This window comes from Lepus europaeus, chromosome 10 (genome assembly GCF_033115175.1).
Source record: "Lepus europaeus isolate LE1 chromosome 10, mLepTim1.pri, whole genome shotgun sequence".
Classification (NCBI taxonomy): domain Eukaryota; kingdom Metazoa; phylum Chordata; class Mammalia; order Lagomorpha; family Leporidae; genus Lepus; species Lepus europaeus.
In genome coordinates this window covers 92,055,046-93,208,478 of record NC_084836.1, presented here as the reverse complement: position 1 = coordinate 93,208,478, position 1,153,433 = coordinate 92,055,046, and the positions used below count along the sequence as shown (strand labels likewise).

The 1,153,433-nt window shown below is 38.8% G+C and overlaps 4 protein-coding genes across 9 annotated transcripts; 2 read left to right on the top strand and 2 right to left on the bottom strand.

The window, feature by feature from the left end:
* Positions 1-23,380: 23,380 nt before the first annotated feature.
* HAO1 (hydroxyacid oxidase 1) lies at positions 23,381-91,319 on the bottom strand. 2 transcript variants are annotated; one of them, XM_062203880.1, is made up of 8 exons: positions 91,134-91,318; positions 80,786-80,937; positions 60,186-60,441; positions 50,118-50,293; positions 34,719-34,810; positions 26,113-26,271; positions 25,929-25,998; positions 23,381-24,042 (listed from the first exon to the last, which is right to left on the bottom strand). In XM_062203880.1, the coding sequence occupies exons 1-8, from the start codon at positions 91,268-91,270 to the stop codon at positions 23,972-23,974; spliced, it is 1,113 nt and encodes a 370-aa protein (XP_062059864.1). In that variant the 5' UTR covers positions 91,271-91,318; the 3' UTR covers positions 23,381-23,971. The 2 variants fall into 2 exon arrangements, with proteins under 2 accessions (XP_062059864.1, XP_062059865.1); XM_062203881.1 differs by lacking the exon at positions 25,929-25,998 and having other exon boundaries at positions 91,134-91,319.
* Positions 91,320-126,752: 35,433 nt separating this feature from the next.
* On the bottom strand, positions 126,753-185,229 carry TMX4 (thioredoxin related transmembrane protein 4). Its single transcript, XM_062203879.1, has 8 exons — positions 184,922-185,229; positions 167,478-167,593; positions 158,257-158,302; positions 156,031-156,159; positions 152,993-153,038; positions 143,954-144,055; positions 132,851-132,914; positions 126,753-131,575 (listed from the first exon to the last, which is right to left on the bottom strand). Exons 1-8 carry the CDS (start codon positions 185,101-185,103, stop codon positions 131,208-131,210), a joined length of 1,053 nt encoding a protein of 350 aa, XP_062059863.1. The 5' UTR covers positions 185,104-185,229; the 3' UTR covers positions 126,753-131,207.
* Positions 185,230-287,158: 101,929 nt separating this feature from the next.
* PLCB1 (phospholipase C beta 1) lies at positions 287,159-1,135,173 on the top strand. Of its 5 annotated transcripts, XM_062203875.1 has the most exons (33): positions 287,159-287,332; positions 307,128-307,205; positions 526,844-526,912; positions 796,116-796,253; positions 823,154-823,233; positions 825,165-825,218; positions 826,238-826,313; positions 833,862-833,962; positions 835,910-836,076; positions 868,805-868,951; positions 882,127-882,284; positions 896,832-896,914; positions 903,127-903,211; positions 904,516-904,693; positions 909,327-909,394; positions 911,576-911,672; positions 913,501-913,585; positions 916,262-916,386; positions 920,329-920,483; positions 922,857-923,021; positions 925,077-925,176; positions 926,321-926,425; positions 927,694-927,803; positions 947,879-948,011; positions 950,551-950,604; positions 960,763-960,982; positions 972,604-972,784; positions 990,643-990,719; positions 990,828-990,917; positions 991,390-991,447; positions 992,004-992,090; positions 1,004,225-1,004,342; positions 1,106,580-1,106,667. In XM_062203875.1, exons 1-32 carry the CDS (start codon positions 287,234-287,236, stop codon positions 1,004,321-1,004,323), a joined length of 3,522 nt encoding a protein of 1,173 aa, XP_062059859.1. In that variant the 5' UTR covers positions 287,159-287,233; the 3' UTR covers positions 1,004,324-1,004,342; positions 1,106,580-1,106,667. The 5 variants fall into 5 exon arrangements, with proteins under 5 accessions (XP_062059859.1, XP_062059860.1, XP_062059858.1 ...); XM_062203876.1 differs by lacking the exons at positions 1,004,225-1,004,342; positions 1,106,580-1,106,667 and adding an exon at positions 1,135,102-1,135,173; XM_062203874.1 differs by lacking the exon at positions 1,004,225-1,004,342 and having other exon boundaries at positions 1,106,580-1,109,773.
* LOC133767842 (SOSS complex subunit B2-like) lies at positions 970,397-971,355 on the top strand. The gene has a single exon (XM_062202284.1). The coding sequence runs from the start codon at positions 970,397-970,399 to the stop codon at positions 971,009-971,011; it is 615 nt and encodes a 204-aa protein (XP_062058268.1). The 3' UTR covers positions 971,012-971,355.
* Positions 1,135,174-1,153,433: the final 18,260 nt, after the last annotated feature.

Genomic DNA, 1,153,433 nt, shown 5'->3' with positions numbered 1-1,153,433 from the left:
AATTTATGGATGTATGGCTTCTTTCACACTGTAATTACATAATTGGGTACTTTTTTATTTATTTATTTATTTTTATTTTTGACAGGCAGAGTGGACAGTGAGAGAGAGAGAGAGAGAGAGAGAGAGAGAGAGAAAGGTCTTCCTTTGCCATTGATTCACCCTCCAATGGCCGCCGCGGCCGGCGCACCATGCTGATCCGAAGCCAGGAGCCAAGTGCTTCTCCTGGTCTCCCATGGGGTGCAGGGCCCAAGCACTTGGGCCATCCTCCACTGCACTCCCGGGCCATAGCAGAGAGCTGGCCTGGAAGAGGGGCAACCGGAACAGAATCCGGCGCCCCGACCAGGACTAGAACCTGGTGAGCCGACGTCGCAGGCTGAGGATTAGCCTAGTGAGCCACGGCGCCGGCCGGGTACTTTTAACTGAAACTAAGTGACCCACAGAACATAAAATGTGTATTACCTATTGCTTTACAGAAAAAGAAATGTGGACTATTGATTTGACACATACAGACTTACATCAAAGTTTGGAGGAAATGATGGCGGTTACCATTTCCCCCACTGTTAGGGTAAATTTGCATAGAATCACCAGAGATCAATTCTGCACCAACTTATGGTCTTCCTAATATTAGGTAACTTCAGAAAAATTGTAGATTCAAACCCAAAAGGATCTCTTCCTGTTGGCTGTCACTAATGCCTGCCTGATTTCATTTATTACCAAGGGCTGCCTTCTTTTTGTTGAAATGTGAACACTCCAGAAATCTATTAGTTACTTTAGATCAGGAGGGACTTCACCATACCATTTTAAAAGGAAAACTAAATAAAGAACCTTGAAACATGTTTTCTTATTTCAAGACAATTAGACTCCTGGACACCTGGAAGAGAATGCTTTGAAAAAGAGAGGTGAAGATGTTTTTGGAAAATGGAAGGCAGCCTCATTTCCCTGTTCCTTAGATTTAGAGCATGACTTGGAGATATTCTACACAGACATCAGGAATGTAGCAATTGCCCTGAATTCAGACACCAAAACATTTCCCTGTCTACAGTGTCCTCTAACCTTTGCCTGCCTTGTTATCTCCTCTTCATCTTGAATTTTCTTATGAAAATTCTTCAGATCCATTTCAGCTCCATCCTTCTTTTGTCTTATGCAACCCATGCAATTAATAAATGCCTCAAGAAAGCATGTATTATTCTGCATTGCAAATGTAATTTTACATCTCCAACTCTCCTACAAGACTTCAGGTCACAGCCATTCTGTGGCATAGTTTCTAAAACAAAGCATATATTCAATAAATAGTTTTTTAGTTAATGAGAAACTGTTCTCTAAGCCAGTGGGTCTTCAAATAAAGCTAAGATTCAAAATTGTTTGGGAACACATAAAAACATGGATTCTCAGACCTATTGAATCAGAATCTCCAGGAGTTACACCATGAAATTGTATTTTTCATGAAGTGACAGTGGAGTATTGAGTTCATTGGAAATGTTTAGTCCTTACATCAGAAAATGTTCTAATTCCAGGAATATAGTTGAGCATTAGCCTTTCTTCTTTTTTCCCCCAAAGATTTAATTATCTGAAAGCAGAGTTACAGAGAGAGAGAGAGAGAGAGAGGGAGGAGGAGGAGGAGGAGGAGGGGGAGGGGGAGGGGGAGGGGGAATGGGAGTGGGAGGAGAGAGAGAGAGAGGATCTTGGGGGGGGGGGGGATCTGAGAGGAGGGGGAGGATCTTCTATCTGCTGATTCACTCCCAAAATGGCCACAATGACTGGGGCTGGGCCAGGCCAAAGCCAGGAGGCAGGAGACAGGAGCTTCTTCCTTGTCTCCCAGGTGGGTGCAGGGGCCCAAGCAATTGAGCCATCCTCTGCTGCTTTCCCAGATGCATTAGCAGGGAGCTAGATCAGAAGTGGAACATCCTGGGCCGGTGCCGCGGCTCACTAGGCTAATCCTCAGCCTGCGACGCCGGCACACCGGGTTCTAGTCCCGGTCGGGGCGCTGGATTCTGTTCCGGTTGCCCCTCTTCCAGGCCAGCTCTCTGCTGTGGCCTGGGAGCGCAGTGGAGGATGGCCCAAGTCCTTGGGCCCTGCACCCGCATGGGAGACCAGGAGAAGCACCTGGCTCCTGGCTTCAGATTAGCACAATGCGCCAGCCACAGCGGCCATTGGAGGGTGAACCAATGGAAAAGGAAAACGTCTCTCTCTCTCTCTCTCTCTCTCTCTCTCTCTCACTGTCCACTCTGCCTGTCAAAGAAAAAAGTGGAACATCCTAGACTTGAATTGGTACCCATTTAGGATGCTAGCACTGTAGGCCACGGCTTAACCACAGTGCCAGCTCCAGTCTTTCTTCTTTGGTGGTTCTGCTAGAACCGCAGACTTGCCATGGGAGTGAGCTTGAGAACACTCATGCATTCATGAGTTATCAGTCAGTTATAGTCAGTTATCAGGTGCCTGCTATGTGTCAAGCTCTTTTAATGCCTCTGGGGATAGAATGACAAAATTATTGTGAAAGGGCAAGAATTCCTGTCCTGGTGGAGTTTGTATTCTAGGAACTTAAGCAACACAAATAAACACAAATTATAGCACATTTGTAATAAATGTTGAAGGGGAAAATTAAGCCAAGGAAAGGTTAGGCAGTGTTAGGGATTGGTCAAATTTTCAATTCAGTAACCAGGTTAGGCCAGAGTAAGAAGGGAGCAATGAATAAAGTGTGAAGGAAATGAGAGTGTAAATCATATCTGGATCTGGGAAAATCACTCAAGGAAAAGGACAAGTGAATAGATTCTAACACAGGGGCATACCTGGAGGGTACTTAGAACACTAAGGCTGCTGAAGTGATGTAAGTAAAGGGAGGATGGACATCAGTACAGAGCCCATAGGACAGTCAGGTGGGGCTTTGATGGCCATTGGGAGGCCATTGCTCTTCTTCAGTATGAAATAGAAAGCCTTTGGAAGACTCCTGGCAATGCGATGACAAAGTATAACTTGTTTCTGTTTTAAAATTTCATTTAGAAAGAGACAGCTCCTGGCCGGCACCGTGGCTCAACAGGCTAATCCTCCGCCTAGCGGCGCTGGCACACCGGGTTCTAGTCCCGGTTGGGGCGCCGGATTCTATCCCGGTTGCCCCTCTTCCAGGCCAGCTCTCTGCTATGGCCAGGAAGTGCAGTGGAGGATGGCCCAAGTGATTGGGTCCTGCACCCCATGGGAGACCAGGATAAGCAACTGGCTCCTGCCATCGGGGGTGCGCCGGCCGCGGCGGCCATTGGAGGGTGAACCAATGGCAAAAGGAAGACCTTTCTCTCTGTCTCTCTCTCACTGTCCACTCTGCCTGTCAAAAAAAAAAAAAAGAAAAGAAAGAAAGAAAGAGACAGCTCCCATCCATCTCCTGGTTCACCTCCCAAATGCCCAAAACAGGGCTGGGCATGAATCAGGATGAAGCTGGGAGCTGCAATGCAACGTAGGTCTCCTACAGGGATGGCAGGAACCCAGATTACTTGAATCATCATCACTGTCTCCTAGGGTCTGCATAGCAGGAAGCTAGAGTAGGGACTGAGTCAGGCATAGAATTTGACCCTCCATTGTAGGCTGTACCTTAACTGCTTGCTCAACACCTGTTCCCTCTATCATATATCTTAATAACATTGCTGTGGCTATTATGCTGAAATTAGATTAGGGAAATCTGTTAGAAAACTGCTGTTCTAATTCCTACAAGACTTAATGGTGGAATAGACTTAGATGTACCATGGAAGGCAGTAAGAAGCTTTTAAGATTTTGAGCATATATTAAAAGCAGAACCAATAGGTTTTGCTTGTATTTCAGGTGCATGGTAGGAGAAAGGGAGTCAAAGACAACTTCAAAGTTTGAGGGCCTAACTACTGAAAGGTTAGCATTGTAATTTATCTAGATGAAAAAGATAGGAAATCAAGTTAATTGAGGTTGCTTTTCAGAAGCTCAGGTTTGGATTTATTAGGTTGAAACACCCACATGCAGATCTACACAAGAATAGCAGTAAGCATTAGTGCATGTTTTATATTTGTATTTAATTTCATTTCATTTGAAAGGCAAAGAGAGAGAGAGAGACAGGCAGACAGATCCTGCATCCCTTGGTTCACTCCCCAAATGCCCACAACAGTCATGGGTGAGCCAAGCCAAAGCCAGGAGCCTGGAACTCAATCCAGGTCTCCTACCAGGGTCACAGAAACTCAAGTACCTGAGTCATCATCTGCTGCCTCCATGACGCACGCAACAAGAAGCTAAAGCCACAAGTGGAAGCAATACTCAAAGCAGGCACGCCAATATGGGATGCCAGTGTTCCAAGCAGGGTCAAACCACTGCACCAAATCCCAGCCTGAATAGCAACAGCATCAGCCTATGCGTTTCTTTCCCAATTACCTTCTCTGACTTTCACCTCCAATGTCCTCATTGGAATCTCTATTTTCTAAGGAAAGGGATAATTGTCTATATGTGTGAATTGCTTCTTGAAACCATAAAGCCCAATCAAGTGAATATCATTACTATTTTACATGGATATCCCAGGATGATGTCCAAGATGGGCATTTCATTTGGCCAGTGGAAAACTAAGTGAAAGGAAATGCGAATACCCAGTACCCTCAGGGTTCTTGGGCCAGAGGAAAATAAGAAATGATTGTTTTGCAAGTGAATATAGTGCCCTTTATGGAAAATGTAAGCTTGTTAAGCTTTTGGAAAATTAAGCACTCATTATTATTTTATGATTATTTATTTGAAAGTCATAGTTACAGAGAGAGAAAGAGATCTTCCATCAGGTGGTTCACTCCCCAGATGGCCACAACAGCCAGGGCTGGGCCAAGCCAAAACCAGGAGGCAGAAGCTTCCTTTAGGTTTCCCATGTAGTAGCAAGGACTGGGGCCATCCTCTGCTGCTTTTTCCCAGGCCATTAGCAGGGATCTAGATCAAAAGTGGAGCAACTGGAACATGAACCAGAACCCATATGGAATGCCAGCATAGCAGGCAACAGCTTTACCTCGTGCTACACCACAACACCAGCCCCAAGCCCTGACTTTTAATTCATCAACTGAGGATACGAAATAGCTAGTGGCCACATATACTCACCTCTTCTCGAGCATTATGTGCAAGTGAGATTATCTAAATCCCATGGGTTCCCTTTCTAAAGAAACCAGAGTTCATTCTTATGATCCATCTCCCACTTCCACAACCTCCTGTCCCACAACCTCCAGTTCTGTCCTCATCAAATCTCAGTAGAAACAGCTGCCACCACAAAAGTCATATTGGGCCAGGACAGGCAGCTGGCTCTGTGATTCACAAACACATTAATCTTGCAATTTTATTTTGGGCAAAGGGGCTTCCTAGCCCCTGTTCTTCGTGGCCATCCATATTTTTGCTCTCAGGTAAACAAACATCAACTCAAATGTCCTATTGAACCATAGTGTGGGCTTGCTGGGTCACCACCATCATTGCTTTTTTTTTTTTTTTAATTCCTTCTTAATTAAAAGCCTTTATCTCCTGACAAGTTTTGAAGTGAAGATATATAGAAGTTACAGTGACCTGACCCCTATCAGGGATTCTGCACCTCCAAGAGCAAGGGGTGTGAACAGCAACAATTTAATGATAGTTTCTCAAAGTGTAGGCATAAAGTGTGGAATTACAGGATGACATAGTCTATTTAAACATTTTGTGAAAGCACCAAATAGATGTATTGCAGCACAGCACCATCTACTGCCCAGATAGGGAAGTGGGAGAAGGGAAGGGAGAGAGGGTGAGAACCACAGAGAAATGTATGGGGAAGAATAGGAAAAGGAAGATAAAGGAAGGACACAGAAAGATTTTAAAATTCTGTTAGCATATTTCCACATTTTGAGATAAATTTAAAAGCTCAGGAAGTTTAATTGAATTCATCAAGCATTCAACAGATTCTCAGATCTCCCATTTATAAAGAAAATTGCATTCACATTTCTTCTTGTCTTAAGAAAATATTTATGTATTTGAAAAACAGAGAGAGAAACAGAGACCATCGAAATCACCAGTTCACTCCCCCAAAATGTCCACAACAGCTGGGGATGGACCAGACCTAAGCCATGAGCCAGGAATTCAATCCAGATCTTTCACGTGGCTCTCAAGGACTCAAGTACTTGAGCCATCATGTACTTCTTCCCAGGCGCACATCAGTAGGAAGCTGGATTTGAACCGGGAACTCTGATAAGGGTTACAGGCTTTCCAAGCAGCAACTTAACTTCTGCAACAAATGTATAACCCAACTTTCACATTTTCAAGATTTAAAAAGAAATTTGCCTGCTGTAGTATTCAAGAATGAATAGAAGATCTTTTCAACAGATTTTTTTGGAAAAATTATGTAAAATATATGTAACCTCAATCCATACCTTGTAAAAAATTAAACAAATATCACAAATCTAATTTAAAAACAATGAAAATATACAAGAGCCCAGAGGAGAAAATCTTTGCGGCCTGGAGTTAGGAAAAGAAATTTTGAATTTGACAACAAAAAGCACAATCATTACAGAAAAACATGATAGATACAATTAAAAAAAAAAAACTTGAGAATTATCTGCTCCTTTACAGACACTGTTAACAGAATGAAGACAAGCTACAACTGGAAGAAATATTTTCAACTCATATATATGAAAAATAATTTGTATCAATAATATATATTGAACTTGAGGCTGGTATTATGGCATAGTGAGTAAAGCTGCCTGTGATGCTGGCATCCCAAATAGGCACTAGTTCATGTTCTAGGTGCTCCATTTCTGATCCAGCTCCTTGCAAAAGGCCTGGGAAAAGCAGTGAAACAAAGCCCAAGTGTTTGGGCCCTTGCCACCCACGTGGGACACCCAGATGAAGCTCCTGGCTCCTGATTTCAGCCTGGCCCAACCCTGGCCTTTCAGGTATCTGGGGAGTGAACAAGTAGATGCAAGTTCTCTCTCTCTCCTTCCCTCTGTAACTGATTTTCAAATAAATATATGACATATTTATATACATATATATAACATAAAATATAGTAATATAAAGAAAATCAGAAAGTGATCAAAAGAATAGAATACTCAATATTAGCACTCAAAATGAAAATGGAAATTAAAACCACAGTGATGTAACACTGTAAATCTGTAAGAATATTTAATATTTTGCAATATGATACCAAAAGAAGCAAAGTAATTGACAATCTTTTATATTTCTAGTGGAAAGAAAGTGGCATAAGCACTTTGGAAGAGTTTGGCAATTTCTTTACACAGCAAAATACTTACTATATGATAAGCAATCCTATTTCTAGATATTTAACCAAATGAAAGGAAATTCTACTTTTTCAAAAAACAAACTAACTGAACATGACTATTTATAGCACCTTTATTTGTAATCACAAAAACCTTCCCCTCAGTAAGTAAATGGATAAACTATTGCATTTGGAATACTGCTGAATGGAAAAAAAATGAAGGAAGTGTGGCTTTACCTAACTACATAGACAAATCTCAAAGGCATTATGTTAAGTGAAAGAAATCAGTCTCAAAGAGCTACAAACTGTAGTATTCCGCTGAATGGCATTCTAGAAAAGTAAGAATTTATAGGAGCAGAAAATAGATCAGAAATTGCTTGGGAGGAAGGAAAACTTAACTACGAAGTTACAGGAGAATTTGGGGGAGTGAGGAAACTTTCATATCTTGACTGAGATGGTGATCACATGACTATGCATTTGTCAAAACTCCTAGAAGTATGCAATAAAAAGAGGGAATTTTACTGCATTAAAGTATAATAATAAAAGTTTATTTTAAGTTACAATATATGACATCTTTTTCAAAAAAAAAGTATAAAATATTCTCTACTCTCACACATTATGTGTTTATATCAATCTACTTATTTTGAAAATAAAGTGTTTGCTAACTAACATGAATGTTGGCTTCTGCTTCAAATATCCTGCACATAAAATAATAGATTCTTAATTGGCAAGTGTTGAGTACAAGGATAACAGTTACTTGATGCATATTTTAATGGCCACAATTGATTATGAAGGGTGGTTTGGGACTGCACTACAAGCAATCTTTGAGTACTCTTCTAACCTGAATTTTCATCCATGTCAAATGCTCTAGAAATCATTTTTGAGAGACTCCATGATGCCAGTAAATAAATGTGCAGTTCTGAATGCTGCGTCTTCTTTTCACACTCCAAATTAAATGCTTACCTGTCTTCAGAGTGCCATACATTTGTTCTTATGACATCCACCTCTGCCCCAAAAAGAGGAGTTCAAATATTGCCACCTACAGGAAGAATATTTATTGTATGTGATTTATGATGCCAGAAGCAAGGGCCAACCAAAGCAAAAGAAGGGAGAAGCTATAAAAACCTTCACAACATTGATGGCTGTCTTGCCACATTAATATTTACCACATCAGTAATTTTCTCAATGCCATTCTTAGATCATTCTCTAGCTAAGATTATTCTTGGATATTGAAGTTCATTTATTTAACAATTGTTTCTTGTATGTCTACCAGTTATGGCATTCTGTTTTAAAAAAAATCTCAGCCTATTGTGTTGATCTTAGAAAGACAAAGGATCTTTCCTCCAACAGCTCATCATGATAGGGAGATACACCTGTAAGAAATTATGGCACAACAGGAATACAGTTGTGATGGAAAACTTAAGGAGCACAAGATAGGAGACAGGATCATCTAAAAAAGACATGCATAGTTTGTAAGGAACCAAAAATGATGAAGCCCTAAGCGTTAACCTGTTTTATCCCTATTAACCAATCATTAGCCAAATCGATTAAGAAATATGTAAAGTAAGAGAAGCAAACATGAGCAAAGCTCCAAAGGCTTATGATTCTTTAGCTTTGTATAATCTTATAATTGAAACCACATATTGTCAGTTCAGTAAAAAGCAAAGTATTCTAGTCTCCATTACGCGGCCTAGTTCTGAATTTGGAGGTAAAATCTAACTGGACTGATTTCTGATTGAAGTCATTTTAGAAATAGATGGTGATTGCTTAATCTTTATGGATTTCATGTAACAAAAATAATTTTAGCATTTGGTCTTGTTATTCCCTTTCATGGAAGTTCATAATTTATAGAACATTCATTCATTCATTCACTCATTCAACAAATCTTTATCTAATGCCCACAATGTTCCAGGACTCAGAATCCTCATTAGTGTTATACACTTGAGTAATTGCTCTCATCAGTCATATAAAAGTCTAAAGATGTACATAAAATTACTTAACCAGTAGTTTAAATGCTTAGGTAAGCTCTCCCTCAAACCTCAAAACCTATAATAAAATGAGGGCTAAAATGTCACAAACCAAGCCATATTTTTGATCCATGCCACTTTTTAATATAGAGTTTGTATAAATATTATTCCTTTAGCATGCCATAAATCCACTTTTCTATAGCTTCAATGCTTCAGTCATAGTTTTACAGTGCTTAGCTTTAGTGAATTTGTCTATCTTCAACCATCAATCTTTGCTCACAGTAAATAATTCAGAAATAGCATTTCCTTATTTTTCCCTTGACATTATCCCTATTGTCATTATTTATCTATTTATTTTTAATTTTAGATGTCCCCTAATTATATCCAAAGATAACCATGATGTTTAATTGTGGCCCTGACTTGAGCAATTGGCCTGAATGCCATTTTAAAGGAGTTCCCCAGCACTTAAAGTCGTGACCAAATAGTAACCTGGATGACATTTAAAGAGTTTAAGAATTACCAAAAGGCCGGCATCTCTATTCTTTTCTAAAAGAGCAATCAATGGTATTAAGAAAATTTATGTTCTGTACATGTCCCTATAATATTCTGCCAGATCCTTTTATAGCTATCTGGCTAGAACTCTTTCCTTCAGGTCCTCATTTCCCCTGAGTAGAAATGCACAATGGGCCATGCAAGATATCCCTTCATATGAATAATGTATCATTTTAAACAGAACACACTCCTATAAAAGTCCTCTTATGTGAGCCTTCTCCATGAGGGTCTTGAAAAGCTGAGTAAAACAACCTAAGAATCAAAAATGAAAACAGAGTGTATGTCACTGCTGGCACTCCAAGTTAAATCTACTCACAACATTCACCAAGTAGACCTGCCCAATCTAGTCAATAGGCCAATTTCTCACTCACTCTTTTGCTTTTTTGAGAAACCTGAGAAAAAGCCCCCCTTTATGTTTATAAGCCAAGAAAGGACGATGAAAAAGGTGGGATTTTGCAGATTATTCACTGTTCACTTTGGGTAGTTATTATTTGGGTAGTTAACTCTTAAAAATTAAAGCAAAATAAATACAGGATTCTACAAATCTTGGGTGGTCTTAGGGAATGTTCACCCTCAGTCTTCATTATATTTGTGCAACATGCCTTCAGAATTAGACATTCCAGAATCATGGGAAGGAGCATGTTGAAAGAGATTCACTAACTACTTATGTGCAATCTACAGGTATTTTGTTCAAATCTACTTTACAAATTTCACACATCACTTAAGTGCTAATATCTCCCTCCCAATTTTTCTTTGAAATCTTAACTAGTTCTGGACCTACATATCACAGTCCTTAAGACCCCTATGACTAAGAATTTTATGTAGAGAATGAAATACATACCTCTTCTGTAATTTCTCTCCTCAGTTCCACAAATACGAACTTGTTTCCCAGTAGTGCTTATAGGATAATGCCTGCTGTAGGATACATGGCTGGGCTTCATTTAGAGGCTCTTGAATTCCCTATGTCATGGATGTATGTCATGATAGTCAGCCATTGCACCATCCAACACCAATCAATGGGTAACCCTTAGCCAATATCTTACCTTATAGAACTATAAAAGTATAACTTCCTTGCCTCAAGTGTGGACAAATTCTCACATACAACTATAATCCAGACCTCCTTGCAGAATTCTGTCAAAGTTGGAACTTCCCTTGGCTACCTCACCCATTCTGTATCCGGTTTTCTCACTGTACTTCCCAATCCTTTCGGTCAGTATTTCCTCCTTAATCCCAAGTACGCAATCCTCATCTCAAGGAAAATTTTCTGAGTATTCCCAGTGAGGACACCTGCTTCTCCATGAGTGCTAAGAAGTCAATTTGTTTACAGCACAGAAATCCACAAGACAGTCACAAATTTCATAATAGTCGAATTTTTGAACCTCTTTTCTCAAACCAAAACTGACAATAATAATATTTGGCTGATAGAAAAGTTCTCTAACCTTGATGAGTTTCCCTTTCTTGTTTCCATAACATCAGATCAATCTGAAGTTGGTAAAGATGGCAAACGTGGCAGCAGAGGACAATGGTGACATTTGTGGACTAGAACACATTGGGAGGTTGTATGTAAATCTCAAATGATCAATTCTTCTACAATGCAGCTCAAGAGGTATTTTTTTTTTCTGAAATAAGACTAAAAGCTCTAGAACATTTTAGAAAATAATTTTTTCTAAAATTTTTCTTTACTATGATATTCAGTAGAGTTATATATAATGACATTATTTGTATACATGGGATCTTCCATACATTCATGGAAAATGTGCTTTATCTTCCAATTCCATTTTTCCTCAAACATTTTGAAGTACTCTCATAAATTTCAAAATATTTTCTGAAACTGAACTCAACACAGTGTTAACCTGGACTGGAATTATCCTTTTAAAAAATGTATTAAGCTCCCCTTAACTGACTTGCTCTTTCTTTGAACCAAAGAAATTACTATAAAATGAGGAGCAATTTGCAATAATTTACCCCCCTCCCCCCCAAAAAAAAAGTAAGGTAGCGCTATATCCTGTATGTTTGATTTAAGGAAAGGGTTTCCTTTTCAGGACCCCATGAATGTACAAGGTTCAAACAAAGTGCGGGGCACTAATGAACAGACCCTGTCTTCCTGTGCTGGGCCCCTGCACAGAATGACTTCATTCAGGGCTACTGCTCGCGCATGGAAAGTGTTGGTAAAAAATCCCACAGAGTTCAGACGACCTTTTCCTAACTTTTGTTTTTTTTCCCCCTGTTTGTCTTTCGGGTCTAAGCCAGGGATAACATAAATATTCATCAGCTGATATTTGCAGTAGCTGTGAAGTTATGAATGAGGCCATGCGGCTTCCATCCTATCCCCTCTACGGAATGGCAGCTTCTCCACTCAGCTCCTAGCCAAATGACACTTTCCGAAATCCCCAAAGTGCACTAGTAGGCTTTTCAAATTCAGTCTTTTTTTCCCTCTAATGCTCAAAGCAGAAATGCTGTCTGCTTAATGTTTACCCTGGGATTCTAGAAGAAGAAAAAGAAAAACATTGCTTTGCCAAGCTTTAAACTTTCAGATGCCTTGACGTAACAGGCAAATGTGCTAGCAGCTCAAAATATTGGTGATATATATCAAGGAATATGACTGTTGTGGATTTCTTTTTTATATCAAACACCAGACAGGTACCTGAGGCATTTTTGTGTAAAGAATCAAGAAAATAACCATAACTTTGATCTCTTTCCACTGCTTTGTTAATTATCTAGACAGGTGTTAGAAAGAGATGTTGGAAAGCACTTTGAAATAAGACAACTTCAAATAGATTTTCAATGTTGAGATGTAAAATATGAAAATTATGCCTGTCTCAGGGCCTGGGATGAAGCTGGTCTTTCTGCAATCCAGACTTCCCTAAATCAGTGCTTTATAATACCTGGAATCTTTTCATCTTCCGAGGCATTACTCAAATAAAACTTTAGTAGAAGGTGAGTTGTGAATGGAAGTAAGAGAGGATATAGTAACAAACAATTATAGCCAATCAATTAATTAATCAACCCCATTGGTAATAAGCATCAATAGGCTGGCACCGAGGCTCAATAGGCTAATCCTCCGCCTGCGGCGCCGGCACACCAGGTTCTAGTCCCAGTCGGGGCGCCGGATTCTGTCCTGGTTGCTCCTCTTCCAGTCCAGCTCTCTGCTATGGCCCGGGAGTGTAGTGGAGGATGGCCCAAGTCCTTGGGCCCTGCACCCACATGGGAGACCAGGAGAAGCACCTGGCTTCTGGCTTCGGATCTGCGCGGTGTGCCGGCCATAACGGCCACTGAGGGGTGAACCAACGGAAAAGGAAGACCTTTCTCTCCATCTCTCTCTCTCACTGTCCACTCTGCTTGTCAAAATAAATAAATAAATAAATAGCATCAATAAAACATGTTTTTGTAGATACAGGAGCAAGTGTGTCAATGTTTAATATTATCCATTGTATCTTGCACATTAGTGTGTTTTACTCAAAACATTTCATCTTTCCCTTGTCTTGTGTTTACATTATGAGTTAATTGGGTAATTATAGAACATGAGGAACATTTACAAGGAGTGTTAGAATGAATGCCACACTTGGAAAAATCTTGATGTGAATATTGTGAATTTTGGATCACAATTGTAGATTGAGATGTCTTATATAATCACTACTCTGTATGTTTTCTACACTGAGCCAGCTAACCCATATCTGGCAGTGGAAATAAGTGTCTAAACCACCAAACTGTAGAGATGAAGAGCAGGATCTCAGGTGTTTACACAAGGAGCAGATTCCAGCCTGGCAAGGAACATAATTGGAAAAGATACTCATGGCTGAATTTCTGTCTCTCCCTCCTGGAGAACAGTCTTGCCAAGTCCAGAATGGGAGCCAAAGGCAAGTGCTCAACTGTATTCCCCCTGGCTCCAGGCTTCACCAGAACAAGACCTGATGGAGAGCTATTGGAGAGAGTCAAAGGTAATGACCTTCTGCAGGAAAACTAGACAGTAGACAGGAATGATGGATTGTCACACATGCCCAGAGACCTTTGAGAGGCCAGCTGGTGTTAGTGTAGGTAGGAAAACATTTCCTCTCTGTCTATTCTTTGCCCCATACTGAGCATTCTGACCTGGAAAGAGCAGACAGCAAAATTAGTTGCTGATCTTTCCCAGTGAAATTCACTTTTTTCCAAATCACATCAGATCACAATGTCAAAAAGTATTCCAATTAGAATTTGCTATTAAATATTGTGCTTTTACATTTTCTTACTAGCATACTTTACAGTATTTGCTATATTTTACTCTAAGAATAGAACGCCAAAGTTGGTCTTTAAAAGGACTCTGACAAGATTTCATCAATTCATTTAGGAAATATTTATTGAACAACTACATTGTTTTCATGCAAAGTTCTGGGAAAACAGCACTGAGAAGACAACCAGATTATCTCCCTTCACGGACATGATAAAACAACTTATGACACTATTTCCTCATAATTTTTTATTATTAGTGTACTGTTCTTAGGATAACGTTAAGTTTACCATATGTCTACTTTTCAGCATGTAAGAAAGTAAAGATCAATATGTGTTAACCACAAGACTATGCTACATTCTACACATATGACTTAAAGTCCAGGTATCTTAACCATATGCTTTCTTTCCCTGAATATATTCAGTGCGGTCAGAACTCAATCAATGCCTTATATATAGAACACAGTTGTGGGCCACTCTTTCTATCATTTTGGACACTGTGCTGTTAAGATAGTAAAGAATTAATAAGTACATTAGTGATCACTGAGTTCTGTCTTCCATAAAACCAATGTTGTAAGGTCCAAAGAGCAGTGCCAAAACCAATGTGTCCTAGCAGAAAAGGCTCTCTGTCAGGAGTCCAAAGGACTGAAGTTGAAATTCTAGTATTCATCACAGCATAACCTTGATGCTCAGAGTTCTCTGTTGACATCTAGGCAACCTACAGAAAATTACAGGTCATGTCCAAAATGTTACATCTCTTTTCCTTTCTTCTCACCCTCATATGAAACAAAAACAATTTTTTTAATGATATATTGTTTTTAATTGGTATATGGTTAAATAACAGCTGATGCTAAACATAATTATTCATTTTACTTAACTGTTTCAATAATGTAGACAGGACTCAAATATTAGCATTTTCTGATAGACACTGATATTTTTTAGTTTCCCAGTCTTTAGTTTGATGGAAGCTAAAATACAAATGAATCTAGACTGAGAAATTGTGTTTAATCATATTGGGTAGGGTAAACGATTGAGAATTGCAGATTTACACTTTATTCCTGAAAAAGAATCAAAAAGTCAGAAGGATCAGGATCGTGAGTATATAAAATACATTGAAATTGATATAAACAGCTAGATTCCTACACGATGTCATTGTCATTGCAATTGCATCATCTCGCACCATCTATTAGAGGACGATGTGAACCTTCAACATCAGGAGGAATGAATAAGCAATAGGAAATTGAATATTCACTAACAATATTAGAGACTAAATAATTACAATTAATTCATCACCACATGTCATTTTAAATTAATATGTTAAAGTACATGTTGTTATTTTACTCATCTGGAGCCTCAAAGAATGTAGGAAGTAGGAGAGATAACAGAGAGGATGTTTAAGGGCACAAGAGTCTCATTCTAATCCCCTGGGACAGGGACATTTCGAATGGGGAGATAGTTTGGATAATAACCTCCCTTGCCCTTTTGACCACTCTGTTCCTGAGAAAGCCCCAACAACTAACTGTACAGAGTGCCTGGCTTCCAAAGATCTTTCTTTCTATGTTTATTTGCTTGCACTTGCATCATTTTCTCCATCATTTGACTGCCCAATAAAGGATGGATAAGAGATGGCAAAAGACTTAAAGGCCAATCAAAGCATTCTGGATAAATTGTTAACAGACCCAAAATAAGATCAGCCAAGAAATATTTAGCTAAAATAAGGTTTTTGGGGAAATCTGTGGATTTCATTTAGATTGTGTTTACTTGACAACAAAGCATCTGGTCAATCTAGTGGAAAATAGGCAAACTGTTTATGCAGTTGCATAGACAAAACCTCCAGCTGATACAGTGATAGTCTTTTCAAAATTATGATTCTGGCTTTTGTGTACACTACCCTGTTCATAATCATGAATATTTAATAATTGTACAAATTAAAAATATATTTTATTTTGTGATAGACTAACAATTACCCAGTGCCTGAATTTTCAAGTGTTCCTTTGTTCAGCTGTTGTTTTTCATAGATATATATGTGGTTGGAAACAATGAATTTTAACTTTATTCACTCAAAGACTGAAAAATTTTCCAAAAGGTTTCTTCCTTACTACTGTTTTAGTGCATTAAGAAATACTATTTAGAACAAGAATACTCACAACAAGAAACATATTATTATAAAATGTAATGATTCAGAAATTCTCAAAAAAATTGATAGGTATTGCTCTTTAATATTTAAACCAGATAGCAGAGTGATAATGTTAACTAATATAGAAACCAAAATTTGAATCAGACTATGCTTTTCTTTAGTGGAAAGCTATTGTGTACTATTATTCAGAAATATTCAAAAAATTTGAGATGTTTACTCATTAATACTAAAATAAGATAACATCATATCAACAAATGAAGGAAAATTGTAACAAAATTTCCTTAGAGAAAACCCTTATTGGTGTCAGTTTGCTACCTGGCATATAGTTTTGTCCACTCTACTGGACATATTACACTATGTCTAACAAGCTCTGTTAATTACTTTCAGATTTCAAGACAGAAGTCATAACCCTGCACACCATATATTTTCATTATTATTATTTATACAATGGCTTAACATATATTATTCCTTGCAATTTGAAAAGGCATAATTTTTTATTATTATATCCTGTTCATTAGCAGTATCACTATCCAACCTTAAGATTAAATCTCACATTCAAGATTATTTTCTCAAAATGATGTGTTCACTCAATGCCTGGGATGGACCATAAACTCACACTTCACAGAAAAGTCTTCAGAGCTTCCCAACAAACTATCATTTTAAAAGATTAACAAGAAAAACCAAAAAAAAAAATCACAGTTTCTTTTTAACTAATTTAAGACATTATTACATCTACCACTGCAATTTATGTTCCTCTTATATAGCACAACTTATAAATTACATTATAATGATTAGTATAATGTATATGCTTACCATACAGATAAGAGTATGAGGGAATATCAAAAAGTTTGTGGAAAATAGAATTATTAGATAAACTTATTTTGGTACCAAACATTTTTAAAATCAATGTATACAAGCAATCTTCAAAAAGTTCATAAAATTCATATTATGAAAAAACTATGCATGAATTGAAAAAATGTTTGCACCAAAATGAACATTTTTTCCCATGAACTCTCTGAAGTATTCTCATACTACAACATTCTATTTTTTTACATCTGTTAGTTGCATCAAGTAGATTTTGTGATGCCCAGAGTAGCCACAGAGCAGGGTTGATCACTTTACACTAGTCTTTTGAGTCTGTTATATGAGATTTTTTTGGTGTCCAAGGTAGTTCTCAATATCTAGACCTATTCTATTCAATATGTACACATGAACTACATGTTTCTAAAATTTAAATTAATTAAAATTAAACAAAATGAAGCATGTCAAATGCCCAGTAAGCAACTAATGGCTGCTGCATTGCACAGCACAGATACACATTTTCATCATTAGCAAACATTCATGGGTAGCTCTGGTCTACATTAACAAAAGTCTCTAATTTGTTACTATAGGACAACTCCCCAACAGTTTATGTTAACCACTTAATTAATACTGGTGAAACACTATTGGTAAGGGTAACTTAGACACATGAAGTGCAGGGTGGGCATTTAGAGAAGAGGTTAAGAAACTACTTAGGGATGTTCATATCCCATATCAGAGTTCAAGTCCCAGCTCCACTCCCAGTTCTAGCTTCCTGCCAATGTATATCCAGGAAGGCAGCAGGTGATGACTTAAAAACTTGGGTACCTTCAACTCACATGGGTTGAGTTCCAGGATCCTAGTTTTAGCCTGGCCCGCTCCCAAATGTTCTGAGTGAACTAAGAGATGGGAAATTCTCTTTCTTTCTCTCTCCCTTCTTCCATCCTTCCTTCCCATTCTAATTAAATAAGAAAATATTGTATATTTAATTTTAAAATAAAATACAATAGGCTAGGCATGGTCATGTTTTAAAATTGTGAGTCATATGACATTTGGCATTATGTTAGATAAAGTTATTAAAATTTAGAGATAGGGAAATGCTATTTTAGACATCAGTTTTGTAGGGTAAAGAAAAGACTAAGCCAACATCAAGGGGGGAACTATAGGCTGGTCTTAATTTCTCACATCAAATTCAATGCCAGAAGGTAATCTAAAGGTCTCCAAAAAGAGTTACCCCCAAAATATTATACTTATCCATGGTGTTATTCAAATATAAGTGTCACTCAGTTTTTTAAACATGCAAAATGCAAAGAATAAGACTATTTTTGGTCCATGAAATTCAGAGAAGCACAAATTGAATCAAAGTTAAGAACTTGAGAATCAAGAAGCTATAATGATAACACAACACTATTTAAATGAAAACTAACACTATACCGTTTTGGAAATTATTGGTACTTTTTTTTACTTTGACTATAAAATAATAATATGTGAACAAAATGAGAAGAGATGGGGGAATGGAAAGTATAAGAGGTCAATTACTTCATATTTTATAGCAATGAGTCAAATTACACCATCTAAAATTTACATGTGGTAGGCCATAAGTCAAAAAGTGTCCCAAACTCTTAAGTTTTTATAAATTTCAAAATCCACTGAGCATAAACTTTTAAGTTGTAACTTCTCTTTTAGAAAAAACATAATCACTTTAATTTCATTTTTCCTATTATATTCATATAAAAATAACTCATTATTTTACTTAAATGCCACATTTATTATGCAGCATTATTTCAGTAAAGCCAATTCTGTTTACCCAGCCACTCTTTATTTTATGTATATGCAATGTCTAAGATAATATTCTCCTAAAATAAATAATAGTTGTTCCTGTGGGAATATCCATGCATTTTTATTTTTACTCTGTTGAATTGCTTGAAATCTTTAATTATTTTTACAAGAGTTAATTTTTTCTAGGTAAATACTATAAAATAAAATACATATTGGAACCAGTTAATGTCTCCTGATAGCAATCCTTGTTAATAAGATTTTCCGTGGAAGGTTGATTACACTCACGATGTAGTCTCACATATTTTACCACACAATGTTCATAATGACTCAGTGAGGTAGGTATATGCTACTGTCTTCATTCCATAGCCAAGAGTCTGAAGGTTCTAGGGTTTAAAAAATGATTCACAGGGCTAGTCACTCAGATCTTGAAGGTCTTAGCCCAGGGCTTTCAATCAGAATAACTTTGACCTTCACGTAGTGAGGTCTTTAAGGAAGCTCTGACTTGTATTGTAGAGCATTTTACCAGAAATGATTTTATCAGTAAGAAGATTCTACTGCTAAAAACAGACTTAGGAGTTTGACCATCATGGAACACAAATCAGCTTTAAAGATAAACGATCTAACCAGGAAAAACAGGTAGGAACCTAAGCCAGGCTCTTTTCCTCATGGAGGCTGAATCAAAGAAACAAAATCAAACATATTGCTCACTTGAATTCCAGCCCTTGTTTTGGCATGATTCAGGGTCACGTAACTCTTGGTTTTTAGAATACGCTGGAAAGTTTTCTGTTAAGGCTGTGCTTTTTATCCAAGTTCAGGAAAATATCTGTGGAGAAGCTCACAGGTAACTGGACTATTAAAAGTATCTTTTTTTATTGCCCCCAGTGAACTATGGACAACCATATTAGGGAGGAAAGTAGATACCTATTGCTCAAGTTAGATTTGGGTAAGGACAGGAAATTGCATCTTTTAAAATAGATAAGATTTCCCATCGCATAAACATATAATAACAGCCTCCTATCATTTGGGCTAACATTTATACTACCTAAAATAAACTTTCACCCTGATGCCGTTCTGTCATTGGCATATGACAGAGTGTACACTGAAGCAAATGTAAGCTCAGAAATCATCCTCTGCTTTTATGTTATAAGAAATCTTCAGACTTTCCTAAACAGACAAACTTTATTTTGTTGCTATGCAACGGACATGCAACACAATCCATCAGGCAGTAAATAAATTATGAATTTTACAATGAAGAAAAAAGGCTTTTCTCCCTGTTTGAGAACAAGCCACAACTTCCTTTCATGCTATCCTAATCCACCACAGCCCTCTAAAGCTGTTTCACAAACACCAATGTTTTGGCAAGATAAACAAGCAAATGAATAACACAGCAATGACACAGATGCAGTTTGCAAACTGCACGCTAAGAAGCATCAATACCATTTAATTTATTCCTACAGGCCTGGGAACCTGGGCTCTTCAAGCCTCATGGGGAGGAGGAAGTTTATTTCACACCCACATTCTTCTAGAATATAAGCAAGCTTAAACAAAGGAGATTCTAACAATGTTTGTGAAAGGCAACCATCACTGCCACAGGTCTACAGAGTGCTTCTACGTAAGGGCCTTGAGGAAAACATCTGCAAGGACAAGATGCTACAGGGGCTGAGAACTTGCGGCTCATGGGCCATATCCATGTTGAACATGACCACACTCAATGTTCAAAATGTCAAATATTTGCCAACATTGAAGATTTCTAATAAAAATCTAGATGTCTAGCTTTTCTTGAAAAATCATAAAGGAAGATGGAAATTATTTTTTCATAAAAACCGATTATTTTCTGCTTCCAGCAAAATAATTAGAAATAGCCCAAAAATGCAAGCAATAGCAGAAGGGATAGATAAACTATGATATATTCCTAAATTGGATCACTACAGAGCTACTGATATGCTCAATAACATGAGGGCTTTCACATATGTTGAATAAAAGAAACCAAACACTAAGGCATATACTATAAGGTTCCATCTATACAAAGTTCACAGCAGTCAAACCCAATTCCTGGCAACTTAAGTCAGCATAGGTTTACTTGTGGTGGAAAATGATGGAAATTTTCTGTATATTGATCTCAGTAGTAGTCACATAGTGTATATGTATAATTTATCCACACTTAGATTTGAGAGCTTTATACGCCCAAATTATGCAATTTGTATTATAGAAAGAAATAAAATTTGACAAACTGCATCAAATAGCTAAGGAGCAGCTAGCATTTTTAGGTGGAACATGGCCTCTACCTCTAACTTACACCCAGCACCTGGTTCCATCTGCTGGTTGAGTTAGAATCTGTAGGTGCATAACCCAACAGTCTGTTCTACCAAGCCTAACAGGTGATTCTGACACACACTAAAGCCTGACAAACTTTGTTGTTGTGTATACATTAAATAGCATGCTAGAAAAGCAGACAGCCTGTATTAAACCATCCATTTCCTAATATTCTCTTCTATAATATATTTTAAGAAACTCTGCAACAGAAAAGAATTTGGCTGCCACAATGAGTTTTTATAAAATATGAAATAACAAAACTCCATGAAAGGGATGTGCAACCAATACATCCTATTTTTGTTTCAACTATCAGATTCCTTTAGTTTTAATCTTGTTACAGCTAGATCCTAATCACTCTTACAAAAAGAAGAAGGAAGAGGAGGAGGAAGAGAAGGAGGAGGAAAAGGAGGAGAAAGGGGAGGGGGAGGAGAAGAGGAGGAAGGGGAAGGGGAGAGGGAGGGGAGGGGGGAGAGGAGGAGAAGGAGAAAAAGGAGGAGGAGAGGGAGAGGGAGGGGAGGGGGGTAGAGGAGGGGGAGAGGGAGGGGGAGGAAGAGGAAAAGGAGAAGAAGAAGAAATATTTACATTATTGATTATGGAAAATTATCAGATATAAAGCATTCAAATATATTCTAACTCTAAAGAAATAAGTGGAAATCTACATTCAGCAAGGTAGTATGGCTGTGGGATCATAAAAAAATAATGAGAAATCAACAAAGTGATTCCAGTAATTCACATTCTCACTATGACTGGCATAAAACATCATTTGCGAACTTCCATTTTCTAGGAGGTTATCACTATTTTAGCAAGCCAACAACCAAACACATACCATGCATTATTTAGCCAAAATAGACTTTTTTAAGTTCCCAGACCAAGTTGCTCAATTCAGGTCTCCCACATGGGTGACAGAGACCCAATTACTTGAGCACCCCTTGAGCCTCCCAGGGTGCATATTAGCAGGGAGCAGGAGTCAGAGGCAGAGCCTGGACTCAAACTCAGACATTTTAATATGGGATGCAAACATTCCAAGCAGTGTTTTACCTGCTGTGCAAAATGCCCACCCCCAAAACCCAAAATAGACATTCTGTGCCAGCAGCTAATGCATTTCTGAATCAGTTGAGAGAATCAAGGAGTAGTTTAATATATATATATATTCATTAATGTTCATTGAAAAAATATTTTATATGACAATAATATACCTTCTTTGCATTTGTATAAAAAGAGGTAACTATTTCTTTTCATCAGATTAGGTGTTCTTTTATTTATCATTCTTTTGTATAATTTCAGAAAGAAAATCTATGTTTATACTCATGTTAGTGTTTAGAAATGTCCTGGCATTGAGGGAGACAAAAAGCATAAAAATAATGAAACAAAACTAATAATAAAGATAATTAAAAATGAATCTTAATGAAGAATGGGGTGGGAGAGGGAGTAGGAGATGGGATGGTTTGCAGGTGGGAGGGTGGCTATAGGAATAAAACCGCTATAATCCAAAAGTTGTACTTTCAAAATTTATATTTATTAAATAAAAGTTTTTAAAAATAAAAAAATAAAAATCACGTTACAAAAGCAAAAGAAAGCACTTTATAATAACAATAGTTAAGGGAGTTATTACTTCAAATGTTTCATTTGATAACTCACCATGGTTGAGCAACCAGGGAGATGGTAAGAAATCAGCTACAAGAATCACTTTGGCTACAGTACACCTCTGATGTATCCAGTGCTTGGCTTTAGGAATAGATCTAGAAGCTGATGAACAGGGCTTCCTGGGCATGTCACAAGTGCAGGAGGCAGACGTCGATATTTAGATGGGGTTCCCATGCTTGAGGCTTGATGATCTGTGGTTGTGGACTTAAAATTCTTGATCTGTGAATTTGTATTTTAGAAATGTAGTTCCATGAGACAATGTAGTTCTGGGGGCTTGGAGCCTGCGTTACCCATTGTCCCTTCTCCTGTCACCTCGTGTCCCAGCATGGGGTCTTGTCTGCTGGCTCATAGGCTGCAGTGTTCATTACCTTCCATCCCATGCATGAGCACAGAAAGGATGAAGGAAAATTTCAAGGCAGGATCCCCAGCACCTGAAAGGGCAAACTCTAGGCCCATGGGTGTGTCCATGATACGGAAGAATTACATTAAATGGCAAACAAAACACACCATGACAGATTAAGAGAAAAGCTGTGGAAGAAAAGGAGAAAAGCTTTTTTTTTTTTTTTCTTGTTTTTTGAACAAGAGGCCCTTGTGGTCCTCACAAATAATTTATCTGGCTCTGTATGTGACTGTAAGTGGGAAAGAAGCACAAGAATAAAGAAGAAAGGCTACAAGGTATAGGAGAATTAAAAGGATATACTCAAGGGGAATAGGAGGCAATTCAGGTTTGGAAATTAAAATGGTAGAATCCATACTGCTACAAACAGGACAGATGTATTCTTTTTTAAAAATGCTTTATTTCTTTCAGACACTAAACATGTGATTGGAGTCTACATTGAAAGGAGTAGCATTGCTCAAGGTGTTAAAAAAGTATCTTAGAAAATCACAAATTACTACAACCCATGCCAATTCTATCCAAAATTCCTATATTTGTAGGCATTTCTAACATTTTGAGCCCAAGCTGCAATTAAAGAATCACTGTTTTAACACAATGCAGGTAACAAACAGTGAAATCATTATCTTTACCTAAGTGTTCACTACTTTTAATTTTACCAAAGAATATCTTTTGTTTTCCAGCACCTCAGCCTGCCAGAGGATGACGTTGTCTAAACACATTTCCAATGTTTTCTTTTTAACAGTTAATATATTTCCAGGATGCAAATCCATTTCTTTCTAAAAGGTTCCTAGGACACCCATTGAATAGTCAAAAGCAATGAACTAAAAGGGATTGCTATTTTGTTGGAGAAGAACGACACCCTTTGTATCGAAGAGGGGAATTATAGACTGTGGTCACCGTCTGCACAGTGTGTCTTTGTCAAGTAATACACGCTGAAAAAAAGAATACAGATGGGAAAATATTGTGCAGTGTCAGATCTTGGAAACAGCCAAAGGATTTTTCCTCACCAATGTCTTGTCAATGACTTGCACATTCTGGCACCCTGAAAAAATAATGCATACATTTAATATGAAATGAATGCAATAATAATCAGGCAGGTAATCGTTTTCCCAAGGAATGTAAAACTTGACAAATGTAAGGTTTATGATTCAAGGTAGGCTTGCCAAATCTTATGTGGCATGAGACCATTTTTATTACCTAAACAGTCCTTAACACAAAATGACTGGCACATATTTTTATTAACACAAAGAGTATATTCTTTCTGCCACATTTAATAGAGAGCCAGTGACTGAAAGCTCTCTTTTAGGATATGTCTGTAGCCAATTAAAATGCATTGGGAGGATTCACAGAATGGCATTCTTCTCAACGAAGCCCTGCCTGCACATGCTCTGCACAGTAAAGTAGACCATTTATCTCAGGAGTTCCATCGATGTGGATCATCTCCATCATGTAGACCTCAGAAAATCAACCCTCTCTACCTTCACAAATGGGGTGGTTGATAATTAACTCAAGGCCATTCTTTGCATCTAGAGGTTTATCCTGAGTCGCATTCAAAAATAGTCACTAGTAACTGTGACATTCATTCTTTCAACAAATATTTACTGTTTACATGCCAGATACTGCTCTAGACTCTGGAAATACTGCCATGAAGATAACAAAGATCCCTGCCATGTGTTTTTTTCCATTCTAGAGTGGAAGGTGAGATTATATAATGCTTACAATTTTAAAAATAAATTATATGACAGATGATATGTAAAGGATGACAGGTGCTATGGATAAACAATAACAAAAACATGGATGTAAAAAGCAGTTGAATGGATGAGTAGAGGATGGATTGCTATTCTAAACAGTGTAGTCATTATGAACCATTTTGAGAAAGTGCAATTTACATGAACTTTTGAAGGGCATGAAGAAGTTATTCATGCAGAAGTCTGGGGGGAAGAATATCCACACAGAGGGAACGGCCAATTCAAAAGCTTAAGGCTCAAACACAGCTGACAGTCAAGCAACATCAGAATGGAAAATGTGACCAGGTAGAATAAGAAAGGGTGACAGTAGTAGGAGTAGTGATTAGAAAGGTAACAGTGGTCAAACCACATAAGGCCTTGGGAACCATTTTAAGGGCTTTCTCATTTACTTGAGTAAACCAAGAGCCATTAGAAGGTTTAGATGGGAAGAGTAACAGAATCCAAATTAATATTTAAAAGGAGCATTCTGGCTGTCATTGTCAGAATAGAGAGAGGAAGTAAGCAAGGATGGGGAGGAAGATCCTTAGTATCCAATGGAAGGGAAATGATGATGGCAAGTGACTGCAGTTTCTGAGATAAGGGGAGATGAATACAGCCACTGTGGTGGGAGTGCAGGTAGTAAGTGGTGTCAGGTTCTGACTGTAAGTTTGAAGAAAGAATTCCTGTGAAAGTGAGGGTCTAAGAGGAAAAGGAGAGTCAAAAACAACTCAAGATTTTTGTCTGAGCAACTGAGACCAAAGTATTAACAAGAACTGAAATTGGAGAGCGTGCAGATGGAGCAGATTTAACAGAGAAAGTCAAGAGCTATGTTTTAGACAGGTATAGTTTCAGTTGTCACTTAGACATCCAAGTAGAGGTGTTGACTAGCCAGTTAGATTTATGTGCTTTAAGATGAGAAAGTAAACGATGTAGCATCCTCCATTAATGTACTTACAGTCACCAAAATATTCCTAATAAGGTGTCAAAGGTAGAAGCTAAATGACTTCTATAGACAATGCACACTATATAATGCCTCAGTTCAAAGAGTGCTCAGCACTGGAACTATAAATAAGAAGTCAACAGCAAATTTAGTATGCCCCGAATCAATCCATCTTCTTGTCCTCAGTGCTTTCTCTTCACCAAGCCTGGCTTTAAGACCACAGATGAAAAGAGCCTTCTATGTTAGAAGGATGAACCTTACCACTCAGAGCCATAGCCAACCGGAATTCTTCCCTTAGTATCTCAAGGACATCTTGGACACCTTTCTCCCCCTAGGCAAGTGAAAAGGGAAGAACTACTGGGTAAGCCAATATCACTAATTTCATGCATTTACTTCACTGCTGAATCATCCTGTATGTGTGTGTATCTATATATATTCCAATTACCTGGAAAGCCAATCCCCATATGATTGGTCTCCCCACAAACACAGCCTTGGCACCCAGGGCCAGAGCTTTCAGAACATCAGTGCCTTTTCTCACACCTCCATCCAGGAAGACTTCTACCTTCCCTTCCACGGCCTCCACAATTTCTGGCAAAACATCAATCTGTGGAGAGAAGAGGTCAGTGAGGTAACACTGGATTGTTGCTGGATTGTTACTCAGCTGCCTCCAAAGACCACTGATTCATTCAACCAGGGCTTATAGTAAAAGAAGATAAGTAGATTTGGGGTTTCAATAAAATCACTTCTTTGTGGAAGAATAAAGGAGCTAATTATTAAAAATGCAATAACTAAACTTGGAATCAAGTATTTTATTTTCTTTGAAAGCCAAATGTTGTATTTTTTTCTTATAGTCAAATGCAAAGGTCACAATCAAAAATATTATGAACATTATTTTGAAATACATGATTTTTTATAAAATCTTGTAAAATATGTGAAAGTAAATTAACTATCTTGGTATAAAATATTCTTAACATTATTTACTCATGTCAAACCAATTGTTGCAATTCATACTTAGTTGCTAATATAAACAATGGGGTATTAAAAATGTGAATACAGGGGCTGGCACTGTGGCACAGTGGGTTAAAGCCCTGGCCTAAGTGCCAGCATCCCACATGGGCACCAGTTCTAGTCCAGGCTGCTCCTCTTCCAATCCAGCTCTCTGCTATGGCCTGGGAAAACAGTAGATGACCCAAGTCCTTGGGCCCCTGCATCCAGGTGGGAGACCCAGAAGAAGCTCCTGGCTCCTGGCTTCAGATCTGCACAGCTCTGGCCATTGTGGCCATCTAGGGAGTGAACCAGCAGATGGAAGACCTCTCTCTTTGTCTCTACCTCTCTCTGTAACTCTCTTTCAAATAAATAATATAAATCTTTTTAAAAAATGTAAATATAGCTAATAATGAAATAACTGATTTCCTGATCCAATATATTTTGTATTCTATCATATGTTAGAGAACTCTGAGAAATACTTGTCTTGCTTTTGAAGGAATATGACTGCATGTATCTTTAAAGTCCTGTCAAAAAAAAAAAAGTCCTTGACAGGACTTTAAAGTGGTGGGCTTAGATGGGCACAAGAGAATCCAAGATCAAAATAGAGGTTGATTTTCACTATTCTTGATTCTTCACACCTCTTTGATTCTACTCCCTTTCCAAGGCAGCTTCACAGTTTTCCCATTAAAAGAACCAGAATGCATTTGCCTACTCCTTGACTTTGGCCTTAGATGTGCCAATAACATGTGAGCAGGGATTACAGAGGGCCATTTCTGGGCATAAGGCTTTAGAAACTTTATATATTTCTGCTTATCTTTGCTATCTTTGGCATTTCCCATGAGCAGAGCATCCCACAGATAAGGATTCCCCTCAGATTGTGCCATAGGATAAATATCCAGGAAGCAATGTCCAGCTAGATTTGCAACTTATAGCACAGTCACCTAACTAGTACCAACCCTTGACAAGTAGACTCCTGTTAACATAATGTGTGAAGGGAAAATAAGACAGTTGATTTTGATCACTGAGTTTGGGATTTTCGTTTTCTAGCATCATGTGGCAGTAGCTAATACAATTGGTTAACATTACACAAATCTTTGCATTTGAGAATAGAAATGATTGTTTTAGGCCAAAATCCATAGAAATTATCCAAAATCAGCCCTAAATGTTTAAATCTAAAATTAGGTCCATGCCTCATTAAAAATGCATTCTATAGAAGCTACCATATGGTCAAGTGCAGTTTTTCCAGGAATAATTGTACTAAAGTAACTCAAAAGCTTTCCCAATTCTCTAAAATTTTAGAGGTCAAACTTAAACAGAATTTTATGTAAAAAGCCTGAAAACCAAACACAGCCACAGATTTAGAGGAAGTGAAGGCAAGACTTGGCATGTGGCCCCTAAATGTTTGGCAGGTGATATGATTTTCCTCTTTTCCTTTTGGCTTTTCTGCCTTGCCAAACATGCTTTGGATCCATTTACATATGTCCCTTTACCTATACATAGTCCTCCTTTTACATTCAGGCAAGTTACATCAACATATAAATGCTACAATTTCTAAGCGATGAGGCAAACCATAATTAAGCATATTTCCCTATTTGAAACCAGAACCGAAGAAAAATATTAGCTAGCTTGGGTTCAATACAATTTTCAAAGTAAGAAATCAAGCAGGTTTAGGTTATTTCCAAAATCTAATCTGACCTAAAGGTAGACTAATAAGGATACTTAAAATGTGAATCTTGGATTTTAAACAGCCCAGATTGGCTTTTCATGGGTCTGTGAATGAGAATGTTCTATCCATTGAACACTCTAGCCGCCTCTATTCTTTCAGTAGTTGCAGTTTTATGAAATGTGCATTATAGAAAATAATACTGGACAAAACACACCAAAGAAACTCATGGTATGGATGCTACACATCTCTGAGAACATTCATTTTAGCTGTTCTTTCCTTACCACTTCTTTAGACAACTAAGTGTGGGATTAACTGCACTGGAGTTAATCTCCAGGAAAATAAGGTAGGATCCATATCTACTGTTGTTCACTCATCCTTCTCTTCACTAATTTACCAAGCACTTGGTTGAGAACTATGAAAGTATCTCATAGCACACAGGGATCTGACTCACAAAGACAATCTTCTTTCCTATTCCTGTTCAAGTCACATTCTTCACTGCTCATTGTTCCCCAAATCTTCTCATCTTTTCCCCTGTCTTTTGAGCCTACTGTTATTTCCTTGGTTTCTGACATTTCAGATATAAATCCCTTTGCTCAACCCAAAGCAACTGAACATAAAGAAATTCAGATAGAACCACAGCTGCTTTAATTAAAATTTGAAGGAATCAGAGCCAAGGCACTGACCGTAAATCCTCCCCTGATGTTCTTCCCCACCCCATCCATCACACTTCCCCAGACAGCCCCGGAAAGTTTCTATGAAACACACTTAGAAAATCATGGTTCCTAGACATTTAGGTGATTATTTGCAATTGCAAAAGTGGCTGCAATAATTTCCTCTCTACCTTCATTTCCTTGCAACATCTTGGGTGGCAAGAGTTCTGTTTCTGGATCTCTGGAAGCTGAGCTGGCCTCTAATTTGCTTTCACAATAGATTGTGTGAGAAGCCTAGAACTCAAGAGGCTTTGGATGCTTCCAGTTGCTCCTAAGGAGATCTGAGACCTCCTAAGGATAAACCTAACTTAAAATGCTGGATGATGTTAGATGACACAGGGCTGTCCCTGCTGAGACTTCCTGCCCCCGCCTATCCTTGAAGGCCCAAAGACTGACCCCACACAGATATGAGTGAGCCCACCCAAGGCCAGAATTCCCCTTTCCTCAGCAGATCTCCTCTACAAAACTGTGAAATCAGTAAATGGCTATCAATTTTTAGTCAGTAAGGTTCTGAGTGTTCTGCTGCACAGCAAAAGCCAATGATAATCAGCTGTTTCTCAAATATGGAATTGAACAGACCACTTTTTAAGAGAAAAAAATAAAATCCCTCAGATCTCACAAAACATGCTCAAGGACTCAAGTTGAGAAACACTGCCTTACCAACCCAAATACTTGTTCCAGTTTTGCAGTTGAGAATTTTCTGAAAGAGAAATATATTTTTAAGTATGAGGTAATTTGTGTTCAGTTAGCTTCAAAATAAAAATGCAAAATTGAACAACAAATGCTCTTAGGATTTGAATACTCCAGAAAGCCTGTCTTCAGATCCCAGTTTGAAAAACTGTAGTGCTATGGATTTTCAAAATCAATGTAATTCTATAAGGAGACATCAAAAAATTAATGGAAATGGAGTTCAAAGTAAGCTTATTTTGGTGCAAAAATTTTGAAATCCATGTATATGCGGGGTTTTCAAAAAGTTCATGGAATTGTGTATTATGAAAATATTACAACAGATTTCCAATTTTTGCACCAAAATAAACTGAGCTTTTAATTCCATTTCCACAAACCTTTATGAAGTATCTTCATGTTAATTTTTTAATTATTTCAAGACCAATCTGTGTCACATTAGTAACAGAGGATAAGAGCTTTGAGTTATATTTTTTGTTTAATTCCTCTGGATTATAGCAGGGGCCAGGCAGCCATTCTCATAAGCAATAGATAAAGAGGAACTGAACTTTTGTTTTTCTCTCAAAGGCATTTATGTATTTATTTTTATTTATTTGAAAGGCAGAGTGGCACAGAGACAGAGATGGAGACCTTCAATCTGCTGGTTCAATCCCCAAATGCTTGCAACAACCAAGGCTGGGACAGGCCAAAGCCGGAGCTCAGAACTCAACACAGGCCTCCCATGTGGCTGGTGGGGAACCAAGCACTTGTGCTGACTCCCAAGATGCTCATTAGCAGGAAGCTGGAATCAGAAGTAAAGCCAGAACTGAGACCCAGACACCCTGACATGGGATACAGGCTTAACCCCTGTACTGCAATGCTCACCCCAAGATGAACTGAAATTAAATCCCATTCTAGAATTCTTAGGGATAAATATATCTCCATGCAAGGGAAATCTGTGCTTTATGGAAATGCTGAAATTACATAATCCAAACCACAGGGGATGGTGGTGCTATGGTACAGTGGGTTAAAGCCCTGGCCTGCAGTGCCAAAATCCCATATGGGTGCCAGTTTAAGTCCGGCTAATCCACTTCTGATCCAGCTCCCTGCTAATGTGCCTGAGAAAGCAATGGAATATTGTTCAAGTGCTTGGACCCCTGTATCCACTTGGGAGACCTGGAAGAAGCTCCTAGGTCCTGGCTTCAGATGGGGCCAGCTTATGGCCATTTGGGGAGTGAACCAGCAAATGGAAGACTCTGTGTGTGTGTGTGTGTCTTTACCTCTCTCTGTAACTCTTTTTTTTTTTTTTTTGACAGGCAAAGTTAGTGAAAGAGAGAGAGAGAGAGACAGAGACAGAGACAGAGAGAAAGATTTTCCTTTTTCCATTAGTTTACCCCCCAAGTAGCCTCTATGGCCGGCACGTTGCGGCCAGCATGCTGCGCCGATCTGAAGCCAGGAGCTAGGTGCTTCCTCCTTGTCTCCCATGCGGGTGCAGGGCCCAAGCACTTGGGCCATCCTCCACTGCACTCCCTGGTCATAGCAGAGAGCTGGCCTGGAAGAGGGGCAACCGGGACAGAATCCAGCGCCCCAACTAGGACTAGAACCTGGTGTGCCGGTGCCGCAGGTGGAGGATTAGCCTACTGAGCCGCGGCGCCGGCCTCTCTCTATAACCCTTTCAAATAAATTAAATAAATTTTTAAAAAATAATAATCCAATCACACTAGTGTTGCAACCAACCCAATACTCTGAAGAGGCCCATGCTTAAAAGTCTCAGGGACCTGCTTTCCCTCTTCCCTCACTCCTTTAGAGAAGCAAAACAGTGAAGCCCAAGCACTCCCTTTTCAGAGCTCCCCCCATGACATCACACTACCTCTGTGTCTCTGACTCTTGACATAACTGAAAGTTCAGGACAATGAGTCTTCTTGTGCCTCTACCAACAAGGTTAACACCATAACCTATTTCAAGCCATTTGCTGCTCACCTCAAAACCCACACACTGAGGAAGACACCCTTCAACATAAACTGAACCCTTTCTCACATTTCTCTCATCATCATGTACCTTAAAGTTGCTGTATAGCATGAGGCAAAATTCAAGCAACATCTCCTCTAAGGCATACAACATACAAAGGGGAGTGTCATTGTTTGTTTGTTTGTTTTTTTCAAACAGTCAGAGACTACAACTCAAAAAGTCCTTTTAGATAAGTTTCCATATCCTCTCAGCCAGAGGGAAATAAACCATACCATTTAGAGATTTTCCCCTTAAAACCTAGTTAGATTTGATTTTGGTAGATTTATATTTTATTTTTAGAAATTTAATTTGGCCTGCACACCAAGTCTATGTCTTCATATACAAGTGAGACATAAATCTGGGAAAAAAAAAAAAGCCTTAATCTGTGACCAACTCTAAGTTTTATTAAGTTTTATTATTTGAAATCAGTACAATCCTACAACATACAAAAATGAGGTTATTCTTACCATTAGCACTTTAGGAAAAATTGAGTTAATAGCACATCCAATGTCCCCTACCATAATTTACTCCATCAGGAGCCCCACGCCACTGCTTTGTGGATTTAGCTAAATCAAGCTGCTGGTTCAATGAAACATAATATAATAGTACTAGGCTAAGTTAGTTGTTCAACTTGATTGCAGTTCACTGAATGAATTCAACTGGTCATCCCAATTACTGCATCTGTATAAAAATATGATTGAATGGTTCTGATAGAGGGACAATGTGAGTTGGGAGTTTCTCCTAGCAGTTGATGTCTGCATCCCATATCAGAGTACCTGCGTTCAATCTCCAACACCAGTTACAGACTGCAGTTTTCTGCTAATGTGCAATTTGGGAGGAAGTAGTGATGGTTAGGGACAGCTAGATTGGGTCTGTGCCTCTCAGCCCCCAGTTTTAGCCTGGGCCCAGCTCCAGCCATCTTAAGCATTAGAGCAATGAACCAACAGATAGGAGCAATCACTTGCTTTCTTCATCTCTGTCTCTCCCTCTCTATTTCTCTCAAATTGATGGCTAAAACATTTTTTAAAGATGAATAAAGAGGAATATGAATGAGTATATTATGGCCTAGTTCAGAGAAAGATGGTGGTCTTAAAGTCCATCCATATTGTTTAGTAAATAACATTTTCAGGGTTTTTTTTTATATGATACTAGTTTACTTAGCCTATAACAATCAAATTATAAAGCATTACAGTTTAAACAAAACATGGAAATTACCTAATTGATGATGAAACTAAGGTTTGGAGCAGAAATTAATTCCCTCGGACTCTCTGCAGATCAGTTTCTCCTGTTTCTTTCTGGGTTATAATTATCAAGGCCATTTAATTGGTCTTCCATCAAAATCCAATTTATAAGACTAATTGATGGAGACCAGCTTCGTGGCAGGGTGGGTTAAGCTGCCACTTGTGAACCCAACATCCTAAATTGGAGTGCTAGTTTGAGTCCAGAGTGCTCTGCTACAAATCCAGCTCCCTGCTTCTGCACCTGGGAAGGCAGTGGATGGTAGCCAAAGTACCTGGGCCCCTGCCACCAACATAGAAGACCTGTGTGGTATTCCTGGCTCCTGGCTTTGGCCTGACCCAGCCCCAACCATGGTGGCAGTTTGGGAAGTGAATCAGCACAAGGAAGATCTCTCTTTGTGTGTCTTTCCTTCCCATTGTCACTAAAAACAAACAAATAAACAAAAATTTACTGCTGCTAAAACAGTGCTTCAATGCCTTATTGAAGTTGCAAATCCTATCACTTATAATATTCAAGAACCTCCTTCCTCATCCATCCAAGCAAGTATATTTCCCAGAACTCCCACTCCTACCAGATATGTCAAGCAGAAGAGATTATTTGGTATTCCCCTCAATACATCTCACTCATTCCCATTCCACATTTAGTCTCACAACTGTAAGAGCAGGTTTCCACATGGGACAGAGCAGGAGTGGAAAGTAGCTGCAACCTCAATGTCTTGTCTGTAAGAATCTTGGCAAACTCCCTACATGTAAGGGAACCACTTTTTAATGCCTACTTTTAACTTTTGATAACCCTGCTGGATCATGGATTCATGAAGTCCATACAAGATTGTGTGTCTGTCTCCATGTCTTTTGATCCCTTTCTGGAACTCCAATCCTTGAACTTTCAATCCTCCCCAAAGCCTCTACTGATTTTCTTGTCTTTGGATCAACTTGAGCTAATTGCTCACTGCTGTAGTTATAACTCAGTCCTGTACCTTTCAGGCCAGTTCAGTTTACTTTTATATTTAGATTCTGGAGTCTTATTTGCCTAGAACACTATGCAATGCACAAAAACCACAGACACAAGTTGGAATCTCCTGGGTAGCTTTTAAAAATATTGGTTCTTATGCTCCCTTCTAGAGACTCTGATTAATTGATCTCAGGTACAGCCCTGGAATTGGGAGTCTTTAAATTTTCTCAGGTGATTCCAATGTGCAGCAAAGGTAGCTCAAACTCAACATGTCACCAGTTTACACCCAGCTTCACCTAATCTGGACCACAGAACTTCTGTCTTCTTTCCCAACCACCCCACTCTCTCTCTGCAGTCGTTCAACCACTATCACCTCAATAAATTCCAATCTGTCTCCCTTTCTGGCTTCTTGTCACAATTATATTTACTGCTGATCTCAAACTCTACCAAAGATTTTAATTCAATTTTCTGTCCATTGTTTCGCACTCTCATGGCATAATCTTTTGTAACTTCTATTTACATTTTACTTATTTATACGTCTATGATTACAAGAACAATCCCAATCCTCATAAGTCTTATTACTTAACAGGAACTCTTATAAGTTTCCAAACAAATATATCAGGCTAGTTAAAATTAAATGTTATTAGCAATTTATGTAGAAATGTGTCACTAAATTTAAGATCCTTGATTTCATACATTTACATGTATTTTCACCTTGAGTGATTAAATGCACAGAAACACACAGAGAGATGAGGCAGACAATAGATAGTCAACATTCTGATAGAAATGGTAGTTCTGAAGAGAAATTCCAGAATGTGTAGAACTTACAGTGGCAGGCACCCCATCTAGTTGTCGAGCTCCATGATTGGACACCAAGATCCCATTCAAACCATGTTTAACTGCCTCTTTGGCATCGTCACCTAGTAATAGCAAGACAACAAATCTTGTGAAAATTGTAACAACAAAGATTTGAGTTGAGAGATTGCCACATCCCAGGCCAAAGGAGGCAGACCCCCTACTGAGATAAATGTTGGGAGGTAGGAACTCAATTAAGTTCTCCCTCATGGGTGGCAGGGACCCAAGTACTTGAGCCATCACCTGCTTCCTCCCCAGGTACATTTTAGTAAGAAGCTGAAATCATAAGCACAGCTGGGACTTAAACCTAGTCACTCTGATATGGGATGCAAGATCCCAAGTGATATCTTCACCACTACATCAAATGCTTATTCCAATAATATTTTTCTTCTAAAATTATGGATTATACGAAAGAATGTTAAACCTGTATATTATGGACTGAATGTTTGTGTCCTGCCAAAATTCATACGTTAACACCATAAGACCCCAAATGATGAAATTTGGAAGTGATGTCTATGGAAGGTTATTAGCATTAGATAAGTTCATGAGGGTATAGCCCTGAAAATGGGACTCAAGCCCTCATAAAGAAGAGATACCACCACACAGCTTCCCTCTTTCTCCCTCTCTGTCTCTCATTAGATAAAGAAGAGACTATGCAAACATACAGAGAAAGCAAATATTTTAATAATGACTTAATAACTGAAAAAATTTGTTTCTTAAGCCACTCAGTATATGTGTGATATTTTATTATTACAACCAGAATTGACTAATAATATTGATATTAGTATTCAAGAATCCACCTGGATCAGAAGAGGAGCAGCTGAGACACTTATTTGGGCCAGACCAAAGCCAGGATTCAGGACCTTCTTCCAGGTCTCCTACATGGGTACCAGGGATCCAAGCACTAGGGCCATCTTCCACTGCTTTCCTAGACCATTAGCAGGGAGCTGGATCAGAAGTGGAGCAGACCAGATATGAACCAGTGCCCATATGGGATGCCAATATTGCAGGCGGCATCTTTACCTGTTATGCCACAATGTTAGTCCCTGTTTTCTTTCTTTATAATAGACAATTCTTCCAAAATTTCATAACAAATGTAATAAATTGTGATTTGTTTTCTCAGGTAAATGACTTATTTACCAGCATTCAAAAACATTCTGTCTTTAGTAACTTCTTCCCTGCATCTTTCTTAGAGTTTTCTATCTGAAATTCACTGACAGGTGAATATTGATATTTTAAAGTGGTCTTCATGTGTCTTACTCAATTAATTTTTTTTTTTTTTGCTTACCATTGTTGTTCTACATTTTAAGGAATGTAAACAATTAATGTTCAACCATTTCATTGAGAGCTTTTTTATACTCAATTTTACTTTAGAAAAGAAATTAGAGGCTGGCGCTGCAGCTCACTTGGCTAATCCTCCGCCTGCGGTGCCGGCACCCCGGGTTCTAGTTCTGGTCGGGGCGCCAGATTCTGTCCCAGCTGCTCCTCTTCCAGGCCAGCTCTCTGCTGCGGCCCAGGAGGGCAGTGGAGGATGGCCCAAGTGCTTGGGCCCTGCACCCACATGGGAGACCAGGAGGAAGCACCTGGCTCCTGGCTTTGGGTCCGCACAGCGCACCAGCTGTGGCAGCCATTTCGGGGGGGTGAACCAACGGAAGGAAGACCTTTCTCTCTGTCTCTCTCTCTCTCTCTCTCTCTCTCACTAACACTGCCTTTCAAAAAAAAAAAAGAAATTAGAAATCATATATTTAGTCATAGGGAGCTGTTTTTTGTATTAGGGTTTTGTTTTCAGGAGGGACTCTTCTTATATAGATATAATATATTTTCAACTTCTCTGTCTTGGGTTGTTTTAAGTTTTTCTTTTGCCCCTTTCCTCTGAGATTAGCTTTTCTACAGATTTATCTTGGTCTACATTTTGGTCTTTCTGATATGCCTTGTGATGCTACAACTTTCATTTACATTTTAAAAAAGAAAGATTGAGGAGCTGCTATGAGATTCCTCAATTGTTTTGTAAATCAATTTCATTCTTGCCAAATCTTTGCCTGGAGTGGAAATTTCTTTCTTGGATCTCCATGTGGGAAAAGGCAAAAAATATCAACTAAGAAGCTACTGTTCTATGAGCTCCTCATGTGTCAAAATGAGGTCAGCATCATGTCATATTATAAATGCTCCATCCACATGTTGTCTCAGTCATCCATGTGTTTCTTTAGAAAGGACCATGCTACTGTCCTATTGAGAGGTGATTTCCAAGCTGTCCAGTTGTCACCACAAGAGGTGAACAGTAGGCAATAGTGCTGGTTCGCACAATTGTTTCATAGAAAGATCTTTATTTAATCTCTTTATATTTAGTATCCACTCCCCAGCTCTAGAACTTCTCAGGAATTCTATCACATAATTCACCACTGCCCCCTCCAGAATCCCCAAAAGCCTATCTTTAGGTAGCTTTGTTTGCATTTTCCTCCTTATCATCTTGCTCCCTTGTATTTCGTTTTTTCATAAATTTCTTGAATTTTCTCTGTTGTTTGTGCCCCTCACTTCCTTTGCTTTGCTGCCATTCATTTATATATATTTGGATTTCTGTAGTTTAATGTCAGTAGGGTCTTGGATTTGATGAGGGTTCATATGTATTCAGTTTATCATTTAGAACCAGATGTTCAATCCATTATCACTTAAGACATACTTGGAAAATGGTTCTGTAAAGGCATGGCCATAATGTATTGCTATCCTACAGAAATTTCTTGATGACAGAAATGTCCTTGATATGTGAAATTCCATACAGTACCCAGTAGCTACATGTAGCCATTGTGTAATTTAATGTGGCAGTGTAATTCTAGAACTAGAATTTTACCTTTATTTAATTTTTTTAAAGATTTATTTAATTGAAAGTCAGACTTACACAGAGAGAGAAGGAGAGGCAGAGAGAGAGAAAGAAGTCTTCTTTTTTTTTTTTTTAGAAAAGTTTTATTTAATTAATATAAATTTTGAGAGTTCAACTTTTGGATTATAGGGATTTTCCCCCCATAACCACCCTCCCACAAACAACCATCCCATCTCCTACTCCTTCTACCATTCTATTCTTCATTAAGATTCATTCTTAATTATCTTTATATACAGAAAATCAACTTAGTATATACTAAGTAAAGATTTCAACAGTTTGCACCCACACAGACAAACAAAGTATAAAGTACTGTTTGAAGACTAGTTTTACTGCTAATTCTCATAGTACAACACATTAAGGACAGAGATCCTATATGAGGAGTAAGTACACAGTGACTCCTGTTGTTGACTTAACAATTTGACACTCTTGTTTATGACGTCAGTAATCACCCAAGGCTCTTGTGATGAGCTGCCAAAGCTATGGAAGCCTCTTGAGTTCACAAACTCCGACCTTATTTAGATGATGCCATAATCAAAGTGGAAGTTCTCTTATCCCTTCAGAGAAAGGTACCTCCTTCTTTGATGGCCCATTCTTTCCACTGAGATCTCACTCACAGAGATCTTTCATTTAGGTCATTTTTTTGCCACAGTGTCTTGGCTTTCCATGCCTGAGAAACTCTCATGGACTTTTTAGACAGATCTGAATGCCTTAAGGGCTCATTCTGAGGCCAGAATGCTATTTAGGGCATTTGCCATTCTATGAGTCTGCTGTGTATCCCACTTCCCATGTTGGCTCGTTCTCTCCTTTTTAATTCTATCAATTATTATTAGCAAACACTGGTCTTATTTATGTGATCTCTTTGACATTTAATCCTATCTTTATGATCAATTATGAACTTAAACTGATCACTTTAACTAGTAAGATGGCATTGGTACCTGCCAACTTAATGGGTTTGGAGTCCCATGGCATATCTCTAGCTTTACCCTTAGGGGTAAGTCCGAGTAAGTGTGTGCTGAACTGTACATCTCCTCCTTCTCTTATTCCCACTCTTATTTTTAACAGGGATCAATTTTCAGTTGGATTTAAACTCCTAAGAATTATTGTGTGTTAAAGAGTTCAACCAGTGTTATCAAGAAGAAAAAGAAAATACTAAAAAGAATAAAATAGTAAGCTGTTTCTTGACAGTCAGGACAAGGGCTGATCAAGTCATTGTTTCTCATAGTGTCAGTTCCACTTCTACAGGTTTTCTTTTAGGTGCTCAGTTAGTTGTCACAGATCAGGGAGAACATATGATATTAGTCCCTTTGGGACTAGCTTATTTCACTCAGCATGATGTTTTCCAGATTCCTCCATTTTGTTATGGGATATGTACTCTATAGAATACTACACAGTGAAAAATGAGATCTTTTTTCTTCTAGTTCACTCCCCAATTGGCCGCAACAGCCAGAGCTGTGCTGATCCAAAGCCAGGAGCCAGGAGCTTCTTCTGGGTTTCCCATGTGGATGCAGGGGCCCAAGTACTTGGGCCATCTTCTACTGCTTTCTCAGGCCATAGCAGAGAGCTGGATCGGAAGTGGAGCGCCTGGGACTTTAACCAGCACCCATATGGGATGCTGGCACTGCAGGCGGTGGCTTTACCCGCTATGCCACAGCTCCCAGCCCCTTTAATTTTAATTAACTTAAAATAGTCACATGTGGCTAGTGATGACCATATCAGCTCAACTTTAATGTTTACATGACTTTCTCTGTCCCAACAAAGAGATGCCATATGGTATTTTAAATCTAGATGCAGTATAAATAATCTTAAGAAGCAATGTAAGATTTTATTATGAAATGGTATGATCTCTTCTGGTTATCTAGTTATGTACATAATAGCAAATATCACATCAAAATAAAAACAAAATAAAAAAACATAAAATGATAGTCTATGAATGCCATCACTGAGCATGTATACAGTCTTCCAATTTACAGCCAGTTGTTGCCACCATGTAGCTACACTCTGTTTTTTTAAGAAATAAGTTGTCAGCCTTAAAGAAATCTCATACACTATGAAGAAGTGATTAACTGCTTAGGCTAAGTCATTGGACAAATTGAATTGAAATCTCACATGCACTACGCTCTTGCTTTGAAAATGGCAAGTTACTTAACTTCTCTATTCATCATTGTCCTAAGTCATCAAATGAGGATACCATGTAAGATTGGTTTGTGGACTGAATGAAGTGGATGAGTGTCTAGCAGGTGCCTGACACATGTTGGACACTTAGTTAAATATTAACTGTTATTGTTATTTTCATCTGGTGGATCAAGGAGTTTAAACTAAGAAAATGAGTAGGTGGATGAAGATGTGCTTGTTGGGTGCTTTTGGCAAGTCTCTTTGAGTTCTGTTTATAATAGCAAAGTTTTATCCTAGCCAGGATTACAACTATAAAGGGCAATCCATTAGAGGCACATATTATTTAAGCAACAATTTGTTATCTTCCTTCATTGCAAGTGATTTTTCCATTTCTCCAGGCATATTGTGAATATAGCTGGAGATGACAAAATGGTTTGCTCAAAAGATATGGTTATGAGTTTCTAGAGAAGAAAACACAATAAGAATAATTTATAGTCAGATGCAAGCCTCTCTCAAAAGCTGCTTGGGAAACCTGCTCACAGTCCTACATTTTCAAAGTTTTGCTATTAACTCAAAAGTTATTTTAATTTTTTAAAAATTTATTTATTTACTTATTTGTATAAAGAGGACAGATTTCATGTTTTTATATTCACAGCTTTAAGAATATAACAAGGGGCCGGCCCTGTGGCCTAGTAGGTAAAGCCGATACTTTCAGTGCCAGCATCCCACATGGGCGTCAGTTTGAGTCCCAGTTGCTATACTTCCGATTCAGCTCTCTGCTATGGCCTGGGAAAGCAGCAGAAGATGGTCCAAGTCCTTAGGCCCCTGCACCCGCATGGGAGGCCAGGAAGCAGCTTCTGGCTCCTGGCTTTGGATCGGCACAGCTCTTCTGGCATTGTGGCCAATTGGGGAGTGAACCAGTGAATGGAAGACCTCTCTCTCTCTCTCTCTCTCTCTGCCTCTCCTCTCTGTGTAACTCTGACTTTCAAATAAATAAGTAAATCTTTTTTTTTAATTAAACTTTTATTTAATGAATATAAATTTCCAAAGTACAGCTTATGGGTTACAATGGCTTCCCCCTCCCAAAACTTCCCTCCCACCCACAACCCTCCCCTTTCCCGCTCCCTCTCCCCTTCCAATCACATCATGATTCATTTCCAATTCTCTTTATATACAGAAGATCAGTTTAGTATATATTAGGTAACGATTTCAACAGTTTGCCCCCATATAGCAACACAAAGTGAAAAAAAAAAATACTGTTGGAGTACTAGTTATAGCATTAAATAAGAGTGTACAGCACATTAAAGACAGAGATCCTACATAATATTTTTTTAAAAAATTAATTAATTTTCTATGCCATTTCCAATTTAACACCAGGTTTTTTTTTTTCATTTCCAATTATCTTTATATACAGAAGATCGATTCAGTATATAATTAGTAAAAATCTCATCAGTTTGTAACCACGCAGAAACACAAAGTGTAAAAATACTATTTCAGTACTAGTTATAGCATCACTGCACATTAGACAACACATTAAGGACAGATCCCACATGGGATGTAAGTACACAGTGACTTCTGTTGCTGACTTAACAATTTGACACTCCTGTTCATGGCGTCAGTAATCTCCCTAGGCTCTAGTCATGAGTTGCCAGGGCTATGGAAGCCTTTAGAGTTTGCGGACTTTGATCTTATTCAGATAGGGTCATAGTCAAAGTGGAAGTTCTCTCCTCCCTTTAGAGAAAGGTACCTCCTTCTTTGATGGCCCTGTTCTTTCCACTGGGATCTCACTCACAGAGATCTTTCATTTAGGTCTTCTTCTTTTTTTTCTTTTCCATGGTATCTTGGCTTTCCATGCCTACAATACTCTCATGGGCTCTTCAGCCAGATCCGAATGCCTTAAGGGCTGATTCTGAGGCCAGAGTGTTGTTTAGGACGTCTGCCATTCTATGAGTCTGCTGTGTATCCGCTTCCCATGTTGGATCCTTCTCTCCCTTTTTGATTCTATCAGTTAGTATTAGCAGACACTAGTCTTGTTTGTGTGATCCCTTTGATTCTTAGACCTATCAGAGCCATCGAATGTGAACTGAAATTGATCACTTGGACTAGTGAGATGGCATTGGTACATGCCACCTTGATGGGATTGTATTGGAATCCCCTGGCAAATTTCTAACTCCATCAGAAATAAATAAGTAAATCTTAAAAAAAGAGAATATAACAGTACTTCCTTCCCTCCCTCATTCCTACATTCCCTCCTTCTTCCTTTAATATTCTTTTTATTTTTTGTGATAATATACTTTCAATTTACTTTATAGCCAGAAGCTTAACCTTTCACTAAATAAAGGATTCAACAAGTAGAAAGTGTAAAGACCACTGTTCCTCAGGAGTATAGATGGGGGCTATAAATAATAATCAAATCTGAAAATGTCAGTTTCACATCTATTGCTTTCTTTGTCTTAAGGAGAAAGTCAAAATGTTATGACTTGACAAAATATTCATGCACCTTTTCTTTTCAATAATCCTTAGAGTTTACTAGTTGACTTTCTATATTTGTTAATCCGAGAAGGCACTGATTGTTTGGGAAACACAATAGGCAATAACACTATTTGCTACTTTATTCATACATTACTCCCATAGTTGATCTAAAAATACCAAGGCCAAATGTAAGTATTCAGGATTTACCCTCATGCTCTGGGATCTTTCAACTCAGGGCTCTCTCAAAAGTACCGGCTTAGAGGTGTTTAGTAACTATACCCTAACTATGAGGGATTTTCAAAGAGTTTATGAGAACATATATTCTGAAATAGCTAGGCATGGATTTCGATATTTTACATCAAAATAAATCTATCTCTTAGATCCATTTTCCATGAGCTTTTTGAAGTCTTCTCCACATGGTAGCAATTTTGAACATAATTCACAAACTATGAGTAAATATTCTTTGAGAATATTTGAAGAAATGTGTATATGAAAAGAACTAATTAGAAAACAGTTTCTCTGAAACAAAAAAATCATAATGGATATAAGACAGCTTCAGCTGAAAGAAAGGAGAAAAAGGAAGGAGGAAGGGAGGGAGGGAGGGAGGGAGGGAGAAAAGGAGGAAGAGGGAGGGAGGGAAGAGGAGAAAGAGAGAAGAAAGGAAGGGGAGAAGGGAAGGGAAGGGAAAGGAAGGGGAGGGGAGGGGAGAGGATGGAAAGGAAAAAGGAAACACTACAAGTATTATTCTTTAACGCATGAAACTTATCTGTTCATTGGCATGAGTTATGACAAAGACCAAATTCTCTCTGAAGGACATGTTTGGAGCTTGTGTTGACATTCTCCTAGGGCAGAGCCTAATCACACCAAGAGATTACATATTGCATTCCAGTTTGCATTCATTAAAATGTAAGTCTTAAAATGGTTGTAAGGGTGAGATGTTTCATCTAGACCTTTCCAGTTGCTCACGATTTCATGGTCCTGCAAACATAATCTGCACTTTCTGGTAAAAGGAAAATGAAAGAGGATAGATGCCTTTCATTCAATCCATGTGACTTCTGAATGAAGACTTGTGAAATATTAAGAACTGAATTTCCCAGCACTGAATTTCCCACCACTTCCCCCCATCCAGACTGAGCATATGTGCTACTTGAGTGAGTTGTTGTCATAGAGATGATTCTTGTTTGTTAAATAAATAAAACAGATAGTTACAGAAATCTGGTCAATGTAAACTGCACATAAATAAATAAGTCAGTTTCTTTCAAATGTCAAACCCTCTTTTGCTTTTGGAGCTCTCTTTAATTATATAGACTCATATAATTTTCACTGAGGATTTTGCCCAGCAAACATTGGAGTTATTCTCTATGTGCTAAACTTTATGAAAACAAGTAGAAACAAGGCATAATATACATATGACTCAGAAATAAAGAGAAGCAGTGGTGATAGAGTACAAGGTCAAATTATTACAGATTGAAAATCTAGAAGCCATTGGATTTTTCAATGTCACATATGCTTATTTATACATTTTCACACATGATAACAAATCTAATTAAGTGGATTTGCATCATAACCTAGGTGATGAAATTGCAGAAAATGATATGAATTGGGAATCCTAAATCAAAAAGTTGGTTTAAAAATGATATAATCTCCAGATTCCTCCATCTTGTTGCAAATGACTGGGTTTCATTGTTCCTTACTGCTGTATAGTATTCTACGGAGTACATGTCCCATAATAAACATCATGCTGAGTGAATTAAGCCAGTCCCAAAGAGACAAATATCATTTGTTTTCCCTGATCGGCGACAACTGAGCACCAAAGGGGAAAACTGTTGAAGTGAAATGGACACTATAAGAAACAATAACCTGATCAGCTCTTGTCCTGACTCTAGATGTACAATGTAATACTTTATCCTTGTTAGTATTTGTTGTTGTTTTTGTTGTTGTTGTTCTAGTACTAGTGGTTGAACTCTGTAATTAACACACAATTATTCTTAGGTGTTTAAATTTTAACTGAAAGGTGATCCCTGTTAAATTTAAGAGTGGAAAAAGAGAGGGAGGAGATGTACAATTTGGGACATGCACAATCAGACTTGCCCCAAATGATGGAGTTAGAAATGTGCCAGGGGATTCCAATACAATCCCATCAAGGTGGCATGTACCAATGCCCTCTCACTAGTCCAAGTGATCAATTTCAGTTCACATTCAATGGCTCCGATAAGTCTAAGAATCAAAGGGATCACACAAACAAGACTAGTGTCTGCTAATACTAACTGATAGAATCAAAAAGGGAGAGAAAGATCCAACATGGGAAGTGGGATACACAGCAGACTCATAGAATGGCAGACGTCCTAAACAACACTCTGGCCTCAGAATCAGCCCTTAAGGCATTCGGATCTGGCTGAAGAGCCCATGAGAGTATTGTAGGCATGGAAAGCCAAGATAACATGGAAAAGAAAAAAAGAAGACCTAAATGAAAGATCTCTGTGAGTGAGATCCCAGTGGAAAGAACAGGGCCATCAAAGAAGGAGGTACCTTTCTCTGAAGAGAGGAGAGAACTTCCACTTTGACTATGACCCTATCGGAATAAGATCAAAGTCCGCAAACTCTAAAGGCTTCCATAGCCCTGGCAACTCATGACTAGAGCCTAGGGAGATTACTGACGCCATGAACAGGAGTGTCAAATTGTTAAGTCAGCAACAGAAGTCACTGTGTACTTACATCCCATGTGGGATCTGTCCTTAATGTGTTGTCTAATGTGCAGTGATGCTATAACTAGTACTGAAATAGTATTTTTACACTTTGTGTTTCTGCGTGGGTACAAACTGATGAGATCTTTACTAATTATATACTGAATCGATCTTCTGTATATAAAGATAATTGGAAATGAAAAAAAAAACCTGGTGTTAAATTGGAAATGGCATAGAAAATTAATTAATTTTTTAAAAAAATATTATGTAGGATCTCTGTCTTTAATGTGCTGTACACTCTTATTTAATGCTATAACTAGTACTCCAACAGTATTTTTTTTTCACTTTGTGTTGCTATATGGGGGCAAACTGTTGAAATCGTTACCTAATATATACTAAACTGATCTTCTGTATATAAAGAGAATTGGAAATGAATCATGATGTGATTGGAAGGGGAGAGGGAGCGGGAAAGGGGAGGGTTGTGGGTGGGAGGGAAGTTTTGGGAGGGGGAAGCCATTGTAACCCATAAGCTGTACTTTGGAAATTTATATTCATTAAATAAAAGTTTAATTAATTCTATCAGTTAGTATTAGCAGATACTTGTCTTGTTTGTGTGATCTCTTTGACTCTTAGACCTATCAGAGCTATCAATTGTGAGCTGAAATTGATCACTTGGACTAGTGCTATGGCATTGGTACATGCCATCTTGATGGAATTGTGTTGGAATCCCCTGGCACATTTCTAACTCCACCCTTTGCGGCCAGACCGATTGAGCATGTTCCAAATTGTTCATCTCCTCCCTCTCTTTTTCCACTCTTAGATTTAACAGGGATCACTTTTCAGTTAAAATTTAAACACCTAAGAATAATTGTGTGTTAATTGCTGAGTTCAACCAATAGTACTAGAACAACAACAACAACAACAAATACTAAAAAGGATAAAGTATTACATTGTACATCTAAAGTCAGGACAGGAGCTGATCAGTTCATTGTTACTTATAGTGTCCATTTCACTTAGCAGGTTTCCCCTTTGGCGCTCAGTTGTCACCGATCAGGGAAAACAAATGATATTTTTCTCTTTGGGACTGGCTTAATTCACTCAGCATGATGTTTTCCAGATTGCTCCATCTTGTTGCAAATGACTGGGTCAACATGGGAAGTGGGATACACAGCAGACTCATAGGATGGCAGATGCCCTAAACAACACTCTGGCCTCAGAATCAGCCCTCAAGGCATTCAGATCTGGCTGAAGAGCCCATGAGACTATAGCAGGCATGGAAAGCCAAGATATCATGGAAAAAAAAAAAAAAAAGACCTAAATGAATGATCTCTGTGAGTGAGATCCCAGTGGAAAGAACGGGGCCGTCAAAGAAGGAGGTACCCTTCTCCGAAGGGGGGAGAGAACCTCCACTTTGAGTATGACCCTATCGGAATAAGATCAAAGTCAGCGAACTCTAAAGGCTTCCATAGCCCTGGCAACTCATGACTAGAGTCTAGGGAGATTACTGACGCCATGAACAGGAGTGTCAAATTGTTAAGTCAGCAACAGGAGTCACTGTGTACTTACACCCCATGCGGGATCTGTCCCTAATGTGTCGTCTAAAGCCAAGTGATGCTATGACTGGTACTGAAACAGTATTTTTATACTTTGCGTTTCGGTGTGGGCGCAGACTGATGAGGTCTTTGCTAATTATATACTGAAGTGATCTTCTGTATATAAAGAGAATTGGAAATGAAAAAAAAAAACAACCTGGTGTTAAAATGGAAATGGCATAGAAAATTAATTATTTTGAAAAAAAAAATTATGTAGGATCTCTGTCTTTAATGTGCTGTACATTGCTATTTAATGCTATAATTAGTAATCCAATGGTAGTTTTTTCACTTGATGTTGCTATATGGGCAAAATGTTGAAATCTTTACCTAATATATACTAAACTGATCTTCTGTATACAAAGAGAATTGAAAATGAATCTTTACACGAATGGAAGGGGAAAGGGAGCGGGAGGGGGGAGGGTTGCGGGCGGGAGGGAAGTTATGGGAGGGGGGAAGCCATTGTAACCCATAAGCTATACTTTGGAAATTTATATTCATTAAATAAAAGTTTAAAAAAAAAGTTTAATTAAAAAAAAGATATAATCTCATTCTTCTATTAGTTCCCTATATAACTGAGAAAATTTGAGACTAGATTAGAATTTTATTTTTCCTTAGTGTTTTCAAGCTAGCTGCCCTGGGCCATGACTACGGTTAACTATACTTTAGTTGCATCTTCTCAGTCCCCTCTCTGTCCTCTGTCATTACTCTAGCAGGAGTATGGAATGTCTGGTCCACAAGCCATATGAGGCCCAGGAAATCATCTGGTCTGGCCCTCCCAAGGCAACTGCAGGTGAGACTCAAAATTCAATAACTCTATAGCAGGCTAATTTTTAAGTAGATAATTCAGTATGGCCTGTGAATTATTTTATAAATATCCAAATGGCCGTTGGTGGTAAAAAAAGTTTCCCAACACCTGTCACCTACACTCATCTCTTACCTAGGCAAACAGTTCCACAAGGTCCTCTCCAATAATACTTTTGCCACCACTATATATATTATGTCCATTGTATAAAATATGATTTTTTTATAAAATATGATTTTCTAAAATGCTAATGTGATGAGACTGCTGACATGATCAAGATACATCAACAGTTCTTTTATTTATTTATTTATTTGACAGGTAGAATTATAGATGACAGTGAGAGAGACAGGGAAAAAGGTCTTCCTTCCATTGGTTCACTCCCCAAATGGCCACTACGGCCAGTGCTGCGCCGATCCGAAGCCAGGAGCCAGGTGCTTCCTCTGGTCTCCCATGCGGGTGCAGGCACCCAAGCTTTGGGCTATCCTTCACTGCCCTCCCGGGCCACAGCAGAGAGCTAGACTGGAAGAGGAGCAACTGGGACTAGACTCCGGTGCCCATATGGGATACCAGTGCTGCAGGCGGAGGATTAACCAAGTGAGCCACGGCGCCAGCCCACATCAGCGGTTCTTAACCACCTTAACATCAACATTCTCTACCATAGTTAACATATTGTAGAAATCATTACCCATAGCTGGTTCATTCTATCAGGATTTCAGTTTGAAATGTAGTCTGTTAACTTGATATCATCATAAAACTCAAGCATCATATTTTATTCTGGAATGAAACCTTTTCTACCTTCTGTTTTTTGTCATTGTTAACCCATTTTCTAACCTACACTTTTATATGGTGTAGATTTCTATCTCAACATCATTGATATTTTATTGTACTGAAATTGCTTGTCTACATGTCTGTCTCCTATAGGAGCAGGCTCCTCTTTGGAAAGGACCTTAAGTTACTTTTTATAACGATTTCAGAACACAGTAAGCAGAATAAATGTCTTTGGAATGCAGGAGTGACTGAGTGAATAAGAGAATGGATGGATGAATGAATGAGTGAATGATGGCACAGAACCTTCAGGTTAATGATCTTTTGTAGAGACATTTGCATGTGGCCACAGGCAGCTGCATTGACAATCATGGCATAGGATGTGGATGCAAGTAAGGTGAGTGAAACGTGTTTAAAAGTATGTGTAAATCAGGCTATGTCCACTGAACTACAATTTTCAGTAGTTTTGCACTAGGATGATGGTTAACAGGAAATAGTATATAATATTTTTCAAGAGCACAGATTATGACTCATGTACATTCGACTAAAACCTGTAAAGAAGCCTTGATTCTAAGTCATTGTTGAACTTCAGATAAATTATAGATTCTCTCCTGCCAGAGAGAATTACTCAAACATTTCAGTTTAAAAAATGTTTTTGGCAGTTACTTATATAACCATACTTAAGAAAATATATTTTCAAAGGCAGGAAAACATTTTTGTGGGTGAACACATTTACACTCCAGAATTATTATAGTCATCGGTATCTCCCTGTGGGATTCGAGGACAGGCAGATGCCGAGGAAACAGTCAAGTTCTGTAATACTCACAGCTTGGTAATTGAGGATTTTACTGTCCTAGTCAACCATTCTCTACAGAGATACGATGTGGGTTTTACCAAACTAAAGATATTAGTCATAACAATTTGTACTTGGAAGGAATAACAGTAAAAGAGAAAATGCTCTAAAAACCAGTCTGACTCTCATATTACCATTCTTTGAGGTTTTCTTTGCACTGAGAGCAACTGTTTGTAGCTTTCCAGCAAAACAGTGAATTAATGATGTTCTACCAAGATTTTGCTAAGCTCCATGTGTTAGTAACAGCTCCAAAATAAGGCAATGACATCCCAGTACTTTGAAGAGGATTACCCTCTACTTATGAGAGCATGCTTCTACTTCAGTATATTACCTGAGAATGAGAAGAAAGTTACTCACTAACATCAAAAGAGAGAATTGAGGGTTAGGATGTCTTCTTTTGTTTCCATGTTAATTTTTCCTGATTTGCTAGCTGCTTTCCCTTAAGAATGTCATGACCAAGAGTGAGTAGTTGGTATGGTGGTTAAGATGCTTGCCTTCTATGTTGGAGAACTTGGGTTCACATCCTTGTTCTGCTGCTGATTGCAGTTTCAAGCTCATATGCATTCTGGAAGGTGTTAGACCATGGCTCCAGTAGTTGTGTCCCTGCCACCCACGTGAGATACCTGCATTGAGTTCCCAGGTCCCAGTTTTGGTCCCAGCCAGAGAACCATTGCAGACACCAGCAAATGGGAGCTCTTTGCCTGTCTCTGTGTATTTAGGTATATATGTATGTGTTTGTGTGTGTGTGTCTGTCTGTCTGTCCTCTTCCTCTTAAATAAATATGTTAAAATTATAATACGACGGGGGCTGGCATTGTGGTGGAGTAGGCTAAGCCTCAACTTGCAATGTGGGCATCCCATATGGGCACTGGTTCATACCCCAGCTGCTCCTCTTCTGATCCAGCTCTATGCTATGGCCTAAGATAGCAGTGGAAGATGGCCCAAGTGCTTGGGTTCCTGCACCTGTGTGGGAGAACTGGACAAAGTTCCTGGTTCCTGGCTTCAGATCAGCCCAGCTCTGGCCATTACGACCATTTCGGTTGTTAACATTTCGGTTGTTAACAAGCTGATGCAAAGATCTTTCTCTCTGTCTCTCCCTCTCTCTATCTGTAACTCTACCTCTCAAATAAATAAATAAAATTAAATAAGACTATATCATGACCCTATTTACAAATGATGATAAAATCAATATGGACACAAGTAAAGAAATGAACAAACCTCTCAAAATGCCCTTCGCAACAATTGGCAGCGATGTCAGTCCTCTCAGCCATTTGATATCTTCCCAGCTGATAGATGGATCTATTGCTTTAGCCACATATGCAGCAAGTCCATTGGTATCTCCAAAATTTTCCTTAGGAGAAAATGCTAAATCGTTGGTTTCAAAATTTTTCAGTCTGAAACAATAAGATACATAAAATGAGAAATTTCTCAAAGTTAGACATATCTTTACAATGATTCATTAGATGAGAAAAGTTACCCTTTTGATAATAATTGGCACTTCTCTCCTCAACCATCTATAGGTTGGTAACATGCACATATCCAATGTTTTAATGTAGGATTTCAGGCTAAATGTGACAGCCTTATGATTTTAATTGACCACTAATGTTTAGTTTACATCTTAGACTGTGTTTATAAAAAAACAAATGCATTTCAAGTAAAAATATGTGGCCATGTTAGAATATCTTCTTTTTAAGCTAGTTTTGGATTTGGACAATAGACTTGATGCTATTTTAGGCCATCAATGAGAATGAAATATAACAAAAAACATTTCCATGACACTTTATAATTTAAAAGGGGCTTTCCTATGCCAATATTATCATAGTTTTCCTTTAAATATTTTTTAGAAAGTAATTTTTTTTATTTAATTGAAAGAGTTTCAGAATGAGGTAGAGACAGAGAAGAGAGGTCTTCCATCTGCTAGTTCACTCCTCAATTGGCCACATGGCCAGAGCTGTGCCAATCCAAAGCCAGGAGCCAGGAGCTTCTTCCAAGTCTCCCACATGAATGCAGGGTCCCAAGGACTTGGGCCGTCTTCTACTGCTTTCCCAGGCCACTAGCAAAGAGCTGCATAGAAGAGGAGCAGCTGGGACTAGAACCAGCGCCAATATGGGACTCTGGCGCTTCAGGCCAGGGCTTTAACCTGCTGCACCACAGCGCCAGCCCCAAGAAAGTAAAATTAATATGCCATGATTCTCATTTTACTTAGAAATTTAAAACAGAAGTATAGAACAAGATGTCCCACCATGGGGAAAAAACTGGCTCATGGTAACATTTGGGCTCCAACCTGAGTCTCTTAACTTCTAATTATATTCTCATTATCCAGATATCATTTCCATTCAGACTATCCTAACTGACCTCAGGAAGCCTTCCAATGTTCTTGGATAAAATTCTAAAGCAGGTTGGAACTGCAATAACATGTGTTAACACCTTCTGTCTAATGTCACTATAGACTCTCTTTCCCGCCCTGTTATTATAGCAATGGTGTTAGCAAGCAAGGGAAAAAATGGGAAGTGTTCCCTAGCAGCTAAACCACCAGCTCCTGCCTTTACCTCCTCCATGGAGTTGTTCTGTCTGCTTTGTGTACTTACTCGAATTTCCCTAATCTTCCAGATGACTTTTACAAGGGTATGAGCTTTCCACTTATCAATCCTTCATCTCTTTGCCTGTTGGTCTTTCTTGATCTTGGGGTCTGTGTCACCACTCACATAAGCAGCACAGCAGACTTGGAAGTGTCAGGGATGTTGAAGTATAAATATCCCAGCACCCTCGCCTCTAGCTAAACTGTGAGATGAATTCAACCTAAGCTCTGAGATTTTCCAAGCAGCATTAAGTTTCATTTGCCTACAATTGTAGCTGTCTTAAAAAACATGCATTTTGTTTGCTGTATTTTCTGCCTTGCACCATGTCCCTACTTCTACCACCAATGCTTCCTTCACTTACCAAATGAACTTCTCACCCTTAAATAACTGGCTCGTGGTCTGATTCTAGATGAATCCAAACTGAAACAAAACACCACTAAGTTGCTGCCTTCTCCTGTGTCTAATTGTATTGTCCCCATTTAGACCAGTATTTCTCTAACTCACTGCTAAGATTTTGCTGCTGGCTCACCCTAGACCTGAAATCTTTTCTTTTGTACTAATTTCATAATATGCTTACTAGATTTTGGCAGTTTCCCCAAATAAAGGCAAAATCTTTTATGATTACACCTCTGACCACTAGCTACAAGGATGGCCATTTTGGTACACAATGGCACCATCCATGTGACTCTGTGGCCCACCTCTCAAAATCCAGCTGTGAATGCCATTTCCTAAAAGGCTGTTTTGGAATCATGACAGTGATCTAGATTCACCTTGCAATTCCACATATTATAAATGACCCTGCCTGCCAATCTTCCTTTGGGGCAAAAGTTCAGCTTTATATTGATCTCTCTGGCTTATTGCTAGCTCTTTCTTCCCTTCTACAAGCTCTGCGACTGAACGTAGAAGAGACCTTGGACCTATGACTATAAAAGACATTTATATAGGCCTAGAAGTCTCTTATCACACTATTTTTATTTTTAACAAAATTATACTTTCCCTTAATACAAAACTATGTTTAATGCTTTTTACATTTTAGTGTATTTCAGCTAAGATGATTGATTGTATAACTTAAGTGACAAACATTATCATAAGGCCATGAACATTCATATTCCATGTAACTTGATTCAATCCCTTGGCAAAGTTTTCTCAACAATGATTGGATAGTGAGTCCTACAGTCTCATGGACTCAGATGCCCATTAAAGATCATAGAAATTCCAACACCACAAAAGTTATATAGGTTCTTACATCATGGTTGGACTTAGAGATTTAAGCTGAAATGCTGGAGTATTTTGATTTTATCAAATCACTTATGGCTCTACATTTTATCATAGAATTTGTCTTTTCATGGTTACTCTAACTTGAATGAATGAAGCCAAACTTTTGTTAAATAAACATATCCTTATTATGGAGACCTACTCCATTTCTAATAAATGATATCAAATTCCAAACTTTTAAGTAACATTAATAATAAGAAAAAGTCTAGTCTTTCTATCCCTTGCAAAACCTGGGTGGAGTATGGATGGGTGGGTGGGGAAACAGGAAAAAGAAAAACATCTGTATGCATCTATACCCTACATGGCACCCACCCCCATCCCAAACAAGCCACAGTGTTTCAGCAGGGGTGAGGTGAAAGGGTGAAATGAATAGGAAAAAACAGAAACATGGATAAAATTATATAAATAACTGTTGTTATTCTTGGACGGTGAAATGCAGATCAACACTTGAATGAATGTTGCCTTACAGAAACTTCAGTGCACAATGAAGCCTTGTTGTTACTCTAAAACTTTGTTCACAACCAGAAGCCAAGAAAAAGTTTTCAGATATCTTGACAGAGACCCACGATGGAGTGTTTTACCAGTGGCTCCGAAAGAAACCTCCTTGAATGCTATTTTTATTCAGATTATGACATTTATACAAAAAACACTTAAAGAAACTTCTGATAGCCAAAGATTTCCATTTCGTAAGGAAGAAAAAAGGGGCAGCATCAAAATAATAACATTATTACTTAGGACTTAATTATTAGAATCTCAATCTGTTTAACGAATAAAAGGAAAGAGAACTTCTTTGTTATAAGGTACTCATTATGCCTAGAATGGTCCTTTATAATCTAATACAGAATTGATTTAGTTTTTAGGAAGTCAGCAACATAAAAATAGTAATAACTACTAAATAAAGCAAAACATTATTAAATAAAGAATAGTAACACTAAAAATGTTATTAATATTTGATATTATTTGTTATATTTATAATTTTATAATAAAGATAATCAGATACCTATACTGGGAAATAAAATAAAATAAAAACAACTAGTACAACATAATATGAAGAGAAAAAGATTGAGAGAGACGTTTAGAGTCTATATAGGGATTAGTATATGGATTACCAGCCTTCAATTCTTTGTTTAGGAAAACACTTAGGTTGAGATCAAACATGACAATTTCTTCATCAATGTGTCCAGTCAGTAAGAAGAAAGGTTCAGACAATGAATTTTAAGTTTCAGTTCAAATCCTGGTTCAACTTCTTACTAGTTACCTTACATTGAGAAGATCTCACATGTTGTGGTGAATTTTTATTGATTAATTCAACAATTACAGATTGAGCCAAGGTTTTAGATATTTAGGATATGCCAGAAAATAAAACAAAATATCTGCCCAGGATAATTATAATCAGTAAGAAAATTGGAGTTGTTAAAAATAAGAACTATACAAAATAAAGAAAACAGTGGAGCCGATCAGAGGGAAGTGAACTGGCAGAAGCTGAAACTGAAATTGTAAATATTGTAATCAGGGTTGGCCTCAATGACAAGCTATGTTAAGGAGGAATTAGTGGAGCAATGTTATTATCTCCGTTTCTTTTTTTGCTGTTATAACAAATAACCACAAATGTGGAGGTTTAAAATCAAAAATACATATATTATATCATAGTTCTGAAGGCCAGAAGCCCAACATGAGTCTTCCTGAACTAAACTCAAGGTGTCTACAAGGCTGAATTCCATTCGGAGTTGCTAAGGGAGGATCAATTTCTTTCCCTTTTCCAACCTCTGAAGATTGTCAATTTCTCAGGCTCCTGGCTATGTTTCTCCAACCTCTGTTTCTATCATCTGATCTGCCCTGATTCTGACACTCCTGCTTCTCTCTTTTAAAGGCATTTTTAATTGAATTAAACCTTGTGGAATAAAATAGGATAATTGCCCCTACCTCCGGATCATTAGTTAATCATATCTACAAAGCCTATTTTGCCAGGCAAAGTATCCAGACATTAGTACATGGACAATCTTGACCTACCACACTTCTCAATGTGAAACTTTACCTGACTAAAAAATTGAGATGCTACTGGATCATGTGCAAAGTCTTCCATCAATCTCTCTCTTCCCTGCCCCCGCTTTCCTCCCCCTTGATCAAAGGCATATTTATCCTATTCTCTACCATCAATTTTTATTATGCTTTCCCAATGTGGAGACATGTAGATTAATCCCTAATGAAAAGTAGTTAGTGGTGTACTGACTTGGGGAGGGAGGAGGAATATCATGGTTGGAGGAAACAACAGGTGTTAAGTCTCTGTGGTTTTACCATGCCCGGCAGGGAAGCAGAGTGACCAGGCAGAAGAGGGAGATTGTGAGTGCTTGGATGTAAGGCAGAGAAGTAGTGGAGCTCAGCTCACATGGAGTCCAATGGGCCACTTTCATCATGAGAGACTTAGGAAGATGGTGAAGGTCTACTCTGTCTTTGTATGACCTCTTCTGTATGCTGTGACTAATCACTTTGAGGTTCATGATAACATCACTGGGCAAATCACAGAAAGGCTAGATAACATGATATACTTTGATCTTAGTCTCTTTAAACTTCCCTGGCACTGCGCTAAAGATGCAAATCTGAACAGGGTATGTGAGCATCTCTATGCAGTTATAAAGAAAGCAAAAGTTCTCTGGAGCCAGTGTTATAGCCACTGCCTAAAACACCATCATCTTGTATCAAGCAGTGGTTCGAGTCCTGGCTATTCCATTTGCTATCCAGCTCCCTGCCGATGCACCTGGGAAGGCAGTGGACGATGGCCCAAGTATTTGAGCCCCTGCCATCCATATAAGGGACCCAGTAGGGGTTCTGGGCACCTCGTTTGGCCTGTCCCAACCCTGGTGGTTTGGGGAGTGAATCAATGGATGGAAGACCTCTCTCTCTCCCCTCTTCTCTCTCTGTCACTCCACCTTTAAAATCAATCAATAAATTTATCTTGGGAATAAAAGAAAAAAAGACCTGCCTAAAAGCCTTGGGAGTCAGTCTGATTAACTGTCTTCATTCCTTGCTTCTTTCTAGAGCAGATAAGAACTTGCCTTACTTCTCTCAGTTTCAGGAACTTCTATGCCATTTTTTATGCACAAACATACATGTGTTTTGCATATAGACCAAGCAGAGATTACCAAAGCCTTGAACTCTTGCTGCTCCCAGATGCCAAGAGTGGGACCCTCCCCCCAGTCAGGCAGAGGAAGTAGCAAGGGCTGGAAGGAGCCACTGCTTTACCGACTCATTCTCCTCTGGATTTCCTGCCTCCCCTGCCTGCCAAACCTCACTTTTGAAAAGCCAGGCTTCACCTTCCATGAGTCAGGTCAGTTGCGGAAAGAAAACGATTTCCTATCAGGCTTTAACAGATGAGCTTTTGGGGCACATGTGGCCTCCAGGGGAAGTCTGGACCTCCTATTTGAGTACTCTGCCTGCAAGAGCTGAATGTGGGCTGCAGAAGAGATGACCAGAAGGCACTGACTACCTTGACATTCTCTAGGACAAACAATGACGTTCCCTAGGACAAACAATGACAGTTTCTTGGCACCCAGCTGGGGATGTTACTAGGGTTCCCTCTAACCTGGTTATATTGCTCCTTATGTGATCATCTTCAGCCCAGAGATGTGACAAACTGGGGAACTGTGGCCACTCCTGTGTACAACAGCAGCTGAAAGGGGTCTTTGTTTCATGGTCGTTCACGTCATCTGGGCAGGAGCCCAGGAGCAAAGAAAGGAAAAAGGGGGAAAGCAAATCAACCTTCCAGCTCCTCCCTAAGTGGCCCCAGTGCTGGAGAAGCATAAGGTACCAGCCAGAATTAACAACAGTGCCATCTCCCCCATCTGTTTCCATGCCTATGTGAATGTATTTTGCTTTCCAGAGCAAGAAAATGTTTCTTAAAATGTGAAAAACAAAAACCCTTACTGTAATATTTATTATTATTATTATTTGTTATTAGTAGTAGAGGTAGAATTAAGATGTGAAGGAAAAGGAATAGAAAATTCCTTTTCAAATGGCCAAGGAGAAATAATGAAGAATGTTTCTTATAAGAAGTCTAGATGATGGGAAACTATTTCAGGAAGTCTACAAAAAAGGTGGGTATTTGGCACAGCAGTTAAAACTTAAGACGCTGCCTGGGATGTCTGTATCCCATATCAGAGTGCCTGGATTTGAGTCCTGGCTCCACTCCCAACTCCGGCTTCTTGTTAATGCACATTCTGGGAGGCAGTAGGTGATGGCTCAAGTAGCTTTATCCCTGCCACCCATGTAGGAAACCCAGATAGAGTTCTAGGTCCCTGGCTTCCTCCTGACCCAGCCCTGGCCATTGCAGACATTTGGAGAGTCAATCAGAGGATGGGAAAGCTCTCTAAATCTCTCTCTCTCTCTCTCTCTCTCTCTCTCTCTGCTTTTCAAATGAATAAAAATAATGATATAAAATTTTTCTAAATAAAAGGAGTCAAAGGAGAGAGATAAAGTAAACAATTGTACAAATTTCCTATTAGGGAAATTTAAAATCATCTGTTTTCTGATGCATTTGGCAAGGCATAAGACTATGTCAGGGACTTTTCCTTATTATTATTATTATTATTATTATTATTATTATTTCTTTTTAAAGACAGAGTGCTTGGTAACTCTGCATCTGGTATATGTGGGGTAATTTTATTGGCAGGCCGGGCCTGGAGAACACTTTCTCCTTCTGTAATTAATCTACTGCTGGTACATGGATAGTACAACATCCTCAGTTTGCCTGGCAGAATCAGGAGGTGACATCCCAGAGCTATCATACATATGGCTCAATAGCGATATTTCATGTGCAATAGTTTCTAATCACATTAGGCATATGCACAGCCAAGTCACATGATGATTATGTGACACTTATGCAAGATTGTATATGGACATATGCGGTGGTTGGGATACACTCCAGTGTGAATTATTATATATGAAACCTCTGGCTTCCAACAGTCTTTTTGTTCTACATGGAATGCTGGTTTGGTTCTGATTCTTTTACTTCTTTAATCTTTTAGAAGAGTAAGCAGAATGTGTTTACTTGTGGTTTCTTTCATCTCTACCCTTTTGTCTTTATTCAAATTTCTTAGCTCTAGTTGCTTCAAAACAATTAAAGGATAGGCAGAGGAAACAATGGCTCATGTGGAATGAGATCCAGGCTCCCGAAAAGGCATCCCTCATCATCTCACCTACTTTGGGATGCTTTAGAATTCTCTCATCAAAATGTCCTTTAAGATTTTTTTTTTAAAATGTTATTTATTTATTTGAAAGGCAGAGTTACAGAGAGGGAGAAGCAGAGAGAGAGAAAAAGAGAGAGAGAGAGAGAAAGTCTTCCATCCACTTGTTCATTCCCATGATGGTTGACAATGGCTGGAACGATCCGAAGCCAGGAACCAGGAGATTCTTCCAGATCTCACACGTGGGCGCGGGGGGCCCATGGACTTAGATCATCTTCCACTGCTTTCCCAGGCCATAGGAGAGAGTTGGATCAGAAGTGGAACAGCAGGGTCTCGAACCAGTGCCCATACAGGATGCCAGCACTACAAGCAGTGGCTTTAACCATTATGCCACAGTGCTGGCTCCTAAAGTTAACATTTTGATTCCTGTTCCAATCTTTTAGCCCTGAGGGTATTCCCACGTCTGTCATACATGGTGTAAAAAGCCCAAGAAAATATTGCAGTGGTAACTGGAAGAAGGAAAAACAATGGGAAAATAAGTCTATAGTATAGAGAGACTGGAGTTTCTCTCAGTAAACTCCACTGTGCTCCCAACTTTGCCTCAACAGGATCCAAAGGTAAGGGAAAACAATTCCCTTCTAAAGGACAAGCTGAGAGCTCTGATTGCTCTCATTGCTGTTGAATTTCAGAGTATTTGATATATTGCTTTTGCTAAGAAGGAGAGACTAAATGAATGAATCTTGATCACAGATGAATCTCAACAAATGAGGACTATTATGGAAAGAAGTAGAAGACAAGGGATCAAAGAGGTGTTTTTTTGTTTTGTTTTGTTTTTGGCCAGGCAGAGTTAGACAGAGAGAGTTATAGACAGTGAGAGAGACAGAGAGAAAGGTCTTCCTTTTTCCATTGGTTCACCCTCCAAATGGCCGCTATGGTCAGCGTGCTGAGCTGATCCAAAGCCAGGAGCCAGGTGCTTTCTCCTGGTCTCCCATGTGGGTGCAGGGCCCAAGCACTTGGGCCATCCTCCACTGCACTCCCGGGCCACAACAGAGAGCTGGACTGGAAGAGGAGCAACCAGGACAGAATCCAGTGCCCCGACCGGGACTAGAACCCAGGGTGCCGGCGCTGCAGGCGGAGGATTAGCCTAGTGAGCCGCGGCGCCGGCCAAAGCAGTGGTTTTTTTCATCTTTACTTTATTTTCTCTTTTTTCAACCTTCCCAGCCCTTCTTGTTCCAATACAATTAAAAGTAAAATTTATATGGGCATTAGTCCATGTCCTGGCTACTCCACATCCAAGCCAGCCCCCTGCTAATGCACCTGGGAAAGCAGCAGAAGATGGCCCAAGTTCTTGGGTCCCTACTTCCCAAATCCCTTAATACATTCTGGTACATAAATGTTCCTGACTTTAATAAGTATACAGGCAATTCCTATACCATTTTATAGTTCAATAAATGATGCTCACAAAAACGGTGCCCTTGCTAGAGATTATGTGGGTACTTAGCAATGACACTATCTCTAGAACCCTACCTAGAACTTCTAGGTTGAGCCTATCAAGATTCCTTTAAACTACACTTTGGGAGCAATGTTTTGGTATAGCTATAACTAACTACCCAGGGTACTCACTTGAAAATGAGAAAGTCTGCCGGCGCCACGGCTCACTAGGCTAATCCTCCGCCTACAGCGCTGGCACACCAGGTTCTAGTCCCGGTCAGGGCACCGGATTCTGTCCCGGTTGCTCCTCTTCCAGTCCAGCTCTCTGTTGTGGCCCGGGAGTGCAGTGGAGGATGGCCCAAGACCTTGGGCCCTGCACTCACATGGGAGACCAGGAGAAGTACCTGGCTCCTGGCTTCAGATCAGTGCAGTGCGCCAGCCGCAGCGGCCGTTGGGGGGTGAACCAATGGAAAAAGGAAGACCTTTCTCTCTGTCTCTCTCTCACTGTCCACTCTGCCTGTCAAAAAAGAAGAAGAAGAAGGAGGAGGAGGAGGAGGAGGAGGAGGAGGAGGAGGAGGAGGAGGAGGAGGAGGAGGAGGGAAGGGAAGGGAAGGGAAGGGAAGGGAAGGGAAGGGAAGGGAAGGGAAGGGAAGGGAAGGGAAGGGAAGGGAAGGGAAGGGAAGGGAAGGGAAGGGAAGGGAAGGGAAGGGAAGGGAAGGGAAGGGAAGGGAAGGGGAAAGTCTTTGGAACTGTTGGAACTGGCTCACAGAAAATCAGAGAGAATTAGCAAACCAGTATAGTGCCCCAGTGATCATTGTTACCTGAGTTGTGGTGGCAGCTTGAACCTGTTACGCACATCATCAAAGCGGTTGCCCAGGTAAGGGGTGTCCACTGTCACAAAGATGGCCTTATAGCCCATCCGCTCAGCCCGCCGCACTAGCTGCTTAGTGACTTCTCGGTCCTTGTAGATGTACAACTGCATCCAGCGAAGTGCATCAGGACCAGCTTCTGCCACTTCTTCAATTGAGGAGGTGGCCCAGGAACTCAGCATCATACCTGTCCCCAAGGACTGACAGGCTGAGAAAGAAACAAGATGATAAAGGCAGGCCTGACATTTCTGCCTCCCAAGCCTTCAGGTTGTATTTCAATGTGTAATGATGTCTACATGGGCAATTTGGCAATACGAATCTTTTAAAAGTTATAAATATGTGCTCTTTTCCCCTCTGAATATTGCTCTTAAAGAAAAAAAATGAGCCAGCACCACAGCTCAATAGGCTAATCCTCCGCCTGTGGTGCCAGCACCCCAGGTTCTAGTCCTGGTCGGGGCGTCAGATTCTGTCCCGGTTGCTCCTCTTCCTGTGGCCCAGGAGTGCAGTGGAGGATGGTCCAAGTGCTTGGGCCCTGCACCCACATGGGAGACCAGAAGAAGCATCTGGCTCCTGGCTTCGGATCAGGGCTCTGGGCGCAGCGGCCACGGGTGGGGGTGAACCAACGGCAAAAGGAAGACCTTTCTCTCTGTCTCTCTGTCTCTGTCTCTCTCTCTCTCTCTCTCTCTCACTATCCACTCTGCCTGTCAAAAAAAAATTTAAAAAAAAGAAAAAAATGACATCAAATAGCCAAAGATGTGTAGTATAACAGTGAAAGAATTGGGTACAGCTGGATGTCCATTCTTACAGGTTTAGTTAAACTATAGCTCATCTATGAAATGAAGTGTTGACCCTCATAATATTTTTGTGATGGCTAATTTTATGTGTTAACTCAGCTAAGACATGACATCCAAATATTTAGTCAAATACACCTAGTTACTGTTATGAATATATTTTTGGATGAGATTAATATTTGAATCAGGAGGTTTGAGTAAAGCAAATCACCTAGCAAAATATGAATGTGTCTTATCTGATCCATGAAAGGCCTTAAAAAAAAGACTTATCTTCCCCAAGCAAATGGAAGAATTTTGCCAGCAGACTAGCTTTAGACTTGAGCTGTGACTTCAACTTTTCCATGAGTCTCTAGCTGTTTGCCTTATGCAGGTTTAGAACATAGCAGTTTCTACAATTACATGAGGCAATTCCTTAAAATAAATCTGCATCTAGGGGTAGATGATATGGGTCTATCTGTATCTATTTCTAGATAGATAATACATAGATATACAGATCCTATAGGCCCTGTTCTCTGGAGAACCATGAAGATTGTAAGTATAAAAGAAAATTCACACACATAGAAAGATATCCAAAATATATAAATATATTAAGGAAAGAAAAATGTCTAGAAAACATTTTGCATGCATGATTCCACAATTGTACAAATGTTATTATTGGCATTTGAATCTAAACAAACTAAATGCTAAGCATGGGTGGGAAAATTATAGGTAAGTTTAATTTATTTTTCCTTTTAGTTTTAAAAATTTTATTTTAAAAATTTGATAATGACTTATTCCATCATTTGCATTATCTTTTAAATTTTTGATCAATATCTTATGTATGCTCCATCTTTTTTTAGCAAGCTGGCAATAAATAAAATAATGAGTGAAAAAATTAGATAGACTCATCAAAGAAATTTTCTTAGGGGATGGAAAAAGTATGATGATAGGTTTTCCTCCAAGAATAGATAGTAAATTGATACCATGCTTGTGTACCATATATAGAATCAAGAGTGAATTATAAATTATAAAACTGACAGTTTGACTAAAGGTCCTAGACTTCCGAGTATCTACCATGTATCAAATGGGAAGAAACATAGCTGTTTGAGGCACACTAATGGGATGATGATGAGAATCAAATCAGATGCTCTTTTTAAAGCTACCCAGTGAGGATAGAAAGTATCTGTGCTTCTCAAGCATTAGCAGATGGCCAAAATCACCTGGAGGCTTGTAAAAAACAGAGTTCTGGGTCCTACCCAGAGTTTCTGACTCAGCAGTTATCAGTAGGGGCCAAAGAATCTTCCTTTCCAACCAGTTCCCAGATGATGCTGCTATCAGTGTAGGATCATATTCTGACATGTAAATAATATCGAACACATTGGATAAAGTCTAATTCAAGTGGCAGAAGATGGGTTTTGTTTTTGAGAAATGCTACCTCACTGTGACTTTGACAGTATTTTTCATCCATGTTCTCCAGGTTGCTTTCCAAATACAGAAGACTTAGCTAGTAATCATGTCTATGGGTCACTGATTCATTCATTTGAGAATGTCTATCCTAAGTTCTCATGACTTGCAAAATAATATCCCAAATAGCCCCATATTTTTATAAGTAAGAACACATACCAACATCTGGACTTCTGTATGACTTACATCAAAATCTAAAATATGGAAAATAACCCCACATCACCCACTTCTATTTGGGAGAAAAACCAGGAGATATAGGCATTCTTTGCTTGCATCAAAATCCTTTAAACATCAAAATAGCAGAAAGGAATTATTTCCTCAAGAGGATGTGGTATAAATAAGATAACAAAGAGATGGGCCCTAAAGTAAGTGAAAACCCCACATGTCTGATCATTTTCCCAAGACAAGGATCTTCTAGAACTCACAGAAGCCATAAAGATTCTTGGACACCAAGCATAGATAAATGTACTCCCTTAAGATTTCAGGGCCATGACACCCAAGGGAGTAGGTTTTCCATGTGCCTGAGAGATGTCAGGCCAACAACTCTGGGAAGCCATGGAGATTTCAAATCTCACTGGAAGTTCTGCCACATAGCATTAATGCAGTGTGACTATAGAAAGGGGTCTAGCCAGGAGGATCCATCAGATTACAGAGCTCCTTTTTGTAATTTGCAGAAAGCCATCATGTAGACTTGGTTGCAGCTCTGCCTACAGGAACACCCAACTCCTTGATTCATAGTAAATATCTAGAGACATTCTTTTTTGTTTGTTTTTTGACAGGCAGAGTGGACAGTGAGAGAGAGAGACAGAGAGAGAGGTCTTCCTTTGCCGTTGGTTCACCCTCCAATGGCCGCTGTGGCCGGCGCATCGTGCTGATCTGAAGCCAGGAGCCAGGTGCTTCTCCTGGTCTCCCATGGGGTGCAGGGCCCAAGCACTTGGGCCATCCTCCACTGCACTCTCGGGCCACAGCAGAGAGCTGGCCTGGAAGAGGGGCAACCGGGAAAGAATCCGGTGCCCCGACTGGGACTAGAATCCGGTGTGCCGGCGCCGCAAGGCAGAGGATTAGCCTGTTGAGCCACGGCGCTGGCCTCTAGAGACATTCTACATTGAATGTCAAAACACTACAAGTAGGGCCGGCGCTGTGGCTGACTTGGTTAATCCTCCGCCTGTGGCCTGGCATCCAATATGGGCACTGGATTCTAGTCCCGGTTGCTCCTCTTCCAGTCCAGCTCTCTGTTTCCCAGGAGGGCAGTGGAGGATGGCCCAGGTGCTTGGGCCCCTGCACCTGCATGGGAGACCAGGAAGAAGCAACTGGCTCCTGTCCTCGGATCGGCCCAGCACCAGTTGTAGTGGCCATTTGGAGAGTGAACCGACAGAAGGAAGACCTTTCGCTCTGCCTCTCTCTCAAACTGTCTATAACTCAATCTGTCAAAAACAAAAACAAAAACAACACGATAAGTATTATCCACTTTACTCAAACCATTTAACTTGAAGATGGTGTCAGCACTTGTAAATATTTTACCCAAATCACTTGGGATTTATGTCTGGTAAGAAGCAAGACCAGTCCACAACATTTATTTCCTAAACCTGCCTGTTTTTATATGAACGTCTTCTGGAATTATTGTTGTTTGATGTTTATTTTCCAATGATTCAGTTATATGGGGCTGAAATTTAGTTGGAATGCCCAAAATTCTAAGTTGCCATTGTTTCCAATTATAATTATCCAATAAATACTTAGTGATTTAATAAACCACTTCAAGAGAATCTTCCGGATGTAGGATGGACTATTAGACTGTGTTAACCATCAGGTGAGGTTAAGAAATGACTTCTAGGAGGAAAGAGAGGAGCAAAATTTAGAAGGTTTCATGCTCATTGGGACAAACATTACTGATCATTATGATTCTGATTAAACTGTGGCTATTTTCTGTGTCAGTGGAAAATTATTAATGAATTATTACATCAATTATTTCCAACACAGTTTTTTGTGAGGATGAGTTAAGGGAGACAGGTATCTTACAACAACCATTTAGAGAGGCAATTAAATTTTTGCTTAGTCCAATAAGGACAAATTGGAGATTAAGTCCATTCACATCCAGATGACAATTATGTTTGTTAAATTATTGATATACTTCATGTTAGTGTGTAAAATGGCCATCACCCTGAAATAAATACCCCCTGCCTATAAGTCCCCTTGACGTGCAATGTGCTTCAATATATCATCACTTCATTCTCTCCCCGCAAGGAACTACTGGACCCCCCAAAATTTAGCAACTTAAATATTAATACCTAGTAGGGCTCAGGGTGCCCAACCCTGTTACAGGATTAAAGATCAGCATCTGAGCATCTCTTCTAATTAGCCAAATCCTTTGTAGTACTGGTTGCTAGATATTCCAAATATCAGTCTTGGCAGGGAGTTCAGGATAAACTCTTCTAGCTTACACCACTATTTTTTTTTAAAGAATTTATTTATTTACTTGGAAGGTAGAGTTAAAGAAAGGCAGAAGCAGAGAGAGAGGTCTTCCACTGGCTGGTTCGCTCGCCAAATAGCTGCACCAATCTGAAACCAGGAGCTTCTTCTGGGTCTCCCAAGCAGGTGCAGGGGCCAAGGACTTGGGCCATCTTCCACAGCTTTCCCAGGCCATAGTAGAGAGCTGGATTGGAAGTGAAGCAGCCAGGACTCGAACCAGTATCCATATGGGATGCCGCACTGCAGGTGGTGGCTTTACCCACTACACCAAAGCACTGGCCCCGCTCACGTTACTATTTGAGGGACAATAATTTTAAGTTTCAAGATTGTATAAATAATGCAGCATGATAAGATTTTGTTTAAAAATTCCAGTTAAAGTTATCTTAATTTACTGCTTGAAGATCTTTTACTCTCCCTATACATTTTCACAATGAAATTCTGACCTCCCATTCTCAAAAGCAAGAGATGTCAGATTTAATTTTACAAATGACAGGGGACAGCTTTCAGTATTCTTCCCAACTTGTGATTCCTTGCTCTATTGTAACTGAAGATTCCAATATGTGTTGCATTTTCACAACACCTGGGAAAATGGAGCTCACTGCTGAAACTGATATGATTATAAAGGCAAAGTTGGCCTCTCGTCAATGACAAAAGTTCCTAATGTTATTTTAAGTCATCACATCCTATAAGTAAAAATATTCAGGTGCCTACGTCACTGATCCCATGTGACATCCCAGGATTCTATTTCCTTACTTTCAATCATCACCTCCTTTGGCATCTGTACAGTAGATCTTAGAGGATCAACATCTAAACTTTTGATGACACACAAGAAGATATATTCAGAATTTGTTTATAAAAAAGGGGGCTCCAAAAAGTTCACAGGAAATGCATATGTGACAAAACTATGCATGGTTTCAAAATTTTTTCACCAAAATAATCTGATCTTATAACTCCATTTTTACCAGCTTTTTGAAGTACCTTATATATATTTTTATTATTTTTTTATTTTTGACAGGCAGAGTGGACAGTGAGAGAGAGAGAGACAGAGAGAAAGGTCTTCCTTCGCCGTTGGTTCACCCTCCAATGGCTGCCGCGGCCTGCGCGCTGCGGCCGGCATACCGTGCTGATCCGATGGCAAGAGCCAGGTGCTTCTCCTGGTCTCCCATGGGGTGCAGGGCCCAAGGACTTGGGCCATCCTCCACTGCACTCCTGGGCCACAGCAGAGAGCTGGCCTGGAAAAGGGGCAACCGGGACAGAATCTGGCGCCCTGACTGGGACTAGAACCTGGTGTGCCGGCGCCGCAAGACGGAGGATTATCCTGTTGAGCCACGGCGCCGGCCGAAGTACCTTATATTTTATATTTCTTTCTTTTCTTTATCTATAGTAATAATACATTATGTCATTGTTGTAAGGAAGATGAATAAGACACACACCCACATATACATATACACATACTATCATTATCACTAAAAGAGACACTGATCAGGAAATATCAAAGGTAAAGCCATAAGTATGGATTTACCATAATGGTAGATAAATACTGGTAGGTAACAGTGATATCTCAGAACAACAAGGCATAATAATTGAGGGTCAGGTAGCCTACACTACAACCCCAGCTTGCTATTCATGAGGCACATCCCACCCAAAAATGGTTATGACCACAGCTATCCAATGAACAGTTGGATAAGTCCACCAAGAATGTTTTTTGTATAGACTATGAAGATATGTAATCATAAAAGATTAGGGTAAGAGAATGCCCAACAGTATTAGAAAAAAGAAGTCCTTGGTAGCTTTATAAATTTTCATAATTTTGCCAAAGACTCGCATTTCTTAAGGTCATTATTCATTAATCTTCTACACTCAGCTCTCATTGCAAAGTTTTTGATGCTCAATAAACCCATTCCTCTTTCCTCTTCCAAGAACACAGTGAATCTTCAAAAAATTCATAGAAAAATGTGTATTATGAAAAAACAAGGCACAGATTTCAAAATTTGGGGCACCAAATAAACCTGTAGTCAGTTGTTACATCATGTCTGAACAGGATCTAGTCTGATACATCATGAATAGTAAGATATCAGTTTGAAAAACACCCCATCAGAGCAACATCAATTCCACTAAAATTAAAACAAGAACAAACAATAAATCATAGTAAAAGTTGAGGTGAAAGGATTGTAAAATCATTGATGCTTCATAGAAAGTTTAGGAAATTTTCCCAAAGAAATAAGACAATGTTTACAATAAAGCTGACAGTAGCAGACCATCTACATGAATTTGGAAGGAAAAACAATTTTTTGTCCCTGAATTGAAGAGGACCAACAATTAATAGCAGAAACAATAATGAATATGATAGACATCTCAATTGGTTCAACTTACATAATTTTGACTGAGAAATTTTTTTTTTTTCTATCAAACCTTACTGAAGGTAAGGTAATCTGTGTGTGAAGAAAAGAAAGGAAAACTATTGTGTCCTTAAATTTTAGGGGCCTGGCTAATAAGTCTGCCTGTTTCAGTTCTTTTATTAAGAACTCAAAAGGCTTCCATAGCCTTGGCAACTCGTGACAAGAGCCTAGGGTGATTACTGACACCATAAACAAGAGTGTCAATTGTTAAATCAACAACAGGAGTCACTGTGCACTTTCTCCCCATGCAGGATCTCTGTCCTTATTGTGTTGTACTATGTGAATCAATGGTATAACTAGTAATCAAACAGTACTTTACACTTTGTGTTTCTGTGTGAGTGCAAACTATTGAAATCTTTGCTTAATATATACTAAATTGATCTTCTGTATATAAAGATAATTGAAAATAAATCTTGATGTGAATGGGATGGAAGAGGGAGCAGGAGATGGGAGGGTTGTGGGTGGAAGGGAAGTTATGGGAGGGAAAAAGCCACTGTAATCCAAAAGCTATACTTTGGAAATTAATATTTATTAAATAAAAGTTAAAAAAATTAAAGAAAAAGAAAGGAAGGAGATGGGAAGGTTTGAGCGTGGGCAAGAGGGAGGGTAGGGTGGGAAGTATCACCATGCTCCTAAGTCTGTATATATGAAATACATGAAATTTGTTTACTTTATATAAATTAAAAAATTGAAAAAATAAAATCACAAATAAGAAAAAAAAAGAACTACTCTGAATACATTTCTCTCAATTATCTAATCTGTTTCATCTTTCCAATTCATTTCAGGACATCATCCTGAAATCTACAGGCAGTTAGAAGACTTTAAAGTGTTTTCTGAAGAAAATCATATTCTTACCACATCTAGTACCATTTTATGTCTGAGGATATAAACTATGCCTTTGGATAAGAATCATTGAGAACTTTCACATTAGTATCTGTCCAGTGTTTCGCAAGTTTTGGTATATATAGAAATCACATGGAATATTAGTAAAATTCATAATGTGACCTAGTAGGAATGCAGTGAGACCAGAGATCTGCATTTCTAATAAGCTTTCATATGATGTGGATGCTGATGCTGTTCAGAATAACAAGGTAAATTCTTTCACAGGTTCTCATCCAAGTCAGTGGGATGTGTGTCCTGGCCTTAGCAAAAAAGAAAGCCCCTGATAAAAAACAAGAGGGGGGAAACTGACCAGTGGTAGTAAAGTGGGTAGTGACTGTCAGTTCTGCTGATAAATCTTCCTTCTTTAGTGACACCTCCCTGGGGAAGCACACAGGTACCTTTGCCACATTTTCTTATATATTCATCTCTTACTAGTATTAAAATCAACAAATTAAATAGGAGTGGCAACATCTCGGCACACTTGATCATCATCAGATGCATTTTCTAACCTTCTTATCTAAGGTTCTCCCAGCATTCTAGATTTCTAAATAAAAAGAAATAAATTAAAAAAGCAAAATAAGCAGCAAAACAAAGTTAAAATGTCAAAATGTCAGGAAAAAGAGACAGAAGTTGTCCAAACCTAAGAAGGCACTTTTTTACAAAGTATAAAAGACCTTTCAAATGTTTACTGCCAGGTCCAACAATCTTAGACATACAAGTAAGATCCCAAATCATCAAATAAAACTAAAATCCATCATATTTAGCTTGACTTAGAGCTGAATTATAATATATTTCAGGATGATGTTCATCCATAACCACTACCATACAACAGAGGAAAATCTAAAATATTAGTTATCTATGGGAGGAAATGTCTGTTACTTGGAACATTAATTCATATAGGATAAATCATATAACTGGACTAGAACAGAACAATTCAGCAATTTGCTACTTTAGGTTCAAATGATTTCTATGAAAATAACTATTGTATATGGAAAAGGAGAGTTGAATGTCCAAAATTATAGCTTCAAAGAGTAGGGGGAAAGGAGAGAAGTAAAAAGAGTACTATGTGCAAAGGGTTTTGCTTTGGTTTGGTTTGGTTTGGTTTGTTTGTTAGGTGCCTTTGATTAAAAAGCTCCTGCAAAACTTAGTCATCAAAACAGCTGCTTGCACGGAAAATAATTTTGTTGAGAAAAACGAATTTTGTCATCTGCACAGGAAGTCATGTAATGGGAAAAATATGCAATGACAAAGTACCAAGTAGCTGTGTGGTTCTAAACCTGGGTCTGACATACTGAAGCGTTTGCATAAATGTGCACCATAACGTCCCATGAATGTGTCGGCCTTTCTTGACACAGGAACTCTCCTTACACAGATTTGCTAAAGATACAACAATCATCGTTATATGAATTTCTAAAATTATGATTGAGATTACCCAGAAAAATAAAGTTGTGAAGTCAGTGATCAATAGAGGAACAAAACCTGTTCTTCAGTTATGCTTGAAATACTTAGAAGTAGACACGAAAAGCTTAATTTATGATTTAGAGAACTTAAACAATTTAAGGTACTGCCAAGAAAAGCCAGGAAACCCAGTTTAATCTTTCGTGTGCTTTCATGATGGTCCATCGTCTGAAGCAATATGAGCCTGAGTAACCACATTGTCATTACACCTCTAGACTTCTTTTTTACCATCTGGGTATATTTGAAGGAACAATTAGTCCTGGTGACATCCTGGCCCTCCCTTCATTGACTCCACTTTGTCTCAGGAGCTGAACTTGGTCTCAGACTAAACATTAGCTCTATTGTAATGATTCTCAAGTTAATACTCTGTCCAGGCATTGAGTTGCTAGGTCCTGGTTTAACTAGCAAACGGCATGGAGACCACACCACAGTGAGATGCATTTCAAGGATGGCTTTGAGGAATATCAAGTTTGTACACCACAACTTCAATCAGCCACCCACAGTTCAACAACCTCAGCGTTGGGGTGCACATGTGAGTTTCAGGTTTCTCATAATGTGTCTTATTTTCTTAATTTTAATAGCATCAAGAATACTTATAATTCAGAAAAGAAGCAATTTCATCCTCTCAGAAAACCTACCCAATAGTTCAAATTTTCGTGCAAAATCCTAGAAATTGGGTCTTTAGCATGGATGTTTTTAATTTTTTTTCAAAGATTTATTTATTTTATTTGAAAGTCAGAGTTACATAGAAAGGAGAGGCAGAGAGAGAGAGAGAGAAAGGTCTTCCATCCGCTGGTTCACTCCTCAATTGGTCGCAATGGCCAGAGCTGTGCCGATCCGAAGCCAGGAACCAGGAGTTTCTTCCAGGTCTCCCATGCAGGTGCAGGGGCCCAAGGACTTGGGCCTTCTTCCACTGTTTTCCCAGGCCATAGCAGAGAGCTAGATTGGAAGTGGAGCAGCCAGGACTAGAACCAGCATCCATATGGGATGCCGGCACTTCAGGCCAGGGTGTTAACCCACTGTGCCACAGCACTGGCCCCAGATGGTTTTAATTTTATAATTGTGATTCATAAAATTTGTCTCCGTGGAGTTATTTTAACTAAGAATCCACCATTTTATGAAACTGAAAATTTCATGTTCATAAAAAATTTTATAAATAAGTTATACATTTTATGGATAGATAAAATATATGCATATGAGTATAAGTATATGCGTATGAGTGAGGCCTAAAATATTTTAATGTATGTATGTTATATGTACATGTAACATGTATAGAGTGTTGTGTATTTGTGTTTATTTGTGCACACACAAAAGACCATGTACACTAATTGCAATTTTTGGAAAACAAAGTACAAAACATAAAATTGGGCTGAAATTGGTAGAAATGAACATTAAAAAGGGTGCAAACTGATCTTTTTACTCAAATGACAGAGGTAAGGCATTCCTTTCCAAATGCTTAGCTAATGTAATCTGGATAAAGCTACAGTGAATCCTTTGTCCTTTATTCCCTTCTTTTGTTTATTCTTTTTAAAAAATTGATGAAGGGGCTGATGCTGTGGCATAGTAGGCTAAGCCTCGACCTGCAGCACTGGCATCCCATATGGGTGCAGGTTCGTATCCTGGCTATTACACTTCTGATCCAGCTCTCTGCTATGGCTTAGGAAAGCAGCAGAAGATGGCTCAAGTCGTTGGGCTCCTACACTCATGTGGGGAACCCAGAGGAAGCTCCTGGATCCTGGCTTCAGGTCAGACCAGGTCTGGCCGTTGCAGCCACTTGGTAAGTGAACCAGCAGATGGAAGAACTTCCTTTCTCTTTGTCCCTCTCTCTCTGTCCATAACTCTACCTCTCAAGTAAATATTTTAAAAAAAAAGATGAAATAATGGACAAATTAAGACAAAACTGATCAGATTTTAGAGTGAAATAGAATTAGGTTCAAAACACATCCCCAGTGTCCAGACCTTGGCCAAAGGCTTCCTAATCTTCCACTGCCCGAAGTGAGCTGTAATTACCCTAGCAGGTCCATTGTGAGGATTATTTACAGCAATGAAAAGTCCTAGCATTGTACTGAATGAATAAAAGGCATTTTGCTCCAGAAAGAGTAAAAGTTGCCTTTAAAGTAAAGCCAGTGCTTTGCCTGGATTAGGCCAAATTTAGAATAATGAGAATATTTTCCTACTAGGTATGCTGAAATGTATATCTACTTGGTCACCTAGTGCAACACATAAATATATAAATCAATAAAGCTTTCAAAACATATCATTTAGGTTTGGAGGAAAGGAAATGACAGTTTTTCCTGTTGAATGGTCTTTGACTTCAATGTTAAGGTTGATCACTTAATCTTGGAAAATCCAGAAAATTCGACAGCTAAAGCTCTCACCTACATCCTAATTCAGTTCTCTGGGGTCTGTATGGCTCTTTGTTACTCTGCAGTCTGTTCCACCTGCACCTTAATAGGTGGTCAAGTCATAGCTGAGTCCCAAAACTTCACTTTGGAATGTTCTGGCCTTTTAGTCTCAAAAAGAAAGTCTTTAGGTTTAATGGTTTTATGGTCCATCAAATCCTGTGTGGTAGCCTCTAATTGCATCCAGGGGCAGGAATTTGTTTTAAAACTTTTTTTTTTTTGACAGTTTAATAAGAATTTGCTAATATGCTGAGCATTCCTGGAACGCATTAAGTGAGTTTTTTATCCATATGAGGTCCCAGCACTCCCTCATGTGGCACTTATCCATATAACAGGTCAGAATCAAAAGGATAAATGTATTTATCTATCCTTCTTTTTTTTCTTGTTCATTTTGATTTTCCACAGTCAATAGAAAGAAAAAAGAGCTCATCTTTATGAAAGATGAAGTGAAATTTTATTATAGCCTCTATATGTAAAACAAGACAAATTTCCATGATAATGTTCCTAAAACATCAAGTGGCAGAGTCAGCATTGTATTGATTCTTTGAGAAGTCAGAGATGTTCAACTTGCCCTGCAAGATTATTATTGAACCCAATGATAACATCATATGCTGCCAGCATTTATGCTCAGTGCTATTTATTCAATGTTTTTTTCCTGATTAACAACAAAACTTTTAAAAAGAAAAAGAAAAACCTGCTAGAGTTTCACAATGGATGTACTATTATAAGTAGAGGCATTCGTAAGACTGCTCAAATATTCTAACAATTGCAGATTATTGAAAGATTGATGGGGCTGGTGCTGTGGCACAGCAGGTTAAAGCCCTGGCCTGAAGCGCCGGCATCCCATATGGGTGCCAGTTGTAGTCCCAGCTGCTCCTCTTCCAATCCAGCTCTCTGCTATGGCCTGGGAAAGCAGTAGAGGATGGCCCAAGTCCTTGGGCCCCTGCACCCACGTGGGAGACCTGGAGGAAGCTCCTGGCTCCTGGCACAGCTCCGGCCGTTGCAGCCATCTGGGGAGTGAACCAGCGGATGGAAGACCTCTCTCTCTGTCTCTACCTCTCTCTGTACCTCCGTCTTTCAAATAAATAAATTTAAAAAAAAAAAAGATTGATTAAATAATGTACTGCAAGCAGTACTCCCAGCCCGAAGTTTCTAGTTATTTTTTTTTAATTAAAAGAATTTCAGAAATTTTATTTTTGTTTGTAATTCTAGATTCTTTATATAAACTCCAAATTTTACATTAAGATTTCTATTTCCTGACAAGTTTTATATTCTATGGCTTATTCCACTTTCTGAAAGTTAAAAGGATAAAATTATAAAGCAGAATGTATTCAGTTGTTATCCCAAGACTATAAAGGAGGGTTTGGAGTTCTTGCTTCAGTGAATGTTGTTTGGAAATAGCGGCGACTGACTGAGACATAATGGATGGCAATGCCTAACTGCTCAGTAACGATGAGCAAGGTATTCAACCTCTCCAAGCCTCAGTTTTCATATCTACAGGAGTTAGAGGAGGATCTTTAGGACTTTGGGGTCACAGATTTTAAGATGCTGGTAGGCAGAAAAGATAAATTCAAATTACCTGGTACTCATTAATTACTCAAAAAATGTTAGGTATCATTTTTTTTCACTAGACTGTGAATTTTGTGTAATATTTATTAAATGGCTTCATGTAATATTTATTAAATGCCTACGTGTGTTTTCAGCAAGCTCCAAAGGTAAATACATACCTGCTTCCTCTCCTATGTCCCAATAACACATACAGTATGAGAAACAGAAATCAAATGTACGCAAATATGCATTCCCCCATCTAAGCTCTCAGGGATTAGCATAAAATGCAGTGGTAAGAGGTGAGATTTCAGGAAAATGAGGAGAGCAGCTCTATAGTTTGAATTTTCTCTCTTTTCATATTCAATGACTTTTTAAATGGAGAAAATATCATTTATTTATATACCAGAAAAAAGGTGTAAAGATCATCTATGTCTATTGGGAATTTTCTGGTTTTGTCTTTGGAGTTCCCTCATGGTGCTGTTTTGTTTTATTTCTTTGTAGCCTCAGCAGAGGAACTCTGTCTCTAAGAACACTTGTTGGAAATGCCAACATGCAGCACAAGTAGCTGCATGCCCAGAGACACAGTCAAGTTCCCTCAAATCCCTGTAGAGCAATCTCAGCCTCCTTGGGACTTGGTATGCAAACCAGCGGTCTTGTTTAAGCAGCTCACTTTATCAGTGAGGACATGTAATCCTAGAGAGTGAAAATGACCTGCCACAAGAAGTGAAACTAGTTAGTGGTGAATTTACACATAAATCAGATGTCCCAGTCCAACAGCCCAGGGGACAGTTGTAGCCCACAAACGTATTTGCTTTGGCCCACACATTGTTGCCCCAAACCGTGTTTTAGAGAATTTTGATTTATTTGCTAACATATAAAACCAGGAGATTGTACATAAAAATCGAGATTTCTGGCTTCTCTTAAAATATTTGAAGATTTGGCAACTCCACATCCTCACTCCCTTGGGAGAATGTGCAGCTACAGCTGAGACAGGGCTGCCCCCTTTGAGAGGCAGCTCGAAGCCTTGAGATGGGTGGGAAGGAATGAGCAATCTCAGGGCCTCACCACTGAGCTTGTACGCGTGTTTTCTTCTCTTTATCCTTCTTTGTACATTTATGTTGCAAGCATGGCCCCTAGAGCAGTATTTAAAGTCCCTACATAAAGCTTATGACTAAAGTATATTTTTAACTTTTATTTAATGAATATAAATTTCTAAAGAACAGCTTATGGATTACAATGGCTTTTCCCTCCCCCCATAACTTCCCTCCCACCCACAACCCTCCCCTTTTCCGCTCCCTCTCCCCTTCCATTCACATCAAGATTCATTTTCAATTCTCTTTATATACAGAAGATCAGTTTAGTATATATTAAGTAAAGATTTCAACAGTTTACACCCACATAGAAACACAAAGTGAAACATACTGTTTGAGTACTAGTTATAGCATTAAATCACAATGTACAGCACATTAAGGACAGAGATTCTACATGAGGAGTGAGTGCACAGCGACTCTTGTTGTTGACTTAACAAATTGACACTCTTGTTTATGGCATCAGTAATCACCCTAGGCTCTTGTCATGAGTTGTAATACTTTATCCATTTTAGTATTTTTTTTTTGTTCTAGTACTATTGGTTGAACTCTGTAATTAACACACAATTATTCTTAGGTGTTTAAATTTTAACTGAAAAGTGATCCCTATTAGGAATTTGGAAAACATTATGCTGGGTGAAATAAGCCAGTCCCAAAGGGACAAATATCATATGTTCTCCCTGATCGGTGACAACTAACCGAGCACCAAAAAGGAAACCTGTTAAAGTGAAATGAACACTATGGGAAACGGTGACCTGATCAGCCCTTGCCCTGACTGTTGACGAACAACTTAATACGTTATCCCTCTTAGTATTTTTGTTTGTTCTACTTAATACTTTTGGTTGAATACTAAATCAATACACAGTTATTCTTAAGTGTTGAAACTTAACTGAAAATTGATCGTTGTTAAATATAAGAGTGGGAATAAGAGAGGAAAAAGATGTGCAATTTGGGACATGCTCAAGCTGACTTGCCCCAAATGGTAGAGTTAGAAACATACCAGGGGATTCCAATTCAATCCCATCAAGGTGGCACGTACCAATGCCATCTCACTAGTCCAAGTGATCAATTTCTGTTCACAATTGATCATAATGACAGGACTAAGAGCCAAAGGGATCACATAAACAAGACTAGTGTCTGAAAATACTAACTGATAGAATAAAAAAGGGAGACAACAATCCAACATGGGAAGCAAGATACACAGCAGACTCATAGAATGGCAGATGTCCTAAACAGCACTCTGGCCTCAAAATCAGCCCTTAAGGCATGCGGATCTGGCTGAAAAGCCCATGAGAGTATTTTGGCATGGAAAGCCAAGACACTCTGGCAGGAAAAAAAAAAAAAAACCTAAATGAAAGATCTCCGCAAGTGAGATCCCAGTGGAAAGAACAGGTCATCAAAGAAGGAGGTACCTTTCTCTGAAGGGAGGAGAGAACTTCCACTTTGACTACGACCTTGTCTAAATGTGATCAGAGTCAGTGAACTCAAAAGGCTTCCATAGCCTTGGCAACTCATGACTAAAGTATTTTTAATGAAGAAAAACAGCAATTTTCATTCCCACGAAGAAGGAAATGGTGTGTACCTTTCTCAAAGTGAGGGTTTATGTATGAAATAAAGAGTTGGGGGACTTGGGACTCTGAGAGGATAAGAAGTGCTTCTGAAAGCTTTTCTAGAATTTATTTCACAAATCCTCCAAGAAACCCTGGAGATAAAAGCTCTTACCCATCCAGTGTTGCTAGATATATAGTCACACAGAGCACTAAGTTATAAGTAATTTATTTTTCTGAATCCTAAACAAAAATGCCGCTCTGTATTTATCTGGCAATCATCATCATTTTGAAATGAGCACCTAATTATAACTTTATCTGCTTTTTAATAATAAATTATAATGTCTATTTCATTATACTCTTTCTAAAATATTTTTAAAATTTGATCTCACATTTTAAGACATTGTATCTTTTGCAAACTCTCTCTAATAATGGGATTTTTTTCCAACTTTTCTCATTAAAAATACAGGGGCCAGCACCGTGGCATAGCAGGTAAAGCTGCCGGCTGCAGTGCTGGCATCCCATGTGGGCACATGTTGATGTCCCCACTGCTCCACTTCCAATCCAGCTCTCTGCTCTGGCCTGGGAAAGCAGTGGAAGATGGCCCAAGTTCTTGAGCCCCTGCACCCACGCAAGAGACCCGGAGGAAGCTCCAGGCTCCCGGCTATGGATTGGTCCAGCTCCAGCTGCTGGGGCTATTTGGGCAGTAAGCTAGCAGATGGAAGACTTCTCTCTCTCTCTCTCTCTCTCTCTCTCTCCCTCCCTCCCTCCATCCCTCCCTCCCTCTCTCTCTCTGCCTCTAACACTCTGTAACACTCTGATTTCAAATAAATAAATAAATCTTAAAAAAAAAAAACCCACACAGAAACACAAAGTGTAAAAAAATACTGTTTCAGTACTAGTTATAGCATCACTGCACATTAGACAACACATTAAGGACAGATCCCACATGGGATGTAAGTACACAGTGACTCCTGTTGCTGACTTAACAATTTGACACTCCTGTTCATGGCGTCAGTAATCTCCCTAGGCTCTAGTCATGAGTTGCCAGGGCTATGGAAGCCTTTAGAGTTTGCGGACTTTGATCTTATTCCGATAGGGTCATAGTCAAAGTGGAAGTTCTCTCCTCCCTTCAGAGAAAGGTACCTCCTTCTTTGATGGCCCCATTCTAGTATTTTTTACACTTTGTGTTTCTGTGTGGGTACAAACTGATGAGATCTTTACTAATTATATACTGAATCAATCTTCTGTATATAAAGAGAATTGGAAATGAAAAAAAACTGGTGTTAAATTGGAAATGGCATAGAAAATTAATTAATTTTTTAAAAAACATATTATGTAGGATCTCTGTCTTTAATGTGCTGTACACTGTTATTTAATGGTATAACTAGTACTCCAACAGTATTTTTTTCATTTTGTGTTGCTATATGGGGGCAAACTGTTGAAATCTTTACCTAATATATACTAAACTGATCTGTATATAAAGAGAATTGAAAATGAATCTTGATGTGAATGGAAGGGGATAGGGAGCGGGAAAGGTGAGGGTTGCGGGTGGGAGGGAAGTTATGGGAGGGGGGAAGCCATTGTATCCTATAAGCTGTACTTTGGAAATATGTACTCATTAAATAAAAGTTTAATAAATGAAAAAAAAAGATTTAAAAAAAAAGACCTACTTCAATAAAACTAAATAATCACAATAGAAGAAAAAAAAAAAAACAACCAAAGGCAGGAGAGGGCAATTAGCCTGATGGCTAAGATGTCTGCATCTCACATCAGGGTACTGGGATTCAGTTCCCAGCTCTAGGTTTTGAATCCAGCTTCCCACTGGTGCAAGCTATCGGAGGTAACAGGGATGGTTTAAAGTAGTTGGGATCCTGCCACTGACATGGGGGATTTGAACTCAGTCCCTGGCTCTAGCCCAGCTCAGCCATTGTGGACATTTGGGAAGTAAAACAATGAATAGGAGTTTTCACTTTCTGTCTCTCTGCTTCTCAAATGATATAAATAAATAAATAAACAATATTTTAAAAAGCAACAAAGGCAATAAAATCCTCACAGAAGTTTCTTTCTTCAAAATTACACACATTTCCCTGGAATTTACAGTATCACATTGAATTTACATTTTTAGAGAAGGGACGCACAGGGTCAAATTATTTCCTAGAAAGATTTCTCCACCTTCTACGCTCCCATCAATGTTAGGAAATGCAGTTTCCTACTAACCTCATCATACTATGTAATCTTAGAATAATGATTTGATATCCACAGAAGAAAATATCTGGTTATAATTTACATTTCTTTGCTTATTGGTGAAATTGAATATTTTACAGTTTATTGGCCATTTTTGTCAATTTGTAAATTTCCTATTTATATCTTCTTTCCATTTACATTTACATCTTTTTGTCCCTTTTTTTGTAGTGTGTTTTTTTTTTCTCAAATACAAGGGTTTTTCACATAGATGGGACATTATCACTTTGCACCCTTATTTTTTTTCCAGTTTGCCATGTGCTTTAAATATAGAAATGTGAAATCACAGGAGTTTAAGGTTTTCTTATTTGTTTATTTTTCTTTTAATAGTTGTTGCCTATGGCATCATGCTTGGAAAGGCCTTTCTATCCCAAGCTTTAAGAAACATATATGATTTAATAGTTCACCTCCAGCCTATGATCTATGTCTGTTCAGAAAAGCCTCATTGTGCCATTCTGATCTCCCTGGAAGAATTTTGTGGCAGGGATTACAAGGAGATACGAGAATTCACAAGATCCTAATTCCTAGAACTTAAGTACTTTAAAATGGTTTCAGTTCATGCTCTTTTGGCATGCATTTTCTGCCCTGCTTAGCAAAAAAAAAAAAAAAAAAGACTCCAAGTAGAATGCACCATCAACTTTGATATGAATTTCTGGAGCATATTTTGGGAGGATTTATCAGCATGCATAGCCTTTCAAATGTTCCCAGTCACTAGAGAAATGAGAGGTTAATAAGAAATTTCTTTGCATTGTATTTGATTTTCTTATCATTCCCACCTAAGGCAGTTGGAAATGCTCTTTTGGAAATACAACCCATCAATCAAAAAGATTCATGATCCAAATCATGTGAAAAAGACAAATAACCAGATTGCTGCATTATGATAATCATATTGGTCTAGGGGAAGCAGGAGGGCTTTGAAATAAGATGGAAACAAGGTTGAATCTGACCTCTGCCAATATCTAGCTGTCACTTTAAGCAAGTCATTCCCAGACCTCCTTATTCTAAGATGTCAATGTTAATGGTTATTGAGCTACTACACTGTGCCAGGCACTTCCTACATGTGAACCCATTCAGTCCCCCACAGAAACCCACTGAGGCAGATACTGTATTTATCCCCATTTTCCTATTGAGGAAACTGAGGCATAGACAGAGTATCTTGGTTAGTGTCACCCAGAAGAAGAGGATGTGCAAGACCAGGTGGATTGGAGGTAGAGCCAATGAGCTAATTTTTTTCTGAGCGTAAGATATCAAGTAAAATATAGAAAACCCAGACAGAAAAATATCAAAAGTTCTCTCTCATATGTGGGAGCAAATAAATAAATAAATGTCTTAAAAAAAAAAAACATGAGGTCTATCTGAATGCAAAACAGTGATTATTAGTGGTTGGGAAGTATGGCAGTGAGGAGAGGTTAGATGGCAGGTACCAAAATACAGTCAGATAAAAAGAATAAGTTTGAGTATTCCTTAGCATAGTGGGAAAACTAGTTCACAATAACCTATCATTTATTTTAGGAAAAAAAAATAACAGAGTAGCTCAAGGCTCAAAAAGAAAGTAATAGCAAGGAGAAGGAAATATTAATTATACTGATTTTATCACTACTCTTTGTACATTTATTGAAATATCACACTACCACATAGACACATATAATTTAATCCATTTTTAAAAATTTATTTATGTTACTTGAATGGTGAGGGACAGAGAGAGAGAGAGAGAGAGAGAGAGAGACAAAAGGATACCCCATTTGCTGGTTCACTCCCTAAAGGCCCCAATAGCTAGAGTTAGGTCCCCCAGCAAAAACCAAGAGCCAGAAATACCATCCTATCCCCCACGTAGTTGGTAGTGACCCCAGCACTTCAGCTGTCATCCACTGACACCCATGTGCATTAGCAGGAAGTTGGATTGAAAGCATACAGAACCCATGCTCTGATATGGGATATGGGCATACCAAGTAACAGCTTAACCCACTATGTACTACACCCACCCCAATCAAAAAATGTTTAAAGATTGAGGAGATGGAAATTCTAACTGATATGATTTGATTAACATCCAGTGAATATGTATATCAAATCATCACATAGTATACCATAAATTTGCGCAACTTTTAAAATAAGAAAAAGTATATCATTCAAATAATTAAAATTGTACATAAGAAAACTAAAGTTATAATAATAATAATAATACAAGTAAGCTTTGAGGGAAAAAAAAGAAACATTCAGCGAAGTGTTTGCTTGGGGCACTGGCTAAATGAGTCTCCTGTCCCCTTCCTAAGGACATTCTTCCTACCTCGCACGGTTGCAAGCTCCCCATCCTCATGTGCCATGCACTGCATGGCGGTCGCTCCAGCACATATCGGCATGCTGATCCTTTGTCCTAAAATGGAAGTCGACAGGTCTATTTCAGCAGTATTCCGGAGCATCCGTGGATAAAGTTTCCATCTAGAATTTAAAAAAATAATAAAACAGGCTTTAAAATTTCAAAAGCAGAACCGAACTTTGACATCATATTTTAGTTAAAAGAGAAATGTGATTGAATTTTCCCATCAAGAAAATTACTTCATAAAACTAAACAAAAAAACTTGTTTGGAAAATTAGCAACAGGAAAACAATGAATTTCCCAAGCAATTATTTTATCAAATTATACTTTACAAATGATAAAGTTCATCCATTTTAATGCACAGTTTGGTGAGCACTAACAAATAAATACAGTGGTTTAGCTGCCAAACTCGTCAAATTCTAGAATAGTTCAGTATTTCCCCAAATTTCCCCATTTTTTCTATAGTGAAAGTTTCTCCCTATATCAATTCCCTGACAGCCATAGATCTGTTTTGGTCTTCTTGATTTTACTTTGCATATTCATACGTTGCATGAGTTATAAGTATGAAGGCATAAAGCTTGTGGGAAAAGACAATAAAAGATAAGTTTACTCTCTTACCATTATAAAAATCAACTCAAAATGAATTAAAGACCTAAATAAAACACCTGAAGCTTTGAAGCTACCAGATAAAAATGCTTCAGGGCATTGGAATTGGCAAGGATTTTTTTTTTAATATTTATTTTATCTATTTGAAAGGCAGATTTATAGAGATGGGAAGAGTCAGCCAGAGAGAATCTTCCATTCATCAATTCATTCCTCAAATGGCCGCAACAAGCAGGGTTGGGTCCAGGCGAAGGCCGGGAGTCCAGAAATCCATGAGGATTGCCATATGGGTGGCAGGGGCCCAAGCACTTGGACCATCTCCCACTCAATTATATTAGCAGGATGCTGGATCAGAAGCAGAGCAGCCAAGACTCCAATAGGGGACACCAGCATTGTAGGCAGCTGCTTAACCTGCTGTGCCAAAATGCCAGTCCTGGCAAGGATTTATTCTTTTTTATCATAACCCAAAAGTAAAGGAAATGAAACAAAAATGGACAAATGGGATTTTGTCAAACTAAAGAGCTTATGCACAGCAAAAGACTGAATAGACAACTTACAAAGTTAGAGAAAATATTTGCAATTTATATATCTAATAAGGGGTTAATAATTAGAATATATAAAGAACTCAAACCACTCAATAGCAAAAATAAATAAATAGGTAGATAAATATAATTTAAAATGGGCAGTAGACCTAAACAGACATTTCTCAAAGGAAAGTATGCAAATGACCAACAGGTACAAGAAAAATGCACAACATCGCTAATTATCTGAAAATACAAATCAAAACCACAATGAGATATCATCTTGCTCCAGTTAGATAAGCTGTTATTAAAACAACAACAGATTAACAAGTGTTGGTGAGGATGTGGAAGAAAGAGAACCCTTGTGCACTGTTGGTGGGAATGCAAATTAATACAACATTTGTGGAAAACACACGAGAGATGAATCAATAACCAGAAACTAGAACTACCATATGATATAGCAATCTCACTCCTGGGAATATACCCAAGGGATTTGAAATCAATCTGTTGAAGAAAAATTTGCAGCTCCATGTTTATTGCAGTACTATTCACATTAGCCAAGAAATAGAAACAACCTGTGTTAATTCACTGATGAATGGATAAAGAAAAGGCAGCATATACACACAATAGAATACTATTTGGTCATAAAAAAAGGGTGAAATCTTTTCATTTGCAACAACATGGATAGAACAAGATCATTATGGTAAGTGAAGTAACTAGCAGTTTAACACTAAGGCCAACATTCACACTTCCACAAATTTTTTGAAACATAAATGTAGCTTTTTTGCACTTGGCTTCTTTCACTTAGCCTAATCTGTTTGAGGTTCTTGCATGTTATTGGATGTGTCAATAATTTATTCTCTTTGGTTGAAGAATAGACTTCCATTATACAGGGATAAAATGGTTTATCCATTCTCAAGCTGAGTGGTTGTTTCTAGTTGGGGCAATTATAAATAAAATCACTACATTCACTTACAAGTTGTTGTGTGCACATAGTTCTCATTTCAATTCCTCCAAGCTATTTTTGAAGATGATATACAAAGACATAGAGGTTTAAGAAGATGGTGATGTCTATCTTGTCTTCACTTCCTATGAAAGACATTAGCTTCATGCATACTTTTCAAATTATAATTTAGTTTCTTCAAAATCCTCATAGTTTCCACTGAAGTGTGATAAAGAGGGAAATTGTGTGTGTGTGTTTTACATTAGTTGTGTGTGTGTTTTACATTAGTTGTACATTTCCCTGAACAATGTTTTTGATAGAAACTAGAATTTTTAGCATAAAGAGGTTTTGACTCCTAAAAACTATTTTAAATGACTTTTACTATAATTCTGTTTAGCGATTAAAAATGCCCATAAAGCAACCACCAAAAGTTCCCAAGTAAAATTTATAAGAGAACTAGTTCTCTTTCCTCTCGCAAAATTTATTCCTCCTATTTGTTTGGGTTTATTATCCTTCTCATTAGTAACTGATTAGAACTGAAGAAAATGCAGCCCTATTGCTAATGAGCATTCATCTAACAAACATATTGTATAGACACGTATGCATACTTAGGCAGCATCAATTTTCACTGCCTAGATTCAACTCTGCTTCCTGAGAGCCAGATTTTTTAGTAAGTACAGTAAAGTGTGATTCTGTAATGGAGTAACCAAAATAAATAAATAAATAAATAAAAGTCCTTAATCGAAGCATACTTCTTGCAGTGGAGAAGAAATTTTGCCTTCATGTTGCTTTGTGGAAAAGCGAAGGGTCTGTAATCTAACCCTTCCTCACATAATAAAGTAGAAACATTCAGAGTCTGAAAAGAATCATAAAGAAGTTTTATTGTGTGATTTCTATGTTATTCCTTTGAACATCATAATTGTCATTATTTTATGTCACACCACATGCTTTGCTGCTGGAACTCTTTTCTTCTAGCCTGACCCTCACAGCATGATTCTTTGATCTCCGTTTGAAAGGAGGAGAGGCAGAATCCTTGAGGAGAGTTTTTATTACCAATCATCTCTAAGTGTGTTATTAGAATGAGAGAAAAAGTTTTTAATAGCAGCCATTGGCACGCCAGCCTTGCAAGACATAATACTTACTTAGAACTAGAGGAACAATGAAGGCTTTTATGATGAGAACACAGAAAACTACAGGGCATCAGCTGTGTGTGTGCATGCGTGTGTGTGGGTATGAGGCAAAAGGGACATTTCTAAATGTCAAATTCCCATTTCTAAAGCCAGGCTCTATCCTTCTGTCTTGAGAGTATCTCTATGAATGTCCACTTGGTGGCGCAGTCACCTTTATAACTGTGTGCTCCTGCTTCCTTAAGTACTATTTTCTGTTCTGGTCAATCAATGCACAAAACTTAGATTAAAAAATACATATCAATGGAATGATAAATGTAGTTCTTTGAAGAATCTTACACATTTTGACACTTTCCAAATAGCAATTACTACACAATAACTGTCAGTCCCAATAGTTGTCCAGGCCCCTCCCTATCCTGTCCTCAAGTTAAATGACTTTCCCACAATCATACATAAAATAATACCTTTCTGTAATCTTGGACTGTGTTCCAATGAGGCCTACATTTTGGAAAAAAAGATATGAAGATTGATGAAACAGTTGGCCCAATGGTATAGTAAATCTTTATCAAAAGATGGAAAATAAAGGAAGTAGATGAAGGTGAAATCCTTTAACAAGACTTTTGGTTCACACTCCACATCCAATGACAGATTCCATTTTAATTTATCAAAAATCAGGTAATTCACACCGTCCCTCAGAGTTGGCTACTATTTGACATTCAGGTATCACCCACTTTTACTGAATCACACCAACTGAGCACAGTGAATCAAGGCTTTGTCAGTCCGATAGCCTTCAAACTCATGCTATGAAAAATACAGGTTTCAAAAAATTTTTGCATCAAAATGTTCTTTCATTTTCCCCTAACTTTTTCAAATAACTTCACATCATATTGCATTCCCTTTTATCCACTCCTAATTTGGTGCTCTAAGTAGTTAAAACATAGAGTATGGAAAATACATTATTCAACTGTCATGGATATGGATTTTATGACATTTATGCTTAAGGGAAGAATACTGAAAATGCCACTAGCAAGGTTATCTTCCTTCTTTTTTTTTAAGATTCATTTTATTTATTTGAAAGACAGAGTTACAGAGAGAGGTAGAGAAAGAGAGAGAGGTCTTTCATCCACTGGTTTACACCCCAGATCGCCACAACAGCTGGAGCTGGGCCAATCCGAAGGCAGGAGCCAGGAGCTTCTTCCAGGTCTCCCATGCGGGTGCAGGGGCCCAAGGACTTGGGCCATCCTCTACTACTTTCCCAGGCCATAGCAGAGAGCTGGATTGGAAGAGGAGCAGCCAGGACCAGAACCGGCACTTCAGGCCAGGGCATTAACCTGCTATGCCACAGTGACCTCCCAGTTATCTTCCTTCTTAAAGTGAGAAAGTGATAACAGTTTTACCCATTTGTTAAAAAGAAAATCGAGAGCAGCAAGATGGCGGAATAGGAAGGGAGCACACTGATAGTCCAGGAAGACACAGTTGAATAAAAGTGGAGATACTGCAGGGTCAAGGAAGAGTAGCAGAAGAAACAGCAGAGGAAACTCTTCTGGAACTAGTGATTCACAGTGGACCTGCGTGGAGAGTGTGGGAGCCCAAGTTCGGGACATCAGCGGCAGAATCAACACACCAGCGCTGGAACACGAGGTGAGCCAAACCTCAATAGCCCAAGACACCAGCGGGAAAGCAGAAAGAGGAGACTAGAGGGAACGAGGCTTGAAACTCCGTGGGGAAAAATTCACCAGGCTAACTAGAAGAGAGAGAGCAAAAAAAAAAAAAAAGTAACCAATACGGACACGAGTTTCTCTCTCTCCTCTCACCCCTCAAAGGCTAGCAAGACAAAGAGCAGGCACCATTTTGGACATACATCATAAGCAGGGCGACCTCAGGTCTGCACTGGCCCTGAGCCTAGCAGAAAAACCTGACTCTTGGAGGGTGAAATAACAGGAGATTAGGATCTAACTTGGCAACCCACTGGGAGACTGCAGGAGAACTGGAGCCCACAGTGAGGGCAGCAGAGATTCCCTGTGTGGTCCTTGGGAAAGAGCTTCTGATCTCTGGCTCCTGTGGGTATATCATTCATCTGCTAACTACTTCCAATTACGTTCAGCTGTGCGGGAAGGAAGGGAGGAAGGAAGGAAGGAAGGAAGGAGGAAGGAAGGGAGGGAGGGAGGAAGGAAGGAAGGGAGAGATTTACCACGCCTAACCTGGGAGTGTCACCTTTGACACACGCTCAACCCTGAGGAACCAAACACAGCTCTCAGGCCACACTCATCTCAAGCCTCTAAGGCTCCACCGAAAGCAGACAGTGCACTTAATATAGAGCCATAGTGTAACAAGAAAAAACACCATGGTGAAGAAACCAAATATCTCCAACATGCCAAACAACAAACGCAAAAACCGAAGTAACAAGAACAAGGAAGACACTATGATGCCCCCAAATGAAAAAGACACCCCAATTCAAGATTATGAAGATGATGAGATAGAAGAAATGCAAGAAGTGGATCTCAAAAAATTGATAAGAACATTAAGAAGTTCTCAAAAACAAATTCTTGAACTACAGAAATCCTTAATGGACAAGATAGAAAATCTCTCTCATGAAAATGAAATATTAAGGAGGAATCAAAATGAAATAAAACAACTAGTAGAACAAGAAACTGTGATAGTGATGAGAAATCATAATGAAATGAAGAATTTAATAGATCAAATGACAAACACATTAGAGAGCCTTAAAAACAGAATGGGCGAAGCAGAAGAGAGAATATCAGACTTAGAAGACAGAGAACAGGAAAGGAAACAGGCAAACCAAAGAAAAGAAGAAGAAATCAGAAATCTAAAAAATATTGTCGGGAATCTACAGGATACTATTAAAAAAACCAACATTCGGGTTCTAGGAGTTCCTGAAGGCATGGAGAGGGAGAAAGGATTAGAAGACATTTTCAGTGAGATACTAGCAGAAAATTTCCCAGGTTTGGAGGACAGAGGCATCTTAGTACAGGAAGCTTATAGAACCCCTAATAAACATGACCAAAAGAGATCCTCACCACAACATGTTGTAATCAAACTCACCACAGTGAAACATAAAGAAAAGATCCTAAAATGTGCAAGAGAGAAACGTCAGATTACTCTCAGAGGATCTCCAATTAGACTCACAGCAGACTTCTCATCAGAAACCCTACAAGCTAGAAGGGAATGGCGAGACATAGCCCAGGTACTAAGAGAGAAAAACTGCCAGCCCAGAATATTATATCCTGCAAAGCTCTCATTTGTGAATGAAGGTGAAATTAAGACTTTTCATAGCAAACAGAAACTGAAAGAATTTGTTGCCACTCACCCTGCCCTGCAAAAGATGCTTAAAGATGTGTTACACACAGAAACATGGTCACCAATATGAAAGAAGGTAAAGGAAGGAAACCTCACAGCAAAAGATCACAGGAAGCTCAATTTCTCTTTGACATAGAATTAAACTCTGATGCTCTGTTAAAGCAATGTGTTAAAGTAATCTATTACGTTCTCTTGATGTCTGTTAAATTCTAATTGTTCAAAAACAGCTGAATTTTTATTAAGAGCTATGGGTTATTTAAATACGTGCTTATTTTCAAAGATTTGAATAATCACCTTGAAACAATGATCAAATTTGGTCTATGTTATGTCATGATTTTAAGGAATCTTATTTCAACCAGATATTTTGGATTTTGAGCCTTACTGGCATTCTTGACAAGCATTCAAAAAATCAAAGTTTCAAACAATCTGGACTCTAAAATTTCCAGTAAATCCTGGACTTTGGTTTTCCCAGTTTGGGCCCAACTGAAAAAATCGAAGGACCTATGTCTCTCATCTTATAGAGACACCAACTAATCAGGCTATTTGGATTATATTAGAAGTACTGTCAAGATGTGACGTGGTACCAAACTTTAAGTTTCTATAATGGAAAATGCTATTAATACAAATGTTTGAGAATTAAAAAGTCTAATGATCTTGTGTTACTAGACATGATAAATATCTTAATGAGAAAGCCCCAGAGGCCTAAAGGGTTAAATACTTGTAAAATCCTACAGGTGCTTTCAAAAATACTGTGAAGTAAGCAAGTGCCTCTTGTTGGTTGATGAGTTTATAATTTTAAACATGGCGACTTAAAGTCTTTTGTCATCCACAGTTATATATGATTTGCTGCTCCTAAAACTAAAGTGTTGTTGGTTCTGTGTTTAGCTGTCCTCCTATAGGTTCCTATGGACTTTTTCCAGCCACTTCTATTGTATTCAGTACTTTGGGATGGCTCTGTAAACAGATGAAGCCAATAATGTATTAACAATACCAACTGAGAGAAAGTATGGTTAACTGAGGTTACTAAAAACAAAAAGCAATTCAAATCAATTGGCAATCTACAAAAAGAGTTAAAGACTTTAAAAGATATTATTAGAATTGCTATATTGGTCTATTATGTTATGTTATATGTGTGTACATATTGTATGTCCACATGGGAAAATTTTATTAAGAGTTTTATTTTAATTGACTTATAGATAAGATTGTCCATATATTTAAGCTGCTAAAATTAATCAAAGATACATTTTAATTCATGTGACCTGAATCTCTGCATCATATGTTTTATACTTGTTGGTAGAAAGAAACTAAAAACATTTTATATGGTTGTGCTTAAGTTTACTGGTTAAACAAACTACACCATGTTAGATATTTAAGAAGTGTTTCCAAATACATGATTCTTAAAATTTATAGAAGGCATTGGACCTTCTGGTAAATGTTTTCTTAAGTTGTTATCCAATGGTTGAAACTATTTGCTAAGTATTCATATAATATTGCTATTGTCAGCAAGCGATCTAGGACTTGCTCCCTCATTTCTCTATTCTAAGCCCAACTTGTTCTTTCATTTCTCTATTCTCCTCAAGGTAGGAAACTAATTCTATTATAAAGGAATCGGTAGGATGCACAATTTAATCTTTAGACCTTATAAAAAGAGAAGGCAATATATCTATGTCCTGTTGCTAAATAACTGAGTACACACCTAGGATGGAAATACGCACTTGATAACCATGTAATTCACATTAGCCATGAGGTACTTTCCCAGTTCCCAACTGTCACACGATGGTAGTAGAATTTCTAGGGCTGTGGAGGTAGTCTATCCGCTTTGCTGCACCCTCTCTGTTCCTTCTCTGAAACTTCCTCTGGACCAATTTTTTGGGGGTACATTTGGCATAAATTCCCACCAGTTTTATGGAGGCCAAAAGTCAATGCATATGCATTGGAATGAAAGTTCCTGTGGACAAGAACTTTCTTGTCTGGCCCACTGCTCTGTCCCTAGCATGTTAGTGCAGAGTCAAGTCCATGAAGATCTCTATAAGCATTAGTTAGCCAGCGTGGGCAAAAGGAGTTAAAATGGTGAGGAAGGCTGAATAAAAATAGAATAGGAGTCCATAGAGCAATGCTGACACCCCAGCCACATACAACTGTCAAGGACCTGAAATGTTCTTGTTTATAATAATCTATGTTGATCGAGGTTTTTTTTTTTTGTTTTTGTTTTTTTTTCCAGAACACTCCCAAACTACATTAGCTGGTGAACATATTTTACATGTGTTCAACAGGAGACATCTTCTAGGAGCAGAAAATTTTAAAGAGGCCCAAAATTTGAAGTAATGATTGGGAAAGATCAGGCAGAATTTTAAGCCCCCCTACACTTTGCCAGCTTTCACTCCCATGACATCCCCAGCATTTGCTGAGTCTATTTGAGTTCCTAGGAAAACCTGAGACAAAGTAGAGGTGCTGAAGGGTAGCTCTGCCCTTCACCATCCTGAGTCACCTTCATGTACATGAGAGACAATCAGTGCTCCCTGCCAAGGATCACCTTTTTTGGAAAGATATCATTTCTCTGGAGCCAGCATTGTGGTGCCATGGGTTAAGCCAAGATGCCAGCATATGGGTACTGATCCATGTCCCAGCTGCTCCACTTCCAAAGCAGCTACTTGCTAATGGCCTGAGAAGGCAATGGAAGAATGCATGAATACTTGGGAACCCTGCTACTCATATGGAATAACCAAATGAAGTTCGTGACTCTTCAGCTTGGCCCAACCCTAGTCATTACAGCCATTTAGGGAGAGAACTAGGGGAAGAAAGATTCTCTCTCTCTCTCTCTCTGTAGGTGTGTGTGTGTATGTGTTTCTCCCTCTCTGTGTATCTCTTTCAACTAAATAAATAAATCTTGTTTTTAAAAAAGAAAGATTTCATTTCTCCTAATTTACATGAAGAAAAGTCATTTTGCTCTAAAGAAGAAATCAGGAAGCAAGATAGATTCTCCCTCACCGGACATTTTCAGTCTTTTATCACCTTTAGTTGATCACCTTTAAGTCCTAAAATATTTGTTGCTTCCCTAGGGGTCATATGTAAGAAAGATGAGCCTGAAAGAATACAGTGCATTGAAAGCCCTCCTCCCCTACTGCAGATAATAAACTGGTTTTGCAATGACTGGTGAAAAAATAACCATTTAAAGTTATTTTATTACAAATTGTAAACATAAAGTGTGACACCCACCATCTTGTGCTTTGAAATATGAAAAGCAAGTGAAAACTAGTTTAGGAAGAAAGATGAAACCCTTTGCAGGAGAGATGAAACAGCAGAGCTCAAAGACAAATGCCACTCAGACACAGTGAAACTAAAATGAAAGCCCAGACACCAGTAATCAAAATGAATGATAATGTAGAAAGCCATCAGGATGGCACATCTGAAGCAACAATCCAAAGTGATTCAAGCAGATAAAATGGCTACCTTGCATTTAGTGCTAACTCCTCACCACAGCAAAAAGATAAGCACTCACTGTCACAGAGAAAAAGAGAATGGCGCTGTCTGCAATTATCACTACTGTTATATGGAGCTAAATTGTCCTGAAAGAGGAAATGAAGAGTAGTCTTTTGCAGTCCATTGTTCAAGATTTCCAGGCTTGAAATATGCTTAAGTTATTAAGATCCCAATATTTCTCACAGCCTTATGAACTTTTCCATTTCTATAAAAAACACAAATCTAAGCAAAGAGTTCCATACTCTTAATCGAGAGTTAGATCTTACTTCGGTGCAATGTCAGTATTATGTACATATAAGACACATCTTGAAAAAAGAAATTCTTACCTAGAAAATGCTGCCACATTATCAGCCAAAGTTTCCTGGTCATTTGCCCCAGATCTATAATAGTCATAGACAGACTTTTGAAGTACCAGTTTAGCTTGTTGTTCATAGTCATTGATACAAACTAGTCGGGTGGACATTTTCACAGGTTACCACAACAGATACTAGGGTTTTTCCTGTGTATTGCCTCTACAGCCTGACTATTCCGTTACTTGTAAATTATTAATAGACTTTTGTCAAAGTTCAGATATGGTTCTCTGTTGTTTGCATCATGTGAGCTAACAATGCTGTAGACCTTGAAATTTCATCTAAGGTCATCTGCCAAAGGACATTTGAGCCATAAGAAGTTGGAGCTAGAGAGGCAGCAAGGGGTGATGATTGGTGTCATGTTAAAAAGGCAGAGTGATGAGTTCAAAATTAAGGACTTAGAGGGTGGGCATTTAGCCTACAAATTGGTATGTTCTTTTCCACATTAGAGTTCCTGGGTTTAAGTCCATGTACTGGCTCCTGAATCCAGCTTGCTGATAATGCAGACCCTGGGAGGCAGGGATGATGGCTCTAACAATTGTGTCCCTGCCACTCAAGCAGAAAACCTGGATTGAGTTCCCAGCTCCTGGCTTTAGCCTGGCCCAGCACCAATAATTGAAGCTTTGGGGGAGTGAAACAGCAAATATTAGTTCTCTCTCTCTCTCTTTTTCTCTCAGCCTCCCAAATAATTTTTTAAAGGAAAACATTTAGAACTTAGATGAGCACTTAGAAGAAACTACTTCTGGTTACCTTCCTGCTCATAGTTGTACCTTTGCTCTTTGCTTGATCCAGAATGGGCCCCCCTCACTCATTCCTCTTTGGGTCATGTACTTTTGACATGAAAAGTGCTTGTAAAGCAAATAAATTATCCAGTAAAGACAAGACTTCTATTGAACATGAAATTTAACTGATTATAAACATTTGTCGTTAAAATAAAGACCATGTTTAAAGCTAATTCTTTTAAAAAAAAAAACGATTTTTATTTATTTATTTGACAGGTAGAGTTACAGACAGTGAGAGAGACAGAGAGAAAGGTCTTCCTTCTGTTGGTTCACTCCCTAAGTGGCCGCAATGGCTGGAGCTATGCCTATCCAAAGCTAGGAACCAGGTGTTTCTTCCTGGTCTCCCATGTGGGTGCAGGGGCCTAAGGACTTGGGCCATCTTCTACTGCTATCCCAGGCCACAGCAGAGAGCAGGACTGGAAGAGGAGCAACTGGGACTAGAATCGGCACCCATATGGGATGCAGGCACCACAGGTGGAGGATTAACCTAGTGAGCCACAGTGCCAGCCCCAAAGTTAATTCTTAATCTTACTTTGCTCTGGAGCAGGTAGAGACCTTATGGTCTCAATGAAGAATTTCATTCAATCATGGAATATGATTCAGATTAGTAAACCATGACTGAGAGATCAGTGGCTTTCACATCAGCCAAACCTGAATTTCAGTCTAAGAACCTCTACTTAAAATTTCTTGCTAATTGCATCCCAGTACCAGAGCTTTCTCTTGAACTCGAGGTCTGCTTTTCCATCTACCCAGCATGCTAACAGGTATGGACTCAATGCCCTGTGTTGCAGCTCTCAATCAAGGATGCAAGAGAGATGGTGCATAATTATCAATCTCCTCTCTCCCCTGGCGGGATTACTGCTAGGATCATGTTCTATGTCTCAGGCTTCAGCTGCCCACAGTGAGAGCTGGTTGATAACCCACTGTGTGTTGGCTGTTTTCCCTTCCAGTCTGACTTCCCTACTCCTAATTTTTGCTCCCTTCATATTCCACATACACCCTCTGTATTTGAATGCTTGTTTCACAGTCTCCTTTGATACTCAAGCAATACCAGAAGAAAGATGTATACCTACCCTGAGGAGTGATTGGGAGAATTGAAGGACATGTCCACAAAGGAACATAAAGCACATAGTAGGTATTTAATAAACATTGCTCACTCTCATCTCTCAATGCACTCTGCCAGAAAAGTTTTCCAAAAAGACTTTTGCTTAATGCCAATTATATAAGTACAAACCCCCAACATGCCAGAAATTGCACCAAGAGATTCTTGGGCTTCCAGATGGCCATTGCTATTCTTTTCCAAATAAATTGATCCTTCTGAACAGCTATTTTCTAGATTTGAATTTAGTTCAATTTTTTCTCTACACACTTAAGAGAAGAGCCTTCCTACAATGATATATATTCACATATTCATATCTCTGACAACTGCTTTACAAAGCTCATGCTTTACACAGCACCACAGGGGAGAAAAAACCGGGTACAGAATCATAGTATTTTACAATGGGTAAGAGGCCTCTAAGGCTGTTTTGGAGAAAGAAAACAGCCTTAGGGAAAAAAGAAAACTAGTACGTTATATAGAAGCTGTGATTTAGTTTGACCTGTGGGCACAGAGCATACATAGGACTCAGCAAATACCATGCAAAATCCCCACACTGAGGTCACTCAAAGGAAGGAAACAGGTTGTGATACTAATCAAGACCAAATTAAGAAGCTTAGAAATGTATCCATGCCTCTCACATGGTAACAGAGGCACAATCATTTGAGCCATCATCTGCTGCCTCTAGGGCTGCATTAGCCAGAAGCTGGATCAGAAGCTGAGCAGCAGGGACTAAAATTGGCACTCTAATATGGGCATTGCAAGTGGCAGACACTATAAGTGGCAGCTTAATCTGTGATGCTACAATGCCCACTCCATTATGTTTAATTATTTAATTCATTGAGTTGATTTTTGTATATAGTTTGAGATTGGAAACTAAAAAACATCCATACAGCAAAAGAAACAATCAACAAAGCAAAGAGACAACAGAATTTGAGAAATAATTTGCAAACAAATGAACTGGGAAAGAGTTAATATCCAGAGTATATGAATAACTAAAACATTTTAATAGTTAAAAAATCCAACTTTAAAATGTAAAAATGAACCGAATAGACATTTCTCAAAATAAGATACAAAAGTGGCCAACATGTATATTAAAATGATCTTCTGTATATAAAGAGAATTGAAAATGAATCTTGATGTGAATGGAAGGGGAGAGGGGGCAGGAAAGGGGAGGGTTGCGGGTGGGAGGGAAGTTATGGGAGGGGGGAAGCCATTGTAATCCATAAGCTGTACTTTGGAAATTTATATTCATTAAATAAAAGTTTAATAAAAAAACTGGTGGACATTATTAATCATCAGTCAAATGTGAATCAAAATCACAATGATATCACCTTGCTCAAAATACAATGAATATTGTTCAAAAGAAAAAAAAATAACAAGTGTTGTCAAAGAGGTAGAGGAAATTCAACCCTTACAGATTATTGATAGAAAGGCAAATTAGCACAGGCATTATGGAAAATCAAATGGAGGGTCTTTTAAAAATTAAAAATCAAGGGGCCAGCGCCACAGTGCAGTAGGTTAATCCTCCACCTGCAATGTTGGCACCCTATATGGGCACCAGTTCTAGTCCCGGCTGCTCCTCTTCCAATCCAGCTCTCTGCTATGGCCTGGGAAATCAGTAGAGGATGGCCCAAGTCCTTGGGCCCCTGCACCCACATGGGAGACCAGGAAGAAGCACCTGGCTCCTGGCTCCAGGCCGGCGCAGTGCCAACCATTGCGACCATTTGGGGAGCAAACCAACGGAAGGAAGACCTTTCTCTCTCTATCTCTCTCTCTCTCTCACTGTCTATAACTCTACCTGTCAAAATTTTTTTTAAAAAAAGAAAGTTGGACTCAAATGTGGAGCTAGGATATTAACCCAGACATGCAATATGTGATGTAAGTGTCTTCACTACTTTGCCAAACCCCCACTGCTTGCCTTGTTTGTGTGTTTGTATGTTTGTTTTACTTTGTTTTTTGTTTAATTTGGGTTTTTAGATGGTTGGTTAGTTTTTGGTGTTTTTTTTAACACTGGACTTTATAAAATCTTAATTTGCCTCCAGTCCTCCCTCCCAACATATCCAATAAAATCCTCTGCAATATATATGACCCATGTCTCCACAACCATGTTTCCAAACCACATGGTCAATTTGAGGAAATCTCTTCTTTATCCCAAGAAAAACTCAAGTGTGACATAAAAAGAAGCAATGAGAACCCTGTATCCTCAGCTAGAGGTTCACTGTCATTTGCCTTAAGATGCAACTGAAACTATTGCATGGAAATGTCTTATTTCCTCTTTTTATGCTTTTAAGAAACTTTTGTTATTTTTAATGACTCACAGTGTTTGGTGGGATCTTGATTTTTTTTTCACCATCCTAGGCAGTAGAAAAAGCAAAGTTTTACAAATTCTGCAGAAGAGTGAGAAGCTAGAGTACAGTGGGCATTGGAGAGAGGGCCTCTCACAAGTTATAAAGACTATTTTATTGTGATTTTACATTATACTTCTCTGAGTATTCATTATTTTTGATCATCTTATATGTTTATTGGCCTTTTATTATTCCACTTTTGTGACATACTTGGATTTGGCCATCCATTATTTCTTCCAGAAGTTTTGTTGTAGATGGAACGCTTTTTTGTGTCTGTATGTGCTTTGGGTACAGACCCTTTGTGGTTCTACATGTATAAGGTACATTTATACTAAGCTTTTGACTTGCTTCCTCCTATTAATAATGTGAATGATAGTTTCAAACCTGCATGCTGGAGAACATGCAGTCATATGCTGTTTTATTTCTTTCCTCCCTCTCTCTCTTTTCCCTCATTTTCATCTTCACTTCATCTTCTTCCCTTCTGTCCTTCCTTTTTCCTCAAAGTCCTTAATTCTCTTATTATTCTTCCTTTTTTTATACTTTCTCTGTTTCCTTGTTGCAGTTAGAGCCCAGTCCTAGACAGCCAAGTTGCCTCTAGCTAGACGGGTTTCCTTTTTTGGTTTGCCCACTAACTGCGCTGTTCTTTGAGGTCCTGGCTTTGAGCTGGGATGAAAGGATATGCATGTGGTTACAAACATCTGGGAAAGGTTCCGTCTTTCATCCTCTAAAACAGCATAACTTGGCAAACAGTCACCTGTGGGTGGATTGAAGGTAGATATGAGGAGTATAGACAATTGACTTGTGCTTCCACTACTGTGAGTTAACAGTCTTTAAAGTATTCATATTAGAGTGATGATGTTTGCCTCCGGTTACCCCAAGGTCCATAAGCCAATTAAAACTACAGCTCCACAGACAAGCATTTGGCAAAGCAGTTAAGAAGCACCAGGTCCCATATTAGAATGCCTGAGTTTAAGCTCCTTCTGATTTTAACATCCTGCAAATCTTCATCCTGGGAGGCAGCTGGTGAGGGCTTAAGTAGTTGGATCCCTCCCATTCATATGGGAGATCTAGACTGAGTTCCATGCTCTTAACTTCAGCCTGGCCCAGGCCAGGCTCTCTGTCTTTCCGACTTTCAAGTAAAATAAATACTTTTTTAAAAATTTAACTCCAATATAGGTATTGGGTTCAACACATGCCCTTGGGAGGAATCCAGCTTTGGGATTCTGCTTGCTTCTCTTGCTTTCATAGGTTTTGGCTTGTGTATTTGTTATTATTTTATGAGTCCTTTGATTCATTTATAAATGTTTGCTACATTTAAAATAACAATTTTAGCAGGCCAGCTGAATTGGCATATTTCAGATTGCTCAGTATGTATATGGGCAAAAATCTTTTACTACTAACTACTGGTTGTGAATTATTAGTTTTGTCTAGGTTTTTTCCTACTAGCCCAGATCCATATATAGAGATGGGCAATTTTCTATTTATTTTTTGTTTTTTGACAGACAAAATGAATAGTGAGAGAGAGAGACAGAGAGGAAGGTCTTCCTTTTTGCCGTTGGTTCACCCTCCAATGGCCGCTGCGGCCGGCGCATTGTGCTGATCCGAAGCCAGGAGCAAGGTGCTTCTCCTGGTCTCCCATGGGGTGCAGAGCCCAAGCACTTGGGCCCTCCTCCACTGCCTTCCCGGGCCATAGCAGAGAGCTGGCCTGGAAGAGAGGCAACCGGGATAGAATCCGGCGCCCCAACCGGGACTAGAACCCCGTGTGCCGGTACCGCAAGGCGGAGGATTAGCCTGTTAAGCCACGGCGCCGGCCATGAGATGGGCAATTTTCTATTGGGTTGCTCTTCACAGGAAAAGGCCTTCCTCGCATGATCCTATAGCTGGAAGTGTGGTCCTGCAGATTTCATCTTTATGTGGGATTCGCCAAGGTGTAGTTTCACCACCCTTTACACTGTTACTCTTCATGGACAAGACTTAGTAGATACTTTCAGGAAACCTTCTGATCTAGTGCTGTTTACCTGCCTTTTGGGGTTTTACTGCTTTTCTGTGGATTTTTGTTTGCTTCTGGATTCTACTTTCTTGTCATTTCAGCAACACAACCTAAAACTGACTTATAATACTTGACTTCACATCTGTAGTTATATAATGAAAGACTTTTTAGTAAAACTAGATCATGTATTTCCAGAAACTAATTATGGATCTTTTAAGTGTGGGCCTTCTATTGTACATAAATCTAAATTGTTTAATATAATTCAATGTATCAACAGTATTGTTGATGGTTTGGTTTGTTAGTCTCATTTAGAAAATCTTCCTGAGATTTTAAAGGTGTTCTCCTATGTTGTCTTGCATCTGGAATCAATCTCTGTGCACTGTGGTAGTCACTATTTTGCTTCCAGATGCAAAGTGAGCAACATATTTGATTTAACAAGTTAATCCAGCTCTTCTTTCAAAGGCACATGGTGAGATTGTGTGTTGTGGTTCCTTCATGGATGGGGAAATGTGGAGTCTGAGCCATTTGACTAGCCCTCTTCAATGATTTGTTAGTGTCTGATGATTGTCAAATTAAGGTTAAAGCATTAATCACCAAAGCAATTGACAGAGCAACTGGTTCCATCCCAATAGTGACCACTTTGTCAGCATGGATGATGATGATAATGTCCCCAGGAAACACATGATTAGCAATAACATGATTATATTGATTATATTGTCATTCTAAGGTGCACAACATATACCAGTCTTAGTAAAGGTACTTCAAAATGGAAAAATTCTTTTTAAAAAAAACAGTTCATTTTGATGCATAGAGATGCTTTGTTCAAGAAGATAAATATAAAACAAAAAAATTCTGACTGTGAACCCCAGCCTCCCAAGTAGACGTTAACCATTATAGCTGTGGCAGGGTAGTGATAATGTGATTTTGGGCTTGAGAAATGGGCTTTTGATCTTAGTGAACCCACCCAGCACCTTTCAAGTTCAAAGATTCTTTCTTTGAAATGAGACCATCACTGTTCCAGCTCTCTCATTGATAAAAAACTTAAAAACAACATTATATTCTCAAGGTTATGCAGATTATTACAATTTTTTCCCCATGTCAATAACCACTTCACAATCAGGAAAACAAAGGTTACTTTTCCACTTCTGTGTAGCATCTAAGTAAAGTACACTTGTCAGCTCATCAGAGAATACAAGAGTAGATAGCATTTCAGGTGTTCAATCCTCGATGTCTCTATAAAGCCCCAGCAAAAGGCACTATCTTTAGTGAAAAACAAATCACGGATTTTTCATGGTTAGCTTTCTTTCCAAGCTACCATGAGACGACGCAATAATGAAACCTTATAGATTTATTACACTCTAAGCTATGCTTTATCTGCTGTAGAAGTATTCCTGAAAGTTAGGCGCACATATGCTTAAGAATTCTACTGTACTCCTTGTCTAAGAGAAAAATCACGTGCATGCACACACACACACACAAATAGATCTAAACACTAAATGCTGAATTTGCACCAGAAAGACAACTGGAAACAAAACCCTGCTTAACATTGTCTATATCTAGAGCAATTGTCTTTTCTGAGCTCCTTATGTCACTTCTGAAAATAATAACAATAAATAGCCAGTCCTCAGCACATATATATATCTCCGCAGTGAAACAAATCAGATAACATTGGAAAAAAGGCCAGCTCACTGATCTCAGCTCTTTTATCTCAATGGGATTTTCCAGAAATCATGTGGATAGAGATCATACAAATTAGTCTGCTCCTTCAGCTGTCAGTAACAGGAAAGTGTGTGTTAATGAAATTTCACTATTGATAGACATCAGCATTTTCCAGAAAGGAGATGGCATCATTTTCAATACAGGAAACAATTTCTCAATGTATAGTCAGGTTCAAAATACACAGGAAATATTGATGACAGACTTAAAACTTAAAACTCAGCTGTAAGGCAAGTTATTTATTAACTATTGTTTCTAAGAATAAATAAAATGTGTTTTTTGGGATTTTTCCACTCTAGAATCAGTACCAACTGCTGAAAAAAATCAATATAATGTTAAAAAATTCTTGCCCATAGAAGTTACCCTGGTTCTCAAAAACAAACATTACCTGGAATTCCGGTTCAGCTAGTGAGACACATGATCTTTTATCTGCCCTATTCCATTTTCCCTGATTGGCAAACACAAAAAGGCAGCAGCTTCTAAAGTAATTTCACAAATTGGATTCCATAAAGTATTAATAAACATTCCTTTAAAGAAAATATCTATAAAGTATATAGGGAAAATATATGCTTCAGTGGAAAACCATGATTGTTAGTATCACAACCTTCTGGGTTATCTGATCCTGCACTGCCATTGTCTTTGAGCTATTTTTACAGTTTTATAAATTATAGACATTTGTCAGAAATTATATATATATATATATATATATATATATATATATATATTCAGTCCATAGGTGTAGTCTGATCTAATGATTTCATGTTTTTTGTTCATTCACTCAGGTGCTTAGGTTAAAAACTAGAGAACATTACTAATTCTTTTTCTTTCCTGTCACTTGTCCACATTTAATCTTGTAGCAAGTCCTATCAGCTTTAATATTAAATTAGATCCCAATTCCCATCATTAAACAACACACATATTTCCACCACTGTGGTCCAATGTGGTCAGTTAATTGACAATCAAATGATGAGTTAAAGAGAAATAAAATAAAAAAAAACAAATGGAATAATAATTAAAAAAACTAAGAGAAGTGTTCCTCAACTGTCTATACAAGGGCTGCTATGTTATTGCTTCTCGAAGGTAATTTCATTTTTCCCCCCTTCCTCTTTTCCCTGCCTTCCTCCCCCTTTCCTTTTTGAAACTTAATTGCCTTTAAAGAAGAACCCAAGGATGTTACTTCTTTTGTGAGCTCTTGGACAGAACTATAACTTATGAGGCATAGTAATATCCTCCTTTTAATATACTAAAAGGAAGTAACTCTTGAGAACAAGTTTTACTATTAAGTCTCACGGTACAACTCTTTGGGGACATAGGTCCTGCATGGGAAGTTAGTACACAGTGACTCTTGTGGTTTATTTAACAAGTAACACTCTTATGTATGACATCAGTGATCGCACAAAACTCTTGACATGAGCTGTCTCAGCTATGGAAGCCTTTTGGATCCACTAGCTCAACAGAGCCATAAGCAAAGTGGAAGTACTCTCCTCTCTTCAGAGAAAAGTACATCCTTCTTTGGTGAACCATTCTTTCCTCTGGGGTCTTGTCCATGGGAGTCCTTTGTGCAGGACATCTTTTGCCAGAGTGTCTTGGCTTGTCATGCCTGATATACTTCTCCTGGGCTTTCCAGCCTGACCTGAGTGCCTTAAGGGCTGATTCAGAGGTTGGAGTGGTACCTAAAGCAACTGTCCTTCTAGGAGTCTGCTATATGGACTGCTTCCTTATTGGAGCCTTCTCTTTTTAAATTGTCTATTATTGTTTCCATATACTTATTCCTATTTATATGATCACTTGTTCACTTGATCCTATCTATATGATCGCTTTAGTACTTAATCCTATGTATTTGGTCTTTAGAACACATAAGCTGCTATTTTTAATCAGCCAGCTAAAGGAATTTTGGGGTTCTGTGGCATTTTGTTTACCTGTACCCTTAGGAGTGAGTCCTTAGAAGAGTATGTAGGACTATACTGCTTTGCAGTTATGCCCTTAATGCTTTTCAAAATTATAGCTTTAGGGTCTTGGCAATTCTTTCCACCATGCCCACCCTACCACCCACTCTCCCACCTCCCTTTCTCTTTCCTTTCCTACTCTCACTCTTATTCTTTATTAAGATCTATTTTCAATTAACTTTATAACATATATGATTAACTCTGTTAAGTAGATTGTTCAATGATTCATATGAAAGAGAAAAAGGTAAGGAAAATACCCCAGGGAAAAAGAAAGGAAAGTATAACAAGAAATGTAGAATAAAAGACTGTTCCTCAATAGTCAAGAGAAGGGCTATTCAGAAAATCATTGTTTCTCATAGTGTAACTTTCATTTCTACATGTTGCCTTTTAGGTGCTATATTAGTTATCAGATGTCAGGGGAACATACAGAATTTATCCCTTTGAGATTGGCTTATTTTGCTAAGCATGATGTTTTCCAGTTTTGTTCATGTTGTTGCAAATGCCCAGACATCATTTTTTCCTGCTGTGTAGTATTCCACGGTGTACATATCCCATAATTTTTTTATCTAGTCTTCAGTTGACAGGCATTTAGGTAGATTCCATGTCTCTGCAATTGTGAATTGAGCAGCAATAAACACGGAGGAATAGATATCTATTTCATATGCTGATTTCATTTCCCTTGGGTAGATTCCCAGGAGTGGGAAGGCTGGATCATATGGTAGGTCTATGTTCAGACCTCTGAGGTATCTCCACACTGTCTTCTGTAGTGGCTTTACCAGTTTTCTATCCCACCAACAGTGGTTGGGGTATCTTTTTCCCCACATGCTTGTCAGCATTTGTTGTTTATTGATTTCTGTATGAAAGCCATTCTAACTGGGGTAAAGTGATCTGCATTTCCCTGACAGCTAGCAATCCTGAGCATTTTTTCATGTGTCTGTTGGCCATATGGATTTCCTCTTTTGAAAAATATCTGTTTCAGTCCCTTGCACATTTTTTAATCAGACTGTTTGTTTGTTGTTGAGTTTCTTGATCTCTTTATATATTCTGGTTATTAATCCTTTATTAATTATATAGTTTAAAATTCTTTCTCCCATTCTGTTGGTTATCTCCTCACTTTCCTGAGTGTTTCTTTTGCAGTGCAGAAACTTCTCAATTTGATGTAATCCCATTGTCTATTTTGGCATTGATTTCCTGTGCCTCTGGGGTCTTTTCCAGGAACTTACTATCTATGCCAATGTCTTGTAGGGTTTCCCCAATGTTCTCTAATAATTTCATGGTGTCAGGTCGTAGACTTAGGTCTTTAGTCCATTTTGAGTGAGGTGTCAGGTAAAGGTATTGCTTCATGCTTCTGCATGTGGTGATCCAGTTTTCCCAATATCATTTGTTGAAGACTGTCCTTGCTCTAGGGGTTAGTTTTAGCTCCTTTGTCACAGATTAGTTGGTTGCAGATATTTGAATTGATTTCGGGTGTTTCTATTCTGTTCCATTGTTCTATTTATCCGTTTTTGTACCAGTAACAGGCTGTTTTGATTATAACTGCCCTGTAGTATGTCTTAAAATCTGGTATTGTGGTGTCTCTGGCTTTGTTTTTGTTGTATAAGATTGCTTTAGCTATTCGGAGTCTTCTGTGTTTCCATATGAATTTCAGCATCATTTTTTCCAGATCTGAGAAGAATATCTTTGGTAATTTGGTGGGTATCATATTGAATTTGCAAATTGCTTTCAGTAGTATAGACATTTTGATGATATAGATTCTTTCAATTCATGAACATAGACGAATTTTCCATTATTTTTGTGTCTTCTTCTATTTCTTTCTTTAATGTTTTGTAATTCTCATTGTAGGGAACTTTGCCATCTTTGGTTAGATTAATTCCAAAGTATTTTATTTTTTGGTGGCTATTGTGAATGGGATTGATCTTAGAAGCTCTTTCTCATCTGTGACATTGTCTGCATTTAAAAAGGCTGCTGAGGGTCAGCGCTGTGGTGCAGCAGGTTAAAGCCCTGGCCTTTAGAGCCAGTATCCTATGTGGTCACTGGTTCAAGTCTTGGCTGCTCCATTTTGGCCTGGGAAATTAGTGGAAGATGGCCAATTCCTTGGGTCCCAGCACCCATTTGGAGACCCAGAAGATACTCCCTGGCTCTTGGCTATACGGATCAGCTTAGCTCTGGCAATTGCAGTCATTTGGGGAATGAACCGGTGGATGGAGAACCTCTCTCTCTCTCTCTGGCTCTACCTCTCTCTGTAACTCTGCCTTTCAAATTAACAAAATAAATCTTTAAGAAAAAAAAAATGCTGTTAGGACTGGCATTGTGGCAAAGTGGGTTAATACCCTGGCCTGAAGCGCCGGAATCCCATATGGGCGTCAGTTCAAGACCCGGCTGCTCCTCTTCCAATCCAGCTCTCTGCTATGGCTTGGGAAAGCAGTAGAAGATGGCCCAAGTCTTTGGGACCCTGTACCTAAGTGAGAAACCTGAAAGAAGCTCCTGGCTCCTGGCTTCGGATTGGCACAGCTCGGACCGTTGTGGCCATCTGGAGAGTGAACCCACGGATGGAAGACCTCTCTTTATGTCTCTACCTCTCTCTGTAACTCTAGTTTTCAAATAAATAAAACAATTCTTTAAAAAAATGCTGTTGAATTTTGTGTGTTGACTTTATATCGTGCTACATTTCCAAGCTCTTCTATGAGTGCCAATAGTCTCTTAGTGGAGTCTTTTGGATCCCCTAAGTATAAGATCATGTCATCACCAAATAGGGATAGTTTGACTTCCTCCTTCCCAATTTGTATCCTTTTGATTTCTTTTTCTTGTCTAATGGCTCCGGCTAAAACGTCCAGGACTATATTGAAAAGCAGTGGTGAGAGTGGGCACCCACATCTGGTTCCAGATCTCAGTGAGATTGCTTCCAAATTTTCCCCATACAATAGAATACAGGCCATAGGTTTGTCATATATTGCATTCATTGTATTCAAAAATGTTCCTTCTATTCCCAATTTGCTTCAGGTTTTCACCACGAAGGGGTGTTGTATTTTGTCAAATGCTTTCTCTCTGTCTATTGAGATAATTATATGGTTTTTATTCTTCATTTTGCTAATGTGATGTATCACATTGACTAATTTGCAAATGTTGAACCATCTCTGCATACCAGGAATAAATCCTACTTGATCCAGATGAATGATCTTTCTGACATGTTGTTGGATTCAATTGGCTAGTTTTTTTGTGTCTATCTGTGTTCATCAGAAAGATCGATCTGTAGCTCTCTCTGTTGTATCTTTTTCAGTTTTAGGAATTAAAGTGATGCTGGCTTCTTAGAAAGAATTTGGGAGTATTCCCTTCTTTTCAATTGTTTTGAATAGGTTGAGAAGAACTGGAGCTGCTATTCATTAAATTTTTAATAGAATTCAGCAGTGAAGCCATCCAGTCCTGAGCTTTTCTTTGTTGGTAGGGTCTTTATACTACTGATTCAATTTCTGTCTTGGTTATTAGTCTGTTTAGGTTTACTTCCTGGTTCAATCTAGGTAGGTTGCATGGGTCAAGGAATCCATTAATTTCCTCTAGTTTTCCCATTTTGTTGGCATACAGCTCTTTGTAGTAATTTCTGAATCTTCATTTCTGTGGTGTCTGTTGCTACATTTCCTGTTTCATCTCTGATTTCATTAATTTGGGTCTTCTCCCTCCTTTTTTGGGTAGTTGGGCCAATGGTGTGTCAATTTTATTTATTTATTTTTTCATTTATTAAACTTTTATTTAATGAATATAAATTTCCAAAGTATAGCTTATGGGTTACAATGGCTTCCCCCCTCCCATAACTTCCCTCCCGCCCGCAACCCTCCCTCCCCTTTCCCACTCCCTTTCCCCTTCCATTCATGTAAAGATTCATTTTCAATTCTCTTTATATACAGAAGATCAGTTTAGTATATATTAGGTAAAGATTTCAACATTTTGCCCATATAGCAACATAAAGTGAAAAAACTACCATTGGATTACTAATTATAGCATTAAATAGCAATGTACAGCACAAAAAAAAACCTGGTAATTTTATTTATTTTTTAAAATAACCAGCTCTTTGTTTTGCTGATCTTTTGTGGGTTTTTTTGTTTTGATTTTGTAGATTTCTTCTCTAATTTTAATTATTTCTTTTCTCCTACTAGTTTTGGGTTTGTTTTGTTGTTTTTCTAGGTCCTTGAGTTGCATTGATGTCTCATTTATTTTGTGCCTTTCCAATTTCTTGATATAGTCTTCAATTGCTATAAACTTTCCTCTTAACATTACTTTTGCTGTATCCCATAAGTTTTGATATGTTGTATTGTCATCTCCATTTGTTTCCAGAAATTGTTTGATTTCTCTTTTGATTTCTTCATTGATCCATTTTTCATTCAGGAACATGTTGTTCACTCTCCAAGGGTTTTCAAATGTTCTGAGGATTCCTGAATTGTTGATTACTATCTTCACTCCATTGTGGTCAGAGAATATCCATGGTATGATTTTGATTTGTTTGAATTTGTCAAGGCATGCTTTATGGCTTAGCATATGCTCAATCCTAGAGAAAGTTCCACACACTGGTGAGAAAAATGTGCATTTTGTGGCTGTAGGGTGCAAGGCTCTATAGATATGTTAGGTCCATTTGATCCATAGAGTTGTTGAACTCCATTGTATCCTTGCTGATTTTCTGTCTGGTTGATCTGTTCATTGCTGAAAATGGGATAATGAAGTCCCCCATTACTATTGTATTTGAGTCTATATCTCCCTTTAAACCCATTAACATTTCTTTTAAAAAGCCAAGGGCCCTGTAATTAGGTACATATATGTTTAAAATAGACACATCTTCCTATTGAATCGATCCCTTAATCATTCTTTGTCTCTTTTAATGGTTTTTGTGTTAAAGTCCATCTTATCTAAAACTAAGATGGCTATTCCAGCTCTTTTTTTGGTTTCTGCTAGCATGGATTATTTTTTCTATCCTTTCACTTTCAGTTTGCATGCATTTTTGTTGGTGAATTGTGCTTATGGAAGGAAGCAAACGGGTTTTTTTAATCCATTCATCCAGTGTATCTTTTAACTGGAGAGTTGAGATCATTTACATTCAGGGTGACTATTGTTAAGTAATGACTTTGCTCTGCCATATTTCCATTAATAGTTCTAATTTTTTACTTCGGGTTTCATTTGTACTTTTACTGGACAATTTTCTGTCTTCACTTTCATAGTGATGTTCTTGTTTCTGTGTTTCTGTGTGTAGCACATTCTTGAGCATCTTTTGTAGGGCTGGGCAGGTAGTTACAAATTCTTTCAATTTTTTTGTTATGGATGATCTTTATTTCACCTTCATTCATAAATGAGAGCTCACAAAGTACAGTATTCTGGGCTGACAGTTTTTATCTCTTAGGACTTAAAATATATCTCACCATTCTCTCCTTGCCTGTAGGGTTTCTAATAAGAAGTCCACAGTGAGTCTAATTGGTGTTCCTGTGGATGTGATTTGGTGTTTCTCTCATGTAATTTTAGGATCTTTTCTTTGTTTTATTGTGGAGAGTTTTACTACAATGTGTCATGGTGAAGATCTTTTATGGCTGTGTTTATTGGGAGTTCTGCGTACTTCCTTTTCCTTTCTTTAGATTGGAGAAGTTTTCTGTTGTTATGTCATTAAGAAGGCCTTCTAATGCTTTCTCTCTTTCCATGGCTTCAGGAACTCCTAGGACCTACATGTTGGGCAGTTTGATAGTATTGTCTAGCTCTCCAACAGTGTTTTTTAATTTTCTAATTTCTTTTTTCTTTTCTTTGGTCTAACTCTAAAATTTCCAGAAGTTCATCTTCTAGCTCTGATATTCTTTCTTCTGTCTCACCTATTCTGTTGTTAAGGGTTTCCACTGCATTTTTTATTTGATCTATTGAATTCTTTATTTTTAGTATTTCATTCTGGCTTCTCTTTAATAACCGAATTCCATGGGAAACTTTTCATTTAGTTCATGAATTTGCTTCTGATTGCTTCTGAGTAGTCTGATAATTAATTTTCTGAATTGTTTCTGGCATATCCTTGATCTTTTTATCTTCCCCTTCTACTATTGAAATGTTGTAGTGTTCCTTCAGGGGACTCACCATGTCTTCCTTATTCTTATTTAGTGTTCATATTTAGTGTCTGGTTGCTTTTCTGTGGCAACTTTCCTGTGGGCACGGTTTCCTCTGTTCCTCTCTCTTTCTCTCTGCCTCTCCTCTCTCTGTGTAACTATGACTTTCAAATGAATAAATAAATCTTTCAAAAAATAAAGAAAGAAAGTCTCTGGAAAGGACATACTATAAGGTATCTATAGTTTTTATTTTCCTGGACAAGTATTTCCTAGAATAGTAGAGTTATGTTGATGAAGACAGTAAAAGAATAAATTCAGGTTAACACAGAAAGAATAGAGAGGCACCAAGATAATGGAATAAGGAGGGAACTTACTGCTTAAAAAAATGTGGAGCTGGCGCCGCGGCTCACTAGGCTAATCCTCCGCCTTGCGGCGCCGGCACACCGGGTTCTAGTCCCGGTCGGGGCACCAATCCTGTCCCGGTTGCCCCTCTTCCAGGCCAGCTCTCTGCTGTGGCCAGGGAGTGCAGTGGAGGATGGCCCAAGTGCTTGGGCCCTGCACCCCATGGGAGACCAGGAGAAGCACCTGGCTCCTGCCATCGGAACAGCGCGGTGCGCCGGCCGCAGCGCGCCTACCACGGCGGCCATTGAAGGGTGAACCAACGGCAAAAGGAAGACCTTTCTCTCTGTCTCTCTCTCACTGTCCACTCTGCCTGTCAAAAAATAAAATAAAATAAAATAAAATAAAATAAAATAAAATAAAATAAAAAAAATAGAAAAAAAAAAGTGGAGAGATTGCAATCTCAGGAGTTACGGAGAAACGATCAACCAGACAGAAAATCAGCAAGGAAACAACGGAGTTCATCGACTCTATGGATCAAATGAACCTAACATATCTATAGAGCCTTGCACCCTTCAGCCACAAAATAATCTGTTGAGATTATTGCTACAATGGGTCTGTGCACTGTGAGCAGGTGTGCAGAACCTCACCTGCTGGAGCCCAGCTCACTTCCTAGTGGTGGTGTGAGTATGAGCTCTGTTGCATGGAGCCCTGCCTACTGGAGCCTGGCTCACTTCTTGGTGAGGACAGGGGTGGGTACTAGCTCAGGTGCACAGAGCCCAACCTACTGGTGACTGGCTCACATTTCAATGGTGGTGTGAGTGGTTATGAGCTTCCAATAATAAGGGCTTCCCCTGGCTACACAGCCTGTGTAGTAGGGGAAGAAATTCTTCTGGATTGTTGTGGCCCTGATTCTTGGGTGGGGTGTGAGATGAGGTGACACCCATGATTGATGGGCATGCATATGGGAGGCAAGGGTGGCAAGGGTGGCAGGCCCTTAATTGTATCCAAGTGTATACACAAGCAACAGGGAAAGAAGGCTTCTCCCGTGGGCTGCAAGTCCAGGTTGGGGGAGGAGGTAGGGAGGTGGGCAAGGTGGTGCCCAACCTCTCCACCTGTTCCTCAATATTTATCCTCTCCTTCTTTTTCCCATGTGGAACTTCAAAAGCTCTTTGACAAGCTCTCCCTTCCAGTGCTATCCATACACCTGTAGACCTGCAAATTCCTATCTCACCTGGTCCACTGTAAGCTGGTGCCAAACTCCCCAGTCTAAGCCTCCACCATTTCCCCTTTATTCTCGCTCTCTTGGCGTGGACCTGGCCAGGTGGCCTCTGCTTTTCCCCTGGGTTTTCCATTACAAATTTCCCACAGCCCTATCTCAGGCATGTATCTTCTCTCCTACTTATTAATTTTGCCCAGCGTGATTCCAATTGCCACTATTCCACCATCTTGGTTCCTAAATCATGGAAAGTCTCAGGAACATGTCCCCTTTCATCAGGACACACAGAGAGCAAAGGAGAGTGTGTGGGGCAGAAAAAGTCCCCGGCATGTGGGACTTACAGATGGCAGATGCAGAGGCACAAAAGCAGGGCATGGCAGGGTGTGTGCTCACAAACTGTCTAGGATAGCACTGGCAGAGCAAGACACACAGTGAATGCTGGAGAAGGAACAGCAGGCCTTGCAGGGTTGACTCTGATCAGTGAAGGACTCCTTATTTTTAAAACTTGTTCAAATGATATCTTTTCAGAGAAGCCTTCTTTGACCATCCTTTTTGGAATTACTTCCTCCTTTCCTAACTCTGCACTGTTCTACTTTATTTTCTACATTGCATATAAGAGAATCTAATGGCATTATTTACTCTTTTACTTACCTATCGCCATCAGTGCCCCCTAACAGAATGTAGTCAAAGATCCACCTTTTTCAGTTGGATCCCCAGTGTCCAGAACTGATAGTGGCATAAGGCTACTAATGTCCCTCTGCCACCATGTATGTTCACATTCAAAACCCTAGAACCTTCAAATCTACTCTAGCACTTTGCAGATTTGATTAAATAAAGAGATTGCAATCGACATGTTATCCTGGATTATCTGGGTGGGGCCTAAATATTATGATGAGAGCATTTTTAAAAATTTTTATTAATTTACGAAAGGCAGAGTTATAGAGTGACAGAGGGAGAGAGAGCAATCTTCTATCCACTGGTTCACTCCCCAAATGGCCAGGGCTGGGCCAGGGCTAAGCCAGGAGCCTGGAACTATATCTTACATGTGAGTACAGAGACCCTAGCACTTGGGCTATCTTCTGCTGGTTTCCCAGGCACATTAGCAGGAAGCTGGATCAGAAGTGGAGCAGCCAGAACTCAAAAAGGCATCCATATGGGATGCATTGGTAGTACATTAATCTGGTCCTCCACAATGCCTGCCCCAAGTGGTGAGGGTTTTTATAATGGAGAGTAACAAGGTCAATGGGAGAGATAGTAGTGACATGATGAGCAAATTGGTGGAGCAATAAACAAGGAGCCAAAGAATAATAGCAGCTTCAAGAAGCTGAAAGAGTCAAGGAATTGATCTTTCTTTAAAACTCCTAAGGCATGCAATCTGCCAACACTTTGATTTTAGCTACTTGAGACTCATAACTTCTTTTTCTTTTTACTTTATTTGAAATGCAGATCAACAAAGAGAGAGAAGGACAGAAAAAAAGGTACCCCATCCACTAATTAACTCCACAAATACCCATAATAGCCAGAGCAAGGCCAGGCTGAAACTAGGATCCTTGAACTCTGTCCATGTCTCTCTCTTGGGTAGCTGAGAAGTAAGTACTTGGCCCATCACCTATTGTCCCCCCAGTCACATTAGCAGGAAGCTGGATGGGAAGTAGAATGGGGATTCACACTCAGGCACTCTGATATTGGATGTGGGCATACCAAGAGGCATATGAACCACTGCACCCCAACCTTGCCGCTTGAGACTCATAACTTATTACTTCCTGAACTATAAGATAATAAATTTGTGTGGTTTGAAGGCACTAAGTTTGTGATAATTTTTTAAACAACAATAGCAAATTAACACATATGCAATAGAGTAGTTACTCACTTACTGAATCAATTATTAACAGAAGAAACATAATAATAATTTGGAGCAAAGACTGTGAACTAGAACTTCTTGGGTTTAAATCTCATCTCACCTCCTAGATTAATGATAGTGCAAATAGAGCACTTTACGTAATCATTACTAAAATAAAGTCTGCTATCTTATTATTTGGTCTTATACTTCAGAAAGTAGTACCAACCCTATGTTCCCTTATCTTGGCTGCATATTAAAATCACTTGAAGGGATACAAATCGTTCATGCTTTACCTTTGAAAGGTATGGCCAACTACATAATTTTCAGGGCCTCATACAAAATGAAATTCATTAATTATTATAATTTCATAAAAGAAAACACAACAGCATAGCATTTAAAGTAAGCTTGAGTCCTTCTAGACATGGGGACCTCTGAGACTGCACAAGTCAGATTCCCCTGGAGCCCACCTCACCCAAAGGATTCTGAAATATACCTTATCTACAGCAGTGTTCATGTATTTTTAAAGTTTAAAAGCCAAGTTATTCTAGTGTAAAACCAGAGTTGACAACCTGTAATATCATCTAAAAAATTAAAAACACTAGATTAACATGTAATGCTGGCTCTCCAGAATATCCCTAAAATGACTTGTGGATAAAACAAAGTTGAGATTATTGCTTACTGTGGTAAGGTTGAGCACTACCTCAACTACTTTAGTGGTGTCTCAGAGAAAGGAAGGTAAAATTGGGATGTTTGCTGAAATTTGGAAGTCTCCTTTAAAACATTTCTCAGAGTAGTTCATACTTGGTTAGGACTAAGCAAGGATCAGGATACAACATTATATGTTCAGTGAATGTCGTAGTATAAGCTACCATTTGACACCTTCTATTGAAGTGTATGCTGGTCTTCAGAAAGTCTCTAGAGGGGCTGGTGCTGTGGCGCAGTGGGTTAACGCTCCAGCCTGAAGCATCAGCATCACATATGGGCGCCAGTTCTAGTCCCAGCTACTCCTCTTCTGATCCAGCTCTGGATGGCCTGGGAAAGCAGTAGAAGATGGACCAAGTCCTTGGGCCACTGAACCCACATGGGAGACCCAGAAGAAGCTCCTGGCTCCTGCTCCAGATTGGCACAGCTCCGGCCGTTGTGGCCAATTGGGGAGTGAACCATCAGATAGAAGACCTCTCTCTTTCTCTCTGCCTCTCCTCTCTCTGTGTAACTATGACTTTCAAATAAATAAATAAATCTTTCAAAAAATAAAGAAAGAAAGTCTCTGGAAAGGACATACTATAAGGTTATCTATAGTTTTTATTTTCCTGGACAAGTATTTCCTAGAATAGTAGAGTTATGTTGATGAAGACAGTAAAAGAATAAATTCAGGTTAACACAGAAAGAATAGAGAGGCACCAAGATAATGGAATAAGGAGGGAACTTACTGCTTAAAAAAATGTGGAGAGATTGCAATCTCAGGAGTTACGGAGAAAATGGCGGAGGAAACTCTCCATAAATTAGAGGCACACTGTGAATCAATGTGGAGGGTGTGGGCACACACAATTCAGGATCACAGCAGCCAAGAGCCTCAGTTCCAGCTTTGGGGAGAAAGGATAGGTCAGACTGCAGAAGCCCAAGTCATTGGCAATAAAGCTGTGGGAAGAGCCTGGCACAAGTCTAGCTTGGAGCACTGGGGGGGACATTATAACTGCCAACCTAGAGGGAAAAAAGGGGGTATGCTCCTCTCTCCCTAACCATCTGGGGCTGGTGTCCTGTAACTAGTTTAGAGCAGGTGGGCACCATTTTGGACTGATGTAACAGCTGTGCCAGCTCACGTCCACACCCTCAGCAACCAGCCAGGAAGAGTCAGTGGGAGAATTGACAGGGGGCTGGGTGCTTCTGACAGTGTGAGCTTTGTATGCTGGGACTGTGAAAACACTGTGGCTCTCTGGGAAAAAAAAAAAAAAAAGAAGACCTAAATGAAAGATCTCAGTGAGTGTGATCCCAGTGGAAAGAACAGGGCCATCAAAGTAGGAGGTACCTTTCTCTGAAGGGAGGAGAGAACTTCTACTTTGACTATGACCCTGTCAGAATAAGATCAAAGTGGGCGAACCCTAAAGGCTTCCATAGCCTCAGCAACTCATGACTAGAGCCTAGGGAGATTACTGACACCATAAACAAGAGTGTTAAATTGTTAAATCAACATCAAGAGTCACTGTGTACTTACGTCCCATGTGGGATCTGTCCTTAATGTGTTGTCCAATGTGAAGTAATGATATAGCTAGTACTGAAACAGTATTTTTTACAATTTGTGTTTCTGTGTGGGTGCAAACTGATGAAATTTTTACTTAGTATATACTGAATCGATCTCCTGTTTATAAAGATAATTGAAAATGGGAAAAAAAAACTTGGTGTTAAATTGGAAATTACATAGAAAATTAATCATTTAAAAAAAAATATCATGTAGGATCTCTGTCCTTAATGTGCTGTACACTGTGATTTAATGCTATAACTGGTACTCCAACAATATTTTTCACTTTGTGTTGTTATGTGAGGGCAAACTGTTGCAATCTTTACTTTATATATACTAAACTGATTTTCTGTATATAAAGAGAATTGAAAATGAATCTTGATGTGAATGGAAGGGGAGAGAGAACAGGAAAGGGGAGGGTTGCAGGTGGGAGGAAAGTTATGGGGTGGGGGGAAGACATTGTAATCTATAAGCTGTACTTTGGAAATTTATATTCATTAAATAAAAGATAAAACAAAACAAACAAACAAACAAAAACTGTGGCTGAGTGGGAGGGCACAGAGGGACAATTCTTTGGTGAGGGTCGTTGCTGCAGGATCTGTGCTCACACTGAGGACTGCATGGATCTTTTGTGTGATTCTCATGGAAGCACAGATGAATATTATATCCACTGGGGCTAAAGCAAAAAGCATTGGTCTCCTTGGAGGAGAGGAGGTGAGTGTGAGACTACGCCAACAGAATTGAACAAGCCTCTCCTCTGATAAAAAAAAAAAAAAAGAGGGGATTTATCACACCTAATTTGGGAGTCACCTTGGACACTCCCCTCACACTGTGACAATGAACAGCGTTCCATGGCCACTCCTACCACACGCCTCAGGTATTCACTGAAATAGCAGACACTCCACTAATCCACAGGGGCAAAATCCAAAGATAAAAGCCATCACAGGGAAAAATGTATATATATAAACTAACAAGTATCTCAAAAAATGCCTAAAAAATAAACACAGCAATTCAAGAAACAAGAATGAGGAAGACAACATGATCCCCCAAAGGAACACAACAACACATCAATACTAAAATGTGAAAATGAAGAGACTGAAGAAATGCCAGAAACAGAATTCAAAAAATTGATTGTAGGATTACTTAGAAGTAAGCAGAAGCAAATCTGCAAATTAAAGAAATCCATACATGACATTAAAGAAAATTTTTCTCATCAAGTAAGATTTTAAAGGGAAATCAAAATGAAATATTAGAAATGAAAAATTCAATAGAACAAATAAAAAATGTGGTGGAAAGCCTTAACAACAGAATTGGTGAGGCAGAAGAAAGAATATCCAAGTTAGAAGACAAATCTCTGGAAATTTTTCAGTGAAACCAAAAAAAGAAGAAATTATAAAACTAAAATACAGTGTTGGAGATATATGGGATACTATTAAATGACCCAACATAAAGGTCTTAGGAGTTTCTGAAGGTATGGAAAGAGAGAATGGATTAGAAGTCCTTTTTAGTGAAATAATTATAGAAAATTTCCCTAATTTGGAAAAAAAAAAAGGGACTTCCAAGTACAGGTAGCACATAGAACTCCTAATAGTCATGACCAGAAAATATCCACAGAACATTGTAGTAAAACTCTCCACAGTAAAACATAAAGAAGATTATAAAATCTGCACGAAAGAAATGCCAGATTACTTTCAGAAGATCTCCAATTAGACTCAGTGCGGCCATCTCATCAGAAACCCTACAGGCTAGGAGAGAATAGCAAGATATAGTCCGTCCAAGTCTTAATAGAAAAAAAAAACTGTCAACCCAAAATACTGTACCCTGCAAAGCTCTCATTTATGAATGAAGGTGAAATAAAAAGCTTACATAACAAACAGAAATTGGAAGAATTTGTCATCACCCATACAGCTTTACAAAAGATGCTTAAGGATGTGCTAAACACAGAAACACGGTCATCACTATGAAAGAAGGTGAAGGCAGAAAATCTCCCAGTAAAGGTACAAAGAAAATCCAAAGTAAAAAATAGGAATATTTATGGAAAAATGGAAGGGCCAAGTTGTTACTTATCAATAGTCACATTGAATATAAATGGCCTCAACTCTCCAGTTAAAAGATACAGAGTGGCTGAATGGAAAGAAAAAAAAAAGCAAACATCTCTTTGCTGCTTACAAGAAACACATCTCACTGACAAAGTTACATGCAGACTGAAAGTGAAAGGATGGAAAAAGATATTCCATGTTAACAGAAGCCAAAAAAGAGCTTATGTAGCCATCCTAGTATCAGACAAAATAAACTTTAACACAAAAACTGTTAAAATAGACAAAGAAGGGGACCATCACTATGGCGCAGAGGGGTTAAAGCCCCAGCCTGCAGCATCAGCATCCCATATGGGCACCAGTTCAAGTCCCAGCTGCTCCTCTTCCAATCCAGCTCTCTGCTATGCCCTGGGAAGGCAGTAGAAGATGGCCCAACTCCTTGGGCCCCTGCACCTGCATGGGAGACCTGGAAGAAGCTCTTGGCTTCTGGCTTCAGATCAGCTCAGCTCTGGCCATTGTGGTGATTTGGGGAGTGAACCAGTAGAATGGAACAAATCTCTCACTCTGACTCTACTCTACTTCTCTCTGTAACTCCTCTTTCAAAACAAATAAAATAGGGGCCAGTGCCGTGGCTCACTTGGTTAATCCTCCACCTGCGGCACCAGCATCCCATGTGGGCACCAGGTTCTAGTCCCAGTTGCTCCTCTTCCACTCCAGCTCTCTGCTGTGGCTTGGGAGGGCAGTGGAGGATGGCCCAAGTGCTTGGTCTTCTGCACCCACATGGGAGACCAGGAAGAAGCACCTGGCTCCTGGCTTCGGATTGGCACAGCGCCAGCTGTATTGGCCATTTGGGGAGGGAACCAATGGAAGGAAGATCTTTCTCTCTGTCTCTCTCTCACTATCTATAACTCTACCTGCCAAATAAATTTTTTTTTAAAAAGGCAAAATAAATAAAATAATAAACTGTTGAGGATCTTTTTTTCAAACACTGTTAAAATTTTTACTTATTATAGAGTTAATCTTCTATGTATAAAGTTACTTGAAAATAGATTTTTATAAAAAATAAGAATGGGAATAGGAAGAGGAGGAAGAAGGGAGGGAGTAGAGGTGGGAGGTTATGATGGGGAGAATCACTATCACTGTGTTCCTAAAGTTGTATTTATGAAATGCATGAAATTTGTATACTGAAAATAAAAGGTTTCTGGGGTAAAAAAAAAAGTATAAACTGTGTAGATAGTCTGTATTTTCACCAGAAGAATCAAACAATTTGCATGGTTCAATTTAAATAGTGGGTAAATTGATCTAGACTTTAAAGGATTCGATGTCAAAGATAAGGCTTGCATCACCTCAAAGCCTGTTACAGTAGAACACATGGATCTAAATAAACCCTCCGAGTTAATTCAGAGTTTTCATAAAACATATTTCTAAAAATAATATCCTCCAACAGGTATTATTCATCTAGGAAAACTGTAATATAACAACCTTCAACTGGGTTCTAACATAAGAACTGAAAGCATTCATTTTTCATCATTATGATAATCCTTCAAATATAAAGGTAAATTATGAGAAATATTAGAGCATTTTAAAATTTTTGGGCGATATAAGTAATAGCAAATTTGTAAAATTTATAATCAAGTCTATAACAGAGAACACTGGTACAAAAATCAGAATTGAGTAGACTTCTCTAATTATTATTTCATGGCATTTACCTTAAACTGAAACATTTCCTAGTCTTTACATCTGTTTTACATTTTTTTCAAACACAGCAACAATATATGATTTAGAAACTGTTAAGGGAAACCATTATCTTTCTCTGTAGCCAGGGTGACAATTTTTAGCAAATTTTCACAAAGAGAATCAGCTCTGATTTCCCATTAACTTGAGGTATTTCCAAAAGAAAACTAATTAATAATGCTTTATTTAAATGGGAAACTAGTTCCATGGGTTGATAAGGGTATAATGCTAAGAAAGCAGCCCCTGGAGATATCTTTACATGTAAAATTAAATTGCATATAAAAATACATTAATCATTACACACTGTTTATTGACAACTTATGATGATGACATAGAAGAAACAAACGAGGCAGAAGAAAAATTTTTTCCCTTGCTGGAGCAGCAAATGTGAAATTTTCTTTTTTACACACCCTCAAGGCTAACTTATTTCTCAGCAGACATGAAAAACGTAGCAGAATCAATATGACTAACTTCAGAACTCAAAGCTTGCTAAAAGGTGATGTTGGGGAAGGAAGTAAGAACAATTATTTTATTTCTGGTTTTAGATTGAAGACAAAAAGCATCCAACTTAAAGAATGAAAAACAGTTGGAAAAGAGGCAACAAACTATGTAATCTACAATGTATTACTTTCATTATAATGTAGGGACAATATATTATTTAATATTTGATGATTCCTTTTCAATCCCAGGAAGGAATAATATAATTTTGTCTAGTTTTTTTTTCCTTTGTTCTTTCCCATCCTCCTAGATCTTATTACAAATATTCAGATCAATAGGAAGGGCAGATCAAAATAAATGAAAGATAAAAGAAGAACTGAGTAGCAAAGATTGAGACTTGAGAAAAATTGAAACATGGAGGCAAAGGAGGAAAAGACAAGAGCATGTGCTAAAAGAATGCAGGAAAAAATAGTTTATGGGAGGAAAGAATGGAAACTGAGAAAGGGGATAGAACTTCAAGGGTAGCTCAATGTACCTGCGTATGAGAGAGCAGGAGAATAACAGAAATGAGTGGAATATAGATAATGAATTGTATCGTCTCTACTTGGTATTTTTCCAGAAATAAAATTAATTACTTATGTTGCTATATGTTGGGGTGAATCTTATTATCTGGAAGTACTGGGACACAGAGAGCCCCTGATTTAAGATGGGTTACATTCTGAGAGTGAATCTTCAAGTTTTCAGATTGTGATGTGATACCTAACTGTATCTTGGATTAAATCACTGCTTGAATCAATAGTGTAATTTTGGTATGAGGTCCAGACTCAAAGGGATAAAGATGTGAAATTAAGAGTTGGGTTCCTGAAATAACCCCAGAAAGCCAGAGATCCATGTGGCTATGAGTTTGATAAAAAGGACACTGAATATGGTGGTAGATGGGGTCAAGTACACAGCTCCAAGTTTAAAATCAGATGTAGGAAGCAGTATAATGCAGTACAATCGAGGTCACTGTCTATGCAAGAAAAACTTACCTTGTGAAATTGCAAATTGGATGTTAGTTTCAAGACAGTGTCAGTGGCCATCCAATTTCTTAAGAAATTATTTTTCATTCTTAACAGAGAAAGGCAGCCTATATCAATCCTGCTTAGAGTAGTCAAAAGCTGCTGCCTTGTTCCACTCACAGTGAAAAGATTAATTCCAGAGGAGTCTGGCAGCTACCATGGAAGCCAACTGCAAGACAATTTTGGAATAGTTGGAATAGGCTAACAGTTCTCAGGAGCTTGAGAAATTTCTGGGAAGTATCATGCCAAGGAATGGCCAAATGAAAAACTATTGAGTTGTGATTTGGGCATTCCACTAAAAGGAAGCAAAGATGCACAAAAATAAAGAAGTAGCACTGGTATCCTCCACCAGGGTGACCATGAATTCAAAGCTAGAAATATTGACATTAAAGTTATGAATGTTTTTGAGAGGATATGCCCATAAACAGTAGGTACCTGGAAGAATTCCAAAGGTGGAATGTCTGCCAGGAGTGATGGAATGAGTCCTGGCAAATCTCCTGATAGGTAAGATATGATTTATTGCATTTTAATTTTCAGAGCAAAAGTCACATGAATTTTCACTGCTGGTGAAGTTGACCTAATCTGAGGTAGAAAAAGAATGGGTTGTAATAGCCTTTAGGATCATCAAATGGGGCTCATTCCAGAGGCCTCATACAGTTTTAGGGAGCTTAAAGTGATAGCAAAAATATTCCATCTTACTGAAGCCTTCCTAGAAAAGCATAAACAGGATCCAAATTCCAATCAGAAACCTCCTCAGAGACAGCTCTTGTTGGAGACTGAGTATGACTTTGGCTCTTGTGATGAGAAATTTTGGAGAACCCAGCATGGGTGAGTCCATGTTTTGATCACCCCAGCTTGCCTAACTAACCCTGGAGGGACTTGAGAAAGCCAATATAGGCTTCTGTTGTACAGAAGGGAGCATCTGATGCTATCCTCCACAAGTATGGTCAACAGCTGAATCATCTTTTCCAATATGAGGAAACAGAGACTGGGGAAGGAAAATGAAGATTTTTTTCCAGGCAGTTTTCCCATTCTCTGCTTCCAAATTCTGTGCAGAGAACAATAAAGCATTTTGGCAGAACCCAGACAGTTCTTTCTGTGAGAAGCACCTGATGGAAATTCAGGTATGTGCAGCATAAGCTGGAGAAACTGGAAACTCAGGTATATCCAGCATAAACGAGAAGCTGGGTTGTGGGTAGCATCAGTTGGAAAGTGTAACTGGCACACAGGCACCATTCCTTTTGACTAATGTAAATTCATGGTCATCTGTCCAACTTCTCTTCCAATCAGGGAGTATTCTGGCAATGCCACTTGGTATTCACTACTTTCGTGGAGTAACTGAGCAGTAAGGAGAACCATACAAGCAGATAGGGTATCTATATGAGAAAAGATATTCAGAAAAAGGATCCTTCTCCTGAAAGAGTAAAGATGGAGAGGCTGTGTTTGCAAAGAGAGAGAACAATTAACGCTCAATCTTGGAAACACCATAGAGAATGTTCAGTGGTATAATAAATAAAAGAGGAGAAACACACTGTATTGGGATAAAGAATAGCTTTGGAGAACTGAAATCAATTTTTACTTTTTATTGCTACAATGTAGCTCTTTTTCAAAGTGTGGTCTCTTTTTCTCATAGGTGCTCTCACCAGTATGATCCCATCCACCCTGAGGTCCTCACCAGAACTCCTCTCATGCCAGCCTCAGGCCTTTCAATCCCCCAAATGGTAAGCTAAATAGAAACTTTTTTTTTAAAGTTACCCTACCTCAGATATGTCATTACAATACTACAAATGGGCTAATACAAGGGGGTTTGTTAAAATTACTTACTGCTTCATTGGTAGATATGGAAGTCTCCCATTATCCCCATTACAAAGATGAGGCTTAGGGAAGTTATGTAACTTGTTCAAGTTCATACCAATGGCAAGTGGCAGACTTGGGATTTAACTCCCCAGGAAGACTTGTTCTGGTACCTGTGCTCTTTAGCATTTGCTCCCCTGCTAAAGTTATCTAAGGATACTTCAAAAAGTCAAAAAGTTCATAGAAAAGGAAATTAAAAGATATCTATTTTGGTGGAAAATTTTGAAATACATGCATATTTTTTCGCATTGTCCATGAATTTTTTGAAGATTCCCTCATATGAATGTTCCATTCTGGTGATAGAAAAAGAAGACTGGGATACCCTGAGAAATATAATTCTGATATTCTTGCCAAATATTATCAATGAAATAGTCCACAGAACTCCTTACAATTCAAATATTCAACAGACCAGCTAAATAGAAACACTCTACATATGTGTCAGAATGGATAAGCAATATGTAGTCTGTTCATATAATGAAATATTACACGCCAATAAAAAGGAATGAACAACTGACACATGCAGGAGAGATGGACATCAAATATATTATTTTGAAAAAACACATTTTTGAGAAAAGGTTCCCTATTCTTTGGTGTTCTTATATTCCTTCTTTCATGTTTGTTTTATTTCAGTTTCCTACTAAATAATTTCATTATCTTACAGACTTGGACAATTTTAACCCTCTGTGTGATAATTTCCTTTTGTCCCCCATAATTTTGGATTGTGAGTTCATCTTTTTTTGAGGATAAGAAAGTTATTTATTTATAATTATAATATGCAGTATTGATTTGTTTAAAGATTCTTTAAATGAGATAAGAATACAGATTTTATAGGAGGTTTTAAATTTTCAGCTTTTAAAAATAAGTTTTCTTGTTCTTTCACTTTTTCCCTCTTCTATACCTTTTTACATTTCTTCCTGGAAGTGAATAACTACAACTCCTATTGTCACCCTTTGCTGCTTAGCCTTATTCTCCTCATCAATGGAAATGGAATTAAAAGATAAGTTTATTTTAGTGCAAAAAAAATTGAAATCTATGCATACAATGAATCTTTAAAAAGTTCAAAAGAGGTACAAATTATTGAAATCCTTACTTGGTATAAAGTTGATCTTCTGTATATAAAGATGACAGAATAGGGAGGGAGCTCACTGATAGTCCAGGAAATCACAGTTTAATAAAAGTGGAGATAGTGAAGTCTCAGGGAAGAGTTAGGGAAAAAACTGCAGAGGGAACTCTTCCGGAATTAGAGGGACACGGTGGATATACCTGGAGGACATGGGCACCCACAGCTCGGGAGCCCAGCTGCCGAGAGTCTTCGCCCCCAAACCAGCACTGGAAACAGAGGTGAGGCAAAACCACAGTAGCCCGAGACACTGGCAAAAAAGTGGTAGGAAGAGCCTAGAGGGAAGGAGGCTTGAAGCCCCGTGGGGGAAAGTACACCAGCCTAACTAGAGGAGAGAAAAAACAAAAGGGACAGTACGGACACCATTCTCTCTCTCCACTCACTTTACAAAGGCGAGTGAGACAATAGAGCAGGCACAATTTTGGACATACGTAACAGCTGCGCCAGCTCGGGGCTGTGCCCGCCCTCAACCAAACAGTAAAACTTGACTCTGGGTGGAAGTAATACAGGAGACTAAGACCTAGTGACTATGTGGAGCTTATGAACCGGGACTGTGAAGAAAAAAAAAATGAGGGTGTGTGGGAGAACTCACAGTGTGGCTGAAATGTAGTAGTCTTGGTGTGAGAAGCCACAAACTCGGTAGCCTTGGCTACCTGGTGAGAGACATTGCAGGGGAATCTGAGCTTACACTGAGGACTGCACAGATCCTTTGTATGGTCCTTGGGACAGAACAGATGAATACTATAGCCATTGGGGCTAGCGCTCAGGCACTGATTGCCATCAAGGAGAAGAGCTCAGCTGAGCAAAATTACTTCCCGTATGAATAAAAAAAGAAAAAAAGAGGAAGAGAAGATTTACCACGCCAAACCTGGGTGTGTCACCTTTGGCACACCCTTAACCCTGAAGAACTGAACAGAGCTCTCTGGCCACACCCACCACAAGCCTCTAGAGATTCACCAAAAGCAGACAGTCCACTTAATCCAGAGTCATAGTATAACGAGAAAAGCCACCACAATGAGGAAAAAAAAAAGAAGAAGAAACCAAAGAGTATCTCCACAATGCCAAAAAACAAACACAGAAACCAAGGAAACAAGAACAAGGAAGACATCATGATGCTCCCAAATGAACAAGACACTCCAATACAAGATTATGAAGATGATGAGATAGAAGAAATGCAAGATACGGATTTAAAAAAATTTATGATAAGAACATTTAGAAGTTACCAAAAACAAATTCTTGAACTTAAGAAATCCTTACTGGACAGGATAGAAAATCTCTTTCGTGAAAATGAAATCTTAAGGAGGAATCAAAATGAAACACAGAAACTAGTAGAACAGGAAAGTGTGATAGTGAAGAGAAATCAAAATGAAATGAAGAATTCAATAGAACAAATGAGAAACACATTAGAGAGCCTTAAAAACAAACTCAGTGAGGCAGAAGAGAGAATATCAGACTTAGAAGACAAAGCACAGGAAAGTATACAGTCAAACCAAAGAAAAGAAGAGGAAATTAGAAATCTAAAAAATATTGTTGGGAATCTACAGGATACTATTAAAAAACCCAACATTCGGGTTCTAGGAGTTCCTGAAGGCATGAAGTGAGAGAAAGGATTAGAAGGCCTTTTTAGTGAGATACTAGCAGAGAACTTTCCAGGTTTGGAGAAGAACAGAGACATCCAAGTACAGGAAGCACATAGAACCCCCAATAAACATGATCAAAAGAGATCCTCACCATGACATGTTGTAATCAAACTCACCACAGTGAAACATAAGGAAAAGATTCTAAAATGTGCAAGAGAGAAACGTCAGATTACTCTCAGAAGATCTCCAATTAGACTCACAGCAGACTTATCAGAAACCCTACAGGCTAGGTGGGAATGGAAAGATATAGCCCAAGTACTAAGAGAAAAAAACCTGCCAACCCAGAATATTATATTCTGCAAATCTCTCATTTGTGAATGAAGGTGAAATAAATACCTTTCATAGCAAACAGAAATTGAAAGAATTTGTCACCACTCATCCAGCCCTGCAAAAGATGCTTAAAGATGTGTTACACACAGAAACACGGTCATCAATACAAAAGAAGGTCAAGGAAGAAACTCTCCCAGTAAAAGATCACAGAGAGTTCATCTTAAATGGGCTTTAGCTATAGATCTTTTAACTTGATTGAGCATGTTTTCAAGAGTAGTTTTGTGCATATTTCTGCTAATACATCCCAACCTGCCACTCCACTAGCCTTCTTACAAAAATTGTTTTTGTTTAGTGCCTTGTAAGGTGAAGAATTAGTGCATATTCAAACCCCAAGTTCTATGAGGTCAGGCCCATGATTATGTTTCAGGGCAGTCTATTGTTTTAATACATAGACCAGTGGAGCATACTATACCTGCATGACCAATAAAACTTAAAATCTCTGGTTACCTAGGGCAGTAGCACCACTGGAATACCAGGTCATATTTATTTGCCTCATGATTTTGGGCCCCTGTAACTTTTTCCTACTTTCTTTTTAGTTCAGCTCTGTATTTTAAAAGATGGACTATATGTATGTTACTCAGAATTTTGAGTTTTTGTATTAGGTGGGTTTTCAAATTTTCTGTTCCACAATATTGTCAAATAAGTTTTGGAAATGCTAGATTAAACTCCTCCTTGGATATTCATATCATTAAAAAGCCTATAAAAACAAAACAAAAAAAAAAACTACTAAAAATCCTGTGTTGGCCCTACATCACCTTTTTGCATTTTATGAATGAGGAAATTCTCCTCACCCAGGGATAGCCATGGCCTACTTCTTGAGGTCATGACTTTATCTGTGACTATGACTGTGTTTGAATTGCAGTGCTTTATCTTTGTGCTACACTGTTAGATCAGATTGGCTGACTTAAAACAAATGCCAATACCACTCATACATGAGTTAAAAGCATAGAAGAAAAATAAATCAACCTATCTAATACCAGTTAAGAAGACAATTTTCTGAGAGGGTAATTTCTATTTCTCCAGGTTCAGTGGAACACTCTTAAGAAGGGCCAGATGACCTGATGTCTTATCAGTCATATGTCTTTGCCACAGCTGATTCTTTTATTGAATGATATGAAAACTATCAGAGAACTAAGTAACAATACTGTTATTAACCCAAAGAATAAAAAGTGAACAGCTAATCCTTAAACTCTTGCTTTTAATGTTAATTGTCATATGGAGACTCCTGCTTAAAATTTATTGCACAAAGAGTTAGAATATGAAGGGCTTCATTGTTTTGTGGACTTGGCAGTTCATCTCTGATGTACAAATATTCTCTGGGTCTACCCTATAGTTTCTACACAAAAAACTAATAATTTTGAAAAAGGGCTCCACCAGTGACAACACTAAACAAATAATTCTGATGGCATAAATATTTCCAAAGGATAATGCTTTAAGTTGACATGATTAATTACATGTCTACTAACCAGAATCCCATTTGGAATTTGGAAAGAATTTATACATTACTAATTGGATGTCAAAGTTACTGAAATAAGAGAGAACGCTCATGGAAAGAAATTACGTCCCATCACTTCCTAAGAAAAACTGAGGGCCAGAATCTATCCTGGTGGTTATCAAAGCACTTCCCTTTGAGGTTACTGCTATTCCTATTTTCTCACACACATTATCTGTGGGGTTGCTCTGGGTAGATCTGAGATCCCAACACTACCTCTTACTCTGCAACCTCTAATCTTACCCTCTTGTCACACTTGCCATCAAAATACCCAAAGTGGATCAGGATTTTTTTTTTTTAAATAAGATTTCATAGCAACTCAACTTCTCCATTTGTATTTTTTTTTTTTTTTTGCCAGGCAGAGTTAGACAATGAAAGAGAGAGACAGAGAGAGAGTTATAGACAGTGAGAGAGAGAAAGGTCTGCCTTCCCTTGGTTCACTCCCCTAATGGCCGCTACGGCCGGTGCTGCGCTGATCCGAAGCCAGGAGCCAGGTATTTTCTCCCAGTCTCCCATGTGGGTGCAGGGACCCAAGCACTTGGGCCATCCTTCGCTGCCCTCCAGGGCCACAGGAGAGATGGATTGGAAGAGGAGCAACCGGGACTAGTACCTGGCGCCCCAACCGGGACTAAAAACCAGGGTGCCGGCGCTGCAGGTGGAGGATTAGCCAAGTGAGCCACGGCGCAGGCCTTATCTCACTTTTTAAGAGAAACAAACTGATTTTCCAACTACTAGTTCACTCTCCAGATGGCCTCAGGGTTGGTGAGAACAAAGCCAGGAGCCAGGAACTTCTTCCAAGTCTCCCACACGGGTGGAGGGGCCTAAGTACTTTGGCCATCTTCCACTGCATCTCTCAGGCCATTACCAGGGTACTGAATCCAAAGTAGGGCAGCTAGGACATGAACTGGCACCTATATGGAATTACTGGCATTGCAGGTGGTGGCTTTATCCACTATGGCACAATGCTGTGTCCCTTATCTCACTTTTTAATGGCCATCTTCTCAAATAAAATATAAACTCCATGAAATCATAACACCATTGGAAAAATCTGATATTCTGAAGACTAGCAATGGTAAAGTCCAGGAAGAAAATTACCAGAATTGGAACCATATGTATTGTGTGCATTCAGATCATTTTTCCTCAGGAGCTTACTCAATGCCAACCACCAGACTTCCTAAGGCAAGTGAAAGTCATTATGGTAGTATTGTTAGTTCTCAAATTTCCCTTCATTCTTAAGTATGTGGCAATATTACACTTCCTAGTCCCTATTTCACTTAGGTGTGATTCTATGACAAAGTCCTTTCATAGGAAATGTGAACACAAATGATGCATATGTGTCTTTTAGCAGCCTAACTTTAAAATCTCTCAGGAACGTCACTCCATTTTCTCGTTCTGACTGGTTGAAATGGAAATGGCCATAGCCACATTGGAGGGCACATATTAGACAGCAAAGCCTCCCTTTAACCTGTATCCCAGAAGAGCCCACATGAAGCATAGACACTATTGCCTAGTTTGCCTGACTTGGACAAAGTAAACAGTAATAAAATTCTTGTTCTTAAAGTTTGAGATCTGGGAGTTTGATAGCATAGTATAGACCAGGCTAATGCAGTTAACCGATTTCAAGAAGTTCATGTTCTAACAAAGAATTCTTGTAATTGTGGAATATGTTCCATAGAACCTTCAAGGTTAGATCGAAGTAGGGGATTGCCTTTTGCAATACAGCATGGTTGGCTTCAAAAACTGCAGGTTTAGCCATCACCAAAGATGGATAGCAAGCTCAGCTAGGCTGAGACAGAGAGTGAGACATATTTCTTTTTATGGGAAAATAAACATCCTGAGCCATTCTTGCGGGGAACAAGTTGGTAGTACATAATTTTGACAATTTCTACCTCCTATTCATTCCCCTACTGTCTTCCAAAAGAAGTCTCTGAGGTAAAGGAATCATGTCACCTCCTTTGTGGTCTCTTACTGCTATAGTGGCAGGGACGTTTAGGTACGGAATATTCTTTTACATGCTTTCGGAGACTACGAGGTCAGTCCACAGTGTCTGAAGAGTAGCAGTACCACTTGCCATCTGCTCCAGTCCTAGCTAACCTGAGACCTCAGAATACAAACCTGAGATGTAAGTGCAGTGCATTTCTATGGGCAATACAATGGAAGAGCCTTTGGACTCTTCCATGAGCAGCTAAAAAGCACATGGTTTGAGTTTCACAAACTTGAGGACAGGGAAATGAACAAACAGATGAAGGTTAAACACAGAGGAAAATTATTTTTAAAAAATTAGTATTTTTTCACTGCCTATGCAAATAGCTTTTGTGAAAATATTTATATGAAAAGCAATACACCATTTTGTTTTTAGTCATCAGTATCATTAGGTTTGATGAAAACAAATTTATACTGAAATGAAAACATATAGGACCAAGGATTATGTACAATTTTGTGAACAAAAGAATTGTAACTCAGGCAATGTACTGCTTGAAACACAGATTTTGACTTCTCATTTTAGTTGTTGCAGATGCTGTTTGAGGAAGCAAATACATAAAAAGAAAACATGTATATACTGGGCTTTAACTCAGATACTACAAAAAATATAAACAATGTTTATGATACGTTGTTTTACAAATAAGCAGTGTTTTTCTGTATTAAAAATTGCATTTCCATGAAGAAGTCATCTATTAAATCTGATTAAACTACATTGGAAACAAGTCAACGCTGTATGAGTCACATATATACAGTATTATAGTCTACATAAAACTTTTCTGACAATAAGTCATCTCAAGGCCATGGCCTGGGCTACAGATATCGAAGGCCTTTCAACTGGACCTCTAGCTGTGAAAAAGCTTTTCACAAAGTTGCCCCATCAGGTTTTATCAGATGTGGTAACTCCACATCCGACCTTTTCAAGACAAGTTATCATCTTGCTCAGAAGATCAAACCGTAAGACTAAGGTAAAGAGATATAACATATAAAGGAGTCCTTCTATTGGCATAAAAGATTTACATGTATACTTTGAGATGTTGGTATATCTGACAGGATGCATCAACCACCACACATATAATACTGGCAGAAATAACACCGCAACACTGAGATAACATAGACAACCCACTGCAGCACACTAGCAAAAGTACCAGTCTCTGTCTCCTTTCTCTTAACTTCCCACCAAAAGCTTTATATTGAAATTTTAGGACTGCACTATCTTTTCTATGTTTTTAATTTTTCTTTGGGTTGTTTAATTCTTTCTGTCCTGTAAAGCAACATACCAGCTCCACTTCAAAGGACTTGGCTGTAAGTCACATGGCAAGCATTTGCTTTAAAAAGAATTTACATCATCTACCCCAAAGGTATTATGGGATACAGGTTTGGCACACTCACATATACCCAAATCATGTAGCAACAGCATAGATAACTAATAAGAGGTTTGGACCATAAACAGTCCAAATTTGGTTTTATCCACTGTCAAAGCCAACTTTTTGGAAATGTATCCACTTTTTCGTACAGTAGTTAATTTGAAATTCTTTGTGCAAAGAGGACTATAAGGTAACAGATAGGGGTCACATGCACAAGATGAGGTGGTAAATAAGTGTCCATGAAATACAAACTCCTGTTAACTGAACAGGCCCTATCCCTCATTCTGTTCAATGATTATATTTCAAAGAGAGAGTAAGAAGTGAAATTACCCATATGTTGCTTCAGTGTGGTATCTAAACAAAGTGGGCTGGTTTAGCAGGTCTAGCAAGAGATGAATATTGAAGACATCAATAAAAAAATAATTAGAAGTTTCAAATTTCCCTTCTAGTCAAAGACAAGTTACCCTATTCCAACTACCCACATATAATCACTACAAAACCCCATTTTGAAATCCAGTTTTATTTCATAGTCACTTTTACTTCACTCACCTAATATTAATTTACATAAAATACCATTGTGTAATTAAATTATTGATATTATAATGGAAGGAAGCATGATTGCTCTTTTACTTTTTTAAAAAAATTATGTTTCCATGCAATGGACTTTTCCATTAATTACATTATCTACAGGAAAAAAACCCACAAAGTCCTACTGAAATGTTGATCTAATTTTAAGTGTAAATATTTTATACTGACTTTTGATCTTTTAGCTTTATATTCAGTAAGTATTGAAGACAAACCCAAAGGCTTCCATTAGAAATAAATTAAATATGTAAATCAGGCCATTTTGTAAAAGAACTTTTAGTTAGAATGTTTAAAAAAGGGAAAATCAAGAAAAATTATTCTCAAGCAGATATTTAAACTTTAACAGTATCCCATTTCCCAAGATATTTTTCTCCCCCCTCCAGGTTTTTCTTAAGTATGGCTAAAAAAGAATTTTTTAAAAAATTCTAAAGTTAGGTACTATTTGGGATACAATCAGAACTTACATTTAGAAAAATGAAGGTGGGGCATACATGTGGCACAGTAGTTGAGCTGCCCCTTTTGGGACCCCTGTATCTCATATCTGAGTGCCTGGCTTGAGATCCAGTTACTCTGCTTCTGATTCAGCTTCCTACTTATGTATACCCTGTGCTCAAGTACTTCAGTTCTGTTGCCACTTCCATGAGAGACTGGGAATGAGTCTGGAGCTCCTGACTTCAGCTTTACATAACCCTGGACTTTGCAGGCATTCGCAGAGTGAACCTGCATATGGAAAATCTCTATCTCACTGACTTTCAAATAAAAAATGAAAATAAATATATATTTAAAATATTAAACAAAGCAAAGTTGGGGCACTCCAGGGCCTCAATTGTAAAATAACGTCAAATCAGGAGAAATGTGAATTTGATCAGCAAACATTGTAGACATGTGTTGGGAAATGTCACTTGGTGGCTCATAAATATGTGCAATCATTATTAATAAATTTTTTAAAAGCAAAGTTGCGTTATATTTCTTGATTGCTTCCTCTTTAGTGAAATACTTCTCTAGAAAATGAATATGTACACAAAGAGTCTGGGGAGAGATTATACAGAAAAGCCAACTCTGAACTTTCTTATTCCCACACCTCTGAATTTGAGCTTAGTTTTCTTTGAAAACCTTGCCTCTTGGATTGAAAGAGAAAGAAATTCAGTGACATGAGGACAGCACCACGTAAGCTATGATTCAGAAAAGAACCCTGACATCAGGGAGACAGAAGTTCCCCTTGAGAATAGTGGCATTCTGGGTGAGGATGTGTAGAGGAGCAGAAGAGGGGCCCACGTCAAAACTCTCCTAGGCCACAAATTCTGTGATGGCCTCAAACCTCAAGTCACATTCTAAAGATTGCAGTTACAACTGCTAAGTGAACCTCTTTGTACTGGGGCTAAAGACTGTTAACTAGAAAGACTGAAAAATAAACATCTCTAGAAACTTCCTTTGTGCAGTTTGTAACAACCTCATTTAACCACAAGAGGACAGAGTTTCAGAACCTCCCATGCATTAGTGAACGCCATGCTCACAGTTAATATACAAAGAAGGTGTTATCTAAACAGGCAAATAGGAATATGTTGCATATTGCTTTTTAAAGATGACAAACTTTTTTGATTTTCATAAACCTGTACTTGTTATTTTGTCTAAACTCAAGGGACATTAAGATTGACTTTAGTTTTTATATGCTGAGAATCTAATTTTATGAATTTATTCGAAGACATAAATCAAGGAAGAAGGAAGTGGACGGACAGACTTTTTAAAAGAAATTGGGATCCCTGGGATCTTACCATAGATTGAGTACTGAGAGATTTACAAAGAAACAATTCTCTAAAATATTAAGGGAGATGGAAACAAAATCAAATCTTTCACTTCCAGATATTGACTTCCATTAATATTTTCACCAAAAGCACAGCAGTGAAGGAAATAAGGAATGGGTTCTCAGTTAATATTAAAGTAATGCAAGAGCCAGGGAGCCCCTTGAAATGGAAACAACACAACACTATATCAAGTTTTCTTCACAAAAATACCTTGTCTTGGCAAAACTTAGAGGATTTTTTCCTTCAGAAGTATATTACTGAAGAAATTTTGGGGGAAATAATGACATTTTGGTCCCCCAAAATAAAGAGACTTCTATCCTGTAAAATCTCTACTTTCTTTTGAATCTTTGAAGAATACATCATTTCATCCTAGATGCCTGGTATTCATGGCTTCATGGGTTGTTGTCACTGATTATCTGCACACCCTTAAGTCAGAATAAATGTGGCTGATGCAAATCCAGCTGTTGTCTGAATCTTCTCTTAAGCGGTAATAACAGTGAAGAGAAGGGGAGCCTGCAGACTCAAGGTGAAAAAGCTGGAAACATAAAAGCTAACAAATAAAACATAACAAAGAAGACTGAAAGGGTTGGGATAACTTCCAAGCAGGCTCTCTCAATTTCTATCTCTAAAAAAGTGTGCACTGTGGTACCCAATGTTTCTTCCAATTTGACAAAAATAAATTTTAACAGAAGAAAAGGAAGCCAAACCTATGCTACACAATGAGGATGCTCAGCAGTAAAGGCTACTTTACCTTCTTTTGAATGGAGCCTGCTGCCTTATTTCTATGAGCATGGGGGTTGCCTCCTCTAGTCAACTCTCTTCCTATCCCAAGCTCTTAGACAGATCCTAATACTGTGTTGTCCTTTTGTTTACTGATGACATATCTGGAAGATTCCCTTAGGATATATGAAACCACCTTGAAACCATATGACTTAGAGATCATCTTTTAAGAGAAAAATTAAGAATTTGGTTTAAACTGCAGACCAGAGGGAAGCTGACATATTTTTTGGTCTGTATTCATGGGAAGAGCATCATTAATCCTACAGTCCCTTAGTAGCAGGCTGACTTTTGCGCTGCCTCAAGGAGTCTTCCAGACCCTCTGTGTCAGCCACACGGGGCTGCTCAGGGAGGTCGTCAGTATTATCAGGTTCGACTTCTGCCTGGGACACACTGCCTTGTCTCAGGAGCCCTTGGTCACTGGTGTCATTCTTCTCCTCATCCACATTGCCAGTTGGGTTGTCCTCTTCCTCTTCCTCCTCTGCTTCATCCTCATCAGCAAGGTCTTCTTTCTCTTCTTCATCATCTACAAGGCTGTCTTTGTTTTCTTCTTCATTCGAGTCATCCTTTTCCTCCTCTGCATCCTGTAATTGTTCAGCCCTATGAGCATCCTCTGACCTCTGATCTTGCTCTGTGGGAGACAGAGAATCATCTTCTGAATAAACAATGTTAACTTAGTAATATTTTGAGTGGGGGTATAGCTGCAAACTGAAATTTGCAGGAAGCAAGTTTTCTTTACACTGAAGCTATGGTATAACACAGGTCAGATTCTCTGGTCAGCTTCCCAGCCTCTTTCAGGGCTTCTCCATCCATCTCTCTCCGGAGATTCTCTCGACTATGCTGACTCTGGCAGAGCATGTGGACACAAAGAGCAAAGTTTCCCTCATATTTTGTACCTTGTGGAAGGCTCAATAACAAACTAGTCATGGCAACTGGTTCACAAATAAAACAAGCTGGGTCAAGCAGAGTGCTTCCCAGGAGTCTGTGGCAAGAGTCAGACTTCTGCAGGGAGTTGGGACAGCTGACAGCCACTGAATGAGTCCCATAGAAATCAAAACCTAACACAATCGGGGTATGCTTGAAGCCAGACCATCCTTGACTTCTCATCCTTGGACTCTCAGATGAGTGAACTAATAAATTTTCATTTTTTCCTCTAAGATGCTTTATATTGAGTTTTTGTCACTTTTAAGAACTCAAAGTATCATATGATATTTGTTTTTTGGGGACTATTTCACCAAGCATAATGGCCTCCAATTGCATCCATTTTGTTGTGAAAGACAGGATTTCATTCTCTTTTTTATGGGTGAGTAGTATTCCATCATGTATATATACCACAATTTCTTTATCCATCATAGATTATTTTTGTTTATCTATAAAAGTCTCAAAGCCTCAAAAAGTTTAAGAGCCCCAAAATTATTATTTTACTTAAATTCCCATATAAAATTCAACAGCAATTATGAAGTTTTATAAGTCTTTATTTAAAGTTCCCCAAATAGTTAGAAATAATGACGTGAATCTAGGACCATTTCATCCCAGAAGCAGTAAAGAGCAGGAAAAGGACTTGAGGGAGTAAGTATGCTACTGACACACAGACACTCAATAAATCTGAGTTCTCCTCCCTTCATTCTCATTTCAGTTCATATGAAAGAAAATATGTCCACTAATTAATACAGCACATAAAGGGGAAAAGCAAAAACCAAAATTAAATATTTCCTAATTTAAGAGAGAGATAAAAAAGAATTTTTGTTGAAATCTACCAAGTGAACCAATTTTAAGAAATTTGGCAGTGCCAATGATTTGGTCACCTAGCAAATCAAGGAAAACACACTATCTATATGAGCAAAAAATTAAATTACAAACTTCAAAATTAAAAAAGAACTGTATTGCATGAGTTCATCATACTTACCAGAACGTTCAGATAAATCCCTTGGAAGTGGCACACAGAAACATTCTGATATTACCACCAAGACCTATAGGGAAAAAGTAATTTTACAATGAGTAGTTAGGACATTTATTACCAAAGGACCACAAAATTAGGCCTTGCCTCTATAAATTAGGTATTCTTAGACAAATAATTAGCAGCTGGTCAAGAGTCTTCAAAAGGGACAAGGATATAATTAAGAATTTCCTACTTTTCAAATGTGACATAACACAGGAAAAGATTATTAATTTAGAACAAGGATCACAAAGTCAAAAGTCTATAGAGAGCCTGCTATAAGTGGATCAAGTATCTATAAAAATAACAAATCTTCAGCCAAATCTAAAACGTTTTTAAAAATACTGTTCTGAACAAACCAAAACACTACATGAGTGCAGCTACATGAGTGGCCCCCCATTAAGAGAAAACCCCCAATAGAGGGGAATTCTTAAGAGTACATTAGGAAATTGCCAGAGAGATGAATTGTGAGAAAACTAACTCAACAATGTGAACTAAATCCTGCTTTAAACAGTGAACAACTGGCTTTTCTGACCTTGACTGCAGCACCAGTCAATTTCTACTTCTAATAAACACTCCTGTGCCCACGACAAATTACAAGCTCCTTCAGGGTAGGATCACTGCAAGGTCGTGTTCCACACGGGCACTAACACAGGCCACAGTGATGAAGTTCATAGGTTATGTTCAACAAGGCAGAGTCACTGAAGCTAGAATAAGTCAGAGCCGCTCTACCTAACTGTGATTTTTCTTTCCCCTATAGTACCACACAATACAAAGAGATCCAGCACAGGAAGAGGCTGCCTGTTTAGGAAAGCTATACATTTATTCTTGTGCCTAACACTCAGAATATGACTTCTCTTTGAATAACACCCATGCCTTTAAAATAATAATACTAATATGTTTGTGTTTTACATGTATTCTGAAATTTATTTTAAAAAAGATTTTATTTATTTGAGAGTAGAGTTACAGACAGTGAAAGGGAGAGATGAAAGGTCTTCCTTCCATTGGTTCACTCCCCAAATGGCCACAACGGCCAGAGCTGTGCCAATCCAAAGCCAGGAACCAGGTGTTTCTTCCTGGTCTCCCATGCAGGTGTAGGGGCCCAAGCACTTAGGCCATCTTCTACTGCTTCCCCAGGCCACAGCAGAAAGCTGAATTGCAAGAGGAGCAGCCAGGACTAGAACCAGTGCCCATAAGGGATGCCGGCGCCAGAGGCAGAGGATTAACCTACTGTGCCATGGTGCCGGCCCTTGAAATCTTAAATAACCCAAAGTACTAACCTTTTTGATTCATTTTTATATCATCAAATGAGCACAATTTTTTAAGACTATTTACTGTTTGTATATTCATTTATTAGTTTGCTCAATATGTGGATCAGTAAGTTCAAGAGACCCTACTGACATCTGAGGGGAGGCCTTGCAAGAAGAAAAAAAATGGCAACCTAATTGTAAAGCAATATGGAACCTGAGTATCACAAGAAAAAAATGAATAAATGAATAAAGACTTTTAATACTTAAGATATAAACATAATACTTCCAGGGGCCGGCACTGTGGTACAGTGGGTTAAAGCCCTGGCCTGAATCACCGGCATCCCATATGGGCGCTGGTTCTAGTCCCGGCTGCTCCTCTTCTGATCCAGCGCTCTGCTATGGCCCAGGATAACAGCAGAAGATGGCCCAGGTCCTTGGGCCCCTGTGCCCACATGGGAGGCCCAGAGGAAGCTCCTAGCTCCTGGCTTTGGATCAGGGCAGCTTTGGCAGTTGCGGCAATGTAGGGAGTGAACCCAGCATATGGATGACCTCTCTCTCTGTCTCTACCTCTCTCTGTAACTCTGTCTTTCACATAAATAAAATAAATCTTTAAAAAATATATATAAAAAATATAATACTTCCAGTTATGGGATGCAGAAGGATCATGAATGAGCGCTTGAAGGAGGAGGCAATTAAGGCTCTGGGCATAGCAAGGAGAGAAAGGGTAGCAGAGCTGCCTAGGCACCCTAACCTATACCAAGGTAGATCCCAGGAGCTCTAGGATCCAGAGAAATCCCTGAATGCTAAATTTATGAGACCCAGGTGAAGTGGAGCAATGGGCTGCAGGAAGGCTCTGAGGGTGGGTTATGGAGCTGGAGCAGAACCATAAGCTGCAAGCTCTTAAGTGTATTTGAATAGTAAAGAGGGAAACATTTCCATATTGAAGGACTAGGGTTGAAAACCTTCCATCTGGGGCAAGAGCTGTGGCTCAATGGGTTAACACCCTGGCCTGAAGCGCTGGCATCCCACATGGACGCCTGTTTGAGACCCGGCTGCTCCACTTCCAATCCGGCTCGCTCCTATGGCCTGGAAAAGCAGTAGAAGATGGCCCAAGCCCTTGGACCCCTGCACCCACATGGGAGACCTAGAAGAAGCGCCTGGCTCCTGGCTTCGGATCAGCGCAGCTCCAACCGTTGCAGCCATCTAGGGAGTAAACCACTGGATGGAGGACATCTCTCTCTCTCTCTCTCTCTCTCTCTCTCTCTCTCTCTCTCTCTGCCTCTCCTCTCTCTGTGTAACTCTGACTTTCAAATAAATAAATAAATCTTAAAAAAAAAAAACCTTCCATATTTAATGTGACAGTCTTGTGTTAACTAGCCATTCATAGGATAGAATACTTTTAGAATCTTCTGAATTCCACCTGGATGGCAGAAAATTTGATCCTAATGAAGTTCAAGGCAAAAAGGAGACACCATACAGTGACAAGAAATATAGGCATTTCTTAGAAAGCCTGGGAGGGAATAAGTTGCACATATAATGGAACTGGGCCCTGGAGAGGGCTGGCTGGTTATAACGGCCTAGGAAAAGCTCACAGACATCAGCCTAACCTTTGCCTCTCATTAACTGTGTGACCTTGGACAAGTTATTTAACTGCTCTTTTACTTGAAGTGCATTTGGGCTAGACCATTGCCAAAGTTTGTTTTAACTCTAATGATCTAACGGTATACAATTCTATACATAAGTTGTCCTCTCAGAAACAGGGAGGAAAATACTCTCATATTTTCAAATTATCTCAGTTCAAGGTCTGTCTTGTGCTCTAAAGAACCATTCCCTTACAATGGGCTACCTTATAAGCCACTATGGAATGGCATGGTTTAGAAACGGTGTCTATGGGAAAATGATGCCTTCCTCTTCATTTTCTACAAGGACCTTACAGGTTTGAACTTCTACCAGGAAAGGTATAGACAGGTATGCACCTAAGTGAAGTGGACAGATCAATTTACATTCAGAGAGGGTGATAGTCATGCCTCCTTCTTATAGGAGACCTTGTGGTAGGCACTGGTCAGTTGTATCTAGAAAATTAATCTACTTAAGCACCAAAATTTGGACAATGTTTATAAATACCAACTGAAATAGAGACTACATAATAGAGGCAAAAGAAACTCAGGCCTTTTATTGTTTTGTGATGGAACTATTCGTGCTAAAAAGACTTTAGCCAGACCTCTGAATCACTATGTATGTTCTCCATGGCTCTCTCACTGTCTAGAGCCTTGTTATGTTCCAACCTTCAGTAGACATTCACTGATGACAGAAAGTGATGCTGCCGGCGCTGTGGCTTAACAGGCTAATCCTCCGCCTTGCGGCACCAGCACACTGGGTTCTAGTCCCGGTTGGGGCACCGGATTCTATCCCGGTTGCCCCTCTTCCAGGCCAGCTCTCTGCTATGGCCCGGGAAGGCAGTGGAGGATGGCCCAAGTCCTTGGGCCCTGCACCCGCTTGGGAGACCAGGAGAAGCACCTGGCTCCTAGCTTCGGATCTGCGAGATGCGCCGGCCACAGTGGCCATTGGAGGGTGAACCAATGCAAAAAGGAAGACCTTTCTGTCTCTCTCTCTCTCACTATACACTCTGCCTGTCAAAAAAAAGTGATGCTTACAGAATGCTCACATATATGGACTATGCACTTAAGAATCTCTCCTATAGTTGTTTAAAATACATTATTTCTAAGACCTGAGCCTCTTATTTGTATGTGAAAAATTTTAGCAAAATATCTCATCCATCACTAGACTCAATCAAGAAAGCTAACAAAAATAAAACTAGCAGCCTTATTTTGACTCCCTATCTTTTGAATTAGGAAACACATAAGAAACATAATAACTTAGCATATGAAAAGCAGTGAGTTGATAAACAAATCACTTCTCCACAGAACAAGTCCTGTCCCTCTAGGTCACTATGTAAGATGAACTCCATGAAGACTCAGAGGAAGACAATGAATCTGAAGAGTCATGAGAACCAAGCTTTGTGAAGCTGCATGCCTGGGCTCTGGTTTCTGTCCCCAGCTAATGGCAAAGGTATCACAGAGCAGTGGACCACCCACCTGAAGATCTCACCTTTACTACTGACTCTGTGAAGTAGAAATGCAGGTGAATCTCAAAACTGTTGGTTGCAGGTTCTCTATGAAATACAGCATCTCAAAGCCTCTTAGTATGGAGCTAATTGCTACTCTTCTATTCTGGGAAATTCTATGCTCAGCAATTTCATCCTGATTCATTCTATCTAGACTACTCATTTAATTTGACTCAGTTGGTAAGAATACTTTGCGGGGGAAAAAAAAAAAAAAAAAAAACTTTAGATCTGTGCTTCCCAACAGATGTGTCATCCCTCAGGGAGTCTGGGCAGGCCATAGGTAGCTGTTCTTCTAGGCCATTCAGAACCACACTCAAGCACCCTTGTCCAGCAGCAACAGCAAACCCAAGGATGCTACACAAATACCATTCTCTATATAACTAAGAGGCAAAAAACAATTGAGGAACACTTTTCTATAATCCTAGAACTTAAAGAAAATACTACTCTGGAACAGATGGTTTAAAATAGGATAATAATGCAGCTGTTTAAAATTGTATAACTGGAGCTGGTGCTGTGACATAGCGGGTAAAACTGCTACCTGCAGTGTCAGCATCCCTTATGGGCACTGGTTGGAGGCCTGGCTGCTCCACTTCCGATCCAGCTCTCTGCTATGGCCTAGCAAAGCGGTAGAAGATGGCCTAAGTGCTTGGGACCCTGCACCTGCAAGGAAGGCTTAAAGGAATCTCCTGGCTCCGGGCTTCAGATCAACCCAGGTCTGGCCGTTGTGGCCATTTGGGGAGTGAACGAGTGAGTGGAAGATCTCTCTCTCTCTCTCTCTCTCTCTCTGCCTATGACTCTGCCTCTCTATAACTCTGACTTTCAAATAAATAATCTTAAAAAAAAAAAAAAAAAAAAGGTGGGGGGAAAGGACGGCACTGTGGTGCAATAGGTTAATGCCCTGGCCTGAAATACCAGCATCCCATATGGGCGCTGAACCGAGATCAGGATTCTCCACTTCCAATCCAGCTCTCTGCTATGGCCTGAGAAAGCAGTAGAAGATGACCCAAGTGCTTGGCCCCTGCACCTGCATGGGAGACCTGAAGGAGGCTCCTGGCTTCGGATCGGCATAGCTCCAGCCACTGTGGCCAATTGGGGAGTGAACCAGCCGATGGAAGACTTCTTGGCCTCTCCTCTCTCTGTGTAACTCTGACTTTCAAATAAATACATCTTTAAAAAAGAAAGAAAAATATAAAAAAAGAAAGAAAAAGAAACAGTCCCAAGACAAAAGAAGTATTTTAAAATCAATAAATAAAATTGTATAACTTATTCAGAAAAGGTGAATTGAAAAGTACATATGAAATTAAAGATTACTGAAGGCAAAATTTCCAGTTGCTGAGTGTTTCACAAATTTCACAGTTATAAAAATAATACTTTGAGCACAGATATGTGTCTGCTATATTTCAGAAATGTATTAATACAAAATGTATGAGCCTACTGCTTTGAAATTATTTTTTTAAATAAAATGATCTTCTCAACTTCTTATAAATAAGCAATAGTCTGGTTCACATAATCACTTGAGCAGTCAGCATCAATTCTCTTTCTTCAAACCAAGTCTTCAATAACCTTCCTGCACTGATTATTTGAATCTAAGTTTCCATCTGAACTTAAATCATAGGCAGGCCTGATTCAATTTCTTGGAATTAAAGTCAAGCTCAAAGATAAAAGTCTAAAACTCCTTATGCTAAGAAGTTTTCACTCATCTTCTGTTAGGTTCACACTAAACCTAAAATGCCCACAGGTCATCCATCTCTGACCCACACACAGCCTCATAAAAATAAAAAAATTAAAAAATAAATCAAGCCTCCCTTGGCTTCTTAGAGTTGTGACACTGCTATACAAAGTTATTATTTACTATAATATCAACTGCTAAACTTTTCTTTTTTAATATTTAATTTTTTTATCTGAGTCTTTTCTTTTTTTAGTTAGTTGGGCCAATGGGGTGTCAATTTTGTTTATTTTTTCAAAAAACCAGCTCCTCATTTGGCTGATTTTTTGTAATGTTTTTTTAGATTCAATCCTATTGATTTCTTCTCTTATTTTAATTATTTCTCCTACTGGATATGGGTCTGGTTTGCTGCAGTTTTTCTAGATCCTTGAGATGCATTGAAAGCTCATTTATTTGGTGCCTTTCCAATTTCTCGATGTAGGCACCTACTGATATAAACTTTCCTCTTAACACTGCTTTTGCTGTATCCCATAAGTTTTGATATGTTGTGCTTTCATCCTCATTTACTTCCAGAAAGTCTTTGATTTCTCTTTTGATTTCTTCTATGACCCAGTGTTCATTCAGGAGCATGTTGTTCAATCTCCATGTGCTTACATATGTTCTAGGGATTCCTGAGTTGCTAATTTCCAACTTCATTCCACTATGGTCTGAGAATTAGAATCGTATGATTCTAATTCTTTTGAATTTGCTGAGACTTGCTTTATGGTCTAGTATGTGGTCAATCCTAGAGAAGGTTCCATGTACTGCTGAGAAGAATGTAAATACTTTATGTGTAGGATGAAAAGTTCTGTAGATATCTGTTAGATCCATTTGGGCAATAGTGTCATTTAAATCTACTGTTTCCTTGTTGATCTTCTGTCAGGTTGATCTATTTCTGAGAGTGGAGTATTGAAGTCCACCAGTACTACTGTATTGGAATCTAAGTCTCCCTTTAAGTCCCTTAAAATATCTTTTAAATAAACCGGTGCCCTGTAATTAGGTGCATATACATTGATAATCATTATATCTTCCTGTTGAATGGATCCCTTAATCATTATATAGTGCCCCTCTTTGTCTCTCTTAACAGTTTTTGTATTAAAATTTATTTTGTCTGATATTAAGATGGCTACACCCACTATTTTTTCATTTCTATTGGCATGGTATATATTTTTCCAGCCTCTCACTTTCAGTTTGCATGCATCTTTGTTGGAAAGATGTGTTTCTTGTAAGCAGCAAATAGATGGATTTTGTTCTTTAACCCATTCAGCCAATCTGTGCCTTTTAACTGGACAGTTCAGGCCATTAACATTCAATGTGACTATTGATAAATAGTAACTTTGCCCTGCCATTTTCCCAAAGATATTTTCTAATATATGCTTTGAACTTCCTGTGATCTTTTGCTGCGAGGTTTCCTTCCCTTACCTTCTTTCATATTGATGACCATGTTTCGGTGTTTCTGTGTGCAACACATCTTTAAGCATCTTTTGTAGGGCTGGACGAGTGGTGACAAATTCTTTCAATTTCTGTTTGCTGTGAAAGGTCTTTATTTCACCCTCATTCACAAATGAGAGCTTTGCAGGATATAATATTCTGGGCTGGCAGTTTTTCTCTTAGCACCTGGGCTATGTCTCGCCATTCCCACCTAGCCTGCAGGGTTTCTGATGAGAAGTCTGCTGTGAGTCTAATTGGAGATCCTCTGAGAGTAATCTGACGTTTCTCTCTTGCACATTTTAGAATCTTTTCTTTATGTTTCACTCTGGTGAGTTTGATTACAACATGTCGTGGTGAGGATCTCTTTTGGTCATGTTTATTAGGGGTTCTATGAGCTTCCTGTACTAGGATGTCTCTGTTCTTCTCCAAACCTGGAAAGTTCTCTGCTAGTATCTCACTAAAAAGGCCTTCTAATCCTTTCTCTCACTCCATGCCTTCAGGAACTCCTAGAACCCGAATGTTGGGTTTTTTAATGGTATCCTGTAGATTCCCAACAATATTTTTTAGATTTCTAATTTCTTCTTCTTTTCTTTGGTTTGACTGTATACTTTCCTGTACTCTGTCTTCCAAGTCCAATATTCTCTCTTCTGCCTCACTGAGTCTGTTTTTAAGGCTCTCTAATGTGTTTGTCATTTGATCTATTGAGTTCTTCATTTCATTTTGATTTCTCTTCACTATCACAGTTTCCTGTTCTACTAGTTGTTTCATTTCATTTTGATTCCTCCTTAAGATTTCATTTTCACGAAAGAGATTTTCTATCCTGTCCAGTAAGGATTTCTTAAGTTCAAGAATTTGTTTTTGGTAACTTCTAAATGTTCTTATCATAAATTTTTTTAAATCCGTATCTTGCATTTCTTCTATTTCATCATCTTCATAATCTTGGCTTGGGGTGTCTTGTTCATTTGGGGGAGTCATAATGTCTTCCTTGTTCTTGTTTCCTCGGTTTCTGCAACAGCTTGGCATTGTGGAGATATTCTTTGGATTCTTCTTCCCTCGCTGTGGTGTTTTTTTTCTTGTTATACTATAACTGTATTAAGTGGACTGTCTGCTTTTGGAGGAGCCTTAGAGGCTTAAGATGGGTGTGGCCAGAGAGCTCTGCTTGGTTCTTCAGGGTTAAGGGTGTGCCAAAGGTGACACACTCAGGTTAGGCGTGGTAAATCTCTCTCTCTCTCTTTTTTTGATTCAGAAGGGAAGTAATACCGCATAGCTGAGTGGAATTGAAGAAGGTAATCAGCTTCCGATCTCTGGCTCCTGTGGGTATATCATTCATCTGTTCTTTCCCAAGGACCACACAAAGAATCTGTGCTGCCTTCAATGTGGGCTTAAATTCTCCTGCAGTCTCCCACCGGGTTGCCAAGGTTACCGAATTGTAGCGTCTCTGGAGAGTACTCACGTGAACTCCATGAGTTCTCTCACCCACCGTCTCTTTTTTCACCGTCTCAGTTCATTAGCTCCACACATTCACTAGGTCCTAACCTCCTGTTATGTCAACCCCCCCGAGTCAGGTTTTTCTGTTTGACTGAGGGCGGGTGCAGCTCTGAGGTTGCGCCTTAATATTTATTTTAAAAGACTCCATTTTCCCCATTTCTTTCAGAGAATCTTGATATTTAAATTTAACTACTTGAGATACAAAGAGGGAGAGACAGAGAAAAGAAAAAAAAAAAAAAAACACAGAATTCCCATACTCTGGTATACTCCCCAGATACCTACAATACCAGAACCAGAGAAAGGAGCCAAGGTCTCCCACTCCAGTGGCAGGAACCCAATTATTTGAGCCATCATCCTGCCTCCCAGGCCTGTATTAGCAGGAAGCAAGAATCAGGAACCAGAGTTGGAAATCAAATCCAGGTACCCTGATATGAAAGACCGATGTCTTAAGCTAGGCTAAATGCCTGCTCCCTTCAGCTTATTTCTACCAAAACCTTGCTAGGGGCAGGCATTGAGCATGGTGGTTAAAATGCCAGTAAAAAAGCCCGCATTCCACATCTGAGTCCCTGGGTTAAATAATTGCTCTGGCTTGTAACTCAAGCTTCCTGCTAGTGCTGACCCGGAGAGATACAGGAATTGCTCAAATAATAGGTTCTTCTCACTACATGGGAGGCCTAGACTGAAGTCCCAGGTCCCTGTTTCAGTCTGGCCCAGCCCTGGATATTGCAAGGATTTTGGGGGTGGGAGTATTGGTGAACCAGCAGACAAAAGTTCTCTCTCTCTGCCTCTTGAGTAACTAAAAATAAATAATAAATTATATAAAAATACTTTAAACAGACATGAGGATAGACTTTAAGAAGTTTGTTCTTTTACACAAATTTTGGTAATCAATTCTTTCCATTTCAGAAAAGTTTAGAGGATATGTGATTAGTATATATTACAGACTTTCAAGAACTCATCTTAATTAGAATTTAAAATACAATCAAATTGATCAAGTATAGGTTAAGAGAAAAATAAATTATTTTTATCAAAGAATAAAACATGCTAAAATATTTATAGTGGCCTTTAACGTTATGTGAATACAGGGGCTGGTGCTGTGGCGTAGTGGGCTAAGCTTCTGCCAGCAGCACTGGAATCCCATCATGGGTGCCAGTTCAGGTCCTGACTGTTTCTCCTCTGATCCAACTCTCTGCTGTGGCCTGGGAAAGCACTGGAGGATGGACCAAGTGCTTGGGCCCCTGCACCTGTGTGGGACACCCAGAAGAAGCTGTTGGCTCCTGGCTTTGGATCAGCTCAGCTCCAGCCACTGCAGTCATCTGGGGAGTGAACCAGCAGATGGAAGACTTCTCTCTGTCCCTCCCTCTGTCTGTAACTCTGCCTCTCAAATAATCTTTAAAAAATCATACTATTAAAAAATAATAAAAAATAAAGTTATGTGAATATACTTATAATTCCAAAACTCACCAGAAAATATCTATGAAAAAATGTACACTCATACTAAAGAGTGATTTTCATTTCCATAGAAGACATGGAAATCACTCTGAATCTTAATTTTATCCACAGCAATGACTGTGTTGTTTTATTTATATTATCTTGCACCATCTACTCTGGGAAAACCACAACATGCTTAAAAGCAGTTGATCAGGATTGGAGGTTCAATTGGAGAACACAAGCAAGAAGAAAATCTTCCATCTACCCAAGAAACACATTTACCCCTTCAGCCTATCACCCTAGTGCTCTGGTCAAGTAGGCAAAGCTTGAAATCAAAGCTGACAAGGTTGTCTTCAAAACTGATGAACAATTCAAGCACAGTCTATATTTGCTCTTCCATCACTGTCTATATTCTGAGCAGCACATTTCCTCAGAATATTTATATGATAAAATTAGAGCATAATCAATGAATTTTCTGTTATATTTCATATTACCATTGTAAGTAGTATAAAACAAGGAAATACTATTTAAGTGCTTACATTACACATAGAAGAATGCTTATTAATTTTCTTTTTCTTTCTTGGCTTATAGTTTTGCAATGCTACAAAGACAGAAAAAAAAAAAAAAATGGCATCATCTCTTACCAGACCCATTAAAAGGCCGAAAACCAAGGTTGCTATGACGAAAAAGACATAAGAACACCAAGCAGGAATTCCAAGGGTCACTGTGAAATAATTGTGAAGATGCTGCAATCAGAAAAAAAATTTCTTTTTATAATGAGGACCAACAATATTTGATTCTCCTGCTTTCACTATAACTCAAGTCTGCAATTTATCTTTACATATATAAGTTCCCAGAAAGGTTTATGTATCCAAAATATTTTTAATGAACAAGTCAAATCTTATAACACTGGGACAATGAGAAAAACAATCACAGTCATACTTAGTAAGAGTTATACTTCTTTACAGTTCATGATCTGGAAAAAAAAAATATTAGTAGAGGGTTTTGCTAGTTCTTTTGCCCATAATAACAGATTTCTTTAGTCCCCCTCCCCTAATAATTAGATACACTTCAATGTTTACTCATAATATGGGAATCCATAAAAAATTACACTCCCTGTGCCTTTATCAAGTTTTTTTAAGTACAGGTAAATTACTACTTACAGAACCCCAGCTATTTAAAATATCTCCATACTTCCTTTTCCTAATCAGATTATCATTACTCTACTCCTAGCCATCCTTAATAATTTTACTAAACCATCATAAAACCTACAATGTAGTATTAGACAGAAGGGACAGTTTTCCTGATGAATTACTTATGAGCAAATGAAATTTCATCAGTGTTTGAGTAGAGTTTACATCCTCCTTTATTCTTACTGCCCCCTGGGACTCTATTTGATGACAAATCCTTTTCAAAGAGTGAGGAAACACATTCTCAGCTAAAACTTACTTACATTTCCAATAACATAGGAATTAAATCAGAATGATTCAGTCATCTGGTTTAGACCCTTGCAGCTATAAAAACAGCCATTAGCTTCAATCCAAGCAGCTACTGACATAATATAAAATGGTCCATATTAAATATCACTTACAAGTAGATATAATGGCTAAAAAAATTGCCTAGAACCAGAAAATCTGATTGAATCTAGTTTTATTTTTACAATTCTCAAAATCTAAATCACTCCCACTGGTTTCTTATTCTATGTTGATGGAATTAAATAAAAATATTTTATTCTGGCTTTATTATTAATGATACACACAGAAGTTTACTTATCTAGAATAATTTGAGATTTCTCTCTATAATTTTTCTTTTTTTTCTTTTCTCCTAAACCCAAGCCCCCTATCTCTATACAATTTTTCAGCACAATAGACATAGCCCTACAGACACAGCAATGATTTTAAACACCGACACATATAAAGTATTTTATCTATATTTGGTGAAAAAGGAAAGGATGCATCAAGTACTTAAGCTTCACAGAAAATGTAAAAAACTCTTGATATGTAAGATTGTTATCTTCCTTCTTTGATAGCCCTGGTCATCAAACCACATTCAATCAAAAACATTGCTTATGACAAGTAACTCAGCATTCTGAAAGCCAGCAGGCAAAAGAAGTATCTAACATATCAAAAGATATCTTCAATGGATATTCTGTCTTGTACAGTTCCCAACTTTTTAGAAAACACTGTGTTTGGGGCCTGCACTGTGATACAGTGAGTTAAGCCATTGCTTACAGTGCCAACATCCCATATTAGAGTGCTGGGTCAAATCCAGGATGCTCAGCTTCTAATTCAGCTCCTGCTAATGCTTCTGGGAAAGCAGTGGATTGATGGCCCAAGTGTTTGGGCCCCTGCCACCCACATGGCTTCAGCCGGGCTTAGCCCTGGCTGTTGTGGTTATTTGGGAAATGAACCAGCAGGTGGAACATCTCTCTCCTTGTCTTTCACTATCTCCTATGCCGTTCTGTCAGATAAAGATATATTTTGTAAGAGAAAATACTGTGTTTTAAATACAGTTTTTGCTTATTTTGATCATGCAGTGCCACTATCAGTATTAAGCTCTGAAATGTATCAAAGAAAACTATGTTAAAAGTCAATCAGCCTCCATTCTGACCCATGGATGTATTCTGGAATTTCCTTTAGGAATATCCACTGTCTGACTTTCCTTATATGCTTGGGATAAATCTTGTGCTATCTGAGTCCTTCTGGACATTGTCTTTTGCCCTTTCTACAAAATAAATGATTAAGGCAACCCCAAGGTGTTTTGCAGATTTCAGTAAATTATCTCCTTAAATAGACTGCTACCTAATTTCAACAATTCTTAGTACTTTCAAAACATCCTCTTATTGTCATAACCTCCATCTGAATTCTCTTGTTTTAAATTAAGGGATTTATTTCAACTTCTCAGAGAAACCCTGCCATCTTGTGGTCTGTTAGGTAATTATTGCTATATTCACGAATCAAGTTGTGTTTTTATAACTGCAGATATAAATTTTTATTCATTTACTTTCTCTGAATCCACAACAGCTTTAGAGTTTTATAAGAGTATAAATGTTAGGATTTGTGGTACTATATAATTAAAGATTTGTTATATGTTTCCAAAGTAATAACTGATGAAAACTAACCTGTTTTAGAATTTTTAAACATATTTTTATTTCTTTAATTGCAAGGTAAACTGACTGCTTTCACTGTTCCCTGAGGTTGGCATTGTGGAGTAGTGGGTAAAGCTGCCACCTGTGACAATGGCATCTGAATGGGGTACTTGTTCAAGTATCAGCTGTTCCACTTCTGAACCAGCTACTAATGTGCCTGGGAAAAGCAGCAGAAGATGACCCAAGTATACAGACCCTTGCCACCCACATGGGAGACCAGGAAGAGATTCCAGGCACCTAACTTCAGTCTAGCTCCCCCTCCCCCAGGTTGTTGCAATTATTTGGGGAGTGAAACAGCAGATGGAAAAGATCTCTGTCTCACCGTCTTTCTCTGTAACTCTGCCTTTCAAATCAATTAATCAATCCTTAAAAAGAAAAAAGAAAATACTGACCACTGATCAGTATTATATGTGCTCAGTACAAGGAAGAAGACTACTCTGTTTACTGAAAATGCACTAAAATATCATCTGATGGACATAGTTTCTTATTATACCAGATGACTTGTTTAAATCAACTTTTGGCTACAGATTCGAATGAAAACACTAACTGAAAACATCATTACAACAGAAATGAGAACATTCAAATCAGTCATCAGATGGATTTAAGGAATAAGGCCAAGCCAAGGCTTCCATGGATTGGAGCCTTCCCTACCAAGAAGCTACTACTCCTCTAGAAGTCCAGGTCAGACTACAGACAACCCAAGCACACCCACCTATACAGCACAGGGTTCTGAGTTTTTCAAAGTTGGGTTGGCTCTGAAACCCTGACAGCCTTTCAAATTAGAATATGCCTGAATCACAGGTTTACTCTGAAGAGCAGAGGGACAAGTGCTTTATCCCTTTCAGATACAACACAAGCCCTTTCATCCCTCTCAGACACAGATCAGAAGCTTCCCTTTATGGAAGCTGCCAAGCACTCCACAGGAGTGGCCAACAGTTCACTTGCCATTCCAAGTTGCACTTCTCAACTTTTGCAACAAGACACAACCTTGCAGCCTCTCAGAGGCTCCAGACATCATTTCACCATAACATTCTACCAAAATTTCCTTTCTTTTTTTTTACTTTATTTATTTTTTTATTTTTTGACAGGCAGAGTGGACAGTGGGAGAGAGAGACAGAGAGAAAGGTCTTCCTTTGCCATTGGTTCACCCTCCAATGGCTGCCACGGCCGGTGCACCGCACTGATCCGAAGCCAGGAGCCAGGTGCTTCTCCTGGTCTCCCAAGGGGTACAGGGCCCAAGCACTTGGGCCATCCTCCACTGCACTCCCAGGCCACAGCAGAGAGCTAGACTGGAAGAGGGGCAACCGGGACAGAATCCAGCGCCCTGACCAGGACTAGAACCCGGTGTGCCGGCGCTGCAAGGCGGAGGATTAGCCTATTGAGCCGCAGCGCCGGCCCAAAATTTCCTTTCTTTAAAAAAAAAAAAAAGATTTACTGGGGCCAGTGCGGTGGTGCACTAGGTTAATCCTCCACCTACGGCACCGGCATCCCATATGGGCTCCAGGTTCTAGTCCTGGTTGCTCCTCTTCCATTCCAACTCTCTGCTGTGGCCTGGAAGGCAGTGAAGGATGGCCCAAGTGTTTGGGCCCCTGCACCCACATGGGAGACCAGGAGGAAGCACCTGGCTCCTGGCTTTGGATCGGCATAGCTCCGGCCATGGCGGCCATTTGGGGGGTGAACCAACAGAAGGAAGACCTTTCTGTCTCTCTGTCTGTAACTCTACCTGTCAAATAAATAAATAAAAATAAAAGATTTACTATTATTTGTTTGAAAAGCAGAGTTACAGAGAGACAGAGTGAGAGATCTTCCATCCACTGATTAGCTCCAAAATGGCCTCAACAGCTGGAGTTGGGCTGATAAAAAGCCAGGAGCCAGGAGCTTCCTCCAGGTCTCCCACATGGGTATAGGGGTCCAAGTACTTGGGTTATCTTTCACTGCTTTTCCCAGGCACATTAGCGGGGAGCTGGACTGGAGGTAGAACAGCTGGGACTTAAGCCAGCATACATGTGGGATGCCAGTGCTACAGGCAGCAGTTTACCTGCTATGTCATAGCACCAGCACTCACTCTCCCCCTAAAAATATTTCTAAGAAAAATTACCAGGAGGAAATAGCTAAATCACAGGCAGACATTTTCAACGAATAAAATACACTTTGTTATTCTCCAGTCTTAACACTCATGGCTTTTAATTTTCATTATATTTATACAGCGGTAAATCTTCTGTCATGTCATTCCAATCAAAAAGAAAAGCAATATTCATCACAAATTGTCCTCCCAAAGATTTAGTGCATCTCATTTTTGCTGAAATTTGCCATATGCCTGCATCCTTTCAGAACAACATTTAGGAAAGATAAGTGGCACCTTATATAACCTCAGTGAGCAGCAGAGTTGCCAAATTCAATACAATGATGTTTTAAATATTTCAAATGGTAAATTTAGTTTGTAATTATACAAATGCCACAGAACTCTCTTTTAAGCCTGCAATCAGCCTTGGTTAAAAAATGTTTAAGTATTCTGTGTTGCCTATGACAAGAAGGGAAAAGTAAAATAATGAGGGCAACAATGATTAATGGATATAACTAACATAAAGCAGTTATCAAGCTGGCACCACAGCTCACTTGGCTAATCCTCGGCCTGCGGCGCCAGCACCCCGGGTTCAAGTCCCGGTTGGGGCTCCAGATTCTGTTCCGGTTGCTCCTCTTCCAGTCCAGTTCTCTGCTGTGGCCCGGGAAGACAGTGGAGGATGGCCCAAGTGCTTGGGCCCAGCACCCGCATGGGAGACCAGGAGGAAGCACCTGACTCCTGGCTTCAGATTGGCACAGCGTGCCGGCCGTAGCGGCCATTTGGGCGGTGAACCAACGAAAGGAAGACCTTTCTTTCTCTCTCTCTCTCTCTCTCTTTCTCTCTTTCTCTTTCTCTCTCTCTCTCTCACTGTCTAACTCTGCCTGTCAAAAAAAGAAAAAAAAAAAGCACTTATCAAGTACATGCTGGGTGCCAGGTTCTGTGCTGAGAATTCATAGTCTAATAAAAACAGAGCTCAGAAACATGCACATGAGGTGGGGAGGGACGACCTGTGCTCCTGCAAGAAAGGGCAGTGCCTCTCCACAGCCAGCTTCGGAAAGAGACAAGACAGAAGACTGGGTGCTGCCTCACTGGCATTAGCCGCTCCACATCTTTCCTTCTTCCATGTTGTTATCTTCTTTTTCTGATACTTTATACTTCTAAGGTTCTAGCTTGCTTCCCCTGTCACCCACTCCCACTCCCTCTCCCTCTCTCTTCACAAGCACTTTATCTTTTGTTCATTGCTATTGTGGTTGCACCACAGTTATAGATTATCTTGACATGAGTTAAAAACAGATTATGTTCCCTGCAACTACATATTTGACATTTTTGTGAGGATTCTGAGCAAAATAAATAAGCCAAGTGTACAGGCAGAATAGTCAGTTTAGGAAGACTAATCAATGACTCTCATTAAGGGCAACTGCACTAGAAAATGAAGTGGGAACCAAAGAAGTCTTACTGGGAAGTCAGGAATTGGGTCTCAACTGGCCATAGGTCATACACCTTGTAAATAAGAAGACAAGGGCCAGAAAAATAGGTGATAAGTGTCTTATCAAGTAATGAATGAATAGGGACTATTGCAAAGAACAAAAAAGTCACAAAAAGTAATTATGGGACTTGGGGAAGCTAGATGCTGATATGGGGGTAATACCAGATTTTTATTATCCATATTTTTAAAGATTTATTTGAAAGGCAGAATGACAGAGAAAGAGATAGAGAAAAAGAGATCTTCCAGCCACTGGTTCCTCTCCAAACAGCCACAACAGCCAGGGCTGGGCCAGGAGCCAGGAACTCCACCTAGGTCTCCTACATGGGTAGCAGTTTAATAAGTCCTTTGGCTACCATCTACTGCTTTCCCGGGTGGATCAGAAGGCAGTTGCATCAGAAGTATAACAGCCAAGACTCCAGTATGGGATTCTGGCATCGCAAGTAGAGCTTTAACCTGCTATGCTACAACATTGGACTCATTACAGTTTTTTAAGGTACTTTACGCATATGAGATCAAAATAATCAATAAGCCTACCATTTATGTTCTTCTATGTATACCTACTCTCTCCACACACAATCAACAATCAGAGCAAATATATTGGTGACACCTATAAATATAAATGGACTAAATTCGTCAGTAAAAATAAGTACTTCTTGCTATATGCTTTATATAACAAGAGGGTTGAAAATGAAAAAAAAAATAAAAACCAGGAAAATGCTAATCCTAAGGAAAAACACAGTATTGATATCAGACAAAACTGGCCTTACAAAATGCAAAATATAATTATGGGGCTGTTAAATTTTACAGCATATCTTATAAAACTGTGTTTTTGGGTCCCCTTTTGAAATATCTGGAATGAAATTTAAAATATACATATATATATATATTCATATCACATATACTCTTTCTATCATGAAGAATCATTTAGAATACTTAAGTATTCTGAAGCAGATCATATTTTATTCTCTAAATGGCTCTTTTCTGCAATTTAGTGCATCTACATAGAATCCATCTGTGTTGCCCACAACTAAGCACAGTACATACAAACATAAAATACATATTCTGGCCTTGAAGCACTTTAATTTCCAAACACTATAATCATTCACATGATACAATTAAAAAAAGTAATTCCTGAACTCTTTTAAACTAATCAATAAATGTCAAGCTATGAGGTCATATATATGTATGTATGTATGTTTGTATACTATCTTTGAAAGAAAACTTTCCCTTATCAATCTGTGAAGGCCATGATCAACTTCACCTAATCTCTTCTTAACCTACAGAACAAATTCATTTCCTGATATGCACTTATCAAAGGTTCCATGCTAAGAGCTTACTGTCAACACTGCCTGACATCTATCTATTACAATTATCTTATGAAACAAACATTACAATTTCAGAAGCCCAGACAGCTATCAGGCTATAAGTCTTTGTCAATTTTCTTTTATAAAGATTTATTTATTTATTTGAAAGGCAAGGATACGGAGAGAGAGGGAAGAAGAGGGAGAGAGATCTTCCACCCACTGGTTCACTCCCCAAATGGTTGCATTGGCCAGGGCTGGGCCTTGCCGAAGCCAAGAGCCAGGAGCTTCTTCCAGGTCTCCCACATGGGTGGCAGGGGCCCAAGGACTTGGCCATTTTCTGCTACCTTCCCAGGTACATTAGCAGGGAGCTGCTTTGGAAGTGGAGAAGCCCGAACAGGAACTGGTACCCATATTGGATGCCAGTACTGCAGGTGGTGGTTTAACCTTCTATGCCACAGCGCTGGCCCTGACTTTGTCAACTTTAATGTCAACACACTGTAAAATGCAAAACCCCTTACTCTCTATTCCAACTATGCAGTTCATAATGCTTAGCCCTTGGTTAAACATCTCACCAATGTCAAGGAAACAGCAAGAGGAAACCATGAAACAATCAAACTCTGGAGGGAAAAACACTGGTTTATGTTTAATGTGAGAAACAACTTCTCTCTCCATGAAACCCAGTGAAACCTGAATGAAAAAGACTGAATCTAAGTCTTTAAGAATTAAGTCTTAATTAAGAATTAAGTCTTAATTCAATCTTTATATACATATATTTTATATATATAAAAAATTGAGAAAAGCAGTTATAAGAGGTCATTCTTTAATTTCTCTCAATAACATTTTTATGTGTGACAAAGAGTCTGCATGAGTTCCTTGAATACTAAGTTCCAAAGCTGACAGCATGACCTATGATTATAGCTTAGAAGACTTACACTGGGACTCATATCTAAAGATTTTTTAAAAATATTTTGAGCTGTATTAAATTTCAAAGCAATTGTGTTAAATCTAGTTGTTGGACTTGGTTCCTCATATAGAGGAGAACAAAAGTTTGTGGGACATATTCAAGATTATGTAACAGTTCAACATTTTAACCTCAGTAATTATTGCAACTAACAGAAATGACTCAGTGAAATCATATAATCACACATAGAAAGGGTCTGAGTTTTTTTTAATAATGCTTTTTCTTAAAGACCAATTAGTAAGTATTTTAGCTTTATGGACCGCAACTCTCTGTGTCTTTGTCACAATTACTCAACACTACCTACTGTAGCACAAAAGCTACAGTACGTAATCATGAACATGACTGTGTTCTGAAACTTTATTTATAAAAATAGGTGGCTCAGACACTGGCAGCAGTTGGCTGACCCCTGATGTGAATTAATTCTAGGCTCAAACAACCCTGATCTGTAGGGAGATCTGTCAATGGGAAAATAAGGTGACATAAAGGACAAAAGCCCTTTTGCTTGGTTAAAGAATTTCATCGATGATCTAAGAAATTGTGATTTTGACACAGTAATTTCAGGACTTGTTCAGTTCATGCCCTTCGACACAAGACTTATTATCACTGGAATAGCCATATGAGAGCAGATGTGTGACTTAAGAGGAAAAGTGAAATTGTAAGTGTTTATTTTCCTATTCCTTAATATCTATATTTTATTCTGTAAAACTTCCAAGATTACTTACCCATATCTTGCCAGAGATGCTAAAAAGACCAGCCATTCCAGACATCCTAAAAAGAAATGAAGAAAAGAATCAGTGATCATGTATACTATGACAAACAAATTGTAACTCAGGTCAGGAGGACTCTCCCTCTACTTCTTGCCATAAATTGTTTCCTTTCTAAGATTCACTTCCATTCTACAGTTTCAATTCTATGGACAGTATTTGACTGACTCTGCTGCAAATAACATTCTAATTCCTTGGCCCTCTCTCCCTTCATGGTACATACCTGGTAAATATCCAGATGAGCAGTTGAATACCTTTGGGGAAACATCACAAAACCAGCTGACTGTTCTGGCTGCTTCACAATCCAACCCTAAGTGAACAATCAGTATTGCCCAGGCCTTATTGCAGGTTTTCTTTTTTAAGGCTTTGAGACAATAGCTGATTTCCTTTTCCCTCTTTTCAAACTTCACAGAACTATTTTACTTCCACCCCTACACTCTGTCAGTTAACAAGCACTACTCATATGTCACTGTGAAACCAGAGGTCAAATGTGATCTCTTTTATCTTCCCACCACCAAATCCGAGCCTGGTGTACAATGGCATCTGCCTTCTCTTACTACAATAAAGACTGTTGTACCTTACCACAGTCCAATTTCTCCACTTGTGCCTTGTCTCCTATCACTTTTGTTTTGCCAATGACTTGGTTCTGTCATTCCCTTTTATTACATTAGCAATTCTCCCTTCCACATTGATCACGTGGCTCTCCAGTTTCTCAAATTTCTTCAAAGAGTAGTCTACACTTGCTCTTTCTTCTTCCTCACCAGATCTTTAATCCATTTAAACCTGCCCTCCACCCCCACGGGGCTCTGACACTACTTAAGATGCTTCCTGGCTGGCGCCATGGCTCAATAGGCTAATCTGCTGCCTGCAGTGCCGGCACACCGGGTTCTAGTCCCAAATGCTGTTCCGGTTGCTCCTCTTCCTGTCCAGCTCTCTGCTGTGGCCCAGGAGTTCAATGGAGGATGGCCCAAGTGCTTGGGCCCTGCACCCACATGGGAGACCAGGGGAAGCACCTAGCTCCTGGCTTCGGATCAGCACGGTGCACTGGCCGCAGCGGCCATTGAGGGGTGAACCAACGGAAAAGGAAGACCTTTCTTCTGTCTACTCTGCCTGTAAAAAAAAAAAAAAGATGCTTCCTTTAATGTCTATGTCTTAGATCAGCTCTCCTTCACCTTTTAATAATACGGGGCACAAGAGGCTATTCCTTCCTTCTGGAGCATCTTTCACTTGGCTTCTGGAAAATGGAACAGCCTTGGTTTTCCTCCTGCCTCAAGTAGATATTCATGTTCCATTTTCTTTTGCTGATTCTTTCTCTACCCTCCTCTTAATTTGGAGATGGCTTGCGGTTCAATCCCAAGTACTTTTTTTTTCTTTCTAGGTGTTCCCTTCCCTCATGAGTCTTTAAACACCATGTATGTTTTAAATTTGTGTTCTTGAATTCTCCATGGAGATCCATATCATGTATCCAATCGACATGTGTATGATATCTGCATCTGTAGCTTAAAATGTCAAACACAGAATCCTTGATTTTCCTGCACCCAAATCAAATGATACAAGACCCACTGAGTACTCAAACCAGAAACTGAGAGATTCTCATTGGTGAATCCTTAATCTCTTTCACATTGGCATGTCCACCTTCAAAACTTATTTTAAATTCACATGTTTTCTCCATCCTCACTGCTGCCATCTGAAAACAAGCTACTATAATGAAGTTTGACAGCCTTCTAACCTCACCCATTCTTGCCCTCTCCAATCTCTTCTCCTGGGAATTAACTTCCCATCACATGTACTGATAACCTCCAAGATACTCACTGGGGCCACAGGCTCTGCATGCTCTGGCTTTGGTTGGTCCTCCCTACACAGCTTATACTACTCTGCCTCCTTGTTGCTCAGCCTTAGCTAGCACTTTGCTTCTCAAGCACACCAAGCTCTTTGCCAAACTGGGGCTTATGTGCTACACCCATTCCTAGGAACATTCTTCCCCTGCTCTTTACCTGGGCGAAGTCCTTCTATCCTTTAGTTCTACCTACCATTATAGTCCTTCCCTCAGAGTAACCTCTCTGAGCCCCTTATCTACAGCAAGCACATGACTCTACACTTTGTTCTCTGTACTAGTAAAGTACATTGTTATTTTAGCCACCCTACCAGACTATGATTCTTTGTATCTTTGGTTTTTGTATACTTTGTCTTTCTTCTTCACTTTAAGTTTTCTGAGGGGAAGACAGGACTCATTTCTATGTTGTTCACTATTAAATACCTAACATTTAAAATAATACCTGGCATAGAATCAGTGCTCAGGTAATTACAAAATGAAATGCTGGAGGTGAGCTGCTTTTACAGAAATTTGTTTCCTGAGTGTTAATGTAGATATTCATAGATTATTTATTACTGTAATATTGCACAATTTGTTCCTATTTCAATAGGGATATTTCTTATACTTATATATACTCATATAACACTACAAATGACAATTCATATAAAATTACAACCACTGTGACAATTACTAAGGTTTAGCCTTATTTACCTGAACAAATAAAGATACAGTTTTCCCCAGCAGTACTCTGCTAGGTACTGGCAAATAAACCGCAGACTTTATTTTTCACAGACCAAACAACAACTCTTTCAACAACTGTAACTCAAGAAAGAGATACCTCCCATCTTATTATTAAACTTAAAAGGAATGAAGATGGGCAAATGGTATTTTAGATCATAGTTTGTAAAGCGAAAACAATTGACATGACTTGGGGAAAAAGCTGGAGGAGAGGCTTTCTGTAACCCCTCCAAATCTAACTGCTTAATTCTCAGTATTCCAAAACTAGCTGAAACACATGTGGGTCACAATATCAGAAACACTGCAGGGGCCAAGTATGGGCATGTGTGGTCTGGGTAATCAAAAGTGAATATAAAGAAAAGCGTAGGGTTTCAAGGGCAACAGACTAACTTGGTACCTCTTGTTTTAATTATAACACCTTGTCATTAAAAAATTAGCAAGTTACGTCAGAGAAGCTGGAGATTTCCAGCCAGTCAGAGGCTCAACTGATTGCCATTTTTTCTCTAAGATGTAATTCTGCAGGTCTTCAAAGATTCCTGGGCCACGGTAACGGCGGAATATTCCATCCTTTGCACTATAAATTATAAAAACAAGTAGAAAATTAATCCATCAAAATAACAGGTGTTACAGCTAATAAAAATCAAAATAACTATCAAGCATCACATGAACTGTACTTGAATTTTAAACTGGCTCAAATGAAGAAAAAATATACTTAGCCTCAAATCAGAAGCAGGCATAAATTTTAAACTACTATAAATGAAAAATGCCATAACTGAAAGCATTAAACACTTAGCACAATTTTTTTTAGCAGTGTTTAAGATGCCAATTACATTTTATTATTTTTGCTACCAATTATTTTTTTCTCTCACAATAGCAAAGTAGCCATTGTTACCAAGTTAAAAATACTGTATCCACATTTCCAAATTCATGTCATTCAAGTCCTTCCTCCTCCAACAAAAAATTGTTGTTGTTTTTTTAAAGCTTTATTTAATGAATGTAAATTTTACAGGTACAACTTTAGGAATATAGTGGTACTTCCCCCTATACCCACCCTCCCACCCCACTCCCATCCCACCTCCTACTCCCTCTCCCATCTCATTCTTCATTAAGGTTCATTTTTAGTTTATATACAGAAAACCAACTCTATACTAAGTAAAGATTTCAACAGTTTGCACCTTCACACACACACACACACACACACACACACTGTATAAAGTACTGTTTGAGAACAAGTTTTGCAGTTAATTCTCATAATACAACTCATTAAGGACAGAGTTCCTACATGGGGAGTAAGTGCACAGTGACTTCTGTTGTTAATTCAACAATTAACACTCTTATTTATGATGTCAGAGGTACTAGTCATGAGATGCCAAGGTTATGGCAGCCTTTTGTGACCACAAACTCCGTCAGTATTTGGACAAGCCCATAAGCAAGGTGGATGTTCTCTCCTCCCTTCAGAGAAAAGTACATCCTTCTTTAATCAAATATCTGCCTTCAGTCTTCCCTCCCTCTCATCTTTTGCTCTTCTGCCAATCAAGCTTCCCAGGGTAGAATCTTCAGTTGCCATTTTCTCCTCTTTATCAGTCACTGACTACTCAATGAGAATGAGGATTCAGTTCCCACAACTCCACAGAACCTGATCCCCAGTGACTCCTAAATGCCATATCCATGGGCACTTTTCCTTCACTGTCACTGGCACTGTCCATTACTAAACACCTTTGCTTTCCTGTTTATACTTGGCCTTTAAGACATGAGCTCTCTGGGCTTCTTCTATGACCAAGCCTTCTCAGTCTCCTTCACACAATGTTTACCTTAAAGATGTCCTAATGCTGCTTAGCCTTGGGTCCTTCAGGTTCTATTCGTGGCCTTTGTATGTGTTCTCTTTAGATGTATTTCAATTGTTATCCACCTAAATGCCCAGGAAATCTCAACATGTATCTCCAGTCTAGATCTTTCTTCTGAGCTGTAGAGCTGACATCAAACTGTGACCTACACTTCTGTGGCATAAGTATTTTACACTGTTTTTGCCATTCTGGCATCTATTTCAATACCTCATCTTATTTGAATGTCTCCTTTTTTGAAGTCCTAGCAAGAGCATTTACTAATTACACATAGCCGATTGATAGTCACCAGAGACTCTTCCCTCCCATGACTAATCAGTCACAAAATCACAAACCTCCTAAGTAGCTATGGAATCAATATTTTCCTTTCTCTTTCCCTCCACTACTACCTAAACCTCCAAAGACTCATCACCCAGCATAAGTGAAACACACTTCATGGGCCAGCCAAGCAGAACTAGTTATTTAAAGTTCTCAGAAGGTACTTCATGTTTCCTGGACTTTTACATGCTATCTCCTTTAATTAGAAAGACCTTCTCCACCTTATCGGCTTAATCCATTCCACTATATATTAAGAATCATCCCACTTTTCATTTCATCAGAAAAATCTTGTTTGACTTCCTGCTCCCACCTAACCCTCCTTGAAATTAGTTCTTTCTCCACAGCACTCCAGGCATTTTCCCCCCCTAACAGTGATTAATCAGAGCAAATCAGTCTTCTTCCCTACAGACATTATGCTGAATGTATAGTGGTCAGGGAAGACAACTCAGAGTTCCTGCTATGCATCTACTGACTTCTAATCTTTACAAGGCCAGAAAATTATTCAAACTTACTGAAAAAATGCTGGGAGCGTGGTGACAAAGAAGCGGCCACTAAGACCTATATAAAACAAACATACACAAAAAGTTATGTCAAAATCAGAGTAACCCAAGTACCTAACTTAAATTCCAAGAACATATACCCTTGAGCTTTCTTTTCTAGTCAATAAATAAAACTGATGCAATTACTGAATCACATTTATTATTTAATTAAATAAATTGTATTTTTGCCCATCTTTATTTACCTAGCACTTTCCAGTCATTGACATACAACTTGCTTATCTTTAATGGGTTACCTTGGAATCTTCTGGCTTACTCCTCACTTGGAATTGATGGAGACTGAAAGGACAGATTACAGAGTATACATCCCAGGTAAAATACTAACTTCCCCATTTACTAGTTTTATAGCTTTGAATAAATTGCTCAACACTTCTAAGTGTCACTCACCTCATATGTAAAATAGGCATTTTAAAGCCTAAAAGAATTGTTCTGAAATTTAAACTAGATCAAAAATACTAACATCTTAAAAAGGTGCCTGGCATACAGTGAATAACTCAATAAAGTATAGGTATTTTTATAAAAGTTACCAATTTATGAGAATAATAAAAATATGTGAAATAATTAAAATTTTGTAGGAGGGTCTTCAAAATTCATGGGAAATGCAGATTATGAAAAACTATACATGGATTTCAAAACTTGAATGAAAATTAACTTGAATCCCATTTTCAACATACTGTTTTCAGTACCTTCAAAAAATCTTTGCACATTTATAAATCTAGCAATACTGTATACAGAATACATGTACATGAGCCATATTTTTTCCATCTGTCTTGTGTCTTACTGGATACAAAATGCATATACAAAGTACAAATGCTAAGCTACATAAAGGCAAATAAATCCCTTACTCACTCAGCAGGTAATTATGAAGAACCATTGTTCTAGGGACTATAACTCTTTAGTGTTCTCATAGACAGAGCTTACAGTCAAGAGACAGATGGAAATAATCAAGTAATCATAACTATGACTATAAACAGACTCAGATAATATGAAGAATTGGGGCATTTAACAAAAAGCCTAAATGAGACTAACATAGATCACAGACCCCTTGCCTTTTAAATGTTTGCAAATAGATGATATTTATGTGAGCATCATGAGTCAGTAAAAAGAAGGAAAGCTAAAAGATTCTCCTGGCCAGCAGGGAAAGATGACAGAGATATAATTTTACTACTTTTTATCACTTCTACTTTTCCCACTATAAAAACAATTGACAAAATCAAGCACCTATCCAAATCAAGTCACTCAAATTTTACATCTCGATGGTCACTTATAATTTGAAACAGTGGAAGCTTTACATTTAATAAAATAATAAATTTGTTTTTACCTATTTTATAAATTAAACCAATATTTAGTGTAATAATTGAGTCTTCCATAAGGATTCTTTTTTTTTCCTCATGTAAACCAAGAAGTCTCCAAAACATCCCATGGTACTTAAAATACAGTACCCTGGGTTGAGCAGTAAAAGTCAATGTCACAAGAGAAACATTTGCTATATAAATGGGTCATTGTATATTAAAAATAAAAAAGATCATATCCACAGTAACAAACACAAGTGAGGAACAATGTTTAGTCTAGCAGTTAACAATGCCCACATCCCACATCAGTGTTGCTGAGTTTGATTCTTCACTCTGGCTCCTGACTCCAGCTTCTACCAATGCAGACCCTAGAAGGCAACAGTAATGGCTCAAAAACAACTGGATTCCTGCCACCCACATGAGATATCTGGAATGAGTTCTCAGCTCCAAGCTCTAACCCCCAAACCCAATACCAGTTGTTGAGGAATTTGGGGAGAAAGCCAGGGATGGGAGTTTGCCCCTCCCCCCACCTTCTTCTCTGCTTCTCTCTGTCTCTTCCTCTCCATTATCCTCTCCTCTTGCTTTCAAATATTCTTTTATAAATTAAGAAAATGAAAAGTAAGATGATCTTAGGAAAGGTTAACTGAAGATTTTAACAAGCGTTATATTACTGTTTACCTCCAACATTGCTTAGATTTCAACTTAGTAGGGACAAGGGATCTTGTAACTTATTTCCTATTCTAAATTGCCAAGGAAGAACTATTGGTGTACCTATGGGTTTGAAGATTATTCTATGCTTTTTGTTTAAAACAATCAGTACAAATATTTTCTTAACTCATTTCTTTTCTAGCTGTAGATTCTTATGACTATTCAAAACTTCTATCTGCCAACAGTCGCGGTGTTAGGGAACTGTGTAAATGGAATGAACAAGATAATGGTTACTTACCATTTGTACTCAGATTTTTATTTGAATAAACACAGAGGATTTCTAACAATTCTTATGCATTATTCAAGTGATTTTTAAATTTTTAAGGTATTTATTTATTTAAAGGCAGAAAGACAAAGAAAGAGACCTCACATTCACAGGTTCACCCCCCAGATGCCCTCAATAGCTGGGGCTGAATCAGGCCAAAGCCAGAAGCCAAGAACAAATTCAATCTGCCTTTCCCATGTGGGTATCAGGAGCCAATCAGTTGTGTCACTACTTGCTGCTTCCCAGGGCACACATCAGCAGGAAGATGAAATTGGAAGCAGAGCCAGGACTCAAAAACAGATACTCCAACATAGAATTCTGGTGTCTTAACCATTATGCCAAACAGGTACCCATAAAGAAATATTTTATCTTGCTTTTTAAAATCTTTAATATGTTCTTAGACATTACTGACAGGCAATCATTTCAGAAGTAAGTAAGTACAAAAATATTTAATAAACATATTTAATTACAGAATACACAAAACAGTATTTCCAGATTCAGGACAACACATACATGGAATCAAATCCTACTTTGCCTCTTGTTAGTTTAGAATCTGGGCAGTTAATTTAAACCTGTTTGATCTTCCATGTTCTTATTATAAATGGGCACCACAATTTATACCTTATAATAATTTTAGTATTAAATGATTTTAAGATTTTAAGTTCATAAATCATATAAGATACAATACCTGACATTTAAGGACTAAATTAATGCTAGTTACGTTTTGTATTTAAATCACTGGCTAAGTGAAAAGATGTTAACAGATACAAATTAATTTAATCTCAACTTCTTTGGAAACTGTATATTATTTTAGAAAGCATAAATGATACTCTTGCTAATAAGTGATTTTCCATGAAAATGAATGAGTAATGGCCGGCGCCACAGCTCACTAGGCTAATCCTCCGCCTGCGGTACCGGCACACCAGGTTCTAGACCTGGTCAGGGCACCGGATTCTCTCCCGGTTGCCCCTCTTCCAGGCCAGCTCTCTGCTCTGGCCCGGGAGTGCAGTGGAGGATGGCCCAAGTCCTTGGGCCCTGCACCTGCATGGGAGACCAGGAGAAGCACCTGGCTCCTGGCTTCGGATCAGCACGGTGTGCCGGCCACAGCGCGCCAGCCACAGCGGCCATTGGGGGGTGAACCAACGGTAAAGGAAGACCTTTCTCTCTGTCTATCTCTCTCACTGTCCACTCTGCCTGTCAAAAATAAAAAAAAAAAAATAAAGAAAAAGAAAAAAATAAAAAGAAAATGAATGAGTAAAAACAAAATAAGAAACAAAGTAACACACCATCTCTGAGACTTTTCTGCATCTTTCCAGTTCAAGTTAGAGGATATAACAGGATATTTCTTCCAAAATTGTAGGTTATAGGTCACAAAAAAATGTATTAAATTTATAAAACGTTCATTAAAAATAAAGATCACACAAGTTGTAACACCTCATGATTGCTTTCAATTAGATTTCTTTGTCAATATTTCTTCAAATGACAGCCATGTGGAATATTAATAATAAGGCTCAGCATTTAACTCAGTATGAGTCTAGTTTGCCGTCTCGAATGACATCCTGTCATTGAGGATGTATTCAATAAAATATAAAACAAAACCAGTAAAAGCCAAAATAGTCCCTGGATTATGACACACTACTAAACCTTTGTATGGGAAGTTCATCTCAAATAACTGTCACTTCTGAGGAGCTGAAAGGCATCAGACAGCTCTGAGTCTCATCTCAGTTCTCCAGAAATGTATGCTAATCTTAAATGCTGATGCTATGAGGAGTGTGGAGGGAGAAACTACAGTATGAAAAGTTAACACAGGAGCATCTGAGAATGGAGAGGGACCAGCTGATATCATGGCTTTAGGGTTTCAAAAGCATAAATGTGGAACTTGACAAAGTGTTACAACAGTATCGCAACAGCTCATTTCACAGTTTACATAATTATCAATGCAACAGACTTCAGGAAGTTCACTGCATGCCTAAACAAGTACACTGCTCAACCTTTAACTAAGCAAGTGCACTTCCCAACCTTTAAATAAAAAGAGCAACAATGTTTGACCACAAAGTCTCCCAAAACTTCTGCATGCATTTTTTCCTTTAAGGGTAACTTCTACTTTAAAATGAAGACTGTGGTGCAACATGCAAGAAACATAAATCCAGAATGTAAAAACATTTTAAAATCTGTCAGAAAGCTGTAACACATAGAATAAAAGAAAAAGAAGTGTAAGTTAGAAAAAATAAAATATGGAAGTAAATTATATTTTGATATGTGAAAACAAAGCAGAAATTATTTAAGGTCAATATTAAGAAAACAGAGGTAACTAATAGCTTTTGTTTAATTTATTCCCTGTGTTCCCTTGGCCATGTTACTAAACCTCTTTGAACTTTATCTTTATGATTAAGATAAAAAGTCTGTTCTTCAAAGAGTTTTTTGAAGGTAAAACAACTAAACATGTGAAACACCATTACAGTTTGATATACTCACTAAACATTAGTTATTATCACACCAAAACAGAGCAGCAAAAGGAAAACAAAATGAAAGAACCTTACCTTCAAGACAGAAATAATGTTGTCAATATAGCAGAATATAAATACCAATTTTTATAATTACAATTTTTTTTAAAAAGTAACACTCTAAATCCAGTATGAGAGAGTGGCTTCTGTAGTAACTTGATGGTTTTAACACAAGGCTGATTCTGGGCAGTGGTAGGGGTCAGCCTTACCTCTAACCTAGTAGAACAGCCATCACCCATGTGCGATATATGAGAAACTGCTGTTTTTCTGTCCCTGACAAATAAGCTCATTTGCACAGAACAGAAGGTTCAAGTACATAACATTAAATTCAATTTTTCTCATTCAATTAAACATCACCTGATGTACAGGCAATGTAGTATAATCTAGTATAAGGCCAATTCTAGTCCTAACTTCACATCTCAGCTGTAAAAATCCAACATGCTTATAATTCCTAGCCTTGGTAATTCTGCAATTTTCTGTTTAAAATACCTAAAATTATAGAAGACTCACAGACATAACTAAAAAGTATGTGAGAACACTTCAAAAACCTTTGCTTTTTCCTCTTTTTAAATTTTACATACAAATTTTTTTTTTATTTTTTTATTTTTTTGACAGGCAGAGTTAGACAGTGAGAGAGAGAGAGAATGAGAGAAAGGTCTTCCTTTTTCCGTTGGTTCACCCCCTAAGTGGCCACTATGGCTGGCGCGCTGTGCCGATCCGAAGCCAGGAGCCAGGTGCTTCCTCCTGGTCTCCCATGCGGGTGCAGGGCCCAAGGACCTGGGCCATCCTCCACTGTACTCCCAGGCCACAGCAGAGAACTGGACTGGAAGAGGAGCAACCGGGACAGAATCCAGCGCCCCAACCAGGACTAGAACCCGGGGTGCCAGCGCCACAGGCGCCGGCCAATGCAAATTTAAATTTTACTTAGCAAAAATGTAAGCTTGAGGTAGGTATTGTGGGATAGCAGGTAAAGCTGCCACCTATGACACCAGCATGCCACGTGGGCACCAGTTCAAGTCCCAGCTGCTCCATTTCTGATCCAGCTCCCTGATAATGGCCTACAAAAGCAGCAGAAAATGGCCCAAGAACTTGGGCCCCTGTCATCCTTGTGGGAGACCCAAAAGAAGCTCCTGGCTTCCTAACCCTGGTTGTTGTGGCCATCTGGGGAGTGAACCAGCAGATGGAAGTGATCCCTCTCTCTCTAATGCTGATTTTCAAATAAATCAATCAATCTTAAAAAAAAAAAAAAAGAATGTAAGTTCTGCAAGAAGCTAGACCTATAACGTCACTCTTCACCTCTGTATTTCTGGTATCTCTGGCACAAGGTCTGGGCCATAGTGGGAAATAAAATATTTTTTGAATAAATACATTATTTCTAATCCTTATTAAAAGACTGACAGAATTAAGCTTGCAATTTAAAGTAAAATTATAAATTTAAAACAGTATAATTTGAATGAAATGTCTACATGAATGTGGAATTCTGTCTCCCAATTTTTAATTACAAGATGCAGCTTTTATGTTTTTAATCATTTAGGATTCTAGAGGTTTTGCTCTTTAAAAATTGTCCCAACAGACAAAACAAATAATTACCTCTCTTGCTGGACTATGTTTTTTTCACTATTGCTATAGAATACCAGACCGAAGAGTTTTGTTTATTTCTTGTTTGACAAATACTTCTAGGATATGTAGTTTATTTGTATATACAACTATGCATCAATGTCAAATGTTTTAAGACAATTTTCTCTTAATTCATTTAAGAACTTAATTCATTCACAATGGAAAAAAAATAGCTGTAAGTCCGTATTTTTAGATGGAAACACTATACTCAATTAAACATTAGATATGTGGATCTACCACAAATTAGCTGTTTGTTCTTTCAATTCAAATCAAGCTGTTAATTCACAGCAGCTATACCAAATGACTAAAATGTGAATTGGCCAGTTGCATTTTTAAGAAACTCATAATAAATGTAACTAGTGCCCAAATCTAACATCTCACAATTGATTTGATTGGACTCAATACACTAAAAAATAAAAACAAGGTTTCGGCAAAAAGGTAATAAGTACAATGATTTGATCTCCAAACAGAATAACTCACTATAAAACAGCCAATACCATAAACAAATAACTATAATTCTCCATTTCTAAACAGAGGATGGGCACAGGTGACTTTTTTTCAAATGCTTGCAAAGGTGGAGACTGGAGGACTGATGGCTTTCAGTAGAAATCTCATCTATGGGTTTGCCAATACATCCATCTTAACATACATCATACATTTTATTGTTCAAGTAATTATTACTTTATGCTTTGTACGTTTTGAACTCATAGTTATCACAGGAAGATGAACAGCTACTCTTTCAAGCCTACCTTCTTTTTTTCCCCCTTATAAAATGATTCAGAGGTGCCAGCACTGTGCATAGCAGGTAAAGCCTCCACCTATGGAGTTCAAGTCTCAGCTGTTCCACTTCCTATCCAGTTCTCTGCTACAGCCTGAGAAAGCACTAGAGAATGGCCCAAGTCCATGGGCCCTTGCACCCACGTAGGAGACCTGGAAGAAGCTCCTGGCTCCTGGCTTCGAATGGGCACATCTCCAGCCATTGCAGCCAATTGGGGAGTGAACCAGCAGATGGAAGACCTTCCTCTCTCTCTGCCTCTCCTCTCTGTGTGTAACTCTTTCAAATAAAATAAATAAATCTTTAAAAAATAGTAAAATATAAAAAAAGATTCAGAAAGTAGAAACTGAATGTTAATAAGAACATATGACTGATAAAATGGAAAATGGCCAAATTTTAAAGATTTTAGATCATAAGAGCCAGGCTTTTCTTCTCAATTTACATATAAATCCAGTTTTTTTAATTGCAAATACAATAAAATATGTGTTTCTTTTCAGAATTTAAAGTCTCCGTTTTCTCTTTTTACTCTTTGAAGTAAAAGCAGCTATCTCTTTAAAAATGTTATCAGAATTAACAAGTATAGATGGAATGCTAGAATTAGAAATTCTGAAATCCACTGTGGAATATCTGATTGAGGCAAGATCACTATGTATCTTAAACCCCAAAGTATCATCCCACAGATTATCTGCTTATCCCAAAGATGGGATGTTTCTTCCTAGTTGAAATAATTATAGTCACCACTTGAACCAAGTATTCAAATATATCATCACTAAAGGTGATAGTATAAGCCTCAGGATGAGACGCATATGAACTCCTGGTACCACCAGTGAAGTACTTTTACCATGTATGTCTAATCTCAGTCATACCTTGGTAGGGTTTGTTGCTGCCAAAATTGATGTTGAGGTTTAGCCTGTAATGTACTGATGTTGGGAGATGAGGCATTTAAAGAAAGATTAAAGCCTCTCTCTCAGGCGTGAATTCTTCCTCTCATGGGACTAGATTAGTTACCATGAGATCAGGATGGTATAAAATGAGTTTGGCTTCCTTGGCTTACTCTCTTGTTCCCACTCTCACACATGTGCTTTCTTCCATACACACCCATGTCCCCTTCCACTTTTCCTTCAAGTATAGCCCTCGTAAGAAGCCGGAGAGATGCCAGCACCTACCCAGCCTCCAGAACCATGAGTCAAAAGAAAACTTTCCCTTCATAAATTACCAAGCTACTATTTTTTAGAATTTTGTTAGAACAACAGTGAATGGACTAAGACATGTCTGTGGGCCAAACTTACAGTTACAGAAAATACAGTTAAATGTAACCATAGGCAGAAGTAGGGAACTTTCTTTTCCCCAAAGGGCCATTTGGATATTTATAACAGTATTCATGTGCCATACAAACTTATCAACTTAAAAACTAGCCTGCCGTAAACATTGAATTTCAAGTTCTGCCTGCAGTTGCCTTGGCAGGGCCAGACTAAATGATTTTACAGACTTACATGGCCCAAGGGCCACACATTCCCCACCTCTGCAGGAAGCACGTAGGAAAATACTGGCCTGGTGTCTCTAGAATCTATGTCTGAAAAAGTAGGGGAAGGGGAAAATTCCAAATTGAGAGAGACTAAAAAGACCTAACAACCAAATGAAATTTGTGAACCTTGAATAAATTCTAATTCAAAAAACTATAAAAAAAATCTGTGAGAAAAAAAATCATGAAGATTTTAGCATGCTAAAGAATTAAAGGATAAGGTATCATGATACCTGAAACTTACTTTCAATTGCTCAGCAAATAATATAAATATGAACATACACATATGTATAAACTCACAATAATATAAATAAATACACACATATATATGTATAAACACACAGGTACATAAACAGATTCTGATATGCCAAAATGTAACCTATTGATTCAAGGTGGCCACTTCACTGTGTAATCAACATCTTAGTCTTTTAATTTTTCCAGCGGCTTGCAAAAGTTAAATAACTTTTGTATTTATAGTGAATGTTTACAGTACCCGGCTCTTGAATGACATCCACTTTCCCCACGCTGATATGCAGGACTTCCCCATTCTTAGCAAATGTCTCCCACTCTGAATCAGTCTGCTGGCAGGATGGACACCATGGGGCGTAACTGTAAGAGAAGAAGAGCTTATCGATAAAATACATGGAAAATTTTATGAAATGAAGTTGGGAAGCAAGAGTATTTAAGTTAAAAAAAAAACTTCTTAATTAAAGGGAAATATAAAAGTAAGCTTTTCCAAAATCACTTGATACAGAAAAACAGAATATTTTTCCTCTAAGAATTAATGTATATGTATCAATTTTAGAGAAAAAAATTAGTCAAAGTTTGAGAATATTCTCAGGAATTATTGTAATGTATAATGATTTGGGGAGTAGGTATTTAACCTAGCAGAACAGACTCCTGCATTCCATATTGCAGTTCCCAGGTTCAGTCTCCAGATTAGGCTCCTAAATGTAGCATCCTGTTAATGCAGGTCATAGGAGGCTGCAATGATAGCTCAACTAGTTCAGTTCTGTCACTCACATGGAAGAACTGTACTGAGTTCCCAGCTTCTCGACTTCAGCCTTGACCCATGCCCAGACATTGTGGGCATTTGGGATGTGAATCAGTGGATGACTCTGAAGCATGTGCCTCTGTGTCTCTGCCTCTCAAGTAAATAAAAATATCACAATTCAGTGTTACTACTATAATAGATCCAAATTTTGTCACTTCTCAGGTAGATTTTGATAGTGAGCACTGTAAGCGCCCCATTAAAGGAGGACAATTTTTGCAAGGGTACCCCAGAATTAGCCAATTCAAGTTAGATCCATCAAAGTTACAAATCTGATGTGCAGAGACAGAAAGGCTTATCACTAGTGCATTCTCAGGAATGTTTTGAAATATCTGAATATGGGGTAGTTTGGACCATTCCAAGAAGGAAAGCAGAAGCTATAAGCTAAACCCCAGACAGTCAATACTTTCTTAAATAGGGGTTAAATATACTTGTACCTTCAAGTTACAATCTGTTTTTTACACTCATCTCTTATTCAAATACCAGTAAGCACCTTGTTACAAGTTAGGGTTACAATTGTGAAAAAGATATACTTGGTGCCTCCTTTCCTTATGGGCTGTACAATCCAGAGATAAACACAGAGAAAAATACAATCCAGATGGTATATCTGTGCTAAGATTAGCTAAAGGAGGAATGACAACCAGCCATGGGTCAAGGAAGGCCCTAATCTAGGTGGAAAGAATATGTGTGAAGACTCAGTGCACTATAAGAGAAGCATAAAAAATATTATCCACAGTCATTTTAAGTGATTTTTTAAGTGATCAGAGTGGTTTTTTTAAGATTTATTTATTTACTTGAAAGGCAGGGTTACACAGAGAAGAGAGGCAGAGAGAGAGAAGGTCTTCCATCCATTGGTTCACTCCCCAATTGGGCACAACGGTCAGAGCTGTGCTGATCAGAAGTCAGAAGCCAGAAGCTTCCTCTGGGTCTCCCACATGGGTGCAGGAGCCCAAGGACTTGGGCCATCTTCTACTGCTTTCCCAGGCCATAGCAGAGAGCCGGATCAGAAGTGGAGCAGCCAGGCCTCGAGCTGGAGCCATATGGGATGCTGGCACTGTAGGCAGTGGCTTTACCCACAGCACCAGCCCCTACCCACAGTCTTAAAAAAAAAAAAAAAGTTGCATTCAGAATCAGCGTTATTTGAAATTCTGTGGTAAGCACTAAACAGGAAAAGAGAATTATGATCAGATTTACATTTGGAAAAATCTTTCCAGTAATTATGTAGGTAAAGGATCAGAAAAGGTCAAGATTGAAGCAAAGAAAAATTGAAGTATGAACAACCATCCTGGCAATTTTAGTGGTTTCATTTGGTCTTCCCCATGTCCTGGAAAACATCACAAATATTCAGACCACAAAGCTCTGAAGTTCCCCAGGATTTAATCTGAAGATGTTAAAAATGCAAACCCAGAACTGCTTGGAAAGTGGTAGGTTGAACAGTATCCCCTTGAAAGATATGTCCAAGTCATAAACTCTGTTACCTGTGGATACGACCTCACTTAGGTTAAGGTGTTTTGAAAATATAATAAAATTAAGGACCTCTAATGAGATCCTCCTGGATTTAGGGTGGGCCCTAAAACCAGCAACAGGTGTACTTTTAAGACAAATAAGAGGAAACTGACAAAAAGCAACAGAGTGAAGAGCATATAGAGATAAAGGCAGAGATTGGAGTCATGCAGCTACAAGCCAAATCAGCAAGGTTTGTCCACAGTCACCAGAAGCTAGAAGAAAGGCATGGAACAGACCTTCCCATATGTAATAAGATGCCAGGCCTGGCAACACCTTGAGTTTGGACTCCTGACCTCTGGAACTGCAGAGAATAAATTTCTGTTGTTTTGAGCCATCAGGGTGGTTATAATTTGTTCTAGCAGCCCAAGGAAAATTATACAGAAACTAATTTTACTTTAAATTAAAATAAATTGAGATCAAATAAGCCTTCTAGAGACTGAAAGAGCTGGCAACACTGTGATTAATACAAAATATCACAAACAATAACATATGCTAGAAATTCACTTTACAATATAAACATGACACAACTAAAAGGAAAATTATCATTTACAGAATAATGTCACAAAAACACAATGACACAAGGGAAAAATATTTTGTTTTGCTTAATATTTCTCAGAGGATAAAAGTTGTAGTTAAAATATATCAATCAATGCTCACAAAACAGAACAAGATAGACCACAGGGGAAAAAATAAATTAGACATATTTTTAAAATCTACTTAAGCTTTTCAAAATAAGCCTTTCATCAAAATATTGAGGGAATAAAGGAAAAAGATAAAATATCATTAAAATGTTCATATACAATGGGTGCATGTTAGAGTAAATAAATTGCGCCACTAAAGGGTAAGAGAAAAGGAGAAATAGATGGAACAAATTTGCCAATTTATCAATGACTACTAAATTTAGATGACAGGTAAATAGGGGCTCACTTTACTACTTCTATTTCTGTGTCCATTTCAAATATTTCATAAATTTTTATAGATCAATATCAAGTTGTGAATTACCAAGCTGAAAATTGTAAAAATATCAACTGCCTTTCATCTTTCTTTTCTTTTCACAATTACGTTGTTTTCACAAAAAATGGCACCTACTATTTCTACATTATAAAAGGAAGGAGGCTTGGGAAGAGAGACAGTAAATGCCTGCTTGGGGTCAGTACTGTGGCATAGCAGGTTAAGCCTCCATCCATGGCACTGGCATCCCATATGGGTACCAGTTTGAGTTCTGGCTGTTCCACTCCCAATACAGCTCCCTGCTAATGCACCAGGGAAAGCAACAAAATATGGCACAAGTGCTTAGACCCTTGCCAACACAAGGGAGATCTGGATGAAGCTCCTGGCTCCTGGCTTTGACCTCATCCAACTCTGGTTGTTGCAGCCATTTGGGGAGTAAACCAGCAGATGGAAGCTCTCTCTCCTCTTTGTCTCTCCTCTCACTATAACATCATATCTCTACCTTTAAAATAAATAATAAATCTTAGGAAAGGAAAAAAAGAATGCCTATTTAAAAAATCAAAAGAGAACCCCTCCCAAACACACACACACACACACACACAATACTGCCTTAGGGAAGGAAACAAAGGGGGAAAGTGCTAGACAGGTCAGACTCCATAACAAGACTTAGGCTTAAAAGGGCTGTCAGATCATCATTTTCATATGGTTTTAAAATTCTGAAATACACACTAGTATGTTGATAATACAGTTTAAAAGTTAATGGGATTTTGGAAATCCAAGATGGCAGAATAGGAAGGGAGCACATTGATATTCTTCGGCAAGACACAGGTTAATAAAAGTGGAGATACTGCAGGGTCAAGGAAGAGTAGGAAAAGAAACAGCAGAGGAAAATCTTCCGGAACTAGTGATTCACAGTGGACCTGCGTGGAGAGCGTGGGAGCCCAAGTTCGGGACACCAGCAGCAGACTCAACGCACCAGCGCTGGAACGCGAGGTGAGACGAACCTCCATAGCCCGAGACACCAGCGGGCAAGCGGAAAGAGGAGGCTAGAGGGAACGAGGCTTGAAACTCCGTGGGGAAAAGTTCACCAGGCTAACTAGAAGAGATAGAGGGAAAAAAAAAAGTGACCGAAACGGACACGAGATTCTCTCTCTCCGCTCACCCCTCAAGGGCGAGCAAGACAAAGAGCAGGCGCCATTTTGGACATACCTCATAAGCAGGGCGACCTCAGGTCTGCACCGGCCCTGAGCCTAGCAGAAAAACCTGACTCTGGGAGGAGGGGTGAAATAACTGGAGATTAGCATCTAACTTGGCAACCCAGTGGGAGACTGCAGGAGAATTGGAGCCCACACCAAGGGCAGCAGAGATTCCCTGTGTGGTCCTTGGGAAAGAGCTTCCAATCTCTGGCTCCTGTGGGTATATCATTTGCCTGCTAACTACCTCCAATTACATTCAGCTGTGCGGAATTACTTCCCTTTTAAATCAACAAAAGAAAGAGACATTTACCACACCTAACCTGGGAGTGTCATCTTGACACACCCTCAACCCTGAGGAACCAAACACAGCTCTCAGTCCACACCCATCTCAAGCCTCTAAGGCTCCACCAAAAGCAGACAGTCCACTTAATATAGAGCCATAGTATAACAAGAAAAAAAAAAAACACCACAGTGAAGAAACCAAATATCTCCAACATGCCATACAACAAACGCAAAAACCGAGGTAACAAGAACAAGGAAGACACTATGACGCCCCCAAATGAAAAAAACACCCCAACTCAAGATTATGAAGATGATGAGATCGAAGAAATGCAAGAAGCAGATCTCAAAACATTGATAAGAACATTAAGAAGTTCCCAAAAACAAATTCTTGAACTACAGAAATCCTTAAAGGACAAGATAGAAAATCTCTCTCGTGAAAGTGAAATATTAAGGAGGAATCAAAATGAAATGAAACAACTAGTGGAACAAGAAATGGTGATTGTGACGAGAAATCATAATGAAATGAAGAATTCAATAGATCAAATGACAAACACATTAGAGAGCCTTAAAAACAGAATGGGCGAAGCAGAAGAGAGAATATCAGACTTAGAAGACAGAGAACAGGAAAGGAAACAGGCAAACCAAAGAAAAGAAGAAGAAATTAGAAATCTAAAAAATATTGTCGGGAATCTACAGGATACTATTAAAAAACCCAACATTCGGGTTCTAGGAGTTCCTGAAGGCATGGAGAGGGAGAAAGGATTAGAAGGTATTTTCAGTGAGATACTAGCAGAAAATTTCCCAGGTTTGGAGGACAGAGGCATCTTAGTACAGGAAGCTTATAGAACCCCTAATAAACATGACCAAAAGAGATCCTCACCATGACACGTCATAATCAAACTCACCACAGTGAAACATAAAGAAAAGATTCTAAAATGTGCAAGAGAGAATCGTCAGATTACTCTCAGAGGATCTCCAATTAGACTCACAGCAGACTTCTCATCAGAAACCCTACAAGCTAGAAGGGAATGGCGAGACATAGCCCAGGTACTAAGAGAGGAAAACTGCCAGCCCAGAATATTATATCCTGCAAAGCTCTCATTTGTGAATGAAGGTGAAATTAAGACTTTTCATAGCAAACAGAAACTGAAAGAATTTGTTGCCACTCATCCTGCCCTTCAAAAGATGCTTAAAGATGTGTTACACACAGAAACACAGAAACATGGTCACCAATATGAAAGAAGGTAAAGGAAGGAAACCTCACAGCAAAAGATCACAGGAAGCTCAATTTCTCTTTGACATAGAATTAAACTCTGATGCACTGTTAGAGCAATGTGTTAAAGTAATCTATTATGTTCTCTTGATGTCTGTTAAATTCTAATTGTTCAAAAACAGCTGAATTTTTATTAAGAGCTATGGGTTATTTAACTATGTGCTTATTTTCAAAGACTTGAATAATCACCTTGTAACAATGATCAAATTTGGTCTATGTTATGTCATGATTTTAAGGAATCTTAGTTCAACCAGATATTTTGGATTTTGATATTGGTCTATTATGCTATGTTATATGTGCGTACATATTGTATGTCCACATGGGGAAATTTTATTAAGAGTTTTATTTTAAATGGCTTTTAGATAAGATTGTCCATAAATTTAAGCTGCTAAAATCAATCAAAGATACATTTTAATTTGTGTGACCTGAATCTGTGTATCATATGTTTTAAACTTGTTGGTAGAAAGAAACTAAAAACATTTTATATGGTTGTGCTTAAGTTTACTGGTTAAACAAACTACACCATCTTAGATATTTAAGAGGTGTTTTCAAATACGTGATTCTTAAAATTTATAGAAGGCATTGGACCTTCTGGTAAATGTTTTATTAAGTTCTTATCTAAGGGTTGAAACGGTTTGCTAAGTATTCATGTAATATTGCTATTGTCAGCAAGCGATCTAGGACTTGCTCCCTCATTTCTCTATTCTAAGCCCAACTTGTTCTTTCATTTCTCTATTCTCTTCAAGGTAGGGAACTAATTCTATTATGAAGGAATCTGTAGGACGCACAATTTAATCTTTAGACCTTATAAGAGATGGCTAACATTTTTCTGTAATAGCATAGCCAAAATAAGAGCTTAAATAATAATCTCATAGCTAGATTCACATCGCCATCAGCGAAGTATACAGTAAGTAGAAAAAAAAAAAAACCTCCCTTTCAGACCAAAGGGAAAGAAAGTTTTAAAGTGAGAATATAATTTTCCTCATGGGCATTGTCTACCTTAGAAAAACTACTACAGAATATGCCTGTGACTATAGACTTGTAGTTCAGGCCACCGAAGATTAGAGATGGGACATGGGCACTCCCTTGACTTGCATCCTCTGGTCTGCTTTAACACAAACCAGGAGGAAAAGAAAGCTAGACATCAGAAGCAATGGGTGGCAGGCCTATTAATGGCTGATCTGTACGGTGATCTGCCCTCAAGGAGACCCAACAGGCCAGTCCACTGCAGTGGCTTTCAATGTGGTAAGTCTGGGCTTCAGCAGAAGTCAGCTTGTGAAGAGCCCTGGCAGCTCTGCCAAGAGTTGGGTCACTGGAAATGGACCTGCCCTGGAGTCGAAGGATGCCCAGGTCAGAGCCACAGATCTTATTGGCTCCAAGCTGAAAAGCCCTTCACTCAGCCCAACTTCCAAAGTGACCACTGCAGCTGAGGGTATGGTCAAGTACGGTCAGCAACATTGCAGGCAGAACTGTAAATTTCTTGTTAGAGATGCCACCTGACTTTACCTGGCCAGCTCTCCTCCCAGGCCAGCCAAGTAATGAAAGTCAACAGAGTGCCTTCCCCTAGGAGGTTCACACCTCCCTTAGGATATACCCCATGTGAAGAGATAGATAAGTCTGGGCCTCTTAACTTACAAGGCCTAAAGCCCACCAGGTTATTATCAAGCCCCTTCTATCAGGTTCTATTTGCCTCTCAATCAGAAAACTTAATTGTAGCTTAGACAGCACCTTTCTTAGCTCCTCTAATAATGACTCTGTCCTTTGTTCTAGACCCTGTCTAGTGCACTTGGGCCTCATTCCTTTGTAATCATAACCTCTACTCTACCACCAATGGCTCTACTCCCAACATGTGTGTACTGATGGTCCTCTTCCCCACTTAATGCTGTATAATTGTTCAGACCTGGTAAATGCCACTCTTAGGATCATTGGTTACTATCCTCACCCTGTCTTTTATGACCTTGTCTAAATATGATCAGAGTCGGGGAACTTGGAAGGCTTCCATAGCCTTGGCAACTCATGACGACAGCCTAGGGTGGTTACTGGTGCCATAAACTAGAGTGTCAATTTGTTGGGTCAACAACAGGAGCCACTGTGCGCTTGCTCCTGATGTGGGATCTCTGTCCTTAATGTACTGTACATTTTGATTTAATGCTATAACTAGTACTCAAACAGTATGTTTCACTTTGTGTTTCTATGTGGGTGCAAACTGTTGAAATCTTTACTTAATGTATACTAAATTGATCTTCTGTATATAAAGAGAATTGAAAATGAATCTTGATGTGAATGGAAGGGGAGAGGGAGCGGGAGAGGGGAGGGTTGCGGGTGGGAGGGAAATTATGGGAAGGGGAAGCCATTGTAATCCATAAGCTGTATACTGGAAATTTATATTCATTAAATAAAAGTTAAAAAAAAAAAGTTAATGGGATTTTGATGCTCATGAACTAGCATTAGCGAATAATAAAATACTGAAACTGGATAAGAGTTTGATCTTCCACATTATAAAAAGGTAAAGGGTGTTAAAAAAAAAAAAAAAACTAAGAGTAGGGGGAGAGATGCATTTATCTTAGGAAAATCACTGAAAATCATGCAGAGCAGAAACAAAGTATAGCCAAAAGCCTTGCTCTTCCCTCTCTAGAGCCAGGCCCCACAATCAGCAAGACTTCTAGCTCCTTAAATCTTTCCAGAAAAGACTATGACATCCAACTCCAAAGTCATTCTAAAAGTCATTAATCTTCTTATCATAGCTCACTGTCCAAGACTTGAGATCCAAGAAACAAGAACCAAACCTGCTGACATCTTGTAACATGTTTAAAAAAACAAAACTTGTACCTCTACAATTCCAGGGGAGTGTTTGCCAAATAAATAAGTATATTAACCTTAATAAAAATTATATTCTTCCTCTGAGAAAATGGTTTTTCTAATATTTTCTAAACACTAAAATGGCAGATGAGACTGGGTGAGGCAGATGGCCAACTTTAAGGGGAAAAAAAGGAACACTGAATTATTTAGTATACTTCAATATACATTTCAGAATACCAGACAAGAGTTCTGCTGGAGGAATCAGGAGCAACCATGAAATAACCATGTGATTCTGGGCAGGTAAATAATTTTTCCACATTTTAGCTTCCTCACCTATAAAACAGGAGAATAACTGTAGCTTTCTTACAAGTTTTTTTTTTTTTGAGATTACTAGCACATGTAAAGCAGGTACACATTAAAAACAATCACTAATACAAATTATATTTGCAATATTCCACTTGGTTTCCATGAAGCATTAGCTCATCTGAACTTTACAGACTCACTACCAAAAGACAAAATCGTTTTACAGACTGTGTAAGGTTACTTAAGACCACTCAGAGGTAGAAACCAGATAGAGGGATTTTTGTTGTGGTGTAGCAGGTAAAGCCAGCACCTGCAACACTGGCATCCCATATAGGCACACTGGTTCAAGTCCCAGCTGCTCCACTTCTGATTCAGCTCCATGGGAGCTGGGAAAAGCAGTGGAAAATGGCCCAAGTGTCTAGGCTGCTGCCACCCACACAGGAGATTTAGATGAAGCTCCTAGCTCCTGGCTTCAGCATGGGGCCCAGTTCTGGCTGTTGCATCCTTTTTTGGAGTGAACCAAAGGATGGACGATCTATCTATCTCTATGTCTGTCTCTCTGTCTCTCTCTCTCTCTCATCCTCTCTCTGTAACTCTGACCTTCAAATAAATAAAGCTTTGGAAAAAAAAAGATGGAGATTCGATGCAATAAAAATATTCAAGGTAATAAGATGCAACAGCAACAGGGAAAGATAGCACAAGAGAGGAGACATGACAAAATAAGTATCAAAAATAAGGGAAAAATTCAGCACAATTTAATAAACTTTATTTACCTAGGACTATATCTGCCTACAAGTCATGGGCACAGTTGTTACATCACAATAATTATTAAAATCCTACTAACTTCATAATTTCTAAAAATCTTAGTCTCTGGTTTATAGATAAACTATCATATATACTTAAGTTTTGGTGAAACTGGACTTTGGATATACAATTATGATATAGCCTCAGATATGCCATTGAGATAATTTTGTATGTAGCTGCTACCGTTTGTGGAACAGTTAATGGCATCATTTTTGAGATTTAATCAGCACTGAGTTGGAATTCACCAAACTGTTTGTCAGTAGTAGAGATATATTAGCTCTGATCTTAAGTGTGGGAACTGGTCTGTTGTTACCATGGCATTGTAAATTATTAGTACTCTTCTGTACCTAAAGGACAGGAATTTAGAATCTACTATTTGTAAAACATCTCCAGGGATAAAATGAATGTAAAGAGGGATAAACCATGTGACTTTGATGTTTCTCTGTATGTTTGTAAACATACACAATTTGTATATATAAATATAGCTTATTTATGTACATATGCATGTGTGCATAAAAATTCAGAAAGGAGTGAACATGATCATTTACATTCTTTACGACTAGTTCACAGCGGCAGTCTTCAAAAAACTATAAAGGACTTGGCCTGCAATAACTTTGTGCCTCACACAAAAAATATTTCTTTAAGAGCTCCCATGAGAAATTAGCACCCTTTTAGTAACAGAAACAGTAAACCAATAACATTGCAATTGTAAGTTTTTCGAGGTCACAATGATATGTAGAATCAGAAAGCTTCATAGAGACATTCAAAATATATTCCAGATAGCCAAAACATTCCATTCAATTACATCAGCTTAGATATGAGTCCAGTGATTAATCCTTTCTATAAAGCCACATTCAACAGCATGCTTTCTGTTATACATGTTAGTATTCATGTACAAAGTACACTGAGGTTTCGTGAGATGTGAGATAGTTAATGGGTCTTGATCCTTTCATCATGTGAACTCATTGCATTTAATGTGAGATTTCATAAAGCATTCTAAACCTCTCAGAGAAGGCCTTACTTAAGTATATTTCCGAGAAAGAAAAACTCACTAAAAATAAATTTTTATGCACCAATAATAGACAACTTTTCTTCTTCTGTTTTAGCTCTAATTCCATCAGTTTCTCAGTACTTTCACTTTTCTCCTGATTTTGTCTTATCCTTGCAGAAATGAGATGGAAACATCAGGTAGTGTCAACTTCCTTTTAGAATTTATTTTGACCAAAACATTCAGTAGAATCTGTGTTGAGGAGAAGAGATGAGTACATTCATCTTTCTACAACTTAGTAAATGAAATTAAATGTCAGCAAAATGATGTCTTAGCCACATCAGGTGTTACTCTACTTTTTGGCAAACATGGAAAAACTCTTAATATGATCCAGGAATTGAAATCCATATGCTCAACTCTATTATTTAGGAAGTCACTTCTGGAACATGTTAATGAAAAATAAAGAAAAAATAAATACTGGGACCAGCACTGTGGCCAAGTCCTTGGGCCTCTGCACCCACGTGGGAGACCTGGAGGAGGCTCCTGGCTCCTGTCTTTGGATTGGCACAGCTCCAGTTGTTGCAGCCACTGGGGGAGTAAACCAGCAGATAGAAGACACCTCTCTCTCTCTCTGCCTCTGCCTCTCTGTAGCTCTGCCTTTCAAATAAATAAAACAATCTTTAAAAAATAAATAATAAATACTGACAATTCCATAAGAATCACAACATCTGCTAAAGAAAATGGAATTCACTACTGCCACTAGAATTAACAGTTTACTAAGACAGTGACTGCTGCATCATTTGTACCCAGAACAGAATCTAGCAGGTCCTAGGCCACAACAAATATTTATTACATGAAAGAACAAATGGGATATGATAGTGATTATCTTTAATATTTAAGAAAATATGGAAAGATATTATTTTCAGTTATATGCTCAGAGGAGCTCTTGATCAAAGGAATAATTAAAACAATTATCCACTCATTCATTTAGTCAAAAAGTACTTATACCTACTACTTAACAGTTATTAAGGTTCTGGAGGCAAACTGGGAAGAAAAACTTTGCTTCTGTACTTAAAATCTTACAGTCAACCAGAAGAGTAAAAAATCTACTACAAAAGCATAAATAAAGGCATGCATTGTGGTGCAGCAGGTTAAGCCATTATTTGTAACGCCCGCATTCCAAATCAGAGTGCTGGTTTGAGTTATGGCATCTCCACTTCTGATCCGTAATCCAGCTTCCTGCTAATGCACCTAGGAAGACAGTGGATGATTGCCTAAATACTTGGGTCCCTGCTACCCTAATGGAGTTCCAGGCTCCTGGCTTTGGCCTGACTCAGCCCTGACTGTTACGGGCACTTGGGGAATAAACTAACGATGGAAGACATCTCTCTTTCTCTGTCTCTCTGTCTCTGTCTCTCTCTCTCACTGTCTTTTCCTTTGTCACTCTTTCAAATAAATAAATTTTAAAAAGCATAAATAATTTTTAAAAAGCATATACATAAATTCACAATGACTAAGGAGATAAGGATCATAGACATAAACAAGGCATGGTGAGAAAGATTATTCCTGGTGTGTTGGGATGTGGGGAAGGTAGGGCATCTATTTATATGGGGAGAAGCATCAGGAATGAACATACAGCAATGCTTTTCATTCACAGAACCTAAAGAAATGATTAGAAGCACAGATGGGACACAGAGTCCTGTAGAAACAAGGCCTCCCTTCCTGTATTGCTTGCAGCTGGCCAGCTTTCAACAACAGTCAGTCAGGCTCTGTGCTTTCCTCTAGACTACTCCAACTACTCCCCCATGCTTGTAACTGGATAGCAAGGTTCAGACTTCAACTCCAGTTCTGAGCTTGCCCTCTACTTACTAAGGATTTTGCTTTGGACAAAGATTTAACCTTTTCACTCTAGTCAGTGACAATGAGAATGACAGCATCTGGAACATGTGTTACAAGCAATGTAACTATTTACCATGATCATGATGATGATGATGAAGCTGTTGTAGATGACAAGTTCTAATGAAGCTTTTAAATTCTTTGCAGAAATAATCTGAAATTACAAACTGATTTAAAAATAAAAGATTCTGTTTATTTGAAAGGCACAATTACAGTGGGAGAGGGAAAGACAGAGAGATCGTCCATCTACTGGTTCACTCCCCAAATGGCCACAACAGCCAGGACTGGGCTAGACCAAAACCAGGAGCCAGGAGCTTCTTCCAGTTCTCCCACACAGGTGCAGGGGCCCAAGCACTTAGGCCATCTTCTGATGCTTTCCCAAGAGCATTAGCAAGGAGCTGGATTGGAAGTAGAGCAGCCAGGACTTGAACTGGCACATCCATATGAGATGTTGGTATCCCAGGCATTGGCTTTATCTGCTACACTACAACTCCAGGTCCCCAAATCACATACTTCTGTGTTAGCTTATGAGCTCCCCTTTTGCATTTATCTAGGGCAGTGGTCTCCATTTAGAGGCATCTAGAAGTGTGCAGGGAATGGGGGCTGTGATTCTTTTTATTTTATTTTTTTTAAGATTTATTTCTTTATTTTAAAGTCAGTTACACAGAGAGAGAAGGAGAAGCAGAGAGAGTGGTCTTCCATCTGCTGGTTCACTCCCCAATTGGCCACAATAGCCAGAGCTGCACCAATCTGAAGTCAGGAGTCAGGAGCCAGGAGCTTCTTCCAGGTCTCCCACACAGGTACAGGGGCCCAAGGCGTTGGGCCATCTTCCACTGATTTCCCATGCCATAGCAAAGAGCTGGGTCAGAAAAGGAGCAGCCAGGACTTGAACCAGCACCTATATGGGATGCCAGAACTGCAGGCAGCAGCTTTACCCATTACACCACAGCGCAGGCCCCTTGTGATTGTTTTGATGTCACTTGACTAAGGATACACTAGAATGAAATGGGCAGGGGCCAGGTATTCCAAAGGTGTCACACCATACATTAAAGTGCTATTCAATCCAAAATGCCTATAGTATTCTGTTGAAAAGCACTGATGAGTGCTTTTGACAAGTTTTAATGACAAGCATCCCATAAACATCTGTTAAATAACTGAACACTACTTAAAATTTGTTTCTCTCAGAACACAGCAAACTGCCAGTCCCTTGAAATCATGACTGCAGCTCATTAGTTCTTGCCTTCCCAGGTCCCCAAATCCAAACCTAATATTCAATCAACAATCAAGAAAATCTATTAACCTGTAAGATATTATCACTCTTTGAAACAGTAAAGTTAAGGCAGTGGCGCTCTACACATTCTCTCCAGAAGTAGGAAGGATACTGGAAAGACAATATTAAAATCTAGAGGTGCTAGGGAAATCAATAAAACTTTGCTCCATTCACTAGGTACCTAATTTCTATGTAGAAACACAAGCAAGAGCAATTTCAGAAAAAGTAGTGCTTTATAAAGAGCTTTACAGAGATAATTTTCAAAGAAATACTGTCCTCTGAACATTAGTTGAAAGGTAGCAGATCAAAATTAATCTAGTTGGACATATACTCATTTCTTTAGGCAGTAAAAAAGCCACTGGAACACTATATGAATGTATCATATTATGTACTTTTGTGCTTCAAAAAAGTGTGATATTCTCTAGGACTGATATAATGTCAGCCAAGCAACTATTTAAAAGAACAAAGCATTGCAAAGCAAATAAATGAAAAGTAGTATAAAACAATGGAAATAAAGCAAGCACAGAAGCTATTTCAAAGGTTAAATAATTTCTCCTAACTCAGAGAAAGGGCAAACTTTTCATTAGAAAAGTACAGCAAGGGGAAATAAAAATACAGCAAGCCAATTTGTAGTGACATAGCAGAAATAGGGGTAAACATTATAAAACAAAGTATGAAAGCTAACAAGAGAAAAATGAGTCTGCAATAAAACTGCGTAAGTCCAGAGCATTAAAGAAAATATAAGTAGTAATGGGAGAATTTTTCACATCTTTAAAAAGATTTCAGAGTAGAAATGCTGAATTACTATGAATATTTATTTTAAGTGATACCTCTCCTTAACAGTAAATTATAGTTCAAAGAATTGACAGTTTGAAAGACAAAGAAAATGTAGAAAATTAATTTTTGTAATAGAAGCTTTTCATGTCTCAGAGAAGACAAATACTGCTAGGTTCTTCAAAATAAATTAATTTTCAATACCCATATAACCAGGAATTGCATTCAGGGACTTTGTATGACTTGGAATATAAAAGAAAAAATTCTCAGAAGAAAGGTAATCTATAAGCCAATGAGCAGATACAGAACTGTCATTCACATTAATGTCAAGCTTTCAATACTATCACAAAACTTTCTAACTTGCTCTTTAGAGAAATTAAATGTCGTCTACGGCCTGCTAATAATCTCCATTTATTATAACTGGTTCTCCTGAACAAAGTGTTAACAGGAGGTAGTGTTAACACATTTTGTTTATCTCTATTGTATCAATTAGGAAAATAATCTGATAACTGAATACCTAGAAATTTATTTTGGGCATATATTGAGAATATAATGAATTGTGTATTTGTTAAAATTCTGGATTTTTTCAAAGGAAGGAGAGGTAGTATCATCCAAAGATACAGAGAAATAAATCCCAAATAGACAAGAGCCACACGTTTCCTCAGAAACAGCATTTAGCTTCCAGCATCTAGAAAGAAGGTAGAGGCAATGGCTTAAGTCCTCTCCTTGCCAGCCTCATATCCACCTGTACTTCTAGATTTCAAGATTCACCTTGCAGCACAACTCAAACATACTCCACTCAAGTGGCTACATGGCCAGCTTACAGCAATTGATCACTACATCTAGCTTTGCACTTTTATAAATCAAAATGTGAACCATCAACATAGGAGTTGTTGGCTGTCACTCATTGGGGCTTACACTCACCAAAGCTTTAATGTTCTTACTAAAAAAAAAAAAAAAAAAAAAAAAAAAAAGCAATCCCAAAAGGAACTGCAAAGTAGTTGACATCATTAAACACAGACAGGCCTTTCTGCTTTGATGGTAATTATGACTCCCACTAGTGTAAGTATACTGAAAAAAAGAAAAAGAGAACCCCATATCGTCTGAAAAAATGTATAGCTTCCCTACATCTGTTCTAATTTTTACAAACTGACAATCCTATCATAGGGTTCCTCCTACTTTGAAAGTTTCTTTCTAAAGTAGAATATGAGGGGCTGGTGTTGTGGTAAGGCAGGTAAAGCCATCACCTGCGACACTGGCATCCCATATGGGCACCGGTTGGTGTTCTGGCTTCTCCACTTCCATTCCAGTTCCATGCTACTGGCCTAGAAAAAAATAAAAGATGGCCCAAATGTTTTGGGCCCCTGCTACTCACATGGGAAACCCGGATGAAGCTCCTGGCTCTGGCTTCTTCCTGGCCCAGCCCTGGCCATTGAGGCCATCTGGGGAGTGAACCAGGAGATGGAAGATTCTCTCTCTTTCTCTCTGTAACTCTGAATTCTAAATAAATTAATTAACTTCTTAAAAAAGGAATATGACCTCCTCATTCTCTCCTAAAGTGTTTTACTTTAATAATTCTTTCATGTCTACAGAACTCTTTCATTTCATTGATTCATCACGATACTAATGGCATTTCATTTTGAGGTCTAAAATATCCTTCTTAGTGACCAAAAGGTGAATTCATATTTGAGGGATAATGGGCATTATATTTTTCAAGTAATATAATCCATTAAGTAACAGTGACATAACTCTGGACTCTGACCTCACCTTGAGGTTTTCACTCCGTATTCACCTGCTTGCAATCTAAAACTGAAAGAACCAAAACATTTGGTCTTAACCACGTGTCTGTACTCTCAACATAAACTTAATTATCAAATAGTAGTGACCAAAGATACGCATTGTTGAAACCACAAGCTAAAGAGATGTAGACTCAGCCATCTCCAGACATTATGCACTTTCCCTGCAAGCCCAACATCATGGTCCCTCAGGCCTACTCATCTGTCCAATGTCCACCTCAAGTCTTCCTCCAAATGATCATTTCCTTACTATTTTCCTAAACTAGAAGTCAAACTCCAATCAGCAAAGCCCTTGCCTTCACCTTACTCAAAACTAGTTTCCAATCTCCTTCGAGCAAAAGCACTTCTATTGCCACTTTTTATCGTCCAAGGGGCAATTTGTTAATGCCCTTTGCTTGACCACACTCGCACAATTATGACATCTACCCAAAAAGCCTACCTCTAAGAATTGTAACAAATATCAGCATTTATTTGTCATCTTGTTTTATAAATTGAGAAGGCAGCCATGCTTGTGGTCTGTTCACAATGGCATGTCGACGTCTTCCAAAGGAAAGTCAAGTTACGTTGCACAAAGTGGTCGGCCTCCGCGATCTGCAGCATCTATTAAACAAATAGCTGGCCCGTGCCCGCATTCATACAGCACACACATGTCACTGGATGTCCTTTCTCCTCCACACGCGCTCCTGTAGTTAAAAGCACAGCTTTCTGGCAGATTCTGGCCCCCTCCCCAGCCCACCTCCCCTGGAGAAGCTGCTCAGTGCCCCCCTAACTCCCCCCCCCCAAAAAAAAAAAAAAAAACTTTTCCCAAAATCAAGGAGCTGGCGAGCAGGGAAAGCCGCTGCACGCGCAGCTGTCACCACGGAGCGCCGGCGCGCATGCGCGGCGCGAGCAGCTCGGCGCCCCCCAGCGCCGCAGGTCGTCCGCAGGGCGGCTCCGGAGCCTGAGGTGGAGCGAGACAGGCGGTGCGGGAGCGCGAGCGGACCGCGCGGGGAGCGGAGGCTGACTGCCTCAGGACCAGGTGGCGAGCGGGACGGGCGGGCACACTCACAATTTCAGCATCCACTCGCCCTCCATCACCAGCGTCCAGTTGGAGGCGGTCATGGGCTGGACCCTGCTCTGCTCCGCCGGCAGCGAGGCCTGCTCAGAGCCGGCCGGAGCCTCCGCCGCCGCCGCCGCCAGCCAGGCGGCCAGGAGCGTAGTCAACAGCCGGCCGCAGCGCCCGCCCGCCATGTTGGGACACGAGACGGGCTCCTCGACAGGGTGTGTGACCGCGGCCTCACACGACCGCCCGCTCGAGGGAGCCTTTCGAGGCAGCCTGAGGAGATGCCGAGCCGCTGCGCCTCCGCCCCCGCTGTGCACACAAACCCCGCGCGCGACGCGAGCCGCTGACACCGCCCCTTATCAGGCGGGGCCTGCAGAGGCCGCGCCCCTTCCCGCCTAGGCCCGTGGTTGCCTGGGTTCCGGTTGCCTTGGCAACAGCCGTCCTTTCTTCCGGAGCGCCAAGCTGAAGAAAACCAGCGTGGTGGAAGTTAGAACCTAGCGCGGCGGGCAGGCGCAGGGTCCCGAGAGGGGTGGAGAGGTGAGGGGAGATGGGCTGGGCTTGTGGGATTTTTCTAAAGGAGAAACGTCGTTGGTCGTTACTAAACCCACCTGCTCCTCAGGGGTAGCTGTGGACTGCAAAGTCGACGTAATGTTGAATGACAAACGGAGGGACACGGTGCGCATCCCTGGCCGAGGGAAGTGTCCCGTGCCTGTGAGGTGGCCCGTCACTGCCTGGTTGCAGACAATAATTAAACCAAGCAATGTCACCGCGTTTTCTTTTTACAAAAATGATTTTAACAGAAGCTTTTTTAAAAAGGAGTATTACACATAAAAGGAGTCAGATAAGCCAGTTGTAATCCCATGGGACTCACCTTTCTCTCAGCCGCAGTTTTGTCAGATTTGAATTGAGAGAAAATGACTTTCAAATCTCTTTCCAGATGCACATTAAACGAATCTGTTCCTTGAGACCGCTGAGCCATTATTGTGTGAGACTGAATTGCAAATAGAAGGTGGGTGCCTGTCTTCAAAATGTGCTTCCCGTTCACCTACCGCTGTGCAAAGCGTGAAACTAAATGTGGTTTACAGGTTATGAAAAAGATGTGGTTTCTTTCCTAGGCTTAAAATAAAAAGCTACACAACGAAGAGAACTTTAGGACCCATAAATTCAATCTCCAATCAGTAATGTAGAAAGAAAGATTAATTTTGCCTGAATTGGGTATTGATTAGTAGTAGCTAAAAGCTATGTGTGAACCCAGATCTGTGTCATCAAAATATAATATTCAAAAGTTTGCAAACTGTTAAGAAAACGTTTTTGAAAATAATGTTACTAAGACTCACTGTTACTGTGAGCACTTCATCCCCACAGTCAATGGGAAACATTTTACTGTGCTTATAAAAAGAAATGCTTCAGAAACAAGAAATCTATCATTATTTTCTATCACTTTTTATATAGGATATGACTGGCTTAAAAAGAGTTCTTAATGTAACATCTGCTATTAAGGAATTATTGATTTTATTGAGTGTGATAAAGGCTTTATGACTATTATTTTACATCTTTATTGGTTATAGATAGTGAAATATTTGGGCGTGAATTAATATGATGCCTAGAATCTGCTTTAAAAGACCCCAGCAGTAAAATGTGGGTTGTGGAAGGAGGATGGATAGTATAGTGTTGGCACAGTGTCAGTCACGGTTGAAGCTAAGTTCCTTTTACTATTTTATCTATTGTGTATGAAAAGTCAAAAAGACAGAAAGCCTGAGGCTCACACATTCACACAAACTCATTGCTAAAGCACTTCCTGTTTCTAACAGAAATCGTGCACTCAAGGATTGCATTTTCTGGCCTTCAGAATGAGAAGGGTAGGGAGCAATATATCAAAAGAGTGTGGGAGGCAGTGAGGAGGCACAGAACAGGGTGACAATGCCATTATATTCAGACCACAACTGGCATCTCCATCTCAGCCCTGACACTTCGTAGTCATGTGATTTGTGGGCTAAAACTAGTAAATATCAAGGTTCTCTTTAATTGCAGATGATGGTACACTTTACTCCAAATGGTTGCTATGATGATTGTAAGAGTTAAGGATAATCCCTAAACTGTAGTGGTAGGTCTCAAAAAAATGTATGCATTATTATTATTTGCTTCTAAGGCTCTTTAATTTTTCTTACCTAAGTTAAATTTATTTAGTGTGGTTCACGAACTAGCTTCAGTTCTGCCCACCTTACATTCCACCATTCTTTGTGTTCCAGTAACACAAAGCTCCTCCCCACTCCCCAAGCACACTGTGTACTTTTATGCCTCCTTGCCTCTTCATTCCTGCTAAAACATTCTTCTTTAGTTACCCAATGAGTCATTATTCAGCCTCTATCCCATGCAGAATGTGCTGCTATCTCCTCTCAGATACAATAGTGCTCCTGTACAAACTCTACTACATTTTTTTTCCATATTGTAACACAATAACATGTAGTTGTCACCCTCTCCCCTCATCCTTCCAGCCTACAAGGAACTCTTCAAAGTTAAGGGCTTCACTTGATGTATCTTAGTGCTTAGCAGAACACTCATTACGTAACAATAGTAGGTGTAGGCAGCTTCAGACACAGTGCTCCGAGATCACACTCCCTAGTGTTCAGCCTGTGTGTGATCTCTTGAATGTGGCCTGGGTCTAGTAACTCACTCCCATATAAAATAATATGGGAATATCACTTCTGTAATAAGCTTATAAAAAAAGTAAATTACCTACAACTTCCTTCTGACTGGAACTCTTTTTTTCCCCTCTTGCTTGCTCAGTCTGAGATTCTGTGTGGAGAGCTCCATGTGACAAAGAACTGAAGGAGGCCAACCAACATCTCATGAAAAAACTGTGGCCTCAGTCCAACATCCCTGAAAGAACTGATCCTGCAAATAACCACATGAGTTACCTAGATAGCAGTGGATCCACCCCTAGTGCCATTGAGATGACTAAGCTTGTGAGTGACCCAGAGCCAGAGGGCACAGCTTAACAGGGTCCTCTACCCACAGAAACTGTGAGGTAATCAATGTTGATGGATTAAGCCACTAAGAGTTAAGTTGTTATGTAGCACTAGGTAATTCAGTGAGAGTACAATCATTTTTTTCATATTTAAAGTATGGATTTACAGTTTTTAAATAATTAGTATCTGGTACTAGGAAAAAAGCTTATATCCTCACAGTAGTGTCCAATGGTAGCCTCATGGTACAGCTATGGTTATACAAAAATACATGAGTCCTAGAATTCCCTGGACTCTAATGAGGTGACATTGTAGGAGAATAGAGAAGAATGTGGTGTATCCATGTCCAGTTCTCCTATCTTTCCACTCTGCAGTTAAGTGGGTTTCCATACTCCCCTTGAAGTTTGGCACACCAGTGTGAATATTCCATCAATAGACTGCAAATAGAAGCAGTGTGATGTAGCACTTCCAGATCTAAACAAATCATTGGTGCAAGGTGCTCCAGTGTTCCCCTGTCCTGCTATGGTTATTTTAGAGAAAAGATCATTATTAAGCAGTAGCATGAATTGCTAAACTGTCTCATGGAGGACAGATGACCTGAGTAGATTCCTAGATTCTCAGTGGACTTCACATAGACAAATTTTTGCTATGATAGCTTATTCATATTAGGTGTTGTTGCATAACCAACCATCCAAAAACTTTGGTCTCATGGTTCTTGGGTTGATGGGCTCAGCGAGACTGGTTTTGTTTGTGTTCCCCTATCTAGTGGCAGATACTTTGAGGCTAAGGCAAGAGCTAGCTGCAACCCTTTGCATTCATCATGCCTAGCACCCGATACAATATGGCCAAAGCAGCTGAGAACTGATCAGGAATATGTATTAGTTAAGCAGCCTCTCCATCTGGCTAGTGTGGGCTTCCTTATAGCAAGGCACTTTCAGTATTTTCATACCTTCTATCTTCAGAGCAAGAATTCCCAAAAGCCCAGCTAGAAACTGTATTTCTTTACAAGACTTTGATAACATAGGGTCTGAGAATGCTGTTTCTGCTATATTCTATTGGTTAAACAAGCCATTAACAGTCAGCCCAGACTAAAGAGGGGAGGAATTAGACTTTATCCTTAACAAAAGTCCTCAACATAAATCTGTCTTATTTATTTATTTGACTTATTCAAAATAGGAGTAGCCTGGTATTATTTGTTTGTTTTGAGGGGAAGATGTGGTATTCCACAGAGCAGTGTGGGAACAACAACTCCACTTTTGCCTTTTTGAATAGGTCCTGTGAGACATGTGTTTGGGCAAAAGGTATTGGAGGGAATGATTTTTAAGTTCTTGGGCAGCTAGATGGTTTGAAACTGTGGGATTTAAGTACCCATAAGACTACAAAATTTTTGTTAAACTTGTTTAAAGGAAAGATTAAAAAGAATATAGTGATTCTTATGTAAACAATCCTAAAAAAAAATAAAAATAAAAAAACCATCAGGCTGGCGCCGTGGCTTAACAGGCTAATCCTCCGCCTTGCGGCGCTGGCACACGGGGTTCTAGTCCTGGTTGGTGCGCCGGATTCTATCCCGGTTGCCCCTCTTCCAGGCCAGCTCTCTGCTATGGCCCCGGAAGGCAATGGAGGATGGCCCAAGTCCTTGGGCCCTGCACCCGCATGGGAGACCAGGAGAAGCACCTGGCTCCTGGCTTGGGATCATCGAGATGCGCCGGCTGCAGCAGCCATTGGAGGGTGAACCAACGGCATAAAGGAAGACCTTTCTCTCTGTCTCTCTCTCCCACTATCCACTCTGCCTCTCAAAAAAAAAAAAAAAATCCTATGAGGATAACTATCTTCTGTATTCTGAACCCTTCTTAGCTTTAATAATGGATGTAAAAATCCAATTCACCATGAGAAATAAAAACTTACATTCTAATGGTAGGAACTTTTAATGCATAGTTACAGGCAAAGATTTTTATATAATTGACAATTTGAGATTTCATATTAAGAGGATAATCTATGAAAGACAAGGAGATTGTTTTCACATTAGGAACTATACAATAAGGTATACAAACAAAATACAATAGTTTTCTTGTTAAGTGTGGTAAAACTGATATGGAAAAATTAAATAAGCTAAGCAATGTAGTAAAATTAGTTCATAAAGTAATAATAGTACAAGAATTTAATTACACAAACAGATTTGCTAAATGCCTTACAGGAACAAGAGGTGGAAGGGAGAATTTAAATAGGACACATTAAATGTCCTAGAACAGATGGTAGAAAATGCCATGAGGGAAAGAAATACATTGTACCCAGGCTAGTGACTAGGAAAAATTCCAGAAAGAGACATAGTAAGCCTCTAAGAAATAACCTCAGGACTATGTCTTGCTAAAAGAAAGTCAACTAATTTTTTCCAAAGTAGTAAGTGAGCTCAGGAAAAGAACAGCTGCATATAAGAGAAATACACACAACTGAATTCTATGTACAACTCAATTTTTTTCCCACTGATTAATGCAAATTAATTTTAAAATGTAATATAAATAAATATTCCATTCAGTAGCAACAAAAAACTTCTAAAATAGAAACATGCAAGACATAGGGGGAAAGCTAGAGGACTTTATATGTCATAGATGTCAGTTCTCCCAAATTAATATACAAATCTAAGGCAACATCATTCAAAAAACCAACCCAGACCTTCTGATAGAATTCTAAAAGTGTATGTTAAGCTAATGCAAAAAAAAAAACTCAGCAATTATAGAGGACTTGATCATAGGACTTCTTGGAAGGCAAAAAAGCACAGTCAATGAAAGCAAAACTAAACAAATGGGACTATATCAAAAGCAGAAGCTTTTGCACAGCAAAGGAAATGATCAATAGAGTGAAGAGACATCCAACAGAATAGGAAAAAAATGTTTGCAAGCCACATATCTGACAAAGGATTAATATTTCAAATATATCAGCTACTTAAAAAGCTCAACAACAACAACAAAAAATTCAGTTGAGGAATGGGCAAAGGTCTTCATTACACAGTTCCCAAAAGGAGAAATACAAATGACCAAAAAATATATGAAGAAATGCTCAACATCACTAGCCATCAGGGAAATTCAAATCAAAATCACGAGATATCACCTCACCCCTGTCAGAATGGCTGAAATCCAAATAAGAGAGAGTAACAAATGCTGGCAAAGATGTGGAGAAAGGGGAACACTTACACACTGTTGGTGGGAATGTAAATTAATACAGCCACTATGTAAAACAGTGCAGAGATTTCTTAAAGAACTAGAAATAAACTTGCCGTATGATCCAGCAATCCCACTACTTAGGTATATACCCAAGAGACTTGAATACAATGTAACAAAGAGATACCTGTGGGCCAGCACCGTGGCTCACTTGGCTAATCCTCCACCTGCGGCACCGGCACCCCAGGTTCTAGTCCTGGTTGGGGAACCAGGGACTAGTCCCGGTTGCTCCTCTCCCACTCCAGCTCTCTGCTGAGGCCCAGGAGGGCAGCGGAGGATGGCCCAAGTGCTTGGGTCCCTGCACCCACATGGGAGACGGAGAAAATACCTGGCTCCTGGCTTCAGATCGGCACAGCACTGGCTGTGGCAGCCATTAGGGGAGTGAACCAATGGAAAGAAGACCTTTCTCTCTGTGTCTCTCTCACTGTCTATAACTCTACCTGTCAAATAATTAAAAAAAAAAAAAAGATATCTGCACAGCAGCACTTTTTACAATAGCCAAAATTTGGAATCAACCAAGGTGTCCATCATCAGATGAATGAACAAAGAAAATTTGGTACATATGCACAATGGAAAAAATTCATCTGTAAAAAAGAAAGAAATTTTACCATTTGCAGCAAAATGGATATGACTGGAGGACATCATGTTGAATGAAATAAGCTAGACCCAGTGATGCGGGCCAGCCGCACCTGTCGAACGGAACCTGAAGGAGGGAGTGGGAATGAAAAGAGGGACAAGGGCGCAGAGAATGGAGCCAAGACAAAAGTCTGATCAAGGCTCGTTTATTCCAGCATCTCGGCGATATTTTATGCATAACCAGCTGCAGCTCAAGGCAACTCAGAAGTTAACAATATACACAAGCAACTTATCGGGCTTTCTACAACACAGTCACAACATAGTTAATTTTAGCAGAGTGTTCTTATTTGATCATTCTCCTAGAGCATGGGAATAGGTGACTTTTTTTTCATCCCAGGAATTCCACAAGCCAAGACTGACCTTGCCTTGTCTATGACTTGTTTATGGGCTGCCTACAACCCAGAAAGACAAATACCACATCTTCTCCTTATATGTGGGAGCCAAAATTTAGCAAGCAAGAAAGCAAAAAGGAAGAATAGAAGAAAAAACAAGAAAGAAATGTCTGTGGGTATGATTATTGCTGTAAACATAATTTTGTAAAGCTGTATTTTATACTTTTGTCAAACCAGTGGTTGAGAATGTTATACTACTATAGTTGTAATGATCTGTGATTACTTTAAAATATACTGTATATGGGTGACATGGTCATTTTTCCATTCAATTGTTTATAACTGCAGTCTATATTCCCACTAAACTAGGGCATTTTTGGTTTTTACTTTTAAACTTCTTATTTGGGGAAGTATTAAGCTTTTCAACTGTAATATAAATTTAAAATGTTATCTAACAAACTAAAAAAAAAGTGAGAAAGAAGGAGGCTAAGAAGGAGAGGGGGAGAGGGAGGGAGGGAGGAACAGAATATCATGTTCTTAGAATTGTGTCTACATAGCACATTGAATCTGTTAAAAACTAATTAAAAATTAAAATAAAAGATGTCCTGGAAAGTTCCAGTAAAATGGAGATGATGCCATAAGAATAAGCAAATTGATAAAAAGATAGAAAGCAAAACCTCAAGAAGTAAAACTATATATATATATATACACACATATACATATATAAGATATAAATACATAAACATATATAAGATACGTATACATATATATTAGTATTTATATATGTTAGAGGTAGTATATTAGTCAGTATGAGGTATATGTAGGCAGTAATAACAAACCCTAAAATCTCAGAGCCTGACTACTGAAATCCATTTCTCTATCAAGCAAAATATACCTAATATCCAGGAGACTCTCCAGGGAAACTGTGCACTGGGCAGGGTCTAAACAATACAGACTGCTTCAATCTTAGGGCTTTGCTATCTCAACATAAAGCATTTTCCATGGTCATAGCAGAAAATGAGGAATGTAAAAGGCTGCAACAAACTTTTAGTTTCCTCAGTCCAGAAGTTACACCCACCAGTTAAAGCCTGTCTAACCAAACGCATCATTGTTCTTCATGGAAACTAAAAGCTGATGAACGTAATAATGTCAAAAATGACATTTCAAATCAGTGGGAAATATTGCACTCATATACAGTCATTAGTAGGACAATTACTTCTTAATCAAAAAAGAAAAAATTATATATCTAAAGTAATCTATACTCCAACATAAGTTCCAGATCCACCAATGAAAAAAGTTTCTAGAAATTGTCCATTCATGACAAAATTTAAAGTGTTTTTTGAAAAGGTTTTGGGGAATAATTTTATGATGATTTGGTAGGCAAAGTCTTCCTAAGTAACTCTTGAAACACTGGAGCCAGAAAGAGACTTTGGGAAATCAGTTACACAATGAAAATAATTAAGCAAAGCTCACCTGGACAAAATGATCTTAAATATGGACAGCATATAAAGGTTTAATATATCTGAAATTCAAGAATTTCTATGAATAACTGAGAAAAACACATAAACCCCATAAGATAATAGAAAAGCATAAAAATACCTGCAGAAGAAGTAAGAACAAATGGCAGGTGAATAAAAAAGTTGCTCATGCAACCTGCTGATCAGGAAAATACATTTCATAATTCCTAATAGTTTATTTGTTGACTCCTAATTCCTCTTAGGATTCAACCAACTAGGACTAGATACTCCAGCACCGTAAAATGCTCAATGGACTCTAGTCACAACTTCCCTTTTGTAACTTCCTGCTTCCATTCACATTATGATTATGCTCAGTGATTACCTGATATTTTGGAATATGTTGTGTGTGTGCCTGTTTTCAAATAGTAGTAAATGGAAACTGGAAAGGAGACAGGTACAAAAGTTATTCTATTGCAACTTTGTGCCTCAGATATGGCAAATGCTACACAAATAAAGAAAAACAACTTCAATGAATAAAAGTTACCTATAGTGTTTGGAGTTCTTCAGTAATCACCAGGCTTTGCACATTGTAGCATAGGATCTGGTGTCTTCATTTAATTCAACAAATTCCAGTGAGCATATGTTGTACACAGATCTCATACTAGATTCCATGAGCAATCAAAGATTTGGATCTCTGTTCTTAATGAGACAAGGCTTTAACTGATAACATTCAATAATAAAAATCAAGTAATAGTTGGAAAACAGTAACACAGGAGATATGAGAAAGTGTTAAATGAACATGTTCACATATAAATGGTCAGTGATCTAGAGCATTTTGGAACAAGAAGACAAAGAATATACCAGTTAAGATTCCAAACTTTTGGATATATAGGATGACAACTTGAAGAAGTGGGGCAGAGAGAATTTCAGGTGGGGAAAATGGTATGAAAAAAAGAAAGTGTAAGCAAATTTAACTCTTAACCTAAAAAAAAAAAATCTAAAGCTTGATCAGCTCTTGTCCTGACTGTTGATGTACAATGTAATACTTTATCTATTATAGTATTTTTTTTGTTCTAGTAATATTGTTTGAACTCTGTAATTAACACACAATTATTCTTAGGTGTTTAAAGTTTAACCAAAAAGTGATCCCTGTTAAATATAAGAGTGGGAAAAAGAGAGGGAGGAGATGTACAATTTGGGACATGCTCAATCGGACTTGCCCCAAATGGTGGAGTTAGAAACGTGCCAGGGGATTCCAATACAATCCCATCAAGGTGGCATGTACCAATGCCATCTCACTGGCCCAAGTGATCAACTTCAGTTCACAATTGATCACACTGATAGGTCTAAGAGTGAAAGGGATCACACAAACAAGACTAGTGTCTGCAAATACTAACTGATAGAATAAAAAATGGAGAGAATGATCCAACATGGGAAGCGGGATACACAGCAGACTCATAGAATGGCAGATGTCCTAAATAGCACTCTGGCCTCAGAATCAGCCCTTAAGGCATTTGGATCTGGCTGAAGAGCCCATGAGAGTATTTTAGGCATGGAAAGCCAAGATACCATGGAAAAGAAAAAAAAAAGAAGACCTAAATGAAAGATCTCTGTGAGTGAGATCCCAGTGGAAAGAACAGGGCCATCAAAGAAGGAGGTACCTTTCTCTGAAGGGAGGAGAGAACTTCCACTTTGACTATGACCCTATCGGAATAAGATCAAAGTCAGCGAACTCTAAAGGCTTCCATAGCCCTGGCAACTCATGACTAGAGCCTAGGGAGATTACTGACGCCATAAACAAGAGTGTCAGATTGTTAAGTCAACAACAGGATTCACTGTGTACTTAACGTCTCATGTGGGATCTGCCCTTAATGTGTTGTCCAATGTGAAGTAATGCTATAATTAGTACGGAAACAGTATTTTTACTGTTTATTTGTGTTTCTATGTGGGTGCAAACTGATGAAATTTTTACTTAGTATATACTGAATCAATCTTCTGTATATAAAGATAATTGAAAATGAAAAAAAAAACTTGATTTTTTTAAATTGGAAATGTCATTGAAAATTAATCAATTTTTTAAAAATATCATGTAGGATCTCTGTCCTTAATGTGCTGTACATTGTAATTTAATGCTATAACTAGTACTCAAACAGTATTTTTTCACTTTGTGTTGCTATGTGGGTGCAAACTGTTGAAATCTTTACTTAATATATACTGAACTGATCTTCTGTATATAAAGAGAATTGAAAATGAATCTTGATGTGAATGGAAGGGGAGAGGGAGCGGGAAAGGGGAGGGTTGCGGATGGGAGGGAAGTTATGGGGGGAGGGAAAAGCCATTGTAATCCATAAGCTGTACTTTGAAAATTTATATTCATTAAATGAAAGTTTAAAAAAAAAAAAGCTTGCTTATTATGAAAACATATTTGTGCTTGTCTCTTGGCATTTGGCGATCTGGGATTCAAGAACTATATTTGTGGACTTAACACATTTATTTAAGATTTATATTTATTGAACAGAAGAAATTGGAAACAAAGATGTCCATTGAGTTTATTTCTCTGCTCCAAGGCAATAAAATTAACTAAACCACCAGCTCTTGTGTGTCTACCAAGAATTTACTTTTAAGATCTCATTTTAGGAAATGTTTCTTGATATTTGAGCCAAATATTTTTTAACACATGAGGGATCTTAAAAATTTCATGGAAATGTGTATAATAAAAAATGCAGGAATTTCATAATTTTTGCACCAAAATAAACTTATGGGGCTAACATCATGTTGCAATGAGTTAAACTGCTGCTTGCTCTGCTGCATTTGAGTACCAGTTCGAGTCCATGCTATTCCTCTTCAGATCCAGCTTCTTACATACTCATTTTGGGAGATGGCAGAAGATGGCCCAAGTACTTGGGCCCATACTACCCATATGGAACACAAGGATAGAGTTCCTGGATTCTGGCTTCAGTGAATAGAATTTGGCTGTTAATCTTTCAAAATAAGTAATTAAATACTTTTCTTTTTTAAAAAACTTACCTTTTAATTTCATTTATATGAACTTTTTGAAGTATTCTAGTACTTCATTTTTTTTTTTTTATTTTGTCTTTTCTACATTTCAGTGAAGGGGTAAACAGTTATTCATCATTCAATAAACTTTATAGCCGTAATTTACAATCTTTGCCTCCATTTCAACCTCTTATCCCTTTGTCTTCATATATAATTTTGAGTCAAAATTAGACACAGATAAGCATTCAAATATTAGCTAATGCAGGCCAGCAACCAACATCTTGTACTTTATCTAAAATAATTTGAGGAAATTGCTTGAGAGTAATTTCTACATTACTTATAGAAGATAAGAAAACTGTTAAGATATATTCTTGAAAGAGAAAACACAATTAAAATGTAAATAAAATAAAAATACATGTTTCACATAAATAATAGTGCCATTTACTATGGAACCATTTAAAATGCCTAGACTTTAAAATGGTCACTGTTGTAGGACAGAATTTATGCAATGCCATTTATCCTATGCACCTGTAGGATTTATGCTATGCTGGTAAAGGTTTGACAACCAACATCTGTCAGGTGGGGAGCTCTGATTAGATGGGTTTGCTGATTTCCATGGTCATAGTACTCTCATTGTGGCTAATTCCAAATTACCAATATTCTAAACCACCAACTTGACATTCATCAGCTTGTAAGATTTCTGAAATTTATCAATTTGTTTCTGCAAGCCAGGGAAAAGTGACTCAAGCACACTGCAAATACAATAGAATACCAAATTTTTTATCCTTTTCTCATTTTAAATAATAATGACATGGATAAGTGACTCTAAAATACATCTATATAATATATGAATATTGGGGTGTATATGTGTGTGTGTGTGTCGTATATTGGTGAACTGAAAATACTATGCTTAAGTCTTATCCTTTTAGACACTTAAAAATATAAATTTCTTTCCACTTATTTGTTAGCTAACCAAAAACATATGTTGTTGAGTGGATTCTTATAAATAAATGTAACTGGCATTAAATTACTGACTTGCATCTTCCTTATTTCATGTGTGTGTGCATGCACTCATACACACACACACAGACACACACACACTGCCCTTGAGTTTCTAAATGACTTGATTTAGCACAGGTGGTTGGGCTGAAGCAGTGATCCTCTTCCCAACATAATTAAATGACGCTTTTCCTCTGTTCCATAGCAGATTTATGGCACTGCCTAAATTCTAATGAATCACAACATTATTTTTCTTCATAAAATGCACTTATATAAAAGACAACATGTACTTTAAAACATACTTAATGTAAAAGAACACTGTGTTGTCAAGTTTTTAGCATCTACCTATTTTTTACTAACAAAAATGAAAATGAATTCCTCATACTAAAGGGCCAGAAATATGAGGCTAGTTTAAAGATGTTTATTTTGAAAATTGAAGCACTTTCTCCATTGCATTTATTTTATGCCATGTGAAAAAGAGAATTTTAGCTAATTATTAAAGATATAAAAATTCCTCTTCTATAAACTAGTAACCTATAAAATCTCTTGGATAAAGGAACTAGAAAATAGCAACAACCTCAAAGTAAAGATTTGGATGCGTAGCCAAAAACACTCCTGAGGGAAGGTTCACAGTTGCCCCCACACTTTTCTACTTTAAAAGGTAATAGTTCAAGTAAAAATCATGTGGGAGTTACAGGTGTTTAGCCTAGTGGTTAGAATGCCAGTTAAGATACCCATATCCCACATTGGAGTACCTGGATTGGGTACTTGGCTCCAGCTATTGACTCCAGCTTCCTGCTGCTGCAGATCTCAGGAGGCAGCAGTGATAGCTCATCATTGGTTCCCTGTCACACATGTACGAGATCCAGATTAAATTCCCAGCTCCCAACTTTCGCCTTGGCCAGGTCCTAAGTTGTTGCAGGAATTTAGGGATAGATCAGAGGATAGTGACTCCCTGGCTCTCCTCATCACTCAAGCTTATTTTAAAAATGTATTTATTATTGCATATGAGGGTTAGTGTATACTTTCATCAGAAAATTATACTAGTGGTTCTCAATAGAGGTGCAGCGGGGGTGACTCTACCTCCCTAACCTCTGTAGAGACTTTAGGTTATATCTGGAGATATTTTGGTTGTCAGAACCTGGGATGGATAAGGTATTACTGTCATCTAGAGGGTAGAGTTCAAGGATGCTGATAAATATATTGTAATGCACAGATCAGCATCCCATAATAAAAGGCCAAAATGCTGACAGAAATGTTTTATTATAGCCAAACATTTATATACATTCAAGTCACACAATCAAGTAAGTGGGACATCGTCAACATCCGTGACACCCCTCACCTGGTTCTCCCTCATCACACACCCTGCCCCTTCTGGATGTGATTTCAACTTCTACTCATGTGGCCTTGCCTACCTTTATAGTTTTGTATGTAGCCAGGTATCACTAAATGATAGGGAAGAGTATTGCCTGTCACATATTATGTGCACAGAAATTCTAGTTCAATGTTAAACTTTCACCAACTATTCTCAATATCTTAACTTCTCATATTCAACATTATATTGTGAGGCTTTTCCATTTTCTTGAATGTAACTGTGGTCTCTTTGATAAATTGCTACATACTATTGCACTGTGTGAACAAAACATGATTTATGCATCAAATTTAAGATAGATGAATGTCTAGACAACCACAGACAATACTGCCATGACAACTCATGTACATGGTCCTTGGAACTTATGTGTACCAGTTACTCTATCTTATACATATGTAAGAATGGAATGTTAAAGCACAGGATAGGTGTGTTTTCAGTTTCACCAGGTAGTACTAAATTCTTGCCCAAAATAGTTGTACCAACTTCATACTTCTACCAGTATATATGAGAATCCCTGTTGAATGACTTTTCTGATATTTGCTATTGTCAGACCTTTAAATCTACCCATGTGGTGAGTCTATAATGATGACTTGTAGAGATTTTAATTTCTATTTATCTGATCACTAACAAACATTGAGACTATTTATAAATGTTTATTAACCAGTCCACTTCTTTAATAAAAAATCAAATCAGGTCTTTGCCTCATGGTTTCCTGTTGAGTTGAGTTGGGGGGGGGGTTAATTGATATATAGATGTTCTTTATATATTCTGGAAATTAGTCTTGACTGAGGACTGATTTTTTTAAGATTTACTTATTTATGTGAAAGTTAGAATTAGAGAGAGGAGGAGAGACAGAGAGATCTTCCATCCACTGGTTCACTCCCCCAAATGGCTGCAACGGCCAGGGGTGGGCCATGTGGGAGCCAGGATCTACATCTGGGTCGCCCACATGGGTGACCTGAGTTCAAGCACTTGGACCATCTTCTGCTGCTTTGCTAGGCCATTATCAGGGAGCTGGACCAGAAATGGAGCAGCCAGGATGTGAACTTGCACCCATATGGAATACCAGCATTGCAAGTGGTAGCTTTAACCACTAAGACAAAACACTGACCCGATACTTTGTTTTTAACTAGTTTTCTATTTCAATTTTGATTAATAGAATTTCTTAAAGTTTTAAATGTACTTAACTGCATTTTTCCCTTTTGTTAGTACCTTTTGTGTCCTATTTAAGAGATTTTTTTTCTCTCAACGTTGTGGGGGTTGGGGATGGGACTGTTTTTCCAAAATAATCCTCTAAAATCTTTCAAATTATTTTTAAAAGTTTTTTTTTTTTACTTATTGCATGTATTTGAGAGGCAGAGAGACAGAGACAATGAGAGGGACGGACGGAGAGAGAGAGAGAGAGAGAGAGAGAGAGAGAGAGAGAGAGAAAGTTACACAGAGAGAGGAGAAGCAGAGATAGAGAAAGAGGTCTTCCATCCGATGATTCACTCCCCAATTGGCCACAAGGGCCAGAGCTGCGCCGATCCAAAGCCAGGAGCCAGGAGCTTCTTCCGGGTCTCCTATGCAGGTGCAGGGGCCCAAGGACTTGGGCCATCTTCTACTGCTTTCCCAGGCCATAGCAGAGAGCTGGATCAGAAGTGGAGCAGCCGGGTCTCAAACTGGTGCTTCTGGCCAGGGCGTTAACCCGCTGTGCCACAGCGCCAGCCCTGAAACACCTAAATATGTTGAGCTACACTTGCTTTCTTTCTTTAACTCTTCCTTTCAAATAAATAAAATAAATCTTTTCAAAAAGAGTGAAGAATAGGCCACTTTTCTTAAACTTATGCACTGTTTATATACAAGTTCTTTGTTTTAAGGTCAGGCTTACATAATTTTGGGAAATATCTGCTTTCAGGGAAACTGAAAGGCTAAGTTTAAACTTGAGTAAATCTAGCTAATTCAATACATGTTAGTTATCAGCTTAAAATCATGCACCTTTGTGCAGTAAATCATGTGAGACCATTTTTTTTTTCAAGCAAGTTTAAGCAGCTATTTGGAGTAGTGGTCAAGATGACATTTGGGATACCTGGATCCTACATCAGAGTGCCTGTTTTCAAATTCAATCTCCACCAGCCAACTTCCTGCTGATAGGCACCCTGGGGGACAGCAGATGATGGCTCAAGCTGTTCACAATGGAAGACACAGAATGCGTTCCCACCTCCCAGCTCTAGCCTGGCCCACTCTCCTAGCTGTTGCAGCACATTTGGGAAGAGAACTAGTGGACAGGAGTGTGCTCTCTTCTGTCTCTTTCCCTCTCAGATAAATAAATAATTTTTTTTAAATAATCAAGTCTCATGGATATTGTGAATGATCCTCAAGTCTGACATCCCATTTGTGAATGGCACCACCATCCGTGCATCTGAGGGTTTGGTTGGGGCGATCACCCAATACTTCAAGATACTTGGCAACAGTGCCTTTGTGTTTTCTCTGTCTCCCAGAACCCTGGCGTATGAATTCAAACAAGTATGGAATGAATTGGTAAGAATGTATAAAGATTGGCATAAAAACCAACTGTGGTATTGACAGTGAGAGTGAACTATTTACCATGTACTTGTCACTGTGCATGTCCTTCACACACACAGACTGACTCTTCACAACAATCTTATAAAGTAGAAACTATTGATATATTGTTCCATCAGGAGGTGTAAAAAGATTAATATAGATCACAAAACCACTTTTCTTAGTCCTTTGTTTCCTATTTCTCTGGTTCTACAATAAGTGCACTGAAAGTTACAAACTCACATAAGGATGGGAGAGGAGAAGAGACTGGAAGAGATTACACAGACTTCACTACATCAGGCAAGGAGAAATCCTGTTTCGCACAGATGAGCCATGAGCTTTATGAGCTTTCTGATATACATTAACTAACTCCCACCATTTATAAAAACAAATTATGACACATGAACGAGAACATTTATATCTGCATATGAATCTATTTTTAAAAAGAAAGAGAAATGCATTTATGAAAATACTATGCATGGATTTCAAAAAAATTATTGTACCAAAGTAAGCTTTATATTTTTATTCTGTTTTTCCATAAGCTTTTTGAGCTGCCCTCAGATTTGGTCATTTTTTAATTTGTGAGGGAGTTTTAAGAATTTTTTATATGATTGATTTTCTCTTCAGTTGTATACTTCTCAGTTTTGTATGCAATACTAGATTTCTAAGAAACAGAGTTTTCATAGGATTTACTGTTATATAAGTATCAGTATTTTACATCTTTCATAATCATTTTTTTTGACAGGCAGAATGGACAATGAGAGAGAGAGACAGAGAGAAAGGTCTTCCTTTACCGTTGTTTCACTCTCCAATGGCCGCTGCAGCCGGCACACCGCGCTGATCCGAAGCCAGGAGCCAGGTGCTTCTCCTGGTCTCCCATGCGGGTGCAGGGCCCAAGGACTTGGGCCATCCTCCACTGTACTCCCGGGCCACACAGCAGAGAGCTGGCCTGGAAGAGGGGCAACCGGGAAAGAATCCGGCGCCCCGACCGGGACTAGACCTGGTGTGCTAGCGCCACAGGCGGAGGATTAGCCTATTTGAGCCACGGCGCCAGCCATAATCATTTCTTTCAAATCACCTTTTTTCAGTTGACTTATAGATGTCCTTGTTGAAAACATAATGAATAATAAAGTGTGTAGTATGTAGCCCAGTATCTATCACATAAAAACTAACTCAGAATTGTAGTCTTAACTCATTAGCTGCCTTTATGAGCTGTAGTCATGTAAATTTATATGCATAGTTTCAACTTTGCATATGTCATCTTACAGACACCTCACACAGATTTGTAAATGTTTTGCTGAGGTCTTTCTAAAAAGAGCCCCATAAAATTAGTTGCAGTTGATTATCAGAAATAAAAGTCATATTTCACTCTACATTAGCAAGGGAAAATATTTTCCAGTCTCTAAGTATAAAATTAGAACTTATATTTATATAAGTTACATTTCTATAAATAGAACATTTTGTTAAAATGGTTGCTTTGGGTGTTGTTTGGGTGTTGTGTAGTGGGTATGTGCACTTTGTGATAACTAATTGAGCTGTAGATTATGGTTTGTACACTTTTCTATATGTGTATGTTACTTTAATTAAAGCCATTGAAAATGTCAAATTTTCAAAACTTATAGACATAAGATAATTTTGATCATATTGGAAAATAAACTAGTTTATAGAATAGTACTTTTAAATCATACTAGAAAAATACATAAGTGTGTTCAATCACAGAGAAAAAATACTTTTGGCTTTCTGGCACAGAGGGTTAAGCCACCACTTGGGATGCTTGTATCCCATATCAGAGTGCCAGTTCAAGTCTTGGCTACTCTGTTTTCAATCCAGCATCCTGGTAGGCAGCAGGTGATGGTTCAACTATACTTGAGCTCCTGCCATCTGTATTGGAGACCCAGATGGAGTTCTAGGCTCCCAGCTTCAGCCTGGCCCAGCTCTGGCTGTTGCAGGCAATAGGGGGATAAACCAGTGGATAGAAGATCTCTGTCTTGGGGCTGGCACTGTGGCACAGTGGGTTAAAGCCCTGGCCTGAAATGCTGACATCCCATGTGGATGCTGGTTCTAGTCCCAGCTGCTCCTCTTCTGATCCAGCTCTCTGCTGTGGCCTGGGACAGCAGTAGAAGATGACCCAAGTCCTGGGGCCCCTGCACCTGCATGGGAGACCTGGAAGAAGCTTCTGGCTTCGAATCGGCGCAGCTCTGCCCATGGTGGCCATCTGGGGAGTGAACCAGCAGATGGAATACCTCTGACTCTGTAACTCTTTCAAATAAATAAAAAAAAATCTTAAAAAAAAGGAAGATCTCTCTCTTTCAAATTAAAAAAAAATACTTGAAGGATATACATCACCAATTTCCTAGTGGTCAATAAAACATGATATCTTGTTTTGTTTTAGTTGTTAGACTTGTAGATAATGCTCCAACAGTCCATGGAGTTTTCTCATTTTACAGCAATTTTATTTATTTATGCATAATATTTATACATTATATGTTTATGCAGTTTTCCATTGATGTATTTTGTATTGTTTCTAATCTTTTACTTTTGTAAACAATGTCACAATGAATAATGTTACTCACATACTGTATTCTATGTATGCAAAAACATCTGTATAATAAGTTCTGAGAAGTTGAATTGCTGATTTAAAGAAAATATGCATTTGTACAGAGCCAGCACTGTGGCGCAGTGGGTTAAAGCCCTGGCCTGCAGCACTGGCATCCCATATGGGTGCCAGTTCAAGTCCCAGCTGCTCCACTTCTAATCCAGCTCTCTGCTATGTCCTGGGAAAAGAGTAGAAAATGGCCCAAGTCCTTGGGCCCCTGCACCTGTGTGGGAGACCTGGAGGAAGCTCCTGGCTCCTGGCTTTCGGGTCAGCTCAGCCCTGGTTGTTGTGGCCATTTGGGGAGTAAACCAGTGAATGGAAGACCTCTTTCACTCTTTCTGGCTCTATCTTTCTCTATAACTCTGTCTTTCAAATAAATAAAATAAATCTTTAAAAAAAAAGATAGAAGAAAAGAAAATATGCATTTGTAACTTTGACAGCTGTAGTCCTCCATGGCAATGATCTGCCATAGATACTGCCTTAGTGAGTGGCTCCACAGGTGCCGTCAGCTAGAGATCTTTCTGCAGGTGAGGTTCACAGGATTGTGAGGCTTATCCACTTAGTTCTCCAGGTATAATCTAACTGACATTTTCCAGGGAGCCCAATCTCGATGATTCTGGGTTCTAGGAGTATTTTCCATAGGCCATCCCTAGGTGGTGGCTGGCTTATAAGGGCTTTTCAGGGAATCATGTCTCTTCTCCTAAAACTAATCCATAAGTCTATTTGTCGGGATGTCTAATTGACTTTGAGGTTAGACCAGATCTCCTGTCCTTCCCATGGGGACATGTAAAGAACTGAGGGGGATCTCAGGCAACCTTATCCCCTTCCTCCCCTGAAGGATACACAACAGTTTCTTAGGGAGGCTTGATAGTTGGGGATAGGCTTCAAAGGAGATTTTAAACTAAAAGTCTTTGTGGTGTATGTGAGCATATTTCCTATTTTAAAAATGATTAAATACAGTTATTCAGAGTAAAGTAGAATCGTGCAAGAGATCATGATATTTCTGGATTTCTGTCCCTGTTCATGGAAAAATGCTTCTATGCTGTACTTCAAATCATTGCCAATTTCATTTTGGTAATGGGATATTTGGCCTGCAGAACATTGGGACTGAGAAGAAGCATGTCACAGGATTAAAATCCTTTGGCTAAGATCAGTACAGATCCTTGTGTTTGGTTTCAGGGGCTTGTCTAATAAAAGTCTTTCTTTTCTCCTGAAATATATCAGTGGATTTTATGTACTTTCCAAAGGTATTAGTCACATTGCCATTTTAAAATTTGACCATTATATTTTATTGTGCTTTAGGAAGTAGCAACCAGGCTTCAGGACATTTCCATATTAGTCCAGTCTTTGTCACTTAGTTGCCTTAAGTAAGATATAACTTTTTAAATTTTTAATCTCAGGTGCAGATATAGTATGATATGGTGAAGAAAACCAGACAGACATAGGATTCAGGCTGGAGCTGGCATGCCACTTACTATTTATGTGGCTTCAAAGTTGCTTAACTTCTCTGAGTTTGCTCAATTTATTAATTTTATAATTACTGTTTATAATTAAAATTTGAGATTATTTTAGGAACATTTATGCTCTTCTCCCAGTCCAGTAAATTTGGCTGCATAATACTAAAAATAAAAAAAGCTTCTTTCTTTACAGTAGCCACAAGTCTTTTCTTGACTTTCCTTAAAGTAGAAAAATCAGACTGCATGTTGTGACGCTTCACAGCAATGATCTAATTTGGTTTTCTTTTGTTTACTGCCAACAATTTAATTAGATACATAATCTAGAGTCAGTAATGGTTTGTCTGTTTACTTCAGGGGACAGTAGGCTTTTGAAGACTATTTCTGAGAATCAACTTATTTACAAGCCCTGTGTCCTCTGTGGGAGCATGAATCTTGCCAAGATCCCTGGACACATAAATTTGGATATTCCCAGAAAAGACTAATGGGCACTAACCTGGGATGCCTCACTGTGATAGGATCTTGAGTCAAGCATCTAACGAGGTGATGCAAGAGAAAATCTTGACACAGTTTTTATAACTTTTTAAATTATTTTATTTTATTTGAAAGGCAGAGTTACAAGGGTGGATGGCTACAAAGGCTGGGGCTGGGCCAAGCCAAAGTTGGGAATCTGGAACTCCATCCAGGTCTCCCATATGGATGACAGGAACTCAAGTACTTAGGTCGTCTTCTGTTGCTTTCCCAACTCTATTAGAACTGGAGTATCTGGGACCCGAACCAGCACTCACATGGAATGCTGGCACTGCAGATGGCATCTTAAACTACTGCTTCACAACACCAGCCCCTTGATATAGTTTAAAGTGCTGTATAGATTTTGTTTATTGTGATGATGATGATGATGATGATGATGATAAAAAAGGCTCAGTCAGTGGATCACCTTGTGCCATTAGCAGGAGCATACTAAGAGGAAGGTGTGACAACGTGTGTGTGTGTGTGTGTGTGTGAGAGAGAGAGAGAGAGAGAGAGAGGGAGAGGAGATGGGGCCGGCTCTGTGGCGCAGCGGATTTAACACCCTGTCCTGAAGCGCCGGCATCCCGTATGGGCACCAGTTCTAGTCCCAGCTGCTCCTCTTCCAATCCAGCTCTCTGCTGTGGCCTGGGAAAGCAGTAAAAGATGGTCCAAGTCCCTGGGCCCCTGCACCTGTGTGGGAGACCCAGAAGAAGCTCCTGGCTCCTGCTTCAGATCGGTGCAGCTCCGGCCATTGTGGCCAATTGGGGAGTGAACCATCTGATGAAAGACCTCTCTCCTCTCCCTCTGCCTCTCCTCTCTCTGTGTAACTCTGACTTTCAAATAAAAATAAATAAATCTTAAAAGAGAGAGAGAGAGAGAGAGAGAGAGAGAGAGAGAGAGAGAAATCAGCAGGTTTCCCTAGGAACTGGAGGACTGATATAGTCCCTTAACTAGAATTTTAAAAACAAAACAAAGCCACAACAACAAACTATGTCCTTCTTGTATTTGTGGATTCTCAACCTCAGCTGTATTAACATTTTGGACTTGATAATTCTTTTTGTGGAAGTTTTTCTTGTGCGTTTAGGATGCATATTGTCATCATTGACCCCTGTCCACTAGTGTAAGGTCCATCTCAATTGCCATCTCAATTGCCCTCGCAATCAAAAATATCTGCAAACATTGACCACTATTACCCTACTGACATACTTCTATAGGTATTGATATGCTGGCACACTTATAGCAGACACAAGTAGTATTCAAGAACAGGCTATCATTGACACAAAATTGGACTCTTACCTGCAGAGATGTTCAGTGAGAGGTGCTTAACTCTGGGAGAACAAGACAGTTTTTCCAAGTACAGTAGTTGGTACCAGCGTGCCTTCAGTGAAGGGGCAATTAGAACAACCAAGTGGAACAACTGAATAAGGTGATTTAGGTAGCCTTCCCTGTTCACTGGAAGCCCCTGACTTCTGTGCATCCATAGTTTTACTTTCTCAGCCCCATCCATTGATAAAACCACCATCATAGTAAGAGTCACTCCCTGGGAAAATGGTGGAAGTTATTCCACCTAGAGGGAAATGGGCAATATTTTTCATCATACATTTTAAATCATTTTCTGAAAAAAATAAAGTTCAGGCAAGAATTAAAAGTCTAAAATGCAAACTTCCTCTTCATTTTCTGGTGTGAGCCAGAAAACATGCTGTGCATTTTATATTTACAGATAATATAAAACATCGTAAGAAAAAGTGTCAGTGTTTTGTTGTTGCTGCTGCTGCTGTCACTGTTTTTTGTAAGTAAAACTATGGAGTTCAGCTTCAAGTACATGAAAACTGAGCATCCTTTGTTGGTAACTAAGAAAAATAAGAGCTGACACCAGCATAGATTGCATAGAACACCACAGAAATGATGTTGTGCTCTTCTCAGCACATCCCATCGAGGGATTTGCCGTGAACGTGTGTCTTGTTATCTGGGAATGTTATTTTTGTTCCTTAGTGACCTTGATGTCTGCCAAGTTTCAGCTCTGTAAAGTTACTGTTTTTCTTTTTGCATTAAATTTATATTTTGGGGCAGACTGGAAGATTATGCACTTACCCTACCTCTCAAAACTTGCCCACTAAGTCTAGCATTTATAATGGGATCTTACCTGCAACAATTAATCCTCAGGTACTTGCCTAGTGATGATTTTTTTATGTACTTCATTCCATCTACATATATTAATTACATTTTCCCATAAATTTAGGAGCTTTCCATTCTCCTCCTTTTATTTGTTCAACTATTTATTCTCAGTTACAGGAGTACATGGATGCTTCACTTATTCTTTAGGTTATAATCCAATTTTATCTTTTTTCTTATTTAGTTGCTCAAATTGCCCTACTTTTGATCATTGGGAGACTTTCTAACTTATTTCCTATGTCTTTCTGACATGCCAGCATCCTTTTTTGAACATTTCTTTACTTTCTGGCACTACAAAGGCTTCCAGGCTCATCTTGGTATTTTATTAAATGAAACTGTTTTCTTCTCATTTTAAAAATATAGACTAAAAGTACAGTTGATAACAAAAGGGAAGTAGGATATATACAAAAGCCAAGTAACTATCCTAAAAAAAATTTCACTCTCCAATGAAGATGTAGAATTGTTTAGGAAAATATGAAAACAACACAGTAAAAAGTAATAAAACTACACAAAAAAGAAGTGACTTTGAGAAAAGGAAAAACAAGAAAGAGCAGAAAAAAACTTTATTTTGATTTAAATGACACTAAAGCACAGCAGATGATAAAAAGAAAAGTAATGGAGCAAGAAGATGCAGTGATGATATAAATCAAGAAGTAATTTATATCTGAGTTCATATAATATTTAAATTAAATTTTAAGTTTATTATATTCATAAATTTATTATGAAAATATTAATTAAAATTATGAGATTTGAAATTTAGGGTATTTGAATTAAGTACCTTATTTGCACTGTGATAACATTTATGAGAATTTGGAAAAATATCAAAATTTCCTATCTTTTATAGTTCAAGGAGTTTTGGTTCTAGAATTTGCAAAATTTGTATATAAGTCTCCCTTCTTTGAGACTGAACATACAAAGGTATCTCAAAAATTCATGAAAATGTCATTAAAATACATTTATTCTGGTGCAAAAATTTAAAGTACGTGCATAATTTTTCATAGTATGCTTTTTCCATGAACTTTTTGAAGACTCCTCATACTTTGATTTTTGTTTTCTTTTTTCCTTTAAAAAAAATGAAATAGAAGAGATGAAATGATGACAGGATTTCCAAGTCTTTCTTCCTTATTGAACTCAATGTCAAGCTTTCGCTAGCCATCCTCACTTCTGATTCTGGTCCTCTCCCTGAAGGTAGCAGTTTTAAGTTCTGGTCCTGGACTGTTTACCTTGTGTCCCATCCCCAGTCATTGGAAAATGAAGACCCCTGAGGTGGCTCTGCTTTCCTAATCATGTCTCTACCTCATCTGTAGGAGCTCAGTTCTAGATTCGTGTTCCCTTAGGAAGGAACTCTGAACTCCAAGTATAATACAAGTTCATCAGAAATGAAGATGTGCTAAAGAGCCAATAGTTATCACAGCAAAGTACTGTAGCAGACTCATGTGCATATGGACTCTCCGTGTAGGAGAGAGGTAGCATCTCAAATCACTGGGTAAATGATGATTTGTTTACTCGAAAATGAGACAAACACTTAGAAATAAAGTCAGATTTCCTCCTCACACTATATGATCAACTGAGTTTGTGCTAGATAAAGGCTTCTTTAAAAATACTGAAAGAAGCACAAACCATAAGGTAAAAATGGATGCACCTGCACATAACCAAATTAAGAGTTCCTGTGTAGGATATCATAGACAAAGCCTGGAAGAAGTTAAAACACCTGTCAAAAATCCCTAGGATATTAATATCAGTAAATGCAAATGAATAAAGAAATGAGGAGGCATCCAGTAGAAAAATAGAAAAAAATACGAATAAATACATCACAGTATAAACAAAAATGACTGTCAAGCATGTGGAGAAATACTTTATCACACTGAAGATTAATGGAAGGCAACAATAACTACATATCTTTTTAGCAAAAGAAAATCCACACAATCATATAATGTAAAGTGTTAGCAAAGGTACAGGGAAATGGAATGCTCATAGCTTCCATGTAGAAATTTGAACAGTGCAGCATTCTGACAGAAATTATTCATTACTTTGTGAAATTATATATGTAAAATCCTAAAAAATATTCTTGAAAATATAAATTACAAAAATTCTTGCATAAGGCTCACATAAAGAATGCTTATCTAAGTTTTACTTGTCATTCCCAGAATAGGAGGCTATCTGCTTTTATATAACTGGAATGAATGGGAGCAAAAATGTAGTGAATAGTGCATAGTGCTAGGAGTTAGACATAGACAATAGAAACAGAAACAACTAAGGGAGGATTCTAAAAAGGATTCAGAGGAGAATAAATAAGAAACTGAATTAAATTTAGAGTGAAATGCTGCAGGTGAGTAGGTAACACAAGAATAATTTTGAACAAACTAATGATAATGTATGGTGATTTTAACTCAGCACCCAGATCAGCCAAATTACATGTTTTTGTATTTTTTCCAGTATTCTATTTGTATACAGTGCAATCTATTTTAAGCCTTCTATATGATGGATAAACATTAAAGCTACAGCAAAAACACATCCTGCTTTATACTCAGCACATTAAAAATATTATTTAGGGGTGAGTTTTGTTGCTCAGTGGGTTAAACCACCACTTGGAACCCTGAATCATAAATTGGGGTGTCTGGGATTGTGCCCCATCTCCATCCCTGCTTCCCTTCAAGCTTCCAGCTAATGTGTCAGAGAGGCTTCAGATGATAGTTCAAGTGCCACATCCATACCTCCCACATGGGAGACCCAGATAAGAGTTCCTGGCTTCAGTTTAGCCCAGCCTCTAATTTTGGAGTGAACCATTAGGTAAAAGATATAATCTCTCTCTCTCTCTCTCTCTCTCTCTCTCTCTCTCTCTCTCTCCCTCCCTCTCTCTCTCTCTCTGTGTGTGTGTGTGTGTATGCCTTTCAAATAAATAAAAATGAATAAATATTTTTACAATATTTTTTTATTGCAATGGTCAACACATATGCTTATAAATGTAGCCTAACTTAGGAAACACCACCATAGAAAAATATTTATTCACTCATGCACATGGCCTTTCCCACAAGGTCAAATTAAAGTTTCTGTGTCTTCCAAAGCTTAAATAGTGTCTTATCAGTGACATGCATAAATAACTGTAGAAGCAAGAGTCGACTTATATTTTATTTTTTAGTTGGATGGTTGTCACCGGAGCTTATTATTACTCTGCTGATTGCTACCGAAATCAGAAAAACAAAGATTAGAACAAAATATTCTGTAGCTTCAAATGGTTTCAATAAAAATCCTAGAGAATTTTCAGTTATTTATTTAAAATAAAATATTATAAACATTATTCCAGAAGCAGAAAATGAAACAGTGTATCAAGAGGAAAATGAACATTGCTTCCAAAGTGACAATAACTTCATTTTTATCAAGTTACATACGATCATGTTTTATACTCTATTGAAATGATTTCCTTCCATGCCCCAGATTCTAAATAAGGATGTCTATAAAATATATGTTAACTCCTCACAGCACTCACTCTACTGCATGCTAGCCAAGAATAAAGAACAAGAACGTACATTTCTTGGGAGTTCTTCCTGAAAGTGTGCATGCTGCTTGGTCCTAACCAAAATTTAAAATTTTGGACACTAGATGGTGATAGAGTTCATAACTACTCGGTCAATCCTCTTGGACTCTCTTGGCAATGCTCTATTATTCATGCATTTAGTTTATTTTAAACTGTTATTTATTATTCAAATATTAATATGACTCAGATAACTGTAGAGTACTATGAATTCATAGGGGCAAAGACTTTTCTCCTCTTTTTTTTTGTCTAATCTTTTATATTTCACCTAAGCATATTATACATTTAAAATACATATCATGTAAATACATTAAATACATAAATATCAAGTAACATTAACAGGGAAGTACTTAATAGTAACACATATACCTGTGTTAACTGTTTTATAAATAAGAAGTGATCCCAGAATTTGCCAAACAGCAGGAACTCATTGTAAAATGAAGGAGTCGGCTTTTGTTTTTCCTCCAATCTACTTAGGCTAATCATCATTTCAAAGATGTGCCATTTGGGGTCAGGCCTCTTGCCTATGTCCTATATCGAAGTACGTAGTGTAGTTTCAACCTCTGGCTCAAACTCTTGATTCCAGCCCCCTGCTAATGTAGACCCTGGGGAGCAGTGGTGATGGTGATCACCTACATGGGAGACCTGGTTTGAATTTCTGGCTCCTACCTTAAATCATTACAGGCACGACATTGGGGGAGTGAATCAGCAGATGGGAGCTCATTGTCTCTGTCTCTCTGCTCTCAGTTAAATTAAAAATAAATAAAAGGAAACATGTTATTTCTTTAAAATTACAACAAAGTGACCCTTGTAACAGGGTAAAGCATTCAATGATTTTGCAGAATTGAGTCCTTCTTGCATCTGAAAACAATCACATTTTACTTAAATCACAATTTAAAATCACAATTACTTAAAGTTCCCTGTCACAGTAAAAAAAAAAAAAAAAAAAAAAAGGGAAGAGAAAGAAAAAAAAAACTATAGTCTATGCATAAAGAATGAAATAAACTATGCATAAAAAATGAAACTTAAATGGTTTATGTGATTGCTAAAAAGACAGTAAATTCAACATCTTCATGCTTGCAACTTGCTGTCTTACTTGAAAAAAAGTCACTCAACATTACTCGATTGCTATGTAACAAGAAACCCACTGATATATGAGAAATGCACCGAATATTTCACATAGGTTATATATTTCCCACATCGCCCTCTTATCCTCAGTGAGCAGTCCACTTTTCATCCTGTCCTGAATTTTAGAAATAACTTTAATATGTGCCCAAGTTCTTCTCACCCTGGGGACTAGCCCTTGAGCTCAGAGAGACCAGCATCAGCTGCTAATGCCCCTCCTTGGTGATCTAGGTCCCAGAGCCTCTGGATCTTCCTAAGGGCCCAACTGGTCAGTGCACCCCCAGAAGGATCAGAGTTTCAGCTCGACACTCCAACACCTTGCCTTTGTTCCTCCAGCTCTTGGGGTGACAGTTGTTTCCTACAGGTCTGCACTCAGGGATGCAGTTTTGGTTGGCTCTTTATTTCTTCAGTGCTGGGTTAACACTTCTTTGCATTGAATTCACGCTGTCAACAGAGCAGGCATTGTTTGTCTCCTGAGGAACACTGACTGATCAATCACTCATTGGTCTGAAGTGTTCTTCAAGTCTTCACCATTGAAACTGATAAATTTCTCATCTAGCATGGTCTGATATTAATTCATTCATAGTAAACAATTCTGTTTATTCTGAATTGAAAATAAAAGAACCTCCTAATGACAGGATAGAAAAGTCACAAAAGAAATTTAACAAACATTCCAGCTATTTTTGTAAAGTATATATCTTTATTCTATAGCAAATATTTATTCTTACAACTATAGCTATTTAAATTGACTGGAAAAATACAATCTAAGGATTTCAAAAAGGGGAAGACATTTTTGGCTCTGAAACAGAAAACATCAATGTCCTATATAATAGTGAAAGAAAGTTGGATATGGTTAAAGAATTCTGACAATTATAATGTCCATAAGATTAGTAACAATGTAGCATGTTTTATGTAATTTCTTGCTTCTCAGAATGGAAGGAAACCATCTGGACATTTCTTTCTCTTTCAACAACATGACTTTTTCAAAGAGTAGCTGCAGTTTAATTGGAATGGAGTTCTGTCAGAGAGAAATCAAATTAGCTTGGATTAAAATTCAAGGATTATTATTTATGTGTTTTGGTAGTTTCTGTTTTTCTGTAACATTTCTCTACTAGAGTAGATAGATATTAGAATAGCTGGCTCAGTTTTATTTTGTTTTGTTTAATGAGATGTCCAAGCTTGCTTTTTTATTACTATATAAAAGTAACCATGGCTACTGTATTTTTGAAGATTGAAATTTTTTCTTATGATAAACATAACTTTATTGAGCTTTTTTAAAAATCAGATTTTATAAATAGTACTTTGTTTTGAAAAAAATCAGAAGAACACCATATTATATGGAAGAAAGTAAAAATTCCCTAAATTCTCATCATCCAATCTCACTATGCACTCATTAATTTTATGTAAAATTGGTGATAGGAATTTTTTTACCACTTTGTGAAACTGCTTAGTATTATGTTGTAAAGCTGACCTTGTGGGTACCTGGAAACCCATCAGTTCTATCCCTAGTTAAATATACTGAGGAACCTTGACCACATGCCCCAGGAAGTATACAAAGGAATGTTTCAAAGTTGGAACAGCATGGTTTTCCACCAACAGGAGTTGAGATAAATAATTTGTGGTATAGTGAATACTACACAATTATGCAGCTCTGAGAGTAAATAAACTATCTCTTTGAAACATAACTAACATTAGTTTTGAAAGAAACAAAGTGATTACAAAAATGACTATAATTCCATTTCAATAAAGATGATAAAGAAGAAAAATTAAATTTTGTTTAGGGATATGTGGTTAATCCTTAGATAAGAGAAGGGAATGACAAAGCACCATAATCATTTTTCTGTCTCCATTATCTTTTTCTTACCCCCTCCCTCCAATCTCACATCTTCATTCTTTGCTAAAATCCTCGTATATGTTCTTACACACTACAGAACCATGAAGATAGATAGCTTGGATCCGTCTTCAACAAAGAACGTGCCATACTGGTGTGAGAAATGCAGTCAGCTGACTGGCCCAGTGGCTGAGCCTACAGGGTCCATCTCATTCTGTCAGCTTTCCAGTTTTGTTACACTCTTCCTGGGGCCCACCCCAGCCACTGACTGGGCAGCATGGGGGTACTGGGTGGCCATTTTTCTGCACACTAGACTCTTTCCGTGTACAATCTTTACATTCCCCATTAGGTTGGTTAGGGCTCTCAGAGGTCCTATCATAATTTTAGCTGTCTCCATTCTAACCTACTCCCTCTCCTTTGTATCTTTCATAGGTGCAACTCCATTTCCCTAATCTCTTACATTCCTAAAGCTCATCTTAACATCTGCTTCCCAGAGAACATAATTGAGGCACTTACCTTTCTTCAATTCAATTAATTAAATACAAATTCACACATTAGAAAATTTAGCATTGTCTATTCATGTTGCTTTTCTCACTTTATGAGATAACATGGAGATGCCTCCAAGTCCACCATTAGAGGTCCACTTCATCATTTAATGGTCACTTAAGATTAGATGGCATTCATTACCTCAATTTGTCAGTTTCCCTCTGATGGGATGTTTTCCTTTTTTGCATTTCAAAACACACTGCTAGCAAAACCACTTGTATGTTCATTCTAAGGTACCAGTCTTCTCAGATTCTCAGAAGTAAGACTTCAAGGACAAGTGTGTATATTGAATTTTAATAAAAATATTGGCTGATTGCATTTCAGAAGTCCTGGAAAATGAATACTCACAACAGCCAAGTGAAAGGATACCCATTTTTTTCCCACATTCCTGTCAATAGAAGGTGATGCACACCCATGATTTTTTCCAGTCTGAGAATTATAAAGTGCTACAACTATTACATTTCAATTCTCTGACTGCTAGAAAAATTGAGCATTTTCCATATGTTTGTTGTTCATTTGCATTTTTATCTATAGATTGTCTTTTCATCTCAATAGTATTTTTCTATAATTTTTTAATAATTTTTAATATTTCTTTGAGTGTTATGTAGCATAACTACATACATTTTCAATTTGCATGTAGTCAAATATGTCTACCTTTTATAGCTTCTTGAGTTTTCCATCTAGGAGGCCCTCACCCCTCCTGCTTCCTGCCTGACAAATCTTCCACAATCTCCCAGGTGCAGCCTAGTATCTGCATCTCAAACACCCTGCTCCCTTCCTGGGTCTGATAACATTTGCATCCATAAAGTCCTTTGTTTCAGACCTTCAAGAGAAGTTTTTCTATTTACATCCAAAAAGCCCTTTGTTCCAAGAGGAGCAGAGGTGGGGAAGCAAGACCCATCTCCTTAAAAACCCCCAGCCTCAACTGGACTGGGCGCTCAGCTCTCTGCATCTTTGCTGAGTCGCCCGCCTGGCCTGGTCAGGTGTAACCTCTCCACTCAAACCTCCCTCCTTCCTCCCCCCCCCCCCGCCCCGAGTCTCTCAGGCTCTGTCTGGAGAGGTGCCCATCCATCCTTACAGATGTTCCTTCCTAATAAACCTTGCTGTTTTACCTCCCACTTAAAAAAAAAAAAAAGATTTCAATATAACCTCCTTCCTGCCCTTTTAAATTCAAATAGTTTTCTAAACTTTTTCCATTAAATTGATCTCTTTTTTGCTTTCTTTCTACATTTCTGTATGTAACCAACTGCAGTCTGTTTGGCTACATGTGAGGCCAGAGTCCAGTCTAATGTTTCAGAAGTACAACTCAATATTCCATGATCATTTTTAAAATATATCATGTTTCCCCCACTTATAATGTGATACATTCAGGTTTCTGGTATGTTACATATTACACCTTATTCTGTTGATGGTAGCTTTAGAGTAGGCTTCAGTATTTGAGAAATTACACATTTTCTTTTTCACAATTTCCTGCCTAATTTTAATATTTCTTGTATCAGATACATTTGATCCTAGAACTTTCAATGGGATTTTGTAATTTCTTCCCCTAAGTCCTTTATCTTCCTTATTCACAAGTACTTTATAGATTTAGTCTTATGCAAGGAGCAGTTTCCAATTTTCTATTTCTACCTGGCTATTTCTAGTGATTATTATATATTTATCTTTTAAGTAGATAATTTCCTGATTTTAAGCAAAAATTTGCTAGGATCTCTTTTTGCTTATAAGTATGAATAAATAATTGCACATATTTTAAAAGTTGTTTTATTTTCTTGCTTTAATTCACTAGAATTTCTAACAGTGAATAATAATGATGATAATAGGCCGGCACCGCAGCTCACTTGGCTAATCCTCCGCCTTCTGCGCCCTCACTCCGGGTTCTAGTCCTGGTTGGGGTGCCGGATTCTGTCCCGGTTGCTCCTCTTCCAGTCCAGCTCTCTGCTGTGTCCCAGGAGGGTAGTGGAGAATGGCCCAAGTGCTTGGGCTCTGCACCCGCATGGGAGACCAGGAGGAAGCACCTGGCTCCTGGTGTCGGATCGGCGCTGCGCTGGCCATAGCGGCCATTTGGGTGGTGAACCAACAGAAAAAAGGAAGACCTTTCTCTGTCTCTCTCTCTCTCACTGTCTAACTCTGCCTGTCCAAAAAAAAAAAATAATAATAATAATGATGATAATAGGCATCTATGTATATTTTCTTATTTTAATGGTGGTGGAGTTAGTGCTTCATTAATCCAAATGTAGGCCATTATTTCTTGAAGCTTTAGAATATTAAGTAGTTTATTTTTCTCCCTTTTTTATTTAGATTTTTATTGACACAATGGCTGCTGAATTTTCTAAAATCCTCTTTTTATATCTATGCATTTTTTGTTTTCTCTTAAATTTATGAATCAACAGATTTCATATATTCAGAGATTTTTCTAATATTGTGCTGTCTGAGCATTCCTGATACTTCTTTTTTCAGTAGATTATTATTTTTGGTATGCTGACTTCATGAAATGAAGGGGGGCTTTTCCAACGCATTTTCTCTACCATAGAGTTAATATTACTTTAATTTTATTTGAAAAACTGAGGTGGAGTGAGAGAGAGAGAGGGAGAATATACAATATATTAACATTATCTGTAGTCATGTTATTGTGTAAATCAAACCTAGAAATTCTTACTGTTATCTAGTCATAATTTAAGTTCTCCCTGCATTTCTAATTAGTCTTGTGTATTTAGCTACCATAGTCACTGGTTTGCCGTCCTGACATTTGATTCATTAATTGTATTTTCTACCTTATATAATATTCCATTATCCTATTAACATTTCCAATTTAGAATGCTGTCTTGTCTACTATGAATATTGTAAGACTTGTATTATTTTTACTTTTATTTGCCTTTAATCTACATTATCAGTATGGATGTTTCTATTTTCCTATGGAAATATCTTCTTTTTTCTTAAAATTTGTAGAAATTCATTCTTGAAATTCAGAATTTTAGCCAGAATATGCCAAACCTCAATTTAGCAGCCTGTCAGGAGTTCATTTTGTCCTTTAATTATGAAGATCTATCTTTCCTCCACTCAGAAAATTTCTCCTATTACTTAATTATCGTTTCTCCTCCATCTGTTCCTTTTTCTCTATTTGGAATTCTTATTAATTGCATTTTAGAGTTCCTGGAGTTGCACTCCAAATTGTGTTTGGTTCACCTCAGGATTTCCAAGTCTTTGTAATTTATTTTGCATTTGAGGATATTTATTAGACAGGATTTTCCTGTCTGATACAGTTGGTCTGCTACTGAAGTATGAAATTTTTAAAACATTTGTTTTTATTTCCAAAAGAACTCTATGTCTCATGATTGAGTACCCTTACATTTATTTATTTATTTATGCATTCCTTCATTGGCTTATTTTGTTAGTTAGTTGCCATCTGTTGTTTTTTGCTAGAAGCCACCTGTGCAGCGTGCTCAGACCTGTCACCCTCCCTTTGACTTCTGGTTCACCCCACTTTATTAATCTCTGCCCTACTTGTGGATGACTTGCACTTCAAAACAATTTTAACAGTAATCGTACATATTTATAGGCTACAATGTGATATTTCAATACACACATACACTGTGTATTATTAAAACAGGGTAATTAACATTTCTTCTTCTTTGACATTATTTTATGAATGGAGGTTTGGATCTTCATTCCTCTGTTCATGCAATATATACTAGAATTTTGTGAACTGTAGTCTCCTTCACTATGCTGCGTAACACAAGGAACTCATTCCTTCAATCAAATTCTGATTTGGTACCTAATATTCAAACTCTCAATTCTCCCCAACCTCCCCAGTGTTTAGTAATCCTCATTCTGTGTTCAAAATCAGTTATTTTTTCCCCACATATGAGAGAAGATGCAGTATTTGTCGTTTTGTGCTTGGCTTATTTCACTTAACATGATGTCCTCCAGTTCTGTTCATTCAACTCAAATGACAGGACTTCACTTTTTATCGCTGAATAGTATTACATTGTGTGTGTGTATGCATATATGTCTCACATTTTCTTTATTCATTCATTTGATGCAGGACACCTTAGTTAATTCCATAGTGTAACTGTTGTGAAGAGTGCTGTGATAAACATAGCAGAGAAGATATCTCTTTGACACAATAGCTCAAAATTAAATCTTAGCCATAAGTAGATATTTGATACCAGAAACATCCAAGAAGAAACCATAGTTACTGGTGAAATGTCACAGGAATTCTTAGTAGAGTCTTAAAGCAAGAATGGCTGCTGTCATGGTCACTGTGTTGGTGACCACAGTCAATCTAATAAAATAAGAAAGAAATTATATGCATTGATTATAAAGGAAATGATAAAAATTGACAGTTTGCAGATAATATCATGTATCCCCCCAAACTTAAGATTAAAAATCAAAATACTATTAGAAAAAGCATGAGAATTTCTCAAGGTTGTAGGATTAAGATTAAAGATCTCAGCATCTCAGAGCAGTAATAAAGATTCTATATATATGGCACTGTGGCAAAGTAGGCTAAGCCTCCACCTGCAGCACTGGCATTCCACTGGTTTGTGTCCCAGCTGTTCCTCTTCTGATCCAGCTCTCTGCTAATGGCCTGGGAAATCAGTTGAAAATGTTCCAAGTGCTTGGGCCCCTGCACCTGTGTGGGAAACCCCAAAGAAGCTTCTGACTCCTGGCTTCAGACCGGCCCAGATCCAGCCATTGCAGCCATTTGGGAAGTGAACCAGTGAATGGAAGACCTTTCTCTCTGTCTTTCCCTCTCTCTGTAACTCTATCTCTCAGATAAATAAATATTTTAAAAAGGTTCTAAAACATCTACAAGAGAATGGACTACGTATGAGAAGAAAAGGAGAAAAAGACAATGAGTGTATAAAAATACACAAAAATCTTAGATGAGAAAATATAACATTATAAGTATTTTATTCATCCATAGATTACACTACAAATTCAAGCAATAAAGAAATCCACATAGTTATTTTTATGTGAGCTTTAGAAACTATATTTAAATTCCATCTGGGAGAGGTAAAATAAACCTAATATAACTAATATACTTTTAATAGAAAGCAAAAATAATAAGGAGTAACTAGCCTGGCCTAAAATCTGAACTTGTTTGAAATCTGAAGTTATTAAAAATGTGGTAATAATTTTAGAAAAATAAAAATAAAGGAGTCAGATAAACTAATAGACCAAGATCATATTTTAAATAAGAAGGAAAAGAATGGATTGATCAGTAAAATCTGAGATTGCAAATTCTGAATTGAGAAAAAAAAATAAATTCAGTTAGCTACTTCAAATTTTTTGCAGATACAGTTCCACAAAATGCATTTTTTAAAAAGACAATTAATTAATTTGAGAAACAACAAGAGATAGAAGTAGACAAACAGAGCTCCTATCTGCATTTTCACTCCCCAATTGCCCACAACAGCTAGGGTTGAGTGTGACTAGGCCAAAGCCAGAAGCTGGGAACTCTGGAAGGAAAGAATACAGAAGGAAGAAGAGGTACAAAGATAGAGCTGGAGAGTCCCACTTACTTGGGGATGGATTCTCACAGCTGACTCATGTACGGGATATGGCCATTGTTGGAAGGAGACTTACACATGGGAAACTTGGGCTCCCTGGAGACCCCACTGGGCTTCCCAGCCCCACATGCAACCCAGTCATTCCTTTGTGGCTCAGGCTCTCAGTTCACTGGAGGATCACCCCTCAGACCCAGCTGGATTTAGGCCTAGTAGAAAAAGGCTCTGATATTCCTGGACCCACTGTGTATTTGAAAATAGTTCCTTCCCAAATGAAGATGAACCCCTTTCCACTCTCTCTCACTCCTCCATCTGCCACCTTCTGGACATCTTGAGCCAGAAGCAGACAGCAGTCCACTTTCCCCAGACTGCAACCCAAGGGAGAGCATTAGTCATTCATCGTGAGGGGAATGGAGAAGTTCTGGTTGCATGGGAAAAGTGCTGAAGGCAGGGATGCTATTCACCCTGGGCAGAGCCTCTCCTAAGAAATCCCTGGCAAACCCCCCTCCATCTTCCCAGCTTCTTGTGGAGAAGATTGCTCATTTGTTTGTTTTCAGTTAAAATGTGTTCCTTTTGAAAACATCCCATCATAACATATAACTGAAAATTGATTAATACCAAAAATATATGAAAAAAGAAACTTCTATAATTAACAAGAAAAAGAAAAATTGCACAATGGAGAAACATGTGGGTTGTATAAACAGTCAATTCAGAGACAAATACAAAGAAAAAACATTTTTTAAAGATTTATTTACTTATTTGAAAGAGTTACACTCAGAGAGAAGGAGAGACACAGAGAGAGGGAGAGAGAGAGAGAGAGAGAGAGAGAGACAGAGGTCTTCCATCTGATGGTTCACTCCTCAATTGGCCGCAATGGCCGGGGCTGTGCTGACCTGAAGCCAGGAGCCAGGAGGTTCTTCCAGGTCTCCTATGTGGGTGCAGGGGCCCAAGGACTTGGGCCATCTTCTACTGCTTTCCCAGGACATAGCAGAGAGCTGGATTGGAAGTGGAGCACCTGCGTCTCGAACTGGCACCCATATGGGATGCTGCCACTGCAGATGGCAGCTTTACCTGCTATGCCACAGCACTGGCCCTAAAGGAAAAATTAAACAAAAGAAAGATGCTCAAAGTCATTGATGATCACTAGAATAGAACTTAACTCACTGGGCACATGGACTGTCAAAATTAAAGAGATTGAAAGCATCAGTTTGCCAAACATATGGGGAAGTAGGCACTCTCAATTACTATTGTAGGATGGGAATTGGAAATTTTACAAGGACTGTTAAAAAGTTGGGGGGTTGTTTGCAATATAATTAAAATTTAAGTCCCCACACACTTCAGTCCAGTAGAAATAATTATATTAAGATTTCTAATGATAAATTAAAATGGATCATGAGAGATCAGGAAAATATGTACAGTTGTAAAATGGAGATTTATTTTTGTAATATTTTATTTGTGACTATCAAAGTTGTATCTCCAGCATTTGTCTTGTCTGAGCTTTTATGGGAATATATTCCTATAATACTTGTGCACTTAAAAAAATTTCAAGAGATGCTACCAGTTTACTACAGTTTGGCAATAACTTAGTTCCACAAATACATTTATTTCATAAGATATAAAATGATTTTACCACCATATTCTTTTACCCTCTCCCAGGCCACTAGCTTTAGGAAAGGTAAGCAATGTGTTATTTTTTATTAATTGCTTTATTATAGAGAAAGAATTACAATGGCAGAATAGGAAGAACAAGATATTATGGTAAGCCCTGGCTTCCCAGTCTCACTAGGCAATTTCCTATATTCTTTTAGGATTATAAGTATCAGATGAAACTCTAATTTTCACAAAATTGTTTCTATGCCCTAAAATGAAAATTGTTTTCTTTCCACAGCCAGCATGTTAGAATCATCTTTTTTAAAGATTTATTTATTTATTTTAAGATTTATCTTTAAGATTTATTTATTTATTTGAAGCTCAGAGAGAGAAAAAAACTTCCGTCTTCTGGTTCACTCCCCAAATGGCTGTAACAGCCAGGGCTGGGCCCGGCTAAAGCCAGGAGCCTGGAGCTTCATTTAGGATCTCTCATTGGCGTAGGGGGCCCAATCACTTGGGGCCATTTTCTGAAGTGGAGTAGCCGGGACAGGAACTGGTGCCCATATGGGGTGCTGGCTTTGCAGGCTGTGGCTTTACCTGCAACGTCACAACACCAGCCCCTAGAATCACATTCTAATTAAGAGGTCTGCTCAGTAAGCGATTTTCTTTCTCCCAGAGATGCCTAAGACAGTTTTGGCTTCAACAATGTTCATGAACATTAACCTTTACTGATCACTTACTGTATGTCAAGAACAATCATAACTGCTTTACAATCATACAGTCTATCTCAGTCCTGAAAACAGCCAGATGACTAAGGACTCTTCGCAGCCCTATATATGAAGGCAGAGTTTACCTACCTGTCATCTCAAAGCTGGTAATGAAGACAGCCAAAAATCTGAACCCATACTGAATGAGTGCAGAGGCTAAGTTTGCTATTTATTAACTTCTATTTTAATTTGGCTTTTTTTTTTCCAACAAATTTTTATTTTCAAAATCCTCTTTTTTCCCTAGTATCTATCTTTAGAGCCTCTCCACCAAAGGTGCAATAAATATTATGTATTTTGTTTTGTTGTCACTCTTTTAGTATCCTTTAATCTGAAATCGTCCCAGATTTTTTATTTTGTTTTAATTTTTGGCTTTTTATCCCATGCCTGTTCACAGTAATCTACTGCTTAATACCCCAAAATTTAGTGAGTTAATGACATTAACAATGAGAATTTTATTACAGTCATTAATATTATAGGTCAGAAAAAATAAGACACACTGGAGATGATTTGCATTTGCTCCATGCTTCCTATACCTCAGCGATGGAATGACTGGGGGAGATTTGAATGGCTGCAGGCTGGAATTATCTGGAGGCTGCTTTATTCACACATCTGAGGCCTAGAATGGGACAATTTTAGAACTGTGTTCGGCTGTGATTATCAGCCACACATGGCTGTTCGTTGTGGCTTAGGCTTCCTCACAACATAGAAGCCTCAGGATAAACTACTTACATGTGGTTCACAGCACACTATGATTTTGTAGTCATTTGCTTTCATCCACCTCCATTCTCTAGAGCTAGTGATGTCAATTTTTTTCTATCTGGAATTTTCCAGAAGGCCCCATCCATGGAATAAAACCATATACAACTTTTTATATTTGGTATTTTTCACTTATCACAATATATTTGGGATTCCTCTCTGTGGCATTTGTCAGTAACTCATTCCCTTTTATCTCTGAGTAGTCTTCCATCATATGAATGTACCATTGACTTATCATACAGTCGTTAATTTCTTAACTTCTTTCACATTCTTATTAGCAAAATAGAAATCATCAATCGAGATCACGCAAGTTTGGAGCAAGCAATTATCTTTCTAATAAATCATTTTCCCACTGAATTTTGGTTGAATGCAATTGTTTCCATTTCTCAGCCAGGATGTTTATGGCGAGTGTTGAAAGAAGATTAAGTTCCAGCTGGCCTCATAACAATTGGATAACCAAAGGATCATCCAAGTACAAAACTTTTTAAAACTGGCCCAGAGTCAGGTATGGAGGTGGAACACCCTCTTTGGCTGAGTTTGAAGCCTTAGGACCTCAAATGATGCTGTTAATTAGGCAATTGTGGACTTCCTGTAGGAGGGAGAATGAAAAGGCAAGGGCAGAGGGAGATACCATGGAGGAAAACATGGATATTTCTGCCTTTTCCATTATCTAGCTCCCTTTCTGCAATAATTCAGATTGAGTCATTTCACATTCTGTGCATGATTTCAATAGGTTAGAAACTAATTTTAAAGCCATTAAAAATGAGCGCATGTCAGCATTGTCTCCATGACCCCTTGCCTTTACAACAGCTGAGAACAATGTTGCCTCGCTTGTTTTTTTCATGCTATTGTGTCAATTGGCTTAAAACAGGTGTGCCTCAGACGTTTCAATGCCAACTCAACATAATGTGCCTGAACAATTCTCTAATTTCATTGTCAAGGTAGCAATCTTTTCTCCTTTGTTAAAAGGCTCTCAAAGTCACTGTAAGTAATGTCAATGCATGCTGAATTTAAGGCAAATAACACCTTTGCCTTTTCTGCTAACTTTGAATCTTTAAAAAGCAAGATCTGAAAAAATACAGATGAGCCCTGGAGTGAGTAAACTGATTCTAAATTTGTCTGGTTTTGTGACAGTAAATATTTCCAAGAAACAAGAAAAATATTAGAAATAAAAGTTTTCTATATATTTGAAGTGTTAAGTTATATGTTTTGTTATTTCTTAAAATTTCAGTCTTTTTAATTTGATAAGAGTCCTTTCCTTGAAAGATTTTTCCATTGAAAAGTGAAATGAGTATGAACTTGGGCTCATAGACTGGTTGTCTGTTTCCCCTTTTCTTCCTCCAGGTAGCTCCTCACTAATGTCGCTTTCTTAGGAACTCTCATTAGCAGTGTCCTGGCCAGCTGCACAATTGGACACAAACTTTCTCACAGTTCTCTCAAAGAGGATCATATAGATACACAATTATATGTCTATATTGCTCATTTTTGTGCAATGATTAAGAATAAAAACAAATTCCATTATTTTCCTAACATATTAAACTGGCATATATAAATAAATAAATGTATAAAAATAATTTAGTAAATATGAGGCTACCTCAAAAATTTCAAAGAAAATAGAATTAAAATTAATTTATTTTAGTACAATTTAAAAAATTATTTATTTTCGTTTATTTGGAAGACAAAGATCTTCTGTCAGCGCTAGTTCACTCCTCAAATGCTTGCAACAGGCAGGGCTGGATCAGGCCAAAATCTGGAGCTATAAATTCAATCTGAGTTTTCCACATGGGTGGCAGGGCCTCTAGTCCTTGAGCCATTGCTCATGACCTCCCAGGGCATGCATTATCAGGAAGTTGGAATTAGAAGACATGCTAGAACTCGAACCCAGGCACTTTGACATAGATGCAGATGCTCCAAACAGTGTCGTGGGACAGTAATTTTAGGAAGACTGCACATAATGCATAAAGTGGTTTTAGGGTTGAAAATAACAAAGCCCTAAAGATTTTTGCAAGAGAAAATTTGTTATATAATGAGAGCTTTACTTTAGTTGATAATAGAGAAAAGACAAATTAAATAATCGATTTTAAATGTATTTTTGTGAGATAACTTGATAAAACTTGATGACCTGTTGGATTTGGAGAATTCAAGATAGCACAAAAATGACATTGAGGGTTTTAGGCTAATGCTAGTAGTTTCCAATTCTAGAAAATATTAATAGTGCTAAATAGAAACCAAATTTAGGAAGATGATGATAAGTTATTTTGAGATTTTCAAATGTTGATAGTTTTATTCTTCTGCATTTGTTAATGGAGATAGTAATTAAAACCAATGGGAAATCAAAGGTGGAAGCAATTTGACTATACCCGAAGCATTTGTAGGAGAAAAGATAAATTAGAGCAAATAGTAGTAACTGTGGGATAAACTTATAACACGAACAAGTTTGGACAATGAAATAATAAATGAAGATTTCTTAAAGATCATCGGACTTATGATAGAAGACTAAAACATAGCTTAATACATACATCTTTCTCTATATACATAGTCTCCTTCTCGGCATCTTTATTACAACCTAATATAATTGAGAAACCATAAGCACTAATATGAGAATAATTAAGAGAAGTCACAATGATTAACCTACCATTCATATTTTTTGATGCTCAAAGTTGCAAAAGAGATCTATCAAATGGGTTGTCTTCCTAAGTTTTCCTTTTGTCAACTGTATCTTTTACTATAATTCATCCATACAAAGCACATTTTAAGTTTATATATTTATTTTTATTTGTTTGAAGGCAGAGCTACAGAAAGAGTGAGAGAGAGAGAGAGAGAAATAGAGAGAGAAAGAGAGAGAAATTTCCCATCTGCTGGTTTACTCTTCCAAAATGACCAATGGACCAAAGTCAAAGCTGGGACAAGGAACTAAATTCTGGTCTCCCACATGGGACCATCATCTACTTCCTCCCAACGTGTGCATAATCAGGACACTGGATGAAAAGCAGAGCCAGCATTTGAACCCAGACACTCCAATAAGTTTTGTAGGTGTCCCAAGCCAGCGTATAACCTGGTTACGGCAATGTCCCCCGCAAACATTTTTTTAAGTCCCTTACTATGCTTCAGGCATGATTCTAAGCCCTGCGATGTAGCAATGCATACCTAGCAGTCACCAAATGCCAGTCTCCCTCAATAACCACTTAAAGGTTATCCAGAAGTACTCCTCAAAATGCACACCAAGTTCTCTTATTATGTACTTTCCCATTCCCCTTATCAAAAGCAACTATAGCTAAATAAACCAAGGATTGTAAAAGGTAACCTATGTGAGGCTTGGTGATTGCAATGAGCCAAAAGTGACCTAATATAGAAAGCTAGATATTCTGATTTCAGCATAGCTCTGCTGACTGTAAAATGCTAAATAAACATTTAATTTGCCCCCTGTACTTTAGCAAGTGCAGCCTGTTTTATGAATAGATATCAAATTCACGTTTATAACTGTCCTAATTTTTTATATCACCAGAGCTTTTGACATTGCAGTTCATTTCCCCAGAAAGGACAGTGAGTCCTTAATATAATTATTTAGCTAACCTCTGAGTGAACTAGCTCTGCTGTCACTGCTAAAATTTGGATGTACTCATTGTATTAATAGGTTTTGGCTCATTTCTGCTTCTTCACTTCCATCTTTTAAGAATAGATCTTATTCTCAGTGGTCTACATTGTGAAGATACAAAAGGCACTTTGTGAATAAATCCTACTGTTGCCTTTAACTATTGTTTCCCCTTAGAATTTGGTTCTGGAATCCCACACAGTTAAATGATAAGATGGGAGGCACTGAGGATACTTCATCATTTAGGGAAACTCCCTAAATGTAATATTGGCTCACAATGTGAAAACTGGTTGATGTTTTATGTTAGTTGCAGAAAAATTCTCAAGATTCAAAGTAAATATATGCTTTCTCCAAACTGGTCATTAAAACCCCAAACATTCCCTACCAACATGTTAATAAATACTTAAAAACTGTCTTTGAACATGTTTTGATCTAGGCTCCATATATTATAAATAATGCTTTGAAAATTCATTGTTAATTCTACTTATATTTTGTGCTTTGATGGACATAATTTTTCACTTCAACGAGATAAATTCTTACCAGAACATCAAGTTTGAAATATACATTAAGGTACTTCAAAAGTTATTGAGGAAATGGAATTTAAAACTGAGTTTATTTTGGTGAAAAAATTGAAATTCATGTACAGTTGTTTCATAATACATACTTTTCATTTACTCTCTGGAGATCCCTCCCAAGTAACCTGCAATACTAAAATTTTAGTGAAATAAAGTATAATGTTTCAAGATAGCCATCTGGAAGGAACCCAGAAGTTAGAAAGTTATTCACACCTTAAATCCCATTGTTTCTCTGCAATAGGTTTCTGGCCCATTGTATTTATAGATGTTTTGAAATATGTGTTTTCACTCTGATAGAAAACAAGGAAAGCTAACTATCTATAAGAATTCTTGAGTAAATATGGCTTAAACAGAGGTACCTATGTGGAGGAGGGAAAAAGAAAAAAGAAGAAAAGGAATAAATAGATTTTAATTATTCTCAATGGTAAGTTGTCTTGAAAAGGTTCCAGTAAGGGAAATCATAAAAAAAAAACACAAATAATACAGCTTGCTAAAATTGTTACATATGAAAAACTTCCTCTACAATATGTTCCAAATGAAAGGAACTTAAATCTGTATTTCAATGTTAGTCATACATTCACATTATAATCTGTTCCAAAATCCTTCAGATCTTGAACCTTTTTATACACTATACATCCAAGATTGTACTTTTATTATTGGATTAATTTTTCAAAACATATGACTAAGATGGCTTCTAAGCACTTTTAATTTTTAATGTCACACTGGGTATGTTATAGGCACACCATGTCAATAATTGATAATTACATGGGAAACATTGTATGGTCCTGCTTAAAAGAATGGAAGTTTATTTCTCATTCTACTTAAGGTCAAAGTTTATTTCTCACTGTGCTGTAGTTCAAAGTTTATTTCTCACTTTGATGAAGTTCTAAATTTATTTCTCACTTTACTGAACACTGTGAGATATAAACAAATCTCTGAAAAAATAAACTGCCAGAGGGTAGTGGCGATGAGCACACTGTGGTATTTCTTCTAGTAAAAGCCGGTCATGTCACTAGAGTTTCCACAGGCTTTAAAAACAAGTAGCTGGCATGTGTTGTTTAAAATATCTGAACTATATTAAGGCTCTTGACCATGGCTTTGATTTTATGCATGGTGTAAACAATCATGCTGGTTGACTGAAGCTATTGGGAAGGTATTCAGCTATGACTACTGTGAGGCCACCATATTTCCAGGTTACAAGATCTAAGACAGCAACAATCCGATCCTTGCTTCCACAACACCTGTCAGTGGAGAAAGTGGTAAGCTTTCAGCTGGGGGCGGGAGGTGCAAGATCTTAGTGACTCTTCTCCTGAGAACTGTAGGGTCATATGTTCAACTACATCGTATTAGGCAGAGACCTTTAGACTGCTTGTTTGCCAGTGTGTAAACCAAAGCAAGAAAACCACAAAGTGATGCTATAACTCAACAGAACAACTTTGGGGTGAATGTCTTCCAATAGGACATAAAATTTTAGAAGAAACAATAAGATTTAAGTGTCATGTAATATTTTATATCTTCAGCTGGCTACATAGAAAATTTTGGTGAGTAGGTTGTGAATGCTTTATTTTAGAAAGCTTTAAATAGATAATGCATAACTCAAATATATATTTGTGAATTCTTAATTTTTGGACATTTTATTTATCTTAGAAAAGTTTATGATGTTTATGGGTGCTCATCTTGTTTTTATCTTAGAGAGACAGAGAAAGAGAGAGAGAGAGAGAGACAGAGAGCATGCCTACCCACTTGTTCACTCCTGACATGCCTGTAACATCTGCAGCTGGGCCAAGATTTAAACTAAAAACCAGGAACTCAATCCAGGTCTCTCATGGAGGGGTGCCCGGGGCCTAACTATTGAGCCATCACCTGCCATCTTCTCAGGTCTGAATTAGCAGGATATTAGAATCAGGAGCTGAGCTAGGACTTAAACCCAGATCTTGTATGCGGGAGTCCAAACCTGTGACTTAATCACTAGACCAAATGACTAACTTTGGAAGTTTCTTCTTTATTGGCTTCCTTCCTATTTTCTAATGACCTCAACTCTGTCATAAAAATTAAGGACTAATAAGTTTATAATTCTTACATGGTAAACCTTAGAAACCAATTATTTTCTTTATTTTTAAAATTGTATGCATATATTTATTTAGCAAGCAAAGATACAGAATGTGCCCGCATTCACTGGTTCACCCCCCCTAAATGTGTACAACAATCAGGCTGGGCCAGGCTGAAAACGTATGCTGGTAAATCACTACAGGTCTCCCATGTGGTTGGCATGAACCAAATTACTTGAGCCATTACCACTGCCTCTCAGGATCTGCATTGACAGGAGGCTGAAGTCAGCAGAAAGAATCAGGAATCAAAGTTAGGTGCTGCAATGTGAAATATCAACATTTTAACCTATGGACTAAATGCTTGCTCCCTATTTCTTTCATTTACAGTAAAGGAAGTAAAATGTTTTTGCATTTCTACTAAATGCTATATACAGGATGGTAGAAATCTGCATGAAAATTTCTCTTTTAGAAGGAAAAAATGGAAGCAAATTATAGTAACCATGCTTAGAGTAAGATACAGTTATTCAGAGAGCTGGTATAGATAGTAACTATAATGATGAGCTAAAGGAGATGTTTCATGAGGTCAGACAGTGTTTTTGTTGGAAATTAATATGGAAAAACTGTCATTCATTATCTCAACAAACTTTTAAAAAATCACCACATATGTGCAAGAAAATTCACAAAATAATGTAGGAACAGGTACAGCTGGAATATGAAGAGAGTTTGGTGGGCCCATCAGTTATCTATTGGCACAATACTGATGCATAATGATAATCTTAAACTGGTGGCATGCAGTGATAACCTTTTATTTAGTTCATGAGTCTGTGGCTGCAGGTGTTCTGGGCTGGTCTCAGTTGCTCTCACCTGGGATTGTTCATGTACCTGAGGTCAGCCATCTACATCTTTTTTTTTTAATTTAAAAATATTTAATTTATTTGAAAGACAGAAAAATAGATATCTCCCTTCTTTGTATTCAGATCCCAAATGCCTGCAACAGTGAGAACTGAGTCATACCAAAGCCAGAAGCCAGGGTCTCTCATAGAGGTGGTAGATACCCCAACTTCTTGAGCCATAACCTGCTGCTTCTCAAGTGCAAATTAACAGGAATCTAGAATCAGAAGCAGAGAGATTCTGAAGCAGAATCTGGAACTCCAATATGAGCTGCAGGTGTCCCAAGCAGTGGCTTAACCACTGCACAAAAGCCTGCCCAGCCATGGGTTATTAAGGATGCTCTGTTGATCTTGCTGAGGCTCACTCTTATGGGTGCAGGCTGGCTGACTGTTGGTTGATGACCTTGACATGAATGAGGCATGTTTCATTCCTCACTAGACTACCCCAGGAATGTTCTCATGGCCTAGGAAGGTGCAAGTCTGAGATCAAACCCAATTGCACAAGAGCTTAGAAAGTTTCAGCTTATTGTTTCTTGGAATAATACCCCTTTGTTAAAAACAAGTCTTATGGTTGACTATTGTGTCAGAATAGGTAAGTACAACAAAATTACAAGGCATAGGCCACGAATACGGAAAAGCGTAGAGAATTAGGGTGATTGATGCAATTGCTCTGCCAGAGTGAAATAACTATACTCTGAGCATTGAGGGAAACGGTATATTCCTTTGGGAATTAAGAGAAGACCACGGTAAACTGAAACTTTGGCGGGCTCATGAAAAATTTGAATATGACCTTGGATAAAAGGTTGCTTGTTAGAGAATTTCAGTAGCAGATGTAGTGGAGCAAAGACATGGTAGAAAAGCAATCAGCCTGGGGGGGGGGGGGGAATAACACTAATTTGACTATTTTACTTTAGCACTAATTTGTACTTGGAAAGTAGCAGGAAGCAAGGTTTAAGATGGGAGTGTGAATTGTCTGGAATCCTTAGCTAAAGAATCTGAATTTTATCTTATAGGCAACAAGAACCTCTAAGTTTGCAAGCAGAAGAATGCCTTTTCTCAGGATAGCTGACATCCAAAGTGGATCTTGTGTTCTCCTGTATAGATTTGCTAATTCTTATGCCTAAAGTATTGTTAGACCCAAACAAAACACCATCACTACATGGAATTTCTTTAATAATGATACAAATTGAATTAAAAAGTATTAAAGTGTTAATGGAAGCTAATGCTGGCAATTTTTTTTTTTTTTTTTTTGGACAGGCAGAGTGGACAGTGAGAGAGAGAGACAGAGAGAAAGGTCTTCCTTTGCCATTGGTTCACCCTCCAATGGATGCCGCGGCCAGCGCGCTGTGGCCAGCACACCGCGCTGATCCGAAGCCAGGAACCAGGTGCTTCTCCTGGTCTCCCATGCAGGTGCAGGGCCCAAGCACTTGGGCCATCCTCTACTGCACTCCCGGGCCACAGCAGAGAGCTGGCCTGGAAGAGGGGCAACCGGGACAGAATCCGGTGCCCTGACTGGGACTAGAACCCGGTGTGCCGGCGCCACAAGGCGGAGGATTAGCCTATTGAGCCGCAGCACCGGCCAATGCTGGCAATTTTGAAAATATCTTTCTGTAGTATGTTTTGGTTCATTCTCATTTCAGACACAAATTGTGCAGTCTAAAATTTTCTTGCAACTAAATGGAAAAATAAAGACTAATCCAGATAAACAGGAATTATGATTGCTGGTTAGAAAGCAGAAAAAATAATAAAATAAAAAAGAATTTTAGAACAAGATATACTTTCTTGTACAATTCAATCAGAGGAAACTAGAGAGAAAAATACTTTAAGTATATTGTGATAATTTTACATGAAGAGGTAGGTGTAGGAATTTTGGTCATTAATAAGAGAGGTCCTGTGGGATTATAATTTTAGTGAACTAAAATAATTGTATTTATTTTAGGATACCATAGAACAGAACTGCTAGGATTACAGAATAGCTATCATCAGGATCCTGTTTATATCCCTCAGGCCTGCCGCCTAATTTCCACGGCAAGTATCTGCATCAGTTTTCTTAAGAGCTTTCTTCAGTGTTCCTTCTGATTTTGATGTCCTTTCTGTTTCATTATCCCGTGCATATTGCAAACTAAAAATGACAAGGATTTAGCAATGTTTAGGAGCAGGTCTTAGTCAATGACTTAATAATTGATTATTCAGTTGGGTTAAATTTTTGGGTGTTCTATACTGTCTCTCAGAGTTCCCCAGCATTATTAAACATTGATAAACTCATGGTGGTGACTTCCTTGATAGCACACCATTTATTTGCTTTCTTTTCTTTCTTGCTTCATTTCCCCACTCCCATACTGATACCTTCTGGATTACCCCCAAAATAAACTTCAAACCCTCAAATACTTATCTCTGAGCATGCAAAGGCAGGGACCTGAATGAAGACAAAAAGGATGCCTGTAATTTATTTAGTGTTAGCCAATAGAGTTCTATTTGACTAGAGCTGCAGACTATACAAGTATGCATGTGTAAATGATAGGAATGACTGGAGAAGAGCCTACTGAAATGCTCTACTGCGTCATACTTTTGCTAGTTTCTTCTCAAAAGATGCTTATGGCTAAATTTATCATTACCAACAAATTTAGAATAATATTTATTTTATGGTCAATGATATTCTGTTCTAGCTCATTCTAGTAAAACAAATCTACTAAATGTGTTTTTAAATACAGAAAAACTTATTCTGGAAAAAAAAATCCGTATCACTTTGTAGTGCTTTTGTTGCTAAGACATTACCAAGCTTAAGGTGAGATATGGTTATGTTCTGCAATTGGTGATGAAAGAGCCATCAACATGAGTGACAGACCATGTTCCACGCATTGGGCCCACATGGTAATCTTTCTCTTGAAGCCCCTGTATATCCAGAGAAACTCAGATTTTACAATAATGATGATATTAGATTGCACTTTTAGTAACACAATTACATATAATTATATATGATATATATTACTATCCTTTACTATATATATATATATATATATATATATATATTAAAAGGATAATAGTTCCCTCATCTGATACTAAAATTAGGAGAAAGGAAATGGATATAAAGGCAGGAGGCATCATGGATATGGAAGCACATTCATTCACTAGCTATAATTAGTTATAACTCATGGATTACAGATTGACAGAAAATAGTCTTTTAGTTCAAGAATTACAACTTTGCTAATGGTATTCTCAAAATTAATGTTATTAATAATAAAAACAATGAATAAAAATTTTCCCATTTTAACCCCATAAATTGCATTCCAAAAGTAGAATATAGAATAAACCTCCCATCCCTTTCCAATCATTTTGCTATGGGCACCTTGTAGTTCTCTTTCCATGAGACTTACAAAATCCATTGAAGTGTCAAAGATATGGTGGGCATTTGACATCGTTTTTAAGATGCTGCTTAGGACACCCACATCCTGCATCACAAGGCCTGGATTTGAGTCCCAGCTTCATTTCCAATTCCAGCTTCCTGCTAATGGGCTCTGTTGGAGCCAGCAGTGATGGCTTAAGTACTTGGGTCCCTGCCACCCATCCTAGAGACCTAGGTTGAGTTCCTAGGCCCCAGCTTGGGCCTAGCTCAGCCTTAGCTATTATAGGCATTTGAAGTGTGCAACAGCAGATGGGAGATCTCAATATGTCTGCCTGTATTTTACTGCCTCTGCCTTTCAAATAAATAAAAAAACAACTATTTAATGAATTAAAAATAAAATGACTGAGATAAATAGAAAGTATGACCCTTTCTTCACAGGAAGGAATAGAGGGATGACCATTAAAAGGGGCAATGACTTCTTTCCTATCCCAGAACATTGAGAAAACACCTGTCAAAAATTCCCTAGCTGTAAAATATAATACATACTTTAAACTATATTGTAAAGAGACAGTGTACAATGTTATTCACTCTTATGTAATAGAATCTAATTAAACAAATTATTTTTAGGAGTGTGCAGCATCTGCCAGAAGCCTAATTTTTAAAGTTGCTATCACTAGTTCTATTTTATAGCTAATATAACTGAGAAGTTAGAAAACATCCAAAGCTCGTAAGTCACTGTTCAGCAATGATGCCTTTGATTGTTGTGTTACAACTAAGAAGAAACAGGACCCAGGAAGAATGCAGCACATGAGCTATTCATTTGAAAAGGAGATAAAGAGATTGGGAATATGAAGTACTGCTCTCCCGGGCTGTAGTAACTCCTTTTGAACAGAGAAGAAACCAGTAATAACTTCATTAGGTTAGTTTCAATTATTCATAATTGATGGTCTTTCTCAAATTTATGAGAAGAATAAAAATTCAAAATAGTCATTGCCTTTGAAAACATAAGTATTTTATGTCACTTGTGTCTTTGTTCTGTGGCCAGTTTTATATATTAAGGGGGAAACACAAACAAGTGAGGGAAATCTAATTCCAGAAACTCTCTACTCAATTACTTTCCGATTTTTCTTTACTTAAGGTCAATTCTGAAAGCAAAATATCATCTGACCATATGGGAGTTTTCATATTAATGAAATGGCTTTGATAACATCTTACTAACCATCAAACAGGACAGTAGCTCATGCTTTCATTTAGTTCCATTACTATTCTGTTTCTATTATTTATTTGGCTATATGTTTGAAAGATAAATAACTGGGGAAAAGTATAAACCATAAATACATTGAAATTATTTCAATGATATTATTAACTTTCTATAAAGAAAAATATACTGTAATGATGTTGTGTGAAGTCCATTAAAGGGGTGGGCATTTAGCCTAGAGGTTAAGATACTCACAACACCACAGTTTGACTCACAGCCCAAACTTTGACCCCAGCTTCCTGCTAATTCAGGCCTTGAAAGGCAGTGGTAACAGTTCAAGTAATTGAGTCTTATCACCACGTAGGACACCTGAATTACATTCCTAGGTCCTGGCTCAAGTCCCAAGAACCGGAAGAAACAGCCTTATGATGATCCTTTGGAGAAGGGTATTAGTGTGAGTTATTAGGAACAAAGCACCTGAAAGCAGAGGAATGAGAGCAAAGACCAGTCAAGGGGATCTGAGGGCTTCTGGGGAAAGAGCAAGGGAACTGCAACAGCACCTCTACCCATGCAAAGGCACTTGATAGTAAATGTCATTGTGTCAATTCATACGTGGGATTAAGCATGCCACATTATTGAACTGTTTTCGTTAAATGAAAACCCACTGTGCATGTGACTTAATCACATAGCATCATGATCTTCAATTACATCCATTTTGTTGCAGAATTAGGATTTCATCTTTTTATGACTGAGTAATAGCCCATTGTGTAGATATACCACAGTTTCTTTATTCATACACTTGTGGACATCTGGGATGATTTTGCATCTTTGCTATTGTGAAAAGAGCTGAATAAACATGAGAGTTCAAGTACTCTTTCATAGGCTGACTTCATTTCCTTTGGATGTATTCCAAATAAATAATATAAATAATAATGTCTATTTTATATGTATATCTATATATAGTAAAAGAAATTGAAAAAGATATACAAATAATGGCAACACCTCCATATTCATGGATTGGAATAATTAATATTATCAAAATATGTATACTAGCCAAAGGAATTTACAGATTCAATGTTATTTCAATCAAAATACCAAAGACATTTTTGAACAAATTAGAATAAAAAAGATGATTCATATGGAAACACAAAAGCCCTTTATAGCCAAACCAATCTTGAACAATAAAAGCAAAGATGAGGTATCATAACCCCAATTTCAAGACATACTATAGGGCTATTGTAACCAAAGTGAGATGGTACTAGTATAAAATTAGACACATAGACCAAATGAGCAGAATAGAAACACCAAAAATAAATCCATATATTTATACCAACTTATTGCTTTACAAAAGCAGAAAAAAAAAAAACTCCCTGGAAAAGGGCAGTCTCTTCAATAAACGTGCATGGAAAAAGGGGATTTTCACATGTAGAAATTTGAAACAATATCTCTTTTTAGACCCTAAACAGAAATAAACTCTAAATGGATAAAAAATTAAAATGTAAAACTCAAGCAATCTACTAGAGGAAAATATATGGGAAACAACCCAAGATATGGGCATTAGCAACAATATTTTGGATAAAACCCCATAAGCAGAGGCAATAATATATAAATAAAGTTACATCTATCTAAGAAATTTCCATGAAGTAAAGGATATGATCAATAGAGTGAAGAGGCAACAAAAAATATTTGAGAAAATATTTGCAAACTGTGCAGCTGATTGAAGGATTAATTTCCCTGTACTTTCTACAGGAAACTTCTCAGGAGAACCAACAATTTTGAAACCTAACTGGAAAGGGAAACAGAATTATATACACATTTCTACTCTAGGACTTTTCACTACTATTAATGTACATTATAAATCCCCAAGAATAGTGAAAATATTGCGTGGGGATTTTTTTTAATATTAATGCTCCATAGACTCATTTTAGTATATTCTGTTAAGAATAACTGATAGAGGGCCGGTGCCATGGCTCACTTGGTTAATCCTCCGCCTGTGGTGCCGGCATCCCATATGGGCGCAGGGTTCTAGTCCCGGCTGCTCCTCTTCCACTCCAGCTCTCTGCTGTGGCCCAGGAGGGCAGTAGAGGATGGCCCAAGTGCTTGGGCCCTGCACCTGCATGGGAGACCAGGAGGAAGCACCTGGCTCCTGGCTTCACATCAGCGTAGCGCTGGCCGTAGCAGCCATTTGGGGAGTGAACCAACAGAAGGAAGACCTTGCTCTCTGTCTCTCTCTCTCTCACTGTCTGTTACTCTATCTGTCAAAAAAAAAAAAAAAAAAAAAAGAAGAAGAAGAAGAAGAATTGATAGAGAAAAGATACAGATAACTCATTTTACAGACCTAAATGTATACTTTGAAATATATAAATTGAATCAATATATAAAAATGATAACATGCTATAACCAAGATGAGTTTAATTATAACAATAGATGTGTATGACTACTTCATCATATTGCATTAAAGTAGAGAAAACATATAATAGTTCTAGAATAAGCACTTGCCAAATCTATACCCATTCATGATTTAAAAAAAAACTCATTAAATAGAAGAATATCTTAAGTTCTGCCAACAAAGAACCTTGATCAAACATCAACCTAAATGGTGAAACATTTAAATATCCCTTTAAAACTTAGTTATAGGCCGGCGCCGTGGCTCAACAGGCTAATCCTCCGCCTTGCGGCGCCGGCACACCGGGTTCTAGTCCCGGTCGGGGCACCGATCCTGTCCCGGTTGCCCCTCTTCCAGGCCAGCTCTCTGCTGTGGCCAGGGAGTGCAGTGGAGGATGGCCCAAGTGTTTGGGCGCTGCACCCCATGGGAGACCAGGAGAAGCACCTGGCTCCTGCCATCGGAACAGTGCGGTGCGCCAGCCGCAGCGCGCTACCGCGGCGGCCATTGGAGGGTGAACCAACGGCAAAAGGAAGACCTTTCTCTCTGTCTCTCTCTCACTGTCCACTCTGCCTATCAAAAAAAAAAAAAAAAAAACTTAGTTATAAAGATCTCCATTTTTCATACCCTTTCATTAATTATGTTGGATATTTTGGCCAGTGCAAAAGAAGAAAAACAAAATAGACACATAATAATTTGCAAGTAAGAATTATATTTCTCATTATTTACAAGAGATATACACTAACATGGAAAACATGAAGAATTCACAGAAAATTTATTAGATTTAACAGAATTTACTAAGGTTGTTAGTCATAACTTTAAAGTCATTTGCTTATTTATATAACAATACTTAGAAGATGTAATTTACAAAAATATAATATACAATAAAATCAAAGAGTATCAAGTGTCTAGGAATAAATCTGTGTGTCTTCAAAAAGGAAAATTTTTAAATTTCATTAAAAGATATTCAAGAAGACATAGAGACTTTCATTACTAACAGCAGTCAGTATTATAAATATTCTGATTTTTTCCAATGATCCATAGATTCTGTGCAATTCCAATCAATATTCTAACAGAGCTTTACTTGAAAATTGAAAAGATGATGATAGAGTTTAAACGGAAATTTAATTAACCAAGAATAGCCAAGACGCTTATGAAGCAGTCAGTAGGGAGGGAATCCAGACATATTATGAAACTATGAAATTTAAGACAGGAAGGTAATGACATAGCAGAGAAATATTAAACAAAGGAATTTTACAGAAGCACAGAGAGAGAGACCTGAGTGAGTATTGAGCCTTGGTTTGTAACCAAATAAAGATGGATATGTTATTTGATAATAGAACTGGAAAAAGTAGTAAGCCATTTGGAAAATAATGAAGTTGGATTTCATATCCCACACCATATTAAAAAATAAACTGCCATATTAAAGTCTTAAAAGTTTAAAAGATGCAAATAAATGTCTTTTAGGTATTGAATCAGGAAAATACAACCAAGGGAAATTAGGAACATAGGATTTAGGATTACGGTTACTTAGAGGGATGACCAATAAGGAGGAAGTTAAAAGGGCCATACTCAGATCCTTTTCAGAAGTTTTGCCTTTATGTTGGATCATTGGCTGATGAATATGTAATATATTATTTAGAATAACAAATAAAACCAAAGTACACTACAGGATATTATCACAACCCAAGTGTTGTGATTACTCAAACTATGGTTCCAATACAAAAAGAGTACAATTGTTTTAATAATCACATATCAATGCTTTAAATTTCAGCATACATATGGATTTCAAAATTGACTGCAACAAAATAAACTATTTTAATTCTATGTTCCATGACTCTTTGAAGTGCCCTTGTATGAACAAGGGAAACAGCATATCATAATGGTATGGAGCATGAACTTCAGGGTCAGGAAGCTGTGGGTTTGCATCCTGAGTTTGCTCATTAAAACTAATGAGCTCTGTGCAGTTTTGAAAAGGGTTTTAAGACTTCAACTTCCTCATCCGTTGAAAGTAAAAATCTTAACCTTGGGTTGTCTTGAGGTTTTAAAACAAGAGCATGAAATTGCAGCTACGTAGAAGATGAGAGTGAACGGGTATTTCTGGGAAACAGTCTTCCAGAAACATAAGTTTTCTTTGGATTTTCATATAAATTTTGACTGTTTTTAGGTCCTCTTTCTAAAATGCTTTAAATCACTTATTGCCTATGGGAGCTGGGGGGAAAATGATGAGAAAACTCAGAATTCAATTTCTGAGGGTGTATGTGTATGTGGTGTGTGTGTGCGTGTGTATGAGTGTGAGTGAGTGTTTGTGCTCACATGAGCATGGTAGCAGAACACTTGGTTCTAGAGTTGAGGGACTGCAGTGAGGACTGTGGTAAGTAAGCAATGAGTCCACCTACTAGAAAGGTGGACCTATCTAGCATGTTTAAAGGGGCACTTGTCTGCTTATGCCCTGAAATCACACTCTGAAGTTTGATGGGATTCTCATTAACTCTCAGAGGACCCCCACCCCCGCGCCAAAAAAAAGGAAAGTAGTGCCAATTTTCCATGTCTCACTAGAACAGATAGGGAAGATGTTTTGAAATTTGTAAGAGGTGGCTGCACATCACCTATCACTTGTGACAGGACTTTGGCGAGAAGGGCTGGCTCCTATGGTTTGAACTCTTGGAGGACTACAATAAGAGGCCCTGTAATCATTATAAACACAGACAGAGTGTGGACCTTTTCAGATCCAATAGAATCTCAATCAAGTCAATAACAGCACAGTGAGGCAAATCAGCAAGACAATGGAGTTGGTCTCAAAAAAGTCACCCTTTGTATCCAGAAGAAACAGCACTGAGAGCAAAACGGGAATTTCAGATACTTCAATTCCTACCCACCCACGAATGGAAGTCTGAGATCCATTTTATGCATTACCAAAGTCCCCACAAACCCAGAATGCTCAAATGTGAGGGGCAATCATAGATGGTGAAGTGGCACCTTGTCTGGTGCTATGTTTTCCTCCAAATTAATCTGATCCCATAAGGTGAGGATTAGAATTCTTTTAGCTCCTTATTCAGACACTTTTCCAGATGCTATTAAGCCTTAGAAGGATGGAGGACGACGGTTTGATGTTGGTTGCCTTTTAATGGAGAGTAAGACAATAGTAGGAAAGAGCTTCAGAAGCTTCCACCATAGTGGAAGGACACTTCCACAGAAGGATGTTTGGCAAGGGCAAGCAGATGACGTGCTGTCCGCACTGCTGGTTGGGGAGATACCTGGTGAGAGACACCTGCTACAACCAAAGCCATGGCTGGAAACATTCTTGGATTGCTAGGATCAATGAAAAAGAGGCATAAACCCTGACTCAGGATTCTCAGTGGTCAGCCCCTTCACCTCATACACAACAATGTCTCTGGCTGAGGCAGACCTAGCTCTAATATTAAAGGAACTTTTAGTTCAGAAGCATTGTGGATACCCTGCTATACTGAAATTTTGAAGCTGAAAATTGACTCTATTTCTCTCTAGATTTGTAAATTTATTTCAACTTATCTGTAGCCCTTCCCAGCTACTGGGTCTTAGTGACTGTCACTACAGTCCAGCCTTCTGAATCTCTCTAATTTTGAAGTTCATTTCACACAAAGCATTTGGATTCTTTCCTCCCCAATGATCCAGGATTCCTTACACAAACTGACTTATCTCCTCCATCTGCAGTTAACTCTGACAACCAAGCAATTCCATTCTTAGAGCACCTTCCGTTGAGCACTACAAATCTACCCAAGTGGTAAATATTTACTTTTTATTTTTCCCTTAGACATGCTGCACTTTAAAACATCATTAATAATAATTATAGATAATTATGGGATACAGTGTGATGTTTCAATAAGTGTATACAATGTGTACTGTTCAAAACAGTATAATCAACATTTCCCCTTCTTTGACTTTACTTTATGGTTGCAGGCTTGAAGCTTCTCTCTCTAATTGCTCATAAAATATATGCTAGGCTATTATGAACTATAGTTTTCCTACTATGCTGTGTAACATAGGAACTAACTCTTATCTAGTAGCAAGAACCAAAACTCACTCTATGCTCCCTACACCCACCTATAGTAACCACAATTCTGTTATCAAATTGAATTTTACAAACTTTCTCCACATAAGAGAGACAACATGCAGTATTTGCTTCTATATGTTTTTCTTATTTCACTAATAAATATCTTCTAGTTGCATCCATTTTGCTGCAAACGATAGGATTTCATTCTTTTTTTATGGCTGAATAATATAATAATATTCCATTGTATATATATACCACATATTCTTTACTCATTCATCTCATGATGGACATGTTGGTTGATTCCATATCTTAACTATTATGAAAAGTGCTGCAATAAGCATGGTGGAGTAGGCATTTCTTGGTGCAAGATTTCCTGTCTTTTGGATATATACCCAGCTGTGAGATTTCTGGATCATATGGCAGTTCTCTTTCTAGTTTTTAAGAGATCTCTGTTTATTTTCCATAGTGGCTGTACTAATTTGCACTCCTACCAACAATGTATAGGAGTTCCCTTTTCTCCACATCCTCGCCAGCATTTGCTACTTTCCATCTTTTTGGTAATAGCCATTCTAATAGGAGTAAAGTGATATCTCTTTGTGGTTTTTATTGTATTTCCCTGATGGCTAGTGATATTGAGCAGCTTTTCATATATTTGTTGACCATTTGTATTTCTTCTTATAAAAACCGTCTGCAGGACATTGGTGACAGTTGGGTGCTGAAGTCACCTGCTATTACTGCATTGAAGTCTATCTCTTCCTATAGACCCACTAACATTTGCTTTATATATTTTGATGGTTTTGTGTTGGATGTGTGTATTCTTATGATTGTGATATCATCTTATAAATCAATCCTCTTACCAGTTTATAGTGTCTTTTTCCCTTTGTACAGGTTTTTTTTTTTTTTAGTTGAAAGTCTGGTTTATCTCTTCAGTCTAGCTAGGTCTGTTTATCTTTGTTTTGCTTTTGCATTATATATCTTTTCCCAGCCCTTCACTTTCAGTCTGTGTATCTTTACCTGTGAAGTGAATTTCTTATAGGAAGTCTATAGTAGGATGTTGCTTGTTGTTCTTTTTTTAAAAATCTATTCATCCAACTTATATACTTCAAAAATATTTTTTTTATTTGAGATACAACAGTCACAGAGAAAGAGGGAGCAATGGGGTTGGGAAGAGGGAGAGAAAGACACAGAAAGAGTTATCTTCCATCAGCTGGTTTTCTTCCAGGGGTCACAACAGCCAGATCTGGGCCAGGGGAAAGCCAGGAACCACAAATGTCATCTATTTTGCCAACTTGGGTATCAGGAACCCAACCACTTGGGTCATCTTCCACTGAGTTCACAGGTACATTTGCAGAAATTGGATTAGAAGTGGAATAGTCAGGACTCAAACTCACACTACAATATAGAATGCCAGTGTTGAAAGCTGCAATTTAACCCACTGTGCCACAACAGTAGCCCCTAACCTGTATCTTTTGACTGCAGAATTTAATCCATTTACATTCAAGGTTAATATTGACAGACAAGAGCTAACTCCTGTTATTTTATTGATTGCTTACTGATTATCTTATATAGCCTTTTTATTTATTTTTGTGTTTTGTGGCCATATTCTATCATAAGGTTTTTTCTCTTTCTCTTTTTTGTATTTGCTCTGTTAGTGAATTTTGTACTATTGTGTTTTCAACATGTGAGTTATGACCATTTTATTCTAGTGTAGGACTTCATTTAGGATTTCTTGTATGGCTTGTCTCTCATTTTTTGCTTTATTTCTCCTTCATTTCTAAAAGTCAGCTTCACTGGATATACTATTGTTGGTTGGAATTTTTTTCTTTCGAAAATCTCAACTATGTTATCTCTCTCTTCAAGTCTATAGGCTTTCTGCTGAGAAGTCTGCTGTTAGTTTATGGCAAATTCTTTGAGATTAAGTATGTAATCTTCAGAGTACTATAAGGGCTTGCTTCAGGATTTCAAGTCAGTCCCATTGTGGACATGGCTTTCATTTCCACATATAAAGCTCAATCCATACCATATACACTAAAAAACCCACACATAATAGATAATAATACATGTATATGAATACTTATGAATAATAAACATTCTGCACAAATCCATTCATGAGCCCACATCTGATACCTCTTGCCAAGGAAGACAAATGTGGCATGGTGATGGTTCTTGAGTTCTATGTAATTTTTGGGCAGAAATATCTGAAGAAGAAGAAAATGAGTATTTTGTTATCAGTATATTGTTTGTAATTTGGCAAAAATATAAGCACATATTGTTCATTATCAGAGCTCAAAGTGATAGCATTGATAATTTATATGAAATTCACAAAGCTGAAGTAGTTATTAGGCATTCCAAAATTCTTTAATAAAGATTTTCAGGACAGTTTACCAGATGCAACCCTAGTGTGTACTTGGAAGAGTTAGGTAAGGTTAAACAGTTCCTTGCTTTTCCTGTGACTTAACTCAGATGACTATGATTTTGCCAAAGATACAAATGAACAACAGGCCCTTCACTAAGACACATTTTCTTTGTCATGAAGAGCAAGTTTTATATTTAGCAGTAATGCTTGCTTTTTTGGGGGTGGTGGTGATGGTGATGGGATCCTCATTGTACCTTTTCAAAGTTATATTTTTGGAAGTTATCTATATGAATAATTGTTCACTGATGGACTATCCTCTCACCTCACATTTACACTCAGGACTAAATGGATTATTCAACCATTTCTTTCCCTTTTTTCCCACTAATGATTTCACATTGAGTCAGGCTCATCCACGAGTCAATTGAACAATTAACACATCATTGAACTTTCAAAATTTAAAACAGAGAATGAAACCAACTTCTGTGGTTTGTACACAGACCTAGAAAGAAGAGATCAGAGGCAAAAATAAGAGAGAAAAGGAGATGGGGGATAAATGAGTAGAGAGAGAGTGACAGAGTGAGAGAGAGAGAGAATATAAATTTCCTATCTAGATTTCAGAGGTGGAAGGGTGCTTAATTCTTGGATGATATTAGAAAGAAAATGAGTTTTCTTCCTACTCGCTACAGTGACCTTTACAGTATGGAAATAATCTGCTATCATTATTTTAAAGGCCTGCAGCACAACAGTGTATTCAAAAACATATGCCTAACACTTTGAGAAAGCCTGAGACATTTTTTAAAAATGCAAGTCATAAAGCAGAATAATTTTTCAGTATTTAAGGGATTGATTTCACACACTTGAGGAGTTAGGGCTAGTATAAATATGTCCCCAATAAATAATAATACACTTGGTAAAAGTGATAAAAAATTTTAAATGCCAGAACTCAGACAACCACGGCAATCTTGTATTGTCAGGATAAGCTGCTTTTAGGAGGGTTTGTACACATGGTTTAGTATTTATTACAAAACACTTTAAAAATGGAAATGGTCATTTTCCAGGATGAAGATAAAGCTAATCACTGATCTTTAACTACTTTTTATTTGTTTATTCTAGTGAACAACAGGAATATCAGAAATTGAGTGTTTACTCAGAATGAATTTTTGTCATTGTTTGAAAGATAATTTCTTAATTATACAAAGCTTTAAAAAATAGACTCTCAATTGAAAGAGCAGAATTCTCAGACTATTTCTATAAACAGTCAACTTCAGGAGCAGGTGTTCCGCTGCAGCTGATTAAGAAGCCTCTTGGGATGCCTGTATCCCATTGTTGGAATGGTGATTTTAGTCTTGGCCCCTCTGCTTAGGATCCAGCTTCCTGCTATTGCACTTAGGTAGGCATCAGATGATAACCCAAGTCCTTAGCTCCCTTCCACCTACATGAGAAACACAGATGAGGGTTCCTGACTCCTGGCTTCAGTCTGGTGTGGTTCCAATGGTTGTGGGGATTTGGAGCTTGAACTAGTGGATGGAAGATTCTCTCTCTGTCTCTCTCTCTCTCTTTCTCTCCTCTTTCCCATCCTCTCTTTGTGTCAATGGTCTTTGTCTCTGACTGTCACAAAAGCTCAGTGGCTGCATTCCTCTGACTGCCTCTCCTAGGAAATCACTGAGTAAAATCAGAATCATAAACAGTTATTAAGAACACTAAATGCTGGCAATCAAAAATCTGATATCGTGAGAATCCATATCTTCCTTGTTTTTTGGAAATGCCTCTGTGATAGTCATGCCTGGAATGAAAACAAACAATAGGGATTTTTAAGTTTGTTGGTAGGAGTAATGTCCTCTGATCTCAGTCCCTTCAGACTAAGTAAATGTCTTTATTCCCTTAGTGTGTATATGTGGGTGTGTAAGCGTGTGTGTGAATATGTGGTATGCATTCATAAAATATAGGAAATAAGTACACTTAAGTATAGTTTCCATATAAGTTGACCATGTATATCTTCTACCTATGAAATTCAAATGATTGACCTGTATAAATATGGATATATAAATATATAAGAATTTTTGACATATGAATGGTGCCATATAGTTGTATCACTGTATGGTTCACTTAGAAAAGCTTTAGAAACCTTTCCTTGTTGGAACATAGAGAAATAACAATTTCTTTTTAACTGCTAAAAAGGTATTCCATGGAAGATATTTAGCAGGTTTTATTCAACTGTTCCCTTTTAGGGTCTCTGCATTTGTGTCAAATTTTTCTACCATAACAAGAAGTAGATTTGTTCAGTTAAAGGGATACATATTTGAATTCCAATTATAAAAGAATCCTGCCAAATTCTCCATCAAAACAGTTGTGCCAAATTATTCCCATCAGTCATGCATGAAAGTTAATATATCTTCTACCATTGCCAACATTTGAGCTTAATTTTTTAAAACAATTTTTACCAAGCTGATGCAAATCATTGCATCAAATATGTTCAGATTTTTAGTTCCCTGGGAAACAAGTGCAGTTGCACATTTTCCATGTAGTTTTTGGCCAGCTGTATTTTCAACCTTGAATTTTCTAGTTACTAAATTCAAATAAAGATATGCAATGATTATATTTAGATATACCATGGTGATATTTTGATCTTTTAACTATATTTTTGAAATATTTGTGAAACATTCTTAGCAAATTGAGGAAGTTGTATATATAGCCTGGATGTTTATTTAAGCTGTATAATAATATTACCATGTCATAGTTTTAATAATGGTATATTTTGTGAAATCAAATTTTACAATTATAATATGATTTAAATGTATCAAATATTTTCTTTATAGTATCTTCAACACTTTTCCAAAATCAGAAACATAAGGTTTGTTTATATGTTTAGATTTTAATCTATCTGGAATTAACTTCTGTGAGTGGAAGATGGGAGACAGGGAGACAGGGTTTGAACTTTATTTTTTCCAGATGCAAAATCTGCTATCTCAACATCATTTAGTGAATATTTCATTCTCTCACTGATAGGAAATCTACCTATTTTATACCCAAAGTTTCATAGTACACATTTATTCACTACTCTCTACTTTGTCACAATTAATTTTAAAAATTATATTACTTATGAATATCAGAATTTAACTTACTGGCAAAAGTTAATTATGATCTTTTGCTCATTTAACAATAAACTTAATATTCATTGAGTATCTGCTATGGGCCAATCATACTATATAAAACTCTGGGAGAGAACAATGAACAAAATAGGTCAAGTCCCTGCATTCATGACTGATATGGTATGTGTAAGTTGCTGAGTCTAGAGAACATCACACAGCCAATGGGTATGGAGAGAGCTGATTGCACAATGTCCAACTTATAAGTTTTTTTATCTTCTCTTAGATGTTGTTAAAGAATATAAACCCATTTTAGCTATAAGTCTATGCAAGGCATTTTTGTTTGATTTGATTTATTTATTTCAACTAACACCCATTTCCAAATTTTATGTCAGAGAAAATTAATGTGCATGACTCTGAATTTACAGAAAAAAAGTATATAACAAATATCTTTTAGTCAAAATATTTAAAACCTGTCTTGGCACTCTGGCCTCAGAATCAGCCCTTAAGGCATTTGGATCTGGCTGAAGAGCCTCTGAGAGTATTTTAGGCATGGAAAGCCAAGACACTCTGGGGGAAAAAACAAAAAAAAGATGAAGAAGAAGAAGAAGACCTAAATGAAGGATCTCAGTGAATGTGATCCCAGTGGAAAGAACGGGGCCATCAAAGTAGGAGGTACCTTTCTCTGAAGGGAGGAGAGAACTTCCACTTTGACTATACCCCTGTCGGAATAGGATCGAAGTCAGCGAACCCTAAAGGCTTCCATAGCCTTGGCAACTCATGGCTAGAGCCTAGGGAGATTACTGACGCCATAAACAAGAGTGTTAAATTGTTAAATCAACATCAGGAGTCACTATGTACTTACGTCCCATGTGGGATCTGTCCTTAATAGGTTGTCCAAGGTGAAGTAATGATATAGCTAGTACTGAAACAGTATTTTTACACTTTGTGGTTATGTGTGGGTGCAAACTGATGAAATCTTTACTTAGTATATACTGAAGCGATCTTCTGTATATAAAGATAATTGAAAATGGAAAAAAAAAACTTGGTGTTAAATTGGAAATTACATAGAAAAGTAATCAATCTTTTTAAAAAAAATAGCATGCAGGATCTCTGTCATTAATGTGATGTACACTGTTATTTAATGCTATAACTAGTACTCCAACAGTATTTTTTCACTTTGTGTTGCTATGTGAGGGCAAACTGTTGAAATCTTTATATATACTAAACTGATTTTCTGTATATAAAGAGAATTGAAAATGAATCTTGATGGGAATGGAAGGGGAGAGCGAGTGGGAAAGGGTAGGGTTGCGGGTGGGGGGGAAGTTGTAGGGGGGAAGCCTTTGTAATCCATAAGCTGTACTTTGGAAATTTATATTCATTAAATAATAAATAAATAAATAAATAAAACCTGTCTTGGGAAATGAGACATAAACAATTAAAAAGGTATTGTATGAATGGACAAAAGAAATAATAAATGAGAGTCTTCGAGGTATTACAGCATTAATTTTCAAATGAATAAAATAAACTATAAAAAGATGCCAATTTGAAGGACAAAGACATTGTGCTATGCAAAGATTGAGCTAGGCTCTAAGTGTATCATGAAAATGCAAATAAGTGAACATGAAGGACATAGCATTCTTTATCAGGAATTTCTTAATTCTTGGATCAGTTTTACTGAAATAAGAAAAGGATTTATTTCTTTGGCATATTGGCTGCCTAGAAGGGGATTTGTATGGGCTTTAAATAACAGAGAAGTTTGATTGCATGTTATATACATCAAAAGATATCATAAGGAAACTGCTAAGCAGAAGAAGAACATACATGGTCAATCAATGGTTTCAATGAACCCGTGATCCTGGAAACCTTGAAGACTGCTCTAGACAAAAATCTGATTTTTTTCTGGGGCCGGTGCTGTGGCACAGCGGGTTAAACCTGGCCTGAAGCACCGGCATCCCATGTGGGTGCCAGTTCTAGTCTTGGCTGCTCTTCTTCTGATCCAGCTCTCTGCTGTGGCCTGGGAGGGCAGTAGAGGATGGTCCAAGTCCTTGGGCCCCTGTACCCACATGGGAGACCTGGAAGAAGCTCCTGGCTCCTGACTTCGGATCGGCTCAGCTCTGGCCATTGTGGCCATCTGGGGAGTGAACCAGCGAATAGAGGACCTCTCTCTCTGTCTCTGTAACTCTTTCTTTCAAATAAATAAAATAAATCTTTAAAAAAATCTGATTTTTCACCTCCTCAAGTTCTGTCTTTCCCACAGGTTGCTAGTGTACTTGGGTTGAGCTTTTCTATGTAGTAGTGCTTTTTGATATTTTGGGTATTCCAGAAATATCAAAATTTTTCCCTACATCTCAGCCCCCAAGGAAAAATGAGTAGCCTATGCCACATGTGTGATGAATCTAAAAATAACCCATATGCATGAATTATCATGGGTGATCCTAGACCTACCTTTCCTATGAAATACATTGGCATGTAGCATAATTTGCTAAGGGGCTCAGAAGACTGAAACCCCCTTTTTCAAAATATTTGAGGGGTTGATGTTTGAGGGGTCTCTATGTTGAAGAGCCCAGGGTTCAATTCCTGACTGTGCTCCCAATTCTAGCCTGTTAATACACAACCTGGGAATGATGGCTCAGGTACTTGGGTTCCTGCCACCCAAGTAGAAGACTGGGATTGAGTCCTTGGCTTTGGCCTGGCCCTGCCCCAGCTGTTACATGCATTTGAAAAGTGAGCCAGCAAATGGAATATTTCTCTCTCTCTCTCTCTCTCTCTCTCTCTCTCTCTCTCTCTCTCCCTCCCCCCCCCCTTATCTTTGCCTTGCAAATAAAATAAACATATTTTTTTAAAGTACATGAGATTTCAATTTCCGCGATAGCCTGGGAGTAGAGAGGCTTCTGTCTCTGGGGAACCTGTAAGATCTGTAGTAGCCTCTTCAAGTGACCTCTACCTCTGGATTTTCATTTATTTATCGCATCCCCTGTTCTTAACTGTGTGCTGGATGTAGTGTCTTGCTTTCAACAAACAGGATAGAACAAAGGTAATGGGAAGTCACTTCCAAGATTAGGTTTCAGAAGAGCAACTTTCATCTTGCTTGGTCTCCCTGTCTCACTAGCTTGTTCTCTTTTGCTCACAGCTAATGTGAGCCAACCACCAGCTGGAAAATGCACTATATAGAGAGGCCTATATAGAAAAGGAACTCAGGCCGGCGCCGCGGCTCAATAGGCTAATCCTCCACCTTCCAGCGCCGGCACACCGGGTTCTAGTCCCGGTCGGGGCACCGGATTCTGTCCCGGTTGCCCCTCTTCCAGGCCAGCTCTCTGCTGTGGCCAGGGAGTGCAGTGGAGGATGGCCCAAGTGCTTGGGGCCTGCACCCCATGGGAGACCAGGAGAAGCACCTGGCTCCTGCCATCGGATCAGCGCGGTGCGCTGGCCACAGCGCGCTACCGCGGCGGCCATTGGAGGGTGAACCAACAGCAAAGGAAGACCTTTCTCTCTGTCTCTCTCTCTCACTATCCACTCTGCCTGTCCAAAAAATAAAAATTAAAATAAAATTTAAAAAAAATAAATAAATAAAAAAGAAAAGGAACTCTAGCAGGACTCCTTCACTAGCCACTGAGGAAATGAATGCTGCCAACAACCAAGGGAATGAATTGTCCCCTACTGTTGCCTTGAGCTGACTACAGCATTAGCTTGATGTCACCCTTGTAAGATGTGTTGAGATAAACAACCCTGCCTAACCACACCCATCTTCCTGGCCCACAGAATGTGTGAGGTAAGTAGCTTGTTGGGGCCATTTAGTTTAGTGTAATTTGTTATCCATCACATATAACTAATTTAAGTCACCTCTCAGCAGAACATTCTGTATTATTGGAATCAGAATCTTGGAGTAGGAAAAGACTTTAAGGTTATCCAGATCCATCTCCAGTAGATGTTTGAGACACTCAATATTCCTGCTAATGATGGTCAACTGACACTTGATCTCTCATATTGTGAGCATGTTAGCATATTTTCAGTTGAGTTTGGAAATTTCTCCGTGGTACTCACCTGGTAATGATGGACTTTATTTCTCTGTAACTATCATTAATTTTGGCTTCTCATTTTGGATAAGGAAAATTGCATTATTGGTTAAAACCAATGGAAAAGAATAAGATGTTATCCAGGAGCCCATCATCAGGCTTGATCTTTAGTCAAGCTTCCTGTTTAAAATGTCACCTCAGAAAATTGAAATGGAAAATGTCTACATACTTGTGTTCTGGGATCTGATAAAGAGTGAAAAATGGGTTTTCACTGCAGTAGTAATAAATATTCACAAATATTTTGTTTTTAAAAAGGAATAGAACAAATCTTTCGAATTGCATGGACATGTTAGCGACTGGGATTCTTTAAGCGCAAACCTTCACACACAGTGACAATCCAGCTCATAAAGTTATTTATGAGCAGCTCTTCATTAATAACAAGCATGGGACAGCTGCAGAACATCTTGGAATCCCACAGCATTTCCCAACTACATTGTTAACAAATTGAAGTCATATCCCAAAAGTAGTGAAGCAATCCATTCAACAGCAGCTGTGAAAGACTGGTCAGCTTAAATAGACTCTAAAGATAATTTAACTGGAAAAGATAATTGAAAAAGCCCTGCATGCCACTATAATTTATGCAACTGAGGCTAGCGATAGCTTTCTCCTAACCCCTTGGAAATCATCCCTACAACATGAAAAGTGCTTATTGCAATCACCTGTTGCTCTCTGCCTATGAGTTTGTTTGTTTGTTTGTTTGTTTGTTTGTTTTGACAGGTAGAGTGGACAGTGAGAGAGAGAGACAGAGAGAAAGGTCTTCCTTTGCCCTTGGTTCACCCTCCAATGGCCGCCACAACCAGCACGCTGTGGCTGGCACACCACGCTGATCCGAAGGCAGGAGACAGGTGCTTCTCCTGGTCTCCCATGGGGTGCAGGGCCCAAGCACTTGGGCCATCCTCCACTGCACTCCCGGGCCACAGCAGAGAGCTGGCCTGGAAGAGGGGCAACTGGGACAGAATCTGGCGCCCCGACCGGGACTAGAACCCGGTGTGCCGGAGCCACAAGGTGGAGGATTAGCCTATTGAGCCATGGTGCCGGCCCTGCCTATGAGTTTTAATTCTGACCCATGCTCAGGGAAAACCAGAAATGCTGAAAGTAACAAGATGTTCTTGATTCAAGTTTCCATCAATGTAGGACCAGAAGCTGGAATATATTTCTATCTATCTATCTATCTATCTATCTATCTATCATCTATCTATACCATCACTCTTGCAGCTGTATTCGCATAATTCTAATGTATGTTCTATACTGTCTCCCAGAGTTACCCTGCCACATTTAAGCAGCTGTTGTCCACAACAGTAGCTGATTGGTGATATAACCTTACTGCTTAACTTCTCTTCCTTAACTTACTTCTCTACTCCATTAGCAATGTTTGTAATGACTATCAGTTGTCCCTAAGATCACCCAAATAAATGTATTTGAGCTAAATTCCATATCTCAAGTTCACTTGCTGGGGAAAATCAACTTAAGAAAACTTTATTGGCAGTTGTACACTTAAATGATATATTAACTCTGATCTGAAAGAACTTGCAAGGTTTTATACTCACTGAAATGCATAGTAACAATACACACAAAATGCAGCAAGTTTTCTTGACTTAGGGACCCAAACCATACTTGAGATGTAACTTTATTTTACGAATTATTGTTATATTTTTGTTTTTCCATCTTCAGTTTTAAGGTGGTGCTTGAAGTCTACCTACTTTCATTACAACACGGATTACCTAAATGGTTTTCTGGTTGTCATAAACTATGGTATTCTTCAGCCCAAGGAAGCTGAGGTTTCCAAAAGAAAGGTTCACAACCTTAACAGTAATCATAATTCCTGAATGCTTATTATGGGACAGGAAATAGGCTAGCACTCTATGTGTGTTTACTCATTCTATGTTAGAAATAACCTTAATCTTTAGGTACTGTTCTTACATTTTTTGTCTTTTTTGTGACACATTTATTGTTGACATAAAAGTTTCACAAATGTAAAGTGTATAGTTTAGTAAATCTAGATGTAAGAACATTTCTATGAAACTGTCACATCAGAATAGTAAATATAACTATAATCCCCAGAAATTTCCTCAAAATGTTTCACAATCCCCCTCCAGGCCTTACTTCTCCCTGCTTTCCTCAGGCCAATAGCCAGGCTAGGTTAGTTTACGTTTTCTAACATCCTACATAATTGTACTCTTTCAATGTCTGATTTCTTTCATTCACATTTATTTTGAGATGCATCAAATATCTATCTATCTATCTATCTATCTATCTATCTATCTATCTATATATCTAGAACTCATGATATTGTTTGTTACATTTATCCCATTGTATGGTTGCAGTACATTTTGATTATCCACTCACACTTTGAAATACTATAATTAGCTTATCTATTATCTGTTGACTTACTTTTTCTAATTTTCACTTTTGAGGGGATCCATACTCAGAAGTGGACTGATTGGATTGTCTGAAAAGTGTGTATGTAACATTTTAAGAATTTGTCATTGTACTGTTTTATATTCCCACCAGCAATTTATGATATCTCTGGTTTTCCCATTTTCCTACCAAGACCTGATATGGCTTGGCCTTTAATTTTTAGCACTCCTACAGGTTTGTAGTGATATTTCAAGATTTTAGTTTGTATTTCTGTAATGATTGATATTGTAATTTTTCATATGCTTATTTGCCCTCTGTACATCTTGGGTTAAATGCTTATTCAAATAATTTTCCCATTTTTATTTGGTAGGGTGTATTTACTATTTGGGTTTTAGAATGACTTACTAATTCTAGATGAAAATATTTTATCTGTTATGTAATCAAAAATATTTCTGACTTTAAGGCTCATTTTTTCAATTTGCTAACATTGTCTATTGAAGAGAATAATTTTTACTTTCAATAAAGTCCAATTTGTCAATGTTTTCTTTCATGGATTGTACTTTAGCCATCTTATCTAAGAAGTCCTCATCTAACTAAAGTTCTCAAAGATTTTCTCCTACATTTGTAGTCTATAATTCATTTTGAGTACTTTTTATAAATGAGAATTGAAATCAAAGCTTATATTTTGTTTAGACAACCAAACAATATTTGTTTTAAACAATTATACTTTTTGCACTTCTTTGTCTTTGTTGCCATTACTAAAACCAGTTATCGGTATGTGCGTGTGGGTCTATTTATGGAATTACTATCCTGACCCATAAACATATTTGTCTGTCTTAACACAAACATTACACTGACTTGATTATTTTAACCGTAATAAATATTAAAGTCTGGTAATGTTAGTCCTTCAATTTTGCTCTTCTTTTCCAAAGTTATTTTAGCTATTTCAAGTCCTTTGAATTTTCATGTGAATTTTAGGATAATCTCATACATTTCCACAAAAGAAGCCTGCTGAGATCTTGATGGATATTGCATCTTAACAATACTGAATCTTTGAATCCAGGCTGTTTAGATCTTTAATTTCTCATGGGATATATTGTAGTTAGAACTGTAGTTTTCAGTAATTATAACTTTCACATCTTCTTTCAGGCTTATTCTTAAATATTTAATATTTTGGATGCTATTGTTATTTTAATTTTAAAATATTCACTAATTGTCTGACACAAATTAATTTTTGTATATTGATCCTGTGTCCTGAAAATTTCATTAAAATCTTTTTTTAGTTCTAGAAGTTATTTTGTAGATTCCTTCAGATTTTCATTATAGATTATCCAGTTGTCTTTTATGAAGATAGTTTCCTTTCTTCTTCTACAATCTGGTGATTATAACTTTTTTTCTTATTTTATTCAGTGGGTGAAATCTCTGGTACAATGATGAATAGAATGGAGAAAATGGGCATCCGTGTATTGCTCTTAATCTTAAGGAGAAAACATTTAATCTTTCACCATTAACTGCATTTGATATATGTCTATTGTAGGTGTCCTTTGTCAGGTTAAGTAATATCCTTTATTTTCCTAGTTTTCTGAGAATCCATGTTGGGAATGGATGCTGGGTTTTGAAAAATGCTTTTTCTGCATCTATAGAGCTCTTGGGGTTCTTCTTTTTCAGTCTACTATCATGAGGAATTACATTGATTGTGAATCAGATGTGCATGATAACATTGGTGAAGGCGTTCTCCAATGAGGAATTACCTGACAGCTACCTGATGTGTACCTTATCAAGGCTGAGCCAGGGGAAATGTGAATTACTCATTTTCTGGAGATCAAGTGAATGTGGTCCCAGATGACTGTACAAAAACCACATCCAAGTCAAGGGGGAAAAGGAGGATAGATATTGCCAAAAGCCTATTGTTATTTGTTTTTAAATGGAGCACATTTACCATTTTGTTTCTGATGGATCTATAAAAATACATACTGGACTTATGTATACCACAACTATATCTAACTACAAAAACTGACAAACAGAGAAGTGATGTTTTGCAATCCCTCCCAGCCCTACAATTACATCTGATTAGTTTTAACCATTTCTCATGAACTGCAGTAGCTGGCAGGTAGTACTCCTCATTTGACAGGTGAGAAAATGATGTTTATTGCAAACCTTCAAGTGGGAAAAAATACTGAAATAGTTCCTCTTCTCCTTCCCAGTCTGCCTGCATATAGCCAGAGATTAGAATTAATTTGTGTAAAACATCTGGCAGACTGCCTGGACAGAGTCATTCCCTCTTAACTGGCACCTTGTATTTCTATGAGTGTAAACTTGTGGAGAATAAAAGTATTATTTAAGAAGAGAGTAAAGCTAAATTAGAAAAGAAAGACTGGCTGAAAGCAGTGTAGTGTGGCACTCAGAATAATTTTTGCATCCACTTAGAAATAGGAAAATGGCAGAAGATAACAAGGAGGAAGAACATGAAGGTAAGATAAATGGGGAGTCAGGTTTGGAGGATGTCTCTCCAATCATAATATTTCCCCATCTGTGATGATTCCAGCTGACTCCAGTAGCTTTATTTAATTTGTTTACTAATGCTTCAATTAAAAAAAATCTTGCCTATTTAATATAATTCAATCAGGAATTGCATCTATAAAATGCCACATCTATTTAACATAATATTCACATACTTCAACAGACAACTCTCTACAACAAATACAAACTTGCTGTCACTTTTCCCTCTAAAAAGTAAAGTCTTCTATGTAACTTTTCAACTGAGATTTGTTGTTTTCTTTTGCAAGTAATGATGAATTTTGTACTCAAGCCCTTTGCACTTACATCTATAGTCCCATTATGTTTTTTCCTCACCTTTTCACATAATAGAAATACTATCATTTCAGCAATGGGTGTTATCTGAAACTCCCAGGAGACACAGTTTCTTAGTATTCTAAATATTTCATCAAGGCCCCAGCAATGTACATTTAGCAAAGAATTGGAAATAATTGAGTGACCACTTGTGCAAGTTACTTCTGTAGTTGCAAAAAATTATTCTGGAGAAATTACATTTTCTTCTCCTTCTTATCATTTAATAGCATGCTTTGAAGTGTATCCATCCTCGGGGGAGATATGCTCTCAGTCCAATGGGGTTACTGCTAATAAAAGGCCCCCACTGACCCTTTTTCACTAAACTCACATCAACCCTTTTCCTAGACGCAATTTTGTTTTCTTATCATATATGTTTTCACCTCTGAATTAAAAAATTAATGGTATCCAGGGCTGAGTGACAGCAAACAAATGATGCATGGAAATTGCATAGCCATGTATTCTCTTGAATTGTCTCACAAAATTAGCTTAATGAGATGGAGATGACAATTAACTTTTCCCAATTACCATTTCTCTAATTCAACATTATGTTGCTGAGTGTCTAAAAGAGCTCCACAAAATCCTTCAGAGGTCAGCAATTCAACACTGTGACTAGAGTTTAAATGATCTCATTTTCTTTTTTTTTTTAATGAATTTCAATATTCCTTTAATGTACCTCTTTCCATGTCAAAATACTAGGTTAATGGGCATTATTGCCTCTTCTTTGCTCCGAAAATGCAAAAAAAAAAAAAAAAAAAAAAGAACAAAACAAAACCAATATGTTTTAGAAACCTGAAAACTTCAAAGGAATTATTTATCTTTTTCTGAATGAAAACCACAATACTCTAAGCCCTTGGGATTGGGGATCAGAGAACTGCCATCTAAATTTTTACTCTCCCCTCCCTAGCTGTGGGGCATTAGGCAACTTGCATAGTCTCTGGTTCATTTTCTGTAAAATGGGAGTAATATCAGTTATTTTTCACACAACTGCAATGAGGATCAAAGTATTAACATAATGTAAAATGCCTGATGATAAATCTCCATTCATTTTATTTCATGATAAACACAACTCTGTGAGTGAAAACCTCACTGATTGCCAAAGATAAAGGAATCAGGGTTGTATCAGTACTTACTATCACCATTTATAGGTTGCAATGACTTGTGAGCCAATTTACTTGTCCACTCTAAGCAGAGTTTCTCCAAGGAAATTTCATCATTCATTCTAGTATTTCTTAATCCATTGTAGCCCTGAAGACAACTGCTTTAGGACACAGAGAAAAATCAGAGGGAGGTTTGATGGTTTACCCAAAGCTTAGCTGGTTCTTTGATTCTGCCAGCCTATCCTAGGGCAATGCTCTGATTCAGCTCTACTTTTAATTGCTATATGCCCTAAAACAGTAGCTTAGTTTTTAAATCTATGATATCCAACATTTAAAACCCAATCAGAAAGAAATAATTTGTGCATAGCATCTTCAAAATCTCTTATAAATTACACATATGTACCTCTGTTCTAGGTAATTCATACCTATTAGAATATTGTTAAAATAAATGTAATAGAAGTTACATTATTTTCTTGACATGTTACAGTAGGTCTTCTTTATATCTTTCTTGGTGTGCATTCTATTTGAGATAGGATGTTCTTTTGAAACTTGTGTGATGATGGGGAATGAGTGAGAGAGAGCACTTGATGCTAGAGACTAGCAGTGCCTTGCTATCAGTTGTAATTTTGTTGTGAGGTTATAAATTGGCCATGTTTGGGATGGGGCAATTTCTTCCATTCTCATTTTACAAGCAGTCAAATCAATCTTTACTTGGGCTCTTGGCTGAGTGCTAGCCAACTCCTTCACTGGTTTCATGTTTTTGGAACCAAATATTACTTGTTGTCCTTTGAGATTTACAAAATTGGCTTGAATCCCCACATCGAATTTTGTGCAAATTTTCATGCCCTTTCTAAGATTTCCACAAGTTCCACAGAGAGTTTATGTCCCCTTGGCTACCTCTTCCTTCACTTTTTTATTCTTGTGAAACTCTATCTTGTTTACTTCTTGCTTACATGTAAGGACTCTCTCCTCTTTCCTTATGCTCACTCAGAGGAAGAATATGGGGCACCAATACAGGAGCTGATTATAACAGGTGAGGGAGGGGTATTACCTTGCAGTACAGTAGAGTACATATTTAAAAATAAATATAACTTTCCTGTGATCTTTATTCCTTTTTATGTTTGCTGATTTATTATAAAAGATTTTACAAGGTATGCACATAAAACAGCAGATGGAAGAGATGCAAAGAGCAAGGCTCATGTGAGTTGCAGAAAGCTTCCACACCTTCTCAGGGGCATCATCCCTCAAGAAGCCTCCAAGTGTTCAGCTACCTGTGCAGGAGCTTGAACCTTATCCATAAAGATCCACCCATGGTTTAGTATTCTCTGCATTGAACTGCCTTTTAGATATTCTTGGCCTTTGTGGTGATACATCTCTCTCTCTAGATCATTCATCCATCCAACCATTTCTGTCTTGGGTAAAGTTTCTCAAGAGGCTGAATTTCAGGGAAAGAGGTATGTGTTTGGTGGGGTGGGGGGATGGGGGCAAAGGGGCTGTCAAGATCAGAACAGCCTAACAGTACTTCACATACCATGATTGACTCTGGTGTCATTTCACTGATATGTCAGAATCAATCAGTTGTAAAGAGTGATGCATGTTGGATCATTCTCTCCTTTTTAATCCTATCAATTATTATTAGCAGACACTGGTCTTATTTATGTGATCCCTTTGACACTTAATCCTATCTTTATGATCAATTATGAACGTAAACTGATCACTTTAACTAGTAAGATGGCATTGGTACCTGCCACCTTAATGGGATTTGGAGTCCCTGGTACGTTTCTAGCTTTACCCTTAGGGGTACATCCGAGTGAGTGTGTGCCGAACCGTACATCTCCTCCCTCTCTTATTCCCACTCTTATTTTTAACAGGGATCCATTTTCAGTTGGATTTAAACTCCTAAGAATAATTCTGTGTTAATTAAATAGTTCAACCAGTGGTATTAAGTGAAAAAGAAAATACTAAAAAGAATAAAATAGTAAGCTGTTTCTTGACAGTCAGGACAAGGGCTGATCAAGTCATTGTTTCTCATAACATCAGTTTCACTTCTACAGGTTTCCTTTTAGGTGCTCAGTTAGTTGTCAGAGATCAAGGAGAACATATGATACTTGTCCCTTTGGGACTGGCTTATTTCACTCAGCATGATGTTTTCCAGATTCCTCCATTTTGTTGCAAATGACCAGATTTCATTTTTTTTAATGCTGTGTAGTATTCTATAGAGTACATATCCCATAATTTCTTTATCCAGTCTTCTGTTGATGGGCATTTAAATGGATTCCATGTTGTAGCTATTGTGAATTGAACTGCAATAAACATTGAGGTGCAGATAGCTCTTTTATTTGCCAATTTAATTTCCTTTGGGTAAATTCTGAGGAGTGAGAAGTGGGATACACAGCAGACTCATAGAATGGCAAATGCCCTAAACAGCACTCTGGCCTCAGAATGAGCCCTTAAGGCATTCGGATCTGGCTAAAAAGCCCATGATAGTTTCTCAGGCATGGAAAGCCAAGACACTGTGGCAAAAAATGACCTAAATGAAAGATCTCTGTGAGTGAGATCCCAGTGGAAAGAACGGGCCATCAAAGAAGGAGGTACTTTTCTCTGAAGGGAGAAGAGAACTTCCACTTTGATTATGGCCTTGTCTAAATAAGGTTGGAGTTTGTGAACTCCAGAGGCTTCCATAGCCTTGGGTGATTACTGACATCATAAATAAGAGTGTCAATTGTTAAATAACAAGAGTCATTGTGCACTTACTCCCCATGTAGGACCTCTGTCCTTAATGTGTTGTACTATGAGAATTAACAGTAAAACTAGTCTTCAAACAGTACTTTATACTTTGTGTGTTTGTGTGGGTGAAAACTGTTGAAATCTTTACTTAGTATATACTAAGTTGATCTTCTGTATATAAAGATAATTAAAAATGAATCTTAATGAAGAGTGGGATGGTAGAGGGAGTAGGAGATGGGATGGTTGTTTGTGGGAGGGTGGTTATGGGGGGAAAAACCACTATAATCCAGAAGTTGTACTTTTTAAATTTTTATTTATTAAATAAAATTTTTCTAAAAAAAAAGAGTAATGCAAGTCATTTATTTCCAACCGACATTGCATAATACTATCAGTAAGAGAAAATGGATTAATGGTCATACTAATAAAAAGATCAATTTTATTTCTTTGATTGTAGTATAAATTCTCAAGTAGGGGAGAAGCTGCAAGGCACAACAAGTGGGCTGGGAGTTGTGGATAAACATCAGTCACCATTACAACTTCAGCAGGGAAATGTTGAATCTCACTTTTTTTCAAGCAATGAATCTTCACTGTTGAATCCATAATCAAGGAACAAGTAAGATAATTTAGTGTAACAAAAATAAAATGTTACAACTTATAATGATAATTATTTTATTTTTATCTCACGCTAAAATTTGTCTTTTCTGTGTATGTAATATGCAAATACAATAGCTTTCAGACATAACCATAAGTTCTTTGACACTTATGTCATCAAGAATGAGTCTAAGCCACATTCCCTTGATTTTTTAAATTTACTTGCATCAGTAGGATAGGGCAGAAGAGAGGTTAGGTGGTTTCAAAGGCTAAGTCATAAAAAGCCATGCAGCCTTCTGTAGTTTGCTAAACCATTGTTCTTGCAACACAGAGTTGCCATATCAGACGTTCAAATACCCGAGACCACAGTGTTGTAAAAGAGCCCAATCTATAAGGAAAGATATCATAGACACTCAAAGTCCCAACTGAACCCAGCCTAGCACTAGATATTTGAGTAAAAAAGGCTTCAGATGATTCTATAGCTTGGTATTTTGAGTAACTCTCAGACATATTTTTCTTTCCAAACAGAATACATGGACATAAGGAAACGTCTATGTTTAATACTATTCAGTTTTGTTGTGAGTTTTAAAAGATAATATGAATTCTAAACAATATATTAACATATAATGAGAACATATAACTAATTTATAGGTGGATCTATGCTATGATGGCATATAAATGGAATTATTTTTCCTCATAGGGTGTAAGATCAAAAAATTTGGAGACCATTGAGCCTGAAAGTGGACAGTGATCAAGGGCATACAGAAACTACATGGAAAGCTGAACAACCAGATGGGCTAGCATGATCCAGTTATAGAGTTGTATAGTTGAGGTAAAAATACAGTGTATTGGCCAAGTCAGTGGTCAGACACCAAAGTTGGCAAATGCATGCCTCAAACACTTCATAGAGATCATGTAAAATAAATCCAATTGCATTAGTAGAGGATTATGAGAAAGATCTCAAAGAGTTTGAGGTAATCTCTTAAGAAAGAGGCAAATTTTCAATTTTGTCAAGAACTTTCATGTTAAAGATTTATTTGTTTATTTTGAAAGTGACAATTATGGAAAGAGAGAGAGAGAGAGAGATCTTCCATTCTCTGGTTCACTCTCCAGATGGTGGTCATGGACAGTTCTGGGCCAGGCTGAAGCCAGGAGCCAGGAGCTTCATCTAGGTCTCCCAGGTGGGTGGCAGGAGACCAAATACTTGTGTCATCTTCTGCTGTTTTTTCCAGGCCATCAGCAGGGAGCTGTATTGCAAATGGGGTAGCCAGGCCAAGAACTAGCACCCATATGGGATGCTGACTTTGTAGTTGGTAGCTTTACCAGCTCCATCATGATGTTGACCCTTTCATGTACTGAGTAGAAATAAACTTCAGGCTAGTAAAACAGGAGCAAGGCAAATAACTGCATCAAACTGGAAAGGAAGATTGAGGAGGCAGGCCTGAGGAGAATCCTGGCAAGTCAGGATTTCCTTGACCAGAGAAACCTGATGCTTTTAAAAATCCCAACATTTCCTTCAAAGTACTGAAATATAATTCACATATTTAATTTACTCACCATACATGTATAAGTCTGGAGTGGATGTTTGGTGTACTAGTTAAGACACCTTTTGAGGCATCACTGTAAAGATATTATACCCATTAGCAGTCATTCCTCATTCTTTCCTCCTCTGAGTTTATGACAACCACTCATCTACTTTCTTTCTATCTCCAAGGATTTGTCAATTTGCATTTCTTCATGACTCAGCATTCACTTGATTAATGCCTCATGTGACTTTGCAAATCTGAAGTCTCACTTTTTACAGACAATTATTGTTAATATTTTGATTGTATCCCATTCAATGCTTTTAATGATTTCATTTTTTATTTGAAAGGTAGAGTGGCAGAGAGAGGGAGAGACATAGAGAGACATCTTCCATTAACTGGTTCACTGCCCAGGTATAACTGGTTCACTGCCTTGGCTACAGCGGCCAGGTATAGGCCAGGCTGAAGTCAGGAACCAGAAGCTCTATCCTGATCTCCGACATGGGTGGCAGGGACCCAAAAACTGGGCCATCTTCTGCTGCCTTCCCAGGCACATTAGCAGGGAACTGAATCAGAAGTAGAGTAGTCAGGGCCGGCGCCGTGGCTCAATAGGCTAATCCTCCGCCTGCGGGTTCTAGTCCCGGTCGGGGCACCGATCCTGTCCCGGTTGCCCCTCTTCCAGGCCAGCTCTCTGCTGTGGCCCGGGAGTGCAGTGGAGGATGGCCCAAGTGCTTGGGGCCTGCACCCCACGGGAGACCAGGAGAAGCACCTGGCTCCTGCCTTTGGATCAGCGTGGTGTGCCAGCCGCAGCACGCTGGCCACAGCGGCCATTGGAGGGTGAACCAACGGCAAAGGAAGACCTTTCTCTCTGTCTCTCTCTCTCACTGTCCACTCTGCCTGTCAAAAAAAAAAAAAAAGAAAAGAAAAAGAAGAAGTAGAGTAGTCAGGACACAAACCAGTACCCAAATGAGTACCCATATGGATGCCAGTGTCACAGGCAGTAGATTTACCAGCTACTCTGTAATGCCAGCTGCTCAGTTATTCATTGAAGGCCTCATCCTGAGGTTGTCTCCTCAGCACTTCTTACCTGCCATGTTTGTATAGAAGGGCTTTACATATCTTTTTAGAAAGTTCATTAGCAAAGAGATGTAGATACTGATAGCCTGAATTGGGCTGCAGGCACTAAAATAATAAGGCCCAAGAAATATGCCACCTACAACATTTGTTGCACCTAGTCTTACCTTACTGTTTTAAGAAGCATATTAAGGAACCCAAGTAGCCTATGACTGTGTAATAGGAACAGCTCCGTTTGTTTATTATCCAATCCTCTGAAGTTTTCTCTCCTTGATGTTTGATGATGACATGTTCAAAGAGATTAAGCAGTTAGCCATGGAAATAAGTCTATACAGAAAAAGCAGACACAAAGAGAACATGAATAACAAAAAATGTACCCTATACTAGAGTTTTTGTTGGACTAGAAATGCAATGGTATCCTGGGTTCTCTATGACAGTGCAGGATTCCATTATGGTACTCAGAATAGCATGCAATTTAAAAGATGTGAGTTGTTTTTTTTTTTTTTTTCTGGTGTGTCCCTTTTAATATTTTAGGCCTTTTTGGGTCACAGGTAACTAAAACCCTGGAAAGCAAAACTGTAGGTAAGGAAAGATTTCTGTGTAAGAACTCAATAACGTTGTCAACCAACAGAATCTAATCAACATTTTATAGACCATTCAACTCAACAACAGAATAGGCATTCTTGTGCACCCATGAGACATATCCCAACAGACTATACCATCAGCCATAACACTAGACTCAAGAAATTCAAAGTAATTGAAAGCATAGAGTGTGTTCTCCAATCATATTAGCATCAAACTAAATATCATCAACTATATTAACAGTAGACAGTACAGTGCTGAGAAAAATTTATAGTATCATATGCAAACATTAAAACAAAGGAAAGTCTAGAATCAACAATATAAACTCCCATTTCAAGAACACAGATGATGAAGAATAAATTAAACTTAAAGGAAATCATAAATAATAAAGGTGTATGTTAGGCAAAAGGGAAGACCATGATGAGGTTTCTGACTCCTAGCTTCAGCCTCGCCCACATTTGACTGTTGGGGACTAAATGTGGCCATGTTGGGCAGTAAACCAATGGATAGATCATTTCTCTCTCTCACCCTTTCTTCCTCTCTCTGCCTTTCAAATAGATAAATAAAGCTAAAAAATTTTTTTGGAGATTTCTCAAAAAATGAAACTTGTAACCACCATACAACCCTGAAACCACATTTCTATTTATCCCAGGGAAATGAAGATTTTTTTCAAAAAGCCTGTATAAAAAAAAATCTGTACACAAATGTTCACAACAGCTTTGTTCATGACACCACAAAGCTGGAAACAAACAGGTGAACAGCTAAACACTGTGTTATATGTTCATATCATGTGAAAATACTCAGCAATACAAACTACTGATACAAGCCACAACCTGGACAGAACTCCTCAGTACTATGCTAAGTAAACAAAGCCAATCCCCAAAATTATATACTATGTGAATCCATGTATATAACATTTTGAAAGGAGAAACAGAAACAGAGAACAGCTTAGTGGTTACCAGCATTAAGGAGGGGATAGAGGCCAAGAGATAAGAGGGTGTGGCTACAAAACAATCACAGGAGGACCCTCACCATGATGAAATTCATCTCTACCTCCAACATTTCAGAGTGTTATTCTGGTTGTGATATCACAGTATTTTCCAAGATATTTGGGGTAAATTGGATAAAGAGTACTTAAGATCTCTATATTACTTCTTATAAACAGATGTAAATGTACAATCATATCAAATTAAAAGAAGTTAAAATAAAAAAATATATATGAATAGGTTGGTGCTGTGGTGTAGTAGGTTAAGCATCTGCTCTGGCTCCAGCATCCCATATGGATGCCAGTTTAAGACCTGGCTGTTCCACTTCCAATCCAGCTCCCTGCTAATGGCCTGGAAAAGCAGTGGAAGATGGGCCTTTGCATCCACATGGGAAACCCAGAAGAATCTCCTGGCTCCTGGCTTCAGATTGGCCCAGCTCTGGCCATTGCAGCCATTTGGGGAGTGAACCAGTGGATGGAAAATCTCTCTCTGTTGTTCCCTCTCTCTGTAATTCTGCCTCTCAAATAAATAAATCTTTAAATACATATATATGTATATGCATATGTGTGTGTGTGTGTGTATATATATATATATATATATATATAGTGTCTTAACTAAAAACTACAATTAAATGCTTCAACTTTTGTTGGTTTTAAGATTTACTTTTTGCTGGCGCCGTGGCTCACTAAGGTAATCCTCCGCCTGCGGCACCGGCACACCGGGTTCTAGTCCTGGTTGGGGTGCCGGTCCTGTCCCAGTTGCTCCTTTTCCAGTCCAGCTCTCTGCTGTGGCCCGGGAAGGCAGTGGAGGATGGCCCAAGTGCTTGGGCCCTGCACCTACATGGGCGACCAGGAAGAAGCACCTGGCTCCTGGCTTCGGATCGGCGCAGCGCGCTGGCCATAGTGGCCATTTGGGGAGTGAACCAAGGAAGGAAGACCTTTCTGTCTCTCTTTCTCACTGTCTAACTCTACATGTCAAAAATAAAAAATTTACTTTTTAATTAGTTATTATTTTCTTGCTTCTAATGTTGTCAATGTTCTTGAATATCCTCTGTATCCCACTAAAATACATTCTTAAGTAGAATTTTTTGAAAATCTAGTTGAATGTTTTGTGTGACAGAAAATATATTTTTCCTTTATATTTGACTGTTGGGCTATTGAAAATTTGGGATTAAATAATTCCCTCTCCAAATTTGGAAGGCATTTTTATATCACTAGCATACATTGTTACTGATGAGAAGTATGCTATGCTTTTTACCTGAGTTTCTTGGGTAGAAACATTGGTGCTTTTCTTTGAAAATATGTAAGCACTTAAAAAAAAAAAACTGGTTTCAGATATGGGTCACTTTCATTTATCCAGATCTCAGTGAGTATTTTGGGCACCAGATTTAATGTGTTAATTTGGAAATACATTTCTGTGATTTTTGTGGTTGTTTCTAGCAGTCCCCAACATACCACCCTCAATTTCTGCTTTCTTTTTCTGGAATTTCTTTTATGAGAATATTATATTTCCTCAACTGATTGTTCTAGATCTTAAATATTCATTAAAACAGTTTGCTTTTTTCTTTATCTTTGTGGTTTTTAGTCTTGGCATTTCATAATCTCTTCTCAACACAGTCAGTATTAGCAAGGTATGAGATATGTCAGATTATTTCATTCTTCACCCAAACCCTGAATATCTCCATTTCTCTGAGAATGAAACTATTGGGTTGCTATAAGAGAGTGCCTAAGACTGAGTGATTAATAATTTAAAAAAAGATATTTATTTCTTGTGGTTTTGAAGGCTGAAAGTTTGAAGTCAAGGGTCCCACATCTGAGGGAAGACTTTTGTGCTGCATTATCGAATGGTGGATAGAAGAAAGGCAGAGAGTGTATGACAGAACAAGACATTGAACTAGCTGTCTCAAGCCCTTTTATATTCAGCGTCAACCCATTCATTCATTAGTGTGGAACCAGGGGACTTAAATAACTCATCTATTAGGTAATCAGTATTAGGTCCAGTCTCCCAGAATTGTTTCATTAAGGATTGCTTTTTCGAAGACACATTCATACCGTAGCAAAACTCCAAAATCCCACATGATCTGCCTCTAATCCCGATCCCTGCTAATGTGTCTGGGAAAGTAGCGGAGGATGACCCAAGTCCCTGGACCCCTGCACCCACATGGGAGACCCGAAAGAAGCTCCTGACTTCTGGCTTTGGGCTGGCCTTGCCCTGACAATTGCAGCATTGCAGCCATTTGGGGAGTGAACTAGTGGATGAAAGATTTCTCTCTCTCTCTCCTCCTTCTCTTTCTTTTCCAACTCCTCTCTCTGTAATTCTGCAATTCAAATAAATAAATAAAATTTTAAAATAATGCCATGAAGGTTTAAACACTGTGGTTAATTCTCACTAAAAGCATAAGAAGTAAAAGAAGTAGCATAACAAGATAATAATAGCATGATACTAACACTAATAACAGCATGATACTATTAGTAACTTTGCTGTTGAATATTATTAAGTATCTCACTTATATTATCTGATCACTTGGTATCTCATCTCATAAAATCAGCAAGTGTAATATCATGACCATTTATAAACCAAGAAAAATGAATATGATTGTACAAAATTAAAATATTAATATACTAGCATATAGTTTCTGTCACAGTAAGTCGGATACCTTTGTTTCCCAGTTAAGATTATGAGCTACAGGAAGGTGAATACCTTGCATTATTTATTTTTATATTTCTAGTTCCTAGTCTGTACCTGGACCAGAAGAAATTGTTTTTCAAAGTATAATTTTTGTTGCCTGGTGTCACAAAGTTAGATAACACATGGCTGTAATAAAAATCAAATTCTTGTGCTTTTCAATATAACACATGCACTACTCATTAAAATGCAACACATCATGTGTGTTTTTTAATAAGTGAAAAAAAAATAAGTGAACACAATAACTTTGAGTGGGTCTAGTGATACATCATCCATCAAAGCATGAGTCAAAGAACCCAGCAGGAAGCAGATGACACATTCAAGCTGTGGAATCCAGGAGAGTTAATCAAGGAACCACATGGGTACTCCAGAAAGTTCATGAGAAATGTATATTATAATGTGCATAATATGTACAACATCTTTGTCTATACATCCCCAGAAATAGGTACTTACTTATTCTCAAGGTAACACACTCCATCCTTAACATCATATTAATAAACCTTTTCCTTTTGTGTGGAAATAAATTTATTTTAAATCTATTTTCCCATGAGCCTTTTGAAGTACCAGGATATTACAAAGGCCAGAAAGGAAAACAAGGAATAATGCAGGGCTCTGGGTCTAGAAATAATAGTAGGGAGCTATTACCCTCCAAGAGCTGAAGAGTTAAGGATATGTGCTTTCCAGAACTCCTGGAGAGAGCTGTATGGGCAGTTTGACAGCTGCTGGGCTCAGTAGATGCTAATAGTTAACTCACTGAGATTCAACAGACAGGGATCAAGGAGAATAAACACCTTTAGCTTCCCCCACCCCTTCTCCTACCCATCTCACCTTGAAGTACCCCATGACTGAAGTCAACCTTAAGACAAAGAACATCCAGTTTAGCATTGCAGAGACCAAGGAAAAGAGCAAGGAAAGAATTATGGGGAATGGGTGTGGAGGGGTCTACAGATAAGGAGCATTTTTAGCCTCAATCCTTAAGTGAGAAACATGGGATTCACTTGAATACTTAGCCCACGCTAGAGTGGAGACTGAGGAGGCTGATGTACTTGGAAGGACCTGCTGTGCTAAGAGGGCTGCTGCCAATCTTTGGAAGAGTAACTTGTTCTTGTCAAGAAGCATAAACAGATGGGATCTACGGTTTAACTCACTACTTCTGTGTGCAGCTGTCAGTTGCAGCTACAGTAGTGAGCTCCAGAGGGTTGCAGACTGCAGTTTGTATCCAAGATCTTCCATAGCACAACTGGCACACTCTTTGCACAGTAAGCACAGGCTCAGTCAATCCACACTGCTAGTATCAAAGCATATTCTTCATTAATTGAATGTGACAGTGCATTTACTACTCCTTTTTATAGAGAACAAAATACTGATTCAAAGATTGTTCTAACTATGAACTCCAAACAACACACACCAGAAGCCAATAAATCAGTTTGGTCTATTTCTTTATGAATAGATTCTTCTGTGTGGTGGGTCATATTTAGTCCTAACTTGCAAGATCTCAATACTGCTTGCCCTGGCTCAGCCAGCAGTAGTCTTTCCTTTAACTTATTTGGTATGGCTTTTCCTCTTAGGCCATCATGATCTCAGCTGTATTAGTGTGCAACTTGTACACAGAATATTAAGGAAATGACCTTATAAATCTCTTCTCAGTAAAGGTTAGGTTCAGACTTCTGGTGGCCAAAAACCGGGATGAATACATCTGGTTCCATCATGGTATGACCCTAACAACCTCATTAGCTCCTCCAGACTTTGGTATTTCCATCTATGGAAAAAAGACATTTAACTTCTCTTCTTATATCTTTGGGATATTGAAATCTCTGAAATGCTATCTAATTATAAGATATTATAACATGCCATATATAGCTACATAAATATGAGTATCAAACATCAGAAAGCATGTACATGTGGCTTTTGTTTTCTACAGAACAGCTCATGAAATGGCATGAATTAACTGTACTAGAGGAAGGCGTTTTATTTCACTCTGTAGTGAAACCTCATGAAAATGGAAAAGTCTCTCACTGGTTTTAAGGTTCAGATTTCCCATGTGAGATGGGAATGATAATATTTACCTCTAGAAGTAAAAGAAAAGAAAAAGCAGTTAAAAAATAAAGTTCCACATGAAGAAAAGTTACTGCTGACACCAGCGTTGATGATGAATCATAACATTCAAGACATCAATTTATTTTGATGTTACACAAATAATGTTTTGTTATTCTTGACTAGTATTAGAGTCAGAATTCTAAACTGTGAAAATGAGAATTTTCAGGATTTCTACAAAGAACATATGAAAGTCATAACCTAAATTATTTTGGCCAAGAGGAAGCAAACCTTGGATTGCAAAGAGAAAGAACACAAAAGAATTGATTAAAAGCAAACAAATGAAATATTTTATAAATTTAGTAGAATTTAAGTTTAACAGTGGGCATGTTAACACTCATATCATTTCTCTTCTGCCACAATAATGTGTTATAAATTGCCTCAGAGCACAGTAGTTTAAACAACAGACATTTATTCCTGCTGATAGGATGTTAATCAGGTGGACAGGTCTTTGGATAGTGACTGGACGAGTTCATATGCCTGCAATCAGCTGTGGATTGAGAGTCAACCTTGTAGACTTTGGCTGGAGGAATTTGTATGCTTGGGGTGAGCTGGCTCTAAGCTAGTCTAAGATGGTCTGACATGGATCGACTAAGCTTTCTTCCATTGCTTTCTTACATCCCTCCCGCAGAATAACCAAGGATTATCCTTAAGATGCCTGGGCATGGTTGAGGTATTGGGTCAGAACTGGCAAATTTTATTTCAGTACCATGCTTCTGGGTAAAGCAAATCACTAACACAGCTCGTATTTTGGGATTTGAGAAACAGACTCCATGATCAGACGGGAGGAAATGTGATTTCACATTGCAAATACTGGCTATGTGGAGAGTTAGAGAATTGGGGCCATTTGAGAACTGAGTCTGCCTCATCATTCCTGTTGAATTTCCTTATGAGCAGTAGTGAAAGGTTTATAAACATCTGGGAAGCTTCAGAAATTTGGACAATTCTACACCAGTATGACACTACAATAGGCAGACTGTGTAAAAGAAGCCAAATTTGTACTTAGAGGGGCCTATAAGACATGCCAACTATTTTTATGGATGTACAAGTTTGGCTGATATATTATTTTCTAATGTCAGAAAAACCCCATTTGTACAACTTGAGTAATCAAATCAGATGCAGTAACTGGTGTGGCAACCGACCACCTCTCAGCTTTCCTTTTATCAGGCTAATTCTTTAGTCACTATTTATTGGATTTAATTTACAGAATAAACATGTCATTTTCTGAAAGCTTCCATTTCACTTGCTTATATTTTTAGAAAGAAAGTTATCTTTCCTTCCTCACATTTGGAAATGTGGACTATAATACAAAGGGCAGTTCTATAGTTTAGCGGTACATATTTGGACTGAAAAGAATATGTGAGATGGAAAAAGAATTTATAATTCTTTGCTTCTATAGCTGTAGATGATTTTTTCATTTCAACATGATGCTCCAAAAAGGAATTTAAATTGACAATCGCATTTCTTGACTTGCCTTTCTTTTTTAAAGATTTATTTATTTATTTGAATGGCAAAGTGAGAGAGAGAGACACACACAGAGACAGAGAGAGAGAGATATCTTCCACCCACTGGTTCACTCCCCAAATGGCTGTAGTAGCTGGAGCTGGGCCGATTCGAAGCCAGGAAGCCAGGAGCTTCTTTCCATCTCCTGCATCAGTTCAGGTATCCAGGTACTTGGGCCATCTTCTACAGCTTTCCCAGACATATTAGCAGGGAACTGAGTCAGAAATGGAGCAGCCAGGATTCAAACCAGTGCCTATATGGGATGCCAGCCACTCAGGCAGCAACTTTACCCACTACGACACAGTACCAGCCCCTTGGCCTTTCTGAACGATACTTTTTTTGCTTATGTAAATATTGAATATGGAGAAAATAAAATAAAAGGATATTATTGGGAAAATAAAATGGCTAATGAAATCACCTAAATCATTAGAGAGAAAATGTAATTTATACTCATATAATTAAGAAAACAGCAATTATATGTTTTTAGATATTTCAAAATTCACCAAAGGCAACTTCTCAGCCACAGTCATTCCTGAGAGAGGGGGTCTGAATGGATAAAATATAGTAATAATTCATTTAGAGATGGCCACAGTTTTCTAGTCAACATGAAGTGGTAAAACAATATTAAATGTTATACTACAAAAACTATGCATGGGCTTCAAATATATTTTGCACCAAAATAAATCTAACTTTCAAAAAGAAATAAGTAAGTAAAAATTTTAAAAAAGAAAAAAATGTTATGCCACAGGGACAGCATTGTGGCACTGCAGGTTAAGCTGTTTCTTGCAACACTGGCATCCCATATCGGAGCATCAGTTTCAAGTCCTGGCTGCTCAGGTACTAATCCAGCTTCCTGCTAATGAGCCTAGGAAGGCAACAGAAGGTGGCCTAAGTACTCGAACCCCTGCCACCTACAAAGGAGACCAGGATGGAGTTCCTGGGTTTGGCTTCAGTCTGGTACAGACCTGGCTTGCTTTTGCAGCTATTTGGGGTGTGAACCAGCTGATAGAATCTCCTCTCTCTCCCTCTCTCTCTCTCTCACTCACTCACTCATTCTGACTCTGTCACTCTACCTTTTCAATGAGTAAATAATGAATAAATCTTTTAAAAATGTGTTGCTTTGATCTGTGATATTTTTACTGATTCTACTAAGGCTCTAACACAGAGAATTTAAAGTAATATGTATATAAGAGTTCTATGTCAAAACTGCTGTTATTCTGATACTTCATTAAATTTTAATTAGAACTCATGTTTCTTTTGAATTTTCTGTTCCTGCAGCCTGTTGAGTTGCTTTGGAACCTAAAGGCCTACATCAATCTAAATACTGTATATAAAGATGAAAATTTTGTTCAGGCTTTGGGCTTAAGAGTTGCGTTTTGTCTTTTATCTACCTAGCATTACTTAATGTCTAGCTTTACCTCTTGCCCACTGAATTCATGCATTTATTTATGTGGGATATTTATAAAATTTTAAAATAATAATTTTGAATCCTGTGTTGCAGAAAACTGAGTTTTGGATTCAAATTCTGCTCCTGCATTACTAATTATACATAACTGATAAGGATGTAGTTAGCATCACTAAGCCTCATTTTCCTCACCTTTAAATCAGTGATAATAATGTTTCTTATTTTGTCAGACTGTTGAATTGACACACTGAGTTAATCTGCATAAAGTAAACATGGAGTTAGCCTTCTATGAATAATAATGGGCAGAAGTCACACCTAATTTAAAATATATCAATATCAACTATTAGAATGATCTTTTCTGGGAAATATGATCAGTGTAAATTTTTTCTTACATTGGAAATTCCTCTTCAGAGGAAAAAATAGTGATAGTGAAGTTACTCATTGAATAACCCTGTCTGGCTATACTACAGAATGAAATGCACTTAATAAGCTCTGCCCATGACCTTATAGCTTTTATTCAAAATTTTTTCCTCAAATGTTTATAATCAACTGGAAGACAAAGATTATCAGATGTTTGTTGGAAGTATCTGGTATGGAAAAATGGAGACACAGCAAGCAGACACTAAAAGCAATCTAGTGGAACATAGACTAGCCATTAGAAGACTTTAAAAATAAACATAGTAGATTAACTTTATGGAGGGAACTGGAAACAAGATCTAGATGCTATGAAAATGATCATTCAGAGAAGAAAAATAACTATAAAATTAAAGACTTGGTAATGAAGAAGAGAAAAAATGAAATATAAGAATTAAAAGGTAAGAAATTGAAAAATAAGAAAAAATTGAAATATAAGAAAAGAAAGCAAAAGATAAAGTCCTAGAAGATAGTGTTGGTGACCCAATATCCAAAACAAAGGGTATTCCAGAAAGGAAGCAAATGAAGGACTGGAAGTAACCAGTGAAATAATTTATGAAAATTCCCTTGAACTATAAAACATCATTTTCTAAATTACAAGGGCCCAATAAGTGTCCAGAACAAAGAATGAGGATAAACCAAATCAATGTCCAGAATTCACATAAATTCAGAATACTGGTGACAAAATGGTAGCTCAATATGTTTCCAGAGGAAGAAATACTTCCCATGTGGAGGATCAAGAAACACAACCAAACTTCTCAAAAGTAATCCCTTCTAAAAGACATTGAGAGAAAGAAAGCTTTACAAATTCTGAGAAAATATGACTTCTAAGCTAGAATATTTCTGTTCGGCCAATTCATCAATTAATCATGAGGATCACATTAAAGGCATTTTCATACATATCAGCTCTTAAATTTAACCTTCTTTTCACACTTTCTCAGGAAGTCACAGAAGGGTCAACTCTTAGAAAAGCAGAAAATTAAGCACAAATGAAGAAGACCAGAACCAAAAGTTACAGTACGGGAAACACACAAGGAGAATTCTCAGCCGGACTGTGAAAGGAAGCTTCTAGACAACAGTGGTGCAGAGAATCCAGGGCAAAAAGAATCCAACTTAGAGCAGAGTATCCAGAAAAGACCTCTTCAAGAAAAAGAGATATAATACTCATTGTGTTTTAATATATTACAAGGTGCTTTCAACAATTGAGGCTATGTCTGTCTTGAATTATTGGTAAGCACAGAACAAACTGATTAAATGATAAAACAAGGCATACCGAACACAAATATTGAACGAGAAATGAAAAGTAATTATGGCAGTTGCATAACTCAGACTCAACTCTGAGTATGTATATATAATAAAGAAATATAAAGTATGAGAATTATGTATCACATAATATATATAACTACAATGTAAATGTGAACATTTAGAGCTAACCAAAATTAAGAAAAATCCACAACCCTGATGGGATAATGAGAGCAACCATAAAAGATGAGAAGAAGGGGGCTGGCTCTGTGGTGTGGCAGGTAAAGCCGCTGCCTGCAGTGCCAGCATCCCATATGGGTGCCGGTTCATGTCCTGGCTGCTTCACTTCCAATGCAGCTCTCGGCTATGGCCTGGGAAAGAAAATGACCCAAGTCCTTGGGCTCCTGCTCCCGCGTGGAAGACCTGGAAGAAGCTCCTGGCTCCTGGCTTCGAAATGCCACAGCTCTGGCCGTTGTGGCTATTTGGGGAGTGTGCCAGCAGATGGAAGACCTCTCTCTCTGCCTCTGCCTCTCTGTAACTCTGCCTTTCAAATAAATAAATAAATCTTAAAAAAAAAAAAAAAAAGATGAGAAGAGGATGGTGCAAAACAAAGCATTCTCTCTTCTGTTAAAGTCAACAGATAGTGAACAGAATGAATCATTAAAGTAGTAATATAAGTTTATTATTTAATAAGATGGGGCTAAATGTCGAAAGAATCAACTGGAACAATTGAAAGTACTTATATCTGCAGAGAGAGAACTTGTGTGTGGGTAGAACAGGTGGCTGCTTCTATTTATAAGAAGCTTTGTAGATTTACTTGATCCTTGAAAAGTAAGTGTATGAATGATGTGATGAAAATTAAATGTGAATATTAGAAACAATGTACTATGAAATTACTCTTAGTGGTTCAGTGTTTCGTGAGATAAAGACAAATATTTTCCAAAATAAACACATTTGCAGGAGCTCTTAAACATGCATGCATTCACAAACACACACATTGACATCACCACCAACAACTATTTTCTAGATGTGAAATGTATTTTTTCTGTGAGTACTGCAGTTCTTTGTCTAGCCTCTATCTATAGATTTTATCACACATTTTTGAGAAACCAAACCTGTTTAGCAACTTTACAGCTAAGGCTAGTCAGTCAACAGAAAGCAGTGAACAACCTTCTGCCTCCTTCCTCTCGAATAAAGCCCAAAACACAAATATAGGATACTTTATTACTAAAAAAATGTTTCCCAAAATACACCAAGATAATGATTGGTGTCATCAAATTTATAAAAGCCTTTAACTATATGTGAGATGAGAAATTAAATACGTTCAAAAGGAATAATAATTCTTTAATTAATCTTAATATTTAGCAACTTATAATCAGTAATGTCTTTTTTCTGAATATGACTGGATATTATTCTATGAAGATAAAAGTCAGTTCTCATAACACTCAAGCATCATAAAGAAAGGAGGTATTGTGACAAATTAGTCTCTGACTATGGAAATTAAACAGTGAGTTGGCCTTCTCATATGGCTTAATCTTGGTATTCCACCATAGTACTTGAAAATATGCTCACAAAAATAGTAGCGTGAATAACCAGATAATCAGTCCGTTACCTGTGTAACGAATCTGTGATAAAAACAAGGCAAATGGAATACAGTTCTGTGTTATCAGCATGGATTTTTTTGCCCAACTTCAGTAATCCATCAAAGCACAGCACGTTACTCCACAATAAGCAGTTGGCCATAGCTATTTTTTGAAGAATACACATCTCAGGAAATGAGGCTTAAGAGTCTCACCTGTGATTATTTTATGTAAAATAAAATAATTCGATTATTTTCAATATCAAGATATTCTTTGATAATTATTGGAACACTAGTGAATCACCTAATTGTGGCATTAACAGATTACACAGGTGGTTCCCAACTCAGCAGTAAATACCAATCCCCTGGGTTTCTGTCTGAAATGTACCCTCTATTAGAGTAATTTTGGGCCAGAGCCCAAGGTTTCTGAGAATCTCCCAAACAATACTGATACTATTGGTCCATGGATCACCAGTTGGATAACATGGTGCTATGAGTTCATTTGCTGGATTTCTAGGTTTCATATGTTCGCATGAAAAAGAAAACTTAATTATAGAGTCCAACAGATTGCCTATCACACAGTAGGAACTCAACATATTTTGGGTAACTATGCTATCCTTGGGAAAGTATAGAGTAGAAAGAAAGCCCCCAGAGAATGGGCTTAAGTCATATTAATGAAAGGGAGGCTATTAGCTATATATGCATGGTGCAGTTTTATACTTGATATTTTATACTTGAGTTATTTAAATAAAGCCAATGAAAAGTACAATTTTAATAACTGAATTTCTCAAGTATTTGCAGAGAAGATAAATTTGCACACTTATAAATTAGACACTTCAAACATTCTTTTATGAGGAACCTGTGTTTTGTGAGGTGATTTCCTTAGATGTTTCAGTATTATGGATTTTGCTGTTGCCAGCCTGTCTTTTTGTTATTACATGGTTGTTATGGGCTAAGAGCTTTTTCCAGGTCTTCCACGCTGGTGTAGGGGCCCAAGGACTTGGGCCATCTTGTACTGCTTTCCCAGGCCATAGCAGAGAGCTGGATTGGAAGTAGAGCAGCTGGGTCTCGAACAAGCATCCATATGGGATGCCGGCGCTTCAAGCCAGGGCATTAACCTGCTGCACCACAGTGCTAGCCCGTATAGAATAATTTTTAAAACTTTTTTTGAGCAAATGAGGGGGAGAGAGAGACAGAGAGAGAGTTGTTCCGTCTGTTGGTTTACTTCCCAAATATCTGCAGCAGTTGGGACTGGATCATGTCAAAGTGAGCCTGGAATTCAATGTGGTCCACCCAATGGGCCATCACCAACTGCCTTCCAGCCTGCACATTAGCAGGAAGTTGGCATTTGGAATGGAGTCACGATTCAAATCAGACAAGCTGATATGGCCTGTGGGCATCCCAAGTGGCATTTTAACTGCTGAGCCAAATGCCCACCCCTGGAGATAATGTTATAATGTTCCCTTCATAAGATTAGAAATAATCTGATGGTTGCAAATCTTACCTGTTTCACTCTTTAGAAGATGCAGTCGCAGCATAGCCCAAACAAGAACATATGACTTGTTAGGAAAGGGAGAGATTCCATTATCATTATTTATACTGAATTTCTGTTGTATTAACTGCCATTAACTGCCACCCCAAAAGAAAAGTGACTACTTGTTTTTTTTTTTTTTTTAAGATTTATTTATTTATTTGAAAGTCAGAATTACACAGAGAGGGAAGGAGATACAGAGAGAGAGACAGAGAGACACAGAGAGAGAGAATCTTCCATCCACTGTTTCACTCCCCAGATGGCTACAACTACTGGAGCTGCGTCAATCTGAAGCCAGGAACTAGGAGTTTCTTCTGGGTCTCCCATGCAGATATAGGGGCCCAAGGAGATCGGCCACCTTCTACTGCTTTTCCAGGCCATAGCAAAGAGCTGGATTGGAAGTGGAGCAGCTGGGACTTTAATTGGCCCCTAAATGGGCAGCTTTACTCACTATATCACAGCGACGGCCCCAACTACTTGTTTTTGATGTGTTTTCTTTGTAGTAAAAAAATGGAGTATTTTGTTCATCTTGATATCAATGATTTGAAATTTTTATTACAATTTTGAGTAAACCATTTCCAAGTTATTTTTCTTTTTATTTTTTACATCTGTATTTTCCTTTTCTATCTGTAACAGTATTACCATTATCGCTTGGTTTAGCTGTTCTTTCCTTCTCCTTCTATATGTTTCTTGTGTACATCTGACATTTAATATGCACCAGTAGGGGTAATATATTGTAGGGAAATGCATTTATGTTAAAAATACCTATAGTTATTCAACATACACATGTACTAATTCAATTCAGTTCAATCAATTCACTGCTTTCAACTGTTAACCAGGCACCTGATTTTGTGAATACAAAGTCCCAACTCATCATTATTATTTGTCTATGTGATTTGGTTTGACATTACAATAATGTTGTAGGATTGTTTATGTAAGTCTTCACAATTTGGGGGTAACTAGAATAAAATGTCCAAAGGCTTGTTCTGCCAATTCCCTAGAATATTGTAACGTTAAAGCCTTAATGCTTACTTGTATTCAAGTGAGTAAAAAATGAAAGTTCCTAGCATCTGTAAATTGCCCTAGATTGACATTAATCATGATATCTGCTTTAGTTATGTAACTATTACAGTAGCAAAAAACTAATTTTAATAAAATACATCACTGTGCAAGCTCCCTCCTTACTCACCCTGACAAATACTTTGAGTATAATTCTTCTTCATGAAAACCAGTGTTTCTGTAATGATCCTAGAGAGGTGTGGGCAAAATGATTTCAAATTCTGGTGGAATGAGTGAAAACCACCAATTACTTCAGAAACAGAACTCAAGATAAATACATGGATAAGAAAAAAAAAAGTCATTTTTCTTAATCTGACGACATGGAAGATTGAAAAGCAATTAGAAGACAGATTGGAATACAGCAATATGAAAGCTACCGGTGTTCAGTCAATTAGGGTTACTTGTGGTTGCATAAGATGGAAATCTCACAAATTACTAGGGTTTAAACAAGACAGATATTTATTTTTCCTTCATTTAAAATCTAGGTGATCCGGAGGAGGGTGGTGGCTGGAAGATCCAAATCCTTCTCTCTGCTCTTCAAGTCTGCTTCTGGGATCTCTTCTCAAGGCCCCCTGTGGCAGGAGCTTCAGTCTGCAAGGGGGCATTCCAGGCAACAGGAAGCAGGAAGCAGGGAAGGTGAACAAAATACATCGCAATTTCAATGTAAATTGAAGCCCTGCTATTCATGGGTAGTTGGAGATGGACACTGGAAGCCAGCTAGAAATCTCTAAGAGCCTCTTGGAAAAGTGAGTTTTCTCTTCTTCCTTCATGAGCTTTAAAATGTACTATGAACAGATACAACCATAAATGTAGTAAAAGCATTCACTGATAGTTCCTAGGGTGAGATGACTCTAGTCTTTACTAATTATATACTGAAGTGATCTTCTGTATATAAAGAGAATTGGAAATGAAAAAAAAAAAAAACAACATGGTGTTAAAATGGAAATGGCATAGAAAATTAATTAATTTGAAAAAAAATTATGTAGGATCTCTGTCTTTAATGTGCTGTACATTGCTATTTAATGCTATAATTAGTAATCCAATGGTAGTTTTTTCACTTTATGTTGCTATATGGGCAAAATGTTGAAATCTTTACCTAATATATACTAAACTGATCTTCTGTATACAAAGAGAATTGAAAATGAATCTTTACATGAATGGAAGGGGAAAGGGAGCGGGAAAGGGGAGGGTTGCGGGCGGGAGGGAAGTTATGGGAGGGGGGAAGCCATTGTAACCCATAAGCTTTACTTTGGAAATTTATATTCATTAAATAAAAGTTTAAAAAAAAATACAAAAAAAAATTTCCACTCTTACAAAGAGTGCAATAAGGAACATACGTACAGCTAAAAAAAAAAAAAAAAGAAAAGAAAAGAAAATAGACAGAGAAGTCCTGATCTGATAAAAGTCCTGTTATTGGTGGTAAAAATTCCTGGAAAAATTCCAAAGGATGGTAATCCATATTTTATAGCTGTTACTGTATCAGGAATGGTAATCAAAATCTTTGTGTAAGAAGGGGAATGGAGAAATATAGAATTAAACTTCGGCTCCAGTTGGAAGATGATTATTGCCCCCAAACCAACCCAAAGGCAAAAAGATTTTTAGAAAATGTGAATCCAGGGGCCAGCTCTATGACATAGCATGTAAGGCCTCCACCTGCAGTGCCAACAACCCATATGTGTGCCAGTTCAAGTCCCCGCTACTCCACTTCCAATCCAGCTCTCTGCTATGGCCTGGGAAAATAGTAGAAGATGGGCCAAGTCCTTGGGCACCTGCACCCACGTGGGAGACCCGGAATAAGCTCCTGGCTCCTGGCTTCAGATCAGCATAGCTTTGGCTGTTGTGGCCATCTGGGGAGTGAACCAGCAGATGGAAGACCTCTTTCTCTCTGTCTCTGCCTCTCTATAATTCTGCGTTTCAAATAAATAAACAAACAAACAAATAAAATCTTTTTTTACAAAAAAAGACTATAAGAAATGTTTAAAAAAAAAGAAAATGTGAATCCATTCATAGACAATACATCCAAAAACGTTAGAATAAAAAAGAATTTTCCTTTATATTCTGACACCTACGACTATAGCTATCACTAGAGACATAAAGCCTGGCAGTTTTATTTGAAGTGAGAGAGAATTAGGGATGTGCTGATGTTTATTTTTATAGAACAGGGAGTTAGAAATCTAGAAAATAAATCAACACCTATGTGTTCCTACCACTAGGTCTGTCTGAGGGATAAGAGATGGGAGGGAGGGAAATAGGGGAGGTCAATGATCCTTATCAATCTTGAGGCATCCTTTTATGATCCTGCATTTTCTGTGAAATCTGCATTTGTCTGAAAGTGTCTCTCCTTAAATATTTTTGGGTATGAACTTCCAGATTCCTTTCCAAATCATGTTTAAGGTGATCAGCCAGATTTCAATGAAGGCCTTTGCTTTATGTAAAGGGTAAAGTAGAGCTTAAATGAATATAAGGTAATTTTTTTCTTATTTTCCATGAAGAAAACAAAAGCCCCACCATTTTCGTAGCATAACTAAAGTAATGTGAAAGTTTTTTTATTTTTATTTTTTGTGTGACATAAATTAGGGAAATTCAATATGCTATTAAGAAGGGATTTACTAAATAAGAGCTTCCAGGAGGGAAAAGCGTGACTCTTTTCCATGTGCCACTGATAATTTTAAGACATTTTGTTTTGAATCTCTGCCTATCTCAGTGTTTTACTTGATAACAAACCTCACTGAGTCAGTTCTTAGCAATTTCATAACAATGCATTTTCATATTTACATCCAAGATCCATCAACCTAATTATCTCTTATGTTAATGTGAAAAGTAATGATAATAATGATGCCAATGACATTTAGTTCTTGGCTTAGATATCCTATACATATGTTTCTTATTTACCTAACAGTAATGGACAAGTGCACAAGTCATCAGAGTGACCTTCTTCCATAGAGCTATTCGGAGACTCAGAAGCTCTGCCATCTTCAACAAATGGCTCCCCAGGTCACTGTGGCGGTCATCTCTGTCCCAGTCAGGTAGGGGACGAGTATGGCGTAGCACACAGGGAAGGGTTTTCTATGTCAAATGCTATTTGCTGGAGTCTAGATGCGGCTAATATAAAGCTGATTCTGACTGTGTTTTCTTCATATCTTTCTATTATTCCCAAAAAGATGGAGTATCCCTGAAGTTAGATGCAATTATGGGTAATTTATTCATAATGGAAAAGAGCTTTTCAATTTTAGAAGGTTGGAGAGGAAAGTGGATATGATTTAAGTTTATAGATTTAATGCAAGCAAAAAGAAACTGACTAAATCACAGACCACAGATGAGGATGCTGTCTTTGAGGACTGAAAGTTATTTAGAGCATGTAAAAGCAATAGAGTACTATTTTGGAGTAAATATAAGTGTTTTAACTACTATTGATTAAAACTATGTAACAGGGACTTACATAGCTTGATTTTATTTGATCTTTACAATGACTGTTCAAGATGGCTTAGTGTGGTGGTTAAGTTCACAGGCTCTAGGGCCAAACTGCCTCGGCTTGAATTTCCACTTATTAGCTAGAAAATCTTGGTCAACCATTTAACCATTCTCCGATTCAGTTTCTTTAACTATAAAATGGAGACAGTAATAGCAACTGAATTCATAGAATTAATGTGAATATTAATGTATTAGTAGTATAAAACCCTTAGAGGCATGCATGTTGTATAATCAGTTTTCATTATTATTAGTTCCCCATTTACATATTAAGATATTGTATTTTAGAAAGGGTCAGACACATTGCCAATTCACACAGCTACTAATAGGTAAAACTGGCTGTTAAAAGGTATATCTATTCAAATTAGAATGCCTGTCCTTCATACTATAGCAGGTCTAAAGTAAGCTATGCACTTAAAAGGAACTGGACTACCTATTTACTAGCGGAATTTGAAACATGCATGTTTCATTGTGATTAAAAGTAGGGAGAAACTATATTGTGAGTTCTAGAAATGCCTTTTATGGTGGCTAAGAATCAAGATTCTGAATTCAATATTGTATGACCTCGAGAGGATAATTTTCCTTTCTATGCCTCAGTTTTGTAATAAGTAAACTCAGGGATAATAATAATACCCACCAGATCAACTGAGAGTTAACAATAAGGTGTAGGCACTAAAGACATTTATTACCTTACTTTATAGGATATCTAGTGATGGTTCAAAGGGTTAAGGACCTCAGGAAGGATCAAGGCTCTTTGCTTCTCTCTACGCTGTTGTCCCCTTATGTACATCCCACACCAGCACTAGACAAAGGACAATGGAATTAATATAATGGATTTAGACCAATCATATTTCACTCCCCGGAAAGAGGGAAAGCCACCTTCCCTTCAACATGGTTGCCACTGAACTGAATCAGGATTTGCCTATGGAAAAAGGATGGAGAGTGCAGTTGAACTATAAAGGTTCTGTCACTGAGTATCTGGGAAGTGCTTAGCTTACTGCTCTGGCCTACAGTGAGTTCTCAATAAAGCTTAGCTTTGCCAATTCTCAGAGGCCGACATTCCAAAGGGTAATTTTGTGTTCTCATGAAACACAGACCTGCCTATTGTCTCAAAAGCAGAACAGAGCACTGAATTTGATGGATCACAGGCCTTGTTCACACAAGTTTGGATGTTCTTACAGGCTCCTTTGAACGGTAAAAGTCTCCACAGTTTAAAAACATTTGTATCTCGTATTCTGGACCAAAGGTAGGGACAATGAGGGAGTTGAACCAAGCTGCTTCAAGCCTCATCCTATGTGTTGAAGGGATTCATCCTGCAGTTCTCTTGCATCAAGCTGTTTCACTTTGCTGGCAGAGAAAACTCCTTCAGCCCATGTTTGTTTTGAAGACAAGTGCTGTTCAGAATTCTACAGCTTTCCTTTCGTTTTTACATTCACACTCACTGCAACAGCTGGGAAGGATAAAGAATGCCTGCTGAAATATTCAACCATCCATGGCCAGGATGATGGTGTGTGACAAATGACCCCAACTCACTGACATTCAACAATGAACATTTATTGTCATGCTCGTGGTCTGCAGGTTTGGGTTCTGTTAGGTCTAGGATGATTTCCCTTGGACTTTCTTCCAAGCTTCAGATTGTTCCTTGATCTGCCCCATATGTCTCCTTGGATCACAGGTTTTCTGAAGCATATTTATTTTATGGCAATGATAAGAAACCCAAGAGGGCAAGCCCAACCTTGTGAGCATATCCCAAAGCTTTGCTCATACCACATCTTCAAACATCTCATTGGCCAAAGCAAGTAACATGTTAAACATCAATGGGTTGATCAATACACAGTGTATCTAGTTGAAAATTACATGGTCACAAGTGCTGGCGCTGTGTTGCAGCAGGTTAACGCACTGGTCTGAAGCACTAGCATCCCATATGGGCTGCTCCACTTCCGATCCAGCTTTCTGCTATGGCCTGGGAAGTCAGTAGAAGATGGCCCAAGTCCTTGAGCCCCTGCACCCATGTGGAGATCTGAAGGAAGCTCCTGGCTCCTGGCTTCAGATCGGCGCAGCTCCAGCTGTTGCGGCCAATTGGGGAGTGAACCAGCGGATGCAAGACCTCTCTCTCTCTCTCTGCCTCTCCTCTCTCTGTGTAACTCTTTCAAATAAATAAATAAATCTTTAAAAAAAAAAGAAAACTACATGATCACAAGGCAGAATATGCGGACACAGGATGGGGAAAGGCACAGAGGATAATGATGCAATAAGCCAATCTAACTTCTTGTGTTGCTTACAGCCTATTTCTACTCTCCCCTCCAAATTCCTTTTTTAGTAGGCACAGCCCTAGTGTATTTTGCCTTCCTAGCCACTGTCATAACTAAAAACTATATGCCCTATAATCATTCAAGTGTATAAGAAAGAGACTGAGGGAGAAAATGGTATGGGAAAAAGTGGGTAACCTGGTAGAATCATTTGTGAAGACAATAAGAACTGGAGTCCTGGAAGCATAGATTTGTTGCCATCTAAAGTGAAGAAACACAATGGGAGAATGAGAATGGTGCCTTCTGTGAGGTAACTAGCAAGCTACCGCCACTGGTGAGAGGGACAATGGATGATACAGTCAGGTTTTAGTTTAGGAATCAAAAAGAAATAAGCCAGTCTTTAATGAAGTTCTTGATAGGAAGTGGCTCCCAGAGATAGCAGGAGTCAGAGACCTTGCTCATCAGACTGTCCACGGTGATTATAATGGTGCCTGGTATATAGCTGTTGATCAATAAATACGTTGTGAATGTACTGAAATATTTAATAACAAAAGTCTCCATTGGATATTTGATAATCTTTTGACCAAATTTATACACATTCCCTTGGAAACTCTAGCGGCACAGGACCAGGAGCAGAAAAACTTAGGAAGTCATTTTTGCCGAAGTCCTTGGCACAGTAGGCTAAGCCTCTGCCTGGGGCACCAATTTGTGTCCCCTGCTCCTCTTCTGATCCAGCTCTCAGCTTGTGGCCTGCGAAAGCAGTGGAAGATAGCCCAACTGCCTAGGCCCCTGCATCCCACTCCCTCCCGCGGTAAACCCAGAAGAAGCTCCTGGCTCCTGGCTTCCGGTTGGCCCAGCTCCGGCTGTTGGCCATTTGGGGAGTGAACCAGTGGATGGAAGACCTCTCTCTCTCCCCCTCTCTATCTGTAACTGTACCTCTCAAATAAATAAATAAATCTTAAAAAAAAGAAATCATGTCTCTTTTTATCATTTTTCATAAGCTGTTTCTTATTTTTAAAGATAACACTTTTTTGAAATACGATTTACTTATAATGAAAGACACTCATTTTCGGCGTCCAGTTTTGAGTTTTGACAATGGGAGACACACACAATAAAGAACTTTTCCATCTTCTCAAAAAGTTCCGTGGTGCGCTCTTTCATGCCCACTTCCTGCCACGGGCAACTGCTGATCTGCCTTGTGTCTACACGGAATACCTTGCCTTTTCCAGAACTCCAACAAATGGAACCATGCAGCACGCAGTCTATTCTGTCTACTAACCCTAAAGCCCGTATGATCCATCTGTGTTCTTGCACGCCCAGCCCTTTTTTTGTTGCGGAATAATATTCCATTGTTCCGGGATCCCACAAGGTGTTTATCCATTGGACTGGAGGTTGACGTTTGCAGTTTCTAATTTGGGGCTATTATGAAGAACACCACGACCATTGTTGTACATGTCTCTGCGGACACAGGCTTTCATTTCTCTCGGGCAAACACCTAGGAGCGGCATTTCGGGGTTGCACGAGAAGTAAACGTTGAACTTCCGTAAAGAGACTGCTCTCCAAAGCGCCTTTCGCATTTTTATACTCCCCCTAGCAGCGGAGGAGAGTTCCAGTTGCTCCACATCCTCTCCATTGCATTATCCCTCTTTACAATTTTAATCTATTTTCCTTCCTTCTTCCCTGCCCCCTCCAGGAATGTTTGTTGACTGAGTAAAAAAAAAAAAATTCCATAGACCTGTTTCTAAATGAGCAAGTTTCCATGAAAATCTCTGTCTCACACACTCAGAGAAGGCGGGGGAGGGGAGTCCTCCTCTGCCCCTTGGGAAACAACCTTGGCTTCCCTGAGGCAGGGCTTTCTCTCTGCAGCACAATTGAACCTCACCGTTTGCCCCCGCTTCAGCACCGCGCGCTGCGAACTCTCAGGCGCGCCCAGGTTGCACCGACAGCTCTCACTCCAAGCCTCTCAGCTGCTCTCTTCTCTGCTGCTGAAGAACCATTCTCTTTCCGAAAAGCTGTTTTGTGGCTGGCGCTGGAGAGCTCCAGGAAGAGCGAGAAGCTGGGGGTGGGTTGTCTGTTCCCGCGCAACGGCCCCCTCCTCCCACCCGCTTAGGCTCCGCAGACGCTCCCGGGCTCACGCCAAGTTCCGTAGAAAACCCCCCCAGCACGGCGCGGCTCCCGGACATCCCCGGCGCCCCGGCGACCCGGGCACGGGGCATGCTCAGAGGGCGCGCCGAGGCGCAGGCGTTGGCTGCAGTGGGGCCCGGGAACCGAGAGGTGCCGCTGCGTCCCCGCTTCCCGGCGCCTGACCCAGCGCGCAAAGTTGGGCTGGGAGCCGCGGGGGGAAGGAAGGACCGAGCGAGCAAGGGTGGCGGGGAAGGGGGGGCGGGAGGCGGAGGGAGGAGGGGAAGGAACAGGGAGGGGGGGCGCCGAGCGTGTGTCACTCGCTCGCTCCCTCTGTGTACAGAGGATGTGCTGAATGGTGCGCTTTGAGGCGGCGGCGGCGGCGGAGGAGCAGGAACCAGCGGCGGCTGCCAACCTCGGCCGCCCAGCTCAGCTTCCTTGCTTCCGAGGCTCGGATCCACCCAGGGCTCCCGACCCCGTGTCCCGCCCGGGGCATGGCCCGGCGTTGCGCCCCCGCGCGCCCCGCCTGCTGAGCGGCGCCAGAGGGAGGTGCGGAGGCCAGGAGGCCGGGGGAGGCCGGCTGTGGAGCAGAGTCGAGCGGCTCCTGAGCAGAGAAAGGAACCCGCGCCCGGAGCCCCGCGCTCCGCGCCCCGTCCCTGCCGCGCTCGCCCGGGCCGCCCGGAGCCCCGATGAGCCCAGATGGCCGGGGCTCAACCCGGAGTGCACGCCTTGCAACTCAAGCCCGTGTGCGTGTCCGACAGCCTCAAGAAGGGCACCAAATTCGTCAAGTGGGATGATGTAAGTAGTGGGGCGGCCCGGCTCGGGGCGCGGGCCGGGGCACCGGGCAGGGCGGGTGGCGTGGGGGTGGGGCGAGGGGCGCGTTATGCAATGGGCGCGTGGACAGCGGGCAGGGGCGGCATCGGGGCGCACAGGTTGGCATCTGCTGAGGCGATGGCAAGGAGCAGGCGCTTTGCGCGCGCTTCTGTGTCCTCCGAATTTAGTAGTTGACATCCCTGCTGGGTCCAACGGGCACCCACTGAAGATCTCCAGTCTTTGGGACCAGCGGGGCGGCACGGGCTTCGCTTGCTGTGTGATGCTGAGAGTTTGGAAAGTGAGGAGTGTGAAGTTGGGTCCAGCTGGAAGGCACCGGGTGTGAACAAGACGCGCCCTCCCCTCCCTCGGACGCAGCCCTTGTTACCGCTGTTGCTGGATTTCAGGGAGGTTCGGTCCCGGAGTCCCAAAGTGTAGGTGTCTGCTGACCTTGCCCGCTCTTTGATGGGAACCCATGCGGCCAAGGGCGCAGCGGTCCAGCCGACAGGTGGTCGTTGATGCCAAACTTTAGCGCCTGGCTCCGGAGTGAGGGACCCGGAATGGCAGAGGAAAACACAGCTGGGGAGTCAGTGAGCAGAAGCAGGGGGCACTTGCGGAGTTCAGGATGGCTCCGGGGACCTAAGGAGAAGCAAGAGAGGGCGAGTTTTTTGAGAACTGAGCTGGCTAGAGACTTCACTTGCTAAAGACACGTCAAGATTTTACCACACGACTTACCTTCATCTTTTGTTAGGTAGGCTAGAGCCTACCTCTGTTCCCACCCCCCTGGGTGTCCAGGGTGTCCAAAGCTTCACAGGCAGTCCAGACCCCAAGACTTTCAATGACCTGCCCTTGCCGGCCACCCTAACTGCCTTCCAACATGTGCATTAGTAAATGGGCTGAAAACCTCCCAATCTTGGGATGGAGGTGTCATTCAAAAGACTTGGTAAGAACAACAGCTGGAGTAAGGCCGAGGTGCCAGGATCTAAAGAAATTTAGGTCCCAATGACTAATGTGTCTCTTAATCAGGAGGAATTATAGGAGAATGAGGTGTTCTTGCTGAAAAGGTTTTCCACCTGGTAAATTATAGCCTGTTATTCTCCAGGGTGTTTTTTTTTTTTAATCTTCCTAAGCCAATTTCCAGTGTCTGAAAACAATTTAAATATTCCAGGTAGCAAATCCAATTACTTTGCTGAGTGCATCTGAGTCTATATTTTGTCCACTTGGAAGCACGAACGGAACTTGGAGAATGAGCCACAGCTTCCTTGAAAGCTCATGCCAATTATTAAACGCTGCAGGCAAGGATGTAAACATGCATCTTTCCACTGGTGCTTCACACCTTTGTCCTTTCTGTCCCAGGCTCATTGGACTGGATGTTTTTGTAAATGCAATAAAAATCTAAAACGGAATAAATTCAGACACAGATTTAAATGCTCTGTTTGTGTCAAGGGAAAGATAGCAGGAAAATGCAATTTAACAGCTAATAAAACATCCTTGTCCATCTTGAAATCCTTGAGCAGAGACCTAATGTGATATGCACTTACCAAGAATGCGAGGGGAGAGTGGCGAGATCAGAAAGGGAGGTTGCAGAATAAAGAAGGTCGTTTCACTATATGCACACACTGGATATCTTTTATAGAAATGATTTTAATCCATCTTCTAAATAATTCTCCATAATTCCTATGTGGGAGAAATTGGCCAGTGCCACTTTGGGAATGCAGGTCTTTTATGAAAATGCATTTTTCTATATCCAGGTAGATGACTTTTATTTTGTGTATTTATGTAACATAATGCTTGCTCACCTATCAGTGCTAGCCCTAGGCTACATCCTGAAGTAATGAAGAAAGTAGACACAAACCCTGCTATTATGGACCTTACATGCTAGAAAGAGACAAAAACAATTAAGAACATCAAATGAGAGAGGGTATGAGTTGAATGATAACTGGTCAAATGCCTGGAGAAAGACGAGGGCAAAACAACTCCCTCTGAGCTTTGCAGCAGTGAATTTCTGGGGAAGCCCTCCAGGAAGGATGTAGGTGTTAAGGAGACAGCCAGTAAACTCTCAGGTCTTTTGTATTTCAATTTATGTTTTATTATTATTTTTTATTTTTATTTATTTGACAGGCAGAGATATAGATAGTGAGAGAGAGAGAGACTGAGAGAAAGGTCTTCCTTCTGTTGGTTCACTCCCCCCAAATGGCCGCTATGGCCAGTGCTGCGCCAATCTGAAGCCAGGAGCCAGGTGCTTCCTCCTGGTCTCCTATGTGGGTGCAGGAGCCCAAGCACCCGGGCCATCCTCCACTGCCCCCCCACCCCCCAGCCCGGCCACAGCAGAGAGCTGGACTGGAAGAGCAGCAACCAAGACTAGAACCCAGTGCCCTTATGGGATGCCAGCGCCACAGGCGGAAGATTAACCAAGTGAGCCATGGCGCCGGCCCTCAATTTATGTTTTAAAAATTATTTTATTTATTTGGGGAGGGAGAGAGAGAGAAAGAGAGAGAAAGAGACAGTGCAAGAGAGAGTATACACATGCCCTTATCTTCTGGTTCACTCCCCAATGTTTGCAGGTCTTTTTCAAGTGAAATCCTAGACTGCACCCAGAAGTCAAATAATCTGGAATGCGATGAACTGTCATACAAGTTATTTGGCTCTCAGTGTCTGTGTTCTGTGGAATAAGAGACCCAGCCCTTCTAAGGGTTGCCTATATCATCCCCAGATATCGCCTGCTGTACTCTCCGCAGTTTGGGTGTGCTCTTCTGGTATCAAACCAAGTCCAGGCTATCTAGCTATTTTTATTGTGCACTTAGTGAGAGTGTGTGTTGATGACAGAAGTTAACTATGTCTTGAGTCAAAGACCTGGCTTTAACTGCTGGATATCTCAAAAGTCAGCTGTGTAACTTCAGGTAAATTGTTTACTCTCTCTGAACCTTTGCTGCTGTTTGTGCAAAATGATAGTAATGCTATATTCTCTATACCTATTTCATGTAATAGCTGGGAAGAGCTAGAAGGAGAAGTGGTACTTCTTACCCATCAGAATCATATGGAGGACTTGCTAACAAATTGGTGGGTCCAACTCTCTGAAATATTTTATAAAATGTTCCTAATGCCCAGCCAGGCTGATTCAGATCCATACTTTTGTTTTGTTTTGTTTTGTTTAGATTTCAACTGCTTCTAGTGTAGTTGTTGAAAAGGGAAAGGAAAGAGAGAAGCTTTCTGAGAGGCCACCTGTTTCACTTTGTGGTTTTGTGCACTTATCACCTCTTTCATTCGATGTGCTTAGCCATGTTTGCATCCTCCTAGCATGTAAGTTCTGTAATAGCAGGGATTTTGTGTGTTTGTTTGGCACCTACTTTGAGAAATACCTGTGTCCTCCTACTCCACGGATGCATCCCCATCTGCTTGTGTAGAGGAAAAGTAAATGCTAGAGACAACTTAAAATCTCTCAAATAGCTGGTCTTACTTTAAGTCTATAGAACCCTGAAAACTCATAAACAGAGTCTCAGTGTCTCATTAGGAAGCAAAACATGCAGCAGGCCATTGAAAACTGGTGAGTGTGGGGCGATATAGGGTTATGAAGAGCTTATCTCCTGTTCCATATGAAGAGCTTATCTCCTGTTCCATAACCGATTGAAGTGCTACAGTCACCGGTCCTATTGTCCTGTTAACAATAGAAGTGCAAGGTGTCACCTGAAGGGTGCAGTGCTGTGCACTTTTGGCTACCTACAAAGTCTTGGTAAGGCTGTGGGTTCTCTACATGTGGTAGTTAGAACTCTGACCCAGGTACTTACAAACCACAGCTGACAGAGACCTGGAGACACCCTGTCGTACCAGGCCAGGCATTAACTTTTTTGCTACCTGATCCTGGGGAGGTCTGGGGGTCCCCTGGGCCTGTAGGCAGGTGTGTGAGGGTTTGGTATTTTTCATTGTTTTGAAACTAATAATGATATCTGTGATCTTCTCCTCCTGAACTCAGCAACCAGCTACAGGAATGACCTGCTGCACTAGTGATATTAAAGGAAACCACTTTCTATCCTTGCTCTCATTTTGCATTTTGCACGTTATCATGGTGTGGTGGTGGGAGATAGGTGTAAATGGCTATGGGCATTATAGGAGAATTTTGGCGCAATACACAGTGGAAGAGAGCTACTTTCTCTATATGGAGATGCAAAGATTGTGAGATTGGCCCCTCTCTGCTGGAACTTGGCTTTACTTTATATTGGACCTGACGTGGAAGGAAATAAGGACCAAAACCTGCCACACAACCCCTGATTTGCCCTTGTTTTCCATGCTGGGACCATGTCTTTGTCTTTGAGAGGTGGAAGGGCTTTTATTTGTTTGTTCTTTTTTTTCACTTTTACCTTTCAAATTCAAATGTTACTGTGGGCGAGTGGCTTAATATATTCCAAACTCAGTTTCCTCAACTGCTATATGTAAATTGTAATATTTCCTACCTTGCAGAACAGTTCTTCAGGTTAAATAGGCAAATGCATGAAGATTACTTTGTACAGTGCCTGACACATGAGAAATGCTCAATAAAATGTTCTAAAAAGTTGCCCCCCCATAGTAATAGGACCGCCTTTATCAAGGTGGTCAATATGCAAAAAAAAGGGTGTTTTATTCTATTTGTGTGAGAGATTCAGACCTTATTTCCATTCCCCTTGATGTGTTCTTGATTTTGTATTTTATGATTTAGAGAAAAGAATTAGGCTTTTACCTCCCTTTACAAATTTCAGCTATTTCAGAGAAAGTGAATTTAAATAATTCCAAGCAGTACTTACTCGACCTAAAGTAAGTCAATTTACTAAACATACAAAAGTTTCTTTCCGGCCGGCGCCGTGGTTTAACAGGCTAATCCTCCACCTTGCGGCGCCGGCACACCGGGTTCTAGTCCCGGTTGGGGTGCCGGATTCTATCCCGGTTGCCCCTCTTCCAGGCCAGTTCTCTACTATGGCCCGGGAAGGCAGTGAAGGATGGCCCAAGTCCTTGGGCCCTGCACCCGCATGGGACACCAGGAGAAGCACCTGGCTCCTGGCTTCGGATCAGCGAGATGCGCTGGCCGCAGCAGCCATTGGAGGGTGAACCAACGGCAAAAAGGAAGACCTTTCTCTCTGTCTCTCTCTCTCACTATCCACTCTGCCTGTCAAAAAAAAAAAAAAAAGTTTCTTTCCACTTAGAGTCTATATATGTAATCTCACACTGTACATCCTGTCTTATGTGCATAATCCAATGTTAAAAAGTCAGAGTTGTTAAAGTAAGTTTGAGAAGGAATCTGAAGAAGCTCAGAGGTTTGGATTTACATTAATGCTTCTATCCCAGAGAAACCGCACAGCTAAAACAGCATCCTACACACCCGCTTCGTTAGCACTTCTGCATAATGTGGAATCTGAAGTTCCAGTTTCCCAAATGGTGACAAGATGACACTGACAGGACTAAGAAGGGAGCAGAAGGGAAGGGCTTGTGAGATGGGGATTCAGCAGCATTCACTTTGTAAAAGTTCTGGGAAATAGGGAAGAAACAGCCTGAATCTGTAGCTGGTAGATTAGGATTGGGTTTCCTGCAGGGACAGATTGGAAGATTGGAAGAGTAGCAGGTGCCTTTTCCAGAGCCACTTAAATATGCCCAGATTTCCATTTTTAAAAGTACAATGAGCTTTGCGTTTCTCATTGACAGTCAGTAATTACTGTAAACTAAGTGTAAGAATATAACTTTTTCCAAGTGAGTTAATAAAGTATATTAAGCTTTTTTTTGTTGTTCCAATGTTATATACACACCCCAAAGACATAAATCATGGGTGCAGCTGGATCGATTTCATAAGTGAACCCTCCCATGTCACCTGCACAAGGTCAGGAAACAGCATCGGCAGCCCTAGACGTGCCTGATCATTCCTGCCCGACTCCCTACAGTCTCTACCTGGAGTAACTGTTATCCTAATTCCAGAGATTGGTTTTGCTTGTTTTTAATCTAATAAAGCTATTTTTATTTTTGAATGAAAACTTAGTAATACCTCTTCAGCCTGAAGCATTTTTATTATTGCCAAATTGACTCTCTTGAACAATATCAACTAAAGTAACTATCCTCAGTTGTGATGTCCCTTGATTAAGTCCTAAGTCCTTATCTGTCCCAAGGTAAAGTCTGGGAAGTGCAGCAGGTGTTGTAAATGCCCTGAAGGAAGAAACAGTTAAACTAGTAATTTAGCAAGGAAATTTAATGCCTTTAGGCTGTTATTGGCAAGGCAAAGAAGAGTCCTGCAGTGCTGTTGACAGAATATGTTTCTCTCATAGGCTTTTTCTGTGGATGTGTTTTGCTCTTGCTTTAAAACATTTTAAAATTTTTATTATTTCATTTTGTTTCTTAAAGTGTTTATTTGTGAGTGGGAGAGGAAGGGAGGGAGGGAGAGAGGAAGAGGGAGGGAGAGAGGTGGGGGGGGAGAGAATGGGGAGAGAAATAGAGAGAGAGAGTATGAGAATGCTCATCCTCAGATTCACGCCTCAAATGCTGGCAACAGCCAGGGCTGCATGAGGCTGAAGCTAGGAACCCAAAAAGCAGTCTAGATCTCCAAGGCAGAGGCCCAGTTACTTGAATCATCATCAGCTGTCTCCTAGAGTGTTTTGGCAGGTAGCTGGAGTAAGGAACCAGAGCTGGGAATTGAGCCCAGGTACTCTGATGTGGGATACAGGTATCTTAATCATTGGGCTAAATGACTGCTCTCTCTTATTTTATTTTTACATCTTAAAAATTGAGGTGAAATTTACATAAAACACAATGATTTTTAAAAAAGATTTAGTTTACCTATTTGAAAGAAGTTTTAGAGAGAGGAGGATAGACAGAGAGAGAAAGATCTTCCATCTTCTGCTTCACTCCCCAAATGGACTCCATGGTTGGGACTGAGCCAGTCCCATCTGGGTCTCCCCCAAGGATGCCAGGGGCTAAGCACTTGGACCATCTTCTGCTGCTTTCCCAGGTGTACTAGCAGGGAGCTGGATCTGAGACAGAGGATAGGGGACTTGAACCAGCACAGCGATGTGGGAAGGCCAGCTTATGCCTCTGTGCCACAATGCTGGCCCCAGAATTAATGATTTTAAAGTATACAATTCAGCAACACCTAATACAACATCCCCATCTGGCTCCGTAACACCTGAGGCTGACATTTCCTACCTATGGTGCATTAGGATACTTGGCTCTGTCTATTAGCATATCTTGAATACCTCCCTTGAATGGTTAGCCTATCAATAAATAGCTTCAAATTATATTTACCTGCAGTGATATTTAAATGGAACAGAACATTTTGCTTTTTTAAGTTGAACTTGGTAACCTGTAGTTAAATGTTTCCTTATCAGAATTGTTTCATGTTATCATGAACTAGAAGTGCCAGCAGAAAATGGAATGGGGTTGATTGTGGATTGTTGACTAATGCTATGGGTCTCCACTTAAATAACAAATCCTTAGTAACTGGACATGTTGGCTTTCCTGTTGCCTGAGCTAATATTAGGTTCATTTGGCCTTTCAGATCATATCATAAATTCCGTATGCTCAGACAAATTTCACAGTCTATTCCATTTAATCCTTTTCCTGTCTATTCCAGGTCTGATCCCCTAAAAAGAGCCATGTGCATATCAGTAGGTGAAGCAACTAGAAATATACCAGTGAGGTCATTTGCTCTGAAGGAGCCATCAGTTTTTTTTTATCAAAAAACTAAGTGAAATAGAACATAAGTGATGATCAAACTCTTTGAAGATTTTTTTGTTACACTCTTGTCTCATTAAAGTCTAATATTTCATTTTTAATTGCCATGTATTAATTTCAACTTCAGAAATTTTTGGTTTTCATTTGTATTATGAAAGTCTAAGTATATGTGGTAATCAATGGTAATTAATTCTATACATTTATCAAGGAACTGAATTACTTTTAATAATAATTTACAACTGAGAAACACTTTTATAAAATAAGGAAAGATGGACATTTTGTATTAAAACAGAATTAAAAGCATCCTACATCTTTTTTTTTTATTTCAAGAGCTTTTTTTAAAAAATTTATTTATTTATTTGAAAGGCAGAGTTAGAGAGGCACAGGCAGAGAGAGAGGTCTTCTATCCTCTGGCTCACTCCCCAGATGACCACAATGGCTGGAGCTGTGCCTAACCGAAGCTAGGAGCCAGGAGCTTATTCCAGGTGTCCCACATGGGTACAGGGGCCCAAGGACTTGGGCCATGTTCCACTGCTTTCCCAGGCCACAGCAGAGAGCTGGATTGGAAGTGGAGCAGCAGGGACTCGAACCGAAGCTCCTATGGGATGCTGGTACTGCAGGCGGTGGCTTCACCCGCTGAGCCACAGCGCCAGCCCCTCAAGAGCTTTTAAAATCATCTTTTCTTTTATTACCTTGAAGATTTATGAGCAAGGGACCAGTTAGCAAACAAACACTTTCATCTGAACTAGTCATGGTGGATGACAGCATTGATATCTAGAAGATTAAGAGATTATTTTACCATAAAAAGAAAACTTTGGAACTTTTCCGTTAAATACATGTTGGAAAGTTAGTTTTGCTCACAGAAAAATCTATATGGACTCAAGAATAGGAAGGCTACAGAGCAAGTATGCAGCTGGTCTAGTAGACTGAGGAAGAAAATGAAGGATGCTAACCATGATCTCCATCAGGTGGCTGTGTTGGAGATGGTTGAATCTCAACAACCCATTCTTGCATCGGTGAAGAAGGACTTCTGTAATTCAACATCTGGGGATCTAGAGCCATGGTTACTAGACTCCCTTGAGGCTAATATTCTGGCTGAAAATTAAGTTCCTCCAAATAGATGATGCCTGTATATGAGGTTTGAACGTTAGAAATGTGACTGAGGCTGCCTTCCTTCATTTTTTTCTTGGTTTGTTTCTACAGATGCATGGACTGTTGAAGTGGCATCTTCTGTAATGATTCCCCAATGTCTCTGAGAGGCATTGGTGACAATGGCCATTCCTTGTTTTCGGCTTACTCTTCCCTTGTCTCGAGCCATGCTGGCACATTTGGATTCCAGTAGTTCCGTTTTGATTTCTCATCTTTCTGAGTGTGGTAGTAACAATAGCTCTCCTCATAGTTCAGTACTACCATGCTCTGTGATCATTCAGGCAGACCGTACCTGCAGCCTGGTTCTCTAACCCTTCCAGTGATTCTATCAAGGGCTTAATTGTCTGGATTAAGTCCTTTAATGTTTGAAGTTCCAGAAAGGTTTCTATTTCCTGAAGTAAAGCCTGCCCTATATAGCCTATTATGGCTTCAGGATTTCATGACTTTTAGTCCTTATGGACAATAATCATCTAAATATCCTATATAATTTTCTCCTTCAATATTACATTTAAGTAAAAGGGAATTTTGCTTTGATATTGCCTCTGTAATTTAATATTGAGATTAATCCTTATAATGCACTATTATTTATATTCACCACCATCAAACAGATCTTGAATAGTAAGAAAAATGCATTCCTATTCACATAGAAGTAAATTGAGGCTAGGGAGTTAGTAATTCGCCCTAGGACTCACAACTCATTAGATCTAGAATCAGAGTTTAAAACTAGATCTTACAATTAAATTCATCCACCATGATGTCCCTACACAGGCTCCTTTTGGTAACAAAGAACTTTATTAACAGAGTTCCAATGAATGCAAATTGAGTCATTGACTTTTTCAAAGAACCTCCCTGATTCGGGGATTCATGAAAATGAAGCTAAGGTCTTTATTTGGCTAGTGTCTTTAAAATAGCTATTTTCATGGGATATATACCCAAAGTCCATTTTTGTCTACCCTATGCAGAATGTGGAAACATAGGAAAACTTCATTACTGCTTTGAGGTACAGAGGTCACTGCTTTAAAGTCTATAAATGTTCTACATCACTCATTGTAGAAACACGCATACATAAAGACAGGTATTTGTAATGGTGTTAAAACAAGGGTCATTTTCTTCATTGTATAATAAGTGACACTTTTGTATCTAGCAAATGCCATTACATGTACTACTGCATTTTTTTTCTTTTTCTAACATAATTGCAAATGTTGGCTTTTGCTTAATTGCTAGTAAGGTGAATCCTATGGTTTTTCCTGGTAATCATGGATTATGGAAAACTAAGGATATGGTAGGCATGATGCAGTATGGTGAGTCCGTTTGCTCCCAAACAAGAGTGGCTTGGACAGCAAAGTAATGTCAACCCAGAGGCCAGATTTAGATTACCAGTGCAGGTACATTGATATGCCTCATCTTTATTATAATTAGACTGGGCTCCTGGAGAGCTACAGCTTTGTGTTATTCATCTTTTTGCCTTACGTGAGATACCACACCTGACATTTGGTAGGTGCTGGTGCTCAGGGAAGATCTGTGAAATGAAGGGATGATCTGGTGTGTGTCTGGCCCACATGGGTTCACAAAGAGGAGTGCATATCCTTGAGGCAGACCTGGAGGGTGGTCTTGCTGTTGAGAGACCTTCCTTACCATCCTAGTGCTACTTGGCAGTGGTTGGAAAGCCATGTTCCATGGTCTCTTAATCATCTGAAATATCCCAGAGCTTTAAAGAATCCTGTGCCCTTCTTAAATGGGGTTTCTCTGTGTTGAGTTTGAGAGTTAAAATGCTTGTTGGTAATATAGAACTGACTTCTGTCTCAGCACTGATTTTCTTTAAGGTCTAAATAGTGCTTAACTTGAGCATATACTAATTTTCGAGTCAATATTGGTTAAAAATGGTGACCTTTCTCTCTGTCTTTCTCTCTCACTGTCTGGAACTCTACCTGTCTAATAAATAAAAATTGGCTCACATGGTTAATCCTCTACCTGGGGCACCGGCATCCCATATGGGCACCGGGTTCTAGTCCCAGTCACTCCTCTTCCAGTCCGGCTCTCTGCTGTGGCCTGGGAGGGCAGTGGAGGATGGGATGGCCCAAGTGCTTGGGCCCCTGCACCTGCATGGGAGACCAGGAAGAAGCACCTGGCTCTTGGCTTCGGATTGGCCCAGCTCTGGCCGTTGCAGCCATTTGGGGAGTGAACCAATGGAAGGAAGACCTTTCTGTCTCTCTCTCTCTCACTGTCTGTAATTCTACCTGTCTAATAAAAAAAAATGGTGATGCTTAATGTCTTACATCCTCTGATTCTGAATATTACCCATGGCTCCTGTTTTCTGAGGAAAGATGCTCAAATGTATCCAATGAAAATCACCCTTCAAAAATTCAGAAGTGTTGGGGGTGACAGAACAACATACAGATCATTATGAACTAATTTCCTCTATCTTGATAATGATTCACAAAGAGAAAAATGAATCTGAGAGCCTTATTGTTAAAATGATAATAGTAAATAAAAGACATTTAGTTCTAACATCTTATTTATTATAAATTTCTGGCTACATTATTCTCTTGGTACATTGGCAGTGGAAGCCACTGGGATGGTATGCTTCACTTGATTCTTCCCCTCTCCTTGTTTAATGTACTTGGGCCACTCCCATTCTTTCACCTGCTCTCCTGCTCCTGGAGAAACACCTCATCTTCCTTCTCCTTCTGAAGTTCAACCTTGCTGGCATCTTGAATCTTGGTTTCATTGTCATCCACCACCATCCTCTTCTGTTGTGACAATGTCTTGTAGCCTCCCTCTGTTTTAGCTCTTCTAAGAACATAATCAATATATTTTTCAAGTAATAAACATCCCAACATTAAGACTAGCATTATTCCTGGGGACTTGTGTCATCCTTCAGTTACTGCTCTCTCCTTTTTCTTCTTCCCTCAACAATGAAAGTGTAACTTACACTCACCTGCCACTCATCCTTCTCAACCCACAAAAGGCCCTTCAGTCCTCAAAAACATGTAAGCAGTCCACTTCCCACACACATACACACACTCAGTAAGCACATGAAAAAATGTTCAGCATCTCTCACTAGCAGATAAATGCAAATTAATACCACAATGCAAATTAAAAGCCACTTCACACCCAGCAGAGCTATATCTGAAATTACCAGTTTTCTCATCTCTGTGCCCCAACTAAGCAATGTGCAGCTTGGTTACTCAGAGATTTGGGCTTTTGTTTTGTATTGAAAGTACTTTGCATGGTGTTGTAAGAACTACTTCCAATTTTTCCCTAAATTGTTTTAAAAGTAATTTTCATGCTGGTTAATTCAATGTAAGCATCTTTTTTTTTTTTTTTAAAAAAAAAAAAGGTTTATTTATTTGAAAGGCAGAGTTACACAGAGAGAGAGGGTGAGACAAAGAGAGATCTTCTGTCCGCTGGTTCACCCCCCAAATGGCCACTGGGACTGGGCCGGGCAAAAGCCAGGAGCTTCTCTGGGTCTCTCGTGTGGGTGCAGGACCCAAGGCGGTCAAGGGCCATCCTCCATTGCTTTCTCATGTGCATTAGCAAGGAATCGGCACCGATAAATATAAGCATCTTAATGCTGCTTCTTTCCACTATTTCCAGTCCCCTATTCTGAAACTTATTTCCTCCTCTGCTCGCTTTTATTTTTGGAAATACACATTGGACACTTCCTTACAGGAATATTCTCATCAGTGTTGAGGTACTTTGAAGGTTTACTTCACTGATCCTGATTTAATATTCTAGCTTAACATCCAAGTCTATGATTATTATAGCTTTATTTTATAATCAGGGCTGCATTGCTCATGTTTGTTGGGCATCACTTCTGATTTTCTGTGACCCTCAGAATTCTTCTTCCTTTACATATCTGTTTTCTCCCCCATATTGGTCTCTACTGCTTCCTAATGCAAGTCTTGGGTAATCCCTGTGGCACATTGCTTGTTATTCTTCCTTGTTGACTCTGTAATATTGATTAGCTTAGAAGTTCACGGCACTATTCACGTGGGTACTTTTGCAAAGAGAACATTAGAATCATTGTGGAGGCAAAATTGTGGTTAACCTTGGCCACTAGTTCTTCTGACAGTGAAGCTAAAGTCTGTGGACTGGTCCTTGACCTGAGACTTGAGGTTTAGGGTTATATTTTGTACTGGTTTACTACAGCACCATGTAGTACTACAGACTGGATACCTTAACAGAAATGCATTTTCTCACAGTTCTGGAGGCTGGAAGTCTGAGATCAAGGTGTTAGCAAGACTGCTTTTTTGAGGGCTGTGAGGAAAAGATCCATTTCACCGTTTTCTTTTTGACTTGTAGATGGCTGGCTTTTCCCTTTGTCCTTGTCTCATCTTCTTTGTATATATGTCTATGTCCATGTTTCCTTTTCTTGTATAAGATGCCTGTCATGTTGGATGAGGGCCCACTTTTAAGACTTGCTTTTAACTTAACCACTTCTTTAAAGACCTTGTCTCCAAATAAGTCACATTTTGGGGTGCTGGGGAGCTAGATCTTCACCATATGAGTTATTGGGGAAGAAGATGCAATTCAGTCCACTTTATACTTCCACCTGGAAAAGCAGAGCTCAGAGGATGGCAACTTGATGTCTCTATTAAGATATTTGAAGAATTGACTTTCAGAGAAGCAACTAGATTTATTTTACATTTTTAGATGTCAAAACTTAGCTGGCAGCTGCATATATGAAAAACCTAAAAGTAACTGGGATTATCTGATGAGTCAATCAAGTTTGCTTTTTGAGAGTGATTTCCCTGATAATGTTAGTCTCCATAAATATTTAGTGCCGCACTGCCTGATAGAATATAAACCATACAGGACAGTTTTAAATTTTCTAGTAGCCAAAAATCACAAGAAGAAATAATAACCAGGTAGAATTAATTTTAATCCCATGTTATTTAGCTTAGTATATCCTTTTTGATATGTAATCAGTATCAAAAATTATGAATGAACTAGTTCCTGTGCTTGTTTCATTATTAGTCTTTAAAATCTTGCAGCTCATCTTGGTTGCAGAAACCACATTTCAAGTACTCAATAGACACAGGGGTGCCACTGTAGCTGCCTGATGCATCTGGGAGGGCAGCAGAAGTGTCCCTGCACTCATTTTCATTTCATCTCCAAGGAAATGGAAAATTATTCTTGGGGTAAGAGAAGATCTTACTGTATTCTGGGGCTGGCGCTGTGGCATAATAGGTTAAGCCTCTACCTGTGGCGCCAGCATCCCATATGGTGCCCTTCTGCTCCACTTCCAATCCAGGTCACTACTAATGGCCTAGGGAAGCAGTGGAAGTTAGCCCAAGTGCTTTGGCCCCTTGCACCCATGTGGGACACCTGGAAGAAGTTCCTGGCTCCTGGCTTCAGACTGGCCCAGCTATGGCCATTGTGGCTATTTGGGGAGTGAACCAGTGGGTGGAAGACCTCTCTCTGTCTCCCCATCTCTCTGTAACTCTGCCTCTCAAATAAATAAATCAATCTCTTTTTTTTACTATAGTTTTGTATGTGTATAAAGTACATATGTACAAGGGTCTTCAAAAATTTCATGGAAATATGTATTAGGAAAAAAATTGGGTATGAATTTAAGAGTTTGTTTTGCACCTACATAAGCTTATTTTTTAATTTCATTTTCCTATAAACTACTTTAAGTATCCTTGTACATATAGCAGATAAGAATATATTTAGGATATGTGCAGTATTAGCATTTCATGGGGGATGCCTAAGAGAATCACTATCTTGAAAGGCTCTTTAGCAGAGCAATAACCAAAAAATGTTGAGAAATTTTGGTATAGAATGTGTACTTGAAAATTTAATTTCCAATGTTTCCCTTTTCAGCTTAGATTTCCTTGTGCATGCTGTTTAGCCTAAGACTTAATCTATTTTTTTCTGTGAAATGCGGATAATAATCATGTCTACTTCTTAAGTTATTGCAATTATTAAAGGAGAAAATCCATGTGAGCTTCATTACTGGCTCAGAGCAAATGTTAAAAGTGTGTCAATTATTATTCTGTGAGGGGATTTTTGGAAAAATGTACTCTGGTATTAGAAGAGAGCTTGGACCCTGGTGGCTTTTTCATTTCCTCTCCATTTCTTTAGTATTTATTTACTTGTTATTCATGTGAAAGGCAGAGTGACAGGACAGAGAGAAAAGGGGTGGGGGTTGGGAGAGAGATAATCTGGCGCTGGGCCAGGCTGGAGCCAGGAGTCAGGAACTCCATCTGTGTATTCCTTGTGGGTGTCAGGAACCCAAATACTTTCACTGTCATCTACTGCTTCCTAGCCATGTTATCAGTAAGCTGGATGATAAGCAGAGGTGAGGCTCGATTTCAGGCTCTCTAATATGGGATGCAAGCCTCCCTAGTATTGGCTTAAACTTCTGTGCCGCAACGTCCATCCTTAGGATTTATTTTTTACTTATGTCAGTACACTGATGAGCAAATCATTATAATAAAGATGACAGAACTTGGTAATGTTAACGTTGATCCAGTGACTCTTTTTCTCTTTAAAGAGTTATTTATTGATTTGAAAGACAAGATGACAGAGAGAGAGGGCAAAAGAGGGAGTGATCTTCTGTCCATTGATTCACTCCCTCAGTGGTTACAACAGCCAAGGACAGGCCAAGCCAAAGCCAAGAAACTGGATCTCCATCTGGTCTCCCATGTGGGTGACAGGGACCCAAGTATTTGGGCCCTTAGCTGCTGCTCTCCCACTCATATTAGCAGGAGATGGATCAGAAGCAGAGCAGCTGGGACCCGAACCTGCACTCTAATATGAGATGCTGGCATTGGAAGCGAAGTTTTAACCTGCCCTGCCACAATGCTGGCCTCCAGTGACTCTTTTTCTTGCTGAAATGTTTCTCATTCTTTCCAATGTTGAGGGTTTGTGGAGGTCCTTAGGTGTGTTCCCTGACTATCCTTTACTTGCCATGAAGTCTCTCTGAGGTTTCATGTAAACTGCAAAACAGCAACTCCTTTATCTTATTAGTCTTCACTACTGATGAGGTTGGGATGGGAGTAAAATGGTTTCTATAAAATAAAAAGAAATAAATGGAAGTTTACATCATCCCCTATTACTAACTTGAGACAAGCATGCTTATTATGGTTTTCTTTTCTCAATAGATACCATTATAATGAGTGCCTTACAATTTAAGTAATTAAAGTTGAAGTCTTAGAGGATTTGGGTTTGGCTCCATTTTATGGTCAGCGGTGCTCCTTGGAGCTTTGTGTCATTGCATTCTTGACCCAAAGCCTTGGCCATGGCGGGCCTGCCTCAGTGGTTCTCAGGTGTGTTCCATAGGTCATCAGCACCTACATCACTGAAAGCACTGCACGTTCTAGACTCCATCCCCAGAGCAGTACATGAAAGACTTTGAGGAACGGGCCCTGCCATCTGTTTTGACAAGACTGCTCAGTGAGTCTGATGCACCCCAAACTTTCAGAACCACTATCTTATGGAATTTACATCTTACATTGACGTAAGGTATAGAAAACAGATTCACTGAGAAATGTCTTCATTATTCTGCAGTAAGATACTCCAAGAGTCACAGCCCATCTGCAATTCTGTTGGAAATGAAAGATGACCATGTGTTTCAAACTTCAAACCGGAACATGTATCCTAACAAGAATATTTGAGATCTAGGTTGAGTGACTACACTGGTTGTGGACAAGTGGGAGGTGGGAAAAATAGGGAATTAAAAATGAATACTCTTGTATTTCTGGGTCAAATCCTGCTTTGCGTGGCAACCGTGCCAGTGCCAGCTGATCTTGGCATGTTAGAGGTGATTACGGAGGAGGCAGGCGGGAGCTGAGGTAAATGATCATTTAACAGAGGAGCTGTGGTTGCAAGAGTGGGGTCAAGAAAATATTGAACAAAGGAGCTTTGAATTTGAAGGAGGTGAGGAAATAACCTAGAATAGAAGTTTCTGAAGCAAATGAGGCAGACTAGTGAAGTGTTCCAAAGTATAAATTTGGGCAGCTTCGCTCTAACTTAAATAGTTGGTTCTCAGAGATCCTTAGAGTGAATTGCCAATGAATAGTTTGGTTAGAATCTTGATGAATCTCCAATAAATAAAAGGAACTGACCTGAAAATTATGTTATACCTGCAGGTTAATTTCATTCATCTGGCAGTGGGGATGTGTGCTGTGTGCAGTCTCTCAGAAGCTTTTATTTTCTCACCCCTGGAAGAGTGAAACAGTACTGAAAATATTGATGTGACTTATTGGAAATATTTCTGTGAATTGTTACGCATGCAATATCATAGAAGAAGCCTAAAATAGTTTAAAAATTGTTTTTTTTCCAATAGAATATTACATTTGTTTCCAACTGCCTTTCCTTTGACATTTAAATTTAAAAGTAATGTTGAAATTTTAAAATTCTAGTTGAAGTTCCATGCAACAGCACAATCTTTATAAAAGATATTTCTCAAACTGCATGTTCAGAATATGTGTCAAGAATATTGGGCATTGCCTCTCAGCTAAAACTTCCAGTGGTGGTAAGGTGGGAAGTATCACTATGCTCCTAAATCTAAATATATGAAATACATGAAATTTGTTCACCATATATGAAGAAAAACATATTTTAAAAAGTTTAAAAAAAAGGATATCAGAACCAAACAGGATGGCAATTCCTCAGAAAATTAAACGCACAACTACTCTGTGATCTAGCAATCACACCTCTGGGTGTAGACTGAAATGAATTGAAAGCAGGGTCTCAAAGAGATCTTGGTCCACCTGTCTTCATAATGACATTATTCACAATTGACAAAAACAACCCAAATACCCGCTGACAGATGAATAGATAAATAAAACATGGTATATACATAAAGTGGGATATTATTCAGTCTTTAAAATGAAGGCAATTTGATAATGCTGTAATATGGATGAACTTGGAGAACATTATACTAAATGAAATAAGACAGACTTGAAGGAAGACACTGATATGATTCTACTTATATGAGTTAACTACAATGTCAAAGTTACAGACACAGAAAGTAAAATGATGTAGGGGCTGGCCTTGTGGGGCAACAGGTTAAGTTGCCATTTGTGACATAGGCATCCCATATCACAATGCTGATTTGAGTCCCAGCTGTTCCACTTCTTATCCAGATTCTGTCTGGTGCACCCAGGAAAATAGCTGATGATACCCCAAATACTCAGATCCTTGTCACCCAGGTGGGAGATGTAGTTGGTGTTCTTGGCTTTGGCCTGGTCCAGCCCTGGTTTGGTGGATTATTTGGAGAATAAACGTGTAGATGGACAATCTCTCTGTCTCTCCCTCTCTCTCCATTGCCTGTCTTTCAAATAAATAAATATATCTTAAACAATAAAATGGGCAGGGAGCTAAGATGTTGCACTACTCTACTACTGCTACTACTACTACTGCTACTACTACTACTACTACTACTGTTACTAAATGCCTGCCATAACTGGGGATGAGCCAGGCCAAACCAGGTCTCCCATGTGGATGATAGGGATGCATGGACCGGACCATCACCTGCTGCCTCCCAGGATTCACATTAGCAGGAAGCCGGAATTGGGAGTGGAGCTGAAACTTGAATCCAGGCACTCCAATAAGGCATGTGGGCATCCCAAGTGGCATCTCAACCACTATGCCAAATGCTCTGCCATAGATAATGTTTAAAGTCTGAAAAGTTTCAGTTTGAGAAGATGAAACATTTCTGGGGTGGGGTGGTGGTGAATGTACTTAACACCAATGAACTGTATACTTCAAATTGGTAAATTTTATATAATGTGTATTCTACCATAATAAAAAGGCATATCAAGATATATTTTCAATTATAATTTAATACATTTGATTTTAAATATAATCCATTATATAAACAGTTTATGTGGAAAACATTTGTCCAGGTCCTTCACCCACACTATTCTATTTAAGCCTTGTAATAAGTCTGCTAGGCAGGTTTTATTATTATCCCCTTTCCTTCACTTGTGTAAAATGAGGCATTAAAAGGCAACAGTTAGGAATTTGAATTCCAGAAGACAGCCTCTAGAGCCAGGCTCCTCTAATAACACTTAGCATGTAGATGAAATTAATTCTAATATACCCATCAGACAAAAAAGTCACCAAATTCCAAAATTATCTCTTCAGATTTTTCATTACAAGTTCTTTGATCACATAGAAGATATGATATATGATAATTAGAATATGTATGAAAACATTTAAAAGGACAGCCAATTTATGGCTCTTTGAAAAATACAATTCCTGCAGAGGCCCGAGTTTTTCTACATAAAGCTCTATATCTGGTGACACGTATTTTCTTGTGCAGATGGTATGTCTTTCTGAAAATTTCCAAAAGACATGACCAGATATTTTAGAAATGTTTAATGTTACTATTAAAATTACAGTTCATACAACATTTGCTTTATAACAGGCATACTTTAAATGCAGAAGACTGTCTGTGATGTTTTATTTTAGTATGTGAAATTTAAATTTGCAACAGTTTTGTGTATCTCTTTCCCAATATGGAGAAAATGGCCTTATTTACTGTTACCTTGGAAACAGCAATGCCCAAATGCTATGCTTATTCTCTTTAGTATAATTAAAAATCATTTTATGGAGAAAATGTAATTTAAAATATTATCCTTGAGCCTGGATTTTAATTAACTGTAGTCATATGGATTATGCAATGATAGTTAGTGTTAAAGTCACTTAAAAATTAAATATAGATTTTTAATAGAAAACATGTCAATGCCTTTCAAAACTTGTCTTCATCAATAAATGTATCACTGACCATTCCTTTAGAGTTATGTACAAATATTCTGATTACTGTTACTATTACATTCAATAATCCTTTGAAGTTAAAAATTCTGTAAAATATTTTATTTATAGTTGAAGTCTTCAGAGAAACTCTTAACAAATATTATTTCTCAAGAAACTCTTGTGGATATCTTTCTACAGTTGCACATGTTGATATACATGTTTTGTTTTCTTATATTTTTAGGACTCCACTATTGTTACTCCAATTATTTTGAGGACTGACCCTCAGGGATTTTTCTTTTACTGGACGGATCAAAATAAGGTAATAAATAAAATACATCTTTCTTACATTTTCCTGTTGGTTACTGATTTGCAAAGCAAGTATCTTATCTGAAAATATGTACCTTTTTCACAGATGAATTTTTGTAATTTATTTAATACTATACTTCCAAAGAACATCTAAGGCCAAATTTTATAGGACTTTATAAGGATTCCAGTTTAAAATACTAGATTTGCTAAATCATAGAGCAATTGATATTTTTCAGTTTGTTTATATTATTTGGTAGGACAAGAATATGGAAATATAAACCACATCTGATATGAACATACCTAGCCAATGATGCCAATTTAAGTCCCCATCCATAAAGAATGAAGGAAAAGGATGATAAAATGACCTTTGACCCTCATGAACATAGCTGTTGCTTTTTCTTTCTCTTTTTTCTTCCTTGTGCTCTTCAGTAAGTGGTCTGCTGGCATCAGCAAGAATTTGGTCTTCATAATTTGCTCATGTTAGAAAATTAAGAATAAGATTTCTTTAGCTTATTGCTGAAGTTTTCAGGAATCTCTTCCCAAATGATCTTTCTGCTCACAGTACCACAAATTTAGTATCGCATTATTATGAAACCAGTTGATATATTTATATTGAATTATTAAAAAGCAGAGCTTCTGCAGATTCTAAAATTTATTTGGATTTTTATGGGCAGGTAGAGAAGAATATTCATAGAAAGTGGTTATTATTTCAAGAGTCATTGCATAGTTTTACACTTGAACCTGAAAGTCCACAGAATACAGAATATTTTGGTTCTCTATGTTCTGATATTTGAAGATGTCAGAAAGGGTTTCTTGAGAGTGCTCTGTAGCTGTTGAAACCAATAGAGTAACAACATGTACAATTAAAAGTTACTGCTGGAGGGGTGCTAAATTGTCAACTCTTTTAAAATCCCACCTTAGATTATTACCATTTCCAAAGATTTTAGAGTCATCAGCTTTATCTTCTGCTTTTGAGGCCAACTCCATTATGCCTGTGAGCAGAGGTGTGGAATTGGCCCTGTGTGATAACATGGTGGAGTGTGCTGTGGATCCTGGGAAAAATTCTTAGCCTGCGGGAAAGTGGTGACTGGTCCCGGGGACAGTCCTGAAATGGACCCCCTTACATATCACCACAGAGACAGATTTCAGCCATGTGGTCTTGGTGTTATTTTCTGACTACTATGTGTGCTGTGAAGCCATCTGTGGCCACAGATGTGGGGGGAAACCAAAGACCCTATGCTAATGTCAAAATTGTAGTTGAGTAAGATTTCATGCTTAATGTTCATGTTTATTACTGGGTGTGCTAATCATTTTGGCTTAGACATTCTGTTTGGCTTCCTGCTGTTATGTATAAAACAATGGCTTGAAAGAGGTTTTGTTTTTTGTTTTTTTCTCCTCCTAAAGGCTATTTTTAGAACTGTTGAAGCTATATTCATGAAAGATGTATTTATAATGCCTAGAGCATTTATAAAGGTTGGGTATTTGTACAAGAGACTGAACTGTCAGTTCGATTTTTCAACTTGTAAATCAAACTTCTATAAAAGCAACAGAAGATATTTTAGGGGTTTTAAATAATTCATGGCAACTCAGTTAAGCTCCCCTCTAAGAGCAATCATAAATATTTCTTTGCTTAAGGAAGAGACAAGGTTTAGGACCTAAGGCTCTTTGAGGCATCTCTATTGTTCTGTGAACCTAATATTTTCATCCAGGCCTATTTTCAAATGTATGAATATTTCTTTTCATTTTTTACACCAGCCATTTTCTCTTGGTTGGTTATAATGCTGTTTATGGCAAATTGTAACAAAAATAGGGTAGCAGTACCTTTTTATCTCTTTATTACTTTTTCCTTAGATCTTAATCTTCTAGTTCTAGCTAAGATGTGGTATTTTTTTTCTTTTTAAATACCTGCATCATTCTTCTGTCATTTATCAGAGTTCAGAGACTTATATTTTAGTCAATGATCATATGTCTCAGTGTCCAAAAGATGAGAGAATTTAAGAAAAATAATTTAACTCACTGTGCTTTCAAGTTTGTCATTTTATTTCTGGCTTTAAGCCTGGTCCTGGAAACAGAACAAGTGATGCATCGACTTTTAAGAGATGGACTACTGTAAATGATGCATAGAGTAAATGTATGCTGGTAGAAGTGGTGGACACAAATGAAGGCTGGCATGCAATGATTTTAGATGAGGCTTTTGCATAAGATCGTTTGAGGCTACATGGCTAAATGTTGCAATCATTATACTACTTAGAGCACCTTTCTTTAAAATATTCTTTGGCCTGGTTGTTAGTCTAGAAGAATCTATTACTTGTACGAGAGGACTTCCAAAACTTCACGGAAAATTGAAATTAAATAGTAAGTTTAGGGGTGGGTGTTTGGCCTGATGGTCAAAATGCCCACATCCAATATCAGAGTATGTGGTTTCAATACTCAGCTCTGGTTCTTGACTTCAGCTTCCTGCTACCGCAGACCCGGGGAGTCAGTGATGATGGCTGAAGTAGTTAAATTCCCTCCACCACTATGGGAGACCTGGATTGAGTTCTCAGCTCCAAGGTTTGGTCTGGCTCATTCCTAGTGATTGAAGGCATTTGGGGGTGAACCAGAGAATGGAGCTCTCTCTTTCTTTCTCTAATAAACAGATTATAAATCAATCAACCAATAAATGAAAAGTTTACTTTGGTGCAAAATTTTTGAAACCCTATAGATTTTCCATAACCTTTTGAAGACCCTTGTATTATAGAGATCATCTCAGAGACGAACTATGATATTTTAGGTTACTCGTTGATTTCACACACTGTTTCCTGTTGGATGCAAAGATTGCTTTGGTATTTATTTTAATTTACCTCTTTTCTCCCTTTAGCCTTTTTCCCAATGTGTTTTCCTTTTGGCCCATGAAGCTCACAGGTGAACTGAAAGAAGCCCTTGGTAAAGAGCGTTATTACAAGGGTTTTCTTATTACAGCACTAGAGGAAAAATGTCATCTTTTACAGTATCTTATCCATGCCCTTCTTTGTCATGGCTACATCATACCTTGTCCAGGACCACTGATTTCAAGCCACTGGCTTTCCCCTCTATAAACAATGACATGTTGCATTTCCAAAGCCCTCCTTTAATTTGTCAACCATAGACATGATAGGTGACAAGATAGCATAGGTGAATTCAGAATCAAAAACCAGAGTTAGCAAGTAATTTTTAGGTAGCAAAAATATGCTTCAGTGAAATGTTGACAAAGTTTGAGGTTGATAAAGCAGATCATTACGAATATCATTTTTCAGGATAAATGTTCAGACTTCGTACCAGCTTTGGACTTATAAGAAATTTTTTCTGCTTTCCTGTGTGTTCTGTAAATCTTATTGGATATAATTAGCAAAAGCAAGTTTCTTCATGTGACTATTTTAAGTATGGTGATTTTTCTGGGGTGGTGTAGCCGACGTGAAGAGGATGAGATTATTTCTATGTCTGGGTGAGAAGGGACTCCCTGCACAGCCTGAATACTTAGGAGGCTGCCTGCACTAGGCTGTGACTTTTGTTTGGATCTATGCCACAGGGGCACCAGAAACCAAAACAGGAAGTATTAGCTGTGAACACCTTGTGAACTACAAGAATCCGCATTGTAATTCTGAAGGAAAGGCTAAAGAAGAAAAAAAGGTCGATAATAAATGAGTTAACAAAACCTATCCTGCTAGAATATGAAGCAAAGGAGACCTCTGCCATGCAACTCAATGCCCTGCTTCTGTTGCAAAGTTGGTGTAAAAATAAAACCACTCACTACCAGTTTAGATCCAAGAAGTTCAATATCGTTCAATTAACTCTTCCTTGTATCCCTTAAACAGGAGCTGTGGGAAAGGGAGAAGGGACACAGTAAATTTTAAAAGGATTGGGACAAAAAACACATTTTAAAAGAAGGACTGCTACTAACTTACTTTTTGTTACACATGTCATTTACTTTTTAACTTTGTAGATCATAAACAAATACATTCTTTTTGTAAGAGTAGAGCTGTGTGAATGTCCTCAAGCTATAACCCCCACCCCATGTACCCCAATATATGTCCTTTTTCCATAGTTAACTATTGGTAACAATTTTATAATTGCTTTCTAGATCTCTTGGTAATAAATGTGTGCATTGTAATAATGGAAATAATTTCTTTGGTAGTATCCATCTTTGTCCTAAATGGCATATTATTATTAATTTTTTACTATCTATGACTTCTTTTTACTTTACAGTATGTCTTAGAGAACTTTTCATGTAAGTACATGTGTATCTACCTCATTCTTTTAAATTGCTTTGACGTAATGCCAAAGAATGAATTACCAAATGTTATTTAATGAAAAAAAAAATCTCACAGATGGACTCTTGGAGTTTTTATTTATTAATTTGTTTTCCCATTTAGGGCTATAGCAAGCAGTCCCATAAAGCAGAGCACTAGTAAACTTGTGTATTTCTCTCTGGGTATATGGGTCAGGGACTCCCTAAGGGAAGTGCTCAGAAGTGCAGTTGTTGATTTGGAAACTATCCATATGCCAGATCTTAGTTAATGACTGTGTCATTTTACAAATCCACCAGTCTTAAGTTAGAGCTGTTTTCTCTATTAGGAAACATTGTAATTTTCGCCAGCCAATGTAGCCATCTTATCTCTTTGATTTAATTTGCCTTTTTTTGATTTGCTGATAAGCTGGGTGTGTCCTCATCCATTTTGTGGCCTTTTATTTTCTCTCTTACCTGGATTACCAGCCTCTGTCTCTTGTCCTTCTGTGTGTTATTCTCTAGGTGCAGAAGAAGTTAATCCTTTAGCTGTTGTAAGTGCTGCGAATGCTTTCTTCCTGTCTGTGGGTTATCTTTAAATTTCTTCATATATAATTTATGCATGAAAAAGATGACTTAAACCTTTAAACTTTATTGTAGTCACAGTTAACTTTTTTTCCTTTTGCTTTATTTTTAAGCCTTTATTATTCATCCTCCTTATCACCATTACTCTTATTAACCTAGAGTTTTAATCCATGTTCCAGTACACTGTATTTTGAGATCTGGCAGGAGGTGGAGCTCTAAATTTAATTTCTTCCATTGGGTGGTTGTGTGAATCAGTGGGTCCTTGTTCTTTCTGGTTGTGGCCAGCTATGAGGGTGCCCTCTCTCTGTGGCTTTCTTCTTGGCTTGGTGTATGAAAAATGTAGGAGATGGGAGCTGCAATGGCAGGTTGACTTAAGTGATGTTCCCTCATCACTCATAGTGTTGATACCTCCCTTACCTGGCTTGGATGGCCTGTCGATCCCTTTCTATGTCTTAACGCCTATGAACTTTTGGTTTGTTATTTCCCACTTCATTCTTATTCTATTTTTCTTCTGCTTTCATGCTTTCTGGCTCAGCAAACCCCCTTTTTGTTTACTAATGATCCTAGACACAAATTTATACTTGCATGTTTAGTTATTTCCAGGGACTTAGGACAGGTGGTTTTTGCTGTACCATATGCCATCTTGTTCTGGGCTCAGATTTTTCATGAGATATCATTTGGCATTCTTGTACAGAGTGATGGTTATGATTCTGTTAATGGCAACAATAGATAATGTTCTCTTATGATAAATTTTCTATATCAAACCCAGTAGCAAAGTTTAGAAGTTCAGAATTTACATAAGCCACGGTGATATTTTTCAACATGAGTCTAGAGTTCAAAAACGATTTGAACTATACATGATAAACCTCAACAAGAAAATTTAGTGATTTTTCATTAAAAAAACACTGATGTCCCTAAAGGACCTCTGGGCACAACAAATTTCATTAATAATCAGTTAGCCATGGAGATCCATCTTTCAGACACACTTTTTTAGTATATCTTAGAAACACTAATTTCAACTTTTCTTGTGGATGATAAATCGGATGAGGACACTCAAGAGTTGATCTACTGCTTGTATGTGATGAAATGGGTATAAATGAAGACTATGAACTCTGTTCATTTTTATTTGGTAGCATCCATCAAAGGCTGAAGCAATAATAGAAATTACCTCAGAAAGCAGTGAAATTCACCTGAGATTGCTATGGGGGCTGGCATTGTCCCTTGGCTTGGAGCAGTGTCCCAGCCATCACTGACTAGCCAGCAATGTCTATGAGCTCAGTCTCATTTTCCACCTTTGCAATATTTCCTTCACCACTGTTGTTGATAACAGTAGCTTGAGTATACACAGTGCCATCTCTGTACACTTGCCTTTGCCACTCTATGAATCACAAGTTAGACTTCTGGTGCCATCCACTACCATCATTCTTTTGCTTTTTCTGGCCATTTTGTCTTACTTTGTCATTCATGCACCTGCTAAGAACTTCCTAGTAGTTAAAGTCATTCTGACTAATAGAATTTGGTGGATAAATACCCCAGCTCTCTTACCTCTTGGATGGGATAACTCAAAGGTACAGGCTTTATATTATTCCCCAGAGCCCTCCAGTGGAATCAGTCCAGTTGTCCACAGGAAATTGACTTGAAAACAGACCTTTTTTGTGGACTTCCTTTCCTTTTCTCACTCCCCTACTCCTAATGTGTCCTAGAACCACCTGTAAAATACACAACTTTTATTAGAAGCCTTACCTAGGAAGTGCTTAACACAAATGCGTAATGCTTAACTAATTGGCATAGATACCTCCTAATTAAGGAGATTGAAAAGAGTCCAGGTTAAGAGGCACTATTAACCAAATAGTTTGTTTTAAACCAGGACTGGTTTTCTTAAAACATGGAGCACGGTTAAAAATTAAAAAAAACAAAACAAAAAACAAAAAACAGCAGCTTTGAAGTTATTGTGGCAGATGTAGTTTGATTTTGACTGCCATGTATGTAATGAGACACTTATGGGGAATCTGAGGCTCAGTTTAGTCAGCTGTAAGATGGGTAATACTTCCTTAGTGTTGTTGTGGAAGTTATACAGCAAAAATGAAGTGCCCCACATAATGTCTACTACAGTGTATACTATCAGGTGGTGATTTTTATTATTCTATACAGTTAATCTCTGACTAAGCACTTGTCCTTAACTAATGCTTAAGGACCATGAAGGTGTTGCTTTGAAAACCATCTGACCATTTACTTATGTATACATTTTTTATTCCTTTTTTTCCTCTTGAAGTTACCAGTGACTTGTTTTCTGTTTAGGCTCTGTTGCAGTCTTTTGATCTAAGGCACTGAAGCTTAGGTCTGTTTGGGCAAACAAGATGTTTATTTATGTATTTCATAATGTTTTGGGAACAGAGCCAGGGAAGGCAAAAGAAGGGATTTATTGTTCAAAAGATTTGTCCTCTGAGAATAATTCTCTGATAAATACTCAATCATAGGTGAAAGTTTCTTGGACCCCTGGGAATCTGAAGCATCTTGTGGAATAAGCTGTGAAGATGATTTAAAGACCTGGATATATGAGAAAATAATGTTATTCACAAGAAGAGTCTGATGCAACTCTGGTTGTCTTTTTTTTTTTTTTTTCTTTCCTAAAATCAGTTTAGGGTTATTATAGTCACATGGGTGTCAGGCAGCTCCTCCTCCATAGCAACAAGATTCTCAGAAATTAAACTTCTATTAGTTTTTAGCATAGCTTTGATAACCATGGGTCAGATTGCTAAGGAAAAAAAATCTCTGTTCGCCAAGTCAACTTCCAGATTAAGTTCCATTTTTCTCAACATTATATTCTTTTCCCTGCCACAACCCCTGAATATTTTACTCAGTGAACTCTGGCTAGTATAGGAAAATCACGTACAATGACTAAGCCTGTGTAGATGCAGCATAAGAATTGTGTGGTTTTTTTTTTTAAATAAAGATTTATTTATTTGAGAGGCAGAGTTACAGAGAGATAGAGATCTTCCATCCACTGGTTCATACCCTAAATGGACAAAATGGTTGGAGCAGAGCCGATCTGAAGCCAGAAGCCAGGAGTTTCTTCCGGATCTCTCATGTGGGTGCAGGGGCCCAAACACTTTGACCATCTTCCACTGCTTTCCCAGTCTGTAAGCAGAGAGGTGGATTGGAAGAGGATCAACCAGGACACAAACTGGCACCCATAGGGGATGCCAGTGCCACAGGCGGAGGCTTAACCTACTACACACAGTGCCAACTCAGAATTTGTGTTCTTGCAGTGGAATTGTTTATGAACTTTGGGAGGAGGCATTCATGGCTTTTTGGTAGAACTTCCAATCAAATATAGTCTCTTGACATATAATTTAAAATCAGGCTAGTTATTATGAAATGGCAATATTGCAGTTTTTCTGAAATCATTTCTAGGGGATTTAAACAATAATATTGTTTTTATGTGTTTGTCAATAGCATCATGTGGTTATCAATAGCATTCATGTGGTTATCAATAACATTGCTCACTTTTAAAAAGTTTTATTTATTTTGAAAGGCAAAGTTACAGAGAAAGAGGGAGAGAAAGAAACAGAGAGAGAGAGAGAGAGAGAGAGAGAGAGAACAAGCAAGTGAGTGAGTGAGCTTTCATTTGCTGGTTCACTCCCCAAATGACTGCAATGGGCTAGGCTAGGCCAAAGCTAGGAGCCTGGAACTCCATCCAGGTCTTCCACATGGGTTCAAAGGCTCAAGGACTTGGGCCATTTTCTGCTGCTTTTCCAGGTACATTAACAAGGAGCTGGATCAGAAGAGAAGCAGCTGGAACAAGAACTTGTGCCCATATGGAATGCTGGCATTGTAGGCTGCAGTTTAACCCACTAAGCCACAACGCTGGCCCCAGAAATGCCATTTTAATTCATTGTCATAGGAGTTGAGAAATGTATAATAGTTTCCTGGCTTTAATTCATAGTCCCATATTCCTAATATAATTTAATTACAAAATTAGACATCAGCTTTTTGGGTTGCTTCTACTTACGTCTTCCCAGTCTTATAGAAGCTAAATTGGATATTTCCATGCTATGGAGTGATACCAAAAGTGTTTTAAGATATGAATTTGAAGAAAACGTGGAGAAGCGCATTCTGTATATTGTCCAGGATTTTATTTCGTGTAATGGGGAAAATCCATTTGGCACTGTAGCTTCTTCTGGGTCTCCCACACCAGTGCAGGGGCCCAAGGACTTGGGCCATCTTCTACTGCTTTCTCAGGCCAAAGCAGAGAGCTGGATCAGATGTGGAGCAGCCTGGTCTCGAACTGGCGCCAATATGGGATGCTGGCCTTTCAGGCCAGGGCATTAACCTTCTGCACCACAGTGTTGGCTTCTATTGTAATATATATTATACACACACTCTGTGCTTGCTCTCTCTCTCTCTCTCTCTATATATATATATATATACATATACTATAATATATATAACTATTTTATAATATATACGAACAGTAATTCCGGAAGCTTACATTATAATAGCATAACATGCTATAGTCTATACTATTACTTATATATGTTTATACATATTTGCACAGTATTCAATCATATTTATAAGTCTATGAAGGACTGTGCTATTACTACTGTGATTTGTAAGTGAGTGGGTTGACATGCGCACAGAGGTTAGGAACTGACCATATCATACCAGTGGTTAGTGGCAGAGTCAAGGCTAGGACTGAGGAGGAGCACTCTGGTTCTATGTCCCGGCACTTAACGTTTTACTTTAAAAAGAAACTGTTTCATATCTAAAGTTAAGTTTAGCAATAGATGTTTTTTCTTGGATTTGTTTAAAAAGGAAACCCAAAGAGGCATAGTACATTTGCTAGTGAGAAGCAGTATGAAAAAGATATCTCAATTTGGACTGTCCATTAAAACCAGCTGGAGCACTCGAAAGGATTCTGTTACTTGGGGTCCACCTCTCAGAAGTCTGACTTAATTGGTCTTGGGTCTGGGCAATGGATTTTTTTTTTTTGAAACATCCTCATTGATTCTAATGTACAGGCATGGTGAACACTGCTGTAAGGTATAAAGCAAGGTAACATCACCAGGTGATTCGGTAAACTTCTGTGGAGAGGATGTACTCACTGTGTATTTCCTATCTGTGTTGTGGCTTTTTTTCTTTCAGAAGCAGTCCTTCAAGGGAGCACCCACAGGCCCTATATGATTTTGAATTATTTGACTATTATTGGGTAATATTCCCCATTCTGTATTTAGTAAGGCAGCAAATTACTGGCATTTTTTTTAGAATGAGTCTCAATATCCAAGATTGAATCAAAATGGATTTTGTTATTATGTTCAGCTGATTAAAATTCATTTAACTTTTCATTCCCTAAATGCTTCACATCATAGCAGTTTGTTTTTATTCTTACCAAACATGTCCTTAGCATTCAAGCCCTGTTTATTAACTGTTAGGTTTATGTTATTCTAGATCCTCAAGGTGCTGTTTAAATTTTACATTTGATGAATTTAGCTATAACCTGGACTGGAATACATGAATGTGGTTTTAAGAATGACTTTATATATTTATTTCATCATTCATTCATATATATATGTGTGTGTATATATATATATATATATATATAGAGAGAGAGAGAGAGAGAGAGAGAGAGAGATTTTGTTTACAGATGTAGAGGCAGATATTATCTTAAATTACAACACCATATCATCTCTTATTCATTTCTGTGACTCCTTCCTTTTTTGACACATAACACCCAATCAGGACAATTAGAGACTGACAGATAATTTTCCAGTGTGATAAGAAGCTTGGCATTTTGTTATCTCTACATAACACATTTGAGAATAGTAAAATTCATGTTTCTCCCTTTAGAATGTTTGGTTTTTCACTTTTTCTTATGTAGGGAGCATAGAGTATGATGAGAATGATTTTGCATGAGATTTTTTTTCTCCTGAATTGTGCACAACTCCCCTCTTACTTAGGGACTGTAGTCTGGAAACTATTGCACCATGTCCAACAATGCACCTATGTGAAACGAATACCTTAATGCAAAGTTTTATGAGGCAGAACTAGTTGCTATGCTAAGAAACTAATGACTGTGCTACTATACATAATTGATTCTATTTTTAGATGAACATTTGTTCCTATAGCATGGCTTCATTATGCAAGAGGACAGCAGTTTTAGCCCTGTGCTGTGAATGTTGACATATTAGAACACTAGAGTAGATGCAATCTTAGATATGTTGAGACTTTTTCTCCTACTCTAGCCCTGATATAGTTCATAACTGAAGGGAAAACAGTTGAAAACAAAAACAAAATGCCAAAACAGTTTCCAGTGTTTGTGGGTTGAGTTTCAGCAGCTAACCTCAAGACAAAAATTTAGACTTGAGTGGTTTCTTTGGGAGATCACTCTAGGAAACATGGGCAGAGTAGTGGGGAATGAGACCTACAAGGGAATAAATTACCTTGGTGGACAAGAGAAGCTCCAGTCTACTTGCAAACTCTGGGAGGTAGCACAGAGGGATAGTTGTGGTAGTTACCCACTAGTTCCCACCAGTCAGTGATAGAGGGCAGTTCTCCCCAGGGGTGTTATTTCCCGGTCTTTGTCAGTCTCTTTTGGTGGCCAAGGGGATTTCAGTTGAGCATGCCTCAGGCTTTGATAAAGCCCTCAAACATAATTGCAATTGGAGCTGTAAGATGGCATATAATGGTACACATGCTTACTACTAGCAGGGACTACCCTGGGCAAATTAATTTTCAAAAAATTCGATTTCATAAATCGATATCATAGGGACAGCATTGTGGCATAGTGAATAAACCTGCTGGTGTCCCCTATGGGCACCACTTCTGATCTAGCTCCCTGCTCATGGCCTGTGAAAAATGGTGAAAGATGGCCCAAGTGTTTGGGCCCCTGCCACCCCTGTAGGAGACCTAGATGAAACTCTTGGCTCTTGGCTTCAGCCTTGCCCAGTGCTGTCTGTTGTGGCCCTCTGGGGACTGAACCAGTGGATGGAAGGTCTCTCTTTGTCTTTCCTTTCTGTAACTCTTTCAAAATAAATAAATGAATAAAATTTATTAAAAATAAATCTATATCACAGAATGCAAACTGAAGGCTGAACTGATTCACAGACTTCTTGCTTAGCCTGCATAATGCCTTAAATGCATAAACATGAATTGCTAGTGTTTGAAAATCTGAGAAGTTCTGCACACATCTGGATTTCTCAGAAAAATCAGAAGGCATGGCCACAATAACCAGCTTAGCCCCAGGGCTGCATTTGATTGTAACACAGCAGCAGCTGCATGCTTCAGACAAGGCATGTAACATCCAGTCTGCCATAGTCTCTACCCAGCCAGCCTACTTAATTTACATGGCCGTGTAGGCTTCTGTAGACATTTGAGTCTCACTGTGAGGCCTCTTTGCTAACATCCTATACAAGAAGCTTCAGCGAGTTGATTCCAAAGGATCATGGGGAATGAAGTTAATTTGTCACAGTGGTCCCATTGGAATGTTGTGGCCTACAGACTGAATGTTACAGTGGAAAAATGGCTGAAGGTCAGTGTATCCCAGTCCTGCTCGTAAGTGCCACGGGCAAAGCAATTGATGCTCCACGTCTGCGTCTTCTCTGTGAAATATGAAGCTCAGCTGTACGAGCCCTGAGGTCCCTCACTGCTTTTAAAGGCTATTATTCCAAAGTGATTTTCACGTGGCATTGTGCTTGGTAAGATTTATAAATATGACTCCTTGGCAAAGGATTCCGAGTTGAATTGGACCATTAATCTAAAGGAAATGAGAAGGGTGGGCTTTAAGACATCAGACAGAATGACTTCCTTTTGTGAAATGAATGGGATTAACTTCACTCCTAGTTCCAGATACTGATCATTGATTGGTTTAGCCAGCAGTGGAGCCCACATTTCCCTCTCTATAGAGCTGTGCTGTCTGATACTGTAGTCCCTAAACCCATGCCATTAGCATATTTCAGTTTTAATTAAAATTTAATTTAATTAGCAATTCAGTTCCTTAGTCACACTAGCCACATATAGGGTGCTCCATAGCCACCTGTGGACAGGTGCAGTTTTAGAATATTTTCATCATTGCAGAAAATTCTATTGGGTTTTGATGCATAGAGGTTCTATCAGGAAGGGTTCTTCAGAGCCAAGGTGAAATTTCCTTGCAATAAGCAATTTTCCTTGAACTTACGGAGAAAGAACCTTTCATTCTTTGGCTGGATCTCATGTGTTACAAAGATGGAAGAACTGGACCAGCTTTTCTTACTTTGTTTCCAAGAAAGAAGATTTTGGGGGTAGTTCAGAGACCACTTTGGGATCTTACTAATTTACTAATTGGTTGCTGGGGAAACTGAGGCAATAGTTAGGGTGATTCTCTCCCTGGAAGGCATATCCAACCCAATGTGGCATGGAACTCCCTCTTTTGTGCTGCTAGAATACCTTACACTTTCATTCATTTTAGCATTTTTATGCTGTGTTAATGTTGTCTAACTACCTTTTCTTCCCAAATCAATGACAAAGTCCTTAAATTCAGAAACTTTGTCACATCTGCTTGGCATTTCTAATACATGCTAGTTTACAGTGATTGCTCGATCAGTGTTTGTCTGACGAAGGAGATCTAGAAAGGCTATGCAGCTTGTCTCAGGTTACAGGTTACTAAGTGAAAATCCAGGTCTGTTAGAGGTCAAAGCCAGTGCTCTTCCCTACTATTACTCATTCATTAAAACCTTCTACTCCTTGTTTAAATCTCCAGCTGCCCCATTCTCTGCAGTGTGTATGACTTCCTGCCTCCTGGAGAAGAGAGGACCTTTCCACTGCTTTGTGCCACCAGTCCCCGAATTCCACCCTCTCTGCTTTTACCTGCTCTTACCGCCTCTCTGTTTCCTCATATCCGAGACCACCCCGAACTCTGTGACCCGGCACCATGACTTTTCAATGATTTTTGACTCATATTTATGCCTTCTCTTTCTTGTGCTGTTAATACTTCCCCCATCACCAGATGTATTTCATGAACATTTCAACATGGTGTTCCTCTCCTCTGTTAAAAGAAAACCTTGCATCTTCTATTGACTTTCACTGGGCACATTCCTACGTTCTCCTTTTTGTGCACAGCAAGCTTCTTGAGAGACTTCTCTGCATTCTCTGCATTCTCTCTTTTCATCTATCCCTCGTGTCCACCTGGATTCTGTATGTACCACTCCTCGAAACTACTGTTTCTGAAGATACGAATGGCCTTTGCATTTCAAAACTGAGTTCTCTCCTGGTGTTTGATTGTTTATCAGAATTTTACATTCTTGAGTGTTCCATTTGCCTTGAAATATTTTTTCTTGACTTCCTTGCTCCCCTTTTCCCATTTCTCTAATTGCTCATGCTCAGCTTGCTTTGTGGGGTCTAATCAAAATTGCATTCCTCTCTCTTACTCTCCAGTGAATCTCACATGCACTTATAGCTTCATTTACCACCAGGAACCATAGCTACCAGTTTTATAGTCAATATCCTGTCCCTGAGATACATGAAATCCAGTATCTCCAGAATTGGTATCATGCTGTTGGCTCTTTTTTTTTTTTTTTTTTTTGGACAGGCAGAGTGGATAGTGAGAGAGAGAGAGACAGAGAGAAAGGTCTTCCTTTGCCGTTGGTTCACCCTCCAATGGCCGCTGCGGCCGGCGCATCTCGCTGATCTGAAGCCAGGAGCCAGGTGCTTCTCCTGGTCTCCCATGCAGGTGCAGGGCCCAAGGACTTGGGCCATCCTCCATTGCCTTCCCGGGCCATAGCAGAGAGCTGGCCTGGAAGAGGGGCAACCGGGACAGGATCGGTGCCCTGACCGGGACTAGAACCCGGTGTGCCGGCGCCGCAAGGCGGAGGATTAGTCTGTTAAGCCATGGCGCCGGCCTCCTGTTGGCTCTTTTCATCCCTGATCTTGTTCTACTACCTTAAAGGCGCTACTCCTGGCATGGGAGTTGACTCAATGGTTAAGATATCACTTGGGATGTTCACAGCTCATATTGGAATGCATCGTGGGAGATAGCAGGTTCTAATAGTTGGGTCCCTTCACTCATATGGGAGACTTTGATGGATTCCTGGCCCCAAGCTTTGTTCTGGTCCTGGCTCAAATTTTGCAGGCATTTGGGGAGTGAACCAGTGGAAGAGGGATCTTTCTCTGTGTCTATGTCTGCCTATCTTTCAACCCTATCCCTGCATCTTTCTTTTTGTCTCTGTCTCTCAAATAAACAAACTGAAACTTACAAAAATAAAGACACCACCTTTTATAGAGCTGCACAGTTCTGAATCCTAGAAATCTTCCTTAATACCTCTTCTTCACCTACCTTGCAAGTTCTTGGTCCCTTGGCTTTTGTGTTCCAGCCATACAGGATACACTAGCTTTCTTCCATTTCCCTAGACATAGCATATTCCTTCCTGCTTGAAGTCTTCACAAAACTTTCTTTCTTCTTGGAATGTATGTCATCTCCCTTTCATGGCCAGACTTCCATGGTTGAAAATACTTTTTACATAGTTCTGTAATTTCTAGCCCCTCTGGTAGAATGTTGACTCATGAAAGCAGAGGCCATTGTTGTCCTGGTTAATGATTAACAACTGGCTTTCCTTCTGGGATGAAAGATTTGTAGCACTTGCTGATCTCCAGAGTGTGAATACTCCCACTGTGTCTGCTTTCAAGCTACCAGCACATCATCACTGAGTGCAGATTTGGCAAGTGAAGGGCACAACTGGCTCCAGCATGTGTGCTGGGGTGGTGACATATCTGTCCTCTTTATTGCTGTGTCCTTAAGACTTGAGGCAGTGCTTGCCACATCACAGATCCTCAGTGACTGTTAATTGGAGGGAAAAATACAAATGTTTTTATTCCATCTAGAAATGTGGCCAAAAATGCTGTTATTTAAGGCAAAAGTGACATAAAATCCTTCATTTTGGAATTGGACAAAGCCTTGATGCTTATCACATCTAATCCCTTCATTTGTCTTTGTTAGAATTGACAGCCAGGGGAGTGAGATCTTCCATAGTCACAAGATAACTGGTAAAACAACTCAAGTTCACAGACACATCTCTTCATTACTAACCAACATTCCTTCCAGTATAACAGTCATTGCCAACAAAGTAATTTGTTTATATTAGTGATTTTTAAAAGATTTATTTATTTATTAGAAGGGCAGAATTACAGAGAGAGAGAGAGAGAGAGAGAGAGAGATCTCCATTGCTTATTCATTCCCCAAATGGCAGCAACAGACAGAGCTGGGCCTATCTGAAGCCAGGAGCCAGGATCTTCTTGGTCCTTGGGCCTACCCAAGCCAGTAATGTGATTGGCTTTTCCAGTCACATTAGCAAGGAGCTTGATCAGAAGTGGAGAGGCCAGGATTGGAACTAGTGCCCATGTGGGATGCTGGCACCACAGGCTGCAGTTTTACCCCACTAAGCCACAGCACCAGCCCCAGTATATTAGTGATTTAGTATAGGTTGTTGTTAGATAGGATGCAGCTGAATATATAAATATATCTGCTATTAAAAGGGAAAAGCAAGAGTGTTAGTTTGGGACATTGATAAAGATGTTGCTTGGGTTGCCAACAACTCATGTTAGAGTGTTTTGTTTTGAGTCCATCCTCTGTTTCTGATTATACCCTCTGTTAATGTGCATCTTGGGAAGTGGCAGTTGATGGCTAAAGCAATTGGGTTCATGTCACCCACGTGGGAGACCCAGAGTCCAAGTTCCTGGCTCCTAATTTCAAGGTGGAAAGGCAGGCATTTGGGGAGTTGATGAGCATGTGGGAGATCCTTGTCTGATTGTCTGACTCTGTCTTTCTGCCTGTCAAATAAAATGAAAAACAAAAAATGTATGAAACAGCACTAGCTATCAATTTCCTTTAACTATGAATTGTTTGTTAAGAGGGCTTTCTCCTTTACCTTTCTTCCTCGTAGTTATCTGAGGTGATTGTTTATAAAGCAGAGATATCATTCTGCTTTTTCTGTAGAGCAAACTACCCCAAAAGTTAGTCCCTTAAAACCGTGTCTATTTAGGTCACAGTTTTTTAAGTTGACAATCTGGCGTGGGCTCTGGTGAATCATCTTTCTGGTCCCAGCTGGGCTCCTTCTGGTTGATGCAGTGGCCGTGAGGTGGCCGTGTGGCTCTGCTGATAGCTCAGGCCCCTCATGTCTGAGGCTTCCTCTGGGATTGCTGGGCAGCCTTGTGTCTGGCCCATGTGGTCTCTCTTTTTCCAACAGACTACTCCAGCTTGTTCTTGTAATGCATTGGCAGAATTTTAAAAGAGAGGGAAGCTACACAGCCCAAGAAACAGAGGTGCCAAGCTGGCATCTCTGCCACATTTCACATGCCAAAGCAAATCATTCATAGGGTGGGGAAATAGATGCCACCTGTTGATGATCAAGTCTGCAAAGACACATGGCAAGGAGGTCTGTGTGCATGGGGGTGAGAACTTTGTGGCTGTTTCTTGCAATCAAATGCAGAAAATAAATATTTTCCTCAATTGGTAGAGGATTGTCTGTGTACTAGTGGAGTGGTTTATTAGGCAGCACTGACCAATGGCTTTCTTATGTTCCTGAAATATTGAAGCAATGGAAAATATGTCCCCCATATAATTGTGTTAACTGTATATAGCCAAAGTTGACCCTTCACATTGCTGTTTCATGCCCAAAATGATCACATCAGTTGGGGCTAGATCAGGCTGAAGTGAAGATCCCAGAACACAATCTGAATTTTTCACATGAGTGGCGGGAAAACATGTACTTGGCCTGACACCTGCTGCCTCCCAGGGACGCTGTAATCAGAAGTGGATTTGGGACTTGAATCTAGGTATCAAATGTGGGAAGTAGGCCTCTCAAGCAGTGTCCTCATCACTGTGGCAAACACATGCCCCATTTTTCATTGTATTTGAGGCTACCAGTTTACTATTATCAATCTCTCACTTTCTGTCTTGTTTTTCTCTTCCCTGTTCTTGGTTTTCTCTTTTCTGTGTCTGGTATAGGTTTTGGTTTGTTTGTTTGTTTGTTTATTTATTTTTTATTTTTTTTGTATCCTTTGTTGGGAACATGGAAATAACTCAAAATCTGTAAGGATACTGGGAAAGTGGAAATTAAACCTCGGGATTCTTTACTGATGGAAAATGATCATGGGGAATTTTCCATAGTAGAGAAGTGGAAATCGTTCCAGACCTCTTCCAGCCTGGGCCCACAACATGCATTTTTCTGGGATGAGAAACACATGAGTTTGACCGAGGCAGAGTTGGTTGGTTTTGTCAATGAAGCATGGGAAGGGATCAGTCCTTACTCTGAGCTCATCTTTTTTTAAGCTGAGTGTGCTCCTGGAAGATGCAGGCATCAGCGTATTCATATCTGACTGAGCCAACAGGGCATGCGGTGAAAGGGAAGGAAGGCCACTATCTAAACTGAATATTGGGTGGGGAGCCACTGAGGTCAAAGCAATCTGTTTATCACCATCTCTTCACTTTGTGCACTACAGAATTAGTTTATTATCTCCATAGTGGTTCTTCTGTAAGATCACAGTCTCTGAAACCCACTTCTTGGCTTCAAAGTATGATTCAAACACTGTATGTGTGTCTGAGGAAGATATTGGACCACCATTTCCTCTTCTGCAAAAATAGGAATAATAATAAATCCATTTCATAGAATATTTTGCTAAATGAGATAACGCATCAGAAACACTTGGTACAGCATACACTGTGGTAAGCATTCCACACTTGCTAGCAGTTTTTTAATAGATGTTTTAGTAAACTTGAATATGTCTTGTGTGAATTTGAACTGTAACAGATGCTCAAGTATTTCTGGTTTGTATTCTAAATGTTTTTTGCTCCCAGTTTGATTGGAAAATTGGGACTCCCCCAAGGAATGCCTGTATTTTGACGGCAGATATGTTCCTAAGTCCAGTATCTCCACGATGAGGTTTAGGGCATCCCCTCAGAGTCCACTGACTCTGGAGGAGGGATCTTGTTACCTGAACTCAGAGAGCACCTGGTGCACCTGGAGCACCTTAATCTCCAGTGGCTCCTTGACCCTTCAGTAATGGACAGTTGAGTGGGAAAAGATGGTTTGTCACCCAAACCAAAATTCTAGACAAGCCTAAGAGTTTTGCTTGCTTAGTTGTCTCTGGAGAATGAGAATGATTTTTCTACTTTTTGGAAAGCCAGTGCTGTATCAGATATTTTTGTGGCTCTGGCAGTATTTAGCAAGGCATCTGATATTGAACGAATGGCATTAAGGTCTCTATCAAGATGGCTTGAGGCAGTCGGTTAGAGTCCCTCTGATCCCTGTGCACTCATTTGTATATTAAAGTGTGTATGATGGGATTTTCACTGTTCTGAGAACTCTGGCTGGGGATGCCTGCTCAAATTAATAAATTATTCTATCTATTGTACAGACAAATAGAAAATCTTTCTGTCTCTAGGGGAAAAATGTGAACTATTTTTTTTTCCATAGAGGATTGCAAAGCCTAAAGTAGCTACACTTGGGTATTTGCAAAACAGATGCAGTAAACTGTGTAAAAACAGAAGTAAAATAGGGCAAGTACTTGAAAGTGTAACTTTGGAACAGATCAGTTTCATTCAAAATGTAAGCTGTAAAATTAAAATAGGAGATAATGTCATTCACAGATTTATTTTAAATCACTTCTAAATTTTCAGATTGGCAAAGTCTGGCAAGGTCTGGGTAGATAAAGAAAACATCATTGCTTGGAATTTCTTAGGAAAACAAATCAATAAATCTGTAGGAAATAGTCTGTGCAGTGGGCGTGATTTGGTTTCTGCTTTTTGACCTGGAAGAAACATTATATTAAAAGGGTATGCTTGATACATAGAATCAAGGTGACCTTTAATCTCTGGGTTTATATAAACATAATAACCACGAATGAAAAAGCTTGAGTCTAAGAAGAAAAATAAAAATAACCCTGAATCTGTTATGTTGAGCCCTATGAAAGTATCATAATTGTAGGTCAAAAATGGTCAAACACAGACAACAGTCTTGTGGTTGAATAATACAGTTATTCTGAAAGAGCAGCCGTGTTATGTTCACTCAACTGACACCGAAATGATGACAGTTTCGAACCTGACATTGATGTGACTAACATGAGTTAACTTCTTTGTTGCCAGTGGATATGATCTTACTCTAAACATTAGTATTTGTTGCCACATTTTATAAGTAACAGGAGAGAATGTCTTACTTACAAGAAATGTATTTGCCTCTCATGTTCAATGATATAAATTTAAGTTAGTGCAAATACAAGTTTTTCATTAAGATCAGCTGCAAATTGGCGTTAGAGGGAAATAAGCTTGAAATTAGTTGCTGGGGCCGGCGCTGTGGCGCAGTGGGTTAACGCCCTGGCCTGAAGTGCCAACATCCCATATGGGCACTGGTTCAAGACCTAGCTGCTCCACTTCCGATACAGCTCTCTGCAATGGCCTGGGAAAGCAGTAGAAGATGGCCCAAGTCCTTGGGCCCCTGCACCTGTGTGGGAGCTCCTGGCTCCTGGCTTTGGATCAGCGCAGCTCCAGCCGTTGTGGCCAGTTGGGGGTGAACCATAGGATGGAAGACCTCTCTCTCTCTCTCTCTCTCTCTCTCTCTCTCTCTGCCTCTCCTCTCTCTGTGTTACTCTTTCAAATAAGTACATAAATCTTTTAAAAAAAGAAATTAGTTGCTGATATAGTTGTTATTTTGTTTGCTATTCATTTTGTTTTTGATTATTTTTAATGGGGGGAGGGGGCTGATTCGGGTTGCTTCTTTTGCAATATGGAGTGGTAGATAAAAGCACAGACTCTGAAACTCATCTGCCTGGTTGGAGCCCTAGCTCTGTCTTGTGTAAGCTGTGTAATTTTAGGCAAGTGACTTAACTTCTTTGTGCCTCAATTTTCACTGGGAGAAAAGGGGACAACAATAGTGCTTCCTTGTAAGATTGTGGTAAGGGTTATGTGAAATAATGTATTGTGATTATGTCTCCTTTATTAAACTTGTGTACATGGGCTGTCTGGAGAATGACACCTTGTTTCTTAAAGTGAAAGGCTGTACTAATTCTCCTTACAGTACGAGAAATTCATGTCTGGGAAGGTCCCTTTGTCAGTACAGTATTCGCACCAGTCAGGTGAACCTACTTCCTTAATCAGTTTACATTTTGTGAGGATTGGCTGGTGGGGTAAATAGTCCCCAAGTGTTCACTTGGCTGGGAGTTATCCCACCTGTTCTTGTCTTTTTGTCTAGCACAGTTTCTTTTCAGAGGTGCTGTTTCCCACAGTTTGGCATCACCATTCTAGGCTACAATAAGAGTCGGTTCTACACATCTGCTGCTATGGGTCATTCATTTTTTAGCACGGTTTTATTGGACATCTACTAAGTGTCAGTCATCCTTCCATGTCAGATATGTTACAGATAGTGCATTGTAAGTCAGGCAGTATTGAGAGTGGTGCTCCTGCGAGTGATGATGAGAAGAGCCAAGGGAGGGAATGGTGTTCTTTTATGTAGGCAGTCGGGGAAGGCATCTCTGATAATCTGATTTTTAGGCAGACTAGAGGCTGAGCCATGTGGCCATTTGAAGGAGGAATATTCCAGGCAGAAGAACTGGTAAGGGTGAAGCTGCATGTCTTCAGGGATAGTGTGATGAGCAGCAAGGAGGCCAGCTGGCTGGAGAAAAGGAAGTGGAGTCTGGAGCAATCACAGGGGATGAAGTCACAGAGCTTACTGAAAGGCAAGGGCAGATCGTGTCAGTTTTTTTCCACTATCATAAGGACATTGGTTTTCCTCTGAATGAAATATAAAGCCATTATAAGGTTATGAATAAAGGTGTGGTGTGAGCAGCCTTGATTTTAAGACCAAAAAAAAGATCACTCAGACTTCTGATCCACATATGATGGCAGAAGTACCTTTTTTCTGTTCTTTTCTGCTAAGTACATCTATAAATCTTGGCAATAATGCAAGGGGCAACAAGTGGGGAACTCATGAAAGTGGTGTGAAGACTGTGGACTGCTCTTTGCCCTCAGGAGTGGAGGAACTGCACAGTGGCATGGATTTGTAGGTTTCCCCCAACCTACAGAAGAAGGACACCCAGGCCTAGCATTACACAACCCCTCGGGCACAAGGTGGCACTAGGAAGCTCCTTCCTTCTGTGTATCAAATGAGAGTTCATCCAGTGTCATCAGGGAGTCCAGTACCATGGGCCAGGGGATCCGTTGGCAGCTCTGTTAATGATAAGTGGCTAGGGTTCTCTGTTCCTAGCCAGGACTGACACTTCTCTCTGCACCAGGAGACATGACATGGGATTGGCTGAGTCACCCCCACAAACGGAGTCTGCCTAAATAAGCAGCCTGGCTTAGGATACATCTTGTTCCCAGAAGAGGCGTGTACTGCCTCTTCCCTGCTTACAGATACCAGCATGGGTGGGTGACACCAGTAAGAGGGCTTCCACTGCCACAGGCACTTGGCCCAGGAAGCCTGTTTCTTCCCACAGGCCTGAGACTCCACTTCTTCAGCAAGAGACACTGGAGGGATACACTGCAGAAGCCCCTCTGCCTTCTCAGGTATGGGGACCTGGAGGAGTCCTAGGAGCATCATGGAGATCAAATTGATGTAGCTGAGGTTCTGCATAGTAAACCATCACTGGAACAACAGCCCACAAAAGTAGACCAGGACTCATGTGATGAACATAAACCAGGATGACTGCCTGCTAAAATAAGATATTTAAATAGTTTTCAGCATCTTCTATAATAACAGATGAAATGTCCAGGATGCAACAGAAAATGGCCCACCCTACCTGAAACCAGGAGGACCACAGCATGGGTGAGAAATGGCAATCAATGTATACAACACCAACACAAAACAGACATTAGCGTGGTGGCACAAAGGTTTTAAAGGGGGCACCAGAAAATGCTTTAATAGGCAATTATAAGTTCTTTTGAAACAAAGGCAAAATGATAAAACCTCAGCAAAGAAATAAAAATTTTTAAGGAAGAAATAAATGGAAATGATAAAACCAAAAATAAAATGGCCACATAAAAGCTCTCATGGCATTTGGAACAAGAGTAGAGATGACAAAAGATAATACTACTCAATGGACAGATTAACAGAATTTGACCTGAACCACAGAAATAAAATAGATGAAAAACAATGAACAGAGACTCAGGAACCTATGGAACAATAGCAAAACATCTGACATTTATATTATTGGAGTCCCAAGAAAATTGGGCTAACAAGTACTCAATGAAATAATGACTGAATACACCCACAATTTGGTGAAAGACACAAACCTGCGGAGTCAACAATCTAAACAAACCTCATTCAAGATAGTTAAGTCGGTCTACCCACAAGTTTATCATGAAAGCTAAGTGCAAGAATGGATCTTGGAAACAGCCAAGGAGAAATGATGCATTAACAGTAGGAAAACATCAGTTCAAATGACAGCAGATGTCTTATCAGAAAAAGGAACTTCATGAAACAGAAAAGAAATGATAAAAGAAGGAAACTTGGAGATTCAGGGAAGAAAAAACAGATGGAAAGAGTGCAGAAATGCAACTATAAGTGCAGGCAGTAGATCATCCTTTCTTTGTCCTTTTTGTCAATCCTGTTTGATGATTAAAATGAAATTATATTACCATCTTATTTTCAAAACAATGCTGTTTCAACTTAGGAAATGGTAAATGGACCCAAACAGAAGTAAAATGATTTTCACACTTCAATAGAAGTAGTGAAATGTTGATACTAATAGATTGCAATAAATCACATATGTATATTATAATAGCTGGAACAACCACTATGAAAATTAAATAGACATACACTTAAAAGTTATAAAGAAATCAAGATTGAATCCTAAAGAATATTCAAGTAACCTCTAAAAACAACCTAATGAGAACCAAAATAAGCAAATAGAAAACAAATAATGAAAGGACACATTTAAATTCTCTACATATCACTAATTATGTAAAAGGCAACATCATAAAAAACCCAGAAATAGCTCCCTCTCCCCACAGTTGTGATTACTGAGTGTTAGGCACAGGCATAAGCAGGAAGAGAGGTTGATTGGTGATAACAGCCAGCATGAGAGGCTGGTGTTTGGCACAGTAGTTAAGATGCCTTGCATCCCATATTGAATTGCCTGAGTTTGAATCTCAGTTCTGCTTCTGATTCCAGCTTCCTGCTCATGCACATCCCTTGAGATGTTTATAGTGAATCTGAATTTAGCTAGAGAACATTTTTTTTAGTTTCTACACATTTTTTTTGAAGAAAGAATCTTCAATTGAAACAAGTTTGAATTTTTTTGAAGGAGTTTCTCTGTTCACAATGTTGTGTGAACATAATATACTAGGTACACCAGAGTGTTGACCAGATGCACCCTAGAAGTATAATCTTCTGTACTCAGGTAGTAGCCTGAGCAAATAGAGAAATATTTTTGAATTGCATCTATTTAAATGCTTTTTTTACCTTTATGTTTCACAATCCATGGGTTCCTGTGTGATTACAAAATACAGTAGAGGATTTAATTTTTCCTTTTTAGGAGATTTATGTGAAATGCAAGACAACAGAGAGAGGGAAGGAGAGACACACAGAGTTTTTCCATCTACTGCTTTATCTCCAAATGGTCGCAAAAGCCAAGAGCCAGGAACTCCATCTGGGTCTCTGACATGAGTGGCAGGGGTATAAATACTTGGGCTACCATCTACTGCCTTCCCAAGTGCTTTAGCAGGAAGCTGGATCAGAAATGGAACAGTCAGAACTTAAACCAGTGCTCTGACATGTGACACCAGTGTTGCAAGATGTGGTTTAACTCATCATGCCACAATGCTGGTCCCAGGAGAGAATCTCTTGATTAAGTCTTAACAACATTCTGAGCTGTCATCTTTGTAGTCACAGAGATAAAAAGTTGACTCTTGATGTCTATAAATACATTATCAGAATAAAAAAGATATAGCCATGGCCTGCAATACAGTCATCCCATCATCCCTTATCTGAGTGCCAATTCCAGTCCTAGATGTTTCACTTCTGATCCAGTTCCCTGCTGATGTGCTTGGGAAGGCAGGGGAAGATGACCCACATATCTGGGCCCCTGCCATTCACATGGGAGACCTAGATGGAGTTCTGGGCTCCTGGTTTCAGCCCGATCTGGAAATTGAAGCCATTTGAGGAGTGAATCAATAGAGGAAGCATCTCTCTCTCTCTGTCTTTCCTCCTGCCTTTCAAATAAATAAACATCTTTTTGCAAAGTTAAAAGTGAATAAACTAAAATATACTTTAGAAATATTCACCCAGAAATACATACTATTAATTTCAGAAACTCACAGCATTGACTACTAGAGAATATAATTTCAGTTTATGCATATGTATAGAAATATAATGTATAAATTAGAATGTGGCACTTTTAGAACTGCAACTTAGGATGCAAAAATATTTCAATTAAAATGTTAGATTTAACTTTCCTTGAAGTTAAACATAAGAAGCAAACTGAACTTAATGCAATTAATCTGAACTGCAGTTAACAATTTCATGGCAGGATAAGTCATTTCTAAAGAATCCTTCTAAAGTTAAGAAGAAATGGTTATGAAGATCTCAAAGCTTAATTCATTACTCTTGGAACTAAAATTTTGTCCTTTTACTTTATCTAACTCTTGCTACAGAAGATGAACATGTGAGATTATGTAGGCTTCTTTTTCACTTTACCCTCTTGGCAGCTATATTAATTAGTTATAAAATTATTTTTACTTTTTAAGGCTTCTACCATGTCATGATGCTCTGTGATAAAAATCCTTGGGATTCTGTCAGAAATTCAGCAGTCCAATTAAAATAGAAAATTCAAAACAGTCTTAGATACAAAAAAGAACTCTAAACCCACTCATAAATGTAGAAATTCAAATTATAACCATACCAAGTTTACATTTCTTACCTATCAATTGTCAAGGATCTAAAAGTTTGTCTACACTTTCCAATGATAAGGCTGTGGGGAAACAGTCCTTATCATGCATTGCTGGGAAAAGTGCAATTAACCCCACTCTTATTGAGGGTAATACAACAATATCTACCAGAACTAGAAATATATTTAGCTTTTCACCCAGTAATTTTCTTCTGTGTGTATAGATAATGAACTATACATATATATGTATATACACTCCACTAAAACACACAAATGCACTCCACTTATCCCAAATGGCATAGATACAAGGTGAGTCTTCTCAGAGTTCCTTAGAAAAGTCCTACATAGAAACAACCTAACTTTCCATCAGTAAGGGACTAGTTGAATAAATTATGAAGCATTCATGCACTGAAACCGTGGTTAAAGGTAGAAGGAGGAAAAGGCAGGGAAGGGAGAAAGGAGAACTCTGTGTATTGATGTACAAAGATCTCTAAGATACATTTGATAAATAAGATCCTCATGCCCAGAAGGCGTGTAATAAAGGGCCTTACTTAATAAGAATGAATTTGTTTGCACTTGCCTAAAGAAGGACACATACATTATTGTCAGCGAGTTCACCTGGCAAGAGAGAGAGCAGGATTGAAAGAAAGCTAGTAGACTGGTCAGTTTCTCTCTTTAAATTATTTTGATTTGTGAATCAGTGACCACTACTCATTACAAAACAAAAGTTGGGAGATTAACCAAATGGATTCAATATTCTGCAGCTGTCTAAGACTTTCCATTCATGAGTTTTTGGTTAGCTGGATTTTGTCATCTAGTTAATAATAGAGGAATCATTTTGTTCTATTTTCTAAATTGCCACATGAATGAAAACATTTTGTCTTTTCATGTGCAAACCTTTGAAGTTTTTTGGTGTCACTTGTTTCTACCTCAGAATTTTGTCTGCCTCCCTCCACTATCTTGTGGAATGGAACTGTGGAATTTTCACTAAGTGAGGTTTTTGTTTTTGTTTTGTTTTGTTTTTGTTTTCATTTTTACCCTCTACTTTGTTTTTATTGTTGTTTTGATTTTTTTTAATAAAGTAGAATAGTTAACTAAAAATGGCTGAAGTTTGGATTTCTTTTGAGATTATGTTTTAATGTTGTATTCTTTTTTTTTTTTTTTTTAATTTAACAGGGAGAGAGAGAGAGAGAGAGAGAGAGAGAGAGAGAGAAAGGTCTTCCTTCCATTGGTTCACTCCCCAAATAGCCGCTATGGCTGTGCCGATCCGAAACCAGGAGCCAGGTGCTTCTTCCTGGTCTCCCATGAGGGTGCAGGAGCCCAAGCAGTTGGGCCATCCTCCACTGCCCTCCCGGGCCACAGCTGGACTGGAAGAGGAGCAACTGGGACTAGAACTCGGCGCCCATATGGAATGCCGGCACTGCAGGCAGAGGATTAACCAAGTGAGCCACGGCGCCGGCCCTAATGTCGTATTCTTTTGTGGAGATTAACTTTACCTCTAACTCTCAGTTATGAAATAGATTCGGGGAGGTATTTTAGCTTTTGGGAGACTGAGTTCAAAATATCTTCAGGAAATTATATTTTTTTCTGAGTATGTGAATTAAATGTCAGAATAATCCCAAATTTTGTACTTGTTTTAATGACATGTGCTGTGAAATTGATGTTTAATGTCTAATTCTTGATATTGTTTATCTTTTGAATTGTATGAATTTATTTAATAGGGAGTCAGTCTATTTAGTAGCTTTAGTCTATACTGACTGTCTATCCTATCCCACCTGGTATGCCAAGCCTAGTTTCCAATTGTACTTCTACACCTCTACACTTTGTTACCCTGCAGACCATCCAAACTCAGTACTTCACAAAGAACTGAGGCTCCTTCACCCCCTCCAACCACATCTTTTATCCCTGTCTTAATTCACCCCAGCACCTTCCTTCACCTTCCCATTTAAAATCTTGGAATCATCTGTACCCCTTCCTCCCCTTTGCCATGTCCTGAAATTCTAGACTCGGATCTTTTCTGCTGTTTCTGCTGTGACGGTTCTTATTTGATTCACCTATTTCTCTTTGTTATGGTTTACTTTAAGATCTAGCCTGCCACTCTATGTCCATTCCCTATTTCCTAGTGATGGGCGGGCATCACTCCATTTCCTAGAGTTTCCATGTCTGGTCTCTTCTTTCTCCACAACTTTTTGGTACTTATACTTGTTGATAATGTCAAAATATGTAATGGTGGGTGCTGGCAGAGGACCTTTGCTAATCAAACACATAATATGAATTGTATCTATTTATGATGGCAAGCTTCAGATACCAGAGATTGCAATGCCTATCACCTGTAGTAATACAAATGTATAGGGCCACTATATATCTTAGAGAAGTAGTAGTGGTTTTGTGTGTATGTATATGACTATATACATACATACATATATATATATACACACGCATATGTTAAGACTATATGGGATAAAAGTTTACTTAGGTGATTACTGTACCTATCAATTATTTATGTAAACAACGGCTACAGATTTTTTGTAGCATCTGATAATTATCATTATTTCTGGCTCTTTGGCTGGGTTAGGAATTGATTGTTTCCAAGGTGGACTTTCATGGGCTTTACTTTAAACTGTATATTAGATCTGTTCTGTTTCAGTCCTGTGTGTGAATTGAGTTCTGGTTTTCCCAACATGTGTGAGGCTTAAGAGTGAACAACCACCTGGAGAAGACTCCTGTCATGGATGGCAGAACTGCAAAAAAGCAAGACCAGAAGACATCATCACTTACATCGTGTATGACATTCCTTTGGTCAAAGCAAGTGACATGGCCAAGCCCCATATCATAGAGTCTAGTGGGAAAATCCACAAAAGAAGTCAGCACAAGGAGAAGTGAAGTATGGAGAACAATAGTACAATCTAACACAAATACAATGGTTGTCTTCCATAAAAACAAAGTAACATATCAAAAAAACATGGGCAGTGTTGGGGGCTTATGTCTTATTGCTGCATATTTATTTCTAATTAGGAAACACAATGCATTTTCTTATTGAAATTAGATGCTAAAAAAAGGGTAATGTGGATTTTGATTTTTTCAGTTTTATTTATTAACTACTTATTTACTTTTTATTTATTTTCATCTATTTTAGGGGCAAGTGTTAACTCAATGGTTAAGTCGCCCTTGGGTTGTCCATAAGCTCTATCAGAGTTCCTTTTGGAAGTCCCAGCTATTCTATTTCCAATCCAGCTTCTTGCTAATGTGCATCCTGGGAGGCAGCACATAATGGCTCAGAAACTTAGTTCACCCTGCCACTTTACGTGGAGATCTGGATTTGTTTTGGGGCTCCTGGCTTCAGTGTAGCCCAGGCCTGGATGTTGTGGGCATTTGAGGAATGAACCAATGGATTGAATCTCTGTCATCATCTGTCTCTCTGTAGTTCACATAAAACATGGAAATAAAGAAATAATTTAAAAATTAAAAAATTATTGAGAGGGAGAGGAAGTATGAGAAAGAGACAGAGAGAGAGAGACAGAGAGAGAAACTGGGAGCTGGGACCTCAGTCCTGATCTCATGTGGGTGGCAAGGACTCATTTTTTTGTGCCATCACTACTGTCTCGTGGGGAGCGCATTAGCAGGAAGGTGGAGTCAGGAGCCATACATGAGTATCAAAGGAAGATTTAGAACTCTGGCACTCCAGCATGGGATGTGGACATTTTAATCCCTAGGTCAAATGTTTGTTTAGGATTTCTGGATTGAAGGAAATTTATGGCAATATTACATGGTAATACTCTGATAAGACAAGCCACCAACTGAGAAACAAGTTCCTTTTGTCCTTTTGCATTCACATTTATAATCCTGGACACATTTAAAGAGCAAAATATCTTAACCATCTATGTTAAGAGCTTTTAAAACCTGCTAAACAATCAAATGTTAGCACATAAGCATCAAATATATCAGGAAATAGAATCCCAGAAGTTAGACTTGTTTTTTTTAAAAAATATTTATTTACTTATTTGACAGTCAGAATTACAGAAAGGGTGCAATAGAGATATTCCAACCACTGGTTCACTCCCTAAGTGGCTGTAACAGCCAGGGCTGGGCCAGGCTGAACCCAGGAGCTAGGAGTTTCTTCCAGGTGTCCCGTGTGTGTAGGGGCCCAAGTACTTGGGCCATTTTCTGCTGCTTTCCAGGCATAGCAGGGAGCTGGACCAGAAGTGGAGTAGCTAGGACTTGACTTTACCAAGACAGAAAGAATGGGAAAGGAAGGGAGGGTAGTGTAGGGTAGGAGGAAGTGATTATCATTATTGTTTCTGAATTGTATTTATGAACTATATTGAATATATAAAAACTAAAAAATTTTTTTCTACAAAAAAGTAATAAATAAATAAGTTACTATTATCATTTGAGGCATTTGATGCACTGCTTTGGATACCTATGTCCTGTATAACAGTGCATGGTTTTGAGTCCTGTTTCTACACCTGATCTCAGCTTCCTACAAATCTGAGCTCTGGGAAATAGCAGGTAGTAGCTCAAGTATTTGGATCCTAGCCACCCATGTGATGGACTGGACTGAGTTCCTGGCTTCTGGCTTTGACCAAGTCCATTCCTGGCCTTTGTGGGCATTTGCCAGTGAAGCACTGGATGGGAGATCTTTCTATCTGTCTTGTATTCTGTGTTTCTGTGTCTCTGCCTTTCAGATAAATAAATAAATAAATAAAATTAGTAAAGGTAAACTTATTCTGCTGTAAAAATTATTTTGGATCCATGTATAGTTTTTTTTTTCATAATATGCATTTTTCTGTGAATTTTTTGAAAACTGCTTAGGAAGACTTTTAATCTTGTGTGTGGAAACATTTCCAAATGAATATTATGTAGAAAAAGAGTACTACCAGGAAAAGGAGTCTCTTTTACCTCTCTACCCAGGATGTTGGCAGACACACTTTCAGACAGTCATCAGAAACACAAAGAACTTATGGTTGATTGTACTAGAATTTTCTATCAAATTGTAAAATTTGTCAAAACTAGAACACATTTCTCATCCATATCATCTTAAGAAACATGGATATGACAATGCCTTTAATTTTCAGCCACCCAAATTTTCTACAGTTGTATGAATCATGCATGGTGAGAATCATTTAACAAATTCATCTATTTCAACTTAGAAGAATTTAGGAAATGACAACTTCCCACCTCTTTGATATTTGTCATCCTCAGAATCCCTTAGAAACCTCAACATTTCACCATTTACCATGTTTGTTTTGCTACCGGGAATGTTTTGCTAAGAAAAAAAAATGCAGGTGTGGAAGAGAAGGAAAAGGAGAAGTGCAGTTGTAACAGAATATTCAAGATTCAAGATCATGGGTTGGGCTTAGGGCCTAGTGCTTTAGATGCTGGTTAAGATGCCTGCATTCCAAATCAGAGTACATCTGCATTCCAGTCTGGGCTCCAGCTGTGGATTCCAGCTTCCTGCTAAAACATGGCGTGGGAGGGAGGAGGTGATGGCTCAAGTAATTGGGTCCCTGTCACTCACCTGAGACACCTGGATTGATTTTGCTCCTGGCTTCAGCCTTACCCATCCATGGCTATTGAAGGCAATTAGGGAGTGAACCAGCAGATGGAATCTGTCTGTGTGTCTCTGTGCCTCTCACATAGTAACAGAAAAAAAAAAAATCATGATATAAAAAAAAGATCATGTATAAAAACTAGGTAGCATGTTTCCTAGCATGTCCTGAATTAATACTGAACATGTAGCTTCACTGATATTCTTTTCCTTGTAAACTAATAGATTAAAATATAAGAAATGTAGATTCCATACTAACCACTAAGGCCATAATTCTTATGTAGGTTGCAGTCTTTGTTAAACTAAATTGAAATGGTTGTGACACTAACACCAGTGTTAGTGAAGTATGATCTGGGCTCCCCTGTTTTGTTCATAGTATACATTCCTAATGCCCTTTTTGTGAACCCTGGCTAATTATTAAGCAGGTCAGAGTGTATGAACCGCTTAAAAAGCTCTGAGAAGTAGTTTCTTGGTATCTTTTTCCCTTGCTGTTAAAAGTAGGTAGCATTGTTCTTATCTTTTTGTGTCATGTGAAACTATTCAGTTTTATGTTTGTTTTAAAGTAGTTGATCCTACATACCGTCACTGTGATTTTGAAGTTAGAAATAGCTTACTTAACTTTCTCCGTCAGGGACAAGTTATGTTTGTACTTAGTGAGCTTGATTCCCACATGTAACTTGCTGTTCATGATGGCAGAGCAAAGGGAAGATTTCAAACAGTCCTCCAGATCTGCAGGCTGCTGTGTTTACTGGCAAAGGAAGCCAGATGTGGGATGGCTGCAGACAGCTTGTTAAGTACACAGTGGTCCCAAGTACCTTCTACTCTCAGCACCCAAGTTGCTTGCTGCTCTAAGTTGGGCATTTTAAGGGCATTATCTCTCCTGGGACACCTGGGAACCATTTAATAAGTAACCAGAGACCTGGAGATGTTCATGTATTCCTCTGGATGCCCTTGTTTTGTTACTGGTGGAGTTCATTGATGGTCACTCCCTGGCTTCAAATGTTTACAAGTGTTTCCCCAAGTGAATGGCCTGCCTCTAGTGGAGAAGCAGGCTCACTTTTTATTTGCAATCAGCCAGTACATAGTAAGCAAATCAACTTCATAATAATTATGTCCTGGCCAAAAAAAAAAAAAAAAAAAAAGTAGAAAACAACAGATGTAATTTAAACTCAAAAGGCCAAAATAAAACTGAGTTATGATTAAAGAACTTCGTTAAATGAGTGTAAAGATTTTATATTGATATAATTTCCAATGAATAGAAAACTTAAAAGACCAAAACATGGAACAACTATACATTCTTCGTACAGATGCACTGATTGCTTCTGATTATTCTCATTTTGCTGCCTTGTTCTACCCACCACACCACCATTGTATCAAAATGTTTTTTCCTTTACCACTTGAGTGGAAGTTGTAGACATGGTACCTCTTGAACTCTAAGTAATTCAATGTATATATATTATAGGAACAAAGTCTTTTTTTTTTAACATAACCACAATGTTAAATTTAATTTAATGATACTTACTATTATGTAATTGTGGGTAAGTTTTTAATATTATATTTAGAGAAATAGGAAAATGAAAGTAAATGACTACAATTCGAAATTACCATAGCATTCATTTGCATTAGAGCAGGTTATTATGATATGTAATGTTAAAATAAAGCCAACTTAATTATTTAATGGTCATATATTAGGCTACATTTCAATGATAAAATTATCGGATTATTCAAAAGTAGATTTGATGAGGGGGTGAGGGTCACCTAATAACTCATTTGTATATTTTAGTCCCATCTCTGGTCCTCCCCACACTCCCTTGACTTACCAAGGAGACAGTTATTGGCGCTTAAGCTCAACCTTAACATTGCATTTGTAAAACAGGTTGAAATGAAAGATGCAAGGGAGATTTATTTCGGCCTCAGTATTGAGCCATAACTTGACATCTTGGTGCATTGGATATTTGGCTTTAAATGTATAATTTAGAATAACTATAATTAACATACAACAAAAGGCTGACAAAGTATGCCTAAAATAAGAGCTATTAACAGTACACTTTGCAAGAGTCAGTGCAATAATGTAAGTAGTTCAGACAAGATATACTGTAAGGATTGTGAGTTTTTAAAAATGCCATCAATTTTCTTAGCTCTTCTAATGATGTACTATTGTAGCAATAATTAAGAAAGTTAAATCCCTTTTCAGATCACATTAGTGAGACGCAGGCCTATTAGAATAGTCTGTTCCCACCTATCTCATGTTCATTGCAAGAGATAGTATTAAGTGGGATTTTGTTGACTAAGCTGCCAGTTTAAAAGAACCTATTAACTAGGTAAAGTATAGGCTGCTAAATGATCATACTAAGAAGAATCCTCCAAGCAACATAAAGGACAGATAAGCCCATATCATTCACTTGTGAGGATGAGTTGCAAATGTAGGAGAGCTTTCTCTAAGATATACTCCTAACTTTCTTCACATGACGGCCACACTGATGCCATTGAGAGTTTTTCCGTTTTTTTTTTTTTTTCCTTTAAAGAGACTGCAACATCATCTATATCTTTACATTAGTTGTGGAGATAGGATTGTACTCATATCATTTCAAGAATTACATGCAACTTAAGTAGCACAAGTGTATGTGCCTAAAGAGTCAGGATGAAGAGGATAATTTAGTAAGAAATAGAAATAATGAATATCCAATCTAGAAAGGAGGAAGAGAACATTCTAATAAATTATATAAATTAAATATATGACTGCGGAGAACCAAATAGCTGCTGAATGGTGGCTGACTATGAAGGAAGCAGGCAATGTGTGTATCAGTATCTTCATTTTGTTGTTAATTCTCAGGAAAATAGGGTTTGGCCCTTATGGCGTGATGCCTTTGAAATATCCAACAATTGCAAATACAGCTTTGCTAAGACATTTATTCATGGGCATCTTCCTGAAGTAAAGACTAACCCAGGAATATTAGCTTTGTGTATAGAATATTTGATGCTTGTAAGAGGGTCTAGTAAAAAAAATGAAAAAAGATTATCCAGAATAAAGAAGACTGTTGGCACATGATTTGTAGGAGTGGGCATGGGAAAAGAGGCATGTACACATGTTACAGCACGCTGGTGATATATGTCGGAATTAAGTATATGGCCCTTTCCCTGAAAGTGCAGCTTCTGTAACTTATTTACAGTCTTGATTATATACAGTACAAAGAAATGAAATCCAAACCACGTGTTTGAAAATGGGAGCTAGATATTTGACCATGGGTCAATTAAACCCTCAGAGATCCAGCCATGGAATACTATGCAGCTGCAGTAAAAATTAAAAAGAAAAAAAAAATTAAAAGAAAAAAAGAGAAGGAAGACAAGGAGGAAAAAAAGAATGTGCTACATGCAATGGTTTGGAAATATCTCTTAGTAGAAGGCCAAGAATAATCTCATTTGCATATACTTGCTTGAAGGAACTAGGAGATTTAAAAAAGCAATTGAAAGTGTTTTGTAGTGGGTGGAAACTGGCAGATGGAGACAGGGTGGGTGGGAATGTCTTCACTGTGTAAACTTTTTATATTTTAAATTTTTTGAGCTGTGTTCATGTACTATTTAATGAGAAAATTAAAAAGAGGACTACTGTGTTTTTAAAGAACTGACAGGAGCTTCTAATTTCCACTCCATGATCTGTTCTCCCAATTGTTTAGCTTTTAAACCGGAACATTGTCTTCTAAAATTAAAATAGTATTTTCCGAGACCAGGGAGATCTGATGAGAAGTTTTGTGTGGTGTATCTTGGTATCTCTTTCCCAGGCACATTAGCAGGGAGCTGGATCACAAGCGGGACATTTGGAAATCGAATCAGTACCCACACAGGATGCTGGTCCTACAGTCTGCAGCTGAACACGCTGTGCCACAGCACTGGTCCCAAACCAAGGCATTTTTATTTGGAATACACGCATCCCAACCAGCAGCTTAACTGCTGCACCAAATACACATCCTTTAGTTTTATTTTTTTCTAAGTATTTATTTATTATTGGACAGGGAAGTTATTGGAGAAGGAGGGAACAGGGAGGGAACAAATGAAGGATATGTTGGTACTTTTTATATGAATCTCTCCAGCCATAAGGGTCTTTCTTGCCTTGCTTTTTTCTTCCTGAATGTAGCTTTGATGTCTACAACCTATTGGACTGTGTGCAAAGAGGGCTGAGCAGAAAATAGAAACATGAGTCCTGATGACATTCTGGAGCCACCATACTGGTTGCTTCCTGGTCTCTTTTACATGAAAAAACAAAAACAAAAACAAAAACAAAAACAAAAAAACAACCAGCTGTCTCTGTGAAGCACTCTTATTTTGATCTTTGTGGTGCTGATTAGACAATGGATTCCAATTCATTATTTGCCCCCAATGTAGGAGAATCATGTTTTCATTTGAGATCTTTTCATTTGTCAACTTTGAAGGGACACTGTACACTTTCGTTCTTCCTTATTCATATTCAGGCCCTCTATCCTCTTTAGGTGGATGTAATTAGGTTTTATTGTGTTTCTGGAGAATAATGAGACATGACCACTATCTTCACTGTTTCTTGCAGTGCAAAGTGCTAATGTTGGAAAAATTCCCATAAGTAAAGTCATTTTTTTTTCTTTTTAATGCAGATGTGCAGACGAAATTTTAATATTTCATATCCAGTTAAAATCACCACACTTATGTCAAAACAAATGTTCATGTTCTCAATCATGGACTTAAAGAAGTGGAAATAAATTGATTTAGGAAGAGTACATGTCTGTTTTATTACCAGATCTATATTCCAGGGGGAAAAAAGAATAATAGGGAAACGATTTTAGATAAATGGGTGACATGTCTATTTTAGATTCATGGGCTATTTGCTGAGGTAGTTGTAGGGAGGACTAATGTATTTTTAGCCAAGACATCTATTAATGTGATACAATAAATAAACTCTATTTAGCAAGCATTAACTTTTTTACCTCAAAAGGATTTGATAGTAAAAAGATGTATCATCATCCTACTGCTGGAAGATTTGTACATTTTCTTTCCTTTTTTAAAAAAGATTTTATTTATTAATTTGTTTGAAAGTCAGTTACAAAGAGAGAAAGAGAGAGAAAAAGATTTTCCATCTGCTGTTTATTCCCCAAATGACTGCAATGGCTGGGGTTGGGCCAGGATAAACTCAGGAGCCAGGAGCTTCATCTGGGTCTCCCAGGTGTCTGGCAGGGGCCCAAGTATTTGGGCCATCTTCCACTGCTTTCCCAGGTGCATTAATAGGGAACTGGATCTGAAGTGGAGCGCTGGGACTCCAGCTGATGATCATATGGATGTGGGCATTGAGGCAGTGGTTTAACCCATTGCACCACAATGCTGGCTCCAAGACTTGCACATTTTCATATTAGAAGGATAAGAGAACTCTATTGGTAGTCATGTAGGTACATGTGTCTTATATTAGACATCTGGCTGTAACCATCCTTGCTTACTGAAAAGCAATATAATAACACCAGTGAGCAACCTTAATAGAATGGTGAAGCAAATGAATTTCACTGGTGTTTCATAATATCTGATTTATTTTAGACCTGGGATGACTTCTTTGGAGCCCCTTACACTGATTCTAATTTGCACTCCTAATGTAGATACCTCTTTGTCTGCTTTCAGTAGAAATAATATTCTGAAACAAATTTTTACATAATTTTTCTGCATTATGGAGGTGGGATTTCCCACATGCTATTATTAGTAGAAAATGTCTTAGAACAATACAGAAGAAACCATGCAAAAGGAAAATAATTTTTTGAAAGAGGCTTAGAAGATACAGCCATAATTTGTGTTATTCAAGATAAAGTTTTGCCATAGACTGAATGTTTGTGTCACCTCTAAAATCCATACATTGAAACCTCATCTCTAATGTAAGGGGTTTGGAGTTGGGGTTTTGTGAGGTGTTTGGGAGGGGGGTGCTTGGGAGGGCCCTGTCCTCATAACTGGGATCAGTGCCCTTTCAAAAGCGGCTGCAGATAACTGCCGTGTCCCTTCTGCCCTGTGAGGCCAGCAAACAAACAGGCTTCTAGGAATCAGAAAGCAGCCTTCACTGAATCCCCGGGGCATCTTGATTTCAGGCTTCCAGTTTCTGGAACCGTGAGACATAAACTTCTGTTGTTTATAAGTTGCTCAGTCTATGATATTTTTATAGCAGCAGCACAAACTGACTAAAACAGACTCCTGATTCTCATCATATATCTAACTATGATAGTTGACAGAGCTAGAGCTGATATGAGCTTTATACTAAATAAATTATTTTTAAAAGATTTATTGATTTCAGAGAGAGAGAGGCAGACAGACTGACATCTATCCCCTGGTTTGCTCCCCAAGTGACTGCAATGGCTGAGGCTGGGCCAGGTCAAAGCCAGAAGCCTAGAACTCCATTCAGGTCTCTCATGTGAGTGGCAGAGGTTCAAGCACTTGGGCCATTTCCCTCTGCTTTCCCAGGTACATCAGCAGAGAGTTGGACCAGAAATGGGGCAGCCAGGACCAGAACTGGTGCTCCGATATGGGCTGCCTGTGTTGCAGGAGGTGGCTTAACCCTGCATCACAATGCTAGCCCCTAAATGTATCCTTTTTGTTTTTATTAAATTTTTTAAAAAAGATTTATTTATTTTGTTTGAAAAGCAGAGTTAGAGAGAGAGAGAGAGAGAGAGAGAGAGAGAGAGAGAGAGAAATTGAGATCTTCCATCTGCTGGTTACTCTGAATGACTGTAATGGTCAGGGGTAACCAGGCCAAAGCCGGGAGCCATCTTCCACTGCTTTCCCAGGTGCTTAAGGAGGGAGCTGGATTGGAAGTGGGGCAGCTGGGACTTGAACAGGCACCCATATGGGATGTTGGTGTTGTAGGCTATGGCTTAACCCACTACACCACAACGCTGGTCCCCTAAATATATACTTTACCCATTCATACATGCATTCATCACTGAGAACACATTTATTGGTCATCTACTTTGTACTAAAACATTGGAGCGGGAGATAATATTGGACTCTGATGTCATAGAGCTCTGTAAGGCAGTCTTACGGTGAGTGAATTCCCAAATAAATACTGCCAGTTACACACGGAGATCCAGGCTGTGGAGGGACAGTAACCATTCTGGGAGAGTGCATTACCCAGGAATCTGGTTCAAGCTGGGGACTCAGAGAGCCCTATCTATCCCAAGTAGGAGCTGAGGTGTCTTAAAGTGGATATGAGTGAGGTGCACCTCATGTTCTAAGTATATGAGCTCTGAAGAGCATTGCATTGTGAGGGAGCTTTACCTGTCCCACCCATGGAGCTTTATGGTGTGAGGCCAATGAACGTGGAGCTGAGAGAGCAAGAGGTCAAGGTCAGGTGAGATGCAGGTGGAGCAAAATCCCTTAAGGACTTTCTTTACCCTCTAGTCAGTTGGAGGCCCCTGAGAGATTTTGGAGAGACTATGAGAGAAGAGTTACGGGAGACTGTGGCAGAAGAGTTACAGGAGCCAGCATGGATCCAGAGACTGATAGAAAAATCATGGGAGTTGAAGCAGACTGGTGGCAGGGAAGTGGCAAAAAAGAAATAAGAAAAAGTGGATGATGGGTTGGATAAATTTATTATTTCAGTCAATATTTTACCAGTGATCAGAAATAGTATTTCTTAATAATTTTATGTCAAAGTTGTAAAAAAATTAGTACACTGGGCTCCTGCACCCCCTTCATCCAATTTCTCCTAAGGTTAGCATATTAAAGGACCATAGTATAATCTGAAAAAAAAAAAAAAAAACCACCCAGGATATTAACAATGGTAGAATATTGTTAACTACAGACCTAGCTTAAGCATACTAGTTTTTCAACCGATGTCTTTTTCTTGTTCCCACAATGTATTTGGTTATCATGTTTCCTTAATCTCCTGAAATCTATGGTGATTCCTTAGTCTTTCCTCATCTTTCAAGTCTTTGACACTTTATAAATATTGGTGAGTTATTTTGAAGAATGCCTCTCCCGTTGGATCTGTCTCATAATTAGATTAAGGTTATGCATTTTGGCAAAGAACTTGAAGTGATGCTGTTCTGTTCTCGGTGTATTATGTCAGGATATTTTAAAGTACCATTTGGCAGTTGACTGATGAATTTGTTTCTAATTCAAGCTTTACATCGCTATTGAGCAAGCTTTTTGTGGTTTGGAATTTTAGACACTTATCCTGTTTTACACTAATAACTGCATAGAATAAGAAGGGGGAGAATGAGTTTAAAAATTCAGTCTGATATTTTTCCTGCATAGGTAGAAATGGGAAATCAAAGCTCCATGTCTGAATACTGTAGATGTTCCTATAAGTGGAGTTGGGAAGAGAGGTGGGTGAAGCATTGTATTGTGAAGAGGAGAGGGTGTGAGAGACCTCCTTTTAAACAGCTTAGAAGAAATTCCTTGCACATTTATGCTTGGAAAGAACCATCCATTCCAAGGTACAGAAGACTGTGATAAGCCAGGGGAAGCAATGGCAATGGGCCTCTACTTCCCTGAGCCTGGGAGGGGTCTTAGTGACATCTTCTGCTCCAAGAGAAAACAGGACGAACTCACTTTTCCCATAATCTCAGACCACGTGAACTCCGGCCATCAAGGGAAATGTTCTAATAACCACAGATTATATTTCTTTTCTCCTTGTCTCCCTCCTCCTCCCGGTGCCTGTCTTCTTGCCCTCTTTCTCCTCCTCTCCCCTTTGTCTCCTTTTGTTCTGGCATTTACTGCCTCAGAAGAAGGATTCGTGGAACTGTTGCTCTATCAGAAGAACCAAGGGGTTTGACAGGATCCTAGCAGCTAGTGCCTGATCTGATTTACCTAGTCTTCCCATCTGAGAACCCAATGGAAGTTGCTGATAACAAAACTGATTCCTTCCAAGTGATTTGGATTAAAAAAATGACTTGGAAGTCTCTAATTTTTATGCTTTCAATGTATAGAAGTATGTCATAATCATCATATGACCCTGATAACATGGTCAGTTTTATCAGTTGTTTCCATCCTGGGTTATGTTTATTTTTGGGGAGTGTAGCTTGACTAAAGAATATATTCTTGCTCTTATTGGATAAAAATAAGTCTACAATATTTGCTCCCCCCAAATCTTGAATTTCTGTTTTTAACATTCAGAGCTTTAATGTTCATGAAATTGATTTCTATGTTTGCTATAGGGTAGAAACTTTATTATAGGACTGTCAATTTTGTTATAGAAAGCTTATATATAGCCTCAAACATATTTATTAATATAACATTAAGGCTTTGAACCTCATATCTTATTTATTTCTAGATGCTTTTAAATTTTATTACAAAAAAATGAAGTCATTTTGTTTATTACCTTGCCAAACTGGTTATTGTAGTGTATAGGGATGCTGTAGAATTTTAGAGTATTGATCTGGGTAATAAGATATTTTCTAAAGGGCCAGTGCTATGGTGCAGTGGATAAAGCTGCCGCCTGCAGTGCTGACATCCCATTTGGGCACCGTTCAAGTCCTGAGTGCTCCACTTCTGATCCAGCTCCCTGCTATGGCCTGGGAAAACAGTGGAAAATGGCCCTAGTCCTTGGTCCCCTGCACTCCCAGGGGAGACCCAGAAGAAGCTCCTGGCTCCTGGCTTCAGATTGGCCTAGCTTTGGCCAGTGCAGTCATTTGGGGGAGTGAACCAGTGGATTGGAAGAACCCCCATTGTCTTTTGAATCTTAATCGTTTTTCTGAAGGTTCTCTTGGATTTTCTATGTTGACAAAGGTTTTATATATATATATAATCACATACTTTCTCAAACCTTTCTACCATTTAATTTTTTTCTTGTCTGCTGAGTCTTCTAGGGACTCCTGTAGTGAATGAAAAAGCACTCTGGGTCCCAGAGTTGTGGCATTGTGGGTTACGCTGCAGCTGGCAACACTAGCATCCTATATCAGAGCACCAGTTCCAATCCTAGTTGCTACACTTCTGATCTGAGAGGGCAGCAGATGATGGCCCAAGTGCTTGGGTCCCTGCCACCCTTGTCAGAGACCAGGATAGAGTTCCTGGCTTAAGCTTGGCCCAGTCCCAGTTGTTACATTTATTTGGGAAGGGAATCAATGGATGGAAGATCTCTCTCTCTTTCTTCCTCCCTGGCTCCCTCCACCCTCCTCTCTTCTCTGCCTCTCAAATAAACAAACAAAAACATAAATAAAGCTTTAAAAAGAAGAGCTTTAAGGACATGTCATTCTTTGATCTTAGAAGGAGAGCCTTTTGTTTCCATAGTGAGGATGATACTTCATTACCTTTTTACATGGCATTCCTCAGCAGGCCAAGACACTTCCTTTGGATACCTGATTTGCTAGGGGATTTAGAAAAATTATAGCTAAATGTTAAGTTTTATAAAATGACTTCTCTACATATATATATATATATATATATATATTTTATTTTTTTGACAGGCAGAGTGGATAGTGAGAGAGAAAGACAGAGAGAAAGGTCTTCCTTTTTGCCATTGGTTCACCCTCCAATGGCCGCTGCGGCCGGCGCATCTTGCTGATCCGAAGCCAGGAGTCAGGTGCTTCTCCTGGTCTCCCATGCAGGTGCAGGGCCCAAGGACTTGGGCCACCCTCCACTGCCTTCCCGGGCCATAGCAGAGAGCTGGCCTGGAAGAGGGGCAACTGGGATAGAATCCAGTGCCCCAACTGGGACTAGAACCTGGTGTGCTGGCGCCGCAAGGCAGAGGATTAGCCTGTTGAGCCAGGGCGCTGGCCATTCTCTACATATGTTAAAATGAGGTTTTCTTCTCTCATAGGTTAGTGTAGACCCAACTTATGTGCTGATGAAATCCATTTGCTTATTTTTTCGCTTCCATACTCACAATGCTAACCCTACGGTTATTCTTTCTTGCACTGTACTTCTTCAATACCAAGATAATAGAGCTTCATAAAATAATATAGAGAAACATTTGTATTTGTTTGTTTATTAGTTAATGTTCCTACGTTCCTACTTGTAGTGTGTCTGATTTATTCTACTTATCAAGGAAAGGTACCCTCCCACAATGTTATAAAAAATAACCAACTCTCTTTTTCTTATAGTATAGACATTTTTTATATTTGCATATCAAATACATAACTTAAAGTTGGCACTTCCATATGCATGATCAATTTAGGGTTATGAAATTCTAAGGCTATTTTTAACATCTCAAATATATTCTTTGTGGTACCAGCAGGGCTGCTCAAGAGAATTCTATAGGCTTCAGGCTTGATATAAACCCAAGTCTCTACCTAATTCAACAATATGATTCCATCTTTAATGCAGAAGTAAGCCTTCATGTCAAAATATAAATAGAGGAGAAAATTTAATTTGGGAATCTTTCCAACTCATAGAGCTATTACTCAGCTAGAGCTAAGGATTTGCTTTAGCAAGTAGTTGGATTTCCCAAGCATGCTGAAGCAAGGCATAGACAATCTGGAAAGAAATATATGAGATTTTGAAGCAAAGTCCCAATGCAAAATATCCTCTTTCATTTTTGCAATCAGTGATGCTATCAGTCTCATGATTTTTAAATAATTTTTGAGGAAGCCTAAAAGGAATTTGTTTTAAATGAGCAAAGATATGAAGAATACAGGTTATCTACAGCTTGAATGAAGAAGCAAAGACTTTTTCCCATGTTGTGTTTTGTAGGTCTTAGTTGATTCCTGCCTCTACCTAATAAATATGCTAGAATGAAAATTTGTAGCATGGTTAGGTGTTTTGTTTTTTTTTTTTTTTTTTTTTTTTTGATTTAACTTATTTGTTTGAAATGCAGAGTTATGGAGAAAGTGTGGGAGACACACACACACAAACACATACACACACAGCTTTTTTTTTCTTTTTTTTTTAACTTTTATTTAATGAATATAAATTTCCAGTGTACAGCTTATGGATTACAATGGCTTCCCCCTCCCATAACTTCCCTCCCACCCGCAACCCTCCCCTCTCCCGCTCCCTCTCCCCTTCCATTCACATCAAGATTCATTTTCAATTCTCTTTATATACAGAAGATCAATTTAGTATAAAGATTTCAACAGTTTGCACCCACATAGAAACACAAAGTGAAACATACTGTTTGAGTACTAGTTATAGCATTAAATCAAAATGTACAGCACATTAAGGACAGAGATCCCATATGAGGAGCAAGTGCACAGTGGCTCCTGTTGTTGACCCAACAAATTGACACTCTAGTTTATGGCGCCAGTAACCACCCTAGGCTGTCATCATGAGTTGCCAAGGCTGTGGAAGCCTTCCAAGTTTGCCGACTCTGATCATATTTAGACAAGGTCATAAAAGACAGAGTGAGGATAGTAACCAATGATCCTAAGAGTGGCATTTACCAGGTTTGAACAATTATACAGCATTAAGTGGGGAAGAGGACCATCAGTACACACAGGTTGGGAGTAGAGCCATTGGTGGTAGAGTAGAGGTTATGATTACAAAGGAATGAGGCCCAAGTACGCTAGACAGGGTCTAGAACAAAGGACAGAGTCATTATTAGAGGAGCTAAAAAAGGTGCTGTCTAAGCTACAATTAAGTTTTCTGATTGAGAGGCAAATAGAACCTGATAGAAGGGGCTTGATAATAATCTGTTGGGCTTTTGGCCTTGTAAGTTAAGAGGCCCAGACCTATCTATCTCTTCACATGGGGTATATCCTAAGGGAGGTGTGAACCTCCTAGGGGAAGGCACTCTGTTGACTTTCATTACTTGGCTGGCCTGGGAGGAGAGCTGGCCAGGTAAAGTCAGGTGGCATCTCTAACAAGAAATTTACAGTTCTGCCTGCAATGTTGCTGACCCTACTTGACCATCCCCTCAGCTGCAGTGTTCACTTTGGAAGTTGGGCTGAGTGAAGGGCTTTTCAGCTTAGAGCCAATAAGATCTGTGGCTCTGACCTGGGCATCCTTCGACTCCAGGGCAGGTCCATTTCCAGTGATCCAACTCTTGGCAGAGCTGCCAGGGCTCTTCACAAGCTGACTTCTGCTGAAGCCCAGGCTTACCACATTGAAAGCCACTGCAGTGGACTGGCCTGTTGGGTCTCCTTGAGGGCAGATCACTGTACAGATCAGCCATTAATAGGACTGGCCTGTTGGGTCTCCTTGAGGGCAGATCACTGTACAGATCAGCCATTAACACACACAGCTTTTTCATCCTCTGGTTCACTCCCCCAAACAGTTGCAAGCCAGGAGCTCAGAACTCCCATCTGGGTTTCCCATGTGACTATCAGGGGCCCAGATACTTGGGCCACCTTCCGCTTCCTTAGGTACATTAGCCGTGCTTAGGTACATTAGCACAGAGCTGAGTGTGAAGTAGAACATCAGGGACTAAAACCAGCACTCTTATTCGGGATGTTGGCATTGCAAGCTTAACCTGCTGCACTGCAATGCCCCTCCCCTCCAAGCATGGTTAGTTTTAGTGTTATTCTTCTTCACCAGCTAGTATATTTAGAAAGGTAATAAAATGGAATACATTTTTTCTCTCAGCATTTATATATTTTTATTCTTGTTAATGTCATTCTTATACCTTGGTAAGTTAAAGCATTGCATGGATTGTGTGTGTGCACAGGCATCTTTAGTCTGTTTCTGCAGTGATATCTGTGGATTCTTATGACAAACATGTAGACATGTAAATGCAGAAGACAGTCAGATACTTCTTGGATTAGATTATTCCAATATCACAACACAGGAGGTTGCTTGCTTGTCTATATAATTCAATAGCATGTATTGGGGGTAAGTACACTGTATGCCATGAATTACATTGTGTTCTGGGGTCTCCCAAAGGGCTGAAGATTCCATTACAGAGAGATGGAGATGGTTGGTCTACAACAATCGTATCAGATAACGTGATCACTGATATTCCAGTATTTTGAATAATGTGTTGAAGGAACACAAGATAAAAAACAATTTATTTTGAAGGGATTTGGAGGTGAATGTGGGTGTGGAAATAAGGAAGGAAGAACACACATAGAAAGTAGAATTTGGTCTAGGATGTAAATGAAGTGCATTTGAATAGAAAAGAACAAAGAGAGGCCAGAGCGGGTAAAGCTGCTGCCTGCAGTGCCAGTAGCCCATATGGGCGCCAGTTCAAGAACCATCTGCTCCACTTCTGATCCAGCTCTCTGCTATGGCCTGGGAAAGCAGTGGAAGATGGCCCAAGTTCTTGGGTCCCTGCACCCACGTGGGAGACCCAGAAGAAGCTCCTGGCTCCTGGCTTCGGATCTGCGCGGCTCTGGCCATTGCAGCCAATTGGGGAGTGAACCAGCAGATGGAAGATCTCTCTCTCTCTCTCTCTCTCTCTCTCTCTCTCTCTGCTTCTCCTTTTCTCTGTGTGTAACTCTGACTTCCAAGTAAATAAATAAATCTTTATAAAAAAAACAAAGAATCACGAGGGTACTTTGCTTCTTGTGGAAATGCCAAATAAAAAGTATAAGTGCCTGGCCTTCAGTGGTGATTATAGAGCAAGAAAGGTTAAACTAGAAGGGCTCATCCATTCTGTTTTTTTTTTTGACAGGCAGAGTGGACAGTGAGAGAGAGACAGAGAGAAAGGTCTCCCATTGCCGTTGGTTCACCCTCCAATGGCCGCCGCGGTAGGCGCGCTGCGGCCGGCGCACCGTGCTGTTCCGATGGCAGGAGCCAGGGGCTTCTCCTGGTCTCCCATGGGGTGCAGGGCCCAAGCACTTGGGCCATCCTCCACTGCACTCCCTGGCCACAGCAGAGAGCTGGCCTGGAAGAGGGGCAACCGGGACAGGATCGGTGCCCCGACTGGGACTAGAACCCGGTGTGCCGGCGCCGCAAGGCGGAGGGTTAGCCTAGTGAGCTGTGGTGCCGGCTTGTTTTTTTAAAATATATTGTGCTGCTTCTCTAATTTTATTTGATAGGGAGAGAGAAAGAAGAGAGAGATAAGGAGGAGAGAGCAGAGAGGGAAAGAGAGAAAAAGAGAGAGAGATGGAAGAGAGATTTCCTATCAGCAGGTTTACTCCCCCAATACTTGCAACAACCAAGGCTAGGCCAGGCTAAAACCAGGAGCACAGAAATCAGTCTCCCACATGGATGGCAGGGATCCAACCACTTGAGATGTTAACCACTGCCTCCCAAGCTGTGTATCAACAGGAAGGCAGAATCAGAGGCAGAGCCAGTACTCCAACCTAGGCACTCTCAAGTGGGATGTGGGCCTCCTAAGTTGTACCCAAGTACTGTGCCAAATATCCACCCCTATTCTGCTTTCTTTTCAAATATTAATTAGCATGGCAGTGGCATGGAAAATAGTTTGGAATCTGGAGAGAATAGAGATCATTTCTAAGTTGAGAATTCAGTTCAGAATTTGAACAATGGTAGCAGTATATAGGACCATGGAGAAATCACCAAAAGAGATGGGATTGGTGATAAATTTAATATGGGAAATAAGAAAGGGAAAAAAAAAAAAAGATAACATGGAAGGGACTGGTTTTCTACCCAGATGCAATTTGTTTCCCAAATAACCTAACTTCCTAGCCTTTCAACTTACACGGTCCTAGAGCAAGTTCACTTAGTCTTCCAGAAGGGGATTCAGTCCCAGTCGCTGAGTGTAACTTGTTCACTATAGCACTCTTCATTGCCTTCCTGCCCTCTCTGTCTTCCTTCTCAGCTCCTCTCTTGTTGTTGGCTCAGCTCACCTCTGGATAATCTATTTGCAATCAGATCCTTGCAGTGGGTGTCTACTTTTGGAAGGAGGAAGAATTAAGTAAAAGTTTGACTTTTCCATCTAAGAAAATAAGACTAGATGATTTGTGTAAAGAGAAAACTTTGAAGTCACGGGGAGGAGAAGTGATGTAAGGGGCTGGGAGTGGGGAACTAGGGTCTCTTCATCCTTTGAGCCACAAATGGAGGCATTGCAATGGATGTGTCTAACATTTGAGGTGTAATCCTTCCTGATCATTCATCCTGTCCTTTCTTATTGGAGGCAGAGTTGTTTTTAAGCTTCTTTTAAGCACACTGTGATAATCCATTCATCCTAAGTGTATTGCCATTATTCATTCAACAAATATTTTTAAAGCCCATACTATGTCATGCCTATTGTTTTCTGTCTTGATTGATACAATTTCCTTCCATTGTCTTTTTCCCCTTGCCTTTTATTTAACAACAAATTGGTTGCTCAATTTTTTAAAAAAGATTTATTTATTTATTTGAAAGTCAGAGTTACATAGAGAGAAAAGGAGAGGCAGAGAGAGTGAGAGAGTGAGCGAGCGAGAGCTCTTCCATCCACTGGTTTACTCCCCAGTTGGCTGCAGTGGCTGGAGCTGTGCCAATCTGAAGCTAGGGGCCAGGAGCCTCTCCAGATCTTCCACACGGATGCAGGGGCCCAAGGGCTTGGACCATCTTCCACTGCTTTCCCAGGCCATAGCAGAGAGCTGGATAGGAGCGGAGCAGCCAGGTCTCGAACTGGCGCCCATATAGGATGCTGGCATCCATGCTTAACCTGCTACGCCACAGCAACGGACCCTCAAATTTTCTGACGTTGAATGCACTTTATCTTACTCTGCTTTTACCATGTATGATAATAAAATATTGTCCTAGAAATGTGTTCTGAATTTAAACTGAATATCCGTCTTGAAGTTGCCTTTAATTTTTGTTGTAAAATCAATTGAGCATAATAATCAGGAAAGACAAAGTTAAAAAAAAAGCTGCTTAAATAGTCAATTTAATAATGTTTCTATGAAATATAGTAGGACTCTCTTGAGAAGGTAATTAATGGTCTAAAGCTTTCTGAAAAAGAGCAAAATGAATTTTTTTCTTGTCTGATTTTCCTATCTGGTTCTTCTTTGGCTCCTACCTTTATTGGAATGCATTATTGGAATCCATACATTGCAAATAATATAATTAAAAGTCTTTATGATATACAGACCATGAAGTAAACTTGCCAAAAATGAAATCAAGCATGAAATTTATCAAGCCCTAGATCCAACTAATGAATTATTGAAAATACTATATAGAGAAATAGTTCCTAAGTGATGGGGGTTGTATTGAGTCTGTGCTTTACAATAAAGGAAGCTTCATGACAGCCTAGTTTAGTTACCAGATAAATTGTTAAAAATAAATTAAGGCTGAAAGGGGAATTATAGGTTAGAATAGTTATAGGGCATTTAAATCAATCAGAATGTATAGGGTATATTTAGATTAGAATTTAAAAAAAACCTATGAAACCTATGAGACAACCTATGAGACAATGCTATTACATAGTTTGTCCATTAAAATCTTTTGTTATGTAATAGCATATGTTCTTAAATTCAACCAACTGATAGAAATAAGTTTAAACAAGTTCAAGGATCAAATAAAATCATCTGAGGATAAGCTTCACTGCAAATTCAGGTTGACCTTTGCTCAGAGAATGTGAAAAGAGCTTATTTTTGCATGTTCTTTTCTTTACCTGTGACTTCTATAGATGGTAGCACAGTGAATAATTTTTTTTTTTAGACGAAGATTCTTCCAGCTTTTGTCATCCTTCTTCCACTTCCTTATTGTCTATCTTTCTTTGTATTTTAATCATTAATGCATATTGTTAAGTTTTAATCAAAGTGTGTAAACCTTAAGTAGTGTCCCTAAGTTAAATTTGTTAAGTTTCAGAACTGAAAGATTTAATAAAATGAGGCGCAATGATGGGTAACTTGGTACTTGGATAGAAAGACATGGTCATCATTGTTACATTTTAAAGAAAATTGTTTTCTGTCTGTCTTGGAAATCATTATGATATTTCATATAATAATTTGGTAAAATAAATAAAATTTATTTTTGCAACTGTATCTATGTTTGCTTCTGTCAAGGCTGATATAAGTATAAAATAAGCAATTACTGTATCTTAGATAAAATTGAGTTTTTAATTATTTTATTACTAAAGATATTGAGAATTATCAGGATTGATATGCTGAATAATGTTAAGTGTATCCCAAGAAATTTCTCCAAAGAAGTAAAAAAGTAAATGTATGGAAATATAGTATAATATTTTCAGAACTAAGAAAATTAGACATGAATTGAATGACAAGAAATGATAAAAAGTCAGTAAATCATGGTATTTTAACAATATCACAAGAAATACATTAAAATGAAGCAATAGAGAAATATTTAGATGTAAATTTAAGGAAAAATACAAGCAGAGTAAAAGATATTGTCTTCACTCTGGGAATAAATATGTAAAATATATTAGTTTATATGTAGACCAGCAAAGGATATTCAAAAATGAAGCCAGCTGTTGCATTGTAGTGTTGATGTTAGGGTGATTTATATTTTCTTCAAAACTCCCTTCTGTTCTCATAATGATGTTTAAAGTGCAGAAAATAGCAACAAAGAAATACTGCTGCCATGAACTCTAATTATATAGAAAATACAGTTCCAAAGGGGAGCAAATAGAATATTAATTTAAAATTAATCCTGATAAACATGATGAGTGAGCTATCACATATTTTAAAGTCTGGTTACTGTTTTAAGAGGCAATACAATGCAGGGTATCTCATGGCTTTGTCCTCCTTAAACAGGAGAGGAAAGTGGTGCTATGAATCCCACACTCTTGATGAGTCATTACATCACTAAGAGATGGGCTTTACCCAGTGTCCAGTTCAGTGCTGGCTCTGGGTGGATACTTAGTAAAACAGTTATGCAAAGTCTGTAGGGATGGTGATGAGTCTTTTTATTGTGTATTGTGTGCTTTTTCCAAAAGTAGTATGTTCTTTTAGGATGTCACCTTTTATTTTTCTGCAATACTGAGTTATTTAAATAGCTGCTTCCTTCCTCTGCTTCTGTTCAACTTTTAAATTGTAGATAAATGTTTTCAAGTGCTAACATAGAGTCTTTCTTTTCTTATATTCTTGTGAGGGATTTCAATGCTGTTGGAAGGCAGAGGTGAGGTGGGGAATTGCTTTGTGTTAGGGGTTATTGCCCTGGAAGATAGTTCAGAATAACTGGGTATTTGCTTCCTCTTGTCAGGATCCTAGAGAGTAGAGAGATGCATGAACCACATCATTGATACCTTGCTTTTTTTTGTTTTGTTTCTCTCTTTCTCTCTCCTCTCTCTTTTTTTCCAGAGACATTCTAGGTTATGTTCTAGAGCCCCAGTGATTTGTTTCATAGACTTAGAGAAATTCCTGATGTTTGGTACCAGAAGGCAGACTGATGTGACAGGACACAGTGTTTCTTTGGCATACTCCTTTTCACTCTACAGTTAAGCTAAACTTAGAAACTCCGAAGGCTTGGCTGCTTTTTAAAATGCGATAATGGACACAACCTCTGACAGGGCTGACAATGGAAGGGAAGGGCGGAGGTGGTCATTTTTCTATATTATCAGTAAACCATAGACATGTTTGGTTCATTCCACCACCAAGAGATTGCTACTGGGAAGCAGATATTGCTACTGGGAAGCAAATATTGCCCTGTCTCTTGTTTATGTAGTGCATTTTTTTTCAAGTTAATTAAATGATTTAATAAGCATTATCTCACTAAACACACAAAAGTCTTAATAAAATGTAGAGCTATGTTTAGTGTCACATCTGTGTTGTAGATGTGACACGGAGTGCTCTTGGATTACAAAAATATGATTCTTGTCCCCAACATGTTTATATATATTCTTTTTGATGCAAAAGCATAAAAAGAAGGAAATGTGTGCATTAAATTATAGATGAAGAACTCAAGTAATGTTTTTCACTTACTTCATGAGATTATTGAAAATAATTTAATAAAAACTGAGAATACTCTTTTCAATAAGATAGTGTACAGCATAAGTATTTTACTGAAGAATTAAAATATTTTAACCCATGACACAGATCATCTTTGTAAGTCTAATAGGGAATGGAAGAACTTTTCATTCTGAATAATGGCCAATTTTGCTATTTTGTCTTGGTCCTTTGGGTGAAGATTCTGATGGTCATAGTATTAGTGCGTTTGCCTCTAAAAATGCTTTGCTGGCAGTTATCTTTGCAGGGGATGATTAATAGTGGCAGAGATAGCAGGAAAGGAAAACTGTGCTCTTCAAGGTTTGGCTGCCCTGACCATGGGACCTCTGGCTGCTCTTTTAATTAAACTTGAGCGTAGAAGAAAAGGGACTTAAAAAGCATCAAGTACTGAGTTACAGGATGTGTTTAACCTTAGAATTTGTCAAGAGTTGCAGAATAAAATGAATGGGTTACAGGAACAAACCAGTGCATGCTTTTTCAGTTCTTTAACCAAATTACTTTTCCATTCTAAGTGAAAGTGGGAAACAACTTTTCTTGGCAAATGTAAACATTTGTTCTCAGGGGAGTTGGCTTCAAACAATGAGTATATGTAAAATGTATTTAAAAAAAGAAAAGGAGTATGGAATCTTATGGTAATTTTACAGCAATGTATTTTATTGCTTTAAAAGTTATTTTATTTCCCTAAATGTATTTTTTCCTTTGCTTTTTAAATTACAAAAGTAATATGTACTTGTTGAAAGGTTTAAAGTCATAAGCTTTCTTGGAGTAGAGAAGTGAAGGAATTCAGAAATATGTTGCTATAAAGGGTAGTCTCTCTGTTCTTGACCCATCTGGAGGTCATGAATGTGGTCAGTTTGATGTGTTGCTCTACAGAACATTTTATTCTAAGTGGACACAAACATGTAGGCACAGATACTCATCGTGTCTACCATTTTTTTTTTTTTTTTTTTTTTTGACAGGCAGAGTGGACAGTGAGAGAGAGACAGAGAGAAAGGCCTTCCTTTTGCCATTGGTTCACCCTCCAATGGCTGCCGCGGTAGGCGCGCTGTGGCCAGCGCACCGTGCTGTTCCGATGGCAGGAGCCAGGGGCTTCTCCTGGTCTCCCATGGGGTGCAGGGCCCAAGCACTTGGGCCATCCTCCACTGCACTCTCTGGCCACAGCAGAGAGCTGGCCTGGAAGAGGGGCAACCGGGACAGGATCGGTGCCCTGACTGGGACTAGAACCTGGTGTGCCGGCGCCGCAAGGCGAAGGATTAGCCTAGTGAGCCACGGCGCCGGCTGTGTCTACCATTCTTGAGAGTGTATCCCAGCCCTCCCCTTATTTACAAGCTTTTACACATAGGAGCCACTTTGATTTTACAACCTTATAATACATATGCTATTACCAACAGCCAATTCATAGGTGGAAAAACAGGACTGGGGAAGAGTTACAAGTACATTTTTGCCAAGTTGCACAGTTAGAAAAGCCTGAGTTGGAATTTGATCCCAATAATCTAGGCTTTAAGTCAAAGCTCTCCATCACCACATATATCCCTAAATATGTAAACCATAATGTCTAAGTGTCTAGATGGATAATTATTTGCTTATATACAAAAAGATCACTCTCTATGTTTTCCTTTTTTAAAAAAATTAATAAATTGAGCACATTTTCCCATGCTTCTGTATATTGCTCTTATTATCTAAAGTTTTAACATGTTTAATGGTTCCATAGTTTATATCCGTCGTTCATTGTTTTAGAGATTTTTTTTTTGAAGGCATTTCCGTTGTTATTCTTTTATTCCTATGAAAACAGTGCTGTGATGGTCTTTATTTTGCACATTTCTGTGTGCTCCTGTTGAAATGTTGTTGTCATACATTCTTAGAAATAAAGTTGTTGGGTCAAAAACTGTTGATTTAAAGTTGAGGAAGATGCTACTAAATACCATATGAGTTTATACTGGTGCCCAAATGGCAGTTTATAATAAAACAGGAGGCTGACACTGTGGCATGGTAGGTTAAACCTCAGCACCAGAGAAATAAATCCATTTATTCAATAAAGCAATTGAGCTATATACTGTACATTCAGGAGTACTATCAAAGAAGCATCAGACAAGCCGGTGCCATGGCTCACTAGGCTAATCCTCCACCTGAGGCGCCAATACTCCAGGTTCTAGTCCTGGTCAGGGCGCTGGGTACTAGTCCCGGTTGCTCCTCTTCCAGTCCAGCTCTGTGCTGTGGCCCAGGAGGGCAGTGGAGGATGGCCCAAGTGTTTGGGCCCTGCACCTGCATGGGAGACCAGGAAGAAGCATTTGGCTCCTGGCTTTGGATCAGCACAGCTCTGGCCCTAGCGGCCATTTGGGGGGTGAACCAACGGAAGGAAGACCTCTCTCTCTCTCTCTCTCACTAACTCCGCCTGTCAAAAAAAAAAAAAAAAAAAAAGGCATCAAACAAATCTGGTATTTCCCTCGGTAAGCTTTTTTTTTCAGTTGTATAGCCCAGAACTTCATAGTCAGACTGACAAGAAGCAATTTCCTCAGGCCTGTTGTTAGACTGTTTCATGGTCTCATGACTTCATATATGTTATGGGGCATAGAGACTTGAATGCCACTTAGCCTGTTCTTTTAAGTCCAGTTAGTTCAAATGCTTTTTATTAATGTGACCCTCAAAGTGATTTTGGAAATCTGAGTATCCCTTCACAAGTCTTTATGTTAGCATATAAATTTCTTTTCATCCAAAATTTTGGTAGCCAACTAAGGTGTATTATAAATATGAACATTAAAAAAGGAACATGTAGATCATTTTTAATGTATCTGATGGAATGCACACAGCTGTTTTATGCTAACAGTGTCCAAATAGAAAACACATCAATAAATTTTCCTTTAACAAAACATTTTTTATTTATTTTGCTTTAAATTGAAATTTTCTGTTCTACAGCCATACAATTTTAATCTAATATACTACATTTTTTACTTGAAATTCTTGTTCTGGTCACTTATTATGTTTTTCTGCAAAAAAATTGTGTGTGTGTGTGTGCGTGTTTACATTTCAGTTAAAAACTCAGCATCTGATATCCTAAGGTTTAATTTTATCACATTATTGAGGATAAAGATTTCAGTTATTAACAATTTATCTTTGGCAAAATAGTTGTTTCTTAACAAGTAATTATTAAATATTATATTATTTATATTTTACAAATATGTAATTAAAATAAAAATAAAGAAGACTTTATTTGAAATAGAGCTCTTAATGAGATGAGGCTCTCTTTTAAAAATTAATTCATTCACCTGTTGTGAAGATTACTATGATTGAAGTAAAGTAAGCATCACCATTGTGCAATTTCTCTTTTGCTTTACTGTAAATATACATCTAGGAAGTATGCCAATATAAATAAATGAATGTTAATTAATGTTTTTTATAGCCATGCTCCTCAAGTCTTTGAACTCCTTTATACACCAAAAATATTAGTAATCTGTCACTTAAAGCTATTTTATTACTGTTCTGATAGATGACTTAATTAGGCTTTTCTTCTTTATTAAATCTAAAAAATTGGAAACAGCCTGACTTGTGAAAGGATTTGTTTACCAATATTAAAATCTTCTGCTTTCTCAATTTCTGAAAAAGTCTTCAAAGGAATACTGTATATACCATTTACTCTTTCATTTAGAGGCATCAAGTCTAACACTGAAGAGTTCAGAAAATAGAAAAATTGATAATTTCAGTACACTTTTGCCCATGCAATATTTTTTGGAGAAGAACTTTGATCATAAATTGGTGTTTATACAGACTTTGGAACATTAGTTTTAATTCATTCAATTTATGAAAGTGTTTGTCACATAATTTAATTGGAAAATCCAACCCTCATCATCATAAAAACCTGGTTTCATTTTTACATTTAAGTAAACCTGAGAATAGGCAACTCTAAGATCTCCAACTCATTTCTAAATTCTGTAAGTGAAACAAAAGAGAGCCAGGACTCTGCCACACACTTTGTTGGCTCTGCTGCAATTGAGATGCCTTCTGACTGATTAGTTCTCAGGGGATCTTAGGATGCATTCATATTCAGATACAGGGGTGGAAGAGACAACTTTGATAAACAACGTTAGCCCTCCTGCAGCCTCAGTACACAATATGTCTGAATTCTGAACACATGTGTGAAACATGGGACACCCAGAACACTATTGCAGATTTCTTGTGTGTTAGATGAAGGTGGCATTTTGTACTCCTTTGTTTGGTGCTCTGGAAGATTCTACTCCCATGGAAAATGCTCTTTATCAAGACTTTTGTTAGGATGAGAGATACGGCTTTCCCTCATAATATGTGTGAAGGATACCACTGCAAGAGAGAGTGAAGATGGAGAGGGAGCAGCAGTGTTGTGTAGTCTTCTTGAGCTCATCAAATGTAGGACTGCTTGAAAGCCCACAGCAATAAAAATTCTCCAGGCCCATGTTTCTCTTGGAAAGTCTTAACATTCACTTGACTCCTGTATCTCCTTGAATAACACCATTCTGTTTTACTTGTAAAATAAATCGTTTTTTTTTTTTTTAATTTATTTTCATCTTACTCAAAAATCAGAGAGGAAAGGAGAGAGAGACAGAAAGAGAGAGTAATAGATTGATCTTCTGTCCATTGGGTCATACCCAAATGCCCACAACAGCTGAGGCTGAACCAGGCTTAAGCCTAGAACCCAGAATTTAATCCAGCTCTCCAGTGTGTAAAGTGGGGACCTAAGTATGTTAAGCCATCATCTGCTGCCTTACAGGATTTGCATTAGTTGGAAGCTAGGACTGCAAGTGGAGCCAGATCTTGAACCCTGGCACTCTGATTTGGGATGTGGGCAACTCTAGTGGTGTCTTAACCACTGTACCAGATGCCCACTCCTATTCTAGCTGATTTAAGTGGGAGAGTTAGTTGATTACTAAGAAAAAATGCCAATGTTGAGCATTTGTAAATTTTACTGAATTTGAACTTTTAGGCTGTCTCCACATAATGATATAATAGTCAAGTGAAATTGGATTAAATGTGGATTGCTCTATAAAGGTTTCAAAAAATAAAAACAAAAAGGATGCAGAGCTACAGTATTAGTGATGAAGTAAAACAGGGGTAGACTTTGTGGCACAGTAGGTTAAGCTGTTACATGGGAAGCTTACATCCTATATCCATGTGCCTGGGATTGAGTTTTGCCCTTTTGCTTCTGATCCAGCTTCCTGCTAATGCATCTAAGGGACAGCAAATGGTAGCCCAGGGGCCAGCGCTGTGGTGCAGCGGGTTAAAGCCCTGGCCTGAAGCACCAGCATCCCATATGGGCGCCGGTTCTAGTCCTGGCTGCTCCTCTTCTGATCCAGCTTTCTGCTATGGCCTGGGAAGGCAGTAGAAGATGGCCCAAGTCCTTGGGCCCCTGCACCCTCGTGGAAGAGCCGGAAGAAGCTCCTGGCTCCTCGCTCCTGGCTTTGGATTGGTGCAGTTCTGGCCTTTGTGGCCATCTGAGGAATGAACCAGCAGATGGAAAACCTCTGTCTCTGTCTCTACCTCTCTTTGTAACCTGTCTTTCAAATAAATAAAATAAATCTTTTAAAAAAATGGTAGCCCAAGTACTTTCTTTCACCCATGTGGGAGACTTGGATTAATAAATTTCTGGCTCCTGGCTTTGACCTGGCCAAGCCCCAGCTGTTATAGGCATTTGGGAAATAAACCAAGGGATAAAAGATCTCTTTCTGTCTCTTGCTTTCTTTCTCTCTTGGCCTTCTGCCTCTCAAAGAAATAAATAATGAAGACTTTAAAAGTGATTTTTAATAAGAGAATAGCATAAATGTATTAAGTGCTTTTTTTGATTGTAGAGATTCTTTAAAGCTAAATTAGCTTTGTATTTTAGGGTGAAAGATGTGTTCATTCTAATTCCTGTGCAGTCTATTGCAGTTCTTCCATGAACTGTGATTGAAACAGATTGCAAAATATCTTGGTGTATCAGTTTCCTTAAAATAAATTAGAAGCACTTCATTATCTATAATTCTATACTGAGTTAAAATAAAAGTCTACTATGTAGGTCAACCTTCATTAGGCTATTAATAGAAGATTTTTAATTTCCTTTATTAGAATCTGCACGCAGCTAAAATATGAATGTCATTGTTTTGAGTGTTAATTGATAGTTGAGGGTTTTTTAAAAAGTGATTTTGCTCTGAAGTCAGCAACGTTCATCCTAGGACATGCAGGTACAACGAACTTCCCCAGCATATCCATACTTACTGAACCTTGTTTGTGATTTTAGTTCTGGTGGTGGATGCACCTCTTTGCTTTGATTTTCACTGCAACAAAATTCAAGAATTGTCATTTAGAAAAGACATTTAGAAAAGACTGAATTTTGTTCTGTTTTATATTCAGGAAAACAGACACTGAATCAGAAGAAATGAATGAGATCTCAATGTATTAAATTCAGTTCCACTTTTGTTTGGTTTCTTATATTAATTGATACATAGTTGCCTCAAAAATAATATCTAAACATTTAAAATATATTTTCCTTCTGAATAAAGTTCACATCTAGGGAATATGACCTGTAGTAAAAGCACTAGAGTGAGTCCTGCAACAGACTTTTTCTTTCTGTCCTGTGACCTTTGCCAAATAAACACATCTCTGAGTCATTTTGTTCTAATTTATCAAATGAAATGGTTGAGTCATGGTGGTGATTATTCTTGTTACTGTGTTTTAGGATTATAAAAGTAGTCCAGAATTTTGCAAAACACAAACCATATAGACATATATAACACAAAAGGCAAGACATCTCATCAGTTTAAAATGTTTGTCACATGCACTGTTCACTATTTGCTGATGACTGAATGATACACTCTTGTCTGAGTGTGCCATTATTTATTTACCAAATGAAGGACATGTGGAGCCCTTGAAGGTCTTGGTACACTCCACATTGTAGAGATACCCAAAGAACATTCTTTTACCTGTGTTAGAATTTGTATGTGAAAATGCACAACAAAGTATGTGATCAATTAAATTTCATTTTTGGGGAACATAAAAGCCATTTATAAATGGACAGTGTAGAATTTTTATTTCTTTGCAAATCGGAATATTGAAAACACCATTTCCCTTCTTGAGTTTCTTCCTCATCTCCAGGTACCTTTAAGTTGCATATTATATTTTCTGTTGGGACTCCACAGCTCTGTTGTCTCAAAGCTTGATGATGACAAAAATGCATATTGACTAATTCATCCAAGAATTTCTTGAGCCTGCTGTTCTATTGGAGGATGAGGCTAAAGTGATAAACAAAAGCATTGTCTTCCTTGGCTGCTTTTAGGGAGTAGTTGGTCAAGAACAAAACCGTGATTTAGATAATGGCAAGATTACACATGTATTTCCAAACTGAAGAGAGTCCTGTGAGGGACTTGACTTAGTGTGATGCTGGGGAGACAGGGGCTTCAGAGAACGACTTTTTGAGAAGCAGTATTATCTCTGAGTAACAGATAATTGCCCCAAGGTATAGGAGAAGCAAGTGAACTGGGAAGAAGAGCTTTGTAATCAAAGGAGACCAAATATGCAAAATAGCCGGCCAAGTTTGAGTTGGTGAATTGGCCAAGTGGCCCAGCCTAGAGCACCAGATGAAATTTGGTCAAAAGTAAGGGCAGGGGCTAGAAGAGTGCTTGTTCTGTTGGCCAGCTTTGATCATAACTAAAATGCAATCAGAATCAAGTAAAGGACTTAGGCATAGGTGGAAACAGGGGTGTTTTGATGGTGTGTGTACATGTTGGAGGAGACCGACATGAGTAGGTGTGTGTTAATACAACTTGTAGAAAGATGTAAAGAATGCATAGACTTTGCAAAGTTATGATCTTGCTTAAGTGGATAGCTTATAATTTTTTTGGAGGCAGTTCCTTCAATAATGCAGTTATTCTCCAGAACCCAAAAAAAGAGTGGCTAGTAGTCTTTTTTTTCCTGCAGGGCAGAGAGGTCATTCCAATTTAGCATCTAAACCTGCTTCCATACACTTTAGTCCTTAACTACTTGATCAAAGCAGGGACAATACTAAATGTGTTTTAAAATTGTTTCTAAATAAGGTAGCTTAAGAGTAGAAGTGAAATAAAGGAGACAGAAATAAGGAGCAAGCTCAAATGTAAGGTTTCAGCTGTAGGAAGGATTTACAAATCATAGCTTTGTAAAAATGAGTACAGTAGATGCTGATGAAAGTAGCTGTTTCTTTATTCATTAAAAAGCTACTGAAATGTGCCTACTGCTGTATTGTGCAGCTTTGCTTTCCCACCATTTGGGACTGATGTCTTTAATTGGGAGGATTAAGGTTACCTCACTGCTTTTTCATATGATAATATCCTCAGATGTGGTCTTTGAGTTGCCCATTAAGCAACCTTGGGGTTTGGGATAGTGGTTTTGGGGAGTTGTGCTTTTTATTTATTTATGTTTTGACTCTCAAATAAAAGAAGGACCCAGGCATTGTTCCTGAGATCTTTGGAAGGAATACTTGAGATTTCTTGCTTAAGGAATTGTGATTGTGGAGAGGTTGAGGCTATAAGAAAGGCTAAGCTATTTGAAAAGGGTGTGGTTAGTGGTTTTATTGCCGAAATTCAAGGGCACTTCAAAATTGCATGGACATGGAATTAAAATGATAGCTTATTTGGGGACAAAAAGAAACCCCACCAAAAAACCAGCAAAATTCATTCATACAAGGAGTCCTTCAAAAAGTTTATGAATAGAGGCCAGCATTGCTCCAGAACCGGCTCCCTGCTAATGCACCTGGGAAAACAGCAGATGATGACCTAAGTACTTGATTTTCTGCCACCCAAATGGAAAATGTGGATGGAGTTCCTGGCTCCTGGCTTTGGCCTGGCCCAGCCCAGGCTGAGGAGTGAACCAGCACTCTGTCTCTCTGTGTCTTCTTTTTCTTTCTCTCTGTGACTCTGCCTTTCAAAGAAATAAATAAATAAGACTTCAAAAGAATAAATAAATTATATACATGAAAAACAATAATAGATAGCAGGTACCAAATCAGAGTTAGATTAAAGGAATGAATTCCTACTTTCACATAGCGTAGTTGGGTGGCTGTAGTTCAAAGTCATCTGGTATACATTTTATGACTAAGTAGAAGAGGGCTCCAAGCCTCTTAGATAAGTAATATCCAAGAATGGGAAATGGTGGTTACCCTGATTTGAGTAGCACACATTGTATACCTGTATTGGACAGCTACACTGTAGTTCATAAATATGTGCAGGGTGTCCGGCTCCATTCCCGGAAGTATAGGCCTTCTCTCCTTGTGGATCCCAAAGCTACCAATATGTACAACCATTGTTAATTAAAAAATTAAAAATAAAAAGAGAGAAAAATAATCCTCCCAAAAAACTTTATGAAAAATCCGTGCAATGAAAAAATTCTGTGTGGAATTAAAAATTTTTGTACCAAAATAAACTTAATTTTTAATTCCAATTTTCCATAAACTTTGAGAAGTCTTATAGTTCTTTTTTGTTTAAGATTTTATTTATTTATTTGAGAGGTAGAGACAGGCAGAAAGACATCTTCCATATGCTGGTTCACTTCCCAAATGGCCTCAACAACTAGAGCTGAGCTGATCTGTAGCCAGGAGCCAGGAGCTTCTTCCTGGTCTCCCATATGGGTGCAGGGGCCCAAAGACCTGGGCCATCTTCTACTGCTTTCCTTCTACTGCAGGGAACTGGATCAGGAGAGGATAAGCCAGGACAAGAACTGGCACCCCTGTGGGATGCTGGTGCTGCACGCGGAGACTTAGCTTACTATGGCACAGCACCAGTCCCAGTCCTCTTGTATTTCTAACACTACCTGATTCTTTTCTTTACTATCTCCACACCAGCTTTTCTGGGACGGTCCTATTTACACAGCTAGACCAATAAAGAGGTCATGTGTTTACCATGTGAATTGGAGGCCACTTCGGAGATTATTTTGTTTTTCTGATCTCTTGACCTCCTGAAAGTTCCTTTCTCCTCCCACCTTCCACCACACTATAAATAAAAGCCAACCCACAGGCACCCACTTGCATGTGTCTGCTCTCAAATTACTAAATCAATTTGTTAATCTCAAAAGGCCATCAAAACCTGAAAACTTAAGCAGTTAACAGAAAAAAAGATGTTGAAACAATGATCAGATGGCTTTGAAGCTAGGATGACTGGGGAGCATCCTTGCTGTTTTCTTGAATGATTGGAGAAGGCAAGAAGGCAAGGTCATTCTGCATAGCATTTCAGGAGCAATAGTGTAATCGCTTCCCGGCCTTTTGGTTAAGATCAAGTGTAGGAGCAATAGTGTTTTTTTTAAAGGTGGTGACGTCATTCCCCCACCCATTTACATAGCTGACAGTTCACTGCCCCTGCCCCTCCTGGAAGTACTACAGCCAGATTGTGCAGTTTGTTCAGAATTCTCCTTTAACAGTACTAGTTTGAGGCTAAGGTTAGAATGAGAGCATTGAGTGTTTCTGCTCTGTCTCAATAAACTTGAATTTGTTGGGTGCTCTGTGGCCATCGGTACTACTTTGGTTATATAGACCAAGTGTTCTGGGCTTGGATCCCAAACTAGCCTCAGAAGACAGCCTGAAGATCTTTGAAATGTGCTTAGTAGGGCAAAATAATAGATAATCTGCCATATCTAAAATTTTATCTGTGTATAAATGGATTTACACATATATTTAATTCACAGAAGGAACAGTATGCATACCATGAATAAGAAATAAATCTATTTACATAGAGTTAATTTGGTGATATGCTATTTTTAAAATTTCTTTTCATTAAAAAAAGCTATTTATATAATTTTGAGGAGTTTGTTAAAGCTGATATTTTAAGATCCTTTTGACATTTTGCATGATTTTGGGACACAAGGACATAAGTTCAGAAAAGCTGGAAGGCTCTCACAGTTGGAGAATTGCCATATATGGGAGTCCTTGGCAAAGCTTCATGTAAACGTTATGGTTTTTACTTAGGGAATCTTTATAACAGAATTAAGACTGTCCACCATACTTTGTACATAAACTTCTATTTACAGAATAACGAAGCTGTTGAGCAATATGGAATTTTAGATTAGAGAAAAATATGCAGGACATTGTAGATGTCAGACTCTGCGCATGGCTTTATGATTCACTCCTGAAGTTAGAAACAAACCCAAATCTGGGACTAAGCTGGAATTCTGAAATTCTCTTCCAAGGAGCCATGACCAAAGTTCTTGTGCTCTGTTTCTGTGTCCACAGTCTGAGAGGTACTTCTAAGCCAGAGACAGAGTTCTGAGATAAATTTGAGCTTAAAAATATGATTCTAAGTAAACACAGGAAGTGGGTACATTTAAGTAGAAACAGAAATCTGATCATGATTCATGGTGTCCACAAAACTAAAGGTAGTTTCCTGGGATATAAAAGATCTATGCCCTTAAGAGGTCAGAGAAACTGCTCCTCAAATCCTCATATTTAAAGATGAATTACAGAGCCACACAAAAATATAGCATAAGGGGAGAAATTAAGAATATTCTGTTACTATGCAACAACACACACAAAAAAATATGTCCTATCTACAATGACTTTAAATCCAAATACTTGGAGCTCAAAGCCTACTACTTATTGAACATTCAGAATCCTGAACAAACCAAAATGATAACGTGAAGCCATTTCCCTAACTTTCAATGCCTAGTCCCCTGTTCTGCCTGCTCAGAGACATTCTTCTGAATGTGCCGAATCATAACTGAATGACTTGACTCATTCCTTTTCTCTTTAGGATTTCAGTATACCTGAGAGTGAGTGGCTATGTGAAGCCTTTGTCTATCTCCTCTAATCCTTGTTTTTTTTTTTTTTATTTCTTTTTTCTAAAAACTTTTATTTAGTAAATATAATTTTCCAAAGTACAGTTTATGGATTACAATGGCCTCCCCCCCCCCATAACTTCCCTCCCACCCGCACCCCTCCCATCTCCCACTCCCTCTCCCATTCCATTCACATCAAGATTCATTTTCAATGATCTTTATATACAGAAGATCGATTCAGTATATATTAAGTAAAGATTTCATCAGTTTGCACCCACACAGAACATAAAGTGTAAAATACTGTTTGAGTACCAGTTATAGCATTGATTCACATTGGACAACACATTAAGGACAGAGATCCCACATGAGAAGTAAGTACACAGTGACTCCTGTTGCTGACTTAACAATTTGACACTCTTGTTTATGGCGTCAGAAATCTCCCTAGTCTCTAGTCATGAGTTTCCAAGGCTATGGAAGTCTCTTGAGTTCGCTGACTTTGATCTCATTTAGACAAGGTCATAGTTAAATTGGAAGTTCTCTCCTCCCTTCAGAGAAAGGTACCTCCTTCTTTGATGGCCCATTCTTTCTGCTGCTGGGATCTCACTTGCGGAGACCTTTCATTTAGGGTGTTTTTTTTTTTTTTGTTGTTGTTGTTGTTGTTGTTGTTTTTTTTGCCAGAGTGTCTTGGCTTTCCATGCCTAAAATACTCTCATGGGCTCTTCAGCCAGCTCCGAGTGCCTTAACGGCTGATTCTGAGGCTAGAGTGCTGTTTAGGACATCTGCCATTCTATGAGTCTGCTGTGTATCCCACTTCCCATGTTGGATCGTTCTCTCTCTCTCTCTTTTTTTTCTATCAGTTAGTATTCGCAGACACTAGTCTTGTTATGTGTCTAATCCTTGTTTTAAACCCACTTTCCTTAAGGTGACATTATTCTCTATCATTTCCTGAACACTTCTGTTTCTCATGTCTTATTTCTTTTTTTTTTTTTTTTTAATTTTTTTTTTGACAGGCAGAGTTAGACAAAGAGAAAGGTCTTCCTTTTTTCCATTGGTTCACTCCCCAAATGGCTGCTACAGCGGGCGCGCTGTGCCGATCCGAAGCCAGGAGCCAGGTGCTTCCTTCTGGTCTCCCATGCGGGTTCAGGGCCCAAGCATTGGGCCATCGTCCACTGCCTTCCCCGGCCACAGCAGAGAGTTAGACTGGAAGAGGAGCAACTGGGACAGAATCCGGCTCCCCAACCGGGACTAGAACCCGGGGTGCTGGCGCCGCAGGCGGAGGATTAGCCAAGCGAGCTGCGGCGCTGGCCTCCCATGTCTTATTTCTAAAGTGTGTTCAAATCGCAAACAAAGGCTCCTTCAGATATGAGATATCTACAGTTAGGGTTAGGCTAAGATCTGCATAACAGTTGTGAAGAGGCAGGGCCAGAGTCTCGGGAGATTGCTGGATTGAAGGAAAGACCAACTGATTGATTAATTGATAGTGGAGAAAGCTCAAGTGGAAAGTAAAGGACTGAGTTAATTGGGAAAATAAGAACAAGATGGAACACCTACCTCTCCCTGGCGACAGAAGGAAGGAGGAGAGAGGGAGAACAGAGGGAGGAACTTGCAGGTGGAGAGAAGAGTGGAACTGTGTGGTAGTCTTATGGAAAAGTAGGAAGGAAATTTGCTATCAATGGCTTTAAACTTCCTCCTGAGTAGGAATGATTGTGCAGTAGCATGATGTATAGAACTGAGAGTCTTGGGAGAGCTGGAAAGGGATGGGCTAACTATTAAAATTCATTTTCAATTTACATTTATTCATCCATCTTGCCAACTAACCCAAAAGGTGTGTTAAGAGATACATGCAGTAAACAGGCAGAAGTAGTTTCTGTTCCCCATTCTCATCTGTCAGGAATGCAATGTGACATCTTCTGTTCCATGTCAGGTGCATGAATGAACAACATCTGCACCTGCACCCTCTGGGAAAGACAGTTAGAGGTGGAAACTTGTTTGTACATTAATAGTGAGAAGTATTAGTGCTTGATAGAATGTTGATTCTGTCACTACAATATGGGATGTGGGCATCTCAAATGGCAGCTTAACCCATTGTGCCACAATACCCTCCCCAAGGGATAGTTACTTAATCACTGTCTCTTCTTATGTGAACTGGGAATATTAACACCACCACCACCACCACCAACAACAACATCTTCTCCATAGAATTATTTTGAAGATTAAATAAGTGAATATTTTTTAAATGTCTTGGTGCAGAGTAAACACTCTAAATATTGATAAATAAAAATAGGCAGTTAGGTAGACAAACTCTAGAATATAGCAGGGTACAGAGAACATCAACTATGGCCTAAGGTATGAACTGGAATATACTCTAAAATTTTTTTTTGGCCAAGGGTTGTGGGTGGGCTTTTGATTGTTCCACTCATTGGGGAAATGTTGAGAAAGGGCCAGCATATTCCTACATGTATTTCATGTTTTCCAGCAGACATTAATTGCAAGGAGAACAGTTTAAAATGATCTGAAGATACACATAATTCATCTTATGTGTACTTAGGTATTTCTGAGTTTTATTGATGAATGTGTTAAGTGTTTCAGAGTTTTATTATGCATTGGAGTTCCAGGACTGCAACTATTACTTACAAAGAGTGATGATTGTGCTTTATTGAGTTCAGACATTACCAAAAGTTATTTGACATTTCAGGTACAACACCCATCCTAGCATTTGAATCCAGTGTAATTCACCTTCATCAGTGTGCATCACCCTTAATCCTTTTCCTCATTTGTATAAAAATCTAAGACTTCACTGCATCTTCTAGTAAAGCCATGGACAGTGATATATGACGATGCATATGCTTTTAGAATAACTTCCTTTCCTTTCATTTCTTTATGTTATGGTAAAAACATCATGCTGGCTTTTAAGAAATTATATTGCTGGTTAGATAGGTTAAAATGTCGATGAATTTTATTTAATTAAAGATATTTGTTAGGAGCAGACCTGGGGCTGATGTGGGTGGGAATCAGTAGTACAAACAAAGGTCCTTGTCAGAGGTGAGAAGCCTGGACAGTTTAGTTGGAGGTTGGCCACTGGCTGTTTTCTGTAAGGAAGCTAGTAGGTAAATGGGCACAGATTGCCATGAGGGATTTTGTGTAGTCTTAGCTTGCGATGCTCTGGTTTATTGATGTAAGATATTGGCAGTTCTCTTTGAAGTTAAGGTGATTCTGTTATAGAATAGTCACTATACTTGAACCAACAGCTCACATTTATGCCCAAAGCCATTTACATACTCATATACTTCTTGAGTTAAGCCCAGTTGCTAACACAAGAGTTTTTATTCCTTGACTTCTTCCTCTACAACAGGAGAACAACATTATTTCTGGGTTAGACAAGAATTTGAATTAAACTATATGTTAAAAACCTTTTCACAGGTTTGATACCTGGGTATTCACACTTAGTATAAATGGCCCAGTTAAACAAAATGAGGGTTTCATAATGATTTTGTTCCTTTAGATTGCAAAGTGTTTGTAGATAGGGAGTATCTTTGTGTCCTTGGCAGTTAATACAAGGCACGTCATAGAGTAAGAAAATAATCCATGCTTGATGATGAACGAGACCTATGTATGGGACTGACTGGTGGGAGTGGGAGAGAAAACTGGGTTAAAGTCGTGCATTCTAGATTCCTCTTCAAGATCTGTCTCTTAATTGAATTTTGAACTTGGATAAATGACTTGAAATACCTGTTTCATCATTCAAAAGCTGAGGTTAATAATATGTACCTAGATGATATATAACATTGTTCTTAAGATCAAGAGAGAAAAGACAGATAAAATCATTTGAGATCCACATAACACTACTAACCAAATATAAGATTTAAAAATTCCCTCAAAAATATAGAAGCATATTCAGGTTTATTTGAGAAGATTTGGTAGATTTGCCAAGGGTTTAGAGGTTTTAATATTACTCTCACACCAATTCACATCAGAATGTGCCTTTATCTAGAAATACGGCTTTTTCAGATTTAATTATTTAAGATAAAGTCATACTGAATTGAATTGGGACCTAAATCCAGTGACTAGTATCATTATAGAAAGAGAAAACACACAGGGAGACACAGAGAAGGCCAAGAGAAGATGAGTGAGGCAGAGAATGGTACACTACAGCCTAGGATTGGTGAATGCCTCCAGAAGTTAGGAAGAGACAAAGAAAGGTTCTTTCTTGGAGCCTCAACAGGGAACATGGTCCTGCCAGCCTTGATTTTGTACTTGTATCTTCCGGAACCATGTGACAATAAATTTATTTAAAGCTACTGCGGCTACAGTACATTGTTGTGAAAACTCTTGGGAACTAGAGCAAGGCATAATCATTTTTCTTTTCTCTTGTGAAGAAAGGGAAAGGATAAGAGGTGAAGTAATGCTTTGGGAAATCTGCCTGGTGTCATGACATTATTACCATTGGAACTTTTCTTTATGGAATCAGCTGCTAGCATAAGATTTAAAAGTGCTGGTTTTGAGGTGGAAATGGGGTTTGGTTGCACCTTTGGCTTCACTCTGGAATACTATTGGGCGTACTACAATTCCCACCTGTAGTCTCTTGTGATAATAGCTGCATCAAGCCCATGGGCTGATTTGAAAATTCAATGAGATAATATACATACCTTGAATAGATGTGCACATATATCTTAAAAAAAAAATTTATAAAGGTTACTGTTTATTGCTATATACTAAGTATCTTCGGGTAACTGTAGTCCAATTCCAGATAGCTATACTTTACAATAGCCCTTGAGTCAAGAACTTAAAAAAAACCCAAACAAACAAAAAAAAACTAAAATGACATTCTAAATTTTGATTCAGGACACTTAAATGCCCCTTAGTGAGAGTCTGAATTTGCTTTTGTCATGATGACGGTAACCAAAACTGGCCAATCAACCTCCCTTGGCCAACTTGTATCTAGCTGTAGATGTCCTATGTACTTTTTAAATGAATGAATGCAACTTTTGGCTACAATTTAATAAGAAGCCAGAAAGTTAGGGGTATCTTGGAAAAGTCCTTGAGACCCTTAATCGCTTTATAGATTCTATGTATGTTTCAAGCTAAAGGCAAAATTTTAAATTACTATGGAAAGTTCCAGATTGACTCTTTGCCAGTGTGTTTAATTGAACAAGTGAGGCTGTCCTCACACACTGTCACTTCCTTCAATGGACGCATGCTGGGCTCTTGTGTCCTCAGTCAATGAATGGTTTTCCAATGGTTTTAAAATCTCAAATAGCAATCTAAATCCATTTATGGAATAAGTTTCACAAGAAACTTTCAGAGATGTTCAAGGTCAAAAGCAGAATTCATACATTTTCAAATTTCAAGAGATGAAAACTGCACATTCTATATTCTTTTTACAAAGTTTCTTAGATCGAATTGAAGCAAAAAAATCAAAAGGTTTGGAAATTTGGATTTTACTTTCAGTTATTTTTCCAATGGTTTATTATGAATGTTCTCAAAACAACTTTAGTACTGCACCTCGTCATGGAGGAAGCATGCAACCATATAAGCCCATTTACCTGGTTCTTCATTTTATGGTAGTTGTATGTTAGTTATATCAGCATACATGCTGAACCCCACAAAACAGTGTTATGATTTTGCATTAAAGAGTAATGTACATTTCAAAGAAATTAAGAGGCAAATTATCTGTTAAAAATTTTTACCAACATGTCTGTCACTTCAAATGATTGCTATTCATTTTTGAAGATCCAATTTTCATTTTCTTCAACATGAATTCTGTTAGTACATGTCTGCTGGACAAGATTTTTCTTCATTTTATTCTGTTCGAAAATGTCTGTATTTTACTTTTAGTTCAGAGTGTATTTTTTTCTGAATATATAATTTTATTGTTACATTTATTTTCTTTCAACTTTCTTAAAGATATTGTCTACTTCTCTACAGTGTCAGTGGTCATTTAGATTCATTGTTTACCTGAAGGTAATATCTTGCTTTACTCTAATAGCTTTCAAGATTTTCTCTTTATCTTTGATTTTTTTCATCTATATTATGATGGGCCTAGTTATAATTTTCTTTGTATTTATTCTATGTGGGTTTTGCTGAGTCTCTTCAGTCTGATAATTCATATCTTTCATCAGATTTGACAAATTTTTGACCATTTCTTCAGATGTCTTCTGTCCCATTCTTTCTCTTCTCTTTTTGGGACTTCAATTACAGATTTTTTCCCATATTAATCTACATTATTAAATTACATTATTACATTATTAAATTATTTTTCAGCATGTATCTTTAAAGTTGAAATTAGTTGCAAATAAATTGGCTTCTTAAACCTTCTACAGTCTCTGTGAAATAAATCCAATAATTTTCATATAGGTTATTGTTTTTTTCTTTTTTGAAAGGATACTGTTCACCAATTCAACAAGTATTTGTTTCTGGCCTTCATGTAAATCTACCATAGCTATAGTATTTGATTATCTAACTTCTAATTTTCATTTGTAAATTATTTACATGAATATCTATATCTATTGATTATTCTACATCAAACTATTTTACCTGGTTCCAACAAGCTTCTACTGACAGGTAAATGTTCCAATCTTGCCCCTTTATATGGAATTATATTTCTCTTCCAGCCTCATTAAACTTTCCTGTTTAAGTCACATATAAGGATTTTGTTGCATATCTATTGTAGAACCCATAGTGTAGTGCTAAGAAGTCTTGCCCTTTTAGGGAATTTGTGGTTCAAGTAGATTGGCAAGAGCCAGTCCTTGTTCGAATATTTATATTGTCTCACAACTCTATTTAGAACAAGCTGTAAGACCTCTCTGTCCTGGGCAAGACTTAAAGACTAATTCTTACCAACACATTGGCAAATGCCCTGGAAGCCAGCCATTTGGAGGAACCTAAATTGAAACAAGCCGGAAGGCTTGGTAGAGTCCCAACATTGACCTTTTCATCTCTTTCTTTTTCTTTCTGCCCCTTTTCTATTTTTCTTTTTTTTTTCACAAAAAATACAAGAAAGACTATTTACTATTGATTGTAATGTGTATCAACTTATAAAATGCAGCAATTGAGCATTAAACTTGTTTTACTGTGAGCATTTGCTTTTGTTGAATTAAGTCCAGGTCTCTTCATTTCTCAGGGCATAAAATCTTGGTTAAATTCCATGGGAATGGATTGTGTTCTGGGTATATAAACATCCAGCCAAATACTTGCAGATTTCAGAAAGAGCATACATTCTTAACAGTGACTCAATTCAAACGCATGCATGTAGATTAAACCTCTTCTTCAAGGAGGCATAGTGTGTTAATAGTTTAAAAACTGAGCCTTCCCAACCTGATGAAAGAACTCCCACTCTTGCAGAATAGAATACATTATTTACTTTCAGTTTGGAGAATTTGTATCACCCTTAAAATTCTTGCTTTGCAATAGGTGATTATTCTCTAGAAAACACAACAGGGATAGAGTAGGTGAATTATAGTGAAATTTAGCATTTGTGGAGTTAGTGAAATTTTTCAAAGTAAAATATTGTTTACAGTTTTAGGTTGTTTTCATTTTTACTTATTTTGCTTAAAAACAGAACTAAAATTTAAACAAACAGCTTGCTTAATGTAAAATAAACATGTAACTTAATTTGCACATTTGTTGGATGCTTGTTTTGGAAATCATTGTAGTAAAATGGAAATAGTCACATAGGGTTCTGAGCCAAGTAGATGTGGGCTTGTGACCTGACTAACTAGCTCTATGGCTGTGGATAAGTTGCTTAACCCCTTTGCACCACAATTTCCTTTTCCATAAATTAGAAATTATAATGCTCATCTTTAAGGTGGTTTAGAGGGTTTGTGATTCAACTGGCATCCAGTGTATCTCAATAATACTTTGATTTCTGAGAATACAGAAGACAAAAAACTGAGGCATTTTGTTTATGACTAATGACTTCCACATTATGTTGTTTTCATAGTGGTGGTTCCGAGTTGAGACAATTGAGATTCTATTTTGAAATCTTTGTATTGTGAAATATGTACAATGGATGCAGTGCATCTGCCATAAACATATGAGTTAATGAGTTTAATAGTAGCAAAAACTTGTGTAACCATCACTCAATACATTAATTTTTTTTAAAAAAATAAACTTATGAAAACATTTTATGGTGTTATGAATAAATTCATGAGTATAAGTGTACAATTCAAAATAATCTTCACAAACTGAACAGACCCTTAGAATTGTTACCCAGGAAAGAAATAAGACATGTCCATCACTCTCCAGAATCCCCAAGTGCTTCCCCCACTCACTACCCATCCTCACAAAGGAGAACCATTAGCCTATTTCTATGTTCTGATTAGTTTCACCTGTTTTTTTTTAAAGATTTATTTATTTATTTGAAAGTCTGAGTTACACAGAGAGAGGAGAGGCAGAGAAAGAGAGAGAGAGAGAGAGAGAAAGTCTTCCATCCGATGGTTCACTCCCCAGCTGGCCGCAATGGCTGGAGCTGCGCCGAACCAAAGCCAGGAGCCATGAGCTTCTTCCAGGTCTCCCACATGGGTGTAGGGGTCCGAGAATTTGGGCCATATTCTACTGCTTTCCCAGGCCGTAGCAGAGAGCTGGATCAGAAGTGGAGCTGCCGGGTCTCAAACCGGCACCCATATGGGATGCTGGCGCTTCAGGCCAGGGCATTAACCCACTGTGCCACAGCGCCAGTCCCTGCCTGTTTTTTTTTTTTTTTTTTTTTAAACACAGTACGTACATCAAATTATATAATTTGACTTTTCCAGCTCAGAGTAAGGTTTGAGTTTATTTTAAAAAAAGTATCTGCAATGGAAAATAGCCAATGTCCACAACTGAAGAGAATATTCAGTGAACCTTGATGTGTCCATCACTCCTTTAAGTCTGTCTTAAACCCATAAGCATGTTGTTTGATCTAAACACCTGCCTACGCTATTTGATCCCCCAAACACTGGATGGTCTCCCCAAATATCCCATCATTTCATCCATAAACATTTCAGTTTGTATGTCAATAAAAATAGGATTTTTTTGTCATACCTAAAATCTTAACAGGAATTACATGATATCAGTATTCTGCTGGGGATCAGCATTGCCCATTGCATTGTAAGGGGGTGTTTCTGTGTTTGGGTTGTTCACCTAGTATGCTTGTTTGTAAAGTTGGGGGACTGTTTTCTATTTATATTAGTTGGATATTTGGGTGGCATTGCAGTTCTTTATGGCTTATATAAACAGAAAAAATAGCATATTTTCAAATTATATCTACTGTTTGGGTTTGCAATATCTTAGAATGTTAGAGATTGAGGATGTCTTTTAATTTCCTGATGTTTTCTGTCTTGGCATACTTCAAATGCCTTTTGGGTTTGGGAGATGAGCTTTTAGCTTGGTCTTTTGTTGTTGTTGTTGTTTTTGCATTTGGCATTATAAAGTCCAGTTTTTACTATTTTACCCCACTGATTTACTCGCATGGTGACAAGCACAGTCGGGGTATCCAAGTTCAGTTTGCCTGATGAAATTTATCACTAAGTCTTGAGACAATTCCTTGAAAGGAGCTATATAAAGAAAACCAAAGTGTTCTCATTCTCAGATTCTCACTTCTGCTATGGAGCTGGAGAGAATGACTTCAATCATATAACACTAAAGCTGACAAAGTGTGTGTTTAAACGATTTTTTCCTATATTACCTTAACTTCAAACCTGTTACATTCTTGACCATAGAGAACACTCAGTGCTTTCAGGTAAATATGTTTCAGTCTTTTTCAGTTTAAAACTTCTCCAGTCATAAGATTTGGTTGAGTAAGGGCTCTCACATTGTTTGAGGTCAAGCTATATATTCTGTGGTCATTGAGAATTACATGATTTTGGAAGGAATGACCTTCCTTGATCACCTTCACTAGGTTCTGTAGTCACAAACCCAGTTCTCGCTGTTGACTTCTGACCCAATTTCAGACCATCTGCTGCACACTAATCCTAGAGATTCCCTTGGCATTTGTGCATTCCTGGCTGCTTTTCTTTGTTCTCCATAGTGTACTTGACTCTGTGACCTTTGCCTGATCACCATCCTTACATTTGTAACTACTCTTGGGTCTTACAGTGCTGGGAATGGTTGAGTTTAGTTTACATACATGAAGAAACAGAGGGCCAATAGCAATGCTTTTGGAAACTTTGAGCCATAGTTGGGTACTTTTTCCATCTTCTATGTTTTTCCTGAAGGGATTACCAGGACCTTTTTGAGCTCTGACCTCTGTGTCTCCTTTATATCATAACCACTACTTCCTGCTTGATGGTTTTATTTTCAGTCTTCCTGGATTGATTCAGTGTTTCTCTTTGCATTACACAGGTAATGTCAAATATTCTAATGCTCAAATTAAAGAAAAAGAAAAGGAATTAAGGGAAATTAACCTGAAAAGCATTTCAATTTAACCCAGATATCTAAAATATTATATTTTAATGCAAAATCAACATAAAACTATCAAAATATTTTGCATTCTATTTTTTCTTCATTTTTTGGGAGGACTGCTAACAATGTTGTGAATTTCACGTATAAGTTACACTTACAACCTATTTCAACTTAGACTGACCACGTTTCAGAACTAATGACTGCTATATTGGCCAGCAAAGGTCTGTGCAATCCAAAAACATAAATGAAGAATCCTCTGGATAATTTAGAAAGTGAAGCAAAAACTATAAATAATTATGTTCTCATAACAGTGCAGTTTTGGCTGAAAACCTTACCTTTACATTAATCATAGGTTGCTGATTAACACAATTACCTGATGTATATACAGTGTGACTTCCACTGAAATAGCTTTTTGATTATTGGAATTGAATCCCTGGTTTCTTTTCAATATGACCAAGTGCCTGACAAAGTGCTGACCTCTTTGTAGACAGTCAATCAGTTCTTGATTTAAGAAGGCTAAGCTGATGTCTTTGCAACTTGCATTCAGGGATTCATTTATTTTTACTTTACTCATTAAAGAAAGAGAGAGAGAGAGAGAGACAGAGACAGAGACAGAAAAAGAGAAACATTTTCATTCTCTGCTTCTTTCCCCAAATGTCTGCACAAGCTGGGCTGACACCAGGAACCAGTCACTCTATGTGGGTCCTCTAGATATGTAGCAGGTACCCAACTGTTTGAATCATCAGTATAGCCTATCAGTGCTTATGTTAGCAGGAAGCTGGGATCAGGAGCTGGATATGGTCATGGAACCAGTACTGGGAGCTCTAATATGGGATGCAGGCATCCTAACCAGCAGATCATCAACAATGCTAAATGCCCAACCCTGTGGTTCTATTCTCATTGCCTAACAGCAATGCCTTGAATTTGTCTTCTTTGTCCCCAACCTATACATTCTCAAACTGTTCTTACAGTCAGTACAGCCATACTTTAAGAATGTTACTTTACTTCATTATGTAGGGGATGGCAATCAAAAGGAATAGATGGGAACTGTGTAGTAAAAGTGAGAACTACAGCACTCAAATGAAGCAAATCCCAAAAGTTCAGGAATGAGGGCCAGAATGATCAATATGATTTACTTTTTAAAACTTGTTTATTTATTTTTACTTAGAAACCTTTTATTTAAGGTATACAAATGTCATATATTTCAAATATGCAAATTTAGGAGCATAGTGATTCTTCCCACCCCGCCCTCCCTCCCACTCACACTCCCACCCTTCTTTCTCCTCCCTCTCCTATTCCCTTCCTTATTTATTATTTATTTTAATGACAGAGAGTCAAATAGATCTCCCGCCTGCTGGCTTACTCTACATCTACTTGAACCATCCTCATCTGATACCTCCCACGGTGTGCATTAAGAGGAAAATAGAATCAGCAGTGAAACTGGCATTGGAGGGGCCAGTGTTGTGGCATAGTGCCACTGCCTGCAATGCCAACATCTCACATGGGCCCTGATTCATGCCCCAGTTGCTCCACTTCCAATCCAGTTCCCTGCTAATGTCCTAGGAAAAGGAACAGAAGATGGTCCAAGTATTTGAGTCCCTGCCAGCCATGTGGGAGATCTGAATGCAGCTCTTGGCTACTGGCTTTGGTGTGGCCTATCCATGGCCATTGCTGCCATCTGGGTAGTGACCCAGCAGTTGGAAGAGTTCTCTCCCTGCCTCTCTCCTCTCTATATCAACTCTTTCAAATAAGTAAGTGAATAAATAAATCTTTAAAAAAAATAAATTGGGACTTAGGCACTGTGGTATGGGATGTGAGCATCCAAACAGAAATCTTAACCACTATGCCAAATGCCTGCTACTCAATATAATTTTAATGCTCTCAAGAATCAGTATATATTACGTTTGTAATTAACAAACTTCCTGAGCAAAACCTGTTCTAAAGGATGATGTATCGATAAATGTATGAGGTTAGAAAGACACCTAAAACTTCTCTAAAAAATATATCTTATGATATATGATGCAGACATATGAAAATGATAACATAGTTAAATGTATTCTAATGGGTTGATGAGGTTTGACTAAATATGCTATACCTCTCATGTGGCCTGATAACAAACTTTGGAGACCTAAAAACATGTCATGTAAGAGAACAGATGAAAAACAATTGGCCCATATTTCTGCCCCCAGCAAGAGGTTGTTCAGTTCAGTGACCAGCATCGGTTACTGATACAAGTACCTCCACATCCCCAGCCACACACAGCCACTCAGTCATCAAACATCAAAGGTAGTTTACCTGCCTTCAATTCCTCTCAAAGCTGTATTTTCCTCTACTTCCTTTCCCTACTACCCCGTCCTAACCTCTAAAGACCTTTATTCACCTCTTTCTATGTAATCAACTTCTCAAATTCTCACAAATGAGTGAGAACATGTGATTTTTGTCTTTCTGTGCCTGATTTATGTCACTTAACATAATGTCCCCTGTCCCCCTGGATTGTTGTAATGGACTCTTTGTGTTCCCACTCCCACATTTGTCCTTTAGGCCAATGCTTTCAACTCTCAGTGGACAAGAAAACTTTTTCTTTCAATACATTGTAGTCCAGTGTTATAAAACAATATAAGTGAATTACCAGAAAGATTAACTGAAAAAAACCCTGACATTGTGAAATATCTCCTTGAGAACAAAATCACCAATGGCTGAGAACTAAAGTTTGAACCTGTAAAACTCAGTAAGACTAGAATCTCTCGAGATCTATGGGACTCTTTTGAATTCAAAGCACTTTGCACAGCTACTGCACACAATGGACATTATCTTGGCATAATTGTTGAATGAATGATTGACTGTAAAATCCTGCATCAGAAAATGTTTTCTTTCCTCTTTTCCATTGTTGTTTTTTCTTCCTTCCTTCTTTCTTCAGTGTTACTTCTTTTCAGACTAATTGGCATAGTCTTATATCTAACTTAATTTCTTGAGTGAACCCACTGACCAGGAGAGACTGTCACACAGAAGGGACAGTCATTGGTCAGATTTCTCCCATGGCCAGTTGGTTTGGTCAGCTGATCCACAGTAAATGGGTGGACAAAATCATCAACAGTCCATCAAACTAGAGATGGACTGGGAGTAATTTGGTGGTGACAGCTTCCCTATGTTGCTCAGTTTTGTTATCTTAACTATGAGTCGGAATTGAGAAATCCATCAGCACAGGGTTTCAGAATTTTTAAGACAACTAAAAGATTATGCATTCTAGGCTCCTTATTTTATCTGCCATGGGAACTTTCATTAAGTCCTACTCCAGCCGTCTTAGAATCCTGGATGCTCATGAAAGTCTGAGGCTACCTCATTTGCAACCAGTCAAATCCGGAGCTGTAAGATGGCGATGCTCATTTGGAAAGTCCTGAGCTTTGCATTGTTTGCTTTCCTCCCACTAGTCAGTCCACTGGCGCTAGAGCGACGTTTGGAGATGGTGACACAACTTAGTTCTACGTAGTCCTCCAGCTAAATATAAAAGACCCAGAAGGTATCTGCCATCTAAGTTTGTGATAGCTTTATAATCTGGTTTTCTGCTCTTCTTGCCTTTTACCTAGATTCTTACCAGAAGACTCATCTCCCTCTTTCTATGTTATGAAATTCTACACTTTGAAATATTTGTTCTCCACGCTGGACATTATTTCAGCCCAGAGGTCCCTAACATGTTTTACTAGGCCTTGTTGTAATTGTCATGACATTGCCGTTCTCTTGTTTTGGACTGGAGGTCTCCTATCTTGGGTTAGTTTTTCCCCCAGTACCTTCCTGGAAGTTGACCCATGTTGATTCTAGTAGGTATGTTCTGATACCTTTTGGGCAGCTGATGCTCACTCTCAACATGATGCTGTCACTGTGCTAAAGAGGCTGGACTGCAAGTGAAAATGCATACCCATCTCAAAGGATCACTGGAAAATGCCAACTCCCTCTCCCACTTCATAGATGACAGCCGCAACCCTATCACACTTGCAGACATAGGAATCTTTTAGCTTCCTTTGTAACTGACCTGTGGTTAGTTAGATGGACTGGGAAAATGACCACCAAATCAGCTGGGATGCTACTAATTGCAAAATCATGAAGCTTTGTTACAGTCATTTATTCAGTCTCATAAAATATGTATCAGACACTCACTCTGGAATAGCCCAAGTAGATACAAATAAAATGCCATGTCTTTCAAGTTTCTGGTCAGCAAATGGGAATAGAAATGAAGCAGAAACATCTTTACCATGCAGTGGAGAAAAAAATATACAAAATGATATAGTAACAGATAAGGGGGGAGTCAGAAAATAATGGTAAAATAAATACTTTTTTGAAATGGTATTCTTTATACCAGGCAAATACTGGTGATTTTTTTTTAATAGTTCACACTTCTATTTGAAGTCCAACAGCCACATTAAATAATGAGGTAGACAAGTGTCCAAGATAGGGGGAATCACCTTTAGAAATTGGTCCTTGAGTAAAGTAATTATTTTTTTAAATTTTTAATTTTTATTGCAGTATGAAGTACAGTTAGTACAAAGTTCCAAAGAGTACAGTTCAGTGAAGTTTCACAACCTGAACTCATCTAGGCAATCAGCACACTGACACTCCGGTAAAGAAACAGGACATTTCAGGCATCCCTGTACTCACATCCCCTCCACTGTGCCCCATCTTTCCTTCCAGAGGCTGTAGCCCCTCCACCCAAAGGTACTCTCCTGACTTTAACAGCGTAGATTAGCTGTACCTGCTTTGTACTTTGTATCAAGTGAAATATAAAACCTCTGCTCATTTGCATGTTTATTCAGTTGTTTTAAGTCAACTTGATTTATTCACATTGTTGTCTGCAATTTAAATTGTCATTGCTATATAATATTCCATTGTGTGAATGTTCTAACATTCTACTATAATGGATACTTAGATAGTTCCCAGTCTTGGGGCATTATTAGTAGTGTGTATCCTAGTAGTGGGTACTCTAGTGCACATTTTTCTTGCACATGGCATGGATATGTAGCTCAGAGTAAAATTGCTGAGTTAAAGACAGTAATGTATTTGAATATGGGATCAGGAAATGATGTACATAATTGACACATGAGCCTATAGGAACCTGCGTGGCACACCACCACTTAAAGGGGGTACATGTGTCAAGCTTTAATAGATGCTCCCTGTTTCCCAAACTTGATTTTTATCCAGTGTTGAGTTTTGATGAATAGATAGGAGTTAGCCAAAGGGTTAACCAAAATAATAATTATAGTTTTTAAAAAGGAAGCTGGGAAAATGTTCCAGAAATATGTATTGTGTGATTGTTAAAATTGGTTGTTCTTGGTTTCACAATGTGCATGGATTCATCGGAATCCTGTCATAATTCGCCTTGCTTACTCTTGCCTGAAATTTCCAGTCACTAATGGAATGCAACACTTTACCCTTTTTGAACTTCTTCCTTCTCAATGCAGTACCACTTTAAAGGTCAACTGTAAAATTTCCGCATCTTATTAAATAATATTCCTAGAGCTGGATATAATATTTCAAAGTGCTACTCCTCTTCAGAGGTACACACACATAGTAGTTGTTGTGGAAGGATCTAGTGAACATGAATTTCTTTGTTTGAATATCCGGGGTTGTTTTTGCCTCCATTGTCTCTGTTTTGACTTTGTAGATCTGGCAGCCGTTGATAAATTGTTTTGGAGTATAGGATTACTAGATTGAAAACAGTATTTTACTAAAAATAGACCTCTTGGCTGATGACCCATGTCTCAAGAGACAATGTGAGTGAGTGTCTGTTTCTTTCTTTCTTCTTTTTTAACCATGATATTAAGTATAATCCAAAACATAATGCTGGTATTAGCTTAACCCTTTTCTTTGTTCTTGATAATAAGGCTGGAATTAATTTATCCTCTGTAGGCTTCTAGATAGGGGGTTTAGAATCACATAGCAATGTTGAGTAGTGATTTTGAGGCAGTCATTTTTAAAACATCATTTCTTTTAAAAGGTAAAAAGACAGTGCCATTTCACCTAGCAGATTTGTGTTTCTTGGACATCTCTGAATATATGCTATTATGTGATTTTCTTTGAAATAATGTGCCTGAGAGAATTCAGAAGCATATGTGGATCTTGGAGAATATAAAAATATGGTATGTGCTATTTAGTAGTAATTTCTATCATGTATTTCATTTCTCAATTGTGCTCCAGAATTATCCTACTGAATGAATAAGGTTGAAGGTATCTATAGATAAAATCTAACAGTATAATAAAAATAAAAGATATTTGAACTTGAAATATTATAATATTAGAAAACATGCCCATATAATCATTTCTTCAACAGATAAAAGGAAGAAAACCATGGAATCATACTGATAAAGTGACCAAAAGACAAGATGATAAGATTCTACTTGTAATGATTTTTAAAAATTTGACACACTAGGAATCATAGGCTTCTACTGTAAACTTACCATCAACATCACACATTAGAGGTAACATTTGAGGACATTTCACTTAAGTCAAGAAGAATCCATGGATATTCAGTGTTATACTGGTTTTTGAAAACTGTTCAATAACATGAAGTAAGCACAATAAAGATTGGAAAAAAACTCATTTTATATTTTGCTTATGATATGATTGCCCAACCTGAAAATACAAGATCCACTAAAATAATTAATCCTAATGAAGAATCAATAGGGACACCTTTTCAAAAATAAATTATGATAATGAGAATTCCCTTTTGTTTGGTAATTGATAGTAAAGCTGACATCAAAAATTCAACTCCAAACTTAAACTACCTACTTTTTTTTAAATGAAGGAATAACAGCATCCATAAATTTAAAATATACAGGACATTTTAAGACAATAAAACAGTTTAAAATACATAGATATTCCATATTTCTATATAAAATAAAAATTTTTAAAGATGTATCTTCTTTCTGAATTTAAATAATACAAATTCAGCTATAGTTAGAAATTGCTTTGCAACGTTGGAAAACAACTCAAATTAATTTGAAATTATTTGAAGAAACTTCTTGAAAACACTAACAGCGAATTAGATTGACCAAGGTTTCAAATGCAGCATCAGGCAATAGATAGAGCATTTTATTGCTGTGGAAACCAGTGCATCAGTAAAAGAGGATAGGAAATTCTTAAGTACACCTAACCAGTATTTTATAAAAATGAAAATTTAGTAAGTTGGGTATAACATAATATTTGGGTAAGATTAAATTATTATTAAGAGCTAGAATCTATTAGGGAAAAGATAAATTTGACAGCATTATTTTGAAATATTGCTATATGAAACTATTCACAAACTTAGACAAAATGCAAAGGCAAAACAAAATAGACTAGGAATAATTTTTTTAAAGTGATGGTGTCTAGAAGCTTTAAATCTTTATTTCTTAAATAATCTTTTTAAGTAAAATAGAAGAAAAAACAGAAAAATGGTAAAAATAAAAAGGGCAATCACTCAAAAACAAAAACAAAAAGGAAAGAAATGAAATGTAAAGAAAATTTTCATCTTCAACTTCACTATTAGTCAAAGGTATATAAATTAAAACGATAATTATTTTTTCCTTATAAAACTTTCTGTTTTCCCAAAACTAAGAGTTCCAGTCATTGGTGTCAGTGAGGGTAAATGCACCTCTAAGTTATTTAGTAAAGAATTTAAATCAGATTAGCTCTTTGGTAGCCTTTGGCGTATTCATCAAAGCATAAAAGTCCTCAAGCTTGTTAATTCTACAATTTTACTTTTTATGCCTTATTCTATGGAAGTTATCATGAAAGTGGTCAGACATTCCCAGAAAATTCACCATGGTACTGATCCATATTGTAACAAACAGGAAAATAAACTGCAAATATTCAACAATAGGAAATAAGTTAAATAATTATGATGTATGTCTTTAGTGGGATATTCTGCAAGTATTAAGGATGATACTGCCTAATTAAAAATACATTAAAATGTTCATGCATCAAAGGAAATACACAGACTACAAAGGAAAATGAATAGTACTGTCTTTTTTTTTAAGAGGGGAAAATGCCTAGACGGAATATGGATAAGCACCAAAATAGCAGTGATTTCCTTTGGCTGGTGGGATTATGATTGATGTTAGTACATTTGTTTGTATTTGTCTCACATTTGCAATTTTTGCCTACAGTCAGCATGCATTACTTTCATCATTTATCATGACAGAATCATATGCCATTTTATTTTAGAAGAGATGTATTTTGTTATCTAAAAACTAAAAATTGAATGATTAGAACTATTTGTTAATTCAAACTTGAAAGAGGAATTGTTATTCACTGGTTTCTCCATTGCTACTTAATTGGTTAATCTAGTTTTTCATTTATCCTAATGAAGACTCAGAATCTACAACATAATCAGGCACCAACCCTGGGATTAATTACCTACTAATTACATAAATTGGATCCCAGTTCCATCAACCCTTTCTCTATAAAGAATGTCTTTTGCTCTATAAAAACAATGAAGTACCAACTTTAAAGAATTAATTATGGAAACTTGTTGCAAAAAAAATGTGCAATATCCTGAGGAAAGCTCTAGAATACAAGAGTTAAAGATGTCCTGTGAAAAATATACAGATTTAGATTTAATATTTAACTCTAAAGATTTAAAATTATTCTCCAGAATGAAAATGAATGTTCTGAAGACTCAACAAAATATGGTGGTCTCCTAGGAGTTAGAGAGGTCAAGAAGACAATTAGATAATGATTTGTACTTTCAGGAAACTTATTGGAGCCAGAGGTGGCTTGAAGGGTATTGGAGGAATGGGCAAGGTCAAATAGTGACTAGAGATAAGATGATTTGAGGAGCTGATAGTTTACCCAGGTGAGAACATCCAGCAGGCAAATGCAAATATGGAATTGGCCCTCGAATTAGACTTATCAAGGGAGATGGCATTGATGTAGGAATCAATTACCTAAAAGTGACTTTTCAGGTGATTTCATTGCCCCTGGGTTGCTCAGCTCCAACTTCAAGAAAGGTCTTCTCATTCTGTTGTTTGTAATCATGCTTCACAGTAAATCACATAAATTCAATCATGAACAATTCTTCCATCCTTCCATCATGCAAGGTGACACATAGTAGATGAAGTCTCTCACAAAAGCTAGGCAGAAGGTGTAAAAATGTCTTTTTTGAATGTATGCAAGGTGCAAAAAGAAAATGAAGCTAACCAACTGATAAAAAAAAAAGTGGTTGAAAATAGGAAAGTCTCAAGAAAAATGATACGAGACAGATTTTCAGGAAGTTTTTGGCTCCTGGTGTCAAGTGGTATAGGCAAACATTCGGCAAGGAGAACTGAGAAAGACCACTGGGACTAAAAGTAGACATAAATGGATAGTCTCGAAAGCTGTGGAGTCTGCTACATAATTGGGGTGGAAGAAGACATCAGGGCACATCAAAGCAAAAGCCAGTGCCTGAGGAAGAATGAAGGATTGTGAGCTTAGAGGAAAGCAACATGGGCTGAAGGACCTTTACTTCTATCTAGGGGAGACCTAATCTTATTTTGATGCCACAGCTAGGCATTTTCATATGTTATCTAATATTTGCTTATAAGAAACCCAAGTGGTGAGTTTTATTTTACTTGACTTTCCTATCAGAAAATGAAGGCTGAGAAAGGGAAGCATAGACAATTGATAAATACAGTTTCTTCCACTTTCTCTACTTCTTTCCATTAATCTGCTCTCAGCTTGGCATAGATCAGTGAAGTAGACTTTAAGCTACATCTTTTTTTTTTTTTACTTTTTAAAATTTATTTATTTGAAAGGCAAAGTTAGAGAGGGTGAGGGAGAGGGAAAGAGAGAGAGAGAGACAGAGGTCTTCCATCTGCTAGTTCACTCCCCCAAATAATCTCAATGGCCGAAGCTGCACTCATCCGAAGCCAGGAGCCAGGAGCTTCTTCGTGGTCTCCTACGCGGGTGCAGGGGCCCAAGGACTTGAGTCATCTTCTACTGCTTTCCCAGGCCATAGCAGAAAGCCGGATGGGAAGTGGAGCAGCCGGGACTCGAACCAGCACCCATATAGGATGCCGACACTGCAGGCAGCGGCTTTTCCCTTAAGCTACATCTTAAAAGCCACCATGAATTAGATGAAAAGAGAGGGTAGTGTTTAAAGGGAGGAAGGAGCCTGTGGAAAAGGCACGGATGAAGACAAGCACAGTACTCAAATGTGTTGTTCAGATTTGCCTTTAGAGAACTGAACTATTTTGAGTTGGCTTTGCAATGTATGCTTTTGGAAAGGAAAGAACTTTGGCAAGAAACTCATTGGGACCTCTTAAAAAACAGTTAGACAGTTAGCCTCAATCAAGAGCTAGGATGACTTCTTGTGTTTCCCTGTAGGACTCAATATCTCTTCTCTCCTTCTCTTGACCTTCTTGCAACATTCTTTTTTTTTTTTTTTTTTTTGTCTCTCTGAAGAATGGATTTTTTTGCTCATCCAGTTGTGTGGTCACTCTGGCTGCAGCAGATATGCATCAACATCACTGAACTCAGTGTTGGATTCCATAGGCCAGATGCCCATCCCAGGGCCCATAAGCTATGATGAGGGGCATGGCTTTGCATGACCACTTACCCTGGCCTGAGAGCAAGTTCTTTGACAGCGTGGTACGGCCAGCTTCTCTCAGAAGACAATGATTGTTATTTGAGCCACAGGAAGCAAGGGAAGAAAGACATCAGTGTGTTCAAACTTATAAGGGAATAGCCTGGAAAAATATGGCAACACATGCAGTTGAGCCTCTACTTGGGAGGGGATAGAAGAGGCAAAGGTTTGGTGTAGGACAAGTTGAAAAGGTAGAGAGAAAGAGACCACAGGGAGGTTATCTAAGAGATCATGGCATTCCTATGGACATAAGGAATAATGACTAACTTTAGAGAGGTGAAAGAGGAATGGCAGTTGCTCCAAAGATCAGGGGTTACTTGGAAAGAAGGACAAACATAATTTACGAACAGGTTCTAAATGAAAGGCAGTTTAAACTTCAGGGATAGGGGCAAGTTTTCTGACTTTGGAAACAAGAAGAAGGAGGAGGAGTGCTAAGTTTTGTATATGGTTTGAGTTTGCCCCAAAGGTTCATATTTGAGGGCTTTGTCCTCAGTGTGGCTTTGATAAGAAGTGGATTAGTTGGAGGCCCTAAGGTAATCAGAGGCCAGCTCTGGTAATGGGATTAAGGTAATTCTCTTGGGACCCTGAATGACTTCTTGTGAGAGCCATTTATTAGAAAAGCGAGCCCATTCCTAATTCACTTTCTCTTACTTGCCACGTTTTTGTTTTTTAAAGATTTATTTTATTTATTTGAAAGACAGAGTTACAGAGAGAAGTAGAGACAGAGAGACAGGTCTTCCATTCGATGGTTCACTCCCCAGATGGCCACAATGGCAAGAGCTGTGCCGATCTGAAGCCGGGAGCCAGGAGCTTCTTCTGGGTCTTCCACATGGGTGCAGGGGCCCAAGGACTTGGGCCATCTTCTACTGCTTTCCCAGGCCATAGAAGAGAGAGCTGGATCAGAAGAGGAGCAGCCAGGACTAGAACTGGCGTCCATACGGGATGCCGGCACTTCAGGCCAGGGCTTTCACCCTATGCGCCACAGTGTCAGCCCCACTTGCAACATGTTGATGTGATCTCTTGTTGCCACATGTGCTCACAGTGTTGTGTTGCCATCCACTGTGAGGCTTCCAACAAATCTGAGCTGATACAACGAAGGGTCCCTTGCCAGAACCAGGCTATGCTGTTTGGATTTTCAGCCTCCCAAACTGATAGCTCAATAAGCCTCTTTTCAAATACTTAGCCTCTGATACTTTTTATTCTAAGGAAAAAAATGGATGAAGACAGGAAGAATTTGATCATCAGAGAAAGGTTGCAAGTAGTTTAGGAATGTGGTCTCAGGTTCAGTTGTAGTATTGAAATACTGTGCCTAGAAGGACAAGTGGATTGTGCAGGGTGAAGTAGGTAAGACGTGAAGCCGTGTTCATTGGAAGTTAATGAGGCAGAGGGGGCTTGGAGGAAAATGGGAATTTGGTGGCCAATAGTCTTGTATCCATCTTTGCTAAATGGCAGACTATGATACCTCTGTGTTTGTGGGAGGATTTGACAGGACCTCAAGGAGGCTAGGTCTGGTAATCGAAGGATGAAACACCTGAAAAGCATCAGAGTCTAAGATATTCTGGGGCTTGCTAAAGTGCAGTGATAACTGCTGATTTCCCTCCAGTGGGGAAAACTCTCACCATATTTAAGACTGACAGGGGAACCTCCTTTCAAGTCTGAGCTCAGCTATTAGCCAGTGATCCCCAAAGTGTGCCTTAGCCTACAGTACAAACAGGAAAAGGTTAAATTTTCAAACACGTCATTAAATACTTCTCCTTGTAATGAAAGGACCTTGCTATTTCCTAATGCAGACAACATTGGTCTGAAAGAATGGTTGTGTTTTGGCCAAACCATCATCTCCTTTCTGAAACTCTGCCAGTTCCTGGTGGAAGCCAGGAAATGTATTTTTAGGCCTTTATAACTCGGGCTAAGGGAACTGTATACCTCCTAATGGTTGTCATCCAATGGATATAAATAGAATCTTTAAAAAGACAAGCCATATGCTTTATAGTGGTTACTTTATTTAACTCCAGATCTGATTTACAAGCACTTTAATTCCTAAAAAACACTCCATTTAATTCATTAGGACTTCGTAATATGCACAGGAATGCTTTGTAACTTGGCTGTAGAATTATAAACCAGGAATACTTCCTCCCCAAAATTTGTGATAAGGTCAAATACTATGGCCTGCAGTGAGTTTTTTTTTTTTTTTTTAGCTTTTTTTAAGAATTGAAAACAAATGCTATCTAATACACAAAAGGTAGAGTACTGTTAGTAGTGTATTTATACAGTATAATTTACATTTCATTTTAATTTTATTTATTACCTAAATATTAAATGTGGTTTGCTAATTTTTGAAGAACTGTTAATAGTTTCTATTAAGATTAGATTTATATACTTTTGTATTAAAGAATTGTTATAATAAAAATTAACCTAACAATTTAACAGTGACATGTTTTACAATAATGTTTAAACCTGCTGCGTGTTCAACAGAATAGCAAAAACTGAAAATATTGACAATATCATTTTTTGGCAAAAATGTAGGTAAGCTAGAATTTTCATGCATTTTCAATGGGATTATAAATTGGTTACACTTTGCCAAAACTATTTAGTAGTATTTGTTAAGGTTCATATGTATGAACTGAAGAGATCTACACATATATGTCCAGGAGAAGATAGTTATAACAATGATCACGCAGTTTTCTTTATCATAGCCCCAAACTGTAAACAGCACTGTTATCTGTCAAGAGCATGGATAAACAAATTGACATATGAATGTATTCACAAAATAGGATATCATTGTGCAGTTAAAAACAATTAGTTGTTAACACATACTACAATATGGATGAAATCTCATAAATTCCATGTTGAAAAGAAGGCAGACACAAAAGATAAATATGATTCAACTTATATGAAGTTCAAGACTAGCACAATAGCACTCCACTATCCTCTGGGGGAAGCTAATGCCTGGGGAGGAGCACCTGATAATTTTGGGATGGGATGTCAGTGCTCCAAGCCTGGGGTTGGTGATTCCAGCCACATTTATCTAGTTGTACAGTTGAGGTCAGAGTACGTCAGCCTGTGTATGATAGACCTCAGTAAAAGTTTAAAAAATGTGTTATATGCCTCAAGAAAATCCAGAACAAATTGCTTATCCTTTTCCAATTCCACAGAGAAGAGAGGAGCTAAGTCTAATACAAAAGGTTGATTCTTGGCCAAACTAGGGAGGAGATAATGCAGTTTCAGTATCCATGCAAATATAAGGGACTTAAACATCCCTGTATTTATTACACAGAAGTAAATTTGTTCTACTTGTGAATGTAATAAAACAATCCTATTTGTGAGGGGATTTTATAACAAGTAATAGGGGCCGGTGCTGTAGCGTAGCAGCTAAAGCCTCCGCCTGCAGTGCTGACATCCCATTATGGGCACCAGTTTGAGTCCTGACTGCTCCACTTCTGTTCCAGATCTTTTCTATGGCCTGGGAAAGCAGTGGAAGTTGGCCCAAGTCCTTGGGGCCTTCTACTTATGTGGGAGACCCAGAAGAAGCTCCTAGCTCCTGGCTTCAAATCAGCCCAGCTCTGGCCATTGCGGCCATTTGGGTGAATGAACCAATGGATGGAAGACCTCTCTCTCTTCTCTGGCTCTGTCTCTCTGTAACTCTGCCTTTCAAATAAATAAAATAAATCTTAAAAAAACCGCAAGTAATACTATTTTTATATTTTATACCATAATATATCGTATACATTAAAAAAGAAAAATTTAATTTAGGGCATATTTCTTACCTTTTAGATGTAAATAGGATCATATGCATGCATATAGTTTTTTTAGTGCAGTCTTTTTTTTAAAGAGAGAGAGAGAGAGAAAAGAGGAAAAGGAGAGAGAGAGCATGCTTCACTTCCCAGATTGTAGTAACGGAAGCAGGAGCACAGAGCTCCATCTGGATCTCTCATGTGAGTACAAAGGCTCAAGAACTTGAGCTATTTTCTACTGTCTTTCCAGGCACATTAGCATTACATATATGTGTGTGTATGAGTACATATGTATATACCCATAGACACTGATATCCATATGTAAGTACAGATTTCTTTATATTAAAAAGTGGCATATTTTTTACAAACTTTGCTTCATCTTGCTTTTATTCATCTCATAAAACTCCATGAAAATCCCTGTAAGTCAACTAGTATGTTGTAGTGATAGTTCTGTGATTCATAGTATGGATATACCATAATTTATTCAACAAATCTTTGGTTTATTGGTTTTGATTGGACAGACTCTCCTGTGAGAGATGTTTGGACTCAAAAACACTGATCCAGCTACCTGTTAATGTGCCTGAGAAAGCATCAGATAATGACTTTTTTTGATTGGGCCCCTACCACCTCTGTGGGAGACACGGATGGCTTTACAGGCTCCTGGCTTCTGTCTGGTCCAGCCCTGGCCTTTGCAGCCATTTGGAAGTGAACCAGCAGATGGAAGATTGCTCTTTTTCTCTCTGTAACTCTGCCTTTCAAACAAATAAAATCAATCTTAAAAAAATATGGAAAAGTGAAAACAGTGATCAGATTTTGTCACTTAAATTGAGCCATGTCTCCTCAAACATCAAAGGGCAATAAGTTGTTATGTGTCCACTCACTTAGTTATAAGATTAAAAAATAGGATATAAAAGAGTATGAAGAAGCTATGTATGCATTTCTGAATTTTTTGCGATAAAGCAAACTTCTCTTTTAATTTTATTTTCCTGCTTTTAATTTTTTAAAAAAATTATATAAAGGGAACAGATTTCATGTTTTTCCTATATACAGTTTGAAGAGCATAATCGTACTTCCCACCCTCCTCATATGTATGTATGATGCGATGGGGAGAGCTTTGCTGTAATTAACCATAAAAGTGTCCTTGAGGGGACTGCATGTTGCACATCGAGTTAAACTACCACTGTGATAACACCGACATCCCATGTTAGAGTGCTGGTTATAGGCCCATCTGCTTCATTTCCAATCCAGCTCTCTGCTGATGTTCCTGGGATATCAGTCAAAGATGGCCTATGTGTTTGGACCCCTGCCACCTGCTTGGGAGACCTTGATGGAGTTCCTGACTCCTGGCATTGACTTGTCCCAGCCCAGACCACTGGCAACCATTTGGGGTTGCAACCATTTGGGATTCCAGCAGATGGAAGCTCTCTTTATTCTTCTGTCTCTCACTTTCTCAATTTGCCTTTCAAATAGGTAAAAATAGGTCTTTCTCTCTCTCACATACACACACATACACACACATACTTTTTAAGAGTATATTTGTGTAGTATTATCATGTGAAGCACTGTTTTAAGGGCTTTAAGTGTATTCAGTTAATCCTCAAAATAAGGAAATGAGATACCATGTATTATTATTTTTCCTTTTTCTTTTCTTTTTTTTTTTTTAAGATTTTATGTATTTATTTGAGTGGTAGAGTTACAGACAGTGAGAGGGAGAGACAGAGAGAAAGGTCTTCCTTCTGTTGGTTCACTCCCCAGATGACTGTAACAGCCGAAGCTGCACCGATCCCAAGCAAGGAGCCAAGGAGCTTCTTCTGCGTCTCCCACACGGGTACAGGGGCCCAAGGATTTGGGTCATCTTCTGCTTTCCCAGGCCATAGCAGAGAGCTGGATTGGAAGAGGAGCAGCTGGGACTAGAACCGGCGTCCATATGGGTTGCCAGTGCTACAGGCGGAGGATTAACCTACTGAGCCATGGCGCTGGCCCCTATTTTTCCCTTTTCTTAGATGAGAAAATTAACAATGAGGTAATTTGCACAAGGTCTGCTTTTTTCTGTTTTCTACTTCAGTCTGTGATTTTATCTACTATGCTGTATTACCTCTCACATCCTTTTGCTAACATAAAATAGGATGTTCCTCAGGAAAATTATGTAATTACATTGTCCATCATAAAAAATACTGAAACTTAAAATATGAGATGTGTATCAGGTGGATATTTATATATAAGAGGCCATTAACAAATGTAGTGACTCAATGACAACTATGTGTTTAGCCATGATTCTCCAAATTAACCGTCTGGTCTGGGCTCAGCTGACTGATTCTTCTGTTTTATCTGGGCTCTCACACATCTGTGATTAGCTGCTGAGTCAGCTCTGGAGACTGACTATCGTCCAGGATATTAGGAGTAATTCAGCTGTGAGGATCTCATTCTTTATTAGGTTTAATCAGGTTTATGCAAATGGTAATGAAATGGATTCAAGAGGAAGAATAAAAATATATAAGAACTTTTGAGGCCTATAGGTAGAGCTGGCTCAGTGTGGTATCTACCACATCCTCTATGTCAAAGCAAGTCACAAGGCTATCGCAGACAGACTACTTAAGGTGAATGACTGCTAATCACATGGGCAAAGATGGAGGGTGATGAATAATTGCAGCTATTTCATTCAGGGTGGAAAGCAAAGCAAACATATTTCAGACTTCTTCAATTACATTATTTAATTCATCCGATAAAGCTCTGGCAGTGATTTCTTACTAGTACTGTGTAGATATGTATGTGTGTGTGTGTATGCATATGTGGCATGTGTGTGTTCTGTGAATGCATTCTGTACATTTATCCTTTCATCTGCAAGCAGCTGGTTTTTCTTTAGAGGCTACATTTCTTTCTGAGCTAGTGTTTTGCTTGTTTTGAATTTCTAAAACATGTTTTAGAATTACCCTTATTCTCTTGAAGTCTTTCTGTTTCCACTGATTTTAATCTTGCTTCTCAGATAGCCAGAGGACATGACATTATATAGTGGCTTTTCAAAGCAATATGATTGATGCCTTTATAATTTAAGAATCAAAACCAAATTCCCTAACTCATATGGTTTATAATACATGTAAGTTGCACATTTTCCAAGGTGGTCAATCATGCTCTTATTCCAGTGTAAGGACTCTTCTCACACCTTTCTGATCCTCTCTAATCTTCCCTCTAGTCTTCTACTGAAGAAAGACACACATTTAGTAGACTGAGACAACAAAATATCTATCAGTTTTATTCTGGGTTCAACAACTGAGATTTATGAGTTTTTCAATTCTTGGCCCTAAGCCATGTAAATTGTCTTATTTGATTTTCAATGTTCCATTTTTGATTTCAAATGTTCCGTGTTTTTATAGGAACCATGTCTCTTTTTTCTTTTGAAGGCTTGAAATGCTACATTCTTTAACTCATCTATTCAACATGACAGCTCTTTGAGGAGGTCTGGTTGCATAGATACAATGGTGTCTTTATAGAAAACATTTTATAAAACCACATTATATTTGGGTCTTGGTGACTGTTCTTATTTTATTTTATTTTTTGCTTTCAGTTACATGGTATAGTAGATGAAAACATGAATTCAGGAAATGGCCAGACTTTCATTCAAATTTCAGTACATTTAGGCAGTTGAATGCAATACACACATCTGTGCCTGTGCACATGTAATACCTGGAACAGAGTTTTAAGTGCTGGATAAATCTTTATTGTTATTACTCTTGAAAACAGGGGGTAATGTAACAAATGATTTTGTTAAGTCAGATCAGGAGTAGTAGTTGCAACCACATGACAGGTGGATCACTTGTACTCATGTCCTTGTGTTTCTCTACCTTAGTGTTAGTTTCTCTTTCAAGTGTCCAGATGGCACATGCATTACCTTTGGATAAGAGCCAATGAAATAACCACATGCTGTGCCTTGTGCAGGGTCTGGAAAGAGTAAGTGCTCTGTAAATATTAGCTTTCTTCCTCTTATACTCCCTCTCCTCCTGGGTACAACTAGCTCTTAAACACACCTTTAACCTTAGGATGGGTTCCACAGAAGAAGACTCAGAGAAGGATTTGTACAGGTGATTTATTAGGGAAGGATCCCAGAAAAGAATGGCAAAGAAGTGGTAGAAACAGACCAAGGAAGGGGAAGAAGTTCTGGCCTTAGCATGACTCCATACAGTGTGCTGGAGTATAACTGCTGCCTCAGCATATGTCCTGCTTGAGGCAAGGCAGCTTGTGTTTCATACTCCTGCACCAGAAAATCACTGGCTGTGAACCATCATGAGTGGAATAGAACTTCTTATTTACTTCCAGCTCTGCATATTGTTTGAACAGTTATAGTAGCCTAAGAGAAAGCCCTGAAAGGGCTACAGGTGCAAGCAGTTGGAACCAAAGTAAAAGCAGGAGATGGATGAACAGAACCTGCAAAAGGGAGGGAGGTAGTAGGGTCTATGGTATCGTCTACTGAAGCCTATCAGAGTTTCCAGGGGTCAGATAAATAAATCTCTTATTGAAATGGTGGCCTTTTGATGGTGAAGGCAAAGCAACTGCTTAGGTCAAAGTCACACATTGTTTTTGGAAGCAGTTACTAAAGCAGTATCAATCAACACAAATGAAGTCCATCTCTGAAGACCAAATACCTAGAAAATCTGTCTCAAGCTTTAACCTCTACAGTTAATCTTCTGCCAGACATGATCTGAATGTGACTCTGAGTATTTCATTAGAGCCTTGTTTAGTGAAGGAAGACAGTATGGAAGAATAAGCCTTAATAGTATCCATAGCAGAACAAAAGAATTGGTGATTAATTTTCAAGCTCTATAGGATAACTCCTCTTTAAAAAATGGATAACGTAAGGGGTTTACTTCTGAAGAGGCACAGGCTTTTAATTTTCTAAGGCTTTTATGAAAGACCTGCTGAGAGAGAAAGCAGAGGCATGTAAGAAATTTTCAGAATTCAAAAAGAATTTTGGAATTATTTTTTGGGAAATGAAATACTAAGTATTTCATAATATTTGTTAAAATAAAAATGAAATATTTTGATTGCATAGACCCTCACTTGTAGTTTTTAATTATGGAAATGCAATAATGAAAAAAATCTGAGAATTCGGTTTAATTAAGAAATAGAGTTATTAGAAATAGCAATTCTTTGACATCCTAAAGAATGTATTTATATTTGGGAAGTGATCGTCTCCATTAAGGTATAATCATTTCTTTATTTTTCTTATGTTTCACATATGATATCACTGTGATTCTATGTTCATTATTTTTTAAAATATTTATTTATTTGAAAGGCAGAATTACAGAGAGGCAGAGAGAGACTCTTCCATCCACTGGTTCACTCCCCAAATGGCTGCAACTGCCAGAATGGGGCCGATCTGAAGCCAGGAGCCAGGAGATTCCTCTGGGTTCCCCACTCAAGTGCAGGGGCCCAACGACTTGGGCCATCTTCTACTGCTTTCCCAGGCCATAGCAGAGAGCTGTATGGGAAGTAGAGCAGCCAGATCTTGAACCAGGGCCCATATGGGATGCTGGCACTGCAGGCAGCAGCCTCACCTGGAATGCCATAGCACCTGCTCCAGGTGTAATCCTTTCTGATGTGCCTCATTTGGGGATCTAGTGAGAAATTAGAAATTTCTGATAAGCAATTTTGAATACTTTGGAGGTAGTTTAATGAAATAGTCTGTGACTCATGACTCATTATCAGTCTTACATTATTCTTGTCTTGCTTAAGGATGTGTCCGTGAATGGAGATAATCAGAAAGAAAACTTTGCCTTAAGCTACAGGAGAACTGGAACTAGAGTCTTAAATGTCGAATAGTGGAATGATTCCAACATTCATTATGAAAGCTATTGAAATGATATAGCATCGTTGAACCTATTTTGATGGACAGAAATTTTATCAACGGAGAACTCACTAGCCCTTTGCTCTGTGATTCCCTGTGATTTCAGGTCATGTCCACCCTGAAATCTGAGTCTCCATCAAAGCTGTGCCTTCATGTATCTCAGTCTGAAGCAGCCAAGATGAAATAGACTGTGTGTGTGACTCCAGGGAGTCCCCAGACCAGAACGCCTGAACCTCAATTTATTTCTTTTGATTCTTGGCAGGTTGCTGTCTGTGCCACTTCTCGGATGTGACTGTTTGAGCATATTAGCTGGGCCCCCCTCTAATTATCCATGCTTCCTGTGTTACCCGTTTGGAATTTGTGACCATAAGGACAGTGGATTAGAAGCCTAAGGGATTGAGGCTGAAGTCTGCTGCCAGAGATTTACTGTCATTGTTTTAGGTGCAAAGTATTAACAGGAAGGCCAAGTCACTTCAGTTCTGAGCTTAGTACATTTAGTGGAGAATTATCTGAGAATGAGTACATTTTCCCCGACACAGCTTGGAAATCAAACACACAGGGAATTGTTGAACACTGGGATTTAAGTTTAAGCCTGTCATTCCATATCTGATGGGTGTCATCCCATATCTGTGAAAATCTGACACTGAGGATGTAGAATGCAGGCTTAGAGGGACACTGTCAAGGTGGGTCACAAAGGTTTTCTTCCTTTAATGTTTCTCCTGTAATACTTTGTAATTTTTAGTCCTTTGATGAAAGAGTAAATAATGTAATCATCTTGTAGCATAGATGGCTGCTATAGAAACTTGTGTCTTTATTTGACAATATCTCTTTAATTTTACTTTATTATCTATTTGTTTTGGTGACTTTGTGCTTCAAATGATTTTGCACCAGTAAGATATTTTGTAGTTAGATACTCTGTATCATATCTTATGCCATCTTTGAGTGCATTTTTTAGTTTTATTTTTCATCTTCCTTAATCTACATCCTAAGTAGGGAAAACTACCAATAAAGTATACTGGCAGAAGTTCCATTTTCAACTTCTTAGTGGACTGATGCATTTAATCTTTCTTTCTGTCAGTCAACAAATATTTATTGAGCCCCAACAATATACCACAGACATTGCTGGCTGCTGGGTCAGGAGAGCAAGAGACATGATGTATTTCGTCTTTCGTTCAAGCTGTCAGTCCACAAGTATTTATTGAGCCCAGCGATATGCCTGGGAATTTGCTAGCTGCTGGGGATTCAGAGATGTAAAGACATACTTCCTTTGATTCCCAGAATTTGTAGGAGTGACACAAAAGCAATGTAGTAGATGTGAGATATGTACTCTGGTTGTGTTAGCCTTTTCTGGCTGCAATAACAAAAATACGTTAGACTGGGTGATTTATAAATGATTACTGCTCACAGTTATGGAGTCTGGGAAGCCCAGGCTCAACCTGCCAGCGAACTCAGTGTCTGTTAAGAGGCTGTTCTTCCTAGACAGCACCTTTCAACTGTATGCTCAGAACACAGAAGGACAAAGGGACAAATAGGTCCCCTCAAGTCTCTTTTATAAGGGGACACATCCCATTCCTGAAGATGGATCCCTCATGATTTTGTCACCTCTCCAATAGCTCACCTTCTAATAATGTTATACTGGGGGGCTAAGTTTCATTCTGTAAGTTTCAAGGACATAACATTCAGATCACAGCACTGATAGAGAGGCAGGCCAGGAGCAATGATATCCTCAAGGAGAACTATGTTGCTGCTTTTTTTTTTTTTTGAAAAAAAGGCAGAGTGGACAGTGAGAGAGAGAGACAGAAAGGTCTTCCTTTTTGCCGTTGGTTCACCCTCCAACGGCCGCCACGGCCAGCGCACTGTGGCCGGTGCACCACACTTATCTGAAGGCAGGAGCCAGGTGCTTCTCCTGTTCTCCCATGGGGTGCAGGGCCCAAGCACTTGGGCCATCCTCCACTGCACTCCCGGGCCACAGCAGAGAGCTGGCCTGGAAGACGCCAGGAGGATAGAGGGTTTTCTGTCATCTGAAGCAGGGGAAACAACATGACAAAAACACAAAGGCCTGCCAAAGCTTCAGAGTTATTAAAGAGTTAAGTAAAATTTGGGGAGTGGTTGCAGCCAAGAGTCATAGTTTGGTGGGAGTCAGGACAGAAAGAACCAGTGGATAGTATTCAAAGTGATACCTACATTTCCTGGCAGCCAGTTACTATGAAGACATGTGCCTTGCTAGGAGTCTTATATTATTGTCAAGAGAACCAGAAAGGGGCTCTTCCAACAACACAGCATGCATGTTTGCACATGGGACACAAACCCAAGTCTGTTTGCTCCCAAACTCTTGGATTTGGAGTAGATTTTTTTAATGATAAAAGTCATTGGTAACATCACTTGCTTGCTGCTTTAAGGACTACCAGAATTCAGAATGTCCATGGAAGAAAGATATTTATAGCAATGGACTTAGGAATCTAGGTCTATTTTTCTCCCTGGCAGATCAATACTGATAGCTGCCAAAGGTCTCCGGGTGATGTTTTACTTGGGAGTTCAAACAGATCTCCAGATACTCAAGACACATGAAAAAGAGATTGTAAGGAAATACAGGAGATGAAGGAGGGAGGATAAGGTGATATGTCCATCATCATAGACTAAACAAGAAAGGAAGACATTCTGGGGAGGAACTTTGGAGACTTCTGACCCTAAAAAGAGCCTCAAAAGAGGTCTTGGGCCTAGGTTGACTCACTAGGGGCATTGCTTGACATCAGGCTGCAGCTGGTCTCAGTATCCAATGAGAATGTCTGTCTTCCTGTCTGTCAACACTGCTGACCACATTTGAGACAACTATGTCTAAGGGTTGCTGAACCAGGCTTTGGAGTTGATCAGGTTTGCTAACACAAATAAAACTTACTATACCCCCTTATCTTATCCCTGTGGAATGTTTGGGGTGGAGGAAGAGAGGATGAAAAGCAGGAGATGTCACTTGATAATAATTCTAATCCAGTAATTTCATATAACTTTGGAGTAAATGTGCACTTCATTTTGATGAAAATTAGAATTTTATTAAATAGCTGTTCCATGCATAAGCAATGTTGCAGGACTCCACTATTTCTAAGGTTGCTTTTGATAATACCTCATTAGCGCACCAAGGCAAATTGAATTCTCACTTGATTAACCCTCCCACTATCCCTCATTCATCTTTGCTATATAGAGAGCACTGTGTGGAGAATTTCAATGGCCAATCCCTATTATTCCATAGAGAAGTTTGTGGAGAGAACTTTCTTTATCAACGCCATGTCTTCCTCTCATGGTTGTAATTACTATCAGTTTGATAGTGTTGAGACAAAAATTTCTACAGTGACATTAGAGTTTTGTTTTGCCTTGCTTATATTCAGTTGACCATATATCCAGCTTTATCTAGGACCGTCCCCTCTCATATCTGTAGACTCAATAAAGTTTTTAATAGTTCCCCACTTTGTTCTCAAAAGGCCTCCCTCTTGAACAAAAACTTAGGTGGCTGCTTATAGCACACGCTAAGAATGTTCTACTTAGATCCTTCAGAATTGACCATTCTGGAATATTCTTGTTGGCATTGTCCTGTTGACACTCTTCTGACACAAGAGCACTCTTCTGAAATCACAGAAACTTTTGGCTCACTCACCTGGTAGGCTGGAATTCTGGACTGCTAACTCTCCCAGAAACATTTCTTAAGCAATAACTGATCAGAATTTGTGGTCAAGTTTCATTTGCTTTTCTGTGTGGATGTTCAGTTGCTCCAGCACTTTTCATTTAGAAAATTTCTTCTTCCTATAACATTTCATTGACATCTTTGTTAAAAATTCATTGGATTTATATGTGTGGGTCTATTTTTGAACTCTCTTCTGTTCTGTTGATCTATCTTTATACCAATACTAGGTTGCTGTAATTATCCCTGAGTTATTTTATTTTGTCATCAGAGCTGAGAATCTCCAGATAAGACAAACCATGATCCATTGGCTCTGGATCAATGCATTGCTAGTCAATATGGGCTTCAGGTTGTATTCACAAGGATGAGGAACATCGAGTTGACAGCTAACAGTGTCTGCCACACATATACTTAAGTCATATATTAAGCAATATGTTTGTTAGGAATAGTGTTTTACTTTACTCATTTTATAGAACCACTTTTCCTTCCCCTCAACATAGTTTTTGTTACCAGTAGGGCATCCTTTGGAGTTATCTATCCAAATTTTCTACAACAAATATTTTCATACCTGTTAATATTATTTGAGAGTCTGTAATACAAGCATTCCTACATGATGCAAGAAAACTGGAAATTTTAACCTAAGCCACGACTGCTATTTGAATGGAATAGCATAGTTTCTGATTTGGGGTTTTTCAATAATCCTGCATATAGTAGGGGGGGATCTCTGTAACCACCACTTTATTGATTCCTAAAGTGACCCTTAAAAGGCCTCCTTAAATTATACACAGCTTTTACAAGTGGAAGCTTATGCCCACCTGGAATAATTACAAGATGTGTGTTAGCCTTTAAATTTTTTTTTAAAATTTCCTTTCTAATATGCTAGTGCTAGTTCTGCTTACAAGTAAACTTCTAAAAGTGTCCAAACTAGGAATAATTGAGGAGACTTCAGGATACTGTATCTCTACCTAATAAAGTAATTAAGAAAATAATGGTTACACAAGTGACTTTGTTAGGACTTGACTGTAAGGCAGACCCCTCTTTTCTGGGGTATGTTTATGAAGAAAAACTAGTCGCTATTAAAAAAAAGTTTGTAATTTTTTTAAAAGGCAGAGTAAGAGGGAGGGAGGGTTAGGAGGGAGAAATAGAGGGAGGGGAAGAGAGAGAGAGAGAGAGAGAGAGAGAGAGAGAGAGAGAGGGAGAGATACTCTTCTATCCACTAGTTTACTACCCAGATGCCTGCAACAGTCAGGGTTGTGCCAGGCTAAAGTTAGGTGCCTGGAATTCCATATGGGTCTCCCGTGTGGGTGACAGGGAACCCTGTACTTAAGACACCACCTGCCTCCCAGGATGTACATTAGAATGAAGTTGGATTGGAAGAAAAGCTAGGACTTTTGACGGGCGGCACTCCAGTATGGGCTGGGGGCATCCCAAGCAGTGGATTAACTGCTGAACCACTGTGCCAGCCCAACAAGTCTCTACTTGTGTACAGCCTTATCTAATTGTTTCCTGATCATGAATTCTTGACCATAGTTCAAGGTGGTAAGTTTTAAACCATTTAAAAACTTTAATCCAACGAGGTCCATTTATTTTATATGAGATGAGAAGCTTTTTAGTTCAAATAATGTATGCCTTCTCCAGAAGATCCCTACATATCATTCATCCAAAGCTAACTAAATTACCAGGACATGGGAAAATGGTGTGATGTGTCTTAGTTGCTGAAAGTTCACTTTATCTTGAATAATAAAATCACCAATCTACCTGGAATTGAACTTAGTTGCACAATATTGTATTTCCTTTGCCAATTAACCCAGTACAAGTTTGAGGTAATATATTTGAAAAATGCTTTGTAATCTGAAAAGCACTAGGCAGTTGTTAATCGTTGTCATGACTATATTGGAAAAACTACCTGTGGCTCCTCACAATGGAGAAAAAAATCTTAGCAGTGAGCAGAGAACAGCTCAGCCCTTAGGCAAGTGCTTTATCATCCAAACATTTTCCAATGACTGTGATTCATAGCAGATGAAAACGAAGTCCCGTGTATTTCAAGATAGAGAGCTTGACCCATGAATAGATTGTGAAATCAGTGAACTGACTGGAGACCAGCATTTAAAGAAAATGACCAGTAGGATAGAACAGAAAAGAACATAGTAAAAGATATCAGAGATAGGATGAATACTGTTTTGTGAAGATTTCTAGGTAGATATATATATATAAATAAACATAGACTTGTGCAAACACTGGATAAAAATACAAAATGTTCTACTTATGAATCACTGCCTAAAAATCAAACAAGTCCAATAACAATATTATTGCCCTAATCCCTGTTTAAAAAATTTTAAGATCATTATAGTTGTCCTTAAATTTAACAGTTATGTTTAATTTAAAATGTGACAAAATATTAAGATTTTTATACGATATAAACTCATTATTCCTGACTCCATATAGAGCATAAAGGTTTAACCACTAACATCCTTCTCATAAGCATTGAGTGATTAAAGGCAGCTAGATATCTAGTTCAGTTCAGCACACTGATTGAGAATTGAGAATATATAAAGAAAACAAAGAAAAGAAATTAAGCTATGTAATCATGCTTTATATTAAATAACAGTTTAATGTCTTTGTGGCATATAACCATTTCATAAAGAGTTGATTTTTAAAAGGCTGATACAAATTTTAAAATATTATTTGAGTGGTTTTTACATGAGTTTCTGTAGCAGAGATGCTATCAGTTAACTAATGATATATAAAAAAAGTCATCCCCAAACTGGTTGTTTAACAGCAGTCACTTATTTGTTTCCAGCTCTGTGGTTCAGCTGTGTAAGCTGGACTACCCTGGGTGGTTATTCTGTTCTGGGTTGATTCTTGTAGATTTTTTTTTAAAGGTTATTTATTTATTTGAAGGTCAGAGTTACACTTAGAGGCAAAGAGAGAGAGAGAGAGAGAGAGAGAGAGAGAGAGAGAGAGAGAAAGAGAGGTCTTCCATCTGCTGGTTCATACCCCAACTGGCCGCAATGGCCGGAGCTGTGCCGATCCAAAACCAGGAGCCAGGAGCTTCTTCCAGGTCTCCTACATGGGTGCAGGGGCCTAAGGACTTGGGCCATCTTCTACTGCTTTCCCAGGCCATAGCAGAGAGCTGCATAGGAAGTGGAGCAGCCAGCACATGAACCGCGCCCATATGGGATGCTGGCACTGCAGACGTTGGCTTTACCCGCTATGCCACAGCGCTGGTCCCTGACTCTTGTAGGTCTATGGTCAGCCATAGATCTCTGTTCTGAGAGTTGACTGGCCATTGGCTGGGGTATGTCAGTTCTTTTCTATTCTGATGGTCTCTCATCCTCAACAGATGCAGGACTGAACTACTTGAGCTCCTGCCTTTCCAGAGGACAGTAATAGGGCTCACAGAGTGAGAGAGAGAGAGAGAGAGAGAGAGAGAGAGAGAGAGAGAATGGCCATATGGAAAGCAAGTTGAGGCCTACTGTGGGACTGATTCAATATCATTTTGTCTGCATCCTGCTGGCCAATATAAGTCACAGCTGGCCCAGATTTAAGAATTGGAAAAAATAGACTCTACCCCTTGATGAAAGAAATGTCAAAGTCATGAGGCAGAGGATAGAGATATAAGGAAGCCATTAATTGGGGTAATCAATACAATCAACTTCCAGTTGTTCTTTTCTTTCCCCCTTTCCACTGGAACAATATAAAGGAATCCTTGAGATGAATCGTTATAAAGACGTTCTTTCCTGCTTGAGCTCAGAGTTAAAAGATTAATGTGGAAATTAGTCTAATCCATGCATTAATAAACAGAACATTTACTTAAATGGAGCAATATTCCTTCTCAATTCGATTATAATAAATATTATGTTTTTAAGAGGCTAATATTGCAAACAGAAGGATTATATTTTCTTTGGGAATATTCTGAAGCTTGTGTCTTGAACAAATGCTTTCCTAAAAGGGTGTGGGTAAATAGAATTGTAAATCAAGCCAAATTCTGTCTGTTGAGCTCACAATTTAAAGGGATTTTTTTTCTAGATCTCTCTAAAAGTCCTAGTTGATGGTGTGTTCTATGAAGCAACTATAGGATGTAATTGCTACATTTAGCTGAAAAGTTGGCCCAGAAATACTAACATGCCTTTTAAAGCTTTAAGATTAGATGAATATATTCTACTGAGTTTAGGTTCATCAACAAGGCTAGAAATAACTGGTTACTAGAGTGACTTTTGCACAATCATTAGTTTCTTATTGAACAATTTAGAAAAGAAATTACAAATGAAATTAGAATAACACTACGTATCTACTCAGGTGGTAACAGTTTTATAAGGAAAAATGCCAACCTAAATAAGACTTTTAAAAAAAAAAGATTTATTTATTTATTTGAAGAGCAGAATTACAGAGAGGCAGAGGCAGAGAGAGAGAGACAGAAGTCTTCCATCTGCTTGTTCACTCCTGAAATGGCCGCAATGACCAGAGCTGCGCTGATCCGAAGCCAGGAGCCAGGAGCTTCTTCTGGGTCTCCCTCATGGGTGCAGGGGCCCAAGGACTTGGGCCATCTTCCATTGCTTTCCCAGGCCATAGCAGATAGCTGGATCAGAAGAGGAGCAGCCCAGTCTCATACTGGCGCCCAAATAGGATGCCGGCACTGCAGGCGGTGGCTTCACCTGCTACACCACAGCACCGGCCCCCTAAATATGACATTTTTAAAAAAGATTTTTTTATTTACTTGAAAGGCATATTTACCTGGGGGGGGGGTGGGGAGAGAAAATGAGAGAATCTTTCATCTCCTGTTCACTCCCCAAATGGCCAAGCTGAAGTCAGGAGCCAGGACCTTCTTCTACGTCTCCCATGTGGGTAGCAGGGCCCAAGTACTTTGGCCATCCTCCTCTGCTTTTCCCAGGCCATTAGCAGGGAGCAGGATAGGAAGCAGAGCAGCTGAGACTAGAACCAGTGCCCGTACAGGAGGTGGTTGTTGCAGGTGGAGGCTTAATCTGCTGTGACACAACTCCAGACCCTAAATATGACTACCTTTCCTGTGAATTTTTAGTCTAATACAATTTGCAAGATAATATTACAAACTACTTACAGTGACTGACTCCATTGACAGGCTGCTTGGTTTTGAATTTAAACTCCATCAAGTGTTATCTGCATTCTCCTGTATGATCTATATTAATCTTTTTAGACCTTCTGGTGGAACAGGATATCAATAGTTTCTACTTTATAAGGTTATTGTGTGGATTCAACCAGTTTCTCTGTGTGAAGGACACACACAGTGACAAGTACATGGTAAATAGTAAGTTCACTCTCACTGTCAATACCACAGTTGGTTTTTATGCCAATCTTCATACATTCTTACCAATTCATCCCACACTTGTTTGAATTCATACGCCAGGGTTCTGGGAGACAGAGAAAACACAAAGGCACTGTTGCCAAGTATCTTGAAGTATTGGGTGATCGCCCCAACCAAACCCTCAGATGCATGGATGGTGGTGCCATTCACAAATGGGATGTCAGACTTGAGGATCATTCACAATATCCATGAGACTTGATTATTTAAAAAAATTATTTATTTATCAAGAGGGAAAGAGACAGAAGAGAGCACACTCCTGTCCACTGGTTCTCTTCCCAAATGTACTGCTACAGCTAGGAGAGTGGGCCAGGCTAGAGCTGGTAGGTGGGAACGCATTCTGTGTCTTCCATGTGTGAACAGCTTGAGCCATCATCTGCTGTCCCCCAGGGTGCCTATCAGCAGGAAGTTGGCTGGTGGAGATTGAATTTGAAAACAGGCACTCTGATGTAGGATCCAGGTATCCCAAATGTCATCTTGACCACTACTCCAAATAGCTGCTTAAACTTACTTTAAAAAAAAAAATTGGTCTCATGATTTACTGCACAAAGGTGCATGATTTTAAGCTGATAAATAACATGTATAGAATTAGCTAGATTTACTCAAGTTTAAACTTAGCCTTTCAGTTTCCCTGAAAGCAGATATTTCCCAAAATTATGTTAGCCAGACCTTTAAAAAAAAGAACTTATATATAAACAGCACATAAGTCTAAGAAAAGTGACTTATTCTTCACTCTTTTTGAAAAGATTTATTTTATTTATTTGAAAGGAAGAGTTAAGGAATGAGAAATGGGGTGGGGGAGAGAGAGAGAGAATCTTCCCTCCACTGGTTTACTTCCCAAGTGGTTGAAATGGCCAGATTGTCCAGACCAAAGTCAAGAGTCATGAGCCCAAGCACCTGGGTCATGCTCTGCTGATTTTCCCAGGTGCATTAGGAGGGAGCTTGATTGGAAGTGGAGTAGCCAGATCTGGAACTGGCACCCATATGGGATGTGGGTGTTGTAGGCCACAGCTGAACCTGCTACACCAAATGCTGACCTGCATAATTTTTTTTGAAGATTTACTTATTTATTTGAAAGTCAGAGTTAGAGAGAGAAAGAGAGAGAGAGAGAGAGAGAGAGAGAGAGAGAGAGATGTCTCTTACATCTGCTGGTTTATTCTCTAGATGACCACAAAGCAAGGGCTGGGCCTGACTGAAGCTAGGAGCCAGGAGTTTCATCTGGGTCTTCATTGTCGGTAGCAGAGGCCCAAAGTACTTGAGCTGTATTCTGCTGTTTTCTCTAGGGAGCTGGATCAGTGAAGCAGCTGGTATATGAACCAGTGCCCACATAGGATACTGGCATTGGAGGCAGACGCTTTACCCACTATACCACGATGCCAACTCCAAGATCAGGAATATTAAAAAATATGTATTTCATCTGTATTCAGCATGCAGTTTTTCCTATTATTGTTGCCAACCAATACAATGTAACACCTACTTTATAACATTTACATTGCATTAGGTTATGTCTTCTAAGTAATCTAGATATGTCTAAAGTATATAGGAAGCTGTTCATATGTTGTATACATGTACTTTGCTATTTTGTACTAAAAAGTGTTGAAAAGTTCATGAAAAATATCTAACTATGTGTAGATTTCAGACATTTTCTGCACCAAAACAAATGTATCTTTTTATTCCATTTTCCATGAACTTTTTGAGTTCCCTGCTATCAGGCCCTTAAGCATCTTTGGAGTTTGATAATTGCAGGAGTTCCTGGAACCCAGAGAAAAGAGCTATATATAGCTGCCTTCTCACTGTGTAATTTCATGACTTTCCATTTGTGGGAGGAGAGAGAGAAATCTCTGTCTTCCTCTTCATATAAGGGCCCTAATTCCATCATGAGGGCTCCATCCTCATGACCTAATCTAAGCCTAGTTACTTCCCAAAGGCCCACACATCCAAATACCATATTGGGTATATGAATTTTGGGAAATACAAACATTCATACCATACCATGCTCCTAGTGTAGTGCAAAAGTAGTGGAACCAGCATTGGAAGCTGAGTGCCTGCATGTCTGCTTCAGCTCTGTTGCTGAGAACCTTAGATAAGTTACTTAATCTCCTTAAGCCTGCATTCTCTCATCCATTCAATGGGAACGGCTTTGTTAATGTACACAGCACCAAAAGATGTTTCTAGAACAGAGTAAGTGTTCCATACATGTTAATCATTAGCCTGGACCAAACTCTGGAGTAATTAAGTAATTTTTCATTGCCAGATGAGAAACAAAAATTACTTTATTAATGAGGAGATACTGGGCATGACATTATCAACAACTTTGCAGTTTGTCTAATATTCTTTCATTTTTCATAGTATCTCAAATTGTAACATTAAACAATCATTAGTTTCAAGTTCTGAAGATATTTCCTTCTCACATATGACATCATCTATTGATTGAATTCAATTCAGTTAAAATTTGAGTGCCTACACTATGTAATATAAGAGTTGAGAATTCACTTCTCATTATAAAAGATGTGCATGTGTTGGCATGTGTATTTTTCTCTATCTTGTGTTTGATTAGGAGTCTTCATTAATATGGTACAGAAGGTCAATATCAGCATTAAAGATTATTTTCCTTTTAGCAAAGGACAAATGTGAAGTTCCATTCTAAAAACCTTTAGCACTTTCTTCCTGTTGCTCTGGAGGAAATGTAGCAATTCCATGTTATCTAATAACATGTATGAATGGGGATGCAATGTGTGAGGTGGGCGTATGAATAACAAGGAAGTCTTCATCCCAGAGAGGAAATTACTCATCAGTCCAGAATCTGGCTATGTCAAATAACTTATCATTTTCTCTCACAGTGTCCATAATTTTAATATTTGAGAGTATAGGTGTCAATGGAAGACATACTTGGTTCAACCCAGCTCCACCAGTTATATAATCATTATCTGTGTGATTATTGGGCAGTCTTATTTTTCTCACTCATAAAGTGGAAATAGCAGTAAGTGTCCCATAGAGTCATTGTGAGGATTAATAAAGTGAGTGAATGCATGTCACAACACTGGGTCCTGAATCTGGCATGTTTTAGTGCTAGAGTAGTTATTATTGTTGGAATTGTCTAACTCAAAGTCATTTCATTCCACAAGGGAATGACAAAGTAGCCTTTAAGACTTGCCAAAGGGTGGGGAAGATATTTAATGTCCAAATGATGATATCACTGATAATTTTTAACTAAGTTCAAGTTGTTACATATTTTTAGCTACAAGAGAACCTATAATGTAGAACCAGAACTTTCAGAGTCATTTTTATACTTTCCTTTATGCTTTGTAAAAAATGTTCGTGGAGGACCACTTTTATGGGTAGCTAGCTATACCCCAAGTTTATCTCTTAATGTTGTTTTGCATTTAACCTTACTTTTGATTCTGCACTGCATGAATTTCAGTAATTTGTAAAGTAGAGAATTGTGGAGCAAAGCACGTGTTTCCAATTCTAATCAAGGTTGCTAAGTCATATTATTATTATGTTATTATTAACAAAACCATAATCTTCTTACTGGAAACAGTTACTCAGCAATAAAAACATGTGCTGTGGGAGCAGGAACAGTATTCAGTGGTTTGTGAAGCATCATTTTATTGTTTTTTTTTCTAGTATCACTATTAGGAAATTAAACAAGCATTATTGTATAAATAAATCATTGGATTAAGGAAGAGAATTAATTTGTATTGCAAAAAACCAACATTGCTGACCTGTGTATTTATTCAGAGTCTACGTAAGATTTCCTGTCTTCTTAAATCCCTTATTTATTTTGTCAAATGCTTTATTAACTTGCTGTTGAGCCTCTGGCTTCTTCTGGGTTAGTCAATGTCGTTGCTGATGGCTTGTGTATTGGCTACTAAAAACTATTGCTATTATATTGCTGTGTAACAAGCCACCACAAAATATCAGTCTCAACACAATGGCTTTCTGTTTGTAGCAGTACAGTTGTATTGACTGCTCATGTCTCAGCAGGGCTCATTCACATACCTGTAGACAGTTGTGGGTTAACCTGCTGGTGTCATTGAACTTGCATGGGTCCTCACTTTGCTGGAGCCACTGCTGAGAACTGGGCTCTGCTCGATATGGTACTTCATCCTCCAGCCTGCTAGCAAGCTAGCTCTTGCTTTTCTCAGCTTAGCCCTGCATATTCTTGAGGCAATCACATGGCAACCAAAAGAACCCTCAAACCCAACCAACCAAGAAACAAAAAAAGAGAAGTACTCAGCCATGATTTCTTCTTGCATCAAATTAGCTACCATAATATTACTCAAAGTCAATCCACGGACAAACCAAGAGTCAGAGTACTAGGGGCCTGCAAAGTTAACAGGGAAAAGGTGTGGAAACCTGGAGGCTGTTAACTGGGCTATTAATAAAATCAATGCTCTATCGATAGAACGGATTCACTTCCTAAGGATGCTATCATGTTTCCAGGAAATTTTCCCAACTGGGCTTCTTAAATAGCTTTTCGATCCCGATGCGTTTTATCTCCTGGGCTTGGAATGTATTAGTAGGAATGGGGGCAGCTGAGGTGACCGGATAGATATCCTGCTACCGCTACTTTAAACAAAAAGAATGATCAGTTTACGTAGCCAGGAAGAATCTATTCACTGATGTTAAAACCATCTGCCTTCATGCAGAAATATGTCAGAGATACCGGCTAGTGATCAAGGAGAAATGACTAATCAATATACAGCAAGCAATAATCATGCCTTAGAGGGTGATGTTGGTGCTATGTCCAGACCCTCTTGACTCATAATTCCTCAGATGCTGCTGTTGTTGGCTTGTTTTGGCCCACAAATGACTCCAGGATAATTGCTCTTAGACCAAGATACTGAGGGACAGCCTATTGACCTAGTGTAAATATTCCAGCTATTTCTGCGTCACTCTCCATGCTCCTGAGATCCTTAGGGATCAGGCTCAGGGTGGACTTCAATTGTGACATCGCCTTTCTCTGCTCTGAATCCTTCCCTCTTCTGTTCCCCACCTCCCCCATTCCTGGTATCCCTCAGTCAGTCTATCACTTGAGTCCAAATCCCTATCTCAGGCTCTGGTTTTATAAAACCCAATCTAAGACACATGATATAAACTTATTTTCTGACATTTCTCATTGAATTGAAAAAAATGCAGAAGACCTCATAGATGCAAAATGGGACATTTTATTTCAGGCATTTATGAGATATATTTTTAAATACCTTTTTTGAAAATTCTGAATATGTATGAGAGGTCTTCAAAAAGCTCATGAAAATGCATTCTATGATGGAACTATGCATGGATTTTAAATATTTTGGACCAAAATAAACAATTTTTAGTTCTACAAACTTTTTGAAGTACCATCCTATGTTTTGAGGTGGTCTTGGAGGAAGGGAAGGGACATCAACATTGTTTCAGAGTGAGTAAATTTATGCCCTCACTGTTCCTGTTATGCCACTTACTGGTCCTGAGAATTTAGGAAGATCTTTAACTTGAGTCTCAATATGGGAAGAATGACTACAGTTGCAATGGATAATATTGAGAATTAAGTTAAATGAGCTAGAACATGCCAAAAGCCTTTTAATATTTATTTGTAATTCATTATAATTTATAGTTTTCAAAAATAAAATATAACCATCCAATTCCAGTAAAATAAAGTAGAGAAATAGTAAAGAAAATTGATTTTCTTACTACTTTTTCAAAAACCAAATTTTTTGCTATGTTTTCAAAAATGTGTTTTCGACCTTGCTGTTATTTTTTTATTTTTTATTTTTTTATTTTATTTTTTATTTTTTTTTTGACAGGCAGAGTGGACAGTGAGAGAGAGACAGAGAGAAAAGTCTTCCTTTTGCCGTTGGTTCACCCTCCAATGGCCGCCGCGGTAGGCACGCTGCGGCCGGCGCACCGCGCTGATCCGAAGCCAGGAGCCAGGTGCTTCTCCTGGTCTCCCATGGGGTGCAGGGCCCAAGGACTTGGGCCATCCTCCACTGCACTCCCTGGCCACAGCAGAGAGCTGGCCTGGAAGAGGGGCAGCCGGGACAGGATCGGTGCCCCGACCGGGACTAGAACCCTGTGTGCCGGCGCCGCAAGGCGGAGGATTAGCCTACTGAGCCGCGGCACCGGCCCCTTGCTGTTATTTTTAAAATGATTTTGTTGTTTACAGTTTTTCTCACTCAAAATTGAAACATAAGTTTTGTCTCTCAATCCAGGAGATGTGAAGACAGATATTTGGCTTTCATTGCATTAGCACAGTAAGATAAAGGAATGTTCACTTAATATTAACATTATATTGTGACTTCTTCTTTGGAATGCTACTTCAGACATATGGCAAATAATGTTCCAAAATTATTAAGCTTTGAGGAATAGTGATTTAAACATTATTTGTGAAATGTAGATAACTTTCTTTTTTTTTTCTTTTTATTTATTTTTTTTTCTTTTTTATTTATTTTTTATTTTTTTGACAGGCAGAGTGGACAGTGAGAGAGAGACAGAGAGAAAGGTCTTCCTTTTGCCGTTGGTTCACCCTCCAATGGCCGCCGCGGTAGGCACGCTGCGGCCGGCGCACCGCGCTGATCCGAAGCCAGGAGCCAGGTGCTTCTCCTGGTCTCCCATGGGGTGCAGGGCCCAAGCACTTGGGCCATCCTCCACTGCACTCCCTGGCCACAGCAGAGAGCTGGCCTGGAAGAGGGGCAACCGGGACAGGATCGGTGCCCCGACCGGGATTAGAACCCTGTGTGCCGGCGCCGCAAGGTGGAGGATTAGCCTAGTGAGCCGCGGCGCCGGCCTAGATAACTTTCTTTAAAAGACTTTATTTTATTGAATTCCAATGAGCTTGAACAATTTTTGGATATTATGATTGGCAGATTGTAGATTCAAGCTGACAGTGACACTTTTCTTGGTACCTTATAAGTGGTAAAATCACCTATAGTTTGGGTCACTCCAGTTTTAAATTGAAAATAATGTTCTTTACCATTGTGGATTTAATGATTACCAAGTAGTCTCTACAACAATAACCATCTGTTAATGAAGATCAAATGCTGAGGTTTTCACATAGCAATGTTATTCAGATTCAGACATCTGTGAAGGAATATCAGTTTGTGGAAAGACACCCTCTTGAAATCACTTTATTAATTACATTGCATTGATTTTCTTCATTTTTTTACCTTCAATTTGCTGAAATACACACTGTATTTCTTTCCTGAAAGAGTCTTTTTGGTTCAAAAATATTTTCTTTAGGAATTTGAAAAATGCAAGTGAAGAGAAAATAGTTCCCAGACTTAGATTCCAGTGAAGGTTGATGCTGATTATTATGTAATGTGGATATATCATATATGGTAATGAAAATCTCCAAGATCGTTAATATTTGCAAAGGTTTAGGGAATTCTGGATACAGACGTTTGTGTATGTTATGGCACCTTCCTTTAATGAGGAAAGCCATATGTGTTTATGTTGATAGGTAGATTGATTAAGCAACAGATTAATTAGTCCAGGGAAAACAAAAGAATTCTGCAACCAAAACTCAATGATGAAAATTATTAAGCTGAAGTTTCTGAAATTTTCATTCTTTAATATTTACCCACTACTATGTTTGGATCCTGAAATCTGTGATTAAAATTTAACTTTTGCTTTTCTATTTTTTGAAAGTGAAAACTGGCAGAAAATTCTTGTTTATTCCTATCAATAATGTTGTGAAATAATCGATCAGACTTTTTATTAAAGGTCTCAGCAGCATTTATAAATATAGAGCTGCTGTTATATAATTGGTCTCAATCCCATTTTGTGCCCCTTTTGCTGATATAGCAAAACAAACCTACGCAGATATAGAAGAAATTATCCACAGCTGCCACCAACCCCCATGCCACTCAGTAGACAGCTTTGTTGTGCATAAACTCAAGCTGAGAATTGTGAACATTCTTCAGCCAGGACTATGTGTTCAGGCATTGTATTTTGTTTGCTAGTTTACACAATTTCTTTACAATAAGTTTCAGTGACAATTGTAGACACCATTCCCTTAGACACTTTCGGTTTTCTTAGAAAAAATATGAGAATAAAAGAGTTGGGACAATTAAACTCTGGCTTTCTCTGTTTTTTCTGGCTGGGATTTAGTGTCATCTCATCCTGCTTTGGTGATTTTATAGAATTACCATATTGAGCATTCAACAGTAGATTATATGATTGTAATTGTTGGCCATCTCATGTGATTGAAACTATTGGCCATCTTTGCTTTCATGAAGTTTCTGTCCATATCTTTCCACTCTATAATCACGAAATCCTGTTGTTTCATTTTTATGTCCAAATCAGATTAAATTTATTAATGGAAAACAAGTCATGTACTTATATTAATAGTTATTCTTTGTTCCTTATACTGTTGCACTTTCTTACTTACTTTTGATCTCTAGGAGAGAAATTTCTGCAGGTGTTCATGCAAGAAGTACAGGCCTATGTACCTTAAGCGTAAGAAAGTTTGACTTATAAAATGGTTAATAAATAGCAAAAAGAACCAAGTCAGAATCTTGTCTTCAAAGATGAAGTCCTTAAAAGCATGTAAAATTAGTGTCTGAATATCTTAAAATCAAACAAGACTGAAATAAAATTAATATTTATGTAGGTGTATAGGCTTAAGTATCCTACAATCTGATTATATAACAAGGACAAAATAAGGTAACCCTGTGTAACGTCTTGTAAAAGAAGCAAGGTTATATAATTAGGCTGCATTTATCAAGTAGCACATTCCACCTACACAGGTTCTGAAGAAAGAAGGAAATGGGGAGGGAAGAATTTCGAAGGAATAATGTCTAAAAATGGTTTTAAACGTGCAGTGGTGTTATCCTTTCAAAGTATTTTTCTTGTCTTCCTTTTTTTCTTTTAGTGTCATGCATAACACCTATCAGTTGCCTAAAGACCTACAGTTTTATTCTTCAAAGACCTTGCTCAAGCTAGTTTTCCAGGCAAAAATAAGAACTCAGTGGGAAAGAATCAATGCTTTCTTTTAAGATTGAATTCTAATGAGAAAATACAAAAACAGCTAAGGAAGACTATGATTATCTGGAAAAATTTTCAGTTTTAGTGAATAAAGTTATTAGATGTAGAGAACATATCTTTTGTGACTTTGGAAGTGTCAGAGGGTTGGACTCAAGTGATGTTATCACTATTACAGATAATGGAGGTAATACAATATGTTCTGTTAGTCCAGCACATTATGGGAAGAAAGGTAAAAACCAAAGAAAAGGCTAAATGATAATGAAAATCTGTGTTAAGGTGATCATTGGTTTTGGGAGGGGCAATAAATGGAGCAGAATTGCTACAACCCCCACTGCCACTATTTTATTTCACTATTGTTCAACAGTGGTCTTGATAAGACATTCCTCAACCCTGTGCTGTTGAATATTAAAAAAATAGTAAATTTTTCTGAGGAAAGTATATTTTGCTAACTGTCCTGAGTACATCCAAATTTGAAAATTAAACTGCAAACCAATTTCTTGGGTTGTTTTCTACTATTTTCTCCAATGTTGGGGATTATTGAAAGTTAGGGAACTATTCTCTACACAGTTCTGCCATATGCCAGTAGTTTGATTGTATTTGTTTGTCTCAAATTTGGAGTGACAACTTTTGGTTAAATAAATAAAAAAAATTAAAGTTCTTGTTAAATGTAATTGCTGAAACTGCTTATGTTGCAGTTGATACATACTCGGCTTCCATTTGCATTTGTTCTCCCTTCAAGTGCCAGTCATCTGGTGGTGGGCATACAAGGCAAGTGTGACTTCTTTGTTTTCAATGGAAGAAGTCATTCATGAAAGAACCGTGAAACTCGAAGGAGACCAAGTACAAGTACAGGAGTGACCATACCCATGTAACACTAGTTCCCAAAACATGGGGCTGATCCTACCTGAAGAGGTTGCAATAAACAACAAAAATTGTCACAGAAATAAGAAATACAGCCTCAAACTCTACCTCTTGGAAATAACCATAATTAATGTTGGATGAACTAATTTTTAGCAGGAAAAGTTGGCAAACAATCATATCCACATACAAAGACATGTGTTGGATAATTTAATCATTTGTAATTATTTATTTCCTTATTAATGACTTTATTTATTTATTTATTTATTTATTTATTTTTGACAGGCAGAGTGGACAGTGAGAGAGAGAGAGACAGAGAGAAAGGTCTTCCTTTCTCCGTTGGTTCACCCCACAATGGCTGCTGCGGCCGGCGCACCGTGCTGATCCGAAGCCAGGATCCAGGTGCTTCTCCTGGTCTCCCATGTGGGTGCAGGGCCCGAGGATCTGGGCCATCCTCCACCGCACTCCTGGGTCACAGCAGAGAGCTGGCCTGGAAGAGGCACAACCGGGACAGAATCCGGCGCCCCGACCGGGACTAGAACCTGGGGTGCCGGTGCCGCAGGCAGAGGATTAGCCTATTGAGCCGCGGCGCAGGCCATATTAATGACTTTTTTAAAAAGGATGTATTTACTTATTTGAAAGGCAGAGTGATGGGGATGGAGTAATTGAGGGAGGGAAGAAGAAAGAGAGATGGAGGGAGATCTTCCATTTGCTGTTTTATTCCCCAGGTGGCTGCAAAACCCAGGGCTGGGCCAGGCCAAAGCCTAGAGCCTGGGACTCCATCCAGTCACTTGTGTGGGTGGCAGAGACCAAAGTACTTAGGTCATTTTTCTCTGCTTACCCAGGTGCATTGATTGGGATCTGGATCATAAGTGGAGCAGCTGGATCTGATCTTTCCGGTGGAATTTTAGTGCACTCTTCCACACTGCCAGCCTCCTATCACTTGATTTTTATTTCATTAATATGAATAAATAATGACTTACCTTTGGTTGTGATGGACTTAAAGCAAAGTTTCTGAAAATTTAAATTTGGAAAAATGAAGTGCCTTTTCAACTCGTTTCTGATGGTTAATTTACTTGTTTTAAGGCAAAGGCTGGATCTTTTTTTTTTCAGTTTTTTAAAAGATTTATTTATTTGAAAGGCAGAGGACAAAGTTAGAGAGAGAAGGAGAGAGAGAAAGAGAGAGAGAGAGAGAGAGATCTTACTTTGCTGGTTCACTCCACAAGTGACCGCAGCAGCTGGTATACTGGGCCAGGCTGAAGCCAGGAACCAAGAGCTTCATCCAGGAACCAGGAGCTTCATCCAGGTCTCCCACATAGGTGGCAGGGTCCCAGGGACTTGGGCCATCTTCTGCTGCTTTCCCAGTTGCATTAGCAGGGAGCTGGAACAGAAGTGGAGCAACCAGGACTTGAACCAGCACCCACATGAAATGCCAGTATTGCAGGTGGTGGCTTAACCTGTTGCTCCAAAACGTCAGCCCCAGATGTATTTTACCTGTATATCATTTGGCAACAGTAGTTCACTTCTAAATTTACAGTGCGAAATCAGTCACCAATTTGGTGGTTATCCAGGCTGTGAAATGGTGCTACTTTCCTGATTTAATCTATGCAGCCTGAGAACTTTTGAAAGCAGGAAACCCAACTACACTAGCTGGGCTGTTGTGAAGAGTTACCTCTCATTTGCTCCCTTTCAAAGCTCCTCTAAAACATTGGATTTCAGGGGAAGTAACAATTTCCATTTATTTTCAGAAGTTGATTCCCAGTATACATCAAAGGTATTACCCTTGTACATGGGTTAGTTAGAAAAGAAAAAAGCAGGGTAAGAAAATAAGTTGATCCTATAATGCTATGGTATAAATACCTTTGGGGCTGGCATAAGACGCAGCTGGGCTGTGACCTTACCTCTTCCACAGAAAGTATTCTTGGACAAAGCTCTTTTCTGATCCATAATATTCAGACAACAATAGTTTATAGAGGAGATGTCATGGAATATGTCTCCACAGATAAATGCTGCTAAATATAGTAGAAATAAGGATACAGGAGAAAAATCATCATATTCATATTAGTGGATGTGATGAATAGGGATTGGAGAACTAGTTTTCAATGTAAGAAGTTATTTTAAATGTTGAATAACCATGGTTAGCAACTTTCCATACTTGCTCTTAGTCTTTATATAAAGCATGGCATGGTTTTTGTAACACATGAATTTATACTTGTATGTATATGTGCCAAAAATTTTTTTAAAACACAACTTGCAGTATTTTTTTAAAAAAATCCTACTTTCTGAAGTAGCTATGATTAACATTGTTTAAATATCTTTCCAAATATATTTCTAGGCATATATGTATGTATATATAAATATGTATACACAGACAAGATTATATATACATATGTTATATACATGCATGTGTTTATATGTGTGTATATTCAATGGAAGCATAAAAAATAGTTTACCAAAAATAGGTTCTTTTTTTTTTGACAGGCAGAGTGGACAGTGAGAGAGAGAGACAGAGAGAAAGGTCTTCCTTCCGTTGGTTCACCCCCCAAATGGGCTGATCCGAAGCCAGGAGCCAGGTGCTTCCTCCTAGTCTCCCATGCGGGTGCAGGGCCCAAGCACTTGGGCCATCCTCCACTGCCTTCCCGGGGCCATGGCAGAGAACTGGACTGGAAGAGGAGCAACCGGGACAGAATCCGGTGCCCCGACTGGGACTAGAACCCAGGGTGCCGGCGTCGCAGGCGGAGAATTAGCCAAGTGAGCCGTGGCGCTGGCCAAAAATAGGTTCATTTTGTAGGCACTATTTTAACAGGAAGCCTTAAAATTTCAGTGCTAATACTGATTGCCTCCATGAAACATGAGGACATTCAACCCACTGCCTGTCCCCTACTTCGACACTGCCTGCTGCATGTCTCCATTTTATTATTTGGGTTATTATTTTTACATGTTGTGTGCTTAAAACATTCATGTTGTGGTAGAGCCATGATTTCTACATGTGGCTGGTTAGCACTGTATTCCAATGAATTCAGGGTTCTCCACCAATTATTTACAATGGCTTTTGCATTCCTAAATTGCTTATCTTACTTCTCCAGACTGGCTCTGTTTCATTGTCCAGGTCTATTTAAAGAATTATTGTAGAACCAATCGAAGGAAGACCTTTCTCTGTCTCTCTCTCACTACCTATAACTCTACCTGTCAAATAAAAAAATTATTTTAGGAAGGCCTCATAGATTTGTGTATTTTGTTAGGTCTCCCAGGTTTTCCAAGACATTTGCTTTAAACATGAATAATACCGTATCTTGATAGGGTTTTCTTGGGTCAGATTGTAGCCATTGCCCTAAGGTGTCCTAGTATAATTGTTGGTCTGCAGACTTCTAAGGAGAACCTGTTCCTTTCTGTCATGAGTTGTTTGCTTTTATGTCTGCATGCTTGAAAATTATTTTCTTCTGAAGGAAGATACTTTGCATAACTTTGTTGCCCTTTCTTTTTCATCTTGCTTTGGTAGCTTCTTTCCAATATTCTATGTTGTCTAATAAAACATTAGTGACTTCCTGACTTTCTTCCTTTTTCTGAGACTGGAGTGTTTTCTGCCTACAGACTCTGGTTTGAGAGATGGGTAGTTGGCGTTCTTTCCATTTCTCTAGAGAAAGGCAGCTGGAGGGAGTCCTGATGTCATCCACACACATTCTTTCTTAGCCTATCGGGTCTGTTTTCTCTTCTGAAATTTTGTTATATTGTATCACTATGTGCATGTGTCCTCTCAGGAAGAAAAGAGGTCATTCCCATTCCTGTAAGGGGCATCCTCAGACCTCAGTGAGCCTCCTCATTCATTCTGAAGCACTGGCTGGATTCGTCCTCGACTTCGACGACAGTCATCTCTCCCATCTTCCCCATGCAGAGGCATTTCTGCTGTTCTCAGACAAGAGGAACTACAAGGACATCTCTTCAACTATTTCACTTGTGTATCTCTCAGTCTGTGATTATGAACAAAAATTGTTAGTAACTTTGGCTTAGAGGAAGGATTAGTGTTTAGATTCAAACAGTGACTCTCAATTCTCTGCTCCCAGAAACTTGTTATTTTCATAGCTGTTAGAGTTATTGCAATAGGTCAAGCTTTGTTTCTTGTTTGGTTTTGTATTATTTTCTTTATAACTGGTTTGCATTTTTTTTTACAATGTTTTTTTGCAAGATAGTTTTCTTCCATCCTAAGCTGAAAATCAGTATAGTATTATTTTTCTTTTTTTAAAACAGAAAGTGTGTTATTCTTTTTTTTTTTGATATATTTTATTTTATTATTTTGAGAGAGAGAGAGAGAGAGAGAGAGAGAGAGAGAGAGAGAGAGAGAGAGAGAGAAAGAGAGGGAGAGAGAGAATCTTACCCATTGGTTTACTTCCCAAATACCTGCAACATTGGGGCTGGGCCAAGTTGAAGACTGGAGCTGGAAACTCAATCCACATTTCCCACGTGGGTGACAGAAACCTGGTTACTTGAAACATCACCACTATCCATAAGAGTGGTGGAAGAGCATAGGAAGCTGGAATTTGGAGTGGAGCCAGGATTTGAACCGAGGCACTCTGATACGGAATATGAATGCAAAACGCTTTCCCCTCAACTCCTCCCTCCACATCCTCTGCCAGAACAGGATTTCGACCTAATTCCAGAAAGTTGTTCCTATTGTCTCTGAAGATGGAATATCTTCCCTATCAGCAAACTATGTAATTGAACATCTGCTGGCTTTTATTTATTTTAGCCCTTTTCATTGTCAAGAGTACTGGTATTTTTTCCATTATTTTGGTCGCCAATTACAAGTTCAATTCGAAAGAACATTCACACCTCACTGACTTCCTGGATAATTCTTATTTTTTCTTGATCTGAGTATGTTTACAAAACTAAAGAGGAAGAACATTCAGATAAGATGCTCTATGAAGGTTGTTTTTAAAACCCAGCATTTTTAACGTTTTGAAAACACAACTAAAAATAAAACAAAAAAAGAAAGTAATTAAAATAAACTTCCCTAAAGGTGTGAAAATGCTTTCCTTTCCAAGATGTGTTTCTGCAGGCATTCCCACTAATTTGAAAGATAGAATTACATCAGATCAACATCTGCAGATAAAGACTTTGCTTTCTATGTTCTACTTCCAAGAACTATTAATTGAGTAAAGTTGAAATTCTTTTTCTGTGCATACATGATATAGACATGTGAGGAAAAAAAAGGATGACAATAGATTTTTCTATTATGTCTTCACTGCATGAAGGATGCTGTTTGGGAAAGCTGCTTCACACCATGATTGTGAGGATTAAATGAGCAAATATGTAGAAAGCAGATTGGTTTTCCTTTATTAAATGTTTCCTATGTCCACTAATCTTGTTGTGTCATACTATGTAGGTTTTCTTCTGTGGATTTGTCCTTATTGAATGACCACTTTGAAGTTATTAGTGCCTTAAATGAGAGTTTTACAAACTGTTGGTTTTATGTTGAACTTTCGTCTGGAATGTGTTATGTCATTAGTTAACACGTGATGTGGGTGTTGCTGGTGGACTGTGATGGGGGCAGGCCTCAACTGGAAAGGAACACAAAGATTAAAAGAGCAATCTAGGGGCCAGCGCTGTGGCGCAGCGGTTTAAAGCCTGAAGCGCCGGCATCCCATATGGGCACTGGTTCTAGTCCCGGCTGCTCCTCTCCCGATCCAGCTCTCTGCTATGGCCTGGAAAAGCAGCAGAAGATGGCCCAAGTCCTTGGGCCCCAGTACCCACACTGGAGACCTGGAAGAAGCTCCTGGCTCCTGGCTTCAGATCGGCACAGCTCTGGCCGTTGCAGCCATCTGGGGAGTGAATCAGCGGATGGAAGACCTCTCTCTTTGTCTCATCTTTCTCTGTAACTCTGACTTTTAAAAAAATGAAATAAATCTTAAAAAAAAAGAGCAATCTAAAGTGTATAAATCATGCTTTCTCCCCTTGTGATCCTAATTTGACTGTTATTGCCTGTCCCATTGTAGAAGAAGGCTGTGTAGCCACGCTATTAAACTTCGTTAGTCAGCTGGCCATGTTGAAGAAAAGAAAACCTTTTGGTTCTCAGATTTCAGGTTATCTGATGTTTCAAATTCACATTTGAAACAATGCAGGAATTTAGCTTAATATTTTCATCTGTCACTTTGGATTTTGAGAAGGAGAAAAGAGAGAAGATACTCTGAACATTTCTGGAAGTCACACATATCAGTTCTTCATAAACTTCAATAGTCTGAGCTCAAACTAAGGGAGACTCAGGAATTTCATATTCCTTCAAAGTTGGCATGTGCCTGGGTAAAATGAGTGCTTCTCTTATTACTGGAGGAGAGAGAATTTTGGAGTCAATGGACAATATTTACAATACAGAAAAAATTAAAGAAAGTAAGTTTCACCTGCAGTATTATCACCTAAAACAATGTCACCATTAGACTTTCATTACTTTAATACATTAAATATTTCTAAATAGAATTATACTACATATTCTGTAATATGCTATCTTTGTTTTATTATATACTCTGAGCAATTCCTGAAATGTTTAATATCCTTAAAAATATTGTTTTGATATTATTTATACTATGTAGGTATTGTAATGTATTTAACTGATTTCGTATTTTGAGTCCCTATATATTTTTCCAAATATGTTCTGAAGACATCAATGCATATAAAAATCTCTGTAGTTGGGGCCAGCACTGAGCATGACAGATAAAGCCAACACCTACAGTGCCAGCATCCCATATGGGCGCTGGTTCAATCCCAGCTACTCCACTTCCTGTCCAATTCTCTGCTATGGTCTGGGAGAGCAGTAGAGGATGGCCCAAGTGCTTGGGACCCTTAGCACACATAGGAAGACCTGGAGGAAGCTCCTGGCTCCTGGCTTTGAATCAGCACAGCTCTGGCCATTGTGGCCAATTAGGGAGTGAACCAGCAGATGGAAGACCTCTCTTTCTCTGCCTCTCCTTCTCTCTCTATGTAACTCTGACTTTCAAATAAATAACTAAATCTTTGAAAAAAAAAAAAAGATCTCTGTGGTTTCCTTTAAGGTACAATGGATATTTCAAGATTTTAAATATGTTTTTCAAAATTGCCTCTCAGAAAAGTGGTATAAAGTTATACCACACTTTGTACACATGCTTACTCCCACACTTTCTGTGAGTACTTATTGCATCAAACTTTCCTCCTTACTAAATAGTATGAATTTTAATATAATTGCCAGTTTGATGGTTAGCAAACTGTGCCTTAGTACTGTTTTAATTTCTATTTCTTTGTGAACATTGAAACTTAAAAAAAAAACTCTAGTAAGTTGTACATCTGGTTTAAATTTCTTCTATATGACATTTATCTGATTTTCGCCTTACAAATTTAAGAAAACTCTTTCTATGATAAGGATACAATTTGTCTTTAATTATATTTGAATATTTTCCCAGCTTGGAGTTAGCCTTCAGTTTTAGTAAATATTTATGAGTTGGGAAATTTGTTCTATTGCCATATTTAGAACAAATATTTATTTGTATCTAGTAATCAATCAATAAATGTTTATTTAATGAGAGATTGAAAGAGTGAACAGTTAGATTTATGACTACAATTTATTGTTCTTAGTGCATACTACTAGTTCCTTCTTTCTTTAACCAGGTTTCTCCCATTCTGAAACTTTCAATTTTGACTTGTTTCTTGGCTGACTGGAGCTGTACTTTAGTAATACGTTTGAGAAAGCATTCATGTATATTATGCTTCAAGTCTTCATTCATCTCCAAATGCATCCCATTGACTTGACCCTAGCATGTGTGTGACTGTATAGAATTCTTCATTACAGCTATTTCCTTTCAAGGCTCTGTAGACCTTCTTCCCCTGTCTTCTGGCATGTGATATGAGAGGAGCTTGGCTTTTTATTTCTTTCCAAGAAATTGTTGCTGATTTTTTTTAATCTTCCTGGGAGCTCTAAGGACTTTGTTCTCTCTTCTTGATCTTTGAAAGTAAAATCAACTCAATGTAATAGGAATGGCTGATAACTTTTCATAACTAGCTCCTGGAATCTCAGGGATTATTTAAATAAACAGATTTGGAAATGTTCCCTTCAGCGCTGCCCTTAATTCTTGTATCTCTTGGGTCTGTCTGGTTTCTTCCTTGGGAACATTCGTTTGACTATTTGGGTTTGCTTTTCGTATCTACTGTGTTCTTTCTCACTATTTTTATCTCTGTCTTTTTTGCCCTTTTCTAGGGGAGCATAAAAAAGTCTGCTCTTGCATCAGAGGTTTGATTTTTCTACTCTGACAAATATGTACCTGTTTTGTAATAAAGATTTAAATTTTGCTATGACTTTTTCTTTCTCAACATTATCTTTTTTGCCTATTCAGATCTTGCTTTGTTTTGAGTTGTAGTTTAGCTCTCGTTATATCATCTCATTTGCTGGCCATATCTTCTCATTGTTTAAGGAGTTCTTATTTCAGGGAATTTATTGATCCCATGGAACAGATGCTTCACTCTTGCTTGCTTTAGTAAATATGTTCCCAAATGTATACTCCTTCTCTTCATGTTGTCTTTCTCATTTAAAAATTATATAGTGCAATATCTTAAAGGCTTAAGCTTTTAAAACATTTTTGTTCTTGTTACTATTTATTCATCCTTGAACAAAGAAGTATCTGGGAGTTAGGCTTGCTATTTAACCATAACATGAAATAATGGAGGTTGGATTCTTGGATGTTTTCATATCTTAATATTTATTTATACTTTTATTTTCCCAGAACCCTCTGTCATGTCTTTACCTGGAAGACAGAATGTTATAGTCAATGTTTGTGTCACTACACCCAGATCCTTGAGACTTTTCTGTATTTAACTCTCCGTTTGACCTGGCCTCCAGTCAGGTGCCAGGTGTGGCCACGCACACATGTAGCTTCTGCATCATGGAGATGAGGGTCCAGGTCAGGAAGATAATCCACAGTTTGTTTGGGTAGGTGCTCCAGAAGATGGGGGCCTCTCTACAGGGGCTACTTGGTCCTGTAGCCGCCTCACCTACACCTACCATCTGGGGAGCTTTCTGGTATCCTGCAAGGGTCATTTCTGATTGTGATGTGTTTATTTTTCAAGAGGGAATCTTGCAAGATGGTACTTGGATTTCCCTTACAACAGTTTCTCACCAATCTTCAGTAAAAGACTGATGTTTCTGGAGTACTGTGGGTATTGTTTCAGGGCTGATACATTATTCCCTACCTGTTTTTTTTTTTTTTAATTAAAAGAGATTTTATTCAGGAGTTATTATAATAGCAGAAAAGAGACCTCAGTGTAGACTTGGTCTCAGTGTCTGTGCTGAAGACACATAGACAAATGAGATTTATAGCCAACAAGCTGAGTGGGGGGTCAGGAAATGGAAACTTACTAACAGGAAGCAGTAAGTAAAGCTGGGGTGGGGGTTAAGCAGACTTTCCAAGATTCTTGCTAAAAGCAAGCCAAGGCCATCAGATATCACCTGCTGTTGTCTATTGGTCATTTTAGACTGGATCAGAGAGACATAATATAAGAAGGGAAGATATGTTTTCTCAGATTTCTATCTTATGTAACAGTGCCAAGTTTGTATTAATCCCATTATTTCTCATATAATGATCATATTTCCATCGTATTTGATATTTTGGCAAAGTTGGTTTTAGTGATTTTTTTTTTTACTGGGAAAGAAATCCCCTGTCACACTCTTCACATCCCCTCACACCGCTGCTGAGGTTAGCCCTGGAGTAGAGGTGCAGGCTCCCTGTGGGTCCTCCTGAGCTGTCAGCAGTGTCCCTGCTAGGAGCTGGAGGCTGCTGCCCTGCTGGTCAGTTGTGAGGATCCAGACAGGGAACCCACAGCATCTACAGCACTGACCCTTAATGGTCCCTTCCATGTAAATCACATTTACGTGCTGTTTGTCCATTTCCCCTTTTGTCAATTATCGTTAATTAATTCAACACATAGTCACTGACAATTATATGTTAGTGGTCATGATTCTTTTTAGGAGATGTCCTTCAATGAAAGACAAGGATTCATTTGCCCTTTGCTCACATTAGGCAGAAGATTGTTTCTGAGTAATGCAAATATCCTTTTATCTACTACATTTATAATAAAATTGTTTCCTCCTTGAAAGGATCATGGTTTGGGGCCTAAAAGACTTGAAAAGTCTGAAGGCTGTTGAAATTTTCTGTGAACTTTTGTCTGCATGACTTCCATTTGCTTTGTATATAAAGAGACCACCCAAGTCATAAAGTCATAATACTCAGATCCATGTTTTTCATCTCTTAATTATTTTAACATTTAACTTTTAATCCAACAGGAATTTGTTTTGCATTTTTGTGATAGATGACTCAAATGAATGCAACTTTCTAAAAAAAAAATCCGATAGTGCTGTTTACTAAATATTTCTTACCTATCTATGTGTGGCTTTCTTTATTCTTTCTTTCTTTATTTCCCAAAGGATCTATCACCTCAAAATTCAACACATATGTAGTAGATATTTACATTTTATATAAACACATATTTGTATAATATATAATATTGTGCTATATATTATTTGAGGAAAATTCCAAAAAGATTATGGAAAAGATTATAAAAATTTGAATTTATATGAACTTTTTGTAGCCCCCTCATAGATTTACATAAATGTAAATTCATGTATTTGTATATAAATTTAGTACATTGTTTCAGGTGCCAGAGATATTTAATAATCCAAATTGTATAATTAGAATAAAGAAGGAGACAGCTTATTGATAATAACTGTCACCCCAGATACCTCATCTTTGTCCCCAGGAGACTTGCTCAGGCGTGCAAGGGAGGGACAGAGAGCCAGACGGTGCCTGTGGTTCGAAGTCAATGATTCCTACAGGGGTGGAAAGCAATTACTCAGTACCAGTCCCCTGGGAGGCTCCCGACAAGGCAAGCATGTTCCCTGCATTCATCTCTACAAGGTGTAATAATTAAGCCAGCAGAATCATAGCATCCGCCTGATGGTTTTACAAAGAATCAGCATGGACCCTCTTGGCTTGTTCATCACCTGCACATCACCTACACAGACTAGTAATTACTCAAGGAATTTATGGCATTTACACATGACAATGATTTGTGCTGCGTTACCACCCCAGAGTCCTAGAGTACAGTGGGCAGCTAAAAACCTGTTTGTAACCAGTGAATCTTAGACCTTGAGGTTTTAGGTAGTATTGGCTGACACTAGTCTTAAGATTGTAAATGGCTTCATTGAGAAGAGGATGAAGGAATGAGGATAATTCAATGTATTTGTGGAAATATTTGAAATTTATGTATGTGAAGAATTCTCATTAAGCAAATAGAAATATGTACCATGAAAAATCCATGTATAGGTTTTAAAATTTTTCCACAAAACATAAACTTATCTTTTTATTCCAGTTTTCCACATACTTTCTGAAGTACTATGGTCTGTGCTGGATTTGGCCGTCTTGATGCTTATAGTTAGCAGCAGCTTTATTCACTGCTCTGTAAATTAGATGACTTTTCTATTTGAGGTATAACTATCTATTGTCTGCCTCCCAGTGACTGGATAGAGACTGGATAGCAAAGAACCCTCCCCACCAGTACATTGGAAGTGTTTGGCAGATTTTGAAGTCTACATTTTAGGTCTTTCCTTCTCTGCCCTTGCATTCCCATCCAGAGACCTCTGCAAACTGACATGATGCTCCCTCTCCTTTTTGTGCTAGAAAGAAATGAAGAGTGTTCATCTCATGAGCTAGAACTCTTGACTTGGAATGCTGACAGAGAAAGAAAATTATGGAGAGGAGAAAGATTTACTATCTTAGGTTGAGTTACTAGAAGCAGAACTTGAATTGGGATTCTCTTGCAAATGATTTTTTGAAGGAGTGTCCTTAGGAAAAAGAGAGTGAACAAGGCAAAATAGGATAAGGCTGGAAGCTACATATAAATTGGGTGGGAGAGGAGTAGCTTCTTCCTGGCCCCACAGTGAATACAAATTGTACTACCCAGTTGATTTACAGATAGAACAGGGGATTGGGCTGTGATACCCCTGCCAGCTGATGGCCACCAACAGCTTCTCCGTCCTGGTGATGGGTACATAACCTTCCAGGCAACTCCAGCCTAAGGCAGTACTCCTCATCAGGTCTGAGCTGTTAGTACCCAACACTTGAAGCATCTTTGGGATGGATACACCAGCCTAGAGAAGGGGAACTGAGTGTGGCACTAGAGTATCAACCACAGTTCCTGATTTGGCTTTTCTTCCTCTTGCTCCCTGGTAGTCTCTCCCTCCATTACTCTCTTTTGTAGTCATAACACTTACTACTTTCTGTAAATAGCTGACATATGTTTACCATTTATTGTCTGACTCTTCTCCACTAGACCCCATATGTCCTGTATCACATCAGTATCATACCACTAGTTTCTAAAACAGTAAACAGTGCTTGACAAGTAGTAGTTTCCCACAACACTATCCACTGAAAGCAAGAGTGAATAAGTGGGGGATGGGATGACCTAGAACCTTTGGAAATCTGCATGAGGCCTAACTACACTGGATATTATCAGCGCTCCATGCAGATCACCTCAGATCCCCACTCCCCACTCCTGGGTTTCCATTCCTTAGCTTCTATGCCACTCCTCAGAAATACCCTCTGATCTTTTCTTCAAAAGACAGCACTTGGGCCACTCCTGCAGGTGTCAGGAGTGTGTGGGAGTTTCCTCTTGAACAAGTCTTGCCATTGATTGATGGGTTGTGGCTAGGAAGTCTGACTCCCTTGCCACAAGACTGAAAACACAAAGTCTAATTTATGCACCGAGTTTCCTACAGAATCAGGTTGAGTCTAAAGCACTTCCTGAAACTGTGATTTGCTTGAATTCTTTGTCCTTCCTATCCTGTTCCTCTCCTCTGTTTCTCATGTGAGCACTGTATTAATATATCAGATGCTCATGTACTTGTATCTCAATGTCTGCTTTTGGGAAATTATGTCTTCAACAACTTCTAATAAATCCATAAGAAAGATGTACATCAGGTAACTACAAAAGGAAGTGTGCAAGTATGACTGAGGCCTTTTCCATGAAAGAATGGTGCCATTTATTATCAAATATTTAGCTGATTCTTGGATACCCCTGAAGACTTTTCTAGAGAGTAATGTATGAGCTGGGATAATAGCTAAAATTGGTTGAGTACACTCAGCCTGCCAAGCTCTACTTTAAGCAATTGCCATGTGTTATGTCAGTGACTTCTCAGGCTTTACTGTGCATGAAAATCTCCTGGGGGTCTTGTTGAAATTCAGGCTTTATTTCAACGGTTCTGATAAAGGGATTTGCTACCCAAGCCTTCTGGAATGATGATGCTGATGCTGTTGTGTCTAGACCACATTGCAAATAGCTAAGAGTTCACTCATTCACTGAGGTACAGTCTAGTATTATTTCCTTTTTGCAAATGAGGAAAGTGAGAAGCATGGAGACATTAGACAATTTTCTCAAACTTGCACAGTTGGTAAAAAGTGGGGCCAGGATTTGAACCAGTCAGCCTTGCTCCCAAATGTGTCAGGTGCAATGCTCTAAAATCTCTACTGAAAAGTGAATTTATACATAAGGTCACCCAAGCTAACAAATGAAGACAGTGCATCCTGGTGGTGAATCTCCAGTGAATAAATGCTCAGCACTGCCCCAGGACACTCAGAGATTCTTTGGGTGAGTGTGATTCAAAGAAAGTCTGTTCCACTGTCAATTTCTCTTTCAGCCTCCCATGACTCCAAACTCCAAACCATTAGGCTGCACTTTGACAGTGTTTCCTGATGCCTTAAAAGTAGTGAATCAGTGCCAGTGCCTAATAGGGGTGAATGACGGCAGTCATAATTTCTCAAAGATTATTTGATTGGTCTTTTGTGATATTTCAACGTGTGATGTAAAACAGCAGGCAACTGGAGATTTATAACCTGACTTACTTTAATTGATTTTTTGGCTTCCTTGAGTCTAATTAATTTTTACTGTGTACCTTAAAATGGTGAAGTAGGCTTCCTAAAAGCTGTTGGAAGACAACTTTATCACAGTTTATGAAAAATTAAGACTTGGCTTTATTTGATAGATAAATAGAAATTGATTTTGCTGTCGAGGTGCAGACAGAAAGGAGGAAAATTGACTCTAGAACTCAACAGGGGACTTTAGATTACTCTACCTTGGTTTGAGTTCCCTCCAAGAGGAGACTCTGCAACCAGAATTTCAGTGGAGGAGTTTTCTGAAGGCAGTGCCAGGAAACTCTGGCAGGAATGGGTAAGTTAGAGAGGCAGGTTGAAGTCTCCAAGTGGTGCTTTATCAAATAAGTTACCACCCTGGGCAGCTGGGGCTCAATTCCTGCCATTCTCTGGGAGACAGTGCAGCCCTTAGAGTTGTCCCAACGAAGAACAAAACAACTATGTATTTTTTCACCAGGTCTCATCAGTAATAGTTTGAGGGCTGCTCCTGGACAGGTGTGCCATTAACCCTCAGCATTTCTGAGCATAAGCCTAGCAGTCTGTGATGGCCAAAGACAACTCTTAATGCAACAATGGAAGTGTTTGCACTTGGAGCTGTAGGGCTGGGACTACATGGTAATGGGTTATGGTAAATGCCAAGTGGATGTAGACAGAGCACCTACAGCATTGGTGGCAATGTCTAAATATAAATTTGTTTTCTTTCTTTTGTATATCATTGACTCCCTACCCCACCTCCTAGATCCCAGCCTCTTGTTCCTCATCTTTCATGGAGCTGTTACCTAGACTACCTGACTTATGCCCTGACTTGCAGATATTTTATGAAGGCAGTTGTCCATCTTCTATCCCAATTTAGAAGAATGTAAATTAAACTACATCTGTGAATTATATAAAGCTTATAGTTATTAAAGGGAATAGGCAAACTATAAGGTATTTTAGGATTTTTTGCATCAGTTTGTTCACAATGCACAATATGATGTCTTGGTTTCAAGTGGATCCTCAGTAACAGACTTTTTGGTAAGAAGAAGAATACTCAGCCAAACTGAAAATTTAATAGAAGCTTCTGTGTTGCGGTAATTTTTAATAGGCTTCAAATTTAATCTTGAAGATGCAGCATTCGTGTTTAGCATTGTCAGAGGCAAAGGAAGGATAAAAAATGCATTCCAGGCCAAAGATAAATAAATCCGGCTCCTTCCTAGAGTCTGCTGCCTTCAGGGAAGCATTACCTAGGTCTTCTGATTGGTGCCACTCCCATTGTCATGCCACCGACCAGACCCAGCTGCTCAGTGTGCACCTGGGTGTCTTATTTGTTCCTGAGACAAGGAAAACAAAACAAAGACAGGGTGGTCACTGATGCTGGGCTCAAGACTCAAGAAATTATTTTCACTCCAGTTCCGTTGTCCTATCAGGAAGCTACTTGGAAAGGCCCAGGAACAACTAGTTATTAACCTGTTGTCCTTACCCATTTCCTTAGAAATCACATGAATCTGTAAGCACTGCAGGCTAGGAGGACAATTTCAAGATACATCTCTGATTTAGATTTTGATATTTGGAAATTTATGTTTATCTTTGTGAGCTGTTATGTAACTCAACAACATATTTCCAGTTTAGTCTCATTATTTCCGTTCTTCTTTTTAAAGATGTAACTTGCATAATTTTACTACAGATTATTATTTGAAAAAAACACAGAATGCAATATCCTAAAAAAATCCATAATTTACTTTTGATACAAAGCCCTGCAAGTTTATTGTGCTATCATACACAAATCAAGAAATTAAGGAGACCATAAGAGTCAGAAAGATAGACAGACAGTTTCCATCCACTGGTTCACTTCCCCAAAATACCTGCAATAGGTAGACCTGGGCCAAGGACAAAGCTCTGAACTCAATCCAAGTCTTCCAGGTGGGTGGCAGGAACCAAACTACTTGTACCATAACCTGCTGCCTCCCATGGTCTGCATTAGCAAGAAGCAAGAATCAGGATCCAGAGGCAAGTACTGAATCCTCTGTTATGTGAGACAGATGTCTTAAACTCTATGCCAAACACTGGTTCCTTGGTTTTGTTTTAATTAACAAAGCATCGTGCTCGCTGACTGCCAGGCAGTATTCTTAACACTTGGCAAACAACTCATCTGGTCTGCAATGAAATGGGTGCTGTTTTTACCCCCATTTTTAAGATCTGGAAATGAAAGCATTGGGAAGTAATCATGGTCCTATTATTATGAAAATAACATTGAGACTGGTGAAATATATATGTATATATTTCAAAACATTTATTGCAAATAAAAAGATCAGCTTATTTTCGTGTGTTTTTGAAACCCATAAGTAATGTTTTCATAATACACCTTTTTCCATAAGCTCTTTTAAGAACCCTCCTATTCATTAATTTTGATTATTTAATCCTTAGATTAATCTTATGCCTCTGCCTCTATCCCAGGTGGCTTTGTGGATAATTTCCAATACCTCTTAAAGGGTCTCTCTGTTCTCTCTGAATTATTACACTGTTACCCTGGCTCTGTTACAGTGAGGGGAAGGTTGCAGCTTTCCCACAGAAGGTAGACAAGGCCAGAAAGTCAAACATACCATTGAAAACACTTTCAAACAGTTCCACAATGCTGCAGGCGTTTCAAGTGTAACCTTCTGTAGTAAATTCTAAAGATGCTGATGTTTTATAATTGCAAAGATTGACTGAAGAAAGAAAAATTTTTATATCAGGCATTTTTTCCTTTTATTTAATGAGTACAAATTTCATAAGTACAACTTTAGGAATATAGTTAATCTTCCCACCATAACCACCCTCCTGCCGCCACTCCCACCCCACCTCCTCCTCTCTATCCCATTCCCTGTAAATTCTCCCTTAAGTTTCATTTTCAATTAACTTCATACACAGAGGACCAACTCTATACTAAGTAAAGGTTTCAACAATTTGCACACAAACACACACAAGAAAAAACTTTTTGAGAACAAGTTTTACAGTTAATTCTCATAATACAACTTATTGAAGACAGAGGTCCTGCATGAGCTGCCATGGCTATGGAAGCCTTTTGAATCACAATCTTTGTCAGTATTTGGACAGGGCCATAAGCAAAGTGGAAGTTTTCTCCTCCCTTCAGAGAAAAGTACATCCTTCTTTGATGGCCACTTCTTTCCACTGAGGTCTGTGGCGTCTCCTGCAAAGTCACACCGTCTGGGAGATCAGGGCGACAGTGTCCTTCCTACAAGGAGCACCAGAGACAAGCTTTGGCCAACATGTCAGACTTTATTCACAGTCATGTATGCTTTTTTTTTTTTGACAGGCAGAGTGGACAGTGAGAGAGAGACAGAAAGAAAGGTCTTCCTTTTGCCGTTGGTTCACCCTCCAATGGCCGCCGCGGTAGGCATGCTGCGGCCGGCGCACCACGCTGATCCAATGGCAGGAGCCAGGTGCTTCTCCTGGTCTCCCATGGGGTGCAGGGCCCAAGCACTTGGGCCATCCTCCACTGCACTCCCTGGCCACAGCAGAGAGCTGGCCTGGAAGAGGGGCAACCGGGACAGAATCCGGGACCCCAACCCGGACTAGAACCCGGTGTGCCGGCGCCGCAAGGCGGAGGATTAGCCTAGTGAGCCGCGGCGCCAGCTCATGTATGCTTTTTAAAGGGCAGGTAGAAGGGGCATAACTAACTCAGGGGAACACTAACTATAGGACAGGATGGACATTGGCAACAATATGCCTCTCCAATCAGCTTGAAGGTAGCTTTCTAGGTGGGCCTGGGCCACACCCAGGAGCAGTTTACCTGATTGGCAGAAGGCGGAGGTGGGGAGAAATGTGCCTGGGCTCAGGCTAACTGCTAGGATTGCCCACAAGGGTCTCACTCACAGAGAGCTTTCATGTAGGATAATATTATTTTTGCTATAGTGTCTTGGCTTTCCATGCCTGTATCAGGCAACTTTTAAGAAAACCATCAAATCTCCAATGGAGAAATGGGTATGGGGTGAATGAATCAAAAGGTTTTTGCTTCCCTGCAAAATTGATGCCTTTCCATTTTCACATCAAGCTTCTTTAATTTTAAAGCCTGGTACTAGGTTTATATATTACCCTGGGAATGTTTGCCATAGCAGTTGTGCTTTTTGAGGAAATACAGACTAAGGGTTAAGAAAAGGGGCTCAAGAAACAGAAAACCTGATTTTGACTCTCAGCTTATTTTTGAATATTGTTTGAATTTCTTGAATTTTAGATAAATTCCTTTGAACCTCAGTTTTCTCATCTGTAGAATAGGCACACTAATCTATACCCATGTTATAGGATCAATGTGATGATTAATTCCTATGAAGGCCCTTGAAGGGTGCCTAACCCTTAGCAAGGATGCTCTGAATGTGACATATTCCTAAAGTCTAACACAGCATACAATACTGTCCCGAATAATACTGCCATTATCAATGGGCCTAAAAAGGTTCTGGTTCCATTACTTCCAGGTTTGTCACCTTAATTAAATTACTCGACCTCCTATAGCTCAATATTTTCAACTTCAAAATGAGGTCAATATTACTTTTCTCATAACATGACTATGGACTATGTGCAAAACTCCTAGAACAATGTGAGTGATTTTTGTCTTATCACTTCTCAATCTGAGAGCCACACACATGGCAGGTGCTTAAAAGTATTGAATACATGTGTGAATTGTCTATTCATAGCCACAGTATGGAAGGACTTTTTACATTAAAGTGCCATCTTTTGCTAATATTGTAGTTCCAAAGATATGTTATTTGTTCACAGTGTGAATCAGTGTTGTATGTGGTCACATTCATTAATGCCATGATTGATATAATCAGAAAAGTTTGTAAGTGTTGAGAAGATGTCAGGGTCATAGTGGTGGATGCAGGTTTTCTAAAATTCTAATTTTTTGGAAGTTTGTATTTTATCATTGGTGACAAATACTGTCATTCATTTACCTAGAAGTGACAGACTCACTTTATTTATTTTCAAGAGAATGACACATACCCAAGTCTGAATAACCCTAGTTTGCTTATCAGTTATTTCAAGCAAAAAATAGTGTTACATGGGGAGAATGACTAGCTCAATTTAAAACTAAATCCTATAAGTGCTCCAGTGTACAGCAGAAGTGTTTTGTGCACACCTCCCACTCTGCCACACAGAATATTAAAAAAGCAACTTTTTTAAGAGTCGAGATTTAATAAATCTGAGATTTTTACTGCTTTAAGAATGATGCTCTTAAGTGCATTCTTTAACAGCCAATGTCAGACAGTGAATAATGCAATGGCATGTAGTGCACCAGTGGTCTGCTGCTTTTGTCTAGATTTGTGTGAAGATACCAGCAGTTTTATCCAACACTGCTTTTGTACAAAGTGCAAATGTTATCACAGTGACAAAGGCAAGAAGGTCTTAGTATTACTATGACATCATTTTGATCTCTGGGCCATTTTGAAAATATCCTGGGGGAAACTCTGTGATCTACAGGCCGTGTTTTGAGAATGCATGACCCAAAGAAATACTCAGTAGCTAAGGCAGGACTCTTGTTAATGAATGAAGGTGGAAAGGGCGTCCAGACCCAGGAAGAAAAGGGATGAATGCCATTGCAGAAAAAGGTCTGACTAGAGGAGAGTAGGTTTGATCTAGAATAGAGTAGTTCCATGTGAGGGCATGAAGACACTAGTGGATATCCTAGTTGAGTCACTCAAATTTGGGTATCTTGAGCAAGAAAGGTTTTTCACTGCATCTCCCTTGTGCTGGGGACAGTAGAAGTGTTTTCTGATTCAAACGTTTTTTTTATTTTGAATTCATTTTCATAGTGAAATTGTAAGCTGCATTAGAGGGTGGCCTAAATTATAGATTCAGAAAAAAAATACTTTAGGAACTTCACACAGTGCAAGACATTGACAAAATAGCATAGTTTTTGAACAATGACAATCTCCTTCCTGTCTCTCTACAATGACATATTTTTCTTCCACCCTTTAACCCTGGCCAAACGACATAACACAGTCATTCTATCGTTCATCATCAATGCGGGAAATGTAAATTGACACCGCAGCAGGACGTTGTATACCCAATAGACTGCTAAAATTATAAAAGTCTGACAATACTAACAGATGAAAATGATGTGGGCTATCAAAAGCGCTGGACTCTGCCTGGTGGGAAATCAAGTCGACACCGCCATTTGGGCAACAGTTTCATCCTGTTCTGTAAAATTAAACATTATTATACTCCCTATAATCCAGAATGTCCAATTTTAGGGATACACCTGACCAAAAATCTATTACAGCTGCACCAAGAGAATTGCACAAGCAGGTCGATAGAATGTTTATAATGGTGAAAAAGATGAGTGGAAGGGATGCAAAAAACTAACAGTAGGAAAGTAAATAGTGATATAGTACAACACAGGAATCCTGTACTGCGTTGAAAATGAATGAATTGCTGTATGCAATAGCATCTTTTTTTAAAAAGATTTATTTATTTATTTGAAAGTCAGAGTTACGCAGAGAGAGGAGAGGCAGAGAGAGAGAGGTCTTCCATCCAATGGTTCACTCCCCAGATGGCTGCAATGGCTGGAGCTGTGCCAATCCAAAGCCAGGAGCCAGGCGCTTCTTCCAGGTCTCCCACACAGGTGCAGGGTCCCAAGGACTTGGGCCATCTTCTACTGCTTTCCCAGGCCATAGAAGAGAGAGCTGGATCAGAAGAGGAGCAGCCGGGACTAGAACCAGTGCCCATATGGGATGCCGGTGCTTCAGGGCTGCGCCACAGTGCTGGCCTTATAGCATCTTGAAATATTAGGAATTCAAGGTTAAAAGAAACAAGAAAACTTCAGAAATACAACATATAATTTGATATATTACTATAAAGGTTAAAGCAGATATGTTAAGGATACTATTGAAGATTTATTGGTTGTGACAAAGATACTAATATGAGGTGTTAATGGGAGTATTAGGGTAAGGGGTATATGGGAAATCTGTGTTACTACCTCACAATTTTTGTTTTATAAATTTAAAGCTATTCTGAAACAAAATGTTAAAAATAAAAAAATACTATTAATGGACATACACTATTTTATAAAACTACAAGAAATAAATGTACAGTCAACCCAGAATTTAAGACAATGTTTTCTCCTGGTAGGTATGTAGACAAAAAGATGTGTTAGGCCAACATAATGTGATCTTTTAAATTGTGGAGGAGTGGGTAAATAGATTTTCTAAACTATAATGATATACACAAATATATGATGTGCACATTTTATGCATTATTGCATTTATAACAAAAGCAATATTAAAATTTGATACATGTTTTCTTTTTAAATCTTTACCTCAAGACATAGTAACCTTTATTTTCTATATGTGTTGCAAGTAAGTGCTTATCTGCATGTCTTCTGACAAGTTATGAGAGCTTCAAGGGTTAAAATTTCTTTTTTTTTTTTTTTTTGACAGTCAGAGTGGACAGTGAGAGAGAGAGACAGAGAGAAAGGTCTTCCTTTGTCGTTGGTTCACCCTCCAATGGCCGCCGCGGCCGGCGCACCCCGCTGATCCCAAGGCAGGAGCCAGGTGCTTCTCCTGGTCTCCCATGCGGGTGCAGGGCCCAAGCACTTGGGCCATCCTCCACTGCACTCCCTGGCCACAGCAGAGAGCTGGCCTGGAAGAGGGGTAACCGGGACAGAATCTGGGGCCCAACCGGGACTAGAACCCGGTGTGCCGGCGCGGCAAGGTGGAGGATTATCCTATTGAGCTGCGGCGCCGAGGGTTAAAATTTCTATAGTCAAGTTTACATCTTACCTTAAAAATAAATTTCTAGGCCATCTTATGCAGCAAATAAATCTGTTTGCTAATCAAAATGAATTAATTAAAATGAAAGGATAGCGTCTGCTCTGCTGATTGATTTATAACCAAGATAATTCATTGATATTCATTTACATTTTTGACCTAAGGACATTACCATGTGTTGTTTGGTCAAGATACCTATTTCTTTATAAAATCTTCAAATGTTTTTTGTATATTTTGACGTAAGTATTGTGGTGATTTATTTTACACAAGTACACACACAGGGAGGAAATCTCTTAAAAATTGTTTATTTATTTGAGAGGCAGAGGGATACAGAGAGAGAGAGAACTCTCATCTGCTAGTTTACTTCCCATATGCATGCAACAGCAGAAGTTGGCTGGGGTCAAAGCCAAGATTCATGAACGCAATCCTGGTTTCCCACGTGGCTGACTGAGACCCAGTTAGTTGAGCCATCACTGCTGCCTTCTAGGGTCTGCATTAGCAGGAATCTGGAATCAAGAGTTTAGGCCAGTCATTGAACCCAGGCATTCTGATATGGGATGTGGCCTTCTTAATCAAGCACTAAGCTTAATACATGCTCCCTGTAATGCCATTTTGTATTTGGTGAAACATGTTGTTCAGCCTAATAGGGCAATGAATAAACCTCTCCCTCCCTGTCTCATTTTTCTATAAGATACTTACTGAACCAATTTTCATTAAGGGTGTTTGATAAGCTTGCCTAAACCAAATAATATAAGAGATTGACAACTATACTGAGTCCTAATAATTATTCTCATGTTGAGACCAGATGTCAGAACAATGCTAGTTTTAAGAACAAATATGTGGTATCCTGTCAGTAACTAGACATTGATGATGTCAACTGAATTATATCATGAAGCTTTGGTATAGGCTCATGTGAGAAACTTGAAAGTCTGTTTAGTACAATGTTATGTTTTAATAATGATAATGAGGATAATGGTGATGATAATGATTATGATGAAGAAGATGATGGTGAAGTGTATATGTAGCCATCTAACCTCCAAAATAATTTGGAGTCAGTTCTCATAGCCAAGACTGAGTGTGCTTTTTAGGATATCATACAGGTTATAAGAGTCTGCATTGCCAAGCTGTGTCCTGTGTCTCTTAAGCTTTTTTGTTTAAGATTTATTTATTTATTTGAAAGTCAAGTTAGAGAGAGGCAGAGACAGGGAAAGAGAGCGATCTTCCATCTCTCGGTTTACTCCTCAGATGGCTGCAATGAAAGGGGCTGGACCAGGGTAAAGCCAGGAGCCCAGGAGCTCCATCGGGGTCTCCCATGTGGGTAGCAGGGGCCTGAACATCTGGTCATGTTCCACTGCTTTTTTCGGGCCATTAGCAAGGAGATGGGTCAGAAGTAAAGCCACCAGGACATGAACTGGCACCCATAGGGGGTTCTGGCTTCACAGGCAGTAGCTTTACATGCCATGCCACAGTGGTGGCCCTCTTAAGCTTTAATAAAGGAAAGAATTGCAGGAGCAAGCATGTGCTCAACAAGAAGTGACAGCTCTCTATGCTTGTCTAGCTCAGGCTGCAGCACTGGGTTATAAGCCTAGAAAATATCTTTCAGGTCCCTTTCCCATTAACTTTGCAGTTGCGAACAGGCATCTTGAAGTTAGGAAGAAAGGTAATCTGAGAAGAGAGAAGGCACAGAGGAGGGAACATGTACACTGTCATTTCCTATTAAGTTAGGTCTCCTTTGTCTTGCATTTCATTCTCCAGGTGTTTTGTTAATTTGGTAATAGCTGTGCCTGGTTTTAATCAATCCACTTCCCTCTGGCATGATATGGTATAAATGTAAATCTCTGGAATCACCAGGGATACTTTATAAAGCGGAGTAGGTCTCAAGAAAACTTATGAACATGCATGATAGCCTTTCATATGCTCTTGTTTATTCAGCTATTACTTCCATATGATGAAATTATCATATTTTTGTGTAACCATTTATATGGAACGTGAGTGCTTAAAATTCACTTTTGATAGAATATAATTTCACTCAGATATAGCCTGAACTATATGATTGTATCTTCTTTTCCCTTGTTTTGAAAGAAATCGGATTATAATAGACATGCATATTTATGTATGAGTATATATACATATACTATACATACACCTGAAGGCATTTGAAAAATATTATGTGCAAATGGAAGTAAATGTCAACATATTTTGGTGCAAAAACATTGAAATCCATGCATTTGAGAATCTTCAAAAAATTCATATAAGTGTATATGATGAAAAAATAGACATGGACTTTTCACCAAAATAAATTTATATTTTAATTCCATTTTCCACACACTTTATGAAGTAAACTCCTAGGCACCAATATACATGTATACCTATATGTGTGCTGTATATATCTATACATCTGTACATACATATATGCATGTACCTATATGTGTGTGTATAAGTATAAAATCAGTGATGAGATGGCTCTGCTATGCAATGGTATCATTTGAGTTTGTTCTCTATATTGAAATCTGTCAACCTTTCCACCTTTATGAAGGAAAGATGAATTTACGGACTGAAACAGGGCATTTGCCATTTTGATAGTAATAATTTTCAGTAACCAGAGATTAGCTGAATACATTGGTGTCCAAAATATTCAGTAAAAAAGTAATATAGGAAAAGCCACTAAACAACATGGCCTCTTTAATTGTTTATTGATAAATTCTGAATGAGAACTGGAGAAAATGGGGAAAGGCAATTGAAAGCCATGTAATAATTATAACCACAGAAGGATAGCTGAGAGTGGATCCTATTGATTGGCAAAAGAAAGCTTTCTTGGGATTCTAAGGATGTTGGTATCATTAATGCACAACCACTGTGGAGGATTTTAAGAGGTGACGAATAGACACCAATGTTAGAAATAAAAGGGGAGGCGTTTCAGGAAGGTTTGTGGCAGTTTTATCAGGAAAAGAGCTATTGATTTCAATGAATTCTCCCTACATAATATGTGCAGCCCCTTTGAGGGGATACCTTCAATCCTACACTTGATCTTAGCCAAAAGGCCAAGAAGGGATGACACCTTCAATCCTAACCCTTAACATTCATTTGTTGTCTTACTAAGTTTGTTACCAAAAACTTCACTGGATCATTTGCTTCTTACTTGTCATTTAAATAACAGTCCTACCAAATGCTTGTGTTCCATAATGAGATGAAGCAAGAACTAGAATCAATCTTCTAAAATTCAAAACCCAGTATCATATATAGAGTTGACATTATCACTTTAAGAGTCTCTGTGACCATAGGTGCTGACAGAAACATATGCCTACACACACACTCACATACACACATTTTGTATTCTTGGTTCTTAAGCAGTACATTATTTTAAGAGACATAACCTGGATCATATTTTTAAAATACTTTAAGGGCAGCTTACTGAAAACATTGCTATTCACAGACTGAACAAAGTATTCCATTTATACATGGAATCTGGGTGTTTTCCCCATCAACACAGAGTGATCCATATTGGGATACTGGTACATTATTCATTTGATGATTTAAATATTGTTTCACTTTGGTTTTGATGGTTTGTATAGTTTTTATTTTTGCTCTGAAAAATAAGTAATAGCATGTAAAACTATCCCTTCTTTAAGTTTCAGAAGTATTTATCTGGTACTTCTTTTATTCAAAGTGCTGATGCATTCCAAACAAGAAGGGGATTTAAATGCAGTGGAGCTTCCAAAACATAGCCAAACAGGTGTGTGGGGCATGTGTTATGCCAATGGGAAAAGCTATCTAGGGTACCAACTTAACTATAAACATGTTCATTAAGATTACACAGTTGGATAGATGGACTGATGGATGGATAGATAGATAAGAAAGACAGACAGACTTGATCATTAGTCATTTATTTTTCACTGAAGAAGCAGAAAAATGGTGATTGCAAGGCTTTTTGAGATCCTCTTCAGGGAAAACCCCACTCATTATAGCAGCTTCCCTTCAGCTGCTGCATGTCTTTTCTGATGGAAATCAATTTTAAGGCTTAGACTTAATAATCTGACCAAGAAGTAAATGTCAATAGAAGCGAAGCTCCCTAATAACCTTACCTTCAAACAATGTTTTGGAATTTTTTGATTGTTTTTGCTTTTTATGAAGTTGCAATAAAACTTGCATTTCATTATGGGCCTCAGCACACAAATACAAACTCTCTGGCATACAGACATAGGATCTTTCAGACCCAGGTCCTCTCCCATTTACAATCAACATTCTTGCTCATGGTTATGTCATTCAATCTCACAGATGGAAATATATCTGCTCTCCTCTCCCAAACACACATCATATATTCTTTTTTTTTTTAAATTTTTGACAGGCAGAGTGGACAGTGAGAGAGAGACAGAGGGAAAGGTCTTCCTTTTGCCGTTGGTTCACCCTCCAATGGCCGCCGCAGTAGGCACGCTTTGGCCGGCACACCGCGCTGATCCGATGGCAAGAGCCAGGTTCTTCTCCTGGTCTCCCATGGGGTGCAGGGCCCAAGGACTTGGGCCATCCTCCACTGCACTCCCTGGCTACAGCAGAGAGCTGGCCTGGAAGAGGGGCAACTGGGACAGGATCGGTGCCCCGATCGGGACTAGAACCTGGTGTGCCGGCGCCGCAAGGCGGAGGATTAGCCTAGTGAGCCGCGGCGCTGGCCTCATCATATATTCTTCCACACGTTCCTTTCGAATCCAAGTCTGCTCTCTGATGCATTAGCATTTTAGTTTCCATAAAACCCCAGAATTGTTCCTCAACCTTCCTTCTTTTTAAATAAAATTCAGAACTATCTATGTAATTGCTCAAACGGAGTGCCTAAGAGTCCTCTTTGGGTATCTGTTATACTTTCATCTCCTATCTAATCTATCACCATGTTCTTTTGACTTTTTACCTGAGGTAAAATGCTGCCAGAATGTTTGTAAGAGAGCCCCTGTCCTTTGCTCTACAGATATCTGCCATTACACATCCCATCGTGTTTTCCACACCCTGGACAAATGCAGCTCCCTGCTGTTGCTGCTGGATCCAGATCCCCATCACTCTTCTGCTCATGCTGTTTTCACCATCTGGAATACCTTCCTCCACTTTGCCTTTCAGTCAAGGGTCTACCCAACATCTAGGCACTGAATCTTAAATTTTAAAAGTGCATGCTGTAGTAGATATTCTTTGAAGGATTTATTGTCAAAGAACTGGAGTAGTTCCTTGAGATTGCAGTCTTCCAGAACACAAGCAGTATTTACGTCATCTCCAAGAGCTGGAATTTGGTGCTCAGCAGTGTCACACTACCTGGATTCTAATCCTGGCCCCTCCATCTGCTGTCTAAACTTGAGCAAATCACTTAAGCTCTTTGTCTCAAGTGCTTCATAACTGTAATAGAATTCATATTAGCAACTATATTCTAGGGTTATTGGGAAGAGTAAAAGTGTAAGTAAATGTGATATACCTCGAATAATAGTGCTTGGTGTCCACAAGAACTCAGTTCATGTAATTTTCAAAAAGTGGTTTCATTATATGTGAATGTTTATTCTTTTTTTTTGCTGCAGTTGCTGAAAGTGGAAGGGTTAGATTCTTCTTTTTTTATTCTCTGCAACCTTTAACCTAGAACTTTGGCTTGGATTTAAACAATTGGTGACTTGTCAAGAAAACTAATGACAGTTCTTAAAGTAATTTCTTTTATAGTAGAACACATGCCAATTCTGTAATTTGGGGAACAACTCCAGTCTTATCAGAGCATCTGCAGATTTCATAACAGCTACTCAAGACCCTGGCAACTTGATATGGCCCAAATAGTGGCCAGTTAAAATCAGCTATGAGTCCAATTTAAACAGTCTCACTTGAGCCAAAATTAGCCTATTGATTATACTTTACCTAATGTCAGGAGTCAGTGTTGTGCTTTAGCTATTTAAAACTTTGGCTTTCAATTAGAAATTTAATAGCAAGGTATCAATGTCTTCTCATTGCATGCTCAGAATGTAAGTATCTAACATTCTCCTGCTTAGATTAAAATTTGAAGATGATGACAAATAATCTTGGTATAACTAGATTAAAGATGAAATAGATAAAGTTGTAACAGATTACATCAGCTGTACCCACTGCTAGGCCATGAGGTAGGGATCAGTTTTAAAGCTTAGTGAACTTGTAAAAAGTAGTAGTTTCTACCAGGCGGCTGAAGATCAGTGAGGAGTAGCGTTTCCTTGTAAAGGCAGATTGATTGCATGTGAGATATCCTGTGTGTGTCCGTGAAATAGATGGTCTGCACTCAGACACAGCTCTTGAAAACCTGAGAAGAGTGTCTGGGATGAATGAAGTTTTCCTTTGCCCTCTTTGTTATTTTACTCTGTGTATAGATCTGGGGTTTCAAAGTCAAGGTCATGATTTTATCTTCCTAGTTGTTTAGTCTCTGGGTCCCCTTTGCCTTTAGAGCAAGGGTTGCGGCTAGTTCTTAACACTTCCAGAAGAGCTATACTCACCCTCCTGTGTATATAGAACCTAGAAGAGTGCTACAAAGATAAATACAGACTTTTTATAAAGTGTTGTGAGTGAGAAACAAAAGAAATTCATGGGTAATAAATCATTAATTTCTGTTAAACAGAGAAGTCATTAACTGGAATAATGCATTCTAGTTAAGTGACTTCTTACTGCCTTTCTTATGCATTGCACATTGCTTCTTTCATAAAAGGCCTAGAGAATCATTACATAAAGAGAGTAATCTGAAAATCTCCAAACAGTGAAAATACTAGTTTTTCCCCTTCAAATTTATCTTTTATGTCCAGTCCCAGGTACACTTTCTTTCCTTGGTAGAATCAGCCAGAACTTCCAGGTAGCTGAAATCCACCCCGTGCATTGTTGCAGAGAGCATTTATAGCACATTGTTCAGGACAGAATAGCGGAGAACTACAGGGGGCTCTGCAAATGTGTCTCATCCAGTCCCAAATTGGAGACATGCTTTTGTCATTTCAAAGTTTCAGCAGTAGGGTCTGGGATTCAAAGCAAATACCACCTCCTACTGAACACAAGCCTTAATTAATTTCCAGCAGGAGATGAGCGGTTGCCAATAAGCCATGAATTAAAATGGAACAGTGCACCAAAAGCCAGGTTCTCATCTCAAATGAATAACATTTCTTGCTGTTTTCTTGAAAGATCATCTCAGAACAAAAGGTGAGCAGGCTCCCATGACAGCTCTCTGTAAGGGCGTGAACTGAACAAATAAGCACAAAGCAGTGAGTCCTGACCCAATGGGAAATGGAGATCAAATCTGTTAGACTCGAAAGCATTTTATCAGTGTCCCCATCACATAACATGCAATGTATATGGAGAATCTGTTCACTTACCTGCCCTTTTTTATTTCTCATGTTGTCATTAAATCCTGGTCTTGGGAGGGCACTTGAAAGTCTGCTGTTCCTGTTGTCCAGTCAATACTTGTGATGCGTGGGGGGCTACATCTGCCAGCAGTGTGTCCAGGTGCTGCTTGAACTCCTGTGGTGGCTGGAGACTCACTCCCTCCTGAAGCAATCTATTTCATCTCTTCACAGCTCAGTCAGTTTCCATTTCTTCTCAAAACTGAGCAAAAACAATATCCCGCTGCCTTGTTCCATTGAGGCCAGTTTATTCCTGAGGGCCAAACACAGTAATCAAAACTCTTGTGCTTGATAGCTTTTTGATAAAAGGGGAAGACAGGTCTCACTCTTCTGTGGTCAAAACATCTCTGAACCTTTCAAACATTCTTCAATGGGCATGATTTGTGTGCGTGCGCCCTTGCTGTTGTGTAAGTGATAGTTATTATTGAAACAACAAATGGCTAATACTTATGCCCTAGGGCATGCAATGCTCTAAGTGCTCACATAATACAACAGCTTGGGAACTTGTTATTAGGATTATCCCATTTTACAGGCAAATGATTCATAGAGAAGTTAAGTAACTTGCCCACCAGGATCTGAAGCCAAAGCTCACTTTGCAAATCACAATATTCTAGTGCTTCTCGTGTCTTTCTTTCTTTGTCTGTTTCAACCCTGCTCGCCCTGAAGAAAGCGCTGATCCTGATTTCTCATGGGCATCTGACATTCATGACATCTGTCCACTGACTATACATATGCTAGGAATTTCAAATATGTTGTCCTATCATCAGCCCTATTTTCTTTGTGAGGAATGGGCTCCAAGAGATTAATGATAATTGTAAGCAGTAGAATCAGTACTTGAACTCTGGTACTTCTGGGTCAAGTCTATGTCATATCCCTTCCAGCAACTCATCCACAAGTCTGTTATTAGATGAGGGTCTTGTAGTCCTCACCACCTGTGGTGAATGAATGAACTGATTTCCTGGGAAGCAGAACCTTGCTGGCTATTTCTAGTGCCCTCTAGTGGTGTGAGAGTGAGGATGAGGTGAGTTCTTTGTGGTTTGACTTCAGACATTCAGAGGCCAAATGCCCACATTTAGTTCCCTGAAACTCCAAAAGCCTTGCTATTTCCATCTCCACCTCATCCCTCATCACACATCAGTTGCAGGATATGAGAGTCAACCCTTAGCACATGTTAAAATTATATACTAGAATATTAATTTTTATGCCAGCGCAGCAATTTGCTTTAATTTTTCAGCGATGCTTGCAAAGAAGAGAGAGTCTGAGAGTAGAGCAATTGAGTTGTGGCTGGCTAACATAAACTGAGTCCATGCGTGTGTGGCACTGACATGATCGGGTGTGGCAGCAGCAAGGATGGGCTGGGGTGCCATGTGGAATGAGCTCCAGGAGCCTACATGAGGTGCTATTTATTTCTTGCCTTGTCTTCTGATGAGATTTTTTTAAGGATTTATTAGGATTAGCATGTTCTTCATTAAAGTTTAAAACACTCTCAGAGGATGGTAAGCTAGTGGACAATCTTCATTATAGAATGAATTGCTTCATTGAGTTGTCCTTTGCAGAGATTGACTTCAGAGAATGAGTGATTTGTTGGAAAATGAGAAGCAAAAAAAGACTGAATAATCAAAGGCTCAGCGTCTCCGACAAGTCTTCTCTTTACTCTTTGCTCTCCATCTAAGGTGGACTTATTATGACTGGGAGGCCCCAGTGAGACTCTTGGAGGAGACATTTAGAGGGAATACCCCCAGAAATACCATCTGTATTCACAATCATATCAAACCCTGGAATCTTAACTCAAGTAAAATATAAGAACTTGTTACTTTTTCATCAAATTTATTCAAGTTTAGGATTGACCCTAGCTCTGATTCTCACCTAGGATTTCTGTGTTGTCTTCACATCTATAAAGCAGGCTGATTGTACTTAGTCTGTCTTAAAATTTAAGTGAGATAATAATGCCTACAATATGAACAACCTAATACTGACACATGATAGGTGCTCAATAAAATGTGATTATAGGCTGGCGCCATGGCTCACTAGGCTAATCCTCCGCCTTGCGGCGCCAACACACCGGGTTCTAGTCCCGGTTGGGGCATCGATCCTGTCCCGGTTGCCCCTCTTCCAGGCCAGCTCTCTGCTGTAGCCAGGGAGTGCAGTGGAGGATGGCCCAAGTGCTTGGGCCCTGCACCCCATGGGAGACCAGGAGAAGCACCTGGCTCCTGCCATTGGATCAGCGCGGTGTGCCGGCCACAGCGTGCCTACTGCGGCGGCCATTGGAGGGTGAACCAACGGCAAAAGGAAGACCTTTCTCTCTGTCTCTCTCTCACTGTCCACTCTGCCTGTCAAAAAAAAAATGTGATTATAATTACTGTTATTTTAATATTAGGTTATGGATTTATTGAAGTCCTCTTTTTATTCCCACACCAATTTCATAGGTGAAAAGTTTAAGAAAGCATTGAATAAAATTTTTAAACAATACTGATTTTGGAACCCCTAAATCTTTAAAACTCAAACCATAAAATATTACCATCATTGAAGAAGTGCTGCTTCAACTTACCAAATTGCCAAATATTAAACTAGAACTGAGAACATTCTTAACTAGGCAGTTTGGAGTTTTGTGACACATCTTTATTTCTTCAACTCATTTGCAAATACTTATCTCTGATTTAAATCATTCAAATGACTTCAGAAACACAATGCAAGCAGAGCAGAACTAAGTGTTTCCAACTGTCAGGTCTGGTGAGAGATAATGTAAAATGGGACATTTAGCTGGCATCCTGCATGGTCTCTAAATAGAATTAGCAAAAGCATCCACATTTCAAGGGCTAAAAATAATGTTTCTTGTAGAAGCAGCTTGTCTAGAGACCTAAGGGTGGTGCTGGATGGGTGGGTATGGGTGCCCGTGGGTACATGCAGTATTTTGAGAGGGTCAGTTCAAGGGCTCTGGGTCTTTAGATTTAACTTTAATTGGTTCTATAAATGTAAAGCAGGAGTGACTTTCCTTTTGTCTCTGGTGTCAGATTCAAATGAATTATGAGCACTGAATCTGCAGAGGTGAAACAGTTTGGAGAATTAAATAATGCATTGGTTTACTATAGATTATCAGTTGGAATAGTTTGCAGAAGACCTGACTCCTATTGTTTAGTGTTTAGACTGTATTTCAATGTTATTGAGGTTTTGAATTTTGTTTTATGTGCCTCTTTTTTTGGAGGGCCTAGCGGTTCCTCCATGCAATCCCATTAATTGGCAATTATGTTGTTTGTTAAGAACACAAGTACTTCTCATGTTGGTTTACTTTTTTTCTAGAGCTACTTATTGTTGGTACTAGAAGAGGCTTTAAATATCAAGTCGATTAATCTAGAACTTTTTTACTTGACTTGTACAGCAAAATGTGTTGCGATTTTAAAATAAACCAAAAGATATTCGTTCAGTGATAGGACAGTTTTTCATGGCCAGAAATTTAAAGCACCCAGCCTGGGAAGAGCTTACTCAAATTCTTTCCGAGCAAAACACTAGCTATTAATTTATTGTTTAGTAAACACATGCAGCACTTACCATCTACCAGGTGATTTATATTCTTTGCAAATATTAATTTAATCCTCTTAATGACTTTATGATTAAAGTACTATAACTACCCCTTATTTTATAGATGAGAAAACTGAAATACAGAGAGGTTGTATAGCTTGCCTACAATCACATAGTAAGTGGAGAAGGTGGAATTTGAACCCAGATAGTGTCCAGGAGCCTAATATGTGCTCCATTGGTCCTTTTCAGTCATGCTTCCTAATTAAGTGTAATAATTGAAAAGAATGACAATAAAGTCTGCCAATATTAGCATTATACTTCTTTTACCTTTAATGTGTTATTCATTTTTAATACCAGAGAGTCATAGATTATTTTTTTCAATATTTAAAAAAAACTCAAAGTTAGTGATTTAAAGTTAAAGTCCAAATAGAACTTAAAAATTTCTGTGCCTCATAGTATTATTGGGAAAAATAATCATAATGTGGTCCATGGGATTGGCAATTGTTGTGGCTAGAAGCATAGTATTTTCTTAACACTTTGTGTTTGAAGATGCAGTATCTTGGTGGTGGGGGAAGGGTGACTGCACTGAGGTCACAGGTCCCCAGGTGGGCAAATGCATCACCTGGGTGGATGGCTCCCAGTTACAATTCCATTCTCTCTGCCAGGCACTTTTCCTAGAATGCCTTCAGAAGCTGTAGCCCAGAAGACAGCCCAAGGGCATGCTGAAATCTGAAGCCAACAGATGTCCTAGAACCTTTCTGTCTTAGTTTCTTCATCTATAAATAATGATGTTGGATAAAATTTTAGGGTGAGCCTGACATGTGCTTGTTCTTGAAAAACCAGGCTAAAGACACCGATTGAAGGAGCACAGTTAATGTATGCTCCTTGCAGTTTTTCAGAGATGGGTAGAAAGGTGAGAAAGGCCATTGAAGGTTGGGGACTGCATTACTATTATGGTTCAGGATGTGATGTCTCCTTCCTTGGACTAACAGAGGGCTTTTCTCATAAGCCACCATGGCCTTCCAAATCACACAAGTATTCCTCTCATCCATCTTGGACAGGAAAGTTGGTGATACTGCGAATCATAAGGGTATCTTGGGCTGTACTTTGGGATTGTCTACTTGGAATGAGTTAACTAGATGGGGGTGAGGGATGGCTCTGGGAACTTCTCAGAGCAGAGGTGTGGTCACAAATACTGCACATTCCTCGAGCACTGGGCCAACTATGGATGATAGGTGAGAGATCAGGATCAATTCTGTACTGGTCTGGGTTCCCTCAGCTGTGGGCTACTATTAGTAGACCAGGAATTCTTAACTTCTTTTGAACCACTGACCCCCTTATCTGATGAAGCCTGTGGATCCCTTAGCACAAAATTTACTTTGTTGAATTAAATTGACGTATAGTAAAGCGAACAAATGTTTTGTTCAATTGAATTGGGACAGATGTGTATTTCAATGTCACCATCATTCAGACCAATAGAAGAACATTGCTGTCACCCTCTGCAAGTTTCTTCATGCTTTTCCCTGTTGATTTTCTATGTGTTCTCTACTGTTTTTTATCACCATAGATAGTTTTGAATTTCATAGAATGGAATTACACTGTTGGTAAACTTTTGAGTGTTAACTTCTTTATCTTCTTGTATTTTTTTATTTTAATCATGTTGTTTTGTATGTCATTGCTCATTTTTATGACTATGTAGTTTCAAGAGGCTCTTAAATATAAAATTATATACACACAAACTATTTTATGATATTTTTAGAGAACACTTGTTATATAGTTTTATATAGTTTATTCTGTGTGCTTCTTTACTAATACATTAAAAGACAGACTATATATAGACATCCAACTACTGGAATTTCAAAATAACAATAAGGGCATGTGATATACAGCAACCACTTTTGTAATGCCATATGAAATCATCTATCAGTTTTTGCTTGGTGGCAAATCACAGATGGAACCAATATTAATGTGTTTTATCATCAACAGTGATAATGAAAGAAAATACTTAGTCAAGGGTGAGTGCAAAATGAAGCTATTGCTTCTATCCACAAACATAAGCCCCCTCAACTCTCTGGGTACCCTAAAATAATATACAGGTACATGAGCATCCTTGATTCTTTGACTTCTCCCACATAATTGAGACTTTTGAAATCTTTAGTTCATTCTTTAGGGTGGGGACAATTGGTTCTATCTATTTCCATCTTTCCTGCATGTATGATGGGAGTTTAAGGCAAAAGATCTTATTGAGTCTCTGATTTCATACAAGAGTGAAATGTTGCCCATGGCATACTTTCTGAGTAGCCTTGGAAAAACACTAGGGATGAGAAAGATGTCTTTAAACAAGAGAAAGGGGTATGGTTTTCTGTGAATGCTTTAATTCTAGGGGGTGGAATCCTCTCTGACCCCACAAGAATACTCAAGACCTTACAGGACCATGAGGATCATGCAGATAGAACTGTATCTGTATTCTAAATGGCTAACAGTTTGTCATTTGGGGTTACAAATGAAAAATACAAGTCCCATAATGATCTATTCCATTGAAGTGTCAAGTTGAAGTCTCCTAGTTCAGAATTAAAGGGAGCCACAGGGCAGGAAGCAATCTGTGTCCATAATCCTGTTGACAGCAGTTTTCTCCAGGCTTTGATTCATAGCTCATCTGCTCCTTGCAGATTGCCCTGAGCTCAGCAATGCCATGCTGGTTTCCATGGCACTGATTTGCATACCAAACCAGGACTTGTATTTTTGTGTTTGCCTCACACATTTCCAGCGCGCTAAGTGTTCTTCTAAGAAGGGGATTAGCATGCTAGCCAATTAAGGGAGTTTGCCAGAAATAAAGCACCCAGGGAATTATTCCTCAGGTTATGTGAGTGCTGCTTTGCCTGAGAACGGGCAACATGCTTGATTGGCTTTCCTGGGCCAGCAATGAGTCTTCAAGATAAAATATCTGCCATGAAATATGTAGGGTTTTTCTTCTTCTTTTCTTACTCTCTTTTAAGCAGTTCCCAATGATTATAGTACAAGTATTTTGTGTGTGTGTGTGTGTGTGTGTTTTGTGGAGCAGAAATTTAGAGTTTACCTTTGATGGTTTTGTTTTTGTTACTGTGGATTGCTCAAGTGGAAAAATTGTGTCTCACTTATTTAGGGTTACTTACTTTAAAATCATATTTATTTTTAAAGGACTTATTCAAATGATCTAGATCAGTATTCTAATGAACTTTAATCCTGGATCAAAAGCTGGAAAATGTTTGTATCTTCATTTCTCCATTGAATTCCACAAAGCAGCACAAGAGAATGAAGAACTGACATATCATTATGGATCCATCACAAAAACATGATAGTGAGTGAAAGAAACTTTTTTCAAAAGAGTATGCATTGTTTGATTCCACTAAGATGAGTTTCTAGAGGAAGCAAAATTAATTTATGATGAAAAAAAAAAACCAGTCATTTCTTCTGATTGTGTGGGCAGGTATTTAGTAGGAAGAGCATAAGGGGCTGTGTAAAGTGATAGGAACAGTTCCTATCTTCACAGGGGTTTGGGTTATGTGTGTGGGCGTTGGCCATAACTTGTGAATGGACAATTTAAGTATATTGCTTCCCTGGCTCCTGGCTTCAGATTGGTGCAGCACCAGCTGTGATGGCCATTTGGGAGGTTAACCAACGGAAGGAAGATGTTTCTCTCTGTCTCTATCTCTCTCACTGTCTAACTCTGTCAAATTTTAAAAAAAAAGAATATTGCTTCATCATAAATGCATTTTTACTAAAAAATAAACTACAAATTCATATTTTACCAAATCTTGGATGATTATTTTAGATATTTTGAGGAAGTAGAAACTGAGAAAAGGTGATAAGATTCATGGAAGTTCATGTAACATTATTTGAAAATTATGTGTGGTTATATCTATTCTGTCACTTTCCAATATTTAACTGAATCTCCAGATCTCTCTGTCTTTCCCTCTCTCTCTACTTCTTTCAAATAAATAAAATAAATCTTTAAAAAAGACCAAATCAGTGCTTTTAGAAAGCACTGCCTTCATTTTCAGTTTTAAATGATCAGCAAGGAAATGATTGTGTTGAAAAGTGGATCATTTGAGCTTCACTTTGATCCATATTCTTTTTTAAGAAATGAGAGGAAAGGCATCTTGGATTTTGCCTTTTATTGTATGGCATTTAATAATCCTGACTCTCAGGGCAACCTTAGGTTTTCTCTCTGCTAAATGCACTCTCAGACATTGGCATGTCTTATGATTCAGAAAGTCCTCAGGGTAGCAAATTAAAAAAAAAAATGCTATCATAACTCCCTTAACCAATGCTCTTTAAAATCGATACTTAAACTTGATTAGGAAGGTGAGGAGGTGGTGCTTAAGGCAGTTGCATCTTGTGGAAGGTTCCTCTCTATCCCATTATGGAATAGGGACCCAAATTACCTAATTGGCACACATATTCTGTTGTAGGCTTAGAGTTTGAACAATGGAAAAGACCTCAAGTAAACTCTACACAGGAGGAGGATGCATCATTTATCTCCACTTGTTTGAAGAATTTCCCTCTCTGTTGATGTCCCTTCCATTCTCTCACCACTCAAGGTCCAAGTTCATGTTGCTGCCATAAACAGACACAGTGAGTTGTAGGAGATAGTGTGGTTTTCCCAATTCTATTCCCTTTATTTGGCTAGTGGATATAGACTCCAACTGTTGTGAAGATTGGTTTCAAGGCTTACAGTTTGGTTTCAAGGCTGATGGAAACTATCTAGCAAAAAAAGGTTACAGTACATCCCACCTACATGCAAATGATTCTCCTCTTTTCCCTTGCCAAAAGAACTGTCTTGTCTCTGCAGGTAGGGAAAACTCAGTGGTGTATTTCATGCTCCAGAGCTCTCTGTGGGATCAGGTCATAGTCTGTACTCAAATACATGCCTTCATGTTTTCATAAAGACCCTCCAGAACTTCAGAAAGCCCAACTTGCCCACCTTAAGACCAAACCAGGGGCTGGCATCATGGCACAACAGGTTGAGCCACTGCCTGTGACACCATCCTATATGGGCATTAGTTCCAGACCTGGCTGCTCCACTTCCAATCAAGTTCCCTGCTAATGCATCTGGGGAAGCAGCAGAAGATGGCACAAGTGCTTTGGCTCCTGCCGCCCACAGGAGAGACCCAGATGGAATTCTACCTTTGGCCTGGTCCAGTCCTAGCCACTGCAGTCATTTGGGGAATGAACCAGAGGATGGAAAATCAATCTCTCTCTCTCTCTCTCTCTCTCTCTCTCTCTCTCTCTCTCTCTCTTGCTCCCTCCCTCCCTCCCTCCCTCCCTTCCTTCCTCTCCCTCTCCCTTCTCTCTCTCTCCCTCCCTCCCTCTCTTCCTCTCTGTAATTATTTCAGGAAAGTAAAATAAATCTTAATAAAAACCCTACCAGATCAGTGATTGCCTCTAAGAATTTTTTTTTTATTTTTTGACAGGCAGAGTGGACAGAGAGAAAGAGACAGAGAGAAAGGTCTTCCTTTTGCTGTTGGTTCACCCTCCAATGGCCGCTGCGGTTGGCACGCTGCAGCCAGCGCACCGCGCTGATCCGATGGCAGGAGCCAGGTGCTTCTCCTGGTCTCCCATGGGGTGCAGGGCCCAAGCACTTGGGCCATCCTCCACTGCACTCCCTGGCCACAGCAGAGAGCTGGCCTGGAAGAGGGGCAACCGGGACAGAATCCGGTGCCCCGACCGGGACTAGAACCCGGTGTGCCGGCGCCGCAAGCCTAGTGAGCCGCGGTGCCGGCTTTGCCTCTAAGAATTTATATGTGAGTATTTTTGCCTGTAATTAGGTAGTGGCTAGTTTAGTGTTTTGCTTCGATGGAGCTAGGTGCATGTTGTGCTTAAGTAGAGCAGCTCTTCTTGTATGAGAGAGAACCAAGAATTACTACCCTCTCACATATTAATGTGGGAGGGGGGAAACCAGGGGAAAGTATGTTGTGAAACATTTTACTTCTTTGTTGCCCTACCTGTTAGGGCATAGATTACACTCATTCTTGTAGAACTTTCAACAGAACGAACCCATTCAGAAGAAGTATAAGAAATGACCTTGGATCATTAGAATACACCAGAGAATGTGTAGCTCTTTAGAGCCAAGAATACCTATGTTTTTTCTCTGAGAGCAAAAATGTGGCTTCAATTATTGGTCAGCTGTCTTGTGTTTAAAGTGTCACCTATCATTCAAAGAATGGCTGTTCTCTTCAAAGTAGCTGGGATTATGGCATAACTCTTTACTCTGTGTATTTACTAGTATTGAAAAGAATGTTTAATTATATTTTTATTTCATGAAATGTGATAAGAAGAGAAAATGATTTCTTTCTCTTTAGAATAAAATTTTGGTGCCCTGAAGGGCTTTCTCAGCCTGACTACAGAATGAATTTTATTTAAGGCAGAAAGCACCAGCAATTTTTTCAATAAGGGGATGTGACAGAAGAGAACTGTATCAATTATGTTTCCAAAATAGCGCTGTGTAACAAGCCACCTCAAATTAAATTAATTAGCTCAGAAATCTATGGTTCAACAATAGAGACAGGACTCAACTGGCAGTTCTTCGGGTCCTGGCTTAGCTTACTCATATGCCTGGTGGCTAACTGGGACAATGGGAACGATTGTGCCACATGTCTCATTTTCTGGCAGACTAGCCTGAGACAGAAAAGCAAGGACAAGAGCACACAAGGTCATTTTTAAAAAAGATTTATTTATTTACTTGAGAGTCAGAGTTACAAGCATAGGGAAGGAGAGATAGATCTTCCATCCACTGGGCAATCTGAAGCTATGAGCCATGGCCGATCCAAAGTTAGGGGCCAGGAACTTCTTCCAGGTCTTCCACATGGATGCAGGTGTCCAAGCACTTGGGCCATCTTCTACCGCTTTCCCAGGCCATAGCAGAAAACTGTATTGGAAGTAGAGCAGCTAGGACTCAAACTGGTACCCATATGGGATGCTGGCACCATAGGCGAGTGCTTATCTAATCGCTACAGTGCCGGCCCAAACAAGGTCATTTATACAAAGCCTTTTCAGGCTTCCACTGGGCCACATTTGCTAGAATTTCACTGACTAGAGAATATCATATAGTGAAGCATGGGGGTCACTCTAGGAGGACCCCACCAAACTCGTGATCAAGTGTTTGAACGCTGAGAAGAGCAAAGAATTGGAGACATTGAGGTAATATACCCTATGCAAGAGTACACACACACACACACGCGCACACACCATGTTTCTATATGGAATTTCTTCGAGTAACATAAAACTTCCCAGCTGAACTATAGAACTCCAGTTATAATTTCATATTTTCCCTCTGTTTCTCCTTTTCAGACCCTTTGATCTTTCTCTTTTTTTGTCTCAAAGGTTTTGTACACATTATCTCCCTCTCTCTATTTTAATATCTTACTTTCTTTTCTATCTAAATCCTAAATATTTCTCAGAGCTCAACTCAATTTCTTACTTTCCTGGAATTATATGTCTGTGTCATTGTTCAACACATATATCTTATCTTAATGATTATTTTGATGTGTATAACCATGTATTGTTACTTCAATATATTAAGTCAAAGATCATGTCTGACACTTACTTGCATCACCACAAGTGTATTTTTTCATGTAGTAAGATTTTAATAATATGTTGACTGGCAACTAATTCTTTTCTTCATATTCCATGCTAATCTTCTCTCCTTGTTTCTACCAAGATTATCTTACTTCAAAATCTGAGATAGCATTTTTTTTTTATCTGACAGGTAGAGTTATAGGCAGTGAGAGAGAGAGAGACAGAGAGAAAGGTCTTCCTTCCATTGGTTCACTCCCCAAATGGCCGCTACGGCCGGTGCTGCACCAATCTGAAGCCAGGAGCCAGGTGCTTCTTCCTGGTGAGATAGCATTTTTAACATTATCTTCAGGCCTTTAGTAGCAGCTACCTTAAAGAACTATACTGAGAATGACTCCTTGGCCATAACTAGAAATAGTTGGAATGAGTGCCATCATACATTAGTAATGTCTGCCATGGATGCAGGCAGGGCTAAGGCTTTCATATTTAGTACCAAAATATAGTTCTTAACTCTTGAGTAGTGTTAAAGTTCTTAACTCTTGATATTTTAAAGCACTGGGGAGGAGCAGTAGTGATATTCATTGAAGATAAACAATGGTGATGACAAAGTATTATAAGTTTATGAGAAACCATGTATTTGAGCAGAATCTTTTAAGAAGAGGCAGTATAACACTAAGAATGAGGCCTTCGGCCAACCAATCTGACTTCAAATTCTGGTTCTCCTGGTTACTACCTCTGTGACTTTGGAAAGGCCACATAACCTGTTTATCTCATTTAATTATATCCTAAAAAGTAGAGTTGTTTTGAGTACTCAATTATTTAATGTACAAAAAATATTTAGCATCATTCTTGGCATATATTAACACTAATAAATGTTATCTATTGTTTTATTAAACTATGGTTAAAAGTACAAATAAGTTAAACATGACATTATCATTAGAACATAACTCTTATTTGGAAATTTCAGAGGTGGACAGTTGATGAGAAGAATGGGAATTTAGTGACCCTGGATTTAGTAGTGGATAATTCCTGAGATGCCTGATATGGCTTTCAGCAGTGACTTGACCAGCTACTGGTACCTGGGTTCAATCAGGTTTCATTAGAGATGCAGAAACACTAATAGGGATTTTTACAGCAATGAGACTCTAAGCAATGGTGGCAGCTATTAGAAAATAAGTCCACTGTCTTCACATTGGGTAATGGAGCTTAAAGTCCACAGAGAAGGGAGACAGATATAAGGAAGTAGAGAACAAGGACACTTGGAAATACATGAGCATAAGAGGGACCTCAGGAGAACAGACTGGTACTCATGTCCATCAACCATGGACTAGGCCTGTATCCTGCAGGATACGCTGCCACCTTTTTTTTTTTTTTTTTTTGACAGGCAGAGTGGACAGTGAGAGAGAGAGACAGAGAGAAAGGTCTTCCTTCTGTTGGTTCACCCCCCAAATGGCCACCACGCGCTGATCCGAAGCCAGGAGCCAGGTGCTTCTCCTGGTCTCCCATGTGGGTGCAGGGCCCAAGCACTTGGACCATCCTCCACTGCTTTCCCAGGCCACAGCAGAAAGCTGGACTGGAAGAGGAGCAACCAGGACAGAACCGGTGCCCGGACCGGGACTAGAACCTGGGGTGCCGGCGCCTCAGGCAGAGGATTAGCCTAGTGAGCCACAGCGCCGGCCGCTGCCACCTTTTGTCAGTGGAGTAGAACATGTGTCCAGCCTACAAGGTGAAGTCTATGAGGGGGCAGAAAATGGTGGAGCCATTGCATACCAAATAGTGAGTCATTAAATCACGGTAATGGGTATCTGCCTGGACCTTCTGAATGTGAAGAGTAATGTGACAGACTCTTCTTTTCCTCTCCCAACTCTACAGTCTCTCATTGCTGTCTTAATTGAAAATTTTGGGAAATCTTGTTCAGCCTAGTGATGCAGACATGACAAAGGATCACTACCCACTTTTAGTGACCAGGTGGCACTATAGAAAGAGAACTTGCCTTCAAATCAAGAGGTCTAGCTGTGTAATCTCTCCGGATTTCAGGTCTTAGTTTTCTCATGTATACAACAGAAAACAAGAGTAGCTCTTTTCACCCTAAAGGTCCCTTCCAATCCATTGTCTCTAATTTGGTCATCTTACGTCTAACTTCCATTCAATTTCTGTGTCTGCTAGTCTTGCTTATGTATTCCTAGGATTCTGTCCTTCAGCAGCCGCTAAGCCAGCATTATCACTAAGCAGGTGAAAGGAACCCCGAGTGTTTGCATAAGCTCTCAGAGCTGCCGAAGTCAAATGCTGGGGGCAAAGGGCAGCATAGGTGATGGAATTAAATATTTACAGTGTTAACCATGACCACTCCTGCATTTCAGGGAAAGCTGACCATATTGACTACAGCTTTCACTCCAGTTTTTCTAATGATATGCAATCTTGACTTAATTTGCCAGCTCTCAAGGGGTTGAACACTATTCAGCAACATTAATTTCTTTGCCTCTTTCCAGTTACAAGCAATTATAATCTTGGCAGTTTTATTTGCCTTGCATAAGCACTTGTACACTTTATTGATATCTGGCAGGGCTGACTCCCTCCATGCAAAAACTCACTTATGGTTTCGGCACTGCTAATTCTACAGAGTGCTCAAGCTGCAGATCAACATTGGGCAAGCATTCTGGGGAAAAGATGTTATTTCTGAATGCTCTGGAACAGAAAATCCCAAGAAAGCTCAAGGAAATTGGTTTTTGTGCTTTTTTTCTACATCTTTTTGCCTTCTTCTCCTAAACTTTGTGTCTCAACTAACTAGTACTAACAGATTCTAGTATGGGTTCAGAATCCCTTATCGAGCATTTCTTTTCTAGGAATTGACTTGACTGGAGAGAATTGTCTTGCTTATAGTCATGTCTCCTTCCTACATCACACATCCAATGAGTGTTGGTTCTAATATGCAAGACCCAACCCCTTCACTTCAATTCAGGAAAACTGTAGGACCGCTTCAACTCGGAGCTCCTATGAGGTTGGCTGAGACCGCTTCGCCACTTGTATCTCATCCTTTTTCTTTTGCCACAAACTGCTTGTTTCCTTTCTTCCCTGCCCTTCCCTTCCTTAGGTATTCATCTCAGAACTTCTCCCTAATAAATGCCTGTATACAAATATTTATATTGGAGTCTACTTTTCCAAGGAAGCAAAGCTGTAACTACAGTGACATCAAGAGAGATCAAAGTTCAGGAGGCAGACAGACCTGGGGTGGTAGTTACATAGTAGCTCTTAGATTTCGGAGAATTGAACTTCTTTCTTCATTCATAAAATGGTCTTGTTGAGAGGATTAAAGGCAACTCAGTACAGAACTCTGGGCCCTGTTGGAGATGTGAGCTTTCTCTTTTTATCCCATTGAAGCATTTATTGCTTTCTATGTTATATGATTTGATAATATATTATGTTTTATGTTTTGCTTACTTTCTGTCCACCTTTACCCCCTGCTCACAAACACACAAACAAAAATATAAGCACCACAAAGATAAAGATCTTTGTTGTATTCATTAGTGCATTTCAAACACACAGTAGATGTCAAACACATAGTAGATGTCAAATCAATGAGTTCATGAATGAAAGGGCAAATAGAGGCAAAGGCACTCATGGTGGGGGCTTTGACAATAATGTGAGTGAGCAGCCATCGAGGCTGAATGACATCAACGATTGGCAATGAGAAGTGGATAGCTGCTAAGAGTTTGGGAAATGCACTTCTCAAACTTGAAGGTGCAAGAGGCTCCCTTGGCCTGCATGTTAAAGTACATATTTCTGGGCCTCACTGCCAGAGTATCTGATTCTGGAGCCTATAATCAAAGTTTCATTTGGATAATTATTTCCTGAATCGAATGGTGAGCTCTGTGGCAGGACAGGCAGTATCAATCTCATCACTTGGGCTGTCTGCCATCACCCATTGGACTGCTTGGCACCAGCAGTATTTATTGAATGTTTTTATTCTTTCTACCCCCAAACTCCTTGAAAGACTGTGAAATTGGGGAACTTGCAGATCCCTGGCAATGTGAAAGGAAAATACAAATCTAAACTCATTCTATTACCCACTCGTGACTAGATTTGAAGTGTAAAGATGAACTCAACACTCAACTTAGATTATTGTTAATGCTGTTTGGAGTGAGATAATTTCAGCCTCTTTTTCCTTGTATTTTATTATGTATTTACTTTTTGATGTTATATTTTTTTGAATTCTATATATTTTCTGGATTAACTTGTAATACTTGTAATTACTATGGGATACAATGTAGTATTTGAACACTTGTTTGAGGGCCTTACATCTTTTCTTAGCTCTTCATAAAACATAGAATAGGTTGGTGTGAACTATAGTCACTCCACTGTGCTGTGGAACAGAACTTATTCCTTCTATCTATGCTTTAGCATCCATTACTGGTTGTCATTTATATTTCTGATTTCAGTTTAATAAAGGTTTTGGTTATTTTGTCCATTGTTGGAATAATGAATAAAATGTTGTTGTTCACTTTGTTACAAGAAAATTTGTTAATTTTAAGGCAAGTATTAAATATCTATTCATTTGTCTTCTTTTAGTGTGTTTGAAACACTTCTCATTATTTTTAATTATTTCCTTGGGCACTATTGGTAGTATTTTCTTTCTCTTCAGAGTCTATTAAGACTTGTTTGTTTTTTTCTTTAAGTTTATCTTGCATCCCACCTTCTACGCTGGAATGCAGAAGCAACATTAAGCTTAATAGTCATAAATAAAGTGGCAGTTACAAGCAGATATATTACTTCTCTAAACCCTTATCTCTGTGACATGTCCTATTACATGAAATCTTTAATAATTGAAAATTTGCATATAGTTTAGGATATTTTATGACCTCTGTGACTTTTTTAAATGTCTTAACCTTATCAGAGATTTGTGTTTTCTTTCTGACCTTACAATGTTCCAAATTCATTATTAACTATTAGCTTGATTTTCTGGTTGGGGGTAGGGAATAAAACTTTTAATTATTAGGATGTACCTGAATTAAGATAATTTTAAAAAAAAGTTTATTTCTTTTTTATCTTTGTGAAAAGCAGAGTGAGAGAGAAAGAGAGACAGATCATCCATATACCGGTGAACTCCCAAATAGCTGCAAAAGCATGGGCTGGGCCAGGTCAAAGCCAGGAGCCCAGAGCTCCAGATCCTCCATGTGAGTGCTAGGATTCCAAGCACTTGGATCATCATCTGCTGCCTCCCAGGATGTACCGACTTTGAGCTAGATCAGAAGCAGAATAGCCAGGAGTTTTGCAAAACAGCACTCTGATACAGAATTCAGGCATCCTAAAGGGTAGCTTAACCTGCTGTGCCACAGCACCTGTTCCATGAATTAAGACCATTTTGACAAGTCAAATGCAGACATGCTGATCTTTTGAGTCTTCGGAACCTTTCACTTCAGGCTATTCTGAATGCACTAAGATACGTGTTATTTTATGGAAAGTACACCTTTTTTGTAATCATATATGCTGTTTCTCAGTTACACAGATATCTAAGGGCTATTTTCTTCTGTATTTATTTTGTGGATTTGCATTGACACTTTTTCATTCCTTAAAAACCAGATGTCTTGGCCTGTTTCATGCTGCTATAAGAAAATAACAGACTATTAATAAAGGAAGGAGATTTCTTTGGCACATGATTCTAGAGGCTAGGAAGTCTAGGATGGAATGGTCACATCTGATTAGAGCCATCCTGCTGCATTACTCCATGGTGTAGGGAGGATAAGGGAGCACAGAAAAGGAGGGAGAGAAAGAGAGAGAGAGAGAGAGAGAGAGAGAGAGAGAGAGAGAGAGAGAGAGAGAGAGAAGGAGAGGGAAAAAGAGAGGGAGAGAAAGAACAAAAAAGCAAGAGACAGAACCCAAATTCATCCTTTTATAAAGGACATATTTCCAAGCCTGCTCCCTTGATAATCCACACTAGATCCATGCATTAAGGATTAAGTTTTTGGCACTGAACTTTTGGGGAGACAGTCTAACCATAGCACCAGGTAAGAAAAAATTGTAAAATAATGTTTTGAGTTGGCCAATAAAATGCTTGCCTTTGTGTATTCTTTTTATGATCTGATTTTCAAAGAATGAGAATCAGAGGGTATAGTCCTTAAAAAATAAAGATGTCTTATCTGTTAAAAAGCAAAGTAGTGCTTCCTGCTTTTTCCTCTAAACATAAAATCATGACTTTTTGTCATTTGGACAAAGTTTCATATTTTTACCACTCCTTGATGTAACTAATCCTTTCCAGTCAAAGTAGCCTATGCTTAGCCATATTATATGTATTCCTACTTAATATATCTTTTCATAATGTAAAGATGTATTATACAGGTGCACCTGCACATACATTTTAACTATGCAATGACTACTTTTGTTTTGTTTTGTTTTTTTGACAGGCAGAGTGGATAGTGAGAGAGAGAGAGACAGAGAGAAAGGTCTTCCTTTTGCCGTTGGTTCACCCTCCAATGGCCGCTGTGGCTGGCGCGCTGTGGCCGGCGCACTGCGCTGATCCGATGGCAGGAGCCAGGTGCTTCTCCTGGTCTCCCATGGGGTGCAGGGCCCAAGGACTTGGGCCATCCTCCACTGCACTCCCTGGCCACAGCAGAGAGCTGGCATGGAAGAGGGGCAACCGGGACAGAATCCGGTGCCCCGACTGGGACTAGAACCCGGGGTGCCGGTGCCGCTAGGCGGAGGATTAACCAAGTGAGCCACGGCGCCGGCCTGCAATGACTACTTTTTAAAAATTTATTTAATTTATACAAGTTTCATGCATTTCATATAAATTCTTTTAGGAACACAGTGATACTTCCCTCCCTCCCACCCATGGACCAACCCTTCTTCCTCCTCACTCTTCCCTTTCCACTCTGAATTTTCATAGAGATTTACTTTCAGTTTACTTAATGATTGTAAGGTTAATCATATGCAAAGTAAAAGACTTCAACAGATAGTATGAAAAAAAAAAAAAAACACCACACTGTTCCTCAATAGAAGAGACAAGGGTTGTAAACAATCATCAAATCTCAAAATGTCCATTTCATTCCATTACATTTTAGGTACTCTATTAGTTAACCCTAAGCAGGGAAAACATATGATATGTGTCTTTTTGAGACTGGCTTACTTCTCTAAGTGTGATGGTTTGCAGCTTCAAGAATGTGGCTCAACAGGCTAATCCTCCGCCTTGTGGCGCCGGCACACCAGGTTCTAGTCCCGGTTGGGGCGCCGGATTCTATCCCGGTTGCCCCTCTTCCAGGCCAGCTCTCTGCTATGGCCCGGGAAGGCAGTGGAGGATGGCCCAAATCCTTGGGCCCTGCACCCGCATGGGAGACCAGGAGAAACACCTGGCTCCTGGCTTCGGATCAGCGTGATGTGCCGGCTGCAGTGGCCATTGGAAGGTGAACCAATGGCAAAAAAAAAAAAAAAAAAAAAAGAATGTGGATCTTGTAGTCACCTAGTCACTGGTCATCCCTAGTGTTGATCACCTCCATCATTGCGTTAGTTATCTATTGTCAAATTAATATTTCATAAAAAATTATCCCCGCAACTTGGTGGCCTAAGACAATAAGCATTTCTTTAGTTTGTGTTTCTGCAGATTGGAGATACTGACAGGGATCAGCTGGGAAGTTATGGTCTTCTGATCTGACTCACTGGCATGTCTGGCATTCGGCTGACTGCAGTGACAGGGAGATTGAGTCATGTATCTGTCATCATCCGAGAGGCTAGACTTGGCTGTTTTACATGCCGGTGGGCATGGCTCCAAGACAGCAGGTAGGGGAGCATGAAGTCTTTGAGGTCTAGGCCCAACCTGACACACTGTTGTTTCTGGTACATTCTGCTGCTGGCCAAAGAACATCACAGAGCAAGTGCAGACTCCACTTTTTGCACTCGAAGGGTACAGGTAGAGGGAGGGAAGTGAATGGGGACCGCATGTGCAGCCCACCCCAGCTATTCACTCAGAAGACCACTGTGAGCAGTTACTCAAACCTCACCTAGAAAAAGAAGGAGTTTCATGTTTTCCTTCTTTAATGGTGTATTGCTCTGGTGCAATAGATTCTCTTCACCATCAAGGCCTGGGAGTGAAGCAGCAAACAGTGTCACAGTGCTATGCTATGACAAAAATAGCGACCTCCCTAAGTGTTGACACTAGGGTTTGCGTAAAGAAGATAGGTGAAATCATTGGGCATGGCAGTTTACCTGTGTCTCCAGGATTTAGCACAAACACCTAGAACTTTCTCAACATTCATATGATGAATGAAGAAACGTGCTTCTATAGAGGTTGTTATTAACAGAGTAGATATTTCGTGTTAGGATCTTTCAGAGCACTCTGCATACACACACTTATTAAATGAAGGACTATGGGCATCCCCTACAAAACATCTGAGAGTCCATGTTATAGCAGTTAAAACTTCCTGTTTGTTCCATGCCAGACTGTTTTATAGAACTCCCTTGTAGCAACATGTTTAATTTTTTAGAATAGTGTCAGGTATTACTAACTTCCCTGTTTTGCAGATGAGGAAATTATTTTATAGAATCATGCTTAAAAAATGCCCTAGGGGCTGGCGTTGTGGCATAATGGGTAAAGCCGCTGCCTGCAATGCTGGCATCCTATATAGGCACCAGTTCAAATCCCAGCTAATCTACTTTCTATCTAGCTGCCCATTTCCTATGCAGATCCCCACTAATGGCCTGGGAAAAGCAGTGGAGTATGGCCCAAGTCCTTTTATCCCTGCCATCCATGTGGGAGAGCTGGAAGAAGCTCCTGGCTCCTGGCTTCACCCTGGCCCAGCCCTGACCATTGCAGCCATCTGGGGAATGAGCCAGTGGATGGAAGATTCTCTCTCTCTCTCTCTCCCTCTCTCTCTCTCTCTCTCTGTCTCACCTTCTCTCTGTATTTCTCACTTTCAAATAAATAAGTAAATCTTTAAGAAAATATGTCCTGAGTGTCCTGCTTAGAGTCTCAGGGCTCATCCACGACAATGGCAGCGTTTGCCCTCAGGCAGGACAGCTCCAGGCCCAGAGCCCTAAACCACTGCTCTGCAATAGCTGCAGCTTCAGTTAGGGCTTCCATTTGTGGTCACCCTTGTCATTCTGGTTTCCTTCCAGTAGGCTGCTCCCAGGGAAACCCAACCGTGAGTTGTGTGTCAGTCCTTTGGTGAATTTTATCCAATCCTGGCTTGGTCCTGACATCCAGAACATATTCTCTTTTGCCATCCACTCATGTGTTGTCAAGGAATACAAAACAGTTGAATGAAAAATAGTTTTACTGTTAGCCAAAAATGAAAGAAATGAAACAAAGGAAAAAGGAAGGGTAAAAAGGAGAAAAAGAAATGAGAAAAAAATGAAGGAAGATTGGAAGGAAGAAAGAAGAGATAGAAAGGAAAAGAGAGAAAACCATAATGGATTTTCATAATGGATTGCAATATTTTTCTGTCATTCTCAATGTTTAGTTCATCCACACATCACTCTGCTCTCTCTTGGTAAACATCATTGAAGTAATTTTTTTAAGTAGTGAGTGAATTCTGCAGTGTTCAAAAATGCTAACAATGCTAATAAATCACAACTTATTCTCCTTGAAGCTTTTTCATTTATGCATATGCATATTATGGGTATATATTTATGTTCCCTTTTTATAGCAGAATGTAAACACATGTGAGAAAAATTCTGATTCAAAACAGATTTTAAAATAGGGGGCACTTTTGCCTGCATCTAATTGTTAATCATCAAATCCCTGTTGTGTTCCAAGTGCTTCATAAATTTATTTTTCAGTCCTTTTTCTCCTCATATAAACCTCCATATTCTGCTTTGTATTATTTGGTATATGTTAATGAAAACTGACTTATAAATGAGCATTTCTGTTGTCCTGGACATGAGGAGACTTTGAAGAAACTGGAGGAGCAAAAATACATCCTTGGCTGGCAAGAGTAGGCTTCTGATAACAAGCCAAAAAGGACAAAGATTCTGTAAATATTTTATAAGTACTCACATGTAAGAAACTTCATTAGTACAGGAACAACAAGAAAATTAGGCTGACTTTGATTATAGTACATGGTCTAAAACTGTGGTCAAGTCACCCGACTGTTTCCCAATAAGTAAAACATAGCAAATTAGAGGCCACTATTGTGCATCTGCTCTCCATTAAGCGTGTTGTGCAGGAGGACTTTGACCACCATGCAGACAAGCCATTGCCCCTTCCCTGCACCCTAAGTGTCCAGTCTATGCTGCTAGCTTCTTTTTTTCAAATACTTGTGACTTTCTGTCCAAGGTATTTCTCTGGCTTCTGGAATATTCTCAGCTATGTACTGGGCAGGCTGAAAGTGTCAGGGAATTAACATCTCTGTAACAGCAGCCTACCACAAATGGCAGAAGAGATTTAGGTAGAAAAATAACGCATGTCCTTCAGTTTTCAGTTGGGGTAGGTCTGGAGCTTGAGTTCCCCAGCAGCACGGAGTCCCCATGACCATTTGTTCACAGACTTCCTTCCCGTCCCTGCATTGCAGCCCCACTCACCTGTCATGGCTTCCTGGGATTACATTCCCCATACGAGCTTGTTATACTCCAGCCCTTATCTCGGGGTGTGTTTCGGGGGCACCTTATAGAATACAACTATCACAATATTTCAAAAAAATAGGTTGCTGAATCTGTTCTAACTATTTCACTTCCACCATGTGCTTTTTTTTTTTCCTTTTCCTTCAGTTCTTCTCCATTTCTCTTTTCCTCCCACATTACAAGGTCATAGAACCCCAACCTGTGAGGGAAAGCTCTTTGTCCACCGAATAAGGAGTAATGAATGTATAGAGTAAGAAAAGAAACCAAACCCCAGTAAGCACAACACAACACTAGAATCTTAATAATACTTGAGGGTGGTGCCCTTAAGAAAAAAAAAACTCATTAAATTCCAAGATAGGTGCTCGGCGCCGCTCTCGTCCAGCAAGAAACCGACACCGGGCGTCTCGTAGAAGAGCTCTTTATTACTCAGGGCGCGGGAGATCAGACCTCGATCTCTGGCGGGCAGGAACTACTCGCACATCCGGTGGTCGGGGCATATATACGCAGTACACGTCACGAATCATATGATTACAAGGCTGTGTCAGGATAGGACAGCTCAGGGGTAGCGCGGGAAACTTTGCCGGGGAAGAAGAACCCGGAAGCAGGAAATCAGCGCCATCTTAGCGCTGCGGTTCCTCGGGTTTGGTCCCCTACATCTCCCTCCTTTTTATTTTCCGCAAATCAGCCTCCGACGGCCGTGGCGGCCGGGATATCAGCGACCGGACAGAGAGCAGAGGTGCATGCCCAGTGTGCCGGTGGGCATATTGTGATACACCAAAGGTTCGGCCGCAACCCTTGGCCTCACTTTTGCCCTTAGTTTCCCTTTTTCTGGGACGGGTTGGGACCACCCCCGTATGCACATGCATATACTCTCCCGAGGCCCCCGGAACCTCCGGGTGAACGCTCGCTGCGGTATCCTTGATCTCGCATGCCTCGGTCTTTTACTCCCGGTCGGAGGACGGGGTTATGCCCAATTGGGGAGAAGACTAGGGACCAAACAATACGAGGAAGGCGGGAGTACAATGCGTCAGGAGGGGCGGGCTAGTCTTCGGTGGGGGCACGGTCATAGGTCATTCTGGCGAGCTTGGTCCTGAGGACCTCCACCATCAGAGACATATATGGGTGCCCCCACTCCCCAACAGACGACAGAAGGGCTGGAGTGGGCGGGGCAAGGGGCCTGAACAAAAGGTCCCGAATCGAGAAAGACAGGCCGCAATGCCGGTGAAGGCAACAGCGACGCAGTAAAATAAGTGCGGTTTTGATAGGTGCATGTAGAGAATGACTTGTAACAAGAACTACGTACGGACGCGAGAAAGGAGGAGGAGCATGGGCATGGCGGTGGGGGACCACTCGAGGGATGGGGGCGAGGCTTGGGAATGGCCACGCAACCCCAGGATACCTTATAAACGGTTTTGTCCCCACAGTCAGTCGAGCTCAAGGGGTGTATGCCTCGTAGGCTGTCTGCAGAGACTGGGCAGCTACAGGGATTATTGCGGTACTGCAAGTAGGCCTGTTGTCGGTGGGCAGGGGCATCTAAGCCTGCATGAGAGCTAGGGAGGAGGATAAGACCCAGAAAGAGAAGGGCGACGGCCGGTTTACGGCCCAACATCCTCAGGAGGTGGGTTGAGGTTTATTAGCCTCGGGGGAGGTATCACCCGTTGATGACGAGGGTGGCTCCTCCGGCGGTCGGTCTTGTGGCGAGGGTGTTGGTTCTTCTGTCGGTGGATCCGCTTTCCTCACCAATCGCTCCGGGACCCAAAGGGGTTCTCTTCCCGTCTCCTGTGGGAAAACACAAACTGCGCCTCGGTTCCAGCATAGTACTGGGTCCGGGCCGTGCCATAATCCCGTAAGGATATCTTTCCAGCGGACAAATCCTCGTGCAGGGGGTTCCTTTATCATGTGTCTTTCAGCGGGGGGCATAGACTGATCCGTCAAATTTAAAAAATTTAAGGTAAATAATGCGAGGGAGAGGCGCATGCGGGGTGTCTTGCCCGCTGCAATTCCCTCCTTCTGCTTAGAAAGGAAAGCCTTGAGCGTTCTGTGCGCTCTTTCGATAATACCCTGACCTTGGGGGTTGTAGGGGATTCCGGTCTTATGTTGGACTTGCATGCGTGAGCAAAATTGTTGGAATGAAGTGGAAGTATAGGCAGGTCCGTTGTCGGTCTTTATAATTTTGGGTTTGCCCCATGCCGCCCAAGCCGCAAGACAATGGCCGATGACATGGGAGACACGCTCGCCGGTCTCCAGAGAGGCATAAATAATTTGGGAGCACGTGTCGACAGACACGTGGACATATTTTATCTTTCCAAACTCTGGAATATGAGTGACGTCCATTTGCCACACATGTCCTGGCAGGAGTCCTCGGGGGTTAACTCCTAAAGATGGGACAGCGGTTAAGGTAGGACAAGCTGCGCAACGACGAACAATATCACGAGCGATTGCACGGGGGAGGTTAAATTTGGCGGCAAGTGTTTTGGCATTGACATGAAATTCCGAATGAAAGTAGGTGGCTTGTTGTTCAGGGGAGGCTAAGTGGAATATCCACACCGGGCGTGTGGCCAGATCTGCCATGGAATTGCCCAATGCCATAGGCCCCGGCAGGGAAGAATGGGCCCTTATGTGGGTAATGTGAAAGGCAGCGGGCCGATTCCAAATGGCTTGCTGGAGGGTGAGGAAAACATTACTCACAGGGGATGATGTACTAACACTGCCCACGGTTTCTAATATGGAAACCGCATTCACCACATAGTGGGAATCGGAAACAATGTTTACAGGCTCCGGGAAATCTAAAAGTACCTGATTAACTATGAGGAGCTCAGTTATTTGGGGAGAGTCAGTCGCAAACTGAAAGGCTTTCGGCTTGCTTCCGGTAGCAACATAAGCACCGACTCCGGTATTGGAACCGTCGGTGTACACCACTACGGCTTCGGGGAGCGGTTTGGAGGATGTAATTTTGGGGAAAATTACGGGGTGAGACTGTATGAAGGTTAACAGAGGGTCGCGAGGGGTTCTGTTGGTAATTGTAGCGGAAACTGAGCAGGCCAGGATTGACCAAGAATCAGTGCAAGCAGTGAGAACACGCACCTGCTCTGCAGAATATGGCACAACAATAGTAGATGGCTCGCGACCAAAATGCTGGATAGCCTTCTGGTTTGCCATAAGCGCAACGTCCGCCACCATGGAGGGATAATGGGCGAGGGATCTAGTGGGTGACACCGAGGGGTGGATCCAAAGAAGGGGGCCGTCTTGCCAGAGAACGCCCGTGGGCTGTTTGGGCGTGGAGAGGACCCACAGGGTGAGGTCTCCAGACGGGTCCCACCGCTTAAGTGCGGCCTCGCTGAGCGCTTCGTTAACGGCCAGCAATGCTTGTTTTGCTTCAGAAGTAAGTTCTCGTGGAGAAGTGAGACTAGGATCCCCCTTTAGGACGTCAAAAAGAGGCTGCAGGGTGGCGTTGGGGATGCGAAGGAAAGGCCTAATCCAATTGATATCCCCCAGAAGTTTTTGTAAATCGTTGAGCGTGGAAACATTCGGATATTTAATATGCAACTTTACAGGTTTGGTGTGGGTGGGTGTGACCGTGGTTCCAAGGTATGTGACCACGGAGGACACCTGCACCTTTTCAGGGGAGATAGACAATCCTGAGTCTTGCAGCGCTCGTTGCAACCCGCCGTACAGGGCCCGAAGCCTGTCCTTTGTAGGAGCAGCGCATAACAGGTCGTCCATGTAATGGAGACACTTGCAGTCAGGAAACAGGTCTCTAATTGGGTCAAGCACACGAGCAACATAGATTTGGCACATGGTAGGACTGTTTGTCATTCCTTGAGGTAGGACCACCCATTCCCAGCGTTTATCTGGTTCCTGTTGGTTAGTAGTAGGGACAGTAAAGGCAAAACGGGGAGTGTCCTCTTTACATAAAGGAATGGAAAAAAAGCAGTCCTTGAGGTCGATGACAATCACGGGCCAATTTTTTGGGAGTGCAGAAAGTAGCGGAAGGCCTCTCTGCACCGGGCCCATGGGCTGCATTTGCGCATTGACTGCTCTAAGATCGTGTAAAAGTCTCCATTTTCCTGTTCTTTTTCGAATTGCGAAAATAGGCGTGTTCCATGGGGAGGTAGATGGGATCAGATGTCCCGCCTGAGCCTGCTCGTGAACGAGCTTTTTGACTGCCTCCAATTTTTCCTGTGACAGGGGCCACTGCGGAATCCAAACTGGTGTGTCTACCAACCAGGATATTGATAGGGGCTTTATAGATGCAGGAGGCAGCGCAGTGGCCCCTAAGAAAAACCCAAACCATTTCTATTGTGTTTATGTTCGGGCTGGACAGGAGAGGGCGTGCCCTGTAACTGAATGCCGAGGCCTCTTCCCGGGACATACCCCATCTTTTGAAGCATGGAACGCACCGCGGGGGAAGTGGTGGTTAGGGCAACGTCCATTTCCGTTAACACGTCCCGTCCCCAAAGTGAAACCGGAAGGGGCAAAACGAAAGGGGCAAAATGTCCTGAGTGACCCTCGTCGTCCTGCCAGGGTAGAAGGGCCGCGCTTTTCTTTGGAAAGCTGGCGAAGCCAAGCCCCTGTAGGGTCTGTTCAGCGACGTCAGTGGGCCATGTTTTGGGCCAGTCCTTTTCAGCTATAATTGACTTATCGGCCCCCGTATCTAAGAGACCTTTAACACTTTTACCATTAATCCACAGGGTAAGCATGGGGCGTTCGTTCAAAAGCATGTGCAGGCCAGTGAAATTGGTTCCGGAGAACCCGAAACCACTCGTGCCGCGGGCGGGGCCTCTTGCAGGGAATAGGGAGTGAAGACTGGGTAACAACAAAAGTTGAGCTATGCAATCTCCAGTATTAATTAAAACGGTTCCTTGAAATGTTTGTACCATGATTTTTATCTTACCGGTAAAATCAGAGTCTATCACACCGGGAATTACCGTCAGGCCCCGAAGGGCAACAGAAGATCGGCCTAGCAAAAGCCCAACCGAATTCGGTGGCAAGGGGCCTGAGTAATCACTTTCTACCAGCTGAACTCCCATCTCCGGTGTTAGGAGGAGTGGGGAGGCGGCACAGAGGTCCAGGCCTGCGGAGCCACTGGTGGCGCGGCCTGAGGGGGTTGAGGGTATGGCAACAGCGGAGGGGGGGGCACTGAGGTGTAGGCGTTCACCTGGGGGCCCCTCGCCGGAGCGGGGAGCCCCCTCTGGCCGTTTTTTGTCCCCTGTCTGTTACCGGTGAGGGGATTGCCATCGGCATCAAAGGCGGAACGGCAGTCTTCCGCTTTGTGAGGGCCCTTGCGGCACCTGCGGCAGAGCTCTGCACTTGTGGAGTGCGCTGGGGAATGCCCAGATGCAAACGCAGGGCAGTCACGCTTTCTGTGACCAGGTTGGTGGCACTGGAAGCAAAGGCCAGAAGAGATCGTGGGCCGCGGGCGCCCCTGGCTCTGACCTCCTCCCTGTTTTTGTGTGGAGTTATAGGTGGCCAACATGGCGGCAAGGCCTGCGTTAGTAAGCGGGCCGCCGGCGTCCCTACAATACTTCAGCCAAGAATCCACAGATTTGTTTCTATGTTGCCGGAGGATGCCTTTACACTCACTATTAGCCTGCTCATATATGATTTGTTTGATCAATGGTTTTACGTCTGCGTCCGACGGAAATATCCGTGACGCGGCCTCGAGTATCCGAGCTACAAAGTCAGCAAACGGTTCGGTCAGGCCTTGGACAATCTTGGTAAGGTGGCTAGAGGATCCACCCGAAGTGGCCGCCTGTCTCCACGCCCGTCGGGCGCACTCGGAGATTTGTCTGTACACTTGTCTTGGGTATTGTGTTTGATCGGCCTGATGGGGTCCTCGCCCTAATAGCATGTCGGCGTTCCACGCGGGGTTGCCGTCCTCAGCGTTTTCGTCCGCCTGATCGTGGCAACACTCGGCATTCATAGACTGCCATAGAAGAAATGTGCCGGGACTTAAGCAGGCGCGAGCCAACTGAGTCCAGTCACTGGGTGTTAAGACCTCTTGACCGACTGACTCAAGCAGGGAGATAGTAAATGGGGCGGTGGCACCGTAGTCAGAAACTGCCTGCTTGAGGCTTTTTAGGACCGCCATGTCCAACGGTGCGTATCTGACCTCTCGGGTGCCCAGGCCCAAGACCGGGTAAGCATGGGCTGAGCCGGGGGCGTCAGCTTTTAGTTGTTTCCAGGCTTGCCGATGAAATTGCCTCCCTGTTACGGGTGGGGCAGTAGCGACAAGCGGGGCGGCAGGCGGCCACGGCGGTGCGGGTGGAGCTTGGGTTGGCTGCCTAACATCAAAAGTGCTGCCGCCTGGGGGCGCTATGATTTCAGACTGATAATCAAGTGGGTAGCCACCAGGGGGAGCCGCGGGGGCGGCATCAGCGGCTCTCAACCTTCGACGCAACCGCGAATATAAAGGGGGGGGTGATTTATGCGGGCTGTCGCCCTCCCCCTCCGCGTCAGAGGAGGAGGCGCCGGACTCAGAGTCCGGGGCCGCCAGGGAAGTCTGACACCCAATTTCCTTAAACTCTATCAGGTCCTGAGCGCTCTCGGACTTCTGAGAACGGACTTCCTCAAAGGTATCACGAGCGGCTGCGAGCGCCGGGTCGCTCGTCCGAGTCGACCCCTCCTCCCGAAGGCATGCTCGAACCAAGTCCCACAGGGGAATTACCATGGGATTGAGATCAGGTTCTTTAGGGTCCTCGGCCGTGCGCCGGAGGTCCTGTCCAAGTTTCTCCCAACAGCTAAGAGTGATCTGGCCTGTATGAGCGAACCACGGAGCAAAGAAGTCAATGCTCCCGAGGAATTCAGCAATCGTGGATCGAGAGACTTTAATTCCCTTGTTGCGCAGTAGCGCCTTTAACGGGGCAATCAAATTTGACTGGCTCGGGGCATTGCCCATCATGAATAAAAGAGGGAAAACACTTCCTCAACAAAGAGGGAAAACACTTCCTCGAAAATAGGGTGCGTCCACCCCTTACCCGTGAGACCTACCTCGCTCACGGGGCCACGCCGGTAAGACTTACCTCGCTTACCTTCCACGCCGAGAGTCAAGCTCTTTCGTTTCCCCGTACGGGCCACCAGCTGCTCGGCGCCGCTCTCGTCCAGCAAGAAACCGACACCGGGCGTCTCGTAGAAGAGCTCTTTATTACTCAGGGCGCGGGAGATCAGACCTCGATCTCTGGCGGGCAGGAACTACTCGCACATCCGGTGGTCGGGGCATATATACGCAGTACACGTCACGAATCATATGATTACAAGGCTGTGTCAGGATAGGACAGCTCAGGGGTAGCGCGGGAAACTTTGCCGGGGAAGAAGAACCCGGAAGCAGGAAATCAGCGCCATCTTAGCGCTGCGGTTCCTCGGGTTTGGTCCCCTACAGATAGGAGATGGGATAAAAATAGAATAAAAAGGTAGCCTGCGCAGTGGCTCAATAGGCTAATCCTCCGCCTTGTGGCGCCAGCACACCGGGTTCTAGTCCCAGTCGGGGTGCCGGATTCCGTCCCGGCTGCCCCTCTTCCAGGCCAGCTCTCTGCTGTGGCCCGGGAGTGCAGTGGAGGATGGCCCAAGTGCTTGGGCCCTGCACCTGCATGGGAGACCAGGAGAAGCACCTGGCTCCTGCCTTGGGGTCAGTGCGGCGGCCATTGGAGGGTGAACCAAGGGCAAAGGAAGACCTTTCTCTCTGTCTCTCTCTCTCACTGTCCACTCTGCATGTCAAAAATTAAAAAAAAAAAAGAAGAAAAAGGTAAGAGCTATTCTATAAGTATTTCTTAAATTAGCATTTTTAAGACCTTTAGAACATTAGACACTGAGTAGATAGCCAGTTATTCATAATTACAAGAAGATATTTCTCAGAAAGTAGGAGTGACCTAAAATTAAATTCCAAAGTTTTGAATTAAAAATGACAGGAGAAGGTATAAATCAGGACAGCCTCTTTAGAGCTCTCCTTCACAAGCAGGTAGACAGCCTGTTTGGTTTGTCAAAGGAAAGGAAGTAGCTGTTATTGACCAGACATGTTTTGAATTGTCAGAGGCTGTCCCACGTGTCAAAGTTTGACAGAACTGACATAAAAAATATACCTCACGTTGGGTTAGCCTTGAGAGGAAGAGCACCTGCTCATTAGAAGGGGGAGCTCTTCAGAGATGCTGCTTGCTGCTGTCCGATCTCGGTCTTCCTGAGTGGAGTTTCCAGCCAAACCTGGTTACCTGATTGCTTTGGAAACAATCACAGGAGAGATTGTATTTCCAAATCACAAGGGAGATTTGAAACCAGCATAAACTTTGTTACACAAATACTTGTAGAATGTGTCCATTTTTCTTCTTTCTGATATGTTTTATGTCCTTTCTAAAATATGAGAGTAATTTTAAAAAGTTTGTAGAAAATGGAATTAAAAGATTGGTTCATTTTTGAAATCCCTGATATGTATTTTCATGAACATTTTGATGACCCTTTATATGCATGGATTTCAAACTTTTGGGAGCACCAAGATAAACATCTTTTAATTCTGTCCTACTTGAAGTTTTTGAAGTACCCTTAGATAGCCACAAATTCTTTAAGTGACATATAAGGTGTTCCTAGAAATATTTATTTATAAAGAATACAATTTTTCAGTTATCAATTGTTGTACAACATGCCATCCCAAACTTAATGGTATAAAACAATAACACCGTGGATCATTATTGTCTATTATGGTTCCTACATTCAACTAAGCACAATTGGGTAGTTATTTCTCAGGGTCTTTCTGTAATCTGCACCTGAAAAGTGTATTGGCTAGTTTCATCTTGAAAACTTCCTTCTACACTCAGATATCTCTCATCTTGGCTGAGAAGATTACAAAACCGAGGTCTGAAACAGCTGGAACACCTGGCCCTCTGTCTCTAGCGCTATAAGCTTTCTCTTTGTAGTTTCACCAGTAGGATAGAGTCATAATAGTTGAGCTTTCTCATCTGATGGTTCAAGGCTCCAAGGATTCATATCCTCAAAAGAGAACCAGACAATGGCTGTGTTGCTGTTTATGATCCAAGCTTCAGAAAGTAGAAGCAATTCACCAACCAGCCCATATGCAAGGAAGGAACATCCACCCCACTTCTCGATGGAAGAATCGTCAAAGACTTTGTAGAGATCTATTTTAAACACTACGTTTAATAATGATTTCCTTTCATCATCACAGGGCCTTCTCAGTGGTTCAGATTATAATACAGGGGCTGGCGCAGTGGTGCACTTGGTTAATCCTCCACCTGTGGCGCTGGCATCCCATATGGGTGCCGGGTTCTAGTCCCGGTTGCTCCTCTTCCAGTCCAGCTCTCTGCTGTGGCCTGGGAGGGCTGTGGAGGATGGCCCAAATGCTGAGATCAGTAAAGAAGCTGCTGGCTCCTGGATTCGGATCAGCGTAGCTGCAGCCATGGTGGCCATTTGGGGGGTGAACCAACGGAAGGAAGACCTTTCTCTCTGTCTCTCTCTTTCACTGTCTGTAACTCTACCTGTCAAATAAACAAATACAAATCTTAAAAAAAGATTATAATACAGTGGGCAGGTGTTTGGCTCAGCAATGCAGTCAGTTCCTGGGATTCACATACCTTATTTTGGGTTGTGTGATTCGAGTCCCCACACCTCCACTTCCAGTTGAGATTCCTGGTAATGTGCATCCTGGGAGGCAGCAACTGAAGGCTCACGGACTGTGGGAGACCCAGATTGGGTTGCAAGTCCCTTGCTTTGGTCTATCGTAGCTCTGGCTTTTGTAGTTTCTGTCTTTTTTTTTATTTAAAGATTTACTTATTTATTTGAAAGGCAGAGTTAAAGAGAGAGACAGAGAGAGAGAGAGATAATCTTCCATCTGCTGGCTCACTCCCCAGATGGTGGCAATGCCCAGCTCTGGGTCAGGCCAAAGTCAGGAGCCAGGAGCTTCTTCTGACTCCCACAGGGTGCAGGGGCCCATGCACTTGGGCCATCTTCTGATACTTTTCCCAAGCCATTAGCAGGGAACTGGATCACCAGTAGAGCAGCCAGGACATGAACCAGTACCCATAGAGGATGCTGACATTGCAGGTGGTAGCTTTACCTGCTACACTAAAGTGCTTTCTCCTGTTGCAGTTATTTGATGAATGAAACAGTAGCTGATGTATCTCTCTTTCTATCTCTCTTTGCTTTTCAAATAAAATTACAATAAATAACATTTTTTCAAAAAGATTTATTTATTTGAAAGGCAGAGTTACAGAGAGGCAAAGGCAGAGAGAGAGAGGTCTTCCATCTGCTGGTTCACTCCCCAGATGGCTGCAATGGCTGGACCTGCACCAATCTGAAGGCAGGAACTAGGAGATTTATCTGGGTTTCCCACGTGGGTACAGGGGCCCAAGGACTTGGACAATCTTCCACTGCCTTCCCAGGCTATAGCAGAGAGCTGGATCAGAAGTGAAGCAGTCAGGACTCGAACTGGAGCTCGTATGGGATAATGGCACTGCAGGCGGCGGCTTTACCCACTATGCCACAGTGCTGGCCCCAGTAAATAACATTTTACAGATTAAATATAGCAATACTTTTACTAATTTTAATGCTCTGTCCAACTATCCTTTAATATATATTAATCTACAGGATGACTGTAGTGAAAGAACTGGAGATTCAGCACTAGCATGCTGACTTAAATCAAGGAAAAAACATGTATATTGCTTTCTCATTGAATAACCAACACCTACAGAGTGACTGCTATGAGCACAACACTTTTGTAGATTACTGTGTATACAGCTAAGTACTAGAGATTTTAAAGTTGTGAACAGGACTTACTCCTAGCTCACAATCTCTAAAAAAATGTGTGTGTGTGCGTGTGTGTATGTGTGTGTGTGAGAGAGAGAGAGAGAGAGAGAGAGAGAGAGAGAGAGAGAGAGAAAGAGAGAGAGAGGGAGGGAGAAATTCACTGACAAGGGCTATTTACACATTATTATTAGCAAAGTCACACAAATGGAAAATAACTGAAAGCCATGTGTTCAGTTTTAATATTCTGCAGAAAGGGTCAGGCAATAGTGCTCAACATTCTCCCAAATCCATAATCAATCCAAAGAATATTATAAACAACAATGCTTGTATATACAGCACTTTTATTTTATAAAAGTGTAAGCTTTTTCAAGAGGCATTTTCTGTTGGCCTGCAGTGTTAATTTGGCCTCATGAGTTCATAAACATCCATTCCCTAATCTATTTCCACAAAAAATTACTGCACTCTAACTCTTATCACAGCCACTACTTCTAGGGAAGCAAAAACAAAGACCCTGCAAATACAGTGCTGGTTACTAGACATGCATTAATATGGAAGAATTTATGAATAATTTTCATATTATGAAAATGTTAAAGTTTATAGTAGTGTTAGGTACTGATATTAAATATATCAAGAGGCTTTCAGATATTTTTCCTGTGAATCTTTGCATTTGGACTGAAATTGTCTTATAACAATCATGGTGCAAGCAGTTAGAAGTCACCAGTTATTTATAGGAGTGGGAATTATGGGGGTTAACAGATAAGAAAGAAAACCAGGGATAGTTGAGATATTCTCTATGCAACTAAATGACTTAAAAGTACAGAAACAATTTTCTTGGCTAGATAATTGAATACACATTCTGAAAAGCAGTGTTTTAGATTTCAAATTCCAGATCTTCAAAGAAGGGGCTTCCATTCTGAACTAAGAATGATACATTTTATTTTTTATTTTAAAATTTTTATTTATTTGAAAGGCAGAGAGACACATACACAGAGAAGGATAGTCAGAGGTCTTCCATCTGCTGGTTTACATCCCAAATACCTGCAACAACCAGAGCTGCGTCAAGCTGAAGCCAGGAGCTAAGTACACAATCCAGGTCTCCCATGTGTGTAATAGGGACTCAACTACTTGAACCATCACCTGCTGCCTACCAGGGAGTGCTTTAGCAGGAAACTGGAAACAGAAGTGGGGCAGGGACTCAAATCCAAGCACTGCATAATGGAATGCGGGTATCCCAAGTGATATCCTAAACATTGCACCAAGCACCCAGCCCAGATTGACGCATTTTAAACCATGATTGTGGAAACTTCTCTGGTAAACCCATGAGATAAATTTGTTAAAAAAAAAAAAATAAAATGGTTGTAACCATGCCGGTGTTAAGTAATGTTACATTTTCACTGGAATTTTTTAATTTTAATAATTAATTATTTATTTGTAACATGCAGAGACAGACAAAGTGAGAGTTCTTGTCCCCTGGATCATTCTTCAAATACCTGCCATGGCCAGGACTGGGTGAGCCAATCACTGGGTGATTGGTGAGACTCAATCCAAGTCTCCCAGATGTACAGCAGGAATCCAATTACTTGATCCATCTCCATTACTTCCCAATATGTGCGCTCACAGGAGGCTGAAATCAGAAGCTGGAGCTTCTGAAAGTTTCTGAAAGTTATACCATCCATGAAATTGTCTACTATGATACTACTTTTTCCATTCAAAAAAGGCTTTAACAGGCATCTATTAAGGCAGGAACAGACTAGGCACTCATTGGGCACTTACTATATCCCAGGTACTCATCTGCTGAATCTCTCATATGTTAACTCTGCAAACCTCACAGTCATGCATTTAATAATATTGTCTAGTTTAGACTTAAGACTCTGGGACGCATAACGATGCCTGTGATCACGTGCGTATGACTCAGTGAAACTTGCATTTGAACCTAGTCTGTCATTATACTCCATTATCTTAAACATATCTGAGGCTCTATCTCCACTGTTTTCAGCAAATTTCTTGTGGATCAGGAAAGAGGGGTCGGCAACCCAGTGATAATCTGGTAAGGTGGTATAGCAGGAAGTTCAGGAAGGGCTAGGAAACACAGAGGAAGAAAGACTTGACTTTGCCTGAAGGACCTGAAAGCTGTGCAGGGGACAGCAGCACCCTTGACCTGGATTTGAAAGGGCACAGTTCATTGGAAAAGTTGTTTCCAGGGAATAAAATATTTTTAGAAGATTTTGAAGATATGAGTGAAGCTACAAATACTTCTAGCTACTTTTAAAATGTAGGTTAGAGTAATTAAATGTTTATTCTTTAAAAATAGACGTTTTGGGATTGTCAAAGTAAATATTTTGCTCTCTGGTAAGTGTGCCTACTTGGAAGTGTAAATACCTACTAATGTGTTTACATGGATCTCTTAAACTTTAGAAAGATTCCAAATTTATTTTCTTCCAACTCATTGCACTAAATATTAATTCTCTAGGCAATTATGTAGTGATGTATTGACGTACAGAATAGACTTAATATAAACTAACTTATGTGGTTTTAATTTTGCATTGTTAGCCATTCGTCTAGCTTGCTTGTTCGCCCTTGTACAGAGTGTATTATTCTGGAATTGAAAGGTTTGTTGTCCAGCCCAGCTCCTACAGCACAGCAGAATGATGCTGCAAGGCAACGAGTAGGCAGTTTTCAATTATTTTTAAGCTTTCTAGGAATGATAGGTTATGACTTTTCTTGGCCTGTGATTTATTCAGTCTTTAAAAATACATTTTTAATCATGACTTACTGAGTTGTTTTGGTGTAAGTTATCTGCTTCTTCAGAAAGTTTTACTGGTGACTTAGTTCAGTTACTAATTCAGAAATATTTGAAGTGAAAAAATGCTTTCATTAATCATACCTTCTTTTTCTTTTAGGGCACTCCCGATTTTTTTTCTTTTTAAAAAAATCAGAGTTAGATTACGTTGCATCCACTCATCAGCTAAAATGGAATATTAGAAAAACCAGTGACCATCACGCATGCATTGTATTGAAAACAAGAGGCAAATGAGAAGTAAGGCAACGGGTCAGGACAGACACTCCTTACCAGAATGTGGCCCCTGACAGCGAGTTACACATCTTTTTTTTTTTTTTTTAAAGCTTTTATGTAGTAAATATAATTTTCCAAAGTATAGCTTATGGATTACAATGGTTCCCCCTCCCATAACTTCCCTCCCACCTGCACCCCTCCCATCTCCTGCTCCCTCTCCCATCCCACCCACATCAAGATTCATTCTCAATTATCTTTATATACAGAAGATCGATTTAGTATATATTAAGTAAAAATTTCATCAGTTTGCACCCGCACAGAACATGAAGTGTAAAATACTGTTTGAGTACTAGTTAAAGCATTAATTCACATTGGACAACACATTAAGGACAGAGATCCCACATGAGGAGTAAGTACACAGTGAATCCCGTTGTTGACCCAACAACCTGACACTCTTGTTTATGGTGTCAGAAATCTCCCTAGGCTCTAGTCATGAGTTTCCAAGGCTATGGAAGCCTCTTGAGTTCGCCGACTTTAGATCCTGTTTAGACAAGGTCATAGTCAAAGTGGAAGTTCTCTCCTCCCTTCAGAGAAAGGCATCTCCTTCCTTGATAGCCCGTTCCTTCCACACAATTTTGAACCAAACCCCTAGTTTGCAGGGGCAATAAAAACAAAAAAACAAAAAAACAAAAAAACAGAATATGGTTGTAAGATAACAGTTAACAATAACAAACCCAATAACACTGAAGGACGCATTTCTGTCAACCTAATTCTTGGGAATCTGGGCCCATGTAGTTTCACAAGATATACCCTTAGCGGTTAGCAAGCAAAGCTAATATGTACAGAAGCAAGAGATCGGCAATTAGCTTTTAGCCACACACACTCCATTTTGATTTTGACTCTACAATTATAGTTTTCCTTTACCTCTAAAACTGTTTAGAGGCTTCCTAAAAATACAGCTATTTACCAAGACTGAAACACTACACTGAAAAATAAATGCTGATATTTTCCAGAACAGTTAACATGGTTGCTTTCATAAGGCCCAGGTGCATATGACCATAGCAAGATGAAAGCTTTATTTATTTTCTTTTTCATGTTAGGATCTGAAATAGTGGGCAGTTTAACTTCCATGAAGTTGTCCAAGTCCAGGTTTCTGTTACGTGGTTTCACTGTGTGCTAGAGTATTCTTATGGGTGAATGTGGATCGTAGTACTATTTCCTCATTCCAGTTGTAGAGAGAAGAAAGTAGAAGCAAACAGTTTCCTCTAATGAGGTGATGCAAAACTTTATACATTTTTGATGCTTACAACTTGTCCAAAACTGAGTCAGTTGACCCTCCCTAGCTGCAAAGAAGATGGGAAGTTGAATTCAGTGGCCAGTAACACAACCGACACTCAGAAGTTGCTCTTAGCAAAAAGAAGAAAGGAAACACGGATACTGGAGAACAGTTAGCTTTCTCTGCCATAGAAGGTCTGTTCTTCATATTTCAGTTCAATAGATATCAGGGTCTTTCTAATGCTATTTCATGACATTTCTGTATTCCAATTTTTAATTAACTTGTGGTTCACTTAGGCCCCCAGGTATTTTTCGGAGGCAGTTTTGGCTGGTGATTTATTTCACATACTATTGAAAAATGATATTGTCCTTTTAATGTCACCATATATGAAACTATCTTTTAGTTTATTTCAGAAATTACAAGTATAATTATGTACAAATACATGTGTACAATTGTATATTCATATACATTTATATACAGATAACTATATATTATGTATATATAGATAGATAGATAGATAGATAGACACCTATCGCCTAATGCCTTTTACACCTGTCATAGAGTATCTTCAAGTTGTTCACGAAATGTATATTATGAAAAAAACTATGCTTACATTTCAAAAGTGTTTTGCACCAAAATCAACTTATCTTTCACTTCTATTTTTCCATATACTATTCAAAGTATCCTTGTACACACATACACACACACATACACACACACAAAAACATAACCAGGGTGAATTTTCTTATATCGTGTACCAAATATTTCTTAATCCCAGTTGTCTTGCTGAACTCCTTTATCATAGCTTCAATTTGAATTCTGTTGCTCTGCTGTGCTTAAAATGGAAACAGGAGACAGATGCAATTGTTGCTGGTGTCTGCAGCCAGCTTCTCTTGTCAGTGTGCTGGCTTTGCTTCTCTTACTTTTTAATATGACTAGATTATTTTATTTTGTTTTGGTGCCTTGCCTAATGGTGGCCCTAACCATTGCATTTTTATTTACTCTGAATCATTTCATCAGTTTGTTTTGTTTATTTCTTTGTCCCTGGATTATTAATAAATGTATTCATTACTTATAAATGAATTATTTACATTTATATATGTGTGCATATAAGAGAATATTTATGGTACTCTAATATGATACTTTGAAAATATCAAAGTTGATACTGTTTTGAATTTTCATAGGCTCTAAGATGCCTAAAGAAAATATAGACTATAAAAATAATCTGGCCAGCCAATCATGGACATCTAGTCAATTAACTGATATGTCTAAGACACTGTTCTGGGTATAGAATCAAGAAGCTAGCAATCTTGAATAGCTCCAGTATCTTCAAAATTAATATCTGTTCCTGAAACTATCTCTAGTGACCAATGAGAATACAAGATTGACATGATAATCCTAACGCATCACTATTATTCAAGTAGTTGGCTTTGGGAGGTCATAAGTGACAAAATCTAATTTGTATTGTTACTCTCATATTTCTATCTAGTATTCCGTAAATGAAGAAATCTCATAAATTAGTTTTAAATTTGTTCCTTTGAGTTAAAGCAGATCCCAGGCTATTTCAGAAGAGAATTCTAACCAGATGTACTTGGAAATGGAAGGCTCTGAATAAAAATTACCAGGTCTTTGAGTACAGGCAGAATTTTGTCCAAAAATAAAATGTGTTTGTATCCATTGCATTTGCAGCCATTGTTTCTTTCTCACCGGTTGATGCAGACAACTGAAATACTTCCTTTTTTCACCTGGCAAACAATCTAAATGACCCTGGTTCCTCTCTGAGGCCACCACACTTTGCCCCATGTGTAATAACACTTTCTTCTGCTAGTGGAGTTGAAAGCAAGGTTTATTAAGAGACTTTGCTGCATTGCTCTCTTATTATATTCATCATTGTATTTGAACCATGGTTTATTTGTAGAGCTTGCTTCAAAGTCCACGTGTGCAATACTCAGAGCTGTGCCCCCACATGTTCTGAAATTAGATTTGGGTCTCTTACTTTAGTCTAGCACTTTCATGAGGACTCTGTGTTATGAATTTTATGAAATCTCCTATGTAGCAGAAATTTGCATTACAATAATCACTACTTCAGTGTTTTTAAAGGAACTGTTTTTCAGATTTCCCTCTTGTAATTAAATGCTGACATATTTTGCAATTGAAAATAGGAAAATAGTAGGTGGCAAGCAGGTGTTCAAGAATAATTCTTTCCTGGGGCAAAAACTACTAAGGTCAAGATTCCTTCCCCCTGCTCTTGATAAAAAATATAGGATTAATCCATGGAGTCGTAAAATGAATGGGATCAGTGACATTTAATCAATAATAGCTATTATTTATTAGTTGTTTATAATGTGCTCACCTTGTTCTTAGCACTTTACACTGTGTTAACTCACTAAATCATTATAGAAAATTTAGGGAGAGATGTTACTCTTACTTCCTTTTCAGATGTGAAGCTAAAGCAGAGAAATGTTAAGAACTGACACCAAATCTCACAGCCAAAATTGATAGAGCTGAGATTGGAACCCAGGCAGTCTGATTCCAGGGCCTGTCTACTGAACCATTGTAACAACGACAAGGTTCTTCCAAATGTACTAAAATGCTCAATGAAATGCTCTTTATAGCCACAGAAGGGCCATGCTGCATTAATAATGAATGCTCCTTGGAAGGCTCTCAAATGCTACACCAGCTCACTGGTTTGGATTATCTGTCCTGCTTTCATTGGTTTAGTTGCCTAAGACCAGCTCTCCGGTCTGATCTCCAACAACCACTGTCACTTCTATGGGTCTCATGAATGCTCCAGAGCTTTCCTGTTTCTCCATAAGGTTCCTAGTTTCTCGATAGCATTCAAGGGATTATGCGAAGTCATGGGAGTGTCCTGCAAGTCAACTTTGAGAACAGCTTCACTGGCATGTAACAGATTCTGAAATGTTCGACGGCACTTGTTACTGGTTGAGATGCAGGAATATTATTGATACTTGTGGTAGCATCTAGATCTTTTGTTGTGTCATAAAAGATGAATGGAAAATAGTATGAATTTATGAAGGAGAGGAGCAGGCCTATGATATCATATTCTTTCAAGGCATAAACTAGCTTTTCACTGTACATTACAATATTTAATATACATAAAGCACTTCTGGAATGTATGAAGGTGAGTCACATGAAATATGATTTTTGTAGGTGAGAAATAGCCAGTTAGCAGAAATTTAATCCATATTCATGCACACATATGCGGACTCACATGTGTATGCATATGTGAAGATATATAATATGGCCACTTCAATCAATAAAATAAATAGGCAAAGCTCAAAATTACCGAGTAGAATTTTGAATAGCTGAAATTAGGAAATAGTTGTGAGGATCTGTTCTTGGAATTCTATCAGGGGCCAATATTGTGACACAATGGATTGGTCTGCTGTCTGCAATGCTGACATCCTATGATGGAGTTCAGTTCAAGTCTTGGCTGCTCAATTTCCAATACAGCTCCCTGCTAATGGGCCTGGGAAAAGCTTCAGAAAATGGCCCAAGTACTTGTGTCCCTGACATCCATGTGGGATACTTGGATGGAGCTTCTGGCTCCTGGCCCAGCCCCAATTGTTATAGCAGTTTGGGGAGTGACAGTGGATGGAGGATTTCTCTCTCTCTCTCTCTCTCTCTCTCTCCCTTTCTCTCTGTCACTCTGCCTTACAAATAAGTAAAATAAATCTTAAATAAAAAAATCTATCAGAAAAAAAGTATTTTCCAAAATAGAGGCTTACTTTAAGGCAAAACTGATACTTTGGATGAATGAGATTCTATATATGAAGTTTTTTTCTATATTAATATTGCAGGAAGGATATTACCTACACTTGATATTTTGAACTTTTTTATACCAGTCTGCTGGAATTGAGGCCTCTTCTCTTGGCAGGTTGATGACTTTTGCAAGGTTTTGTAGTTAGGCTCATGCTTTTGCTGCAGTGATGTGAGTTTTTCCCACACCATTTTTTTGACAGAAGTTACTGAAGCAGAGTGTTTGAGTCCATAACACCATTATATCTTTTAGTTATTAAGCACCTAGCTGAAAGAGGAGCTTTGGAATAGTGTTATCCTCAGCAAAAGTTTGTTGTAATAGAGAGGTGTTATTTTGTTTTATTAAAGAAATGAGGCCAAATATTCATGGATGAAAGAAATTGCCCCTTTGGTTAGGGGGAGACTTATCTTAAGGAGGTGTCCGTGTATGGGAACATTAACCACCTTTCTGAAAGACATTCAGCTGACTTTTTGTGTTTGCTTCCTGTGGCTTTAATATCACTTCATTCTGTTGAATTAAGGAATATTAAGTAATATATGCGTGAGCAGCCCAGGCAAGACAAAGAGCCCAAGAATGAGCAAATAGGGATTTTGGACTCATGCCTCCCATTTACCCACTGACCTTTCTGGATCTTTGTCTCCTTGTCTGTAAAACAAAATGATTCAAGACCAATGAACTCAAAGCAGAGATTGGGTGCTGGGATTGTGTTCTTGGCCCTCGCATTTCTGGCTGCTGAATTGGCAGAAGAACACACAATGCATTTGACCTTGCTTCCATCTTTCCTAATGCTCCATGCTGCCCTTGGTATTTAAATGAACATGATTCTACTGACTTGTTGTCAGTAGGACTTGCACTCTGGGCTGCTTTCCAGCCCCGGGGATGGATTTATGTTGATTCATCGACACTTGCTCTCCCAGATGCTACCTCTCTCTATTTCTACTGTAGAATGGAGCAAATCTGCCGAAGTCAGTGACTGAGTTTATTTGTTCTTTGTAAACAGACTAAGGTGGAAAACCTAATAGATCCCAAAATAGATAGAACTTGAGCATGATGTGTATTAGCCAGAAAATTCTGCACAAGTAGAAATTATGTGTTCGTTATCCCTTGCAGGGTAATATGAATAACTAAAATTTATTGGGCACTGTTTTAAGTGCTGTGCATGTATCATCTCATTTAAATTTTATGACCCTTACATTGTACTATAATAACTATAATTATCCCTAAATGGGAAAATGAAGGTGCTAAGAGGCTAAATCACTTTCGCCTGATTATGCACAAGTACTCACAGACAAAGGCAAGGTTTTAAACTCAATCAGGCCATGGTGACAGCACTTATAACTTTTATATTATTTCTACCTGTTCTGAGGATGCTTCCGCAGCATTCTGAGATAGTGACTCTCAACTCAGAATCAAAATCGGGGGATTTAGCCCTAGCATACCAATGCCTAGGTCAGAGGAACTACTTGTTTCCAAACTTTACCATGGATAAAAGGGGGAAGTAACACATACATAACTGGAATCATATCTTCCTAACTTATAGAGTTCCTAATAGAGTTGTCTGTTTATATAGCTGCTATGAAAGGTGCTGTGAGCCAGACGGTTAGAAGAACATTGAAATACATGTTGCCCTTCCATGGTCAGCCTGGTTCCTGGCCAGTGTCTTCCCAGTGAAGTACTACATGACCATCTCTCACCAGCAGAACATGAGAAGTGATGAGTGTTACTTCTAGGCCCTCCTCTCTGTATTAGATAGTTCTGTGCTACTGTATCTGAATACCTGAGACTGGGTGATTTGTAAAGACAAAATATTTATTCCTTACAGTTTTGGAAGCTGACAAAGTAAAGGTCAAGGGGCCTGTGTCTGGTAGGAATCTTCTTGCTGTGTCATCTCAGGGCAGAAATTGGAAGGTGAAGCAGGGGCAGGAGACAGTGAGAGGGGAAGAATGTATCTTGCTTTTGTAACTAAGCCACCCTCAGCAAATCGAATTAATCTAATCATGAAGGTGTTGCCTCGTGACCTAATCACCTCTTGTTTTTAAATTTTCTTTGTTCATTTGTTTGAAAAGGAAAATGACAGAGAGGGAGAGAGAGCTAGAGCAAGAGAGATAGAGAGAACTGTCATCTATTGGTTCAGTCCCCAAATGCCTACCTCAGCTGATCTGGCTGAAACCAGGAGCCAGGAATTCCACTGAGTCTCTCACATGGGTGGCAGGAACCCAAGTACTTGGGCTATCATCTGCTGTCTTCCAAGTATGTTAGCTGCCACCTGTTATGCAATATCCCACATGAGCGCAGGTTCTAGTTCCAACTGCTCCACTTCTGATCCAGTTTGCAGTTAATGCGCCTGGGAAAGCAGCAGAAGATGGCCCAAGTGCTTGGGATCCCACCACCCCTTTGGGAGATCCAGATGGAGTCTCAGGCTCCTGGATTCAGCATGGCCCAACCCTGACCATTGTGGGCATTTGGGGACTTAGCCAGCAGATAGAAGATCTACCCCCATTCCCTGGACTTCAACCCATAACTCTGCCTTTCAAATAAATAAAATGAATCTTTAAAAAACAATTGACATCATGGCAGAACATTTTTGGGTGTACTTGGCAATGCTTCTAAGTTAGGATGTTGAGTTTCAGAGTCTTCATAAGGTTTCCTATAACCATAGCTATTTAAAACCAAATAGCTCCCTGCAAAGTAGTGCCATGCTTAGTCTTTTTTTTTTTTTTTTGACAGGTAGCATTATAGACAGTGAGAGAAAGAGAGAGAAAGGTCTTCCTTCCATTGGTTCACCCCCCAAATGGCTGCCATGGCTGGCGCTGCACTGATCTAAAGCCAGGAGCCAGGCACTTCCTCCTGGTCTCCCAAGTGGGTGCAGGGGCCCAAGTACTTGGGCCATCCTCCACTGCCCTCTCAGACCACAGCAGAGAGCTGGACTGGAAGAGGAGCAACCGGGACTAGAACCTGGCACCCATATGGGATGCCGGCGCCACAGGCAGAGGATTAACCAAGTGAACCATGGCGCCAGCCGCATGCTTAGTCTCATTCAAAATGAATGAGAATTTACCCATCAGTGCTTACACTCTACTTTTTTTTTTTTCCTGTTGCCTGTGCAGTGCATCCTTTGTTCCGAAGTGGTGATTGATGGATGTTTTCAAAACTATCCTTGGAAGTTGACAACAGAGAGTATCTTCTATAGCAATTTTGTGTTTTTTGTGCTGTTGGCTTGACATACACAGGAAAAATGTAATGTGTGTGCAGATTGTTGGCACTGATGTTGTCCAACTGGCATTGTGTATTGCTCATACCTAACCCAATTATGCCAAGAGGTTGATGTCTAGGAATAACTTTTACAACCCATTCAAGACATACTAACTATTTGGGGGAGCTGTGTTCTGGGAAACCATGGAGTTGAGTCATAAAAAAAGACAATCTTAACACAATGTAATACACATGTCCCTCTAAGCTTCAAACTCCTAAAAAGCTCCCATTAATATATTATCCTTTATTTTTATTTTCTGTGTTGTATTGTTTGTTACCTTATCTCCTTATCTTTAAAAGTTGGATTCCTGTTTCATGATTGTCCATGTGGGCTACATTTGATTTTTCTGCATTTATATGAGCAAATAAGCAATGTCAAAGCTTGTTCCCTTGTCTCATGAATTGCTTAGTGCCCTGCATTGGCTCCCTCCATGAATGATGCACATTATAATTATTCTCTTCTGCTTCAGGAATAGATATTGAGTTCTGGGCAATTAATACCATTACACAGCTCTTCCTGGCATCTCCACTACATTTGGAACATTGCAGAAGAAAAGCATTACAGTAATTTAAGTGACTTAGGAAAAAAATTCTTCTATGACTTTTAAAATGACATTTCAAAATGAAGTAGTTAGTAGTCAAGAAAATAATGATGGGACACACAACTGATTGCTTATAATAGTGCTAGTCAGGGAGAACTGGATTCTGACACAGCTTCTCAGAGTCCTGTTGATAACATGAGCAATTCTGAAGAGTGAAGTAATGTTGGTGGAGCAGCAGGAGCCAGTGGGAACAGTTGGAGCCTTTGGCCTGGAGAAAAGAAGTCCAAGGGAGGCAGGAAACTATTTTCATCATTCTGAGAAAGAATTAATAAAGCTGATCTTGAATTCTGCAGTCAATAGAACTAAAAATAAAGGCTAAAAAAGGTAGTTGTAAAATGAAAGGCAGACAATGCATTTGAAAATGTTACTAATGTCAACAATTGAGTGTTATTTTTCCAGAAGTTTTCTTTGTATACCAAAACCTAAACCTGTAGAGAGACTTACATAATATATGTTTCATATCATTGTGTACACACACACACACACATATATATATATATATATTTAAGCATATAAGGATGCTTCAAAAAGTTCACAGAAAATGGAATTAAAATTGAGTTTACTTATGTGAGAGTGAGGAAAATGGGGCTCATTTGCTGGTTTATTGCCCAATGGCTTTCGATAGCTGGAACTAGAACCAGAAATCCCACAACCGAAGCCATCACTGATGCCTTTCAGGGTCTGCATTAGCAGGAAGCTGGAATCAAGAATTGGAGCTCAGTAACAAACCCAGGTATTTTGATATGGGAAGGAGACACCTTAACTGATATCTTAACCACTAAACTAAATGTCTTTGATGCAGTAAGTTTAATTAAGTGCAATTTTTGAAATCTATAGTTATTTCATTATATATATTTCCATGAGCCTTTTGTACATCCTTTATATTTTTTACAAAAATGGGATCATATTGTATATATTTTTCTTAAACTTGAATGCAAATTGGAGTTCCACATAATAAAGACATTCTAAGAATTGAGAATACCTAGTAGTGGAACTGACTGCTTCATGAGTAGTGAGTTTGCCTTGAGTTCAAGTAATTAGAATAGATAGGCCAACAGGTCTTCAAATTTAATATTCATGCACATCTCCTGAGGATCTTGTTAAAATGCAAGTTCTGAGTCAGCAAATCTAGGTGGTATGTGAGATAACAGGTGGTGGTAGTGCCAGGACCACACTTAGGGGAAAGGGGATCTGATGACACTTCTGACAGTGCTTAACATGGGAGTCTTTCTGGGGTTGGGATGAAATATCTTTAATTCCTCTTATAACTTGAATGTTTTACTTTATCTTATATATATATGTGTGTGTATATATATGTGTATATATATACATGTATATATGTGTATATATATGTGTGTATATATGTGTGTATATATACATGTATATATATGTATATGTGTGTATATATTTGTGTGTGTATATATATGTATATATATATATATATGCGGACAGCATGTTAATGATATACAGCCATTTGCATTTACTGTCTCGTCATTACTCATCAGTCTTTTTCCCCATTTCTCTTTTCTGTAGTACAGCCTGCAACCCTATGAAGATATCTGTGATTATGACTTTTCTGCTTTAACATTCAAAGCCAATATTATCCTAAACTTCCACTGGTTCTGTATGTCTGTATTTAGAGTTGTATGATGGGAATAGGGAGAAGGCTTCAAAAGGTTCAGGGAGATGTGCAGTATCTTTTACTTGCATTTTTCTCTGAACGTTTTACAGCCCCGTCTGATGTGTTTGTATATCTTAGGATCATTTGCATATGTCTAAAGTAGTTCCCATACTAATAGAATTATACATGCTTAAATGTTGTCCCTGGTAACTTAGAAGGAGGAAGCAGAACAATAACAATAATAATGACAACAACAATTTTACATGGCTTTCATGTTGGGCACTGGTTTCAGGATTTTATAGTCACTGAATTATTTAGTCTAAAATACAGACCTATGAAATAGTTCCTATTGTTATTCCAATTTATAGACAAAGCAAGTGAGGTATAGGGAAAGGAAGTAATTGGCCCCATGTTGCCTAGATTCTAAGTGGTAGCATTGAGATTTGAATCCAGGCAGTTTAACTTATGACTTGAGGGTCCTGGCTATTCTACTCACATGGGGACAGGTCATTGGTGTGATGTAATATGAGGTATTACCTTTAACTTACATCAAAATGTGGATATTTTTCATGATGGTACCATTTTTTGTTGGTAAATTAGGCTTTTAAATATGTAATCTTAGCCTTTGAGATAATCTTGCCATATCCATGCTGCATTTGGTAATTTATAATTTATTTGTTGAATTGCTCTAGACATATGAAATCCATTGGAATAATCAATGTGGGTTTCATGAAATAAAACTTAAAATGGTACTTGTAAGAGACATATGAAACTTTTAAATTCATAGTTATCACTTACTGATACTAAAACTAAAGGATGTCTGAGTTTTCTTATTGGTTTGCGTGGTTTAAAATCTTTACAAGATTATACCTTATGCCCTAAATATTCCATACCATCCCCAAAAGAGAAATTAATGGAGATAGGTGATTTCTTTAAAAAAATGCTTAGCATTCACTCTTTGATTACTTTTTTTTGTAAGAAAAAATCAAAAGGAGTAAATTAAGTGAATTAAAGTGAATGTCTGGCATGTCAAGACACAGGAATTGTCCATAGCCAGAACTGCCATCTCACAGTGTGGCCGTTGCTGGAAGTTGGAGAGAGGATGGGCAGTGAAGGGTGGATGGGGCTCAGCAAGGGGACCGAGGCCAAAATTATGGTTCTCAAGAAGCTGGGTACACCTTAGAGTCAGAAATGGGGAACAGTTGTTCTGGAGTGAATTACGGTTCTAAGAATTAGGGCTATTTGCTCCAAATATTTAAATTTGTTGCATTTTAATAATAGATAATATTTTCACATGGGTCACAAAATATAAAAGGTGGGATTTTACCAATGAAAGGTGTGTTCACTGTTCATGGAGGAAAGCTCAGATGCTGTTTTACTTCCTGTAGGTGTCTATTCTGCCACGGGAGCTCAAACCTCTTAATTATTTTGTTAATGTTAATGACATGTGCATCTTTTTATCAAGTGAGGTATAGGGAATAAAGCATTAAAGTGGGCTAGTACTAAGGTAATTGTTGAGTAGAAAATGCAGCCTTGGTGCAGGTTCTCTGTTTCTTTGATTCTCTTGATGTATGGTAATGATCCCAGCAGAGTTGGGATGAGGATGATGAACTTAAAAGTCATCAGTTTACAAATTTTCTTGAACCAGTTATCACAAGAATATTTTTCAAAAATTGTATCTTGTATACTGATGGATCTGGGAGCTGAGAACCCAGTCCAAGTCTCCTACCTGGGTGTTAGGGACTCAAGTATTTGAACTTGTGCCTCTCATAATGCACATGAGCAAGAAGGAAGAATGAGAAGGAGAACCAGGACTTGAACTGAGGCACCCTGATATGGGATGCGAGTGTCCTTGTGGCATCTCAACTGCTGTACCAACTGCCTGCCCCTTGGACAGATGGATCTTTTTGTGGATGTGCTTTTTTTTTTTTTTTTTTTTTTTTTTTTTGGTTTCACTTGGGCAATTACTTAGGAGTGGCCTTGGTGCCATGGGGTATGTATCTGTTTAAGTTAACTAGAAACTCCCAGTGTTCTTTATAGTCTCACCCAGCATATGCAAGAACAAGGATGGTCGTGATCACAGTAGTATGCAGACACTGGCTCATCGTGGGGCAGCTCCACCAGCTCATACATCACTAAACAGGAAAGAGTGGGAGACAGTAATAGGCAAGGGAAGGTGGGCAATGGAATGATAGAGCGAGTGCTTGGAGAAGTAATGGATCCTTCTCTTGCCAACAGGGCAAGCTCATTTACTCCCAGAACCACTTAGGAGCACAGTGAAGCCTGCCAAACTTCCATTAAGAGTTACACCATGGGCAGACTGGCTGTGTGACAAGACTAATTCTGGGACTGGCTTTCAGCCCACCTGCACCTTCACCTCATCTCTGCTTGTCCCCTCTCCACACTCATACTCTGTTCACCCAGCTTTATAAAAACTGTTTTTCTGTTTTTGGTAATTTGCTTCGTTGATCTTCTCATCGCTGAAGCTCTGCGGTCTTGAGTTCTGTCCCTTAATAGATGTATAATGTCGGGCTGCTTTTCTCCAGGCTTCATTTTCCTTGTCTGTAGGGATAAGAATGCTGTGAGTATTAAAAAGTTAATGCAACTTTTAATGCCTACAAAGGACTCAGCCCTGGGCTGGCACATAGCATATGCTCAGGAAATGCTAATTATTCTTATTCCCAGCATAGTCTCTCCTGCTGTGCTTCTTACCTGTGATTGGTTCTCTATTCTCTTAGGACCTCTTAATGGATAATTCTAGTAAAAGACCCTTCTGAGAATAGTCCTAGGAATTCCTGCCCAGGTCTTTCCCTTTCTGAGGCTCAGCCACAGTTACTCAAAGACATAGTTAAGATAAGCCAGGCACCATTTCTATTGCAGACTATAAAGTTCCTGCCAGCTTGATGTGGGGCTCTTTGGAGCTCCTGTTCTATATTTCCCTGGATGAGGATTAAATTTAAGGGCTCTGTGATAAAAATAGATCTCTATAATGCATTTTCAAGGATTGTAGTATATGGTCAAACTCTAATTTTAACATAGCAGCAGCAGCTCTTCTTTAAAACCTCACATGCCAAGTTCTTGACTACTGTTAGTCCATGCTCCCGATGTTTTTGTGATCCCTTGGATGTCTAGGATGCCTTTCCCTCTCCCGACAGACAGGATGCTGTGAGCTCTGGGAACAGAAAGGCCACTGGTTTTTGTCTTAGCCTCTGCCATCTAACAGCTGCTCACTTTCTTTTAAGCTCTTCCTCTTGCAGTTCTCAGGCCTGATGCCCATGAACCAGTCTAGCTCTTGGCTGTCAGACTCAGCTGCCTCTTATCACAGCATCAGGCTTGGGCCACATATGCCTACACGTGGGCTTCCCTCCTTTCTTCAGCCCCACCATGTACTCCGCAGGACACACGCCCCCATGTTTCTCTTCTTCATGACTTTACTCAGTTCTCTCTCTGGTTAGTACTTTCTCATCACAAACCTGAAATCACTATCTACTACTCCCTCCCTAACTCTGATGCTTCCCATCCCAGCCAGACTCCTTGGAGAGTGGTCTTCAGACAGATTCCTGTCTTTTCCTCCCCTTTTCTTCACTCCAACACACTCCATTAAGACTCCTCTTCCCACCAGTCTGCTGAAAAAAATGGCCAGTGCCGCACATCTGGCCATTTGTTTTCCTCTCCCCTCACCCCTTAGCACCACTTGACATGACTTCCCTCTTGCTTGAATTGTGCTCTTCAGTTTCTTGGCACTGCACATTGTGCTTTTTCTGCTTGAACGTTCTTCTCCCAAGCTGTCATGGAGTGTCTCTTCTCATTGTGAGTTTAGTCTCCTTGCAGAGAGGCCTTCTCAGTCACAGACCATCCTAACCAAAGCAGTTTCCATTGACTCTTCACTACACTTCCCACGCACTTCATATTGTTAACAGCACTGTTCATAGCTGGCATTCTCATTAATTTATGTCAGCATTTTATGGGGCAGTTTGTAAAAATCAAATTGCACTGTGGCAATAATGATGTCTGGCATTATTCATGACCTGCTATGTGCTAGTTATTGCCCTAAGTACTCTGCTTGTATTAGCTTATTTAATACGCGTGTTCATTTTACCTGTGTGCAAACTAGGTACAAAGATACTAGGTAACTTGCCCTTGATTCCAAAGTTGTAAGTAGCATAACAAGGATTCAGAACTATCCATTCTGATGCCTGGACCTGTGATAAAAATCACTGAGACAAAAATCACTGAATTCAGTGAATTGCCCAGAGTTCCCAAGAGCACAATGAGAGACTTTGTGTGGCAGAACATCTTCACTGATACCAACTGGAGAGAACTAAGATTTTGCTTCCCTTGGAGCATTGAGAATATAGAGGTTTGCCTTTGTGACAGGCAACAATAGATCATTCACGGTGATGTATTTGTCTCATTTTGCATTGAGTGGGGCAAGTAGTCAAACTTTGTTTTAAATCTTCGTTGAACAAGTTGGTAGGATTTATATGCTATTGTAGTTTTATTGATTTGGGGGCTACTTTAAGATTTATATGGATGAGGTTGCACATGTTTCCATTTGATTATTGTTCATAACTCTTGCCTATTTTCCTACTGGCCTATAGTTTCGTTTTATTTTTTATTTGTTGAACTCTCTATTTAGTGGAGTCATTAAGCCTTTGGCTATAATGTAATGTGTTATCCCAAAAAATAAAATATTAAGTTAAAAAAGAAATGTACACAGGCGTGTATACCACTTGGAATAAGAATGTATATTTCTGTTACAGTTTATAAAGAACAAGATACAGGTTAGCTTCCTCATTAGTGAATCAGTAATCTGGGATGAATGGGAACTACTTCCTAATTAAAAACATGGATGATAAGCTGGTCTGTAGTATCTTTCTTTTGACTGCTTTATCATTAAAGCCATGGCCTTACAGATTATTGGCATGGGAAAGCAAGTTGTCATGCATTTTGCAACTAGAGAAAGCAGGTGTTTGCCGCCTGCTTGGTTCTGTCTCCTGGGCTGAACGTTGCCTTCTTGACATGAATCCACAGCACACTCTCCTGGCTTGTTAGCACTCCTGTCCATTGTTGATCTGTTGCTGGCAAGCCCGAGTTGCCCTGAATGAAAGTCATCCTACTCTGAAACCCCAGACAGGGTCTAACACGTTCTCAGCAAATCACAGCTCTGCATCTCTATGAATCCTCATACCACACTCATTTCCTGCCTGCTACTTCCATAGTAAGATACCCAGACCTCAGTGGCAGTGTTGCACTAGTGAATCGAGACATAGCTGTCACAGAAATGTTAGCATTGTGTGGGAAGAGAAAAACTAGAGAGGCTAATGTATAATTCCACAGGAGAAGAGCTTTATTATTCAGCTACAGTAGAGTCTAGAGCCCTCAAACTCCAATAGGCCTGTAAATGGAGTCCACATGTGTATTCAAGGTATAGTTTTATACAACTGGATTATAAATCAGGTGTTGAGGGGAGGAGCTGTTCACTGATCAGGCACAGGATTCTTCCTGTCGGCACCTCCTCCCACACCTTCACAGCTGTTCCCTGTTTAGGATCTTATTATCATCTCGGTTATCTTTTCAAACTTCATGGACCTACTACGCACAGGGGCTCTGGATCCCGCATGGATTCTAACTCAACAGGCTTTGGTGCCTGAGGTTCTGCATTTCTAAACAGCTCCCAGGAGTTTACCCAACCACATGTTGCACAGACACAGCTTGGGTCACCAGGTTCTAAGCCTGTGGCAAGAGATTATGGTTCTGTGGGTCTCAGATGAGGCAAAGGAATACACAATTTTAACAAGGTCTCAGGTGATGCCAGTGCTGCCAGTAGGAAGCCCACTCTTTGAGAACTGCCAACCCAGGTTACTATGGTAGCCTCTGATTTGTCTCTCTGCCACCTCTTTATTTTTCCACTATCACCAGAATTATCCTTTGAAGTTCCAAAAAGGATTGTTTCACAAACTTTCCTACCTTATTTATAAAACTGGCAATGGTTCTCACTGGATCATTTAATACACATCCGGGCTTTTTGGCATGTTGAAACACAGTTAGAAATAAACATTCTTAAGATAGAATTTTGTCAGAGGCCTGCCTCTCTAGTTACTTTAATGGCAACTATGAGTTATAGTACACCTCGTTCTCCTATCTGTATTTATCCATGATTTAAATGATTCTTATTTCAAGGAATTACACAGATTATAAAAGCACTCATTGAGAATAAACACATACTATACAATATTGCTTGCAAATATTTTAGTAATCCATAAGTAAGATGCTAGCCATGATGTCATCAAACTATATATCGAGGAGCCAGTGCTGTGGCATAGCCTCCTGCAGCATCAACATCCCATGTGAGCACCAGTTCAAGTCCCGCCTGCTCCATTTTTGATCCAACTTCCTGCCAATGTGCCTGGGAAAGCAGCAGAGGATTCCCCAAGTGCTGAGACCCAGAAGAAGCTCCTGGCTCCTGGCTTTGGATAGGCTTAACTCCTGCCCTTGAGGCCATTTGGGGAATGAAACGGCAGATGGAAGATCTCTCTCCTCCTCTCCCCTCTCTTCCCTCTCCTTTTTTTCCCCTTCTTTCCTTCTCAACCCCTTCCCTTCCCCTAACACCCCTTTCCCCCTCTATTCTTCCCTCCCTCTCTACCCCTCTCTCTCCATAACTCTGCCTTTCAACAATCTAAGTAAAGCTTATAAGAAAGTTGTATATCGAGATTCTGCTCTCAGCTCCCACATCCAGTGTCTTGAAACACTGGCTAGTGTTATGCAGAAGAAGCTGCTCAGTCTGCCTAGACCTGACATTCACTTTGTTCTGCCCTGGTTTTGTATGTTCTCCTCTGTGAGACCCCACAACACCTCTTTTCCAGGCCGTTAGCTGCAAGGGCTATTTGTTGCTGCTGATGTTTGTTTTGTTGTGGGGAGCTTGGTCCTAATTCTTTTTCTTTGAATCTGTAAATACTCCAAGTGCAGTCCATAAAGAGGCTTGACTTGCTTCCAGGACACACTGCCAGATGCTAGCTTCCAGCTTTACTAACCCAGCTCGGGGATGGACTTTGTGGGTTTGTTTGGTCCTGTGGTTTCTGCCAACTGGGCACCATGTCCTTAGTCCACCTTCTTCTTTGCACATAAATACAAAAGGGAACATTTTATTTTGCTCCTTTGGGTAGGAACAGTCACTGTATTTATGGGGACTGAGCTAACATTTGATTTCTCCATGGCATCATGCTCTGCTTTAACTGTGGACATTCACATACTTTATTGTTTTGCCATTTCAGACCCAAGTTCTTCTGAGCTCCTGTGGTGTTTAGCCCTTTGTGGCCTTTGTCTTCCAGCTGCCCCTCTCTGCATTGGGGCACATCTCCTCCTGTCATTCACCCAAAAAGCCAAAAGCCATGACACCTCCTTACCTTTTCTTGATTAATTCCCTCTTTCCAAACTGCTTTCTGCTGTGTCTCCTTTACTGGTACTACCCCAGCTGGGTTAAGCCCACACATGCTAGCCTACCTAGATCTTAAACTCAATCTTGTTAAGCCCAATGAAAATCAGATGGTGTTCCCCCAAAGGCAAAGAACTCTGATTCCTCTCAGTTTCCCTTTTGTCTGCTTTCCAAAGGAATGTTTGTGTGAGGGACAGGGGAGGTATTTGCTGCAAGCAAATGTTTGAGCATTTGGGACAGAGTCAGGGGAACACGGGATGTAGGGTTGGTAATAGTGGGCACCATGGATGCACATGTGGCCTGCTGAAAGGAATGTTTACTCCTGAATAATTTTGCTATCTTTTTGCAAGCATGGCCTGTGGCATTTAAAATCACAGTGTTTCTCTAACCAAACTATTTAATTTTTTTAGTATTCTTGGTACACTGTGTATTCACCATATATTTAGAATTTTTGAAAAGAAGCTTCAAAACTTTCAAATTCTATTCTTTTTCACTGTTCAGGATTTCTTAGTAGGAAAAGGAAAGAGCTGGATTGGTTGTACTAGGTCTTCTTATCCACTGACACCTATTCATTTTAAGGATTCCAATGGAGTTTCAGTTTAAAACTTGAGTTTCTTTTAGTCTTTATTTCCCTTTGTGTTTTTACCCATGGTTGATACTTATATTTTCATGTCAAGGGACAGGCACAGGTAGAATATTGATGTTCTCAGTGAATACTACTGAATTAGCCAACAGTCATTAGACCTGATGTTTAAAAACTGTTTATTATTCAAAAACAAAAAACAATTTCTTTTTAATTTATTTATTTGACAGGTAGAGTTACAGACAGTGAAAGAGAGAGACAGAGAGAAAGGTCTTCCTTCCATTGGTTCACTCCCCAAATGGCTGCAATGGCCGGAACTATGCCAATCCGAAGCCAGGAGCCAAGTGTTTCTTCCTGGTCTCCTGTGCAGGTACAGGGGCCCAAGGACTTGGGCCATCCTCCACTGCCTTCCCAGGCCACAGCAGAGAACTGGACTGGAAGAAGAGCAGCTGGGACTAGAACCGGTGCCCGTATGGGATGCCTGCGCCGCAGGCAGAGGATTAACCTAGTATGCCCTGGCGCTGGCCCCACAATTTCTTTTTTTTAAAACAGAGAGATGACCCATCTGCTGGTTCATGCTCCAAGTGCCTGCTGTGGCTGGGACTATGAGGGAAACAAAGGCAGGAGCTGGGAATTTCATGCAGATGCGAGGAATTCAACCACTTGAGACATCACATGCTGCCTCTCAGGATCTACGTTGGCAGAAAGCTAGAATTAGCAGAAAGAGGACTCATACTCGGGCACTCAAGTACAGGACAAGTTTGTCTCAACTAGTTTCTTAACAACTAGACCAAATCGCTGTACCCTAAAGCAGTTATTTTTAGTTATATACATGTTAGTGCACTGTAATGGGAACCTATGAATAGGAGATGGTGGTAGTCACATGGCCAGACACTTTTGGGTTAGTGCATGGACCTCAGCTCTTACAGGTGTTGTTTGCCTTCTGCCCAGTAGATGCCTGTATCTCCTCCCATGCTCTCCAGAGTGAAAACCAAAATGTCTCCGCACTTTACCAAATGTCTGGGGCTGCAGAATGGAATGGTAAGGGTAGTAGACAGCATATTTGCTCCCTATTAAGAACCACTGATGTATAGCTCCGGAAAGTGCTGAACAGTAGCTTATTCTCTCCCGTAAGCTTACTCAAGCACAGAGGATTAGAGGTAATCTGCAAAATAAAGTCTGGAGGCTAGCACTGTGGCCTTGTGGGAAAAGATACTGCATGTAGTGCCGGCATCCCATATGGGCACCAGTTTGAGTCCTGGCTGCTCCACTTCTGATCCAGCTCTCCCTATGACCTGGGAAAGCAGTGAAGGGTGAACCCCTGAACCCATGGGAAAGGCCTGGAAGAAGCTTCTGGCTCCTGGCTTTGGATTGGCGCAGCTCCAGCCATTGCAGCCATCTGGGGAGTGAACCAGCAGATGGAAGACCTCTCTCTCTCTCTCTCTCTCTCTCTCTCTCTCTCTCTCTCTTTCTCTGCCTCTGCCTCACTGTAGCTCTGCCTTTCAAATTCATAAATCTTTACAAAGAATAAATTCTGTGTTCTTTTTGTGATATTGCCATTTTCTGCCTGTGCAATTTAAGTCAATTTTTTTCATGCTATCTTCTGAAGCATCTAAAATGGCAGAGAAATAAGGTGTTGTACAGCAGGTTAAGCTGCTGCTCCGAACACCTGGATTCCATGTTTCAATGTGATTTCAAGTTCGGGCTGTTGTGCTTTCATGGCAGCTTCCTCTAATGCATTCCCGAGGGCAGCATCAGGTGATATAACTAATTGGGTCCCTGCCACCCATGTTGGAGACCAAGACAGATTTCCTAGTTCCTGGCTTTGACCTGGCCCAACCCTGACTGTTGCAGGAATTGGGGGAATGAACCAGCAGATGGGAGCTCTCTCTCTGTCTTTCAAATAGATGAAAATAAACATTTATAAAAATAAAAACAATGGTAGGGGAGAAAAGATGCCCTAGTTTCTACGTGGAAGAATTCAGTGATGTTAGTCATGCCCTAGCATCAGCTGGGGAGCCCAAGTATATTCATGTTTTGCATTAGATTGTGGCAAACCATAAAATAATAATTGGTTTAATAGTGTCTCAGAGACTATTGTATTTTTGAATGCAAGAACTTATTGAATATAACTGCCTGACATTAGGAAACTAGAGCTAGTTGAACTATTCAAAACTTCACCTGCAAACCATAGGCCTGACTAAACTAATTCCAAAAAACTGCTAACAAACTTCACCCTGCTTCATTCTCCTTCCCTCAGGTTTTGCCTGTCTAGGCAACTCAGCCCTTCATAGTTACCCATGATGGAAGGCCTACAAGGATAAAGATAATTAAGCAAACCTGATTTTCAAGGCTTGAAAAATTAATGACTGTGATTTTGACATTTTAAGAATGTTAGGTTGACCTTGTTCTTGATCAGTCATGAGAATTAGCTGCAGATGTGCCGAGGAGCAAAGCCCTTAGCTTTATAAGGATTGGAGTCATGCAGTTCTCTAACATTCTCTACTTGACACAGCCCATATTGTACCTTTTTCCCTCAAAGCAAGCATTAATTATAATTTTAATTTTTAAACACACACCTCCTTAATCTTGTATTTTGTTGTTACATTAATCAAGGAAATGACAAGCAACATTTCTGTCCCAGAATTCTTAAGCTACTTTAAAATAAAATTAATGTTCACTTTTCAATGAGCTCTTAAAATAATCCATTGGGTGAAATGTCTTCATCTGTCCCAGGAGCTCAAGTTGCATTCAGCAGTTGTCTTTGGAATCCCAAAGAGAGCAACAACAGTAGCAGTTATCCCTAGACACTTCTTCACTCCCAAAAGACAATTTCCTTCCTCCCTGCAGAGAAACCAAAGAGCAAAGACAAAAATCATCTGAAAGAGAGCTCAAGAAGTGAATGTACAGCTCAGTGTAAAGCTAGCTAACTAGAGAGGGAGAAAGAGGATACAGAATTTACAGAGAAATGGGAATTTTAAAGTATTTGTGTGATGGAGATATCTGTAAACAAAGCCAAGTGCTAAATATAGAAGCTATGGAAATAAATAGCCCAGCTTCCAGGATAGCCTTAGCTTTGATGTTAAACAGCAAAGCAGCTCCTAAAGGGTTCCTGTGCTATAAACAGGAAAGGATTAAGAATATGCTGATTAAGAGAAACAAACGTGTGTTACCTCTGGATTTTGCTATTTATGGAATAAAAGACAGGAGTGTCAGAGCAAGCACTTTGTATAATTAAAATCTAGAGATTATGAGAGGAAGGATAAGGCATTCAGTCCATTGTCTTGAACTGCCTATTTCATAATTTATTTCAAGGGAGCTTTAAAAAACAAAGGTGTCTTATTACAATAAAGCTACCTGACAAGTAAAAAAAAAAAAAAAAAAAAAAAAAAACACCATGGACATGAACTCTGATGAGCTTGACTGAAACCAGATCAGAAGACAAAAAAGGGAGTCTAATTGGAGCTAGTTGATGTCTCTAAAATGAACTTCATGTGTGCCTTTTACATTTCCTTGTATTAGGTCTCATGGAAATTTCCATTAGTTGTGTGACATCTAGTAAGTAATGGATAGAGGTTCTTAGTTCAATTGCTGGTAAGTTGAGAAGGTGACCATCTTAGGGGCACTGCAATCATCAATGTAGGTGGAGTTGTCTAACAGCACTGTTATAGCTACTGTTTGTTTCAGGGCTACTTACAATGTTGCTATTTACAATGGATGGACTTAGGCCTTAAAAATAAGATGAAGTATAAGGACGATGATTTTAAAAATTTTGTTTTTATTTTATTTGGAAGTATATGAGCCATATTCTGCTGCCTCCCCAGGGTGCACATTAGCAGAAGCTGGGTAAAAAACAGAATAGCCAGGACTTTGTCCGGACATTCCAGCATGGATGTGGGTATCCCAAGCAGTCACATAACTGCTGTCCCACATACAATTCTAAATTTAAATGGCGCTTTACTGGACCAGTGTTTGTGGTGTAGCAGGTTGAGCCACTGCCTGTTACACTGGCATCCCATATGACTGCTGGTACAAGTCCTTGCTGCTCCACTTGCAATCTACTCCTAATGCACCTGGAAAAGCAGCAGAAGATGGATGCTTGTGCCCCAGCCATCCACATGGGAGTCCCAGGTGGAGTTCTTGGCTCCTGGCTTCAGCCTGGCCCAACCCCGGCTGTTGCAGTCAATTGGAGGATGAACCAGCACATGGAAGGTCTCTCCCTCGGTCTCTGTAACTCTACCTTTCAAATAAATAAATAAACCCTAGAAAAAAATTTAAAGGAGTACCTAGTCTACCCTTATATTTCCCAGCATATCTTGTTCTTCCTCTCTCTTATACTGCAAGCAGAAATGTCTCTAACATGAGTTGTGTCTGAGTCACCATCTCTACCACAAGGTAGGTGCTGTCTATTCCTAGAATTGGGCAACCTTCAGATAGATAAAAAAGCTTATTCCGCTAACAGGCATGGGCATATGTGAGAGAGAAATGCAAAGGTACTTCAAAAAGAGCATAGGAAAATAGAGTTAAAGACATGTAAATTGGCTCAAAACAACTTTAAAATCCATGATTCATGGCTTTTTTTCATAGCACCTATTTCCATGAACTTCTTGGAACTTCTCATGCATGAATTTACAAAAAATGCCAAAATAAGCTTATTGTTTTATTACATTTCTCATAGATGTTTTGAAGTATGCTTGTAAGTCTTTGTTAGCCTTTCTCTTACTTATAACTGAATTTAACTGATAAGCATTCAGTATGATTGAAAGTGGAAATAATGGAACCAAAACTCATATTTAGCAGTTTGCTTTATTTCTCCAGTTCATGCTAAAACTAGGATGGAATACTTACTTAAAACCAGAAGTCAATCAAATGGAATTGATTTTGTATGGATTGTAAATAAGTGTGAAATAGAATTTGGGTCCTCAAACCACTTTTTTCAAAGTGAAGAAACAAAGCATTAAGAAACTACACCTGCACAGAGTATAGACACAGAAACGTAGACTGCTACAAAATCGCTGAACAGTATAGTCTTATGAGACACCATTGCATAATGCAGTCCAACATTGACTAAAATGTCACTAAGTACTACTTGACTGTATATACTCACACACACACATGTCTATACATGTGCAAAATACATAACAGTAGAAGCACCTAGACATGCAACTATTACATAATTGAATCAAATAAAATCTCAGTGGTGCTGGGAGCAAATGGTTAATGGAAAATCAAATCCTCAGGAGTTCAAGGAAACAGCTGAAAGAGGTGGGCGTTTTAGCACGGAACCTGCTTGTGAAGACTAGAAGGAAAGACTAGACAAGTGACAAGAAGTGGAAATGGAATGCAGCAAACATGTTGTCAACAAAAGTTTTAGTTTGTATCTTTCTATGACTTATTTGCAGTCAAAATTGTGGCTAAAGGTTCTCTTGCTTGTGCTCATTTCTTTCATCTGGTCTCGATGGACTGCATAAATTACCAAAAGAGACCACATGACAGCATTTTCAGGAAAACTGCAATTTGTGCAATTAGCATTGAATTTTCAATGTGCGAGTCCTTATTGTTTGTGTTTCACTGTGGTCAAAGGGGATGAGTGAATGATTACAGTATAGTGATTGTGTCTGGTAAGGAGAAAGGCGATCATAACACCTGGTTGTTTGCTAGTGGAGACAGGAAAATTGGGGCATTTAAAATGGGGGAGTGAGAATGGCAGTTGTTAGAGGCGCTGAGATGGAGAAATGTGGCAGGCAGGTTTTGTGGGAGTAGGTGGAAGACGTAAAATTCTAAGAAAAATATATGGGGGTAAAAAATCTTGTGGAAAAGATTTTTCCACAATGGCTGGATATGGTCTGATTGAGGATAAAGACAATCAGAGTGTGAAAAAGAAATAAAAGGAAAGAATAAAACTTCTTTGCAGACATGATTTTCTATGTAGGAAACTCCAAAAACACATACCAAAAAAACTCCTGGAAAAAAATCGTAGCCACAGAACTCGCACCTTACAGAAAAATGGACTGAAAATAGTCAGTAGACCTAAATGCAAACGACGGGGAAGGGAGAAATTTGAGGTCCTGGATTTGTGGATGAGTGTTTAGATACAATCAAAAGCATGACTTTGGTTAAATTGACCTTCACAGCCCAGCACTGGGGCACACTAGGTTGATCCTCTGCCTGCGGCTCCAGGTTCTAGTCCCGGTTATTCCTCTTCCAGTCCAGCTCTCTGCTGTGGCCTGGGAAAGCAATGGAGGATGGCCTGGTGCTTGGGCCTCTCCATCTGCGTGGGAGACCAGAAGAGTCACCTGGCTCCTGGCTTCTGATCCGCATATCTCCAGCCGTGGGGGTGAACCATCAGATGGAAGACCTTTCTGTCTCTCTCTTACTGTCTGTAACTTTACCTGTCAAATAAAAAAATTGACCTTCACTTATTTTGATGTATGAGACATTATAGGAATGAAAAGACGAAGGAATGACTAGGTGTGGCCTAGTAGGCTAAGCCTCCTTTGTGGCATCAACATTCCACCTGGCTGCCTCTCTTCTGATTCGGCTCTCTTCCTGTTGCTTGGGAAGGCAGTGGAAGATGGCCCAAGGGCTAGGGCCTCTGCACCTGTGTGGAAAACCTGGGAGAAGCTCCTGGCTTTGTATCTGCCCAGCTCTAACTATTGCAGCCATTTGGGGAATGAACCAGTGGGTGGAAGACCTTTCTCTGTCTTTTCTTTCTCTCTTTAGCTCTACCTCTCAAAAAACTAAAAGGAAGAAAATATTTGAAATAACTGTATAAAAAGATTTACTTATTTGAAAAGCAGAGTTGGTAGAGTGAGACAGATCTTCCATCAGCTGTTTCACTCCCTGAATAGCTGCAAGAGCCAGACTGGGCAGAATGAATCCAGGAGCTATGAGCTTTATCCAGGTCTCTCACATAATTGACAGAGCCCCAATCTGCTGGCCATCACCTGCTGCCTTCTGGGCATATTAGCAGAAAGCTGTATCGGAAGCAGAGTAGCTGGGGCTCAAACTAGCACTCACATATAGGATATGGTACAGGGAATCCCAGAATGAAATGCAGATTATAGCAAAAGGGTGGAACCAACAACCTCACTATTAGAGTTTAGGGTGGAGAAGAGAGGAGAGTTACTGACTTTTTTTTTTTTGACAGGCAGAGTTAGAAAGGTCTTCCTTCCATTGGTTTACCCGCCAAATAGCCGCTATGGCTGGCATGCTGCGGCCGGCCGGCGCACGGCACTGATCCGAAGCCAGGATCCAGGTGCTTCCTCATGGTCTCCCATGAGGGTGCAGGGCCCAAGCACTTGAGCCATCCTCCACTGCCCTCCTGGGCCACAGCAGAGAGCTGGACTGAAAGGGGAGCAACCGGGACTAGAACCCGGTGTGCCGGTGCCGCAGGCAGAGGATTAGCCTAGTGAGCCACGGCACCAACTAACTAGACTTCTTAAATGGGTGGAATTTGTGAAACTATAAGCAAAAAGAGCTGTACGAAAGCACCGTGCTAGAGTTGATAAACTTTACCTTCTTGGGAAGCAATTCTAACAACCCTGAGATCATTACTCCTACTCTTACGCTGGAACTGAATACTTGTATGGCAGATGGTGAGAGCAATGTTTCTAAGTGCTGGAGTGAAGGGTACTAGAATGATAATCTGGTCGTAAACTACAGCTGGAGACGTCAGTGTAAATTTGTTTGAATAATATTGGTACAAATGGATAACTACAGAAAGAGTGGCAGGTGTTTATATAAGGGTTAGTATATCCACATGAGATTTCCAAACCCTATTCCCTGTAGGGGACCTAGAAGCATAACAACATAGTGTCAAGGAGAATATCCTGAACCCTGATCTTGGCTTCTAAAAAAATTCTTCAGTGAAAAAAGAAATTGAGGGACTATGTTGAATATTAGAGTCCATAGTCATAAAATGGAACCCTAGCTGCACATCTCCCTGTTGGTCGTTACTCAAAGTACTTTACATACTGGAGTTCTAGTTTCAGCATCTATAAAATGGGCATAAAATGGTTCTTGGCTTCTAACATGTTTTCATTTTCTAACATTCTATCTTCATATGCTTTCTTTTATGATCAGAGACAGTGGTATTTATCCCTTAAAATAGCATGACTCCTAATTAAAGTACCCTCACTGCCATTTAAAAAAAAAAAAAAAAACAACTCCAGATATTTCAAGAACTAACTCAATCCTGTATTACTTATTACTGAGTCCAGTGTGGGTGTTTTTGATGTCAAGGTAGCTTACTTCTACCTGCTCATTCAGGAACTTAGGATCCATTTAATCTAGTAACCCCAATAACAACTCTGCTCCCCAAGTTGTCTTGTTCTCTGTATAAATGGAGAAAGACCCCTCATGTCTTTGGCCCTCATTCCTTTCCCACAAAGGAACTGGGAATGAATTAGTCATGTGACCCTCCTTCACTGCCAGGGGTGCTATGAAATGTGGTTCATAATTGGGCAGCAATTTCCTTACAATTCTGTTTGAGACAAAATACAAATGTTGGTATAGAGTGAACCACTTCTGCCTTGCTCGATGCATGGGTCTATGAATGATGAGCTCTGCAGCCAACTCGCTTGCATAGACGGAGGTGCCACTGTAAGAAAGCTTCCTTCAGTAATCGTGAGGAGTGCTGGTGAGAGTTAACCTGCAGTTCTCTATGCTCTCTAAATTGTTCGATAATTCCATCTGAAAATGTTTTCCATGCACTTGGGTATGCTTGCATATGATCAAGTGATTTCTTTAATATAACATTTAGAGTTCAAGCATTAAATGGATGCAACAGAAACTCTTCATGCTGTATTTAAAAATAGTCTTGCAGAATGGGTATGGTATAAAGTGAGAGGTCATAATGTCTGGAATGTATTTTTCTTTGTATTTGCACTGATGTCTCTTAGCTTGTATGTTTCTGTAACATCAGTTTACGGTAGCATTTTTTTTTTTATTAAACATAGCACCAGATCATCAGACATAGTATTTAGGTAAGATAATAGGCTTTTTTCTGAATGCCTTAAGATATAATCATAAGTAAGGTGATCATTGAACAAGAAAACCTGATATATCGATATGATATTTATTACTAATTGCTGGTTTACACCCATCTAGTGTCCAATTCAGAAGGAATAGGGTTTGTCCCAGTAACTGGTATTTCTAACAAGTTCCTGGACAAGTGCTGGTCTAGGGACCATATTTTGAGAACCACTGATCTATCAAATTGTACTAAAGGAAGTAAATGGAAAGGTTTACTCAACTTCCATGAGGGGAATTGGCTTTGCCATTAAAATGCCCACCTATCCAAGTACCTGAGTTTTGATTTTTCAGCTCGGGCTCCTGATCCTACCTTCCTGCTGATGTAGGAGGGAGTAGATGATGGTAAAAGTAATTGGTTGGAAGACCTGGAATGAGTTCCTAGCTCCTAGTTTTGTCCTGGTCTAGCCCAAGCCATTGCAGACATTTGTGGAATGAACCAGCAGATGGGAGCTCTCTTGCTCTTTGTATTTCAGATAAATATTTTTAAAAATAATTTGGAAGAAACAACCTTAAATTCATGCAATGTCACTGAGATTGGACTATTTGTGTCTCAGCTTTTGTATTAAAAAATAATGCAGGTCATACAGTGCTTAAGACTCAGGTTATTTTAGTTCTATGATCATAAGGCAGAATAGCTCCAGTTTGGATGTGTGGAGACTTTACTTAATTTTGACTGACCCACATACAGCAAATGTGATTCATCTGACTTGAAATTGAAAACCCAAATACTCTAGGTTGTGAAACACAATGGATTGTTACAGTGGGGGCTTAAATAGAAAAAGATGGATTATTAGGGTGAGGGGAGTAATCAGTCCAAAGGTATATCTGAAATAAATTGCCCAGATACTAAGGAAAATACCAAAAAAACATAGAAACTTTAAGGAAAAGCAAGGCAGAGCACTTTCACTAAATTGAGCCCAGAGTCTGAGCTAAGTAGATTTAAAATTTTTTTTCTTTGCTGAGTATTTACTTTCTTAATACAGGAGAAGGAATTCAGAGGAAGATTTATTTTTAGGCTTTACTTTCATCTGAGCAAGAAGAAATATACTGTGCAATAATGAAAAAGTGACCTGTGCTCAAAGCCTGTGTTAAGGATTCATGAGTTATTTATTAAGAAAAATTATATACCCAGGGACCATGACCCTGGTCAATACTAGGCTTCACATTTGGTGGTTATAGACTCTAGGGGATGAAGTAATTTATCATAACATTATTATTTATGGAATGAATGAATAAACATCACAGTTGGCTTTTTTTTTTTTTTTTTTTTTAGTCAAGGCCTGCCTGGAATAGGCCTAAAATATTCACTTCAAAAGGTGAACAATGATATTAATCAGTAATATATTTATTTATTTGAAGAGATGATCTGGAGCAAAAAGATATCTCCCAGACCAGGAAGGTAATATTCAAGAAGATAAAGAAGCTAATGACTGTCTCTTATAAGCTTGCTTTTGGTGAAATACAATTTTTTTCTCAACTGCATTTACAAAGGAGGTATTAAAAATGTGCATGTCTTGATTTGAAGGAGGAGAGTGTACAAACAAAATGTGTCCTGCATTCTGCCAACGGCAGTTTTATTTGGGAGCTGTTCTGCTCTAAACTGTCATCACTCAATGCAATGTTTCAGAAGGGCCATCCAAATGCTGCTGCTTCCCCCTCCCTCCGTGGCTGTTTCTCTGGCACCATTCTGTGGCTTCACTGATCTCAAAGGACTCTTCTGCCTTGAAGGTGAAGTTCATGCCTAAATGTTGCAGAAACCCCAAGACAAGCACACTTCTCCGCACCCTCGCGGCGTGTTTCCAGGGAACCGTGTTGCCCCGTTGCCATCCATCACACAGCAAGCCTCCTGCAGAGACACGGGAGGAAAGTCTCCCTGCAGTCTGGCTGCCTTTCTCCTTTCCCAGTTGATACTGCCTTGACTCTGTCCAGGAAGGGCTAGCCTGTCGGTTGACCGCAGCATTTCTGCTTTCGTGGTACCGTGGTGCCATAAGTTTGCAGAGTTGCCAACAGTGGTAGGACTCAAGCTTCTTCCCTACTCTGCTTCCTCCTCCATTCCTTTCTTTCCAGCATTTGCATCAGATATACTTTAAATATGTAAGAGAAAAATACAGAACAGAAAACAGTAAAACAGAAAAAAGGCCTTAAATGATTTTATTTAATATTTTATATTAAATAGATTGTATAATATTCTATTGCCCCAAGAACCTGTGTCATGTGTATATTGAGGGTATTTCAAAAATAAACTGGAGTTGAAAGATAAGTTTTTATTGCAAAAACAAAACTGATAAAGGGTCTTCCCAAAAGTGGTGTATAATATGTGTTATGAAAAATTTCACAACTTTTTCCACCAAATTAACTTTTTAGATTTATTTACTCAAAAGTCAGAGTTACACAGAGAAGAGAGGCAGAGAGAGAGGTCTTCTATCCAATGGTTCACTCCCCAGTTGTCTGCAATGGCCGGAGCTGCGCAGATCTGAAGCCAGGAGCCAAGAGTTTCTTCTGGGACTCCCACGCGGGTGCAGGGGCCCAAGGACTTGGGCCATCTTCTACTGCTTTCCCAGGCCATAGCAGAGAGCTAGATAAGCACAGGAGCATCCAGGGCTAGAACCGGTGCCCATATGGGATGCTGGCATTTCATGCCAAGGCGTTAACCTGCTGCGCCACAGCACTGGCCCCTAAATTAACTTTTTTAATTCCATTTTCCACAAATTGCCTGGGGTACTCTTGTACTTAGTCTTCAGGGCACAATTTTATTCAGTGTCTTTCTCAGATCTGTCACTTGGACTAACATTCTGTTTTTCAAAGTCTGTCTCCTCTTGTTTTTCCAGTTTCTTCTTTAACTGTTCTGAAGGTTCTGTGCTTCTTACCAATTTTGTAAACTGTTGCTGCTTTTCAACTTTTTAAATGAAGGGAATAAATGTAAGAATTCCTTAGGGAATTTCTCATGAAGGTCGAGTCAAGGAAGTGCTGGAGAAAGGCAAATGTTTTGTATTGCTTGCCTGTGTTTGCTTTGTTCTACCTATGTCCAGAAGCAGAAACTGGAGTGAACTTTAGGCTCTGTCAAAGTACCCTAACACACACTACCTCCTTTCTCATTGCCATTGAGTGCAAATGTGAAACCTATAAGTGTTTCCCTCTGTGTTTCTGTAGGCAAAAAATCCCAGGGAGTTTATTTACTTAAACATCTTCTTTTTTCATTTTTTTATTTAGTAAATATAAATTTCCGAAGTACAGTTTATGGATTACAATGGCTTCCCTCCCACTCGCACCCCCCCATCTCCCGCTCCCTCTCCCATTCCATTCACATCAAGATTCATTTTCAATTATCTTTATATACAGAAGATCGATTTAGTATATATTAAGTAAAGATTGCATCAGTTTGCGCCCACACAGAAACACAAAGTGTAAAATACTGTTTCAGTACTAGTTATAGCATTACTTCACATTAGACAACACATTAAGGACAGATCCGCATGAGAAGTAAGTACACAGTGACTCCTGTTGTTGACTTAACAATTTGACACTCTTGTTTATGGTGTCAGTAATCTCCCTAGGCTCTAGTCATGAGTTGCCAAGGCTATGGAAGCCTTTTGAGTTCGCTGACTTCGATCTTATTCCGACAGGGTCATAGTCAAAGTGGAAGTTCTCTCCTCCCTTCAGAGAAAGGTACCTCCTTCTTTGATGGCCCTGTTTTTTCCACTGGGATCTCACTCAAAGAGATCTTTCATTTAGGTCTTTTTTTTTTTTTTTTGCCAGAGTGTCTTGGCTTTCCATGCCTACAATACTCTCATGGCCTCTTCAGCCAGATCTGAATACCTTAAGGGCTGATTCTGAGGCCAGAGTGCTATTTAGGACATCTGCCATTCTATGAGTCTGCTGTGTATCCCGTTTCCCATTTCCCATGTTGGATCGTTCTCTCCATTTTTGATTCTATCAGTTAGTATTAGCAGACACTAGTCTTGTTTGTGTGATCCCTTTGACTCTTAGACCTATTAGTGTGATCAATTGTGAACTGAAACTGATCACTTGGACTAGTGAGATGGCATTGGTACGTGCCACCTTGATGGGATTGTATTAGAATCCCCTGGCACGTTTCTAACTCCACCATTTGGGGCAAGTCCGATTGAGCATGTCCCAAATTGTACATCTCCTCCCTCTCTTATTCCCACTCTTATATTTAACAGGGGTCACTTTTCGGCTAAAATTTAAACACCTAAGAATAATTGTGTGTTAATTACAGAGTTCAACCAATAGTACTAGAACAAAACAAAACAAAACAATACTAAAATGGATAAAGTATTGCATTGTACATCAACAGTCAGGACAAGGGCTGATCAAGTCTCTGTTTCTCATAGTGTCCATTTCACTTCAACAGGTTTCCCCTTTGGTGCTCAGTTAGTTGTCGCCAATCAGGGAGAACATATGATATTTGTCCCTTTTGGGACTGGCTTAATTCACTGAGCATAATGTTTTCCAGATTCCTCCATTTTATTGCAAATGACCGGATTTCTTTGTTTTTGACTGCTGTATATTATTCTATAGAGTACATGTCCCATAATTTCTTTATCCAGTCTACTGTTGATGGGCATTTGGGTTGGTTCCAGGTCTTTGCTATTGTGAATTGAGCTGCAATAAACATTAGTGTGCAGACAGCTTTTTCGTTTGCCAATTTAATTTCCTTTGGGTAAATTCCAAGGAGTGGTATGGCTGGTAAACATCTTCTTGCGGCTCCCCCCTGCCAAAAAAAAGGGCTGTGTCTTCCTCTGATAACTTAAATCTCTACGCTTTCTATTTAAAACATCCATTTTTAAATAAATTGCAGGTAAGTCAAAGTGTGTCCTTTCCACAATAGCCTCACAAATCTTATTCCTTATAGAATGATTAAGTCCTGATTTCCTCTCTTCTAAATGTGTGCCATGTCTGATTACCTCGATTCCTGGTGGGGCCTCAAAATTTACCAGTAATGTAAGTATTTTGATTTCAGTGAACTTTTTTTCTCTTAACAGGGTTCTTCTCATAAAAATATAACTATTAGGTATTGTGATGTTATGTGTCTATTTTGGGTGATTAAGTTAAGCTAATGAGCATGTTGTTTGTATTGAGAGCAAACTCTTTTAGCCATTTTGAAATATTTAGTAACTCTTTAATTTCTCAGTTTCTGTGCATTGCATTTCAGATCTGACATCTTACTCTCTTCTGACTGGGGTTGCTTTTCCCTCATGCCCTCTCCACTTGCAAAGACATAGTGATAAGGAATCGAATGTGTGTGTGTGTGTGTGTGTTAATATATCTCTGGAAGTATAGTGTTGTTAGCATAGAGACATTTTAATATGTTTAAGGTTCGATCAAATGAATAATTTTTTGTTTTGAAGTATCATTTTCTTCAGTTCCATTGTGGATGGATTTCATTTTCTTCAAGGAAGGGAAGTGTGTAGATGCTGGAAAAATGGAATAAGTCTTTAACGGGGAGAAAGTAAAATATGGTGGATATAAACATTTATTTTTAGCTCTGAATATGACAAAAAATGAAGTCTGATTTGTGAATTAGGTAAACTGGTGCTTTTAGTAGTTCTCACTTTTTTCCAAAAAGAAATATATTTTTTTAAAAGATTTATTTATTTACTCAAAAGTCAGAGTTACACAGAGAAGGAGAGGCAGAGAGAGAGGTCTTCCATCCACTGGTCCAACCCCCAGTTGACCATAATGGCCAGAGCTGTGCTGATTGGAAGCCAGGAGCTTCTTCTGGGTCTCTGATGTGGGTGCAGGGGCCCAAGGACTTGGGCCATCTTGTACTGCTTTCCCAGGCCATAGCAGAGAGCTGGATTGGAAGTGGAGTAGCCGGGATATGAACCGGCACCACAGGCGGTGGCTTTACCTGCAGCACCGGCCCCAAAATATTCCTCCTTGAAATCATGCACTGTCTCTTAGATTATAAAATGACAAATCTTTTTCTTAATAAAGATTTTACTTATTTGAGAGGCAGAGTTACAGACAGAGGGAGAGACAGAAGAGAAAGATCTTCCATCTGCTGGTTCAATTCTCCAAATGGCCACAGTGGCCAGAGGTGAGCCGATCTGGAGCCAGAAGCCAGGAGCTTCTTCTGGGTCTCCCATGGGGGTTCAGGGCCCAGCCACTTGGCATTTTCCACTACTTTCCCAGGCAATAGGCAGAGTGGGATTGGAAGAAAAGCATAGAGGACATAAATTGGTGCCCATGTGGGTTGTTGGTGCCACAGGTGAAGGCTTAGCCTACTATACCACAGTGCTGGCTCCTAAAATGACAAATCTTTTGAGAACTATTTGTACACTACATTAGATAGTATAAACTCATGTCTATGGCCCACAAAATGTCAGGCTATTTAACATCATGGTTAAGTATGATACAAGACAAAATGTATGACTGGGAAGTGATTTAAAGTCTCAATGCTCATATTTGGCATCATGTTTAAAGCTAAGTTCAAGAAAATTTTCCAAAAACAGAAATATATCAAAAGTCACAAAGTTATATACTTTTGTTACCGGAGAATGGCAGGGTTCTTGTCTTTTCACAAGAAAGAATTCAAGCGTGAGACAGAGTAGTGGAAAAGTGAAATAGTAAGGTTTATTAGGGAAGGGACATCTGTAAGGACAGATGGACACCTCTCCAGACAGGACCTGAGTGCCCAGTTGCTTGGACTGGGGGTGGGGGGTGGGGAGTGAGGTTACATGGTTGAGTAGAGAGATTACACCTGACCAAGTCAGGCGGGCGGCTCAGCAGAGAGGCAGAGGGCTGAGTGCTTAGTCCAGTTGAGGCCGGGGGTTTTTAAGGAGATGGATATTGTCTTCACACATCTCCTCCTGAAACAAAGGATTTTATGGATGTAAATATTAAGAAGCTCCTATCTGAGTTTTCCCTTGAAAGTATCAGACAGGAAGGCTAGCTGGCTCCATCCTGGGTTCAGAGGAAGGGTGAGCAGGACCCTCTGGAGAATGGGGATCCAGAGCAGGGTGTTTGAAATGCATATACTGGGCTGCATCTGGGAGATTGTGGAGGATTTGTCAGGCAGAAGGGGTGGGGACCCCCACCTGGCAGGTTATCGGGTGGGGGGGCAGGGCAGGACACGAATACTGGGCTGCCCCTGAAACATTATCGGGATGACTTTGAGATGCAGATGCAGATGCTGGACATAGATGTCTTCTCTTTAGGCCTTTATGTCACACACACACAAGCTCATATCTAACTTCCTACCTAACACTTTTAAACGTTACTTTTAAAAATTGTGATTAATTTCTATTTTAATTTATAAATTGATTAATTACAAATGATCACCATCTTGGACGGCCTTCTCTGAGCAGCCCCAGGTGCAAGAGGTAGTATGCCAGTGAGTTTTTGAGGAAGAGCTCTCAGGAAACAAAGTGGGGGAAGCAGAACAAGGAACGATAAGAACCAGCCAAGAGTGAGCTTTCAGGTGAAATACCAGCCTCAGCCTAACCTGCTGAGAGCTCCTGAGTATCAATTACACATCATAGTTTATTCTGCCCCAAAGCAAGATTACTGGCCTTTCATAGTCCTGCACCTGTCAGTCATGAGCTGCAAGCTCTCTGAGGGAATAAAGCCTTCCAGGCCTTTTCTGCCCTCTGCTTATCTGGGTGAAGCAACTGCAGGAGGTCAAGTGTAATCAAAAACTACCAATGCCAGTTGTTGGGACGATAGCCTACAGACACTGGGGAATGTGTCTAGCACAGGGATCCAAGGAAGCATCAATAGGGTTTCCTACAGGAGCTTTATACAGATTTCCAGAGTAACTGGAAAATGGTCCTGGGTTTAGTTTTCCAATCATTTCTAGTTCTTGATAAGAACGCTAGCCTCATTTTGTATACTTGCATTAGTGTTGCAACTGTTCAGCAGTTGAGTAAAAAGTTTACTTCCGGTGAGTTACAGCACTTAGAACCTTAGGGCTTGTTTATTGATTCAGTGAGTGTGCTTCTCAGGGAAAATTGATCAACCATACTTCTCATTAGACATATCCATCCTGACTCCATGTATTAGCATTGGAAAACACTCCATTGAATTCCTCTGTCTTGCCTGAAAACAAAAAGTCGATCTCTAGAACCAAGTTCTCTTTGAAAAGAGAAAAAAGTTATATTGTTAAAAACTTGTCACATTAAAAGATCTCAGTTTGGAAAATAGCTTAACTCCCTGCATATTATGGATGTCAAATGAAATTAAAATGCTGTGGTTGCTGGAATACAGGGAGGAGCATGGTAGGATAAAATGCAAAATTCAAGCAGTATAATTTGGAACAAATAACTGAAGGAGAATAAGGCTATTGGTAGATTTTAAAAGTGGCTACTAAGAGAAGGCTAAAATGAATGTGGGGACTTTATCATAGCCACTCTGATGCTGGATGCAGGCAAACCAAGTGATGGCTTCACTGCTGAACCAAATGCCTGTGCACCTACCAGATCTTGAACTCTCACGCTTGCAAACTGTAAGCTGAAGTGTACCTTTCCTTGTGAGTGGCTCCTCTCAGGTGTAATTAAAGTAACAAAGAGCTGACTAATCCACCTGCATGTTTGACTTAAATTGCTCCCTGTTTCCAGACCAGTGGTTCTCAAAGTGTAGTTCTTTGACTAAAAGCATCAACATCACTAGGGAATATGTGAAAAATGTGAATTCTGTGGTCCTACCCTAGACCTTCTACATCAGAACCTTTGCAGTGGGGCTCAGCAGCTGTTTATTAAGCCAAAGGGTGATTCAGAAGCAATCTAAAGTTCAAGAACCTTTGCACAATGGTGACAGATAATGGCTGCCCACCAAAAAGACCCATTAACCAGGACTATACCTTGTTGTAGGATATTCTGATAGTTCGACAGACTACTTAGATCCATTTATAAAATACCTGTATCAGTATCTTAACAGCAATCAGAACTGCTAATAAACTTAAATCTTCAGACTACCAAGTCTATCAGTAGCACCAACATTACTGTAGACTGAAGCAGCAATTTACTCGATGGGCCCTAGAGGCCAGAGACTAGGAGAAGTCCTAAAGATGTCTGGCCTAATTTTAGGTGTTCTGCTTTAACCCTTTGCATGGTACATCTGGGCTGGCAACCAAGATAAAGTGTTTATTTCTCATTCTAATTTGAGTGACAAATACAACAAACTGGAAGGTGCATTAGTCTGGCATCTGATAGAGGCTAGTAGGTGTAGGGAGGACCACATGGTGAGCTGGGAAGCAGAGAGAAGCCAGGGAGACCTGTGCTCTTATGGCCAACCCTCTCTGGAGAATGAGCTTCCAAGGGCAAGACCTCAATGACAAAAGACCACTGTCTAGACCCACCTCTTAGATGCCATATTTAGATCAATTTTCCACCTTTAATCAGCTTTTGAGCTTAATCTGTTAACCGTTAACCAAAGGCTTTGGGGTTTAAAAGGCTGTATTTGCTTGAAGAGCCAAATCTATCCTATGGTTCAAACAATAACACTAAGAAAGTGGTGTATTCAAATATTAAAGTAAGGTCAAGAGAATGCGAATAACTGGCGCTGTCAAATAAAGCTTGGTTTGTGGTGCAGCCGTAGTGAAATAGTTGTAAGCAGGAGATAACATTTTAGATGATTCAAAGAGAAAATCTGGCTACATTTAAGTCATCTGGACTTTTTGAGTGGAAACAGCTTGTTTGCCTGATGAATCTATCATTTCCATTTCCAAGGACCTTTTATGGAAATTGGATTCTATGTTCATCCAAAATATAAAAATGATTTTCAGCACTTATGAAACTGTTTACAAAATGGTGGATGCTATTTCTGGTTAATTTAGTTAACCTACAATGAGGATTTTTGTTTTTGGCTTATCACATGAGATAATAGAGGAGGATTGTTTGAAACAATTAGGTATCTTAGTGCCTTTCTGGGTAAAGTAGAGACTGTTTGGCCCTAATAGGAACACAATATATCAAAGTCAGACAGTATCTCGTATCTTCAGAATATCATTCATTCCATAAACCAAGATGGAATACAGCTTCTATTCTGGACTCTTTTTTTAAGCATACAGCTTAGATCTGTACAAATGGAAAGACCAAGTCATCTTGTCAAGGGACTCATAACCAAGAAACCTCACACTAATAGACAGTTAACAACACAAATATCTCCTTGGTGGTTCTTTTCAAATGTTAATCTAATCTTTCAGTTAATTATGACACATAAAAATCAGTGTTCACTAGAGCTTTTAGGTTTCAAAGATTTATGAAATATCTATACAGTACTAGATTTGTCAGATCTTTTTCTCCTTCTTGCTGTGTTTTTCTTCTAGTTGCTATACTGTCTACTTTCAATATTTCTACAAGAATCTTTTCACTTGGCATAAGAAATGTGGCCACCATAGTAAGTTATATCTATGCATTCCTTCTTGCTTGCTAATTGGAGATCTTGATCTAATGTCTCCATTGATTTAGTAGCAGTCCATTGAGGAAGATGTTGCTGGCATCTGCATTTGGGAGTATACAAGGTATAGACAAACATCTGCAGTAGCTTGCTTTATATTCCATTGATAACAAGTAATCATTTCAAAAGGGAACTCACACTTTCTGCTTCCTGGTTCTGAAATTTATCCTTTTAAAAAACTGAGTGTTTAAAGTAAGCAGTCCAGATGTGTTGCCTTTCTGTATTCTCTGCAGTAGTTGAGAATGCCTCTCATTGCATTTGGTGTTTCCTACACTGAATCTCCATTGTAGACTGTGGACAGAAAGACAAAAATCATTCTTGGGGGAACAAACGGGACAAGAGACCAGGTAGAAGACAGTACAGGAATTTTGGGGGGAGCTACACTGTATAGACTTTTCACTCTCAGAAATGGAATAAAAATTTGGAACAGAGTTGAATCTAAATCTATTTGCTCCTCTTTAGACTAAATCCTTCATAAAAGCACTCTTTAATTGTGCATTTGAATTATGTTTGACAGTCAAATTAATGTGTTCTACTTTGTGTAGCTGCAGGTTGAACAACCTAATGAATATACCATGTGTGAAGGGATACACAATTGCCATATGCAGCCATCAATATCATGTGAGATGTTTATGACTGGAATGAATGCTCTGTGATAATATTTTATATTTATATAAGAGTTCAAGCATGTTACTATATTGGATGACTAGTGGAATTTGGTAGCAATGCACAGAAATTGGTATTCTGGCAAGAGTTGATTTTAAGTTGTAATCTTTCCTGAGATTTCATGGCTCATATACCTCACAGTAGGTTTGTGGCTGATGGATTGAAATCTTTCTGCTGAATAGTAAACATCAGACACAATTCAGTCTTCCTTTGGCCTGCTTGTCTCAAGTTTTTTTTTAATCGTTGAAGAATTTAAAAAAAAAAACACCTTGGTTTCTGTTAATTCACTTTATCTGTACTGACAAAGGAAGAAGGCATTTTAGTGGATGTACTGATATACCCAGGTTTGTGGTTTGTAAGCTTTACATGGTGTCAGTGAGAGCCTTGGAAACAAAAGGGTCTGTTAGCCTATCTGGGTCTGTGAAGGAAGAATATGCTATGTTCCTTTGGCATCCCAAACCTCTTTCCATTGTTGAATTGGCTTAGTGGTTAGAGAGAACTTCCTTTTCTACTTTTCTAAAGATGGTTCTAATAGCATGCAGTATATAATGCAAAGATCGTAGCAAACACAATGATTTCAGTGATCGCTTGAATTTCTGAATGCTTAGTATTAAATTTTGCCCTGTGTAAGTGAGTCAACTCTTTACAAAATAGGAATGGATGGCCTTTTTTCTCAAATCGGATTTAAGCTCAGATTCACCATTATGCATACTTTTACATCAATAGGTATAATATTTTTATAGTTCCATATAGAAAGAAATAAGTTGTATAATCCTCGTAAGTTATATAGTTGTATAATCCTCATGTAAGTTATAGTTTTCAGTCATTCACATAAAAAGCCTTGTAACAACTGTGTGAGTGTGTATATATTAGTACTGCTCAAAGAGTGGTCCTTAGAGCAGCACCAGCATCACCTGCAAGTTTACTAGAGGTGCGGATTCTCAGGCCTTCACCAGACCCTGAGTCAATAACTGTAATGGGAGGTGCCCAGCTTATCTGGGGTTTAAGAAGCCTCCCAGGTGATTCTGATATAAGCTATGGTTTGAGAGCCACTAGCCTAGAAGTTATCATTTAACAGATAAGTTGATGCTTATATTGGTAAAATAGCCAAATACATGTTCAGTTACATTTTGGGCCCTTTCTCGGAGACTTTCTGCTTATATATCATGTGATTTCCTTTTTGGAGAAAGGAGTAAAGAAATACTGAACTTTGCAAAGTTGGAAAACAGTAACTCTCAAATGAACCAAGAAAGGGACCATTGCGCTGCTTTGTAATAATGAGTGTGAGTTGTTAGAACTATTAACACAAGAAAATTAGCCGAGAAAAAGTTTTAATGACACCAGTAACATTTTAGTGGTCCTGTGCATTGGGTTCCTCATTTTCCTCTTAGTGGAGGAAAGAAAATGATGTTAAATCCCAGAGCAGTAGCTGTTGCATGTTAGTGGAAATGGGAGACACTATTTTAATCACTGCTTTCTCACAGAATGAGTTCATGATGGCTTTTCCACCTGGGTCTTTGCCATGCCACATTACCCACACTGATAGTGCCCTGCGGTGGTTTTCCTGCACACATGGTTTTACATGCAAGTGAGAAGTTCTTGGTGTCTAGCAGAATGAATCCCCAGGATAGTTGGCGTTAACTACCCCCTCCATAGCTTGGGGAATGAACTTTTCCTTTTGAGATGAAAGTAGAAGGCAGTGATCATTATCTGTAATATACAAGTCTACATAATGATGCCTGCTATGATCTTGTTCTCAATTCGAGCTTTGTGTATGTAATCAAACAAGTAAACCTTCAGCCTATTGTTTGTTTCAGTGGAAAGAATTTCTTTGAAAACATTGCAATCAAATTAGGTAAATGAAGTGTGTATGAGATGTTTGTACTACATAAATATAAAATATCGTAACATGTGCCAAATAGAAGTTTTTAAATAATTATAAAGACACCCATGTAATGATCACTACATTCTAAAGTGACGGTTACTGCCTTCCTATCCATCCTTGCTGCATATTCCAAATGATGTGTGGTTTCCTACACACAATTCCAGTCCCTATACATCTGCACCTGTTTCTTTTTACCCCTTCGTCCCCCTCCATGCACACAGATTATAAGGCTGACAGCCTCTGTTTTATCTTTGCTGCATTTTGGCTGAGAAGTTGCCATAGCCCTCTGAAGCCCACGTTTGCAGAGCACTCTGAAATGTTAGAGTATAATTTGTTGGTGAGCTCCTCAATATAGGAACTTAGCTTTGCAGTTTTTGGTTTAATCCCTGGAACCAGCCTATTCCTGATTCGTTGCAGAAATTCAGTAAATAAAGTTCATGTGAATTAATGACTGGCATTTCCACTTGGATAAATCTCTCCAATATCTCCAAAGTGCACTATAATTTTGCCCAAACTTCTGAGTCCAAGTGACAATACTGGAATACCCAGTGCTGTGTTTGTCCCCTTTGTTTGCTTTAGTCAATCCTGCCTGTATCTTTTTACCTCTGAAGTCGTCTTGTTCCCTACTTGATTTTTGTCTTCCATTTCTCATGTCTCCCCTCAGCTCCCATATTCTGGGGGGAAAAAAAACTTAGTTTGATTCCCTCCCTGTTTTCCCTCTTAGAGAAAAGATCTCAGTGGTCAATGCTATGAGAAGAAGCTTGGACCAGATGCTCACCTTCCTCACTTCTGATTTCCACCCCCACCATTTCTCTGTTAAAGAAGCCATAATGCATTTGCCTACATGAAGCACTGAGTCCTGATGTTGATACCATTGTCCTGACACTCTTAAGGTTACCTTCAGTATTGTGACTATCATGGCCTTAGAGGAACCATGACACGCAGCAGTGACTTGTCCTGAAAAGTTCTTGGTGGGTTGCTTGCTATCTGTCACACCCGATGGTTTGTGAGGATTTCCATGGGGCTATACAGTGGAACTGGCTAAAGAATCCTCTAAAATGGGGAAAGGGAATTTTCAAGATCAGGGTGAGCAAGGGAAGGGGCCCACTGTTTCCTGTCCCTCTTTCATCCCTCAGAGCTGTGCTGGCCCCTGTTGCTCTGTTGGACCTGCCATATAGATTGACATTCTAGTGGAAGGATTCTCCCTCCAATTTGACCACTATCATACCACAACTTAGATGAAAGAAAATAATTGGACCCTTTTGCACCAGACATTTGGAACTGGTGACAGGTGTTTGAAGAAGTTGCCTGAGAACACCAGATGCTGGTGCTGGGGGACTTGGGGCCTATGAGGGGCGATACCCACTCATGTCCAGATGGCTTAGTGGTGGGAATTGCAATGTACTCCCTCCTGTTGGGAGAAATTGCCTACCACTCATCTGGCTCATTGTCACAGAAGCACAGGTTGGACATCTGCAGTCACTTTAAGACAACCCTACACACTGTACCACAGTCCTTTCTGGCTGGTGGCAGAGCCCACTGTGTAGATCAGTAGTATGTTTGGCCCAAACCTCATGGCACCATTTCTTTATACCTTCAGGGTTTCTGAACTTTGTCCCTATCCCTGTTTGATATCCTTTTCTGGCATCTCCTGTGACTTCCCTTCACATGGTCTGTGCTCCAGTCAATTGGAGTAATGAGTGGCTCTCATGTGACTTCTCCCAACACTGCTGGTGAAAGTGCACTTACACTGATCTTCACTCCTGGTTGGCGCTCTATCCTTTTCCCCATCATCCCCTGCAATTGCTGTATCTCTAGGAACATGAGTACCTCAAGGCTGAGCCCAAATCTCATGCACTCTTGTCTGGGCATTTGTTCTTGTTGTATCTTCCACCTGGGATGAGCTTTCTCCCTCTTTATGTCTCTTCGCTGTGTTTAATGACTCCTCCACAGACATTTTCTCTGAGCTCCTAGGGGGAAATCTCTTTTCTGATCCCCCATTGCCTTAGCATTTAACTTTGAACTTGGCATTAACAGTCTCCCTTGTCTTTCACACACACACATTTCTTTATTCTCCTAATTGATGGTAAGTCCATCCAAAAAAGCAATCATAGCTTGTGTGTCCTGTACCTGAGGGTCATTTGCACACTGTTGGTGTCCACTAAGGGATAATGAAAACATGACAGGGTCAGGGCATGAGGAAAGTATGCAGAAAGCTGGGGAGTGAGGGAGACAGATAATTTTTACCTTGGCCAAATGAACTGGATGTGGCTGTGAGCTAGAGGGAGAATCTCCACTTTTTTCCCCCTCCACAGCCCTTCTCTGTTCTCCATCCCCCTGACATCCCCTCATACCCTCCTTTACACTCAGCCACTCCTGGGATGATTTTTTGACAGAATGGGAAGACCTGATTCGTCATGACTTGGGAATGGCTTATAGTACAGGCTAGGGACCCAAACCATACATTTTCTTCTTCCAGAATGTGTTAGAATCTATATTAAATTGAGCAATTAGCAGTTAGCAATCTTCTTGTTTTCATTCCAATGCTACTGAGATGTGATATAAGGGGCTGGGGTAAACACCCCAAGTGCAGAGAAATTTTCAGGCAAGTCTCACGACAATATCTTTTGAAAGTGATGTCAGTGACACAAAACTAAAGTTCTTTGTGGTTAACAGTTTCACATTTTTGCCTTCCAGGAGACGGAGCTGTTAGATCTCAGCCTTGTCAAGGACGCCAGGTGTGGGAAACATGCCAAAGCTCCCAAGGTAGGAGGCACAGTGCTGTGCACATACTGGATACTGCTATGATTTAGTTCTGTTGTGATAGCAATTAATTGTGCCAATTAAAATTTTCTGTTTTAAGATAATACAGGCAGGTATGCCTTAAACACTGCATTTTTATTGAAAGATGAAAGCAGTGAGTGTGGAGGAATTTGGACAACAAACATAAGGGCCTCTTTAAAAATGACAGTTACTAGGTAATTATGAATTTTTAAAATGTGATTGAAGCTGTTTGAAAAAATTCCTGACATCCCCCAAGACAAGTAAACTAACCTTTAGACATGATGCATGAAGACCCTATATAACTCAAATGTACTGCAATTGAAGTAATTCCATCCATGAAACCAAAAACTGTAAAGTACCAATTCTGCAAACCTTACTGGTTAAGATCAGTTACTTTGGGATTAGTTGTGTGGAATGCCATTTGTTTTGGTTTGAAACTTGTTAAGGAAATGTTGAAAGAAATATTTGCATTTTATTTGTTTTGGGGAGACTTTAAAAAAATGTTGGATAAAAACAGGCATAATTCTGCTTAGCTTATATTATCTGGTAGGATATAGCAGGAAGAATGTTGAATTAGCATCAAAGTTAAACTATTCTTTGTTGTATTTAAAATTCTGTACTTCAAATATTTCATTTCCCAGCAGAGAGGGTATTAACAAATGGAGAAGTATACTTGCTGTTTGGTTGCCCAATGCCTCTTTTCATCGGTGATACAAAACTAGCGATTTTCTATTTTGTCTTCCTAAAACTTTTTTTTATCCTTTTAAAAGCCAAAATACTTTCCTTGACATGTGAAATGATCTGTTGCTTTGAAGATGCAGGGGGAAAAATTCACCTGCAACGATGATCCTTCTGAGACATCACAAGGCTGTAGGTGCTGGCAAATTCTACCTTTTGCCAAAAGGATTAAGATGGGAAATAAAATATTAAAGTGAGAAAGAATAAAAAATAACTTTTCAAAAAGGCTTTTAAGCTTTTCCTATGAAACTAGTCGATTGTTTATATTAGTCTCCTGGTAATTTCACTAGCTTGGTGTTTCAGTTTCATATTGGGCTTATCATAATTAATGCTTTGCAGATGATTAAAATTGTTCAGAGTTTTTAATGGAGAAAATAATTTTTCTCCTCTCAATAGCATTTCAGCCAAGTTTCATGTAAGCCTCTTAGTTCCAATAACTATATCAATATCAGTTATAAAATTTGTTTTTTAATGCAAGTTTATTGGCTAAACTCAGAATTTCAGGATCGCCAGACTCTCCTCTCATTGGGTGTCAAAGTGAATTCTTCAGCCGCTTGGAGCATTTCTTCCAGGCTTGAATCCGTTTTTTATTGCAATACATGGCTTGCTTATCAGTTAAGTGCTTCATTTATGGATGCAGTTTGATAAATGCCTATTGAGTGTTGATAAAGGAATAGAAGTAAAGTCTGTACTGTGTGCAGCTGATAAACCATGATTAGATCCTGAAGTGTTCTCTCGAGGATGGACTTTCAACACTTAGAGTACTCTGGCTTTGACTGCTGTTTCTGTCAACACTTCCTTTTGAGGGAGCATTGCTTTCTCCATGATCCTAGGCTTTTTTTCTTCTGACATTCAAGAGCCTCACTCTTCAATATTTTCAAAGCCTCGCTCTGTTGAATATCACCTGTGTGGTCTTCCAGAGGCTCTGACCTCTTCTTAGCTCAGTGGTGATAATGAGCAGTACTTCATGAGATTGCTGTAAGGATTAAATGAAATAATTCATTAGGAAACCTTTGGCAAAGGAGATCTAAAACTTCACTTTGCATAGAATCACATGGGAAGCTTTCCGTAATGCTGATCCCTTTCCCCACTCCCAGAGATACTGGTGCTACAACCATCTGATCCAGGTCTGATGAGGCTTCAAAGGTTTTGAAAACAAACTAGCAGCAAAATTGGAGCACCAGTATCTTCATTTACTTCTCATGTGTAACAAGCACTAAATAGTTGCCATGTTCATATTAAAAATGCCCAGTCAGGTTTGCAGGAATTTTTCTTTCATTGCACTCACTGAATATGATTTCTCATTAAGTTAAGAGGCATTGGAGAATGGCCTTGATCTGAAAGGGCCTTGTTCGTGGGCAGGCAAGAAACTTGATATAAGTTTTAAAATCTTTTAGTTGCCAAAATTCCTCAGCTCAAATTGAATAAATAAAACCTTTATTTAAAGCAGTTGGGATATTTTGAAAACTTCTCTGGAAATACTAGATTGAGGTGAAGTCTCAGTTGCTTAATTAATGTTGCCAAGATCTAGACACCTGTCTTTCTCACCAATCTGGCTTCCAATGAGCTGGATGGAGTGCCTTTTCCATCTTCAGGTTCCCTATGGTGGCAGCCCTGTGCATTTTACCCTTGGAAGTTCCTGGACTTCCTAATATGACAGCAGTTCCACATGGCGTGAGTTGAGGGGGACAAGCTGTCCACGCAAGTATTCCGGAATGATTGCAGGAGGATACCTTGTTGAAGAACGTGTTTGGCCTGGAGGAAAGCAACTTGAATAGGAGACCATTGAGCCGACTAGAATGAGAACAGCAGGACGTAGTGTAGAAAATTAAACTGTAATGATATTTGAATGGAATGAGAAAAACATGAAACTTAGGACAAAAAGGCAATGTATTGTAAGAACAGATTGAGTGCACAACTTTCCGTGGGGGCTTATAGACAATAAAGGGAGAAAGAACATTTGTGGTGCAGATATTTATCAAAACATCCAGGCATACTGCAAATATTTATCTGTGTATTCCCATTATTTTTGTTTTTCTACAGCATCTCATTAGATCAAAATTCAAGATCTTAGTTGAAAATGAACTGTTTTCTAGGCCTGCTGTGATTTGAAATAACATTTATAGGAAATGAAGGAAGCTTCCATGTGTGGCCCTGTTAATGAATGTAAATGTCTTCTCCCATCACAATGCATACAACTCTAGAGCTGCTTTTCAACGTATAGCCTTAATTCAAGTTAGCAGGTTTAAAATTTCTTACTAGAAACTGGGATGCTTTTGGTTTTTGAACTTGGATTTAAAAAGATGATAAGGGTTTATCTTCTGAAACCTAAAATTTACTGGTTTGTCCTTTCTCTTCTCCTCCCTCCCTCCATATTTCCCTCCCAGGTTTATGAAGCACATGTTTAGTGCAAGGTACTGTGGTATATACACCTTGTCTGCTATCTACATGTCATACTTTCTGGATTATGATTTCCAAAAGAACTTTGCTTTTAAAGAGTGCTCATCCCTGTGTTGTCTGATCTGTTAGTGGTTCCTGACCCAGCAGATCATTTAATGGCTTGTGTACAGCATAATTGAAATGCAATAGATTTTACTAGAAGTTTTACTAAAACATCTTACCTTGGTCATAGCAAATCAAGTGAACTTAAAAATGAAGTTAGACTCTACACTAAGGTGCTGTGCAATGAGAAGAAAAACGTATGTGAGCCTTCTCCCATGTCATCTCAAAACCAACTCTCAGATTGCTTTTGGACTCCACACAAGCAAACTCATGTTACAGATGTGTTCCCAACTTTAGCGCCCGAAAAGTGGGTGCTGTCAACATTGAGCTCTGAGTGATACATGCAGAAATATCCATGAAAAATACTTCTGCAGTTTTGCCTCCAAAAATTTGGTTTGGAAGAAACTGCTTCATGTATTTAGTTACAACCAGATCATTCTTTTGGTAAAGGGAGGTTAATTTCAGATATATAATATTAATTTTAATATGGATTTTCATAGAGCATAATTAAAGATGGTATATAATAGCTAAATTGCATGAGGTAAAATAGAATAAAATTAAATTTTGAAAATCGACTAGAGTTTGTCTTGCTACTGTATCTTTAAAAATGATGACATTTATGCTGGTTCAAGTCCCAGGTGTTCCACCTCCAATACGTCCCTACTAATGTGCCTGGGAAGGCAATGGAAGATGGCCCAAGTACTTGTGCCCTGCCACCCATGTGAGAGACCCAGTTGAAGTTTTGGGCTCCTTGCTTTTGCATGGTCCAGCCCCAGCTGTTATGGACTTTTGAAAGTGAACCAGCAGATGAAAGATTTTCTCTCTCTGTCTTCTATAACTTTGCCTTTTAAATCTTAAAAATGCCTTTTAAACTTTATTGACTTGACAGCTAGTCATGGAATGAAAATCTCTGCCAGGCACTGTTCTAGGTGGTGGGAAAAATAGCAATTAACAAAAGACAAACAACTCTGCTCTTACATAATGTTCTGCTTAGGAGTGAAGAAATGGTGCTATTGTAAATTGGGTCTTCATCTAAAAAAACCTGATTTGTTGCAATTACTATTTCCTTTGTGGAACTGTTTCCACCCTGGCAGTCTTTTTTTTTTTTTTTTCTTTTTTTTTTAACATTTATTTGAAAGTCAAAATTAGATCTCGCCCTCGGTCTCTCCTTCCCATCCACTGGTTCATTCCCCAGATGGCCACAGTAGCCAAGGCTGAGCCAGGCTGAAACTAGGAGCCAGAAGCTTCATCTGGGTCTGGCACGTGGGATTCAGAGGCCCAAGTACCTGGACCATCTTCCGCTGCTTTCCCAGGCCATTAGCAGGGAGCTGGATCAAAAGTGAAGCAGCTGGGACAAGAACTGGCCCCCATATGGGATGATGGCTTCGTAGGTGGCAGCCGTACCTGATATACCATGCTGGCAGATTTCAAGCCAGCAATCTAACATCACTAAGTGAAAACTTAAAGATTGCAGGAAACAGATAAAAGATAATGTCCCATGGATAAGAATAAAGCAAAGTGGGAAACTAAAGACCGTGGGTGATGCTGAACCTTGCTGTTCTATAGATTCCTAGTGTAGTAAGGGATCTTGGTGAGATGTGGCCATTTGAGTAGAAATATGAATTTAGTGAGGCAGAGTACCATGTTAAATGTACTAGAGGAGCATATTTAGCAGGAGACACAGCAAGAGCAAAGTCTGAGATGGGAACCTGCAATGCATGTTTGAGGAATAGCAAAGACACCAGTGTAGCCGCGATGAGGTACAGGCGTCAAAGGCTGTGCTAATGGCCTTGTGCTTTAGCTCTGATGGAAGTGTGAAGGGTTCTGAAAGACCTGAGCAGAGGAGTGATGACCTGAGCTTTTATAAGCATCACTGCTGGCTATATTGAGCATAGATTGAGGATAAAGAAAGACACAGAAACACTAATTAAACAGATTATTGCAAACATCCCGGGCAGTAATCCTGGTAATTCTTGGTGGAGGTGGTAGATGTAAAAGTGGTAAAGCAAAATGGCAGAATCTAAGTATGTTTTGAAGGTGGAAACAGCTTATAATGTATTAGTTGTGAAATAAGAGACCAGACTCAAGAACACCTGTTAGTAACTTGACTGGGGAAACTGGCAGAATTGGATCACCATGTTCTGAGATGGGAAAGAATAAAGGAGCATGTCTAAACATGTTTAGTTTGGTTATGATTCTTTAAATTGAAGTGCCTGTTAGGGTCTACCAAATGATGTCAAGATCACAGCTAAACACAAATTTGAAGCTTAGATAAATTATTTTTCCCTGAGATGTAACTTAGGGTATTTAAAGTTCAAAGTTTAGTGAGGTTTTTTTAAGGAATGTTGGTATAAAAAAAGGGCTAAGCAATAATCAAATGCCAAAATGTCAGTTTCACTCATATATATTACATTGTTTTGGCAATCTGTGTATTGGTTACTCCAGGTCAGGGGAAACAGGTTATTTGTCTTCTTGGGGCTGGCTTATTTCACTAAGCTTGATGGTCTCCAACTGCATGCATTTTGTTGCAAAAAATAAACAAGATTTCATTCTTTATGGGTGAGTGGTATTCCATTGTGAGATTTGATTGTTTATAGCCCATGTCTATACTCTCTCGAAGAACAGTGTTTTTTGTACTTGATGACCTCTTAAGAGGATTAAGCTTATTATAAAGTAAATTGAAAATGTCATTGTAAAAAAAGAGGGAGCAGCATTGAGGGTGGGCAGAGTGAGAAGTATCATTATGCTCTTAAAGCTGTATATAAATTACATGAAATTTGTTCCCTTTGTAAACTTTTTTAAATGGCATCAACATCTTAAATAATTACTCCATTTAAAAAATGAAAACTACATATACGCAAAACAAAGAACTGAGGTTTGAGACCTGAGGCCTCCAACTCTTTGGTTTTGAGGAGACTAGGAAGAGCCAGAGAAAGATTCTGAATGGCACATACCCCAGTGAATTGAAAGCAAGAACTGGAGCAGATACTTGTATACCAATGTTCATCATTGGAGGAAGGAATGATTCAAATGTAGCCAATACTTATAATGAATAGTATTCAGCTTTAAAATTTTATTGATGTGTGCTAAAACATAAATCTTGATACCATTATGCTAAGTGAAATAAACCAGAACACAGAAGGACAAATAATGGTGGTATTGCATTCATAGAGAAAGTAGAATCGTGGTTGCCAGGACCATTGGAGGGGAGATTACATGGGTACAGAGTTTTAGTTTAAAAGATGAACTAGTTCTACAGATGGATTTGGTGACAGTTGTATAACCATTGAACTGTGTGTTTTAAAACGGTAAGTCTTGTATTATATTTATTTTACTACAACAAAAAAGCAGTCCAAGTAGGAATAGCCAGGGAGGTGGAAGAAAAAAGACATATTCTGGGTGCCTAAAAATTTTAAGAATAAGAAAGTGAGATGGTGAATTTGGGTCAAATGGCAAGTTTCTTTTTAGACTTCTTTCTACTGAGTCTTTACTTTTCCACACTTGCAATTTCACTGAAAATATTATTTCTACATGCATTAAAATTCTTATATCATGAGATTTTCATTTTAATATTCAAAATAAGCTATTTATTTAAGGATTGTCAAATCTCTAATAGCTCATCATAGAGTCTGGATGCCAACGTACAAATCTCGTAATGAGCTGTTATTTGGATGTTATACAACAGTGGTTTCAATGAATCATCCTTGAAGCTTGAAGTTGAAATGAGGGTTTTATTTATTGGCCCTCTTTGCTGACTATGAGTTATTTTCTCTGACTTTGTAGCGATTTCACCATTGTGTGAAGCTGTAGACATAAAATTTGTAGGTTTATGAGGATTGGAAAAGAAAACGCATACCACAAAACAAAGCCTTCTCCATTTTTCACTTGATGGCTAATGAGATCAACCTTTAGCCCTTATTCTTGGTTCCAACTATTTCCTAATTTACCTAACATCTTGCAATAATCTTGTTTGGTTTGTTCTGTCATTCTGTTTCCATAAATGTGTGCTATTTACATCTCTATTAAATGGAGCAAACTGTGGCTAAAATTCATAAAATTGTGTGCATGTGCATGTGTGATTTGACAGCTATTCACATTTATCTCCAGATGTAAATTATATGGCATAGTTCCTTTTTTATGTTCATTAAATTCCATAGATGTCAGTGGTTTCCTTGGAAACAAAACCTTTATATAACTAGTCAGATTTGGTTGTGGAAATATCAGGATGTTTGAGGGGGAGGCCTGTTAAAAGATTTTCTTGGTAGATATTTACATTTAGCAGTTTTATACTCATATGGATTTTCTACCTGCCCCATATCTTCATGGACATTGAATAGTGAAGAAAAATATTTTCAAAGTTGCCATTAAAGTATAGACTATCTTCTGCAATGGTAAAAAAAAGAAGAAAAAAACTTTACACTTAAAACTCAGGCTTTTCTGGCATGTTACAATTTCTTAAATATGAGAAGAGGTTGATAGGTCTGTCATCCAGAAATTTGAGGATTTGAGCAATACTTAGATTAATCCATACATTCAATATACATGTATATTCCAGCATACATGTTCACCTATAAAACATTGGGATATGTGAAGATATGTGTGGTTGAATCAAAATTGCATTTTTTTAAATAAGCCCAAGTGTCTTAGTATTTGAGTGCCAAAGAGCTTAGAAGGCTTCTAAATGGTTGGAGAGAAGAGAAGAGGGAGGCCATGGTTCTGCCCAGGTATAATAGCAGGTAAAAGACATGGCAGCTGAGTGCTTTCAACATGGCTCAGAATGGACTCCTTCCTGAGGACAGGATTAGTAATATGAGCTAACTCCAGGGGTTTTCAGAAGATTATGATATCTTACTGCTTCTAACTAGTGTAACTTCAATATAAATCCAATGTTTTTCTACATGGAAGAGTACAGAGTTGGGTTTTCAAAACACTTCTCCAATTTTAATTCAAATGAAAAAAATATGCCATCTTGTGGACGTATCTGATATTGGTATAATTCTACATAGTAAATCTAAGCTGGCATTTTCACCCTTGAGGTGTGTTTATTTATTTATTTATTTTTTTGAGAAGCTTTGTGTACACAGTGTGTGTGTGTGAGTGAGTGTGTGTGTGTGTGTGTTTGTGTGTGTGGATAAAGATTCATTACATTTGAAAGGCAGAGTTGGGGATAAAGAGGGTGGGCTTCCACTATGGCTGGGCCAGGCAGAAGCCAGGAGCTTTTGCTGGGGCTCCCTTGTGAGTACAGGGGCCCAAGGATGTAGTTCATCTTCCACTGCTTTCTCAGGTGCATTAGTAGGGAGCTAGATCGAAAGTGGAGCAGCTAGGGCTCGAACCGGTGCCAATATGTGATGCCAGCACTGCAAACATCAGCTTAACCTGCTATACCACAGCCCTGGCCCCAATATATTCTTTTTTTTTTTTTTTTGACAAGCAGAGTGGATAGTGAGAGAGAGAGACAGAGAGAAAGGTCTTCCTTTGCCATTGGTTCACCCTCCAATGGCCGCTGCGGCCGGCGCATTGCGCTGATCCGAAGCCAGGAGCCAGGTGCTTCTCCTGCTCTCCCATATGGGTGCAGGGCCCAAGGACTTGGGCCATCCTCCACTGCCTTCCCGGGCCATAGCAGAGAGCTGGCCTGGAAGAGGGGCAACCGGGATAGAATCCGGCGCCCCAACCTGGACTAGAACCTGGTGTGCCGGCGCCGCAAGGCAGAGGATTAGCCTGTTAAGCCACGGCGCCGGCCCCCCAATATATTCTTTAAAAGGAGTCACAAGCACTCTCAAGATTATCTCATTGTTGATCTAATGAGGGTGTTCAAAAAGCTCATGAAAAATATACACTGAACTTTTTCAATACTTACTAAAGAAAATTCATGTAGATATGCCCATTATTTTCCTTTGTAACCAATGATTGTCAAAATCCAAAGAATTTCATAATGAGAATCAGCTAGAAAAAGGTGTTAACGCTTTTGTGGAGTGGGCTTTTTGCAGAAGATGGTATTTTCCTATTAGCACTTAATTCTGTAAGCCCCTAAGCACCCAACATGTATATCTTTATGCATTGTAAATGCCTAAAGCAGTGTGACCATTAGTTGTACAAGCTCAAAAAGGTCAGAGAACCAACTGCAAGATGTGTAAATTAGCAAGTTATTTCAAATCTTGAGGCTTAGTTTCCCCATCTGAAGTACAGGAATAATCTGCATGTGTATCTGACTTGGTTACTTAATGACTCAATGATAAAATGTATGTAAAACAATTAACCAACTATCATGAGCATCATACATGCTAAACACATTTTAGCTGACATCTGAGTTTTATTCAGAAAACATAACTGTTGCTCATGTAATGGGTGAAAGTTGAAGTTGCATGATTTACCTGTTTACAGTGAATTCCATATACTACTATGGATCGCTTTGGAATAGATTTAGACTTCTGTTGCTGTGATATTTTTTTGACAGGCAGAGTTAGACAGTGAGAGAGAGAAACAGAGGTCTTCCTTCCATTGATTCAGCACCCAAATGGCCGCTATGGCCGGCGGGCTACGCTGATCCGAAGCCAGGAGCCAGGTGCTTCCTCCTGGTCTCCCATTCGGGTGCAGGGCCCAAGCACTTGGGCCATCCTCCACTGCCTTCCTGGGCCACTGTTGCTGTGATAATTAAACTTACCTTTGAAAACCTATTCTTCATATAAAATCCACAGAAAAATGAAATTCAAGCATATTTATTTTTGCAGCCAAAAATATCCCAAGAGAACCATCAAGCCATCTTGTTGTAAGAAGATGTACAGTCCTTATTTAGAAAACTGTCTAGATGTTCTAACCATTAAATAGATTTTCCCAGCAATCTAAACAGTTTTAAAGCAATTTACTTTCAGTTAAGAACATGTTGGTATCTTTTTCTGTGCTATGGAGCCATTGAAGCAAAATCCAAAGTACTGTTTTGAAATGAAATAAAAAGGTTTGGGGTCAAAGAACTAGGTTCAGATTCCAGGGCATAAAATAGAAGGGGGATTCTGAGAAGATTTGCAGTTTCTCTGTGTGTAATGACACCTTCTTGATAGAGCTGCCTGATGGGTAGGAGCATGCTGGTAATGAGACCCAAATCATATTGGACATAGCCCAAGAGCTCACGCATTGCTTCTTGCCTACCCTCTATCCTACTTGCCTACCCCACCTTAAGATCCCTCTCCAGCCAGTCTTTTCAGTACTCTGAGACGAATGAATAATTATGCTTATGTATTACTTGAACTGCCTCCATTGGAAGTTTAGGTTTTAGATTAAGTTGGCATGAAATTTGACACTTGGTCTACCAGGGGAAAATACTGGGGTGCAATTAGACAAGATTTAGCACAGGAAAAATTTAAAAACTGGAAATACTTCCTAAAAATGGGCATGTCATTGCACTCTTCAGCTTTAGGACTGTGCTGGTTTTCAGGTAATCTGGGTGACATGATTTGGATGTTTGTGACTCTTCCAAAATTCCTGTAGAAATGTGATGTCCAATGCAATAGCATCAAGATGCCAGATATTCAATAGGTGATTAGGTCACAGGGTTCCTCTCTTGTAACTGGGATTACGACTCTTATGAAAGAGGCTTAGATGGTGCTTTACCTCTTTTTGCCCTCTGTCTTTTCTGTTAAGTGAGGACAGTGTTCAAAGCACCATCTTGAAGCAAAGAGCAGCCTTCTCCAGACTCTGTACCTGCTTCCACCTTCATCTTGAATTTCTCAGCTTCCAGAGCTATGAGAAATCTGATTTATAAGTTTCTATTAGTATTACTCAGTCTCAAATATGTTATAGCAGCACAATTGGACTAAGATAGTAAGTTTTCATTTGGGGTCTGCATCTGATGGAAAGGCCTTAGAAGTATTAGCTTCCAGGAACCTCACTTTCCACCATACTCACTGTGAGAAGTCATGTACTTGGACATATTTCAGATTGATTTGCTAGGCTTAATAGGTAATATAGTAATGTGGAAGGCAGCTGGGAAGAATAAAGTACTTAGTAGTTATGTGCCACTGTATTCTGAGAATAAGTAGGAAGTGGCTGAAAATTCTGAAATTCCTTCCACTTGCCATCAAAACATAAAATCCATCAAAACATAAAAGCCTCTGGGTGTGATACCTGACACACAGTAGGTATCTTCGTGGGTGAAATAATTCTTTCTACACAGTTTTTCTCTTTCCTGAATGTGAACTCATTAAAAATTCTTAGATGTCTGCACTGAAATTTTCAGGAACCTGAAGAGATAGCATTGATTTTATGTAGAAAGTGTCAGTTAAAAGTCAAAATAAAGTAGTGAAATACTAGCTACTTGACAGATCTGTTAATGGCAGAAATAGTTTTCTAAGACTAATGAAATTGGTGTCCATAGATTTCTGTGAAGATGGAAATAACTAAGTGGTGTATTTGTTACTGTTTAACTCTGGGACGATTGTTGAGACTAACAGATTAGAACATTCTACTCATTCAACTAACACATTTTCTCTGCCTTTTGGAGTTTCCACACCCACGTTTTGCTTTTTTTAATTTGTAGCCAGAAATTACCTGTTTCAGGTGGAACTGGGAGAGGAATTTGCTTATCTCCATAGCCACGAAGGGGCATAACTCTAAGTGGTCACTGCATTTTTCCCCTCCCAGGGATGCAGTACACGTTATAAAAATCATTTCAGTATTTCCCCGGATCATCTTGGCATAGTGTTAGGTGTTATAAAAGTGTTGCCTGGTCAAATAAATTTGTAAAATATTGAGTTTCTTTATTGTATGACCTTTCTTAGCCTTTCATGAGTTGGACACAATTGTGGTCATCCCCCCCTTCCTTTTTTTTCCTTAAACTGTGAGCTCCTTTGTCACAAGCATGTCGCAGGATTAATGCTCTGCTGAATTCACAGTAGTAAATATGATAACTGGTTTATTATGAAGTTAATCACTATCTGCTTTGGTACTGGAAAACCAGTTTAAGATTGACATTTGTTCTTAAGATGTTGTCCGCAGATAAGTAATGAAAGTGCTTTGAGTTCTTGGGTGATCTAATCCAGAACAGTCTTTTTCATGTCTCTTCATAATAGTTCAATTTTGTCTTGTTTTATATTTTTATATATTATTTGAAATAGAACATTTCCAAGTAACTGCGACAGCCAGGGCTGGACTCTGGCAGAGTCAATAACTCCATCTGGGTCTCTCCCATGTGGTTAGGAAGTGCCCACGTGCTTGGTGCATCATCAGCTGCCTCCCAGGCATATTAGCAGAAAACAGGTTTGAAAGTGGAGGCAGGATTCCATCCCCAGCACTCTGATACAAGATGTGGGCATCCCCAGCATGCAGCTGAACTTGCCTTCCTCCTTAAACTTTAAATGTATTATCATCAGTCCCTTCTATTTTTCTTCTAAATTGACACAGCCATAGCATTGCCCATGTATTGTTCAAAACACAAGATTCCACTTATTTCCACAGTACCTGCAATCAAGTTTGGCACTAAACATGAGCCTAGTGCCAGTTACCCCACTAAGTGTGGGATTTAACATCTCCCAACTGTGGGAAGCATGTGTCTGATGTCACATCTTCTCACACAGATGAAATCGATTGCACTTAGCTTTTTCTGAAAGATCTTAGGTAAACTTTGATAGAAGTTAGATTAAAAGTGGGTAGAGTTACTTGAGCATTAACTTTCAAAAGTCTTAGCTTCTTCCTGGTCTGTGAGCATGTGTATACAAAGAGAAATTAGATGGTGGTTCTGATTCCTCACGCTGTGGTGGACGGGGTGCTTTGAGGGCTTCCATAACATCACTCATGTGGCCATGTTCAAGTCACTTTACTTCTGTCTTGATTTTTATCTTCTGTAAAATGAAGCTAATACCGTTTTCAGGGTTGCTGTGAGGATTCCATGCCACTATATGATTTTCATAGGAGGGGCTTCATAAGTGGTTACTATTGTAATCCATGGGACCAAAACATTACTGAATGTGTCTAAGTTAGTGTCATTATTTGACAAATTAGACTTTTGCTGCATAAGCCTTATTGTTTCTTTAGATACTTGCATTTTCCCTCTATCATGTAGGATTCTCTGTATCTGGCATAATTTTCACTTTTAGTGTCATCTTTAACAATATTTTCCAAGCATTGCTCATTACTCATATTTCAAAAATACTTAATACTTACACACTAACTTAATGTTTAAACTTTAACATTAAACGTTTTCTTACCAGGATAGTTCAGGATTTGTAATATTTGGTTTAAAAATTATTTGCCAAGCATAATTCTTTCCTATAAATGTTATTTAAAAATTAAAGTTTACTGTGTCTAGTTAAAATAAGTCATTTGTATTTGTATATGAATTGAATCAACATTCATCCTTACAGTAACTTAGTGTGAATTTAATGAGTTAAAAAGTTTCATACAAATGATCAAGCAAATTAAACAATTATAGACTTGATTACTTTGTTGTATCTTCTAAAATAAAAGTTAATGAGATTTCATTTTATGAGATTCTGAAAAATAGTTCTGTATTCTTTCCTTGTACTATTATTTGAAGATTAAGGGTTGTTTAGGAGGCATCACCTACCAGGAGAAAAACTCAATAAAATTAATGTTAAGATACCTGATGTTAGTTCTGTCCGACACATGTTGAAGATTGTGAAATTGCTTAATGAAGAAAATTAAATGTGACGTGTAAACATTTAAAGTCAACAGGATTTTAAATAAACTATCTGAATATAGTATGTAGAGGGAATAGGTCTTAGAATTTCAAATAGATGATTAAGTGGAATATTTCTTATGAGTTAGTGGTTGATAGAACTTTTAGAAAGTATGTTCAAGAAGAAACTGAATAAGTAACAATAAACTAGACTTGATATTTAACTTTCTGGTTTGCTGCTCATATTTCATGGTTTGGTTGATAGTTCTTAAGTCAAATAATTTATCTGAAGGATATGGCAAAGCATTTGAAAAGCTGTGAAAGTGTGAAAAGAGCCCTAATTTTTTTTGCATGTTTTAAAGAAAAGCAAAGTAAATTGTTATTGTAGTATATAAAATGTAGAAAGTCATAGATCTCCTCTGTAAATATTTTTCCCCCTGATCTTTAACTGTGCCATCTTATTCTAAATTCTTTCAGGTAATTCATAGAAATGTTCTATATATCTAGAAACTCATCAATCTTTTCATCATTTCACTTAAACATTTGGTTTTTAATTTGGCAATATTCCTGTGTAAATATATTGAAATGAATCATATCTTTCTTCTCTGAGTTGAGCTTGTTTCTCTAGCAACAAGGTTTTGAACAATAAATTATGTATCTCCAGGCATATAGCTCCAGAGGAAACAGTGAACTGTAGAGTCTCACCTGATTATGTTTGTGGCATCTTTGCTACAGTTACTGCGTTGTGGTGATGTTGACTCAATGGCAGAAATTCAAGCTGTGGTGATCCCATGTCATTTCAAAATATTTCTTTTAATCCTAACAAAACATTCTTTTGGTAGCATTAATTGATGTTAGTTGCATGTGGCAAAAATTTCATGCACTATTAATTCTAGCACTACATTTGAATGCTGGATTTATGCATCCTTGGCACTAACTAAATCCTTTTGGCTGTATGACTGAGAATAGAAAAACTAATTATATTAGGGTCCAGTCCTGAATTATTGCCTTAATAAAGTCTCCAACAATGAGAACTTATATAAAGGACAACTTAAGAACAAGGTTGGTAGAGTGATATAACAGATTGTCTTTAATTTGATCAACACCTGAAGCTTTTACAAAAAAAATTCTTTGAAAAATTAATGTTACCTAATTAAATTGCCTTATGGATTGAATTATTCCAGATATATGCAGTCACAGGTTTACATCCCCAAATATAAAACTGTTCATGAGATTATTAAATTTCTTTCATTTAACATATCATAAGCATAGTCAGCCATTATTTTAAATATTTTTGTATTAGTTTTGTGGATGAATAATCTGATTTGAAATTTTATTAACTATTTACCATCCATTTACTACTGAATAATTGGATAATTTTTATTTTTGCCATTACAAGTTAATCTGATGCAACTATCTATCTTCAATTTAGCATTTTTATTCTTTGGTGTTCTTTCCTTAAACTGTAATCCTAACAGTGGTATTCCAGGCCTAAATGGACCTAATTTAATCCATTGTCCTGGAGTTTTTCCTCCTTTTCTTTTTCCATGTATTTCTCTTTTCTCAGTTACAATTTTGATTCTATACAGCATGAATATGCTTACTTGTTTGTTAGAGCCTATACAAAAATCATTCTAGAAAAGGAATACTGTGACACTAATAAAAAATATCTACTAGAGAAAATTTTAACTCTTTGTAGTTCTTGTTATTAGAACATTTTGAGTATATGTTCCAAGAGTATAAAAGAAGGTTTTCATAGTTTTATATTGATTTGCTCTTAAATCAGTTATTTATACACAGCCATATTCAACTTTAATGATTATAATTCTAAATTTATATAAGGTGAACAAATTTCATGTGTTTCAAATCTACAGATTTAGAAACATAGTGATATTTCCCACCCTACCCTTCCTCCTGCCTAAACTCCCCTTCCCTGCCTGCTCCTTTCTTTGTTTTAACTTTTACAAATACATGCTTTTGGTTTATTTTATAATCATAATTCTTTATTTTTTGGAAATGTAAAATATCTGTGATTCAAATTTCAAAATTATGTAGATGAGAGGGACTGGTGCTGTGGCTAACGGAGTAAAGCTGCTGCCTGCAGTGCCTGCATGCCATATAGGCACCAGTTCAAGTCCTGGCTGCTCCACTTCTGATCAGCTCTCTGCTATGGCCTGTGAAAGCAGTAGGAAATGACACCTATGTGAGAGACCCAGAGGATGCTCCAGGCTTCTGACTTTGGATTGGCGCAACTCTGGTCATTGTGGTCATCTGGGGAGTGAACCAGCAAATGGAAAGACCCCTCTCTCTGCCTCATCCTCTCAAATCAATTGAAAATAAGAATACTTGGAGAAGTGTCACTCCTGACCCTTTTACCACATTCTTACCCACTTCTGGTTATCATGTTTCTGTTTGCAAAGTGACATACACACAAACACACTCACCTACTTAAATTCTTTCCATGGTTAGTAAAAACCCGTCTTGTCCCAATAACGATGCCAGTTTTTTATTTAAAACTGTATAAAATATACCTGTATTTATTACACAAAGGTAGCATACATCCATATGATTTTTTTTATTTGACAGGTAGAGTTATAGACAGTGAGAGAGAGAGACAAGTCTTCCTTCTGTTGGTTCACTCCCCAAATGGCCGCCACGGCTGACGCTGCGCTGACCCGAAGCCAGGAGCCAGGTGCTTCCTCCTGATCTCCCATGCGGGTGCAGGACCCAAGCACTTGGGCCATCCTCCACTGCCTTCCCGGGCCACAGCAGAGAGCTGGACTGGAAGAGGGGCAACTAGGACAGAATCCGGCGCCCATATGATGCCGGCGCTGCAGGCAGAGGATTAATCAAGTGAGCCACGGCGCTGGCCCAGTCCATACATTTTTACAGTTTACCGGCTTTGCTTAATTATCACCTCAATGTTATTCCTTGTAGGTCATGGGAATCTCTTGAATTCTTTAACTCAGCTGCTTATTACTCCACTGCACAGTACTCTAATTTTTCTTTTCTTTTTTTAAAGATTTATTTATTTGAAAGGTAGAATTACAGGCAGTGAGAAGGAGACACAAAGAGAAAGGTCTTCCATCCAGTGGTTTACTCCCCAAATAGCTGCAACGGTTGGAGCTGGGCTGATTTGGAGCTAGAAGGGCCCAACTATTTGGGCCATATTCTAGTGCTTTCCCAGGCCATAGCAGAGAGCTGGATCAGAAGAGGAGCAGCAGGGACTAGAACTGGAATCCATATGGGATGCCAGTACTGCGTGCAGAGGATTAACTCACTGTGCCACAGGGCTGGCCCCTCTAGTTTTTCTTATCAGTCTTATTAGTCTTCTGGGGATGAGCATTTGGGCTGTTTCCACTATTTTATTGTGATGTGCAAGGCTGTCATTTAAAAAATTGGGCCTTACATATGCAGGGGCCCTGTTTTGCATATTTCCTTCCTATATTGTTTTGTTTTTGTTTTTTGCCCTTTTCCACTGCTCAATGTGAGAGGATCTTTATGCTCTCCCCCTGACGTCACCAGAAAACGTGTAGGCCAAGTTTCTTATTTTGAGGATTTGGTAAGAAACTCTATTGATACAGTTTTCAGTTGCATTTCTATTAAGTAGAAAGTGAGCATCTTTTCATGTTTAAAAACTGTATTCCTTGCCCTTGAATCTCAATTGGGTCTCATACCCTATTGACTTCATACCCCACCCACCATGGCCACCTGAAAGACCAGTTGCAAGAGTTCCATGAATTCCCCTCACTCCTGCTGCCTCCTACCCCACCCCAATCCATAGCCCTCCTCAAATATAAAAGGCCCAGCCCCTGGTGGTCAGGGCCTTCTGCCACATGTTCCATCCTGTGCATGTGGGCAGTTGGTCACCTACCTCTAAGAATTTATTTTCTCCAAATAAACTTGGTCTGGCTGTAAATTCATACACTGCCTCCTCTCTATTCTGCACCTCTTTTCCTAACAAGAACCATATATGTATAGGTTTTATGAGTATGTCTTAGTTCGGCGTGCTATCACACATTGCCATGGACGCAGGCTTCCAACTCTGAGGGCTGTGAAGGTCAGTTATCTATGTGGTGGTCAATCTGGTGTCTGGTGGGGACCAATTTCTGAGTTTTCAGGTAGCTGCCTTGTCCTTGATTCCTCATGCGATGGACGGCAGAGTGGGAGAGCCAGCTCCCTGGTCTTCTCTTCGCTGGGCACCCAGTATGTGAGCTGTATACCCTCATGAACTAATTACCACCAAAGGCCCCACTTCCTAATATTACCATAACAATGAGGGTTAGACTTCAACATATAAACTTTGGAATCAAATCTGTTACAGGATATTCTGTACAGTTTTCTGTCTGCTGCTTTGTCTTTTTTCTCCCTGATTTTTCCAAACTCTTCATATATTTGGACTACTTGCTTTTTAACAATCATAAGAGTGCAAAAACTCATCACTGTCTCTTGTATTTTGAGTCATGGTTTAGAAAAGTCTTTTCCTATAGCTAGTTTATTTATAAACTCATGCATAGATTTTTTTTTTCTAGTATAGATTTGTGGTTTTGCATATATAGATTTCTTGGATTAACTCGGAATTTTTTTTGTTAGGGAGTATGAATTCGATTTATTTTTCAAGTTTCTTATTCTTTGTCACAACACTGTTTTAAAGTTAATCTTTTAAAACCTAATTGTGTCTTTTATTTGCTACCAAGTATGCCAAAGCCATTTACTAAGAAGTCTGTCTTTTGCGTATTTAAAAGTCCAAGTTTTGTTCTGGTGAATTGAGGTGGAACCTTTTTTTTGCATACTCACGCTGACATGTATATAAGTGTATTTGAGCTTTTATTCTATTTCGCTGTTCAGTCCATTATTGGTTACTGGAATACTTCAGGTTCTACAAGGAAAAAGTGGATTCTTAGTCTAAAACAAGATAATCTGAAGTTATCTTCTATCAACTCTTTATAATGGTACTACAAAAACTTTTTGCATAAATGGAATTAAGTCTTTGTGCCAAACATCTGCCCCTAAACTTGCCTCTTGGGGTACCTGCATCCCACATCAGAGTACCTGGATATGAGTTTCAGCTACTCTGCTTCTGATCGAGCTTCATGCTAACACACATCCTAGGAAGCAGCAAGTGATGGCTCAAGTACTTGTCTCTGCCACTCGTGTGGGAGACCCAAGTGGCGTTGTAGGCTCCTGATTTTAGTCTGGCCCAGGTTTTGCTCTTGTAAGCTCTTTGTAAGCATCTGGGAAGTGAACCAGCAGATGGAGATCTGTTTTCATTCGCTCTCTCATTTCAAATGAATTTTTAAAAAAAATTTAAAATTTATATAGAGAATAAATTTCTTTTTTTTCATTTATTATACTTTTATTTAATGAATATAAATTTCCAAAGTACAGCTTATGGATTACAATGGCTTCCCCCCTCCCATAAATTCCCTCCGACCCGCAACCCTCCCCTTTCCTGCTCCCTCTCCCCTTCCATTCACTTCAAGATTCATTTTCAATTCTCTTTATATACAGAAGATCAGTTTAGTATATATTAGGTAACGATTTCAACAGTTTGCCCCCATATAGCAACACAAAGTGAAAAAAATACTGTTGGTGTACTAGTTATAGCATTAAATAACAGTGTACAGCACATTAAAGACAGAGATCCTACATAATATTTTTTAAAATTAATTAATTTTCTATGCCATTTCCAATTTAACACCAGGGTTTTTTTTTTTTTTTCATTTCCAATTCTCTTTATATACAGAAGATCGATTCAGTATATAATTAGTAAAGATCTCATCAGTTTGTACCCACGCAGAAACACAAAGTGCAAAAATACTGTTTCAGTACTAGTTATAGCATCACTGCATATTAGACAACACATTAAGGACAGATCCCACATGGGATGTAAGTACACAGTGACTCCTGTTGCTGACTTAACAATTTGACACTCCTGTTCATGGCGTCAGTAATCTCCCTAGGCTCCAGTCATGAGTTGCCAGGGCTATGGAAGCCTTTAGAGTTCGCTGACTTTGATCTTATTCCGATAGGGTCATAGTCAAAGTGGAAGTTCTCTCCTCCCTTCTGAGAAGGGTACCTCCTTCTTTGATGGCCCCGTTCATTCCACTGGGATCTCACTCACAGAGATCGTTCATTTAGGTCTTCTTCTTTTTTTCTTTTCCATGGTATCTTGGCTTTCCATGCCTACAATACTCTCATGGGCTCTTCAGCCAGATCTGAATGCCTTAAGGGCTGATTCTGAGGCCAGAGTGATGTTTAGGACATCTGCCATTCTTTCATGTATTTTATATACAGTTTTAAAAGTATACTTCCTATCCTATTCTCTCTGCCACCTTTTTTACCCCCTCCCTTATTTTTAATTTTTACAATGACATACTTTAATGACAAGCTTAACCTTCCACTAAATAAAGCATTCAACTAAAACAAAGTTTATTTGGGTGCAAAAAATATTCAAAATCCATTCATAGTTTTCATAGTTTGCATTTTCCATGAACTTTATGAAGATCCCTCATGTCTACTGAAGTTTATTGTCAATACTATTCTCACCTTTCCTTTTAATGACTTTCCCCCATGGAAAAAGATTTTTCCTAAGGCAGTTGTTTATTTGTCTTTTTATGTAGCTACAGAATCCCATTTTCTAGTTTAAAAAATTTAATTATTTTAATTTCATTTCTTCAAATCCCTAGGAAATGAAAACCAAAATCATTACTAATTAAGCAATTGATGTTATCCTGTAAAATTAACCACAAAGTCTAGGAAATAAAAATAAAGAACACTTGTGGTTACTGTCTTATAAATTGGACTACTAGAAAGCTATGCCATCATGGGCTTGTTCATTCTATAATTTCTGAGTGTTTTATGTAAAAATAACTCCTGTACATTATTCATGTTGACAGGCCCTTTAAATAGCTGAAAAGCATGTGGGAGCAGATTAATGCTGCATCTGCCCCATGCTTTTTAAGTCTATCAACTTTATGGGATGGAAACCTTGCATACTGCCAGAAGCTTTCTTACACTGCCAGTGAGAGCATAGGGAAGTTAGTACCTTAGCTGCATTATTTGGTAAAAGTGTCACATTTTCTGATTGGATTTTTACCCGATGAGGGTGAGACCTGTCAGTTTCATTCCAAACTCTTACAAAGATGCTCCAAGTTGAGTACATTTTCCTTTAAATGACTGTCAAGACTAGCAACTGTCTGCAGCCTGCCTATAGGGCTCTTTGTGTCAGAACTGTTCTCAATAGTGAATGCCAGGCACATCCATTCTCGCCATTCGTGACCTTTGAGACATGGAAATTAAAGCATCAGGCTCCTTTGATAGAGGTGAATATTGGTCTGGGTTCAAGTTCTTAAAGTTTTATTTTTGAAATTAGTCTGTATATCTACTAAAAAAAATCTACTCCCAGTTATCATTAAAAATGTTCCTCTCCACCACCATTTCATTTTGCTTCCCCAGAGACAACAGTTCAGTTTCTTGTTTTATTTTCCTAGAAAATCTATTATTAATGGCAGACAGTCAAAGGCTATTTAAACTCAGGGCCTAATTTCTGAGACATTGCCATCAATGGACTCACACACTCATATATACTTAATTCTGTTCTGAGAAATTATAGAACATTATTTTGTAGATGTACCATATTGTATGCATTGAGTCACTTTTTGTAGGCATTTTTGTAATTTCCAGGTTTTTGTTTCTCTTCCAACCAATGTTTCAGTGTATTTCTTAATAAATATATCCTTGGGCTTAATATAGATACATTTGGTTTTCCTGGGTGTGAAATTGCTGTGTCTAAAGGGATGTGCATTTTAAAATATGAAATGTGTTGGCAAACTGTCTAACAAAAAGGTTGTATCAATTACATTTCCACCTACAACATTCAGAATAATCTATTTCTTCACACTCTTACCAAAGCATGTTTCTTGAATGTTTGTTTTAAAATTTACTTATTTAGAAAATCAGTGAGAAAGGAAGATCTTCCATCCATTTGCTTACTCCCTGGAGGGATGGGCCAGGCCAGTGCCAGGAGCTTCATCTGAGACTCCCAAGTAGGTTGCAGAGGCAAAAGCCCTGGAACCATCTTCCACTGCTTTTCCCAGGCCATTAGTAGGGAACTGAATCTCAAGAGGGATAGCCATGTGGGATGCCAGAGTTGCAAACGATGGCTTTATCCTCTACTCTATAATGTTGGACCCTGAATTTTTTATTTTACTAAATTTGATAGATGAACAATTGGTGACTTTTAAATTTGCACAAGAGGAAACTCTTCTTGTGTTCTATTTGTATTTTGAACCATATCCTTTGGCCCATTTTCTAATTTGTTGATATTTTGATATATTTTTAAAAATTGTCTATCATGTATTAACTCCAGCTTTCAGTTTTAATTTGACCTGGTAAGATTTATTTTTAAAATTGTTTTTAAGTCGAACTTACTTACCTTCTCTCTGTATGTTTTTTTATTTCAGAACAATTTGAACCCTACTTGTTCTAAAATAATAAAGACCATTTTTTGATTTCTCCCAGGGCCATGGTTTTAACTTATATCTTTACATCTTTGAGCCATCTGGACCTTATTTTATGGTGTTGATAAATGACTCTTTAGGATAGGCTAAAGTGATAACAGTCTCATAGAATAACATCACAAAAATATGTCCCTTACCCAGTTTGCTGAAGATGTGTAAAAATGTTCTATGGTGGCTGCCTTAAGCATTCCTAACTGTTTCTGTCTTGGCCTTTAGCTGAGATGGCAGAATCCTTTGCATTTATTGCGACAGGACATGAGAAGCAGCAAGGAAATCCAAAGTCTAACAAACACCCCAGAACTCAGGCATAAACATGTGTAACTGATTGCTGAGTCTGTACTCAGCTGGGTTTTCAGTGGTCTCAGTCTGGAAGGGCTACATGAAGCAGGTCATCTTTCATTGGCTGTTTAAAGTCTCATGGCTGAGCTTGGTTGCAAGAGATCTGAGACATAAGACTGATTTTCCAGAGCCTTCAGAGGAGAGCCAATGATTTGTGATCTAGTAATTTTCCCTGCAACATAAATTTTATTTTAGCCTAGATGGTTTCCTAATTGTCAACATTAATTATTGCAAAATCCATTTTTTCCTACCTGATGTGGCGTTGTCTTGTATTAAAACCCTCTGAGTATTCCCATTTTGATACTATTAATCTTAATTTATATTTTGAGGCTAAGCTGCATATTTTTTTAAAAAATTATTTATTTGAAATAGTTACACAGAGAAGGAGAAAGAAAGAAGGGTTCCATCCACTGGTTCACTTCCCAACTGGCTGCAACAGCCGGAGCTGCGCTGATCCAAAGCCAGGAGCCAGGAGCTTCTTCCAGGTCTCCCATGCAGGTGCAGGGGCCCAAGGACTTCTATTTCCCCAGGCCATAGCAGAGAGCTGGATTGGAAAGTGGAACAGCTGGGATTTGAATGGCTCCCATATGGGATGCCCGCACTGCAGGTGGTGGCTTTACCTGCTACACCACAGTGCCGGCCCCTGTATATTAATTATTGAGGCTGTATAATATATCATTATTGGATAGGGTTGGTGCTACTACACAAATCTTTATATCTCAATTTTAACATGGTTTTCAGAAATAATTTTTCTCAAAACTGTAAAGTGTTCTTTGGTGGTATTTTAGATATTTAGATTAAAGTAGCAACAGTTTTTTAGCATACTGAGTAATTCTACCCAAATACTCTTGGAAAATATGCATTTATTTCTGTACAAGTTTGTTTTTTTGTTTTTGTTTTTTTTTTTTTGCCAGAATGTCTTGGCTTTCCATGCCTAAAATACTCTCATGGGCTCTTCAGCCAGATCTGAATGCCTTAAGGGCTGATTCTGAGGCCAGAGTGCTGTTTAGGACATCCGCCATTCTATGAGTCTGCTGTGTATCCCGCTTCCCATGTTGGATTGTTCTCTCCCTTTTTTATTCTATCAGTATTAGCAGACACTAGTCTTGTTTATGTGATCCCTTTGACTCTTAGACCTATCATTATGATCAACTGTGAACTGAAATTTATCACTTGGACTAGTGAGATGGCATTGGTACCTGCCATCTCGATGGGATTGAATTGGAATCCCCTGACACGTTTCTAACTCTACCATTTGGGGCGAGTCCTATTGAGCATGTCCCAAATTGTACATCTCCTCCCTCTTATTCCCACTTATATTTAACAGATCACTACAACTGTTTTTTTTTTAATATAACTTGTGAATGTCTTAATGTCTTCATCATAGATATTACACATTTAAAGTTATAATTTTCTTGAATATTTCATTACTTTATTCTAAATAGAGCTGTTATCTAGGTTTATGATAACCTTAAGTAATTTTTGGCATATATTTATCTGACTAGGCACTGATCTCTTTGTAATATTTTTCAAGGTTTTTTTTTATACTAGTAGAGATAGCCCCCCATGAGTATAACCTCCCCAATGAGTATCAGACTATATTGTGTCTCTTTGTATTGAAATTTTATAACTTTTATTTATCCTTGAACTTGTTTACTTTGACAATTCTCAACCTTCTGAGTTATGGCAAAATTTAATCAATTGTGATTTTAAGTCAGCTCTTTGATTACAACTACATAATTCAATAAAAATATTGAACATATCTCACAGGAAAATCCCTGTGTTAGGTTTAAAATGGCATGAAAAGAGACTAAGACAAAAATCTTTTTCTTGTGGTTCTGATATTTGAAACTGGAAAGCACCAGGAAATATACAGTCTTCTATAATATGAAGTCAGTTGAAGTCAAAGGTGTAACTGGGATACAAAAGAAGTGCTTTGGGACAACAAGATGTTAGTTTTGTACAGTGGACTGTGCATTATGTTGACAGGAATGGCAGAACATGGGCAAGTATTCACAGATGAGGTAGCATTTGAATGACATCCTGTTAGTTTTTCAGAAAATTGACAGGATGTGGATTGCAGAAGTGGCCATTGCAGACCTCAGGGAACAATCTAGACTTGATTTTGAAGCCTAATTTTATTCTACACCTAAAACAGGTCTGCCCAGGGATATGCAGTATCTTTTGGAGGGTACTTATATGTCAGAATGGTTCACAAGTAATGTATTGGTACATGTTACAACTTGAAATGTTAGTGCCCATTTTATTGGAATCCTTGATTATTTCTCTCATTCATGAAAAAGTATGGATTCTCTCTGATTTCTGTTCCTCAGAATTTGTCATATATTTGGAGGTGTCAAATATGTGGGATCATAAAAACTTCATGTGGACAGAAATAGCCTAATTTTTAGCTATTAAGTTAAAAATGTGACATTAATTTTGTAGCAATAAAAAGATTTTTTTTTTATTTTTGCAGAATAGTATTAATTTAAGGAGTGCTGACAATCAGCTTTTGTTAAAAACTGTTTTGTGATTTCATGGAATCAGCACTTTGTGCTAAGAATTAACTGACTTAAGTTTTTACTTCAGGGTTTTTGGCAAATACCTAATATTGCTACAAAATTAGTTTCCTGTTGTGTAAAGTCAACATGTAGTATCAAAAATTCCTAGGTTTCTTCCATTCTGAAATCTTTAAATTCAATCTCAATATTGCCTTGCATATCAAATGATTTATCTTTTTCTGTGTAAAACACGTTTGGTTCTGGTCTGAAAATAAGATTAAAAAGCACCTCGCACAGAGGATGAAATTGACAGTCCTTAAGCTGATTTTGCTTTCTCTTCCATCTCCTTTTACTCCCTTAAGAAGCAAAAGAGCAAGCTCCTAGGGAAAACAGTATTTCAGGGGAAATAACAGTTTACTATTGATTTATGGAATTGAATGACTTCATAATCTGAAAAGGATATGGTAGCTAAAATAGCATTCTGTGATTTGAAGATTCTAAGTTTTTAAATATGTAGATCCTTTTAATAATTCTTTAGTTCTTACTAGTATGTTTAAAAACAAGTCAATTTTTTTTTACAAAATACATTCAGTATTGAATTGATAAGTGTACTAAGGGTATCTTTGAAATATATCTAATATTTTAAAATGGCATAATTATTGCTGATTATGACTACAGTTTTGGTTCCATATATATTAGTGTTATTCTTAAAGTCACATGAGTCTAAATTAGTAAAAATAGCTATCACATTCTCAATCCCTAACCCCTACTTTTAAGACTAATTTCCTCTGATATTAAAGGAGTATTCACATATAGCAAATGTTCAAATGCTGATTTTTTTGAATGCTTAGTTCTCAATACAGGAGGCAGACATTGATGTACTGTCAAGTTCTAGCAAACCTCTCCAAAACCCAGAGGTTGTGCATTTGTTACTGGTTGTGAGTCTGTGATCATGGGTGGTTCTGGCTTAGGCTGGGTTCATTCATTTACTTGTTGAGTGGCTCTGCTGATTTTGACTGGACTCACTCATGTGTTTTGGCATCTCCTGGCTCCAGGCTGGTTTGCAAAGCTTAGTACTCCTCTATATGTCTCACGTACCACAATGCAGGATCAGTACTGCTCTGGACATGTAATGGAAAGGCAAACAGAAGAGTAAGGGTGTATAATAAATGAAGGGCAGCTTGAGGTTCAGACCCTCAGTTGGTATCCTATCTAATATGCCACCTTTGGATGAAATCAAGTCAACCTTAGATTATATATAAGATCAACCTTAGATTATAGATACAAGGATGGGGAAAATAGACTACTACTTAATAGAGGGAATTGCAAAATCATGTTGCAAATGTGTGAGGAGACAGGGAGGGTGTAGAACTGTGACTAACTTTTCCATCAACTTAAACTCATTTTCCTTGGCAAAAACTGGTTGCTTCCACCAAAGTTAAAGCCAGCTGAGGGGCCGGCACCGTGGCTCACTTGCTTGATCCTTCGTCTGTGGTGCCAGCACCCCATAGGGGCACTGGTTCTAGTCCCGGCTGCTCCTCTTCTAGTCCAGATTTCTGCTGTGACCCGGGAAGGCAGTGGAGGATGGCCCAAGTGCTTGGGCCGCTGCACCCACATGGGAGACCAGGAGGAAGCACCTGGCTCCTGGCTTTGGATCGGTGCAGCACACCGGCTATGGTGGCCATTTTGGGGGTTGAACCAACGGAAGGAAGACCTTTCTGTATCTTTCTCTCTCACTGTCTAACTCTGCCTGTCTAATTAAAAAAAAAAAAAAAAACAAAACAAAACAAAACAAAAAAAACAGCTGAAACTTTCACTGGAGGCCTCATTGCAGTTGGCTTATACCATTCTACAAAGTCAGTTGTTCATCATAGCTATTAAGTTATATGAACTTAAAATGAAATGTTATATGGAAAAAGTGACTAGTAAACCTATAGCTTCCTAGCTATAGTTTATTATCTGTGCTCTCAAGGTTGTTTGCAGCTATTATATTTGAATGGCAGAAATGCTGTATAATGATGTGCTACTTAATATCACTTCCAAAATATGAGCTCGGTGTTGCTGGAACTCAGAAAATGATACCCCAAAATATGGCGCTTCGGCATGCTGAGTACTGGGGACTGAAGAGCCTTCATTGGGAGAGTCTCAGAAGCAAATTCTCCTTCACTATCTTCTATGTTCTTTTCTTTCCCCAAGGAAGACCATAAGAAAATTAAGAATTCTCTTCCCCAAGGTGAATCGTCAAAACCAGAAAGCCAACCATTAAATCTAACCACCATCTTTCCCTGTAAGAGCTGGCCATAAAGAAAATCTGACATTCATTTTGTGCTCATAGGTCATATGATCCTATTTCAAGAAGGACTTCTGCCATGTACCCTGGAGGAAGGAACAGCATCCAGAAAAGTCAAAGAATCTAACAGATAGGACTTCCTGGGATTTACCTCAAGTCTATTACAATAGGTCATGTCATTTGTGTCTAATCATATATCTATATAGAATAAAAGCATTAGAAATGTACACTTTCCCTTGGGATTTTTGGTTCTTTAATCTAAACATTCCTGTGTCTTGTAAAACCTTTTATTATATTTGGTAGGCTTTTCTTATTAACCAGTTTTTTGTTGTAGCTATGACCATTATTATTTTTTTTTGAGGGGAGTATTTACACCACCCAAAGGCAAATGAGGGGCACTATGTTTTGTCTCCTTGTTAATGGAGACCAGAGATATTTATTTTCCGGAGTCAAATGGGTTGATATGATATCTGCCTTTCATTATTCCAAAGTAGCAAACGTCATTCCATTCACATGAGAACCTGTAATACAAACAAAACTCAATGAGGGGCCGGCACCATGGCTCTATAGGCTAATCCTCCACCTTGCAGTGCCAGCACACAGGGTTCTAGTCCCGGTCGGGGCGCTGGATTCTGTCCCAGTTGCCTCTCTTCCAGGGCAGCTCTCTGCTATGGCCCGGGAAGGCAGTGGAGGATGGCCCAAGTCTTTGGGCCCTGCACCCGCATGGGAGACCAGGAGAAGCACCTGGCTCCTGGTTTCGGATCAGCAAGATGCGCCGGCCGCAGCGGCCGTTGGAGGGTGAACCAATGGCAAAAAGGAAGACCTTTCTCTCTGTCTCTCTCTCTCACTGTCCACTCTGCCTGTCAAAAACAAACAAGCAAACAAACAAACAAACATACAAAAAACTCAATGAGGAGCACGAGGGGAAAATAAAGAGGTAGCAAGTTCACAGTTTGTGATTATACTGACTTAATAAATTTCTAGAAAAAGCAAGAACCATATATGTTCTGTGTAGAGTATCAACATGGGTAGGCTACTCTTTAAATCCCTTTGCTTGGGATGTTTTGTAGAGTTGTTTGAATGTGGTACTGTATGGTAGAACTTAGGATAAATGTTTAGGATGTGATGTTTCTGAGTGGGAACAATTATATTGGTAACTAATCAAGAACTAAGCCTTTGACAGCTCTAAAAGTGTTTCTTCACTTTCTGCATAATTTCGGTGTCTGTGGAGCTCATAGCCTCCTGATGTCTCAATTGTTACAACCAAGGAGAGAAGGCCAGAATGAATCACCTGACACTAGAATGAGAGCAAAGCCTGTATTTAGCTTAATATAGATGCAGATATACAGAGAAATAGTTACTTCTATACTTATCCATCTAAGGTTAGTGTATAGATAGATTCACAAGTGTTGTCTACCACCAGGACCAATGACACCCCAGGTGCAATGAGCTCAGTCAGAGCCTAAATCTTGGTTTTTATACCATTATCTCATAAAAGGAATTGGAGAATTGACTAATTGTAGAGCTGTGAAATAGAATTTATAAGTCAGTGCCATATTGTAGCCTCAGAAAAAAGGATGACCTCTAAAACGCAATAATGGAAGTGTGGCAAAGGAATACGGGAGTCAACTTAAAGAGCTCCCAGTCTCTAGTGCTAGAATCACTTACACAATAAAGTATATAATATTAAATTTAAATCAAAATATAAGCTAAATATTCATGGAATCAATACTGATATAATTAAATGAGCAAATTTTTTAAATGAGAGAGAATGAAACCTCTACCATGTAGAGAAATACCAAATAATTTTTTCTGGATAATGCCACCTCAGTAGGGTTGTAACAAAACTTTCTGATCTGATAAGAGTGGATCTGCATAGTGACTAACTTCCAAGGGGTATATAATGTAGTAAGGTAGAAAGAGTAATAGTAGAGAAATTGATGTACACTCAGTCAAGTGATAAAAGGTATGTTGTCAGTGATAATCCTATCATTAATATGATTTGATAGTATGTTACTTGATAAAATGTGGTGAAGATGACCCTCGACCTTGTGATCTCCCTCCCCCAAGTGAGTAATTCCAGTCTTACAATTTGAGTTCATTTTTTTAAAATGATTTTACAAAATACATGAACAACACTCTCAAAACTGTTACCGTTTTTAAAAATAGGGAATGCCTGAAAAACAAAGTATAAAGCACTTTGAGGCACATAGGTAAATATAATGTGGTTGGCATGGAGGAAAAGAAAAATGATCATGGCCCAAAGGTAAAGAATATAGGAGTATATTTTTGTTGAAAGTAAGTTATCAGTATCTGTTCATTGGTTGTCAAAATGAACAACTTACAGTATTAAAATTGAAGTTATTTATAACAGGAAAGTACGTGTATTGTGTGAGTGTTGTCCATGAACTGCACTTGTTTATATATGTTTACAGAAATCTAAAATGTTGCTGTTAAGCTATTCTAAGTTAGAAGTTTATTTAGGAAAATATTACAATTATGTAAACATTGGACATCTCAGCAAATTCTTAAACCTTTTAAATTAGATATTTAGCTATATTGTGGTCTTTTATTTTAAAGTCAAATGTCTGTCATGGAAATCTGTAGGAATTGGGGCCTGTGTTGTGGCATAGTAGATTAAGCCATCACATGCAATGCTGACATCCCACGTGGGCACTAGTTTAAGTCCTGGCACTGCAGGCAGAGGCTTAACACCTACTAAGCCACAATACCATCCCCATAATCCTCCATTTTCTATTTGAATAATGAGAGCATAATCTAAAGCATCATTGATTTTATATAAAAACAATTTTTCAGTATTGTTCTGAGCATTGAAATTTAAATATTTTAGAAACAAGTCATAGTGTATACTAAGTTGATCATCTGTATATAAAGATAATTAAAAATGAATCTTAAGAATGGGATGGGAGAGGGAATAGGAGGTGTGATGGTTTGCGGGTGGGAGGGTCGTTATGGGGGAAAAACAGCTGTAATCCAAAAGTTGTATTTTCAAAATTTATATTTATTAAATAAAAGTTTAAAAAAACAAGTCAGTGTATTGGGTTATTGATTGATAGGGAGTGATCACATCTATATGTACTTACTGTGTAACTTAAACTAAATTAGTTGAGGATACAAGAATCTAGTGGACATTGAGTTGCAACTGGAAGAAAGACAATAGTACATAATGGTGGGGCTCTTCTCTGGTAGGCAAGGGACTTTTCTACAGTAATGCCTAACTGCTCAGGACACTGTTTCCACAGGTATATTCGCCAAGGTATTAAAGAGCATATCTAGAACATTTTATTCTATAAGCCTCTTTGTGTGTGGGAGGGAGGGGAGAGGGTTACTTATACTCATTCCAGATAAACTTACCTTAGGAATCAGGTCTACAAAAGATAAACTTACCTTAGGAATCAGGTCTACAAATGTTATACTCTTAAACAAAATTTGATGAGTTTAAGATTATACAAGGGCACTTCTCACCTAGAATTTATGCTCTGTTAAGAGTAGGAGTTGACGCTAGGAGACAAAGAAGTGAACAAATGAATGTGATTATTTAAAAGGATGATAAGAACTATGAAAGAAAACAGTAATGGGGTTCACCCATTACTGGTGGTACAGATTATGAATTTGCTATGAGGAAAAAATAAGTCCATTCAAGTCCATTCCCCGATAGCTAAAATAGCATTAATAAAAACTAATTTTAAATAAGTACATTCATATTCCGTGCTTTTGGTATGTTTCTGTTCACTTAACATATTTATGAGATTCATCCATATTGCTGGGTGTAATTGTTAGACTGCTCAATCTCTTTGCTATGTATGGTGAATACTTCAACATACAAATAGACTACAACTTATTTATACATGATCGAGTTACGGTCACTTGTGTAGTTTCCAGTTTGATGTTATGACAAATGGTGTTGCCTTCAAACTCTTTTGAAACTTTTCATTCCTCTTGGTGAACACAAAAATGCAGAGGTGGAATTCTTGAATCGGGGTATGGACATATTCATTAGTGCTAAATATTTTTCCAGTAGTTGTCCTAATCTATGCTTCTATTAAAAGCATAAGAGAAATCTTGTTCTTCATATCTTTGCTAAAATTTGATAGCATTCCTCTTATTTACAGATTTCTGGTTATTTGTGACAATACAATTAAATTAAATAATTTAACTGCTCACAATATGCAGTTATAAGTAATAATTCTTGACTCACAATCCCCATTGCTCCATTAAGTCTGCCTGTATTTTCTTAGCTAAGTTGATATTTTAAAAATCAAATTTAAAATCAAATTTGATATCTTTAAAATCATTTTAAAATCGAAAGAGAATTAGCAAGAGCAAATACTTCCCCCACTCTTTGGTTCACTCCCCAAGAGTATCCATAGCTGAGTCTAGGCTGGGCCAGTCTAGAATCTACCATGTTAGAAGCTGGGGTCCAATTACTTGAGCCATCACCACTGCCTCCCAGGATCTGCCTTGATAGGAAGCTGGAGTCAGCAGTTGGAGCCAGGAATGGAGCCGAAATACTCCGATGTATGACACATATGTCTTAACCTCTAGGATCAATGCCACTCCCTAATTTGTTATTTAAAAGAAAAAAATTGAGAGAGGCAAAGAGTTCCCATCTACTGATTCACTCCCCAAATGCTTGCAGTGGCTTGGACTGGGTCAGGCCATAGCTGTAAACTGGGAACTTAATGCAGGCCTCCCACATGAGTGGGAAGGACTCAACTACCTGAACCATCACCCGCTGCCTCTCAGGGTGAATGTTAGCAGATAGATGGAACTTGGAACTGAACCTAGGCACTCTAATATGAAATGTGGGTGTCGGGGCTGGCGCTGTGGTGTAGCAGGTAAAGCCGCCACCTGCAGTGCCAGCATCCCCTGGGGGTACCGGTTCAAGTCCCAGCTGCTCCACTTCCGATCCAGCTCTCTACTGTGGCCTGGAAAAGCAGTAGAAGGTGGCCCAAGTTCTTGGGCCCCTGAACTCACGTGGGAGTCCTGGAAAAAGCTCCTGGCTTCGGATGGGTGTGGCTCCAGCCATTGTGGCCATCTGAGGAGTGAATCAGAGGATTGAGATCTTTTTCTCTGCCTTTTACCTTTCTAACTCTGGCTTTCAAATAAATACATCTTTTAAAAAATGTGGGTGTTACAACTAGGGTGTTAGCACTGGGCCACACCCCCATTCTTTAATTTTAGTTTTAGTCAGTTCAGTGGAGTCCTCCAAAAAGATACATGCCTAGATTCAGATTCCCAGCACCCTAGAATGTTATCTTGCTTAGAAAAAGATTTGCGGGTGCAATTTATTATCTTGAAGATCATATTGTGTTCCCCAGGCAGGCCTTAAGTCTAATGACATGTCCTTGTGTAAGAGATCACAAATGAGATTCAACAGAGGCAGAGGTGGAGGAGGCAATGTGAAGATGGAGGCAGAGATGAGAGCAACTTAGCCACAAACCAATGAAGGTCTGAAACCTCCAGAATCTAGGAAAAGCACACAATGGACTCTCCTACAATCAGCATGAGCTGAGCAGCCTCCTATAGCTTGGAGTCCTGGCCTCCGGAATGTAAGAGTACATTTCTGCTGAGTATGTGGCAGTTTGTTCAGTACCTACAATACACTAATGCATTGGAAACAATTGTTACATAACCTAAAACTACGCCACCCAATATGGTCACCACTAGCTAACTGGAAACATGACTTATCCAAGTTATATGTACTCTAAGTATAATATATGAAATTTTGAAGTTTTGTTATGCCTGCCTCTGCATTCCTTTTTCATATGTGTCCAGCAGCTAGGACACAAGTTAAGATGCCCATATCCCATGCTGGAGTGCCTGGGTTTGATACCTGGCTCCAGTTTCTCCCTCCAGCTTCTTGCTGATGCATATCCTGGGAGACAGTGGTGGTAGCTCGAGTAATTGGGTTTCTGCCACCCACTTGGGAGCCCTGGATTGAGTTCCTGACTCTGTTTTATCCTAATTCAGCCCTGGCCGTTGTGGGCATTTGGGTACTAAGTCAGAGAATGGAAGTTCTTTGTTTCTATCTGTTTCTCTGTCTCTTAAATAATCTTTTGAAAAGGGGAATGTGCAATATATCATTGCTTCATATATTAATCAAGCAAAAATGATTTTGGAAATACTGGACTTAATATACCAACTTCTCTTGTGTCTTCATACTTTTTTTTTTTAAAAAGATTATGGCTACTGGAAGATTTTAAAATATGTATGGCTTACATTATGGTTCTCCTAGATAATACTTCTCTAAACGGAAAGACATTCAGAGATCTGTGTGTAAGACTGCCTTTTTTACAGCTCGTCATTAATTCTTTCTAGTCTATTCACCCAGTGAAAGAATAATAAAATCTGTTATGCTGCTGTTTTCAACTCCTGTTAGAGACTGTTCAGTGAAAATTCAGGGAAACTGTCTTCCATTTCTATAAGCTCTCTGGGTCTGTACAGAAGATCCTTTTAACAAAAGAAAGTGGATTTCTCACCTGACAAACTGGAGGGATTTTTTTCTTCCTGACCTTGTCAAATAATAACTCATTTTCCTCATTAAAGAAATTGACAAATTTAAATAAGAAAACTAAGACTCTGTTTATGCTAGTTATTGCATACTAATGAACACATTATAAGACTTATTATTTAGCTATTGCTGTAATAAAGCTGCATGACAAAATCTTTCAAATTTAATGGTTCACAATAACTTTTGTTTATATTCCTTCTCAGGCATATGTGTGATGTGAGCTACAATATATATGCTGAGTTATTCTGTTTGCTGGCTAAGGCTGACTTGCAAATTCAAATTGGGTTTAGATTTTCAATTACGTTTTCCATAATCTCCTGAAAGCTTCACCTACCTGAGATTGTTCTTCCCCGGCCAATGCCAGGAAGTTAAAAAGATGCATAAAAATAAGCAAAACTCTCCTTGCTTCTTAAGGTTCTGGGTCAGATCTGGTATTCTACTTCTAAAACGTCCTGTTAGCCAAAACCAGTGGCATAGCAACCCCAAATCAGAGAGGCAGGGATGAACTTAATAGCTATTCAACCTCACTGTGGGGTTCCAGAGTGAGGGAATAAAAAACTGAGAAAAATGATCCCATCTGTCACACAAAACATTGTTCTCTTCTACCTTTCATTCCAAGATCAAGTCTATATTCATTGACCAACTAATGTGTGATCCAGTTCTGCCACAGAAGTGGGAGTCAAAGAAGAAGAAATAGCCAGATCCTGCCCCATAGGATTTTATAGTCTGAAAGAGAACATAAACCAGTTATTTAACCTTGTGCCACCATGTGTGAAACAGAGGAAATAATACTTTTGGTTTTATAGTTATGAAGATTCACAAGTTAATGTTATAGATAACCAAGATGGTAGCCATTGTCTCTATTTAATTGTCTATCTAGCCATTCAATTTGACCCTGACTTTCTAAAAGAATACATACACACACACACTTCACACAGAAAAACGCCATTAAGGACACAAATGAGAATGTTAACGGTGCCTATATTTGGGCTTTGGAATAATGAAGTTTTTTTCTTTGGATGAATTTCAGTGTTTTCTAAAATGTCTATAGTGATCATCTTTGTCAAAAGAAAAAAATTCAACATGTTTTAGAAATCAGTTTACACAGTGAATTGTAACAAGTTAGGGAATTCCAGATCCGATATATGTTTTGTTTGATTAAAAACTTTGACTAGATTCTAGGATTGCATGTTTTTGACTTTTTTTCAGATACCACTTTAGAGTTTTCCAGGAGATAAATTAATATATTTATAAATTTGACTTCTAGTAATTTGCATTGTTTTGTTTCATATTACATACATGTAAATTTTGTAACAATAGTCACCCACTTTTTTTTGCCTTACCCTGTTATTTAAAACTGTCAAGTATTAGCTCATTTCCTCTCATTAACAAAGATAAGGTATACTTCCACTACAAAGCAAAAAAAAAAAAAAACTCATTATTTATATATATATATATATATATATATATATATATACACATACACACTATGTATGTATATATATGGTCTTCATGGTTTAATTTTAAAAATGATAGGAACATAAAACGGTGATAAGTCTGTATTTTGCCTTTTCAGCTTATTAGATAAATAAGTAAAGGCCTTCTTAAAATTTGAGAATCTTCTCCCTCAAGCTATTTTGATAGCTAATGTGAACAAGGTTTGGAAGTAGGATGAGTATTCTTCTGAAGTTGTTACAAATCTTGGAGTTAACTCTATCAGTTATTTGCTATTTTTTCAAAGACCTTTTCAATGTACTTGATCTAAATACAAAAGATCTAACCTCAAAAAGGCTGTCATCACTTCCCTTAAACCACAAAAATAATGAACACCCAATAAAGCTCAATTCTAGATCCTTCTCTGTTTATAGTAACATAATCATTTGAACATTTTCTGAATCTCTTTTTAAAAAATTTACCTGTCTCAAATTAGATGTGGAAACTGAAAAGCTAGAAGGATTGAACTGATGTAATCCCCAATGCCTTCCACAGAAATGTTGCCTGCAGTGTATTCTGTCAGCAGCTGTAGTTTTCCAAACAATTATATTTAATCATCAACTAATTCATGCAGTATTTGAACTTTGGACTTTTTTTTTTTTTGAAGAAATTTATCATAAAACCAGGGCTGACTTTTCTGGAACTATAAAAAATTAAGAAGAAAACAGGATTATCTTTCTGAGACATTTTCAGCTATTGAAAAGATAAATGAGTCAACACAAGGTATCATTTTCATGAAAATATAGATTGGCCAGTGCCTCGGCTCACTTGGCTAATCCTCCACCTGAGGCGCCAGCACCCCGGGGTTCTAGTCCCAGTTGGAGTGCCGGATTCTGTCCCGGTTGTTCCTCTTCCAGTCCAGCTCTCTGCTGTGGCCCCGGGAAAGCAGTGGAGGATGGCCCAAGTGCTTGGGCCCTGCATCCACATGGGAGACCAGCAAGAAGCACCTGGCTTTTGGCTTCTGATCGGCGCAGTGTGCCGACCACAGCGTGCCGGCCTTAGCGGTCATTTGGGGGGTGAACCAACGGAAAAAGGAAGACCTTTCCGTCTCTCTCTCTCTCTCATTGTCTGTCAAAAAAAAATATATATATATAGCCGGCGCCGTGGCTCAACAGGCTAATCCTCCGCCTTGCGGCGCCGGCACTCCGGGTTCTAGTCCCGGTCGGGGCACCGATCCTGTCCTGGTTGCCCCTCTTCCAGGCCAGCCCTCTGCTGTGGCCAGGGAGTGCAGTGGAGGATGGCCCAAGTGCTTGGGCCCTGCACCCCATGGGAGACCAGGAGAAGCACCTGGCTCCTGCCACCGGAACAGTGCGGCGGCCATTGGAGGGTGAACCAACGGCAAAAGGAAGACCTTTCTCTCTGTCTCTCTCACTGTCCACTCTGCCTGTCAAAAATAAAAAAAAAATTAAAAAAATATATATATAGGTTGAATGAGCATTATCAGGACAAAAATAATAATCCCAAACCCGTTTATTAGAAGTGGGCAGTGTTTTCTTAATCTTGATACTACTAAGGGATGAATGAAACTTGCATATTTTTGTTTTGGTTAATAGAGAAATATTATTGCTATATTTGTATAAGAAAAGACACTTAAGCTATAACAAATTTAATGCATTTCTACAAAAACATCTGACTAAATCTTCTCACCAAATCTATAAAAACAGACTATAAATAAGGGTAGTTACAACATGTTGTCTTGATGACCCATGGACTTCAAATCAACTGTTTTGGAAGAATTTTATCCAGATATGTTAGAGAACTACAACCCCTACTAGTGGCAGCCACTTGAAACATGACTGGTGTGACTGAGGAAGTAAATTCCTCATTTTATATAATTTTAAATTTAAAACTACTCGTTCAGTTTTACCTCAAAATATGATCTTGCTACGGTAGCCTTAGCATCCTCTAGAAATTTATTAGAAATGTAGAATTTTGGCTCTTAGCCAGAACCACTTAGTATATGCATTTTAGCAAGCTTTCTGGGCAAGTGGTTATGCTCCTGAATGTAGGAGAGGTACTGCCCTAGAGCAGTTCTCACTTGCTAATTACCTATTCAGAAACACTGGGAATTGTGTATTTTTATAATGGGCTACTGAACATCAGCAATGTGTTCATTAATCGACAGAAGAGGATTTGATACAATAGGAATAAGTGGTAATAATTCTTTTTTTTTTAAGATTTATTTTATTTGAAAGAGTTACAGAGAGAGGTAGTGACAAAGAGAGGTCTTCCATCCACTGGTTCACTTCCCCAGATGACTGCAATGGCTGGAGCTGCACCGATCCAAAGCCAGGAGCCAGGAGCTTCTTCTGCGTCTCCCACATGGGTGCAGGGGCCCAAGGACTTGTGCCATCTTCTGCTGCTTTCCCAGGCCATAGCAGAGAGCTGGATCGGAAGAGGAGCAGCCAGGACTAGAACAGGCGCCCATATGGGATGCCAGAGCTTCAGGCCAGGGCTTTAACCTACTGCACCACAGCGCCAGCCCCAGTGGTAATAATTTTTAAACTGGTTTCCAAGTATGGACAAAATATACTCTATTGATTGATCTGTTTATTCCTCCACTCATAAATCAAGCACAATGTCCATACATGGCAGGTGCTCTGTGAGGTTAATGGAGAGACTCTGTAGTAGTAGAAAGAGAAGGGTAAAGAGAAGAATTGAATTAATATATTATGGAGTTCAGTCTTGAGACTGGGATATAAAACTTATCACATGTCCTTGCTTGCCATTTTTAATAAAAGCTAGAACTAGAGAAATATGTGGCTAGAAGAGTTTATTGTAGTTGACGCAATACCATTTGTCTTAAGTTGGAATTCCCTAGAATTTGACTCAGACAAGGACCTGTATACCGGAGTTTCCCTGAAAGTGATCCTACGAACTTGAGTGAGTGGAGTGGTTAGTATGAAGCAGAAGAGTAAAGTGAGTGAAAGTTCCTTGATGAGTGGACCACTGAGATGGGCACCTAAGACTGGATCATTTTTGGGGTCATCTGAGAGTTGGTGGTATTTGAGGGAGAAAGACATCAGCATGCACGGGAACTGACACTTGAGCTACATGTATCTTCCAGGGTGCTAGAAATGAGATGGGGAACCAGCAGAGTCTTCTGCACTGGAATAGAAATTGCTTGTGTAATGAGCTATACTCTTAATGTGAAACAGATCTCAATTCAGGGGTGAAGAACTTGAATGTGCTCAATCTTCCTATTGGCTATCTATTTGGCTTAGGGTAGATTGCTGTGTTCACAGTACAATAGAGGCACTGGGGTTTGTAACCAGAGAGGCTATTTCATGTTCTGTATCCAGGATTCTTCTGCACTCTTCACTGCTACTTTTTTTCTTTTAATGAAACTTGTTCTATCTCCATTTCCTCAAGAGAATACTAAAAATAACTTATAGGGTAAGAAACCTGAAAAACAGGTGTAAAATTTTATTTGACCCATCTGTGTATACTTTTAAATTTTGTTTTTCTAAATTTTATTTAAGGTATACAAGTTTCATATATTTCATATATACAGATTTAGGTGCATAGTGATACTTCTCATCCTACCCTCCCTCCTGCCCATGCTCCCACACTTCTTATTCCCCTTCTCCTATTCCCACTCTAAATTTTTACTAAGATCTAGTTTCAGTTTACTTTATTCTCATAAGGTTAAGCCTACACTAAGTAAAGAGTTCAACAAGTAATAATAATATAATAATAATAATAATAATAATAATAATAAAAACCGCTGTTCCTCAACAGTTAAGGGCTGTTGAAAATCATCACATCTCAGTGTCAACATCACTTCTAGAGATTCTTTTAGGTACTCTATTAGTTACCACAGATCAGGGAGAACATATCGTATTTGTATTTTGGGGACTGGCTTATTATAGTAAGTATAATGGTTCCCAGTTGCATCCATTTTGTTGCAAAAGACAGGATTCTTTTTTTTTTTTTTTTTTTACAACCAAGTAATACTCTGTAGGGTGTGTGTGTATGTGTGTATAAATTTCTTTAGTCATCAGCTGATGGACATCTAGGTTGATTCCATATCTTAGCTATTGTGAATTGAGCTGCTATAAACATGGGATTACAGATAACTCTTTTCATATGCTGATTTCTTTTGGTTTGGATAAATTCCCAGGAGTTTGATGACTGGTTCATATGGTAGGTCTCTATTCAGATTTCTGAGGTATCTCCATACTGTTTTTCCCAGTGGCTGCACCAGGTTACATCCCCACCAATAGTGGATTAGGATACCTTTTCCCCCACATCTTTGCCAGCATTTGTTCTGTGTTCATTTCTATATGAGAGCCATCCTAACTGGGATGAGGTGAAACCTCATAGTTCATTTTTTTCATGTGTCTTTTGGCCATTTGAATTTCTTTCTTGAAAAGTGCATGTTCAAATCCTTTGTTTCTTAAATGGAGTGTTTGTTTTTGTTGAATTTCTTGAGTTTTTTATAGATTCTGGATATTAACCCTTTAACAGTTACATAGTTTGTAAATATTTTCTCCCATTCTGTTAGTTGCCCCTTCATTTTGCTGAGTATTTCTTTTGTAGTGTAGAAGCTTCTCAGCTTGTAATCCCACTTGTCAATTTTGGCTTTGATTTCCTGTGCTTCTAGGGTCTTTCCCAAGAAGTCTTTGCCAGTGTCTTGCAGGGTTCTTTCATTTTATTCTCTAGTAATTTGATACTATTGAGCTGTAGATTTCCATCTTAGATCCATTTTGAGTGGATTTTTGTGTAAAATGTGAAGTAGGGATCTAGTTTCATACTTCTGCATGTAGAAATCCAGTTTTCGTAGCACCATTTGTTGAAGAGACCATCCTTGGTCCAGGGATTTATCTTTAGCTACTTTGTCAAAGATAAGTTGATTGAAGAGGCATGGACTGATATCTAGAGTTTCTATTTTATTCTATTGGTCTATATGTCTGTTTGCACGCCAGCCTCAGCAGGCACTTGGGAAGTGAATCAGTGGATGGAAGCACTTCCACCTGTGTGTGCATACACTTGTGCTTATTCTCCTTCTCTCTCTCTCCCTCACCCTCCTTCTGCCTCTCAAAGCTTCATTCAAGGTATTGTTGAGTACTTGAATGTTATTTTTAGAAGCAAAATAATGACAGCACATAGTCTGACCTGGGAAATTTTCTGTCTTACATATCTTTATATTTAGGACATTTAAAATCATCTATATACATAGTATAGCAAGTTCTATACAGTGACAAAATAAGGATACAAATTCATTTGTACAGGAACATGTTTGGTATAGTGTCTAAGATGCCACTTGGGATGCCCACATCCCATATATGAGTGCTTGGGTTTGAGTCCTAGGCTGTACTTATTCCAGCTTCATGCTTATGTGCACACTGAGAGTCGGGAAATGATGGCTTACATACTTGGATCCCTGCCACCCATGTAGGAGACCTAGGAATGAATTCTGGGCTCCTGGCTTCCACCTAGACTGGCTCTCAATGTTGTAGGCATCTAGGAAATAAAGTAGCAGATAAAAGATCTCTTTCAAATAAATAAAAAGAATTAAAATTTATTTTAGAGGAAGTTTTTTAGATGTCAAATATTACATTAAATTAGATTTAGTTTTATACGATCATGTTGTGTCTCCTAAACAAAACAAAACTCTAAAGGTTCTAATAGAAAACAGAAAAAAAAATGATCACACAACTATGGAAGGCATAAAGTTATGCCAGTTACCTTAAGAAGTGTACTGTCCATTTGAGAGGCAAGCTGTATTTCTAAAACCGGGTAAAATATTTTAAAAAACTTCTACAAATAACTTTACATATAGCCACATAAATAGGAATTGGAGGAAATTCTGTGGGTATTCAGGAGGATATATATATCATACACACACACACACACACATATATATATCATATATGTATATGAGATAAGGCACAAAATTGAATGTGGTTAATAATGACTTGCTAAAAGATGCAAGTTTTTTGAGCCAGGTTTTTTCTTTTTGACAGGCAGAGTGGACAGTGAGAGAGAGAGATAGAGAGAAAGGTCTTCCTTTTTGCCGTTAGTTCACCCTCCAATGGCCGCTGCAGCCGGCGCATCTCGCTGATCTGAAGCCAGGAGCCAGGTGCTTCTCCTGGTCTCCCATGCGGGTGCAGGGCCCAAGGACTTGGACCATCCTCCACTGCCTTCCCGAGCCATAGCAGAGAGCTGGCTTGGAAGAGGGGCAACCGGGATAGAATTCGGCACCCCAACCGGGACTAGAACCCGGTGTGCTGGCGCCGCAAGGCGGAGGATTAGCCTGTTAAGCCACGGTGCCAGCCTTGAGCCAGGTTTTGAAATATGAGGGCTATGTGCATAGACTTTTCCAGAGGAATTATGCAACTAGAACTGGCATAATAGGAGACCAGCATAGATACGTTTGGTTAAAGATTTATCAAATGAGAGAAGATAGAATTACAAATTCTAAGGAATAACATGAATGTTAGGCAAAGGACTTTAGGGAAATGCCGTCCCCATTAGTGCTTCTTTTTGTCTTATACAACTGAACAGATGATGTATATCAAAGCAGAGTTCATTTTAACACTTGGGATCCATTGTCCCAAAGCAGTTTCTCTTCAGTTCTGTATTAAAAAGTGTCATTAATGTCTTATGAATGCTTTCATTCATTTGCATTTTTTGAATGTCTTCTACTGAAACTACAACATTGAACAAAACATGCTCTCTATTTGAGAGGACCTCACCAGACAGGTAAATGCATGATTGTACTTTAATGCAATGAATCATAATAAAAGTGCCCATGAAATTATATGTAGTCTAATTCTAATTAGATAATTTCCATCTTATGTGGAGATGTGCTAACTTCATTAGAGTCTGGCAGTGTGCTGAATGCAGGCCACCTGCAAGTACTAATCCTTAGATGATATCTTTGTCTTTAGTATGTGTATATCTGCTCTAAATAGACATTGGGAACAAATGCAGAATTGCCTTAGTCTGTTTCCTGTTATAACAAAATATCTGAGACTAGATGATTTAAAAAGAATAACACTTTATATGGCTTATAGATCTAAAGTGTGAGAAATCCAAGAAAATGGTGCTGACGTTGCTCTGCACCTAGTGAGGGCCTTCTTGCTGCATCACCTGGTGAGATAGAGCAAATGTGCTAGCTTAGGTATTTTTCTTATAAAGTCATTAATATTATCCTAGGAATCCCATCTCCATATCCTCATCTAACCCTAATTACCTTCCAAAGGGTACTACCTCATAAATTGTTCATTTATGACTTGGATTACGTTTTCAACACATGAACGCAAAGGGGATAGATTCAAACCAGAGCAGCAATTATATGTAAATTCTTATTTTATTGAAATTTGCTAGGAGTTAATGGCAGTCCTTTATCTACTAATGAAGTACCTTCTAAAAACTTTTTCTTAATTATTTATGTAACGAATTATTTTTCAAAGATAATTTGAGTTTTCAAAAAGCATGCTATAATGAAAAAAGTCTTTATTTTTTTATAAGAAGACAATAACTTCGATGAATTCCTTAACTAATTATAGTGTAAATTTTGTACAGTTACTAAGTACTCTAGAGACAGATTTGGCAGGAACACACTAATGACTGTTTATTCCCACCCAACTATCCTGGAGAGAGACAGGTCCTTCTGGATACAATGATACTCATTTTCTCCTTCCTCTGGTGCCCCATTTCATTATCTGCCTACACAGAAACTGAGGTTTCTTGGTGTTCCAAAAGAACCATTTCTCAAACTCAGTCTATGTAAAGTATTCCTTATATACTTCCACCAAAGTTCATTAGTGCAGTTTTCACATGATTAGTGCAGCTAATGAAATGTAAGCATCCTTGATCATGTGGAAAATTAAAGTTGTTAAATTAAAACATTGACACTGATTGAGTAATAATTGCTTTAAAAATGCCTGTGTTTCAGAAGCTTTGTTTGCTAAATCTCTTTTAAAAATCAAAGTTAATATGCTTTTGGTATATAAACATGGACCAACTTAAATTTCATACAGTACTTAACTGCTCTTGTGATATGTTATGTGGTATCTTCATTTGTCATGGGGACAGTATTTTAATTGTTTGCCTATATTTTCAGAATTGTGTCTTTAGTTACAGGCTTAGAACAGTGTTTGACCAATAAAAAGCATCCAAAATTATTAGCAATTATTATGGTGATTTTACATGGAAAAATACCAAGGAACAGAACCAGCTACTCAAAAGTGTAGTTTACTTCTAACATAACTATATATCACATCTGCTTTTGAAATTGGAAAATTTAAGTTAACTATCTTAGTTGGCTCAATGTTGTGGTATGCTTTGTATTGCCCTTGATTTGTACGCCTCAACTATCCATAGGAGCAGCAGTTTGTATCTTAGATTATTGCAAAGGAGTTTGTATATTAGAAATCTGTCTGCCGAAGTTCCATTATTAAGTCACAACAGCAATTCTGATTAATGGAAATGATTCTTGACAATCTAAGGACGCCTTCAAGACTTATCTGTTACATGCTTTCATAATATGGAAAGAAATTTCCTTTACCTGTAAGATATGAGTAGTAATCTCTGCCTTAGAATCTATGGGTTGTAATGAAGATGAGAGACCTCCTGAATTAGTGAAATGAGAACAAGGAAGCAGACAAAAGATAGAGATGCTGGGAGGTTAGCCAACCACTGTCATTTGTCTATCAATCAACTTCTGCCTATAATCCAAGGGAAGGTCTCAAGTTTATGATTTTAAAATATCCTGTGAAATACCAAGCTTATTTTGGATCATTTGAAACCCCTGCATATGAAGTCTTCAAAGTATTCATGGAATGTGCATATTAGGGAAAAAAATACATGGACTTCAATTTTGCACAACATTAAATCTTTTAATTCCATAAACTTTTTGAAGCACCCTCATATTGAATCTGTAAAAAGAGGCTACTGAGTAGCTATAGAACACAATTTTGATATTGTCAGCTCTGTGCATGAGACCAAGTATACTTATAACTAAGAACATCATAAAATGATGCAAAGTTGCACTTCAAAAATTTAAGTGTATCTGTGAAACTCACAGGAAGCTACAAATCAGAATGAAAAATTTGCCACTGCCATTCAGAATTTCCTAAGCTTAAGTACCTACTTTTAAAATCTAACTTTTGTTTTTAAATACTCTGATGGAGTAGATCAGTTTGACAGTCTGAAAAAGGAAGTCAAAACTCAACTGTCAGACAAATAATGTGTCTGTGCCAAGAGACACGCTGAGGGAAAGATATAATGACGAACAATAAGACAGAGTTCAGCTCTCCCATTTAGGCTAGTGAGAGGAATGAACAACCATGCTCTTACACAGATATTATAAATCCCATAATCTAATGACTGTGAGGTTCATTGATGCAATGAACTTAATGACTTCATTTATATGTTATAAGGTTTGTATGCATCCCACTTCTACTCATCTTTAGGCAACAAATTTCAAGAGTATATACAAAATTGGCCTTCTTGCTCTGAAAATTTGTAGACCCCATCATTTTAGAAAGAAGCAAAGTAAGGAGCAGAAAACATTGAAGGTCTTAAATTTTATTTTGATTTTAAAATAGCATTTTGTTTTTTAATTATCAGAGGGAGAGAGCTCCCATCTAATAGTTCTGTCTCCAGGTTCACTTTCCAGGTCCACAAGTTCACTCTCTAAGTCCACAATGATGAAGGGACCAGAGTTTGGAGCCAGAACCTCAATCCAGGTTTCCTAAATGTATGGTAGGAAACTGGAGCACTTAGCATTACCCACCAATGTCTGTAACAACAGATGCTAGAGTCAGAAACAGGAGCCAAGAACTAAACCTAAGCACTCTAATATGGGTCTTGCACATCATAACTGGATCGTAACCAGTAGACTAAACCACTGCCCCTTGTTTTTTTTTTTTTTTTTTTCCCTCAAAGATACTAAACTCTTGGGAGAGCTCCTTTGGAAATGACAGAAGTTTAGGTTGAAAAAAACCCTCAAAGATCCTCCTTCCCTATTGGAGGGTCATTGAACCTGTCACATGTTCTGCAGAGGAAGATTCCATGATCTATAGATTTGAGAAACTTCATATACTGTAATGCTCTCTTGGAGAGTGTAACAATTTATGTTAGCATGTTAAAACAATTCCTCTGTTTAAAAAGCTAATTTTGCATTTAACCCAGTGACTCCCAATTTTTATTAAAGTAAAGCAAAATCTTTATCAATTCTTAACTTTTTTGAAGAATGGGACAAAAAAAAAAACACTTTTCATCTGCTCATTGATTCTCCAAATGCCTGCAATAACCAGGACTCGGCAGAAGTCCAGAACTCAGTTCAGATCTTCCCGTTGAGCTATTACTTGCTGCCTTCCAGGGTGTGCATTGGCCAGAAGCTGGAATTGGAAGTGAACTGAGATTCAAACCTAGGCACCCCCAATATGGGATGCAAGCATCCCAAGCAGCATCCTACCCACTATGCCATACACACAGCCTTGTGCATTAACTTTACAAGCTTATGTTTATTTAATCCCTTTGGTAAATTCCAAGGAGTGGGATGGCTGAGTCATGTGGTATTCAGATTTCTGAGGTATCTCCAAACTGTCTTCCATAGTGGCTTTACCAGTTTGCATTCTCACCAACAGTGGATTAGTGTGTCTTTTCCCCCACATCCCCCCAGCACGTTGTTAGTTGATTTCTCTATATAAGCCATTCTAACTGGGGTGAGGTGAAACCTCCTTGTGGTTTTGATTTGCATTTCCCTGATGGCTAGTGATCCTGAGCATTTTTTCATGTGTCTGTTGGCCATTTGGATTTCCTCTTTTGAAAAATATCAAATATGCATGGGTCTTTAGTACCTTCCTACTTGGCTTGTGATCTTTAGACAAACAGCATCAGCATCACCCAGGACTTATAAGAAATGTAATCCCAGTCCCAGCTCCAGATCTCTCAAGTAAAAGAATCTACATTCTCAGGTGATATATATGCTGAACTTTGTGATGCCTAGGTCCAGTATTTTGGTTTACCACCCTCCCTTCTATAGCATTAGGAGTCTGCTGAGGAAATAGCACATGTACAACAGCTAAGGAATATGGGAAATGCAGATAAGTTGTACCTGCAAATAGTTTCTGCGTGTACTGCCTCTCTGGTTTCCTGTGATTGAGAAGTCTTTGAGGGACCTTCACAAACTTGCCCATTTGTTTAATGAGTTATGAGTGATGAAACTGTAGACAAAGGAGCACTGTGTCATCTGGTGGAGTTAATGGAACCGATGTATTTAGCAGAAAGCAGATCACCACTAACACATTAAGATTTGTTTGTACATAAAAAGGGAAGAGAAGTCTAGATTGTAGTTTGCATTGGAAATAATTTTTGTTGTCCTCTGACAGGTGAAACATTTAAGAGGAACCAAAACACTACCCATAGAAATCTATCAGAAGCTATGATAATGTCTACAGTTGACTTAATAGGTACCAGGTACCTTTCTGGTATTGGAAATTGTCTATATCTTGAAAGGGTTTACATAGGTATAGTCATTTATCAAACTCAGTGAATCATTCCCTTAGGATCTATATATTTCACTGTGTATTAATCATACTTCAATACAATGTAAAACATTTGTCTTGTGAAATTTGAGTACAGCTGGTGTTAGATGCAGCATTATAGGCCATCAGGAACACTTTGGAAGCATGCATTTGAAGATGCCCTTCACTTACTAGATGGATAGTTTTAATTGGAAGAGGTGAGCACTGTGTGGGCTGCTTTATGATGATCTCATCAGCAACCCAAGCAGTGATTGATGTCAACTCTGCAGGGAAGCTGTGCTCAGAGAAAGGAGGTGGTAGCATGAGCTCTGACACAGCATTCGACTTCACTCTCCTGTTCCTTAGTTTCCTCATCTGTGAACTAGCAATGATAAAAACATTTACTTCACCTGATGTTTTGAAGACTGGCTTGAGATTTGTATAGATTTTGGCATAATCCTGGCACCGAGAAAACACTATACATAAAAGTATTCTGAAAAGTTCATGGAAAATAAAGTAAGTTTTAGTGCAAAATTTTTGAAATTCAGAGTCTTAAAGTTCATAGAAAATGCATATAAGAACTATTCTTAGGTTTCAGGATGTTTTCAAACACTTTATGGAAAATCAATTTCCAGAATTAAACTTTTTGAAGTACCCTCATACATGGTTTTTGGATTAAAATAAAAAGTGATTCTAATAAACTAGCTGCACCTGCCACCATCAGCTTGTCAACTTTAGTTCCTTAACAACAATTATTCCTGTTTAAGATGATCCTGTTTTGAATCACTTCTCTGCATATACATTGTCCATTACCTATGTGTCTACTTCACAAGTCCGAAGCCACAAAAGACTGATTTGCTTTGTTTCTCCCTGGATTCCCAAGCAACTGGAGCACTGCCTGACACACAATAGGTGAACAATAGTACCCGGAATGAATGAATAAATGAACCGTATTTTAAGAAATATGACTTAAGTTCCACAAAGAAGTCTTATTAAATATTATTTCTTATTTCTATAAATACTGATTAAATTATTGCATGCCTGGCATGCAGGATGATAGGTAAACAGCTTACTGGTTCTGAAGTATCTGGTTTGATAAGATCAAACAAGTGTGTGAGGAAAAATGAGGAGCCAATAACTGGAAAATCTAAGATGTGGGCCTTCCAGGTAGATAGAACTATGCAAAGCCCAGAGAACCAAAGGGGAGTAGCATATCCCAACACTTGAAGGTGGCTCATAGATAAATCTCTACACTACAGAAACATCTGCTTTAAAGTATACTTAAAAACCTTAGCCAAGACCTTTTACTATAGTATTTAATTATGCTTGATATACCTTTGTTCCCTTTAGAATAGTAGATCTCCTAAGATTAAGCAATTTATACTGTGATTGGGAGGAAAGCCAAATTAACCACAGGCAAATTCTGACCTTCATATTTGATAAAGGCAGTATTTCCATTAACCCCTGCACCTGTCTTCCAAATCCATGAGGCAGGGCCATAATCATATTCATCTGTGCATCTCCCAGACCTTCCCAGGTTACCTTGTACTTAATCAGCACAATAAATATATAATTAAGCTGAATAAATTGAATTTGAATATGTAGAACACTTACACAAGGGCTTGAGGTCTAGCATTTAAAATAAGGCCCCAATGCTGTCTACAGGAAGGATGTAGAGGTCACCCTCCCAATCTGGAAGTTGAGCTTACTTTTTATATCGCAATTTTTTTTAAAGATTTATTTATTTGAAAGTCAGAATTACACAGAAGGAGAGGCAGAGAGAGAGAGGTCTTGTATCTGCTGGTTCACTCCCCAATTGGCTGCAACGGTCAGAGCTGTGCCGATCCGAAGCCAGGAGCTTCCTCTGGGTCTCCCACGCGGGTTCAGGGGCCCAAGGACTTGGGCCATCCTCCACTGCCTTCCCAGGCCATAGCAGAGAGCTTGATCAGAAATAGAGCAGCCAGGACTGGAACCAGCACCCATATGGGATGCCAGCACCGCAGGCGGCGACTTTACTCACTACGCCACAGCACTAGCCCCTCATTTTTTTAAAGATTTGTTTGAAAGGCACAGTTACAGAGGCAGAGAGAGAAGTCTTCCATTTGCTGGTTTGCTCCCCAAATGGCCACAGCACCAGCCCCTACAAGTCATTACTGACAACATGACACCTGCAGTTTACACTTTCAAAACAAACATACAGGTACATGCACAGGAATGATGAACAATGGATGCTTCCAGTAATATTTGCTTTAGGATAAGCCATTCAGGGCAAGAATGTACAACACTGCAAATGATATTGTGAAGATTCATATTTAAGCCATAGGACAGTAATTTAAATGCTTATTTCTAAGGGGCTCATATAACATTTACATTTGAAATATAACAGATTTCTTGTTCAGGTACACATAAGTGTTTATTACTTTGTTGAGACTAACATACTTTGATTTCTATCCTGTAACACTTTTAGTTTGGAGATACTAAGCATTTCCATGGCAAAATCCTTGGTACAAGACCAAATGAGTATCAATTTCTGTTAGCTATCTCCTATCTCCTACGTTTTTGACTTTTTTCCAGCTTAATTTGTATTAGCCCTGTTGGCTCCCTTCAGCCTTCCACGGTATCATTTCCATAAACTAAATTGAGCAAAGAAGGTCTTGTATTGGTATTTAGGAAACAGAATGCTAAGTATTTGGCTAGTGCTCCACTTCACTTGTCTTTGGGGAGAGAGGTGCTTCAAGACGGCCAGTGGATGTAGTATCAAACCCTATATATTCTTATCCAGAACTTAAATCTTTTCACTTAAAGGAAGCACTTTGTGACTTGTCTTTGGCATGTCCAGTTCACGAGCATCATGTTGCTGAATGATTATCAAATAAAGTGAGTCATTAATTAACATCAGGGTTACTTGAACTTGATCATCTGAAAAGGCCACTTAAGATGAATATATGGGTAAGGGATACAGGGTGGATCTGCCGGACAAAGAGATGATTCATGTCCCTGGTAGGACAGAGTGGGATGGCATAAAATTTCATCATGCTACTCAGAATGGTACGCAATTAAACTTATGAATTGTTGTTCTGGAATTTTCCATGGAACATTTCCAGACTTAGGTTTGACCACAGGTAGCAGAAATCTCAAAGTAAAACTGAGGATAAAGGGAGCTTCTGTACTCACCTGTGCTCAGATAAACCTAATAAAGTCATCTATGCCAGTGATTCTCAGATTGTAATGTACATCCAGATTCCCTGTGAAAAATTCTCAACAGCCCATCTAGATTGGGGCTGAGGTTCAGCATCTCTGAAGAGGCTCCAGGACCACACTCTGAGTAGCAGACATTTAAAGGGAAGTGTATTTATCACTCTCCAGCAAAATCATCCCACTTTTTTTTTCTTCTCTTTAAGAAATCTTGTTCTCATCCTTTAAACATATGTTAGCACCCTACACAGGAAGTCCTCAGCTATCCTGAATAGATTAGCAAAGAAATGTTTATCACACACCATCAGCAATGCCCAGAATTGCTAAGACCTTAACTTCTGGATTTTTCTTTGCAGTGGACTTGGGAGTTTGTCTACCCTATATTCAGTTTAGAAAGAAGGAACGTTTTGAGAAAGTTTCTCCATGAGAGAACAGTTCTGTATTTTTAAAACTTCTCTTTCTTTTTCTGTTATCTTCAGGCAGTAGGTTAAGCGTACCCCTCCCTCACTCCAAGCTTTTGGTGGGGACTCTTCTGGCACCAACGTCAGCAGATCCAGCTTTCATGCTGAGCTGAAAGTAGCATGGAAGCTCTGCTTGCAAGAGCCAGGAACGCAATGAAATGTGATTTCTTTTCCTGAAACATGGAAAGATGATTGGTGAAAATGCAACAGCACAGTGATCATTCTTCACTGAGGGCCAGCTCCATGAGCAACATGCTACTTTAACTCTCAGTAGTTTCCACACAAGGCCTAAAATAAATCATAGTCTGAAAGCAAGAAAAGTTCTGTTTCTTTTCAGCAGTACTTAAGAAAATAAGAACTCTATTACACTTTGATTTTTATTTCTCTATTCATGGAAACCAAGCAGTAAGTTTTGTTTTTCTTACATGCATGCATATGCACAGACTTGAGGCACAGAAAATTAATGAGCAAAATTAAGCACTTCACAGTTTGAGCTCCAAGCTTCAGAAAATGGAGAGATTCAGTTCAACAGATATAGGGTAGCAGATATATAATGATCTGTTTGACATGATTTGACTTCCAAACTCATGTCAGACTTTTTATTTACATCAACATCATAAGTTAATGATAGTAAGAGGATGGTAACAATCCTATGATGTTTAAGAGGTGGACCTAGTGGGAGATCCTTTGGTCACTGGGGGCAGTCATTCTCATGAGCAGTTGGTTATAAAAGCTTGAGTTCGTCCCAACCCATTTCTCTGCTTTCTTGCTTACCATGTGAACATTGTTCTGCACACACTCAGCATTGTCATCTACTGTTACCATCAGAGGATGATCCAATGGAGGCACCCCATCTTGGACTATAAGCCAAAATATACCTCTTCCCTTCATATGTAACTTATCCCTGGTATTTAATTGCAATAACATAAAGCTGAGTAATATGTTTAGGATGAACAAGTTTAAAGATCTGTTAGACAACATGAAGACTACATATAACAAAACAATATGGCATTGGCTTGTTGATAAATAGATCTTAACTGTTCTTGTTATACACAAAAAATACATGAGATAAAAGATTTGTTGATTTGTTTGCCTCTAGTAACTATTCTACTACCTTTCTATGCATATATACATATATAAATTAAAAAATTTTTGTACAACAATAAACTTATCTGTGAATTCCATCTTTTATGAGCTTTTTGAAGTACCCTAATATATACCATAATAACATTGTAAACCTCGAGTGTAAATGAACTTAAAAATTCACAAGCTGAAATCTTCAGAACACAGAAAGAAATAAACTGGTTAAGGATGGGAAAGTACCAAAAGGTGGGAGGAGGAGCATTTGATGTACCAGTTAAGATACTGGTTGGAGTGCCCATATCCCATATTGGAGTTCCTGGGTTTCAGTCTTAGCTCTGCTGTGGAGTCTAGCTTCTTGCTACGATTCACTCTGGGAAGCAGCAGATTATGGCTCAAGCAGTTGGAACCCTGCAACCTAGACTGAAGACCCAGATTGAGTTTCCAGCTCCTGGCATTGACATGGCCTAGCCTTGACTGTTATAGGAATTTGGGAAGTGAGCTTGTTAATAGGAAATTTCTTTCTCTTCCTGTCTTCTGCCCTCCTCTTCTTGTCATTCTTTTCTCTCTCTTCTCCATCTCTTCCAAATAAAATAAACAATGACTTTTAAGTGAAAGAAGATTATTATGAGATGATTTTATAATAATGAACAAGAATCTGAGCATCCCAAATTTGTAGCTTAAACTCATGTGAGATAAAAGTCCAGTTGGCCTTCCCAACTGCAAAGTCTAAAAGGAAATCTGGCCTTCAAGGACTTGAAGACTTAAACCTTGAGTTCTGATTTAGGTGAGTTAATAAAGGCTTTAAAAAGGAAAGGGCCTTGAGTGACCTTAAGTGGGCAGCAGGACCACTTACTAGTTGTGAGAGAGACAGTTCTTGTTTATTTATTTATTTATTTTGACAGGCAGAGTGGATAGTGAGAGAGAGACAGAGAGAAAGGTCTTCCTTTTTGCCGTTGGTTCACCCTCCAATGGCCGCTGCGGCCGGCGCATCGTGCTGATCCAAAGCCAGGAGCCAGGCACTTCTCCCGGTCTCCCATGCGTGTGCAGGGCCCAAGCACTTGGGCCATTCTCCACTGCCTTCCCGAGCCACAGCAGAGATCCGGCCTGGAAGAAGGGCAACCGGGACAGAATCCTGTGCCCCGACTGGGACTAGAACCCGGTGTGCCGGCGCCGCAAGGCGGAGGATTAGCCTGTTAAGCCACAGCGCCGGCCAAGAGAGACAGTTCTAAAAAGATGGCATCTGAATAAAACTAAGGAAAGAGTAAAACCAGCATTGGGTTCAAATGATTCAGGATCTCGAAAGTATTTATGACTTGAGTCTCTAAGGAAAGAAAAATTGGAGGACAGCTAATTTTTTTTAAACTTCGTTCAGATAAAATTTCACAGAAAGAAAAAATACAACATCAATAGACAGAAAGGATTAGTCTCTCCTGGTCTGTATTCTCCATGCCAGTAGAAACATAACAAATAAAATTGCACTGCCATCTCAAGTGCTGCAAAGAAGGAATTTTGACAGATTTAAGAAGAAAGCGCTCACTGAAAATGAGTTCAGCTGGCACAGGGAAGCAGGCAACTGTGCACTCAGGTAGTCCAGATTGTCTGTGACAAAGGATGGAGAACAAACATGGTGTTAGAAGGTAGCAGCTTCTGTGGCTTCCTTGTAGAGTGGTGCTTGGCCCTGCTGATGACTGTTTATCAGAAACAGGAGTGTTAAGGAGTGGGGGTGAATTCGGTCCCTTGGCAATTCATATGGCACTTCTCCCGGTTGTGGATTAGTTATATGATTCTATCCTATTAGTGGTTCCTGAAGGAAGGGTTTCTCAGAGGCCACTGGGTAACCTGTATTACCTTTAGCAAGAGGGGGATGTTTCCTATTCTTCCCAAGCCTTATCTGTGGATCTCTTCTTCATTATCTTATCCTTTTCTGCCCTAGGAACATGCTCCAGGTAGGAGCCACCTCGTCATACCTTCCTGCCTGTCTTAAGAACATTAGGAGTAGGTCTGTACCATTAAACTTGTTGCCACAAGTACTGTAATGCCCTATTATCTGCAGTTTCCTCTTGTACAGTTTCAGTTACCGACATGTTCAATAGTGGTCAAAAGCCATTAAATGGAAAAACCCTAGACACAAACCATATGTTCTAAATTGTACACCTTTGTGAGTAGCATAATGCAATGTCACCTGTCTTGCTCCATCCTTCCTTAACTGTGAGTTATCCCTTTGTCCAGCATACATGCCACTGTAAACACTGTTTGATTACCATAGCCATGTCAATTACCAGATTTATTGTTGTAGTATTACAGTACTTGTGTTCAAGTAATCCCAAGCACAAGAGTGGTAATGCCAACAATTTAGATATGCCAAAGAGAAGCCGTAATGTTCTTTGTTTAAATGAAAATGTAATAATTTACTCAAGGAAAGAAGAAGGAAACATATGCTGAGGTGGTTAATATCTATGATAAGAACCAAACTTCTGGGGTGGTGCTGTGGTGCAGCTAGTAAAGCTGCCACCTGTAGCGCCAGCATCCCATTTGGGCACCAGTTCAAGTCCTGGCTGCTTCAATTCTGATCCAGCTCCCTGCTAATGTGCCTGGGAAAGCAGCAAAGGATGGTCCAAGTCCTTGGGCCTCTGCACCCACATGGAAGACCTGGAAGAAGCTCCTGGCTTCAGATCGGCCCAGCTATAGCTGTTGTGGCCATTTGGGGAGTGAACCAGTGGATGGAAAACCTCTCCCCCGTCTCCGCTCAAGTTCCAAGTGAAGTGGAAATAATTACTCTGTTTCAGGCAGTATTGCAAATATTGAAGTCCTTATGTGAATTAATAAAATCTCTAAAATTAACACCAACAGGCTGTTTTTGCTGTCGCCTGCTGGACACAAGCTTTAATTGTCAGTGTCCTGTTATATGTAAAGATAGTTCTCTGGAAATATAACCACTTTTGCTTTGTTTTGAAAAACAAGCAGAAACAGACAGACGAAGATGGAAAAGGAGAATATCGGGGTGTGCTCAAAGACCAAGAGAACAAGAACAAGGCTCTCTCCCAGTCACTTTTAAAAAATTTCCTGGTAGACCTTTTTGATCCAGAACTCTTAGATTTTAGTGCCATTGGTGGTCAAGGTGACACAACAAAATTGTTTACCCACAAACAGGTGACAATCTGAGATATGAATTCATTTTTATGGATTGCACTCTACATTTTTTTAATAAAAGTAATAGAATGTAATAGTCAAGTGCATTGCAATGGAAAATATGTGTTTGTGTTTGTAACTGAGGGAATTAACACTGTTCAACATCAATGGATTTGTTAGGAAGATTTAAATGAAGCTATCTGTAAAAGGATGATGACTAGAAAAGTTGAAGGTTTGCTCTGTATAGGCATTTTCAGCCTTTAAATGAAGGGGTCTTATGTCTTACTGTGTTTATGGTTGGACCATCAATACTTTAAAAAGGTGAGTTATCTCGATGGCTTTAAAAGATACATTAACTTGAGCCCATCCAGTTATTTTGTACATGTCAGAGCCTGAATTTGAATGTAGATCAGTATTAGCTATAGTAAGTACATGTGACTGTTTGAATTCAAGGGCAAGTCAGATTGGAGCAAGCTGGAAGCACATTCCAGGACAGTGTGTGTTGCACAATAATGACTAAAGTTCTGAGCACCATAGTAAAGCCAGGAGTTGTTTGTGTTGAGGAAATCTGAAGAGAAGTCTGAAACAAGAAAATAAGTCCAGGGGATAAATGGGAAAATATACTACAAGTTTGTTACATTTACAAAAGATCAAAGTTGAGTCCTGATGCAAGAGCATCAGAGGTGATCATCAAAGATCTGGGAGACTAGGAAGAGGCCATGGGCGCTGAGGAATCAGAATGTGTTCAAAGACCAAGAGAGCAGGAACAAGGCTGTCTCCGGTCAGTTTTAAAACCAAGACATTTTAAGGGAACTGGGTGTGAAGCACAGTTGGAAATAGCAGGCTGAGTGGTTGCATCGGTAGATTACTGATCTCAGCATCAGCCTGCCTGGGAACAGAATGGACCCAGAGGCTGGCTGAGAATGCAAGTCTCACAGGTGCTTGTTTAATGGATCTAGCTGAGAAGATGTTAGAACTCAGACTGGTTCTGATATGAGAGAGTTTCCTTTCAAAGAGTAGCATGGAATTACAGCAGTGAAGATTTTGATGGAAATTTCCTATTTATTTTAGTTTTCATCAAGAAGAAGGAAGTGCAAAAGAAGATTTTAAAGAAAACTTTCTCCACTGTTTTAGCCTTACTGATTTGACATATACAGTTGGTGTTATATTATTGACTACTATATGAGGGGCCCAAAAGTTCATGGATAAATGTTATTGAAAGAGAATACAAATTTCCATGAACATTTTGAAGCCTCTTTCACCAAATAAAATATAATTGTACATTAATTAAAAACATCTTAATATCATACATCAGTTAACTCTTATTGCCATCTTTTTCATTATTTTCAAGTTCCAAGTGAAGTGGAAAATAATGGAAATAATTACAGGTAGTATTGCAAATATTGAAATCCTTATGTGAATTAAGAAAATCTCTAAAATTAACACCAACAGGCTGTTTTTGCTGTCGCCTGCTGGACACAAGCTTTAATTGTCAGTATCCTGACAGTCCTGTTGTGTGTAAAGATAGTTCTCTGAATGGAAATATAACCACTTTTGCTTTGTTTTGAAAAACAAGCAGAAACAGACAGAGGAAGGTGGAAAAGAAGAATATTTTTCTTTTTCTTTTTGAAAGATTTATTTATTTGAAAAGCAGTTACAGATAGAAGAAGGAAGATATTTTCGATCTGCTAGTTTGCTCCCCAACAACAGCCAGGCCAAAGCCAGGAGTTTCTTTCAGGTGTCACACGTGGGTGCAGAGGCTCAAACACTTGAGCCATCCTTCGTTGCTTTCCCAGGGGCATTAGCCGGGAGCTGGATCAAAAGTGGAGCAGCTGGGACTCAAACCGATACCTATATGGGATGCTGGTGCTACAGGCAGCAGCTTAACCAGCTATACCACAGTGCCAGCCCTGAGAATTCTTGTCAACAAATATGACAAGTGTATGACTCTTTCTCCCAAATGTGACTTTTCATTATCCATAAATTTTTGTGTATCCATCCCCAATCTGTTTTACCACCAAATGAGTTTCCTAAAAACTCAGGGCCAGTGTTTTTACTTCCAGAGATTCAGGATTTTATAATTGTGAGCAAGTGATTGTAGACCTGAGTTTGCTATGTTTTTGGTATTGGGATACTTGAATATTCAGCCTGATGATCCACATCTCTAGGTTTCTTTATGTGTAGGTACATTCTACACAGTGGTATAAAGTTTTTCAGATTTATAGTATCAACAGAATTTAAAGTCTAGATTTTCACATGAAGATCATAGAACAAAATACTAGCTGAATTTCACTTAAAAAGTCATGTTGAAAGGATTTATTTGCTGTGTGAGTTTGCTTAGACTGAGTAGCTTAAACAGGAAAGATTCATTTCTCAGTTCTAGATCCTGGAAAGACAAGGATGTAGGCAATGTGGATTTTCATTCTGAGGCCTCACCTCTTGGCTTGTAGAGTAATGACCATCTCAGTGTGTTCCCTTTACCTCTTCCTTTTTGTTGCATTTGAAGATAGAAGTATGAGGCAGGGAATACTTGAGTTCTTGTGAGTAGCTTGAATACCTCTGAAAGACCCTGTGTCTAAGGACAGTCCCCCTGGAAGTTAGGCTTTCAGCATATGGATTTTGGCAGAGAAAGATTCATCCCAAAGCATATCCCAAAACTCAGTATTTCAACTGCTGTGGTTTGTAGCCATTGTTTAAAAAGCACTTTCTTAATTTCATGTTTCTTTTTTAAGAAATTTTCTTCATGATCAAAGTGACTGGCACTTAGAAATAGCATTTGAAGTTGCTAACATCAAGCCTTTTGTTGATCCAGTCTAGTTGATAGATAAAGCAGGAGGAAACATACTGCTCATCCATCTACATTCACAACTAGGAGGCAGAAACCCACTGCCTATTTTGAATTAAGTCTAACACTAAATCCACAACTACAGGATGGATTTGCCCAGTGGTATCCATGGGAGCAGGGCAGTGTGACCCCTCTGGCATTGCTGTCTATAGGTTTCTCTGTCACATGTTGGATGCATTCATCAGTCTTGGCTCAAACATGTTTTCCAGAGCAAGTGGGCCCAATTAGTTGAGGTTATTCAAAGTCCTAATTAGGCCCAGGAATGTAACACTTTGGGGAGGACAGTTACAACAGGAAACAAATTCTGGCAACACCCAGTTGTTTCCTAGCCTCAGACCTCAGAATCAGGGACTTGACTGTAAACTCCTGGGAACTTAACTTCCTAATAACTGTGAAACTCTAATAGTAAGCTGTCTAACTATAAAGTAAAATTTGACCTTTTGATAATGAAGAGAAAGAATGGTTTCTAGAAAAATATTGTGGCAAGTTGTTAGTGGAATGATGAAAATTCTTGGGAGAGCATGATTATTTTGATTTGCAATGTGGTTATGCTGCTTTTGCCTAGGCTTTCTGGAGGTCTTCTTTAAAGAGGGAAACCATTGCAAAATAAAGTTTAGGCTGTGGACTGAAATTGCTGGGGTCATAATCTCCATGTGACCTGTAGCAAATCATCTGTGCCTCAGTTTACTCAGGTACAAATGAACAAAAATATGATAACTTAGTGATGCTGAGATTCATTGAGAAAATATCCGTATAAAAAGGGAAGTTGGCACAGAACAACTGTTCAGTGAATGAGGGAAATGTCATGGTCATTGTCGTCGTCCTCATTGCTGCCATCAATTTGTTTTAGCCATTTGATAATGAACCACTGTGAGTTGCCCCCTGGAAGTGGTGTAAATGAAGTCTGTGTGCAAGCAGATGCCCAAAAGTGTTTAATTCTCTCAGTATGATATCAGGAATCGTCATGGATGGCATCAGGGAATAAGCTCTTTTCTCTGGAAGAATAATACACTTCTTTCTATTAAAAAAAAGTCAATGCATTTTTTGTTTTATCCCTTATTACTAGAAAATTACAAGAGAATTTTCAATAACAATGACTATTAGTACCCGTGACTAACATTTATTTCTTTTCCATTCTTAATAACTTGACCTTTTTTCATTTTTTAAATTGATAGAAGGTGAACAAATTTCATATATGCAAATTTAGCATAGTGATACTTCCTATCCTACCCTCCCTCCTGCCCGTGCTCCCACCCTCCCTTCTCCTTCATTTTTCATTTTCTTTTTACAGTGACATACTTCCAGTTTATTTTACAATCATAAGCTTAACCTTCTACTAAGAATTCAACAAGTAGCAAGAAGAAAAAAAAAAAAACGCTGTTCCTCCACAATAGAGACAAGGGCTGTAAACAATAATCAAATCTCAAAATGTGATTTTCTGTTCAGCTAAAAAGGACAATACATGTGACTAAAAGAAAATTGTTCAATACATGTATTGATTCTTAGTTTTGTATCTGTATTTCCTGATGCCATTTAGATATTTCTGAAATATGGTGCCCATCTTGTTGTTTTCACTTATTTCATTCATATAAAACTACTAAATGCCTACCTGTTGTTGCACGCACTAGATACTAAGTTTCCACAGATAAAAAGACCTGGTCTGTCATTAATGATAGCGCACTTAAAATATTAAACATAGTATCTGTTATATGTAGTCATAATATCAGAAATGTGGACCTTTTCATTGTTATTCGTTGTTTAAGAATTATTTATTTTATTTGAAAGTCAGAATTACAGAGAAGGAGAGGCAGAGAGAGAGAGAGAGAGAGAGATATCTTTCATCTGCTGGTTCACTCCCCAATTGACCACAACAGCCAGAGCTGTGCTGATCCAAAGCCAGAAGCTTCTTCCGGGTCTCTCATGCCCGTACAGGGCCCAAGGATTTGGACCATCTTCTACTGTTTTCTCAGGCCATAGCAGAGAGTTGGATTGTAAGAGGAGCAGCTGGGACTAGAACCGGTGCCCACATGGGATGCTGGCGCTTCAGGCCAGGGTGTTAACCCGCTGTGCCACAGTGCTGGCCCCTGTTATTCACTGTTTTATGCCTATTCCTAAGATAATGTCTAGAATATTTATCTGCTCATGTAGTATTTGCCCAGTGAATTGTGCCCGGCACCTTAAATATACTAAAAGTATTAGAAGTAACGCTTACTAAGTAACTTCTATCTGTATTCCAGCACTGTACTGAGCATTGCCACACCATGAACCAAAAACAGTTGTTACTGTTATGTGAAAGCAAACATTGAGTTCTAATGAGGTTATGTAATCTATAGTTACAGTAAGAACCAAACAGAGGTCTGCCTAGCTCCAGGGCCCATGACCCTAAGCAGCACTCCCATCTATTACATTATAATACTTCAGTAGTCAATAATAGTTTCCCCACTTTATGGATAATGAAACTGAAATTTCCTAAGGCAAGGCCTGGTTAGTGGAATACCTTGCACATGCCAACTCTCATGACTCCCAACTATGCATACTTTCTGATTTAGCATATAGCCTTTCAGGCACATGGACAATTATTATGTCATGCATACAATAATGTTCTCACAAATGTTTATAAAAATTATACTGGGACCCATGTCATATGGCTGTAGTCTGTGGGTCCATGGCATACAGCATGCCTGCAGTTGAATATCTGTTGAAATGAACTGATCCATAAAAATCATGCACTATGAGTAGAATTTGAGGTTACTTAGAACCTAATAAGTGGCTTGACTTTGTCTTACTCCACTACATGACATAGTTCTTACATTAATATCCAATAAGAACTCAGGCAGTGTTGATACTCACTGTATGCCATTATGAAGCATAGTTCTGGTACCCCAAATTCAGACATGTTCCTATGATCTCCACATGCTGATGCTCATGCCTTCTAGAATCTGCCCTCAGTTGTGGGCAGACTCTAGAATTTGCTTCTAGCCAACAGAATATGACAAAGTAGGTGGGATTTTTAGGTATAATTAAACTCCCAGGTCAGTTGATTTCAAGTTAACACAAATAACCTCATTGTCTGGAGTAGGCCTGGCTTTGTTAGGTGAAGGAATAGAGAATGGACCCTTCAGGAGATGGCAGATATCCTGGCAGAATTGGTGAAGTTAGTTTGCCCTTGCACAGAAGCCCACATGGCAGGGAAATCTGGCAGCCTCCAGGAAGTTCAGGGAGTCTCTAGTATCTAGGACTACCAGGAAAAAAAAAAAACAGGGCTCTCAGTCACATAGCTTATTAAATAGAATTCTTCCTACCACCTGAACATTTGGAAGCAGATTGTTCCCCTAGTCAAGCGTGTAGATGTTAAAGTCTGGCTAGCACCTTAATCTTACCCTGCCTAAGAGCCTGACAGAAGAGTCAGTCAGGCTATACCCACACATCTAGCTCAGGGAAACAGACATCGAGTATGGTTTTAAACTGTGAAGGTGATGTTGATTTATGATACAACAATGGAAGTCTCATACCTGTATCTGGGTGACACCAGTTGTGAACCCCCCAATTTAATCGGTCTCACCATTTCATTAATGTTTTTGTTCTCTTTGCTCTATTTCTCACATGGAGGCTTTGGATTCTTTTCTAAAAGCTCATGCCCCTCTTTTCCACGGTCAGACATACTGAAAGCTCATGGCTTTTTCAAGGAAGTTATGAATAGTTGAAGCACATTTTGAAATAGATTGTGGTTGACAAACTGCAGATGGGAAGGTGGACTCTACTGAGCTTTCGGGCATCTCTGAGGATAGATTGCAGGGATGCTTAGGTGATCCCTACACAAGAAACACTAAAACTCCTCTCCACATGAGAGGATAATATGTGTTCCTTACTTTTCGAAGTTCTTTCATTTCAAATATTGAATACAATATGTGTGCATTTACGAATTTCTTGAACAGTTGTTATTTCTGTGTCACTAAGCCTAGAATTCTCAATTTGTGTTCAGAGAAACAAACATTGAAGTTAATATTCTTATGCTGGGACTAAGTAGGAAGAGTTTTGTTAAAGATTTATTTATTTGAAAGGCAGAGTTAGAGAAGGGGACAGGAGGAGGAAAAGAGATCTTCCATCTCCTGGTTCATTCCCCCAAATGGCCCCAATGGCCAGGCTTGGGCCAGCACAAAGCCAAGAGCTTCACCTGGGTCTCCCACATGGGTGCAGGGACCCAAGTCCTTGACCATCTTCTGCTTTCCCAGGAACATTAACAAGCAGCTGTATTGAGGTGGAGCAGGTGGAACTCAAACTGGTACCCATATGGGATGCCATTGTTGCTGGTTGCAGCTTAACCCACTATAGCAAAATACTAGCTATAGAAAGAGATTTTTAATTTAAAAAATGTTCTATCAGGGCTGGTGCTGTGACATAGCAGGTAAAGCTGCTACCTGCAGTGCTGGCATCCCATATGGTAACCAATTTAAATCCTGGCTGCTCCACTTCCAATCCAGCTCTCTGCTATGGCCTGGGAAAACAGTGAGATGGCCCAAGTCCTTGGGCCCCTGTACCCACTTGGGAGACCCGGAAGAAGCTCCTGGCTTCGGATCGGCCCATTCTGGCCATTGCAGCCATTTGGAGAGTGAACAGCAGATGGCAAGACCTCTCATTCTCTCGACCTCTACTTCTCTGTAACTCTGCCTTTCAAATAAAATCCTTTTTTTTTTTTTTAAAGTTCTATCACCTAACAACTCTCTTAACTCTCATTATCATCCTCCCCCAACTTGTTCCATCATTTTCTGGGTTTTGGTATCATTCTGAAACATCTTCCTTTGCTCTAGGATTTTATCCTTCTAGCTCCAATGCAAGAAAGATCCCTGGGTCCACTTGCATCAGTGAAAACCCTGGTGTACCTTTCACTAGACCAGCTCAGGTCCTCTGGCAGCACTTGATCTACCCACTGTAGCCAAGGACTGTGATGCTCTGTCAAGCCAGTCCTGGGATAAAGGCTCATCCTGTAGCCAGGAGCAAAGTCAGCCTCTCAAAATATGTGGGTAGTTCAGTTTTCAAACAAGTCGAAATCGATTAAATTTTCCTTTACTGGGAAGACCTCCAAAAAGGAGTTTTCCTTAGAGTAGAAGTTGGCAAACCAGCAAAATTATGCTAGTAGTGGAGGCAGTTTGAGCTAAAAGTGACTGTTTTAAAGCTTCTGTTTACTGAAATACACTTGCAAGTACAGGAATAGACAATACATTCATAAAATAGCAGTGATTAGAAACTGTTCAAACAAGTAAAACTCATTATGAATGGCAACATGAAATGCTATTTCATTATAGTATAATTTTTAGGAATGTTTTATTAAAATATGCATAAACACATGAACTCAAATCCTTTATAGTAGTGAATAGTGCAGTCAATATGTGGTTCTCAAGAAACCAACCATCCAGTAGTATTGGCATCTCATCTGTTCTTTGTTCTGTGGTTTGTTTCTACCAATATTTTGTATTTTATGAACATTCTTAAGATACATATTTAAATGTGCTATTAACTCTAATAGTACTCACAATAATAGCAAAAAAAAATTGTATTAGGTGTTAACATGATGCTTTAACTGAAGCTCTGGGAACATTTTAGACAGTGATCAAGGAAATGTCAAAATGACCAATTATGCAACTTATTGAGTAGGAATATGCGGGAATTTCTTTTGTAACTGTGGAGTGAAAGAAGATATTTTGAGGCATGACACAATACCCAGAAACCATAAAGGAATTCATTGGCAGATTGTGTACCTAACACTGCTAACATTCTGATTGTCAAAAGATGCAACAGACAAAGGTAAAAGACAAATCAGGTTGCAATAAAGTAGTTACAAGATATATCAGAAAGAAAGGAAATATGTCATGCCTAACATATAAATGGCTCATATAATTCAATAGAAAAATAGGGATCTCAGACATCTCCAGACACATACCACAGTAGTCTCTTAAACACAAGATCTGGGGCAGCACTTTAGGAATCAAATGAATGTGTTCCTTCCCTGGCTAAGCCTTCTGGGCTCTGCAGAATGAGATGCCTCTCTGTGGGGTGCAGCTCCTGATCCAGGAGACATGGAAATCACAGTCTTAACCCTCTGCTGCAGAAAGAGCATCTCCTTAGCAACTGGGCCTTAATTCTCTCTCCTGGCCCTGGGGTGAAGGAAGCCATCCACTCTGCCCTTCAATAGAGATTGGGAGCATACCTGGTCTTACCTATTCGCTCCAGGCCTTGCCTCTTGGCTCTTTGGTTGTCATCCTTACTCCACAAAGGGAATTGGTGGTAGGGAGGAAGACTGGGGGCCTGTCCTCTTGAGGCCATCTTCTCAGACTACCCTGCTCTCCAAGTATTTTAAACAGCTCTACAGCTGTAAATGTAACCTACTTTTGTATCTCCAGTATGTTATCCAAAGTGGGCATTCAATACGTATTTTGGCAGAGTGAGCAGTGGGCAGAGTGCTAATGGCTGTATCGCTGTATCTTTTCCATGCATGGAGTTTAAGGTCAGTGGCAAAAGTTGCTGTGGTAAAGATACCAAGATTCCAGACAGCTGGGAGGCATTTTCCCACACTCAGTAAGACTTAGGAATATGTTATTGGTCCATTTCAAACAATATGTAGAAAAAGAACCTTTTGTTTCAGAGGCTCCAAAAGATGACAGGATATGTTTTTTTTTTTTTGTAAGACCCATAAAAATAAGTATCACATTTCATAAAAACTGAGGTACAGAAATACTCACCTAACCAAGGAAGCTAGGATTTGTCAGATTTTTTTTTTGAAAGATTGTATGACGCATATTATTCAGACCACAGCCTAATCAGGCATTCATCACCCTTAAAGTTGTGTGATATTTAGATTTATGATATTTGGATATTTGGCCAGATGATATTTGGATGATACATAGACAGCAGGTCTGTAAATAAAACTTGGGTTATTTCTAATATTCTGCTTCTCCTAACACATTTTCTGAAGTTTGATTTGTATTTAACATGTTTTACCTTCTTTTTTCTGGTTAGATTTCTTTTTTCCCCTAGATCATTGACCTTTATACAGATATAGAAAATGCCTCTTACCATGCATCAAAGTTCTTAAATTTTTAAAAGCTCCCTTTAACCTTATGACTCTCATTTTTTATATTTCAATTAGCACTATTTTAAATTGTTCAGGCTTATTTGTGAATGCATATATATCATGTTAAATATACACAAATGAATCAGACACAGCTTGTTTTAAAGAATGTTGTACTAAGATGATAAGATTGCTTAAAAAGAGAATTTCATATGTTCAGAGCTTCTTTCGTTTTTATTTATTTATTTATTGACAGGCAGAGTGGACAGTGAGAGAGAGAGAGACAGAGAAAGGTCTTCCTCTTCCATTGGTTCACCCTCCAATGGCTGCCACAGCCAGCACATCTCACTGATCCGAAGCCAAGAGCCAGGTGCTTCTCCTGGTCTCCCATGCAGGTGCAGGGCCCAAGCACTTGGGCCATCCTCCACTGCACTCCCGGGCCATAGCAGAGAGCTGGCCTGGAAGAGGGGCAACTGGGACAGAATCTGGCGCCCCAACCGGGACTAGAACCCGGGGTGCCAGCACCACAGGCAGAGGATTAGCCTATTGAGCCGCGGCGCCAGCCAGAGCTTCTTTCAATGGGCAGTTAAAATACAAGCTGATCACATTAATATATAATATATAAGCTGATCAACATTAAATGGGTTGATTTAAACTGGTTGGCTTGAAAGCCAACAATCAGTAACTGGAAAACATCTCAAAGACTGGGAATCATTCTATTGATAACCAGTGTTTTAATAACAAAGAAATCTTTAAATATTTGTGAATCTTATAAGTAATATTGAAATGAATGAGGGAAAGGAAATATTTTTAATTTTGTCTTCATTGTCTAAAAAGTTTTGGATTCGTGCTTTTATTGTCCAAGAAAACTGTTTAATTCTTTTAGTGGGGTCATTGAAGAGAGACAAGACACTCAACTCAAATGCATCCCCAGTGATTCAATATGGTGCTTAGAGTTTCTGCAGTACAGTAATTGATTGCTATGTCTTCTTCCATCGCACACCTATGAACCAGCAAAATACTTGTGTATGTTTCCTACAGTTCAGTCTTTTCAGGGCTTACTCCTGTTCCTATGTATCTGCAAAGTGTGTGTATCATATGGCTAGATAGCATTTAAGTAATCCAGCGTCACCATTTTGCAGTAGAAGGACTTGAAGAACTAATTCAACAGTTTTACTGCTGTCATTCAGTGAAATATTTTCAAAAACAAAACATCACAGGAAATATGCTATATACCTGCAGGTAGGTAGCCACATTCATTCCAATTATTGCTATAGACAGTTGAAGTTGTCATTGTTTCTAACTGGTAGCATTCCTGTGAATGTAGCATCCTCATTTGTTCATTGATATCAAGAATTTATGGATAACTCTATAAAATTTTAGGATTTTACTCATGTAATTCTTTTTTAATAGAAAGTAAATCAGGAATTAGATGGCTATAGTTTAAATCTATGTGAAACTATCCGTTTTCAAACATACAGTTCATAATAGGGTATTTATAAAAGAGCCTGATAGCGAAGACATTCAGCCAGTCTTCCTGAATTTGATATTAATTTCTGAGTGATTTGTCACATTAGAGAATTGCTTTGAATCCATTTCCAGCCAAAACATTTGACATGTTGTAATGTACTAGTTGCAAGAGAATGATCAGAAAATAAATTTTATTGTTGTAATTCCAAGTTATGTCAATGGAAAATAATAAATACTACTTATTCGAGAGTTGGCTTAGTATTTATCTAAATACAGATGATTTTCATGAGCCCTAGGACTGATTGAAAAAACTTTGCTAACTAAGAGCATGAGCATTAACACAGAGAAATCTCTGGCATTAGGTTTTCCAAAAGAATTCCTATGAGGAGATAGAGGATGACTAGTGGCAGATGATCTTGAGGTTGCCACAGGGAAGTATGACTATTCCTCCTGGCTTGCCCAACTCTGTAGCTCTGTATCTGAAAATTTCCTTGAATCATTATGAACATCAATCCAAGGCGATTAACTAAGAGGCAACAACAAAGGATATTACCACAGAACTGTTATACAATTCATATAAATAAGACTTCTATTATGATACATGAATACAGGTTCAAAGACTGTTTTCAAGAAATATACTTTTAGTTCTGATTTTAAATAAAACAGAAGGCATGCTGAATGTGATTGAAACTAAAATATTTGCAGGAATAAAATAATTGAATACATTCACTTTATGTGTGTATGTGTGTGTTAGATATGGTGTAGTAATCCTATCATTTTTCTGTTTACTTTTGTTTATTTTTTAACTTTTATTTAATGTAAATTTCCAAAGTACAGCTTTTAGATTACAATGGCTTTTTCCCTCCCATAACTTCCCTCCCACCCACAACCCTCCCATCTCCTGCTCCCTCTCCCATTCCATTCACATCAAGATTAATTTAAATTATCTTTATATACAGAAGATAAATTTAGTACATTAAGTAAAGATTTCAAGAGTTTGCACCCACACAGAAACACAAAGTGAAAAATACTGTTTGAGTACTAGTTATAGCATTAAATCACAATGTACAGCACATTAAGGACAGAGATCCTACATGAGGAGTAAGTGCACAATGACTCCTGTTGTTGACTTAACAAATTGACACTCTTGTTTATGGCATCAGTACTCACCCTAGGCTCTTGCCATGAGTTGCCAAGGCTATGGAAGCCTTTTGAATTTGCCGACTCTGATCTTATTTAGACAAGGTCATAGTCAAAGTGGATGTTCACTCCTCCCTTCAGAGAAAGGTACCTCCTTCTTTGATGGCCTGTTCTTTCCACTGGGATTTCACTCCCAGAGATCTTTCATTTAGGTTTGGTTTCTTTGTTTGTTTGTTTGTTTGTTTCTTTGTTTTTTGCCAGAGTGTCTTGGCTTTCCATGCCTAAAATACTCTCATGGGCTCTTCAGCCATATCCAAATGCCTTAAGGGCTGATTCTGAGGCCAGAGTGCTATTTAGGACATCTGCCATTCTATGAGTCTGCTGTGTATCCCGCTTCCCATGTTGGATCGTTCTCTCCTTCTTAATTCTATCAGTTAGTATTTTCAGACACTAGTCTTGTTTATGTGATCCCTTTCACTCATAGACCTATCATTATGGTCAATTGTGAACTGAAATTTATCACTTGGACTAGTGAGAGGGCATTGGTACATGCCACCTTGATGGGATTGAATTGGAATCCCCTGACACGTTTCTAACTCCACCATTTGGGGCAAGTCCGATTGAGCATGTCCCAAATTGTATATCTCCTGCTTCTCTTATTCCCACTCTAATATTTAACAGGGATCACTTTTCAGTTAAATTTAAACACCTAAGAATAATTGTGTGTTAATTACAGAGTTCAACCAATAGTATTAAGTAGGACAAAAAAAATACTAAAAGGGATAAAGTATTAAGTTGTTCATCAACAGTCAGGACCAGGGCTGTTCAAGTCACTGTTTCTCATAGTGTCCATTTCACTTCAACAGGCTTCCTTTTTGGTGCTCGGTTAGTTGTCACCAATAAGGGAGAACATATGATATTTGTCCCTTTGGGACTGGCTTATTTCACTCAGCATGATGTTTTCCAGATTCCTCCATTTTGTTGCAAATGACTGAATTTCATTGTTTTTGACTGCTCTATAGTATTCTATAGAGTACATGTCCCATAATTTCTTTATCCAGTCTACTGTTGATGGGCATTTAGGTTGATTCCAGGTCTTAGCTATTGTGAATTGAGCTGCAATAAACATTAAGGTGCAGACAGCTTTTTTATTTGCTAATTTAATTTCCTTTGGGTAAATTCCAAGGAGTGGGATGGCTGGGTTGTATGGTAAAGTTATATTCAGGTTTCTGAGGAATATCCAGACTGACTTCCATAGTTGTTTTACCAGTTTGCATTCCCACCAACAGTGGGTTAGTGTCCCTTTTTTCCCCACATCCTCTCCAGCATCTGTTGTTGGTAGATTTCTGTATGTGAGCCATTCTCACTGGGGTGAGGTGAAACCTCACTGTGGTTTTGATTTGCATTTCCCTGATGGCTAGTGATCCTGAACATTTCTTCATGTGTTTGTTGGCCATTTGGATTTCCTCTTTTGAAAAATGTCTATTGAGGTCCTTAGCCCATCTCTTAAGGGGTTGTTTGTTTTGTTATTGTGGAATTTCTTGATCTCTTTGTAGATTCTGGTTATTAATCCTTTATCTGTTGCATAATTTGCAAATATTTTTCCCTCTTCACTTTCCTGACTGTTCTTTTTCAGTACAGAAACTTCTCAATTTGATGCAATCACAGTTGTTTATTTTGGCTTTGACTGCCTGTGCCTCCGGGTTCTTTTCCAAGATGTCTTTGCCTGTGCCTATATCTTGCAGGATTTCTCCAGTGTTCTCTAATAATTTGATGGTGTTGGGTTGTAGATTTAGATCTTTAATCCATGTTGAGTGGGTTTTTGTGTAAGGTGTAAGGTAGGGGTCTTGCTTCATGCTTCTGCATGTAGAAATCCAGTTTTCCCAGCACCATTTATTGAATAGACTGTCCTTACTCCAAGAATTGTTTTTACATTTGTTTAGGAAAAATAATATATATATTTAAAATATTTAATTTCTATAACTTTTATCATTTGAAGTTTCTCCTGATTTCTTAAAATTTAAAGCTCACTTCAATGAATATCTCCACTAAATTTATTGAAATCTTCAGAACAAAATTATCTTCTCTTGAAAGTAATTCAGATGCATGTGGATTCTTAAAATAGATTATCAAAAATTACTGTTAGCAAATATTTTTGTTCATTGATAAATCCCAGAACATTAAAGTAACTTTGTCATGCCATAAGATACATTAACAGCTAGACAGGAAAACCAAGCTTGCTGGGAAATTACCATTAAATTTTGAATTAGCCATATATTCATCTTTATTCTCTTGTACCCAAGTACAACTCAGAAAGCCTTAGCAAACCTCAATTTTCTGGATCAGAGAAATATTTCATTTAACAATTTCATGATAAAAGCATCTTTAGTACTTTAAATGCAAATGGAACTGGACTATAGGTCCTGACTTTAGACTTCTTTTTTAATATAAAATTACTGTCTGGTATGCAAGATGGCAGTTCCTCCATCTTAAATGATAATGCTTCTGATTTTATATGCTAAAGGAACAGTGTGTAGTTCAATAACAATTTTAAAAGAACTTTTTACCAGTGTACCAAAGAAATTGACAAGGAAGCCTGTTGAACACTAGCCAAAACGAAAAAGGTATATGTGCATATTCTATTCTGCCTTACCCCAATCCTTCCCCCACCCCTCTCTCTTCCTCCCCTCTTCCCCTCTCTCTACCCCCTCCCCACCTCTTTCCCCTACCCCCCTCTCTTTACCCTCTTCCCCTCCCCCCCTTCTCTTTCCCCCCTCTCCCTATCCTCTCTCTCTTTCCCCCTTCTCCCTACCCTTTCTCCTCCCTCCTTCCCCTCCCCTCCCCTTTAATGGGAGCAGAGCCGGAACACGGCAAAGTGGCTGATAGGCTTTTAACTAAATCTGTACATATGTTATGTTTAGAAGGCAATGGAAGAAGTTCGACCTGGCAGAATAATTGCTGTGTGAAGGCACCACTGAAGATGAATTGTGCGTCTGAGACTGTGAAAATCCTGTCTTACAAAAAAAAGTTGTTTCAACATCAAGGCTCCTACTGGGAAAGAGATAACAATGTCTACCATTTCTGAACAATTTAGAGAAAATGTCAATGTACCATCCCAGGGATAATTCATTTTTTGAAAAATGAGAGTCCTTTCTTCTGAATACATCATTTTGAAGGGACACTTTTAGCTTCTAAGATTGTTTTCCTCTGCTGTCTGGATTTTGGCTGTTTGTGTTGTTGATCAAAAGTAAAGAAATATTTCCCACACGAATCAGTCTCAATTGTCTAAGGTCACCCAAAGGCTTCTAGGTGAGAAAGGAAATTACATCTTCTGAAAGGCACCACATAGGCTGTTGTCTGTGATGAACTTGGAGGTCCATTCCAGTTCTGGGGTTCTATGACTTCATGATCACAGAAACTGCTAGTGAATGGGGTACTCTGTAACTCACCCTTGGGCTGTTTCTCATGTCAGTTTAAGTGAAAAGGAAATAGAATACCCCTAAAATAAATCCTTAAAGCAAATTCATACTATTAGAAACTTGATAAATTTTAGTTTGAGTGTTGCTGGTGGTATAAGGGCTGATTAGAAAAAGAAATAGAGGGCTAAACATTGTAGCACAGTGTTTAAAATGATGCTTGGGATGCCTACATCCCATTTTGGAGTGCCTGGGATTGAGTCCTCTTCCACTTCCAGTGTAGCTTCCTGCTAATGTACCCCGAAGAGGCTGCAGGTGGTGATTCAAGAATTTGCATCCCTGCCATTCACATGGCAGATCTGGATGGAGTTCCTGGTTTTGACCTGGTCCAGCCTCAGCTGTTGCAAGCATTTGGAGAATAAAGAAGTAGATTGAAGATAGCCCTCCTAAACCTCTTTATCTTTCTCTCCCTCCCTCCCTCTTCCATGTCTGTCTGTCTGTCTGTGTTTTCAAATATGTAAACATTAATGAGTAAGCTTAAATAGGAAAATGAAGCCAAGTCATGCTTGTGGAATACTTATTACATACCAGGTGGAATGTGAGGTATTCTGTATAAAGTATGGATTCTTTTGTGACCATTTTGTAAATGAGGAAACAGGATTGTAGATATTCAGAAGTTGTGAAACTAAACAAGCCCTCTCAGTGCCAGCATCCCACCTCTCTTAGCAGACACTAGTGATCCATTACACAATATTCTTCCAGATCTTGGATTTCAGTGTGGCTGTCAGAGATGTTTCTTTGCAATAGCTATTGCTGCACTTCCTTTGAGTGCATGTGAGAAGGGGGAGGTCTACTCAGTAGGCAGGTAACAACTTAGAATGAAGGGCTCTTATCCTACTCTAGGAATAGTCCTCAGTCAATGGAATGGTAGGGGGTAGTTTCTGTGTGAACTTTCTGTCCCTTTGTCTCCTAGAATAGTCTCAAGACACAAGGTTCCTCTGATTACCCCAGCAAGACCATCACCCCACTCAATACAAAAGTGGTAAGGAATTAGTTCCTGTATCGTGTATTGATATCTCTTCCTTCCCTGTCTCATTGTCTCAAATATTCATTTCTGCTTCCTAGAACTATTCCCAAATAAACTTCCTGAAAGCAAGTCTTATCTGAAGTGCTCGCTTTTGAGGGCATGGGTGTGGGGACTGAAACAAAGATGCTGTCCAACCATATGTAATTGTTGTACTTGTTAGCACTATCCTGCTAATGGATTACAATGCCCATCATATCATGGGACTAACTACCATAAAACCCAAGTTTAGAGATTTGATGTTGCCTAAGTATTCCCGATAAACACATGATGGAAATTAATGGTAATATGTTGAAATTTCCTCTTTGGAATTCAATTTAGTTAAATTGGAATTCAATTTAGTTAAATTGAAAATCTCTACCACAGATTGGCATGACTCCTTTGAAGTCTTCAGAAAGCCTAATGATTTAGTATGACTATATCAGCACAACTTTTCCTATCCTGTTCCCAGACATGCTGTGCTATTAATTTTCTTTGTAGTCTTAAATGAGTCCACGATTATAGATGAAATAGTTTATCTTTTCATTCCCTTGGAAAACTTTCACACCAAATCTGCCTTTTTTTTTAAGTGGAAAAGCCACTGTTCCTCAAGAATATAGAAAAGGACTATAAACAATAATTAAATGTCAAAATGTCAATTTCACTTTTTTTGTACTCTGTATTTTGGTTACCACGTATCAGGGAATACATGATATTTGTCATTATTTTTGAAACTGGCTTATTTCACCAAGAATGATCTCCAGTTGCATCTATTTTGTTAAAGACAAAATTTCATTTTTTTTATGGCTGAGTAGTATTCCATCACACACACACACACACAAACACCACAATTTGTTTATCAAATCATTGGTTGATATACATCTGGGTTGATTCCATATTTTGACTATTATGAGTTACTGTAATCATAGGTAAAATAACTCTTTGAAATGTTGACTTCATTTCCTTTGGGTAAATTCCCTGGAGTACAGTGTCTGGGACATGTGTTAGATTTATTTTCAGATGTCTGAAGAATCATCATACTGTCTTCCATAATAGCTGTACTAGTTTACATTCCTACCAACAGTGATTAGAGTATCTTTTTTCCCCACATCTTTGCCACCTTTGCTATTTTTGATTTGGATTCTGATGCTTAATATATAACTGATTGTAATGCCTGCATTGATGTGGGAAGGAGTGTTACTGAATGCAAGAAAGAAGGCCATAATAAGTTTTTTCCCCTCAACTTATTGTCATTCTGAAACTAATGGACAGCTTGAGGCATCCATTAATTTGAGGCAGTAGAGAATGGACTCTCCCACAGTTCTGACATGAGACTTCTATCAGTAACTGCATTTTTCTTCCTGTTACTAATTTCTTCAGTTTTGTTCTTTCAATATGTAAGAATCTTTGTTCAATGCCTTGAGTAGAGTACTAGAGGTAGTTCACCACTTTTTGGTTAGCTTTGTTATAAAAATAGGATCCTTTCTTATGGATGCTATATTTAGAGTATCATTCATGCGATCCCATAGTTAGTGGTTTCATTTGAGGAATTTTGCCATCAACTATCCATGACATATGATCAACTTCATCAGACTGAAAATGTGAACTGGTTCCTAGAAACTAGTGCTGCTCCGGATTGTTACCAGAAATTTTGTGAAAGGACTGTGGAGTTAGAACACACACCAAATAGTATGAGATACAGCATTGAAAAATTATCACTATTACTGAATTTTAAATAGTTTTGTACCTAATGTAAACATTTGGTAAATTTGTATGTGGATGAGGCAATATTTTAACCACTGCCATTTTCAAGAATCGTAAGAGCAGTGGGATGAATGCTCAATTTTTGCAATAATATGGAAGCTGTGTGCTTATTTTCCATCTATTTTTGTTTTTGAACCACATGGTATTCATCAGTTCCACATTCAGCTACGAATATATATGCCTATGTCAAGTTATTTTCCTGTTAAAAATTTCCTTCCCCTTTTCCTTCCCTCCTCTTCTCTTTACTTCTTTGCCCTCCTGCTTCCATTTGTTTGTTCCTTCTTTCCTTTCTCCCTCCTCCCCTCCCCTCCTCTATTTCACTAATCCAAAAAGCCTTTATAATTCAAGTATCTGAAATAATCATCTTAGTTCTTCTAGTTACTGAAAAGTTCCTGAAACCCAGTCCTACAAGTCTGTCCTATTTTTAAAATTGAAACCACTATAAGAAATATACTAGGAAAACTTGAAACCATTCTGATTGTGATTATTGTGTTAAATTGCCAGTATTCATGAATTATACTTAGGATCATTCTCAATTTGCAAAGTATTGTCTATTTTCATTTTTAAGTATTCTAAGGCATCTTCTAGAAATATTTTCTTGTATGAAGAGATTATCCCCTCTTTCCTCTTCTATTTTAATTCTTAATTCATCTGTTAACGTTTTTGCTAGAACTGAAATCATAAGAAAAAAGTAATCAAAACACCCTGAGAGTTTGTTAGCCATGTAAGCATATATGGTAAAATGATCTTAAAAAATGCAGCATTGTCTACTGGAAAAGATTTTGGAAATAAGGCTTTGGTTCATATCTCAGCTCTGCCATTAATTAATTGCCTTAAAGTATCAAGGTCTCCTTTGAAAACTGAAGTTAAATTTCTTAACATATATTGTGTTCCTTCAAAGTGCAAACGTGAGCTGGCGCAGTATTAACATATAGGTGATATCTTTGAAGAACATCAGAAGAGGTGAGCTACAATGAGTGAGAACGCATGTGCTAGAAAATAGCCAGGTTTCCTTGTGGTGTAGCTGGTAAAGCTGCTACCTGTGATGCTAGCAACCCATATGGGTTGATGGTTCATGTCCCGGTCACTCCGCTTCCAATTCAGCTCCCTGCTAATGCCTGGGGAAAAGAATAGAAGATTTGGGCCCTTGTCACCAATGTGGGAGACCCAGATGAAGCTCCTGGCTTCAGGCTGGCCCAACCCTGGCCATTGCAACCATCTGGGGGTATGAACCAGCAGATGGAGGATCTTTAACTCTGATTTTGAAATAAAGTAAATAAAATCTTTAAAATATCCAAATTCTATAGGGGGAGGTTCTTTTAACAGAACTGGATGAGTCTTTGAAAAAGAAACATTTGTTCTCTCTGAAGAAACAGGAACAGAAGAAGCCAAAGAGAAGAAATGATACTTGGTTTGGATTTTGAAGAGTGAATAGGGTTTTATCAGGTGAATACTAGAGGAATATCTGGAGGAAAGATATATGGTAGGAATACCATATGTCAAATAACTGTAGGACATAGGTAAGCCTTGTGAGTAGAATGTACAAAATGGAAAATATATTGGCAAAATGATGATCTACAATGCCATAGTTTTTTGTTTGTTTGTTTGTTTGTTTGTTTTTTAAGATTTATGTATTTGAAAGAGTTGCACAGAGAGAGAGAGAGAGAGTCTTCCATCCTCTGGTTCACTCCCCAATGGGCTGCAACAGCAGAGCTGCGCTGATCCAAAGCCAGGAGCTTATTTCCGGTCTCCTACGTGGGTATAGGGGCCCAAGGACTTGGGCTATCTTATTCTGCTTTCTCAGGCCATAGCGAGACCTGGATTGGAAGTGGAGCAGCTGGGACTCAAACCGATGCCCACATGGGATGCCAGTGCTTCAGGCCAGGGTGTTAACCACAGCACCGGCCCCACCAGCTGTATTGGACACCAGAAATCCAGTGGAGAGAATTTCTCCTCCATTCATTTCAATCTTAGGTACAACTTGGCTCTCCTTGAACCCTGCATTGTTTTGCATCATGTTTTCTTTTTTTCTACTTGTCTACTCATTTGTGAGCAGGATAACTCAGTGGCAACCCTGTTTCTGCTCTAGCACCCTTCCCAGTGTACTCTCCTGACCTACCTTTCAGCTCCATTCTTAGGCAGGAAGCCCCCTGGCTTTCAGTCCCAGTGTTCCCTTTATGAAGCCAATGGTGTCCACTGGGTTCTGAAAGAAGCTTAACAGCAGCTTCTGTAGCCACCCCAGTGAGTTCTTGTGAAGCATCCAAGTAACAAATGGAACATACATTCACTTTGTAGGACCAAAGATTTAAGTTTAAATCCTGGTTCTCACTGAATGAGCCACATCAATTTATTTAACTTCTCTGGGCCTCAATTTCATCATCTGTCTGATGGGATTAATAGTACCTACTTGGTAGGACTGCTGTGAGAATTCTCATTCAACAAATGTAGGTTGGACACTTGCTGTATTCACATTACTGCAGGACCAAGGTGTATAACAGGGAACAAAGTTGCCAGCTCCTGGAGTTCAGACAGGTAACAAGAAGTACTTAGTATATCAGATAGGGCTTAGGGGTGGAAGAATGACAAAAAAGGTAAAGGGCAAGAGGGGAGGGTAGGAGAGAATCAGTAGCAATCTTGCAGATGGTACTCAAGGCAGGCATCATACTCACATGAAATACAGGAAGAAATCTGGAAAGAGCATTTCAGACACAGGGAATAGCACAGTCAAGGGCTCTGTTAGGGGCAGAATTTTGTCTCCTGAGTTCATACGTTGAAGCCCTTAATATGACTGTATTTGGAAACAGGACCTTGAAGGAATCCTTTTGTTTATTTATTTGAAAGAGTTACAGAAGGTAAGATGGATAGAAGGAGATCTTCCATCCACTGGTTCACTCTCCAAATGGCTACAGTGGCCGGAGCTGGGCCAATCTGAAGCCAGGAGCCAGGAGCTGCTTCTGGGTTTCCCACGTGGATACAGGGACCCAAGCAATTAAGCTACCCTCTGTTCCTTTCCCAGGTGCATTAGGAGGGAGCTAGATCAGAAGTGGGGTGGCCAGGACTTGAACCAGCACCCATATGTGATGCCGGCATGCAGGCAGTGGCTTAACCTGTTGTGCCAAGATGGCAGCCCCTAAGGTGTTAACTAATGTTGAAATGAGATCCCAAGGGTAGGCCCTAATCTAAGGTATTGGTGTCCTTATAAGAAAAAAAAAGTGGCAGAATTTACTCTATGTTCACACCAGGGTAAGGTCAACCATCTGTCAGTCAAGAAGAGAAATCTCACCAGGAACCAACCCAGAACACACGTTGATCTTGACTTTCAGCCTTTGGAACTGTGAGAACATAAAGAAAACTTCTGTTGTAGAAGCCACCCAGTTGCGAGTATTCACTAATACAGAATCTGAGACTGCAGCAACCGTGGCATGTGTCTGTTGCTAAGTAAGTGATGAGAGAGGATGCCAGGAAACGAAGTGGAGAAGTAGCCAGCACACCATTGCCATGATGTGGAGTCGAGGTTTTATGCCATAGGAAATGGGTGTCATTGGAGGATGTGCTTTATAGGAAAATGATGTAATGTATGCCATTATGAGATCCTTCTTGCCCACACTAAATTCTCCATGCAGCAGCCAGAACTCATGGCCCTAAGTGTGGTTAGGGAGATGAAGGCATGGGCCTAGAGTAGGGTAGGGGAAAGGTGGGTGGTATGAATTTGGGAGCTGTAGCCAACAGAATTTGATGGATGGGATGAAGAATGGGAAGAAGCAACTCAGGATGACTCACAGGTTGTTTGAGTATCTGAATGAATGATGGTGCTTTTGTGGAGATGGCTGTTCTTATGTCTGGAATGCTGTCTACAGACACCAGTCTGGCTGCCTCTGTCCTCTCCTGCGTATCTTTACTCTGATGTCACCTTTGTATCCAGGCCTTCTCTCACCTAAAACCCCACCATTCTATCATTCACCTTTTTGCTTTACATTTCTCTGTAGCACTCCTATCCATCTACACACTGTATTTCTTACAAGTTCTTTGCATTGTCTTGTAGAAGGCAGACTTCATGAAAGCATGCATTTCTGTCTGCTTGGTCACTTACCCACTGACTTGGTAAGCATGCTTAAAACCCTCTCCAGCATATAACAGGTGATCAATAAATGTTGATTGACTATAGGAGTGACTGAATGGCTAAAACTTGGGGAAGGGGTATCAACCACTCTGTCATGAGGCCTACTAGCTAGTCAAATGGAAATATCTGGCAGGTCACCATTGTATGATTAAATAAGATAAGGCAGACTTAATCACTAGCATCTTGCCTACTACTTAACAGCCATTATTATTCCAAGCATTGTTATGTTTCTAAGCCTGCTACACCCACCTCTTAATTCACTTTGACCAAAATTGCCTGATACCTGTAATTCTAAGTTCTAAGGTTGTACTGGGGGAGAATATGGGGGAAAGAAGTTGCTGAAACTCAAAGCTGTCCTTTCATTGCAATTTCACCATTGTCATGTGGACAGTTTTCAGACTTTCTCTTTCCTTTATGGTACCCAAATATGTATACTGAGTATTAATTCCCTTGAAGGAGCACAATCAGAGGCAATAATCAAAACAATGTGTACTGCAAAGTCAAAACTTTATACATCATAATCAAAACCATGAGCTAAATTATCAGAATACACGTTATGGTTTAATCAATGACTCTGACCTTGCTTAGGTGCCTCATGCAAAGAGAATCAAAGATTTTTTGAAAAGCTCCCAAAAGGAGCACATGAATTTATCTCAAGTAAATTAGTATGCTGTTCCTTTTTTAAAGATTTGCTATATGTCTCACTATACCACTCTTTTAGCACATGAGGACCCCAAAGAGAATCTCTTTAAGCATTTGCATTCATCTAGTGCCTCCAAGAATGATCTGTACTCTAAAAAGTTCTTTACAAATCAGATAATGCTGGTCTGAGCAAAAATGGAATGTGACTAAGGTGCTTGTACCTGATAGTTTTCAGTAGATTCCTGCCTTTACTGTGAGTTGTAAATTTAATGTTTGGGGTAATTGTTTTATTATTCACTGGAAAGTAAAATAATTGTTATTTTTATTAGTGGCATTTTTTTTTGTTTTGGTTTTCACAGAGTAGAGTGGTGGTAAAGGAGGAGGTTAGTCTTTTATGTTGTTAATTATTTGAGAGAGAAAGAGGGGGCAGAGGCACAGAGAAACAGATAAAGAGCGAGAGCTCCTATCCACTGGTTCTCTCCCCAAATGCCCACAATAGCCAGGGCTGGGCCAGGTGAAACCTGTTAGCTGGGAACTTGATCCAGTTTCTGATGTGGGTGGTAGGGACCCCAAACACTTGAGCCATCAACTGATGCCTCCAAGTGTCTGCATTAGGAAAATACTAACATCAGGACCGGGAACTTGAACCCAGGCATGTTACAAGATGAGAGCAACCAATCACTGCCATTTCCCCAGCCATAGCAAGCACCCACCTCGGGTTTTTCTTTTAAAGTATGTATTTTCTGAATTTAATAAGCACATGTTTTATAAGGAAAAGTAAAAAAAAATAATATGCATTGAATAAAGACTTAACACGTATAGAAGAGAAAAAGAATCCCTTTACCTTTGTCTTAGTCCATTTGGCTGCCATAACAAAAGTACCATGAACTCAGTAGTTCATAGACAGATTTATGTCTCACAATTCCAAAGACTGAGAAAGGAAGACCCAGGTGTCAGTGCCTGATGAGGGCTTGCTTCTTCACTGACAGCTAACTTCTCACTATAGTTTCATGTGGATTAGGGGACAAGAGATCTCTCTGGGGCCTCTTTTGTAGGTACCAATTCCATCCAAATTCCTTGACCTAATCATCTCAGAGGGTCCCACCTCCCTTCACTATTATATAGAGGGTTAGGATTTCAAAGTATAGCTTTTTGGGAGGACACATATGCAACCCATTGCAGTTTGTTTAAGGCACATTTTATCCAGCATTATTCTCCCAGGACTTCTATGGAAATAGTAATCTTGCTTTACCTACCACTTTTATAATATACATTTTTGTTATACATAATCTTTACCTGCAAAAAAGTCCTCCTAATGATGTCACTTTTCTTCACAAGTATAGGAGGATCAGCCTCCTATCTACTGCCATGAAATTTCTATGTCTGCCTGGCAGCAGGAGTAACATGAGCTTTGCAGGCATTGTGTTGATCTCCTGTTCCACCTTTGCCACTTACTTATTGTGAATAGCCATTGCTTACTTTCTAACCTGTTCTTCTCCATGAACAATGCCACCCCAAAACATGGAGTGATTCTCTGTTCTCTGGTCATCTCTTCACATTATGCCAGATGTATGCCTTTAGCACCTTTCCCATCTCACTTATTCTGTCTGCATTTCTTTGCACCATTACCAAAGTCTGCATCTTCATCTTTCATCTGACCTTCAGCGATGATCCTACGTAGACTCAACCTTCTGATTTTCCCACCTTCCTTCCATCTCCAGCATTCTGCTAGGGATGCATTTCAGAAATCCAAGTTCAATCCTATTAGTCTCCTTGTTAATTTTTTTCCACAATTGCCCATTAGTAAAGTGTGGACTTACAGACCGGCAAATTTTTCAGCTTGTGATACTCTAGATTTGCTCTGTCCTGCATAATTTTCAGTATCTTTGCTCTAAGTTTTCCTTCTCTTTCTTACTGGCTAACTTTATAATTTGTGGGGTTTTTTTAAGGTTTATTTTTATTTATTTGAAAGAGTTGCAAAGAGAGGTAGAGACAGAGAGAGAGGTCTTCCATCCACTGTTTCACTCACCAAATGGCTGCAATGGCCGGAGCTGCGCCAATCCGAAGGCAGGAGCCGGGAGCTTCTTGCGGGTCTCCCACGTGGGTGCAGGGGCCCAAGGACTTGGACCATCTTCTACTGCTTTCCCAGGCCATAGCAGAGAGCTGGATTGGAAGAGGAGCAGCCAGGACTAGAACCGGTGCCCATATGGGATGCCGGTGCTTCAGGCCAAGGCTTTAACCCACTGTGCCACAGTGCTGGCCCCTATAATTAGTGTTTAATATGTGCATGTAGAAATAAGCAAAGCCCACATTATCAGCAATAAGAGAGGCTCTTCATTTAAAGTTTGCAAGGGAAATTGGGCACGAACTCTTGGATTTGGCAGAGACTCAAATATGGAAAGAGAAGCAAGCAACTTTAGAGGGAAACCAAGTTTGGCTTCAGGTGTTCTCTGATGGAGGTTGCTGGCCTGGGGACGCTGGGCTTGAGTTTAACTAGAGATTGGCATCTGATGTGGCTGGTTTAAAAAGCAGAATTAGCTTTTTCTGGTTTTTACTGAATTGGGAAAAGGGAGGCACTTATAGGGAAGCTGGCTGTCTTTGTCCAAGTCATGATTGCTAGATTGGTTGGGGTTTGGCTTCCAGCTAGTTCTTGAAGAAGTTGTGGTCAGAGTTCTAGTGTCATATACTGTCTGGCCTATGCCCATGTATATATGCTCAATGTGTGCTGAGTTGGGAAAGGTAAATTCCATCTTAGTAATTCCCTCCTTTCCAACTTAGTGGTAGAATCTTAATGCCCCAATTTCTTTATCCCTCAACATATTATGCTTTTCTTTCCTAATGTGTAGAAGAGAGCTTCCATGTTCACCTATAAATTTCTAGAAAAGAAAGAAGAACGTCCCTAGGCCTTATCCACTATGACAAGCCGCCATTAGATGAAACAAAACTTGGAGGCACAGTTTCTCTCCTCATTCAGTCTGTTCCTGTTGCATATCCAACTTTGACTGCTTTCCTTATTCACTGCACCTCCCTGGGATGAAAGGCACTTGAGGTTGTCATTCCAGACTTTTATGTAAGTTCTTCTTTTACAGATAAAAAAGCTGACCTTCACAATGAACTTCTCCCACAGAACAGTAATAATAACACGCCACCCACTCCAGAAAGGAAACACGCAGATGAATGAAATAATGTTTGTATAGACGTTGACACTCTGCAAAATATTCTAATAACATGGTTCCTGCTCTTTGAAATGCTCAGATCCCATTTCAATAGAATTAAAAGTCAATGCAGAACAGAATGTGAATTGCTTGTCACACTTTTACATGGGGGCACATGGCTATATTGATGCCATTAGACAAGTTAAAAGCTAGGTTCTAGCAAAGTTTCTGACAAACTGGATTGATTTGGAGGTGGGATGGGGTAATGGTGGTATTTATTCTTATCCATCTTTGTGGAAAGGCAATGGGCTACAACGTGAACCAAAACCACTTATGTAGCTAAATTCACAGAAATCTCTCCATCTGCAAGGAGAAGTTTTGGCTAAGCAAGTTAATTTTTGTCTTTAAGTATTTGCATGGTAATTGTATTTAGTCTGAATATGTATCTACATTGACATCATTCTTTTTCTCATTCATATTCTTTGAACAAGGATTAATATAATTCTTGGTGAATCATTTAATAATAGAGTATTGATGCTGAATTCTTACTTTTTTATGTTTGGGTGTTTATAAGTTGGTGCTTGAACCCCTAGTATGCAGTACATTGATACTGTCTTTATTTTTGTTATCAGATAAAAATCCTTTGAGTTTTATATATGGACTTTGTTTAGGGGCACTAAAGTATGCTCTCATATAATGTAGCATTTTAAATATTATTAAAAACTATAACTACATGTACTCGATCTGTAAAGGGGATGTGATGGTTAATGCTTTTAGCGTGGCTGTTGTGATGCTCATGAAAAATATGCTTATGTTAGTTCTCTACTGGGGTTGTTCCAGGAAACCTCAAATGACCTCAGGTATTGAACCACTATAGGCGATGATCAGCTATGGAGGCCCCAACATTCTTCACTTACCCAGTGTACCTAAGGCCATTTCACATTTCACATACTTTGCATGGAACAACCATCAAGGCTTCTTGAAATTGCCAGGGGTTGACGAGTGAAACCATTCACCAATACAATTTTACAGAATTAGTGGGTGAAATAATCAGATTACTATAATAGTCAAATTCTGGATGTATGTGCTTCTGTTATGTCAATTTAAGAGGCATTTCTGGCTCATAAATTATAAACAATATTTTGTCTTCCTAAATGTGACTGGTCTCTGTGGATAGAAGAGACTTATTTGTGTAGATTTCAGGATTTGTTCTTTTTTTTATAAATAGAAAAATGGTAGAAATGATTCTACTAATCTCTAGATTGGAATGAGGTATAGATATATTAGCACGGTGAAGTTTGTTTTCAGGTACTTTTTTGAAGCCTTTTTTTTCCCCTAGACTTCTGGTCTACATTGACATCATCTGGTGTCATTTAAAGGAATTGTATCAGTACTTTCCTGGCACTCACCTAAAATCTGGGAAGCCATTGTCTTACTCATGGCCTAGAATACCATTTTTAGATGCATGACCATACATCTGCTGACACTCAAGAACACTGTCTTAAGTGCATCCTCATCAGAGCTTTGTGAACTCTTCTTGTGATTCTTCTGCCCACTCAAGGCTCACAGGAAACACTCTCTCTTCCCAGACACTTATCAACATTAATCATTGTTCACAAAATCCTGTCCAAAATAAGTTTTAACATATGTGGTCTGTGTGAGAACTGACATATGGCCATCCAAATGTGATGATCATTATCTCTTCTGAGTATTTATTTTGAATATAAAGTTCTCTATTTTTCTAAATGTTCCTTACTATTTCCTTCACCCACCACCAGCCCACACATTTTACTTGGTTGCAAGTGTTTTGGGAAAGCTCTTGAAGCTTTTCTCTAAAGCACCCCATTTGACATTTTAAAGAACATACACGTATGAATTACTGCTATTATTCTGTCTAGCTCCCAGCTGATAGGGATGTTGTGGAAAGTTCACTTTGAGTAGTGAGGCTCTAGAACAGTGCTTTATTTTTTTAAGTTTTATTTATTTAGTTAGAAGCAGAGATAAACAATTTGCAGAGACAAAAAGAATTTTCACTCCTCAAATGCTGCAACATCTGGAAAAAGCCCAGAGCCAGGAACAAAATCCAGATCCCCCAGGTGAGTGGCAGGAACTCAATTACTTGAGCCATCGCCACCATCTCCCAGGGTCTGCAAAAGCAGAAAGCTGGAATTTGGAGCCAGAGCCAGATATCAAACCCAGATTCTCTGTTAGAGGATGCAAGGCATCCCAGTTGTGTTGTAAATGTTAAGCTATATGCCTGCCCTAGAATAATGAAGAAATTATTTCATATCCATACTGTCTTAACCAGTGGCCATTTGCTACTATGGTCAATGAGCACTTGAAATCTGGCCAGTATGGCTGAAGGACTTATTCATACCATTTATTTTAACTAATTTAAATGTAAATAGCTACCTACCACATTTGGTTATTCTCCAGGACCTGATTAAGGTTTTTCTTGTCATTGGCTTTCCTTGGTGTTGAGAATGGTAATCTTTAGGTAGAAGACCTCTCTGATCTACTAGAATCTTGATGTGGCTAAGAACTTTATTGCAGAAAAGGAACAACATTTCTGATAAATCTATTCTTCATTTGTGGGGGCAGACTCATAGAACTGCCAAATAATGTAGGTTCTTTCAAATCTTTATCAGACATGGCAGGTAGGTAGTTCTGCCTCTACCAATTACAGGATAATTTCTGACAAGTCACATAATTTCTTTAGCTACCAGCTTCCTCATCTCAAAATAGCAATCATGATTATAGCAATGTAATACCTATTTTACAGGGTTGCTCTGTTTTTGACATGAAATTTGTGGCAATTCATTTTTTCAAATGGAATTTGTGCTGCAGTCCTACATTTTGTGATGATATAGGCATGTGTTCTTTCCTTCCTCTAATTACTTACATTTTTAGTGAACGAATAAAGAAAAATGCCTTCTATAGACACAAAATGTGGTTGAATTGAGAGGTTAAATAAGTAACGCAAGGCTACATCTTTGAATCTTTCCTCATGAAGAATAAGGAAGTGGGCTTTCACAGGTTTAGTTCATTGCATCTTTATTTTATGTGGAAATAAACATAATATTTTTGGTCTGGAATTTTGTGTTCCTCAAGCTGTGTCATAAATGCTTTGCTAAATGTGATTGTAATTTCATAAATCCATCTCATCTTTAGTATACCCCATTCGTGCCTAAAACATAATTTTCCCATTTTCTGATAAAACAAATGTTTTCTCTCTGATTTATCAAATAGATTTGCTTTGGGACAGCTTCTCTTGTTTTTCTTACTCTTTATTTACACACACACACACACACACATCCATTTGCATACTGCATGGAAATGAGGAAAATCATAAGTGAACATTTAGTAAGTGTGCAAAATACTATTAAAAACACTTTATGTGAATAAATTCACTGAATTTTCATTGAGGCCGAATAAACCTTGAAGCTGTTTTATTGTCTGCTATTGCACTTAGTTTTGAAAATATTGATAGTCCTCTAATTACCAGTAATGGCATGGAATAGCTATCCAGTGACCTTTGTACAATCATGATTTATGTATGTGCTGAACTGGGCATTTCACTATTTAAGAATGATTGAGACAAATCAAGACATTTAAGGAAAATAGTCTGATTTTGTGTTTCTTCAAGTGTTTATAGCTTGTAAACCTGTCTGTATTTATATATTCTTAAGCTCTGTAGACCTTACAAAATAATTTAAATATTTTGTTTAAAATTTTATACTATAGTGAACACAACTTTGTATTTCTGTTTATCAGTTCTTTATATACATTTTACCTGCATTTCTTAATTAAAGTAAATCAATCCGGATAAAGGTAAGAGTTAACACGTTAACCATCTCTGGAAACCCCATCAGTGTTGTGATAGTTTTGAGTTTCTATGGCAAGGAATAATTCAGAGTTCACCATCCTTAGCCCTTGTTTTCTCTCTTGCCTTTGTCCACATAGTAAGACTTGAATGCAAGACAGTCACATCTCAGGCTGAAGGGATCAGGTAGCCTACTGCTAAATAACAGGCAGAAGACAACTAGGAGAAGCTTTTCGTGAATAAAAAGGCAAACGATTATATAGTGAACACTTTTCTATGCTATTTCAAATTTGAATAAATTAGAATGTTTTACTTCAATTTATTCAACTATACACTTTGATTTTTTTTCAGATCATACTTGTCTTTTTTTCCCATTTAAAAAAAATATTAGAAAAGCAGAGTTGCAGAGAAGGAAAGAAAGAGGGAGAGAGAGAGAGAGGTGTCAGTCAATCTTCTACCTGCCAGTTCACTCTTAAAATGGCCACAACAATTAGGGCTGGACCATATCCAAATCAGGAGCCAGGAACTCCATCCTGGTCTCACACATGGGTGGCAGGGGCCCAAGTACTTGGGCCATCTTCTACTGTCTTCCCAGGAACATTAGCAGGGAGCTGGATCGGGGTGGTATAGCCAGGACTTTGAACTGGCATTGTAAGTGGCAGCTTTACCCAAGCTCCTTTTCCCCCATTTTTATTTTTAATTTTGAGATAAAAAGAATATAAACTTACCTTATAGTCAAAGGTTCAATGCTCCGCTAAATAAGAGCTCAAAAATAAAAATAAAAAAGGAATATAGGCAATGGCTATAAACAATAATCAAATCCAAAGATATCAATTTGACTCATACACAGTAAATTTTAAAATAGTCAGGTCATTAAAACTATGGTAGTGTATCATTCTTGTTTTTGTGAAGTGTATTTTCTACAAATGAATGAATTTCTTCAGAAGCAATCTAAGCAGTTGCAGAGCAGTCAGTGTCGCTAGTGAGAGTATGTGATACGTTTGTGTTTGTGGGTAGCAATACATGCTGTTAGAAGTGTGTTGAAATTATAATGAAATATTTGCAGTGCTCACAAGAGACACAAAGAATAATTATGCTTTGTATGCTACTATACCAGTTCCCTCTACCTTTGAAACCCTCCTGCATCTATGTTTTTCTTCCCCCACAAAGTAATCCACTGTTTTGAATTTAATATTTACTTTTCCTGTCCTTTTTATAATCATACTATATACCAAATAGATCCAAAAGTATATTTTTGGGGACATATGTTTGTCCTAGGTGTTGAGAAGCCTGCCTCCTACAACACAGTGCCTGGATCTGATTTTTGGTTCAGGCTCCTGATTCCAGCTTTCTAGCAATGCAGACCCAGGGAGGCAATTGGTGATGGCTCAAGTGTTTTTTTTATTTTTTTTTCATTTTTATTTAATGAATGCATTTTTACATAGGTGCAACTTTAGGAATATAGTGGTTCTTCCCCCCATATCCACCCCACATACACTCCCATCCCACCTCCCATTCTCTATCCCATCTCCTTCATTATGGATCATTTTTAGTATGACTTTATATATAGAGGAGCAACTCTATGCTAATCATAGACTTCAACAATTTGCCCACAAACATATAGAGTACAGTTTGGGGAGAGAATTTGCATTCAATTCTCATTACAATTCAATAGGGACAGAGGTCCTACCTGGGGAGCAAGTGCACAGTGACTACTGTTGCTCCTTTAACAATTAACACTCCTCTTTTATGATGTCAGTGATCATCTGAGGCTCTTGCCTTGGGCTGCCAAGGCTATGGAAGCCTTTTGTGACCATAGACTCCATCAGTATTTGCACATGGCCATAAGCAAAGAGGATGTTCTCTTCTCCCTTCAGAGAAGAGTGTCTCCTTCTTTGATGACCCTTTCTTTCCTCTGAAGTCTCACAGAGAACCTCCTTATAAGGTGTTTTTTTTTTTTTTTTTGAGAGAGTCTTGTCTTTCCATGCCTGAAATGCTCTCGCAGGCCTCTCAACCCGACCAGAAAGCCTAATGGGTTGATTCTGAGGTCAGAGTATTATTTACTGCGAGAGTCATTCTAGGAGTCTGCTGTGTGGACTGCTTCTCATGTTGGCCCTTCCTTCCTTTTGAATTCTTTTATTTTTACCAGATAGGCTCAAGTGTTTTGAATACCTGCCACTTCTAAGGGAGACCTGGATTTAGTCCCAGCTCCCAACCTCCTTCTTCTGTCCTGGCTGTTATGGGCATCCGGGGAGTGAACCAGTTGCTGAGAACTCTCCCAGTCTGTCTCTGTGTGTCTGCTTCTTAAATAAATTTTTTTTAAAGAAAGTTAACTTTATATATTTTCTTTTCTTTTTTTTCATTTTCAATTCTTTTATATACAGAAGATCAATTTAGTATATATTAAGTAAAGATTTCAACAGTTTGCACCCACACAGAAACACAAAGTGAAAAATACTGTTTGAGTACTAGTTATAGCATTAAATCACAATGTACAGCACATTAAGGACAGAGATCCTACATGAGGAGTAAGTGCACAGTGACTCCTGTTGTTGACTTAACAAATTGACACTCTTGTTTATGGCGTCAGTACTCACCCTAGGCTCTTGTCATGAGTTGCCAAGGCTATGGAAGCCTTTTGAATTTGCCGACTCTGATCATATGTAGACAAGGTCATAGTCAAAGTGGAGGTTCACTCCTCCCTTCAGAGAAAGGTACCTCCTTCTTTGATGACCTGTTCTTCCCACTGGGATCTCACTCACAGAGATCTTTCATTTAGGTCTTTTTTTTTTTTTTTTTTTTCCCCCCAGAGTGTCTTGGCTTTTCATGCCTGAAATACTCTCATGGGCTTTTCAGCTGGATCCGCATGCCTTAAGGGCTGATTGTGAGGCCAGAGTGCTGTTTAGGACATCTGCCATTCTATGAGTCTGCTGTGTATCTTGCTTCCCATGTTGGATCGTTCTCTCCCTTTTTTATTCTATCGGTTAGTATTTGCAGACACTAGTCTTGTTTATGTGATCCTTTTGACTCTTAGTCCTGTCATTATGATCAATTGTGAACAGAAACTGATCACTTGGACTAGTGAGATGGCATTGATACAAGTTGTACCAATGTACCAACTTTATATATTTTCAATGTCCTCAACAGACTTATACTGAATATAATTGGAATCATAATGTATGTATTCTTATGATACCTGAGTCTTCATTCAATAATGCTACCTGACAATTATGTTGATGCAATTTGTGACATTCATTTTCCTTGCTCTATATCTGTTTTGTTTTTACAAGATTTAATTCTGTGGCCCCTGTTTAGTTTGAAATTATATACTGTACAGGCACTCTGAAATGGGATGCAGGCATCGTAAGCAGAGTTTTAACTGCTATGCCCAATGCCTACCCCAATGTTATTTTTTTTTCTTATTTGTAAATTTGACTTACCTCAGTAAAATATTTCAGGTCTTATTTCAATCACTTAACAGTCCCAGTTTCCTCCAGTGCATGTCATAGGTGCACTTAATCATTAGAACTTGATTTTTTAAATATTTTTGTAAAATATTGAGGAGGATCAATTTAGAGCCTCATTGTGTGCCCCTAAGCCCAAGTAGAGATTATGTATAATTTGGTGTCAATTAGGTCTGGATGTTGTTATTCCAGATGTTATTAATACATTGAGGCACTATCATCTAACTCATGTTTCTTTATTAATCTTCAATATATCCTGCCAAATGCCTTCCTAGAGTCAGCACACATTGTATTCATGATCCTTCTAGCCACAAATGAGCTAAATGAGTGAACATTACTTTGACTAATAAATCCAATTCTGAGGAAGTCAGAAAGTTCCACCATGTATACTCATAACAGATCATTATTTGCATTCTCCTTTAGTTCTGTGTTGGAGTCCATTGAATATTCTGACACCTTCGTAACAATCAAGCCATGATGTTATGCAATCATGCCTATTTTAACTAAAATTATATAGCTGCTTTTCCCAAGACCTATAATAAAGACCTCTATGGACTTTCATTAGCTCTAAGGACAGCAGATGTAGAGTTAAGGTTGCCTTCCTTCCCTTTTCTCCACGTTTCATTCCAAAATTTCATGACATCAGTCATTTTGATTCCATTTTTTAAGCATTTGTATGGTACTTTTCCCATCCTGGCTTGGATTTTCATCGGAACATATGTCCTTGAATTTGCACACAAGAAAGACTGTCAGTGATTGACATATCCAAAGCTTTTTGTTTAGCTTTTTTCAATTCCTAATTTTATCATTTCCTAGTGAGAACCATCCAGGCTCTGTTGTCTGCATCATTAGGAGAATTATCAAAAATGAATCTGACCAGAGTTTTACTATTGATCTTTTATCCCCTTTTCCCCTTTTTCTTATTTCCCTACCTATCTTTCAAATATATGGATTTCTATTTAGCAATGTGAAATAGTAAACTACTGGCACATGCAAAAGTTGGACTCATTTCACAGAGATCATGTGAGGCAAATGAAGTCAGACAAAGAATTACCAACTTTGTGGTCTGACTTCCAGGAAGTTTAAAGATGGGTACAACTAATAAATGATTCTGGAAGTCAGAATAGAGGTTGGGGGATATTAACCAGGAAGAGGCATGGGAAAGTTTCATGAGGTAATGTTCAATGCCTTGATTCAAGCAGTAGAAACATGGCTATGAAAATTCATTAACTTTGTGCATTTTACATGTTAATAAAGCAGAAAAACTCATTTGGGTTACAAGTGGGAACCAGTTTTAGTGCAGTGCTCTTGAGTATGGGCTGTGAAGTATTAGACATATAATCAGTGATATCACTAAACAACCAGGTGATGCTGTAAACAGTTTTGTCCTTGGAACAATGAGAACAATAATTTAGTTTTTACTTTCAGGTATGAGGTATAAAGGAATAACATGCATAAATCGTTAAGCAACATGCCTTCTACAACATATGCCACAAATATATTTTAGTATAATTTCTTCCCCATTCAAAACATTACCTTGTATTTGAAACCTCCTGTTATTTAGACAAATGACTAAAATCACTCATTCATACAATGATATTTCTTATTTGGTAACCTATTTGTGGATTGATTGGTAATTAGAATGGCAACTGGCATCTATGCAACTATTTAAAATCTCGTTTCCTATGCATTATCTAATTTACTTACCCACAACGAAGCTGGGAAAGTGTATGTATTTTATTCTCATTTTCCCAGGACAGAACTTGAGATGCAGACACTGGAAGCAAATTGCTTCATGAAAAGGAAGTATTAGAGTGAGTCACGTCTCAGAGCCATCGAACATCCTCTTCTCAAAGTTAGGGTATATGAGGGTTACTTGGAGAGCCAGTTAAACTTCCTGTCACCCCAGAGTAAGGATTCAGCACATTTAGGGCTGGACGTGAGATGGCTGCTTCAGTTCTGATCCAGCTCCCTGCTATTGTGCCTGCGAAAGCATCAGAAGATGGCTGAAGTGCTTTGGGCCCTGCACCCACATGGGAGACCCAAATGAAGCACCTGGCCAGCCATGGCCTTAACCAGAGGATGGCTCACTCCCCTCCCCCTTCCCTCTCCTTCTCCCCTTCCCCTCTCCCCTCTCCCCTCCCCTTCCCTCTCCTTCTCCCCTTCCCCTCTCCCCTCCCCTCCTCCCTCTCCCCTCTCTCCTCTCATTTTCAAATAAATCTAACAAAAATGGGGAAATCATTCAAATAAAATACAAGAGAAAACTACATTTAGCTAGGCTCATTTGCTGGTGCTCGGTGACTTCTTACATGCCTGGTAGGTGTGAGGACTGTAAAACATACTCATGAATGTTGGTCTTGTGATTTTCATTTCAATACATCAGGCAATATTTTTAATGTTTTAACCATTTTTTATAGGTCTTTGATTGATAGGAAAGTTAGTCTCAATGCTGTAACACTAGTTTTTGTCAGAACTCTTAATTTCAGCTTTTTTTTAGTACAAGTGTGTTCCCTGAACACATTAAACACATTTCATTTCATGAAAGTACATGAAAAAAATTAAAGGAGCATCGTGATTAAAATAAAAATTGAACAACTTTCAGTTTTTCTCCAGCTTTGTTTTGTCTCAGAGCAGCTCTTAAAAGAGTCCTTAATCAGAGCTTCAACAAGGAGCAAATAAATTTTTAAAAGCATTTGTTATTTATTTTAAAGATTTATTTGACAGCTAGAGTTACTGACAGTGAGAGGGAGAGACAGAGAGAAAGGTCTTTCACCCGTTGGTTCACTCTCTAAATGGCCGCAACGGCAGGAGCTGCGCTGATCAGAAGCCAAGAGCCAGGTGCTTCTTCCAGGTCTCCCATGTGGGTGCAGGGGCCCAAGGACTTGGGGCCATCTTCTGCTTTCCCAGGCCATAGCAGAGAGCTGGATCAGAAGAGGAGCAGCTGGGACTAGAACCGGCGCCCATATGGGATGCCAGCACTGCAGGCTAGAGGATTAACCTACTGTGCCATAGCACCAGCCCCATATTTGTTATTTTAATATGTAATTTGTAATCCACACAATTCATTCAAATAAAGTACATAATTCAGTGATTGGAATAGCGCAATTACTAAGTATCATGTGGGTTTTTAAAAGAATTATTTACATATTTCAAAGGCAGAGGAACAGAGGGGTGTGTGTGAGAGAGAGAGAGAGCGAGCTAGATCTTCCATCTATTGAGTCACTCCTCAACTGCACACAGTAACTGAGACTTAGCCAAGCCAAAGCCAGAAACCAGGAGCTCCAACTGGATCTCCTGTATGTGTGGGAGGAGCCCAAGTGCTTGGGCCCATCATAGCCTACCTCCCAGGCTCACCAGCAGGAAGCTGGATTAGAAGTGCAGAATAGTGAGGACTTGATTCAGGTACACTGATATGGGATGCTGGCATCCCAAGCAGCAGTTTAAAGCATTATCTCCCACTATCCTAAATATATAGGACATGTATGAAGACATAATTTGAGCAATAAATATACTACTTTTGCTAAATTTCAAGTAAGCATTCTGTCAGTGAAATATTTGCCACATTGAAAACTTGGCACTTAATAGGTTAACTGGCTTTGTCACAACATCCGCCTCTACCATGTATACAATTTTAGACAGTTTGCACCCAGAAGAAATCCTATACCCATTAACAGTCACTCTTCATTTTTCCCAACTTCCTCAGCCCTAAGCAAACACTAATCCATTTTTATCTCTATGAATTTGTCTATTCTAGACATTTTATATAAATGCAATCATACAGCCTATGATTGCTGGTTATTGGCTTATTTTACTTTACTTTTTTGAAGTTTCTTTACATTCTAGCATATATCAGTATTTCATTTAACTAAACACTATCTCACTGTACAGATATGCCACCTTTAATTTCCCATTCATCAACTCATAGACATTCGCCTGCTTCCTACTTTTAAGCTAATATAAAAAAAACCTTCATATGTAAGTGTTTGTGTGGACATATTTGGATATTTTTGTCTTTAGTATGTGCTCATGTAATGCCTGAATTATATGGGAACTCTGTGTTTATACCTTAAGGAACTGACAGTGTGCGTGTAAGGCCTGTCCTTTTTCATTCCAGCCAGCAGTGTATGACGGTTCCAGTTTGTTCACACAGACTCGGTTTGTTCACTCTCCAGACTTATTTGCTTTTTGTTTAAAGCCATTCTCAAGGTTGTAAACTGCTATCTGCTTGTGGTGTTGATTGTATTTACAGATTCCTAGTGACGTTGAGCATTTTTATATGTGCTTTATTGACACTTGCTTACCTCTTTTGCAGAAAGTTCTTCTGATCCTTTGGTCACTTTTAATTCTGTTTCAGCCTTTTCTAAAATTGAGTCCTAAAATTAGTCACATTTTTTAAAGTTTGCTCATCTTTGTCACTCTTTTTTTTTAAATCTGTTAAAAAAATCTGGGTGTGTATTGGTTGAAAACATGTACTTACTTACATGACTCAGTGAAAACAGTAGAAGACAGGGTTAAAATGGGAGGAAGGAGAGAAAACAGCATCAAATAATGTGGAACAATGGCAAAGCAGGATAACGAAGTTTTGCCAACAATGAATAGGCTGATATTTGGTTTAATAATTAGAAAGTTATATGCAACTTAAAATTGATTATAATGCATATTTAATGTCACCGTTTCCCAAATTATTCCATAGGATGTTAAAATGTTTATATTGAAAGGAAATCTCAGCCTTAAAAAGTCCAAGAAATCTTAGGCTTAATAAATGAAATGCAGTGTTTAACTAAGGGGCTTCTTTGAGGCTTTTATATGGGAGTAAAGATCGTTTCAGTTTTCTGGAGGAGTAGCTGGTGGGAGCATAGATCCTTTTTCTTTCTCCAGTAATCTTCATTTGGATCTTTTGTTCTGTAGAACACAGGGCTTAATTACTTTCTAGATGTTAATTTATCAAAAAGAAAAATGTACTGCCCTAAAGAGCTCTGATTATGACAACAGGACAGGGATGAGGGCGACCGAAAGACTCAATACATCTCCTTTACAAAGTCACAGTGAATATGGAAAGGACCGAATGAAAATTAATATTAATTAAAGAGAAAGAAGGAAAGGCCTGGGAAGATTTGAGGCAGTTTGTGATTTCCCTCAGCCAGCTTGCATGTTTATTTTTCATTAGAGTTCATAATTGACCTCCTGCTAGGTGAATTGGATTTTTCAGGCTTGCTTTGTTATATATTTCAAAGAGCTCTAAATTTAACACATGCTGCTCCTAAAGATGCAGCCTTTGAATAGCCTTCTTTCTATGAGTTGTGTTTTAGTTGGCTGGTTTTTTTCTACTAGAGAATAGTTACCTCTTTAAAAGAGCCAGTTGAGTTCTGGGGACTCTTCCCATTTATGTAATATTTTGGTGAACCTACAATTTTATCATAAATTTAGGAAGAATAGAACTATTTCTGGAAATAGGAATTAAGAGTTCAGTTGTTACTGGCTGTCTTATCGCATTCTCCAGAACCATAAAAAGTAGCCTGTGCCAGGTCATATTGCTTTGGGTTGAATATGTAATGGATTTTTAAACTATTCCATGTTCATAATATTTTCTTTTACTTTTCCCCTAAGGGTGCTAGCAATGTGTTCATTAAGAAATTTAGGTGTTTTTATTTTTCTTTTCCATTTTTGGCCAAGTAGAACTTTCTTTTTTCTAGGCAAATTAAGCATAAATGTCTTTATTGTAAGGATACTATTGTTTGCAGAACTTTGTATAATCTATTTTTGGGCCAGATGAAATCATTAACTCAAAAGAATGGTGACTTTTATTATTTTGTTTACAGTACTCAAATTTACTTTATTACATATATATCTTATGACTCATTTTATAAATGACTTTTTTTTTATTTGACAAATAGAGTTAGACAGAGAGACAGAGAAAAGTCTTCCTTCAGTTGGTTCACCCCCCAAATGGCCACTACAGCCGGAACTAGGCTGATCCGAAGCCAGGAGTCAGGTTCTTCCTCCTGGTCTCCCATGCAGGTGCAGGGGCCCAAGCACTTGGGCCATTCTCCACTGCCTTCCTGGGCCACAACAGAGAGCTGGACAGGAAGAGGAGCAACCGGGACTAGAACCCGGCGCCCATATGGGATGCCAGCACCACAGGCATAGGATTAACCAAGTAAGCAATGGCGCCAGCCTCTTTTTTTGCCCTTTGTATCAGAAATGGAATTCTGATGGTCACTTAGTTTTCTGTCAGGTAGGAGCCAGAGGATTTATTAGCAATTCTCAACATAAGAATTAAAACCATCTCAAAGATGAAGTAGGTTAAGCTGATACCTATGATGCTGGCATCTCATGTGGGTACCGATTTGTGTCTCAGCTGCTCCACTTCTGGTTTTGCTCCGTGTTAATGGCCTGAGAAAGCAGTAAAAGATGGCCCAGGTGCTTAGGCCCCTGCCATCCACATAGGAGACCTGAAAAAAACTCTTGTCTCATGGCTTCAGCCTGAACTTCCCCAACCATCGCAGCTATTTGGGGAGTGAAACCAACAACTGGAAGATTCTCTCTGTCTCTGTCTGCCTTTCAAATAAGTGTTTTAAGAAATAGTAAAAACAAGGGCTGGTGCTGCGGCGTACTAGGTTAAGCCACCACCTGCAGTGCTGGCATCCCATATGGGCACCAGTTCGAGACCCAGCTGCTCCACTTCCCATCCAGCTCTCTGCTATGGCCTGGGAAAGCAGTGGAAGATGGCCCAAATCCTTGGGCCCCTACACCTGCATGGGAGACCCAAAAGAAGCTCCTGGCTTCGGTGCAGCACAGCTCTGGCTGTTGAAGCCAATTGGAGAGTGAGCCAGTGGATGGAGGATCTCCCTCTCTCCCCTTTTCTCCCCTCTCTCCCCTTCTCTCCCCTTCTCTCCCCTTCTTTCCCCTTCGTGTAACTCTGACTTTCAAACAAATTTTAAAAAACAAAATAAATAGTAAAAACAAAACCGTGTCAGCCAGCTCAGCTGATATGATAAAACAATCTGACTCCATATGTTCCATCACTTTAAAAAGTGATTTTCTCTGGTATAGAAGTTCCTTTCATCATTGAGATCTTGTTCTGATCACTCAAGTATTTTGGAGAATTAAGTAATCAGATTGAAGTGCTAGATTATAAAGACATACTATAGGAGAGGGTCTCTGAGCAGAGCCATAGTCCTTCCATTTTGTGGGTTCTTCATCTGCAAATATATACTCCAATTTCTCCTACTAGATTGCATCAAGCCAGAAAGAAGAGAGCAGGGAGGATTGTCACTGGAAGGTTCTGTGGACACATGCTGAAGCTCTCACTTCATTTCCTAAAAGTCACATGGCCACTTTTTACTGCAAGGGATACTGGGACATGTAGTCCAAACATATGCTCAAGAAATGAATTTTTGAACATGCAAATGAGTTTTTGAACATGATCTCTGACACATGCAGCTGGATATTTGCATTTTTATATTTGTGATGAAATTAATCTGAGTAATGAAATGGAGTTATCTCCAAAGAGGGGGAACTAGGCATAAACCTGTTAATTATACATTTGAATACCAGCTTAATAATTAATGTATCAACATGTTAAGTGATTTTATTAATAAATTCTACTCAAATTAGTTCAAGGATATGTTTGGCATTCCTGGAAGGCAAATTTATTGAGCAAAGGATCAGTTCTTAATTTATAAAACAAATAATCCATTCCTATATATATATATCTGAAATCCCTTTTGAATATCAGACTGAGTAACTAAACATCACACAAACTAGAAAATGGATTTTGACAACCTAGCCTTGTTAGTCATCATTTCAACAGGTACCATTAGCATGAAGCTCTAGCTGCCTGCCTTCGCCCTAGTACTCTAATGGGAAGAAAATACCCGTCCAAACAGCTGGCCTCCTTTCTAAAATAGAAAATGACATCACATAATTGGTTTTGTCTGAACAGCTCAATGGGTGAAAATGTGATTCAGATGAGGTAAGGCATGACGTCATTATTCCCAGAGCAGATAGCTGATGGCGCCTTGCCAAGGCTGGACACTAAGCAGCCTTATTCTTAGAGCCGGCAGCAGTACACAAACCTGGTGCAGAACTTGACTCTCATTTGTGCTGTCTAGTGACTTTCTTAAAACATGGTGGGATGGTGGTCGGGGTGCTGTTTTTAAAACAATAAATCAAGTGCTCCAGAGCATCACTGGTGTGCTCAAATAAGATAACTTGTTAGATTAAGACAATTAATCACCTGCAATGGTCTTGACTCCTATCAGTCCCTCACCTGGGCAGGAATATCATTATGACATTTATCTCATTCCCAAGTCACCTTGGCAGAGAAGTGAGACTTGGAGGTTATATTCATTTATTTATTTAACAAATGCTGGCAACCTGCTATGTGCCTGGTAAGGATTTAGGTGCTAGAGGCACACCCATAGGTAAAATAAGTCATCTTCTGGTAGGTAATAAGCAAATAAAATAGAATGTAATGCCAGGTAGAGCTAAGCATGGGTAAAAGCGAGGATAGAGTGAGAAACATCATTATACACTTAAATCTGTATATGTGAAATATGTGGGATTTTTTCACCTTCTATAAATATGAAAAATAAATTAATAAAGCCATCTGGTGTTCCAGAGAGGGATGGGGTAGTGACAGGTCATGGAAAAGATGGTGTGAGAATACGTCATTTGAGCAGAAACCTGAATGAACTGAGGGAGAAAATCATGTAGGTACTTGGGGGAAAAGGAGTATTATCGTAGAGACAGCTGAGTGCTTGGCAAGTTCAAAGACAAGCAAATGTGAATAAGAGAGAACAGAAGTGGGGAATGCAATGAAGGAGTGGCTATGGTGGGAGCAAAGCCTACTGGCTGCTGCTGCTGACCATCATAAGAGACTGCCTGTCTGCAATACCATTTGGATTAGAGAACTGGCGTGGATCATATATGCACTGAGATTTACCCTCTCTGGTACTTGAGTGACTTGCCAAGTTTCGGAGGTTCCAGACCTGGGCAATGAGGAGACCAATCATCCATGACGAATCTTGAAACAGTTGTTAAGAATGCCGAAAATTGGTCTGCTTTTTGTCATCACCATACATGAACAGTTCCAGACATTTCTTAGAGTCAAACCACCTTCATCCCCCTCTTTCCTTGATGCACCCTTACTTTTGCCTGCAGTTTGACAGGCACTACTAAATACTGACCACATCAAACAAAAGCTCCCACCTATCTGGTTAGCCATACACATTTGTCAAAAAGATCATAAATACACATATACATATTCCTTGTTTAGCAAGGAGAAATCATGGAGTATATGAATTTGAAGGGGATCAAGTTTGTAATCAAAGATCGTGCATGGAAAATGTTAAATTATCAAGATACAACCAGGCTGAGAACTCAATCCAGGTTGCCAACATGAATGGCAGAGACCCAACCATTCAAGCCATAACCTGCTGCCTCTCAGGGTCACACCAGCAGGAAGCTGGAATCAGAAGTAGAACCAGGATGGGAAACTAGGCACTCATATGGGACGCAGACATCCCAAGCAGCATTTTATCTGTTACACCAAATGCCTGGCCTAGGAGAAACTGATATGACTGAGTATCCCTGGTGTGTCAGGAAGGTTTTATTCATTTTTTTTTTCTAAAACCATTTTGTGAGACTTACTCTGTGCTATTGAAGATAAAAGTCAAGAGATTTCCTGGCAACAAACCAAAAAGACAAGACCATTCCAATTTTACAGATAAGAAGACAGAAGAAAGCACAAGTTTATTCTCAGTAACACACCATGTAACATAGAACTGGAAATCGGATGCAAGTTTTTCTATACCTTGTCTCTTTTTTGTAAATGCAAAATTCAGACTCCTGCACATTACTGCAGATAACGGGCATATGTAAAATTTTCCAATCTACATGGGCTATCTGAATGGAACTATAACATGTAGCATATCATAAGCATCTTGTGTAGGAGCAAGGATTGCTCCCAGTATAGAAAAACAGGATAATCCAGTGCAAGATAGAAAGTGGTAACTCAAGGGCAACTAGTAATGGGATAACTGGTAGAGAATATATGCTAGGTCTTCAAAAAGTTCATGAAAAATGTGTACTATAAAGAAGGCATAGATTTCAAGATTTTTAGTATCCAATGTAAACATATCTTTATTTTCTGTCAACCTTTTGAAGGATGCTTCCTTGATCTTTAAGAAAAAGTTTTAATCCCACACATAGCCCCTGTGTTAATAATGCTGTGATTTACAGTCATTTACATGGCTGCTTCTTGCTACCTCTGTAAGAATGATATCTAACCCAAGGGCATATGCTACTGCTTCTTGTGAAGATGTGGATTGCAATTCACAGATCTGGGGTGGGATATGACCTTCTGCCTTTCCAACCAGCTCCCAGGGAATGCAGATGCTGCTGGTGGGAGATACACTTTGAGTTTAAGGCTGTTACAGTCATTTCTGACATGAACCAAGAAGCTGTACTTTGGGTCTCAACCCTACTATTAGCTACTTTTGCAAGAGGTTTCCCATCCAGATCTTCCAGTGGAGCCATTTTTACAGGACTTGAAGGAGGTATGGAATGATTGTAGGGGGATCAAAGGAAAGAACTAAAATCATGAAAATGGATTCTTTACCTCACTCCAGAAGAATTCATGGAAGAGATGTTTACTCCTCATTCAGATGTGTCTACATAAGTCTGCATGATTGATTTGATGAAGCATGATGTCATGCAACAAAGCTGTTGATCACCTTGAAGAGTAAGTATTTGTCTTTCTTGATGTAACATCAGTTTTGCCATGGTCAAACACACAAAAAGAATCCAATATTCTCCTATATTATTTATTCTGGTCAAATGCTAACATTAATTTTCTTAAGTGCTTTGGACACTGTGCTAACACTATCAAATACTTTAAGGTGAAACTTTTTAAAACATGCAAGAGAATTTCTTCATTAACCTAGTGCTTCTCAAATTTTAGTGAGCCAACAAACAGTGTTTTACTGGAAATGTGAATTTTAACTCAGTGAAGTTAAGGACTGAAATTATGCATTCCTTTTTTGTTTTTGTTTTTGTTTTTGTTTTTTTTTTTTGGACAGGCAGAGTAGATAGTGAGAGAGAGAGAGAGAGAGAGAGAGAGAGAGAGAGAGAAACAGAGAGAAAGGTCTTCCTTTTTGCTGTTGGTTCACCCTCCATTGGCCGCTGCGGCCAGCGCATCATGCTGATCCGAAGCCAGGAGCCAGGTGCTTCTCCTTGTCTCCCATGCGGGTGCAGGGCCCAAGGACTTGGGCCATCCTCCACTGCCTTCCCGGGCCATAGCAGAGAGCTGGCCTGGAAGAGGGGCAACCGGGATAGAATCCAGCGCCTGACCGGGACTAGAACCCGGTGTGCGGCGCCACAAGGTGGAGGATTAGCCTGTTAAGCCACGGCGCTGGCCGTGAAATTATGCATTTCTAAAAGTTCCTAGGTGATAGCAAATCTTTGGATCACTCTGAAATAGAGAAGCCACAGAATATTTGATCTTGCCTTGAATGAAGATGGCTTATTGTATGTGTATCTGATGTTCAAAGTGATAGTTATATATTTACATACCACAAAAGGCTTTAAATAATGGGAATTCAGCCTCCACCCCATCATATAGGCCAGTGATCAGATTCTAAAATCACATTATTTCCTTATCATAAAGGGCATTTCAAACACCAGCTGTGCAATAAAGGAATTTTGTCAGAAAGATGATGGCCCATTCCAGTTCCTCTGAAATATAAGGCTCTGCTTTACTTGGCAGGTTCTAAAGTGTACAACTATTCAAGATTCCCCCCAGACTAACTAAACCAGCCAACTCTGGGCATGGATCTAATGAGTAGTCTCTGGAGCAGCACCATCAACAGCACCTGGAACCTTTTTGCAGCTTATAGAATCGTGGGCCCATTCAGATCTACTGAATCTGGATCTACAGTTTAAGAAGATCTTGGGGAGTGAATGGTTAGCATAGCAGTTAGGATATCCATATCCCACATCAGAATATCCGGGTTTGATTGACAGCTCATTGACTTCATTTCCCTGCTAATACAGATTCTGAGAGGTAGCAGGTAATGGCTAAAATGATTGGATTTCCCTCCTGCCATCAACATGGGTAAGCTGGGTAGTATTCTTGGCTGCTGGTTTCAGCCCAAGCCCATTTCCAGCTCCTGTGTTCATTTGAGAAGTGAATCTGAAAATGAGAGCTCTCCCCCTCTGTTTCTTTCTCCTTCCTCTCCCCAAGCAAATAAACATTTTAAAATAAAAAGATCTCTCAAGGAATCCCTTTACATGTTGAATTCTAAAAGACACTGCTAGATCTATCACAAACCTGGATAGATCCCATGGCAACCGAATTGTAAGGCATTTAAAGTCTCATTTCAAGTCCAGTATTTTGGATTTTTGCTTGATATTAAAACTGTCCAACAGCTGCAGAATACACATTCTTCCCTACAGCACATTGACTTTGAATCTGAGGCATCTGGCATGGCATAAAACAAGGGGAAAAAAACAATATGTGTCCAATTCCATGTGACTAAATGCTTTACATCAGCTACTCCATGCATGAAAGCACTTCCTAAACTTGAGAAAATGTAATTAAGACATAAGTTTGCAAAAAAAAAAAATTGAAATTCATGCCTAGTTTTTTCATGATAGTCACTTCCACAAAGTTTTAGAAGACCCATTGTATGTTTAGTTCCTCTTTGTTATGATTTTCCTCAGCTTTCTCTCAGGAAATATCATCACTTGCTTTTGATGTTAAATCTATTGAGTAAAAAACATTATCTGAAATAAATTGAGTCAAAACTTCAAGTTGACAATAAAGACAGCTGGGCTCATATTGTTTTCATTGTCATCATTCCTTATCAGTGGGCTAAAACTCAAGGAATGAATGAACAAGAATTTGTTGAGGAACTACTTCGTGTCTGGAATTATACTAAGGATTATAATGTCAAACGAAAGGTTCTTTGCAGGTATTTGGTTACTGACATGCATTTAACATACAAATAACATAGAGAGATAGTGTGTTTTTAAGTTCTTGAACTAGTGAAAAAATAATAGCATGAATGAATAAACAAACTGAAAACAGTGAAGAATGGTGTCAGTTTGATTTGAGGCTTAACAGACCTGGTGGAACTTAAATAGATTTAAGATGTAGGACGTTCCATTTAGAGAAAACTTGAACAAAAGGAAATAAATGCACAGAGGTAATGGGAATATTAGTATATTAGTAATATTAGAATTTAGTCTTAAATATGCAGTGCTATTTTATAGTTTCCATTTTGGGCACAGCACTTTCCATATTTTTGGGAAATTGTTGATTACCTTCTAGTTCTTATTAAGGTAGATATTACATCTTAAAAAATGTATTTTAGTAATTATAATTTATACTTCAAGTGTATGGAGTATGGTATTGTAATTTTTGCTAGCTTCAAAATGTAAAGTGTAAAGGTTTGAAGATGCAATAATTCTGAAGAAACAAAAAGCCCTGCTACTCATATTCTAGACCCAATTTGAGCAGATTTTTCCATAATTTAAAAATGTTCAAAATTTCTTGGATATAATGTACTGGTGTTTTATAAATTTCATTCTATTCTTACAGAAAACTTTACTAACTTACAGAGCCAATCTTATATTCTAGCATTATGCCCTAATTCTTTAGATGATTATCATTTGGATTTTCTATTAATTATTCAATGTGGAAAATTATAGCTCCAAACAAAATAAATATTGTCTATTTGGGGTAATATATTAATAAGAAATGCATATATTCAAAATACTTTAGAATGTTGTGCTTGATTAATTTATATGGATTTTTTGAGGAGGAATAAATTAGCATTTAATTATGAGCACTATAAATATTTACATATCTGCATAAATATTACATATATAGTACATTTAAGATGGATTAACATTAATATGAGTCACATGGCATTGAAATGGTAGCAAAACATGTTCTTGACCATTGAATCTCTTGCTAAAAATATTCATCCTTCACCTGTGAAACTCCTAAACTCACAACAGTTTAGATTTTGGCTCAGAAAACTCAAAAGATTTGTATGTTAGTATGGTGAAGTATTTTTTTGACTTTTACACTTACCAGGCATATAAAATTGTGCATATGTATGAGGTACTGTTTGCTGTTTCAGTACATGTATGCGTTGTTTCATATGTACTCAGAGTAAATCTATTTATCCTTTCAATAATTTAACATTCTTTTATAGTGAGAGCATCCCCAATACTAGACTCTGGATTTTTTAGTATTCAGTACATTGAAATTATCTATAATCACCCTACTATGTGACAGAACTCAGAATATCTGTTCCTATCTAGCTATAACTGAGCACTTACAAATCAACCTTTTAACATTCCTCCCTTCCTACATCCCTCCCCAACCTCTGCTAGCCACCATTGTATTTTTAACTTCTAAAAGATCACCTGTTTTTTAGATTACAAATGAGTGAGATCATGTGATATTTGTCTTGCTGTGCATGACTTATTTCATTTGACATAATGACCTCTGGTTCCATCCGTATTGTTGCAAATAACGAGTCTATCCTTTTCTATGACCTAGTAGTAGTCAACTGTATATATGCACCACATTTTCTCTATCCATTCATCAGAGGATGGGGACTTCAGTTGTTTCCATTGATTAGCTATGTTGAATATTGCTGTAATAAACATAGGAATGCAAATATTTCTTTGACACATTTCATTTCACTTGGATGTATACCCACTAGTGGGATTTCTGGATCATATGGTGGATATATTCTTAGTTTTATGAATAACCTTCATACTGATTCCATAAGGGCTTTATTAATCTACAGTCCCACAGAACAATATTCATGTGTTCACATTTCTCCACATCCTGTCCAACGAGTGTTATTTTTATCTTTTTTATAATAGCCAATCCTACTTAAATGATATCTTGTGATTTTGATTTGCATTTTCCTCATGATTAGTGATGTTGAGAATTTTTTTCACGTTCCTGTTTTGCCCATTTGTATTTCTTCCTTTCAGAAATGTCTGTTTAGATCTATAGCCATTTTAAAAATTGAATTTGCTATGTTATTTAGTTGACTTCTTTATCTGTTCTATATATTAACCCATTGCAGACCTATAGCTTATGGATATTTTATCCCTTTCAATATGTTGTCGCTTCATTCTTTTAACTGTTTTCTCTGTTGTACAAAAGCTTTTTCATCTTATGAAACCCCATTTGTCTAAGTTTGCTCTTACTATCTTTACTGACGGCATCTGATCTACACAATCCTTGCCCATTCTAATGTCCTGAAGTGTTTTCCCTATGTTTCTCTCTAATAGTTTCAAAATTTCAGATCTCACATTTAGATCTTTCATCCATTTGTTAATTTTGTATGTGGTTAGAGACAGGGGTCTAGTTTCATTCTTCTGCTTCTGGATATCCAGTTAACCTACCACCATTTATCTTAAATTATCCTTTTTCCAATGTATATTCTTAAAACATTTGTCAAAGATCACTTGCCTCTATATTTATGGGTTTAATTCTAAGATATCTATTGTGTTGCATTTTTGTAAGGCCATCACAAAACACACCAAACACTGGAGTTAGAGGAAAGGTTTATTGTCAGATGGGGGGAGCCCAATGGGCAGGGGTGGGGGGGGCAAGAGAGTAAGAGATCAGCAGAGAGGGCATGTGTGCAAGAAACAGTTCCTGTTATACCTCTGCAGGATAAAGGGAAATAGGAGCAACAGATCCCATTAGGGTTGGGGTGGAGCCGATACCTGTGGTTGGGCCATCTAGTCACCAGGCTCCTAGAATGGCAATGGGGCTAGAGCCTAGAATGGTGTCTGGGACATAGATCATGCCACAGATAAGACTTGTGCCATTTTACTAACATTCCCCCCCCTTTTTTTTTATAAATCAGATGTTTTATGGGATTACATCAGCCCCAAAAGTCCAAGAGGGGTAGAGGGATGATGATCTGTCTTTTAGCGCTACTTCCTGCTGACACAAGGTGGTGAATTACTCTCCAATAGCGGGATATGATGTCCCAAGCCTGATTTCCTGGCTGGGGAGCCAAGTATATCCCTGTAGTGACATTTGGTTGACCGCCTGGTTGGTGAAGTCTTTGGTTCATTCCATTATAACCTCCTATAAACACTTAAACAGACATGGTAATATAAAAGACAAGGTGCAAATAGCAGCCAATGATCCTAAGAGTGGCATTAACCAAGTAATGAGAGGATTTCATAGAGGAGAGGAAATGAGAGGGGGGTCTCTGGACCCTAGTGAAAACTGTTTGATGGATGTGGTTTTTGCCTGGCCTGATTGGTTAGCATAATGACAACATGATTAAGGCCAGTCTGTCCCATAGTACCATGCCTGTTAGTGAGGTGATATGGCTTTGGAGATCTCAGATGGCATCAGCTGAGGTCTCGATGGACCTAGTGACCTCCTCTTGAAATTGTTGGAGTTATTTTGGAGTCAGTTGAGATAACGCTGTGGCCCCAAGTTGTTTCTAAGATCACTACTGAGGAGAGGGAGGCTGCAAATTTGATTCCAACCAAGGCTCAGAGAAAGGGTAATTCTCTTACAGGTAGAGGGGTTTGTCTGTATAGAAAATTCTGAACAATAGTACAATAATAAGTGGGGGAGAGGACCATCAATATACACAGGTTGGGAGTAGAGCCATTGGTGGTAGAGTAGAGGCTATGATCACATAGGAATGAGGCCCCAAGTGGGCTAGACAGGATCTAGAACAAAGGACAGAGTCGTCATTGGAGGGCCTAGGAAAGGTGCTGTAAAAGCCACAACTAGAAACTGACAGAAGGGGCCTGATAATAATCAGGTGAGCTTTGAGGTCTTGTCATTTATGAGGCCCAGACCTATCTATCTGTTCACATGGGGTACATCCTAAGGGAGGTGTGAACCTCCTTGGGGAAGGCACCTTGTTGACTTCCATTACCTAACTGGCCTGGGAGGAGAGTTGGCCAGGTAAAGGCAGGTGGCATCTCTAACAGGAAATTTACAGTTCTGTCTGCAATGTTACTGAGCCTACTTAGCTGTCCCCTCAGCAGTGGTGGTTACTTTGGAAGTTGGGCCGAGTTGAAGAGCTTTTCAGCTTAGAGCCAACAAGATCTGTGGCTCTGACCTGAAGTCTTTCAACTCCAGGGTAGTTCCATTTCCAATGACCTAACTCTTGGCTGACAGAGCTCTTCATAAGCTGACTTCTGCTGAAGCTTTGGCTTTTCACCTTGAAAGCCACTGCAGTGGACTGCCCTGTTGGGTCTCCTTGACAGCAGTTCACTGTATAGAGCAGCCTTAATTGGACTACCACCTATCTTTACATGGATTCTGATGCCTAGCTTTCTCTTCCTCCTAGTTTTTGTTAAAACAGACCATGGGAAACCTTTAAGAGGATTCAAGTCAAGTGGGTGCCCACATCCCACCTCTAATCTTTGGTGGCCTAATCTAGAAGTCTATCGTCACCGGCGTGTTCTGATAGTGGCTTTTCTGTGAGGTAGGCAATGCCCATGTGGAAAGCTATGTCCTTACTTTAAAACTTTCTCCCTTTATTTTGTCTGAAAAGGAGGTTTTGCCTGTTTACTGTTCCCATGGTGTAGTAAATCTAGGCTTGAAATCATAATTTAAGCTTTCATTTTGGCTATACTATTACTTCAGAAAAATGTTAGCCATCCCTTTTATAATATTTAAAAATCAAACTGTACATCCTGGAGAGTTCTTCAGTATAGAGTCAGTTTCCCATCTTGAAGAGAATAGAGAAATGAGGGAGCAAGTCAGACTTGCCAGATTTCTTACTGACAATAACAACATCAAATGGGAACATAGCAACCAATTTTAACTGTCAAATAACGACTTATTAAAACATTTACCAGAAAGTCCAATGCCTTCTATAAATTTTAAGATAAGAATACACGTATTGAAAACATCTCTTAAATATCTGACACAATGTAACTTGTTTGACTAGAAAATTCAAACATAAGCATGTAAATGACTTAAACATTTAAATTTTTTGGTAGAAATTAAAAAACATGTGATACAGAGATTCAGGTCAAGTGGACCAAAATGTATCTCCGATTAATTTTAGCATTTTAAATTTATGAGCAATCTTTTATCTTTAAGCCAATTAAAACAGAGTTCTTAATAAATTTTCCCATGTAGATATACAATATGTATACATGTATATCATAACATACAAGATAGAGCAATAAAGCAGTTTCAGTAATAACATCTTAAAATCTTTAACTGTTTTAAGTTACCAATTGATTTGAATTGTTTTCTGCTCTTAGTAACCTCAATTAACCATACTTTCTCTCAGTTGGAACCTATAGTGCATTATTGGCTTCTTCCGTTCACATCCAAAAGTACTGAACATGACAGAATCCACTGGAAAAAATCCTTCAGAATCTAGAGGAAGACACAGTTAAACACAGAACCAACAATGATTTAGGTTTTTTTTTTTTTTTTTTTTTTTTTTTTTTTTTTTTTTTGGACAGGCAGAGTTAGACAGAGAAAGGTCTTCCTTTTTCCATTGGTTCACCCCCCAAGTGGCCGCTACAGCTGGTGTGTTGTGGCCGGTGCGCTGCACCGATATGAAACCAGGAGCCAGGTGCTTCCTCCTGGTCTCCCATGCAGGTGGAGGGCCCAAGGACCTGAGCCATCCTCCACTGCACTCTCAGGCCACAGCAGAGAGCTGGACTGGAAGAGGAGCAACTGGGACAGAATCTGGCGCCCCAACTGGGACTAGAACCCGGGATGCCGGCGCCGCAGGCGGAGGATTAGCCTAGTGAGCCACAGCGCCAGCCCAATGTTTTAGTTTTATGAGTAGCAAACTGATACATAAAACTTTGGATGATGAAAGACTTTAAATAGCCATGTTTAAAATTATAAACTCACTAACCAACAGGAGGCACTTGCTTACCCCACACAGTATTTTTGAAAACACCTATAGGATTTTACAAAACATTTAACCCTTTTTAGGCTTCTAGGCCTTTCTCATTGAGGTAATCATCATGTCTGATAACAACACAAGATCTTTTAAAACTTTGTATCATTTGTTATCAGTAGCATTTTACATTGTCATAACTTAAAACTTAGCACCACTTCACATCTTGACAGTACCTCTAATATAATCCAAGTAGCCTGCTTAGTTGGTGTCTCTACAAGATAAGAGACATCCTTTGACATTTCCAGGGGCCCAACTGGAAATATCAAAGTCCAAATTCTTTGGGACTTTAATTTTCTGAATGTCTATCAAGGATGCCAAGAAGGCTTAAAATATCTGGTAAAAATAGGATCCCTTAACATCATGACATTATAGAGACCAGATTTGATCATTGTGACAAGGTGATCACTCAGGTGGTTTAGAATGAGTGTATATTCATATCAACCATAACTCTAAAATACACTTGTTCCTAAACAGAGCTCAATGGGACAGTGGAGAACACAAAAGATTACCTTAACAATAGTCTCTTTGGCCATTCCAAAAATTTGAAATAAAAACTTAAATTTCAGAGTTAGTGCATGGAATCATACCCTGTGACTTTAACAAAGTCAGAACTAGGGAAGAGAAGATAGCTTACTGGAGCTGGCTAGAAAGCTGACAGAGTCACCAATTATTAAAATATTGAGTAACATATATGCATTGCAAAAACCTCATTGATTTAACAGAAGATCATATTCTAGTTCTATATCCAGTAGACTAATAGCTTTTGCTTTCCATCTGATTTCCTTGATTTACATTTTGAAATAACCATTTAGAAATCACCAAATGAAGACAACATTTTTTTAAATAAGATAACACTCAGATTTCAACCTTAGTTATTTCAAGCAGTGTTGAACTATTTTCATATGGACAATTTATGAAAACATGTTAGTAAGTGCAAGTACTTTTTCCATAGAGTATAAGGTGCTAAGAGTATAAAAGTTTACATTTAGATACATTTATCTCATTTGCTTTTACCCAATTTACATTTAGCAATAACACCTCAATGACTGAAGATCCTGTTATAGTACCATACATCAATCTGAATTACAGTCAAAATTACATTCACATGGAATTCTCCATTTATAAAACTGTAGCTATAAATGAGTGACATTAAATCAGAGACTGAAAAATCCACCTTAGAGGCTATAACTAGTACTGATTACCCATTGCTATATCATTGGAAACCTACTGAAAGACATTGCAAAACATTGAAACCTACTGAAAGACATTGTTTGGTAAGTTAGAAAGCAATATTTTTAAAGGTAGTGATCTTCCTATACCCAAAAGAGAAATTTCTTCAAACCCGAAATCTAGTTACAGTTGAACCAAAATCTCATGCATGAGATTGTTATTTACCAGACACCTTTTTAGATTTTAATTGAATTTGAGTCTATTCTTTTTTACCCAGAGAACACCTTAGGCCAATGATGCCCTAGTCAACAGTCAGCAACTTGGGACTGCCTCTGAAACAAAATGCTCAGGCAGCTGCTAGATAGATCCCAAAATTGGCTATGGGCTAGGAGCTGATGTGCCAGGGACAAGAAGTCCACTGGAGATTATTCACCATTATGCTAGGTTTAGTGGGGGAAAGCATCCTTCAAAGTAGATGGACATCCCTTTGGTTGGAGAGAGATTTTGAGGAGAATCTGATAGGTGACAGAGTAAGGGGCAATTAGGGAATAGGAGGTATGTCTAAAAATAGTAATTAACCAGGGAGCCAGCTGGTTTGAAGCACCAGTCTAGGAAATGCTTGCTAATGGGACCAGGAAATCGAGTTCGTAGGCATTGAGGAGACCTGGCAAGGTCAGCTTGACATTCTGTTACAAAGTGGGGACCAGACCAAACCCAGGTGCCAGGAACTCCCTCTGGACCTCCCACATAGGTTACCAGAGCACTAGCTCTTGAGACATTGTTTTCTGCTTCCCAGGACGCATCAGCAAGAAGCTCGATCAGAAGCAGAGTAGCCAGGACTTGGACTTGTATGCGATGCCAATTGTCCCAAGTGGGAGTTAAACCTGTTCTGCCATGATGCCTACCTCTGTGAATGATCTTTTAAATGTGCTGTTGGATTTGATATGCTAGTATTTTGTTACGGATTCTTTTCATCTAGGCTTATCAAGTATATTTTAATACTTAATGTAATTAAGGGATTATCAATTTAGCTTATTTTTTCAAAGAAGCAACCCTTTGTTTATTCTTTGTATTTTTTAAGTCTTCATATTTGTGTTTTAGTTTCTTCTAAAAAGTTGAGTGTTTTTCCATCTTCACTTCAGAAATTTTTTTAAGATTTATTTATTTGAAAGTCAGAGTTACACAGAGAAGGAGAGAGAGAGAGAGAAATATATATAAAAAGAGATATAATGTTCCTAAAATTCATAAGAGCTTGTAAAATATCGGCTTACATGAAGTAGTTTCCATGGTACAGAAACTTTAATATTACAAACTCTGTGGGTCTTAAAAATTGTAGGAGGAAAATGGCTGTGTGCTATATCTTTGCTTCCATTAACAGGAAACATTGTGGAATATAAAAATCTCAATAGATTGGAGGCTCCTTCACAATATAGCCATACATTATTTACTTTTATATCCCTAGCACCTGTGATACTTTGTGCTCTTGATTCACAATTCTTCTATGCTATGGTGATTTTGGCAATCTACTCCGTGGACTTGACTGTAGGACATGCTTGGCAATCTGATGTTAGGGGATTTAATGCCACAGATACTTGACATGTGCTAATGTGTATGCCTTGTTATCTTGCGTTCTTGCCATGCACTATGAGAAAAATATGCTCCTGGGAGTGGCTGATTCCAAAATGGATCCATATGGAGATGGCGAGAATCCAACCTGTAGCATGACACTAGACTATATGCACAAAACACTTTCTGTTCTGCCATGTTTGATTTCTGAAATGTCCATGTACAGGCATCTCCTGAGCTGAACTCCAGCATGCGATGGTGGTAGTAAAATACCTAGACACTGGTTTCTAAGTAGATGGGACAGTGTATGAGAAATAAGGGGAAATTTCGTTAGACCTGAAGCTTTCCTCATCTCTGGAGTCTCAAGATAATAGCTCAAAGCCATTCAGAGGTGAAGCATTAGGACAGGGCTTCCCAGCCCACAAGGATCAAGCAGTTAAAAAAAGATTGCTTGAGCATTCTTTGAGCTTCCTGAGTGTGTGGCAAGCCTGGAGTCCCTTTCTGATTTCCAAGCTGGGAAAAGGTATGATTATGCTCATATCCACCACTGCAAATGATTCAGAAAACACTAGCCCAAGTTTGAGTTCAAGGAATGAAAAATGGAATAGGAAACAAACTTGAAGCGTTGGAAAAGCACATCAGGTTCTGAAACTGGGGTTGGGGAGAGTAGAAAAGAATCATGCTGAAGATCATGTTGACATATTTATCCTTGATTAAAAACTGTCCAGTCTTCAATTTTTAGTTTTCCTAATATAGACTGCATATTACCTTAAGGTGTAGCCTGTATTCCACACAGGGGATGGTTCCATCACTATGGATAGCTGTTATAGGAGTTATTTTACTGTAATGCACTCCAGGGTCTAGTCAGATAATCCCAGGGAAGCTGACAGAGGCTAAAGACAAGCAGAATAGAGCATTGTGCAGTTTGAGAATCACATACAGACTGAGCTTGAATTTGGCCTTAACAGAAGTAAAATAGGAAACAATAAACCACCTCTCATTTCAGGGAACTTAAACTGAAAATTTGCTATAATATAGGGTTTTTGAAATTTTTTATTTGAAAGAGGGAGTGAGGGAGAGGGAGGAGAGAGGGAAAGATATCTCCCATTTACTGCTTCACACTTCAGATGTCCATAACAGTGGAGTCTTGGCCAGGCCAAAGCCAGGGGCTTGGACCTCAATCTGGATCTCCCAAGTAGGTGGCACAGATCCTGCTACTTTGAGCCATCGCCTGCTGTCTCGTGCACATTAGCAGGAAGTTGGAATAGGGAATGGAGTCTGGACTTGAGCCCAGGCACTCTAATATGGCATGTGAGCATCCCAAGTGATATCTTAACTGCTACACCTAAGGCCCACCCAATATAGATTAAATTTAGGTGCATTTTTTTAGTTAAACAATTAAACTATATTGAGCTTTAGCAACAAGATTATAACATATTAAAGACAGGCAACAAAATCTTTAAATATTTACTTTCAAAGTGTCTTAAGTTGTCTTGTGATATAATTGCTAATCAAGATTAGTGATAACACTAATTTGATAATACAAATTTTTTGGATAGCTTATTGTACATATTCTATTTTTCAAATGTTTTGCTAGGATTACTAATACTTAACATCCACTATAATTTTTGTTTTGTCATTATTTGCTATTTGTCCTGCACTTATAAGCTAGGGCATTAGGAATTGGTCAGTGATTGCATTTAATTTTTAAAATCTGTTTTTATTTTATTTGAAAGGCAGAGAGACAAAGACAGGGAGAGATCTTGCATCCACTGGTTCACTCCCCAGATCCTCACAACATCCAGGGCCAGGTCAGGGAGGCAGTAGTTTGGATCTCAGGCTAGGTCTCCCATGTGGTGGAAGGGAAATAAGTACCTGAACCATTATCTGCTGCCTCCCAGGGTGCACATGTACAGGAAGCAGAATAGCCAGGTTTCAAATGAGGTACTCTGATATGGGATGTGGGCATCACAAGCAGTGTCTGAATTGTGCAATATGCCCACCCCTACATTTAATTTTAAATGAATGTATGATAATAAACTGAATGCATAATAAACACTTCATGTCTGTCCTTGGCTATATATTTAATTTAGTTCATTTTAGATAATTTTATCACAACTAATTATAGGCTAGCATGTGTGTGTGTGTGTATGTATAATACTATTTCTATTTTAGGAGGGAGATTGCTTTGTATACCAGTTATTTTTCCTCAACTAGATTGTGTGTGCTTTCTCTATCCTTCCCCATTCCTCACCTGAATACTATAACTCTGAACATTGTGCAGTAAATACTGCCCAAATAATTTTAATTTTTAACTCTGACATTCACAGATAACTAAAGCAACTATAAGTGAATGGTTTCTGTGAATAAGCATTTCTTTAGCATTTTATCAAGTTGGAGTTTGAATCTACTTGAATATCTCCTCCTGGAAAAGAGCAAAAATTAAACATCAGGATAACTCTCAGCCTTAGAATATAAAATATTTAATACTAATGTGAATCTTCATGGACATCTACAGCTTAAAGAATTATTTTAATGTCAAATTTATTAATAGTTTAATGAAACCTGTGTTTCTCTATAGCTCAATTTATTTTGTGCCTGCAAGATATGATATTAACACTGTGATACTATAATCCCAGGATAAAATCTGTATATTTGATCTAACTTCACAAATTGACATATCCATTAACCCAAAGCAATGGATGAAAAGGATATTTCTCAGGAAACAAATTTGTGTAGCATCTTCCAATATGCTCCTTAAGTAGAGTGACATTAGCAATATTTTCATGATTATTTAACTGTCCAGTCAATGCCATCCAGTCCCAATTATAGCAGAATGTGTCCTACTTTTAAAGTGCTGTCATTCTTTTTCACTCAAAAAATAAAAGTCAATTTAATTACAAAGGACACACTTTTTTATATTGAAACAATATATAAATTCTGACTGCTTGCCAAGTGGGAGTGTGTGTGACAAAGTGGGCTTTGAAAGCTTATGCTCCAAGCATAATCTGAAAGTCACAGGCTGTAAGGCAATTATTGATGGCAAATAGATGTTTGGCAGGCAGTCCTGGGTGGTTTTCTTTAACCTCTTTTTCTAAATGTCCTCTACTGAATTGAAGGAAGTTACATAGGGGTGAGAAAGTGGTGGTGGGAAAAGTGTGGGAGAGATTTCCTCTCCACTTACTTGGACGCCTTACTATCACTCTTTATTTACAGAAACAATAAGAAACGAGATAAGACAAAGTCTTATTTGATTAACCAAACTGGTATAACTTGAGAATATAAAATCGTCTACAGCAGTCTTATTTTTCTGTTGAATAAAATAAATATATTACATAAAAATGTATTCACTTTCTCCCAAATTCTGCCTTTTGACAATCCTGAGTCTTCTGTACTCCTAGCTGACGCTATATATTATTCATACCAGACTTCCATAAACATTTCCCTCAAGTTTGCTGATCTTGTCCTAAATGTGGTACTCACATGTACATACATTTTAAATGCACATATACTTTCATAGTTCCCTTAACCACATGCTGATTTACCAGCTTCAAATTGTTCCATCAATTAACACTACAATTAGTGTTACTAATTAACTAATTAGTAACTAATTACTAATTAGTGTTACAATTAACACTAATGAAAAGAAGTTGGTCCTGAAAGGTCAATGTTTGAGATGTACTTTTACACTGGTTTACTGTTCAATATGTCAATCACATAGAGAAGGTGTTGAAAAGGTAGATAGGCCAACTATCCGTCTCCAAACAGTTCAGACACTCTTATCCCATATCAGACTGCCTGGTTTGAGTCCCAGCTCTCTCCAGATTCCAGCTTCTTGCTAATGCATTGTCTGGGAGCCAGCAGATGGTAACTCAGATAGCCAAGTCCCTGTCATTCAAAATGGGAGATGTAGATTGAGTTCTGACTCTAATTTTGACATGGCCCAACCCCAGCCATTCTAGACATTTAGGGGAGTGAACCAGTGAATGGGAGATGCCCTCCACCCCTTTTCTCTCCCTATCTTTCCCTATCTCCCTCTCTCCCAAATCTGAAAAATAAATGTAACTGCCTGGACTATACACCAAACTTACAAATACTTTGTGTACATAGGTGTTATTGAAATTCCTCCTAGGTCTTAGAGATACACACAAATGCAAGGAGTGTACAAAGATGTCTGAGAAGCAGAGAAACCACATTAGGTGGATTCATTTATCTAATGTACAAAATAAACTACCTTAAAACGTAACGCAGCCACTGGGTTGTTATCACTATAGTCATGGCCAAACCTAGCAGGAAAAACTAGTCTTGGCTCTACGGTGTCTGTGCTAAATGGAGCTGGAAACAGGAAGAAGTAGAAGTGAGCAAGCATCTTCCTTTTCTCAGAGGATGTTTCCAGAATGGTGACCTCAAGGTTGTTGAACCAGTGGTGGTTTGCAGTGTTCTGGGATCTTAGAAGCAGAAGCTGCCAATCTCATAGGGTCTGGGCCCACAATCCAGCACAACAGAAGGGCTGCTGTGTTTTCTTGGTCAAGTACTCACAGAGCCCACCCAGAGCTGAGAGGAGACATAAGCCCTTCCTCTCTCAGGAGATATATTAAAAATATTTGTGACCCTTTTTAGTTTACTGCAGCCATAGTAATCCAAAGAAGCTTGAGGAATGATTGACTTTCTGAATTCAGTAGTATTTTATTTCCAAATCTGATAAAATCGGAAGCAAGAGTGGAAAAGTTTTCTAACAATACAAAAGATTGACTCTATGGCATCAGCTCTGAAGTGTTTCTAAAATTACTTTTCTTAGGAGAGTTTTCAATACACTTTTTAGAAATCTGTATGAAGTGGGATTGATAGGATTATTAGTCCTGTGTTAATTTATTAGAATATTATTGATTTATTAATTTATAGGATTTGTAACAGAAATCAATTCTAATGTCAAAACAATTTTTCAATATTAAATTTAGATATGAGAATTTTCTTAAAACAGCTACTTTAGGAAATTATTTTTGTTTTTAAAATTTGAGAGGCAGGGACCATCACTGTGGTACAGTGGGTTAAAGCCCTGGCCTGCAGCACCTACATCCCATATGGGTGCTGGTTCGAGTTCTGGCTGCTCTGCTTTCAATCCAACTCTGCTAATGTGCCTGGGAAAGCAGCAGAGGAGGCCCCAGTCCTTGGGCTCCTACACCCATGTGGGAGACCCGGAAGAAGCTTTTGGCATCGGATGGGTTTGGCTCTGACTGTTGCAGCCATTTGGGGAGTAAACCAGCAGATGGAAGACCCCTCTCTCTCTGTCTCTGTCTCTGTCTCTACCTCTCTCTCTCTTTTGAATAAATAAAATCTTTAAAATTTGAGAGGCGGAAAGAGACAGACACAGAACTTTCAACTGATTTACAGCCAAATGCCCACAATGGACAAAGCTTGTTCAAGAAGAGCCAGAAGCAGGAAATTCAATTCAGGTCTCCCCTGTTGGTGGCAGGGAATCAACCACTTAAACCCTTACCTGCTGCCTCCCAGGGTGCACATTAGCAGGAAGCTCAATCTGGAGCTGAGCAGAGAATCAAATGGGCTGGGAGGGGTGGATTTTGGATAGGGAATGTGGATGTTCCAACTGGCATCTTAATTACCAGGCAAAATGCCTACCCTAAGAGGTTTCTGTTGTTGTCTAAGCCCAAAATTTATGCTTTATTGGTATGATGGGAGAAAATGCAGAAACTAATCATTAATGCATTGACTGCAAATGTCAGCATGCTCAATGTTTGTATTGTGTCAAGCAAAATTATAAATTGGGTGGTTTTAGAAAAACTAATTTGAGCGCGGACATAAAAATCTCTGGAGCATACTAAAAATAAAAACCAAAACCATTTCCAGGTCAAAACAAATGCCGTTGTTGCTGGCATTTGTTTTCTATTCTATCCAGTTCTGTAACTGCACCTTAAAACTACACTGAGTTTTAACAGGCTTGAATAGTGAACACCTGTTGAAATGTGTAGTATACATTTTTTTAAAAAATTTTTGTTTAATGAATATAAATTTACAATGTACAGCTTATGGATTACAATGGCTTCCCCCTCCCAAAACTTCCCTCCCACCCACAACCCTCCCCTCTCCCGCTCCCTCTCCCCTTCCATTTGCATCAAGATTCATTTTCAATTCTCTTTATATACAGAAGATCTATCTAGTATACATTAAGTAAAGATTTCTACAGTTTGCACCCACATAGAAACACAAAGTGAAACATACTATTTGAGTACTAGTTATAGCATTAAATCAAAATGTACAGCACATTAAGGACAGAGATCCCACATGAGGAGCAAGTGCACAGTGGCTCCTGTTGTTGACCCAACAAATTGACACTCTAGTTTATGGCGCCAGTAACCACCCTAGGCTGTCGTCATGAGTTGCCAAGGCTATGGCAGCCTTCCAAGTTTACCGACTCTAATCATATTTAGACAAGGTCATAAAAGACAGAGTGAGGATAGTAACCAATGATCCTAAGAGTGGCATTAACCAGGTCTGAACAATTATACAGCATTAAGTGGGGAAGAGGACCATCAGTACACACAGGTTGGGAGTAGAGCCATTGGTGGTAGAGTAGAGGTTATGATTACGAAGGAATGAGGCCCAAGTGCGCTAGACAGGGTCTAGAACAAAGGACAGAGTCTTTATTAGAGGAGCTAAGAAAGGTGCTATCTAAGCTACAATTAAGTTTTCTGATTGAGATGGAAATAGAACCTGACAGAAGGGGCTTGATAATAATCTGTTGGGCTTTAGGCCTTGTAAGCTAAGAGGCCCAGACCTATCTATCTCTTCACATGGGGTACATCCTAAGGGAGGTGTGAACCTCCTAGGGGAAGGCACTCTGTTGACTTTCATTACTTGGCTGGCCTGGGAGGAGAGCTGGCCAGGTAAAGGCAGGGGGCATCCCTAACAAGAAATTTACAGTTCTGCCTGCAATGTTGCTGACCCTACTTGACCATCCCCTCAGCTGCAGTGGTCACTTTGGAAGTTGGGCTGAGTGAAGGGCTTTTCAGCTTGGAGCCAATAAGATCTGTGGCTCTGACCTGGGCATCCTTCGACTCCAGGGCAGGTCCATTTCCAGTGATCCAACTCTTGGCAGAGCTGCCAGGGCTCTTCACAAGCTGACTTCTGCTGAAGCTCAGGCTTACCACATTGAAAACCACTGCAGTGGACTGGCCTGTTGGGTCTCCTTGAGGGCAGATCACTGTACAGATCAGCCATTAATAGGCCTGCCACCCATTGCTTCTGATGCCGAGCTTTCTTTTCCTCCTGGTTTGTGTTAAAGCAGACCAGAGGATGCAAGTCAAGGGAGTGCCCAAGTCCCATCTCTAATCTTCGGTGGCCTGAACTACAAGTCCAAAATGGTGATTGCCTTTGTCTTGCTCGCCTTTGAGTGGTGAGTGGAGAGAGAGAAATTCGTGTCTGTATTGGTCACTTTTTTATTTTTTTCCTCTCTCTCTTCTAGTTAGCCTGGTGAACTTTTCCCCACAGAGTTTCAAGCCTCATTCCCTCTAGTCTCTTTCTGCTTTCCCGCTGGTGTCTCGGGCTATTGAGGTTCGGCTCACCTCGCGTTCCAGTGCTGGTGTGTTGAGTCTGCCGCTGGTGTCCCCAACTTGGGCTCCCACGCTCTCCACGCAGGTCCACTGTGAATCACTAGTTCCAGAAGAGTTTCCTCTGCTGTTTTTCCCCTACTCTCCCCTGAACCTGCAGTATCTCCACTTTTATTAAACTGTCTCTTCCCGGATTATCAGTGTGCTCCCTTCCTATTCCGCCATCTTGCCGCTCTCTGAAATGTGTAATATACGTTTAACTCAACAAACAATCTATAGGATGACTTTCTCCATGCCAATGTGTTTTCGTGCTTTAAAAAAAGTATTTGAAAGTCAGAGAAAGACAGAGATAGATCTTCATCCACCAGTTCACTCACCAAATGCCCACCAGTCATATTGAGTGGATCAGGCTGAACCTAAAAGCTAGGAACTCCATCCACGTCTTCCACATGGGTGGCACAGATCCATGTACTTGAACCATCATCTGCTGCACCCTAGAGTACACATCAGCAGGAAGCTGCATTGAAAGGACTGGTGTAACTTGAACTGGAACCCTAATATAGGATCTGGGTGTCCCAATTGGTGGCTTTACCACCGCAGCACAATGACCACCCCTCCTCCTAGGTCAATGCACTGTAACTAATTTGAAATTAGTTCACTTTTCTCAGACTTTAACCTCTGGTTATCAATAATGGTTGCTTGGTTTTTTCTTGTTGGTACTGCAAGTCTTGATTAAGGACATATTCAGAGTACTCTTGAATTCCCAATTAACTGGCTGACTTATCACTTATACCTATCCAGTCTTTAACTTTAGGTTGCTTGTGTGGAGTATTGTTTTTGCTTTATATTGAATAATAATAGATTTGTAATTGGCCACAGCTTATGATGTGTCTTGGAGATTAAAAACTAGATAGCAAACACTTAAAGTAGCTGAGACCAAAACAGTCATTGTTTCTCTAGAAATTCAATTTTTAATTTTTTAAAAAAATCCATATGTTTTTATTTATTAGGAGTGGCTATTATAAGTATAAATTCCAAATACCCTCAAGTCGGGTTAAAATGACATTGTGCCATTCTATAATGTGTATACCTTTTTAAATGAGGACATAGGACTTAAGCATCAATGTGAACCAAGAAATAGATGCCAAATGCAGAAAGATCTTGGTTGCTGACATTCAAATTATTATCTAAAACAAGTCCGTGTTCTCTGTCATTTTACCATATTATTCAAAACCTCCTATCATACCATTTACCCATGAGCTACTGTATCATCAAGAAAACTAATTCGTTATTCACTTTCACAAGATACACTCAAGTGTTCTTCCCAGATATACCTTTCTGTCAAGCAAATAGTAACAGGTTGGGATCACACAATTGGCTGATCAAATCCAATGCCATGAGCACTTTAAAGGCAATCAGCTGATGCTTATTATAGTCCTATCCAAGCCCTTGAATATGAAATAATACAGCAACTACAGGCTTTTAGTCCTGAAGTGTATAAGTAGTGGCTATTTAGAAGGACCCTTATTTTGAAGAATAAAAGTGAAACTTCTGTTCTCCATGAGAATGAATAAAAGGGAGGTCATCCCTTGATGTCCATATATGCATAATTTTGAAGTTCTAAATGATTTTCTAGGAACATTGGACATTTATTATGAAATTAAGCAATATATCATCTTCTGGTTTGAACAAATCACTATAATGCACACTCCATAAAAGCAGATTTTTCCTCACTGTGGTATTTCCAGAACTTACTCAATGCCTGGCATTCAATATCTTTTGGATAATAGTGGCAAAATTTGGGAATTAATATTCAAACTACGTATATAACCAACATATAATGAGGCTAAATAAGCTGATCAAGCTGTCTTGATTCACCAAGTGAAAAGAACCTCTGTCTATTCAAAATAGATTCAGCAGATAACAAGACAAATTCTTATCAACTGAATTTCTCACTTATCTGTGATTCTGACCTTTAATATATATGTGTGAATTTATCAAATGTCACACTTTTCCCAGTTAGACTTTAAAGTTGCAAACTATTTAGAGATTCACATTATAAAATTTCAGCCATGTGTTAAATTAATTTTTCACTTTTATTTAAAAATTGATTCCAAAATCTTTTTGGAGAGTTGCTGACACTCCTGCAGCAATGTTTAAATAAACTGAATTTGTTTATTGACATTCTCTATCAAAGTGCTCTCTGAAACCTTTTGTATTTCTGATGTGAATAATAGAAATATATCACTGAATCCTAAATAAGACTAGATGCAGGGACATAGCCTTGCTCTTTTGTGAAGGTTTACCTCTTTGAAACTCTACTATGGAAGAGAAGATTATTGGATAAGCTATGATCATTACCTTGACACCAATGTGAACATTTCTTTGGCTTTATGTTCACAAATTATTCCTAATATTTTCTTTTTCATATCACATGTGTGTGTCTCCATATGTAAATTCACACCAGAAGATGGTGTTCTTGCTGTTTCTGGGTGATTTTTTATTTGTTGATTTTTTTTTATACTTGAATAAAATACTTTCTTGTGGGAGTTTTGTGAATATATTCTAGAATTTCAAAAACAGGTAACACACAATATTTTGTTCTTTTGAATGCTGGTTTGGTCATACATGGTTAACTTTTTGGAAGTGGAGAATGAGTGTTTCCTGGCAATTTCTGTATCCATGCTTCTGGGAGGTATAGAAATTCCTCCCAATTCTCTTACAATGGACTCCTAGAATGCCAGCATTTGCCTAGCAGTTGTCATTTGTGCTGACCTGAGTTCAGATGGGTTTTCAGGGAGTGTCTTATCACACAGAATTCACAGTCCTCTACTTCCCCTGGAATGGCTGAGGTTCTTCAACAGCAGGAACGACACCAGGTCTTTCTCAATCGTCTTGAGTCACACAAGGAAGAGATGTGTCAAGCTGCTAGGTCCCATCTGTTCTTAAGCTCCCTAGAGAATGTCTACAGATATCCTAGATCTGCTTAGATAAAAGAATTGCTTTGATGAAATTATCTATAACATAGCCCGCTCTTAGCCCACTTTGATCTGCTGAAGAATATACAGTGTTTTTGGTAGCAGCAGTTTAGATGTCCACCCATTTCACTTTTACTAGGCTGGTACCTGGCACTCTGCGCTACTGTGTGTATTGGATGCTAATGATTTTCCTTCAAGAAGTCTGATGGATTCTGTTACATCCCTTTTAAGGTGGCACATGGACAGTGACTGACTTACATGAAGATGTAAACATATAGCTTCTTGCCTGTAGGTGGGACTTTAGCTACAATGCCCCTCAGGGAGCAAGCTAATCTAGACTCTAAATCTTTGCCTGGCTATAATGTTCCTCAGCCTTATCCTGTTTCTCTCATGGCCTTATAGATTTCTCCTGAGGGTCTACACTCTATAAATCACATCATAAGAATCTTCACCTCAGCCGCTGATTTTAGAAAACCCAACTGAGATAAAATAACTAATATAGCAGATTGAAATCCCTGCATATAATCAGGATGGCCTCTTACCTCAAAGGCTCATGTTGGAAATGACCTGAAGGACTTAAAATAACATACCTTATGGTTCTGGCTAGTGACCAATGGTTGGGGTTTACATCTCTACACCCACTAAAATCATTTAAAACTTAACTGTTCTAAAAGTGACAAGCTGGTAGTCAGAATTTTTCTGTTTCCTCATCATAACGTTATACAAAAATGATTTTAGGTAATTAAATATAGTTTATTTGAACTGCATTTGGTAGCTGTATTTTTCTATTTAACATAATAAAACTCCAAACAGAGGAATTCAGTGAATCTATGTAAATTTTCTAAATATAATGACTTTGTCCTGGGCTGTGCTAGCCTAAAGAGCAGCTAAATTTAATTGATAGTTTATATTATGAAAAATGTGGCATGGCAAAGGTTCATAGTCCTGTTTAATCTCAGCAGTGGCATATTAAGAAGAGAAATGGAGATTAGCAAACATTTTCCTAAATAAAATACCTCATTTTATGTGACACGGATAAGGAGTGTTTATAACATTAAATAATTTATTCCCCATACATTTATTGACTACCTTAAAAATATGCACAACTCTGCTTGGAAATGGGCACCCGACATGAGAGGATGCAAAAGCACTTCATATAGTTTGTTGAAAAATGAAATTAAAAGACAGTTTTGTTTTTGTTCCAAAAATATTTTGAAATACCTGAATAATTTTTAATAGATATCTTTCATGAATTTTTTGAAGACTTCATATGCATGGACTTGAAAAAATAGTTGTTTCAAAATAAACTTATCTTGTAATTCCATTATCTATAAACCTATTGCAGTACTGTTGTAGCATCCTACTCCCAAAAGGATACCATGGTCAATCATAGGGAGATGAGAAGAGGTGGAGGCAAAGCTTCGACCTATACATAATATGTGCAAACATCTGTCTACCAGACTTGTGTGTAACATAGCAGAGAATATTAGATATTACTTTAGTAGTGGAATGAAGAGAATACTAAGAGAACCCAGAAGAAAGCTCTACGCGGAGACCAATATTATTTTTCTCCTTAAAGGTGTATATTACATAACTAAAATATTTCAGCTGAATGACCTAGGGAGATAAGCAGGCATAATAAATGAAAATGTCTTCATGGATTTATATAACCATTCATTTTGTAAAAATGCATAACTTGCCTTCCCTTCTGTCCCCCACTGAATTCTCGGAGCCCAAAAGGTATCTTTGATTTAAGAGATTTTTCAAAATGTTTATGTTGTAGCAAGTTCTGGTTTGGGTCAAGCAGGTGATGAAAATCATAACTGCCTCCAAAAATTTAGGTGGACCAAAACCAAAGAAGCTGCACAAACTTGGCATCGTTTTGGTGGCTTAAGGTCAGCCAGAGTACACGTGCAATGCAGTCAACCATTGTGCCAGTCACAGCTCTTAAAAAGTTTTTACTTTGGGGAAGTATTGTTTTAAGAGAAGTGTTTTCAATCATGTTCATCCTCAGCTTTCTATACCTGATTCTAAAGGGGAGCTATATACTTCTCCAAATTTAGGGTTCTCCAGGAGGACTCACGACTCTGCTAGCTTCACTGAGTTAAATCTTCGTCTTAATTAACAAAGAGTCCTTCCTCTTTATTGGAGTATAGATGCATCTTTGCAGTGATTCATCATTTCTGAGGGCAAGACAGAAGGAATCTAGTAATATATAATATAAAACTGTCTTGAACCTGGCAACAGTAGATGCTAGTTCTGTGGTAGCTTGTATTGTTGTCAAAATATGTTGCCCTTCACTACCTGTTCTTCCTTATTCAACCCTCAACCTCTCCTTTCAAAGAGATGATCCTTCCTAGTCCATTGCTGAAAGGCTTGAATACACATATTACTTTGATCAATAAAAAGTGAAGGAAGCAGTGTAATCCATTTCTGAGTAAAAATATTTGTAAGCCACAGGGTGATACTGCCAGGCAATCTCCTCGGTAATCCAGCTAGAGTCTGGAGTAACAAGCCAAACTACTCATGGTGGATGTTGTGTAAGCAAAACACATGCACTTCTTCATAAGCTACTGGTATTTTGGAGTTGTCACTGCAGCATTGACCTTTTGATGGAAACAGACCAGTTTCCAGTTTATGGGTTATTGTCTTTTTTTAAAAGATTTATTTATTTATTTGAAAGTCAGTTACAGAAAGACACAGACAGAGGAGAGAGAGGAGAGATCTTCCATTTGCTGGTTCACTCCTCAACTGGTTACAATGGCCAGAGCTGTGCCAGTTTGAAGCCAGGAGCTTCTTCCAGATCTTCCACGTGGATGCAGGGGCCCAAGGACTTGGGCCATCCTCTACTGCTTTCCCAGGCCATAGCAGAGAGCTGGATTGGAAATGAAGCAGCCGGGTCTCAAACCGGCGCCCATGGGATGCTGGCACTGCAAGCGGTGGAGTTACCCGCTATGCCATAGTGCCAGCCCCGGGTTATTGTTTTAAAAGCTGTGAATATGTGTGTATATTGCTTTGGGTATAGAAATATGATTAAGTAATTATCAAGCAGTCATATAGCTGGAGTAAATGGCAGGGGTGTGTTTAACTTTTAAGAGATGGACAAAGGGCCAGTGCTGTGGCTTAGTAAGTAAAGCCGCCACCTGCATGGCTGGCATCCCATATGGGTGGTGGTTCAAGTCCTGCCTGCTCCACTTCTAATCCAGCTCTCTCCAATGGCCTGGGAAAGCAGAAGAAGATGGCACAGGTCTTTGGGCCCCTGTACCTGCATGGGAGACCAGGAAGAAGCTCCTGGCTTTGGATTGACTTATTTCCGGCCGTTGTGGCCATCTGGGGAGTGAACCAGTGGGTGAAAGACTTTCTCTTTCTCTGCCTCTTCTTCTCTGTAGCTCTGCCTTTTAAATAAATACATTTTAAAAAAAAGAAAGGGAGATGGATTGGAAGTGGAGCAGCTGGTACTCAAACCAGTGCCTATATGAGATACAGGCACTGCAGGCAGTGACTTAATCCACTATGCCACAGCTCCAGCCCTTTGTCACTGGTTTTGAGCAACTTCATTATGAAGTGGCTTGGTAGAATTTTCTTCATGTTTCCTGTACTTGGAATTCATTGAGTTCCTCTGGAATATGGGTTTATGTTTCTTGTCAAGTTTGAAAATCTTGGGGCTGGCTTTGTGGTGGAGCAGATTAAGCTGCTGGCATCCCATATTGGTGTGCTAGTTCAAGTCCAGATGGCTCTGCCTCTGATCCTGTTTCCTGCTGATGCACCTAGGAAGTCAGCAGAGGATGACTCAAATACTGGGCCCTCTGATACCTATGTGGATACCAAGAGTGGATTTCCTGGCTCCTGACTTCTGCCTGGCCTAGCCCCAAACATCACTGCTATTTGGAAGTGAATCAATGAATGGAAGACATTCATTCATATTCATTCTATCTCTCTTCCTCGCCCCCCTCTCCACCTCCCAACACTCTCCCTCCCCCTTTCAAACGCATAAAATCTTTTTAAAAATTTGAAATTCTTTCCAGAATTACTTTCTCAAATATTTTTCTGGTCCTGAACCTCTTTCAGAGACTCCAGTTACTTTTCTATTAGACCATGTTCTCAGTATGTCTAGTGGGAACTATCCCAGTCCTGTGGGAGTGCTATTGTTTCTGCCAAGTCTTATGAATTATTTTTTCCTTGGCCTTGAGTGATTTCCTGTCATACATAATTTGATCAGCACTCAAATGAATACTCAGTTTGCCCTATCTGGATCTCCAGACTTCTTTCTGAAGTGCTCACTTCTCCAGTACTCTTTCCTCTGAATCCCAACGCCTTAATCTTCCTGGATTCTCAGCTCTATCCCATCAACTCAGGGACTCTCTGAGATCTGGGACCTGCCCAGATTCTTCCTCTCTAGACCACAGATTGCCAGCTCTCAATTTGACTGTGCACAGGACTCGCCTCACTACCTTTGCTTGAGGATCACTGTTCTTTCTTATCTGATGCTCTGTGTCTTAGAAAGTTTTTCCATAGATTTTACCCACTTTGTTGTTTGGGGTGTTACTCTATTTTGACTGGAAGTGGAGATTTATAAATTAGTTCATATACTTAGTTCATCGTGTCATGGGCTGAAGCTTCTTCAGTTGTGTCACTTATCTTGGCCATGTCATTTACTAGGAAACCTTATTTTAGTAAATGTTTGCCTTGCCATCCATTTTTTTAAGACCAGCCTCTCTGGGTTGAGAAAATAAATTACTTCCTGTTGACTTACATAGAGTTCACTGTTGGCTTCTGAGGATAGTCTTCTGACTTACAATGAACTTACTTGACTGTATGTGTGAGTCATTCCCTTTTATGTAGTTTGCATTGCTAACTACATCTTCCAAATGGAATTCTGGTGATAAGTTGTTCAAATAGGTTTTTATAAGTTTACATCAAAGAAAGTTTTATGGATATGTTTGGCATAATCATCTTTATGTGTGTTTGTTTTTAAATAACATGGCATGGTGCTAAATAACTTAAGCTAGGAATATATATATATTTTTGAGCCAGATTTCCTCCAGTACCTGTGACAAAGTGTAATTTAGTAGGTTATGGTTTCAGTGTGATGAAGTGGGGAAAAATCATACATTTCCTTTATGTGCAAATTATAATTTAAACGTAAGAAAGAATCTCAGAATATCTGTCTTTGAATACATAATACTCACAAAACTAAGCCTAAGCACAAATATTTCCAGAGGTAGATTTGTCTTATACTGTCTTAGATTTACATTTGGAAACTATTTATTTGAAGGTCAGAGTTACACAGAGAGAGGAGAGGCATAGAGAGAGAGGTTTTCCATATGCTGGTTCACTCCCCAGTTGGCCACAACAGCCGGAGCTGCATGGATCCAAAGCCAGGAGCTTCTTCTGGGTCTCCCATGCGGGTGCAGGAACCCAAGGACTTGGGCCATCTTTCACTGCTTTCCCAGGCCATAGCAGAGATCTGGATAGGAAGTGGAGCAGCAGGACTCAAACTGGCACCCATATGGGATGCTGGCACTACAAGCAGCGGCTTAACCCACTATGCCATAGCACCAGCCCCTGCATTTGGAAATTTTATTCCTCAGTTTCTACAAAGCAAAAGTTATTTTTATATAATGTATTACAATATTGTATTGTGCTATATTTTATTTATATGTTAACAGTGTATATGTATTTTCCTATTTCATAAATTATTTTTAGTTATATTAGGGCAGAATGATAGCATTTTCATTGTAAATTCACCAAATAAGATAAAATAGAATTCCCCTAATGTAACCTTCTAATGTCTAATCTCTTTGTCTCTCAGGAGGTAATCACTGAAATGAATTTATAATGAATCCTTCCCAGTGATGGCCCCAGGATCCCATTCTTGCCCCATCCCTGCCTCTATCACCTTGGTGGTTTGAATACTCATGGACAACTTCCTCTTATTTCAATCTTATATGTCACTCATATTTCATTGACTCCTCAAACTTGTAGTCACCAAAGGAACTCCTTCTTGTTTTATCATTTGGATGAGAAAGTAGCAAAAATGAGCATTGTCTTATTTTTAAAACCTTATTCCAAAGCCAATTTAAGTTTAGAACAAAAGCAAATACATCATTTGTTAAATTTTCCTTTCTAGCTTGTACCAGTAAGTTTTCATCTAGTTGTAAGATGATTATACATCATTAGATTTTATCTAGTGATTTGATTTTATGACAGGTTCTAAAAGTGGTACTACTTAGGGTAGATGAAAAGGTCTGGCTTACTTCCTGTCTCTGGAAAGTTTACTCAATCTCTGTAGTTTATGAATCTGGTAAATGGGAAGATAGTGAAGCTCAGTTCTTTTAAAATTTTCATAACCCCTTGTGCTTTCACAGCAGAACCTTTGATAATAGCCCTTTCCTTGTCATTCTAGGAGTCTGTGTTCACCTTAGAAGATTCTAAAAAGGAATTGAAAAGTAGTAGCTTGAGTATTCAATTAATTGGAGATTATATGAAAGAATTCTGGAACATTATTTTCCTTCTGCCTTTTTGAAAGTTTTCCATTTCTTTTTCTCTCAATTTATCTGAAGATGTCCAGAGGTATTTTGGGTTGAGTTATTACGTGTTTAAGAAATGCTAAGACACAGTTCCCAGAAAATTAACTCACATTACACAAGAATGTGTGCTAGACAAGATATGTCTTGTATTGTTGTAGTGGAGAAAATGCCATGATCCATCACAATATTTTAAAATTAGTAAGATATGTAAAACACTTGAACATCCGCTTTCATTTCAGATGCTAGCTTGTTCTTAAGTCAGAAAATAAAAACCAGCTGCCAGAGTGAATGAAATTCTTTAAGAGAATAGAAAATGGGCTTTTCTCAAGCTATAATTCTGGGTGTTCTTTTTGAATGTGTCAGAATGTTCTTTTTGTGAGTTTTTTTGTGTAAGTTGCTACTTCTCTCCTTATTTCGCAAAAGAACCATATTTCTCTTTGCTCCAACACAGTTATTTATTCCTCCCCATGTTTCTTGTTTCCTTGCTTCATTCTGTCTGCTTCCCTTTCACTCCCCCTCCCTTCCACTCTCCCTCTTTTACACCTTTTCTTCCTCCCTCCCTCCCTCCCTCCCTTCCTTTCCCCAATCCCTCTAGTTGATCACTAGCTCCATCACTGGATTCTTCTGGACTTGGAGTGGTAACCTAATCTTTGGCTTTCAGGTTTATGTTCTGTAGGATGCAGATGCTGCCTACTTATTTCACATGGTGGTTATCATTTTGACTGAACCACAGCCAAACATATGCCCTTAATATTCCATTCATGGTGTGTCCTCTTTTTCTCTCCTCTCTTTTTGTCCTACTGTGACATTTCTATCTTCATTTGAGATTCAGTTCAAAAATGTTTCTAATCTTATGGACAAGAGGAAGAGTGGTAAATCTGTAAGAAGGCTAATAACAATGAACTAATAGTATCAATATTTATTGCTTATTTTGCGTAGTCACATTTAAAGCCTTTGCGTACATAAATTCATGCAATCTTATTGAAATTTTACAAATTAAGCACTATCATTATGTATATTTTATACCAGTAAAATAAATACTTAGATTAAGACAGATTATACAGCCAGTAAATGATGGGGTCAAAAATGGGAATATTGGTATTTGTCTTCAAACTCTGTTCTCTAGTCTCCACTGGGGTATGGAACAAGACTAATAATGATAAAATGTCTTACTCAACTTAATTTGGCCTCACCAGCCTTTACTAACCAATCATGACACTGACCTGCATTGGCCATGGATGCCCAAATTTCTTCCTACCTGAGGACCTTTGTCATTGCTATCCCATCTTTTCCACAATTTGTCCAGGTTTTCCCAGCTCAGCAAAATTGTTACCTTTCCACTATTCCTACTATGATGCCCTACTCAAAGCAATGTGGGCCCCTTCCCCTAAAACTAGTTCTTTGTTTGCATGTTTTGCTTTATCCTAATTATTTAGCACATTGAGACATTATCTTCTATATTTGCTAGATTTTCTTCCATATTTTCTGGCTATAAACTGTAACACAATATGGGCACTGTCTTTTTATTTGGGACTTTGTCCTCAGTGTCTTGATTTGTTTGTTCCTAACATATAGTAAATATTCAGTGTGAACTGAATGGGAAGACTAAATGGAAAGCTTATTTTTTATGTTGCAGTATTCCCAGACTTAGAGCATCAAAAGACAATTTACTCTCTAAGTATTCATTTGTATCCCAACTTTGAAGTGATTAATAATTAGAGAAATTTTCTTTTCCTTTCTTGCAGTCCTCTTCAGGACATATTTATCAATAGACAAGATCAACAAGCCATACTATAAAGCCACTTGTGGAGGTAGATTTTGATATGGGGTACTTTTTGGTATGAGGTTGTCTTAAATGCTAACTTCCTTAGAACTAAAAATCAGATCAGAGAAAGACGATAGCTGAACAGACCTTAAGTCAACACATGAGTTCTGTATCCAACAAGATGCATTTTTTTTGTTTAGTGACATAGTTAAAACTAAACCTTCATACTTCCAATTAGACTTTAAATTGAGTCTTCATGTGCATTTTTATAATCTAAAGTTTAGATAAGGGGCTGGCGCCATGGCTCACTTGGTTAATCCTCTGCCTGCGATGCCAGCATCCCATATGGGCACCGGGTTCTAGTCCTGGTTGCTCCTCTTCCAGTCCAGCTCTCTGCTGTAGCCCGGGAAGGCAGTGGAGGATGGCCCAAGTGTTTCAGTCTCTGCACCTGCATGGGAGACCAGGAGGAAGAACCTGACTCCTGGCTTCGGATCGTCATAGCACCGGCTGTAGCGGCCATTTGTGGGGTGAACCAACAGAATGAAGACCTTTCTCTCTCTCTCACTGTTTAACTCTGTCAAATAAATAATAATAATAAAATTTAGATAAGAGATAATATCCTCATTTTGCGGGTTGAATAATTGGGTCAAAAAGCTTAAACAGCTTACATAAATAAGAGCTAGCTTCTATTGAGTCTATTGGCTGCAATTAAATTATTTTGATCATACTAAAAGTCAGCTTGACATAAAATTTTATGAACTCTTGTGATTACATGAATATCCTATATAAGACATATTGTATAATGTATATGTATCTGAGGAATCTGATGAATAATTATACATTAAATGTGCTACTTCAATTGCCTGGAAATGAAGGTGGAAAGCTGCAAAATTTTATTTAAGCTCAGGCATTTTGTGTAGAAAAAAATCATTGAGGAGCCACTGCTGTGGCACAGTAGGTTAAGCCACTGTCTGCAGTGCCAGCACCCATTATGGGCTCTGAATCAAGTTTCAGCTGTTCCACTTCTGATCTAGCCTCCATGCTAATGCACCTGGGAAAGCAGTAGGAGATGGCCCAAGTCTTTGGGTCCCTGCACCCATGTGGGAAACTTGAATGAGATTCCTGCCTTTGGCCTGGCCATTGTGGCCATTTGGAAAGTAAACTAGTGGATGGAAGATCTTTCTGTCTGCTTCTCTCTGTAATTCTAACTTTCCAATAAATAAATCTTTTTAAAGAATCACTGAAACTTGGAAGTAGAAAGCAAATCTACATCTCACTTTGGCTGTAATTGTGGCCCCTATGTATTAATAGCAAAATATTTAAATTTTTTAATTCATTAAATGCATTGTTAGTGTTTCAAAATACACAGCCGATATTTGTTATTGAACTTTAAAATAATATATGAGAATTTAAGTAAATACCGTCTGTTGAAGATTAATTTTGGAAAGTAATTCAGAAGATAATATTTTGGATTGAATTCTGCCAGCAATTATTAAATGTATTTTGAGAAGAAAATTGCTATCCAAATTACCCTTCTCATCTCTGGCATTTTCTGAAAAACAAGACAAATGTTTTTTGGTTTGAGAAGGCTGTTCACAACAGTTACAAGCCAATTAATTACGAAAGATTTAAACATGCATTTGACCATGAAATCATTTTCTTGTGGCTATGGGTTATAGTTTTAGATAATTTTATCTAGACCCAAAAGTTGCATTGACCCCTGATGATTACAATTATGATCTGTGTGAATGATTTTTTTAAAAAAATAAGATTAATAAAATATTTTTCTTGGTAAAGGTACAGAATGAGTTTTGAATAAATAACCAAAGTATAGCAAAGTATTTAATTCTTCATAGATTTGTGAAATCGGTTAATAGTGAGCATGCAAGAAGCTCATTAGCTGCAGACATGTAGCTTTATTTACTAGGGAGTATTTATTTTTAGTCACTGTATTTGTTTCCTAGAGTAGGGCATGATGTTTTTTTCCAAGATGTTTTTAGGACCCTTACTTCTCTTTTTATGTGATAATGACTTTCTGAATATCATTTTATTTCTTTGTTATCATTTGGCTTTCTGAAAGATAATAAAACCAAAAACAATCTATTTCTACCACCAACTAACTAGCCAAGAAGTGAAATATGCATTTTATTTAAACTCAAAATATTTCCATGAAATGGATGGATTTATTTACTCCCTAAATATTTATTGGGTACCTAGTAACTTTAAACTCTCCTTAGAGCTTGGGGTTCATTGGTAAAATAAAGTTGTCAAAGATCTCTGTCATCATAGAGGTTACATTTTCCATGGGATGAACTGCAACAAAGAAGACAGTTATACTTTGTGGAGTTTTATTAGGGATATGTGATGCTATAACAGTCACTAGCCCATGTAGAGTGAGTCAGCTTTAGCTGCACAGCAAACTTCCCCCAAACTTAGTGACTTAACCCTTTTTTGGGCTTATGTTTCAGCTGGCTCCTGTTTGGGATGGGTAGATCTGATGTAGGTCAGGCCAAGTTGAACTCTGGGAGCAACTTATGTGATGGTTGTCAGCTTCCAGATTGGTTGGAGACTGGCAGAAAATGACCTTAACTAAGATGGCTTATTTCTGCTTCACAGAATCTCTCACATTCTAGCAGTTGAATCCACATTTTTGACGTGGTGGTGGTGGTGGCAGGGATCCCAAGTACAACAGGGGTCATTGGGAAAGCAGACCTTCTAGCATTCATTTTGTTCTTTTGATTGTATGCCATGTAAAAATTGACTGAATTACTCACAAATCTCCCTGTGAAACTTGTCATGGTGGAAAACCCATGGGAAAAATAAAACCCATTCTGTTGCTAGAGTGATATTGCTGAGCTTTTCACAGTCAATTGTCATGCCAAAATGTGTGTATGTGATTTTGAAATCTGTATGTGGTTTTCATTCAGAAAAAAAAAACATTTATATGATCTCCCTGTAGAGAAAAATCTACAATAGGTTATATATTTGTATAGCATTATGAGTAAGGAAAGAAAAAAATTCTGAGAAAAATACAAATACTTCATCTTTCATAGTATTGTTTCTTTTGTACATTTCATGGAGAGATTACTTCTCATAGAAATATTTACCTGGACTGTTGAATAGTGATAAAATATCAAGTAAAGCAAAATAATGTGCATGCATTACATTGAGGGAAACCAAACAACTATATAACTTCTGTTGTCATTAGGAAGCCTGAAAAGATACATTGGCTCAATGCCAAATACTTTGTACCAGGTGTTCAGTGAAGAAAAGATAAAGATCAAATAGAAACAACTTCATTTCTATGGCTCATGAAATTTGGGGTATTTTGGTTGTTATTAAATTCACATAATCTTGTCATGTTTTTGGTTTGAGTGCCAATATCTTTCCTTTAAGAGTAATTGCATTAAGGGAGACCAGGAGAAGCACCTGGCTCCTGGCTTTGGATCAGCGAGATGAGCCATCCGCAGCGGCCACTGGAAGGTGAACCAACGGCAAAAAGAAAGACCTATCCACTCTGCCTGTCAAAAAAAAAAAAAAAAGACTACATGATAGCTCTTTAAAAAAAAAAAAAGAGTAATTGCATTGAGGTATTTCAATTATATGCCCATCTTATATTTGTAAAAAATGGAATAAGTATCTTAATTACTGAATTTTGATAAAAACACACAGATACATATTAGTGAAGATTTTTGTGATTTGCAAAACTTTTCTCTTTAGTATTTTATTCCCTCAGCAAATATATATTACAGTGTTTATTATGAGCTAGGCAATGTTTCAAGTTCTGGGGACACTTCAATACAAAAAGTACTGTTCCTGGTTCTCTAGAGCTTCTAGTTCATTAAGTGTTATAAACAAATTCTCAACTATTAGATGTTATAAACAAATCAAGCTTTTTACTTTATAAAAACAGCCTGTTTATATTTTTTTTAAAAAATAAGACATTTGAGAAGGGATTTCAGAAAAGGTGTCATGACACAAATTTAGCTGGAGCCAATATTTGTATTGTAGTATTCCAATGTTTTTATTTTTTTCTTCAGTGGTTTATTAATCTAGGAAAAGATAATTCTTGTTGGAAATAGCTATAAAATTAGTCCACATAGTAAAACAAAACTGAAAGAAGCAATGTCTGTCAAAGGAGTTGGAACATTTTAGATATTTTTAAATTTTCCTTTGTACCATACAAATTGGTCTCTTAGAGAATTCAATTAACTTATAACCAATACAACTACTTTGCTTCTGGTTTGTAGGGATATGCTTTTAGTCTCTACAGGTATAAAGATATTTAAGATACCCTAGACCACTTCAAGTTCTGAGAGGGCCCAGTATTGTGGTGTAGTGTGCAAGGCTGCTGCCTGCACACACAGGCATCCCAGATAGGTGCCAGATTGTTCATGTTGCAGCTGATCCAGCTCTACTGCTAATGGAAAAGCAGTGGAGGAAGGCCCAACATTTGGGCCCCTGCTACCTATGTGGGAAGCCCGGATGGAGCCTCTGGCTCCTGGCTTTGGCCATCCAGGGAGCGAACCAGTGGATGGAAGATCTTTTTCTCCTTCTCTCTGCAAATATGACTTTCAAGTAAATAATCTAAAAAAACAAAACAAAACAAAAAAACACAAGTTCATAGAAAACTAGAATTAAGCTAATTTTTTAACCCATGCATAGCTTTTTCTTTTTAAAAACATTTTATTGAAACACAGTATACATATGAAGAAATGCACATAAGTTTACAAATAAATTTTGGATTCTCTGATCATTCATAATAACCAACACTCAAATTAAGAACAGAACATTACTAGTACCCCAAGAGTCCTCAACTATTCCCCTTATTTCTTTTTTTTTTAACATGGGAAAGAATATATTGTCATTTACATGGTATGATTCACTGAAACAATATTTATAACTATATACCAAATGATATGACAGCCACACAGTTTTTACACACACTCTATTAACTAATATTTGGGAGGAGCAGTTCTGGCTTATTTTACTTACCATAATGATTTCCAGTTGCATCTATTTTGTTGCAGATGTCAGGATTTCATTATTTTTATGACCAAATAAATAGTACATCATGTACATATGCCACATTTTATTTTTCTGATCAATAGTTGATCATAACACATGTTTTACATGAATTTTTGAAGGCCCTTGTATAACAAACCAGATTTACTACAAATGTCAAAGGGATTACATAAATAAGACCAGTGTCTGCAAATAATGGTAGACTTAAAAAGGAGAGAATGATCCTACATGGGAAGCGGGATACACAGCAGACTCACAGAATGGCAAAAGCCCTGAACAGCACTCTGGCCTCAGAGTCAACCCTTAAGGCATTCGGATCTGGCTAAAAAGCCCATGAGAGTTTCGCAGGCATGGAAAGCCAAGACATTGTGGCAAAAAAATGACCTAAATGAAAGATCTCTGTGAGAGAGATCCCACTGGAAAAACAGGCCATCAAAGAAGGAGGTACCCTTCTCTGAAGGGAGGAGAGAACTTCCACTTTGAATATGGCCTTGTCTAAATAAGATCGCAGTTGGTAAACTCAGGAGGCTTCCATGGCCTTGGCAGCTCATGACAAGAGCCTTGGGTGATTACTGATGTCATAAATAAAAGTGTCAATTGTTAAATCAACAGCGGGAGTCACTGTGCACCTGCCCCCCATGTAGAACTTCTGCCCTCAGTATGTTGTACTATGAGAATTAATGGTGAAACTACTACTCAAACAGTGCTTTATACTTGGTGTGTCTTTGTGGGTGCAGTCTGTTGAAATCTTTACTTAGTATATCCTAAGTTGATCTTCTATATATAAAGATAACTGAAAATGAATCATGATGAAGAATGGGATGGGAGAGGGAGTGGAAGATGGGATGGTTGCGGGTGGGAGGGAGGTTATGGGAGGAAAAGCTGCTATTATTCAAAAGTTGTACTTTGGAAATTTATTAAATAAAAATTGAAAAGAAAAAATATAAAAATATATATACAAAAATCTTAGTTGTAGTGTTCTCATATCTTGTTTTATTTTTTTCAAAATTGATATTCTCCTAAAGAATGCAATTCCAAAATATAAATAATCAAAAAAAGAGACTAGAATTTTTGGTTAACAGCTTTCATTTCTTTGTTAAATGCATTTAACTTATCTCTTTATTACCAAAATTATTATTTCTATTAATATGTAATCAATTCTGCATCACAATTTATTTTAAAAATGAACTAAAACTAAAAACAGTGTTACGTGGTTGACTCTGAAGATAGCATAACTATGAAATATATATATTTATACATATATATAATCTTAAAGCATTTTAGGAAGGAAAATACTTGATGTGAACTATTATGACATTTAAATCTTCTCTCATTCTTGTCAGCACTGTCACAGTAAATGATAAAGGTGGTATTAATAGCCATGCAGTTTTCTGAAAATTAATTTTTATATTTTTTCAGTTGAAGGCAGATGGGCATTTTTATAGCCTGAAATCTTACACTCTATTATTCGGTTAATACATACCTACACTTTTAGGAAATTAGATGTTTATTTATTTTCTGGCACATTAGCTTACCTTTAATCAAGTACAGATTTTTTCCTACCTAAGTGCGTTTATCCATTGAGCATTTTCATAGTCCAGTTATTATTTGAACAACTGCATTTTCATAGTTGAGAATTGTTTAAAGTTTTACTATTTCCTAGTTGGTAATTACTACTTCATTTTTGGCTCTCAGTTTTCTGAAAGTCTCCAAACCTTAGAGAATATATATATATATATATATATATATATATATATATTTTTTTTTTACACATCTTTGCAGAGTTGTTAGACAATTTGCTGGTGTAGTAGTTGTACGAAACACCAATTCCAGATAATATTTTTGCCATTGTACTGATAATCTCCAGAAGCACATACATTTGCAAATTTAATTTTGTTTATTCATATGTGTCATGGTTTTTCATTTCCTCACCTCAAATTCTAGAAAATTCAATAAGCCTGGATGAGTTTAATTCTCTCTAATAATCCAGTGTTACTAATCTCCTATAATCATCAATCCTGGGCAAAACTGAGGGATAGTTTGGAATATGTGGTGCTTCCATTTACCAAGTACTACATGTTGTGATATTTGTACACCTGTATTGGTCATTGTCTGGGTAATAACAGAATGATACCAACCTTAGAGTTTAATACTAAGATGCTTTGGTCAGTACTGGGAAAGTTATTTGGAAACCATACCAAAAGGGCCACCACCAGTAGCAGATCGCTGCCAGTGGTATTTCTAAACACCAATCCAATCCAGAGTTTCTCCAACACACTTTCACTAATACAAAGTATCTGGACTCATTAAAATCTCACAAAGTGGCTGATGGCTGCTTGAGCCTACCATTGCTTTTGTTCCTTAGAGACATTGCAAATGGTTTTTTCTTTCCTAGATTTCCTGGCAAGACATATACTCTTCTCCTTGACACTGCCTGCTCCCTCCGAATCTTTCCAATTCTTTTTCCTCAAGAGTTGGGTGATACTCTCCTATCTGCTAAGTGAATGCACAGGAACTGCACTTCACAAAATGAGTCTCCAAAAAATACCAGCTTTCAGAAAGGCCACTGTGGCATAGCAAGTTAAGTCATTTCTTAAGACTCTTGTATCCCATAAAAGAGTGCCTCTGATAATGTCCGCCTCCACTTCCATTCCAGCTTCTTGCTGATTCACCTTGGAGGTAGCAGAATCTGCCCACATGGGAGACCTAGATGGAGCTCTTGGCTTTGGCTTCTCCTATCTAGCCCTAATAGTTGCAGTAATCTGGGGAGTGAAGCAGTAGATGGAAGTGTGTGTTCATTTTTCTCTCCCTCTTTCCCTCTTTATCTCTCCCTCCATCAGTCCCTCCCCTCTTCCTTCCCTCTCTTCTTCCTCCTTTCCCTATCTCCCTGTGTTATTCTGTTCCCTTTCAAATCCTATTTCTTTCCCATTGAATCCTATACAGTCATATGTACCATTTGTTGAATGAGTATGAGTAATCACTGTATTTCATATCCTATAGACTTTAATCATGTTATACTTACTTAATTTCCCTCTTCCTTAGTAAATTGCAATGAGTAAATTATCACTTATTCACAAATAGTCTCATTTTTTTAAAAAAATATAAATTTATTTTGAAAACCATGTTGTATTTCTAATTTTATTTAAGCTATCCAAGTTTCACATATTTTATATATACAGATTTAGGAACATAGTGGCACTTCTCCCTGACTTTACATTCTGCCCACACTCTAATACTTCCTACCCTTCCCTCTCAACATTCCCACTTTTAATTTGTACATAGATCTATTGTCCGTATACTTAATGATCATATAGTTAACCCTATTCTAAGTAAAAGAGTTCAACAAATAGTATGAAGAGGAAGAAACAATTTTCCTCAATAGAAGAGACAAGGGCTATAAATAATCATCGAATCTCAGAATGTCTATTTCACTCCAATACATTACATTGCAAACTCTTAGTTACCTTGCATCAGAAAAAGCATATCTGTTTTTGAGAGTGTCTTATTTCACTAAGTATAGTGGTTTCTAGTTGTGTCCATCTTATTGCAAAAGACAGGATTTCATTTTTTTATAGCTGAGTAATACTCCATAGTGTATATATACCATAATTTCTTTATCCAGGCAACAGTTGATGGACATCTGGGCTGACTCCATAACTTTGCTATTGTGAATTGTTCTGCAGTGAACATAGGGGTACAGATAACTCTTTTATATACTGATTTCTTTTGGTATGAGTAAGTTCTGAGGAGTGGGATGGATGGATCATATGGTAGGTCTGTATTCAATTTCTGGGGTATCTCCATACTGTCTTCCACAGCAGCTGGACCAGTTTATATTCCCACCAACAGTAGAACAGGGTACCTTTTTCCTCACACCCTTGCCAGCATTTTGTCATTTGTTAATTTCTGTATAGAATCATTCTGAATGAGGTAAGGTGAAACCTCATGGTGGTTTTGATTTATGTTTCCCTGATGGATAGTGATCCTGAACACTTATTCAAGTGTCTGTTGGCAATTTGAATTTCCTCTCTCGAAAAATGTCTGTTTAAGTCTTTTTGTCTACTTCTTAACTGGATTGTTTTGTTGCTGTTGAGTTTCTTGAGCTCTCTATACATTTTGGATGTTAATGTTTTATCAGTTGCATAGTTTGCAAATATTTTCTCCCATTCTTTCAATTGCCTCTTCACCTCATTGAGTGTTTCTTTTGCAGTACAGAAGCTTCTTGGTTTGATGTAATCCCATTTATCAATTTTGGTTTTGATTGTGCTTCTGGGGTTTTTTCCAAGAAGTCTTTCCCTATGCCAATGTCTTATATAGTTTCCTCAATGTTCTTTAGAAATGTTATGGTCTTTGATCCACTTTGAATCATTTTTTTGTGATTCTTGAAATGTAGGAGTCTAATTTCCCCAGCACCATTTGTTAGCAAGCCTGTCCTTATTCCATGGGTTGATTTTAGCTCCTTTGTCAAAGATAAGTTGGTTGTAGTTGCATGGATTGATTTCTGGAGTTTCTATTCTGTTCCATTGGTCTCTGTCTGTTTTTGTGCCACTACCAGGCTGTTTTGGTTGTACCTGCCCTGTAGTATGTCTTGATATCAGACATTGTGATGCCTTTGGATTTGTTTTTGTTGTATAGAATTGCTTTAACTATTCGGAGTCTCTTGTGTTTCCATGTGAATTATAAAATCATTTTTTCTGTATCCACAAAGAATATCATTGCTATTTTAATTGGGATCACATTGAATCTGTAAATTGCTTTTGGTAGTATGGACATTTTGATGATGCTGATTCTTCCAATCCATGAACATGGGAGATTTGTCCATTATTTAGTGTAGTCTTATTTCTTTCTTTAGTGTTTTACAATTTTCATTGTAGAGATCTTTGACATCCTTGGTTAAATTTATATCAATATATTATTTTTGGAGCCATTGTGCATGGTACTGATTGTAAAAATTCTTTCTCACCCATGGCATTGTCATGGTATTAAAGGCTATTGACTTCTATGTGTTAATTTTATATCTTGTTGATTTACCAAACTCTTTTATGAATTCCAGTAGTCTCTCAGTGAGTCTTTTGGATCTCCTATTTATAGAATCATGTCATATGCAAATAGGGATAGTTTGATATCCTCCTTTCCAATTTTTATCCCCTTGATTTCTTTTTCTTACCTAATGGCTCTGGCTAAAATTTCCAGGATTATATTAAATCGTAATGGTGAGAGTAGACATCTTTGGTTCTGGATTTTAGAGGGAATGCTTCTAGCTTATCCCCATTCATTAGAATTCTGGCCATGATTTTCTCATAAATTATCTTGATAGTGTTGAGAAATGTTACTTCTATACCCAATTTTTTAAAGGCTTTCATCATGAATGGATGTTGTATTTTATCAAAGATTTTCCTGGCATCTATTGAAATAACCATATTGTTTTTGTTCTTCAATTTGTACATGTGATGTATCACATTGATTTTGTGAATATTGAACCATCCCTGCATACCAGAAATAAATCCCACTTCGTCCAGGTGAATAATCTTTCTGATGTGTTGGATTTGATTGGCTAATATTTTATTGAGGATGTTTGCGTCTGTTCATCAGGAATATTGGTCTATAGTTCTCTTTCTCTATTGCATCTTTTTCTGGCTTAGGAATTAAAGTGATGCAGGCTTCATAGATGGAGTTTGGGAGGATTTCCTCCCTTTCAGTTATTTTGAATAGCTTGAGAAGAATTGGAATCAGTTCTTCTTTAAATGTCTTGTGGAATTCAGCAGTGAAGCTGTCCAGTCCTGGGCTTTGGTCTATTTTCTTCTATGTCTTCATGACTCAATTTTGGTAGATTGTATATATATATAGGAATCTATCCATTTCTTCTAGGTTTCCCAATTTGTGGCTTACAGCTTTTTGTAGTAATTCCTCATGATTCTTTTTAGTTCCTTGGTACCTTTTGTTAAATTTGCTTTTTCCTATCTGATTTCATTGATTTGGATCTTCTCCCTCTTTTTTCATGTTGTGCCAATGGTATATCAATCTTGTTTATTTCTTCAAAAAAGCAAGTCTTCATTTCACTGATTTTTTTGTTTCAATTTTGTTTATTATCCAGTTTTAATTATTTCTTTCCTCCAACTAATTTTTGATTTGCTTTGTTGTTGTTTTTCTAGGTCTTCGAGATGCATTGGTAGCTCATTTATTTGTTACCTTTCCAATTTCTTCATGTAAGTGCCGATTGCTATAAACTTCCCTCCTAACACTGCTTTTGCTATATTTCATAAGCTTTGATATAATGTATTGATTTGTTTCCAGGAATTTTTTGATTTGTCTTTTGCTTTTTTCTGTAACTCACTCTTCATTCAGGAGCAAGTTTTTCAGCCTGCATGTGTTTTCATATGATCCAGAGATTCTTGACTTGTTGATTTCCAGCTTCATTCCATTGTGGTCAAAGAAGATGCATGGTATGATTTAGATTTTTTGTTTGTTTGTTTTGTTGAGACTTACTTTTTGGCCTAGCTGATGGTCTATTCTAGAGAATGTTCCATGCATTGATGAGAAGAATGTGATTAGAAGAAGTGCCACGAAGGGGTGAGAATTCTGTAGATATCTGTTAGGTCCGTTTTGTCTGTAGTGTTGATGAACTGTTTCCTTGCTGGTTTTCTGTCTGGTTGATCTATCCATTGCTGAAAGTAGAGTACTGAATTCCCCATTACTATTATATTGGATCCCTTTAGATATGTCTCCCTTTAGATCAATTAACATTTCTTTCAAATAGCTAGGCATCCTGGAACTAGGTGCATATACATTTATTATAGTCAGATCTTCATTGCATAATGCCCTTCTTCATCTCTTTTAACTGTTTTTATATTAAAGTCTATTTTGTCTGATACTGGGATCACAACGTCAGCTCTTTTTTGTTTTCTGTTAGCATGGGATAACTTTTTCCATGCTTTCACTTTCAGTCTGTATGTATCCTTATTGGTGAGATGTGTTTCTTGTAGGAAGCAAATAGATGGGTCTTGTTTTTAATCCACTCAGCCAGTCTGTGTGTTCTAACTGGAGAGTTGAAGCCATTTACATTCTAGGTGACTATTGATAACAACTTGGCCCTGCCATTTTTCCATAAATATTTCTATGGCTTACTTTGGATTTCTTTTGTACTTCTACTGGGGAATTTTCTGTCTTTTCTCATAATGATGTCCATATTTCTGTGTGTAGCACATCCTTAAGCATCTTTTGTAAGGCTGAATGAGTGGTGACAAATTCTTTCAATTTTCTTTAAAATTATTTATTTCACCTTCATTCATAAATAAGAGCTTTGCAGGATACAGTATTCTGAGTTGACAATTTTTTTTCTCTCAAGACTTGTACTATATCTTGCCATTCCTTTCTAGCCTGTATTGTTTCTGATGAGAAGTCAGATGTGAGTCTAATTGGAGATCCTCTGAAAGTAAGCTGGTATTTTCTCAAGCACATTTTAGAATCTTCTCTTTATGCGTTACTGTGGAATGTTTCACAAAACATAGTGAAGATCTTCTATGGTCATGTCTATTAGGAGTTCTATGTGCTTCCTGTACTTTCATGCCCCTTTCTCCAAATTTATAAAGTTTTCTGTAATCATTTCACTAAATAAGCCTTCTAATACATTCTCTCTTTCCATACCCTCAGGAACTACTAAAACATATGTTGAGTCTTTTGATACTGCCCCATAAATCTCCAACACTGTTTTTAAGTTTTCTATTTTCTTTTTATTTTTTGCCTGACAAAAATTCCTAAAGGTTTGTCTTTTTGTTCAGATAATCTTTCTTCTGCCTCACCAATTCTGTTATTAAGGCTTTCCACCACATTTTTCATTTGATCTATTGAATTCTTCATTTCTAATATTTATTTTGATCTCTCATTAAAATTTCAATTTCATGGGAATAATTTTCATTCATGTTATGTACGGTTTTGTTTGTGGAGTTGCTTCTGATTGCTTTTAAGCAATCCTATGATTTAATGTTTTGAATTCTGTTTCTGGCATTTTCTCAATCTCTTCATCTTCACATTCTAATATTGAAATAACGTTGTGTTCCTTTTGAGGGGGTCATGGTGTCTCATTTTTGTTTCTTTAATTTTTGCAAATTATTTTAGGCATTTGTAGAGCTGATTTTTTTTTTTTTATCTGATGGCTTTTATCTTTGAGCTATGCCTCTGTGGCTTAGTGGAATGTCTGTATCTTCACTGACTACCAAGAGGTGTGTTGTGGGTGTGGCCAGGGAGCTCTAGTCAATGCTCCAGGGAGGGCCAAGTACCCATGGTAACACGCAAGTTGGGTGTGGTAGATCTCAATACCCAGCTACACCTTGCACCTTCTCATATAACCTCTGAGTCCCCGTGGTCTCAGCACACAAGGCTCCAATAGTCATTGGGTTCAGAGATTTCTCTCTGCTTTGCCAACCAAAGAGGCAGATGTTCCCCGAGACGGCTCTGCCTAGGTGTCTTGATCCTGTGAGTCTGTGGGCACCTCATCTTCCTATGTGATTACCCAGCCAGCTTTCAGCCAAGCTCAAAGTCAGTGGGGACTATGGATTGTTCCCTCTGCTAGAATCTCTGGATCACATGTGTACATAAGAGCCACAGGCCGAATGTTGCTCCCTGCCTGCCGCTGCAACCAGTACTGCCAAGAAGGCATTCTGTCATAGCCAGTTGCTGTGCGCATTCAAAGGCTTCTGCAACTGCCACACAAACCCAAAATGGCACCCACCCTTTTTCAGCCAGGCAGCAGGTGCTATTGTGGGGAAGTTGTGGCAAGATAAATATACCCCCTCTACTTTCACTGGGCCTGTGGACAACTGCTAACCCCCAGGTCTCCAGTCTTGAGTCACACCAGGCTCTCCCTCTGGCTGTCTCATCCCAGGTTGCTGCAGTCCAGTCTTATACCATCTCCAAACTGCTGCCTGCTCTGTCTCTTAGCTGCTGCGTTTGTGTTTGTGTTTGTGATGTGAGTCAGCACCCTCCACACAGGTCCACAGCATTCCTCTTCCTCTTGTAGGATTTCCAGTGCAGTTTTCTCTCCAATTCTCCCCTGGGAATGCACTTCCTACACTTTTTTTCACTGTTTACCCTTAGCCTTGTGCAGTATGTCATTCCCTAATCCACCATCTTGGACTCCCCCCAAATAGTCTCATTGTAAAGAGATGTTTTAAAATATGACAATATAAATGGCATGCTACTAATTTTTTAAGTCATGTGTTTGTATTTTTTATACATTCATCTAAAAAGAAGCCTTAGAAATAAGAGCAGGCATTAAGCTGCCACTCAGGATGTCCACATCCCATATGGTAGTGCCTGAATTTGAGTTAGCTTTGTTGTCCTTTCCATCTGTAGGTTAATGAGCACCCTGGAAGACTGCAGGTTACAGCTCAAGTACTGGAGTCCCTGCCACCCATGTGGGAGACCTGGATTGAGTTCTAGGCTCCTGCCTTCAGTTTGGCCCAGCCCTGGCTGTTGCAGGCATTTGGGGAATGAGTCAGAGAATGGGATTTCTGTCTCTCTCTCTCTCTCTCTCTCTCTCTCCTTTGCCTTTCAAATAAATAATATTTTTTAAATGTTTGCAATTCTCTGAAAGAATAGATGACCTTGATTTAAAAAGAAGTATATGAGCTTGTGCTTAGGACCTGGATTTAGAGCTAGAAAAAAAGGGTTTTTCATTGTATACATTGTTTTCCCTTTTGATTTTTGCTTCATGGAAGCATAATTCTCATCTAGATATTAAATAATTCAAATAAGCATTTAATATGAAATCTTAAAAGCCTAAGGAAGTTGAATAAAATTTTCATCCACTCCACTAATATCTAAGTTCTCTGATTCATAAGCTCGCCATGGGGAAAATAATGTGGCTGGTATTATCACTACTTCCAGCCTGTTATTGTCTGCTTCCACCTCCTTTACTCAGGGTGATGCTTCTGATGTTTCTAGGTTGGAGCAGAGATAAAGTGACGAGTCAAGGGCCATAAAGAATTTACTTGAAAAGCATTACTTTAATTGGGTTTTGGCAGATGAGTTTGACAGAAAAAAAAAGTGTATTCCTCTGTCTGGTTGCAGTGCCTTTGTGGGTTGGCAGGGTGTTGTGCCCTGTGTCACCACTATTCTGAGGGCCAGTGATGCAGCTGCCACCATTTGTTACATTTCTAGTCTGTGTGGCAGAAGGGGAGAGCAAGTGACAAATCATGCACTGGCCCTTAAAATGTCACTAGGAGTGACCCATGCCCCTTCACCTGACAAGTCCTTGGCCAATACAAACCACATGACCGCACCTAACTCCAAAGTGTGCAGAGCTATACAATACTCGTGTGTGTTCAGAAATGCTAAAAATGATAAATTGCACTGTGAAATATGTCAAGAGGAATTCCTTTTACTTTTCCAGCTAGTTCACAGCCACAAGATGTTTTAGTTGCATGTGTCATTCACACAGTTAAAACATAACAGGGTTTGTGGTCCAGCTCCTCCAATTTCCCCCTTTCTGTGTTCTTGTTTTCTTCTCTTTCTCCTCCTCTTTTCTCTTACTCCACTCTGAAAAACATACAAGTCATTAGAAAACCAAATTCAAACAAATAAAAGCACCCCTCTGAAATATTTTGTTCTTAAAAATATTGGAATACAGGGAAGTGCTGAATTGTCTAATATTGCCAGTATGGTGTTGAAAAATAGGTAGTGCTTTTTATCTTAATTACTTGAAAGGCCAATCAACTGACAGCATGTTCCTCTCTAATTCCGTCCCCCAAATGCCTACAACAAAGCTGTGGCTTTATCCAGGTGCCCCATGTGGGTGGCAGGAACCCAATCATTACTGTTGCCTCCTGGAGTGTTTGCAGTAGCAGGAACCTGGAGTCAGGAGCCAGGACTGGAAATTAATTAGACACTCAAAAATAATATGCAGGCAGCATATCCTTCTCAAGGTTTTCTCTTGAGAAGGAAGATATTGGATGGTTCTTACTGTGACAAAGAAGCAATAAGCCTTTCTGAAGTAGGACCAATGGCAATACTTTTTGCCCTACTCTACCAACAATATTTACCAGGGCCATTTCTGTTTCTTCAATCTGTTGCCTCCTTTTTGAACAAGCAGCTCTCTCAAGATGCAGCAGCTTGCCCCCATTCAAGCTGCTGTGACTAATGAGGAAACATAGGCTAGGATGTAGGGAATAGATAATGGATATTGGTTTTAGTTACCCCACCAGAAGCATTTTGAGTTCGTGCCATTGATGAAGAGCAGCGATCCAATGTTTATACCCTCATTCCATTATGGAAAGGAAAGGAGTAGAAAAAAAAAATGGAGAAACAACATCCTAGTTGAGTGTGGTGTTTTTTTTAAAAAAAATAATCCTTGCAATGATAAATGCCTTGTTACCATGCTATCCAGAGAAATGCTCCATAAAATATATCCTCTTTTGCTAGATATGTTTTAATTGCCTGATGATATGAAGTCTTCTCCAACAGACCACAGGAAATTTTGTCATTTAGAAGAGAGTAGGGAAAATACAGTTGGCTCACTTGGGAAGAAATCTCTTGGAGCTGGTAATTATGTCACATCTGCTTGGAGAAACAAGTTGGCCTTTAAGAGAGTGAATGGGGTAACAATTTAATTAAAGGCGGGTTAGATTACATGCAAATTGCTTGCTATTATTATTGGAGGGAATCTGTCAAAATGGACAACTGGGAGAGCTTGTATTTTCATGTTTCTTGAGGGAATAGCTCTTGGCATAGCTGGAGCATTTCATGTGCTTTTTTGGACATAAGTTTTAGCACTGGTGTGTGGAAATCATTGCATAGGGTTTGTGTATTCCCCAGCTTCTCATTTCTTCTTGCTTTTTTACTCTGATACTGTTCATCTAGAACTTGGTTTCAGTGCTGCACTTGCCACCAACACAGTATTATCTGGTTCACGGTCATTTCCTTTTGTTTTCATGAATTTTAGAAACTAGCACTTACCCTTAAAAATTGATTTTTTAAAAAATATTGATCAGTATCAGGTCAATAATTCTAACATAGTGTCTTTAACTCCATGAACTTGAACCCAAACCTACTCAACTGCCTGTTCTAATAATCCCTGTTCCATATTGTCTGTGATAGTAGATGGTTTTATAAGCAATTCCTTCTTGCCCAATGTAAAATGATTTATAGCAATCCTTTTAATTGAACATGGAAATTCAGCATTTTAACATGCCAAAGAAGTAGCAAAGAATGTTCTATACTGAAGTTATAAAAATTTTCATAAGCTAAAGCATGTCTCAGATAAAATCAGAGCTTTCATTAAGCTAAAATTAGAGATGTGGTTTAAAGGACATGGGGTCTTTTATAAATGAGCTCTCATGTGTTGGCTGGTCATTGTCAGAAATGTTTCAAAGAAAGAGAATGCAATCCATCTAACTGACCGCGCCTAATCTAAAAATACCTTCTGTAAGCCCATGTTAGTTATGAAAGAATGACCTGGTGACAGGTGTGGTGGCATAGTGGATTAAACCACGGCTCGTCATGCCAACATCTATATCAAGAATGCCTGCTTGAGTTTTAGCTATACTGCTTCTGATCCAATTTCTCTACCAATGCACCTGGGAAAGCAGTGAATAATGATCCAAGTACTTGAGTCCTCACCATTCATGTGGGACATCCAGATGGGAGTTCCTGGATTTTGGCTTTGGCCTGGCCCATCCCTGGCTGTTGCAGTCATTTGTGGAGTAGACCAGTGAATGACAGATTGATCTTCTCTTTCTGTCTCTCATCTCCCTTCTCTCATCCTCTAGCCTCTCTCCTGTGTGTGTGTGTGTGACTCTACCTTTTGTATAAATTTTTAAAAAAGAATGACGTGTTTAACTCAGATGTTTCATTTTTTATAGGATGTAATTGAAATTTTATTTTTAATAATATTTTAATATAACTATTATATATCTTTTAATATTTTCCTAGTAAAATACCTCTTAGTATCATAGGTGGCATGATTTGGATAATAAATTGCAAGGTCAGGTTTGTCATACACAGTAGAATTTTGTGAATTTCAATAGATTGGGAGCTACTGCATGGCTATCAAGATGTGAGGAAGTAACTGAGAGGCAACAATTTATGAAGATCACAGTAATTAATAAGTTACCAAACTTTTGGGACAGTGTAAGTTTTAGGTGATATGTTTTCCCATGTGCCAGAGCCAACAAAAAACAGATCAAAATCCAGGTGGAATGGACATAATAGAAGTCAGGATCCATCAGCAGAAACAATACTGACCAACTTCAGGTGCAAGCCAAGGGGCCAGACTTAATGGGTATCAGAAAAATAGCAGATTTTAGAATGCAAGGCAACAAAAACTTGCTACAAAGTTGTAACCAGAACTGCTTGGGTATTAGGCATTTATTTCTTAGGGTTGGAGAGATTTATGCCAGAAAGTGGAATTAAAAAGTTAATGCAGAAAAAGGGAATAAGAAAGTAGTATTTAAAAATAAATGTATTCATACAATCTGCTAATAAATACAAAAGGAATGGAATAAGAAAAAGACATTATCAAATATTTTTATTGAGTATTGGAAGTATATATTTCTTCTTTTCTATTCCCAGACTTTAAGTTCATTTATTTGTAATTTTGAAGTCTGCTTACTCCAATTACACTTTTGAAATATCTAACACTTTCACTCCAGCTACCACTGTACTCTCTATATCATTTGACCAATAGTTAATTTCAGAAAGAAAGGATTGTAATAATAATATCTTTTGATAGCTGTTTACTGTGGTGTCCAGGATAATTAAGACTTTTTAAATTATTTAATTTAAAAATATCAAAGAAAATTTTAAAAATCATAGAATTAACCCTTCCCCAAAAAATCTCTGTACAGAATTTGGAGATATGACAGAATGACTAGAATATTTGCATCCCAATTCCATTTTATAACTATCCTACCCATCAGTGGGGTAGAATAAATTTATGGAGACTACATTACAAATACAAGGATAATTTTGAGAGTGTTACAATAAAGCAACATGTGGATCTGAGTTCTAACAGCAGTCTGAAAAGGAATAAATATATATATATATATTTTTTTAAAGGAAATACTCCTGCCAGAGCCCGCACGGCGGCCAGGGGCAGCCACCACTCACTGCACGCACACATGCGTGAGCAGCTGGAAGCTCCGGCGCCCTCAGGCCCAACACGGGTTCCGGGTCTTTTTTTTTTTTTTTAATTAATTAATTTATTTTTTGACAGGCAGAGTGGATAGTGAGAGAGAGAGACAGAGAGAAAGGTCTTGCTTTGCCATTGGTTCACCCTCCAATGGCCGCTGCGGCCGGCGCATCATGCTGATCCGAAGCCAGGAGCCAGGTGCTTCTCCTGGTCTCCCATGCGGGTGCAGGGCCCAAGGACTTGGGCCATCCTCCACTGCCTTCCCGGGCCATAGCAGAGAGCTGGCCTGGAAGAGGGGCAACCGGGTGAGAATCCGGCGCCCCAACCGGGACTAGAACCCGGTGTGCTGGCGCCGCAAGGTGGACGATTAGCCTGTTAAGCCACGGCGCCGGCCGGAATAAATATATTTCTAAACAGTGTTTGACTTCTCAAATTTTAAAGAAGTTCATAATTTCTGTATTTCAAATCTTAAGCACAGATAAAATACCAAGTAGTCACACTGAATGTTAGATTTAAAGTGACTCAAGGTCTGGTCCTTCCTCTTTCCTATCACACTACTATCCTTGCTTATTTCCAATCTGCTGTTTAAACTCTGGTATATGTATACTACAGAGGTGTGAGATATGATCTTTGACCAAACATTTTCTTACTTGCTCTTTGAACAAATGTAGGATTGAGTCTATATGTTTCAGCTCTGTGCTAGGGGTCAGCTCAGTCCAAGTTCTGTGAAAGAACTTGTATGTGCAATGCAATGGTTATTTATAAATGAGTAATTACTATGTGCTAATTTGAAACATATAAAATGCTTTATATTGTATAGAGGAAAACTCAAGCAGTAACTCCAGCAATTGTTTAATAGTGTAACTAGGAAAACAGTTTTTTTTGTGAGGAGTATTTTATTGGTGACAATGTTAAGAATCACCAGGAAAGGATGATAATATAAAGAGAACCAACTTTCAGTTATAATCTTAAAAAAAATTTCTTCAGTTAATGACTTCCTTTATTACCTGCAGCCAGGTCAAACCCTTCCCTTCACCCCATACTTGGTATACATTGCTGCCAAAATGGTTTTATTTTTCAATTGTATTTTTTCTTCTAATGTCAGTGTGAACCTGTAGTCCATTGACAATCAAAAGCTACCCCTTTTAAATCAGTAGCAATTCAACATTCAAACCTTACTGGCCTGGGGAGCAAATGTTTATCTTAGCAGTTAAGACAATCGGGTCCCATATTGGAGTGCCTGCGTTTCAGTCCCTGGCTCTTGACTCCCACTTCCCACTAATGCAGAAGCTGAGAGGCAGCAGTGATGGGTGATGGCTGAAGTTGTGGGATTTCTGCCAATCATGTAGGAGACTTGGATTGCCCTCCAAGTTTCTAACTCCACCCAGACTCAGTGCCAGCCATTATGGAATGGATAAGATTCCCTCTCTCCCCTCTCCACCCTTTCTCTCAAGTAAGAAAAAAAGAAAATTCATGGAAAAATAAAGCAAAAGATAATCCGTATTTAAGAACAAATAAAAACCTTGACTGATATCCAATAATTTGGGTCTCTGTGCTGTATGCTTGAGAGATCACCAAAGCTGCCTGCCAGTCTCTGTCCAGACAATAGAAGTGGTATCTAAACACATTCCGCATGAGAGCACTGGAGCATCACTTCTCGTAAGACAACTGGGAAATGAAGTCATAATTTTGAGCTGAAGCAGGGAAGGTTATTGACTATATTTTCCAGGTGCTTTGAAAATATATGCAAATTCACATGAGAAATCTCTACTGAGACCCAATCAATCTAAGCCAAAGGCAGCCAATGCTTCCATTTTGCTTTTAAAAGAAACCTAGCTAGGGGTGTTCATCAAACTATATTCTTCATTAGTCTTAAATACAGTGAAGAGAAAGTAAAGAGAGGGTGAATAGATCAGTGAATGAACCAAAAGCTACTTTAGGTTTAGAATATGACACTCTCTAGTAGAGACATTGGCATAGTAAAGTCATTAAAAATGAGAAGTCAGGGGCTTCGTGGGCACTTGGTGCAGTAATTAATATTCTGCTTGGATGTCCACATCCCAGATCACTGTGCATGGATTTGAGCCCACCCAGATTCCATTTTTCTGTCACTGGAGACCTTGGGAGGCAATAGGTGATGGCTCAAGTATTTGGGACCCTACCCCTTACCTGGGAAACTTGGATGAAATTTAGGATTCCATACTTCAACCTGGCCAGCCTTAGCTGTAGTGAGCATTTGATAAATGATCTGGTGAATGAATCTCTGTCTCTCTCTTCCTCTATCATATCTTTTAAATAAATTTTAAAGGTAAATAAGCTTTAAAAATAAAAAGTCAGTAAAAGAAAAAATTATTTTGGCAGTATTATTGTTGAGGTGATTAAAACCCAGGTTTCCTTCTGAAGACTCAGAAAGCATTGTTTTTCAAGTGTCAATTTAAACAATTTAAAACGATAAAACTAATTTATATTTCAATTGTTAAAATAGTAATCATCTATATTTATGGGTTACAATAGGATGTTTCAATGTATGTATACTCTGGAATGATATTTTAAGGCTATTCAAAGACCTGTGGGGGTGCAAAGAAACATTGCCATCAGCTTTGTTTATTGTAGCTTTGCTTACTTTAGCTTTCTTTTCAGGGGCTATCTTAGGGAACCCTTATCCACCACAGTTCTAGCAATGATGATAATTGAAGATGTACAGCCAGGGGTAGGGCAGTATAATGTGTCGACTTATCAGCTTATTATTATATATTTTGTAGAGCAAAGTGGGCAAGGAATCTGAGAATTCATTCTGGGAATGTAAAAGTAATCCTCTGTCTATAAAATATGGCACCTAAAGACTTCTGCAGTGAAAACTTTGAAGTGAATTAAATACCAAGTATAATGATAGCTTATTTATTCCATCAATCAAATGATTTCAGAACAGGGGACAGGTTGTTTTCACTTTAGAAATTTTCCACTAGCCAAATTTAATGCTCTATATTCATAATGAAAATAATTGCCTATGTTATTCGTTTAGGTTAATTCTACATTTAAATGGAAATTTAAAATGAATGAATTGTTTAATTATTTCTCTGAAGAAGTAATTAAGCTTCAACTGGGCTATTTGTTAAGGAGAAGATTTTTACAATGAACTTTGCTATCTTTTTCCAGATAGTATCTCCACTAATTTTTAATTTGATAATTACATATGGAATATAATCATGTATTTTGATATGTACACATTGTCAGATGCTTGTATCAAAGTAATTAACATCAATCAACTCACATACTGATCATTTTTTGTAGTGAAAACACTTAAATCTACATTTAGACTTTTTTTTTAAATGTTACATTATTAGTAACTCTGGTCACTGTGCTGTGCAATAGGTCTTAGCTACTCATTCCTTTTGTTTAACTGAAACTTATCAAAATCCCCACCCCAGCCTCTGATAAAAACCTTTTAGCCTCTACTTCAATAAGTTTGACTTTTCTGGATTCCACATAAAAGTAAGGTCATGTGGTGTTTGTTTTTCTACACCTGACTTGTTTCATTTAACATAATGTCATTCAAGTTCATCCATGTTGTCACAAGTGACAAAATTTATTTTGTTTTAAAAGAGGAACAGTAATTCATTGTGTGTATGAGGAGTCTTTAAAAAGTCCTTGAGAAATTAGTATTATGAAATGACAATGCTTGAATTTCAATATTTTTTTTACCACAATAAACTATTAATTTCATTTTCCACAAAATTTGTGAGGTTCCCTTGTGTAGACCATATTTTTTTATCTATTCATCCATCAACTTAAGTTGGTACCTTATCTTCTCTATCATAAATAATACTGAAATGAAAATGGAAGCACAGATATCTATACAATATACTGATTTTCATTGCTTTGACTATATACCCAGAAGTGGGGTTGGTGGATCATGTGGTAGTTCTACTTTTTTTTTATCTTGAATTTATTATTTATTTTGTATTTATTATATAATCATTTTCTCTAGTATTACTTTTGTAAACATGTTTCTTTTTTTTGTAGATTTTTTTAACTTTTATTTAATGAATATAAATTTCCAGTGTACAGCTTATGGATTACAATGGCTTCCCCCTCCCATAACTTCCCACCCACCCACAACCCTCCCCTCTCCCGCTCCCTCTCCCCTTCCATTTGCATCAAGATTCATTTTCAATTCTCTTTATATACAGAAGATCTATTTAGTATAAAGATTTCAACAGTTTGCACCCACATAGAAACACAAAGTGAAACATACTGTTTGAGTACTAGTTATAGCATTAAATCAAAATGTACAGCACATTAAGGACAGAGATCCCACATGAGGAGCAAGTGCACAGTGGCTCCTATTGTTGACCCAACAAATTGACACTCCAGTTTATGGCGCCAGTAACCACCCTAGGCTGTCGTCATGAGTTGCCAAGGCTATGGAAGCCTTCCAAGTTTACCGACTCTGATCATATTTAGACAAGGTCATAAAAGACAGAGTGAGGATAGTAACCAATGATCCTAAGAGTGGCATTTACCAGGTTTGAACAATTATACAGCATTAAGTGGGGAAGAGGATAATCAGTACACACAGGTTGGGAGTAGAGCCATTGGTGGTAGAGTAGAGGTTATGATTACAAAGGAATGAAGCCCAAGTATGCTAGACAGGGTCTAGAACAAAGGACAGAGTCTTTATTAGAGGAGCTAAGAAAGGTGCTATCTAAGCTACAATTAAGTTTTCTGATTTAGAGGCAAACAGAACCTGATAGAAGGGGCTTGATAATAATCTGGTGGGCTTTAGGCCTTGTAAGTTAAGAGGCCCAGACCTATCTATCTCTTCACATGGGGTACATCCTAAGGGAGGTGTGAACCTCCTAGGGGAAGGCACTCTGTTGACTTTCATTACTTGGCTGGCCTGGGAGGAGAGCTGGCCAGGTAAAGGCAGGGGGCATCTCTAACAAGAAATTTACAGTTCTGCCTGCAATGTTGCTGACCCTACTTGACCATCCCCTCAGCTGCAGTGGTCACTTTGGAAGTTGGGCTGAGTGAAGGGCTTTTCAGCTTAGAACCAATAAGATCTGTGGCTCTGACCTGGGCATCCTTCGACTCCAGGACAGGTCCATTTCCAGTGATCCAACTCTTGGCAGAGCTGCCAGGCTCTTCACAAGCTGACTTCTGCTGAAGCCCAGGCTTACCGCATTGAAAGCCACTGCAGTGGACTGGCCTGTTGGGTCTCCTTGAGGGCAGATCACTGTACAGATCAGCCATCAATAGGCCTGCCACCCATTGCTTCTGATGCCTAGCTTTCTTTTCCTCCTGGTTTGTGTTAAAGCAGACCAGAGAATGCAAGTCAAGGGAGTGCCCAAGTCCCATCTCTAATCTTCGGTGGCCTGAACTCCAAGTCTATAGTCACAGGCATGTTCTGTAGTAGTTTTTCTAAGGTAGACAATGCCCATGAGGAAAATTATATTCTCACTTTGAAACTTTCTTTCCCTTTGGTCTGAAAGGGAGGTTTTTTCTACTTACTGTATACTTCGCTGATGGCGAAGTGAATCTAGCTATGAGATTATTAGTTAAGTTCTTATTTTGGCTATGCTATTACAGAAAAATGTTAGCCAATGCTTTTATAAGGTCTAAAGATTAAATTGTGCGTCCTACAGATTCCTTCATAATAGAATTAGTTTCCTACCTTGAAGAGAATAGAGAAATGAAAGAACAAGTTGGGCTTAGAATAGAGAAATGAGGGAGCAAGTCCTAGATCGCTTGCTGACAATAGCAATATTACATGAATACTTAGCAAACCGTTTCAACCATTAGATAACAACTTAAGAAAACATTTACCAGAAGGTCCAATGCCTTCTATAAATTTTAAGAATCATGTATTTGAAAACATTTCTGAAATATCTAACATGGTGTAGTTTGTTTAACCAGTAAACTTAAGCACAACCATATAAAATGTTTTTAGTTTCTTTCTACCAACAAGTTTAAAACATATGATACACAGATTCAGGTCCCACAAATTAAAATGTATCTTTGATTGATTTTAGCAGCTTAAATTTATGGACAATCTTATCTATAAGCCATTTAAAATAAAACTCTTAATAAAATTTCCCCATGTAGACATACAATATGTACACACATATAACATAGCATAATAGACCAATATAGCAATTTTAATAATAGCTTTTAAAATCTTTAACTCTTTTTGTAGATTGCCAATTGATTTGAATTGCTTTTTCTTTTTAGTAACCTCAGTTAACCATACTTTCTCTCAGTTGGTACTGTTAATACATTATTGGCTTCATCTGTTTACAGAGCCATCTCAAATTACTGAATACAATAGAAGTGGCTGGAAAAAGTCCATAGGAACCTATAGGAGGACAGCTAAACACAGAACCAACAACGCTTTAGTTTTATGAGCAGCAAATCATATATAACTGTGGATGACAAAAGACTTTAAGTCGCCATGTTTAAAATTATAAACTCATCAACCAACAAGAGGCACTTGCTTACTTCACAGTATTTTTGAAAGCACCTGTAGGATTTTACAAGTATTTAACCCTTTAGGCCTCTGGGGCTTTCTCATTAAGATAACTATCATGTCTAGTAACACAAAATCATTAGACTATTTAATTCTCAAACATTTGTATTAATAGCATTTTCCATTATAGAAACTTAAAGTTTGGTACCACATCACATCTTGACAGTCCTTCTAATATAATCCAAATAGCCTGATTAGTTGGTGTCTCTATAAGATGAGAGACATAGGTCCTTCGATTTTTTTCAGTTGGGCCCAAACTGGAAAAACCAAAGTCCAGGATTTACTGGTAATTTCAGAGTCCAGATTGTTTGAAACTTTGATTTTTTGAATGCCTGTCAAGAAAGCAAAGCCAAGAAGGCTCAAAATCCAAAATATCTGGTTGAAATAAGATTCCTTAAAATCATGACATAACATAGACAAAATTTGATCATTGTTTCAAGGTGATTATTCAAATCTTTGAAAATAAGCATATTTAAATAACCCATAGCTCTTAATAAAAATTCAGCTGTTTTTGAACTATTAGAATTTAACAGACATCAAGAGAACATAATAGATTACTTTAACACATTGCTTTAACAGAGCATGAGAGTTTAATTCTATGTCAAAGAGAAATTGAGCTTCCTGTGATCTTTTGCTGTGAGGTTTCCTTCCTTTACCTTCTTTCATATTGGTGACCATGTTTCTGTGTTTCTGTGTGTAACACATCTTTAAGCATCTTTTGCAGGGCTGGACGAGTGGCAACATATTCTTTCAGTTTCTGTTTGCTATGAAAAGTCTTAGTTTCACCTTCATTCACAAATGAGAGCTTTGCAGGATATAATATTCTGGGCTGGCAGTTTTTCTCTCTTAGTACCTGGGCTATGTCTCGCCATTCCCTTCTAGCTTGTAGGGTTTCTGATGAGAAGTCTGCTGTGAGTCTAATTGGAGATCCTCTAAGAGTAATCTGACGTTTCTCTCTGCACCTTTTAGAATCTTTTCTTTATGTTTCACTGTGGTGAGTTTGATTACAACATGTCGTGGTGAGGATCTCTTTTGGTCATGTTTATTAGGTGTTCTATAAGCTTCCTGTACTAAGATGCCTCTGTCCTTCTCCAAACCTGGGAAATTTTCTGCTAGTATCTCACTGAAAATGCCTTCTAATCCTTTCTCCCTCTCCATGCCTTCAGGAACTCCTAGAACCCGAATGTTAGGTTTTTAAATAGTATCCTGTAGATTCCCGACAATATTTTTTAGATTTCTAATTTCTTCTTCTTTTCTTTGGTTTGCCTGTTTCCTTTCCTGTTCTCTGTCTTCTAAGTCTGATATTCTCTCTTCTGCTTCGCCCATTCTGTTTTTAAGGCTCTCTAATGTGTTTGTCATTTGATCTATTGAATTCTTCATTTCATTATGATTTCTCATCACTATCACAGTTTCTTGTTCTACTAGTTGTTTCATTTCATTTTGATTCCTCCTTAATATTTCATTTTTGCGCGAGAGATTTTCTATCTTTTCCATTAAGGATTTCTGTAGTTCAAGAATTTGTTTTTGAGAACTTCTTAATGTTCTTATCAATTTTTTGAGATCTGCTTCTTGCATTTCTTCTATGTCATCATCTTCATAATCTTGAATTGGGGTGTCTTTTTCATTTGGGGGCATCATAGTCTCTTCCTTTTTCTTGTTACCTTGGTTTTTGCATTTGTTGTATGGCATGTTGGAGATATTTGGTTTCTTCACTGTGGTGTTTTTTCTTGTTATAATATGGCTCTATATTAAGTGTACTGTCTGCTTTCGGTGGAGCCTTAGAGGCTTGAGATGAGTGTGGCCTGAGAGCTCTGTTTGGTTCCTCAGGGTTGGGGGTGTGTCAAAGATGACACTCCCAGGTTAGGCGTGGTAAATCTCTCTTTCTTTCTTTCTTTTTTTGATTCAAAAGGGAAGTAATTCTGCACAGCTGAAAGTAATTGGAGGTAGTTAGCAGGCGAATGATATGCCCACAGGAGCCAGAGATTGGAAGCTCTTTCCCAAGGACCACACAGGGAATCTGTGCTGCCCTCAGTGTGGGCTCCAATTCTCCTGCAGTCTCCCACTGGGTTGCCAAGTTAGATCCTAATCTCCTGTTATTTCACCCCTCCCCCCAGAGTCAGGTTTTTCTGCTAGGCTCAGGGCCGGTGCAGTCCTGAAGTTGCCCTGCTTATGACATATGTCCAAAATGATGACTGCTCTTTGTCTTGCTAGCCTTTGAGGGGTGAGCGGAGAGAGAGAAACTCGTGTCCGTATCGGTCACTTTTTTTTTTTCCTCTCTCTCTTCTAGTTAGCCTGGTGAACTTTTCCCCATGGAGTTTCAAGCCTCGTTCCCTCTAGTCTCCTCTTTCTGCTTTCCTGCTGGTGTCTTGGGCTATTGAGGTTTGGCTCACCTTGCATTCCAGCGCTGGTGTGTTGAGTCTGCCGCTGGTGTCCCGAACTTGGGCTCCCACGCTCTCCACGCAGGTCCACTGTGAATCACTAGTTCCAGAAGAGTTTCCTCTGCTGCTTCTTCCCCTACTCTTCCTTGACCCTGCAGTATCTCCACTTTTATTAACCTGTCTCTCCCCCCGACTAATAGTGTGCTCCCTTCCTATTCCGCCATCTTGCTGCTCTACCGGTAGTTCTACTTTTAATTTTGGAAGCATCTCCATGTTGTTTTCAATAATGACTGTACTAACCTACATTTCTACCAACCATATACAATGGATCCCTTTTCTTTGAATCTTGGCCAATGCTTGTTTTTTTTGTTGTTGTTGTTTTTGTTTGTTTTTTGTTTGTTTGTTTGATAGTATTGATTCTAACAAGTAAGAGATAAACTTTATTGTTTTAATTTGCATTTCCCTGATGACTGGTGATATTGAACATTTTTTTCATAAACCTGGTGGGTCATTTGTATATCTTCTTTTGAGAAATGTCTATTTAGATTCTTTGCCTCTTTAGATTATTTGTTTTTGTTGTTGATCTGTTTGAGTTCTTTATATTTTGTGGATATTAATCCCTTATCTGATTGTAATTTGAAAATATTTACTCTGTGTTGTCTTTTGGCGCAGAATGTACATTTCCAGACTGTCTCCTAGACAGCCATTATTATAAATAGAAACAGGAAGGGATTTGTGTTCCAAAACTTCAGTCTATATCATTGAAAATTTGCCAAACTGGAAATGAAACATTTACAGCATTGGATTGGGATTTAGTGATCCATTTATTTTTGGCTTTAAAACAATGATGTACTTTTAATCAGAAGCATGTAAAATGAACTGCACAATCATCACTATTAGTACATTTCTGATTTACTCAATTAGTATGAGAATCTATGGGCAAAATCTATGGCAATAAGCTACAGTATCCCAAATAGGGCCATGATTTAAGCATATATACTATGTTTATAATTTTTAAATTTTTACTATATTTCATATTTTTGAAACTAGGGTTATAAAATGGGTTTTTTTCCTGTATGTGTGAAAAAGCATATATAAACGTCTCAAGTATTTTTAAGATTAACTTATTTGAAAGGTGGGCGGACAGAGAAAGAAGGAAAGACACAGGGAGACAAATCTTCCATCCACTGTTTACTCCTCAAATGGCCACAATAACCATGTCTGTGCCACGCTGAAGACAGGAGCCTGGAACTCCATCTGGGTCTTCCACATGGGTATCAACCCAGGTGCATTAGCAGAGAGCTGGATCAAAAATGGAGTAGCTGGAAGAACTTGAACCAGCACTCTGATATGGGGTGCCAGGATCACAAGTAGCAAGCAGCTTAACTTGCTGAGTCACAAAGCTACCCCTCCAAAATATTTTTTAAATAAATAATCTTAGTTTCTTGGATAATGGCTGAAGTACTTGAGCTCCTTCCATCCAGATGAGAGAATTGCACGGAGTCCCTGGTTCTTGGCTTTGGCCTACCCTAGCCTGTCTCTTATGGGCTATACTTGAGTGAACCAGTAGATAAAATAGCTCCTTTTCTACTTTATTGGTAAGTAAATGAATATCTTATTAAAAATATATATAAAACCATGTTATCTAATTTCATCATATATCCCTTATATTATGTAATGAGTGAATATTACTACATTGTTTTGTCTTCACATGTAAAGTAGTTCCTTAATATGAATATCTAAGGCCAGTGTACCTCAAACTTTAGTATTCATACAAATCATCCAAGTGATTACTAAAGTTAATATTCTACAGCAGTACAGGGGTTGAGTTAAGATTCTGGGTTTCTAGCAAGTGCCCAGGTGATGCTGATAGTTCTGGCCTGGTACAGACCATATTTTGAATGACAAGATCTGGATAAAAGATATACTCATTGACATTGATCAGCTTATGAAAGTCACAAAAAAATATGGAGGATAATATTAGAGACAAGGGACAGAGTGCTGCCATATATAAAGTGGTAGAACCTTTGACTTAGCCCTAGAGGGACAGCTCCATACTTTCAGCAGTCCTGCCCCTTGTTTACAGTTTCTGTTAGAAAGAAACTATAATAATAGACCCTCAATTAGAGAGCTGTTTTAGTAATAGCATCTGCTTTATTATAGCAGCAGTTTTATTAAACTAATAATTGTTAGTGTGAAGACACCATTATAGTAAATTACATTTATAATTATGGCACTAAATATACTCAGGTTGCATACAATTATTAGAAATTTCTACCCCTATCATTTACCTCTCCCACAGCTTTCCTCCTGTCACAGAGACTCTGAATTTGTGTAAATGTATTCAAGCTTCTATATGTAGCTGTTTTCCTCTGTCCCATACAGTTACTCAAACTGATGTGTGGTCTATCCAGAAACTTGTGTTGCTAGCTCCGAGAGTAGTTAATTAGAACTTCTGTTCCAATCTCTGCCTCATAGAGTGTGTGGGTTCAATGTTTAGTGCTTCAATCAAAGCTAATTTGATGTGTAGTTGTGTATGGCTTTGAGGGAAGCACAATGTAAAAGAAAGTTCATACAAATATGTACACATTAAACAATGATACATAACAAACACCCTAAAGCATGGTGGCTTGAACGAAGAAAGAGTTTATCATCAGTCCAGTTGGGTCAGCTAGAGGGCAGGTAAGCAGTGGGAAGGATGCCTATCTAGGTCTGGCCCTGCCGAGCAGATTAGCAGAGGTTGTTCTGATCCACATGTATTTCATGTGCCTTCCCTGAGCCTATGCTGTTTGTCTGGCAATAGTCCAAGCACAAGAGATCTGTGAATGATGGCAGTGCTTTTCTAGCCACTACTTTAGCAGCTCTGCTAATATTACATTGGGCAAAGCCAGTCACTTAGTTAAGCCCAAACTTTACTTATGATATGGCCAAATCAAGTCCAATATAAAAAGAGCAGAATGGGAGCACCTCCCACAGAAATCAAAAGAAAGAATGATTGTTTCAGACGGATGATCTGATCTATCAGAAGCAGTTTCCCTTTTATAAGTGTAAGCGCAAGTACTGCAAGACATTTCAGTTGGGCCATAGCTATATTGAGACAAATTAGAAACATGACAATTGCTTGCTGTCTTTTAGACTCTATTGATTTTTTTTGTAGAAAGAAATTATGATCTTAATATCCACTTATATATTTTTTCATATGCATGCTGCATACTACTAATCACATGCATAGGTTTCAAATTCCCAAAAGTCTAGTGAATAAAGCCATTGGTAAGATAAACATAGTCAATCCATAGTCAAGGTGATAAAGCTACTCACTCAACAAGAAAACCATTCATCAGAGATTTTCTATTTTCCCTTTTTTATGGCTGTACAGATAAAAGACAACACTGCACCGGGCTTGGCAATTCTTACAATGTTTTCAGACAAATGAACAAGGCCTCCAGTAGTAGGTAATAGGTCCTCTATACCAATTGTATGCCAAAGATAGAAGAGAGGGTGCTAGAGCTGGATTCTGGAAGGATGAGAAGAAAGCCATCAGGATCAAGAAGTTAGATATTCTGAATAGAGATGTTGTCATGCTGCATTCAGAAAGCCAGAAGCAATGGTGTAAAAGTGAAGTTTGTGTCTGCTGCCTTCTGCCTGACCTCCCACATCCTACACCCTGAGAAAGACTGTGTGGTAAGCATAGAGCCTAATCAAGATGCAAGCAAAAGAATTTACTAGGATGATGAAAGATATAAAGCAAAAGTAGTTGATAAGAGATATATTGTCTACATTTGAAGTTGGAACTAGTGACAAGTCAATGATACATCAGTATCATCAGTCAGAGCCAGTGACTCCTGACAGCCATTACATGTTTTCCTCCTATGTGTGATATTGGCCTGATTTGGGACAGAGTGAAATGGAGAAAGAGAATCTAATAATCTCTGTGCTTCAGACACATCAGATCTAGGGTGATGTATGAGGAAGCTTTGGTCAATGGAATATGATGGAAGTGGTGTACCCAATCTCTACCTCAAGTTCAACTGCTGCTGATCAAATGCAGAGAATTCCAAGATGGACAGGAAAGCAGAAGGGAATGATGAAAGAATACAGGTTCATAGGACAGATAACAAGAAAAAACACCCATATCCACCTCTACACCTATTTGTCAGCTTCCAAAGTAGCTCTAGAAAACAGACCTTCTGCCATTTATCACCATAAGATTATGGGTATTTCTCGGGGCGGGGGGGTGGGGAGAGCTGTTAGGTAGGAAGTTAGAAATTAGCCTGTGTGTGTTAGAAGGGCCTAAGGACACACATGTTATAGCAGTCCAGCATCTGCATTTTCAAAGTCCTGCCCAGACCCTGATAACCTTTAACCTTCCAGGTGGTCCCAGCCCTTCACCCAAGGAAAGCTCCTAGCTCCCAGGAGAATTCTCTCTTCCAGACCAAATGGGTTACCTAGCCTGATAACATGAGGCAATAAAACCTTCACAGGTGCCCCCTCTGCTCTGCCCAGTGCCAGCAAATCTGGGGTGGAATTTGCTAATTTTCACCCAACAAACCCTTCTGCTAGGACTCCCCATCCTTTGTCCTGGAGGAGAGAGGGAGGTGGGTAAACAGACTCCCTTAAAAACTGGGAATCTAAAACGAAGACTGCTTTCTCAACCCTCTGCTCTCTGCTGGGCTGCCTGCCTGGCCTGCCCAGGTGAATTCTCTCCATTCAAACCATGTAACCTCACTCTCCCCCAGTCTGAGAAACTGGACACTCTCTCCTTATCCCTTCCATTCTGATGGATGCCCTATCCCAAATAAAACCGTATTACTTCACTGAAAAAAAAAAAAAAAAGAGTCCACGTTCTTGAATGTGTGGGAAAAAGAATGTCCTGGCTGAACACACTTGAATTATTATGTAATCTTAGAACTTAGCTTTTATTGGACCATTAAGTTTAGGGGCTGTTTCTAAGCGTTGTAAACCTACATTGACTGACAAAACTGAAAATGTTGTGTTTAACTGACATCTTCACTCTCAGTCTCAGGAATACTATATGTTTATGGGTGAAGAATTTTTTCATAGCTTGTGAAGTAGATGGGATGTATGATACAATTGGAAAAAGAAAACCCAACTGTTGAGAAAATGACAAATGGAGAATGAGAATCATGAGGTGGTATCTCCACTCTTTGCTAAAAAGGAAGTTGATGTTTTCTTCATAGTTTTTATTTATATGTCATCAATTTCAGAGGAAGCTTTCATTAATTCATTCATTTTTTCATAACACTTATTTAGCTAGTACTTCCTGGCCATCTACAATGACATACCAGGTAATATACCTGGGAAGGTTGCAGGGTGAGCAAAGATATACACAGTCCTTGCCTGCTTGATACTTTTTAGTTTGGAGAGTAACAATTACAATTGTGGTAGATATTACAAGGGAGAAATATTATGTTAGTTTGTCTTATATGGAGAAGATAAAATCCTATGGAAGGAAAAGATCAAGAGACCGAGTTTATATTTAAAGAAAGAGTAGGGGCTGCCGCCTGTGATGCTGGGATCCCATATGGGCAATGGTTCATGTCCCAACTGCTCCACTCGCCATCCAGCTCCCTGCCAATGGCTTGGGAAAAGCAGCAGAGGATGGTTCAAGTGCTTGTTTGGGCCCCTGCAACCACATGGCAGTCCTGGAAAAGTCTCCTGGCTTCAGCCTAGCCGAGCCACAGCTGTTGAGGCCATCTGGGGAGTGAACCAGCAGATGGAAGATCTCTCTCTCTTTCTCTCTTTTGCTCTTTCAAACAAATAAAATAAAAAAGAGCAAACAAGACTTAGGATATGGATGAGGGAGTAGAAGGGACAAAATATGAAACAAAACAGAAAATATTATCAACAATAAAGATCTCTTCAGCCTTTTCTCCAGTCCCTGTCCCCCAGTGGTGATTGAGGGTTAAGGAAGATGTTCTTAGGAATCTCAGTATTTGTTTTGTCAAAGATTAATTTATTTGAAATGTGAAGTGAGTGACTGGGAGGGAGACACAGAGAAAGTGAGATCTTCCATCTACTTGTTTATTCCACAAATGGCTCCAGGTGGGTCCCCACATCAGTGGTAATCCACATACTTAAGCAATCATCTGCAGCCTTCCCAGGTGTAGTAGCAGGAAGCTAGATTGGAAGCAGAGCAGCAAGGACTTGAACCAACACTCTGATATGGGATACCTACGTTACATACAGTGGCTTAAATTAATGCATCATGATGGCAGCCCTGGCACCTGAGTGTTTCTTTAGACTTGCTTCCAATTTGTATAATTGCCTGGTAATTTATTTAGTAGGTTATACAAAGGCAACAATAGACTTTCTAGGAGCCAATATATAGTTCTATAACCAACAAAATGATATGCAAATGTTTTGTTTTGATTTTTCCCAAAAAATCCATATAAAAATACTCTATGTATACTCATTGAGCATACTAATTTTATGCAATCTTTGGATAACATTTATTGAATTACAAGTAGCACTTAGCTTTCAAATCTTTTTTTTTCTTTGCTACTTCTTGATCCACTTTGTCCAACAGGATGTGATATTTGGCCAGAACTATTATTTTATGAATCTCTGTATTGTGAGACAGCCAGATTCCAACTATTTAATATAGTTTCCATTTTAAAGCATGAATGCTTTGGGGGTCCATGTTACAGTCCAAAAACTAATGCATTTTCTTGGCAGACATAGAGAAAAGCTACTTAGAAATTACACTTAAGTGACAGAGTGATATGAAAATTTCCTTTATGGGTCATTACCACTTTGCATGTAGAAAGAACTGATAGTGGTTCTTAACTTTCTAACTTAAAGAGGCAATACTGTCAAAATTCTTTGTGAGATCAGTAATGGGTGACAGTTTATTTTAGAGTCTCATTTAAGGAATATCAGGATATCCTATTGGTTAAATTTAAAGTTAGCATATTAATTGCAGTTTTTCATGATCCAAGTTAGTATTAAGTGGTGGGACAAAGACTAGAATTTGAATAAATCATATATACTAAACTTCTATCTAACTCTTCTGCCAGTCACCCATACCCAGCTGATTTCTTCTGTGATAACTTCTCTGTGATAACTTCTAAGATCCAAGTAACAATATGTGCACCTTTTCCTAATAGTATTTTATGAAGACACAATTTACTTTCAGTAAAATGCAAAGATGTTAAATGTGCCCTACAAAACATGTTGATAAATGCATGAATTCATTTAACAATCCTCCAGATCAGGATGAGGAACATCAAACCAAGAAGTCCTATGGTACCCTATGCCAACTGACCAACTTGTCACCAAAGGAACCCACCATCTGAGTCTCATGACCACAAATAACTTCTATCATTGCCTGAATCTCAGTGAAATCATACCATCTTTGGAGTCTGGCTTCTTTTACCTAGAATCTTCATTTTGAGGATTTCTGAAGTGTTAGGGATAACCTAGTGTCTCTGTAAATATGGGATTATATACAACCTCATCTATTTAAAAAGCGTCAGAATTAAAGTTATGATAAAGTGTTACCCTAGAAAGAGACTGTTAAGTTAGCTACACAATTAAGAGAACTTTATTGATGCAAGTTAAAAATAGAAATAAAGGCAGGCGTTTCACCGAGAAGTTAAGACTCAGGTTAAGCTGCCTATGTTCCACATCAGAGTACCTGGGTTCACTCCTGGCTCTGCTCCAGATTCCAGTTTCCTGCTAACGTTCATCTGTGGAGACAGCAGTGATGGCTGACGTAGTCGAGTCACTATCACCCATGTGGGAAACCCGAATTGAATTCTTGACTCCCAACTTTGGGCCAGCCAGAACCAGGAGATAGAATCACTCACTCACTCACTCAACATCTCTCTGTCTCTACCCCTCTCTCTCTCTTCTAAAAAGAAAAAAAGGAAAAAAAGTAGATATCCCTAACTTTCTTATAGATAGATAAGCTCTTCTTAAGTAATTTTCAAGTGCAAAAAGAAGACCCTAATTATAAATTATTCTTATTCATTTATTAAGGTTGATCCTGTAAGGGCCATTGCTAAGTAATTCTTCATTAACCTTGTCTCAATTACTTGTTCTTGAATTTCAAAAATTCATTTTCCCATAATTTTGTTTATTAATCCTGGTATTTTCATTTGTACAGATTGGTAAAGTATCAATCTATATGTATAATTCCAGAGATTCACCTTACAACTTAGGGAAAAGAAAAAGAAAGATTTCAAGGGCCTATTATGAGCTAATTATCCAAGGTACTTTCTGCTACAGTAACACATTAAATTCTTCCAATAAATTCTGATACAGAATCCAATACATCAAGTGGAGAATTAGTTCAAATACATTGGTGGTCAAACATGAACTGCATTCTAAAAGTTCACCCCTAATTCTCTTGTTTTACCCTTAAAACACATATAGGTAGATTATTTTTAGACAGTATTCCACATTTGTATACTATATTCCTGTTACATGTATAATAAGCTATGTCCATCATGTATACTTTTCCATATCAATTATGGTTATATACCTCAATTTATGTAATAATACTAAAGGGAAAATACCACTATTGTGGCACATGACATTTGTTTTTGAGATGTTAAATATTCAAAGATCATAGCATTAATGAAACACAATAGTTTAGTACTAGAAACTGACTATCAAGAATATAGCCAAGGCCGGCATCACAGCTCAATAGGCTAATCCTCCACCTGCGGCACCGGCACCCCAGGTTCTAGTCCCAGTCGGGGCACTAGATTCTGTCCTGGTTGCTCCTCTTCCAGTCCAGCTGTCTGCTCTGGCCCAGGAGTGAGTGGAGGATGGCCCAAGTCTTTGGGCCCTTAACCCGCATGGAGACCAGGAGAAGCACCTGGCTCCTGGCTTCAGATCAGCGTGGTGTGTAGGCCACAGCGGCCATTGGAGGGTGAACCAACGGAAAAGGAAGACCTTTCTCTCTGTCTCTCTCTCTCTCTCTCTAACTGTCCACTCTGCCTGTCAAAAAAATAAAAAAACAACGAAACAAGCAAAAAGAATATAGCCAAATATCAATAATTGGAGAAAGGAAGGAGCTGATGTTGCAGCACAGCAGGTTAAAGTGTGACCTGCAATGCTAGCATCCCATATTGGTGCACTGGTTCAACTCCTGGCTACTCCACCTCTGATCCATAAGTCTACTAATGCACCTGAAAAAGCAGCTGAAGATAGCACAGGTGTTTGGGCATCTGCTACCCATATGGGAGAACAGGATGGAGTTCCTGGCTCCTGACTTCTGCCTGTCCCAGACCTGGTTGTTAAAGCCATTTGGGGAGTAAAACAGTAGATGGAAGACATCTCTGTCTCCCCTTTCTCTATCCCTCTGTCTTGCAAATAAATATTTTAAAAATAATTGGGGAAAGGAGAAGCCAGAGGCTTAAGATGTTAAAATATTCATTTGACACTATATATAGTAATGGGTTTGGGGAAAATTAAAAGATTCTCCAAGACCCAGCCACTAACAGCCAGTATGAAAACATCAAGGAAAGGAAATTGTGTTTCAACCAAACTAAAGTTCAAAAGTGCAAAATACCTACTTTTTCTTTAACACTAGATTTCTCCATTGTAGCCAATGTTGTTGGCACCCTGTCTAAATCTCTCAGCTGCTGTGGGCACTGGTACTGTAGCTTGCATCCAAGATATCTCTTGAAGATTGTCCTTGAGTGTTGGAAGTCACCTTCTCCAGAGATGGTAGAGAGCTCCCTACTACCTGCGTGTGTCCTAAAACTCATGAGCATAGACTTTATGATCTCATGGTACTAACCTAACCTGCTTGCACTAAGACTGTACTGATTCTGAGATGCAGCTTATGTTCCAGATCTTTGCTTGGGGTCAAGTTGAGACTACTGGCCATAAGAATCTATATCTTGGCCGGTGCTGCGGCTCACTAGGCTAATCCTCCACCTGCGGTGCTGGCACCACGGGTTCTATTCCCGGTCGGGGCGCCGGATTCTGTCCCAGTTGCTTCTCTTCCAGTCCAGCTCTCTGCTGTGGCCCGGGAGTGCAGTGGAGGATGGCCCAGGTTCTTGGGCCCTGCACCCGCATGGGAGACCGGGAGGAAGCACCTGGCTCCTGGCTTCAGATTGGTGCAGGGCGCTGGCCACAACAAGCCAGCCGTAGCAGCCACTTCGGGGGTTAACCAATGGAAAAAGGAAGACCTTTCTCTTTGTCTCTCTCTCTCTCACTAACTCTGCCTGTCAAAAAAAAGAAATTATATCTTTCCTCCCATATGGGCTTCTCCTGAGAGCCTTTCCTTGCTAAATCACTTTATAAAGATCCACATCTCAGATTCTGCTTCTAAGGAACACAATCTAAGACACCCATTTCATTAATGCTACCATCCTCATCCTGGACTCTGGCTAGACTAACATTGTCTTCTTGATCCTCACCCAGAAAGACAAAAGCCATTCATGGGCCAATGGAATCCAAAGCCCATACTTGTTCGAACATCACATGCTCCATACTACTTCCTCCACTGAACACACATGTTCAAAGCAGAATGCAGTGTCCTTTGGGGACTAGAAAGGTTAAAGACAATGATTTTTGCAATGCTGAAACAGCTAGTATGCTGTACACAGAAAGCAGACACTGCCATTGTAAATCTAAATAAGTTTTAAACAGTGTTAAATATTCTTAACTCCATGAAGTATAATAAGTTTTAAAAATAAGTGCTCTAAGACACACAAGAAAGCCCTTGGCTGTACAGTATTCCAAACATAGCAAGATAATTAAGAATATGAAATAAGGGCTTATTTTCATATGAGATTAATTTAGTAAGGCAAGAAAGTTAGCAGAGTGTCTCTACTTCTCCAGTGAGGAAATCTCAATTTCAATCAAGATCAGTCATGCAAGCACTTTACTGGAATTGTCTGAAATGTGCTGCCCAACTGTCAATCAGAACGTTGACCATATTGTGTGGTTCCTGGTACTCAGTGCAACAGATCATTGAGGATGGGATCACTGTTGATTCTTACCCTCCTCTATCAAAAGAGAGTGACCCAGTGTGATGTACTGATCACTCATGATCTTTGAAAGTGCCGTATTATCTATGAGCAAACAGGTTAGGCTTAGTATCCCTCTCACTTTCCATTTTCGTCACCTGTTAAACCAGCACTCCAAAGTTTACTGAGTACCTATTTTGTGCCAGTCAATGGAGATATTGTGGGGAAGAGCATGGATGAAACCTAGGAAGATTGGTCTTAGTGAGAATACAAAAGAAAGATAATCACCTCCAGAGAAACAAAAATTAGATCAAGAAGAAATTTTGTGGGGTAGGCATTGTGGTACAATGAATTAAGATACTGCTTAGGATGCCCACATTCCCAGTCGGAATCCTAGCTCCAGCTCTGGCTTCTTTGCATCTAATCAAGGTCTCTGAAAATTCACCTGAGAAGCAGAGTTTGATGACTCAAGTGCTTAGATTCCTGCCATCCACTTAAGGTACTAGGATACAATGGGGTACCAGGCTCTTATCTACAGCCTGGCCCAGCCTGGGGTTTTTGCAGCAATAAAAACAATACACAGGTGTCCATTTCTTTGGGTTTCACTCTTAAGATTTGCCATCTTCAGATCAAAATATTTTTGGAAAATAATGTATCTATCTTGAACATGTAGAAATTTTTCCCTTTATTATTGTTTAAACAAGTACAACATAGTAATGATTTCTAGAGTATTTACATTGTTTTAGACATTATAAGAAATTTAAATATTTATACAAGATGATATGCTTAGATTATATGCAAACTTAATGCCATTTTGTATAAGGGACTTAAGCATCCTCAGAGTTATTTCTGTGAGGTTCCTGGAACCAGTCTCCATGGATATCGTTTATACAATGATATGATCTGCAAATCGGGTGCCATTAGACAATATTGCTACTGTGCAAACACCACAGAGCACACTTACACAGACTACAAGGCTTATGATGTCATGACCACCATCATACATGGTGTATAACAATCATGAACAGACAGAATGGCATATGCAGATTTGATTGAAAGTGTCAGGGAAGTGTTGGGACACAGTAAATGGTTAGCCACAAAGATGTAATCAATGGAACATGATTTGGGTTATTAAAACTATGAGTTTAAATCTACAGAAGAGGGACAAATGGAAGCTACTCAGGACCTCAAGTTGGATTTCAGATCCACATGCAGTGGGAGGAAAAGAGACACCTGTGTACCTGTGTAGTTCCATAAGAGTACATGGAACATGGAAACTTTGAACACCTGGGATGCTCAGTGACACACAGAAGAAACCACTGAAAAATTTGCTGTCCAGAGGCCTCATGCAGAGCATAAAATATATGAAAATCAATAGAGTAGCATTAGTACTCAAGATTTCAGAATAGCTAATTAGCTAATTAGCTGGTTACTTGATTAATTGATTATAAATATCAGAAAAGTTCCAATATACATATCATTGTTTGATATAAAGGATGAAAACGGAAAATAACAGCAATAAAGCAAAAATACACTTAAAATGAGAATTCCATTCATTTCAATGCCAATTCCATTCATTTCAATCTCATCCCAATGGAATATTGTTATAGTCATCTACTCTAATCACAATTATAATATTGTATAAATTGTATAACTTAGTATTAGAGAAGATACTTGATCAGTAACTACTTAAATGTTACTATATGGCTTTAGCAACTCAGAGAATTTAATATATCATGAGAAAAATGAGCCTCTCTGGAATTTTTGGAGGGCACGGAGGAGAATTGTGGTTGTTTTTTGTTTCCTTCTGCTGGCTAATAAGCCTGGGCCCCATTTTTTTTCAATAACATTGTCTTGTTCACTAATTATGACACTTGTTTCCCTCTTTAAATATCAGTAGGGACAAGAGTGATATCATAAATGAGTCTTTGTGTTTTCAAGGTCATGTTTAGCCAAATATCAGTCAGGGTTTCCTTTTCCATCTTTAAGCAGGCAGCAATGACCCAATTAAATATTTATAAGTCCAATTGGGTACATTAATGAAGTAGAAGATGCAATTAAGAAGTAAAATCAAGTGTCATACTGCAGGATGTACTTAAATAATACAAGACATTGGAATCTTTGATAGAAGAATGGTTGGAGGTGTGTGAATGACAGTTGAGTGTCCCATCATTTGTTTTCAGCAAGAAAAAAATATTAAAATTGAAATTACAACTAGCAATATAACATTCCTTCAGTTGTATTTCCAAAACTTTCCAATATCCAGAAGGAGGTTGACAATGACATTTACATAAAGGAAAAAAAAGTCATGTTTATACCCCAGATTGAAAGGTGATAGGGAAATTTAAATTCACTCTAAAATAATCTTATTCCATATGTAGATAGAACACCTAAAGTCAATTGCAGACTAATGATGGAAGAAGCTAGACCTTGGCAGAGAGTTATGGTATTCAGTAATAATTTTAAGTATTCATTAACATTTTTGAGTTTTGCATTCATTTGGGTTTGAAATGTCCTAAATATTTGTCTATATGGAAATACTGTAGTTAATTTGATTTTGGTGTTGATAAGGCCAAGATTTCTTGCCACAATGTCTTGGCTTTCATACCTGAAATGATCACGGGCTTTTTAGCCAGACAAAGAAGGCTTAAAGGCTGATTCTGAGGTCAGAATGTTACTTAAAGAGAATGTCATTCTATGAATCTGCTCTGTGGACTGCTTCTCATTTTGGAACACTCTCTCTTTTTTAATTCTATCTATTATTATCAGGCACTTGATCCTATTTATATGATCATTTTAACACTGAAGATGATCACTTTAACACTTAAGATGTCATTTTTACCACCAAGCCTAATGGGATTGGGAGTCCCATGACAAGTTTTTTAAATGTACCCTGAGAAGTAAGTCCATAGGAATATATGCAGAACTATACAGCTTTACAGTTGCAAATTTCCTCCTTCCTCTCTTATTCTATTCTTTTTCAGAGATCTATTTTCAATTGACTTTATATACATATGATTAACTCTATGCTAAGAGTTCAACAAATAGTATGAAGAAAAAAAAAAACAAAACTGTTCCTCTACAGTCAAGACAAGGGAAGCTCAAGTCATCCCTTCTCAAATTGTCAATTTTAATTCTACAGATTTCTTTTTAGGTGTTCTGCTAGTTCTCACAGATCAGGGAGAACATGTGACTGGCTTATTTCACTAAGTATGATGTAGATTCATCCATTTTGTTGCAAATGACTGGATTTCATTTTTTACTGCTGTATAGTATTCCATGGTGTACATATCCCATAATTTGTTTATACAGTCTTTGGCTGTTGGGCATTTAGTTTGATTCCATGTGAATTAAGCTGAAATAAACATGGAGGTGCAGATAGCTCTTTTGTTTACTGATTTCATTTCCCTTGGGTAAATTCCCAGCAGTGGGAGTCTATATTCAGATTGTTATATCTCCAAATTGTCTTCCATAGTGGCTTTACCAGTTTACATTCCCACAAACAGTGGATTAGGGTAGATTTTCCCCCACATCCTTGCAAACCTTTGTCATTTGTTGATTTCTGTATGAAACCTGTTCTAACTGGGGTGAGGGGAAGACTCATTGTGCTTTTTGACTTGGAATTCCCTGTCAGCTACTGATCCTGAATATTTTTTCATGTGTCTGTTGGCCATTTGGATTTCCACTTTTGAAAATTGTCTAAATCCTTTGCCCATCTCTTAACTGGGTTGTTTGATTTGTTGTTGTAGAATTTCTTGATCTCTTTGTAGAATCTGGATATTAATCCTTTATCCATTGCATAATTTGCAAAATTTTCTCCCATTCTGTCGGTTGCCTCTTCATTTTTCTGACTGTTTCTTCTTTAGTACTGAAGCTTTTCAATTTAATGTAATCCCATTTGTTAATTTTGGCTTTGGCTGCCTGTGGCTCTGGGGTCTTTTCCAAGGACTCTTTGCCTGGGCCAATGTCTAGCAGAGTTTCCCCAGTGTTCTCTAATAATTTTATAGTATCAGGTCATAGGTTTAGGTCTTTAATCCATTTTGAATGGATTTTTGTGTGAGTTGTAAGGTAAGGGTCCTGCTTCATACTTCTGCATGTGGAAATCCAGTTTTCCCAGCACCATTTGTTGAGACTGTCCTTGTTCTAAGGATTGGTTTTTGCTCTTTTGTCAAAGATAAGTTGGTTGTAGACGTTTGGATTGATTTCTGGTGTTTCTATTTTGTTCCATTGGTCTATCCATCTGTTTTTGTACCAGTACCAGGCTTTTTTGATTATAACTGCCTTGTAGTATGTCTTGAAATCTGGTATTGTGATATCTCCGGCTTTGTTTTGTTGTGTAAGATTGCTTTAGCTATTTGAGGTCTCCTGTGCCTCCATCTGAATTTCAGCATCATTTTTTCTAGAGCTGAGAAGAATGTCTTTTTATTTTAATTGATATTGCATTGAATCTATAAATTGCTTTCAGAAGAATGGACGTTTTTATGATACTGATTCTACCAATACATGAACATGGAATATTTTTCTATTTTTTTGCATCTTCTTATTTCTTTAATGTTTTTGTAATTCTCATTGTAGAGATCTTTGACATCTTTGGTTAAATTTATTCCAAGGCATTTGATTTTTTTGTAGCTATTATGAATGGGATTGATTTTAGAAGCTCAGCCTTGGGAGTGTCTGCATACACAAAGGCTGTTGTTTTTTTAGTACTGACTTTATATACTGCTACTTTACCAAACTCTTCTATGAGTTCCAATAGTCTTAGTGGAAACCTATGGATCCTTTCTATACAGAATCATGTCATCTGCAAAAATGGGATAGTTTGACTTCCTCCTTTCCAAATTGTATCCCTTTGATTTCTTTTTCTTGCCTAATGGCTCTGGATAAAACTTCCAGGACTATATTGAATAGCGATGGTGAGAGTAGGCATCCTTGTATGGTACCAGATTTCAGTGGGAATGCTTCCAACTTTTCCCCCTTTAATATGATGCTGGCCATGAGTTTGTCATAAATTGCCTTGATTATATTAAGGAAGTTCCTTTTATACCCAATTTGCTTAGAGTTTTCATCATGAATGGGTATTGTATTTTATCAAATGCTTTCTCTGCATCTATTCAGAATATCAAATGGTTTTTGTTCTGCAGTTAATGTGATGTATCACATTTTATCACATATTATGGCGAATGTTGCTCTATCCCTGCATACAAAGGATAAATCCCACTTGTCTGGATGGATGATATTTCTGATGTGTTGTTGGATTTGATTGGCTACAAATTTGTCGAGGATTTTTGTTTCTTTGTTCATCAGGGAAACTGGTCTATAATTCTTTCTCTGTTGCATCTTTTCCTGGTTTGGAAATTAAGATGATGCTATCTTCATAGAATTTGGGAGGATTCCCTCCCTTTCAATTATTTTGAATAACTTGAGAAGTGGAGTCAGGTCGTCTTTAAATGTCTGGTACAATCCAGCAGTGAACCCATCTGGTCCTGAACTTTTCTTTTAGGGGAGGGCTTTTATTTACTGATTCAATTTCCAGCTTAGTTATTGGTCTGTTAGGTTTTATATGTCTTCATGTCTCAGGTAGGTAGGTGATATGTGTCCAGGAATCTATACATTTCTTCTAGGTTTCCCAGTTTGTTGGCATACAGTTCTTTGTAATAATTTCTGATGACTCTCTATTTCTGTGGTGTCTGTTGTTACATTTCCTTTTTCATCTGTAATTTTACCAATTTGTGTATTCTCTCCTCTTTTTGGTTAATTGGGCCAATGGTGTATCAATTTTGTTTCTTTTTTCAAAAATCAAGCTCTTCATTTGGCTAATCTCTTGTATTTTTTAATTCAATTTTGGTGGTTTGTTTAATTTTAATTATTTCTTTTCTCCTACTAATTTTGGGTTTAGTTTGCTGCTGTTTTTCTAGGTCCTTGAGATGCATTGATAGCTCATTTATTTGGTGCCTTTCTAATTTCTTGATGTAGGCACCAATTGCTATAGACTTTCCTCTTAACACTGCTTTTGCTGTATCCCATAAGTTTTGATATGTTATATTATTTTCATTTGCTTCCAGAAATTTTTTGATTGCTTTATTTCTTCCATGACCAACTGTTAATTCCAAAGCATGTTTTTCAGTCTCCATGTGTTTGCATATATTCTAGAGATTCTTGAGTTATTGAATTCTAGCTTCACTCCACTGTGGTCTGAGAAGATGCATGGCATGATTTTGATTTTTTTTTAATTTGCTGGGACTTGCTTTATGGCCTAGTGTGTGGTCAATCCTAGAAAAATTCCCATGTACTGGTGAGAAGAATGTGTATTCTTTAACTGTAGGATGAAAAGTTCTGTAGATATTTGTTAGGTCCATTTGGTCTATAGTGTCAATTAAAGCTACTATTTTCTTGCTGATTTTCTGTCTGGGTGATCTGAAAGTGGGGTATTGAAGTCTTCCATTACTATTATTTTGGAGTCTGTCTCCCTTTACATCCCTTAATATTTGTTTTTTAAAAAAATAGGTGCCCTGTAATTAGGTGAATATATGTTTATAATAGTTTCATCTTCCTGTTGAATTGATCACTTAATCATTACCTAGTGCCCTTCTTTATCTCTTTTTACAAATTTTGTGATAAAGTCTATTTTATCTTATATTAGGATGGGTACACTAGCTCTTTTGGTTTCTGTCAGGATGGAGGATCTTGCCATGTTTTAACTTTCAGTCTGCATGCATCTTTGTTGGTGGGATGTCTTTCTTGTAGGCAGCAAATAGATGAGTTTTGTTTTTTAATCCATTCAGCCAGTCTGTGTCTTTTAACTGGAGAGGTAATGTCATTTACATTCAAGGTGACCATTGATAAGTAATGACTTTGCCCCACCATTTTTCAAAATATATTCCTATTTTTTACTTTGAATTTACTTTGAACTTTTACTGGGAGTGTTCCTTCCTTTAGCTTCTTTCATAGTGATGACCATGTTTCTGTGTTTCAGTGTGCAGTACATCTTGTAGTATCTTTTGTAGGGCTGGACGTGTGGTGACAATTTCTTTCAATTTCTGTTTGTTATGAAAGGTCATTATTTTCACCTTCATTCATAAATGAGAGCTTTGCAGGGTATAGTATTCTGGACTAACATTTTTTTTTTCTCTTAAGACTTGGAATGTATCTCACCATTGTCTCCTAGCCTGTAGGGTTTGTGATGAGAAGTCCACTTTGAGTCTAATTGGTGATCCTCTGAAAGTAATCTGGTGTTTCTCTCATGCACATTTTAGAATCTTTTCTTTATGTTTTACTGTGGAGAATTTGAATACAATGTGTTGTGGTGAAGATCTTTTCTGATCATGTCTATTAGGAGTTCTATGTGCTTCCTGTACTTGGATGCCCCTTTGTTTCTCCAAATTAGGGATGTTTTCTGTTATTTCACAAAAAAAGGCCTTCTAATCCTTTCTGTCTTTCCATGCCTTCAGGAAATCTTAGAACCCGCATGTTGGGTCATTTGATAGTATCCTGTAGATTCCCAATGGTGTTTTTTTTTAGTTTCCTGATTTCCTCTTCCTGTTTTTGGTTTGACCTTATATTTTCCTGTGCTTTGTCTTCTAAGTCTGATATTCTTTTTCTGCTTCAATGATTCTGTCACCAAAACTTTCCAATGCATTTTTTATTCTATTGAATTTTTATTTCATTTTGATTTCTCTTTAAGATCTCCATTTCATGGGAGAAATATTCTTTCATGTCCTGTACCAATTTCAGTAGTTTGTGCATTCCCTTTTGATTAGTTCTATGTAATCTTATGGTCAATTTTTTGAGTTGTATTTCTTGCATTTCTTCCATCTCTTCACCTTCACAATCTAGTTTTGAAGTGCTGTATTCTTTTTGGGGCATCATGTTGTCTTCTTTATTTCTTGAATTGGTGCATTTGTTTTTCAGCATTTGTGGAGATACTCATTGGTTTCTTCATTTTTTGTGGTGTGGCAGCTTTTATCTTTGTACTGTGACTCTAGATATGTGGAGTGTCTGCTTTCAGTGAATATCTAAAGGCAAATAGTGTGTGTTCCAGGGAGTTCTATTCAGTTCTCCAGGGTGAAGAGTGTGTCTAAAGTGACACACCCCGGTTTAGTGAGGTAAATATCTTTTTTTTTTTTTTGTAAGTCAGGAGATTTATTCCGCTCAGCTGAGCTCCTCTCATCAAAGGAGACAGTGCCTGAGTGCTAGCCCAGGTGGGTATAATATTGGGTGTATAATATTCATCTGTTCTGCCCCCAAGGACCACACAAAGGATCTGTGCAGTCCTCAGTGTAAGTTCAGGTTCCCCAGCAATGTCACTCACCAGGTAACTAGGAAGCTCTGAACATGTGGTGTCTCCCATTGTGACTTCCCAACATCCCAGCCATGTATGAGTTCTCCCTCATAGCCTCAGTTGTTTTCATAGTCCGGGCACAGAACCCTCCCACAGTCAGGAGCTCCCAGCCCTGATAGTTCTCCCCACCAGAGTCAGGAGCCTTCACTCAGCTGGTTGCTGGGCATGGACATGAGCTGGTACAGCTGTTACATAAGGTCCGCTGTGTCCCTCTAATTTGCATATTTTCCTCTGCCATTTTTTCCTTAACTCTTCCCTGAGACTGCATTATCTCCTCTTTTATTTAAACTGTCTTCTCCTGGGCTACAGCAGTAAGCTCCCTCCCTACTCTGTCATCTTGGAACTCCTCTGGGTACAAATCTTTAGTTAGCAAGCATGTGCATTCCTGAGCTCAACAAATGGTGGCTATTGTTTTTATTAGACATGCCACTGTGTGTTCTTATCAATATTGGAAATTCAGATTGGGCTTGGTATAGAAGTAATATTTTGTCTCCAAAACCATGTGTAACTAAATAAATAAGTATAAAATGTGATTTTACTTGTATAAAGTTTAAGAGCAAGTATGATTATTTTACAGGACCTGTGTCAAAACAGTGGTTCCCTCTAGAAGCATGGTATTGACAGAATAGGCAGAAGGACTTCTAAGGTGTTAGAAAAATTCTATTTATTGATGTGGCCCATAGCAATTGAATTTTATGTAAATGAAAATTCATTGAACAGTACAATTAATATCTAGGTATGTATTATAATGTTATAACTCAATAAAAAAGGAGAGCCATATAAACAATATTTCTCAAATTTATTTAAAAACATAAATAGTGCACACCTTTAGGAAATTAAGAACTCATAAGAATATTCAGTATCCTGTCCCTATTTAATTATTTTGACACATAAATTATTCCAATCACAGATAAAAAATTTTGTGAAGGTGTTCATTGTTTTCTATAAATTGTATTGAGAACAATATAAAGTAAATATCCAACAGCCTGAAAACAGTAACATAATTAATGATGCATCAACTCCAGAATTATGTCATCATGTGGACATCAAAAATAATTGTTAAATGGGGCCATTTTAGAGAATTCCAGATAGTGTTTTATAAACTAACTGCACCTTGCCCTGTGATTAGCAATTCCACTTCCAGCTTTCTCTAAATACAAATGAAGACATATGAGTCTACACAAAGATTCATACAATTGTGATCATTGTTCATAATAGCTGAAAACTGGAAGTAATCCAAATGTCCATCAGTAGAAGAATAAAGAAATACGTGTATTCATATAATGCAATACTATCTCAGCTATTACCACAATGTGAATAAATCTAAAAAGGAATATGTTGAATGAAAGTAGGCAATAACAAAAGTTTGTATACTATGTGATTCCATTTATATGAGTTTTCAGAAGAGGCAGAATTAGTCTATGGTGATAGAGGAGTGCTTACCACTAATGGGAATGTAGCAAATGGATTGATGATGGAAATAGTCTGTATGTTACTTGCAGATTCTACAATAGCCATCTTGTGACCTTAGGGAGGTATTCAATAGAAAGTTAAAATTTTTTCAACTGATGAGCTGGGGAACCAATGCCAGTACCCATCAACTTCCATTCTTATGCAAAAGAGAGTAAATGCCTATTTTTTCAACCTACTAAAGCTAAAAACATCTTATAAAGGGAAGATTCAAAGAAGGGCTGCTGTAATATTTATTAGTGAGGAGAGGAGTTATTAAGGAGAGCTGCTAGAATTCCAGAAACGTTTTGACATTCAGCCTGGTGTTATAGAATTATAGGCCTGGAAGAGATATTAGCATTTATAGAGAATAACCCTAAGCCCAGAGAGATTCTGTGTCTAACCCTAGGACACACATGACTAAGGTTATATCATAAACATCTGATTGTTAGCTTCTTTAATGACAATGAGACAGTTCCCACAGAAATTGAAAGGGATATTGATATTCCCCATATAAAGCTTAAATAGCATAAAATATTAGATAGTAAAGATTGAGGAGAAGCTGCTAATGATACTTCAACAATTCCAAAACAGCGAGAAGGATTTGGCACAGCAGTTAAGACACTGCTTGGGACATCCACATCCCTCGCCCCCTCGCCCCCTCGCCCCCTCACCCCCTCACCCCCTCGCCCCCTCTCCCTCTCCCTCTCTGTCTTCCTTTTCCCTCCCCTCTTCTATGCCTCCCAACCTTTTGAATAAATAAGCAAGCAAGCAATGCCAGAACTGTTCTGTATAATATGATTTCACATTGTGGATGGCTAGATGGTTTATGCTTCCAGTTCCTTCAATATCAGATATGTTTACCAAATCTCAAAATCATATTCTTCATGATTTCATTTTCACTGATTTTTAACTTGTGCTTGTTGTGTAGCAACACAGTCAATGATGCATTTTGATTTGTTTCTCATTAAAGGAGTAAGGTAACTCTATAGTAATTCTTGAATTTATTTAATTATGTATCAGGTTATCATTTTCCAAAAGATTAGAAGATGCATTCAAATGTCCCCCTGTGTTCTTGGTGGCATTATCAACAGTTTTATATTTGTATGAGAAGAAGATAATGATACCTTTTCCCCATATTATTTTAGATATACTTTAATATTTCTCCTCAAAAAAAGGTATGAACAGCAACACTCCACTCCCTGCCCCCAACTTCCAGTGTATTTCCGGGGAACATTAAGTATTTTAAATAGCTCTGTTTCCTCTTTGAATATGTTCTCATAAGTTAGGAAGAATTCCATCTTTTCAGGGATTTCTACTTCTGTGGCATGGCACAAGAGTTAGTTATGGGTGGATTTTTTTGGTTAGTCTCTTAATTGGTTCCAAATGAGTGAGAACTGGATGGTGGTGGTGGTTGTTTTAATTAGTTTTATCAAGAGTTGGTATAGAAGCATTATATTAATGTTATTCCAAATGAGCAAATAGAACAGTCTCTCTCATATCATTCTTCTCCAGTTATTCTATTTCCTTTTCCAGAAGTAATGTTTTTACACAATTCAACCTAAAAAAGTATATGAAATGGTAGATGGTCAAAAGCCCCTTTTAGCCATGTTTCCCTTCTCCTTGTTTTCTTCCACTTAGACAATACCCTTCATGTTGCATATATTCACACATTAAAATTCATTACTTTGAACTTATTAGATATTTTAGTATATATTCTTCACCCTATTTTAATAATTGTTGGCATACAATAGAGTATTCTAAACTCCTATTTTCACTTAATGATATCTTTCAGGTATTCTTGTTTCCATTTATAAAGACCCACAGCAAGACTTTCCTGGTGTGCCGTTGCATAGGTGAATCATAATTTATTCAACCAGTCTTTCAGTAATAGAATTAAGAGTGATATCCAGTGTTTTACTATTACAAATAGGGCTATAGGGGAAAGTGGTTAGTTTATTGGCTAAAAATCCCATTAAGATGGCTCTGTTCTACAATGGATTGCTTGGCTTTGATGCCCAACTCCTCCTCTGACTCCAGCTTTCTGCTTATGCAGATCCTGAAAGGAAGTGATGATGGCTCAATTAATTGTATTCCTTCCTCTGCCCCACTTCTCCATTTCCCTCTAAAAATAGTGCTGCAATGATTAGCCTTATATACATAACTATATTTATATAATTATTATATATAATTATGCATCTGTGGGGCTGTTTGGCCTTCATTCTCATAAAAAATAGAATGTTACATGTTTTTGCAGTTTAGTAGATATGGTCTACTTGCTTTCCTTAGAGTGATTCTAGGGTAACAAAAGATGTTTCCAGAAACAGATGCCCCCTGCGTACCCCTCAAAAACTCATCCCCATCAGGCTTGTACAGTTCCAATAGAGATAAGCACTATACTGAATTTTTTTATTTATGAATCTGTTATTTTAGCAACTCTAAATTGTGTATATTCCTAAATAGCATATTTTAAACATATGTCAGTAGAACCACACATATAAATTCTTCTGTAATACATCCTAGAACAATAGGGTTTGTTTTTTTTTTTCATTTTCATTTATGTAGTGAGCATTACAAGAATACTCTGCAGTTCACTTACCTATTCTAGCAATAGAAGTGTTCATGCTACATGTTTGGTATTTCAAACAATGTCACTGTGAATATTTTGGTCAATGTTCTCCAATACACATGATTTCAAGAGGTCTGTAACTCTTGGAATATAACTAGCAGTGGAATTTCTGCATTGATTGCTTTGGATATTTTCAATATTTTATCAACTTTTCCAAACAACTAAATACTAATATGTCTTCCCTCAGGAATGCATAAGAGTTTTGTTACTCTACATATTTTCTAATACCTAGTAGTATCAAGTTTTTTAATACACCAAGAATGAAGTCATATTTCATGATGACTAAATGGTATATGTTCTGGGTTACTAAGACGGGTGAGCATTGTTTCATATATTTATTCAGGTTTTCACTTTAATGAAATATCTACTCAAGTGTTCTGCCCTTGTTTTCCTTCATTGAGTTCTTTGTATTTTTTCTTAGTGACTCATAAAATGCCCCTTATAGCATGGTTTTGATGTATATATTTGTCAGTTATATTTTTAAACCTCTAAATTAGATGTATGCTCCCTAATTTGAAAGTTATCTTACTCTCTAAACATTTCTGACCATTTCTTCTTAAGGCTTATTTTAACTTTCTTGTAAAATCTTTATTTTATTTATTTATTTTTTTTGACAGAGTTAGAGAGAGAGAGAGCGAGAGAGAGAGAAAGGTCTTTCTTCTGTTGGTTCACCCACCCCTCAAATGACCACTACGGCTGGTGCGCTGCGCTGATCCGAAGCCAGGAACTAGGTCCATCCTCCTGGTCTCCCATGTGGGTGCAAGCACCCAAGCACTTGCGCCATCCTCCTCTCCCCTCCCGGGCCATAGCAGAGAGCTGGACTGGAAGAGGATCCACCGGGACTAGAACCCGGTGCCCATGTGGGATGCCAGCACCACAGGCAGAGAATTAGCCTAGTGAGCTGCGGTGCTGGCTGAAGCTTTAGTACATGTGTGCTATATTTCATTTTAATACAGTATTATTTCCATAATTTCTCCTTTGATCCATGAATTATTTTTAAGTATGTTTTTGTATTTACATATGTATGAAGATTTTCCTATAATTATCATCTGTTTTTAAACACTTTTATTTATTTTAAAGAGCTTGAGAGAGAGAAATCTTGTGTCTGCTAGTTCACTCCCCAAATGTATGTAACATCTGGGGGAGGAGGAATCCAGGAAGCAAAAACTAAATTGGCATTTCTCAAATGGGAATCAAGGACCTAAGTACTTGGGCATCACCTGCTGCCTCCCATGGTATGCATTAACTGAAAGCTGGAAAAGCAAAGCTTGCACTTGAAGCCAAGCGCTTTAGGTAGGATGTAGGTGTCCTATGTAGCATATTAATCAGTATGCCACACACTCAACTATTCTTGTACTTTTTTGATTATTTAAATTAAATTGAATAGTCATCAGAAAATGAGTGTGTTTGGTATGATAGCAGTATTTGGAATTTGATAGCATTAGCTTTATTGCTAAAATGTTGTTAGAATTTACACATGTCCAAGTGTACTTGAAGATAATATAAATTCTCTGCTAAATTAAAATTTTAAATTATACTTTTCAAATTTTCAAGGTGTTTACTGTTTTACCCACAAATTATAAGAATCCAATTTATCTGTTTTATCATGAACATTTATAGGTTTTATATTTAATTTTTTTCTGAATTTGTAGTGTAAAGTATAAGGTTCTGATTCAATTTTTACCTCAGTGGACATGAGAGAGAGAGATAGAGAGAAAGGTCTTCCTTTGCCGTTGGTTCACCCTCCAATGGGCACCACGGTAGGCGCGCTGCGGCCGGCGCACTGCACTGATCCGATGGCAGGAGCCAGGTGCTTCTCCTGGTCTCCCATGGGGTGCAGGGCCCAAGCACTTGGGCCATCCTCCACTGCACTCCCTGGCCACAGCAGAGAGCTGGCCTGGAAGAGGGGCAACCGGGACAGGATCGGTGCCCCGACCGGGACTAGAACCTGGTATGCCGGTGCCTCAAGGCAGAGGATTAGCCTGTTGAGCCGTGGCGCCAGCCTCAATTTTTACCTCAGTTTTAACTACCATTTTTAATAAGACTTACTTATTTTTTACTTAAACAAGTTTCATGTATTTCATACACACAGGTTTAGGAACATAGTGATATTTCCCACCTATCCTCCCTCCCGTGCATACTCCAACCCTTCTTCCTCTTCCCTCTCCCATTTCCACTCTTAATTTTTACTAAGATCTGTTTTCAGTTTACCTAATGAGTAAGGTTATGGATGGCGCTGTGGCGTAGCGGTTTAAAGACCTAGCCTGAAGCGTCAGCATCCCATATGGGCGTCAGTTCTAGTCTTGGCTACTCCTCTTCTGATCCAGCTCTCTGCTATGGCCTGGGATAGCAGTAGAAGATGGCCCAAGTCCTTGGGCCCCTGCACCCACGTGTGAGACCCAGAAGAAGCTCCTGGATTCCAGTCGGCACAGCTCTGGCCATTGTGGTCATCTGGGGAGTGAACCAGTGGATGGAAGACCTCTCTGTCTCTCCCTCTCTCTGTAACTTTGTCTTTCAAATAATTTTTTTTTTTGACATGCAGAGTTAGAGAGTGAGAGACAGAGAGAAAGGTCTTCCTTCCATTGGTTCACCCCCCAAATGGCCGCTATGGCCAGCACACTGTGCTGATCCGAAGCCAGGAGCCAGGTGCTTCCTCCTGGTCTCCCATGTGGGTGCAGGGCCCAAGCACTTGGGCCATCCTCCATTGCCTTCCTGGGCCACATCAGAGAGCTGGACTGGAAGAGGGGCAACCGGGACAGAATCCGGTGCCCCAACCAGGACTAGAACCCAGGGTGCCAGCACCGCAGACAGAGGATTAGCCTAGTGAGCCACGGTGCCAGCCTAAAATAAATCTTAAAAAAAAAAATGATTGCAAGGTTAACCCTACACTTACGTAGAAGAGTTCAACAAATTGTATAAGGAAAAACAAAACAAAAACCACTGTTACTCAACAGAAGAGACAAGGGCTGTAAACAATCATTGAATCTCAATATAGCCATTTCACTACAATGCATTATGTTTTATGTAGTCTGTCAGTTACTCCAGACCAGGGAAAACATATGATATCAGTCTTTTTTGGGACTGGCTTATTTTACTAAGTATAATGGTTTCCTGCTTCATCCATTTTGTTACAAAAGAAGGGATTTCATTTTTGCAGCTGAGTATACTCCACAGTGTATATATACCATAATTTCTTTATCCATTCAATAGCTGATGGACATCTGGGTTGATTCCATATCTTAGCTATTGTGAATTATACTGCAATGAACATGGAAATACCTATACCTCTTTCATATGCTGATTTTTGGGGGGTTTGGGTATGTTCCCAGGAGTGGAATGGCAGGGTCATATTCAGATATCTATATTCAGATTTCTGAGGTATCTCCATACTGTCTTCTGCAGTGGCTGACCATTTACATTCCCAACAACAATGGATTAGGGTATTTTTCCCCAAATCCGCACCAGCATTTGTTGTTGATTTCTGTATGAGAGCCATTCCAACTGGAGTGAGGTGAAACTTCACTGTGGTTTGGAATTGTGTTTTCCTGGTAGCTAGTGGTTGTGAGCATTTTTTCATGTGTCTGTTGGACATATGAATTTAGTGTTTGGTAATAACAATAGATAGAAGTAAAAAGGAAAGAATGTTCCAACATGGGAAGCAGTCCACACCGCAGACTCAAATGCCCTAAACATCACTCTGACCTCAGAATCAGCCCTTAAGGCATTTGGATCTGGTTGAAAAGCCCATGAGAGCATATCAAGTGTGGAAAGCCAAAACACTGTGGCAAAAAATGTTCTACACGAGGGATCTCTGTGAGTGAAATCCCAGTGGAAAGAAGGGGCGATCAAAGAAGGATATACTTTTCTCTGAAGGGAGGAGAGAACTTCCGCTTTGCTTATGGCCCTGTCTAAATACTGACTGAATCTGTGGACTCAAAGTCTTCCATAGCCTAGGCAGCTTGTGTCAAGAGCCTCGGGCGATCACTAACATCATAAATAAGCTTTAATTGTTAAATCAACAACAGTAGTCACTGTTCACTTACTCCCCATGTAGGACCTCTGACCTTAATGAATTGTACTATGAGAATTAACTGTATAACTTGTTTTCATACAGTACTTTATAAATCTTTACTTAGTATAGAGTTGGTATTTTGTGTATAAAGTTAATTTAAAACAACTCTTAATGAAGAATGGGATGGAAGAAGAGGTAGGGGGTGAGATGGGAGTTGGGGTGGAAGGGCAGCTATGGGGGGGAAGAATAACTATATTCCTAAAGCTGTGCCTATGAAAATTGTATTCATTAAATAAAAGCTTTCTTTAAAAAAAAAGAAGAAAAATACCCATTCAAGTCCTTTGTCTATTTCTTAACTGGATTGTTTGTTTTGTTGTTGAATTTCTTGAGCTCTTTATAGATTCTGGAAATTAACCATTATCAGGTATATAGTTCTTATACATATTCCTATTAGTTACCTCTTCACTTTGCTGTTTCCTTTGCAGTGTAGAATCTGCTCAAATTGATGCAATCCCATTTGTCAATTTTGGTTCCGATTGCCAGTGTTTCTGGGGTCTTTTCCAAGAAGTCTTTGCCCATGCCAATGTCTTGTAGAGTTTCCCCAATGTTTGCTAATGATTTGATGGTATCAGGCTGTAGATTTGGGTCTTTGAGCCATATGGAGTGGATTTTTATGTAAGATGTAAGGTAGGGGTATAGTTTCATACTTTGGCATTTAGAGATCCAGATTTTCCAGTACCACTTGATAAAGAGACTGTATTTGCTTCAGTGATTAATTTTAGTCCCTTTGTCAAAAAGAAATTGGTTGTAGATGTGTGGATTGATTTCTGGAGTTTCTATTCTGTTCCATTGGTCTACATGTCTTTTTTGTGCCACTACCAGGCCTTTTTGATTATAACTGCCTTGTAGTATGTCTTGGACTCTGGTATTTTAATGCCTCCAGCTTTGTTTTTGTTGTATAAGATTGCTTTGGTTACTTGGGGTTCTTATGTTTCCATATGAATTTTAGCATCATTTTTTATACATCTGACAAGAATGTGATTGGTATTTTGATTGGTATGGTATTGAATCTGTAAATTGTTTTCAGAAGAATGGACATTTTGGTGTCCATCCTTTTAATCTATGAACATGAAAGATTTTTCCATTTCTTTATGTCTATTACTTTCTTTAATGTTTTATAATTTTCATTATAGAGATCTTTGGGATCTTTGATTAAACTTATCCCAAGGTATTTTTTGTAGCTTTTGTGAATGGTATTGATCTTAGAAGTTCTTTCTCAGCCATGGCATTTTCCATGTATACAAAGCCTATTGACTTTTATGTGTTAATTTTATGACTTGTTACATTGACAAGCTCTTATGAGCTCCAATATTCTACCAGACGTTTCAAGAACAACTAATTCTATGTCTTAGCTATTGTGAATTGAGCTACAATAAACATGGGGGTGTAGATAGCTCTTTTGTATGCTGATGTCATTCCCCTTGAGTAAATTCCCAGGAGTGCATTGGCTGGGTCATGTGGTAGGAATATATTCAGAATTCGGAGGTATCTCCAAATTATTCCATAGTGATTTTGCCAGTATACCTTCCCAAAAGCAGTGGATTAGGATAACTTTTTCCCCACATCCTCACCAGCATTTGTTGTTTGTTGATTCCTGTATGAAACATTCTAACTGAGGTGGGGAGAAGCCTCACTGTTTTGATTTGCATTTTTCCCCTGATGGCTAGTGATTCTGAGCATCTTTTCATGTGTCTATTGGTGGATTTCCTGTTTTGAAAAATGCCTGTTTAATTCCTTTGCCAATCTCTTAACTCGGTTGTCTGTTTTGTTGTTGTACAGATTCTTGATATCTTTGTAGATTCTGGTTATTAATCCTTTATCTGTTGCATAGTTTGCAATTTATGTCTCCTATTCTGTCAGTTGCCTCTTCATTTTTCTGACTGTTTCTTCTTTAGTACTGAAGCTTTTCAATTTGATGTAATCCCATTTGTTAATTTTGGCTTTGGCTGCCTGTGGCTCTGGGGTCTTTTCCAAGGACTCTTTGCCTGGGCCAATGTCTAGCAGGGTTTTCCCAATGCTCTCTAGTAATTTGATGGTATCAGGTCATAGGTTTAGGTCTTTAATCAATTTTGAATGGATTTTTGTGTGAGTTGTAAGGTAAGGGTCCTGCTTCATACTTCTGCATGTGGAAATCCAGTTTTCCCAGCACCATTTGTTGAGACTGTCCTTGTTCTAGGGATTGGTTTTATCTCGTTGGTCAAAATAATTGATTATGATGCTTGGATTGATTTTTGGTGTTTCTATTTTGTTCCATTGGTCTATCCATCTGTTTTTGTACCAGTACCAGGCTTTTTTGATTATAACTGCCTTGTAGTATGTCTTGAAATCTGGTATTGATGCCTCTGGCTTTGTTTTTGTTGCATAAGATTATTTTAGCTGGTTGAGGTCTCCTGTATCTCCATATGAATTTTAGCATCATTTTTTCTAGATCTGAGGATAATCTCTTCAGTATTTTGATTGGTATTGTGTTGTATCTGTAAATTGCTCTCAGAAGAATGTACTCTATGGAATACTACACATGGATAAAAATGAAATCCAGTCATTTGAAAAAAAATGGATGAATTCGGAAAACATCCTAGTTAGTGAAATAAGACAGTCCCAAAGGGACAAATATCATATGTTCTCCCTGATTTGTGATAACTAACAGAATAACTAAAAGGAAACATGTAGAAGTGAAATTGACACATTGAGAAGCAATGACTTTAAGAGCACTTGTCTTGACTGTTGAGGAATAGTGTTTTTTGTTTGTTATTCCTTAATACCATTTTTTGAACTCTTTACCTAACATAGAATTAATTGTGTGTATAAAGTCGGTTGAAAATAGATCCTAGTAAAAATAATAGTGAGAATAAGAGAGCAAAAAGGAAGTTTATAACTGTACAGCTGTATAGTTCTGCATATATTCCTAGGGACTTACTTCTAAGGGTACAGCTAAAAGCCTGCATGGGACTCCAAATCCTCTTAAGCTGGATGGTAATAATGCCATCTTAAGTGTTAAAGTTATCATATTAAGTGTTAAATTGATCATATTGATGGGATTGTTAAAAGGATCATATAAGATGATAGATCAAGTGTCTAGTAATAACACTAGATATAATTTAAAAGGAGGGAATGTTCCAACATGGGAAGCAGTTCACACTGCAGACTCATAGAATGACAATCACTCTAAATAGCACTCTGACCACAGAATCGACCCTTAAAGCATTCTGGTCTGGCTGAAGAGTCCATGAGAGCATTTCAGGCATGGAAAGCCAATACACTATGGCAAAAACTGTTCTACATGAAGGATCTCTGTGAGTGAGGTCCCAGTGGAAAGAAGGGGCCATAGAAGAAGGATGTGTTTTCTTCTGAAAGTAGGCGAGAACTTCTACTTTGCCTACGGCCTTGCCTGAATACTAACAGAGACTGTGAACTCAAAAGGCTTCCATAGGTCAAGAGCCTCAGTTGATCACTGACATCATACATAAGAGTGTTAATTGTTAAATTAACAACAAGAGTCACTGTGCTCTTTCTTCCCATGTAGGACTTCTGTCCTCAATGAGGTATACTATGAGAATTAACTGCGAAATTTTTTCTCAAACAGTTTTTTATATTGTGTGTGTGTGTGCAAAGTCTTTACTTAGTATAGAGTTGGTCTTCAGTATATAACATTAATTGAAAACGAATCTTAATGGAGAATGGGACTGTGAATGGGAGAGGGAGGAGAAAGTGGAGTGAGAGTGGGGTTGGCAGGGAAGGTATTTGGTAAGAATCACTGTAATCCTAAAGTGTACTTATGAAATTTCTACTCATTAAATAAAATGTTTATAAAAGAAACTAATTCTAATTACTCTCAAGCTATTCAAAACAATTGAAAAAGAGGGAATCCTCCCAAATTCCATTTAGGAAGTTGCATCACCTTAATTCCTAAACCAGAAAAAGCTGCAACAGTGAAAGAAAACTATCCACCAATATCCCAGATGAATATAGATGTAAAAATCCTCAACAAAATATTAGCTAATTGAATCAACAACACATCAGAAAGATCATCCACTTGGACCAAGTGGAATTTATCCCTGGTATACAGGGATGGTTTAACATTTGCAAACCAATAAAGGTGTTACATCACATTAACAAACTGAAGAACACAAACCACATAGTTATCTCAATAGATGCAGAGAAGGCATTTGATAAAATACAACATGCATATTCATGATGAAAATCTGAAGCTAATTGGGTATAGAAGGAATATTCCTCAATACAACCAAGGCAGTTTATGACAAACCCATCCTACTGAATGGGGAAAAGCTGGAAGCATTCTCCCTAAGATCCAGAAACAGACATCGATACCCACTCTCATCATTGCTATTCAATCCAGTCCTGGAAGTTTTAGCCAGTCCCATTAGTCAAGGGAAAAAAATCATCTGGATATATATTGCAAATGAATAAGTCAAAGTATCTTTTTGCAGATGACATAATTTTATATATAAGGGATCCAAAAGACTCCACTGAGAGCATATTTATTTGAAAGTCAGTTATAGAGAGAGGGAGATGAAGATGCAGATAGAGATCTTCCATCACTCCCCAGATGGCTGCAACAGTCGGGCTGAGCAGAGCCAAAGCAAGGAACCAGGGGCTTCTTCTATGTCTCCCACATGGATTGTAGGGTCCCAAACACTTGAGCTATCTTCTGCTTTCCCAGGCTGTTAGCATGGAGCTAAATCAGAAGAGGAGCAGCTGGGACATGAACTTGCACCCATGTGAGATGCCAGCATTGCAGGTGGCAGCTTTACCCACTGTGCCACAATGCTGGCCCTGTAATAGCTTTTACTGAATTATCTTTATCACAACCAACTTATTATGGCAACTTTGCTACATACAAAATTATTATATTTTTGGTGTACTTCCAGATTTCTCTCCTATTCTGTTGATCTGTCTACTCATGCAAATAGGAAACATTTTAATTAGGAGACAATCAGTAATCAAAACTATAACTAAGCCCTTATATAATGATACACAATTGGGTCCTAGTCAGAAAATTTGTTTATGGGAAGAGTTTAGAAAAGTGGATAGGCTCATGATCTTTTTACCTAAACGAGAATGTGTGAATAATTAATGAAAATGTGGATCTCTTCAGAAGAAAGTTCATGTCGTTACCAATTATTTAAACTGATCTGAGAAAAAATAATTTTTGTGCTATAGAAAACATTATTTTAAGATTTTACACTAAATTTTCTTGTGATACCCATGTTTACAAAGAGTGAACATATGTGATACATGTGTCATGTTTTGACTAATCTATACCAGCTATGTTTTTACAAATTACTTTCTGAAGAAAAATGTCAAGACAAAATGATTGCAATTGAAATGTGATAGTAATGTATGTGTGTATACATATATATTTATATATATATATGTGTGTATATAAATCTTGTACCTAAAATATTCAGTGCTTGTAAATTAACCCAACGTTATATCTTCTGTGTTCTTTATAATATATTTATAATATGGAATTCTACAAATTCTTATTTATGAAACTCCAACAATGTTTCTTCCATCTTAAATCCTCCCTTCCTTAGATGTTTGAATGTTAGCTCTGACCCCTTCAGAAAGTAAGAGTGTCAAAACAAGTATCTCATTGAGATTTTGTAAATCCTTCTGGATAGTGTGGTGTTACATCATCAAAAACTGGTTTCCATTCATCCAAGATTTCAGAATTCTTATTTCTAAAGCATAAATCATTTTAGTTCTGTTTTGATTTCCCTTGATTACATTTTAAAAACTAGAAATTGGGAATAATAAATAAAGCAGTATAAAAATAGTATTGAGCTTAATGCTGGAATCTAATCTGTTGAACTTTGATTATCCTAATACCCAAAATTCAAGTAATACATATGTTCGGATACAAAGAGGCCAGATATTTTATTCAGAACATTATTTGCTGATCTATTATGTATCATAAATCAATTTTATGTTGCCTATATTTTGAGAATATTTCAATTTAAATAAAACCAAATGAGCATTTAAATTTGAAATCTATTGAATTTTTCTGAGCAATTGGAACCACCAGATCCTTCATCAAGAAAGCTATTTTCAGTTACAAAGTACACAGGCACTGCATACGTAATCCTGCCCATTAAAAGCCAGGTCAGGTGCACATTTTCGTTGCTAGGCAGCTGTTCTTTCTAGACCTGTGGCTTATGCCACCTGCTTTTCATACGCTTTCCCAAACTTCCCAGGGAGTTGCTACAGAGACTCTCATATTCCTTTCTTTGTTTTTCATTTCCCCATCATATGCACGACAGTTTTCAGCTTTTATCAATAATGCTGGAAACTAAATATAGTAGATTTGCATTAACTGATACTGAGGATTCACATTAAACAGACATAAGTAAAACTTAAATCACTTGTGGAATTTGGGAGAGTAGATGAGAGTGTGTTAAGATTAAAGGACAATCTGTGTTAACACTTCTATATTCATGAAATCTGTTAAATGCACTTTGGAGAAAAGAAAAGAAATGGGCCAGTGAGAGGAAGGAAATAAAGGAAGAAGAGAGATATCTGAGAAGAAAGACGGGAGGAAGGGAGGCAGGAAGGAAGGAAATGAAATGAATTCTCTTTATCATCTATGAGAAATTTTGTATGTGTATGTGAACTGTCATGAAATATTCGTGTGTGACTTTTATGATGCCATGATATTTACCTCTTCAGCTACCTGCCCTCTGTCAATTCCTCTAGCAGCTACAAATGCTGCCCTTGAAGGAGGCAGTCCTGTAGATCCTCCTGGTGGTGTTTTTTTTACTGTGTTGTGATTTAACTGTGGTTAATGTGACTATTCTTTGACATCACTAATCCCCATTTTGAGCTTTTTCTTATAACACTAGCTGTAACCAGGCCCAGTGGATGGCCAATACCAAGGATGGCCACTACTTCACTTTGACTGACAGATAGCCACATTGACAACTTTGTGCTCATATGCAAATGAGATCGTTTGGATCTGGGACTATTCCCTACCATGCTGACATCTGCAAGTTAAGAAAACACACCTTCTGGGGCAATCAATTCTACTGCCTTCAAACTGCTAATCAAGGCACATCTTGCTGTGACTCCCTCTCCTCTGAGAGAATTCACTGAGAAGGCATCAGCTGCCAAGGCTCTGCTGAAGAGAAAAAAACAATAAACTCTTATTTCATTGTTGAAGTGTAGACAACACTTAGAATCTTCTAGTGTCATCTTCACAGAGCCCATTTACCCAGAACATTTAGAAAATTTCCTCCATGATTGTATGGTATTTGGTTTGCTACTAATACTCTGTGCTCAACTAGTTTTCTTTCACTAATTTTTCCTATTTTTTCATATTACTCTTGTTTATTCTGTTTTTGTATACCTTAGAAATTTGTGTACCTCAGTTAATTCAGGAACTATATTTGCTTGAGTTATCATTTGATGAAAGGATAAAAGAACCTAACCCTTTAGAACAATGATAATTCTTTTTTTGTTCATGTTGAGAAATTTTATCCTAGAGCATTCAAATTCTTTTTTTCTTTAATATTATTCAAGTTATACAAATTTCATGCATTTCATATATACATATTTAGGAACATAGTGCTACTTCCCACTCTACCCTCCCTAATGCTCATGCTCGAACCCTTCTTCCTCCTCACTCCTTTCCAATCTGATTTTTTACAAACATCAATTTTCATTTTACTTAATGATCTTAAGGTTAACCCTACACTAAGTAAAGAGTTCAAGAAATAGTATGAAGAAAAAAAAACTATTCCTCAAGAAAAGATAAGGACTATAAACATTCATCAATTCTCAAAATATACATTATACCCCGATATATTACATTTTAGGTTCTCTTTTAGTAACCTCAGATCAGGGAAAACATATGATATCTGTCTTTTTTGGGACTGGCTTACACACTAAGTATAATGGGTTACAGGTGCATCCATTTTTGTTTCAAAAGATGGTATTTCATTTTTTTCACAGTTGAGTAGTACTCCATAGTGTATGCATAACATAATTTCTTTATGCAGTCAACAGTTGATGGACATCTGGGTTGATTCCATACCTTAGCTATTGTGAATTGAACTGCAGTGAACATGGGGGTACACATAAATATTTCATGTGCTGATTTCTTTTGGTTTGGGTACATTCCCAGGTGTGGAAAGGCTGGATCATACACTAGGTCTATATTCATATTTTTAAAATTTATTCATTTACCTGGCAGGCAGAGATACAGACAGAGTGAGAAAGACAGAAAGAAATATCTTCCATCTACTGTTTCACTCCCCAGATGGCCCCCATGGCCAGAGCTGGGCTGATCTGAGGCCAGGAGCTTCCTCCAGGTTTCCCATGTGGGTGCAGGGGTCCAAGCACTTGGACCACCTTCTTCTGCTTTCCTGAGCCAAAGCAGAGAGCTGGCTTGGAAGAAGAGCATCTGTGACTTGAACGAGTGACTATATGGGATGTCAGTACTGTAAGCAGAGGCTCAGCCCACTGTGCCTATATTCAAATTTCTGAGATATTGTCATACTGTCTTCCACAGTGGCTGGACTAGTTTATAATCTGACCAACAGTGGATTAGGGTATCTTTTTCCCACATCCTTGATAGCATTTGTTGTTTGTTGACTTCTGTATGAGAGCCATTCTAATGGGTGAGGTGAAACCTCATGTGATTTTGATTTGCATTTCCCCAACTGACTGGAGATCCTGAGCATTTTTTTCATGTTTCTGTTGGCCATTTGAATTTCCTCTCATGAAAAAAAAAAACCTATTCAAGTCCTTTGCCCATTTCTTAATTGGATTACTTGTTTGGTTGTTGTTTCTTTTGTTGTTGAATTTCTTTATAAATTTCTGGATATTAACCCTTCATCAGTTGCATAGTTTACAAATATTTACTACCATTCTGTCAGTTGCCTGTTCACTTCGCTGAGTGTTTCTTTTGCAGTGCAGGAGCATCTAAATTTGAGGTTATCTCATTTGTCAATTTTGACTTTGATTTCCAGTGCTTCTGGGATCTTTTCCAAGAAGTTATTGCCTATGCCAATGTCTTGCAGAATTTCCCCAATGTTCTCTAATGATTTGATGCTATTGGGTTGTAGATTCAGGTCTTTGATCTATTTTGAGTGGGTTTTGTGTAAGATGTAAGGTAGGATTCTACTTTCAAACATCTGCATGCAGAGATACAGTTTTTACAGCACTATTTGTTAGAGATGGACCTTGCTCCAGAGATTGATTTTGTAGCTCCTTTGTCAAAATTAAGTTGGTTGTTGAAGCATGGATTAATCTCTGGAGTTTCTATTCTGTTCCGTTGGTCTATGTGTCTGTTTTTTGTTTGTTTGTTTTTATTTTTTGACAGGCAGAGTGGACAGTGAGAGAGAGAAAGGTGTTCCTTTTTTAGTTGCTTCACTCCCCAGTGGCCGCTGCAGCCGGCACACTGCGCTGATCTATAGCCAGGAGCCAGGTGTTTCTCCCGGTCTCCATTGCTGGTGCAGGGCCCAAGCACTTGGGCCATCCTCCACTGCACTCCCGGGCCATAGCAGAGAGCTGGAATGGAAGAGGGGCAACTGGGACAGAATCCGGTGCCCTGACCGGGACTAGAACCCGGTGTGCCGGCGCTGCAGGTGGAGGATTAGCCTATTGAGCCATGGCGCCAGCCTACATGTCTATTTTTGTGTCAGTACCAGGTTGCTTTAATTGTAACTTCCCTGCAGTATATCTTGAATTCTGGTATTGTGCTGCCTCCAGCTTTGATTTTGTTCGTTGGATTGCTTTTGCTATTTGGGGTCTCTTGTGTTTCCATATGAATTTTAGCATCATTTTTTCTAGCTCTGCAAAGAATGTCATTGTATTTTGATTGAGAACATGTTGAATCTGTAAATTGCTTTCAGTGGTATGCACATTTTGATGATGGTAATTCTTCCAATCCTTAATAGTGGAAGATTTACCCACTTTTTATGTCTCCTTATATCTCTTTAATGTTTTATAATTTTCACTGATATCCTCAGTTAAATTTACTCTGATATTTAATTATTTTTGTAGCTGTTTTCAATGGGATTGATCTTAAATGTTCCTCTTCAGCCATGGCATTTTCTGTGTATACAGAGGCTATTGATTTTTATGCTAATTTTATACCCTGCCACTTTACCAAACTCTTTTATGAGTTTCAGTATTCTCTAAGTGGAGACTTTTGGATCTCCTATGTATAGAATCATGTCCTCTGCAAATAGTGATACTTTTACTTACTCCTTTCCAATTTGTATCTCTTTGATTTCTTTTTTTCTTGAAGACTTATTTATTTGAAAGGCAGAGTTATATAGAGACAGAGGCAGAGAGAGAGAGAGAGGACTTCCATCACTAGTTGACTCCCCAGATAGCCACAATGGCTGGAGATGCACTGATCCAAAGCCAGGAGCCAGGAGCTTTTTCCAGGTCTCCCACATGGGTATAGGGACCCAAGGACTTAGACCATCTTCTACTGCTTTTCCAAGCCATAGCAGAGAGCTGATTCAGAAATGGAGCAACTGGACTAGAACTGGTGCCCATATGGAATGCTGGCACTGCAGGTGGTGGCTTTACCCAATATATCACAGTGCCATTCCCACTTTGATTTATTTTACTTGCCTAATGGCTCTGGCTAAAACATCCGGGACTGTATTGAATAGCAATGATGAGAGTGGGCATCCTTGTCTGGTTCCAGATATCAGGGGGCTTCCCAGCTTGTCCCCATTCAATAGGATCTGGCCATAAGTTTGATTGTGTTTAGGAATGTTCCTTCTATACTCAATTTGCTTCAGATTTTCATCATGAATATGCATGTTGTATTTTATCAAATGCCTTCTCTGCATCTATTGAGATAACTATGTGGTTTGTGTTCTTCAGTTTGTTAATGTGATGTAACACCTTTATTGGTTTGCAAATGTTGAACCATCCCTGCATAGTAGGAATAAATTCCACTTGGTCCAGGTGAATGATCTTTCTGATGTGTTGTTGGATTCAATTAGCTAGTAATTTGTTGAGGATTTTTAATCTATGTTCATCTGGGATATTGGTGGATAGTTTTTTTTTGTTTTGTTTTGTTTTGTTTGTTTTTTTTTTTTTTTCACTGTTGCAGCTTTTTCTGGTTTAGGAATTAAGGTGATGCAACTTCCTAAATGGAATTTGGGAGGATTCCCTCCCTTTCAATTTTTTTGAATAGTTTGAGAATTATTAGAACTAGTTCTTCCTTAAATGTCCAGTAGAATTCAGCAGTGAAACAATCATGTCCTGGGCTTCTCTTTGTGAGAGGGTCTTTATTACCGGTTCAGTCTCTGTCTTGGTTATTATTCTCTTTAGGTGTTCTATATCTTCATGACTCAATTTTGGTAGATTGTATGTGTCTAGGAATCCATTTTCTGCATTTTCCAATATTTTGGCATATAGCTTTTTGTAGTAATTCCTGTGTTATTTGTTAAGTTTCCTTTATCATCCCAGATTTTATTGATTTGGGTCTTCTCCCTCTTTTTTTTTTTTTTTTTTTTTGGTTGTTGGGCCATTGTATCTATTTTGTGTATTGTTTCAGAAAAGCAGCTGTGCATTTCATTGATTTTTTAAAATATTTTTATTTCAATTTTGTTTTTTCTCTTCCCTAATTGCCTTGTTTTTCTAGGTCCTTGAGATGCATTGATAGTCATTTATTTGCTACCTTCACAATTTCTTGATGTAGGTTCTAGTTGCTATAATCTTCCTTCTTAACACTGCCTTTTTTTGCTTTCTGTTTGTATGGAATATCTTTTTCCATCCTTTCAGTTTTAGTCAACATGTATCTTAGTTGATGACAAGTCTTTATTGTTGGCAGCAAATAGATGGGTTTTATTTTTTAATCTATTCATCCATTCTGTATCTTTTATTTATTTATTATTTTGACTTGCAGAGTTAGAGAGAGAGACAGAGAGAAAGGTCCTCCCTCCATTGGTTCACCCCCCAAACAGCTGCCACAGCTGGCGTGCTGCACTGACCCAAAGCCAAGAGCCAGGTGCCTCTTCCCAGTCCCCCATGTGGGCACAGGGCCCAAGCACCTGGGCCATCCTCCACTGCCCTCCCAGCACAGCAGAGAGCTGGACTGGAAGAGGAGCAACCGGGACAGAACCAGTACCCCAACCAGGACCAGAACCTGGGGTGCCAGTGCCACAGGTGGAGGACTAGCCCAGTGAGCCGTGGTGCCGGCCCATTCTGTATCTTTTAACTGGAGAGTTGAGGCCATTTACATTTAGGGTGACTATTGATCAGTAATGACTTGGCCTTGACATTTTTCCATACATATTTCTATTGTTTACTTTGGGTTTCCTTTGCACTTCTGCTGGTAGATTTTCTGCCTTCACATTCTTTCATTATCATGGCTATCTTTCTATGTTTCTATGTGTAGCACATCCTTAAGCATCTTTTGTAAGGCTGTATGAGTGGTGACAAAATCCTTCAATTTCTGTTGTCATTGAAGGTCTTTATTTCACCTTCATTCGTAAATGAGAGCTTTGCAGGGTACAGTATTCTGGCTTGAAAGGTTTTTTTCTCTTAAGATTTGGACTATGTCAAATCTGTCCTATCCTATAGAGTTTCTGATGAGAAATCAGCTGTGAGTCTAATTGTAGAGCCTCTGAAAGTAACCTGGCATTTTTCTTGTGCACATTTTAGAATCTTTTCTTTGTTTTACTATCAAAAGTTTGACTACAGTATGTCATAGTGAAGGTGTTTTCTGGTCATATCTATTAGGAGTTCTGTGTGCTTCTTGTACTTGGACATCTTTTTCTCCAAATTGGGGAAATTTTCTGTAATTATTTCACTAAATATGCCTTCTAATCCATTCTCTTTCTATACATTCAGGAACTCCTAAGAACTGTATGTTAGGGCATTTGATAATATCCTATAAATCTCCAACACCTTTTTTTAAGTTTCTATTTTCTTTTCTCTTTTTTCTTTTTTTGTCCTACTGAAAGATTTCCAGAGATTTGTCTTCTAGCTCAGATATTCTTTCTTCTACAAATGATAACTGTTGAGGTTCAAATGTCACCAGGTTTTAGGGAAACTGTCACTCTGGCTGAAGGACAAAGCCTTTGAGAATTACCCTTGAAAGAGTCCCATATCTTAAACACTGTGCACTAGAGTCAAAAGGCATCAGTGCTTTTTACCATCTGTCAGAAAAGGCGTGAGCCTTCTCTGCAAGAGATTGCTGACAGCTGGCTATGGCGAAAGGCCATTTTCTTTGATTCTACTCCTGATACAGAAGACCTGAGATCTTTGGTTCTCTTGGGAAGACTGGAGAGGAGGATATGACAAGTAGGTTTTTGTGGTGAAGGCAAGGGGAAAGGGGGTAAAGTTAATCATCTTTCCTGACAGATGTATACACAGGCTGGGAGAAGTAATGCACCTTTCTCCCTGCTCATTAGCTACCATCAGGAACAGAATTCCTCCAGTTTTCTTTTTTTACTTTTTTTTTTTTGACAGGCAGAGTGGACAGTGAGAGAGAGAGACAGAGAGAAAGGTCTTCCTTTAGCATTGGTTCTCCCTCCAATGGCCGCTGAGGCCAGCGCATCATGCTGATCCAAAGCCAGGAGCTTCTCCTGGTCTCCCATGTGGGTGCAGGGCCCAAGGACTTGGGCCATCCTCCACTGCCTTCCCCAGGCCACAGCAGAGAGCTGTCCTGGAAGAGGGGCAACCGGGACAGAATCCAGCGCCTCAACCAGGACTAGAAACCGGTGTGCCAGTGCTGCAGGTGGAGGATTAGCCTATTGAGCCGCGGCACCAGCCCCTCCAGTACTCTAAGACCTGAAACTGAATTGTGTTGAAACAGTTTACCATGGTTGTCTCAATTCAAACATAACTTCTCCCTGTGATGGGCTGAGCCATGGTTGGTGGAAATACAGCAGTCTTTTTCCAAAATAAAATGGTTAGAATTTTTAAATAAAAGTTTTAAAAGGACAGAGTCAATCCAGAATTTCTACCCTAGGCGAGAGTAGAATCCACCTGTTGGAGCAGATTCTCAGACTATAGAGTTCATTAACAAAATAAATTGCTTTCATTACAATAACTGAGGATATTATATAAATATACTATTTTGTTATAATTGATATATAATATTACAATTAAACAGATGTACATCTATAGTCAATGTGTTACCCTATATTTCAGAATACTATAAGACTTATGGGGAAGGAAATCTAATAATATATGTCAAAAGCCATGCCTGTGCCATTTCTTTTAACATGGCAATTCCGTTTCTAGAGGAAAATAGTTAAAATGAGTAAAATAATATATGTGGGGATATGTTTCAGTTATAATGATGGAAAAGGCAATAATACAAGTAACTATGGTAAGGGATTGATTACAGCAGTTGCCCTTAGGAGAAGTGGAAATTTTGTCCCCTATGGGACATTTGACCAAGGACAGTGAATGCCTCACAACCAAGAATTATCCACCCCCAAATGTCAGTAGTTCTAAGGCTTGAAAACTTTGATAATGGTGATTAGATATTCTGACTCAGCAGAAAAATGTACAATCTTTAAATCTTATATTTTATAAGCTAAGCTTGTAACATGGAGTATTTTGATATAATAAGAGAAAATAGCAGGATACAAATTTATATATACATTATGGTCAATGGTAGATTTACTATGAAACTGATGAAACTTAAGGTTCAGGCAAATAAATCACTTCAGAGTCCATTAGAGAAATTGTAGTCATGTATTTCCTGTGGTTCTAAATGTTTATAAGAATTTTTAAATGATTATTTTAATTTTTAATATAAGATTTTCTTTTTCTCCTCTAATAATATACAAGCTTCAGGCAGCACTAAACTCAATCCACCTTTGACTATAATTTTAATGAGCTGAAACATAGTGCCTATCGCCAAGGTTGGGAAGAGGGAATGTGATAGGAAATTATCAAGTGGTTAATTACAAAGTGACTAATTGAAGATTATGCTTTTGCAAAATTGTGATATTAGTTCATGATGAAAGAAATTATTTTTAAGAAAGTTCATGGACTTGTAAGAATTAATGTATAGAAAAAACAACATTTTAGGAATCATGAGTTCCTTTTAAGTTAGATTTTAATCTCATTCTGGTCTTGGTAACTTTATGTTTCAGGCTCCTCTCACAGCTTGTTGTCACTTGCACTTTTGTTCAGCTCTTTGGCTAAAAAAAAAAAAAAGAATGTGTTCTGGTGCCCTCTTACTGTATAGCAGAGCAACCCAAAACTAGTGGTGGGTTGACTGGACTGCTGTGTGGCTCTCATTTGCGCTTCTCACATGTTTGCAGTAAGATGGTGATTGAACTGAAGTCATCTAAGGTTCAACTGGGCTAGACATCCCAGTTGGTAGTCACTCACATGTCTGGTGTCCCAGTGCCCTCAACTGTGACCTCTCTGTACAGTAGAGTAGGCTAGACTCTGCACTCGTCAGCTCAGTACCCTAAGAGGCAAGAGTAAAAAAGTGTCCTGAAATCTGGCATTGTGATGCCTCTAGCTTTGTTTTTGTTGTACAGATGGCTTTAGCTATTCGAGGTCTCCTGTGCCTCCATATGAATTTCAGCATCATTTTTTCCAGGTCTGAGAAGAATGTCTTTGGTATTTTGATTGGTATTGCATTGAATCTATAAATTGCTTTTGGGAGAATGGACATTTTGATGATATTGATTCTTCCAATCCATGAGCAAGGAACAAGCAAAGATTACCTTTTCATGATCATGAGTGTTTGAAACAACTAAGAAGTAAACAAAGCAGTATTCACTAGAAGTCACCTGACTCATCATTAGATTAATCAGAATTGTTGAATGCTGTTTCATTCTCTAGTAACAAATATTATCCTGATAGTAAGTGTGAAAAATAATGACCATCCCTGTTGTTTGCATTGGAGGATTAGTATTCAGTGGACTCAAATTTAATTGTGATAATGAGAAAATAGTCAAGACAGTTAAAATATGCACATATGTTATAAAATCAGGAGATATTTGTAAAAATCATCACAAAATACATTCTCAAAATTAACTTACTAGAAGCATGCAAGTATCTCACAAATTAACCAATACTTAGCAATGTTTTACTTTGTATCATATTTCTCTGATATGTTACTTTTTATGACAAATATTTCTTAAAAATCTTCATCCTTGATCTGAAAGTACAATGTTCCAATTCTGTAACTGGAAAATGAGACCATAAATCAAGACTATGTTAACCTTCCCATTACCTGTTTCATTTTTATAACTGAGTTAACCACTGCCCCTGAGAAAAGTCATCAAATATTTTCATAACACCTTTAATGTTTATTTTTAGTTCATCATAGCTAAGCAGAAATGAAATTTAGGATTAATAAATGACAATTTATTCAGTTACCTACATGGCAAAGGGAACTTTCTAAGAGTTCTAGAACATGATGTCATGAAGACTCTGGAGCAAATGCTCTGGGAAAAAATTCAAAACATTTGTCTCTAATTTTGGAGACAGCTTAAAGAAAGATGTATAATATATTTTGCAGTCCATACATATTCATCCATATCATTTATTCAAGGCCTGAATCAGTTAACCCAATGATCACATATTTGGTGACTATTATATATGTGTCACTGCTACTGGGATCATATAATTCAATATATTTAATTAAACTATCTCCTTAAGAGGACACGAAAGAAATCACCTGAAATTATTTGCTGATGTGCTGATGTCCGGCAGTGCCCAAGACCATGCTTGACACAGAGAAGACTGTAAATCCCCATACCCTTCTTACCTCCTTCCCTCTTTCCCTCTTTTGTCCTATCTTCCTTCCATCCATTCTTCACTCCACCTATCCACCTATACATTATTTTTTGTACTTTATGTGAGTGTCATTAATAAAACATGAAGACTGATGGAAATAAACAGAAAATTAGATCACTAAAGTTTAGCTGACGAGAGTTTCAGCTAATGCCCTTCCATATCTTGGCAATCCTCATGAGGGTGGAGGGTATGTCAGCCTTACTCTCCATTGACCTCCCAGCATTAGCTCTGCGGCTTGACAAAAGATGTAATCAATTAATAACTGATATCAAATAAATGCTTTAGTATCCCTTCTACATAAGACTATAGAGTCATTGAAACTTATAGGAATATTATCAACTTTTCAAGAAAATATTAACTGATGTACATTAATACTCAAGAAAACAAAAAGATGCACAACTCTTTTCATTTATCTGAAAAATTCTTTATAAAGAAGTCCTTGGCCAGCGCCATTGCTTAACAGGCTAATCCTCTGCCTTGCGGCGCCGGCACACCGGGTTCTAGTCCCGGTTGGGGCGCTGGATTCTATCCCGGTTGCCCCTCTTCCAGGCCAGCTCTCTGCTATGGCCTGGGAAGGCAGTGGAGGATGGCCCAAGTGCTTGGGCCTTGCACCCGCATGGGAGACCAGGAGAAGCACCTGGCTCCTGGCTTCGGTTCAGCAAGATGCGCCGTCCGCAGCGGCCATTGGAGGGTGAACCAATGCCAAAAAGGAAGACCTTTCTCTCTGTCTCTCTCTCTCTCTCTCTCACTATCCACTCTGCCTGTCAAAAAAAAAAAAAAAAAAAAAAGTTCTCCTTTTCCTTTGGTGGCTAATGAATGAGCCATTACTTGATATTCCATTGCTTTCTTAATAGCCATCTCATCTAGCAAGCAGGGTGGAATGTCCCCTTTCTATAGCTTTTTTTGCTGTGTGAAGTCTCTGGGAAACATCTTTCATTGATAATTCACTGTGCAGTCCACAGAGGCTCACAGGTGGAGGAAACCTAACCCAGTTGTAAATCACAACATGGAACACTTCCTGCTTATTTGAGGAGACAGGAAAGAAAATACCTTGTCAGCCAGCAATCAGAAGCCCATTATCTGTCAGAAAGCCTGCCCTTAGTACCTGTCATCCTGAATGGGTCTTTTCATACAGATCTTCCTGTGAATTCATTCAGAGCAGCCAAACGACTCCTTCCCTCCTGTCTTTCATATTGCCACACATGTCTTAGTCTTCCTTTGAATTATTTCCAAACCACTGGAGCATACTCATCATAGACCCCTATTGATGAAATGCAGGATTGAGGTTGTGTCAGATATAACTAATGATTAGAATTATCCCTACTTTCTCCACATTGTTGACAGACAGCGAATAAAGGCAATGTTGTTACACATACAATTGATCTATTGAGTTACAACTTGGTTTTGACTCATGAAAATATAACCTTTTCCAGGGATCTTCTAAGCCAATGATTTAGAGCCCTTATGCTCTCTATTTATTTATTTTACCATTTCTTCCACTGCACATGCAGTGAGGCATATTATTATCATTATTGCAATGTCTTGCTCTGCAAAGTGCATGTGTGGCATTCACACAAACACATACAGAACGCATACAGAATTCTCCATTGCATTTGAGAAAGAAAGATACCCAAACTGTTTTATACATTCTCTTCGTTATCTTCTAATAGTGAGGATTAAGTCTTAACAAGCAAGTCTTTGGTGACTATGATGAAAAATTGGTTTAAAAATCATTGAAGAAAAATAAAATGGGGACATGTTGTCTGACAGTTCATTAGGGTATTTTTTTACTTTTATTTTGAATAATTAATATTCACATTTGGTTACTAGTTGTCTAACATACATAATTTGCTCCATGTCTCACTTAATAATCAAAAAGTATAAATCAACATTGACCTTCAAGCAATGTTTCAAATCTAGATGCTACAAAGAGTTCTGAGATGTGACTTTGCTTTCATCTTTCCCTCCTTTTTGTATTTACATACAATTTTGAAACAGCAGGACAATTTGGATGAGATAAAGAGAAATGAGGTAGCTTCAACTAGCTGTGAAACACACAGGCGACTTCATTACCCAGCTGTGAGAAATTTTCCTCCCAATTGGAGGTAGACTTTTTAATAGACTTAGACCATGTTCCGTGTAGGAGCCTAGGATGCTCCATCAATTCAGGTGCTCATTGATGTAACTCTTATAATGGCCTCAGAGGAATATCCTTTCTCCTCAGCATGCTGACTTCTCTCTGATAACCAGGTAAGCAGTTCAGAAGTGAATAGTCCCCAGCACTTAGGTTTTCATGACCTGTTTTTTCATACATATGAAACTGACCATGTGACAGTCTCCTAGTGATTCAGGTACTCGTGTAGAAAGGGGGTTAAGCAGAAAGGGCAAAACTTCTTGAAACCCAGCAAATGAAATGCCAAAGCAGAGGCCAGTGGGAAGATAGACAATAGGCTGGTGGAACTGACAGCCACTTTTGACCTTTTCAATCAACAAGTGTGTTACCTCCACAATCTCCACATCAACTGCAGAGCTCCCGTCAGAAATCTCACGGGTATTGTGTTGATTCACTTAAGATTCCTCATGCCTAAGAATATAGTCTGGGAGCCTCTTTTCCTTTATTTAATCCTCAGCACAGAACTATCTGAAATCACATGCTAGAAGCTCTTTACTAGACATTGTTTAGAACAAAGCGAGAGAAAAATACTACCCAGGAACGAATAGAAGGGCTTCAGTGATGTCTGTAAGATTATCTTTCCTTCAGGCTTCATTGGGAAAATTTAATTTTCAGATTCTAGGGAATTTTGTTTCCCATATGCTTCATAGACTATCATCGTTTGAGTCAGAGAAGACCTTTTGTGCAGAGAAAGAAACTAAGGCCTTGAAAAGTAAATTGATGTATGGCCGGCATCACGGCTCACTAGGCTAATCCTCCGCCTGCGGCACTGGCACCCCGGGTTCTATTCCCGGTTGGGGTACCGGATTCTGTCCCAGCTGCTCCTCTTTCAGGCCAGCTCTCTGCTGTGGCCCGGGAGTGCAGTGGAGGATGGCCCAAGTGCTTGGGCCCTGCACCCGCATGGCAGATCAGGAGGAAGCACCTGGCTCCTGACTTCAGATTGGTGCAGTGCACCAGCCGCAATGCGCCAGCCGTAGCGGCCAATTTGGCGGTGAACTAACGGAAAAAGGAAGACCTTTCTCTCTGTCTCTCTCTCACTGTCTAACTCTGCCTGTCAAAAAAAAATACAAAAACAAAAAAAAAGAAAAAAGTTAATTGATGTGCATAGGTTGTGGCAGATGCACTGATTCATGTGGCATCAACTCTCAATTGATCAATTACTCTGTGGCAGACACCTTATAGACACTGTGAATGCACAGGTAAGCAGAGCTATTTGAGCTCTGCCCTTACTGGTAGCAAGACCTCTTGCCCTTTGCTAGCCAAGATACCTCTGTATCGTCTAGCAGTTTGTTAGAAATGCAGAATCTCCGACCTCAGCCCAGACCCACCAAATCAAAATATCCTTGTAAATGATGTACTCTCTGGTTCCATAAGCATATTCAAGTTGAAAAGACATAGCAAAATTATAATAAAGGACATAGGAAGTATTGGGGGAGTTTAGTGAAGGATAACATAAGACACCCCATGGAGGCAGAGTGTCCAGGGCTCTCAGGGCCATTTAGGGACATGGGATTTTTCTTTAAGTGGGAAGAGAGTTCTGGAAAATACCCAAGGTACAATCTGCCTCAAATGTAAAATATAAGTAGCACATCTTTAATTTAGGAAGACAGAAAGCAGATCAGTGGTGGACTGGCAATAGAGCATAGGCTACAAAGGGACACAAGGAATTTCTGGAGGTGATAAAAATATTCTCTATCTTGACTGTGGTGGGATAATTCCAGTGTGTGCTTTTGTCCAAACTCATCTATTTTTGCACTTAGAATGAATGCTTTCTATCATATGCAAATTACTCCACAAAAAGTTAAAAGGAAAAAAGCATTAGGCGTGTCATATCTAGGATTTAAATCAAATTGTATAATAAAAAAAAGCAGGTGAGAGTACAGCTATTGCAATGTATAGCCATTAAAATCAAACTTTTCTCCATAATAGGGGACAAGTAAAGATGTGTATGATTGCATGCTCTGAAAGACCATTCCAGAACCCCCCAAAGCATGAGAATGTTCATAATAAGAGTGAAGAATTCACAGTAATACTTAAACAACAACAACAACAACAAAACACAAAAGCAGGCTCCAGAAGATAGACTAAATGTCTTCATCCACTTCTACGACTACCTATGTTTGTAGCCTTGGATAAGCCCTAACCTTCTTGAGAATGCAAGTTTCTTCTCGTTCTAGTAGCAATCAGAGCACCTGTTCCTATATTGCGATATAAGAGATGGGAAAATGCTTTGGAAATTGAGACATTATGTACATGTAAGAGCTGCTAAAGTTTCCTTCTCCAAGTCACTTTCATAACAGTGATGTCAAGAGACTAGAAGGAGCTCTCTTTTATGATGTATGTGATGCCACCATAGCTCTCTGGCATGTGAAGCTTTCCTGATGCTCATGCAAAATTGTGTTTATTACAGGATTTCATGTGTCCCTCAAACAGAGTCAGAATCTGCATGTGTGACATATCCTGAGGAAGAGCCATTCTTAATAAACAAAATGTCTGGAGTATATATAACAAATTAAAAGTCACAAAATCGATTTGTTATATAATCACATTTATGCAGTCAATAAGGCAGAGCCTTTCTTAATAAGTGACACAAAAGTGAAAGATGAAAATGTCTGTTTTATGAAGATTGTATATGTAACAAATTGAAAGTTACATGTTATATGTTTTTATTTCATTTTTTAATTTTAATCAGTTTTAACAGATTCAATATGATTTGTAGATACAAGTCTAAGAACATAATGATATTCCCTTCCTCCCTCCCTCTCATCCTCTTTCCTTCTCTATATTTTTGTTAGTTGTTGAGATAACATATTTTAAGTTTACATTGCAGTAAAAAGGCTTGGTACTTTACTGAATAAGAAATTTAACAAGTAAAAAGCAAAAATACCCTAGTTTAGTGGGATATAAATGATGATTGAATGGAAAAATGATAATTTCACCCATACAGAGTTTTTTGTCAATTAGTCATTCATAATTTCTTTCAATGAAATAGAACCAATGAAAATGTAACATCTAAACAATTACTGTGTAGTTACAATATAATACTTAAGTTCATTTAGACTTTAAGCCAATCCCTCTCAACAGTTTATACACAGGAATAATTTTATGCAGATTGCAATGCAAATAATTATGTATTATATTTTTGTACTCTATTAGTTACCACAGATCAGAGAAAACATATGGAATTTTTCTTTTGGATACTGGATTATTTCACTAAGTATAATGGCTTCCAGTTCTATCCATTTTGTTATGAAAGACAGTTTCATTCTTTTTTACGGCTGAGTAATGTTCCATAGTGTATACTTAACACATTTTCTTCATCCAATCATCATTTGATGGATATATAGGTTGATTGCATGTTTTAGTTATTATGAATTGAGCTGCAATAAACATGGGGGTACAGATAATTCTTTTATATATTGATTTTATTTCATTTGGGTAAATTCCCAGGAATGGGATGGCTGGGTCAGATGGTATATCTATTTTCAGCTTTCTGAGGTAATTCCATACTGTCTTCCACAATGGTTGTACTAACTTGCATTCCCACCAACAGTGGATTAGAGAACACTTTCCCCTACATCCTCATCAGCATGTATTGTTTTATGATTTCTGTATGATATCCATCTAACTGGGATGACCTGAAACATCATTGTGGTTTTCTGTGCATTTCCCTGATGGAAAGTGATCCTGAGCATTTTTTTCATATGTCTGTTGGCCATTTGAGTTTCATCTTTTGCAAAATGCTTGTTCAAGTCCTTTGGCTATTTCTTAAGAGGGTTGCTTATTGCTGAATTTGAGTTCTTTATTGATTCTGGATATTAATTCATTATCAGTTGCATAGTTTGCAAATATTTTCTTTCATCCTCTTGGTTACCTCTTCACTTTTTTCTTTTGCATTGTAGAAGCTTCTTAGGTTGACGCTTCTACATTTATATATTCAGTAACTTTTTCTTGAGCTATGAGAAAGGCACAGACAGATATAAAAAGAATAAGACACACTCATTAATACCAAGGAGATGACAATCTAGAAGAATGGATAAGATGTCTAAAAATAACTTGAATTCAAAGCCATATGTGGAAAATAATATAGGGAAAAGTTTAGTGCAATGGAATTGGAAAAGGCGGCACATACTTTGTCTTGGAACTCTCCCCAAGAGAGGGTGCTATAAGTGAGTATTAAGGAATGAGTAGAAATCTTCTGAGAACAAGAAGAGAGTGTCAGGTGGAAGACTACTTTGAACTATATCATATAATCAGAAAATTTCTTAAAGGACGTACTGAGCAGTTTTGGGGAGAGCTGGTGTTTGAGGCATGAGAGTGAGGTGGGAGACCAGCATGAGGAAGGTGAATTGAGGTCAGGACTATGGAAAGTTTTTCATGCCAGGCTTTCTTGGCTGGAAATGGAAAACCAGTGAAAGTTTCTGAGCAGGAATGTGGTGAGATGCAAACTTTGTCAATGAAACATGATTTGGCAGCTCTGTTGAGTATGCATTCATGTTGGGAGAAACCAGTGCTATGGAGGTAAAAAAAAAAATGCTTACTAATGGGAGAGAGAAATCAGATTTCAGCTGGTGTTACTGTATAGCAGTTGGCAGGTTATGTATAGATATAACACTGGTGTTGAAAACTGGCTGGACTTTAAAAGCAGTTGGATATGGGAGTTGAGAGAGAAGAAATTATCAAAGATGATTTTCAGATTTCCAGCCAGTATGAAAAGCCTTGGAAAAATGTATTATGTGAAAGGTGGTAGATTTACTTTCAAAAGATGTTAGATTCATAGTGCTAGTGGGACAGTTAATATTATTTGGGTAGTTCTTCTATACTATAAACATTACATATATTATCCTATTTAATTTAGATCATTTTTATAAGAAGAATTATATCATTCCAAATTTAAGAGAGATATTGAGGGCTGAGATATAAGCTAATTTACCTAAGGTAGCAGATTACCATTCAAGAAAATATCTTAATAGGATATTGTGTTCTCTGTCACCATTGCAAGAAATCTAGCAGAGAGTGGGCATGGGAAACTGAAATCAGAGAGTGAGGAATAATTAACAAAGTTGCTTTACCTGAAGTTACCAAGAAAATGAATTTGTTTCTTACATTGACATATTGCTATGCACTATAAAATCTGTTCAGTGCGTCTGCATAATCTTTCTGTTAAAAAATAGTAATGATTTCCTGGTCCAGTGATCATTTCTAACTGATAACAAATCTCTGCCACGATTTTTCAGCAGTATGTTGATAATGTATGATATATTCACAAGTTAGTTTCTAAGCCCTATTTTAGGGATAGATCATGATTCAGAATGTGCTTGTGATACCAAGTATACCACTCTGATTCTACATGGAAACTCAGCTCAAGATCTCACTTAAGATCTGAGGGAGAGTTAAGGTAATACAAGCTGTTTCAAAGCACAGTCAACCCCTAAATAGACCGTGCTACAAAAATAAATATATTCAATGCATATCTGAGAAACTTCAGATCTGTGGCTGAAATTATCGGTAGATGATATTACAATAAACACCATCACCAGTGTTTTCTTCTGGCTGTTTTCTTTTTTCTTTCTTTATTTTGACAGGCAGAGTTAGACAGTAAGAGAGAGAGAGAGAGAGAGAGAGAGAGAGAGAGGAGAAAGGTCTTCTTTCCATTGGTTCACCCCCCCCCCCCAAATGGTCGCTATGGCTATGGCCTGCGTGCTGCCCTGATCCGAAGCCAGGAGCCAGATGCTTCCTCCTGGTCTCCCATGCGGGTGCAGGGCCCAAGCACTTGGGCATCCTCCACTGCACTCCCGGGCCATAGAGAGCTGGACTGGAAGAGGAGCAACCAGGACAGAACCGGCGTCCCAACCGGGAATAGAACCCGGGGTGTGGGCGCTGCAGGCAGAGGATTAGCTTAGTGAGCCGCAGTGCCGTCCTGTTCTGGCTGTTTTCTTATTCAAGTTGTATGTTTGTAGGAAATGACTAGCATTATAAACTGTGTTGACAAAATCACATTTCTATTTTCCAAATAAGAGTATTTCTATGGCATAGAAATGAATTCTTTTTTAAATCCAGCTGTGCTTTTCTGCTTCTGCCCATGGCTTTTCTTTATCTCTCCTAGTCTGTCTCCAGATAACGTATTTTGCTGTATGCATCTAAAGAGTTATAATTGCACTTCCTCCTTGGGAATCACAGCTTCACATTAATTAACAGTTACTAGTGAAATGGTCCACTGACAACACAAGTGCATACATTTCCTGAATAATAACATGAATTCTTCTCTGAAGAATCTAAAGCAGCAGGTTGTCACTTCACATAACTTTGTATTTCTCCAAACTTGTAATAAAACCAGCTCACTGTTTTCTTCAGACTAAAGCAGGAAACAATTTTTCTCTGTTCCTTTTGTCTGCTTGTGGCTCACTCTTGTGATTTTAGAATCACTTGTTTTTAGATGAACAATTATGGTATCTTCAACCATGGACATGAACACAGAAATGACCTAATTATTCAACACAGATTTGGACCAGGCAACTGTTCCTCCTAATAACTCAGGGTTAGACTCAGTAAATTAGCCCTGCATGGGGACAAACTTCAAATGCATTTGAAAACCATGCACTTCTTGGTTTAAATGGTGTCACCTCCACTCATCTAGTACTCCAAGCTGGGAACTTAAGTCACCCATTCCACCTCCCTCTTCCTCACTGGCCACATCCAACCCAGTCTATGTTCTGAAATAGTACCACTGGATCCATTCTGTTCTATTGTGTTCTTGAACTCGTTCACTTTTTTTTTTCAACTGTTCTCTCTTCGTGTGCCTTGGTATTTTTGCAGTAGCTTCCTAACAGTTCCTCACCATTCCCTGCCACTCCACGCTCCACCTGATAGTTGAGGGCAATATTTTTAGATTAACTGGTAAATCAAGCAAGCTCCAAATTTAAAACCTTATAGTGGCTTTCATTGCTTGCAGTATAAGACCAAAATCCTCACCATGACCTTCAAGACTGGGCATGTTCTAGTCCCATTGGCTCTCCAGAGCATTTACTGCCATTCTCTTCTCCTCTGGGAGGAAGAGATTCCCCTGTGTTGAGACTGCTTTTTTCCACTCATGTTCCTTCTCCTATTTATTTTATCCCTCTTTATCTCTAATCAAGTGTCAGTCCTTCAGAGAAACCTTCCTGACAACTCCATACTCCTGTCCCTGGAATCTGTCTACCTTCCTTCTTTCCTTTCTTTCTCCTTTCTGTTGTCTGTCTACCTACCTGCGTTTGTTTCTACTATTTCTCATTTTATTTTTATCTGTATGTCTTACTATTACCCCTCATTTAATAAATATACATGTAGCTGTAAATATATATGTTTCTGTGGGGATGTTCAATGAGACTGAACATCCGAACCTCAGAGCTGTTGTTTCCACTTGTATTCTTTTATTGTGTTCACAGTCTTCACCCCTAGGCTATAAAATCCATGAGAACAGTGGTTGTATCTGACATTACTTAATTTTCTATGCTCAGCACCTAACTTATTGTCTGGCACAGATGAGCTTTTCAATAAGTATTACTAGAGTAAGTTAAAATGTTTTGTCAATATCTATGGCTCAAAAGAAGTAACCTCTGGCAAAATATTAAGTGCTAAGAAAATCAGATATATTAACATTTTTAGCAAGTGTTTTTCAGTGAAGCAAGGCAAAAGGGAAGACATACTTTGTGAATACTAAAAGAAACCAAAAAGAGGAATGGGAGGCAAATGAAAAGCACATTAAAAAAAAATGCTCCTTGAGCCACTGTTATAGTTGAAACAGGTAAATTTGAATCCAAGGAAAATGTCTAGACCCAAGTCCTAGGGTTTGCTTTTGATTGTTCTCGTTATTAATGAAGTAGTAGAAGACCAGTTCAGGACCCACTGGAATGTCCAGATGGTTAAGTGATTGTACAAGGTTTGATTCTGATTACTTAACAAGTCCTAATGCAGGCATTTCCCCCAACCCTACTGTTCATTGCCTGTGCCATTACAGGGCCTTGAGCCTATTTTTAGAATCCAAATTTAAGTAACTGCTGTGCTATTTAATTTTTTTTCCTATGGTTTCTTGTGCACTTTACATCAAGTTCACCTTGTATAATGAATTAAAAGAACAACTCCTAAGAGATAAGAGGTTGGCAAATTCTAGCTGATCAATCTCAATCTCAATCTCCCTCCCCCTTTTCTCAAGAATGAAATTTCTATCAGGAGAAGATTAAAAGATTATCCATCAGTTTGGCAAGTCAGACTGTGTAACAGGAAATGACAAGTTGAGCGGATAAAGAAGGAATTAAGACATTGCATCTACTGAAGCCTAAAGCTAATTCTCTTTTGTTCCCATAACCTTTTCCACTGACTAACAGGAATAATTGAATTAGGTATAATTTCCTAAGATATTAGTGCATTTCACTACAAGCATTAATAAATTTTTCTTTTGCAGAATTGTGGGTTTTCAATTTAGTATAGCTAATTGGTTGGAATTTTACCATCAAGTTGTCTGCAATATATATGCATATATATTATATATACATATATACATGTATACATATTATATATACACATAAATACATGCATATCTTCCTCCTGGAAGACAGCTACTGTAAGATCTTTGCACAGGGTGATAAGAGCCATACAGGTTGGTTTTATGATAGCATATACTGTCAGACTCGTTCTAATTTATAAGAAATGATAATAAATAAATCTTTTTAAAAATTGGGGTTGCATGGTGCTGTGGCATAGCTGGTAAAGCCTCCACCTACAATGCCAGAATCCCATGTGAGCGCTCGTTCGAGTCCCGGCTGTTCCACTTCTGATCCAGCTCTCTGCTATGATGTGGGAAAGCAGTAGAAGATGGCCTAAGTCCTTGGGCCCCTGCACCCACATGGGAGACTTGGAAGAAGCTGTTGGCTCCTGGCTTTGGATCAGCTCAGCTCTGGCTGTTGTATCCATTTAGGAAATGATCCAGCAGATGGAAGATGTCTCTCTGTCTTTGTCTTTGCCTCTGCCTCTGTAACTCTGCCTTTCAAATAAATATTTTTGAAAAATGGTGACTGTTGGGCCAGCGCCGTGGCTCAACAGGCTAATCCTCCACCTTGCGGCACCGGCACACCAGGTTCTAGTCCTGGTCGGGGCACCGGATTCTGTCCCGGTTGCCCCTCTTCCAGGCCAGCTCTCTGTTGTGGCCCGGGAGTGCAGTGGAGGATGGCCCAAGTGCTTGGGCCCTGCACCCCATGGGAGACCAGAAGAAGCACCTGGCTCCTGTCTTCGGATCAGTGTGGTGCACCGGCCGCAGCACGCTGGCCGTGGCGGCCATTGGAGGGTGAACCAATGCCAAAAAGGAAGACCTTTCTCTCTGTCTCTCTCTCTCACTGTCCACTCTGCCTGTCAAAAAAAAAAAAAAAAAATGGTGACTGTGAACTTTGTGCACGTTAATACTTATTCTCCTCCACTTCAGCCAAACTGTATGTAGATTTCTTTTCTCTTGGCCATCTTTTCTTCTAAAGACATCAAAAGTAGTTTGCTTGGAGGGTGTGACCTCCCCCATCTTGTGCACCAGCTTATGCCAGAACCTAAACCTGTGTCTGAAGGATTTCCTACTGGCTTATTCTTTGGAGTGGTGGAGCGTGAGCACTCCCAGAACAGTCATCAAGCAGTGTTGTCTGCTTTTTCACTGGATACATACTCAGCTCTGTCATCCTCTAGGTTGGTACCGACAGCATCCTTGGAGCAGCCCCAGTGATGAGGCCCCAGGTGCCTGCAATGATGGCTTGCTTGATAACATGCTTTCTGTCATTCTCTTCCTTTCACTTTCCCACTCTCCCAAAACAGGCTTGTCAGACTGCACTGTCTTACCAGTTACTAAAACAGCGCATGCTTTCATGCCAATTGGTATACAGCTACATCCCCAAATTCCCAGAGACCACTGGACTGGCCAGCAGTTTCTTCCCATGAATCAACAGCTAAAAGCTAAATCTTACCACAACAGGGGACTTCCAAGACGTTCATCCAATGCTGTGGGCATCAGTTCTCCAGAATACTTTGAGAAAGTGGTCTCTACATTATTAAATATTTTTAATATTCATGTTTAACTTGTACCACAAGGCCCAGATGTAGAGTAGGACTCCTGCTTCAGTTATTGAGTAGCGATGAACTTAGCGGTTACCTTATTCTACCTCAGTAATTGTTACTTCTCTACATCAGCAACCTTTAGTTGCTGCATGGCAGACCTTTCAGGATAAAGAGATAGGAAAAGAAAGAGTGGGAGAAAACGTTTGTTACTTAATGATGACTTCTGGGAAATTGTGTGAGCATTTCAATTTGAGCTGGCCCCAGACTGTTTCCTACGTAGTAGTCCTACCGCACTTATGAACTGTGGAATGCTTTCTAGTGTACAATGGATTGGACACTGATTCTGTGCTTATGTTCTTGCCTCTGCTGCTTTTCATAGATTCAAACAGTTCATGAGGAAAGAAATGTAAGATCAAAGGCCACTCACACAGTCCAATTTACCTCCATAATTTCATTGTGAAGAGGAGGACTGAAACATCGTAAGCTGAGATTTCTTGGAATTTCTATAGCCACAGAAAAAAATTAGTTGTCACATTCTGCGTGATTTTATAACCCACATGCATTTGATAGTTACTTGTGACACAATGATTACAAAATTCAAAGGGCACTCTTATATGTGTGAAAAAGAAAATTTCAGAGTTTCTTTTGGTTTCTGCTATTGTGAGGTAGTATTTAGATACAGCTTCTCACTGTTTAGATTTGCTATTGAATTTTTAGTGGAATGTCAAAGATTTCAGTTAGCATGTGAAAATAAATGATGTCAACACAGCTCCAAGTTCAAGGTGGAAGAGTTTCTTGAAATAAATCAAGCATTTGGTGCCCAGAGATCTGTTGTAAGATCCACCAATTTCTCAACTCTTGAAATTGCTTTATTTTTTTAAGAAACAGATTCTTCTTATATAAGTATATGATTTTTATGCTATGTTCTTCTTTCTGACACTTGTGTGTGTCTGTATATATATATAGATATATGTGTATATATATAGATATAGTGCAAGGGTTTTTAATATTTTCTTTCCTGTAATTGCTGACAGCATTTTGGGAGTGGAAATTTTTAGAGCACTAAAAGAATCAAGTAAAGAAAACTTCAAATAAACTCAGAAAATTATTTTAATAGTTATTTTAACCCTCCAAAAGCTATTGCACACTGTATACTCACTAAAATCGTTAAAATTACAAGACTAAATGTTAACAAGATTGTAGAGTAGCTAGCTAAAATACTCACCCAGTAGTAGTAAAAAATAGCACATCTATTTTGGAAAACTCTTTGGAAGTTTCTAATGAAGACATACACATCTCTTCTATGAACCAACAATTCAACTCCTAGCTATTTACCCAGAAGAAATGAAACACATATACACATAATGATTTGTGAAAGAATATTTACAGCCCTTTTTTAAAAGGTGTATTTACCTGAGTGGCAAAGAGAAAGAACAAGCGAGATAGAGACAGGGTGACAGATGGGGCTGCTGGCCTCTGGTTCACTTCTCAAATGCCCACAGAGGCCAGGGTAAAGTCCAGAACTGGGAACTCATTAAAGAAATCCCATCACTGGATCCATCACTATTGACTCCCAGGATCCTCGGTAGCAGGAAGCTGGAATTGGAAGCCAGTGCTATGAATCAAACTTTGGCATTCCAATGTGGGATCTTAACTGACAGGATAACCACCCACAACTTCACAGTGTCTTTATTCACAGTAGCCCCAAACTGTAGAAAACTAAAATATCAATCAACTAGGGAATGAATAAACAAATTGTTTTATGTTCATATAATGGAATACTGCACAGCTATAAATAGTAATGAATTGCTGATATGTTCAATGAAATGCTTGCATCTCAAAATCATAAGGCTAATAAAGAGAATTGAAGAGAGACAAAAGACACCATACTGTGCAATTCAATTTATACTAAGTTTAAGGACACGCAAAATAGTCCTTCAGTGATTAAAAACTAGAATAGTAGTTGACTCTGGAGTACAAGAGGACTGATTGGAAAGTAACACAGGGAAACTATTCTGGAGAGGAAATTTTTCTATTTTAGTCTTGGCATTGATTACATGGTCTTATGCAATTGCTAAATCAAACTAATCTGTATGTTTAAGATGCATGTTGTCTGTAACTAAAGTATACCTGAATTAAGTGCTGTTAACATAGGCAGAAGCTGTTTCCCAGCTTCTGAGTTCCCACTTGACAATATTACCTGTCATTTTTCTTTATTAGCTCAGAAGCTATGTTCAAATTCAGAATATAACAGAATCTTAATTATTGAAATTTATGAGACATGTGCTTCCCCTTTAATATACCAAACCATAAAAAAATTGGTTTATTAGGGAATACTTTTATTTTGGTAAAGTATCAAATCAGTGGTCTTTTTGTGTGGCATTGACAAAATTTCTTCCCATAAAATAATAATTTCTTCCCACATACTTAATATCTTTTCATGGTAGCTATACAAATATTTTTTTAAATTATCTTTCATTCTTTAGAAAGATTGTTACATATACAATGTCCCAAAATCCCTTTCTGTTATAAAATCTATTACAATCAAACATTTTTTTCAACTACTCTATGGCCATTTGTATGGATTTTAACCAGATCATATATGTGCAATTTGAGATGCTACTCAAAAATTTCCTTAAGCCACAGAATAATCTTATCATGGTAACTATAATACGGATGATACGGACATCTTCTCCATGTTTACTAAGTAAAGGAAACAAGATCAACTTGCCTCTCAGCTGGATTCAGGTTTGTCACTGGAAAGAAATTCATGCTTGGTAGAGTGGAACAGCTCAAGGGGAGAATATGGTAACACATATGAGTATGGAAGAAGTAAGCAGAGGTCTAGAGACCAGGTAATGAGATAATGGCTAGGCTAGGAAGAGGTGACCTGGCACTGAGCAACTTTCCAGATAGAACGATGAAGACTGTTAGTGGCCAGGGATTTGCCTACTCATACATCTTTGATAGTCAGCCTCCAGTGCATGCTTCATCATTTTGTTGTGGTTGGTGGTCATGTCTTCTAGTCTAAAGGAATAAAACTAGCTATATATTTCCTATTGCAAAGTTTGGTATTTTTAACATAGGAAATAATATAATTATGAACTGTGTGAATGGGATTTTCAAATTGAGCAGGACCCTAATGTGTAATGGAAGGGTGCTGATTTTTAGTCTGCTGTAAGACAGATGGGGCATAGCAGCTTGAACATACTTCTATTAGTTAAGTGCCTGCCAAGTCCCAAGCATTGGAGACTTTAAATACAATGGGACTGACATCTCAAACAGAAGTCTAAGGCCCTGTTCTATTCTGTCTTGATATGTCACATGGAAAGGACTGCTATGTTTTAATTCTAAATAAAGATATTTTTCCCTATTTTCTCCTCCTCATTCCCTTTCCTCACTTAGATTCTGTAAATTTCTTCAGGTCTTTCATTTGCATGAAGATTGAATTTTATTAACAGATGCAATTAGTTTATAAATCTGCTTTATACCCTAACCTGATCAGCAATATAATTACCTAGAAATCTCTTTTAAAAAATCAAGTATACCTTTCTCTCTGTCTCTCTCTCTCTCACTGTCTAACTCTGCCTGTCAAAAAAAAAAAAAAAAAAAAGCCGGCGCCACGGCTCACTTGGCTAATCCTCCACCTGCGGCACCGACACCACGGGTTCTAGTCCCAGTTGGAACGCCAGTTCTGTCCTAGTTGCTCCTCTTCCAGTCCAGCTCTCTGCTGTGGCCTGGGAGTGCACTGGAGAATGCCCAAGTGCTTGGGCCCTGCACCTGCACAGGAGACCAGGAGGAAGCTCCTGGCTTCGAATCAGTGCAGCACGCCAGCCGTAGCGGCCAATTGAGGTGTGAACCAACGGAAAGGAAGACCTTTCTCCCTGTCTCTCTCTCTCTCACTGTCTAACTCTGCCTGTAAAAAAAAAAGTATACAGTTAATAGTAGCTTTTTCTATAAAATTAATAGCTTTTGCTACAGTTAATATATACATGAAGTTTAAATTCTAGTCCATGTGTATGCCATCGCCTGAACTTTTAGAGCTAGGTCAATTTTTCAAGATACATTTGTTTGAGAAGTAGAGTTACAGACAGGGAGACAAACTTTCATCCACTGGTTCACTCCCCACATGCCTCAGTGGCCGGAGCAGTGCTGATGCAAAGCCAGGAGCTTCTTACAGGTCTCTTATGTGGGTACGGGGGCCCAAGGACTTGGGCCATCTTCCTCTGCTTTCTCAGGCCATAAGCAGGGAGCTGAATGGGTAGTGCAGCAGTCAGGACAAGAACCTGCACCCATATGGGATGCCACAACTGCAGGCAGAGGCTTAACCTACTATACCAGAGTGCCAGCCTCAATTTAATATTCTTGCAGCAAAAAATTCTCTCCAGCATGAGATGGAACCAAGTCTGGTGAAGCCTGATTACCTTTTTCTTTTTAGCAGATTTTCACTTAGTTGAAGAAAGATAGTAGAGAATTAAGGATCTTCTTTATGTTCCCTCTTAGCCTTTTTAACCACACTTCTTCAGAACTAGGTACACATGGGTTACCTGTGTGGGAGCCAGAAATTAAAACCTGCTCCTAAGACATCTGACCCACATCATGAGCCTTTTTGAGTGGTGGTTTTCAACCTCAGCATATGGAATCACCTGGGGGTGTGGCTTAAAAATTCTAATGGCCAGGCCTCACTCTAAAATTCTGCTGTACCTGGACTGGATGCAGCCCAGGTCCTGACACTTTGAAAAACTGTCCTGTGATCCTACTGTGACACTCAGTAGAGATTTGCTGTTGTACTATAAGCAGTGCAATGCTTTACCTGGCCATAGGTGAGGATGTGCTTGGAGACTTTGGGAAGGGGGAGAAGGTTCCCCCAATAAGAGATATGCTTTGGCAAAAAGCAGATTAAATGCCCCTTGCTGGCTATATAACTAATAGATATACCAAGGCAATCCTGCTTTCCCTGGCTGCAGGTTAATAACTAATATTTATATGAAGCCAGCTGCATACCCTAATGGTGTGCAGTCTTTTTGCCAAACATATATTGATTCATCTATGGACCCAAAATTGCTCCATTAAAAAGTGAATAGTGTTTGTAATAAGCATAATCCCAATTTAAATATAACCAACTGAAATTCTAAATGATTTCTCAATGTGACTTTACGTGGGGGTATTCTTAACACTAGTAATACCTGAGTGAAGTAATTTCTAAAATATTCTAATCTCAAATTACTACCATTGGTAACATTTGAGGTGTTATACTCTTTTGCGAGCTAGACTAAATTCTAAACTGGAAGAAGTACAGAGTTGAGGTATGACTTTTTGACTTGGAAATACATGTTGCTGACTGATCTGTAGCCAGTAAATTCATTATCTCTGTCACTCGCATGAAAGTGCACCTGCTTGATGGATGGCTAATACTGTATAAATTTACGATACTTCCAATGTATAGACCCATGATACTGATGCCCTATGTGTATTTATTAATTTATACTAATATGTATAAATATTATGTGAAATCACATGGTTAGGAAGGTAGCCAATTTGTAAATAATTTTCAGTTGAAACAGTTCTTATGTAAGCTGGTAAGACTTACATTCATGCAATAAACTAAAATGTTTGGTTTAGAATTAGAGGCAAGTAACTGATGTCTTCATAATTGGTGCATGTTGAGGTGGGGACTAATATATTATTACCAAGTGGGAAAAACAAATCAATTATATGAAAAGGTATCATTTGAAATATAATGTAGTTCCCTAGAACAAGTGGAATATGGGTTCTTTATCTCTCTCCTCCCACCTCTCCATCTCCTGTTGATGTATTTCATTGTCCAAGCTAAACAGGGAGTCAGATGGTGATGGCTGGCTGATGCAGTTCACAGAGATTTGTCTCCTGGGTGCAGAGTAAGGACGAGATGTACAGTATGTCTGAATGGCAAAAAGAAAGTACATAGCATCTTTGCTCCACTGATAGCTTCTCTCTCCATTTTTTCACACTGTAACTGCAAAAAGAATGAGTGTAGCCATGGGACTCATTTCTGACCAATGTGATGTCATTGAAAGTGGTGAGGTGTAACTTAAAGTAAGATTTTTTTCAGTAGCTGGGACTTGTGTATATTTTCCCTTCTTCTCTCCACTTTCCTAATGCCTGTAATGCAAAGGAGAATAAGAATCACCAACTACCGTTTTGGACCATGAAGCAATCTTGGGGTGAGAAGTCATTGCTAAGGATGGTAGATCATACATTTACAAAGTTCTGGATCCCTAGTGACTGAAACCACCACACCAGCCCAAGATTTCTACTCCAGGCTTGCTCCTTAAAGAAAAATTAACCAATCTATATAACAGAAAACCAAGAATTCTAAATTTTCATCTCATTACTTATTTGCATTTGCATAATTATAGTAGGATATCAGTATTTTTACACCACTTTTCATTTTTAAAAAATGAGTTCTGACTAGTGAGATGGCATTGGTACATGCAACCTTGATGGGATTGTATTGGAATCCTCTGGCACATTTCTAATTCCACCATTTGGGGCAAGTCAGCTTGAGCATGTCCCAAATTGTACATCTCCTCCCATCTCACTAGTGCATCTCACTAGTCCAAGTGATCATTTTCAGTTCACAATTGATCATACTAATAGGTCTAAATATCAAAGGGATCACATAAATAAGACTAGTGTCTGCTAATACTAACTGATAGAATAAAAAAGGGAGAGAACAATCCAACATGGGAAGTGGGATACACAGCAGACTCATAGAATGGCAGATGTCCTAAACAGCACTCTGGCCTCAGAATCAGCCCTTAAGGCATTCAGATCTGGCTGAAGAGCCCATGAGAGTATTTTAGGTATGGAAAGCCAAGACACTCTGGAAAAAAAAAAAAACACCAGACAAACACCTAAATGAAAGATCTCTTCGAGTGAGATCCCAGTAGAAAGAATGGGCCATCAAAGAAGGAGGTACCTTTCTCTGAAGGGAGGAGTGAACCTCTACTTTGACTATGACCTTGTCTAAATAAGATGGAAGTCAGCGAACTCAAAAGGCTTCCATAGCCTTGGCAACTCATGACTAGAGCCTAGGGAGATTGCTGACGCCATAAACAAGAGTGTCAAATTGTTAACAACAGGAGTCACTGTGCACTTACTCCTCATGTAGGATCTCTGTCCTTAATGTGTTGTCCAATGTGAATTAATGCTATAACTAGTACTCAAACAGTATTTTACACGTTACGTTCTGTGTGGGTGCAAACTGATGAAATCTTTACTTAATATATACTAAATTGATCTTCTGTATATAAAGAGAATTGAAAATGAATCTTGATGTGAATGGAATGGGAGAGGGAGCGGGAGATGGGAAGGTTGCGGGTGGGAAGGAAGTTATGGGGGGGGGGAGCCACTGTAATCCAAAAACTGTACTTTGGAAATTTATATTTACTAAATAAAAGTTTAAAAAATGAGTTCTGAGTTTCCAACCTATTTGTAATTTCAGAATGTTATCTGACTGCTTCACAATAGGCTACTATCTGCTTATAAACTGTACTTGTTTGAGATAAAGTTTGCATCTCATAGTAGATTGAGACAATGTTAAATATAAAATGTCAGCTTAGCATATCAAGTGAATGGACAGAGAAAGCATCTCAATTTGTACTTGTTCTTCAGTGTGTGGACCAAGCGCACACCTTAGGTAATAAACAGGAGAAATCGTTACTTTAATAACCTTAAAGCCACACAGATCTGGGAAATGATGCCTGACTTATCATGGGTAAAGTGGCAGATATTTCCTAGGAAGCACATGAATATAAATGAGGTGATGAACATTGTTTAAATATCACCAAATAAATAAAACGTCCTCTTGGGTACATTTTAAGGAGATAGATTTTCCACGGAACATATTTCAGCTGTGTTTTTGTTTGGATGATAATCATAGCACTGAATTTAAATAATAGACATTATTGAATTTCCATTGGAATATTTCTGGTGATAAAAAATTAATGCACAATGGCTTTGAAGCATGGTTGCTTACCTATAGTACCTACATGTGAGAAAATGCTTTAGATGCTCTTGATCATTTTCTAGCTTTAGCTGACTTGAGAGTATAAATTGTTTTTTTTTTAAAAAACTGCACACACACCTATGAAATGCAGCGTGAATATAAGAGCATTCTTTCTGTGATCCCAGCAGCATGAGAATGTACTAATACTATAATATCATTACTACCATTCGTGATTCTTTGTCCTACTATTCTTGTGCACTAGACACTTAATTCAGAATCACAGGATGGAGAGGAAAATTCACAGAATTTATAATTCTGGCCCTGAGTCAATTAGCTAGATAACCGGATCAGACCACATCTAGATTTTCTTAAAGAAGGCACTATTAGCTTTTGGGACAGATGTCTGTATTGACCTGGGTATCAGCCTCATGAACACGAGAAAGGAGTAGCACTTTTAGTTAGCTGCAGTGTTAGGGATTTCCATGGCAGCATCTTGAGTGAGTGTTCCCAACCTTGAGCTCCAGGGAAGATGGGACAAGTATAGAAGCAAGTACTACAGCTTGGGGAAAGTATTATATTAAAGTAAGCAGGGAACTTTACTAACATTGTGACTCTGATATTGGATGGTAGTGATATAATTCCATTTCCTCCTGTTTTGAACTCTTTTTACTCAATTACATTAACAGTTTTTTTTTATTTTTTTTTTAATTTTATTTATTTATTTATTTATTTTGACAGGCAGAGTGGATAGTGAGAGAGAGAGACAGAGAGAAAGGTCTTCCTTTTTGCCGTTGGTTCACCCTCCAATGGCCGCCGCGGTAGGCGCGCTGTGGCCGGCGCATCACGCTATTCCGATGGCAGGAGCCAGGTGCTTCTCCTGGTCTCCCATGCAGGTGCAGGGCCCAAGCACTTGGGCCATCCTCCACTGCACTCCCTGGCCACAGCAGAGAGCTGGCCTGGAAGAGGGGCAACCGGGACAGGATCAGTGCCCCGACCGGGACTAGAACCCGGTGTGCCGGCGCCGCAAGGCAGAGGATGAGCCTGTTAAGCCACGGCGCCGGCCTACATTAACAGTTTTGAACTTGAATTATACAGACACCCAAAGTCTCCACTTCATTTTTCCTTGTAGACAGCCTGATGCCAAAAAATGTAATGTTCATAAATTCAATATTCTACAATAATAGCAAGATTGTGATGGAAGATCCCTCTAAATTATGGGAATATCATCCTTCCAAATTCCAAATATTTTGAATGAATAGCATGATGTCCATAAAATTAACTTCACTGGTATACATCAGAAGCTACTTTATGGAACTTTAACTTAGAATGGGTTAGCAATAATCATTATTAGTATATGATATGTCCCTATACTTCGTAAAAGCAACTAGTGGTGAAATGTCCATTTGAAGTTGTTGAAAATTTTAAAAGAGATTATTTGGAAGTTGTGATAAATTTAAAGCTATGGCTTTGAAGTAAATTTATACAATAAAGGGAATTTATGATCAGTTAAGTTTTCAGATTTTATACCGAAATTGGAAATCTGATGAGCTCAGAAATTCTGAAATGTAGTATTTTGAAAGAACATTCATGTACAACTGGAATATTATCTTAAAAACTAATTTTCTTTTAAAAGAGGAATGTCTTAAATTGTCAACTTTAAAACAGGAGGTTCTTGAGGGTACTTCAAAAAGTTTGTGGGAATTCAAATTTAAAAAGGTTATTTTTTTTGCAAAAAAAATAAACTTTTGAAATCTATGCATAATTTTTTCATAATATACATTTTTCATGAATTTTTGGAAGATCCCTCAAATTCATGGATATAAAAAATTTACACCAAAATAAACTTATCTTTTTATTCTATTTTCCCACAAATTTTTGCAGTACTTTCATATACTTGGAAAATACTGTGTCAATGCATCTATAAAACACCATCTAAACTCCTATTGAACTTCAAACAGCCCAAACCAAATATATGCTGGATAAAGTATAATGTAGTTGTTGGATGACTTTAAAATATGAAAAGTTCCCTTTATTCTTTGTATTTTACCTCTGAGAATTTTCTGGCCAAGGTTCTATTTGAACTGAGGTTAAAAAAAAAAAAAAGGTTACTGTGTAGGCTTTTCTTAATAGATGAATTTAATGAAAGGGCCTAGTTATTGCAACATATGCTGCCTTCATTTCAAATGATTTCCTTACAGCATGATGATTAAAGCCTAGAGAGAAAGAAATTTGTTCTCTAAAGTGCTCAGAAGCACCCCACAGAATAAAACAAAGTTCTGAAGCCACATGTATAAACAAATAATTACCCCTTTTCACTTAAAAAATATTACAAATCCATTATTTTTTCTCCTTTACTTGAAAATATTTTAACAATTTGGAATGCCAGTATATATCATACAAAATGTTCTTGATTATTTCCTTCCAGAAAGTGAACTGCATTATTCTGACTTTTTATTGAAGAGACTAGGTTAGATTTCAAGGGTTCAATGAGTAGTATCTTAATTTGGATTAGGTAGAGGCACAACCTGAAAGAGGGTTTTGGCTACAAAGTATTTATCTGGAAGATGATCCCAATAAACAACACTAGAGAAGAAACAGAGGAAGAAAAGGCAGCCCAGTAACAAGCAAGTGACCACCACAGACAGCTGGAACCAACTCCCATTGGGCTATCCTGGACAAAAATATAAAACACAGACCTTAATCCCTGTTAACATCCTAATAACCTCAAACACTAACACAGTGGCAGTCAAATTTCAACATGTTTCCGAAGGCTCAAACCATATTAAAATCATAGCAGAAAGGAAACGATTTACAATGGTTTATGAACATTTGACGTTTGAGATGCTCATTAGTCATGTGTACAGGCACAGTTATATACCTGCTGGTCCAGTTCAAAATTAAAAATGAAGGGCTCCGTAGCCAAGAGGGAGAAAGTGCTACTAAAGATAGTAAAATATAATTTTTTCTTTGTTCTATGATCTCTTTTGACATTTTACAGGTTTTCTATTTGCTACTAAATGTCAAATTAAGTCTAGAAAAATTAAAATCTTGAATTAGCATGAGTTTTACAACTCATCTTTATGTCGTGCAATGCCATTTTTAAAATATAAAACATTTAACTTGTATAAAACATCACCAAAGTTATACAGTGTGTATTTTATAGTTGTTCATGCCTAGGTATTTTGCTCTCACTGGCAGAGTGAACATGCTATGCAAAACTGACTCAGTTGTTTCTACTTTACTTCTTAAATACATATTCTTCCAGCATTTTCTACTTTCTGCTTAATGATAAATAGAGAAGAACTGGAAGGAAGGAGAACTATGGGTTGCCCTTTGTTCCTCATTTTTCCTATGTCATCATTTTTAATGTCATGGCTAACCAATATAATTAAAAAGATTAGCTTATTGATCATTTACATTTCTTAGAATGCCAGTGCCTTCTTTTGTCCTTTGAAATAAGTTTTGTTTATAATGGAAACTAGCATGGCTTCTCAAAGCTGTCAGCACCTCTAATTGTACCACTCACCTTATACATTATTTGCATCTAATTGAACCCTCAAGCATTGTAAATGCTATATGTGAATGAGGCAGCAAGGGACAATGAATGTGCATATTGCATCTATCTTCCTTGTCCTGGTGTGCATTCCCCATTGTCCCATCAGACTTCATTGACAAAACACAAGCTTAAAGATAAAGTGATTAAGAATTTCAGGACAGTGACTGCAGAACACAAGCCACACCTGGTCCCTTCAGAGAGCTGGCCCCTGTGTGACTGCATAGGTCCTGCACTCAAAGCCAACCCAACATTCATATGGAAATATGTAGGAAGCAGATGTTGGATTCTGGAGTTCTGGCAAAAAGTCATTGTTGGAAATGTAGACTTGGGAATTATTAGTACTTATGTATTAAGTGTTTTGGGTCAAAGACACGATGAGTCCACCTGTGGGAAGTGTGCAGATGGATAAAATGACTCAGAAAAGAATCTGAGACACTGTGATCACATAAAAGGGGATGAACAAGCAGAGTCTACTAGGAAGCAATGGCCAGTTAATCAAAAACAGAATACAAATCCCAAAAACAACCCAAAGACATTAATTAGTGCAGAGGGGCACTGTTGCCTACATTGAAGCCACTAAGCAGTCGAGCAAGGTGATAACAGATGTGTCATCACTGGATTTAGCAATATGGGGGTTACTGGTGACCATGATGAAAAGTCTTTCTACGGCAGTGGAGACAAAGACTCATTGGGAACATTCAGGGAACAATGTATAGCAAGAAGAGAGACAGCAGAGTTGATGGTTCTAAAAGAAATTTTTCTAGGAAAAGAAACATAGAAATTGGACTGTTTGCTAAAGGCTGTGGTACTAAGGGTGTGATATGGGTGTCTACACCAGAAATACATTTTTAAAAAATATTTATTTATTTGAAAGTCAGAGTTACAGAGAGAGAGAGAGAGAGAGAGAGAGAGAGGACTTCCATCCACTGGTTCACTCCCTAGTTGGCTGCAACTGCCAGAGCTGCGCCAATCCAAGGCCAGGAGCTTCCTCCAGGTCTTCCCACAAGGGCACAGGGGCCCAAGGACTTGTGCCATCTTATACTGCTTTCCCAGGCCATGGCAGAGAGCTGGGTCAGAAGTGGAGCAGTCAGAACTCGAACAGGCGCCCATATGGGATGCCGGCACTGTAGGTGGTGGCTTTACCAGCTATACATTTTAATTCTTGTATTCATTCTCTGAACTTGCTGTAAGTTTTATATAATCTTTCAAAATATTCAGACATTTGGACTATCTCTAAACATTTTTTTTGTATTTTAAAACAAATTCCATGAATGTTTAGATGTACATATATTTCTATTTTCCAAAGCAGTTTGCTAACTTACACTCCCATAGACAGATACAAGAATCCATAATTATTCACATTCTATTCATGAATGTGAGACCATGGCCAAATGATCCTCCTGACCAATCTGTAAAAAGCCCTTAATTCTAAATGGCCTCGGTTTGGATTTCACTTTGATCTCTACTCGTCAAAATTTATTCTGAGTCCTCAAAGGCATGAAGAGCATATTTTCTCCCTTTTTGTTGTTTCTCTGAGCAGGACTCTGGAGTGTCAATGCTTGATTATAGTGAGTTTCCTTCATAGCTTTCAGGCCATGATCAAATGAAAACAAAACAAAAAGACAAGAATCCCATGCCTCTTTAAGCCTGTTATTTCACAATTTCCATTTCTGTAGTTAGTGGCTAATGGACATCATTTCATAGGCAAAGGGGAATAAGATAAATGTAGATCTTTTTAGAGTTTCCTCTAAGACTTTGTTTTTAAAGTCTGATTCATGTTTGAAGCATAAATTAGATCTGAGAAGATGCCAGCAATCACTTTACACAGCAAAAGAAAAGGAATCAAGACCAAAGAACAATCTTATTTAAAATGGTAAGGTTAAGAATTAGGTATCTTACAATCATGGACTTTTTAGAATCATTACTAAAATAACAATATGTATTGTGATTCTTAATTTTTTTCCCACAAAGCACTTGCTAATGGGAGATATCTAAATTTGAATTTTCCAGAGCAGGGCCATTTTGAAGGCATTCTAGGGAATAGCATCAAGGAATGTGGGGAAGTGAGGTGGGGAGGGGGAAATAGTCAAGAATTTGTTACCCTAGGTTACAACTGTGAGCCAACTGAATCACTCCCACTGGACACGAAAGGCAGAGTCAAAACAAGCCTCAGAATTTCCCCAGCTGAGCTTCAGGGAGCTGGCATATGTATCCATCAACTTCCTTCAGTCATCATCTGAGAGCTATTTCAGGGGACTATCAAATCTGAGACACTTCTAGCCCACTAAGTACTCAGCAAACTCCAGCCAACAAAAAAATCACTCCAACCAAAAGGTACTGCGCTGAGAGTAAGTCAGGTTTAACAGATAAAATAGCAAAAGGTGACATGACTTGGGAAACCATCAGAGGCTAGGAATAAGAATAGCAGGAGATATAATAATACTTAAGATGATGCTTCTTTTGTATTTGTTTCTGATACTCTTCCTGATGGGGACGTTGGGGAATCATGGATTTGATCCAACCCATTGACCAGTTTATGAAGACATGTAGGCACAGTGATACTTAATGATTTGCTCAAAGATGCTCAGACGTAATAGAAAAATCAGGCATCTTGTATTAATATGTGAGTTTGATGAACATTAGTGTCTTCAAATATTAAGAGAAGAAGAAATATCTGTCAAGTATTCAAGTGGAGTATTTCGTAATGGAAACTTCTTAGGTGATAGTTAGCTCCAGCTACACTTGGAAATCTTAGATGAAATAGCATCAAAATTCTAACCATTTTCCTTTTGCCATGAGGGACTGTTATTTGCCCACAGAATATGTCTGTGGACATATAGATTCCATTTGACTCACATAAACTTGTCAAAGGGGAATCGATGAAAATGATGGGAACTAGACAATAATCAAGCAGTGACACCATCTTATCAGTTGATGGAGGGGTGAATTCTCCTGCCCTAGGTTCTGAATAGGTTTGGTTCCCCCTAAGATGGAAAACTGCTGGCTAGTTTTCAATTCACACGCAAGTGCTAACATAGTAATTCCATTGATCTGACTTGTTGACCTGGTGTAATGCTGTGTTCGATTTCAAAGTAGAATTCCAACCTGAAATCGGCATGATTTGGTTACCCTTTGCCCCAAAATCAAGTAGAGTTGGTATCTATGCCACCTTCAGAGATTGTGGTCTATGCTACTCATTTGTTCCTTAAATTTATTTACTTATTTAAAAAATTATTGGAGAGGAAGAGAGAGAATTTTCATCTAGTTGTTCACTCCACAAAGTGTCCCTGGCTGAGCCCAGGACCAGACCTGGATCCAGAAACTTGGTTGCAGGGACCCAATTCCTTGAACCCACACCTACTACTTCCTAGCAGGAATGTAAAATCAGGAGCCAGAGCCAGGAATCAAACCCAGGTACTTTCTCATGGGATGAGGGCATCCTAACCACTAGGACAAATGCCCACTGCATCCCTTTATTTTATATCCAGCAATAAGCTTACAGTTGTATATCAATCACCACTTGAAACTGGTTGACCAAATTGCATAAGAAATAAAGCTCCTGGGGCTAGGACTGTGGCCGGCAGGTTAAGCTACACCTGCAATGCCAGCATCCTATAGCAACCCTTGTTTACATCCTGGCTACTCCACTTCAGAGTCAAAGCAGTAGGAAGGTAGCCCAAGTGCTTAGGCCTCTGCTACCCAGAAATCTGGGGGGAGTACCAGGCTCCTGGCTTCAGCCTGGCTCAGCCCCACAGCTGTTGTGGCCATTTGGGGAGTGAACCAGAGGATCTCTCTGTCTCTCCCTCTCTTTTTAACTGCCTTTCAAATGAAAAGAAGTCTTTCACTGGCTGTCCACATGGGACAACAGCTTAATCTGCTACCCCATAACGTTGGCCCCCATAAAAAGAAATCTTTAAAAATAAAAAAGGAGTGAAGGTTTCTGCTTCATGAATGACACCAAACCTTTTTGAAGTCATAATAAGTACAAACTAATTTATAAAATGCAGCAAAAGTACTAACCTGTTTAAAAATCACATATATATTAAAATAAAGTACAATAAGGACTTTTTGAAATTGCTTAGATGTATAATTTCTTTAATTTTGTAAATTGCTTCCCATTTGATCAAGTTAATAATGGAAAACAATCTTCTGCTACTTTTTATTAAAGGTAATAGTTTATCCTGTCCTCCTGAAGCACTTAACCTGATTTCATGTCTTATTAAAGGGATGCTATTTAGGAGTGCAGGGACTGCGCTGTGCCATTAAAGGCATTCCTGAGAACCCATCTTTGTTATTGATGAAATTCCTCCACTCTGAGATGAACAAACTGTAAAGTAATAAATAAGAGATCAAGGAGAAGAAAGAAACTCTCTCTGACCAGACATTCCTAAATCTAAATATAGTTTAAGAATCTCTTATTTTTTGCAGAAGGTTTGGAAATGACATTTCATAGTGACATACTTCCAGACAGTATTTTCAGACAATAATTTAAATATATAATCTCCAGTTCTCCATGTTATTATACATATGTGCATAAAATGTGTATAGTTATGTGATATATTTATAATCACTAAAAGTGCAAGCTCATTATAAAAATATTTGGGAAATATATGTCTTATGAGGAAGCAGAATATAATTCATTACTCATTTCTGACTTTTCACTAAAGAGTATATATTTTTTGAAAACCTAGGTGAATTTAAGTTTTGTGTAAGACTGTTTCCTAATAGTCTTTGTTTTAATATTTTTAAAATTGTAGCTCTTGATTTAACAATCAGCCTTACGATTATGTGTACAGTACAAAACTCTTTCTAATGGGTTTTTCGAGGCTGTGGAATGGTGACTGAGACCTGAAGTTGAGATGTGGGGCAAACTCAGGGCACTATAGGAAATAAAGGAGTAATATTGGAGAGTTGGCCTTAACTCTTCAGAGCTAGGGGAGTAGAAAAGTCCAACAAAGGAGCTGGGATGAAAGTAGGAGACATGGATGATAAATACTATTAAAAAATACCAACCATCAATTCATGTATAAGGATTACGTGAGGGTGCTTCAAAAAGTTCATCAAAAGTGGAAGTAAAGGATGTTTGTTTTGAGGCAAAAAAGAAAATTTGAAATCCCTGCTTGTGAGGGATCTTGATATTATGAAAAAATTACACATGAGTTTCAAAATTTTTCAACAAAATAAACAATTTTTAATTCCATTTTATACAAACTTTTTGAACTATACTTGTGTTATTTGTGGCCATATAAGAGATACTTTTCATAAGACCATTTCACATGTTCTTTGACCTTCTAACAAGAAATACTACATGACAAAAGAAAATGAAATAAAAAACATAAAACATTCCCCCATGACACGTGTCCTAGTTTCATATATAAACTTTAGTACCTTAGGGGTCTTAGGAGAACTGACATTTAAAACAGTTTTAAAAATTTAAAAGGTTAATGCAAGACTAATGAACCATGAGAATCTCTCCTCTTAGCTAATTGTTAGAATATCAATTACTTTGAGTTTTTCCTTCCTGTCTTCCTGTTTTTGGTTTTCAGTGTTAAAAATGTGAAGGAGCCCATTACTGCTTCCTGCATTTCATTGTCTTGTAAAAATAAAAAATTGTGTTTTTATATATACCAGATTTTCATTAAAACTGGATCTGTGCATGTGGGTTGTAGAGCCTCTATTTTGTGAACATGTCTTTAAACTATTTGCTCCAGTAACTAATAAACCTGACCCCTCTAGCCCACAGGGATCTCTCCCATCCCTGTCCTAATAAAACTTACTAACAATTAACTCATAATTCTGACCTTTGCAAACCTTTGTAGTTTATTTTTGGTGTACTCATTTCTTTTTCTTCACTGATTAATAGCTTAGTAAGGGCAAGGATCTTGCAAACTTACGTGTGTGTGTGTGTGTGTGTTCAAATACCTACCCAGCTTGGCACATATTAGATCTGCCATTAATATTTTTGTTGAACAAACCAACTTCCTTTGGATGAGCATGAGTTAGCCACTTCTGAATAATAAATTCTTCATCCCAGGGGACTTAAAGAGAGATTTCAGTGTGTGAAGGTTATAAATAATCAGATCTGAATAGCCCTTGTTCAGTAGAAGTGCAGTGAGTGAAGGGGACAAAGCTGTTTACCCATAAAAATGAGTTAATAAAAAATAAGCTCCCTTAAATGAGAAATGCAATGCAAGGGATAAGTGTTAATTGGCTGCAAGTACCATAACTAGAATTATGATGGAGAGCACGTGTTAAGTTACCTATAAGTAAAATAAACAGACTGCAGATAGAAAGTGCTATTCAAAGAGTAGTTCCAACCAATATTGTTTAAAGGACTACCTAGAGTACAAAAACTTAATTAAATTCTTGAAAGAACAGTACTTGCTTGTTTCCCCGATTATTTCTCCAAGTTTTTTAAACATGGCATATTTCCTCTTTGTACATTGCCTCTAAGGGTCATTAAAAAAGAAATCAACCGGCCGGCGCCGCAGCTCACTAAGCTAATCCTCCACCTTGCGGTGCCGGCACACCGGGTTCTAGTCCCGGTCGGGGCGCCGGTTCTGTCCCGGCTGCCCCTCTTCCAGGCCAGCTCTCTGTTGTGGCCAGGGAGTGCAGTGGAGGATGGCCCAAGTGCTTGGGCCCTGCACCCCATGGGAGACCAGGATAGGCACCTGGCTCTTGCCATCGGATCAGCGCGGTGCGCCGGCCGTAGTGCGCCAGCCGCGGCGGCCATTGGAGGGTGAACCAACGGCAAAGGAAGACCTTTCTCTCTGTCTCTCTCTCTCACTGTCCACTCTGCCTGTCAAAAAAAAAAAAAAAGAAATCAACCGTGACTTGGATTCTTGCTAAGGCTAAATAAATCACAGTGTTTCTTAGCTCTTTCTGATATAACTTGAAGCAATAATACAGACTCTTCTTAAAGCCTGTCATATGTGATCAGAAGTGAGTAGATCAACAGTAATACTCATCTTACACAGACCTGCAGATGTATAGCAATCAAATCTTGACAGGCTAAATATTGGCTGGATGGAAATTATTTAATAAATCTAAGTCTGAAATCCCAAGTATTATGGCAGATGGTAGAAAATTACTTATTTGTTTTCAGAGCACCTGTTTTTTATGCATACTTGCTGGAATTTAGTTTGTTGGAAGATCAATTGCATTATTGGGCCCAATTCTTTACCACCACCACCTGCCTGTATCCATGCCCTTAGAGAAGTAATTTTGTAATTGCCTTCTACTCTGGTTCAGCAATATGAATCACATCCCAAATGAGATGTTGGCAGATGGTAACATACACAAAGAAATGAAAAGCACGTGTGCTTTTTCTCACAGTAGTCCTCTAAGGCTGCTGTAAAAAGAAAGTACCCAGGCTAGCCAGGGGAGATATACCTGGTACAAAGCTGAGTACCCATAGTAGTCTTGGGCAAAGCCACCCTCTGTGACCCAACAGCAAGTCCACACAGATTCAGTCAAGACCAACAGAACCCTGCAGCGATGTGCAAGCCAAACAACTGTGGGCAGTTTGTTGAATAGCATTAATATGACAATTCCTTATTTATATACTAAGATTCCTCAATATACAAATGTAACTTCTTCTTGTTAATGGTTAGTGTAGTGGCATACAGACAATAAATGATAAATTCTTGAATATGGCCATAAACCTAGTCCGAGGATGTAGTATCAACTTAAATTAAAAATGCAGCGATTCCCACCTCTAGCTCCTGATTCTGGCTTCTTGACAGTGCAGACCCTGGGAGGCAGCAGGTAATAGCTTAAGTAGTTGAGTTGCTGCAACCACATGAGATACCGCCTACTGTAGTCCTGGCCATTGGAAACATCTGGGCAATAAACCAGCAGATAGAAGATACGTAACTCTCTTTCCCCCCTCCTCCCACCCTTTCTGTCCATCTCACTTTTCCCCTATCAAGTTAATTTTTAAAACATACAGTGGATTTTTTTTTTTTGCAAAATGCTCAGAAGGTTTGAAGCATTACTCTCTCATCCCCCCCACCCCCCACACCAAAGATCCAGCAACTACACAAAAGTTCAGCTGACCCTTAAAAGCCCCATTTCTCCAAGTTGTTCAATAAGCCTCCCATCTTGAGCCATGGAAGACAATTCCACTCCTTTATTATTATTCAGGTATGTGGAAACCAACAAGTCAAGAGATGACTACCATTGAAAAGATAGTTGTTACTCACAGTTCCCAGGAAGAGAGAGCATAAGACACCAGGCCACATGAGAAACACCAGGGTCATTCAGGAGGCAGAGAGCCAGGGCAGCATGCGGACAAGATCCTTTATTATGGTTTCTGCAGGAAGGAGTGGCAGGATCAGGACTGTATTTGTCTGAATGACTTCAACAATGTGAGTGCTCTCTCTAGTTGGGTGCTGCACTACTGTGTATGATTAGGACAAAGGAGTGCTGGCCCTGAGTATGATAGCCTGGTAGAGGAGGTAGGCAGGCATGTGGACTGTGGATTGGTTAGTTTGCATATGGAAGATAAAACTGAAGTTGTTTACTATCTCTAGGAATTAGCTGGCCTATGGAGAGGTGATTCATCCAGTGTCAGCAAGATCTGGTCTGGGGCAACAGAAATACAGAAAATAAAAATAAAATTAAAGATATGATTAATATTATTAACCCCCTCTCAATAATATAACCTAAGGAAATAATGCATTAGTGTTCTGAGAAGTTCAGGGTGTCTGAACTTTATAAAAATTATGTAAATTGGATGTAAATTAGCTCTGATAATGTTACAATAACCACAATATTCTCAAATATTTTTTAGAGTTTTTCAGTCTCATATGAGGTTTAAAGCATTAACTTTTCTAGAATTTTCTTTCCAATGATCAACAGTAATGTAGAATTTTCTTAGCCTAATGCTAAATATCCACTTTAAATATCTGAAAAATGCATGGCATGTTTTCTTAATTTGTGGATTTTTTTCAGGGGAAATAATCATAGAAAAATAGAAGAGAGTGTGAACTTCAGGTGCTTTAATAATTTATTGGGTATCTACTGTGTGTTAGGCACTAGCATAAGTATTAGGAGATTTTAGTCAAATATCATGCTCTCAAGGGGCTCATAGTTAAATGAGCACAAGTTATAGGAAAACACATGATTGAAATTAGTCACAGCTGCAGAGCGATCATTGTGGCAGATAGCACTTTAAGAAAGAAGGGTGACACATGGCTCTTGGTAAGGTTTTAGACAGAGGGAACTGTATGTGCAAAGGCACAGGGGTAGGAATTAAAGTATCATAAAGAACTACTAACACTTCCCATATAACCAGGACATGGGGTGTTTGGGGAAAATTGGTGAGAAATTAGAAAAGCAGGAAGGAGGTTATAATCAAGGAAAATATTAAATGCTATGCTAAGGAGTTGGGGAATTACCCTACTGGCATTAAGGAATAATTTATGAGATTAAAGCAAGGAAATAACATGAATAATCTATTTTCAAGCTTTTTCTGGGTATACTGCAGAGAACAGTGTATATTCTCCAAGGGTTGGGGTCCTATTTCTTTTTCCAGTCTGTACTCCAATACCTGTTAAATGGCCTGGCACATAGGGTGTGTCTGTGTAGCTGAGACTGTCGTGCTAATTCACTGTTTCATGTGCTCCACATATACAGTGAGCAACCGGGAAGGAAAAGTATGAATGTATGCAGACAGCACTTTATGGGGTCTTCTAGAGTGACCGTCATCCAAGTTTGCTCAGGACTGAAGCATTTCCCTCAGGATGCAGGAGAGTCTGTTAGTCTGTTAGTGCCAATACTGGGTGAGTTGTCCCAGGAAAACCAGGATGGTTGGTCACCCTAGGTCTGCTATACCATAACACTTGCAAAGAACAGATCAGATACTGAGCGTTTCTCTGACTTCACAAACTTGGATTAGAGAGACATGAAATCCAAACATGCGGCCTGAACTCTCATTCAGCTATACTGACAATGAATCCTCACTCACCATGTAGGTGCAAAAGCATGTGTGCTGCAGTCCGATGTTGTGCCAGAATTGGCTCACACCAGCTCTCAAGAGCTGATTTTTCTTGTTTCCTCCCAACTCTGCGTTTATTGAGTCATGACAATAGGTTGAAATCAAACATTTTGGGATGGTTTATAGAATAAAAATTGGCAAATGCTATAAATCAGGGCTTCTCTGCTCACCATTTACCAGCACATCACTGTTTTAAACTGATGTGAAATGGGTTAGAAGACATCGTATTGCAGGGAAAGCCCAGTGTAGATGCTCTTTGTGCCCCCACTGAATCCCTTCACCTGGACAGTATACCTGTCCCCAGATTCTGTGAATATTGGCTGCTAGTAAGTCATAGCCACCCCCTTCCTCTAAGAGTTGTTCTTATCCGATGAGATTTTCTTTGGCTGGAAATACCCGGGAGGAATGCCTGACCTCCAGGAGTGGATTGTGGCCAATGACTGGCTCAAAGAGAGGAGTTGAAGGTCGTCCTTTTGCTCCTAAGTGGGACAGCACAGTGGTGCCTTCCTCACTTCAGAACTCTTCTTGGAATCAGACTGGAACTTGTCTCCAATGGAAACTGCACCCTTGCCTAGGTGCATCCCCTTCCATATCATTCTTCCATTGTTCCTTTACATGTTTCTCCTAAGAGCTGCCCCTCAATAAATCATTGGCTGCAGAAGGAGGTACCTTTCTCTGAAGGAAGGAGAGAACTTCCACTTTGATTATGGCTTTGTCTAAATAAGGTCAGAGTTTGTGAACTCAAGAGGCTTCCATAGCCTTGGCAGCTCATGACAAGAGCCTCAGGTGATTACTGACATCATAAATAAGAGTGTCAATTGTTAAATCAACAACAGGAGTCACTGTGCACTTGTTCCCCATGTAAGACCTCTGTCCTTAATGTGTTGTACTATAAGAATTAACAGTAAAACTATGACTCGAGCAGTACTTTATACTTTCTGTATCTGTGTGGGTGAAAACTGTTGAAATCTTCGTATATACCAAGTTGATCTCCTGTATATAAAGATAACTGAAAATGAATTGATGAAGAATGGGATGGAAGAGGGAGTGGGAGATAGGATGGTTGCAGGTGGGAGGGAGGTTATGGGGGGAAAAGCCGCTATAATCCAAAAGTTGTACTTTCGAAATTCATATTTATTAACTAAAAATTTAAAAAAAAAATCATTGGCTGAAGAATCCTCATCTTGGGCTCTGGCTCCAGGGAATCTGACCTAGTATACCCTGCCTGGGGGAATTTCTATGGAAATGAATATAAAATCTCTAGTATATATCTTATGTACTAACCAACAAACTATTGAGAGAACTTTATGATCTACATGCTTACTTTGAGCAAAGCACATCTGTTGGATTTTTGAGCTTTCTAGAATATCATTATGCAATGCTCCCCCATTCCCTTCTGCAAATCTAGCAGTTGTAACCTTGAAAGCACTTTCAAGGGGAGCTGTCAGTTTTGCACTTTGAACTTTGGATATGCCTTTCTTACTAAGAGGAGGAGAAATGAACTTCCAGTATATTAGCATGACATTTAAGGTAGAGAAATTTAGGAGCAGTAGGCAATCATGTGGAACAGCCGTTTATGGCTGAATTATACTATTTGCAGCTACTTAACATGCTGAACCATTCCTCTGTGTCTGGAAAAATCATAAAAAGCGGCCCGTCAGCACTCTGAGTCACTGCTAAGAAGCTTCTGCATCCTCACACCTGCATCTAAATGAATGTTTCCGGGGCAAAAACTAAGGACCTCAGAGAAATGAAATGAAGCACTCTAGCAGAGAAAAACAATATTGGTTTCCTTCTGCATTTGTAAATTAACTGCAGGAAGAACACTTAGAGAAGAAGTTTAATTATTAATAGTAATCATTGTGACCAATTGTTTGACCTTATGTGTTTTCATGAAAATAAGAAGAGATTATATAAGAAAGATGGTGATCAAGTGGTAAAATGTGATATCCAAAGGGTAAAGGCACAACTGATAACAGGTTAAATGATAACAGGGCATTACACTGAGTAAGAATCCTGCAAATATGTGGTGAATATATAAATCATAAAAATCATATACAACATGAAATTTTGAGTCAGGACTAATGAATATCGTATCGTAGTTTCTTCTTTCTCTCATTTTACTTAAGGCATAACTTACATAGAATATAGTGAATCAATCTGAAGTATATGTATAGATGAATTTCTATACCCATATTGAAATACAGCATTTGTAGTATCCCCATAAGACCCCTCATGACTTCTCCAACAAAATGTACCCACCCTCCTGGTCTTCCCTCACCCAGGTTTTCAGGTTTCTGTAAAAAATTGTTTCCCTGCACAGCAACAGGAGACCCTTTCAGGTTTTAAGAATCCATGGTGCACTAGGTTAATCCTCCGCCTGTGGCACCAGCATCCCATCTGGGCACCAGTTCTAGTCCTGGCTGCTCCTCTTCCGGTCCAGCTCTCAGCTGTGGCCTAGGATAGCACTGGAGGATGGTCCAAGTGCTTGGGACCCTGCACCCGCATAGGAGACCAGGAAGAAACTCCTGGCTGCTGGCTTCGGATCGGCACAGCTCTGGCCATTGCGGCCATTTGGAGAGTGAACCAACGGAAGGAAGACCTTGCTCTCTGTCTCTCTCTCTCACTGTCTGTAACTCTACCTGTCAAACAAAAATCAAAAATAAAAAAGAATATTGTTTAGCTCACCAAGATCACAAGAAACAATTAGCCTTTTGCTACTTTAATGCAGAAGGGTTCACCCCAACTTTCCCCCCTTGGTACTGACCCTGTCTTCTTGTTCTCTCCCCAGATGCTTGTAAGTGCTGGGGCTGGGCTGGACTGGGGCTAAATTAGGAGCTGAGAGCTTAACCTGGGTCTCCTACATGGTAGCAGGAATCCAACTGCTTGAACAGTCACTGCTACCTCCCAGGGTTTTCCCAGGAGGCAGCTGAAGTGAGGAACTAGAGCTGGGGAATCAAACCTGGGAACTCCAATGTAGGGTAGGTGCATCTTAATTAACCACTAGGCCAAATAACCCCACCACCACCACCACCACCAAAACTCCTTTTGACAAAGAGTCTCTTTCATAATTTCTTCAAAATTCATTTTGATGTTAGAGAATTTAAGAGCCCCATAAATGTACCCCATAATCTGTAAGTGTGGTACTATCCTCTCTCCCTCCACACCTTTGTGTGTGTGCTCACAAACTTCTATTCCAAAATTCAGAAATTCAATAAAAACACAAAAGCCTGAGTTTTGAAGCTGGGCCCCTCCTATAAATACACTGTGAAATCTTTGAGGTGTATCTTAATGTGTGGAGGATAAACCTTCAGTGCAAGTTATATAACCATAATACTTTTATTAAATTTGCAGACCTAAAAATATCCTTCAGTAAATACAAGTATTTGTACATAGCAGATTTTATCAGAGGTGTTATTAAGTTTAGAAAATTGTGCCAAAATTTTAAGAACAAAAAATTATCTGTTCTCTTTGCTACTGTATAGGACTAATGCCAGAGCTGGCAAATATAAAAGCCATAGGAACTCAAAAGAGGGGATGTTGTAGAATCTACTCAGCTTTGAGCAGTACCCACAGAGAATTCACTCAGGAATTCTACTAATGAGTTGGGTTATTATTAATTAGTGGGAATTAAAACAATTATCAGATCATGCACTGTGCCGTTCCTAATGTATCCTGCCTAGGGATCCTTCTAAGAAGATGTGTGGCAGTTTGACTCTTTGCTTTCTTATGTAATAATACTATAATGGCCCAAGTGAGGAGAGTGTGACAAAACTATATACCAAATGTATCCAAAAGAACCCTTCATGGCATTCTAAAACAGGAGTGCAAATGTTAGACCAGAACTATTCCTTCTAAAAGATTTCATGAGTCTTTCATTTTTCTTATCCTGTTTTTCTGTTTGTTTTAAAGTGATTATATTCATTCCTGCAAGGTTGCATGGGAAAGAAAAACCACAGTTGCAGTTTTCATCATTGAGCTCCAGCCTACAACTATCTTGCTTAAGATTAACAATTTTTCAGATGAGTAGACTACTAACGCAGAATTGCTTACACTGAGATGTGTGTGTATTTTGTGCATGGAATAATAAATAAGCCCCAAAAGACAAGTAGCATATGAAGCCGAGATTCCTAGTTTCCAGGTTTTTCTGGCTGGGTGGCCATAGTAAGGTCATTAAATATTTCTGGATGTTTCCAGTCCTGCACTGTAAAATAGAATGATAAATACTTTGAAATGAGATATTTTACTTCTGCAGCCCCCACCAAAATAAGAAATTTCTGAAGCCCAGTCTTTAACAGTTGAGTATGTGTTGGAAATGCTCCTCATTTGGGGGTAAAGAGCCATGACTCAGTTATTGTAAAAACTAATGGATGGATGTGTAAGATATGATTAATACATGCTTGCTAGGTATGGATTTTGTGTAAGGATCTGCATGGAGAATTACAGAAAAGTTCAAGTACATAATTTTCAAGGAAAATGTAGCTTCTAGCACAACAAGGAAGAGTGGGGAAGGTGGGGAAACAAAGAGTTACTAAAATTTGGGGAATAGTGGAATAAGCTGCCATAGATATCTGCCACTATAACATGTGACACTTATAAATTGCCTTAGTTTTTGTTTCTAAAATAATTCTTTTTAAATTGTGTGTGGAACTCATCCTTGTTTTAGTACTTACGTCAATGTTATAGACTAAATTGTGCCCTTTTCCAAATTAACATGTTGAAGCCCTCATGCCCAGTGTAACTATATTTGGTTCTAGGAGCTTTACGGAGGAAATTAATGTTGAATGGGGTCATGAGAGCAGGGTGCTAATCCAGTAGAACTTATAGGAAGAGCAAGAGACACCAGGAAGGAATGGGTGCAGAGAAAAGGCCATGTGAGTTCACAGCAAGAGGGTGGCCATCTGCCATGCAAGAGAGAGGCCCAGGGGAATCCAATCCTGCCACCATCTTGATTGTGGACTTCTAGCCACCACAACTGTGAGAAAATAAATTTCTCTGGTTAAGCGGCCAAGTGTGGTATTTTATTATAGCAGCTCAAGTAAAGGAGCACAGCTGGACTCATGTTTTCTGCACAGTTGCCTTCCTGATATTTATAATCATGCCCACACCCTCTCAAATCAAGAAACAAGACCAGGATCTAGAAAGAGAGCACTTGTAACTGCCTTTCGTCTCCTAGCATAAAAGCCCCAACCCAGGTAACTGCCATAGCAACCCACAACCAGCCAGTGTCTTGTGAATGATACCAGGCTTCGTGAGAGGTCTTTAAAGGAGACCCCAGCATTTCTAGGGCACACGGGGCAGGTTGCAGGGAGGATGTGGCACTGGAGCTTGTTCAGGTTCACTTCCATTACTACTCTTGCCCTCAGGATGACTTGTGTTCTCCTGTCATCTTGTCGGGGCTAAGAGAATGAGTGAATGTGTGAACACATTTTGAAAATCATTCCTTCCTTTTCTCTACAAGCACTAGGCTCTGTTTCAGATGCTTGAGTTCTATCAGTGACCAAAGCTAAGCCCAAATCCTCTCTTTGTGGAATGCATCATCTTGGAAGGTGAGGAGGTAAAGAGAGCTTTTGGCTTTGAGGAGTTCAGAGTGTTATGGAAAATTGTCTCTGGCTTTGTCCATTTGGACCGCTGGAACGAAATACCACAGTCTGGGGAGCTTATATACCACACAAGTCTGTACCTCAGTTTTGGGGGGCTTGGAAGTGCAAGCTCCAGGCAGATCCTTCCTGCTTCATTGAAGCACAACCATCTTCCTTTATTGTGTCTTCCCCTGATGGGATCCTGTTGGGGTCTGTTTTATAAGGGCACTGATCCCATACATGAACACTCTGCCCTGATCACCTCACAAAGGCCCTCTGCCCTAAGACCAATCATCTTGGAGGGTTAAGAAATCAACATACAGACTTTGAGGAGACACATTCTGTCCTTCACAGTCCCACTAAAATTGATGATTTCAACAAAATAACAAAAATGGAGAAGATGAAGCCTGACAAGAAACTTCAGAAGAGGGGGCCAGTGTTGTGGTGCAGTGGGTTAAGCTGCTGCTTGTGCTTCCTTCATCAGACATCAGAATGCCAGTTTCAGTCCCAGCTGCTCTGCCTCTGACCAGCTTCCTACTAATGCACCTGGGAAGGCAGCAGAAAATGGCCCAAGTACTTAGGGCCTTCCTACCCAGGTGAGAGACGAAGATGGAGTTCCTGATTTTAGCCTGGGCCTGCCCTGGCCACTGTGACCATTTGAGGACTGAGGTGAGAGGTGAATAGAATCTCTCCCTCTCTCTCTTTTGCTTCCCTCCCTCTCTCCTCTCTCCCCAGTCTCCCTTCCTCCCTCCTTCTCTCACCCCCTCTTTCCCATCTCCCCCTCCCCCTCTCACTCTCCCTCTGCTATTCTTTCAAATAAAGATCTTTAGGAAGAACCTGGATATGACAGAACTGAGGTATCCTTGAAGAATTTTTTTCTTCTGTCCAAGAGTACCAAGTAAAACCCCAGGCCATTGTTCTTATTAGAGATTAATTCTACTTTATGTACTACACACTATCAAAATGTGAAATATACAAGGAACATCAACTGTGTTATTTTTGGCTCCTTTTTGGGAATTATTTATATAATAATTCAATCCAGTAGAAAATAAAATTGATAGTCTTTTTCTTTGCTCTCTGGACTTTTTCTTGTTACTATTTCTGTTGCAGATGTGATGAATTACCACAAAATTGGTGGCTTAAAACAACATGAATTTATTATTTTATAGTTTTATTGGTCAGAGGTCTGGCATGGATATTTCTGGGCAGAGTTCAAAGTGCCAGCAGGATGAATTCCCTGCTGGATTCCCTGGGGAAAATTTGTTTCTTTGCCTTTTCCAGAATCTAAGACTCCCTGCATTCCTTGGATCATGCCCTCCTGCCCACCCCATCTTCACACCTTTCCAGTGTGACTTCTCTCTGGTCTCTCTTCTGATTCCTTCTTATACTGTTAAAGACCCTTGTGAATACTTTGGGCTCACCAGAACAATCCAACATGATCATCTTATTTTAAGGTCTAGTGAGTAGCATCTTTAACTCAACTGCAGCCTTCATACACCTATGCCTGGTAACCCAACATATCCACAGGTTGCAATTATTAAGATATAAACACAATTGGGAGTCATTACCCTTCCTGCTACACTGATTTATTTAGTGTATTCTAAGCACCAGGGGAAAAGATAAATAATAAACATAGGGATAGGCATCTGGTACAGTGGTTAAGATGCCACTTGGGACATCCATATTTCATTTTGAGTGCCTGAGTTTGAATCCTGTCTCTGCTTCCAACTCTAGCTTCCTGAATGTGCACTTTTGGAGGCTGCAAGTTATGGCTCAAGTACTTGGGGTAACTGCCCCTGATGTGGGAGAGCCCTGGGTTGAGTTCTGGGCTCCTAACTTGATGCTGGCCTAGCCCAGGTACTGCAGGCACTTGGGGAGTGAACCAACAGAGAGGAGATATCTCTTTCTCTCTCTCCACTCTCCAATGAAATAATCATTTAAATATTTTTATAAAAAATAAATATAATGAAACACTAAAAATTTTTGTCTATCCTGTAATACTAGAGAACATACAGAATCAAATAACTTTAGTGGGGTCTTTTTTCATCTTAATCATTTTGACAAAATATCAATTTTGAAGGCAAAGTAAGGGAAAACAGACTTTCAGGGATCAAAGCCAACTTCATTGCCACTCTGGTGTCCAGCTGTGGGTATGGGAGAAAGATGTGGATGGCTTGTAATCACATCACAGGAGTACCCAGCAAGAGGTTATCTTCTGACATTCACAGTAGTATGCACCATACACGCCATGTGGGCATTCCCTCTTCTGAAGGAGTTGTTCAGAAGCACTTCTCTTGGCTGTATTCTCTTAGACTGTGCAACCTTCAGGGACAGATATCAATATTATACACAGCTCTTTATACAAAGAGGAATGTCAGAGTTTCATGATGGCCGATGCCACAGCTCACTAGGCTAATCCTCCGCCTGCGGCTCTGGTACCCCGGGTTCTAGTCCCAGTTGGGGCACTGGTTTCTGTCCTGGTTGCTCCTCTTCCAGTCCAGCTCTCTGCTGTGGCCCGGGAAGGCAGTGGAGGTTGGCCCAAGTGCTTGGGCCCTGCACCCGCATGGGAGACCAGGAGGAAGCACCTGGCTACTGGTTTCAGATCGGTGCAGCGCGCTGGCTGTGGCGGCCATTAGGAGGGTGAACCAACGGAAGGAAGACCTTTCTCTCTGTCTCTCTCTCTCACTGCCTTACTCTGCCTGTCAAAAAAAAAGTTCATGAAATTGGAATTAATAAATTTATTTTGGAGAAATTTCTTTGTTAAACATTCTTAAAACTCATTTACGTGGATGTCAATATTTTTTGTACAGAAATGTATCATTTTCTGTTTTTTGAAAAACTTTTTAAAGTAGTCTATTTTGAGGGGATGGTTGAGAAGCATGTTTCATTATATGTGATTTGCCAATCACCCCAGATATTACAGTGATAGAAATTTCACTCTTTCTTGAGTGCCTACCAGGGGCCAGGACTCTAAACTAAGTACTCATCAAATATCATCCCATTTAAGCATCACAGCAAGGTTGCAGTGAAGGCACAGTAGCAGCCATTTTCAACCTTGCCTGCAGCTACCTTAACCCTTGAAAAAATCTCAAAGCCCAGGCTGTGCTGAGGCCAATTAATGAGAACCTCTGGGGGTGGGATCCATGCAGCTTATTTTCTTTTTTTTTAATATAAAGCTTTTATTTAATAAATATAAATTTAATTAAGTACAACTTTTGGATTATTGTGGTTCTTCCCCCTATACCTGCCCTCCCACCCCCAAACCATCCCACCTCCTACTCCCTCTCCCATCCCATTCTTCATTAAGATTCATTTTTAATTATCTTTATATACAGAAGATCAACTCAATACTGAGTAAAGATTTCAACAGCTTGCACCCACACTGACACACAAAGTATAAAGTACTGTTTGAGTCATAGTTTTACTGTTAATTCTTATAGTATAACACATTAAGGTCAGAGGTCCTACATGGGGAGCAAGTGCACAGTGACTCCTGTTGTTGATTTAACAATTGACGCTCTTATTTATGATGTCAGTGATCACCCGAGGCTCTTGTCATGTGCTGCCAAGGCTATGGAAGCCTCTTGAGTTCGCAAACTCTGACCTTATTTAGACAAAGCCATAATCAAAGTGGAAGTTCTCTCCTTTCTTCAGAGAAAGGTACCTCCTCCTTTGATGGCCCGTTCTTTCCACTGGGATCTCACTCACAGAGATTTTTCATGTAGGTCATGTTTTGTCACAGAGTCTTGGCTTCCCATACCTGAAATGCTTTCATGGCTTTTTAGCCAGATCCGAATGCCTTAAGGGCTGATTCTGAGGCCAGAGTGCTGTTTAGGGCATTTGTCATAATGAGTCCAGCTTATTTTCTGAAGCCAACATGCAGTCAAGTTTCACTTCCATCTATCTGATTCCAGCCCCAGTTATTGTCTGCCAAGTAAGCAATACTACTCTGGCCTTTCCCTACCTTCCCATCCCAAGTTCTCCAGCATCACCCTCCCTGGTCTTGCCCGTGTGTCCTTTTATTCCTAGTTAGATTTTCACTTATTAAATGAAAAGGCTGATAAATATTTTAATCCTTATTATGACTTCAATGAGAACCTGACATTGTTTTTACTTAAAATAAACTTTTTGGGGCCAGTGCTGTGGTATATCAGGTGAAGTTGCTACCTGCAAAACCATCATCCCATATGGGCGCTGATTGGAGTCCTGGCTGCTCCACTTCTGGTCCAGTTTCATGCTAACATGCCTGGGAAAGCAGTGGAGGATGGCCCTCATGCTTGGACCCCTGTACCCTTGGGGGAGACCCAGAAGAAGCTCCTGGCTTCAGCCTGGCCCAATTCTGGCCATTGCAGCCATTTGGGGCATGACCCAGTGAATATGCTGGATCTCCTCTCTCTCTCTCTCTATCTCTGTAACTTGGCCTTTAAATAAATAAAATAAATCTTAAGAAAAAAAACAAGCTTCTTTGCTTTTAGTGTTTTAGCAGAGGGAGAATAGTAGTATCTTTATAAAAAAGAAACAGTGGTATAATTTTGCAAAACTGTAATAGCTAAGAGTGTATCAAGTTATTTTATATATAAATTTTGATGAACTTCTCATAGATTTTGTAAAGGTTCTATTGTGATGAGGAAACCAAGGCCTCTAAAGAGGCAGCCCAGAGATTCAAGCCCAGATCCTTGTTATTTCAGAATTTTAGCTTATTTATATCCTCCATTTGACATTTCCCAGACTTAACTGAAAATAAAACTGTTAGCAATGTGTTGGCTTCCTGAAAATCCTGAAATTGTTTCTGCAAAGAAGCCTGAAATGGGACTCAGAAATCTATATTTTTCACACTGGTCTCTGGTGTTTCTGAGCTTCTTTACCAGGGAGTACAAAGGGATTTCAAAAAGTTTATGGAAAATGGAATTTAAAAATAAGGTTATTATGATGCAAATATGTTTTGAAATCTATGCATAAAAGGAGATTTCAAGAAGTCCACAGGAAAAAAATACATTTGATGAAAAGATTAGGCATGGAATTCAAAATTGTTTGGCACCAAAAATAAACATCTTTCAATTCATTTTTCTAGGAACATTTTGAAGTAACCCTGTACATTGTCTTAGAGAAGACATTCTCAGATGCTCATGTGCATGCAAGTCACCTGTGATCTTAAGATGCAAAACCTGATTGGGTAGATGAGAAGTGGGCTGGGATTTTGCCTCCTTACTTCCTTCCCAGGTGGTGTGGCACTGCTGTCCTAACCACTGCATTTTGAGAAGCAACCTGGTGCTACTAACTCACTTAAGTCTTACAGGTAGCAAAGTTCTGAGAACGTTGTTGACTTTCCATTCATCGATGACGTGTCCTTATATATCTATTTGCAAGAAACCCTTAGTATGTCTTTGAGGAAACCAAAACAATAGCACTTTTTAGACAACAATATCAGTCTGAGCTTAGTGCTTTAAATGCATTTTATAAATAGTGCAGCAGATAAATGACCTCTCTGGGGAAGTCAAGCATTTGCCCAAGTATATTCTAGTCTCAAGCAGATACTAAGCACGTGTCTGATTCATTCTTGATAACAGTGCCTCACTAAAATAGGTGCTCAAAAAGTCATCTCTTAAAGGAATAAATTGTTAACCTTTGCGTTGTTTTAAAAGTACATCTTAAATTTTATAACCCTATGCTAGCACCTCATACTTTTATAAAAAGAAGTGTCTGAATTTTCATTCTAAATTATCTACCAACTATGTAATACCTCTTAGGTGCAAAATAAAGACACAGTTTTTATTAAAAAATATAATTTGCCTTCACAAAACAGAGGAAAAAGAAGACTTTTATGGAGGCTAAAGCTAACCTAAATATACTAAACAAGAAAAACAAGAGAGGGACTGGTGCTGTGGCTTAGTGGTTTAAGCTATGCCTGCAACACCAGCATTTTGTATGAACAAGCCTTCAGTTCTCAGCTGCTCCAATAAAGATGACCCAAGTGTTTGGGTCCCTGCACCCCTGTGGGAGACCTGGAAGAAGCTCCTGGCCCAGCCCCAGCCATTGTGGCCATTTGGGGAGTGAACATTCTCTTTATCTGCCTTTCAAATAAAATAAATCTTAAAAGCCATATCATCTTTCTTTTTTTAAAATTCCTTTTCCGGAATTGTGATTCCCAGTGTGAAAAACATACACCACCGATTCTAAAACAATAATTATAATAACGGCCATCTTTAAAGCTAACACTTATTGAGTGCTTCCTCTGAGCTAATATAGACCCATCACTGTGCTAAGCAATAAGTCTCAGAGGTGGTGTTGTCTGACTCCTGGGAGGATGAGGAAATGGAAACACTGATTAGTTGCCCACACTTATATGGCTGGTGCATGGCAAAGCCAGGACTCAGTGGGGTGGTTCATCCCTACCTAGAATGCCTCTGAGCAAATGTTCTGTGTGCCCAAGTAAAACGGAGAGATTGATATTTGTTGGAAAGATTTTAGACATTCACATTCACAGAGGGCCTACTTATAAATGCAAAATTCACCTAAACTGCTGAAGTTCACTATAATCTCCCTTTGCTTTGAAAGAATATCTGCTTCCATTGTTCTGTCAATCGATTCCCTCCTTCTGTAACTACCCACTTCTACCAGAACCATTTCTTCCACTAGAGCTGTATGACTTCCAGGTTTTAGGATACCTGATGTTCATCTAATGTCTCCACACATGTTTTGCTTGGGGCACCATTTTTTCTAGCCACAGAAAAGAAGGAAAGTTCTCTGATGAGGCCAGTTTCTCATATGAGACAAAGTGCAATTTCCCAATACCCATAAGAATATTCTAAATAAAGAAGAAAGTTTTATGTCGTTATTTTTTTAAATTAAAGGCAAGGTTGACTCTTGATATTCCCAGAATAGAGGCTTTTATAACAGACCTTCAATTGCCTTGATTTAAAGCAGGTATATAAGATACAAAGTGGTATTTAAAGAGGTGTAGAGATATTAATTAAAATGGGCTTACTGAAATGCCAGGGATATCATCACTTCTGAAAATTGAATTAAACCCTGAATGTCAATGCTGAATTAACATGAATAGACTTATCTACCCCTGTCCAAAATGTATTTTATCCACAAACTGTATAATACATGATGATTAACCAGAGGCCATAGATTCTAGCTGAAATCAAATCACATTCTTCAGAATTCTAGGAAAGGAATGCATGTAGGTCAAAGAACTTAATAGAAACATTCCCATCACTTAAAGGGCAAACAGTGAGTGTTTAAACTACAGAAAATGTAAGATCCTTTGTGAAAAACAGGACACATGCTCTAGAAAAAAATTTATTTTCTCAAAATACAGTCTATTAATGCACTTATTATTTAAATGTTTCAGAATGTTTTATCCTTTTTACTCTTGACTTTAACTCACAAAGAATGGAACCTATCACCAAAAATATATTTCTTCTACATAGATCCTCTAAATCTATGGCTAAGACCAATGTTTAAAGTCATCAAAGTGGCTGTAGTCCAAAATCAGATTAACATTTGCGGTTTCCCTGAAGTGCAACTTTGAGAGGCAATTCAAATAACCTTTTGGGTAATCCCAGCTGGTAGGTTTTAGCATTTCCAGCTGGTTCTTGTGGGCCTCTGCTCTGCTATAAAGAGGGGGGGATCCTTAAACATAGTGCTTTTCAGTTCATCTATGTCTAAATTCACAGACCAGTGGTTCTCAAAGTAGTCTTTAGACCCATAATTTCAGCATCTTCTGAGAACCTGTTAGAAATACACATTCTCGGGCCCTATTATACTGAACCAGCTTACCTTGGGTGGTGCCCTCTCTCCCCCTTCCTTCCTTCCCCCCTCCCCCTCCCTTCCCTCTCCCCTCCTTCTCTCTTCCTTCTCCCCTCCCCCTCTCCTTATCCTTATCCCTCTCCCTCCCTATCACTCCAAAATTCAAATAAACAAATCTTTAACAAAAAGAACCACTTTTGCTAAATCTTATATAAACTTGATATTAATCTGATGCTAATCGGTAATCTCATCTCACCATTTAAAGACTGCAGCTTTCATTTTTATGATCATTTTTGTTGGATAGGAATAGCAGATGGATTTAACTGCTTAAAAGGTACAGATATTGGGGGCCTGCGCCATGGCTCAGTCTGCCTGCGGTATCAGCATCCCATATGGGCACCAGGTTCTAGTCCTGCTTGCTCCTCTTCCAGTCCAGCTCTCTGCTGTGGCCCGGGAAGGCAGTGGAGGATGGCCCAAGTGCTTGGGCCCCTGCACCCACGTGGGAGACCAGGAAGAAGTGCCTGGCTCCTAGCTCCAGCCCTAGGGGCCATTAGGGGTGTGGACCAACGGAAGGAAGACCTTTCTCACTGTCTAACTCTATCTGTAAAAAAAAAAAAAGGTACAGGTATTGATTGGGAGATGTGTAAAATATTTTGGAAATAGGTAGAGGTGTTGGCTATACAACATTGTTAGTGTACGTCATGTCACTGGATATTTCACTTTGAAGATGGTTAGTTTTGTGGCATGTGAGTTTTGTCTTAAGTTTTAAAAAAAAGTATCATCTAAGTAATAATTTGAAACTCAACTGCTTTGGGATATACCAGTCTAAACACTAAGCCTGTATTTCCAGTCCTTAATCATTCTAGGTTGAGTATATCCTGGTTTTTGGACACAAAGGACCAGATGATGGATTTTAATTACACAATTACTAAAGGTTCCAAGTAGACATAGAAAAGACTACCATAAGCTGTGATTTGAGTGTTATTTTATGAGTATGGTTTACATAGCTAGAAAGGGAAAATGCCACTTGGGATGCCTGCATCCCCCATTTGAGAGTCTGAATCCTGGCTCCTCTGCTTCTGATCTAGCTTCCTGTTGATATGCTCCCTGAGAAGCAGCAGATGATGGCTCCAAATCTTGAATCCCTGCCAGTCATATGGGAGACTCGAACTCAGTTTGAGCTCCTGTCTTTGGTCTGACTCAGCCCCAGGTTTTACAGACATCTGGGGAGTAAACAAGTAGATGGCAGATCTGTGTGTGTGTATGTGTGTATGTGCCTTTCAAATAAAATAAAAATAATTTTTAAAAATAGAGCTCAAAATTTTAATCATATGCATAACTCAAGCATGTTAATTTTCACATAGTCTAAGACCAAATATCACATGCAAATTTAAAGTTTCTTTGAGAATGAGCTTTGGGATTCTCTAAGGATTTTGAGCTCTATCACGTGGTTGATAAACAAAATTGCTCTCTTTACTCAAGGTCGTAAATAGACTTTAAAGTGAGCTTGTAATCAACTCTGGCTTAAAGCAAAAGGGTATGCCCACAGGGCTGACTTGTTTTGGCTCAAAAACCACTTTATCATGTGATGTTCCATTGCTTACCTAAATTAGGTAGCCTTACATCACCATGTGACATTTGATAAATATCCAAATAAGAAAATATTTCCTGATGTTTAAATAATGATACTTAGATTTATAGAGTTTTTTTTGCCTAAGACACTAATGCCTTTTATAAAATGTTTCATAAATGCATTTTATAAAAACACAAATCTGAGTCAGTTGGCACAGTGACATGCACAGTGTCACAGCTCAAATATTTTCTGAATAAATAAATGGATGAGTGAGGATAGAAATAAAATTATTAAAGATAATTATTTGGGTTCTAAATAAAGGTTTATTTTAATAAGAGTTTCTAATATTTAAATGAATTCAGTATATTGCCATAATCAGAAGATGGCAATAATTATCAGTTGTCCAACAGTGATTTTTAGAGTAATTTAATGCTATTAACTCCTAAAATGTTAGAGGATGAATATATATAAATAAAATATTTTTTAAGTATATAGTAAACTATTGACCTTCACATTCCTTGGGCTTTTTTTAGCTAAAAGGAAGTCAAATATCCCTCTGTTTTCCCCTGCAAACATAAAAAAAAAAGTTATTCATTTGAAAATGTTATTTCCTTCCACATATTCCCCGGCCCCACTTTCATTCATTTGCACAGCAGAAAGTGAGTAGACCAAAAGCAGTGGAGGCAACTTTTTTTTTTATGCAAGCATGGATATCAAAGAGTACACAGATATCTTTAGATGAACATGTGTGTTTACACAACATATGATATCCCTTGTAACATATACAATTCAGTGTGTGTTCGTATATTTTGTATAATATCCAAAATTGTACGGTAGTCACCATTATATGATTTTAGAATAATTTCGTCACTCCAGAAATAGCTAACTCCATATTCACTAATAATCACTCTCTTTCTCCCTTCCATACCCAAATAACATTAATAATGTTGTATGCATACATTTGAATATTCTAGAAATTTCATAGAAATACAATTATACATTGTGGTCTTTTGACTAATTTTCACTGAACATAATATTTTCATGTTTCATCCATGTTGTAGCATGTAACAGTGCTTCTTGCTTTTAATTGTCAATATTCTATTGCGTGGATATACCACATGCTGTATATCCATCCATCATTGTTGATATTTGGGTTATTTATTATTTTACTTTTTGACTATTATGAAAAATGCTCTTGTGAATTGTCTTTACAAGTTTTTGTGTAGACGTGCTCTTATTTCTTTTTGGGTGTATACCTCAGAAGTGTAATTGCTGGATCATAGGTGTAGGACACATATCTGTGCTTAACATCTTAAAGAACTGCAAACTGTTTTCCAAAGTGGTGTGCACCATTTTATATATCCATCAGCAGCGTACACGCACACTTCCAAAAATTCATGGCACGTGGAATTAAACGATGTTTATTTCAGTGTAAATTTTTTTAAAAAACCATGTATATGAGGGCTTCTTAAAAAGCTCATTGAAAATTCATATTAAGAAAACTTCATGGATTTCAATTTTTTGCACCAAAATAAATTCATTTTTAAATTATCTACATATTTATGAAAGAGAATCTTTCATCTACTGGTTCACTTCCCAAATGCCTACAATAGCAGGAGCAAGTGTTGAGGAGAGGAAACCAGGAGTCCAGAACTCAATCCAGGACTTCCACATGGCTGAGAGGAGCTCAGTCACTTGAGGCTTTAGTGATGCACCTCAGGGCTCCTGCTACCCAGAAGCTGGAGTTAGGAGTTGAATATGGGGAATTGAAGCCAGACACTTCGATGTGGGATGCAGTTGCCTTAACCACTGGGTAAACTTCTCACCTCAGATGTAATCCCTCATTTCATCCTCCATTACCTTTTTGAAATACCCTTCTATTAGATAAATGTCTCATATATAATTTTCAAATATTTCTTCCAATTTTTTTTTATTTTTATCTTCATAATAATGTCCCTGGTGGCTTAAAGTTTTTAATTTTTATGAAATCTATTTTTTTTCCTTTGTCACTCTTGCTCTAGGCATGTAAATAAAGCCATTGCCTAACCCAAGGTATCAAATATTTCCATCTGTTTTCTTCTAAGATCTTTATAATATAGCTCTTAAACTTATGCGTTATTAATTTTGAGTTGATTTCTGTATATGATATAAGGTAGAGGTCCAATGTCAGAATAATAATGTTTTATTTTAAATAATCATATATAAAAAAAATTGCCAGCTTAAACAATAATTCTAAATGGTAAATCAAACATCAAAGAAATGCACCATATTTTAATTCAGACTTTCTGGAAAACTCAATCTAGTTCCATATTACTGAGGAAATTTGTTCTTAAATTTTCACTTTCATTTATTTGTATTCATAAAAGATAAAATTGGAATAGAAGAGTAGGGTAGAAGTTAGTACAGATGTATACGTATGTGCCAGGCTCTATTTGAATGTAAAATTTTATTTTAAAGTAAAAGCCTTTTGCTATTGGGTTCCATTTTCTTGAATTCTGACTTACCAAATACAGGAAAAGCAATATAATTCTGATAAAATTATGTCTAAGTGTTAAAAATACTTGTTTAATGTTGAAATAAAGACAACATCAGTATCTTTCACCAAGGTATCACCAATAAGGGTTCCTACTACTTTAATTCACATCAAGTTATCTAATCAGCCAAAGTCAGTTGTCATAAAATACAATAAGCTTCTCTTTTATTTTAACATAAAATTCCTAACTTCCACCTGTTTTTTTCTTCTTGAACCATTAAAAACAACTTTTCAGGAGGGCTAAATTTAACCAGAGAGCTAGTACTGTTGACTAAAGAGTATTTTTTTTTTAACCAAATCCGGTTTACTTGGTTTTATTGGCTGAGTGTGGAGGAAATATTCAATGACTCTTTGATCCACTCTCCTTAGTGTTTCCAGTGGTAGCTTAACAAAATTCCCTTAGCACCACTTATGAATCTGCAAACTCTTAACAGATGTATTCATATCAGGTTTTCTTTTTTGGAACAACAAACTGCTTTATATCTCACCCTATTTAACTTCCTTAAAGGCAGTAGTGTCGCCTGCCTCTGTGCTCCAAAAGCTTGTAACCCCAGATACTCAAAGGGTCTGTGTTTTCCACCATCATATCATTACAACCTTGAAGGCAAATACTATGCCGCATTCATGAATACAACTTTGGTATGGAGAATAGCAATAGAGGCGTAAGATCTATTGAATGAATGTGTGTATATCGCGGGGAGAATGTGGAAATCAAAGAACAGATGAAAGTGATGTATATGTAGGATTCCTGGAACATTTATTTAATTATAGGTGAAAATCAGCTCTATTGTAAAAATCACTCAAATAAATGTTCAGTTTTCTAGGATCCTGTTATATAAATATCCCAAAGGTACAAATGCCCAAGCCCTCATCTTTGCCATTCATCGGTTGAGCCTTGTCAAGGGAAGAAGGTTAAATCAACGACAGCTCCCTAACACTCAGCTCAGCCTCCTGTAGAATGTCAGGTCCCATTTTCTCATGGCCTTACTTGCCTATGCCCTAAAATCTTCTCTACCGTGAACCAATAGAATCGCAGAGGTTTCACCTGGAGGCCCAGTTATCATCTGGTTTGCATATCCATATGCATTAAATGTTGTTATTCTTGATTATCATGGATCTACTAAAACTCATAAATCTGTAGGTTACGTAGGCCCTTTTACCCCAATTACTTGCCACACTAGGTCAAGTAGTTTCTTGTATCCTCCCCTCTGCCCTAACAGGCTTTAAAGACCCCCCAACAGAGCTTCATCACACAAAAAAATTACCAACCTAATTCAAGGAATCATAACTTTATTCTGTGAAGAGGTGGTTTTCCAAGGCAAACTGGAGAACGTCACTATCTGTTGATGACATTTTAGGAAAAATTTGGGGCTGTAACTGGAAAACTACATCTAAGTCTTTATCCCAGACATCATCTAGATTAGCAAGCAATTGAAACAGAGGCAAATCTGGATGTGAGATATATGAATGCAAAGCCATTCTGTTTGTTTTTTAACTATAGAGCAATAAAGCTTAGGATTGTGCCTGTTTGCTCTCCTGGATACTTCAAAGCTCTTCAACAAGTGTCCAGCACTTCCCAAAACTCTGCTGAGGTTATAATTTCCTCTATGCATTAAGAAGTTCTGTGCCACAAAACTACCCAAAACACAATCAGCAACAACATCAGCAATCACCATCAACTATAAAATTTTATGCAATGCTCAAGTATTAGAGCCTGATAGATGCAGAGCCATTTCAAGATCTTCTGAAAGTGATGAGTCTGACAATGGACAACATTTGGGTTCTGATTGCCAAAGACATTGACTGTACCTATTAAACATACCTGTGAGTAATGTAATAACCTCAAATGGAAAAATTCAGAATATGGACTAATAGCTGGCAACCTTCTGCTGACATATGGTTTTCAGTCAGTAACATAAGATTCGTTTAAAGGGTCTAGCACTGGTAAGTCTTCATTTTTAGACTGAAAAAAAAGTATTAGCACACATTTCCATTATAAAGAAAACTTAATTCTAATTTGTTTTTAAAAATGATTTTGGTTTTTGTGGGTTTTTTTGATATTACAATAATGCATTGAGTGCATAGTCTTTGTAAACATTTGCAAAATAAAAACTGAAGAGAAAATTTCTATAAATTGAATTTTTATAATGTTGATATTATAAGAAAAGCTTCTCCACACGAGAGTAAATCAGCAAATTATAATAGGTTTTATATATTTGAATATGAAAAAAATGCAAGTGTCTATGAGAGAAAAATGCACCATGGCAAGCATTAAGTCAAATGATACATTTGGAAAAAAAATTACAACATATATTCCAGTTAAAGTGTCAATAAAAATTAAGGCCACTATTAATAAGAAATATAGGAATGCCCTATTAAAATAGGGAGATGACATCCTGAATAAATGCATCCTACTATAAAAGATATGTGACTAACCAAGGCATAGGGGTGTTTATCATCACTAGCACATTTTTAAAACAAAAATAAAAACAGTAATGAGATAGTTTTCTTTCAGTAGACCATCAAAGATGGAAAAAAATGTCAATAACACATGTTTGTGACATCAAATGTTATTTGTGGGGCTATAAACTATTAAAGAATATCAGCTAATGTGTACCATAAGTAGAGATATTGATTATTTTACTCTAAATTCTACACTGGGAATTTATTGCCTTTATTTGAGTTAAATTTAAATTAGTTTCTTGTTTGCACTAGCCATATTTCAAGTATTCAGTAGCCACCTGTTGGTATTGGCTACCATACTGGACAGTACATATAGGGGTCACTCCATCATCACCAAAAGTTCTTTTATATAACACTGGTCTAGAAATATGTTCTCCATCATGTTTTCAGTGGTTGTTTCTTGCTGGTAGAATTTGGGGATTCCATATCATTATACTTTTCTGTATTGCTTGAATTTGATATGAGTATGCTATATATTCACATTCAGAAGCTTCCATCTGAAAAAAAAATCTAATCCCATCACATAAAAAAGCACTGCTAATATTATTTATAAAGTTCATGGTCTTTGCTTTACATTTTCATGGTTGCAAAGAGTTAACATCATATGTACAAGTTATAACTGTTGCTTTTACCATATACATTGTCATTTTTTCTTAAAATTCTTCACAAACATAACTTTGAAAAGCTATATACCATTCTATCATATATTCTTAATGGTTTTCAATATACATGTTTCCTTGAATATACTACTGAAGTATTTGAGAATTTTGAATCTCACTTGGATTTTGAAAAATCAAATTCATATGGAAGATGATTTATAGTTATTCTGCTATATGTTGAGAACCATCTAATACACTTAGAAGATCCTTTTTTTGTTTTAAATAAGTATCCCAACCCATCCTGATAAGAAATAATATTTTTAGAAATCAATGTTTTGATAAAGGCCCTTTATTTTTCAAATATCATTTTCACTGCAGAATGTAACAATGAACAGAAATCTTTTTTAACATCTGCTTTCTATAAAGACTTATCTAAAATGTGTCACCTCCCTTCAAGTCCCTTTAGAAGTGGATCTTTAGGTGGGATATACTTCATTTGACTTTCCTGCACTACATTTTGATAAATATAAAATGACTTCAGCATAAGACTCAAGGAAAATATATGGAAGCAGGATGATTTGAAATCCACTGAAGAAAAAAAATAGGTAACAAATTTGACATCCTAGTCTATAGGTTGCCTTTGCTGAATTTAGAATCTTATTCAGAATAAAACTGGCATCAAGTGCTTCATTTTTTGTAGCTATTCTTTAGTAGGTAAGATGTTTCCAATCAGATTTATGTTAAACAAATGGGAATGGTTTCAAAGGCACCTCAGACTTATCATGTCCAAAACCAAAGTCATAATCATATCTTCCCTTTCTCCAGCTATCCCTATCTCTCAACTAGATCATTTTTTCACTTGTGTGGTTCAGAAACTAGGAGTTATTGCTGATACCTCTAACTCTTCTATCCCACTTAACTAATGTCAAGTTGTGCAAAATTTGCCCTTATATATTTCTCAAAGTTATCCAACTATACTATTTCTCTGGCCCAGGCTACTAGCTTGAAATGCTGTAAGTATTTAAGAGAAGACATGGGCCGGCGCCGTGGCTCAACAGGCTAATCTTCCGCCTTGCGGCGCCGGCACACCAGGTTCTAGTCCCGGTTGGGGTGCCGGATTCTATCCCGGTTGCCCCTCTTCCAGGCCAGCTCTCTGCTATGGCCCGGGAAGGCAGTGGAGGATGGCCCAAGTCCTTGGGCCCTGCACTCGCATGGGAGACCAGGATAAGCACCTGGTTCCTGGCTTCGGATCAGTGCGATGCGCCGGCCTCAGCAGCCATTGGAAGGTGAACCAATGGCAAAAAGGAAGACCTTTCTCTCTGTCTCTCTCTCTCATTATCCACTCTGCCTGTCAAAAAAAAAAAAAAAAAGAGAGAAGACATGAAGAATGAAGTGAGAGCGATATGTGACAAGACAACAATCATGAAACAATCTCAAGCCAGAAAGAAGATAGCAAGAGAGGACCTAAATTTGAAAATGTGATGCCTACAAGAGTTTGGGAGCAATGGTGTTCAATCAAGGTCTTTATCTGTTGTCCAATACAAAAGTCTCCCTTCTAAGTTTTCACTTTTAGAAGGTATCACCATTATTACAAATTAAATAAAATACACCTACAACTAAATAATTGTATTAAAAATAAATACTCAAAGCTCATCATTTTCTAATAATTTTATTATTAAATGTTATCATTATCTAGCTTTTGTAGCAGTGTGGTGAAATATCATATAATAGTGTGCTACTGTTAATCAATTTCCAACTCTGAACTCAGTGATGTCATTTTAATAGTTTGAAATTTGCTTGTAGGAGTATCTGCACCATGGACAATCAGTACATGCTAGAATTCATGGCTATAGGGACTTTTCGCTTGGAGTTTGATATTTGGTAGTTTCGTTGAAACTATTAAAACTCATAAAGCAGTTTGGCAAAATGGCAGGATATAAAGTTAATACACAGAGATCTATAGCCTTTGTATACACAGATAATACCATGAGTGAGAAAGAACTTCTAAAATCAATCCCATTAACAATAGCTGCAGAAAAAATACCTTGGAATACATTTAACCAAGAAGGTGAAAAAATCTACTATCAAAATTCCAAAACATTAAAGAAATAAGATACAGAAAACGGAAGCATCTTCCACGTTCATGTATTGAAAGAATTAATATCAAAATATTCATACTACCAAAAGCAATTTATAGATTCACTGTGATCCCAACCAAAATACCAATGATATTATTCTTAGATCTAGTAAAAAATGATGCTAAAATTCATATACAGAAATTCAAAAGACCCTGAAAAGCTAAAACAATCCTATGCACCAAAAACAAAACCAGAGGCATCACAATACCAGATTTCAAGACATATTACAGGACAATTATAATCAAAAGAGCCTGGGATTGGCACAAAAAATAGACATGTAGACCAATGGAGCAGAATAGAAACTCCAGATAGCAGTCTATGCATCTGCAACCAACTTATTTTGGACAAATGAGCTAAAAATCAATCCCTGGATCAAGGACAGTCTCTTCAACAAATGGTGCTGGCAAAACTGGATCTCCATATGCAGAAATATGAATCAAGAAACCTATTGCACACCTCACATGAAAATATACTCAAAATGGGTCAAAGACCTAAATTTATAACCTGATAACATCAAATTACTAGAGAACATTGTAGAAACTCTGCAAACATTGGCATAGGTAAAGACTACTTGGAAAAGACAAGAAACAGAAGCAATTAAAGGCAAAATTGGCAAATGGGATTACATCAACCTGAGAAACTTCTGCACTGTAAAGGAAACACTCAGCAAAGTGAAGATGAAACTGACAGAATAGGAGAAAATATTTGGAAACTATGAAACTGATAAAGGATTAATATGTAAAATCTATAAAGAGCTCAAGAAACTCAACAACAACAAAACAAACAATCCATTATGGAAGTTTTAGCCAGAGCCATTAGGCAAGGAAAAGAAATCAAAGGGATACAAATTGGGAAGCAGGAAGTCTAGGTATCCCTATTTGCTGATGACATGATTCTATGTATAGAGGATCCAAAAGATGCCACTAAGAGTCTATGGAAATTAATATAAGAGTTTGGTTAAGTGGCAGGATAAACAACACACAAAAATCAAAAGCCTTTGTATACATAGACAATGCCATGGCTGAGAACGAACTTCGATGTTCAATCCCATTCACAATAGCTACAAAAAATAGCTTGGAATAAATTTAACCAAGAAAATCAAAGATATCTACAAGGAGAATTACAGAACATTAAAGAAAGAAATAGAAGATATTAAAAAATGGGAAAATCTTCCAGGTTCATGGATTGGAAGTATCAATATCCTCAATATGTCCATACTACCTAAAGCAATTTATAGATTCAATGTGATAAAACACAATACTAAGGAAATTCTTAAATTTGAAGAAATATGCTAAAATTCATATGGAAACACAGGAGACCCCAAATAGCTAAAGTAATCTTATACAACAAAAACAAAGCCAGAGATATCACAATACCAGATTTCAAGACATACTACAGGGCAGTTGTAACCAAAACAGCTTGGTACTAGTAAAAAACCAGACTTGTAGACCAATGAAACAGAATAGAAACTCCAGAAATCAATCCATGCATCTACAGCCAACTTATATTTGACAAAGGAACTAAAATCAATCCCTGGAGCAAGGACAATCTCTTCAACAAATGGTACTAGGAAAACTGGATCTCGACATGCAGTATATGGCTTGACATAGCAGTTTCTCAAAGTATGAAGCAAGACCCCTACCTCACACCTTACAAAAAAATCCACTCAAAATGGATTAAAAATCTAAATCTATGACCTGACACCATCATTTTAATAGAGACCATGGGGGAAAACCTGCAAGACACTGGCATAGGTAGAGAGTTCCTGGAAAAGACCCTAGAGGTACAGGCAATCAAAACCAAAATTAACAAATGGAATAGAAACCCTTATAAAAGTGAATAGGTAACTGACAGAATGGGAGAAATTATTTGCAAACCATGCAACTGATAAAGGATTAATTACCAGAATTTTTAAAGATATCGAGAAACTCCATAACAAAGTAAATAACCCAGTGAAGCAATGGGCAAAGGACTTAAACAGACATTTTTCAAAAGAGGAAATCCAAATGGACACCAGACACATGAAAAAATGCTCAGAATCAATAGCCATCAGGAAACTGCAAATCAAAACTGCAACAAGGTTTCACCTCACCCTGGTTACAATGACTTTCATAGGAAAATCAACAAATAACAAATGCTGTCGAGGGTGTGGGGGAAAAAATTACCTTAATCTACTCTTGGTGGAAATGTAAACTGGTACAGCCACTGTGCAAGAGAGTATGGAGATACATTAGAAATCTGAATATAGACCTACCATATAACCCAGCCATCCCACTTCTGGGAATTTACCCAAGGAAATGAAATCAGCATATGAAAGAGTTATCTGTACCCCCATGTTTATTGAAGCACAATTCATAACAGCTAAGATATGGAATCATCCCAAATGCTCATCTACTGAAGACTGGATATAGAAATTATGGAATATATACACCATGGAATACTGCAATGCAGTTTAAAAAAAGGAAATCCAGCCATTTGCAATAAAATGGATGAAACTGGAAAACATCATACATAAGCCATTCCCAAAGGGACAAATACAATAATTCTCTCTGACCTGTGATAACTACTAGAACATTTAAAAGGCAATCTGTTGAAGTGAAATGGACACTTTGAGAAGCAGTCACTTTGAATAGCCCTTGTCTCAACAGTTGAAGAACATTTTTTAATATACTATTTGTTGAACTCTTTACTTAACATAGAGTTAATCATACGTGCATAAAGTTAATTGAAAATAGATATTAGTAAAAAATAAGAATGGAAATAGAGAGCGAAAAGGAAGACAAGTGGGAGAGTGAGTGGGAGGGCAGGTATGGTGGGAAGAATCACCATGTTCCTAGTTTTAAATATGAAATATATGAAGTTTGTAGTCCTTAAAAGATTTCTGGGGAAAAAAAAGAAATGGGCAAAGGACATTCAAATGTCCAACAAACACATGAAAAAATGTTGAGAATAACTAGCCATCAGGGTAATGAAGATCAAAACCACAATGAGGTTTCCCAACGCCCAGTTAGAATGGCTCTCATATAGAAATCCAATAAATGATAATGATGATATGGTTAAAAAAAAACACCCTGGGGCCGGCACTGTGGCACAGCGGGTTAAAGCCCTGATCTGAAGTGCTGGCATCCCACATGGGCACTGGTTCTAGTCCTGGCTGCTCTTCTTCTGATCCAGCTATCTGCTATTGCCTGGGAAAGCAGTAGAGGATGGCCCAAGTCTGTGGGCCCCTACACCCGCGTGGGAGACCTGGAAGAAGCTCCTGGCTCCTGCTTCGGATCGGCACAGACCCAGTCGTTGTGGCCATCTGGGGAGTGAACCAGCAGATGGAAGACCTCTCTCTGTCTCTACCTCTCTCTATAACTCTGACTTTCAAATAAATAAAATAATTTTTTTAAAAGTACCCTAATCCACTTTTGGTGGGAATATACATTTGTTCAGCCACTGTGAAAGACAGTATGGAGTTACCTCAGAAATCTGAATACAGCTCTACCATATGACCCAGCCATCCTACTGCTGGGAATTTACTCAAATGGAATTAAATCAGTATATGAAAGAGTAATCTTTTATGTTTATTGCAGCTCAATTAACAATAGCTAATATATGGAATCAACACAAATATCCATCAACTGATGACTGGATAAAGAAATTATGGTATATATACACTATGGAATACTATGCATCCATGAAAATAACGAAGACCTGTATTTGGCAACAAAATTGATGCAACTGGAAATCATTATACTTAGTGAAATAAGCCAGTCCCAAAAAGACAAATGCTGTTGTTCTCCCTGATCTGTGGAAACTAATGAAGTACCAAAAATGTAATGTATAGGAGTGTAATTGACATATTGAGCTTCAATTTTTATTCATAGCCCTTGTCTCTACTGTTGAAGAACAGTGTTAGTTGTTTTTTTTTTCCTTCTATTTGTTGAGCTCTTAGTGTGAGGTTAATCTTATGAGCAGAAAGTAAACTGAAAGATCATTATAAAAATTACCATAAGGAATATGAGAGGAAGGAGGAGGAAAGAGCATGTTCAGAAAGAAGGGTATGGTGAGAAATATCACTGTGTTCCTAAATCTGTATACATGAAATACATGAAATTTTCATACCTGAAATAAAATTTTTTTAAAAGTAACTAAAAAGTTCTAGAAATGACTTGTCCTTTAGACTTGGTTAAATTATATTTCCCATTGAGTAGTAAATTGAGAGGAAAATAAGATTGAAATGTTTCAAGTTTAGTCAAGTATTCAGAAATCATATAGGCATAAACGAAAACACAAATGTATGTTCTAGTTTATAAATGTTATAGTAATTAACAATATGAGGATATGTTAAAAAGTTCACAGAAATGGAATTTAAAAATTTTTGTTGGCATAAAAATTTTTGAAATCCATGCATAATGTTTTTTATAATATGCCTGATCCATGAACTTTTTGCAGACTCATTGTATGTGTAAAATGTGTTCCTTCCTATAAGATTAATTATTCAATAATGTCCCCATATTCTTCCATTTTTAAGCTGCTGATCTATTTTGTAAGTATTTACAGTTTGTTATGTGCTACCTGATAAGTTAACATAATGAATGATTCACTTATTCCCATTTTTAAGGGGACACTACCCTTATCCTCATCCCATAAAAGAGAAAAGCAAGGCACAGACTGGGTAATAAAACTTTTCAACATCACTTTGCTTTAATGGTACCATCAAAACTCAAAACCAGAACAACAAATGCAGAATTTCTGTTGACTCCTTCCATGTGTCAAAAGGCCATAATACAAACACATGGATTTTCCAAACAAATGGAGTGTTGTCTGTGTTTGTGATTAAGGAATTGTTAAGTGTCCTTTTTAATATGATTCTTTCAAGAAATTATGTTCAAATGTTCTAGAACTCCCACTGATATCATCTAACTGTGGCAAAGTATTATGTAGGGAAGTGGGCGCCATTAAGAAATAAGTAAAATAAATCTCACCAACATACAACTCACCAATAAGGGAGATGAGGCAAACTCACCAAAAAGTATCTCTGCGGTTCCTTTAACAAACAGGCCTCATTACTCTAAAACTTGAACACATGGATATTGAAAATATCTGGAAGTATTGACCTTCCCTGAAAGTTGAAGGAGAGTGGAATGCATTTCATAGGAAATGGGAGAGATAGACAGGAAGAACATATGATGCTTAATTGTTTGCTTTGCACACACTGTGACCCCTGGAGGCATATGGATTTTTATGCACTGCATTGGTAATGGCTGTGCATGTGAATTTCCTTGGCAGTTAGGTGGTTGCATATGTCAAAGAAGGCTGAGGGAACTGTTAAAAATATAACTGATGAGCTATCCATATTTTACAATGTTTAATGTTGACAAATACTGACCAGAGAAGGGAAAAGCTAATTACTTTTTCTATTGAATTTTTGAAAAAATTGCCCTATATTTCATGGACTTTTATTTTCAGTAAGTGATGATACAAATGATGAGTAAACTTGATCATTTAGATTCCACCCATTCTTGGGAAAGCAACTGGTGACATGAGACAATTTTTTTTTTGTATTTTAATTTGCATATGAATTATTTTATATTTTAATGAACTGCCTAAAATATGACAGGCAATTACTTGAATGAGTACTGATTTACTTAGGTTTATTTGGTCAATTGAATTCTTTGTACAATTTTTATATAAATTCATTCAAGTTGGATATGCTTAGTAACACAAAGTGATACAGGCAGGCCTTAGAATTTACAATTAGATCTGCTTGGATTTGGATCTTGCTGTGCCTCATTTTATAAAAATAAAGAACTTACTGCACCTATCTGCATCTCATAGGAAGTACAGAGTAGCAAGAGCTGTCTCTCTGTGTTGATTTGCAAATTAGATGAAAGGAGAAGATCGAGAGCAAGTGTGGATCTTGACACATAGTTTTTTATCTTTATAGAGATGGGATTATTTAGGAATCTAGTAATCTACCTGAGAAAATTCCATCAATTGTGGATCCCAGAGAACAGATAAAAAGTAATAACACTAGACAACATTTTTTCTTCTTTGCTGTGGACACACCTTTAGCAATGTTAACAGTTTCATTCCTAGAAATACTGGAGTGCTGTGTAGGGAGATTTTCCTTTATTTGTCTCTTCTCTGCATCTACCTCCAAGGAAAACCAACATTTTAGCTATTTGGATATGTCTGTGACCAAAGGGAGTATCTTTCTTTTGGATTTTTTTCTTTTTTTCTTAATGATTTGTTTACGTTAACTCAATCAACTTATACCCAACATCCTCAAACCACCTTTTTTGTTTGGGGGGCGGGGTGGGTGGAGCTGTATGGCCAAGCTAATGAAATTTTCCCTTATCTACCAAAAGATTTCTATATTTGCGTCCTGAGGCTCCCAATGGGTGGAGTAGAGATTGGTTATGCAAATTCATCCCTAGTGTATCAAAGCAAATATGAATAGTCTTGTTTTGATAAACCACTGTGAGATATGAAGGGCAATATACTATCCTGGTGAGCAAAATGACTTATCATGTCCATATAAAGGAGAGAGAAATATTTGAAATGAGGGTTCTGAGGATAAACATACCAATGCCAATGAACCATCAAAGGAAATTTGTTAGTCTGTGTTTATTTTTCGAGATGCAAATATTGAATTGAAGATATTAATGGAAAACTAGCCTGGACATATAGCTTCCCTTTACAATGAGATCTGAGCATAGTAGGAGTCTGCTTTGCCTTCAAAGAAAAGACTACTTCATTACTGTGAAACTCGCCCATATAAATCTAACTTAAGTATAAGGAACCCATCTCTTTCATGTCCAACTCTTGTACAGGGTGTTAGTAAATACTTTCATATACCCGATTGTTCATGTAAATGATGGATTAAAGTCAAATTCAAGTAACTGTAATTCAGATTGAGAATATTATTTTAAGTGCTGGTAATAAAGTTAATCTAATATACAAATTGCTGAGCAAGCCTAAAATCCAATAAAGATACATTTCATGGAGATTAAAAAATGAGTAAAGCACATTTCCTATACCAAAAATACTAGTATAAAAAAGAATTCTTGAAAGATATCTCATTTTATAGATATCTGATACAAATAAAATAGTTTCTACTTAGAAGTCATATTAAGAAATGAGGGTTCAAACTGACTCTTAGTTCTTTTTAAAAAGTACTTTAGCTGATGTTTATTTCTTCCATGATCTATTTTGTGTGTGTGAGCTAATATTTAATATGCTTCCTTGAAATGTCATATTATAAAAATTACCCTAACACATGCCATATTTGAGTCCCAATTTCTTAGATTTAGTACAATCTTTACTTTTCTCAATGGCCAATCACTTAGAAATGAAAATCACTTTGAGCTCTAACAAGTGTAAAACTCAACTTTGTTTGCAAAGGGCATGAATAATTGAATCAAGAAAACTGATGATTAAGAGAAAATGAATTTGGGTATATGTCTCTACTTTATAACTGTTAGGGAATAGTGATGATCCAGAACTTATGATTCAAAAATGGAGTTAAATTACAACCATCAGGATTTTCAGTTGATCTGGTTAATTCTGGCAGTGGAGACATATCTAGGATATTCTCTGCTGAAAGTAGCCTTTGAGTGACAGTTCAGTGAAAGTATGAAATTCCAAGTTCACCTCATTTTTTACTTTCTTCTTAGTTATGTTCTTCAGTGTTCTGCAACAGAGAAATTGCTTGCTTTTACAGAGATGTGGAGATCCCTTGTTTGCTTTTAAGAAGTTGAAGCAGTTTGTATTGATCGCAGGACAGAGAAATGTATTTGTGACTGATAGTAACCATAGTAGATAAATCCTTCTCTGGGAACTTCTCAAGAGGTTCAAGCAATAAGAAATATTCACACATAAAATTCCTTGGTAGAATACATTTAGGAAGGGAAGTACTTTGCATGCAAATTGTCTGTAGATTTTGTTTTTGTTATTTTGATATTTATTTTTGAAATAGACATTCATTTTCCCTGAACTGAGAGTGCTATATCTAGAAATATTATCTGTATTCATTAATTCCTTTTACCAACAAGCTCCTCCAAAAATATGGTGGCTTTGCGTTTCCATCTAGATAATTAACCCTTTGCCTATTCTCTGATGGTCTGGAAAAACAACAGAGGGCTATGTTTAGTATCTGAACAGAGGGCTGTGTTTAGTATCTGAACATTTTCAGTATACCCTAAATTTTTCAGTATGCTCAATAATGAATTATGTTCAAAATTCTAGTATGTTCAAAATTCTTTAATAATTCTAATTAAAAGAAAAATCATTTCTCAAGAGAGAATTCTAACCTCATGAAGTTTGTTACTGATAAAGAAAGAAAAAATGTCATATTAAAGACAAATAATAGTGGAAAACAAAGTGAAATATAGTTTAGTGTGGACCTTCATGAAAAATACATGTTAGTAAGGAATTTGATTGATAAACTTGTACATATTAATTCTTTATTTACATCCAGAACTATATAACTTTAAAATACTGTGGTTTCTCCAGAGGAAATATGTCCCAGATATAATTGCCCTTTTAGTTTGGGTTCCATCATGCTTTAGACATCTTTTGCCCAAATGTTAACCATTCTAGATATAGATATTTACATAATGAATCCTTAAACAGTCCTCAGATTTGATCATCATCAATATAATCAACATCATCATTCAGCCAGATGCTTTATCTACCCACTCCCAGGCATCATTTCTAAATATTTTATTACAGATTTGTAATTACACTGGGACCAATATTTTAAACTATGTATATAAACAACAATTCATAGAAAAATTTTATAAACAAGAATGCTGCAAAGATTTGGTCTTCTTTCTTATAAATTCTTGTAGTTGACACCTAAGCATTGATAGGAAAGTGGGAATCCCAGAGCACCATTTCCAGAATTATTTTCTGTTCTGGGCATCTACTCTGGATGGCCTCTAATTTCCTGGAGTTCCTTCATGTCAAAGATCATTCAAGTGAACCCTTGACTCCCACACTTAGTCCTTGCAATTGTGAAAGGTGTCTTTCATTCACCAGTCAACTGTGTAATAACTGAGCAAAAGTGTTTTTGAACAGTCATGAGAATAAGGCAGTAAAGTAGTGCAGACTGAGCAGAAAATGCCTGGAAGAGAAAGAAAAAGCCAGGAGGTAAATCATATAACTATGACTGGGGGAAAAAAGGGAAAAAAGGATCCAAAGAATACAGACAACGAATTTTCCAGTATTTTCCCATTAAAACATTGTGAAAGTAAAGATTCATAGACTCTGTATTCGCTAATTTAAAGTTTTTGATTTATAATTACATGTTTCAGGCCATTTTTGAGAATCATTTGTCTTCTAAGTACATGCCAAACAAAATTAGGAGTACTAATCAAGTATCTTCTAACCGTTCCTCAATGGTGTCCAAAAACTATGGCGCAATTAATTAATTCACAGAACAGCTAGTATCATTGTTTAATTACCCTTCACACAACGCCCATTCTCCCTGAACATTTCCTTTTTGTCATTCATGCATGCTAGAGTGCTAAAAGTTTCCCCCTTTTTCCTGTTACTGTTTATTGGATAAAATTTATACTGTATACTTTTATGGGTCATGCAAATTGATGCTTTTTTGGTAGCATTTGATCTTTCCAAGAGGCATAACAGATTTGATAAGTTTTCAACTCATTTGTTGACTTGAGGTTGCAGTTACCTTAGGCAAAGCTTTGAAATGGAGTTTCCTGTCTTCATTACTTACCTGAAAATGTTCCTCTTCATCCTGCCAAACAGAGAAAGTTTTACTCACTAAAGTAATTAATGATACCAAATAAACTAACTCAGCTGCAAAAGTTTTGTTTATTTTCTTTCTTGGCTTTCTTTGAAAGGATAGTGCACATGGAAACCTCAGAAGGGAGGTAAGAATAACCAGCTCAGTAACCAGAGCCCGTTGGCCTAGAAGTTAGCTAAATAAATAAGGATGCAAGTGTAGTCCTTGTTCCGAAGCTGGCTGCAAATTTGCTAAGTGATTGATTTGATGCTAATTTTCTGCATGGACTAAGAAGTCCTTCAGGGCCTGTCCTTTGGGAAGAAAATAAATTTAGCCCAATTCAGGCCTATTTTAGGTTTTACTTTGAGTTCTGAGAGTTTGGAAACCTCCTTTTCCCAGAAAGACTGTGTCCAAGGGATTCTCACTTATGATGTTCCAAACAATGCAGCTTGTTCTGAAAAGATTGCGAAAGTCCCCAGTGTCTAACCCCCAGGACAGTCTGAGGAAAGAATTTGAATTAGCGTATTCATACAGATACTGCCATTTTACTCACTCTTTCACCCTGGCTCTTCATGTGGATACACTTTGCTAGAGAAGGTCCATGCTGAGAGACTTGGCTGCTTCTGCCCCAACCCTGGATGGCAGTGTTGCATTTTGATTCCACAAGCACCACCCGATTTGTCTTAATGTATCCATGAATTGAAGGGGGAGGATGGGGAATTGTCATTTCAATATGCAATTCATGAGACTGGAGGGACTGAAGGGAGAACTATGGCACATAAACATAATGTTACCAAATGACTGTGTGACAGAACAGGCCATAGTCTTGAGCCAGCACATCCCTCTCCATGTCCTTGGGCAATTCGCTTCACCTCTCTAGGCCACCGTGAGGTGGGGAACATCAACTCATACCAGTTTCTAGTAGGAATAGAAGGCATTTTTTTATAGGATTTTTAAGGCTCATTTATTTAATTTACTTGAAAGAGTGATAGAGGGAGAGAGATCTTCTGTGCTCTGGTTCACTCCCACAGCAGCCAGATCTGGACCACAGCAGCCAGATCTGGACCAGGCTGAAGCTAGAACTGTATCCTGGGGCCCTAGTTCTTGGGCCATCTTCTGCTACTTTTCCAGATACTTTAGCAGGGAGATGGTGTGGAAGCAGAGCAACAGGGACTCAAATTGACACTGCGATATGGGATGCCAGCTTCACAAACATCCATTTAACCTGCTGCACCACAGTGCTCACCCCCAGAAGGCAAATGTGCTTGGAGTCATTCTAGATCAAATCCTGTTGTAGTTAAGATGCCTTGTTGGAATCTGCAGTTCTAGACTAATGTTTCCCAACATTTATTTTGCAGGACCCCAAATTACGTGAACTTTTGGATATGGGCAACATTGGGCGCCTGGAGCATCGCATGATAACAGTGGTCTATGGGCCTGACCTAGTTAACATCTCCCATTTGAATCTTGTGGCTTTCCAAGAAGAAGTGGCCAAGGTATGGTGCATTGAAACTTGTCATCATGATCTGAATACGTGTGATTCAGTGTTGACAATAGGGAAAGACTGATTTTTTATCATATTTAGCATGGTGAAATTCCATCTAAAAATAATTCAGCTGCCAAGTACAGATGTAGTTTAAATACTTCCAAACAATGGCATCTACTTAGAATTGTGGAGACTTTTCATTAGGAATTAAGTTGTTGGATACAATTCCTTTGCAAAACAGAATACAGATAGAAACCACATTTCTACTTCACCTAAATAGCTCATCTCAAATCATTTTTTTTCTTGGCCTCATCTCTATGTCACTTACAACCCCATGTCTTTTCTAACTCTGTTCTAGAGTGAGACATGCTCAGAACCTTTTAAACTCCCTTTTCACTATGCAGCACTAGTTCACCACCATTCATGCAGGAGTCATTTAATTCATATGCAAAAGAATTTTAAACATCTGTAATAAGAATAAGTAAATAGTATTTGTTTAGCTATGGACTAGGAAGATGAATTAGATCTAGCCCTTCCATTAAGGAGTTGCTAATCTTCTAAGACAGTAGTCTTTCAAATACATACAGAAATAGCTAGAATATAAGTACAATATAGTAAGCAATAAGCTGTGAACATCTGAGGCTTCTAGACTCAATGGGTCTTTCTCTGGAAACATCCAACTGCCACTAAAAGATTACTGAAATGTCTATATTTAAAGAGGAATTTTCTTTCTCCATGTTTATAGTTTTTATGATACTGGTGATGATCCTCATGCTTCATGTAATTTCCACTGAGAGTTCACAATACTGGGTTGGGTGTTCGGCCTAATGGTTAAGATGCTGCTTAGGATGCTCATGTCTCATATTAGAGTCCCTGGGTTCAGTTCCCATCTCCTGTCTCCAGCTTTGTGATAATGCACACTCTTGAAGGCTGCAATGATAGCTCCAATGGTTGGGTTACTGTCACTCAAATGAGAGACCTACATTAGGTTCCCCCTCCCATCCAAAGACCAGCCTGATCTCAGCTGTTATCAGCCTTTGAGGAGTGAAACAGCAGATGGGAGAGCCTCCCTCTCTTTCTCCCTCCCTCTCTTTCTCTCTCCTCTCTCTTTCCATTTCTCCCTGTGAAATTAGTCAATTTAAAAATTAGAAATTTGAGTCACTGAAAACTTGAAGTGTGTATATCATAATGTGTGTCCGCTTAAGGTCACCATGCTTGTCTGGGCATGGTCACTATAGATCTTTGAAACTCAGTGCTCTAACAGTACTCTGAGTTACACCTGATGGACTAGCCAGTTCTCTAATTTATTAGTGACGACTAGCAGGGGTAAATGTGAATTATGCAACTTTACCTGCAGTTGTTTCAATGGAATAAGTAAAATGCCATACAATTTTAGTACTCTAAAGTCTTTTTTTTATTTTTAATTTTTTTTATTTTTGACAGGCAGAGTGGACAGTGAGAGAGAGAGACAGAGAGAAAGGTCTTCCTTTACCATTGGTTCACCCTCCAATGGCCACTGTGGCCGGTGCACCATGCTGATCCGAAGGCAGGAGCCAGGTGCTTCTCCTGGTCTCCCATGGGGTGCAGAACCCAATCACTTGGACCATCCTCCACTGCACTCCTGGGCCACAGCAGAGAGCTGGCCTGGAAGAGGGGCAACCGGGACAGAATCCAGCACCCCGACCGGGACTAGAACCCGGTGTGCTGGCGCCGCAAGGCAGAGGATTAGCCTATTGAGCTGCAGCGCTGGCCAGTACTCTAAAGTCTTTAAAAACTACTCTCCACCAGTGTGTTATAAATCTAATCACTTCTGATTTAGAACCCATGTTGCCCATTTGCTTCTACAGTGTAACTTGCACTGAGAAGATTTCATTCAGTGAGACATTTTCTTTGAAAGCATTAGATTACTCTGCACTAGCTCATATTCCGGTGCCTTGTTGCTAATCTGTGGGTTACATGTATTTCTCTGTATATAAGTGGGAGTTTGAGTTGATGGATGAACACAAATATGAAATATTTGCAAAATAGGTTGTAAAATCTTTCCCTAAATAGTTATTTCATTTTTTAAAAAAATAGCCAATTTATGAGGTTTACTTAATCTCAATAGACTGTCAGTAAGTGACAGTGACTTTCAGGGAGCTTTTTAATGAAAGGGAATAGAGCTTTTACATATCTTAAACTGCTTTATACCTTTGTGCAGCTAATTTTAAAATAAATCCAATGCTCTCCTGTCTTGGGATTCCTACCCACCAGTTTTTCTCAGGACTTTTATTTCTGAGCCCTAAAATAGTCCCCTTCAAGACTGAATCTGTGGAGATTTTTCAGCACTACTTGTAATCTATGCTGTAATTAATGATGCTGGTGGAGTATATTTTGCCATTCCTGGCTGTGATATCCTGTAAAGTATCTTCCCCCTACTGAAATTGCTCAACCAGAAAATTAAGATTCCAAACACCATTTTACTCTGGAAACTCACTTACTTTACCTGTAATTGTCAGTGTTGTCTCGTAACATCACATCTTCTATTTAATCTCGGAGGCTGACATACATGATGTATTGTTGGAACCAAAGGGGACAGCTTCTCTCACTATGCAGAAATCCCAGCTTGCACCTGAGCTGGCCAGATGTCTCCAGAATACATTGTTTATAGATGGATTCTAGCTCATTCATTCATTCAGCACTCCCTTGTTGGGCAGGTGCCTTCTCTGTGTCAGCCACACTTCCAGTGTTGGGGATACAATGATGAAGAAAGTCCTTCCCTCTGAGAGCCAGCATAGTAGAGAAACAAACCGATCCATCATGATTAAGCCATGGAGGTACCACGTCAGAGGGAGCTTCATGTGGAAGAATAAAGCAGGAAGAGAAAGAATGGGAGGAACAGAAATGGGAATTACCTCTTTGTGGCCTAGTCAGAGAAAGCAAGCATCCAAAGGAACTTGCTCAATTGCAGCTATAACAGATTTCCAAGAAATCTCTTAGATTGATTAAAGATTTAATATCAGACCTAGCACTTAACCTTTCCTAAAGATGTTATTCCAGATTTGCATGTTCTTTATTCTTGCCTAAATCTCTTAAAACTGAATTTTTAATTTATTCCATTAGACAGGAGAATCTTTTAAGTGGTAGACATTAGGAGAAAACTGTGTCTTTCATCTTCTCCATCTGCAGTTGGACTAAAATGTTGTATTTCTTGGGATGGGACAGCAATCATACTTTTGTTGCACAGTGTGATTTCCCAATGCTTTCATCCCTTAAGGATCAGACTCCTCTGCTCCCTCAAGCAAGGAGTGTTTCCTTTGAAAGTATTTGAGAAACATATGGTTTGTTTCACATTTACTCTCTGAGATATGAGATTCTCCTTGCACCGCCTGCTTCCCTGAGGACGGTTGGACACATTGCATTTGCTACCAATAAGGGAAAGGAAGACATAGTAATATAAGTAAAAATCATTTGGATGCTTCTAGTCTCCATTTTCAAACATGTAACTTGAAAATTAAAGGGTAATGTAACAAGCCACTACTTCAGTAAGCCAAAGTTAAGTCAAGAAGAGCACAGACATTACATAGTGTTCTGCAAGCTCACCTTACAACAGTCAACCCATTAATTAAACAAATGAAAGCCAACCAGTTGAGAAATTGCCACTGAGGGAGACAAATGTAAGCCATGTTCTTGATGCAGAAAGGGAGACTCTCTAGCAAATGAAATGTTTCCTTCTGCAAAGCCACGATTTTGAATTTTTGAGGGAAGGAACTAAATAGAAGAAGGAGCACATGCAGATAATATGGAGTCCTGAGAATGGTGTTTTGAGAAGGAGCACAGCAAAGGGAGAGACCACCAGAGAAGTGGTCTGTAAAGCCGAAATCTCAGTTAGACTCTCCTTCCACATGTGTGTGAGCCTTCAGGTGCCTCAGCAGTGTAGATGCATTCATTGTCCACAGAGATCTTGGAGACATTCACTCTCTTATTCAGCCAAATTGTATTAAGTGTGCTGAGTTCTGTTACAGATGAGGGAGATAAAACAGATACAGACCCTTGCCTGCATGCAGTGTATGGTCTCGTGAGGGAGGGTTATAAAGAAAATAAACACATAAACCAAGTTGACTTGAGAGATAAGTGATATCAACAAAAATGCAGTAGAAATGGGAAGTGCTGGGGAAGAGGACCTTAAGTCGGGTGGTCAATCCAATCACCTATGAGAATGTGACAATTGAGCAAAGATTTGAAGAAGGTGAGAGAGCAAGCCACGAGACTTTCTGGAGAAACTTCAACGTAGTGGGAACAGCAAGTGCTAGACAGTGTCTGGTGTAGTTTAGCAATATCAGTGGTCAAGTGTGGCAGGAGCAGAGTGAGAAGATTGAAAGGAAGATAGTAGCAGGGGGGATTAAAGACACAACAGAAGTTGATTTCTAGTGGAGTGCTGTAGACTTATGAAGGATTCTGTCTTTCACTGTTGAATGAGATGGAAGCCATTGGAAAGATTTGATCTGAGGGCAGATATGTTCTGACTTAACCTTTAGTCAATAACAGGCTGCCAGGGGAAGATCAATAATGAAAGGAAACTAGTAAAATATTGTAGGTGAGCCGGCACAATGGCTCAACAGGCTAATCCTCTGCCTGCGGCGCCAGCACCCCGGGTTCTAGTCCCGGTTAGGGCACCAGATTCTGTCCCGGTTGCCCCTCTTCCAGGCCAGCTCTCTGCTGTGGCCCGGTAGTGCAGTGGAGGATGGCCCAAGTGCTTGGGCCCTGCACCCCATGGGAGACCAGGAGAAGCACCTGGCTCCTGGCTTCGGATCAGCGCAGTGTGCCGGCCGCAGTGCGACGGCCGTGGCGGCCATTGGAGGGTGAACCAACGGCAAAGGAAGACCTTTCTCTCTGTCTCTCTCTCTCTCACTGTCCACTCTGCCTGTCAAAAATAAAAAAATAATAATAATAATAATAAATATTGTAGGTGAAGTTGCTGGTGTCTTGGACAAAAGGAGACATGGGAGCAGATGAATAAAGATCCAAATCTATATATATTTTAAAGGAAGAATCAGGATGTTTATAGGAATAGCATGTTGCATGTGACAGAAATGTGATTCAATAATGATGTTAGAATTTTGGCCCTTGGAGCCGGTGCCATGGTGCATTAGGTAACTCCTCCACCTGTGGCACCGGCATCCCATATGGACACTGGTTCTAGTACTGGCTGCTCCTCTTCCAATCCAGCTCTCTGCTGTGGCCTACGAAAGCAGTAGAAGATGACCCAAGTATTTGGGCCCCTGCACACACATGGGAGACCAGGGAGAAGCACCTGGCTCCTGGCTTCAGATCAGCGTAGCTCCCACCGTTGCAGTCATTTGGGGAGTGAACCAATGAAAGGAAGACCTTTCTCTTTCTGTCTCCTTCTCACTGTCTATAACTCTACCTCTCAAATAAATAAATAAAATCTTTTTTAAAAAAAAGAATTTTGGCCCAAGATACAGGAAAGATGGAAATATCACCTACTAAAATAGGGGAGATCTAAGCTAGAATGTAAGTCTTTGTTTGGTTATATGTAGCCAAGGTTCAGATTTGGTCCTGTTCTGTTTAAGATTATTTATATTCCCATATGGAGAGGATGATTATGCAGTTGGATATGAGGACCTAGAGATGGGTGCCAAATATGTCATATAAATTTGGGAGTTGTCAGGTGTTTAATAGTATTAAAAATAATCATAGTATTTAATGAAGCTGTATGAGGTCACCAGGAAGTGACTGTAGGTAGGGACGATGTCCAAAGCCTGAGTCATTGACACTCCACCATGGGGAGATAAGAAATCATCAGGGAAAGGAGACTGAGAAGGAGTAGTCAGTGAAGCAACAGCATGGCAACTGTGAATCATTGGAAGTCAGATGAAGAAAGTGTTTCCAGGAGATGAGAGTGGCCAGCTGGGTCAAATGCTGCTCCTATTCAAGAAAGGGAAGGTGAAAAATTGACAACTGGATTTAATAACACAGAGGCCATTGGTAGCCTTTATCAGAACAACTTAAGTAGAGTGATGGGATAAAAGCCCTGTTTGGAATGAGTTCAAGGGAATATCAGAGGAGACAGATTAAAAGTCAACATGGATTGCTCTTTTGAGAAGTTTTGGTATAAAGGGAAATAGGAAAGCAGGACAGGCAAGCAGGGCCCTCAAATGGTTTTTAAGATGGAAGATATAACAGCATGTTTGTGTACTGGTGGGAATGATTCTATAGAGGGAAACCAAGTACTGAATGTAATAGAGTTGAATGGTTGGAACACTCATTAGGTAGGAAAGAACAGTAGGGCTTACTGCAGGGATTGGTGAACCCTTTGGCCCTTCACTTGTTTTTATACAGAGAATTTTGTTGGGATACAGCAACATCCATTTCTTTGTTCACATAATTTCTATGGTGGTTTTACGTGACAAGAGTTGACTAGTTGTGTTAGACTAAGTAATCAATAAAGTGTATTTACTATCTGATTCTTAATAATAACAAGTGTTTTCTGACCCTGCACCACTATATAAGTGCAAGGGCTTGGCTCAGCACGTTTCAAGCAGCAGAAGAGGAAAAGTGGGATATATTAATTGATGAAGATTTTTATAAAGGTCCAAGGAGTAGAGGAATTGTAGACATCTACTTCTGATTATCTCTGTTTTCTTAGTGATGAAGGAAATACATGTCATTCTCTGTGAGTAAGAATTATTTGATTTCTCAAGTTCTTTTCAGCATCACTTGGTAAGTTTCTTGAAATATCTGATGGTCAAGTTGACATGGAATGTAAAAGATCACAAAGCTAAAAATTCCTTTTACATGGAATGTAAAAGGTCACAAACCTAAAGTTATTTTGTGCAAGTTAGCCAATCACTATCAAATTTTCAGCTGGTCAATGAGTCTGCCCAATTCAAGTTTCTACCTCAATATTGTTTTTCTTAGGGGACACTGAATAGAAATAAACATTTAGGCGTGTCCACTATTCCCTGAAGTCATGCAGTCTATAAACAGCATTGTATAGTTTGCAAAGGGCAGACTTCTCTGAGTCAGAGGCAAGGATTCACAGGATTGCCATATGCTGGCATTTACCTACAGGTCTCATGGATCCAGTATGCAAATGTTGGGAGATAATGGATCATCTGGAAAATCTGAGCAAGTAATGAAACTTTCCATGACTTAGCACAGAGAAATCTCAGTATGCAAAGTAACTACAGGTGAAGCCGTCCCTGTTTTGCATTTAGAAAACCAAGCTTATTTTCAGCATGTCTTCCTCTGGGTTCTAGTTCCTTTTCTAATATGATAAAACGGTTGAGTTGTGTGTTCTTTTTAGAAAGGCTAGAGCCAGTGATATAGGAAAGAATTGGTCCTGTGTGTGATGCCAATAAAAGCACAGAGTCCCCTGTGGCTGGCTCCTTGGAAGCTCATCTTTTTACCCCACCCCTGTTTCTGCTGCTTTATGGTACAGTATATTAATGAAATGGCTTATGGGGTCAGTATTGTGGAAGAGCAGGTTAAGCCATGCCTGCAAAATCAGTTCCCCATAGGAGCTCTGGTTCATGTCCTGGCTGCTCTACCTCAGATCCAGCTTCCTGCCCATTGCACCTTGGAGAGCAGCAGTAGATGGCCCGAGTACTTGGACCTCTCCACCCATGTGGGAGACCCAGATGGAGTTCCAGATTCCTGGCTTCAGCCTGGCCCCACCCCAGCTGTTGCAGCCATTTGGAGAGTGAACCAACAGATAGAAAAATCTCTCTCTTTCCTTCCCTCTCCCTCTCTTCTTCTCAGTATATTTCCTACTATATCTATAACTATGCTTTTCAAATAAATAAATCTAAGCCAAAAATGAAATGCCATATCACCCCGAGAGACAGGATTTGTGATTCAGATTCTAACATTAACTCCTAAATACTTTGATACTCTGATAGGATTCCTGGGTGGGTACTTTGTTGAGCCACCAACCAGTTTGGCAAATTTCCATCAGAGTGGTTTCTAGTCTGTTGGGAAACAATGGACTGAACCAGGATCCAATGGAATGAGATAGAGATACCCAAGAGCAGAGTCATACAGTTGAGAATCTGGGGTTTGCTCATCTACAGAAGCATTTGTAGATACCATTGCTTCCAATTCTAACTTGTTTTACACTAAATTCTCTTAAATATTCAGAAATAGAAAAAATGGAACAAATTCATTTTTCTTGTTTAGCCATGTCAATGGGAATTGAGACATATTTTAAAATTTTAATGAAATATAACATGCACAGAAAATTGAACAGAGCCTACCCGTGGACATTGGTGGATATTTTCAAAGGGAACATGCACATATAACCAGCACCCTGGTCATGAATGAGAGCATCACCAGCATCCCAGGTGTCTACGCCATAGCCATACCTCTAGTTTGGCTTCTAACATGATAGATTCATTTTATCTGTTTTTAAACTATCTGAAAATGGAATCTTACAATGTAGTCCTTTTGATCTGTCTTCTATTATTCAACATTATACTTAGGAGATTTTTGAGGCTCTTCTATATTTTATGTGTGGTTTTAGCTCACTCAGTGTATTTGCTACATAGTATTCTGTAATTTATGTAGTTGATGGTGATGACCTTCAGGCAGTTTCCAGTTTAAGGATATTGCAAATAGTGACGCTGCAAACATACCTTTTGACAGAGTATGCACCTGGGAGTTTAACTGCTGGTAATAGATCTTCATATGTTCAACTTTGATTGTTGTGGCCAATTTCTAAAACTGACAGAACCAGTTGAATTTTTTCAGATTATTTCACACATGCCAAAAAAAATTTTAAGAGACTATCATTGTGTTAAATTATTGGATTTTGAAGTAGGCATCACAGAACAAGCTCTCCAGAAATGCACTCTATAAACTGAAAATCAGTCTTGAGTAGCTGTAATTTTAGATATTTTAGGGGACCTCTGCCACCTCTTTAGCTGTCAGTGTCTTAAAGAACCTAATTCACTTCTGTGAAGGGCATGCCTGTGGGATTTCCTGGATTTCTTAATGTCATGTGCTTGCACACTATGCAGATATGCATATGATTTTCTTCACCAGCTCTCATTTCTGCCCTCATCCTCTTAGTCCTCACTGTTTTGGTAAGGCCATTGACAGGGCTCATTTATAGTCATCTCCCACCTACTTTCCTAGGCGTCTCCTAAATCTCCATCTGCACATCTGCATAAAAAGTCTTAAAAAAAAAACTTAAACCTGATTATGCTTAAAATTATTTTCATGCTCTGTTACCTACACAATGAAGTCTATTTCATTCTTTCTTTGAGTGAATGAATATTTATTAAAGGGTCTAATAAATGCCATGCACCTCTCTGCAACTGGGAATTCATCGATGACCAAAACAAACAAACACTCTACCTTCAGGGCTGAGATTTCACCACTTTGACCCTTGACAATTTCTGCCACTGCAGCTCTAACTACCTGGAGTTTTTCTGCCTTTATAATGTAGTACTTTCCAAGACTGCCCTTCTTCATTTTGTCCACCAGAAGAAATTTGTTTCCTTAGGGATTTGGCATCAATACAGCCTCATCCTTTTTTTTTTTTTTTTTTTTTTTTTTTTTTTTTTTTTTTTTTTTTTTTGACAGGCAGAGTGGACAGTGAGAGAGAGAGAGAAAGAAAGGTCTTCCTTTGCCATTGGTTCACCCTCCAATGGCCGCTGCGGCCGATGCACTGCGCTGATCCGAAGCCAGGAGCCAGGTGCTTCTCCTGGTCTCCCATGGGGTGTAGGGCCCAAGCACTTGGGCCATCGTCCACTGCACTCTCAGGCCACAGCAGAGAGCTGGCCTGGAAGAGGAGCGACCGGGACAGAATCCAGTGCCCCGACCAGGACTAGAACCTGGTGTGCCGGTGCCACAGGCAGAGGATTAGCCTATTGAGCTGCGGAGCCATCCCAGCCTCATCCTTCTTCCCATCCATCCCAGGATTTCTGGGAGTAGCATCATTGTTTTTTTCTATGTTCTTCAGTGAACCGCATGAGTATTTTCTCTGGTACTTATCATGCTATGGTTATCTATCAGTGTGTCTGGAAGTCTGCCCTGGATTTGTGAACTGTTGAAAGTTTAAGAAAAATAGTTTAGTCACTTTTATGGACCTATCTGAGTGCCTGGCATTCAGTAGGTGCTCAATAAATGTTGGGGGGGGGGGCTTCCAGGTCACATAAAATTTTATACTCAAAAGGACTTTGAATATCACATACCCTAATCATTTCATTTTATAGAGTTGAAGAAGTTGAGGCCCCTTGGCTGGATGCTTGCTTGCATGAGACTTTTTCCAGTCTAATTTTCCCTCCACAGTTAGCCAACATTCTCAGCAGGAGAGAATGCAGCACTGATCATCGTGGCTTCCATCCTCTACTCTTCTTTCCCAAACCCAAACTTGTCCTCACTCAGAGTTCCTGCTATTGTCACCCTCCCTATCCACTCATCACCACATGCTTTCTCAAACAGATGAAAAATAGCCTTTTTTACCAACTCATCACTGCCTTTTATCTGAAAGCAATACTATGATGTATATAATATAATATAAACAGGAGACTTTTTAAAAAAGGGAATGGAAAACATATAATCTATTAAATGAAATTAGAAAATAAAAAGGGAAGAGACAAATGACAAATGAAGGAGTCAACCAAGGCTACCCCTGAGCCATTCCTGTTATAGGACTTGATTCACCAAGAATTTTGGAAATTTTCTTAGATACTCTTCAGGTTAATAGTGTTAGATATTTAAATATGACCTCAAGAAACATAATGTTCTTTTATTTATTTTTATTCTGATAACATATACATTAAGGTAATAATTTTGAAACATCTGAATGTACAAAACATGGAGTTTATCTCATTTGCTTTTTGAATTTAGTGATAATGTATAGTAATTAAGCCATGGCTATAAGGTTGACTTTCCTTTAAATAAGAAAAATGATTAAGAAGACAGAGAAAAGGACATCATATATTATATTCAGTGATGTATTTTGACACATAATGGAAAAATTGCATGACTAAGATAGAATTTAAATGCCAAAAAGGTTGCTTTTTAGAACATGAAAAGTTAGACCTCTTATTTGTTACATTTTGTGATATCTGCAATCCGTGGTGTTCCTGATCACCTCATATTAACAAAACATGTATATGTCATCTACAGCTGTTACACCACCCAATAATAGACAAGGACCAAGTTCTTACTACCAGTGCACTGCACCCTTAGTCTTAGAATGTTATACTTGTGGTGTCCTTTGTTGGAAAATATGACCCACCCCGTGTCCTGCACTTGTATAGTAGATGACTGCCAGACAGATAAAGTACACACATTTGAATGTCTATATTATGAAATACCACCCATCCAGAATATCCATATAAAAGTTTAAAAATTAAGAAGTCAAAAAGAGATATTTGTAATAGAAAGAAGGAAGAAAAGAGCAACTTGGAATTCAATCTCTTCCTGACACACAGATTAGCGGCAGCAGCTGCTATACTGATAATTTTGGACAAAAATGGTCCCTGCCTTCTGTCTCTTGGGGGTCTTTTCTGTATTTTTTAAATAAGAGATTCTTTGAAGTCAGGCAGTTTTCAAGAGTGCCTCTTAAATGAATTAGCATCAAACTGAAGGGAAAATATAAACCTTGAGTCACAGAAATGATCATGATTTCAGACTCTAGGCTCCTGTTAGTACAAGCCCAGATCTCTCTAAAGGGAAGCAAGAAATTGCTCCAACAGTAGCATCTCCCATCCCTCCCATCCATCCAGGAATAAGCAGCTTTCCCCTTGTTGTTCTGCCTCCTGGCTTTTGATGCCTCGCAGCTGGCTTAGCATTGATTGTATCAGCTGTGAACCTAGCCTTAAAGTGAAAGCACAGATACTAAAATAAAAACAAAACAAAAACGGTGTTTTTGGTAAAAATGAAGAGCTCTATGAAAATCTGACCTTATCCTTTAATTTTTCCTTTCAGATGTAAAATATTAAGGAAAAATATACCAAACATCCTGTGAGAGAAGCAGGTTGGCATTTTGCCTTCCACCTCGATAATCAGTTGCCAGCTTTAGTCGTTGAGCCAAATGCTTCCAGTGCATAATCTGCCACTAAGGATAAAAACTCTTTTGGAAATTACCTTGCTAGTAATTTTCCTAATAGTGATATTATAATATTCATTTTTTCTCAATAAGTGTTTAATTGCCTACTGTGTACTAGCCATTGTTTTGAGTGCTGGGGGAACAGAAATAACTAGATAGATAAAAATTCATGTCCTCATATTGGTAGGGGTGGATAGTCAATAAACTCAATGAGATATTGTTAGATGTTCAAGAGAAATGGAGCAGAGAAGGTAAGAGGAAATGCAATTCATCTTGAATGTGTTACTAAGACAAGTCCAAATGAGATAATGAAATTTGAGGAGAACCTTGTGGAAGATGGTATTGTGAGCCAAGATGGTGTCTGGGGACAGAGCAGCCTCTGAAGCAGGTGTGTGCCCAGCATGTTGGCCAAACTGCAAGGATACCAATCGGCTAAAATGGAGCCTGTGCAAGAGAGAGAACAGTGAGAGATGAGTTAGGAAAAGGTGTGATGAGTGACTCAAAAAGGGGTGCATGGCCACCACAAAAATGTGCTGCACTCAATGACATGTGAAACTATTACAGCATTTTTAGCAAAGGATTGATTCAGTGTGGTATTTTTTAACATTACCATGGCTACTCTGATGAAAAGCCATTGAAGGGATACAGAAGCAGGGAGACCAGAGCACTTGAGTCAAAGTGGTGAAATGTAGTTGGATTCTGAATCTATCCATGTACTTTAGAAGTTCAAAGAAAATGGATTTAAAAGATAAAATTGTTTTTGGTGAAAATATTCTATGTATATATATGTATATGTATATATACATATACCCATGTATATGATAGATTCTTTAAAGCATTTATCAAAAAAGCATATTTTGAAAAATGCTGTGCATAGATTTCAGTTTTTTACACCAAAGTAAACTTAGCTTTTAGTTCCATTTTGAATGAATGTTCTGAAGTATGATCATAATTTGAATGTAAAGCCAAAGGATTTGTTGATGGATTGGATATGTGACATGAAAGAGAGCAGCTAGAGATGATCTCAGGATTTTTTAGAGTTGCATTGATTTAGATGGAGAGCCAGTTGAGGATAGAAAAATCAGAAATTTTAAATTTTTAACCTATAATTAGTAGTAGTCCAAATCAGCAGAATGAATACTGATGTGACCGCTCATCTCTAAGATGCTATGAAAATGATGGTAACGGATCATAAACATTCAGTGATGAAGAGAATTTGGTGGACCTGTAGATGTTGTAGATTAATAAACTGACAGTAGAAAAATATGGAGAGAGAAGAATATCTGATGAAACATTGCAGAAAAAAACACAGAGTAAATTGCATGGAGAGCTGCATTATGGGAAGTCACTACATGCTCAGAAGCAATTCAGATACCCGCAGCCCTGAGGACTGCTGACACAGCAGAACATGGAGAATTGGGGGTGAAATTAAGGGCACAGAATTAAAGGAACATGAATCAAACTTTTTTTTTTTGGACAGGCAGAGTGGACAGTGAGAAAGAGAGACAGAGAGAAAGGTCTTCCTTTGCCGTTGGTTCACCCTCCAATGGCCGCCGCGGCTGGCGCGCTGCAGCCAGCGCACCGCGCTGATCCAATGGCAGGAGCCAGGTGCTTCTCCTGGTCTCCCATGGGGTGCAGGGCCCAAGCACTTGGGCCATCCTCCACTGCACTCCCTGGCCACAGCAGAGAGCTGGCCTGGAAGAGGGGCAACCGGGACAGAATCCGGTGCCCTGACCGGGACTAGAACCCGATGTGCCGGTGCCGCAAGGCAGAGGATTAGCCTGTTGTTCCGCAGCACCGGCAAATCAAACTTTCAATGCCTCCCCCCACCTGTTGCTTCTCATGCAAAATAATTTATAATCAGTGACTTCCCATGATAAAGTGTTGAGGTTTGCGTTTTATGGAATCAATCTATTTGAGAGAGTTATGGTGCTGGAATTGTAGCTAGGAACACAGAGTAAAGCTCTTCTAGTTCTAGCATTTGCCATTTCACACCATAGTGGCTTCACTATGTCTACCCTAAAGAGAAATGTGCAGTCACATGAATCTCACATACTAGAGCTCACAGTCAGCCACAGTCAGTATTTTAGATGTAGTCTAAAATGTGAACCAACAACAAAGCATATGCAAGCTTTTGAAAAAAGCTACCATGGGCTGGTGCCATGGCTCACTAGGCTGATCCTCCACCTGCGGCGCAGGCACCCGGGGTTCTAGTCCCGGTTGGGGCGCTGGATTCTGTCCAGGTTGCTCCTCTTCCAGGCCAGCTCTCTGCTGTGGCCTGGGAGTGCAGTGGAGGATGGTCCAAGTGCTTGGGCCCTGCACCCGCATGGGAGACCAGGAGGAAGCACCTGGCACCTGGCACCTGGCACCTGGCTTCAGATCAGCGCGGTGTGCCGGCCGCAACGCGCCAGCCATGGCGGCCACTTTGGGGGTGAACCAACAGAAAAGGAATACCTTTCTCTCCGTCTCTCTCTCTCTCACTGTCTAACTCTGCCTGTCAATAAATAAATAAATAAATAAAAGGAAAATCTACCATGTTGAATGAGGAAGGAAGTAGCACTGAACAAAAAGAATTATGGAATTATGGAAGATACAGGGAATTTTGAGAAACGAATGTCTTTAAAAACAAGCATACAAAATATTTTCAAGAGATGGCAACATATTTGTATTAGCTTTTGGTTACTTTAAAATATGTAAGAAGAATCACTTAGGGAGAAAGAAGGTTTATCTTGGTTTATAGTTTTGGAGGTTGAAAGTCCAATATTGGGCAGTCCTTATTGGTCAAGTAAATGTCCTCATCTCATAAACAAAAGAGCAAAGTGAAACTGTCTCTAATTGGTAGATCAGGAAAGTAAGTGCATCGTTTGAAAATGTAGAGGTGACAAAGGGTAGAAAGAATACTGGTAATTGAACTCGATCAGGAGGAAGGAGAGAGCACGGGTAGGAAATGAAGTCAGATTAAAGCCTTTCCTATTTTTATTTATTTATTTATATTTTTTTTGACAGGCAGAGTGGACAGTGTGAGAGAGAGAGAGAGAAAGGTCTTCCTTTTTGCTGTTGGTTCACTCTCCAATGGCCGCCACGGCTGTCGCACTGCACTGATCCAAAGTGCTTCTCCTGGTCTCCCATGGGGTGCAGGGCCCAAACACTTGGGCCATCCTCCACTGCCTTCCTGGGCCACAGCAGAGAGCTGGACTGGAAGAGGGGCAACCAGGACAGAATCCTGCGGCCCGACCGGGACTAGAACCCAGTGTGCTGGCGCCGCAGGCGGAGGATTAGCCTATTGAGCCGCGGCACCGGCTAAAGCCTTTTCAATCAGAGCTAGATACCCATAGTCAAATTCTGATCAATGAAGGAGCAACATTACACAGGTTTATAGGAATACTAAGGTAATCTCCAGAAATTTAAGAGCAGAAATGCTGAATGTAGTTGTCAAGAAGCAAAGCCAGGATACAGAAGCAATCATTGCCTTACATTATAACCACTCTGCACAATTTTTAAACTATGTTTCTATTGCTTTGACAGATAATAATCCCTTAGATTACTACCTTTTAGTGAATACTTATGTCTGTTACTAAACTAAACATGTAGCATGAATTATATCAATTCTCCCTACAGTCCTATGAAGTCTCATTATTACTTAACTTTATAAGATGAATGAATATCAGTTTAGAAACATTTTCCAGGATTATTCTATCGATGGGGGTTGGTTTACATTTGATTTTCAGTAACATGAAACCAAATGAAGCTAGCTAAGAAAAATTAGGGAGTTTTTCTTTGGATTTTGTTCCATTTTTGCTGTTATGATTTTTGTTATGTAGCTAGGAAGCTGAAGGTAGGTAGTTTCTAACATTGATTTAGTAGCTCAGAAGTAACAAGGCACAGGCCCTAGGATTCTCATGGCTGCTTTCCCTTGGCTCAAGATACCTCTGAAGCTCCAGCAATTCCATTTGTGTACCCAACAGCAAAGAGAAAGGGATACCTTTGTCAGGAAACCACATTTTCCCAGAAGCTCACAACAGACTTCTACTTACATGTGGTTGGCCATGTGCCATATGGCCACCCTGGCTGCTGAGGAAGTGGGAAGATGTGAATTTTCAGTGAACATGTTGTTGGCTTGGAAAATGTTGGGGTTTTTAGGCAAGAAATACCTCTTAGCAGCAGGAAGCATGGCTAGAGACAGGTTAGGGTTTTGAAATCTAATGGAGTGTATTTTTAAATAAGCTACAAAAAGTATCAACAGGACAGGAATTATATTCTTATTTTTGATTAATTAGTTAATTAAGTTGAAAGGCAGGGAGAGAAAGAGAAACCCCCATCCTTTGGTTTACTCCTCAAATGGCCAAACAGCTAGGGCTGGGCTAAGCCAAAGCCAGGAGCCAGGAACTCAATCCAGTTCTCCCACATGGATAGCTGGGGCCCAAGTACATGAGCCAAACCTGCTGCCTCCCCTGGTATGCAATAGCAGTAACCTGGATTGGAGAGGTAGCTGGGACTTGAACTCAGTCACTCTGATATGGGATGCCAGCAGCTTACCTACTGTGCCCACCCTCCATACTCATATTTTAATTCTGAATTAGAAGACAAAATTTTTTTTTAAGATTCTTCCACGGCCCCTAAGCTAAAATGTCAAGTTCAAAAGCAAAGAATATCTCTCATCTATAGGACCAAGAGTTACTTACAAAGGGCCTAACACTCCTTCATTTGAAGGTGAAGAATGTAGCTTGCCATAAGACTTAAAGTTGGGAGATATAATCAAGGTTATTTAAACCAAATTAATTTCCAAATGAGAAAATTATATTTTAGTAGATTTCTGTCATTAAGTTATAAGGTACTAAGGATCTACCTGCATGCAGTTTGCTAATCGGTTTTCAGGAAATGTTTTTTTTAGTTTAGCCAAACAGATTTCAGTTGGCAGATAAACAGTGCCACTTAACTCACAAGAAACTGTGCTCCTTTTCTTCTGCTTCACATCTTATGAGGGAAACTGGCTGTGTTTTTATCTCTTTTAAAATCATTTTCTCTATTTCATCTCCTCAAACAGAATTACTGCTAGAAAAGTAAACAATAATATCAATTCTAATTATAGATCCTGCTTGCATATATTTATTTCCTCAAATACACAGCTCTCAGGCAGATACAACCAAAGTAATAATTAATACTGAGATGCAGGGTTTAGAGGATGTAGTGACAAGTGCCTTCATAGAAGTGACACAGACTGTTGGAAGCACCGTTCCAAGACTGTGATGGACTGACATAAAAGCCTAGGAAAGGAAGCTTCAAGGGGTTCCATATATAAGCACTGAATTAATATTTTTTCTTAGTTGTACAAATGAGCAATGACTCAGGAAATTAGTGGGAGGGCAAGGAAGTGTAAAAATACACTTGAGACTCACAATGATATAGTTGCAAACCTCTCATCACAACAACTTCAGCTGGAGCAAACGTCTTTCTCCTTTCTTCTATGGTTTGCATGGAAGTTGCTTTATTTTTCCTTCTTTGAATAAAAATTTTGATCGGATTTCACCACGTTAAGCTTTTCTTAATTGACAGAGGAACATCAGAAGGACTAGGGATATAGTAGTCCTGGATCCTCTCAAAAGTAGCCCAGAATGTGGGTCTTTACACATCAGGTGTAGGGATACTTCCTTAGACCATCACGGTACCGATTAGTGCATTGCTTCTGCACTTGTATGGGGAAATCCAGTTGAGCAGCAATATTTCAGAATGCAGCATTTACGTGTAGCCAACAAAGATGTCCTAAGTTTTGACCCTAAAGCTTCTGGACTTTATAGATTAGAACACTCCTTCAACCCTGTATTTCACTCAGTACTCCGTGTTGGTATAACCCATTCCTTCCACATGTGCACATTACTATAGGAAATTTATAAAGCCAGCATCAGAAACTCAATAACCCAGAATAGTGATTGTAACCCATAAAAATGGAGGAGACAAATTTCAAAAGGCACAATTTATAAAATGTGGAAGTAAGTCTTTCATTACACACTCATTCATGCACTCAGTGAGTATGAAATTACTGCCTATTTTATAAAAAAAAATACTAAAGAGGTCCCATACAAGCTGTAGAATGCACACATCTTTTTCTTCTGTATGCTTCACAGTATTCCTGAGTAGTAGGCCTATATGATATTTCCTATATTCTTCCATCTTTCTACTTCTCGCTCCTACCCCAATTCCAACTATTTGGTTCTCATGGACAGTGTTAAGTTCTTTCCTGAATTGATTGATCTATAGGTAGATCAGACCTTTCCCAGTATTCTTGCTGGTAGTGAGGAAATCAATCAGACTTTGAAGGTGGGAGGCACCATATATGACAGTTCTTGATGCAGTTGTCGGCCATGGGGAAGAATTATTGATAAGAGAAATGAATAGTGGCATCAGGCTCTCTAGAGCCATGCTAACATGGTGAAGAAAGTCATCCTTGCATTCAGGCTTCTGATCCTTGATGATCTTACATTAAACATACATTCTTTTGCTGTATTTTGACCAATTTTTCCTTAAATTACAGGAAATTACCCAGCATCCTTGATATATTCTGTTTAAGTTAGTTTGAACTGTGCTTGTGTCAGCTGTAGATATTTGAATCACATGGGCTGAAAATAATCATTTATTTACATCATTTGGGTAATATGATGTTACTTTACCAATAGTGATGATTTGGTCCCAAGATGCCTCCTGTTTTGGGTGTTATTGTTCTCTTGGCAATTATGTATGGTTGATGGCAACTTTTCCTTGAGCATTAAATAAAAATAAGAGCATTTTGACTATTAAATACAAGATCTTCATTGCTACCTAATACGGAGAAAATGTACCAGAAAAAAATTCCAATTTTCTAAATGTTCTCTATAGTATCATAAATGCAGTGACTACTCAGAGAATCCTTTCTGATTTTAACAAAAGTTTTTAACAGCTCATCTACCATCTTTCACCATGAAAAGATTCTTTGCTAGTCATTAAGAAAAATTCTCAGCAGCATGAATTCTGATGCATGCCAGTAGGTGAAAGAAACATGTTCAAGCCAATTGAGGCAACTCTGAATGAACCACCCAGTGTTCCTCTTTACTCATATCCGAACCCACTACACACTGAGGAGTGGAGGAAATCAGAAAGTCATCATCATCAACATTAATAGGTGTTTGTTAATAAATTTGAGAAGTAAATATAAAGCATCAAATATATCTCATAGGGTGACTATAATATTAAATGAATTAATTATTTGCAAAAATGCTTACCACAGTATCTGGACCAGAGTAAGTACTACATCAGTGTTAGATACATAATGCAGTTAAGTGGATTTAGATATCTGTGTATCTTGATTAGCCAACCCCAAATTCTCTAGAACGAGATGACAAAGAGCACAGTATCTAAAAATACAGAGTTGGGAGCCCAAGAAACCAGTCATATCATCTCAAGCTGACTTTCATTACTTCTGAGGACTTAGGCTTTATTGAGTGCTTTGAAACTTTGAATCTTCTATAAAATGAAGATGATGATGACTACCTCCTAGATAAGTGTTGTGAGACTTAGTTATTGGTTGCAGAAACCCCTGCTCAGAATGTAGTAAACAATCAAACAATAGCTATGCAGTAACTGGTAACTGTGAAACAATTGTTAGGAATATTAAACAAAAATATCAAACCTGTGCCAAGAACAGAACTTACATAATTAATAATAAAATAAACTAACTTTGTGACACCAAAGAAAACTTGGTATCTCTGAGTGTCAACACTGCCTCCCAGTAACTGTACCAGAACCTGGTGAGTTATAGAATGAATCTCACAGATGTGACAGATCCATGCACACCTGCACATTTAACTCCAGCTGAAACTCAAGGAGGCTGAGTTTTAAAACCATTTTATTTAGTTAGGGTCATATGAAGAGATTAATCATAAGGCCAGAAATCTTCATGAAAAAGCTTCAGGGACTGAACAAAATCTAGTGGCAATCATTGAAACTTCGTCTCTAAAAGTAGAAAAGCAAATCCTCCAGATTGCCTAAGAAGCTGTCATATTAACCAAAGTCTAATGCTGGGTTTAGGAAAATGCTGCTAGGATGGGATCTAGTACCCTGCCACAAAGCGTGTTTCATAATCCCATGATGAGTTGCAGCTGCTTTAAGCTACTTTAAGCCATATCTCTAGGCTTGTTTATCTTAATACAACTGTAAGGTCTTTGTGATTATGCAAAAAGTAATAATCAAATTCATTTCTTTGCTTGGGAAGGGGTTAAACAGACTGGAATAATGCTTCCTGAGCTCAGTTCTAGAATACTTTTCTACGCAGAATGATATCTCTGGCCTCACAGTATATTCAGATATTAATATGCATAAACTATATAGGGGTTTTTGAAAGAATGCAAATTTTGAGTCAAAAGATTTTGTGTGGAGCCTGAAATCCTCCATTTATAATAAGCTTTCAATCAGTTCCATAAGGCATTCTAGAATGTTGCTGTTCATGAGATGGTCCACCACAGACCTCACCTGGGAGCTCCGAAGTATAGAGTCTGTGTCCCCTCCCCAGACATAATGAATCAGCATCTGCTTTTCAACAAGACCCCTGGTGATTCAAATGCACATGAAAATTTTGAGAAGAGCTACTTTACAATGAATGTGAATAAGTTTTCCCAAGATTTGATTACATATGCCTATTGGATTTTTTTTTGACAGTGAGAGAGGGAGAGACAGAGAAAGGTCTTCCTTTGCTGTTGGTTCACCCTCCAGCGGCTGGCGCACTGTGGCCCGCGCGCCGCACTGATCCGAAGGCAGGAGCCAGGTGCTTCTCCTGGTCTCCCATGCAGGTGCAGGGCCCAAGCACCTGGGCCATCCTCCACTGCACTTCCTGGCCACAGCAGAGAGCTGGCCTGAAAGAGGGGCAACCAGGACAGAATCCGGCGCACCGACCGGGACTAGAACCCAGTGTGCCAGCGCCACAAGGCAGAGGATTAGCCTATTGAGCCACGGCGCCGGCCACATATGCCTATTTGTATCAGCTAGATACTTCCAGTACCCAGAAATTCTGAAATCTTTGCTATAGCACAATCTTGCTATAGCAAACATTCACAATACTCTGTTCTTATCCCCTCTCATCCCTTGCCATTTTTTTAAAAACTTTTATTTAGTAAATATAATTTTCCAAAGTACAGTTTTTGGATTACAATGGATTTTTCCCCCCATAATTTCCCTCCCACCCGCAACCCTCCCATCTCCCACTCCCTCTCCCATTCCATTCACATCAAGATTCATTTTCGATTATCTTTTTATACAGAAGATTGATTTAGTATATATTAAGTAAAGATTTCTTCAGTTTGCACCCACACAGAACATAACGTGTAAAATATTGTTTGAGTACTAGTTATAGCATTAATTCACATTGGACAACACATTAAGGACAGAGATTCCACATAAGGAGTAAGTACACAGTGACTCCTGTTGTTGACTTAACAATTTGACACTCTTGTTTATGGTGTCAGAAATCTCCCTAGGCTCTAGTCATGAGTTGCCAAGGCTATGGAAGCCTCTTGAGTTCGCTGACTTCGATCTTATTTAGACAAGGTCATAGTCAAAGTGGAAGTTCTCTCCTCCCTTCAGAGAAAGGTACCTCCTTCTTTGATGGCCTGTTCTTTCTACTGGGATCTCACTGGCAGAGATCTTTCATTTAGGTCTTCTTTTTTCTTTTTTTTTTTTTTTCTTTCCAGAGTGTCTTGGCTTTCCATGCCTAAAATACTCTCATGGGCTGTTCAGCCAGATCTGAGTGATTCAGAGGGCAGAGTGCTGTTTAGGACATCTGCCATTCTATGAGTCTGCTGTGTATCCCACTTCCCATGTTGGATTGTTCTCTCCCTTTTTTATTCTATCAGTTAGTATTAGCAGACGCTAGTCTTGTTTGTGTGATCTCTTTGACTCTTAGACCTATCAATGTAATCAATTGTGAATTGGAATTGATCACTTGGACTAGTGAGATGGCATTGGTACATGCCACCTTGATGGGATTGTGTTGAAATCCCCTGGCACATTTCTAACTCCACTATTTGGGGCAAGTCCGATTGAGCATGTCCCAAATTGTACATCCCCTCCCTCTCTTATTCTCACTCTTATATGTGTAAGTCAGAGTTACAGAGAGGGAAAGACAAAGAGACCTTTCATCTGCTGTTTCACTCCCCAAATTGCCCCAACAGCTGCACAAGGCCAATGCCAAGAGCTTCCTCCAGGTCTCCCACGTGGGTTCAGGGCCCCAACCACTTGGGCCATCCTCAGCTGCTTTCCCAGGCCATCAGCAGGGAGCTGGATTGTAAGTGGAGCAGCTAGCACTCACACCAACACACATGTGGGATGCAGGTACTGCAGGAGGAAACTTAACCTTCTATGCCACGACACCAGCCCCATCCCTTTGACATTTACATGCACAATCCATTCATGGGCCAACATACATGTCTCTTTGTTGGCTTGTCTTTCTGGATACTGGATCCCATTTTGCTGTCCACAGGGCAAGCAGGAAGTACCGAGGTAATTCCATACCCTCCAGCAGCCCTTAGCTAAGCCAAACAAGTATATTGGTGATTTCCTTATTCCATTTTCTATATCCTTGGTCCAAAAAACCCAACTTTGAGGCATGGCTACCCAGAAAGGATTAAGGCACAGTTATTCATGAAACTGTTCTTGCCATATCTCACTCCTTTTCCTACCTGCTTTCATCCTTGTTCACTACTTTTTAATGTCATCAGGGAGCATTTTATAATAAACCAATTCCTCATAAATCCTTGTCTCAGGCTCTATTTCTAGGGAACTCAAGTAAGACTTATGGTGTTTTAGCTCCATGTGATGTTTGAGGGTACTTTTAAACGTTTGTAGGAAAATTAAAACAGAAGTTTATTTAAGTACAAAATATTTTGAAAGCCATGCATATGAGGTGTCTTCAAAATGTTCACGGCAAATGAAAAAATATTCAGAATTTCACAATGTTTTTCCTACCAAAAAAAAAAGGTTATCTTCTAATTTCATTTTCTCACTGGTTTTTTGAATTGCTGTGGTATATAACCTGAGACCAGCATGAGTTTGGGTTGTTCTAAAATTCCTTTGGTCACTATCACAATCCTTGAATCTGTGAATCAACCTGGATCAGATCTTAGGAGTATCACAAAAGGCTACAAGAAGCCATTGGGGAGTAGATATTCTATATTTGGGAATTCAGATGCTCACATTCTGAGAATGTGATGAAAATTAATTATGCTTTACTTTTTAAAATTTAGTTGTTATGTGTTTTAAAGGGAGAGAAACACAGAGCAGAGAGACAGATAGGCTGACAGAGATACTCCATCCACTGGTTCACTCCTAAAATATTTACAACAATGATGGCTGTACCAGGCTGAAGCCAGGATCCTAGAACTCATCCAGGTTTCTCATGTAAGTGGCAGAGACTCAACAATTTGAACCATCACCTGTTGCCTCCTAGAGTGCTTCTAAGCAGGAATCTGGAATCAGAAACAGAGATGGAACTGAATCCAGGCACTCTAATGTAGGATGTGGGGTGTCTGAAGCAGCAGTCTAACTGCTGTAACACGTGCTCACCCCTATGCTTTCCATTCTGGCTGAGCTAACAGTGGCTATGCAGTGAAGGTGGTGGTGATGCTATCCTTTGCTGGTTTTAACAAGGACCTGTGGAAATAGCTAAGTTTCTAGAATACCTGCACTGACTAATGTAGCAGCCACAGCCACAGCCACATGTGGCAGTTAAGCACTTGTAATGTTGCTAGTGCAAATTGAGGCAGTCTATACAGTCTAAAATCCACACATCATTTCAGAGAGTTGGCGTGTTAAAACAATGTGAAATATCTCATAATACCTTTGTATTATGTGATTAATATTTTTTGAAATATCGGGTTAAATAAAATGTTTAAAATTAATTTCATCTATGTCATACCATTTTAATGTGGCTACTAGAAAATTTAAGTTAGATATGTAACCCATATTATGTTTCTATTAAACTGGATATAATTCAGGCCTTAATTGTCAACCTAAAAGATTAGACCAAGTTGAATCACCAGAGATTAACATCAAAGAGCTGGTACTCAGTAAACACACAGACTGCTTATTGCCTTCAATTATAAATACTTTAACCAATACACAAAATTGCCATCAATATGGAAATGCATTACATTTGACTTTTATATTGCGCCAGAAACATATTTCCAAAACTAGTTTCAGTAGTTACTATTGATATTTTACTGTTATCTAATTTGAGAAAAACTTTTTTAGGCTGTTAAAATGTGGTCCTGATGCATTTCCATGTGTACCTCAAGTTTGCTGACCACTAATGTTGCTTCCTTCTTGCTTGCTATGCTGTGCTGTATTTTCTGAGTTGAACACGTCTGTGTCTCTCACCTGAACTATTACAGCTTCCTAATTGAATTGGCATTCTCAAGCTCACATTCATCTTCGATATGGTTGCTAAATAATCTCGCTCTGCCTCCCAGCCCAGGCTCTCCTCACCTGCCATCCTAAGAAAAGTCCTTCAACATTGTGTTTTTTTGTTGTTGTTTTTTTTTTTTTTTTTTTGCTAACTTATCTGAGACTTCTGGATAAGCATTAAATGCTCTCTATACCTTGACCTCTGCTGTATTTTTTGTTGCAACTCTGTCCTCTCTATCCTTTTTTTCAGTTCCTATTAGACTATTTCCTGTTCCTTCTCACTCCTGCCCCGTTTACTCACTGTTCATTCTTATCCCAGATCTTTTTATTTTTCTTTTCTGCTTAGAAAGCCTTCTTCCTTTTCTTATCACTCTATGCCTCCTGCGTATTTCATGATGGTTTATGGTCAATGCCTTAATTCCTGGGGGGGGGGGGGGGGGGACACAGAAAAGACCAACAAACCAACAGTAGAAATGACAAAACTAGGTGACAAAGTATTTAACTAAAGACATTATTTCATGATGAATCACAAAGACAGCAAGATTGAAAGAGAGAACAAAAGAATTAACAAACTGGCCATTAAAAAAGCTAACAAAAATGCCAGCAGTAAATTCTTACCTATCAATAATTAGTTTAAATATAAATGGATTTGATTTTTCTAGTCATTCAAAAGAGTGACAAAATGGATAAAAAAAATGAAAAACAAGATCCAACACTTTAGTCTGAAGGACAGACATAGACTGAGAGTAAAGGGATGAAAAAAAAAAAAAGGTATTCTAATCAAATGGAAACCAAAAGAGCAGGAAAAGCTATACTTATGTCATACAAAACAGACTTAATCAGAAACTGTTAAAAGGGACAAGATCATTATATTTACATTTATTCAGGTCCAATTCATTGAAGATATTACAATTTTGCATACATATGTACCCAATATTGGAGAATCCAAGTATATAAAGCAACTATAAATAGATCAGAAAAGTGAGATAACACAATACAATAGTAGGAGACTTTACACATTATTTCATTGAGGAGAGCTTCAAGTCCATTACAACAACAGGTGATTACTTAGTTTCATATAATCTTCTTTTGGAGAAAGAACAATTGGTTCAGTATGTTTATGCATTCAAAAATCATCACCTGGAACAAAATTCCAACACTTTTTCAATAGACTTGCTCATTTTCATTTTCAATGCTGGGTGGTGTGGGGTAGTGATGAAAATGAAGTAGTGAGGGATCGATAGCATTGGGGGAAGAAGGGTATGGTATACTGCATGACGTTGTGACTGCAGCTGATCTAGAGCACTTCTAAAACTATAGCTAACTTTTCAAAATCCCTTGCCTACTTGCTTCAGCATGAGTAGGAAAGTAGGAATATTGTATTTGCAGTTTTTGGTTTTTGGGTTTTTTAAAATATTTTACTTATTTGAGAGAGAGAGTTACAGATGGAGGGAAAGACAGAAAGGTCTTCTAACCACTGGTTCATTCTCATTCCCAAATGGTCTCAATGGCTGGAGCTGAACCAATCCAAAGCCAGGAGTCAGGAGCTTCTTCTTGGTCTCCCATGCTGGTCCAGGGACCCAAACACTTGTTCCATCTTCTACTACTTTCCCAGGCCATAGCAGAGAGCTGGATCAGAAGAGGAGCAGCTGGGACACGCACCAGCACCCATATGGGATATGGATGCTGCAGGAAGAGGCTTAGCCTACTATGCCATAGCACCGACCCCTGTATTTATAGTTCTGTTCAAAATATCTCTGGGGGCTGTGCTTGGCATAGCGGGTAAAGCCACCACCTACAGTGCCAGCATCCCATATGGGTGCCTGTTCAAATCCTGGCTACTCCACTCCCGATCCAGCTCTCTGCTATGGCCTGGGGAAGCAGAAGATGGCTCAAGTCCTTGGACCCTCACCCACGTGGGAGACCCAGAAGAAGCTCCTGGCTTTGGATCGGCGCAGCTCCGGCTGTTACAGCCATCTGGGGAATGGAAGACCTCTCTCTCTCTCTCATTCTCTCTGCCTCTCCTCGCTCTGTGTAACTCTGACTTTCAAGTAAATAAACAAATCTTTAAAAAAAAATCTCTGATAACATTTTGAACTTTCCCATTACTCTTTGTTTATAATTCAAGAAGAATGATAAAAAGTGCTCAGTTATTGAAAGGCAGTATAACTGTTTTCTATCTGTAGGGATTTTAAAAAGCAGAAAAACTGTGTAGAGAACATTTCCTTAGGAAAAAAGTAGTCACTCAGGAATTTGAATTTAATTATGTCATTTTTACTTTAAAAAAAAAAAGGCAGGGGGTGATGGGGAACACTTCAGCATCCAAATGGAACTAATTGGTCTTACTAGAAGCTGGACTAAAAGCATGTGTCTAATGACTATGCAGTGTTTAAGCTAATACAAGTGTAATTTACATTTTTCAGGAGTGGACAAATGAGGTTTTCAGTTTGGCAACAAACTTGCTGGCCCAGAACATGTCCAGGGACGCATTTCTGGAAAAAGCGTAAGTCACTCTAATTTTATTGCTAAGGGTGTTACTTCTGAGTCAGTTTCCTTTCTTTTCGGTTTGTCTTTTGTTTATGCTACACTGGCTTCTCACATTGACAAACATAAATTTCCCTTTGGGATTTGTTAGAGAGCTGATACCTCCACTGTTCAGAGCTGGAAGACATCCAAGAAAGATCATTCTTTCCTCTTCCTGCACATCGTATTATGCCTGGGCTGAGCTTGCCTGAATGTCAGTGTTTTTGACTCAGAATAAGGAGACACTTCCAAATCCTGGCAGCTGCACCCAGAACTAGAAATTATTAATTTCCGAGCGTCCTCTGCCTCTACACCTGCCTCTGTCCTATCAATTATTAATCTGAGGAAGAGAATGAACAGCATATGTTATTCATTTCTCTAGAGTCATGGGCCATTGATAGATACTATAATAACTCCCCTGCCTACTTAAATCAATAGACTAGTGTCCTGCCTCCAGCCCTTGTAGACAATCATTGCAAAAATCAGTAGGAAAAGAAGAAACAGAAAGGATGTAGAGGAAAGAGCAAAAGGAAAAGCAGGAAAAGCATAACAATTTAGCAAATCACTCCAGAATTTCAACAGCCTTTCTAAAAATCATTTGACCAAAGAAAATAATGAGTTAGACCAGACCATTAGCAGGGAAAGCTGGTTATGTTCATTCCGGAAGCTGTGGCAGTTCAGGCATGTGGGAAACCTTAATCCAAAGCATAAGGAGAAACATTTGGTCTTCGTATTTTATTTAATAGTTTCTCTCCTCGCTCCTTATGCAAGACATACCCATCATTCTAGATCTCAACCTTCAACCGCATTTCCTCTCGCTTTTGTTTGAATTCCTTTGACTTTGAGTCAGTAGCTCACAGCTACTTATTTAACTGCTTTTTCATAAAATCATCTCCTCTGGTTCACCATGAGAGAAGCCTTCCTGCACGCCTCCACCTCCTCCCTGCTTTCCTTTCTTTCCTTTTTTTCACTCTCTCTTTGCTCTTATTTCTCTTCATCTAGCAAACATCTCTAGGACTTGTGTCTTTCCAGACAATATTAGTGGAAGAGGACAGACAGATAACTAATATCTTTACCTAAAACATAGTATGCTATACTTAGTTGACCAATTTTGAATCTGTTAACAAATATCTATTCCATATAGGTGCCTCCCTGAGAATAGCTTCTACAGATATACTAGGACATTTTTTGGGGTAACACATATTATAAACATTTTTATTGCATAAACACCTATGTATGGGATTGCTGGGTCACAGTGTGTACAGTTCCCTAAAGTAGTATGAGGGTACTTCAAAAAGTTCACCAAAAAAGTAGAATTAAAAGATAACCTTATTGTGGTACAAAAATTTTGAAACACGTACCAATTTTTCTTATAATATTCAATTTCCAAGAAATCTCTGAAGACTTTTTTATTCCCAGTACAAATTCCCATCAGGAGTGTTTGAGAATTCTGTTGCTTGATTTCTCTCCCTGTGTGTCCATCAACAGTTGAAGAGCTAGTAGTAGAGTTTCTATATTCATAATGGAATAACATACAATAATGAGAGTAAACAATGTGTAGCGATAAATAAAACAGATGGATCTCAAAAACATAATATTGAAAGAATCCAGACACAAAAATCACATTTCATTTATACCAGTGCAAAAATGGGCAAAAATAGCCTATGTTTAAATTAAAGTTAGCAGTTCTCTTTGTGGGATAGATCCTGGAAGGGGATATGAGGGGGGCTCTGGGATATGACTAAAGTGACAATATTCTGTTTCTCCTTCCAAGTGCTGATTCTGGACACTTGAGCAGTTTGTGAAAATGCAACACACTGCAAATAGACCCAAACCCTTTTCTATGTATTTCACTTGTGAATAAAAATTCTTAAAATAAATTCAATCCCTATTGTTCTGCTTCTCCAACAGCTATACTAAACTGAAGTTGCAAGTCACTCCAGAAGGGCGTATACCTCTTAAAAAGTAAGCTTTGTGAACATTTCCCATTATTAATTTTCTTTTTCTCAAAGAGTTGAATCCGTGCCATAGCTCTGTTTTGTTTCTGCAGTGGCCTAAGTGGGAGCATGGAAATGCGTTGTAACTGTGTCCTTTCTCAGTGCATGTCTCACATCAGCACAGCTGGTTTCCTCATCCACATTTCCCCAGGGCACCCTTTCCTGTGGCATCATTTTCAAGAAATACTGAAGCAGTAAGGGGGTGGAGGGAGTGGAGGGAACCTTGTGGCTAAACCCAGAAAACAATCTGAGGTTCAGATCTACTCTAGCGTAAATCAGTTGCCCTTGGTGCTTCTTTCCACCAAGATTGTCACAGTGTTAAGAATCTGCACATTCAGATGCCAGCAGGAGACATGCAGGGAGCTTCAATGACAGAGCAAGTCAGGAATAGGAAGAAAAATTCAGCAGGGAAACTTGACCAAAGGAGACAGCGGCAACTCACCTTTGTGATTGGTGAGCTCCAGAAACTAGATTTTCTAATGTTTCGATAGAACCTAAATCCAAATTCATGTATTAAATAGTCTAGTACTTAAGTTCTGTTTTTTGAAATAAGTGACCAAAGAAAGTACACTCCTAGACCACATTCAACCAAATGTCTTTGACTTATGAACTACCTGTGAACTTTTGTTAATAAAATAGTTGAAGTATTAATAATGCAATGTACATCTTTAGAGCAATGGGTAGCAACAAATTGACAGAGTTAGTGATGGCTAGTACAGGTTGTTCAATGCAGTACTTTTAATTGGTTTTTCATCAAAATATTTTGGTCTTCTCTTAGACACTACAATTTAAAAACCAAACGTATAGATTTTTCAGAACCCAATATAGACGCTTGGAGAAATGAGCATCTTCTTGTTTAAATAGTAATAATCAATAATAATAAATGGATTTGATTCAATAGAAAACATTGAGTTGGTATCATCTTGTAAGTGTTGTGAGCCATATGCGTTTAAGCATCCCTCAATTGCTGTATTTTCATTTTTGCAGCATTTATCGCTTGTTTTCAGCAGACCGAAAGCGAGTTGAAACTGCTTTGGAGGCTTGTAGTCTTCCATCTTCAAGGGTGAGCATGTTGCCTTACAATAATAGCACAGTAAAATAGCCTTTACCAATTCACACTAAGTATAGAATGCCCCACGGTTACCTAAGCATCGTCACCTAAACCCGTAACTTCATTGTTAGTATTTGTAATGTCTGAGAGTATTGCTGTTCTGTTCTTTCACTCCCAAAACCTCAATGTTTCTGTCTAGAATGACACATTTGCAGATTAAAAACCGATCATCTAGTCAGGTAATATAAAAAAGTAGCCAAGAAAAATCAAGAAGATAATTTGAAATGTGCACTCAAACCTATCTCTAATAATAAATCCTTTTTTGAAGTCTCTTGAGGTATTAGCTAATGATAGCATGAAGTTATCATGTTTAAATATATATATTAAATATTAATTTCATCTCATCCTATAAATTTCTAGTTCCACAATTTATGAATTACATAGAAATTAGTATGATAATATTTATTTATAAAAGATTATACTATATTTGCATACTCTACAGGACTGTGCTCAAAAGGTTTTCACTGAGAGGGGTATAGTGTTAAAAAGGTTTGGAGACCATCTATTTTGCTCACATGGTGATAAAGAAGAACAGAACAGACTTTTGTAACGTGCCTGACCTAGAATAAAGTAATTTGCATTAATTTCAATTCATTTCTACATAACTGGCTCTAAAATGATTTGTTCCTATTGTTTGTGAGAGAACAGTCTACTGCAGGAAACCTTTTCTGAAGCTATATGTAGAACTCTCCTTTCTATTACAAATCATTTTGTCCTAGTATCTAAGCAACAAGTAAGCACTTACCTACAGAAATCACTGACTTGATAAGAAGAATCTTTAGCTCTTTAAACATGCTAGCAATCTTCAAATTACACTGAAAAAAGTTGTAAAGCCACTCATGAACTTACAACTTGAATTATGGAAAAGTGTATGTGTGATTAAATTCATCAGTCAATTCTTGTTGTGACTACTTTTCAGAAAACTGAAGTTTGTTGACAACTTTGGAAAGTCACAAGGCAAAAAGCATGTCTTCCCACTACCACTTTCTCCTTAGGGAAAGTAGGCAAATGATGCTGCCAAAGCTATGCAGAGCTATGGAATGGCCCCCTGAAACAATTTACCTTCACTTTATCAGCAAAATAAAATGCTTGAACTTGCTCACTGTTACTCTTTTCTTAATCCTTTGGCGTACAAAGGATAGAATAATTAAGATCATGCTATGGATTCAACAAATATTTCTTTTTATAAATCTTTTTATTTTTATTTTTATTTTTATTTTTGACAGGCAGAGTGGACAGTGAGAGATAGAGAGAAAGGTCTTCCTTTTTGGCGTTGGTTCACCCTCCAATGGCCGCCGCGGTAGCGCGCTGCGGCCAGTGCATCGCGCTGTTCCGATGGCAGGAGCCAGGTGCTTCTCCTGGTCTCCCATGGGGTGCAGAGCCCAAACACTTGGGCCATCCTCCACTGCACTCCCTGGCCACAGCAGAGAGCTGGCCTGGAAGAGGGGCAACCGGGACAGAATCCAGTGCCCCGACCGGGACTAGAACCCGGTGTGCCGGCGCCGCAAGGCGGAGGATTAGCCTGTTGAGCCACGGCGCCGACCCAACAAATATTTCTTGATCTCTTACCATGTATCTACAGGCATTCAGAATATGGTGGTGAACAAATTGAAGTCCAAGTTTCAAGGACCATAAGTTCTCCTTCTAGGAGAACAAGTCTATAAATAATCAACAAATGCATTTCTAAATTGGAGGGGAGTGGTATATTTATTTTAAAAATAAGGATGGAATACAGCCATGGAGAATTAGGGAAGCTTTTTCCTAGAAAAAGAAAGCCGTGTGTGTGTGTGTATGTGTGTGTGTGTAGTCCTGAGGCTGGGAAGAAATAACTGCTTATAAGTAAATAAGAAAGGATCCCTGCATTCAAGTATAAAGAGCAAGCATGAGAAATGGGTTTGCAAAGACATGCAAAGAATTCTATTCCTTTGCAATCACTTCTGATTTTAACTTTTTTGGGTAACATATTAGGGAATATAATGACTAAAAAATTTAACTTAGTATTATAGATTTAGCTAAGGAGAAAAAAAGAAAAGATAAATAGAAAAACAAATTCATCAACCAATTCTCTGTAAATTGCAATTTTCTGAACAATTGAATCCTGAAAATTCAGTCAATAAACATAAATTGAGTCTTAAAAATCCACTATGCCTATTATAGGTTCAAACTTTCAAAATGTCAGCTTTAGACATTTTGAAAGTAAAATGAGATTCAAATAGCATGAGTTATGTTTAAATTGGGAAAAATGTATGTATCCTTAGCAAATTGAATGTAATGACAGTTTTCTGGAAACAAACGAGATATTTTAAAAATATAATCAACTACGATCAGAGTTTTGAAAGATCATTATTCACTTTAAAGTGTGATTTACTCTGAGGTCTTATAGAATTATAATGCTTAAAAAAAAATCTAAAAACCAAAGACAGTTTCAGAGGCAGGAAATAAATGTTTCTGTGAACTGACTATGGTACATCAAAAATATATTTTAAATCTTTTAGGTAACTTCATATCTCTAGAACAGTAATTCTAGAAAATTTGTACTAATTAGTAAAAAGATTTTGGATATATTAACAAGAGGTATATTAAACATTTCACAGAAGAAGAGTTACATAAATGGTAGGTTTTTCTGCATAACTCAGAGCCGACTTCATAGCCAACAGTCATTCAAACTAGATTTAATTGTGTTCTGTAAATAGATACGTTACCAGAAACACTGGATATCCTGTTGAGATTTTTTTAAAACATTATCTATGTGCACATTGTTAGGGATAATTAATGCATCTGAACTTGTATCCTGGCTGACATGATCCACTGCAATAACAAATTCCTTTAAAGGGTACTCCTTTAGAGATTACAGTTAGGCTAAAAGTTACCTTAATTGTTAAAAAAAAAACAGTGCTATATCTGAAAAGAGAGACAAAGCAATTAATGTCCATCATTAATAATCCAAACGTATTTTCCTGTGAGAACCCTGAAAACTTTTGCATATTCAGAAAATTATCACTTTGCCCACAAACTTTCTGAGAACTGTGAATAGTTTATTTGTATCAAATCCCCTTGATTCAAGCCTTATTAACTTGAACAGAGTTCAGAGACATTTGGAATGTATTGTAGTCTTGCTATAGCTTTCTCATATGGAGTTATATTTTAATCTAGAGAATAAACACATGTATTTGCTTTGAATAATTACTGTAATTGATGGGCATTTGTATAATACAAAGATGAACTAATTCTTTTAGATTGAAAAAAGATATAAATGGGGCCGGCGCCGTGGCTTAACAGGCTAATCCTCCGCCTTGCGGCGCCGGCACACCAGGTTCTAGTCCCGGTCGGGGTGCCGGATTCTATCCCAGTTGCCCCTCTTCCAGGCCAGCTCTCTGCTATGGCCCAGGAAGGCAGTGGAGGATGGCCTAAGTCCTTGGGCCCTGCACCCGTATGGGAGACCAGGAGAAGCACCTGGCTCCTGGCTTCTGATCAGCGAGATGCTCTGGCCGCAGCGGCCATTGGAGGGTGAACCAATGGCAAAAAGGAAGACCTTTCTCTCTGTCTCTCTCTCTCTCTCACTATCCACTCTGTCAAAAAAAAAAAAAAAAAGAAAAAGAAAAAAGAAAAAACATATAAATTTAACTACAGAGTAATACAAATAAAATTTATAAATCTATGTGTAACTTGTGTAACTGTGGTGTGTTGCCTTTCTTCTATGACTTATATTCCAAATATAAACAAGAACCATAATTAAGTTTACAATTATGATTTTTAAAAATCACTTATATCAACTTTCTGTGTCAAAACCATATAAGTATTCATTTAAGTATTCAATTATTATGAATGATGTCTGGCTAATTCAACTCTTTAGGTATAGTTTTAATAAAAATAAAGAAGAAAGGTTGAATTTCTGAATTTACTGGAAATAGTTCATTAACTTGTCAAGAAAAATATCTGTATGTCAACTCTGTTCCTTAGAGTCTACATCAATAAACTAATATATTTTAAATGATATTTTTCTGGATGTTAAACTAACCATCATAGAATTAGTTTTTAATTCTAGAAATATATAAAGAAAATACAAACCACCATTCCAAAGCTAATATGAACAATCAGTTCACTGCTTCACAATGTGAGCTAATCAAGTCCTTCAGATCCAAAATGTAACACTCTACCGTCATGAACTTGCTCATCAAGATTTAAGAAACCTGTATAATCTCTTAGTGTTTCTGTCTGTAGAAGTGGGACCCTAAGGGTGCCTGCCGACTTGATAGAGCTGACGTGAGGATTAAATAAAAACATTCCAGTAAGGCTATTAGAACTATATGCTGGGCATACAATAAGTGCTCAATAAATACTTCTTATTATCCTGAGTATTTCTCATGTGTGGGTGTCTGGGGGTGTTTTTTTCTTTCATTATTAATTTGGCTTGTGTATGACACTCAGCAGATCTATAAAATCTAGAAACACCAATGTCACCAGTACATCCAGCAAGGTTTTTACAAATCTCTCTATTGAGATCCTTTGTATACAAGCATGAAATTGAAACTATAACACATGTTCAAATTGGCTAGTGATTTGCAGTTGCTGGAATAAATGGGCCTGATTTAGATATTGATTCAAAGTCATACTCACCTTTTTAATTTTTACTCAAAAAGTTTAAATAGCAGTAGCAGCAAGTGATCACTAATAATCTGTTTTCTATTGGTTGTCCTACATGATGGATGAAGCCCTAGATTACAAAACTGAAGATTTCAGGCCTGGTCATATCTTATGGATTCATTCAACAAACACTGATTAGATGCCTTATGTATGCCAGGCACCCTACTGAGAACATATAAATAAAGGTGGTCACTTCACTCAAAACCTCTTTTACAAAATCAGTTATATATTCATAAAAAGGAAGAACTGTGATGGAAGTAATACTGCAAATAAATAAAGGTAGATTGGAACACAAAGAAAAAAATGTCCTCACCAGTTGGTATGGTCAGGAGAGATTCAGAGAAGAATACTGGAATACTGGGCATAATATTTAGTGTATTAGATCTTGGCATTCCTCCAAATCAAGCAAGAAAAATGGATCAGTGTCAACCATTTCACCAAGTCATGAGATCTGGGAAAAGAAAGCTTGTGAATCAACTTTGTGTCTTTTAGCTTTGTTTAAAATGTGAGGAATTGGGAACTTTCCATAGCTTTTCCCTAGATATCTACCTTAAATCATTTCACTTTAGCTTTCAGTTATTTTCATTTATTTTAACTCTGTGCTATATAATAATTTTGTCTTCAATTTTCACACCCACTGACTCCAAAGACTTCTGTATATCCTCATCAGTCAAACTGGGCAAGAAGAAAATGAGCCAAAAAAAAAATAATAATCTAAATAAAAATTATCTATTTTTCTATGTGCTAACATCTAATTGGCAATGAAAATAATGTTGCATTTATTCAGATTATATCATCAATGTGCCCTCTCTAGTAGAAAGTATAATACACAGTTGATAAATAATCAGTGGTTAGATTTTAGTAAAATATGTTAAATTATGTGTCTGGACTCTTACCTATATAACTTTAGTTACATCTGCTATTCCATGGGAAATGCAAAATGAAAGTCCTAGCTATGAACTTCCACCATTCTCATGAATTACATTCATTTATTCATTGAATATTTATTGCGCATCTACTATATATTTTACACTGAAAATAGAGCATGTAACGAGCAACACACATGCCCTAGCTTGTGTATATCTGTAGGTTAGCAAAGATTAGAGAGGATTGTACAGCTGGGAGCACAGTTCAGTTGAGAGAATGCAGAAATATGAGATAAGCAATGTGATAGCACAAATGTAAGACAAAACCCAGCCCAAGAGGAAGGCAAGGCTTTTCAGAGAAAGAGACTTCAAGGCAAGAAGGAAGGAAAAAAAGAGACCAATAAGAGAAGGAAAGCAACTGTTGATATCTTTACATAAAATCAATGTATGTGTATGCTAACTGAGGTTGGAGAGAGCCAAGCTGAGATCTGTTTATCAGGGAGAAAGGGTCAACACTCTTGGGGTTCAAAAAATCTAATATCTTATGAAGTTATATGTACTTGATGGTCGGCAACATCACTAAGTATTTCTAGCAATTCATTTTAAAATTTTCTCTCCCTGTCTTTCAACCAAAGAATGGGCAAGACAAGGTCATTTTTGGCCATCAGACAAAACTACTTGAAGAGATTTGGGTATCTAATTCAGAGACAAGGTCACACTAAACAGTGTTGCACCCTCTATTCAAAGGGATTTCTTTCTGTAATTCAAATGGAATTTTGAAACTTGTTTACAGGTTGTACTTACCCCATTTTATGAAGCAATAAAACAATCATTGAGAATTGCCCAATGTTCCCAGATTTGACCCCTTATAAGCAGGATCTCAGTTCTCATCCAAGCAGCCAAAGTGTAATGGTATAATGCATCTATGTATGTATAATAATTCATGTGTTTGTTTGACTCAAAATTCAATTCTGCAGAATAGACTTTCATTCTTAATAAATGGATTTAGTTTTTTTAAAAAATGACTTTGTTCCTCTTGTATGGGGACTCCTTCTTACCTACCAAGTGGTGGGCTAAATTATCTTATCTGTTAGCAAGCTGTGTACAATTTCAGAAAATAATTCAAACAACTTTTAGAAATTTCTACAAAAATTCATTTTACAATAGGAATATGGCAAAAAGAAGTGTATCTTCTTTTGTTTAAGGGTGTGAAAATTAAAATAATCACATAAATATGTAACCACATCCATAAGAAAACTGCAGCAATGTTCTTCCTGTAACCAGGGTTTGAATACATGCTTCTGGTTTCCATGGCAACCCAGCCAAACAGAAAAATAAGCTATAGAAGTAGATTTTATATCAATGACTTGCTTCCTAAACAATAGAACCAGGGAAAAAAAATCAGTGAAAAATAGTGACTGTTGCTGTCCTACTGACAAAAACTATTACAACATACCAGTTCATTTAAACTGGAAGAAACATAATTTTAAAAAATACGACACAAGATTGGGATTTATGTTTTCATTATTATCTCTAGGGTCATTGCTTTCTTTAAAAATATTTATTCAAAACCTGGTGAACATCAAGTGCATAAACCTCAAACTACTGATCTGTGTACTTAAAAAAATAGTTAAAATGCTACATTTCAAGTATATTCTACCACAATAAACTCAAGATTCAAGCCAGAAAAAAAAATCTGCTAAAAAGATCCTATCTTTCCTAAGTCTACTTTACGTTGGTAAATACACTTAGGAAATTGTCTTCAGATTTCTTCAGAAGGAAAAAAAAATCTTAAATTTAAATTAAAAAGCAAAAGAAAATAAGGGTTTGACAACCCAAAACCAGTATCCAAATGACCTGGCCTCACAGATGTATTTTGAATGGTTACTTTGACCTCCTAGAAGGGAGGAAAGTAATGAAAGAAAACCGAGAGGGAGGGAGCTTGAGAAAGAGAATAGCCATTTGCTGACTTTGTTGTTTTATTTTCTAGAATGATTCAATACCTCAAGAGGATTTCACTCCAGAAGTGTACAGAGTTTTCCTGAACAACCTTTGCCCTCGACCCGAAATCGATAACATCTTTTCTGAATTGTAAGGGAACACATTTTAACCCTCTTTCTTAAAATATGCATATATTTGATATATGTGTGTATATATTATATAATATATAACTGAAAAGCAAAAGCAAAAAGAATCAGATATAGAGAGCTGTCTCCCATGCACTGGTTTACTCCCCAAATGCCCACAACAGTCATGGCCAGGTCAGGGCAAAGATGGGAGCCAGGAACTTAGTTCAGGTCTCCCATATGGGGGATAGTATTCCAAGCACTTGCGCCATCACTTACTGCTTCCCAAGGTCTCCATTAGCTGAAAGTTATATTGGAAGCAGAGGCAGGAAGCAAATCCAGGTACTGCACCAGGGTATGCGGGCATCCAAAGCAGCATATTGATTGCTGCACCAAATGCCCACACTCTTGATGCACTGTTTCTCAGCTTGCACTGTTGCTGAAGGGGCTGGGACAGGCTTTTGAGCTGTATTAGAGAAAAGAATGTTGTTCACCAAAGCTGCTCTCCTGTGTGATCTGATGAACAGTGTCACCCATGCTGGCCCTTGGAGTGAAACCACTGCTTGCTTGCTTTTAATGAGCAGAAGTTTTCTGGGATTTACTTGCTGGTGTAATTGTTTCCGTGTGCTCAGGTGACTGACTGACTCTATGTGGTGGGAAGGTAATGGAGAGAACAAGAGAGCATCTTGGCTTAGTGGAGATATTCACGTAGCACAAAGAACTCCAGACTGGGAACTTATCATTTCATCTCTACTTCATGAGCTGAAACTAATTGCTTTAATGTTAGACATTATAAACTTATGTAGGCATTATATATTATTTTTTAAAGGCTGCAAAAAATGAAAACAAACAAAGAAGCAAACCAAAACAACAAGACAAATCTGGAGAAAGAGCAATTTAATTGGAAGGGATGATTAAATTTGGATTTAACTGTGAAAGAAAAGGGGAAAAAAGCAATTTGCCTTTCTTCATGTACTGAACCTACCTAAGGACAGAAAATCAGCCCAAAAATAGTATACAAGATACGAGTTGGCCGGCTCTGCGGCTCACTTGGCTAATCCTTCGCCTGCGGCGCCGGCACACCAGGTTCTAGTCCCGGTTGGGGCACCGGATTCTGTTCCGGTTGCTCCTCTTCCAGTCCAGCTCTCTGCTGTGGCCCGGGAAGGCAGTGGAGGATGGCCCAAGTGCTTGGGCTCTGCATCCGCATGGGAGACCAGGAGGAAGCACCTGGCTCCCAGCTTCAGATCAGCGCAGCACGCTGGCCATAACAGCCATTTTGGGGGTGAACCAACGGCAAAGGAAGACCTTTCTCTCTCTCTCTCTCTCTTCTCTCTCTCGCTAACTCTGTCCAAAAAAAAAAAAAAAAAAGATAGGAGTAGACATAGACTAACAATGTAGCAATGTTTTGAAGAATGCCATTGTGCACTTTATATTCCTGCTTTGTTCTGCTAATTGAAATGATTATCGAACAAATGAGGAGTTTGGATCATACTATGTTGCAGAGTTAGAGATACTTATTAAACTTCAAGGAAATTAAAAATATGCTCAAGTAGATATTTTTTAAGTAATGAATAATATGCATTCAAAATGATTAAATGGAATAAGTAAGGGAGTTTGATGACTAAATCATAAATTTAGTTTCATAATCTAAAAACAATCTAGAATTCTGTGTTCAATTAATAGCACTTCCATCCACTCTTAAGGCAGTGTTTCCCTAGTGTGAATTTTCTTTTACATTTGGTATTTTTCAGGAGCATTGAGATTTGGTGGTGGCAACTGCAAAATATATTTTGTAGTTCATAGAGATATAGAAATTTTGCAGAGCAGCACAGTGTTTCTAGAGCAAGTTCAGAATTTGATTATAGTATACTTTCATCAGATATGGCACAGTTTTGTTATCTAGTAGTTCAAAAGTGTATGAATGAGTCTTAATGGGAAAAATTCTAATTTGTTGATTTTAAATTATTTTTAGTGGTGCCAAAAGCAAACCATACCTTACTGTTGATCAGATGATGGATTTTATCAACCTCAAGCAAAGAGATCCCCGGTTAAATGAGATACTTTACCCACCTCTAAAACAAGAACAAGTCCAAGTGTTGATTGAGAAGTATGAACCCAACAATAGCCTCGCCAAAAAAGGTAAGTCAACTCTGTTCCACACCATTGGAAACCTCTTGTTTCCACTTTATAATGGATCACCCATTGGTACTGATAGACATCTGGGAATATTTAGTTCAGTTTCCCCAATTTGTATACTTGTTTTCTTTTATGTATAAAATCACTGGTGGATCAGCTGGAAGTAGATTTTTTTAAACTTGGATGTGTGATTTATTTTTATTGCCATATCTATGTCTGCATATAACATATTTTCAAATATTGAAACATTTGTTTTCTTCATATTTTCCCTGAAATTTTTCTGGTCATGTCTGTTAGGAGTTCTATGTGCTTCCTCTAATTGAATGTCCCTTTCTTTCTACACAATGGGGATGTTTCTGTATTTATTTCTCTAAATAGGCCTTCTAGTCCATTGTCTTTTTACACCTTCAGGAACTCTGAAGACCCATATGTTGGGTTATCTGATAGTATACCATTACCATATATCTCTAACATTGTTTTTAAAATTTCTATTTTCTTCTTCTGTGCATTTTTTGTTTGTTTTTTTGGTTTATTGGTTTGTTGGTTTGCTTGTTTGACTGTATAATTTCAAAAGATTTGCTTCCAGTTTGTGTATTCTTTCTTCTGCCTCATCAAGTCTGCTGTTAAGGCTTTCTACCACATATTTTTGTCTATTGAATTCTTCATTTCTAATATTTCATTTTGATTTCTCTTTAAAATCTCAGTTTCTTGGGAAAAAAATTTCATTCATATCATGTATGGTTTTCTTCAGTTCATGGATTTGCTTCTGGTCATTTGTTTTTAGGCATTTGTGGGACTGATTTTTGTCTTTGTTTTTTTCCTCTGCTGGCTGTTTTCTTTGAGCTATACCACTGTGGCTTAGTGGGATGTCTACACTTTCAGTGAAGATCTATAGGTGTTTGGTGGGTGTGGCCAGTGAGCTCTGGTCAGTGCTCCAGGGTAGGGCAAGTATCCAGGGTGACACCCAAGTTGGGTATGGTAGATCTCAATGCCTGGGTGTTATCCCCAGTGTGTTCCAGGCCACCAAATGAATCACACACATGATCTGCATAGTCCTCACGGTGAGCACAGTGGGCATGTGGAGCTGCTCCCAGTGATTGCCCAGAGACCCAGCAAATCCCTGCACCTTCTCATGTAACCACTGAGTCCCCCACAGTCTCAACCCACAAGACTCCCACAGCTGCTGGGTTCAGAGGTTTTTGTTTGCCTTGCCAGCCTGCCCAGTCAACAGAGAGGCAGATGTTCCTTGAGACAGCTCTGCCTAAGCTTTCTGACCCTGGGAGGCTGTGAGCACCTCACCATTTGCATAATTGTCCAGCCACCTATCAGCTAGGCTTAACGTCAGTGGGGACTGCAGATTTTTCCTTCAACTAGAATCACCAGATCACACGGGTACACTGGCCAAATGTTGCTCCACTATCGCCACCAGTACTGCTGTGAAGGTGGCATCCTGTCTCGGCCAGTTGCTATGCGAACCACGTGAAGGCTTCTGCAGCTGCCGCCCAGACCCAAAATGGCACCCACTGTTTCTCAGCCAGAAAGCAGGTTCTGTTGTCGAGAAGTCGTGGGGTGGACAAACGTGCAGCTTCTACTTCCACTAGGTCCATGGGAAACTGCCAGCCCCCAGTGCTCCAGTTCAAATGCAAACCACACTCTCCCTCCGGTTATATTGCCACGTGCTGCTGCAGTCCGGTCTCACCTCCATCTCCACAGCTGCTCTCTGCCCTGACTCAGCCCCTGCATTCATGCAACGTGCCTGCGTTCATGCTGCGCATCTGCACCCTCCATACAGGTCCATGGGGTTCCTTCTCTTCTTGTAGGATTTCCAGTTTGGTTTTCTTCTCAGTTATCCCCTGAAAGTACACCTCCTACAGCATTCTCTTTCACTGTTCATCACATCACTCTTTAATCCACCATCTTAGGATCTCCTCAGATCATAAAGATTTAAGTGCTGCAAGTTTTCAATTTGATGTGGCAGCATTGTTCCCCAATAAGCTCTTCAAAGTTTTCTCTCTGGATAAGCTGAAGTCTCATCAAGGTTGAAATGTCTTCGCTGTGATGAAATGGTGATGTTGGAAATTGCCTAGCTATCCCATAGTGAGGAAAATAAAGAAAGAAGTTAACCAATTACTGAGGACAAATAAATTGCCTATTAATATGCAGGCAATTTACAAAGCAACAGAAATGACTCTAGCAGGCTGATTGCCATGAATGAGAATATTTATCATAAAGGTAGATGAAAGTCTTTTAAGCCGTTGTATTTATTTTAGAATCAGTCTTGTAACTAGAAAGCAAAAGTATTTATTATGATGAGAAGTAAAATCTCATTGGTTCTGTTCTACGTTGTTGTTGGTTGGGAATTTATAGATGACTTTTTTAGTTTGCGTTTGTTTTCTTGTCCTAGCACTTTGCCCTTGTCATTATCGTCATTCTTATTGTTGCTGTGGAGGTGAAGAAACAACACAACAGTGTGTGTTGGTATTGCCAGGCAGGCCTCCAAGACTACTTAAATACTAGGCTCTTTCTTCCCCACTGCCACAATCCCTGGGATTTCCTTTTTCTCATTAAGCAAGGAGAAACTTCTTGGAAGTTTTGTCTACCTCACTTAGCAATTTCCTTATTAAATTCAAGCTTCTCCAAAAATAACTTACACGGTGCTGTCACAAATCCAACGTGACCTCAAAAACAATTAATCTATGACACTAGGCAAACAAAGATCATTGATGAAAGCAAAGTGGCAACTCACAAACATCAGATGTGCCCTTTTCTCCTCCTTCATGCCACACTGCTGATAGTGCATGCTTCAGTGGTCTGTGATGCCCCATTCATCATCCTTTGATGACATGGAGAAGAAAGAGAACACAATGGGGTAAATTGTGCTGCGCTATTGTGAAACACCATAATCATAAAAGAACCAATTTTGACTCTGATGGAAACGCTGATGATGTCTCCTAACATTTGGCAAGATTATTTAGTGCCATTTTGTAAATGTACTATGTATGAATTCCGCAAGTACAACAATCCCACAAAACTCAAATGTTTTTTAAAAGCAACTTTACTTTTCTGTAACTTAAAAAAATGTTTAATTTACTTGAGAGGCTAAGAGACATGGAAAGATGGAGAGAGCGAGGGAGGAGAGATGAAGGGAGAAAGGGAGAGAGCCCATCTGCTGGTTCACTACACAAATGCCCTCAGTGTCCAGGGTTGGATCAGGCCAGACTTGGGAGCTGGGAACTCAATCTAGGCCTCCCATGTGAGTGCAGGAATCCAGTGACTTGAGCCGTCACCTGCTACTTCCCAGGATGCACATTAGCAAGAAACTGGAGTCAGGAGCTGGAAAAGGAAATCAAACCTAGGTATGCTGATTTGAGTCATGGACACATTAGCTGCTAGACTGAACACACATACTAGACTGAACATACACATAGCTTTTCTGTGACTTAATATGATCTTGGTCATGAAGTGCCTTAATATCAGTGTAGAGAAGCAATTTATAATAGTGATTCCACTCAGATTTTTCAAAGTGGAATCCACTTCATTGGTTATGTTGTTTTGATACCTAACCTCATTGTGCCCTAATTACTTCCTCTTCAGAACTGAAGGGAGAAGTTTTCTTGATTGACTTGTGAATTTGAATTAAATAATACCTTCAACCCACTTAGAAGAATGTGTGCCCCTTTTGATATGAGGAGTAAGTATTAACCTGCAGTGTATTGAAGTGCAGTGTGTAACTTTTGATTCCTTGGGTGTTTTCATCTATTTTGTCTGGGAGATCACATGATTTCTGGGGATTAGACTTTCTTTAACGTCCCCTACCACCTAAAAGATAGACCTGTTTGGCCGGCGCCGTGGCTTAACAGGCTAATCCTCCACCTTGCGGCGCCAGCACACCGGGTTCTAGTCCCGGTCGGGGTGCTGGATTCTATCCCGGTTGCCCCTCTTCCAGGCTAGCTCTCTGCTATGGCCCAGGAAGGCAGTGGAGGATGGCCCAAGTGCTTGGGCCCTGCACCCGCATGGGAGACCAGGAGAAGCACCTGGTTCCTGCCTTCGGATCAGCGAGATGCGCCGGCCGCAGCAGCCATTGGAGGGTGAACCAATGGCAAAAAGGAAGACCTTTCTCTCTGTCTCTCTCTCACTATCCACTCTGCCTGTTTAAAAAAAAAAAAAAAAAAGATAGACTTGCTCATGATGAAATATTTCATGGAGACTTATAGGTGTGATTTAATCATTGACATGCATCTGTGCCCCAATTTATCATTTGAGAATGTTCTCTGTCCTGCAAAGAGGAATGTAGGCTAGCTGCCATTTCCTCCGATAGCCTCATCTAGTCCATGTGAAAGTCAGGAGCATTGGAATCCAACATCTGGACTGCTACCATATCATATAAGAAGTACCCTCTGTCACCCAGGGAGTGCCAAACAGATCTGGCTGGCTACAATGTAGCCCTTTCCTCTCCATAATTCCTATGTACAAACTTAACTCTTCATGAGTCAACTAGTCAAATTATAAAAGTCCTTAGTAAAATCAGTGTAACTCCAAGGCATGTACACAGAAAGGAACTTAGGACTACTGCCTTGTTTTAAGGACAAACAGAGGCTGTATATACTAATTACTAATGTTTCATTCACCAACAGTACTCATTCAATAATGGTATAAATTTCCATTCTCTTTATATAAAGCAGGCCAAATACCACTGGAGGAAGCAGTCACTCTCTTATGTTCTAATCTTGCAAACTCAAAATTATAATCAAACCTGAGTGTATTCATTCATTACTTTGGCATTCAATAAATTATTAGTGAAATGTAGAAGGCTATGGGCTGTGACAAATCCAGAGATATGCCTCTACAGCCTTGTGCTCTCTTGAGAGGGAGAGAGAGGGAGAGGGAGAGGGAGAGGGAGAGAGAGAGAGAGAGAGAGAGAGAGAGAGAGAGAGATGAATATAAATAACTATCACTTCTCAAATTCCAATGTGCCCATGAATCACCTACAGCCTTGTTAAAATGCAGATTCTAGATTCTGTATTTCTAACCAGTCACTGATTGATGCTGATGTTGCTAGACAAAGCAGCCAGGCTCTAAGAGGTTCAGAAGAAGAACAGTAGGCAAGACAATGGAGAGATATTATCCTGTAAGGAGGATTCATGGAAGAGGTAACATCTGAGTTGAAATGATTTCAACAGAAATGAACCAGATACTTTATAGGGATAGAACATACCATTATTGTATTCACTTACTCTTTCAGCAAACATTTCCTGAGCACTCATATATTAAGCACCAAGAAAAGTTAAGATGAAATTTTTAAAATAATTTATTTTTTATTTATTTGAAAGAGAGAGAGAGAGAGGTAAAGAGAAAATGAGAGATCTTCCATTCTCTGGCTCACTCCCCAGATGGCTGCAACAGCCAGGGCTAGACTAAGCCAAAACTAGAAGTCCAAAACTACATCTGGGTTTCCCACGTGGGTGACAGGGACCCAAGTATTGAGTCATCATTCTGAGCCTTCCCAGGCACTTTAGCAGGGAGCTGGACCAGAAATGGAGCTGGACCAGAATTAGCAGGGAGCTGGACCAAACTGGTGCTCCAATATAAGATGCTAGTATTATAAGCAGTGGCTTAAACTGCTGTGCCTCAATGCTGGCCCCTAAGGTTAAACTTTGATGATCTCATAAGTCTGAAGAAGTCTGGATGCAGGGTCTGAAATAATTTTTTTCTCCCTTCCTCATTAAAATACTCAGAGCAAATCTTATTTTTGGTCAGAGTATACACTTATTAAACCAAAAAACTCAAGTAAGGACATAGTGTGGAACATAAGTTATTTCATAGCAAGACATTTCATTTGCTACTTTTGCTGTCTATATGAACAAAGGAGGTCGTTTTACTGTGTTAACTCTTATTTTAAGGTCAAAAGGATAACAATTTTGAAATATCTATTTGTAGGACCAAAAAATTATTGAGTTAATTCTCTAATAACTTATTTGTTAATAACCAAGGGTTTGAAATATCTTGTTCTGAAAGTGAAAATACATTTCTTAATTTCACTTCTCAGCTTATAACAATTGATTTTTGATAACAGGATATTTTCAGGAACTTTTTTTTATATCTTCCTTATGTTAATCAATTAGCTACAAGAGAAATTCAACAAAGCAGTTTAAGAAAGTATTTGGGCCGGCGCCGCGGCTCACTAGGCTAATCCTCCACCTTGCGGCACCGGCACACCAGGTTCTAGTCCCGGTCGGGGCACCAATCCTGTCCCGGTTGCCCCTCTTCCAGGCCAGCTCTCCGCTGTGGCCAGGGAGTGCAGTGGAGGATGGCCCAAGTGCTTGGGCCCTGCACCCCATGGGAGACCAGGAGAAGCACCTGGCTCCTGCCATCGGAACAGCGCAGTGCGCCGGCCGCAGCGCACCTACCGCGGCGGCCATTGGAGGGTGAACCAACGGCAAAAAGGAAGACCTTTCTCTCTGTCTCTCTCTCACTGTCCACTCTGCCTGTCAAAAATAAAAAGAAATAAAATAAATAAAAAATAAAAAATAAAGTATTATTTGACTTCACTATGATGATTTGTATGGATCTGGAAGAAAATCAGCATTAATTTATTATGTGACTCTCAAAAAGCACATTATGATTTTGTAAAGAAGTAATCCTATACTGAAACCCAGTGACTTACTTGAAATTTCACACCAATGTGATCTTGAAAAAGCAGAGTTTTTAACTTTCAGTCAAGTAGTTAATACATTTTGATCAATAAACATATGTAAAATTAAGGAGGGACGTTTAATACTATAACATAATGTTTTATTTTGCTACTTTAATTTTGACTCATTCCTCAACTGTGCTGAAGACTTTGTTATAATTGGTGTGGGTCTCAGTACTGACACACACAGTCTACAGATCTATTTGATCATACCTTTATTCTGTGAGGAGCAGGTGTTCATGAGGTTTTGTAAAATCATTGCATTAGAATAGCGGGTTAAAATATTAGCAGACGTTTCAAGCTACATTCTATTTTTTCATCATTTCTTCCTCTTAAACTTTTACATGGGTGTTCTCTACAAAAGTTGCTCCACTTTATTGCCATTAAAGCATAATAATTAGGCTGTGTAATCCCTGTTAGTATGTGATCAGTGCTTATTAAGTTGATGATTTAATAGTTGAAATGAATTCAAAATTATTGTGGCAAAATAATATCATTTTAAGCAAAACAATAGAAGCTCAGGTTAGCAAGCTTTTTGCCCCTAACAGATCTAAACTAATAATAATTGTATCAATAGATAAAACCCTATTTTATTTTCAATATTTTTAATTTAAAATGCTGACATAATTAAATTATTGTGTAGTTATTGCCAACACCAAAAAACACCTGGAGTGTGGTAGAACACTGAGCTTAGTAATCTTGCAGTCTGTAATATTAGGTAGGACTCTCACTTGAGCAATGGTGGAAAAATGAACTGAAGCACAGAAGGAAGTTTGTTGGTACAAATAAGCACATTGCAAGGTATTAATGATTTCAGACTGTATCCAGGAGCTCAAGCAACAGCATCAAGAATTGCCTTTTGGGGCTGGCACTGTGGCACATCAGGTTAAGCCACCACCTGCAGCGCCAGCATCCCATGTGGGTGCCAGTTCAAATCCAGGACACTTCACTTCCAATCCAGCTCCTTGCTAATACACCTGGTAAAGCAATGGAAAATGGCCCAAGTCTTTGGGCCCCTGCCACCCATGTAGGAGACCCAGATGAAGCTTGTGGCTCCTGGATGAGAGATGTCTCTCCCTGTCTCTGTTTTTCTCTCTCTGTAGCTCTACCTTTCAAATCAATCAATAAATCTTTAAAATTGTCTTTCTTCATCTCTCATCTCTCTGTTCTGGCTATGGTTCTTGGTCAGATTCTCCTGAAATAAGAAGTGTGCACTAGCAGCTTTTTCCAGCCTCCAACTCACCAATATCTCAGTATGTAGAAATTCTTTATACTCACAATTCTATCAAAAGTCCCAGAATCCAGAGCCTTGCTTAGGCAACCAGAGGCCACTCTTTTTTAAAGATTTATTTGTTTATTTATTATTTGAAAGGCAGAGCAATAGAGAGGAAGGGAGCAACAGAGAGCACTCTTGCACCTATTGGTTCACTCCCCAAATGGCTACAACATCTAAGTCTAGGCCAGGGCAAAGCTAGGAGGCAGGAACTCCAGGTCTCCCACTTGGATGGGAAGGTCTGGGTGACCTATGGCTGCCTTCCCAGGCACATTAGCAGGAAACTAGATTGAAAGGAGTTATGAGATGCTACTGTAGCAGATATCAGCTTAACCCACTGTGCCACAATGTGAGCCCCACAAGCAACTCTTAAACCAGAACCACTGTGGCCTGGAGAATGGGATAAAATGATTTTACCAGACTGCATCACATGAATCTCCCTGGAGCCAATGAGCAGTCAAGTACAAAAACTGCAAACTGTGTGGACTGACAGTAAAAGGAAGCTTCCCAAAATTTGAATGCTTCCTAGAATAAAGAACAAGGACTGGTTGGTTGCTGAGCAAACAATAACAGGTCCTACAAAAGTTATGTCTATAAATGAACAATTCATCATGTTCATCGCCTTACCTGAGGAAGCCATTTACCTGTTTGACTAGCCCAGCTCCCTAGTTTTCTCATCTTTGAAATGATTCCCTGAGAGAATTGCTGGGAGAATTAAATAAAATGCATATGTTATTATTGCCCACTAAGTGGTTACTGACCACTTACAAAAGAAAAGTGATAATTGGCTTTTACACTAAATTATTTGGAAGCATTTATGGGTCTGGAGGTGACATTCATTTCTTGGGGCAGAGGCCTTCCCAAACATTTCCATCTCTTGGCTTACAGTCTTACTTGGCATAAGTTAGTTAGAATCATTTAACAATAAAACCTGAAAAATATGGCATGTCATATTTATGCACAAATATTCCTTTCTTACTCATAACCCTTTTATATATATTGTACTAAAATGGATTTAGAAAGGTTTTTTTTAGTTGATTCTTATGTTTACTTTATTGTCACTTAATTTTTTTAGGAGATTTTTAAAAATCCTTTTCTGAGAGGGTGTTGTGTGAAGCAGATTAAGTCACCACTTGGGATGCTACCTCTCGTTATCAGAGCACCAGGGATTGAGTCCTGCCCTTTCCTCTGCTTCTAATCAAAGTTCATGCTAATACACCTGGGAAACAGCAGATGATGATTTAAATGATTAGTCTCTGCCCCCCACGTTTGAGACATATATCGAGTTCCAGATTCCTGGCCATCCTACTGCCATGGTTAAATTTGTAAATACCAGGCCGGCGCCGCTGCTCACTAGGCTAATCCTCCGCCATGCGGCGCCGGCACACTGGGTTCTAGTCCCGGTCGGGGCACCGATCCTGTCCCGGTTGCCCCTCTTCCAGGCCAGCTCTCTGCTGTGGCCAGGGAGTGCAGTGGAGGATGGCCCAAGTGCTTGGGCCCTGCACCCCATGGGAGACCAGGAGAAGCACCTGGCTCCTGCCATCGGAACAGCGCGGTGCGCCGGCCGCAGCGCGCCAACTGCAGCGGCCATTGGAGGGTGAACCAACGGCAAAAGGAAGACCTTTCTCTTTGTCTCTCTCTCTCTCACTATCCACTCTGCCTGTCAAAAAAATAAAAAAAAAAAAATTGTAAATACCAGGCAAATGAGCTTGCTTGATGTGTGTATACAATCAGATGACAATTGCACTGCAGCTGACATTGAAGTTGGTTCCATGTCCCTTGATATTCACTCTTCTAAGACAGCCAGCAGCTTTCTCTGCAGTTCTCCAGGACTGTCAGTCCAGGGACAGCCAGCATCCAACGCCTGGGACCACACGGCCCCCGCAGTTGCTGGAGGCTGAGTACTTCCTCTTCCTTGCCCCTCGAGTGAGACAGTTCTCTCAGAGTCTCTCAAGGAGACTGAGCTACAATTTCCCACAGCGCTAACCCTCTTATTAAACATCCCTGTATTAGTTGCCTTTCCTCCCCTTGTCATTTCTCTTCAGCTGTTTCCAGTCACCTTCCAGATAAGTTGTAATCAAATCCTTGTCTCTGAGTTGGCTTTCGGAAGACCCTAAACTAAAATGTGCACTTTTCTATCACTGACTCTCGCAGAATCAAATGTGGAAGATGAGTGCAGTGAGAATAGCTGAGAATTGAGAGAAAAAAATGGAAAGGGGCTCTGCCTGTGGCTCATTCCTTCCAACCTATCAATGATAATAGTTGTTATCATTGGTGAAGCCCTAGCCAGGGGCTGCAAATCATGGCATTTTCCTAGAAGAGGCAGAAGATCCCAGAAGAGGCAGCTAAGTGAGCAGCAATGTCGTGATCAGGACATTGATCATGATCTTTGTCCCATTGCAGAGTCCTTCCAGCTACTCTAGACTTCCTCTAGCAGACATCCGTGAGGGTTTGTTGAAAAGAGAAATGTCACCTGTTTAGATGTTATTATGCAATTGGCCTCTATAGCAATGGTTTCCAAACTTGTCCTTTTTTTTTCTTTTTTTTCATTTATTAAACTTTTATTTAATGAATATAAATTTCCAAAGTACAGCTTATGGATTACAATGGCTTCCCCCCTCCCATAACTTCCCTCCCACCCGCAACCCTCCCCTTTCCCGCTCCCTCTCCCTTTCCATTCACATCAAGATTCATTTTCAATTTTCTTTATATACAGAAGATCAGTTTAGTATATATTAAGTAAAGATTTCAACAGTCCAAACTTGTCCTTTAATTTTTGTTTTTCTTTTATCAAAGTTTTACAAAAACGACTGATATGTAGGGAAAACCTTTAGAAACGGCGTTTCAGTTTAATAGAGAAGAGCCTAAAATCTAAGTAGTGGTGGCTACCCTACCCTTGTAGTCCATCTTGCCCCATCCCATTCTCCGCAGGCACTTTTGCCAATACCTCAGGAGATTCGGGATGTTCAGTTTAAAAACCACTCACCTGAGGGACATATTGACTGGTGTAAAGATCTGTCTCACAATTAAATATTTTTATATAGATTACCTGCATAGAAATAGAGGAAATAAAAGAACTGAAATGAATAAACAAAATAAACTCAAATGAGACAGACTTATTTCCCAGAAGACAAAGATGCATGAAAACTAAATGATGTTGCTTATTCTTTTCATGCTTAATTAAGTTACAACGTAGAGAAAGCCGTTGAAAGCCACTCTAGTGTTTTATTGATCAAGATTCTATTTAAATTCCACCTATTGACTTTCTAGCCTCAATGGAAGGTCACTGAAGAATGAGTATATCTCCTCTTAACTCTGTGTTTCTTAGGTTCACACACTTCTCTGAAGTATTTGCGATGGGCTAAGTATGAAAAATAAAATGTTTTTCAAGGTAGCTGTTATGCATCCGTTGTTTATTGGTTGACTTGGCAACCTCCCTCACTTTTCTTTCCCTTGTTGCATTTCCTCCATTCCCTGGAGACAGGATCTGGGCCTGAGAGGCAAACACCCACCCCAAGAATCCTGGCTTTTTCTTGCTGCAGCCTTTCTGTCAGTGACCTCAGCGTCTGCTCAGCAGCACAACACTAGCCAAAACGTCACAGCCACATCTAGTCACGGCTGAAGTGTCCTTTGTTCAGAAAATAACCAGACAGGAAAAATATAAATAGTAAGAGGCAAAGTCAAATGCTAGTCACAGGGGCTAGGGAAGTGAGCTTGGTCCATAAATCCATGCCACAGTCTGTTGCATTTTGAGAAAACCTGGTTACTTCATCAACAACACCTTCCCAAGATGTCTTGCCATTTTGTGTTGAGCATTTAGGAAAAAACAAAAACAAAAACATGAAACTGTCTGTTTTCTTTTTCTTCCCCTGCATGTAACCTCCCAGCAGAACATGGTAGTAACAACTGGGACTACCACATCTTTCCCCTATCAACAGGGGTCAGGGGAGACTTTAGCTCATTCAAGAGGAACAGCATGGCAGGTTGCACTGTGCTGAGAGAGAGAAAGGCCATGGAGCCATAGGCATTTGACCACCAACATCTGCAATACTCAGAGTCTAGATGTGTTAATATTCAACCCACACCAACTTGGAGGAAAAGAGGTCAAATGCAAAGGGAAAACAAATGATCACCAGGAAGCCAGATTAAGTGAGGTGTGGGCTCTTTGCCCTAATATTTAAAAGCTGGAAAATGTGTCATGGCAGAGAGCGCTGTCAGGAAGCTGAGGATGTCCTATTATTTTGTTATTGTATTATGGAGATTCTGGGGGCACTATCTTAATTCTGAATCCCTGCAATCTCCAGGACTCCAGTTACGAGAGCTTAATTATACCCAGCTGAGGATAGCATTACTTAAGTGGAGCCTTAATTGACAATGGCAGACAAAAGTCAACCTTTTCACCCAAACCTTTGCCTTACTTGCAAAAAGTGAGCCAAAATGCTTTGGGCAATGTTGCTCTAAGTCTTTGTCAGGTCTTCCCCAGAATCTGACTCTGAGAGAAGATTTCAAGTACAAAGAATTTACATGAGAAGAGGTACCAGGAAGCACCTAAAAGGCAGTAGGTGGGAATGAGGAAGGGAAAGCAGCCAGTAGAAGTGGTGTCATTCACCAGTTATCCCTGTGAGGACCTGCAGATTGGTCCTGAGGCAAACACTGCATTTGTACATAGAACACCCCCACATTTCCCAACCACAGTTATTATTAAAGATGCTCCCAGGAGGTATTTATTTTTAGCACTTCCAGCCCTTTGGACATAACGTAAGCCATCAGGCAAAGACATGCAGGTGGAAGACCTGCTGATCTCCTAGGATATCAGTATCTCCGTTGTCTGCTACAACATCATAACCAGCAAAACAATACAAACCTCAACCAGTAGTATAAAAGCAATTTTTCTCTCCAGTTACATGGCTTGAGCCAGAATATTCAGCATGTCAAAGGAAAAATTCTCCATTGAATTTTTTTAAATTCAAACACACACCTGATGCAAGTGCAAGTACATTTTATTTCAACCTGTAGTATACAACTAACTTAAGAACCACTAGGAAGCGGAACAAAATCAAAATGAAATTTTCACTCTCAAGAAGTCTATAATTCTAAAAGGAGATATTAAAATAATTGGAATACAATATAGAATTGATATGCCTCTAATTCATTCATCAAGCAGATAGCTTTGGGTATCTTTTCATGTGCTAGTGAGGCTTGGAAGAAAAAGTTTTGTTTACTGAGATTCCAAGTAGTTTCAGTAATTGCTCCAAGCTCTTTGCCTACTAATTATCTTATACTAACTTCAGTACAAATCTGTAGGTGCATATTATTGTCCTCATTTTACAGTCAGTCTTTGGATGGTCAAGTAACTGAAATTTGTTCAGCAGGAGCATTATGCTTTTTGAAAAGGAGTTAGTGAGAGGTGAATCTAAAAGAGTAGCATTTGTGACCTGAATGGAAGCCTTGTTGCTACCCTGGCTCTTTAATCCATTTATTTACTCAACATAATGTTTTTCTGAGTCTCATTGCCAATGCCAACCCTTGAGATGGACAATGAAATCGTGCCATTCTTCTCCTCTCAAGGCTTTCCATGTGGTAGAACCTTCTCTGTAGTCCATAAAATGAGGAAGGATGTATTGAATTTCTGAAATGAAAAGTATGGGACTGACGAGAGTCAGGTGCTGTTTAAGGTGCTAAGAGATAACATGTTCTAAATAGTTCATCAGAAAACATCAATGAGCGCCTATTCTAGATCTGCCTTTATAATAAACACTTGAGGAGATATAAACAAAGTGAAGGTCATGGCGCTGGCCTTTAGAAAACCAATGTCCATTTTGAACAAGGGATATGACTTTCCTGTTAATGATCTAGGACATTTTTTCCTCTTCTACATTATGGTCAGGAAACATTGTGGCAAGTCTCCTCTCTTAGAGCATTGTGAAAGTGCACTAACTAAGAAAATAAAATGGGACTTGTTTTTTGTCTAATAACAACTTCTAATTCTAAATGGTAAATAGGGCTAGGAATTGGTGTAACAAAGATGCCAACTGAAATGCCCACACCCCATATCGAATGCTCTACTTTCAATTCCAGCTTCCTATGAACATCTTGAGAGTCAGCAGGCAATTGCCCACATACTTGGGTTCCTGCTACCCTTTGGAGAGAACTTGAGTTCTAGGCTCCTGGCTTCAGCCTGCTTAGCTTGAGCTGTTCTAAGCTTTTAGAGAGTTAATTGGCAGGTAGAAAAATCTCTTTCTCATGAACATTTGAAATAAGTAAATGTTAAGCTAATACATAATCTAGGCTCCAAATACAGCTCTAAAGTAGTCTTTAAGAAAGAAAGGTTCTAATCTGGATTCTGCCTTTACTCTGTAACAGTTGAAAGGGACTGTTTAATTTCTCCTGGATCAAAGTTTATCTGTCATGTTAAAAAATCAAACTTTTTTTAAAAAAAGATTTAGTTATTTATTTGAAAAGCAGAGTTACAGAGAGCCAGAGGCAGAGAGAGAGAGAGAAATTTTCCATCCGCTGGTTAACTCCCCAGATGGCCGCAATGGCCCGAGCTGGGGAGCCGGAACTTCTTCCAGGTCTCCCACATGTGTACAGGGGTCCAAGGATCTGGACCATCTTCTGTTGCTTTCCCAGGCACAGTAGCAGGGAGCTGAACCAGAATTGGAGCAGCCAGGTCTAGAACCAGTGCCCATATGGGATGCCAGCACTGCAAGTGGCTGCTTTAGCTGCTATGCTAAGCAGTGGCCCCAATAAAACTTTGTTATACTTACTAAAGAGAAGCGTGAGGATAAAGTAAACTCACAAATGTGAGACTATTTTGAAAAAGGGAAAGTGCTAAACCAAAGTAGGTGTTATTAAGAACTTTCACACAAAACCACATCAACAAGTACAACTTAATACCATACAGGGAAAGCTGCAGGAACAGAGAAAACCGTGACAGCTGGGTGAGGGGGTGATCTGAGAAGGCTTCTAAACAGCTGCTAGAGGTTCAGTGGACGTTATCACACCATAACTTGGACTTGTATTTGCACATAGTTATGGGAATAGAACAGCTTTTGCAATCAAAATGTAATAAGACTGTGTGACACTTTTCAACCTGAGATAAAATAATAATGCGCAACAACATGCTCTGCTAGTCCCCTTTTCATTTCTATAACAAAATACCCGATGCTTGGTAACTTTATAAAGAAAAGGAGTTTCTTTCAACTCACAGTTCTGGATGCCCAAGGTCAATGGGCTGCACCTGGTGATGTCACTCTTGTCATGGAGGCATCTCACGGAAAGAGGGAGCACACCTATGTGTGTCTCATCTGGTCTCTCTTTTACTTCTTACAAATCAATGATGAGGTCTCTATCCTGATGACCCTTCCTAATGAGGATCACCTCTCAAAGCCTCACCTCCAAATACTTTAGTCAGATAAGTCTCTACTCTGTTTATACCACACACTGGTGATTAAATGTCAACACATGAAAATATGGAAAGACACTCAAATTATTTCCAAACCATCACACATGTATAAAACATAGTGCAGTGACTCCAGGGTTGGAAACCAAATGATAAACCAACAAAGTCCACTGACTATACAAAAACACAGTGCTTGTTGCCGTAGATGATAGGAAAGTTTAAGCCCAAGCAGAGATACTTGAAAAAGGGAACATTTAATAGATAGTTTCTGAAAGCAGGCAAATAGATTGGTGAGCCATGAGATATTAATGCTATCTGCACTTACCCTCTTCGAGCTGGTCTAACAGAATTCACAAGAGTCACAGCACCAAGAATAAATATGAGCCAAGAAATAGCTTCTCAGGGTTGTGCTTAGAAGTGATTTAAGGAGGTGGTAAGCCATTGATCTGGTAGTGTTTCTCCATGGTGCTCTGATCTCATTAAAGAGTGAGGACTGAAAGATGATGAATGAATTCTCAACCATGGAGTCCCAGTGACATCTAAACATATGAGTGCCAGATACACATAATTGGCATTTGGCTCAATAGAATGTGGTTGGTGCCCGTGCTAGCTGGCAAGCCTGGCAAGCACACTGTCCAGTTTTCCCATCTTGACTGTGTGGTGATTCTATGTGGATTTTTGGGCCATCTGTATTCCAAGGCAAAATTTCACTGTGTGACAGGGCTTTGAAAATGTTATTTGCATGTGTTGGGCTGTCTTTATTTCTTAAGATAACCTGCATGTTTGTTTTTTTTTTTTTTAGCAAAACCCACAAAACAAGATCACATCTTCTGTTGGCATTTCTCTTGTCTTCTCATTGGCATAATGAGTCTCCTATTGTATTTTGTTTTTCTTCCTAAAAGCTTGATTCACAGTTAGAGAAGAAAAATGCTAGAGGATATCTTTAAATGACTTGCAGAGATTAGAATGTAAATTAAGTCTGGAAAAGAATTTTGGAACTTAATAGACAAATTCAAATCAAACAGCTAATCCTCACGTTTCTGCCAGATGGGTCATTTGTCCGCCAGAGCCCAGCTTCTTTTTAACAGAAAGATTAAAGTCGCTCGTTTTAGAGAGATAAGTAAGTCACCGGATAAACTCTTCCTTGGTCACATGCAGGGCTATTTTTAGGACTAATGGAGAATGGCGAGATTGAAGCCAGCTGCCAAGGAGGCAAGACACACCCCTTTTCATTATCTCTGCCCCCCATCCAGGCTAGAACTGGAAGAATTATATGAGTAAACATCATCTGTGGCACCCACCACCGTCTGTCTTCATTACTCCTGATGTAGTCTTCAGGTCCACTTTTCACACCAAATACCTCTATGCTCCCAGACAAGTTGCTTCCCTAAGCCTCAGCTGCCTCAATTAAAAATGAGAATTTAAAAGTACCTCTCTCATAGTATTTCTATGCCCGGCATGTGGCCAGTACTCGGTAATGGTAACTCCTATTATTATCATTATCATCATTATGTAGCTTCTATTGTTAGACAATGCAGGAAATCTTCTATAGCAGCGTGGCTTGGTGGTAAATTGCATGCAGCACACTCCCTGATTGCCAGAGCTTCAGTCACAATGAATTCACTTATGAGTTGTATGACTTTGAGCAAGCTGTTTGACTCAGGTTTCCCTTCTATAAAATAGGCACAGGGGCTGGTGTTGAGCTGCAGCAGATTAAGCCACCACTGACATCCCATAGCTGTATGCTGATTTGAGTCCCAGCTGCTCTGCTTCTGATTTACAGCCTGATAATGCACCTGAGAAAGCAGTAGATGGCCCAAGTACTTGGGTCCATGCCACCCATGTGGGAGACAAGGATATAATTACTGGTTCCTGGCTCTGACCTGGTCCAGACTTCACTGTTGTGTCCATTTGGAAAGTGAACCAATTGATGGAAGATCTCTTTTTCTACCCCTCTTCCTCGCTTTATTAAATGAACAAATGAATGAATGAATAGCTTTTTAAAAAAAAACAGACATAAAAGTAGTACCTGGTATCAAGAGGATGAAATGGAATAATATGGGGTGGGTGCTGTGGCACAGTGGGTTAAACCACTGCCTGCATGACCAGCATCCCATATGGCACCAGTTTAAGCACCAGCTGCTCCACTTTTGATCTAGCTCCCTGCTAATGCACCTGGGAAAGCAACGGAAGATGGCTCAAATCTTTGGGCCCCACCACCCATTTGGGAGACCCAGAAGAACTTATGGCTCCTTACTTTAGCCTGTCCCAGCCCTAGTTGACGTGGCCATTTGGGGGAGTGAACCAATAGATGGAAGATATCAGTTTCTCTCTCTCTCCCTCCCTCCTTCTTCCTCTCTTCATCTTGAACCAGAACCCAAATGGGATGCCAGCACTGTCGGACAGGGCTTTAACTCACTATGCCACAGCGCCCACCCCAACCCTCTCTTCCTCTCTTCCTCTCTCTCTAACCCTGCCTTTCAAATGAAATAAATCTTTATAAATGGGTTAATATTTACATATGCAAAGCAGCATGTAAAGGTTTGTTGAACAATACACTGGAAATAGATTCAATTCATGAAACTGTTGTAAAAGGATTTTTCTCTTTTCCTTCTCTTCCTATTCTGCATGCACTTGTGCAATAGTATTTCCTTTTAAGTCAGATCCATTATTTTTTAAAAAGGAATACCACATGTATCAACATGGCCAGCCACATTTCCTTCTGTTAAACCTCTACAGCACTTTTTCTTCTGCAGTTCACTGCTGCTGCCTCACATCTACTTTTAGGAGGAGCCCAGGAGCAATTCCATGTTATTTCTTTGATGCCATGATGGGGTCATTTCCTAGGTAATCACTACTGGTAAGAAGTGCATACCAAGCAGGAAAGAACCTGACTGGGGAACTTTCCAGGCACCTTAGTAATGTGATGCAAAACTTATTTAGAGACCATCTTTCAGTGGTGCCCTGTTGTGTACTTTTTCCCTCCCCTGGGTCAAGGAGTACATGGAAAGTATAATCAGAGAGGATAGTGCTAAGGACTTAACCACTGACTCAGAAGTTGCATTTAAAGGTGTTATTGAAAGTCATGTTCATAAGCTCTGTGTAGAAGGTGAGGACCTATGGATTTATTTTCAATAAAGCATTTATTGTTAGTTTATAGGGCACTGGACCAGAGCTGAGCGAAGGAAGTTAAGAGGAATAGGGCATTGATAGAGCAGTAGCTTGCCATGTGCAATGTAATGAAGCATAGACAACTCATACCATTTAAGGATTGATTAGCTCTCTGCTGAATTATTCCAGTCCCCTTCTCTGGTCTGGCTTTGGTCATCAAATTTTTCCAGAGCTTCTCCTAGATGTGAGGACAAAGAAGCCTTAGTTTAGGAATGCCCTCGGATCCAAGCAGGAAAGTATCCTTTACTTCTTCCTCCTCTAGGAAAAGGTGGAGTGCTCTATTACTGCCTGATTTAGAGAGGAGTAAGAAGGACTTTGGAAGGACAAGGAAGAAAGTATCCAATTGAACACACAATTTATTACAAGGACAGATTTTAGTTAGAAAAGCCTCCTTAATTTTTTTAGATATAGTGGGATGATTTCTGCAGCAGTGGTTTGCAACAAATTGCAACTTCACATGAGAAGCATAGGAAACAGAATCACAAACCTGGACAAAGTTTTCTACTGACTGAATTCACAGGACACATCCCAAAACTGCCACGAGGGGAGCCGTACAAGTCACCAGCACTCAGCACATCTGAAGTCTGTTTGACTTAGCATCACTCATGTAGAAACATGGGGAACTGGCAGCACATTCCTTACACAGTCATCTGTACTTGTTCCTTACAAGCAGCCTCAGTGAAGTTGGCAAGAGAAGCCAACTGGCCCAACCAGTGTCCTGCCTGATAAGCACCTGAGAGCTCAGTTTGTCCTGTGAATCTGATTAGACTCCACCTAGGATACAGCAAGGGAAACCTGGCTGTCACAGTATCCATTCAGTGTCATCTACAGTGAGATATTAGTCACCACATCTTTCCGGTCAAGAGATAACAAGTAGAAGAGAGGCCATTCTACAGTAAACTAATGAGCTGAAGCAGTTTCCCCATTTGATTCAATTGTACCTGAAAAAGTCTAGCATCAAAGTTAAAGTACATCTAACAATTTATGCTTAACAAAAATATCTTCTTTATAGTATAGTAGAAAAATCATTGAACTCTATGATAAACATGGTGGACTGAGCAAAGCTAACTGAACTCCCTAGGAACCACACTAAAACTACATTTAAAGAAATATTTTGAAATCATAATCTACAAGGTTGAGGATAATAAGATAAGAGGTAGCAATCATATAATTTAAGCAGTTGGCTGTGTATTTACAGCTGTAAAAAAAATGAGAAACTGATCAAAGACAAGCCATGTAAAAAGCTTGGAACCAACCTAAGTTATCACATAAAAACCTTAAAATTTTCAGGCATTGATGAAGTCACATTCTAGTTGTTCGAGGACAACTAACCACCGTCTAAGAAATAGCCACCAGCTCGACCTGAGAGAGATGAGGGGTTTGTTCTCTGGAGACGGAATAATAGAGGGACTAAGGATGATACAAGACACAGGTGAAGGCAGGGCTACCATTTTGATATCAAGGAGATAAAGTGGTCACAAGCTTGCCACATACTCAGACTCCAGCCATCTACCACAATTTGTCCCCAGAAAGCTGACATCCAGGAGACCTTTCTTTTCTCTCCTGGAAGAGATTAAAATGTCTCTTGGGTCTCTGATCAGTTCAAGCAGGAAGACATAAAGATATCAACACTAAAGTTTATTCCAAAAGACAGAGAAATCCCTCTACAGTGATATCAATCCTCATATCTTTCATAGCCACCAATGCATGCAAAATTCAATCACCTTTCAGTCTGCCAATTTGAAAAAGGAACAGAGAGTTAAAGGTTAATAAACATGAGGAAAATTCCTTCTAAAAAAGAAGATATAGGAAAAGGGTAACTTTGTAAAAAACATAAACTAGATATTGAGAATTCTTTAAAGATATATTATTACTGTCTTCAAAAAACAAATAACCATATTGCATCCATGAAAACAGAATGCAATTTTTAAGGAAGTGAGAATGTAAACTAGCTCTCAGATTTTACAAAGGGTACCAAACACCAAAAGAAGACCTAGAAATGAAACTTAGGAAATCTCTCAGAAAACAGAGCAAAGAAATGAAGTGAAAAATTTGGAGAGAAAAAGCACAAAATATTTAAATCTAGCTAAATAATATTCCAAAAAGAGAGAAGAGAGAAAACTATACTGGAATTAATTCATAAACATTTTTCCAAACTAACGGACAAAAGCTTTCAAACCAAAAGATTCCAACATATGCCCAACACAGAGGATAAAGATAAACCCACACCAAAGAACACTGTTGTGAAATTTCCAGGAACTAGAATCAAAGATGCTAGAAACTTACAGAGAGATAAAACATAAAAGATTAAAAGAGACCACATACCTGTTTTTAGGGTGGTAAATTTTCAAATTTTCAAACCTCTCAAAAGGCACACTAGTAATAGAGACTGAAGCAAATTATCCCACAAAAACATAAAAGAACAAAGGTTTCCTATCTAGAATTATACCTAGCACAATTAGCAATGAAGTGCACAAGTATAAGCCTTTTTTTCAACAAGCAGCGCTCAAGAAATTTCACATGTATGAACCATTTCTCCAGAAATTACTGACAAATATGTGAAAAGATAGCCATGAAAGAGCAAGGCACAAAATAAAAGAAATATAGCATAGAATAGAAGTGAATGAAATGGAAATTGCTCAACCTAGATTGGAGCAAGTCAGAAGTCTTCAGGTGGCCGGCGCCACGGCTCAATAGGCTAATCCACCACCTTGCGGCGCCGGCACACCGGGTTCTAGTCCCAGTCGGGGCGCCAGATTCTGTCCCGGTTGCTCCTCTTCCAGGCCAGCTCTCTGCTGTGGCCAGGGAGTGCAGTGGAGGATGGCCCAAGTGCTTGGGCCCTACACCCCATGGGAGACCAGGAGAAGCACCTGGTTCCTGCCTTCGGATCAGCGCGGTGCGCCGGCCGTTGGAGGGTAAACCAACGGCAAAGGAAGACCTTTCTCTCTGTCTCTCTCTCTCTCACTGTCCACTCTGCCTGTCAAAAATAAAAAATAAAAATAAAAAATAATTTTAAAAAAAGTCTTCAGGAAGATCTTCAAGAGAATGTCACAGGGAAAAAAAAAGTCTCAACATATTACAAAGAGATTTAGCTTATTAGTAGACAATTTGGAGTTGGAGATATGTACAAAGAAATTAATGAGATGGCAAAACAAGATAATTATTAGCTACAGATAAAACAAAAAGTTGTGCACAAAAAAGTATTTATTAGGTTAACATATGACTCAACTCTAAGTAGAATACGTAGTCTTGATAATTTAAAGACTGAATGCAAATCTAACCAAATTATAATTATCTCAGAAAGATGGGAATGTGTGTGTGTGAGCTATGGAGACAGAGACAAGAAAGAGCAATATCCTCATCTTCCATGATGGAAAGTCAAAAAGTACCAATGCAAATCTAACACTTTGAGATATAGAAGTAGATACCAAACGCATAGGCTAAAAGATTCTAAAGTGTTTCTAATCAGGGCAAAATGAGGAAACTTTTTCTACCAATTCTCTTTGTGAAAGTAGTTCTAGGGAGCAGATGTAGAAATAGTTCTAAATTTTTTTTTAACTTTTATTTAATGAATATAAATTTCCAGTGTACAGCTTATGGATTACAATGGCTTCCCCCCCCCATAACTTCCCTCCCACCCACAACCCTCCCCTCTCCCGCTCCCTCTCCCCTTCCATTTGCATCAAGATTCATTTTCAATTCTTTTTATATACAGAAGATCAATTTAGTATAAAGATTTCAACAGTTTGCACCCACATAGAAACACAAAGTGAAACATACTGTTTGAGTACTAGCTATAGCATTAAATCACAATGTACAGCACATTAAGGACAGAGATCCCACATGAGGAGCAAGTGCACAGTGGCTCCTGTTGTTGACCCAACAAATTGACACTCTAGTTTATGGCGCCAGTAACCATCCTAGGCTGTCGTCATGAGTTGCCAAGGCTATGGAAGCCTTCCAAGTTTGCCGACTCTGATCATATTTAGACAAGGTCATAAAAGACAGAGTGAGGATAGTAACCAATGATCCTAAGAGTGGCATTTACCAGGTTTGAACAATTATACAGCATTAAGTGGGGAAGAGGACCATCAGTACCATCTCAGTACCAACTGAGAGAAAGTATGGTTAACTGAGGTTACTAAAAAGAAAAAGCAATTCAAATCAATTGGCAATCTACAAAAAGAGTTAAAGATTTTAAAAGCTATTATTAAAATTGCTATATTGGTCTATTATGCTATATTATATGTGTGTACATATTGTATGTCCACATGGGGAAATTTTATTAAGAGTTTTATTTTAAATGGCTTATAGATAAGATTGTCCATAAATTTAAGCTGCTAAAATCAATCAAAGATACATTTTAATTTGTGGGACCTGAATCTGTGTATCATATGTTTTAGACTTGTTGATAGAAAGAAACTAAAAACATTTTAGATGGTTGTGCTTAAGTTTACTGGCTAAACAAACTACACCATGTTAGATATTGAAGAGGTGTTTTCAAATACATGATTCTTTTTTTTTTTTTTTAAAGAGTTTTTTTTTTTTAATTTTTTTTTTTTTTTATTTTTGACAGGCAGAGTGGATAGTGAGAGAGAGACAGAGAGAAAGGTCTTCCTTTTGCCGTTGGTTCACCCTCCAATGGCCGCCGCGGTAGCGCGCTGCGGCCGGCGCACTGCGCTGATCCGATGGCAGGAGCCAGGTGCTTCTCCTGGTCTCCCATGGGGTGCAGGGCCCAAGCACTTGGGCCATCCTCCACTGCACTCCCTGGCCACAGCAGAGAGCTGGCCTGGAAGAGGGGCAACCGGGACAGGATCGGTGCCCCGACCGGGACTAGAACCCGGTGTGCCGGCGCCGCAAGGCAGAGGATTAGCCTAGTGAGCCGTGGTGCCGGCCTCAAATACATGATTCTTAAAATTTATAGAAGGCATTGGACCTTCTGGTAAATGTTTTCTTAAGTTGTTATCTAATGGTTGAAACGGTTTGCTAAGTATTCATGTGATATTGCTATTGTCAGCAAGCGATCTAGGACTTGCTCCCTCATTTCTCTATTCTAAGCCCAACTTGTTCTTTCATTTCTCTATTCTCTTCAAGGTAGGAAACTAATTCTATTATGAAGGAATCTGTAGGATGCACAATTTAATCTTTAGACCTTATAAAAGAGATGGCTAACATTTTTCTGCAATAGCATAGCCAAAATAAGAACTCAAATAATAATCTCATAGCTAGATTCACTTCGCCATCAGCGAAGTACACAGTAAGTAGAAAAAACCTCCCTTTCAGACCAAAGGGAAAGAAAGTTTTAAAGTGAGAATATAATTTTCCTCATGGGCATTGTCTACCTTAGAAAAACTACTACAGAACATGCCTGTGACTATAGACTTGTAGTTCAGGCCACCGAAGATTAGAGATGGGAAACGGGCACTCCCTTGACTTGCATCCTCTGGTCTGCTTTAACACAAACCAGGAGGAAAAGAAAGCTCGGCATCAAAAGCAATGGGTGGCAGGCCTATTAATGGCTGATCTGTACAGTGATCTGCCCTCAAGGAGACCCAACAGGCCAGTCCACTGCAGTGGCTTTCAATGTGGTAAGCCTGGGCTTCAGCAGAAGTCAGCTTGTGAAGAGCCCTGGCAGCTCTGCCAAGAGTTGGATCACTGGAAATGGACCTGCCCTGGAGTCGAAGGATGCCCAGGTCAGAGCCACAGATCTTATTGGCTCTAAGCTGAAAAGCCCTTCACTCAGCCCAACTTCCAAAGTGACCACTGCAGCTGAGGGGATGGTCAAGTAGGGTCAGCAACATTGCAGGCAGAACTGTAAATTTCTTGTTAGAGATGCCACCTGCCTTTACCTGGCCAGCTCTCCTCCCAGGCCAGCCAAGTAATGAAAGTCAACAGAAATAGTTCTAAATTTAGGCAACAACCCTTAGCCTCTGAACTGTGCTTCTTGACCCACAATCATCCCCTACAGTGACATCAGTGCATCAAGTGCACACAAGTGACTTCTTAGCTCTAATTTGTTGACTCCATTTGGTGACGACAATCAGCCCCTCCCTATTCTTCCAAATTCAGTGCATCAGGAATCAAATTTAGCTGATTTTACTCCATCTCTTGTCAGACCTGGGCAACAGAATACTGAAAGAGAGACAAGCAGAACTAGACCAAAATGAATTGGTCCTCTCAGAAGATTCTTGAAATTTAGATCCCCAAGAAGCCAGAAGGTTCCGAAGTAGCCAACATGAGTTGTATTTTTCCTCTAACTAGGGCTGATTTCCAACTCCAACTTTTTAGCCTTAGGATAGTGAATGAATAGAAGTCAGAACCAATCATAAAAAGAAATCAAGTAGGAATTTTGCATACTGTGTTCTTAAGTTCTTGAAGGACAAGACTGATGGATACATTGGTGGTTGCTGTCAAGACCCTTGCCAGATAAAGGTAGACCCTCCATAATGTTTGTTCATCAATAATGACTTGCAAGGAATTCCCAAGCTCCAGGGTGAATTCAAGACATCTTGCTCTTCCTGAAAAGACTTGAACTGAAGACATTTTTCCCACGTGCCTGGAACAGGAAGGTCAGCCCAGGAAGTTCTGTTGGAAATGATTTCCTAGAAGCCAATAGATAAAGTTATCAGAACACATGAAGCTGGAACAACCATTTCATAAAACTCTTCTAGAAAATTCATCAGGTCGGCTGGCGCCATGGCTCACTTGCCCCTTCTACCTGCCCTTTAAAAAGCATACATGAGCCGGCGCTGCGGCTCACTAGGCTAATCCTCCACCTGCGGCGCTGGCACCCCGGGTTCTAGTCCTGGTCGGGGTGCCAAATTCTGTCCCGGTTGCTCCTCTTCCAGTCCAGCTCTCTGCTGTGGCCCAGGAAGGCAGTGGAGGAAGGCCCAAATGCTTGGGCCCTCCACCCGCGTGGGAGACCAGGAGGAAGCACCTGGCTCCTGGCTTCGGATCGGCGCAGCACCGGCCGTAGAAGCCATTTGAGGGGTGAACCAACAGAAGGAAGACCTTTCTCTCTGTCTCTCTCTCACTGTCTCTAACTCTCTCTCTCTGTCTCTCTCTCTCACTGTCTAACTCTGCCTGACAAAAAGAAAGAAAGAAAGAAAGAAAGAAAGAAAGAAAGAAAGAAAGAAAGAAAGAAAGAAAGAAAGAAAGAAAGAAAATTCATCAGGTCTGTTCTCCCAAACTCTTTCTGGACAAAAATTTCTCTTGTTTCCTGGTTGTCCTCAAGGTCAGTGGGATGGCCCCAGGTGTACAGATGGCATCAGAGTAGTCCATTCCCTAGTAAATACTCAAGGACGTTTTGCATGCGCTTGTATGCATGTGTGATACCCAGCAAAGTATCACTGCATACACTGTAAGGTCTTGAAGGATAATTTCAATGATCTCTGGAAGGCATAATTTGGAATTTATGTCTTCCTGACATCTTCAGGAGCCCATCTCAGAGCCTCAGCCATCATCTGCCCCAGGGAAAGGAGAGAGAGCCAGAACAACCAAGCAATACAGTGAATGGATATGGCATTTGTGCAAAGCCGCATGGCATTTGAGAGTTTCTTTCCAGCAAAGATAGTGCTGAAGAATGACGAAACATAGAAGTAGCCACTGGGGACCATCAGGTTGTCAGGAAAGTTTTCTCTCGTGTCTCTTTGAAGATGATTCCTTCCCACTAAGGTCAGATCTTTTCCTCTTCTGCAACACAGTTTCCTTTTCCGTTGACTATCAGAACTTCTTTAGAATGGCATCTAAGAACAATGCTTTTCCCATTTCGTGAAGGGTTTACATTTTTCCTACTTTGGATCTAAATACTTCAGACTGTATGTATACTAAAGATGATTTGTAGGTGATAGTCTATGATTGACATGTCCAATAAGAAGCTTATCTATCTTTTTTTTTTTTTTGACAGGCAGAGTGGACAGTGAGAGAGAGACAGAGAGAAAGGTCTCCCTTTGCCGTCGGTTCACCCTCCAATGGCCGCCGCGGTAGGCGCACTGCGGCCGGCGCACTGCGCTGTTCCGAAGGCAGGAACCAGGTGCTTCTCCTGGTCTCCCATGGGGTGCAGGGCCCAAGCACTTGGGCCATCCTCCACTGCACTCCCTGGCCACAGCAGAGAGCTGGCCTGGAAGAGGGGCAACCGGGACAGGATCGGTGCCCTGACCGGGACTAGAACCCGGTGTGCCGGCACCGCAAGGCGGAGGATTAGCCTGTTAAGCCACGGCACTGGCTTATCTATCTTTTTTTTTTTTTAACTTTTATTTAATGAATATAAATTTCCAAAGTACAGCTTATGGATTACAATGGCTTTTTCCCCCCCATGACTTCCCTCCCACCTGCAACCCTCCCCTCTCCCGCTTCCTCTACCCTTCCATTCACATCAAGATTCTTTTTTTTTTTTTTTTTAATTTTTGACAGGCAGAGTGGACAGTGAGAGAGAGAGAGAGAGACAGAGAGAAAGGTCTTCCTTTGCCGTTGGTTCACCCTCCAATGCCCGCCACGGCCGGCGCACTGCGGCCAGCGCACCATGCTGATCCAAAGGCAGGAGCCAGGTGCTTCTGGTCTCCCATGTGGGTGCAGGGCCCAAACACTTGGGCCATCCTCCTCTGCACTCCCTGGCCACAGCAGAGAGCTGACCTGGAAGAGGGGCAACCGGGACAGAATCCGGCGCCCCGACCAGGACTAGAACCCGGTGTGCCGGCACCGCAGGGTGAAGGATTAGCCTGTTGAGCCATGGCGCAGGCCAAGATTCATTTTCAATTATCTTTATATACAGAAGATCAATTTAGCATATATTAAGTAAAGATTTTAACGGTTTGCACCCACACAGAAACACAAAGTGTAAAATACTGTTTGAGTACTAGCTGTAGCATTAAATCACAATGTACAGCACATTAAGGACAGAGATCCTACGTGAGGAGTAAGTGCACAGTGACTCCTGTTGTTGACTTAACAAATTGACACTCTTGTTTATGGCGTCAGTAATCACCCTAGGTTCTTGTCATGAGTTGCCAAGGCTTATCTATCTTTTATTAAGAAAACAGGTAGGCCGGTGCCACAGCTCACTAGGCTAATCCTCTACCTGCGGCGCCGGTACTCTGGGTTCTAGTCCCGGTTGGGGCGCCGGTTCTGTCTTGGTTGCTCCTCTTCCAGTCTAGCTCTCTGCTGTGGCCCGAGAAGGCAGTGGAGGATGTCCTAAGTGCTTGGGCCCTGCACCCGCATGGGAGACCAGGAGGAAGCACCTGGACTTGAATTTTATCCTTGTGGACTGACCTTACACTTCTGAAGTTAATTTCTCCTCCTGTTGGTTTTACTCCAGAAAATGGTAGCATTGCTTCTCATTATGCTTTGATGCTTCATAATCTCATTCTAATATGAAATGATTGTGTTTTAGTTAAGCTTATAATTATCTCTAACATATTAGCTCGCCTGAATTCATAGATTTTTAGAACTAGAGAAGAATTAAGTGTCCATGTAGTTTACTCGTCTTGTGGCTAAAGAATTTGTCCTTAACCAATCGTTGCTGGCAAGAGTAGAAGTTGAATTTCTTGTGCTGTTACTAATTTTTTTAAGAAAAGCAGTGTGTTTTTCCTACCTCAGTTTTCTATCCTTCTGTGTCCTTCAGTTTTCCATCCTGTGTTTCTCAGTGGTTCAAAATGTATATATTATAAACAATTTTATGAACAGTGCAAGGTTAATTTAAAAAACTGGAATATTCAAGTTGACAGCAAGAGCAGTATTCCAGATGTAAGATACATGGAAGGGAGAAAAATCCTCTGAAAATCTGTTCTCTATCTCTAAGAATTTACTAGTCAAAACTGGTTTTTGAGGGTAATTCATTATGTCAAAACATCTGCATTTTTGAAAATGAACTCCTGACCCCTTAGCTTATGCCTAGATTGCAAACTAGGCTCTAAAAATTCCTTCATGGAGGATTCCTTAATCATTTCATACAATTATAAATAATCCTCACACTGATGAACCTAACTCTTGTTTTTCCGATTATTTTAATCTGTGCTAAAATTAATGTTAGAATTTTTAATTTCTATGAAATACCAAAGGTAGAGAAGATAACTCAAAATATTATGGTTTAATTGATGTGTAGAATATTAACTAGCTTTGTATTTAATCTGGAAATATTTATCAAAAAGAATATATATATATGCATATTATATCAATGTCTTATAGCCTCTAAATGGCTTTATCATCTTCCTGGTTTCATAATTAGTGAAATAAACTTTGACACAGTCTTTGGCATGTCGCAAATCATGTCTTGGTCTGAATTATAACATTTTCACTGGAGGGTGACGAGTATGTGGCTTGTATGCATTCACATTTCTGATCTGCACCATAAAAATTAATCACAAACATGTTTGGATCTCTCTCTACTCAAGTGCCCAAAAGTCACTAACAATAAATTGGAATTTGTTTCAAAGTTAAAATTCATTTGTCCTCTTTGACCTATTAACATGTTTTACCTTAACTGCTATTCAGACTTATCAGACAAAAGTATATTTATTCCTGCAAGGTAACAGTTATAAACAGCCTTAGGATCAAGTCCAGCATCATAAAGATGCATGTTAAGTCACAAAACATTTTATTGTTGTACTGTGATTTACATGCCTTCAGAAGAAACTTACACTTGTCCAACTTACCAGTAAACTGACAACTAAAACTGTTAACTCCCCTGCCCCCCTCCCTGATATGCACATTCATCTAGCTGTTATATTACTGCTTTTTTTATGGCCTCTGAAGATACATGCATTTATTTCTTGTCTCCTGAGGAAGCTGTATTAGACATTGAGTTGTATGAAATTGCCATTTCATAAGTTGAAATGCCCAACATTAACAATCTCATATGATTTAATATAATCAAAAAGCAGGAATCAAACAAAATTGTGCTCCTGTTGGTGATCTCCCAGTTTCCACCTATCTATTCTCTATTTTAAATCACTATAATCATCCAAAAGAATTGGTGATCTAACACTTCCTTGACACAAAGCATCATGGTAAACTCCAAGGGTGACAAAAGATGCAAGAGCACACCTTATTTTGAAGGTGCTCATGCCTGGTGTTCAAGGTGAGTGATGTGCTATAAGATTATGAGCCATTTGCAGATAGAGACTGTGTTTCACTATGCTTTATTTTTCTGTGTATTTCGCATGTGGCAGGTAGTCAATAAATCTTTGCTAAAAGAGTGAAAGGTGGGGAGAGAGACAAAAAGAAGGAAAACAGGAAAGGTGAAAGGAAAACAGAACTTAGTTTAAGAAGTACCTGAAAAGTGGATTTGTCAAAGAAAAAAGGAGAGCTACAAAGAAATTCAATTTTTTAAAACATTTGCTTCTAAATGAGTTTTATACTCCAAAATATTTTAAGCCATTTATTGAAATTGCTTTGACCCTAAGTTGACTTTGGTTCAAATATTGAAGTGAGTGCAAAGAGGTATGTGCATTCTACCATCAGTGCATTTCCAGGATTTATTTGTTTGAGAGGCAGAGAGAGAGAGAGATAGGTCTTCCATCCATTAGTTCTCTTCCCCAGATGGCTGCAACAGCTGGAACTAGGCCAAAGCCAGAACCAGGAGCTGCTTATGGGTCTCCCACATGGGTGCAGGGGCCAAGGATTTGGGCCAACTGCTGCTTTTCCCAGAACATAGCAGAGAGCTGGATTAGAAGTGGAGCAGTGGGGACTCAAACCAGTGCCCATATGGGATGCTGGCATTGCATACTCACTACAGCAGGGTGCCAGCCCTGATCAATACATTTTAAACAGGAGGCTTCAAGAGCAGTAACTAGTAATCTCATCAATAGCAACATGATCAGGAAGGTTTCTCTGAGATGTGTTACTTGAAGCCATGAATAATGGTATCTATTAAAAATTGTCCACCACAAATATGAAAATATAAGGAGCTTTGTACTTCTCCCTTATTTAAAAAAAAAAAAATCTATTTCAAAGGCAGAGTTACAGAGAGGCAGAGAGAATCTTCGATCTGCTGGTTCACTCCCCAAATGTCTATAATAGCCAGAGCTGGGGCTGTTCAAAGCCAGGAGCCAAGAGCTTCTTCTAGATTTCCACCTAGTTCCATGGGTCCAAGCACTTGGACTATCCTCAACTGTGTTCCCAGGCACACTATCAGGGAGCTAGATTGGAAATGGAGTAGCCAGGACTCAAACCAGTGTCCATATGGAATGCTGGCGTCAGAGACGGAAGTTCTACCTACTGCTATGCCCCAATGCCAGCCCCTATATTTCTCATTTCTATTACAAGACACCTTCTTAGCTCTTTCTTTTCCTTTTATCATTATTGAAATTATAAAGGTGTATGGTAGGAGTAATTTTTAAGTAGTTTTTGGGGCAAATAATTATTTTTATTTAAAACTTTATTTAGGAAGATTTTTTTCTTTATAAAAGAGCCACTATCAAACTAACCAAAAACTAATTTTACTTATGTCTTTATTCATTCCTAGACAATATTAAAATAGATTTCACTTTAGGGTTCCCAGAATTTGGGAAAAGTATTAATTAGTCACCTTGAGAAATTTGTTGGTTGTGTAAAACTTTTTGCTGTGGCAAAGAGTCAGGCCTAGCTTTTCCATTTGCATATGTTACATCCTTTCCTTATCATTCAGGGGAAAAAAATGGTGCTCCAATCAATCAAAATGAATAGTTGTTTTTAGCTATAAATTTGATAGTAGGGATGCTGAGTAGGAAAATACAAACTTTTACATATTATTTGTGAGCCAATTGCTAGAACTTTAACAGAAAGGGAATTGGTTATGCATATTAAAAACCTTAAAAATACAAATACTTTTTGAATCAGCAATTCCAATTCATGAATTTATCCTAAAATAATTAAGGACATGTACACAAATTTAACTATGAGAGCATTTAATGCAATGTTAGACACACTACTGAAAAAAATAGAAACAATTTTAATAAGTAACAATAGTAGCGTATTACTTAGTCATGTTATACTTTTATATCCTATACTATATAAAATATAAAAGTCTTTGTTAGAGTTAGTATCTTTATGGAATTTTCATATTAAAATGGTCATAACAGATTGTTCAATTAAAATGAGCAAAGATTACTCAAATATATGTACGTGTGATTGAATTTTCATAGTAGAATCATACAACCACATTTTTTTCTCTGGAAGAATGCTAAGATTTTGACAGTATTACCTCTGAAGGAAGAGCAAGTACATTTAGGGAAAAAAGGTTTCTAATTCTTTTCAGTTTTTTTTTTATTTTTAAATAAACATATACTAGTTTATATTAAAACAAACTGAAGAAGAAAAATAACAAGTGCTACCCTCCAACATTTACTGGCAATGCTTTCACTATCCACAGACATGCTGTTGATTTGAGACTTTGATTGCTAGAGTTAAAGAAACAAACTGTGGGTTGGACCAAAAGACTTAAACACAACTCTATATCTGTAGCAATTACTATAATAAAGACAAAGAATTATCTCAACACATGTGGCAAAATATCAAATTGTACATCATAACTATAATTTTTGACAGCTACACCTCAAAAATAAAGCAAGATTTATCTCAACATATAGCATTAATCACCTCAGAAAGGTTGTAACAATAGAAAAATTTCTAAATAGAATCTAAAAGTCAAAGTGGTAGTCAGAGTTTTTCCATTTGAAGTAAAATCATTCTAAATATGAAGTCCAAAGAACTTTTTTAGGAACATTCAATTTTTTATTCCAAGAAGTCTCATATTTGGACATCTGTATTTTCTGTATCAGGAAAAAAGATAATTACTTGAAAACACTTTACACTACTTTAAATTGTAAAACTACTTAGACATAACTGGTTTGATTATAAAACTAAGATATTCATAATAAGAAATTGTCCCAAATTCTATCACCCAGTGACTAACAATGATATTTTGGTGCCTGTCTGCAAATGTTGATCTGATTTTTAAATTTAAAACTAAAGATGGGTGTTTAGCTATTTCAGTCCTGTGAAAAGTCAGTGGAGATCAGATAGCTACATTTTTTTTCTGTTATTTGTGGCACTGCCTACATTAAGATGCAATTGTTTCTACCTTCTACTTTGGACTTAAAAGAGTTTTCTGGCAAAAATAAATAATAAATAAGTAAGTAAGTAAATATATACAATGAACCGGGTACCAGCAGCCCAGTAAATGAATGCATTCACATCTCCTCAACTCTGTTTCCTCCAGGGCAGATATCAGTGGACGGATTTATGCGCTACCTGAGTGGAGAAGAAAATGGAGTTGTTTCACCTGAGAAACTGGATTTGAATGAAGACATGTCTCAACCCCTTTCTCACTATTTCATTAATTCCTCGCACAACACCTACCTCACAGGTATGAATTTCTAGTTCTTTGAGAGTTTCCTTATCTGATCTTACCAAATGTCACCCTTGTTGACAAGTAAAGGTTTGTTTTTTCTGAGAACTCTGGGATCCCACCAACCACCACCAGTCTCCACTCATAAACAGACCAACCACATGTGTGTGAAGCAGTATCATCATTTTCCCATGAACAACTTTTCTAAAGTGTGCCTATAGCTGATGTCTTCAAACTGATGGAATTTTTGTGAAGCTAAACTGATTGTTCAGTGAACTTCAAGCCTTTTATAGCCTACCTGATCCCCTGGGCTGTGTTCTAAAGGAGGGCTCCATGGCCCTTAATAACTTCTGTGAAAAGTGAATTCCTTTTTGCTCAAAGTGGAACAGCCCTTTAGACAAAAACAAATTGACCTGTGAATGACAACTTACATTTCTGAATAAATACGATAAGTAGAAAAAAAGCAATGAATTTCCTAACTAGATCCTAAATTGAACATTTCCATGATTTTTAATATATCATTACGTATAAAACTATTGAAATATATAAATGTATATATTACCTCACCATAGTCATAGTTGAGAATTAAACTTATAATAAATACATATTTTAATTATCAAAATATATATCATTCAGAATATTTTCTGTATGGCAGATCTTTTTTTTTAAGAATAATTTTATTTATTTGAAAGTCAGAGTTACACAGAGAGAGAAGGAGAAGCAGAGAGAGAGAGAGAGAGAGAGAGAGAGAGAGAGGTCTTCCATTCCACTGATTCACTCCCCAAATGACCGCAACGGCCAGAGCTGAGCTGATCTGAAGCCAGGAGCCAGAAGCTCCTCCAGGTCTCCCATGTGGGTGCAGGGGTCCAAGGAGTTGGGTCATCTTCTACTGCTTTCCCAGCCATAGCAGAGAGCTGGATTGGAAGAGGAGCAGCCAGGACTAGAACCAGCACCCATGTGGGATGCCAGCGCTGCAGGCTGTGGCTTTAACCCACTGTGCCACAGCACCGGCCCCAGATCTTTATTTTTTTAAGATGTACTTATTTATTTAAAAGAGTGACAAAGAAAGAGATGTTCCATCTTCGATGCTCACACATCCTGGGCTAGGCCAGGCCTAAGCCAGGAGGCAGGAACTCCATCCAGGTCTCCCACATGGGTGGCAGGAACCCACATACATGGCCATCACTCATTGCCTTCTCAGACACATTAAGATGAAATTGAATCAGAAACAGTTTTGGACAAGAATCCAGGACTCCAAAATGGAATGCAGACATCCCAAACAACAGCTTCACTCACCGAGCCATAACATCTATGCCTATATGGCAGATTTTTATCACAGGTATCAAAAAGTCTTTGTAGGAATGCTGCTGCTGTATATCACTCTCCTGTTTTGCACAGTCTATCATACAAACATCTAAGGCCGCCAGACCTAATACATCAAAAGTCTGGGATCCTATGTGGTATCTCTGTGTTGAAGATGTTCTCCGTGCCTTGAGGGTAGTTTTGATGAACTTGAAGCTCATTATCCAAGGATGTGTGTCACGTTACCAACAGTGGGATGCACATAAAGACAAGGGAGATACAGGCCATTGATAGCCAGGGAGGTATCTAAGAATATTTCACAAGGTCCAACCACATGACAAAAAAGAATTTCTTCCTCTAGAATTCCTTAAAGAGATCAATTCTCTCCAAATTCAAATGTGCAATGAGACAAATCTTCCATATACAACCCAAATGCCTGCCCACCCAGGGCTAGGCAAAGAGGAAACTAGGACCCAGGAATTCAATCTGGGTCTCCCATGTGGGTGGCAAGGACCCAAGTATTTGAGCCATCACCTGTCACTTCCCAAGTGTGTGCTAGCAGGAATCTGGAATCGGAGCAGAGCCAGGTCTTGAAACAAGGTACTCCAATATGAGATGCAGCATCGTAACTGCTGCACTGGGTGCCTGCCCCACAATTTTATCTTGTCACATTATGTAGATAAACATTTCAGACCACAAATTGGGGGTATTACTTGCCTCTGTTCCTTGGTGTCTTAGGCTTTAGTTAGGAATAGAATGGGGGAACAGGGTGTGACTCAGAGTTTGGATACTGGGAGTCATCTGGAGGATTCAACAGTAAGTCTGGCACCTAGGCTGAATGACCCAACAGCTGGATTCAGGTTGAAGGATGGGCCTGATTGCCTACAAGTGGGCTTACCATGTAACAAAGGCTTCTTTACAGCAAGGCAATCCAAGGATAGATGGATTTCATTTTAAGCGATAACTCAGGGCTAGCTATAAGAGTAAGTGCCCCAGAGAACAAAGAGGAAGGTTAATTGCCTCTTGGCAATTAACTTACAAAGCTCTATAGTGTCACTTCTTGCTTTGTAGAAGGGTCACAAGTCTATTTCAGAGTCAGAAGGGATGTAAGACCACAACTTTCTATGGGGGAGTGTCAAGGAATTTTCATTCCTGTTTTAAAACCAATGCAGGTTCTATAAGTTTAAGACAAGATTATCAATTTAGGCCACTTGGATTCTATTCTTCAGGATGCCTGTGGAAATTTTTCAGCTCCCCATCAAGTTCATAAGCCTTTGTATAGGAACTTTTTTTCCTTCTTAGGGGTTTTTAATTTTATTTAATACCATTGACCTATTTAGCAGTCTACAAAAGCCTGTGGACTCATCTCAAAATGTTAAATGTATAAAATAAAGTATCTAGGATTAAAGAGGAAACAGATTCCACAGAGTATTTTTAACAAATGTAAAACACAAAATAATATTTATCTTTTTATTAACATAATTTAAATGAGTCAAAGCAGTATGTTGTGATATTTGCAACAAATGGAATGTGATATGAAAATATTTGTGATTTCTACAGGATAAAAAAATCATGGATCATGCTAATATTACTGTGGCTTGTGACCTATATTCATAACTGTAGAGAATGTTAAAATTGAAGATGTAAACCTTTTTCTCATCTAAATTTAAGGAGTCTCTGGAAAGTCAAGCTGAGTCAAGACCTTTAACTTAAAGGATCCAAAGTATAACTTTAAAAACCTGGGGTCGTGTTTGTCACAGTGGTTAAGCCACCACTTGGGACACCCACATCCCATATGAGAGTGTCTCAGTTTATGTCCTGGCTCTGTTTTGGATATCAGCTTCCTGATAATGGGCACGCTGGGGTGCAGCAAGTGATGGCTCAAAATTTTGCATCCCTGCCACTTACACAAAGACTGAGATTGAGTCCCTAGCTCTTGGCTTCAACTTGACTCAGCTCTGGCAGTTGTAGGCATTTGGAGAGCAGATGGGAGATTGCAGTATTTCTGTCACTCCATTTCAGTACGTATATGTTTTTAAATAATAAAATCCTAGCACACGATAGAGTCTTGCATGTTTCATATACTTAGGACAAGAGTCTTAAAAATACTTAAATTTATGCCCAGTTGAATTTTGAATATTTTATATGGTCTTATCTACCTGAAAGTCACAATACTTAGTGATCTTACAACAATCCACTTAAGTCCAAAGATGCCTTTTAATTGATGTACTGATATTCATGACTTTCTAGGGTATTTGTCATGTACTGAGTCAGCAATACCAAAATGATTGAATGGCAAGACTAATCAGCTATTCATTCTATTCTTTCCAATTTCCTTGGGAAAATAGTGATTTTTCTCTTTCTGCATACCATTGTGGACTTAAGCTTTTCATATTTTGTGCATGTTCATTTAATGACAGTCACTATGCTCCTTCTGTTGGTCAAATTGTCTCAACTTTGAGCAGTGGAAGACCTGTATAGGCTGGCATCTGCATCCTCTTGACATGACACTTTGCTTTTGAAAATATCTTTGATTTCTCGCACATAAAGATCTTCCAGGCTCACATTATTTTTTTCTGCCCCAGACAAGGAATCATTTTCCCAACAAGTCCTGGTTCCTTTAGGTGAAATTAAACACAGTGTGTGTAACGATCATCATGACCTTGTGTGCTGTTTCTGAACTATTCCAGTGAACAAAACAAAGGAAGACAGATATTTTTATTTTTTCTTATAAAAGCATGATTCACAGTTATTTCCACCCATATCTTCTGACTTAAATTCCTGATTCTGTAGCTGTGCTTCCTAGCAATCTGGTTACCTAACAATTTATACATAATTACTCATTTGCTTTACTAACAGCACAATAATAATTCTAAGAAAATTGGTCAACATTAACACATGAACACAAACAGAAAAACTACTCAAATTTTTCCTTTTTAAAATTTTTATTTATTTTCATTTTATTTGAAAAGTGTGCAGAGCAGAGAGAGGGTGGGGATCTTCCATCCCCAAATGGTTACAACAGCCAGCTCTAGACCAGGCCAAAGCCAGAAGCTGGACTCTCCATCTAGGTCTCCCATATGGGTGGCAGGGCACTAGCACTAGGGCTGACATCCACTGCCTTCCCAGAGTATTATCAAGAAGCTGGATAAGAAGCACAGCAGTCAGAACTCAAACTTTGGAATACTGTTGTTGCAAGTAGTGGCTTGACCTGCTATTCCACAATGTGGGTCAAACAAGTAGCACTTTAACTTCTGTGTAAAATGTCCATCCCAGTTATTAAAAAAAAAAAAAGACAAAAACAAATGCACTGCATCTCATTAAGAATTCTCAGTCAGTATCATTACTTCTAGAGTCACTCATATGGCCTCCTTCCCTTGAACTTTGTTAGAACAAATATGGCAGAGAATTTCACTCCACTGTGTCAGGCTGATTTCAATGTGAAGATATTAGCATAAAACCCTCATTTGACTTATGGGTCAATTTGGTTTTATTTTATACACTATTAGTAGTATCATTATTTTAATTGCAGATAAAATATCATAAAACTTTTATTTTTAAAAGTTGATAAATTTAAGCATTTATGATCTGAAATTGCAAACTCCCCAAAACCAATCAAGAATGTTATAACATAGAATATTATGGAACAATAGGGCTCATATTAAATTTTAAAATCAATACCTAGAAGATAAGTTTGATTTTATTGCCATTTCCAGAGAAGTAGAAATTTTGTCTGTGGAAACATTATTTCATATAGGAGGTATTTGTGGAAAAAGGGAAGGATTTCTTTTTAAATGAGTTTTTAAGAAATGCTGCATACAAACAAAAATTAGCCTCTGCTAGAATATATATATTGCATTTTAAAATATTTATTTTATTTATTTGAAAAGCAGACAGGCAGGCAGGTAGACACAGAAAGATCCCCTATTCACAGGTTCATTCCCCGAATGCCCTCTAACTCTTGGGCTGGGCCAGTCTAATCTGAAATTCAGTCCAAGTCTTCCCAAGAGAAACAGGACCCAACTACCTGAGCCATCACTGCTGCCTCCAGAGTGCACATTAACTGAAACAGGAATCAGGAGCAGAGCTGAGACTCAAAGCCAGACACTGTGATGTGGGATATGAGCATCTCAAACAGCATGATAACTGCTACGCCAGGTGCCCATCCAACCGTAGTGTATTTTGAATATAGGAAAAAGGACCAGAGATTTACAATCATTAAGGAGATGACCAATCTTACATTTACCTTGTCATTACTGTAATTCTTTCTTGAGCATCTTAAGAACTTGTATTCCTGAGAAATACTGTTCCAAATCAGGATTATTATAATATGTGGGATATTTTATTTTAAGTATTCAATGAAATCATAAAAATTAAATATACAGTATGCAAAACCAATCATTTTAGCAGTGCATTATTATGTCTATTTTTCTACTCATTTTTGCCCCTTTGTTGAATATTGAACATGCCCAGAAGAAAAAATAAATTGAATCATTGAGAGAAATATATGCACAAAATTAGTTGGTTTTTAATTACAATAGTCATTTTCTAGGGTTCTGGATGGTCTTGCATCACTCAGCAATGATTATGCTTTAAATTATTGTTTTTCCTCAAGGACTCCACTCTTTGACTCAAGAAAACAATCCTAGAATGAACAGTGTGCAGTCATTTCAACATACTGTGTAGCTCTTCATAAACCCTCTCCTGCTCCGAATCATTTGGGAGATAATGGCTCTGGATACACAGTCTAGGCAACATGGTTCTATCTCTGGATATTAATGTCTTTTTTCAGCTTAAGAAAAAACCTTATAAGGGGTAAGCTTTTAAAGCACAGTGGTTAAGATGCCACTTTGGATACCCACTTTCCATATTGTAGTGCTTGAGTTCAAGCTCTAGCTCCATTCACAATTTCAGCTTCCTGCTGATGTGTCCCCTGAAAGACAGCAGTGATATCTCATGTGGTTGGGTTCCTGCCACCTTGGCAGGAGATCTGGATTGAGTTATCTGTTCCTTGCTACTGCCTAGCCAAGCCCCAACTGTTGTAGGCAGTAGGGAAGTGAACCAGCAAATGAGAGGTTGGTCTCTTTCTGTCTCTTCAATAAATTATATTGACTTGAGGGCTTATGTATCTCAAAAATCTGAGGAATTATGATTGATTGTATCAAGTGATTATTTAGCTACTTTCCTCATGCTTTTTTTTAAAGAATTATTCTATTTATTTGAATGACAGAGTTACAGAGAGAGGTAGAGCCGTAGAGAGAGGTCTTCCATTCCGCTAGTTCACTCTCCAAATGACCACAATGGCCAGCGCTGAGCTGATATAAAGCCAGGAGCTTCTTCCAGTTCTCCACATGGGTGCAGGGTCCCAAGGACTTGGGCCATCTTCCACTGCCCTCCCAGGACATAGCAGAGAGCTGGATTGGAAGAGGAGCAGGTGGGACTGGAAACAGTACCCATAAGGGATGCCAGCGCTGCAGGATGGGGCCTTAACCCATTGCACCACAGCCTCGGTCCCTAAGAATGTGTTTTGACTGCAGAACCAGCCTAAGAATGATTCAAGGCCTAGTTGTGCTTTTGTGAGTCATCCTCTACCAACCCAGACTTTGAGTCTTTCATATTTCCTCCTCATTTATCCCTGAGCAAATGCTACCTTTCATTATTTATTTCATATTTAAAGCATATACCTACCTGGAAGACATGAGTGGTAGAGTGGAAAGAAGGTGAGATCGAGAGACATAAGCAGACTTTAAAAAAATTCATGGTAACTAAACGAAAAAAAAAAAGCTAATCTGTAGAAGTGAAATTGACACTTTGAAATGCAATGACTTTGAATAGCCCTTGTCTCAACTGTTGAGGAACAGGGTTTTTTTTAATACTATTTTTTTCAGACTAATTACTCTAGTTAGTGTAGGGTTAATTTTATGTGTATAAAGTTAATTGAAAATAAATCTTAGTAAAAAACAAGAATGGGATAAGAAAGGGAGGAGGAAGAAGAGTTGAAGGGAGGGGAGGATGGGAAGAATCACTGTGTTCCTAAATATATATATATATGAATTGCATGAAGTTTGTATTCCTGGATAAAAGGTTTCTAGATAATAAATAAATAAATAAAAGGTCATTCTGGTACAAACATTTTTGAAATAATTTTTAAGATTCCTTGTTAGCGTGGATATAAAGAATTTTTACACAAAACCAAGCTTACCTTTTTTTTTTTATAAAAAAGGTTTATTTATTTGAAAGAGTTACAGACTGAGAAAGGCAGAGACAGAGAGAGAGAGAGAGAGGTCTTCCATCCACTGGTTCACTCCCCAAATGACTGCAATGGCTGGAGCTAAACTGATCCAAAGTCAGGAGCTTCTTCTGAGTCTTTCACATAGGCGTGGTGGCTCAAGGACTTGGGCCCATTCCCCACTGCTTTCTTGGGTGCATTAGCAGGGAACTGGATCAGAAGTTGAGCAGCCTGGACTCGAACTGGTGCCCTATGGGATGCCAGGACTGAAGGCTGGGGCTTTAACCCACTGTACCACAGCGCCGGCCCCAAAAAATAAATTTACCTTTAAAATTTTTTTAGTTTATTTGAGATGCAGAGGGACAGAGACAGCTCACATTGCTAGTTCACTCCTCAAATGCCCACAACGTTGTGACAGAACTGAGCTAGAAGCCAGAAATACAATTCAGGTCTCTTACACGATTAGCAGGAACACATCTTAGTTGAGCCATTGCCAAGGCTACCCAGAGTCTATATTAGCAAGAAGCCAGTCAAGAGCCTGAACCAGGGGCAAGCATTGTGGCACAGTGGGTAAACCCAATGCCTGCCATACCAGCATCCCATATGGGCACTGGTTCAAGTCCTGGCTGTTCCATCTCCAATCCAGCTCCCTGATAATGCACCTGGGAAAACAGCAGATGACCCAAGGGTTTGGGCCCGTACCACCCACATGGGAGACCACAATGAAGCTCCAAGGCCATGGCTTCAGGCTGGCCTAGCCATGGCCATGGCAGCCAATTGGAGAGTGTACCAATAGGTGAGAGATTTCTGTCTCTTCCCTCTCTGTAACTCTGTCTTTCAAAAAATAAATAAATCTTTAAAAAATAAAGTAAAAAGAGCTAGAGCCAGTAATCAAACCTGAGCACTCTATGAAACAGAGGCATCTTAACCTCCAGGCTGAACACCCTTTTCTAAATTTATCTTTTAATTCTTTTTTCTACAAACTTTTTGAAGTACTTTATAAACTGTCCTGGCTTAAATTTGCCTGTAAGTAAATTATATACTGAACTCTTCTAAGCCTTGGGTTTTTTTTGTTTGTAAAATGAAGACAAATTAAAACAGCTAGGGTTCTTGTGTGTGAATGCAAGAAGATGCTGTTACTTAATGGCCTTCAGATTAACGGATTTATTACCTAACACAGTAAGCTGCCTAGCAGAGAAATGGTTGAGTCAGGAATTCATTATTGTCATTGGGCATCCAGGTACTCCTTTTTGGTGCCCTCATATTTTCATAGTATTGCTCCTCCATGAGTCAAGATCCACAAATGGCACAGGAAAGGTTCCTGTGTGTGTTCCTTTCTAAAAGTGAGGAAAATGTTTCTAGATGTTCCCCCAACATCCCTCCCCAGCCCCCGTACAGTAGACACCTGTATATGATGGAACCCAGAGTTATAACCATGTGCTCATGCCTATATCAGTCACTAGTGCGGTAAATGGAACTGCCATGACTGACTTAAAAGGGTCAAGATTTACCCTAAGACTGAGTTGTAAACCCTGAAGCATATCAGAACCTACCCCTTGTGAAGGAGAAAGGGTGACCTGAAGTGCAGGATTGAGATAAGAGTTTAAACTCACTGGTGAATAAGAAACGTGTCCTTTGCTTACACTTGCCTGAATTGTAAGGGTACAGAATATGTCTACTGTCTTTTTCTATCCCATTAACTAGCATTTGCCTCCCACAGAAAAGTTGTTTGGGAAGATGTACAGACACCATTGGGGAAGCTCCTATAAACAGTAAGGCATATGTTTCAAGTTGTTTTCTCAAAGATGGGAATGGCTTTGGGCTCTTCCCAGACATTTTTGCACATAAGGCATCTCATGGCAATTGGCTGTGTGTTCAAGAACTTCATGGTCTCTCTAGTGTGGCAACAGAGACTGTGGCAACAGAGATAGAACAGCTCCATCAAATTGAATCCTTCAAAGACGATCAAGATGAAATACACGTTCTCTGTAGTTTAAGCAATACCCTCAGGTGTAGCTGTGGGATTCAGTGCACCAAAATGGCTGTTCCAGAATTGAAAGCAAAAAGAAAACAGTTGGCACTAACAAATGCATCACATTCTAGAACTGTTTTGCCCTGGCAGTTAAAGGGAAGACAAAAAATAATGATAATCATAAAAAATAGGAAATTAATCACCAGTCTTTGAGATCTGAAAAAGTCTGTATTATTAGAAGGATTGTTATTTTCAATTTTCTGGCCCCTTCTATCATTTGATGCCTTGGGTAATCTGAGACAAAGCTCAAGGGCATCCAAACAGTCACCCAATATGAGCGCAGTCAAGTGAGAAGCTGCAGAGCTGTGACTACAGGCAGTAATAGTCTTATGAACTGATCTGAGAGGTAGCTGCAGGTCAGAAGTTCAATCAAGGGCTTGGAATATGTTGCAGAAGCTGTTCTCAGCCAGTGGAGATGATGCCACGTGTTGAAAGTCTAATGACAAATCCCAAATCCCAACACCTGGTATTCCACTGACCCCAGAAGCTATGTTTATTTGCTCTAATCAAAGGGAAATACAGTGGGTAAATGGAATGCAATAATTAAAAGGTCAAAATTTTAAGGAAGAAAAATAAACCAACTTTGAGAGTGGTAGAAAATAATGAAGAATATTATTAATACTTGTGTTTGAGCAAATCTCAATAAATGAAATAAAACTACAGGAAGTTAATGTGCATTCCAAAGAATAGGAAAATTATGAATAAATATAGATTTTCTCAAAATATTTCTTTAAGAGACTTCCACTTCTAATAAAATATTATTTATTCTAACAATGAGCAACAGTGTTGCATTGGAGTAATTCTGTTGATTTTAGGAGTTGGATAATAAAGATATATAAATACACAATCATTCTTTAGTTATTTTCAAGTTCTTTTGTAGCTACTTTCTGAATATGATTTTAAAGACATTAACTGGGGGCAGACATCATGATGCGACAGAGGCATCCCACATCCGAATTACCAATTTGAGTCCCAACTGCTCTACTTCTAACCAGCTTCCTTCAAATGCACCTGGGAAGCAGTGAGTGATGGCCAAAGTACTGCAACCCATGTGGGAGACCCAGATGCAGCTCTTGGCTTTGGCCTGGCCCAGTCCTAGCCCTTATGGCCATTTTGGGAATGAACCAGCTGATGGGAGATCTCTGTTTCTCTCTCTCCCTTTGCCTTTCAAATAAATAAATATTTAAAACATCAGCTTTTTGATACTTCAAAAGTCTTCTACTTGTTCTTTGGCAAAAAAGAATTACAAATTCAAAAAGTTCTAGAAACTCTTTCATGATAGAACACTCTACTAATCAGTTAAGTATCTACTTTCTACACCTTTAAATCTGATTTAGCTTTTAAATCCATGGCAATGCTAGTAGCACTCAAACAGTATGAATGAAATAAACCTAGTGAATGTACAGAATATGACAGTGTTAAATACAGTCAATAGACAATCACCTAAAAAAGTACAGACATAAAAGTCTATCCTTAAAGACAAGTGCAATTTTTTGAGGAAAAGCACTTGGTAATGAGTTAACTTAATAATAATTTGAATTCTTCACTACCTTTAGCTAGCATAGCTGTCCCTTAAATTTAGGAATAATGCACAAATGTTTGTTTTCCTCCTCCTTTCACTACCCCATTAACCTTTATACAGGAAGACCTTTGTAAATCCTTGTCATGATAATAAACTTCAAGGAAATTATAAATAGAAAATTGATTACCCAGCTTCAGGATCTTTCCTGATTGTTTGCCAGTGTTTTTGTTTTTGCAAAATATATTTCTGTGTTCAAAAACAAAAACACCTCTTTTTCCAGTAGAGAAAAGTGATTATGCAAACATACTTAATCAGCCTTTCAGTGTATTGACCAAGGCTGTTTAGAACTCAAGAATGTCATCTTTTTGTTATGCTGATGGTGACTGTCCTGACATGCATATAAAAACAAAACTAAGCCAGTAGCCTTAATCCCATTTTCTTTGTCCTGTGTGTCTCCACAGGGCAGATTTCAAAGTCATTTTGACAGTTTTCATCCACATGCCATATTTTAACTGGCTATAAAAAATGATGGAGGTTTTTTAGAGTATAAATCAAAGAAAATCTTAATTTGGAAAAACCAAAGATTTAAATGCATGTGTTGATAAGGTGCTTGTCTCCCAATTTTTATTATTCACCTTCTCAAAATAATTTATAGAGAAATTAGTGACTTTCATTCCCTTCTTAAGTGAATAGTTTGGCTTCCATGCCTAGTATTTTTCTGTTGTCGTGCCTCTCAGGTGCTTTGACTATCACAAATCTCATGACTTCAATAGGATATTTCAGTCCTGTTCACAGAAATTTTTAATTTTGATAAAATTTTTCTATTTTGTCTTTTGTTGCTTGTGTTTCTGGTGTCATAGCTATTATAACCACTGCCTAATCAAGGTCTTAAAGATATACCCCTATGTTTTCTACTAAGAGGGTTTTATTATTATTATTATTATTATTATTATTATTATTTGAGAGGTAGAGTTACAGAGAGAGAAAAGGAGAGACAGAGAGAGAGAGAGGTCTTATCCTCTGGTTCACTCCCCAGATGGCCTCAAGGGCCAGAACTGTGCCATTCTGAAGCTCCTTCAGGGTCTCCCATGCTGGTGCAGTGGCCAAGTGCTTGGGCCATCTTCCACGGCTTTCCCAGGCTATATAGCACAGAGCTGGAGCGGAAGAGAGGCAGCCGGGCCGCAAACCTGTGCCCATATGGGATGCCGGCGCCATAGCACCAGCCCCTCTAAGAGTTTCATAGTTTCACCCTTATATTTTGGAATACCATTGATTTTGAGTCAATTTTTTGTATGTGGTATGAGACAAAGATCTGACATCATTCTCCCCAGTTTTCCAAGAATGTTCTACTGAACAGACAATTCTTCCTGCATTGAATTACCTTGGTAACCCTGTTGAAAGTCAGTGACCACAAATTGAGAGTTTACTTCTTGACTGTTAATTCTGATTCACTAATCTGTATGTCTAACATTATGCCAGCACCATACTGCTTTAATAACTGTAACTTTGCAATAAATTTGAAAATTGAAAAGTATGATTCTTCTAATTTTATTTTTGTATTTCAGTATTTTATTGGCTAAGAAGGGTCCCTTATATTTCCAAGCAAAGTTTGAGATCAGCTTGTCAATTTCTGCCAAAAAAAAAAAAAAATGGGATTTTGATGGGAATTGAGTCTGTAAATCAATTTGAGGAATCCACTTCATGAACAGACTGCTGAATCTGCTACATGCTAGCTTTGGAAATCTGGGCAACTGAACTACTCTATGCCATTTTCATTACCTGAACTGGGCATTTTTACAAAAATAGCTTTAGCAGACAGTTTTTATGAAGATTAAAAGTTTAATACATATAAAGCCAAAGATCTATAAAAAGCATATGGTAAGCATGTGTTATGTCATTATGTCTCTTCCCCAAACCTACTGCTAGGGAGCCACAATTCCATCTGGGATAGTACCACCACTTTCTGGTAGGCTGAGACAAAAGCTGAGAACCTCTGTTTCAGCGCTTGAGCTCCTTGTTTTTCCATAGCTGATGGGCCTTTCTAGGATGCTACTGCTATTTTCCTTGCTTCATGGGATTCTAGGGTATGTTTTGTCGGTGTCTTGTAGCTGGCCAGCTGGCTGGAAACTCCTCTGTCGAGATGTATCGCCAAGTACTTTTGTCTGGTTGTCGCTGTGTGGAGCTGGACTGCTGGAAGGGACGGACCGCAGAAGAGGAACCTGTCATCACCCATGGATTCACCATGACAACTGAAATATCCTTCAAGGTAGAGTGCATGAATGTCCCTAGGGAGACCTGACCTCTTCTGGGTAAAGCCTCTTAAGAGAAGGTCCATGTGGTCACAACTAAGTCCATAGGCTATACATCATCTTTCTAGTTAGAGACACTAAAATTCATCATGTTATCCATGGGTAACTGCCATTAGATGAATGACTTCCTGTCATTTTGATGTGGAAGCTATATTGCAAAAAATAAATATCCCCTTTTTTTCTGTCTTTTCCTATTTAGCATTCTTGTTTTCTTGTGTTTATTATTATAAAATATAACATACATAATGAAGAATGCATGCGAACTGTATGATTTAATTAATGAATATAAGATGCACACCTATGTAACCATACAACCTAACTCGAGAAATAGAAACTCACTGATGCCCAAGTAGCACCCCCATGCAGCCATTTCCATCAGAATGGCCACGCTGTCCAGAGGTGACCGTCATCCTATTATGGTGACCACTGCTCTGCTTTTTAAAGCTCTGCAAGTACAGCCCTAAACAGTGTTGCTTCACTACCTTGTTAACTTGATATAAATTGGTTTATACTATAGCATACATTATTTTCTGTCTTGCTTCTTTCACTTCATATTGTTTGGAAAATTCATTGTTGGATATATCTCTAGTTTGTTTGCTTTCCTTATCAGGAAGATCATGGTTGATAATGATGATATTAATTACTGCTATTTAATTATTTACATAAAATCCCATTCTGTTAACTAGCTTTTGGCATACTGATACCTACTGGTCTAAGACCCCTATGAATACACCTGTGGTCAGAGTTGAGTTTACTTCTTTGTAGGGAAAAGGGGCATCTCAATAAATGTGTTAGAAAGAACTTAGGATTTGAGCTTAAATTAGGTGATTTGAGGGAGGATTGAAAGTAGTACTGTGCAATGGATTGAACACTGTGAGGAAGCAGAAAAAAAAATCCTACAATTTGATATCTTAATAAATCCTATTTGTGATTAGCAGGACTAAAGCTATTATTAGTAAAGAAATACCAGTCATTCTTATTAGCCAGGGACAAGGGATGTCTTTGGTCTTCTACTTTTTCCAGCCTTGACACTATCCTATACCATAAAGGTTCTCACATTATATATATGAACACCCAAGCCCAGATTTCCAAATTATGTCCTTGACCCCTACAAATGGACATCCCAGGGGATTGGAGTCATTTGGGTGGGAAGCTAGGGCCTCAGGTACCAGCAAAGTGAACTGGAACAGGGAGCATATTTGATTTTCACCCCTTTGGAGGGGAATTGGAAGAAAAGAGCTAGAACCCATTGCATGGACCCTATTACCCTAATTACCTGAGTCTCAGGGCAGAACTGGCTCTGGGTCATTAACTTGTCATATGTAACCAAGGAAACAGTGCTCAAGTATCTGTGTAGCTAAGGGGAGAATGAGGAGTCAGAATACTGAGAGGCTAGAATATTGGATGAGTTTAATGTTAACATCACCAAGGTGGGTGGCAAAGCTTTGGATGAAGAACACAATGAGCCTATTTTCAAATCTAAACTGATTTAGGGAAAGCTTATCAATGGCAGAAGTGAAGGGGTGAAAACCGGTTTGGCAGTTTCAGAACAACTGGGATTTTTTTTTTTTCAGGATATTGATAAGTAATATTTCAGAAGTAGCTTTGGGAGCAAAATTATTCCAAACCCCAGCATTTTGCCTGGAGCTCTTGAGATGTGAGAAAATAAATGGCTGTCACTTGAGAGAGTAGCAAGAGAGAAGCAAGATTGTCAAGAGATAGCCAGTTTCAGTTTAGACAAATGGCTTTTTCTGATCAAAGTTACTGTATACAACAAAGAAGAAGCTGTTCAGAAGTGGTATCACTCACACCTTAAAATATGTTTACTGTGTTGTATCCAAGGAATTTGACCTATGATTTCTTAAACTTGGGCTATAATTCAATTATTAGAGGAAAAATGGCCCCCTTCACTAATTTTTATAACAAAGATTAAAAAAGTCTTGACCGGAATTCTGAACAATGTCTTTCAAAGATGAGACTACTTTTTTTTTTTTTAAGATTTTATTTATTTATTTGAGAGGTAGAGTTACAGACAGTGAGAGGGAGAGACAGAGAGAAAAGTCTTCCTCTGTTGGTTCACTCCCCGGGTGGCCGCAACGGACGGAGCTGTGCTGATCCAAAGCCAGGAGCCAGGTGCTTCTTCCCGGTCTCCCACGCAGATGCAGGGGCCCAAGCACTTGGGCCATCTTCCACTGCTTTCCCAGGCCACAGCAGAGAACTGGATTGGAAGAGGGGCAGCCGAGACTAGAACCAGCACCCATATGGGATGCGGGCGCTGCAAGCGGAGGATTAACCTACTGTGCCACAGCACTGGCCCCTGAGACTACTTTTAAAACCAAGCACTCTGAAGGTCTTGGGATTTTCTTAAACAAAAATCGATAGGGTTTTACTTCATTTCTGTATTCTCCCACCTCCACCAACTCCCACTGTTGTCCTTTTCCACTTACCGAAGATCCCAGCCTATCCTGGTTGGGATATTTAAGAAAACGTGAGGACAAGTGACCCTGGTGTAGGGCCAGTGCAGTTTGGTCTCATCTCTCTGCAGATGAGTAGAGATGATCCTGGAGTGGCAGACAGTGCTTTCTGATGGAGCTGAGGCATGGATGGCCTTGCACTTGAGTCACCACCAGGAGGACCTGCTCCTCCCCAACATTGCCTTCAGCCCACCTCTCAGAGTCCTCAGAGTGAGGAACAGTTATATTTTCTTCAGTTTTAAAATCCCCTAGAGTTCCTTGGAAATAATAAACACCAAGCACATTCAAAGGCATATTTATTTTATATGGAGCATTTTCTTCTTGGACTGTGCTATCGAGTCTGTGTAGAGTGACTCTCCTTAGGCACTTGACTATACAAGTGGTTCTTCAAGTCACATCTGTTATCCCAGAGTCACTGGCTCATTGAACATCTTGGATTCCGGAAACCCAGCTTATCACCATGTCCATGCACTTGCAGATAAATTTAGAGGCTTAAAACCAATTCTAGTTTCCTGTCTATGCCTGCTGGATGGGGGTTGGAGGAGTGAGCAGGGTGGCCACAGAAAGCCAGCTATGCCTCCTGTTCATACACCTTAGCAAGATTTATAGGTCTGGCAGAGCTGTGGTTGAGTGGCAGTGTGTAGGAATGGGTGTGTGGAGAAGAAATGTCAACCTGTGTTCAAACAGATATACAGTAGCAGAGATTCTCAATATCAGTCTGAGATTACAGTGAGGCAAGTAAGACATCTAGGATACAAAATCTTAGGATGCTATCACTCTCAGGGTCACATCAGTATAGAGTGGACACTTGAGTATCTCTTTAAAGTTTGCACTCAGAGACCTCTCTTGCATCTCCTAGTCCCAGCCTCTTCCATGTGATTATCCACATACAGGTTTCCCAGAACTTAGTGCTTAAAGTGACTTGCAAGAAAACGTATGAGAAACAGTAGAAAAGAACCTACATGATCTACTCCCCACCTCACCATTAGCTCATTTCTTGCTGCTTTCCCCTCTAACTCACTCTTTTCCCGTGTTCCTGCCTTCCTTGCAGTTCCCTGACTATGCCAGGCAGGGCCCCCTTCCACAGGCTGCTCCCTCTGCCTGGAGTGCCTTTTCACTAGGTATCTGCACTGCTCTCCCCTACCTCCTGTTTTAGTCCATTTTCAGTCACTATACCAGAGCTTGGGTAATGCATGAAGAATAGAGTTTTATCTGGCTTACAGTTCAGGAGGCTGGGAAGTCTATAAGTATGGCAGTAATGTGTACAGCACCTGGTGAGGGCCTTCTTGATACAGCATAACACTGGTGGGGAGAGACCACATGGTGGGACAAGCAAAGGTGCCAGCTCAGATATCTCTTCCTTTTCTAATAAAGCCCCACCCACCTGACCTCATCTAGTCCTAATTATCTCCCAAAGCCTCCACTGCTAAATGTCATGTGCATATGAACTTGGGGATAATTTTTCTTACATATACACTTATTTGTTTTAATTTTTTAAAACTTTTGCTTGGCCGGCACTGCGGCTTACTTGGCTAATCCTCTGCCTGTGGCACTGGCACACCGGGTTCTAGTCCCGGTTGGGGCACCGGATTCTGTCCCGGTTACTCCTCTTCCAGTCCAGCTCTCTGCTGTGGCCTGGGAGTGCGGTGGAGGATGACCCAAGTGCTTGGGCCCTGCACCTGCATGGGAGACCAGGAGAAGCACCTGGCTCCTGGCTTCGGATCGGCACAGCGCGCCCGCTGTAGCGGCCATTTTGGGGGTGAACCAATGGAAAGGAAGACCTTTCTCTCTGTCTCTCTCTCACTGTCTAACTCTGCCTGTCCAAATAAAAAAAAACTTTTGCTTAACATATATGCACATTTTATGGGGTACCATGCAATATTTTAATATATGTATACAGCTTAAACTGATCAAATCAGGCAATTAGCATTTCCAATTGTAGTTTTTAACTAACTTACTGTGGTTCACTATTATATCCTTTACGAATAATTGTAAGAGAAAGGCTCTAAATATAAAGCAAATAGAGATGGCAGCATTGATGGCCCTGACTTGGTCAGTACACATGCATTGAAATGTCACAATGCATCTCACAAATATGACCAATGATTATGTGTTAATAAAAAAAATGCTTAAGAAGACAAAAATGGGGCCAGTGCTGTGGCTCAGCAAGTTAATTCTTTGTAATTCTTCCAAAATAAATAAATGAATCTTTGTTTAAAAAAAAAAAGAAATAGACACAATAAACAAGGAATGTGATAAGTAAATTAAGTACATTATTACAAGAGCTATGTGAAAAATTTAAAAAGTAATAATGTGGCAGAGGAGCAAGGGGAATGCAGTGATGGCTGGCTACAATATTAAATCGGGAGTCCCCTGAAGGCTTCATTTAGAAGGTGATTTTTGAGAAAGGCTTCAAGCAGGTGCTGTGCTTGGAATGTGTCCTTAAAAGCTCATGTTGAGGATGTGCACAAACCTAAACCCTTATAAACTATTGGTGGGGATGCCAACTAGTGCAGCTGTTATGAAGAACAGAAAGGAAGTGCCTCAGGAAACTAAAAATGGATCTACCATGTGACCTAGCCACCCCACTTCTCAGTGTATAGCACAAAGAAATGAAACCAGTCTATCAAAAAGATATCTGCACTCCCATGTTCACTGCAGCACTATTCACAATAGCCAAGATATGGAATCAGTGACCTAGATGTCCACTGATGGATGAAGAGATATAAAAATATGGTCTTTAGACACAATGGAATGTTATCCACCATATAAAAAAGAATGAAGTCCTGATATTTGCAGCAAAACGGATGGAACCAAAGGTCATTAGGTTAAATGAAATAAGTCAGATGTAGAAAGCCAAATACTGCCTCTTCTCTCTCATAGATAGAAGTTTAAAAAAAGAGTCCATGTGATGTCTGAATGGTAATAACTAGAGGCTGGGAAGGGTGGGAGGAGGAATGTTAGAGGGAGATTGGATAAGGAGCACCAAAATACAGTCAGAGGGAAATAGGGTACAGTGCTCCACAGCACAGGGTGGGGACCATAGAACACAAGAATGTGTCATATACTGTCGAAGGAACTAGAAGACAGGAGATAGTAGGCATCAATCATAAAGAAAAGATAAAGAAACAAACATGAAAGGAGAGCATATACTTTCTTGTAGGGCAAGTCTATTACCAAGGAATTCTCTCTCTTTTTGATATTTTTTTAAACCTGGGGATGTTTTACTTTCTCTTTCTATGGTTTCTTTATTATTATTTTAATTGTACATGTTTGTATAGTACAATGTGATCATTTGATACATGCATACAATGTATAATGATGAAGTTAGCATTTTTGTCTTTTTTGTAATGAAAAAAAAATTATTTGAGAGGCAAAGTTCCAGAGAGAAAAGAGAGACATAGAGATCTTCCATCTACTGGTCTACTCTGCAAATGGCTGCAACATCAAAAGCTGGGCCAGGATGAAGCCAGGAGCTTCCTCTGAGTCTCCCACATGGTTGGCATAGGACCAAACACTTGGGTCATCTTCCACTGCTTTTCCCAGGCCATTGGTAGGGAGCTGAATTGGAAGTGGAGCAGTGAGAACATGTACCAGTGCCCGTGTGGGATGCTGGCATAAAAGGCAGCAGCTTTACCTGCTATGCCACAACACTGACCTTTTTTGTGTCTTTCTATTAGCATGTAAGCTTACAAGGAAGTGGCTCTTTGTTCCTTGATCTGTCCCCAGCACTTTGAATAAAACCTGCATATAGTAGGTGTTCAATATATTTTTTAATTTCTTGAATAAATAACTTTAAGACCAAGATGAAAAAAAAAAGAAATGATTTTTGAATGAGTTTCCCCATCCTAAAACAAGTAGGCAAAATACAGCATAGCCTTCATGTCCTAGCCTATTTCCTGCTGCTATAACTGAGTGCCACAGCTGGGTGATTTATAGGGAAAAGAGGTTTATTTGGCTAACTATTCAAAAGGCTGTGAAGTTCAAGATTGGGCAGCTGCATCAGGTGAGGCCCTTCTTGCTAATGGGGATTCTGCAGAGTCCCTTGGCATCACCAATTACCACATGTTGGGAGACACTGAACCACCTCACTCTGAACCTCTCCTCTGCTTAGAAAGCCACAGTCTCATTGGATTACGGCTTCAGCCTATGGCCTCATTTAACCTTAATCACCTTCCAAAAGTACCACCTCCAGATACCTTCAACCAGACAAGAATTCCACCCTCTCAATACCTCACAGTGATGATTAAATTTCAATATGAGTTGTCATGGTCATATTCAAATCACAGCAAATCACAGTACTTCATTTTCAAACTTTTATGCCTTTGTTCATAGGTGAATTTTGTCTTTGTTTTTGCATGTGAAATTCCATATATATTAAACACTTGTATCGGTAGGCAGTGAAAAGGTTCTCCCAGCATTTGCCAGCTTTGGCTTTCCCTTCCATTTGGGCCTGCTTTTTGCAATGTTCCTTAGACTATATTCTATAGCTATAGCATGTATATTGCTGCAGTAAAATAAATTGCTTAGAAAGTTCATCATTTTTATATCACACAGTTTATCTGCCTCCAGTATATGTGGTGCAGAAAGCTTCGGTGCCTGATATCCCCCAAAACAAGAGTCCCTATTGGCATTTGCCACCTGTTTATTGTGTGAGCCAAAATAAAAGGTTATGTTCTGGGAAAGGGGACATGCTGTAAGTCAGCATCTTTATAGAGGGCTTTGTATTTTTGCAGTCTGGTTTTATTTGTTATTTAGCCCATGCATCTGCTCTTACGTTTCTGTGTCTCGTTCCCTAGATGTTCTGATGGCCATGATCTAGTAATTCAGCACTTGTTCCTCATTCTCTGGGGCCCAAATCTATCCCACACCACACCCTCACCCCTCCCTGGTAGCTCCCTGTTAATTAGCAGTGTGTAGGATGTAAAACTGGGTAAAGCGACAAAATACATGATGCAGATGTGTTAAATTTGAGCATGGTCTTAAACTGAGCATTTCTGAAAATAAGTCTCCATTGCCTGAGAGAAATAATAATGTAGGATGCAATTTCACTGCTATATTAATGCACAGATAAAATGGATCTCCAAATATACCCTGCTGTTGTCTGTCTAGGATAAAGGATTTCAAGGGCAGTGTTTCCCACTGGAGGTTAGTAATTGAACCATATGGTTGATAGATTATTGAATACAGGGTTAGAAGTCTCTGAACACTGATTTTTGGCTTAATAAGAGCAATGCAGCAGGAAGGCACTTTCACATCCAATATCCACTAATTATAGCATCCATGAAAGAATTAAACTTAAAAGTTTGAAATGGTTTTCTCATCCTGAATGATCATCCATAACATACAAAATATTTCAAAGGCACAAATAAAACAAACATCCAGTGGAACTTGTGCAATTTTCAATTGCTCCCAAATAAAATTATTAGATGAAATTCAGTAAATGTTTTCTCTGGTTTAAAGGCTTGAAAAGGTTGCCTTAACTGATAGTTAAAGTTATGACAGAGAAGGGGAGAGATGGACAGAGATAGGAAGTGGGGGCATAGAAGAGAGAATATAGAAGTTGAAGAAGGCCAGCGCCGTGGCTCAACAGGCTAATCCTCCCCCTAGCGGCGCCGGTACACCGGGTTCTAGTCCCGGTCGGGGTGCAGGATTCTGTCCCGGTTGCCCCTCTTCCAGGCCAGCTCTCTGCTATGGCCCAGGAGTGCAGTGGAGGATGGCCCAAGTGCTTGGGCCCTGCACCCGCATGGGAGACCAGGAAAAGCACCTGGCTCCTGCCTTTGGATCAGCATGGTGCGCCGGCCACGGTAGCCATTGGAGGGTGAACCAATGGCAAAGGAAGACCTTTCTCTCTGTCTCTCTCTCTCTCACTGTCCTCTGCCTGTCAAAAAAAAAAAAGAAGTTGAAGAAACTGCTCTGGAGTGACTGCCAGTGTACCTGTACCCCTCTCCCAGTTGCTGGCTGCAAGATATTGGAGAAGTTCCTTCACCAAACCAAACCTCATTTCTTATCAGCAAAATGGATGTAACAATAGTGCTTACCTCTGAGGGTTGTTGTAAGTAAGAATTTAATAGTCCTACTTAATACACAGATATTGCTTTAAAAATGCAGTACATACAGTCAGTAAGGCATAATTTTAAATACCGACATTAAAATCAAAAAGCTAAACTTGAGTTTTCTTTCTATACATTTAATGGGTGTGATATTGTATAGGCAAGGAGTCCTTACTAAAATAACCAGAGTAAGGGAGGGGAATTGAATGAAGGCATTTGTAAGGCTGCTGTGGTAGAAGCTGTGAGTGTCCTCTGTGTTCATCAAATGGCATCTACTTCACCCCTGCGAAGCCACCAGAAACCCACACTGTGGAAAATTAAAACAGCCAAGACCTTTGTTAGGGGTCTAGAAGTGAGAGCTATGAAGGATGTGACAGGGAAGCTTGGAATCTCCTTTTCATACATGCTATCAAGTCAAATGTGGTAGATCAAAAGTGCACAATGCCAGAAACAGGAAAGGGGAAAAAGGAGAAACAAGACAGAGGATTTAGGAACCCCATTGGCCCAACTGTAGCTCAGGCCATATCTCCATTGTAGGGAGTTAGCCAGGGAGCTAGGAAGACGGAGAGGCACAAACTCCCTACAAGTCTGAGAGAAGATCCAGAAAATCAGACATGTCATTTGCCAAACTTAGAGATAGTCCCATGACCTGAAGCCAAACACCCACTTCCTGAATGTCCATACAGTGACTCCACAATCAGCCTTCATTATTAATAGCAGTTGTAGAGTTTCTCAGACAGGGAAGACAACCATGATCATCAAAACAGCAAGAACTAATCACACTTTTACTTAACATATCCATTTGAATGACTTTTTTTTTTTTAAATTTAAGACTCAACATTGATTGGAAAGTTCAACCATAAAAGTGTTAAGGCTAACTTGACTATTGGGTATGGAATAAGCCTTCAAACATCTGTAGTACAAAATTATATTTACCTTTGGATACAATCAAGTTTTAAGCCAATGATCAGATTACCTCTGTGGCCAACAAAATATCTTTGACAGTCCGCATTAAGACTGCCACCTGAGTTTGTGAATCAAATTTGCTTGTAACTCAGCCATATCCTCTTGGTTACATATTATCTGTGGCTACTTTTGGGCTATGTATTAGTCTGGGGTCTTCAAAGAAAGAGATCTGGTAGAAGATTAGATAAATAATTATATGTGTGTGTGTATATATATATAGATAGATAGATAGAGTGAGAGTACAGCAGAAATAAATTCTGTGTAAGTATACATAGGTATAAATACATATATATGATACATGTACATGTGCACACATCTATACATGTATGTTATATATATATATGTTTGGAGAGAGAGAGAAATTGAGATTATATAGAATTGGTTTATATGTTTAGAGAAACTGAGAAGTCTCAAGATCTCCGAATATCAAGTTGGAGACCCAGGAGTCTATATTCTTGATGGTATGATTCCAGTCTCAGAAGATCTGAGAATCAGGAAAGCCAATGATGTGAATCCCAGTCCAAGTTACAGTCCAGTCAGGGGAGAGCATCTTTGTTCACATTGTCCAATGTCCCAGCTCTGGTCAAGCAGAGATAGCGAATTCTCCTTTACTCTGCCTTTATAGTCTATTCAGTCCTCCAGTGAAATGCATGAAATGCATCCACATTGGGGAAGGCAACCTGCTTGACTTAATCTTCAAAATTCAAATGTTAATCTCATCCAGAGACACCCACACACAGGTGCCCAGAATAAGGTTTAAATATTTGGGCACCCCATGGCCCAGTCAAGTTGGCACATACAGTTAGCCATCACAAGTTACCAAAGCTGAATTGAATAGTTGCCATAGATACCACATGGCCAGCAAAGCTGAAACTACTTATTTTCTGGCCCTTTATGAAAACAGCATGCTGACCTCTGAACTAGTCAATGGAAGGTTAAATGGGAGCACAACTAGATTGTGTTTCTCTTCTAGTTTTTGAAAATATGTGAACATCAGAGCAGTGAAGAAAACTAAGTCCTGACCCTCAAGAGAATTGTATCCTGGTGGGGGAAAATAGACTAAAATAAGCATACAGATATGGTACATGGATGCATGCCCTTTAGAGCAATATAAATCAATGAGGAAGGAAAAGAGAGAATGGAATTAGGATTTTTCAAAGGAAAGTGGTTTTGGGCCTCTGGTAATTGACATTTGAGCACAGACCCTGCCCTTCCCACATGAAATAAGTAAGTGATTGCTCAGATGAGAGTACCCCAACCTTAAAGAACAAGGTGCAAAGTGAGGAGATGAAAAGATGCCTGGTATATTCAAGGAAAGGCAACAAGGTCAAAGGACTGCATCAAGCTGCATCAGTGAGAGAGGAGCAGTGCAATGAGTTTAAGGGATAAGAGGTGACAGATCAAGTAGGCTGTTAACATTATGATAATGAATGAAGATTTTTCCCTGTGTAAAATGAATAGCCAATGAAAAGTATTTAATTAGGGATTGAAATTACCAACTCTTATTTAAGAGCAATTACTCTGGCTACAGTATGGAATATAGGGAGCAAGTAAATAAGCCAAGAGTGCAGTTACACGGGTCAGTCAGTTTCCACTAGGTTTTGCTGCAATAACAAGAAAGCCCAGAGTCTCTGCATGTTATAAGCATGTTATTTCTCACTTGGTTTAGATAGTGGCTGCTCAGTGATTAATATTGTTTGCAATCAAGATAGAGTGAGCACACCATGTCTGGATGTCACTGGGTTCATGGCAGAAGGGAAAGAGAAGTGGCAATACCACATGATGGGTCTTGAAAACTACTCAGCAACACCAAACGTCATCTTGACACACATACCAATGGCCACATCAAGAAAAATGGCAAAGCCTATGGTCAATAGAGAGCAGGGATATAATGATATAATCCTCTTGTAGAAAAGGGGTGATGAATTGTGTGGGAATAATGGAATTGACCTGAGGAGTCATTGCAATGGTTTGGGATCAGGAAGATAGCACTGGGGGTTCTGAGTCATGGTTGTATTATGGGCATATTTTGGGCAAGATTGCTGACTAACTGAAAAGTATGAGAGAAAGAGAGGAGGTAAGAATGGCTGTATCTGTTTGACCTTTAGCTGATACTCTAGGACCAATTTTTCAAATGAATGAAATCCAACCCTCCCAATTTTTTTTTCACTCTCCTTCCTTTATAAGACATCTCTTCTCGGTTTTTTGGTGAACTCTGCTTTCTGCTGAGGTTATTAGCAGTGTGGGAGTCACTGCAGTGGTTAAAGCATAAGCTCCAGAGTCTGACATATCTTTGTAGGGTTTAATCTTGGATTCTCTTTTCTGTGTCTTTGGGGAAATCAATTAATACATCAGAACTTCCAATGTATAATCTTTAAAATGTTAAATAGTATTTTCCTTATGAAATATTGGTAACATGAGATATGTGTCCAGAACATGATAAATGCTCAATTTAATGGTAGCTCTTGATTTTTTTCATAAGGCTACAAAGGAAGGTTTAGGGTGAGTGGGGAGGGAGGTAGCAGCAAGATGAGTATCCTTAGTTGACTGGAGAACACACACTCTACATGAGCTGGGTCCTTTCCTTCACTTTACATCTGTGCACTGAGGTTTACCAGCCCACTGTGCAGCTCAGTAGGCCAACATACTCGGGCATCAGGTAATGTTTTTCCCAAAGTGATACAGCTTCTAAGTATAAGGAGAAAGATTCAGATGTAAGTCAGTTTGAATCCAAAGTCTGTGCTCAAATAATTGAGTTTTGGTGTTTCTGCTATTTATAGCACACTTACTTTTGATGGGCTCAGTTATCATAAAAATTAAATTAATTATATATGATAGGTATATCTGAGAATTCACTAAGAACCAGTAAGAGTGATTCTTCTTACTCCATGCAGCCAAATCCTTTGAGGATATATGCAAATATAGTCAGGATTAGAAAGCTTTATTTATACTCTGGAACAAGAGAAATCACTTCATGGTATGGATATAACAAAAGCTACATTTTTTTGAAGGTCAAGAAGATAGTGGAAAGGTCTTTGTTATAAAGAAAGGGAGCAGAAATTCCTAATTGAAAACAGAATATGTGAACAATAAATTCAACTAAACAAATGCATGATAATTTGAGACCTCAATAGTATTGACAATTAAATAATAAATGAGATTTAAATTTAATACTAGTTCAATAAGGTAAACATTTTGAAAAATTAGTGCCAAAAGCTGATGAATATGCATGAATTGCTGAATCTTCACGCATTACTCTAGGCAATCCAAAGTGAAAGTGGTTTGGATATGTATGAAGGACTATAAAAGTTCATATACTTTAATGCAATAATTCCCTTTCTGAGAATTCATTCCTAGAAAGGCATTCAAGACATTAGAAATATGATGTTTGTAGAATAATTTAAATGACAATTCTTAAAATATGCACATTAAGATACTGTTAATTATGATATTTCTATTTTCTAGAATTTCATAAAGATATTAAAACATGACAAACATTTTTAAATTACAGATTGAAAATGAATTACTGATACTTATTAGACCATGGATGAACTTTGAAAGCCTACTGAGTGGCTGGTGCCCCAGCTCAATAGGCTAATCCTCTGCCTGCGGGTTCTAGTCCCGGTCGGGGCACCGGATTCTGTCCCGGTTGCCCCTCTTCCAGACCAGCTCTCTGCTATGGCCCAGGAGTGCAGTGGAGGATGGCCCAAGTGCTTGGGCCCTGCACCCGCATGGGAGACCAGGAAAAGCACCTGGCTCCTGCCTTTGGATCAGCACGGTGAGCCAGCCACAGCATGCGTGCCGTGGAGGCCATTGGAGGGTGAACCAACAGCAAAAGAAGACCTTTCTCTCTGTCTCTCTCTCACTGTCCACTCTGCCTGTCAAAAATAAATTAATTAAAAAAAAAAAAGCCTACTGAGTGAAAGATGCCAGACACAATTGTCACATATGCGTATGTACAATTCCATTTATATGAAATGGTTGGAATGGGCAAATCTATGGAAACATAAATTATGTGAGGGATGAGGAAGGGGCGAGTGTGCAGGAATGAGGCGTGGCCACCAGCAGTTTCTTTTCTGTGTGATAAAAATGCCCTAACTTAAATTGGGATGATAGCTGCATTCCGCAAACTCTGTGAATATACCAATAACCATTGAAACTGCACACTTTCAATGTGAATTATATCTCAAAGTTATATCTCAATGACAGCATTTTCTTTAAAATACAAATCGAGTATTACCATAATTAAAGCTAAGTTAACACAAACACATGAAAAGCCAACCAGAAGTGATTTCAACCAAATGCTTTATAGTGGTTTGGTTCGGAAAGTGAAGGTATGGGTGAAGATGTTTGCCTGCTCTTACTGATCAAAATCTTTGTAATGTGATTAGCTTTCTTTTTTTATAAAAATAAGTATGTACATTTGTGTATATAATTAACCAATAGCAAATAAAAATTCTTCTTCTTTTGTCTCCTCCTCTACCAAAATCCAGTCTTATTTCTTTCTTTTAAAGATTTGTTTATTTGAAAGGCAGAGTTAGCGAAATGGAGAGAGACAGGAGAGAGATCTTCATCTGTATATTCACCCCCAAAATAGCTGCAACAGCAGGACTGGGCCAGGCTGAAGCCAGGAGCCTGAAACTTGATCCTGGCCTCCCACGTGGATGCAGGGGCCCAAGCACTTGGGCAATCTTTTGCTGCCTTCCCAGGCACATTAGCAGGGGGCTGGATTGAAAGTGCAAACAGTGTTTCACATGGGATGCAGGTGTTGCAGGCAATGGCTTTAACCCACTATGCCACAACGCCAGGCCTGTCTTCATTCTTTTTTTTTTTTTTTTTTTTTTGGAGAATTAAAAGTCAGAAATTTTAAGGGTCACCTGTCTAGCAATTTCATATCATTTGATAAAATTCCATGAGTGAAAAAGACAAGCTTATTAATAGATTTATTCCAAGGGGAAAAATGCACCTTACACATCCTGGCATCTTTAATATACCTGTGTTTTCCTTTCAGGAAGTGATAGAGGCAATTGCAGAGTGTGCATTTAAGACCTCACCATTTCCAATTCTCCTGTCCTTTGAGAACCACGTGGATTCGTAAGTACTCAACACATTCAGTAATGATTCTTTTGTCCAAATAAGACATGTTTAAAAATTGTTCTCAGATTTAAGAACATGTGACATTATTGTGTTCTTCAGTCATGTTACACTTGCATCTGTTTATGCTGGAACTCTTGCATTTAAGTCTCATTAACATTAGCATTATCCACTGGACTTGTGGAATCTATTTTTATGCCATGATTTTTAAACTGAGGATCCTCCCTTTTACTACACACTGGTACATACTGTCTTATGGAGTGTGTGTATCTGATTCATACCTGGAATGCAACAGTGCACTTTCACAACCCTCCTTCTGTCACAGGCAAATTTATAGTCAGTTTGGGTGCCTTAAAATGCACAGTTTCCTACCTAGACCTTGTGGCAGGTGAGGGAGAAATGTATGTTCTATTCTGCCACTTTGCACTCACACAGAACTCAGCTCTCCCCTTCCCCACGGCTTTCTCTGGCTAATGTTTGTGAATATTTTCCTGTTTCAAAACATCTGCATTTATTGTTGAGCTACACAAATAAAAGGTAATTTTGACCTCATTGGTTTATATTCTTTTTATCATGAAGCACCAGAATGAAATACTTCCACATCTAACCTATGTATATCTGTGTATCACATAGCTACTCATTTTCAAGTGCTGCAAAATGAAAGATTCTTCTCTATCTTGGGTCAAAGTTCGTGGAACTAAAATGTTAGTCCATGAAATCAATATCTGATGGATATGTGCCAGGGACTGGCATTGCTCAAAAGAGCACTGGTTTGGCCTTCTCGCTCATCTCCACTACTACGCCACATTGGTCAACTTAGAGCCAGCAGCATCTGCCCGATCTTGGCCCCAAGTACCTTTTGCATTTCTTCCTGTTGAGAGCCTTTCCACATCACTGATCCTCTTTCCCAGCCAATTTGCAACACTTGCTTCCATTTATTCATTACAGAAGAATTCACTAAGTCTTCAGAAACAAATTGGTTACAATCAAATGCCTAAGTAATTAAATGTGGTACTTCTTAACAAATATGGAGAGAAAGAGAGACCTTAAAGTAAGCAATTTTTAAGTTGTATTTCTAGCTTGCCCTCAGGAGATACATTTTGCATTCATTGGCTCTTAGTTCCGTTTCATTATAAAACATCCATCCAATGAATGACATAATCCATTGGCACTTAGTCTTTCTAACACTTCTGAGGGTCATTTGAAGAGAAGGGAATGTATTCTGTCCTTTGCTATTTCTCTTCCTACAAAAAAGAGCGCCTCTCAGTGGCTGGATTTATTACCTCATTTGCAGTGACAGCTCCAATTTGCAAGTCAGTGTTTTGGAGCACTTTCTTGTATCTGTCCATTTGAAATGGGGCTCTAAGAAAGCCCTAGTGCTATTCTTTAAGGCATTGTACTTTCCAGATTCTTGATTTAAAAAAAAAAGCATCTAATGTAATTTTTAAAAGAAATATTTTCATTTAAATTCAGCAAAATAAAACACTCTGCCGCAATTTTGGATCACCATACCAGCTACCTTGAATTCTCCTTGAGTTAGCCAGAGAAAGATCAACAACCACACCAGCACAAACATGATAACAGCTGCCATTTATGGAATACATATTTAGTGTCAAGCAGTGGCCCATGTATTTTACCTGCCCAAGCACATGCAAGCTTATTATGATTATCATTTTTATGGATGATGAAACTGAGTCACAAAGAGGGTGGGTAACTTGCTCAAGGCTGTGCAACTAATGCTTGATGGAGACAGGATGCAAACCCAGTTAATCTGGCTTCAGAACTCTTGCTTTCAGCAAACCCTGCTATTCTCTACACCCAAACAGAAGCATGATGAGCCTTCTGACATTCAATTAAGACAACTGGGGCGTCTACAGGGCAGCTGCCTGCCAGTGTTTACATTTATACGACTTGTGAACTCAACCACCAGATGTTTTTTTTACAGCGGTTCACACTCATTATACAGACAGCCAGAAACATGAATGAAAACTAATTCCTGCCTTGCACACAAAAGCAAAAAGCAGGAGCCTGGTACTGTAGCTCTGTGGGCTAAGCTAACACTTGCTATGCCCACATCCCATGTTGGAGTGCTGGTTCCAGTCCCTACTACTCTGCTTCCCATCCAGCTTCCTGCTAATGTGTTTGGAAAAGCAGAGGAAGATGATTCAAGTACTTGGGCTCCTGCCACTTGTGTAGGTGAGCAGGATGGAGTTCCTGGCTCGTGGCTTCTGCCTGGCCCAGATCTGGCTGTTACAGGCATTTGGGGGAGCGAATCAGCAGGTTTTCCTCCAGTTTTTTTTCCTTCAGAATTTATAAGGTGGCCAGATTCAAAATTTAAAATATATCTTTTAAAGCCCTGATTTACTCTGATTTTGCACCTAATTATTTGTGAACTGGTACTTTTATAGAAAGAACTCTGTTGAGTCAAGTAAAGTAACCAGTAGCCTTCCTCTGGCCACACTCAACTGTGAGGTTTTTAGAAAAGGCCCTTAATTTCCATGGATTACAGATTCCTCATCTACTGAGTAGCAGGTTGGTTTCGTTCAACTTGGAGGATCTACCCCTTGAAATGGAGCTCTATTTGTTGGATCTGGTCTCTTTGCCAGATTCCTAAGGTCTGTATTCTAGGCATATTTTAATATAATACAGAAATGCCTTGTGGCCCGAAGTTTACAGGTAATTGTTAATTTTTTTTTCCCTTCTCACTTCATCTCCCTGGAAGCTGATGTTGATGTTCTAAACACTTCAGGATTTTTTTTCCTAACTGCAAATTTAATTCCTTTGATTTTGCCAGTTCTGACCCACAATTGAAGTTGCTTTGTTTTCCGCTGACATTTTCTGTTCAATCTGCCCTCTGCTCCAATTTAGTTGCCTGTCAGGTGGGCACATGTATTGTTGAAAACATGAATAGCCTCATTACCAAATAGCCCATTTTGCTTTTTTTGTTGACACCTACATCTTGTTCTCTCCATCTCATTTGATTTTGAGGCAGGTTTTAAAAGTTCAAGTTAACATATGCCTTTGTTCAATGTCAAGTTGGACAATATATCTTTGCTCTTCAAAGTCTGGTCCTCAGACCAGTGGCATGTACAACACTGGACAGCTTCTTAGAAATGCAGCAGAGTTTCAGCCCCACTGTTGACTCTGTATCAGAATCTTCATTTCAGTAAAAGCCAAAGGTTTTTAAATGAAATGTAAGAATGTGGCTCCAAACACTGTGGTTTATTAGAGGCATGCATCAGAATTACCTTCAGGCTTGTTTAAAAGGCTTTGCTCCTAAAGCTGAGAATAAGGGTGCTACAGATGAGGTCCTGCAATATTAACACCTTAGGTGATTCTTTATTTTTAAATTTATTTTGTTTATTTGAAAGACTGAGTGACAGAGAGAGGGGAAGAAACAAATTTTCCATCCACTGGTTCAATCTCCAAATGACCACAACAGATTGGGCTGGGCCATCTTGAATCCATGATCCTGGAGCTCCATATGGGTCTCCCATATGGGTGGCAACAGCCCAAGTACTTGGGCCATCTTCCTATGCCTTCCCAGGCACATTAGCAGGGAGCTGGATCAGAAATGGAGCAGCTAGGCTTGAATCTTGGCTTCAATATGGGATTTAGTATTGCAGGAGATAGCTTACTTAACCCCACTGCACAACAAAACCAATTTTGATCTTTTTATTAAAATGCTTTATTTATTTGAAAGACCGAGAAACAGAGAGAGAGAAACAGACACAGAGATTGTCTATCTGCTGGTAAACTCCTCCAATGCATGAAACAGCTGGGACTGGGTCAGGCTCAAGCCAGGAGTTGAGAATTTGATTTAGGTCTCTTTGTAGGTGGCAAGGATCCGAATACTTGAACCATCATTGAGTGATTCTTTAGTGGACTTGAGTAAGAACAATGGCTCCAGCAAAATCCTTCTTGGGACCTGATTTGGGGACTGCCCCATAGAGCATGCCTGCTTAGGGGATACCTGAGCAACTCCCTGAAGTTCTTCTGCTGAAAATGCAGTTCCCCAAGAATCCTGAAAGTGTGGCATTAGGATAAAACCCCTCTCTTTCGCTACAGAGCTCTGCTCAATGAGAATATGGGGATGTCAAGTTCCAACACTCAGGAAAACTGTCATCTACATCAGAACCTGTTGACTTATTTTAATCTGTCACAGCAGTTTGAACTTGAATGTGCATCAGCATCACCAGGGCGGGGCAGGGGGTTGTAGGAGTGGGGGGGCTTGTGCTCAACCTAAGCATCCTACATTACCATCATCAGGAGGCCTTGTCTCCCTGGAGACTCTGGTTCTGAATGCACATTTCTAACAATCTCCAGGTGATTTCTTGCTCCCGGTTCATGGCCCAAACTTGGAGTAGTAAAGCTCCAATGTGTGCAACCAACAGGATCATTCTGTGACAGTGAAATCAAGAGTCTGGGCAGTTTTTCTCTTGTACAACCAAGGACATATGGGCCCAGCAGAAATGTACTTGTCTTGGCTGCAGTCATTGACCAAGAAATTATCACTGGAGCAAGAGTATCTAAAATTGAAGATGCCTAGGGTAGCTTCTGCAAATTCAGCCACTTCTCTGCTCCTAAAGGTCTCATGGACACAGCTGATGAGGGTTGGTTCTCTGATGAACAGTTGTTCTCTCTCCTAGATACTGCTCTATGGGGAATATGGCAGTTGATTCTGAGCTGCACATAAGCCATGGGGTAAAAAGAACTTACCAATTGAGAAAAACACGATGAGAAGACACAAGGTGGTTATGCAAGGGTTTGCAAAGTCTTTGAATTCCTCCTTTGCCCTTCCTGACAGTTTCAGGAAAGCAGTAAATTTCAGGGTTCCTAGTTGAACCCTAAATAACTCTGCATCCCTAAGACACATACTTTATATTTTTAAAAAATGGGAAGAATGTTTTCCCCTGTGGACCATTGCAATATGATTTGAATCTACCCCCTACCCACCCACCCACTCTGGTGTCCCCTTCCCAGAAAAACAATATAAATCCATAATCCAGGGTTAACATTCATGAAAGAGGAAACCAAAACAAGAATCACATTTTACAATCAACATGAATTGTCAAAAAGAAGGCTTTTCATCACTGTTCCTATTCTCAGAACAGTCCTGGTTAGGATATATGTATTATCCTTGCAGCGTGTAGAGATAGCCATTGGGAATCAGTTCAACAGCCTGTAGATCAAAATCAGAGTCCATGAAACCTGAAGGGATTGGATATCTTTGAATGATATTTAGCATTCCACAGAATGAGTGAAAAATTTATTATATTTTAAAAGGTCAAGGAAAGGAGGCATATTGCAAGAATAGGATGTTCCCTTCCATTAACTGTGTTTACAGGTTACTGGGTGCACAATTTGCCCAGTGTAGCTGGCAGCCACAGCCTCCTAACAGCAAGATCATCTTATGTTCACTTGCTCTTTCAACATTTGAAAGGTGTTGGCATCCATTAATTCACTTCTCAGCATCCCTTATCCTTTCCAAGAACAGTTATCCTCCTTGTTTATAGATCCAGAGCAGTTCAGAGCCTGGAGCTCAGCTCAGTGAACCCCACAGCTCCCGGCATTTTCCCGTCAAATCAGCTTCCTGCTGAAATATTCTCAGGTTAATATCAAGCTGCTTGCTGCTTTGTCGCTTCTCAGAACTCCCTCTACAAGTGGACACACTGTCTGTCCTTTCCTCTTCTACATTTTGAGTCTCCCTGCCTCTCTCTCCTCCTTGCCTCCCTCCCTTCTCTTTCCCCATTCACCTCCCTCCCTGCCTTCTTACATCCTTCCCTCCTCTCCTACCTCAACATGGTTCCAGTGTAACTCCCTGTCGATTTGAAAAATTTTGCCTGAGAATTCATGAAATTCAAGCCTCATGAAAGACAATTCATATCCAAGTGTCTTACAACTGACTTAGCATCAGGCAGTGAAACAAAAGGGTCTGAGTCTAACTCTGGGATGTGCAAGCATCCAGCAGCAGGCAAATGGTCAATGTCCTTTCCATGTCTCTGCAGGTCAACCCTAGGAATAGCCTACCCAGGCCAATGCCTGCACCGTCCGCCTGTGTGTGTTATACAAACTCACATGAGTCTGGATAGGGATTTAAAAAGATGAAAAATGATCCTGAATGTGGTTTTGAAAAAAATGTCTGTTTTTTATAACCTATGACACAAGGCAAGCCTCCCTGCTTTTCTTCTTTCCTTCTCCCTCCCCCATAGCCCAAAACAGCAAGCCAAGATGGCAGAGTACTGCCGACTGATCTTTGGGGACGCGCTTCTCATGGAGCCACTGGAAAAATACCCGGTAAGCCTCTGCAGGAATACACCAGTTATTTATGGTTGGGGGTGAGGGGAGACTTACTCACTTCCTTTCCATGTTTATATTTCTTGGTAAGATTAACATACTTGAAAATGAACTCTTTGACCAAGGGCATACCAGCAATGGGCCCCACTGAAGGTTTAAGACATTCATCTGTTGTCTTCCTTTTCCCAGTCTTCTTCCTCCCTTGCCGCCTGACATGACTCAGTCCAACGTGCAGAATTCCCTGCAGTTACAGTCAGCTACAGAAAACAGTCCAGGAGAACAGGGCTCTAAAATTGCCCAGGGAGCCTTGCCACTTCCAACTGTTTTGCGATCCCTGCAGGTGTTGCAAAGACTTCTCGTCTGGCCCTGTTGACTGCTTTCCACTTCTTTGCATGCATTTTTTTAGTGGGGGCAGAACTGAGACCTCTTCTTGTCATGGTAACATAGCTGCTTTGGGACAGAACCATAGCAGAAGTATCCTAAAGTAATCTCTACCCTTTTAGACCTTTTTACCCAGTCTTCAACACATCCTTAAATCAGTTCATGCTGGTCCCAGTCTCTTAACTCATTGCAAGCACAGAATAGAGGAGTAACTTTGGAGAGCTCAATAGATGTTCTAAAAATAACCTGTCTTGTGGGTTGCACACAGGCTCTCTGATACAGTATCTAATAATCCTCTCATAGGAAATTGATTTTCCCATTAGTGCAAGTGTGAAACACAAGAATACGGCTTGAGAATATGGAAATTTGAATCTCAGTGCTAGAAGGAAACCTGAATCCCCAAGTCCACGTTGCTGATACCAAGACACAGCTGAATGGATGTGGGTTTTTGCTGTTTTCAAGCTGCGTCTGAAAAGTTGACTACAGGCCCAATTAGAAGCTACGACCTGTCTTTACCAACTCATTCCACCAGTGCCTGGCTTTCTGCCCTTAGAACTCAGGCCAGGGCTTTCTTATCTGTCCTGTGTCCAGATGGTTGGATTTATGTGGTCCATCGGAAAACTCACGGAAGTTTGAGTTTAGTATAGCAAATGAACCAGTACATTTCTTCTATCTTTTTCATGTAAATTTTATTGTAGAAAAATAAAAGTAATTAAAATAAATCCTTGATGTCTATATTGAAAAAGAAAGCTATGGATCAGCCTCCCTGCAGACACACTTAGAACAGATTAGTGAGCAGGGTGGAGGGTAGGACAGAGTGAATAGAGACTCTTAGTATACAAAGCTGGGCTGGCTGGGGGTTTGGTGAGGGAATCTGAAAGTAAGGAGCAGTATTTTGAAAGAACATGTCTGTCTTGTCTTAGTTGGAATCTGGAGTTCCTCTTCCAAGTCCTATGGATTTAATGTACAAAATTTTGGTGAAAAACAAGAAGAAATCACACAAGTCATCAGAAGGAAGTGGCAAAAAGAAGCTCTCGGAACAAGCATCCAACACATATAGCGACTCTTCCAGTGTGTTCGAGCCCTCATCTCCTGGAGCCGGTGAGGGGCTGGTGGGATCTCCTACTGGTGTCCTGTGTGGATTTAAGAACTGCTGCTTGGAAATTAGCTTAGAAGGACTTTTAACTCTCTCTCTCTCTCTCTCTCTCTTTTAAAAGAGTTTTATTTATTTTTGTTGGTTCACTCCCCAAATGGCCACAATGGCCAGAGCTACGCCGATCCAAAGCCAGGAGCCAGGTGCTTCTTCCTGGTCTTTCATGTGGGTGCAGGGGCCCAAGCACCTGGGCCATTCTCCACTGCCTTCCCGGGCCACAGCAGAGAGCTGGACTGGAAGAGGAGCAGCCAGGACTAGAACCTGGCACCCATATGAGATGCCAGCGTCGCAGGCAGACGATTAACCTAGTGTGCCACGGCACCAGCCCCAACACCCTATCTCTTAACAGTGCTGCTGAATTGATTTTCTGTGGCTGCTACAAATGTGGTGGCTTAAAATGACAAAATGTTATATCTTCTACGTCTGTCCATCTGAGAGCCCACCAGGGCATTCCCTGGGCTAAACTCAGAGTTTCAGCAGGGCTGCATGCCTCTTTGGAATCTCTGAGAAAGAATCTATTTCCTTGCTTTTTCCAGCTTCTAGAAGCCACCCACATGTTTTGGCTCATGGCCTCCTTCCTCCAGCTTCTAAACCAGAAATGCTGCATGTGAAGAACCTTATCGTGTAGTCACATTTCCCTCTGTAAGCAGCCAGGAAATGTCCTCTGCCTTTAAGTGTTCACATCATTACATTGGACCTATCCAGTTAGCCCAGCATAAGCTACCCCTTCTCAAGGTCCTTAATCAGCTCTGCTGAGTACCTATTGTCATACGAGGTAAACATATTTGTAGGAAGCCATTATTCTGACTGCTTCGCAAACCAAATAATCTGAATTTACCATGTGATTTTAGGCTTCTTAATGGGAAACATTAACTAAAGGACTGGGCACAAGACACTCACTGATTACATTCTTTCTGATGGCCTACTGGATAGTTTTGGGCATTTCAATCTAAACATATTTTACAGAGCTTTTTAGAAATGTGAAATGGTGCAATTACTTTAATTATCTATCAAAGCCACAAAGTGATGCTTATTATCATTCCCTTAGCTTTTAAATTTAGGTTGAATTAGATTGTTGTGGCTGATGAGAAAATAATTCAAAGTGGTCACTCATTTCCTTTCGATTATTTGTAATTTAGTCTAATTTATTTTCCAAGTTCAATCAGCATCTTGGCAATCTAAAAACTGCAATGCAAAGTTCCTCTGATTGGAAGGTGATTAAGTGGCACAAACTTTAAGCTTAGTTCTAGGAAGTTCTTCAATTAAAAGTTTAGTTTACATAGGAACAGTCACTACGGGAAACTGTTGAGCAGTATCTAAGAAAGCTGGGCATGTGATCCCTAGGAATAGGTTGTGTTTAACCAACAGAAATACATATTGATGTTTAGCAGGAGACCTGTTCAAGAACTACTAAGAATATCCAAACACTGTAAACCAGCTACATACCTACTAATGGATAAGTAAGTCACCGTTATGTTCACACAAAGGAGTAATATGCAGCAATGATAATGTTTACAGCTATATCTGAAAAAACAGCTGAATCATGTAATGCTGAGCAAAAGAAGTCAATTATAAAAATATATACTTATATGTCATACTATTCCATCTATCTATATATAAAGTACAAAACCCAAACACTGATCTGTACTGTTAAATACCATGGTAATGGTTACCCAACTGGAAGTAACCAAGGAATCGTATAAAGACTAGTAATATTTTGTTTTGATATGGTGCTGGTTACTCAAACACATTCTTTTGCTGAAAATCCATTGCGTTATATGTTAAGACATATTTTCCTGTACATCCATCATATATCAATTTAAAAATTTAAAATAATTTTAAATTAAAATATAAATTCTAGAGTAATTAGGGGAAAAGAAGCTTACCAAGACTCTGATGAATCTTCTATTTTTCTCTAAATTGTCATTTATTTTTCTTGTTCAGATTAACATCCTTATCAACAGACGTCATATAATTGTTTTAAAATGTTCTGTAGCTCTTGAATGTGTATTTCAAACATTTTTACACAATTCTGGCTCTTTTTTAAAAATGACTTTTGTTCTCAATGAGAATATTCTTTTTGAAATTTTCAAATGAATGTCATTAAGAGACCACCTATTTCCTGACACAGTTCTGTCCCTTGAATGCCAGTGAGCAAACCACGTCTTCCTTTGCACATGGGTACTTTACCATCTGCTTTTTCCACTATCTTTTCCCTTCCTCTTATTAACAGGACGCATAGCACACTAACGATTTTTGCAGGCCATGAACATGATTGCTTAATACAGAAAGAGCAGCAATCTGTTAGTAATTTGGTAGATTTCCTAAGTCTGTTGTGCAATCATTATTTATTTCATTGGAAATTTTGTACGTTTTAATATGTAGGTAGACCTTTGGATAAAGGGCACTGCTAATTTACCATTTGATTTGTAGATGTGTGCAGTATTGGGAACTCAAGTAACTTGAAAAACATGAAATGGATCTCATTTCAAAGCCAGTTGGCTTATCATGGCCCCTGTTGGCCATTTGCCCGGTCCAAGATTCAGCTCTTTGACAATCTACTTGTCCTAAAGAACTAGGGCAATGTAAGATTTTTTTTTTTTTTAATTCAACAAGATTCACTCAAAGTCCCTCCAGAGACTTATGAGGGAATTCCATAAATATGTACAATTATTGTGTATCAGTTTCTACATTGATAAATTTTTCCACGTCCTCTTAGGAAGGAAAAGCTAGATCCCTGTGCTTATAAGATTCAGAAAGGGAGAGAAAATCTTTCTTTCCTACATGGGTCAGTGAATGACTTGCTTGAGTATTAGAAATGACTGATACATTGTGCCACATGAAACATTTTATGAAATGTTCTACCAACAACTCTTAAATTGTTTAAGATAGCCTTTTATCTGATTTAAAATGTAATCAAAAATGTAAAACTTGTATCAAAAATTTGGTTGTAAAAATATTTAAGTGGAAATACCCTAAAAGAATGTCCCTTTAATATAGTAAGATACATCTTCTATCAAAAGGATAATTGAGTCACCCTATTAACTAACAAAAACATCAACATCATAAAGTGGGTATATGTGGCTTTCTTAAATAAACAAGCCATAAATAATAACCCTTGTTGGTCTCAAAAATCTTTTCCCTGTAAAGTATTTCATGAGTATTGCTCATTGATATTATTCAGTAATTTGTCAGCCAAATTAAAACATCTATAAGCTCTTGGACGTGGTCACTGAGTTGTTGATGAAGATTGAGTAAGGCTGCTGACTTTGAGGATGGTGAGATGGTTGGAGAGGTACTTTGCAAAGGCAAGTTACCCCAAAATTGAGCCTATGTTGCCATCTACTGAGCTGATTGTGACATTGCATTGTATGAACTCAGAGATAAAAATAAATCAAATTCTATGCCTTCACATTTTACTTGAAAGTATTTCTATATAGCTGATGTTCCTTGGTCTAACTGAAGCCCAGACACATGTGATAGTATAATTCTTCTGTAAATGTGAATACTATTATGATTATTTAACCTAGTAGAAATGTGCACTTAGAACAATCAATTGAAATCACTTTATGTTAGCTAAATATAAAGCTGAATTGTCTCTGATTGAGTTAGATTTCCAAGCATAATGATTTTTAAGGGTTCACCCATTTTACCATTCCCTTTTAAATGTGATGTCACCATTTTCCAAGATGTGTCTGTTGTTTAGATGGTAGTGTACCCATACAGAAGCTTACAGACAAATCACAGGAGGGTACGGTGAGTTTCTGCATTTGTGTTGCCTTAGCCCACAGTTCCTGCCCCCATTCATTTCTTCTTCTTTGACTTCTGTGAAATCCCCTATGTTCTTGAAAGAGGTCAATGCAAGGTCACTGACTTGTGCGCTGGCCAAGCATTTGCATTGAATAGTCAGGGCTTGAGAAAGGAAGGGAAGATTTGGAAAAGTAATAACTTATCAGTTTTAGGGTCATAAAAAATTAACTTCCCTGAAAGAGGATATATATATATATACCAAAATAGGAAAAATATATCCTAGAAAGGGAACTATATAGGATTCTGTATGTTTTTTAAATCATATACAGAAAAAGTGTTAAGAAAAACATTTTTAGAATTTGGAAATTTTAAATTGAATTTATTTGCAAATATAATTTAGAAAAAAAATTAGTAGCCAAAATGTTAGGGACCAAATGTCTACTCTAGTAATTAAAGTGCCTGTGTCCCACATCAACTTCCAGCTCCAGACTCAGCTTCCCATCAGTGTACACCCTGGAAGGCAGCAGAAGATGGCTCCAGTAGCGCTTCTGCCACCTACAAGGGAGGCCCAAATTAAAATGTTTCTGGCTCCTGGCTTCAGCCCTAGCCCAGCCCAGTTCATTTGGAAAATGAACCAATAGATGGAAGATCTCTCTGTCAAATAATTAAATAATTTTTAAGTATTCTTAGAAACTAAAATCTAAAGCTCTCAAGCAATAATTTTGGAGAAGAAGGAAAAAAAAACAACATTGGAAGAACTTTTTAATATGTGTTACAAGAGCTTTGAACCTGTTGATATTGATGTCATGACCTGTTATTAAAACTTGACAGGGGAAGCTGACACAGAGAGTGATGATGATGATGATGATGATGACTGTAAGAAATCTTCAATGGATGAGGTGAGTTTCTAGGGATTCTAGTCCCTTGAAATTGCACTAATTTGCCTGGACTGGTGAAACTTTCTGAATATATCTCATGGTTACTGTCTGCCATCTAGTGGCAAAAAGAGTTAATGTGTGCTCTCCAACCACAGCTTCGATTTTTGAGGCAATTTTTGGATTTTCAATTGGTCCAAAGTCCAGGGAAGATATAGGGTTGGGGGCAAGTTCAGAAACATAACATTAATTTCATCATAAGCCTGAGCTTCATCAACTCAAAATATTAACTTCACAGGACATAGAAGAAAATCAAAAGCAAGTCCATTGGAATTTTAGTATTTCCTTTGGTGGAATCCTGGTCAGTTTATACTGGATTTGCTTTCAAATATGTTGGAGAGTACCTGTCTCAGTGCTTATAGCTTTGAAATTTAGTTTAAAATACCAAATAATCAGATATTTGTACTTGTTCTTCCTCTTACAGTCATTTCCTTTAATATAGTCTAAACTTTTGATTCATTATGTTCCCCCCAAAAATTTCTACTTAATCTCCAAGAAGAAGATCTTACAACACCTGGAAAATTATATCTGCCTGAGGGTAATTTCAATTGTATATGATTTTAGTCTGTGATTTTTGATCATTTTAGAACTGTTTTACTAATTGGGTAGTACATTTGGAAGCAGCTATTTCCCAATTGACATTTAACCTAAATATTGCTACCAGAACCTACAAAATAAAAAATGGCTCCATGAATTATTTCTCCTAAAGATGAAAAAACATACTAGATCAGTCTACAGAGGCCTGTTTTGTGCCGGTATTGCCGTATTGATTTTCTTCATTTAAAACTGTATCGGGGTGGGCATATGGTCTGTTGTTAAGACATGGCTTGAGCTGCCCACATACCATATTGCCTTTCCTAGGTTCGTGTCTCAGCTCTGCTCTGTGTTCCAGCTTCCTGCTATTGTACAGTCTGGGAGGCAGCAGGTCTTACCTGAAGTCTTTAATGTCGTGACTATCCACATGGGAGACCTCAGTTGAGTTCCCGGCTCCTGGCTTTGGTCTGATTCAACCCAGGCTGTTGTGGGAGAATTTGGCAAATCAACGAGCAAGTGGGGGATATCTCTGTGCCTGTCTGTCTGTCTGCCTTTAAGTAAAATAAACCATTTTTTGAAACTATATGAAATCATATCAAAGTGATATGCAATGGTAGTAATAGCTAAAGTGCCATGAGAATTTACTATGTCTCAGGCACTACTCAGAGCTCTTTCATACAAATTTATTTATCTAGTACCACGAAAGCCTTTTATACTCTTGGGACTGATTTGATGCTAATTCCAAAGATGAGTAAACTGGGATACAGAGCAGTTAATTAACTGTGGAAGATTGCAGAGTTTCTAACCAGCGATCTTGGGGCTTAAAATCAGACACTAACAATTTCCAGTTCATCAAGTGGCTACGTTCACAGTTTTCCTGTGTAGTTCTTGATTCATTAACTTAGCCATCATCTATGGACCAACTGCTGTGCAAGTTGTGCTATACCTGAGTGATACTCAGTTAATATGAAGTCAAATTCTCTCATTAAAATGCAGATTCTGACTCCAGAGACCTCCAGAGAGGGGCTGGGGTCCTGTGTTTCAGCTCTCAGGAGGTGCTGATGCTGGTGTTCCTAGTCCACGCTGCCAGCCACCACCAAGCTTCCCTCCCCACACCCCTGCCTTTTGGAAAATGAGGCACAGGCTGAGCATCCCTAATCCCCAAATCCAAAACTCAAAATGCTCCAAAATCCAAAGCCTTTGAGCATTGATATGATGTCACAAGTGGAAAATTCCATACCATGAAACTTTGTTTCATGCACGAAATCATTGGAAATACTCTGTAAAAATACCTCTAGGCTTGTGAAGCATTAATAAATTTTATGGTTAGACTTGGGTTCCATCCCCAGGTTTCTCATTGGGTATATGCAAATATTCCAAAATTGAAAGCATGTCTGATTCCAAACATTTCAGAAAAGGGACATTCAACCTGCATTTTTTTTTTTTTTGCATTTTCTTTCTCCTGTAATGAATTTTATATTGGTAATGATCATTTGCAGAAGGAGAAAGAGAAATTTCTTCTGGTTTGAGTCACATCATCTTCTTCCTGGGGAGAAAAAATAAATGCTAATTCTTGACTCTGGAAATGTTGTCTTTTATTCCTGATTACAGGGGACTGCAGGGAGTGAGGCCATGGCCACAGAAGAGATGTCTAATCTAGTGAACTATATTCAGCCAGTCAAGTTTGAGTCATTTGAAATTTCAAAAAGTAAGTTTTGTTGGAGAAAAACCCCTAATGTAGAATTTAGTGATCGTATTTTAAATACAAGGTAATTTGACTAAAGAATATTATCACTGATAGAACTACCCTTGCGGAAATCTTAAATAAGCTGACTACCTTGCTTTCTTTATACACACATATATCTTTGTAACAACACAATAGGATCCACCCACTATAGGTAAGTGACAGTGTTGGAATAAATTATCTACCCATTTTCCAGAAAGGAAGCAAGTAGAGACTGACAAGCCTGATAATAAGAAATGGAACCAATTCACTTGTGTACCATTTGGTCACCATATTTTGTAAATTTGGGAGAATAAGTAATTAACTTGATATCATTTTGTGTTTTCCCTTCATCCAACTACACATCCACACTGGATGCAAAGAAAAATATCATCTCAGCTCTACATAGAGAAAAGAACATTTTTCTTAAAGTGCCCTTTATATTTACATGGAAGTATAAGATGCCATTACATTTAGAAAATACCAGGACTTCTTAGTTGCTTAAAAATATGTCCATTTATAAACTGAAATCCCGCCTCTTAAAAAGGATGGCTTTACAGAGCCATCGAAATCTAAGCTTCTGCATAACATACTAATATTTATATAATTTTGTCCAGAGTCTCAATTTCATGGCAATTTGGTATCTGTATCCCTATACAAAGAACTAATTTCCAATATTTCAACATTTTGATGTTAAGATTACTAATTTTTTATAAGTGGTTCAATTTGAAGCATGCTATAAAGTAGTTATAGTATTGTGACTTTCACTGGCTGCAAAATAAGTTTTCCTAATTTATTAGTCAAAAGCTGCTAGACACAGCCGAGTGTGAGCAGGTGTATTCAAGTAATCAGAACCAGTCAGACTCACAAACATTTGTTATTATATAATTTCATCATTTTAAAAAGATACTGAATATATTTTACAAAGACCTATTAACGTTAATTAACAACTGTGCTTAAAACAACTGTACTTAAAAATAATTAGAGGAAAGTAGATTTAGGATGAACCAAAATGAGAGAAGTCAGGATTTACCTTCGAGAAAAATGGCGAAGTTGAGGAGAGGGATAAAATTTTCTAGGGATGATTAGAGAAAAATTCAGCTTTAATTTTGTAATGGATGAAGAAGGAAAAATGTCTGAAAGATGATTCATTTTTAAAGATCATTTTAAAGCTTTCCAAGAAATGTAGCCCCCACAAAGGACCTATTTTCAGTACTACCTATATTGAAAGACACCATAAACAAAAGTAAGTGGTTGGAATCAACAGATTGGAATAAGATATTTAGAACACATATATCTAAAAAAAAAAAAAAAAAAAGCTATGGACTTTTGATAGCCTCTATATGGGATTTGACTAACTGCTGCACAGCTGATTTTTTATTGAGAAGGGGACGGAGAAATTCGCTCTCAGTCTTGCCAAACTAATTGGAGGCTTAAATTTCATTTTCACAGCCTTACAGGTGTTCAAGAACATTGAGACCTCAGCACTTTCCTCTCTCTGGCCTCTGTTATCTAATGTGAAAATGAGGTCATCAGACCAGAAAATATCCAGGGATTTTTCTGCTTTGAAATGCCATAATCTAGTATCACAGTAATTGTTTGAACCAAAAGGATAAATACAAACTGAGAAACTGACCTTGTGGGTGGAATGAGATAGCCAGCATCTATCACAAACATGTGGTCTCTTGTGAATCCCCAGCACTGGCCCTGAGAAACCAATCTGGATGCATCTTGAACATTTGCATACTTTTTTGTAATGTTATAACTTATTGCATTTTATTTTTCACCTTCTTGTTGTTATTATTTCACTCAGAAAGAAATAAAAGTTTTGAAATGTCTTCCTTTGTGGAAACCAAAGGACTTGAACAACTTACAAAGTCTCCAGTGGAATTTGTAGAGTATCCTTGATTTGACTACTTAACTAAATTAAATCCGTGAGTTGTTTGTTTGATAAGCAGAAAGATGCCTAAAATGGCTGGGAGTGAGAAGTAGTTTAATTTCTCATATGTAATGCTGAATGGGGTCCTTGGTCTATGGAAATGTGAACTAGCCTTGGAATAAAGGCATCACAGGTGATGATTTTACAAGCTATGACACAATGCTGGCCCTGGAAGCCTGAATTTCAAGGCTACCTTCACACCATGAAGCTCTGTGTCCTTTGGCAATTTGTTTAATCCTCACATCCCTCATTTGTAAACAGAATAATTGTATTAGCTTTATGATTTTCTGCTTGCATTAGGTGCAATATATATAAGGTGGTGTCTATACTTTACACATATAAGATGTAAGATATGTAAATACACATACTTTTACACACCTGGTGGGCACCTTGCATAACTGACATGTAATATATGTCCAATTAAAAAAAGTAATGGGGCGGGGGCTGGCAGCATGGCTCAGCAGGTTATGAGCTTCAGTTTGAATCCCGGCAGCTCCACTTCTGATCCAGCTCCTTGATGATGCACCTGGGAAGTATTGGAAGATGGCACAAGTACTTGGGCCCCTGCCACCCAGATAGGAGAGCTGGATGGAGTTCCAGGTTCCAAGTTTCTGTCTAGCCCAGCCCTATGTTTGTTTGTATGTGTGTGTATGTGTCTGTTTCTTCCTCTCTGTGAAACTCTGCCTTCAAATGAATAAAAAAATAAATAAAAGTAACTAGGACGCTGATTACAATAATATAAATATATATTACTAGTATTGGCTTTGTTGATACTATTAACAACAAAAACTTTGTTATTATCCATGTACCCACATAAAATGAAGCATTCCCTTAAAACCTTTTTATAGGCCAGTGCCGCAGCTCAATAGGCTAATCCTCCGCCTGCGGCACCGGCACACTGGGTTCCAGTCCCGGTCGGGGCGCCAGATTCTGTCCCGGTTGCCCCTCTTCCAGGCCAGCTCTCTGCTATGGCCCGGGAAGGCAGTGGAGGATGGCCCAAGTGCTTGGGCCCTGCACCCGCATGGGAGACCAGGAGAAGCACCTGGCTCCTGGCTTCGGATCAACACCATGCGCTGACCGCAGCGCACCGGCCGCGGTGGCCATTGGAGGGTGAACCAACGGCAAAGGAAGACCTTTCTCTCTGTCTCTCTGTCTCTCACTGTCCACTCTGCCTGTCAAAAGAAATAATAATAAAAAAAAAACTTTTTATAAAATACCACTAAATATCCCAAAGACCTCCCTTTCATGAAGTCAGTCCTACATTAAAAGTTAATTTGAAAACAGTAAGAAAATTAGAAAATTTAAACTCATAAATGAAATCATGCCATAAAAATAATTTTTAGTAGTATTTATTACTAAGAGAACTTTTATTATGTATGTCTTAGCTCACCTCATCCTCACAATAGTCCTGTGATATAGTAATAGTTAAATCTACTTAACAGATGTGGAGACTACAGCACAAAAAAACTAAAATAACTTCTCCAACATCATCTACTAGCAAGTTCCAGAGTTAAGATTCAACTCCATTTTGCCTAACTCAGAACTTAGCTAACTTCTGTGTTTACTAATAGGAAGTAGCCAGAGGGACTGCTGGTGTCATGTATTGGGTTAAGCTGCCACATCCTATGTCCCAGTGCTGTTTAGAGTCCTGGCTACTCTGCTCTTCCAATCCATTTTCCTGCCAATGTGCCTGTGAAGCAGCAGATGATGGCCCACGTGCTTGAGTCCCTGGCACCCTTATGAGAGACTCAGATACAGTTGCCATCTTCTAGATTCACCCTGGCTCAGTCCCAGCTGGTGAAGCCATTTGGAGTGTAAACCAATAGAAAGAAGATATCTAGATAAATAAAACTTTAAAAATAACAGTGCAGCGTTCTTCCAGAACAACAAGTTTCTCAGGCTTGCATTGTGGCATAACAGGCGGAGCTGTTGCCTGCAACACCAACAACCCAATGGGTGCTGGTCCAAGTCCGAGATGCTCTACTTCCAATCCAGCTCTCTGCTAATGCACCTGGGAAAGCAGCAGCAGATGACCCAAGTCTTTAGGCCCCTTAACCTATGTGGGAGACCTGTAAGAAGCTCCTGGCTCCTAGCTTCATCCTCGCCCCGCCCCCACCATTGCGGTCATTTGCGGGGAATGAACCAGCAAATGGGAAGATCTCTGTCTCTGCCTCTCTCTGTAACTCTCACTTTCAAATACTTAAAATAAATCTTAAAAAAATAAAAAAGCAGCCGCAAGCTTCTTAGGATGGAAAACAAGTGATGATAAGAACCAAAATATGAAACCAGGTTAGAAACTTCTCTGCTAGATTTATCTTGCTGTCAGTCATGAAGAGTATCATCCTCTCCCATGACGAACAACATTCCAGCTTTCTCTTGTGCACTTAACCATTAAGCGCATCCTTAACAGACTCCTAAATGTCACGTTGCCTTTGACTCAGCCATTTTTGGTACTTCAACCAGGCTCTGCAGAGGCAATGCTATGTTTAATCTGTGAGAGCCCATCTATTTCACTTCTTCAGAAAGGCTTTTCATGTTTCACTCGCTAGCCCCATGAGATCACGGAGGGTAGACTCTCAGCTAATCATATGAACGACCTTTGTAATTGCATTCACTACTTAACATGATGGTCCAGATACAACAAAATGCAGCTAAGCAGGATATATCCAAAAGGAACGCGTGTGGATTCCTCCAATTACATGCCTCAGCTCTTCTGGAATGCCGGCTGTCAGATGGTTGCCCTTAACTTCCAAACAGTGGGTAAGTGGCCCAGTTCATACTTATCCTTATACTCTTGAGGGTCCAGAAACCATTCTCCCATAATTGCTAGAGGGGAAAAAACATCATCAGTCTTACTTGAAAAAATAAATAAAAGTGAATTTCAGTGAAGCGTATATCAATGCCAAAAAAAATGAATTTTGAAATTGAGAAATTTTCTTGAGTAATTGATAAGTAGGTTTTTATTTGTACTGGTTTTGCATTACTTTTGAAGAATGATTTTCATACTTTTTAAAGTAGTATATATTTATTATAGAAAAATGGAAAACTAAAAGAAGTACAAAGAAAAAATGAAACTGCCAGGAATGGTACTACTTTAGAGATTCAATACTGGAAATTTTGGCTTTGTGATCTGAAAGTCTTTTTTTGTGTGTATGTTTACATGCTTTTTCACATAATTTCTTGAAAAAATATATACATTTGGTGCTACACAGAAACTTGAATTTTAATAGCTGAATATTAAGCATATTTCACAAATCACTAAAAACTCACATTCTATCACTAAATACTAGGGAATATTTTCTACTATAACTAATGCTCTGAAAACAGTCTTGAATTATCTCCTAAAGTTCTCTTGGAAAAATTCCTAGAAATAGAATGACCATGTTAGGAAATGTGGAAGTTTTAACAAAGCATCTTTTTGCATATTGTATAAAAAATTAAAATAAAAAATCTTAAATTTCTCCTCTATCAACAATGTATGATAGGAGGTGGCCTTTTTCATTTAACTTATTGATAAAGTATTATCATTAAATAATAAGATTTCAGAGAAAAATGTGTTAACTCATTGTTTTATTTCTTTCATTATTGTTTACATCATACATTTAAAATGTCTCATAATTTTTAATTTTCTGCTTTTATGAAATGCCTATTTAGGACTGTTTTTAACTTTTCTAATCATTTATAACAGCGCAATTGTATAAAGGACATATTGGCTGTTATTCTGAGAAACAGAGAAACATTCATTTTATGAGGTCAGGTTGGGAGAGGTTTTATTTACAGCTCTTGGTCTGCTCTTATGATGGCAGCCTACCCACCCCAGAGTTTGATCCATCATTACTCCTATTTCTGTCTTGCTTTCTTTTTTATTGATAATTTAACTTTTTCACCCATCCAAATTTCATTTTGACATATTGTCTTGTGAAAATAATCCTTTTTCCCTAAAACTATCATCCCGCTGAACTGGAATTACAACTTAACAAACAAAACCTTTTGTTGTTACTGTTAATTTGTATCCATTTGTATCCATTTTTTCACTTTACATCCTTTCCCTTGACAAATTTGTCTGCCTTCCTGGATGCAAGCAGTCTGTTTTCATTATATTTTATAATGTGGCTTAATACTGGAAGTGGCAGATCTCCTGCATGGGTATTAATTGTCAGTTCTTTTCTTACCACTGCCTATAGAATTTCTGTTTAGTGTAATTGTATTATGTTTCCCTCACTACCACTAACAAATACATTTAAAAAAATATTAAAGTCATTTTAGGGGCCAGCATTGTGGCACAGTGAGCTAATCTACGACCTGCAATGCCCGCATTCTGTAGGACCTTTGGTTCGAGACCTGGCTGCTCCACTTCCAATCCAGCTCTCTGATAATGTACCTGGAAAGGTAGTAGAAGATGACCCAACTCCTTGGGTCACTACTACACACTTGGGAGAATTGGCTTCAGCATCCAAGATGATGACGCCCTTTTGGGCCTGCCTCCCTCCCTCTCTTTCTCTCTTTCTTTCTCTCTCTCCAATTAAATAAGTAAATCTTTTTTTAAAATAATCACATTAAATTTATAAATGTATCTGAAAAAAACTGATGTCTTTAGTTTTTACTTATTCTATCACAGAAAAAATGCTTTTCTGTTCATTTTAAAAATTCTTATATTTAATCCCTCAGAAAACCACTTGCTTTCTTCAGTGGTCTAGTTTCATTGAATTAAATCTTTTTCCTTTTTTACATTATATTTTTAACAGATTTTTCTGGATATTAGTATCTGTATATTTTTAAAATAATGTATTTTATAAAATGGTTGTTATAAGGTATAATAACAGTCTGTTTTTGCCAGTAGATTCTACTGGCTTTTTCAGACAGACAAATAGTAATTTAATTGCATCTAATTTATTTCCCTGCCTTATTGCTTTGGACTGGCTGATCTAGAATAATGTTATACAGTAATGATGAGAGTGGGCATCTTTATCTTGACATTACTAGGAACTTCACAATTGTTATACTATCCAGTAGGATGTTGGTTTTAACTTAGAAATGCCTGTTCTTTAACATACTAAAAAGTAGTCATTTGGCTTAGTTGACTAACAGTGTTTTAAGCAGTTATGTTGAATGTTACCAAGCATCTCTTGGGATGATCATATGTTCATCTTTGTTCATAAATGTGATAAATTTTATTAATAGATCTCTTAGTATGTATTTATCCTTATGTATCAAGGATAAACTCTACTTAGTATATATTATTTTTAGAACATATGATATGCTAATGTAATTTATTAAGCTTTTGAACTTAATATTTTCAAGTATGGTAGGTCTACTTTCTTTTTTGATATTTTGTCCAGCCTTGGTGTCATAGTTATGATAAATACTTTAATAAAATGAGAGGGAGAATTTCTTTGCTTATTTTCTCTGCTCTAGAAATGACTTGTTACATTCAATTTAAAATAATTCTATCTTCACATCTTTATTATTGACATAAATAGAAATAAATCATGACACAGGTAATCTGGATCAGCTGACAACTTCCCAGATTCCTTATAAAATATATATTTTTAACCCTAAGAATTGCAGTAAATGTGAAGATTCTACTGATAGACTGAGTCTTGGGAAGATATTGATCAGTAACTCTTGTTCATTGTCAAGAATCAATGTGTAAATAACATTGATTGTAAATAATCACAGAAATGCACATTTTTTTTAAAATCTTTTTTTCTATGAAATAAAGAATTACAGAATCATCTGTGAGTGGAATTGGGAACATCTATCCTCAAACACATGCCTTAGTAGAGCATAAATTAGTTTAATGAGTAGGGGTTTAGCCTAAAGTTGAAGACACCTACCTCCCATATGCAAGTAGCTGGGTTCGATTCCTGGCTCCAGCTTCTGACCCTTGCAGACCCTGGGAGACAGCAGTGATAGCTCAAGTTACTGGGTTTCTGCCTTCCATTTGGAAGACCTGGATTGAGTTCTCAACTCCCAGCTCTGGCTTCTATTTTTCAACTTCGGCCATTAGTCCAGCCCCTCATTGTGGGCATTTAGGGAGTGAGTCAGTAGATGAAGACCTCTCTGTTTGCCTCTCAGATAAATTAATACTTTAAAAAGATTGTTTCATTGGTTTAAGCTTTCTGAAGGACACTTTATCAAAATATGTGCATATATATTTGGCCCAGAAATCCCACTCCTAGGAGAAGCAATGATGGTGTTTTCAAAGTTGTCACCACAATGATGTTCCATAAAACATATGGTCATTTTACTTTTTAGTTGTTGTTTTTATTTAGTAAAACCTTTAAGATTTTTACTATAATGTAAATTTAAGAATGTTATCTCAAGAAAATAATAAATGTTTAAAAAAGTAAAAAAATAGAAGAAATGTAACTCAGAATGGGCTGAATACATTTATTCAAATGTATCTATTCAAAGGGATTGTACCCAGCTGATAAAATTAAGCAGAAAAATATTTAATGGAATCAACATACTATATGTGAAAAATATATATGAAGTGGCACACTGGCAATAGTTATATCTGAAATTAGGGATTACAGCTGAATTTTTTAAATCTGTGTTTCTTACACTTCAGTGAATAATTATTTCTTTTGTAAGGAGAGCAGTCACACAAATGGACTGTAATACCATCTCAATTTACAATCTTACTTTCTTGTTCTATCATAAATGCATTTACAGTAAGATTTGTATTTTTATATTCAGACCTGGCTATGCAGATAAATATGGGGATGTATGAATACAATGGGAAGAGTGGCTACAGATTAAAGCCAGAATTCATGAGGAGACCTGACAAGCATTTTGATCCTTTTACCGAAGGCATTGTGGACGGGATAGTAGCCAACACTTTATCTGTTAAGGTATGTACACCCTAACAAAAGCTAGATCATTCTCTACTTTGCATAAATAAGTGTTTTAATCTAAAAAAAAAAAACCTAAATACCTGTTGAAGATCTTAATAGTTTTTGCAGGCTGCTTGAATGAGATGTAGTTAGCAAAATGAGTTGGTGAAGCTTACCATGGCCAATTCTCTTTTTATGCAGATATCCCACCGTGAAATTCACATGAAAGTTAGTGACCCATATTTGAGAGATCTGGCATTTTGTACTCATGAGTTCCAAACAAAATTAGAGAAAAAAATCCCGCTATAAGTTATTAAATATTGAACAAAGGTTTCTAGTTTTCACAGCATGGTTTTGAAATGCTACGAGAATGTTCAGAGATTTTGAAGCTTGTATTAATGATATGAAGGAGTTGTCTTATTAAGTATGAGTTTGTGACCCTAAAATTAACTCCAAATGATTTTTCTCCCAGCCTTAAAATTTAAGTTACAATAGGTATATTCTTTGTGAACTCAGAAAATATTATTAAGGCTATGAAATGTAAGTTTGTTTTTAAAAAGAACTTTATATAGAAATTCTGTAATTATTTGGTGTGGAGCTAAAGTTTCATTTATTTTTTAAATATCATTTATTTTCTACTAATATGATAGAAACTTTTGGGGGGGTCATAGATGTTCTTTCTGATTAACTTTAAAGCAAGGTATTTGAAAAACTATACAAAAGTATTCGGTAACATTTTCTAGCTAAGCAGCTGAACCCATTTTCATCTTAAAGTTATATCATTTTATATCAAAGATTTAAAAATAAAATTCAATAAATTACTTCACAGTTATGTCTTTGAAATTTTTTTCAAGTCAGATTTATAAAGAGTAATGTGGGCAGAACCAGAGCTTTACAATCATGTTTATTTTAGGGAATTGTTTTCCACCAAGGATAGTTAGTTCTGTCATGTGTGATTGAGATAAACATATAAGCATTATGCATAAAGAGAATGCTGTTTTAAAATCCTTGTCAATTGTTGTAGATGCATCAAACTCATAATATTTTTACTTGTTTGCAAGTTCATCCTGTTTTTTCCTTAATTGCTTGCATATTTTTTGTCTTGGAAATTTTGTGACATTGTAGCCAGTTTCATATAGCAGGATAGTAAAGGAGAAATAGTTGAGTCCCAGACATGTGTAACCTGCTACTTCCATCCAGAATGGATTTGCTGTCCTAGAACTGTCAGTATCCCCTGAATGGAGAGGCCACACTGTAATACAGTCCTTCCTGACTTGAACATTACAGTGAGAGCCAAGATGCAGCTCATTTCTGTCCCGTTGTGTCTTCGTTTTAATTTTGTGACATAGGCTTTATACTGCCAGAATGAACTTGTGAACTCAGACAACGATCTGTCATTCTGTCTTACTGATGAGAATGCTGTGGTTTAGTGTCAGTAATTTAGTTCAGGATTCTTCTTTGATCAGACATCTTAAGCATATAAAGGATTTGGTGCATCTGATTTTCCAGTGGGACTTACATAACTTGGACGTTTCAAACATGTTGTGAAATGCCTGCTAAGTTCTTAGTTCTTGTGTAGATCTTCTAGTTCAACTAAGAGATTGTTGCTAGCAGGCCTCATGAAAGAAGCCAAAGACTGTAGCCAAGGGAAATGAGTTGTCCCTAGGACTAATTCAGGGAGCCTTCCCAAAGCCTTCCCTCTAACTTGTTCGGAAATTCTAACCTCATCTGTATGCAGTTGACTTTGACCTAACATCCTCTGATGGCTGTATTCATGCCTCCGTGGTGTCTGATTTCTGGCCCAGGCATAATCTGGGAAATTCTGTCCCTTTTGCTGACTTGAGTTTAGGAACTTTGTTCCACTTACACAACCTAGATGAACCAGGTTGTCTCCATCAGCACCTGATCCCTGGTGTTTCCATCTCTGGGATAAAGCAAGTTTGCTTTGCTTATTTGCTTGTTTGCTTTCATTAACCTGTATTATGACTGATCTCTGTGATGATGAAAATTAAGTTAGGAAAAGAGCCAGACCTGGGAAACATTTTGTGGATGTATAATTTTAAAATCTCTTTTAATTCCACTATGCTCATTTGTTAAGTAGTGAGGCAAAGGAGATGGCTAATGGGGTGAGTAAACTGATCTTAATGGTTTAAAGCAGATTCTTCTCATTTATTCCTCATATACTGCTTTCTCTTATTGACTCTTAACTGTACAATTTTCAATATTCCTGTACTAACTCCTTAAGGAAAAGAGAAATTACATTTCTACAATGGCTTCTATTTCATTTTGCTTATTCTCCAACATTCACCTAATAGCATTTATACCTCCTTAATGTATTCTGTTATGTCTGTGTTGTCCATTGATCAAGACTTCCTTTTCTATACTTTCTAGATTATTTCTGGTCAGTTTCTGTCTGATAAGAAAGTTGGGACTTACGTGGAAGTGGATATGTTTGGTTTGCCTGTGGACACAAGGAGGAAGGCATTTAAGACCAAGACCTCACAAGGAAATGCAGTAAATCCTGTCTGGGAAGAAGAACCTATTGTGTTCAAAAAGGTTGGTCTCGTGTTCTTGGCCTGAGATGTAACTGAGTTTTCCAGGTGTTTTACACTAACCAGAAATAAAATGAAATAAGTTAGCAATTATTTGCTGCTTACCTTGAGAACTTGCACATTTTTAAAGCTATACCATTTTGGAAGTCACCCTGCAAACTCTCTGAGATCTCTGTTAATCACTTCCTTGGATTTTTAGAATTGTACTTTAAATCAATTAATTCTAATATATCTCATTTGGAAGACCAGAATAACATGTAAGTTTAACTCAGATCATCGCACAGTATAAGTGTTCAATGATATATTTTCATTTAACTCCAGTGAAGCAGAGTGAGAAGTAGGGAATGACATGGTAGCTGACAGGAAGCAACTCTATACTTCTTTTAAAAACAATGTTAAACTCATGACTGTCTTGTCTGGATTCTTTGGATAGAGTTAAAGTCTTTTACACCAACTGGGTCTTTCTGTCTTTACCATAAAGCAAATCATCTTCACACAAGCTTATCACCTAAGCAGTTCTGAAAATAAGACACGCAGAAACCAGAGTAGACTTCCCTTTGCTTTTAATCTGGTCACGATGTCTACAAAGACAGTCTTCTGCAAACAAAATGTCTATATGAAAGCTTTTCACACTCTGCTTGGCTCTCATATGCCAACTGGGTTTAATAACTCCTGGAGTTAGTATGAATAGTCCATAAGTAAATACTTTATTTATTTATTTATTTTTAATTTTTATTTTTTTTATTTTTGACAGGCAGAGTGGACAGTGAGAGAGAGAGACAGAGAGAAAGGTCTTCCTTTGCCGTTGGTTCACCCTCCAACGGCCACCGCGGCCAGCGCGCTGCGGCCGGCGCACCGCGCTGATCCAATGGCAGGAGCCAGGTGCTTCTCCTGGTCTCCCATGGGGTGCAGGGCCCAAGCACTTGGGCCATCCTCCACTGTACTCCCAGGCCACAGCAGAGAGCTGGCCTGGAAGAGGGGCAACCGGGACAGAATCTGGCGCCCTGATCAGGACTAGAACCTGGTGTGCCAGCGCTGCAAGGGGGAGGATTAGCCTATTGAGCCGCGGCGCCGGCCCATAAATAAATACTTTAACAACATTTAGAAAATGTCTGACACTGCAAGTATTCAATAAATGCATTTACTGTTATAAAAATAAATTTTAAAGAGATAGTTGATTTCATATACATGATACGAGATTAGAAAACTGCATACTCCAGATATTTCATACAGGAAATAAACAAGTAATTACTTGTTGCATTATTTGTAAATTTTAAAATTTATGAAACAATTATATTTTAAAAGGATCCTGAAAGCTTTTTTTATAAACCTTTTCTTTGATGGTAGAAAATCTATTTGCAAAAAAAATAAATAAATAAAATCTATTTGCTTTGAAAACATAAGAGTAAAGATTAGCATAGTGATAAGAAAACAAATTCTTTGTTTAAGCATAGAATTTGATCATTTCTATCTTTGAAAATGTTGATGTAAAAAAATGAACTATTTACACAATTATTTATTACTGATAGAGAAACAGAAGAAGAAAGAGAAAAAGAAACCTTATCCTCTGATTCATTTCCCAAATGCCCCCAAATAGCCATGAGTGGGCCTGGCTGAAGCCAGGAACCAGAAATCTAGCTCTGCCACCTGGGTGGCAGAAATCCACTCACTTGGGCCTTAACCTACTGCCTCTCAGGGTCAGGATTAGCAGGAAGCTGGAGTCAGGAGCCAGAGCCACAAACCAAACCCAGGCACTCCTACTTAGGATGTGGACATCTTAACCGCTAGGCTACCTGCTCATTCCCAGTGAGCTGTATTTTTAACAAATGCCTTCCTGCAACAAGGTGATAAAGTACAGATAAGATCCTATGTCTGGTAACCATGTATTTTTCTTTTGAAAAATTAACTCATAAGCAACAGCTTATTTTTTAATCAAATTAATTAAGTAGAAACCTCTACTTGGATTTGGAAATGCAGAGCCGAATTGAACAATACTTTTCTAACTCTTTCATGCAGTTGTTCATTCTCATAACCGGGTATGACCTTCATGTTCCCATAGGTAGTTCTTCCTTCTCTGGCCTGCTTGAGGATAGCAGTTTATGAAGAAGGAGGTAAATTCATCGGCCACCGGATATTGCCAGTGCAAGCCATTCGACCAGGTATGGATAGTATGAGAAACTTGCTGTCAAAGTTGCAGAGAAAATTATCACCTCCTTACCTGAGCATTAAAAATACTTTAGGAAGTTCTTCACTGATTTGTAATTTTGTTAAGTAACTAGAGCTGTAAGATTATTTAAATCTGGCATTTTCATGCTTTTGTGACATGGTACAGTTTATTAATCAACTCTTATCACAATAAACCTGTAGAACAAAGTTGCTGAAAACTTACATACAAGTCCAGTCATCCCTTAGCACTCCAGGGTATTGTATCCAAGACCCCTTTAAATACCAGAATCCAGGGAAGCCCAAGTGTCATATCAATGGCATAGTATTTGCATATAACCCAGTAACTTCCTTCTGTATGCTTTAAATTATCTTGAGATTCCTTGTGATATCTAGCAACATAAATTCATGTGAGTAGTTGTTACACTGTAGTTTGGGAGATAATGACAAGAAAACATGCCTGTCTGTGGACAGATGTATTTTTTCCCTCAAATATTTTCCATGTGTGTTTGGCTGAATAGGTAGATGCAGAACCCATGGATATTTGTGATTGTGCTCATGATTCCTTGGATTGGCAAATTTTGGGTGATTCAGCCTGGGCACCAGAGAATAGCTGTGCTTTGGGTTTGGGGTTTAATTACTTCCCATGTGTGTGCATTTTGAGGCCAGACTGAAGGGGCAGCAGCATCTACAGTAGAGACTTTCCTTGCCAGTCCACTGTAATGCAAGAAGAAAAGTCTAATCCTGCACTGCATTTTAAGCTCTCCTTATACCACATCATTAACATTCCATTGGCCAAAATTGAGCATATGCCAAGCCTGAGTCAGGACATCAACTGGAATTCAACTATAAGGGTGAAAGTGGGATAATAATTAAATCTCCGCCACACTATTTTGAATTCTCTTTTATGGGCACAAACTGACTAGAAAGGGAAAAAAATAGATTCAACCGTGTTTTCCTGACTGGTAAGGAAAATAATACCTTATCTCTCAAAATCATGTGATTCAAATAAGAAGGAGCTGACCTGCTTGTCACTCAGCATGAACTGAAATATACATCTCTGTCTCACTGATGTTCATGATGATAACTAAATTGTGCAGAAATTACGTGCTGCATGTTTTTTTATTTGCCACCCTGCAGGCTATCACTACATCTGCCTGAGAAATGAAAGGAACCAGCCTCTCATGCTGCCGGCTCTCTTTGTCTACATAGAAGTGAAAGACTATGTGCCAGACACATACGCAGGTAAGTACCCCACCCACAGCAACGTTTCCTTATGGCTCATCCGGGATTTTGTGCTTAGTGAAAGAAAAATTGGACCAAAGGCTTGATTCTGCCCTCAGAGTCATCTCTATTTTTATATTTATGCTTAGAGGTAAATTGTTCAAGCCCTTGTAACTGAATTTTAATTATTAATCTTCATTTTAATTCTAATTTCTCAGTTTTAGGCATATTTATTCATTGATGGTTTTATTCTCATGGGCCCAAGGGACCTGCTAGTACAGGTGTCTAAGTAGTTCTGTGCACTGCATTTGCCTTCAGCCACTTGTAGAGCTATGGTCCTTTTCATGGGTGAAAAATTGAGAGGAATTATAAATATATTGTTATTTTTAATCTTTTTGGGTAATTTGAGAGTGTGAGATAGATAGAGCGCCCAAATGCTGATTCACTCCCCAGTTGCCTACAGTTTACAGAGCTGTACCAGGCTGAAGCCAGGATCCAGGACCTCAATCCTGTTCTCCCATGTGGGTGGCAGGGCCCATCAATTTGAGCCATCACCACTCCCCCTTCCTAGGGTATGCATTACAAGAGGCTGAAACCAGGACTCAAACCCAGAAAACCTGATAGCGGACAGGCATATCTGGACTGGTGTCTTAACTACCAGGCCAAGAGTCTATCCCTAGGGATCATACATTTAAATGTTTGTATTATCAAATGGTCTAGATGTGAGACACTGGGGAGTGCTGAAGACTGAAACAAAAGTTGGAGCACATGCTCCACCCAAAGGCAGCAGCCTAACTTATTATAGCTAACCACTGACATCTGAACGAGCACCATATTACCAAATGACGGGGATATCCCAACAGTCTGGAAAGGAGGGCTTCTATGTGAAATGTCTCCATTTATGAAAGACCATTTGGTTGAAATAAGACAAATGTGTAGGTTATTGCTTGGGGTAGATGGACGACTCCAAAAAAATCTAAAGAATCTGAAAATCTGCAGTATTGAGGCATGTTGAATCAGAGTCTGACCTATTTGGCTCTAAGCATTGAATCCCTTTGATTAATCTCTCCCTGAGGGATGGCCTGAATCATCTATTTCCAAAATGTTGGGTAGATGAGTGGATCGTTATATGGGCAGATGAAAGAATGGAAGATGGATGATGAATTGTTGGAAGCATGAGTAGGTAGAGGATGTCATGCATGGAAGGAAGGAGGAACAGAATGGAAGAAGCATAGTGGGCAATCAATACATCCAAGACCTTTGCTCTAAAATGTGTCTTCCCTATTTAGATGTCATTGAAGCTTTATCAAACCCAATCCGATATGTGAATCTGATGGAGCAGAGAGCTAAGCAACTGGCTGCTTTGACGCTAGAAGATGAAGAAGAAGTAAAGAAAGAGGTGAGAGGATGTTCTTATCTTAAGCATAACATTAAGTATTATTTCTTCACTCCCTTGCGGGCTTTGTCTAAATAACATCACACCTTAGGAAAAGAAATAGTGCATTGGAACAGCACTTCCATGAAGTCCAGCATTCTGTCGTAGAAAATCTAGATGATTGACTGCATTTTTCATATTTCATTCTCTCTTGGCATTCGGTGCACACCACCAGTGTCTTTTCCTGCATACACATCTGCTGCCTCGGGCAGGGTCCTGTGCTCAGATCTCCTCCTCAGACCGCTGCAACATCACTACAAGGGTTGACTTCATCCATTCACTGCTTCAGGTTTCTCTGAGGGTGAACTTCTGCTGATAGGAACGAGCATGCCTGGAGATGCCTGGCAAGCTCTTCCTTGGAGGGGGAGATCCAGGACCAGCAACTGACAGATCGAGGAAAATAGCAGCACAGGTGTTTTGCTTCTGTGTGGGCAACTTCTGTGTTGCAATTCCTGCTAGACCTCCATAAGGGATGAGGCTGAAGTAGACTTCCGGTGACATGTCACTCTCTCTTCTTTCCCTATCTGCCAAGCATGCCTCACATCCCTACATTTTTCTTCTGAGAGCATTCTCTCAGAAATATTGTCATGAAGAAGTCCCATATCCAATTCTCCTTTAAGGGAAACTAATAATGCCGAACAGCCTTGTAGCTCAATAGAAGCATGAGTACTTCTGAATTTTTTGCTTGGGAACTGGAATTTAAAGATTTAACAAGGATTATATTTTTAATTCTAGTGTTCCTTCAGCTATAATAGTGTTTTTCTTTTTCATGGTCTTTAAAAAGATTAACCCATTAAGTCCCAACTTTTCAATTCTATGAATATTTCAATGAAATTGACATAGCTGCATTAAAATGTGTTGGGAGTTAGAATCTATAGCCTATATATCATTTATTATTAAAAATGAAAATACAAATTGTCCAATGCAGTGTGTGTATTGTTATATATATATAGTTATATATATATGTATATATATATATATATTGTTCTATAAAAAAGATATTGGGCAGATATCCTTTCATACAATACACAGTATGCAAAGAAGTGATTTTCTTGACCTGCTCAACAATTATTTATGGTGCAAAACACTTCAAACAAAAGTCTACATTACATTTTTGACAATATTTTGTTAGGTTTGTGCAACATGGGTTGTTTTACATGATTATTCTTTTCATTTTAGAATAATATGACTTCTTATGTGAAATTTGATATTATCTTGGGCAGTAGTAAGTCGAGAAGTTTTACACTTTCTTTGTCTTGAGGGTTTCTGTTTTTCATTTTAAGTATGCTGAGTAGATGTCTCTTGAAATCCCACAAATTTATGAGGTGCTTTTTGCCTTTGGTCACAAATCTGTGAATAGAACATGCATTTACCATACACATATCAGTTACTCAAGTGAAGGAAGGCCAATACCACTTTTGTTTTTTAACAAAAAGAAGTGATCAGTTTGAAAGCCCATTGATCATGCTTAAGCACACCACCATTGAAATTGTCATAGAGACCCAATACCTTTGGTTGGGGCACAGTGACCCTGCTAGTTATTTCTTTTTGGAAAGATTTAACTTTGCCAGGTGGTTCCACTGTATCGTAGTTCTTGTCAACAATGACACATTCATTATCTAACCATTTTGCAATGAGAATTGATCTGTATCAAATCTGTGGTCATGACCCTCTCACTTGTTTTTTCATCAGTTTTGCCAGTTTCAGAAGACACTGTTTAGCCTGTTTTTCCTCGTGGTGTCTGTAGCTTAGAATACAATATTTTGAAGGTGTACAAACAAGTCATAACCAGGTAATAGATTGTCCAAAAAACCCAACAAACGGAGTGTGAGTCTGGATTCTGCACCACTTCAAGCATTTGTAGAACTAATTTACATCCAAGCACACAGATCACAAGTTTTCAACGAATATCTGTCAGTAGCAATACATTAGAGTTTGTCAGACAGCACTGCACTGCTCTGCACATTATTATGCGCTACATACAGTCTCACTCAGTGTCCTACTTATAGAACAACTATTTTCAAACATAATTTTCTTTAAAGATTTATTTTAAAGAGATGGTTATAGGGAGATACAGAGAGAGAGAGGGGAGAGAGCCCCTCCATCTGCTAGTTTACTTCATAAATGGCTGATGGGCTTTGCCATGTTGAAACCAGGAACCAGGAATTCATCTTGGTCTCAAACATAGGAGCAGGGGCCCAAGCACTTGGGCCATCTTCAGCTGCTTTCCTGGGTACATTAGCAGGGAGATGGAATCAGAAGCAGAGCAGCCAGGACTCAAACCAATGCCTAAATGGGATGCCAGTATCTTAGGCTGTGACTTAACCCACCATTCCACAATGCTGGCCCCCAAATATTGACAATTTGAAAAGCAATATATTCATTGAAATAAAATGACAACCTAGTTCTAGAAAATATTTTCATAAATGCATTTCTTTTATTATCTATCAGTTATGTAGGTAATCTTTTGATCAGATTAACATTTAATAACAGGAACTTTTGTGATAAAGTTAATGCCATTTCCACAATTAATTTTAAAATATTTTCAAATAATCTAATAATTCACCTATTATTTTCTCCAAACTATAGAACTCCAAAAACATAATATTTATTTCAAAGTTAGTATAAATGGTACATTTACTGCTCAGTTGCTTTTTGTTTTAGGTTTCCCACATATAGGACCAAGAGACAGAATGGGTTAAAACTAAAGCATTCTATGAATTTCTTATTTACTCACATGGACACCAATATGAAATCAGTACCTCTCCTAAGAAATCCACCAGAAGCTTGGAAATTCCTTTCTCTTTTCCTGCTTTACTTAAAAGCATATTTAAAATATATATGTTGCAAGAAAATATAATTTAGGTAAATATAAATAAATCACTGTTGAGAACAGTGATTCTCTCTAATCTCTCATCAGAAAACAGCAATCTCTTTAGTCAGCTACCTATATTTTATTTTTTAAGAAATAAAAGTTTAAAAAGTAGGATTTTGAACTAAAATTTCATTGTAGAAATAATATTTCTTGTATAATCAACTTCTACCTCATTGTAAGCCATTGTCCCTGAGAAGTAAGCACTCACTTCAAGAGAATACTTCAAGACACACCGTATTTCAGCTTATGTAGTATGGCTACTGATGTAGAAGTCTCCTTGTGAATGTTTTATTGATGGTGCCTCAAAAAGACCAATTCTCTGATGATTGGGCCAGGGGGAGTAACCCTAAGGAGTGGAGACCCAAGTCCTCTGAGCATGCAAGGAGTGCCTTGGCCCACCTTGGTGTCTTTTGAAAGCCTTATCTTTGTACACCAAAAAGCTGTTTGAAGGACCAGCGTTTGCTACAGTGGTTAAGATGCTGATTGATGGGAGGGGGAAGCCATTGTAATCCATAAGCTGTACACTGGAAATTTATATTCATTAAATAAAAGTAAAAAAAAAAAAGATGCTGATTGAGACATCACAGGGTCTGGGTTTGAGTCCCACTGGCTCCACTCCCAATTCCAGCTTCCTGCTAATTAATGCATACCCTGGGGGGGGGGGCAGCAGATGATTACCCCAAGTATTCGTGTCTCTGCCACCCATGTTGGAAACCTGGACGGAGTTCTTGGCTCCTGCCCCAGCTGTTGTCACTCACTTGCTCTCTTGCTTGCATTCAAGTAAATAATTTTTAAAAAGTTATTTTGGGAGGACACTAACGTATATAAAAATACAGGAATAGAATTTCAGGTCAATGTTACTTGAATTTTTTTAAAAGTTAACAAGAAATGCATAATTGGGGTTAAACTTACAGAATAATTGAACATTTTCAGTTGTAGAAATAATTTTAGAAGCGTTGAATTACACAGACTCCATACTGGTCTAAATCAGAAAATACAATTTTTCTTCTTGAAATATCTAAGCCCTTAACAGATTTCATTTTTGAAACTCAAGAAAAAAACAATCATTTGTTCTCACCACATAATACTAGGAAAGAAAAGTCATTTCACGCCTTTGAACAGCACTGTGCCCTTTATCTGTCTCACAATAATGTAAGTTTGTTTGAATGAGGCCACTGAAAATAAGTAGCAGTGGTTTTCTCGAAAGAAAATTCTATCTAGGACATGCCAGGCACTGGAGAGACTATTTTAGCAGCAGAGTCTTTTTTAGTATGATCCTTTAACGTGGCACTTCTAAAGGTCATTTCTATTTGAACATTAAAGACTTCATTGGACTATAAAATATCATTAAATGGATAATTTTCCAATAAATTATCTTCACCACTAGCTCACAAAACAGATAGGTAGGAAAGTTAAATTCTTCTCCCTGTGATGTGAACAATAAACATTTACATCAGATCATGTGGTAAGACATTACTCAAGTGATATATTGTAACTGTATAAATACATTATATATAAACTGAGTAATTATAGAAACTTGAGCAACACTATAGATTCAAGTTAATGGGTTAATTATATCATATAAAGTCATAATTCAGGGTGGCAGGTGAGCAAAGTTATATAAGAGGCTAATCTGAATCCTAACAAAGTATCTTATTTATTTATTTTTTGTTTGTGAGAGAGAGAGTGGAGAGAGAGAGAGATGGAAAAATGCAGAGAGCACTCCCATCCCCTGGTTCACTATGAAAATTCCCACCATAGCTGAGGCTGAGCCTGGGTTGATGCCAGGAGCTGGGGCCACCATGCAGGTCTCTCATGTGGAGCCATTGCTGCTACCTTCCAGGATCTGCATTAGCAGGCCAGAGTTAGGAACTGATCCTCAGCACTTTGATGTGAGATCCAGGCATTTTAACTGGCATCTTAACTCCTAAACTAAATGCCTGTTCTCCTAACAAGACCTTTAGAGCATTTAAAGTTTTTCCTCTAAATAAAAAAGCCATATGGAAAAATTTTAAGACATGGTAAACAAAAGAAATAGGAAATAAAAATCCTTCAGTAATCCTGCAGGTATTATTAACTTTTGGTATGTTTTTCTATCATATTTTCTAGGTACATACTTTATGTTTTAGAAATAATTTTAAATATTTCAGAACCCAAATGCTTTAAGAGATGCCTAATGAAATATTGGTAACTTTAGTTGCTGTTTTCTAGTTTTAAAACACACCTGCATAGGGGAAAAAGTATTCAGTGCATTAATTAGAAAATATCACTTGATAACATTAATGACAAAATGCAATATTTGAACATGATTTGCTTTGGCAGGTAAGACAAGCAGAGAAAAAATAAATATAATGAATATTTAACTGAGTGTCTCCTCAGTGCCTGACACTGTACTGAACCCTTTCGTATATAAGGGTTTCGTCTTCATCCTTAAGACACTCCTATTTTAGGTTGTGCATTTACTGTCATGGTCAAGATGCTACTTGGGCTGCTTCTATCCCAAGTTAGAGCACCTGGCTTCCTGCCTCCCCTCCTGATTCCAGCTTCCAACTAATGTATACCCTAGGAAGCAGCAGCTGATAGACTAAGTACTTGAGTTCTTGCCACCTACATGAGAGATTTGGATTGAGTTCTTGGCTCCTGGCTCTTGGCTGGAGATTGGTCCTGCCTCAGTTGTAAAAGGCATTTGGAGAGAGAATCAGAAAATAAGAAATCTCTCTTTCTCACTTTATTTCTTCTCCTCTCTTCTCTCTCCTCTCCCCTCCCCTTCCCTCACCCCTCCCCTCCCCTCCCCTTCCTTCCCTTCGCTCTTCTCTTCTCTTCTCTCTCTCTCTCTCTCCCTTTAAATAAATAAATTAAATAAATCTTTTAAAATCCATAAGTCCTAATTACTAATATTATTCTCATTTAACAGATGAGGCTCTGAGGGGCTACATTCTTTGCCCGGTGCCACACAATTAGAAAGTTGGGGGAATCCAGCATCACCCTTTGTGTTCTACATCAGACCTCCTTAAATGCAGTGACCCAGGCATCATGATAAAGTGCTCATCCTAATTCAGTGGATCTGGGGTGGAGACATACTGGCATTTTTTTTTTTTGACAGAGTTAGATAGTGAGAGAGAGAGACAGAGAGAAAGGTCTTCCTTTTCCGTTGGTTCACCCCCCAAGTGGCCGCTACGGCCGGCGCATTGCGGCCCGGTGTGCTGCGCTGATCCAAAGCCAGGAGCCAGGTGCTTCCTCCTGGTCTCCCATGCAGGTGCAGGGCCCAAGCACCTGAGCCATCCTCCACTGCACTCCCAGGCCACAGCAGAGAGCTGGACTGGAAGAGGAGCAATTGGGACAGAATCCGGCGCCCTGACCAGGACTAGAACCCGGAGTGCCGGCACCGCAGGCAGAGGATTAGCCTAGTGATCCGCGGTGCTGGCCATGGGCATCTTTCATAAGCACCTAGGTGAAGCATGCTCTGAGGAACAAGAGTCTACTCCACACCACATTGCACACCTCTGAAACAAAATTGTCATTTTCTGGTAATCTAGAGCAAGGACTCTCTCCCCAGCGATCTTTCAGTCCCCTGTAGCAGGTCACCTGGATGAGTGAACAATGAATATGAGATGTTTACCTTCAATAGGGATGCTCTTTGAATTGTATTTTGAATTGAATAGAGTGTCAAGAATGTTCTACTTTAAATCACTGAATATTACCAAAACTTGTTCTTCAGTAAGTGATATATATATATATATATATATATATATAGAGAGAGAGAGAGAGAGAGAGAGAGAGAGAGAGAGAGACTTCTATTTCATTAGTTTGTGCATTGGTTGGCCAAAATATGTATCTCAACTTAAATTACACAGGCTGTGTTCATCTGCCACACATCTGTTGCCACACTTGAGAGGGCTGTGGTCTAAGACCTTTTGCTCCAACCCTCACTCAGCCCTCAAGCTAAAAGTCTGTTCATAAGAATTCCCAGTGCCACCTGCAGTGCATGATGCAAGTGAAAGTGTGTGAGTGCTCATCACATAATGTTGATATGAAAAGGGAAAGCTGTTTGGAAATACTGAAGCTTCATTAATTCCAGGAGGTCTACTTTTTTATATTATCAGACACCTAAGTTCCTACATGTGAGATAAAATTTCCCTAAAATAGTGTGCAAGTATTTTCTCATTCACTGTGTGGCGCCATGGGCGTCTTCAACGGGAACTGATTATTTTAATAATGATGCAAATTTCAGCAACAAAATAACACAGAAAGCAAAAATTTCAGTGTGGTATTCTCACAGGTTATAATGTTTGCTGAAATACGACCTTGGTTACTATTTAATTTCTACAAGACAGCAGTTTGGTACTTCATAGTTTAAGAATTTAGCACTAACTAAAATCAAAGATGAGGATCACTAATTTTTTAATTCATTTCCATTAAAAATTTTTCCATCTTACAAAGCCTCAAAATATCAACCTGTAGAAACAATAGTTAATCAAAATTCCTGAGCTTTAAAACTTCCAATAAAATAGGAAGTTTGCCTTTTAGGAGATGGCCTTTAAATAATGACACTATCCCTTTCATTTTCATACTATACAACTTCGGAGTTTACAAGGCATTTTCATTGGGTACCCTGCATAAAACCAAAGCTACTGAGGAATGACTGTATGTAACATATACGTAAAATAGCCTGATTCTGTCCTTTAAGCCTTTAATATATTTCTGAGTAATCTACTGTGGTTAAAAGTTAACTGCAGATTCTCCACTACAGGCAACAGAAAGAGAAGCATGCTCATTGTTTTTATTTATTTGTTTATCCAAAATATTTTTACTATTAGTACAACATTTAGATATATTTTTAGTTTCAGGATTTTGTCATTAATAATATGCCTATTGATGACATGAGTAGTAAAGTAACTGTGAACTTATTCATTCAATCAATCAATATTTAATATAACCTTGTGTCAGTCACTATAAACATTATATATATAAAATGAAAAAATCAGATGCTCTAATAGACTACTATCTGGAGAAAAAGACACAAATTTAAAAATTCACACATCTACATGTAAACTTGTAGCTGTCACTAATGTTTCAACAACAGGTACTCCATGAATACTGATATCGTCATAAAAATATGGCCATTCTATATCAAGAATCACTTGGATCCATGTTTCACTTACTACTGGAAGAGGCTTGCTGGGCATTATTTGCAAGAATACCAAAATCATTTTTTTTATCTTATGTGAATTAAGCTTAAAAAACTGAAATCAACAGGTGAATTAATCCAGCTCCTTAGAGATCCCTTTTGTTTCCAACTTACTCTAGTAGACTCTACAAAAATAGGACTTTAGATGTATTTTATTATGAAAGCTTCAAACACGCAAAAGCATTGAAAGAAGTGTTCCATGAATACCTATATATCAATCACTTGGATTCAACATATAAAAAGTAGATGCATTCACTTCATCCCATGCAGATCTATATCCATTTATTAATCCATCTTATTTTTGGTGCATTTCAAGTGAATTGTAAATATGAATATACTCTTAAACACTTGAGAAGTATGAATCAGGACATGGTTCTTAGGAATGACTCAATTTCTTAGAAAGGTGAGGTGAACATATTATCTAATCTCATTCAGCTAACACAAGTGTAAGGCACAAAGGAAAAGCTGACTAACAAAATCACACCACTGCCCATATGTTCTAAGAGGACTGAATTCTTCCCTGATGAAAAAATGAATTTTGCCCATAACATTCTGGAAAAACTGATGACCTCATTTATTATCATCTGGTATCTGAATAAATATGCTGCCATCCTATCACAGAAGTTACTTGTTTTTTAGATGACTCTGGCAAGCACAGCATGATTCCACACCTGTGATAGCTTGCTCATATGCCTGGCATTTGAAGCATCCTTGTGTATACCACTTCACCCACTCTACTCAATTCTCCAAATCCTGATTCTCTACTGCTTTATCATAAGATTCATATTTCTAAGAAAATTATTTATTTGAAATGGTAGGAGAGAGAGTGAGAGAGTTCTTATCCTGGTTCATTACCCAAATGCCCACAATGGGCCGGAATGGACGAAGCTAAACCAGGAGCCAGGAACTCAATTCAGGTTTCCCATGTGGTTCAAAGGAACCCAATCCCAAGAACCTTCACTTCTGCCTCCCAGACTCTACATTAGCGGAAAACTGGAGTTAGGAACCAGAGCGAGAAATTAAGCCTAGAAACTCTAATGTGGGACACAGGCATCTTAATTGATTACCTTTTAGGTGTTCAACCAGTAAGCCAAACGGCCAGCCTCAGATCCAAATTGTTGATGCCCAGAATGGAAATGTTTTCAATCAGCCTAACAAATGGATCCTCTTCTTTCTGAAAAACTTAGATCTCTGACCTTCTTAGTTATCACTTTACTGATCTATCTGCATTGTATTTTCAAAGCACTTATGTTCATTTTGAAACTAGGAACTTGTAAATTATTTTTTATAAAATCTTTTTTTCCCAGAAGCCTTATATTTAAGGTATACAAACTTTATGCATCTCATAAATACAACTTTAGGAACATAGTGAGAAGAACACATGAGAAGAATCACTGTACCTGCCATCCTACCTGCACTCCCACCCTTCTTCCTCCTCCCTCTCCTATTCCAATTCTTATTTTTTACTAAGAACTATTTTTAATTAACTTTATACACATAAGATTAACTCTAATATTAAGTAAAGAGTTCAATAAATAGTATGGGGAAAAAAAATGTTCCCCAAAAGTTGAGGCAAGGGTTGTTCAAAGTCACCGCATTTCAAAGTGTTAATTTCACTTCTGTAGATTACCTTTTAGGTGCTCTGTTAGTTACCACAGATCAGGGAGAACATATGGTATTTGTCATTTTGCAACTGTCTTATTTCACTAAACTTAATGTTTTCCAGTTGCATCCATTTTGTTACAAATGTCAGGATTTCATTTCTTTTCACCATTGTGTAGTATTCCATGATGTAAAATCCCATAATTTCTTTATCCAGTTTTCAATTGAAAGACATAAGGGTTGATTCCATATCTTAGCTATTGTGAATTGAGCTGCAATAAACATGGGGGTACAGATAACACTTTCATATACTGATTTCATTTCCTTTGGGTAAATTCCCAGGAGTGGGATCACTGGATTATATGGTAGGTCTACATTCATATTTCTGAGATATCTCCATACTGTCTTCTCAGTGACTGCACAAATATACATTCCTACCAACAGTGGATTGGGGTACCTTTTTCCTCACATCCTTGCCAGCGTTTGTTGTTTGTGGATTTCTATATGAAAGCCATTCTAACTGGATTGAGGCGAAACCTCATTGTGATTGTGATTCACATTTCACTGACAGTAGTGATCCTGAGCATTTTTTCATGTATCTGCTGGAGATTTGAATTTCCTCTCATGAAAAATGCCTGTTCAAGTCATTTACCCATTTCTTAATTGGGCTGTTTGTTTTGTTGTTGTTGAGTTTCTTGAGCTCTTTATACATTCTGGTTATTAATCTGTTATCAGTTGCACAGTTTGCAAATAATTTCTCTGATTCTGTCAGTTGCCTATTCACTTTGCTGAGTGTTTTGTTTGCAGTGCAGAAGCTTCTAAACTTGATGTAATCTCATTTGTTAATTTTGGTTTTGAGTGCCTGTGCTTCCTGGGTCTTTTCCAAGAAGTCTTGCCTGTGCCAATGTCTTTCAGGGTTTCCCCAATATTCTCTAAGAATTTGATGGTGTCACATCATAGATTTAGGTATTTGATCCATTTTGAGTGGATTTTTGTGTATGGTGTGAGGTATGGGGTCTTGCTTCATATTTCTGCATGTAGAGATCAAGTATTCCCAGTACTATCTATTAAAGAGACTGTCCTTGCTCCAGTGTTTGATTTTAGCTCTTTTGTCAAAGATAAATTGATTGTAGATGCGTGGGTTGATTTCTGAAGTTGTGATTCTGTTCCATTTGTTTATCAATCTGTTTATGTACCAGTACCAGGCTATTTTGATTATAACTGCCCTGTAGTATGTCTTAAAATCTGGCAATGTGATGTCTCTGGCTTTGTTTTTGTTGTATAAGATTGCTTTAGTTTTTCAGGGTCTCTTGTGTTTACATATGTATTTCAGCATCATTTTTTCTAGAGCTGAGAAGAATGTCTTTGATATTTTGATCAATATTGCATTGAATCTGTAAATTGCTTTTGGTAGTATGGACATTTTGATGATATTGATTCTTCCGATCCATGAAAATGGAAGATTTTTCCATTTTGTGTGACTTCTATTTCTTTCTTTAATGTTTTGTAATTCTCCTTGCAGAGATCTTTGATGTCTTTGGTTAGGTTTATTCCAAGGTATTTGATTTTTTTTTAGTAGCTATTATTAATGGGATTGATCTTAGAAGTTTTTTCTCAGCCACAGCATTCTTTTTATATAAAAAGGCTATTGATTTTTGTATGTGTTGATTTTATATCCTGCTACTTTGCCAAACTTTTCTGTGAGTTCCAATAGGCTCTTAGTGGTGTCTTTTGGATCTACTGTTTATAGAGTCATGTCATCTGAAAATAGGGATAGTTTGACTTCTTCCTTCCCAATTTGTATCCTTTAGATTTCTTTTTCTTGCCTAATGGCTCTGGCTAAAAGTTCTGTGACATTATTTAACAACAATGGTGAGAATGGACATCCTTGTCTGGTTCTGGATCTCAGGGGGTATGCTTTCCCATTAAAAAGGATCTTGACCATGGGTTTGTCATAAACCACCTTGATTGTGTTGAGGAATGTTCCTTCTAGACCCAATTTGCTTATGGCTTTTTTATTTTTCATGAAAACATGTTGTATTTTTTCATATGCTTTCTCGCATCTATTGAAATAATCATCTGAGTTTCTTCTTTAGTTCCTTAATGTGATTAATCACATTTATTGATTTCTGAATGATGCATACCAGGGATAAATCCCACTTGGTCTGAGTGAATGATGTTTCTGATGTGTTGTTGGATTCAGTTAGCTAGTATTTTGTTGAAGATTTTTGCATTTATGTTCATCAGGAAAACTAGTCTGCAGTTCTGTTTCTTTTAGCTGTGAAGCCATCCAGTCCTAGGTTTTTCGTTGTTGGGTGGGTCTTTATTAGTAATTGAATTTCCGTTTTGATTATTTGTCTGTTTCGGTTTTCTGTGTCTTCATTGCTCAGTTTCAACAGGTTGTATGTGTCCAGGAATCTATCCATTTCTTCTAGGTCTCTCTATTTGTTGGCATACAGATCTTTGTAGTAATTTCTGAAGATTTTTCTTATTTCTGTGAAGTCTGTTGTTACATTTACTTTTTCATCTCTAATTTTATTGATTTGGGTCTTCTCTCTCTTTTCCTTTTTTTGGTTAGTGGTGTGTGCTAATGGTTTGTCAGTTTTATTTATTTTTCAAAAAAATTCTTCATTTTAGTCATCTTTTTTTTTGGGTTTCAATTTTGTTGATTTCTTCTCTAATTTTAATTATATCTTTCTTCCTACTAATTTTGGGTTTCTTTTGCTGTTGTTTTTCCTGGTCCTTGATGTGCATTGATAGCTCATTTATTTGGTGTCTGTCCAATTTCTTGATATAGGCATAAGGTTCAATAAACTTCCCTCTTAACACTGCTTTTGCTGTATCCCAAACATTTTCAAATGTTGTACTGTCATCTTCATTTGTTTCCAAAATTTTTTTTATTTCTCTTTTGATTTCTTCTATGACCCACTGTTCATTCAGGAGCATGTTATTCAGTCTCCAAGTGTTTGTGTATGCTCTAGAGATTCTTGAGTTGTTGATATCTATTGTCATCCCATTGTAGTCAGAGAAGATGCATGGTATGGTTTCATTTTTTTTTTTTAATTTGCCAAGATTTGCTTTATGGCCTAGCATATAGTGTATCCTAGAGAAAGTTCCATGCACTGGTCAGAAGAATGTGTTTTCTTGCAAATGTATGATGAAAAGTGTTGTAGATATCAGCTAAGTCCATTTGGTTTACAATGTTGATTAACTTTAGTTTCCTTGCTGATTTTCTATTTGTTTCATCTGTGCATTGCTGAAAGTGGGGTATTGAATCCCCACATTATTGTTGTATTGAGGTCTATATCTCCCTTCATATCTTTTAACATTTCTTTTAAATAGCCAAGTGCCTTGTAATTAGGTGCATATACATTTATTAGAGTCATATCTTCCTGGTGAATTGATCCCTTAATCATTACACAGTGTTCTTCTTTGTCTCTTTTAACAGTTTTTGTGTTCAAGTCTATTTTGTCTGATATTAGGATGGCTATACCAACTCTTTTGGTTTCTGTTAGCATCCTTTCATTTTCAGTGTGCATCGCTGTTGGTGTGATGTGTTTCTTGTAGGCAGAAATAGAAGGGTTTTGTTTTTGAAGCCATTCAGCCAATCTGTATCTTATAACTGGAGAGTTGAGGCCACTTAAATTCAAGGAAACTATTGATAAGTAATGATTTTGCCCTGCCATTTTTCCATAAATATTCCTATTTTTTACTTTGGATTTCCTTTGTACTTTTACTGGGAGATTTTCTGTCTTCACCTTCTTTCATAGTGATGACCATGTTTCTGTGTTTCTATGTGGAGCACATCCTTAAGCATCTTTTGTAAGGCTGGATGGGTGGTGACAAATACTTTCAATTTCTGTTTGTCATGGAAGGTCTTTATTTCACCTTCATTCATAAATGAGAACTTTGCAGGGTACAATATTCTGGGTTGACAGTTTTTTCTCTTAAACTTGGAATATATCTTGCCATTCTCTCCTAGCTGTGGGTTTCTGATGAAAACTCAGCTGTGAGTCTAATTGATGATCCTCTGAAAGTATTCTGGTGTTTCTCTGGTACACATTTTAGAGTCTTTTCTTTTACTGTGGACAGTTTGACTACAATGTGTCATAGTAAAGATCTTTTCTAATCATGTCTATTAGGAATTCTATGTGCTTCCTGTACTTGGACATCCCTTTTTTTTTTTTTTTTTTTTTGGACAGGCAGAGTGGACAGTAGAGGGAGACAGAGAGAAAGGTCTTCATTTTTGCCATTGGTTCACCCTCCAATGGCCGCCGCGGCTGGCGTGCTGAGGCTGGCACACCACGCTGATCCGATGGCAGGAGCCAGTTGCTTCTCCTGGTCTCCCATGGGGTGCAGGGCCCAAGAACTTGGGCCATCCTCCACTGCACTCCCTGGCCACAGCAGAGAGCTGGCCTGGAAGAGGGGCAACCGGGACAGGATCGGTGCCCCGACCGGGACTAGAACCCGGTGTGCTGGCGCCGCAAGGCAGAGGATTAGCCTGTTAAGCCACGGCGCCGGCTGGACATCCCTTTCGTTCTCCAAATTGAGGAAGTTTTCTGTAATTATTTCAATAAAAAGACCTAATTCATTTTCTCTTTCCATGCTTCAAGAACTCCTAAGACCCTTATGTTGGGTCATTTGATAGTGTCCCATAAATCCTGAACACTATTTTTTAGTTTTCTAACTTTTTCTTTTTTTGGTCTGACTGTAAAATTTCCAGAATTTGTCTTCTAATCTGGATATTGTTTCTTCTAACTCACCTAGTCTGTTGGTAAGGCTTTCTACTGCATTTTAAATTTGATCTATTGAATCCTTCATTTCTAATATTTCATTTTGATTTTTCTTTAAAATTCAATTTCATAGGAAATATTTTCATTCATGTCATATAATTCATGGATTTGCTTCTGATTACTTCTAAGTAATCCTACAATCAATTTTTTGAATTCTGTTTCTGACATTTCTTTAATCTCTTCATCTTCACATTCTAGTATTGAAGTGTTTTTGTTTTCCTTTGAAGGCGTCATGTTGTTTTCCTTATTCTTGTTTCTTGAATTGGTACATTTATTTTTAGGCATTTGTGGAGATACTTGTTGATTTCTTTCTTTTTCCCTGTAATGGCTTTTATCTTTGGACTATGCTTCTGTTTCTTATGGGAGTGTCTGATGTTTCAGCAAATACCCAGGGGCATGTGCTGGGTGTGGCCAGGGAGCTTTGATCAGTGCTCCAGGGTGAGGGGGGTGTCCAAGGTGACACCCAAATTGGGCTTGTTAAATCCCCCTCTCTCTCTCTCTCTCTCTCTTTTTTTTTTTTTTAAATCAGAGGGGAGGTTTGATCAGCTCTGTTGGAATAGTCTCATGCTCACCTCCTCTCCTCCAAGGAACCCAATGCCTGGACACTAGGTGGAGTGGGTACAAGATTCATCCCTGCTGCCACAAGAACCACACAAATGATCCGTGCAGTCCTCTGTTTGAGCCTGGATCCTGCAGTAGTGACACTCACCAGGGAATCAAGGATCCCAAGCGTGTGGAGCTGCCCACAGTGACTACCCAAAGACCCATCCACATCCTGTGCCCTCCCACACCACCACAGTATTTTCACAGTCCATCTCAGCCCACAAGGCTCCCACAATCATGAGCACCTAGCTCCCTATCAATTTTCCCAGCCAGTCTCAAGCATCTCCTCTCAACTGGTTGTTAGGCACATGCACGTGAGTGGCGCAGCTGTTATGCATGTCCAAAGTGGTGCCTGCTCACTCTTGGCTAGTTTCATAACACTGGTGCCAGGTGGCCGGAGAAAGAGAAGCATATCCCCTTTTTCCCTCTAGGTTGGCAGGTACACTGTTCCCCACAGGGCTCCAAGCCAGACTAACACCAGGCTCTTCCCACAGCTTTATTGACAGAGTCTCAGGCTGCTGCAGTCTGGTCTTACCTAACTCTTCAAAGCTAGTGCTAAGGCTCTTGGCTGCTGGTGTCCTGAGTTGTGCACGTTGTGCACACCCTCCACATGGATCCATAGTGTCCCTCTAATTTGTGTGGCATTTCTTCTGCAGCTTTCTCCCTAACTAACTTTTCCCTGAGATCACACTCTGTCCACTTTTTTTTTTAGCTATGTTCCTGTAGACTAGAGCAGTAAGCTCCTTCCCTATTCCACCATCTTGGAATAAAAAATGTAATTTTTGAAGTCAATTTTGCCATGTTTTGAAACGGGAAATGTTGCGATGATTTCATTTGGCCACTAGAGGGCAGAAGCTTACTTCTATGGTTCATTCAGCACATTTTATTTTTCTCTACCCAGCTAAGTAAATTGTAATTAGTACATCTGAAATACACTACCTTCTAAATCTTGTTTCCTTGAAATTTTCTTAATTGGATCCTAAACATGAGTTAAATAAACTGTTTCTGCTTTTTTATTGTAATTTCAGAACCATGAGAAAAGATTTCATGGTTGTTACTCAAACTCACAAAAACATATATTTGGGGAAAAGCCTGGGGAGAAATAAAGTCATGACTCTTGTGAGTGGAATGGAAATTTGGTTCTTGCATTTCAGTTCATATCCAGATATCCAGATAGTGGAAATTATTCAATCTTTTAATCCTGTCATCAAAGTTAAATTGTGGTATTACACTAACTATAGGAACCTTTCCTTTTTTCCATTATTTTCAGCTCTTGTGTTTAACTGTTTTATTTAACTTTTTCTGTATGAATGCATTCTCATTCACATAGAACAATATATTCATATAGGGCAACAGTGAGTAGTCAGAGAACTTTCTTAAAAGGTGTGGAAACCACTCACTCCTGACTTGTATGGATGTGTAGGCCTAGTGTTGCCAGGTACAATTTTTCAAGGGAGGAAGAAATCCATTTTAAAATCAAAAATTCCCTTAATTTAAAGATTTGGCAGCATTGAGTGAACCAAAGACAAAATGTCCACATACCCCATTGGGACTAAAAGTCTCCAGTTTGCAATGTTTTGCTGAATGACATAGGCATATGGTTCAAAGACAGACATAAATAAATAAATAACAAAACTATAATATAACTTACCCATAAGAAATAGTAATTTTTCAGGGAAGAGTTGTACCATAGCCTGTAACATCAACTGCCTCAGATCCTTGCTTAGACTCCTGTCCCTACCTGATGTGCAGTCACTGGTACCAGGATTCATCTCTTATGCCTCTCTACCAACAATACTGAACAGGCGATGGTATACAAGCAGGCTTTGTTTCTTGAATTACAATAACTTCTGCCTTGACTTGAAGCAGTTTTAGAATTCTTATGTTAAAGATATCTTTGGTGGAGAAATTAAAGGCCACTTGTGACAATTTTCATCACTACTTTTCACTGAGATTTTATAAAAATGTTATCATATGGCAATGTGCTATTGTAGGACAGCATGTCACAATGTTGGGCTCCAAGTGACTTCTGGGAAGCATACTTCATAATTTATTTTTATTGGACTACAGAAGAGAGCATTGGGACAACCTCACTGTCACTAAAACTGGCCCTGGACTCAGAAGACATTTTTTTTTTTGAAAATAAGTGTTTTTTTTTTGTTAATTTTTAAAAGCTTATTGATTTTTATTTATTTGAAAGGCATAGAGAGAGAGAGAAAGAGAGAGAGAAATCCTCCATCCACTGGTTTGCTCCTCAGATACATACAACAGCTGGGGTTGAGCCAGGCTGAAGCCAGGAGTTAGGAACTCCATCCAGTTACCCCATGTGGGTGGCAGGGACCAAGGTTAAGCCATCATCTGCTGTTTCACAGAGTGTGCATCAGCAGGCAGCTGTATCAGAAGCATAGGCAGGACTGGATCCTAGGCATTGATAAGGAAATGGGCATCTCAAGCTGTGGCTTAACCCACTGTGCCACAACATCTGCCCTTCAGAAGACAATTGTAATGAAGGCTATGGAACATTTAGAGTACTGCAAAACTTCATTGAAATAGTATGTCCTCCTGAGACAGGTATTTTATAAGGATCAGCTTTTATTTGGAAAGCATTTATTAAAGATTTATTCTGTATGGGGTACAGTGAACTAGCTACTAGGAAGGACGGAGTGGAGATACCATAAGTTGCAATGCATTTATTATTAGTGTGAATAATTGGTAGTATCTCACCAGCTTAACTGCTTCATTCATTTTGTTTAACGTGTATTTACTATGTATCAAGGACTATTCTAACTACTTTATAAGTATCTAGTTATTCAATCCTCTTAACCACACAAGATAGATAATATAAATATATATCCTCATCTATACAGATAAGGAAACTGAAGTGCATACAACTGACTTGCCTAGTATCATATTGCTAGCAAATGGCAGGGTCAGACTTTGAATGCAGGCAAGTTTGGCTCCAAAATGTATACTCTTGTTTATTTTTTTAAGATTCATTTAGAAGATAGAGCGACAGCATGAGAGGGACAGAGATCTTTCACCTTCCATCTGCTATTTCATTTTCCCAAATGACTACAACATCCAGGTGTGGGCCAGAATGAAGGCAGAAGCCAGGAACTCCATCCTGGTCTCCCACATAGGTGGCAGGGACCCAAGTCTTGGGTCATCTTCCGCTGCCTTTCCAGGTACATTAATCCAGGGAGTTGAAAACCTACACTCTTACGCACCACATCAGTTTGTTATTATTGTAAAACAAATAACTTCCAAGTGTAGTGCCTTATGACATCAGCTAGTTACTACTTTGATGAGTCATTTGACCAGCTGTGCAGTTTTGCTCATCTGGACCAAGCGCAGCGTATGCATACATGGTCACCTGGGGACTAACTGGGCCAAGATGTCCTTGGCCAGGATGACACTTTTCTCTTCCACATGGTCTCACATCTCCTGTGGCTACAGCAGGAGTGTGAAAATGAGGTGGTGGTGGTGGTGGGGAATTCACAAGCTTTTTAAAAAAACTCCTCTGCATCCAGATTGCTGTTCTCATTTGGCAAAGAAAATCACACAGTTAGGTCTGGAATAGATGTGGGAGGACACCGCCACAGGGCATAGTCATAGGTTGGTGTAAAAATTGGGACTTTTAATCCCATCAAGGTGGCATGTACCAATGCCATCTCACTAGTCCAAGTGATCAATTTCAGTTCACATTTGATGGCTCTGATAGGTCTAAGAGTCAAAGGGATCACACAAACAAGACAAGTGTCTGCTAATACTAACTGATAGAATCAAAAAGGGAGAGAAAGATCCAACATGGGAAGTGGGATACACAGCAGACTCATAGAATGGCAGACGTCCTAAACAACACTCTGGCCTCAGAATCAGCCCTTAAGGCATTTGGATCTGGCTGAAGAGCCCATGAGAGTATTGTAGGCATGGAAAGCCAAGAAACCATGGAAAAGAAAAAAAGAAGACCTAAATGAAAGATCTCTGCGAGTGAGATCCCAGTGGAAAGAACAGGGCCATCAAAGAAGGAGGTACCTTTCTCTGAAGGGAGGAGAGAACTTCCACTTTGACTATGACCCTATCGGAATAAGATCAAAGTCAGCGAACTCTAAAGGCTTCCATAGCCCTGGCAACTCATGACTAGAGCCTAGGGAGATTACTGACGCCATGAACAGGAGTGTCAAATTGTTAAGTCAGCAACAGGAGTCACTGTGTACTTACATCCCATGTGGGATCTGTCCCTAATGTGTTGTCTAATGTGCAGTGATGCTATAACTAGTACTGAAACAGTATTTTTACACTTTGTGTTTCTGTGTGGGTACAAACTGATGAGATCTTTACTAATTATATACTGAATCGATCTTCTGTATATAAAGATAATTGGAAATGAAAAAAGGAAAAACCTGGTGTTAAATTGGAAATGGCATAGAAAATTAATTAATTTTTTAAAAAAATATATATTATGTAAGATCTCTGTCTTTAATGTACTGTACACTCTTATTTAATGCTATAACTAGTACTCCAACAGTATTTTTTTTCACTTTGTGTTACTATATGGGGGCAAACTGTTGAAATCTTTACCTAATATATACTAAACTGATCTTCTGTATATAAAGAGAATTGAAAATGAATCATGATGTGATTGGAAGGGGAGAGGGAGCGGGAAAGGGGAGGGTTGTGGGTGGGAGGGAAGTTTTGGGAGGGGGAAGCCATTGTAACCTATAAGCTGTACTTTGGAAATTTATATTCATTAAATAAAAGTTTAATTAAAAAAAAATTGGGACTTTAAGTGACCACAGTCATGGTTCTACACCATGCTGTTTTTACCCTGCTTTTCATACAGTTTCAAATTTGATATTTCAGACTCTAAGGGCCAGAATTGTTGTGAAAATGTTATAAAATATAGCCTTGTTGGTTTAGGGAGGCACTCAAAGAACAGTAAGAAATGTTGGAAATGACAGGATACTTATGATTTTAGGCTGATCCTGGGGAAGCACCTTCCGAGGCACCGAGTGAAGCCAAGACCACCCCAGCAGAAAATGGAGTGAATCACACTTCATCCCTGGCCCCTAAACCACCCTCCCAAGCTCTGCATAGCCAACCAGCTCCAGGTAAGAGTTGCACAACCTGAGTAAGGGTCTACGGTTGTTACAGGGCGCTGAAGGAGGTCGTCTGAGTCAATGTCTGAAGCAGCAAGTAAGAAGAGATGCATGGACGTGGGATGCGCTTCTTAGGTGTGTGACAGATGAATGAATGAGTGCCCCCCCAAAAAAACTCCTAAGTGCTCCTGTGACTTTGTGGGTAACTTATGAAGCCACACCAACAGCAGATCCCCAAGGCTACCTGGGTCTTTGTTTGCTAATGGATTAGGATCCCTCTGCTGGCATGATTGTACAGAGGGCTCCATGCAAATTATGAACAAATCCGGGACACACGTTCTCGGTCCTTCTTCATCAGTGCTTCTGCCAAGAGCACTGTGCCTCTTTCTGTGCCTTCCTTCCCATGATCATCTAACCTGTGCTGGCTTTCTCCTCAGACCATCACATGGCTTCCATTGCTCTCTCTGTCTCCCCCCACCAATGGCTTATGAGGGCACATTTTATTATTGCTCCCACTCTATGGATGGATAAGCTGCCATTTTCAACTGATAAAGTCCTTCATAAAGGCCATTTAGCTGGGGAAGAATGGATTCAGGACAGGCACAGTTCCTTCCGATATTAAAATTCTTGCTTTTAGCTACACTTTTGTCTCATTTCCAGACATCTCTGTGCAGCTAATCTTGACATTTAACCTCATGCTGCTTTATGTTATTATCTCTCCTGTGCAGGTCTCATTTCTCACAGTAGCTACGAGGCTTCCTAGGACAGGCTTCTGTTGGATAATTCATTTGCCCATCACTCAGGGTTGAGAGGTAGAATGTCCTTGATAACTTTGTGTTAAATTGATTAATAAAGTAAATAAAAGGGATAAAAATTATTTCCTTCCATGAAGGCATGGCTTCATGTCTTATAGCAATAGGGGTCTAAGAATATTTCCAGTGAAGAGTCCAAGAATATTTCCAATGAAGGAGAGTGAGAGTTTAAAAAGAATAAATCATATTTAAATGGAATCAGACATTCATGTACTGATAACTCTGCTTTCCTGTTTTTATTTTGTATTTATTTGAGAGGAAGAGAGAGAGAACAGTCCCATTTGCTGGTTCACTCAACAAATATCCACAAAGGCCCCAGCCCTGGCTGAGTGTCTATGCTAGTAGCTGAGAACTCAATCCAGGTATCCCACATAGGTGTATGAACAAATTACTTGAGCCATCACCACTCCCTACCAGGGTCTGCATCAGTAGGACGCTAGAGTCAGGGACCAGAGCCAGGTATAAACTCAGGTACTTTGATATGGGATGTGGCCATCCCAACCAGCATCTTAACCACTAGGCCAAACATGCAGTCCAAGCGCTATGCTTTTAAGATTGTTGAGGTCAGTGATAGTAAGAAGATGACTTAATCATGTTATTTTCAAATAAAGAATTCAAATACCAATATAAGCATCTGAGTACTTTCAAAATATAAATAAATCATTTATATATAATATATAATGCAAATAAACATAGTCTTGTGCCACTGAGAGTTAAAAAGAAATTAACATTTTATTTAGCTTGTGATATTTGACATTTATTTTTGCTTTATATTTTAGAATAATTTGACTTACAGGAAAAATTTTTAAAGGGCCAAGAATATATTGCAAAAAATGATCTCCACTTCCCCCAAAACTAACATTGGACAGGACTCTGCTATAATTATCAAAATGAGGAAATTAACATTGACACGACACTATGAACTGAACTACAGACCAGGTTTCAGCTTCATGCGCTTTATTCTGCTAATGTCATGTTTTGTTTCAGATTCCAGCTCCGGGATCCTATGTCATAGATGATTGCCATGTCTCCTTAGCGCACTTTCATCTCTGATAGTCCTTCAGTCTTTCCTGTCTATCATGACCTTGCTACTTTGTAGACTGTCTCTCAGTTTGGGTTGGCCAGCTACTGTCTCATGATTAGATTGAGATTCTACATTTTTGGCAAGAACCCCTTTGAAGCACTGCTGTGCCCTTCCCAAATCATCCTATCCAGCTTTATAATACTGATGTGTCCCATCACTGGATGTCAGATCACTTGTGAAAGTGATCTCTCCCCTGAGAGTTATGATCTCTCCTTTTTGGGGAAACTATACAAACTATACAAACATCCCATTTCTCCTTAAATTTTTGCGCACTGGTTTAGGCATCCATCAGTGGATCTTGCCTGCAACGATTGTTAGTGCCTAGTGGTCCTCATTTGATTTTTCAAAGCCCACATTCTGTTCCTGATGTTGCTAAAGGTGGCAGTGGCATTGCCTCTACCTAATTTGTTTTGATTCCAAGTAGAGTGTCCTCTCCTTACAAAAGGAGAATATAATTTCTTATTTCATTAGATTTTTCTCAAAACTACAAAATGAAGACATTTTAAGAATAATTTTAATAATTTTCTCTAAGTTTAAAATTTCTCAATAAAGAGACTCAAATGCCAAATTGTTTTTTTATTGTTTTGTATTTATTTGTATAGGAAGAATAAATGTAAAAAGATTTATTTATTTGTTTTATCTATTTATATTGCAGGTTCTGTAAAGGCACCTGCAAAAACAGAAGATCTTATTCAGAGTGTACTAACAGGTAAATACTACCATGTCCCCGTGTGGAATTAGGCAGCTGAATATTACAGTGTCTGCAGAGGAAAAATTTCCACTCATCTCTGAAAAATAACATCATTATTTTTTTTAAAAAAACTACAGACAGTCCTAGTTTATGATATAATCACAGAAAAGAAAACATACTTAGTAAGCAAGACCTGATGACATACAATTAACATGGTTTTATAAGACAGCTATTTCAGAGTCAAAGAAGAATTTTCCACTGGGAATGTGACCCAGTGAACTGGAATGCATGTCTTCCCCAAGAGCAGACAATAAACTGGATTGTGGATAGAAGAATATGATCCACTTGTGACCATAAAATGCAGATTATTTAAGAACTGTGACACAGTTTAGAAATAGTTTGTACTTGGTTATCAACTAGTGGGATTAAAATTGGTAGAAATTTCACACAGCACAATTAGCAGTATGTCATAGAGTCTTAATTTTTAATACTTAATACATAACAGAAATTTGCACAAATATTCAATAAAAGCAGCAGCAATCATAAGATCCAAAATTTGTGAACAACTCAAATTTCCATCAATAATAGGGTAGATAATAATTTATAGAGTGTTCACTTAATATAAATAGTGATATATTCACAAAATAGAATAAGACATAAATGTAGAAATAAACAATAACCATAAAACACACAATCATAATGCACAGGAAAGGAAGCCAGACACAGAATACATTCTGCCTAATTTCATTAATGTAAAGTTCAAAAACCAGCCAAAATGAATACATGCCATTAGAGAACCTAATTTGGATTACATTTGTTGAGGAACAAGAACCAAAAGGAAGGCTTTTGGGGCACTAGCAATATTCTGACTGACCTGTTAGCTTTCTGAAAATTTACAGGGCTATCCATTTGTTATTTATGTACTTTAATGCATAAAAAATGTATTTATGTGTCAACAAACATACACTAAATGCATATAGAAAATTTTCTTGAGAAAGATATTGAGGGATTCAGATGGTGGAGTGGGGAAGGAGCTTGGGGCTAGAGTCTAGGAAAAGATAGTTTAAAAAAAAGTAGAAAGAGTGCAGAGTCAGGGAAGAGTTAAGGAGAAAACCGCAGAGGAAACTACACACAAATTGGAGGAACACAGTGGACCTGTGTGGAGGGCAAAGATGCACACAACTTAGGACTCCAGCAGCCAAGAGCCTCCACACCAGTGGTTGGAGAGTGAAGTGAGACCAGACTGCAGAAGCCCAAGCCACTGGCTAAAATGCTATAGGAAGAGCCTAGAGGGAACCTGGCTCGGAACCCCATGGGGGATAATGTATCCACCAAACTAGAGGAGAAAAAACAAAGGAAGGACATGTTCTCTCTCCCTGATCATCCTGCAAAAGCTGACAGAGAGAAGGCACCATTCTGGGCATATATAACAGTCTTGCCACTCGTGTCTGCACCCGGCAATGGGAGTCTGGTGGGGAGAACAGACTCAGGGCTGGGGGCTTGTGACTGTGGGAGGCTTGTGTGCCAGGACTATAAAAACACTGATGCTGTGTGGGAGGACTCAGCTTCTGGCTAAGACATTGGGCAGTCACTGTGGGTGACTCCACGCAATCAGGGCTCCCTGTTTACCTGGCAAGAGACATTGTTGGTCCTTGTGGCAGAGTGGACAAATGATATACTTACTGGGGCCCAGTAACTGTTCTCGTTCAAGGAGAGGAACTCAGCCAAGTCCACGTCAACAGACAAGAAACCTCCGCTCTAATAATAAAAAAAAAAAAAAAAAAAAAAAATTTACCACACCAAACCTGGTTGTGTCACCTCAGACACATCCTTTACCCTGGAGCACTGAACAGAGCTCTCTGGCCACACCTACCACACACCTCTATTATTCCCTTAAGTAGACATTCCACTAATCCAATCAGACATAGTCCAAAGATAAAAGCTGCCACAGCAAAAAATCAAAGAAGAAACCAACAAAGATCCTCACAAATGTTGAATAACAAATATACCAATCCAAGAAACAAGAACAAAGAAGATAGCATGACACCCCCAAAAGAACGCAATACCTCAATACTAGATTATGAAGATGATGAGATGGAAGAAATGCTAGAAATGGAATTCAAAAAATCGATCATATAATTATTTAGCAGTAATCAGAAGCAAATGCATGGACTAATGAAAACCATACATGACATGAAAGAAAATTTCTCCCACAAAATTGAGATCTTAAAGAGAAATCAAAATAAAATCTTAGAAATGCAGAATCAATAAAACAAATAAAAAATACAGTGTAGAGCCTTAACAACAGAATCAGTGAAGCAGAAGAAAGAATATCAGAAGACAAAGCGCAGGAAATTATACAGTCAGACCAAACACAAGAAGAAGAAATTAGAAAACTAAGACAGTTTTGGGGATCCACAGGATACTATCAAACGACCCAGCATACAGGTTCTAGGAGTTCCTAAAAGCGTGGAAAGAGAGAAGAGATTAGAAGAACTTTATAGTGGAATAATAACAGAAAATTTCCCCAATTTAGAGAAAGAAGAGGGCATCCAAGTACAGGAAACACATAGAACTAATAGACATGACTAGAAAAGATCTTCACCACAACACATTATAATCAGACTCTCAATAGTAAAACAACAACAACAAAAAGATTCTAAAGTGTGCACCAGAGAAACACCTGTTACTTTCAGAGGATCTCCAATTAGACTCACAGTGGACTTCTCATCAGAAACCTTATAGGCTAGGAGAGAATGGTGAGATATATTCTAAGTTTAAGAGAAAAAAACTATCAACCCAGAATACTATAGCCTGCAAAGCTCTCATTTATGAATGAAGGTGAAATAAAGACCTTCCATGACAAACAGAAATTGAAAGAATTTGTCATGACCAATCCAGCCCTGCAGAAGATGCTTAAGGATATGCTGCGCACAGAAACACAAAAACATGGTCATCACTATGGAAGAAGGAAAAGGAAGTAAATCTCCCAGTAAAAGTACAAAGGAAATCCAAAGTAAAAAATTAGGAATATTTATGGAAAAATGGCAGGGCAAAGTCATTACTTATTAATAATCACTTTGAATGTAAATGGCCTTAACTATCTAGTTAAGAGACACAGACTGGCTGAATGGATTAAAAAACAAAAAACATTTATTTGCTGCCTACAGAAAACATATCTCACTAACAAAGATGCACTCAAACTGAAAGTGAAATGATGGAAAAAGATATTCCATGCTAACAGGAACCAAGAAAGAGCTGGTGTAGTCATCCTAATATCAGACAAAATAGACTTTAACACAAAAACTGTTAAAAGAGACAAAGAAGCACACCATGTAATGATTAGGGGATCAATTCAAAAAGAAGGATATAACTATTATAAACATATATGCACCTATTTACAGGGCACCTGGCTATTTAAAAGAAATGTTAAAGGATCTAAAGGGAGACATATACTCAAATACAGTAGTAATAGGGGATTTCAATACCCCACTTTCAGCAGTGGGACAGATCAACCAGACAGAAAATCAGCGAAGAAACAGCAGAGTTAATCAGTACTATAGACTAAATGGACCTAACAAATATCTACAGAACTTTCCATCCTACAGTTGGGGAATAGACATTCTTCTCAGCAGTCCATGGAACCTTCTCTAGGATTGACCACATGCTAGGCCATAAAACAAGTCTCATTAAATTCAAAAAAATAAAAATCAGACCATACATCTTCTCAGACACACTGCATTGAAGCTGAAAATCAGCAACTCAGAAATCTCTAGAACATATGCAAGCAGTTGGAGACTTAACAACATGTTCCTGAATGAACAGTGGGTCATAGAAGAAATCAAAAAATTTCTGGAAACAAACAAAGACAACAGCACAACATATCAAAACTTGTGGGATACAGCAAAAGCAGTGTTAAGAGGAAAGTTTATAGCAACTTGTGCCTACATCAATAAATTGGAAAGGCATCAAATAAATGAGCTATCAATGTATCTCAAGGATATAGAAAAACAACAGCAAACCATACCCAAAACCTGTGAGAGAAAAGAAATAATTAAAATAAGAAATCAACAAGAATGAATTCAAAAAACTATACAAAAGATCAGCACAATGAAGAGCTAATTTTTTTGAAAAAAATAAACTAAACAAAATTGACACACCATTGGCCCAACTAACAACAACAACAACAAAAAAACAGAAAAAAGACCCAAATCAATAAAATCAGAGGTGAAAAATGAAATGTAACAACAGATACCACAGAAATAAAAAGAATCATCAGAAATTACTACAAAGAGCTGTATGCCAATAAACTGGGAAACCTAGAAGAAATGGATAGATTCCTGGACACATGAAACCTACCAAAACTGAGCCATGAAGACATAGAAAACTTGAACAGACTCATTACTAAGATGGAATTGAATCAGTAATAAAGACCTTCCCAACAAAGGAAAGCCCAGGACCAGATGGCTTTACTGCTGAATTCTATCAGACATTTAAATAAGCACTAACTCCACTTCTTCTCTATTTACTCAAAACAATTGAAATGGAGGGAACCCTCCCAAATTTTTTCGATGAAGCCAGCATCACCTTAATTCCTAAACCATAAAAAGATAGAACAAACCAAGAACTACAGACCAATTTCCCTGATGAACATAGACACAAAAGTCCTCAACAAAATTCTGGCCAATCGAATCCAACAACGCATCAGAAAGATCAGCCACCCAGGCCAAGTGGGATTTTTCCCTGGTATGCAAGGATAGTTCAAAATTTGCAAATCAGTCAATGTGATATAGCACATTAACAAACTGAACAAAAACCTAGTGATTATCTCAATAGATGCAGAGAAAGTATTTGATAAGATACAATACCCTTTCATGATGAAAATTCTAAGTAAATTAAGTATAGAAGGAACATTCTTCAGCACAATCAAGGCAATTTATGACAAACCCATGGCCAGCGTCCTATTGAACATGGAAATGTTGGAAGCATTCCCACCAAGTTCCAGAACCAGACAAGGATGTCCACTCTCACCATTGCTATTCAATATAATCCTGGAAGTTTTAGCCAGAGCCATTAGGCAAGAAAAAGAAATCAAAGGGATTCAAATTGGGAAAGTGAAAGTCAGACTATCCCTATTTGCAGATGACATGATTCTATATATAGGGGATCCAAAAGACTCCACCAAGAGACTATTGAAACTCATAGAAAAGTTTGATAAAGTAGCAGGATATAAAATCAGTCCGCAAAAAGCAACAGCCTTTGTATACATAGACAATGCCACGGCTGAGAAAAAACTTCTAAGATAAATTCCATTCACACGAGCTACACAAAAATTTAAATATCTTAGAATTTAACCAAGGATGTCAAAGATCTCTACAATGAGAATTACAAAACATTAAAGAAAGAAATAGAAGATACAAAAAATGGACAAATTTTCCAAGTTCATGGATTTGAAGAACCAATTTCATCAAAATGTTCATTCTCCAAGAAGCAACTTAAGGATTCAATGTGATACCAATCAAAATACCAAAGGCAATCTTCTCAGATCTGGAAAAAATGATGCTGAAGTTCATATGGAATCACAGGAGACCTCGGATAGCTAAAGCAATCATATACAAAAAAAAAAAAAAAAAAGCTGGAGGCACCACAATACCAGATTTCAAGACATACTACAAGGCAGTTATAATCAAAACAGCCTGGTACTGGTACAAAAACTGATGGGTAGACCAATGGAACCAAATACAAATGTCAGAAACCAAGAAGCTAAAACGAATCCCTGGAGCAAGGACAGTATCTTCAACAAATGGTGCTGGGAAAACTGGATTCTACATGCAGGAGTATGAAGCAGTACCTCTACCTTACACCTTAAATGAAAATCCATTCAAAATGGATTAAAGACCTAAATCTATGACCTGATCCAATCAAGTTATTAGAGAACATTGTGGAAACCCTGCAAGTTATTGGCACAAAGTTCTTGGAAAAGACCACAGAGGCACTGGCAATCAAAGCCAAAATTAAGAAATGAGATTACATCAAATTGAGAAGATTCTGTACTGAAAAAAAAAAAATAAACAGCGAAATGAAGAGGCAACTGACAGAATGGGAGAAATTATTTGCAAGCAATGCACTGATAAAGAAGCAATAACCAGAATGTATAAAGATATCAAGAAACTCCACACCGGCGCCATGTTCACTAGGCTAATCCTCTACCTGCGGCCCTGGCACCCGGGTTCTAGTCCCAGTTGGGGCACTGGGTACTAGTCCCGGTTGCTCCTCTTCCAGTCCAGCTCTCTGCTGTGGCCCGGGAGGGCAGTGGAGGATGGCCCAAGTGCTTGGGTCCCTGCACTCACATGGAAGACTGGGGGAAGCACCTTGCTCCTGGCTTCAGATCAGCATTTCGCCAGCTGTCGCGGCCATTAGGGGAGTGAACCAGCGGAAGAAAGACCTTTCTCTCTGTCTCTCTGTAACTCTCTCTCTCTGCATCTCTTTCTCTCACTGTCTAACTCTGCTTGTCAAAAAAAATTTTAAAAAAAGAAACTCCACAACAACAAAACGAACAACCCAGTGAAGAAATGCGCCAAGGACTTAAACAGATATTTTTCTAAAGAGGAAATCCAAATGGCCAACAGACACATGAAAAAATGTTCAGGATCACTAGCTGTCAGAGAAATGAAAATCAAAACCACAATGAGGTTTCACCACACCCCAGTCAGAATGGCTTTTATACAAAAATCAACAAACAACAAATGCTGATGAGAGTTTGGGGAAAAAGGTACGCTAATCCACTGTTGTTTGGAATGTAAAATGGTAAAACCACTATGGAAGTCAGTTTGGAGATACAACAGACATCTGAATATAGACTTACCATATGAGCCAGCCATCCCACTCCTGGGAATTTACCCAAGGGAAATGAAATAATCAAATAAAAGACTTATCTGCACCCCCATGTTTATTGCAGCTCAATGCATAATATCTAAGACATGGAATCAACCCAAATACCCATCAACTGAAGACTGGATGAAGAAATTATGGGATATGTACATCATGGAATATTACAAAGCAGTAAAACAAAATGAAATCTGGTCATTTGCAACAAAATGGATGAATCTGGAAAACAACATACTTAGTGAAATAAGCTAGTCCTAAAGTGACAAATACCATATGTTCTCCCTTATCTGTGATAACTAATAGGGCACCTAAAAGGAAATCTGTAGAAGTGAAATTGACACTTTGGGAAGCAATGACTTGAACTGCCCTTGTCTTGATCGTTGAGGAACAGTTTTTTGTTGTTGTTGTTGTTGTTGTTTTCTTAATGGACTGGAAATGGGAGAAGTAGGTGGGCATGGGACGGTGGGGTGAGAGGGCAGTTATGGTGGGAAGAATCACTATGTTCCTAAAGTTGCACTTATAAAATTTGTACTCATTAAATAAAATGTTTCTTTGGAAAAAAAAGAAAGATATTGAAATAAAACAAAATGTGTTTTAGAAGACTGAGTTCAATGGGAAACAATATAACATTAATTTTTAAAATGACAAAATTGCTCATAGAATATGAGTCCACTATTATTTAAAGGTACATAAACGCATAGACAAAAGGCAGTGAATGAGTGTGAACCAATATATTAGCTGTTGTTATCCCTGAATAACATATTTAGGAGTGATACTTGTGTCTTTAAATAAATGGACATTATATTAACAGTGTATCTAAGGAATAGTTTTTCATATTTAAACTCTCTAAAAATACTAGTCTACAGAGAATTTTTTATAATAAGATAAAATATCCATAATCCTATTTCTATACTGCCCATAGTTGTTGTGCTGCAACCCTTTTTTTTAAAAAAAAAAAAAAGCAAGATTGAATGTGTTGCAAAAATGCTTCAGTTCCTCAACATTATAAATTCTTAATGTAAAAACATATTGGGCAACCATAATGAGTCCATTCAGGCCTGAGGGAAACTATTAAATAAATGTACCTGGTTGTTTCCACAGTTTCCTTATCTAAAGGATTCAAATATCAGGAGAATAGACACACTATAAGAAAAGGAAGCTTATTTTGATGCTTAAAGACTTTAACATTTAGGGGTATAAATTATTATTCTGATTCTAATGTTTATCTCCTAGACATCTCATTTTCCATTCAAGTCTGTTATTCATTCATGGCATATATTATTTCTGAATCTTTTAATGGCTCTAAATATTTATGGCAACATATTTTTTGTTACCAGAAGCAGAAAGTTCAAAGCAAAGGAAGGAATCAAGTGAACTGTGACTTAATCTATGTCCAGATAGATGGCAATTCAGTAGAGTTAGGACACCATCAATTATAAGGCACCCTACTGTTCATGAATCACTAAGAAAGGAAAGCACCAAGGCACTATGACACTGTTGACCATAGGATGCATTTTTTCCTAAGATTTTATTGATTTATTTGAAAGGCAGAGTTAGACAGAGAGAGGGAGAGACAGAGGGAAAGGTTGTCCATCCACTGGCTCACTCCCCAAATGGCCACAATGGCCTGAGCTGGGCCAATCCAAAGCCAGGAGCCAGAAGCTTCTCCTTGGTCTCCCACGCAGGTGCAGGAGCCCAAGCACTTGGCCATCTCCTACTGCTTTCCCAGGCAATAGCAGGGAGCTGAATCAGAAGAAGAGCTGCCAGGACACAAACTGGCACCCATATGGGATGCCAGCACCACAGGCAGAGGCTTAGCTCATTACGCCACAGCACCAGCCTCAGGATGCATCTTTATTTGAGAAATGTTAATGTATTTTTAAAATACATATTCTAGAATTGTTGGATCATGTCAGTAAAATGCAGAATGCTTTAAGGTCAGACTCTGTCACATTAAAAAATTTATCAGCATTGGGTAAAATACTATGTAGTAATGTAAGCTGATACTAACCTTTCTGATGCCTTTATACAAAATAGATTAAGGGCTCTTCTCCCAAGTCTTTTTATTGGTATATACTATTGTGATACTGGTACAAACCTGCAGTGCCTGCACTATGAATAGCACTCTTTAGAGATGGTGCTGTAGAACCTGAACAAGCATTTGCTCAGCTTCTCAGGAACTGTGCCAGAAACTACGTTAACTACTTTCCATGAAATTGCTTTATTCTATCATTGTAACAACCCCATAAAGTAGTAGGAGTTATAAGCATCAGAGCAGATGCTGTGGGTGCCCTGTGCAGATTCTCTGTACATCTGGTGCACTCATCTTCCAGCTGTACTGAGAGTTGGCTGCTAACAGCCCGTAGCTTCCCTTTCTCTGAAAAAATTGCCCTCAGCTAACAGGAAGCTTCTTTTCCCAAAGATTATGGTCCCCCAACCCCCTGCACTGATTGTCCCAAATAAGCAAGAAGCTGATTTTCTTGCTTCCCTTGACACCAGTGCTGTGTTAAGATGGACACCCCAGTGTTTCTGATGGGGTCAGAAGCCAAGTTCCAGCTAAAGCCACTAATCTGCTGAGCTTCTTACCCTATCCTATCTGCCTCCCTCACTTCCTGACTCTGACGGCTCCTCTGTAAATGCCATCCACCTCAACTCCCTTCCTGGGTTCTGCTTCTGGGGAGTCCAAGCTTAAAAAGATAATACAAAGGAAGAAATCGGATTTTTTTTTTTAGAAGTTTGGTAATAGGCCGGCGCCGTGGCTCAACAGGCTAATCCTCCGCCTTGCGGCGCCAGCACACCGGGTTCTAGTCCCGGTCGGGGCACCGATCCTGTCCCGGTTGCCCCTCTTCCAGGCCAGCTCTCTGCTGTGGCCAGGGAGTGCAGTGGAGGATGGCCCAAGTGTTTGGGCTCTGCACTCCATGGGAGACCAGGAGAAGCACCTGGCTCCTGCCATCGGAACAGCGCGGTGCGCCGGCCGCAGCGCGCTACCGCGGCGGCCATTGGAGGGTGAACCAACGGCAAAAGGAAGACCTTTCTCTCTGTCTCTCTCTCACTGTCCACTCTGCCTGTCAAAAAAAAAAAAAAAAAGAAGTTTGGTAATATAATCTTGAAGTTATCAAGTGATAGAGCCAGATTGGAAACCAGATATATTTGGCGTCCAAGCTGTGCTCATAAGCTCCAGGTGGTGGGAGCAGACAAGTGTTGCTCAATGAGCAGGATGCTTCTTCCTCCTTCATCAGGATGTTGAGTTTCTCCATGTCACTTAGTTCTGACTTTCATTTGTTGCAGAAGTGGAAGCACAAACTATTGAAGAGCTAAAGCAACAAAAATCATTTGTGAAACTTCAGAAGAAGCACTACAAAGAAATGAAAGACCTGGTTAAGAGACACCACAAGAAAACTACTGACCTTATCAAAGAACACACTACAAAATACAATGAGATTCAGAATGACTACTTGAGAAGGAGGGCAGCTTTGGAAAAGACGGCCAAAAAGGACAGTAAGAAAAAGTAAGCTGAATGAGTATTTTTGTTTGTTTTATAATATGACAGAAAAGAGTAATTTACATGGAATTTTGATGTTTTATACCATACAAGGGTATGTTGAAAAGTGCATATTATGAAAAAAACCTATGGATTAAATTTCAAAAATTTAAGCTTATATTTTAATTTCATTTGTCCATGAACTTTTTGAGGTACTCTTGTATTTTGGGACCTACACCACCACTAGAAGGAAAGTCAGCCAACCTCCTTCAATCTCTACAGGTCTTGAGTCAACCCAACTTAGTTTTTTCTGGGCTGAATTTATTAAGCGAAATTCTGAGAGTAGATATATAGGAAGCCCTTCCATCAATTCTAGCCTGTGATAATAATACTGGCTGACTTCCCATTTTATAGCTGCCAATCTTGCAGACATAAAATTTTATGTGGTATTCCTGGGAGCTGGTTGAAGAGGCACATTGTCTTATACAAAAGAGAAGTCTCAACTATCCTTTGCTGCTTTATCTGAAACCCCTGGGAACCTCTATGTGTGCACCCCCAGGGCTCCGTGGACCCTACCCTTCATGGTGAGAAGCTTCTCTCATACATTCATTTAACTAATATTTATTGAGTGCCTTTGTGCCCTGGGGGACACAGCAATGAACACGACTTATACAGTTAACCTCTTCAAATAGCTAATGTGGTAATGCTGGAAAGATGAACAATAAATAAGCAAGGATATAACAATTTTAGTCTGTGACAAGGACTATGAAAGAAAGACATATACAAGATAGTGGGAGGGAGAATGAATAGGGAACAGAGAGCACTTTTGACCCGTTGCTTTGCAATAAAGTAGCACATCAAGATTAAAGCAAAGTCAGTGGTACTCAGAACTAAGGAAAATTATTCTAGGCTGAGCGAACAGGAAATGCAAAGCCCTTGAGGCAGGAGGAAAAAGAACTTGTTCTAGGAACAGTTAATTTGGCCAAGTGGATGAGACCTAGTAAACCATGGGTAGAGTGAAAGAAGAGGAAGTCAGAGACCTTCCAAAATAATGGAAAATGCATACAATGAAAAAAAAAAACTATGCACAGAGTTCAAAATTCTTTTGTCCCTAAATAAATGCATCTTTTCTGAACTTTCTAAAGTACCCTTGAAGGAGGGATAATCATATCGCTGAGTTATTTAGAGCTGGACTGAGACAAATGGTTCAGAATTTATTCTAAGTATGATAGAAAAAATAAGTGGAATTGATATAGTCCAATTAATATTCTCAGAAAATGACTCTAAGCTGCTGTGGGGAACATGAATGCTCATTCTGGGCTTCTTAAGCTGATGAGTCACTGAGGATCTTGTTAGATGCAGGTTCTGATTCTGTAAGGCTGAGTTGAGGCCTGAGCAGCACCAGGTGATGCTGATATTGCTGGCCCTAGACATCGCTGAACAGTGCAAATTGAGCACATTAGAGTAGAGGCCCAGTTGGGAAACTTCTTCATGAGCCCTGATCAGTAGTGAGGGTAGTTTGGTCTAGAATGAGGATGGTAAAAATAGAGGAAAGGAAATATAATTTTCATTTATTTTAAAGGGAACATAGGATATAGGGCTGGAAACCCACTGTGTGATTGCAGTTTGCCAGCCCTTGCTGCCATCCTAAGACACGCCATTGTCTACACCACACCAGTGCATCTCAAATTTTAGTGTGCATGAGATAAACCTGGAGAGCTTCCTGGGACACAGACCCCTGCGTCTGCACCTCAGAGAGCAAGGGTCAGGCCTGAGCATCTGCTTTTCTAACAAGTCCCAAGGATTTGCTGATGCTCTTGTCCATAGACTTCCCATGCATGGGCACTGGTTTGCAATCCCAAAGGAGCATTCCAGAAATTAGATGTGTCATAAAGGCCCTCTGTACTAATTCCTGCCTTGCTTTCCAGCCATATGCCCTGGCACCCTACATGAAAACCCATACCCTCTGCTGAGATTCCACCATGATGAGACCGGGCACTGAAGATTTCCCAGGCTCATGAGCCCTTCCTTCTTCAGTTCAAATCTCTTGCATGAAGATTGCAAGCTCTGCCCCTAAACCATAGCAAACACCTGCTGCTTAATGTTATGATTCTGACTTTCTACTTACTAATTTCTACGAGGAATTCAGATCATTTGTTCTCAGAATCCTACATGTGTGCTGTTCACCAGAGCTTATCCTTGAACTTTGAGAATACAGGGTCTGGCTGACCACACTGGATTTCCTGTTTTCTCCCCCTAGGAAGGGGCTCTTCCCATTCCTGGAACAGCCACTCTGCTGAATATCAAGGAAGTGTCAGGCGTATGTGCTGTATCCTAAGCCACTGTACAAGGTACCATAAACTAGGTGGCTCTTAACAATAGCAATATATTCTCTCATAGTTCTACAGGCTAGGAGTCCAAAATCAAGTTACCAGCAGCACTATACTCTCTGTGCAAGGTCTAAGGAAAGAATCTTTCGTGTCTCTTCTAGCTTCTCATGGCTGCCAGCAGTCCTTGACATTCTGTAGCTTATAGATACGTCAGTCCAGTCTCACTCTCCATCATCACATGGCATTCTCTCTGCAAAGGCATGATTGTATCCAAGTTTCTCTCTTCTTTTAAGCACAACATTCATTAGATTAAGGTCCACACTAATCCACTGTAACCTCATCTTAACTATGAGTTAAGTATTGGAAATGAATGCAATCAGAAATATTTCAGATCCTCTTAGGGATTTGGAACATTGTATACACAATGTTGGGACTGAGAGCCATGTCTAAATATGAAATTCATTTATGTTTCATATACTCCTAACACATATCCTGAAGGTAACAGTATTTTTAGTGTGCCTGTGTTTTGACTGTGACCCATCGCTATGATCCACCATTTTCAGTGTCATATTAGTACTCAGGAGTTTCAAAGTTTGGAGCATTTCAACTTTGCACATTCAGATTAGGGATGCTCAACCTGCACTACATTTGCAACAACTCTGTTTTCAAATAGGGTCACAACTGAAGTTCCAGGAAGGACATTAATCTGAGGAGAAACTATTAAATCAGCTACATGTGCTAAGCTCTTAAATGCGCTATTGCATGTATTTCCTACAGGTACAGGCATCACTCATATTAGACATGTTAGACTTGAAGCTCAGTGAGGCTATGTGCCCCAGCCAATACAACCTGCAATGCATAAGACTATAGTCATGGTAGAGTCATAGCAGGTAACCCCTGGGACCCCGTTTCTGCCCTATGATATGGTAGGTCTGGAAACAGCATCTTTATTGACACATGATAGCTTTCTAAAAGTGTTCTCTACAGAGGATTCAGAATCCTCTCATGCCTCTTTGGAATTCTCTACACTGCAAATGGATGCATGAAATAACATAACCAAATAAAGTTACTCATCCACCATCTCAGATGTTACTTTTCTATGTAGATTTCTGGAATTTTCTTCAACATCCTTTGCAGGCTTCTTTTATGAACCTGTTGACAATGAATATTTTGCAAATGAAACTTTATAATCAGCATTATTAATTTTTATATAAAAATTTTTCTTTAAAATTTACTAATTAGGGAAATGGAAGTAAAATATAATTATTTAAAATTGTGCTGTTGTCCCTTTAGGGAGTGAACAGTCCTTGTCATCCACACAGTTTATTTATCTGCCAAAAATATATACTTTTTTTTCTTTTTTTGACAGGCAGAGTGGATAGTGAGAGAGACAGAGAGAAAGGTCTTCCTTTTTGCCATTGGTTCACCCTCCAATGGCCGCCGCGGCCAGCGCATCGTGCTGATCCAAAGCCAGGAGCCAGGTGCTTCTCCTGGTCTCCCATGTGGGTGCAGGGCCCAAGGACTTGGGCCATCCTCCACTGCCTTCCCATGCCATAGTAGAGAGCTGGCCTGGAAGAGGGGCAACCGGGATAGAATCCGGCGCCCCAACTGGGACTAGAACCCGGTGTGCCGGCGCCGCAAGGCGGAGGATTAGCCTGTTAAGCCACGGCGCCGGCCAAAAATATATTTTTTAAATGTTGTTTAGTGAACACTAACAGAGCGTTGTTCAAGCCACTGTTCTAAGATCTTCATCAGGCCAGCACTGTGGGGAAGTAGGTTAAGCCTCCACCTGCAGTGCCAGCATCCCATATGAGCACCAATTCAAGTCCCAGCTGCTCCATTTCTGATCCAGCTTCCTGCTAATGGTCTGGGAAAGCAGTGGAAGATGGTCCAAGTGTTTGGGCCCCTGCACCCATGTGGGAGACCTGGAAGAAGCTCCTGGCTTCAGACAGGCCCAGCTCCAGCCATTGCAGTTGTTTGGGGAGTGAACCAGCAAATGGAAGACTTCTCTCTGTTTCTCCCTCTCTCTGTCTGTGACTCTGCCTCTCAAATAAAAAATAAATGTTAAAACTCCTTAAAAAATCTTCATAAGCTTCAACTCCTAACTATTTAAAAATAGAATGCTATTTGTGGTATTAAAAAGTATATATTTTGGCTGGCGCCATGGCTCACTAGGCTAATCCTCTTCCTGAGGCACCAGCACCCTGGGTTCTAGTCCCAGTCGGGGCGCTGGATTCTGTCCCAGTTGCTCCTCTTCCAGTCCAGCTCTCTGTTGTGGCCCGGGAGTGCAGTGGAGGATGGCCCAAGTGCTTGGACCCTGCACTCGCATGGGAGACCAGGAGGAAGCACCTGGCTCCTGACTTCGGATCGTCGCAGCGATCCGAAGTGGCCATAACGGCCACTTGAGGGGTGAACCAATGGGAAAAGGAAGACCTTTCTCTCTGTCTCTCTCTCTCTCTCTCTGTCTCTCACTGTCTAACTCTGACTGTCGAAAAAAAAATATATTTTAGAAGGTTCATCATTTTCAAAAGCAAAGCAAACATATCTTTTAGTTCCATTTCAGTGTATTTAGCATTTTAATAAACAATACCATCACACAGATAAGAAAAGCCTTTTAAATCATTTAAATCATCACTTAATTTCCTATAGCTACTGTATACAAATTACTCTTATCAGACACCCTGATTTTTTCTGAGTTGACCAACAAATGGAAAAACATATGCTAAAATGTAATCCAATGGTCTTCATGGCTCTAGAAAATCATAATGGAATCAATTGTCATTAGCTTGCTTTCTTCTTCTTCTTCTTCTTTTTTTTTTTTTTTTTTTTTTTTAGATTTACTCTATTTATTTGAAAAGCAGAGTCACAGAGAGAGAGGCAGAGACAGATTTTTCCATCTTCTGGTTCACTCCCCAAATGGCCACAACAACCCGAGAAACCAGGAGCCAGGAGCTTCTTCCAGGTCTCCCATGTGGGCACAGGAGCCCAAGCACTTGGGCTGTCCTCTGCTACTCTCACAGGGACACCAGCAGGGAGCTGGACCAGAAGTGAAGCAGCTGGGACTCCAACCAGCACCCATACAGGATGCTGGCGTGGCAGGCAGAGGCTTACCCCGCTGGCCACAATGCTGGGCCCAGCTTTCTTATTAAAGGGTCTCCAAAGGTTTGATTTGCCCTTGTAATAACTGCCCCTGAGAAATAAAATTTCATTGTATAACTGGATATTTTATAAATCATCCTAAAACTATGTGAGCATGTACCTACCTGTCAACTGAGCTAAAATTATGAAAGACACTTCAAAATTCGCAAGGAAACAGAATTTAAAAACATTTATTTTAGTGCAAATAATTTTGAAGTCCATGAGTGTGTTTCTTTGTAACACACATTTTCCATGAACTTTTGGAAGACCCCTTTTTAAATCCATTTATTGTCTTCCTTACTGAATTGCCTTATTTGATGTCGGTTTATCACAAGAGGGAAGTTGCATTTTACAGATCCCTGTTATAATATATTATTTAATATATGCCTAACTTGAAAGCATAATCAAAACGACTGGGTTTTATTTTATTTTATTTTTGAGATTTATTTTTTTGAGAGGCAGTTACAGAGATAGGGAGTGCGAAGAGAGACAGAGAGATCTTCCAACCACTGGTTCACTTCCAAAATCGCCACAATGGCTGGAAATTGAGTCAATCTGAAGCCAGAAGCCAGGAGCTGGGTCTCCCACATGGGTGCAGCAGCCCAAGAACTTGGGCCATCTTCCTCTGCTTTCTCAGGCCATAGTAGAGAACTGGGTTGGGAGTGGAGCAGCCAGGATTTGAACTGGCACCCATATGGGATGCCGGCACCACAGGTAAAGACTTAACCTACTATGCCACATCACTGGCCCCACCACTGGGTTTTAAAAAGCAATAAAATCATCATTTCTTAGAGCTAGAGCAGCCTTCAAAGCCATCTAGATTAAATATATCACTACTTCAAGGAGGAAGCTGAAGGCTAAACTAATTAGCATTTTCCTGCAGCTGTGCAGCCAATTTAGGCAAAGTTTGGCCCAGAACATCTCACAAATTTCTATTTTTTGATAGATTTGCATTCATTTGTTTATTCATTTGCTTATTTATATGTCATATCCTACAAACTTCTGATGAAGTATCAAAGTACCATTGTAGAAGACATGTATGTAAAAATCCTATGAAAATAGAAAACAACAACACACACATATACACATGCACAGACTGACCTGTCTACCAGCTGTCTAGAAGACCAGCTCTCCAATACGGGGACCACCAGGCACATGTGCTTACTAAGCCCTCGAAATGCAGCTCGTCAATTCTGAGATAACTCATCTTAGAAGTACAAAACATACTTCAGATATCTAAGACTTCATTTAAAAAAGAAGACAAATATAAAGTAGCTCCTATATGCCTATTGATTTTGTTTTAATTTTATGTTGAAGTCATAATATTTTCAATGTTTTAGGTTAAGTATGATGTTACTAAAATTAATCTCACTTTTTAAAACATTTTCATCTATTTGTTTTCATTTTATTTGAAAGATAGAGACTGAGAGACAAATCTTCCATCCACTGGTTCCTCTCCAAAGGTCCACAACAGTAAGGAGCCAGGAGCCTAGAACTCAAACTCAATCCCCTAACTAATTTGACAAGGTCCCAGGTACTTGAGCCATCATCTGCTTCCTCCCAGGGGATGTATTTGTAGTAAGCTAGACTGAAATCAGAATAGCCAGGACTCAAACCGTGTACTCTGATAAGGGGTGCAGTTATCCCAAGTGTCCCAACTTAATGACTGCCAAAAGCCCACCCCATATTCACTTTTTAATGTTGTTACTAAAAGTTATAAATGATGTCGGAAAAAGCACATATGTAGCTCATATTATATTTCCACTGAATAGCATCCATAATTTAATGTAATTTCTGTCCTTGAATACTGAATTTAGTTCTTAGTTTCTGAGAAAAGGAAATATAGAGTTGATAATTCTCCTGTTCTGATTAAAGGGAACTTTCGTGCTCTTCCAAGGCAGACAAATATTTTCTCAGTTTTAGTTACCAAAGAATTTATCTCATGGATCTTAGACCAGCAGCATTAACAACAAACAGGGGAATATCCTCAATCCTGATTTTACAGAAGGTGCAAAAATGTTGTTCACTTGGTTGTCTATACAGTCCCTCAAAAAGCAAAAGTCCCTAAGTGTGGAGCATCTAAATGCTCATTGGAAGCTTTTCTTCAAGTGGCAAAACTACTGAGATCCAGTGATATTTGTCTCTTCCATTTCCCCAGATACACAATAAAAACCTGGAACTACTTCAGAGTAATGAATGACATCACATCAATTAGATTATTTTCTTGCTCCAATATACATTGTCTCTACTGAGAAGAGTTTACTCAAAAGTAGTTTCTGTCCAGTCATGACATGCAGTGGGTAAAAGCACAGGGTTGTCTCTGTTTCTCCCCAGCCCTAGGTGTCTGTCCTTTGGCAGGTTTCCTTGCTGTACCCCCATGACATGTCCCTGGATAAATTATTACATGTGCCAGGGTGTTGTGTGTGTGCCCGGCTCATGGTGAGTGGCCAGTCGGTGTGAGCTGGCTCCACTGTGGGGTTTGTAGCTGATTGAAGGAACACCTCTGTTCTGGCTTTGCTGAATTCCCACTACCAAAGGTGATAAAAGCAGCTCATGTTCATGTCAAGCTGGAGGGTATCTTCAGTGCTGCAATGCAGTTCTGATGTATAGAGTGTGTAACCCTTATCTGAAATTCTCTAGACCAGAAATATTTTCTATTTCAGATTTTGGAACATTTGTATAAACATAAAAAGATAGTCTGTGTATCTGGGAATGGGACCCAAGTATATTATATATGTGTATAACATATATATATATATATATATATATATATATATATGTAGCCTGAAGGTAATTTTACACAATATTTGTAGTGCACCTGCATTTTGACTCCTCCTGACACATGAGGTCATAATGTTTCAGGTCTTGGAGCACTCAGATACTCAGTTTTTGGATTAGGGTTGCTACCCTTATCTCTACAAATACATGAGCCTTACAGAGAGTTTCTTGTCATTTGGCATTGCACACAAAACTGTTGAGAGAGTTCTGCATCGTTTATTTGACAAAATAGGAGCCTAACACCAGCTTTAATCAACTGCCTTCTTTATGCAATACCACTGTTGCTGACCCAATTCAAGGAAAAAGCAATGGGAATTGGTGCCAGCTGATTCCAAGAAGTTTCTTCCTCTTATTCTTTTTTTTTTTTTTAAGATTTATTTATTTATTTTAAAGGCAGAGTTACAGAGAGGCTGAAGCTGGGGGGGGGGGGGGGGGGGTCTTCTAGGACTGATTCACTCCCCAAATGGCCTCAACAGCCAGAGCTGTGCCAATCCAGAGCCGGAGCTTCTTCCAGGTCTCCCACATGGGTGCAGGGGCCCAGGGACTTGGGCCACCTTCTACTACTTTCCCAGGCCATAGCAGAGAGATGGATTGGAAGACGAGCAGCTGGGACTCAAGACGGTGCCCATGTGGGATGCTGGCCCTGCAGGCGGCAGCTTTACCTGCTACATCACATTGCAGGCTCCCCTACTTATTCTGTCTGACCTTCACGGAAAGACAGGGAGACAGAGTATGAAGTGATAGATATTAATTGAAAGTGGACAGTCCGTCCCTTCCCGGAGCCCGGGACAGACTGGGCGCGCGCCCGTGTGGGAGTGGGACTCAGGGCAGAGGTGTCCCTCGCTGCCTTTTTTTTTTTTCTTTTATCCAAAGATAGGGGCAGTTCGCACGCTTGCCTTCCTGTCGCGGGGTTGGGAGTGGGGTTGGTGGGTGGAGTGGTTCGTTTTTTTTTTTCTTCTTTCGAACTTGTGAGCGCGTTTTTTTTTTTTTTTTTTTTTTAGGCTGAGTGCCGAGCGGGCTGTCCCCCCGCCCCCCCCCCCCCCCCCCCCCCCGTCCCTGAATATCCCTGAATAACCGCTTTCTGCCCCTCCTCGCCACCCCCGCCCAAGGTCTCCCCTGTCCCGGGGAGGGTGGGAAGCCGCGTCCCCGCCCTGCCTGCGGGTGTCTCCGCAGCCATAGCCGCACCTGCCTCAATATGAATGGGGTCAACGACCCGCCCTTTTTTATAAAAAATATTAAGCCCGGACTGAAAAACTTAAATGTCGTCTTTATTGTGCTGGAGATAGGACACGTGACCAAAACCAAAGACGGCCATGAAGTGAGATCGTGCAAAGTAGCAGATAAAACGGGCAGCATCACTATTTCCGTGTGGGATGAGATCGGAGGTCTCACACAGCCAGGGGATATAATTCGGTTGACCAGAGGGTATGCATCCATGTGGAAAGGACGTCTAACACTCTATACTGGAAGGGGCGGTGAACTTCAAAAAATTGAGGAGTTTTCTATGGTTTACTCAGAAGTGCCAAATTTCAGTGAACCCAATCCAGATGATCGAGGACAGCAAAACAAAGGGGCACACAGTGAACAGAAGAATAATTCCATGAATAGTAATATGGGTACAGGTACATTTGGACCAGTGGGAAATGGTATTCAACCTGGCCCTGAGTCATGGGGATACCAGTTTTCATATGCTGGTAGAAGCAATGGCCGGGGACATATAAATCCACATCTGCCAGGAACAGCCAATAACCAAACAGTCATGACCACAATAAGTAATGGCAGGGACCCTCGGAGAGCCTTTAAAAGATGACCTATGCCAAATACTCACATGTAGTTCTTAAGCTACATATTCTACTTGAACACTTACTGCACTTTTATTTATTGTTAACTGTGAAAACTGTGTACTTTTTTGGTTTCCTTTTCCATTTTCAGTTTGTTAAGAAGAGTGATTTGTTTTTATAGCAAAACCTGTTAAGCTGCTCAAGTCTTCTGTTGAAGAATGGGAACATTCTGAAAAGTAGGGGCATTTATTTTTAGAACAAAAACATTAGCTATCCTCTAAAAAAACCTGCACCCATTTCATGGGTGAGTTACTTAAGACATCAGCTTTATAGCCTCTATGAGTCTATCATCTGTTTAAATTTTGTAATATTAAAAAAAAAAAAAAGAAAGTGATAGTTCAGCCTTCTTTCTCCAGCAGGTGGGTTAAATACGAATGAAAAGAGCTTACCTGCTGTCTCGTTCCCATTCTCAATACTCTGTCTTCCTTGCTATGGTTTCCTACCTGTGACAATACAGAACTCAGAATTTTAGGGAATCACACCATAAGTTAATAAGAACTGCTTTCATATCTGTGTAATTCTGTAGGAACAATGAGGAGAAAGCCATCCTACTCAGGTTAAGCACTCAGTAAATACATATTTTAGAATAAGGAATTTTTTTCCCCCTTTTAACTGAAGCATTTTGAGGAAAGTGATGTTTGAGCAAAGATATTAATGAATTTGATACAGCTGTCATAGAGCCTTATTATTATGATGTGTCATTGCTATTAAAAAGCTTGTTCAGAAAGAGAATTCAGATGTCAGGCAGAAGGGTTATCTACACATGACATCTACACCTGCTCTCTTTTTAAATCCACACCAATCCAGGTGCAAACTTCTTCAACTTTCCCCCCAAAAGAATCCACTCAGTGTAGTGAGGCTTTTATCAGGGAATGAGAATGACATTACACATGACCCATTAGACAAGAAACGTTAAGGGGATCAAGTGTTTAGCCTGGAGGTTAGGAAGCCTCCACGTCATATCAGAATGCCTGGGTTCAGTTCCAGCTCAGCCTGTTGACCACAGCTTCCTGCCATGCAGATCCAGCCAGGCAGTGATAATGGCTCAAGGAGTTGGATTCCTGCCACCCACACAGGAGGCCTGGATTGAGATCCTGAGTCTTAGCATCCACCTCAGCCCAGCCCTGACAGTTGTAGGCATTTGAGGAGTGAACCAGCAGATAGATATTCATTCTTATTCATTCTCTCTCTCTGTCTCTCTCTTCCTCCTCCTCCTCTCCCCCTCTGTCCCCCTCTCTCCCTTTCTCCTTCCTTCCCTCCCTGCCTCCCTCTCTAATAAATACAAGGTTTGAGATAAAAGTGTTTGAAATCCTTATTTTTTTTTCCAAAGGGGCCTCATTCTCACCATTACCACTCCAGGATCAGGGTCCCTTCCTCCCATACCTCTTGGATACATTGTGCTGCTATGCATGTCTGTGGAGTGTGACCCTCTACCACAAGTAGCTTATTGAAATATTTATTTGCAAGCATAGTGCCCTCTCTAGGAGGAGTTCTGGTGAATGGCCTTCCTTGTACCTTGTTACCACCTGCATGTTTTGTGAGTCCACCTCTCTCTTTGCAGATCAGAACCTAGCAGCCCTGACCATGGCTCATCAACGATTGAGCAAGACCTTGCTGCCCTGGATGCAGAAATGACTCAAAAGTTAATAGACTTGAAGGACAAACAACAGCAGCAGCTACTTAATCTTCGACAAGAACAATATTATAGTGAAAAATACCAGAAGCGGGAACATATTAAACTGGTAAGGCTGGGAAATGTGATTTTTATTTATACAAATCAAATCCTATTTTCTATAGAAAAAAGTTATCTCTTAGGTAACATAAAAGAGACAAGGTCAGGTGTGAAAAGCACAAATTTGGTTGGCGCCGTAGCTCAATAGGCTAATCCTCTGCCTGCGGCATCGGCACACCGGGTTCTAGTCCCAGTTGGGGCACTGGATTCTGTCCTGGTTGCCCCTCTTCCAGTCCAGCTCTCTGCTGTGGCCCGGGAGTGCAGTGGAGGATGGCCTGGGGCCCTGCACCCGCATGGGAGACCGGGAAAAGCACCTGGCTCCTGGCTTTGGATCAGCACGGTGCACCGGCCTCAGCGCACCGGCCTTAGTGTGCCGGCCACAGCGGCCATTGGAGTGTGAACCAACCGTAAAGGAAGACCTTTCTCTCTTTCTCTCTCTGTCCACTCTGCCTGTCAAAAAAAAAAAAAAAAAAAGAAAGAAAGAAAAAAAGAAAGAAAAGCACAAATTTGTGAGCTTGCTTAGGATGCACAGTTCTACCACAGTAATATTTTAAAGTCCCCATTATTTTGGCATCTGTGTTTCAATGAAGCTATATCTTAATGTTTTTGTTTTCACTAAATTATTATTAGGTTACAGTAGTTTTGGGGGACCTTGAAATTTAACAATAAAATAGAAAATAGAAAACATATTTCAGAACATACTATAAATATGTTTTATCACTAACTTTTGCAAGACCTTAAAAATTATATTTTACTCTCCTACATTTAAATAGTGTCTAAATAGCCAATACAGAATGTTATCTTCCCACCTCCTGAAGCTCCCTTTGCAAAAACTGACATCTTCTCTGTTAGTGATCATTTTTGTCTCTCAAAATGTTTTCACATGAATGATGATGTTTTCTGTTCTCTTGATGCCGTAACACACAGTAGGGACATAGTTAAATATTTGATGACAGGTGAGTTACATGAATTCCACAATAAAGCAGCCTTGATAACAAGCTTATGCCAAAAACAAAACAAATGAACACGTTTGGTGGGGATTAAAGTCGTAGACAAAGGAAGTAGAAAAGGAGAGGGATTCCTGTGATTTAAGTCCATTTCTGTGCCCAGGATCTGTAAGTGGAAGGGAATCCTGAGGCTGTTTCTGGCTGTAGGGCTGGAAACCAGCAGATGATCACCGTGGAATGGGTGATTTTGGGTAACGTTCTTGTTCCAGTGCCAGTTTCCTGATGATGACATGCAAATGAATCAGTAAACACCACAGGAATTGCTTATCAAATATCAGATCCATGGACTCAGTTATTCTCTATTTGAGCTTTAAAATCACCTGGATGGCTTGTAAATAATACAGATTATTAGGCACTACACAAAATTTTCAATTCCACAGGTCTCGTATAGGCCTATGTTAGCAGTGCTTTTAGCCCCAGATCATACTATGAGAACCACTGCTGAATAAATAGTTAAACGTAAGGATAGAAATTTGTTGTCAATAAGCACCGCATGATTTTGATGGGTCACCTTGTTTCTGAACTACTTTAGCAAGACTGAAGCAGTGAAAGAATGTTTGGAAAGGTATCAGGTTGCTTTGACACACTTGAGAATATCAAAGTAAATGTTAATGGGAGATAATGGCTTTGAGACTAGCTACAACCACTGCCATCTAAGTTTCTCCAATAATCCACCCTAAGTGCTCCAAAATATAATAATAATGAAAATAGCAAGCATCTATTGAAAACTCACCATAGGGCTATACTTTATACTAAACTGTTTCCAGGAATTTTCCTGGAATTTAATCCTCACAACAACCATTGATATTTGGTAATTTGTGAGCCTCATTTTGCAGATAAAAACAACTTATAGAGGAATTTAATGATATTCCCAAGGTTTCACAATGAGTAACTGGTACACATGGGATTTGAACCCTTGTCCTCTGAGTCTGGCATATAACATTTGCTGACTCAGATTTCAATCCAATGCCATCATAATGAAGGGAATGACTCTGCAGGTCCTACTCATGCAGAGTGCATACAGCTCTCCATCACAATGTCTGGGAAACTGCCCGACTCTGTTTTAACTAACTTATTTCACATAGCATGTAACTCAGGCATTTGAAGTGTGAAGTTCATTGGTTTTTAGTATTCACAGATATGGACAGCCATCACCAGTCAATTTTAGAACATTTTCATCACCTCACACAGAAACCCTTATTCATTCATTGACTCATTCATTATGTAACTGCTTATTATACTTGCTCAGTTAATGTTGTTAAACAGTCATGAATACAAGTGATACCAAGCCTAGCCATTAAGGAGCTTACATTCTAGGAGGGAAGTCAGTCTACAAATTCAGCTGGTAAACTACATAGTATGGTAAGTAGTAATAAAGGCTTAGGAGAGAAATAAAATCAGAAATGGGAATAAGTTTTAGGGAAGGATGAAGAATATTTTTTGCAACTGTAAATAGGTAGGTAGAGAAGGTAACATCTGAGTCAGGAAGTGAAGAACTGAGCTGAAAAAAACATGAGGATGATTTTTCTAGAAAGAATAATTAACTTTTTTAAAAAAATTATTTTATTTATTTGAAAGGCAGAATTACAAAGAGAGAGGCAGAGACAGAAAGATCTGGCTGCTGGATCACTCCCCAAATGGCCTCAATGGCCAGAGCTGGGCCAGGCCAAAGCCAGGAGCTTCCTCCACATCTCCCACATAGGTGCAGGGTCCCAAGCATTTGGGTCATCTTCTGCTTCTTTCCCAGGCACATTAGCAGGGAGCTGGATCAGAGCAGCTGGGACTCAAACTGGCTCCCATATGGGATGCTAGTGTCAACGACGGTGGCTTTACCCCCTACACCACAATTCCAGCCTCAGGAATTAACATGTGAAGACTCTGGGCTGGGGATGGGCCTGGGTGTTGGAGGAAAAGCAGAGTAGCCCTGTCTGAGGAGGATGACAGAGTATTAGAATAACCAAGGTAATGGGATAACAGAGATGGGACTTTCGGGGCGGGAACAAATCATCTTGGCTTTTTAGATTTCTGTAGGGCCACTGTGTTTCATCTGGGAACTGTTTTGAGCATGGGACTGACATGATCCAAAGTAACTCTCACAAGTTTCACTCTGGGGCTAGTGCTGTGTGGTCAGAGCTGGTACCCCAGGAAAGAGCAGTTTCAGGGCAGTCAAGTCCCAAGGGTTATGAAGTCCTGGGATTCTCCAGCACATGACTAAAGTTAACCAGTTAACTAAAGTTAACATCTAAGTTCCTTAGATGTCTAGACAACACAGTCAAAACTGTTTGGAGTTTCTCCAGGGCCCAAACTCTGGACAAGACTCCATTCCCCAAGGGAAGAGACTTGTCAATTCAGAAGAGATGTGACACAATAAGAAGAAGCCCAATACTCAGAAGAGATTCCAGAAACAATAATTCAGAGTATGGATGAAAACAGAAACCCAGACATCCCAAGAAGGCCTCTTGGAGTAAGAGGAAGATGAACTGTGGAAGGCTGGTATAGTAAATCACAGGAGAGAGCTGCAAAAATCTCAGTGTTCCAGGAACAATAGCTGAACATGAGGCACCCACCTGAATGCCCCTGCTGAGAGGGTACAGAGCTGCTCAGTAGCTTTTCTCCTGGAGAACACTGGCTGGGAATTGAGGATTCGGCTGAGACTGTAGGTGGGAAAAATCTCAGCTGAAGAACAGGGAAGGTGGTACAAATCCTGCTAGAGGTGGCAATTTTTTTTTTATTTGACAGGCAGAGTTAGACAGAGAGAAAGAAAGGTCTTCCATCCATTGGTTCACCCCCCAAATAGCCACTACAGCCGGCGCTGCACCGATCCAAAGCCAGGAGCCAGGTGTCTCCTCCTGGTCTCCCATGCGGGTGCAGGGGCCCAAGCACTTGAGCCATCCCCCACTGCCCTCCGGGGCCACAGCAGAGAGCTGGCCTGGAAGAGGAGCAATCAGGACTAGAACCCGGTGCCCATACAGGATGCCAGCACCACGGGTGGAGGATTAACCAAGTGGGCCACGGCGCCAGCCCCAGTGGTAATTTCTTAATAGGTCTTTTCACTTCCATTTCCCTAAAATGCAATATGTGTGTGCATGGTTAAAAAAAAAAATAGAAGAGTTTTTAGAGAAACAAAAATTGAGAAACTGAGAAGGCATTTTGGTGCATTGGGTTTTAAGTTGATTTAAAAAAAAAAAAAAGATTTATTTATTTGAGAGGTCGTTACAGACAGAGAAGGAGACAGCGAGACAAGTTTTGGATCTGCTGGTTCACTTCCCAAATGGCCACAATGTCTGGAGCTGGGCTGATCAGGAGCCAGAAGCTTCTTCTGGGTCCCCTATGAGGGTGCAGGGGCCTAAGCACTTAGGCCAACTTCTACTACTTTCCCAGGCCATTAGCAGAGAGCTGGTTTGGAAGAGGAGCAGCCAGGATTCGAATAGGCATCCATATGGGATGCCGGCACCACAGGTGGAGGCTTAACCCACTACTCCACAGTGCTGGTCCCAAAACTGTTGTTCTTACATCCACATCCCATATGCCCTTTGTTCAAATCCCAGCTACTTCGCTTCCTATCTAGCTTCCTGCTAATGTTCCTGGGAGGCAGGAGATGATGGCCCAAGTACTTAGGTTGCTTACCCGTGTAGAAGACCCAGATAGAGTTCTGAGATACTGGGTTTGGCCTTGCTGAGCTCCAGCTGTTATGGGTATTTGGGATTGAACCAGGGATTGGAAGATCTATGGATCTCCCCTTTTCCTTTCTTTCTCTCTCGCTTTTTTCCTTTTCCTTTCTTTTCTTCTTTCCTCCCTTCCCTCCCCTGCCCTCCCTTCCTTTCCCTCTTTCCTTTCCTCCTCCTTTCTTTATTTCCTTCTTTCTTTCCTGATCCACTTGTCTCTCTCTCCTTCTCTATCTGCATTTGAAATAAATGTATAAAACATATATCTATATTTATATACAGTTACAATATATAATTAGATGTCCAAGCCAGTCTGGCCCATCCAGGCTAGATGTAAGCAGCCTACTCAAAATGTTCACACTTTCAGCATTGCAATTGTGTAACTGGGTTCTAGATAAAGCCCCAGTGCCTTTTGAACACATCATGGGAGGTCTTTGTTAAGAAGGCTAAAGTCCAAATACCTTGGATTTGGAGTCATACAGTTTTGTTTTTGTTTTTGTTTTTGTTTTTGTTTTTTTTTTGTGGCCATATGGGGCACCCACAATTTCTACTGCATGCCTTTAGCCATAATATGTGTACCACAGCTGCTATCAACTCCATTTGCCATAACCATAGATTGTTGTCAGGAAATCTTTTGACTGAAAAGCACCCCAAAGTCTCAGTTCTATGAGTATCATTGGTGGTGCTTCTGAATGATGAAGAGGCCTTCCAGACTGAATTAAACAAATGGAACTATAATTCAAAATGAGTAGCCCCTAGGTAAATGGGGGTGTTTCATGAAGAAAATTAAGCAGAAGATATTTTCTTTTCCAACATTGCTTTGGGACTAAATATCAGTGTGCTTTGGTTAAGGACCATACATTTCACTAGGGATATCCACAGCTCAAGGATCAAGAAAGAAGCCATAGCATCAATAAACTCCTTTACGAATGCTTAGTGCAAATTTTATATTTGTACAACATCCTGATAGATGAGCTAAAAATTAAGAAAACATGGTCACTGTGCACACTCAGACAGTGGGTATAGCAAGCAGTTTCAATACTGAGTGACAAATGAAATAATAAAGGTATCAGCAAATTTATATAGAAGCACAGAGGTGGGAACAATTTTCCTACCTAAAATTGATCTATGCCAATAGAATATTTTTAATGTTTATTTATTTTTAGTTCTTCAAAAAGCAGAGAGAGATCTTCTCTCTATTGTTTCACTCTCCCCAAAATGACTACAATACTCAGGGCTGGGCCAGCCTGAAGCCAGGAACCTAGAACTCCATCCAGAACTCCTGTGTGGGTAACAGAGACCCAAGTACTTGAGCCATCATTTGCTGCTTCCTAGGATGCACATTTTCAAGATACTGGATCAAAAGAAGCATAGCAGAGACTGATATGGGATATGGACATTCCAAGTGGCAATTCAACACCTGCCTAAAGAGCATTTCACCTTAACATAGGAGATATAAAATTCCCATCAATCTCCAAAGACCCTAAAACTTCTTAGACTTTGTACCTGTCCAAAGAAAGAATTGTATCCTTACAGTCTTGCATCCAAATAGCTCTATAGCCTGGTTACTCAAAGTGTGGTCCCTGAGTCACCTGGGAGTTTTGTTACACACTCCAGTGTCGGGCCCTACTCCATACCTGCTAAATCAGAAATTGCTTTAAAAAGAGTCTCGGGTTAGGCTGCCACTATGACGCTGGCATCTCATGTGGGCATTTTAAGCCCTGGCTGCTCCATCGCAGATCCAGATCCCTGCTGGTATGCCTAGGAGAGCAACAGAGGATGGCCAAATTGGGTCCTTGCACCCATGTCTGAGTCTCGGAGGAGACTCTTGGCTCCTTGCTTGGGACAAGCCTGGCGCTGACTATAGTGACCACTGGGGAGTGAACCAGCATATGGAAAATCAATCTCTCTCTCTCTCTCTCTCTTTCTCTAACTATGCCTTTCAAGTAGATAAATTAATCTTTCAAAAACAAAACAAAACAAAAAGTCTCAGATGACTTACAACACATTCCAGCTGAATAAGCACAGTTTTAGAGCTCACCAATTCTAGTTTTGCCCCAAATATATTTTAGAGTCAGCCTAAAATTTTGTTTGGTCGAAATGGGACAATAAATCCCAGTATGCTCTCTATTCTTCATACTTAATCATCAAACTGTATAGATATTTGTTAGTGACAAAGTCACAGCTTCTGTACAAATTGCTCCTGGGGTTCCCTGCCTATAGTCACAATAGAAGGAAATGGTTAATCTAATTTAAGCCAAGTGAAAATAAAGGTGGGAGCTCCCCCACCCCATTCAAGTTCTTGTGTACCCTGAAATCTCTGTGAATAGCTTAGGAGTCTTTGCACTCCAGTTAAGATCTCTGACTGCTCCAGGATTTGAAGTGCAGAGTTGGGTAACCTGCTGTGATTTATTTGTCTGTCTTTCATTACCTGCCATTGATCAACCCTGTGTTTTGTTTATACCATTAGGATCAGGTTGCAATTTTAAAAGTGACTTTGGTGATGGAAATGCTTAGGGGATCTGAGGGTTCCTGATCACTCCTAGTATTTGGCCCCAGCATCACAATCCAGGCTCAACACACACAACCGAATAAAAGGGGATTCTGTGGTGATGTTGAGGGGTTTGCTTCTCTGTTACAGAAGTGCTTGGTCCACCATTTTCTTTTTCTTACTCCTTTTTAGTATCTTCACAGGATCTCATTTTCTTTCACTTTATCATCTGCCAAGCCTTGTTTTGATCTTCTTTGTTTTGCTTCCTGTCTTTGCTCTTCTTCCTTGTAGTCTAAGTTTCCCATATGTTCTAATCTCATTCATTTCTCCCGTTCTTCCATTGACCCTGTGGTTCATATTTTTCTTACACTTCCTCCTGTCTTACTGGCAATCATTCCAGAACTCAAACCAACATTACAGTACTTATCAACTTAAGTTCCTGACAATCCCAGGGAACTGAAAGCTATGTTTTGGGTTGAAAGTTCTGGATGAATCCTGCTCAGCCATGAATGGTATGGCCCGTGAGGACAAGAGTGGTGACTTGGGGTGCTGAGCAGATTCCATTGAGACCACTGATCTCCCACTGAGTTGCTGCAGAAATGTTTGGAGATTCAGTTTTCTCAGTTCTCCAATAGAAATAAGAAATATTCTCACCTCATTGAACTCTAAGGAGGAATAACAAGATAAAACTTGTTTTCTAAAAAAGCCTATTTAAGTGCAATCCATGAGTTAGCTAGAAAATGTTGGCCGGCGCCGCGGCTCACTAGGCTAATCCTCCGCCTTGCGGCGCCGGCACACTGGGTTCTAGTCCCGGTCAGGGCACCGATCCTGTCCCGGATGCCTCTCTTCCAGGCCAGCTCTCTGCCGTGGCCAGGGAGTGCAGTGGAGGATGGCTCAAGTCCTTGGGCCCTGCACCCCATGGGAGACCAGGAGAAGCACCTGGCTCCTGCCATCGGATCAGCGCGGTGCGCCGGCCGCAGCGCGCCTACCGCGGCAGCCATTGGAGGGTGAACCAACGGCAAAAGGAAGACCTTTCTCTCTGTCTCTCTCTCACTGTCCACTCTGCCTGTCAAAAAACAAAAACAAAAACAAACAAACAAAAAAAACAAAAACAAACAAAAAAAATGTATCTTCCAAATATAAAAGTGCACTACAGTGTTGACATCCAGCTGCATCCTAAGGGAACCACTGTTTCCTTCTGATGATTTCTGTTTGTGCTGTGTGCTGTTCCTGCTCTTTGGGAGCCACTCTAGAATTTTCTCCCTTCTGTAGTTGCCTGGCTGCAGTGCGATTGCCAGGAGCTGTTGCTGTGTCAGGAGGCATTTCTCCTCTTAGTTGTTGCAGTGTTATCTGTTTTCCACCAAATGCTCACTTTTCTTGAAAAATAAATGATTTAACTTTCCCCCAAATTTTGTTTTCTACCATCAAGAAATGTAAATAGTATCAGTAGAGAAATAAGAAATGAATTGTCAAATTATGTTCTTATAAGTCAATTTTCTTGATCATTACCCTAATGAAGTTTATGATGCATATGTGTATACCTACATACACATACAAACACACACATACACACATGGGTATTTCAAAAGTTTATGCAAAAATGGTATTAAAAGCATAAGTTTATTTTGGTGCAAAAAAATTTCTTGATGCCAAAAATGTCTTTTTTTATAATACATGGAAGATGTGTAGTATGGAAAAAACTGTGCATGGATTTGGAAAATTTCCTTCTACGAAAACAAATTCATACTTTTAATTCCAGTTTTCAATGAACATTTGGAAATACTATATATATATATATACATGCATATATAATTCATACATATGTATACACACATCCATATACTGTCTTCAAATATTTTTTCACATAACATTATGTCACAATTTTTCATATAAATTCTAATACTTTTAATAGCTCTATACTATTTCATTGTATGAATGTAGCTTAATTTCTTTTTCTAGTTCTCGACTGATGGATTCTAAGTTATTTTTAGTCTTTTTTATTGTTGAGACTATGTATGATGAGCCTAGAATTACTGGAAAATTGCTCTCCACAAAAGCTGTGCCAAAGAGCACTGCCTCCAGTAGAGTCTGATATTCGTTACCCATGTGCCTATGGGCTATCTAATGACAAATATTTTAATATTTCTATATATGTACTGAGCATTCACTTCTATTTCCTATTCTTCTGTTGTGTCCTATTTTGACCCACAGAATCCATGCTGTACTATTAATACTACTATTATGAGGAAGTTAGATAAGACAGAGAATATTTATTGGTATTGTATCATCATTCATTCACCAAAATTATTGAAGGCCTGCTGTGGTTCACATTCTGGCAGAGGGATTTGGTGTGCACCACACCTAGTTATGGCTCCTTCCTTCAGAGGCTTACCTTGGTAAGGAGAGCAGGCTTGTGGAGTCAAACTGACCTCCTAATAGTTCTTTCTTTATCAGTTAGCTTTGTGCCATAACAAATCACAAGGTTTAGCTCATGATTCTACGTATCAACCATTCGCCCTTGACTCTGCTGGATGATTTTTGTAGTCTTGACTGGAATCGCTCGGTATCTTGAGCTCAGCTGGCAGTCCCCTAGGGGCTGTGCTTCTGGAGGTTGACTGCCTGTTGGCTGGATAGATGTAGTTGACTGTAGCGCTGCCTGTGCCCATCCAGAGGGCTAACATGGGCTTGTTCAAGTGGAAGCATGCAAGGTCTCTTCAGAAGTCTCGTAACTTCTTTCTCATTCTCTTGTCATAAGACTTGCCCAAAGTCAAGAGCTAGGGAAATAAATCCCATCTCTTACTTAATGCAGCTTCAAGTCATAATACAAAGATTGTGCATACAGGGAGCATTGTAGAAATGTGATAATTTTTTTTAAAAAAATATCTACATGGCCCTCAGAGGATGTGAAAGTCAATAAAACAATATACGGAAACATAAAGTAGCACCTGGAATACAGTCATTATCCTTTACCAAAGGATAGTTTGCACAGGATTTAGGAGACTTTCACTTTAAGTTATATAATTTCAGCTAAGGGGGCTGGTACTTTGGCATCGTGGGTAAAGCCAGTGCCTGCATCATGGCATCCCATGTGGCCTCCAGTTCGAGTCCCAGCTACTCCATTTCCAATCACACACCCTGCTAATGTGCCTGGGAAAGCAGCAGAAGATGGCCCAAGTGCTTTGGCCCCTGCCACTCATGTGGGAGACCTGGAAGAAGCTCCTAGCTCCTGGCTTCATCCTGGCACAGCCCTGGTTGTTGTAGCCATTTGGGGAGTGAACTAGTAGGTGAAAGACCTCTCTCTCTCTCTCTCTGTTTCTCTCTCTCTCTCTGCCTCTGCCTCTCTATAACTCTCACTTTCAAATAAAATATATAATAAAGCTATTTTACCCCCTTTGAATGGATTAATATTTATAAAATTAAAATTTAAATTCTTATAAAGTATCCCTCTGAGTACAGTGCTAGTCTCCCTTAAATTATAGAATGTGGAGAAGACCAACTCTCACATATATTAGAATAATATAAGAGATTTTAGTTTAAAACAACTGATATTTTCAACTTTGATTTTTCTTTCCATTTTGTGCTTAGTGGAAATGTTCTTAGTATTTTTATGGTAATAATTGTTGAATAGGAAACATTAGGAGGAGAAAATCAGTAAACAGAACCATACCCAAAGGCAGAACAAAGGATAGCTTTGACTTGTGTCTATGTAAAGAAACTAGGAAAGAATGGAGATTCTGCCATCAGGAGAATTCCAAAATAGGATCCATAATCTGAGAACTTAGTTTGTACCCTCTGGAATTACAGAATTCATTGCATGACATCTGGCAAGTGAGAGTCACTAAAGTTATATATTCGGCATTAAGAACAGGAGAAATTAACATGCTGTGACTTTTGTCTTGTCTTACTCTAGCTTCCAAACACACTGTTGATAGCCCATGATTTATTATCCCAGATTACTAAACAAATCATGACACAATTCTCGTGTCTTTTAGTCAGGTTTCCTTTGCTAATTACATGAAAACATCCATTTGAAATGTATTCCTGTCTTCCCTTATATGAGTGGTAAATAATGTTTACTTAATTTATTACAAATTAAGTAGTCTCTCATCTTTCGTATTATATAGCCTTATCCTAAAATTTTGGTGATTTTGGTGTTTGTTTTTTCAGCGGGTTTGGTCAGATATCATCTCATTTAATTTGATCAGATACAAATATTTTCTCATTTTCTTCTTAACCAAGAAATATTTAATTGCATCATTTGTAATTCCATACCTATTTCTCTGGTTTTAAATTTTAATATTTTTTATTTATTTGAGAAACAGACATACTCGGGGTGGAAGAGGAGAGAAATGGAGAAATCTCCCATACTCTGCTCATTTCCTAAATGCCTGCCACAGTTAGGTCTGGGCTACATAGAAACTTGGAGCTGAGGATAGTAGGGACTGAACCACTTGAGCCAACACTATTATCTCCCAGGGTATGCCTTAGCAGGAAGCTGGAATCAGGAGAAGAGCTGAAATTGAAACACAGACACTGCAATATGGGATGCAGACATCCCAAGTGGCATCTTATCCACTGCACCAAATGCTTGCCCTTATACCTACTTTTCAATGGCTCTGGTAAATACCTTCATTAGTATTCATAATTGTAGCAGGGTAATTCCTTGGTCTACTGTAAATTCTTCCTTAATACTACATATATGAGATATTTCAGTAAGACTTTCTTTTTCATTAAATATATAGGGTCATATATTCTTTTTTTTTTTTTTTTACTTTGAGGATATTTTAAAGCATTATTGAGTTCTAAAAACTTACAACAATTAATTTATCAAAGTAATTCTAGGTCTAATTAAATCCCTACAGTTTTCTAACAAGGGAACCAGGTTCAGAGAATAGAGATGCCATAATCCAAGCACAGTTTTGACGGCAAAATAAAGCATCTACATTACAGTTATCTTTATCAAATCTCTTGCTTTAAAAACAAGACATTTAATCAATCTCTCTCTCTTTTTATCTCTCTTACACACACACACACACAGAGTCCAGGTTCCAAAATACATCTTTAAAAAACAATATTACATTGAATTTGGAGTCTTGGCCAGATTTTCACTTTCATTTCTTTCTTTACCCAGCAAACTAAAAACAGTTCCAAATAATCAGCTACAAGTTCAATTCAGCTATGGAAACTTTTAAAAAATAATAATTTCATAGATATGAAAGAATATCTCAAAGAAAAATTGAGGTGGTTGCCCTTTTAGTCCAAAACTTTCTCCTTCTAAAAAAGGAAAGGAATTAATGGAACATGTGAATTCCACATGATCAGGCCCTCCCTGCTCACAGCTGTATGATCAATGCTGCTAGCAGGGGATGAGTTAAATTCCTGTTATCCAAAATGCTTGAAAGCAGAAGGGTTTCAGATTTTGGATTTTTTTAAAAGTTTGTAATAAGTGTTATACATGTAAGAAATTTATCTGGGAGATATACATATATATAAGGATTGAGAAATGAGATCTAAGGAAAAAAATCACTTATATTCCATATATGCATACATAAGCTGAATTTAATTTTAAAGATTTATTCATTCACCCATTTGAATTTATTCATTCGTTCATTTGAACGGCAGAGCAACAGAGAGATCTTCCATCCAGATTCACTATCCAAATGGTCACAACAATTTAGGGCTAGGTCAGGCTGAAGCCAGGAGCCAAGAATTCCATCCTGATCTCCCACATGGTTGGCAGGAATTCAAGCATTTGGGCCACCTTCCACTGCCTTCCCCGGCCCATTGACAAGAAGCTGGATGAAGCAGAGCAGCTATATCTCAATCCCGCATTCTGATATCAGATGTTATTAACAGAATAAGCAGCTTAATCTGCTGTGCCATGATGCTGGCCCCCAGAATTCAATTTTCTGTAATATTTTTTGATGTGCCTGTGTTTTGACTGTGACATGAGGTCAGGTATGGAATTTTCCACTTGTGGCAACATATCAGCACTCAAAAACTTGTAGGTTTTTGGAGCACTAAAGGTTTCAGATGTTTTTATTACAGATGTTCAACTTGTATCTGGCACTTGATAGTTGCTCAGTAAACATTCATTGAATGAATTAACGAATATTTCTCAGTTTCAGTGGCCAAAGCACACCTAAGATAAACATCAACTTTGTTTTCAAACTGTTAATAATTTGTTTAGTCAGTAGGTACTTAGTTCAAGTATATTACACTTAGTTCAAGTGTATTACACATTAATTTTTTTTAGATGAAAAGTAAACAATTTAAAGTAAAAATCCTAGATTGGCTGCTTTGAGTAGCAGACAAGAAAGGGGGTATTTTTGCTGTATATTAGTGGACAGGGAAGGAAGATATATTGTGCCTAACTCTGAAGATTTTATGCTTTGCTTTTTCTCACCTTCCAAATTTTTGTCCTTCTTAGAAGAGATAAAACATGCCAATTTCTGTCCACATTTCTTTGATCCCTTTTGAGTTATCGTTAAGGAATAATCCTCTTCCATGGAAACCATTTCTCATTCTCAAGTGACTAAACTAAGAGAAATTTAGCATGGAGTTGAGAACAAGCGTGAAATTATATTCCCCAGTGTTTTTCTTTTGACTCCTTAAATGGTTTGGAACATTGAGTGAGTAGAGTGATAAACAGGCAAGTAGTTGTCTATTCCTCTGGGCAAAAGAAAGGTAATAATAAAAGTCAAAGTTAAATGTGTTTACCTCACTTCAATTTACCACATACCCTCCTGGTTTGTTTCCAAGGAATTTTGAACTAATGTGTGGTTCTTTTCTGCCTCTAATAGAGTTTTTTAAATTAATTTTATGACTAGAACATGATTCAATGGCTCTTTGAGTATGGCTTGCCACTAACAAATACACCACAAGTTAGTACACTTTGCCTATCAGTTAACTAAATAATTTAAAAGAAAATATTTCAATTATTCTATTAAAAAAAAAAACACTGTTCAGGGTCCTATTTTTATATCTCATGCAATAAAACCCTGAGCCAAAATTCAAAGGTTCTTCTTTCTTAATTGGAGTTTAAGCAGAGAAATGTTTAATTTCTACTTTCTGTCAGATTCTCTTGGTTACAAGCAATAGCCATGTTGGACTAAGTTTGGCAATAAGAATGTATCATGTGAGAAAGCATTGATGGGGGAAGGCAAAGGATAGATAAAGCCATGAGAGACAGGGGAACAGGAGAAACTAACAAATCTCTGTGATTCCTTAGATGAGAGAAGTACCCAAGAGGGAAGCAGAAGGCATTGTACACTTTTAAGCTAAATGATGATACTTGGTAAAATGGGGAAATACAATTGATTGTCTTCTGTGAGTCAGAAATCTAAGCTGACTTGCGGAAATGCTGAGATAGAGGTGGTGTCAAATCATCCTCAGCTAGCATTAGTCAACAGGCACTTGGAGATGCTGAAATGAAATGAAGCCCCTAGGATAATGGGGAAAAAAAATGAGTGACTGGGGTAATTCTTTTTGACTGTGGAAATTAAGGAGAGTTTGGTGTGAGAGTGGTTGGAACTGGCATCATTTCAAGAGGATAAAATCATGATTACCAAACAATGTGCCAAGGCATCCTGGGGTACCACATTAAATCCACAGGAGAATTGTGGGACATCTTACTTTTTGGAAGGAAACAGCAACATCTGCCAGACACAATGTGAACTATTACTATTAAATTGTTTAGAGTTAACTAGTATATAGAATTGCTTTTTTATTTCTTTTAGCCCAAGGATGTCATAAAAGTTGCTGAGGGGTAGATGTTTGAAGCAGTAGTTAGGATGATGCGTGGGAGGCCAACATCCCATACTGGAGTGCCTGGTTCATCTCCTGGCCCCTCCACTTCCAATGGCGTTTCCTGCCAATGCATATATTAGGAGGCAGCAGGTGATGGCTCAAGTACTTGGGTCCCTGCCAGATTGAGTTCTGGGCTCCTGACTTTGTCCTGGCCAAACCCTAGCTGTTGCAGGCATTTGGGGGGAGATGAACGGATGTAAGATCTGTCTCTCTGCCTTTCAAATAAAATGAAAATAAATAAAATAAAAAAATAATGTTTCAAAAAATTACAGGGCTCCTAAGGACACTGTGAACCTGATAATTTTAGGAATTATAGAATAATGAAAGTTAAGTCCCAAGAAATATCCAAAAGTGTAAAAGAACACTTTTGCAATCCTAACACAAAATTAAGTGAATTCCAGATGTTGGAGCAGAAATGAAACTGTAGAATTGAAGAATGTGCATATAGGGCACTGCAGCATTGTAGGTACCAGGGTATTTTTTTTTTCATGAAGGAAGAATGGCACTACCAGTTCATATTTCACTAATAGTTCATGATTTCTTTAATTACAACTGCTATGATCAGATAATCTGTTTTCAATAATCAAATAATCTTTCTGCTGACCTAAGCACCAGTTAATAGTATTTCAGACTTAATTCACTTCATAGAGGAGTACATCAAATTTCATGTAAAGGTAAAGGAATATGGATTATTTATTATAATTCTCTAAGAGAATTGCTTCCTTGATTTATTGTCTGAGAACTTAAATATTAAAAAGGTGGCATAGGACAGTGAAGGCCATGAGCCATGAAGTCTAAGCTCAGTTTCTTTTCCCAGTTCTGCCACTGGCCAGGTCTGTGATCTTTATCCTAGAACTTGAGCTCTTGTGTTCATCTGTAAGTTAAAGATAATACTGACTTAATAGGGTAACCCTCAAAAGTAAATGTTAATACATGTAAAGCTATTCAAGCTGTGCAGCATATATAAATTATCAATGAATATTTGCTGGATTATACTGCCTAGTCATTTTAGTTTGCTTTATATGTTTTTGGGAAAGAGAATCTCCATCTTTGGACAGCAGCAAAGGGGCCTTTCAAGGAAAGTCTGTAGAATCTATTTGCTGCTCCAAAAAGTGGGGTTGAAGTCGTTTTGCTACAGCTGCCTGAAAAATTGAAGAAGGTTCTGTAGATTCCTCATACGGAATAAAGAAAGAGGAAATTGGCTGACAAAATTACCTTCAGGTGGAGCTGGCATTGTGATGCAGCAGGTTAAGCTACATCCTGCAGCGCCAGCATCCCATATGGGTGCCAGTTCAAGTCCTAGCTGCTCCCCTTCTGACCCATCTCCCTGCTAATGATTTGGGAAAACATCAAAAAATGGCCCTAGTTCTTGGACCCCTGCTACCCATGTGGGAGATCCAAAAGAAGCTCCTGACTCCCGACTTTGGCCTGGCCCAGCCCTAGGCAATGTAGCCATTTGGGGAGTGAACCAGCTGATGGAAGATCGATTGATCAATCAATCAATCTTTCCTATCTCTTTGTAACTCTGCCTTTCAAATAAATAAATAAATACCCTTTGAGAAGCATTAATTGTCTCCTAAATAGCAATTGTGCAGAATACCAAGGGTATGAAAATACTGCTATTGCCCTCTGAAAGCTTGTTTTGATAAGAAAATAGGTAAAAAGTAATAAAATAATTTCATGCACAGTGATGTATTCAAGGTTCAATGGTGGCCAAGGAGAAATTTCTGATGTTCTTTGTATCAACTGGTAGTCACCCACACACACAAAGACACAAACATAAATTTCTAGGATGAGTAATTTATACCATTCCTGAAGCAATTGAACTATTAATGATAGCCAGAAACTAAGAATTATAACTCATTGTTGACTGCTCCTTCCATTTTTATCATACTCATTTTTATTTGAAGCTTCAGAGTTCTTCTAAGAGATAAAGGCATTGATAATCTCATTTATCACCAAAAAATATAGTTTCAGGAAATATAGTTCCTTACTCCAAATCACATTTTTAGTAAGTTGTTGATGGAAATAAACAGAATCTGTAAACAGATTAATGCAAGGTGGATTCAGAGCAGAATATGAGTGATTTAGGACCAGAAAACACAACCCCAACTATTTTCAGTGAGTCCTGGGAAGTGTTCCAAACTGGTCAGATTCTCGTCAGAATTTATGTGTTAAACAGTGAGCATCCCATTGGTGTGGCCCCAGAAGGTGGGTTTTCAGTAAAGGGGCAGAGGTTACGTTGCTTACTGGTTGGAAATCAGAATATGACTGGCTAAAAGAAACTTTAGAGACAGGAGGGGGACTGTCTCTGAAAACAGGCTATTTTAGAAAAGAAGGCTACTGATTAATTTTAAAGAGGGCATTTCTGGGGATGAGTAAGGAAGGCATGTATAAAGAAGAAAGGGTTGTTCAAGATTGCTCCAAATGGCAAATACAAAGCAGGCCCATTGTGCACATCATGGAAGCCAGTCTACCTAATAAGATTAATAGCTCTATCCACTCAGATAAGTCATAGTAGCTGTTTCTCTTGGATGCCTTACCGCCTTTTTAGGGACAACTTCTCCTCAACATCAAGGAGTAGAAATTGGGACCTGAGTCTGCACTGTTAGTTGTCTTTGCACTGAGCCAGAGTATAGTCACTTGCACAACGAGGTAATGAATCCTGCTTACTTAAATCATATAAGAACAATTTCATATGAAAACCCATAGGCTTAGATCATAGGATGGTTTTAAATTATGTGTTCATTGCTGATGTTAGTTGTCTGGCAATTTTAGTTACTGTGAAATATCCATGATTTTCTTACAAAAGGTAATAATATTTGTGGTAGAGAGTGGAGGAGGCAGCTGTATTTATGATCTTGTAAAACAACAAACTGGCCTTTTCTTTCCCCAGCTCATTCAAAAGTTGACAGATGTTGCTGAAGAATGTCAGAACAATCAGTTAAAGAAGCTCAAAGAAATCTGTGAGAAGTAAGTCCTCATTCCTTTTGCCATATATAAGTTTAGTATATAAGTTTACTAAACACATATTGCCATGATTTGCCATTTTTTCCCCTTTTACTTCTATTTTGACTGCAGAGAGAAGAAGGAGTTAAAGAAGAAGATGGATAAAAAGAGGCAGGAGAAGATAACAGAAGCTAAATGCAAAGACAGAAGCCAAATGGAAGAGTGAGTAGGAAGGGCTGCCTCTCCTCCACCTTTTATCTGAGAAGTATTTTATTCTGTAAGAGTAACAGGTTCTTGACCAGAGACCCCCTCTGTGAAGTTTCTCCTCTAACTAACCTTTCAGAAGATCCCTTTATGTAAGATTTTTAACAGTGAACTCTCAAACAAAAGTAGATCAATAAAGAATTGAGAGCACCAAGAGCATTTTATGTAAGTATTAAGTCAAGAGATACCTTCCAGGAGAGGCTAAATCCTCATTTTACAGGGTTGTCAGACAACCTTCCTGACCTTTTGTGAAAACAGAGCCTGTGCCTCTGGAGGAACTTGACCTTGGACCAGCGGCTGCCAAATCATACCTTCTTGCAGCAGCTGTAGTAAGGAGATTGAGAGTTCTGCAAACCCTAATCTCTGAGATTCTCATGTTTGTCTATTCTGGATGAGTTTGTCTAAGGACCTCTGCATCATTTGCTTTTAGGGAGAAGACAGAGATGATCCGGTCGTACATCCAAGAGGTGGTGCAGTACATCAAAAGGGTATGTGGGTTCATCACTCTCTCTCCTATGCAAACTGTGGGTGAACATTTGGCGACCTCGTGATCTTCTGCAAGAAAATGCCAACCCGTGTGATGGCTCTTCAGCAACAGCCACTCTATAGTCATTGTTTCCACAAGTTCAATTGCAAAACTACTCTATACAAGTGACCATCTAAAGATAGACAGTCAAGAACAATTTCCAGTCAGGAGCCCAGGATAATGATGTAAATGGGAAGAGTCCCTAAAGAACCTCTAAGTTGTCATCGGTGGTAGAGAAGATGGCAACCTCCAAGGGCCATCTTTTTTTTTTTTTTTTGTAACATTAAGGAAATGTTCAAACACTTATGAAAATGCAAGAATAGTATAAAAAGTATAGTTCATTGATCACCACCTCCAACCCCTGTGCACCTATCACAAGCATCGACACTTATATAGTCTCCTACACTTATGGGGCAGTTTTAACTATAACCTATAGATAGAAATGCTTTTGATTTTTTTAAAAAAAACATAAGCTTGAACATGTGAATGAAAATGATATTCCTTGTAACTTCTTATAGTTAGAAGAGGCACAGAGCAAACGGCAAGAAAAACTCGTGGAGAAACACAAGGAGATCCGGCAGCAGATCCTGGATGAAAAGCCCAAGGTAAACAAAACTGAATAGTAATACACAAGATTTCATTTCGCTAAAACCTTCCTAGTTCACCTAAGGACTTCACACACAGTGACAGTAAGTTCTCACATGTGAAACTCATGTATTATTCTCAATGAAAATAAAAATCTTTAACAGTTATAAGTATTTATTATCAACTGGTGAGCTTTCAAAAATCACAGATGCACAGAACCCACCTGCAGAAACTTGATTTCAACTTGCCTCGGGTGTAGCTAAGGTGCAGATACTATTAAAACTTTTCCTACCAGCTGATTCGAGTGTGCAGCCCTGTGACCAGGGACCAGCCAAGCCTCACTAAACTCTAAAGAGCTGATGTAATGTTGTAATGACAGACTCTGTCCAGCAGAGGGTGCCTGTACCAAAACCACTCTGATTTTATCCAACAAAATATTCTCATGAACTAGAAAAAAAATATATTTTCCTCCATAGTAACAGTTTATCGGAGGCTTCAGCTTAAAATTAATTTATGCTGACAGTTTAATTTATATAAATCAACTCGTGAATATTAACAAAAGATGAAATATCTGTAAATTAAATACTTGATTTCAAGTTAGCAAGCAACATCTCAATTTTGATTTATCACTGAATATTTTTCTATTGGTGGAAAAATATGAATTTCAGTTTTTCTGTTCTTCTGTCTGCAGTTTAAAATATCTGACCTAAATGTACTGTCCTTTTACACAAGCTCAAAAGTGTCGATTTTATTTAATTGTATATTCTGTTCACCAACTTCCATCTTATCAATTTATTGTGGTTAATTTTAAATATATCCTCATGGTTATTTCTGCTTACATATTTATTACACAGGACATTTATTTAATTTTTTAAAAGCTTTTACATTTAGCAATATAGATCTCAAGTAAGAATAAATAAATTATTTAGCTTTCTTGCTGTTACATTTCTCATGCATGTATACAATTTAGATGTTCTCTTCAGCTGATTAGGCTTAAGTAAAATGCAATCAGTTGTAACAAAATTTCAGAAATTGCTCATAGTAGCCCTCCCCACCAAGTCTGGGATTTCACTTTCAACCCTTTACGTTGCCTGCAGCCAACTGTGGTTTGAAAATGTTAGATGGAAAATTCCAGAAATAAGCAATTCACAAGTTTTAAATTGCCAGCTATTCTGTGTAGCATAATAAAATCTCTCATCCCGGCCGGCGCCGCGGCTCACTAGGCTAATCCTCCACCTTGCGGCGCCGGCACACCAGGTTCTAGTCCCGGTCGGGGCACCGATCCTGTCCCGGTTGCCCCTCTTCCAGTCCAGCTCTCTGCTGTGGCCTGGGAGTGCAGTGGAGGATGGCCCAAGTGCTTGGGCTCTGCACCCCATGGGAGACCAGGAGAAGCACCTGGCTCCTGCCATCGGATCAGCGCGGTGCGCCGGCCGCAGCGCGCCTACCACGGCGGCCATTGGAGGGTGAACCAACGGCAAAAGGAAGACCTTTCTCTCTGTCTCTCTCTCACTGTCCACTCTGCCTGTCAACAATTACAAAAAAAAAAAAAAAAAAAAAAAAAAACTCTCATCCCACTTTGTCCTGCCTTGATATGAATTATCCCTTTGTCCAGCATATTCATGCTTTTTATATCACCCTCTTTAGTCTCTTTTCCATTAGTCACTATTCTAGTTATTAGATATGCTGTAGTGATATCATAGTCCTTGTGTTCAAGGAACTCTATTTTTAGTTAATTATTACCCCAAAGCGCAAAGGCGCAGATACAAAGGAGGCACCAAGGTATAAAATTTGGAAGGACAGATTAATTCTGGTACTGAATGGCAATGCTGCTAGGCATACAGTAAAAAACATTGTCTATAGAGAGTTTAGTATTACCCCTGGTTTCAGGCATCCCAAGGGGTGGGGCGGGTCTCAGAATGTATCCCTAGTGGGAAAGGGAAGAGTACTTTCTACACAGGATTAGTCTTCTAAAAATGCTCAGATACTTGGAGTAAAGGATCCAGGTTTGGCTGAAATTTAAGAAACACGTTGACAATAATCACTCCAAATGCCTGCAACAGCCAGTCCTTGACTGGACAAGGACTGAAGCCAGGAGTCAGTAACACAGGCTGAGTGTCCCACATGGTTACAAGAACCCAGTTACTTGGATCATCACCACTGCCTTCTAGACTGTGCATTGGCAGGGAGCTGGAGTCAGAAGCCAGAGCTGGGTTCAGGGGTTAAACCCAGGGATTCCAATATGGGATGCAAAGTGTCTTAACCAGTGTGATAAAGGTTAAGCCAGATGCCCACTTCCATTGCCCTGAATTTTTAGTAGTTCTCTTGTCCCCATTTTTGAGTGTAAAAATTATCCACAATGATTTCCCTTTGCTTTTCTCCCATGAGGTTGCTCTTATGATTATCTTGTGTCTGGACTTGAAGGTGCTCCTTGAAGATTGTTGGCTCTGTGTCAAACTAAAGCATTTATTGAAGAGCGTTCTTCAGGGATTAAAAAATGTTCTGCTTTGGAACCATGGATTTAATAATAAGATAAGGAATAACTGCTACCATTGTAGGCCAGACTGACTAATAAAGGGAATTGTTAATGACAAGGAGGAGCAACAGCACACAGTAGAGCAACAGTAAGGTCAAATGTAGGCTGCGTGAACAGAGAGCAAACCGCAGGACAGTAAATGGAGGCAAAGAGGTAGTCAGGAAAGGCCAGGCGGACAGAGTAGTCACAGATACTTCTGTAATTGTGGGAAACAGAAATGGAATAGCACTGCTTTGAAAGCATCCCTGTTCACCTCCAGTATTGGAACAGTCTTTGACACTTGACATAGAATGAAGGGAAATTAACAAAAGCAAAAACAAAAGGGAAGGAGGAACAACTAAAAGACAGGAAACTGACCAATAATATCTCTAACGGTTCACTGAGTCAGTTCTATTCAGTCAGAATGATGCAAAGACAGTGATCTGATGACATGTAAAAATTTACAAACTATTCTATCACTGAGTTTTGAAGGAGGAATTTGACGTTATATCAGGTAAGGGCAATTACAACCTTCTGATGAAAAAAAAAGTGTGCTAGGTATTGCCATCAGTTATAGAGAATAGAATTCCTTCTTCAAGTAGTTGACAAATAGGTTAGTTTTCTAACTAGAAACTGGTAAAAGCTACTCTTTCACTTAACAAAATATATATGCTGCATGAAATAATTTTTGCCACATTGTTGGATATAATAATTTACTTCCTCTTCAGTCACTTATTCTAACTAATGCAGTACTGTGTTTGATGTCCCCAATCTTGTCCTTATCAAGGAGAAAACCCATTTTAGATTACTGCTTTCTTTCAATTCTGTTTTGAGCCTCAATCATATCTACATAATTTTCTAAGCCATTGGTAATCCAACAACTCCTTCACAAGTAACAAACAGGAATAAAAAATTTAATGAAAGAAATTTAAAAAGCCAATTGGTAAAAGTCAACTGTTCTCAGTGGCAAGGAGGAGCTCTCCTGGCTGGATTTAGAGCAAACAACCTAAGATCAACTCAAAGTACACATTTGTTAACCGTTTTCCTGAACAATGTTCTTGCAATCGCTAAGGATCAATTTAAGTCCCAACATTTTTTCTATTCTACAAAAGAAGAGTTACTGGAGAATATATCTGGATAAAAACCAAGCTAACATTCCATTTCTTTTCCACATATGGCCAGTATCATCCAGTCAGTATCTGGTAGGGAGCCAACTTTGGCCAGTCACAATGTTAAAGTTTATTTTAACTTAACTTTTGCTTATTTTTATTTATTTGAAAGAGAGACAAGCACAGAGAAAGATCTTACATCTGCTGGTTCATTCTGCAAATGCACACAATGGTCAGGGCTGAGCCAGGTCAATGTCAGGAACTTGGAACAGAATCCAGGTCTCCCATGGGGGTAGCAACTACTTGAGCCATCACTTACTGCCTCCCAAGGTGCACATTAACAGGAAGCAGAGCCATCACTTGATCCCAGGTACTCCAATGTGGAATGTAATGTGGACGCCCCAGTGAGCTCTTAACCACTGAACCAATGCCTGCTCCAAAGCTTTTATTTTAGATTGTCTCATTTTTTAGCATGTGCCAGGCACTTTTCATATGAGAAACTCATTTTTTACCATTAAAAAGGAGATTCAAGAGTCTTTTCCTTTTGCACGTAATGTTTTAGGGCCTTGGGAGAAAATGGAAGTAAGTGTACCCTTGGGACAATTTATACAAAAAATCGGTAAGTATTTTGGTCCTCAACTTGACATAAAGTCATGTTGTGTGTTGGTATCCACAGAAATGTATTGTTATAAACAACAATAGACACTCTGTAAGGAGAATACTCAGCTCCTTTTCTGCAGAAATATCCGGCTGTATGTTTCCTAAGCAGTGAGATATTTGAGTCAGCCATCAAGTGTATGCAGCTTTCAGTTTTGTTTCATATGCGTGTGCCTTCTAATGAAATGCATAGCTGAAGAACTAGGGAGGTAGATGCAAGAAACACTGACAATCCTACCACACAGTGACATAATAGATTTCCTTGGGATTTGCATTGCTGGGTTTGGCAAAGCCAATAGGAAGGAGTTTGTGAGTACAGAGAAACCACACCTTTTGTGATCCTGCTCAACTCTAAATTGATCCATTATAAAAAGGACTTTCTGCCTTTTTCTTGGATACTTCAAAGAGATTTATTTTCACTTGTTGAAACATTAAACATTGTTAATCAGGAGTCACCCTGTATCTGCTTCGAACTTTGCAATGTCTATTGATCACTTTGCAGCTACTGACTTTCGTTACAAGAAGAATCATCTTTTGAGGGAACTTTTTAATGAACTGTCTCCCTAACCTCATAAAAGTCGATAAATGTATAATTTACTTTTGCTCTGACACTTAATTTGTCTTTGATGTTTCTTAGAACATAGGTTTTCTGTTTTAATTTAGTGCATCATCAAGAGAGGATTCCAGGAAACTTTAGGGCATTTTAATTTATTCCCAAAGAAATTTCATCACTCTGGCTCTTTTTTTTCATTCCAGCCCGGGGAATATAGACTGATTTTCCTCATTTCCCCTGTGACATCTTTGTAACAGGGTGAGTGACTCATCTCTATGTGAAGTGAGTCTTGTTGGACCTACTGCTGGGCTCCGAGACAAGTCTAAATGTGGCTGACATTTTCCCCAGTGTTCAGGTTGAAAAGACTAATGTGGGGATTTAAAGTAAAAACTTGTTTTTGCTTAAATGATTCATGTCTCCCTCCTTCCTCTAATCTTGTACTATCTGATGGGAAATGTGGATGTTCCTTAGCATTACCTAGGAAGCATCTTCAAAAAGTTCATAGGACGTTGGCACTGTGGCTCAAGCAGTTAAAGCCCAAGCCTGCAGTACCAGCATCTTATATGGGCACTGGTTCCAAGCCCAACGGTTCCACTTCTGATCCAGCTCCCTGCTAATGTGCCTGGGAAGCAGTACAGGATGGCCCAAGTGCTTGTGTCCCACCACCCATGTGGGAGACCTGGAAGAAGCCCCTGGCTCCTGGCCTCAGCCTGGCTCCGTCATGGTTGTTGTGACCATTTGGGGAGTAAACCAATGGATGGAAGCATTTCCCCTGCCTCTCTCCCCTCCCCACCCCCCGCATCCTTCCCTGTCTTACCTCTCCCCCTTCCCTCTCCTCCCCCTCCCTCTCTCTCTCACTCTCCCTTTCCCCACCCCACCCCACCCCCACCAGCCTTAGAACCTCTACCCTCCCTCTCCCCCTCCTCCTTGTCCCCTCCCTCTCTCCCCTCTCCCTTTCCCTCTCTCCCTCTCCCCCTCCCTCTCTCTCCCCTTTTCTCTCCCCCTCTCCCCTTCTTTCTCTCTCTAACTCCACTTTTCAAATAAATAAATCTTAAAAAAATAAAGTTCATGGAAATTGCGTATTATGAAAAAAACTATGCATGGATTTAAAAACATTTGTATCAAAATAAACCTATCTGCTTATTATTCCATTTGCCCACAGCATTTCAGAGGTCCTGTTGGACTTCTTATAGAAGCTAGACCACAGGTCAAGAACTAGATGCACGTAGACTATGGTTCATTGTTGTTTTGACTGACCTATACAGTAGCTTACTTTTAGTTAGTTTATAGAAGAAATTTCATTTTCATTTTTATCAATGGGAAGTATTGCCTTTTTGAACTATAAATATCATTACTCTTTATTTTCTTGCATATAAAACTTGCATATAAAACCTATTGAGTTTCCTTCTGGGTAATGCCATGATATGGGGATAGTTTTAATACTCAATTTGTTTTTGAAATTCATTGTAATCCTATAGACTTTTAGACCCATAAGACATTATAACTCTATAGTAGCAGACAATCAGTGTTCCTTTAGACTTTTCTGCATTGTCATAAACTTCTATGCTAAACATTCTTTCTTGTGCCATTTGAGGTTGTTGTTTTGTGTGTTCTCTAGAAGTTCTTTTTTTTTTTTTTTTTTTTGACAGGCAGAGTGGACAGTGAGAGAGAGAGAGACAGAGAGAAAGGTCTTCCTTTTCCGTTGGTTCACCCTCCAGTGGCCGCTGCAGCCGGTGCACTGCGGCCAGCACACCGCGCACCGCGCAGATCCGAAGCCAGGAACCAGGTGCTTCCTCCTGGTCTCCCATGTGGGTGCATGGCCCAAGGACTTGGGCCATCTTCCACTGCACTCCCAGGCCACAGCAGAGAGCTGGACTGGAAGAGGAGCAACCGGGACAGAATCCGGTGCCCCGATCGGGACTAGAACCAGGTGTGCTGGCGCCACAGGCAGAGGATTAGCCTAGTGAGCCGTGGCGCCAGCCCTCTAGAAGTTCTTTTGATGCAGTCTTCTGGAGGTCAACTTCTAGATTATGTGTGAGTGTGTGTATGTGTGTGTGCACGTGCACACACAAACTGGCTTTATTTGTTTAACGTGGATGGGAATCCACATTTTCTTCATTCTGGAATGATAGTTCCACTGGGAATAGACTTTTGTCAGCAGTTATTTACTTTAGCTCATTGACGATTAAGTTCCACAGTCTTCTAGTTTTGTTGTTGTGTTGAGAGTTTCACTGTTGGTTTTCCTGGGATTCTTTTGAAAATAATTATTTTCCTCCATTTGGACTGCATTTAGAATTTTTCCTTTATATTTTGTACAGTTTTTCTATAATGTATCTAAATGTGTGTTTGAGATGCCTGGATGGATAACTTTCATGCAGTTTGTAAAATCCCTCAACTCTTGGCAGGCATCGGGCACAGGGTTAAGATGCCACTCGAAAGACAGACAATCCACGTTAAGAGGCCTGTTTCAAGACCAGGCTCTTCTGTTTCCAATTCAGCTTCCTACTGATGTGATCCCTGGGGAGCAGAAGGTCATAACTCAAGTACTTGGTTCCCTTCCACTCACGTGGGGAACCTGCATTGAGGTCTGGGCTCCTGGTTACAGCCTGGCCTTGCCCTGGAATTTGCAAAGTCAACCAGTGCATGGAGTATCTGTTTCAGTTAGTTTATTTCTGTATGCCTTTCTTTTTTTTTCTTTTCTTTTTTTTTTTTTTTGACAGGCAGAGTTACAGTGAGAGAGAGAGAGAGAGAGAGAGAGAGAGACAGAGAGAAAGGTCTTCCTTCCGTTGGTTCACCCCCCAAATGGCTGTTACAGCCGGCACACTGCGCAGATCTGAAGCCAGGAGCCAGGCGCTTCTTCCTGGTCTCCCATGTGGGTGCAGGGCCCAGGCATTTGGGCTACCCTCCGCTGCCTTCCCAGGCCACAGCAGAGAGCTGGACTGGAAGAGGAGCAACCGGGACAGAACCAGCGCCCCAACCGGGACTAGAACCAGGTGTGCCGGTGCCGCAGGCAGAGGATTAGCCTAGTGAGCCACGGTGCCACCCTCTGCCTTTCAAATAAAATAAAAATAAATAAAATTTTCCAAAAAACCTCTCAGCACATATGACACATGAATTTTTCCTTTTCAGAATTATATTTGTTTATGATATAAATATATTTGCATAAAAATTAAATGAATTTTCTTTCTCCATTTTCTCTTTTAACTGTTCTCAGTATTTTCCATATGTTGTTCTTTCCCTGCTGCCCTGTGTACACCTTTTTATTTTCCAATGCATTAATTCATTGTTTCAACTGTGATTCTACCCATCCACTGGATTTTTAACTTCAGGTTTGCTTTATATTCAAATCCATAAACTGCGTGTCCCAGCTCATTGCAGAGAGTTGGTGTGAGACTCTGCCCTCTGGGAAGCCATGGATTCTGGAGTACAGGCTCCTTACCCTTCAAGGCTGTCAAAAGATGAAGTCAAAATTTCAGCCTTAGCAAAGGCCTTTAGGGAAAAATCAGCATCCTTGCCTAATACTTGTCTAGGTTCAGTATTCCTTTCAGTTTAGGTCTGGTCATTCTTTAACTTTTTTTGTGGATTTTAGGTCTTTTATAAGATTGTGTTTTATAATGAACTCAGGTTTTTTTTTTTTTTTATTTGTCTTTTGCGGGAAGGATGGCCCAAATAATTATTAGACATAGAAAGCCCTCACATAATTTCTAAAATTTTTGAATCTGTTAGCATCTGTATTGGTTGGAATTCAAATCAAGGAACTAAATCAATAAAAAACTGTGTATGCTATAGAGAATTGACCAATGTGACTGTGGGAGCTGGCTGTTTGCTGTCTCCTGAGACTATCATGCAATGTAATGCTGGACCATGGCAGGAAGGCAAGTCCAGAAGGGAAGATTATGAGCAGGCTTGGTGACTATGATACCTTGCAGAAGCCAAACCATTCTTCCATGGAGCTGAACACACATACACACACCTACCCCTCCACTTGGCCCAGGGGTCAGACAACTGAAGGAAGACTCAAGGGGAAAGGGAAGTGATTGTGGGCGCAACTACTGCTTTACAACAACCAAGTGAGTCAACAAATCGCCAACAATATGTGTGTGATACAGAATGGCTATGCCCCCATAGTCATCTCTCCCTCACTCTCGGGAGTCTCCCAGGTAGCACACCAGAACCAAAAACATACAGAAAGGGAAACTCTGGGAAACATAGTACAGCAGAGTCAAGTTGGATATTACAAACCCATCATGGTATTACATAAAAATCAGAGAATTTATTACTTGGAAAAACATTAAATTTCTCCTAAAAATAGATTATATGATTATAATATAAATAAGCAAACAAATCACAAGAGCTGAGAGAGGCTAGCCCTTAGGTCGGCATGATACTGCCAAGTCTACTTCATGGGTTTCTGTTGCTGATTGGTTCCATAAGGCAAAATAATTTGAGCTTTATTTAATTTTTAAGTTTTATTTATCTATTTGAGACACAACAGAAAGCAAGCTCCAATCCATGGGTTCATTCCCTAAATGCCTGTAGACCTGGAAGCCATGAACTTAATACAGGTCACCCATGTGGGTGGCAAAGCCCCAATTACTTGAGCCATGGCCACTTCCTCCCAGACTATGCCTTAGAAGGAAACTGGAGTCAAGACGTAGAGGCAAGGATCAAATCCTGGCACTCCATTTGAGACATGAGCATCCTAACAGCTAGGCAAAATGTCCAACCCTGAGTTTGAGATTTAAATAAACTTCCAACTTAGATGTATATGGTTGCCATTGATTCCTTTTTATTTTATTTGTCTAAACTTTCTTTCCCCTTCCTTTATCCATATTTGTCTTTCCTAAGGAAGAAACTCTGTAGGAGTATGGAGATCTATGCATTGAATAGAAGGCAGAGGAGCGGGAAAGAGGCTTTCCACCTACTAGAGCAGCTGGTTCAGGTGATGGTGGAGTGCAGAGATGAGCTTTAATCCCATTGGCTTGCATCTGACCACCTTGCTCTATCAACAAAAATTTCACACAACAATGGATAGAAAACCTTTTGGGTTTACTTCTACTTCCATGTGTCTGTCATTGGGCATGATTACTTGAATTTTCCTAATACTTGTTAGATGTGTTGTTTCCAAACTGTATCTGTAGTTTGTTTTAAGCCCTGCTTTGATAAAACTGCAATAAAATATGCAAACACAGTCTCCAAATACTTTTTAAAGCAAAGAATGTAAAAATGTAATTGACCTCCAGAAACCATGACCTTATTTTACTATGTCTGTAAGCATTTTAAAGGAAACGATGGCCAAAATCAACCCTAAGAAATATTATCTGCAGAAAATCTAAGGAGGAAATGAATTAGTTGCTTTGAAATATTTGCTGAAGCAGTGTGTGGAGACCAGAGCAAAGGTTATTACAAAAGGGCCAGCACATAACCACCACACTGGAAAACACTGAAGTTCCAGTTCGAAATAGGCAGGCAGTTTCTAAGAGCAGAAGTTATGTTCTCTAATTTCCATGCATTATGCCTTAGGCCAAATTAGTGTAATAAATCAACCACTCGAAATCCTCTTTATGCATTTTCTGTCAACAAAAATCAATTGATAGCAGTTCTGCATTTATTATAATCACTGTTGTGGAGAATCTTTTAATTTGATAAAGAAGTCTTTCAGTTTGTAATAAAAACCAAGGCTCAGATAGTTTTTTAATGTTTCTATGTAATAAACACATATACACATTCATATACATAAACACACACTACCTTATACAGTTGGAGGATGGCTTAGCAAGTTTAACCATTTTGGTATCACAATGGCTTTTGCCTTAGAAAGTTATACTTGTAAATAGAATCCATGTCAAAGAAAGTAGCCAACAGTATATACATGTTTTTGGTATATAGACTAAGAAATACATTTTCTTCTATCTCTGTTTGAAAAGGATCTATTTCCATTTTTCTTTGACGTGTACATATTATCCAAAAAAGTAGCTCCTAGGTTTTGGGAAGTATATAATGAGCTGTTAAAATTCTTAAATTTATTTTTGTCTATTAGGTATAATAAAAATCCTTAGGACTTGAAAAATATTGTAAAGCAATTAATTCATCTTTATAATTCTTAAAGTGCCAATTTCAAAGCAACCACCTTAGCTAAAGCCACCATCATCTCTTGCCTCAATTTCTAAAGAGCCTCCTAATGGGTCATCTTGCTGTCATGTGTATCCACTCACAATCTATTCTCAACATGACAGCTGAAGTCACATTTTTAGAACATAAATGAAATTCAGTTGCCTCTCTGTTCAAGGCCTTCAGTGACACCCATCTGCCTTGGAGTTAAAAACTTACAAGATCTGACATGAGCCGTCCCACTCTGCAGCATGCTGTCTTCCTTCACTCATTGACCTACTCTCTGCTCAAGCTATACTGGGCACCTTGCAGGCCCCAACAAGCCAGACCAACCCCACCTGGGGCTGTTGCATGCCCTCGTTCCTCAACTCCCAAGGGAGTGCTTGGGCACCTCTCTCCTGTCTTTCAAGTATTTACTCAAATCTCTCTTCTCAAAGAGTCTTTACATGATTTCTTTTTTTTAAATTTGCAACCTCTTTATACCACTCTCCCATCCCTGCCTCCTCCCTTCTTTATATTCTGCTCTACTTTCTGTGTTCATAGAATTCATCATCTTTTCTCATTAGGTCACATAGTTCTCTCCTGAGTGTGCCATTCAATGTTGCTCTTTCACCATTACCATGGAAGTTCCACAAGAGGAAGTGTATTATCTGTTCTCTTCATTGATGCTTGCTGCTGCTCTTGAGTTCAAGACACCCAAGGACAACACCTGTCTGGCACATAGGTGGTATTCACTAAATATTTATGAAATGAATTATTTGCATAGAGAGCTGACAAAATTAACTTTGCATTTTCATAAAGTAGATCTCTTTCTCTGGAGGAGAAAAGTAGATCCACGGAGCACAAATGCACTGGGCTGCACTGTTGAACGGAACAGCTATCAACACCATCTTTACTCAAGTTTCTTGATGGTAGTGGGTTATGCAGAGTTTCTCAGAAGTGATAGTTCTGATTATATTTCACATCAGATGCCCACAAAGGGTGAGGGAGAAGCAAAGGAGAACCCAATTGCCAGTTCCATTGTACTTGTGGTTGGGCTAAGTGCCATGCCACACTGAAGGTGTTGAAATCGATAAAGGCAGTGGAGGTTTTAAATCTGTATTCTAGAATGCATTTCAAATGACCTCCAATACAAATAATTCCAAACACCAACTGACTTAGAAATCTATTTCATTTCCTCAAAAATGACAGCCTCCCTTTTTCTCCACACAGGGGGACGGTTCCTCCTCATTCTTGTCGGAAACTTGCCATGAGGATCCCTCTGTTTCCCCCAACTTTACTCCCCCCAACCCTCAAGCTCTCAAGTGGTGACCACCGTCCCTCTGGCCAGGTAGGACTGGATGGGAGGGGCCGCATTTGAGAGAAGGATGATGTGTGGCCATCTGGTTTCCAGGCATCTTGGAATTTCTCCTTTGTGAAATTTCTCAACACCCCAATTCTCTGCACTCCATCTTTTTCCTGCTCAAGTCCTCAACCACTCCCATGCTCTCTCTTCCTTCTTTCCTGCCTTTCTTTGATATTTATGTTTTCCTCATTGTGCTTTCTCTTCCTGACACAAATTCTGTTCTTCTGTGTGACCTTTTCCTTCCTTCTGTTTTTCTATTTGCAAAACTGATTCCTTCTTTATTCTTGATCTTTTTTTTTTAAACTCACTCTTCTTCCCACTTCTGATAAATTTTTTCATTCTTACTTTTCACTGCACTATTTTCCTTCCCATTGTTCTAAGTGTCTTAAAAACCAGTGGGATCCAATGAGCTCTCAGGGAGTCTGCTCAATCCACTCTGCTTTACTTTACCTACCACATTCCTCCTTCTAAAAGTCCGGCAGAAGTCATTTTATTCCCAGCTAGTATTTTGAGTTAAGGGAACAGCTCAGTATTTCCTGATTCTGTAGAAACAAGAGCTCTTGGAACTATCTCACTCGTAGGAATGCTTGGGCAAGCAAACAACAACCTGGAAATTAGAGGACTTTAACTTGCCAAAGGTGATGCGTCATGGACACTATTATACTCTTACACTAATAAGAAAACAGGCTCAAGACATTTTAAGGATGTGAATTTTGAAGAGACAAGAGGCATTCTTGTAATAATAAAGTAAAAGTCTATGGCACAATGGGGGAAACTATGGTTGATATTTGCTTGTGTATTTCAAAATAGCTAGTGGAGACAATCTTGAAAATTAACCCCTCTGAAAGGAATAATAATTTTTGGAAGTGAAGGATGTTAGGAAAAGAATTTTTGGAAGTGAAGGATGTTAGGAAAAGAGGCACAGAATAGAGAAGAGGCAGTGTACAAATTTACAGTCAGACCGAATTTATTCAAAGAAAATAAATTTGCAGTTGTGGGTGACCAACTGCCAGCATGCACACTGATGGAACACGTGGGAGAAGGCCTGGGCCCCAGGGGCCAGGCCTTTTTATATTTTAGGAGGACTAGGGATGGGGGGGGTAGGTATAGCAGGCAGAAGGGAATTCCTGGAACTGGTCTTTCAAGTGATCAAGCAACTGGTCTTTCAGGTGGCCCTAGGGGTCCTTGGGAACCTGTGAAAGAGGGCAGTGGTGGGGTATGAAGGCAATAGGATGTGAGACCCAATTGAGATTCAAGGGCAAGGAATAAATTCCAATGTTTATCTATCTTTTGGGTTATGAGCAAGAATGGCTAAGGCTTATGTCTTTGTTCCATCAATGGATCTGCCAATTACACTGATTTGTTCACTATACAGCATGTAATATGTACAGTTCCGATTGTACAATTAAGATTTATTGGTTAAAAAATTTTAGAACAAAAAGTTTTTTAAAGGAATAAAACTTCTGATATGATAAAAATAGAATTTTACAGTGAAATCTGTAATGTTTTTGTCCTTCAACATTTGTCAATCTGTGAAGCAATACAGTTTAGAATCACATGGAAGAATTACTGAAAAAATTCACTGCTGATAAGAGGTATAAGTTCCTCCAGTGCTTCTACATAAACTGCCCTATTTCAGTGTTTTTTCAAAGCTTAATAAGAATATAAATTACTGCAGCATCAGTTAAGCTGTAGGTGCTTATCCAGGAAGTCTGGGTGCAGACTGATGGTCTGCATTTCTTGCTAGCACCCAGGAGATGCTGATGTTGCCACATTTCCATGGACCATACTTTGGCTGGCAAGTGTCTAGCACATTCCTACATCCTGGCTTAAGCCCCTGGAGGAATCTTTAAGCTGCCTTCATAGTGTTGTGTTGTATTTGAACATTTTTCTCTAATCACAAACATGACCTTTTTATTTATTTTTTTTATTTTCTGCAGACTATAACACTAGAGAGAGACAGCTTGCCATTTGATAGTAGACACACAGCCTATGGAACTGTGTGATTGTGTCCATGTTCTCTCAACAGTGATGATGGTGTTCTTGCGTGACCTTGTGTTAAGGTTCATGTTGCGAGGGGTGCAGAACAGACACATTATATCCATTTCCAATTTCTCTAGGAAGGTATCTGTGAGACCTTGAAAATGTCCTCTTCATCCGGATGTGAATGTTAGACCATCTTTAACATCATCGGTTAGGAGCATCCCTGGATTTTTGTTGCTCTTTTTACTGTCCTGGTTGTTTTAAGAGCGACTGTGAAACATTTTATACCACAAATAGAATATCAGATTTTTCTCAAGGGATGAAAATGACAATGAAGCCAAGAATATATGACTTAGGCTTTGTTTTTTTTTAAAAATTCAATAAAAATGAAAATATTACATATTTGTACTTCACTGTTTTAGGATTAGGAGAGCCAGTTCACAACTTGTATCTTCCTCAGCATGTCAGCTGAGCTTCCTGCTTAGGAAAAGGATTTATTTTAAAAAGATCTGGGAGGGGGCATTTTCCCAGTGGTTCAGAAGCCAGTTAGAATGCCTACATCCTATTGGAAGTACCTGGGTTCAATCCCTGTCTCAAGCTCCTGCTTCCAGCTGCCAGCTTCCTGCTAATGCAGACTCTGGTAGGTAGCAGGTGATGGCTCAAGTAGTTGGAGCCCTGCCACCCATGTGGGAGACCTGGGTTGAGTTCCAGCTCTGGGCCTCAGTGTGATTTGCAGTGCGTGGAAGTTATTTCTCCCTCTGTCCATCTCTATCTCAAATCAACTAATTTTAAAAAAGAGATAAATATTTACATAATACCCAGAGTTTCAAAAAAATGTTGGGGCAGATATTTGATGCAGCAGTTAAGACGCTGTTTGCGACACCTGTATTTCATATCAGAGTGTGTGGGTTCAAATCCGAGCTCTGCCCCTGATTCTGACTTCATGCTAGCTAATGCATACTCGGAGGTAGCAGTACTTGAGTACTTGGTTTCCTGCCACCCACATGAGATACCCAGACTGAGTTCCATCTCCTGGCTTTGATTGCCCAGCCCCAACTTTAGCAAGCATTTGAGGAGTGAATCTACACATGAGAGATCTCTGTCTCTGTAACTCCATGTCTCTGTCTCTCTGCCTTTCAAATAAATAAAAAGATCATTTTTAAAAATAAGCATAGATTTTAGCTCTCATTATATTAATGATACTGTTAGTTTGGTCCCTTTAGCTTCCCAAATATAACAGGTGATATAAAAATAAAACACTTTTGCATTTATGGAAAGTGCTAACATAGGAAAAGTTCTATTATATCATATTAAATATCAGAAAACAAAATGCTATTTTATATACCAGTATGTGGAAAGTAAAATTTTGTGCCAATATTTCCCCAACTATTTCCTACTTACTTTTTTTCAAAATATTTATATTCATCCATTATATTTGAAAACAAAATTTATGAATAAAAAGTAATAGTACATAGAGATCACACATTTTCAAGAAAAAAAAAAACTGTGATGGAAGAGTGATCCTAAGAGCACCCTACATATTAATTGTTTAAAGTTCACATTTTAAAATTTGTGAGTGCAAATCTTCATTGATGAAAAAATGTATCTGCTGTTATCAACTAGAGATTAATACAAAAGTTGATTAGGAGATACGGGTTCACGTACTTGACTCCTGCTACCCATGTGGAGATACAAATTGGTTCAAGGCTTTTGATTTGGCCCTAGCCAAGGGTCTTTGCAGGCATTTGGGGAGTAACCCAGTAGATAGATCTCTCTCTTTCTCTCTCTCTCTCTCTCTTTCTTCCTCCCCCTCTCCCTCCCTCCCTCCCCTTCTTTCCCTCTCTCTCTACTCCCTTCTCCTCTGTCTCTCTCTCTCTTTTTTTTTTTTTTTTTTTTTTTTTTTTTTTTCTGTAGTGCCTCTTTATTGCCCATAGCTGACCCGGCCCAGGGCTGTGGGGGAGGGGGAGTAAATAAGATCTACTGTGCCATCTGACAGGTGCTGCCAGGCTGGGGCTGGGCCTGGGCTCCGCTCCTGGAAAGGGGCGATGACCTCGTGTCCACAGCGAGCGTCTCTCTCCTGCTCTCAAGACCCCTTGAGCCTTTACTCCCTCCTTGTATCCAAAGGGGCAGAGCAGACGCCAGGAGAGCAGTCAGGGGAAAGGTGGGGGAGCTCCCAGTGCCCCCGGAACCGCAGGTGCTCACAGGATGGTGCAGGGCGGCCGGCTGTTGGTGATCTTTTCTAGGGGTTCTCCATTGCTGGCTCTCCGGATCGCCTCAATGAGATCTTTCTCATAAGGAAAGCCCCCATTCTCTAGCTTGGAGAACACCAGCTGTCCATTGATCTCGATCTCAAAATAAATACAACACAATTTTAAAAGATATGTTTACTTTGGTTCAAAAACTTTTGAAATCCATGGCTATGAAGTGTTGTCAAAAAAGTTCATGGGAAATGTTTTTGTTGGAAAACTATGCATTGATTTCAAAAACTTCTTGCACCAAAATAAATTTATCCCATAATTCCATTTTCCTATGAACTTCTTGAAGTACCTTCATGATATGAACCATAGAGGATCTATAGAATGACCAGTTTCTAAAAATACTGATTATATAGCATTAGAACATTATAAATCCCAGCCAAGTATTTGTTGAGTGCCTGCTTTATTCTAGGATATGTTCCTAAAGTTTGTAGAAACTGTATTTTTAATAGGAAGCTCAAAAAAAAAACCCAGAAAATATAGTTACTACAAACTTTAAAATAACAAAGGAAGGTTAAAACCATAGAAGGGCATTAAACACTTTTTCCTGACAAACATAATTTTTAAAATAGCAATTAGCGTTTACTGAGCACTTACTAAATTATGAAGCAGCTTCAAAGCACATTGCATATATCATCTTCCTATTCTTGCCATTGTACATTTGAGGAAACTAAGGTTCATACAAGAAGTGCCAAACCTTGAGCCACCATATGTATCGTGTCCTTTTGCTTTTAAAGGAAATTTCTAAAGCCATGATTTTATGAGCTATACGTCAGCATGTGTGACATCTTTTTCTCATGTTGACATGAATAGGTAAGCAACAGAGTTGCCCCCTCCATGCCTCAGTATTCTCAATCTGTAAAATGGAGAATCTACCAGTCTCTTTGTTAAATCATGCAGATCTCTTTGAGTGGATAGAAAAGAGACCCACTGGACACATAAACTAAAACACTGCTTCACGCGGTGCGCCGGCCGCAGCGCGCTGGCCACGGCGGCCATTAGAGGGTGAACCAACGGCAAAAGGAAGACCTTTCTCTCTGTCTGTCTCTCTCTCACTGTCCACTCAGCCTGTCAAAAAATAAAAATAAAAATAAAATTAAAACACTGCTTCATTGCCGTGGCATGCCTCAGTCTCTCCATGACCCCCCCCCCCCAAAAAAAGGAATACCTTCTAAGTATTTGAGTCCTAGTCTGATTACAACACAAAGGAGATTTAAACAGCACAGGCAGGATATTCAAATGTACAGTATCACTAGTTTTTAACAAATATCTCTGAGAAGCACCTCTCCAGTACTAAATTTTAAAGACTTCTAGCCGTGTGGAAGCAGAACTCACCATCGGGAACCCACAATTAACCACAGCTGCTATCACTAAGAGTGAGACAGCTATCTTCTGTATATAATGTTGGGTGGGGAAGCAGTGCCAGGCAGAGGAGGGGAGAGTCTGTGTGGTTTGCACAGGTGGACTAAGAGGATTTTGACAGAATCTTCCCTGCCGCAGCTGCTGGAGGCTCACAGTTCCCCTTCCTAAAGAAGGCTGCACCCACCTTCACATCCTCCAACCTCGGCTTTGCTCCCTCTCTCCTTTCTCCTCCAATCAGGTGCCATTTAGTTTCCTATGTCACTGATGAGTTCAAGCAGAGACTCAATGGGTTTGCTCCCCTTAGATCCTCTTACCCTGTCTTCTCTCCCTGTCTTCCTCCAGCCCTAGAGCAGCTTCCTTGTTAACTTAACCTACTCCTGAATTACACAAGAAAGTGGGTATGGTACTCTGGGCTTTGGAACTGGCCTATTTTTAATGGTTAAGTAAATTGCATTTGGATGTCATGTATTCCTTCTAATAACATTAATTAGACCCTAGTGTTTACCGCTGAGGATACTAGGAAATCAAAAGGCGCATCTTGGAAGACAAACATCTCCTTTCAGATTGTATTTAAATCTCAGTCCTAACCCAGGAATGGGCTTTTCTGGAGCAGGTGACCTATTGGTTTCCATTTCTCTATACTTACAGTCAGAGGAACATTTAGGAATAGATTTTGAGAAGACTTAAGAAAGTTGCCTGAGAGTAAGAATATCGAAATAGATTCCCAAAGGTTGTTTTGTGTATCTTTGAAGTTCTCTGAACGTGGAGACCTTGAAGAGGTTGTGTACCAGCAGTGGGCTGTGCATGACTGAGTGACCTTTTCTGATCATCTCCTTTGAGTCGTGAAGGATATGATTAATTAAAGTCAGAAGTTTGCCACTGAAATAATAGGTATGAGATCCAGAAAATTCAAGGTGTTGGAGGGCTCATTAAGTAGGGTTGCATAAATATGCTGAAAGGTAGGGTCCATAGGGTCACTTACAGAACAATGGAGCAGAGATGGTCTAGAAAAAATAAATTAGAATCAATATTGTGTGCTGGTGAATTAACAACTGTAGACAGATATATTACGAACTAAAAGATGAATTCCATAATTATATCTTTGTGATGCATATTGATTTTCTTTATGAAAATTGCTCAGTTTAAGTTTTTTTTTTTTTACTTGCAAATACTAAAATATGTATATGTCTTTCTGTGGCTTCTGGGAATCATGGCTTCTTTAAGTAGTGGTGAATACAATTAGGTTAAAAGTGATAATTCAACTTAATTACATAATGACTACCACACAGCAGGCACTGAGGGGAGTGCTGGGAAAATACAAGGATGCACAGACACCCTTCCTCAAGTTAGTAACCATCCATTTCATTGACATCCAATAGAACTTTCTTCAGTGACAGAAATTTTCCAATGTGTCCAGTGTGGTAGCCACTACCACAGGTGTCTGAACCATTTCAAATGTGACCAAAGCAACTGAGGGATTGACTTTTAATTTTATTTTAGACTTTTAAATTTAGGAATATTCAGCTCCATGCTTCATCCTAATTTCTGATGCGTAAGCCACCATTCTGTAGATTTTCTTTGGAACAAAACACTAGGCTCTTCATTAAATAGAGCTGTTTACAGGGGGAGGAATGGCAGACACATACTTGGGGAAACCTGGGAAGGCTTCATAGAGGTGGCAGCCCTTAAGATGGGACATATAGGATTGAGTGGAAGTTTATCAGGCAGAGGAGCAGACACACGATGAAAAGGACTGAGATGGATTTATCGGGTTACTATTGTGGAGCTGTGTATAATCCCATTGTTGACATGTTGTATCAGTCTGTTCAGGCTTCCATATTAAAATATGAGAGGATGAGTGGCTTATAGAATATAGATTTATTTTCATCTTGAAATCCAAGATCAAGGTGCCTGCAGGTTTGGTTTCTAGAAGGCCCTTCTCTGCAGCTTGCAGATAATTCCTTGGCCATTCCCTGGGGGTAGCCTTTCTTCTGCACACAGAGAGTGTGAGTGAGAAGAGTGGGAGAGATATAGAGGCAGAAACAAGTGGGTGGGGGTGAGAGAGCTCTCTTTCCCTTTCTTTGAGCACTCCAGTGCTATGAATCAAGGACTTACCCTTATGACCTCATTTAACCTTAACTACCTCTCTAAAGCCCTAAAAACCCTGCTCCAAATACAGTCACATTTGGGAGTTAGGGCTTCAACACATGGATCTGAGGGGACAAAATTCAGTGTGTAACGTACATTACTCAGGAGGCAAATATCTTTCCTTTGTTTTTTTCTAAGAAAAGCTCATATAATTATATAGAAAATGATCATCTATTTATCTAACATGTGACAATCTTAACCATTGTGATTGATGTATGTATTAACAGACAACATAGGGTTCTAGAATATTAACAAATGTAAAAAAAAAAATCTAATCCTAAGGTGTCCACCTCACAGAACTGAAATGTCATTAAATATTGCTTAAGCAAATATTAATTTTCCTTTGTTCTATGAGAACAAACCAGTGGTGAGCTGGAGCTGGTTATATTAGCTCAGAGGAGCTCATTTTAAAATGTTTCAGGGATTTTGTGTGCTGGATGCAAAGCACAGCCATTATTAAAATTAAATCATGTGAACTTAAATTATATTAAAAGTGAAGGTAACAAATATCCAAATATCATCTCTTATTCATTATTGAATACTTTTCACTATTTCTGTGCTCTCAGGGTACTTTTCCATTGATGGCCTCTGGGTGGTGGCCACAAAGTCTGCTACTGCCCACCTCCCCCCCGCTGCTTCTTCAAGCTCATCACTTTGGTAGTTGAAACTGGCCATGGTACAAGTATTCAAAACATAAAAATCAACAAGTTCTACAAATTGGGCCTTTTTTTTTCCAGGGCAGCCACGTATGAAACATTTACTAGCATAATATTAGCACATTCTGTTTTCTAGCAGAGTTTGCCGAGGACTTAACACAGCGTTCCTGTTGTAGCTTACAATAGTTGAAAACATCATTATCCATCACCTTGGTCTGTTTTCTGTTGCTAATAACACAATGCCACCGATTGGGCAAATTATAAAAAAAGACGTTTATTTGGACTCAGAGTTCTGGTCCAAAGTAAGGGGACAGCATGAGTTGATGGCCTGATTGCTCGAAGAGTCCCCGTGTGATACAGAACATCACAGGTCAGCCAGCACCACAGCTCAATAGGCTAATCCTCCACCTGTGGCACCGGCACACCGGGTTCTAGTCCCGGTTGGGGCGCCGGATTCTGTCCCAGTTGCCCCTCTTCCAGTCCAGTTCTCTGCTGTGGCCCGGGAGTGCAGTGGAGGATGGCCCAAGTCCTTGGGTCCTGCACCCGCAGGGGAGACCAGGAGGAGCACCTGGCTCCTGGCTTCATATCAGCACGGTGCGCCGGCCGCAGCATGCCGGCCTCAGTGGCCATTGGGGGGTGAACCAACGGCAAAGAAAGACCTCTCTCTCTGTCTCTCTCTCACTGTCCACTCTGCCTGTCAAAAAAAAAAAAAAAGAAAGAAAGAAAAAAAAGAACATCACAGGTCAAGAGACAGGGAGCTCTCCAGAGACCTTGTCAGACTGGCTTTCCTAGAAGACCCACTGTTGAGATAACCCATTAATTCATTAACCATATGAATGCTTTGATCCATTCATGGAAACCACCTCCTAAAAGTCCCATCTAGTCCTACCTCTTAATATCCCAGAATGGGGATGAAATTTCAGCAGGGGAGAAACCATATTCAAACATAGTACCCAACCCTTGAAGACAAAGCAAATTCTGCTGGAATATATTCTCTGTTTTTAAAATCTTTTCTGTTTCCTACACCAGAGAGAGGCTTATTTCCTCATAGCTCTACAAACTAGCATACCCTCAGTGTAAGATATTTGGGGGTCAACAGAAAAGTCCCCAAATATAAATCCAGCATTGATGATATTTTTTAACTCAGCAATATTGTCTACCTGAAAATGGCCTTGACTGTACCCTGATAGCCCGCTCAAAGCTAATATATTCTCACAGCTGATACTCAGCTAACACTCGCCTCCTCCACGTTTTCCCTGTGACAGATTTACATAGCAATAAGGGAAATAGAATAAATTCTGGAGTGAGTAGCAATTTTCATATTAAATTTTCTTTCCTGTAGGAAACAATTCTCTCCAATGTTGCCCTTTATGCCATCTCCAAACAAGTAAAGAGGTACTTGGATTTTGAAAATAAAATGCCATTTGGTGGAATCTCATTCAACCTTTCCTTAAAGCCACAATTAATTCATACCTGTGGCTCTAAAATTTGAGGCCCAGAAAATTAAAGTGACTTGTCCAAGTTTACACAGAGGATAAATGGCAGCACTCAATTACCTGTCCTGGTATTTGAATTCAAAATTACACCACGGTATGGATGTGGGTGTGTTTCTAAATCTTGTTAATTTATGGTTTCTTTTTATCATCATAACTGTTTATGAATCCGTTATGAGGTGATGACAGAAGAAGGGATTCCTGCAGGAAAGGTTAAGTGATTTCAAAGTTTCAACTTCTCTGCATGTGTAACTTACTTGCATAAAAAGTTGAGAATGGCCGGCGCCGTGGCTCAACAGGCTAATCCTCCGCCTGGCGGCGCCAGCACACCGGGTTCTAGTCCCGGTCGGGGCACCGATCCTGTCCCGGTTGCCCCTCTTCCAGGCCAGCTCTCTGCTGTGGCCAGGGAGTGCAGTGGAGGATGGCCCAAGTGCTTGGGCCCTGCACCCCATGGGAGACCAGGAGAAACACCTGGCTCCTGCCATCGGATCAGCGCGGTGCGCCGGCCGCAGCGCGCCTACCGCGGCGGCCATTGGAGGGTGAACCAACGGCAAAAGGAAGACCTTTCTCTCTGTCTCTCTCTCACTGTCCACTCTGCCTGTCAAAAAAAAAAAAAAAAAAAAAAAGTTGAGAATGATGAATGTAAATGGAATCTAAGCACAGGGACAGATAAAATCTTTGACATAGCTAGAGAAAGAGAAGGATTCCCATGCTGTAGTTCTGGATAACTATTTATTGAAGAAGGTCTGGCAGAGGAGAAAATGCACGTGAGAGATGGTAAGGGTACAACCTGTGGGGTATGAGGAAAAGCCAAGGCATCAAGGAAGCCAAAAGGAAACAGTGCATTAATATGAAGGGAATGATCTAGCATCTAAAGCCACTGGCTCAGCTGTTTTCTGTTCCTATAATAAAAAGCCTGAGATTGGGTACTTTATAAATTATAGAAAGGTTTATTTAACACATGGCTCTGGAGGTTAGGAGATCCACGAGCATGGTGCCAGCATTTTCTGAGCACCTGCTAAGAGCTTTCTTGCTGCAACATAACATAGCAGAGGGCATGATGGGGTGAGATGAGCAAGGGTGCCAGAGAGAGCTAGCTTTTGTAACAAAGCCTCTCCAGTGATGACCCCTCAACCTATTCATGGATTAATCTATTCATGAGGGTAGAACCTCATGATTCTACCACCTCCCAAAGGTCCCACCTCTCAACACTACTGCGTTAGAGACCAAGTCTCTCTAATACGTGAAATTTAGGGAACAGCATTTAAGCCACCCCTACTGCTGAGTGGCATAGGAGAATGTTCTTTAGTTCTAGAGACCAAGAGCCCAGCAATGGCCTCAGTATTAGGGAGGGATCAGCAGAAACATGGATCTGAGAGCCAGATAAGAGTGGATGAACAGGATGCAAGGAATGGGACGCAATTTGTGCGATGCTCTTTGGGAAGTTTAGTTTTGAAGGGAAGCTGAAATTTGGAATAGTGATGCCGAAAATGTAGGGGATGGGAAGGAAAATCCAGTTGACAAAGATTGACTACTTCTAATTTTTGGTTCAGTCTAGTTCATCATAAGATCCTAAATAATAGGCTTGCTGGGGAATGATATGGAACAAAGATATAGAACTTGCCTTAATGATGCCAGGGTTGCATTACCCTCTGATGAATGCATGTGTAACGGAAGAACAAATAATGAGTGTGCAGCATACATAATCAAAAACATTAAGAGTAAAGTGTTCCTATAGATTCTGTTTCAATGTTAGGCTGTTTGCTTTGGCTATTTGGTGCATGGATGATAATACATAACTTACATCATGATCTTCAGAGCTGATAGGGTGAGCCACAGGCCTGCATGCCTGTAAAACTGAAGCATCTACTGAGAGGATTCCATATCTACCTTCCTGTAATTAGAATTCACTGTGCCTTGTGAAGCACAAAAAATACTTTTCACACAGTAAATATATTTTCTTTATCTTCTAAGCCCATTTTACTGTAGGATTTTTATTCTCAAAGGTGAGTCACATCTCCAGGAATGGAAAGGGTGAGGCTCCCTAAAAGAGATCATCACCAGGACAGAAATCCTAAAAAACAGGGATTCCAAGAAAAGAAGGCAATTCTCCAAATGCCTTTAGCATCTTCTAACACAGAAGCCTGCCCTGGGGGTGGGGTTGGGGGCATAGTTTAGAGCCTTAATATTTACCCAGAGCTGATAAGACTCAGCATAAGGGGCCCAGGGTCAGTATTATGGGTAAAGCCACTGCCTACAATGCCAGCATCCCATATGGGTACCGGTTTGAATCCCTGATGCTCCACTGTTAATGCTTCTGGGAACGCAACAGAAGATGGGAGACACAGAAGCAGCTCCTTACTCCTGGCTTCAGTCTGGCCCAGCCCTGGCTGTTGTGGCCAGGCAGAGTGAACCGGAGGATGGAAGATTCTCATTCTCTCATTCTCTATATCTCTCTTTCTCTTTCTCTTTCTCTTTCTCTTTCTCTTTCTCTTTCTCTTTCTCTCATTCTCCCTGTGCCTGTGCCTGTGTGTCTTCCTCCTCCCCTCACCCCATAACCTGCTTTTCAAATAAATAAATCTTTTTTTTCATTTATTAAACTTTTATTTAATGAATATAAATTTCCAAAGTACAGCTTATGGGTTACAATGGCTTCCCCCCTCCCATAACTTCCCTCCCACCCGCAACCCTCAAATAAATAAATCTTTAAAAAAAAAAAAGACCAGGAAAGCCTGCCCCTTCCAACCATAGAATTGTTAGAAAAAGATCGGGAGAGAGAAGATACAGTAGGAGTAAGACCTTGAATTATCTCTGTGACTTCTACTCTCCGGACCCATTTCTGGAAGACTCATGGCTCCCCATCACTTTGTGTCTTAGAAGATTCAGGAGAGTTCCCCCAGTGGTGGGAAATGGTGGCGCTGAGAGGGCTGGGAAAATCCTAGGAACAAGACAATGAGACTTCCTCTGGAAATGAGCAAGACTGAGGTCAGTTGGCCCCGACCATGGTCTTCAAGGCATGAGTGGATTCTACAGTCTCTGTCAGAGCATCAGTCACCCCAAATGGCCGTCAGTTATTAATAACTGCAGAAATCTAGACCAGTTCTTTCTCAGTAGACTTGTGAGGATACAGAGGGAAGCCCTTCTGCCCTTTGGGAGGCACACTGAGTTCTGTAATAGATTTGACCACCATGAGGGGAGCTGTCAACTTTGATAGATTTCCCTTTCCCCAAGGAGACTGATTTGTGCAAGATTCTTTAGAACCAATTTTAAGGGGGCAGGGGTGGCTGTGGATTTGTAAAGCAATTGTAAGGAAATTGTCTATTTCCTTGAACAGTTAGAAAGGCTAGGATAGCTTCCAATTTTGTCATTGTAAGTGTGGCTTCTAAGCCTTCTGGGAGAGTGCTTTGGGAAGTGTTTCTGACTTAAATTACAGCCATTTCATGGGCAGGCAGCACAGGGGCTGTGGTAAGCAGTTGGCAGCTACCCATAGTAAGTTGAAAGGGAATTGGTCACCTGGGAGTTTTCTAACCTGATTTCAGGTTTCCTGGACACCCTGTCCTTTCCTGACCCAACACTTGCTGTGACAGATAGATGTTTGTAATGAGGTAAATACCAAACAGCTTTGTGAACATCGGGTCACCTGGGAACAAAAAAAAGGGCAAGCTTGCTTAGGTGAAAGCCAGCAGTTTCCTGTCCCCCTTACCACTTTCTCTGCTGAATTTTGCACTGTGCTAGAAAGCTTTGGCAAGATTTTTAGACAAAGCCTTCAAATTCAACATTTTTTTCAAGAAATATTTGCTGTTTCATGGCTGGGAAATTGGACTCAATCTTCTGAGTTACATTCAGAGTTTTTTTTAACGTCTCTTTCATACTTAAAAGCTCACTGTAAGGTCAGCTCCAAAATACATCACATAGAACACACACACACACACACACTCACAAATCATATAAGAAAGGGGGCAAGAGGAAATAGAGGTAGATGATGGATATTTTAAACAATTAGCAAATATAATAAAATCTTTCCAACAGAGAAATTAGCCTTGCCTTGAAGGCCTGGTTTCTGTTGATATTTCAGTAGATTTCTCCTAAAAGCTGCCTGCATGCAAAGCTTTCTGTGTGATCTGTAGCTGTTCCCTCCGCCCTGTTAACACTGCCAGAACTGGGGCTCAGCTGGGCATCTTAGACAGCTTTTCTTTTTCTTTTAATTCTGTGCCTAAATATATTTTTGATATCTTGATTAGAAATTTATCATGACCATTTACATATCTCCAGTTTCTCAGGTTTTAAGTCTTAACGACAAAAGTGACATGAAAAAAGTTATTGTATGAGATTTCACAAGAACCCAAAATGAAGGATCCAGATTAGCCTAGTGCCCATCCACTGTGCTACACTTCCCTCGTGGTTCTGATCAGGGTTCTAGCTGTTGGGCCAGGATTAAAGCCACTTTAGTTGAAAAACCTAGACACTGCATTTTGAGAACTATTTTAACACTTAGACTTGTAGCCCTGGAATTACTATACTGACATCAAAAACGAGAGTAGAAAATAGGTCTTTAAACATCTTTTATCTTTTTAAATAAGATATTTTCTTTTTTTCCCTCATGTGCAGATGAGTAAACATTTTAAAAGCAAGTTTACTAATTTCTTTGGTCAAATCTCTAATCTAAAATGCATATCTGTGTACTTGGTAGCTTTTTGGCAGTAAAAATGCATTATAATATAATACCTGAGAGGGGGTAGATCCATTTGAATATCCTCTTGCTTTCTTTGAATTTTGTACTACATGGATTAGTTATCTCTCAATTTTGTGAATCTGCTATGATACCAGCAAGTGGATTGCTAAACTTCCTGCACTGCTAGCTCCACACGAGCTACTAATAATGTTGATTATTTTAAAATTCTGGTCCCTTTGATTTCAGATCATGTGCATCCCTTCTCTTGTATAAATATTAGGTAAAGAGGTAATTTCATTTCTACTGCATTGTTTGTTCCAGTATTCTTTCCTCTGTGTTCCTCTCTTTATTCATTTTCAGCTGTTTTGAATTTACATACAATTAAAGCAGGAGAGAATCATATTAATTGAAAAATTGATTGCATAACCTTGAGGACTTAGCTTTAATTACTTCTAGTGTCCAGAAGTGGCAGCTCCCCAGATTTATCTTCCCTTAGTGAAGGGTTTTTTCCCCCAGACTTCTGGCATCATCTCGTGTCCAATCTATAATGCAATGTGCAGCTAGTTCCATTATTCACACAAAAATGTGAAGATGGACCATGGACAAGTTAAATTAATAATCATTCAAGGGTAGAATTAATGAACCATTGCTAACCTTGGTAGACCTGAGGTAGTGTATTTTATAAAATTACAGACAATAAAATATGCTAAGGTTTTTGACACAAGTTGCCTGACACCACCCCTTAGCAGATATGGGAAGAGGTCCAGAGAGATTCACTTACAGGTGATGGTAGGGTGGAAAGCTAGTCTCCAGCCAATTTCTCTGTCTTTTCAACATTACTTCCAACTACTCTGTTTCCCAATTGTATTCTACCTTAATGAGTTACAAAGAAATAAGATGTAGAGTTATTTGACTACTGCTGATCATGGAACAATTGAAAACTTACATAATAAAAAAGAATTAAGTTATGTGCTGGATGTAATTTAACTTTTTAAGTTAACAGTTTTCCTCTATAGCAGCAATGAAATCTATGGATATACAGTCAGCTTTCCATTTTTCTAATCTCAAGATTCAACCAAAAATTTCAACCAAAATGTTTTATCTATACTGAACAAGTACAAACATTTTTATTGTAATTCTTCCCTAAACAATGTGGTATAGCAACTACTACGATACCATTTACATTGTGTTAGTTATTATAGGTGATGTACAGATGGTTTAAAGTATTCAGTTACATGTAATTACAGCACCATTTTACAGAAAGGACTAAAGCATCCACAAATTTTGGCTTCCCCGTGGGGCCCTGGAATCAATCCTTTATGATACTGAAGGATGACTGTATATGAGTGTAAAATTATGTATGAATATGAAAAAACAGAAGCATAAAATTGAGAGTGCATATTTATATTCTTAAGGAGTCATGTGTACTTCCATGGGACACATCTCTATACATAATATGTAATTATTTTCTCATAAAATGGTAGTAAAAGAGAAAATAAACAGTCAATATAAAAGAGTTTATTACAGTGTACAAGAGATCAGTTAACAATTAGAGGCTAGAAAGCAAATGGATAGAAGGTGCTGATTTTTCAGGAAAATTTAAAAAAAAAAGGAATATAGCTAAGTGTCCAGGACACAGAACCTAGCCAAGCATGCCAGAAAGGGAAAAGTGAGAGAAGCAAATAATCAAATAAATATGCTAAGAAATATTTCATAGCAGAAGAATGTTAATTATAAGACCAAAGGGCCAAAGAGAGTACCTACCAACAAGAAAAGACCCATACTAAGACACCCAACTGAGAAATTTTGGAATACTAAAAAGAAGGAGCAAATTCTAATCCTCTCCAGAAAGAAAACTATAGGTCAAAAATTGAAAGTCAGAATGGAATCAGCCCTCTCCTCAGAAAATTTGACAGTTTGGAAAATGATTTAATGTAAAATTTTATAGCCAGACAGTAGAACAAAACTATATTCAGAGATGCAAAATACCATACAACCTACATATTTTGCTGAAACACGAAGCACACTTTGTTTCTGTGTATGTGCTTATATTTCAATATGAATAATAATAAATAGGCAACCTCTACATATTTACACATCAAATTTAAGCCATGGTTAATCTTAGGGAGGAGACTTGGACTGGAGAGTTTTTCCAATGGTATTTTATAGCCATTTGTATTTGTATTGTTTGCATGTGTCTCTTGATGTAGTTATGTTTTATCTAGGTGATTAAAATACTCTTCAATATAAAATAATTTATTTCTGGTAAAAGTTAGTTTTAAGTGGGAGGTTGTCTGAAATTCTAAGCTCTTCAATAATTTCTGATCTGGATCCACTTTTTTAAATGCTTTCTATTTCCAGCTTTTAAAAAATCTAATTCTGACTAAAAACAGTCAGTATTGTTCCTTGATACCATCACATTTCTGTTAATGAGCTCTGAAACTTGATTGGTTTTTAATAGAATTCCAGTGATTCCCAAACAATTCTGAAGTCACCTGTTTCTCTCTGATGGATATAACATGTCTGTTGCTGACATGGTCTACAAAACGAAAGCAGCAATACAGCAAAATAGAACTAAGAATCCAATAAAATCCATGTATAACTTTAAAAAATATATGTAAGTGCATCAGTGAATGGAAAAGAATGAATGTTCAGAGCACAAGGTTCAAGTGGAAACTAGTAGACAAAATAAAATAAAGCTGTCTTTACATTGCAAGTGTCTGACATTGAGATTAGATTTTGTCATGGTGGGTGGGCAGTGGAAGAAGAGGAAATGAAATCAAAGTAATGTGTGGTTACAAACTGATGAGGTCTTTACTAATTATATACTGAATTAATCTTCTGTATATAAAGATAATTGGAAATGAAAAAAAAACAACCTGGTGTTAAATTGGAAATGGCATAGAAAATTAATTAATTTTTAAAAAATATTATGTAGGATCTCTGTCTTTAATGTGCTGTACACTGTTATTTAATGCTATAACTAGTACTCCAACGGTAGTTTTTTCACTTTGTGTTGCTATATGGGGCAAACTGTTGAAATCTTTACCTAATATATATTAAACTGATCTTCTGTATATAAAGAGAATTGAAAATGAATCTTGATATGAATGGAAGGGGAGAGGGAGCGGGAAAGGGGAGGGTTGCGGGCGGGAGGGAAATTATGGGAGGGGGAAGCCATTGTAACCCATAAGCTGTACTTTGGAAATTTATATTCATTAAATAAAAGTTTAATAAATGAAAAAAAAAGATCTATAAAATCCCTCAGAAGTTAACAGTGTCATACAGGGAAAATATGGTACAGAGGTGAAGAGGCACAGAGGATAGAGGGAGAAGAGAAGTGAAAGTGAGGACAGGAGAGTATTTGGAGAGATGGGTTCATTATTGAAGAAAGACACAAATGGTAGATTCAGGAATCCCAAGGAAGATAAATTTTAAACAAGTCCATTTGCAGATAGACCATATTGAAATTTCAGAAACCCAACTACCAGTTAAGAATTAAAGCAAGAAAGATGTTCTCAGTCTACCCAGGAGAACAGATGAGGAGTCGGGGACAAGTGAGGCTTTGCCATCTGCATACCTTGCTGAAGGAAGTCCTACGTCTATATGCTAGTCAGAGGAAAAACGATTCCAGATGGAAACTCTGAGCCAAGATCAGAGAAAGCTGTAAATGGGTAGATAAGTCTAAACAAGCATTGACTAAAATGAAAATGTTTTATGTTTTAAATAAAAATAAAATATAGAACAATACCATATCATTCAAAAGAGATAATTGGTGTTAAAGTATTCTGAGTCCTTGTGTGCTTCAGGAAGAGAGTAAAGCTATTGATTAATCCTATACTGTGATAAATACTAAAATTATCCAATGTCACTAAAAGAAGTGTACAGATTCATAAACTGCAGAGGAAAAAGTATGAAATTAGAAAACATCCAAAGGAAAGCAAGAAAAAGAAGGAAATAAGCGTAGAAAGGAAGGTCAAAGGAGCATTTAAATGAGATGATAGAACTGAATTAATTAGCATTGCTAATTACAAAATATGCAAAAATGTTCCATTTAGAAATATCAAACATTTTCAGCTTGTATGTTTTTAATTCAGTGATATGTTTTTTAAAAAGGGCACATCTAGAACAAAAATTTTAGAAAAGTTTTATATAAAAAGAAAAGAAAAAAACAGACCAGGTAGATAGAACCTGCTTTAGCTAGGTTCACATTAAATAAAATAGATCTTAAGACAGAATCAAAAAGGCTGCTCTGTAATGACAAAATGTTCAGCTCTCTAAGAGAATATAACAATTTTAAACTTATGTACACATTGTAATGTACTCTTGTAATGTATAAAGTAAAAATATTGACAAAACCAAAGTTATCTCTATAGTACAAAATGTTCAGCAAATTTTTCCCATAATGAAAAACTTCCATTATATAAATATGCCCATTTATCCCTTCCTACCCAATTCAGTAAGACAAGAAAAAGCAATGAAATGTATAGCATTTCATATTAAGTGATGAAAAGTTTAATTTACAAATGATATGATCTATTCAAAAGAATCTTCATATAAATTAATTTATATGAATTTTAGTAAGTATACTGATTATAAAGTCAATATACAAAAATCTATTACATTTCCAGAAATAAGCAACAGGCATGTATCATACCTTTAAATTTTTATAATAAATATACTATATGCACTAATAAGTTTAGCAACAGATATGGGACATTATAAAAAAGAATACATCAAACAAGGCCTATTATAATATACTTAAGAATTACAGGACACAATAGCATAAAAGCAAGTTCTCCTAAATTACTCTCTAGATTAAATGCAGTGCCAATAATGAAATAAACATTTGTAGAATTTGATAAGCTGATTCAAAAATTTATAATGAGAAGAAAACGCCCAGAAGTTAGTGAGACACTCCTGAAATAGATCAGAGTATTGACTACTGATATGGAAATGAAATTAAATTGGATCCTACCTCACATCATACACAAAAATCAGTTCTAAGTGGTTTCAAGGCTCAAATGTGAAAATGACACCAAAAATCTCTGGAAGGCAATTTAAAACAGGCTTGTGCATGTGTGGAAAGGAAGAATTTCTCTAGCAATACAGAAAAGAACAAGATTTAGCAGAAAGGTTGATAATTTGGTCTACATTAAAAGTAATATGTTCTGTTCATCAAGATACAAATATCACATGTTCTCCCTGATCAGTGACAACTAACTGAGCACCAAAAAGGAAACCTGTTGAAGTGAAATGGACACTATGAGAAACAGTGACTTGATCGGCCCTTGTCTGGACTGTTGATGTACAACTTAGTACTTTATCCCTTTTAGTATTTTTTTGTTCTACTTAATACTGTTGGTTAAACTCTGTAATTAACACACAATTATTCTTAGGTGTTTAAATTTAACCGAAAAGTGATCTCTGTTAAATATAAGAGTGGGAATAAGAGAGGGAGGAGATGTACAATTTGGGACGTGCTCAATCATACTGGCCCCAAACGGTAGAGTTAGAAATGTGCCAGGGGATTCCAATTCAATCCCATCAAGGTGGCATGTACCAATGCCATCTCACTAGTCCAAGTGATCAATTTCAGTTCACAATTGATCACACTGATAGGACTAAGGGTCAAAGGGATCACACAAACAAGACAAGTGTCTGCTAATACTAACTGATAGAATAAAAAAGGGAGAGAATGATCCAACATGGGAAGCAGACTCATAGAATGGCAGAAGTCCTAAATAGCAGTCTGGCCTCAGAATCAGCCCTTAAGGCATTCGGATCTGGCTCAAGAGCCCATGAGAGTATTGTAGGCGTGGAAAGCCAAGACACTCTGGAAAGAAAAAAAAAAATTAAATGAAAGATCTCTACAAGTGAGATCCCAGTGGAAAGAATGGGGCCATCAAAGAAGGAGGTACCTTTCTCTGAAGGGAGGAGAGAATTTCCACTTTGACTATGACCCTGTCGGAATAAGATCGAAGTCGGCAAACTCAAGAGGCTTCCATAGCCTTGGCAGCTCATGACAAGAGCCTCGGGAGATTACTGATGCCATAAACAAGAGTGTCAAATTGTTAAGTCAACAACAGGAGTCACTGTGCACTTACTCCTCATGTAGGATCTCTGTCCTTAATGTGTTGTCTAATGTGAAGTGATGCTATAACTAGTACTAAAACAGTATTTTACACTTTATATTCTGTGTGGGTGCAAACTGTTGAAATCTTTACTTAATATATACTAAATTGATCTTCTGTATATAGAAAGAATTGAAAATGAATCTTGATGTGAATGGAATGGGAGAGGGAGCAGGAGATGGAGGGGTGCGAGTGAGAGGGAAGTTATGGGGGGGAAAATGCATTGTAATCCATAAGCTGTATTTTGGAAATTTATATTTACTAAATAAAAGTTAAAAAAAGAAAATTAAAATACAGATAATTTCTACACATAAAACGTATCAAAATTAATATATTTTATTATATCAGTAAAATTATAGTATGTGGTATTTATATATTAGTATTAAGATAGTATTAGTATATATAAAATTCCTATAGATTTAGAAAAAGATACAATATAAAAATTATGAAAACTAAATAGCTGCTTCAAAAATAGGCTCAAACTTACTAGCCATAAATCAAATGCAAATTAAAACACAGTGTTATGCTATTTAACATCTTCAGACTGGCAAAACTTAAAGCTGATGATATCAAGTGATTTGCAAGCACATGGAGCATCTGAGACCACTCTATACTGCTGGTGGGGATCTAAACTGATACAGTCTGGAAAACAATTTGGGATTATCTAGTAAAATTGAAACTGTGCAGTCCCTAAGGCCAGACTTTCCTTAACAATTTAAATTTATGCATAAATGCACAAAGGAGAGTTGTCCATGAGTGTTAATAGCATTTTGCACTAAAACCAAAATGGAAATAACCCATTTATACATCAAGAGTAGAATGAAGCAAAGTTAATAAATGTCTGCAAAAGAATGTTAGATAACACCTAAGCAGCTCAGGCTACACACTCACAGATACATACCACGACTTGCGTATATTTCAGCAACACAGTATTTAATGAAAAACAAGTGGCAGGAAAATACATACAGTATGATTCCAGTCTATAACTTTTAAAGTACATTAGAAGAATCAATATATTATTTAGGAATAGAAACCTGGTAAAACTAATTATAGTGTGGAAATGATAAGCCAAGAAATTCAAGGTTACTGTCACCACTAAGGAATCAAGGAAGTAGATGAGATTTTTTAAATATAAACCAGGCAGTTGGTGTTTATTACTTCAGTGTTCTTTATATCTTATGAATATTTTACTTTCTTTTACAGTTAATCAATTTTTAAGAAACAGGGTTTTTTAAAAGGAAAGAAAAAAGTATTCATGATGTATCACTCTAATGTGTGTATAATTTTGCAAGATGAAATATTTTCAAATGTCAGTATCTTTGGTGTTTTTCATTATGTTGAAATTATTCATCATGATTACACATAGAAAGTGGAAAATAATCTCATTCGGATCCAACTACTACTTTGAAATCATCTGTGGGGTTCTCAGAAGGCATAGAGCTAAGTTCCCCCTTCTCAGCAGGTATCTACATGATCTGGCCCTGGGTTCCTCTCCAGCTTCCCCGCCCCCCTCACATTCTTTGCTCATATTTATACCAGCATCTCAACCCCCAAAACAGGTCTATCTATGCTTTTGCTGTTTCTTCTGCTAGACCACAATTCCTCCAAACTTCCCCACTCTGGTCCTTTGTGTTCAGTTCTTGATTCAAATGTCACCTACAAAGAGAGGCTTCTTCAAATCACAAAACAGACTACCCGCTAAACTCTCTGCTCTGTTATTTAGGGCACTGATCAGTCCCAAAAGATCTACCTGACCCCCACACAGGGCCACATCTCTCTGTTCTTGCCAAGTACCATGCATACTGTAGATATTCAATACATTTTCTGTACCGAGTTACTATTTTTGGCTTTTTGTTCTTTAGTTGCCTGCATGTGCAGTCCTGTTTTGAATGGCTTTGTCAGCATCTCATTGGATCGCTAATGACACTCACCACACATCTCACTACCCAGGCTTCGGGAATGGGTTTGGCATCTTATTTCCTTGCTTGTTGGTACAGATGTATCCTGCATTCAAAAGGTCTAAACCACATATAAGATAACCAGTAAACAAAATTGCATTGTTTCTAAATTCCAAAGCTCAATGCTTTTATTTAGTACTAAACCACAGATTTGGGGGCTTGTAAGTAGGTCAAACATTGCACTGAGCGATCTATCAGTCCTTTGCCATCTGTTTACATGAATCAATGTCAGATGAACACAAATATATCCCTGCAAAGAGGACCTTGGAAAATAGTGTTGAAGCCCCAAGCTTAGACCCAAGACAAATACCATCTCCCAGAATAACATTTTCAAGGCAAATCCAAAGATATCACAGCACAGATTTAAATGCTGGATATGATTTCTCTGTGTATTATTTTCTTTGGATAGTAGATCCTGAATGGGACCTGCCTCTGCTTCATTCATCTGAATCTTATTACATGCCCAGAAATCCCAAGAAGTCAGGGATGGCAGGAAGTAGATGAGGAAGAGTTCACATTGGAAACTATAAGTAGCCTTAGAGAGAAACAAAAAGAATGTGGAGGCAATGAAATGTGTGTATCCAGCTGGCTACTGGATTGAAAGCCACCAGAATTGGCTCTCAACTTGGACTTCAGAGCTTTACCAGCACAATAAGAATTGGTATGAGTATAATCATCATTATAAATGCTATATACTTGAAGGTAGCTTTGTTCCCAAAAGGAACCTCAAATGACAACCATGTGTGCAGCACAAAAAGATAAAGACGGAGAAAGTAAAGAAAATAAGATCAGAAAAGCAGCTTGGAGACAGGAGGGAATATATTAATAAACCGCTCACAACACACTTACATTGCCATCCTAAATATTACTTGGTTTTGGACTACAGAATCCATTAATCAAAACTGGCCACGGAAGAAAAGCATCCCTGAAGTCACTTGGGCTTGAAATTAATGTTTGGATCCTAACCTTTATCATTCTGTTTCACCATATACTCCCTCATGGTATCCCTGTATCATTTATCCATTCATATATTTCTTGAATGTATTCAGTGTGCCAAGGTTCATGTCATGTTCTAGGAAAATGATCCATCATAAAAGTAAACTGCTCTAGTGGAGCTTAAAGAGAAATGAGAGATGGAGGCAGTGAGTGATTACATGAAAGGATGTGTAGCTACAAACTGAGACAAGTTATCTGAAGGAAAGAAATATGGTGTCACGGAGAGCTCACTACAGAAAACCCAGACTGGTCTAAATAGGTTGTATTGAAAATTACCCAGGATAGCTTGGAGCAAGTAGTGTTTGAACTAAGAGCTGAAGACTAAAGTAAGAATTAACTAGGTAAATGATGTGGGGTACAGAGTGAAGAAGAGTGTCTGGATAAAGCAAAACCTTTCCACATACAGAAAATGTTAGTTGCAAAGGCTCTGTTATAGGAGGGTTCATGATATGTTCCAGGAACTTAAAGGCCATGCAAGAGGGGAGAGAGAGATCAAGGAAGAGTGTAAAGGTATATAGCAGTGAAACCCATACAGCCAGGTTGCTGCATTAGCAATTTGGTTTTTATCCTATAGGATGTAAGTCTGGGTGAAGGTATTAGCATGATCATATTAGGTGCAGGAAAGATTTTTATTGGGTGATATGGAGAACAAATTAAAGAATGGAAGATGCAAATAGGCTTCAAAAGATCAGTTCTAGTTATTATACTGGTACCTGCAAGAGATGTTGGCAGTGTGGAGTTGGTTTCTGACAATGGAGTTGGAGAAAGGGAAAGGGATGTGAGAGGCAGGACTTGCTGCTGTAGGGTGCAGAGAAAGGGAGGAGGCAAGACATTGCCTGACTTTGTGGTTTGTGCAACTGAGTTGGCTGGGCAAGGGATTTGCAGAAGACAGCTACACTGGGAATGAGGGAGAGACCTATGAGAACATTGTTACACAAGGTGTGATGGAGAGGTCTTTAAGGCATCTAAATAAAGAAGTCACATAGATGGTGACATTTACCCCTTTGGAAATGAGAGAAGTCTTGCTGGAGTCCAAAGACCTGCAAATCAGCCATATAAACATGGAAGGATGTGATAAACGGATGACTATGAACAAGTACCCAATGAGAACATAGAGAAGGAGATCTCAGACAAGGCCTTGAAGAGCTTTCAAGGATCAAATTGACCTGAGGTTATTCTGAACTCAGCAATCAGATTGTAAGGGCAAGGCTTTATTTTTCTCACCATTTCCTTAAACTTCTTCCTTACTGTTTTGTTGTCATCTATCTGTTACTCTATAATTTCCTTAGTTAGCCCCAAATCACTCCTGCCAGTGATGATAAAAGTTTCAACATAAATGAGATTAATCAAGTTGGAAAACATAATCAGGTCAGTTTTGAATGAATCAGAGTTTGTAGGTGGGCTAAATGATGTTTTGTTACCAAACCCACTCAACTGTCAGTGAGTTCTATTCCTGCCATGTACTGGTTCACCTTTTCTAGCCTTGACATATGAGGTCAACTTGAGGTGCTCTCCATAGATGCTTTGCAACTTGGTGTGAGATGACCTAGGGATTCTGTACTGTCTTTACTTGGAAATGATCACTTTGAACATTGCAGGAGATAACATCTCTATATTTTTTAAAGATTTATTTTATTTATTTGAAAGAGTTACAAAGATAGGTATAGACAGCAAGAGAGGTCTTCCATCCACTGGTTCACTCCCCCAGATGGCCACAATGGCTGGAGCTGCTCTGATCCAAAGCCAGGCCACAGCAGAGAGCTAGATCGGAAGAGGAGCAGCTGGGACTAGAACCAGCGCCCATATGGGATGCCAGTGCTTCAGGCCAGGGCTTTAAACCCGCTGCGCTACAGTGCTGGTCCTAAGATAACATCTCAGTTTCGGGTGCTATTATAAGCTATCTGAAGGAAGTATGAGATTTTGTAATTAATGATTGAGAAAACCAACAGAAAAGTTAATGTTTGTACTGTACAGTAGTTTGCATTATAAAAGACTGTATTTTCATAGTAGATATAGCATCGGAGGAAAAATCCTTATTAATTGTAAGGCATGAAATTTTTTCCTCCATGAGTATGTGTTCACTGAATTTGATAGTGATAAGACTGTAGTGAAGAGCTGCATTCAGTTCATAGGGGTGTGGAGGGGATGCATGCACGTGTGCATTGTAGGTCTTTTCATGTGCTGCATGTCTTATTATGTAATATTTAATATGGAGACACTGTCTTCTCTCTAGAGGGAACACTAAGTTGAGCCATGAAATGAAGGATTTTTCTAGTTCATTTTCATGTAGGCAAGAGATAAGAATGCTTCTTCAGATAAACATGAAAGAAATGTATGGATGTGTACTAGCCAATGTGGGAAACTCTAGCCACACATGACTATTCAAAAGTTGTTAATTAAAATGAAATAAAATAAAAAATTAACTTATTCAATCATACTAGCCACATTTTATGTGTCCCATGTACCTAATGGCTACATTGTGGTCAGTGTCAACAGACAGCTTTTCTACCATCACAGCAAGCTTTACAGAGTGGTGCTGAAATAGAGCTGGGATCAAATCCAGGCCACTGCCTATTTTTATATAACCTGTGTACTGAGTGACTTTTAGATTTTAAAATAACTTTAAAATAATTGAAAGAAGAACAGTATTTCAGAAAACATGAAAATCATTAGAAATTCCTATTTTAATGTTCTTGAATAAGGCTTTATTGAACACAGCCATGGACCCTCCTGTGGTCAGTATCTATGTTTTCACACTATCACAGCCAAATTGAGGGGTTATGATAGAGACTGTATAGCCTGAGAAATCTGAAGTATTTACTCTCTGGGTCTATACAGAAAAGTTTTCCAATCCTTGAGCTAAAAGAAAGGTAAGTAGCAATGTCTCAAGTGACTTTAATAGAGAACACTCTGTCATTTTGAAAATGAAGTGGGGAGAAGGGAAAGTGTACCCAGAACTCATAACATGATTTGATGGCTGTAGGATACTCTGCATTTTAAGATTTGATGGTAGACTGGCATGAAGGTGCTCAAAACATTAGAGGTAGCCTTCAATATTGAATGTGCAGATTTATTAGTGTCCTTAATTTTTAAAAATATATTCTTAAAATACCATTTCTCTATAATCCACTGTCTTATCCATTGTCAAAGGCAAATTAAGTTCTCTCAGAGGTTTGACTATATGAAACAAGGAAATTCATTTGCCCTCTTGACAGTGATGCCAATTATGTTTTTTTTTTTTCTTTGACAGGCAGAGTGGATAGTGAGAGAGAGAGACAGAGAGAAAGGTCTTCCTTTTTGCCGTTGGTTCACCCTCCAATGGCCGCTGTGGTCGGCGCATCGCGCTGATCCGAAGCCAGGAGCCAGGTGCTTCTCCTGGTCTCCCATGCGGGTGCAGGGCCCAAGCACTTGGGCTATCCTCCACTGCCTTCCCGGGCCACAGCAGAGAGCTGGCCTGGAAGAGGGGCAACTGGGATAGAATCCGGCGCCCCAACCAGGACTAGAACCTGGTGTGCCGGCACCGCAAGGCGGAGGATTAGCCTGTTAAGCCACGGCGCTGGCACCAATTATGTTTTTAACCTTCTCTTGGACAAATAGCTGAGACAATGAATAAAGTATTTTGCAATGGGACCTGAACTAACCCAGCATCAATCTGTTCTCATTACTACCATCACTTCCCATCTCTTGAGGATGAGCCCCGTAATAAGGATATATTTTTCTCTTATTGGGCCAGGTTTAAATATACACAAAAACTTCATTAAGGCTTTCTCTTTCAGAAATTCCACAAAGCTATTGAGAATTTCTGCAGGACTATGCTTCTGTCTTACCTACCACCAGGAAGCCGAGCCAGTCAATTTGATACTGTTGATAAATTGTGTAGTGGATAGGGACCAACATCATTTTATTTTCTTCCCTGATACACTTATAAGTGGTTCTTTGGGAAAGAAGAAACATATAGCTTTGTCCTGAATGTATTCTTTAAGGGACTCCTAGGAAATTCCTAAGCCTTGAGAATTAGAGTTTGAAAAGGAAAAACCCTACTTCCCTTGAAGGACCCACATTTAAACCCTCATGAATCCTAGTTTGTGACACACATGCTAAAAAGTATTTGTTTTGATGTCTGCAACTTTCTTTGAAATGCATCCAAAACATAAATGGGATAGACATATGCTAAGGCAAGTTTGGTAAATTGTGAATAGCAGAATCTATGCAAGGGGTGTACTGCTTCCCTCTAAAATCCATCCAACTGTTATATAAGTTTAAAGATTTTCATAATAAAATGTTGGAGAAAAAAATTCTCCAGAAATATGTTTTGCTTCAGCCTCTAATTCCTCATTCTTAGCCTTAAGCATAACTGACTTCAAAGGAGTAAATCTTCAGAAAATGTCTGTGACTCAAAGGATTGCTACTCAAGTTTTCTTGGACAGGGCTGAAGTTTGGGAACAAATGAAAATCCCTACCTTGTTGGTGGGGGCCCACTGACCTCACTGTGGCAGTTACTACTCATTGACTGTTAGGGGTTAATGCAGATTAACACCATGGTGCAACATAAAGAATATGAGCACTTTGACTTCTAGTCTTTTTTATTTTATTTTATTTTATTTTTTAAACTTTTATTTAATGAATGTAAATTTCCAAAGTACAGCTTATGGATTACAATGGCTTCCCCCCCATAACTTCCCTCCCACCCGCAACCCTCCCCTTTCCCGCGCCCTCTCCCCTTCCATTCACATCAAGATTCAAGACTTCTAGTCTTTAAATTTCTGAGCCTGATCCTTATACCCTCACTTTAGTCTGTACCATCTTTCTGTATATCATCAGTTAAACAGATAATTTCAGGAGGGTTCTGTAGGCAGATTTGAAGATCTGTAATATGTTCAACACAGAATGCATTGTTGATTCACACCTGGAAAGGGTCCATGTGATATCGGAGATGACCCCCTACAATCTATACAGAAATGTGGCCCTTTAAATTTCCCCAGAAGTGCCATCTGGGATGCCACATATGTTACCGGACTTTGGGGTGCCATATGATATCACCATATGCTTACTAATAAATACCCAATATTAATAAGCCTGAGAGGGTTCTTGCCTAATATTTAGAGAAGAATTCTAAATACCGGCACAGATAAATGAGGCAGCATGGTACATTTTAAGCTTTTATTTAGTGAAAAAGATGCATAGGAGAGGGAGAGCTTTATTTAAGAGAGAGAGGTAAATCTGGGTTCATACCGAGCACAAGGAACCAGCCACGTGGAGGAGCGTCTAGGCCAGGAAGCTTAGGGTGCATGGCCCGAAGGCCACACACCCTGAAGGTACAGGGTTACAGCCAGCCCCCTCCTGGCAAGAGGCCAGGGAAGAAGAGAAGACCCACTTCCAAAGTGGAGTGGTTAATTAACCTGATTGGCTGGTGGGCACCCAGGTGTGGCCAGGTAGGGGCATGAGGTCACACAGGGGTGTGGCGAATGCGTGGTCTTTCAGCTCACAAACCTAATCAATTTTAGCCTGTATGCCTGCCTACTTCACATGAACTGATATTTCCATAGCAAAAAAGAACCAAAAGTCTGCCATTCTGACATTTAGATTTCCTACTAGCATGTGTCTGTTTAATTAAGTTTAATATTAAAGCATAAGGAGGGTAGAACAACCACTAGGTTAAAGAGGAAAAGGTGATTTGCATAAAAGTATGCATTACTAAAAATATTTAAAAATTCTCTTGAGACCCTTGAAACAAACTATGGTAGCTTTGGATATGCTATTTTATTTATTTATTTATTTTTGCCACAGAGACCATCCAATTCCAACTAGATTGTTCTGTCTGAAAATATGAAATCAACCTGTCTTTAATAATTGCTTCAAATAGGGAATCTACAAAAAGTTCATGGAAAAGTGTGTTATCAAAAAAATTTCACATAGATTCATGAGCTCCAAAACTTGGGACACCACAATCAACTTTTAATTTCATTTTTCCATGAACTTCTTGTGCTCTCCTCATATATAATCCCAAATTTCTTCTTTAAATGTTTATACTATCAGTGGTTTTTGATGTTTAACTGCTGGACCAGTAATTGGTCCTTTAATAAGTAGTGAGTAGAGGTGAGAACTCCAGAATTTGTGGGAGGAAATTCCAATCAGAGGGAACAGTAGGTGTGGCTGTCTAGAGCAAATTGCCCAATAGAGGAAATGGATGAAGGCTATTACAATGGAAATAAATGACACTAAAGGAGAGAATGAGGTCAGAATATAAAAGACAATTATAAGAAGCGTCAAGGACTTGGAGTTTTACCCAGAAAACAATAGGACCATTGAAGGGACATGATCCAACTTCTGCTCTAGCAGAATTTCTTTGACTGAGTGATTTGGAAAGAGGAACCAGAAATCAATTACAAAGCTATTCCTAATGTCCATATAATGATAATACTCTGCTTTTCTGTTCATGAGAAGAAAGCAAGAGTAAGAACCACTGAGCCGGCGCCATGGCTTAACAGGCTAATCCTCCGCCTGCGGCGCAGGCACACGGGGTTCTAGTCCCGGTCGGGGCGCCAGATTCTATCCCGGTTGCCCCTCTTCCAGGCCAGCTCTCTGCTGTGGCCCGGGAAGGCAGTGGAGGATGGCCCAAGTGCTTGGGCCCTGCACCCGCATGGGAGACCAGGAGAAGCACCTGGCTCCTGGCTTCGGATCAGCGCGATGCGCCGACCACAGCGGCCATTGGAAGGTGAACCAACGGCAAAAAGGAAGACCTTTCTCTCTGTCTCTCTCTCTCACTATCCACTCTGCCTGTCAAAAAAAAAAAAAAAAAAAAAAAAAAAAAAAAAAAAAACTGAATTCTTGCTTGGTAGAATAAGAAAATTCCCTGGGCAAGGATAATAGAAGATAAAGAAAACAATGAAGTCCACCAGCTCATTACTTTCATTTGCTTTGCCTTTATGTGTCAGATGAAGATGGTAGCTTTGGGATCCGCATGGAAGGAAGGCCTATACTTCCGGGAATGGAGAGTCCCTACCTGTACTTCCGGGGAAGAAAAGTCCTTGTCAAGGTCCCTGCGGGTGCCTATAGGTCAACCAATGAGGATCAGACTTGCCTCAACCTTTAACCCCCATGCTCTGAATCTATAAAAGGAGCCCTTCCAACCTCCTAGGTGTGACTTCCCCGGCCCCTGCTCTGTTGGGACGGGGAACCTCGCCCAGGAGCGGAACCCCAATAAAAGCTTGTGAATTAATTGATTTGTCTGCCTGGGAAGGTTTGTTATGCACCGGACACCTTGCAGAAGTAACTTTAATGTTCTCAGGTGAATCTAGTAAGTATGAGTCTTTGTGTATTAACTGTAATAAAATCTATCCAAAGGCTGATTTTAATGTATCTAGACAGGACATATAATATAGCCCAGATTTCACATGGGTGACACAGGGGGCTGCAGACTCTGAGTTTCCGACACAACTTTTAGAAGCCATGCTATTCCTCATAGATGGAATCCTCCATCGCTGTCAGCCAATTACAGCTGTGCACACTCAGAGCAACTGGACAATAGGCCAAGGGAACCTTCTTGTACACCTCTCTGCTTCACAATGGATAGTCACATAGGGTTGTATTAGAAGACTGACCACAGGTTAACCAGTGACTTTTTTCTCTCGATTCTTATTTACAAATCTCTCTAATCTCCTTGATTTTACTTCTTTTGAAAAAAAAGTTTTTACTTGTTTTGTTTGAGAGGCAGAGAGACAGAGAAAGAGAGAAGGAGAGAGTTCTCATCTGCTGATTCAGTCTAGATACCCACAATGGCTGGTGCTGAGTCAAGGCTCCAGCTGTAGCCAGGAATGCAATCCTGGTACCCCATGTGGATGGCAAGAATCCAATTACTTGAACCACCACTGCTGCCTCCCAGGGTCTACATTTTCAAGAAACTGGGGTCAGGAGCTGGAGCCAAAAATCTAATCTAGACATTCCAAAGTCAGATGCAGGTGTCTTAACCATTAGACCAAATACCTATCCTTGCACTTATTTCTAATTGGATTATTTGGCCTTGGCTTAGAGTATTTTAGGACTACTAAGATGAATGTCAGGCCACTATAAAAAGAGGGGGATCCTTCCTTAACACAGCAAGACACACCTTAGATAGTGAATATTGAATAAATCCCATTAGTTCCTTTTATTTTAATGTGGCTCTTTTTCCTAAAAGCTAAGTCCCAAAACAGAAAAGTATAAATGATCATCTATCTTTGGATAAATGAATTTCCTGAAGTAAATTTCACAAATATGTTCCCATTTTTTCAGTTAAAATTTAATTTTTAAAGGATTTTAAAAGTCAAGCTGAGACTTCTGAAGTTACCCAGTAGACACTCCTTGCCTTTGGTGGATATTGCCTGTCAAGGCTTTATTGAGAAGGTGAATTTCAGAAAGGAGGCATATAACCTACTGGTAATAAGGACTGAGACTTAAGTAGTTCCATTTCTAACAGCAGAAGCGAACTATTGACTGTAATAAAATTTAGTTGTCTTAAGATTTAAATAGGACTTATTTAGGGAAATTAGAGTTACATAATATTTAAATGAATTGTGGAAATCTTGGCCCTGAAAATTGCCTGTTATAATACTTTGAAAGAATTAAATTTTGTTTAAAAGTTGCAGGCTTCCTGAATGTCAGAGGAAGGTGAAAATGCAGTTGTGGGATAAAGAGACTAGCACCAGGAAAAACAGCCAGAAATTATGAACCTGGATCTCTTCCCAAATCCTTGTGCTAAAAAGATGATCTTGATGAGTGCTGACATTTTAAACACTGGAGTGCAAAGTGCAGTGTATTGCCTTCTAATGGATTAGAGCACATGATGGCTCTTGAGCCAGATTAGAAGAAGCCCTATCATAAGATTATGAGAAATGAGAGGGAAGAATCAGAATGGAAAGCCTGACCCACTGATGACTCTCTTGTCTAAAGAAAATGTTTGATCATGCTTTCAGTGCATGGCTTCCTGAGAACAGATCTTTACCATGATCAGTCACTGTTTAAAATTGTACCAACTGCATTGATCAAGTCTGTATGGAACCCCATGCATGTTTAGTTATCTTGATGGCAGGGCCCACATTCCATAGAAAGCACCTCAAGTTAGTAGTGGGTCAATACTGCCAAGGATTTCAGTGTGCAATCATAGAAAACTCCATTTTTTAAAAAATAATACGACTGTGGGGAGCTGAGTGGTGGTCCCCAAAGAGTTATCTCCATGCTGTATTTCTTGGAACCTGTGAATGTTCCATTATTTGAAAAAGGGGTCTTTGAGGAAATCATCCTGGATCATCTGGGTGGCCCCTAAATGCAGTTGCCATGTGCCCCGAGAAGAGGGGGACAGTGAGAAGTTTGACACAGAAGAGAAGGAGACATTGTGATGATGGAGACAGAAATTAAAGCAGTGTAGACCCAATTCAAGGAATGCTGGGAGCTATTAGAAGCTGGAAGGAGCAAGGGACTGATTCCCAAGTGAGTATGGCCCTGCTAACACCTTAATTTCAGACTTGAAGCCTCCAGAACTGAAAGTGATCAATTTTGTTATTCTAAGCCATCCAATTTTTAGGAAATCATTAAAACAGCCACAAGAATCCAATACACTGATAATAGGTTCTATCCCCTCCATTTATTGACACTCTCCCTAACATTTGCTTTTCCATGTGAGGTATCTGTAAAGTCATTTTCCCTTCTGCACTCTTGCAAATCTTTCTGGAATATTCTCTATAACTATGAGGAGAGGCCATCACAACCACATTTGTGGGTTATATGTGTCAAATCAGCAGAGCTCAGATAAAATATCTGATCAAAGCAACTATTGAACTAGTTAATTGCTTTCTTCTCATTTGACAGAATTTTTTTGTGGGCATCTACTATGTGTGTGCCAGGCATTGTTCTGTGTACTGGGGATACAATGAGAAAGCAAATGGATAAACATCTCTGTTCAAAAGAAAGAAAATATATAACATGTTGAGTGGATAGCAAAAAATATAGAGAAAATTAAAGGGGAATAGGGAGCAGAGACTTCTTCTTCATGACACAGGGAAGGTTTTACTGAGGTTACCTTAATGAAGGAGATGTACTGAGATTCTCCAGAGAAACAGAACCAAGAGGAGATAGATGTATACAGAAGACTATATACTCTTATATGTATATTTGAAGAGTCTTCAAAGAGTTCTTGGAAAACGCATATTTTGAAAAATTATGCATTGATTTCCAATTTTTATACAAATATAAACTTTTGTTTTTCCATGGACTATTTGAAGTTCCCTAATACAAAAAAGAATCATTGTAAAGAATTGGCCCCAACAGTTAAGGAGGCTTGCAAGTCCAAATTCTGCATAGCTGATATCCCGATTCAAGTCCAAAAAGCTAGAGTTCACAGGCTGTCAGACTGGAGGAATTCTCCCTTATTTAGGGAAGCTAAGCCTTTTGTTCTATTCATGCCTTCAATTAATTGGACAAGGCCCACCTCCATTAGGGAGAACAATTATCTTTACTCAGCCTAATGTTAATTTCAGACTTCAAACTCATCCAAAATCACCCTCAAAGAAACATACAGAATAATGTTTGATCAAATATCTGGGCAGTCTATAGCCCAGTCAGGTTTTTAAAAAATATTTTATTAATTTTAAAGGCACAGTTACAGAGAGAGATGAAGAAGGAGAGGGAGAGAGAGAGGGAAAGAGGAAGAGAGGGAGAGAGGGAGAGAAGGGGGAGAGGGGGAGAGGAAGAGAAAGAGAGAAAGAGAATCTTCCATCAGCTGACTCACTCCCTAAATGGCCACAATGGCTGGGCTGGGCCAACCAAAATCAGGAGCCAGGAGCTTCTTCTGGTTCTCCCATGTGAGTGCAGGGATATAAGCACTTGAGCCATCTTCCACTGCTTTCCCAGGTACATTAGTAGGGAATTAAATTGGAAATTGAGCAGCCAAGACTCAAACTGGTGCCCATATAGGATGCCATTGTTGCAGATGGTGGCTTTACTTGCTATAGCACAATGCCAGCCCCAACCCAGTCAAGTTCATTAAAAAATTGAATAACAAAACAGGATGCTGAGTGAGCAAGCCATAAAATATCTGTGGAAAGAGCTAGCTCTGTGCAGTAAGTTTCAAGATCTAAGGTCCTGCCGGTGCCGCGGCTCACTAGGCTAATCCTCCACCTTGCAACGCCGGCACACCGGGTTCTAGTCCCGGTTGGGGCATCGGATTCTGTCCCGGTTGCCCCTCTTCCAGGCCAGCTCTCTGCTGTGGCCCGGGAGTGCAGTGGAGGATGGCCCAAGTGCTTGGGCCCTGCACCCCATGGGAGACCAGGATAAACACCTGGCTCCTGCCATTGGATCAGCGCGGTGCGCCGGTCGCAGCGCGCTAGCCGTGGCGGCCATTGGAGGGTGAACCAACAGCAAAGGAAGACCTTTCTCTCTGTCTCTCTCACTGTCCACTCTGCCTGTCAAAAATAAAAAAAAAAAAAAAATTAAAAAAAAAAAAGATCTAAGGTCCTAGACTGTACAGAAAACAAGAAGGCAACGAGTACAGGAGGATCAGAGAGTCCAGGGACATGAGTTAAGAGAGTTCTTAGGGAGAGGCAGTGGCAGACATGGGTGACCATGGCAATGATTTCTTGTGAGTGTTTTGTTATTTTTTAAGACTTATCCCAGAGTTTCTGCCTTTGTTACATTATTTTCCTTTCATAGCTATTTTTTCCAGTTATACCTATTATATTAATGAAAATATTACTTTAATTACATACAGACTTTAGAGATAAATGTTTTATTTAAAATGATTCATCAAAATCTATTGTAATTTGTTTATGGATATTTGCTTATGTTCCAAAATATAGAATTCTTCTTCTGTATCTTGTATTACTAGCCTGTCCTGAGGACTGATAAGTTGAATTTATTTGTAAATTCCTGAACTGGGGAGTCTGCATGTGATAATCATGCATATATGCATGCAGGCGTGCTGTGGAACCAGCTTTTTTTTTCATGTCATAAACTGCATCATAGATTTAATAGCTTCTCTCCATCGATATCTATTCATTCTCATCTTAGACACACAGGAAATAGTTTAAAGCTCATTCCTGTAGCATAAAACAACTGACTAGTCATCTGAGTTTGTGATCTTTGTTGCATAACAAACTACATCAGAAGGTAGTGAATTGAAACACTAGCCATCTGTTACCGCTTACAGTCTATGGGTCAGGTGGGCCTTTCTGCTGATCTGGGCTGCCTGCAGCTGATCTCAACAGGCTCAGTTTATCTCATTTGGTCCCAGTTCAGGTGGCTGTGTTCAGCTGGCAGATCTGCTGAAATCAGAGTGGTTGAGGATGGCCTTCCCCACCTGTAAGACATCTGGCTGTTAGCTGTGACAATGGGAATTGTTGAATCCTGTGTCTCTCATTCCCCCAGCAGGCTATCCCATGCTTGATTTAAAGCAAAAAATGACAGAATTTTTAAGGTCTGGGCTCAAAACTGGTATATGGTACCTTCTGTCACATTCTGCTATCCAAATCAAATCTGAAAGGCAGCCAAGATTCAGGATGTAAGGAAATAGTAAGTTTTGGTAAGAGGAAGTGCAAAAGAGCTAGCCATTTTTTTTTGTATCTACACAAAGTTTCATAGTTAATTTTGTATTCCAGGTTGACTGGGTCACAGGGTGCCCAGACATTTGGTCACATGTTATTCTGGATGTCTCTGGAAGAGACTAAATCTATAGACTAAGTAAAACAGATTGCCTCTCTTAGCTCAAGACCTGACAAGGACAAAATATAGGAAGAGGAAACTGCGTGACTTCTTGAGCTAAGAACATTGATCTTTTTCAGTCTTCAGGCTCAGATGAAACACGAGAGCTCTTCTTGGGTCTCAGCCCGCTGACTTTTGGACTTGAACTTACCCCAGTGATTCTCCTGGTTCTGAGGCAGGGAGATGCAGACTGAAACTACAGTGTGAATATCCTGGGTCTCCAGCTCCCCAACTTCAGATCCTGGGACTTCTCAGCCTCCTTAATCACACAAGTTAATTCCTTATAAGAAATCAATACATAAACTATATAGAGAAAGACATATGCAGGGTCTTCAAAAATTTCATAAGCAATATATATTATGAAAAGAACTAGAAATAGATTTTAAAAGTTTTGACACCAAAATAATCATGTTTAAATTCCATTTTCTATGAGATTTTGAAGTTCCTACACACACATGCACACACACATACACTGGGTATTTGTTCTATCTCTCTGTAGAACCCTCACTAATAAAAATTTTGGTATCCAATGGTTCTAGAGAAACAGAATTTATTTTTTACCTAGAAATCTTTAATTTAAGGCATACAAACTTCATGCATTTCATATATACAAATTTAGGAACATAGTGATTGTTCCCATCTTATCCTCCCTCCTTACCCACAATCACACACTTCTACTTCCTGCCTCTCCTATTCACATTCTTATTTTTTTTTACAAAGATCTACTTTCAATTAACCTTATACTCATAAGATTAACCCTACACTAAGTAAAGATTCAACCAATAGTATGAAGAGAGAGAGAGGGAAAAAAAAAAGAAAATGCTGTTCCTCAACATGAAGACAAGGGCTGATCAAAATCATCACATCTCAAAGTGTCAATTTCACTTCTATAAATTGCCTTTTAGGTACTACATTAGTTACCACAGACCAGGGAGAACATACGGTATTTGTAATTTGTAATTTGGGGACTGGCTTATTTCACTAAGTATAATGGTTTCCAGTTGCATCCATTTTGTTGCAAATGATGGATTTTATTTTTTTTAACCTCTGTATAGTATTCCATAGTGTGTATATATACCATAATTTCTTTATCCAGTCTTCAGTCGATGGACATCTGGGATGATTCCATATCTTAGTTATTGTGAATTGAGCTGCAGTAAACATGGGGGTTTGCAGATCACTCATTCATATGTTGATTTCTTTTCCTTTAGGTAAATTCCCAAGAGTGGGATGGCTGGGTCATATGGTAGATTTCTAAGGTATCTCCATACTGACTAGCACAGTGGCTGCACTGATTTACATTCCCACCAACAATAGATTAGGGTACCTTTTTTCCCCACATCCTCACCAGCATTTGTTGGTTGTTAATTTCTGTATGAGGGCCATTCTAACTAAAGAGAGGTGAAACTTCATTGTGGTTTTTATGTGCATTTTCCTGATGGCTGGTGGTCCTCAGCATTTTTTCATGTGTCTGCTGGCCATTTAAATTTCCTTTCTTTTTTTTTTTTTTTTTTAAATGCCTGTTCAAGTCCTTTGCTCATTTCTTAACTGGATTTTTTGTTTTGTTGTTGTTGAGTTTCTTGAGCTCTTTATAGATTCTGGATATTAATCCTTTATCAGTTGCATAATTTGCAAATATTTTCTCCCGCATTCTGTCAGTTGCCTCTTCACTTGGCTGAGATGTTTCTTTTGCAGTGCAGAAACTTTTCTGTTTGATATAATCCCATTTGTCAATTTTGGTTTTGATTGCCTGTGCTTCTGGGATCTTTTCCAAGAAGTTTTTCCCTATGCCAATGTCTTGTAGGTTTTCCTCAATATTCTCTAGTAATTTGATGGTATCAGGTCATAGATTTAGGTCTTTGATCCATTTTGAGTGGATCTTTGTGTAAGGTGTAAGATAGAGGTCTTCTTTCATACTTCTGCATGTGGAGATCCAGTTTTCTCAGCACCATTTGTTGAAGAGACTGTCCTTGCTCCACGGATTGATTGTACCTCCTTTGTCAAAGATTAGCTGATTGTAGATTCCTGGATTGGTTTCTGGAGTTTCTATTCTGTCCCACTGGCCTGCCTGTCTGATTTTTTTTTTCTTTTGCCAGTACCAGGTTGTTTTGATTATAACTGCCCTGTAATATGTCTTGAAATCTGGTACTGTGATGCTTCCAGCTTTGTTTTTGTTGTATAAGATTGCATTAGCTATTCAGGGTCCCTTGTGTTTCCATATGAATTTTAGCATCATTTTTTCTAGATCTGAGAAGAATGTCATTGGCATTTTGATTGGAATTGCATTGAATCTGTAAATTGCTTTTGGTAGTATGGATATTTTGATGATATTGATTTTTCTAATCCTTGAACATGAAAGATTTTTCCATTTTTTATGTACTCTATTTCTTTAATGTTTTATAATTTTCATCGTAGAGATCTTTGACATCCTTAGTTAAATTTATTCCAAAGTGTATAATATTTTGTAGCTATTGTGAATGGGATTGATCTTAGAACTTCTTTCTCAGTGATGCTATTGTCTGAGTATATAAAGGCTATTGATTTTCATGTTAATTTCATATTCTGCTACATTACTAAACACTTTCGTGAGTTCTAATAGTCTCTTAGTGGTGTCTTTTGGAAACCCTATATGTAGAGTCATGTCATCTGCAAAATGAAATAGTTTGACTTCCTCCTTCCCAATTTGCATCCCTTTGATTTCTTTTTTCTTGCCTAATGGCTCTGGCTAAAAATTCCAAGACTATATTGAATAGCAGTGGTGAGAGTGGGCATCCTGTCTGGTTCTGGATCTTAATGGGAAAGTAAGAAACAGGATTCTAAAGTTTTATGACTTGGTTCTGGGGTTTCTGGAATCATCTGTCTAATCTGATAGTATTTAAAAATACAATTGAGGATCTAGCATTGTGGTCAGTAGGTTAAGCTATTGCTAGCAATGCCAGCATTCCATTTCATTGTGCTGGTTTGAGTTTTGGCTACTTCACTGCCAATCCAGTTTCCTGCTAACACACCTAGGAAGGCAGTGGAAAATGGCTTAAGAATGTGGAACCCTGTCACCCATTGTGTAAGACCAGGATGGAATTCCTGAGTTCTTGGCTCCTGGGCTTTTATGGATATTAGGAAATATATTAGCATATAAGATCTCTCCTCCCCCATCATTTTTATCCCTCTCCCTTTTTCTTTTTCATTCTGCCTTGAAAATTAATAAATAAATCTTTAAAAAAAAGATGCAAATGGGGCCAGGGCTGTGACGTAGTAGGTTAAGCCTCCCCCTGCAGTGCCAGCATCCCATAAGGGTGCTAGTTCATGTCCCAGGTGTTCCTCTTCCAATCCAGCTCTCTGCTTTTGCCCTTGGAAATCAGTAGAAGATGGCCCAAGTGTTTAACCCCTGCACACATGTGGGAGACCTGGAGAAGGCTCCTGGCTCCTGGCTTTGGATCAGCCCAGCTCCAATCTTGCTGCCATTTGGTGAGTGAACTAGTGGATGGAAGACTTTTCTTTCTGTCTTTCCCTCTCTCTTTCTATAACTCTACCTCTTAAATAAATGAATAAATGAAAAAATAGGCAAGATGCATTGACTGTTTTCAGTAGGAAAGAGAGCACTAAAGTTCAAGTTATGCTTTAGCAATAGAGCTATATAAAATATTATCACTGGGTGCTCGTAATCAACCAATTATAAGATGCAAGGCACTGTGTGACTACATATAAGAAGTTTTTGTATGAATTTGGTGAAATAATACATGTAATGAGATTGGATGGTAGCTCCTATTTTACAGGACAAAGTGAATAAAGAAAAAATAATAATTTGAATTCCCAGCTCAAGTACCACATAAATTATTTGAAAGCTTCTGTGTGTGCCCTCAGAAACACTTGAGATTACTGAAAATTAAACACACAATTTCATCCTGCAACTGGCAGAATTACAATGCAAGTTTAACTCCCAGACTCACGAGGTATTTATTAAAATAAGGTAAAAGATTGGGAAGGTTGGGATCCTGGAAATTGGAGTGGGGATGTATGGGAAGACCCCAAATGAAGCTGAGCCACTAAATTTGGATGAATACTCTTTGCAAGTATTAGAGGTTTATACATCCTCATCTGAGAGAATAAACCCTGTATTTCCTAAGGAAACTCTAATAGCCTCCCTTGAGGTAGTTGCCATGCAATATAATACTAAGTCTACTTGAGACTGTGTCCCAACACCCGTTTTGGTTCTAGATCTATACAGTCACATCCCAACAAACCCCTAAAGATGAGGTACAAAGTGGAATTCCTGAGAAAGAATGTTATGCTTAAAAAGAACTAATTGGGTTTTCTCATTTATACAGACAGAAATCTGGAGAATATATATGGGAAAGGATATTAAGAGTGTACAATAATGGTAGAAGGGACATAATGTTGGTTCAGGCAAAATTTATTAATATGAGCTCACTACAAGAGTCTGAATGTAGCATCACAGCTTGAGGAATTAGAAAAGACTATTGTAGGTTGGTTAATTGGTTGGTGGAAACATAAACCAAAAGATAGCCCACATTGCACAAGTTGACCTGCCTTGGCTTAATGTAGAGAAGAAGTAATTAAAGGACTTAGGTACATTGGGATTTTATAGTGGATTTGTCATATAAAATTACCTTCCCCACACTCAGCGTCTAGAAGACATGCCTTTCACCATGACTGTGAGAAATAAATTTATGATGAGAGCTCTGTGATCAATTTTCTCTGTAGTCCATATCTTAGAGTGGGAACTGTAATCACTGAATTAGGAAAACTAAATGCAATTAGAGTAATTGGATCCCAGTGCTATAGGGGCCAAGTGAAAGCACTCAACCACCAAAGGCAAGGTGGATGTGTTTACCAGGATGAACAGCCATCAAAGCAACAATCAGAGTAGCATGACTGACAGACAACCACACCATTGGCTAACTGATCACAGTATGCTAAAAGTGAAAGTCAATAAATTCTTCTTTGTCTGTAAGCAGAAAAATTCTAAGTCAAATGAATGTAAGTCTTATCAGAATCATGAAATGCAGAAAGTAGTTGTTCCTCAAGCAATTCCCAGACCTGAACAAGTTTACAGGCCCAGAAACACTTGAATGAAAGGGAGGCTGAGTCTCTGAGGAAGATCTCCAGTGCACTGTCAAAAATGTATACTGATGCTGTTTCTCACAGCCTATCCCAAGAGGACTTACAGCCAACTGCATTGGAAACTACTGGGTGCTGGCTATGAAACAACACTAATTCCTGGAGACCTAAAAAAGCCACGGTGATCTACCAGTCAGACCAGGAGTTTATGGAGATTAGATAACTAATGGAGATTTAATTCAAATCTGTCTCCCCATGGACCCACTGGCTCCTCAAACTCATCCTGTGGTTATTTCACTAGTTCTGGAGTAAATAATTGGAGTAGATTATACTCAGAATCTGGAAGAATCCACATTGGTTCCCTGACCAATGGAACAAATGCTATCATGCTGGGAAAGATCAAATGGAAGCTACCAGAAACTCCTCTATCAAGACAGATAAACCAAAAGCAACACTTCTTTCCTCCAGAATGGCAACAAATTAGTGCCACCATGAAGAACTTGAAAGATTCCCACAACATCATTCTACTCACCTATTTGCCCTTGGGAAAAAACAGATCATGGAGAGTGACCATAGATTATAATAACTTTAACCAGTTGATGACTCTAGTTGCATCTGTTATGCTAGATGTGGTTCCATTGCTTGAGAAAGTTAACACTCCCCCTGCTGCCTGGTATATAGCTATTGGCCTGGCAAATACCTTTCTCCCCACCCTTGTTGATAAGAACCACTAGAAATAATTTGCTTTTAGCCTGAAAGATCAGCAGTACATCTGTACTGTCCTTTTTCCAGAGTATCTCAACTCCCCAGCCCTATGTCACAATTTAATTTTTAAAAATTTGATTACTTTTCCCATGCACAAGATATCATACAGGTTCATAACATCAATAATATCCTGAAATGACATAGCGAGCTAGAAGTAGCAACCACTCTAAACATACTGGTAGGACATTTGCATGTCAGGAGATGGGAAATAAATCTGACAGAAGTTCAAGGACCTTCTACCTCAGTGAAATTTCTAGGTTCCCAGAGTGTGGGGCATGTTGAGATATTTGCATATGGACCATCCTATAACCCCCAAAAAAGAGGCACAAGACCCAGTGGGCCTCTGGATTTTGGAGACAACCTATTACTTACTTGGGTGTGTTACTCTAGTCCATCTACCAGGTGATCAAAAATCTGGTAATTTTGAATGGAGCACTGAACGCTAGATAGTTCTATAACAGATCCAGGCTACTGTAAAACTGCTCTGCCAACTAGACCATATGATCCAGCAGATAGTGGTGTCTGGGTTTATGTCATGTTTTGTGTTCCCTAAAGCATGGGTAATAGCTATTACCATTGCAAACACACACACACACACACAGAGTAAGTCTTTCTAGATGAGCCCAAGCCCCAACCTGTGCCCTGCGCCTCAGTCAGCCAATCACAAAATATGGTGAACTTCTGTAGATGAAAGGACATAGCCCTGCTTTCAGTTCACCTATACTGTATAATGATGTAGCCAAGTGAATGAAGACAGGAGATAAAGATGAGGCTGTGTGACATGGACCACAGGTAGACAGAAGCAGCAACAAAAGAGTGATTGCCATGAGAAAGCTACTCAGGGGTAAGGCCGTTGTGGAATGAGCAGGATAGGAGGATTTAGACTTTGCAAGAGGCCTGGAAAAGGCAGGGAACCTGCAAAGGAACAACTTGAGCAAACTGTCTCAGAGCCAATGATGGCCCCCTCTTTTTATTAAAGTACCAAGCTTTCATGACTTCACAACAACTTTGGCCACTATGCGATTTTCACAAATGTCGTTAAGAGTAAATTCAACACAGAATCCACCATTGATTTCATTTCTTTCTTTTTTTAATTTGGGAGATACTCCTTCAGGTTGAATCTCACCAAGAATAATGTGTGCTGAGCCACCTCTTCAAATCTGGAATAAGCATTATTTTATACGTGGGCATAGCATCCCACAGCTCTAAATAAAAAAATTAATGAAATATTTTATCAGCATGTTCTATATGTACCATCTCTCAACAAAAGTAGCATGGTGTTGTCTCATAAGGTAATTACCTTAAAATATATAGTAATTGCTAAGTCATTTTATGGAGTCATTCGTAAAACAAAATGCTTTACCCCTGTTCCCTTAATTACCTTCCACTTTGAGTACGTTTTAAAGTGCAGAACCTTTTATTTGGACTGCTATAAATACAGACAAATTATTTTTTGCCTTCAGACTCCATGAGTCTAGCTGGTTTGCCTTTTTCCTTCTGAGACAGAACTTCATCAAAAGGAAATCAGTACAACCACAGTAATTGAGATCAGCAGTTCTCTGAATCCCACATTCAGTTGAATCCAAAGTTTTACTGCTGTCCTTCCTTGAGACAAATCCTTTTGCTGGTAAAGGGCTGTTTAGAAGTAGATGGGTCCATGTGGGCTTGCAGCTCCTGATTTATAAGCTCCTCTCCCACACTTGTGCTAATTGATATGAAAATTAAATTCCAGGGTGAGTGCCCATAAAGGACATAAACTTTGAACCATGCACATGCATTTCTGTTGATTATGTGTAGGAGGATACTGACTGATTCTGCAGTTCAAGTTCTCAACTAATTCTGAGCTCATGATCGTGCTCTGTGATTCAGAGTCATTGTATAGAAAGGTTGAACTTGTCCAGAGAGGCCTTAATGTCATTCTTTAGCTTTGTGCAAAGAGCTAGGTATTTGATACGTTCTATGTTTGCAAGTAATAAGAGAATGAATATAAATAACACATTAATGTTTGCCAATTGCTATCATAGTACTAGTACTATTGTCTCTAACATTAAAGCACCTTGGCTTATGTGATCACTGTTGCAAACTGTAATAAAATTGGACTAAACACGGATGACATCAGGGTAAAATAGAATGAGAAATGATCATTGCAAATGCCTTGTTTTGCAAGTCAAAAAGCTTGGGGAGAATGATCACAGACAGCTTACCTCAAGCTAGGGTTAGGCAAATAAGCTGTTAAAAATGCTTACATAGAAAGTACAAGGTAATTTCAATATGAATTTTTAGCATTTGATAAATGGTGGTTTATGTCAAAGTTATTTGTTATTCTTGCTAATGACTACTAGTTTTTACTGTAGTATAGCCTTACAATTTATTCAAAAGTGTGGTTTTGAACCACATAAGGCACTCTTCTGTTTCTAATAATGTGTGACATTATTTCAAAGCAAATTATGTGGATTTGGCATATAGCTGGTTTTAATCATGGACTTTACAATGAAATTATTTGGGAATTATAGTAGGTAAATAATAAAAGAAGTCATATATTTGGAATACATACATATATATATATTTTATTTATTTATTTGACAGGTGGAGTTATAGACAGAGAGAGAGAGAGAAAGGTCTTCCTTCCATTGGTTCACTCCCCAATTGACCGCTATGGCCGGCACTGTGCCTATCCAAAGCCAGAAGCCAGGTGCTTCTTCCTGATCTCCCATGCAGGTGCAGGGACCCAAGCACTCGGGCCATCCTCCACTGCCCTCCCGGGCCACAGCAGAGAGCTGGACTGGAAGAGGAGCTACTGGGACTAGAACCCGGTGCCCATATGAGATGCCAGCACCACAGGTGGGGAGGATTAACCAAGTGAGCCACGGCCCCTGCAATACATATATTTTTGATTGATGTTAATTTATATATTAAGATTTTAAATATCACATACCAAAATCTACCTAGATGAAACTATGCATATTTGAACTTGGAGAATGACAGAATGTGTTTTACCAACTTGTGCATAAATCATGACCTTACAGGATTATCTATACAAATGTTGAGGAACTTCTATACAATGAGTATATAGAACTCCCATGAGTTAACATTTCAAAGTTAGGATCTTCTGGCTTTGGAAAATTTCACTTAGTGACAATGACAGTTAGATACCAGCAACTCAATGGCTTTTACTTTTCTGAGGGAACAAAATTAAGTATTAAGCCAGTAGGTTAGGGCAGCGCTATCCAAATGTCTTTGCTTCATAACCCTAAAAATTGAGCATTCATTCCCCACCTACTCCCAGGCAGATTCAATCATTCATTTGTTTATGTATTTTAGGTATTGTTAGATGAATACAACCATTAATTACAAATGAATATATAACATCAATATAATTTTAAAATTATAAATCAAATGGAAGAGATAAAACACAGATGAAAATAATATACTATTTTTTTGTTAATGATTCAAGAAAACTGTTCTTAAAGAAAGCACATGTGTTTGAAAAGATTTCATAATTTTCAAAACTCTTGGCTTAATACTGTGACATAGGAATTAACCTGATTCTTATACTTTTTTCAATACTTGGTTATAATGGCTGTCATTGCTAGAAAAAAAGATTCTTTGCAGTGATTTGAAGATTGACATGAAAGAGATACATCCTATACTGAGCATTGTTTATCTTTATACCCCCCCATACACTTTATTCAATCTTATTCACCAGTTGTAAGAATTTATTTTATAATTAGTGCTTAATTTTTACGTATTCTGCTAATTATAATGGCTTCATGCTTTCATTAACATGTTATACATTTAAGGGAAAGGTCATTGTTAGCTGTATGGGAGGTAAATCCATATTTCCATAGTGTTAATTATATTACTTTTTAAATTGATTCCCCCATGAATCAGAATGTAGGAAGAGATGGGGGATGTCAACTTGTTCAGTTGACACAAGGGTAATTGCTTTTTTGGCAATAAAGTTTCATTTAAATTAAATAAAAAGTGGGTGTCTAAATAAGCCATTGGTCAAAAGCATCAACCAACAATGATAATATAACATACTAAAATATATGGGTTGAAGTTTATGCAGTGTTTGTTTGGAGGATAATGCCTAACTTTAAATGTATTTATTATAAAAGAGGAAAGAAAGAAATTCAGAACTATGAGTATTATAAAAGAGGAAAGAAAGAAATTCAGAACTATGAGCTTAGAAACTGGAATGGAGACTGTGTTAAACCCAGAGAAAGTAGAAAAAAAGGAAATAATAAGAATAGGAAAATAAATCAGCAAAATAGAAAAAGACAACAATAAGGAAGACTCACCAGGCTAACATTTAGCTTATTTTTCTATAAAGTTTAATGAAGTGGATAAACCCCTGCCATACTGACTTTTCTCTAATGAACTTAATTGCATCTGTTGCCCATGAGAAGTTTACTTTGAAACTGCAATTTGCTCAGCTTGCATCCAAGTCTATTCCCTTTCCATTATACCGGGGACTTTAGAGTCTGTTTTTTTATCTGTTAAGTTGAATTATAATGATCAGGGCATAATCAAGGAACAGAAGTGCTATGAGAAGAAGGGATGCTAAGGGAGAGTAAATCTCTGAACCTGTGGAGCACAGGGAATGGGACATTTAAAATAAGAGCCTCCATGGACAGTATGGAGAGGAAAAGACATTTTAATAATAACATCTAAAAATGAAAAAGAGCTTCTCTTTTATGTCTCCTCCCAGAAAGGTAGGAGAACAGGACTGTGAGGTCACGTGTGAATAATGGGGACAGATGGGTAGGTACATTGGATGCCACATCTACCTGTGGGTAAGCATTGATGTCAAAGACCACAGAAGGCAATGTGTAATTCCATAATCATGAAGCTAAGCAACGCTGGTAGCCCACAAAGAAACGACACCTCCTCTTTGGGTTTTGCTAGCACTATTCTGATATATAGCCTCCTACTCAGAGATTCTCCATGTGAGACCAAATCACCTGCGGTTCTGTTAAAATACAGATTTTAAGTCAGTAGATAGATATGGTGCACTATATAACAAGTTCATCTCAGATCTGACTTTATGACAAGCACGTGGGTGATGCTGGTGCTTTTGGTCCAGGGACTATGCTTAGAGTATGAAGATGCTACCTCAAAAAGCCAAAACTTGCTGCCTAAACACCAAATCATGACTGCAAATGTTTTGACCTGGTTTACATCATAATGATACATGTAGTGTGTAATAGATACTAACACTTACAAAGAACGAAATTTCACGTAGACATCTGATGCTTTCCTTGAAAATTGTGGGGACTAGCCGGCGCCGTGGCTCAACAGGCTAATCCTCCGCCTTGCGGCGCCGGCACACCGGGTTCTAGTCCCGGTCGGGGCACCGATCCTGTCCCGGTTGCCCCTCTTCCAGGCCAGCTCTCTGCTGTGGCCAGGGAGTGCAGTGGAGGATGGCCCAAGTCCTTGGGCCCTGCACCCCATGGGAGACCAGGAGAAGCACCTGGCTCCTGCCATCGGAACAGCGCGGTGCGCCGGCCGCAGCGCGCCTACCGCGGCGGCCATTGGAGGGTGAACCAACGGCAAAAGGAAGACCTTTCTCTCTGTCTCTCTCTCACTGTCCACTCTGCCTGTCAAAAAAAAAAAAAAAAAAAAAAAAAAGACCCTAAAAAAAGAAAATTGTGGGGACTTGGTCAGACATGTACATATGAGTGTTCCATACCTGGCAACTGTCAGCTTCCAGAAGCCCAGTATTTATCCTTTGCCACAAGCCTGTGCTCTGACATTGTACCAACCACTCACCTCACTTGTTTATTTTTTTAAAGATTTATTTATTTATTTGAAAGTCAGAGTTACACAGAGAGAGAAGGAGAGGCAGAGAGAGAGACAGAGGTATCTTCCATTCACTGGTTCACTCTTCATTTGGCCACAATAGCCGGAGCTGTGCCGATCTGAAGCCAGGAGCCAGGAGCTTCTGGGTCTCCCACACAGGCACGGGGGCCTAAGGACTTGGGCCATCTTCTACTGCTTTCCCAGGCCATAGCAGAAAGCTGGATCAAAAGTGGAGCAGCTGGGATATGAACTGGCACCCATATGGAATGCTGGCACTGCAGGCAGCAGCTTTACCCACTACTCCACAGCACCGGCCCCACCTCACTTGTTTATTTGCCATCCTAATCTGCTTGGGCTTGGGCTTGGGCTGTCCACTTTAGCTAAATACTGGAATCTGAGGAGCTTTGAGAAGTCTGATGCCTTGGTCTTACCCTCAAAGATCCTGATGTAATCTGTTTCGGTGGAATCCTAGGCATTTTAAAAGCTACACAAGTGATTCTTATATGCAGCCAATGTGGAAGATTAAATCAATTTGGTGACCACACCAGCAAGATTGTTAGCCACTATCCTCAGAGATTCCAATTCAGAAGTTTAGGGACACTTGCTTTCTAATACAAGTGTACCTCCTTATCCATGGAGAATAAATTTCAATTCTTAGTGGATGTCTGAAACTGCATGGTACCAAATCCTGCATTCTGTATTGGAGTGCTTGGGTTTGAATTCTAGCTTACCGCTAATGTACACCCTGAGAGACAGCAGGTGATGCCTCAAATACTTATGTCCCTGTCACTCACATGAGAAATCTAGTTGGTGTTCTGGTCTCCTGGTTTCAACCTGGCCCAGACCCAACTGTACTGATTACTTGGTGAAATAAAACAGGGGATGGAATATCTCTCCCTCTCCCTCCTCCTTGCCACCTCTTCCTTGCTCTCTCCCTTTACCTTTTGTCATTCTGCCTTTCAAATAAGTAAAAATAGCTAACATTAAAAAATGGTTCATGAAAAGTGATCCCTGTTAAATTTAAGAGTGGGAAGAAGAGAGGGAGGAGATGTACAATTTGGGACATGCTCAATCGGACTTGCCCCAAATGGTGGAGTTAGAAACGTGCCAGGGGATTCCAATACAATCCCATCAAGCTGGCATGTACCAATGCCATCTCACTAGTCCAAGTGATCAATTTCAGTTCACAATTGATCACACTGATAGGACTAAGGGTCAAAGGGATCACACAAACAAGACTAGTGTCTGCTAATACTAACTGATAGAAAAAAAAAGGGAGAGAATGATCCAACATGGGAAGCGGGATACACAGCAGACTCATAGAATGGCAGAAGTCCTAAATAGCACTCTGGCCTCAGAATCAGCCCTTAAGGCATTCGGATCTGGCTGAAGAGCCCATGAGAGTATTTTAGGCATGGAAAGCCAAGACACTCTGGCAAAAAAAAAAAAAAAAAAAACACCTAAATGAAAGATCTCTGCAAGTGAGATTCCAGTGGAAAGAATGGGGCCATCAAAGAAGGAGGTACCTTTTTCCAAAGGGAGGAGAGAACTTCCACTTTGACTATGACCCTGTCGGAATAAGATCGAAGTCGGCAAACTCAAAAGGCTTCCATAGCCTCGGCAACTCATGACTAGAGCCTAGGGAGATTACTGATGCCATAAACAAGAGTGTCAAATTGTTAAGTCAACAACAGGAGTCACTGTGTACTTACTTCTCATGTGGGATCTCTGTCCTTAATGTGTTGTCTAATGTGAAGTGATGCTATAACTAGTACTGAAACAGTATTTTACACTTTGTGTTTCTGTGTGGGTGCAAACTGATGAAATCTTTACTTAATATATACTAAATTGATCTTCTGTATATAAAGATAATTGAAAATGAATCTTGATGTGAATGGAATGGGAGAGGGAGGGGGAGATGGGAGGGGTGCAAGTGGGAGGGAAATTATGGGGGAGGGGGAAAGCCATTGTAATCCATAAACTGTACTTTGGAAATTTATATTTACTAAATAAAAAAATTTTAAAAATGGTTCATGAAAACTGAATCAAAAGATAGGTTTCTCTTGGTGCAAAGACTTTGAAATCCATGCATACAGGGAGTATTCATGAGGAATGCATTCAGTGAAAACTTATGCATGAAATTAAAAAAAAAATTTTGGCACCAAAATATCATTTAGTTCCATTTTCATTGAACTTTTTGAAATATCCTCATATACTGTTTTTACCTATATATAATTGCCAATGATAGTTTAATTTTTAAATTAGACACATTAAGGCTAATGGCAGTAGATGATAAGTAGAATAATTATAACAATGAACTGTAATAAAAGATATAGGACTTACAAATTGTTTTTCCTTTTGTCATCATTTATTTTTAATTTTAATTTTTTCAGATTCAGTATAATTTGTAGAAGCAAGTCTAACAACATAATCATATTCCCTTCTTCCCTCCCTCCCTCTTTCCTTCCCAAAATTTCATATTTTTTCAATAAAATAGAACTAATGACAGTGTAACATCTACATATTTCCTGTGTGCTTACAAGGTAATAATTAAGTTCATTTAGATTTTAAGCCATTTCCTCTTTTTTTAAAGATTTATTTATTTATTCAAAAGTCAGAGTTACACATTGAGAGGAGAGGCAGAGAGAGACAGAGAGAGAGGTCTTTCATCTGCTGGTTCACTCCCCAATTGGCCGCAACAGCTGGAGCTGTGCAGATCCAAAGCCAGGAGTCAGGAGCTTCTTCCAGGTCTCCCAAGTGGGTGCAGGGGCCCAAGAACTTGGGCCATCTTTTACTGCTTTCCCAGGACATAGCAGAGAGCTGGATTGGAAGTGGAACGGGCGCCCATATGGGATGCCAGTGCTTCAGGCCAGGACGTTAACCCACTGTGCCACAGCGCCAGCCCCACCATTTCCTCTTTTCTATTTAAGCACAGGAATAATTTTATGTAGATTGCAATGCAAATAATTATACATTACATTTTATACTCTATTAGTTACTACAGATAAGGTAAAACATAGGGTATTTATTTTGGGGGGACTGGCTTATTTCACTAAGTATAATGGTTTCCAGTTGTATTCATTTTGTTGCAAAAGATTGGATTTCATTCATTTTTATGGCTGAGTAATATTCCATAGTATATATACACCACATTTTCTTTATCCAGTCATTGGTAGATGGACATCTGGGTTGATTGTGAATTGAGCTGCAATAAACATGGGCATACAGATTACTCTTTCATATGCTGATTTCATTTCATTTGGGTAAATTTCCAGGAGTGGGATGGCTGGGTCATATGGTAAATCTATTTTCAGCTTTCTGAGGAATCTCCATACTGTCTTCCACAATGGCTATACTAGTTTACATTTCCACAGACAATGGATTAGGGTGATTTTTCCCCTCATGCTCACCAACATTTATTGTTTGTTGATTTCTGTGTCAGAGCCATTCTAACTGGGGTAAGGTGAAACCTCATTGTGATTTATGTGCATTTCCTTAATGGCTAGTAATCCTCAGCAGTTTTTCATTTGTCTATTGGGCATTTGAATTTTTTTCTTTTGAAAAATGCCTGTTCAGATCTTTTGCACATTTATTAACTTTCTTAACATTTGTTTTGTTGTTGTTGAGTTTCTTAAATTTTTTATTGATTCTGGATATTAATCTTTTATCAGTTTCATGGTTTGCAAATATCTTCTCCCATTCTGTCAGTTTGCTGAGTGTTTCCTTTGCAGTATAGAAATTTCTTAGTTTGATGTGATCCCATTTGTCTATTTTTGCTTTGGTTGCCTGTGTTTCTGGGGTCTTTTCCAAGAAGTCTTTTCCTAATGTCTTGCAGAGTTTTCACCAGTATTTTCTTCTATTCCTTGATTTTTCAAGTCACAGATTTAGATTCTTGATACATTTTGAGTTGATTTTTGGACAAGGTGAAAGGTAGGGGTCTTGTTTCATGCTTCTGCATGTAGAGATCCAATTTCCCCAGCACCGTTTGTTGAAGAGACTATCCTTGCTCCAGGAATTGATTTTACCTCCTTTGTCAAAGATCAGTTGATTGTAGACGTGTACATTGATTGCTGGGGATTCTATTCTGTTCCTTTTGTCTACATGCCTATTTCAGTGCAAGTACCAAGCTATTTTGATTATAACTGCCCTGTAGTATTTCTTGAAATCTGGTATTGTAACACTTGCAGCTTTGTTTTTGTTGGTTTAAGATTGTTTCAGCTATTCAGGGTCTCTTTTATTTCCATATGGATTTTCATGAAATTTTTCCTAGATCTGAGAAGAATTTGATTGGTGTTTTGATTGGGATCACAATGATATTGTGTAAACTGCTTTCAATAATATGGATATTTTGATGATATTAGTTCTCCCAATCCATGAACACTTGATGATTTTTCCATTTTTTTTGTGTGACTTCTGTTTTTTTTTTTTTAATCTTATGTAATTTTCATTGCAGATATCTTTCACTTCTTTGGCTCAGTTTATTACAATGTATTTAAGATTTTTGTAGTTATTGTGAATGGGACTTGTCTACAAGTTCTTTCTCAGCAATGACATTCTCTTGTATACAAAGGCTATTGATTTTTGTGAATTGATTTTATATCTTGCTAATTTACAAACTCTTTTATGGGTCTCAGTAGTTTCTTACTGGAGTCTTTTGGTTTCCCTACAAATAGAATCATGTCATCTGCAAACAGGGATATTTTGACTTTATGCTTTCCTGTATCCTTTTGATTTCTTTTTCTTGCCTAATGGCTCTGGCTAAAACTTCCAGGACTATATTGAATAGCAAAGTTGAAAGTAAACATCCTTGTATGGTTCCAGATCTTAGTGGGAATGCTTCCTACTTTTCCTCATTCAATATGATGCTAGTTGTTGGTTTATCATATATTGTCTTGATTGTGTTGAGGAATGTTCCTTCTATACCCATTTTTTTATGAAAGGATGTTGTATTTTATCATGCTTTCTCTGCATCTATTGAGATAATCATTTTTTTCTTCAATTTGTTAATGTGAAGTATCACATTAATTTATTTGCATATGTTGAAACATCCCTGCATAGCAGGGATAAATCCCACTTAGTCCAGGTAAATGAACTTTTTGATGTGCTGTTGGATTCAGTTAACTAGTATTTTGTTGAGGTTTTTTGCATCTATGTTCATCAGGGATATTGGTCTTTTAGTTCTCTTCCATTCTTGTATCTTTTTCTGGTTTTGGAATTAAGGTGATGCTGGCCTCATAAAAGGAGTTTGAGGAGATTCCCTCCCTTTCAGTTGTTTTGAATGTTTTGAGAATCATAATTAGTTCTTTAAAAGTCTGGTAGAATTCAGCAGTGAAGCTATCCGGTCCTGGGCTTTTTTTGGGGGGAAGATCTTTATTACTGATTCAATCTATGTCTTGGTTATGTCTCTTTAGGTTTTCTATGTCTTTGTGCCTTGATTTTGGGAGATTGTGTGTGTCCAAAAATCTATCCATTGCTTCTAGATTTTCCAGTTTATTGCATATAGCTGTTTGTAGTATTTTCTGATGATTCTTTTTATCCCTGTAGTGTGGTGTCTGTTGTTACATCTCCTTTTTCATCTCTGATTTTATTGATTTGGGTCTTTTCCCTCTTTTTTTGGTTAGTTGGGCCAGTGGTGTACCAATTTTGTTTATTTTTTCAAAAAACCAGCTCTTCATTTCACTGATCTTTTTGTACTGTTTTTGGTTTCAATTTTGTTTTTTTTCTTTTTAATTATTTCCCTCTTAATAATTTTAGGTTTGTTTGCTGTTGTTTTTCTAGGTCCTTGAGATGCACGATAGCTCATTTATTTGATGTCTTTCCAATTTCTTGATGTATGCACTAATTGCTATAAAATTCTCTCTTAACACTGCCTTTGCTGTCTCCTGTAAGTTTTGATATGTTTTATTGTCATCTTAATTCATTTCCAGGAATTTTTTAATTTCCTTTTTGATTTCTTGTATGATGTTCTGTTTATTCAAGAGCATGTTGTTTATTCTCCATGTATATGCATATTTTCTAAAGATTCTTGAGTTGCTAATTGGCAGCTTCATTCCATTGTGGTCAGCAAAGATACATGGTATGATTTCAATTTTTTTTTTAATTTTCTGAGACTTGCTTTATGGCCTAGTGTATGGTCTATCCTAGGGAAAATTCCATGTACTGATGAAAAGGATGTGAATTCTGCAACTATGGGATGAAAGGTTTTGTAAGTGTCAGGTCCTTTTGGTCCATAGTGTAGATTAGCTCTGTTGTTTCTTGTTGATTTTCTAGTTGATCATCCATTGATGAAAATGGGGTGTTGAAGTCCCCATTTCTATTGGAGTGCATGGTTGCCTTTAGATCCATTGACATATGTTTTAAATAGCTGGTTGCCCTGGCATTGTTTCTGCATGTGGAATCCAGTTTTCCCAGCACCATTTGTTGAAGAGACTGTCTTGACTCCAGGGGTTGATTTTCACTTCTTTGTCAAAGATAAGTTGGTTGTAGATGTGTGGATTAATTTCTGGAGTTTTTATTCTGTTCCATTGATGTTCCATCAGTTTTTGTGCCAGTCAGGCTGTTTTGATTATAGCTGCCCTATAGTGTGTCTTGAGGTCTGGTATTCTGATGCCTCCAGCTTTGTTTTTATTATTTAAGATTGCTTTTGCTATAGGGGGTCTCTTGTGGTTTCCATATGAATTTTAGCATCATTTTTCCATATCTGAGAAGAATGTTGGTATTTTGATTAGGATTGCATTGAATCTATAAATTGCTTTTGGTAGTATGGACATTTTGAAGATGTTGATTCTTCCAATCCAAGAACAAGGGAGATTTGTCCACTTTTTTGTGTCTTCTCCTATTTCTTTAATGTTTTTAATTTTCACTGTAGAGAACTTGACATCCTGGTTAAGTTTATTTTAAGGTCTTTAAATTTTTTTAAAGCTATTGTGAATGGGATTGATCTTAGAGGTTCTTTCTCAGCTATGGAATTGTCTGTGAATACAAAGACAAAGGCTATTGATTTTTGTGTTTGTTGATTTTATATCCTGCTACTTTACCAAATCTTTTATAAGTTCCAAAAGTCTCTTCGTGGAGTCTTTTGGGTTCTCTATATATAGAATCATGTCATCAACAAATAGGGATAGTTTGACTTCTTCCTTCATTATTTGTATCCCTTTGATTTCTTTTTCTTACCTGATGTCTCAGGCTAAAACTTCCAGTACTATGTTAAATAGTAATGGTGAGAGTGGGCATTCTTGTCTGTTACCAGATCTTAATGATAATACCTCCAATTTTTCCCCATTCAGTAGGATGCTGGCTGTGGGTTTGTTATAAATTGCTTTGATTGTATTAAGGAATGTTCTTTCTATACCAAGTCTATTAAAGGTTTTCTTCATAAAATGGTGTTAAATTTTGTCAAAAGCTGTCTCTGCATCTATTGAGATAATGATGTGGTTTTTGATCTTCAGGTTGTTAATGTGGTTTATCACATTTATTGTTTTTCAGATGTTGAACCATCCCTGCATATCAGAGATAAATCCCACTTGGTCCCAGTGAATGTTCTTTCTGATGTGTTGTTGGATTCAAATGGCTATTATTTTGTTGAGAATTTTTGCATCTATGTTCACAGGGATATTGGTCTATAGTTCTCTTTCTCTGTCATGTCTTTTTCTGGCTTTGGTATTAAGATGATGCAGGCTTCATAGAAGAAGTTTGGGAGGATTCCCTCTTTTCAATTATTTTGAATAGTTTGAGAAGGAGAAATCATTCTTCTTTAGATGTCTGGTAGAATTCAGCAGTGACGCTCTCAGGACCTCAGCTTTTCTTCGTTGGAAGGGTCTTTACTACTGATTCCATCTGCATCTTGGTTATTAGTCTGTTTAAGTCTTCTATGTCTTCATGATTCAATTTAGGTAGGTTTTATGTGTCCAGGAATCTATCCATTTCTTCTAGGTTTCCCAATTTGTTGGGGTACAGTTCTTTGTAGTAACCCCTGATGATTCTTTTTATTTATGTTGTATCTATTGTTACATTTCCTTTTTCATCTCTGATTTTGATTTGGGTCTTCTCCCTATTTTGGCAAGTTGGGCTAAAGGTGTATCTATTTTCTTTTTTAAAACAGCTCTTTATTTCATTGATCTTTTGTATTTTTTATTGTTTCAATTTTGTTTATTTCTTCCACAAATTTAATTATTTATTTTTCCTACCACTTTGGTGTTAGGTTTGTTGTTGTTTTTATAGGTCCCTGAGATACATTGACAGCTCATTTATTTGGTGGTTTTCCAGTTTCTGGATGTAAGCACTAATTGCTATAAACTTCCCTCTTAACACTGCTTTTGCTGTATCCTGTAAGTTTTGATATGAGGTATTGTTATCTTCATTTATTTTCAGATTGTTTTATTTCTTTTATGACGCACTGTTTATTTAGCATATTGTTCATTCTCCATGTATTTGCATATGTTCTTAAGATTTTGAGTCGGTAGTTTTGAACTTAAATCCATTGTGATCAGAGAAGGTATATGGTATGATTTTGATTTTTTTTTTAATTTGCTGAGGCATGCTTTATGGCCTACTATATTATCTATCTTAGAGAAAGTCCCATGCACTGCTGAGAAGAATGTGTATTTTGCCACTGTGGGGTGAAAAGTTCTGTAGATATTGGTTAGGCCCATTTGGTCCATACTGTCGATTAGCTCTGTTGTTTCTTTGTTGATTTTCTGTCTATTTGATCTATCCAGTGATGAAACTGGGATATTTAAGTCTCCTGTTACTATTGTATTAGAGTCTATGTCTCGTTTTAGATCCATTAATAGTTCTTTTAGGTAGCCAGGCTCCCGGTAGTTGGGCGCATATAAATTTATTATTGTTGTGTCATACTGTTGTATTAATCTCTTGATCATTATATAGTGTCCTACTTTGTCTCTTTTAATAGTTTTTGTGTTAAAGTCTATTTTGTCTGATATTAGGATAGATACCCTTGCCTTTTTTTTTCCCTGTTAGCATGGGGTATATTTTTTCATCCTTTTACTTTCAGTCTATGTGTATCTTTATTGGTGAGATGTGTTTCTTATAGGCAGCAATGGATGGATCTTATGTATTGATCCATTCCATCAGTCTGTATCTTTTAACTAGAGAATTGAGACCATTTACATTCAGAGTTAACTATTGATAAGTAACAAATTGATCAATATAAAACAGAAACTTATTTTGTCACTGTTCAAAGGCTGAGAAGTCCAAGATCAATAACCCAGAAGATTCAGAAGCTGTCCAGTGGGGCTGTGTTTCCAGATGGAAGAGCACCACATCCTGACATGGTGCAAGACCAAAGGGAAACAGATCCAAATGCTATATGCTGCCTGTTTATTAGGCTCTTAATTTCATTCGTGGACTAATTGCCCCTTAAAAGCTCTAATTCTTAATATTTCTGCATTAGTTATCATGTTCCAACACCAGAATTTTGGAGAACACATTCAAAGGCAAGGTGCAAAAGGGTCCCAAGAGCAAGAGCTTCTATTCTGGTGGAACTGGGATGCACTACCCTTCAAACACATGAACACCTGGAAGATCTTAGAAAATCTTTAGAGATTTTATAGCCCAATTCCTAACTCTTTGCCAGATTAGTGAGTTATGTTAACATTTTTTAATTTTTAATATATATTTTATTTAAGTTTTACAAGTTTCATATATTTCTTTTATACTGTTACAGGAACATAGTGGCACTTTCCCCCACCCTCCTTCCCACCTATGCTCCAACCCTTCCTCCCACTCCCTCTCACATTCCCACTCTTAATTTTTACAATGATCTTTATTTGGTATACTTAATGCTTGTATAGCTAATGCTAACCTAAAAAAAATAGTTCAACAAATAGTATGTAGAGAAAACAAAACAAAGCAAAACAAATTACAGTTTCTCAATGAAAGAGGCAAGAGCTATAAACCATCACTGATTGTCAAAATGTCTATTTCACTTCAATACACTATGTTTCAGATACTCTATTCATTACCTCAGATCAGGGAAAACATGGTATCTGTCTTTTTGGTACTGGCTTATTTCACTCAGCATAATGGTTCCCAATCACAACCATTTTATTTCAAAAGACAAGAATTCATTTTTTTTTTACAGCTGAGTAGTACTCCATAGTGTATATATACCATAATTTCTTTATCCAGTCATCAGTTGATAGACATCTGGGTTAATTCTATTTCTACTGTGAATTGTGTTGCAATGAACATGGAGTTACAGATAACTCTTTCACATACTGATTTTTTTTTTGTTTGAATAAATTGCCAGGATTGGGATGGCTTGATCATATGGTAGGTCTATATTCAGATTTCTAAAGTATCTCTATATTATCTTCCACAGTGTATCACTAGTAGTGTATCAGGGTACCTTCTTCTGCACATCCTCACTAGCATGTGTCATTTGTTAATTTCTGTATGTGGGCCATTCTAATTGGAGTGAGGTAAAACCTCATTGTGGTTTTGATTTGCATTTCCCTGATAGTTTGTGATCCTGAGCATTTTCTCAAGTGTCTGTTGGCCATTTGAATTTGCTCTCTTGAAAAATGCCTGTTGAAGTCCTTTGCCCACTTCTTAACTGGATTGTTTTGTTGTTGTTGAATTCTTGAGCTTCTTATAGATTCTGGATGTTTATGCTTTATCAATTGCATAGTTTGCAAATATTTTCTCCCATTCTATGGTTTGCCTCTTCACTTTGCTGATTGTTTCATTTGCATCGAAGAAGCTTCTCACCATGATGCAGTCTCATTTGTCAATTTTGGCTTTGATTTCTTGTGCTTCTGGTTTTTTTTTTTTTTTTTAAAGAAATCTTTCGTCTTTCAAAGTTTCTCCAGTGTTCTCTAATGATTTGATGGTATCAGGGCATGGATTTAGTTCTTTGATTTATATTGAGTGGATTTTTTGTGTAAGGAGTAAGGTAGGAATCTAGTCTTATACTACTGCATGGAGAGATCCAATTTCCCCAGGACCATTTGTTAAAGAGACTTTCCTAAACCCAGGGATTAATTTTAGTTCCTTTGTCAAAAATAAGTTGATCATAGATACATGGATTGTTTTCTGGGATTTCTAGTCTGTTACATTGGTATAAAAGTCTGTTTTTGTGCCAGTACCTGGCTGTTTTGAATATAACTGCCTTGTAGTATGTCTTGAAATCGGGTATTTTGATCCCTCCAGCTTTGTTTTTGTTGTATAAGATTGCTTTAGCTATTTGGGCTCTTTTATGTGTTCCATGTGAATTCTAGCATCATTTTTTCCAGATCTGTAAAGAATGTTGTTGGTATTTTGATTGGGATCACATTGAATCTATAAATTGCTTTTGGTAATATGGACATTTTGATGATGTTGTTTCTTCCAATCTATGAACATGGAAGATTTTTTCCAATTTTAAGTCTTTATTTCTTTCATTAGTGTTTTGTAATTTTTATCATAGAGATCTGTGACATATTTGGCTAAATTTATTCCAAGGTTTTTTGTAGCTATTATGAATGAGATTGATCTTAGCAGTTCTTTCTCAGCCATGGCATTGTCTGTGTATATAATGGCTGTTGATTTTTATGTGTTGATTTTATATCCTGCCACATTACCAAACTCTTCTATTAAGTCCAGTCATCTCTTAAGTGGAGTTTTTCTTGATGTTTTATTGTGGAGAGCTTGACTGCAATGTGTTGTGGTGAAGATCTTTTCTGACCATGTCTATTAGGAGTTTATGTACTTCCTTTACTTTGATGTCCTTTTCTTTCTCCAAATTGGGAAAGTTTTCTATAATTTCTATAATTTTCTATAATAATGACCTTCTAGTCCATTCTCTCTTTCCACACCTTCAGAAACTCCTAAGATTAGTGTGTTGAGTCATTTGATGGTATCCCATAAGTCTCCAACACTGATGTTTTCTATTCTCTTCGTGTGTGAGTGTGTGTGTGTGTTTTGGTTGGTCTGTAGGATTTCCAAAGATTTATAGTTTGAATATTCTTTCTTCTGCATCTCCCAAGTGTGTTTTTAAGGCTTTTGACTGCATTTTTTATTTGACCTACTGAGTTCTTCACTTATAATTTTTTCATTTTGATTCCTCTTTAAAATCTCCAATTTCATGGGAAAAAATTTTCATTCATGTCATGTATGGTTTACTTTAGTTCAAGAATTTGCTTCTGATTGCTTCTGAGTAGTTCTATGATTAATCTTTTGAATTCCCGTTCCAGTATTTCATCAATCTATTCATCTTCAGATTCTGGCATTAAAGTATTGTGCATCATGCTGTCTTCTTTATTCTTGCTTCTTGGATTGCTCCATTTATTTTTTGGCATTTGCAGAAATACTTGTTGGTTTTTTGTTGTTGTTGTTGTTCCCCTGTGATGGCTTTTATCTTTGGACAATGCCTGTGGCTTAGTAGTGTGTCTGCTGTTTCAGTGAATACCCGGAAGCATATGCTGGGTGTGGGGAGAGCTCTGTTCAATGCTCCAGGGTGGAGCAAGTGTCCAGGGTATCACCCAAGTTGTAAGTTGTAGCTCTCTTTTTATTAGCAGAAGGGGGTGATGGTCACATCTGCTGTTGATCACTCCCTCCTTTCCTTTCCTTCAAACAGAAAGCAATGCCTGGTTGTTAGTCCCCAGCATGTTCAATACTCATCCACATGAATGATCTGCACAGAGCTCCCTGTGTGCATGATTCCAGCTGCAATGAGCTGCCCTGACAACTGAGGAGTTCTGAGAGTGTGGTGCTGTTCCAGAACCCCAGCTAAACTCTGCCCCTTCTCACGCAGTCACAGTATTTTCAGTCTCAGCACCCAGGGCTCCCACATACAAGGAATGCAAGAGTCCACCCAGCCCCACTAGGCTATCCTATCTGTTAGAGAAACTGAGGGGTTCCTAGAGCCACTGCTTGTGTGTGTGTTTCACCCCAGGGGGTTTGAGTCTGATCCCCCCAGCCAGACTCAAAATCCATGGAGAACTCAGATTTTTCCCCTGGTAGAACCCCTGGCTTGCAAGTAAGCACAATACCCACTGGTCCACAGCCTTACTGCTTTCAGAATTGTGCTGGGTGGGTACAAGGACCCTGAAGGCAGCATTTCCCTTTGGTGGGGATGGCTCCCCCCCCCTCACCCATTGCAGGGTGGGCACAGCAGAATTTGTGTTGTTGCCCTGACATCAAGGTGGGGACAGAACCCACCAGTTGATTCGAACTGCTGTGGTTGCCTCTGCCAGCAGTCCCTACTAGCTGCTGGGTGTGCACAGAGAAGCTGGAGCCGCTGCTCCTGTTTATGTTCAAAATAGTGCCAGCCTTCTCCCTGCTAGTTAGCCTCAGAGCACTGGTGTGGAAGGGGAAGAAGTAGAAAGAGAGGCATGCTGCTTATTTTTTTCTTCCCCTACTTCTGCATGATTCACCCAGCTCCCTGGAGGATTCTGGGATGGACTCAAACATTGTGCAGTCTACTGAATTCTCCCTCCAACTGTATCAACAGTGGCATGGACTGGACCTCACCTTGCCATCTTGGGTGTGCTGCTGGTTCTTTTGTTGTTTTCGTGCTCTGTGCTCCATGCTTCATGCTCCATACTCATTGTTGTGTGTCTGTCTTCCCCTTGGTCTAGGCCATTTCCATTGTTTTTGCAAGATCTCCCACTGCAGTTTTTCCTGTAACTTCTCCCTGAGAGTGCAACTTGTCCACTTTCTTTTCTGCCAAGTTTGCAGAGCCTAGAAAAGACCTCCCTGTCACTATTCTGCCATCTTGCCTCCTCAGTGATGTTAACATTGTAACCCTCCAAATCACTGGTCTTTCTGGTGCTCAGTCCTATCCTGAAGTTATTCAAGGATCCTACTTAAAGTCATCTTAGCACAAATTCAGATATGATTGAAAGGGGCTCATTTTGAATAACAAAGACACTTCTGTCTCTCTGGGAATTCCAAGGTTTTTAAGAGCTCTATGCCAGGATCTGGAGATTAAATCCTAGCTTTTATTCACCACACCTGAGTGTCCTTGCACTGGAGAGACCAGATCTCTACATGAACAGGCATCATAGCCTTGTGAGTCAACTCTTCACCCTATGATGAGAGTGTAGATGAAGGAGAGTCAAAGTGGGCATGAAGGCTAAAGGAATGGGTCTTTCTTGCCCACATCTGCAGCTCTGGAATGCCTGCAAGTCTCATTCTGATAGTCTCCCATAGTGATGCTGATGCAAATTGTTCACAGGGTACACCTGGGATGGCAAACTGCAAGAGAACTAGAGCTAAGGAAGATTAGCTCTCCCTCTTGTCCCTCAGTAGTAGTCAGAGCCTTGAAGTCACATTTGGAAACTGTCACAGTTTTTCAGATAAGTCAAGGAAACTGTCATACTTTTTCAGGTAAATCAGTTTTAGATCTTGGAAGGCGAACATTTAGAATTTACAAACAGTTTATTCCTGGAGTGCATGGCTGCAGGCTTTGAGAAAATGAGAGAGATTTAGGCTGGCTATACTCTGCTTCTCCGAGGAATTTATATTAAGATGCTATTGTCATGTATGATCTTAAAAATAAAAGAGAAGAAAAACACTGAAGTGGATACTGCTTCTACCTGGGATCCACTCACACCCCAGAAAGTAAATCTTGCTTAGCCTTCAGGATTTTGAGATAATGAGAGCTTCTGGTGATTGAGTGCTTACCACCTGCTCAAGCCCTGAGGTGTCTCTTGTAATCTCCAGGAGGTCAACTCCACTGTCTTCATTTTATGCAAGAAAATTGATGTATAGACTCTGGCCACTGGCCCATGCTCATACAACTATTCACCAGCAGTTAAGACATGAACCAGGCAGCCTGGACCTGGAATTCATTTTCTCTAAACCACTACCCTAAATTGCCTCTTAAGATATATTGTTTCATAGATTTTTATTTAGACTTAGGTGACTCCCAGCAGATTTTCTTTTCTTTCATTAAAGGAGATGGCATGGAATGTTCATGTTTGTTACAGCCAGACAAAACCCATTAGCTTCTGGGCAAGCCAAAATATTAAAAAATGTACAGGGGTGCACATTTTTTGTTGTTTTTTTTTTGTTTGTTTGTTTGTGGTCAGGCCTTTAAGAAGCAGCATAATATATAATTGCACCAATAGTACTCACCAATTATGCATTTACAGGAACTTCTAGAGACAAATACTCCTGAGAAACCAATTGAGTTTGGTCAGGAAATTATAATCTATTAGTGATTCCCATCCTAAATATCTGAAGAAGTTAGAATAGAAATAATAGAAATTCCCCTGCTGCTGTGGTATAAATGTGTTTGTCCCCCTTGCCCTCCCCCACAGTCTGTGTTGAAACTTATGCCCAGGTAGTATTAACAGGTGGGAGGGCCTTTAGGAGGTGATTTTTTAGGGTTTGGCTATTGTTAATTGAATTAATGTCTGCTCCTGCCCTCCAGCACCATTTGAGAATAAAATGAGCAGATGCACCATTTTAGAAGCAGAGGTGAGTTCTTATCAGACACCAATCTGCTGGCCCTTGATCTTGAACTTCTCAGCCTCCAGAACTATGATAAACAAATTCCTATAATTTAAGAATTACCCAGTCTAAGGTATTTTGTCACCACAGCAGCAACAGACTGAGACAGCAAAAAGTCAAAGAGGTTGTAAGAGGACAATCTCATTCTAACCAAAACCCATAAGCCAGAGACTACAAAGTGGTAACCTGACCGAAATAGCCAGCAAACATGATTTATTTGACTTACACATTGTTGTAGAGCTTTTTCTTTACTTTTTATTTTATTGTTGAATTGCTTGCTAACTTTAAGAATCAGAAGGATTCTTTTTTAAAATGTCTCCTCACTTCTTCTGAAGTACTGGAAGAACTGACCACACAGTGCCTGTGTTTCAGTAGACGCAACAATAGTTAGCTGGACCTAAGGAGAGAGTTCCCCTTTAGATGAGCTCATGTACTCCAATGAGGCACAAATAAGCATCACTCATTGTTGTAGCAATCAACCCTCATTACCACTACTGATTTTTACTCTTATTCTTTAGATTGCTACCTTCTATAGGTATTTGCATCTAATAACTGCTACTGTCCTTTTGTTCAATATGCCTTGGAATTTATGATATGTGTATTTGCTTATTTATATATACCTTGCTTCAAGAGGCCACGCAAGACTAGGAGATAGCCATTGCAAGGAGATTTACACCAGGCTGCAAAATAGCCCTGAGTGCCCATCTAGGCCTGTCTGAGTGCCTTATCCTGGATGGCAGGGGTGGCTTTTTGCATACCAAATCTAACGAACAAGGGAACTTAAAAATTTGTGGAAAGTCGAATCAAAAGATAAAAAAATGTAAACTTTACTTCTCACCATAAGCTCCATCGAGTTCAAGACACTTTTGTAAGCAACAATACCCACCATTTAGAACATTCTTGAAAAATGGAACCTGGAACTGTAGCCATGTCAATACAGTCTTTTTATATTAGTAACTGAAGAAAAGCAGGTGCTGTTTAAAGATTTTTAAGATTAAGAGATAAAAAGAAGTCAAAAGCCCTGAGGTCAATGTCTAATGATTTCCAATTAAAACTCTTAAAAAATTATCCTTGTTTAATAAGCAGGAGCACTGTCATGGCAGGGAAGGATATAGAGACCCAGGTAAAGCTTTTCTGGGCATTTTTCTCAAAGCTGTGGCCAACTTTCTCAAAATACTGTCCTATTAAGCAGATACTGTTGTTCTTTGGCCCTTTAGAAAGTCAACAAGCAAAATGCATAGAGCATCCCCAGAAACTGCTGCCATGACCTTTGTTCTTGACTGACTGACTTTTGCTTTAGCTGAACCACTTCTACTTCGTGGTAGTCATTGCTTTGCTTTTGCTTTATCATTAGGATTGTACTAGTAAGGGCATGTTTCCTCTCCTGTTACAATACTTTGAAGAAATTCATCAGTATCTTGATCCCACTTGTTGAAAATTTTCCTTATAGCTCTGCTCTTGTCTGCAGCTGATCTGAATGCAACAATTTTGGCATCCATCAAATAGAAGGCATGCTTCACTTTAATTTTCAGACAGAATTGTGTAATCTGAACCAATTGAGATGTCTGTGGTGTTAGCTATTGTTTCTACCCTTAATTATTGATCCCTTTCAGTTGCAGTATGGGCAAGATTAATTTTTTCCTTGCAAATTGATGTGGATGATCTGCCACTGTAAGCTTCATCTTCAACATTGTCTTATTTGTATACCTTTGTAAGTAGATTTCTTTGAAAACTTATTTCCATAAGCTTTTCATACTGCAAAAAACTAGTTCCCCATTTTTCTACCTACGATTCATCATAAGTTTGATGTTTCTTCTTCAACTTTAGCAGAATTCATGTTGTTTTGATAGGGGCTCTTGTCAAACTGCTATCTTATCTTAGAGCCTCAAACTAGATCCTGTTCAGACATGTAATAACTAGTCAGAATGTGTTTACTTTGGTTCAAATACTGTTTTCAAATCCATGGGTAGTTTTTGAATAATCCACATTTTCTTTCCATAATGGTTTTAAAGATCCCTCATTTGGTCTCAATCCAAGATGTTGGGACTTTATGTTGGGAAAGATTCCAAGGCTATCTAAGTTCACTAGAAATACTGCCACGATTACTTCAGAGATATGGGCCATGACCACTGCAGTTGCACTAGCTATTTAGATATCACAAGCAGTAGATATCATAAGATGTCACAAGCAGTACAGCACAATGATCACATCTAGCCAGTCCTTGTAATGTCTCAGGTGTCATAGAATGAGCTCTTGTTTTGCCAGGAGTTACATTGTGTCAATTTATAGTCTGACAGTCCATATGACCAATGGAAAGACAAAGCCAAGGCAGGTAAGGTGGGATTTCTCCCTAATACAACTTCCACTAAACACAATATGGAAACACATATTTATGCATATTAATGCTTCTGAGAGTGGCAAATCCAGGGAAAAAATCATTTTTCAAGGCAATGATTAGCCTATAAAGAAAGAAATTCAATAGTTTGCTCATGATAATTATGTATAAATAAAAGAAGGTAGGCTATAAATCCAGAAGTGATATCTTGGAAGAAGAGGAATTAAATGCCCAAATTATAAGTGTACTGATTGACTAATTTTTTTAAGTTGTGAAGTCAACACTTACATTAAAGATCCAAAATATTATCAGCACCCCAGAAATGTCCCTCATGCTCTACTCCAATCAGTGTCATCTGCATCTTGAAGTAACAACTATTCTGACTTCAATAAATAAAAATATTATTTTTCTATTTTGGAACTTTATTATTGTCAGTAAATTCATGTGGTCTGCAGTCTTTCACATCTGGCTTCATTTATTTCTGGTGCACAGCTGTGGTTGGTTTTTTTCATTGCTTAGAGTATTGGAATATACTGTAATTTTTATTCAAGTCACTGTTGATGGACAGTTGCTTTGTTTCCAACTTTTGACTATTAAAAAGTAATGCTTCTATGAACACCTGAACTAGGGAAAGAAATATAAGGATAAAGGATAACTGTCTCTAAATTGCAACTTCAGTACAAGCAAGGAAAAGAAAACACTTCCCTAGATCCTGTACAAATCTCTTAAGTGATGACACTCAGAATGGGATACTTTGTGCTCCTTTGATGATCTTCTGTGTGAACACATTTTATAGGATCATGTGGGCACTGTTCAAAGCATTATTCTTAAAAGAAAACACGTCTAGGCTCTGAACACTTGTCATTCACATAAACCATTTCCAGTACTTGAATATATTATTTCACCACTAGAGGGCAAGAATGACCCCGCAATGCTTGCCTTTGCCAATTGTGCAAAGTGATTTATCATGGTAAGGCAAAAAACAAGAAGTCAGGGAGAAAAAACGGAAGAGCACACGATGAAATAAACATCCATAAACTTCTAGTTTCCTTGGCAGGCGTGTATGAGCCACTTTTTAACACCCTTCCATCTTTCCCTTCTCTTTCCAGTTTTTTTTTTTTTTTTAACATTTATTTATTTTTTTATTTGAAAGGCAGAGTTAGAGAAGAAGAAAGACAGAGAGAGGTCTTCTATCTGCTGATTCACTCCCCCAGATGACTGCATCAACTGGGGTTGGACCAGGCCAAAACCAGGAGCCAGGAACTTCTTCCAGGTCTCCCACGTGGGTGGCAGAGGCACAAGGATTTGGGCCATCTTCCAATGCTTTCCCAGGCATATTAGCAGAGACCTGGATCAGAAGTAGAGCAACCAGGAATTGAACAGGCACCCATATGGGATGCCAGCACTGTAAGCAAAGGCTTTACCTCTTATGCCACAGTGTGGTCCCACTTCCCATTTTTTTTTTTTCTTTTTTTTACAATCAGTGCCATAGTTTCACTAACCAAAAAGGTGGGCCTAGGTCATACAGATCAATCTTAGAGGGTGTTTTTCAGCACAGACCAGAGCCTTGATTATTAAGTAAGCAAAAAAATCTTGCAAATCTCCAAATCCCCAGAGGCTCTGAGCAAGCAACAGGGAGGTTCTGCAACTACTTCTTCCTTACAAGTAGTTTTTCTTCCAATAGAGCTACAGTGTTTTTTTGGAATCAAGACACTAGGGTGGCTGTTTGGTGCAGCAATGAAGATAATACTTGGGACACTCACTTCACATATCAGAGTGCCAGGGTTCAAGTCCCAGTTCCAATTTTGGGCCCAGCTTCCTAAGAGGCAGTAGGTGATATTTCAATAATTGGGTCTCTGCCACTCATTTGGGAGACCCTGATTGAATTCTGGGCTCCTGACTTTGACCTCCTCCAACCTTGGCTGTTTGGGGCATTTGAAGAGTAAACCAGCAGATGAGAAGTATCTTCCCCTTCCACCTCCTCTGCCTTTCAAATAAACTCTAAATAGTTAATGTTTTAAAAAATCAACATGCTGGTGGGTAAGAGTCACAGCTGGACACCTTTCATTCCCTCCTCCATCTCTGTCCAGCCTCTCTTTCATCTCCCACAAACTTAACCGGCATTGTAGGACAAACGGAGATGTATTGTTATTTTTTCTGGGAGAGGAGAGATCAGGAAATGATGACGCCGCCAAGTTGCCTTTAAACTATTTATAATAAATTTCTACTAGAAAAGGACCTTTGGCTGACAATCGTTTTCTTCTGCCTCGGCATGACCAAATACAGTAAGAATTCAAAATGAGAACTGCGAAGCGAGGAGGAAGAGTGCGCAGCTGGAGCAGTCTGTTTCCACATCTCATGCTGGCAAGTGACAAACTCGGGAAGGCGCCTCCCGAGGATTCCCTGTCCTCGTTATCTCCTTTCGCTGCTCTGAAGGGCTAAGAAGCCCTCACCATTTGCCAAGACTCCTTCGTGCTTCAGCTTAATTTTCCTCACATAATTTTAAATACAGATCATGTCTACAGTGCAGCAATTAATGGATAGCCTAAAGACTTATTATTTCAAACTAATTGATATGTAGGAAAAGTTTAAATAACATAACAGGGATAGAGGAAATTTTAAATGATGTGTGCACAGTGAATTTAGAATTCCTGTCTGCGGTAGAAGGCAGCAAAAACATCTGATTAATAAGGAGATGTGGCAAAATGTAGACTTCATCAGGAAATCTATCCCCTTTGATATTCTTGAGCAGGTAGATGATTGGAAGGAAGATTCCGATATTTCAGAAAAGAGAGGAAGGAGTATCAGGTTAGCCCCCACCCACCCATGCAGATTCTAGGGGATTGTCTCACAGGGGAAATAAAGGACAAGGGAATGTCAAAAATTCATGAAAAAATGATTCACAAAGCTAACGCACATTTTCCATGAACTTTTTGAAACCCTCTTACATATTTTGAGTTGTGCTCTTAGGTAAGGAATAGGAGAAATAAGGCCAGGATTTCCATTGTAATTCAGGTCAAATCCTTGTCTTGTCATAAACTTGAAAGGGAAGTCCACATCAACCAAGTTCTCCCAGCTGCAACAGAACCTGTTCCAAATCACTAGTACTTCCTAACCCAGGATTCCTCCTGAATTCTAAGAAGTGTGCTGCCATTAATCACTACACTGGCAAAATTTGTTTTTCTAATTTCCCCTTTTGCTTCCAGCAAATGTCATAGCGAAGTTCAGATAACTTACTTGAAGAACGAATACACCTCCAGTTGGAGAAAGAGGAACATTTTAAGATGCCAGTGATAGGTAATGATGACAATGTTTGATATCAGAATGTAGCATTTCTAGGGAAACAGAATTCACCCCCAGCACAAAATAAAGGTAGGAAAAACTACCTTTAAACTGCAACTCCTTTCATACCAACTTCATGTCATATGAATATCTCAGGGACTTCTGGCCAAGTCACCGAAAATTTGGGTCTTCAGTCTTCTCAAAGGTAAAATCTGCGACCTAGACTGGTTATTTTTCAGAACCTTCCTTCTCTAACTTCCTACTGTATGTACATAACCATATGCACACTTTAAAAATTCAAAAAATAATAATTCTGAGTTTACAAGATACTTTTCATTGGTCCATGCAGGACAATATTAGCATATTTATAACAACATGTCCATGAAATAATTATACAACACAAAAATTAGAATACTGATTTCTCCCTCTCTGATACCCTGCCTCTTTCTCTACCCTCTACTGTCCAAGGTAACCATAAATCTGGATCTTTTATGTATAGTACTTTTATATTTACATAGGTATAGATGTGCAGGTGCATCATATAAATTTTGATAACTTTTTTGTTTTAGTCGTTTTGAACTTCATAAAAATAATACACGAAATTAAAAGTATTGTACTGAAGTACAACAATGTATGTAAAATAACAGAGTTGGCCCTCTAATTTTGTGAATTTCACATCCATTAACTCAATGGACTCTGGATTGGAAGTATTAGGGGAAAGAGTTGTGTCCATGCTGTCTTTTTTTCCCGCCTAAAACATAGTATAACAGCTATTTACATGGCATTTCCATTGTATTATAAGTTAAAAGTAATCTAAAGATGGGTTGGTATACGCAGGAGGATAATTATAGGCTATATGCAAGTACTAAGGGTTATTTTTTTTTTTTGACAGGCAGAGTGGACAGTGAGAGAGAGAGACAGAGAGAAAGGTCTTCCTTTGCCATTGGTTCACCCTCCAATGGCCGCCGCGGCTGGCGCGCTGTGGCCGGCACACCGCGCTGATCCGATGGCAGGAGCCAGGTGCCTATCCTGGTCTCCCATGTGGGTGCAGAGCCCACTGCACTCCCTGGCCACAGCAGAGAGCTGGCCTGGAAGAGGGGCAGCCGGGACAGAACCGGCGCCCCGACCGGGACTAGAACCCGGTGTGCTGGCGTTGCAAGGCGGAGGATTAGCCTAGTGAGCCGCGGCTAAGGGTTATGAGCATCCATTCACTTGAGTACACTAGGGAGAAAGGGAGTCCTAGAACCAACCCCCAGTGGGCACCTAAGGGTGGCCGTACTGAAGAATTATACTGTATATACTGTTTTGCAAACTACATTGCTCAGTTGAAAAATATGTTGTTATGGGGTCAGTGCTATGGTGTAGTGGGTAAATCCACCGCATGCAACGCCAGCATCCCATATGCGCACTGGTTCAACTCCTGACTGTTCCACTTCCAATCCAGCTCTCTGATAACCTGCCTGAGAAAGCAGTGCAAGATGACACAAATGTTTGGGCCCTTGTACCCATGTGGGAGACCCAGATGAAGCTCCCAGCTCTTGGCTTCAGCATGGCCCACCCCTGGTTGTTGCAGCCATTTAGTGAGTGAACGAGCAAATGGAAGATTTTTCTCCCTCTGCCTCTGCTCTCCCTCTCTGTAACTCTGCCTTTCAAATAAACAAATATTTTAAAAATATGTTAAATCTAAGAGAAATGTACACATAAATTCACCAAAAGACATGTACTAGAATGTTAATTGCTGCACTATATAATGGATCCAAATTGAAACTAGTCCAATATCCATCAGTTGTTTCATGAATAAGTAAATTTTAATTTGTTCACACAATAGAATCCTGTAAATCAATGAGAATGACCAACCTGTAACAGCACATGACAAAATGGATTATTTTCCACAAATGAATTACTAAGAGAAAGGAGGAAGACATAAAAAGCATACAAACAGTTGTATTCCATTTATATGAAGTGTAAAGGATAGATATCTTGGGTAGGGATAGAGTGACCAGAAAGTAGCCAGACCAGAAGAGGACTTCTGGAGTGCTGGTAGTCTCTTCTTATCTTGTGTTGTCTTGTCTTGTCTTTTATTTTTTTAAAGAATTATATATTGTATATGAAAGGCAGAGAAAGGAAAAGATAGGCCAAGAAATCTTCCATCCACTGGTTCACTCTCCAAATGACCACAAAAGCAGGGGTAGTCCAGGCCTATGTCAGTTGCCAAGAACTCTATTTGGGTCTTCCAAAAGGGTGTCAGGAAACCACATACTTGGGCCATCATCTTCTGAGAGGAAGCTAGATCAGAAGCAGAGGATCAAAGACTGGAATTAGAAACTCCATTATGGGATGAAGATTTCCCAAGCAGCACCACAATGCTTGTGCTGATCTGTTTTCTTGATCTGGCTACAGGTTAGATGAATACATTCATTTTGTGGGGAAAATATCATAAATCTATAAGTCGGTTGTGTCAGTTAGCTATTGCTGTATAACAAATACTACCTCAAAGCTCAGTGGTATAAAACAAGAAGCATTTGTTATTTTCACAGCTTATTGAGCTAGAAAGTTCTTCTTATCTTAATTGTTCTCTCTCTGATGTCTAGAGACAGCAAAGGGTCAGGTGCACATCTCTACTGATGATATTCACTGGATTGTCTGGACTGTCTTTCATGTTTGGGGGTCAGCTAGTTATCATCTGACCTAAGATGATTTCAGCTGGAACAACTGGATCTTTCCATATAGTCCCTCGTGGGTTTCTTTTGTTTTTTTTTGTTTGTTTGTTTGTTTGTTTGTTTTTACAGGTAGAGTTAGACAGTGAGAGACAGAGAGACAGAGAGAAAGGTCTTCCTTTTCTATTGTTTCACCCCCTAAATGGCCGCTGTGGCTGGCGCGCTGCGCCAATCAGAAGCCAGGAGCCAGGTGCTTCCCCCTGGTCTCCCATTCAGGTGCAGGGCCCAAGCACGTGGGTCATCCTCCACTGCCTTCCTGGGCCACAGCAGAGAGCTGGACTGGAAGAGGAGCAACCGGGACAGAATCCGGTGCCTAACCGGGACTAGAACCCAGGGTGCCGGATAAGCCAAGTGAGCTGTGGCGCTGGCCCCATATAGTCTCTTATCTGCTAATAGGCAAGCCAGGCTTTTTTGTGGGCTGATGTCAGGGTTCGTAGGGCAAGAATGGAAGAACAAGAGATCTTCTGAGAAACAGAACTGGAACTGTGTCACTTGTGCATTCTATTGACCAAACAAAGCCACAAATGAGGAGTGAAGAACTGTGGTCTTTTTAGAAACCAATCTACCATACTTCTAATATATGCTGTTACTTCTATGTTCACTAATGAAATTTTGTTAGTAAAATTAGTACCTCTATGTATTATTTATGTTACTGAATGTGGTTCCAGCTTATTTTTGATTTCTATACCTTGCTATTCTATGACTTCATTAAATTTTATTTATCCCCGCTGTTCTTGCTGGACATTTTAGTGACTTCCAGTTTGTCACTGTTACAAGTAGACCTGCTATGAGCATTCCTGCATAGGTGGTATGCACTCTCCACGCAGGTATTTTCCTTGTTTGTATACCAGAGTGTGGAACTGCTGTGTCATAAGGAATATGAATGTTCAGGTTTACAAGATGATGCTGAATTTTCTTCCAAAGCCACTCCACCACTTTACAATTCATCAGCAGCGGAGATTCTTGTGACCCAGACATTTCCCCACAATTGATGGTGAAGTCAAATTTCCTGATATTTCTCTACTAAGATGGGTACAAAAAGAGCATCTCATCATGTTCTTGATTTGCCTTTAACTAGATAAATGGAGTGATCACTCCTTTTATGTTTGTTTTAATGTGGATTATGTTTGTTCCTTACTAAGTAGAACATGTTTCTTTTTATTTAATTGGGTTGTCCTGTCTTTATGCCTTCAGACATTTTTTATGACTGTACCTCAGAAAGTTTGTGAATAAATGGAGTTAAAACAAATTATTTTGATGCAAAATTTTCAAATCTATGCATAGTTACTTCATAATATGCATTTCCATAAACTTTTTGAAGTGCCCTTATATTCTAAATACTACTCTTTTGTCAGATGTGTTTGTTTTGAAGAACTTTGTAAAGTTTATAACTGGATTCTCACTTTATTGATAATGTAATTTGATGAATAGATTTCTTACTTTTAAATAATTCATTTTAAGTCTTTTTTTAAAAATTATTTGACAGGTAGAGTTATAGACAGTGAGAAAGACAGACAGACAGAAAGGTCTCCCCTCCTCTGGTTCACTCCCCAAATGGCCGCCATGGCAAGAGCTGTGCCGATCCAAAGCCAGGATCCAGGTGTCTCCTCCTGGTCTCCCATGTGGGCGCAGGGGCCTAAGCACTTGGGCCCTCCCAGGCCACAGCAGAAAGCTAGACTGGAAGAGGAGCAACCGGGACCAGAACCCGGCACCCATATGGGATGCCAGTGCCGCAGGCGGGGAGGATTAACCAAGTGAGCCACGGCACAGGCCCCTAAATAATTCATTTAAAATTAATTTTTATTTATTTGAAATGCAGATTTAGAGAGGGCAGGAGGGAGGGGGAGAGAGACAGAGATAGAGGGAGAAAGAAATATTCACTCCTTCAAATGGCTAGGACTGGGGCAGGCCAAAGCCAGAAGCCTGGAGCCAGGAGCTTTATCTGGGTCTCCCATTTGAGTACCAGGGCCCAGGGACTTGGGCCATCTTCCACTGCTTTCCCAGACACATTAACAGGAAGCTGGATAGAAAGTGGAGCAGCCCAGTCTGGAATAGGCACTCATATGGGATGCCAGTGTCCCAGACAGCTGCTTAACCTGCTACACCACAACACCAGCCCCTGTTTTAATTTTCATTGTTAGTTTTAGTTGAGGCCTATTTATTAAATCGTTAACTACTTCAGGGTCTAGAATATGTTTATGTATATAGTCGTCTAAGAAAAGTAGCAAGGTTTTGGTGTTGACTTTAAGTCTTTAATCTCTCTGGGGTTCATGTTTGTATATGGTGTGGGAGGAAGGCTCTAATTTCATATTTATCCATGTAGATAACCATCATTTAAAGCTTTATTAAATAATTGTCTTTTCTCCTACCAAACTGCATACCAATACATTCACTTTTCAGAGTTGCACAAGTGATTGGGCCAGTTTCTGGGCTGCTCTTTCCATTCCATTGGTTTACTTGTTTATCCTTGTATCTGCACCAATCTCTTTTTTTTTCTTTTTTTTTTTAACTTTTATTTAATGAATATAAATTTCCAGTGTACAGCTTATGGATTACAATGGCTTCCCCCTCCCATAACTTCCCTCCCACCCGCAACCCTCCCCTCTCCTGCTCCCTCTCCCCTTCCATTCACATCAAGATTCATTTTCAATTCTCTTTATATACAGAAGATCAATTTAGTATAAAGATTTCAACAGTTTGCACCCACATAGAAACACAGAGTGAAACATACTGTTTGAGTACTAGTTATAGCATTAAATCACAATGTACAGCACATTAAGGACAGAGATCCCACATGAGGAGCAAGTGCACAGTGGCTCCTGTTGTTGACCCAACAAATTGACACTCTAGTTTATGGCACCAGTAACCATCCTAGGCTGTCGTCATGAGTTGCCAAGGCTATGGAAGCCTTCCAAGTTTGCCGACTCTGATCATATTTAGACAAGGTCATAAAAGACAGAGTGAGGATAGTAACCAATGATCCTAAGAGTGGCATTTACCAGGTTTGAACAATTATACAGCATTAAGTGGGGAAGAGGACCATCAGTACACACAGGTTGGGAGTAGAGCCATTGGTGGTAGAGTAGAGGTTATGATTACAAAGGAATGAGGCCCAAGTGCACTAGACAGGGCCTAGAACAAAGGACAGAGTCATTATTAGAGGAGCTAAGAAAGGTGCTGTCTAAGCTACAAGTAATTTTTCTGATTGAGAGGCAAATAGAACCTGAGAGAAGGGGCTTGATAATAATCTGGGTGGGCTTTAGGCCTTGTAAATTCAGAGGCCCAGACCTATCTGTCTCTTCACATGGGGTATATCCTAAGGGAGGTGTGAGCCTCCTAGGGGAAGGCACTCTGTTGACTTTCATTACTTGGCTGGCCTGGGAGGAGAGCTGGCCAGGTAAAGGCAGGTGGCATCTCTAACAAGAAATTTACAGTTCTGCCTGCAATGTTGCTGACCCTACTTGACCATCCCCTCAGCTGCAGTGGTCACTTTGGAAGTTGGGCTGAGTGAAGGGCTTTTCAGCTTAGAGCCAATAAGATCTGTGGCTCTGACCTGGGCATCCTTCGACTCCAGGGCAGGTCCATTTCCAGTGATCCAACTCTTGGCAGAGCTGCCAGGGCTCTTCACAAGCTGACTTCTGCTGAAGCCCAGGCTTACCACATTGAAAGCCACTGCACTGGACTGGCCTGTTGGGTCTCCTTGAGGGCAGATCACTGTACAGATCAGCCATCAATAGGCCTGCCACCCATTGCTTCTGATGCCGAGCTTTCTTTTCCTCCTGGTTTGTGTTAAAGCAGACCAGAGGATGCAAGTCAAGGGAGTGCCCGTGTCCCATCTCTAATCTTCGGTGGCCTGAACTACAAGTCTATAGTCACAGGCATGTTCTGTAGTAGTTTTTCTAAGGTAGACAATGCCCATGAGGAAAATTATATTCTCACTTTAAAACTTTCTTTCCCTTTGGTCTGAAAGGGAGGTTTTTTCTACTTACTGTATACTTCGCTGATGGCGAAGTGAATCTAGCTATGAGATTATTATTTAAGTTCTTATTTTGGCTATGCTATTGCAGAAAAATGTTAGCCATCTCTTTTATAAGGTCTAAAGATTAAATTGTGCATCCTACAGATTCCTTCATAATAGAATTAGTTTCCTACCTTGAAGAGAATAGAGAAATGAAAGAACAAGTTGGGCTTAGATTACTGTACAGCATACCCTGTATCTGGCAAAGATACCACTCCCTATTCTTCTTCAAGAATGTAATGTCTTGAATGTCCTTGATTCCTTATACTCTCATAGAAATTTTAGATTTTTTTGTTCATATAAGAAAGTTTTAAGTTTGAAATTTCAAAGTTCAAAAATTTTCTTTCCTTCAATTTGTGTTTAAACACCCTTACACTATCATTTTTAGCTGTCCTTTGATCCTTCCTATAAATTTAGTGCAGCCATCCCTGTAATTTTCCTTTCTCATACATACATAGACACACACACACAGCATAGAGTTTTGGTAATACTGCTTCTGTGTTCATTATGAAATATTTAGGCATGGTCTTGTCATCAGTTAATAGTGTCTACATATCTCAGATTCGGGAGCCTAACTGTTCAGACAAGTCACAAGAATAATTCCAAAGGACGCTACTTTTTGGCAACAGGCCCTGGAGTGTAAGTAACAAATGTTAGCATTCGAGTGATAGCATGGCAATGACTCCAGCTAGAATGACATACGGATCATCCAAATCTTAAAGGGTAAGAATACAGAAGTACAAGTGAGACCCCTCTGCCAAGGTGTCTTGGATCTTTTCCAAAATTTGAGTGTCCAGAGATCCCGTGATTCCACTGTGATGCCTTCCATTTGATGCGCTCGGTGGGTTGGATCTTGAACCTTCACAGGAGTTGTTTTCATGGCTTGGAGTCCAAAGGTAGAATCTGGTCAGGGGACTATTTCAGTTCTATAAACAGCTTACAGACAACCACACAAACTGAACATATACTCGTACTAGGTCTCAAATGGGATGTTGTTTTAAAAGGACATTCAGCAGAACGTTCCCTTTCTCTCACTCTTGGTTTCAGGGTGGTACACTCTGGCAGTCTGTCCACAAACAGATGAGTGTAGCTAGTAGTGGAAGTATAAAGAGCTCCTCTTTAGCCTCCTGATGTGCCTCCTATGGAGGGATAAGGTACTGTCTCAGGCTGTGACCTGGGCACTTCCAGCTCAGACTCACTGATTCCTAATTGTTCAACCACTTCTGTGGCCTTTAGGAAGCATGAGTTTGTTCTCAATTGGCTGAATGACTTTAATTCATCTCAAAGAAGCACCACATCTGGAAATATTCTTATAAATAACGTATATTGACAAGTAGAAAATAGTTCAATATAACACAGCCTAAATTTTTGAGCTTAACCCTTCATATCCACATTAAGAAAATCATCGTAATTATCTTTAAACCTATTTCAAGAATTTAATGTGGATATGAAGAACCTCAGGATGTTGTTAAAATGTAATCTCCTATCTAGTAGAGCTGGGGTGGGTCAAGGTGATACTGCTGGTCCCAGGACTGCATATTGAGTAGCAAAGCTGTATAAGGTTCTCTTCTTCCACACATCTGAACAGAAGAATTTTTTTCCTCTAGAGATGTTGTTCTGGCTATCTTTCAAAATGCTTTTGAATTTTTTTTAACTCATTGTTCTAGCAACTCAAAAAACTTTTAGTTAAAAAAAAATCATCATTTTAAGAATCTTCCTAATTCTGGGATGTTGTTCAGTTATTTCTTGCTGAAGTCTTTTTTTTTTCTTTTTGCATTTTAAACCCATTTATGTTTGCTGGATTAAGTTCAACAAAATTGAAAAAGATGGTTTATTTGACTGAATAAATGCCTTCTAGAATGTGGTGAGAGCTGGAAAACTCTTCCTTTATTATGTATAAAACTTCTGCCAACTTTCCATTTTGGTGAGTCATTGAAGGAATACTAATATATGGTATACTTGCTAAAACCTGATAGGAAAGGAGGTTCTTATACGTAATTGAAGGCTGTGGAGTCGGAATGCTTAAGTGTGAACTCTGGCTTCATCATTTACCAGCTGTGTGACTAGTTGTTTCCTTAACCATAAAATCTTGATAGTATTTACCCCAGAGAATAACGTTAACAATCCAAAAAGGTAATCCATGCAGATAACCCATTCCAGTAATTTAATCTAGAGTCCAGCAAAGAATAAATTCCCAGTAAATATTTATGATGGTACTCATCATTATTTGATACTGATTATAGACCTCTTAAAGATCTAACAAAAAAATCTTTGTGCTTAAGACACTAACAATTAGTTCATTTTCATGTGTAATAATTGAAGATCTTGGTTTTGTTGATTAAACTCAAAGGCAAGTCTCACCATAGTTCCCCAATTAATCATATTTATTATGTGTACCACTCATTTGGTAATTCAACTTGTATGACCAGCTCATATGATTATTTCACTTTCTCTTGGATCACCAAACATATTTTAAGTTTTTAACCTTTAATAGACAATAGCTTTAAGACTCTGCAAGCTAACTACTACAGAGCCATTCTTTTATAGCAGTGGGTTTTTAACAAATAGCTATTTCATTAGCTATTTCAATTATTAATTGAAGTAATCCATACAATCCCACAGAGACTAAGGCTGACCAAGTCGGGAGGGACATCTTAAAGTTTATTCCCCTTTGAGGAATTTGTCTGTTATCAGTGCATTCTTATGTGTTTCCTCAATATGATATTCTATCTAAAGGGGACTCACAGGAAGAGGTTCACATAATGACAAAATGACTATTCATTAGTTTTCAAGCTACTTTTGGTTTGAAATTAAGCATTTTCATGTTTCTCGACTTTCAACTCTTTGTTGAATGCATAGTAGGTACAACTTTCTTGGAAGAATCAATACCATCATTATGCACATATTTGACCTAATATTAAAATAACACGATTTTTATTACATATTTGTTAAAGATATTATTTACCGATTTATTAGCTAAAAACATATACTTTAAGGGAGTCAGAGAAAGTGAATAGAAATCTAGAGATGAATAAAGGGGATTGAAAGTAGAATCAACAGTTCTTCTTTGAGTATATTTTAATCCAAAAGGCTAATTTTAAAACAGGTTATATCCCTTGATTAGTGGCATTTCTATGAGATAAATATCAATTATGTTTGGCTTATAAATAGGAAATGCCAATATACTTGAACAAACCTCACAAATGTAACTTGCATATTTGTATTAATGACTGTGATCAAGACACAGGAAATGTTAGTAAAGAATCATGTAGTTTGGAACAGAAACAAAGGATAATTCATTATTCAGTGAATTGGGTCATTGTCATTGAGACCAAGCATTTGATTAGAAGTGTATTAGAATTGTATCTATGAACTACATGAAATCTGTTCTTTTTATATAATAATTTTGAGTTGTAGGCTGAGATAAAATGTCAGTAAATTTTGAAGTATTGAGAAAACACTGAAAATGCACATTGTGATAATTGGATATTTAATAGATTTTGAATACAGAAGACTTTTCCTTTAATAATATATTGTATCTCTTTCATTTTTATTCATTATGCTAGAGCAAAAAACTATTTTTAGAGATATCATCATGTCTCCACTACTGAACATAGTGCAGTAATATAATTCCCCTTAGAGAATACATTTAGTCTTGTTTTGATGGTATAAACTGCTTTTGAATATACTCACCACGTCATATGTGATCTATTTATTTAAATGTTCAGCATAATTTCCCTTGACAGCATTTTCTTTCCCTTGAAATGTTATGTAACAAAAACACCATGACCAATTGGCATTTTAGTTTATCTGTCTGTTCCATATGCTGTTGGATGAGCAGGAAGATGAATGTGATCATTACTATGCTGGGCACATTCCAGTTGCAGCTTCCTTTCTCCTGTAATCAGTGTCTCTTCCCATGAAAATAATTTTGCAGCAAGATAAACTTCGGTTACACTGTATGTGGCCACTGAGGTAAAGATCAACCCAGTATGTTGAAGACATTCCGAGTTCCCCAGTATGCAGTAAACCTCTCATTCTGAGTATACAGCAGGGTTACCCTTCCTTGGTATTGCAACTATTGTAGGATAATATGATAGTTCTGGCCAGTGGGTTGTGACCTATGGGAATGGCCAGGTTTTCCTCAAAGCCATGGCATTTAGTTTCCAGTGTGAGTCTGAGTAGAAACAGTGAATCTGACGTTTCATGTTGAGAAAGAGGAGCCTTAGTGTGGGGGTCCCTACACTGCTTAGCACTGGACTTGGAGGACAGCTGCCCAGAACTGCTATGTTCTTTGTATGAATGGAAAATCAATGTCTATTGTGTTAAGCCACTGAGACTTTGGTGTTTTTCTTTTGTCACTACAGCATAATCTAGTCCATTCCAACAAGTATAATTATCACATATAACTTATGTACTAAAAGGAATCATTGTAACTTAGTAAAATGTGATCAGTTAATATATGCCATATTCAGAGGTTTTTATGTCAGAATTTCAGTCATATTGAATAATATTTGTATGGGAAAAATGTCCACATAGTAGGAGCCAAAAGATACCCAAATTCTAATTTACTTGCATAACTATTTGTGTTTAATCTGCCTCAAGGCCAATGAGTCTGTGTTTATTAAGAAAGTAATGGATACTTTCAGTCTAAATAGAGCCACTGGAGAACGTATGAGAAAGCTCCAGCTTAAGTAGCCCACCGAAAAGTCAAATAATATCAACATACATCAGGGAATATGACATATCAATTCAAAACCTATAAGAAAACCCTGCAATTCAAACTAAGTGCTTAATAAATAATGTCTTAATTTGAGTTTCCCTAGAAGTAGACCCTGAGACAAGAAATTGAGTTCAATTAGTGTTTCTGAGCAGTGACTCTAAGAAACCAGTAGGAGAATAAAAACATGAAACAGGACAGGAAAGGCAGCCAATAAGTATGTGGGTTTTGGCAAGCTAATTACACCATTATAAGTGGTGTTCAATCCCACTGGGAAACTCCTGGGAGCCAGCGCCGTAGCTCACTTGGTTAATCCTCTGCCTGTGGCACCGGCATCCCATATGGGCACCATGTTCTAGTCCCGGTTGCTCCTCTTCCAGTCCAGCTGTCTGCTGTGGCCCGGGAAGGCAGTGGAGGATGACCCACGTGCTTGGGCCCTGCACCCGCATGGTAGACCAAAGGGAAGCACCTGGCTCCTGGCTTTGGATCGGCACAGCGCACCGGCCGCAGCGGCCATTTGGGGGGTGAACCAACGGAAAAGGAAGACCTTTCTCTCTATCTCTCTCTTTCACTAACTCTGCCTGTCCAATAAAAAAAAAAGAAAGAAAGAAAGAAAGAAAAAGAAAACTCTTCCCAAATTCCCACCTCCTTTGAAAAAAAAGAAAGAAAGAAAGAAAGAAAGAAAGAAAGAAAGAAAGAAAGAAAGAAAGAAAGAAAGAAAGAAAGAAAGAAAGAAACTGCTGGAGACTAAAAAATGAAACTTAGAGTTGTTGCATGCAAAAGAGTAAGGGAGATAGGGTGTATAAAACAACTTCAGGTGTTCCTTTCATCTACTTATGTATTTTGCCAAGCAAAACAAGTAGTTAAAATTAGGACCATTGGGTTAACAATGGAAAAGCCAGTGGGCTCAAGGATAAGGATTGACATCACCACAGTAATCAGCTTCAGAAATGAGAAGCATCCCCAAGATTATAATGCTACAGCCTCAATCGTTCAAATTTCAGTGGTGTTAAACCCAGGACCTTGCATCTGACCACAATCAATTGTGTTTGGGTTTAGAACACTTTTCTCAAATCTAACACTACTTTTGTTTGACACATCTTAATCATGAAGTACATTAATGATTCACAACAATTCATGTAAATAAGAATCACCTGAAAGGCTTCTCCACGCTCTGTATCAGTGATTCTCAAACTCTGGGCCAACAGAGTTCTATAGACCAACAGGGCTTCTGATTTAGTACATTTGAGGTAGGCTTGAGGATATGCATTCCTAGGGATATTCCAAGTAAGGCTTGATGCACCACACTTTGAGAATCTCTGTCGTATATATAACTTCACATACTTTGCTTGTCCTGTCAATCATTTTTTGTGTTAACATTAATACCAAGAAAGGAGTATATTCTTCAAACTATAAAAAAAGAGATGCCTTGATATAGATTTTCAAACTACTTCCAACTCAAAGTGTTAAGGCATTGATAGTTATTCCACCTCTAAAGAAGTCAGACAATTCATGGTTGGAAGTTTCTATTCACAGTTGAAACTCTATCATATTCACAATCATTTTTGATTAACAGATATTGAAAGATGGTCATTCAGAGGTAGGACTCAGAGGTAGAGATTGGGTTGATAGGTTTCCTGAGTGGTATTTCAAATAACATTCTGAAAAATTATGCATATAATGATCTTTTATTAATGACAGATCATTTATCTCTGCTATTTCAAGGAATATTTCCATCTTTTAGGGTGTTTTCTTCTATGTAGCCTAGAATATATTCATATATAGAATATATGCTATATTCTATATTTAAAAAATTTTAGTGATCTTGTTGTTTTTCCTCTTCTGATTATCATAAAATGTAATTAGAAATGCTTCAAAGATAATGTGGAAGCTATATGATGAGCTTTTGATAAACTGTAGCAGTCACCTCAATGGGCAAAAGAGCTGGCATTTAGTGATATCTAACACTTCTAGACTTAGGTCACTCCTATCCCCTGATGCCAAGGAAAGGTGATCACTCTTTCCTTGATGCCACCATTTTATGTTGCATATAATCATACTGTGATATGTATCTCAGTGTATCACATTGTTTTACCGTTCACATTCTTCCACTAGTCTGGATTAGTGTCTCACTTGAACCAGGACTGTGTCTCACTTATGGCTCTATGCCTAGCACAGGTGCTTCACAATTTATTGAGAAGCACACTCAAAACATTTTAGATAAATTAGTGAGTCAAGGAAAGTATGAGACAGTAGAAGCAAAAGAAAGTAGGTATATTTGTAATCCAGTCAGTATTCCAAGTTTGGGACCTGTTTCATGATTTGAGATGAGGATGGTTCTCTGTATGACATGGGCAACAAATAATCAAAACAGGCTTAATGGAATCCAGTAGATTTTCTTATTGCCAGGAAGATTAGTTGTAGTTTCCTTAAAGCCATTTAATGCTGTATAAGTAAGAATACCTGTGCATCATCAGAAAAGCTTCTAATTCCCTAATTTTAGTAATTTGAAGAAATCCTTGCCATTTTTTTAAGTAGCCCCAGAATCATATGTGCCAAAGTATGGTTACATGATGGAATGTGAAGTAGAAAGTAAGATTTGGCCGGCACCGCGGCTCAATAGGCTAATCCTCCGCCTTGTGGCGCCGGCACACCGGGTTCTAGTCCCGGTCGGGGCGCCGGATTCTGTCCCGGTTGCCCCCTTTCCAGGCCAGCTCTCTACTGTGGCCAGGGAGTGCAGTGGAGGATGGCCCAAGTGCTTGGGCCCTGCACCCACATGGGAGACCAGGAGAAGCACCTGGCTCCTGCCTTTGGATCAGCATGGTGCGCCGGTGCGCAGCGCGCCGGCCACAGCGGCCATTGGAGGGTGAACCCAATGGCAAAGGAAGACCTTTTGCTCTGTCTCTCTCTCTCACTGTCCACTCTGCCTGTCAAAAAAAAAAAAAAAAGAAAAAAAAAGAAAGTAAGATTTAGCTCTCTGAACTGCCTAGTTATTCAAGTAGAAGAGAACGGCATAATGTTTAAAAATTGATTTGAAATTGATACTACTGATTTGAAGTCCTTCATTCCTGTCCCTATAAGAGTAACTCACTGTAGTCATACACCAAGATTCTGTACTTTTTCTCATCCTTTTTAAAAAAATCTGTAATAATTATACATATTCATGAAGTACAATATGGTATTTCAGTTACATGTATAAAATGTATAATGATCACACTAGGGTAATTGGCATATCTATGACTTCATATAAACAAAAATTCTCTCTACTAGCTACTTTGAAATATTCAATTGATTTTTGTCAGCTATAGTTATTCTATAGTACTATGGAACATTAGAAGTTACTCATTCTATCACATTGCACTTGTGACCCATTATCCATCCTCTTTCCATTCTTATACATACTGTAATTCAGGGATAATAATACAAGAAGAAAGATTTCCTTTCACCTCTACCTTTTCCTTGTAGGAGAGGGAGAGATAAAGATTTATATAAAGTAATAATGTCCCTGGGCTTCATAACACTAGCCCTTTCTCTCTTATAAAGTACTCAAGATTTAAGGTTAAGATTGTTCTCTAATTCCACATTAAATTCAGAATAATAAAAAAGGCACACAGCAACTTTAAGAGGCTAATCTTATGGTATAAAACTTAGTTAATAAAGATGAATTATAAGTAGGAGAAACACTCATAGTATCTAGAAGTATATTCATCATCTCCCCCAAAACTCAGTATAAACCATGCAACTTAAATTATATATGTGAGAATGTATTGGTTAACATCACACTAGCTGCTATGCCAAACACCACCAAAATGTCAGTGGCTTCATAACTAGAATTTTATTTTCACATAACAGTACAACATGGGTGTTCCTGGTTCATAGGCAGCTTGTTTCTTCATGATTCAGAGAACCAGTTCCTTTCATAGTGTGGCTCCATCATCCCCTGGAACTAAGCTGGAAAAGCCAATGAGACAATAGAGATGCCTCATATACCTCTAAAAAGCCTTGCCCTGACTTTTTATTGGTGAGAAGTAGTCAAATTTCCACCCCTGTATATAAGAGAGTGGAAAGGGCTCCTAAATGTCCCTGACTAGACAACAGCTACTCAAAGGGAGAAGACACTTTGGGAAACTGAATATAAGTTTTGAAGATAACTGGTTATTTTCAGCAACATAGACAAAGTTAATAAAATTCAATTCTGCTAAGTATAGAATTACTCAAAATTGATTCCCATTCATTTAAGATCCTAAAAGCAAAATCAGTAAAGTGACCACTTTGTGCTCCAAATGACCTCTGTGGATGTCTTGAAGAAATGAATCCATCAGCAGAAGGATCAGGGCTACACTTGCAAAAGAGAATTTCCATAAAAATACCTCGAAGTTCAGTCTCTCATTCCTAACCTGGTGGGTTTGGTTCAATTACATCACCATGCTCATTTGACAAATGAGAAAGCGGGAAAAGGAAGAGGAGTCCCAAATTTTTCAGCAAGTGCTTTCTATTCTAGAGTAAGATCAAACACTAACCATGGGTTAAGAATGTCTTACTACTCCAAGTTACTTTACTTAGCTTATCGAAGACTGAAGAGACCAGCACAATGTGGTTATGTCTCCACTCATGTGATAAAGTACAGGAAGGAGGCCAGACCTTGCATGGGGAGGCCCCAGCAGACATAGGAGGTTATCTGTCAAGTCCAGAGACAGATAAAGATATGCCAGGCGATGCTAATTGGCATGCATGGTGTTTTGTAAATTCCTCTTTAGATGCCAGCACTGCCAAATCAGAAGATTCAGCATAAAGTCCAGATTTCCGGCTTCTTTTGAAAAATCACAGGTTGCACCCTGGGCATACTACTTCCATGTGGCAGGAATATAATCAGAAAGATTGGATTGATGCGTTTTTAAGTGATCTCTACTGCATTCACAATTCTCACCCCATTTTTGTTATTTGTATACCTTTCTATCTGGCTGTGTTTCCATTGACTCTCCCTGAGAAATCCCAGCAACTTTACCTTAGATGGAGAATTCAGGTCCAACTATCAGGCTTCTCAAAATGTCTGCTGGGCCAGGAAACAAATGTCTAGTTTCCTTTCAGATCAAGTTGTAAATGGGCAATCTAAAACCACAGCGATTTAAGCAGGAGGCATAAGCATCATGTTTAGAGGGACTGACTGTATAATTAGGACATACTCACTCCCTAAGCATCAAAATCAATTATCCTGATAAAACCCTAGGACAGCTAACCACACTTGAAATATACATTTATAGAAAGAAAAAGAAAAACCAAAACTAATTTTAGATGATCAGGAGAAGGGCGTTCTCCAGGGACACAGCTGAGTTCATTCTAGGACATTTAACACAGCCTGCCTTTTATTTTTTGAATGTGATGCACAGGCTTTAAGTCAAAAGAGAGAAGCTGCAGCTAGGACCCAAGTTGGGTAATTACTAAAGCTTAGTGAGTCTTAAAGGAGTTAGCCAGGCAGGTGTTGTGGAACAGCAGGCTAAACCACTGTTTGGGATGCCCACATCTCATATGGAAGTGCCTGATTCGAGTCCCAGCTACTTGGCATTTCTGATCCAGCTTCTTGCCAATGCATCTGGGAAGTAGTGGATGACAGCCCAAGTGCTTGAGTTCCTGCCACCCACATGGGACCTCTGTGTGAAGTTCCTGGCTACTGTATTCAACCTGGCCTAGTTCTAGCTGCTGTGAGCATTTGGGGTGTGAACCAGCAGATGGAAGATCGAAGATTCATTCATTCATTTCTTTCCCTCTCTCTCTCAAATAAAAAATAAATTAAATAAATAAATAAATAAATAAATATTAAGGGGGGAAAAGTGTTAAGTAAAGGTATCTGAAGATAAGGAGACTCTGATCTGAATCAAAACCCACACAGCGCAGGACCACCATGTGCAAAAGCCTTTGGAAACAAGACTCAAGGCTTTGAAAGGAGAATGCTTCACTGGGACTCCCTCGTATCTGAGCTGAAAGTTGGTTGTGTATACCATCTGCCCATATTGGCACTTGTTTCTCACATGACTCAGTGTAAGAATTGAATTCACAATGTAAGTTCAATTCTTCACTGTTGGCTACACATTCTACTTGACTGAAAAGAAATATACACTTCATTTAAAAATAATTAGCCTTTGAACAGCTTTTATTTCAATTGACTTGAAGCTTTTTATTGATTCCTCTAAGGTTTATGTGGTTGAGAAAATGAGATTCTTCTGGTGTTATCTTTCTTATCCTCTCCCAAGTGGGCATAAATCTCCCTCTGCCTTCATGCCCTTACTCCAAATACTTCACCTAAATCAGGGGCCACAAACTAGTGACTTGCAGATTCAATTAAGCTTTTTATTTGACTCCTGGGATGCATTAAAATTTCTGAATTTGAATGTTTTAAATAATAAACACAATTCCAGTTGGCCACAGTTCCTGCTACTTCTCTCTTACCTTCATAAAATCTAATTCACAGATTTGTTGTTGCTAGGACTCAACAGATATTGAGTTCAGAGATTCTGAAATTACTGTGTGAATTTTGTTAATACAAGTAAAGTCATAAGAACAGTACCTACCATGTAATAAGCACTTAATAAGTTGTTTATCACTATCATTATGTCATCTTTTTTGATTCTGTATTGCTCTGTTTACTAGCAACATTTATTAAATTGGCTATAGTCCAAGAGATTTTTCTTTTTTCTTTTAAACCATGATTTTCCTCATTCCAACTATGTTTTTGCTTCTCCTTTTTTAATAGTATCTGATTTTTACAGAAATAGTTTTACTAATTAGACCACACTTAAGGGCAAATGGAAAACAGTCAAGTGACCAAATAAACATCTTAAGCTGAAGAACCACAAGGCAGTTATGTGTGGAAAACAAATATGTTCAAAGCATGACAGACAAAAATAGAAAAACCTAGTGGAAGTTTAGGAAAAAAAAAACTGCCTTGGTTGCAACTGATGGAGAATCCTTAGTATTTTCCACAAAAGCAAGCCCTGTTATTTATAAGAGGACAGCTTGTCAGTAAGACCTGGTTCCATGGGACCCTTCCTCAGCTTCATTTTTCAGCAAAAGACATTTCCCAATTATTTTGTGAAAGCAATTTTGAAATCCTAGACATGAGAGGAAGATTCATTGGCACTACCTTATTCTTTTCTCAGTACACAGACTGCCAAGTGACTGAGATCCTCACAAACCCTCTTTTTACGTAGTGAGAGTAAACTTGGAGTAGTGAGGCTAGACCCTTGTATTCAGAGGCAATGACTTGTTGTTCAAATCTTGACTTTGCCCTAAAGTACTTGGACTTCATCACTTCAGTTTCATTGTTTCATTAATGATGATGGGATTTAGCGAACAATGTATTGAATATGTATTCACTCAGGATTTAAAAATAAGTTCTGGGCCGGCCCCCTGGCTCACTTGGTTAATCCTCCACCTGTGGCACCGGCATCCTCTATGGGCGCCGGTTCTAGTCCCGGCTGCTCCTCTTCCAGTCCAGCTCTCTTCTGTGGCCCAGGAAGGCAGCGGAAGATGGCCCAAATGCTTGGGCCCTGCACCCGCATGGGACACCAGGAGGAAGCATCTGGCTCCTGGCTTCAGATCAGCGCAGCGCCAGCCGTAGCAGCCATTTGGGAAGTGAACCAATGGGAGGAAGACCTTTCTCTCTGTCTTTCTCTCACTGTCTATAACTCTACCTGGCAAATAAATTTTAAAAAAATAAGTCCCTTCATCTTCCCTAGCTCAGAGCATAGTTAGTCAAAGACAAAGAATGCATTTTAATATTTCAAGAAAAATAATAACTTTATGTTGGACATGGTGTTTCAGGCAGTTATCTTGCTTCTTAATCATTTTAGTAAAATCAAAAGCACTTTCCTCATTCACATTTTTATCCCCAATGTGGTGGATCCCAGCTCTGTCTTTCCACCAAACGCATTAAAAGTAGAAAAGTTCTTCATGGTAACAACTACATGGTGAAAGTACTCCAGTACGGGCCGGCGCCATGGCTCAACAGGCTAATCCTCCGCCTTGCGGTGCCGGCACACCGGGTTCTAGTCCCGGTCGGGGCACCGATCCTGTCCCGGTTGCCCCTCTTCCAGGCCAGCTCTCTGCTGTGGCCAGGGAGTGCAGTGGAGGATGGCCCAAGTGTTTGGGCTCTGCACCCCATGGGAGACCAGGATAAGCACCTGGCTCCTGCCATCGGAACAGCGCGGTGCGCAGGCCGCAGCGCGCTACCGCGGCGGCCATTAGAGGGTGAACCAACGGCAATGGAAAACCTTTCTCTCTGTCTCTCTCTCTCTCTCACTGTCCACTCTGCCTGCCAAAAAAAATAAAAAAAGAAAGTACTCCAGTACTAACACAATAACTTCAAAGCCTGGAACCTCTACATTAGCTGGTGTCAAGTGGCTCTCTAAATAGCATAATTATTACCTTAAATTGTAGAATGAGTTGATTTTAGATGCTGAATTTCTAGGGCATATGTATAAGGCACCATGAGTCTCATTCCTGGAACATGATAAACAACTCATTCCATGTTAAGGCCACAGAATTTAATGCATACTTCTGGGAAAAAAATTATAGGTATTATGGAAAAATGTTTTAATAACTCTATAAAACAGACAAATGTCACTGGCATGCAACAATAAATTTTTTTTCTTTTTTATTGTTTTAAATTTTGTTTCACATATTTCATATATATAGATTTAGGAACATAGTAACACACCCCACCCACCCACCCGCCCATGCTCCAACCCTTCTTCCTCTTCCCTCTCACATTCCCATTCTAAACTTTTACAAAGATCTATTTTCAGTTTACTTAATGATCATATAGGTAACCCTACACTAAGTAACAGACTTCAACAATAGCATGAAGAAAAAAGAAAAGAAAAAGAAGGAAAAAAAAAAACTTCCTCAATGGAAGAGAGAAGGGTTGTAAACAATTATCACATCTCACAATATCTATTTCACTCCAATACATTACATTTCAGGTACTCTATTAGTTACCTTGGATCAGGGTAAACATGATATCTGCCTTTTGGGGACTGGCTTATTTCACTAAGTATAATGGTTTCCAGTTGCATCCATTTTGTTGCAAAAGACAAGATTTCATTTTTTCCGTGGAAGACAGTATGAAGATACCTCAGAAATCTGAATATACACCTACCATATGATTCACTGCAGCACAATTCACAATAGCAAAGATATGGAATCAACCCAGATAAAATCAGCTGTTGACTGGATAAAGAAATTATGGTATATACACATTATGGAGTACTACTCAGCTGTAAAAAATTAATAAACATTTATTTAGCTCATGAGTTTGCTAGATTCATCTGATACTAGCTGAGTGTTGCTGAGCTTAGCTGGGCTTGTTCACACATCTGTGGCTCATTATCAGTCTAATTGGTGACTCTTGACTTTGGCTGGACTTGTTAATATCTCTGTATCAACAGGATGCTGACTAGTCTAGGAGGACTTTGACCATGTGGCTAGGTAATTCAACCCTGTTTCATGTATCTTATCTTCCACCAGACTAGTCCATGCATTTTTCTATGACATGGCAGAGGGACAGAAGCAAAAGTTAAACAAATGCTATTCCAAGTTTCTAATGGGATCTTATCTGCTAACATCCATTGGCCAAGTAAGTCAAATGATCACCTCATATTCAAGGAGACTCTGTATTCAATAGACTCTATACCTTTAGTAAAAGGAACACAGAGTCATAGACAAAGGCTAGGAATACAGTTGGTGAAATATTGGGGTTATTAATCCAATCAGAGTATCAAAGAGGATACTTGACTATATTTTGTTATTAGTGAGCCATAGCGATGGAAAGCCACTAACTTCTTTGGGTCTCAGGTTTGTGTAAAGTGAAAATAAAGAGTCTGACCATATAATTACTACCATCCTTTCAAAGACTTCTGAGTCTTGGAGGATTTGACTATATAATTGCTAGTGTTGCTCTCCAAGGTTTCTGCAGTAATCTCTAGATGCCTAAGAGATGATTACAAAAGAAATTTTGAAATATATTTCTAGGAAGTATACAACATGAGCTATATTAGGAAAGGGCAACATTTTAGGAGAGGTATTTTAAGAAAGGGACTAAGAAGGCGGAATAGATATGGGAGTCACAGGAATACATTATGTTCTTGTTATGTTTCAAGAGCAACTTTCCTGTATAATTGTTTCATGAGGTATAAGGATATGTACACAAGTTTACACATTAAGAGCTATGTTCAGAGTGCATTTGACTTGGGGTTTGAAATAAAATTTAAAATGTAAATATGTGTTAAGAACTCTGTGAATTATGCCCAGTTTCAGGTTTCCCTCTTACTGATGCAGTATTTGGATCTATTTAGCATTTGGTCCACCTTGGTCTTATCTCCTCCATCTTTCTGCCTTTCATCTAATAGCTTCCAATGAACATTTTGAATCCAACTTGTACATGATCAACTGCAAAGTTGTGGAGAGATAAGATGTACAAAAGATAATACTTTAATATATGTCTAGACCCTGAAATCATGGAAGATGATAGGCGATCACTGTTGGAAGAGCTTTCTCTAAAGAGATGTTATTCATAGAATGGTACTGAGACCAGAAACATCAGCCTCATCAGGGAGCTTGACAAAAATTTAGTCTCATGCCCCACACTAGATCTCCTGAATCAGAATCTACATTTTAACAAAATCCCAAGGTGCTTTGCAGGTACATTAATTTCTTGCAATTTGATCATCAGGATGCCCATCTTGTCACTTTTAACATGTAGTAATATTCTAAAAACTGTTCTTAACCACAGAGTTCATGAGATTCCACCATTGTGATCTGTGACTAATTATAGGTAAAAAAATGTGACAAATGAACAAAAAAAAGTGACAGCAATTTAATTTTTTATATATTATGCCATATTCAAACATTGAGATTCACATTCTCACATTCTCAACACTTGTACATACTTGTATTATATTTCTTTAAAAATATTTATTTTGAAAATCAGAGATACAGAAAGAGAGGGAGGGAGGGAAGGAGAGCGAGCGAGAGAGAGAGGACAAGAAAGAGAAAGAGATATATCTTCCATCAACTTGTTCACACCCCAGATGCTACAATAGCCAGCACTGGGCCAGGCCAAAGCCAGGAGCCAGGAGCTTCCTCTGGGTCTCCCATGTGGGTATCAGGAACCTAAACACTTGAGCCGTCTTCCGCTGCTTTTCCCAGGCCATTAGCAGGGAGCTGGATCAGAAATGATGCATCTATGATATGAACCAGTGCTCATAAGGGATGCCAGTTTTGTAGGGGACATGTATGCCACAACACTGGCCTCTGTATTCTATTCCTTTAGATTGATTGAGGAAGTTGGAAGTTTAACCTAGGGAACTCTGTCTCCACAAATAATGTCATCTATTGTATGTCCCATATAAAATGTTGAAGGCTTCTACCCTAAGATAAAAGTATTACCAAGAATATTGGCAGATACTACAAGGCTTAACTTTTTCACTCCAATATCCTCTATACAGCATTTTTTGTAGCACTTTAAGATGCTATCTACTCTTCATTTTAAACATCTTTAGCTCATCTTGTTTGGAGTACCCATTCAGCCCAACATCCCATTTTCCCCATGCTTTATCACCCATGATGGATTCTTAGTCTTCATTTCCACAGCACCAAACACAGAGCCTTGTATCAATCAAAGTGCATGGGTGCTTTTTTTTTTTTAATGATAAATGCATCAACTAACCAGAATGTGGTCTAAGCACCATGACTATCTTGCATTTACCAAATAGCAACCCCAGTAATACAACTGGAACGACAAGGACCACTTAATAAGGTGCTAAATGTTTGTAACTACAAATCCATAGTCTTATACAAATAAGATTATGTTGTATGAATTCATAAACATTCACAATATGTAAAACATTTAATGTATACGATCTCATTTAAAACTCTTTACCATAAGCCAGTGAAAATTGGTGTTATTATCTCTATTTTTATGCAATAGACAGTTGAAATTTCAAAAGCTTAAAATAAGCTTACCAAGGTCATGCTTACTGAAAAGCAACATTCTAGATCCTACACAGAGAAAAAACATATCTGTCCCAAATGAATTATCCACTTAGTGTAGATATATGACAATAGTTTAATTTGTATTTGGTTTTTTAGCCCTATGCCAAAGGCCCTTTGTTAGTATTATTCACATAATAAAATTTTAATATAATTTTCAAGCAAATACAATTATTTAGAAAAAATTGCCCAAATATAGGTATGCACCATACTGTAACACCTGATTAAAAAAAGAAACAAAAATACCCCTTGTGAATTAACTGTATTCTTCCATGTTGGCATAAACTATCCAATTTATTTCTATTTAGATCTGGAGTATGTACAACTTTGATCTAGAAATACTGGTCATCATTTTACTTTTCTTTCTAGTTCTAACTCAGTGGCAACCTTGAATTACAAAATGAAACAAAAACTACATTTTACTTGCATGATTTGTAATTGTGAACTTCAGTTCGTGTTCACTGGGAATTGTTTGTCTATAGGGGTCACTCCTGCCCTGGGTTAAGGCAGAATCAAAATAGTCTGTAGCTGCTTGCCTATGCTTGGATTCCATGTATTTGTCCATTCTGAGATAGTCTTTGCTTTAATTTATTGGCACTGGATACCCAATCCCACATATGACATTTGTAAACTACTCACTGTTGGTTCAGGTTTGGGTCTCTGATTCCCTTTACAGACATTTTTCTTCCAGTATGCCTCTTGGATCATTAGTTTCCTTGCCTCATCCCCTGAATTATGGAGTGAGTTTTACTAGTTCCTATTTCAAGGGTGGAGAACCCTGCAGTTTATTCTGAGGAAACTTAGAGGAAAACAAACAAACAACAACAACAAAACTGGAATGTTTAGGATACATCATACAGGCCCATTCTCCAACAATCCTTGGGTGGGTAGCCTGACTGACCTCACTGTGTGATTTTCATATGATCTTTTTATTTCTATTCTTGGTTAAAGTAAAAATTCATGAGATTATTCTAAAAATAAGATGAGGGCTTTCAAGGTTGCTTAGGCTAATTTTGAAACCACCCATTCCATGAATATACTTAAATGCTTTTCCCATTGTTTTTAATATCCTTTTAGCTGACTGTTGATGCTGAGGTTAAAATTCCAGTGTCCCTGCAGTAATTCTTCATAAAGTCCTGCATTTTTCTTTTTTGTATTTCTATTTTTTTATTTTGGTTTCATTTTAGAATGCAATTTCATGCTAAAAATAAAATAAGCATAATTCCATAAAAATGAGAAGTAGAAAAAATGAAAATCCTCATAAGGCGAACACAGTTTAGACTTTTGGGTATCTTTTCATAATAGTTCCAGACTTTTAAAAAATATTCTCATAATCATAGTCCATTTACAACTCTAGGTACTTTTCATTTCTTACAATATTACTTTGATAATTATAACATAGTATATATTCTATCCTAAGTACTTATATTTTTAAAGCCATTTATTAGTTTTCATTTATTTGATCACATCGTATTTCTTAAAGTAGAAGCATCAGAATTTGTTTTTATAAAAAATTTAAATTTTTGATACTTTGTTGTTTCTTTGCACATTTGTTTGACTGTTTTCCCTACTATCTAGCAATAAATTTCAAAATATTTTCAGCGAGGTAATTATAGTACCATATCACTGTACGTGTCTACCAAAGCCTGGAGATGTAATTTAAAAGTGTAAAAACATTGTGAGGGATTAAATTTTAAATTGTACAGTAGGAGAGGGTATCATGGCACATCACAGCTTGGAATACCTGCATCTCATATTGGATTGTTGATTCAAGTCCTGGCTCCTCTGTTTCAATCTAGTCCTGCTAATGCATCCTGGGTAATAGCAGATGATAGCTCAAGTGCTTGGGCTCCTGACATGGGAAACCTAAATGGAGTTCCAGGCTCCTGGTTTCAACTTGGCCCAACCCGGGCTGTTGTGCCAGACATTTGAGAATGAAGCAGTAAATGAAAAAAAAAAATTGAAGTTCACAAAAGTTCTTTCATAACATGCATTCCCTGTGAACTTTCTGAAGACCTCTCCTAAGTGCATTCTCCAGTAGCACATTTTTTAAAGTTTTAGCAGTCTTCTGTCTTTGGTATCCCACGGTAGCTTATTGCTGTATGGTTTCCATTTCTTTCCTTAAAATATTGGATTTGATCATATCTGGATAATAACTCTGTAGTCTGGCTTATTTATATTTATGCCACAATTATCTTTTATTGAGTTTGAGGTTTTTTTTTCTGTTTGTAAGCTAACCTTAATGAGTAACTTCACTTGATCCTTGGTAACTTACAGCTATACATCTAAAACTTCCCCTTCTCTAGATCAAATCTCTACTTCATTTCTTAACAAGGCTGAGGAAAATAATGTCAAAGGCAGAATAATATTCCCACTACAAAAACTTTGGCAATAGGCAGAGTTGAACACATTTGAACTTGAATGTAATTGCCTTTTTCTTCTGTACTATCCAGAATTAACAAAAGCCATGAGTGGGCAATGTCTTTTCAAAATCAAGTTAACTGAGAAATTTGGAAATTGAGTCTGGCTAGTCAAACATAGGAACTCAGCCTAGATTAAGGCAAACTTACTGAAAGTTATTATTTATTGATATCTACACATAATGTAACAATTCATCTTAAAAATTAAAGGTTAAATTCAACCACATTCTTCCCATTTTGTACCCATTTCCCCAAAAGTGAGTTTATAACTTTAAAAACAACTAGACTCAATGTTTGCTCACATGGTAGTGTAGAATTTCTAAGACATAGTCTACAAAATCAAATTTACCTTGAAAATCTGTCTTGTGGTGACATTTCCCACCAAGAATGTGGTTTAAGGTCACAGCAATGAAAAGATGGGAGCAACTGTATTAAATGATGAATGTTTCATGGGAAAGGGCCTTAAAGGAAAATCTTTCAGATTCACATTGTTCTTCTATAGTTATATTGCCATAATACTGCTGCCCAACAACTTATTGCAACATTCAATGGCATAAAACAATAAGCATTTACTAAGTTCATGGACTATCTGCAGTCTAGGTAGTTATGGTCTAGACCAGGCTCAGCTGACCTCCATAGGTTTGGGCATGCCTGTGTTTAGTTGGTGGGTCAGCCAGGGGCTGGTAGATTTAACATAGCTTCACTTTCTTGTCTGATAGTCAGCTGTTGTGATGGGAAATATCTAACTGGACCATGTGTCTCCTCCTCCTATGAACTAGCCTAACCTTGTTCACGTGATGGCTAAATAAGCTGCCAATAGGGAGAGAAGAGTCACACAAGGCCTTTAGGCTTAAAACTGAATACTGTCACTTCTGACACATTCTGCTGGGCAAAGAAAACCACAAGACCTCCTCAGATTCAAGATTAGAAATATACCCCATTCCTTGCTGGGATGACATGCAAAGTTACACTGCAAAGGTTGTGGCTACAAGGAGGAGTTAAAAACTAATGTCATATGTGCAATTGGTCTTCCATCTCCACCCAACACACAGTTTGAATTGCACACGGTAGAAACTCAATGCATGTTGGAGTACACGAACAAGACTGTGCCATTAGATAGGATGGCACTGAACCCCACAATGGAGGCAGTCAAGAGGAAACCGTGGTAATCTAAGGTGAGACTTACAGGAAAGAAAAATTAAGAGGGATCCAGGCTGGAATTTCACAATTGAACCTAACTTCTCGGGTTCTTTGGCCTGAACCAGATTAAAATCTGCTAGGACAGAAGTTGCAGTCTCCACCTGCCACATGGGACCTGCCAATGTGATTCTAATGGACTGCCGACAATAAAAAAGCAAGAGCTCTTCTGTGAAAATTTGGATTTATGACTTCTCATGTAACACAGGAATCTAACAAGCTTCAAACAGAATTAAGTTGTTAGCACCACATTTGGAAAAGCCTATGCTCTCTGGCTCCTCAGAGTCCTACCACTCCTGCTTCTCTTACTGGCATGACCTCCTTGGCCCGTGTAAATACCTAACTTTGCAATCCCTTGGCTGGAATACCTCCAGACTACTAAAGTTAGAAAAAGCTCTAACTTGAAATTTAATAACAAATACAATTTTGAAGTTAATAACTGAATGACCTTTTAAAAAGAGTAAATGATATTTAACATGAATATGATTCAGTGACTTAGCTTAAACAACTATAAAATCTGTCCTATGAAAAAGGAGTCCACTAAAGTTAAAACTTCACAAAATTTTAGTCAATTAGAAAATATTAAAAATTATTAAAATTAATTATTAAATTATTATTTGAATTAAATTATTAAAATATTTAAAAGTATAGGTTTAAGTATTTGGTATTTCTCACACTTTACATTTTCATTTTTCTTTTTTATAATTAAGAAAAATACCAGCATTTATCAAGTGTCATGGGGTCTTATCTACCAATAAACATTAACCTCAGAGAAATTGTCTGCAAGATCAGGATTCAATATACCCTTAGCTGAAGATCCACCAGTCTAATTTAAATGAAAACAGCAATCTGTTGTTTCTCCAAAACAAAGTCCCTTGCGTTTCTTTTTCCTTACCTCGCCTGGAAACAAATTTTTTTTTTTGCATTTTTAAACTTTTATTTAATAAATATAAATTTCCAAAGTACAACTTTTGAATTATAGTGGCTTTTCCCCCCATAACCTCCCTCTCACCCACAACCATCCCATCTCCCACTCCCTCTCATATCCCATTCTTCATCACGATTCATTTTCAATTACCTTTATATACAGAAGATCAACTTAGTATATACTAAGTAAAGATTTCAACGGTTTACACCCACACAGATACACAAAGTATAAAGTACTGTTTGAGTAGTAGTTTTACCATTAATTTGCATAGTACAACACATTAAGGACAGAGATCCTACATGGGGAGTAGTTGCATAGTGATTCCTGTTGTTGATTTAACAATTGACACTATTATTTATGACATGAGTAATCACCCAAGGCTCTTGTCATGAGCTGCCAAGGGCGTGGAAGCCTCTTGAGTTCATAAACTCCAATCTTATTTAGACAAGGCCATAGTCAAACTGGAAGTTCTCTCCTCCCTTCAGAGAAAAGTACCTCCTTCTTTGATGGCCCATTCTTTCCGCTGGGATCTCACTCAAAGAGATCTATCATTTAGGGTTTTTTTTGTTGTTTTGTTTTGTTTTTGTTTTTGTTTTTTTGTTTTTGCCACAGTGTCTTGGTTTTCCATGCCTGAGAAACTCTCATGGGCTTTTTAGCCGGATCCAAATGCCTTAAGGGCTGATTCTGAGGCCAGAGTGCTGTTTAGGACATCTGCCATTCTATGAGTCTGCTGTGTATCCCACTTCCCATGTTGGATGGTTCTCTCCTTTTTAATTCTATCAGTTAGTATTAGCATACACTAGTCTTGTTTATATGATCCCTTTGACACTTAATCCTATCATTATGATCAATTATGAACTGAAACTGATCACTTTGACTAGTAAGATGGCATTGGTACATGCCACCTTGATGGGATTGAATTGGAATCCTCTTGCACGTTTCTAACTCTACCATTAGGGGTAAGTCCGATTGAGCATGTATCAAATTGTACATCTCCTCGCTCTCTTATTCCCACTCTTATATTTAACAAGGATCACTTTAAATTTAAACGCCTAAGAATAATTGTGTGTTAATTAAAGAGTTCAACCAATGGTATTAAGTAGAACAAAAAAACACTAAAAGGAATAAAATATTAAGTTGTTCCTTGATAGTCAGGACAAGGGCTAATCAAGTCATTGTAGAAACAAATCTTTAACCACGTGTTTTGCTGAACTAAAATTGAGGTGAATCAATGATGAGGCCTCTGTGGTTCTAAATGGAAGCTTTCAAACCTGAGAGTTTGCCACTGCAAGAGTGTAGCATTATAAAAGTCCCACTTTCAGGCTGGTGATGTGGTACAGTAGGTTAATCCTCTGCCTGCAGCACTGGCATCCCATATGGGCACCGGTTCTCATTCCGGCTGCCCCTCTCCCAATCCAGCTCTCTGCTATGGCCTGGGAAATCAGTAGAAGATGGCCCAAGTGCTTGGGTCCTTGCACACGTATGAGAGACCTGAAAGAAGCTCCTGGTCCCTGGCTTCAGATCGGCCCAGCTCCAGCTGTTGCAGCCATCTGGGGAGTGAACCACCAGATGGAAGACCTTTCTTATTGTCTGTAACTCTACCTCTCAAATAAATAAATAAAAATCTTTTAAAAAAGGGGAAAAAATCCTACTTCCTTCCAAAGTGCTGGGATGGCAGGGAAAGAGTTGGCAATTTTCTTATGTTTGATGCTCCATGATTTCAATGTGGTCCACGCAGAGCATGGGGCCATGTTCAAGGTCCCTTTGTTGCTTTACAGCGGTATGCCTCTCAGGGCCCTGAGTATCCCTCTTAGAGTTGATGTCTTCCTTGGCTTATTAGCATTTGCATGCTAGCATGATATATTCATAAACACGTCATAGGTTTTTAAAAGATTTGTTAATTTATTTGAAAGTCAGAGTTACAGAGAAGGAAAGGCAGAGAGAGAGGCCTTCCATCTACAGGTTCACTCCCCAGTTGGATGCAATGGCCAGAGTTGCCGATCTGAAGCCAGGAGCCAGGAGCTTTCTCTGAGTCTTCCCATGCAGGAGCAGGAGCCCAAGGACTTGGGCCATCTTGTACTGCTTTCCCAGCCCATAGCAGAGAGCTGGATTGGAAATGGAGCAGCCAGGACTTGAAATGGTGCCCATATGGGATGCTGGCACTGCAGGAGCTTTACCTGCTATGCCACAGCACTGGCCCCTCACTTCACATTTTATATTTGGGGAGAATAGTGGATTTTCAATGCTCAGGCTAAGCCATTTTTATCAGACACCTTTTGATGTGAAGGAAAAATAATTTGAATGAGATCCACAATCCATTAACTATCTGAGATTGAGACCTGTTATTTCTCAAGATTCATAACTTTCTGATTTTAGAATGGTGATATGATGCTACACCATGATCACAGCACTATGAAAAGTCCTAAACAACCCTTGCAGTCAAACAGCTATATATGTCTGCAGTAAAATGCATGGACATTCTTGCAAAGGGGGATAAATAAAGATTACAAATAACCTATGATCAGCTAATGTCAATGAGTTTGCCCCAAATTTGACAAAAACTTCTGAAGTTAAAAACTTTGGGAATTATAGAATTACAGAGAAGGGATTATGTATATAGGTTAGATAACTAAATCTTGGCAAAATGTCTGTAGCATAAAAGCAAGAGTGAAAGGAGTTGACCTAAGATGATGCTTTCAAGCTGCTGACTCTGTCGTCTTCAAGGAAGTCAAGATACAGAAGGGCAGATGCCCTGAGGCCTGGCTCCATTCACCCTGGATGGTCCTGGGGTCAGGGCAAGCCCCAGAGACTGCACTGAAAGCTGAAGCTGGAGAAGTTATAGTCCAGAGAGACACAGGAAGTAGAACTGGGAACTCAGAGAGGAACCTGGACAAGGAGATAATTAGAGTGCCCAAAGAATCCAGCCTCATTGGCATCACACCAGATGCCAAGAAAGGCAAAATCTCAGCCACTCCTCCCAAACCTCTGAAGTCAAAATCAAGAGGATTCCAGATGATTTGTGTTTACCTTAAAGTCTGAAAAGCAGAGAAGGTGTTAGATATAGTGGTTATCACCTCGCTTGGGATGCCTAGCATCTATACCAGAATATTTGGGCCCAAGCCCCCATTTCACCTGCAATTCCTTTTTTTTTTTTTTTTTTTTTTGACAGGCAGAGTGGACAGTGGCAGAGAGACAGAGAGAAAGGTCTTCCCTTTTTCCGTTGGTTCACCCCTCAATGACCACTGCAGCTGGCGCACCCCGCTGATCCGAAGCCAGGAGCCAGGTGCTTCTCCTGGTCTCCCATGTGGGTGCAGAGCCCAAGCACTTGGGCCATCCTCCACTGCACTCCCAGGCCACAGCAAAGAAATGGACTGGGAGAGGGGCAACCGGGACAGAATCCGGCACCCCAACCAGGACTAGAACCCGGTGTGCCGGCGCCGCAAGGCGGAGGATTTTAGCCTGTTGAGCCGTGGCACCAGCCTCACCTGCAATTCCAACTTCCTACCAATGAGCACACGTGGAGGCGGCAGGTGATACCTCAAGTACTTGGGTCTCTTACACCCATGTGGGAGATTCAGATGGAATTCTCAGCTCCTGGCTTCAGCCTGACCCTCAGCTATTGCAAGCATTTGGAGAATGAACCAGTGGATGTGAGATTCATTCTCATTCTCATTCTCCCCACCCCCCACCTTACTCTCCCCCCTTCAAATAAATAAATAAATTTTTAAAGAACTATGAGAAACACAAAAATGAATTACTTACAGATTTTAAGGACATATCTTTTTAAAAGTTTCCTCAAGGCTAATAGATGTAGGAACCACTTAGTCTCTAATGCTGTTTTGAAGATTACACTACATGCTTACCATTCAATAAGCAGAGGAATTTTATTTAAAATTCTGGGTTTTCAGTTAGGCTCAGCAAAATAGAGTTTCCCAGCAGGCAGCTTTGACTCCTGCTCCCACTTGTACCCTACTCCTATGAAAGAATCCCATGATTATACCTGTTTTATGGCTAGGGAATCCATGCAAGTCTTCATTAGAAAAAAAATCTTCCTGACTTTAAAAAAAAAATCTGAAAATTCCCCAGGACCTAAAACAGATAAATTCAAAGACATTAAAAATGTAGCCCAAACAGTGAAAAAAAAGTAAATGAAAACCTGAATGAAAGGAAAATAAAGAGATGAGCAAAGATGTCAAACTGAAAGTTAAGTTTGGCCGGCTCTGTGGCTCACTAGGCTAATCCTCCACCTGTGGTGCCGGCACACCAGGTTCTAGTCCCGGTCAGGGCGCCAGATTCTGTCCCGGTTGCCCCTCTTCCAGTCCAGCTCTCTGCTGTGGCCCCAGGAAGGCAGTGGAGGATGGCCCAAGTTCTTGGGCCCTGCACCCATAGGGGAGACCAGGAGGAAGCACCTGGCTCCTGGCTTCGGATTGGCACTGTGTGCCGGCCGTAGCGGCCATTTTGGGGGGTGAACCAACAGGAGGAAGACCTTTCTCTCTGTCTCTCTCTCTCACTGTCTAACTCTGCCTGTCAAAAAAAAAAAAAAAGAAAGAGTTTGTGCACTTTGTAAAAATGCATCCAGCACTGGCTTCACCAACTGCCTGAAGCAGCGCTTCCTAAAGCCCACTCTGCTGCTCTGTTATTTCCAGTCAGCTGCTTGGTGGCTCCCCACCCAATTCATGGCAGACCTTCCTTGGCACTCTCAATTATCAATAGCTCTCAACTTACATGTCATAACTTCAGACCATGGTGTGTTACTTCTATAAACTTTTTCTGTGTGTGGGAGTGGAGAGAGACTGAGTGAGTGAGCAAGCTTGCTGGTAGACAAATTTGTTTTATTCCAAGTTTTTAGCCCTATACAAACTTACATATATGAATGGAACTATCAACTATGGACAGATGACATGTCCAGCTGAGCCCTGTTTAACATTTTTTCTGTGGGTGACCAGTGAATGACACTTAAATTTATTCTGTACCCTACTTTGTACAACTTTTTCCACGAGTTTCTGTGTGGATGTGGGTATAGAAATCCAAATAACCTCAAGTCAATCTCTCTTGATGTCTCCTAGCTGCAGATGGAGCTAGAGCAGGAATACCAAGACAAATTCAAGAGACTGCCTCTGGAGATTTTGGAGTTTGTGCAGGAAGCCATGAAAGGGAAGATCAGTGAAGACAGCAATCATGGTTCTGCCCCTCCTCCTGTGGCCTCAGACCCTGGGAAAGTTAACCACAAGCCTCCCTCCAGTGAGGAGGTGGAAGGAGACAACCCAGGAAAAGAGTTTGATACTCCGCTGTGACTGCTCCTGCCAGGCCTTTAGGATATGCATGGCTGCTCAAGCCCCATCGGACTCTCTTATTACACAGATCACTGCCCAGAACTCTCTTCCTCAGAAACATCCCTCAGCCTAAAACCCACACCCATGGGCGTTCCAGAAGGATCCATGCAGAAGTCCCATACCCAGGTTCCATTTGTCATGTGGAAATGACTGCAGGTCTACTAGGGAAGAGTGCATGTAGGTGGGATGTTTGTGTTGTCTCCAGTAGTAAATTCAAAGCAGGCAACTTCCAAGCTCCATGGAACATTTAATGAAGGACACTGTCTTCTTTGAAGAAAATTGAGCTTGTCTCTCTATTTGAAGCTCTGATGTAAAGTATTTCAAAGTAATAGAAATAGTTTCATAATGCATAGCACTATTTAACACATTGAACAGCTGACTTTGAGCATTTTTTTCCCAACTGCCCCTCAACTACATATCTTCAAGTGGATATGCATATTAAATTGCTTCATCTTTTCCTTTGCAAGCACTGGTGGCTTGCAGTTTGCTAATTTATTTACCATACAAACATCGTGTATTCGTTGCTGACATGGCTTTGTTAGCTACCATAGTGATGCAAATAAGCTGGTTTTCTTTTTTCAAAAATATCATTTCATTGCCCAGTGAGGCCATCCCAAGACTGAGCAATATGAATTGACTGACATCTGGCTGCATGAGCAAGCTAGCTGTGCATTTCCAGGCACTGTTCTACCTGAACTGACTCTGCACTCAAAGTTGGGGTATTCATATGATTAATAGCTACAAATGGTCCATTCTGTTGAATGAAAATGATTGAACTGATGTATGTTAAGCAAAAATTCAATCATAGTGAATAGGTTCCAGTGGTAATTTTGCTGTCTGACATTGTTTTATGGTTCATTTATTTTTAATATAGAAAAGACAATATTTATCTAGAGAATACATAAACCCACTATAAATGATATATATTATCTCCATGTATATATGTATGCACTCAGCCATTTAAGTGCATATGCAGACACACACACACACACACACTAAATGTAGATGTGTGTTTAATTGGCAGTGACTCAAATCTCTTCCACAAGGAAATATGGATAGAGAAAAAAAGGTCTAACATGTAGTTTAAATGAATATTAAATTATGTGGAAATACTAAGAAACGATTGATGGATCCATTGATGCAAGTTGAGGTAGACTTAGAATTTAGACTATGAATTTGATATGTATTTTACAGAATCAAAAATTGAATTTTAAGCATCAGATTTTAAGCTTGTTTAATGGTTAGATTGTATAAAAATGTATAGGCTAATAAAATGAAAATTTATAGTATCTTCCATAATTTTAAAGTCTGACAGATGTTAATTTTATTCTAACATTTCAAAAGCTTTCATTATATATTTACTGTGTGCATTCAATCCACTTAACTGTGTCTTTTTACATTTCTGTTTTAGGTGGCTTAAGAGAAACAGTGATGGTAAAAGTGATTGAAAATATTGTTGAAAGGTCTAATCAAGGAAGAGTAACTATATAGAGAAAAATATAATTTAGAAAGTAACACAAAGAACTTTGAAGTTAAACACCAGAAGCAAAATGCTCATAGCTTTATGTTAATTTAAAATAAACCTGTCTGAGTGTAGCTTAGCAAAACATTTTAAAACAGAAAAACCAGTGTGTCTTGAAAATTGTGTTTTAAGAATTTAATATTTTTATGGAAATTATTTATCTTTAAGCAATAACTAGGGATCACAATTACATTTTAATCAAAATGAAGGCTTAATTCAAACATTAGGAAAAAGTATAAAAAGAAGTAATGAGGCACAAGGGGAAAATCGCATCCTCTTTGGAGATGATTATATTTTGATTGGAAGGACTTAGTGTGTTAATTAGACACTTAATAAAACCTAACTTCCACTGAAAGAGAAATCTTTTGTAAATCATTCTACTTTAGCACTTTGAAAGAAAGGCATTAATCATAAAGAAGCAAGAATGGTCAAAACTGAATGCTGCATTTTTATAAACAAAATCACAGATTGTCTAAAATTGCAGAAGAGTGAACTAATATCATTCATAAGCAAACACAATGATGGTTATTACACAATATTGTATCACATTTTAGTCCAGAGCTAAACAAAGAAAGATTGAATAACCTTGACTTCCACAAAACGGTTTTGGTAGTTGAATTTCATTATCTTAGTGACTCTAGTCATTTTACAATATGTTTGTATTTGGCCATTTACTGTAATCACATTTTTATATCTGTACAACGACACTTTTTGCAGTTGTGGGGTAGTGTGTAACACTGTCCATCTTGCATCATTGAAACTACTACAGTGATATTATCATTTAATAATATTACTTGAAATAGACTAAGATAAAGAAAAAGGATCTATATGATGTGCAGTTTTGTGCCTTTATGTATTTGCCTTGTTCTTTGTTGAATGTGTGAAATTCTGTACTGTGGTTTTTCCTCTAATAGGGAGTAGAGCTGTGTATTGAATTTGACTGTGTCCCTCTGATACCTTTACACTACTGAGAATAACGTGGTTTTGGCTGTGCAAACCAGTTTTCAAAGTTCTATTGACTTGCCATGTGTTTTTGGTTTGTAACATTTCATTTTAACATTTCAGCATCACCACCCATTAATTGATACTCCTCTAGTAAATAAATAGTCATTAAATAATTCCAAAAAAAGGGCCATTGCTTGCGTTACTTTGGACTTAATGTTGTGCTTGTGCATTGTATTAATATTGTTTGTAATGGATTGGACATTGTGACTTTTGTCTTTTAAGAAGAAACAATGAGATAGGACAAAGTATTTGAAGCTCTTTAAAATGTACATATTTTGGTTCCTCTATCTCAAATTATTTAAAATGCATAATTCACATTTTTGTAATAATTCTATGCAATTTTGTGGCATGATGTTTCTTCCACTGGTAATTTTATGTGCTTTCATCACAAATCCAAAGGAAACAATAAAAATTTCTTAACACAACCCAGATGTTATTTCTTGGAATCAGAGCAAGCCTTCTTTTAACAGGGAGGATGGTGGGAATGAACGTAATGATGCCCACCCTGACAGGGCACATCTGTGCCAGTACAGGAAGTCAGAATCTTGCAAATACTTGTGCCAGAGAACACAGTTGTCATTACTGTCACCCACCACCTTCTTTCCAGCAGTGGCATTGGACTTGTCATTTCTTCCATAATGGAGACCTTCCCTCGCCTTCTCCCTTCTTCCTTTCCCCCCTTTCTTCCTTCTTTGACCAAAGCTAAGGAAAGCAAAACAAAAATTTCTTGACAGGGGCCAGCACTGTGGCGTGGCGGGTAAAGCTGCTGCCTTCAGTGCTGGCATCCCATATGGGCGACGGTTCAAGTCCCAGCTCCTCAACTTCTGATCCAGCTCCCTGCTATGGCCTGGGAAAGCAGTAGAAGATGGCCCAAGTACTACAGGCCCTGCACCTGCATGGGAGACCTGGAAGAAGCTCCTTGCTCCTGGTTTCGGATTGGCACAGCTCTGGCCATTGCAGCCAATTGAGGAGTAAACCAACGGATGGAAGACACCCCCCCCCTCCACTTCTCTCTCTCTCTGCCTCTCCTTCTCTCTCTGTGTAACTCTTTCAAATAAATAAATAAATCTTTAAAAAAATTTCTTGACAAATAGAAGTAAGAACTAACAGTGCACTCAATGTAAGTTTTCTTACAGAAAGAAAAGCCTGCCACATTGATGGGAAAAGAAATTTAGGAGGGAACTTCAAAAACATTTATAAAAATGGAATTTAAAAAGATAATGTGTTTTCTGTTGTAAAAATTGAGAGATCCATGCATGGGGAGGCTATTTAAAGAGTTTGTAGAAAATGCGTATTATGAAAAAACTATGGGGCCAGCACAGTGGCATAGTAGGCTAAGCCTCTGTCTGTGATACCCTCAACCAATATGGGTGCCAGTTCATGTCCCAGCTGCTCCTCTTCAGTTACAGCTCTCTGCTTATGTCCTGAGAGCGAAACAGAAGATGGCCCAAGTGGTTGGGGCCCTGTACCCAGGTGGCAGTTCTGGAAGAAGCTCCTGGCTCCTGGCATTGGATTAGCCCAGCTTCAGCTGTTGCAGCCATTTGGGGAGTGAATCGGTGGATGGAAGAACTCTCTCTCTCTCTCCCTTTCTCTGTCTGTAACTCTCTCTCAAATAAATAAAATCTTTAAAAATAAATAACTAAATAAAAGAATGAAAAAACTATGCATGAAATTCAACATATTTTTGCACCCAAATAAACATCTTTAAAATAATTTTCCTTAAACTTTGTGAATTATGTGAATGTCTCAGAAACACCCCAAGTGTAGTGTGTTTATTCTCTATTGCTGTCTTATAAATGACTCCAAACAATAATTATCTCATGTCTCACAGCATTTGGGGGTCATGAATTGAGACAGATCAGAGAGAAGATGATTTGTCTACTCCACAAAGTCTGGGCCTCTGCTGGAAGACTGGGAAGACCAGTGGGCACTCTGGTCTGGAACACCCACATGTGCTCTCTGTGTCCAACCTGGGCTTGTTGCCATATGGTAGGTAGATTCCAAGGGAGAACCTCCTGAGACAGCCAGATAGAAACAGTCAACATTCTATAATCAAGCCTCAAATTGGCATAATCACTATGCTGACTCCATTCACTGGTGCAGTCACAAGCTCCTTCCTAGATTCAAGGTGAGGTAACAAACTTAGATCCTGTCTCCACTAGGAAACAGTGTTAGTCACATTGAAGAAAAACATGAGAGCATGGAACAAATATATAGGCATGGCCATCTATGGAAAATACAATATTCTGCATATACTATACACCAAATTGATTTTTTTAACCTTCAAAATCACCCCTTTTGTTTTGTACATCAGTGAACAAACCAATACCATCTAAGTGCCCAAACCAAAATGGCATTATACCTGACAGGTCCTTGTCCTTTACCCTTTTCTAATAAATCAGCAAATCAGACCCATTCTGACCCATTGATATTTCTCAGGTTCATTTTCCTTTCTATTCCCTACTCTAGTACTGAAGTCAGGCCACCATCCCCTCCCACCTGCCAAGCTTCTCCTAAAAAGTTTTCCTAAACAATTCAACAATTTTTCCATCTTATAGATAGAATGATAATATAAAGAATAAGTGGGATGAAAAGCCTTTAGTTGACATTGGCTTCCTCAGCATAAGGACTAAGCCCCTCATCCATGTTTAAGATTTTACACGATGTGGTTCCTACACAGCTCTCTTGCTAAGTCTCTGAATGTTTTCCATACCACTCTCCAGCCTGTGCACCACCCCACCTCAAGAGCTTTTTGAGTACTATTAGTTCAACTACTTAGACCTCTCATTTCTACATCTCTTTTCCTTGCACCTCTTCCCCAACACACATACACACACATACACACACACAGTTTTTATCTTTTCCCTCCTTGCCCTGGTTAACTCCTATTCACCTCCCAACATAAATGTCACTTCCAACATAAATGTCACTTCTTCTTGGAATTTGTCTTATTCCATTTTCTGCTGCTTTAACAGAATACCTGAGACGGGGTAATCTATCAAGAAAAGCAGTTTATTTAACTCACAGTTCTGGAGGCAGGGAAGTCCAGGATCAGGTGGCAACATCTAGTGAGAGCCTCAGTCTGATTCATAACGTCCTATAAAAGCAGAAGGGTAAATGAGTGCCGATGAAAGAGAAGACTCAAGGGGCAACCTTGCTTTCTAAGACTCCTCTCTCACAGTAACTAATCCAGCCCCTTGGGAGTGAGAACTTACTCTCAAGAGCAGCATTCACCTATTCATGAAGGCTTCACCCTGGGATTCAAACACTTCCACAAGACTCCACCTTTCAACATACATGATGGAATAATACTCAGCCATATACAAGAATGAAACCCTGTGCTTTGATACAAAATGGATGAAACTGAAGACCATTATGCTTAGTTAAAATAAACCATACCCCAAAAGACAAATATTATATGTCTTTGATTTGTGGTAGCTAATATGTAGAATAAGAAAAATGCAATGCATGTGAATGAAATTGACTTCTTAAGATTTGAATATTGGTTATAGCCCTTGTCTATACTCCTGTGGAAGAGTGGTCTTTATACTTTCTACTTGTTACATTCTTCATTTAGTGGAGAATTAAGCCTGTGATTATAAAGTCAATTGAAAGTATGTTATAAAAATTAAAGGGAAAAAAAGAAGGGAAGGAGGAGGGAGGGTAGGAAGTATCATTGTGTGCTTAAAATTGTATATATGAAATATGTTCTCTTTATATAAATAAAAAATGTCAAAGAAAAACATTGCCACATTGAGGAATCAAGCCTCACAGTGAGTTTTCAAACCATGGCAAAAGTGTTCTTGGATCCATCCAAGCTTCTGCCAATCCTTTCGTCTGTGCTCTGATCCCATCCTTTCAGTAACCTACTGCTGCAAAGCAAACAGCAAAATCTAATGCTTTAAACAACCACTACCTACTTTTGATTTTGAGTCTACAGATTGATGGGTGGCTCTGCCAACGTGGGTTGTGCTTGGCTCATCTCAACTGGGCTCACCTACACATCTAGTACAACTTGTTAGCTGGCTACTGGATGATCCTACTTTATGTCCCTTGACTAATCTATTCTGGGCATTTCATATGATTGGATCTATACAATACCCGGTCGTTTACAACTGGCTTCTTTCACATAGCAAAAGGGTTCAAAGTTCATTCATGTTGTAAAGCATATCAGTACTTCATTCTTTTTCATAATCAGATAATATTCCATCAGATACACATTTTATTTTCATTCACATTTGATGGACATTCAGGTTATTTGAACTTTGGTTATTGTGAATAATATTGCTATAAATATTGATGTACAAGATTTTTCATGGAAATATGTTTTGAATTTTCTTGGAATATTTTCACCTAGGTGTGGAAATATTGGGTCATATAGTAATTCTGTGTTTAATTTTTTGAGGAACTGCCAAACTGTCTTCCAAGATGGCCACACCCATTACATTCCCCGAAATGTATGAAGCTTCCATTTCTCCACATTCTTACATATACTCATTTTCCGTATATTTGATGATTGATGTCCTAGTGAGTACGAACCAGTCTCCCATTTTTATTTGTACTTTTCTAATTTCTAGCCATGTTGTATATACTGACTGTACGTATGTCTTCTTTGAGGAAATGTCTATATGTGAATCTTTCATTTTTTCATTGTATAAATATTTCTTCTAAAATATTAATCTTCTTTCTTGATTTTTGGCTTCTGATCCTTTTAGTGCCTACCCATCCCAAAAGCCCAACTGAGGAAGATGTTCTCAATTATCAGTCTTCCTAGGGCCACAGGACAGCTCACTGTAGGTTGTTCAGGAGATGGTTCTGGTTATTTTCTTTGTGAATCCAGAAAGCCATTTAGTTAATTTTTTTACTAAATGTCAATGTTTATTTTCCCAGGTTTCTCTCCTCCTAAAAACAGGGTGAAAAATAAGTCTGATAAATGTGAACTGAATTCACATTGAATTCAGTGAATTTCTGATGGAAGGAAATTTACTAAGGACAAGTGAACATTTTAATATTGAGATGGAAATATTTGCTGCATAGCCTTTAAAAGTGAAGTGAGTTACATAATGTGTTACTCAGTATATGTCATCAAGAAACTTCATGTGTCAATAAGAAACTCATACAAGGAAAAATATCTTGCCAATTAAGTTATGACTGCTTGTGCAACAAAGTAACATCCGAATTTCAGAAAAGTTAAAAGCAAAAGTATATCTTAAAATCAATGAAATAACAGTTATCTTCCTTTCTTTATTTCCAAGTGCTACCTACTTTATAAGACTCTAAGGTAGTTCATTAATTTACTTAAAAGCAATGGAAAGCCCAATATCCAGGCAGTGTTGTATTCAAAGTAACAACTGCCCAACACCAAAAAAAAAAAAAAAAAAAAATTGAAAAGGAAAGATAAATGTGTACCAAAGTCACTATAAAAAGTACCAAAATGGGATTTGATTCATCCCACAAAGTCTTAAAACTGCTCTCCCCATCTCTTTCTCTCTATATATGATTGTCACAAATAAAGGAGCTGCTGTCCAATTTTCCTTCAGTACTCAATCTGAGCAGGCTTTTATCCTCTCTCCCCTCACCTTTATCTCTGGATTTATTCTATTTTCTTTAACCATCTCTAACCTTTTCAGAAATCCTTTAACCTTTCCAATGTGACTCATTTTATCCTTCCTGAATGCGCTAGTGTTGCCTAATTCAGTTCCCCCAAAGGCTCACAAACCAAGTAGGGGGAAATAAAATTATTCTTACACTGGGACAGGCCAAAAAGATGCCCAAGTTTACATTTTTCTAGCAACACATCCAGTCCACACATATTTGATAAACAACTACTATTTTCCAGGTGCTCCATCTGCCCTAGGCTCAGTTTGGTTAAAGGTGCAGGTTTCTTGATCATAATTATGACCAGTTAAGTATACCTTGAAGGCTGCCCTATCAAACTGAGTCACATTGTATATCTCAACAGTCACACAGGCAGACAGAAGTAAGATATGCAAGTGTGCATATACACCCCCCCCCCACACACACACACACATACATACACCCCTCAGACTGGGTCAGACATATTTAGCAGCTTTTTTTTTTTAATCTTCCCCTTTAAATCATTTATTTATTTATTTATTTATTTATTTATTTATTTTTGCCAGGTAGAGCAGTGAGAGAGAGAGACAGAGAGAGAGAGTTATAGACAGAGAGAGACAGAGAGAAAGGTCTTCCTTCCACTGGTTCACTCCCCTAATGGCCACCAGGGCCGGTGCTGTACCAATCCGAAGCCAGGAGCCAGGTGCTTATCCTGGTCTCCCATGTGGGTGCAGGGACCCAAGCACTTGGGCCATCCTCCACTGCCGTCCCGGACCACAGCAGAGAGCTGGACTAGAAGAAGAGAAACCAGGACTAGTACCTGGGGTGCTGGCGCCGCAGGCAGAGGATTAGGCAAGTGAGCCACGGTGCCGGCCTTTTTTTTTTTTTTTTTTTTTTTTAAATCTTCTAAGAGTTGCTTCCTGTAGTTGTTTCTAACTTACATAAAGCAAAGGGCAACCATTAGTTTTTAAACCTAGGATATAGTCCATAACCCAGTGAGAGATTTGAGGCCAAGATTTAGGAAATTTAGGAAATAAATTCATTCTGAAATCATAAGATAAACCACCACACTGGAATGAATTCATAATGTACCACAAAGTCTCTTTAAACTACTTTCCCAGTTTTTTTTTTTTCCTCTCTCTCTGTATATGATTATCACAGAAAAAAAATACCCTAAAATCTTTCTCATTCTCAATAACTTGCTCTATTTTCTTTCTTTCTTTCTTTATTCTGCTTTTAAGAATAATGATATGAGGCAAGTTAAAGAAAGCTATTTTGGGGGCTGGTGCTGTGGTGTAATAGGTTAAGCATCTGCCTGCCGGTGCCAGCATCCCATGTGAGTGCCGGTTAAAGTCCCAGCTGTTCTTCTTCTGATCCAGCTCCTTGCAGGTGGCCTGGGAAAGCAGCGGAAGATGGCCCAAGTACTTGAACCCCTGCACCTGCATAGGAGACCCAGAAGAATCTTCTGGTTCCTGGCTTTGGATCAGCTCAAATCCAACACTTCCGAACATTTGGGGAGTGAACCAGTAGATAGAAGACCTCTCTCTCTGTCTCTCCCTCTCTCTGTAACTCAAGTAAATAAATAAATCTTTAAAAAGAAAGAAAACTACTTTGATGAGAAGATTGTCACTGGGAGAAACAGGGCTCAATACTACTGGGCACCCTCCAGAAGAATTGAGCAGTAGCCCTCACGATTGACCCACTAAGATGGGAAGAATCTGGGGTATTTGCCTACTGATGCTCATAACTTATTGATTGGGGTCTTTTCTGAGGCATTAGCTCCCTAGCACTTGTGATCTGTCTCATCCATTGGTTGATCTTACTCCTGTGGCCAGAAAACATCCAAGGCAGAGAAGTAAAGGACTTCTCAGGTGGGTAGAGAGATTTCAGAGGTGAATTCTGGAGCAGACTAAAGGCTCAATCCCAACACTCAACACATCAAGAAAAGCTCCATTTTATCTGTAAGTAACATACCCAGAATAATAAAATAAACTGGTTTCTATAAAGCTGACAATGAAGTAGAACTTACACATCTTTTATTGTCAAACCTCAAGCTGCCCCTTGTGCGAACCTAACTTTATAACTGAATTATGACTTTAGCTTGATCAGGGGAATGGACCCAGGGAAGAGGCCTCTACCAACCCTAGAATTGGGCTTGGGGCCATTTGAACAAAGAATTCTGGGGTGCCAAGCATGATCTAAAATGAATTTGTGGCTTCTGGGTTAGCAGGTGCCCTAGGCTCAGAAGATTCCTCTGTGGAGAAACAAAGCAAGAAAAAGGGCCACAGTGAGGCCATCAAAGCATGACACCTGTGGCAAGAATTTCCCTTGAATGGATCCAGGGCGGTGCTGCTTCTAAATATAAGCAACTGACTACTCTTTAAAATATACAATAATTCAATCTTTTCTCCATCTGATCTTCCATTTACTCAAAAAGCTGAGCATTTCTGTATTCTATGTTTCAAGGAATGGGAGCAGCCATGTGACAGAGCTGCAAGTCTGTAAGTCTGCTTCTGGAATTTTTCGTCAAAAAACAGAATGCGCAGGAGAATGGAAAGGATTTCAGTTATGGGCAGAATGTTTGTAGAAATTAGGAGACAAGTGGCCTCTGCCTGATCTGGGGGAAATAAAGAGATGTAGGGGATGTATTAAGAGTCTAGATGTCAGATGTTTCAGAGAGAAGAATTTTTGCCTCCTTGTTCAAAGCCCCAAAGAAATGACAAAACCCCAAGGGAACAGGCAACCTTAGCAAATTGTACTTGGATAGCTTCAAGAAATTCCTGTATCCTAGTGTGGCATGAAAACAGAAAAATTCCAGGACTCCCAAGGATGAAAGATACAAAACAGGAAACTTAGGATATAAATGGGCCTGGAGGAGAGCAGCAAGGGTGCACAATAGACGTCTCAGGGACTCTTGCACAGAAAGGTGACATTGAAAATGAGTAGGTTCTCCCTCTGACATATCTTGGCATATGGAAGCCTCCTAGAACTTATCTAATATGAAAAATAATTAACTGAGCTGGCGCCGTGGCTCAATAGGCTAATCCTCCACCTTGCAGCGCCGGCACACCGGGTTCTAGTCCCGGTCGGGGCCGGATTCTGTCCCGGTTGCCCCTCTTCCAGGCCAGCTCTCTGCTGTGGCCAGGGAGTGCAGTGGAGGATGGCCCAAGTGCTTGGGCCCTGCACCCCACGGGAGACCAGGATTAGCACCTGGCTCCTGCCTTCGGATCAGCATGGTGTGCCGGCCACAGCTTGCCGGCCGCGGCGGCCACTGGAGGGTGAACCAACGGCAAAGGAAGACCTTTCTCTCTGTCTCTCTCTCTCTCACTGTCCACTCTGCCTGTCAAAAAAAAATTAACTGAAGTTTTCCTTTTTTGTTTGTTTGTTTAGGAGATGGGCACTCAAAATAATGAAATGATTGAGTTTACAAAAATAAGGCAAAACCTACCAATGCCTTCTGAATTCATGAAGATAATAATATATCCCCACATGGCCTGAACTCATCCTAAGTATCCTTTAACACTTGGGAGATTACACACTTCTATGAAATGCAAGATAAAACGTTGTTCCACTGGCCAACTATGATGAAGAGACAACCTTGGAGATTCCCACGTTGACTGAGATACCCTTCTCCTCACTTAAACCTTTGGTATACTGACCCAAAGAGCTCTTCCCTGCTTCTAGAACCTGGACATAGCAGAATTTTCATGTGAATATATTTGACACCATGTCCTGCCATTTCTATTCCCATAACTCACATGGGTGTTTGGTCTATTGTACTGGATTATTCTATCCTGTTATGTGTTAGACTCTAATTCTGGGGAAATAAGACCATGGTCTATGCTCATTATTTTATTTATGGTCTGTCCAAGCCCTGCATAACTTGAGGGGAAATTAGAAAAGCACAAGTGATGAAGTGTTTTTTTAAAAACTTTTAATTTATATAAAGGGAACAATTTTCATCTATTCCATACAGTTTTAGGAACATAATGATACTTCTACCATCTACTCCCTCCCTCCCCCTGTTCCCACCCTGCCTTCTCCTTCCTTTCTTATTTTCTGATAAAGTAATTTTTACAGTTACCCATGCCCTCAGCCATCCTCTCCACTCTTCCTCAGTTCCTTCTCAAGTTCATTCAGCACATTGGCTTTATGATGGTATTCGAGGACACTATCATTTCCCGCTAACTGCCTACTTCACAGTTCTGACCTACCTTCCAATTCAGTGATGCTCTTTTCTGTTCTGTCTAATCGGTTGTTAAATATGTCTACTGAGTGGTTTGTTTTTCATTTCAACTATTGAAGTTATAAATATCTAGAGGCTTTATTTGACATTCTTTTGAAACTTTAAAGTCACCTTGCATAACTTTCTGTCCTCCAAAGATTATAGCTATGTTGTTTTGTTTCCTTTATGTGTAAGTCAGTGATTTTCTATCAGGTTCACAGGTTAGTTTCTGCTAGTTATTGCTTATAGTGCTTTATTTTCTTGTGTACTTAATATTTGTTATACAGGGCTAGAGCTGTGGCCTAGTAGGTTAAGCCTCCACCTGTGGAGCTGGCATCCCATATGGGTGCCGGTTCAAATCCCGGGTGCTCCACTTCCAGTACAGCTCCCTGCTAATGGCCTGGAAAAGCAGTGGAAGATGGCCTGAGTGCTTGGGCCTCTGCACCCATGTGGAAGACCCGGAAAAAGCTCCTGGCTTTTGCTCCTGGATTCAGATCAGCCCAGTTCCAGGCGTTGCAGCCATTTGGGGAGTGAACCAGCAGATGGAAGAGCTCCCTCTCTGTCTCTCCCTCTCTGTCTATAACTCTGCCCCTCAAATAACTAAATAAATCTTTTAAAGTATTTCATATGAAAGGCTTATTTTCCTTTTTAAACTATTTATGGGCATTCTCTGAGTCCTAGGGTGGAAAAAGCCTTCTGACAGAAAGAACTGGTATTTGTTTCTACATGGTGGTTAGTGGAGAATATAACCCACACCTCTGTAGTAGATACAGTTTTTTGTTTGTTTCTTTGTTTGCTCTGCTGCTTTTGAAATTTGATGGTCCATTTGAAGAATGAAAATTCTTATGAGGCCAGTTTGTAGATACAATCATTTTGGAAAAAGTTTCCAGCTCCTGAGAATGAAACTTTCTTTGCAGGCTCTATCATCAAGACAAAGCTAGGATAACTTCTAGTTTTCCTTTACCCCAATTTTGAACCCTTTGGGGTAACAGCTCTATGGCTGAAGAGCCTCCTACTAGACTCTGATTTTAGTGGGCTCTGAGACTTCTGTTCTATCCAGTTAGGCCATCCATATCAAAGGAGTTAACGTTTACCTAGGTGGGTAAATATCCCCAGAATGAAGGGTACAGTGATCTTATCTCTCTGGATTCTAACATTCCCTTAGATTTTTGGCCTTCTAATTACCTGATATCTTATCTGTTCATTACTTTCTAAGAAAAGGTTTTGTTTTCTATTTACCTAGCTTTTTTAGTTGTTCTCTTAGAAAACTTAGCATGTATAATGTATATTTTTAAAATTTTTAATTATTTTCCTGAAAAGCTTATTTGACACTACCCAGACCAGGCCCTGCAACTGGCTGACATGAGAATTTTACTATCAGTCTCCAGAGGAAAGCAACCAATCTAAGTCTAAAAATGAAATAGCTCATTCACTGTTTGGGGATATGCTGTAGCCTCTCTCCCATATCTCAGCTGATATAGCAATTAGCTAGGAAAATACCAGATAGAGATGATAAAAACTCCCTCTATAATCTAAAGACCTTCAAGTTGTCAAATGTATGTATGATATCCTTGTAAGTTAAATTTAGCAGTTAGAGCTCCAATTTCTCTCCGAGATGTGTAAAAATTCATCTAGCCTGACAGTTCCCTGTTGGCTGCACCTTTGAAAAGTCAATTATTCTAACCAAAGCCAATTTTAATTTATACACCCTAAATTACTCCTGAATTTCTGTGTGAGTTTATTTTTGTAGAAGATGCAACATCAAATGTAAGGCCTAATGTCTTTCTGGACGTTGATAGAAAATCTGACCCTGCATCACAAAATTGCGAAACAGATATTTTGATTACATGGTATTTTTCATTGAGAAATAAATATAAGAGTGCAAGCATTTGGCCTAGAAATTAAGATGCCAGCATCCCACATTGGGCTATCTGAGTTGGATACCCACCTCCACCTCCTGATTCCAGTTTCCTGCTAATGTATACCTTGGGAGGCAGTGGCAATGGCTCAAGTGATTAGGTCCCTGCCATCTACATGGGAGATTTGGATTGCTGGCTCTTGGCTAGAGCCCACTGCAGTCATTTGGGGGATGAATCAGTTGAAAGGATCTCTCTTTCCTTCTCTCTCTCTCTCTTTCTGCCTTGCAAATAAATAAATAATAAATAGTATTTTAATGTTTTTAAAAATAAAATAAAAATGAAAGAAGTACAAGATAAATTATTCCTCTTTATTTTATCCCCTAGGTTTATAGTAGCACTGGTCCAGGTGCAAAGAATGACAATAAATAAAGGTTGCATGAATTAATGAATTAACTATCCTATGGTAGACTGATGGCAAAAATGGTGCTAATTCTTCACAGCCTCCTGCATTTTTGTATTTGACTTTACATATCCTGCCAGCAAGAAGTAATGTCTGATCTCTACCCTTAAATAATGGATTGACCTTAAAATGGGCATTGGGTACAAGAGTGAGATTATTATTTCCCCTCCTGCATTAGGCCTCAATTTTTGGAAACCCTGACATCACCATGAGAGTAAATCTGTGCTAGCTGGTTGGATGATGAGAAACCTGAGGAAGCAAAGGTAACCTCAGTTTCCCAGCTAAAGCTGAACCCTCTAACCAAACAGCAGCATATCATGGACATATGAGTGAGCCCAGCTAAGGTATCAAACTCCAAAGCAGCCTACAAACTTGTAATCATTAACAAATGGTATTTTTTTAAGCAACAAATTTTTTCCAATGGCTTGTCACATGGCAGTAACTAACAGGTACAAAATCTGTGTTATAAGCTTTTCTGAGGGTGTTTGAGAGGAAAAGGCACTAGGCTAAGAACCAGAATTCCTCAACTCCAATTCATTCTCTGTTGTGAACTTGCTGATCTTGCACAAAACACTCTCCCTCCGCTCCTTTAAGTTATAATATTATGTCATCTGGAATCCCCACAAATGCTTTATTCTACATTCCTGCCCTCTCTAAAGATTCAGTGAAAAAAGTTGATATTTTTATAGTTGACAATTTATTGAATCTTGGAAGAATTTATATACCAAGTATGGGAAATTCTAGAAAATTGAGCTGATATATTCTTACTCTAAGCCACCCATGAAAGTATATTTTTAGAAAAGATTGTTACTGGGAACTTGCTGTAATTTCTGTTTTTCTTTGTTTTTGACATTTTATTCTCAAAGTAGAAGTCAAACAAACAAAATCTATTAAAATAAGCATCCTTGTTAATCATGGCTTTAGCGAATTTTGTATTTTACTATCATCTCAGAGAAAAAATACAAAACAAAGATTTCACAATGGAACAAAATACCACTCAAAAGACAAAAATTCCACTCCAATCTATGGCTTTTACTAATTGGTTGTATTATCGGAGTAAAGATAATTGGACCTCATAATGCTCAATTCTGAAATGTGTAATAGATTCATACATAAAAAGACATAAACACACCAATTTGTGGTTTTTAAAGATTTATTTATTTATTTGAAAAGCAGAGTCACAGAGAGAAAAAGAGAGATCTGCCATCTACTGGTTTACTCCCCAGATGGCCACAACGGCTGGAGCTGCACCGATCTGAAGCCAGGAGCTTCCCCTAGGTCTCCCATGTGGGTGCAGGGGCCCAAAGACTTGGGCCATCTTGTACCGCTTTCCCAGGCCATAGAGCTGGATTGGAAATGGAGCAGCCGGGACTTGAGCTGGCACCCATATAGGATGCCTGGACCCCCAACTCGTATTTACACAAGCAGAGTCCATGTAACAGTGACTTAATAGGTGAGGACTAGGAAAATCTTTGAAGATGTAATGAAAACAGGATACATGGTCCAGGAAATCACACATTGTGTACAGTCACATAATATATTTTTTTATGGTTTTTGCCTTCTTAGCACTTTATAAACATGGTTCTTTGCTGAGGATTTTTTTTTTGCCTTATTAATCATCATGTTGCTAAAGTAAACGCTGTAAACTTAACTTCTCATAGTTGTAGATGCTGCAGACACATAGCCTAAGGTTCACTGCTTAGATACATACACTAGGGGTCGGCGCTGTGGCACAGTGGGTTAAAAGCCCCAGCCTATAGTGCCAGTATCCAATATGGGTGTCAGTTCTCTCCCCTTCAGATCCAGCTCTCTGCTATGGCCTGGGAAAGCAGTAGAAGATGGCCCAAATCCTTGGGCCCCTGCACCCATGTGGGAGACCTGGAAGAAGCTGCTGGCTCCTGGCTTCAGATCAGTCAGCTCTGGCAGTTGCAGCCATTTGGAGAGTGAACCAACGGAATGGAAGACCTTTCTCTCTCTGGCTCTACCTCTCTCTGTAACTCTTTCAAATAAATAAAATATATAAAATAAATCTTTAAAAAAAAATACATACCCTAAAGACATCTGTTTGGAAATAAATGAGATTCAGAAGTAGGCCCAGAACCAGGCTGGTGAGGATGGAGACGAAAACAGACATTTCAGAGACAACTGTAGGCAGGGGTTTGGGTATACCGTGCGGTGTCAGTGGGTTAGGTACAGTGACTCTGTTTATGGCCATGGAAAGCAGGATCTTCCCTAGAGCAGTTAGTCAGTTAGTCAGTTAGTCAGTTAGTCTGCAGTGTAAGTTCAGAGTTGTTCCTGGCTAGGTAGTTTCCAAACCTGATTCTCTGACCCTCTCAGATTCTGTGAGCTATTCAATGCCCTTCAATAAATACTAAAACAATGTCTGCCACAGAGAATTCTGACCAGTACACACATTAAAAAAAGAAAAAAAAGGTTTGTATATAATTCCGAGATTTTTTAACATCTGAAGACCATGCAAAGTCACTTAAATACATACATGTTCACACATTACCTTTCTAGGTAGAATAGTGAAATATGATGGAGAATGGAGTCAGTTAGGGTTCTTGGTACAGAAGAATTAACAATGAGTAGAGTCATCAGTTTCGGTTGTAGTCTTAGCTTCACTACTAAGTACCTAGTCACTGAGCACTACCTAGTATCTATGTCCACTGTCTTCAATCTAGGCAAGACTGTGACCAAAGAATGGGGCAGTAGTGATACGTATAAGTTCCAATGCTAAATCCAACAAGGCAATGGCTACAGCTTTGGCCTTAGATTCTCAGGTACCTTGAGTCACTATGCAAGAATATCAGCTACTCAGAGGCCACCATGCTGCGAGCAAGCTCAGAACACTTAGAAAGGCCATGTGAGGTGCTCCAGCTGAGGTCCCAGCTGCAAGCCAGTATCAACTGCCAGGCACAGCCCTATAATTTTTCATGCAAATTAATATACTAGCCCAGGACAATAGGCATCAACCAGGACTGTCCCAGACAAAACTGACGTAGGGTCACCCATTTGAACAACTACTCTGAGCTAAGCATGCGGACCAGTCTTTGCCTGTGTGGTTTTTGTTTTCGTTTTTGTTTTTTGTTTTTAACAGGGTGACAGTTGTTAATCCAGCAAATGTCACAAATCTCAGGGCCTGTAAGGATACAACAAGTAACAAAAACACATGAAACGTCTGAATATGAGTAATATAACATGGCAGGGACTCAGCAACTAAAAACTACACATGCAGTCTAAAGGGAACAAATAATCTTGTCCCATATCAGAAAGTAATGTGGCCTCACTATTTCCTGATACTCTGATTTTTTTTTCAAATTTTAAAAATATGAAATGTTCAGGTTCCAGATAATATTTAAGGCAATCTCTATGGATGTGAGAATTTCAATGAAGTCCCCTAGAATACGGGCTAAAATCAATTAACTTAAATACTCTCCTGCCACCCTTAGATGTCTGCTAATAATATTTCTCCAACAGGTTTGCCTTTAGTACAAGTGTGCACTTTGTTACAGGGTAGCCCACTATGTCACAAACCTCTTGTCTCCGAATTCCTAACTGAAGCTGAAAAAAGCTCCTTTTCCATACTTTACATGAAGGAGTTCTAAACTATCGTGTTAATTTACATCAATGTCTGCCCAGGTACAGAAAAACTCATGCAAATCATTAACTCCATGTATTAGTCACCCATTACTGTAATACTGCTATGTAACAAACATCCAAATAACATTAATAACAAGCATTAATATCAAAATCATGGACTCAGAGGTTGATTAATCTAGGTTGGGCTCAGCAGGATAGCTCCGGTTTGGCTAAACTAAGGATTGGATTGGATTCGGATTTTCTGCTCTTGTGGGTTTTGTTTGTTTGTTTGTTTTAAACTTAGGCAGAAAGAGCAGCATCTACCCGGCAGTGGCCTCTCTCACAGTAGATCACAGAGAGCAAGAACCAACCCTGTCTGTATAGGTTCAATTAAGTCATCTCACATTTCATGGCCAAAGCAAGTCACGTAGCAGTCCAAACTCAGAAGGGTCGGGAAGTATATAATCCACTCATAAAAGAAAGGGGGAAAGTGAATACTCACTGAAATTATTCCAACCTTCACATTCCAGATATCTTTTTGTAAAACTGGGTTCTTATCTAAATATTCCCCCAAACAACCTCTCTCCCAGGCCTTGCCGGCTCCTCTTAGAGCTGCCTCACTCTGTAACTTCACCTCAAGTGGATTTGGGTCTGTTGTACACAAAACACATGGTAAGTGGCAACAGATGCTGAAGACTTGGTGCTCTCAGGACAAGTGCTCTAAATTAGGAACAAAGCATTCCATGGGCTACGTCAAAACTTTAAAAATAAGCCTTTGCTCCATGCACTGCTAATGACCTGTTGAAGACTCAAATGCCTCATTTAAGATGCTCAGGAGCAGTGACCATGAGGTTTTTCCATCCCATCTGTGCCCTGCCCCTGATGCTTCTCCGTCCCCTCTGTTGTCGGGATCCTGTTCCCACGCAGCCTGCTTTGAATGAAAAATAATGTTCGGGTCACCTCTGCAGTTGTAATGTGCATAGGTCAACTCTCAGGCACACAAATGGATATTGATCTAATGTAAAAATTCTACAAGTAGATAGTGTTTTTGTATGGTTTCTTAGCTATAAATATTGCTTTATTGACTCAGCTCTCTAGATGCCTTCTAAGGAAAGAGAAGTTATTCATTGTCATAATGCATATTTAAGTGAGCCATAAGATCAGAGCATAGTGGATATCCCATTATACTCTGACCACAAATGCCCTTAAAATAACTTTTGCTGAAGAGAACCACAGAGCAAGGTGAACTGTTACCAATTCATGCCAAACTGAAAAAAAAGCCTCATGTATTATCTAACATTCTGCAATAGACCCAAGATCAAGGGCACATGAAAAAGCCAGAAGCAGATAGGATAGATCCACCCAAGCTCTTGGTTCCTTATTTGCTATTACTTATTTACTTATTACTCAGAGGTAATTGGGCTACCTTATGGCTAATCTTGCTACACAATTCACATTTCAAAGGAAAGAAATTCTTCACCAAAGGAAGAAAGAAAAATAATTTAAATCTTCCAAGAAGACTAAAAGATATATCAAAGGTAGAAGCAAATTTCATTATATAACCTGGCACATCTCTATGCCCTGTCTCTTTTTGAAGGCCTATCTATTCAGCAACTATTTAGCCAAACTGGTTTCTTTCCAATTTTTCTTATGCATTTCTCCCAAAAGGTGTAAGAAAGATCTGAACAGCTACACAAGGAGTACCGCAGAAGGTAGAATGTCTGTGAGTTTGTATCAGTAGAAAGGACACACTTGCTAAGATCAATTTCCACATTTTAAACAGGCATTGGCTTTTACATTGGGCCCAGAGCTCTCTTAATCAAATATTATATTTGAAGCCATGCTCTGTGGTTAAGAAGACAGGACTGAGGCTAAAATCTCTGGTCAAATTGCAGGCTCATCACTTAACTAGCTGTTCAAATTTGGATAAGTTACTTTATTTTAATGAACCTATTTCCTCAACTATAAAACAGGGATTTAAACAAACTCCACTTCAACAGATTATTGTGATGATTAAGTGAAATAATAACCTAAGTGGGTGTTCAATGAGTGGGTACTGATTCTGAACAGTAGTCAAGATTGGCAACGAGTTAGATCACAATTTTTCAATTTTTTTCTCATTTGTATCTTGTATTTAAAACTGTGTTAAGGTTTCCTGACAGTTGTGGACTACATGTATGTGTCCCCAAAATTTACATGTTGAAGCCTTAATCCCCAAGATGAGGGTGTTTGTGGGTAGGGCTTTTGGAGGGTAATTAGCCCATAAGGGTGTATACTTCATGCTAAAATCCATGCTCTTTTAAGAAGAAACAGGAGAGAGATGATATGTGTCTTGGTCAGGTTAGGATACAACAATGTGGTCCTCTAGAGACCAGGAAGAGGGCCCTCACTAAACAACAAATCTGCTGTCACCTTGATCTTAGCCCTTCAGCCTCTAGAACTGTGAGAAATAAAAGTTTGTTGTTTAATTCATGGTAGTTTTGTAATAGCAGCCTGAGCTAAGACACTCTTAAAGGGCCAGTTCACTGAAGTCTATTAGCATGCCATCCAACATCAAATACTTCTTTCTCATACACAAGGAGAACAGATTAATTAAAAAGATTATGGAGGGGGCAGCACTGTGGCATAGTGGGTAAAGCCACCACTTGCAATGCCAGCATAACATACAGGTGCCAGTTCAAGCCCAGGCTGCTCCACTTCCAATCCAGCTCTCTGCTATGGCCTGGGAAAGCAGTAGAAGATGGCCCAAGTGCTTGGGCCCCTGCACCCAAGTGGGAGACCCTGAAGAAGTTCCTGACTCCCAGCTTCAGATCAGCACAGCTCCAGCCGTTGCAGGCATCTAGGGAGTGAACCAGCAGATGGAAGACCTCTCTCTCTGCCTCTGCCTCGCTGTAACTCTGCCTTTCAAATAAATAAATAAAGCTTAAAAAAAAAAAAGATAATAGAAGATGAGTTCAAATCCCTTAGAACATCTTCTCTCAGGAAGGAGTGACAAATCTCAAGGAATCAGCTTCTCGCTCTCTGGGACATATCCCCCACCATTGGTTCTTTCTGTAGGCTTACCACATTGGTAACTTTTTAAGAAGATTTTATTTTATTTGAGAGGTATAGTTACAGACAGAGAGAGGTCTTCCATCCACTGGTTCACTCCCCAAAATGGCTGCAATAGCCGGAGCTGGGCCGATCTGAAGCCAGGAGCTAGGAGCTTCTTCCAGCTCTCCCAAGTGGGTCCAAGGGCCTAAGCACTTGGGCCATCTTTAACTGCCTTCCCAGGCCATAGCAGAGAGCTGAATCAGAAGAGCAGCCAGGACTAGAACCGGCACCTAAATGGGATGCTAGTGCTGCAGGCAGAGGCTTAGCCCACTACACTACAGTGCTGGTCCCCATTGATAACTTCCATAGACTGAATGGAACTCCAATTTGTCTTTGCCACTTTCATTGACTATCTAAGCAGTGTTTGAAATGTCTGGCCCCCTGAGAGCATTCATCAAGTTATCTAGAGTATGGATCTGGTTGTCAGTTATCCAGGGAGCATATCTTCTGAACCGAGGGAATTTAGGACTGCTGGATAGCCTTTCATAGTTTCTGGCGCACACGGAGGGAGAAATGGAGGGTGAAATTAAGCACTGAGTCAGGACACCAGGATACAGCTCAGCAGAAGTGATGTCTTCTTTTGTAAGTCAATTGCCTAGAAGAAACGCTTTTTTTTTCTTGTTTTTGTAATTCTCATAAAGATTCTGTATGTGCTGGTAGCCATCCTGGGGAGTTTGATAAAGCTTGCTGTTTGTCCTCCTCCTCCTCTTGCTGTTGATGTGAAAAAATTACAGAGAATTTCAAGTCATCAGAACTCCTCAGAGGAAAGATCGTGTTATGTGGACAAAAATCTACCACTGTTCTTAAGACAGTCCACAGAAATGATTGTCAATACAGGAAAAAAAATCCTAACTGGTCTACAGTCCAAACTTTCTTGAATAAAGGTTTCAGAAAAAGCGAAAGACCTACACAGTATTTAAAACAACAAAAGTTAACCTGCATGGGAGATTTGACCTGGCAGTTTGTCAACAATCAGTAGCTTCATTTCATACACGTAGCTATTTAGCAAAATCAGAATTCTGACTTCTTCCCAAATTTAGACATTCTCCTCTATCAAGACATCTTCCCTCTGTCAGAATCATATGCTTCTCAGGACAAGAATTCTAACTGATTTTGCACCTGCATTGTTGACAGTTTCAAAGTGCTCGTAGGCAGAAATGTCTCCTCAGGCCAGATAATGAGATAGGACCATTACTTCAATATGAAAACAGAACTTCGGCAAAAATATCTGTTATCAAAGTTGCCACATTGCTTGGAAATTTATTTCTGTTTCTTGCAATGGAAACATCTCCCATACCAGGGTTGGGACGTTGTCTTGTTTCTCTTCCAAAACCCGAGATATAACACTCAATAAGTGGTTGTTGATTTGATGAATGAATGAACACAATCTATGCTATTACCTTACCGTTTTTTTTCATTTCAAATCTCAGTGTGAGATTTGTTCTTCAGTAATTTAGTAGGAAAGTTTTCTTTGATGTTGTGATTCTCATAATAATATACAATATATTCTATATGCTAAATAACATTTTATACTGTCTATAATTATTATAATAATATTGTATTACTGAATAAGATAGTAAGAAAGATCATATTCTCATTGATGAAAAATTCTTTACAGATACGCATATGTATGTATGTTTTATGTATATCAAATTGTATATATACATATATAAATATAAAACACACACAGAGACTTTGTTACTTTACCTGCATCCATAACAAATGAATAGCCACTGTTAGCAACTGGGAAGTAAACAGTATTTGTCATAGCTTCCAATTGATGAGTAAGATATTCCAAGTATCATCTTTCCCATATAGCAAATATAATATGGAAAATGCACATATTTTTGTACCATAAAGATGGTTTATTCCTTTCTTCTCCATGGACATCCTTATGGGTGTGTCAGCTGGGCTTGTTATAAATGTAGAATATTATCCCTACCCTAGACCTATAGAATCAGAATCTGTATTTTTAACAACATTCTGGGCTAGAAGACCATGGCTAAACCAAAGTTGATAGACACTGATGATGTTCAACTTCCAGCTTCTATGTCCTTCTCCTTCAAAAGGACATGAGAGACCAACCATTCCTAAACTCATTCCATTCTCTGAGCACTGTTGATAGGGGCAAAGTAAACTTCGCAGAAAGAATGGATTTCAAAAACAGTGATTCTTCAGGAGCTTATGAAATTATTTCCTCCTGTGTTTTGTTCTCTGTGCCTTGTCAGCTCAGATTCTATTTCTTAGAACAAAGTGACTATTAAACTTGCAGAGTGCTATGAACATTTAGTTTTTAGTGTTTTCTTAGGATGATGATGATAATGGTAATGACAGTGAAGGTAATGAAATACCCATAGAGTCTCAAATGCCTCCTCCAAGTCGTTCTAACCAGTTCGCTCAGAATTCCAAGTAAATGGTGATTCTTAAACCAGTGTCTGCAGAGCTCTATGTCCTGAGATAATGCAAGGGATGATGAGGGAGAAAGGTAAAGGCAGCTGAAAGTCTTCTGGTCCACAGTGACTGACATTCAGATAAAGAGGGTGTGCAACCCAAACCTGAAAAATGTTTGTTTTGATCTGCTTTCATATAGTAGTAAAGACTGACAAAGCTTTATTTAAAAACATAAATGTTCTTTGAATATGAGATCATTACTTTGGTTCCACAATTAGAAATTGTGGAATACTCAGTATTAAGGTTTTTTCTGGGAAAGAGACACATTTAAGAGAGTAATAAATTATACTTGCATTTTGGCTTGAAGCATATTTTTCAGTACACAAGAGGTTAATATAATTTGCTTGTATATTTCAGACTCAAAATTTAGGCTTTAGCAATATTGTGAGATGTTGTGACATGGGAAATACCAATAGTGATAATAACTTTAAAGTTCTAAAAGTCCTGAATTCTCTGGAGAAACTTGGAACACAAAACCAAGAATGACCTAGAAATATATCTTTGTGTGAGTTAATTCTGGGTAGGGTGATTTAATAATAATGATAATAAATTCCTCAATGTCTTAAATTATTTTTTCTGGAGTCAAAGGACCGTGCTAGGATACTCCTTAGTGACTTGTAGGATTACAGTAATTCTATACTTTTTCTATGAAGTACAAAGCAATTTCACTTTAGAATTACAACCCTGGAAAGTTAAATTGTATTGACAACAAAACCGAATGTCCACTGTTTCCAATGTCTAATCGTTTGCTTTCACTGAGGTCATGATCTTTTCCATTCTTAGAGACACACTGAAATGAGAACAAGAATTATATCCACTTTTGAATTGTTCCTAGGATACATGTGAGGCGGATTATATTTTCCAAAGGTGGCCAGCAAATTCCATTCCATATCCTCTTCTCTCAGTGTGATGGTGACCCAATCCTCATCAGGCAAGGCAGCTATATTCTTTTCCCTTGAACCTGAACAGACATTTTGTGGCTGTCTTGACCAATAGAGTCTGGAAGAAGTGACGCTATGATATTTTCAAGACAAGGTCATAAAAAGGCCTTCACTGCTGCCTAAGATTTTTAGGATATCTGCTACTGGAAACCACCTGCCATGTTGTGAGGAAGTACAAGCCATATGGGAAAGCCATTGAGCTCCTAACCAACAACAAGTTTCAACCACCAGATGCTTCTCTTTGTTGAGAATCCTTCGGTTGACTCTACCTTCAGCCACAATCTGATTGCAGCATATAAGGGAGGAAAAATAATATTTCCTTCTATCCATCTTAGTGGCTTAGTCCTCTGTAACAAAATATAGATCAATAACAGCAAACACTTAATTTTTTTAAATATAAATTTTACATGATAAAGGAGCCTTCATGCAGTTCAGAAGTGGTTAAACTGGAATGTTTTTGTAGTAGCCTTGATGAAGAATGAAAAGTCATGGAGAAATATGATAGGGCCAGGAGGAGAGGCTAAGCTAACTATTATAAAATGGGGGAAACTTAGTAAGGTCTCTTTGTTCAGAGCCTCATGTGTTTAAGAGATAAGGGTGATCTTTCTTCTGGGTTACAGAGGGTACTTCTCATATGAGGGTCTTATGACTTGCTTCAGGGGACAAAGGCAGGGAAAGATCATAAAGATCTTGCTGCATATGCTTTTTATCAAATTCTCTCTGCTCTAGACAATCTACCACAGTGCCACAACTTGGAATAGCATGTACTAACCACCATCAAGCACCATGAGACAGCCTGCAATACTGAATCCAGTCAACCCTCAGAAGCATGGAAAACAGTCAGAAAATGCTCATGATTATTTTCTGCCACTAATTGTGGAGTAATTGGTGATACAGCAACAGATAAAATATCCAATACCTTTTGTTAACTATAGCAGAAGATCCTGGGTTAATGAGTAATCAACTAAATTTTCTGCCTTGAATAATGAGCTCATCAAAAGAAGTGAACACTATTGATTCAGGCAGTATTATAACAGCTAGCATTTCCTAATTGGGCTATTCTACTTAGTTTGTAAACTGAACACATCATTCTACCCTCAAAACTGGCTCCCATTTCCAACTTTCTTATTGCTCTTAAAGACTCCAATTTTCAATCAACTTTGGAATGATCTCTGACTAATTTCTACATTTTCACCATAACTATTCAGTTATCAAGATCCTTTGATACTTCATATTTTTCATATTTTCAATGTCTTCTAAATTCCCTCATGCCAAGATTTCTCTGGTAACTTTACCTTCCTGCTTTCATATCTCCAGTCCTACAGTCTACCACAAGAATAGCTATTTTATTTTATTTTATTTTATTTTATTTGAAAGGTAGAGTAACAGAGAGAAAGAGGGAGAGATAAAGAGAGAGAGGTCTTCCATCCACTGTTTCACTCCCCAAATGGCCGTAACGTTTGGGGCTGAGCCAGGCCAAAGACAGGAGCTTCCTCCAGGTCTCCCACATGAGTGCGGGTCCCCAAGGACTTGGGCCATCCTCCATTGCTTTCCCAGGCACCTTAGCAGCCAACTGGATCTGGGGTGCAGCAGTCAGGACTAGAACCGGCACCCATATGGGAGCTCGCCATTGCCCACGGCAGCTTAATCTGTTATGCCACAATGCCGGCCCTAAGAACAGCCATTTTAAAGATTACATTAATCAGGTGGGACTTTAACCTATATTAAGATTCCTGCATCCCTGGGTTCCATTCCCAACTCTGCTCCTGTTTCCAGTTTCCTCCCAATGCAGACTCTGGAGGTGCAGTGGTGATGGCTCAAGTAACTGGCTTCCAACCACTCATTTGCAAAACCTGGATTGAGTTTCCTAACTCCTGGCTTTGCCTTCAGCTCAGTCCTGGTTGTTGTAGTTATTTAGGGAATGAATACATGCACATGAGTGCTCTGTCTCTCTCAAATAATTAAGTAAAATTTTTAAAAAATAAAAATTATATTCACCTCACTATAAAACTCAAAAATCTCTCCTCCTCTGACCAAAATATAACAATATTTAAGCTAGATATTCAGGGGCTGGTGCTGTGGCTTAGTGGGTAAAACCCCTGCCTGCAGTGCTGGCATCCCATATGGGCACCGGTTTGAGACCCAGCTGCTCCACTTCCGATGCAGCTCTCTGCTATGGCCTGGGAAAGCAGTAGAAGATGGCCCAAGTGCTTGGGCCCCTGCACCCAAGTGGGAGTCCCGGAAGAAGCTCCTGGCTCCAGGCTTCAGATCAGCACAGCTCCGGCCATTGCAGCCATCTGAAGAGTAAAAGAGTGGATGGAAGACTAGTCTCTCTCTCTCTCTCTCTCTCTCTCTCTCTCTCTCTCTCTCTCTGCCCCAACCTTTCTGTAACTATGCCTTTCAAATAAAATAAATAAATCTTTAAAAAACTAAATAAATAAACCAGATATTCAACCTAATATCCTAATAGTGTCCAGTCAATTATTATAAATGAGTAAACTAGGGCAAGTATAAAATAATAGGGAGTGGTGGGAATTATAGAAAATTATTTTAGGCAGTTTTTATAAAAGAAGTAGATCCATCCAATATTTCCACATCCTATGAATTTTTTTAAGGGAAGATGTTGAGATTTCTATGAGAAATGGCCAGTTTTTGATGTGGGCATCTAATGTGGTTCATTTTTATTGTGTAATAAACCATGCCCAAATTTAGCAGCTTAAAGCAACAATCTTTTACTTGGTTGGTGACTCTGCAAAAAATAAATTTGAGCTAAACTCAACTGGATATTTTTCTGATCTTAGCAAGGCTCCATTCTGGATGTGTGGTCTACTGCCAGATTGGATGGGGAGGAGGGATAGGGCAGGTGACCTTGGAAAGTATCCAGCACAAAGGCTCATCTTCACTCCATGTGTCTCTTGTCCCCCAGCAGGCTAGCCTGGGCTTTTTCATACAGAAGAGTCAGGATTCCAAAAATAAGTGGGTACATGTAAGGCCTTTTGAAGCCTATGCTTATAACTAGCATACTGTCACTTCCTCTGCATTCCATTGTGCAAAGCAAATCAGGAGGCCAATCCTGATTCACAGGAGGAAATTGACATCTATTGATGAGAGGAGACAGAAAGTTACCTTGTAGAGCAAACAGATATAGCATAGAGAAAAAGGTTACGGCCATTTCTGCATTCTGCCAAAGCAATTTTTTTTTTTAAATTTTAAAATGCTCATGCTAAAGAATAGGGGTGAAAATTATATATCTCCGTCTAGTCACCTGTGCTTCCCTCTCCTGCCCTCAGTCTTAGAACCACGCTTTTCTCCTATTCCCCCTGTTTCTCTGCTACTAAACCACTGACTCCATGCATAGCTCCAAGCAGGTCCTTTATTTGTTCCCATATCTGTTCTGCTTATTTTAATAATTGAAGATATACCTTTTGCTTTTCCATCAGAAATGACTTTTTTGGGCTCCAGTACTGTGGCACAGTAAGCCTCTGCTGGCATCCCATAAAGGTGCCAGTTCGTGTCTTGTCTGTTCATCTTTTGATCCAGCTCTCTGCTAATGGTCTGGGAAAGCAGTAGAAGATGCCCCAAGTTCTTGGGCCCCTGAACCCATATGGAAGACCTGGAAGAAGCTCCTGCCTCCTGGCTTTGGATCAGCCCAGTTCCAGCTGTTGTGGCCATTTGGGGAGTGAAGCCATGGATGGAAGACCTTTCTCTCTGTCTCTCCCTCTCTCTATCTGTAACTCTGCCTCTCAAATAAATAAATAAAATGTTTTTTAAAAAATATAAAGCAATTACTTTCTTAACTTTTTTCTGTATCTCACGATGTCATTTCCTCAGAGGCTTCTTCATATCTCTATTTTCCCACGAAGTGTTTGTTGAGTGCATCCTACTTAATCTCACAACACACATCACATTAGCACACTTGCTTTTTCCATTTTTCTTTGTTTAGACTTCAACTGATCTTATTTCACATTGTTCTTTAACATTTACATTTATGAAACAGTTTGTTTTCTGGGCTAGAGAAATATCATGCAGTTTCTTTCTGTAGTAATCACAAATTGGGATGTGCATTATCAATCGGCTACTGATGCATAACAAAAATCGTAAGTAAACTGCCGGTGCTGTGGCTCATTTGGCTAATCCTCCGCCTGTGGCACCGGCACACCAGGTTCTAGTCCCGGTTGGGGTGCTGGTTCTGTCCCAGTTGCTCCTCTTCCTGTCCAGCTCTCTGCTATGGCCTGGGAAGGCAGGTGAGGATGGTCCAAGTGCTTGGGCCCTGCACCCGCATGGGAGACCAGGAGGAAGCACCTGTCTCCTGGCCATTTGAGGGGTGAACCAATGGAAGGAAGACTTGTCTCTCTGTCTCTCTTACTGTCTAACTCTGCCTGTCAAAAAAAAAAAAAAGGAAGTAACCTAACAATAACCATATATTTAGCTCTTGGTTCTGTGGGTTGGCAATTTAGGTTACATTTAATTGGATCATTCTTTTGTCTCTGCCAGTCTCCTTTACATGAGTCGGTTTTACTGATCTTCCTATACTCTCTTCATGTCTGAGGTCTCACCTGGGACAAACGAATAGATCTGACTATGCCTTACCAGATATCTCCTTCTGCAGGTTATTCTGGGCTTGCTCATGTGGCAACTGGGAAGATTGGTAATAGAATAAGTGAGAGTCTAGGTTCAGAAATGATTTGTGGTTCCTTTTTTTGAAATAAATTGATTAAATGTGGTCATAATCCCAATCCAAATTCAAAGAATGAGGATATGTATAGGCGCTGGTTCAAGACCCGGCTGTTCCACTTACAATCCAGCTCTCTGCTATGGCCTGGGAAAGCAGTGGAAGATGGCCCAAGTCCTTGGACCCCTGCACCCACATGGGGGACCCGGAGGAAGCTCCTGGCTCCTGGTTTCGGATAGGTGCAGCTCCAGCCATTGCGGCCAATTGGGGAGTGAACTATCGGATGGAAGACCTCTCTCTCTCTCTCTCTCTCTACTTCTCTACCTCTCTTCTCTGTGTAACTCTGACTTTCAAATAAATAAATAAATATTTAAAAAAACACACACAAAGAATGAGGATATGGACCATATTTCTTAAGGGGAGGAGCTACAATGTCACATTTCAAAGGGTTTGGATATAGCCATTTTACAAATAATTTACCAAATAATGCTCATCTGGCCTCTAAGAATTCTTTGAGGAACTATATATTTTTCAATCTATCTTACTTTGTGGAATTGCTCCTTCCTTGGTTTGAGCTAATCATTAGAATAGGATTTGAATCTTCTTTTTTTTCTTTTTTTTTAAAGATTTTTTTTTTTTTTTGTGGTCAAAACTTTTATTTTTAGAGGTATCTTCTTTGGAATTAAAAATGAGTATATTCATTTAAAAATTGTCTTATAATACACATCTTAAAAATCTGTAAAATATTATTGTCTTTTTTTAGAACTACTGTTTTTTAGAAAATTTATTTATTCATTTGAAAGGCAGAGTTGCAGAGGCAGAGAGAGGAGGAGAGAGAGTCTTCACTTGCCGGTTCACTTCCCAAATGGCCGCAACGGCCAGAGCTGTGCTGATCCAAAGCCAGGAGCTTGGAGCTTTTCAGTCTCCCATGCAGGTGCAGGGGCCCAAGGACTTGCCATCTTTCACTGCTTTCCCAGGCCACAACAGAGAGCTGGATCAGAAGTGGAGCAGCTGACTCAAACTGGTGCCCATATGGGATGCTGGCACTGCAGGCCATGGCTTTACCCGCTACACCACAGCGCTGGTCCCAATGTTACCGATTTTTAAAATATATTTTCACAAAATAATTTTAAGAAACCATGAAAGGTGAAGAAGTTGAATTATTATTTCAGAGTCTCCAGTGCTTTTGGTCCAGGCCAGGCCAGTCCAGCCAAGTAGGCAAAAAGGTTTGGGATGCTGGCACTTCAGGCCAGGGTGTTAACGCACTGCACCACAGCGCCTGCCCCTGGATCTTCTTATGTAATACTTCCCTGGACAAAAGAGTTGGATCAAGGTTGGGGGCCCTGCCCCAGATATGTCAGTCCTACTACTTCATCTCATCTTTGCTTCTACTTCTGCCAACAATGACCTCCAAGACTCCAGAGGTTGGCACACAACTCAGGCTATGCTAATAAGAATACTTCTCCAGGCCAGCACCGTGGCTCACTAGGCTAATCCTCCACCTGCGGTGCCGGCACACGGGGTTCTAGTCCTGGTCAGGGCGCCGGATTCTGTCCTGGTCTCTCCTCTTCCAGTCCAGCTCTCTGCTGTGGCCTGGGAGGGCAGTGGAGGATGGCCCAAGTGCTTGGGCCCTGCACCCGCATGGGAGACCAGGAGGAAGCACCTGGCTCCTGGCTTCGGATCAGTGCGGTGCACCGGCCGCAGCGGCCATTGGGGGGGTGAACCAACGGAAAAAGAAGACCTTTCTCTCTCTCTCTCTCTCTCTCTCTCTCTCTCTCTCTCTCTCTCTTTCACTGTCCACTCTGCCTGTCAAAAATAAATAAATAAATAAATAAATAAAAACAGAATATTTCTCCAGAGTTTTCATCTTCAGAACAGTTGATAAAGAAGTAATTTTCTTCTTCCTTGTTCTTACAATAGGAGCTATTACCTGTGTCCAGCCATATGAAAAAGCCCAAGTAATAATACTAAAACTCTGAGAAGAGTAAATGAAAATCCAAGACAGTTCTGATAGTGCTCAGGTCCCCACCTCATGGCTTAATTATATAGAGAATAAATGTATCTGTGTTTCCTTGTATCTGTTCAAACTGAATCTCCCTCACTTGCAAAGAAGACTTCTGACAAATGCATTAGGAACATCCTCAAGAATCCAGCACAGCTCTAGTTCTACAACAGGTTACTTAACAAATACATGTTAAATTAAATAGAAATCAACGCCATGTGATTTTACACAACCCAAAAGAATGACTAAATATACAAAAGGAAGACAAGGCCAAATTTGTCCACAAGGTACAGCCACTGGGACTCCCCTACAATGCTAGTGATAATGAAAATGAGCACTGCCATTGTCAAGCATCTGGTAGAATTCAGTAAAACTGAATATACACCAATGTCCTAGGTCCTAGTGGTTCCAACTGTAGGTATATGCACAACAGAAATGTATGTTCAACAAAAGATGTTGTATATGTATGTATATGGTGTATACGTATGGATAATGAACAATTTCATGTCAATCCAGTGTGATGGATAAATAGTCATGTATTCATATCACTAAATATTATACGGTTGTCCTCTGTATCCCTGAGTTCAACCAACCAGGGTTGGAAAATCTTTTTTAAAATAAATAATTTTATTTATTTATTTGAGAGGTAGATACAGAGAGGGAGAGACAGGATAAGTGTTCCATCCACTGGTTCACTTCCCAGATGGCTGCAACAGCTGGAGCTGAGCCAATCCAAAGCCAGGAGCCTGGAGTTTCTTCCAGGTCTCCCACGTGGAAGCAGGAGCCCCAGAATTTGGGCCGTCTTCTACTGCTTTCCCAGGCCATCGCAGGGAGCTGGATCAGAAGAGGAACAGCCAGGACATAAACAGGCACCCAGAAAATTGTTTTAAAAAATTGTATCTGTACTGAATATGTACAGACTTTTTTTCTTTTCATTAGTCCCTAAACAATATGGTATAGTAACTGTTTACTCTGAATTTACATTGTTTTAAGTATTGAAATTAGTTTAGTGATGATTTAAAATACACAGGAGTCAGGGAAGAAGGAGGCTTTAGCTTGGCAGTTAAATCACCATGTAGGACACCCATACCCCACATCAGAACGCCTGGTCTCCATTCCTGATCTAGTTCCTGATTCCAGCTTCCTGCTAATATGGACCCTGGGAAGCAATGATGATGACCCAGGTGAGTGGGTTCCTGCCACCCACACAGGGTACCTAGATTGAGTAACAGGCTCCGAGGTTTGGATGCGAGGAGTTAAGTGTATCTGGGGAGTGAACATGCTAATGGGAGCGCTCTCTCCCTCTCTCTCTCTCTCTCTCTGACTTTCCCTCCTCCTTATTACTATATCTATCCCTCAGATAAATAATTCTTTTACAAGTTAAGGTATACAGGAGAGTGTGTAGGTTACATACAAAAACTAGTGCATTTCATTTAAGGGACTTCCACATCTGAGAAATTTGGTATTTGTAGGGGTTCTATAATTATTAGCAAGGGACAACTTCTACAGCAATCCAAATGAATGAAGTCAGCTAATGTAGGCAAACAGGTGGCTCTCTCAAACAAAATATTGAACAAAAAAAATCAAATACAAAAAAATTACAGACTGTTTGATTCTATTTATAAAGATTCACAGGAGAAACTAACTTTTGCTGCTGGAAATCTGCATAGTCATTATTCTTGTGGGGGTGTTGTTACTGGGAGGAATATGGGGGGCCTTCTGTATTGGCTCCATAGACATGTAAGCTTCTGATTTGTGCATTTTTACCTAGGTGTGTTGAACATCCATTACAAGTTACTTTAAGAACAGAGAAGAAGAAATGGTTTTGTGGTTCTATGGTCAGTTGTATGGTGGCCAAATCCTTCCTCTCCAAATGGATGCTGTGCCCAAGATTTCCTTTTTCTCTAGTAAAGGGGAGAGGAGTTGAGAACTGTAAGAAGCACAGTTGTCCCCATAAAGGAGCAAAGTCATCAAGAGAAAACACTTCTGTGACAAGGGAAAAACATGTTCCCCGACTTTCCCCATCTGTCACACCATATGCAGTAGCATTCACTAACACCCAATTTACTTATGCAGTTGAGGACATTCCTACCATGTAGGAGGAAAACTTGCCCCAATTAGCTCTTAAGATTAACTTTTTTTGTATCTTGATGCTCTGTGGGTGAAGTCATTATCATTTCAGGCAGCCTCCACTGAACAGAATTAGATTCTAGACTTGGCAAAACCAGAAACTCCACACCTAAAATCTTAAAGTCTAATAATCTCATCATAATTCACAATCTTTCAACTTTCATTTCTTTCCCCCAATTTTTCCACATTTGTGCTTCATTTGCATCTTGACATCCAAGTCATTCTACTTTTAGGCATTCGATGTTCTAAAGCCTCTTCTTACTGGGGTAAGGTCCCTAACTCCACCTTAGAGATCAATTGACTCCAATTAATCTACTCACTAGCTTTAATTGCTTTGTTTCTTCGATCTTTAATCACATTTTACCAGAAAAAAAAAAAAACTAATCCCTACCATTCCAATTGTTTTAAACTCTATATTAGTGTGTGTTTTAAGCTTTATATTCTAGCTCTTTTGAGAGCCAATGGGTAAAAATTACTCCAAATTCATGCTGTCCAACAATGACAGGCTTTCTTCCTAGCCCAGTAATTCTCTTTCAAGTCCACAGTTAGTTCTTCCTTCAATACTTCAAATTTCTACCCATTCACTCATGTAAGAAACCTCTCATGTTTCCATGAGAAAACCCATCTGGTGAGATAGACCTCCTGCAGGGCTGGCTTTGTGGGTGTAAAACCTGAGCACTTACACAAGATTCCAGCCTTTAGAAGAGCTCTGCAGCTGGCTTAATTCTCTGCTGTCTCTTTCCTGAAATTCTTTGCACTTTGCCCTGGGCCCCACAAATCAAGCAGCTGGTCCTGCCCCGTCCCGGTAGACTTCATGTCATTTATACTCCCCTCACTTCCCTGTCCTTTAAGACAAAAAGGTTTCACTTTCTATTCAAGGTTAATTCTTTTTTTTCTCTCGAGTTTTTTTTTTTCAAATTGAAATATAAGTCATATATTGAAAACTTCACCTGTTTCAATTACACCATTCACTGATTTTTAAATATATTCACAAGGTTACAAAATCAGCACCACTATCTATTTACAAAAACAAGACACAAGTTCTGTCCCATCAGCAGTCACTCCATATACTCTCCTCCCATCAGCCGCTGGCAAACACTAATTTACTTTGTGTCTCTATGGATTTGCCTATTTTGTGTCTCTATGGATTTGCCTATTGTAAACGTTACATAAAATAGAATCATACAATATATGTGGCTTTTTGAACCTGGCTTCCTTAGCAGCAGCATTTTTTTCAAGGTCAAGGTGAATTCTTGTGCCCATCCTTGTACTCCATCTGCTCTGACCTGGACAGATGCTTGCCCAGTCATTCCCATTCCTAGTCATGTCTTCTACTCTTTGTCATTTCTTCTACTGATGTTCTCAGTGAGAAAGTGTCTTCAAATCCCTTTCAAGCTTTACAACAAAACTCGTTCCTTTAATTCCACAACCTTTCTTGATAGTTCTTGCTCTCTTCTTCTTTTTATACCCAAGCTTTCTAGCTCTCTCTGCTTTATTATCTCCCATTTACTGTCCAGTCCTCTACAGTCTGGCTTCTGCTCCTACCAGGTCAAAGAAAATGTTCTTGCTAAGTGACCTGTGCTTTAATTACCTAATGAAAAATTTTTCTGACCTTGGTTTTCTTTTATCTATTTATTTATTGAGATGTGAAGAGAGAGAGAGAGAGACAGAAATCCAATCTGCTGATTCATCCCCAAATGTTTACAGTGGCCAGGACTGGTCAGGCTAAAGCATGGAGTTGGGAACACAATAAAGCTCTCCCATGTGTATGGCAGGGACTCAATCAGTAGAGTCATCACTGCTGCTTCCCAAGGTACACATTAGCAGGAAGCTGGAATCATGAGTGGAACTGGCACTAAGACAAAGGTACTCTAATGTGGGTATAAGGCATCCTATCCAATGGCTTAACCTCTAGGTCAAACACCTGCCCTCTTGGCTTTCTTGACATTGTAAGGTTGCTGACACTCACTTGTTGAAATCTTCTTTCCATTAGTCTTTGGTCTCATTGTCCCTGCCTTGCCCTATCTTTTGCACCTTATATTCCCAGAATCTTCATGATCCTCTCAGTTTGTGAATTCCAACAGTCCTCAGAACTCTCTACTTGCTAGCTCCCATTTTCCTTCTATATATTCTCCTTGAGACCCTCATCTAAACTGTCAGGTGTATGCTGAAGAGTCCCAACTCTGTGTTTCTAGACCTGTTTTGTTTCCTGATTTCAGACACATATGCAAATGTTTATTGACTCTATCTTTCCATGAATAACAATGGGCCCCTCAGTCTTCTTAAATGTATTTACAATTCAACTTAGAATGCTTTTCCAAGCCTTTAAGTAAATGAGATCTTTGTTTATCATCCGAACTGTTCAATACAGAAACTAGGACTCATCTTGGACTCAAGACATCCTCTTATCCACACACAATTACTCTCCAAACCCATTCTCTTTCTCCATCAACACCTTTCAAGCACTGTATTTATCTCCATTCTCTTCCCTTCACTCCCACATAACACTTGGTAAAGACTTCAGCTCTACCCTATCTCAACAAATCTAATAGTGCATGCAGAATGAGCTTTTGGAAGCAAGGTCTTATTGAATATTCTCCACTAAATTGTTAGCTTTATAAATAAGGCTCACACTACCTCTAACTCTGTCTCCCACTGCTCTAATCAAAATATGGCATGTTCTTTCACAGCTCCATCTCTAAATACATACTGTTTTCTTTACCAGAAGTACCCACATTCATCACAAGTTTCTCAGGCTGTTTATCCCCTCTCACCCCATTTCACAAATAACTTTCTGTAACTCTGTAAAAGTTTCTCAAGTGTTTTAATGTCCACAAAAGCCTTCCCTGACTACCTTTTTGTGCCCAACATACAAATCTCACAAATTGCATGCTGGGTAGCATCCCCTACCTGAGTTCAAGTTCCTAATTCATGACACCATTGTAGTCTTTGTATCCCAGTGCCTATAGAATTTGCTCAAGTAATGCCTAATAATTTAAATATCATTCTGTGGCTCTTACTTTAGCTGATCCTTAAAGGGCATTTTATTTAGGAAAAAGCAAAATATACTCGATAGATTAGAGACTACATGGAAAGAAATGGAATCTCTAAACTTAACTGGTATGAGGCCACTTGACCTATTTAAGAATCTGATCAAATATAAACTCTGTCCCTAAAGAAACACAAAATCCAGGGATTTGGGTATAATTTTCATAAGTTCCTAAGTTCATAGAATCTGCTAGAGAGTTTAAATTGGAGTTACACTTTCTACTGTACAGTTCTAGGTAAACATAACTCACAAAAGGAAACTAAATACTATCTGAATTGAAAGAAAGAGACTAAGTGGTGGCCAGCATTGTGGTATAGAAGGTTAAGCCTCTGCCAGCACCCCATATGGGCACTGAGTCGAGGCCTAGGTGCTGTACTTCTGATCCAGCTCTCTGCTAATGGACCTGGGAAAACAGTGCAAGCTGGCCTAAGTACTTGGGTCCTTGCACCCATGTGGTAGATGTAGATGAAGCTCCTGGCTCCTGGCTTGAGCCTGGCCCAGCTCCAGCCATTACAGCCATTTGGGGAGTGAACCAACAGATGGAAAACCTCTCTCTCTCTTGCTCTCACTCTCACTCTCTTTCCAACTCGGACTTTCAAATAAATGAAAAATAAATTAAAAAATAAAAAAGAGACTACCTTGAGGTACAAGAACTTGATTAAATGTATTAACTTATAAAAGGAATTGTAGTTAAAGCAGAAGGGAAGCAGTTTAGCTCAGGAAACTATAAAAGAGCTTTACAAGGCCAAAGTTTAGCAATGCCCACTCTAGCAGCATTGAATGAAATTGGTGGTGGACTTTGGGGTTGTAGCCTGCAAAATGAGGATAGGAATATCCCAAGACAGAAACATCCCTAGTGGGAGACAGAGGAAGGGTTATTAATTCTAACAGCCCTTGACCATTCAGTTGCATTCTAATTTTTCATAAATCATCTGCTTTGTCAAATACCATGATAGGCTGGTGAAGCAGGGGTGAATTTGATAGATGTGAACCCAGCTTTCCTGGAATTTACCTATACTCTGCTTACTCAGCAGTCTGATTCTGATGCTGCAGAGACTATTGGCAACTACAATTCAACTGTTTTCTTCTTCTCTATAATGAGAGATGCCTCCAGCTGCTCTGAGTCTAGACACCTAAAATGTTTGATGAAATGGATCTTCCCATCTGCAAGAATAAATCACTTAAGCTCTTGGAGGCCTGTTGTCAACATTATATGGGAAAAGGGGGAATTGGGGGAATTTTTTTTAAAAAGAACCCTTGTGTTTTGAAAGGCTTTTAGTTTTTAAGACTTCTGGATACTCTGCGGTAGGAGATGAAGGGGAGAGAATAGTTGAATTTTTAAGGAGGAAGTAGTCCTGCCCCCACCATGAAGGTAGCCACCATGTGTAGGACACTCCTGAGTGACTGGGTCCATTCTCACTGATTTTTGAGAGTCACAGCTCAGGACCATTTTAAATGCTCCTAAGTGATGACTGCACCACATTTAATGTCTCTAGAGAATGTCCTGATTTTCTTCTGGTAGTTGTTTTCTGTTTTCTTGTAGAAGAACTGCTTCATGTACAATATGTGAGGAGAGAATCAGGCACACGATCATTTTGTCTCCCATTGTTAGCTCTACCACTTTTGTCCAGAGATTAAGCACATGCCCTAGTACCTTACACAGTGTCACATAGTCTAGAAAGGGTATGAGGGTGGGCATGGAATACCTTACAAAAAGGAGAATTCTGCTTACCCTAGAAAATTATTTAGGATGTGCTAACCACAGGCTTCCTCATTTTTCAGAGGATGATCCTTCTAGAGTTGTTGTGAGGATTAAGTGGCAAAACCCATACGAAGGACTCTTTGTGGTTCCTGTTATTCTAAGTACAAATCAGACATCCCTAATCCAAAAATACAAATCATCTTCCACCTGTACAGGCACATTAGCAGGAACCTAGATCAGAAGTAGAGATAAGATTCCATTCCAGGCAGTCTGAAATGAGATGTAGGCAGCTCAAGTGACAGCTTAACCCACTGTCTAAAAATGCCAACCCTAGGGAAAAAAATGTTTTAAATGTCCAAGTGTATTGCATATAGTTAGACTAAGGAGCATTTCATGACATTTTTGTATGTGTCTCCTGGATCATGCTGTAAAATGTATTTCTTCTGAGTGGCTTGGTCAAAAAAGGAGGTTGTATTAGTCCATCTCTCATTTCTCTAACATAAGACCTGAGGCTAGGTACTTTATAAAGAAAGTTTATTTAGCTGACAGCTCTGGAGGCTGAAAGTCTAAAAAGCACAATGCCAACCCCCACAGCCGCATCACATCATGGCAGGAGCATGTTCTGCGGGAGGCAGATATCACCTGGTGTGACACAAAGCCAGGGACCAGGGAGAGGACAGTCTTGCTCTTACAACCATAGAAATACTAACCAGAGTCCCACAGAACTACATTAATTCCTCCAGTGACCAGTATAGTGATCATCAGCAAGATCATCAGGAAACTCTGGCTTTCTTGTACCAATAAATCTAAAACCACCAAGAGGATCTCAGCCTGTCGTTCTCACGCCCTGCTGAGACAGACCTCCTGCTGTGACCTTGTGGCACAGTGGATGTTTCCTTGGCCCCTTCACTAATCCTTATTTCTTACAGATTTCATCGCCTTTCAAATTGCCACACTGGAGACCAAGTTTCCAACAACACAGGAATCTTTGGAGGACATACTTAAACCATATCCAAATCATAGCAGTTGTTAAAATGACCTGCTAGGGTCCAGTGTTGTGGTGCAGTGTATTAAGCCACCACGTGCAATGCTTGGCATCCCATATCAGACTGCCAGGTTGAGTCCCAGCTCCTTTGCATCTCATAAAGCTCCCTGCTAATGCATCTGGGAAGGCAGCGGAAGATGACTGAAGCACGTGGGCCCCTGCCACCCATATAGGAGACGCAGAAGGAGTTCCTGGCACCTTTGTTTGGTTTGTCACAGTCCAGCCATTGTGGCAATTTGGGGAGTGAATCATTAGATAGAAGGTCTGTTTATCTTTCTGTGTCTGCCTCTCTGATACACTGCATTTCTGATAGATAAATAAATAAACCACCTGAAACATGAAACAAATGTAACTTTGGAGACTAACCTACCAAAGAATATCAGTCCCTACAAGATTCAGACCAAGGCAGACATTGGCCTAGTGGTTAGGACACCTGCATCCAGCCAGTGTTGTGGTGCAGCCTGCATCCCATATGGCAGTTCCAGTTGGAGATCCAGGTGTTCCGCTTCTGATTCCTCTCCCTGATAATGTGCCTGGGAAAGCAGTGAATGATGACTCAAGTATTTAGACTCTTCTACCCATGTAGGAGACCAGGATGGAATTCCTGACTCCTGTCTTCAACCTGGCCCAGCCCTGGATGATGCAGCCATTTGGAGAGTGAACCTGCAGAAGGGAGATCTCTTTCTCTCTGTCTCTCCCTCTCTCTCTGTCACTCTTTCAAATAAATAAAATCTTTAAAAAATTTAAAAGACAAATGCATTCCATATTGAAGTGCCTGAGTTCAAGCTCCAAGTCCAACTCCTAATTCCAGCTTTCTCAAAATGACTACTCTGTGAGGCAGCAGGTGATATCTCAAGTACTTAGGTTCCTGTCAACCATGTGGGAGACCTGGATTGAGTTCCTGGCTCCTGGTTTTGGCCAGGCCCAGCCCTGGCTAATGTGGGCAGTTGGAGAATGAAGCAGTGGGTAGAAGTGTTCCCTATCTACATGTATATCTCAAAACTAAATTAATTACTTAATTAAAGCAAAAAAAAATTCAGACCAGTGTCCTGTGGCAGTAGGCAGATGTTCTTGGGGCTGTGCAAGGCTTGTGTTCAGACTCAGCACTACATGATTGCCAAGCATAAGCTCTAGACTGATCAGGGCCTCCTCTCTGCTCTCCAGCTGGTAACAGGAAATGGCTCTAATCCCTTTGAATTTAACTAGTGACCCCCCTCATGCTGAAATTCTTGACAATCTGGGCAGGATAAAAGCCTCAGACAACTTCTTGCATAGGGGAGTAGTGGTAAAGATGGTATAATAATATCTATATTATTTCTAGTTCAAAAGGTTATGTTAGTTACAAAAGGTTTTCTTAAAGACTTTTGTTGGGATAAACCAGTATTTCCAAATTTGTGTTGGGGACAATTTTGTTTCCCAGTGGAAGTCCTTCCAGAATGGAGAGAGGTAGACAGCAGTGGTGAAGTTTATACTTACAAAACTGAGATTACAGGTTGAAATAGATTGACGACTCAGTGCTACACTTCAGAGTGGTTTCTGTCAAACGATGCACATGTGCTGTGACACCTGCTGTTATTAATTACCTTAAACTCTTGCTAGTGATTCTTTACTGGGACAAAGAAAAAAAAATACTCTTATTGTTGGCTTTCTATTGGCAAATCCAAACAAAGAAACACTTGTTTTAGGAGCAAAACTTCCCCCTTTCCCACTATGTTTCAGGTATTATTAGCACTAGTACCGGTTGTGACAGTCTAGGCTTTTTTTTTTCCCCTGGAAATAGCTATTAAAAAAGCTGATATGAAGCCCAGCTTTGTGGCATAGCGAGTTAATCTGATGCCTGCAATGCTGGGATCCCATATGGGTTCATGTCCCTGTTGCTCCACTGCAATCCAGCTCCCTGCTAACAACCTGGGAAAAGCAGCAGAAGATGGCCCAAGTACTTGGGACCCCTGCACCCACCTGAAAGAAACTCCTGGCTCCTGGCTTCAGCCTGACCCTGCCCTGGCCACTGTGGCCAACTGGGGAGTGAATCAGAGGATGGAAGATTTCTCTCTCTCTATCTCTCTCCCTCTCTCTAATTCTGACTTTCAAATAAATAAGTGAATCTCAAAAAAAGAAAGCTGATATTAGATGAAATACATAGAAAACCATTGCCTTAATTGTTGAAATCTTTATACTTAGTATAGAGTTGGTCTTCTGTATATAAAGTTAATAAAGAACTAATCTTAATGAAGAATGGGATGGGAGAGGGAGTAGGATGTGGGATGGGAGTGGGGTGAGAGGGCAGGTATGGGGGGAAGAACCAGTATATTCCTAAAGCTGTACCTATGAAAACTGTATTCATTAAATAGAAGATTTCTTAAAATAAAACCACAAACCTATTAAAAAAATTGCCTCAATTAGCTTTACAGAGACTGTAGGGGAGGGAGAGTGGAGGAGGCTTTGTGGGTGCAGATTCGAATCCTAGTTGTGTTTAAATATGGGTTGTCTTATTTCAAATAGGCTTTCTAAATATCCCCATAAATCTTGCAAGACCAGATACCACATAAAAATTTCTTTCTGATATTTATTGTGTTGGCTTTTAAAAGTGCATTTAAATGCAGGGGGGGGTTGCCTCCCTGTAAAATGATGCATTGTGTGTCCCCTCTACTTGAATCAGTAGAATACAGAAGAAGTGACACTGAATAACGTCCAAGGCTAGACCCATGCGGATGCTGATGGTTTCCTTAAGGCACTTGCCTTCCGGAAGCCAGTTATCATGTAAGAAATGCAGCTATCCCAAGATCACCATTCTGGAATGTCCCCACCAAGAGCTTGGATGAAGGTCCAGCTGACAGGCAGCATCCTCTGTCAGCCATGTAGACCACCTCGGACTCCTGTCCCAATCATGCCACCACAGGGCTCAGAGTTTGACTTCATCCACATAAAAGACCCCAAGAGGGCCCTTCCCCAATTTCAAACCCATGAAATGGTGAGTAAAAATAAAGGGGCTGTTTTCAGCTGCTTTATTCTACAGTGACTTCTTGTGGAATTACTGAGATAAAACAAGCTCATTGTGGTTAATGAGTTAATAGCAACAGGAACAACCATTTGCACTGCAAGCAAACAGCCTTGCCAGACCATAAGCTTTGTGAGGGCAAAACCACATCTGTTGTGTCTCCACTTTACTCTCAGGGTCTGGCACATAGAGTGTGCCAACAAGCAAATGTGATCCAACAAGCAAACAGTAACCCATATGAAATTTCAACAATATGTTATTGTCCTTGTAATTTCAAATCAATCATCTTTGGTTATAAAAACCACAAGAATAAATACATTTTTACTAAGATCATCTGATTGGCTTTAGGTGGTAATGTTTTCTGGTTAAATCTGAAAGGAAGCACCACAAATTTTGAGTTCTCAGAGCATACAAACAGATGTATGAACAAGCTGTGGCTAATTCTTAAAAATGGGAGCCAGGTTAGCTTAGCCAATCCATTGATGAGAATCATGTTTACACTTCTGTTTCCAGCCATAACCTTTTGTTTATTTAGACATGGACACCAGTTGACCTAGATTCAGGGCTGCAATGTCAACCTGTAGCTCCTCTTATCTCATGTTGGGGACCACACACACACACACACACACATGCACACATGATTCAAATTCAAGTCAACAGTTACAAAGGGGCCCCGGGCAGTTTGTAACATGAAACAAATTATATTATCAAATAGCACAATTAGAAAGGGAGCGAAGGGTGATGTTTCTAGACATGAGAGGCGAGTTCAATGTCACCAATGAGCAAGGACTTGGCTCTGAGGCCACTGAGAGTTAAGACAAAAAGCAAAGCATGTCAGTTTAGGATCTGACACTAGTTTTTCCTCCTCAGGCAAACACTTCCCAGGAACTAAATTCTAGAGTGGTCTGGGTATTTGTAAAGTAGGCAGTGTCTCCAGTCAGTTTTGAACAAGCCATAAAAGTGCACAGTCCACACCCAGGGACCTGGAAGTCTAGGGAAGTGGTGTCAGGAGTACATTTTGGCCAGTGCTGCCAGGACACTCCCCTGATACGTTAGGCACCCATTTGCTGACTCCCTGTGTGGCATCTGTGAAGATACGTTCAAGGGCATGATTCCCTGGCAGGAAAAAGCAGTTTGCTCCAAAGTGACCTCATCAGACACCCGTCCGTCTCTTCATCTTTTGACCTCCAGCGTGTAGGCCTCCTTTGTCTTTCTACTGGTTGGGATAATGGAAAAGGAGGAAAAGAGAAGACCCTCACTGTCCAGTTAGCCCACCCAGGATCTCAAGAACCTTCCTGGTAAGGAAAGTGAAGGAGGAGCTGCTCCTTGCCTGTGCCAGGTCTTGCCAGCTCGTCTAATCTGCTATTTATTAGGGAATTACAGATCACTGCAATAGGAATACATGCACCATAGTAAACTATGGGTGTGCCCAAGGAGATTAGGGACGTTTTCAAAGGGAAAAAGGAAAAACATACATACACTCCTTGGATACAAAGATCATCAGTACTGGAAACACAAGACAGAAGCTGGCATTAACTCCTTGGTGAAAGTGGGCTTGCCTTAGCAAGTGTTCTCTTCAGAGCTACTTGTCTGAATTTTCAAGTCTTAGAATGAATGTTAAACTTTCTCACAGAAATCTATGCATATGCACAAGGCCTGCAAAACCTGGGGATGGTACAGAATGAGAAAAATCTCTTTTGGGCCTTATGAAAGTGCTTAGACAGGCAAAACTCGTTGGTTCTAATTTTGCCTGAATCTGACAGGAACAACTTCATCTTTGTATCATCAACTTTCATACTTTCCACATGGAAACTAAAACCCGCAGTCTCCAACAAATTCTAAGAACTCTTTTTTTTTTTGACAGGTATAGGGGATAATGAGGAGATGTTTGGAGAAACAAATCCTCTAAGATGCATCTGGAATCTCTTGAGTTTCTCTGTAGCATTTATTTCTTAATGTTCATCATTCAAAGACAACTAAGAAAGATCTGCATGATATTCTTGCACGTGCCCTAGTGACTCTTGGTATCAGCATAGTTGTCTACCTCTCCTTCCAGACTGTGACCTCTTTGAAGGCAGGCAGGTGTCTTACTGTTAGTAGACACAAGGAGGCTGTTCACTTGGGCATCACCAAGTGGGAGCGGCTCAGAAGAAAGCATTCAACATAAGTAAATGAGACAGTGGAAAGGTTTAGTTCCTTAAAGAAACTGCTTCCTCAAGTAGTTTGCCAGGGCTTTTATAACAAGGGTTAGGGTCCTGTCCGGGGTGCAGAAAAGTGGGAGGGGCTTCCAGCTTGCAATAAACTCAGACTGGTTTCTTTAAGTTATCCTTGCCTACTTGATTTAGCTGGTGTGAGCACAATGTTGGTGGATAAGCTTTCCTGGAACATCCTCTGAAAAACTAGCTCAAAAGAGAAAAGTGTTTCAGATTCTCTGTCCTTGTTCTAGTGCCCCCTTTTGACTAAATCCTATGTTTTTGCTTATAAAATCATTTAACTTCTCATTCTTGAAGGGTAAGGGAGGAACATGTTCCTGCAATGATCAAATTAATCCATGTATGTATGCCCTTTGGTGTGTTGTGGTCCCACTCTGGAGTTGGCAGTGGGACTGATTCCATAACAGACCTTACATCTTATTATCAAATAGGTTGGCAGCTGCTAGCCAGCTTCCTTCCTGGGCTTTGTTAGCCCAGCTGATTTGTTTCCTCCTCTGTCAAATGAGTGACACTAAGGTTTGACTATCTGCCCAGGTGGAGTTGTGAATTGAAAACTACCCCTTATCAATGACAGATCCCTCAGGGTTGGCTCTCAGGCCTTTAACATTGCCTTCCAATCATACAAGTCAGAGGTGGTAATTGGCACGTGCATCTCCTTCCCTCAGAGACTGGAGAAGAGGTACATATCTCCCCCAGCCTTGTAGCAAGGCCTGTGCTGGGCAATACTAGTGATGCTATTGGGAAGAGCTGGACCTGACACCAGACAAGCCACTCCCACAGATGGAGTAGAGTCGAGGGAAGGAGGGGCCATTTTTGTAGACTTTTCAAACTATTCCTTTCTCTCATTAAGGGCTTTCAGAAGGACTAGGTTTTATTTCTCATTCAACTTGACTCTTCATCCTAGGATATACAAAGAACCAGACAATAAGCACACAAAATCGAACATCCCACCCGGCTGAAGATGATATCCCACAGAGCAAGTTTGTCAAAGCCCAGCCACGGTGTCCAGTACACATGACAGAAAAGAGGAGGGAGGCACGGAGAATCAGCACAGCTTGCAAACCATTACGGAGTGCACAAACAAGAAAGAATAGAATTCTAGACGTAATAACAGAAAACAGTGAAGAGATGAACCAAGACTTCACACTTTTTTTTTTGACAGTTCTGAAACATAAAATTCCCCATCATGTAGACATCCCTACACCTCAATGAAATGATGCCACTCCTGTGAAATGAAGGAAAGATCACGCATCCCAGAAACCCAGCCCAGAGATTTCTCGTTCTGCCTTTTGCTATCCCCAATTTCCCAGAGAAAAACCTGATGTTTTGATTCCAGTGTTCTGGAAAATGCTGTCTCTCTTTAGTTTCCAAATTTTTCCTGACAACCTATTTCCTGGCTTTCAGGTTTAACAGCTCTCAAACAATTATTACAGTGGCAATCCCAAATTACTTACTCCTTAATTCCATGAAAAGCTGGACAGAAAGGGGTCCAGGTGTCTACTTCACCTCTAGAATTCCCAAGTGAGCAACTGAGGATTTCCAGGCAGCAAGTAAAGGGATAGAGCTTTGGGATAGGATGGGATGGAATGATGGGATGAAGCAATCATTCCCCTAAAGCAAATAAGCCTTGCGTAACTCACCATGGTCACCATGATCCTAGGCTAAAACAGTCCCATCTGGATCACCAGCTTTGTTAGTGACCACAAAGGTCTATTTGCTTGGGATTCACCAAATAATCAGGTTTTTTTGTTTTTGCTTTTTTTTTTTTTTTTTTTTTTGACAGGCAGAGTTAGACAGTGAGAGAGAGAGAGAAAGAGAAAGGTCTTCCTTCCATTGGTTCACCCCCTAAATGGCCACTACGGCCGGCACGCTGCGCCAATCTGAAGCCAGGAGCCAGGTGCTTCCTCCTGGTCTCCCATGCGGGTGCAGGGCACAAGCACTTGGGCCATCCTCCACTGCCTTCCCGGGCCACAGCAGAGAGCTGGACTGGAAGAGGAGCAACCGGGACAGAATCTGGCGCCCCAACCAGGAGTAGAACCCGGAGTGCCGGCACCTCAGGAG

Excerpts from the sequence above, each read along its gene's own strand:
- HAO1 (XM_062203880.1), bottom strand. The coding sequence starts at position 91,270 with ATGTCCACCCGACTAGTTTGTATCAATGACTATGAACAACAAGCTAAA. Across the intron at positions 60,442-80,785 it reads GGAGCTTGCAACCGTGCGAG|CCTGTCAGTCCTTGGGGACA; the intron begins GTAGGAAGAATG and ends TTTCTTTCTCAG. Across the intron at positions 26,272-34,718 it reads TAGATGGGGTGCCTGCCACT|ATTGATGTTTTGCCAGAAAT; the intron begins GTAAGTTCTACA and ends TTCTCTCCACAG.
- TMX4 (XM_062203879.1), bottom strand. The coding sequence starts at position 185,103 with ATGGCGGGCGGGCGCTGCGGCCGGCTGTTGACTACGCTCCTGGCCGCC. Across the intron at positions 167,594-184,921 it reads GGCGAGTGGATGCTGAAATT|TTACGCCCCATGGTGTCCAT; the intron begins GTGAGTGTGCCC and ends CTTCTCTTACAG. Across the intron at positions 144,056-152,992 it reads GCATCTCTGGCAAGATATGG|CATCTTCACAATTATTTCAC; the intron begins GTAAGTAATCTT and ends TTCTGATTGCAG.
- PLCB1 (XM_062203874.1), top strand. The coding sequence starts at position 287,234 with ATGGCCGGGGCTCAACCCGGAGTGCACGCCTTGCAACTCAAGCCCGTG. Across the intron at positions 526,913-796,115 it reads AACATGCCAAAGCTCCCAAG|GACCCCAAATTACGTGAACT; the intron begins GTAGGAGGCACA and ends TTTATTTTGCAG. Across the intron at positions 972,785-990,642 it reads AGCGGGAACATATTAAACTG|CTCATTCAAAAGTTGACAGA; the intron begins GTAAGGCTGGGA and ends TTCTTTCCCCAG.
- LOC133767842 (XM_062202284.1), top strand. The coding sequence starts at position 970,397 with ATGAATGGGGTCAACGACCCGCCCTTTTTTATAAAAAATATTAAGCCC.